We start from the raw sequence: 1062680 nt of genomic DNA, 5'->3' as shown, positions 1-1062680 counted from the left end.
CACTCTCAAACTTTCTATTTAACATAGTCTTGGAAGCTGCAGGCCGTAGAGCAAATGTGAATAGCAGCGGCATCATAATTACATTATACCGTCACATTGCACAATTTCACACTCTTTTTTGTCTTCAGATGACATTGATATAACATAGATAAACCGTAAAACTGTGGAAGAGGCCTTCAGAGAGAAGTGGCGAGGTTGGAGCTCGTCATCAACTTTGCCAAAACAAAGTTTATGGTAGCTGGCGGAGGACGCGAGAGTGTTAATGGTGGTCGTGCTGAGGTGGAGCTTTAATGAAGAAATCTTCGAAGTGGTAGAGGAATTCATATATCTTGGTGTCCTCGTGACATGTCGACGTGAGCTGCGAAGTCAAACAACGAGTAGCAGCTGCAAAAGGGTTTTCTTTAGACTACGTAGCCAACTGAAGTCCCGTAACTTGTAGGCTCGCACAAAACTGGCACTTTAACGTTTGGAATAAAAAAAGACTTCTTTAAAAAAAAAAATAACTAAGACAGATAATTGAGTTTGATAAATTTCCCATGGGAGGTAATTATGTTTAGCTTACTTGCAAAAAAATCTGCACCTTAGCGAGCAGCCTTCCGGCAGTTAACCGGAACACTCGCCATGACGCACGATAACGTGCGTGTAGGTGTGTTTTTGAGTTCTCCCTTCGTTTTGTTTATCAATTTCTCCTCTGTTTTCGCGACAAAATTTTTGGAGTAGACCTTACGTTTCAGGTTTGCCCAGAAATCCTCGATGGGACGCAACTTGGAGACGTTGGGTGGGTTCGCCAACTTGGGTACCACATCGATATTCAACCATTCCATCTTCTCCAACGATCGCTTCGAGTAATGGGCCGATGCCATATTCGACCAGAACATCGCGTCTTCGGCCTTATGGTATTTCTTGCTGAACGACGCAACTTCCGGCAGGCACTTCGTACTATAAATTTTCCCGGTGACGGCTAGTTCGGAGTGAAAGAAGAACGGCTTTGACATCCCCTTATCGCTGATTGTCAGCTACAGCAGCATCGTCTTGGGGAACTTGGTGTGTGAAATGAACTGCACTTTCCTTCGTGGGGAAGTAAAACACGAAGTGCCCTGTCAGTCGTTGCCATTCAGGGTGAGATAGGTCTTGTCGTCCTTTGGAGTTTCTTGTCGCTCAGGGTCGTCGCCGGTCTGGAGCCGGGCTTTCTTTAGATGCTCTGATTGTTGTCCAATAGTGCGTATAAGGTGTCCACGAACTACCGCACGATGTTCGTTTTCTATGCGACGGGGTACCGTTTTTTGAACGTGCATACTTTTGAACGGAGTAGCTTTATTGCTTCCGTCATCACGGTTAGAGTTCGACTGATAGAGCTGTCAAATTTGTTCTGCTTATTCATGGGTTACTATGACTGATGCTGCATGGGTAGTTTCGTCAGTGCGTGCAAAGATGACTAGAAAAAGATACTTGACTCCCAGTTTTTTGCATACATTTTGCCCACGACACTTTTACAACGGTTAGTGCTACCATCTGATGACTAAAATGCACATAAAACTAATTGTTAGCAAAATCGATTCATCGTGCATAATCCGCCAAAGGAAAATGAAAACTAGATGGCAGCACCGTATAAGGATATTGAAAATTAGATAGCCGCATCGTGCAAGGATTTTGAAAATTAGATGGCAGGACCAGACGAGGATATTGAAAGGAATTTGCGTCATCGTTCGCCATCTTGCCGTCATCATCAAATTACCAGTATATAAAAATAGGACGACTTTCGTTCACGCGCAGCGACAATCGTATCCGCTGCATACTGCAAGAGTCAGGTATCTTATTCTAGTCATCTTTGGTGAGGTAAACCCGTTACAAATCAACAATTTTTGTCCATTTTTTTAATGCAAACGTTATTATTGTTAAAATGTCTGCGTTTTTTATTTTTAACTAATGCATATTTTTACTGGACATTCTTTCGCTGAAATAATAATACGGTTACAAGAACTTTAAAGATTGCACGCTCGATCAACTGTGATGTACGGTTCACAATTACTAATTTTCATTTCTCAAGCCAGTTTATTTTCTAATTCAGTTCTGGGTCAGTCAACCAAAAGGTTTGATTACTCCTGGTTGAACCTTTGAGTGAAGTTTACATATTTGATTTAAAGCTATGAACACGACCACGAATTATTGTTGTTTGAAACGAGTGTCCAAAAAAAATTGAAAAAATAGGTATTTTGAGAGTCAAATGCCAGCGATGCCAATTAAAGTTCGTTGTTGGTAATTAGAAAGCGCTTATAAGATGAATCATGCAATTGAATTCATGTTTACGTGTCTTAAGCGGTTATATACCTTTTTAGTTTTCAAAAAACCGGAAAAAATTTCAAGCAATTTGTTCCTGAAGCAGGTGACCTTATTGATAAACACTATTATTTTATCATTGCATTGGAGCTTAAGCGTCAAATGACTTACCACTGTGCCACTGCGCCTCGTGATGTTAATACGAGTTACAATTACTTATTTCTTTATTGTCGATTCAATAGTAAGGCTATTACAGATTTTGTTTCCGTTTCATATCAATGTTGAAAATTCGAAGGGGAAGGAAAAATCAAACCGTTTTGTTAATATTATTTGTTTTTCGACTGCATATAAGCTTAATTTAATAACCAAAAGGTCTAGAGACTGGGTCATAACTTTGTAACAACGCCTCTAAATCTGCTGTTGTATGTATATAGTTTAAAAATTAAAAATTTATAATGAAGTTCTAGTAAACCAGAACCGTCCTGCACCCACGCAGAAAGCATGTTTCAGGAAATACTTCCTTCTTTCTACTCTTAAACTGAATGGTAAACGCGCTGTAGAAGGGAGCAGCAAATAGAACTCGCTGCGTGAAGGTAAGGCCTGTACATAGTTGCACATGGCACATGGGGGGAACTGGGGTATCATTATATAGTGTTTTAAATGTTTCGATTAATATTTATGGTTGGAATGGAGGCAATAAAAAGCTAGTCAAATAAAAGTTACATAAATATTAATAGCACTTTTAGGTGCGATCTTTCTGCCGATTCGTCGTTTCGTGCTTGGGATGTCTTTGAGTTTTCCTTTCGCTCGGATACTCGAACACGCATTGCTGTCAACTGATGGAGTGCAGTAAGCAGTGGGTTAATTTCGCCTGCGCTTAATAAAGATGTATTATTTATACGATTTCATTAATCGGCGATAAGATTAGGGAATTTTTTCTACCAGCCTTAACGACTGTAATTTTACGTGAAATTGACTGTGCTTATGCAGGCGGTGGTGGTGCAGCAACGTAGAGTGAGGCAAATTTTTACCATTTCATTTTTACGGTTGAGGATTGCTAAGTGAACTTTTGGAGGTTAAAACTTGTAAAACGATTCCATATAGGGTAGGGAACGGCTTAAGCAGTAGCGCCTATTTTAATCAGTCGAAGAAAACAGGCCTCAAACTCTTGCATTTTGATCAATATCGACAATTTCAATGATGGAAACGAAAACTTTGATTGTCTAGCTGTCTTACGGATATAAGAAATACCGTTAATCACAAAGAAATCTGTGAACAATTGCAATTGAAACAAATCGACCTATATTGCAGCCATTCAGGAGCCACTTCGGGTGCTGAAAAAAAAAAAACGCCTGCGAAACAGATGGAAACTGCTTAAAATAGGTTCGGGGTGATTGGAATAGTGTCCCTCGATTGGTAACTTTGATTGATGATTGCTAAAGTTTGCTAACTTAGTTTTACAATCTGGAAACAAGTTCTAACAGATAGCGAATTACTTTATTCCACGGGGTTAGTGCCAACTTTCGGGTGGAATAAAAAAACGATCTCGATCTACGATCTAAAGCCTTGCGTTGGTGTGCGTGAGACCATGCGCAATGTAAACATAAATAAGGCAATCCACGAGACAGTTGCGATCAGCTGATGTCAGTCTGTTTTCAACTTATGACAGCTTTACGTATGCGGATGCAACTCGGATCCAGAAGCGTGAAAAACAAATGTTATCCGATCGGTAGCTCTTGTATTGCGGATGCCAATCCTAAATACAACAATAACAAATCATTTTTGATATTATTGCCGACATTAAAAGATTTCTGTTTTGGTCGTGTTTTGGTTTTGCAGCTTGAAAAACAGCAACAATAACAAACGGCTCCGTATATTTTTCCACTACGTCGATGACAAAATTCGCCACCCGACTCCTGCTTGTTTTCGATGGCTTACTGCAAATTCTGATTAAAGCACTTTCGATCTCGGAATCGAAATCGGAATCCAAATCTAAATCCGATTCCAATAATTCCATAACAAATACCTTTGCTGCAGCAATTATTTCTCTCTGCGTTCGATGATTTTACTGCTTAGACGACAACACATTTTTCTTTTGTTTTCAGCATCACCCGCGTGTTCCGACCGTTTTGACAGATACGATGTAATAGTATTGGTGAACCCACTCGCCAAACTGACAAAAATCACAGTGCGAACCTGTCTGTTTTACAGGCGCTTCCAGGTCAAAACTGGGTCAATATCGAGCGAATAAAGAAGGGTTTTGACAGCAGTTAGTGCACTTTCAGGTCAAAACGAGGTGAGCTGGTGGAATAAAGAAATTCGCTAAGAGAAAACGATAGAGAACAGATTGATATATTACTGTTTGAGTTTCACCCAACACATTTCCAGTATTTCGTCTGAATACACAGGCGGTTCCTAAAGCTGCTTAAAATATGTTTCCTACCCTATATTGATTTAGTTGTAATTTTGCAGTTGTATGTTCATGATGATACCAAAATTAAGGCGAAATTTACAATTATTGTTGTGCGTTTAGACGTCAACCTCCCTACAGTTATAAAATCATAGAAAAAAACTAGTTTATTTCTTTTTATGTCCTGAGTAATGCAATTCCTTTATCGTGTCAGCTTTTTTTAGGAACTTCCATCTAATGGATACACTTTTACGCGGAGGAGTACATTTTCTCCGCTCTCATCAAGTCATCATAACTTTCTCTTCAGAAGGGTGCCGCACGATAAGGGCCTATTTTATTACGCTATTAAACCATCGACAGACAAAGCACCGCGCAAGGGTGGCAGCAGCAACCGTTTTGAAATGCCAAAGCCAAATGCCAGCACGGAATTGAATGGAAGTAGTTTTATTATTTTTCTGGTTCGCATGTCGTGATGTAAGAAAAAAAGAAAAAAAAATGGCGCCATTAGGAAGTTTCACGCTAACGTTACGAACGTCTAATACGATGAAGAAAATTGGAATGCCTTTTATGTAATACATACTATTTTTGAAAATTAAATTTATTCATTTGTATGGAATGTAAAACTAAAAGAGCTAAATGATCGAAATATTTCGCGATCGTTATGGAAATTCTGATTTGTTATATACCTCATAAATTCGACACAATCTTTATTACCCTACTGTTCCCCGAGCGTCAATAACGCGCAAAAATATCTGTGAACGGTGCCGTTATGATAATGGAGGTACTAAAACTAGTCAACAAAGGTTTTAGATATTCAAATCACTGTCAATTTTTTTTCGACCAAAAACTGAACAATCGTTTAATTTTCGATGGTCGGGTGGGTGGAAAGCTGTGGAATGGTTCAAGATTAGATTGAGCAGTTTCTCAGGTACCACTGTTGAAGAGTTTTCCTGCTAGCTGTGCCGTTGTTGGTGTTTAGATATGAACTTTCATATTGTTCGCAAACTAATAGTATAGTGTGATAAACAGTTCAAATTTGCTCTTTCCATTGCTTTTTGGTTCGAAAATATTTATGCCTTTTAAGAAATGAAAGGTTTAACAAATTAGAGATAAAAGAAATTTATTTGAGATTAGATATAATTCGGTTTGGCACCTTAAAGTATTAAAATCTGATTATCCGTAGTTGTAATCGTTTTTAACACAAAAAAAAAATGATTCGTTGTAATAATTCAGATGCTTTAAGGTTCTTTAGTAAAGTCTTTTTGTACTGACTATTTATTATTACTAATACACACACTAAACCACTAAACACTAAACCGGTGGAGATGATATACCTTTAAACTATGCGGTTCACTTTAGAATATTACCTACACACCAAAAATTCTCTTTATGGTTCAGCAAAGTACATTGCTGAAAGTGTATCAGCAAATCACTTGTTTACTGAATCACAGCATTTTTTTCAAAAGTTTACTGTAATTCAGTTCTACAGTTTACTGAATTTCGTTCAGTAATTTTATTTTTGCTGTAAACCAGTATTTCATTGATAAATTTACTGAAAACCAGTAATCGATTCAGTGATTCGCAAAAATACAGCAAATCTATTTGCTGAACAGACCACAGTAAATGAATGTTTGCTGGAATCCAGCGAAAGAATTGATATGTCAAAATATTTTACGTCAAGCTGACATTAGTAAAACGCGCCAAATCGCTGTGCAGCTGGTACGGGATCATCTCTAAGCTCCTGATAGCGGATATGGGACCATAGCTAAGTCACTGTTGGGCTAGATGAATCCAAAGGTTGAAATGATAATCATACATCTCTAGTTCAACAGTAATTTGGCTATGATCCGATGGGCGGATGGAAGCTGGTGCCTGAGGGAAACATGGTTCTCTTGAACTAACTGGTTAACCAGTAAATTGATTTATGCTTTGCTGAATGTACAGCAAATTGTCATAGCTGACAATCAGCAATTTGTATTTTGTTTTACTGAACATGCAGCAAACGATCTGTCATTTTTATGCAATTGAGCATTACTGAATAATCAGCAAATTTCATTTTGCTGAACAGTTTGCTGGAAACACAGCACACCAAAAATCAGCAAAATTTTGCTGCTTTCCAGCAATGAAAATTTGGTGTGTAGGCCAGAGCGTAAAGAATAACAAAAAAAAAACCAGAAATTCCTTGGCGATGAGTCGCTCGATCTATGTTTATGGGATAGCATGTGACGCAACATCTGAGGTGCATATTGGACCTAGAAAAAAAAAAAAAAGATCACTAACCGAGGTGGTAAAGCAAAGAAAAGACCTCATAATTGGTCCATTTGATACTGGCTCATGGTTTATGTGTCTCCTGTCTGTCGCAGTGTCTCCTTTTCATAGCTTGAGTCGACATAGAGCATATCAAGGCAACAATATTATTGTTAGACCGCGCCACTTTCCATATCGTCCTGGAATAGTTGTATCAATTGTGTTTTTCTTAACAAATTTAAGTGTATTTTTAGGTGATAATGTGGTTATCAAAAGCAAATATATTTTGTTAATTTTTTTAGATGTGATTGGTAGTACATACAGTTTAATGTTTCACATTAATTTTTCTATGCTATATTCGATCGTGAAATTTACTTGTATGTGTAGTTCTTAGTTGAGTTACACTAGGTAACAGAAATCAATCCTGTGGCTTCGTTAATGGGCTTGAATTAATTGTCTATTACTTCGTTCTCTGGCGGCACGTAAGCCCATATGCATGCTACCATGTCTGGGTTCTGAAAATTCCCGTCTGGTTCCTAGGAATTTAGGGCTGGCGTCAGAAGGCGGCACCAAGAGGTGACATTTCGTACACCGAAGATCAAAAGGGCAGAATGAGAAGTTCTTTGGGTGGCATTCTTAGGCATTAAGCTGTTTGATTTGTAAGCCTCCGTTACAGGTGTTTGTAGGAGATAAGTGTATCGAAAGTAATCGTTATAGACTGTTGGAACTAGCGTTGGCTAGAATCAAGACTGGTAGTTTTCTGATAAGTTAGACAAGTAATGCCATGCATGAATCATGTTTTTAGTTACTGGCAAATCCTTTGATTCTTGATGCGTCATTGAATTAGATAAAAAAAATTTTGCAACTAGATGATAAAAAATTTATAAATGCAAAATAAAAGGTCAATTTCTAGTAGTTTTTAAATGGGTAAATAAATTTACACATCATAATTTTGTGGAAATAGTCCATCAAATATGAACGAATAAAATAAAGCATTTTATATTTAGGTTATAAAGTGTTTTTGCAATGAAAATGAAAAGTAAAGTTATCAATGCTAAACATTTTAAAATATTCTCATTGTTTAGCTACTCTTCTTTTTTTTTTATAAAATCTTTATTTCTGGCCAAGGTTCATAAATATTTACAAATCATTCTTAACTCTACACCTACTTATTAACTTCGAGGAAAAATTTATAACTGGAAACTGAAATTTCATTCTTATCTGTATCAATGATGTATTGAACAAAAGTGGCTAGATTCTTCAGAATGTTAGATTTCTCGTCTCGATTGAATTTAATTAAATCAGGAGCAATCAAATTTTTAAAGGTCAAATAGCGAGCTTTTCGTGAATCAAATCTTCTCCTTAAATCCTCTATAAAAAAGTTCCATGTTTGGTTTACTGCGAAACATTTACAAAAAAAAATGTTCCAAATCTTCAAGAAAACCGCGAAGTTGACAATTTGGATCATCAACTATTCCATTCCTGAACAAATGAGCCTTGTTATTAATTTTTCTATTTACAAATAAATATAAAATTGATCTTTGATTTGAACTCAGTTTCTTCGATGATATATTCAACCAAATTTTACGCCAGTTTCTCTGCTCTTTCAATTCTACAGTAGGTTTTGGTAGGAATTGTAGTTTTTGGTCGTACCATTTATAGATTAATCCTGGTTGTGTCAATGTTTGTTTATAAGCTAATTCCATTAATAGAGGATAAATGTGAGAAAGTTTAACTGCTAATTTACCATTTGGAGGATTACAGATATTTGGCAAAATAAGCTCTTTAAACAAATCTGTCTGTAACGAATATTTTAAGCAATGCTTGATTAATAACTTTTCACATCGAATTTCAGGTGCGTTTAAACTCATGCCACCTAAACCTATACAAGACTTTATCTTGACTAAATAATTATTCGGCAATGCTATTATTGAGCTAGTATACCAAATTTTTAAGAGAGCAAATTGGTTAACAAAACTGATTTTCTGTTCAATATTTAATAATTTGAAGAGTGCGAAATCAAACACAAATTCAGGTTTCTTGTTATTTTTTACCAATTCGTTTTGAGTAAATTGTTAAAATTTTTGTCAAAATCTATACCTAGAATTCTGATATTTTCTTTCCTTTCAATGCCCTCTAATACTACTCCTAGTGATAAATACTCTGATTTATTCAAATTTAATTTTGATCCCGACACTTTTTCAAATTTTTTAAATGTTTCTATTATCTCGCCATATTTTCTAGCATTATCAATTATACATGTTATGTCATCGGCAAACACTGTCAATATTTCATTTTGACCGGTACATATTGATCCTAGTTTTTGTATAAAGAGTTCTAGCTGTAGCACAAATAAAATCATTGAGAGAGGATCTCCTTGTCTCACAGAACGAGATATTTTAATTTCGTCAGACAGATTACCATTGATTAATATTCTTGAATAACAATTTCCAGTTAGTGATTTATATAAGTTTATAAATCTAGGATTCAATCCCATCTTCAATATTATATCTTCTACGTATCTTGGTTCTACTCTGTCGAAGGCTTGAGCTAAATCGAAGGATATTACTGCAGCTGGTCTTTTTTTAAAATTGAATTGGTTATCTCATCTCTTATTGCACAGAGCCCTTCATGAATTGTTTTATTTTTGTTCGAGCACTTCTGATATTCTGTCATTAAAAAGGGCGTTACTTTTATCAGTCTATTTTTCATTATTTTCGTGAAACATTTATAATCAAAATTAAGAAGCGAAATTGGCCTTAAACCATCCAAGCTATCAACTGTAGTTTTCTTCTTGATTGGTACAATAATACCATCTGAAAACTTATTTGGAATGTTACAATTTATTGCATCGTTCAAAACAAAAGAAAATTCTGTTTTTATTATTGGCCAGGCTTTAACGCAAAAATCTCGTGTTAAACCATCTAATCCGGGGGATTTTTTTTAATTGACTTTGTTTTATAGCTATATTTATTTCTTCCTCTGTTATATCTTGCATTAACATTATATTTTCGGGTAATTGCATGTCAATTGTTTTTTGTGGAATAAAATCAGTATTTGGAAACAAATTTACAGTACTGGAATATAGCTTCTCGAAATGCTGGACTATTATATTGTCGCGTTCAACTGGATCTTCAATAATTCTTTCGCCTATTCTTATGTTATCCATAGCAGTATTTTTTCTTCTGGTGTTTGAGACTTGTAGTTGACATGTACTAATAGTTTCATTCTCATTACACAAAGGGTTTGGTCTGTAGTAAAAACTGGAAAATTCTCTCTGTTGTTTCAACATTTTTCCTTTGATTCCATTTATCTTAGTCAGAACATTGGGATTTGTCATATAATCATCGTATGCATTTCTTAAACTACTATATAAGAATTCTATGTTAAATCTAAAGGTGTCGTGTATCGTTTTAATCTTATACTTGAAAAATGAACCTATTTTCGGTTTAGCATAATCAACCCACCAATTTATCCATGAATTATAAGGTCTTTTTTGTCTAATCCAGTACTGCCACTTATAAGCAAAGTCATTCAAGTTCTCGTCTGTTAAAGCAATATTTTTCAAAGCCCATATTCCTTGACAATATTTTATTGGGGTTCTGGGCAAATTCAATCTTATGACATACACTTTATGATCAGAGACCGCAGCAACTTGAAAATGAGCCGCAGATATTTTATCTTTCAACTGCTTGTTTACATAGATTCTATCTATGCGCGAGAAAGAACGATTTCTAATGAAACTATATTCGTTTAAACCTGTATTTTTAACTAACCAAGTGTCCACTTACTGCAAAGAATCAATTAGTCTTTTCAGTGATGGGCTAAAATTACTCGTTCCAGAAGAATCCTCTGCACGTATAACAGAATTGAAGTCTCCACCAAAAATTACATATTCAGAAGCCGATCTCATGAAAAAGGGTAAACGATTGCTGAAAAATGCTTCTCGATCGGAATAATTAACAGTCCCGGAATGGGCGTATATGTTACACAAAGTCGCATGTCCCTCAAATCGTGTTGTCAAAATTCTACCGTCTAAACTTCGCTCAGTGTTAGAAATTTAAAAATGTCTTTTGTATTTGTATTTGTATTTGTATTTGTATTTGTATTTATTTATTCATATCATCTGACCTTTTTGGTCTTAATGAAGTGGGTTGGGTGGGGAAAAGCCCATTCGAGAAATTCCTTAAAAAAAGCTCAAATGCGCGTAAAAACCCCACCATCTTTTGATTGAACATTAACATTTTTGAAACTAAGTCTAACAACAAATAAATATACTATTGTAAAATATGACACATGAAATCACTTAACTAGCTAAGAAACAAATTTACCCTAAGGCTAACAAATTACAACATTCGCTTGAGTCTATTTTTAAAAGTAATACTAGAAACGTTGAAGTCAAATAAGTAAAATACATTGTTGAAGACGTCACATATCGCCCTGATGGGTTCATTTTGGCCATATTCTGTACGATGAAATGGGAGACGCAGAAAGTTTCGCAATCTTAGGTTTCGATAGGGAACATTCACGTTGATTTGAGCCAAAATGTTTGGAGCGTCAATTTCGCCACTTAGTAGTTTTCCCACGAATACAGCCCTGGACACGTCTCTTCTTTTTGCTAGTGTGTCAATGCCAAGTAGACGGCATCGGTTAGCATATGGTGGTAATTGGGCAGGATCACGCCATGGAAGTGATCTTAGAGCGTAACGCAGAAACCTGACCTGTACTGATTCAATCCGGTTGGCCCAGATGTCAGTGTAAGGGCTCCATATGATAGCAGATGTTTCCAAAACAGAGCGAACTAGTGAGACGTATAGCGATAGCAGACAAAACGGATCAGTAAACTCTTTGGCGATTCTCATCATGAAGCCGAGATTTCTGTTTGCTTGTGCAATGATATGAGAATAGTGGTGCTTGAAGGACAGCTGGGAGTCAAGCAGTACACCTAAATCTTTCATTACCGATACTCTCTCAAGGGTTTCTCCACATATACTATAGTTCCAAGGTAGTGGTTTAATTTTTCGTGTGAAAGAAATTACGGAGCATTTATAAACACTGATTGTCAGAAAATTACGGTTACACCAATCAACGAATGCATCAAGATATTTTTGCAATTTTTTTGCAGTCAGCTATAGATCGAATGATGCGAAACAGTTTTAGATCATCAGCATAAATTAATTTACAGCCATGTGGAATGACGTAACAAGCATCGTTGAAAAAAAGATTGAAAAGCAATGGTCCAAGGTTGCTCCCTTGAGGGACACCCGACAGGTTAACGAAGCTATCTGACTCGGTGTTGCCTAATTTAATGTACAGTGTGCGATCTACGAGGTACGATTTTAACCACTTAGTAAAATGGTGTGATGCACCAAGGCGTTCGATTTTAGCCAACAGAATGTTGTGATCAACACGGTCAAACGCTGCCTTTAGATCTGTATAGATGGTATCCTAGCTATGGCCGTCCAGCCTTCAAATGATCTTCCAAACAGTGGATGGCGTTTCCTTGGCTCGAGAAAAGTTTGGAAACAGGACTGGACAGCGTACGATACAAAATTACACCTTATTATGCAGCAGCAAAAACAAGCTGACAAAGCAAGAAAACGGAGGGCCAGAAGACGAAATCATTATAGGCGAAATAATTACAACAGAAACAACAACCCTAGGCATAACCATATCATTCACAACAACAACAACGATAATAACAACAACTCTGTCAATAACAATAGAAATAACTACAACAGAAATTACTACAATAATAATAACAATTCCAACAACAACCGCAACAATAAGGACTACTTCAACAATAACAACAACAATCAGAACCAGAATCGCAACCTCAACTTTAACAGAAATCTCGATAATAACCATCAAAGTACCAATCGAAACAACTACAACTTCAACACCAATAGTAACTGTAGATATACCAACCACGACCGCCACGTCAACAACAGTTTTTGGAATAATAACAATAGCCCCAACTATAACATGGCCAACAGGCAACAGAATAACGTCACCAACTCCTACAATAATCAACAACACACCAACTCTAATCGTTTCCATGCAAATCAACTGTTACCACCTGACAGAGTGCTTCTTGCAGCAGCGAAAGACCGATTCTCCAGACCTCAATCTAACTTCATTCCTACGATTCAATTTCAAAGAGGCGAAACTCTTAACCCATACCCGGCGAACGACGAGTTTCCACTTTCTCAACCCCAGATGATCAGCGATCCTGCACACCTTCCTACTTCACAATGCATTGCGTGCTCATCTAGGCACTCGTGTCTTCAACGCAATTGACTCACTCATCAGAGGACCGTTGCTGGTGATAATTTTGTTCAACCTAGAGATGTAGGAAACGACGCGACCTGCTCTGCTCTGGTAAACACTTCTGTTAATAATGACTCTCATTCTTTAGCTTCTACACTCGAACACCCCACCACTACCGAGATCTCTGTATATTGCCAAAATTTTAACCGCATGCGAGGCGCTCACAAAATTAACGAAATTCAAAAATATGTACTATCCTGTTCATTTTCTGTTATTTTAGCAACCGAAACCAGCTGGGATGAGGGTGTTCGCAGCGAAGAAGTCTTCGGTTGCCGATATAATGTCTATAGAAATGACCGTAACTATCAATTATCTGAAATGAAATCCGGTGGTGGTGTGTTGATTGCGGTGTCAGTAGACTTTAATTCAGCGCTTATCGACACCATTCAGTTTAAAGAGTTCGAACATGTTTGGGTGAAAGCAGAACTAGCAGGAGAGACACACGTATTTGTCTCTGTCTATTTCCCTCCAAATAATGCGCGGAATGAAATCTTTGAAAAGTTTCTTCATGTTGTTGAAAATATTGCATCTAAGCTGTTACCTGAAGTAAAACTCCACATATACGGTGATTTCAACCAACGCAACATTGATTTTATTTCGGACATCGATAACCATAGCATTTTACTTCCTATTATTGACGAAAATGAAACGCTGCAACTTCTTTTTGATAAAACCTCTAGTCTTGGTCTTAATCAAATAAATCATGTGAAAAATGGACAAAATTGTTATCTAGATCTGTTAATGTCCAACATTAGTGAAGACTTTTGTGTGACGAATTCATTACAACCATTATGGAAGAACGAAGTTTATCATACAGCAATAGAGTTTTCTTTATTTGTGCATGTGAATAAAAGACCTGACGAATATGAATTCGAAGATGTTTTTGACTTTCAGTCAGCAAACTATGATGAATTAAAGCAAAAACTAAATAGTATCAACTGGCAAGATGTATTGTTTGAAGACGGAAACGTCGATTCGGCTATAGAAAATTTTTATAACATATTATCTGATTTATTTATTAGCGAAATACCATTGAAAAGAATAAGACGTCATGGCAATTCCAAATACCCAGTCTGGTACAATAGACAAATTAAAAACTTAAAAAACAAAAAACAAAAAGCACATAAAAAAATACAAAACTCAAAAAAATCGTGATGCTTTAACAACTTATCTTAACATTTGCGGCGAATTAAACGATGCCATTAGTAACGCGTTTGAAGAGTTCACATTAAAGACTGAGCTTGAAATCAAATCCTGTCCAAAAAATTTTTTCAAATATGTTAAATCAAAGTTAAAATCGGAAAATTTTCCTTCAAAAATGCAACTGCATGACAAAGTTGAAGAGAACCCGGCATACATCTCTGATCTATTTGCTGATTTTTTTCAACAAAATTATACAACTTTCTCCGAATCTGATCGTGACTATACATTCTTCACCAACTTTCCTGAGTTTCCCAACTATTTCAATATTGAACATGTCAGCGCACGCGAAATTGAAGATACTTTAAAAGCTCTGGATGCGTCTAAAGGTCCGGGACCAGACGGAATTCCGCCAGCATTCATGAAACATTTAGCTAAAGAGCTAACTTCCCCACTGTTCTTGATTTTCAATATGTCGCTGGAATCCGGTTGCTTCCCGAAATTCTGGAAAAACTCATATCTAGTGCCTGTGTTCAAATCTGGTAAAAAAACCGACATTAGCAACTATCGAGGCATAGCCATTCTTTCCTGTATACCTAAGCTTTTTGAAGCAATAATAAACAAAAAGTTATTCCACCAAATAAAAAATAGAATTACCCCAACGCAACACGGTTTTTTCAAAGGGCGCTCAACAACAACTAACTTACTCGAGCTTATTAACTTCTCTTTGAACGCAATGGATAAAGGTAATTATGTTGAAACCTTATATACTGACTTCAGTAAAGCTTTCGATCGCATTGATATACCCCTGCTTCTCTTCAAGTTACGAAAAATTGGAATTCATCCACAATTACTCAAATGGATTGAATCGTATTTGACAGATCGTCAACAAACAGTCAAATTTAAAGGTAGAATATCGAAACCTATTCAGGTAACCTCAGGAGTTCCTCAAGGCTCTCACTTGGGCCCTCTACTATTTATATTATTTGTAAACGACATTTCCTTTATTCTAAAACATGTAAAAATTCTTATTTATGCCGACGATATTAAACTTTTCATTGAAATTAAAAACGCTGATGATGTAAATATTTTTCGTAACGAGATAAAATATTTTTACATTTGGTGTAAAAAAAGCCTTCTTCAGCTAAACGTTAAAAAATGTAGTTCGATGGCTTTTGGCAGAAAAAGAAACATGCCAAGCAATATGATTTCCTTAGGAGATCAAGTAGTAGAGAAAAGTGAACGAGTTAGGGACCTAGGAGTCATACTCGACTCAAAATTAACATTCACTGATCACTACAATACAATTATTAATAAGGCTAGTAACATGCTCAGTTTTATAAAACGTTTCTGCTATAATTTCCAAGATCCATACACAATAAAAACACTTTATAATTCCTATGTCAGGTCACTTTTAGAATACTGTAGCATTGTATGGTCTCCGTTTTCTGCAACACATGTAAACAGAATAGAATCAGTGCAAAAACAATTCCTGTTATATGCACTTCGTAATTTACGATGGACGTCATTTCCCCTACCATCATATGACGAACGCTGCAGACTTATTGACATCCAATCATTAAAAGCCCGTCGTGAATTCGCAATGATGTCATTTGTTAACGATATCGTATCTCAACGTGTCGATTCACCCGAAATATTATCAAAACTCAATCTTTATGTACCTTCTAGGAATTTACGAACTCGGACTTTGTTTTCTTTAAATCATCAACGAAACAATTATGCTAAATACGGGCCAATTAATCAAATGATGTTAGTGTATAACCAACACTGTGAAACAATTGACTTTTCTATGTCGAGAATTAAATTAAAACAATATTTCAACTCAACGCGCAATTTAAATCGATAGAAAACATTCATTGTAATAATCCGTCAAGTGAAGAAATTATTATTCAATTATGTATAAACTCTTTTTTTTGCTCCCACTAGTATAAATAGCATATAGCATGTAAGTTAGTTTTAAACATATGTAGTCTACTTTTGTTTGACGAAATAAAATAAATAAATAAATAAATATCCACTTGCATCCCGTTCTCTAAGTTTTTGATACAGTGCGACGTAAACTCCAGTAAGTTAGTCGTGGTCGATCTACCGGGGTAGAAGCCATTCACGGAATAAAACGTTGCCGACTAAAATCTCAAATAATTTTGATCCAGCGGATAGAGACGTTATTCCCCTGTAGTTCACCACATCGTGTTTGTTGCCTTTTTTGTAGACTGGAAACATAGCCGACTTTTTCCAGCAATTAGGAAATACCCCTTGTAAAAACGATTTATTAAAAATCATTCTTAACGGAACACTGAGCGCGATGGCACATCTTTCCAAAACAATGGCTGGAATACCGTCAGGCCCAGCTGAAGAAGAAGGTTTCAGTTTTTCTGTGGCTTTGAGAACATCTTCGTTAGTAAAACTTAAGTTACTCAGATTTACTACGTTATGAGGAACGTCGCGAAGGGCGCTCTGTTTTTGAGACGTATTTGCAGAAGTCGAACTAAATACGCTCGAGAAATGTTTCTTAAATAAAGAGCCAATACCGTCAAGTGATTTCGCACTGTCATTTCCAAGAAACATGCTGTTGGGGAGTCCACTTTCTTTCCGCTTACTGTTAACAAATGAACAAAAACGTTTTGGATTTCGTTTGAGTTGTGATTGGGTGCGTAACACGTGTTGAGAGTAAAGAAAACGGTTGTAAATTTTATACTGTTTGCTAGCAGTAGTGAAGGATAGCTTAGTCATAGCGTTTCGTCGTCTAACGTAGTTGCGAAGTGCAGCTGCTCTTTGTCGTCTTAACTCTCGAAGTCGTCGATTGGACCATACAGGTTTCGGCCGTGTGCGAAACAACGGAACAAAGTTGCTAAATTGCAGTTTCAGTGTGTGTGAGAATATTTCTACTACACTATCAATATCAGTTCCGCGACTCAGCAAATTTTCCCAATTAATTGCGAGTAGAGCCCTCTGGAGACCTTCGAAATCAGTTTTACTGAAGTTAAGTTGCGCAGTTTCAGACAATTCTTTAAAACGAACTAGCTGAGGGCAAGCCAATGATACAGACAGTGGTGGATGATGGGGGTCGATACCAACTAACGAATCGCATGCTTCGATGATGGTACAGTTTGGTGCGGATTCGTCATTGACGAATACGAGGTCAAGAGTCCGATTTCGACTGTTCTTCACTGTGCTTAATTGAGTCATGTTATGTAAAGACATTCCATCCAACAACGCAATACTTGAACTACTGAAACTCGAATCCGAAGGATCAGCAAAAACGCTACCAGAGCGGCTGGCTTTCCAAGCAAGGCCAGGCTGATTGTAATCCCCGAAAAGCAAGTGAGCAGTGTTCGATTGAAGAGAGTTCGTAATAGCAAGCACCGAGAGCTAACCGCAATTGCCGTTCCTCGTCGTCTTTCATCTATATTGAAAACCATGTTATATCCGTATAAATCAATTCTTTTGGATTCTACCTCTTGCATAAATACTACATCAATGTCTAACAATCTAACAAAAGTATTCAAAGCTTGTATTTTATTCGTTGTAGATATCCCATTTAGGTTGATAGTTGCTATTGTATATGTACGAAGATCGTTAACGTTGTCCATTGAAGAAGTCATTTTAAAAACTGATATTCGAAAAATATTACATTTCGATATCGTTCCCGTCCTGTTTTTCTTGGCGCAGTGTTTTCTCGGCGGGTGGAGCCATCTTCCTTACAACATCCAAGAGCGTCAAATTTTGTCCTTCCTCGTTTGATGTTTCAAGACTGTCTCGTCCACGTTTTTGTGCTACCATTACAGCTGCTGCTGAATCGCGATGAGTCTGGTTTAGCCGGTTCAGATTTATCGCACTCCTTCCTGAAATTACTGAGTTGGTGTACGTGTTGGGGAACAGCGACGAGGGGGTGGAGGTGTGGTGCTCGAATTTGTCTGGGAATATTCGTAAAATCGATGATGAAAGTGTTTTTTCTCGTATAACTACGGTCTGCCATTGCTTCCATTTTAATCGAGTGGCTGAACAGTTGCAATCACAAGTCTAGTGTGTAACAAAAGAAACTAAATCCTTTGTTAAGTAAAACAATATCGATGAGCTAATCTCCGAACGTCTGCTCGCGTTAAAGGTTCAAGAGAGACTGTGAAGATAAAGCAATTAAGAAAATGCAGGTTCAAAAAGAGGCTTAACGGGCAGAATGTTATATACGTTTGACTTAATTGTGTAACGTTTTGTATCAAATCATATCTATCCATATAAGTGAGGGACTATAGAGGTTTCATTCACCAGCACAAACGTCTTTACTTGTTCATGCGATGGAAATCGTGTTCCCAGAAATTTTACGTCCCTAGATAATTTTTCGGCGTTGCTGGGGTTGAGCATAAGTCGGTTGTGTTAGATTGGCGTAGATCACCATACCCCACAATTACCAGTGTGGTTGACGGACAAGTTACGATGCCAGAAATAAAGTTTTTACCTTACCTTACTTATGGATTTGCTGGTCCAGTATAAATTCTGCAAATCAAATGCTGTACACTAGCATATGTTTTAAAATATAAAAACATTCGTGTGAGACAGGCCAAATTACAGCTCCGAACCCCCCCCCCCCCCCCTTCCCTCTTCATACATTAGAAAAACAACAAAAACACAACACAAATGTGTTTTTGTTGTTTTTTTCAAATGTATGAACTCGAAGCTTTCGCTATTGGTGGTCACTTTCCGTAGGAGGCAAATAGTGGTTACTTTTATGACGTTCAAAAAAAAAAAAAAATATGAAAATTCATAAAAGTGTATTATTTTATACAAAATTTAATGAATTTTATTGCTACAGGCAGCTTTGCTTTTACATATCAGTACATTCAAATTTGTAGAAATTAAAAAGTAACAAATTCTAAGACACCTCTATTCGCACCAAACTGAGACATACGGTAAACACATACTTTTAGTTGTCGTGAAAATGATTGATTTTGTGTCAAATAATAATTATTAATAATTTGCGGGAAGCGTTACATTTCTCATTCCAATCAAACAAAATGGCGGCTGAAGCGCATAAAAAGTTCAAAAAGGTTTACGATAATGCTTTAAGTGAAACAGCGTAGCGTGGTTGATTTTGTCGCTTTAAAGACGATCATTTCGATGTTGATCACTGTCCGCAGGAAGGAAGGCCAACAACCTTCGTAGACGCTGGATTGGAGGATCGATGCGGATCCACATCAAACGTAGGAACTGCTTGCTTCGGTATAAGGAGTTATCCGTTGAGCTATTTCCGATGCTTTGGGAATTATTCTGAAAAAAGGTTCGTTATGATTTGAAGCCAAGAGACGTAGAGCGTCGTTTTTTCGCCGCGAAAGGTTTTTTACATCGTATCATGACGGATGATGCAAATTGGATTCATTACAGTAAGTCAAAGAAAAGAAAGTCATGGGGACTGCCCGGTCATACTCTTATGTTGTCTTACTTTACTTTACTTTTATGGCGACAGATCGTTGAAATCCTATGCCGAATCCAGATACGTCTCCACAAAACTCGATCTTGGACTGCTACTCTCCAGTCTCCCCTTACACCCGCTGCTCTGGCATCCTCGTCGACAGCACACATCCACCGCGTGCGCGGTCTGCCTCGAAGTTGTCGGCCTCTATCCGGTTCTCTGCTAAATATTATCTTTGCCGGTTGCTCATCCGCCATCCGTGCTACATGGCCAGCCCACTGTAACCTGCCGTGTTTCATCAGCTTGACAATATCAGCGTGTTTGTATACTTCGTACAGCTCGTGATTCATGCGCCTGCGCCACACCCCGTTCTCTAGTTTGCCTCCGAGTATTGATCGCAGGATTCTTCGCTCGAAGACCCCAAGCGCTCGTCGATCGGCCTCCTTCCACGTCCACGATTCATGTCCGTAGAGCGCCACCGGGAGGATCAGAATCCTATAGAGCGCAAATTTCGTACGGATCTGTAGGCTACGGGACCTAAGCTGGCTACGCAATCCGTAATAAGCCCTATTCGCCGCCGCAATCCGCCTCTTCACCTCGCGGCTCACCTCGTTGTCACATGTCACGAGAGTACCAAGATAAACAAATTCGTCGACCACTTCGAAAGTATCCCCATCCATCTCCACCAACACCCGTAGAACTACCACGATCTCTGCCAGCCAACATGTACTTCGTTTTGGCAGTGTTTATGGTGAGTCCAATTCCTCAACTGCTTTACGGTTAACACCAATTATATCAATGTTGTCCGCAAAGCCCAGAGGCATGTGAGACTTAGTGATAATGGTGCCGCTCCTCTGCACGCCTGCCCTTCGTATTGCACTTCCAAAGCTATGTTAAACAGCAAGTTCGAGAACCCGTCACCTTGCTTCAGACCATCTAACGTCACAAACGCGTCCGAAAATTCGCCCGCTGTCCTGACGCATGATGTGAAACCGTCGAGCGTCGCACGTATCAGTTTAATCAGTTTTGTTGGGAAACCATGTTCTAGCATTATTTGCCACAGCTCGTTGCGTTTCACTGTATCGTACGCCGCTCGAAAGTCTATAAACAGATGATGTGTCTACAGGTTGTGTTCTCGAAACTTGTCGAGGATCTGTCTCAAGGTGAACATCTGGTCCGTTGTAGATCGCCCCACTCGAAACCCGCATTGGTATTCTCCAACAAAGGCTTCCTGCAACGGCCTCAGTCGCTGGAACAGGATACGGGAGAGAATTTTGTAAGCAGAATTGAGAAGGGTCATGCCTCGATAATTACTACACTCGAGTCTATGACCCTTCTTGTAGATAGGACATATGAGTCCTTCCAACCAGTCCGTAGGTAGTTGTTCCTCAGACCATATCCTTAGGATAATCTGGTGAATTGCACTACACAGCCGCTCGCTTCCAACTTTGAAAAGTTCGGCCGGTAAGCCGTCCTTTCCAGCGGCTTTGTGATTCTCTAGCTCTTTGCAAGCATTCTCCACCTCGTCCAATGTTGGTGGGTCCACAGTTTGTCCGTCCTCCCCAATTTCTATCCTGCTTCCCTCGACGACTCTCCTCCCTTCCTCACCGTTCAACACCACTTCGAAATGTTGCTTCCAACGCCTGGCCACCTGCGATTTATCGGTAATCAGGTTTCTCTCCCTGTCATTGCACGTGGCAGGTACTGGCACGGTCCGGTTCCTGATTCCGTTAATCGTTCTATAGAAGCTCCTCGTGTCGTGCCTGGTGAAGCAATTCTCTGCCTTCGCGAGGACACGATCGTAATCCTCACGTTTCTTACGGCGATGAAGCCTCTTTCCGGCAGCTCTTGCCTCTCGGTATTTCTCCCGCATCTGACGCGTTACACGATTAGCTACTACTAACGTGTTGGCGTAGGCTCGATTCTTCTCCTCCGTCACCTCTAGGCACTCAGCATCGAACCACCTACTACGCGTGGTTCCCGTTGTCATGCCTATCACCTCTCGCGCTGTTTCGCTGACCGCATCATGGATGTGCTTCCACTGCTCGTTCAGGTCCATTCCAGCTGGTTCACCGATCCGTCTATCAACTTTCCGAGTATACTCTGCAACAACTCCTTCCGCTGATAACCTCTGGATGTCCAGATGTATCTTCCTTGCCGATCTCAATTTGAATACATTGGACAACCGGGCGCATATCTTGCCTACCACGAGATAGTGATCCGAGTCGATATTTGGCCCTCGGAAGGACCGCACATCTATGACATCTGAAAAGTGCCGGCCGTCGATCAGCATGTGGTCGATCTGGGAGCAGGCCTCTCCATTGGGGTGTCTCCAGGTGTGCTTTCGAACATTCAGACGTGCAAAATGGGTACTACAGATGGCCATTCCCCTGGCTGCTGCGGCGAAGTTCACTAATCTCAAGCCGTTGTCGTTGGTGGTAGAGTGAAAGCTTTCCCTACCAATAACGGGATGAAAGAGCTCCTCTCGTCTGACTTGTGCGTTTGTATCTCCGATGACGATCTTTATATCGTGCTGTGGGCACTCTCCATAAGTTTTCTCAAGGAGCTCATAGAACTCCTCCTTTACGTCATCGGTTTTATCGTTTGTCGGCTCGTACATGATGAGAAGGCTGTAATTGAAGAATCTGCCCTTGATTCTCAATTCGCATAGACGGTCATTAATAGGCCTCCACCTAATAACACGCTTCATTTGGTTTCCAAGTAGTACGAAACCGACGCCCCGTTCCGCTCTATCGCCGCCACTGTAGTAGATGTGATACTTGAAAGAAGTGCCCGCGGTCGGATGGACCGCCCGGAACTCACGTTCTCCGGTTTTAGGCCAACGCACCTCTTGTATGGCTGCTACCTCCACTTTTGCCTTCCGTAGCTCTCTGGCCAAGATGCCCGCGCGTGCCAGTTCGAGCAGGGTCCTAACATTCCAAGTACCAAGTTTCCAATCGTTGTCCCTTTTTCGTTTGCCTCATTCTCTGGATTCCCAAGTAACAATTTCTATGCTTCAAAGCCGTTAACATATTTTAAGAAAGTTTTGTTATAGTCATACCTAAGTCTATAAGTTTTTACGCAGCAACATATTGCCTTAAAATAAATCAAAATCAGAACGTCTTGGAAAGGCATTCAGATGCCTCCTAAGATTCATGTTTTTCTTCAATGCGTTATTCACTGTTTATAAATGGGGATATGAATGCACGATAAAACTAATACTTAGAACTACATTAAAACTTGTGTTAAAGGTTTCTCTTTGCCTTAAGATAGTATCGAGAGACTATCAAGTTTTTAAAGAGGACATGTAAAATCATCATTGAAACTGTTTGGTCCATTGTTAGTTTTCGTGAGGTCATTCATAAAATCGCAGATGGCTCCAATCATGGCCCATAAGTGGAAAAGAATAAAAAATAGTGGTAACTTCAAACGGAAAAATAGGAGAAATTATCTTAAAATTCTAAATTCTCCTCCTGTCAATTTTCAACAACGGCACGAAAACAATACAAGTGCGTTTGAAGATACTTTAGAACTGAGAGCGGTTTCGCAGTCTGGAAAATCAAACACCTATTATCAATCCTCTCAAGCTGTTAAGAGTTTTGGAGTATTTCCCGTTGCAGTTAGAACTCAACAGCCAGTCAGCATACCACAACCCCCTAAATCCGAAATATTTGAAAATGAAATGCTTTATACTGACTTGCAGAATTGGACTGTAACGTTCAATATACGACAGAATGCGCTAAAAGAATTGCTAAACATTTTTGATAAGCGGCTACCGGGTGTTTTTCCCAAGGATCCTCGAACTTTTCCCAAAAATAACCGTTTCGTTCAAATTCAGTCCATGGGAAATGGACAGTATTGGCACAATGGATTTCGAGAATGTTTGGAGCAAGCGTATCCATTGATTCAAAAATTGAACAAAATATCGATAAAGATAAATATTGATGGTCTTCCGGTATATAAAATCTCGAAGGATGAGTTTTGGCCGATACTCTTTAACATAGAACAAGCTCCCGAAATACAGCCAATGATCATTGGAATATATTCTGGAAAAAGCAAACCTTGTGATATTAATTCTTTTCTAACACCTTTTGTGGATGAAATGGAAATTGCTATTAGAAATGGAATTCAGATCAATGGAACTACATTTCGCGTTGAAATTAGGTGTTTTATTTGCGATTCACCCGCTAGAGCATTTATCAAAGGTTAAATTTGACTTTAGGACCAATCGTTATGATAAATACTTGATTATGTTTTGTCGTTCCTTTACAGGGGTTGCTAACTTCAATTCTCAGAATGGCTGCCAAAAATGCACTACCGTTGGTGAATATTCCTATCTTTCACACTGCAACTACTTTCCTCGAACATGCGGTCAAAAAAGAACCAATGTTGGGTTTCGTGACAAAAAATATGGATCTCACCATAAGCAAGACTCCCTTCTTCTTCGCCTTCCAATTGATACGATCAATGATTTTCCCATCGGTGATTCATTGCACTTAATTGATTTGGGTTTGATGAAAAAGTGCTTGTTAGGATGGCGTGATGGTAGTTTCGGTAATTATAGAACAAAATGGTGTGCTAGAGAAGTTACAGAAATATCTAAGCAGCTTTTACAAACCAGACTACCTGCAGAAATACATAGATCAATGCGAGGACTAGATTGTCTCTCACATTGGAAAGCTTTGGAGTTTAGAACATTTTTACATTACGTATCGATAGTGATTCTAAAGTCTTATTTACCGTCTGAAGTGTATGAGCACTTTTTGGCACTATTTGTTGCTGTTACTATTTGTTCTTCTAACAAACATGCTCATTTACTAGATTTAGCTGAAATGTTACTGATACATTATATAGAAAATTATGAAGATATTCATGGTAAGGATTTCATAACTAGCAATATTCACAACTTAAGTCATTTAATAGACGACGTGAAACGCTTCGGAGTTCTATCAAATTTCAATGCATATCCGTTCGAGAGCAAATTGTATCAAATAAAAAATTTGATTCGAACGGGTAACAACCCTTTAACTCAAGTAGCGAAACGAGCCGGTGAAATTGATTCATTTGTAAATCAAAAACTTCAAAAAGATAAAACTTCGAATCCTTATTTAAAGAAGCCAATTTTGGAAGATGAAAATACTACTGATAACATAAAATATGCTCACGTAGAATTAGGTGAATACTGTTTGAAAAACGAAGATGTCAATATGTGGTTTTTAACTAACAAAAACGAAATAGTTCAAACGAAGTATGCGTTCGAAAGCAATGGAATTATTCTGATTAATGGCAGCTCACTACAAGAGTTAAACATATTTTTTACAACACCTATAAGATCATCTTTTTTGAATATTTATGTTTCATCTCTCGAGAAGAATAGTGATAGTTTGTATAAAATAACTGATGTCAAGTGTAAAATGGTAGCTGTTCCAATCAATGGAAAAAGAGAAATAGTTATACCTTTGCTTCATACTTTATGATTTATTTTTAATAATTAAACTAAGAATCTCTTGACTTCAATTTAGTTTTATTTAACTGATGTTAACGTAACCTGAGTTTAGTTCCTATTAAAATCTCATTGCTATTCATATAAGGATTAAGTATTTAAGTAAATGGATCAGTGAGTATTAAAAAAAAAACAGAATAATACGATTCAAATTTGTTCGGTGATGGTATTTGTTACTTCAGAGGCTTTTCCTAAAATCTGACCTGGTTTCTTGTTTTTATAATGTAAATTTTTTGGCCGATTTCTGTGTTTGGAGGTAGCTTGTTTGGCTAAAACTCTTTGCTTGCTGTTTTTCATTATTCGTTTGAAGAACATGTCGCAGTTGATTTCCAAAAAATCTCTGTCTGCTAATACGATCAATTTGAGAAAAAGAGCACGAATTTTCTTGTAAAATTTTAACGCAATCTTATCATTATCCTCAAGCGAAGATCTGGCTAGATCGGAGTTATTCTTCTTTACTGGTTTCCTGGAACTTCCAGTCCAGGAACATAAAATCAAGAATTGGCGGGTGAAGAAGTAATCCACCAATTTATAGCAACAGTCTAACCCATTGCACTTTCCGCTCGTTCCACAAACGAAACTCATGCTGCGAATATACTTCTCCATGATGTTGTCGTCTTTGAGAGAATCCTCCAGCTTGTCCAAATCATCTAGCGAATTAACAGGATCGAATCCGTTTTCCATGTTAATTTGTATGTGTTCATCATGACGAAATTCTCTTTCATTGGATGCTTGCAAAAGATACTCCACCTGTGTAATCACTTTTGCCAATGATTGCATAATTCTATTTCGATTCCCAAGAAGTAAATTCTTATTAGCGATAACAGTTGCCATCAAATCGGTTGGTTCCATACGGCCAATAATATTACTAGGCTCGACGTAATCATATAAGATGTTGAGTCATTACTTTGGCTCTCTTTCGTCAATTGCATTTGCTCTTGGTTTGTATTAATAAACATCTAAAATTTTAAACAACGAAAACTGTTAGGTATGTATAATTTTTATAATTAATTCTACTAACCTCATGCTCAGTGTCCAGGTACACTTCTGGTTCAGAGGAGTTCACTGCTATCTGTTTGACACTTTGCTGTTCGGCGATGGCATTGAAATCCAGTTTATTAAAATATATGTTTTTATCCGCACGACGGCGTACCTTTTGCACTGGCAAACTCTCCGTTTCCATTTCAGTATCCGATTTTTCTTCCATCTTTTGCATTTCATTGCAGGCTTCGGCATGACTTGTAAATTCTCGCTTCTTAATGCAGTTGAATGTTTCCCACTTGTCGGTTGGTGCAGATTCCTCTTCCAGTGATAACTTTGCTACGAGATGTTTTTTCGGCCAGTATAGTATACCGTTTGCTTCCCAAAATTTGATTCGAACTGGGAACACTTACTGGGAACAACACTCAGGCAAGCCTCTCCAGCCCCGATGGTCTGCACAATCTTGTACGGCATCTAAAAATTATTTCAATAAAACATTCAAAACAACCAATAGATTAACACTTTTCACTAATCACCTTTAATTTTCTCACTTAGAAAGCACAATCAACACGTTAAGTTGCAGACGGAACACTTTTGTTTACGTTTGTGAAAGTAGCATCAGATAAAAAAGCTGTTGAGTGTATTTGATCTGGTGCCGTGCTGCCATAAAATTTATAAGTTTTTAGCAGAGACATATAGCGCAGATTAAGAGTAGTATTTCTGGTTTCAGTTTTGTTAAGGTATCGTGAAGGGAAAAGAATTCTAAAGAGGCCTTAATAAAACCAGTGCATAGCTTTTTGAGCTTAAAGAGTTTAGGCGAGACCTAAAGAACTTACCACAGCAGAATCCATTACTATCAGGAAATGTGTAAGTCGCCGAGTTGCTGCTCGGTACGCCATGATATATTCTAAAATCGAAATGTTACATAAAATTCACCTGATATTCAGAAATTCGTAATGTAAGAGGCGTAATGCTGATTGTGGTAGATGATATTCAAACTTAGTACTAATTTAAAAAATGCAATGACATATCGCTTGGTGCTTGGTCATTTTTCTTCAGAAAAATTTAAATGTAATTTCACATTGTTATCAAGGGGCTTGCTTTATTTAGTAGTTTTATATAATTCACCAAAAAATTATCTTGGCATGCCCATTTAAGCTCAATATTACCAAAAAAATGATATTTATTCATGGTAGTAAGAGAATATTGTATGTACATGAGTTGAACTTAAACGGTTTCATGATGGTTTTAAGTTGTTTCAAAGATTCAGTTGATATAATTTATATTTACATTTTTTGTTTTTGTGTTCGTCATTGTCTACAAACGCAGTTTTTTATAATCCCAAGCGATCCTTTGAATGACGTCTTAAGTTCGCTTTTATGTCATTTAAGTTCTCAATTAAGCTGTACAGACACTCTTAAAGCTGTGCTAAGAATTTCCGACTAAAACGTATACTCATATAAATGGTTTTAAAATATATGCTTAACACCCTCTTGTAGCGTGGGCCCTTGTAGCTGTAACAAATTTTTTTCATAGTTTTATCATAGCCATTTAGATTTATCTTGCTTAAAAGCAGATTTAAGAATACAGCCATTACAACGATGTCGAGGGTATAAAAAAACTTTTAATGTTACTTGGGTTGTTCGTAGTATGTTTATTTTCAGCATGCTGCCTTACTAGGGCTGCGATGCCTAGTCTCGCGGCGGGGCTGCCGTCTTGAGACTCTTATGTTGTCATTAGCACTTAAACGGGTAGTCCTATTTCACTCGTTATAGTCCCCAGATAGTGCGCCATCTTATTCTTACCTAAGACATCGACAAATGGCTTGATTCGTGGGTAGCCTCATGAGACGAACGTTTTGATAACCTGGTACACCCCATGGTTCATGTGTGTGCGCCAATCACGATTTTCCAGTTTGCCGCCAAGGATTGAAAGCAAGATTCTACGCTCAAAAACTCCTAGAGCTCAGCGATCAGTCTCTTTCAGTGTCCATCCTGCATGACCATAGAGGGCTACCAAGAGACCCTACCAGCCTGCGCGGCCTCGTCTGGCTACGCAATCCGTAGACGACCCTGTTTGCTGCCGCTATCCATCTCTTTATCCCACGGTTAACCTCATTGTAGCACGTCACCAATGTACCCAGGTAAACATATTCGTCGACTCAAATGATTACCCATCTATCACCACCGCAGCATCAAAATCCGTACTTCGTTGTGGCAGAGTTTATGACAAACCCTATTCTAGCAGTTTTCCTCTCTAGAGGTGCAAAGGTCCCTTCCACCGTTCTACGGTCAATATCCACGATGTCGATATCACCCGCAAATCCTAGGACCATATGGAACTCCGTAATGATGCTACCACCACAGACTAACAGACATAACACTTCGGACAAATTTGCCATAAAATCATCGTTCGGATGATTCCAGTACTTTACGTTAGTAACACTAGCACCATCTGCTGTCGTGTTCGCGCTGCGTCATGTATTTCGACATCAGCGCCAGTGTTAGTGCATGTGTCAAATGGGGAACCACAAAATATGTATGAGACTGCATGACAGCGCCCCAGACGGCGTTATCGCGTGATGACTAATATTCGATTGTAAATTTGAAATGATCGTTTTTTTGTGGCGATGGAGCGAGGTTCCAGTGTTACGTCTGTTAGTCTGTGCTACCACTTTTCTGCACGCCAGCTCCGTATATTATCTTCCAATGCGATGTTGAACAACATGTGGGAAGCCTTTTCCAGTTGTCAAAATTTCTATAAAGGTGTCGTACAAAAATTTCAGTCATTTCAGTCAAAGAAAGTATATAGAAGGATTTTGTTTTATTTTTATATAAATTTAAGTTTTTTAAAAAGTGTCACGAAATTTTTTGTGTCGTGAGTCACTGGAAGTTCACTATGGTGGGGGTTTCCAAAGTGTAAGCCTCCAGGGGCTTCGTACCACTCCAGGACATAATTTGAATAGTGGCACGAAGCCAGAGGATCGTAGGTCCCTCGTGTAGCTTTAACAGAGGAAGCAGATGCTTCTGTAGACACCTTGAGGTACACCCAAAAGTTCAAGTCTCAACCAACCAATGTGTCCTCTCCAAACGCACAATCCATGCTCTAACTTTGCACAAAAATGTGTTAAATGCATAACACAACAGATGTGCATTGAAAACATTGACAGAGTTCGAAATCAGAATATGTATCATTCACACCGTTTACTTTCGCGAGCCGGTGCGTATCATACGTTAGTGCATCCCTGATCACCGTCAGCAACTGAAACAGTTAATTGAGAGCCTTGTTGCAACAGGATTTACTGGTGCCAGTAACATGAAACAGAATGCATATGAATAAAACCAGAATCACAGTTAAATGAAGGATGTTTTGAACAAATCCAATGTCTTTTCATTTGTTATATTGATTCGATTATTGATATGTGGTTTCGCACCATCCAACTTTTGCGTGTAGATCTCCCCGTTTACAGTCTCGGTAGTCAGGAGCGGCCCACTCCGTTTGCCACATGAGCAGATCGCTTTCCAAATCAGGTAGGGTAATCGCTCCTATATTCATTTCAGTACCTACATTCATCTCATCACGCTTTTTTTAACCAATTTATCGTCAAATTTTACCATATTTTAAACGTAAAACTTTCAACCACTTGACAAAATCGAGAAGCAAATAAATTTACTTTTAAAAATTTGTAGAAATTTGACGGCAAATTGGACAAATGAGAGAAATAAGATGAATATAGGTGCAGCTAGCTGTTGAGATGAATAATGGAGCGATTACCCTATTTATTGGCAAACATTGAAATGTTCTGCTTCCCTACTTCCTCCGGAACATCAAACTTATGCTGAGCAGTGAAGAATAGCAGCCCCGGAAGCTGCCGGAAGTTCGCCTTGACGTAAGTCTTATCATTCATGATGAGAAAATGAGGCTTCGTCAGCATTTCCAGTATTTACAGTTTCCGAGTCCGTGACATCTGACCGTATTTTTGCTTCCGTTCGATGCTCAGAGTTTCGTAGTAACGTTAAATCACACGACTCACCGTTGACTGCACGATTCCAAGTTTTTTTCCGATGTCCCGATTGCGCAAAATCAATGCGCGATGGTAACGGTAACGGCATTTTATCTATTTTCGAAAAACTGACGACGATAAAAATACAGTGTAAACAATACACTCCAAACTTCTTCTACCTTATTTTTTAGACAAAATACCCAATGGGTAATTTTCTACAGCGTTTTTTTTTATTCTCGCTTATTTCCCGTCGGTCTGGTTCCGCCAGCGTTTTTCTCGTGATACAATTTGATGTGGAACACCTTTTAAATACTACAGTCCGGGCGGTGGCCTTTTTGTAGTTTGGGCATATGAAATGCTCAAACCAGTTCTAGGGCAATTTTCCATTAGATCACATTTTCAGCATGGTTCGATGGATGTCACGATAGTTACAGCTGCTCGCTCTCGCTTTAAAAAGTTCGACGGAGATGTCGTCGATGCCAGCTGTTTCTCGGTTCGTCAACTGCCCCCTTCACCTGTATTCTCAATATCCATCCTTCTCCGTTCGACGCATGTGTCTTTCTCGCTGTTCAACAGCTCACTAAAATGTTGTTTCAACGGCTACCTCTGGTTCATCGGTAATCAGGCTCTCCTACTATCGTTGCACATGACGAACGGCTGTAATTTAAGAATGTACCCTTAGTTCTCAACACGCATATACGGTTTCTGATTGGCCTCCATCTAATGACACGCTTCATCAGTTTTCCGATTAGTACGAATACGACTCCTCTTTCTGCTTTCACGCACTCTACTAGAGTAGATGTAGTACTTGAAAGAAATCCGCAACAGGATCTACTGCTCGGAATTTACGTTCTCTTATTATCAGCCTTTACACGTCCTGGATAGCTGCAACCTCCACATTCACCTTCCACCGCTCTCTGGCCAGGATACCTGCACGTACCGGTTCGAGTAGAGTCCTTACATTGTTTTTTTTGATCGCCTAGGCTCATGCCGATCATTCCGTTCTGTATTTTTATTATTTATATCCGGTATACTATGTAGCGGTATGCGGTATGCTATAGCTGGCGAGGCACCGCATTTCATGATTCAGCTGCTCGCTCGGGGATAGGGTGTTGTACACCGCCCTAAGATGGGGACACAGCCGCGTACGACTCCCCTTCCCAGTCAGCATTCGATCAATGTTTCCGCTAAGGTTACTCGTATCCCACTCGGCGTTGGAAAAGTTGGGAGAGGAGTTGCTAAATAGAGGTGGAATATTGTTCGATATTGGTGGATTTATTTGAATATTTATCTCTTCTCTATCACCTTGTTATCAACCCAGCTATACCGATGTAAGAACGACCAACACATTGGAAAATTTGACTCGAAGGAGATTCAACAAAGAGGTGCATCCAATGAAGTAACGAAAAACATCTAGCAATATTAAATTTTGTTTATACTTCGCGATGCATGTTTATTAGATTGTTTTGCATATGAAATATTAAATAATATAGAAAGAATGTTATTAAAAGCAGGCGCCATCCAAAAAAAAAAAATTCTTATATTAGCTCAAAGATTTCTGATTCCCGCTTCACTTATTCTTATTTATTTTCACTTAAAATTAACTTATTATTGGAAATATTATTTGAAATTCGAAGAGTGTAAGAGATACTCAAAGTTATAATAAGAATTTGACCCTCTCCCCGCAAAAGGGGGTGGATCCCGGAAAGACAAATTGTTATTGTATCTTTGAGTATTGATTACATAATTGATATTACATTAAATAGATTTCAAACAAGTTAATCTAACGTCGAGATAAACCGATTTTAGTATTGTAGGGAAATTTAAGCAAAATTGATCAGACACCTACCAATCGATTTTTTACTCAATACAAGACAGGTTTTATCTACCACTTTTAGATAGTAGCGCATTACCATTATATATACTGGATATTATTTCGCCTTGTGAGATATACTAAAATCATGCCAAAACCATTTTCGTAGAATCACCGTTTTGAGCTGTTTTTTTAGTATGGGTAAGGAAATGTTTATATGTGGACAAACTCTTAGATTTTTGATATTTGGCTTCAAAATAAAATGGCGTCGAAAATACATCGCCAATTTATATAAATAATATATAAATAATATATCGTTGGATTGGCGCTGGTGCCAGTAACGTGAAAACGCAACTGTTAGAGAATAGAAAAAAAATTAGTGCTGCTTTTTTACAAAATGGCGGCTGTGCAGCAATTCCCGTAAACCGTTTTTTTTAAAGTTCTTCCGCGGCGAGCAGTAGAAGTCGTGCCCAACTCCACCAATAATCAAAACAAAAATTTTTCCTTATCTACATAAGTATCGCTAGTGAAGTACACATGATTCTATTTTTAGAATTTTTCTCTGCAAAATGGCAACGGTTTTGGAAAAAAGTTGCTTTTCGACAAAAAAAAATCGACTTTAATTGTTTATAACTTCAGTTGTTGTTAATCAATCGCTGAAATCGTGTGTACTTCACTAGATAATGTAATGAAGAAGCTACAGTTCAAATTTCAAGTCAATCGGATGTGACCTTTTTCAGTTCTACTGCTCGCTGATTTTGAAAACATGGTTTTGAGAAAAAAACGTGTTGAAAGCTCCCAATAATGTTTTAACCTACAGTCAGCTATTCTTGTGCCGTATAGTTGTCCTTCCTGGGCTTTATCTTCCTCCTGTTCCTTTTTTTATCTGATCTAAGGCTGTGCCTACCCTCTTTCGCGGTATCAGACATGCGACGCTCAGTGACTTTGACGCGGTTGGCGTCCGAGCCCACGCAAAACTCAAACTTGTCACTCATATTTAAGTACTTTTGAGTATAACTCACAGTTAAAAAGTATACAACAGCTCAAACAAAGAACGTACACAACGAGGACGACTGATCGACTAAACAACGGGAAATTGTGAGTAAACACGTGCTATAGAGACGCTGTAACGGACGAAACTCGATCATAGGTAACTTTTAATAGTTTACAAAGCCTCGAAATTAAAAACAAAAACGAGCATCGCCAAAATAAACGAAAAATGTTATTATGGAGCATAAAAGTTGTTCGGTGAAAATTGATTTAAACGAATTTTGAGTACTTTGGCGATGTAGATTTTGATTCTAGGATAGTTTTAGCATGATTTAAGCCAATAAAAAAATGACAAGAAAAAAAATTTTTGGTGGATATTACGGAGGAATTTGTTTTTGCCAAGGCAAAAAAAATGTTGCACTGTGTCATAGTTCGTGAAATAATAAGCAATTTTTTTAATAAAAAAAAATCCTTTCTAATGGAATCAAAAAGTTACATCGATTTAAATCATAAATAGGTATTTTTTCGTTTCAAAAAAAAAAAAATGTAACAGTTCTCTGTGCTAGGATTTTCAATTCTTCGACTGTTAATAATTTACTTTCACAATTATAATCAGCGGCAAGGTTACCGCTTGTATTTCGCATATTTGGCAAATGACTCTTATAACGGGCAGCTCATTCAAGGGCCGATTAGACGAACGGTTCATGTCAGAATTCTTGCTCGACTCTTGATAGCTTTTGATGAGTTATCGCCACGGTAAACTCACGGTTCGTGACCATCTCCATGAGTACTGGGTAAACTGCGTTAAAATATTCGACTAGACCAAGGGCAGAAAAAACGCCTAATAAACGGTTTCATCTACGCACGTATACAAACTGCCAGTACGATGTGAACTGAATCTTAGTCCACTCATCAATTGATAGGAGAAATCAACTGAACAATCATAAAATGAAGTGCGCCATACTTCCAGCAGTTATGGTAATTGTATTTGCGAAAAAACGCGATAAACAGCAAGTCAAGAGCGTACGCGTACAAAACAGTCCAAGTGGTAAAATGGTTAACAGCTGTTCGCCTCGCCGGTAATGTCGCTGTGTTTGTACGACAATCGCTCTTGAATCGGTATTTCGGGCGAAACATTGATGGGTCACCAGGAGACGCGAGGGGGAAATGGAAAAATATCACCCGGAAAATTGATATCGAAGAGAGATTGAGAGGGCGTGTGCTACGTATACTTGCTGGGAATGGCTCCGCCTTCGGCCGCGAATCTATAATTATCGTGGCAGTCGACCGATACGCCGTGTTAGCCCTCTCAGAACTGGTGTTCGCTGCGGTGTATTGATGTTGAGTGAGAGATAGCGAAACATAATTCAGCTAGTTTCATTGCGTATTTTATTACAGCAGGTACCGATTTGATTCAAACTTCGAACACTTCAGTATAAAAATCACATTATTTTGGCTGGAGTAATCAGAAGTATGATTACTGTATAGATAACATTTCGTTCCTCGGAATGTCCTGTCCAGTGATGTATACCTTTTTACTGAAGAACCACTTTCAGGGAACCCGCAGGCGTTGAAAAAAGTGACAGTCAGTGTTGAAGAGTTTCGCCTATCTATTTCTTAGTGATTACATTGAAGTGTTCGGAATTTGAATCAAAGCCGAGTTCTGAATTCTCGTTAATGTCGTGAACAAAACATGTTTGAATCTATATAAATAGCATCTAATTGCAACAACTATAAAATAGCCAACATGTTAAACCTTTAGAATCGACGAGAAAAGTCATTTTAAGTTGATTCTTTAGTGCAAGAAATTACATGATAGCTTAAGCGTTTGAAATTTGATGCAGTACGGTATACCTATTTAAATCGTAAGTAAAGTTCGAAGTACCTTTGCTTATGTGATTAAAAATTTACAGTCATTTATTTCCTGTTTCTGTATATCTAGTAATCTTAGATTTCCAAATAGCATCTGAGCAGTCTTCCGGCTCTGAAAATACACATATTGGTATTTGACCATTAGGGCTGTTTTCCAGAAACCGGAGGGTAAGAAAAATCCATTCCATGGATTTGTAGACTGATTTAGCAAGAAAGTGTGAGTTTTTTTTTTCTAATTTTCGATTGAGTGTCAATGTACTTTGAGAATCATATATGAGTTTTGGGGCCCCTAACCATTACCAAAACGCGTCAACTAACGTGAGAGTTCGCATAGTAATTACTCGCCGGATTCGTCGCTTCTACGTTATGTTTACTAGAAACCTTATTTAAGTCTCTACAAAAAAGTTAGTGGCTAGGGACACCAAAACTCACAGGTTTGAGCTTTTCGAGTGCACCTGTGTTGACCAGTATAATAGAACAAACAAAAAATCCTCTAGTTTCTATTTCAATTTTGTAGGTTTCTTCAAAGAATAGTCGTTGATCGATTTGAGGCATAAAGAGAAAACGAGTCAAATAGTCTATTAGGTTTTCATTGTCTATTATGCACAAATTACGGTTGATGGCCCACAAAATTGAGTGAAGATCGCATACGAAATCAGGAGCTTTATTTGGAAGTTGTAATTTTCCCAAAAATATCAACCTATTATCACTGTAAATAAGATTTATTTGGATTTGTCTGATAACAATCACACCCACGGACTGAATGGGCCAATCATTGGCCGTCTTCCGTTCGCTACCTTATCCGCACTGTCTGTACGCGACTGACTAAAGGCAAAACACAAGACGCTTCTTGCCAACCAGTTTCTTGCCCTATTTGTTTCCTCGGCGGCAGCTCTCGTTCTCTTTTTGACTCACTCGTCGAGGGCAGTCAGCCGATTGAAGTAATCGCGAGTTCTTGACTGCACCATTTTTTTCCACCTACCAAAACGCCGTCTGCTTTTTCTCCCCGTGCTTGAGAAGGTGGAGAGGTGGTTCTGCTGAAACTTGGACCTGTTTGCTAGTGTTGACGTTGGCAGCAAAGAGCGCTTGGTTGGTTGATCGTAGAGCGCCAGAATGAGTCAACAACAGCGAGTCACTTCTAGATTTCTTTGTGTGCCTCTTTTCGCCCTTGCTTTGAAAGAGGGACGTGGAAGGAGAGGCAAGCGGCCAAAAAAGAGGCAGCGACTTCAGAGACCGATTGCGCCACTCCAGGCTTTTAGTTGATTGAAGTTATCGAGAGGGATAAGACGGTTTTTATGATAATTTTTTGAGCATCTCTTGGATGTTCAACGGTCGCATGGGTGTGTTCGTGTTGTTTATTAGTTGTGAAGCGTGATTGTTTGTTGGAGCTTTCGTGTAGTGCTCCGGAAGCTTTTGCCCGGGAGCTCATCTCGACGATAATCAGTATACCGATTGCTTGTCGATTATGATTGCGGATTGCTGATTAAACCCTCACTCAGACGGGTTGGTACAAAGTGGAAGTTGTATAAAAAAAAAACAAATCGAAGCTAGAAGAAGAAGTGATAACATCGTGTTTATTGATATATTTATCTGTTTAGCTTACAATGCTAATTATTATTATTGATGAGTAATAATCATAGAAAATTAGTAACTAATGATAAGAGTAACGATCGAGCGTGAATGAGTGCTGTTCTCCATCAATCATCAAGTCGTAGTTGTTGTAATCGGTGGTTGCAGCCATATTAACCTGCGTAACTATTCTTATTGATCTCAATCGTTCGATAGAGAGTGTTAAATGGTAAATTTCACGTATCTGAGCAAACGCTAGTAAAGGAGGAAACCGCTTCAAAACTATACACTCGACTCGTAGGGTTGTTGAATGCTGTGGAACGGTCAATAGTAACAACTCGGTGAGTCGCAATCAACATCGTTGAGGGAAACTGCGTAAATCCACCACCTTTGATCAAGGTAAGTTAATAGGTTTTAATGATTATGGTTATGTGGGGCTTTGGCAAACGGTAGTAGAAATCATTTGCAAAATAGGACTTGTTTTATCGGAAATAGGATAATTTACTCTAGCGAGTCTGAATATCGCCGCCTCTCGCAAAAGGGGTTTTAACGGGTGTAATTTAGGTGTAAGTGGCGATTAGTGGACACCTTCTCCAGGATAGTAGTGTTTCTTCATTGTGAAACATTGTTATGAAAGTTTACTTAGGTGTAAGTTATAATCTTCACAACGTTGCTGGGCGTATAGAGTAATTTATATTACATTTGCTACAGCTATAATTGTTTTTCTAAGAAATCAGCATTGTTATATTTTCGAAACGTTCTCAAAGTTTGTTTAAACAGAATTTTGTTTATAAGGTGTTAAAGTCATGTATTTGTTATATAAAATTACGTCAATCGCCAGGAGAAGCTACCCGGAATTTCAGTAGAATCGATTACGAATATCGAGAGATACTGAAATTATTAAAAGTATTAATTACGAAAAATTTAATATGAATATTTTTAATTTTGTATTTATAGAAATATTCTGTCGTTAATGTGCGGCTATTTGAGAAATGTATTAATTAAATTTGGATACTGTTTTTATTTATGGATGACAACTAAAACTTTATTTTTTTTTTTCCTACAGCTGTCAAAAAAGTGGAAGAACTTAAAGAAAAACTGATTTATTTCTCATGAAGATACATTCATTGTGAACTAACAAAAAATATTGAGCATTCGAGAAACGTCCGTTACCGGCCTTTCGACGAAATGTACGGTCTTTAAGTTAGCTTTTCGAATGCAACTTTTGATTCTACCGATCAACTGTTCACAATTCGTTGAAATTTTCGATTGGGCGACACTGAGGTGGATTCGTTTTTGGGGTACAAATGGAGTCGAGTAATTGTTCAGAAACGTTCTTGTTTTTTTTTACGTACTGTGATGATATTTGAATGGTGTTTTGAAAGAAATGGAATCATGATGTTGTTCATTCATTCGTTCTGGTATATATTTTGATTGATTGCCAAACCGATAGGCTTGAACCACGATTTGACAAAAAAAGGAAAAAGTCCCTTTTCTTTCCACTACCTTCCTAGCGGATTATAGTTGAGGTTTGCAGGAAACCATACACAATAGAAACCGGAAGATTGTCGCTTTCAAAATGGTTTACCGTGAACTTTTTGCTGAAATTGTTTTGCAGTTTATAGTGAACCGTACAATGCGCTTGCGGAATGCTCCTTGTTTGGACGCCATTTTGAAACGAACTGAGCATGCATAAACAAAACAAAAAATAAAGAGGATAAGATAGAGCTTTCATATACATATTCTCATTTCTCTCTGAGCGTGTTTGTTGTAGAGTGAAAGAGCTCCAAAAAAATTCCAGATTTTTCGCTGTCACCCGTTATTGTTCAAGGAATGATTTTCAGCTTTTGAATAATTACGATGACCTATTCACATATATACACATTTCACAGTGTATTGTGCGTGAAAAATCTTGGTGTATACTAAGATAGTGAGTTGACATTTGAGAACCATTACAGCAACATTATCACCAAGGCTTACCGACATTTTTTTGGTTTATAATCACGTGCAATCACCTCAATGATTACCAATCAATGGTTCACACTTCTTATCATAACTTTTAATCCACAAACTTAGTTGTTAACACATTTAGGAATTTGCAATTAATTTTATGCAACTCGGTCACTTTATTAACATGATGGAGTTTTTATGTGTATAACGTGTTAAAGTCAAATTATTTTTCATGAGCAGCTTTTTTAGCTAAATCATCTATCCGCCAATTAACGACGATTGGTGCTGCAAGCGTACCTAATTCTTCGGGGGGTTTTTGTGCTTTGCCCGACCGACTTTCAAACAGCTTCAAAAATAAAATTTTCAGGACTTGCTTGTGTACTCAAAACTAAAAATAAGAATATAAAAATAGATTTAAATATTGTTATAACTTAAAAATGTTGAAGAGCGGGGGCCTAGTGTGGTTGGTAACGTCTCCGCCAACCACGCTCGACGCCTGGGTTCGAATCCCACCGCCGACATAGGATTCGATGGTTGTGAGGTGGCGTGATCCACTCACAATCAACCCAACTGGTCTGGATTCGATCCTAGCCGACACCGGGAGATTTTCTGAGGCGAAAAATCTCTGGGATCACGCCTTCCATCGCATGAGGAAGTAAAGCCGTTGGCGCCGGTCCGTTAATCAACGGGTCGTGAGTTAGGGTCCTGGGTGTGGAGTCGCCTCCCTGGGCGTCGGTGATTGGCCACAACAGTGGTGGAACTAGACCGACGGAAAATAAGCGAGAATAAAAAAAAATGTTGAAAATATAATGAAAAATTTGCGTTTTGTAAATGGCGTCAAAGTGGAAGTCTTCAAAATGTCGAGTCAAAGGTTGTGCAACGTAGCTGGAGTTTACCTTGTCCTAGAGCAACGTAGGATTGATTTTTTGTTTTTGATGAGAGCATATTCCAGCATATGTAAGGGGTTTTAAAAAATCCATTTTTCAGAAAATTATGCAATTTTGGAAATATTTCTTGTATTATAAAAAAGGTAAAAATCGACCAACATAAACCCGATAAAACAAGTAAAAAACTAATGTTGCCATCAAAGAAATTAGCGTACCTGTTTTCAATATGTAACAATGCAGCTTCGAAAAAAGTTGACCTCAATATAAAAAAAAATGAGAGTAAGGCTGCGAACCGATTGTGAAAATGCTGCTTTGAGAAAACCACATTTAAAGTGGTACGAGAGCTCAGAATCTTGAACGTTTTCAATTCACCTTCTCTTCTAACGCTGGATTTATTGCCATGCTATCTTCAGAAGATAATTAGTATATAAGGGCCATCTACATACCACGTAGACTGCATGGGGGAGGGGGGGGGGCTTGAGAATCGATTATATTTAATAAATTTTTCCTCCATTCCAATAAAAGGGGCCATCCACATACCACGTGGACAGCTTTGGGGGGGGGGGGGGGGGTTAGCTAATGTCCACGGTCTATACAATTTTTTTAGAATTTATATGGACAGTTGTCCACGGAGGGGGAGGGGTTCAAAATTGTTAAAAATCTGTCCACGTGGTATGTGGATGGCCCCTTATGACTTATTTAAATCTAAAGTGTCGTAAGGGAACGTCCATACAATACGTTACGCTTCAAGAGAATCTGCAAAAGCGTTGCAGCCATGCGAAAAATTTTAAGGATTTTTATAAAACGAGATGGTGTCGAAAATAGATGTTTTTATTGCGTAATTGATGAATCATGTAATTAAAAATATTATTAAATTGAAAAAATTAAAAATATAAAATTCAATAAAAAGTCAAAAATCAAACTAAATACAAAAGATATGAAAAACAGGAAAAAAAAATAAAAAGAATCGTGAAATTGAAATAAATAAAACAAATTGTAAAAAATTCGAAAAAAATTGAAAAAAAAAGTTGACGTTTGGGGTTAAAAAACCAGTTGAACATACACTGTTCGTTGACTGCATTAACATGCAAAATACTACAAGATACTGCTGTTTTTTTTTGTAAGAAATGTGTTTTCAGACTTAAACTTAGTTAGTCAAAAAAAAATTCTTCTCTTTTATTTAAAAACAAAAAACATTCATGCAAAACGAACAAAAATTAAAAAAAATCTGATTCGATTATTATAAGACTCGATTATAAAAAAAACATTAGGAGATTGGATTCAATTAAAAATAATGACAAAAGTTGGAAAATATATATAATTAAGTCCGACCTGTATTACACTTTAGAGAAATGGTACACTCAGCAAAGTTGAAGATAATGTTGTCACAAAAAATATTCTGGAGGTAGTTTTTTACTAACTGCTCTTGTTTCAGATACAACTTCTCATTTTAGATAGTCCCTAAAATTCGATTTTTTTGAATATGTGAAAAAGTGTAGCATTTAGAAGGAAATCATGAAAACACAAATTAGGTAACTTCTACCCAGATAGAGTAATTGCCAAAAAATAAATATTTTTTTTTAATTGAATATCAAGAAATGAAGATACTGGAAGGGACAAACGTTCCAGTTAGTTTCGTTGAACGATTTTGATAATAATTCATCAACAAAAAATTTTTTTTTATATTTTGGGCAATGACTCGGTCTTTGTAGGAGCTATATTTTCTGTGTCTTCTATAAAGTTGTGTGTTTATATGATAAATAAATATATATGGAACATTGTTGCCCTCTAAATGCTACAGTTTTTGTGATATTTAAAAAAAATCTTATTCAAGTACTAGACCAATGTAAAACGTTATACCTTCAAAAAAAAAAACAATAGTTCAAAGAAAAGTATTCTAAGCAAAGTTTTTTTGTGACTACATTTTCTACAATTTTGCTAAACAAACCATTTTTCTAAAGTGCAAGACTGAAAAGTGAGATTTTGCAACATCACTGGCGGCGCAGTTTCGAACTTAAGGGATAATATCCACCAAAAATTTTTCTTGTCATTTATTTTATTGGCTTAAATCATGCTAAAACTATCTTGGAATTAAAATCTACATCGCCCAAGTACTGATCTAAACTCAAAATTCGTTTGAAGTAATTTTTACCGAACAACTTTTATGCTCCAAAATAACATTTTTGGTTTATTTTGGCGATGCTCGTTTTTTTTGTTAATTTCGAGGCGTTGTAAACTAGCAGAAGTTACCTATGTTCGATATCGTGTTTCAAATTTGAAGTATAGAGGTCGCTGCATCAAGTTTTGACCGTTATAGCGTCTCTACAACACGTGTTAAAAAAAAATCATGAAGAAAGCCGTGTTTTTTGAGAATTTGGTGGATATTACCCCATAAATTTATTCGACTTTATTTATTTATTTCGTCAATCATATATGTAGACTAGTTACATTAATTTCTAAACTATACACGAACATAAAACAAATTAATTTTGTGTCCTCAGCCTCAAGGACTTGAAATACTGTTTCAGTTTATACCGGGACATCGTAAAGTCAATGGCTTCGCAGTGTTGATTATAAGAATTCATCATACTATTTATAGGTCCATTTTTTGCGTATTCCGTACGATGATGGTTAAGAGCAAATAAACTACGGTGTCGAAGTTGTCGAATGGGTGCATAAAAGTTCAATTTAGAAAGTAGTACTGCTGAGTCAACGTTCTGCGAAACGATATCGTTTACAAATGAAGCCATCGCGTACTCTCGCCGTTCTTTCAATGTTTGAATGTCAATCAACATGCAGCGTGCTTCATATGACGGAAGACGATGTGCGGTCCAACCTAGCTCACGAAGAGCATATAGTAGAAATTGCTTTTGTACTGATTCTATTCTTTTTTCATGTACGCCAGGACGAGGAGACCACACAATGCTATAGTATTCCAGTATTGACCTCACATAGGCAATATACAAAGTTTTGATAGTGTACGGGTCTTGAAAATTATAACAGAAGCGTTTGATAAACCCTAACATGTTGTTTGCCTTGTGTATGATAGTGTTATAGTGGTCGATGAAATTAAGTTTAGAATCTAAGATTATTCCTAAATCCCTAACTTTATCACATTTCTTCACATTCTGATCCCCTAATGCAATTACAATTTTGGGCGTTGTTAATTTTCTGCTAAGGGATATTACATTGCATTTTTTTACATTTACTTCAAGTAGGCTTTTCTTACACCAGATGTAAAATGTGTGGATTTCATTCTGAAATACATTGATGTCTTCTTGATTTTTTATTTCCAAAAACAGCTTCATGTCGTCGGCATATATTAGAACTTTAACATTTTTGAGGATGAAGGAAATGTCGTTCACGTACAAAATAAAAAGAAGTGGTCCTAAGTGGGAGCCTTGGGGCACACCTGAAGTAACTTGAATGGGATTTGACTTTTTTCCATTAAATTTTATTATTTGTTGCCTGTTTGTTAAATATGATTCAAGCCACTTCAGAAGACCAGACTCAATTCCAATTTTTTGCAGTTTAAAAAGTAGCATTGGTATGTCAATACGATCAAATGCTTTGCTAAAGTCTGTATAGAGAGCTTCAACATGGTTCCCATTATCCATTGCATTCAATGAGAAATCTACGAATTCAAGTAAATTTGTGGATGTAGAGCGGCCTTTGAAGAAGCCGTGTTGTTTGTCAGTTATTCGATTTTTGACTTGAGCAAATATCTTTTCATTGACAATTGCCTCAAAGAGTTTAGGAATGCAAGAGATAATAGCGATTCCACGATAATTACGTATGTCAGATTTACGCCCAGATTTGAAAATAGGCACTAAAAATGAGCTTTTCCATATATTTGGGAAGACTCCAGTTTCCAACGACATATTGAACAGCCAGAACAAAGGAGATGCAAGTTCCTTCGAAAGATTTTCCATGAGTGCTGGAGGTATTCCGTCAGGTCCAGGTCCTTTGGAAGGGTCTAAATTTCTCAGACCCTGCAAAACATCCTGTAGTTGGTTGACACCAACGTTTCTTGGATATTCTGGATAAAATGCAAAATAATCGCGGTCGCGATTTTCTTCGGAAAATGTGGTATAGATTTCCTGGAAAAATTTTGCAAAGAGATTGCAATTTTTCTCCGAGTTATCACCAACATGTTCATCGAGTTGCATTATTGATGGAAAATTGTCTGATTTTAGTTTTGTTTTGACGTAATTGAAGAAGTTCTTTGGACAAGACTTAATTTCTAGTTCAGTTTTTGTATTGAATTCTTCAAATGCATCACTGATTGCAAAGTTCAGTTGATCACATATTTCCAAGTAAATTGCTAGATTTTCACTGCTATTGTGCTTTTTGAAAATTTTGTGAGCTTTTTGTTTGCGGTTTTTTAATTTTTTTTATTTGTTTGTTAAACCAGACTGGATGTTTAGTGTTAGCGTGGCGTCGTTTTTTCTTCAATGGAATCTCTTGAGAGATGATGTTGTACAGAATTTTGTTAAAGACGATAACAGATGATTCGACATTTCCTTCATCTCTAAAAATTTGTTGCCAATTGACACAGTTTAATTTGTTTTTAATATTTGCATAGTTCGCGAGTTTGAAATCAAGGACTTCCTCATACTCACAGTCGTTGGGTCTTCGATATTCATGTAAAAATAAAGAATATTCAATTGCTGTGTGAAACTTTTCGTTTTTCCACAGTGGGTTAAATGATTCAGTCACACAGAAATCTTCATGGATATTTGTTAAGAGTAGCGCCAAATAGCAATTTTCACGGTTTCTTACATGGTTAACCTGGTTCAAACCTACTTTAGCAATTTCGTCAAACATGAAGTGTAAAGTGATGTTATCTCCAACGACTGGGAGTAGGATGCTTTCGTTTTCAGGGTCCAAGATGAAGCCAGCGGTGTTTTGATTGAAGTCCCCATAGATGTGTACTTTCACTTCTGGACGTAGTTCAGAAATTTTTTTTTCTGCGCAATTAAAAAACTTTTCGTACGTAATTTTATTAGCGTTATGTGGAGGAAAGTACACAGAGGCGAATGCGTGTGTTTCACCTGCTATGTACGATTTTATCCAAATGTGCTCGAATTCTTTGAATTTAGGTGCAGCAACAGTTTCTGAATTAAAATTCACAGAGACCGCTATGAGGACTCCTCCGCCTGACTTCTTCTCGGATTCTTGAAGATTCCTGTCATTCCTGAATACATTAAACATATTTCCAAAAATCTCTTCACTTTTGACACTTTCATCCCAGTTTGTTTCAGTCGCCAATATGACTGAAAAGGATGAGCCTGAAAGATTGTTGTAAATTTGTTTCATTTTGGCTGGGCCTTTCGTGCGATTGAAATTTTGACAGTAAACCAAAATTTCAGTCGCATTTTGTGTGGTGATGAAATTTTTGGGGATATGGTGGTTGGCGATGTTTGAGGGTTGGTGAGTGTTACCTGTAAGTCTTCTTCTTTCTCATCGAAAGGGGTCGTTATTTCCGAAAACTCGGTTTGTAAAATTTGTCGGTGCTTTCCCTTAGTTGTTGTAGGCGGTGTGTTCGTTCACTGGATAACGATGTCCGATGAGACTGCAGGTCGTCAGAAAGCGTCATCGCGTGATATTCCCAGTTCTTCATGTACGTCCAGGAAAATTTCACGTAGCAGGTTTAAGTCAGTTGGTAGTCCTTCAGCTGCCAGCATCACCGATGCACTAATTTTGGTGATTCCTCGAATGCATACCGTTATTGGCTGATCATGCAGGAAAGCAAGGAAAGTTCGTACCGTATCCATAATTTTGTGATCACGCAGCCGTGCTTTCAGATAGCGTTTGTCACCAGCAGCGGATTGCTCCGTTAGTCTGTCGGTGGACGCATAGGATCTAGCAGCGGAGCAGTATTCTCCGGTTCTGACTTTGAAGTAGTGCTCCGTGTTGTACCTTTTTCAGATCGATACGGGTTGATAGTTTCTCCTTTCCTGAAGTTGATGAGTTTTGGAGCAGAAAGTGCAGCTATCGGATGGTCGGTTGATGAGGGTGGCCCGGCGAATTGAACTTTTGCTGTGGCTAGTAATTCTTTGTCTGATGCGTTGATGCGTTGATAGTTTTGCGTACCGCTGTGCTGATTGTTTTGTTTACTGGTATGAGTGATTTGTTGTTTTCTTTTTTTACGGTTTCTTTTAGCTTTTTCGGCAGCTTTTTCTTGTAGTCTTCGAGACCGTTGCTTGGCATCATAAGTGGACCAGTCCTGCTTCCATTGCCATTTGTTACCCAGAAATCTCCATCCTGGAGATGCATGGTCCACTTTCGGGTAGAAAGATTTTTCAGCTAGTTCTTCCTGAAGATTTTTTTGAGGTTTTGCACTGCATGTGTTGGTCACCTGAAGATTGGAGACAGTCCCTGAGACAAATTTCACCTCCTCGAGTATTTCAGTAAGTTTTGAGTCGTTATTTGTATGAGGTTTCAATGACTCATCCTCTGTGGTTGAACTAATAAAATTGCTTGTCAGGCTTGAGAGCCATTCGTCAAAATATTTATGTATTTTTTGTGGCATCGTTGAAAACGACTCGCTGATGCCGGTCAATGTCGTGTGCAATTTATTGTCACACGACTTTATGTGCTGCCCGACCGCACTGCACATGTTTTGATTGCTTTTGTTAATCGCTGACAAAGTTTCTTTGACATCATTAAGCAGGTGCTCAATACTGTCGAACAATTCTGACACTAAGCAGAATTTTTTCATATCCGCGGCAATGCGATGATTGGCGTCCGTCTGTCTGTTGTCCGTCTGTCTGTTGTCATGCTCTGATGCTTTGTGGCAACAAAACTAGTTTATGGAGAGTAAACAAAAAAAGTTCACGATTTCGCATTGTATTTATTGCAACTATAGTCTGAATTACGAGAAGTTCAGGGGGGGGGACCTACACTTTACTTACACCAGATACTAAAATTAAAAGTCCAAAAAAATTCGTACCTCCCTAGAATAGTCGAAATTACAATAAAACTGAAATGAAATATTACTTTATGTAAATTTTGACAACTGATAACGGGGCCACTTCAAGGTACTTGACCCCCGAACCTTGCGATTCTTAATCTGGCCCTGATTACAACCCTTGAAGAAGTAAATCATTTTTTTTAATTTTGCACCAATTCTTTTTAGTTACTACATGTCACAATTTAACATCCCTTCCTACTGCTTCCTTAACCTCATACAGTTGGCAAAAGCACTATACTTAAAGGGTTTATTCTCAGGCTCTTCCACACAAAACTTTCCTCCAAACTTAATAACCACTGGTCTAAAGCTTCGATAAGATCATTAAGGCTATTACAGTGATAACTCGCAGGAGGGTATGATAAGGTCGATAAGGAAGAAAGTAAAGGGTGCTTTTTTGCTATTTGGTTTTTTGTGTATCCAGATTTGACAGTTCACGCGGGAATTCTAACAGCTGTCAAAGTCTAATGTAATCAGTTTGGTTTGCCATTTCACCATGACTTACGCCTGAACAACGCTTACAAATAATCGAATTTTAATACCAAAATTCGTCCTCTGTGAAAAATGTTTTTCGCGCATTACGACCATTTTATGGTCGTCATAATCGACCTACTGAGCAAGCTATTCAAGCTATTGTGACGAGATATTAAACCAGTTTTACTCTGTTGGACATAAACCCACCAACACGTATACATATAGTGCGTACAGAAGAATATATTGCTGCCGTATCAGCCAGTATAGTGGAAGACCGTGAAATGTCAATTCGACGCCGTTCGCAGCAATTGGGCTTGTGTTATTCGACTACATGGAAGATTTTACGAAATGACCTTGGTGTAAAGCCTTACAAATTCAGCTTGTGCAAGAATTGAAGCCGAACGACTTGCCGCAGCGTCGAATTTTTGGTGAATAGGCCTTAGAACAACTTGCCGAAAATCCACTTTTTTACCGAAAAATTGTGTTCAGTGACGAAGCTCATTTCTGGTTAAATGGGTATGTTAATAAGCAAAATTACAACATTTGGATCGAAGAGCAACCAGAGGCAATACAAGAATCGCCAATGCACCCAGAAATATGCACGGTTTGGTGCGGTTTACACGCTGGAGGCATCATTGGTCCGTACTTCTTCAAAGATAATCAAAATCGCGACGTTACGGTCTGATTTTATTTAGCCGTAAATGGAAGAGCTGGGTCTTGTTGACATGTGGTTTCAGCAAGACGGAGTAACGTGCCACACATCGCGCGAATCAATGGACATATTGCGGAATGAGTTCAGTGAGCAATTCATCTCACGAAATGGACCGGTTTGTAATGTAGAGTTTTGTAATTTTTATGCGTTTTTTTTAAAGAAAAACCAAATTCTTGAAAAATCACCTTTTAGGTTACTAAGTCTGAAGGAGTAGACAAAAAACACTATTACACGGAGCAGATTACTTCTCAATAGGTAAACTTACTTCTCAAAAAAGGTTAAATGTGCGAACAGCAAAAACGTTCAAACAATGCCACAAAAAATCTAAAAAACTACTGGTCGCAGTGGGTCTACACAAAAAAAACTTCATATAATTCTGATTAGATTATGAGAGACTAAAATGTATTTTGAATCCAAGTTGCGGATTAAAATTTTGTTTTTTGAAACGGTTTAACGGCGTAGAAATTTAGTGCGTATTGCTATGTGGTTTCTGCGTGCACAGTGAGTTTTATAACTGGTTTGATTTCTAGGACAATCGCCAAAAGTTTTTCAGCAAAACAAATACAACCTAGAAAGCAATACTACGCAAGAGTTATCTAGGTTCTGTTTTTTCGAGTTTCGGTAGTTTTGGAATAGGTTAATTGTAATTCCCGAAACTGAGAAAATCAGATCAAATTAGATTCGCGCCATTTAAACGGAATCTTTTATGTTTACGTGTGTGATCAGCTGACTTTAAGATGCAATATTGTTCAAATCTGGAGTAATTTGTGATAAGGTCATTGTCTAAACGTAAACAAAACGAGTGAGAGTTATATCCTTTGTACTTCACAAGCACATATGAGCCGTTGAGAGCAAAAGTGGTACATGTGTCATTTTTACACTTTTTGAGTTTTTTGCATAAATTGATGCAGAACGCAATAATGTACTAGAATATCCAAGAAAAACCGAGATCTGATAACCAAAACCAAAGTTATAGCCAACACAATTTTTGGTAATTAACATAATCACCACTTCGTTGAGAGCAAAAGTGGTACATGTCCAGTCTGTGAATTATAGATGAATTGTAAGTCGAGGATCTTAGGATATAAAACAAACATATCTTCAGCAAAGTTGGTCAAGTGATTGAGTACTTTCAGATGAAGATCTGTCTGCTTTGGAATTTTCTCACTGCGTGGCGCTATTTTGTAACAGAAAGCATTTTACCTATTTCAGTATCAACTCGTATGCTGTTACCAAATACATATACACTAGCGCCACGAAGAGACAGGATTCCTTAACAAACAGATCATCATTCTATAGTATTCAATCACTAAGATAACTCTGCAGAAGACATGAATGTTCTATGTCCTAAGATTAGAGAGCTATAATGCATCACTGGACATGTACCACTATTGCTCTCAACGTTTCTGGTTGTCATTATTTTTCCCATAGAACAAAAGTGGTACATGTTTTTCCATTGAAGTTTGTGTAAGTTTCTCAACTAGAACTCGTTATGCTTTCATGTACCGTCTTTTGAAACCTTTCCAGCAATGATTTAGTGCAGTTATGTTGGGAAAAATTGTTGAAAATAATTTACTATTTGAGTGTTTTCGTTTATCGCGTCTCCTGAAAAATTCACTTAATGGCACATGTACCACTTTTGCTCTCAACGGCTCATATCATCTCTCATTCGTTTTGTTCACGTTCAGATATACGACTTCATCGAGGTACTCTAGAATTGTTGTGACTTTGCAAAGTACTCCAAAATTGTGGTTCCTTCAATGTTACCAGTTTATTTTCCTCGTATGATTACAAATGATCAATGCGAAATTTTGCTCAAATATAAAAAAACTATTTATAATACTCTTAAGTTGGACTACTATTTCATCAATTGCATTGAACTTGGACTACTATTGTTGGACTACTATTTCATCAATTGCATTGAATATTAAGAATGCATAATATGATTTATTAAGTTTGTTTAAATCCTTTAAAATATGTACGTGGGTGTCAATTACTTGTATGAGAAAAAAGTGATCAAAAATTTTCAAAATTTATTTTCAAGACTTTTTTTTCTGGTTAGGCTGATACAAATTTCGAATTAATTTTATGTCCAAGGTTATCAAACTTAGCAAAGGGGGTGGCAAAAAATGAATAACACCGAGACGAAAAAAAAAAAAATATCTTTGATAAAAGTTTGTGTGTCATGAACGTTTGTAACTTGCACTCAAATAAATGTTGAAAATTAACACTTTATTATTATAATTATCTATTTCGCTTGCCTTTTGACGACACTCTCTCTGACACTGAACTTGTTCATTGCTAAATTAAGCATTAATGCTGTCGGAAAACAAATAAAATGAATAAAACGGTATGAGCTTTTTTTTCTTCCCCTTCCAATATTCAAGATTTTTGAAGGGGGGGGGGGGGCATAAAATGAAAATAAAATTTGTAACGGCCTTATTGAAGTTGCAGTGGCCTTTCCAATTACCTGAACTAAACTATTTTTTCTGTAACAAAATTTTTTATAGAATGGTGCTTAATGAATGACAACAAAAATTAGTTTCTATATTTGCTTTTTCAACTCTTCTGTAAAAAAAAATTCATTTACCTTTTCAATAATTCAACATGCGTCCATATTTCCGTAGACAAATGTATTCAAATTTGAAGTGATTAATCATTCTATTGATTATATTGTTTTTCTCTAGTTATGTGTGTAGTTATTAGAGTAGGGCGTCGTTATATTGAAAACCTAAATTAATCCACCTAGCGGTCAGACCCAGCCTTTCTCATTCAAACTTATTATTTGTAAAAATAGATTTACATGAACGCTTCAATCCAATAAATGTGTATTCACTTTTTGGGTTGTAAAATAATGATGTTGTAATAGAAGCATAAAATATGAAATTTGACGTAATATAAATGCTCAAGAAATAGCGAAATAAAAGAAATGACTTTTAATTTCGAACAATACAATCACGAGCGATATCGGGAACATTCAAATGGTACGATACCACATTTAAATTATATTGTGGCCACATATATTGATGAAAGCAGGTATAGTTTTAAATAGCCTTTGAATTTCTTTTCTTTCCATAACTTTTGGACCACATATCAAATTGTTATGAAGTTTGTAAGTTTAAAAGATGACTCGTTCGTATGACACTAGTTATGTTCAAATAAGTCGTGTAATCTTTGAGATAATAGAATTTCGTTGTTTAATTAACAATTTAATACATAACGGTTGCTTAGTTCGATTATAATCAAATGAAATGGGAACGTATAGGGCAGCCAAACTTTGAAACCACGTGTTAAATCATAATTCATCAGTTAACCCTTAACTAGCCCGTTCATCTGATAATACTATTGATCAAATCGGTTGTGTACTTTCTGAGATAATGAAGTTTCGTGATTTTCACAATTCGGTACATTACAGACGAAGTTACAGTTCGATTACTAATTTAAAATTTAATAGGGTGTTATGAGTCAGCTAGACCTTTTGTTTGACACTAATTTCGTGAAAATCGGTTTAGCCATCTTTGAGAAAAGTGAGTGAGTTTATGTATTCTTCGGAATATGTTTTTTTTTCATAGCTAGATTTCACATTTTTAAACATAACAGGCAAAGTAATATTCCGATTGCAAAAAAATCAATAGGGTCTTGTGGGGTGACTAGACCATTCATATGACACTGATTTTGTGGAAATAGGTCCAGCCATCTCTGAGAAACATGAGTGAAATTAAACAGTATTCAGAAGACGTTACTTTTCATAACTTTTGAACCACATGTTCAATCTATATAAAATTCAAAAGTTAAGGGTTTTTCAGATACCCGTTCATTTGATACCAAATTTATTGAAATCGGTTGTGTGGTTTTTGAGATATTGATGGTTTTCGTGATTTTTACATTTTTAAACATAACCTGTAAAATAAAAATCCAGTTACAATGAAACTTCATAGGGTCTTATGGGGCAACTAGAACTTTCATTTGCATATAATTTCATTAAAATCGGTCCAGCCATCTCTGAGAAAAGTGAGAAAAAATAAAAATCTGCACATACACACACTCACACACACACTCACACATACACACACACATATACATACATACGTACAGAACTGAATCGAGTGATATATGCCATTCGGCCCTTTGGAGCACTTCCATATCTTCGGTTTTGCAAGTGATTGCTTTACCTTTCTAGGAGAAAGGCAAAAAGTTAAAATAGTATCAATTAGGAGTAAAATATTCGTGCTGAAGAAATAGCGAAATAAAATAAATGACTTTGAATTTAGTACACTTCAATCACGAGCAATACCGGGAACTTACGAATAGCACAATACCAAATTTAAATTTTGTTGAGGCCATATGTTTTGATCAAAGCAGTTACAGTTTTAAATAGTCTTTGAATTTCGGTTCTTTTCATAACTTTTAAACCACATATCAAATTGCTAATAGGGTGTTATGAGGCAGCTAGACCTTTCATTTGACACTAATTTCGTGGAAATCGGGTCAGCCATCTCTGAGAAAAGTGAGTGAGTTTAAGTAGTCTTCGGAATATGTTTCTTTTCAAAGCTGGATTTCACATTTTTAAACATAACAGGCAAAGTAATAGTCCGATTGCAAAAAAAAATCAATAGGGTCTTATGGGGTAATTAGTCCTTCCAAATGACACTAATTTTGTGATAATCGGTTCAGCCATCTCTGAGAAACATGAGTGAGATTAAACACTCTCCAGAACACGTTTCTTTGAATAACTTCTGAACCACACGTTCAATCTTCATGAAACTCAAAAGTTAAGGGTTTTTTGAGTAGCTCGTTCATTTAAAACCAATTATGTTGAAATCGGTTGAGTAGTTTCTGAGATAATGATGTTTTGTGATTTTCACATTTTTAAACATAACCTCTAAACTAAAAATCCGATTGCAATGAAATTCAATAGGGTTTTCTGGGGCAGCTAGACCTCTCATTTGCAATTAATTTCATGAAGATCGGTCCAGCCATCTCTGAGAAAATCGAGTGAGATTGGGAGAGCGTTACATACACACACATACACACACATACACACACACACATACACACACATACACACACATACACACACATACACACACATACACACACACATACACACACACACATACACACACACATACAGAAAATGCTAAGCTCGTCGAACTAAGTCGATTGATATACGAGATTCGACCCTTTGGAGCACTTTTATACCTTTGGTTTTTCCAGTGATTGCTATACCTTTCTAGGAGAAAGGCAAAAAGAAACTTGATAGCACAAAGCCAGAGCCATTTTTTTTAATTTTTTGTTCCAATTTGGATCCCAAACAATCCTAAATTTTTCGAGATTCGATGGACTTTTCATTTTGGAGAGCTCGAAATGGCCTAAGCCATACGTTTTAAAACTTCAAAAGGTAGGTTTTTGATGCTTAACAACTTTGTCGAAGACACTAAGAAGCTAACAAACAATTAGATCAGTTGAGGGAATTCGTTATTAATATTGTTTTTGACACATTTTGCATGTTGTAGGATAAGTACGAGGATACACCGTGCCCCAGTGCTAAGGCCAAAAAGACCTGATCAGGAACCGAACCCGACATCACAACCGTGTGTGTGAGAGCTAAACGACCGACATCGCTAACCACAGAACCACGGGGACTTTAGTGTGGTCCTACGATGTCTATAAAAAATGCTATAGCGTATATCGAACTAAATGCAGAAAATCATTAGCAAATTTGTTTGCTTAGTCCAGTTAAGGGAACATTCATAAATGACGTAGAATTCAAAAAACCCAAAAAAGCTTCGTCATTTATGAATTTTCCCTAAGTGTATAAACTCGATAGAGGCCATACACATTCCACGCGGATTGAAAACGTGACACTTGTTTCAGAACAACTTCATTTCAAGATGTGATATTATAACTCATTCAGAATCAATTTTGCAAAAGAAAATTACAAAACTGTATAAAAATACGTTATTTGTATCGAATTTTGATTTTTTTTAGTTATGCTCTTCTGATCGGGAAGCCATATGTCTATTGTTGCACGGTACAACTTGTACCTAAAAAGTCCTTTTTACATAGGTATCTGATATTTTTTCGCTAGATTGTGTAATTGCGCTCTTCAGATGGTTCAAAAGTTGGATGGTGCGAAAACAGTACAAAATTGTGCGTTTTTAGCGCAATTGTTGATGTAATTCGGAACCAGTACAATGATTGCGTGTTTGGTATAACGCAATTAATGCTCTAGCGTTTCTCCAATGTATTTGGCAGCTCCAAACTACTACACCTAAACAGTTTCAACTGGTATCAAGCAGCATTGCAAAGCGAGCGAGAAGCAAAACCATCCTCCTCCTTTCTGCTTGAGGACGAAAAATATGCTACGCTTTTCAAGTCTTTTGCACACACGCTTTCGAGATACTTTTTCTTCTTCATGCATTCCTCTGAATAGCAGCAAGCACGCACCGACAGTATGAGTGAGACTAACAACACTATGGTATCAAGTACGTACAGCACGGGTGTCTCGCTCATTTCGTGAAGCAACGAAATATCCCCTTGCGCGTCGCAATCCGAACCGAAAGAGAAGCGAAAGAGCAACCTGCAAATTGTATATGATGTGTCTAGTCTAGTCACTAATACACTCGACGTGAGAAATAAAGTGTCGGTATATGATACATATTCTGATTTCATTCTATGTCAATGTATTCGAAGTACAACTGTTGCGTTATGCGTTTCACACATTTATTGTGCGATTTCTGTGCAACATTTGTGCGAATCGGGAAGACACAATGATTGTACAAGGCTTCAACTTTTGCGTGCTCAAACCTGCGTCAAGAATCTTGTCGCATAGAGAACGCAAGCACACCCAAATGACATGTGTAATGCTTTCATTAAACATTAAGACAACCAGAATTGATTGCCCGAACCAATCAGCCTACACGCTAGAGTTCCACGCAGGTTAAAATTTCCATTCCGCCGTTGGTTAAATTTTGCACTCTTTGCACAGTAACGAGCTACCGCAGTTCCACTAATCGCCGAATCCACCGGTCACGGCATGCGTTACGAGCCCTCCGGCAAACGGACTGACTGACCACCCAATGTGATAAATCACCCACTTGGCTCGCGTTAAGTCGAAAACCTTGTCCCGTAGGCTTAGCTAAATTAGTTATTACTCGCTGACTGGCAACGGCCGGCACCGAGTCCCGGCCTTAGTTCGATATCTGTGGCTTCTCGCTTCTGAATACGTTGGTTGTGGTGGCAGCAGTCGAAAAAAAAATATTCATCGCGTGCCTTTGGAATTTGCCGGCCTTTTAGATTAAACGTTTGGTATAGGAAAGCGGTGGTATCTAGAAGGAATAGATGCGTCCTTTCTCAAAGATTTCAGGAAAAAAAAGACGAAACGTCGGCGGTCACTTTACTCGTTCGTTGATTCCGATGGATTTTCTCCAGATGTTTCTTTCTTGTTGATCCGGAGATGGCAGCTTCACGGCAATCAATAAAGATGCTTTGGTCCTCCCCGAAGGCAGGGTAGGTGGACAACCTTTTAGTTGTTTTACGAGTACCGTGTCGTCAGATCATAATCGTAAACGTGTGAGCGATCGTCTACTCCAGAACCAAGATCGAGACGGGGCCGAATCATGATGGACTGAAGTCGTAAATTTTTTGCATTCCACATCTCTCCGCATCGGTGACAGCATCGGTGCGTGTTGATGGTCTTCTTTGGTGATAGTCCATTAGTGGGTTACCTGGCTCGGGCACTACTATCCGTTGCTGGCTGGAGATGACCGTCATCGAACGGATTAAATTTTGATGACGAATAAATTGGTGATGGAGCTTCTCAGTGAATCTAGTTGATGGCGAGGATGCCCAAACCGGTTACTGCGCTGTGGTTGGTTGTAAATTTTTACGATGTTTACCTTTTTATCGTAAGTCTGTGAAACGTACTTGCATCACTGGACGGGTCCTATCTTGATTGGCATAAAACGGTTAAGATTACTTTCGGATGCGGTTGGAGCTATTTTCAGCTATTCGATGGCAAATAATATATTAGGTGAAATATCTCTGTCTGCTATTGTTTATCTGATTATTTTGGTGAATGTGGACTACTACCTGGCCGCAGTACGATTAATATGACAGTTCGTAAGTTATCCGAATAGCTTCATATATACCTTTAGATAATTAAAATAAGAGAAAAGCATTTAAAAACTAACCCAAAACCTTCTTTTCCGGATGTTCAAAGAGAACTCTTCCTAGCAGTTGTATATCGCTTAAGTCAAGTACCTACTTAGGGTTCAATTATGACTACTCCGTCCTTACTGACTACCGCTTTCTGTGAAAAAAATAAGGAAGAAAGGATAACACACGGTGCGCCACAATAACTTAAAATAAAAATAAAACAACGAAGCTCATTTTTTTGATTGTTGAGATTTTAAGTCCTGGAAACCAAACAACTCTGCAAACTGATTATGATTCAATAAAAGTTAATATTTTTACGATGATAGCTGTAAAGCCTTTGCCTTTCTACTTTTCTGTCTGACCTTTTTTTTCTAGCGAACGGTATGAATGAATGTCGCTCCAGGTGAAGAGGAGAGATTTACATTTACGAACAGTTGAGCGCTTGTCTCTTTTTCCCACTCGTTCGAGCCGCTGCTAATGCTTGTAACCGTCGTTATTGGTTTCCTTCTGTCTTCTGGTGGAGTCCGAAGCTGTGACTTTACCCAGCCCCTGGTCCGGTGACTAGCAGAGCACTCATGGCGGCAGTGATAGACGCAACCAACCAGTGTAATATTTTTATTGCCCCATACCTGCTTTCCAGTGATGATTTATGGGCTCACTGAGAATACTTTAGCCGAAGATTTATTGCATTCCGCCTACCTGTGAGTCGCGGTCAGAAAATGTCCGAATTAGGGCGGACATCATGACCGGCGAGAGACGGACATTCTCGCACTTACTAATAATTCTGGACCTAGCAATGTATTGTTGCAAGGCTATTTGTTTAGTCTGATTAAATGATATCTGGAAGACGAAGGCACTTTAGAGCTTCGTAAGCTGAATTTATTTTGATATTTACGACTTACCGTCGGCAAAGGTATATATATACAGCTATTTTTCTTCTGACTCGTTAGTTTGTGCGCTTACATATGTTTCGGATTCCTCCGTCAGTTGAAGCCAAATTAGCGATGATGAACTTGGATTTTGATTCAATAGAGAATTTGGTTGCTCTCTGTTGTTCATCGTATTCGTGAGTTGTTTAAAATTCATTCAAGAAAAACAGCCTCCCTGCGCTTTAACGCATTGATATATCAGATGTTATAAAAGAAAAACCTTTCCATTTACAAAAAATTTTTTAATCCAATAATACCTTATGTACAAACTAATTATAACGTGGTCCCCGTGGCTCTGTGGTTAGCGATGTCGGTCGGCTAGCTCACCCACACGGTTGTGATATCGGATTCGATTCCCGATCGAGTCAAGGAACTTTTCGAGCTGGAAATTTTCTCGACTCAGCACTGGGGCACGGTGTATCGTTGTACTTATCCTAGACATGCAAAATGTGCCAAAAACAATTTCGATAACGAATTCTCTCAACTATAATCTAGTTGATCGAGACCGCTATTAGCCCCAAGGCTAAGCGTGCGATATTGTATACAAACTAATTAGCTGATATTTTATTATAAAATACTCTACTCGCGAATAACTTAACATTTTCTTGCTTATTGAAGCATTAGCGCTTCACCGTGTCTTTTAATGGTCTATCTCGTGTTATATAATTTGTCTTCTGCGTTATTATTACTTAGTAGTAAAGGTTGTTGAGTTCACAAGGTTACCTGAGAGATCAGCAGCTCCTGGCAACTAAAATTACTCAGCGGCCAGCGGCAGCCGCAGCAGCCGTCATCGGTCAGGTAATCGTTCATTGCCGCGAACTAAGGCAATTTCCTTCGGAGTTTATGTACAATTAAGTAAGACATCAGCCGCAACCATCAAAAGGGTACAAATTCATTCAGTTGAACGTTAATTTGTCACCATAACTAGCGGTCCGAGTTTTATGGGGTCCAACGGGCCGCAGTTCAAAGTGTCGTCGTTTCAAAAGTATCACATTTCACCATTACTGTCGAGCGCCGCGGAGTGCCGAAACAAAGAGGAAGCCAGCAGAACGGGTTTAACGATGCGCTCTGGCTGGGCATTTATAATTTCAAGACATTTATAGGAGGATGTTAGGATGAGTGCTTCAAGGGGCTGTAAAGTGGTTGTGCTAGCGATCATGAAAATTTGTCCTTTTTAAGTAGGATTATGAGAAAAGAAATATTTACTTGCCGGTTGATGTCATGTAGTTACACATGTTCTTGAATGGTGCATGCAACAAGGCAAGGCAACATTTCGATTGCCAGCTGCAAGGTGGTCTGGGATACTTGTAAACTTTATTCACAAGCATCTGGTTGTTACTGTGTAAATAATATTTTTTTTTCACATATTATAATATTTTATTGTTTGGGTTTTAATATTTCAGTAATGTTTTCAAATTTCCTTGAAAAAATGTTCGCTTTTCTAGATGTGAAACCACTAAACTCGCGTTGCTAGCAAACTCGTCTCAGCACTAAAAAAAAATTGCATAAATTGTAGATCTTGCCATCCAACTATGTTTGTCTATGCTGAACCTAGCTTATTGCATTCATTACTCGTGTACGACCCGGCTGCGCTACTGATGTTGCGTCATTCTTAGCCACAGAATGCCAACAATTTGTTTTATGGTTCCAGCACACGGCATCACGGCATAAAGTGGGGTATTTCAATCCCTCCGTGGCTGCAATGTTCGACGATTCTTTGGTATTTAACGTAGTAATATGTGGTGATCCACGGTATAATTTTTCTTTCGTGTGTCTGAGGCGGAGTTGTCGAAAGAAAAAGTTTGCCCTCCCCTCTGCATTTAGCGTTGCAATGGAGTTCTGTAGACTGGTGAGTGTGGGCGATGATTGAAGTATTTTTCATAGATTCCTGGTAATGCATCCGCGAGTTAAACCAAACAAGTATACAATAGCGACGGTGATCTAACTAATGCTCGATATTACAAAGTGTGACACGTCTAAATCCCATAGGCTCAGTTTGCCTGTTGACGAGCTTCGTGTTAAATCTGGTCTGTAACAAACGCCATATCTTCGTGACCTAGAAAATTATTTCTCATGACTTTTGCTTGATGACTTGCTTGAAATACTGTCAATGGGGAAGTAACTATTTTTTCGGCTGGTGCAAGTAACTGTTGGTAACGGATCATATGTGTGGTAACTGACTGGTTTACCAGCCCTGTGGTGAAAAACAACCTAATGCAAGCGTTTCTGAAAATCTACTGTTGTATTTCATTTCGATGCAATATCCGTACGCTCGCACCTTACGCTTAACTCCACTCTTCAGGTTTTGTACAACATCTGGCTGCAGTCTTCTCTGTACAGAAACCCACTCTTTCTTCATGTCGCCCTTAGAGCTGACCTCCTTGAAATGCTACCTGTTTCAAAATAGCCCAGTTATTTTCGATAGGTCTTAGTTCCGGTGCGTTGGAAGGGGTACAAAAGTGACCCCATTGGCTTCGCACCACTCCAGGACATAGTTTAAATAGTGGCACAAAGCTAGATCTGGCCAGATCGTTTAACTTCTTCTGTTAATACTTCTTTAGGTAGATCTCCCCGTCCCGATAGTTACGAACTGTGCACTCGTTTTGCCACATGAGCAGATCGTATTCCAGATAAGGTATTGCAAACATTGAAAGTTTTTGATTCCTTTCTCCCTCCGGAACATCCAACTTGTGCTGGGCAGTAAAGAACAGTAGCTCCGGAAGCTGCCGGAAGTCCGCCTTGACGTAAGTCTCATCATCTATGATGCGACAATGAGGCTTCTTTAGCGTCTAGTACAGTTTCCGGGCCCGTGACATTCACACCACATTCAGCTGTTCGTCACGATTTGGAGCCTTCTACACTTTGTACGTATGCAGTACCCCCCCCCCTCCCCCCCCCAATGCTTGGTTGTCTAAACAAAAGACTTGGACAGATTCAATTTTGTGGCCACATCCCTGACCGAAGCATTTGGATTCCGCGTAGAAGCTTTCACAACGCGCTTGTGACCCTGATCGCTAAAAGAACATCCATTCTGACCGTATTTACCTCCCATTCGATGCTCAGAGTTTCGTAGTAACGCTTAATCACACGACTCACCGTTGACTGAACGGTTCCGAGTTGGTTTTCCGATGTTCCGATGAGAGCGTTGTTTTTCGGATGAGGATTTCTTTTTCAATTTTCAAAAAACTGACTGCGTTAGACAAACAGTGTAAACAATACACTCCAAATTACTTCTACCCAAATTTTCAGGACAAAATACTCGCACTCAACTCTGTTAAGTGAACCTTTATTTTGTGAAAAATGACCTTATACGATGCATGGAATGATCGAAAGAGCGGAGTGAGACCAACTAATGAACATAGTTTCTCATACAGTGACAAGTTATCTGGATTCCTCCACGGTAACGAACGACAAATACGACGGACGAAGCGTTTTTGGATACACTCAAAACGATTGGACCAAAATTCAAAATGTGGATCCAAAAAAAAAACACGCTTGTTTCAGACATTGGTCGCACCATAGAGCAGAAAAGAGTATGCCATGTACCTGGATCTTGAAACTCTTTTCCAATTTTTAGAATGAATCCTAACTGTCGATTGCCTTTATTAATCATTTCATAGTGTTGTCGAAACGTAAGCTGATCTTGAATGATTGAATGAACTGATTGAACTGACTGATCTTGAATGAACAACACCGAAGTCAATAACAACAGCATTACGTTGCAAGGGCTGATCATATATGCAGTAGTCATGCATCACTGTATGTTTTTTTTTGTCGAGAGAAACTGATGACTGTACATTTCGGAATGCCAATGTCCATATTGTTGCAACCACACCACTCTGCAAACAGGTAAGCAGTTGTTGTAGTCGCAGGCAGTGATTGCCCGATCAGAAAAGCATAACTGAAAAATTACAAAATGCTATCAATATGAGATACAAATAACAAATTTTGATACGATTCTGTGTTTTCCCACCTGCTTTTGATTACAAGTATGAAACTAAATAAGTTGTAATAACAAATCCTGATATGAAGTTGTTCTGAAACAAATCTAATAAATTTTTCGTCTCTATCAAAACTTGTTGTTTATAACAATGTTTGTTATTATACTGTTCTAGACACTATCTTATTTTGTTGGAAAGCTGATACGTTAGTCACAAAGTTTGATATGGGTTTGATATTATGGATATATATTATGGATATTTTTTGATATATTTTTTGTTATTTTAACACCTAACGGGATCAAATTCAAAACACAGCATGAAAGGTTTTTCGCATAACAAACTAACAGCTTGTGTTACATTTTTGTTTTGTCTTACTGATCGGGTGTCGTTGCGAATAATCATATAGATTGTCGAATCAACTGCATAGAATAATCTTGTTCCGGTCGGTAACAGTAGAGATAAGTCATTTACAAATAGGTTAAACAGCAGATGTCCAAAAACGCTGCCTTGTATGAACTATTCCGGAACTAAACAGATGTTGACGCTCCTAATTCCACTGCTATTCGCCTAACTTAACGAGTTTAGCTAGCAGAACTCCATGGTCGACACGGTCAAGCCTTTAGATCGGTATAAATGGCATCAACTTTGATCACGTTGATCCATTGTTCGCAGGCATAAGAAAGTGAATCCCAGCAAATTTGAAAAAAACCGATCTACCGGGAAAGAATCCATGTTGTGAGGTGGAAATTTATTTTTTTACGTGAAAGAAGGGACGTATGTACACAATAGCTTCCAATACTTTCGAGCAGGCACTCAAAAAAGTTATTCCACGATAGTTTTCCACGTTACTCTTATTTTTTTTTTAAAAACAGGGAACATGAAGAATGATTTCCAACTTCGAGGAAATTGCTGACATCGCATAGAGAGGTTAAAAAACGAAGTTCCATGGAACGGGGTGAAATTGATCAATTTTTATAAAAATTTCCAATTGACTAACTTCATGTATATTTTGCCCGAAATAGTATAATTTCAAAACAAGTACTGGTATGTGCTCCAGTAAACCTCTATGGCTATTGGTGAAGTTTCTATCGTCTAATTCATGAAATAAATTCGATAATGCTATAAGGTACTATGAGGTAAATTGGGGTGATATTGATCACCATTGAAATCCATACATTCTTTTAGCAATGTGCTTTTTTTCGCAATGCTAAAGATATATGATGATTTCTGGGCTGAAAAATATCTTTTTCAGCTAGTTTGGAAACGAAAATAACAATATTTCAGGTTAAAATTTGTTTATTTTGGTTCACGAGCCGCTTGTTGCTAAATTTGCTCTTATTTGATCGTCGTTAGACCGATTTCAATTCGGTTTGTTGCAAAAGCTCAAAAACTAGCTCTGAAATTAAAATTGTTGCGGTTTCCTGCGAATTCATCAGTATTTCTTTAATGGTATGGAATGCTCGTTGTTGAAAATTACATTTTTTGAGCTTTTATCAAACTTTACTCACTTCTCCAAATTTAACGTAATTAACCCTCAACTAAGATTACTTTCAGTAAATTCAATACCTTTTTTGTTATTTGGAAACTTGTTTGATCAAATTCGATTGAGTTTTGACTGAGTTAGAAGAATTTTTCGAAAATATGAAAAATTGCACCGGGCATGCAAGGGTTAACTTTGACAGATATGTGAATCATGCAAAAGTTGCGTTTAAGGACACGTTAACATTGCCTAGTGTTGTAGGAGCAATATCTTTTGACTAGTATTTTTTATCACGAATTTTCAGGTGATCAATTTCACCCCATTCCACGGTAATAGGAGATCTCAAAGACTCGCAACATTTTCTCAGCAAGACTGTTGGAATACTGTCCGGCCCAGAGCTGTACGATTGTTTCATTTTACAGATAGCCTTGGTAACTTCAGTTTCAGTGTTTGTGAATGTTGTAGCAATAACCACAAATCGCAATGCCTCAGCAATACTGCCAGAACTAGCACATTCTAGGTTAAAAACGCTCGAAAAATGATTGGCAAATAAATTGCATTTCCAGTTCAGCGTAGTCGCCTCCTCGCCAATCAAACACACACATGAAGGTAAACCATATTCTTTGCGTTTCTTGTTTACAAGCTTCCAAAAGTTTTTCGGCTTAAGACGCAAGCTGCGCTCTGTTTTCCTCACGTAATTTAGGTAGAGTGTTTTGTTGATGATTTTAGAATTCCGACTGGCTGTAGTAAAACCTATTCGGTTGTAGGTATTTCGTGTTTTCCGAGTAATCTTAGCGAAGATCGGGTAACCTGATCAGGAAACTTAGGTCTGATCAAAAGCGGGCGGCTGAATCATAAAGTGCTGTATCTCGCCACCCACACCTGAGATGGCAACCCCATCGGCAGGATGTCGGTATCGCATCCCTGGTAAGGTGGCGAGACGAACTTGGAAACGATTGGAAATTGGGTACTCGAAACGACTAATCTCTCAATGACCCGGCACGGGCTGGCTTGATTGCTCGAGAACTACAGCGGCAGGGAGTCGAAATCGTTGCGATTCAGGAGAATCGGTGACCAAATTTCGGAGAAAGGGAATTCTGTGCAGTAGACCCTGTTGCACGCATTTTTTCAAGTACCACATCTACTATAATGGCGGCAAAGCAGCGGAACGGGGCGTCGGTTTTATAGTGTTGGGAAATCAGAAAACAAGAGTCATCCGGCGGCTCGGAGATGACTGTGTATGCGTGTTGGGATTAAGGGCAAATTTCTCAACTATAGTCTCATCAGCACCTACGCACCGACAAACGACAAATCCGATGACATCAATGATGAGTTCTATAGAATACTGGAGCGAACTTATGACAAGTTCCCAAATTACGATGTAAAAGTCTTCATTGGAAATGCAAACGCGCAGGTTGGGAGGGAAAAAGTCCTTCGTCCAGCCATTGGAAGGCATAGCCTCCACTTGTCATGAAAACGGCCTGAGGCTGATAAACTTTGCCGCGGCCAGAGAAATGGTCATATGTACACACTTAGTTTCTTTTACCGAACTCAGCAATCTTTTTAACGAGTTCTCAACAGCTGAGCCATCAGCAATCTGTTCAGTAATTTATTTGCTTGACGAGTGTTCGGTAATTTTTCATTCTCGCTGAAACGTCAAACGTAGAAGATAGCTCAGTAAAAATTTACAAAGTGTTCATCAAAAATTGCTGCATGAGTCGGTATTTACAATGCTGACTATTCGTCACGAATTACCGAGCGTTATGTAAATTTACAAAGCTGACGATTCGAAAAATTTCCATATGCTGACTGAAATGATTTGCATTATCTCAATTGTAATAGATAGAATTTTGGGTGAAATCATTGTTGCGGATGTGCCATGATATGAAAAATTTAACAAAAATACATAAATACGTACATATTTGATAAATAACAACTTACTGAATAGATCGTGTACTTCCACGTCGTTTTTTTGTAGATTTGAAAGTACGGTATCCATTTTATTTTATTTTTTTTTTGAAAATCACACGCGAAACACTTTAAAAACTCAGCTTCGAAACTCTTTGAATATTTGCAAAATGGCGAACTTTTGTTTTTTTTCGTTTTGACAGATGCATAAAAATTGCCGAACAGTATAGTAACAAATATCAAGAGTTCAGTAAATCAATTGAAGAGTTTACAGCAACACCTAGGTAGGTGCTGACAGATCGTCAAATATTTACTGAGCTTCATGAAAGTGCAGAACATACTTTAGTTTACAGAAAAGGTCAGCAATGTTTTTTGCTGAGCTCGTCAAGTGCCTTTTGTATAACGGTAATCCGGTAAAAACTTTAACCGACATTAGTTATTTTTGGGGAAATTACAAAATGATCAGTATTTTTTCAAATTTACTGAACATGACCGTAATAAAAATTACTGAACAATTAAACCGAGAATAAGTGTGTAGCTCCTATTTTCCACGTTTGTATATTCGGAAACATACCTGGAGGCACCTTAATGTTGAAGCCTACTCTCAAATCGTTCACGTACTGATTGACGGTCGGCACTTTCCGGATGTTAATGGTGTTAGGTCTTTTCGGGAACCAAACATTGACTCTGACCATTATTTCGTTGTTTGAGAGGACGATGCGTTTTAACTTAAAAGGGATGAAAGCTAATGGTGTGGCAGCAGAATATTCCAGGGAGCTGGCTCAACGCATCACATAACAGCAGGAAGAACGAGTGAAACACATAAATGGATTGCGAGAGAGATGAAAGACAGCGTAATAGCTGGTTTGATTCTGAGTGCCAGAGAACGACGGACGAGAAGAACCGTGCCAGAGCCGCATGTTCACTGTGGCTACACATCAGAACAGAGAGAGATGTAGGGAGACAAGAGCAGCCGAAAATATAGAGTCCACCGTCGAAAGCGCGACCAAGAGGAGTAGGTGCTCGCCAACGCAGAGGGAAACTTTGCTAGAAACGACGAGCGTAGCTATTTCAGAAGAGTCAAGAGAGTAAGAAGCAGGAACTTTCCTGTGGGTAAATCGACGGTTGCAGCCAGGTTGTTAAACGGTGAAGTGCGAGAGGAGCAAAACAGGAACAGGATGAGGATTATTAGCGATGAACTAGCTGTGGAGTAGGGCGCCAATCATCGAATGGAAAAAAAGTGACCAGAAAATTTCAAAAAGAAACCCTATACAAAATGTTCATCTGCTCGAAATAACACCCTGTGCAAAATTTCAGCTCAATCGGACTCAAAATGGGGTGGCGCAAAGCGATTGAAGTTTGGCCTTCTTGAAAATCGAAAATCACCCAAGCGGGGGGTACGTGAAATTTTGGTTTTCGAAATTTTTTTTGATGTCAAATGACTTAAAGTTTCATGAAACGTCGAGAATTGGTGTCATCTGAAAAAAATTTTTTTTTGCAAAAATCTGCTCTCTGGGACTTAGTCGTTTTTTCAATTGTGGAAGGCGGAGTTCAAAATTTTTAGAATTTATCTTTTGAAATTGATCACTAGTCTCTTGAAACAGCTTGTATAATGATATACACTATAACTAGCATCGAATACATTATGTTTCATTAGGGTGGTTCATTTATTCGATATAGGATGGTTCATAATATTGTGTAAAAATGAGTATAAAATTAAAAAAATCACTTTTCACTGAATACCAATAGAAAAATTCCTAAAAATGTAATATTTGTTATATCATTGTCGTTAGGGTGGCAATGTTGAATTGGAAAAATTAGCAAGATATTACAAATCATATTTACAAAATGTATCAAAAAACTATTCTGTGCAAAAAAAAATTATCTCAACCAAAATTAAGATTGTGTCTCGCGGAGAATGTTGAATGCTTTCATGTCATTTGCAAAATCACACACGGGAGGTACATGGAATTCGAATATTTGAAAAATGTTTCTCATTCCAAGTGTCTTAAAAGTACATGGAACGGTGGAAACTGATGGAATATGTTTTATCTTATTTTGTTCGAAAAATCTACTCTCTGAGACACTTCTACTTGTTCTTTAGAATGTTGTACCAGACAAGGGATGAGCAATAGAATAAGTCGACAGCGGAATGTGATACGATATAGATTGTGGAACAGTATCACCGTCCCCCGTAGTTTAATTGGTCAAAACACCATGCCGGAGACAGGGAGATTGCGGGTTCAAGTCCCGTCGGGATGCGGTATATTTTTCCAAATCTGTATCATATTTCCAGTTCGTTTATTTTTCGTTCTTCCTCTACTCACATACTGTCTGCTTAATGAACTTGCGTGTTAACGGGAAAAAGCCGTTGTTAAAAATAGAAATACAGTTCGAAAAAATTGTACCAGACAATTTATTCGTTTTATTTACCACAATAATGTCCTTTGCCAACACTTGATTGAACACACAGTGCTCTGGCTTATATAATCGGACAAAAGACTACCGATGTTATTCAGTGATAATGAGAGTATAGGGATCTCAAACAGACACGCAACAGAATTGACTCGTTATTTCTGGGTTTGCGTCGTTTTGACAGTTCGACCATATATTTTCTGTCAAGTTTACATCATCAGAACGTGAACGTGCCCATTGGCTGAAACTTTGCATTAACGTTTTTATAGGCAGAAGATGCCATGTTGTGCTATTGGGTTAATATTTTGAAACACAACTCATTTTTGAAAAGCTATTTAAAATGCTATTTCGGATAGGTATTGATGATTGCAAATATTTTTAGAGCCAACACGGTTCGTTTGCGCGGTGTGACGTATTCGGCAAAGTTGTAGATAATAGTTTTGCTTTTCAAAAAAAAAAAATATACACTCTAAAAAGAAATTATTGTTTTTTTGAAAAAAAAAATTAAAGAAAGTTATAAGTTGATTATCCAAAACAGCCCATTTAAAAAAAACTGATTTTTGTATAGAAACTACGAAAGTTAACCTGAACAACGAAACCGGCCATGGAGAAATCAGAAAAAATAGCTATTTTTTTTTTAATTTAATTTTTTTTCACAGGGTACATTCATTTTTGGAAGAACAAAGTTATTATTTACAACTTTGCCAGATACACTATGCCAATCAAATAAACCGTTTTGACTGTAGAAATATTCTTAATTCCTCATAGGGTGCTCTATTGGAAATTAAAAATATGTCTACAGTCGAAACGGCATAGTGTCTTTGGCAAAGTTGTAAATAATATGTTGTCCTTCCAAAAAAAATTCTTAAAAAAAAATTGACAATTATTTCTTTCTTTCAAATTTTTTTTTCAAAAGATGATAACTTATTTTTCTTGATTTCCGAATGATCGGACTGGTTTCATTGTTTTGGTAATCTTTTGTTTGTGTTTTATTAAAAAAATCAAGTTTTTGAAAAATGAGCCCTTTTGAATAATTAATTTTTAATTTTTCTTAAATATAATAATCAAATAATTTTTCAAGTGTAATTTTTTTGGAAAGACAGAATTATTATCTACAACTTTGTCGAAGACGTCACATTAATCAAACGAACCGAAGTGCTGTTTTTTATTTTATACTCATTTTTCACAATATTATGAACCACCCTATGCCGAGTAAATGAACCACCCTAATGAAACATAATGTATTCGATGCTAGTTATAGTCTATATCATTCTACAAGCTATTTCGAGAGACTAGTGATCAATTTCAAAAGATAAATTCTAATCATTTTGTACTCCGCCTTTCACAATTGAAAAAACGACTAAGTCCCAGAGAGTTGATTTTTGATAAAAAAAATTTTTTCAGATGACACCAATTCTCGACGTTTCATGCATTTTTAAGTCATTTGGCATCAAAACAAATTTCGAAAACCAAAATTTCACGCATGAATCACGACTTGTACCAGGTATACAAACATGCTGATATAGTGAAGGTAATACGCCGTGGTAGGCTTTAGTAGGCTGGACATGTGGCCAGAATGCCTGACGAGAGAGCCGCCAAAGCTATACTCAGCAGAGAACCAGGAAGAGGCCATCGACTCTGTGGCAGGCCTCGCACTCGGTGGAAGAAGATGTACGATCTGCTGGCGTACGAGGTGACTGAAGAAACTAGACAATTAGCCGGTAAAGAGCTGGCTAGTTCGCACGGCACAATATTCATCGATTATCTCGAACATGATAAAACAATTACTGAACAATAATATTGTATATTTTTTTATTTATTGGATGTTGGAATAAAGGCAAAACGACCGTACTGAAAAAGGTACTTTTTCACCAAGACAACACACCTACATATTCTGTACGTGATACAGCGGATAAATTCAGGGAATTGCGTTACGAACTGACTCCCCATCCAGATTTTGCCTTGGTGATTGTTTTCTGTTTCTTTGGTTGAAAATGTGGCTCTCTGGCAAGTGATTGCGAGCAACTTTTTGAAGGGCTTGACGCGCATACCTACAAAACTGACATTGAAACAACGTGTCCTGCTAGACCCAAGTAACATTGAAAATGCTTCAAGGACTCAGACTTGTTTTGTTTTTGTTTTATGTTGACTTGCATCAAATAATCCGCAAATATTGTTTACAACCATCCTATGACAACCATAATTTTAGTAATTTTAGGGGGGGAGTCATATCGAACGTTACCTACCGTTACATAGGGGGTGGAGGGGGTCTGAAATCTAAAATTTTAGCGTTACGTTATTTGTGTACGACACCCTACTGACACTAACAGTCTCTCCCAAGCCGAGAATCGAACCCACGACGTTTTTTGGGGTTCACGAGGCATAATATTCAACTATCTTTAACGAGGTTAAAACAATCACCAAACTATGTTATTGTAATTTTTTTGATCGATTGAAATTAAGTGAAATTAAGACGAAACGGTCGCATATGGTGAACAAGAAAGTGATTTTGCACCAAGACAACACGGCTATTCATTCGCGATACACCGGCAAATTGAAGGAACTGGACTACGAACGGACTCCCCACCCCGATTTTCTCTGTTTCTTCTGTTAAAAACATGGCTCTCTGGCAAGCAATTCCACTTTTTTGACTTGATGCGCAGCACTACAAAACTGGTATTGAAGCAACGTGTGCTGCTAGAGTGTGTCTTAGCTATAACACAACTTTTGTTAAGTTTTGGTGATATTTTCTGTCGATATATTGGTCAGTAAAACCGCTAGAAATAATTCAAAAACTACTAAAATTACTGAAAGAAATATGCTGAATTGCATAATTATTTTTCATCCGTAAACATCTAATCTCATTGTGAAGGGAGGCTACCAAAAAACTACAACCAAAATAAAGTTATGTTTCACGACGTTTCCTGTGTCTGAAAAATTTCAAGTAGGTACTCCTGCGTATTCTGAAAATATACGAACCGTGTACTATGATCTCTTAGTCAGTAATAAAATATCCTATCCGTCAAAGCCCAGTTCTGTTTACCCATATTAGCTAGTGATTGTTATCCGATGGTCCGATCTGCAACGCTCTCTGAAAACATTGCATGCTTTGAGTCTACTTATGTCATTCGGTTGTTTATTGGGGTTGTGTCTCGCCAATTTCCTTTCTACACACCTACATTAGACCGTGTATGAATGCGATTATGAAGACAGGATACCAACCAAAAAGGTATGCAGTAAGAAAAAAAAAGCAGGAAACTTAAAAAATAGAATCGTAACACAGGTAGTCACTTCTAGTCAAGCGCATGCGTGTAGATCTGGAAAACTCCCTGCACAGATAAGATCAAGACATCGATATACAGGCTTTTAGCATTCCTTCCTCTTTGGTTTTCGATTTCTGTTGACGACGTCGCAACCAGTCTCTCCGAGTAGCTAAATGGAAGTTGTTTTTGCTGGCAATCGGATTATGAGGATTAATTTTCAACGCAACGAAGTGACGAAAGGAGGACGAATGGTGCAGCCTAAATATTATTAGCTTTCATCGGTAGATAATAATGAGCTACCGAGGAGCTGTCGAAGATCACTTTCGGATCGGTGAATGAGTCAACTCTCTCGCTCGGATGGTGCTGAAGCGTGTACAAACCGAAGCGGCTGCGCTGTCCAACAGGTAGTCGAAAGCAATCCATCAGTTTTAAACTGGAGTGACAGAGCCAAGATTGATGTTGCTTTTCCACTGCCATTTAGCGGAGGTAAAGTGGATCCGTTCCGACCTACCAGCTTATACGAGAGCTGTTTTTGTGCTGCATCTTACAGAAGCTTTTGCCGAGCAATATCCTTGTCGCTTGTTGATCGGATTTCCGCTATACAGAGTTGGCGGTTGGGAGGAGGAAAGTGAACACTAGCGGCATAATCACTGCTACCTCATTTAACGTTCGATGATTAATGTTTGTCGGTTTAGTTTGCTACTTTGAGTAATCATTTAGCTACAAATTTTACCTGCGGCATTCAATTAAGTTTTTGAAAGTAGCTAAATTTCTGTGCGTCCAACCCCTTTTGAGTTCAACCAGTTTGAAACGTGTTTTTCATAAAGGCGCTGTGCAACTTAGTAATTTAACTAAAGCTGTGCGAGAAGCTAGTAAAATGAAACAAATTATCGAATGTTCAGATCTTCTTTCATATATAATGGAGTTTGCCGATAGTAATTAATTGGTTATTATAAAATTCAGTCGTAAAAATACATATAAACATAAAGGCGAGACAGGGCGTGTAACTCAATTATGTTTTTGTGGTCCCAGCTGGCCCGCCTTGTAAACAAAATCCTCCATTGCAGTCTGCACCTTCATCGGCCGACTTTGAATAAGTTGCATCGCACTGTGAATGAAACATTAAAAAGTGCATTAATGAGCCGATCCACTTAAAATGCAATTATTTTTAATAACTGTTGCTAAAGGGTACATTCTTCTGCATTTTCTTTAATTCACCGACTGACGAAAAAAGAGCCAACGTCTGATTGCAGTTTGAACTGTAAGCCGCGATCGTTGCATTCTTTGTTTTGGCATCAGGTGTTAAACAATTTGCACATTTGTTGTTTTTCACTACTGTTGGGCAGCCAGCATCGGCAGTCTCTGGCATGGTGTTTCAACTTTATAGTCTACTGGTTTTCATGATAAACAAGTGAGTTGACTCAATTAGCTTTTTCGCAAGATTAATTTTTTTCAAAATCATGTTAGGAGTGAAAAATCGAGTTGGTATACTCTCCTTCAACAGGTAGCTAATATACTAACAATTGGTAAAAAAATCTTCATTCACTTTTAGTCAGTTCAACTTGAGTAATTTATTAGTAAGCATCCCAAAATTCCTGAAACAACATAAAATATCTTTTCACTACTCTCGTTTCAGGTAAACATTCCAACTGCGACCCCAGTGGCAACTGGCAGCCATATATAGAATCGTGAGTTGACTTTTCGTTCAGTACATTCATACAAATCACATCCAATGTTTCGAAGAAAACTTGTTTTTCCGTACAGCGGAAAAAAAAAACATCCATAATTTACTGACGACTGCCGTAATGATGCCTTGTTCGTGTTTCAGTGCAACAGTAGTTATTTTCTCAGATGGTACAAGCGATGCACTTTTAGATACATCTCGAGCTCTCACAATATTCGCTACTATAAAAACCAGTCAAGCGAAAGGTGAGATTATACTTTTGTGGGCTCTGGCAGTCGAAAAAATACGAACAAGCTACAAACCTGCCGCGACTTGTGATTTATACGCATGCAGTATAGGCACTGACGACTTAGGTTGTCTGTTTCGGGTTCAGCATGGCCCTCCGAGGCTGCTGCTGGCTGGGAACGAACGCTGAAACAAGATTCTCGTGTTGCACTTTTCGTTGACTCGAAACATGCCACCCGCCAAGTCCGCAAACCGGGCACTGCCTGAAGGCCTGCATTCCGAGTGAAAGCATCATGTAGTTTTACGCTTCATTACGGCCCTAAGTAATATTGGAAGCCAGAAACACCATGCATCATTGCGCATGGAGTGGAACAGAAAGGACCTGTCTAGCTGGCTACCCATTACGTAACGGATTCGGGATATCGTGCTGCGAAAGGACTGGAAGGTGTTCTCGGACTGCTGGCGCCGTGTCAGTGTGGCGCTGGATGAAGAATATTGTCACTAGGTAGAGTTGACCTGCCAGTTTCTGGCAAACTCGCTGCGGTTAAACGATTCAATCGTGACTTATATAATGTATTTTATATTTGTTTCTAAGCCGGGTTAACAGTAATTAATTCGCTAATAAGCGACACTAATTATCAAGTAGTAAATTAGCTATTTTGCTAATTTTAGAATCGGTTAGCAAAATTGTCAGCGATGCATGAATTTTGACCTCTAAAACGCTAATTACTAAATCGCTAAACTTGCAGAGGAACGGTTTTGTTCAATTAAGCATAGTTTACAGTTCCAAGCGAAGTTAAAAATTTGACAAGTGTAAAAGCGGAAATTTTCGCTTGGTAAATCTGTCGTGAAAACCCGTTTGTGGAACACGCAGGTAATTCACCAGCCTACAGTTTACAGTTTAAGTGAAGCAAAATTCACGTGTTTACACTCCGAGCGAAGTGAAAACTGGCTGCAACTGACAGAATATAAACGCACGCAAATTTTCGCTTGCTGCAGTTTTTTTCACTAGCGTTTGCATGCGTGAAAAAAGTAAACCCAAGTGAAAAAAATGAGATCCACAACCTTCGATTTCCTTGGATCGAATTTGTTTACAGTTCCAAGCGAAGTGAAATTTTTACCGGTTGCATTTTTCACGATCGTGGAAAAATGAACATTTTGTATGAGATTTTCACTTCGCTTGGATCTCTAAATAGGGCTTTACTGTGGAATTGTTTTGGTACTTGGCTAGACGAGCAAATAGGTCATTTTATATCGGAGAATTTCAATTACCGATTTTCAATTACCTTTTTACTTAATTTATACAGTATCTGGCAACACTGAATTAGTGAATTAGTAAAACACAATAACAGAAAAATAATTATTTCCGCGCCTCATTTGCTTGGTGGGAACACTGAAAACAAAAGCAGACAGTCGGAACATAATTTAATTTTCTCCATGGAAAAACGAAAACTATGTTGATGTAGCAAAAATTTAACAAACGTATGCAGAAATTCAGTTTAGTTTAGCGTTAAAGTTCGCAATAAAACACACGTTTTACGATTGTTATGAACGTTCTCGTGAAAGTTGTATTGTGCAAAGAGAGTCTGACGGGGGCATATAACTATTTCTCGCCGTGTGCTCATTAACTTCCTATCAGTAGGTACAGTAGGAATAATAAATTAACCGCCAAGAACAGCTACTAAATGATAATAAAACTTGCTCGTACTCTACCCAGAGTCAAACTGCTAACGAATAAAGAGCTATGATAATAGCTGAAGGCGAACACAAATCTAATCTAATTCGTTTATGATAAATGCTGGCGAAGATTTGCACGCTGCAACTTGCGGGAATAATGCTGGCGTGGCGGTCTATGCGAAAACAACGCCGTTAAATTGCACATGATTTATGAAACGTGCAGTCGACGTTCACAAACTGAGCCCGTGAATCTGCGAACTAAGTACTCATAAATATCCGAGCACTTTTCTCATAAATCACTACCATGAGCAATTAAGCTCATAAAATTTTCATAGATGTTGAGATAAACCGTCGCCCTTTACGGCTTGATTACCATCATCCATCGCCACAACAGGTTCCATCAAAACAGCATCTTCCTCTTTAACGGTTCGAATAATCCGTTACAGGTTGCATGACCAGTTTCCCCTCTGTACTCAATCCGAATGACAGATAAACCAACCGGCACCACAAAAAAAAAATCGTATGATTGATTTTTTCTCTCCATTCCTTTCATCATTGTGCGCTATATACCATCGAACCCCATTTAGACATCATTCTATATTTGCCCAAGGCCTGGTGACACTACCAAATATCATTCACTTCACCTTCGCACTAACCGCGGAAAACCGAGGCGAGTCCCTCGCGGATGATCATAATTATTCTTTTATAGTGAAATAAAATTTCACTTAAAACATTACACCTTCGGTTTCCTTTGAAGCCCGGTGCTGAGTTCGGTAGCTGCCTTTGGTTGACCGCTGGCTGTTTCATCCTGCCCATTTCGGGCTTTCTGCCCAAATTATTCAAACCGTACATTTATATTCACCGAACCCGCAGAACAAGCATCGCGCGTCCATTAGGGACCATCAGAACAGTGTCGGTCTGGGCTTTTAGCTGCCTTTATTTTTTTCTTGGTTCACCAAATAACTAAAGCGCATTCTGAATCAAAGACAAACAAATCCCGGGACGATATTGAAACTACGACGACGACGACGGCTACTCGTAGAATGTATGCAAATTTTATGCGACAGCAATTTGTTTTAATTGATCATTGATTGATTGAAAATTTCAATTAAGGCCACTACTGGTCGAGTATTTGCTGAAACTGTAACAAAATTTTACGTTGCATTATTGTATTATTATTTCAATATCACTCCAATGAAGTCATTAGAGCTCAGGAAGTGGTTTTGTTTGGTGAATATTTGGCATGTTTATAAACAGCTGATACCTGGTCTGTGTTGCTGCGCCTTTTGGTTTGCGACGACAACCGGGTATCTCTCGAATGTGGCATAATTTAAAACAAATATCAATTTTATCATGTTACATTGTGGTGCTGTATATATTTTGTTCAAATTCAGATTTCCTGAACCATGTTTTTAAAAATACATTAACAAATACGTTCGAGAAAATATCAATAGGCAAAAAACGTTAGAAACTTGGAGGAACGTTTTGATGTTCTACAGATTAATTTTCTTTTGGCTGCGACAAAATTCACCAACCTCAGGCCATTCTCATCACTGGTGTTCCCCAATAATTGAACGGAAAACTTTTCCTGTCCAACCTATGCGTTTGAGTCCCCGGTGAAGATCCTAATCTCATGTTTTGGGCAGTAAGTATGGAATTATTTTCTTTTTATGGCGACAGTTCGTTGGTATCCTATGCCGACTCCAAAATACGTCTCCACAAAACTCGGACTCGGGCTGCTCCTCTCCAGTATCCCCATGCACCCGCGCGTGCGTGGTCTGCCTCGAAGTCGTCGGCCTGTATCCAGTTCTCTGCTAAATATTACTTTGCCGGTTGCTCAACCGCCATTCGTGCTACGTGGTCAGCGTGGTCTTGTTCATCAGCTTGACAATATCAGCGTGTTTGTATACTTCGTACCAGCGCTGAGTATATTCACTGTTATGATATTCAAAAGCAGCGAACGTTGATATTCATGATACCAAACAATCAAAACTACCTCATTCTACAATTTATATTGTACCATGCGGTGGCCTTTGATGTTTATTCCACTGTTCTGTCATTGAATATGATAAACGAAATTCATGCATCGTCGCAATGAGCATTGGTTACTGAGTTGCATCAGAAAATAAATGACATACCCCATTTTCTAGATTGCCTCTGAGTATTGATCGCAGGATTCTACGCTTGGAGACCCCAAGCGCTCGTCGATCGGCCTCCTTCTACGTCCACGATTCATGTCCGTAGAGTGCCACCGGAAGGATCAGAGTCCTATAAAGCGCAAATATCGTACGAATCTGTAGGCTACGGCAAGGTTGCTGTATCTTGCATTGTTGCGTATAGTTCTCATGCCGATGTCGTTTTTGCGACGCGGTTCTGCAGTTGAAATTACTCTCAGCTGATATTATATACGACATTTGACAGCATTTTTTACGCGGATTTTCTAGTCATGTGGTATGCTTTCAATGCTTTTTTTTTATTCATTTTAGAATCATTTATTCAGACTGTCAGTTGTGTCTCCCAAATTCATCTACCAAATGCTCACTGATTTGACCTTCCGTTTCTATTTATTCATTGAATTTTACTTTGGTCTGCAGTTCAAAACAATACTGCTTTAACACGTCGACGCTAAATTGTTCAAAACTATTTTGCTCAGCCCACTGTTAGTTTATGCACGCTATAAGAAACGATAGAAGTAGCTCAATTCTCTATTGTTCAGTCACCCGAACACTGTAATTATAATCTCAATGCTTTCCGATCACACGCGAGAGCCGAAAGCCAATTTACATATCAGTTTATCCGAGATCGAAATCAAATGTGCAGATCATTACTGAATAAATCGTCAGCTTGACCAGTCGTGTTTTCGACACTGAAATTGCACAAATTTAATCATTTAAATACAGTCCGCTAAAGTAAGAAATTGAGTTAAATTCCTGACGAGAAAGTCCCAGAATTGAACACTGCTCTTTGAGTATTAGGAACGAAACGTAAAAACGAATTAAGATTAAATTTAGAGAGTATAAGAAATTAAAATTTTATTTCCTGCCAATCATAAATGCGTGACGGCGTTCGAAAATGTCTTATTCATTGAAATAGCACATTGTACTGGGAAAAACCTTGTGTTTTTGTTTTTCATCTAAAAAATATGTATTGGAAACTAAGTTAAGTTATAATTGTGGTAGGAGAACACCCTACAGGACGTTTACTCTATTTCAGTTGTTTTAGACCAAATCAACCAAAAAGTGGATCCCAGAGTCACTGGTACCAGAATCAATCAGTGATAGATGAAAAAGTTATGAAGTTCGACAGCCACACAAGCCCCTTGGTTTAAATCACGCAAGCCTTTAAAACTTAGGCCCACTCTAAACTCTGATTCCTTCCACCGCATTATTTTCTGTTTTTTTATGATTATGACCAGTTCCGCTCGCGGTGAACGTTCAACAAACTGCTCTCCGCGAACAGTTCATCGACTATTCCATTCCTGCCTAATCACTCCGATCAATACTGAGCGATGAACAAAAAGCAATACGGAATGGAAGACAGTACGACCGTTCGGTTCGTTCGGGAATGTATGCTATATGAGCACTATACGAACACGTTCGCAGGTGGTGAGCGCTTTTGAGTGTTATTGAATGAGTATCAGCAACCTTGGGCTACGGGACCTAAGCTGGTTACGCAAATGTATAATATAATAGCCCTATTCGCTGCCACAATTAGTCTCTTCACCACGCGGCTCACCTCGTTGTCACATGTCACGAGAGTACCAAGATAAACAAATTCGTCGACCATCTCCACCGCAGCACCAACACCCGCAGAACTCCCACGCTCTCTGCCAGCCACCATACTTTGTTCTGGCAGTGTTTATGGTGAGTCCAATTCTTGCAGCTTTCCTTTTGAGAGCCGTAAAGGCCTTCTCAACTGCTCTACGGTTAACAGCAATTATATCAATGTCGTCCACGAAGCCTAGAAACATGTGGGATTTCGTGATGATGGTGCAGCTCCTCTGCACACCTGCCCTTCGTATTGCACCTTCTAAAGCTATGTTGAACAGCAAGTTTTAGAGCTCTTTACCTCGCTTCAGACCATCTAACGTCACAAACGCGTCTGAAAACTCGCCCGCTGTCCTGACACATGAAGTGAAACTGTCAAGCGTCGCACGTAATAGTTAAACTTTTTTTGTTGGAAAACCATATTCAAGCATTATTTGCCACAGATCATTGCGTTTCACTGTATCGTACGCCGCCTTAAAGTCAATAAACAGATGACGTGTCTGCAAGTTGTGTTCTCGAAACTTGTCGAGGATTTGTCTCAAGGTAAACATCTGGTCCGTTGTAGATCGTCCCACTCAAAAAACCGCAGTGGTATTCCAACAAAGGCTTCCTGCAACGGCTTCAGTCGCTGGAACAAGATTCAGGAGAGAATTTTGTAAGCGGAATTGAGGAGGATACGCATCGACAATTCTACAATCGAGTCTATGTCCCTTCTCGTAGATAGGACATCTGAGTCCTTTCAACCAGTCCGTAGGTAGTTGTTCCTCAGATGATCTGGTGAATTGCACTACACAGCCGCTCGCTCCCGACTTTAAAAAGTTCGGCCGGTAAGCCGTCCTTCCCAGCAGCTTTGTGGTTCTTTACCCTGTTACTCCAACGTCCCCTCTACCTTTCTCGCCGTTCAACTCCTCTTCAAAATGTTGCTTCCAACGCCTGACCATCTGCGATTTATCGGTAATCAGGTTTCCCTCCCTGTCCCTACGCATGGCAGGTACTGGCTCGGTCCTGTTCCTGATTCCGTTAATCGTTCTATAGAAGCTTCTCGTGTTGTGCCTGGTGAAGCAACACTCCGCCTCCACGAGGACCCGATTGTAGTACTAACGTTTCTTACGGTCTGTTTTCAGCAACTCTTGCCTCCCGGTATTTCTCCCGCATCTGACGCGTTGCACGATTAGCTGCTGATAACGTGTTGGTGTAGGCTCGGTTCGCGTGGTTCCCGTTGTCATGCCTATCACTTTTCGCGCTGTTTCGCTGACCGCATCAAGGATGTGCTTCCATGGCTCGTTCAGGTCCACTCCAGCTGGTTCACCGAGCCGTCTATCAACTTTTCGACTATACTCTGCAGCAACTCCTTTCGCTGATAACCTCTGGATGTCTAGACGTACCCGTACTCGCCGATCTCGAATCTTGCCTACCACGAGATTTTTTTTTCTCTGTGTGGACTCATCACTGCGACCAGAGACATTTTCATCTATTGTGATATTGTCCAGTTGTTTTCTGTACTCCACACTTCATATTATTTGGCAGTATCATTATTAAAGTGAACGATACGCTTTTTTTAAAATTCATATCCGTGCTTGTGTGTGAGAGTTCACCCTTTCATTTCAAGCTTACTGCTCTACTATACCACCGAGCCTCTTTTTCTATCCTACCAATATCGCCAAATTACAATTCCCTGAACTGAGGCTACACCTAACGTTCCCCTCTGGCCAGGTTTTTTCTAAGAGGGACTTATTATGTCAAGAGGAAGGAGTCTTATCGAAACCTCGTTCCTCGTGCCAAAATCCACAATCATAAATATTTCTGAGATCAGTTTTATTATAAAAAGGACTTATTTTGTCAAGAGGAAGGAGTTTTATCGAACCTCGTTCCACCTACCAACACCGCGTCACAATCACAATTCCCTGAAGAAGCATTCAATGCTACACCTCTGGTCACGTTTATTATAAGTAGGACTTATATTTTTGTCAAGAGGAAGGAGTCTTATCGAAACCTCGTTCCTCCAGCCAATACCGCGTCATAATTACAATTCCGTGAAGAGAACTATTATACGTTACTCAGAACAGTTTTATTATAAAAGGAACTTTTTTGTTAGGATGAAAGTCAGTAAGGGTACTATAGAATTCAGCTTGAAGGAAGGGTATGTAGTTGAGAGCCTGAGAATGAACCCATGTTAAAGTCCTCTGACAACCAAATGGCCTGATTCTACTAAGATTCGAACCCACGACCACTCGCTTATCAAAGCGGACTCTGTAACCTTGCGGCTTCGAAGCTCTCCTACCACGAGATAGTGATCCAAGTCGATGTTTGGCCCTCGAAACATCTATGACGTCTGGAAAGTGCCGGCCGTCGATCAGAATGTGCTCGATCTAGGAGCAGCCCTCTCCATTGGGGTATCTCCAGGTGTGCTTCTGAATGTTCAGGCGTGCAAAATGGGTACTACAGACGGTCATTCCCCTGGCCGCGGCGAAGTTCACTAACCTCTAGCCGTTGTCGTTGGTGGTAGATTAAAGGCTTTCCCTACCAATAACGGGACGAAAGAACTCCTCTCGTCCGACTTGTGCGTTCGTATCTCCGATGACGAACTTTATATCGTGTTGTGGACACTCTCCATACGTTTTCTCAAGGAGCTCATAGAACTCCTCTTTCACGTTATCGGTTTTATCGTTTGTCAGCGCGTACACGTTGACGAGGCTGTAATTGAAGGATCTGCCCTTGATCCATTTGGCATAGCTCTCCAGTCACCTTAATGACGCCAACGCGAGGTAGTAAAACCATTACCATGGGAGTACAAGGTGTTCAATAAGTTCGAATACACTTTAAAAATGTGCTAAAAAAATTAAAACAAGAGATTTTCTTTTCTGAGGCAATGTTTATTGAGAACCACAAAGTCAAAGAGTTTCACAAAGAGTTTCTCATCAGAAAACAAGAACTCCTAACCTGCGTGCCGCGAAAGTATCATCTTGGTCCTGTCCAGCTTCTTTTCTGTTATAGCCTGCGTTACTCCGTGAATTTTGCATTTTTTGACGATTTGTTTCTGAGGTCCTTCTTCATGATGGTGTGGGCAGTCCCGATCGACACTCCCAGATCAGAAGCGCTCTTCCGGATCGAGCGATTCATTTTTCGACGAATCCACTCTCTTGCCACGCTAATGGCTGCTGGTGTCCTCGTTAAACGCGGCTGCCCGCATCTTGCACAGTCCTTGACCGAGCCCGTTTCCCGGTACCGACGGATGATGGCATAGCTAAAATTCCGCTTCACCCCAGGGAATTTCAACCGCCGGAGTACATCGCCGAGTCTCTCATTTTTCGCAAACAACTTCAATACGACATCGCGGTACTCCTTCATCGTGCGCGGTGAACAAACAAGAAATGACAGCAAACCGACATCATGCGCGTCGGTTAGTCTGTAATATGAAATTAACACTGACACCAATACTAATATACAGAGTGTACATGGTGCGCACTTACACAACGATGAAAAGTTGTATTCGAACTTATTGAACACCCTGTAAATGAGTAAACAAATTAATGTGAATTTACTATGTTGGTTTTGTTGCTACAACCCGTTAAAGGTATTTTAAATCTAACCTTCGGTGAAGCATATTAATTTCCAATGTGCTGTTGAAAAGATACTGTTTTTGAGTTTTCTTTTTTCTACCAAGGTCAATAATGTTTTTTGACAGGTTCACGACGACATTCATGGGAACGCAAGTGACTGGCAAGGTTACTTTCTGGTGATACCAGAGAACCATTTATCTGCCGACATTATATTGTTTCCTTAAGCTTGGATCAAAATGAATACACTAAATATCACGCTGCATAACAAATAATGTACATAACCTTTAATAAATTCTCTGGAATGTCGTGAGTAATTACAGTCGTCAACAATTAATTGTTTTGCACCAATCAGCGCAAAAAGTGTAGACTGACCTTTTTGGGTGTAAAAATAACCTACGTCATTTATGGATGTTTCCTTAATTAAAGTCATTTTCTTCTTGGTATGACGTAAGGCGTAACCTCAGAGCTTTTTTGCATCAGAAAGTCACTAGGAATCGAATCTAGACCAGTTGCTCTTTGCTCTTGATAATATTGCCTAAACTACAAACAAATATTTTATTGCTTATCTAAAAACAGTTTTAGCAATAAAATATTTTCCGTGATGTTAGGCTTCAATGAAAAACATACGTTAGTTAACCTGATCCGCACAGAACGGAAGGTCAACTTCAGGTATATGATCAAACAGAAAGTGCACACAAAGAGGACTGAAAAATCACGAATGAATTTTCTTTGCCCTCAGCAATTTATATTTGTCGTGTACATTTATGCCACTGCGATAGTGGTATAAAGTGGCATAATTTATTCGTTGTTTTGAATTGACGGTTATTTCAACAGTTTAACCTGTTTAATTCGAACTTTTACGTGCAATGCGAAAACGTTGTGCGAAAACAGCAAAGTTTCACATTTGTGCAATTTTTTATATTCGAAAATCTATAATGTGGCATAGTGGAAGTAAGTAAAAGTATCAACACAAGCTATCTGATGTCTCGTACATGTTGGTTTGGAACACGAACCACAATCAATGCTATTTAAAACCGGGTGTTCGAAACTGTTAATGATGCAATTACATATTGCGAAGGTCTTCCTCTCACGATTGTATCATGTGTTAGCGACAGTTATTTATAAAAATTAGTTTGAAACTTTATCGTTGTCATAAAGCAAATATGAAGTGTTTTTTTTTGTTTTTGTTTAAAGGAAGTGCTACTTCGTGTTGTAAGAAGATGTTGTATAGTTAAATTTTGTTTGGCAAATATCTAGATATTTTATAATTTTTTTTTTTTTGTTCACACAACATTTATTTGACACGGCAAAATACAAATTAATGTTTTACGGAGCCAATTAAGTCTAATGCCTTATGGTCTAAAATATCTTATAAGCTAAAGGCAATTTTTTTATGCTCGCTGCCGACTACGAGCTGAAATTTTATAATATTGAATCAATACCTTAGTCGACCATGAAATTTCCAAACAAGTTTCATCCTGTTATTTCATTATATCACATGTTTTATAGATCATCCGAGATCCAAACTCTGAAGGTATATCGGTTTTGGACTCATTGATGCTAGATGCATCCGATGGAATAAAAATAAGGAGGATGAGATTAGATGAACTTGGATAAGCTTCTGGAGCAACGGATAATGTGGTTGTACGAACGGATAATTTGGTTGTAGCATATTAATTTTGCGAACGATATTTCGATCTTAACTATTCACGGATTTCTGGTGTTTATATATCAGCTAAAAGAGTGTAATTTTCTGTACAAACGTGATTTTATATCATTGTCCTTCAATTTTTTAATGAAGAATAAAAATCGCATACATGACAGTTGGTACATGGGCGAACTGTTATTGCAGCGATTTCGAGCAGATTTCGAACTGTTTTAAATCGGAATTTTAAAACCGAAGGATAACGATAGAAAATTATTAAAAATCATGATTTTATGTGATAGAATATTTTTAAAAATCATGATTTTATTTGAATGTGTGAATGAACCGGTTCTTTGAAAAGAGCGAAAGAATGAACGGCTCACGAAAAAGAACCACGGTTTTTTGAGCGCACCAGAACTGATGGATTCGCGCGAACCCGAACCGAGAAAATACGAACTGTCAACGCTCGTGAATCATTGTGAACCATGAGCGGTTCATAAGAGTCTGTTCGGAACGGTGAGTGAGCGGTTCAGAGCCGCTTTTGCAAAAGAGCCGTTCCGCACACCCCTATGTGATGTCCTGCTTTTCGGCCCAAATAACACAGTTATACATTTTGCCAGAGCCAGTCGACATGTTGAGTAGGAGTGCGAATGAAATAGCTTGTCCCCGGGTCGTTTCACAACTCCTGATTTACTGGTCTTATTTCGAAAAATTCACACGAAAAAACAGGTCTTCTTCACACAGAGTTCTATTCCACAAAATCAATATGCGTCGAGGCGAAACTAATTTAGAACACTTTTATATTAAATTGAAATAAGTCTTAGAATGATCTTTCACATTATGTGGATGTAACCAATATCTTCTTTTCAATGGTAGTACAAAGGATTTAGCAAATAGCATATGCAATCTCTCTGGTGCAGCGATAGGGTAACGGGGGTATTTTGGCCCACATGCATATTTTGGCCCACCCGGTAACATTTTACGCATGTTATCTGATAAACTCAATTAATATTAGAAAATTATGCATGCAACATTGAATAACACACCTAAGAATTATACTACACTATAATTTTCGGCGAAAAACTGGCTCTAGGTAGTGTTATTTTGGAATTAGTTCATACATATTCGAAGTCATGGCTGAGTCAACCCAAAGACAAGATGAAGTGGTAATATACAAGTCAACGTCCGGAAGCTATTGCAACAAATATGTATGCTTTTGAAACAATTCGTTGTTGTAGTAACATCAATAAAATGTCATAGAAACAGTTTGTATGCTCTAACATGTTGGAAAAAGTTGAAAAAGTGGTTATACGCATGGCCGAAATATGTTTGCCTCTTTCTGCAGCGAACATATTTTGGCCATGCCAAGTTTTAACATCTCTTTGTTCACCGTTCGGCCGTTTCACGTGAACAAAGAAGCAGCTTGTGACAATTTACAAGTAATTACTTCTAATTTATCACATTTAACGATATGAAATTGGATGAGAATGTCTGTTAAACCGCTTTAAGCCAAATCATTTCATTTTAGATGCCTAAAATTTACAAAAATTCACAGCAGAAGGATGTTCTCCTCAAACCCACTATTTTTGCTCCAAAAATACCGATGATGATCTTAAATATAATTAGTCCGAACTATTTCCATATAGGTCTGTGGATATACAGGTGGGCCAAAGTAAAAATTTGGTGGACCAAAATATGTTTTTAGTACTTCGTAGAAATTTTGATATTTCTAGGATATTTTTCAATATATTGCATTGTTGAACGGTGTATATTAAAATAGACACTTAGCCTTTAACAATGGTATAATAGAGTAGGTATTTATGTTGAAAAATTGTGTTTGTTTTTAATGAACTGTGAACTGAACGAACACTTCCCAAAGCTGGCCAAAATACCCCCGTTACCCTACTATGTAAGTCGCAGTTTCTAAAGCACAGCAAAGCCTTGCTACTACATTCTAAATCGGAACTCGACATTCTGTTATACACCGACTTTGCATCCAACTGTTTGAGTGTACAGGACAATTGCGGGGCTAGCACTACGATCCTACTGACAGTGTCAGTCTGACACTAACAATCTCTTCTGAGCCGAGACTCGAACCTACGACAACTGGCTTGGTAGGCTAGCATCGTACCTCGAGACCATCTGGGACGGTTCGAGATCGCAGATTCAATAAGCATTCGAATCCTAATCACTTTTCGTGACGGACGGAATTTCAATATTGCTTTCATCCCCGTACCTTTCAGTAGTAAAAATTTGCAAATTTCCAGATCGATTATATTATTCGTACTCATACGTCAAAAGTGTAATATAAAACATCTTTCAAATGCTTGCGATAACCAGTATTGCTGGGAAACTTGAGAGAATTTAAAAGTAATAATATAGAATAAACACATAACCGCATTAAAAGAGTACACCTGTAGTGTTTTCGCTTGGCAGTTTTATACCAGTGTGTATGACAGATGTCAATTAAAGAAGCATAAATTCTATTTATTTTCCGTGTAAAATGCGTTCTTTCCTCCACAAGGGAGCTCTGCAAAATTCACTGAGCACTCAGCAGTTTTCAAATCACAGATGACCTTCCGTTCTGTGCTGATCCGTCTAGTTTTGTCGATAGTGGCAATAGGTGGGAGCGGGAGAGACAGTGGCATTAAGAAGGAGCGAGAGACAATTTGTTAATGTAGTTTCCACTCTGTATTAATTAACAAATGGGTAAATCAAAATGATTTATATTAACTAACTTTTTCATTAGACTTTTGATGTATTATTTCATTTTCTACTTATTTGTGGTTGAAAATTTTTTGAATATCGTAGTTCGGTGAAGTACTTTTAGTAGTTTGAAAGAATATGATATTTTATAACCCATTTTACCCAATGATTTGACTTATTTAAATTCGTTATATCCTTTGTCGAAATAAATTAATTTCAAACAGCATTCCTCGATACATTACAACTACCAAAATATGGATAAAAGATAAACCACAAACTGAAACTGAAAAATTTGCACTGCGACTAAGCTTACTTTTCATGAGTATCGTTTTACTAACATGGCAAAAGTAAATGGATGAATCAAACCACTCGCCCGTACTGTTCGTAAATCTTTCAATGCGAGTAGGAGAAAAATATGTTAATTTATTGTCCGAACAATAGTTCGCTATACTCGCGAGGTAATGGCAACCGCTGCCAGTGGGTTGAGTGAAGCTATAAATATCATATTTTAATAAAATGTTGTCTGCCTTACAAACAGTTTTGTATGCAGGCAGACAGAACTGATGGCAAACAGTAGCTACTTTGGATGGAATAAGAAAACAAGAAGGTTTCATCAATTGTAATCCAGTGCCAACTGCAAGAGTGGCCCGTCGACCGCTGAACACGGTCCAGACGTCGTGTATTTTATGCTGAATTTCTAATAGGCCTGTTGCTACCCATCATATTTTCCTCTGCTGTCGTTTCGAAAAAGTTGTCTAAACCGAATCATGCTACTTTTCGCGCTGCTGCAAGAAATCTACTTCGAGCGTAGTATTTATTCATATTTTTTAGCGGATTGAATTTTTTATTCATTGCATCGTGGCACGCATCCGAACAGTAGTCTCAAGGTCAGTTGGACACTTGACCTGAAGACATGCTCGGCCAAAATTTTTAATTGATTTAGAGCAGAACATTAATGGTGAGTTTGTTTTTGTTACAACTAAATTTTGGTTGTAAACAATTTTCTTATGCCCAAAGATGAAATACATTGGAAATTAGAAGTTTGCGTGTTTTGAAAATTAGGATTCTCTTTGGGTAATATATGGGAAAGACAAAAGAGAGACGCATCTGAAATCATGGATAAAGCTGACAAATCCCAAAAATTCTAGACGGCGCCGCAAAACACTTTCTCCCACATTCTCAGGCCCACATCCTACGCTTATCGGTCAATCTTCTGTACATACCAACACATGCTTCTTTCCTCCTACGTCTATGCTAGCAGCCGTAAAATTCATTCATTTTTACTAGCAACTATCTACTCGTCGTAACGTAAACCATGAGGAGAAAGGGAAAAAAGTTTAAGATTAAAATGATTTCAAAAGATTCGTTGCGTTCTTCCGTTAGCTCGGGCCTCATTGCCCGAACTCGTTCAAGAAAACAGATCCCCGTCGGTAAAACTTAAAAGAGCCGTCAAGTTTGGCTTCTCCTCCGGCGGCGCCCATTGCGGTGACATTTTTCACCACGAAAGAAAAAAAAACATTGGTTGGTTTGATCGTCACCGCAGCTATTAAAATGTTTTACGGTAATCGATTTAGGAGAGGAGAAAAGAAGGGTTTCCCTGTCTTTTTTATAAGTTCTATCCATAGATGGATTAGATGAGAGAATCGCGATACTTGAAAGTCGTATCTCTGTTGGCTTGTTAATTTCACAGTCTTGAAATACTACTGGCAACAGTTTTCCTCCGGATAAAGCTATCTTACATAATTATTTTATATTATTGATCAAACAATTGGATTCTGATCACCAAAAAATCGAAAGAAATTAATCTAAAGTTTCTTAGCTGGTTGTTGGCCATTGTGTTCAACCAATCAAGCTCCAGGAGACACTAAAGTTCGATTCGGTGTTTCTACTAATGGACCTCAGAGTCGTCATGCAGCTCGTCCGAGCTGCCATTGCGAGAAATATTTGTGCACATTTTTCAAATTTGTCGGCGTGTTTCTTCTGCCCGCGCTCTCTCGGTCTCAAAAAAAAAAAATCACCTCTATCCGTTGACTGAAAAACCGGATCTGAGCCGTTGATTTTCCCTGTGCCCTGTGCCTGACTCAGCGCAGCGCTAGGAGGGAGGAAAATGTAATCATGATGACGCAGTCCGCGAGACTGCAGCATCAGACCGCAGCAGACGCCACTGCCGCCATCCATTTGGGTGAGCGATGCCAGTTCGATGCTGTTTCCTTCTCGAGTCATTCTTTTGAGCGGAACTCTTTCTTCCTCTTCATCGGAAATTTACGACATGCTCCATGGCAGTATCGTGAATAATTTCTCAAAACGCCATCTTGCCGGCAGAGTCGTACATAAATTTTCATCTTTAAGTTAATTATTTTTATGCGCGGAACGCAGGAAAATTTCTGTCTGTGGGAACTTGGAAGTCGGAAACTGGAAAATGTCCGATGTTGTCTTGGTGGCGCTGGATGTAAGACATACAATGTAGTATTATGAACGTAGAAAGTCAGTTTGAAAGATCGAAGGAAGGAAGATAAGTTTTGTTTTGAGAAAAATTTACTTGACCTAAGCGTTTTTGACTAACCAAAATTTGTCAAGAAATCCTCTGACAATCCTTTGATGACGCAGACAATTTTTTAAATGCAGTAACACGCTGAGAAACAAAGATTAAATATAGTTAATTGTTAGCAACCTCAGCTCTTTTTAGTATCAGCGCCTTTCATTATTCTGCAATTCTAACTCATAACGCTCTGGCAATAGGAGTTTTTATTTGCTAATTACCTAGAGGAGTTTTAGAATTTTTTATAAATTTTAAACTTTTAATGCAAAAAAAAATTAAAAGTTAAAAATTTATAAAACTTCTCGTAGCTTCTTCGTATTTTTCTTAAAATTTAGCCCATATGTGAGAAAAAGAGTCTTCAAAGTTGATTATTTGAGCTATATCTTTAATGGGGCTTATACATATACGCTAAGATCCAAGTTTTTTTGTTTGAAAAAATACGCTTTTTTTAACGATATTTTATAGTTTCATTGAATTATTGCTTCAATAAAAATATGTTTTTACTTTAAGGCTTTGGCGTTTTTTACAATTTTGTTTGTACATGTTTGAATTCTCTCGAATACAAAAGTGGTAATTTTTCTGTTTCACGAACCTACACACTTAATTTATCTCGGCATGGCCAACGGCGCATGTTCGAACTCGGCGCAGTTCTCAACAAATGTCAGCAATATATTTCGACGAACATTCAGCAAATATATTGGTTTTCCGTAGACCAGCAAGCATTATGTTTGCCGAAGATCTTGAAAATTCTGCCGAAAACTCGTAGACGATTCGCTGAATTTATCAGCTGTTGATTCCTCGTCAACAAAGTTTAAGTATGTAGATCATATTTTCTGCTCCTTTTCACTTGTACGGTTTGCGGTAATTGATGAAACTTCTTTTAGAATTAGAAACTTTAGACGGCAAAAAGGTTGGCTCAGTTACGTATCACTATTTGTTAAGACAGAAAAGTTAGCAAAAGATCAAAAGCGTTTGCAGTGCTTTCAAGTATGATCAGTTTTTGAAAATTACTAATGTTACTAACTAGCTGCAGAATTCTATTTCACTTCTGTAGTGTGCAATACCGATACATATGGTTGTATGATTTTTCCTGTTTTAGCTATTCATTTTAATATAAATTTAACTAAATTTATGAATTTTTAAACTGTCTGCAAATGAATTTGGTGTTAACAGCTTTTAACCACACCATCGTAGATAATTTGATAGCTGAACTTAAACTAATGAGTTTCTTATATAACACAAACTATAAATTCACCTCGCATAATAAATATAACATTTTATTCATGTACTGCGAAATAGTTTCCTGCGCAACATAACATTTAAATACATTTAATGCCTGCGAACCTAGTTAAACTGTTTGAAAAGTTCCCGAAAGGTGCTAATACAAGTGTCAGAACAAATATTAATGAACAGTTTGTCCGATAGGAACATTCGGGCTAACGCGAAACGTTGTTCTTCATTATTCGTACTCTTCGGATTCTAAAAATTCGACCGGTCACTGTTTTCGGTTCGTTTTTTTTATTTTATACAATATAAAGATTTTTTTATTTTATTTTATTTATTTTATACAATATAAAGATTTGAAAAAAGAAAAAGTACACGGTTATTTAAATTTTTGCCTGCTCCCAAAGATTTACTTAGTATGTTACGGATTTCATATTCAGGACAGTTTTTGCTTTAACATCAAAAGATAACTAGAACCAATGAACCGTTCTCTATTATTCCGACAAAATGTTTTGACTACTATCCCTCGCCAAAAATATCCCTCAGTGTAGCAAGAGCACGAAGTGTTTCGTTTTAAATTATGTTTAAAAAATGCATACATTAATTACATTACTTTTGTTACTTTGATAAATTTTCTCTTTTTTGAGAGAGTCACTCTTGTGCGTTTGCTTTGAGTCTGGTGTTTGAAAAATGGAGATATTAAATCGAGGCTAAAGAAACTATAGTACATAAAAAGAAGCTGAGGAGGAAACTTACTAACACTTGCACGTCCCTCTCTGCTCACAGTCAGAAATGACTAGAACAAGGTTCCTGACTAAGTATCTAGTATCCAGCGGACACGATTGTCGCTGCGCGTGAGTGAAAGTCAAACTATCTTGTATACTGGTAATTTGATGATGACAGCAAGGTGGCGAAAGGTGAAGCAATTTTTTTTAATACCCTTGCATGGTCCTGCCTAGAGCTGCACCGAATAACAGGGCTGGGAAAATGGTATTTTTGAAAATTACCGAATATTCGGATTATCGAATGATGATTTAAACTAGACCTAATCTAGAGTAATCCACTTTAATTCATGAGTAATTTGGTTTTTAATTCTTCTCATTTAATCATCATGTTCGTGCGGCCGAATATTCGGCTGAACAGACATTCGGCCGTCAACGAAACATGATGATAAGATAAGAAAAATCAAAAACCACATTATTCTTGACCTAATGTGACTTACCCTAGACAAGCTGAAGTTAAAACCATTATTCTGTAAACTAAAAACTCGGTACTTTCCACAGAAAAACTTTTTCCGGCCCTATTATTCGGTGCAACGCTAGTCCTGCCATCTAATTTTCAATATCATTATACGGTGCTACTATCTAGTTTTCATTTTTGTTTGGCGGATTGTGCACGACAAATCTACTTTGCTAATAACCAGTTTTATGCGCATTTAAGTAATCAGATGGCAGCACTAACCGTTGTAAAGGTGTCGTAGGCAAAATGTATGAAAAAACTGGAAGTCAGGTATCTTGTTCCAGTCATCTTTGTCACAGTTGATGCCAAACAGTGACGTAGGTATTTGGGTTTCACATTGAGTTCGTTTAGTTGTTTACATTTGAAGCATTTACTAATAGTAGAAAAATACGCCTTCCTTTAATGCTCATTGTATTCAAAAACAAGTTTACGATTTGAATGCCCTTATTGTGCCAAACTTTGGATCGCTTTGATAATGCAGGGACAGCACCAGGCTTGTTATTCTCCTCAATGAAAAATTCCCCGCTCACTCCTTGTCCAGTGTCAAACTTCTTTCTTCATCTTTGTGTTGTATTCCTGCCGCTCGCAGAAAAATTAACACACTTGCTGCTCACACCACAGATAATTGACAAGAGTGGTAAATCACTCTAGTGAGAATACACAGAAGTACACCGCGGTGAGCTCTAAAGATAAATGCGTGATGGCTTGATTTATTTTGCATCTCCAGAGAGCCATCTATATGTCAAATGAAAGGGTTAACTTTGCTGCCCAAAGTGGCAGAGTTTCGTTTCTGTGCAGTTTGTTTACATTGAGTTGTGAGCCATGGCAGAGTTAAGAGCAGCTGTTATCGCTGAATATGTGAAAGGGTACAAACCCGGACACATATTCAAACACCTAAAACCGCTCAGAATCAACCGGAAATTCGTGTACCGGACAATAAATCGGTACCTAGAGACCAGAGGCACCGAGGACAAGGCACGATCTGGACGACCAAGGTCTGTGAGAACTCCAAGGCTGAAAAAGATTATACGAGACCGGATTCGCCGGAATCCCGCCCAATCTGCACGGAAGCTGGCCAGGAACCTTAAAATGAACCGAGAATCAATCCTCCTGCTTCTGCGCATGGATTTAAAACTTACACCGTACAAAAAACAGGTGGTTCATGGGGTTACTAAAGCTACAAAGGACAAGAGGTACCAACGGTCGCGGGAGTTGCTCGGTTGGCGCGCAGATGACGAGATTATTTTTTCGAACGAGAAGCTGTTTGTTTTGGAGCGAACAGTCAATCGCCAAAATGACCGAGTTTGGAGTGTGAGCCTCCAGCAAGCTCCTGCGGATAAGCTGAACGTTTCCCGGTTCCAAAATAAGACGTCAGTGATGGTTTGGGGAGCCATTTGCAAGAGAGGTAAATGGCCTCTTATTTATATCGATTAAGGAGTCAAAATCAACGCAGCGTACTACCTGGACACGGTTTTGAATAAAAATGTTCTGCCTCAAGCTGAACTATTGTTTAAAGACGATTACTACTGCTTCCAGCAAGATGGCGCCCCATCCCACACCGCAAAGGTTGCTCAGGCGTGGTGTGAGGAAAACTTGACCGATTTCATTTCGAAGAATGAATGTCCTCCGTCGTCTCCGGATCTGAATCCACTGGATTATTTCGTGTGGGAATACATGATGTCAAAGCTGAACGACTATAAAATAACAAATTTGGAGAGATTCAAGTGAGTTATCACGAAAATCTGGGACGAGATGCCGATGGAGCACGTGCGCGCCGCTTGCGACGACTTTCCGAAAAGTATCTTTATGAGTTACTGAATAAAGCTATGAAAGCCAGATTCAGATTTTCTTCTTATTCTTTGAAATATTGAGATTTTCCTGTGTGACTGGACTTTTTTGTCACCCTGTAGATACTTTAAAGACACATAATAAAAGCACTGCACTGTGAGCTCTGTTGTGTTTTTATTGTGCGTCATGTCCTTTCATGCGAGAAAGCTAGCACCATTTTATTATCTCTCTGGAGAAATATTCCAGATTCAACAGCGGAGTTTTTTGTGAGCTCCTCACAAGCTTTCACAAATGGTTTGAAAGGTATTTGTGTGCTAGAACTCAGAAGACTCGTTTAAATCATTCTGAATCGGATTCTACTGCTAATACACTTAGTGTACCACAAGGAAGTGTTTTGGGGCCCATTTTGTTTGTAATTCATGTTATTGATATAAATAGAGATTTTTGGTTTTGTGATATCAATTTATTTGCTGATGACGTTGTTGTGTTTATTGTGGCTAAGATTTCTAATGATGTTGTGGTACTTTTGAATCAAGATTTATGTCTTAAAGTAAATTAGTTAAAATTGAAACAGCTCAAGTTGAATACTAGGAAAACAAAGTACGTTTTGTTATCTGTCAACTTCAGACTAGACGTAAGTGTTGCAACTGATGGTGAGACGATTGATCGTGTAAATGAATATTTTGGCGTCATATTTACTCATTCAGCTGGGTGAAAGTGTCGCATTTTGTGTCAAACAATCGTCCTTTGCGAGCAGTGTTTTTTTTTCTCGTTACATCCAAAGAAAACCGCAGCTGAAGCGCATCAAGGGTGAACAAAAGTTTACCGAAATGTTGCTCTATTTGAAACAACGCACCGTTGTTGGTACCTTCGCTTCGAAAGCGAGAATTTCTCCATGATTGCTCAGTGTGCTTCGATATTAGGAGCAGGCTTTTGTATACTCCTCTTCGTTAAAATGTGTTAAAATAAACACAATGCAATAAAGAGCACTGTGATTCATGGTGCATAGCAAAAAAATAACTTACACATCTCCGATTGAGTGGGCACTGATTTCAGTAGTTCAGTTCTCGACGGAGTAAAAATTTTAAATCCAGTTGTGATTCCAAACGAATCCTTTATAGATTTAAATTGCTCTCGAGTGTTGTAGGATTTCCTTTGCATTGCCTAAATAATGCAGCTGACTTAGCTTGGCTACTAATAAACATTGATATTTTAGCTTATATCCTACTCGCGTTGACGGTGTTAAAAAAGATTTCAAAAAAGCGTAATTATCACGTGTAATTATCAAAATGTGCGTGATGATAAAAGCAAAAATACTTCCTTCTTCCTTTTTGACTGTAAAAACTTAACTAATATCGGCAACACCGTCAACGCGAATACTTAAAGACAGATTACGTTCCCTCATGATAAGCACAGAAGCTCGCAGAGTAGGAAATACCACTTCACTCTTGTGAGCAGAGCAAATCCACCCGATCGGTACAAATTGTTAATCAGATGTTACTCTGATCGGTTTTTCTACCTCCGTTTAGAAAAGGAGCATATATGGTAATCGCTCCATTATTCATCTCAACAGCTAGGTGCACCAACATTCATCTTATTTCTCTCATTTGTCCAATTTTCCGTCAAATTTCTACAAATTTTGAAAGTAAATCTATTTGCTTCTCGAATTTGTCAAGTGGTTGAAAGTTGTACGTTGAAAATATGGTAAAACTTGACGATAAATTGATCAAAAAGGCGTGATGAGATGAATATATGTACTGAGATGAATATAGGAGTGATTACCCTATATAATAGCAAACCTAGAATTAATGTTGCGAAACAGTACAGTAGAACATTTAAACATTTATTTGAAGCTGAGGGACGTTGAGCGCCGTTTTTTGCCTGTGAACAACTGCTCCAGCGACAAAAAAGAAGGGGTTTCTTCATCGCATCAGGATAGTAGACGAAAAATGGATTCATTACAGCAACCCAAGACAAGAAAGTTATGGGGATTGCCCGGTCATACTATTACGTCGCCGGCTTGGCCGAATATACACGCTACGAAGATTATGCTGTGTATGTTTATGGTGGTACCAGGTCGGTGTTATGTATTGTGAGCTGTTGAAACCAAATAAAATCATTACTAGGGAATGGTAAAGCAAAGCAAAGCCTTGGTGCTACATTCCGATTCGGAACTTGACCTTCTGTTTACTATACACAGACTTCGCAGCCAACCGTTAAGTGTACAGGACAATTGCGGGGCTAGCGCTACGATCCTACTGACACTAACGGTCTCTTCCGAGACAAGACTCGAACCTACGACGACTGGCTTGTTAGGCCAGCTCGTACCTCGAGACCAGCTGGGGAGGCATAGGGAATGTTATCGACTTCAATTAATGCGCCCAATCCACACTGCAGCACTGTGCAAAAAACGGTCACAACAGGAACAGAGGCACGAAACGGTGATGCTATTGCATGACAACGCTCGGCCTTATACTGACAAAATCGGTGAAACTTCCCCAGATATTGTACCGTAATATTTATCCCCGGTATATTGGGTGACTGTCCCAAACCTTTTTATTAAAATTTGGTTTGTTTAGCTTTCAAACTACCGAAATCGACTCACAGTCACCCTGCTGAAACGTTATCGGGACACTATGACGGTGGATCGCGCTATACAAACCAAACGAAAAGTGAACATTGGACCGGAAACTAAGAGCGAAGGTCATCAGGGCAGTCCGGAATAATCCTGGGGCCTCCCTCCGTGATTTCGCGAAAAAGTTCAATGCAGCCCATAGTACAGTTCGTCGAATCTGTATACGTCGTATCATGCCAGCAAACAACCCAAAAGGACGCTGAAACAGAACCTGGTTATACCGTGACAACGGGTAATTCCGCACAGCGCATTTTTCCGCACTTATCTCAAAAAACTGTTTTTCAACAGTAAATTTTACTAAAACATACTCAATTTCTGTACTATCATAGCAGGCTATGTTGTGTTTTAGTAAAATTTACTGTTGTAACGAAACGTTTCAAGCATTGATCTAGTATGCAGTGCATGCTGTGTACAAGACGTCAACGATGCGTCTATGTAAACATATTGGAGCAGAAAATTGTGAATCTTACAACACTGAATGAAGGCCAAGCTAGAAGAGTTAAGGTTTTAAAGAACAACTTGTAGAGTAGACTTCAATGTTTTATTTTGTTAGCAACAAAATCCAAGTTTATCACACATTTCAGAGAGAAAATTGCAGTTTAGTTCTCCAAAAGTAATTGATTTCACATTTGTTCCTTTCTAAATGCTTCTTATACTCTCCAAAAAGATATTTTCAAGACACTATTGAGTACGAAATTTTCAGGTTTTGAACGATACCAACAGAATTGAGCGAGCTATCATGCTTCTTGTGCTAGACCTCGTGAAAAGCATAGGAAAAAAAAGGAATAGGGGCATAATGAGCACCCTAACTTGATTGCTGGTTTAAGCATGGAAACGACAAAAATTTTAAGCTGTCTTCAGTGCAAAACTTGAATTAACTATCTATAATTAAAGGTACACTGTTCACAAATTGAAAAGTTTATCGTATAATGGTGAAAAACACAAATTAGATTCATGCATCAAAAACTAGCAATCAGTCGATGTGTGGGGCACAATGAGCACCCCACTGGGGCATAATGAGCACCCACGGGGTATAATGAGCGATCTTATAGAACATATCTTGAAACTGTGTAGAAGTACAACTAATGGGCCAACGTTTGTCGCGATACTTGGCGGCTTGTTTCGTTAATCGCCCGTCGCGCCTTATGGTGGCCAATTCTGCCTGCAGTCCAGTTTTTTCTGACCGATGCGGTCTCATTGTTTTTTTTAACATATATTTGCTCCATCACTGTAAACAAACACTGACTATGGACACAGACAAACTCACAAGTCTACTGAGATGAATTGCAGGTAAGTTTATGTGACAAGGTGTGCTTATTTCACCCCACCTAAAGGTGACCATTTCGCCCCTATCGAATTAGATTAAGTTAACATGAAATTTTAATACTAATTATAGCTCAAAATCAAAACTTCAATGATGGTGAAATTTGGGGTACGACCCATACGTCATATTGATGTGTCTACATACTTGATTGAGCCATTTAAACAAGCGTAGAAGCTTATTTTCTAGTGCGCAATAATAATAATTTTTACAACATCTGGGAACCAAGTTGATTTTTTCCATATATTTCCATATTTTAAACAGACAAATCACTTTTGTTCTACATAATGAGATACTGTAGTAACTACGGAAAAGTTCCACATACCATATTGTATTAAAAAATGCGTAGTTTCGCATAAAAGAGGGGTGCCCATTTCGACCCGTGTGCTCATTATGCCCCTAATCCCCCTACATAACCGAACACTGTAAAAAGTGAATTACTCAGCAGTAGTTAAATTTTGGCCATATGCGTAGAAGGATTTTTTTCATCAAATAGGGTCCTCTATCATCTCTTAGAGGATTTTAAGTGAGCTACCTAACACCCTGTATTCAGCAAGTTTTTCGAGCGAGGTTACTTGTATAGGGTGTTTCGGTCCAAAATTGGTCAACTTCAATCACCGTGTAATTTCTATCGTGTATCAAAAAACTTGAACACCCCTCATTTTAAAGATGTGTGTAGAAAGTATCATGCCTTATGATTGATTTATCAAAAAAAAACAATTTTTTTTCTATTTATTGTTGGATACATTGGACGTTAAAAAAGGTGAAACGGCGACATATGGCGAAGAACAATGGGTTTTTTCACCAAGACAACGTTTCTGCTCATTCTGCTCGCGATACAACGAATAAATTTTAGGCATTGTGACATGGTTCTCCACCCTCAATATTCGTCAAATTCAATCTCGAGCGCCTATTTCCTGGTTTTCTGGTTGAAAATGCGGCTCTATGTGATACATGTTTTGACTAGCGACTCCTACGCGAGGTTATACAAAACTGGTATCAAAATGTTAGAGGCATAATAGGTGCATTACTCTAAATGGAGACGGAAAATGGTTTTTTCAGCTCATGCTGTATTTGTTAGAATGAACTAATCAAGAGTTTTCTTGCTTTTGAAAACAGATTCTTTAAATGAAATTAAGCAGTATGCTGAGAAAACTTATGAGATAATCACTTTTTCAATTGAAATTGCAACCAATATGCGTATGGTACAGACTGATCTCTTAGGATACGAGTACCATCTGACAAAGTAACACATTGTTGCAATGTTCTCAAAATCAAGCAAACATGTTTATGAAAATGGTTTCATTTATCCAGTATCGTTTACCTACTCGTATTATGGTTATTATTATTTTGCCACCTTTTGATCCACTGCGTACGTTTCGAACGCCGTGTCCTTCGATGTACATACAAAACATACAATTTCCATTAAAATCAGTAATGTGATCAAGACTTAAATTATCATATAATATGCATTTTGTCGTTTCCCTCGTTTCTGTTCTTCCTTTCGCGTTTGCTAGTGTCATGTGCGACTTATTTTTCTTCCAATTCGCTCTCTCTCTCTGTCTTGGTAAGCTTCGGCAATTTATTTATTGTTTTACGTTCGCCAAGATCGATCATACGTGTTACAACAGTAGAGAGCACTCGCGATTCTCAATCATTTGGCGGTGCTTCCGGTGGCTAGCGAAGCCCCGGTAGTTCTTCTGATGGCTGTGCAGCGATGGTAAGATAAATGGCGAACCCAGGCAGATCACCGACAACATACGGTCAGTGGTGACTGATTATCCTAAGCAAAAGAGCTGAACCGACGGTTCCATCAGACGAAAAGTGTTTTCCGTACGCGTAAGCGCGTTCCGGCTGTAAAATAGCCTAGCGAAAGCTTCGGCAGAACCTTAAGTGCCTCATAATATACGGTTATGGTGGTCGTAAAAATGTCTCATTTGTGAGCGGCGGAAATTTGCATACCTGTTTCTCTGCTCCCTGCTTCGATCGCTGGTCGTGGTGTGTCTGAAAAGGCCGATCGTACTTTCTGCGACAAAATTTCAACTCCTCTCCTGCGGTGGGTCGAGCGGTGATGAAGAACCGCCGATTAAAGCCGAACGCCGCACGGGATGACTCGATCACGCGGTATACAGTGGGTTATTGGTCAGGTTGAATGGCTATAACAAATGGAGTGTTATTATTTTCCTTGAGGTTTCGGTCAAAACTTCGTCCGCCGTGCGTTGGTTGCTTTTGGTGGCGGACTGTGCAGCAAAGAAGCGCGATCTCCACTCCTGCTGCCCGTTGCTGCCGGGAAGCCGAAAACCGTGTAGCGGCAGGCGCTAAGACAAAGAAGGTGCGCCACAGAGGATTTTCAAGAATGGGGATGCTGAATGGGAATAAATGAAGCCACGATGCTGTCGTCACCGGGGTGATCGCGACTAGCAAGACTGTCACACTGACTGCCCGGGTCGGGCGGTACGACGGTAGAGTGTCAACGGATGGTTTCAGCTGATTTGGTTGATGTATGAGCTGTTGTTTGGATGTTTTCCGAAAGCCGACGTAATTAACGCGTTCTCCGCGCGGCTTGTGCCTTGTGCCTAGAGCGACGAAGCCATTCTTTTTCTGGTTAGAAAATATTCATCGGGTGTTGATTTTCGACACTAATTATGAAACTTTTTTGCGTTCTGCCTATCGGTAGCTATCGGCTTGGGAGATACGCTGGAGAAATAAATGGACCGTTTACAATTTTTAAACACTATTAACATAAACGGCTAGCGGGGGGCAATGCAATTGGCTGAGTTGACAGATTCTATGAGGATTTTATTATTAGATAGCTTTTACTGTGTGAGTTACAACATTAGTCTGTCCGGAATCAAACAAATCAGTTATATATCAGAATTGGTTTACGAAAAATGTTGAGATGTCAGAATAAATAATTCTCATTGTACTTCTTAGAAAATAATAACAAAAAATCCATACCAGTTTTTACAATTTGCCAACAAAGTCTGGACACACCATTGCATTGGTCAAACTGACGGGTTATTTTATCACAGGACCTTTGTATTTTTGCAGGATCTCGGCAATTCCCGTGTTACTTTTATATAGGACCTAAGTCCTCAGTAACTCTTTTTGTTTAATTTATTTTTTAATAATTGTATAGAAGCTAGGAAGCAGGCATGAAAACTTTTACAATGACGCCTCAGAACAGAGTAACAGAGGAGAGAATCACTCATTGTTACTTAGGGTCATTTGAAAAATTACGCTCTAAAGCTTGAAGTAGCTACCCGAGAGAGATTACAGCTTTTTAACCATTTCTGTGAATTTTGGTGCGTCAACGCGTCAACTTACGATAGAGTGTCGCATAGTAACTGCTCACTGGGTTCGTCGTTTCAACGTTTTGTTTACGAGAAAACTCATTTAAGTCCCTGAAAAAATGGTAGCTTGGCAGCAAAGTTCACAGGAATGACTTAAAACCTGTAATCTTTCGTTTTTTTTCAGTTTAAGCTTTAGGGCCATACCTGTGTTGACCAGTGTTACCCTCTTACCCATTTCTAATGTTTTATGCTGATTATTCGTGGCTAATCTTGGCTATGGATAAGTTATCGTTGTTTGGTAATAATATAACAATATCGTTAATATTGTTGTTAATATCATAATATCGTGGATAGACCACATTTTACTGAACAATATATGTATATTTTGAATCAAATTATATGACCCAGTTAGCGAATAGTTTGTTGATCTCCTTTTCCGGCCTCCATTCAATCTCAGTAAATCACCGTGCCACCATCGTTGATTGACCGCTTTCACTGCCGATTAGATTTTTCGTGCGGATACCGCAGTGGCAAATGGCGTAAGCCGACGGTAGTATATTAAAGGAACCTACCTATTCGGCAAAAGATCAAAGCCGCAAAAACTGCGGCTCACGCTCTCTCTGTCTCCCGAGAGCACACGGCGCTGTTGCCGAAAAGTAACGACCTGCGCGCCGTTCGATGATAATGGAGTCGTGCTAATGACGCTCGTAAAACTGTCGATTTACAGTAGCGATAAGGATTCAATTTAGGGGGAAAATTAAATTTGGAAACCTTTTTGAAGATGTCTTCCGAAAAGAAAATAACGTTTGAGCGGCCATTCTACGGTCGGAAAAGCTGATTCGCGGCCCCGTCGGTGAATACAGGGTCAGTGTGGTTCGAAGGCGGAACCAAAACAGTGGTAGGAATTCGGTCATAAAAAAGCAATTTCAACACACTCATTGTTTGTGTTTCTAATCAAACGGGGTGGGTGAAAATTTCTCCCAGTTCTTGTTTGTTCATTCGTTTGTCCATATATTAAATCGGTCCGACTGCGGTAAAGCAAACGGTGACTGGAACTAGAACGTTTTCTCTACTAGCTGCTGTAAAATCGTTATACGTAGTGCTCGGGAATAACAGATCTATAAAACTATTGTCTAAAAAGGCTGTAAAATTCGTTTACCACCAAAATAGACGAAGCTTTTGCTGGCTAGCCCAGCAGACCAATGCCAAGTTTCAAGATATCGGTGTATCAGATAAGGTAACTGTATTTATTCGGCTCGTAAAAATTAAGGAATTATCCCAAATCTGCGTTCGTGATGTGATATGTTAATTTGCACACGGGACCCGCGCAGTGCTAGATGACCAGTCATAGAGATAGAGTGAAGGGTACACTTTCGGTTGGCGAATAGAGCGGTGTTTTCCGCTGAACTTCGACTGTACTGACGCATAGAAAATCGTAAAAATGTATCAAATTTTCATAATTTTAATACTATCCATCATTTTGTTTTATAGCCGGTTTTATAGCCATTGCCCAAACGAGGGCTGCGTTTGAAAGATGGCGGTTGAAGTTGGGTTCAATGCATTAAAATAAATTCAATTTTCGTTATGAATTGAGTCTATGTCATTGCTGGTTTCACTAATGAATTCAATGAATTAGGTTTGTTTCTGACATATCAGAAGTGTTGCTTAATATTTGATTGTGATTTTTTCGTATGTAGGATAAATAGCTTCAACGTTGAACTGTTAAGTGCTGCAATGTTTTACTATTTTTCGCATTATTCATTGCTAATTTTTTTGGTTAATGACAGATTTTTTCTATCTCTTTTTTTGTCATAGAAATTAGAAGAATATTTATAATCTATATAAAACTATCAAAACCAGAAACCTGAAGCGGCAAATGTAAGTGAGGAAGGAAGACTCTAGGATAAACTTGGTAGATGTTGGAAGTCGACGAATGATTATATTACTTCTCCATTTCTCAAGCACTTAAACAGCTTGATTGATCGACTTATGCTTTTAAATTGTATATGTTCAGCTGAGTAATTACTATAACGGTTTGATTATTTTATGATTTACAATTTTGGGTTAAAACGAATCGATTCGTATACTATTTTCCAGGGGCTCGCGGACTATTTGCTCGGCGGAGCACTTTTTCAAGTCAAAATATGTGGCGGAGCACCTGCATGTTTCTTATTTTGTTCACAACATTTATTTGACGGCACAATATAAAAAAATGTTTTACGGAGCCAAATATATCTAATGCCTTGTGGTTTAAAATATTCTATAAGCTAAAGACAAATTTTTTATCCTCGTTGCCGACTACGAGCTAAAAATAAATCTAATACTAAAACTAACATGTTTTTTTTCATCAGAGATTCGTTTCGTTGTTGAATGGTCACCTTGATGCTCTTCAAATAGCTATAAACATGTAGCATGTATGGCAAGTATCGCTGAGCGATGATATCACGAACTGGGACATAGGGTTGTATTCCTCGGACCCTGAGGGTATCCAAAAGTAGAGATCTGGCGCCACGGAATTCAGCACACACCCAAACCACGTGTTCAATGTCATGATACCTCAATCTACAAACATAATGATTACTGTTCGCGAGCCCAACGCGCAGGAGATGTGCGTCTAACCCGTAGTGGTTGGACATAATCCGAGACATCACGCGAATGAAGTCTCGTCCTACATCCAACCCCCGAAACCAACGGACCTGCATTTTTCAATCAATGAGCAAATTGATGCAAAATGCAGATTGGTTATCAAATTTTGATAACTATGAATCAAGGTCCCGCTGTAACCTGTCAGCTCTAGCAAGAACCTCCTTGGGGCACTAACTAGGATACAAGTAACCTTAGTAAAGATCCGTTGTGACCATCGGTGGAAATTTTGGTCCTGTGATAGCTTTCCGTAATCGTTCGATGTCCCATATTGGGCGGCGTATAACTGCGTCTGATTCAAAGTGGACGGCTGAGCTTGGAATGCGGTGTCTCGTTAGTTATATCCAAGACGGTTGCCTTGTCGCGAACCCAGGCATCGCGGTCCTAGTGAAGCAGTATGTCGAAACTGTCCTGCTGTGAACTATTCAGAAATAAATACGACAAAAGGGATCGAAACTGGCGAAAAAAAGGGACAATGATTATAAACTAAGTACTTGAAACATCAAAACTCTACTCGAGCCAGTACGCGTGAGCATCGTAGCCAGTGAACTGTGAATAAAGTGCAGGTAAAAGTCGCGGTCATACAGGAAGTGCGGTCGCCCTGGGAGTCAAACCAGAAATCTAGCACGAATAGATAACTAGAAACGCACATAGCAACACTTTAATGGTAAAGCCTGCCTTAGACCGACCTAATTATGGTAGACGGGCGGCATTTCTCAAACGTCATCTATGTACTGTCCGTCCAAGTCCTAAACGATGAAAGGAACCTAATAACCGGTGAGACACTGGCTAGCGTTACAAAAAAGTGCGGTTGGTTTGTTAAAAACACCACGGAGCATTTGCAAATGCTTGTGGGAGTTATTTTTGTAACTGAGAGAGAGTGTATCTTCACACGCCGAGTATGGCAGCTTATTATATCTACGGATTCTGGAATCGAGTCCCGTCTGGATCAGGAACATTTTTTCTAAGTCTAAATAACAACTTCTTTTCTCATTCATTTTTTTCGCATCCTCGTGGAACTACTTACATTGCCCGCTTCAACAAACTTGAAATATAAGACAAGAATGAAATCAGTTCGTAAAGTATCTATCAAATGAGGAAGCTGTGCAGCCGTTAGGTTATAGAGTCCGCATTGGGAAGCGAATGTTTGTGGCTTCGAATCTTAGTAGTAATCAAGGTCATTCGCTGTCAAAGGGCTTAATCATTCTCTGGCTCCTCACTTACCACACCTTTGCAACGCTGTTGAATCCACAAAAGGCCGACTTCGAGCTACCACTTCGAATTTTCAAAAGCACAAGACTCGGTAACAGTTAATACGTCACCTATGAAAACGATATTTTATTTTGCTGCGGTGAAGCAAACATGAAATAGCGTTTTCACAGGAAACGCTTTGACTGTTTCCGAGTCTTGTGCTTTTGAAAATTCGAAGTGGTAGCTCAAAGTCGGCCATTTGTGGGTTCAACACCGTTTCACCTTAAACTTTGTAATACTGTGACTAGCTCTATCGACAAAAAAAGTCTGCCTTATAATAAAACTGGCCAGAAAAACACATAGTTGAAATTTCTCCAGGGAATCAAAACTGGCGATACTTGGCAGGAGGACCAAGGTATATACAGGCAGTTCAATAAGTTCGAATACAACTTGTCATCGTTGCTAGGGGTGCACCATGAGCATCCTGTTTATTAGTATTTGTGCTAGCTTTAGCCTTATATATAAGCTAACCGCCGCGCACGGTGTCGACTTGTTGTCATTTGTTGTTTGTTTACTGCGCACAATTATAGACCGTTCCGATAATTATAAATACACCTACGATCAACCAAAACAATATCGCACGCTTAGCCTTGGGGCTAATAGCGGTCTCGATCAACTAGATTAGTTGAGAGAATTCGTTATCGATATTGTTTTTGGCACATTTTGCATGTGTAGGATAAGTACAACGATACACCGTGCCCCAGTGCTGAGTCGAGAAAATTTCCAGCTCAAAAAGATCCTCGACTCGATCGGGAATCGAACCCGATATCACAACCGTGTGGGAGAGCTAGCCGACCGACATCGCTAACCACAGAACCACGGGGACCACACACGATCAACCGTCATTTCAAATAACGTGCAGTATTCTACCAAACGTTGGCTGCGTCCTGTTGTTTACATTCAGAAGAAACAGATGCTGTCATTTTTTCTAACATTTAGTGCCAAATTTTGAAAATGCGTGGCCTTTCTCCCGAGCAAACAAAGCGAATTGTGCACAAATGGGGCACCGTGAGTGGTCTTTCCATAAGAAAATTAGCCAGAGAAGAAGGTATAAGTGTCGGAGCAGTTCAAACCGCATTGCGGAAGTATTGTGAAGAGTGCACATTTACCGATGCCCCAAGACGTGCTAGAAAACCCGGGCCTATTGATCCCACAATGGACAAAAATAATAATGAATACTACAAGCGGCATCCTTCAGTATCAGTACGAGATGTGGCGAGAAAGCTTGGAACCTCGGCGAGTAACGTTATGCGTGCCAAGGGAAGAATGGGTCTGCAGACTCGTCGGAAGCAGAAGCAGCCAAAACGAAATCCAAAACAAGCTGAATCTGTGAAACCGAGAGCTCGGAAGCTTTATGACAAACTTACGACCAAAAAAATGGGGTGTGTTATCATGGATGACGAAACCTACATAAAACTGGACCATAAGACTCTGCCAGGACCGCAATTTTATACATCACCGAAGGGAAAAGATTTCCCTGAACCAGTGAAAGCCATTTACACCGAAAAATTCGGCAAGAAGGTAATGGTTTGGCAGGCCATTTGTGAATGTGGGAAAATATCTCGTCCATTCATTACGAATGACACAATGAATGGTAAAATTTACGTGAAAGAGTGTTTGCAGAAAAGGTTGTTACCCATGGTTAAGCAGCATAACAATCCTCCAATCTTTTGGCCCGGTGTTGCTTCCTGCCATTACTCTAAGGATGCACTAGGGTGGTATAAAACAAATAATGTCACATGTGTCCCATAGGAGATGAATCCTCCAAACTGCACTGAAATTCGCCTTATTGAAACTTTTTGGGCTTTGACCAAGGCAAAGCTGAGGAAATATGTCAAACCAGCGGACAATGTTGAAAAATTTAAAAAAGATTGGCTTAAAGTGGTAAAAATGGTCGGAGAACACACTGTGCAAAAGCTGTTGAGTAGTGTTAAAGAAAAGTTAGAGAACTCGCGTATCCTACGAAAAATAATCCCAACTTGAATTGAAACTGGAAAGAAAACACTTATTATCTATATTTCAGAATAAAATGACCCGAAAAATCCTGTATTTTTTGTTTTATTCAAGAAAGAAGATGTATTTATAATTTTCGGAACAGTCTATAAGGAGGACGTCATAGTAAAGTTGTTTGCGAGAGGTGAGCGACCCGGCGATATATTCCGGCAGTTGAAATCCTACGGAGTGAAGCGAAATTTCATCCATACCACCATCCGTCGGTATCGAGAGATGGGCTCGGCCAAGGACTATGCGAGATACGGGTGGCTGCGTTCGGTGAGGACGCCAGCTGTCATCGAGGTGTAGAAGGAGCGGGTTCGTCAAAAAATGAACCGCTTGCTTCGGGAGACCGCTCCTGACCTAGATGTGTCGATCGGGACTGCCCACACCATCATGATGTAGGACTTGGGATACGATTTGTATAAGAAACTCAGAGTTCATGTGGTAACAGAGGCTACAACGAAAAAGAGGCTGGACAGAGCCGAACTGATACATTTACGGTAAGCAGGTCAGAAGTTCTTGTTTTCTGATAAAAAACTATTTGTCTTGCAACAGCCGCACAATGTCCAAAATGATAGGCTGTGGGCAAAGACGTTGATTCGTTGGTTCCAAAGCGCCGTACCGGTGATGGTTTGGGAACCGTATCCAGGCGGGAGAATCTCTCACTGGTGTTCATCGACAAAAACGTGAAAATCAACGCCGCGTACTACAAGACCGAGGTTTTGAAAAGGTTGTGGTCTTAGCACTTCAAGACTACGGGAAAGATCATTCCCAAGTAACAATTTAAGTCGTATTGCATTCTTTTAGCGGTTTTCATGACCAATTTCACAAAACTGCTGTTAAAACTAGAAATACTATCAGAACCTTCTGATAACCGCTATAAGTTTGCTTTACAGCCAGGTGGCCCACCCTTGCCAAGCTTATTGAAGCAATTATAAGAATGGCAATAAAACTGCTTTAAAACCACATGGAAAGAGTACCGCATACTATAAGCAGCTGGCATTACCTCTTTAAGAGCGCAATAAGTTTGGTTGCATTATTGCGCTCTGCTACTTGCCACAATAAGTCCAAATCAACTTTTCATTACTTGACAGCAACCGTAATAAGTTGATTTGCTGTGCCGTTCCTGCACACACACCAGAACATCACGCCACTTTTTTTAATGAGGAAATCTCTCGTCGCGGGAGAAATGTTTCACCTGTGTTGGTTATCATCGTGCAATCAATTTTATTTGATGGTGATATTGTAGAAATATAAGGAATAAAAAGGGGTTTTTGGTAGGTTTTGTAGCTCTCAAGCATATGCGCATGAAATTTGTCGTGCATTTTGAGAACATAGGCGTTATCAAAATAGTACGGGCTTACAATAATGATCTCATTGTTAGCAAAAATGAATTGAATTGTTTTAGCTCAGTTTTTCAGAAAAAAATCTAGCCGTGTTCTTCAATACAGAGATAGATCAAAATCAACTTTGGATGTTCAATTTATTTGTTAGTCAGACGACGATTCGATTTTCGTTCCAAGATCATAAAAAGTTTCAAAAATATCAATATGGCGTGGCTGGTAATTAGTTGGTATCAATCGTAGCCGCAATAAGCCTAGTTCAATGATATATATGTTGTAAGGTGCGGCAAAGGTTGGATGCCTGTATTATTAGAGAAAAATATGGTAAATCCCTGGGGCCTAGACAACTTTATTTTTATGAAAAATCTGACATCACACCGACGATAATGAGGAATCAACGGGCTATGATATAAATAAAGAGGTGCACAAAAAATGCAACCATTCTGACAGAACATTCTAGTGTAGGGAACCAAACGCAATCGTGCCGTTATTAACAGCAGCAAAGTGCTGTCAAAAAGCACACAAGAGGTGGATTCATCAAGAAATCAACATCAATGAACTAATCGTTTTGTCAGGCTACGTATGCGGAATTTTGATATTTTCTTTTAAATCGTTTTCTGGACCCAACTGCTTGGTATTAATTTATGAATGAATTGCTGCCGCCAGCCTGCATCTCCCAACCTCAACCTCGTTCCTCCTCCGTTGGCATTCAACTTTCAGAAGAGACACTCAGAATGTGTCATAAAATATGGTATCAAACATCAAAAGTCCATTCATTCTGAGTCGCACTCTTATAAAGTTTTAGTTTATATATTTGTGTCTCAGTGTATTCCTAGTGGCTCCTACATAGTGGCATGGGCTGACAAGGTTCAATGTTCTATACAAACTGCTAGTAGGCTGCAATTTACTTAAAGCTCTTAACCTGTATTTGGTGAGTAGTGCAAAATTTCATCATGTTCTTTAAAAGTTTCACAGAAAGAATGGTTTTTGTTTCATGTATCGTTAAAGTACCAATAGATATACAAAATCGAAAGTTTTGCTAGTGAAAGATTCTTTTGTAGAATCTTACTCAAGAAGTTCCTCCTGATTCAGAAAATGTGTTGAGCACCGTTGACTTTATTTGTTTTGTTGTTTTTTCGTTTGCCTCATCTTCGGATACCATCCACCAATCCACCTTTGAACGAAACCGATCCGAAACGAAAACGGAGAAAAGGTAAAACCAATAAAATGAGAGAATAAAACCTAAAACAAATATATAATTATTCAAATGAGCTGTGTATTTAATATGACCATATACATTATAATAATGTTTGGTGTTAGAATTTTAATTTGTTGCAATTAATTATACTAATGGAGTGTGCAAGCTAGTAAGGGCGCAACAACAAAGGGTTGAGGTGCTTCTCGCGATGCCGACTGACGAAACGCGTCAGTGAAGATCAAAGAAATTGATCGGTTTTGCTTAGAGGCAGCCGATGACGATCCGACTGGCCGGGACCGTCGATGTGTCATCGGCCGTCGCCGTCAAAGTGATTGGGAAACGTGGTTCAATTCCGAATCCGATCCGATTTGCTTGCCTAAATTTAATTTTAATGTTATTTTCATATTGTTTCTTCTTGTTTATAGAGAAGTATAGCTGACCAATAATACAATCGTTTGTCGTGGAGTTTTGGTAGCGATTTTGGCAACGAGACTAATCAAATAATACAAGGTTTCAGGTTTTGCGCTATTCTAGTCACAAAGTTTCACATGGTGTTCAATAAGTTCGAATATACTTCAAAAATATCCTTGGGGGAATTCACCGTTTGATGCACCGTCCCACATAGGAGTATTTCAGTAAAAACCTGGCCAAAATACGCAAACAAAAATATCAGTGTACCTCGTGCTATTGATCCTTTTTGCATTCTCTGATACTTACTACGTTGTATGCTGGCTATCTTGAATTCATCTGAATTGTTTACAAACGGCTGTAGCTATAACAACCTTGGTGTTACTTAGAGTACATGAATAAGTCACAAATTGTTTTACGAAGAATAAAAACTTACATTGATGTTATTATAACTTTAAAGTGATTCTTGTATGTAAATTTAATATGGGCGGTGATAATGAAGGTATGTTAAGTAAATTTGTGCCGGTAATGTGTTGTATAGATTGAAAAAATTGCATCGAAACAAGGTTTGCCACATACGTGTTTTTCAGTCTCTCTTGCATTAAAAAATTTTCACAAAAAGGGATTTTTGTTTGGGTTCCCAGCAAGTCCCAGCAAAAATTCACCCACTATTGGAAAGGTTATGTGTTTCTGAATAAGTACCAGGAAGAAAATCTGCCCCATCCTCACCCATTCGTAATTGCAATCAATGTGAGGTTGAATCGTTCAAATTTGCTGATTTTTTTTTTATTGAGTGAGTGTATTTATCATGCCTTTGTTGTAAAAATTTGATTAGTTTTTTTTGTATATTATGTGATAACTTGCCGAGCTTTCTTCAGAAATAGCCTATTCGGGTTAATTACGTACTCTAACATTCGATTGATAAAAGGTTGCTGTTTCTGGAGGAAAAACTTGAAGAATCTCTAAAATATAACCACAAGAGATAAAAACAATGATCGCAGTGGTCCAAATCTTACAAAAAAATCCTCAAATGTCCTCCAAAAACACTCGATCTTCAAGATGTCAACTGAGTCGCTTCAAAAGTAGGTTGAAACAAAAATTGATATATTCGCAAAATGAAAAAAATTGTTGAGCCAAACCATAAAATTGTAAGGTTGGTCAGAAACTTAGCATTCATGTCGTCCAAGCAAAGCATTGATTTCAGTGATCGATTGCATTTTTTGGGAAAAACGCAAATGCTTAGAGAAAATGTACCACTGGATGAGTTGTATTACGCGGTTCCCAATGGGACTCAAAGATCTGCTGGGAGCACTGCGCTTTCCAACAATATTACGAGCTTATCAGACGATCCTTCCACAGCAAATGATTTAAAAGACGCTTTAAGAGCAGCTTAATCTATTACTGGCAAAAAAGTATACACCAGAACAAGCTCTTACTATATTTGTTGGAGCTTTCTTTTTTTTTAATTCCAGAGTAATAGCAGAGGAAAGTTCTTATATGCTTAAGTTCTTACTGCTAGGTGATCTAACTTGATGAAATTTTGTTAATAATACGTTTTTATGTCTAAATATATAGTTCAATAGACATAAGACCACTTTACGACGCATTTGCTATCTGAAAACTCATTAGAATAATTTTGGCCAGGTTTTTGTTCTACGTACTCCTATGTGCGTCCGTTGAAAGACGTAACGATCCTTCCTGTAAAATCCCCATTGACACCCTTTCCACAAAAGCCTTAATGGCGACTATAAGTAACCTTTTTGCGGCCTTGGAGCCAACCAGATGAGCTGTGGATCAGAGGAAGTGACCAAGATTCAATCAGAATCGATAAAAACGCAAATGTCGCAATTGTTAGCAAAACTCGTAATTGAAGAAAATAAATGACTTCGAATAGTCAAGCCTCGTTTGATCGAGTTTCCGGATATTCGTTTCCGATCTGTAGTAAAAATGGTTAACGGCAACCGTGGAGGAAATCTGTGAATTTTCAAAAATATCTGTAATCTGTGATCAAAGATTCTGGATTTGAAAAAGGTAACAAATCTGTGATTTTACATAAAAATATGAAAAATGACAGCTCTGCGTGTAAAATGTCCAGATATCACCAAATATGAATACTTTCAGAACCGGGATACGGATAATAATTATAAGACATAAACCAACTCAAAACGCTACTTTTAAATATAAGCTCATCAAGCTTTTCTAGAAACCGGAAGATGCCATTCCAGCTCCTAAAAAACCGCCTCAAATGGCCAGAATTTAGTCAATATGGAAATTTAAAAATCGAAATGAAGACGAAAATTGACCCAGACACTATTTTCAAATCCAAGATGGCGATAATTCTAAGCCAAAAAAAATTCAAATGAATTAATTAGTGCCACAAAATAAAATACGAAAATTTCTGGTATTTCTTTGAAATCGCATTTTCAACTACTTTAAGCAATAATATTCACATTTGTAAGTTTGCACAATTATTTCGGCCAAAACTTTATGTTTTCCCAGCTATCGTTGGGCCCGATTTGACATGGCACTCCATTCTGTTGCAGGACAACTCATTGATCTTTAGAGAAGCTAGCTTGCATCCGGGGAGGTACTTGGTCCTTCAAATTACCGATGCAACATGCCGGTTAGCGAGCAATCTTTGCACGGATCGATTGGATTATATTTGGTGTACTCTCAAAGTGCGTACTTCCACTTTCCAGCTCCCACTGTTCAGGAACATCTTGTAGAAACTTTCTGATGCGAAAATTTATAGCCAAACAGCGTCCTATGAGCTTGGCAATCTCCTTTGGCGTTTTCTGGGCGAGTGGTCAACTCTTAATCAATTCTTTGGTGTACGATATCGCAAATTTGCAACGAAACAATTTCGATGAAAGTAAAAGTAAACAAATACACTGTCAACAGGAATATGCCATTAGTTACACAAATTGACCCAACATTAGAGATAGCATTTTCGCATATTTTTTTCCTGTTGCCCAAGCAATATAGATATTTTTAGAACCGGGATTCTCAGATACCAGGACTAAACTCGAGATGACTTTTTGAAATCTTAAATGGCGCTTTATGGTATCTGGAAAATAGCCAAAACTGGTTAAATATCATCCAAAATGTCATTTTGAATTCAAGATGGACCACTGAGCAGTAAAATATAACAAATGATTTTAAATTTTGAATCCTTCTATCGCGAGCAAATCACAATTTGATACAGTTTTCAGCACTCACACGAATTTTTGTAACTGCAAAGTGATCTTCTTCATTTAATCTCCCAGTTAAGGAGTGCCATTTTTAGCAAGATTCGTTTGATTTTGACTTGAAAAATTTCATTTCGCGAGGTGTCATTCTGGACCTCATATAAGCTGCAGTGACACTAATCGATCAAACAGCAATATAAAGAGACTTCGACTTTTGGACTTTATTGAGCCTTGCAAGAGTAGTCGTATTTCTTGGAAAATAACGGAAACCAATGTCCATTTTTCGAGATATTATTCCAACGAATCATTTGTTGTTGATGTTCTCTTTCGACAGTTTTCAGGATGAACCAAACCCTTACATTCCGCGTCTCAAGACTCTGCTCCACGGCGCTACCCATAAAGCATCGGGCGGCACTGCGCTTCGGTCTGCAACTGCAAGACGGCAAGGAGGCTACATTTTTCATTCAACTCCAAACTGCACTCTCACCAATCACCCAGTCACCGCAGGCCCAACCGCGGCATAATGAACGTTCAGAATACAAAACAGATTCTTTCCATTAACTTCTTATCGTTTGAGAGGCGCCATAAGCGCGTCGTCTTGGTCGTCGCCGTCGCCATGTCCCTTTGTAAGGGAGAAAGAAAAAGGCGAATAAAAACGTGAAGGAATCTGTTTTTCGCCAGATCCGGAGCGATGCTGTACGCACCGAGATGCTGTACTTTTCTCCCAAGTCGGGAAACGTGATCTGGCTGGTTCAGGTTTAAGGGTCGAGTTAAACGACCTTTTCCACGATGTATAACTTCCGCTTGATCGAACCAAAAGCTGCTTTGAGGCATAAAACGAAAGGGCTTGAGAATTGGCACGAATAATAAATTACAATCCGTAAGACACATCCCGTATTAATACGGCATACCAAATTTAAACTACAACTACAAAATTTGAAGAAAAATCATTTTTTGGGTTATTAGTTTTACCTTATTTAATTCTAAATGCATTGCAACGATATTCAACAGAAACAGATGAGAAACAGACGGCACGTATCGTGGCCATCTCTTACGACCTATTGAAAACCACGGTGAGGTTTCTGCAGATGTAACAAGCATGCGCGAGACGTTGGCGTTGCGCAGCCGAGGGTGAATGGGAGCGCGCACCAGACCAATCAGATCGAGTGTTGATTTGGTTTCCTCTTCGTATTCTGCTTACTCGCGCACACTCTCAAACAAAGGCACACGTAGAGCGAGAAAGATAGCCTCACGGCTGGTGGGATGCGCGTAGACAGAGACCAACATCGTAACAAGACAGTGTCCGTCGTGCCTGGACTGACTCAGAGAAAAGGGAGGGGTCAAAAACAGCCGCTCTAGAATGGAAGGCGAATTAAAAAGAAGCGAAAGTGATACTAAAGTACAGATTATAAATTTAGCTGTCCGCTCAGATAAATTGTCTGGTCAATCGGTTTCTTTTTCGTGCTTTATGTTTTTTTATTCGGCATGTCAAATTGTATTGACAGATTGACAGTGAACTGACGTTATGCTATAAAAACGTTAATGTGTTTCAAGCCTCGTTTTCGAACTTTCAGTTTATGGTATTGGTGATTTGCGTAACGATGATTTTGTTTTTCGATAAAAAGATAAGATTGGACTGTATTTATTACATATATTTATTTAGTACGTGATGAAAATGGAAGTGGTCAATGACTTCATGATTTAGAGCGGGGGCCTAGTGTGGTTGGTAACGTCTCCGCCAACCACGCTCGACGCCTGGGTTCGAATCCCACCGCCGACATAGGTGTCGATGGTTGTGAGGTGGCGTGATCCACTCACAACCAACCCAACTGGTCTAGATTCAATCCTAGCCGACACCGGGAAATTTTCTGAGGCGAAAAATCTCTGGGATCACGCCTTCCATCGCATGAGGAAGTTAAGCCGTTGGCGCCGGTCCGTTAATAAACGGGTCGCGAGTTAGGGTCCTGGGTGTGGAGTCGTCTCCCTGGGCGTCGGTGATTGGCCACAACAGTGGCGGAACTAGACCGACGGAAAATAAGCGAGAATAAAAAAAAAAATGACTTCATCAAATGTTAAGAGGATATTTTATTCACTGACGGCATGCTTACAATCCCAACAACTATCCTGACTTTTGAGGGCGTTTTTTCAACTTGAAGTTGGGCAAAAATAATTCTTTACTGATTTTTTCAGTCTGAAGGCTTAATTTTAGGCTCATCAGATGTATTGTTTTAAACGGGATGGTACCGTTATCATGACCATTTTTAACTGTCCCGTTTTTTGGCTATTTTGAACTGTTTTTCGGGTACTCCTTGAAAAGGTTCGATGAACACAGAGTGCGCATTAGTTGCAAACTGTTGGGTTTGAATGTTTTGTTTTGTATGCACAGTATTTTTTTTTCTCCTCCCGTTTCGCTTGCAGCGAGTATATTTTTGTACAGTATATATTTTACTTTCTGACAGTGTCCGCGTCACTCGTTCTGCCACAGGTACAAGCTGCTTGCCAAACAATTTTTCGGAAAATGTAACCATATTTTTTGTCCTGAAATACTCTCTGGTATAATTTCTGGCCATTGCAGTGTAGTAAGCGAATCCTAGAAGTTGTTCCAAGTCTTCCACGACGTATGTTTCATCGTCATCGTACGGTGCATGAAAATTTTGTCAAAAAATCGCAATACAAATTTGGATCACTTTTTTCGCCGTCAAAATCTGCTTATCGTTGTGATTGGGGACGTTCTTGATTTTGTAGGACTTCAAAACGGAACGCTTCTTTGATTACTGATCGCATCCTGATGATATTCCTACTTCTAGAGCCACAGTTCGGATAGAGAGGTTAGGATTCCTCTCCAAAATCTTTTTCCCCTTTCTGTCCATAGAATTATCCGCACGACCAATATTTTTGTCACTTCTTAGTTTCCTTTCGACGCTCATAAGTACAGAAAACTTTTCCGACACATCGTGGACTATGGTTTTGGGCACATTAAGCCTTTTTGCGTGTTCACGTATCAAGAGGTGAGGAGTTTCGGAACGGCTGTACAAGATCTGCTCGCGCACATCTTTATCGTTCGTCGACATTTTGAGCACTGTTTAAGGAATGTCAAAACAAATCAAAGTTGGCGAAAGAATAGACCTTCAGGTATGTTTAAGTGGAGAGAGTCGCTCATAGCTCATAGCAAGAGTTACACTGAACTGAATGAAGGTGTTCGGATTAATGCTGATACGAACCCTTATTCAACTGGTAGAACTTCATTGGTTTGGAAATTTTTTTGTGGCTATGGGACAAACTAATACAAACTACACACTGTAGAAGATTGCAAAAAAACATATTTTCAAAAACCTATTGAAAGTATGCAAATTGCAACAAAAAGTAAAGACTATGTAGAACTGGAAACTGCTTGAAATGCGGGTACGCCTATACCTATACTATACAAAAATTTCCGTCTTTTTGAAAAATATCCTTTATTTCATTTTCTATTCCATACAGAATAGAACGTTTACGTAAAGCAGCACACTATTGCGGTATCATTTCTAGATGCCAAAAACAAACTTAAAAAGGCAAAACTATTGGAAATTCTCATTGGCGAATGTTCTGTGTTTGTTCGTTAGCTTCAGATGCTTCTAAAAAATACGTTAAAACTTCTGCAACCTGCCTAGTGTTCCTCAGGGAAGTGATTTAGGCCCTGTAGTTTTCATACCTCGACTATTGAGATCTTCTAGACTGTTGAACAATGTCTTAAATCTGAAGATCGTTTTCGATAGTAATTACTATTTCAGTAATTTAAAAATCGGAAAGCTTTTTTTTCATTGCTCTTGAAAAGTGAGCCCAAAACTATTTTCATCATTTGATAGAATTTAATGCAAATACATTTAAAAAATAGTATCAACATTCTGGGCCCGATATAAAGGTTGTAGATTTAAAATCAGTTTTTTTTGCAATATCCAGAAAACTAAACTTAAGAGCGAAAAACTGTACTCATTTCTGCAATCGTTGGACGAAAATATTATGTATTTAATAAGAAATGTGAGCCTAAAAATTGGAAATTTTTTGTTGGTTGTTCCACTGCTTATTGTGAGAAATATGTAAGAGCACCGTTTTATATAATTGAAAAAAAAAAATAGACAGCGTTTTCTACTCTCAAGTTTTGTTCGCTTTCCCGAACATATTTCTCCCGCGACTTAAAATTAATTTGAATTCAACCTTGCCCGTAACTTCGTGCTGAAGGATACTTCATCCAATTAACTGAAAAAGATGCAAAACGCCTCGGAGCGGTATTATCGTGAACTTATTAAAAGGGCACGTTTCGGTATGAACTGAGGCATGCACTCGTCTAGTGAAAGAGGAATAACGGACAGCATCAAAAGAATTTAAAAGTGGACGAACTGGACGAAACAAAATGGAGGTTCTGTTGGGGCTTAATAATCTAGTTTCTTGTATCTCATGGTTCATTATGATGCGGCCTTTATTTTTGGTGAAATGTACGGCGTACAACTTTCGAGCCCTTGGTTTTACCCTGGCAGCCTGTTAAGGAAATCTTTTCGGTTGCTTTTGTTTTTTAGGCTGATAATACACCAGGAGTGGAGCGATTACAAACTAGGAGTGACATAGCTGTATACCTTCAAATTTCGTCAATTAACAATCGATAGCTATATTGCAATATCGCTTCATTCAATACTGTATGTAAATAAAACGTCTGGCTTTGATGTTTGTCTGTTTTTTTGAAAGCCGAGTTTTTTACGATCAAAATACAGGAGTTAAAAGAACTCTAACCTCAAAATTGTATAGGAAAAGGCCACAATCCCGTTTCACCTTAAATATATCTGGCATAATGGCAACTTTGACTGAAGCTGAATTGAAGGAATCGAACACTATCAGAGCTGCTTTGACGTGCCTACCAACGCTTCGCGACGCTGTGCTTTGACTCTGACAGCTTTAAGCGTTTCGTTTGACAGGTCAATCCAAAAGCTTCGCCGCGAAAGCGTTACATGAGCGTATTAGTAGAAAACCACATCGACCTGATACCTTTTGGGTGTTACCGTTAAAAGGGTCAAGGGTTTACAGAAACTTTCTTTCTATCCTTTTTTATACTCCTTGTGAAATTTCACTTTAAGACGATTCTAATTTTCTGAACGGTTGAACATTGTATGTGTTGGTTTAACGTATTGATATGCATTTTCGTGTATGGATTTATGAATGGGATAAACAGACTCCAATTGTTTTTTTTCTGTCTTGTTTATGATTATTATTCTAGTTCCGTCATAATAGTAATATTTTCATTGTAGCTCCTGTGAAATCTATTTTCAATTTTGATTAATGTACAATCAATTTCAATCATTTCAAACCACTGGACGAAACGAAATCTTTATTTTTCTCGCTTCTTCTACATGATGTGATTGATAACATCATATTATTCTCAAGTAGTGATATACTTAGAATCAACCCAAAAAACTTTCATGTCTGTCAAAGTGCATCAAAGTTTAATTCTGTCGTTGTTTCGTTTGCCGAGCATAAGATGAACCATTAGTGCATTTCGTGTTTAACTGAGCTCTTCTTAAAATTTTTATTTCTGCCTTGCAGTGACTATTGCGGATTATTGGCTTCAATTACAACACAATAGTGTAGTATGTTTTCATACTTTGCACCTTAACCCACCGAAAATGTCAACGATTTATGCGGTGCCATTTATTATAACAACTTAAGTCTTTTCAAGTAGTGTTCGTCATTAAAATTAGTCATGTATACAAAATAGACTGTAATTTGACACCCCAAAAATTCTCTAGCATCGATCATTAGCTAAGCGCTAACAGGTTAGCCGAGAGTTCAACCAAAGAAAAAAAATCACAACACAACGTGTGGTTGCGTGCTATGTCGCACATACGTGACAACGATTGATTCTGTTTCGAGCGATTCCCTTCCCTCGTGAGTGAGAAGAAGTTGTCGCTTCGCCGTTCGTTCCTAAGGGGATAATTATCATATCGATAAATCTTGGCCGCGTGAAAAAAGGAAACGATTGTCCCTTGTTGCGCGACCCCCACCGGGCAAGAATGACAGCCGACACGTGTTTCACACCTTTCGCCTTCGGGAGGTGTTTGTATTCTTCGCGTGCTGTTTCATTGATGACAGGTTTGAAACTGCTCGGTAGTGAGGATGTGGGGTAGGAAGGGACAGTTGAGTTAGACGAAGATGTATTGGCGCTATATGATGGCTTTCCGATTGCCGGTATAGTGGGTGGCTAAGCGAGTTTTTTACGTTCTTCTGTCGTGGTATGTTTTATGGGATCATGGCACGATAAAGCGTGTGTTGATCGGAAGAAGTGAAAATCGCATCAAATTTATATTTTCGTAAATTAAACTGAGTTTCTTTTTCAAATATCACTTTTTCTATTACCCCCAGGCTTAGAGTAAGGATACAGCTTCATGTTTCAATGTTGAAACATGTATGTTTTGCACCTGTGACAGAAAATTACATAAAAATATTGTAAAAACTAGAAAAAATATGTTTGAAAAGAAATGAAAGGATACATTATGGAAATCAGTGGAGAAGACACATTTTTGTTTGTTTTTATTTCTCTGAACCACGAATCCGGAAAATTATTTATCTGTTTAGTTATTAATTTTCTCAAATTTGTGCACCCACAGCGAACAAAGAAATGGTAATTTTGGGAGTTCGCTTACAAAAATGCGTGACTAAAATTGTACAACATTCATTCAGAATCGCTGTTATATTGGGACATTTTCTAACGCCTGTGTGATACTTTTTTATTGGCTCATTTTAGTTTTCTAAGTGCCGAGCAGACTTTAGAACGAATCGGACCGAGTCGAAAATGGGCTTCAGATGACCTTCAGATTTTCGATTACCACGTAATAAGAAGGTTTACTGCTGCGAACAAAACTGACGAATAAGCAGTACTGGTCATAACAGTACCAATTAGGACTTCCTGTTGAGTCCGGTATAAAAAAATTGAAAGATTTCGTGGCTCAGTGGTTTGGTGTCCAGTAGCTTGTTACAGTAAAGAATTTCAGTTACATTTGAAAATATGTTCCTCTATCGACTGCCTCACTAGTAAGCTCCTGTGCGCGGTTCGTACCCATATATTTCCAGCGTTGACTTCCGCTCCCGGTTTCACACAGGTATTCCATCCGCAAAATTTCTCATAATGTACAGGAATTCTTACAGTATCAGCTGAAACGAAAAAAGAATGTAACAACAAAGCACTTAGTCGGTGGGTACCATCATTCGTGGAGAGTCACAGTCACGGAACGATGAACTTGTCGAGCCAATCCAATGAAGCCGGTTCACGCTAGAGTAAGCTATTTCCAGCTGCGCACTCTAGACATCATAATCATCATCACTCATGCTGATATGCTGGTTGGTTGTGACTTGTAAAGAAATATAATGAAGACTAAAGGAAAAAAAAACAACAACAACAACAGCAAAAACTGAAAACCATTTCACGTTTTACTGGCTTTGTCGACTAATTTTGCCCTCAAGCTGGGAAGATAAGAGCTCAATAACAACGGCGGCAGCGCGATCGCAGCGCACGGAACATTGCCGGGTATGTATTTTGTCTGTGGACACCCAGCGTGGGGCGAAACGCATCCGTCTGCAGACAATAACACATGTGTGTGCTACTGTAGTGTGATAACAGTGCGGCACGATCTGCGTGCTGGCGGAAAATGACTGATTGTAAATCGCGCCTAATACCCGATAGTACAATCGTATCGTAGTGTTTTTTGCCAGGGCAAACACATGCAACGATACTGATTCGATACTCGCGTGCTGTTAGTCTTTGAATCATTCTAAATGCTTCAGGTTTAGAGCCATGCGTTTTAAAACTTGATCAAGTTACATAAAAAACACAGCACGACAATTCTTTGATGTTTTGCAATTTTTATTTGACGAGGGAATCCCGGCGTTTCATTTTATTATGTTTTTTTTCTTCATCTATAATTTATTTGACACGGCACATATACAATTTAATGTTTAACGGCGCCAATTATATCTGGTAGCTTACTTTCTAAAGTATCTTAATAACTAAAAGCAAATTTTTTATCCTCGCTGCCGACTACGAGCTGAAACTAAATCTAACTTAAAGCTAGAATGTTTTGCATTAAAAGCACTGATTTGTTGTTCGATGGTTTTCCATTGCCATAGGTAAGCAGCATATTGAATATGTTCCGCTGCTGGGCCAAGATATTACGGACTGACATATTGGGTTGACTCCCTCGGGCCCTGAGAGTATCGTGCGGGTCTAGTTGCTGTTTCCGGATCCGGGGTCTTAACGTGTTCTTGTCGTTTGGTTGGATGTAGGCGGAAGGGAATAGGATTAAACTGGGGCGTGGATGGATATCAGGAAAACGTATATAAGGGACATGTAGGATAGGTCACGGCTCGCCAAGACATCTCGAACAGGAACAGCCGGCTGTCTACCCTCGGCCTGAAGGGAAACTATTAATTTAGACCTGGCGTCACGGTGTACAGGGCATGACCAAGCAACGATTTTATTATGTTGTAACTCAATCAGTGATTCATTTTGAAATATTGCGTTCGGCGGTTATCAGAGCAATGATTAAATTATGAGTAACGTTAAGTAAGAAGAAATATGTTGTTTTTTTCTTGAGCAAAATTACCGAGGTGAATAATCACAACAATGTTCGGCATCACTCATACCGTCAGTGGTTCATTAATTATTGTTCGACCCCTTTTGCTACTGTTAACGTAACTCATAATATTCCCATTTTCTTGTTTCAGTAATTCATCTTACTCCCCGAAGAAGTCGTTCCACATTCCATCCCGTGGGCCTGAGAATTTCTCGGCACGCGAGTCGGTAGATTCGACAACAGCGACAACTACTGCAGCACTACTTGCAGCGGCGGCGGTGGATCATGTTTCATTCGACTGCAGCGGCCGCGTATTCGGACATGACGGCAGCTGCGGTTGCGACTGGAAACTCAGGTTCCTACCATCAGACGGCGTCGGTAGCGGCAGCGGCCGCAGCAGCCGCAAATGCACCGGTGTATGTTCCTTCCAATCGAGCGCTTACCCACTCGCAGTATGGCCATGCGGCTAATTTCCCGGCGCAAAATGGCTGGCCGGCAGACAGTTTCGGTAAGTGTTCGTAAAAGTTAATTTGAGTTTCTACTCAACCCTCTGATGCCCAAGTTATTTTTCAGACAAACTTTGGTAAAATCACTATGGATCTTTATTAATATTTTCAAAGAATTTATTGAAGCTTTTTAGAGGTTTGACTGAAGCGTGTCTTAAAGCGGCACTGGGCACTATAGGGTTAAGATAGTGTGACCAGATGGTGGTTTCACCGTGGGACATCAATTGGAATAGAATAGTAATTTTTGAGGTTGTTTTGGATCAAAAATGATGTGAGATATACTTTGAAGTCACTTTTCACAGGGCTAGTAGCGAACTTGGAGCAAAATAATAGTGAACTTAGTGACTTTTTTCATTAAAATAGTGACCGAATAGAGACTAAATAGTGACCAAATAGTGACCAAAAATATACAAAAGAGGGTTTTGAAATTTATTGTTGAACCATAAATGAATTAAATTTTATCTGAAATTTATGTCTTTAGAACATAGGATGTGCAATGATTTGTTCTTATAGAAAATAACTGAAATCTGTATCATAATTTCACATTGAAATGGTTGTAATAACACCTTGTTCAATATATTCGAATACAAGTTTTCGAGTTAAAAGTGTTAATGAAAGTACGTGAACGAATGTATGCACTCTCGAATACGCATTGGTGTGTTGGTGGTCTGTCAGTTGTATTTAGTTCTTGATGTGCGATGTAACAAATCCGGAATGTCGTAGTAAAACGATTTTTGGTCAGTGACTGCCCTTGCACAATATTCAAACATCTCAAATCATGTGAAGCTAGGCAAGATTTCGTTTACCATCGAAAAATACAAGGAAACATTCTCTTTAGGGGATCGTTGAAAATTCTGTCGGCCACGATCTGCCAGGATGCCGCAAGTCGTAAAATTGTGACTGTTATGAAGAAGCGTGTCCGGCGAAATGATAACGTTCAGTTTGTAATTCCCACCCATCTGAGTATAACTATTGAATCGGTCCACAATATTTTGGCCAATTCTTTTAGAAAAAGAGGCTCTATAGAGTGAAAATGATACTTTCACAACTCGCTGTTCGCGAGTTCATTGTTTCTGATGAGAAACTATTTGGCCTGGAGTGTGACTGGTAACACAAAACAATCGAATGTGGGCAGCAGCAAGAGACAACATTTCAGAGTTCTAAAGAAGTGTTTCTAGATGGCAGAGTACAGCTTTAGTGATGGTCTCGGGAGCAATTTGCAAGCGAGTAAACTTCCTCTGATTTTCATTTACAAAGACGCCGAATTTAATGCTGTTTATTATAAAACGGTAGGTTTGGAAAAAAACGTTACCCCGTGTCTTTGAAAATTCTTCAGAGCTAATAACTATATGTTCTAGCAAGACGGTGCATCAGCGCATACTACGAACTTGACTCAAGGTTGGTATAGGGACAATTCGAGGGACTTTTTGAATAGAAATGAATTGCCGTTAAGTTCACCTGATCTCAACTCAATAAACTTTTTTTTTACAAAATCTCCAACTTGTAAAGCGGTTAAAGCGGTTATCCAGAAAATCTGGGAATCCGTGCCGCCTGACAGCTTCGAAAAGCGTTTGAAGTTGGTTTAGCTATCTAAGGGAGGGGTTTTTCAAAATATATTAAAAATAGCATTGTTCGTTCCGAAAATCTGCAAAAACAATACTAAGCCTGTTTGTCCCATCAATGATTATCCACGCATATTTAACCCACTTGACATTATCTAATCAAATTCGTCCCACTAAACACTCGTTTGTTTGATCTGGAGCATGGGACAAATATGCGTAGAACGGGTTATTATTATGGAATGTCGAAATGGTATCTGGTAAACACCGGTAGGTTCGGATGATTGAAAGCAAAATCCTACGAATTGAGACCTCAACACAACTATGCACAATATAAGCTCGAAATGTTTGAATCCACTTCAACCAGGAGGAACAGTTGATTTGAGACAAGCAAACCAAACTACAAACGTAATTTCACGCACAACACTGGTTTAAGACGCGAGTAGCTTGTAGAATAAACCTTTACATTCCATTGCACTGCCTGTGATCGCATAATTGTAACATTCGACATTTTATGGATTTCGTGCTTTTTATTGGGAAATGCTTAGAATAGTATGTACTTTTTACATCTGGAAAAATATGCTTATGTTTGTGTGAAAAAAGTCGTAAAAAATACCAAGTTGTTTATTTGTTTATTTGTTTATTTGTGTATAAAATTCATCTGACTGATAGTCTTAATGAACTAATATAAAACTAATATATGATGTTAAAAACTTATACGTGCTAGCTTCTTCTTCAGTTTAAACGAAGGTTCACCAAATTCAAAATATTCCTCCACTCGATTAAACATTCTAATGCATGAGGCAATGGGTTCATTGCGACCGAAGTTCGTGCGATGATAACGGTTTGTCAATAGTGATGCAGGTCGTAAGGCTCGATGTGGTGCACGGAAACTTAACAACGAAAGAAGTTTGGGAGAATATACTTCACCATTTAGCAGCTTTGCCACAAACAACACCTGTTGCATCTTGCGGCGACGTTCTAAAGTATCTAGGTTGAGCAAGCGGCAGCGGTCAGAGTACGGGGGCAGGTTGTCGGGTTGTCGCCAAGGCAGGTCCCGAAGAGCCATACGTATGAATCTTCGCTGCACGCGTTCTATACGTAGATTCCAATGGAGCTGGTGGGGCATCCAAACAAGGTTTGCGTTTTCGAGGACAGGACGGACAAGAGCACAATACAGAGATTTTAGGCAGTACGGGTCTTTAAAGTCGTGTCCGATTTTTGAAATGAGTCCTAGCTGACGGGTAGCTTTCGAAATAGCTATCGCGCGATGACGATCAAAAGTCAGTTTAGGATCGAGAGTCACGCCAAGATCCTTTACGTATTCAACTCTATTCAGTGTTTGACCATCTATTTGGTAGCTGAATAATATAGGCGATTTTATGCGATGAAAAGTCATTACTTCGCATTTAGCAATGCTGATTGTCAAACAGTTTAATTTACACCAATACGCGAACGAATTTAGCATATCCTGTAGACGTCGACAATCCTCGATGGAACGAATCGTCAAAAATATTTTAAGATCGTCAGCATAAAACAGCCTACAACCAACTCCAAGTGCAGCAGCAGCGTCATTGAAAAATAAAATAAACAACAGTGGTCCCAAATTGCTGCCTTGAGGTACACCCGATTTATTGACGAAAGGAGGCGATAATTGTGATCCCAGTTTAACTCGCATAACTCTATCGCACAAATATGAGCCTAGCCATTTTACGAACTGTCGCGAAGCACCCATTCGCAGGATTTTTTCCAACAGTATTCGATGATTAATACGGTCGAAGGCAGCTTTCAGATCCGTATATATCACGTCCACTTGTGCTTTACATTCAAGTTCATTAATACAACTAGAGGTGAAGTCTAGAAGATTCGTAGTCACCGAGCGGCCAGACATGAAACCATGCTGATCAGAGGAAATGTAGTGTCTAGTGCTACGTTGAATAGCTGCACTTACGACTAATTCAAAAAGTTTTGAGCCAGCAGATAAACTAGTAATGCCACGGTAATTTTTGACGTTGCTGTGATCACCACTTTTGAAAACTGGAAACATGATAGAATTTTTCCACACCTCCGGGAATTTTCCTGACGTGAAGGACTTGTTAAAGATGCAGCATAGTGGCTCAGCAAGCAAAACGGCACAACGGCAAAAAATGACAGCGGGAATCCCATCTGGTCCAGCGGAATAAGACGTTTTTAATTTTTTTGCTGCAGCAATTATCATTTCTGGAGTAATTTCGAAAACATCTAGATCAACACAGTTGGCCGGAACATTTTGAACAGCGTTCTCAGCGGTTTGTGCAGTGACAGGATCGGAAGCAAAGACCGACGAAAAGAACGTAGCAAACAACTTACAAGCATCCGATTCAGTTGAGGAGGTAGATTCATTGAAAAACACTTCCGACGGAATTGCAGAGCTTTTCCTTTTCGAGTTTACGAAGCTCCAGAACTTTTTTGGGTTTCTTCGCAAATTAGCCTGAACGCTCAGAACATACGATTTATACAAACTAGCATTTAGCCGTCGGTACTTTTCACTGGCACGTTTAAAGTGGTATTTTGTTTGAACAGTTCGCCATTTACGGTGTTTACGCTGATAAGTGTTTCGAAGTCGTTTCAAGTGCCGTAGCATGCTGGTGCCCCATGCAGGTGCGGAGGGGGGCTTCACAAAAGGTAATGTTTCGGTCAACCATGAGCGAATAGCATCGCAAAAGCGCAAAGTCATAATGTCAACCGATTCTGACTCAAACAAACTAGTCCAATCAATGCTCGAAAGATATGCGGAAAGGGCAACGAAATCGATCTTGCGGTAATTCAATTCCTGTCTTGACGGTGAGACATACACTGGAGTGGAAGCTGGACAGTTGGAAACAGGCAGCTTAATTACTAGAGGAGGATGATGCGAATCAGGTTGAATCAGCGGCATTTCACAACTATCAACCAAAACGTTACTACCACTAGTGCAGAAAACAAGATCCAACACTCTTCCAAGATAATTACGCTGCAAGTTAGCCTGATATAGGTCTAGAAAGTCCATCCCATCAATCAATGTTGCATTACTTGCAGAGAGCTGGGCAGGATTAGTATGCTGTATCACACCGTTGCATATGTCCCAGGCGATTCGAGGCTGGTTATAGTCGCCGCAAACAACTACCGTGCTATCAGGACAACTATCGTCACAAAATTCGCGAACAGAAGCAACATGTGCATCGATGACAGATGCATCGTTACTTTTGTCCGGTGGTATATATACGGCGCACAGTAATATTTTCTTAGAACGAATAGTCGCTCGAACGCATACCTGCTCTAAATGCCTTCCGTGTGCGGGTACAAAAAGAGTACATGGGAATTGTTTGTCCACAGCAATCAAAACACCTCCGAAAGAACGTTTCTCACTATTCATGGCGCTCCTGTCGCACCGAAAAACACTGTATGAGTTCCCAAAAAGCTGGAGCGAATGGATGCGGTCGTCTAAGCCGGTTTCGGTGAGAATGATGACATCGTACATGCTGTCTTCAGCGTGAAGAAAAAACTCGTCGATTTTCGTTCGCAGTCCCCGCACATTCTGATAGTTGATCCAGATGTTGCACGTATCATGGCGGCGATCAGAAATGCTAGAACTTGAAGGATGGTCAGGTACCGATAGTTCAGAAATTAAATCATACATGCCTGAAGCAGCAGGCTGGAAGCCCTCTTCCCGCACTCCGACCACAGGATCGGGACGATGACGATGTTGAAGATCTGCACAATGCGCGACTGTGGCGGGGGGGTCAGAGGCTTCCATAGTGCCTGTTAAAGGGTGTCCCGAGTCCAAAGCATCAGCAACAGGAACATTATTTGGCAGCCAGTCATCTTCGTCGAAAGTCTCGTAAACAGTAAATTTAAGTTGTCCTAGTCCGTTGTCGGTTGAATCATTCACATTAATTGCAGAGCAGGCGAGTTCCCAAACTAATTTTTTGGCAGGTCAACAAATTCTCTAAACAGCATACCAGTGGGCCATGAAGCAGGGTCCAGTGCAACATTTTTCAAATTTGGATCCAAGCCGATTTTGTATGACACATAAGAAAAGTTTGATGTATCAATTCCCTTACGCACAAGCCGAACGGCAGCAACAGGCTCAGTGGTATGCAAACAGCGCGAGACGATTTTTTGTATGTCACTGTCGGTAAGCTGTGGATTCAGTCCAGATAGGTACAGCCAAAAACGATTCTGTGCAGCAACAGGAACAATCGAAGATACCGATGAATCACTCAGATCAATGTTATTTTCACCACGATCGGCTTCGATTTGAATAGGCTCAGTACGACGACGTTTTGAATTTTTTATTGGCCATACAGGCGTAGTGGACAAAGTAGAAGGTGTACCAAGCAAGGGATTCTCATTTGTCGGTTTGTGAGGCAAATTATCAATTTTTTTGCTCAATTCACCAACGACATCGAAGAGCTTCTGAACCTGTGCTGGTAAGTCGGCGATAGACTGTGGCTGTGTGGATTCGTTTGGTGGTAAATCTGTCACATACTCGCGAACAGATCGACCGTTCAAAACTTCTCGGCAGGTTGGACAAATAAACATTATTTTGCCTTGCACGAAAAATTCTTTGCAAACGCGACTATTGATACCACAGCATTGTTGGTTGATATGGAAACATGTTTCACAAAAACCGCAACGGATGGGTTCCAAATCATTTATGACAAGTTTACACTCTCCGCACAGTTTCTTCTCCATTCTCTTATGGTTCAGCAAACGGTAGCAGTACTTGACGAATGTTGTTGTCGCAAAAAAACAACAATAGCAGCCGAAACAGAGATAAGATTTATCTGTTAGCGAGGATAAATTGGTGATTTTATGAAACTCCACGATATCCGACTTTTGAAATAGTTGCACTTCACTATGCACACGATATAAATGCGATATAAGCGATTATACTGAATAAAAAACACGTTATTTCAGCGACGGAAATTCGTTGTTGTTAACACAAACTTGTTTTGTCACATAGCGTAAATAACCGCATAATTGTCACACTACTTAACTTTTTCAACTTTTTTGTCGAAAAAGTTTCCATCCAAATCCACATCTGCATCCTTTGGAACTCGGAAGTTATTCTGGTCCGGTAACCAACCACCGGTGATCCGTTTCTGATGTTCAGCTCATGCTTGTTGAATACATGAAAAACTTCTTTTTCCATGTGATATATTCCAAAAGTAGCTTGAAAGTGACGGCATAAATGTATCATTGCAAAAATTTCAACCAATTTGACTTCAAAAGTAATATTCAATGTATACATAGTGTAAAGTAGTGCTTTCTTCATGATACTAAGTTTAGTTAAAGTGTCTATTTGCGAGAATATATTAGTAACAATGCATTTAAGGTCAAAATATAAAAGTGCGAATTGCTCGAACAACCAATTTTGCAAATGTTACAAATATGCGATTATGGGCAGTGCAGCTCTTAGACAATTCGTTCGTAACTATTCGGCACTGTTCACTTCGATGAGAAATTTGAAAACATTGCCTGGCATGAAACTTCTATGATAGAAAAGTTAACAAAGAAAAGTTAACAAAAAAGAATTGGCCTTACAAACGGAACTGTCCAAATATTCTGTAAATGAGAAGCAAGCTTTCTAAAGTATGTTGCAATACAACAATAGTTAATTTATACATTTAAAGCTAAAAAAGTGAGTTTAGTAACCATTTTGTCGTAAAATAGTGACTTTAGTGACTTTTCAGCGTAAATAGTGACTTTTTAGTGACTAGCCTCAAAATAGTGACAAGGTCACTAAAAAGTGACTCGCTACTAGCCCTGCTTTTCACGAACTTCTGGCGGTTTGTAACGCATTTTTTTCATGTGAATTTAAAAATTTTGTGGGTCATTGGAGTGAATTTCAAAATTTACGCGATTTTTTGTGTGTGTTAAGGAATTTACGCGTTCTTTCACGAGGATTTCCCAGAAAAGTTGTGTTTTTCGTTTCGTTTTGAATTGTTTTTCTTAGAGTTTAAGCTAAATTTTTCAAACTACAAGTCCAGAGTAGTCAATTTCTTCTGTTTTTCAAAAAAAAAAACAATTTCAATCCTCCAAAATTACACATAAAACTATTCATAAAAGTCATGTTTTCATTTACAATGTCTCTTGCAAAACGCAAAACAGGATTTAGACTGTTGAATGTATTTTATTAATATGTTTTTATGCACTGGAATTTTGAAAATAACTGTTTCAGTCGTTTTGATCTTTAAAGTGTTTTCGTTTTTTTTTTGCTTTGGAGCATTTTAAAATTTAATCGACTATTTTTGGTTTAATTGAAACTTTGCACACGTTTTTGACCTAGCAAACTAAGTATTTTCGCGGGTGGACAATTTTTTTTAAAATCTGAAAGTGCGTTGGCATGGGTTTTACTCAAATCAAAAACCTTTGGTTGTTTGGAAAAACTGTCTGAGAATGAATTGTAGGGAACTAAAAAAGCTTTACCAAAAATGTACATAGCGAATTTTTTTTTCTAAAACAAATTATAGATAAACTTCAAGATTTAATTTACAAAAATAAGAGTTATTTTCTTCTAACCCAACATTATGGAAACCTAAAGTTTAGGATGAAGAAATGAAGGGTCAATTTTTTATTGAATGGTAAGCTTGAAAAAATCTTCCAATTTCATCATTTTTCGAAGCTATAATTTAATTTTGAATTCTAATAATTAAAGAAAAAAATAGAGAGATATATCCAATCAAAAAGCTTTTAATGAATAATTTCCCAAATGCATCCGTTTTCCAGTTATTAAGTTTAGAAGGTTAGAATATTTTATTGAACTTATTATTAATACAAAATATATGTTAAATTTCCCTTGAAATTCCTTTCAAACTTAACATTATTTCAAAACTTTTTTACTCTTTAAATACTAATTTCAGTGAAATACTATATTCAAAAGATATTTAGTATATGAAAAACCTCAAATTATAACAACAACTTTTATTTCGGAAATCCTCCGCTAGTTGCGCACAAAATGTAAAATCTGACTTTAGTCTTCAGTTCAGTTCGGTTTTAGAGAAGTGGTGTCTTCAGCAAAGATGTAGATAATGTTGTTACAAAAACCTTCGCTAAAAAACTATTTTTCTAACTCTTCTCGTTTTGGAGATATAACGTTTTTTATTGGACTAGTCCCTAAAATTTGATCTCTTCAAATATCCAACAAACTGTAGTATTTAGAAGCCATCAATTCTCAGCATATATTTGTATATCATCCAAAAATACAACTTTAAAAAAGACACAAAAGAGATAGCTGCTACATAGATTAAGTTATTGCCAAAAAATATAAAAAAATATATTTTTTTGAATTGCATATCAGGCAATGAAGATACTGGAAGGGACAACCGTTTTAATCTATTTCGTAGAGTGATTATGATAGTATTTCATCCTATGCAGGTTTCGTCTACTAGTTTTTGCTTGAATATAATCTGGGGATGTCTTAAAAATGACATTTTTTTTTAATTTTTGGCAATAACTTAATCTATGTAGCAGCTGTCTTTTCTGCGTCTTTCACAAAGTTACGTGTTTCAAAGATGTGCAAATAAATGGTTTACATTCTTCCCTTCTAAATGCTACAGTTTTTAGATATTCAAAAAATCGAATTTCGAAGATTGGTTTCTCCAGCAAATTTTGTTGTGACAACATAATCTACAACTTTGCAGAAGACTCCATTTGTCTAAGGTGTACGACTGAAAATTTAGATTTTGCAGCGCCACTAGCGGCTGAGATATTAAGTAAACCTTGTTGGCATTCTTGGGGGTTTTTAATGTATTAACTATTTTCTGAACATAGCATGTCAATAAACCAGCATTTGGAGGGTAAATGAAAAAAGTTCACGATTTTGAGCTCTCTCGATCAGAAAGAAAAAACAAAAATGTAACAGAAGCTATTAGTTTGTTTTACGGGAAAAACCTTACAGGCTGTGTTTTCAATTTGATCCCGTTAGGTGTTAAAATAACAGAAATTATAACAGAAATGATTCTACTAGTATCAAACACATATCAAAATTTGTTACTAATGTATCAACTTTCTATCAAAATAAGATAGTACACTAAAGTCGCCCTTTACGCGGGGGATACGTGCCGCGTAAAAAACCCGCGTAAACTCCGGAATCCGCGTAAAAAAAACGCGTAACTTCCGGAATCCGCGTAAAAAAAACCATCGTTAATTTTGCATTCCGAGTGAAGGGAAACCGAAATCCGGGCAAAAAAAAATACCGCGTAAGTTCGGAATCCGCGTAAAAAAACCGCACAAATTCCGGAATCCGCGTAAAAAGCGGCGTAAATTCCGGAACTCGCGTAAAAAAAACGCGTAAAAAGCGACCTTAGTGTATATAGAATAATATAATAACAAACATTGTTAGAAACAACAGGTTTTGATAAAAAAGAAAAATTAGTTAGACTTGTTTCAGAACTACTTCATTTCAGGTTTGTTATTATAACACATTCAGATTCAATTTTGTTATCAAAATTATATAGAAATATACAAAATTGTATCAAAATATGTTATTTGTATCTCGCGTTGATAGAATTTTGTAATTTTTAGTTATGCTCTTCTGATCGGACTCGTACCACTGTGCATAAAAAAATCCACTTGCGTCAATTTTTTTACCGTTTTTTAATCCATGCATCTCTCGGTTTTGACAGATGTTTGTTTACATTTGACCTAAACATAATTTTCTAGTTATTTAGTCAAATATTCATGCGTAGAGACATGTTTTTTCGCTGTGGAAGTTTCCGGAATTTAGATGGGAAGTAAATCTTAACACAGGTCTGACGTTTGATTGTGCGTGACCTTTAGCATGAGGAGTCTCAACGAAACATTGCTGAGAAGTTTGGGGTAAGCCGTAGTGCGGTCCGCTCGGCAGCGTGGCAAATCGACCGGGAAGAGTATCGAAAAGTGAGATTTATGCAAGAACGGACAGATTAATCATTCGGGAAGTAACGACCTGAATCTTTTCAATCGCACTACTCGACGACGCTTCATGGAACGGGACCTTAAGAGCTACTCCGCCGACTTGTGATCAGCAAAGTAAAAAAACGACTTCAGTTTGCGAGGGACCATGTCAAAAAGCCGCTGGAGCTCTCGATCTGGAAGTGCGTTATTTGGTCGGACGAGTCCAAATTAGAGATGTTTAACAAGAAAAGGCGACTCTGATTGTGGTGAAAGAGTGACAATAATCTCTAGGGCCGGTATCTACAACCAACTATGAAGCACGGTGGTGGAAGCACCCTGTTGGCTTGACGGTGGTTATGACTGCAGATGATTTCATCGGCATTTTGTGTGGCAATCTGAAAAAATCCATGCTGGAATTAAGGCTGGAGGACAACTTCACCTTCCAGCAAGATAATGACCCGAAGCATACAGCAAGGAAATGGCAGAATTCTTCGAATCGGCCCGGATCAAACCTATGGTTTGCCCCTTTTCCGTGTTGGGTATTTCATCACTGCGACCAATTTTTTGATCTTTTGTGCCATGGTTTGCCCCTACTTGAATCCTATTGACAAATGGTGGTCAATTGTGCAAAACGCTACGTTGAAGAAGGTTCAGGACGAGCTGGATCCCCAACACCTCCGGAACCTCCTTCAGAGTATGCCAAAGTTGGTTAGTTGGTTATCGAGCCAAAATAGTTCATATTTACTATTGATTCTGTTTATTTATTATTTAAATAAACCATGAAGTGGAATTTGTATGTCACATCCAACTGAACGATTTAGTCAAATTTAGTGAAATGGACAATTTTCAAATGGCAAAATGGTCTACTAACTATTTACTTGTCTGTAGTATTATTTGAAGTTACGAAAAAAAACTTCTTATTAGGGTTAGGGACGGCTTAAGCAGTCGGGCCTATTTTAATCAGTCGAAGAAAACAGGCCTCAAACTCCTGAATTTTGTTCAATATCGACAATTCCAATGAAGGAATCGAAAACTTTGATTGTCTATCTGTCTTACGAATATAAGAAATACCTTTAAATACAAAGAAATCTGTGCACAAACAATAATCGAAACAAATCGACCTATATTGCAGCGATTCAGGAGCCACTTCGGGTGCTAAAAAAAACGCCTGCAAAACAGATGGAAACTGCTTAAAATAGTTTCGGGGTGATTGGAATAGTGTCCCTCGATTGGTAACTTTAGTTGATTATTGTTAAAGTTTGCTAACTTAGTTTCACAATCTGAAAACAAGTTCTGACAAAGAAAAAGATAGAGAACAGAGAACAGGCGTTGATATACGTTTGTTTGAATTTCACCCAACACGTTTCGAGTATTTCGTCTCAATGCACAGGCGGTTCATAAAGCTGCTTAGAATATGTTCCCCACCCTACTTCTTCTTTTGCACCCATAGGTGTAGGTAAAACCATAGGCATCTCAGAGGAATGCTCTGTTATATCATTTACAGAGTCAATAAGTCCGAATACAATTTTTCAATGTTGTGTAAGTGCGCACAATGTGCATTCTGTGTGTTGGTATTGGTGTCAGCACGGTGTCGGCTTGTTGTCATTTGTTGCTTGTTTACCACGATGAGGCGTCGCGACCCAGCAACATATGCCGGCGATTGAAATCCTACGGGATGAAGCGGAATTTCATCTCCAACACCATCCATCAGTACTGGGAGACGGGCTCGGTTAAGGACTGTGTGAGACCCTGGATGCCGTGGACACCAGCGAATGAACCGGTCGATCCGGAAGATCGCTGCTAACCGAGGTTCTGGAGAAGGTCCCGGCACTTTGGGACCTCTACAAGAAGGATCATTACATCTTTCAACAGGACGGCCCAATGGCGGTGGATAAAACCGTGGAGTCGGAATTTGATTTTCTCGATTAGACTTTGTGGCCTCCCAGCTTCCCGGACCTTGGTCTTCTGGCTATTTTGTTTGGGCATACATGCTGGCCAAACAGAGAGAACATAAAGTAGGCACCCCTAAAATTTGACTTGCATTTAATTCTTTGAGACATTTTCAAAATGTATTCGAACTCATCACCCTGTAAAATGTTTACACACATTCGTTATATATGTATAAAGAAGCTGTATGTGCGATGGATGCCACACTTTTCAACAATTGTTGAAAAAGACCAACGTGGCAAACTTCCGACGAAGATTTTTGCATCGAATACGCGCAACAGGAAGAAGTTTTTGCGGTGCGTCCTGACAATGGATGAAATTTGAATCCGGCACTGGACTCTTGAGCCCAATCGGCAATCGGTAGATCGGCTTTTGCTTAAAGAGAGTCGTTTGAAGTGCCAACAACACAACAATCAACCGGTGTTGAATTCAAAGTGTTTGTTTCGCAAGACATAATATAGATTGATTATCTTGAACATGGTAAAACACTCAATAAGCAGTATTATTGTACATTATTAAATCGACTGAAGGTTGAAATCAAGACGAGCAGCCACATTTGGCGAAAAAAAGTGCTCATTCACCAAGACAACGCTCCTACCCATTTTGCTCGCCAAATGAAGATTACGAAATGAGTTTGAAGTTGCAGGCTACAAAGTTGGTCAAATCTAATTCGCTTTACGGTTTAATAGCAGTCAACGACTATAATTTATCGTGTGATGAGGGTGTCGCTCAAGACCAAGAATTATTACAAAATTCTATCAACGCGAGATACAAATAACTTATTTTGATACAATTTTGTATTTTTCCATATAATTTTGATAACAAAATTTTATCCGAATGAGTTATAATAACAAAACGTGAAATGAAGTAGTTCTGAAAAAACTCTAACTAATTTTTCGTTTTTATCAAAACCTGTTGTTTCTAACAATGTATGTTATTATATTGTTCTATAAACTATCTTATTTTGTTAAAAAGCTGATACATCAGTAACAAATTTTGATATGTGTTTGATACTAGTAGAATCATTTATGTTATAATTTCTGTTATTTTAACACCTAACGGGATCAAATTGAAAACACAGCCTGTAAGGTTTTTCCCGTAACAAACTAACAGCTTCTGTTACATTTTTGTTTTTTCTTTCTAATCGGGTTTCGACGATGACCGTGAAAGACGTGAGCAAATTTTGCACACTCACATTGAAAATCCGACGTGGTCAGGTGCAAAAATTGCGAAGTGCCTCAAATTCCCCAAATCAACCGTAAACAGATTGCTGAAACGATTCAATGAAACTGTAATGTTGTAATGCTGATGACAGCAATCGCAGAAGTGGAACGATTGACAAGCAGCTACGATTGAAAGTTTGCAGAGCAGTTCGGATGAACTTTGGGATCACCCTGAGCGATTTGGTTAAGAAGCTCTCGGCACCGCACAGCACTGTTTGACGAATCTGTCGGCGTGAAGGCCTGCGGTCGTTACTATTTGAATTACTTAATTCATCACTCACAGAATTTGAATCCCGTGTGTGCTTTCCTCACATTGATTGTAGCTATGAACAACACCAGTTTATGGCCAGCTACGACATGGTAATATGAAAAAAAAAATAAATGGAAATAAAATCTCTGCTTATTGTCGGTTTATTTTCATACAATAGAATGTAGCAGGATTAGTTATCTGGAAATCAGTCCCAATATGCACGATAAAAACTGTATGTGTATTGCCTAAACATTTTTCCCTGTGGCAAAAAATTTCTAAATTCAAATGAAAATATACCGCGGCTACAAAATTTCAAACTTCTTAGTGTTTTCCTAACCCTTCATAAGGCCGTGGAAACTACGCAAGGAGTCGACTCGAACCTCAGCAAAACGTGTTCTTTACAGTAGAAAGAACAGTTCTTAGAACACACATGTACCCATGTACACATGTGGCACCAGCAAGAGGGCCTGTTTCGATAGGCTATGCGCGAGTGCCAATACGAACCCGTGGGGTGACGCCTACAGGATCGTAATGGCCAAGACCAAAGGTACGCTGGCGCCTGCAGAGCGATCACCAGCGATGCTGGAGCGAGTCATCGAGGGACTCTTTCCGCGCCACGAGCCAAGTTCTTGGCCTCCGGCGGTCGAGTCCCACGTCCGACGTTCCAGTATCTCAGACACAGACCAGGGATAATCGACCAACCTGCCGAGCATCCAATCCGTGGGCGACGACAGCCGTGTCTAGGTTCAGGAGGAGGCAAGGGTTACGAATGAGGAACTCACCGTGATCGCCAACTTTCTAAAGGTGAGCAAGGCACCGGGACCGGATGGTATCCCTAACCTGGTAATCAGGCTGGCGATAAAAACGGCCCCAGGGCTGTTTCGAGTAGTCATGCAGAGGTGCCTGGATGACTGTCTCTTTCCGGATAGGTGGAAGCGGCAGAGATTGGTCCTACTGCCGAAGGCTGGGAAACCACCAGGTGATCCATCGGCATATAGGCCTATCTGCCTGCTAGACACGGCGGGCAAGGTACTTGAGAGGATTATCCTCAACAGACTGGTGAGGTACACAGAGGGTGTAAACGGTCTGGCAAGCAACCAGTTCGGTTTCCGGAAGGGCAGGTCCACGCTGGATGCTATCGCCTCCGTCACCAAGACGGCGGAGATAGCACTCCAGCGCAAGAAGAGGGGAATACGCTTTTGCGCAATCGTCACGTTCGACGTGAAGAATGCGTTCAATAGCGCCAGTTGGGACTCCATAGCGCTCGCGCTCAGGAGCATCCATGTACCGGTGTCGCTGTACAAGATTCTGGAAAACTACTCCCAGAATCGAGTACTGATTTACAACACAGAGGAGGGTCAGAAGTGCGTTCCAATCACCGCAGGGGTTCCGCAAGGTTCCATCCTGGGTCCGGTGTTGTGGGACGTCATGTATGACGGGGTGTTGAAACTAAAGTTTACTGTAGGGGTTGTGATCGTCGGCTTTGCAGACGACATAACGCTAGAGGTTTACGGCGAGTCGATCGAAGAGGTCGAGTTGACGGCTGCGCACTGCATACGCAAGGTCGAGGATTGGATGCGCTCCAGGAAACTGGAGCTCGCGCACCATAAGACGGAGGTTACGGTTGTTAACAACCGTAAATCGGAGCAACAGGCGGTGGCCAGAGTCGGTGACTGCACCATCACCTCAAAGCGATCGTTGAAGCCCTTGGGGGTTATGGTCGACGACAAGCTCACGTTCGGGAGCCACGTCGACTATGCCTGTAAGAGGGCCTCATCGGCTATTGCAGCAGTATCTCGTATGATGTATAATAGCTCAGCGGTTTATGGCGGCAAGCGAAGACTTCTTGCCAGTGTGGTTTCGTCCATACTTAGGTATGGTGGGCCAGTGTGGTCCAGAGCGCTAGGTACTAACAGTTACCGTCGTAAACTGGAAAGTACCTACAGGCTCATGTGCCTGAGAGTTGCGAGTGCGTATCGTACGGTGTCATACGATGCAATCTGTGTCTTGTCCGGCATGATGCCTATCAGCATCGCCATCAAGGAGGACAGAGAGTGCTTTGACCAACGTGACACAAGGGGCATACGAGGTACCAGAAGGTCATTCTTGATGCTCCGCTGGCAGCGAGAATGTTCCAACTCCACAAAAGGCAGTTGGACGCACCGACTTATACCGGAGATATCCGGCTGGGTCGGGAGACAACATGGTGAAGTGAACTTCCACCTGACACAAATCCTGTTAAGCCATGGTTATTTGGCAATATCTGCACAGGTTCGGACACGCGGGGTCTCCCATGATGGCTGTGAGCGGGCCTGGCACTACTTCGGACAATATAGTCCGGAGGATGTGCGACAACCCGGACATCTGGAACGCGGTTTGTGCGGCCGCCTCTCAGATTGTCCTGGAGCTGCAACGGGTGTGGTGGGTCAACCACCAACACGCCAGTGGTAGCTAACTACCAGTCTCCAGGTAGTTAGCTAGGAGAATATAAGAGTAAAGAGGGTGCATCACGCACAAAAGCCACTTCCCGACGTAATACTTAACCGTCGTTCCGGGAAGACCAGGGCTGGAGACTGGAGGGGTTTAAGTGGGTCGGGACAGGGATCAGTAGGTGTCTGGGGGAGTGTAACCCTGAGTTCTCTTCTCAGGTGTCTGTTTGCAGATTTCCCCGCCACCTTTAAAAAAAACACATTGGTGGCAACATAGTTGTCCCTGCTTTTTAACCCCAAAAACGCCATTTTTTTGCCACTGCATTGTAAGATTTATTGTAATTATAGAAGTACGAACCAACATAGCAATTAAAAAATATCAGTAAGACTTTATTTTTTACATGGAATAGATCGAGGTAAGAAGTTATACAAGTGGTATCTTGAAGCCCTTTTAAGGAAGTAATTATATTTTTTTAGGTCCAATACACCATATACTTATACACTTGAGTAAGAATTAATAATTTAAAGTTCATGCGTAGCTCTTCAATGATTTTTTTTGAGTAAATATTCTTACCATTCGAACTTTCTGGGTATGAGTCTATTGTCATGTCATTCTTTCAACTTTAATTTGATATTATTGTTATTTTATCTTCGGTGGAGCATTTTTGAACTACCTTAAATGTGGCAAATTTATGTTTATTATTGGTTTATTATTTAACAAGAAGCTTAAACCCCCAATTGGGCCGAAGACCAAGAGATGGTGGTTAAAAATAAATTATAAAAAAATTAGTACTATTGACCTTTAGAACAAAGTTTGTGAATTTCATGGTTGAAATGACAATTTTTTTATTCTTGCTCAGCAAAAATATCAAATAGGTTGTTACCACAAATGTTCAAATAAATCTTTTTTCTTTCTACTTATATAAATACATACATAACTTGTTTCGGCTTCTAGTTGTAAAACGCAGGAATTTTGAACCTGGATACTAAACTAAAAGGTGATTCGAAAGTATGAAAAATTGATTCAAATGTAGATTGAACACTGGCTCAGTCACAAATTTTTATAAACCGCACAAACTGCAATCTCATTTTGCAAGTTATTTTTAGTTAACTCATGAAGTTTTCAAACCATTTGATTATATACTTCTTAACGTGTTGACTAAGTTATTCAAGCCATTTCTTATGCACGCATTTCGACTGAGCATGGGCTCATTTATCAGGATTTTGTAAAGCTCCCAATAATTTTAATGTATGTATGCAATTCCCGGTCAACTAAAATGTTTCAAGCTTTCCAGTAGCGAGAGAGCTCGCAAATATATGTATATCCTTAGGAGCAGCTTTAAGGTTCCCCTACTCTTGTACACATTGCTCAAATCCTCACAACATGCAAAGCACTTACCGTCTACTCCATTTTGTTCTGCTTCTTTTCTTGCACGTCGGACCGGCACCACTTTACGCGCGAATTCGCCTTACAAACGCGCCATCCAACACCAACAGGCACCACTCACACTCAGCTCCCACCGCAGTTCTACGCGCAGAACGTGATGATGGGCTCCTGGCGCGCCTACGATCCGACCGGATTCCAGCGGACGTCACCATATGGTAATTTGAAGAAGGTAATAACCGGCGAATAAATTAACTAAAGCATTTTCTCTCTCCCCTTCTTTTTTCGTAACTCCCAAATGCAACGGCGGTTCTAAATAATCCACCCGTGAATACACACCCTAAACACACTCTCTGCCTGCCGATTCGTTCGTTTGAAACTAAATGAAAATGTTGCACGCGCGTCCTTCGTCCAATTAAATTGCTCCAATAAATTCGATTAATTAATGGCCCAACTTCGGACTGTGGCGTGAAAATAAATTGATTCCGATTGCCGTGCGGAACCCTCCACCGCCGTATTTGTTGGATTTCTTGGATGTGGGTGGACGTACGGACGCTCACACACATCGACGATGACGCTACTCTACTCGTACAGATAGTGCAATGGAATTCCAGTTCGGCGAGGGACGGGAGTGTGTCAATTGTGGGGCCATCTCAACACCACTCTGGCGTCGCGACGGCACCGGTCACTATCTCTGCAATGCATGCGGGCTCTATCATAAGATGAACGGTATGAATCGTCCCTTGATAAAGCCAAGCAAGAGATTGGTGAGTGTGAGTATTCCAGTTTTGTAATAACATTCTTCCTCTCTCCCACTGTTTTCCTATGCTCAGCCAAGACACGAACCTTTCTTCATTTCTATCTCTTTCTCAATACATTGCAGTTCAACTGTACGACAAAAAACTGTTATAATTCAGTATGTTTTTTCTCTCTCTCTTTTCTTAATTTACACCCAATATAGACTGCCACTCGTCGGTTGGGACTTTGTTGCACGAACTGCGGAACACGTACTACGACGCTGTGGAGAAGGAACAACGATGGCGAACCGGTGTGCAACGCGTGTGGACTGTATTTCAAGCTGCACGGCGTAAACCGACCACTGGCGATGCGCAAGGATGGCATCCAAACGCGCAAACGGAAACCCAAGAAAAGCGGATCTGGTACGGGTGGAGCAACCGATGTGATGGCCCTCGTCGGGAAAAAGGAGGATATGGGTGATGGTCAGTTATCATTTATTTGAATCATTTCACTCGTTTTGTATCGTTGAAAAACGTACAACGTGCTAAGGAAAAATTGATGCTTCTGAAGACTTGTAACAAGCAGAAAATAACCTCTTAGACTGCCAGCGTGAGAACAATGGCTGTACGGCCAGGATCAATAATGGCCAGAGAAAAAAACGAAGATTTTGATGAAGAATAAATATCTGAGAAAATGCTTTTTAAAACTAACCTGTTTTAAAATAATTCTAATGAAAATGGCTTCGTCATGCAAATCTGAGAGTATAAATCTACGATTTTTTGAGCCGAATTACATGAAACTGACAAGAAAATTCAGCTCAGCGACATTTTCGCGTATTAGTAAAGCTGATTAATGCAGTTGAATAATTCAAAAAAGTTTGGTCACAACTGTCGAAAATGTTTAAATATAAGTCAATGCTAAGCGCTATAAATTCACAAATTTGAAGAGTGTTATTACCTTCTTTGACGATTTCCACTACAAAAATATTTCAAAGTACTAACTAATTCCGACCATATGCAATTTAATGGTTGGGATTTTCTGGGAAGCTTAACACTTACTGCCTTTTTTTTCAAAACTATATAATATTGAGTTGTTATGTTGAGTTTAGCCCACGCAGCATCTGTTTTTCAAGTGAGTTATGTAGTATATGTTGAAACGTATGGTATATTTTAAAAACAGGAGATGCACAACTAAATGTTAGCATCAGAAATCACGCTAAGCAGGTTCATAATCTCTAATCCGCTGAAATAATTCACTAATGCAAAATTTTCTTCCAATTCCAGCATCCCATCTGCACACAGATCGAAATGGAAATTCCAAACACCTTTCGGTGAGTCCCAAGACACCGAATCTGACGTCCCCACCGTTACGATCTCTACACATTTCGCCTCATCACCATCAATCGTATAACCTGTCCTCGTCGCTGGCGTCTTCTCATCACTCCTCGCCACTGGGCCTGGGAAGCAAATACGATCTCTCCTCGTTGTCCTGTGGATCTCTGGGTGGAGGAAATCTCAGCGGTTCGGTTTCCTCATCCCAGCAACAACAGCAGCAGCAGACGCACAATACATCCCCATTCTACTCGACACCCACATCGAATTCTGTTCATCATTCATCCGCCGCAAATAACTACATCCACAATACTGGTAGCAGTCTGGGAGCATCTCCATTCGGTCAAATAAAATCCGAATCCAATCCGCTAGCTGCTTCGACTCCAACTTCGGTCAGCTCCAACGGCTATGGGGATTACATGAACAACTGTCTGCAGAGCGGTTACTTTGGAGGAACTTTTGGTTCGTTGCATAGCCATCATAGCCCTCACTCGGCGGCTGTTAGCGGAGCAGTGAATGGAGCTCTAACCCACGGTCATCATCATCATCACCACCATCATCACAGCACGGCTGCCGATCTCGCTGGATATCATCATCAGCACAACGTTATACAAGCAGCCAAACTGATGGCCTCGTCCTAGGTGCCGGACGTTGTCGCATAGAGACGGTCACACACAGAAACAGATAAAGTGTACTTATCCTTTATTAGTTCCTCGCTTGGTAATGCTTGTTTTATCGTTACATAATGAACGTATACAATTTGACAGTGTAAGATTTGGGCACAGATAAAATTTATCTGTTTTAAATAACGATAAAATGTATAACGATATGTAGAAATTAACCCAGATGAAAAAGTTCACTAACAGCTGAATTTTCGCAATTCAACTGTTTTGTTATTGAAGTGAAGTGCATTTCAATTTCGTACTATTAGCGAATTAAGAAGCTTCTTATCACAGTATTTTTAAGTGTAGGCAAAGAAATCATCGTGTTGTAAATATTATCTGATTCTATGTAGCATTCGTCAAATTCCATTTACTAAATTAATAAGAGATAACTATTTATATTAAGCAATTGATACACGCTAGCCACTCAACTCGAGTTTCCAGGCAGTATAGCATATCCTATTTAATTTTATCTGCGAGCATTGATAGATGTTATATGCATTTAAGTTATATGCATTTAAGATACAGAATATTTTAATAGCGGAAATAAATTGAATTTCGGTACTATATGTGGTTCTTTCATTAAAAAGTGTTTTATGAATTCTAACGATTTCAAACTGTGTTTCTTTAAATGGTCAAGTAGTTGTCGCTGTTGAATACCTGAGTAGCACTCTAGTAGTCGCAGATTGTATCAGGGAGTTTTATATGCGATTATCTCTTTCATGATCGAATCTGCAGCTGGGCTATAGGCGACGACCTCAACTCACCAGTTTAGATTCAGTCAGGCTCCCTGGCTTAGAGTTGTCGATTGTTAATTCAGATCTTACATGCCGAGGGGAATTGGATTGTCCAATTTGGGAGGCAAGGGTAAGTTTTCAGGCGAATTAAAAAATCTGGTAAGAAACTACTTGTTAGAATTATTAGACATCATTTGAAACAAAGATTTTATAACTGTTCCCTGGATATCTCCTCCTATTTTTGTGCTATAAACTGTCAGTATCGTCTGCCATTTTTTTTCGCCAAATCGGATCCTCAGTAGTAGCTTTTGCCGTATCAAAAATCTTCTCTACTCCACTCGGTCCTGGGCTGCTCTCTGTTAATTCCCTAGGCGTCTCAACATTCCCACGATGGGCCTCTCTGTTGTTAGTGCCAGTGTCGTATGGCATCCTCGTGATATGTTCGATCCATTGCAGCTTCTAAACCTTTGTCAGGTGCATAATGGAAATCTCTCCACGTAGTGCCTGTAGCTCATGGTTCGTACACCCGTGGCACTCCTCGCTTTCGCTTTCGGTCAATAGAGTACAATTGAATGTTGCCCGCCACAAAGACAATCTGGTGAATTAATAGTTTTTTTTTTTTTTTTTTTTTTATGAAACCGATACTATTCTGGTGCTTATTCCGGGAGTCACTTCACGGTGAAATATATTTCACTCTCACGCTCACTTCACTCTTTTAGACCTATTCCCGATTCCACCTCAAGTGAGGTGACAAAAATCACCTCCGTGGAGTGAGATTGACAGTGAAGTGGAATTGAGAATAGGACAAGTGAAATGAGATTGTTTCCCAGCTCAAAAATCTCTAAGTCCCAGAAAGTCATTTTTTTCGTTTTTTTAGATAACAGCAGATCTTGACGTGTTCTGCATTTCTAAGACATTCGGCATCAAAAAAATGTTTTTTTTTCTGGTATCGGGAATTTCCTGAACTAGTTTGCATTTTTTTCATCGGGCAAAAAAATGAAAATTTTACCGCTTTACGGCACGGATCAAATTCTGATTCGTTTCGTTACTGAAGAATAAATCCAATATTTACCATTAGACCACAAATCAATCAACTTTAAGACTTATGGCATCTTCAGGGTGGCCACTCATTTTACATTTTCGAGTTCCCGCATTTTTCTCGACTTTTTCCCGCATGATTGCAAGAAATTCCCGATTGGCAAAAACCGTAACTAGGTTATGTTCTATCGACGGCTGAACGTCAATTTTTGAACCCTAAATTGCAGTGGCGTCGGGTCCACCTGTGCAACATGTGCACTGCACAGGTACCCTATTTCCTAATATTCGGGCATATGCAATTATCGAAATATGATAACCTATAAAAAAAGTAAGCGTACTAGCGAAACTCTTCAATTTAATGTGTCGTACACCTTGGTTTGAATTACTTCTTTCGTTTGAGGAAAGAGAACTTGAATTAAATTTGGTGCACATGTGACAAAATCAGCCACGCGACGCCTCTGCTAAATTGGAAGTAATAGCTCATATTACTTCTACCGAATTTGCTCGGGACATTCTACACAAACAGTTGATTAGTTACATGAAATACAACCTTTGCCTTCCTATGGTAGACAGGTTAAATACAATTTTTGCGATCTTCTCAAATTTGCAAATCTTCCATTGAGCACTCACCAGTCGTGTTAGCTATTTTGTGCATTCATTATGTTTGTCTATCTGTCTTCTTAAAATATGATATAAGCACCCTTTTTTTAACGCATAACAAAAAACAGCACTTTTCGTTCAAAAGTTTTTTTTCGTTGTTTTGTTAATTATTTTGGCTTTAAAAATATTTCAAGTATTTTTGTTTATCTGTGGCCAGATTCAGCAACCAACTGTTCAATGCAAAGGACGCTTTCATGGCTAGTGCTACGATCCTGCAGACAATAACAGTCTCTCTCGAGCCGAGACACGAACCTACGATGACTGACTAGTTAGGCCAGCATCGTATCCTAAGACCAGTTACGAAACGAAAAGCATGTAAAAAGTTGTATGCAGAAACAAAAAAAAATAAATAAAATGTTTTCTTGAAAAACCTCGAAAACGATTATGCTGTTTTCTAAGAGCATTTCTGATTGTATTTGCATCAAAAATAGTTTTTTTACAGTCAAATTGTGTAATTTACAGAAAAATACGAATTTAAAATATGCACAAAAGTTAGTTTTTCGAAAAATTTCAAAATAATGTTTGCTCTACTTTGTGGCAAGTTTCAAAAGTTTTCTCAATTAACTGCTCCGCATAGCAAGTTCGTTCCAAACCCAAATTTTCACCAGCATTGAGTTTCTTAGCGGAAATGTAGCTAGTTTCGCTAGAGTTCGCCAAATATCTCTTCTAAAAGACTAACTGAAATAAAAATCTATTCGAAAAACTGGAGAATCAGAACTGTGTGCCACTTGTTTTATCTTCAATTTGTTTATTCAAATAACTAGCAATGTTAGTAAGATTGTACAGTGTAACTTATTTTGCATTGCTCTTAGAAATTGGAACAATTTTTTTTGTACATATGAGATTTTATGATTGATTCTCTCAATAAAAACGTTTTCTCGACAAACTGGCAACTACCATTGACTCCGGACCGGTTTTCAACCCCGGTTTCAATTCGCTTTACCATCTTGAGAAGTCCCACAGAGTCCATTCAATTTTCTTTAGATAACACCAGATTTCGACGTTTTTTGCTATTCTAAGACATTTGATGTCAATATTTATTCCTTTTGAAAAGCAAGACTGATAAAAGTAGTCAGCTGGTCAGCGGGTCAAAAAAAGTTAATTTAGTGACTTTTTGGTTAAAAAATTGACTGCTGAAGAAAAATGTGACTTTTGAGGGACCAACTTGCAGTCCGGTACTTCAAACTTCTCCAATATTTGTAATTTCATCATACACAATACTTTGGAAAAATACCGATAAAATAAAAAAAATCCCGACTTTTTCCCGCATTTTTCCCGATGTAATTTGATTCCCGACTTTTTCCCGCATTTCCCGTTTTCCCGATTGAGTGGCCACCCTGCATCTTCGTGGAATCATTTCACCGTTCAAAATGGTCGTGAAATAATTTCACGCGAAACGTCGCTTTTTCCGTTCTCACTTCACTGATATGACACTCATAATAACCCAGATTCCACGGCAGATGTCACTTCGCGACGTTTTTCTCACTTACGTGAGTCCCGTAATAGGATTTTGTTCACTTCACTCTGATTTCACCGTGAAGTGACTCTCGTAATAAGCACCTCTGTTTACATTGTGAAATTAAACAAAAATTATCAAAACGTAGCTGATAAACTGATATCAGGCTCTCTTCCGATGTTCATTTTTGATGTTCTCACAACACTGTAACCATCTCAGCCGCAACTGCGCTGTCATGTCAGTCCGGTTTACAAAAAACAAATAGGGGAGAACTGTACAAGACGCACCAGTTGGGTAAGATGGCCCATGCTATTAATTCCCCACAGTACTTACACATGTGGTTTTTTATGACGAAATTCTTCGCTTTTCTCATAAAAACCCAGCTTCTCTACAGTTCTCATATAAAAAAGTGTGCTATAATGACTAAAATACTCAAGAAACTGTGCAATTGGCTGTGGCTCTGTCCAACATGTAATTATTCATGAATTTTATTTAAGCTTTTATGATTAACTGACTAGTAAATAATAAAAAAAACTATGGTACCCCTAACCTTTACACTTTTGGAGTTTATAATACTATGAGTATTTCAAACCAATTCACTAAGTTTCGTCAACTTTTACCTAAAAACAATCAAAATTAAAATTGGGGCAGAATGCACTATGAAGAGCTTGCAGGAGATTGCTTGACAACTTAGAGCATGTTCCATTATTTTTTATTTTACTTTCGAGACTTCAAGCGCTTCTCACTTCGCGTGCTGATTTCTGCTAGTGGCATATTAGCCTACTGCTTTGGAGCATACTGACCTTTGTTGTGGTGCGTTTTGGTCATGGGCTTGTTTGGCGGCAATGGTAATTTTTACCAAAAAAGTCATTGAAATCGAGTATTTTATAATAAACTTTGTCATAAACATACAATAAATAGATCCTACAATCATCCTACACGTTCAATGTCGCTTTGAAATCATTTGAAGCGCTGTAAATCGCGAAAATGCTTAACAGGTGCGTTTTGTACAATCCTCCCCTACATTGAAATCATTCCCGCAGTTCATGTTGTGTGAACACGCAGTTGTTCTATGTGTTTGTAAAGTCGGAAAAAACGGAAGTCGGAAGTTCGACTTCCGAACTCTAATTTAGTGCTGGTACCACAATACAATACTTTTACATCCCGGCTCATATCACAGCGACACCGAGGGGTGCGATATTGCACAAGCCTTCAAGGAGCAGTGCGGGGTGAATGTTGCCACCGTGGCAATTCGCCTAAGAGTCCAGCGGGAGCTCAACTGCCTTCTTTCCGACTGTCATCGGTTGATGGCAACATCTCCCTGACGATAGTCAAACTAAAGGTTGGCTGGTATGTTGTTTAGGCATACTCTAGTAGCCACACGTTTGCTTAAGGTGTTCTAAGATAGAGCACAAGTTCTGGACCTGTTAGTGGCCTGATAGGAGCCAGTTTTGCAGGCGTTATGGTGGTACAGGCCATAAAGCAAAAGACTGCGAGGAGCTTCCCAAGTGCTTGGTATGTACTGGATAATAGGACGCCAAACACGTCATGGAAAGCCTAGGTGCCTGCCTGCAAGCCGGCCACGAAACTACGGGCGTCGACGAGCAGGTTTCCGGTTCAGGAGACTTGACCGTGAAGCACCGAAAATGTTCCGAACTTTAAGAGTGTGTTTTATATGAGTTTATATGTTACCAATGAACTAGAACCAAGCACGAAGGACGCCATAAAACTAACTGTGTGATGATCAAACATCAACAACATCATTTAGTTCTAGCTTATGGATGAGTAATCCGTAAAGATGAAATAATGATCCGTACTGAATTGCAGTTGATCATGCGACGTAAATAAAAGCAGGATTATCGAGCATATGCTGCTGTAATCTCGCAGACTGACGTATGCGACAGCGAGTAAAATTTTCAGTACGAAGCTTTTTCCAAAAACGTTTGTATAATAAGTGTTAGGACGAATTTCAACAACCTGATCTGTACATAATATATTAATATATTCACAAAACATTGCCGAGCGTAAGATTTGTGGAAAAAGGTTTATTAACTATAGTTATGTTACCAACGTCATTTTGTTGTAGAAATAGCAATTTTCAAACAAGCGATTGACGTATATCCATCGTAGTATGCGACGAGTCGCACAGGATTTTTTTTCATAGTCAGTCAAATAGTCGCGATCTGAGAATACGTTTTCGGAAAAAGGTAAAAATAGCGCTTTAGTTGTCACGAGCATAGACTAAGCTTCGTGACCTTAGAGGCAGATAGTAGATAGTCAACTTCTTGCCGCGGTGGCTTTTCCGCCATAAGAGGCTGTTTTCCGGAACAATAGATTCAAATATGTGTTTCATTTGAACGGAACCCTTCTCGTGCAGGGAATGCAGAGGGGCCGTACCACCAAAAAAATAATTCCTGCTTTCAAAAACTTCTACATGCCAAATTTGGCTCCATTTGCTTGATTAATTCACGAGTCGTTGAACGTAATAAACGTATCGCATACATAGTTGTGTTGGATTTACGTCACGTAGAGTGGAAATGGTGGTTACGTCATTTCGTTTTCGTGAATTAATGACGCTCTCTTTTACACTTTTGATCAAATGTCAGTGCCTTTAGGTCCAATTTAGTGTGTTCTATCGTTTAAACGTAAAAAACACAAATCGGCCACATTGGCGCTTACGTCAGTCTGCGAGATTGTTATTAAAGATACCGATGCTGTTGAAACGTCATACCGTAGTCAAGGCTTAAATGTAAAATAGTCACGCCTTGTGAAGCAGCTCACGCCGGTATAGTTTAGCACTTTCTCCAATATTGTTGAATGTCTCACTCATCGAATGTAAAGGTGAATTTTGAAGACATTTAGTTCAAGCTAATGGATGGGGGAGGGAACCGGCTCGGGATCTCAAACGCCTGGCTTTGGCACTAGGGACGTTGCGATACCACCGATACTAATACAGAATCGAACCTTCTGCTTCCGATACTCGGATATTTGGTATCGTTGTTTTACCAGCGATACTTCATCAATATCGATACACACCTCTCAGTATCGAAAAGACTTAAAACAACCCTGTAAAGAAGAACGAACGAAGCAGAAAACTTGCTGTTTCCTGTGCCTTTTGATGCATCGTATGCATGCATGCCATCTCATCGGCAATGCCAATTTAACAGAAATTTCTATAGATTAACCTACGGGAACGATCCTTTTCTACGGTCATGCAGATCCGAAGGTGAAATCTACAGAGCCATGCAAGCGGTTTTTTTCGAAAACAGGATCAATTATTAAGGAAAAGCGTAATCGACTTTCGACTAAGTTTCTGCAGAAGCTGGTGTTTCTAGATTCAGTAAATTTATAGACCATTGTACGAACTGACAGGTGTCACGTATTCTGCTGTTAATGATGTTGCTTTTACGTGCGTTATGTCAGCGGTTCCGAGCTTTCTGTCAAACTTTCATTCATAGATTGAGTTCAGAAACGTCTCGTAAAGGGGTCTATATAAATAGTTTAATTGAATTAAACGTTTTATCTTGAGGAATCAATAATAAAAAAAAAGAATTATGACTTATATTTTGAATGAACTGGTATCACACAACGCTTCATTCAGGTATCGATACGTTAGCCTCGATACTATCGGAATATCAGTGCTTGCTTTCGATACAGGTATCGATTCTAAGCAGTGCTTTGTAAAGGATCGCAAGTTGACTGTTAAAACACGAATGTGATCGCTTTCCGCAGTCAACTAGTCTGCTCCGCATAGTACAGCGATCGCCCGGAGAAAGAGCAGTCGAAGTGGAATTGAACATTTTTTTTAGTTCCTAGGTGGCGGTCATACGCTATGGCAGCGCTCCTTTATTTCGTTCAATCTTTCATTATGTATACGTTCAAGGCACAAAGTGAAAAGGGCAGTTGGTACCATTTCTACAGCTTCGCTGAGTTGCGGGCCAGCGAAGACGGCACCGAAGGCGGGAAGTTAAGAGTGAAATAACTTTAGGTCGCTTGCGCGGCAATTAACACATGTGATTTGCTATTTCCTAATTGTATGCTTTGCATCTGAGGTGGATGGCCTTAAGAATTTTTTGTGACTCGACTGTGGTTGTAGCGTATCCTGCGCTGCGAAAGCGGCTCGCCCTACCGCAGTTTAATGTACAGGTATACTCAAGGCTGTACATTAACCCACGGTAATGCGAACCGCCTACGCAGCGCAGGCCGCGCCAGTATGTTTTTAGCCTCACAGTCTTTCGTGAAGGTGTAAAAGAAATCTTATTTTCTAATCAATATTTTGTACCTTTTCATGAAAAGTGGAAATAAAACTGCCCCGTGATTACTTTTGCTGAATTTGAGTAAAACATCTTAGTCTTGAGTCATTCGAGATCTGAACAATATTGCATTGTTTGAAATTTTTTATTGTTTTGATAACCAAATTTTAAAATCTATTTGATCGTTATATTTCGTACTCTCAGTAAGTGCCAAAAAAGCACTTTATACTAGTCGAATATTAAACATTTCGTATTCATTGACATGTTTTCCAAATCCGTTATCTAATTTTCTCAATCAACTAGAAAAAAAATTATGGAAATTTATTCATTTATAATTAATTAATGTATATATGTTGAGAAAGTCCAGTTTTATGCTCTAACCAGACATCATCCTGGTCTACGCCAGGATGTTGTCTTGGCTAGAGCATAGAACGTAAGAGGCTAGAGCTGGCCTATTGATACTTTCGTTGTTGTAAAGGCCTTGCATATATGATCAACACACGTTTTCTGAACACAAACATTTTACAACGATTGCTGACCTACAAAATACTTCTGGCACATTTCGCAACGTTAACGTTTTTCATCATCGAAAGGTGAAATTACATATGGCATAAAAATGACTCGCAGTAGGCCGCGGCTAGGTGCAAGGACAGGACTATCCTCCGCAATGAGAGCAGTCAAGGAGAACGTGATGTCAATCCGGAAAGCGTCTCTAAACATGTTATCAAAGCAACATCTAACATTTTTAGTTCAAAAAAGTTCCAAAACAATTCAAAATTGGCACCGATCAAAGTTACCCCAAATAAGGAAACAACGACGAAATTGTTGAAACAATGACAAATGTTTTAATGTTCAAGATTTTCGAAGGGCTTTAAAAACTAACTTCTCAAGTTCTAAGGATGCCAATACTGGTACTAAAAATATGAAAACTGTAATTTCAGTTGTAAAATGTATAAATACACAGGGATTTTTTTACGCGGTTGGTTGTACCGCGACGGGACGTGAAGATCGTTATTGGGGACTTGAATGCTAAGGTAGGACGGGAAGCAATGTACAGACCGGTAATCGGACCAGATAGCCTGCATGCTGTGTCTAATGATAACGGCCATCGGTGCGTAAACTTTGCGGCCTCCCGTGGTATGGTAGTCCGAAGTACCTTCTTCCCCCGCAAAGGTATCCACAAATCCACCTGGAGATCACCCGACCAACAGACAGAGAACCAAATCGACCACGTTTTAATCGACGGCAGGTTTTTCTCCGACATCATCAACGTTCGCACCTACCGCAGAGCGAATATAGATTCGGACAACTACCTAGTAGCTGTGTGCATGCGCTCAAAACTATCGACGGTGTATAACACCCGCCGAAGTCGAACGCCGCGACAAAATATTGAGCAACTGCGGGACGCCGAGGCTACACAGGAATACGCGCAGCAGCTGGAGGCAGTGCTACCTACGGAAGAGCAGCTTGGCGCAGCTACCCTTGAAAATGGCTGGAAAAGCATCCGATCCGCCATAGGTAACACTGCAGTAGCGCTACTAGGTACATGGGTCCCGATTCATAGAAATGACTGGTTTGACGGCGAATGCAAACGGTTAGTCGAGGAGAAGAATGCTGCACGGGCGAGAATGCTGCGACACCGTACGAGAGCGAACGTGGAACGATACCGACAGGTACGGAACAGCCAAAACTCAGTCCTCCGAAGGAAGAAGCGTCACCTCGAGGACCGAGACCGCGTAGCGATGGAAGAGCTGTACCAAGCTAACGACACTCGGAAGTTCTACGAGAAGCTGAACAGCTCCCGCAAAGGCTTTGTGCCGCAAGCCGATATGTGCAGGAGCTTAGACGGCAACCTCCTAACAGACGAGTGTGAGGTGATCGAAAGGTGGAGGCAGCACTTCGACGAGCATCTAAACGGCGATGCAGTAGAGCGCGAGGACGGTATGGCAATTGATCTTGGTGCACGAGCAGAAGACATCAGAATTCCAGCCCCCGATCTTCTGGAGGTGGAGGAGGAGATTGGTCGACTGAAAAACAATAAAGTGGACCAACTTCCCATCGAGCTATTGAAATACGGATCAGATATTCGCGGTTCGGCAGGTTATGCAGAAATGCCGCGAATATAACGTGCCCACACATCATTTGTTCATCGATTTTAAATCGGCGTACGACACAATCGATCGGGACAAGCTATGGCAAATTATGCACGACTACGGATTTCCGGACAAACTGACGTGGTTGGTCAAAGCGACGATGGATCGAGTGATGTGTGTAGTTCGAGTTTCGGGGGCACTCTCGAGCCCCTTCGAAACCCGAAGAGGTCTAAGGCAAGGTGATGGTCTCTCGTGCCTACTGTTTAACATTGCCCTGGAAGGTGTCATTAGAAGAGCGGGGATTAACACGAGTGGCACGATATTCCAAAAGTCGGTTCGACTGTTTGGTTTCGCCGACGATATCGACATTGTGGCTCGGACCTTTGTAAAGATGGCGGATACGTACATCGGACTAAAGGCTGAATCTAAACGGATTGGACTGGTCATCAATGCATCGAAGACGAAGTACATGAAAGGAAGGGGTTCACGAGAGGACAGTGCTAACCTCCCACCTCGAGTTCAAATTGGTGGTGATGAAATCGAGGTGGTTGATGAGTTCGTGTATCTGGGCTCACTGGTAACTGCCGACAACGATACCAGCAGAGAAATTCCACGGCGTATTATGGCAGGAAATCGTGCATACTTTGGTCTCCGGAGGACGCTCCGATCGAGTAGAATTCGTCACCGCACCAAGTTAACCATCTTCAAGACGCTGATCAGACCGGTAGTCCTCTACGGGCATAAGACATGGACTATGCTTGTGGAGGACCAACGCGCCCTTGCGGTCTTCGAGCGGAAGGTGTTGCGTACCATTTTCGGTGGACTGCAGATGGAAAACGGAGTGTGGAGAAGGCGAATGAACCACGAACTGCAGGAGCTGCTTGGGGAGCCATCTATCGTTCACACCGCTAAGATAGGCAGGTTGCGGTGGGCTGGGCATGTTGTAAGGATGTCAGACGACAGCCCGGTAAAGATGGTTCTTGAAACCAATCCGTCAGGGACGAGACGGAGCGGTGCACAGCGGGCAAGGTGGATCGATCAGGTGGAAGACGACCTGCGGACCCTACGCAGACTGCAGAGCTGGCGAACTGCAGCCATGGACCGAGTGGAATGGAGACGACTCTTACATACAGCAAAGGCCACACCACGGCTTGGGACTGTTTGGTAAGGTAATGGTTGTACCGCGTTGAAAAAATCCGCGTATAAAAAACCGCGTAATTTTAAAAAAATTGCTTAAAAAACTCTATTCAATAATAAAATCCGATTAAAAATAATGGCACGTAAGTAAATATAAACTTGAAAAATGATATAAAAATGGTAACGAAACACACAAAATAAGTGTTTAGTGCTTCTAAGATGAAAATTCATTGAAGAACATGACAATAACTTTTTTATAATAATTTTGCTACATGTTTTTTAAACGGAAGTAAATCGCAACGACCCTGACTCGTATCGTTGTAAAATCATTAATGTATTTTTGTTTCTTCTTCCCGAATCAACGGAAATTGCCTATTTTTTGATAATAACAGCAAATATATTAAAAATATGCATTATTTAGATTAATGAAACAGAATATCTTATTGTCATGAACCATACGATTGATTTGTACTTTTCTGGATTTACTTATACTAAACTTATTTCGCGTAAAAATAATCGTCACTGTGCTACAGCGATTTAGAACTTCTGAAGTGACCTAGTGTAGGTTGTAGGTCTTGTTGAGTATAACATTCGCTTATACTAGAAATTTTACAAACACCCTCAAAATCGGAAGTTAGGGTCAAAATACGGTTTTTTGAACCTCAGCGCATATAATATTTTTTAACTCAGTCATTTATCAACCGATTTTTAATATTTAAGCAGTTTTAGAAAGGAGATAAATAGAGCTTTTAAAATTTATACAGGTTTTTACTAATATCAATAAAACATGTTGAGTTATTTGAGTTTAAATATAGGTTTTTAGATTTTTTCACGCAGTTTTTCGACTTAATTTGAAATTTGCCGTTTTTTTAAGAAACATACCACAAATATACTAAAATTTTAAAAGTATATTCAATTCCGAATCAAATGAAAGTATATTGGTGAAAATCGGTTGATATTTGGCTAAGTTATATATATTTCTTTAGAAAACCAGTATTTTTGGCTTCTATCGCACAATTATTTCACGGAGCTACAAATGATAAAAAAATGCAAGAGCTTTTGATGTGACTTAGTGTGGGTTATATTAGATCAATGATCTAATTAATCAGCTAATATAGCTAATATAGCTAATATATATATATTACTTAGTATAAGTCGGGTCTTCTTCAATCAGTTATTAAAAACTATCTTTAGATTTAATCTTCTTAATTATCTCCGTACGTACTCGTTCACGGCTCAAATCAGAAAGCTCTAATATTCGGTCTTTTCATGCTATCATTTATCGAGAGCGAGAAGTCTCTCGCATCGATTGGTTTTAGTACAATTTGTTATTTTTACATGCTTAATTTAAATAACTAAACTACCAGTATATAACAGGTTATAGTTTAAGTCATGTGTTACTTGCGCGTTTACTTTAAGTTTTTCAAAAAACCCCAAAAATTATAAGTTAAGGTCAAAACCCTGCTTTTTACCTTAGCTTACATTTTTATGTTTAATTCGGTTATTTTCCAACCAATTTTTTATATTTTGGCTGTTTTGGATAGGTGAAAAATAGAAACTTTGAAAAATATAAATATGTTCAAAGAGTTTACCTATACGTGATGAATAGTTTTAAACTAAATAAGATGATTCAAAATTAATAAAATAAGATGATTTATAATTTTTTTCAAATTTTACCTATATGTGATAAATAGTATGTTACACTCAACAACACCTATAACCTACACTAAGTCACTTCAGAAGTTCTTGCATTTTTTTTTTTTCATTTGTAGCACAGTGTTATTCGTGTTATGTCAAAAAACTGCGTAAAAATAATCCGCGTTATTGTAAAAATCGCGTATGAAAAAACCACATAAAAAACCCGCGTAAAAAAAGACCCCAGCGTACTCACGAAAAAGTGAAAAAACTGATCAATGTTACCCCGATTTACGGTATATACCTACCTATTCGTGTTGTTGCGAGCACGAGTGGTTGATTTTTCTTTTAATGCTGTAAATCAATTTACTTTGCTTATTGAATTTTATAGATTCAACTGCACTAATGCAGTGCAGAGCATGCAACAAAACGAGACGATCAAAAGAATTGGAATTTTGTATTAAAACGTAATTGAATTTGGATACGACGGCCATGTAGTATGTACCACTTTCACTCTATGAAAATACAACGGATACAAACTTTACGAGCTTTTTATTTAAAATATATATATATATATATATATATATATATATATATATATATATATATATATATATATATATATATATATATATATATATATATATATATATATATATATATATATATATATATATATATATATATATATATATATATATATATATATATATATATATATATATATATATTTAAAATTTATTCCAACCACAAATCGTAATTTTGACAACAATGCGAATGTTAAGCATCATTTCGGAATTCACTCGCTACGCCTCAAACGTAAGAATGCTTCAGACTGATTGACTGTTTTTTCGGTCGATCATGAACATAAACGAAAAACGGAATGGTAATGTAGACAGAACATTGCACGAAGTTTCCCGAACGGCGTTGAATACCGAGGCCGTGCTCCTTTTGCGGAAACAACGCACGCAGCCGTGCCCAGACCGGGGCAGCGTTGAGTTGTCGTCGTGCTGCCGCAGTGCGAGAGAAAAACTATCGTTGCCGACGATACTTTGTGTTGGCCGGAGAGTGCACGGAAGGCACTCGGGTGGATGCGTGTATGTTGTAGTGACATAAATCGCGCGGAGTGAGCTGCGGTATGAAAAAAAGAGAAAGACGTTCGTTCACATACACACATCAACATTTCTCAGCCAGAGCGCAGCGCAGGCACGGTTCAAGCACGGCGCAGTGTGAATGCATGAAAAGTCCCGGACGAGCCCGGTCCCGGCCCGGTCCCGGTACGGAAGCAGTGGGAATAGCCCTTGAACCGTTCTTTGAAATTGAACATGCTGCAGATACAAGTTGAAAATGAGCGAAGGATCGCACAAAAAGGAAAGCATGTAACTGAACGAGAAAACGTTCGAGCGTCTTTTTAGAAAAGGATTTTTCAAAGCTCTGATCCTAAGTATCGATGTTTAATGGTATCGCAGCGTCCCTATTTGGCACTAAACGTTAAGCTGCTCCAACAGTGAACAGTAGTCAGTCTCAGATCAAAGGAGTTTGGCAGCAAAAGTAGCTTACGAAATTTTCCGTCTTTTCGCCAACGTCGTAATTTCAAGCAATTTACAACGAGCTTCATGAGGAGAATTGAGCCATCATAGGTTCCTGATAGCGTACCAAACAACAACGCAAAATCAGTGCTGATAAAAGTCATTTTCATTCTGTGCCGAACACGCATCAGTATAGGACAGGTTTGGTGATCGCTCCGATATAATATAAAACAAAAGACGCGCGAGCAAGTGTTGGCATTGTTTGCCAACGTCGAGTGGTCGTTGGTCGAGTGGAGGTTCAAGGTCGCCCGCCTTTGTGAAACTGTTTCGCATTGTGGCTGTTTGCTGGTGCGTAAGCCGATTTGGCTGCTAAGTGATTTGTGCTACAGCAGTGGACGAGAATCTCAACACAAAGGAGGAAAAAGAAGAAGCCAACAGTTGACAGCGAGTTGTGTCGCTGTGCTGAGTGATCACACACCCGGCTCGCTGCTGGTGGCTGTTTGGAGCTGCTGTATTGGTGCTGCTGGCTGTAACGGTTGCAGCTTCGACCGTTCGGACAACCAACCCTGCTGAAAGGAGAAGTAAAGAGGTACGTGTTCTGTCGGCGCTAGTGCGCTAGATTTAGCGCGATGGATGTAGATCCCTCGCCTCCCGTGCCACCATCCCCGAACCCCTCCGACCCTGTCCCTCCTGCCAACCCTTCCTCTGTTAACTCTCCAGTCCCCCCTCGCCCCAGGCTTTACCCGGACGGATCTCAGGGCAGCTTTACTGTTTTCTTTCGGCCAAAAGCAGGACTGAAATCGAAACCGTTAAACATCCTGCAAATTTCGAAAGACCTGACGGAGGGGTACAAGGCCGTGACCGAAATCTCCAAGATCAGACCCAACAAGCTCCGTGTCGTGGTCAGCGACCTGGAACAGGCCAACGCTATTGCTCGCTCCGAGCTTTTCACTCGCGAGTATCGCGTTTATATACCCGCACGAGACGTGGAGATCGACGATGTCATAACCGATTCGAGTCTGTCGGTCGAGTGTATCTTGACAAGCGGTTTTGGATGCTTCAAAAATGCTTTGTGTCACGACGTAAAAGTAAAGATCATAGATTGCAAGCAATTGCGGTCTGTGTCTCTTGTCAACGGCACAAAAGTGTACACTCCGTCAGACTCGTTTCGTGTTACGTTTGCCGGATCTGCTCTCCCTAGCCACGTCTCGATCGATCGGGTTCGTCTGCCTGTGCGATTGTATGTACCCCGTGTTATGAATTGCACCAATTGCAAGCAGCTAGGCCACACAGCCGCCTACTGCTGCAATAAGGTACGATGTAGCAAGTGTGGAGAAACTCATGCGGACGATTCTTGCAGTGTAAATGCTGAAAAATGTATTCACTGCGGGGAAAATCAGCATGAGCTCTCCACATGCCCGGTGTACATGCAGCGCAGAGATAAAATCAAGCGGTCACTTAAGGAGCGTTCAAAGCGATCTTACGCTGAGATGCTGAAGAAGACCGTGACCACTTCTACCATAACATCGAACCCCTTTGATCTGTTGTCCTCTGATGAAACCGATTCTGACGATTCACCAGCGGGAACTACTTATGCCAATCCTGGGGCGTCTAGAAAGAGGAAAAATATTTCCTCTCCTAAACTTCCCCGAAAAGGTCCTAAGATTTCCCAAAGTGAAATGAAAGTTACAAACAAACCAAACAGTGCTGCGGAAAAACCGAAGCAAACTCCTCCTGGGCTTGCAAATTTAAAGTCCCAGAAGGAGTTCCCAGCACTGCCAGGAACATCTAAAACCCCAGTTGTTCCTTTTGCACTCCCAGTTGATGAAACAAACTCTGGATAAGTGAAATTTTCTGACATTGTGGACTGGATTTTTGAAACTTTCAATGTACCCGATCCAATTAAAATTTTTCTTACAGCATTCCTCCCAACAGTTAGATCATTTTTGAAGCAGTTGACTGCCCAATGGCCCCTCCTTGCAGCGATTGTATCCTTCGATGCCTAATTCATCTGCGTATACGAAGGATTCTATCTCTGTCTTACAGTGGAATTGTAGAAGTATTTTACCAAAAATGGATTAATTTAAAGTTTTAATAAATAGAAATAAATGCGATGCGTTTTCCCTTTGTAAAACTTGGCTAACTTCAAATATTGATCTCAACTTCCATGATTTTAAAATTAGTCGCCTTGATCGAGACACCCCATATGGAGGAGTACTTCTAGGGATTAAAAAGTGCTATTCTTTCTATCGTATTAACCTCCCCTCGATTCCAGGCATCGAAGTTGTCGCATGTCAAATGACAATACAAGGTAAAGAGCTTTGTATTGCCTCAATATATATTCCTCCCAGAGCACAGGGGGCAACGGTTGCTCTTTGATTTAATAGAACTTCTTCCCTCGCCACGTTTGATTTTGGGAGACTTCAACTCTCATGGTGTGGCTTGGGGTTCCCCCTACAATGATAACCGCTCCTCTTTAATCTATAACCTTTGCGATGACTTCGACATGACTATTTTGAACAACGGTAAAATGACACGTATCCCGAAACCTCCAGCGCGCCCAAGCGCTTTGGATCTATCCTTATGTTCGACGTCGCTACGGTTGGATTGCACATGGAAGGTAATCCTCGATCCTCACGGTAGCGACCATCTGCCTATTCTTATTTCAATTACTATCGGTTCAACTCGCATGCGACCAATTGACATTCCGTATGACCTCACACGGAATGTCGATTGGAAGTTATACGAGGAAATGATTTCAAAAGCGGTCGAGTCGATTCAACATCACCCACCACTTGAAGAATACAACCTCCTCGCGGGCTTAATCCTCGACGCCACGTTGCAAGCCCAAACGAAGAAATATCCCGGCGTAACGATCAAAGAACGGCCTCCAACTCCGTGGTGGGACAAAGAGTGCTCCGATGTCTACACGCGAAGATCCGACGCGTTTTTGGCCTTCCAGAAGGAAGGTATACCCGACGACTATATACGGTATTCGGAGCTTAATACCAAGCTTAAAAGCCTGGCTAAAGCAAAGAAACGCGGATATTGGGGTCGGTTCGTGAACGAGACGTCGAGGGAGACATCGATGAGCACTCTTTGGAACACAGCCCGAAGAATGCGGAATCGCGTAACGGTCAACGAAAGCGAGGAGTCTTCAAGTCGGTGGATATTTGATTCTGCCAGGAAAGTATGTCCGGACTCTGTTCCTGCGCAAAACTTTGTTCGCGATACGTCTCCGGGTCACGACGCGATAGAATCACCTTTTACGATGGCAGAATTTTCAGTTGCCCTCCTGTCCTGTAACAATAACGCACCTGGGTTAGATAGCATCAAATTCAACTTGTTGAAGAATCTACCCGGCAATGCCAAGAGGCGCTTGTTGAACTTGTTCAATAAGTTCCTGGAGCAAAACATTGTACCGCAGGATTGGAGGCAAGTGAAGGTGATCGCCATCCAAAAACCAGGGAAACCAGCTTCTGATCACAACTCTTATAGGCCGATTGCAATGCTATCCTGTATCCGGAAATTGATGGAAAAAATGATACTCCGTCGTTTAGACCATTGGGTCGAATCAAATGGTCTACTATCAGATACTTAATTTGGCTTCCGCCGTGCCAAAGGGACGAATGATTGTCTTGCGTTGCTTTCAACAGATATTCAGCTGGCGTATGCTCGCAAAGAACAAATGGCGTCTGCGTTCTTGGATATTAAGGGGGCTTTTGATTCCGTTTCTGTTGACATTCGTCGGGTAAACTTCACCGACAAGGATTTTCTCCAATTTTGAACAATTTTTTGCAAAATTTGCTGTCCGAAAAGCACATGCATTTTACGCACGGCGATTTGGCAACTTTTCGCATTAGCTACATGGGTCTTCCCCAGGGCTCATGTTTAAGCCCCCTTCTTTACAACTTTTATGTAAATGACATCGACGAATGTCTGGCAAATTCATGCACGATAAGACAACTTGCAGACGACAGTGTAATCTCTGTTACAGGAGCCAAAGCTGCCGATTTGCAAGGACCATTGCAAGATACCTTGGACAATTTGTCTGCTTGGGCTTTACAGCTAGGTATCGAATTCTCTCCGGAGAAGACTGAGATAGTAGTTTTTTCTAGGAAACATGAACCTGCTCAGCTTCAAACACAATTAATGGGTAAAACGATTTCTCAGGTTTTGGTACACAAATATCTTGGTGTCTGGTTCGACTCTAAAGGCACCTGGGGTTGTCACGTTAGGTATCTGATGAAAAAATGTCAACAAAGAGTGAATTTTCTTCGTACAATAACCGGACAATGGTGGGGAGCCCACCCAGGAGACCTTATAAGGCTTTACCAAACAACGATATTGTCTGTCATTGAGTACGGGTGTTTCTGCTTCCGCTCCGCAGCAAACACACATTTGATCAAACTGGAGCGAATACAATATCGTTGTTTGCGTATCGCCTTGGGTTGCATGCAGTCGACCCATACGATGAGTTTGGAGGTCTTAGCTGGAGTACTACCATTGAAAAACCGCTTCTGGAGCCTGTCTTCTCGCATTCTTATCAAATGTGAGGTCTTGAACCGTCCTGTGATTGAAAATTTTGAAAGGTTAATCGAACTTAATTCTCAAACCCGTTTTATGACATTGTATTTCAATCACATGTCCCATAATATTAACCCTTCTTCGAATATTCCAAATCGTGTCGACTTATCAAATACTTCTGATTCTACTGTGTTTTTCGATACATCCATGATAGAAGAAACTCGTGGAATCCCCGATCATTTACGCGTGCAGCAGATCCCCAAAATTTTTTTCCAATAAATATCGAAACATCAACTGCGACAATATGTTCTACACTGACGGATCACTTCTTGATGGGTCCACTGGCTTCGGTATTTTCAATAACAATTTAACCGTCTCCCATAAGCTTGATAATCCTGCTTCTGTTTACGTCGCAGAATTGGCTGCAATTCAGTACACCCTAGGGATTATCGAAAAAATGCCCACGGACCATTATTTCATCTTTACGGACAGTCTCAGTTCCATTGAGGTTCTCCGATCGATGAAAGATGTTAAGCACTCTCCGTATTTCCTGGGGAAAATACGGGAACATCTGAGTGCTTTTTCCGAAAAATCGTATCAGATTACCTTAGCGTGGGTCCCTTCTCACTGCTCGATACCGGGCAATGAGAAAGCGGACTCTTTGGCTAAGGTGGGCGCAACAAACGGTGGAATTTATGAAAGACCAATTGCCTTTAATGAATTTTTCTCATTTGTACGTCAGAATACGATCATCAGTTGGCAAAATGCTTGGACCAGAGGGGAACTGGGAAGGTGGTTACATTCCATAATCCCCAAGGTGTCGATGAACCCGTGGTTCAAGGGGTTGGATGTAGGTCGGGATTTCATTTGCGTGATGTCCCGGCTTATGTCCAATCACTATAGATTTGACGCGCATCTCCGTCGTGTTGGGCTCGGGGAAAGTGGTATCTGTGCCTGTGGTGAAGGTTATCACGACATAGAGCACGTTGTTTGGTCATGCCCTGTACACCGTGACGCCAGGTCTAAATTGATAGCTTCCCTGCAGGCCGAAAGTAGGCAGCCGGCTGTTCCTGTTCGTGATGTCTTGGCGAGCCGTGACCTATACATGTCCCTTATATACGCTTCCCTGAAATCCATCCACGCCCCAGTTTAATCCTATTCCCTTCCGCCTACATCCAACCAAACGACAAGAACACGTTAAGACCCCGGATCCGGAAACAGCAACTAGACCCGCACGATACTCTCAGGTCCCGAGGGAGACAACCCAATACGCCAGTCCGTAATATCTTGGCCCAGCAGCGGAACATGTGCTTACCTATGGCAATGAAAACCATCATACAGTAAACCAGTGCTTTTAATGCAAAATATGATAGCCTTAAGTTACATTTAGTTTCAGCTCGTAGTCGGCAGCGAGGATAAAAAATTTGCTTTTAGTTATTAAGATACTTTAGAAAGTAAGCTACCAGATATAATTGGCGCCGTTAAACATTAAATTGTATTTGTGCCGTGTCAAATAAATTATAGATGAACAAAAAAAAAGTAATTTTCCCCAGCAAAATTCTTCGAAAATTACAGCCAATCATTTTCAATTTTCACTTCGAATGATCGCAGCACTCTTTCAGATACACTAGATTTTCGTCCTAGTAACGTGCTGTTATACTCAGATGAAATAGATCGCGCGCATCGTTCACGGTTACGGAATAAAATTTGACGACAAATCCAACCAAATGATCTTCACTTCAAAGCGAAAAAGAAAAACAAACAGTCCACTCAACCAAAATGAACCTCACCGAAACACTTTTTCACTGACACTGACCGATGCCTTGACAATCTTCGTTAACTGACAAACTGATTCTGTTGTCTTGCTTTCATCTCATGAAATATAATGAGGTGTTTTGACAGTTCACTTCCATGCAAAAAGCGGGAAGGGAGAACTCTGAAAGGATTGTAAAAAAATAACGTTTATGGATGCTTTTTTTCACTTTCAATCAAGAGTGTCAACAAATATCACGCAGGGTTGATATTAAAATATAGTAATCGATGGTATAACAGACCATAAAACAATTACAGGGAGTTCAAAAAATTCGATTACATTTTGAAAACAAAGCTTGATCCACAGACAAACAGACGTATCACTGGAACCTAGCTCCATCGCCACAAAAAAACGATCATTTCATATTTTAATCAAATAACAATCGCCACGCGATAACGCCGTCTGGGGCGCTGTCATGCAGTGTGCAAAATTTCCTCACGTCTTTCACGTTCCATCGTCGAAAACTTTTGATCCACTGATTCGAAATTGATTGAACTTTCCATACTATGTGAACAAACCTTCTTCATCACTGCGCTGTCATTAGTTTCTCGTAACCACCACTTTTGGCGCAAAAGTGAATAGTAAATATTAAGTGAATCGAACTTCATGTGTAAAAAATGAAAATACAAGATATTCTTTCCTGAATCCATTTTTATCAAAGCAGTGTTGATGATCGGGGGCCTAACGTGGTTGGTAACGTCTCCGCCAACCACGCTCGACGCCTGGGTTCGAATCCCACCGCCGACATAGGTGTCGATGGTTGTGGGGTGGTGTGATCCACTCACAACCAACCAAACTGGTCTAGATTCAATCCTAGCCGACACCGGGAGATTTTCTGAGGCGAAAAATCTCTGGGATCACACCTTCCATCGCATGAGGAAGTAAAGCCGTTGGCGCCGGTCCGTTAATAAACGGGTCGTTAGTTAGGGTCCTGGGTGGAGTTGCCTCCCCGGGCGTCGGTGATTGGCACAACAACAGTGGCGGAACTAGACCGACGGAAAATAAGCGAGAATAAAAAAAAAGCAGTGTTGATTGAGAACCTTCACGACATATAAGCTGGAGGCACACCCCCTTTGTGCTGCATGACGAACTTGAGACGTTTTTAAAAAATCCCGTAGGGGTTACGAAGTATCGGGGCTGCAATCTTCTCCACAACATTGGCCTTATAGTAAGCAACGTTGATTTTCACGTTTTTCTCGATAAACACCAGTGGGAAATTCCCACATCTGGATCAGGGATGCCAGGTCATTTTTCCAAATGTCTTCACGAACCAATAAGGATGCCTTCACGTGTCTTCCATCCCGAGATGGCTCGTTAGGACCGACCAAAGACTGAAAAAGTTATCGGCAATCGAATCAATCGAAAACTGTCGAGCAAAAAAAAACCCAAATTAATCCACCTAGCAGTGAGTCCCAACCTTTCTAATTCGAACTTATTATTTGTTAAAATATATTTACACGAACACTTCAATTTTTAGAAAAAAATACACCTTGAAAAGTTCGGCTGGATTTATTTTCCACTTCCAATAACGAATTTCTGGTAGCTAACAGCACACTTATACCGAATATTTGCCGGGGTGAACTCCATACTTCACTTTGAAACCCAATTTTGCAGCTTCCGGTTTCTAGAAAACTTCCTAAAATTGTCAAATACCATTCAATGAAGGTATATCCACTCTTTGAGTTCTGGAAGATTGATGTTATATATGAAGTAATACTTAAAGTTTGTTTGAGATTAATGTTGTGAAAATCGGCCCAACCATTCTGAAAAAACTAAGTGAGCTTGAGCAGTCTTTGAAATATGTTTCTCATCAAAAAGTGATTTCTTTCTTCTATACATAACGGACAAAGTTATAGTCCAGTTACAATAAAACTGAAAAGGGTCTTGTGGGGTAACTAGATCTACAATACGACGCTAATTTTGAAAAAATTGATTCAGCTAAGTCTAAGAAAATGAGTGAGTTTCAAAGCCTCCGGAACACGTTTCTTTTAAAAACTTTTGAACCACATGTTTAATCATTAGCTAAGGATTTTCAAGACAGCCCGTTCATTTGACACCAATTTTGTTTAAATTGGTTGTGTAGTTTCAGAGATTATGAGTTTCGTGATATTCACATTTTAAAAAACAGTGCCTAAACTAAAAATCCGATTACAATGAAATTCAATGGATGTTATAAGGCCACTAGACCTTCCGTTTGCAACTGATTTCGTGAAATTCGGTCTAACCATCGCTGAGAAGAGTGAGCGAGTTTAAGCAGGCTTTGGTATAAGCTTTGCTTCTATAACGTGATTTTACATTTTTATAAATAACGGACAAAGTTACCAACCGATTTCAATGAAATTCAATAGCAACCTATGGAACAACTAGACCTTTTGTCCGAGACTAATTTTGTGAAAATCCGTCCAGCCATCTCTGAGAAAAATGAGTGAGTTCAAACAGCCTCTGGAAAACATTTCTTTACAAAACTTTTGAACCATAGGTTTAATCATTACGAAATTTATAGGTTAAGGGTTTTGGAGACAGCCCTTTCATTTGACAGCAATTTTATTGAAATCGGTTCAGTGGTTTCTGAGACATTGATGTTTCATGATTTTCACATTTTGATACATAACCTTTAAACTAAACATCCGATTACAACGAAATTCAATAGTAACCTATGGGGCAACTAGACCTTTCATTTGCAATTAATTTCGTGAGAATCGGTCCAGCCATTTCGGAGAAAAGTGAGTGAGAAAAAAAAGTTGCACATACACACATACAGAAAATGCTCAGCTCGTCAAACTGAGTCGAGTGATATACGACATTCGGCCCTCCAGAGCACTTTCATACCTTTAGTTTTTGCAGTGATTGCTATACCTTTCTAGGAGAAAGGCAATAAGGTCACCACCTCTGCAAAATGCGGGTCATATCACATATTTTCTTGAGTCTTCACATATCTTTGAATGTCTTCCATTTGTCTTCACAAACGAAGATGCTGGCCAGCGTCGGCGCCGACTGCTGATTATTTTGGACATTGTGCGGATGATTCAAGACAAAGAATTTCTCATCAGAAAACAATAACTGACCTGACCTGCGTAATGCCTTGTTCAGACTACACCGCATATCACCTGATATCGCCGGATGATATCGGATATCACTTCGGGTGTTCACACTACAGTGGGATGCTATAGTTTGGCTATTGCTTTGAAAAGAGAAGAAAACAAAAATAGGTCAAAGCTAAAACAAGACGACAAGAGCAATACAATTATGATAGAGATGTCAGTTAGTTGGCTCGTACCAACGCGAACTCTCATATGCAATTGTCAAAATGTGCGGGATGACAAAAGCAAAAATATTTCCTTCCTACTATTTCGCATGCAACACGAATTGCGAAATTTGTAGGGTTGCGTCAAATGTCTTTTGGCCGTGTTTCCAACTGCTGCAAATCTGGTTTTAATTGGTTTTCAAACATGATATCTGCGATATCAGTAGCCGAGGTGATATCCGATGACAGCTCGATTGTATGGGATATAAGGTAATATAGATGGTGATATGGATGGATAGCACGAATCGCCTGATACCCGGTGATATGCGGTGTGGTGTGAACGGGGTATAACGCAAACAACTCTACGACGTCGCGGTACTCTATCGTCGTGCGCGATTACGATAAACAAATAACAAATGTCAGCAAGCCAACACTGAGCGTCAGTCTGTATATGAAGATAAAACTGACACCAATACCTATACACACAACACAACGATGAAGGGTTATAATCGAACTTTTTGATCACCCTGTAGACACTTTAAATAAAAATCCGAGCTCTTGGTTTGCTTTGTCAATTACCAACTATTGATGCTGTCGAAAGGATAGTCCAGAGTCGATATAAACGCTAAGATCTTTCAAGACTTTCTTAAGGCTCCAACGTATGACTAGCGATCGCGTAATTGAAGCGGTGCGCTCCGCATTTCAATTTATGATGAAACAAGATAGTTATGCACTTTTCAACATTAAGGGTCATTCGGTTGACATTACACCACATAGTAATTTGGGTCAGACGACACTGTAGAATTGGGCAATCAATCAAACTTGTTATTGCGATACACCTTTTAAGGTCATTAGCATACACGAGCTTACAACTTCCGGTGAATAGGTTCGTAGCATCGTTGAAGATTAAAATAAACAGGAATGGCCAAAGATTTCTGCCTTTTACAATTTTACAGATATACCGAAGTAGTGAGTAAATTCCTGGGACAGCCCTTAAATCGGTATAAATTATATTGACTTGGTTACTTCGGGATATTCAGTTACCATACAGAGATGTGAACTGTGTTCAAAAGTATCTAGCTAACGAGTAGCCAGCACAAAGGGACGTTATCCCTCGCTAGTTTTCAACTAACTGCTTTTTATCCTTTTTGAACCCGATTTTTTCCATACACAATGTAACTGAGCTTGCTGCGTTAAAAGGTTTAAAAGTTTCAAGAACGGGCTTTAATCTCCTGCATGCACCTTTTCTTTAAAACAAGGTGAATTCTATCTGGCCCAAGCGAGAATAAAGATTTCAGTCTGCGGATAGGTTTCAATAAGATGTCTTCGGAAATTTGGAAGGTGCCCAAATCGACCACAGCGAACGGCACGTTATTGAGCCATTGAGGATCAATTTCTGCATGGTTAGGAGGATGGGAGACGACAACATAATGCTCAACAAACAATTTGCATTTTCGGGATTAAAAGAAGTCAACGGATTCTCTTTAAGGAAGGAAGTTGAGCATTACCCCATATATACTTCAGTGGAGGCTTGAAAAGTGGGATGAATCTGTACAGAGCGGCTCGAACAATCGAATTAAACTGAAGTATTATAGCTTCATCAACATCGTAACAACCAGTAATCACTAAGTGTTGAATAATCAGTTTTCTTAAAAAGCATTACTGAGCTTGTATTAGAAAAAGGGAAAAATACTTGTGCGTTAATGAGAACATGTAGAAAGTAGAAAGAAAGAGCATGATAGAATGACTGATTCAGAGCTTCGGATTTTAGAATAAAGAACGAAATTAGTAAGGAGCTTTCTGTTGGTATATTCGCTTATTTCATACTTGGCCCTGAAGAATGTATAGTACGCTTAATTGAAATAAACGACTTCGACGATGATATATTTAATGTATACAATTAGTAGGTAAACTAAAATTGTCAAGTTTGGTGAGCAAATTCAAAGTGCTAAAAGTATGAGGTAATGTTGTAGCTGAAATGACTACTGCAGAATTCACGTACAATATGTACTACGATATTTGCAAACCCAACAATGTACTGCTTATGAATTGCGAAAAAGAAAATTCTTTTCTATCGTGAATTTGTTCATCCTACCTATCTATGTTTTCCAATATGAAATCTTTCAGTGCTTGCAGAATATCACAAATTCGTATGTGATTTACTCGAACGGTAGTCTGCTGCCAGTTCTAGGTGCGCATCTTGCTATCGGTTAACATTCGATAAATTCTCTATATATCAACTTCTATATAATTTGGTTGTAAAAAGTTCATCAACTTATAATGTTTCAATTATTTTCCTAATTTTGTTTGGATCGTCGGTCAAGTCTTCCTTACTGCCCACACAACCCAAACGTTGCCCAAGCTTAACAACTTGACCAGGCTGAAGGCTGAATCTATTGAAAAAAAAAAATGTGTTTAAATACTTTTTTATTGATATTGAATACTATACTTACTGAAAATCTCGGGGCGCTTCGAATATTAATACAACAGTGCTGCCCATTTTGAACTGTCCGAGAAGCTCTCCCTTCTCTAGGAAAGTATCGGATGGCAGGGACAGTTCGTCATACTCCGGACGATGGGTTCCCACTTCCAAACCGACCCATTTGTTGGTTTTCAGTTTCTCGTCCATGTAAATTTGCACGGAACCCACGTTGGTTGCACCTGAAAATTAATCAAATCCTGAGTTATTAACAGAACTATTGTAAATAAAACGTTATGTTACTAAAATTCGGAATTTTGATATTTCAAGTTTGATATATACCCCTCAACTCCTGTGTCTATGATTGTTCAATAATCAAGCTTACAATTTATGCTGTCTCGAAGATCCGCGTCAATGCTTATCATCATACCGTATACGCTACAGCAGGACATCGACGTAACAATTTATAAACAATTTTAATTCACTTGATAGACTACACGAAAGAGAGGTAATCGAATGATGTGGGAAAATCAGCTGTTGGCTAATGTCGAGTGATTATGGTCCACGCTAGATCCGGGAACAGTTGAGCGAATGTACACATAATGTTGTACTTACCGACAGCTGTGAAACTGAAAAATCCGTGCATCCATTTGCCGACGTAAAGAGCGCGTTCATTCAAACAGAACAAACCCGGCATCCATTTCGCAATTTTTGGACTAACGGAGAGCAGCTCACCCGAAAAGTGCCGCCTCAGTTCTGGTTTCCATACGGTGGGTGAGTGAAATCGGTGGTAATCGCCAGGCGCTAGGTAGATGATGCACTGATATAGTACATTGTCAGGGGATTTTTTCTTAAGCTTATCAGCGAAAGTAGGGCATTGCTCGTTACACCACGTAGGAGGTCCGAAAAATGCTTCCAAACTGTAGGAGATACCTTTGACCTGAAGAGTTGTTTGATATAGATTTGCATCTGATTTTGATGTTACAAAATACATACTTGCTCTATTTGACAGTTGGTTGCGGTTCCAAAGTGGAGCACTCGTCCATCACAAGGTGAGACAATGCAGCCTTCAGGGTCGATATATCGCACATCTTCTTTGAGCGAACGTGTAAAAAATTCCGCCAGACTGCGATAGTTTCTGCAAGGGGGATCATTGGAATTAGTATAACATCTAACTAACGGTTCAAGCTTAAGAAAAAAGCTGCAACATTTTTAAATGGCAAACTAAAGCGAGAAAAGGTTTTTTTACTCAATCACATAGATATTTCAGTGATTCCAATTTTGAATTTTGAAAACGGCTAAATGCACAATGTGTTTATATTGCGCGTTGACCAAAGAAGCTCAAGTGTGCTTTAAGCCTAGTTATAACTGAAACACCAACACCCGAATAGATAGTACACACATACAATAATTCATGTTGTTAGAAACTATTTGATTGCCTCGCTTAGCGTTGCTCGGAAGGTAGTGAAAAAATCACTTTACGTATGAGAGGAATGAAAAATGCACACGTGAAATTTGTATTCAATCAAACACCAGATTATAAAATCGATAATGTATCTACATTACCTCAATATTAACTGAAAACCAATTATTTTAACTTCATTTAGTTTAGAACTACTGTAACTTCTTACACGACCCATTAGTTATATAAACGGTAAATACAATTGCATAATTTTGAATAACCAATTATGGGATTCGGAAATAGATCATACAAAACATTTGAAAATTTTTAAAAATTACTCACTTCAAATCGGTTGTCGCTGCTTCTTCGATGTTAACACCAAATGCGGTCGAGTACAGTCCATAGACAAGCGGTCTAGCCGGCATTGGCACTCGACAGTCTGCTAGCCAGCCCCAGCACCGGCTCATCAGTCGTAAGGGAAGTGAGCAATACATATTCATCTGAATCAATGAATATAGTGAATTAAATCATATTACTAAGTACAACTGATAGGCCGAACTCACCTGCCATGGAGTGGCAGTACGCGGTAGGCCCTTACGATCAAGTTCACGATTGTGAAGGTGCCACTGTGCTGCTGCGACCATACAAATCCCCAGTGGGGTCCAGCGGAGAAAAACACCCCGCCATGTCAGCCATCCGCCGGCAGCTAGTAACCACCAATCCAAAACGGATAATATAGTCCAACCGGCTCCCGCTTTCCAACTCCATTTTTTCTTTATTCTAACAAATTTACCTTTTGATTGCTGATTCTGTTGATGATGTTGCTGTTGCTGCTGACCGGAATGCTGCTGATATGAGGATTGCTCGTGGTCTCTTTTACTACTGGATACCGAACGCCGCCCTACGGTCCATTTTGTGGACCATTTGTTGGGATTTGGTTTGAAATTAACTGCCCGTAGTAATCTGTGATAAGAGAGAGTAAAACAATTCCAAGCTGCGGTCAAACCATACATGATAACGATTAGCTAAAGCCGGCACATCACGCGACAGTACAGGTTCAGTAACCTTTTCCAAACGAAAGGAGTCATTCGATCACCGGGGAACCTTCTGTTGAATAGCATCGTACGACAGGCGGAGAACAACTGGCTCGTGGAAGATAAGCTGGACGTTTACTCTGAGCGGCCTATATCTACACATCTACGAATCATATCATCTAGCGGCACACCGGACTCGCGCGTGCATATTCTCATTGGCGATTCTCAATGAATACAACCTTGACAGTAAATTAATGTGATAGCTAGCGGCGTATAGGGCGTACATGTTGGACAACGGTATACACAGATGACAGAACTAACAAGAACTTGACAGACTTCGCTTCAAAACACATGTTTTTGCAGATTCTTACGGATGGGCAAAGTTAGTATCGTAGCAGCAAGATTAAAAAGTTGGACGAAATCAAAAAAAGGATAAGTAAACTTTTTGTAATCAGTGACAAAAAATAACTCAATTATATCATTTCCAAAGTTATATTTACGCGTGGATTAATGTTGCGTATTAAAGAGATGTGAAAGGATTTCTAATCATTGTAGAATTGAAATTTTAATTTGATGAGTGTAATGGATGCAATGTCAAACTTGAAATAAACTAGAGCAACGAAAATTGCACGAACTAGCTTTTATTTAGTAGCAAAGCGAGATTCGTGTTACTGTGAAGCATGCAAAATTGGAAAGCAACTTGTTTCTTCAAGAGTATACGTTAATTCGACAAAGAAAATTAACAAACGTTATTTTGTGTCCTGTACATGACTTTATTTTCCACTCGACACATACAATCGTCAAAGGTTGCAAAATCGGTGTTACTAATTTACCACAACGTTCTCATTTGGAACGGAACCAAAAAAAAAAAAACTTTTAAACAGTCATCACACGTTTCACACTAAATAAAGGTTTTTAAGAAAATTCATCCATCAAAATTTAATATGCTTGCAGCTGTACACGTTTTAAAGTTTAGCACTCTTCACAAAATTAGAGTTTTTTATCTTAGAAAGAAAGTCTGCATAAATTGACTGCTCGCTTTCAGCAATATCTTTTAATAGTGCAAATCTCTTTTTTTGCTTTAATAAGTAAACAAATATTTAAATCTGAACACTGGTAATTGTAATTTATCGATGTGTTGACACGTAATGACCACTTGTTAATTTTTGAACAACATTTGCATATTCAATTATTTAAAATTCATGCGTTTCACGTATGATTATCTTTTACTTACATCAAAATGTGATTATTTTACCAGTGGTAAATCGCTTTGAATATGTCTCACAAGTTTGTTTGTATGTGGCTTACGAGGACAGTTATTTGAATAATACACAGTTTCAGTATTAGGATAAAAACAAGAAAATTTATATCATTTAGAGTACCTTCATTGCTATTGTGTTACAGAGAAAGGAATGTGTGCTAAGATGTACGCGGCAACATCTCCACATCATCAAACGAACGGGGAGGTAATCAGAGCACGAATGTAGTGTGCTTTGATGATGCAGTTAACACTTAGAGACATGATAACACCAACATATAGATTGTATAACATCAGCACCAATATCGACTAGCGTTTCCAGCAAAATAGTTCAAATTCAAGACTACCAGACCGAAACTGTAAAATAGCTGTGAAATGTCTAGACGCAATCCTCAAGTACAATGAACTGACTATTGATAAATTTATGCTTGCATCACTAACATAGAATAACTTCAGTTTCAGATAACAAAGGAGCAAACAAAATGTAAACATTTTTCAAACTTACAATCTGTTCTTCGGCATAAAATACACAGCCATTTTAGGCAGGTTTTGTACACTAATGCGACTAATATATTTCACTCGCGACGATGCCTAACTCCAGATGCACTCGAAAGAACGTTTAGAAACTATCTAAAAGAAAAACTCTTCAGCATGCATTAATGAGGGAGCTAAAAACAAAATAGAAATTTGAATCATTTTTTATAGCTGTTCAGGTCAATGGTCCCCCGGTAACTACGTATGCAAAGTATAAGCTTACTGACGTCATTGTATTGAAATCGTTCAGCGTATTACGCAGATTGTGCTGACGTTAATGTATGCCACACTATTGAAGGAAAAGAGTTTTTAATGCCTGTGATGCTAATCAAATGTTCCCAAACAAACGTACCGAACACAAAGCAACATGCTTTGACGTTTGTTGAATTGTAGAGGAACTTCGGGAGGAAGGAGCGAAATGGCTGCGTGCTGATAACATAATGACAATCGATTCTAGCATAAATCAACGAAAGGATGTAAGTCGCAAATAAAAATGAGTTGAGATTTCACTAACTACACCGAAAAATAAAAATACACAAATGTACGTATTTTCGACGTGAATCAGACCTTCTGTCCAGGAAGCTACTTTGAGGTGAAAGTGATTTACCCAATTTTGAGTACCTGCAATTCAAATGCAATTCAAATGCAAAATTGGATACCTTGAATCATAAATATCAATCCACCTTTCCATGAGCGGTAATGGCGGACAGTGCACGCATCCCGTTTGGACGTTTTCTGTAGGTCAGGGAGTTTTCAATCGCAGTAACGGAGTAGAAAATATAACAACGTCGTAGCGTAGCATAGCAACTTCAACAAACAATGGGCGTTTTTGATTTAAATTTCATCGTGCGCATGCGCGGATCAAAATAAACAAAACTGTTTATTGATGTTGCTATGCTACGTGGTAAAAATTTTATGTTTTTCATTCCGTTACTGCGATTGAAAAATTACCCGACCTACAGAAAATGTCATAATGGGCTGCGTGCACTATCCGCTATTGCTGCTCGTGGAAAGCTGGATATCAAAAACTCCAATATTAAACTCCGTTTGATGCGTATTATTTACCTGAACCAGTGAAAACATTCAGGTTTACGTAAACTTACGTTGTTTGTACTTGTTTGCTTGGTAACATTTTCTTTGTATGTAGGAAGAAACTATCTAGTTTCAACGAGCATAATAACGGAAACTAAACGCGGATCATTAAGACAACTTGTGAAGGTGCGGATTATAATCAATGGCAATATTTTACTCAATGAGACCAGGTTTGGTTGCAAAAAGCAGATTTTCAAGGTTCGTGTGCAGATATTGCATAATTTAAAGACATTTTTAGTTTAGGAGTTTGTGCAGATTTTAGTTCGAAGCTTCTTCTCACACTTCTTTCTTCAAATTTATCTTTGCGAGCGCAATTTTTTCGAACTACTGGTAAATTTTTCTCAGATTTCAAGTATGTCTTTCCGGTTTGTTGAGAAGTTGCAGATATTTTTTAAAAACATATGGCATCTCTGATTATAATGTTGGATCAGTTTTTGTGTTCTTGCTATACCACGTTTTTCTGCTAAAATAAAACCCCAACAAACAATTTTGTTGGATAACGGCTTGTTAAACTATATTTCAGCCGAAATCTACTGAATAATAGCTTATTAAGCTGTAAATCAACGAAATTGCTTTTTGGTTCGAAAACACCAACAACGAATATAAACTATGTCTATTCATCTACTGGTAAAAAATAAATCAACAGGCCTTGTGGCCCAGCTGATTTTCTTAATCTAAGAGCTACGTGTTAATATTAATAAACGATTCTCCAAAATCTCGCGGCTGGCGTCAAAGTCGAAACGTTATGCGTAACGGTTAAAATGGGGTTATCGTGCCGAAGCTTTTGTAGTTTGTTCACGTGGTCTGATAAAGATATTTAGTTGCTCGAGAACCGCCTGATAATCTAGCCGTGAAGTCAACTCGTCCGAGACGAATATAGCTCTGATTACAACCCGACGAATTTGCAAGGTGTCTAAACCGATAAGGTGTCTAAACGATGTAACGTAGCATGGTAGTTGAAAGAGGTCAGTCCACGGCAATATTTGAAGAGCAAAGCGAACAAACCTTCGTTGCACTGACTCGATTCTGCTTTCTCCGTTTAGATAGTAGAGACTTCACACTAAGGCGCAAAGTTCTAAGCTAGATCGTACCAAAGCCCAATATAAAGACTTTAGACAAGACAATTTAGATGACGCTGGAGTATTTTGAATTACGCATCATGAATCTCAGGTTCCTGCTGGTCTTGTCGACGGTGGAACCCAGTTTGAATGCTACTTTAGAGTTGAGTAGTACTCCCAAGTTCTAAACACAGTTTGTGCGTCGTAGAGGTATATTTGATAGGTGGTAATCATAATCAAAAGTCGCCTTGTACTGGAAACAAGTACGACGATTTCCAGATTGAGGAAAAGACACCCGAGGTGATGGATTTGAAAAGAGTACTCATTTGAGCAGCTAGTCTACTGATGCAGTTTCTCAGGAAAACGGATGGTATAACGTCCGGTCCAGCGGGTATGGAAGACCTGTGCTTCGAGGTGGCTAATGAAACCGCGCTAACGCAAATAGAAAAGTTGGACAATGCACAACCGAGAAAAGGGCACGTGCGGTCACACAAGTGATTTATCTGTTGTTAACCTTTCGTTTGTAGACGTTTGAGAATTTCCGCGAAAATAGTTGGCAAATCTGTTCGACATAATTCACTGTGTTACCGTCTAATGACATGCATGATGGAAGGCCGCCGTCTTTCCGTTGTCCGTTGACATATTTCCAGAATGATTTGAGATTACGTTTGAGCCTGCACTCGACATTCCGAAGTAAGGCTCGAAAGTAGAAGCGGCTTACCTGTTTATAGCAAGTGTATTTATTTATTTGTTCTTCGTCTTCGAAAATTTAGTATAGACTGTTACTTGAAATAAATGCTTGAAATAAATTCTATTAAAGGCCCGAATACACACACGGCGTAATGACGCCTTCTCCATACAAATTAGAAGACGTAATCACGCTCTCCGTTGGGATTCCGTTTAACCAGAACCTTCTAGCTGTGCCTTCTAGTGAAGAAGGTAGTCGTTCGCCGCCTTCGGCTGCGTGCTTGACTGCCTCCCCTGTAGACGCATTGTGCCCTCACACGGTCTTGTGTCGCCTTCTGGCGGAGGCGCTGGCAACGCCGTGTTGTATCATTTTCCACCTGCTGGTAATTTTAGAAGTGTGTTGCTATTTATTTCTTCCAACAAACATAAACAAACATGAATTGGGTGGCATGACGACAAGGTTAGCACACGGCTAGGTTCGAGACGGCCTGATTGCGCCTTCCGTGTAAACAAATGGAAGGTGGTAGATGCTAGAAGGCACATTAGAAGGTTTCAAGAAGGTACTGACAATTTTCGTCAGGAAGGCGTTGTCACACCGTGTGTGTATTCGGGTCTAGTCTAGTCTACACTAACACAGCCAGTACTTGAAAGAATCCTGGAAAATGATATCCATTTAAAAAAAATGGTTTCCATACATTTTTCATGTCAACGGCCAGGCCTACTGTGTAGCGCAATATAATACAATATAATCTAAGATCGGGGACAATCCGTACCAACCGATCCGTATGTAAGAAGTATTATACCGAATTCGTTGGGAGTGATAAAGCTAAGAAAGTACACTCTTTTGTTGACCAATCTCCTGGGATGGAACATAGGTATTTCCTCCTTATGTTCGGGTTTCAAAACCAAGGATATAGCGCCTTTACTCGCTTCAACTGCTACGGTTGGAGCTTGAGTACTAACTCTAGTCCTATCATTTTTAGCTTATGGTTATAGCGCCATTACTCGCTCTCTGAAAGTTACGCGGAATAAAAATTTGTATTTGAAAAATGAAAAGCCTATTACGCGTTGAAACCCAATCTTTGTTTTAGTAAGTAAAGTATGATAACATCATGATTTGCCGTGGTGGGCAATGCGATCAAAAACTTGTTTTAGTCTCGTGCGTGGATTTATATTGCTGAACATATGTACAAAAAAAACGAATACTGAACTGACTTGTATTCTACTTGTCGAGTTTGCCTGATTTGTGGTACAGTGCCTCCACAATTATGGGTCAACTACAATTATGGGTCACATTTACGTAAATACGCATATTCTCAAAAAATTGAACAATTTTCATTGGCAATGGTAATTTTTAAAACTCACCTTACCTTATTTATACGGTTGAAATGATAGAATGTTGAAAATGTCACTAAAAACAATAATTCTTCTCGGTGCAATAAGTGGAGTGACCCATAATTGTAGTAATGTTACATTTTACAGTGCACAATTGTGGGTCAGTCCATATTTCCGCTATTTTTTTTTTTCGCATAATGATACATCACGACTTAATGAAATAATTTATTATCAAACTTTGACAACAATAGAATAATTTTTGTGATGGATTTGGATGATTTTATAGTTTGAATGATCTTGAATGCCAAAAGTGACCCATAATTGTGTCTTTTGCTATGCAAGTAATATTTTTCTCCTTAACCGATTTACACACATCAGTTGTAGTGAAACTAATTGTCGATCGAAAGAATACATCAGAACACAATTTTTCCTATAATTTTTCCGATTTTATATTCATTGAATATTCAGGTAACATGTTGACTGACCCATAATTGTAGAGGGACTGGTATTGCAGGAACAATGGTTTAACCCGTTATATTGGCATTATCCGAAAACAAATTTGAAAATATTCAACGAAAAAGTTGTGACGCAGGAAAAAATCGCATCCGTTCGCGTTCATGGTTTACTTCGATTCTCTCACACCGTGTGTGTATTCGGGTCTTAACAAAAACATCTCTACTAAAGGCCCGAATACACGGCGTGGCAACGCCTTCCCGACGAAAATTGTCGGTACCTTCTTAAAACCTTTTGATATGCCTCCAGCATCTGCCACCTTCCGCTCGTCTACACGAAAGGCGCAATCACGCCGTCTCAAACCCCGCCGTGTGCTGACCTTCTTGTCGTCATGCCACCCGATTCATGTTTGTTTATGTTTGTTGGAAAAAAAGCAACACACTTCTAGAATCACCAGCAGGAGGAAAATGATACAACACGGCGTTGCCAGCGCCTTCGTCAAAAGAAGGCGACAGAAGACTGTGTGGAAGGCACGATGCGTCTACACGGAAGGCAGTCAAGTACGCAGCCGAAGGCGGCGAACGACTACCTACTTCACTAGAAGGCACAGCTAGAAGGTTCTGGTTGAAAGGCGTCCCAACGAAAGGCGCGATTACGCCTTCTAATTTGTATGGAGAAGGCATCATTACGCCGTGTGTGTATTCGGGCCTTAATACAGAAATCGAAATAGTCGTAAACAGCGATAAAAGCACAGATGCATGCATTAAATGGATTATTAAAATATATATCCCATTTTCGTCACACACGACAGGAGTTTGTCGATGTCAACCTGCAGGGATGCACATTACAGAATGGATGAAATTACTCGGAAGATTTTAAGGTCGTCTGCGAAAAATAGCTTTCCTGATGACAAACGGTAAACGAGGTCATTTATAGAGGTGGACAATCCGCTCACGAACTGATCTAAAGTGCTGGTTCTTCAAAGTGAGTGAGTGATCTATCGCTCTTTTTTAAAGAGCGGTAACTCACCCCTTACTTCAAGCAAAAAGCTGAAGCTGATTTTGCGTATGATTGCTTTACACCCCAAGCGCAAAGCGGCGTGCGACACTGCAATAGAACTCCCAGAAAATAGCTGCCGCCGGCTGCCTGCTCTCCTATGCATAACCATCCACCAGCCGCGGGAATAAAAAATAAAATCTACTTGCCACAGTTCACACACAGCACACGGGCTGGCTAACGCCGGGACGCACCCGAAAAGTGGAACGAAAAGAGCGAAAAAACTGGTTCACTGATCTTTTGAATCTATGCAGACAATCCGCTCGCGAGCTGATCAGAAAATCAGTTCTTTAAAAGAGCTGAACAAAAAAGCCATCGAACGAACCAGTTCTTCTGAGAGCGAAAGATTTCGCTCTTCCAAAGAACTGAATCTTTTGATCAGCCTGCGAGCGGATTGCTAGATCAGTGAATCAGTTCTTTCGTTCTTTTCGTTCCACATCCATTCGTGTGCGTACTCGGCGTTAGCCAACCCGTGTACCTGTGTATGGACTGTTGCAAGTTGTTTTTTTGCATGCTCTTGCGGCTGGCTGGTGACTGAGTGATGAGAAATGCAGGTCATGCATATCAGGGCAGACGTTCGGTGGCAGCTTGTTTCTGGGAGTTCTATTGTAATTTCGCGCGCGACCTTGCGCTTGGGAAATCGGGTGTAAAGCTTTCACCTGGCTCTCGCTTGCGGTGTCTGATAATTAGCTGCACTGGTAAAAACCAAAAATTATGGAGGAACGAAAAGAGCGAGTGAGCTGTTGAAAAGAACTAGTTCATCTTAGTGAGCGGAACCGCTCTGATCCGCTCACTATAGTGAACCATTTTTCCCACCTCTAGTCGTTTATGTACAGGATAAAGATGAGAAGCCCGAGGATGCTCCCTTGGGGTACACCAGATGTGGCATCGAATGTTACAAGCACTTCATGATTTCATAACCGTAAAATCGAGCATCAAATCAAGTCCTGCCCTAAGAACTTCTTCAATTACGTAAAAACCAAGCTAAAAAGTGGCAACTTTCCATCACGAATGCATCTTGACAGGACAAACTAATAATGAAATATGTAGTCTTTTTGCCACTTTTTTCAAGAAATATACACCATATTTGAAGAAACAGATCGCGACCGCGAATATTTCTCGTATTTTCCTGAATTTTCGAATTCTTTATCTGTCAATCAAATATTCGAATTCGAAATTCAGAACGCACTTAAAAACTTAGACGCTACGAAAGGTCCTGGACCTGACAGAACAGCTCCAATTTTTCTCAAAAACTTGGCAGAAAAACTATCTACACCTTTACTACACCTCTTTAATATGTCTCTGAAGAATGGAATTTTTCCAGAACTCTGGAAAACCTCATATTTAGTGCCAATTTTCAAATCTGGCGCTAAATCTGACAATAGTAATTATCGTGGAATTGCCATTATTTCATGCATTCCAAAATTATTTGAATCAATAATTAATAAAAAAATCTTTTAGCAAGTAAAAAACCAAATCACAACTCAACAGCACGGCTATTATAAAGGCCGATCAACTACCACAAATCTTTTGGAATTCATAACTTTCACTTTAACTGTAATGGACAACGGCAACCACGTAGAAGCTCTTTATACGGACTTTATCAAGGCATTTGACAGAATCGACATACCTTAATTGCTCTTCAAGCTCGAAAAATACGGAATGGAAGCAAAATTCTTGGAATGGCTGCAGTCATACTTAACAAAGAGAACACAAATAGTCCGCTTTCAAAATTCCTTTTCAAACCCAATAAAAGTAACTTCCGGGGTTCCTCAAGGTTCTCACCTGGGCCCTCTTCTTTTTATATTATACGTGAATGACATTTCCTTTTCTCTTAAATCAATACGTGTGCTTGTATATGCTGACGACATGAAGCTCTTTATAGAAATAATCAATGCAGAAGACTTCGAAATATTCCAGAATGAAATGAATGTTTTCTATACTTGGTGCAACAAAATTCTTTTGAATTTCAACATAAAAAAATGTAATTCAATAGCCTTCAGCAGAAAAACAGTAACACCACCTACAAACATTTTCTTAGGAAACCAACCAGTAGAAAAATGCAAAATCGTAAGGGACCTAGGGACGTAATCTTAGACTCCGAACTTACATTCATAGAACCTTATAACACAATAATAAACAAAGCAAATAGTATGCTGGGCTTTATAAAACGCTCCGGCCACAATTTTCAAGACCCATATACAATCAAACTATTATATATTACATACGTCCGACCAATTCTGGAATACTGTAGCATTGTATGGAATCCCTATATTGTAACACATGAAGAACGCATTGAATCTGTCCAAAAACAATTTTTTTTGTACGCGCTTCGTAAGCTAAATTGGACAGCATTTCCCTTACCATCATATGAAGCACGCTGCATGCTTATAGACATACAAGGGGGCAGGGGGGGGGTGTTGCTTCCCCCTAAATGTTGACATTTGTGCAGAATTTTGTTTTCAATAACTCTAATAGCACAAAACGACATCTTTAGCCCATAGAAACATCTGTGTAAGGTATCAACCAGATAAAGAATAATTGATTGAAATGCTTACCCTATGTTGCGTGGGATTGCACAGGTTTTTCAGTTGATCCACCAAAGAAATTGCATCGGCAAAAGTACCGGGCAAATCCGCCTGCATCAACTAGCTTGGAGTATTGGAACCGAGCTGTGATAATTCCTTACCTTGATTCTCTTGTAATCTCACTGGAAACACGGTTCGATGAAGATAGTGCACCTGCCTACGTGTTGTCCTTGCTGCATCCCGCTAACGTAATACGCATGGCGTTGGAAAAGTTCACGCGCAAAACTGTAAATTTCGTAATTTTTTATGAAGTTGACAATTTTGTTGGAGAGGTGGAAGTTTTGTATTAACATTGCAGCAGTATGAGAGCAGATCGTAAGAACTTGGAAGAGTTGGATCTTATAGACTTGCTAGCTAAAGCCCGTTCTTTCTTCCCTATGACTGAGAAAGCAGTTGAAATTGTACTTGCTCTACCATGTAAAACATGCACGATTGAACGCTCGTTCAGCACATTACGTCGGGTGAAAACCTGGCTGAGGTCAACAATATTTGAACAGCGATTGAGTGCTCTTTGCTTGCTGAGTGTTCATCGGCAGATGGTCAACAACAATCGTGAAAAGACACATGAACTGCTTCCGGAACGTTTGACGTTTGATGCCCGAAGATTTTATTGAGAATCTTGACTGTGTCTTCAATCTTCACGTCCTTGGGAAGCTTTGACAGGATGTAGTTGAGATAGCGGATGTGCGAATGGGTGTCCAGCTTCCGGAGAAGTAAACGTATCTTCGCCGCATCATTCAGCTGCATGCATCGTTCTCGAAGAGGTCCTGGTAGCGGTTAAACAACAACGTCCGAACGTAACTCCGTTTTCTACGTCAAAGACAAACTCGTTGATGTTCCACTCTAATGTTAAGGACTTTTCACTGGTTGCCTTGATGTAACAATCACTAAAGACTAGTATTTATTTCTTGGTAAACGGCTGGGCAGTGCGTACCAGCAGTACACCCGTACTAGCTGGCATAAAATAGACCCCAGTGTGGTCCAAAGCATAATGCCCAGCAACTCCTATCCCTACCTCCACGTGGTACCGACTGGGATACGAGCAACCAAGGGAAGATCGATGAACCGGTGGGAGCTTGGTCGTATGCTGACAGGGAAGGGGGAGCTGCTTTCCTAGGAGGGCAGCTTGTCCGAGCGTCTGTACCCCATGTTAGGGGCGGCTCAAACAGCGTCTGATCCGGAGCGGACGGCTGAATTATGAAATGCGGCGTCTCGCCAGCTACACCCAAGACGGCAGCCCCGTCGCGAGACTAGGCATCCGAAGCCCTAGTAAGGCAGCATGCCGAAACATTAAAATACTACGAACAATCAAGAATTGAATACGGACCGGAACAATTGGCAACGACCTAGGTGACGAAATAAGGACGACGATTGGAAGCACGGTACATGGAACTGTAGATCGCTGAACGCCCCGGGTGGCGACCGGATTCTGCTGGATCAGCTAGAACCCGCTACTTCGACATCGTTGCGCTCCAGGAGCTTTGCCGGAAAGGAGAGAAGGTACGGAGGATTTGTGGCCGCAGGGCACAGTACTACCAGAGCGGCGGCACAACCAATGAGCTGGGTACCGGCTCTATAGTGCTGGGCAGGATGCAGAGTCGTGTGATCAAGTGGCAGGCGATCAGCGACAGGTTGTGTTTGTTGAGAATAAAAGGCCGGTTCTACAACTACACTATCCTCAATGTGCACTGCCCTCACGAAGGAAGACTCGATGTAGAGAAAGAAGAGTTCTACGCACAGCTGGAGAAACTCCACGATAGCTGCTCGCGTAGAGACATCAAGATCGTCATCGGGGACATGAACGCGCAGATCGGTAGGGAAGAAATGTACAAGCCGGTGATCGGCCAACATAGCCTGCACACCGTGACGAACGACAACGGCCAGAGATGCGTAAACTTCGCAGCTTCTCGAGGACTGGCAGTCCGAAGTACCTTCTTTCCCCGTAAGGACATCCACAAAACCACCTGGAGATCACCTGACCAACGTAGAGCAAATCAAATTGACCATGTTCTCATCGACGGCCGGTTCTTCTCTGACATTACAAACGTACGTACCTATCGCGGTGCGGACATTGGCTCGGACCACTACCTAGTTGCGGTATCATTGCGCTCAAAACTGTCGACCGTATACCACGCGCGACATCGCCGAACCCCGCGGCTTAACATTAAGCAGCTCCGGAACTCCCAGGCTGCGGAGGAATACGCGCAACAGCTTGAAGCTGTGCTACCCACAGCGGAGGGACTGGGCGCATTGCCTCTCGAAGACGGCTGGTGCAGCATTCGCACAGCTATCGTGGAGACCGCAACGGCGACACTAGGAGTGGAAGCACCGAGAGGCAGAAACGACTGGTATGACGGGGAGTGCGAGGCAGCGGTGAATGAGAAGAACCGGACCTGGGCGATATACCTGGGCAGGTCAACGAGAGAGAACAAGGCCAATTACAAACGGGCACGGAACAACATGACCACGATTCTCAGACGAAAGAAGCTCCAGCAAGAGGATCGTGAGCATGAGGAGCTGGAGCAGCTATACCGTGCCAGTGAAACGCGGAAATTCTACGAGAAGGTAAACCAGTCCCGCAGAGGCTATGTGCCGAAAGCCGACATGTGCAAAGACGCGGATGGGAACCTTCTCACGGATGCCAGCGAGGTGATCGACAGGTGGAAGGAGTACTTCGATGGACACCTGAATGGCGAAACAGCAAACAGAAGCGGAGCAGGAACTGACCTAGGAGCACCAGCAGTGGATGACCGAGTACCAGCTCCCGATATTCACGAAGTTCTTTGTGAGATCGGGAAGCTGAAAAACAATAAAGCCGCAGGCAAAGACAGACTGCCGAGCGAGCTCTTGAAACATGGAAGAGAGGCGCTGGCTAGAGCGCTGCACTGGGTCATTTCCAGGATTTGGGAGGAGGAAAAACTGCCAGACGAGTGGATGGAGGGAGTGATCTGTCCCATCTACAAGTAGGGCGACAAGCTGGAGTGCCGCAACTACCGCGGCATCTCGCTTATCAATGCCGCCTACAAAATACTCTCACAGATCCTGTTGCCTCGTCTATCACCTTTAACCAGGAGGTTCGTGGGCCAGTACCAAGCGGGCTTCATGGGAGCCCGTGCCACCACGGACCAGATCTTCTCAATCCGACAGATCTTACAGAAATGTCGCGAGTACAACGTGCCCACATCTCACATCTTCATTGACTTCACGGCGGCCTATGATACAGTCGATCGAGAACAGCTATGGCAGATCATGCACGACAACGGATTTCCGGATAAACTGACTCGATTGATCAGAGCTACCATGGCGCAAGTGATGTGCTACGTGCGTGTTTCGGGGATACTCTCGAGTCCCTTTGAATCGCGCAGAGGGTTGAGACAAGGTGATGGACTTTCCTGTTTGCTGTTTAACATCGCCCTTGAGGGTGTGATCCGGAGGGCGGCCATCGACACGAGGGGCACAATTTTCACAAGATCTGTTCAGCTTCTGGGCTCCGCGGATGACTTCGACATCATACCACGTAACTTTGCGACGGCGGAGGAAACTTACGCCCGACTGAAAGCCGAAGCTGGACGGATCGGATTGCGGATAATGCGTCGAAAACAAAATACATGCGAGCGAGAGGCTCCAAGGAGAACAACATCAGCCTCCCAACTCAAGTCTCTGTGGACGGTGATGAGCTTGAGGTGGTCAATGAGTTCGTGTATTTGGGGTCACTGGTGACCGCCGACAATAACACCAGCAAAGAGATCCAGAGACGCATCCAGGCAGAAAATCGTGCCTACTTTTCACTCCGGAAGACACTTCGATCGAATCGAGTGCGACGACGCACGAAGTTAACGCTGTACAAAAGCCTGATAAGACCGGTAGTCCTCTACGGGATCGAGACGAAAACGCTTCTCGCGGAGGACCCTAACGCTCTTGGAGTTTTTGAACGGAAGGTGCTACGGACTATCTACGGTGGAGTACAGACGGACGACGGAGAATGGCGACGGCGCATGAACCACGAACTGCACGCGCTGCTTGGAGAGAATCCCATTGCACACCTGGCGAAAGTTAATAGGTTGCGGTGGGCCGGTCATGTCGTAAGGATGCCGGACGGCAACCCTGTGAAATCACTTCTCTTCAGCAACCCTGCCGGCACCAGAAATAGAGGGGCGCAGCGTGCACGATGGCTCGACCAGATCGAAGGAGACTTGCGGGTGATGAGACGCCTGGGGAACTGGCGAAACACAGCCCAAAACCGAGCAACATGGCGACAAATTCTTGATACAGCACGAGCCACCACGGCTCTCGTCTGATTGGTAAGGTAAGGTAAGTAGTATTTATTTCTATTTTTCAAAACATACTAAAGTCGCTTTTTACGTGGGGGATACGTGCCGCTTGAAAAATGCGTAAATTCCGGAATCCGCATAAAAAAACGCATATTTCGAAATACGCGTAAAAAAACCGCGTAAATTCCGGAATCCACGTAGAAAAAAGCCGCGTAAAAAACCCGCGTAAAAACAACCGCGTTAAAAGCGACCTTAGTGTACCATATTTTTACTTCTAAAATTTTGAAGAGCTTGCCCCCTCCCCCCTATTTGAAATTTTGGCTACGCCCATGTATACAAGTACTTAAAGAACGCCGCGAACTTTCAATGCTTTATTTTATCAATGACATTATTTCTCAAAGCGTGCAATCTTCTAAATTATTATCGCAACTAAATTTTTATGCACCCAGTTGTCAATTAATAAATCGTAAAATATTTTCGGAAAACTCTCACAGAACTAACTATTAAAAAAAATAGCCCAATAAATCGCATGATGCGTCACTATAATCAGCACTGCGAAAATATCGACATCACTATGGGCAGAAATCAAATCAAAAAACGACTAACTACTGGAAATAATGTATAAAACATAAGAAAACATTGTATTATTATAACTGTAGTCTACATTTGCTTGACGAAAATAAATAAATAAATTTACTTGGACAATGGCTTTTCTCTCAGTAAGGTACGATCTCAGCCATTCAACTATCCAGCATGGGAAGCCCATTTGTAGCAGTTTTTCGATTTTTAGTGTGTGTGGAACCACACCGAAGGCCTTTGAAAAATCTACATAAATGGAATCTACTTGACGACGGGATTCCACAGCAGGGAACAATGTGTTGGTATAATCCATCAGATTGATCGTAGTTGAACGACGTGCTACAAAACCATGCGGGAACTCACTGTGTTGATCGATAGGTAGTGGTTCCGTAGAGGTAGAGTTCTGTATCTGGAGAACCTTCTCAAGGCTTTCTATTTGATTTAGGACGTCGGTCGTAGCGTAGTGTTCAGCCAGCGCAATCGCTGTTAGATGGCAATGGTCTTTTTCGGTACATGTCGATCAATGACGCAGTTCAGAATATGACAGAATGTTAAAGCGGCGTCATTCACGTCATTTGTGTTCAGGACCGTATTCCAGTCGAATTCGGACAACAATACGTTGTAAACGATGCATGTTTGCACCGTCGTAAAAACGATTTTGACATAAGAACAATACAAATTCTACTTACATGTGAAGTACAGTGAATAGGATTACACTGGTAAACACAGGTTTGGCCCTACAGCTCAAATTGAGAAAAAAGAAAGATAATAGCTATTTAACCATTCCTGTGGATTTTGGAACCGATAACTTTTTCAAAGACTTAAATAAGTTATTCCGTAAACATAACGTTGAGCCGACGAACCCGGCGAGCAATTAGCTTGTCACCAAGCAATACGACGCGCGCTGGTCAAAGTCAAGTTCTCAAAAAGAAAAATTAAAAGTTAGATGGGGGCTTCATCGACACGAAGCGGTTCACACCCTCAATCACCAAGTCGAATTAAACAAGCAAGCTGTAGACATAATGAAAAAGCTCCACCTGTATCAAAAGCTTCGCTAGTGATGGGGTGCACTGGAGCTTTCAGGTTTCAATATGCGAAAACTCTATCTCTCTTCGCTCAGGATAGCGGATTGTAATCGTCAGTTGGAGTTCGGACTCGATCGCGTAAATACATTAATCTTCGAATGTTAGTGCTTATGCGCCTCGGCCCAGCTAAATAGTCGCACGAACGTTCAATATTAAAACGGCCGTCGGTGCTGGTTATGCGAGACAGTCTAAATTTGAGCGGCCACTGGGAAGCATGTTCGTTCGTGTTTTGCGACAACAGTTCGAAATGTTATGCGAAGCGGCGTGATTAGTTTAAGTTGTTGATGCTAATTATCGTTTTCGGTGAAAGCTCAGTCGTCGCGAGGGAAAAGTGCGATTTATCTCCTTGAATGGCATATGTTATGTATTGTGGTTTATACGCAAGAAGTGTACAGTGAAGTGACTTATTAGTATCAAATTATATCACATGAGCGTTGCTGCGGGTAGCTTAGTATAGTGTATGTCAAGCTATAACATTGAGAACGCTGCATTTTAGAGGTTGATTGGTAAAAGAAGGTGCTTAGGTGAGTGTGCGGTTTGCTGGCAGCCAAATAAACTAAGCATTTTATCTCGTGTTATAATGTGTATCTTTTCACTGTCTAGCTTGCGAATCTTGAATGTAATAACAGGTTAAACGAGTTCCATATTTTTTCAAACGGCGTTGCCAGCGTGATGTGTTATACAGTAGAGTAATTTTTTATTGTCAAACGAATGTCATCTTCGACATACCTGTATGGCGAGACCGCGAGATTTCTCATGCGCTCTGTCGACGCTTCATTGCACTTCTAATTAACTTGAAAGATCATTTCTAATTTGTATTCAATACAAAACTGAAGGAGCTTCGAGACGAAACCACGTGCTATTGTTAGAAAAACAACAATTTAACCGGTCATTTCCTACTGCTAAAATATATCAATCCATTCATTGTCGAAGAGAAAAATCAACTAAGTTTTCGTTGCTAAATAGTCATCAGTAAGATATGTTGTAGCCTGCGAAACTGCTTAACTTTTCTCATAAATCTTTGAGTGAGTACATAATAGAAGATCATTTAGTTCTCTTCAACAAAATGAGCGCGCCGCTGCTCATCTCACTTACTAAATGATTAATCTTTTTGAGGCTGTTTTCTCGTTCTTGTCAGTCCGTGTTCTAGCTACTTCGTTGATACCTATTTCTGAAATAGAATCGAATCACCTAATTAGAACGTTTTGATAAGTTGTGTTAGGATTAACAAATATTTCTTGTTTTTTTTTGTTATCTTCTGATAAAGGGGTTTCTGACGATCTACATGTTAATTGCTAACTTTCCGCAACAGATGCAGATTACTCTCAAGTTCATTGTTTAGTGTTGTTCTAATGACACGTCTGCGAAAACCGCTAAAAGTATTTCGGCACAGCAGTATGAATCATTATAACAAATGTGAATTTTGAGAATATTGAAGACAGAGTAACCCAAATCAATGACTATTATGTAGCAAAACGGGATTAGAGCTCAATGCAGGTGACGTGGTAGCAGAGACATAAGGGCGGAAAAATGTTTAAGAGAGAGATTAGGGGAGAACAGCTTAAAAAAATCTAGTGTTTGTTTGCTATCTTTAGCGATACCGCTTACCGTGAAACGCGCGTGCTGTTTTAGTAGCCGTTGCGTAGTTCAACCAATGGTCAATTTGAGAACAACATTTAAATTGTTAATCACATGACATGAACAGTAGGGTGCCAATGGAAAATGACTTTTCGCATTTCGTTTAGCGGTAGGTATCAAATGTTTTGTCTTTTCGAAAGAAGTCCCCATTAAAATTCCAGCTCAATCGTAAAGCCTCCAGAACCAGGTATAGTCACCAAATTTTATTCCCACAGACAGACAGGCCTTCGAAGTAGGCTTCTGTTGCGTAGTCTGAAAAAGGATATTTTCTCGATATTTTTTCGACGGACCTTGTTTCCTGAGTGAAAAATATAGACGTCCGTATGGTAATGAAATAAGTAGGCGACAAAAAAAGAGTAGCGATAAAGTTCCCTTTCTTGGTAACTATAGGTGACAAAAACAAAGCCAAGAATCAAAAAGCTAGAGAATAACAAGGAGAAACATTGAAAAAAAAAAACCTCCCCTTTTTAGCTACGCCTCTGCAAGTAACGATGGAAATGAAATGGATATGTTTGAATCGTCGTTTTCTCTTAAAGTGTGCAACTTATGATTTGTACGCGTTACGACTAGAATTGAAACCTCTCAGTCCGTAATAATGATGCTGATTAAGCAGGTAGTGGTTCGGTGTGGTGAAAGGGACTACTTCAGCTGCGGTTAAGTCTAAGTGAGAGTAAGAGAATATACATTTTCATTTACTTTCTTTTTTGTCAAAAGTCACGATCATAAACCAGGCAGAGGCAGAGAGTACTGTGAAGAACGCCAGATATTCCATAGAATCCGTTAGCGAATAGAAACGAGTTGCATAACTCCCTAAAAAAACAATATCGCACGCTAGCCTGGGGGCTAATGCGGTCTCGATCAACTAGATTAGTTGAGAGAATTTGTATCGATATTGTTTTCGGCACATTTTGCATGTTGTAGGATAACTACAACGATACACCGTGTCCCAGTGCTGAGCCGAGAAAATTTCCAGCTCGAAAAGTTCCTTGACCTGATCGGGAATCGAACCCGATATCACAACCGTGTGGGAGAGCTAGCCGACCGACATCGCTAACCACAGAACCACGGGGACCATAGGGCATAACTCCCTAACTTAGTGGTTTTACCATCAATTCTTCACGTAATATTCATGGTAAAGAGCTTCGGTTTAGAGATTCTGCTTTGGTCCATTATTCAAGTTCATTCGTACGAGCAACTAAATAAACATACTTATTTACTTAAATGGCTGTATATCCTAAAACATGGCCTGCATAACATAACTCCATCAACTTGATTGGTCTATGGCTGCCCGCCTTCAATTCCGCAGGCACCCCGTACTTGCCAGGCCTTACCTGGTCTAAGCACCTTGCTCTTTGCGCTCCTCTTCGTCTCGTACTAACCGGATTCGAGGGGAAAACCAATTTTGCAGGGTAGTTGTCCGGCGTTCTCGCAAAGTGCCCTGCCAACGTACCCGTCCAGCTCTGGTCACTTTCTGGATGCTGGGTTCACCGTAGAGTTGCGCCGAAGATTGTTCCTCGTCAAGCGCCGAAGATTGGTCCTCGTCAAGCATTGTCCACGTCTCATGCTCGTAGAGAACAACCGGTCTAATAAGCGTTTTGTACAAGGTGCACTTTGCGCGGGGAATTAGACGTTTCGACCGTAAATCTTAGTGGAGCCCATAGTGAGCACGACTCCCGCTGATATTTCGTCTCCCAATCTCACGGCTGGTATAGTTTTCCTTAGTCACCATTGAGCCAAGGTACACGAGCTCACTGTCGATTATCACAACACTACCTAGGCGGACTCTGTTACGCCCAGCACCACCCGCTAGCATGTACTTCGTTTTATACCGTCTCAAATGTTCTACCGACAGTGTTCACGTCATCGGCTAAGCAGATTAATTGACCGGATTTAACGAAAATCGTGCCTCGCGTTTCTATTCCCGCTCATCTCACAACACCTTATAGTGCAATATTAAAAATCCTCACACAACACTGCACGTTCTCCATCGTGGTTTTTATCAATCTGGTAAGCTTCCCGAGATAGCCATCCTCGTCGAGTATTCTTTATAGCTCTTCACAATTGATCGTGTCATAAGCGGCTTTGATTTCGATCAAGAAATGATGCGTAGGAACTCTGTGTTCACGGCATTTTTGGAGGATCTGCCGCAGAGTAAAGATATGGTCCGTTGTTGACCGACCCTCCATGAAGCCGGCCTGGTAACTTCCCACAAATCTGTCGGTTAGTGGTGACAGTCGTTGGAAAATTATTTGGGGTATCACTTTGTAGGCGGCATTCCGGATAGTGACCGCTCGGTAGTTCTCACAATCTAGCTAGTTGCCCTTCATGTAGATGGGGCAAATAACCTTATCCTTCCACTCCTGCGGTAGGCATTCCGTTTCCCCAATATTGACAATCAGTCGATGCAGATAACTGACCAACTTGCCAGGGCATTGATTTCCAGCTGCCTTGTCGTTCTTAATTTTCGTGTTTCATGAGAGCGGTACAGAAATTGTAGTTCTTCGTATTTATCCTCCTCCTGGTGGCGCTTTTTTCCCTGGAAGACTTAGGTTTGCTGTCTCCGTCTCTGTTTGTATCAGCATTACTGTCCGCGCTGCGTTCTTTTTATCTAATATCTACCGATATTCCTCGTTTAACTATTCGTTATTTCAACTCGGTTCTTCGCGACCTAAAATGCTCTCCGCTACATTGCTGATGGCTGACTTGACAGTATTCCAGTAGACCTCTTCTTTCAGCTCGTTCTCTTCTGGTAGTGCAGATTCGAAGGAGAGAGCGTGTAGTTTTCGGCGACTTCGGATTGCTTCAGCCGCGCGAGATATACCTGGGCGGGCACAACAGATAGTTTTTGGCGTATCTTGACCATCACTAGATAGTGGCCCGAGTCGATGTTAGTGCCCCGACGTGTTTTGACGTCGATAATGTCTAAAGAGTGCCGACCATCTATCAAAACGTGGTCGATTTGAGTTTCTGTTTGGTTAGGTGATCTCCAGGTGTACCGATGTTGGAGGCTTTGCTGGAAAAAGGTGCTACGTATGGTCATGTTCTTCGAGGCGGCGAAGTCGATTAGTTTTAGGTCATTTTCATTCGTCAGCCGGTGTGCACTGAATTCCGGTGTCCGATTAACGGTCTAAATTCCTCCTTCTGACCGATCTGAGCGTTGGTTCCCCGATGACAATCTTGACAGCAGCGATCGTATTAACGTTTTAACTGCGCGTATAGAATTCGTCTTTATTGTAATTAGTACTTCCGAGGTGAGGACTGTGCACGTTTATAATGCTTATGTTAAAGAATCGGTCTTTGATTTTCGGAGGTTAACCGACTACCACCCGATTACCCGCTTCTGCATCTCACCCATTACTATAGAAGCTGTGCCCAGCTCATATGTGTCACCACAACTTTGGCAGAGGATGTGGCACGCACCAGCGTCCCTTTCCAGCATTCCTCCTGCAGCACTACGATGTTGAACTTGCGGTTTTTCAATTCTACGGAAAGTAAACGAGTATCTCTTAGGGAATTGAGAGATCGGCAGTTCCATGCAGTATCCAATCATTAGTCCGTTTTCGTCACCTGGGTCTTTGCCGATTGTTCTGGTTCGAATTTTCTGTTAGGGAACATTCATAAATGACGTAGCATTTGAGGGGGGAGGAGGGGGTTTGCAGTTTTGTGACGAAATGTGACGAGGGGGAGGGTAGGGGGTCAAGCCAAGCTACGTAGCAAATATGAAACTAAGTAAAAAAGTGTTTTTTTTAACTGTTCTACTGTTTTTCGTCTGTTTAGGGTGATTTTTATTATTTTCTCGTTTATTCTTGTTCATTCATGTGTTTTTGCTAATAAAAACAGGCAAAAATTATTATAAGAGGGAGGGGGTGGGGCGTTGCTTTAAAGCTACGTAATTATCTAGAGGGGGTCTTGACTTTGTGACAAAATGCTACGATGGGGGAGGGGGAAGTCAAAAAAACCTGAAAAAAGCTACGTCATTTATGGTTGATCCCTTATAGCGTTCGTTGCTTTTTGTATTTCGCGGTGCAGGCTTGCATGGCCCTCGACCAACCTTTCTCGCAGGAGGACACTTTCTCGCAGGAGGACTATTTTGAGTCCCGAACACAACCAGGATTTGGACATAACGCTTGTGGGTGCGTCACTTAGGGCGCTTGTGATATCCAGGAAACTTCCTTCCGAGGAAGGAAGCCCGCTTCCCCTGTCAACATGCGACCGGTAGTCCCAGCGGGGTTGGTTACCCTATCTTCTTACTAGTTACTCGCATCCCGGTCGGCACCAACGAGGAGGTAGGGGTTCGGCAGCTGGAAGACTAATGATTTGCACATGGGAATTATTTTGCTTTTTTAGTCAACTTAATAAACTAAAACATATTATAAATAAAGAACAACATCCATCCAAATCATTGTTCCGCTCGAAATAAACAATGAACATGACGGACTTTTACTCTTTGTGAAACAATTTATTTAGAATGTTATAACAGCTAAATCGTACATTTATTAGCATAGGTTTGCTTGTAACATCGTACAGCGCTTTTTTAAAATTCACGAAGAATACTTTTGTACCATTATCTTGTCCTTATTTTTACTTCGAAGGCGGAACTAATTGAATGTGGGTAAACATCGCTTAACCCTAAGTCATGCTAGGTTGTATCTTTTTTCTCTATGTCATGTACTTCACTGCATGGTAACTGAATGGAGACTGAAGAACGTAGTAACAAAGGTTGTTTGCTTCATGATTTGGACCGTCACTTTACAATCGAAAATCATACTGGTGTAAGCTATTAATAACATAAACGATTTTCTTGTTTTTTGTTCTTGTTACGCATATGAAAAATAAAATAAATACCATGCATTATGTACTTTTACTTAACATGCTCCACAAAAGTGAAGAGAGTTCATTAAAAGTTTTTGTCGTATGTTATTCCGGTTGAAACCACTTCATCACCGAAATCTTTTAATAATGCGCTACTAACAACAACGAGTGACATAACCTTCTAAAGAGAGATAACGTATCACAACGTAAATTTCAATTATTGTCGCTGTTATAAAATGCTAAAATATTACCAACGAAACAAACTACTGGAATTTGTACCTGATTCGCCAAATATCATTCACACACAATTAGCTGTATAATTGCTGTATGACATCCGTGGGGGCACTTATGATCAATCATTTGATTAGCTGCATTTCCGGACGTTCTGAATCGAAGTCATCGTAGTGTGAGAAGCGAAACAGCGTTCTTCTCTAATAGAGTATATGACGGTTTTACAGTGGGGGGAGAGTTCTTCATTTATTTAAGCAGGTGCTGCATCACTTACCTATTCTCGAAGTAGTTAGTGCCGCAAGCTAAGTGTGCCCCGTCGTGATGCTGGAGGTCACAAGTAGTTTCTTTTTTCTACGGTTTCGTAGCATTGAAGCTGCGGTTGTCAGTTTTCGTCATTGATCAACATGACTTGGTGGGAGATAACACAATTGTATACAAAGTAACAACCATTTATTACCCTCATTTTTGTAGTGCTGGTCTATCAGAATAAAATTTTGGAGTGAAGGAAATAGCGGATCGAAAATTGGTTCTTAATATATCTGATATTTGCTACATATCTTATGACCAGGGCCGGATTTACGATTGTGGGGGCCCGGGGCCCAGTTATAGCGGGGGCCCCGAAATAAAACAAAACCTTTTTTTTATCGTACGAGTTAAAAACATTTATTTGTTATTGAAAAGTTATCAAAAATTTGTTAAATTTTTTTCTTACGTGTTGTTTTGCAGAAAACTTATTAATTAAATAATCAACATTCAACTCCTTCAGTATACTCGTACTCGAAACTTAATAATGCTAAGACTGCCTTTCATTCTCCACAGTCGTACGCAACCTATTTTTAATTAGTTTCATCATCGATTTTTTTTTCTTGACACCTGAAAAAAAACCTAATTTAAAAAAATTGCGATCCACAGGCAGGCAAAAATTTGCACACAATTTGAGAAAGACTGCGCAAATATAAGACGACTCTGACAATAATCTACAGAAACTAGGAAAAAACTACACACATCTGCAAAGCGCATCTGGTGTTCCTGATTCGGACAAGTTAGCAAAAGCAATGCATTAAAAAAACTTGTGGGTTATTTTCTTTCTCTGCTTTATCTCCCATGCGCGCTGGTTCGATTCAAATGGTGTGTTAATGTGTGTCATTCCAAGAGAATCCAAGGCAGGGATGCCACATATACAGATTTTTCTGTATTTTACAGATTTTTGAACTAAAAAAGCAATACAGAATCTGTATTACAGAATTACAGAATATTGTCAAAAATACAGATTTTACAGAATCTTTTGCTATTCGAAATGAAATCAATTTTTTGGAAGGCTAAATTCAATTCAACGACTTTCAAACTTTTGTGAAAAAACCTGATGCTGTTTATGTTAGTATCGTTGCAGAAGAAGAGGGATGAGGCTAGGACGAAGGCGGAAAATAACGTTTCGAAATATTTGACGGGATTTCTATTTAAAATTTGTGAAACAAATTGCAAAGCTGTTCGATTTTATCGATTCTGTTGTAAAAACGGTAGCTTTATTCAATTCTAAACATTCGTGAAATTGGAAAATTTAAATGATTTGATTTCCAAAATTCGTAACAGTAACTGATCGACAAGACATGAATAACGAGTTTTACTCGCTAAGAACAAACTTTTTGACCGGAAGATTCGATGAAACAGATGACTTAACTTGGTCTGAGTAGTTGGACGCCACAATGCCAATGGTAAATTCATGTTTCCGTTACTGAGATCATTTGTGCGAATTTTTTCAATAATTCCACATTCTTCGGCTTTTGTAGAACGCATATTTTCAATAAATAATTGCAGCAAGTCTAAAGCCAGAAATCCCATGGCCCCTAAGCTTATGAGCTCAATTTTAAAAGCTTAAAGCTACGTTGCTAACCAAGCAGGAGATACTAAAATTAAATTAACAAAAACAAGCATGAACATCACGTAAAGATAAATAAGCAATATCGTGTTCAGTTACTACATTTGATTAACTCGCCTAATTATAAGTTTGGAACCAATAAAAAATTAGGACAAAGCAAAAAATGGTGATTTGTTTCAATATATTCTTTAAGGAAGAAGATTTTCATGCAACATTTTTAGTTTGCTGGATACAGATTTTTTATATAGATTTTTTAGCCCGTAAAACATATAATACAGACATTTTCGAGCAAAAATACAGAAATAAATGTGGCAACCCTGATCCAAGGTGAGCTCTTATGGATGTAGTTGTGATATTGGCGCTAGCGAAAAAATAACACTGAAAGAAAGTGTCAGATTGAAATGGTCTGATCAAATTTTCTTACTGTAAATCGAACTTTTGATTAAATCTCATTTTTTAAAGAGAAAAAATCTTTTTCTCAATTTGTGGCGGCCCCAAAAATGTGGGGGCCCGGGCCCCCTGGGCCCCCCCATAAATCCGGCTCTGCTTATGACGATCGTATATGATCATAGATCACTTTTGAAAATGTTAGTGATCACCAATTAAAGTTTTTTATCATGTTTCGTTCCTTTATATCGGTATCTGTAAACACGAGGGCAAGGAATCCCCAAACGATATAAAATTCAACAACCAAACAACGCTAAAACTGGTTTCGACGCAATTTCCCTGCATCATCCAAGGTAATCTACTCAACTTTACCGTTCAAGCATTATCGCGAATCACACACCGTAACAGCTTCAAATTGTTTTTTTTTTGTGTGCATATCGAAAAAGCAGTTTGCATTATTATTTACCGCACGGTTGGAGCCAAATATGGACTTCTAATGTTTCGGTGATTTTTTTAACAGTTCTGTTTTGTTTCTTTTTCTGATAGTGTAATGTTTTTGAAATAACGGTTTGTACTTCAATTTCATTAATTGCTGTTGTAAACTCGTAAGTATTAACTATTAGATTTTATTCCGCGAAAACAGAATAAAATTAACTACAGAGTATAACTTGTCATACTACGACGCACGTCGTGCATTTATAAACATAACAATGCATAATACCAGTGCGATGTTGTTTCATCCACAAGTCTCTATAAGGTGAGGAATGGATTGCGAAAGCTGTTCATCTTTATAGCTTACTTAGCATTTTAGATGTGACCTCTTCACTAATCGCCTGGACACCGATTACAAACGACATGAAATGAATGCAATTTCCGCATGGTTGTTCAGATGTTGCAATCATAATTGAAAGATTGCACGCAGCATTCTATTCCTGGACGTAAGAGTAAATTACTTTTGCAATGCTGAGTAACCCTTCACTCGCGATGCTGTGATTTAAGAGTACAATTATGTTATACCGCAACCAGCGCAAATACCTATACCCGAGAAACAAGTAGCAAATTAAATGTAAGAGCAAACTCTAATGTACATTAGGTGCATTACTCTTTAGTTTCGGTGTTGTTATGCTAATTATACTTTGATATTTACTTCAGTTTGCTTACATCTTTAATGACTATTTTCAATTCAAGGTATAATGTGTAATCTAACTAAATACAGGTAATCGATTAAGTTGTTGTAAGTTGAGAAATTTTCTGACATTGTTCAATATAGGTACAACATCGTTTCAAACATACTCTATTTTCCTGCGAAAAATAACCCTAAAGCCCATTACAATCGAGTCAACTTTGAATGAATGTATTAAAACTAACCAACTTTTGGTTACAAAATAATAATTGCAAAAAACCTCAACTAGCGAGCAGCACGAAAAAGCTGCGAATATGTAATAGAAAATATATTGATCAAAGCTAATCTCTAACGGGAAGCCAACATTGCTCAGGAATTTCGCACACTGTCTAGGAACCGGTTCCGAAACAGTTCACTGATTTGGTCAGGAGCAGTCTGCGCTGATCGTCAACAGCTACCAGGTGTGTTTTAATAACTTTCTTGTTGCAGATCCAGTACACTTTATTTGCATATCGCATTCTTGCCGGCCGGTTACCGAATGTCAACAGAGAAAAGAATAACACAATAAAGTTCAGTCTACAGCTGTATACGTTTGCTTTGAAAACATTAATACCTACTTAGAAGGGTACCAATTCCCATCAGTATGTTCTAGTAGATCATTGTTAAGACTATCCTGATTTTATAAGAATACTAGCTGAGTACTCGATCTTGCTCGAGATTCAATAATATAGCTCTCGTTGTTATGGTGGTTCAGAAGTTACTGAACGAACTCTATTGAATTTTGATGTTGAACTTTAATCCGGATTGTAGACAGAAATATCCATTGAACTCAAGAAATATTTATCTAAGGTAGTCTAGACTTGGCATTGCATTAGTAGTGGTAAATCAGTGAAGACTTAGCTTCTCAGATTGATATCACGTATATGAAATTTCGAAGAATTTCAATTTCGATAATAATCTTGGTCAATAAACTTTAACAATTACTAAAATATTTAATGTAGGTTATATACGAGCAGTCTCTTTGATGTTATTATTCCTGGAGAAAGCGAAAATATCAATTGTATACGCAATTTTGACTGAAAAGGTTTTCCGAATGCAACATGAAATTGATACGTTTCATACCACTATAACTACATTATTGAAACTTATATTGAAATTTTATTATAATAACTTTCACAATTAATTGTTCATTATGTACCGTTTTTAATTCTCCATTCAACTCTTCTAAATTGTGTAATTTTTTTTGCTTGAAAATCAACAATATTACGAAGCTCATTTAGCTCTTTAGTGGCTTGCCTCAATTTTGAATGGATATAGGGTAGGGGGAATAAAACTGCTGTCTAACACAGTGCCATTTTTGTTAATATCAATATTCTCTACACAGGTCGTTTCAGAAGTATGGGACATTGAAACTTGTAGTGTCGAAAGGTTTTCCATTTCCTTTCGAATTTCCATCAGTGCAGCTCGTTTCATTCTTTTGGATGGCTGAATTACAGTTGGCGTTCTAATACTGGGAACCGCTGGAACGAAATGAATTGTATTAAGCTCCGAATGTTTACCCACAATATTTATTTACCTGTCGGAAACAGTTTCGCTCGCCAGAATTTTTTCCGTAGTTATATGTATAAAGCAATCAGTACTGAAGTGTTGGGAACAAACATATAAATTTTTTGTTTCCATTTTTAAATCCTGCTGAAAAAATCGGAGCCATTTCTGCCGTAGTTTCGCATTCCTAGGAAACCTATGGAACGAAACTGGTTGCGGTTTATTTTCCAACCCCGACGACCGAGGGTTTCTGCACTTCGGAACAACACACTTCGTCATTTAATCTAAAATAATGCACTGCACAATTTCAAGGTTTCGAAAATTTTCTGTTATTTACCTTTATGCAGTTGATGTTTTGCACGCGAATGAAACTGCTTTTTGACAAATAAAACCGATAGGGTAACGAGGTTATTTTGGCCAGCTTAGGGAAGTGTTCCCACTGTTTATTAAAAAAAAAAACACAATTTTTCAACATAAATACCTACTCTATTATACCATTGTTGTAAGCTTAGTGTCTATTCTAATATACACCGTTCAACAATGCAATAAATTGAAAAATATCCTAGAAATATCAAAATTTCTACGAAGTACTAAAAATATATTTTGGTCCACCAAATTTTTACTTTGGCCCACCTTTATATCTACAGAAGTGTATGTGTTGGGGACAACTGGTCACCCTAACGAAGATTGCCACCAGGGCTCTCCGTTGGCAGCTACGTCTGTCAACCGGAAGACGTCACTGTGTGCTTGTGTCAGAGCAAGTCAGTAATGAGACACGTTTTAGTCTTTAGCAAATAAAGTTTTATTTTAATTTGTACCGTGGAAAAATTCAATTCAATTACTCGTAGATATCACCTCGTCACACGGATACAAAAGTGGCGACGATTCTCAGGAGTGATCTCGTTAAATTCGCGAGAATTTTATTTGTTTTCGCGTGATAAACGCGATCTGAAAAAAACATAACCACGCCGCCGCCCAAGAAAAGGCGAAAACGCTCGTACAGCACCATGACGGATCCAGTTTCACAGCCAGGAGTTCCACCGGGAATCAATCCACCCGGTCAGCACAATGGGCAGCAGCAGCCCCCGTTCGTACCACAGCAACAGCCCGGAATGCAGCAGCAGACCCAACAGCAACGAACGGATGCTATCATCATGCAAATTTTGCAGCAACTCCAACAACAACAGGCCGTCACCAATCAACTCCTTCAGCAGCAGCAACAGTCCGCACAGCAGCAACACGGGTTCATGCAGCAGCAGGGAACTCTGTTCCGCAATGCTTTATCGGCAATCCAGGTGACCGTACCTCCCAATCCGGAGGTGATTCTGGACTCGTTGGCCGGAAATATCCGGGAGTTTCAGTACGATCCAGAAAACCAAATTACTTTTGCTACATGGTATGCCAGATATGAGGATCTTTTTGCGAAAGACGCTGAGAGGATCGACGATGAAGCAAAAGTGCGATTACTTCTCAGACGGCTGGGGACAAACGAGCACTATAGGTACGTCAGTTACATTCTACCTAGGGCTCCAAAGGATTTCAGCTTCAGTGAGACGGTGTCGAAACTAAAGGGACTATTCGGCACGAAGGAATCCACCGTCAAGAAGCGTTATTGCACTCTCACCGTTACCAAGGCCTCGACGGAGGATTATGTCTCGTTTGGCTGTAGAGTGAATAAAATGTGCGTCGAGTTCGAGCTATCCAAGCTCACAGAAGAGCATTTTAAATGCTTAATGTTCGTCTGCGGCTTAAAGTCGGAGAACGATGGAGAGGTTCGTACCAGGCTGTTGACAAAAATCGAAGACAACAATGACGTCACCCTGGATGCACTGATGCAGGAATGCCAGCGGATGATTAATTTGAGAAGCGACACAGCGATGATTGAGGGTCCCGCCGGCCATGTTCAAGCCATCAAGGGGAATTTCCAGCATCGAAAGCAGTTTAGAAAGCGATCTAGAGAACGTTCGAAGGCGTCATCAAAGCAGGAAGAGGAGCGCAAGAAGCCATCATCGCCGTGCTGGAACTGTGGTGCGATGCACTTTTCGAACCACTGCAGTTTCAAAGGTCACAAGTGCGTTGACTGCAAGCAAGTTGGCCACAAGGAGGGCTACTGTGCCAGCGCAAAGCGACCTTCGGAGCCATCAAAACACCAGTCACGCCGATTCTCCACCAAAAGCGTAACAGCATCGGTTAGCAGCGTTGAGTGTAAGCGTCGTTATGTGTGGGTCAAAATCAATGGCACCCCCGTACGACTGCAGCTTGATACAGCGTCGGATATAACTATCGTGTCCGAGCAAGTGTGGAACCGTATCGGCCAACCAGCAGGTGTTCCAGCGACTCAGACCGCCAAGTCAGCATCGGGTGAGCAGTTGGATCTTGTGTGTGAATTTGTCAGCGACGTCGAAATCAATGGCACGACGCACAGCGGGCGAATTTTCGTGTCCAACCATCCTCTGAATCTCCTTGGCATCGATCTTATCGAGAAATTCCAGCTCTGGTCGTTACCGATGGACAATTTTTGCAACTTCGTCGGTGGTACCAGCATTAGTAAGGCTTATTTACAGAAGGCGCATCCGAAACTGTTCAGCGACACCTTGGGGCTTTGCTCCAGAACTAAAGTTCAACTTTCGCTGAAAGAGTCATGTAAGCCCGTTTTCCGTCCTAAGAGACCGGTTTCGTACGCTATGCTGCCGACAGTCGACAATGAACTCGACCGACTAGAGCGTCTGCAGATCATTTCACCAGTAGACTATTCCGAGTGGGCGGCTCCAATAGTGGTGGTGCGTAAGGCAAGTGGTAACGTTCGCATCTGTGGGGATTATTCGACCGGATTGAATGACCGGCTCCAGTCACACCAATATCCCCTTCCGCTACCGCAAGACATCATCGCTAAGCTTTCAAATTGCACTGTGTTTAGTCAGATTGACTTATCGGACGCTTTCCTTCAAATGGAAGTGGACGAAAACTGCCGGCATCTGCTCACCATTAACACCCATCGCGGCCTGTATCAGTACAACAGGTTGCCCCCCGGTGTCAAAGCTGCTCCGGGCGCATTCCAGCAGCTGATGGACACAATGCTGGCAGGTCTTCCGTGTACCGCAGGCTACCTGGACGACGTGGTTGTGGGTGGCAAGAATGCCGCCGAACATCAGCGCAACCTACATGCAGTGCTACAGCGGCTCGAGGAATTCGGATTCACAATCCGGCCGGAAAAATGTTCGTTCGGCCAACAGCAAATTCGATATCTGGGTCATCTCTTGGATCGTCATGGACTCAGACCAGATCCAGCCAAGATTCAGGTCATAAAGGATCTACCGCCGCCGAAAGACATCACAGGAGTACGCTCCTTCCTGGGAGCCATTAATTACTACGGGAAATATGTTCCCAACATGCAAGCTCTCAGGTTTCCGCTAGATGAGCTCCTGAAAAACACAACGGCGTTCGTATGGACGCATGAATGCCAGCAGGCGTTCAACAAATTCAAGGAAATTCTATCGTCGGAGCTTCTTCTAGCACACTATGATCCAACGCAAGAAATAATCGTTTCAGCGGACGCCTCCTCCATCGGTATTGGGGCAACAATCAGCCACAAGTATCCAGATGGCCACGTGAAAGTGATTCAGCATGCATCTCGAGCGCTTACACAGGTTGAACAGCGCTACTCACAAATCGACCGAGAAGGGTTAGCGATAATATATGCAGTAACGAAGTTTCACAAGTTTATCTTCGGAAGGCGGTTTCACCTTCAAACCGATCATCAGCCACTGCTGAGGATATTCGGGTCCAAAAAAGGGATTCCGGTCTACACAGCCAATCGACTCCAGCGGTGGGCACTATCGCTGCTCTCCTACGATTTCTCTATTGAGTATGTTCAGACCGACAAATTCGGTAACGCTGACATATTGTCCCGCCTCATCAACCAGCACACCAAGCCTGATGAAGACGTGATCATCGCATGTACCACTCTGGAGGAAGACTTGAGGTCAGTAGCCATCGATAGTAGTAATCAACTGCCTCTCAGTTTCAGCATGGTTGAGAAAGCGACGGCGTCCGACCCGTCTCTTCGGAAAGTTCACCGTTTCATCCGCGATGGCTGGCCCAAATCAAGGTCAGAAATTAAAGATCGAGAGTTGGCTCGGTACTACGATCGTCAAGAAGCTCTGTCAGTCGTTCAAGGCAGCATTATGTTCGGGGACAGACTGGTAATTCCGACTATGTTCCGAAGGCGGTGCCTCATTCAGCTCCATAAGGGCCACCCAGGCATACAACGGATGAAGGCGATCGCACGCAGCTTCGTGTATTGGCCGGGGCTGGACGACGAGATCGTTAGCTTCGTCAAGGGTTGTAGTCACTGTGCATCCGCAGCGCGGTCCCCACCAAAAGCGGAACCGGAGTCGTGGCATCCGACAACGGCTCCTTGGCAGCGGGTTCACGCCGATTACGCGGGCCCTCTGGATGGAGAATTCTTCTTACTTGTCATCGATGCGCACACCAAGTGGCCGGAGATATTTCCAACTAGCAAGACGACAACGAGCGCTACTATCCGGCTCATGCGCAAACTGTTCGCCAACAAGGGCATGCCAGAACTTCTCGTGACCGACAATGGTTCGCAGTTCAAGAGTGCTCAATTCGATGATTTCTGCTGCAAAAACGGCATTCGACACACAACAACGGCCCCATACCATCCACAGTCGAACGGTCAGGCAGAGAGATTCGTCGACACGTTCAAGCGGGCCGTGAAAAAAATTCAGGAGGGAGAAGGCTCGATCGACGAAGCATTGGACGTTTTCCTTCTTACCTACCGCACCACACCAAACCGAAACGTCCCTGGCGGTAAGTCACCGGCAGAAGCGATGTATAACAGGCCGCTGCGAACATCGCTAGACCTTCTTCGACCACCTTCAAACCTGGAACCATCCTCAAACCGTCAGCAGACGTCCAACACGCGGTCTTTCAGTCCGAAGGCTTGCGTGTACGCGAAAATATACGACAACAACAAATGGTCATGGTTCCCTGGGACCGTAGTAGAGCGAATCGGTTCGGTGATGTATAACATCTGGGTGGACAACCGGAGACTGATCAGATCTCACATTAACCAGCTCAGACAACGAGCCGAAACAGCTACAAAAGTGCAGAAACAAGGCATACCACTCAACATCTTGCTCGACGAATGGAACCTGCCCGTACCAGCATCTCAAGTTACGGAGCTTTCGGAAGCGGAAGAGCTTGAACCCTCAATGTCCACGCTAGTTGCTCCATCGCCTTCTACACCAACTATTAGACCTGCAACAGTAACATCCTCTTCGTCATCAGCGTCGACGGCATTCGAGTCTGCCGTTGAAAGTTCACCCACAGTTCAGCTACCTCGGCGATCTTCACGGACCAGAAGACTGCCGCAAAGGTTTCAGGCGTACCAAAGGTACTAGGAGGGAGATGTTGGGGACAACTGGTCACCCTAACGAAGATTGCCACCAGGGCTCTCCGTTGGCAGCTACGTCTGTCAACCGGAAGACGTCACTGTGTGCTTGTGTCAGAGCAAGTCAGTAATGAGACACGTTTTAGTCTTTAGCAAATAAAGTTTTATTTTAATTTGTACCGTGGAAAAATTCAATTCAATTACTCGTAGATATCACCTCGTCACACGGATACAAAAGTATGGAAATAGTTCGGGCTAATTATATTTAAGATCATCATTTCTAGAGCAAAAATAGTGGGTTTGAGGAGAACATCCTTTTGCTGTGAATTTTTGTAAATTTTAGGCATCTAAAAAAGAAATGATTTGGCTTATAGCGGTTTGACAGGCATTCTCATCCAATTTCATATCGTTAAATGTAATAAATTAAGAAGTAATTAGCTGTAAATTGTCACAAGCTGCTTCTTTGTTCACGTGCAACGGCCGAGCGGTAATCAAAGAGATGTCAAAACTTGGCATGGCCAAAATATGTTTGCTTCAGAAAGAGGCAAACATATTTCGGCCATGCGTTTAACCACTTTTTTAACTTTTTCCAACATATTAGAGTATACCAACTGTTTCTATGACATTTTATTGATGTTACTACAACAACGAATTGTTTCAAAAGCATATATATTTGTTTCAATAGCTTCCGGACGTTGACTTGTATATTACCACTGCCTCTTGACTTTGGGTTGACTCAGGCATGACCTTGAATATGGGTGAACTAATTCCAAAATAACACTACCTAGAGCCAATTTTTCGCCGAAAATTATAGTGTAGTATGATTCTTAGGTGTGTTATTCAATGTTGCATGCATAGTTTTCTAATATTCATTGAATTTAGCAGATAAAATGCGTAAAATGTTACCGGGTGGGCCAAAATATGCATGTGGGCCAAAATACCCCCGTTACCCTAGTACTAGCCGAAAATTTTTAATTTTGCTAAAACTTGAGCGATTCTCTATTAGCCAAGAATAGACACCGAAGCTAAGATGTCATATGTGTGAATGTGTTGGTTAATTTTACTGTATACATGAAATTCAATATGGCAGTCTAGGCTACCTTTGATAGACGTTTCTTGCATTGAACTAGTAGTTTGACAACCTTCATTATATGTCAAATCCATCCGCAATTACCGCTCGTGGAAAGCGGGGTACTGGGGTGCAGTCTGTGAAAACTGAAATGGGCATGAAACATTGGACGGAAAGTTTTCAAATGCTTATAGCTCTTATATAACTGCACATAGATTATAACATTCAATGTGCCATTAGATAGCTACAATGTACAGTATTTTTCTAATGCAATGATTTTTGAAACCATTTTCTTGCGAGTGAAAATTAAGGAAAAATCTCAAACACAATAATATTTGAATACATTTTGATGTAGGACTACCTCTTTGTTTTCTATACTGGGGTACATTCTCTAAAATTAAAATGATACCGGTCAAATATTGGTTAGATTTTGAACAGTTTAACTGTATCCCAGATGGTCTCGATGTACGATGCTGGCCTAACAAGCCAGTCGTCGTGGGTTGGAGTCTCTGCTCGGGAGCAACTGTTAGTGTCAGTAGGATCGTTGCGCTAGCCCCTCAGTTGTCCTGTACATTAAAAATTTAGGAAAATTTTCAAGGTCAAATTTCCATAAACACGTGTCACAGACGTCACGAGTAGACACATTCATTTACTGATATATCTATATCCTCTATATTAGTATCAAATAAAGTAGGAGGTTGTATCTAAGACACGAACGCATAACCGACGTAGAACTACGCACACTATCAACAAATGTATTGTTTAGCGTGTTTCACTAATGTGTCGCTGGAAACGCTGGGAGTCTACTGTATGAGAATAATACAACACTTTGCACGTTTTGTGCCGTGCTGGAGTACGAAATATGTGGCTGTGATAGGGAACCTTCACGTGGTTGTGTAAAATTCCATATCTGTCAACCTATTTCAACTAAGCAATTTCCCAAAATGTCACGATTGCATCAATCCCCGTACTTTTCACGTGCTACTGAAGTGCTATCGGCTTTAAATTCACACATAAAAAATACGACATCACTGACTGAACAGAATAAGAAAGCATTTATTTACGTGCTCGACACCTCTCGAAAAAATGAATAATCTCCTCTTACTTGTTTAGTTGCCTTGAGAAGGGCAGTCTGCTGTTCAAAATCGAATATGCTCATTGCAACTCAGTGACACCCGGGGCGAAAAATTTGGGTGTCACCGTTTTCTTCTTGGGTGTCACCCCCACCAGGTTGCTATAAAATCATTTTGTTATCAAAAATTGTGAGAGTTACCACGATTGATTAATCTCACGGATGTCATCTTTTTGTAGGTGACACTATGAAAATTTTCCTCATGGGTGTCACCCCCTCGAGGGCCCTGGTATCTGCTTTACGTCTGTTCTGATGTAGGTTTCGTTATCCATAACCACACACATCGGTTTTGTTAACCACTCTCGATACAGCTTCCTAGCGCGGGATTTGGCCACCGTGTTTTGTTGATCACGCCGGTTCGGTGCCTTCCGGACCTTAAATACACAAAGCTTAGCTCGTTTCATGGTTTGCTGAACGAAATAGGTAGAACACTTTTCCTCTAAAGGCGCGCCGCGAATCGAAAGGTTCGGATTATGCTTGCAATAATTCAACACCTTCCAGGTCTTCAGAGGGTCAGCTGTTTTCGATTTTCTTCCGTCTTCACGTTTTTGAGAATTTTTAAGAAGTGACTTTGAGCATATTAGGATGTAAATTGAAAGTCACGTTGTTTCGACTTGTGGAAAACTACAGAAAGCTTTTCAGTGTTTATTTTCCCCCAAGGAATACTTTATTCGCACTGCCAGTGATAATGCAAAGATGTGATCGGCATCGTATCAAACATTGAATTAAACAACAAATTGTCCTTCTCAGGGTGAAATAAAAACCTAATTGAAGAGTTAATATTTTCTCTTGAATCAATTTGAACTTTCAAGAAATAAGGAACAGAACGTACTGAATTATCTTTTCCTTCAGTCATGAGCACAAATCCGAAAAGCTTTCATTATCAGCATAAAAATTAATTTTTCGCATAATCAAATTCAAAAATTATTAAGTCCAAATCATGACAAGCAACTATATTATTGAGAATGGTCAATCCTTGTTGGAGCGCGAAATTTGACTGATCTGATTAGTCGTTATTATGAAACTACAGAATTCAGAAGTACAATTAACCGGGAAAAATATTTGAACGAACCGGGAAACAACCGGAAATTTAATTTCGGGCTTTGAGTAGCCACCCTGTGTCTGCCCGTAAGAGGGGGAATAAGGGATTCTGGCAATATACGCTGAAAATTACCACGCTGCTGCTGAGACATGTGACCAACCGGGTAAGTGATTTGTTTAAGCCGAAAGCAAGTTCGAAAAGCCAGCTTATACTGGTGCAATCCGCAAAATTTCATCTGCATAGCAATGTTACGCCTCGGTCCATGACAGCTTATCTTTAGTTTCTTAAGCGACCCACACTTCCAAGATTTTGCTCACTTGGACCAACCACCTAGTTGGTTGCGGTCTTCTACGTCTTGTACCGGCCAGATTCGAGACGAACATAATTTTTCCACTTTCTGGGTACAGGGCTCGCCGTGAGTTGCACCAGATCGGGGTTTATTATATGCAATTTTCACATACTCCGCCGAAGATGGTCCTTAGCACACGTCGCTCGAAAACGGTTAGTGCTTGCAAGTCCTCCTCGAGCATTGTCCATGTTTCGTGCCAGCAGAGGACTACCGGGCTTACAAGCGTCTTATACATGGTGCACTTGGTTAGGGGACGAAGATTACCAGACCTGAAGGTAGTTGTTGCCAGACGTTACCAATGATCCAAGGTGCACAAATTCGCAACCACCTCGAAATCATCTGCTTCGATTATTACGCTACTACAGAGAATTTTTATTTAATAAAACGTTATTTTTTTGTGGAGCAAGCAGTTTAAAACCGTTATGTGCTCGACAAAAAAGGATCTTTACGCGTCCAACGGAGTACCCGGGTACTCACAAATTAAAATTCTTATACCGTTTGCAGTTTTCGTCCCATTTTGATTGTTTTAGCACCTAAAGATTCAGAAACTCAATGAGAGTTAAGAGTTGGTGTACCTTATCGGAAAAAAATTTTTTTTTGATGATTTTTTTTGAGAAGACGAAACTTTTGAGCCGTATCGTTAAACGAAATTCGAAAAATTTCATTTTCATTGGCACCCTAATACACAGGTTACGGCTAGGTATTTGTATTCGAGCCTGACGAGAAAACCGCTATTGATTAGCGTAACTGTGTATCTTTTGGTTCAAGGAGTGAACGTAGTCATGAAGGTAGAAACTTAAATTAACTGAAAATATGATTGAACCCACGACTTCAAAACTGTGTACTTTCCACTTATTTTTTTTCAAATGTCTTGAGGGTGCGACCATGTGCGATCGAAAAACTAAGAACAGAAGAGAGTTTTTGAAAGTTGTACTCTGAAGCAACAAATGCATTGAAGGAATTCCAGCGTAATAAACCCAGCTTCGAGAGTCGCCGATCGATGTCAACCAACGATACTAAGAAAAATCTTCTCGCGAAGAAATACTGAGAGAATGGAGCGATTCAACCGTCAGCCCAAATTCTAAATTTTACGATAGGCTTTGTTTGATCAGTGTTTACCATCAGACCAGGTAGAGTGTGGAATGCCTAGTCCGAAGTCCGGTAAGACTACAATTTTAATAGTCTGATTTTATTTCGGACCGAACCGGAACAGAGTTGTCCGGGCCAGGTAACGGTCTGGGTTATGCAACCGAGATGTGGAAAAGTCCGGCCAAAATATATTGAACTGAACATGAACATGAATCACAAGATCATATTGCAGGAAGTTAGGATACTGGCTCACCAAAATATTGAATAATTTATCCTTTTTGGCATATTTGCTCGACCAAAAAATTGACTGATACCGTTAACATAAAAAAACTGGTGACTATTCAATAATAATAAGCATTATATTTCAGATTTTTCTTTTGGATTGTTTCACCTAGTATCAATCACATACATGAGAAAATTGCGTGGTGGGGCAATACAAACGCGTGGGGGGGGGGGGGCAAGCCCCCCCCTAGCCCTCCGGTACCTACGGACCTGGTCTAGAATCGTCTGATATTCTCCGTCGAATCAGTCGTTACATCGATTCTTCTCGGCTGCCTTTACAAAAGTCTTCTAGAGAGGTTTCGATGAGCTCTCCTCTATCCGACAACGCTGTCTTGAGGCTTTGCACGTAATCAGGGACGACTTAACGGTGTTTAAGTCGCTCCGTGGTGGGCGGTAGGCCTTTAGGAAGTGATCAGAATCGATGATTGCGCCATAATAGGTTCGGATGTCGATAATATCATTCCTTCCTTAGTACCTTCCGTCGATCAAAATTTTATCGGTTTGCGATTGTGTCTGTTGTGGTGATCTCCTGGTGTGCCGATATGAGAGGGTATGCTGGAGGTAGGTGCTTCGTATGACCATGTCCTTCAAGGCTGCGAAATCCATGAGTCCGTTTTCGTTCGTGAGTCGGTGTGTGCTGAACCTCCCAGTAACCAGTCCACCGGCCGACCTGAGCAATTGATCTCCGATAACATTTCTGAGGGTTGTAGACGTTAATAATGCTAACGTTGAAGAAACGGCTTCTTATCCCAACTTGCATATTCTGTTGTCGTTTGGCCACCACTCAAACACGCGCTTCTGCATTTTGCCCATCACAGTGAAAGCTATACCCAGTTCGTGTGTGTTGCAGGTCTGGTAGGTGGTTTAACGTATGTACCGATATTCTCCTGCCTGCCTCAACCCAGTGACAGCACTGTTTAGAGTCCCACACTGGAATTAGAACGTTGATCAGCCGCCCCTAACAAAGAGATCAGCGTTTGTTGAACAGACGCTCAGGTTGGCGAAACATTTCCTCTACCGCCGAAATATGGTAAAAGCACCAATCATCGCGTCGCACCGTGTCACTTAACTGTTGCCGGAATGACAATATTGTCCAGACTACGGCAACCAGCTGTATCTTATTGCTGCTAGTCTATTGTAATCGTATGACTTGTGGAGGCGTGAGATAGGAACTTGTGAGGACCGGAGCTAAGTTTGCCGCTGCTTCCAGGTTGTCTCCTCACCATTTGAAACCTAGCTTGATGTCTCGAGTAACCGTAGTAGTACCACAATATATCAATATACCACAATATATCTAACTAATGGTAGCAGTGGTCATAGGCTCCTACAAGGAAAAACCGTAGTAGAAAAAAATATATCTTTAGTAATAATTTGTATGCAAGTTACGACGTTTTTAACTTGCATTGAAATTAATGTTGTATATAACACTTTATTATTATTAATCTTTTGGCTTGCCTTTTAATGACACTCTCACTAGCGCTGGACTTGTTTGTTGCTACATCAAACATATACTTTGTCGAAAAACCAACAATATTAACTCATTTTCTGACTCTTCTATTTTTCAACATGTTTGAAGGAAAATAAAATTTGTAACGGCCTTGTTCCACGATGTAAAAGTAAACAAAAACAAATATCATTCTAATTGAAGTTTTCACTTCGAAACTATTTTTTAATATTATCAGCAGGCAACCAAACTAGGTCGAGTAGCATTTTTGTTGATGATTATACAATTTTGGTGCGGTCAAATACACGAATAAAATAAGTATATTCATAAACAGCTCATTACACTTACGTAGTGCACTTAATCAGCCCGCTTGTCTGCCTGCTCAACAATCCAGATTGAGCAGGTTTGCCAGTTCCGTTATCAGTATGGCGTAAAATAGAATTTACTACCTTCATTCTTCATCTACATAGTATTTCCTATTCATGCTTATAATCGCCATCATGTGGTGCGGAACATAGACAAATCATATTGCTTTTCGATTGCTTTCGTTTCGCAGATAACCTTATCGGCCAGCCAAGATGCGATTTGTCTAAGCTGTGATCATCGGCCTGCCATTCAAAGATCTAGTGTTTCTCTGATCGGTGCACTGTGGATTAATCATTTTCGGCATGGGGTTGGTAGATTCAGTTTAACAGATTCTAGGTCATGAGTAATTGTACTTTTTTTTTCAAGGAAATCGGTATATACTATCAATCCGGACAGCCCCAGTGTAAATGGAAATGCAGTTGAGGTCAAAAATGGCATCTTGTCAACGACGACGGGAGAGAATAATCCCAAACCGGAAGTGGGAAAATTTCGAACCGTTCTGCCACAAATTTTGGCTAGTACGGCCAAAAATTTCCTCTTGTTTGATTTGGGAATGGCGGTAGCGTTCCCTACTATTGTGATTCCTGCCCTACGTGGATTAAAGAACCGTGCCCCAGATGAATTCCTCTACTTCACACCAGCACAGGCGTCCTGGTTTGGTAAGTGTTTTTTGATGAACAAATGAAATATGCCTAATGATTCCGTTTTGCGCTGTTTTTAGGGAGCGTGGCTTATATTTGTCAACCGATTGGCAGTGTCCTTTCGGGAATTGTTTTGGAACCATTGGGACGCAAGAGGTCGATGATTTTGGTGAACATTCCTCACATTATTGGTTGGTTGATGTTACATTTTGCTGGGTCGCTGGAAGAAATGTATACCGCAGCTGTGCTGCTTGGTTTAGGTGTAGGATTTATGGAAGCTCCTATTGTTACCTATGTTGGTGAGATATGGTAAGTTAAAATATATTCTATGTGTATGACAATAAACACATCATTAATTCAACTCGTTGATTTTAATTTATCAACTCCATAACTTTGTTAATTAAAGGGTGGTAAATACGCCCAATTTACCCCAATAGATTTACTAACAATGGTTACAGTTCAATCTCCAGTTGCAGTTTGTGTGTAATCAGATCAAACTTGTGCGAATTGGAAGAACGCAACAGTAACTAAGGCTCGATCTTGTGCGTGTATTATTTTTTTAATGTGGTGAAAGATTCTTACATATAAAAATTAAAAATATTTTGTTTTTCTGTTACATGTTCTGATGCCGCCCGATTGGTTTTCTTTATCGTTCATCGTTCTTTATCATTTAGAAAGTAAAGTGGTAGACACGAGATCTAGTCGATTTGCGAAAGGCCAGGTAGATCTTTAGAACGATACTCGGTTTTCTGATATCAATCAGGTAAAGAGCACCCCAGAAAGTAATGAGACACTTCAAATTAATTCGATACAACATCGATACTGATTGGTTTGTTATATTGCGTATGACTTCATTGTGGAGTGTATCGAAAAGTAGTCGTCAACTTTTGAATTCTCATTGAAACGAAATTTTCAAAAGATATAAAACAGAACGTTTTTTTATATAGCTTAGTTATTTACATAATAGTTCATCGGGTGGATTAACTCTCTAATGTCCAGTGCCATCCTTAGACACGTTTCAGTTGAACCTCTAAAAAGCTTCAATAAATACTCAAAAAATGTTAATAAAGATTCATAGTGATTTTACCGAGATCTGTCCGAAAAATAACTTGGGCACTAGAACTCTCGAACTCTCGAACTTGGTTATGTCCCGGGATACTGTACCTACCTTTATTCTTGAATATGTTTTTCACATTCGCCCAGTAATATCCAACCGGCCGCAGTTGGAGTTTTTTTGATCGATGTTTTTTCAATGAACATGCCATTATTATCGGAAATACATTGCACAGTAGACTTGGCGTAATGAGCCGCTTAAAATCCGGGTAAATTAGAGGAAGAACGTTATGCTTTCTACACAGTAGAAGCAATCTCTTGTTCAAGCAGTTGTTCGAATAAATTTGAGAAATTATCCTCTGTTTTGTAAAGAAAGAAGAATTTAGCAAACCACGTTATACAAATGACTTCTGTTTTTCAGCCAACCATCGATACGCGGAATTCTTACATCCTGCGCTGGCGTAGCTGTGATGTTGGGTTTCTTCGTTGTATATTTGCTCGGAACGGTAACCACGTGGCGCATAACTGCTGCCATCTGTGTGTCAGTTCCACTGGCGACCATGATCGCTATTTGCTTCGTACCGGAAACCCCCATGTGGTTGCTGTCGAAGGATCGCAAGGAAGATGCTCGTAAGTCCCTGCAGTGGCTAAGAGGTTGGGTCTCACCGCAAGCTGTGGAGAAAGAATTTCAGGAAATGCAGCGATATAGCGCCAATGCGGCTAAATGTACATCGTGCCAAAAGACACAAGCTGTAGAGTGTGGTCACCCTCCGCCATCCGAATGGATGAAGCTGCAGGAACTGATGCGAAAACGTAATCTCAGGCCTTTTGTGCTGGTTATGCTGCTGTTCGCGTTTGGACAGCTGAGCGGATTGACGGGCATGCGGCCGTATTTGGTACAGATTTTTCAAGCATATGGAGTGCCATTAGATGCCAACTGGGCCACGGTGTCAATGGGTTTGCTAGGACTGTTGGCTAATATTGTCTGCATGATATTCATCAAATTTGTGGGTAAACGGAGATTGGCATTATTTTCAATGTCAGTAACGGCACTATCATGTTTATCGTTGGCGATTTATGCTTTCCATGTGTTCCCGGCCGGATGGACATCCTTCGATGTACATAAGGAAGTGAACACTGCCAATGGTTTAAATTATGTACCAATGCTACTGTTTTTCCTTTTGGGATTCGCTACCAGTGTTGGAGTTTTGCCTGTCCCTTGGATATTGCTGAGCGAGGTGTTTCCCTTCAAGTAATTATTAAATAATGAACATCTGTTGTAATACAAAAATTACCGATTGTCTTATTTCAGAAACCGGAGTCTAGCTTGCGGAATTACTGCAGCTCTCAACTACGTCATGACATTCGTAACGACTAAAACCTACTTCAATCTCGAAAGTGCATTCTCATTACCGGGTGTGATATTGTTTTACGGTATTTGTGGAAGCATTGGTGCTCTGTTTGTGTACTTTTTCTTGCCTGAAACAGAAAAAAGAACCTTGGAAGACATCGAAATATACTTTTCCGACAATAAAAGAAAATTGACGGATATTCACATTGAGCGGTTTAGTAACCAGCAGAAGACAGAAAAATCGTCTGCTTCTAGGCAGGGAATAGAAAATGCTGCTTTCAACGAAAGTGAAAAATAAAGACAGAATCTATTTACATACACTATTTTATTCAAAAATTTATAGTTCTAGTGGCCATATCGAATAAAAAGAAAACATACATCTCGGCATCGCTCATCCCATTCATTTCATCGAGCATTCAATCCGAAAACCTATTATCGGGTTTCTATCATTCACTGGGGGAAATATTTTGGGCTGCACAAATAAGGGTGTCGTGTATGTCTTTCGCGTAACCAATTTGAATTTTGACCACATCTAAGTACTGGCTGTATGAGAGCGCGTTTGTTTCGGCAGGATTTGGCTGAGTCGGTGCTACAGGTATGGGGAGATACTGCTGCGATGACGTTCCTTGCTGCATGCAAAGCTTGGCTGTTTTCTAAAACATAAATTTAACAATTAAAACAAACACTTTTACATAAAATTGAAATTGAGTTCATATTCGAGTTATTTACAGTGTCACAATAGCATAACATTATAAACGCTACATTTACTTACCAAATTTAGTTCAATTTGATCGCAAATGGAATAAAATTCTTCCAAGTGTTTATCAAACCTTGGCGTGTTGGTGCTTATATCACTACCCTTTCTAGAATGACAAAAAAAAAATAACCAAATGCACTTTAAAGCCCTAGTAATCTGATTGATATTCTTACGTTCCGGCATCGTTTAAATTGTTCTGCTGTAGCAGCTGTGCAGCTGTTTTGATCGTCGTCGATAAAGCATCCCGCAGCGGGACAACTAATCCTTTAACCTTGGAAATGTTGTCCACTTTTTCGGGTTGCTGAGCCTGCTGCTGCTGTTGCGCTTGTGATTGATGTTGTTGTTGCTGCTGCTGCTGTTGTTGAGCTACCTGCTGCTGTTGCTGCTGCATCTGTGGTGACTGCATCATTACGGATGAAACTGCGACTGGACCTGCGATACCAACAGCTCCACTGGGACCTCCCGGCACTACTCCCCCCTGTTGCATATGCATTCCCATAGAATTCATCATTTTTACTGTTTGGAGCAGAGCGGATAACTACCCTTGTGAAATAAATCTGTGAGACTGGCTAGGTACCAAAAACTGGTTCGCACGCAGCCAGGTACCAAAAACCGGTTCGCAGTAATACGAGGCAGAAATAAAACTGAAAGAACGCAAAACTACCGCAGCGACATCTGTTCAAGACTAGATAAACCACAACCGGTTCAGGTACAAAGAACCGTTTTAGTTACCAAGAACCGATTTTGGTACCAAAAGACGTATAAGTAATAAAATAACATCTTTCAAGAAGAGAATGAGTATTTTAACTACATTAAAACATTCCGAAAGTTTCGGTAGTTGAAAAACCAAGTTATTTAGTGGCGGATGAAAAACATGAAAAACACATAAACGACTAATTTGTTGCTTATATTTAACCGCATCACCTTGTAAATTCCCGATCCGGAATTAGTTAAGAATAGTTGTATGAAAAGTGAAAAATACCATTGATGACACTATGCGCAATACTTTCCATATGTCTTGCCCCATCATCATGTGAAATCTTATGTTTGGCCTTAGGTTCTGACTCGAGCTGTGGAACTTTTAAGTTGAACATATCTAACCGGTACACAGACTTGGCAGAGTTACTTAAAAAAAGTTGTATGAAAAATGAAAAATACCATTGATGGCACTATGCTCAATTCGTTTCATATGTCTTGCCCAATCATCATGTGAAATCTTAAGTTTGGCCTTAGGGTCTGACTCGAGTTGTGGAACTTTTAAGTTGAACATATCTACCCGGTACACAGACTTGATAGAGTTACTTGAAAAAAATTTGTATGAAAAGTGAAAAATACCATTGATGGCACTATGCTCAATTCGTTCCATATGTCTTGCTCCATCTTCATGTGAAATCTTAAGTTTGGCCTTAGGGTCTGACTCGATTTGTGGATCTTTTAAGTTGAACATATCTAACCGGCACACAGACTTGGCAGAGTTACTTAAAAAAAGTTGTATGAAAGATTTTAAGCAGATTTTTCCAGTTTTTCGAGCAGCTCCAGCCTTTTCACAAAAATATCTGGCATCTCTGCTTTGATTCATTTTGAATAGTTCTGCGCACACTTTTTCTCTTTAGCCTGCACGGTAAGGAAGGAGAACTCATTGGTAAGTACTTTTTCAACCTTTTCGCCAAAACGTGAGCCTACACATTTAATAGGAAAACTCGATTTACCCATTAACGGGTGTACCGATCAAACGTCAAAAACTGGGTACAATTTCATTCATTTTGAGAAATAAATTTTCTCAATAAAATGGGTGAGATTTTACCCATTATTATAAAAAAACCTGCATCCATGCAAAAACAGAAATTTTGTGATTGTTACTCAAAATAGTGAAAAAAAGAACTGAAAGTGAAATCAATTATTTTTAATAATTTGCAAATGTATAAAAATAACTCTTATTTACGAATACAGGAGTATTTTATCTGCTATCATCAATTGTCAGAATCGCGAATCACTGCAACAAAGATATTGCTGCCAGATAGTGGATTTTATATTATAGAATTTTATCCATTTCACATTTTTGAATTTACCCATTTTTTTGACAGCCGCATAGGACAGTAAAAAAAGGGCCATTAATTTGTTAGTTAGGTTTGTGAGCCTGCGGCCTAATATCACTGTGATAATGCAATTTTGGAACATTCTTATTCAATTGTATTACAATACACATGTTCTTTATTGTATTTGATTGCAATATCTCGAAATGTTCTGTTACGTTTAATCACAGATAACAGATCCAAGCTAGAACAAAAAACTCCAGAAATCGCGTGTAAAATTTCAAATTTTTACTCGTTTGGAATGCTAACGACATCTTTTACGACAACGACAACTTTAACCACAAATTACAACTGCTCAAAATTTCTACATTAAAAACGGCAACGCTTCTTATTGCAATAATAGACCAATTTACGAGACGTTTCTGAACTCAATTCATGAATGAAATTTTGACAGAAAGCACGGAACCGCTGACATAACGCACGTAAAAGCAACATCATCATCAGCAGGATCCGTGACACCTGTCGGCTCGTTAAATGGTCTATATCGATAAGAGCTTGAAAACTATCGATTTTATCGAATCATTGACCATTAATAGCGAAATTCTTTATTCCACCAGCTCACCTCGTTTTGACCTGGAAGCGCACTAACTGCTGTCAAAACTCTTCTTTATTCGCTCGATATTGACCCAGTTTTGACCTGTCATGCTGCCCGAAGCGCACTGTAAAATATGTCAGATTCAACCCACCACCGCACGTGCTAAGTTCGTAAACAATTATCTGGCATCTCTTTCTTACTTGCGTCTCAAATGGCGATGACGTTTCATTATTCCTCGGCAGTTTTGCCCGCACACAGTGGAATAAAGAAATTCGCTATAAGTGTTCTTAGCGCCACCATACTGCGTATTGCGACATGCTGAAAAGCCGTTGCGTCTTTTTACACATGAAGCAAAATTAGTTTGGATGTCTGTTATCTGTGCTTTAATGTTCGTTTGGCTCAGATTTTGTCAGTCCGTTTGACTCACAACATTCTCTCTGCCTTTTACTCCTTCTGAGTTTCGCTACTGCAAATCTAGCTTTCTTCGAGCGGTAATGGCGGATGGATTTGACATTTGATGTGGGTTGTCAAACTACTAGTTTATTGGATATTATCATTGGACTAAAACTAGTTGGAAGGATTATTATCAGGCATTAGACGCGCGTATGCTTTTGCGCATGGTTGTATGTGACTTTTTTGTGGCTCCATTTCCATTGCGAACCCACCGTGGCCTTGTTATTTTTTGGTCGTACAAAAATGGCGTCTTTTCATAGGCCTGATTATTATTTATTTTGTCAGATTTACAAAAAAATAACACAAACATCAAACTTTCATTTGGGTAACTTCTACTTTTTTCATCAATTTTTGGCTTGCACGAACAGGATAGATTTTATTCAGTGTCTGACGTCTTACTCAGAAGTAAGATATCGTAAATATGCTCAAATTAGGGAACCTCCACTTTCAACAAGAATGAGTTCTTACTTAGAATAGAGTAACAAAAAAATTAGCGTGGGCACTTTTGTGTATCGCTATCGATTCAAAATATCGAAATATCGGTTCAAAAGTATCGCTATTTTTAATGCCGGTACAATATCGCCCATTGCCAGCCATTGTTTAGCAGTAGTAAAGAATTTACTTAGTAATTTGGCTAAAAGATTATTTATTTAAAAGATGATACCGAGACAAAAAGCTTCAGATGTAAGTATTTATTAACAATAATAAATATTTACAATATTTTAATTTTTATTATTTTTATTTATAGTTCTGCAAAAGGTGTTTGAAAAGAAACAGGCCTAACCTGTTCATTGGTGAGGTTAAGGTAAGTTACATAAATATAAGTTTTTTTTTCTTATTTCAAATTAAAACAGGAACATTCGTATGCCCAACGTCGGGGTCCCCCGACGTTATCGATAGCGATTTTAGTCGATACTTCCCATCCATAGTAAGGACTGCTGATGTCATTGTCTAGAATTAATATGACCAGTCTCTTATATAGACCAAATAATTCTTTCTGAATTACATAGTCTATAATTCTGTCGACCGTGCTTGGAAAAGCAATCATATAACGATCAAACAGATCACCCGAAATTTTTATTTCAACATTCTCTTATATAGACCAAATAATTCTTTCTGAATTACTTGGTCTATAATTCTGTCGACCGTGCTTGGGAAAGCAATCATATAACGATCAAACAGATCAACAGAAATTTGCTTTTCAACATTGTCATATAGACCAAATAATTCTTTCTGAATTACTTGGTCTATAATTCTGTCGACCGTGCTTGGAAAAGCAATCATATAACGATCAAACAGATCATCCGAAATTTTCTTTTCAACATCTCTTATATAGACCAAATAATTCTTTCTGAATTACTTGGTCTATAATTCAGGCCCGTAGCTACCTTATGGGCTAGAGGGGGCTTAGCCCCCCCTCCCCCACGCGATTGCATTGCCTTTTGCGCAGTTTTCCTTTTTCGTATAAATGCAGCGAATTCATTAACTTTTCATACTTTTCAGATTAGCTGCTGTATATTTAAGCTAAATGTATTACTTTCAAATTACTTCCTTCATGGAAAAACAACAGAAAAATTTCTTTGCCCCACCACGCAAGACGGTAGGGATGGGAAAACTATCAGTAACTACTGATAGTTATCAGTAAGAAAAAATATCATTAACTATCAGTAAAGTTTTTCTCTCACTGATAAGGTCTTATTTTTTTTGTAGGAGAGGTACTCTACAGTCATATAATTTTCACATAGGCGCAACTAAAAAAAAATGTAGGGGTGCTGTTTTTCCTAACTTTTAATTGAAAAAAATCGATGAAATAACGATTGAAAAAAATATCGATAAACGCTCATGCTTTTTCATTAAATATTGTGTAACAAAGTACGACACAAATAAAACAAATACCTACAGTAAAATAGATCACTTCAATCTGGATTGAATCTCCGAACTAATGGATTGAAAAACTTAGCCACAGCGTCAACGCCAACCTCTTCCAGCAAAGCTGATTCAGTATTGAGTAGAGCCAGATATGAGAATCTATTCTGCGTGTTGACCTTACTAAGCCCCGTTTTTACTCGCCGTACTGAAGAGCTTCTCTCCACAGCTTGAGAAGAAGTATTAAATGGACCTATGAAGAATACAACCTTTCTGTGAAAAAATTTGGGGGTGGACTAGAAAATTTCTTGTGGGAGATGGGAGCGCTCTTTGCGGCATTCGAGAGCTCTTGTGTCCGAAAGCGAAATAAAACAGTTTTGGCGATTGACTAATTTTTATCAAAATGAACGATACAAATTGGATTGGATTTCTCCAATGTAAACTTGAGTCACCAAACATATGCAATACCGTCAACGGAAAACAATATCGAGCCAAGGATGTACACCTGAATGAAGCAACGCTAACAACAAACGTAGCGTTGATAATTTGCCTAAAACTTAAATGCAAATTACTGACATTTACTGATAAGCAATCAGTAACGAGTTAGAAATTACTGATAGTTATCAGTAAGAATTTTCAATGATAGTTCCCATCACTACACGACTGCATTTGGGAGCAACGAAAACTAACTGATTCATTAACATTAAAAATTAAACATATTCTTAACTTTTTCCGGTTTTAAATTTTCGTTTTTTATTCCGATGTAGCCGAACTTCCTGAGAGACGTAGCTCTACGCAGAAAATATATTTTAGCAATAAGATTACCACGCAGCGCTAGGGTACAAGAGACGTCTGTTTGTGGTTCTAACATTTGCTACTTTTCCAGTGGCGGGTAGATGTCGTTAGCTGTATTTTTATCTACGGTGGGTGAAATTGTGTGTTGGCAGACGGCTGAAGCGGTTTTTAGTTTTCTGAATCGGTTCTTAGCACCTAGAACGGTTCTTGGTACCTAGCTTAAAGGAAGCATACCCAACCCCATCACCATGTGCAATCTCGTCCTTAACGAGTGGGGATGAGTCGAGTTATGGAACTTTTCAGCTACATATATCTTACCGGTACACACACATTCGGCAGAGTTATTTAAAAAAAGTATGAAAAGTGGAAAATACCATTGACGACACTATGCTCAAATTGTTACATATACCCAACCCCATCACCATGTGCAATCTCGTCCTTAACGAGTGGGGATGAGTCGAGTTATGAAACTTTTCAGCTACATATATCTTACCGGTACACACACATTCGGCAGAGCTATTTAAAAAAAGTATATGAAAAGTGGAAAATACCATTGATGACACTATGTCCAAATTGTTACATATACCAAACCCCATCAAGGACGAGCAAGCGAGCGTGTTGTCGAGGTGCTCTTACGAAGTTGGAACACTCGGCTCCGGTGTTTGCCGAAGTTTGAAACATCTGGGCTGAAAATATAACACGGATACTGGCACCGGTGATTTGGCTATCGCACTGCGTTGATTCAACACTAACACTCGGTGGTAGTTGTAATACACGCCGTGTTGTGTTTTAATCCAAAAGCGCGGTGCGGTGTCTCAACCATGGCTACTCGAGACCAACTGTGGAGACTGTGAAGATTGATACCTAATTGGTGCAGACAGTGTTACATGACAAGTGCATTACGACTGGTGTATGATGACAAGTTTATTATGATTGGTGTATGATGACAAATTTATTACGGCTGGCGTATGATGACATATTTATGACGATAATGATTTTGTTATATTTGGCTGTTAGGCTCCATACCAGAGACTATAAGTCACCATCTTGGATTTTCAAAACTACGTTAGGGGCCGATTTCCGGAATTAGGACACCATTCCAGCTCCAGAAATACCCATATTGGATTATATTTGGCCAGTCTATATTCGAGTACACCTCAAATATAAATTATTTGTTAATAATATTTCTTTTTTATTTTTACTTTCTTTTCAGAATGGTTAAACACAAAAAGAATTGTTTATGTGAAACCCAAGTTCACATTTTAACAAATGCTTATTAACAAAAAATCGGAAGAAACTGGGTCGAAAAAACTTCTAGAGACGACCCAGAGATATACCGAATTTTAAAAATTAAACGCAGTGAAGCAAACCGATCAAAGGTTTATAATCTTTTGAAAAAATTGACAAAAGATGCTTCACTGATGAACCAATTCGAAGATATCAATAATATGACTTCGGAAAACAGTTCTAAATAGTGTAGCTCATCACAAAATGATGAAGTTCCAACTCCAAAGCTGAAAGCGAGTAATTTCGATCCTCCTTTCTTTCAGGAGAATGAACTCGTCAGTTACGAGAATCCAGAGCTGAAAGCGAGTGATTTAGACCCTCCTTTCTCTCAGGAGAATGAGCTCGAAAGACTCGTGTATGTCATTCCTGGGCTCAAAGCGAGTGACTTCGACGCTCCTTTCACTCAAGAAATGCCGCCTCAAAGCTCCTTAAAGATAAAAAGTAGGAATAATAGAAATTTGCCCTACATTCTCTCGAAGTTTCGTGATTCAAGTGAAAAGCGCATTTTAACGCGGAAACAGCTCTTTGAGGTTTCGAATACCGATACAAAGAAGTTAATCCGCTATCAAGAAGGATTCCAGGAGCGAAATTCACATAAATCTCTTGAAGAGCGTTTTGAATATATTACAACTCACGATTCGCTGCGTTATCCAAATCGTACGTGTAAAGTATACTTTGAACGAATTCGAGATTACGTTCCTAAGAAACAGACGAGCAGAACTATAAAAATATTTGCTTATTGCATATTTTAAACATGCAAAAGATTTATTTTTACAGCAACGTTCAATAAGGCGTCCAACGATGACATTGAGTTCATCGTTTTACACGATATGGATGAATTCGTTCATACGAATAGGATGGTATCGTACATCAGAGGTAAATAGCGAGTTATCGTTCAGGATTAATTGCTCAAAACGACACCTCGTTTATTTATTCAGGATCAAGTTTGCGATCTTATGAAAAACGCAGATGCAAACGTTGATATGAATCTAAGATACCGTGTGTCTGACGGTACTGCAAGGCAAATTGTCTCAGAGACTAGAAGATACAATTGTATGGCATGCTCTACAAGAGCTTTTCGTACAACCTAGTACCACAATTTTTATTTTGCAGTGTAAGCCGTTTAACATTGTGTTACTGCAAAAAGAGCAGTTGCGTCTAATTTTAGATGTAACTGCACGCGAAGGACCTCTAGATTTTCATTTAGATGCGACCGGTACGCGATGGCTTTCAGTAACTGGAGGCACTATTCAAATGTATAATGTGTGAAAACATTGCATACATTTTCAAAGACTAGCTGTTAACTATATTGTTCCAACGCTTCTTCATTATAACTATGTGCTGTGAATACTGCAGCTAGTGTGATACATGTACTCACAGAGAAAGATACTCTAATAGGCCAAATATTTCTATCTGAATTAACCAGGTCTATTATTTTGTCGACCGTGCTTGGTAAAGCAATCGTATAACGACCAAACATCAATCGAAATTTGCGTTTCAACATTCTCATATATAGGCCATATAATTATTTCTGAATTACTAGGTCTATAATTCTGTCGATCGTGCTTGGGAAAGCAATCATATAACGACCAAACAGATCAATCAAAATTTGCGTTGGTGATCCAAATCGTTGGTTTGTTTTATTTTTTTGGAACAAACTCGAATTCACTGCTGCACTGCTGGTGTACATTTTGTTTTATACCAGATCTAAATTGAAAAATTTTGAAACTGGTATACGTTTTGATCTATTTTTGTCACTTTTTGGAACAAAAAAAAATTTTTGCAACGATGGACCCTTTGTACGCTACAAATAGGTGGGTAAAATGTCATTTTTTAATTAATTACCTCATTTCAAGCTGTTTCCATAAATGCGTTTTGTGAGTGTTGGAGAAAAAGCAAAACAGATTTTTCATGTCAACTCACAATTTATTTTCGTGGCTTTTCGAAGAAGAAAATGAACGGCTTTGTCGTTCTTGGCATCAAGGAAACCGACCAGCGAAAGGGAGAGCTCTGGAAGACCGTGAAGGATCACGCCGAGGTTCAACTATTTGGATAACAACCAGCAACCATCAGGAAGCCAAATACGTTGGCTATTTGTTAATCACCTTAATCAGGGTGGCGACTCAATTTCCTAAAATAAATTCTCTGATTTTCCCTGATGATTTAAATTTTTTCCCTGACTGTTTCAATTTATTTTCAACTGATTCAAGTTACGACTATCATGGGTTTTTCCACCTAAATCTCATAAGTCAAAAATTCCCACCAGTAATTGAAACAGTTTAGCTTCGCATTTGCTAACTTGAATCTTGAACAAAAATATTATTTTGTTGAGAAACACGTCCAGTTTACATATGTGAAGAAGAAAAAAAAATACGTCCAGTTTGGTAAGATTGAAAATGAAAATTACACTGGTCGACAAAAGTGAAAAAAAGTTGTCCTTAAGTTCAAATAAGTACTCTAGAAATATTATAGCTTCTTAACCTGTTCATATTGGTGCTCCTGGTAAATGTAGAATTGCGTCAAAAGACCGCAGAGTAATTGTTCGTCGTGTTCGTCGTTTTTCCGTTTACTTACGGGAAAATTTTATTGAAGTCTCTGAAGACTTGAGGCATTTCCGAAACGTCTAGGGGCACTAAAATTCACAGAAATAGTGCTATCAATTAACTAATTTGAGACACACCTGCCTTGACAAGAAAATCAATCAGGTCTGGAATTCTGGTTGGATCAGTTAAATAATTGTTTTAAATTCTTGACTGTAAAAAGTAAAAATTAGAAATTAACAATTTCGCAATCAAACCTTTATGCTAAACACTGTCGAATGCTTTTTCTATGTATAGAAAAGCAGCTCCACTTGAATACCCTTCAGATTAATCTGCTCGTATCATCATAAAATGTTTGCTTGACAACTTTAAACCTCAGCTGGTTTCTTATCGGGCTTTAAAATTTGAGTATTTTTAGCCTTTTTTCAATTATTTGTTGAAATATTCATTTTGAAACAATTCCTGAGAATTTCTCAAGAACTTTATTTAAAATGTTAAAAATCCGATCGTGACGAGGTGCTTTTATACTTTTGAAAATTTTAATGATAGTTTTAATCTTATTTAAGTTAGTTTCAATTAATTCTGCTGGTGAAAACTCCGGGGTAGAAATTTGATAACATTAACTCACTACTACTACTCACTATATTTCGAGTTATGAACACACTCAAACTACTAAGTAAGTCTTTGAATTTTCTGTCAATTGGTTGCAAAGAAGTAATCACCATTTTTAATTACTGGAATATGACAATGGCGATAGTGAAGCTTGTTCAGGCGATGTTAGAAGGTGCGTTAATAGTTTGGGAGAAATTGCATGAAACTGAAGAAAAATATCTCGTATAACCACTGATTTTTATTAAAAAGCGTAGTAATCAGCGTAAAATTCGCGCAATACTTGATGACTTGTTAGTACCTATTTGGATACTTTTCAAAAAATTTCATCACTATTTCTTGACATCTTGGTCACTAAAGTTACTACAGTTGCATTGTCTTACCGTTGTGAGCCCTGTACAAGGTATCATCAGTGCTACAATGCTCTTATCCATTCCCGCGGGAATTTAACTAAGTTTTAATCTTCAATGGCAGCTTAAATAATATACTTGAAATTTTCAACGATGGAACTATTTAAAACGGTTGGAGAACAAATCGACCTTTAAACCTAGTTTATGCAAATTGTGCATGTTGCTGAGTATGAAGAGTTTGAAGGTCATTTATCTAGGAAAACCCCTGTCACTCCGCGGTGATAGGGTTAAATAAAGCCTTTGTTAAAATGGATGCGTTCTTCTAGAAAATTACTTTCCAGGAAAATTCTTCTACCTGGAACGAATTATTATTAAGTGTTGTTGTAGGGTTGCTGGTGACCGTCCACATCAAATGCATTGAAATAAATCCAATTCAGAACTAGCTCCGTAGAAAATCCCAAGCCTTCAAAATTTTCCATGAGGACTTTTTGAGCTCCCTGATATTCTCTGATTCTCCCGGTAGTCGCCACCCTGCATATAGATATACCAAATTTTAAAAATTAAACGCAGTAAAGCAAACCGAACAAAAATTGTAAAAAGATGCTTCACTGATGAACCAATTCGAAGATATCAATAATATGGCTTTGAAAAACAGTTCTAAATTGTGTAGCTCATCACAAAATGATGAAGGGAGTCACTTCACGGTGAAATCAGAGTGAAGTGAATACAGCCCTATTACGGGACTCACGAAAGTGGAACAAATGACGTTTCGCGTGGATTTTATTTCACGACCATTTTGAGCGGTGAAATGATTCCACGCAGATGGGGTAAGTCCAAAAAATTAAATAATTAGTGTTTATTTATACTGGATTTATTTTGCAGCAACAAGACGAATCAGAAGCAGAAAAATTTTCTTATTTCCTTCTTGGGAAAATATCGAGATCTTGCGAGAGGAGGTCGTTTAACTGGAACGAAAGAGTCATGTGCCGCTGTTGGGGAAAGAGCTCAAGTGGAGCTCAACAGTTTAGGCTCTCCAGTTAAATCAGTCGCCGCATGGCAGAAGGTAAATTCAAATAACCTTTGCTCCAGCATTTTTAATGGTCGACCGTCAATCCGGGCTGACCCAGCGGTGCAGCAGACGTCTACCGGGAAAAGTCTTTATTGCACGGATTTTATACGGATGTGGAGTTTTCAGTGGTCTGGTAGGCTTGACATCGGTAGCGAGGAAAAATAATATGTTTCTGTTGTACCAGCTACCCTTCTCTGGGTCCGAACGAGTAAAATAATATTCTGAGAATAGGGTACTTTTCGTAGTGCACCTGCCTGCTTTAGTTATGTTATCACTATCGGTTGGTCATAATCTCAAGATTCAAAATGCAATCCAGCTGCAATCGGCCATAGACCACTCTCAACTCTGATTAATCTCTATCCAACTTTGCGGGAATTAAATTCGACAAGGGGAGGGTTTCGGAAAAGGAAGCTTTTTCACTTGTGATTTGTTGTAAAACGCCAAACACAGAAATGCACCACGATTTGCACGGTTGCTGCCTCGTTTGTCAGACCAAATAATAGAGAAAAAACTGATTTTAAGGAGGGGTGTTCCACAAAAAACTCTATTTTGTCGTGTCCAACGTACAGATAGGGCATCGCAGTATTCAGCAATTGTTTTTCTTTCAAAATTTTCCACAACTTTGCTGAAGAAAGCAATCCGGTATATTGAAAATTAGAAAAAATATTTTTTTTATCTAACTGTTAGGTAGATTGATCGAAAAACCAAAAACGTCAAAAGTAAGGCCTTGTTCTGTGAAACAATTTCGCTGAAGACATTGAGTACATAAAATCAATTTTTCATAGTAAAATCTAGAACGATCACGATTTTTCGAATTTAGACCACTGTGCACTGTGGGATTTTCAAATAAATCTTTCCACCAATTGTAAATGTCTTAAAATATAATACTTGGAATGTGTAGAAACTATTTTGGAAGTTGTTTAATAAAATTTTCGCTGAAAAACGTGTTCTTTAGGTAGGTTTTGTAATGCTATGCATGCATTTATAATTTTAGTAGCTTTTTCTGGCTTGAAGTACAGTTGCCTTGCACCTAGGATGCATCTGAAAGTATTTTTAAGTACTCCTATCGACCTTTCCACCGTGAGTCTAGTTTTCGAGAGCAATTCGTTGAACCTGGTCTCCCGTTCCGACGTATTTGCCCCTGTTCGAAAAGGAGTAATCAAAAATGGTTTCAGAGGGTATCCAGCATCACTTGAAATTCGGAAATCAACATTAAATATTACAGACGGTGCTTCTCCTCCAACTGGTTAAACCCAGCCATCGAAATATAATACATTAAAGTCGCTTTTTACGCCGGGGATACGTGCCGCGTAAAAAAACCTCGTAAATTCCGGAATCCGTGTAAAAACACGCGTAAATTCCGGAATCCGCGTAAAAAAACCAGCGTTAATTCTGCTTTCCGAGTGAAGGGAAACCGAAATCCGCGCAAAAAAAAAATACCGCGTAAATTCCGAAATCCGCGTGAAAAAAATCGCGTAAATTCCGGAATCCGCATAAAAAAACGCATAAATTCCGGAATCCGCGTAAAAAAAAAACCAGTGTTAATTCTGCATTCCGAGTGAAGGGAAACCGAAATCCGCGTAAAAAAAACCGCGTAAATTCCGGAATCCGCGTAAAAAGCGACCTTAGTGTATCCGATTTCGAATGGTGAGTACATAACACAAGAACAAATTTGTATACACTAAAGTCGCTTTTTACGCGGGGGATACGTGCCGCGTAAAAAAAACCGCGTAAATTTCGGAATCCGCGTAAATTCCAGAATCCGCATAAAAAACGCGTAAATTCCGGAATCCGCGAAAAAAAAACAGCGTTAATTCTGCTTTCCGAGTGAAGGGAAACCGAAATCCGCGCAAAAAAAATATCGTGTAAATACCGGAATCCGCTTAAAAAAACGCGTAAATTCCGGAATCCGCGTAAAAAAAGCCGCGCAAAAAAACCCGCGTAAAAAGCGACCTTAGTGTATTGCAAACCTACTTGCACTTTGCGAAATAAGTGCGATACAAAACCATTTTTTCGCCTGTTGTAATTGAGCCATCTTGGCTGGTAACAAAATAAACACATTTTCAAAGTATGAAAAAGTATTGAAAAAATGAGTTTTACTATCCAATTTATTTCACAATTGTTAGAAAAATGAGTTTTCTACAATCATTGAGAATATATTATTTCCACTTTTTTACTACTAGGACTGCAACCAGATGAAGAAAACAAATCTTGCAATATACTTGTAAATTCCACAAATACTTTTGATTATGCTGCCGAAGTAAGTTATCGAAAGTGAAAGAGTATTTCAAGCTACCTCCACACGTTCTTTGGATCGGATGCTTTCTAGATGTGTCAATTGCTCAGGATCTCAAAATAGAAAACGAAGTGCCCTCTAATTGGAAAATTGGATATGCTTTGTGACATTCTTTTTTTTTTCCTCATCTATTCGTGACATTCTTGATCACTTCGAATAAATCGTTGTTTGGCTCAAGTAAGGCTTAATACGTTCATTCTTAGTTTTATTAATTCTTTCTGAATTTAAAAAAAGTAGGAGGGTGGTATTCAAGACACGACCGCATGACGTTGACTACCGTATTCTTAAAAAAAAAAATATTCCATTGAAGCAAATAGTAGAGGGAATTGCAACGCTTCTTTTACAAAACTTCTGTAACAAAATTTCGTGGCTCCAAAAGGTACCAGTTTCCGATTATTCTCGTCCAGAATTCCAGCCATTTTAGTATTTTGCAGTAGCCATTTATTACTAACAGCCACCAGCATAACGGGTGAAACCGGCACGAAATGACCGGTACTATTTTTTTAAGAATACGGTAGTCAACGTCATGCGGTCGTGTCTTGAATGCCACCCTCCTACTTTTTTTTCCGCTAGCAGCAGCATTTTGTAATAAAACAGAAAATTCAATTAGCCGCTTCTGTAACAAAATTTCGAGGCACCAAAAGGGGCCAGGTGCCGAATATATCCATGTTTTTGGTCAGTCCGTCCAGAATTCTTTCAAGATAGCGTCCGTATGTAGCCGGTACGGTTTAGTAATGAAACTGATGGGGTGAAATGTTCGAACGGTACGTTTTATACCAAGGCTTCGTCAGATAAATTAAAAGAGGGATGGGCTACATAAATTATGGAATGGAAGAGACAAATGTTTCTTGAAAGCTGCGCCGGCCGCTGTCATAATATTAACACCAACACAAACATGCATTTTTGCAAGGTTTTTTCCGCTAGCAGCATCATTTGGTAAAACAGAAAATTCAATTAGTCGCTTCTGTACCAAAATTTCGAGGCACCAAAAGGTGCCAGTTGCCGATTATAGTTTCCTGGTTAGTCCGTCCAGAATTCCAGCCATTTAAGTGTTTTGCAGTAGCCATTTACTACTAAAGCCACCAGCATTACGGGTGAAACCGGCACGAGATGACCGGTACTATATTGTATTTCCTCCTTTCAGCTGCTATCACCTAGCGTCCGCATGTCACTGGTGCGGTTTTGGAATCAGAATGATGGGGCGCCGGCCGCTGTCGTAAAATTAACACCAACAAAAAGATGCATATTTGCAAGGTTTTTTCCGCTAGCAGCAGCATTTTGTAATAAAACAGAAAATTCAATTAGCCGCTTCTGTAACAAAATTTCGAGGCACCAAAAGGGGCCAGGTGCCGAATATATCCATGTTTTTGGTCAGTCCGTCCAGAATTCTTTCAAGATAGCGTCCGTATGTAGCCGGTACGGTTTAGTAATGAAACTGATGGGGTGAAATGTTCGAACGGTACGTTTTATACCAAGGCTTCGTCAGATAAATTAAAAGAGGGATGGGCTACGCAAATTATGGAATGGAAGAGACAAATGTTTCTTGAAAGCTGCGCCGGCCGCTGTCATAATATTAACACCAACACAAACATGCATTTTTGCAAGGTTTTTTCCGCTAGCAGCATCATTTGGTAAAACAGAAAATTCAATTAGCCGCTTCTGTACCAAAATTTCGAGGCACCAAAAGGTGCCAGTTGCCGATTATAGTTTCCTGGTTAGTCCGTCCAGAATTCCAGCCATTTAAGTGTTTTGCAGTAGCCATTTACTACTAAAGCCACCAGCATTACGGGTGAAACCGGCACGAGATGACCGGTACTATTTTGTATTTCCTCCTTTCAGCTGCTATCACCTAGCGTCCGCATGTCACTGGTGCGGTTTTGGAATCAGAATGATGGGGCGCCGGCCGCTGTCTTAAAATTAACACCAACAAAAAGATGCATATTTGCAAGGTTTTTTCCGCTAGCAGCAGCATAAACATTGGAAACAGAAAGTGACAACAACAATAACAACAAAGTCAGATCGATTGTATCCGTTAGTGTCGACTGTGCTTGGGAAGAGAGGTAGTGATTGGCTGCGCGGTATGATTTAGACAATCGATATTAATTACCAATTTTTCAATAGTGTATCTCAAACAATAGTTTGTTTTTGTTACATAAATTTAACCGTAAAAGAATTTCTGATCGATTGATGCCAAAACCTCGAAAACCTGATTATAGATGACTGCAAAATAAGCGCTCAAAACCTGACCACTTTTCTCTGGTTTTCCCTGGTTGAATTACTAGATTTTTAAATTCAGGGGCCTAACTTCGATATAGACGTTAGTCAACGTCAAAAGCGTGCCGCATAGGTACAAACATGGCACTTGATACAAAAATAATGTAAATCGAAAAGGTTTATTTTATGCATATATAAAAATTTTGTAGTCGTAAAAAATAAAAAAATGTATCTATAAAAAACCAAAACTAAATAAATGAATATGGCTTGAAGAGAAACTGTTTTAACAATCAAATCTAGCAAGATCATTATCATTTCCAAAGCAAATCGCAAATATACGTTCAATCTTGAACGTTATTATTATAACTATACGTTCATTGATGCTCACTACATATCACTTGTTTGCTTGCTTCTTTCTGATCGCTATCATTGTAAGAAAGGTCAGAAATATTCATCACCGCTTCAAATTTGCTTGAACTCGATTATCAGCACGCTTAGGGCATCTACAGCGGTGGTCCAAATCGTTGTTTTGTTCTTTTTTTTGGAACAAACTCAAATCCATTGCTGCACCGGTGGTGTAAATTTTGTTTTATACCAGATATAAATTGAAAAAATTTGAAACTGGTATACGTTTTGATCTATTTTTGTCACTTTTTGGAACAAGAAATAGATCGTTCTAAAACCCTTTGTACGCTACCAATATGTCATATTTTAATTGAATACCTCTTTTCTAGCTATTTACATATAAGCATTTTGCCTGAGTTGGGGATAAATAAAACAAAGATTTTTCATGATTATTCACAATTCATTTTTGTGGTTTTTCTGAAGAAGAAATGAACATGTTTGTCGTTCTTGACTTCAAGGAAACTGACTATCAAAAGGGAGAATTCTGGAAGACCATAACCGTAGGTTCAACTACTTGGTTTGCAACCATCAGCCACCAGGAAGCCAAATATGTTGGCTATTCGTTAATCGCCCTAATTGTAGTGGGACTAGAGGAGGCCTCAAGAGGCAAGAAAAATGTTCTTCGAAGACACCGAACTGAAAACGTTCAAAATGCAGGAGTGGCATTGTGCAGCTCGAATCGAACGATTTTCGCTATTTTCGAGCACGTCACATACTGCCAGTTTTGCTCTTAGCTCGAAAGGAGCTGTCAATGTCATTTGTTATTCAACTCATCTAACCCGCAAAGTCGAAAAAAATACGGAAAACGAAACATAACGCCCACCAGCTATCATTTAGTTTTGTTCGAGTTACACGAAACTAAATGCGCAATGTCACCCCAGGCTTGTTCCAATATCCTCAACACCGAACCCAAGTTTAAAGAACTGCAAGATTCTGAAAGATTGATGACATGAAAACGGAAGATGAACATCTACGCGATCAAACATTTTTCGCTATCCTCCGAAGCCCTGTTTGTAGCAGAAATTTTCCGATCATACCAATCCATCCTGAAAAATGTCACTGACGCTCGGGTCAAATCGTCAAATTTATAAAGTCTTGTGGATTTAAAGTGTATTGCCAAAGTAATCGTTAAATGTGCGTGAAACTTATCGAAATTCCGTTTGTTAAATACACTAAGGTCGCTTTTTACGCGTTTTTTTACGCGGTTTTGTTTTACGCGGCTTTTTTCACGCGGATTCCGGAATTTACGCGTTTTTTTTTATGCGGATTCTGAAATTTACGCGGATTCCGGAGTTTACTCGTTTTTTTTTACGCGGCATGTATCCCCCGCGTAATAAGCGACTTTAGTGTATTAAATGCTTTTTATTATAACAAGTCTCATAAACTGATAGCATGAGGTATTTAATTGTTGACAGTGTGACAGATGTCAGCGGTTTGAAACAAGAAGATATACAACACCGGTGCGGAGAACGAAAAGTTGGTCTATATAAGCTGGTTCTATACAGATTTCGCTGGTGTAGATCTAGTATAAAGTTGTTTCAAAAATAGACCACCGCTGAAGATGCCCTTAGCATGGCATTCTGCAGTGCGCTAATAGAAGCTTGAGTTAAATTTACGTCAGGAATTCCAGGATGACCGGAGAGTTAACTGAGCATTCAAACGGTTTGTTTCTATAAGGAAAAAAAAATTAATATATTTATTTCAAATAAAATAGTGTTTTATACTTGTTTGGTGGAGCAGAAATCGATAAGGTGAAATGTATGTTGCATACACGAGAAGTTTTCGATGGTTCTATCTTGAGCCGGAGCCGTTGGATCCATTCCAAATAGCAAAATTTATCCTGTTTCTTCCGGAAGGTATGAAATGATACTCGAGGTCAATATTTCTGCTTGAAGTCGGGAACAGAACAAACTAATCGGCAACTTGGTATGGCAACATAGCTAGCATAACAAATTTCAGTATCCATCATGTCGGGGTAAACATTTTTATTTTCCATTTTTTTCAAGTTTCTGGTAAAATAAAAGAAATTTTTTCGACCTATAGTTACAATGTGATCATGGCTACAATATTCATGCATTTTGAGAGCACTACTCAAATTTTTGGGTATTACATTAAACGAATTGTAATCTCCTTTACGAAACTAATTCAAAGGAGGATGCACTCTTTCTTTTCTGTTTAGAGCTCAAAACAAGTAAAAAGTAGTGGAAAAGGTAAAAATAACGAACGAAAAATACTGACCTTACACTTTCTGTGTTCGTTCCACTCAATTTTCTCATCAAACCAAAAAAAAATGCGGCGCTTGAATCAGCGAAAAAATAGCACTATTTGTTTACCTACACTTCACACATACTCAAAACTTTTCTAGGTGGGAGCACCGTACCTTCGATGTTGCGAAGTAGATGTGAAACATGATGAGAAAGTGCGGAGGAACAAAACCTTTCATGAAAATAATGTATAGCCAAAGAGGTAAACGATGATAATTTGGCAAGAAAAACTATTAGTTTGTCATAACTACTCAAAAGTATTGATTTTAGCTTCAGATTAGTAGCAAAAGTATATGTAATGTGTCATTGCATTTTTGTTCAAACGGAACTTTTCCTCCGTAACTTTCAATACAATACATTGGTTAATAAGCAGTGTTGCATTTCACTTTCCGTATTCTCACCTTCGGTTTGGGGTTATTACGTTATTCACTTCACTGTCAATCTCACTCCACGCAGCTTATTTTTGTCACTTCACTTTTGGTGGAACCGGGAAAAGGTCTCGAAAAGTGAAGTGAGCGTGAGAGTGAAATAAATTCCACCGTGAAGTGACTCCCGTAATAAGCACCGAAGTTACAACTCCAGAGCTGAAAGCGAGTGATTTAGATCCTCCTTTATCTCAGGAGAATGAATTCGTCAGTTACGAGTTTCCAGAGCTGAAAGCGAGTGACTTTGACGCTCCTTTCTCTCAAAAAATGCCGCCTCAAACTTACTTAAAGATAAAAAGTGGGAATAATAGAAATTTGCGCTACGTTCTCTCGGAGTTTCACCATTCAGGTGAAAAGCGCATTTTAAAGCGGAAATAGCTCTTTGCGGTTTTGAATACCGATACAAAGAAGTTAATCCGCTATCAAGAAGGATGCCAGGAGCGAAATTTAGATAAATCTCTTGAAGTTCGTTTTAAGTATACTACTCATCACGATTTGCTGCGTTATCCAAATCGTGTGAAGTATTCTTTAAACGAATTCGAGATTACATTCCTAAGAAAAAGACAAGCAGAACTATAAAAATATTTGCTTATTGCATATTTGAAACATGCAAAAGATTTATTTTTACAGCAACATTCAATAAGGCGTCCAACAATGACATTGAGTTCATCGTTTTACACGATATGGATGAATTCGTTCATACGAATAAAATGGTATCGTACATGAGAGATAAAGAGCGAGTTATCGTTCAAGATAAATTGCTCAAAACGACACCTCGTTTATTTATTCGGGATCAAGTTTGCGATCTTATGAAAAACGCATACGCAAACGTTGATATGAATCTAAGATACCGTGTGTCTGACGGTACTGCAAGGCTCAGAGGCTAGAGGATACAATTGTATGGGATGCTCTACAAGAGCTTTTCGTACAACCTAGTACCACAATTTTTGGTTTGCAGTGTAAGCCATTTAACATTGTGTTATTGCAAAAAGTGCAGTTGCGTCTAATTTTAGATGTGACTGCACGCGAAAGTCCTCTAAATTTTCATTTAGATGCGACCGGTTCGCGATGGCTTTCAGTAACTGGAGGCACTATTCAAATGTATAATGTGTGAAAACATTGCATACATTTTCAAAGACTAGTTGTAAACTGTATCGTTCCTACTTTTCTTTATTATAACTATGTGCTGTGAATACTACAGTACTCACAGTACTCATGTACTTACAGAGAAAAAAAACTCCAATAGGCCAAATAATTTTATCTGAATTAACAGGTCTATTATTTTGTCGACCGTGCTTGGGAAAGCAATCATATAACGACCAAACAGATCAATCGAAATTTGCGTTTCAATATACCCTTGGGGCGTCGGGGATCCAAATCGTTGTTTTGTTCTATTTTTTGAAACAAACTCAAATTCACTGCTGCACCGCTGGTGTTAATTTTGTTCTATACCAGATCTAAATTGAAAAATTTTGAAACTGGTATACGATTCAATATCAACATTCGTTGTTTTGCTTTCGTCTCGATTAGACGCAAATTGTTTATCTCCGTTTGAGTTCGCAAAATAACAATACACGAGTTATCGTACGGGTGTTTTTTTGTCGATTAGTTCTTGTGTTGCGCGATAACAATAGCCTGTTGTATATCGGCAGAAACATCTGCACACTGGTAGGGGCAGGCTACCCCGCCAGTGATTCGATACGCAGCTGATATATCAGCAAGAATATTTCTCCCGCACCGCTGTTACCCCGCTAGCAGCACGGACCATCATACGATCGAGCGAGTGGAAGTCAACTACAAGTGGCATCTACAAGGTCGCGTGTAAGATACGGCCACTGTGTCACAACACGAAGCTGGATCGTCATTGTTTGTTCTGCGGAGACACTCGATTAATCCAACTATCAGCCGTGAGGTCGTGACTTAGACGTTCGGTGAAGTATTACATTTAGAATTTCTACTATAATTATCAATATTATTACTATGTTATAATATTATTATTAATATTATTATTGATATTATTATTATTGTTATTATTATTATTATTACTACAATTATTATTATTATTATTATTATTACTATTGTTATTAGTATTAGTATTACTGTCATTTTTTTTATTTGATCCATTGTAGATTGAAAAATTGTTTTTAAAATTTAATATCAACAACTTGAACCCCCCCCCATATTCGAATATTTATCGTTTGTGTGCGGTAGAGCGTAACGCTCCCGCAAAATGGACGACATGCAGGTGCAACTTTTCCTGGAGGTGGAAACAAACGGGGAAGAAATTGAAATTTCTCCCATCAGCTCACCCCTACCTTCCCCTGTGCCCTCCCCTTTGCCAAGTCCTGTACCAAGAGTACCGGAAGTACGGGTAAAAGCTTACCCAGATGCCGCTGGCGGTCCCTTCGTTGTTTTTTTTCGGCCCATAAAGAAGCCATTGAATATTATTCAAATTGGCAAAGACCTGGCAAAACATTTTTCGGCCGTAACCGAGATTACGAAGGTGAGGCCGAACAAACTGCGAGTTGTCGTGAGTAGCTTGAAGCAAGCAAACGAAATTGCTGGATACGAGCTCTTCACGAGAGAGTATCGTGTGTAAATCCCTGCCAAGGATGTAGAAATCGACGGTGTGGTTACCGAGGGGAATCTCACTGTCGATGACATTTTGCGTCATGGAGTTGGCTGTTTTAAAAACCCCTTGATGCAAGATGTAAAGATACTGGATTGCAAGCAATTGCATTCAGTATCCATCGAAGAAGGGAAGAAGAAATTCCTCCCTTCGGATTCCTTCCGAGTAACATTCGCCGGATCCGCGCTGCCGAACTACGTCCGCTTGGACAGGGTTCGTCTACCTGTACGCCTGTTCGTACCGCGGGTCATGCATTGCCAAAACTGTAAGCAGTTAGGTCACACAGCCACCTACTGCTGCAACAAGGCACGCTGTAGCAAGTGCGGAGGCAATCATGCTGAGAACGCTTGCAGTGGGGATACTGAAAAGTGTCTTTATTGCGAGGGAACTCGGCATGACCTTCCGGCATGTCCCGCGTACAAACAGCGCGAGGAAAAAATTAAGCGTTCCCTTAAGGAACGATCAAAACGCTCTTTTGCAGAAATGCTTAAGAGGGCTGAGCCACCCTTGACAGGAAACATCTTTTCCTTCTTGTCAACTGATGAGGGTACATCTGACGATCCCGTCGAAGGGTGTTCCTATGCCTTGCCAGAGGGATCTAGGAAGAGGAGAATGCTCAACTCTCCTAATCTTTCTTGCAAAGGTCGTAAGATAACCCCTAGCGGAATGACCAATAAGACAACACAAAAAGGAAGCGGTGAAGAAAAACCGAAGCAAGTACCCCCCGGTTTTTATTTCAAATCAAACCAGGAGTACCCACCGCTTCCTGGGGCACCAAAAACCCCTCGTGCACCCATTTCTCGATCAGAAGATAAAAAAGAAACAGGGTTCATAAAATTTCCTGATATTGTGGACTGGATATTTAAAACATTCAACATACCAGATCCCCTAAAAAATATTCTTCTTGCCCTTCTTCCTACAGTGAAAACCTTTTTGAAGCAACTAGCAGCAACTTAGCCCCTCATTTCAGCTATTATATCTTTCGATGACTAATACGGCGAAAGAGGTTAGGAATTTTTTCACTGTATTACAGTGGAATTGCAGAAGTATCATCCCCAAATTCGATTTATTTTCTCATTTGATGAATACATACAATTGTGACGCATTCGCGCTCTGTGAAACCTTTCTCAATTCGAACGATCAACTCAATTTCCACGATTTTAACATTATTCGTCGAGATCGAGACTCACACGGTGGAGGGGTACTTTTAGGGATCAAAAAGTGCTATTCTTTTTTCAGAATCGACCTCCCATCGCTCTCGAATATTGAAGTTGTTGCCATTCAAACGAATTTGAATGGAAAAGACCTTTGCCTTGTTTCGTTATATATTCCCCCATCCGCGCGGATTGAACAGAAGCAACTCCTTGATATAGCAGAATTGCTTCCCGCACCTTTTATGATTTTGGGAGATTTTAACTCTCACTGTTCGCTATGGGGGTCGCTGTACGACGACAACCGATCTTCTTTAATTTGTAACTTGATCGACGACTTCTATATGACACTTTTGAATACTGGAGAAGCGACACGTGTACCTGATCCTCCAGCACGTGAAAGCGTGCTTGACCTATCCCTCTGCTCGACATCACTAGCGTTAGATTGCCAGTGGAACGTAATCAACGATCCCCACGGTAGTGATCATCTTCCAATCGTTATATCAATTGCTAATGGTTCAACTCCCCCGAACCCAATCAATATTTCCTACGACCTTACACGTAATATTGATTGGAAGTGTTATGAGTCTATTATAGCGCAATCTATCGAGACTCACGAGGAACTTCCTCCGGAGGAAGAATACGCGTTCTTAGCTGGCTTGATAATCGACGCCGCGACTCAAGCTCAGACGAAACCGATACCCGGGGTAACGATTAGATAGCGCCTTCCCAACAAATGGTGGGACAAAGAGTGCTCTGAGCTGTACGCGCGAAGGTCCGCGGCGTATAAGAACTACCGGGAGTACGGCACTATCAACCTGCTTCGAAAGTACGAGGCACTGGGCAGGCAGATGAAAAGCTTAGTAAAGGCGAAAAAACGCGGGTACTGGCGGCGGTTCGTAAACGCGTTGTCGAGGGAAACAGCGATGAGCACTCTTTGGGATACCGCCAGGCGCATGCGGAACCGTGACGTTTCGAATGAGAGTGAGGAGTATTCAGATCGCTGAATACTCGATTTTGCCAAAAAGGTCTGTCCGGACTCTGTACCGGAACAGAAAACCTTTCGCGACGCGTTTATAGTAACTACGGAAGAGCCTCCATTTTCGATGTTGGAATTTTCAATGGCTCTCCTGTCGTGCAACAATAAGGCTCCAGGGTTAGATAGAATAAAATTCAACCTGTTGAAGAATCTACCCGACTCTGCAAAAAGACGCTTGTTGAATTTGTTCAACAAGTTTCTTGAGCTAAATATTGTTCCGCATGACTGGAGGGAGGTAAAAGTCATTGCTATTGGGAAACCCGGGAAACCTGCCTCTGATCACAATTCATATAGGCCGATTGCGATGCTCTCTTGCCTCCGGAAATTAATGGAGAAAATGATCCTCTTACGGTTAGACAAATGGGTCGAAACAAACGGCTTACTTTCAGATACTCAATTTGGCTTTCGCCGGGGCAAAGGGACGAACGATTGCCTAGCGTTGCTTTCTACTGAAATTCAAGTCGCATTTGCTCGGAAAGAGCAAATGGCTTCTGCGTTCTTGGATATTAAGGGGGCTTTTGACTCTGTCTCTGTAGAAGTTTTAAGCGCGAAACTTCATTCGCAGGGACTTTCACCAAAGTTGAATAACTTTTTGCTCAACTTGTTGTCAGAAAAGCATATGTATTTCTCACATGGCGATTCGACAACTTCCCGAATTAGTTACATGGGCCTTCCCCAGGGCTCATGTTTAAGTCCTCTCTTATATAATTTTTACGTCAATGACATCGATGAATGTCTTGCAAATTCATGCACGCTAAGGCAACTTGCAGACGATAGCGTTGTATCCATTACTGGTAGCGAGGCTAGCGATCTGCAAGGACCATTGCAAGATACCTTAGACAATTTGTCTGAATGGGCTCTTAAGCTGGGTATCGGTAATTCTCTCCGGAGAAAACTGAGTTGGTCCTTTTTTTCTAGGAAGCATAACCCAGCTCAGCTGCAGCTCGTACTAACGGGTAAAACGATCTCTCAGGTTTTAGTCGCTAAATATCTCGGGGTCTGGTTCGACTCTAAATGCACCTGGGCTTGTCATATTAGGTATCTGACACGAAAATGCCAACAGAGGATTAATTTTCTTCGTACGATTACCGGAACCTGGTGGGGAGCCCACCCAGGAGACCTTCTGAGGTTATACCAAACAGCAATACTGTCAGTTCTTGAGTACGGTACGGTTTTTTTCTAATAAGTTTAAACATGTTAGTTATGATAAAAGGTTTTACACTGACGGATCTTATCTAGATGAGTCCACTGGCTTCGGTGTTTTCCACGAAAATTTTACCGCCTCCTACAAACTCGATGCTCCTGCTTCCGTGTACGTCGCAGAACTTGCTGCTATTCAGTACTCTCTTGGAATCATCGAAATCCTACCCATAGACCACTACTTCATCTTCACAGATAGTCTCAGTGCCATTGAGGCTCTGCGATCGATGAAGCCTGTGAAGCACACCCCGTATTTCCTGGGGAAAATACGGCGGTTTTTAAGTGCTTTAACAGATAAAAATTACCGGGTTACCTTAGCGTGGGTCCCTTCTCATTGCTCGATTCCGGGTAATGAAAAGGCTGACTCTTTAGCTAAGGTGGGTGCTATTGATGGCGATATTTATGAAAGACCAATTGCTTATGATGAATTTTATAGCATTTTGCGTCAGAGAACAACACTCAACAGTTGGCAATCATCATGGAACTCAGATGAACTGGGACGGTGGCTACATTCCATTTTTCCTAAGGTATCGACGAAAGCATGGTTTAAGGGGTTGGATGTAGGTCGGGACTTCATTCGCGTGATGTCCAGACTTATGTCCAATCACTACACGTTAAACACGCATCTCTTTCGTATAGGACTTGTAGACAGTAATCACTGCGTTTGTGGCGATGGCTACCATGACATCGAGCATGTTGTTTGGTCGTGTGCCGAATTCTGTGATGTTAGGTCCGAGCTTATAGATTCCCTCCGGGCCCGAGGAAAACAACCGAACGTACACGTTAGAGACATTCTGGGAAGCGGTGATCTTCAGTACATGACACAACTGTACTGTTATTTGAAAAAGACTGACATTAAAATTTAATATTTTTTTGTCTATTTGTCAGAATACCCGTATACGACGCTGGAGACACGAACACGAAGAGCCTAAATCTATGTTTAAAAAACAAAAAAGAACACCAGTCGAAACACAAATAGATCGTATATCTTAATTAGTTTTAAGCAAGAATTGTATTTCCCTCCTCTCACCTTAAATCCCCATTAGCTCGTAGTCGGCCGCGAGAATAAATAAAAGGCCTCCCTCTTTTCCCTGCTAACGTAGAATTAATACGAATTGTACTTGGCTCAGTAAAACAGAAAATGTATCGTGCCGTGTCAAATAAACTAATTTTAAACCTGAAAAAACGATTCAATATATTTTTGTCAATTTTTGGAACAGGAAATAGATCGTTCTAAAACCTTTAGTACGCTACCAATAGGTGGGTAAAATATCATTTTTTAATCAATTACCTCATTTTAAGCTATTTCCATACAAGCGTTTTGTGAGTGTTGGAGAAAAAACAAAACAGATTTTTCATGTCAACTCACAATTTATTTTCGTGGCCTTTCGAAGAAGGAAATGAACAGCTTTGTCGTTCTTGGCATCAAGGAAACCGACCAGCGAAAGGGAGAACTCTGGAAGACCGTGAAGGATCACGCCCAGGTTCAATTATTTGGATAACAACCAGCAGCCACCAGGAAGCCAAATACGTTGGCTATTCTTTAATCACCTTAATCAGGGTGGCGACTCAATTCCCAAAAATAAATGCCCTGATTTTCCCTGATGTTTCAAATTTTTTCCCTAACTGTTTAAATTTGTTTTAAACTGGTTTAAGTTACGACTATCATGGGTTTTTCCACCTAAATCTCAAAAGTCAAAACTAAAAAGGATCAGACTTAAACTGCTTCCTGCTAAAATTCCCACCAGTAATTGAAACAGTTAAGCTTCGCATTTGCTAACTTTAATCTTGAACAAAAATATTATTTTGTTGAGAAACACGTCCAGTTTACATATGTGAAAAAGCAAAAAAACACGTCCAGTTTGGTAAGATAGAAAATGAAAATTACACTGGTCGACAAAAGTGAAAAAAAGTTGTCCTTAAGTTCAAATGAGTATCCTAGAAATATTATAGCTTCTTAACCTGTTCATATTGGTGCCCCTGGTAAATGCAGAAGTGCGTCAAAAGACCGCAGAGTAATCGTTCGTCGTGTTCGTCGTTTTTCCGTTTACTTACGGAAAAATTTTATGTAGGTATCTGAAGACTTGAGGCATTTCCGAAACGTCTAGGGGCACCAAAACTCACAGGAATAGTGTTATCAATTAACTATTTTGAGAGAGGTTTGTACAGCGGGGGCCTAGTGTGGTTGGTAACGTCTCCGCCAACCACGCTCGACGCCTGGGTTCGAATCCCACCGCCGACATAGGTGTCGATGGTTGTGAGGTGGCGTGATCCACTCACAACCAACCCAACTGGTCTAGATTCAATCCTAGCCGACAACGGGAGATTTTCTGAGGCGAAAAATCTCTGGGATCACGCCTTCCATCGCATGAGGAAGTAAAGCCGTTGGCGCCGGTCCGTTAATAAACGGTTCGTGAGTTAGGGTCCTGGGTGTGGAGTCGCCTCCCTGGGCGTCGGTGATTGGCCACAACAGTGGCGGAACTAGACCGACGGAAAATAAGCGAGAATAAAAAAAAAAAAACTATTTTGAGACACACCTGCTTTGACAAGAAAATCAATTAGGTCTGGAATTCTGGATGGATCAGTTAAATAATTGTTTTAAATTTATGACAGTAAAAAGTAGAAAATTAGAAATTAACAATTTCGCAAACAAATCTTTATGCTAAACACTGTCGTATAGAAGAGCAACTCCACTAGAATAAGCTTCAGATTTATTAGCTCGTATCATCATAAAATGATTGCTTCACAACTTTAAACCTCAGCTGGTTTCTTATCCGGCTTTAAAATTTGAGTATTTTTTAGCATTTTTTCAACAATTTGTTGAAATATTCATTTTGAAACAATTCTTGAGATATCTCAAGAACTTTATTCAAAATGTTTAAAATCCGATCGTGACGAGGTGCTTTTATACTTTTGAAAATTTGAATGAAAGATTTAATCTCATTTCAGTTAGTTTCAATTAACTCTGCTGGTAAAAATTCTGGGGTAGAAATTTGATAACATTAACTCACTACTACTACTCACTATATTTCGAGTTATGAACACACTCAAACTACTGAGCAAGTCTTTGAATTTTCTGTTAATTGGTTGCAAGGAAGTCATCACAATCACAATTTAATTACTGTAATATGACAATGGCGATAGTGAAGCTTGCTCAGGCGATATTAGAAGGTGCGTTAATAGTTTGGGAGCAATTGCAAGCAACTGAAGAAAAAAATCTCGTATAACCACTGGTTTTTATAAAAATAAGCGTAGTAATTAGCGTAAAATTCGCGCACTATTTGATGACTTGTTAGTACCTATTTGGATACTTTTCAAACAATTTCATCACTATTTTTTTACATTTGGTCGCTAAAGTTACTACAGTTGCATTGTCTAACCTTTATGAGCCCTGTACAAGGTATCACCAGTTCTTCAATGCTCTAATCCATTCCCGCGGGAATTGAACTAAATTTTAAACTTTAATTGCAGTTTAACAAATATACTTGAAATTTTGAACGATGGAACTATTCAAAACGGTTGGAGAACAAATCGACCTTTAATTAACAATAGAGTTTATGCAAATTGTGCGTGTTGCTGAGTAAGAAGAGTTTGAAGGTCATTTATCTAGGAAAACCCCTGTCACTCCGCGGTGATGGGGTTAAATAAAGCCTTTGTTAAAATGGTTTCGTTCTTCTAGAAAATTACTTTCCAGGAAAATTCTTCTACCTGGAACAAATTATTATTAAGAGTTGTTGTAGGGTTGCTGGTGACCGTCCACATCAAATGCATTGAAATAAATCCAATTCAGAACTAACTCCGTGTAAATCCCAAGCCTTCAAAATTTTCCCTGATGACTTTTTGAATTCCATGATTTTCCTGATCGAAAAATTAAATCCCCGTTTCTCCCGGTTTTTCCCGGTAGTCACCACCCTGTTAATTGTAGTGAGACTAGAGAAGGCCTCAAGAGGCCAGAAAAATGCTCCCCGAAGACATTGCAGGCTTGTTGCAATATCCTCAAAACCGAACCCAGGTTTAAAGAATTGCAAGATTCTGAAAGATCAATGACAAGAAAACGGAAGATGAATATCTACGTGATCAAATATTTTTCGCTTTTTTCGAATTTTCGAAAATTTCGAGAAAAGTCCTTACATAATTTATGAATGACGCCTTGTGGATATTAAGTCTTTTGGATATCGAGTGTCTTGCCGAAGTAATCGTTTAATGTGCGTAAAAATGGTCAAATTTCCATTTGTTGAATATTGAGTGCTTTTTATTATAACATGTCTCATGGGAAACTGATTCTATGGGATATTGAATTGTTGACAGAGCGACAGATTTCAGCGCACAGTGGGGCGACATAATACAAAGGCTGGCCAAGCAAAAAAGTGTCGATAAATGCGACAAAAACTTGGTATTTACATAATTTTGGGGCTCTGAACACGAATCTGGCATCCATTTTTAGTTTGGGACCGTCCATTAAGCATACCTATTCAACGTAAAAGAAGTAGATCGAGACTCAACCTGAAAAAAGTAACTCGTACACTCTCTTGACTGCAGAAATTGAACTAGCTAACGATTCAGTGTTTGAGAATATATATCAACGCTGAACATGATGAATGTTTTCGATACCGATAAAGATGCACACTTACAGTAAGAAAGCATATATGCAGCTAGTCCATTCTACAAGAGAGGCCTTCAAGAATAGTTTGCCCACCCCCAAGTTCACAATGAAAACTTGGTTCGGTTCATAAAGCTCATTTTGCAAAAAATATAATCACTTGATGATTCTCGCGATTTGAAGGCAAATCAAAAACATAATCGCTCCAACAACGGAGTGATTGAAGGATTTCACAGAATTATAAAAAAAGAAATCCAAAATTGCAAGTTCGTTGGTGATGTAGGAAGGATTCGAGTTGATGATTTCATCACTCATGTTCATAGGCCATATTATATTAAAATAGTCAATCACTACACCAATCAAATTTCATGTAATCGGAATGCCAAAACGAACCACAAATATGTTGAGTTAACTAATTTTAACAAAAGAAGGATTACTTTGACTGTAACATCAACTCCCAAAAAAGGAGAAACTGGTCAGGTTGCCAGAACACCTAGCAGCACTTCCAGCTTGGATTCAACAAAATCTAACTGGAAGATATCAGATTTACAGAAGGCGAAAGAAACCTTCAAAAAAGGAAGGAGTAAGCGAAAGCTACCCTTCTGTGATAAAACTTTTAAACCTTCCGATACTATGGAAAAGTATTGGCAGGAAAAAAATGCGAAATTTAACTCCAATCCCGGAGTAAAATTTCGCGATTTCAAAGTATTCAATCGGTTTATGGCAAACGGATTGATAAATGATTCGGAGTACTATATGGCTTTGCGCAGCGAAAATTGCGACAAAGTCAGCGTGGCTTTGATAAAACAACAGTCTCTAGAGTATAGTGATCTAAAGCTGTTATATATCAACAATGGCACAGGATGGCTTTCCAATTTGCTGCTTGATTTTACCGTAGCCATACTGATAAAAAATTCGAATACGGCAGTATATACTATTAGTTGCTCTTTATCTCCATGTTTATTTGGATTTGGAGAGTGACAATATTGCCAAAATTTTTTCGAAAATATCCAAGTTAGAATTGACTATATTGCCAATTCTACACAAATCCCATTTTACTGTGGCGATCGTAAATAAAAACACCATGGAGTTTATTTTTTTCGATTCACAGCATGATTCGAAAACGGATAAAATGTATATAGACTTTCTGGAAACAGCAAACACAGCATTTTTCAGAAGCCTAAAACCGGTTGAAATAAAATGTAATTTTCAACCAGACGATTTTAGCTGTGATGTTCATGTATTGAACAACATTGAGCGTTATCTCGCTGATGAACCTGTTCATGATTGTCGTTTCAACCCTCGGGTAACACGACAACATATGCTGGAACTCATTCTCATCAGTTCCGACAATGTGGATAACATGTGCGCAGGATGTGAAATCAATGAAAGTTCTGCATTCCGATAGTAGTCGGTCAATTCATGTCGAACACTGGGTACGCTGTGATTTTTGCAACAGGTGGTGGCATACCAAATATGCAAAAATAAATCATGAAGACATACGCAGCATTACCTTCAAATGTATAATGTGTGAAAACATTGCATACATTTTCAAAGACTATTTGTAACCTATTTTGTTCCAACTTTTCTTTATTATAACTAATAACAAATAATACTATCTGAATTACCAGGTCTATTATTTTGTCGACCGTGCTTGGGAAAGCAGTCGTATAACGACCAAACATCAATCGAAATTTGCGTTTCAACATTTTCTTATATAGGCCAAATAATTCTTTCTGAATTACTAAGGTCTATGATTCTGTCGACCGTGCTTGGAAAAGCAATCATATAACGACCAAACAGATCAATCGAAATTTGTGTTTCAATATACCCTTAGGGCATCTTCAGCGGTGATCCAAATCGTTGTTTTGTTTTATTTTATTGAAACAAACTCGAATTCACTGCTGCACTGCTGGTGTAAATTTTGTTTTACATATACCGTATCTAAATTGAAAAATTTTGAAACTGGTATACGTTTTGATCTATTTTTGTCACTTTTTGGAATAAGAAATCAGTGCCTTAGAATATCAATGTTTATTCATGAGTAGATGAATTGAATTAATCTCAGTGTCAGCACATTTATTCTCTGATGCAACTCAGTAACCTATGTTCATTGCGACGATGCATGTATATCGTTTCTCATATTCAATGACAGAACAGTGGAATGAATATCAAAGGCCTTGTAATGATATTCAAAAAAGCTTTGGTGATTATCAATTTAAGTAGTGCAAATCTGTTCAGATGCTGTACACTGCCCAGTACAGTATAAATGATCGAATCAGGTTAATTTTGATTTTCACTATTTTGATATGATTTTCATTTTTGACGATCAAAATATCAACACGAGTATTAAAGTTTTTTTTTCTTCATCTATAGTTTATTTGACACGGCACAAATACAATTCAATGTTTAACGGCGCCAATTATATCTGGTAGCTTACTTTCTAAAGTATCTTAATAACTAAAAGCAAATTTTTTTCCTCGCTGCCGACTACGAGCTGAAACTAAATCTAACTTAAAGCTAGAATATTTTGTATTAAAAGCACAGGTTTGCTGTTTGATGGTTTTCATTGCCATAGGTAAGCAGCATATTAAATTTGTTCCGCTGCTGGGCCAAGATATTACGGACTGGCATATTGGGTTGTTTCCATCGGGCCTTGAGAGTATCGTGCGGGTCTGATTGCTGTTTCGGATCCGGGGTCTTAACGTGTTCTTGTCGTTTGGTTGGATGTAGGCGGAAGGGGATAGGACTAAACTGGGGCGTGGATGGATTTCAGGAAAACGTATATAAGGGACATGTAGGATAGGTCACGGCTCGCCAAGACATCACGAACAGGAACAGCCGGCTGCCTACCTTCGGCCTGCAGGGAAGCTATTAATCTAGACCTGGCGTCACGGTGTACAGGGCATGACCAAACAACGTGCTCTATGTCATGATAACCTTCACCACAGGCACAGATACCACTCTCCCCGAGCCCAACACGACGGAGATGCGCGTCAAATCTATAGTGATTGGACATAAGCCGGGACATCACGCAAATGAAATCCCGACCTACATCCAACCCCTTGAACCACGGGTTCGTCGATACCTTGGGGATTATGGAATGTAACCACCTTCCCAGTTCCCCCTTGGTCCAAGAATTTTGCCAACTGATGATCGTATTCTGACGTACAAATGCGAAAAATACATTAAAGGCAATTGGTCTTTCATAAATATCACCGTTTGTTGCGCCCACCTTAGCCAAAGAGTCCGCTTTCTCATTACCCGGTATCGAGCAGTGAGAAGGGACCCACGCTAAGGTAATCTGAAACGATTTTTCGGATAAAGCACTCAGATGTTCCCGTATTTTCCCCAGGAAATACGGAGAGTGCTTAACATCTTTCATCGATCGGAGAGCCTCAATGGAGCTGAGACTGTCCGTAAAGATGAAATAATGGCCCGTGGGCATTTTTTCGATAATCCCTAGGGTGTACTGAATTGCAGCTAATTCTGCGACGTAAACAGAAGCAGGATTATCGAGCTTATGGGAGACGGTTAAATTGTTATTGAAGATACCGAAGCCAGTGGACCCATCAAGAAGTGATCCGTCAGTGTAGTACATATTGTCGCAGTTGATGTTTCGATATTTATTGGAAAAAAATTTAGGGATCTGCTGCACGCGTAAATGATCCGGGATTCCACGGGTTTCTTCTATCATGGATGTATCTAAAAACACAGTAGAATCAGAAGTATTTGATAAGTCGACACGATTTGGAATATTCGAAAAAGGGTTAATATTTTGGGACATGTGATTGAAATACAATGTCATAAAACGGGTTTGAGAATTAAGTTCGATTAACCTTTCAAAATTTTCAATCACGGGACGGTTCAAGACCTCACATTTGATTAGAATACGAGAAGACGGGTTTTCAGCGCGGTTTTTCAATGGTAGTACTCCAGCTAAGATCTCCAAACTCATCGTATGGGTCGATTGCATGCAACCCAAGGCGATACGCAAACAACGATATTGTATTCGCTCCAGTTTGATCAAATGTGTGTTTGCTGCGGAGCGGAAGCAGAAACACCCGTACTCAATAACAGACAGTATCGTTGTTTGGTAAAGCCTTATAAGGTCTCCTGGGTGAGCTCCCCACCATTGTCCGGTTATTGTACGAAGAAAATTCACTCTTTGTTGACATTTTTCCATCAGATACCTCACGTGACAACCCCAGGTGCCTTTAGAGTCGAACCAGACACCAAGATATTTGTGTACCAAAACCTGAGAAATCGTTTTACCCATTAATTGTGTTTGAAGCTGAGCAGGTTCATGGTTCCTAGTAAAAACTACTATCTCAGTCTTCTCCGGAGAGAACTCGATACCTAGCTGTAAAGCCCAAGCAGACAAATTGTCCAAGGTATCTTGCAATGGTCCTTGCAAATCGGCAGCTTTGGCTCCTGTAACGGAGATTACACTGTTGTCTGCAAGTTGTCTTATCGTGCATGAATTTGCCAGACATTCGTCGATGTCATTTACATAAAAGTTGTAAAGAAGGGGGCTTTGAATATGAGCCCTGGGGAAGACCCATGTAGCTAATGCGAAAAGTTGCCAAATCGCCGTGCGTAAAATGCATGTACTTTTCGGACAACAAATTGTGCGAAAAATTGTTCAAAATTGGAGAAAATCCTTGTCGGTGAAGTTTACCCGAAAGAATATCAATAGAAACGGAATCAAAAGCCCCCTTAATGTCCCTTAATGTTTGCGAGCATACGCCAGCTGAATATCTGTTGAAAGCAACGCAAGACAATCATTCGTTCCTTTGGCATGGCGGAAGCCAAATTGAGTATCTGATAGTAGACCATTTGATTCGACCCAATGGTCTAAACGACGGTGTATCATTTTTTCCATCAATTTCCGGATACAGGATAGCATTGCAATCGGCCTATAAGAGTTGTGATCAGAAGCTGGTTTCCCTGGCTTTTGGATGGCGATCACCTTCACTTGCCTCCAATCCTGCGGTACAATGTTTTGCTCCAGGAACTTATGAACAAGTTCAACAAGCGCCTCTTGGCATTGCCGGGTAGATTCTTCAACAAGTTGAATTTGATTCTATCTAACCCAGGCGCGTTATTGTTACAGGACAGGAGGGCAACTGAAAATTCTGCCATCGTAAAAGGTGATTCTATCGCGTCGTGGCCCGGAGACGCATCGCGAACAATGTTTTGCTCAGGAACAGAGTCCGGACATACTTTCCTGGCAAAATCAAATATCCACCGACTTGAAGACTCCTCGCTTTCGTTGACCGTTACGCGATTCCACATTCTTCGGGCTGTGTTCCAAAGTGTGCTCATCGATGTCCCCCTCGACGTCTCGTTCACGAACCGACGCCAATATCCGCGTTTCTTTGCTTTAGCCAAACTTTTAAGCTTGGTATCAAGCTCCGAATACCGTAAATAGTCGCCAGGTATACCTCCCTTCATGAAGGCAAAAAACGCGACGGATCTTTGCGTGTAGACATCGGAGCACTCTTGGTCCCACCACGGAGTGGGAGGCCGTTCTTTGATCGTTACGCCGGGATATTTCTTCGTTTGGGCTTGCAACGCGGCGTCGAGAATCAAGCCCGCGAGGAGGTTGTATTCTTCAAGTGGTGGATGATGTTGAATCGACTCGACCGCTTTTGAAATCATTTCCTCGTGTAACTTCCAATCGACATTCCGTGTGAGGTCATACGGAATGTCAATTGGTCGCATGCGAGTTGACCCGTTAGTAATTGAAATAAGAATAGGCAGATGGTCGCTACCGTGAGGATCGAGGATTACCTTCCATGTGCAATCCAACCGTAGCGACGTCGAACATAAGGATAGATCCAAAGCGCTTGGGCGCGCTGGAGGTTTCGGGATACGTGTCATTTCACCGTTGTTTAAAATAGTCATTTCGAAGTCATCGCAACGGTTATAGATTAAAGAGGAGCGGTTATCATTGTAGGGGGAACCCCAAGCCACACCATGAGAGTTGAAGAAGTTCTATTAAATCAAAGAGCAACCGTTGCCCAACCTGTGCTCTAGGAGGAATATATATTGAGGCAATACAAAGCTCTTTACCTTGTATTGTCATTTGACATGCGACAACTTCGATGCCTGGAATCGAGGGGAGGTTAATACGATAGAAAGAATAGCACTTTTTAATCCCTAAAAGTACTCCTCCATATGGGGTGTCTCGATCAAGGCGAATAATATTAAAATCATGGAAGTTGAGATCAATATTTGAAGTAAGCCAAGTTTCACAAAGGGAAAATGCATTGAATTTGTTTTTATTTATCAAAATTTAAACGAATCAATTTTTGGTAAAATACTTCTACAATTCCACTGTAAGACAGAGATAGAATCCTTCATATACGCAGTTGAATTAGGCATCGAAGGATACAATCGCTGCAAGGAGGGGCCATTGGGCAGTCAACTGCTTCAAAAATGATCTAACTGTTGGGAGGAATGCTGTAAAAAAATTTTCATTGGATCGGGTACATTGAAATTTTCAAAAATCCAGTCCACAATGTCAGAAAATTTCACTAATCCAGAGTTTGTTTCATCAACTGGATGTGCAAAAGGAACAACTGGGGTTTTAGATGTTCCTGGCAGTGCTGGGAACTCCTTCTGGGACTTTAAATTTGCAAGCCCAGGAGGAGTTTGCTTCGGTTTTTCCGCAGCACTGTTTGGTTTGTTCGTACTTTTCATTACACTTTGGGAAAACTTAGGACCTTTACGGGGAAGTTTAGGAGAAGAAACATTTTTCCTCTTCCTAGACTCCCCAGGATTGGCATAAGATATTCCCGCTGATGAATCGTCAGAATCGGTTTCATCAGAGGACAACAGATCAAAGGGGTTCGATGTTATGGTAGAAGTGGTCACGGTCTTCTTCAGTATCTCAGCATAAGAACGCTTTGAACGCTCCTTGAGTGACCGCTTGATTTTATCTCTGCGCTGCATGTACACCGGGCATGTGGAGAGCTCATGCTGGTTTTCCCCACAGTGAATACATTTTTCAGCATTAACACTGCAAGAATCTTCCGCATGAGTCTCCCCACACTTGCTACATCGTGCCTTATTGCAGCAGTAGGCGGCTGTGTGGCCTAACTGCTTGCAATTGGTGCAATTCATAACACGGGGTACATACAATCGCACAGGCAGACGAACCCGGTCGATCGAGACGTGGCTAGGGAGTGCAGATCCGGCAAACGTAACGCGAAACGAGTCTGACGGAGTGTAAACTTTTTTACCGCCGACGAGAGACATGGACCGCAATTGCTTACAATCCAAAATCTTCGCCTGTGTTTCAGTATTTTTGAAGCAACCGGTTGCGCTTTTTAGGATACACTCGACAGACAGACTCGAATCGGTTATGACACCGTCGATCTCCACGTCTCGTGCGGGTATGTAAACGTGATACTCGCGTGTGAAGAGCTCAGAGCAAGCGATAGCATTGGCCTGTGCCAGATCACTGACCACGACACGGAGCTTGTTAGGTCGGACCTTGGAAGTTTCGGTCACGGCCTTGTACCCCTTCGTCAGGTCTTTAGAAATTTGCAGTATGTTTAATCGCTTTGAATTCACTCCTGCCTTTGGACGAAAATTAACAGTATAGCTGCCCTGTTGAGATCCGTCCGGGTAAAGCCTGGGGCGAGGGGAGACTGGAGAATGAACAGGGGAGGGGGTAACAGAAGGGTCAGGGTCAGGGGGGTTCGGGGATGGTGGCACGGGAGGCGAGGGATCTATATCCATCGCGCTAAATGTAGCGCACTAGCGCACTAGCGCCGACAAAAACACGTACCTATTTACTTCTTCCTTCCAGCAGTGGTTGTCCGATCGTTCGAAGCTGCACCCAAAGCAGCCAGCAGCACCAGTACAGCAGCACCAATACAGCCACCAGCAGTGAGCCGGGTGTGAGATCACTCAGCACAGCGACACGACTCGACTGTCAACTGATGGCCTTGAACTCGGAAGATCTATTCACTGTGCACAGATCAAAACTGCAGCTGGTATTTTGCACCAATACAGCCAAAGTTGCGAGCCGGGTACAGAACGTAGCGACACAACTCACAATCTAGTTGAACTTTAGCGCGAATAATACACTCTTTTGTTTGGCTATTCGTACACACGGACCGGATTGTAATAGAACGACCACTTTGCACGTCCGTTTCTGTCAAGTGTTCGACGCGGAATGTAAGTATTAAAGTTTATCTTGTCGGTTTTCATCGGTTGTTTGGTACCACGAATATCAACGGTCGCATCGGTAGTATGATTATCAATATAAAGACGGCTGAAAATCGCTGCTTTTGCATATCATGACAGTGAATATTCTCAGCACTGCAAGAAATAGATCGTTTTAAAACCCTTTGTACGCTACCAATAGATGGGTAAAATGTCATTTTTTAATGAATTACCACATTTTAAACTATTTCCATATAAGCGTTTTGTGAGTGTTGGAGAAAAAACAAAACAGATTTTTCATGTCAACTCACAATTTATTTTCGTGGCCTTTCGAAGAAAGAAATGAACAGCTTTGTCGTTCTTGGCATCAAGGAAACCGACCAGCGAAAGGGAGAACTCTGGAAAACCGTGAAGGATCACGCCCAGGTTCAACTATTTGGATAACAACCAGCAGCCACCAGGAAGCCAAATACGTTGGCTATTCGTTAATCACCTGAATCAGGGTGGCGACTCAATTTGCAAAAATAAATTTCCTGATTTTCCCTGATGTTTCAGATTTTTTTTCCTGACTGTTTGAATTTATTTTAAACTGATTCAAGTTACGACTATCATAGGTTTTTCCACCTAAATCTCAAAAGTAAAAAATAAAAAGGATCAGACTTAAACTGCTTCCTGCTAAAATTCCCAACAGTAATTGAAACAGTTCAGCTTGGCATTTGCTCACTTGAATATTGAACAAAAATATTTTTTTGTTGAGAAACACGTTTAGTTTGGTATGATTGAAAAATTGAACAAAAGTGAAAAAAAGTTGTCCTTAAGTTCAAATAAGTACCCTAGAAATATTATAGCTTCTTAATCTGTTCATTTTGGTGCCCCTGGTAAATGCAGAAGTGCGTCAAAAGACCGCAGAGTAATTGTTCGCCGTGTTCGTCCTTTTTTTGTTTACTTACGGGAAAATTTTATTGAAGTCTCTGAAGACTTGAGGCATTTCCGAAACGTCTAGGGGCAGCAAAATTCACAGGAATAGTGTTATCAACTAACTATTTTGAGACACACCTGCTTTGACAAGAACATCAATCAGGTCTGGAATTCTGGTTGGTTCAGTTAAATAATTGTTTTAAATTCTTGACTGTAGAAAGTAGAAAATTAGAAATTAACAATTTCGCAATCAAACCTTTATGCTAAACACTGTCGAATGCTTTTACTATGTATAGAAAAGTAGCTCCACTTGAAGAACCTTCAGATTTATTAGCTCGTATCATCATAAAACGATTGCTTAACAACGTTAAACCTCAGCTGGTTCTTCTTTCTTATCCGGCTTTAAAATTTGAGTATTTTTAGCATTTTTTTAATAATTTGTTGAAATATTCATTTTGAAACAATTCCTGAGAATTTCTCAAGAACTTTATTTGAAATGTTAAAAATCCGATTGTGACGAGGTGCTTTTATACTTTTGAAAATTTTATTGATAGTTTTAATCTTATTTAAGTTAGTTTCAATTAATTCTGCTAGTAAAAACTCCGGGGTAGAAATTTGATAACATTAACTCACTACTACTACTCACTATATTTAGTTATGAACACACTCAAACTACTGAGCAAGTCTTTGAATTTTCTGTTAATTGGTTGTAAAGAGTTAATCACCATTTTTAATTACTGGAATATGACAATGGCGATAGTGAAGCTTGCTCTGGCGCTGTTGGAAGGTGCGTTAATAGTTTTGGAGAAATTGCAAGAAACTGAAGAAAAATATCTCGTATAACCACTGATTTTTATTAAAAAGCGTAGTAATTAACGTAAAATTCGCGCAATACTTGATGACTTGTTAGTACCTATTTGGATGCTTTTCAAAAAATTTCATCACTATTTCTTGACATCTTGGTCACTAAAGTTACTACAGTTGCATTGTCTAACCTTTGTGAGCCCTGTGAAAGGTATCATCAGTACTACAATGCTCTAATCCATTCCCGCGGAAATTCAACTAAATTTTAAACTTCAATTGCAGTTTAACAAATATACTTGAAATTTTCAACGATGTGTGATGGAACTATTTTAAACGGTTGGAGAACAAATCGACCTTCAAATTTCAATAGAGTTTATGCAAATTGTGCATGTTGCTGAGTAAGATGAGTTTGAAGGTCATTTATCTAGGAAAACCCCTGTCACTCCGCGGTGATGGGGTTAAATAAAGCCTTTGTTAAAATGGATGCGTTCTTCTAGAAAATTACTTTCCAGGAAAATTCTTCTACCTGGAACAAATTATTATTAAGTGTTATTGTAGGGTTGCTGGTGATAGTCCACATCAAATGCATTGATATAAATCCAATTCAGAACTAACTCCGTAGAAAATCCCAAGCCTTTGAAATTTTCCCTGAGGACTTTTTGAATTCCCTGATATTCTCTGATTCTCCCGGTTCTTCCCGGTAGTCGCCACCCTGCCTAGAAATATACCGAATTTTAAAAATTAAACGCAGTAAAGCAAACCGAACAAAAATTGTAAAAAGATGCTTCACTGATGAACCAATTCGAAGATATCAATAATATGGCTTCGAAAAAAAGTTCTAAATTGTGTAGCTCATCACAAAATGATGAAGTTACAATTCCAGAGCTGAAAGCGAGTGATTTAGATCCTCCTTTCTCTCAGGAGAATGAATTCGTCAGTTACGAGTTTCCAGAGCTGAAAGCGAGTGACTTTGACGCTCCTTTCACTCAAGAAAAGCCGCCTCATTGCTCCTTAAAGATAAAAAGTAGGAATAATAGAAATTTGCCCTACATTCTCTCGGAGTTTCACCATTCAGGTGAAAAGCGCATTTTAACGCGGAAATAGCTCTTTGCGGTTTTGAATACCGATACAAAGAAGTTAATCCGCTATCAAGAAGGATGCCAGGAGCGGAATTTACATAAATCTCTTGAAGAGCGTTTTAAGTATACTACACATCACGATTTGCTGCGTTATCCAAATCGTACGTATAAGGTATACTTTAAACGAATTCGAGATTACGTTCCTAAGAAAAAGACTAGCAGAACTATAAAAATATTTGTTTATTGCATGTTCGAAATATGCAAAAGATTTATTTTTACAGCAACGTTCAATAAGTCCAACGATGACATTGAGTTCGTCGTTTTACACGATATGGATGAATTCGTTCGTACATGAGAGGTAAGGAGCGAGTTATCCGTTCATGATAAATTGCTCAAAACGACATCTCTTTTATTTATTCAGGATCAAGTTTGCGAACTTATGAAAAACGCAGACGCAAACGTTGATATGAATCTAAGATACCGTGTGTCTGACGGTACTGCAAGGCAAATTGTGTCAGAGCCTAGAGGATAAAAATGTATGGGATGCTCTACGAAAGCTTTCTGTACAACCTAGTACCACAATTTTTAGTTTGCAGTGTAAGCCGATTAACATTGTGTTACTGCAAGAAGAGCAGTTGCGTCTAATTATAGATGTAACTGCACGCAAAGGTCCTCTAGATTTTCATTTAGATGCGACCGGTACGCGATGGCTTTCAGTAACTGGAGCCACTATTCAAATGTATAATGAGTGAAAACGTTGCATACATTTTCAAAGACTAGTTGTGAACTATATTGTTCCAACTTTTCTTCATTATAACTATGTGATGTGAATACTGCAGCTAGTGTGATGCATGTACTCACAGAGAAAAATACTCCAATAGGCCAAATAATTCTATCTGAATTACCAGGTCTATTATTTTGTCGACCGTGCTTGGGAAAGCAATCATATAACGACCAAACAGCTCAATCGAAATTTGCGTTTTAACATTCTCTTATTTAGGCCAATTTATTTATTTATTTATTTATTTATTAAATTAACGAGGTTTTAACCATGTTATAAGCCAATTATTCTTTCTGAATTACCAGGTCTATAATTCTGTCGACCGTGCTTGGGAAAACAATCATATAATAGCCAATCACAGGTCGAAATTTGCGTTTTGATAAGGCTTGACAATTTCGAATAAAACAACAGTTCGAGTAATAATATTATAATTTTCTGCATTTGGGAGCAACGAAAGCTGACATTTAACATTAACCATTTAATATTGGACATATTTTTCACTTTTTCCGGTTTTAAACTTTCACTTTTCATTCCTATATAGTCGAACTTCCTAAGAAACGTAGTTCTACGCAGTGCTTGAGAAGGGATCGAAATTTGATTGTGACTGCGATGAATGCACATGCTTTTTTCGTTTGAATTGAACGGCAGAAACGATCGGGCGAACGAAAAAAAGTTTTTCTCTTTCTCTCGTGTGACGATTTTTTTTCTAACGATAGCGACCGCAGTTTCGGAGAAGCCGATTTTAAAACTCTCTCGCTCGATCATTTACAATGTTGAACGGAGCAAACTAGGGTATGATCGGCAGCATGTGGCGTGTTTTATTTTCGTTTCTCTCGTTCTTGACTCGTTCTTGACTGGTTCTTGACTGGCTGTCTGAACGGTCAAAAAACGGTCGATGAATGCTTTTTCGCTGTATCGGATGGGATTGGGGCCAGCGTTGCCAAGTCATTTTTTTAAAAATCTGGAAGAGGCAAAAAAAATCTGGAAAATATCTGGCAGTCATTTCGTGGGGCGAAAGGTACATTTTTCGAATAAAAGTCTTGGGGTACGCAAAATTTGAGGGGACAAAATTGCAAAATTTCGCGCCAAATTTGAAGTGATGACCTTTTTGCGGAACAGAGAAAATAAAATCTGGATAAAATCTGGATCATCCATGAAAAATCTGGATGATTGGACGTCAAAGCTGTCTGCCTGGATACATGTTCAAAAATCTGAATAATCCAGATAAATCTGGATACCTGGCAACGCTGATTGGGGCACTGCTTACAGATGCACGTTATTTTTTGGTGGAGAAGTTTGTTGTTGTTGTTGTTGATGTTTAGCGATAATTGCTTGAGGACAAATGAGGTGGAGATATAGTTTGAATATTTCTTCATGCGAAATGCTGAAGTCCGTCGTAGTTATACGTCGCAAAGCGCCGACAGGCACAAGTAGTGTTTTTACTTCTGCCAACGCGGCTAGCATTATACCATATGTTGCGTTGCGCGCAGCTGTAATTTATATTTTTCCGAAGCTTATTCAGATTCTTGCTTCGCTTATATCATTGGTCCAACAGATAAGCCGATATATACTCTATTCTTTTTATATCCATCGTTATCAGTAGGCTAATTTTTCAGTCAATTTATTTTCTGATTCGTTATGCATAAATAGTGGAAAATTTCAATCCTTATGCCCTGACAAATCACGTTCTACAATTGAGTTGATAGTTTTGTGATGTATTGGTTGATAACCGTCTTACAAACTGTGTTTTTTTAGATGCAAAAAATTTAATAAGGGTAGATTGCAAATCAGCAGAAACATTAGAGGCCACCAAAATTGAATTGTTGAAACTAGCTCAATTTTAGTTGTGAGTTGTTAGTTGTTTCTTGTACCCAGGAGCGGATTAAGGCGACTTCAAAATTGATGTTTGATGCATGAAGAGGATTATCAAAAATGTATGGAGAACACTATTAATGTATAACGAAAAAGAATTTCCCGCATACAAATTGACTTGAAAAATTAGCCTCCTGGCTCCTGATAACTATCGAATTCAAAAGTATCTATCTGTTAGGCCGATGATATAAAGGTCGGATTCGATTATATAGAGACTCGATTATATATTGACTCGATTATATGTATATGATTCTATTATATATAATTTCAAACTCGATTATGCTAAGGCTGTGCGAGATTTCGAATGATTTCGTATAATTTCGCAAAACTCGAAATTTCCCGAAATTTCGCGAAATTTCGGTTTCGCGAAATTGCCGAAAAATTTCGTTGAATTTCGCTAAATTCCGCCTAAAATTTCGCGAAATTAAACTTCCAATTTCGACGATATCGAAATTCCGCGAAATTTCGGACCAAATTTCCGATGCACATTATTCCATTATTTTGGTTTGTGCTCATTGCGACTATAAATTAAATTGAATATATCTCAACAGATATCTGGTATACTAAGTCAGACATAGAAGAATAAACTCTCAGCCGGTAATTTTTGTTTTTAAAGACAAAACCGTAACATCATGCGGGAGGTATTTTTTATTCACGCAGAGCATAAAATTCATGTCATCACTGAAGTCATATTCGAGGACCACGAAAAATCACGTGGGGTGTGTGAGGGTTAACGAATTGACCACGTAGTCTTTTTTCTGACTTATAATTTTTTATCTAGTATACACTAACACAGCCAGTACTTGAAAGGATCCTGGAAAATGATATCCATCATTTAAAAAAATGATTCCCATACATTTTTCTTGTCAACGGCTAGGCCTACTGTGTAGCGCAATATAATACAATATTATCTAAGATCGGGGACAATCCGTACCAACCGATCCGTATGTAAGAAGTAATATACCTAATTCGTTGGGAGTGAAAAAGCTGAGAAAGTACACTCCTTTGTTGACCAATCTCCTGGGATGGAACATAGGTATTTCCTCCGTATGTTCGGGTTTCAAAACCAAGGATATAGCGCCTTTACTCGCTTCAAATGTTACGGTTGGAACTTGAGTACTAACTCTAGTCCTAGCATTTTTAGCTTATGGTTATAGCGCCATTACTCGCTCTCTGAAAGGAATATGGATTAGTAAAAAATAATTAAGGTAAAGTTGTTATCGAAAAAGGAAAAATAATGATTATTACTAACTCGTATTTTATTTCAGAAGCATCTCCAAAATCTAGTCTCCAAAAAAATTTAAAATGTAGATTGGAAATACAAAACCGATATCCTTCAACCACTCTAACGTTAAATTAGAAAAAAAAAGCCATTGTTAGCAAGATTAGACATTATTAGTCCGTGTTTTGGGTTCAGCCTGTGCTGCCGGTACCCGCATAACTGTCCCATACTGGTTCTGGTCACTTTTGAGTTATCATTGGGAATCGACTTAATTGTTATCGTATTTTCTGGAAAAAAATTAAAATTGATACTTTTGTATGGAAAAACATGGAAAAAATACCAAGTTGTTTTTGTCCCATATTGAAAGTACCCGCATTACAGTCCCACTGCATAGTGGTGCAAACTGCAAACATATAATTTTGCTTCAGATTAGTGTATTTCGGATTATTTTAGGCATATAGAAGTATATCTTTTAATTAATTGTACTAATGTTGTTTTTCTGTAGTACAATCTACGTTGCCAATGATACTGCCGGTTGCTGGTTGAATTTATATGTGATGGGACAAAATATGCGAGTACTTTTGAAATGTACCCGCATATTATGTCCCATTTTGTTTTTTTTTTTTCAAGTTTTATAACGTAAAACCAATTCCATCCATGGTTTTCTGTTCTCAACGATAAACTTGTGCTGCCATGAAACTGTTATGGTCATTGGTTCTGGATGTAATTGCTGGAAATCCGAAAATTGACGGATAATATTAAATCGCTGTTTTTTCAACATGTTGTTTTTCATTATGGGACAGTTATCCGGGTACCGGCAGTGTGGACGTTGTAATGATTTTCGTCAGTAATACATTCCAATTCGCATCATGCAGCCAGTTGTACTCTGAATTGTTAAAAAAAGCCTTCAACTGCTTACAGACTAGTATCTTTGCTTTTTCAATATGGCATGTTTAAAACGACCAATACCGAAATTCAACAGGTCCTACACTGTCAGAACCGTTTCTGTGACCACACCGTCGATCTTCACGACGCGAGCAGGGGCGTATACGCGATACTCTCGCGTGAAAAGCTCGCGTGAAAAGCTCGAAAAAACTCACACCAGAATAGAAGAGTTAATAAAAAAAAAGAAAAAAACAAAAAAAAAATAACTTAGCTGTTCCAAGCACCGAGGCAGACCGATGATTCTCCTTTACTTTCGGCCTCCCTAACCTCGTTGCAGCGAGTGTCCACCGGAGCTGGTCTTCTGTAATGCACAGCACTCCAATATAAAAACGATGCGTCAACTGCCAGCGATGAACAGCAACAAAAGACTTTGAGCACAGGTTGTTTGACTCCAGGGCAGCAACAACGGGATCAGTGAACCAATTCCTATAAGTAACTCCAGTTCGTATTCGTATGAGTAATTCCAGTTGCATAAATATTTGTATATTTTCACAAAACACAATCGAAACTCTGAAAATTGTGACACGAAAACTTTTCGCGTCCGTTCGCTTTCGTAGCTTACTGCGATCTTTTCTGACTTATAATTTTTTATTGCCACTAAGTCAAGACGAAGCTTTCGCATTTTTTAATTAATAAATTTATTTGACACGACTAATTAATAAGTGTAACGGAAAGTTTGAGAGTTGTCAGCAATTAACTGTAATCAAATTTTTGAAACATATTTCAAATTTATCCGAACGAAGAAATTTTTTTTGGTTTTAAACAGGCTTTGCCTTATATGGCATTTACTTCTTTAGAATAAAAGTTCTATTTTGCAATGCGTCGGGATTTATGTTATTTTTCCTGGAAGTATATTTCAATACTCAACGACCGGTAAAACAAATCAACGTTTTGGTCTTAAAAATAATATATAAGACCTGGATGTTCGTGAACTGAAGGAAGAAAAAAAGATGTTTATATTTTGTTCGACATTCAAAAACTTTGTAATTTATTAAAAAAAAAACTGAGTTACAAATCCGATATCTGAAAATCACTAAAAGTAAGGTTTCACTTATTATCAACTAAATATTTTTCTAGATGATTTCTAGATGAGTATACAATTTACCATAACTATAAGCGAAAAATTTATAGTAGATGATCAAACTACTTAAACAAATTTTATTTATTTTGATACTCAACAACAATTTGAAATTCATTTTGAATACACTCAACAGAAAAACATATTTTAAATTACTTTCAGGTAAGGAAATTATTATATTTGTTCAAGACAATGAAATATTATCAAAAATAAAACAACCATTATCAATTTGTTATTTTGGTTGTGAGAAAATGATATTACTGGAAATTCTATTTACAATTTGCGCAATAACTAATAATCAGTTTTCTTGAACCTTAATTTTTTTTATAAATTTTTCATACTTTATTGTACATATATTTGCAGAATAAGATCACAAAACAAAAGACCACGAAAGACCACGGGGGAGTAGGGGGGTATAAAAGGGATCAAAATATGACCACGTAGTTTAGGAATGGTCCCAAATGCATTTTATTATTTTTGGTCTCGCAGAAACTCACAGGGCATATTTTTTAGGACAAAATTATTTTCTACAACCTTACCAGTGACACTAGTTATGCCAGTCAAACAAACTGATTTAGCTGGAAAAATAATTTTAATCTCCAATTGGACACTCTGTGGGTAATTAAAATATTTTTATAATCGAAACAGTTGGTTTGATTGGCATAGTGCCTTTGGCAAAGTTGTAGATAATAATATTGTCCTTCCAAAAATAAACATGTTGTAAACATGTTCTTTTTTAAATATAACTTTTTTTTGACTCCTTCATCGCTTCGGTAATTTTTTTGTAATTTTTATACAAAAAAAAAAGATTTTTGAAAAATAAGCTTTAATTTTAATGTTTCTTTTACAATAAAACAAATGAATTTTTTAGAGTTTTTTTTTTATCGGAAAGATAAAATTACTGTCTTAAACTTTTCCATAGACGTCACACTGATCAAAAAACTTTTGGCTCTGAAAATATTTATAATCACAATAACCCTCCCAAAATAGCATTTTAAATAGCTTCTCAGCCTATAGAAACGTTTATGCAAAGTTTAGGCCAAATCTAAAATGACAAAAAATATTGAAACTGGGACATTTTTTGTGGAACTGCTCAGTTAAAAAGTAATTTTAAGTTATATTAAAGAATGTGCAAAAATATTGAAAACTTCAAAGTTCACAGAATAGTTAACTTAAATTTTGTTTTCCTCGAATTTAATAACACTGTTCGGCGAAAGCGACAAAAAAGTTGCCCTCCAAAGGTTTTACAGCCTTTTAACCATTCCTGTGAATTTTGCTGCTTTTAGAGAATGCAGAAATGCATCAGAAGGCCGCCGAGGAATTGCTTATCAAATTCGTCGCTTTTACGTTTGCATAGGGCCTATCTTTCATGTTTTCCAGTTCGAGCTCTAGGACAAAACTTGGATTTTGAATGATGAAAGTGCTATGAAAGAAGGATTACTATTTTAAACATAGTTGCATTAAAACCAAAAGAATCAGTTTAGAAGTTTATTAAATTATTATTTACAAAGACATTTCGAGTTTGACCTTTATATCATTTGTATCTATCGAGGTGCTATTACCTGCAATATAATCTGTATAAATGAATGCATCAAGATTTTAGTTTTTAACATTTTTGATTTTCTCGTCATTATCGGTTTATCGGTATCTGAATACCTACGTTACTCTTCGTACTTCGTTAGCGTACGCTCCAACGTTACAAATCATTGTAATGCTATGTTTGAGAAACATTTATTTTATTTTTCGAAATTTCGCGAAATTTAGCGAAATTTAGAGCCCAATTTCGTTTCGTCTCGAGAACTCGAAATCCACCTTGATTTCGTTTCGACTAATTTGGCGAAACCGAAATTAAGGGTTAATTTCGTTTCGTTTCGTTTCGACACCAGAAAAGCCAGTTTCGCACACCCTTAGATTATACTGCCGTTCCAAGCATAGTTGTCCCAGCGTGCATAAGAACGGCAGTATATATACACTCAGAAAAAATAACTATTAAGCTCCATAAGAACCCCTTATGATTTTGCTCCATAAGGATCCCTTATAAAAGTCATAAGTTTGTCTTATGTATTAGAGGGGAAATTTTACTCTCGAGCACTAACGATTTTTATAAGTCATACTTATAAAATTTATTGGTCGTATGTATGCATGTTATAAGAATCGACATATCAAAATCATAGCTTTTCAATGTGAATTTTATAATGATTACCATGAAATTTATCATACTTTGTTGTCATGTTTTGTTAGAAAAAAAAAACAACTTCTTCATTCTAGTTCTTTACTCGAAAATATATAATAACGAGTGCAAGTTAATGTATAAGATTACGTCAGATAACACTTTGAGGTTTCGCCATTCGGGAAACAAATTTGCCTTTGATTCTTCTTGCCGAATGTCGTCAGTGTTGTCCTCTTCAACTATCACAAGAATTATTAGTTGCTAGAATAAACATAGATGACATGATGTAATAGTAGGATTTGTAGAGAGGTACTTACAGTTTTTTGCTCCAATTTTCAACCCAGTTTCTGCATAATTATTTATCCACCGTAATGCTGGTCTGCCATTTTGCAGATTTTATAAGATATGCATATAGAATTTTCACAATGTTAACGTATATGAAAATCATAAGCTACGCGTATGGGATGCACATGACGTTTATATGAAAATCTTAAAATATACTTATGAAATTTATCAGCTTGATATGTAATGCATAAGTGTTTAATGAAATCAACATTATACATGTTCATAAGTTGTAACTTATGGAATTCTTAAGTGTTTTTCTCTCAGTGTAGTAGCAAATTTTTTTTTTTAAATTTCAAATGTGATCTAGAGCGAACATTTCGTAAGAGAACATCCAGAAAACACGTTACGCTTGATAAAAGGGAAAAAAATAAAAAATAATTAAAAATAATTAAAAATTTTGATTTTTTTTAAAGAATTTAAAAATTAAAAGAAATTGAAATACCTTAATAAAAATAATTTCAAAATAAAAAAAAAGAAATTAAAAAATTTTAGAAACAAACGAAAAATTGAAAATTTTCAAAAATTTGAGAAATTAAAAACAAACGAGTTGACAAATCAATATATACTGATCTAACTTTTTCTTTCCATTTGATAGCAATTACACCAGGATTAACTACAAAATATATGTATAATTTTTATAAGAACTGTGTTCGCTGACTTTTAGGGGGATGAGTCAAAAATAAAATTCTTCCTATTTATTCGAAAATAATAAAACATTCATGTAAAATGAATTAAATACATTTTTTCTCTGATTCGATTATATATAAAATTCGATTATATATAGTGGAAAAAAATCGGAGACTATATATAATCGAGTCCGGCCTGTACTTAGCGATGCGAAAATCTAAATTAGCTTCGGACAAAGTACACCACCGCACAGTGGGGAATCGCTGGCCATCGACCCAAAATTGAAAATGTGAATTTCATTTCAATTATATTTTTCCTATAGTTGTATACTAATGAAGTGACAGAATCCAAATTTTTAGAGCATTACGACCAAATTTGAATTTTCTATGATTTTTCAAAGTGTACTAAGTCAGCGTTTTTTAGCGTTTTTCTTGAAAAAAAATGCAATGTTGCGAAATTTGCTGGAGCCCCAAGAGTAACTTGAATCTTGATGACGTCCAAGTAAAAGTTGTCTATAAAATAGTGAAGAATAAATCCTCATCATTGGATAATGTATAATCCTCATCATTGGATAATGTAAATACGTATAAATTGACGGAATCAAAAAATTACGTATTTTTTGCATAAAACAGCGTTTAAAGTTTAGACGGCAGGGTTTGGCACTATTGGCACTAGTTTTAAAAGATAGCTTGTAAAAAATGCCTTAAAATGCATCTAGTCCGATCTTGCGCAGAGTTGCACAGAGTACCTTTCTTTCGAAGAGAAACAACGAGTGTTCGGCACATGTCGGATTTCAAAAATGTAAATTTGAATTGTACACTGCAAACCGTCTACATAATAACAAATGGCTCATATTAGTCTGATAATAACAACGTTTTCAAACAAGTTTCAGTATAATTAATCACACTATTTGCATATTCACAAGTTTAACTGATCTAAATTTCGATAATTAACGAAGTAGTCATTGTTTATGTTTTGAATCACCAGCACTGACTACCAAAATCATGTTTTAAGTTTATATCATACCAGTCACATGTAAAAACAATCGTGTAAACATAAACCATGACATAATACATCGCCTGCTAATTTCTACAGAGCAAATAGTGAATAATTATTTTGACGTTAAAAACTGCATTCCGAAAACCCTTCTTGAAGATATTAAAACTGTTTTGAAAATAAACACAAAAATGAAGATAAAGGTGAAAGTGAATGGAAAAAAATGCAAATGGAAAAAAATGCGAATGCGATAAAAAGAATCAATAGTAACTTTGAAAAAAAAAACAAGTCATAAGTGATTTTCAACACGAAGCATATTTTTCAATTTTTTTTCTTTTTCTTAATAACTGATTAATCACAATATTCATTGGTTTGTGCCAACGTCAGAACCCCGATAACACTCACGGAACGCGACGAGAGACAGGACACAACACTTATTGTTCTTACAAAACATAAAAAAGGAATTTAATTTACCTTTTTAGTCCAAACTTTTTTAGACTAAAAAGGTAAATTAAATTCCTTTTTTATGTTTTGTAAGAACAATAAGTGTTGTGTCCTGTCTCTCGTCGCGTTCCGGAACTGATTAATATTTTATGTTTTTTATGGCATATGAAAGTCTTTCAAGCATCATGAATTTTATTTTCCTAAAGATTAAAACCGACGTAAAATTTTCTTCATATAATATATATAAAAAACATGAAATTTTCCCTGGCGTCAAAAATACGCATTTTCATGCAAAAATAATATCAAATTCGGACATGGACTTTGATTTCCATGGATGCTTTGAGAGATGTATGAAGAATTGATCAAACAGCTTCAACACCTTACTTTTCCATATTTGCTAAACATTAACAACAACAACAACAAAACCAAGCGTCTCCAGCCACCAAAACGCTGTAACAGAATATACGCATCAGAAGCATACAGCGACTGCCGGTCAATAGTGATGGGAAACTTATCGATAATATTGGTAAATGCTGGTCATCGATATTATCGCTAATTTTTTGACGTTAACGATAATTATCGATATTATAAGGGTGAGCACAAGTCAGTGCGGCTGGTTACTGGAGGAGACCCAAAAGATTTAGCATTGTTGGGGGTGGTGTAGCGGTTCGCCCTGGGTGTCACTGAGTTTCTGAGAAATAAAGGTAACTGAAAATGTATTGATAGTTTTTAGTTTCCTAAGAACAGATGAATTCGACAACTTAGTACTGGAGAACTTTTAAAAAATATCCAAACTTTTTGCACTATCTCATAAAAAGCAATGATACGAAATTGTAATAAAATGCATTTTCTTTGGCTCGCCAACTCTTATAATGTCCATCATATGCATAGCGGCAGTCTATTGGTAAATCTCTGGTAATTGTTTAGTTTAACTTGGAACTGTTTAAGTTTAAAGTATCTGTTATCCAACAAACAATTTTTAGTTCCACTAAAAATCCAAATCAACGAAATTGTTGCGCCAAAAAAGGATCCTGATTTATACAAAGGGTAGACAAAATAATTGAGATAAATAGAAAAATGAATCAATTTTGATAACTGGTTTCATTTCACTGGAAAACAGTATTATATTAGTATTAGTACTTGGGAACTTGGTGTGACCAACCTACACCGAAAATGTTTCGGATTTCAAGAGTGTGTGTCAAAGTGTACATTTTTGCAACGCATAGAAAGTTTTAGGCAACTAAATTGTCTATCTAAAATACTTCATTCAAAAAAATCTGAGATCTCGGATATTTTCTAAAATCATTCTTTTGTTTTTAAAATTATATATTTTTAAGAGTAGGATCTTAAACTCATTTTATTATATTTTTGAAGGAAAGTTCAGATAATTTTTACTAAGATATATTGATTCATAAGAAAAAGGTTCAAATACAGTTAGGTTTTCTTACGCGGGGGATACATGCCTCGTGAAAAAACCATGTTAATTCAGAAATACGCTTGATAAACCGCTTTAATTCAAGAATTCGCGTAAAAACCACGTTAATTTGAAAATCTGCATAAATAACCTTTTAGAGAAAATCCGCGTGAAAATGATTTGATCTTTTTAAATGTTAATCCAGATAAATTGCTCTAAGACCTACACACCCACATTGTTCGATTGAATTCTGCTAGAGTGCTGCAAGCTCAAAGAAAATTAGTACCCAACAGGGAAAAAACCGCCAAAATCAACACCCATACTTAATAAATTCATACCTCGATGATTCCTTGGCGAATTTTCAATCTTTGGCTACCAATGAGCCCGGATTCGTTGTTTTGCTTTCGTCTTGATTAGACGCAAATTGTTTATCTCCGTTTGATTCGCAAAATAACAATACACGAGTTATCGTACGGGTGTTTTTTTTTGTCGATCAGTTCTTGTGCTGCGCGATAACAATAGCCTGCAGTTTATCGGCAGAAACATCTTCTGCACACTGGTAGGGGCAGGCTACCCCGCCAGTGATCTGATACGCAGCTGATATATCAGCAAGAATAATTCTCCCGCACCGCTGTTACCCCGCTAGCAGCACGGACCATCATACGATCGAGCGAGTGGAAGTCAACTACAAGTGGCATCTACAAGGTCGAGTGTAAGATACAGCCACTGTGTCACAACACGAAGCTGGATCGTCATTGTTTGTTCTGCGGAGACACTCGATTAATCTAACTATCAGCCGTGAGGTCGTGACTTAGACGTTCGGTGAAGTATTCACTTTAGAATTTTTATCATTATTATTTATATTATTATTATTATTGTTATTATTATAATTATTATAATTATTATTGTTATTATTATTATTATTGTAATAGCTATCATTATTATTATTAGTATTAGTATTACTGTCTTTTTTTTTATTTTAATCCATTGTAGTTTGAAAAATTGTTTTTAAAATTTAATATCAACTACTTGATCCCCCCACCCCCCCACATTCAAATATTTATCGTTTGTGTGCGGTAGAGCGTAACGCTCCCGCAAAATGGACGACATGCAGGTGCAACTATTCCTGGATGTGGAAACAAATGGGAAGAGATTGAGATCTCCCCCATCAATTCCCCTCTACCTTCCCCGCTACCTAGCTCCGTACCAAGGGTACCGGCAACACGGGTGGAAGCTTACCCAGATGCTTCGAAAGGTCCGTTCGTAGTTTACTTCAGGCCCATAAAGAAGCCTCTAAATATTATTCAAATCGGCAAGGACCTGGCAAAACAGTTTTCGGACGTAACTGGAATTACGAAGGTTAGACCGAACAAACTGCGAGTTGTCGTGAGTAGCTTAAAGCAAGCAAACGCAATTGCTAGCAACGAGCTCTTCACGAGAGAGTACCGCGTGTACATCCCTGCCAAGGACGTGGAGATCGACGGTGTGGTTACCGAGGAAGCCTCACGGTCGATGACATTTTGCGTCACGGGGTTGGCTGCTTCAAGAACCCCCTGATTCAAGATGTAAAGATACTGGATGTCAAGCAATTGCATTCAGTATCCATCGAAGAATGGAAGAAGAAATTCCTCCCTCCTGATTCCTTACGTGTAACATTCGCCGGATCCGCACTGCCGAACTACATCTCTTTGGACAGGGTTCGTCTGCCTGTACGCCTGTTCGTACCGCGGGTCATGCATTGCCAAAACTGCAAGCAGTTAGGTCATACAGCCACCTACTGCTGCAACAAGGCACGCTGCAGCAAGTGCGGAGGCAATCATACTGAGACCGCTTGCAGTGAGGATACTGAAAAGTATCTTTACTGCGAGGGAACTCGGCATGACCTTTCGGCGTGTCCCGCGTACAAACAGCGCGAGGAAAAAATTAAGCGTTCCCTTAAAGAACGATCAAAGCGCTCTTTTGCAGAAATGCTTAAGAGGGCTGAGCCACCCTCGACAGGAAACATCTTTTCCTTTTTGCCAACCGATGAGGGTACATCTGATGATCCCGTCGAAGGGTGATCTTATGCCTTGCCAGAGGGATCTAGGAAGAGGAGAATGCTCAACTCTCCTTATCTTTCTCGCAAAGGTCGTAAGATAACCCCTAGCGGTATGACCAATAAGACAACACAAAAAGGAAGCGGTAAAGAAAAACCGAAGCAAGTGCCCCCCGGTTTTAATTTCAAATCAAACCAGGAGTACCCACCGCTTCATGGGGCACCAAAAACCCCTCGTGCACCCATTTCTCGATCAGAAGACATAAAAGAAACAGGGTTCATAAAATTCTCTGATATTGTGGACTGGATATTTAAAGCATTCAACATACCAGATCCCCTACAAAATATTCATCTTGCCCTTCTCCCTACAGTGAAAACCTATTTGAAGCAACTCACAGCAACTTGGCCCCTCATTTCAGCTATCGTATCTTTCGATGACTAATACGTCGAAAGAGGTTAGAAATTTTGTCACTGTGTTACAGTGGAACTGCAGAATTCGATTTATTTTCACATTTGATAAACACATACAATTGTGATGCGTTCGCGCTCTGTGAAACTTTTCTCAATTCAAATGACCAACTTAATTTCCACGATTTCAACATCATTCGTCGAGATCGAGACTCACACGGTGGAGGGGTACTTTTAGGTATCAAAAAGTGCTATTCTTTTTTCAGAATCGACCTCCCCTCGATCTCGAATATTGAAGGTGTTGCCATTCAAACGAATATGAATGGAAAAGACATTTGCCTTGTTTCATTATATATCCCCCTCATCCGCGCGGATTGAACAGAAGCAACTCCTTGATATAGCAGAATTGCTTCCAGCACCTTTTTTGATTTTGGGAGATTTTAACTCTCACTGTTCGCTATGGGGGTCGCTGTACGACGACAACCGATCTTCTTTAATCTGTAACTTGATCGACGACTTCAATATGACACTTTTGAATACTGGGGAAGCGACACGTGTACCTAATCCTCCAGCACGTGAAAGCGTGCTTGACCTATCCCTTCTGCTCGACATCACTAGCGTTAGATTGCCAGTGGAAAGTAATCAACGATCCCCACGGTAGTGATCATCTTCCAATCGTTATATCAATTGCTAATGGTTCAACTCCCCCGAACCCAATCAATATTTCCTACGACCTTACACGTAATATTGATTGAAAGTGTTATGAGTCTATTATAGCGCAATCTATCGAGACTCACGAGGAACTTCCTCCGGAGGAAGAATACGCGTTCTTAGCTGGCTTGATAATCGACGCCGCGACTCAAGCTCAGACGAAACCGATACCCGGGGTAACGATTAGATAGCGCCCTCCCAACAAATGGTGGAACAAAGAGTGCTCTGAGCTGTACGCGCGAAGGTCCGCGGCGTATAAGGACTACCGGGAGTACGGCACTATCAGCCTGCTTCGAAAGTACGAGGCACTGGGCAGGCAGATGAAGAGCTTAGTAAAGGCGAAAAAACGCGGGTACTGGCGGCGGTTCGAAAACGCGTTGTCGAGGGAAACAGCGATGAGCACTCTTTGGGATACCGCCAGGCGCATGCGGAACCGTGACGTTTCGAATGAAAGTGAGGAGTATTCAGATCGCTGGATACTCGATTTTGCCAAAAAGGTCTGTCCGGACTCTGTACCGGAACAGAAAACCTTTCGCGACGCGTTATTAGTAACTACGGAAGAGCCTCCATTTTCGATGTTGGAATTTTCAATGGCTCTCCTGTCGTGCAACAATAAGGCTCCAGGGTTAGATAGAATAAAATTCAACCTGTTAAAGAATCTACCCGACTCTGCAAAAAGACGCTTGTTGAATTTGTTCAACAAGTTTCTTGAGCTAAATATTGTTCCGCATGACTGAAGGGAGGTAAAAGTCATTGCTATTGGGAAACCCGGAAAACCTGCCTCTGATCACAATTCATATAGGCCGATTGCGATGCTCTCTTGCTTCCGGAAATTAATGGAGAAAATGATCCTATTACGGTTAGACAAATGGGTCGAAACAAACGGGTTACTTCCGGGCAGAGCTGAATGCCACCACGGGTCGGTAATTGGCGATTACCGAAGGCCACGGAAGTGCTCACTGCTAGCAAGCAGTCCCGGACCATCAGCGGGAGCTAGCCTAGGTCGTGGCGAGATTCAGGCACTGGGCCGCTGAATTCTCGCAAAAGCCACACTGGCCGGAAGCAGCTCCGACGGAGCGAGTAGTGCCGCTCCCACCACCCAAATGCACTATACCGCCCATTGGGACTGATGCCAGTAATGTTCCCAATTGAGGCAACTGATCGCATCACTATAGGATAAGATTCGGATTTCGTTTTCGCACCATGATTTTGGGCTGGCACCTGCGCCGAGCTCCCTTAGTAATGTCGTGTGATAACGGCTTGAAACGGCGAGATTACAACCGGTGCAGGGGTCTCCGTCCCGTAAAACCTGGCAGGCCTTCCAGTACGTTCCGAGTCCATTGCCGGGTGGGAGCCCGGCAGGAGTAGGATCAGATGTCTTTTCCTGACTTGCGCCGGTCGGGGGTGTCATAGTTGCCCATAAGGCGCTATGGCAGCCGCCCCTAGCCATGGCCTCACTGCTCCGGCATAGACTACCTTGGGACCATTTAGGCGACTACTCCATTATGGATAAGGATAGCGGCTGGTAGGGGGACCCAATAAACAAAAATGTTGAACTCAAAAACAAAAGAGACGGGTGCGGAGGGGTTACCAAATCCCTTCGCACGAGGTGGCATCCAGCGGTCTCCGCGGAAGAAGGCGGAGACGGATGCGGCGAAGTCTGGAGGTGGAAAAACGGCGAATCCGTCGGTGTCCACACCAGACATCTCGGTAGACGGTCCCTTGCTAGTCAAGGCCGTCGAAAGGTGTATGGACACGCGGCCAAGAGTGGCGGCGCTGTCTGAACAACTCGATGCCATAATCGAGTTCTTGGCGAACAGGCGAAACATCGCTGGCGACCTGAAGCAGAGCCTCCTCCTGCTTCGGAGCACCATTGATGAAGCCAGAAAGGAGCACGAAGAACTCGTAGCTCGGGTGAAGGCGGCCGAGAAAGCGGCCAGGACCGGGAGGGCGACTGCATCTAAAGAGGTGCAGACAGACGCCCCCTCGTTCGCGTCGGTCTGCTCCACGGGGCAGGTCGCTAAGCGAACGAGGCAGTCCCCGGGGGAAACGGTCCCCGGGAACACCAAGAAACGATTGGTCGTGCTACTCCCACGGGAACACACGCCAACCGGTTCAAGGTCCACCGCGGAAAAGGCACAGGTGGAGGCTACGGGCAACCCTTGGACTACCGTAGAGGGTCGGAAGCGTCGGGAAGGTGCGACGCGACATGATGGCGGAGCGGCCAGAGGACCAAAAAAGGTCAAAAAGGCGCGGAGTAGGGGTGATGCCCTCATACTCAAGACGGATGGGTCGAAGTACTCAGAAGTCTTGAAGAAGATGAGGGGGGAAACCCAGCTCAAGGATCTGGGGGCGGATGTGCGGAGTATCCGCCGATCTCGTACTGGCGAGATGATACTTGAGCTCCGGAAGGACGCCAAGAACAAGGGGGCTACCTACAAAACGGTAGCTGAAAAGGTCCTAGGGAAGGAGGTGCAAGTGCAGGCACTCACCTCAGAAGTGACTCTCCAGCTTAAAAACCTGGACGAAATCACTGAGGGGTGCGATATTGCACAAGCCCTAAAAGCGAAGTGCGGGGTGGAGGTGGCTAAGGAGTCAATCCGCCTCCGCAAAGGTCCGGCGGGGACCCAGATAGCTACCTTCCGACTACCGTCGGCGGACGCTAACCTGGCCCTGAAAGAGGGCAAGTTGAAGGTCGGCCGGTCTGTATGTCCTCTGGGCATACTACAGCAACCAGACATTTGCTTCCGGTGCTTTGAGGGCGGACATAAGTCCTGGACCTGCAAGGGGCCCGATAGGAGCCAGGCGTGCAGGCGATGTGGAGGTGCAGGCCATAAAGCAAAGGATTGTGTGGAGTCTCCCAAGTGCATGGTATGTTCCGGGAAACGGGACGCCAAACACTTTATGGGAGGCCCCAGGTGCCCAGCCGGTAAGCCGGCTGCGAAACCACGGGCGTAAGGGTGACGCAACGGAACCTGAACCATTGCTTCGCGGCTCAGCAGCTGCTACACCAAGCAGCCACTGAGTCGTTGTCGGACATCGCCGTCATATCGGATCCCTACCGCATCCCTCCCGGAAACGGTAACTGGGTTGCGGATAAGTCCAGTTTGGCGGCCATATGTACGACGAGCAAGTTCCCGGTTCAGGAGGTTGTCTCAACCTCAGAAGAAGGGTACGTAGTTGCTAAGGTAAACGGAGTGTTCTACTGCAGTTGCTATGCTCCGCCACGTTGGTCTACCGAAAGGTTCACCCAGATGGTCGACCTCCTATCCATGGAGCTAACGGGCCTAACGCCGTTGGTGGTGGAGGGCGACTTCAACGCTTGGGCTGTTGAGTGGGGAAGTCGCTTCACGAACCAGAGGGGCCAGATCCTGTTGGGGGCTTTTGCAAAGCTCAACCTAGATCTGGCCAACGTTGGGAACAAAAGTACATTTAGCAGAAATGGTGCGGAGTCGATCATCGACGTGACGTTCTCCAGCCCAGGACTGATCAAGAACTGGAGGGTAGACGATGGCTACACTAATAGCGACCACCAGGCGGTCTGTTATAGTGTAGACAACAACGAGAGGCGGCAAGCGACGGGTAGAGCCAACACTCCGACCGTTCGCGGGTGGAAGACATCGCACTTTGATGCCGAGGTATTCGAAGAGGCAATGAGAAGGGAGCGCGAGGGGGGCAGTTGGCTCCGCCCGACTGCTGACCAACTAGTTGCTATGCTATCGCGGGCGTGCGACGCCACCATGCCTAGGACTCGCCAACCTAGGAATGGAAAGCCACCGGTTTACTGGTGGACGGACGCGATAGCCGACCTTCGCAGTGCGTGCCTCCGTGCAAGACGGAGGATGCAGCGTGCGCGAAACGAAGAAGAGAGGACAGAGCGCCGCGCAGCATTCAGTTCGGCAAGATCCATGCTAAAGAGTGCGATAAAGGCCAGCAAGAGGGCCTGCTTCGATAGGCTATGTGCGAGTGCCAATACAAATCCGTGGGGTGACGCCTACAAGATCGTAATGGCCAAGACTAAAGGCGCGCTGGCGCCTGCAGAGCGATCACCAGCGATGCTGGAGCGTATCATCGAGGGACTCTTTCCACGCCACGAGCCAAGTCCTTGGCCTCCGGCAGTCGAGTCTCACGTCCGACGTTCCAGTATCTCAGACATAGACCAGAGATGGTCGGCCAACCTGCCGAGCATCCAATCCGTGAGCGACGACACCCGTGTCGAGGCAGGGGAGGAGGCAAGGGTTACGAATGAGGAACTCATCGTGATCGCCAAATCCCTAAAGGTGAGCAAGGCACCGGGACCGGATGGTATCCCTAACCTGGCGATCAGGCTGGCGATAAAAACGGCCCCCGGGCTGTTCAGGGCAGTCATGCAGAGGTGCCTGGATGACTGTCTCTTTCCGGACAGGTGGAAGCGGCAGAGACTGGTCTTATTGCCGAAGGCTGGGAAACCGCCAGGGGACCCATCGGCATATAGGCCTATCTGCCTGCTGGACACCGCGGGCAAGGTGCTTGAGAGGATCATCCTCAACAGACTGGTGAGGTACACGGAGGGTGTACACGGTCTGGCAAGTAACCAGTTCGGCTTCCGGAAGGGCAGGTCCACGCTGAACGCAATGTCTTCGTGAAGAATGCGTTCAATAGTGCCAGTTGGGACTCCATAGCGCTCGCGCTCAGGAGCATCCATGTACCGGTGTCGCTGTACAAGATTCTGGAAAATTATTTCCAGAATCGAGTACTTGTTTACGACACGGAGGAGGGTCAGAAGTGCGTCCCAATTACCGCAGGAGTTCCGCAAGGTTCTATCCTGGGCCCGGTGTTGTGGAATGTCATGTATGACGGAGTGTTGAAACTCAAGTTCCCTGTAGGGGTTGTGATCGTCGGCTTTGCAGACGACATAACGCTGGAGGTTTACGGCGAGTCTATCGAGGAGGTCGAGTTGACGGCCGCGCACTGTATACGCAAGGTCGAGGACTGGATGCGCTCCAGGAAACTGGAGCTCGCGCATCATAAGACGGAGGTCACGGTTGTGAACAACCGTAAATCGGAGCAACAGGCGGTGGTCAGAGTCGGAGACTGCACCATCGCCTCGAAGCGATCCCTGAAGCTCTTGGGGGTCATGGTGGACGACAAGCTCACGTTTGGGAGTCACGTCGACTATGCCTGTAAGAGGGCCTCATCGGCTATTGCAGCACTATCTCGTATGATGTCCAATAGCTCAGCGGTTTATGGCAGCAAGCGAAGACTTCTTGCCAGCGTGGTTTCGTCCATAATTAGGTATGGTGGGCCAGTGTGGTCCAGAGCGCTAGGTACTAACAGTTACCGTGGTAAACTGGAAAGTACCTACAGGCTCATGTGCCTGAGAGTTGCGAGTGCGTATCGTACGGTGTCATACGATGCAATCTGTGTCTTGTCCGGCATGTTGCCTATCAGCATCGCCATCAAGGAGGACAGAGAGTGTTTCGACCAACGTGACACAAGGGGCATACGAGGTACCAGAAGGTCATTCTCGATGCTCCGCTGGCAGCGGGAATGGTCCAACTCCACAAAGGGCAGATGGACGCACCGACTCATACCGGAGATATCCGGCTGGGTCGGGAGACGACATGGTGAAGTGAACTTCTACCTGACACAAATCCTGTCAGGCCATGGTTGTTTCAGGCAATATCTGCACAGGTTCGGACACACGGTGTCCCCCATGTGTCCCGAGTGCGTGGAGGAGGAGGAGACTGCTGAGCATGTCTTCTTCGTATGCCCCCGTTTCGCAAGAGCGAGGAGCAACATGATGGCTGTGAGCGGGCCTGGCACTACTCCGGACAATCTAGTCCGGAGGATGTGCGACGACCCGGACATCTGGAACGCGGTCTGTGCGGCCGCCTCTCAGATTGTTCTGGAGCTGCAACGTGTGTGGCGGGTCAACCACCAACACGCCAGTGGTAGCTAATTACCAGTCTCCAGGTAGTTAGCTAGGAGGTTATAAGAGTAAAGAGGGTGCATCACGCACAAAAGCCACTCCCCGACGTAATACTTAACCGTCGTTCCGGGAAGACCAGAGCTGGAGACTGGAGGGGTTTTAGTGGGTCGGGGCAGGGATCAGTAGGTGTCTGGGCGAGTGTAACTACCCCAGCATCTCTCCCCTAGTCTCATCCCCACACCCTGAGTTCTCTTCTCAGGTGTCTGTTTGCAGATTTCCCCGCCACCTTAAAAAAAAAAAAACGGGTTACTTTCAGATACTCAATTTGGCTTTCGCCGGGGCAAAGGGACGAACGATTGCCTAGCGTTGCTTTCTACTGAAATTCAACTAGCCTTTGCTCGAAAAGAGCAAATGGCTTCTGCGTTCATGGATATTAAGGGGGCTTTTGACTCTGTCTCTGTAGAAGTTTTGAGCGCGAAACTACATTCGCAGGGACTTTCACCAAATTTGAATAACTTTTTGCTCAACTTGTTGTCAGAAAAGCAATGTATTTCTCACATGGCGATTCGACAACTTCCCGAATTAGTTACACGGGCCTCCCCCAGGGCTCATGTTTAAGTTCTCTCTTATATAATTTTTACGTCAATGACATCGATGAATGTCTTGCAAATTCATGCACGCTAAGGCAACTTGCAGACGATAGCGTTGTATCCATTACTGGTAGCGAGGCTAGCGATCTGCAAGGACCATTGCAAGATACCTTAGACAATTTGTCTGAATGGGCTCTTAAGCCGGGTATCGAATTCTCTCCGGAGAAAACTGAGCTGGTCGTTTTTTCTAGGAAGCATAACCCAGCTCAGCTGCAGCTCCTACTAACGGGTAAAACGATCTCTCAGGTTATAGTCGCTAAATATCTCGGGGTCTGGTTCGACTCTAAATGCACCTGGGCTTGTCATATTAGGTATCTGACACGAAAATGCCAACAGAGGATTAATTTTCTTCGTACGATTACCGGAACTTGGTGGGGTGCTCACCCAGGAGACCTTCTAAGGTTATACCAAACAACGATATTGTCAGTTCTTGAGTACGGCTGTTTCTGCTTTCGCTCCGCCGCGAACACGCACATTATAAAATTAGATAGAATACAATATCGTTGTTTGCGTATTGCCTTGGGTTGCATGCAGTCGACCCATACGATGAGTCTTGAAGTGCTAGCGGGTATTCTTCCGTTGAAACATCGTTTTTGGAATCTCTCTTACCGGTTACTAATTCGATGCACAGTCATGAACCCATTAGTAATTGAAAATTTCGAGAGGTTGGTCGACCTTCAATCTCAATCCAGATTTATGACTTTATATTTTGACTATATGGCTCAAGATATTAATCCTTCTTCATACGATTCCTCCAATGTCGCACTTTTAGATACTTCTAATAATGCTATATTCTTCGACACCACCATGAAACAAGACATTTCTGGTATCCCGGATCAATTGCGACCCCAAGAGATCCCTAAGATTTTTTCCAATAAGTTTAAACATGTTAGTTGTGATAAAAGGTTTCACACTGACGGATCTAATCTAGATGAGTCCACTGGCTTCGGTGTTTTCCACGAAAACTTTTCCGCCTCCTACAAACTCGATGCTCCTGCTTCCGTGTACGTCGCAGAACTTGCTGCTATTCAGTACACTCTCGGGATCATCGAAACCCTGCCCATAGACCACTACTTCATTATCACATACAGTCTCAGTGCCATTGAGGCTCTGCGATCGATGAAGACTGTGAAGCACACCCCGTATTTCCTGGGGAAAATACGGCGGTTTTTAAGTGCTTTAACAGTTAAAAATTACCGGGTTACCTTAGCGTGGGTCCCTTCTCATTGTTCCATTCCGGGCAATGGAAAGGCTGACGCTTTAGCTAAGGTGGGTGCTATTGATGGCGACATTTATGTAAGACCAATTGCTTATGATGAATTTTATAGTATTTTGCGTCAGAGAACACTTAACAGTTGGCAATCATCATGGAACTCAGATGAACTGGGACGGTGGCTATATTCCATTTTTCCTAAGGTATCGACAAAAGCATGGTTCAAGGGGTTGGATGTAGGTCGGGACTTCATTCGCGTGATGTCCAGACTTATGTCCAATCACTACACGTTAAACACGCATCTTTTTCGTATAGGGCTTGTAGACAGTTATCACTGCGTTTGTGGCGATGGCTACCATGACATCGAGCATGTTGTTTGGTCGTGTACCGGATACTGTGGTGTTAGGTCCGAGCTTATAGATTCCCTTCGGGCCCGAGGAAAACAACCGAACGTACCCGTTAGAGACATTCTGGGAAGCGGTGATCTCCAGTACATGACACAGCTATACGGGTTTATAAAAAATGCTGGCATTAAAATTTGATTTCTTTTATCTATTTGCTAGAATACAATTTCTGTCACAAACTGAAAGAGAATGATACACCCGGCTGGAGACACTAAAACGAAGATTCGGCATCTCTATGTTTACGCAGACACCTCAGACCAAAACTGCTCAAATAGAACATCACTGGTTAGCCACGTACAAATGAATACATTCTGTAATATAAAATAGTTAAAAACAAAATTGTAACACCCCTCCTCTCACCTTAAATCCCCACTAGCTCGTAGTCGGCCGCGAGAATAAAAAAAAGGCCTCCCTCTTTTCCCTGCTAACTTAGAATTAAAAAAAAAAACATGTACTTGGCTCAGTTAAACATAATTTGTATCGTGCCGTGTCAAATAAACTATTTTTAAACTAAAAAAAAAAAACCAATGAGCCCGAAATAAATTCTGATTTATTGACAACATATAAACCTAAGTGAAACAGAATATCATAAAAGGTTCTACGCGTTGCAAAAATGTACACTTTGGCACACACTCCGGAAATCCGAAACAGTTTCCAGTGACCCTTGGTCACGTCCAGTTCTCAAGTAACACTAGGAAACTAGGACAGTTTTCCAGTAAAATGAAACCTGTTTTGTCAGAATTGATTAATTTTTCGTGAAGTTTTGGCCATTTAAAAATTGACAGAATTTTGCCTGCTTCAATTATTTCCCTTATTATACAACCTTCAAAATGAACTTCGGCTTGAAAGTACTCCGTGGAAAGCACTCTCGGCGTAAAACCCGAAGACTTTCCAAAACAAACTGTTTAACTCGTCCGGTTGTTTGAATTTTCATTTGCAGTATCGTAAGATTTGTCATTCAAGGCCTTAACACAATGGATACGTTGCGGCTGCGTTTGCGGCAATTTGACAGTTAGCCCATACATTTACTGTCACATTGACGTCAACGCAACGCAATGTATCCATTCTGTTTGGGCCATCACTGTCTCTGTTTTTAACAATTTTATATAGCAAAATTGCATTTGTCGAATAACGTTTGCGGTAAAAAAAATGGACAAAAATTGCCGATTTTTCATGGGTTTACCTTCAATCGCACTGACGAAACTACTCATGCATCATCAATCATAGTAACCCGTGAGTTAGCAAAAAAAATTGACAGCTCAATCAGTCAAACTCTAACTGTGATGGCGAAAAAATGAAGCTACTCCGTTCAGAAGTGTGCGCGTTCAAAGAACGGTACCCCGCCGCGTCAAAAACGGACATCGTGAGGCACTTTGTGGACCCCGGGTATGTCGGTTTTGGCATCTACAACATCTTGACACTATTGGACAACGATCAGAGAAAGAAAGCCCGGTTCCGGACGGCCAACGACCCTGAGCGACAAGAAGCTTCCAAGGATGCTGAAGAGGAAGACCGAGGGAAAAGTGGCTAAAACGCTGCGTGCACTTGGCAGAGAGATTGGTGCGTGCTCTAAAACAGTGAAAAGGCATCTGGAGAACATGGTCATACATGCAGGAAGCGGCAGTTCCGTCCACTGGTATCTGAGCTGCAGGCAATGACGCAGCGACAGCGGTTGAAGATGGTCAAGTCGATTTTCCCGGCGAATCGCGACGCGGCAGTGGTATTGGACGACTAGACTTATCTCACTCTGGATGGCAACGACTAGCAGGGCTCTTCGTATTTTACCTCCCCCACGAAGGAAGTGAGCATCGAGGTAAGGTTTATTTCACAGACCAAGTTCCCCAAGAAGGTGCGGCTGTTGCTGTCAATCAGCGAGAAAGGGATGTCAAAATTGCTCTTCTTTCGCTCCGGGCTGGCCGTGAACGGGGAAATTTATAGTACGAACAGGGTTGCCACATTTAAATCTGTGTTTTCCCTTGAAAAAGACTGGACATCTTTATCTGGAACAAAAATATCTGTAAAAAAAATCTGTGTTGTTTAAACACAAAGAACTTTGTATTTTTTGAGTTTTTATGGTACATAAACGAAATTTTTAGCTTAAAACGTGTGAGGAGTTGAAAATATGTTCAATTTGCTCAATATTTAATGAAATAAAATTTGGATTGTTTTTAAAAATTAATGTCAATTTAGAAAAATCTGTAAATCTGTACTTTTCGACGAAAATCTGTATATACAGATTCTGTACCGTTACTTCGGCCAAAAATCTGTAAATTACATATTAATCTGTACATGTGGCATCCCAGAGTACGAAGTGCCTGGCAGAAGTTCCGTCGTTCATCAAGAAATACCATAAGCGCGAAGACACGGTGTTCTGGCCAGATTTGACGTCGGCCAACTATTCGAAGCAATCGTTGGAGAAGATGGAGCGGCTGAATATTGATGTGGTACCGAAGTCGGCGAATCCGCTCAATGTCCCCCAGCTGCTTCCCATCGAGAATTTCTGGGCGAATTTGAAGCGCAAGATCTATTCCAGCAATTTTGTCGCGAAAACGGAGGAGGAATTAAAAAAAACGAAGAAAGAGCTTAAAAACATGGCTACACGCATGTTTTCGTCCGCCATGGCGAATGTTCCGGTTAACTGTCGGAAGGCTGCACGCAAGGACGTAATATTTTTTTGTGAGGAAGCTAACATGACAACCTTCCATGAGAAATTTATCTAACTCAATTATCTGTCATATTTTTTTTTCATCGCCATCTGAAATAGTCTTTTTTTCATCATCTGAACAAATTTTTTCACCGCAAACGTTAGCTGTCAAATTATCGATACTTATCGATAATATCGATAAAAGTCACGGAACTATCGATTGTTATCGGTGTCCGTTTTGGGCGATATTTCCCATCACTACCGGTCAAATGATTTTTTTTTCCGGTCGTTCATTGCCACTAAAAATCAACGGATTTTGAACAAAAGGAAAATGCAAAAAAAATCGTCATAAAGTAGTGCGAACAGGATTGCGAAGATTCTACACTAGAGAGGAAAAGAGATTATCGTAATACCCGTTCGTTTTATTTTGCAATCGGGAAACGAAATTTAACGCGATAGCTCGGAGAGACGAACGGTGTACGAAGTCTCGCACAAAACGGATAAGATGAAATTGAATGACTGATATTTTTGTGTTCGGTAGAAAAAAGGATTGATCAGAGCACTGGTTCTACGTTAGAAAATGTATTCTAGCAATGAGGTGATCACGCGGCGCTAGTATACAAGTGACGTCTCTTTGTAGTTCTAGCATTTGCTACTTTTCCAGTGGCGGGTAGATGTCGCTAGCTGTATTTTATCTACGTTGGGTGGAATTGTGCGTTGGCATGACGGCCGAAGCGGTTTTCAGTTTCCTGAATCGGTTCTTGGTACCTAGCTTGATGGAAGCATCTGAGAGGTATTAACTTTTTGTTTACAAATCATTAAACGTCTCATGCATGGCTGCGTGCTGTCGATGTCAGTGTACCAAACACAAAGCTGATATATTTAAGGTACCATAATATACCAACCACAATAGACCAATTGGGTTGTTTAGCTATATCAGTTTTTTTTATGTCATCTGAATCATTTTCTAAGCGAAACGTGATTTTCAAAAATTTTCTATCGTTGTCATTCAATTTTTAAATCACGATTTAAAACTGCTCGCAATCTGCTCGAAATCGCCACAATGACAGTATGCCCATATATCAACTGTCATTGTAGCGATTTGTAGCGATTTTTGTTTTGACGTAGGACTACGTCTTTGTTTTCTATACAAGATTACATTTTGTGAAATTGAAAAAGAAACTGGCAAATGTTGCGTCAGAATTCAAACGATTATAGCAAGCGAACGACTTAATGCATCTTAGTCATTTATATGTTGGTGGATAGAAAAAATGTGTAACAATTGTTTGATATAATGTTTAACATTGTTGCTTCACTGCTTAATGGTGAAGTCAAGCTTTCCTATACATTTCCCTCGCTATTGGCTTGCTTTCCGAGCACGGATAACAATAATATGGACGGAATGAATTCCACTGCCTACATATTTTGACTCAACAAAGTGTTTTGGTTTGTTTGTATTTCTCTAAGCTGCGTGGCCACGCCCTTATGGCAAAGATCTACGTTGAACTCGATACAAAAGAATGCGTGCAAAAAATTCAGCTTCAGTCTAGTTTGTCACACAATAGCGAGTAGAGTATAGCTGTTAGAGGTACGCGACATTGAGAAACGAGAGCTGCATACGAGTCAACTTCCAGGCACTGCGGAACATGTTACCTTTATTTTGCATACGGCAGCAACAGTTACCATCGTAAGCTGCAGGATATTTTGCTGGCACAGCTACTGGAGGGCACAGCGGAGAGCAAATTTTATGCGCGGCCAACAAAAATTTTCAATGCTACCGGTGGTGCTGCGATCATCAGCGTTCTGTAGCACATAATTCGAGCTGAAGATTACGGAATCGGTTCTTTTTAGAACTATAGATGCTTGAAAATAAGAGTTATGAGAATTCTCGCAACTACTACTAGGGTAAAATTTTAATGTATTCATGCATCGTTAGTTTTACAATAACGACCATCAAATATAAACAGTAGTGTTGCCTATGAACAGTTTATCGCAGCATATAGTATATACATTTAGTCCTACATCACCATTTCATACAACCCCTAGGGCTATATACCTTGTGGTATTCCATTTGAAAATCGAAGGACAATGATATAAAATTTAAAAAAAAATCACGTTTTGTTCAGAAAATTATACTTATTGAGTAGCGAAACCCCTCTCCTTGGTTGAGGGGCTTGACGGTTTTGCAATTAGTAATATCTGGTTTAAATTCGCGAACTAACATAGTCTTTTCGTTTATGTATTATACAAGATATATCCAGTCTAATAAGGCCAGATGCTAGTTGCAAAACACCTCAAACGTTTTTTGAAAAGACTTTGATGGGCTTTTCGGTTGTAATCAAAATAAGGAAGCAATAAAACTTGACAATGACATACTGCATGACCATTGTAATATGATTTTAAATGTCTATAAGGCTCATTAGATTCTTTCATTGCAACGGCCGTAATACGAAGACGAAGTTGAATGTTAATGACAATGATTGGGTGAAATGTTTGAGTCATTTAACACTTTGATGAAAGGTCAGATTGATTGATATCGTCTTTTACGGATTAAGCAGTTTTAATTGACTATTGTGACAACTAAGACATGCTTTCTACTGAGGTGCCGAGAGGGCTCAGTAAAGGAATTTGGGATAGTAAACGAAACATTGCGTTACCAATTTTTTAAAGTCAACGCTCAACCAGTAGTTAGATAAATGCGCAGTAAGACTTATTTACATTAATTATCTTTGTTCAAATCAAATTATTAATCCAATTTTCTTTTTTTCAAATGCGAGAATTAGAACAAATGAAGAATCAAGCAATTACCCTGAGGAATACAATCAATCAAAGGGCAATAAAAAAATGATTACAGGTAACAAACATAAAACAGGGTAGGTAAAAGATTGAAACACAGCAGGTATATAAAAAAGCAAATAAGGTTATTATTGTTATTACTATTCATCAAACGTTTCATCTGACAAGAGTTTCAATGAATAAAAATATTTAAATATATGTGCGGTTGGGAGGGGCTGCCTTGGGAGACTCTGGACGCAGACCGGCATTCGTGACAAATATTACATAGCTAACATATATTACAAATGGACGAAATTTTTTAACATCAACCACAGATACATCTATTCTTATTTTTTCTTTTCATGCAACTTTCTGCAACTACTATCACTGTTCCCTTCGACTGTCTCCTATATTCAACCTAGTCTTACTATACGGCATTCCAACGCAGGATTTATTTGACCTCTCGGGTTACTTTGCTGCGATGCCAAATCTAAATATCTCCTCTGGTACAGCATGGAAAGTGTTTAAACACTGGAGACTTGGCCCTGCGGCCCCCTTTTGCACCCAAAAATGAAATGAAAATGAAACATGAAATCCGTGAGTAGCTAAACAACCCAATTACAATTTACGAGACGTTTCTGAATCTCTGAATCACTAGATCAACTACGAAAACAATGATGCATAAATTTCGGTTTTAAAAGAAAAATTTCAACGTAATTTTTGAAATAAATATTTTTGAAAGATAATTTATTTATGTTCTATTTTTTACTTTGGTATAATTCCAGTCTAATTTAGTTGTAATTGTGTTAACTTTTTTGGCTTTGGTGATTGAGGCGTTTTCACGAAAGCTCTCACCTTATCTAAAGCCTCCATACGAATATTTCCACCAACGTTGCTCAACCATAAATCTGGAATTAAAATACTGCATAGTTTATTTTTAATCAACAAGTAAATAAGAACTTTGACAAAAATATTTCCCTCCTTCTTTTTCTCATGCAAGAACCAAACAACTATCAGCACCTTTATAATCGCGAATTAGCGTTTAAAAGGGACATTTATTTTATATTTACATTTTAATCCCTATGTAGCCGGACGTCCTGAGAGACGTACGTCACATCAAAAAAATCCTCGTCAAAAAAGTTCGTCGTTTGTAGACAGTAGTTTAAGATAAAGAGATCACATAGTACTACTCGATTGAACCAAGGCATAATTCCTGTTCCCTATCATATTTTCGATTTTTTCCGCCGGTTAACAGATTATTTATTGTGTGCACAAAAAAAAAACAGATTATTTGGTTTTTTATTGTGCTAACGTCATTCCTTGATATTTTGTCCAACAACTCTTCTCAGTATCTCATTGCAGTTAGATAACAATTTTGATCCTTTGTTAGCCCGGCTCCTGTAATAGTTTAGTTGTTAGCATTTTTATATTAAATTTTAGACAGATGAATATTTTATCTTCCCTGAGTCAATATCAATACTGCTGACAACGAAAACATTTCTTTCCATTCCTTTTCCTCCTTCAAAACCCAGAAAAAAACAGCAGCGGATAAGTTTTAAGTAGACAGCTTTTTTGGTCTTCTTGGAGCATCGATTTCCTACGTGTTAGATTGCTCTCCGTATCAGATTCGTTATGTAGCCGCGTGTGGGTTGTACGAAAGTAGCAGAGAATGGGTTTATAAATTATTCACACAAATCTTAGCTCAGGGTAAGAATACAGCTGCTAGATATTTGGATAAAGAGGCATCAGATGGTTGCTCGTTGATTTTGAAAAAAAAAAAATCAAATCAAATGCTGCACAACGTATTCTACCGTTTTGGTATGAACAAAATAAAAACATTTTTTTCTTTTCGACTATATCTTTTTATGCGAGCAAGAACTGTATGTTCTTTCAGGGTAATTTTCCGTCAAAGCGGTTATATTTTTGATATACGTATAGCTATTTCGGGTAAATGTTGCGTAAAAAGAAATTGTCGGTTGGATATTAAGCGGAGTAAACGAGGGTAGTTGAATAAATAATCGTATAATTTGTAAGCCTCTTGTAATCATAATGGAGCCGTTCGTTAGAATTATACACGCAAAAGTTGGATGGTGCGAAACCAGTATATAATTGTGCGTTCTTAGCGCAATTGTTGATGTAATTCGGAACCAGTACAATGATTGCGTGTTGGGCATAACGCAATTAATGCTCTAGCGTTTCTTGAATGTATTTGGCAGCTCCAAACTACTACACCCAAACAGTTTCAACTGGTATCAAGCAGCGTTGCAAAGCGAGCGAGAAGCAAAACCTTTCTCCTCCTTTCTGCTTGAGGACGAGACATATGCTACGCTTTTCAAGTCTTTTGCACACACGCTTTCGAGATACGTTTTCTTCTTCATGCATTCCTCTGAATAGCAGCAAGAACGCACCGACAGTATGAGTGAGAGACTAAAAACACTGGTATCAAGTATGTACAGCACGGATGTCTCGCTCATTTCGTGAAGCAACGAGATATCGCCTTTCGCGTCGCATAGTCTTGTCGCACATACATGGAAATTCTACAAGCGAGAGGAAATTTCGCTCGTCGCTTGAGAAAAAAGCGCGTGCAGTCACTAATACACTCGACGTGAGAAATAAAGTGTCGGTGTATGATACATATTCTGATTTCATTTTATGTCAATGTATTCGCAGTACAACTGTTGCGTTATGCGTTTCACACATTTATTGTGCGATTTCTGTGCAACATTTGTGCGAATCGGGAAGACACAATGATTGTACAAGACTTCAACTTTTGCGTGTATGAATGTTGCATTACAGATAGGTTTGAAATTAGTTTATTTGACACGGCACGATCGTTTTCTGTTTTACTAAGCCAAGTACAACTCGTATTAATTCTACGTTAGCAGGGAAAAGAGGGAGGCCTTTTTTTATTCTCGCGGCCGACTACGAGCTAGTGGGGATTTAAGGTGAGAGGAGGGGAGATACAATTCTTGCTTAAAACTAATTAAGATATACGATCTATTTGTGTTTCGACTGGTGTTCTTTTTTGTTTTTTAAACATAGATTTAGGCTCTTCGTGTTCGTATCTCCAGCGTCGTATACGGGTATTCTGACAAATAGACAAAAGAATATTAAATTTTAATGTCAGCGTTTTTCAGAAAGCAGTATAGCTGTGTCATGTACTGGAGATCACCGCTTCCCAGAATGTCTCTAACGGGTACGTTCGGTTGTTTTCCTCGGGCCCGAAGGGAATCTATAAGCTCAGACCTAACACCACAGTATTCGGTACACGACCAAACAACATGCTCGATGTCATGGTAGTCATCGCCACAAACGCAGTGATTACTGTGTACAAGCCCTATACGAAAGAGATGCGTGTTTAACGTATAGTGATTGGACATAAGTGTGGACATCACGCGAATGAAGTCCCGACCTACATCCAACCCATGAACCATGCTTTCGTCGATACCTTAGGAAAAATGGAATGTAGCCACCGTCCCAGTTCATCTGAGTTCCATGATGATTGCCAACTGTTGAGTGTTCTCTGACGCAAAATGCAATAAAATTCATCATAAGCAATTGGTCTTTCATAAATATCGCCATCAATAGCACCCACCTTAGCTAAAGAGTCAGCCTTTTCATTACCCGGAATCGAGCAATGAGAAGGGACCCACGCTAAGGTAACCCGGTAATTTTTATCTGTTAAAGCACTTAAAAACCGCCGTATTTTCCCCAGGAAATACGGGCTGTGCTTCACAGGCTTCATCGATCGCAGAGCCTCAATGGCACTGAGACTATCTGTGAAGATGAAGTAGTGGTCTATGGGTAGGGTTTCGATGATTCCAAGAGAGTACTGAATAGCAGCAAGTTCTGCGACGTACACGGAAGCAGGAGCATCGAGTTTGTAGGAGGCGGTAAAATTTTCGTGGAAAACACCGAAGCCAGTGGACTCATCTAGATTAGATCCGTCAGTGTAAAACCTTTTATCATAACTAACATGTTTATACTTATTGGAAATTTTTTTAGGGATCTCTTGGGGTCGCAATTGATCCGGGATACCAGAAATGTCTTGTTTCATGGTGGTGTCGAAGAATATAGCATTATTAGAAGTATCTAAAAGTGCGACATTGGAGGAATCGTATGAAGAAGGATTAATATCTTTAGCCATATAGTCAAAATATAAAGTCATAAATCTGGATTGAGATTGAAGGTCGACCAACCTCTCGAAATTTTCAATTACTAATGGGTTCATGACTGTGAATTGAATTAGCAACCGGTAAGAGAGATTCCGAAAACGATGTTTCAACGGAAGAATACCCGCTAACACTTCAAGACTCATCGTATGGGTCGACTGCATGCAACCCAAGGCAAAACGCAAACAACGATATTGTATTCTATCTAATTTTATAATGTGCGTGTTCGCGGCGGAGCGAAAGCAGAAACAGCCGTACTCAAGAACTGACAATATCGTTGTTTGGTATAACCTTAGAAGGTCTCCTGGGTGAGCACCCCACCAAGTTCCGGTAATCGTACGAAGAAAATTAATCCTCTGTTGGCATTTTTGTGTCAGATACCTAATATGACAAGCCCAGGTGCATTTAGAGTCGAACCAGACCCCGAGATATTTAGCGACAAAACCTGAGAGATCGTTTTACCCGTTAGTAGGAGCTGCAGCTGAGCTGGGTTATGCTTCCTAGAAAAAACGACCAGCTCAGTTTTCTCCGGAGAGAATTCGATACCCGGCTTAAGAGCCCATTCAGACAAATTGTCTAAGGTATCTTGCAATGGTCCTTGCAGATCGCTAGCCTCGCTACCAGTAATGGATACAACGCTATCGTCTGCAAGTTGCCTTAGCGTGCATGAATTTGCAAGACATTCATCGATGTCATTGACGTAAAAATTATATAAGAGAGGACTTAAACATGAGCCCTGGGGAAGGCCCATGTAACTAATTCGGGAAGTTGTCGAATCGCCATGTGAGAAATACATATGCTTTTCTGACAACAAATTGAGCAAAAAGTTATTCAAATTTGGTGAAAGTCCCTGCGAATGGAGTTTCGCGCATAAAACTTCTACAGAGACAGAGTCAAAAGCCCCCTTAATATCCAAGAACGCAGAAGCCATTTGCTCTTTTCGAGCAAATGCGAGTTGAATTTCAGTAGAAAGCAACGCTAGGCAATCGTTCGTCCCTTTGCCTCGGCGAAAGCCAAATTGAGTATCTGAAAGTAAACCGTTTGTTTCGACCCATTTGTCTAACCGTAAGAGGATCATTTTCTCCATTAATTTCCGAAGGCAAGAGAGCATCGCAATCGGCCTATATGAATTGTGATCAGAGTCAGGTTTCCCGGGTTTCCGAATAGCAATGACTTTGACCTCCAGTCCAGTCAGGCGGAACAATATTTAGCTCAAGAAACTTGTTGAACAAATTCAAAAAGCGTCTTTTTGCAGAGTCGGGTAGATTCTTCAACAGGTTGAATTTTATTCTATCTAACCCTGGAGCCTTATTGTTGCACGACAGGAGAGCCATTGAAAATTCCAACATCGAAAATGGAGGCTCTTCCGTAGTTACTATAAGCGCGTCGCGAAAGGTTTTCTGTTCCGGTACAGAGTCCGGACAGACCTTTTTGGCAAAATGGAGTATCCAGCGATCTGAATACTCCTCACTTTCATTCGAAACGTCACGGTTCCGCATGCGCCTGGCGGTATCCCAAAGAGTGCTCATCGCTGTTTCCCTCGACAACGTGTTTAAAAACCGCCGCCAGTTCCCGCGTTTTTTCGCCTTTACTAAGCTCTTCATCTGCCTGCCCAGTGCCTCGTACTTTCGAAGTAGGTTGACAGTGCCGTACTCCCGGTAGCCCTTATACGCCGCGGACCTTCGCGCGTACAGCTCAGAGCACTCTTTGTCCCACCATTTGTTGGGAGGGCGCTGTCTAATCGTTACCCCGGGTATCGGTTTCGTCTGAGCTTGAGTCGCGGCGTCGATTATCAAGCCAGCTAAGAACGCGTATTCTTCCTCCGGAGGAAGTTCCTCGTGAGTCTCGATAGATTCCGCTATAATAGACTCATAACGCTTCCAATCAATATTACGTGTAAGGTCGTAGGAAATATTGATTGGGTTCGGGGGAGTTGAACCATTAGCAATTGATATAACGATTGGAAGATGATCACTACCGTGGGGATCGTTGATTACTTTCCACTGGCAATCTAACGCTAGTGATGTCGAGCAGAGGGATAGGTCAAGCACGCTTCCACGTGCTGGAGGATTAGGTACACGTGTCGCTTCCCCAGTATTCAAAAGTGTCATATTGAAGTCGTCGATCAAGTTACAAATTAAAGAAGATCGGTTGTCGTCGTACAGCGACCCCCATAGCGAACAGTGAGAGTTAAAATCTCCCAAAATCAAAAAAGGTGCGGGAAGCAATTCTGCTATATCAAGGAGTTGCTTCTGTTCAATCCGCGTGGATGGGGGAATATATAACGAAACAAGGCAAAGGTCTTTTCCATTCATATCGTTTGAATGGCAACAACTTCAATATTCGAGATCGAGGGGAGGTCGATTCTGAAAAAAGAATAGCACTTTTTAATCCCTAAAAGTACCCCTCCACCGTGTGAGTCTCGATCTCGACGAATTATGTTAAAATCGTGGAAATTAAGTTGGTCATTTGAATTGAGAAAAGTTTCACAGAGCGCCAACGCATCACAATTGTATGTGTTTATCAAATGTGAAAATAAATCAAATTTGGGGATGATACTTCTGCAGTTCCACTGTAACACAGTGACAAATTCCTAACCTCTTTCGACGTATTAGTCATCGAAAGATACGATAGCTGAAATGAGGGGCCAAGTTGCTGTGAGTTGCTTCAAAAAGGTTTTCACTGTAGGGAGAAGGGCAAGAAGAATGTTTTGAAGGGGATCTGGTATGTTGAATGTTTTAAATATCCAGTCCACAATATCAGAGAATTTTATGAACCCTGTTTCTTTTATGTCTTCTGATCGAGAAACGGGTGCACGAGGGGTTTTTGGTGCCCCAGGAAGCGGTGGGTACTCCTGGTTTGATTTGAAATTGAAACCGGGGGGTACTTGCTTCGGTTTTTTTTTCACCGCTTCCTTTTTGTGTTGTCTTATTGGTCATTCCGCTAGGGGTTATCTTACGACCTTTGCGAGAAAGATTAGGAGAGTTAAGCATTCTCCTCTTCCTAGATCCCTCTGGCAAGGCATAGGAACACCCTTCGACGGGATCGTCAGATGTACCCTCATCAGTTGGCAAGAAGGAAAAGATGTTTCCTGTCGAGGGTGGCTCAGCCCTCTTAAGCATTTCTGCAAAAGAGCGCTTTGATCGTTCCTTAAGGGAACGCTTAATTTTTTCCTCGCGCTGTTTGTACGCGGGACACGCCGAGAGGTCATGCCGAGTTCCCTCGCAATAAAGACACTTTTCAGTATCCCCACTGCAAGCGTTCTCAGCATGATTGCCTCCGCACTTGCTACAGCATGCCTTGTTGCAGCAGTAGGTGGCTGTGTGACCTAACTGCTTACAGTTTTGGCAATGCATGACCCCCGGTACGAACAGGCGTACAGGTAGACAAACCCTGTCCAAGCGGACGTAGTTCGGCAGCGCGGATCCGGCGAATGTTACTCGGAAGGAATCCGAAGGGAGGAATTTCTTCTTCCCTTCTTCGATGGATACTGAATGTAATTGCTTGCAATCCAGTATCTTTACACTTTGCATCAAGAGGTTTTTAAAACAGCCAACTCCATGACGCAAAATGTCATCGACAGTGAGATTCCCCTCGGTAACCACACCGTCGATTTCTACATCCTTGGCAGGGATGTACACGCGATACTCTCTCGTGAAGAGCTCGTAGCCAGCAATTTTGTTGCTTCAAGCTACTCACGACAACTCGCAGTTTGTTCGGCCTCACCTTCGTAATCTCGGTTACGGCCGAAAAATGTTTTGCCAGGTCTTTGCCAATTTGAATAATATTCAATGGCTTCTTTATGGGCCAGAAAAAAACAACGTAGGGACCGCCAGCGGCATCTGGGTAAGCTTTTACCCGTACTTTCGGTACTCTTGGTACAGGAATTGGCAAAGGGGAGGGCACAGGGGAAGGTAGGGGTGAGCTGATGGGAGAAATTTCAATTTCTTCCCCGTTTGTTTCCACATCCAGGAAAAGTTGCACCTGCATGTCGTCCATTTTGCGGGAGCGTTACGCTCTACCGCACACAAACGACAAATATTCGAATATGGGGGGGGGGGTTCAAGTAGTTGATATTCAATTTTAAAAACAATTTTTCAATCTACAATGGATCAAATAAAAAAAGACAGTAATACTAATACTAATAACAATAGTAATAATAATAATAATAATAATAATAATTGTAGTAATAATAATAATAATAACAATAATAATAATATCAATAATAATATTAATAAAAATATTATAACATAGTAATAATATTGATAATAATAGTAAAAATTCTAAAGGTAATACTTCACCGAACGTCTAAGTCACGACCTCACGGCTGATAGTTGGATTAATCGAGTGTCTCCACAGAACAAACAATGACGATCCAGCTTCGTGTTGTGACACAGTGGCCGTATCTTACACGCGACCTTGTAGATGCCACTTGTAGTTGACTTCCACTCGCTCGATCGTATGATGGTCCGTGCTGCTCGCGGGGTAACAGCGGTGCGGAGAATTATTCTTGCTGATATATCAGCTGCGTATCGAATCACTGGCGGGGCAGCCTGCCCCTACCAGTGTGCAGATGTTTCTGCCGATATACAACAGGCTATTGTTATCGCGCAACACAAGAACTAATCGACAAAAAAAACCCGTACGTTAACACGTGTATTGTTATTTTGCGAACTCAAACGGAGATAAACAATTTGCGTCTAATCGAGACGAAAGCAAAACAACGAATGGACTACAGATAGGTATGCAAGTTATTTTCAATCGGGATGTTCGATAGAGCTTTTTTTTATTATTCCCTTTTTCTTTTAGTGTCTGACAATTCTAATAATAAAGCGAATGTGTTTATTGTTTATAATTGACTGTAAACTCCAGTGTGATTAAAAGAACGTGTTTACAAGGGCAAGTAGCATTGCAGAAAAATGTATCCTTCATTCATTCATCATACATTACCACGTTTCTGTTGGTTCATATCGGACATGAAAAAAAAATCATTACAATTTATTTCGTAATGATCAGCTTTTTCGCAATTTCAGTTCGATGGCGTTGTGGTTTCTCTTGAATTGTACAGCGATCGACACATTAAAGATTTTTCGACAGTTTCGCATTAGTTACCGTAATCACACATGAAAATGATATATGAATACAAGTTTAATGCCGCTTTGAGTCTAGAACCGTATCCTTGCTTTCCACCAGTTGCTTGCTCGGAAAATTCTCGCCAACGTTTCTCACTCTCTCTCGTACGTTTCGTTTAGCTTCGGTCTCTGGGATGAATGTTTCTTCCGCTCTCGGTTTATCTCCTCGTGGACAAAAAAGCACGCGGGATTCACGATGAGCTACAAGAAATTCTATTTTAGTCGTTGCTTCGTGCAATTTAGATTTACTACGGTGAACTTTTCCTCCTGATTTCCTTTTTAGCATTAGTGTAATGTATGAAACCGGGGGGAATGCGCTAGCCTGAGCGGTATTTTTTGTTATAGTACGGTTGAACTTAGTGCTTGTTTTTACAGAAATACGCAAAATAAGTTAAATTGTTTTGGAAGTGATGAAGCGATGGATGAGATGGGATTTAGTTATTGCTTGTAACTTCATGGAAGTTCCGAAACCGAACAGGCGCATTCTGCATTCGACAGACTGCTAGGCATCAGGGCGAAGTAACAGTTTGCATACCAAACGCTGTTCTAGCTGTAAAAAGTTACGGCTTTCGTTCGAAGTGGATTTCCTCACCCAGCAGGATACGGCGTGATTTGGGAATAAAGATCCTGTTCTATCCGTTTGGTGAATAAATATTCTAAAACACGCTCAACATACGGCTCGACTGAAATGTAGCTTTCAAGAATAAATCCCCAGAATGCTGTCGCGGGATTTGCTAGTTTTGGGACACGTTGATTCCAAAATGATTGGTTTACCAAAAGTCCTCGTTTTTAATACACTTTTTGACCAAAAATATTGAAATGTCAACGAAATGATAGTATTAGAACTTGTTAGTTCGTAAAAAGGTAAAACCGTCATTTGTCTGTTAGTTTTGGGTGTCTATAAAGATAGCGAAGGTTTTGTACAATTATCATTCAAAATTAAAAAAACCATCATGACCTTACTGACTAGATGGTCAAATAATAAAAATAAATAAATGAATAAATGAATAAATAACACTAAAGTGAAATCGAAAAGTTTTGATTTCTGTTATGTAACTATGGCATTTTGAATCGAATTTCCATGTTTGCTTTTCTCGGAAACCACTGTTGTCATGGGAGACGGCTTATCCTTCTTTCTACTCAGCTTACACTCGCACGATATGGTTGGTTTCAAAATGAAAACAAAGATTTTTTACTGGCGCTTACATCCACATATTTCGTATAGAGAAATCAAGTTTTATGTCTGAAAATTACTTCTAAATTCTAATTTTTTTTAAAATGAATGTAAAATTGAAAAAGGGTAGAATTTTTTTATTCTCTTTTTTAAAATTGAAAACATAACTAAAATCCGACAGGTCTTACAAAAATTTCATTAGAAAGGTTTCATCGATTAGATTTTTTGTTGAGAACATCCTGAAATCTATGGGAAAACGTGTAAGTTACGAAATTCGCGTAAAAACCGCATAAATTTTGAAATTCACGTATGAAAATAACGAGAAAAATAACCTTTTGAACTGATTCGAAGGATTGAGTTGATTAGCAAATTTTGTAATGTTGTTGTATGAGGCTTTATTAGAAAGTGAAATTATTCACGCAAAAGTTTGAGCCTAAATCAAACAATGTGTCCTTTCGATTCACACATTTGCTGAAATTGTGTGAAAAGAATAACGCCTGATTTGTCTAACGGATATATTGAAATTGATCAAAATCAGAATATCTATAAAGGGTGTAGGGAACATATTTTAGGCTGCTCATGGAGCCGTCTGTGTAAAAAAAAAAACAAAGTAAAGCCTTAATACTACATTCCGATTCGGAACTTGACCTTCTGTTTATTTATACACAGACTTCGCATTCGACTGTTTAGAGTACAGGACAATTGCGAGGATAGCGCTACGATCCTACTGACACTAAGAGTCTCTCCCGAGTCGAGACTCGAACCTACGATGACTGGCTTGGTAGGTCAGAATCGTACCTCGAGACCATCTGGGAGCCGTCTGTGTATTGAACCGAAATACTCGAAATGTGTTAGCCGGAATAGCGCCTGAATGGCCGCAATTAGGGTTGATTTTTTTCGTTCAATGTTTATTCGAAGATTTTTTTGTGTTGAACGGTGTTTTATGTATTCCTAAGACAGCTAGTTAATAAGAGTTTTAGTTCTACACTCAACACAAACGGGGGAGATTTTGTTACTTCTGAGCAACATTTTATCATTTTCGTGTCTTATGACCTACTATTAAACACAAAAAGTAATAACCAATAAGTAACAAAATATATGACGGCTACACGCTTGTATGTGTTTCTGCAGGAGAACATACAACCAAGAACCGCAATGCATGTGTATCGAGGCTTCACTCGCTGCATTTGCATTGATGCAACGATTAGATTCTTTTCTGTCCCCTTCATTCACACATAATTAGAATCTCATCCGTCATCGTCAACGGCAGGACTATACCGTCCCGGACTACACTTTGCAACTGAAAAAAAAAACACTTTCCGAGCAGTTGCAATGGTGTGCGTAATACCAGAGGTTACTGCCACTTTGTTTTGTTTTGGTCATTATCGCCATTGTCTTTTTGTCGCGTTTGTGCTACTGTACGAAAAATTTGCCAATTCACTGAAAAATGACGGAATTTAATATTAATTTGCAAGAAATGAACGATGATGGTACGGTGTCGCATCAATAATAATAATCAAAGCAAACCGATTTTGACGCATATTTTTTTGATTTTTACACATACGTGTGATTTGGTTGGTGTCTTCAAAACCAGGCTTTGTTTCGCTCATCTTCATCTTGAAGAGAAAACAGTTTTCTTCCCTCTTAACAACTGTGAGCTTACATTCAATGTGCATCACACCATCTGCTGTAGAGAGAGCGCAGAGTAATAGTTTCTCTGACGAAAAAACGCTCCTAATTTCACAGAGCAAAAACCCGGTAAAACTCTTGTAAATTGCTCATCCGCGCATGCAAAAAAAGTGTAATAAATTGCTCGGCGATCAACTGAGCATTGCGTTATCGTTCTCATCGCTCTGGGGTGCGGCAAAAACAGTATAAAATCGAACTTTCTGCAGAATACGCACCCATGGTGAGTTGTGAATCTTCCTATAATATTAAATTCGAAAACGGTTAGGATGTGGCTTCAATATGAACCTAAATGTTTTGATATTTGGCCAACTTCTGTTCTAGTAAAGGAGAAGCTAACGAAAACTATTCCCTCTTTAATTGAGAGAGCAAACAACTGTTTACCCTTAACACGCAATGATTAAGAGTGAAAAGGAACTCTGCAACTGAAATACTCTACGCCTAAATGTTGATAATTACTCACTCTGTGTGAGAGGAAGTCTAGTTCTCCAAGGGGTTCGGCAGGTAGAGAAGGAAATTTGAGCAAAAATCAAGAGAACGAAAGAAGCCTGTTCAAAACTGCACTCTGTTTCTTTCGAGGACTGTCCAGGACAGAAAAAGGGTAGTGCGGGACTGGGAGGGAGAAACGAATACTACACTCAAAACAGAGAACACGCACATGCGTCGTTTTCTGATAGCGTGTAACTGCCTTCTTGCTGTAACGCATGCATGACTCAAACGAAGTTTTTAGTAACATCACCCGAAAAAAAAAATAAATTAAAAAAACCTTAAAAAATACCGTGTCTTTTATTGCGACCATGGAAAACACGGTATTTTTACTGTAAGCTTGTAAACGATTGTTGTCATTACCATGTTTTAACAACGTTTTTTGTTGTTGAATCTACCACCGACAACAATTTTACCATGAAAAACATTGTCAGAGACATACAAATGTATGGGAAAAATGCCTGAAAAAATGCTGTTAAGATACATAACGACCCCCTTTTTCATAGTAAAAATGGCAAAAACGATGTTTTTATTGTTCTGGACAATGATATTTAATGTAAAATTGATGTATCTACAATGAAAAACATAGTTAAATTATGGTATAGCTATGTACAATTACAGCAATTTTTAAGGTTTATTTAATGTTTTTTAATGTTATTTTTTTCGGGCAGGAATACTGAATGTGCAAGTTTTACAGACTAATTTTTCGAGTCTGTGTTTTTTCCAAATTTGCCGTGGTATAAAATTTTTTCCAGAGTTCGACCGTCATCCCCGTCGAAATTTCTTTGAACGTTCCATACCGTTGATGCCAGAATGATTATTTTTAACAACTTCTCCAGGTCAATGAAAATAAAACAAATTAAAATTGCAATATATTGGCGAATAATACTCAATTTTTATTTATTATTGTATGTTTAATAAAGCATACCTCTACTATCAAATTTTTTCTTCCAAAGTTTCTTGGTATTCAAATTTTTTCTTCCTAAGTTTCTTGGACTACAACCGAAAAAGTAAATAACTATTAATCAATGCATTTTTAATGTTATAACAGTGAAATACATTACTCGGTAATATCATGTACCTTGCATACTTTTGCATCATTATTTATGAACAATTATAGTAGCTAAATTATGACTCTCCAGCATCACTGCTTTACAGTGAAAAGTAACCTCGTTGTTTTTTCTACTTGACGATTGCGTTATCGGATTCAGCCAATCAGCAGCCGGTTCAAATTGGTTGAATGTAACGGTGACCAGCTGTCGCGTCTTGTTTTAGGACAAAGCTAAGACAAGACGCGACACCTGGCTTCTTATTTTTCTTTTCGTAACGGCCGTCATCCCCGTCGAAATTTTTTTGAACGTTTCATACCGTTGATGCCAGAATGATTATTTTTAACAACTTCTGCAGGTCAATGAAAATTATTCAATTAAATTATGACTCTCCAGCATCACTGCTTTACAGTGAAAAGTAACCTCGTTGTTTTTTCTACTTGACGATTGCGTTATCGGATTCAGCCAATCAGCAGCCGGTTCAAATTGGTTGAATGTAACGGTGACCAGCTGTCGCGTCTTGTTTTAGGACAAAGCTAAGACAAGACGCGACACCTGGCTTCTTATTTTTCTTTTCGTAACGGCCGTCATCCCCGTCGAAATTTTTTTGAACGTTTCATACCGTTGATGCCAGAATGATTATTTTTAACAACTTCTGCAGGTCAATGAAAATAAAACAAATTAAAATTGCAATATATAGGCGAATAATACTCAATTTTTATTTATTATTTTATGTTTAATAAAGCATACCTCTACTATCAAATTTTTTCTTCCAAAGTTTCTTGGTACCCGAATTTTTTCTTCCTAAGTTTCTTGGACTTCAACTGCAATGGTAGAAAACGATTAATTAATGCATTTTTAAAGTTATAACAGTGAAATACATTACTCGGTAATATCATGTACCTTGCATACTTTCGCATCATTATTTATGAACAATTATAATGGTGCTTATTACGGGTGTCACTTCACGGTAAAATCAGAGTGAAGTGAACAAAATCCTATTATGGGACTCACGTAAGTGAGAAAAACGTCGCGAAGTGACATCTGCCGTGGAATCTGGGTTATTGGTGCTTATTATGGGAGTCACTTCACGGTGAAATCAGAGTGAAGTGAATGGAGTCCTATTACGGGACTCACGTAAGTGAGGAAAATGTCGCAAGGTGACATCTGCCGTGAAATCTGGGTTATTATGAGTGTCATATGAGTGAAGTGGAAACGGAAAAGCGACGTGTCCTATTCTCAATTTCACTTCACTGTCAATCTCACTCCACGGAGGTGATTTTTGTCACCTCACTTGAGGTGGAATCGGGAATAGGTCTAAAAAAGTGAAGTGAGCGTGAGAGTGAAATATATTTCACCGTGAAGTGACTCCCGTTATAAGCACCAATAGCTAAATTATGACTCTCCAGCATCACTGCTTTACAGTGAAAAGTAACCTCGTTGTATTTTCTACGTGACGATTGCGTTATCAGATTCAGCCAATCAGTAGCCGGTTCAAATTGGTTGAATGTAACGGTGACCAGCTGTCGCGTCTTGTCTTAGGGACAAAGGGTAGTCCGGGTGTGGCTACACCGCAAAAACGAAAACAGCTTTAGATGGGCACGAACTTTGTATCTTCAAACAGGTCCAAATGAATTTCCATGAAGCGATGAGTGGTAGTCTCCGTGGTTCTGTGGTTAGCGATGTCGGTCGGCTAGCTCTCCCACACGGTTGTAATGTCGGGTTCGATCAGGTCGAGGATCTTTTCAAGCTGGAAATTTTCTCGACCCAGCACTGGGGCACGGTGTATCGTTGTACTTATCCTACAACATGCAAAATGTGCCAAAAACAATATCGATAACGAATTCTCTCAACCAATCTAGTTGATCGAGACCGCTATTAGCCCTCCAGGCTAGCGTTCGATATTGTTGTTGTGTTGAAGCGATGAGTGTGTGTAGCTAGCTTGCAAGAAGATGTGTGTGTAAATAGTTTGCAAGAAAGCAAATGTTTGTGTTTTTCTCTAACGCAGTTTACAGATCGTGATGTGATCTCAAGACACATTTGAAGTCTTTGAAGTCATCAACGTTTGCATATTATATGATGGGGAAAAATGCTGCTTGGCAGATCTTGTCATATTTTTCTCTACTCCGTATGCGTACAACGAACAAACTAATACACGCACACTGGATGAATTGTAGATAGAAGAAACCTAAGGGGAGACAACTGGGTATAGATTTGCATCCACTTTGGGAACCACTCACTGATTGGTTGAAATCAAAAACCCCGAGTGCGTTAAAATTTATCATCAGGCTTGCTGGCAGTGTTGCTGAACAACATGTTTTGTTGTTTTGATTTATATTTTTTATGATGTCACCTGTTATATTCTAAAATAATTTCAAGTGAACATTCAAAATAAAGTAAAGAGTGTACAAATACAAGTGTAGTAAGAGATCCGATCATCACTTATATCAATTACCAAAAGATTCAATAGTGCACAAGGAGTTATTACGGTTTTGCGTGAAGCATAAGAACAGCATACCGCTGCTCAATGTCGTGTGTAGTGTGAGCTTATTTCTACTTTAGAATCCGTTCTGGATTAAGTTTGAAACATACCTGTTGAAGCATATTGCTTGTGCGGAGAGTACAATGCAGTTGGGTCAATGAATGATTCATAATCATTGATGGATGACACTTTCGATTTTAAGTATATTAGAGATGCAGATTCTCCGGTAACCTTCAGACGGTAAAACTGTCGCCTGCAGCAGGAATTGTGCATGATGGTGATAAAAAGCATTAAAAACATTCAAGCATTTTCCGAGTGAATGGCATCACTTACGAAAAATACAACAGGGATCATCGAGGTGGATGAGGAAGAAGAGTAAAAAGCCAGATGTCGCCCCTTTGGAAGAAACTAGTAACATGTGCAATATATGCGTTACGCTAATTTGCACAATATTGATATCGTTTCGCATCACCCGACTTTTGCGTGTATTGTTCTGATATTCAAGCACATTGATAATCAGAATCTTCAATAGTGTGACAAGGTTAAAATCTATCAGGAGAAGAAGAAAAAGGTCATTAACCTGAATTAGTTCCCCTCTGATTGATGGGCTGATACCTATTTCCGTTCACTCGACGGAGTGCAAACTTCTTGATTGCCGGCTGCCGAGTGATATTTGACGTGGGAAAACTCTTGGAATAACAAGATTGGCACAGTACTTACCGAAGATTTTCAGGCAGGACAATATCAACCGATTATTACCAATTACATATAAGTTTATATTACCTGTTAAAGAATAATATCTCTTCGTACCTAATTGTGTAAGACGCAAATTTCAAAGGTTAAAGTAGGTACAGGAAATTGATAAAGTTCTAAAAAAGTTAGGAACCCGTTCTGGCGACTCTGAAGGTCAACCAGTCCACCTAACTTCCGCAGAAAAGGCAAACGTCATCTCGCTTCACGTCAAGACTGCTCGTCACTTGAATCAGAATATTTTCAGTTTGCTGGAAGCGACATCTAAAATTGCCACACTTCCAATCGATCAATAAGCAAAAAGTCACAAAGCACGAAGCTGATCATGTCAACTGAAGTGCCTGTAATATTAGGGCTCTCAGTTTCACAGCGCGTATCCTTTTGGCAAACGTATTCAACCGCTAACTGGAGCTTAGATATTTCCCTTTCGTTTGGAAATTGTCCAAAGAAGTCCCCGTTCTGACGTCGGGTAGGGTTTCTCTTCCTACCGACCAATCAGTCTGCATTCTTCAAGCACACTCTGCACTAAGCTCTTGAAGCATTTAGTAGACAATAACATCTTTGTAAAAGGGCAATTTGAACTCTGCCGTACACATCTGATATCCCGCTGCTGCCATGTTCATTCTACTGACGATTTTGACAGCGGACGGATCAGCGCAGGTGATAAAAAATCACCTTTAGAACGAGCGCACAATAGACGAAACCTTCCACTACTATATTGCACAATCCATCCGTGCAGAAGCAGAAGCGGTTAAGAGGACGAACTCAGCCGAGCAACGGATACCCTCGATTCTCTTATTGGCATTGTTACTTACTTTACTTGTACTTACAGACCGATTTTCGATCCAGTGGCAAATTACGAATACGTGGCGAATTATCGTTGACATCACACATCCAACGAGTGCGGGGTCTACCCCGAATGATGATAGTGTAACCTCTGTGCACACCAACTCTGCGTATAGCACCTACTTCAAACCATCTTAAGTCACGAAAGCATCCGATAACTCACCGGCTACCCTGACGCATGATGTGGAACCGTCAAAGTTGGCCCAAATCAGTTTAATAAGCTTTGTTGGATAACCATGTTCAAGCATAATCCACCATAACTCATTTATCTCAATTGAATCGTACACTGTCCTGAAGTTTATGAATGGGTGGTGGGTCTGCAAGTTGAATTCTCAAAATTTATCCAGGATTTGTCGAAAGGTAAACATTTGGTCCGTGGTGAAGTTTTCCCCTCAAAAACCACATTGGTATTCCCCAACAAAGGTTTTCTGCAAGGGTCCATACTTCCCTGCTGCCTTGCAATTCATCAGCTCTTTAACTACTTTTTTCATCTCATCCATAGATGGTGGATCCACAGCGTGTCCATCATTCTCAATATCCATCCTGCTCCATTCGACGCCTCTGTCTTCCTCGCACTTAAACATCATACAAACATGTTGTTTTCAACACCTGGCTGCCCCTGATTTATCGGTAACATAAGAACACAGGGGCTTCAAATGGTGAATTGACAACCTGGAAGGTGCGACCGACTTAGCTCCGGTCCTCACTAGTTTCTATCTCACGCCTCCACGAGTCGCAAGATCACAATATACTGCCAGCTGAAACATGGACACAGCTGGTTGGCGTAGCCTGGGCAATGTTGTCAATCAGGCCATAGCTTAGAGAGAAGGTGCGACGCGATCACTGGCGCGCTAACCATATTCCGGCGGTAGAGGAAATGCTTCGCCAACCTGAGCGTCTGTTCACCAAGATGGTGCGGCACAAAACAGCGTCTGTTCTCCATGTTAGGGGCGGCTGATCGACGTCCTGGTGTCAACGTGGGACTCTATACACTGCTGACACGATGGTCCTCCGGCTAGACAGGGGGTTGGTGCATACCTTACAAGCCAGTCGTAAATATCATCAGCACAGGAAGCAAACAATGTCGGACGGACTAACGGTTGGAAACTCGGACCATGGAACTGCAAGTCCCTTAATTTTTTGGGAAGTACCCCCATTCTTTCCGACTTATTGAGGGTTCGCAAGTTCGACATTGTAGCGCTGCGGGAGGTATGTTGGAAGGGAGTATCGGTACATAGTACAAAGATGGGTATACCATCTACCAGAGCTGCGGCAACACGCACGAGCTGGGCACAGTTTTTATTGGGATGGGTGAAATGCAGAAGTGCGTGATTGGGTGGTGGCCAATCGAGAACAGAATGTGCAAGTTGAGGATTAGAGGCCGCTGCCCAAAACATGACATCAAAATCGTTTTCGGAGATTTTAAAGCTCAGGTAGGCCAGGAGGAGGAATTAAGACCGGTTATTGAGAAGTTCAGCGCTTACCGGCTAAAGAACGAAAACGGCCTACGACTAATTGACTTCGCCGCCTCCAAGAACATGGCCAATCGTAGAACCTACTTCCAGCATGGCCTCCCATATCGGTACACCTGGAGATCACCACAACAGACCGAATCACAAACCGATCACGTTTTGATTGATGGAGGGCACTTCTCGGATATTATCGACGTCTGAACCTACCGTGGCGCAAACGTCGATTCTCACCACTATCTTCTGATGGTCGAAATGCGCCAAAGACTTTCGATTGTCAACAACATCCGCTAGCGTCAACCGCCACGGTATGACCTGGAACGACTCAAATTCCCCGAAGTCGTTACTGATTATGTGCAAAGCCTTGAGGCAGCACTGCCGGAATAGGGTGAACTCATCGAAGCCCCTCTAGAAGACTGCTGGAGTAATGTAAAAGCAGTCATTAACAGCGCAGCGGAAGGTACCATAGGGTTCGTCGAGAGGAATCGACGTAACGGCTGGTTCGACGAGGATTGTCAAAAGATTCTAGACGAGAAGAAAGCAGCGCGGGCATTGATGCTGCAGCAAGGGACCCGTCAAAACGTGATGCGATATAAATTGAAGCGAAGACAGCAGATCCATTTGTTCCGGGACAAAAAACACCGCCTGGAAGAGATGGAGTGTGAGGAAATGGAGCAGCTGTATCGTTCGCAGGAAACACGTAAATTCTACAAGAAACTGAACGCATCCCGCGCCGGCTTTGTGCCGCGAGCCAAAATGTGTCGGGATAAGGATGGAAGAATCTTGACGGATGAACGTGAGGTGATCGACAGGTGGAAGCAGCACTACAATGAACACCTGGATGGCGCAGAGGCAGAGGACCAAGATGGCATGAGTAACGACTTCGTCAGCACAGCGGATGAGGGAGACATTCCGACCCCTACGATAAGTGAAGTCAAGGATGCCATCAAGCAGCCCAAGAACAACAAATCAGCTGAAATAGATGGCATCGCAGCGTAGCTTATCAAGCTGGGATCGGATAGGTTGGCTGGTGACAAGTTGGAATGTGAGAACTATCGAGCAATCACGATTCTCAACGCAGCCTACAAAGTGCTCTCCCAGATCGTCTTTCGCCGTCTCTCGCCGCTAGCATGGAGGTTTGTTGGAAGTTATCAAGCCGGTTTTGTGGGTGGGCGATCAACAACGGACCAAATTTTCACGCTGCGGCAGATCCTTCAAAAGTGTTGCGAATATCGATTTTATTTCATCGATTTTAGAGGCCGCCTACGATACTATCGACCGGGTAGAGCTATGAAAAATCTTGGCCGAAAATGGGTTCCCTGCGAAACTAACAAGACTGATCAAGGCCACGATAGATGGTGTACAGTGCTGTGTGAAGATTTCGGGTGCGACAAGGCGACGGTCCTTCCTGCCTTCTGTTCAACATTGCGCTTGAAGGTGTGATGAAACGTGCGGTCCTAAACATGCGGGGCACGATTTTCAATAAATCCAGCCATCTGCTTGGCTGACGACGTGGAATTTGTCGGAAGGACGTTCCAGGCGGTTGCTGAACAGTATACCAAACTGAAACGTGAAGCAGAAAGGGTTGGATTGAAAGTGAATACGTCAAAGACTAAGTATCTGCTAGCAGGAGAAACCGAGCGCGATAGGGCTCGCATAGGCAGTAGCGTAATAATTGACGGAGACGAGTTCGAGGTGGTTGACGAATTTGTATACCTCGGATCTTTGGTAACGTCAGACAACAACTGCAGTAGAGAAATCCGCAGACGTATTGTAGCTGGAAGTCGTGCCTTCTATGGACTCCACAAGACGTTAAGGTCTGGTAAACTCTGCCCCCGTACCAAGTGCACCATGTACAAGACACTTGTAAGACCTAGTCCTCTACGGGCACGAGACATGGACAATGCTCGAGGAGGACTTGCAAGCTCTGGCCGTTTTCGAACGACGTGTGCTTAGGACTATCTTCGGCGGAGTATGTGAGGATGGCGTATAGAGGCGAAGGATGAACCACGAGCTGGCGCAACTCTACGGCGATCCCAGTAACCAGAAAATCGCGAAAGCTGGAAGGGTACAATGGGTGGGACATGTTGTAAGAATGCCGGACAACAATCCCGCAAAAATGGTCCGGCTGGTAGAAGACGTAGAGGTTCACAACGAGCTAAGTGGTTAGACCAAGTGGAGCAAGATCTTGGAAGTGTGGAACACTCAAGAAACTGGAGACAAACTGCTATGGACCGAGGACGTTGGCATAACATTGTGACGCAGGTGAGATCCTGAAGGGTGTTTCACCAGGAAAGTAAAGTAAGTAACTAAGTATAAGAACAAAGCTGCGTACGATACCTCTTCCCATACATACGATCAAAGTTTTCACCGGGGATTGGTTACTTGATCTCCGCTAAGGTAATTCGTATTGCGGTCGGTATTTTTTTCAAGTTTTATTATTTCTCGTAAAAAAAATCAATAAATAATAGCGCTGGTCAAAACAGGTTTGCCCCAGGACTCAATCTGGAAAAAATATAAATGATTATAGCTTTCTAATCATTCCTGTTTATTTTTGGTGGCCTTAGCCAGCTCGGAAGTGCGCTTAAAAGGCCGCAGAGTAATTTCTCGTCAGGTTTGACGCTTCTACGTTTGTTCACGGGAAAACTTAATTTATGTCTACGAAGACTGCAACCTTGCTAGAGGCATCAAAATTCCCAGGAATGGTTAAAAAGCTATAACCTTTATCTTTTCCCAGTTTGAGCCTTGGGGAAAAGCTCTTTTGGCTTTTGTCGACCAGTGTATTTTGAAAGGAGGACATATGTAATAGAATAATATCAATAACACTAAGAATGTCAGCTCATATATTTCACAGCTCAGGTTTGAAAAAACTTTGGGTATACCGTAAAGGAACCGTTTCTACGGTTAGAGACACGTATAATGATGTGCCGACGCAGAGGATTAGAAAAGCTTACCACTTTTGCTGGTCTCCTTTCCTCAAGGCAGGGTCGGTCACGTGCTAATATTGCTAGATACAGATAAAAACACATATTCCAAGAAATCCAGCGTTGATTTAAGGGAAGAGTAAGATAAGACATCAAAGATCGCTTGTTATTCGTACATAAGTATATTCACTGGAGAGATAAGGCTTTTGGAATTTATTTTCTTTTCTTTAAATATTTTAAAAGATGGAACTACACGGTAGAGCGAAGCTTGGCAAATATTACCAAACACGTTTTCTGCTTTATTTCCTGCTCTCCCGCATTCAGCATTATGCCATGACCGTCGGTGAGCATTCCGGGCGCTACAACCCACCGTGTGAGGGCAATCATCGTCCGTGGCACTCTGTTGCGTTTCAACCAGCCGAGCATCGGCTAACGACAAGGATATATCTGTTGCGTAGGTACTACCCATCCGTAATATAAACAGTTATCCCGAGACGCGTCTGCCGTGAGCAAATAGTCACATGGCACGGCAGGCACGCCAGAATGTGTTGTGAAGGCCCCGACCGTCCGCGTGGCTGGGAATTGATCTCCCATCCGCTCTCGGGTCCGTTTGCAGGATTCGTTGCGAGTCGGTTTCTATTACGAACCTTGCGAGGCGGTCAAGTACATACACTCGCAGCCTCTCATTTCTCGTACCCGGTTTTAGGCTCTCAGTTTTTTTCACGGTTCACCTGTAGAAGGCGATTGCAGGGTGAAAATTTTCGAACTGGAGAGAAAGTGAAAATTTTCCGTTTCAGTCGTTTGCTAGCCTTGGCGCGTTCGTCACGCAATTTTGGTCGTCCGGAAAATCACTGTGGTGTATTGTACTGATTGGTTTATCCATTTTTTGCTGGTTCTGGTGGTGTGCTTTCACAGCCTCCACCAGCGCTTTAGTTATGGCGAAGAGTGATGGGGTAAATCCCTCTTCGATCGCTTGAAAGGGTGCACGAGGAGAATATTTTCTAGTGTATGATGCTATAAATAGAGTCGGTTGGTGATACAAGGACGGATGGTGTGGAGAAGTGGTGATGCTGAAGGAAGGAAACAAACGGGACGAATGAAAAACACATTAGTGAACATTTGAGGAAAGGAAAAAGCTCCGGAAAGCAGAAGAAAATCCTTGCCACTGTGAAAAGCCATCCAGAAACGCCTAATTGAAACTTCGAAGCGCCACCCACAACCCATCTGACTGTCGTTTTTATCCTACGTACGGGGAATTAATGGATACTCGAATGGCGGAAAGAGCATTCACAGGAGCAATAACGAGTCACAAGTGTGCTAACTAAAACGCGGGTTTATTCGGTGAGAAATTATAGCCAGCTCAACTAGTGGGTGCTATGAGTTGTGTATTTTGTGCCTGCACTTGGTAAAAAACCACCTGTCGATTGCAATTAGAAGTGAACCCACAACCACCTCACGTTCACTTCTCTCCGGACATACACCTTTTTTAGCCAATTGGCTTTGAAAAACCACAGGAAAAACGTGAGTTGCCTTTGTTATTTTCCTTATTGCTAGGGAACGGTATTGTTCAATTCCATTCGCAAAATCTCTATTCCAAGGTAGACAATCGTTTTTCTCGGAAAAACAAACTTTTACTTACCGAGTTGAAAGCTCCTGGAAATCGGGCTGCTCCCTGGAGAGCACACCAAAACAGGCAGCATTTCGAAAGATATGAGAAGAAGTGAAGAATAATGGCAACTTGCCCTTGCTCAACCCAGCCCCGGGTTTGGGTGGACGAAGGGTGGAGGTAAAAATAGCTCCAACCTCCAGCATCGCGGGGATGCTGCGGCTCGATGTTTGTCAAAATCAATTTCCAAGAAACTCGTAGGGAAATTTCTTCACTCCAGATTAGCCTTTTGTCATCAGTCTGTGGAAGTGGTTGGCTGAAATTTTAGACATAATCGATACAGATTTGCTGTGCCGTTTGAAACACGAAAAATATCACTAATGTAATAGCTATGCTAGTTGTGCTGGGGAATAATTCTGGGTATATTTGTCGAATATTCCATATTATTGTGCATTTTCACACGAAATCTATAAATGAGTAAACATAAGTATTTTATGACCTTTCCATAGTTTGACCATTCTGATTCTAGGCTCAGTTTTGAAAACGGCGTCTAGGTTTGAGCAGGTAAAACTTTTGAAGAATGGTGTCTCAAAGCGTCGATCTCTACTAAAATGTTGTCTAGAAACAAGTTGTGAAAATAAATTTCTCGACTTGAAAAAAAAAATACAGCAAAATTCAGTTCTCTTTTTCAACAGTAAATGAATATTATAGGCTAAATTTGCAATAAAAGAAATTTTGGTTTATAATTTAGCCATATTAAATTGATTTCATTTAGAAATTTTTGAAACTTGTGGCAATATGGACCAAACATTATTTGTCAATATTTTGGAAGAACATTTTTTTTTGTAAATTTTAGTAATTATATATTTATTTTGCTTTATTACTCTATTTTGGAGTATAACTTCCTGAGGACATTTCTCAAGTTATCATAGATGTTTGAGCAATTTTGAGCATATTAGAGCAATTTTTTGTGCGCTTCTTCATGGCCCAATAAGCTAAACTTGAATTGTTATACACGATCATCCCGATATGATACTTTGCAACAAATGGCTCTGCTTACTGGAAAAATACTGAATTAATTTTCTTCATCTTGATTTTAAATGTTGGTTGTTAACGTGTCCTTGAACGATCATTTTTAATGCGTAATGATTTACTCTTTCTAATTAAAAATTATAACAGTTTTTAGTCCCCAAAGTTTCAATTTTTTTTTCAAGCTTGTATCGAAATTAAAAACATCAGTAGATTACGAAAATAAAATGAAATAGGGTAAAACTACCTCGGATGGACCACGTCATTTAGCGGAAACAAGTTCAGACCAACGCAGTTGAAGCGAGAGAAACCTTTGTAAATTCCGATTTATATCAAGAGAAAAAACAGTTTTTCGTCATGTTGGTACACTGATGGATCCATCCATGGCAGTTCTACCCTAAAATTGGTTTCGATATCAGGAAGTGCAACGCAGCATCTACTAAATCGAATGACTGTTTGTCTGAGAAGACTGTTTTGAAATGCTTGTTCTCTAATGAGACTGCAGTTAAAGCAACGAGCCATGAGAATATACCTAGAGCAAATTAACCTATAACCCTTTTGCTTTATTAATCTTCACTGGACCACCAGTCAGATTAGCTATTTTTTTCTTGACATAAATCGGAACTTATAAATGTTTGTGATGCAGATTGGTTGGGTAAGGGTAAGTTTTCGTATAAATAAGGTCCTTTTGGCGGGTGGTCCACTATGAGAAAATGATCCACTATAGATTAATTAACTCTACTCACTACAATTCCTTATTAATAAAAATTGGTTTGTCAGGTTAACTTGCTCTACGAAGGTTTCTCTTGACTAGCTCTGGTGTAGCTCAGAATGCAAAAATGCAGCTGCAGTGCCAAAATGTAGTTCAAGTGTAGCTATACCGCAAAAACGAATTTGGTATTGTTATGTATAGTAACCTCGAAAACCATTATTGTTATTATGGTTTTTACAAATGATTAGTACCCACTGAAAACTTGTTGGCGCTTCAATGATTGTCACTCTTCCTACACCAATTTTTTCTTCAATCCTAAGTTGAACGTTACTTTTTATTAGATTAATTTTTTTGCTTATAAACTTTTAGTTAATACAGATTCATAGGACTTAGAGTTTTCTCATCATCGTGATATTTTTTAATATTTTGTGATTATGGCTTTCTAAAAATGTTACTATTCTTTTACAACATTCGTTTTCGATCATATAAGTGAAACTTTGACCGCTTCGAGACTACATCCCGAGGTCCAATTGAGTTGAAATTTTGCAAGGGGACTCTTTCCGAGAAGGCGAAGCGTTTAATTCCTACTGATAAACAAAATTCGAAGGTCATTGGTCCCCGTGGCTCTGTGGTTAGCGATGTCGGTCGGCTAGCTCTCCCACACGGTTGTGATATCGGGTTCGATTCCCGATCGAGTCAAGGATCTTTTCGAGCTGGAAATTTTCTCGACTCAGCACTGGGGCACGGTGTATCCTACACATACAAAATGTGCCAAAAACAACAATATCGATAACGAATTCTCTCAATTAATCTAGTTGATCGAGACCGCTATCGAGATCGAGACCGCTATTAGCCCCAAGGCTAAGCGAGCGATATTGTTTTTTTATATTGTGGGACACTAATAAACAGTAATGCAAAACTCTAATAATTAAAGAAAATTAAAGCTCATTTATGCAATATGAGTATTTTCGGAATGATATCCGGCGGTATCATTTTAAAGTCCAAGCTCTGTCATTTTTGATTCCAGGTAAACAGCCTCAAATGGCCGAATACAACCCAATATAGATATTTTAGGAATCGAAATGAATACCAGAGGCCCGAAACCAACCTCAGATGCCATTTTAAATTCCAAGATGGCTAAATGAGCAGAAGATTATGAGAAATGTTCCTATTCTCTTTCTTTTATCTCGATCTAAAAGAAAACAAAGAGAACAAATGATTTTTTTTTAAATTTTAACCATGTAAAGTTGATGCCAATTAGAAACTTTCAAAACTTTTTGCAGTTTTTTGTATATTTTTGAAATAACTAGTTTTCTATGTAAATTGTGAATTAGCACATTCCTAAGTATAGTATCCCTGAGTATAGTTTTTTTGGAGATATTTCAAGAAAAAACATCATTCACTTCATTTTTGTAGTTTTGTATGTAAATACGCTTTTTACATGTTTTTTTGATGAAACAAAATTAGTGTAATTGTTGACTAAGTTCGAAACCAGTAGAACGAATGTGTTTGGGCATAAGACAACTGATGCTCTAGCATATTTTGAGTGTATTTGGCAGCTCTAATGTCCTACACTTATAACGTTTCAACCGGTATTGGTAATGTCATGATAATTTGTACTGGTATTGGTAATGATTTTCAGAAGGCTGCTATCGCTTAAGCAATGCAACCAGTAATAAATACTGATGATTTTGGTACTGATTAGATTAATAAAAATGTTACCTAATCGATTCACATTAATTAAACATTATCAACGATCAGAAAGGCGATGGGTTTGTTCAGAATATTCTGCAGCAATGGCTTTGGTTTTTTAATATGTATTCGGCTGCGTGTTACTGTCACCAGCGTCAAAAATTTCTGTAGCAACAAGGCTTACTGTTGGCTGTTTCGGTTGCTGACGGTTTTTAGCGATGCACGAGCCGTTGATACGCACAGCCCCGCGAAAGTTAACAGATTTTTTTTAGTTTTCTTTCGTTCGACCGAAACCGAAATCTATCGGGATATCACGATAATTGTGTACATGCTATATATTTCCATTTCTATCTATGTAAAAAACGAGTGACAACTAAATTTTTGATTTTTTTTGAGTTTTTTTAATGGACTACTAAAACTCTCAGAGAGCAGCAAGCGGTAGAGCTGCTCAGTGAAGGTGTTGTGAGTTGCGAGTTGGTTCTCCGACAGATTTCCAACCTTTGGGTACCAATATACTCGGAATGAATTCTAGTTTATTAGAAACATATAGGACCTAAAAGAAACACGATGTCAGGAATAGTTCTAAGCGTTGCAAGAATCCACATTTTGACACACACTACTAAAATCCGGATTATTCCCGGAGTCCATTGGTCCCGTAAAATTTCCTAATAACTTTTGGAAACTCGAATAGTTTGACAGTAAAATGAAACCGGTTTCATCAAAATTTATTTATTTTTCGTGTAGTTCCGGCTATTCAAAAATTGACAAAATTTTGCCTGTCTCAATCATTTTGTCTACCCCCTGTAGATGCTCATTTACTTTATCGGCTTAATGTATAGGATTGGTTCAGATCAAATAGGGTAGATGAGCCAGTAATAGTGGGTGTACTAGTGATAGTGGTATACAAGCATTTAGCGTTATTAAGGCTTTTCCGGAATAATTATATATTATCAGTTAATTTTTATTGATTCTGTGGAAATATGTTTACGTTTTGCTGAACTATATTGGTGTGAAATCTTCTCTAAACACTTTGTATTTATTAATTCATTCAAGAGTGAAAAAAACAGCAAGTTTCTTCGAAATTTGTAACGCAACAGTGAAATTTCCTAGCATGAAATATCAATGTAAACACGATTTCTGTGGCAACAGTCTTCGCAGAACTGTTCTTAAAAATTTTTCTTACCATAATCAATCGAAAAAATCACAAAAAATCCTCAAAATACTGAATAAATTGAAACTCCACTATAGGAACAATTTAAGTACCCCTGTTCTAGTAATAGTGGTAGTGCTCCAGCTAACATTTGAGGTTAGGTTTTAACTCAGCAGATATAAACAAACTGTGATGCGCGAACTACTTTTGTGAGTAAATTTGGCTCTGATTCACATTATACAGTCCAGTTACCGTTATTCTTACATTTTGATATTATAGGTAAGTTTCTATTTCACCTTATACCTTACGGGAAATCATTGCCTGGTTGCATGATTTGGAGCGCAAGAGATTTCCGGTTACTAAACAGACTCTTCTGTTCAAAGTAAAGCAATTTCTCGAAGCTTGCGGTAGGCCACACCCTTTCAAGAATCGCGTAGAAACTACACTCGGAAATTTTCCCCAATTCTGACAGCAGAAGAACGGCTTAATGAAATTCGGCGATTGGAGCAAGAGAAGGAAAAGCTTCTATGGAGAAGATCGAGCAAGCTTGACATAAGAAAGAAGATAAAGAGAAAGCTGAAGTGACAAAATCGAGAAAAGCAGCAGAGCGAGAGGAAATAAAGAAGCAGAAAGTGGAGTTACGCGGGCCGAAACGCAAGGAAATATAACAGAGAAAAGAGTTGAGAGGATGGCTGAAAGTTGATGAGATGCAGAAGGACAAACTTGAGCTTCTTCAAGCTTTAAAGCTTTCCAAGCGATAATGTGATACAGTACAGTGATTATTTACTGCTGATTCTCTCTGATTTGGACTATTTAAACAATTATTACATGACCTGTTTGCTTTTGTTTTATATTTTCATTATAACATTCGATTTTTTTGATTCATACAAGCGCTCATAAAGTGTTCCTTGATTTGAAGAACAAAATTGAGCAGACACAAAGATCAAAAGTAGAGTTGGGTAAAACTACCGAAAATGATCTTTCTAGCATTACGAAGCATCATCTGGAGCAAAAGTAGTTGTTTTCATCTCACAATTTTTAACCATTGAACTCAATACGAATAATTATTACAGTTTATGCTAGACGATTGCCCACGTTGGAGGAAGAGTTTTGGAATGCTACCTTAGAGCATAAAAACAACTATTATATATACTTGTTTTTAAAAAAACACTGGTGCTTAGACCGTCCATTACTGGACCATCTACACTATATTCAACATGTTCCTCATTTTTTTCACTGACATGACTTTCAATGAGAATTGACACGGGTGGCACTCAATATCATTTTGTGTGATATTTATTTTGTTGTTCCTGTGAAGTTTGGTGCCTCTAGTCAGTGTGAAGAAGCGTCAATTTACGTCAAAGTGGCCAAAGTAATGGCTAGCCCATTTCGTTGCTTCAACGTTATGTTTACGAGAAAACTAATTTCTGTTTCTGATAGATTTAGTGGCTAGGGGCACCAACATTCACAGGAATGGTAAAAAAGCTGTAATCTTCCATGAATTAATTACATTTTTTCATATTTTTCGTCCTATGACTTCCATTTTAGGTTGTAAAAGAGGCAATGTATGGACGAGGGAATTTTTTATAATTCTAAATAACAACCTCAGCCCGTGTGCATTTTTTTGCATCCTCGAAAAAATTACATACATTGCTTGCTTTACAATATTATCTTATATTTTTTCCTGTGTGAGCTTTAGAGCCACACCTGTGTTGATCAGTGTAACGAGTGTATCTTCATGAGAAATTAATCGGTTTTTACTTACAAACCTTACAAACATATACACTAGGGTGGGGAATCGTTAAATGGAAAAAACGAAATTTGATAGCAGAAAGCCAGAGCCAAGTTTTTTTTGTTCTATTTGGGGCCCCAAACAATCCTGAATTCATTGGAAGTCGATTAGTTGTGTCACCGCTTGGCGCATTGCATTTCAAATTCATATGGAGATTTGTATGGAAAACCAACTATTTTGCATTTTTCATTCTAAAGGGCTCTAAGTGGCTCAAATCATAGGTTTCATGACTTCATATGGTAGGTTTTTTGATGCCTAACAACTTGGCTGAAGACACTAAAGAGCTAGGGTGTGCCAAAAAAATACTAGAGCTGTTCAAAGTTGAGTATGTCGAAATTTATGTTGCAAATCATTTTTCTGCCAACACTGCCAGTGTACCGGCTTCAGTCGAATTTCCATCAGAAGTAACCTGTGAAACACGTTGTGGATTCTTTCTACGCCTAGAATATTGACCTGAATTTGTTTGTTTAATTCAGCTGAGTGCATAAACTCGTTACGACAGGTTATTACTGATGGAAATCCTACTGGCGCCGGTACATTGGTAATATTGGCAGAAAACAAGATTTTCTGCATTTAAATCGACATACTCAACTTTGAACAGCTATAGCTCTTCTTAGGCACATTCTAGCTCTTCAGTGTTCTCTGCATAGTTCTTAGGCATCTAAAATACTATACTTTAACATAATGTAGTGCATTATTAGAGCATTATTGAGCTCTCTAGAAAGGTAAATGCAAATAGTAGGTTTTCCCATATATAATATATTTTCATACAAATTTGAAATGCAATGCGCCAAGCGGAGTCAAAATCAATCGACTTCTGGTAAGTTTAGGGTTGTTTGGGACCCCAAAAGGAACCAAAAAAACTTGGTTCTGGAAAATCGATCATTTTTCCCCACCCTAATATACACTAAGGTCGCTTTTTACGCGGGTTTTTTTACGCGGCACGTATCCCCCGCGTAAAAAGCGACTTACGTCTACCAGAAATTTTTTTTTTCAAAATCTTAGTTGTCACCCGTTATCTTCATTGTACAACTGTTTCTTGGTGCATTTCACGCATTATCAGTGTGAAATCAGAGCGAATATTGTGCGAATCGAGAGGACACATTGGTTGATTAAAACTTGAACTTTTGTGTGCATAAATAAAACTATTACAATCACCGATGATTGATTTCAACTGTTGGCTATTGTAGGAAATTTTTTTCTGCTCTTTCAATGATCGAAAGGCTTCGTGGTTCTGTGGTTAGCGATGTCGGTCGGCTGGCTCTCCCACACGGTTGTGATATCGGGTTCGATTCCCGAACATGTCGAGGATCTTTTCGAGCTGGAAATTTTCTCGACTCAGCACTGGGGCACGGTGTATCGTTGTACTTATCCTACAACATGCAAAATGTGTCGGAAACAATATCGATAACAAATTCTCTCAACTAATCTAGTAGATTGAGACCGCATTAGACCCCAGGCTAGCGTGCGATATTGTTTTTGCCTTTCTCCTAGAAAGGTATAGCAATCACTGGAAAACCCAAAGGTATAAAAGTGGTCCCAATGGCCGAATGTCATATACCACTCGACCCCTTTCGACGAACTGAGCATTTTCTGTATGTATGTATGTATGTGTGTATGTGTATGTGTGTGTGTATGTATGTGCAACTTTTTTTTCTCACTCACTTTTCTCAGAGATGGCTGGACCGATTTTCATAAAATTAATTGCAAATGAAAGGTCTAGTTGCGCCATAGGTTGCTATTGAATTTCATTGTAATCGGGTTTTTAGTTTAGAGGTTATGTATCAAAATGTAAAAATCACGAAACATCAGTATCTCAGAAACCACACAACCGATTTTAATAAAATTGGTTTCAAATGATCGGGCTGTCTCCAGAACCCTTAACTTTTGAATTTCATAATGATTGAGCATATGGTTCAAAAGTTATGTAAAGAAAAGTTATCCTGAGGTTGTTTAAACTCACTCATTTCTCTCAGAGATGGCTGAACCAATTTTCACAAAATTAGTGTCAAATGGATGGTCTAGTTGCCCCATAGGTTGCTATTGAATTCCATTGCAATCGGATTGTAACTTTGTCCGTTGTTCATGAAAATGTGAAATCACATAATGAAAGTAAACATTTTGACTTCCTCCTAACGATCACTGGCTAATTAAAAGGTAGAAAAGTGATCCAAATAGCCATATGTCATATACTACTCGACTCAGTTAGACGAATCGAGCATTTTCTGCATATAAGCATGTATAGGTGTATATGTTTGTGTGTGGGTGTGTACGTGTGTATGTGCACCTTTTTTCGCACACACTATTCTCAGAGATGGTCTTGACCGAACAGATTTCAATGAAATTAATTGCAAATGAAAGGTCTAGTTGCCCTATAAGACCCTATTGAATTTTATTGTAATCTGATTTCTAGTTTAGAGGTTATGTATCAAAGTGTAAAAATCACGAAACATCAATATCTCAGAAACCACACATCTGATTTGATTAAAATTAGTTTCAAATGAACGGGCTACCTCAAAAACCCTCAACTTTTGAATTTTATGAAGATTGAACATGTAGTTCAGAAGTTATGGAAAGAAACGTGTTCTGGAGACTATTTAATCTCACTCATGTTTCTCAGAGATGGCTGGCCCGATTTTTATAAAATTAGTGTCATATGAAAGGCCTTGTTGCCCCATAAGACCCTAATGATTTTTTTTACAAACGGATTATTACTTTGCTTGTTATGTTTAAAAATGTGAAATCCAGCTATGAAAAGAAACATATTCCAAGACAACTTACTTGGACTCACTCATATTTCTCAGAGATGGTTGACCCGATTTCCACAGGATTAGTATCAAATAAAAGGTTTACCTACCTCATAACACCCTATTGAATTTTGCAGTAATCGGACTGTAACTTCGTCTGTAATGTATCGAAATGTGAAAATCACGAAACTTCATTATCTTAGAAACTACACAACCGATTTAAACAATATTGATATCAGATGAACGGGCTAGTTAAGGGTTAACTGATGAATTATGATTGAACAAGTGGTTTCAAAGTTTGGCTGCCCCATTTTCATTTGATTGTAATCATACTTAAGCAAGCGTTATGTTTTAATTTGTAAAACAACGAAAGTCTATTATCTCAAGTATTACACGACTTATTTGAACATAACTAGTGTCATACAAATGAGTCATCTCTCAAACTTACAACAATTTGATATGCTGTTTAAAAGTTTTAGAAAGAAAAGAAATTCAAAGACTATTCAACACTTTACCTGCTTCGATCAATATATATGGCCTCAACATGATTTAAATGTGGTATCGTACTATCTGAACGTTCCCAGCATCGCTCGTGATTAAATTGTTCGAAATTAAGAGTCATTGCTTTTGTTTCGCTATTTCTTAAGTACTTACATTACGTCAAATTTCATATTTTATACTTTAATTACAACATCAATATTTTAGAACCCAAAGAGTGGATAAACATTTATTGGATTTAAGCATTCATGTGAATCTATTTTTACAAATAATAAGTTTGAATGAGAAAGGCTGAGTCTGACCGCTAGGTGGATTAATTTAGGTTTTTTTAATGATCGAAAGACGACAGATTTCCACTGGCACAACACAATAGTTTTTTTTATGGCAAACGGTGTCAAATGCTGTCAAGTTTCATCCCACGAAACCCCGTTTCAAAATACACAACAAATCCAGAGTTATGAGTAGAAGTGCTTTTGCAACTGAAATCAACATTTCTCATTCAGACAAAAATAATTAAAACCTTGTAGAATGTGCCCAAAATTTGTGTATAATATACCCAAAAATGTTTATTGAGAAAGGAAAGTGTTCAGGTTTTCTCAAACATTAAAAAAGAAAATTTCAACGCTAATCATCAATCGATTTTTATCGAAACTATGAATTTTGAGTTCTGCCAGTGTTGCACAAAACCGACGATATACAGTCGGCCTATGCAAAAAATCCACTAACTCTTGGGTGCAAAATATAGTAAATAATTTGCTACGACAAAAAAGCTGTTTCTAGGCGATATTGGTAGGATGGAAAGAGGCTCGGTTTAGTAAAGCAGTAAACTTGAAACGGAAGGGTAAAACAAACATAAGCACGGATATAAATGACAAGCGTATCTCTCACTTCAATAGTTAAACTGCCAATAATATGAAGTGCGGAGTACAGAAAACACCTGGACAATATCACAATAGATCAAATGTCTCTGATAATATGAAGTGCGGAGTACAGAAAACACCTGGACAATATCACAATAGATCAAATGTCTCTGATCGCAGGGATGAGTTCACACAGGAAAAAAACGTTACATATCAATTGGGGTTTTCACAGAATGTTTAGAAAGAAAAACGAAATTCTTCGTGAAAAAACTCAAAAAATAAAAATAAAGTAGATTCGTAGAACTTGAATTGTAGAAATTAGGAGAACTCGAAAGTTCTATCTATCAGGATTCGGAGTATCACTCATTCAGTGGATGTCGGCTGAACTTTAGCCTAATAACGGGTAATACCTAAAAATTTGGAATTTTTTTGAGGCTTTCTTACTCCACAACAAACACGCTCCAGGAGAAATAAGAGTATGTATATGAAAGCTCTCTCTCTTCACTTTATGCCAGTATTTTTTTTGTTTTTTTTTTGCATGCACATAATGGCTGATCTCCCAGATGGTCTCGAGGTACGATGCTGGCCTAACAAGCCAGTCGTCGTAAGTTCGAGTCTCGTCTCGGGAGAGACTGTTAGTGTCAGTAGGCCTGGTGGTTTGGGTATCAATCAAATTATATACCAGAACGAATGTTTGAACAACATTATGGTTCCATTTCTTCCAAAACACCATACAGAATGAAAAGTATGTGTTTTGGCCAAAGAAAATACCATAACATCACAGTCCGTCAAAAAAATAGAAGGGTGATATGCAAGACACGACCGCATGACGTTGGACTACAATATTTTTATATTCCCTTGACGGAATTTTAGCTCCTGTTTTCTCTGCAATTTTATCTAACAGTGCATTTCTAAATGCTGAAATGTTAAAGCGTTATAAATAATACTGTATACTAAAACAATAGATCTTTTATTCTAGCGCTGTCACTTCAGAAAAACCGTAACTCTAGCTTAGCGTAAAACTTCATATTTTTAAGAAATTTCGTTCATTTCAATAACTTAAAAAAGCAAAAACTCAATCACAGGCTTTTCGCGTAGTTGTTATCAAGGTTTTGGCGAGTCACAGGAAAATATATATATAAAAAATATATATTACTTCTCTAATTATGATTTAGAGCGTTTCTAAATGTTTTATTATTTTTTACGATTTTGTTTGTTTTTTTCTATGTGTGCGCGAAACAAAAACAAAACCGCGCACCGAGAAACAAAAACGCTGTATGCTCATTGAGAATACTTTACCGATTACAGTCATACCTCGATATAAGGCAACCTCGATATAACGTAACTCGATATAACGTAACTTTTACTTCGATATAACGCAACTTTGAAAATGTATTGAAATTTAAAATAAATGACACAGCAACTGTTTTTGGGGTATAAATTGCTTCAAAAAATGTTTGTAGTAAGTTTAAAAATTATTGGAACTAATGGGAAAATTGTCCTAAATGGGCATAAGAATGGTTTAAAAATACTAATAGGTGATGGAAAATAGGTTTTCACGCATCCTTCAGTAACAATTCACAGTCTTGCATCAATTATAAAAAACAATTTTTTTTGCTTGTTGAAATTTTTTCTAAATGAGCATGAGAAAGGTTAAAATACTGATAGGTGATGGGAAATAGGTTTTCGCGCATCTTTGAATAACCACCAACAGTCTTGCATAAATTAAAAAAATTTTTTTTTTGCTTGTTGAAAATTATCCAAAATGGGCATAAGAATGGTTTAAAATTACTGATAGGTGATGTTAAATAGGTTTTCACGCATCTTTGAGTAACCTGTGTATCAATTGAAAAAAAATTTCTTTTTGCTTCTGAAAATATTTCTAAATAGGCATAAGAAAGGTTTAAAAATACTGATAGGTGATGTAAAATGGGTTTTCGCGCATATTTGAGTAACCATTAACATTCTTGCATAAATAAAAAATAAAAAAAATAATTCGACATAACGTAACTCGATATTAAGTAACGAAAATAAAAATAAAGTTGCCTTATATCAAGGTATGACTGTAATTAAGGACCTGTTTTGATCTAAATGAAATTTCTAGCAAATAAGTGTTGATCATTTATCGGCAGTAATTTTTTCTCGATGAATAAAGAATGGCAGAAGAAGTATGAATCGTTGCTGTAAAGTCGAATTTACAAGAGTGTTCGTTTCAGTATTTTTGATGAATTTTATTGAATAAACGAGAGAATACTGAATCTTCGATAAACACCCGCTATAGCTGCTCACACACGTGCTGTAGCTATCCACACATACGAATGAAATTTAATTCGATGGCATGCGCTTTTGTGAGCGAGCAATATTTGCCACCGCCCGCTTTCTGCTGCTCCAAAAAGAACAGTCCGCTTTGCCGGTCAACAAACAAATGAGAAATTTAAGTCGATGCCATGCGCTATTATAAGCGACCAAAATTTACCACCACCCGCTTTCTGTTTTATCGGTTTATCGGTTCATCCGTTAGGGTCGGCTGTGCTTGGGAAGAGAGGTAGTGATTGGTTGCTCGGTATGATTTAGACAATTGATGTTATTTACCAATTTTTCAATAGTGTATCTCAAACAATAGGTTATTTTTGTTGCATAAATTTAACCGTAAAATAATTTCTGATCGGTTAATGCCAAAACCTCGATATTCTGAAAACAAATGACAAATATATAAGCACTCAAATCCTGACCACTTTTTCCTGGTTTAATTACTAAATTTTCATATTCAGGCGCCTAACGTCGAAATAGACGTTAGTCCGACGTCAAAACACAAACGTTTTTGAACAACCACTCTACTTTATTTGTACTCTAAATACGCAACCCAATGAATCTACCCTAGTGACATCCAATCGAAGATCTCTTTGGGATTGTAAATGTCTTTGGTACAAAAACAACTGGAGATTAACAATTTGCGAACAGTTGATTGGTAGAATCAAGAGATGCATTCGAAAAGCGGACTTCAAGGCCGACTGGCGCTCTATTTCTTCGCGATCATTACCGACAGCTGAACTACGAGTACAAAAGACTTCGTCGACGGTGCTACTCGAACTACAGACGTCATATAGAAGGCAAACTGAGAGCAGATCCGAAGAAATTCTGGAACTTTGTCAACGAACAACGAAAGGAGTCAGGCTTACCATCCACGATGGAATTGGCTGGTGAGAAAGCAAGTAATGTTGCCGCTATTTGCCGAATGTTCGCTGTTAAATTTTCAAGCGTATTCAGTAACGAAACACCAACAGATGGTGAAATTTCTGATGCTGCTAATAACGTCCCTTTCCCTGGGCACTCCATGGCTTCGATCAACATCGACGATAATGCAATTCTTGCCGCTGCTAGAAAATTGAAACACACGTACTCTCCGGGCCCGGATGGAATCCCAGCTACACTGCTAAAAAAATGCATTGCTGGATTGCTCACACCGCTTACCCACTTATTTCGTTTGTCGCTGGCTACTGGTAGATTTCCTACAACCTGGAAACAGGCCTTCCTATTTCCGGTCCATAAAAAAGGCGATCGCTCGAAGATAGATAACTATCCGACGTTATCTACACGGACCTCTCGGCTGCCTTCGACAAAGTAAACCATCAAATCACCGTTGCCAAGCTTGATCGCTACGGGTTCAGCGGCAACTTGCTTGGCTGGTTAGAATCCTATTTGCTGGGACGAACTCTCAGAGTGAAAATCGGCGACGAAATTTCCGAACCATTTGTCGCTACTTCCGGAATTGCCCAAGGTAGTCATCTTGGCCCATTGGTGTTCCTGTTGTATTTTAATGATGTACATCACTTGTTAAAATGTCCTCGTCTTGCGTTCGCTGACGATTTGAAGCTGTTCAACGAAATCAAAAACGTGGAAGACGCTACTTATCTCCAACAACAACTCAACATATTTGCACGTTGGTGCAAGTTAAACTGCATGGTACTCAACCCTACAAAATGCTCAATAATAACGTTTACTAGAAAACACCGTCCGCTACACTTCGACTACAAGTTAGATGGGTCTTCAATACAGCGAGTCGATCACGTCAAGGATCTTGGAGTCTTCCTCGATACCAAACTGACATTTAAGCAACATATATCGTTTATTGTTGCTAAAGCCGCTAGACAACTGGGACTGATTTGCCGCATGACGCGGGATTTCAGAAACATACAATGTATAACAACACTCTATTGCTCGCTTGTTCGGTCCTCATTGGAGTTCTGCTCTACTGTCTGGATTCCTCACTACAATAATGCAATCCACCGCATTGAAAGCATCCAGCGCCGTTTCGTACGCTATGCTCTTAGAATGCTTCCCTGGCGGCAACCCATGCGTAACACCCGATACGAGGATCGCTGCCAGCTTCTCCAGCTCGATACTCTTCAGCTTCGCCGAGAAACAGCTCGCGCCATGGTAGTTTCAGATGTTTTGACTTCACGGATTGACTGCCCGACCATTCTTCGTCGATCAACCTAAACGCGCCATCCAGAACCCTGCGGAGGTCTTATGCGCTGCAACTGCCTTTTCGTCGTACCAACTACAGCGCAAACAGTGCCATCATTGGTATTCAACGAGCCTTCAACCGGGTGTCATCTGCTTTCGACTTTCACTTATCGCATCAAGTTCTACGTACAAAATTTATATCTCTGTTTCGTAATGTTTTATATATTAATAACCATTAGGACTAGTCTTAAATGTCTGTTGGTAGAGCTAATAAATAAATAAAAAAAAAAAAATAAAAGTACAACGCCCTTGTTCCGGCATCATCAGAAAACTTCGTCGGAAGGCCGGTAACGAACCTTTCTCAAAAGTTAACTATTTTTTGTTAGTTCATAATGAATATATCTTCATGAAAAATAAATCAGTTTTACCTTAAGTTCACCCAAAATCTTGGATATTGGAAGGGGAAGAAAAAAAGCTCAAACCGTTTTGTTCATTTTATTGGTTTTCCGACAGCAAAAATGCTTAATTTAGTACCAAACAAGTCCAGTGGCAACGAGAGTGTGGTTAATGGGTGAACGAAATAAATAATAATAATAATAATAATAAAGTGTTATTTTTCAACATTTATTTGAGTGCAAGTTACAAACGTCATAACTTGCACACAAACTTTGATCGAAGATTTTTATTTTTTTTTTATTTTTTGTTATTTATTTTTTGCCACCCTCTTTGCTAACTTTGATAACCTTGGACATTAAAGGAATTCGAAATTTGTATCAGCCTAAGTGGTTATTCAACAAATTTGTTTGCTGGATCAACCTATATTTTGGTAAAAAAAATTCCCAACATTAACTCAGAAGTAAATGGTACTCGATGTTCCCGCTTCTACTTTTTCCATTAATTCGGATTTACAGCTCTGATCAACAGTAAATATTACTACTGTCTTGATTTTTGAGATTAGCTTTAATGTACTTCTGGACGCTTAATTGTCTGATTGGGCGATAAATGTTTGGGCCATTTCATAAGGTTGCATATAAAATCAACTTATTTCAATGTACATATTTTTAAACATTGATTTCATGGAATTCATCAACTTCGTAGGGTAAAGTTATGGTTATTCGTATTTTTTTTTATAAAAATAAGTAACGGTGGCTGTTTGCAATAAAGTGATCTAGTTTATCGACAGATTATTAATGCGAGTATTAATATGGCTTCCAGCTGGATTCAAGTTACGTTACGATTCCCAGCATGCCAGAGACTGTTAAGGTGCCGCCACACGGACGCTAATTCCCTTAGTTTCTAACTCATAGTTGATTGTAAAAAGCATTTTTTCATCACTGAATAGTAGGCTATGAACTATTCGGGCATGACGGAGTAGTTCAGGGTCTCTATGTTATAGCTTTTGACAGTACAATCCCGCGTACTGATTAAAAATCGACAGGCTCGTAGCGTTAGCCCCGCAATTGTTCCTGTACACTAATTAATGGTTTCGAATTGCCGGTATTCTTTGTGATTAATAATACGGAAACAAAAATAATAGAAAAATGGAATTCGTATTGCATTTTTAATGTAATATTCATCTGCACCAACACGCGGAAGCTTATTGTCATATGCAGCATATTCCATACCAGCGATTGAATCTTCGTGTAAAACAGTTTTCGACCTTGTACTACAGCTGTTTGAAGGCTAGAAGCAAGCAAACCCTCATCCCGGCCGGTTCCGTACAGTGGTGACATTGCTAGCGATACATTGATTGTGTCCTTGACCGCACACACCAGTTAGGCACAAGCGCACAATCTCTGCCGCTGCCGCAGCTGAGTATGTGTTCTTGCTGTGTTCTTGAGTCTGCTGAATCCTGATTAGCTCTATTGTAACAGCTGTGTATAATGTTCATGTGATTTTTATTTATTCTGCTAGTTGAGTGACGAACGACGTGTTAAAGTTTAGAGTCATTTTGAAATAAATTATTCATCGCATTAGCGCATTGCATTAGAAAACGAAAGCCACTTAATTGGAGAGCGTGCAACAAGCAATTCTGTACTCAGCTTAGGATGACACTGCTCGCGCCATCTGTTATCTGATGGTATTATTATTACACTAAAATATTTGTGAGTGCATCGAGTAAAGTCTGTTTTCGTGTGTTGCCGATAAAGTGCGAATACGAATATTATTTCCACCGTTACCTGCAAAAAGCATTAAAAATAGATGTCATGAAATCATTTTGACAGCGATAGTAATTTAGCAATATGCGCTTGCTGTAATTTTTGCTGCAGTTTCTATTATCTGTAATCAGCCTATGTTCAAATAGCTCAGCTATGCTCAGCAATGTTCAAAAATGGTTATTTTACTCAGGTAGTATTGCGATCTCAATCGCCAATCAGAACAGGTACAGAAGAAGAAGCAGACGTCCAGGTGATATAATAATAGGCGTTCGTGGATAAAATACACAATTACAATAAACCAACCCTGAAGCTACGAGCGTTAACGTAGTCTGACGCTATTTTCCTGGTGAGCAATCAGCCATCAATAATGACAAAGTTCGCGAAATGAAGTAAATTTAGCACCGCGCAGCTAACCCAGTCAATTTTAATCGTCCGCCAGTCTGCAAGTGAAAGCAAATTAGATTGATTCAGCTGAAAATATATCGGAAATACATTCATCCGTCAACCACGATTTGAAACCAAAGCTAGCAATTGGAGAGAAGGGCCGCGTGTGTGCCCGGGCCAATTAAATTATCGTTTCTTCGACACAGAATCGGCCATTACCCCTTGCCGCTGGGTGGCACTGAAACCGGCGGAGAGACGCGTAGGATTGCACCGTAGACATGCTATTCATAAACTCGACACCACCTGTTGCTTAGATCCGCGGTCCGGGTCCGGGTACGGGTGCCGTGCTTCTTTTGTCTTTGTGGGTGTACATGGATGACAGATTGCGGCCGGGCTGAGATAGCCGTATTTGAGAATGATTAATGAATGTTAGAGCAGAATTTAATAACAGGAGACTTTAAGATTCGTGAGCTGACAAGAGAAACTGTAATGGAGGTACTTATGAAATTTGCTGCAGTATCTTTTGGGAAGTATTCTATTTGTGAACGTTTATCAGATCTTTTTGGGACACGTGAATGCTGTTGCCTAAGATTGCAGTTTATTACGAATCACTTTTACTTACTTACATTGCGTTTTAAAATAAACTATATAACTAACTAACTTTTGGGATACATTGGTGACTCTGCTTGAATTGTTGCAGATACTGCCTGAAGCAACAATGGTTCGACAGAATCTCTGGTAGATTAAAGCTAACTTCTCCATGAAACCTTTCGTCCCATCCGGATACCACCGCTATTAATCGGTGCGTATTTCTGCTCTTCGTGGAATATGTACCATTTCCGTTGACATTCAGTCATCGAGGATGAACGTATGTATTAGAGTGGGGCGTCGTTATATGAAAAAAAAATGGAACTTGAAAGCACAAAGCCAGAACCAAGTTTTTTGTTCTATTTTGGGCCCGAACCAATCCTAAGTTTTTTAGAGATCGTTCCATTTTGTCTCCGCTTGACGCGTTGCAATTCAAATTTGTACGAGAATTTGTGTAGGAAAACTTACTTTTTTGCATTTTCCATTCTAGAGAGCTCGAAAGGGCCTTAAGCAAACGTTTCATGACTAAATAAGCTAGGTTTTCTGACGCTTAATAACTTTGTCGAAGACACTGAATAGCTAGGATATCCCTAAAAATGCTACAGCTTTTCAAAGTTGAGTATGTCGACCTCAATGCTGAGAATCATTTTTTCTGCCAACACTACCAGTGTACCCGCGTCAGTTAGATTTCCATTAGAAACAACCTCTGCAAATGTTATAAATGTTGCCAAGTATTTTGACCTTTTTTTGTGTACTCAATCCAGCTGAGTGTATAAATTCCATACGACAGGTTACTTCTGATGGAAATTCTACTGACGCCGGTACGCTGGTAGTGTTGGCAGAATAAATGATTTTCTGCATTTAAATCGACATACTCAACTTTGAACAACTATAGCTTTTTTGGGGACATCCTAGCTCTTCAGCGACTCCAGCAAAGTTGTTGTAAAGGTGTTGCTGTAATGAACCTATTTTTAATCTCCCGTCACGATCCGATGAAGAAAACCTTTCCTTTTGTGCCGTTAGAGCAACTGTTCACAGGTGTTTAAAGACGCTCAAAGTCCCTTAGCTTCAAATCATAAAGGACCCAAGCAGGCTTGTTATTCTGCTCAATATGTGGAAAGATCAGAGTGAATATTCACCTCACACTTCTGCACCGTATTATTGCCGCGTGTAGCACGTTTTTGCACTATACTTTTGCTTCTGTATTGTGCCGTGATTCTGCTGCTCGCAGAAAAATAATACACTTGCTGCTTACACCACAGATGAGCGAAACAAAAGTGGTAAATCGTTGCAGTGAGAATACACAGAAGTTTCACACCAAAGAGATGCAAAACAAATAATGCAATCAACGTTCCTGCCTTGGAACACACGTGAAAAAATACTGTAGTGAGCTATGTTGTGTAGTTATTGAGCGTAATGTCCTCATACATACGATTCACTATTGCTTTGCCAACCAGTGTGAACGCACTTGTTTACGCAGTGAAAGATATCTTCTACACACTAGTGATTCTCCGAGGAGAAACGACAAGCCTAAGTCCAAGCTCCTTGTTTTAGAATCATTCCCAATGTAGGCATTCGCTTGAATATAGTTTAGCGGGTAGCTCCTTATACCGAAGCAAGCTGTACTTGCGTTTGGCATGGATCTGCAGTAAGTAAACCCTCCAATTCAGCGTTTTCGAAGGTTTTTGGCCTTTCTTCACGTGGGCAGTCGTCAACATCCATTATGTCGTCTTTGATGCGACGGAACCAATTACGGTACATTGTTTCACTTGGAGTTGCTTTTCCGTAAACTTTTTTCAACTCTCGGTGCGCTTCGGCCACCGGTTTACTTCGGATGAAATGAAACAAGTAACATTTCTCGCAAATGACAATTATTTGGCACAAAATCAAACATTTTCACACAACCAAAAGCATATACATAAAATTAAATCACTAACGTGTCAAAACAGATTGTTTACAAATGTCTCAGCTCGGTTCATCAAGTAAACAGCTCGGTTCATTAAGTATGTCAGAATTGACCAGCACTTGTTACTCTGTATGCCTGAAGGGCACTGGGTACTGAAATGCCACTGCGACATTCTTGCTGATTGTCTTTTGTGGCGGACCCCGATTGCTGTGCACAGGTTACGGATTGCTCGTACTCATTGGTGGAGTAGAACTGTTTTGTTGTGAACCTGTACCCCAATTAGGTACAACATAGTTGATGAAACTAATGACCTGCTTGGGATTGGAGCTCCATACTTGGTATGGAGTTAAAAGGTAACTTCCTAAGAAGTTGTACCTAGAGGAAGCAAGTGCTTCGCAAGAGCAAAGCAAATGCTCTGAGCTCTCTGGTTCAGATTTGCAGAATCGGCAGGTGTCGTTCAACACTACGCCGATTTTCTTTAAATGATGAAAAGCGGGACAGTGTCCGGTGAGGAGTCCCGTGATTATCCGTAGGTCACTACGATTTAGACTAAGTAGCTTTCTGGCGGTTCCAGGGTTCGGATAGATAAACTGTTTAGTTTGTCTACAGCCCTGTGCCTGCTTTCCTCTGGTTGTCGGTACTTCAACCGTGACGGCAACGACGTCGCGTTGGATAAATTCTGTAATAGGTAAAAATTTTAGTTCTCTATTTAGCAGAATTGCAGTCCTTGGTTTGGACTGCGTGTCACAGTAGATTAACCTACCGTTAGGAGCGTTAAGTCCGAGAACTTTGGATTCGTTGATCCACGGCTCCTGGATGAATGCAGCCGCTAGCTGCTCTTTGGCGAATCTCCTGCAAAGAACACCCGAGGCGCCTTTTGCGTGATGGAGATTCGCTTGCACGCAGCGGAAGCTGCTCACTTTGCAGTGAAGTTGCCGTCTTTGTCCGGATCGGAAGATGATCCTGGTATTGGCTGACGGTTGCCAACAGCGGTTTGGCTGGTTGATGGAAGTTGCTCTTCCTCACTGTTCGGCTTCGGTTGCAGCAGTCGATTGGCAACAGAAGGTCGTCGCGCACACTGTGGCAGTTTTTGACTCCGGGGGGTGCGACTGTTCGGTGGTTGATGCTTCACACTCTTGCGAGTCTTCGGCGGAACCGTCCGAGCAGCCACGGGGTTGCGTTGTTTGGGTGGTGACAGGGCACTCACGGGGGAGCATCCTGCGCGTACCTTCCCAACCGCAGGGTTGCGTTTGGGTGGTTGTGGGGCACTCCCGGAGGAGTTTCCCACGCGAACCTTCAGCCCATTCGCAGGATCGCTTTGCCTGGGTGGTGGCAGAGTACTCCCGGAGGAGTTACCCGCACGTACCTTTCCTGACGTTGCGACGGAGTCTTTCCTGCCTGTGACGTTCGGCCTTCCGCTTACCTTTCGGATGCGTGCTTTGCCGAAACCGTAGTGCAGTTCATTGTTTCTACTCTCAACGAGTTTGGCCGATTCTTCGTCAATATCCAGAACTAGTTCGACCAAGGTCTTTACCAATTTGCGGTTACAGACTTGCCACATTTTGGTGGAGAGATGGTCGTTCTGATTCTGGAGTGAACGAAGAATCTTCTCGTCCGGAGAGTTCGCACTGTCCGCGAAGTAACCGACATACCGTCTGGTTTTCGGCAGATCCTTCATGTGGTATACACGAAGTTGTGCTCCCTCCCATGGTACGAGAGAAGGTACCTCCCTTTCCAACCACTGCACTGTGTCGTTGTCGGCACAGGCAAGTTGCAGGAAGCCATTTTTTAGATGGCAATCGTTAAACTTGGGCTTGGTGGTTGGATTTTCCTGGTCCGCAATGTGATCGAGGATGGAGGTCCGGACAGCCTGAAGCTGGTCCGTTGTGAGTAGGGAGCTGGGGTGGGTAGCAGAAGTAACCGCGAGGCTAATAGCTCCCACCATGTCCCTATATGTGGCTTTCGAGAGCGGCTTCGAACCCGATGACCCCAAACCAGTGCCGTTCCGCAGTTTTTTAGGCTGAGGACACTTAGCACTGGTATTTGGGGACACCAAGTCGTCCGACCGCTGTCGCTTGACGGCGACTTGGTTCGACTGAGCAGGCTGCTCTGTTGGAAGGAGGGCCAGCTTCCTGGCTTCTTCGTACGAGAGACCGGAGCGGAGATTTTTGCTCAGTCGCCGCCTTTGCGCATTTGAAAGTCGCTTGACAAGGGGTGCCGATGATTAGGGTTTCCCTTCGTCATCGGGCCTTGTCTGTGGACCGGGAACTAAGTCCATTTGACTTTCGTCATTCCCTTGTGGAGAAAGTAGGATTAAGGATGAAGCAGAGGGTCCTCCGTCCAGCGATTCGCTGTCGAGGTTGAAATCATCCTCATGCTCCATCTCCTCCGTTCTGCCCGGTGCGTTTGTTTTTATTGGACTACGCTCCGATTAGTCCATGGGTTCCGGCAAAGAAAGGCTGCCGGTGGCCGAATTTTGTGAAGTTTTGTCGTTCATAAAATTCCCACGAGTCGCTGGGTAAAGAAGAGTCCGCTGCATCAGTGACCCGCGAGATGCAGTAAGGGCTAATTACTGTGAAGGGTGCCCTGGTACTCCACAGGCTCCGTTAGAGGCTGGGTATTTCTTAAACCCCCCCCCCCCACCACGTCATCAATCGGCACGGGTCACATAACACCTTAGCTTAGGGGTTTCAACCATTGGATTTTACGCAACAGCCATGGTTAAGAGCTGTTGCAACCATCCTCCTTTACAGGGGCTTTGGACCCTCTGTTACAGTTCCCAATAATTCAAGTCCATTCGTAAAGGCTAAACTGAACCAAGAGAACCGTAACAGGCGGAGTTAAAAAGCACTTACTGCTGGCGCCATCTCTTGACAAATAGCGAGAACGCACTTAAATTTTAAAAGTGAGTTAGGCAGATACAAATTTCGAATTCTTTTTATGTCCAAGGTTATCAAAGATATCAGAGGGGGTGGCAAAAAATAAATAACACCGAGACGAAAAAAAAAGAAATATCTTTGATCAAAGTTTGAATGCAAGTTATGACGTTTGTAACTTGCACTCAAATAAATGTTGAAAAATAACACTTTATTATTATTATTATTATTATTATTTATTTCGCTTGCCTTTCGACGATACTCTCGCTGTCACCTGACTTGTTTGTTGCTAAATTAAGCATTATGCTGTCGGAAAACCAATGAAATGAACAAAAAGGTTTGAGCCTTTTTTTTTCTTCCCCTTCCAATATTCAAGACTTTTGAAGGGGGGCTCCTCACCCGTGACATAAAATGGAAATAAAATTTGTAACGGCCTAAATAAGAGCAAAAAGTGTTATTATCTAGTCCCGTTCACGTGTTTCTCCAATTATTTTTCTAATGTGGTGCTTTACGTAAGCTCAACATAAACAATTACAAGTTAAATTATAGCTAATAAATGGCAAAAGCGTGGTTCTTATTGCACTTATTTTCGTACCGCACATTTTTCAAACTGCTTATTTCTGATGCGTATGCGAATTATTTATGTTAATTTAGTAAGGATAGTCGTGTCATTATCATCATGAAGATGCCACGTAGGTTGTTTTTTTAATGGATTATTCAAGATTCAATTATGCAATTATACTTTTGTACGCTGGAAGGGTATGGGGTTCTGCTCCGAGAGTGCTCCCGCCGAACACGTTTGAGGGAAGAGTTTCGGTATGATGAAATTACTTTTACGAACTGATTTTACATATTTTTTTGTATTGCGACTACATTTTATGTTTATTATTGATGACACGACTGCAATTATTGAGAGTCTAGGTTGAAACTCTCTCAGAATGTGAAAATGATCCATCTGACCACCTTCGAGATGTTTTTCATCGTTGAAGCCAAGGTCTGCCTCTTTCTTTACATAAAGATGTAGAAGCACTACTGCCACTACTGGTAGGGATACCATCCGTCCTGATTTAGCAGGACATATCCTGATTTTGAGATCCATTTGGCGCGTCCAGATTTATTTTTCATATTTTAGCATTTGTCCTGATTTTTCTGAATGAAGCCGGATATTCAAAAAGGAAGCAAACTGTTCAGTACTTTCATCTTGACTCCGGGAAGAAACGAACTTATTTCGAACGATTTTTTTCTTTGGTTGAATCTTAATGAGAAAAAAATTGTCTAGTCGTTGAAATCGTTAAACGTTTTTTGACAATTAAGCTTATTTCAAACAGTTTACTAGTTGCATTTTTTAAGGTGTCTACTAACGCCTAATAAATCAAAGTTGCAAAATTGAATCGTTCGAGAAATACGTTATGAGGCTTTTGGCGTATTTTGAAGTGCAATTCTCAAATTACGTGTTTTATTCATTGATACCTCAAAAAATAACAATAGCTTAGAACAAATATTTGCTGGGAAAAATTGTCCTGATTTTTAACTCCGACGAAATGGTAACCCTAACTACTGGTTTCACATGGTATAGTTTTCATAGCTGCCGCAGGTGCTGGTAACGGAAAGAGAAGCCACTGTTTGAACTTTATTAAGTTTTGCCTGAGCGGTCATTTCATTCACCTTTCCAATTATTGATAACTTATCAACGAATTACATCATTATTCATTTAGTCGCAATTAGAAGAGTTCCGTAGTTTCCTCATCCCAGTGTCACAGTTATTAAATTTGGTAACTATACCAGTTCAAAGCGCTGCGAGTGGTACGAACGCACCTAATTTTACGCTTTAGTGACAAAAGCAAACACTGAATAGCTTGAGATGATTTTTCCAATAACTGTTTATTTAAAAAATTACTTTTACAGAGTTGAACTTAATTTGCTAAATGATATATATTTTTTGTCAATGCGGAACTACTGTGAAGCTACAAGAAAATACTTGAAACTACTATAAATGCTTTGAGAGTTACGAATGGTCGATAGGAAACCAGTTCATTTGAGTTGAAAAGGCAATTTGTTATTGAATAACCGCATTCAAGCACTTCAACCATTATCATTCTTAAATTTAATTAAAAAGTTAGGAAGTGCTGACAAAGCGGAGACAAGTAATTATAAATTCAGGGTTGATGGCAACGACGCTGAAGAAGTAAACACAGCGAGCGGTTTGAATCGGTTTTCAGAGAAAGGGTATGAGTGACCTAAACGTATTCAGAATGTTCATTTTCGGTACTAACAAAATCGTAGCTCAAACTGATACTTTTCCAGTATATGTTTATTTGTATGTTTGTGATTAATAACTAGCGTGGTCGGAATTAACAACTTTTTGAAAAACCGGTATTTCGGTATTCATAAAAATAAAAACCGGTAAAACCGGTAAAAAACCGGTATTTTTTTCGGATTAATACAAACCAGGGGCGACTCGTGGACTTTGAACCTTCCTTTCCCACTACAAAATTCTTAAAATCATAGTTTGGGAAAGTAATGATGATTGTTCGCGAAAAAACGCAAGTCATTCTCTCTGTACTATTTAAAAATAAAACTGAAAAATAATTAAAGATATAGGGCGTCGAACGTCTCCGGTAGTGGTTTTCTTCGGCCGGTTTCCTGCCGCAGTCTTATGCAAAAACCTGCCGAAGTAAACCACTGCCGAAGACGTTACCTACTCAAATTTGGATTTGAAATTTATTTTTTGCTTAGCGTCTCAGGTTGCACTGACGTGTCGCTGCATAATCTTGTTTTTGCATTTATGATTACCTATGCTTTATTACGGTTCAGTTTTTTTTTGTAAGATTTGGACCTCTGCGACCATTGTTTTGATCTCTTGTGGTATATGTTCCACATACAACACTGGATAAATATAACAGTGTTTGAAAAACTACAATGAATGAATCTAGTGATATGATTACGAAGGACATAATTTCGAAACTGTTAACATAATAAAAAAATGCAGGTTTTTTTTTAAATTCTCTTTTACATCGCAAAACTTGATTTCAAATTAGTGAATAACTTTAAAATTTTAAGAGAAACAATATTTGAAAATGTTGAGAAGAGTATATGAATGTAGAATAAAAAAGAAATAAAAAAATGACGATCAGACCAGAATTTACTTTTTACGAATCCGACGGAATCGAAGGATGATACTTATTTATTCTGTTCGATGCTTTTTAAACAGTTCGTCTAAATTATTTATTATCATAATTATTTTATTAATTAATAAAAATAAATAAAATTAATAAAAATGTGGCATATGATGGCATATGAGCAAGTTTGTAACTGAAATAGAAATAAATATTTGAAATGAGAGGTTGGTCAAAAATATATAAAAATATAGAATATTATAGAAAAAGCAGAAATTTCAACACGAGCAAACCCGGGAACATTCAGCTAGTTACTAATAAAAGCCCGCTACGATATGGATGACGAAGCTTCAAAGAAACAGTAATTTTTAGGATGAAATATTGGCTGATTATTTCATCCTGTAAACACTTTGTATCAACAAAAAATAAATTCTTAATCCAAATTTATATTTATTTACTAGTTGGCCCGTAGTGGCTAGCCACTTTCAAATGCGTTTTGAACTATTAAAAGTTAGTATTTAATCTAAAATGAAAATTTTTTTTTGAAATATCTAGTTGAAGTTCAAGATGTAACTATGACACTATCGACAATTCGATGCAGATGGCCAGCGTTGGTTTAAAACTTTATTAATTATTTAAACTATGATAAAACCTTCGTTAGTAGATCGTGGATTGATTGCTTACTCGAAAACGAATCTGCATCTCGCTTCTTATACGGATCCACTGCACAGCTGTTTTCTCCAATATCTAAAGACTTTTCTCCATTATTTGATTATTTTCGAAAAATTGTTTTCTAACGATTTAATTTTTTTTAAATTTCATAACTTGATTAATAGTTCATTTTCTCAATTGTTTGATGTTACATATGCTATATTCAAACTAAACTTACAAAATAACTAAAAATGAATGTGATTAAAAAAAAAAACAATTTACAAAAACCATTGCTCATGAAAAAATACTGGATCGCTCAAAAAAATATTCACACATGCAAAAGATTGTCTCTGCAATTTGTTATTAACAATAGCAAAGCTTGGAATAACGAAGTACTGTCCTCTTTTAATCATTGATGGGTAGTTCAAATCCCTCTCTAATACTCCGATATAACTTCACACATGATAAATGACGCGCATGAAATATCTGCGTTTCATCACAGAAACCTTTTATAGTGTTGCGTAACAACATAACAATCCTCATCCCATCACCACCACCTTTGTCTACTTCTTTGTTTTCGTCTTCTTCTTCATAAGCAAACAAATATTATTTGATAAAAAATAACTTACTGTAGCGCATTTGCAGGATAGTAGATAAACCTATGTTTATTTTTAAAATTTTGAGACTTTTATGTCGATATATCAAAATATCTTAAATCAAATCTGTTGATCAGATTTTACATAATGTTCAAAAATAATAGCCAATAGCTTAACCCGATCCCGGCGCAGAGAAATCAGTTTTTACCTCAAAAAATGAACTTCAAACTCTTGTTTCTCATAAATTATAAACATAATTAACACAAACTGTATTGCAAATTAAAGATCAATCTGTACCTTACTGAATAATTTCATCGTGAAAATGTTCAAGTATAACTGTTGAACTTGAATCAAAGTTTGAATGTTACTTGTCGGAAATGGGTTTTTCTTATACTCTAAGTTTTTTTGAAACAGCTAAAATTTTCACGCATCAGTAAAATAATTATCCCTTTCTCCGTACATCTTGAACGTCGTAGTATACTTAAAGAATTAATTTGGGGTACAATGGGGTAGTATGTCTTGTGTAGGTTAAATGTCTTTTCTATTTTTAAAAATACCGAAAAAAATTATATTGCATTATCTTTGAGTACAACTTCTTGAGAACATTTTGTTAGAGCTTTGAGTAATAGGGAGAAAGTTGGATAGATTTCAAGTGCGGCTTGTCACGCGCCATAAGCTAAACTTGAAACTCGATATGATGTTTTGCAAAAAATGGCTTTGGCGAGTTACAGCCGGTTTTCTTCATTTTTTTTATAAATGTTCGTTATTAACGTCCTCGGTCGTAATTGATATTTTTTAAAAATAAACAACTTTTTGCTATCGAATAACTGTACTATTGAAAAATTACAATTTCAATGCATATAAAAATAGCTACACACTTTAAAAAACCAAACTGCTTATTTTCTCGAGCAAAAAGGTTTAAAATCCCCATTATTTTCTTGACTTTTTCATAGACTATCCTCAATGAACTACAACAGGTGCTGCCTTATTCCATCACTTGACAACCTAACTTTGATGGTAATGCCATGACATTACAGAACTTATTGGACATGTAACTATAAAGTAACGTTCATAATCAACTGACAGTGGTTTGGCTAACTTAAAATTTCATTTACATGCTTGATATCTTTGATACTATGTCTTTCTCACATCTTAAAACTGCCTTCCGCCCTTTATTACGTTTTTGGCGGTTCTTGCCGATGCACCTGCATCAGGACCTATAGCCATGTGCTAATTTAACACGTGTGCCGAATATTAGTTAATACGCAGTTAGCTTTGATTTCCTTACGACTGTCTTCATACCAGGCGAGAGGAGGTGAGTGGAGGACTAAAAGCAAAGGTAACTTGTAGTCAGAAAATGAGTGTTTGCGTTGCTACCCACAAAAAAATAACAAACTTTAGTGTACCTCAGCTTCAGAGTTTGCTTGGGAAAAAGGCAATTTGAGTAACTTTCGTTTGTCGTGCGCGTGACTGAAAGACAAGCAAACTATATATATTCCGATTATTTCTTTAGTTTTACTTTTAAATAGCACAAAATGAATAATGACTTGCGTTTTTTCGCTGACATGATTGTGATTACTGACTAGTTTGATTTTCATAATTTGTAGTTAAACTGGTAGGTTCAAAACCCACGAGTTGCCTCTGTGAATGAGTGTTTGAATGAGTGTGTGAAGAGATTAGCTGTTCTGCTTAAAAAATAAATGTTTTGCTTTATTGATATGAAGCTTTTGACATATTATCGATACACATAAACACATCATCTGAATCCATGCAGAACAAGCAAAAAGATAACAAAAATTGATAAATAGGTAAGGGTGAATCAATATTCAATGTTGCTTCCGTCTAAATGTATTTATTATATACATCGTCATGTGATTTTTAACGCCTACCTATGTAGGTTGCATTTATTAGCCCTACAATGATTTATGAATATTGTGCCAATTTTTTTTATTTAAAGAAAAATACCGAAAATACCGGTTTTTCGCTTCTCCAATACCGGTATTTCGGTATTGAAAAAATATCGGTTTTACCGATTTTTGTTTTACCGGTAAACCATTCTATTAATAACTAAAACTTACCAGAATTTGCTTATACTTATAATGTAGATTTAATAGAAAGAAACAATGTCGCTCTTCGCTGGCTTAATTAAACGAAACTTTTCAAACAACAGAACTTGTTTGTTGGCTCTCACTACTTGGGTTGTTTACGTTCTGAAAAGTTATACAGAGCAACAAGATTTGAGTTAAACCAAAGAAAAAAATTACAGGTCGTGGTTGCTCGACCCTTCCAGCAGTGTTCGTGTTTTTCTTTGCTATCATTCTCTGAGATTCAGTATCACTATAAAATTCACATCATAAAAAAATCGAAGGACGATGGGATGTTCGCGTTTAGGGGTAATAGGGGCACACTCGGCAGTCGTTTGTTCGGTATTTTTATTATTGTTTTATTTAATTATTTATTGTTTTTTTAAATTAAAGGCAAGGCATATTTTTTCGAATCAATACTTGAAAACTTCACGCACTTCAACATATGGATACAATTTTTCCACGCCGCATAATTAAAAGAAGAGAACACCAATCAATGATAAATACTTTTTATCCACGCTGGCTTTCATGCTCATTCGCCCCAACAGTAAAATGAATAATTTCCCTAATGGCGGCCACTGTCTCCCCCTTAACCCTACGTTGAGCGGCAGAAGGATCTTGGCAAATGGATGTTGTTTCTGAATTAGTAAATATTTATCGCTTCGAGCCCTAAATTTAAACGGGTATGACGTCAGACGCTGTAGGTATGTACGGTTCAGGCAATTCCTTCCTGCGAAAGAATGATTTTCCAATTGGTAATAGGTTGCAGACGCTTGACTAATTTCGTTTGGCATCGAATGTAAATTACTGGAGGAGTTTATAACGGGATGTCGTTTTTGTGAATTTAACCTAAACGTAACTTCCTAAATATATTTGTTTGGCACTGTGGTGAGGGGGAGATAAATGTTGAAAGAATCTGCACATTTTTTATTTACACCCTGATTTATTTATTGCCATTTCAACATTTTATATGCGTTTTTGGGAGCACCATTAGACATCTAAAATCAGTACCAGGAATTGTTAATCCGCTAACCAAAAGAAGTAAAACGAAATAATATACATCAAATGTGGATTAACGAATCTTTTTCTAATCGTTATCTGTAAACTTACTTTGTTAAAGAGCTTTTAAAGTTCATCTGCTGCAGTCCCTGTACAATTATGGGTCAGTCAACGTGTTGCCTGAATGTTCAAGAATGAATATAAAAACGGAAAAATATTCAACTACGAATGTTTTACTATCTATTTCTGTGTTTTGATGCATATTTTCGGTCGACAATTAGTTTCACTGCAGCTGATGTGTGTAAATCGGTTGAGAAGAAAAATACTTCTTACATAGCAAAAGACACAATTATGGATCAGTTTTGGCATTCAAGATCATTCAGTCTATAAAATCGTCAAAATCCATCACAAAAGTTATTTTATTTTTGTAATTGATAATAAGTTATTTTATTCAGTCGTGATGCTAATCGTGATGCAGTCGTCGTGATGCTAATCGTCGTGATGCAGTCGTGAACTAATAAAGTTAGCCATGCAGTGACCCACAATTGTGCACCGCAAAATGTAACATCACTACAATTATGGGTCACTTCGTTTAATGCAGAATCCTAACAGAATTATTGTTTTAGTGACATTTTCAACTTTTAATCAATTCAATCGTTCAAATAAGGTTAAGAGTGATCAATAAAAAATACCCAGAATTGTAGCTGACCCATGATTGTGGATGCACTGTACTAATCGTGTAGATAAATCAGGGTGTTCTATGGTACTGTCGTCTGTCTACAGTTCTTACATGCTGTTATATTTAAAAAATCATATTACCCAATAAGTTCGTATAAATGCTGAGACGGATTAGGGTGTTGGGGGCCCGGGGCAGATATTTTCGTGGGGCATTCTTTCTTTAAAACATTTAGAGGTAAGGTAATTGCAAATTGTGAAATTACTTCACGCTCTGCTGGAAAGGTAACGAGAAAAAGGTCTTCACTTTGTCTAACAGTTTGTTATGCTTTCGAGTGGTGGTTGCATGTCTGGCCTAGGACTAGAGGTTCCGGAGCATTTGCCCAAATCCAGGTTGTTTAAATGGGTTGAATTTTTCGAACAGCATCGGAATAAAGTTCTAACGATACAGTCGTATCGTGAGAACACGCCGTTATATACTACTATCAATGTAAAAACTGATTTGTAGTGTTGCATAAAATATTTGTTACCTTTTTGTTTCTCCTCAGTTTGCCACAGACTTTTCTTGCTGAAATTTTCAATGAAGTTTTATGGTTCGCCATGTTATAGTTCGCTTTTCAGGATATGATTTTCCCAAAACTCAAACTTTATGTAGTTGTTCAATTCAGTACTGCCAGATATTTCGTGGTTACCATAATTGCATTACATTAAGTAAAAAGTATGTAAAGCAGAGCGGTATTTGAATTTTAATTTTTAACAGGTTTGAAATCGTCGAGTTTCTCTCTGAGCTTAGAGTCTATCATATTATTTTTTGAAGTAGAATACTTCTCTCAGGAAGTTCGGCTACATAGGGATGTGAAATGAAAATCTAAAACCGAAAAAAGTGAAAAATATGTCCAATTTCAAATGCTAATAAATCAGTTAGTATTCGATGGATTTCCTTCGTTCTTGCAGCAATAGATTGGAAAATCTTCTAAGATTCTTCCCAAAATAAGATAATTGTAATTTTATTATTCACACTATTGTACTATTGAAAATAGTCAAGCCTTGTCAAAACGAAAAATTCGACCTCTGATTGGTCGTTATATGATTGCTTCCCAAGCACGGTCGACAGGATCATATACCTTGCAATTGAAAACATGCTATTTGGCCTATATAAGAGCCTGTTTCAGCCGGAGCCGCTCATAATAGTTCTAGACAGCGACAACAGCAGTCGTCCTTCCTTAGCAGCAGCATTAGCCCTGTGGTTGGTCACCACGTCTCAGGAGCAGCGCGGTTTTTCTCAACGTGTGTCGCCAGACTGCCATTATTCCCCCACTGTCGGGGCAACATGAAGATTGCCATCAGGAAATCCAATTTTGGAAATCATAATGCCTTTTTCAAGGCAAATAAATAAGTCATTGAAAGTTAATAATTTTTGTCAACGCAAGCAAGCATTCTGTGTTGCATCCTAGCAATTGAAATTTGTCGCACCCGTCGAATTTACTAATGTGAAATAGCTTCCACAGTGCATGTTGTCCGTGTATCTTAATTCCCCCAATGTTAGGGCAGCTCAAAGGTTGTTATTTGCAACCGATTTTGAACCGCAAAATGCTTTTTTCAAGGCAAATAAAATAATTGAAGGTTAATAATTTTCTGGCATCAACACAAGCAGACATTTAGTGCGGGATGCAATCAAATTCTGTTGTAGTTGTCTATTTTTTACTTTATTTAGTAAACCCCCCACTGTAGTGGCAGCGCAAAGGCTGCGATCAGCATAACCGACATTGAATAATAAACTGCCCTGTTAGAACGCATTCACAAAAGCAGTTAGTTCGACTATGCAGAGCTAATATGAAGTCGATTCAATCAATCAGCATAAACAGAATTTCGTCGTCTCCCAGCTGCCAAGTTGCAACATGATGCAACACGCAACAGCGAGCAAACGAAATCGTTTGATGTTACAAACCGCAATAAGATCCGGGTTAAAACCGTTGCGTGTGTGAGAGCACCATCGGTGTTTATTCGCTAGATACACTATCTACTGTCTACTGAACGCAATAATCTGCTTACATGCGACACGGGGACGGGAACATTTTCTTCAACGAAGCTGCGCAACACGACACAAAACATGTTATTTTGTTGCTTCAATGAGAGTGCTATCGGTTCGGCTCGACAGAATGTTCACAAGAAATCATTTTTATGCATCCGTGCTACAAAACTGAGGAAAAACTTTAGAAACTGAAAAAAGAGGTGGAGCTTGTCAAATGATCGCTCTGAGCCAGAATAAGTCAAACATATTTTTCAAGTTATATCATTCCACCACGTACGAAAAATAATTCATTCCTATTTTCATCCCTATATAAGAGCCTGTTTTAGTCGAAGCCGCTCATAATAGTTCTGAACAGCGACGACAGCAGTCCTCCCTTAGCAGCAGCGGGAGCGAGCAGTGGGTACCATCAATAGCGGATAGCGGCCACAACTGTGGCATGGCTACGGATAGCGTTGCAGTTGCTCAGCAGTTGGGCCAGCGTATAGCGGCCACAACTGTGGCATGGCTATGCATAGCGTAGCTGTTGCAGCGGGTATTTCAGCATCGATAGTAGCAGGGTCAGCTGATGCAATGACACTCCCTTCACTAAAATGCTGATTCAGTGTGGTAGCGGGAAGTATCAGCAGCAGGCTTGCATGAAGTGAATACATCAGCCAGCATCTTTCTCTAAGGCCTCTGCCATAGTAGACGCTTTAAGCGGCGCGAACCGATTCGCTCGGCCGTAGGTAAATGTGCAGCTCTACTGATGCCTGTACATTAACCTACAGCCGAGCGAATCGGTTCGCATCGCTTTTCGCGTCTATTATAGCAGAGGCCCAATGGGAAAGGTGTATCATTTTGTTCAGAAGAATATTATTGTCGGTATATTACAGAGATGCGATTGCGTGAATCCGATTTTGAATTGAACAATTGTTCTTTTGAGAACTAATAAAACACTTATTTGAAGAGTTAATAGCTAATAGCAGTAAAGTGACAGCCTCAGCGGTAGATGCAGATGCAGCCGGTACTTCCCTGAGGCCGATGTGGAAGTAAATGGGAGCAGCACGGCGAAACTGTTCGGGTAATGCTTAGACGCGCGTCATTTTTCGTTGTTGATATTCCCCACATGAAACGACGCGCTTTCGTATGATAGCGGTGGTATTAGTGGTAGATGCATTTGCCAACACTTCCTCCAGTAAAGCCGTGTCTAGTTTTCAATGTGAAAACACTTTTCTCATTGTGTTGACCGTGCGCCTTAGTCCTCACTATCAAGGTAACACAGAGATGTAAGTAAACACTACATCCTATGATAAATTGAACAATTGTCCTTATAAGGACAACAAATGAATTAATGAAGATTTAATTTTGAATTAGAATACTTCTCTCAGGAAGTTCGGCTACATAGGGATGTGAAATGAAAATCTAAAACTGAAAAAAGTGAGAAAAATTTCATATGCTAATAAATCGGTTAGTTTTCGATGGATTTCCTTCGTTTTTGCAGCAATCGATTAGAAAATCTTCTAAGATTCCTACCAAATGCATGAAATTGCATTTTTATCATTCGAACTATTGTACTATTGAAAACTCTTAAGCCTTGTCAAAACACAAAATTCGACCACTGATTGGTCGTTATACCGCGCTTTCCCAAGCACGGTCGGCAGAGTTATGGACCTAGTAAATTGGGAATGCATCATTTGGCCTATATAAGAGCTTCATCAGATAATAAACACACATTTCATCGGATATTAAATTGAACAACTGAAATTTGAAAAACACAAATGATTATTTGAAGAGTTAATATTTTCTCGTTTTGCGCTATAATCCAAAGTTAATTATCTTCATCTACATGCATACTCTGACTATTATTGCGTGTTTGCGTCGCTTAGTGTTTGGCTACGGTCATGCAGAACGCAAATAACGGCGCGATGCGATTCGGCAAGACGAAATCTGTTGAAATGTATAGCTCTACTTCGCCTTAAAAAGAGCTATACATTTCACCACGGTAAGGCGAATCGCATCGCGGCGGCATTCGCGTTCTGCATAACCGTAGCCTTTGTTCCGTTCCCGTTTAATGATGTCGCATTAAATGTGCATATTACAATTCGGCAGCACTTCAACTTCTCATTTGCACAAAATTTAAAAATATTCAATGAACTTCATTCAAAATATCAGACAAAAAGAAATTACAATACTGCCAATGAACGGTCAACGTTTATTTACTAGAAAAAATGACTGACACGCAAGCAGCCGGGTTATTTTTCTTGTAAAAGTATTCTACTTCAACCTTGCGGTCGTGGCTTTGCATACAACCTTCTTGTGATTTTTTTTGTTGAAAAACAGCGTTTTCCGGATTTTGAGATCGTTTTTATCTTTGACTATGAACAATGTTATTTCGCCAATAGTGCTCACTTTGCAATGTTCATAAGCGTTTGAGGGAACCAGGATGTCCGAATTCTAAACAAAATACGCCAATCTTGGATTGAAATCGGATTGAAGGTTGTTAATTTTTTTTCCATTTGTTTAAATAACTGAGAAGTTTGATAAATACAAGATCAAACGATTATAACAAACGGGTAACACAAATATATTTAAACTTTTGAAATAACAAAGCCTGTAATATTTTTCGATATGCCAGAATGAGAAAAAAATAAATATAGAATTATATCAAATTCTGTTATCATGTACTTGAATGTTCAAAAGTGTTTTTTTAAAGAATATTTATAACAAAATTTGTTATTCAGTTAACAAAATATTGTACGACTATATAATAACTAATTCTGATCTTTTTCTGCCAAAAATTTCTTTTAAACTTGCTATAATTTTAAATAATCAATTAGTAATTTTTATAGGAATTTTAATATATATACTATTAACGAGACCACTGCAGCGGGGGCCTAGTGTGGTTGGTAACGTCTCCGCCAACCACGCTCGACGCCTGGGTTCGAATCCCACCGCCGACATAGGTGTCGATGGTTGTGAGATGGCGTGATCCACTCACAACCAACCCAACTGGTCTAGATTCAATCCTAGCCGACACCGGGAGATTTTTTGAGGCAAAAAATCTCTGGGATCACGCCTTCCATCGCATGAGGAAGTAAAGCCGTTGGCGCCGGTCCGTTAATAAAAGGGTCGAGAGTTAGGGTCCTGGGTGTGGAGTCGCCTCCCTGGGCGTCGGTGATTGGCCACAACAGTGGCGGAACTAGACCGACGGAAAATAAGCGAGAATAAAAAAAAAATATTAACGAGACCAAGTTTAGAACACAAGTTGATAAAAAAAATTCGTAACAAAATATCAAGTTTTGTTATAATCCTGATATTTTTGACTGATCGAGTAACAACTTAGTCCAACTATGAAAAATTTTCCCATGAGCAATATCTATTCATCTGCGGACGTTAATGATATTGACCTGTGAACTTTAAAAACAACTTGTTTTCTTATATGTATGCTCAAAATATTTTGAAAATTTTTGTACGCAAAACTGAAATGTTATTAAACATGTTTGTGTACATTAGTGCAGGAGTAGTATTTTATACATTCAGATGCTTGGACAAAGGTTGTTTCATATGGTATTGGACCAATACTGACGTAAGACTGCGCAATATTATGCGTTCCATTCACAATCAGGTAATAATACTTTCTTTCTCAGTGCGTCTTGAACTGTCCTACAGATCAGACGTTTTTTCGGTTGCTTGTGGACTGGTCTTTGACTGCCTATAGCTTCAAAGTTTGTGTTTTGTCATTGTGTCTTTTAAAGACTACCTGAAAGTTATTTCCCATCAGTCTTTCTCAAGACTACCTACTTTCGAATTTAACATTTGTTTTAACTTTTTTCGTATCACCTGAAATGGCTGGACGGAAAAAGAAACCTCGCATCGCTGCGGGGAGGAAAAGAGAGGCATCTCTTTCTGACACTTCGAGTGTCTGTAGTGACAATCCTTTTGATATTTTGCCTGAGCAAGAAGCTGGTGAAATGGAAGTTATTAATATTGAAACTATACAAAATATAAAATCTTTAAAAAAGGAGAAAGTTCCACCTATTGTGGTAACTATTTCTTCTGAATTTAATATATTCAAAAAGGAACTTTCAACGTTTGTTTCTGACGTTAAAGTTACCTATCAGATTGGCCGTAGAGGTGAATGCCGCTTATTAGCCGACTCAGTAAAGGGTCGTGATCGTCTTGTTCAGTATTTAACTGACAAGATGTACAAATTTTTTACATACGACACCAAGAACGCCAAGCCGTTCAAGGTTGTCTTGAAAGGTCTCACCAACGATCAAACCGTTGATGAGATCAAACTTACTTTAACAGAATTACTTGGCATAGCCCCTACCCAAGTAATTCTAATGAAACAAAAATCACGAGGCGAAAACAGTCAGAGAACTGGAATTTCCCTTGTTAATTATTTAATTCATTTTAACCGCAATGAGGTTAACAACTTAAAATTTTTTGAAAAGGCACATGCTTTGTATAATGTGCGTGTAAAGTGGGAAATTTATAGGCAGTATGGCGGAGGTGAAAAGCATATCACCCAATGCCGTACTTGCCAACGTTATGGCCATGGTTCCAAATTCTGTAACATGGACCAAAAATGTCTTAATTGTGGAGACTCTTCTCACAAAAAGGACACATGTCCTGTGAAAGAGAGTAAAAATTTTCGCTGTGCGAATTGTAACGGCAACCATATGTCAAATTTTTATCAATGCCCAGTCCGTTTAGCAATTGTTAAGGCAAGGCAAGGTAAACAAAATTCAATTTCTCAATTTAAACCAACTTCAAAACAAAATTATCCAAGCGTACCAGTGACGCATAGTTTACCTACTCCTTTGCATACCCGTTTAACATATGCACAGGTTACAGGTAGTTCGAATATTCTACCGCCTAATGTTGGTAGTTCGAAAATGACCGCTAATATGGGTAAGCAAAACACGCTAGAAAATAATTGTACACCTATTACCCCAGCTAATATTGCTACCGAAAATATTTTTTCTAATGTCAACTGCCTGGGGCCTATTACGGCAGGTAAACTTTCTTTTTTGCAACAGGCAATGTTCGAAGCCATTCAAATAGGCACAAATTTTACTATTAAAATTGTTTCTAATTTAAAATTTAGCAATGATTTTTAATAAAACAAATAAAATATTAAATTGGAATGCTCGCTCATTGAAGGCCAATGAGAATGAGCTTTTTAATTTTTTAACAGTAAATAATGTGCATATTGCAATTATTACTGAAACATTTTTGAAACCTAACATAAAATTAAGATATGATCCCAATTACGTGGTTCATAGATATGATAGGATTCAGGGTTCCGGCGGTGGAGTTGCAATTGTTATTCATCACCGAATCAAACATCGTGCTCTTCCCCATCTTGAGACGAAAGTTATTGAAACTTTGGGAATTGAAGTTCAAACTGAACTTGGGATTTTATTCATTGCCGCAGCATATTTACCATTTCAATGCACACGTGAGCTCAAAAATTATTTTAAAGGTGATTTACAAAAACTCACCAGAAATCGTTCGAATTTTTTCATAATCGGCGATTTTAACGCTAAACATCGTTCATGGAATAATTCTCAAAGTAATTCCAATGGCAAAATTTTATACAATGATTGTTCTTCAGGATACTATTCTATTTTGTCTCCGAATAGTCCTACATGCTTTTCTTCTGTAAGAAACCCTTCAACAATTGATTTGGTGCTAACAGATCAAAGTCAGGTATGTAGTGATTTGATCACACATGCTGACTTTGATTCTGACCATCTTCCAATAACTTTTTCTTTATCACATGAATCAGTTTTAAACCCTATGAGCTCTGTTTTTAATTATAACAAAGCTAATTGGGAAAGATACAAAACTCATATTGAGAGAAATTTCAATAATGAGCTTGATTTGCAAAACGAAGTGAATATTGATTCCGCTTTGGAAGCATTAAAATGTGCAATTGTTGATGCCAGGAATTATTCTGTTCCAAAGGCTCAAGTGAAATTTGATTCACCAATAATTGACGAAAATCTTCAACTTCTAGTTCGTTTGAAAAATGTCCGCAGACGTCAATATCAACGTTCGCGTGACCCTGTTTTTAAAACTATTTATAAAGATTTACAGAAAGAGATTAAACATAGATTTACTCTTCTGAGAAATCAAAATTTTGAGACTAAAGTTGAAAAATTGAAACCATATTCAATCAAAACCTTTTTGGAAGCGGTCGAAGATTCTTAAGAAACCTTCAAAGCCTATTCCAGTTTTAAAAGATGGTGAACGTTTCCTTGTATCCAATGAACAAAAGGCTCAAAGACTTGCTCAGCAGTTTGAGAGTGTTCATAACTCAAATTTGAATTTTGTGAGTCCAATTGAAAATGAAGTCACACGTCAATTTGATTTAGTTTCTTCCCAGAATTTTTTACCTGCAGAAATAATTGAAACTAACTTGAATGAGATTAAATCAATTATTAAAAATTTCAAAAATATGAAAGCACCTGGTGACGATGGAATCTTTAATATACTAATCAAACATCTCCCTGAGAGCACAATGGAATTTTTAGTAAAAATTTTCAATTGCTGCTTCAAAATTGCATATTTTCCCAAATTATGGAAAAATGCAAAAATTACTCCAATTTTAAAACCGGATAAGAACCCAGCAGAAGTTTCAAGTTATCGACCAATCAGTTTGCTTTCTTCAATAAGTAAACTGTTTGAGAGAATTATTCTTAACAGAATGATGTCACACATCAACGAAAATTCAATTTTTGCAAATGAACAGTTTGGATTTCGCCATGGGCATTCCACAACTCATCAATTGCTCCGAGTTACTAATATGATACGAGCTAACAAATCTGAAGGTTATTCCACTGGAGCTGCTCTTTTAGACATAGAAAAAGCATTCGACAGTGTTTGGCATAAAGGTTTGATTGCGAAATTGCAAACTTTTAATTTTCCAATTTTCCTAATCAAAATTTTAAAAAATTATCTTACTGACCGAACTCTGCAGGTTGTCTATCAGAATTCCAAATCTGATAGATTTCCTGTCAGAGCAGGTGTACCTCAAGGTTCAGTCTTGGGTCCAGTCTTGTACAACATATTCACTTCAGATCTTCCTGATTTGCCTCCAGGATGCACAAAGTCATTGTTCTGCGATGACACAAGCATTTCCGTAAAAAGAAAAAGTCTTCGTGTCATATGCAGTCGATTGCAGAAAAGTTTAGATATTTTTTCTTCCTACTTGCAAAAGTGGAAAATCTCTCCCAATGCTTCTAAAACTCAAATGATAATTTTTCCGCATAAGCCTAGGGCTTCTTTCCTCAAGCCAAACAATAATCACGTTGTCAAGATGAATGGGGTTATTTTTAGTTGGTCTGACAAGGTTAAGTACTTGGGACTAATTTACGATAAAAAACTTATTTTCAAAGAGCACATTGAGAGTATACAAGCCAAGTGCATCAAATATACGAGATGTTTATATCCTCTCATTAACAGGAATTCTAAACTTTGTTTAAAGAACATACTTTTGATTTACATACAAATTTTTAGACCAGCAATGCTTTATGCTGTACCGATCTGGTCAAGTTGCTGTTCAACAAGGAAGAAAACGCTCCAAAGGATTCAGAATAAAATTCTGAAAAAGATTTTGAAGCGTCCTCCTTGGTTTGGTACACTCGAATTACATAGACTTACTGGTGTTGAACCATTAGAAGCTATGTCAAATAAAATTATTAACAATTTTCGACAAAAATCGTTGCAATCCTCAATTGCTACGATAAGCTCTCTTTATAGCCAATATGTTAGCAATTAAGTTAGTTGTAAGTTTACTTCCCCTTTTCTGACAAGTAGGTTTAAATCCCTACGAACGATAAGTCCTAATTGCGAAAGCAAACAAATCCTAATACTGAAAATTACAAATTTCTAACAGTGTTGAGAAGTCACCATTTGTGATTTGACACACAAACTCATTATTTACTAATATTTATCATAAATACTTAAGCTACTAACAAATCCCCCCCATTAAAAAAAATAATAATAGTAATACTTTCTTCAACGGTTCCACCACGAGATACGTTAGCTGTCCGATTTGGGAAAAATCAATTCATAATATGACATTGACATTCTTTTTGCTAGCAATTCGCTTGATTACATGGCTTGATACCTATACACGTGTAAGCCAGCACGTACCAAGTCCACTATCTGTTGTAATATCAGTCTTCCGCTACTCCACTCCCTTTCACGACTGAATTTCTTTTTGAGTTTGTTGAAATGAACAATGTACAAATACAGTTTTGTGTTGGATGAGCACTTATATAAAATGAACAACGTATTTACGGCACTTATAAAAATTGAGAAAAATTTTCACAGAACATTTTTTATGATTTAAAAAAAATTATTTGTTGTTTGAAATCGGTTTAAAAAAACGATTTGTTGATTGGGAAATCTAGAAACAAACACACATGAATATTTTTCTGTATGATTATATTCATGACAACATTCCCCCTTAGTTCACGGGGGTAGTATGGGTAGTAGAACCCACTCGCGAAATATCCCTGTGGATACTTTGCCACTGGGGATTATCGGACAAAACCAAAAATTTTTAACTTTTACTATGTTCGAAAAACAGAAATAAAAACAAAAAGTGATTTCAAAAAAATCGATCATCCCAGATATTTTTCTAAACAAGTTTGGTAGATAGACAATTTAGTTGCCTAAAATTCTTCTGAACTAATCAAAGTGGGTACTTTTATGGAAAAAAGGTGTTTTAGCAAGATTTTTTTTGTGATCGGTACGTACGTTAATGACAAGAGTAAGAGTAGAGTTTTCAACAGATGGTTTCAGGAACTTGTCTAAATTTAGGTTTAAAAATATGAAAAAAATAGAATTAGTGATAGGTGAAGTCTAACTGAAAAACTTATTTTGAAAAAAAAAAATAATTAAAATTAGATGACCAATATTTTTTCAAAATCACTTTTTGTTTTCAAAATCAATTTTTATAAATTAAAGTTCATACACTTTGCGGAAAGTTATCCTTTGACAACTGTTCTTTATCTCGTAAAGAAATAATGTCTTCCCGATCAGAACGACAAAACAAAAAAGTAGCAGAAGCTGTTAGTCTGTGATGAGAAAAACCTTTCAGGTTGTGTTTTTAATTGACTCCGTTAGGTGTTAAAATAACAGATATTACAACAAAAATAAAAAAAATTAATGTAAGAAACAATAGCTGTCGTTAGAGATGAAAATTTGGATAACAACCTTCTTAAGAATTTGATAAGACAATCCATTCAGACTCAGCTTTGTTATCAATAGCATATGCGAAAAAATAAAATCGTATCAAGATATGTTATTTGTATCTCCTGTTGGTAGAATTTTCTCATTTTTTATCTGTGCCCTTCTAATCGGGTACACACCTACAAATTGTTGTTGACTTCTGGGAGAGTGACGCCAGCCTTTCAGTCGAATTGATGCGAAATTCTTTTAACGCCTCTTTAAGAGAGGATCTCTTTCTCCCGTCTTTTATTTCACACATTCATCACACAGTGGTCCAGTGGTAAAAAATGGAACCTCATTCCATAGCGCCTTTCATTTGCATCCCAGCTTAATAGTGACTTTGGAACAATTGTTCGTATGAATGACCCTAGAATCTGAAATTGCCAAAAGTTATGAAAAGTTTACTGAATAAGATATAAAAGAAACTAGCTTTTTTGTTTTGAGAAATAGAGCAATAGTTTATTTGGCGAAGTTGTAAATACAAAATTTTGGTTAATAAACAAAATTTATATCTTCATTGTATACAAGTTTTAAAGTATATATCGTGAAAGTTATTTTTAGTTTTTTGTATTTCTTTACTATTTAGTTTTTTGTGCTTAACTTTTGTTAGTTGCATTTTACAAAAAAAAAAATGTTATTCGGTGGAATTATTGGAGCACAAAAAACATATATTTTTGCCAAAGATTACGCATCTCCAGGATTTTATTTTACAAAGTTACAGCACAGAAAAACAGACGTGCCACTCGATAATGATTTCATCGACAAGAAAAATAACGATTAATTTGAAATTTTGCTTAGTGGGCAATAATGCCGCTAGTGTCACTATAAGCAAGCATGCACATTCATTATCAAAGACAAAAACCATCAGTAATGCCGTTGGTGTTGATTTAAGCAAGTGTGCATACCCATTAGCAAAGACAAAAACCGTTTTACGAAAATGAGTTATTAGGCAATAAGCTCACATGGTGGCGCATGAGCGTAAGGAGCGAATAAGGACGAAGAATTTTCAGGATTTTTATTCGAAGAGGCACGCCTGTTTGTCTGTGGTTACAGCATGTTTTAGCTTATTTTGTCGATAATTTTAGGAACGTGTTGAGTAATATGGAGCAAGTCATTATGTCAATACTTTTTCTTGAAGTTTAGTGTGAGTACTACAAACTGTAGGTTTCTTTTGTCCCAATTCACCAATACTAAAAAATTGCGAGCATATGTTACAATAGGATTTCATATTTTAAAAATACTTTCTTTTTGTGTTAAGAGATAAAGAAATGGTTTATTTGGTGTTGTTTCAGAACATATAAAAACATGCAACTGAATAAACAAAATTGGACACAGAGGCACAGAGTATTTTATATGATAGTTATCGCTTTTGTTCATTACTTTTTACAAAAATAGGTTGTTTCAAAGAAGCATTGAGGCAAATAACATACCCGATTTTGTCGAGGACCAAACATCTCCAGAACTTTTCCTCATCAAGTTATAGCATATTTTAGCACAATGGTCCACACTGTGCATCGTGAGCTGAGGTTCCAGACTTTTTCCAGAGAAAACTCGGAGATCACACCTTTATATCAGTAGATTTGGCATCTCTGACCCCTGTAAATGAAGCAACGTTGCCACATCAGATATAGTAAAGAAAACAGTAAAGGCTCTACAAATGTTTGTACTTAAATGTATGCAGAGGCAGTCCACGCTGCCTTGCAAAGCGATGCTGATCAATCATTTCCCATCTCGTTGAAACTTTGCATAGTTGTTCCTTTTGACGAGGAAATAATTTTATGACGGATAACGATAATCAATATGTTGTTGGATAGATAAAATGTTGGACAATTTTGTAATACGCGTATTATCATTATTGATTTATTGCTATGTGGTAAAAATTGATAAAAAGTTTTAGGGACAAATTTACGCGAACAATGAACCAATCACATGCGAGCATTCCTAACACAGACGACGTGAATGGACACTAACCATTCCGTAATATTCTCTGAATCAAAATAAAAAAAAATTGACAGAGTTTCCCTGTCCCAGTAGGTCATGTTTGCTTCCATGAACTTAGATTAATTCGAAATCTCGAAGGTAAAAATTTTTCGAAAAGCTTAAAACAATCCTTTTCTTAATATACAAATTTATAGAAAAGAGAGAGAGCGAATGCACAAAATATGAAATATTTGAATAGGATATTTAAAAAAAAATATGAATACTATACAAAGTTAACTAAGCATTGATGCATCATGTCACTTGTGAAAACGCTATTTTATGTTTGCTGCGGTGAAGCAAACAAAAATTAGCGGTTTTCGACGAAGTCGGCCATTTGTGGATTCAACAGCATTTCACCGAACCGAATGAAAAACTGTTGAATTCAGAACGGAAAACCGTTGAAAATATACAGCGTGAAAAACGACTTTTGTGGGTAATCCGCGTTAAAACCCGCCTGAATTCCGAAATCCAAAAAATCGCGTAAATTCCGAAATTTCCGAAACGTAAAATTAGCTGCGTCATAGACCACGGAAAAAGCGACGTTAGTGTATTACAAAAATATGTTTTGCGCGATTTTCGATCGCAGTTAATTTTCACTTAAAGAAAAAGATTTGATACAAACAATGCGCAATTTTTCAAGTGTCTAGAAAGTTTTGAGATTAGAGAAATGAAAACTACTGACGAAATCATAAAATTTTATCAAGGAGATTTCGATGAATAGAGATAGATAAAGATTTATTAATGAATATCATGGAACGTGGGGGTAGTAGAGCTATAGGCTTATGCACAGTTGTACAAAAAAACATCTTGAAAACCATTCTTCATGGTTCTTCATATGTTCGAAGGTCAAACGATTTTGCGTATTTGTTATAAATCTGCTCAATCACGCACTTGATATTGAACTGCAATAAATGAATTCATTGCTCGTAATCAAAACCAAACAGCATGCTTAGCCCTACGAAAGAAAGTAAAATACCTAAATAATAACAATAAATTATTCTTCTATGTGAACAAATTTCAACACATCACTCATAGAACCGCCACCATCTCCCATTCCTTACTACCCAGTCGCAAAAAGTATGCTTCTTGCCATGACCGAATTAGTTACGGCAATGGAATTATTTTCCTTACTTCTAATTAAAAAGAGTTTAAAAAATGTGTAATGCTAATAGCATGATATGAATTCGAATCGTTTCGTGCATCTTATTGATGTCTGTGTTAGAGAAGAAACATATGGGTTTCAAACATCAAAGTTCCATTACCGTACAATGAAACGGTGGCAATAACTATTACATTATAGAATAGTTGTTCATTTTATTTTTTATTGGAATAATTATTGCAATCTGCTAAGCGTTGTTTTCGGTCTCATGGTCTCATTTTTTTGGCTTTTCTAAAATAATTAAAAACGAAGTAGGTGTCTACAATCATTGACTTCTTTAGATATTTGGCTAGGAATATATTCTAGTTTAAAAAGGTATCATTTTCTATATACAGGGTGTTAGGGAGCTGACTTAAAATCTTTTAAGGGGTGATAGAGGAAAAAAATCCTTCTACGCATACGGCCAAAAAAAACAAAAAGGCGTGAAACTTGCAACACTAAATTAATGCACAGCTTATTGCTTTAAAGTGAAATAGCAGCTAAACTATAAGAGTTAGATGTTTGGTGCCAGAAAACAACTTATAGAGTAGACTTCAATGTTCAATTTAGTTAACAACAAAACCCATCTTTATCATATATTTCAGAGAGAAAATTGCAGTTTAGTTCTCAAAAAACATTTAATTTCACATTTGTTTCTTTCTAGGTGCTTCTGATTCTCTCTAATTCGACATTTATTGATAATAAATGTCAATATTGATATTGATAACGAAATTTCTTCAGCATTTCAACGAAACCAACGTGTCTATCATACTTCTCGTGCTAGTTAAAGGCAAACATAACCTCGTTGAAGGTAAACATAACCGAAAACCGAAAAAAGTGAATAACTCTGCAGTAGTTAAATTTTGACCATATGCGTTGAAGGATTTTTTTTCATCAAATAGGGTCTTTTATCACCTCTTAAACGATTTTAAGTGAGCTCCCTAAAATCCTGTACTCTTTCATCGCATGCTCGAAGTATCAGCATCAAAACAAAACTCCCGATTGTTATGGATTCCACTGCCTATTTAACAAGATCAATCTAAAATTGCTCTTCATGCTGTGCACTCAATATCTTCTACTGATATGCTTTCATCTTCGTGAGATGTTTTGAATGTATACCCGTTCTTTCGTCATTTTAAAAATGACAAAAGCATAAAAGAACGAAATAAAACGAATGACTTCACTTGCGTAACCAATCAAAATAAATTAGAATTCATATTTTTTTTGCTCTCTTACACAAGTGAATGACAAAGAACAATCTTAGAGAATAACGTACTCTGGTGATAACAAGTAAACCTAAACTTGTTTATAATCAAATTGATAGTGGATAGATATTTACTGATTAATATTCTCCACAGTGATGAGCATGTCGTATCTTGAGAGTCCAGAAAACTAATGGAGCTCGTGGGTGTGCTGAGCTGCACCAGCTTTTTTGCTATTAAACACCCCGTATAATGTTTTCCAAATCGACAGATCATAGATGTATGTAGTTGACTATGTAAACATGTCCGTTGCTCGTAAAGTTTCCAAATTGACAAAGTTTAAGCGTGTATACTGCCGGTACCCAGTTAACTGTCCCATAATGATAAACAACATGTTGAGAAATCGGCGATTTAATATTATACGTGAATTTTCGGATTTCCAGCAATTACATCCAGAACCAATGACCATAACAGTTTCATGGCACCACAAGTTTATCGTTGAGAACAAAAAACCATGGATGGAATTGGTTTTACGTTATATAACTTGAAAAAAAAAAAAGACAAAATGGGGCAAAATATGCGGGTACATTTCAAAAGTACCCGCATATTTTGTCCCATCACATATAAATTCAACCAGCAACCGGCAGTATCATTGGCAACGTAGATTGTACTACAGAAAAACAACATTAGTCTAGTTAATTAGATGACATACTTCTATATGCTTAAAATAATCCGGTATACACTAATCTGCAGCAAAATTATATGTTTACATTTTGTACCACTATACAGTGGGACTGTAATGCGGGTACTTTCAATATGGGACAAAACCAACTTGGTATTTTTTCCATGTTTTTCCAAACAAAAGTATCAATTTTATTTTTTTTCCAAAAAATATGATAACAATTAAGTCGATTCCCGATGATAACTCAAAAGTGACCAAAATCAGTATGGGACAGTTATGCGGGTACCGGCAGTATACTGTACGCTCAATATTAGTGTTTTGAAGTTAAGACTACATTTTCTAATAATACACACATTAGCGATTGATTGGTTGTGAACTATTTTCTACATCGATACTGCCAAGCATATCGTTCTTGTGTTTGAGGAATTATTTGCGACATCCACAGTAGGGAACCGGAAATCGCTCAATCATCTCGCACGAGTCAATCTATCAAACCGAGCCACGTTCCATGCAGTGGTTTCCACCAAGTCACTCAAATTCCCGTCACGATCTCACTCGAAAACTTCAGTAAAGGTGATACGCTGTTTTACGTGAAGAAATTTGATTCCAACTCTACTAATGCGGTTTCGGGCCGGTAAAAAGACGAACTGGTTCGTGATTTTCCATCGAGGGAAGAAAATCTATTTAAAGGACCAGGATAAATGATTGATGGCAGACTTAAGCAGTCGCTACACCCGCTTGTGCCCTTCCTTAGCTCTAGGGAGTATTTCTCGCGGGGTCGTGCTTTACTTCAAATTGTTGTAATTATGGGAGCATCTGGCTGGAAATGAATTGGTGCTAAATTTCGCTGCATATAATTATGTGGAAGGAAGGAATAAACGCCTTCCTTGTAGCTGTGCGAAATTGGTTATTCAAAGAAATCTGTTTATTGAACATTACCTACGGAAAACTTTTTCCTTCACAGAGGTTTAAACTTTTATATAACTCTTAATTGGGGGGTTAAACTTTTATTTCGGCCATAAACTGTGTTACAGTTTTTGCTTAGTTATTGGAAAACTTGGAGTGTTTTTTTTTCGAATTTATAATGTGTCAATTCTCTTATTCAGTGAGTTGAATAATATGTATTTATTCCTGGTTTGGTCACCAGACTTGTACCTGGCATGTATTCAATAAAAATCAATTTCTACATTAGCCGAGCTTTTGCAGCCGTGTTGGTGGGCTTTTCTGGCGTAAAGTTTGGTAAACGATAAGTAATTTTGATTGTATCGTTCCCTCTTCAATGTGAATGAAAGGTTCTGTCATATTCATCGGATTGAAATTTTTTTAACAGTGGTTGACGGGTGGTAGTTGTGCTCGGCACGGATGCTGTTGCTGAATGCAGACGAAAAAGTAACAACGTTCGCTAAAATGAGAGAAGCGTGGCTTCTCCTGGGGGTAGAGAATTTGCGTATCGTGTAGTATTTTGGATAGCAAAAGTTGATATTTGTTGATTTTTCATTGAAATGTTAATTTCATGTCTTCAAAACATCCTCGAAGATAGATTGGAAAAAAAATCAACACGAATTTTCAAGCTCATTAATGTTGATCCTAAAACGTACCTGAAAAATGAAGGTGAGTGCAGAACGAAAATGAAAATACAGTTATATTATAGAGTGTAATTAAGAACAAACGTGGAGCTTAGTTCGAACACCGATTACACAGTAGATTAACATTCAAAGCAGTTACATTATTACTGGATTATTTACTTATTTCTAAAAGCAATTTAATTTTGAAGAAAGGGAATTTAAAATTATACAGAACATCGAAAAAACGTTGGTAAATGCAATCAAAGGAAAAACGGTGAACCGGTGGGAACTTGGTCGTATGCTGAAGGGAAGGGAGAGCTGTTCTTCTAGGAGGGCAGCTTACCTGAGCGTCTGATCTCCATGTTAGGGGCGTCTCAAACAGCGTCTGATCCGGAGCGGACGGCTAAATTACGAAATGCGGTGTCTTGCCAGCTACACCCAAGACGGTAGCCCTGTCGTAAGGCTAGACATCCGCAGCTCTAGTAAGGCAGCATGCCGGAAAATTTAAATACTACGAACAATCAAGAATTGAATACGAACCGGAACAATCGGCAACGACCTAGGCGACGAAATGAGGACGACGATTGGAAGTTTGGTACATGGAACTGTAGATCGCTGAACACTCCGAGTGGCGACCGGATTCTGTTAGATCCCCGCTAGAACCCCGCTAGAACTTCGACATCGTTGCGCTTCAGGAGCTTTGCCGTAAAAAAAGAAGATACGGAGGAGTTTTGCTGCAGGGCACAATACTAGCAGAGCGGTGGCACAACCAACGAGCTGACTACCGGCTTTATAGTGCAGAGTCGTGTGATCAAGTGACAGGCGATCAGCGACAGGTTGTGTTTATTGAGAATTAAAGGCCGTTTCTACAACTACAATCTCTTCAAGGTGCACTGCCCTCACGAAGGAAGACCCGATGGTGAGAAAGAAGCGTTTTACGCACAGCTGGAGAAACTCAAGCATCTGATCGGCCCGCAAAGCCTGCACACCGTGATGAGCGACAACGACCTGTAATGCGTCAACTTCGCTGCTTGCAGAGGACTTGTAGTCCGAAGTCCACAAAACAACCTGGAGATAGCTGACCAAACTACAGCAAATCAAATTCACCATGTTCTCATCGACGGCCGGTTATTCTCAGGCATTATAAACGTACGCACCAACCGCGGTGCGGATATTGGCTCGGACCACCACCTTGTTGCGGTATCTTTGCGCTCAAAACCGTCGACCGTTTACCAAGCGCGACATCGTCGAGCCTCACGGCTCAGCATCAAGCAGCTCCGGGACCCCCAGACTGCGGAGAAATACTTGTCTTTTTTTTTGGCGATAAGAGCCAACGTTCACGGTGATTAATCTAACCAAATGCGGAGAAATACGTGCGACAGCTCGAAACGGTACTACCCACGGCGGAGGGACTTGGCGCAACGCCTCTCGAGGACGGCTGGTGCAGCATTCGCACAGCTATCAAGGAGACCGCAACGGCGACACTAGCAGTGGAAACACCGAGTGGTTTTGACGGGGAGTACGAGGCAGCGATGAATGACAAGAAACGGACCTGAGTGATATACCTGGGCAGTTCAACGAGCGAGAACAAGGTCAATTACAAACGGGCACGGAACAAAATGACCAGCACCAGCAGCAGATGACCGAGTACCAGCCCCCAATGTTCATAAAGTTCTTTGTGAGATCGGGTAGTTGAAGAACAACAAAAAAACTGTGGCAAAGACGGACTGTCCAGTGAGCTCTTTAAACATGGGAGAAAGGAGCTGGCTAGAGCGCTGCAATAGGTCATTTCAAGGAATTGGGAGGAGGTAAAACTTCCAGACGAGTGGATGGAGGGAGTCATCTGCCCCATCTACAAGAAAAGCGACAAGCTTGAGTGACGTAACCACCGTGGTATCTTGCTTATTAATGCCGCCTACAAAATACTCTCACAGATCCCGTTCCGTCGTCTATATATCACCACTATTAACAAGGAGGTTCGTAAGTTAGTACCGAGCGGGCTTCATGGGATCCGACAGATTTTACACAAATGTTGCGAATGCAACGTGCCCACACATCATATCTTCATCGACTTCATGGCGGTCAATTATACAGTCGATCGAGAACAGCTATGGCAGATCATGGACGACAACGGATACCCGGATAAACTGACTCAACTGATCAAGGAGCAAGTGATGTGCTACGTGTGTGTTTCGGGGATACTCTCGTGCCACTTTAAATCGCGCAAGGGGTTAAAACAAGGTGATGGGCTTTCCTGATTACTATTAACCATCGCCTTTGAGGGTGTGATCCGAAGAGCAGGCATCGACACGAGGGGCACGATTTTCACAAGGTCTGTTCAGTTTTTGGGCTTCGTGGATGACTTTGCCATCATAACACGTAACTTTGCGACGGCGGAAGAAATTCTGAATTCTGAAAGCCGAAGCCAGACGAATCGGACTCTGAATAGATGCGTCGAAAATGAAATATATGCGAGCGACAGGCTCCAAGGAGAACAACATCAGCCTCCCTACTCAAGTCTCTGTAGACGGCGATGATCTTAAGGTGGTCGACAATAACATCAGCAAAGAGATCCAGAGAGGCATTCAGAAAGGAAATCGTGCCTACTTTTCACTTCGGAAGTCGAGTTCAGCGACGCACGAAGTTGACGCTATACAAAACCCTGATAAGACTGGTGGCTCTCTACGAAATCGAGGCAACAATGCTTCTCGCGGAGGACTTTAACGCTCTTGGGGTTTTCGAACGGAAGGTGCTGCGGACTATCTACGGTGGAATACAGACGGACGACGGAGAATGGTGAATTAACTGCACGCTCTGCTTGGTGAGAACCCCATCGCACACCTAGCGAAAGTCAATAGGTTACGGTGTTCCGGTCACGTCGTAAGGATGCCGGACGACAACCCCGTGAAATCACTTCTTTTCAGCAACCCTGCTGGCACCAGAAATAGAGGGGCGCAGCGTGCACGATGGCTCGACCAGATCGGAGGAGACTTGCGGGTGATTAGACCCCTGGGGAACTGGCGAAACACAGCATGAAACCGAGCAACATGGCTACATCTTGTTGATACTGCACGAGCCACCACGGGTCTCAACTGATCGGTAAGGTAAGATATCGAAAAACAAAATGTTGCTGGTATGTGTGTGTATGTTCGTATATGGGTGTATCTTGAAGAAGAATCGCGTGATGAGAATCCATCGAATTCGTAAGCTTTCACTTCAAAGGATTCTCAGAATCAGAAACGCCATGTTGATCAAATAAGTTTCGCATAGATTCTCTAAGGCTTCCCACATTGGAATCGTGGGCGTCCTAGATAAGGAATCCTCAAAATTGCTCAGCCTATGGGACTAGGATTCTAGAAAAAGAATCGTGTTATGAGTATTGTTCAGATACGAGACCTTTCATTTTAAAAGTTATGTGCCTCAGGGCATCATTTCGAATTCGAAAGTACCCATATTGAGTGTTATTCGGTTATATTAGATTGTTTTCCAGAAACCGGAGGTCGCCATTTTGATGTCTGGGGTCGTTTTCTGGTCCTCGGATTTAATCTCGATTCCAGAAATATCCATATTGGGTGGTATGCTATTTCAGGTGGTATGCTATTCATCATCAGTGCTTATGTGGATTTGGCAGTCGAAATGCGGACTAAATTCAATATTTATTTCTCAAATTCATTTATTTATTTATTATTATTAAATTGCTAGTAGAGTTTAACGGAAACTTATAATTCTTTTTTCTGATTTCAAATTCGTCAGTTTCGAAACATATGCCTGGAAAACCGGTTTTCTGGGAGAGAGAAAATTCATCTGGAGAACCACTGACTTGAAACTCACTTTTTAACATATCGATTGTAAAAACCGAATATGTTACAATATAGAGAGTTTGGAATTTGGAGACTTTGGAACGAGGTCAAACAAGTTCGGACCCCCTGCGTATGACTATGTTAAGTCGTTTTTTATGAATCTCAGTACTAGGTTTATTTTAGTGTGTATGTTCATTACATGGCGACCGAATACAAAATCCGTGACTGTGTAATATTCGCGAAGTTTACGAAGTAAAAGGCGAAAGAAATGTAAATCAAAGAATTATGTGCAAGAAGGCAAACAAAAGTTTTAATATAAACCATGAACTGAAACCGAACTGAAACTGTGGTTTATATTGCATTTCTATTTTTTTCTTTTGACTGAATATTCTGGTGCTGAAACCACCGAAATCGAATGAAAAATGCAGAAGTTACGAAAATTGTGGGTACCCGAGTATATTGTCGGGCACGTAAAGGGTAAACAAATAAAGTCCTCCCCATTCACCCACTTTTATTGCTATATAAAAACTGATGTTATCAGAAGTAGCCTTAGAATGAGTTCTAAAAATCAGTCACATCTACTAATTTTTATCACTATTGGTCGACGTGGACTATGAAATTTTATCTTATGGAGGCTAAAATGGTACCCGAGTATCCCGTCGAGCACACAACGGTTAAAGTGAAAGGTTTCGTATCTGAAAAAATACCATAACACGAATCATTATCATTTAAGAATCCTAGATTGGGTGTTCTTGACGATTCCTTTTCGAGGACGCCCACGAGTCCAATGTCTGGAATCCCAAGTAATCTATGAGAAAATTAGATACATTGCACACTTTTCAATATTTAAAATATAAGTCATAAGACAAAAATGTAATTACTTCATGAAGCAGAAACTCTTGATCTTTTGAACAACTTTGTTAAAAATCGCAACTTTCTTAACGGTGTGCTTATTGAGCTGAATTAGGCTCGAAAAACTCAAAACTACATGCAAACTACTAGCGCTGCGTTGTGGCTGAATTTCGAACTATACTCTCCCCAAATCACAAGCCCTTGACCTCCTGAGCTGCTTTGCTTAAGACCAAAACTCTCTAGGTTTCTGAAATCAAGAGATAATGTTACATACACTGGATTCTTTTTTACGCGATAAATGCGTCCGTGATGTGTGCATATGTGTGTATGTATGCCTGTGAGTATGTGTGTATGTGTGTTTTTGTGTGTATGCTGTTTCTGATATCACAAACCACGTGAAAAAAAATCGTTTAGTATAAAATCACGTTAAAACAAGTCACAAGTTTAAAATCACGTTAAAACAAGTCGATGATTGGACTCGGCGCGCCGCCGAGGAAATTTTTAGCGCGCCGTCGAGAAAATTTTTACCGCGCCGATAGTGATTGTGTAAGCTGGATTTTTTCCTGGTTATAAAAATACCGCAAATCACAGCCGATAAGGGAACATTTGTATAGGTATTAGGTAATGCGGAATTTGGAAATTCTCAATACCCCTTCACCCCTACGTAATGCAATTTTGCATGGTGGCCTTACGCAGTGTAATACTTCGATAAGTACCTTCCCTCCCCTGAGCGTGTATTTACGAATGTTCCCCAAGCGTAAATTATTTTAATTTGTGGAAATTTGATACAATATTTGACAATAAATATTCAGACTTCAGTCTTTTTTATCGAATAAAATCAAAAATATCAATGTCATTATCAATGATTTGCTTCGTCAGTTTGCTTCGAGAATATTGTTTCAGTTATCATAATAAGTTTATATGTTTATCTTTTTTTTAAATTTTTATGCAAACGTATGAGCAGTCTGAAAATGTTCAAAAAATTTATGAAAAATGACTAGTGGTTGCTCATTAATTATTTGGTAGTTTGCAGACTAGTTTTCTATAGAATATTAAGTTTTGTTGGAGATCAATATGCGGGAATTCACTAAAAATTTTGCGCAAATTAAATAGTTTTTTTTTATTCTCGCTTATTTTCCGTCGGTCTAGTTCCGCCACTGTTGTGGCCAATCACCGACGCCCAGGGAGGCGACTCCACACCCAGGACCCTAACTCACGACCCGTTTATTAACGGACCGGCGCCAACGGCTTTACTTCCTCATGCGATGGAAGGCGTGATCCCAGAGATTTTTCGCCTCAGAAAATCTCCCGGTGTCGGCTAGGATTGAATCTAGACCAGTTGGGTTGGTTGTGAGTGGATCACGCCACCTCACAACCATCGCCACCTATGTCGGCGGTGGGATTCGAACCCAGGCGTCGAGCGTGGTTGGCGGAGACGTTACCAACCACACTAGGCCCCCGCTCCGTAAAATTAAATAGTTGATCATATTGCGCTGAAATAGACATTTTTTGTAGATAGTTTTTTCGTTAACGTCGTTTATAAACTTTTGGCCAAAATTCACGATGAATTTAATACCAATCAAAATTATCAAGAAGAACATTTTCTAACACGACTATATTTTTTGCTGATTTCTCGTTAATTTTTTTTTCTCTGTGTAGATTCATCACTGCGACTAGAGACCTTTGATCTATTGTGACATTGCTCAGGTGTTTTCTGTACTCCGCTCTTCATATTATTGGCAGTATCACTATTGAAGTGAACGATACGCTTTTCATTGATATCCGTGCTTGTGTGTGAGAGTTTACCCTTTCGTTTCAAGCTTACTGCTCTACTATACCGAGCCTCTTACTATTCTACCAATATTGCCAAATTACAATTCCCTGGAATGAGACTACACCTAACGTTCCTCTCTAGCCAAGTTCATTCTAAGAGGGACTTATTATGTCCAGATGCAGGAGCCTTATCGAAACCTCGTTCCCCGTGCCAATATCGCCAATTACAATTCCCTGGAGGGGATTAATATTCCTGAGATCAGTTTTATTATAAGGAAGACTTATTTTGTCAAGAGGCGAAAAATCTCTGGGATCACGCCTTCCATCGCATGAGGAAGTAAAGCCGTTGGCGCCGGTCCGTTAATAAACGGGTCGTGAGTTAGGGTCCTGGGTGTGGAGTCGCCTCCCTGGGCGTCGGTGATTGGCCACAACAGTGGCGGAACTAGACCGACGGAAAATAAACGAGAATAAAAAAAAAAAAAAATCTCTGACGCATACATTTTTATTTATGAAATTCAAATCAAATCGAACATGAGAGTACAAAAGCACTCATTATGCGCAATATTTTATAAGTGGTAATTAGTGTCACGCCGATACACGCCACTGCCGCCGCCGATAAAAGCCAACGGCGTCACGCCGGCGCGACGATCGCCGCCGAGGTAAAAAGTTTTCTACGCCGCCGCCGCCGCCGATGATATGGTCGGCGCACAGGTCTAATGCTAATCCTTTCGGGGTGCTGCAATATTGGAACAGGGTGTTGCAATAATCGGTGGATTCCAAACTTATGGCGGTTAGTGTATTTTTTTTATACGGATATATATCAATTTATTTTATCAGGGACGTCAGTCATGTCAAATAGTCTGTCCGCGCTACTATCAATTGCTGAAATTAATAATTTGGTTCGCATGTTCAAAGTACTTCATTCCGCATACTTAATAGTTAAACACACTCCGGTTTGTGCTAAATGTATTCACAGTATTCAGTTTATTTCGCTAATATTATATGTTTTTTTGCCTCTCCGAGTCATACTCTTTCAGGTTCAGCTCGAAGAAAACTAAATAAATATACCTATTAGTGAATCTAGTTTTGCTGAAAAGGAATCTCCCACAATAAAAATTTCCATTCGTTAACCATCAGTTACATGAGTGTTTAAACAACATTACTTTAGAACATAGGTTTATTATACTTTAAGGATTAAGTTAACAAGTAACAGGTACAGGAATAAATTAAAAAGTAGAACACTTTGAGGAAAGAGATAACTAAACTGAAATCTATACTTCCTCAACCAGACTCACAGTCTCCTCAGTAACGCAAATCCGGCTTAATTTTAACCAAGCATTATATACTGTTGTTCTCGAATCAATGAGAAGGTTTTCCGTATGCGTTTCGAAAAGATTCTGTCCGTATCACAGAAATGATGCTTATCACGATTTTGTCACCGATTCAGAGAATTCTTACTCAGATTTCCCTGTGTGTTAGTTAGGGTTGCTTTTTAAAACGACTCCCCGAGAAACATTAACTCATTCGGTAAAAAAAAACACTTCGGGTATTCTCTAATGCTATGGAAATTGGGAACTTTTAAGAGATTGGTTTCATGAACAGTGTGCTACTCGAGATCATAAGTATTGTTGCTCAGAAAAATCTCCCCCTAAAGCAGTTTTATTTGTGGTTAATTGCAGTGCACACCACTGTGGCTATATGTTCATGTATCTTCTTACGACGGGTTGATGACAAGCTTTTTTTCTACCACCGACTGTTATATCGATTGCTTAACCAATCAACCAAGGAATAATTCAAGATATAGCATCGATCTATCATGAAAAATTATATACGGTAATTATGCCAACTTCAGAATCGCACTGAAAATATAATATCAAAAGATATGGTGTTTTGGCTTTTCCAGTCCTGCTAGGATCTTTTTACCTGCCAAAATTACAAAGTCTTGGAAGTTAATAAGGCTCTCCGGAATTCGGACCATTACCAGAGCTAAGAGAACCAAGAATTAGCCGCATATAATTATAATTTTCTGACAGTCAAATTGTCTACATTGTCAATGGATAATCAGAAAATTTTGTTGAAAATGTGGCTCACAATGAAGAGGATGATATATCAAATTGAAATGTAACATGCACATAAATCTGAAGCGAAAAGATCATCATAATTTGCTTTTTAAACGTAAATCCCTAGTTAATAACATTGATAATTCACGCAGTGCGAATTTGCGTTAATGGAAAATCAATATGCACATAATTTGTTACAATATAACGTTTGCAAACATTTATAAGATGGCACTAAAACTGTCTTCAAGCGTCAATAAAAAGCTTGTTGTTGCAACTTTAGAATTTCGGATTTTTTTTTCCTGGAAACCATTAGCAAACTAGCAATGTGTAGGCAAGCGTAAATGTATTTGGCGAATATTAACGTTACAGTCAATTCAAATTTTCCATCTCCGATTCGCAACAGTCACTGGATTTTTCTCCGTCGGTCGCGCAAATCCCTACTTGTCGAGAGCACCGACCGAGGTGGATCTACGGTCGGGTTTTGTTTGAACAGCCATCACAGTGAGAAAAACGCAGACAATCACATTAACAGGCGGTTCAGTGAACCATCAAATCCATCCCGGCTCGCTTCATTCTTATACATAAAAGAAACCAATCGCTCTATTTTCGGGTAATATATTTACATACTAATGTCCTCGACTGGTCCCAAACATATGCTGGAAGTATGTTAGCAGGAAAAGGGTCGTGTAGTATGTTTGCGTGTATATTGTACATGATTACGGGAATTACAGAATGTTTCATCGTGACAGGTACCAATGAGTGCTTTCTGAATGTTTATTTGTTAGATGTTTGTATTTTTCCGTGCAGGATATAGGTAGGCCTGCGATAGAAATAGCATACCTGTTGCGAAAGATGGATTTTATGTTCCTAGGATATCGGAATCTAACCAATCAAGCTAATACGACGAGTCCAGCTATTTAAATAGACCGATAGGCTTGGGCGACGTTCAACGAGCAGCAGCCGGCTTATAAGCATTTTCCGTACCAGGACCAGAACGTGCTTTGCATGATACTTGAATGATTGTGAAACCGTTGCGGGTGGTCCTATTGTTTCCATGTCATCCGAGTCATTTGCTGCGGTTCCTAACTAGAACAAACACTAGCAGCTGTCATTCTTCCTGCCAGTGAGTGTACCGCAGCGACTGAGAGCAATCGTTGATAGAAAACCAGAGCCCATCATCATGCAGTTGCGGTTAAGTCTTAGCGGACGTTTATAATTGCAAGGATGAATGGGGCATAATGTCTGCATTTCTAGGTACTCCGACTTGCTCTTTGTCGAGCGACTGTAGAATATTTGTGGAATAGTGGTAAAAAAGGTTGACGGTGGAATAGATCAGAGTGTGCAGTGTTATGTCATTGAAATTGGCCGGAATCATGAGTTGTATGTTAATTAAAAAATACGTTTGAATGCCCCCTGGTCAATCCAAGGATGTAATTAAAATAAAAACTAATAACATTATAATTAAAACATCAGCAAAACTAGAAATTTTACGATACGATACGACTGTAAATTTAAATCAAAATTTAAAACCGAATAGATTTTGCATGTATACCCGATTTCAAAGGGATATACCCAACCAGATAAACCACTCACGGAATAATTTTAGGACGCCCCCCAACAGAATAATCTCTAACTCAAAAGAGATAGTCAAATACCACCACTTTGTGACTATATCGTCTTTCACAAAACTTGACCAGCACGTAAAACTACTCTGGAAGGGATGGCTCAGTAGCACAGTGAACAGACAGAAGGAACAGGAGATCATCATGGTAGAGTGGATGCGGGTGCGTCAATCTGGCGGATATTGTCTTCTCGTCTCCAGTTTCCGGTTAGATGGCTTCGCTGTTGGGTTTGTCTCCCCAGATGTTTAATGGAAAATGGTATTATTTTATGCCGTACAGACGAGCACTCAGGCTCTTCCCGAGAACAAACCAACCTCGTTGAAGAGCTCTTGGTTATGTGATTTTATAGGTTGGTAGTATTATACCGTTACCCTTTGCACCTACTGTTGACATGTTGTTCACATTGTGCACTGATGGTATGATTTACGTCATATCAATTGACCGAGTTCAAATAAATCCGAGACACTGCAATGGAAATGTACTTTTACAATAAAACCACTGCTCGTTTGTCTTGTGCAGCGGTTTATGTTAAAGCATGAGTTTTATTAGCGATACGACCGCATTGTTTACTAACTTTGTATCACGCAAAATTTCATTTCACACACGTTTCAATACAGCTTTACATCAAAACTTGTGTGAAAGGTTTTACGCACTGGTTATCCAACGAATATATGAGCCGTTGAGAGCGAAAGCGGTACATGTGCCATTTTTAAACTTTTTGAGTTTTTCGCATAAATTGATGCAGAACGCAATAATGTACTAGAATATCTAAGAAAAACCAAGATCTGATATCCTAAACCAAAGCTATAGCCCACACATTTTTTGGTAATTAACACAATCACCATTTCGTTGAGAGCAAAACTGAAGGGACCCACGCTAAGTAATCTGAAACGATTTTTCGGATAAAGCACTCAGATGTTCCCGTATTTTCCCCAGGAAATACGGAGAGTGCTTAACATCTTTCATCGATCGGAGAGCCTCAATGGAACTGAGACTGTCCGTAAAAATGAAATAATGGTCCTTGGGAATTTTTTCGATAATCCCTAGGGTGTACTGAATTGCAGCTAATTCTGCGACGTAAACAGAAGCAGGATTATCGAGTTTATGGGAGACGGTTAAATTGTTATTGAAAATACCGAAGCCAGTGGACCCATCAAGAAGTGATCCGTCAGTGTAGTACATATTGTCGCAGTTGATGTTTCGATATTTATTGGAAAAAATTTTGGGGATCTGCTGCACGCGTAAATGATCCGGGATTCCACGAGTTTCTTCTATGATGGATGTATCGAAAAACACAGTAGAATCAGAAGTATTTGATAAGTCGACACGATTTGGAATATTCGAAGAAGGGTTAATATTTTGGGACATGTGATGGTTTGAGAATTAAGTTCGATTAACCTTTCAAAATTTTCAATCACGCGATGGTTCAAGACCTCACATTTGATATGAATACGAGAAGACAGGCTCCAGAAGCGGTTTTTCAATGGTAGTACTCCAGCTAAGACCTCCAAACTCATCGTATGGGTCGACTGCATGCAACCTAAGGCGATACGCAAACAACGATATTGTATTCGCTCCAGTTTGATCAGATGTGTGTTTGCTGCGGAGCGGAAGCAGAAACACCCGTATTCAATAACAGACAGTATCGTTGTTTGGTAAAGCCTCATAAGGTCTCCTGGATGGGCTCCCCACCATTGTCCGGTTATTGTACGAAGAAAATTCACTCTTTGTTGACATTTTTTCATCAGATACCTCACGTGACAACCCCAGGTGCCTTCAGAGTCGAACCAGATACCAAGATATTTGTGTACCAAAACCTGAGAAATCGTTTTACCCATTAATTGTGTTTGAAGCTGAGCAGGTTCATGCTTCCTAGAAAAAAGTACTATCTCAGTCTTCTCCGGAGAGAATTCGATACCTGGCTGTAAAGCCCAAGCAGACAAATTGTCCAAGGTATCTTGCAATGGTCCTTGCAAATCGGCTGCTTTGGCTCCTGTAACAGAGATTACACTGTCGTCTGCAAGTTGTCTTATCGTGCATGAATTTGCCAGACATTCGTCGATGTCATTTACATAAAAGTTGTAAAGAAGGGGGCTTAAACATGAGCCCTGGGGAAGACCCATGTAGCTAATGCGAAAAGTTGCCAAATCGCCGTGCGTAAAATGCATGTGCTTTTCGGACAACAAATTGTGCAAAAAATTGTTTAAAATTGGAGAAAATCCTTGTCGGTGAAGTTTACCCGAAAGAATGTCAATAGAAACGGAATCAAAAGCCCCCTTAATGTCCAAGAACGCAGACGCCATTGGTTCTTTGCGAGCATACGCCAGCTGAATATCTGCTGAAAGCAGCGCAAGACAATCATTCGTCCCTTTGGCACGGCGGAAGCCAAATTAAGTATCTGATAGTAGACCATTTGATTCGACCCAATGGTCTAAACGACGGAGTATCATTTTTTTCATCAATTTCCGGATACAGGATAGCATTGTAATCGGCCTATAAGAGTTGAGATCAGAAGCTGGTTTTCCCTGGTTTTTGGATGGCGATCACCTTCACTTGCCTCCAATCCTGCGGTACAATGTTTTGCTCCAGGAACTTATTGAACAAGTTCAACAAGCGCCTCTTGGAATTGCCGGGTAGAATCTTCAACAAGTTGAATTTGATTCTATCTAACCCAGGCGCGTTATTGTTACAGGACAGGAGGGCAACTGAAAATTCTGCCATCGTAAAAGGTGATTCTATCGCGTCGTGGCCCGGAGACGCATCGCGAACAATATTTTGCTCAGGAACAGAGTCCGGACATACTTTCCTGGCAAAATCAAATATCCACCTACTTGAAGACTCCTCGCTTTCGTTGACCGTTACGCGATTCCGCATTCTTCGGGCTGTGTTCCAAAGAGTGCTCATCGATGTCTCCCTCGACGTCTCGTTCACGAACCGACGCCAATATCAAGCTCCGAATACCGTAAATAGTCGCGATCTTTGCGTGTAGACATCGGAGCACTCTTGGTCCCACCACGGAGTGGGAGGCCGTTCTTTAATCGTTACGCCGGGATATTTCTTCGTTTGGGCTTGCAACGCGGCGTCGAGAATCAAGCCCGCGAGGAGGTTGTATTCTTCAAGTGGTGGATGATGTTGAATCGAATCGACCGCTTTTGAAATCATTTCCTCGTATAACTTCCAATTGACATTCCGTGTGAGGTCATACGGAATGTCAACTGGTCGCATGCGAGTTGACCCGTTATTAATTGAAATAAGAATAGGCAAATGGTCGCTACCGTGAGGATCGAGGATTACCTTCCATGTGCAATCCAACCGTAGCGACGTCGAACATAAGGATAGATCCAAAGCGCTTGGGCACGCTGGAGGTTTTGGGTTACGTGTCATTTTACCGTTGTTCAAAATAGTCATGTCGAAGTCATCCCAAAGGTTATAGATTAAAGAGGAGCGGTTATCATTGTAGGGGGAACCCCAAGCCACACCATGAGAGTTGAAGTCTCCCAAAATCAAACGTGGCGAGGGAAGAAGTTCTATTAAATCAAAGAGCAGCCGTTGCCCAACCTGTGCTCTGGGAGGAATCTATATTGAGGCAATACAAAGCTCATTACCTTATATTGTCATTTGACATGCGACAACTTCGATGCCTGGAATCGAGGGGAGGTTAATACGATAGAAAGAATAGCACTTTTTAATCCCTAGAAGTACTCCTACATATGGGGTGTCTCGATCAAGGCGAATAATATTAAAATTATGGAAGTTGAGATCAATATTTGAAGTAAGCCAAGTTTCACAAAGGGAAAATGCATCGCATTTGTTTTTATTTATCAAAACTTTAAACGAATCAATTTTTGGTAAAATACTTCTACAATTCCACTGTAAGACAGAGATAGAATCCTTCATATACGCAGTTGAATTAGGCATCGAAGGATACAATCGCTGCAAGGAGGGGCCATTGGGCAGTCAACTGCTTCAAAAATGATCTAACTGTTGGGAGGAATGCTGTAAGAAAAATTTTAATTGGATCGGGTACATTGAAAGTTTCAAAAATCCAGTCCACAATGTCAGAAAAATTCACTAATCCAGAGTTTGTTTCATAAACTGGGAGTGCAAAAGGAACAACTGGGGTTTTAGATGTTCCTGGCAGTGCTGGGAACTCCTTCTGGGACTTTAAATTTGCAAGCCCAGGAGGAGTTTGCTTCGGTTTTTCCGCAGCACTGTTTGGTTTGCTTGTAACTTTCATTTCACTTTGAGAAATCTTAGGACCTTTTCTGGGAAGTTTAGGAGAGGAAATATTTTTTCTCTTTCTAGACTCCCCAGGATTGGCGTAAGATGTTCCCGCTGGTGAATCGTCAGAATCGGTTTCATCAGAGGACAGCAGATCATAAGGGTTTGATGTAATGGGAGAAGTGGGAACGGTCTTCTTCAGCATCTCAGCGTAAGAACGCTTCGAACGCTCTTTGAGAGACCTCTTTATTTTATCCCTGCGCTGCATGTACACCGCACATGTCGAGAGCTCATGCTGGCTCTCCCCACAGTGAATGCATTTTTCAGCATTTTTACTGCAGGAATCATCCGCATGATTCTCCCCACACTTGCCACAACGTGCCTTATTGCAGCAGTAGGCGGCGGTGTGGCCTAACTGCTTACAATTCGGGCAGTTCATGACGCGAGGCACATATAATCGCACAGGGAGACGAACCCGGTGGATCGAGACGTGGCTTGGTAGCGCTGACCCGGCGAACGTAACTCGAAACGAGTCTGACGGAGTGTATACTGTTTTGCCACCGATGATCGATGCTGACCGCAATTGCTTGCAGTCGAGCACCTTTACATCGGGACAGGTTTTGTTCTTAAAGCACCCTTTGGCACTTTTCAGTATACACTCGACGGACAGACTCGAATCGGTTATGACACCGTCGATCTCCACGTCTCGTGCGGGTATGTAAACGCGATACTCGCGTGTGAAGAGCTCAGAGCAAGCTATATCGTTGGCCTCTTTCAGGTTACTGACCACGACACGGAGCTTGTTAGGCCGGACCTTGGAAATTTCGGTCACGCCCTTGTACTCCTTCGTCAGGTCTTTAGAAATCCGCAAGAGGTTCAACTGTTTCGATTTCGGTCCCGCCTTTGGCCGAAAATAAACAGTATAGCTGCCCTGGGCTCCGTCTGGGTAAAGCCTGGGGCGAGGGGGGACTGAAGAATGATCAGGGGAGGGGGTAACAGAAGGGTCAGGGTCAGAGGGGTTCGGGGATGGTGGCGCGGGAGGCGAGGGATCTACATCCATCCCGCTAAGTCTTCTCCCTTCCAGTAAGGTTGGTTGTCCGATCGTTCGAAGTTGCAGCCGTTACAGCCAGCAGCACCAATACAGCAGCACCAAACAGCCACCAGCAGCGAGCCAGGTGTGAGATCACTCCACACAGCGATACAACTCAACTGTCAACTGATGGCTTCTTCTTTTTCCTCTTTTGTGTCTCGTCCACTGCTGTAGCACAATTCAGCCGGCAGCCAAATCGGCTTACGCACCAGCTGGCAGTCACGATGCGAAACAGTTGCACAAAGGCGCGACCTTGAACCCGGATTTATTTCACTCGACCAGGCAAACAATGCCAACACTTGTTCGCACGTCTTTTGTTTTATATTCTATCGGAGCGATCACCAAACACGTCCGATACTGATGCGTGTTCGGCACAGAATGATTTTCGCGACTTTAACATCCAGTATGGTTGCACTTTTGACAAAGGTTGCGTTGTAGCCTAGAGACATTCGTTTACTTACTTTACTTTACTTTACTTTTAAGGCGACAGACCGATTATCGATCCAGTGCCGAATCCAGAATACGTCGCCATGTCCCTCGGTCTTGAGCTGCTATCCTCCAATCGCCCCTAACACCTATTTCGCGTGCATCCTCGTCGACAGCACACAACCAACGAGTGCGGGGTCTACCTTGAAGTCGTCGACCTCTATCGGGATTCCTGCTAAATATAGCATTCGCTTGACGCTCATCCGGCATTCTCGCTACATGCCCAGCCCACTGAAGCCTGCCATGTTTTATACGCTTGACTATATCCGCCGATTTGTATGCCTGGTACACTTCATGGTTCATGCGTCTGCGCCAAACACCATTTTCTAGTTTGCCGCCAAGGATTGAACGCAAAATCCTACGCTCAAAAACACCAAGAGCTCGCCGATCAGCCTCTTTCAGCGTCCATGATTCATGGCCGTAGCGAGCCACCGGAAGAATCAGTGTTTCATAGAGTGCAAGTTTAGTACGGATTTGCAGACTGCGGGACCTTAGCTGGTTACGTAATCCGTAAAAGGCCCTGTTTGCGGCTGCTATCCGCCTCTTTATCTCACGGCTAACCTCGTTGTCACATGTCACTAATGTTCCCAGGTAAATAAATTCGTCGACTACTTCAAATGTTTCCCCATCTAGCACCACCGCAGCACCAACCTCCGACGGACTACCACGCACTCTGCCAGCCACCATGTATTTCGTTTTGGCAGAGTTTATGACGAGCCCTAATCTCGCAGCTTCCCTCCTGAGAGGTCCGAATGCCTCTTCCACAGCTCTACGGTTGATACCAATGATGTCGATATCGTCCGCAAAACCGAGAAGCATGTGCGACTTCGTAATGATGGTGCCGCTTCTCTGCACACCAGCCCTCCGTATAGCACCTTCCAATGCGATGTTGAACAATAAGCTCGACAGCCCGTCACCCTGCTTCAAACAATTTAACGTCACGAACGAGTCCGATATCTCACCGGCTATCCTGACGCTTGATGTAGAACCTTCAAGGGTGGCACGTATCAGCCTAATCAGCTTTGTGAAACTGCCTTGCAGTTTCTCAGCTCTTTCACTGCTTTCTTCACCTCGTCCATGGATGGTGGATACACAGCTCGATCATCATTTTAAATAGTCATCCTGCTCCTTGCGACTCCACTGTTTCCCTCACCGTTCAACAGCACACTGAAGTGTTCCTTCCAACGCCTGGCCACCTCTGTTTTATCGGTTATCAGGTTTCCCTCCCTATCGTTACAGATGACAGGGGCTGACACGTTTCGATTCCTGATTCCGTTGACCTTCTTGTAGAAGCTCCTCGCATCGTGCCTGGAGAAGTAACCTTCCGCCTACGCAATGCTCAATGAATACGCTCCCAATGCTGTCGTTTCTCCCGGCGATGGAGTCTCTTTTCAGCGGCTCTTGCATCTCGATATCTACCCATGGTCTGACGAGTCACAGCCGTGGCCAACATGTGACCCCTGGCGCGGTTCTTCTCCTGCGTCACTCGCTGGCGCTCAGCGTCAAACCACTCATTGGGCGCAGCTGCCGCAGTTGTACCCAACACTTCTCGCGCTGTACTGCTGATCGAACTGTGGATGTGCCTCCACTGTTCATTCTGGTTCCCTTCAACTCTTTCCTCAATCCGTTCATCAACTTTCTGCGAGTACTCTGCAGCCACTCCTTCAGTTGATAGCCGCTGGATGTTCAACTGCATCCTCCTCGTTACCTTGGATTTTAGCATGTTGGATAGCCGGGCGCGGATTTTGGCTACTACGAAAAGTGATCCGAGTCACCGTTCGGTCCTCTGAACGATCTCACGTCTGTAACGTCTGGAAAGTGCCGTCCATCAATCAGAACGTGGTTAATTTGAGAGCAAAGCTCTCCATTCGGGTGCATCCAGGTGTGCTTACGTATGTTCCGGCGTGCAAAATAAGTGCTATCTGTAGCCATCCCCCTAGCTGCAGCGAAATGAACAAGCCTCAGGCCATTGTCGTTCGTAGTAGAGTGGAAGCTTTCCCTACCAGTTACGGGGCGGAAGAAGTCTTCCTGCCCGACCTGTGCATTTGCATCTCCGATGACAATCTTTATATCGTGTCCTGGGCACTCATTGTATGTCTTTTCCAGGAGCTCATAGAACCCCTCCTTTTTGTCATCGGGTTTCTCGTTGGTCGGTGCGTACACATTTATTAGGCTGTAGTTGAAGAATCCATCTAATGACACGCTTCATCTGTTTTCCAATTAGCACGAAACCGACTCCTCTTTCTGCTTCCACGCCGCCACTATAGTAGATGTGGTACTTAAATGAAGTGTCCGCAATGGGATCTACTGCTCGGAATTCGCGTTCTCCCGATTTCGGCCACCGCACCTCTTGGATAGCTGCAACCTCCACATTCACCTTCCGCAGCTCTCTAGCCAGGATACTTGCGCGTGCCGGTTCGAGTAGAGTCCTTACATTCCAAGTACCGAGTTTCCAATAATCGTTGTCCTTTTTCGTTCGCCTAGGTCCATGCCGATTATTCCGTTCCGTATTTACAGTCATGGAGAAAATAATAAATACACTTGCAGTGTTGGATAATTTTTCGTGTTTGCACACTAATTTTAATTGTTGTATGATGTTGTGTTACGTCACTATGATCCGCAGACACTCTTTTCAAAAGAGGCACGGAGAAATGACTGGAGAAATTTCCTTGTCGGTCATTCCGAAAAATTCTTGCGTGAGTTAGTGTTTTTAAAGTGGCGACAAAAATAAATACACTATTAAAATATATATACAAAACAATCCAAATGAGCTTTATTTCTTTACATATCATTACCAGAGTGACCTTTAACGTTACTAAACTCACTTTCAAAATGTGTGGCTTGTCCTTTGTTTTGTAAAGCCATATTCAATCTTCCGGGTATGTTTACCACCAGGTTTTCACGAGTAGAAGCTGAACTAGCATTTCACGCTGCTCTCCGACGTTCCATAAGTCTGTTTTATTCTTTGGATGATGCTTTGCAACCTAAACTTTCCCAATCTTCCATAGAATTTCTGAAGGATTTAAATCAAAAGGCTACGCTGGTCAAACTAATAATTTTATATTTTTGTTTAAAAAACATCTTCGTGTTTTCTATGATGTATGTTTAGGATCGTTACTCTCCAACGAAGAAACATGTTTTCTTTGGCATACGGAAGCATTGCGCTACGTAAAATATCTACACAGTCGTTAGTATGCATAGTCTATGTTATAAAATCAATGGGTTCCATACCAGCATCAGAAAACAGTATTACGCCGTTTTGTGGTCACTTCCAATTTTCACTACTTTCGTGGTTAATTGTGCGTTGAAGACAGTATTCACCGGTCTTCTCACCAGCTGCTGACCGTTTGAAACAAAAAGGTTAAATTTCGACTCATCCGACCAAAACACGATATGCCATTTAGTTGCACCCTAGTCTAAAAACTTTTTAGAAAATTCAGTACTTGCCAAAATGTGTCGCTTTTGAAGCAGAATAAAGTTTCCTGTGTACCTAGGTGGTCGATTTTGCTTACATATGCCGAAGAAAACATGCCACTTTGCTGGATCTTTATGCAGTATAACGATCCTAAGCATACAGTATTGAAAATACGCAGATAATTTTCAAACAAAAATATAAAAATATTAGTTTGACCAGCGCAGACTCCTAATTTAAATCCTTTAGAAATTCTATGGAAGATTGGGAAAGTCTAGGTTGCAAAGCATCATCCAAAGAAAAAACAGACTTATGGAACGTCGGACAGTCGCTAGTTCAGCTTCTACTCGTGAAAATCTAGGGGTAAACATTCCACGAAGATTGAATATGGCTTTACAAAACAAAAAACAGGCCACAAAATTTTGAAAGTGAGTTTTGTAACGTAAAAAATCACTTTGCTAACAATATGTAGAGAAATAAAGCTCATTTGGATTGTTTTGTATATATATTTCAATAGTGTATTTATTTTTGTCGCCACTTTAAAAACACTAACTCACGCAAAAAATTTTCGGAATCACCGACAAAGAAATTTCTCCAGTTATTTCTCCATTCTTCTTTCAAAAAGAGTGTCTGCAGATCCTAATGACGTAACATAACATCATACAACAATTAAAATCACTGCGCAAATACGAAAAATCATCCAACACTGCAAGTGTATTAATTTTTTTCTCCATGACTGTATATCTGGATTGTTCGTAGTATTTAATATTCAGTATGCTGCCTTACAGGGGTGCGATACCTAGTTTCGCGACGGGGCTGCCGTCTTTTATATAGCTGGCGAGACACCGCGTTTCATGATTCAGCCGCCCGCTCCGGATCAGACGCTGTTGTACGCCGCCCCTAATATGGGGAAACAGCCGCGTACGTTCCCTTTTCCCAGTCAGCATACGACCAAAGTTTCCACCGGGGTTGATTACCCGATCTCCGCTAAGGTTACTCGTATCCCGGTCGGCACCACGTGGAGGTTGGGATAGGAGTTGCTGGACAGAGGTGAATGACCACAATAGGATCTCAAGTGACACGTGTCCAACCATTCGCCAACCAGAACATAACCTATTCTCAATAATCAATAGACATTCGTTTACCAGGTCTAAAATCGAATAAAATACTACGAGATATACAGCCCTAGGGGTTGTAGGAAATGGTGACGTGGGACTAGACATTGTAAATTGAAAGAGTTTTAGTTACAAAGGTTACAGAGTCCGCCGACAGAATCAATGCGTTTGTTCAGTGATTCACGAATTTTCATTTTCACCCTTTTTTGAAAATCTTTTTATACAAATATAGGTGACAACACTCGAAAGTATTTTGTTTACACTTGGCGATATTGTGCTTGTAGTGTTTGTTTTGTTTAAACATCATTTATTTGACACGGCACAAGCGTATTGTTATTGTTAAATAAGCACCAAAAATTTCTACTATCCAGCTCCAGGTCGAAGTGTCCCTTGCTGTTCGAAGAAGTCGTCTCCATTCAATTTCGGTCCATGGCTGCAGCCCGCCAGCTATGTCGTCTGCGGAGGCCCCGCAGGTCGTCTTCTTCTTGATCGAGCCACCTTGCTCGCTGCGCGCCCCATCACCTCGTTCCAGTCGGGTTGTTATCAAGATCCATTTTCACCGGGTTGCCGTCCAACATCCTAACGACATGCCCAGCCCACCGGAGTCTCCCGATTCTTGCCGTTTGAACGATGAGTGGTTCTCCCTGCAGCTGATGCAACTCGTGGTTCATCCGCCTCCGTCATGATCCATCTTCCATCTGCACTCCACCACAAATGGTACGCAACACCTTCGGATCGAAACCCCCAAGGGCGCGTTGGTCCTTCACGAGCATGGTCCAGGTTCCGTGGCCGTAGAGGACTACTGGTCTGATCAGTGTTTTGTAGATGGTCAACTTCATGCGGCGGCGGATTTTATTCGAGCGGAGCGTCCTCCGGAGTCCAAAGTAGGCACAATTTCCTGCCATAAGGCGTCGACGAATTTCTCTGCTGGTGTCAATATCAGCAGTCACCAGTGAGCCCACGAACTCGTCTACCACCTCGATTTCATCACCGCTAATATGAACTCGAATCTCCCAGATGGTCTAGAGGTACGATGCTGGCCTAACAAGCCAGTCGTCGTAGGTTCGAGTCTCGGCTCGGGATATACTGTTGGTGTCAGTAGGATCGTAGCGCTAGCCCCGCAATTGTCCTGTACGCTAACAGCCGGCTGCGAAGTCTGTGTATGATAAACAGAAGGTCAAGTTCCGAATCGGAATGTAGCACCAAGGCTTTGCTTTTAATATAAACTCGAGGTGGGAGGTTTACACTGTCTTCTCTGGAACCTCTTCCTCTCATGTACTTGGTCTTCGATGCGTTTATGGCCAGTCCAATTTGTCCGGTTTCAGCCTTCAGTCTGTTGTACGTCTCTGTCATCTTCTCAAGGGTTCGTGCTAGATAACAATATCATCGCCGAAGCCAAAGATCTGAACAGACCTTCTTAAAATCGTGCCACTCGTGTCGGTACCAGTCCTACGTATCACACCTTCCAAAGTGATGTTGACAACCCTTGGACTACCGTAGAGGGTAGGAAGCGTCGGGAAGGTGCGACGCGACATGATGGCGGAGCGGCCAGAGGACCAAAAAAGGTCAAAAAGGCGCGGAGTAGGGGTGATGCCCTCATACTCAAGACGGATGGGTCGAAGTACTCAGAAGTCTTGAAGAAGATGAGGGGGGAAACCCAGCTCAAGGATCTGGGGGCGGATGTGCCGAGTATCCGCCGATCTCGCACTGGCGAGATGATACTTGAGCTCCGGAAGGACGCCAAGAACAAGGGGGCTACCTACAAAACGGTAGCTGAAAAGGTCCTAGGGAAGGAGGTGCAAGTGCGGGCACTCACCTCAGAAGTGACTCTCCAGCTTAAAAACCTGGACGAAATCACTGAGGGGTGCGACATTGCACAAGCCCTAAAAGCGAAGTGCGGGGTGGAGGTGGCTAAGGAGTCAATCCGCCTCCGCAAAGGTCCGGCGGGGACCCAGATAGCTACCTTCCGACTACCGTCGGCGGACGCTAACCTGGCCCTGAAAGAGGGCAAGTTGAAGGTCGGCTGGTCTGTATGTCCTCTGGGCATACTACAGCAACCAGACATTTGCTTCCGGTGCTTTGAGGGCGGGCATAAGTCCTGGACCTGCAAGGGGCCCGATAGGAGCCAGCTGTGCAGGCGATGTGGAGGTGCAGGCCATAAAGCAAAGGACTGTGTGGAGTCTCCCAAGTGCATGGTATGTTCCGGGAAACGGGACGCCAAACACTTTATGGGAGGCCCCAGGTGCCCAGCCGGTAAGCCGGCTGCGAAACCACGGGCGTAAGGGTGACGCAACTGAACCTGAACCATTGCTTCGCGGCTCAGCAGCTGATACACCAAGCAGCCACTGAGTCGTTGTCGGACATCGCCGTCATATCGGATCCCTACCGCATCCCTCCCGGAAACGGTAACTGGGTTGCGGATAAGTCCAGTTTGGCGGCCATATATACGACGAGCAAGTTCCCGGTTCAGGAGGTTGTCTCAACCTCTGAAGAAGGGTACGTAGTTGCTAAGGTAAACGGAGTGTTCTACTGCAGTTGCTATGCTCCGCCACGTTGGTCTACCGAAAGGTTCACCCAGATGGTCGACCTCCTATCCATGGAGCTAACGGGCCTAACGCCGTTGGTGGTGGCGGGCGACTTCAACGCTTGGGCTGTTGAGTGGGGAAGTCGCTTCACGAACCAGAGGGGCCAGATCCTGTTGGGGGCTATTGCAAAGCTCAACCTAGATCTGGCCAACGTTGGGAACAAAAGTACATTTAGCAGAAATGGTGCGGAGTCGATCATCGACGTGACGTTCTCCAGCCCAGGACTGATCAAGAACTGGAGGGTAGACGATGGCTACACTAGTAGCGACCACCAGGCGGTCTGTTATAGTGTAGACAACAACGAGAGGCGGCAAGCGACGGGTAGAGCCAACACTCCGACCGTTCGCGGGTGGAAGACATCGCACTTTGATGCCGAGGTATTCGAAGAGGCAATGAGAAGGGAGCGCGAGGGGGGCAGTTGGCTCCGCCCGACTGCTGACCAACTAGTTGCTATGCTATCGCGGGCGTGCGACGCCACCATGCCTAGGACTCGCCAACCTAGGAATGGAAAGCCACCGGTTTACTGGTGGACGGACGCGATAGCCGACCTTCGCAGTGCGTGCCTCCGTGCAAGACGGAGGATGCAGCGTGCGCGAAACGAAGAAGAGAGGACAGAGCGCCGCGCAGCATTCAGTTCGGCAAGATCGATGCTAAAGAGTGCGATAAAGGCCAGCAAGAGGGCCTGCTTCGATAGGCTATGTGCGAGTGCCAATACAAATCCGTGGGGTGACGCCTACAGGATCGTAATGGCCAAGACTAAAGGCACGCTGGCGCCTGCAGAGCGATCACCAGCGATGCTGGAGCGTATCATCGAGGGACTCTTTCCACGCCACGAGCCAAGTCCTTGGCCTCCGGCAGTCGAGTCTCACGTCCGACGTTCCAGTATCTCAGACATAGACCAGAGATGGTCGGCCAACCTGCCGAGCATCCAATCCGTGAGCGACGACAGCCGTGTCGAGGCAGGGGAGGAGGCAAGGGTTACGAATGAGGAACTCATCGTGATCGCCAAATCCCTAAAGGTGAGCAAGGAACCGGGACCGGATGGTATCCCTAACCTGGCGATCAGGCTGGCGATAAAAACGGCCCCCGGGCTGTTCAGGGCAGTCATGCAGAGGTGCCTGGATGACTGTCTCTTTCCGGACAGGTGGAAGCGGCAGAGACTGGTCTTATTGCCGAAGGCTGGGAAACCGCCAGGGGACCCATCGGCATATAGGCCTATCTGCCTGCTGGACACCGCGGGCAAGGTGCTTGAGAGGATCATCCTCAACAGACTGGTGAGGTACACGGAGGGTGTACACAGTCTGGCAAGTAACCAGTTCGGCTTCCGGAAGGGCAGGTCCACGCTGGACGCAATCTCTTCCGTCATCAAGACGGCGGAGGTAGCAATCCAGCGCAAGAGAAGGGGAATACGCTACTGCGCAATCGTCACGCTCGACGTGAAGAATGCGTTCAATAGTGCCAGTTGGGACTCCATAGCGCTCGCGCTCAGGAGCATCCATGTACCGGTGTCGCTGTACAAGATTCTGGAAAATTATTTCCAGAATCGAGTACTTGTTTACGACACGGAGGAGGGTCAGAAGAGCGTCCCAATTACCGCAGGAGTTCCGCAAGGTTCTATCCTGGGCCCGGTGTTGTGGAATGTCATGTATGACGGAGTGTTGAAACTCAAGTTTCCTGTAGGGGTTGTGATCGTCGGCTTTGCAGACGACATAACGCTGGAGGTTTACGGCGAGTCTATCGAGGAGGTCGAGTTGACGGCCGCGCACTGTATACGCAAGGTCGAGGACTGGATGCGCTACAGGAAACTGGAGCTCGCGCATCATAAGACGGAGGTCACGGTTGTGAACAACCGTAAATCGGAGCAACAGGCGGTGGTCAGAGTCGGAGACTGCACCATCACCTCGAAGCGATCCCTGAAGCTCTTGGGGGTTATGGTCGACGACAAGCTCACGTTCGGGAGTCACGTCGACTATGCCTGTAAGAGGGCCTCATCGGCTATTGCAGCACTATCTCGTATGATGTCCAATAGCTCAGCGGTTTATGGCAGCAAGCGAAGACTTCTTGCCAGCGTGGTTTCGTCCATACTTAGGTATGGTGGGCCAGTGTGGTCCAGAGCGCTAGGTACTAACAGTTACCGTGGTAAACTGGAAAGTACCTACAGGCTCATGTGCCTGAGAGTTGCGAGTGCGTATCGTACGGTGTTAACGATGCAATCTGTGTCTTGTCCGGCATGATGCCTATCAGCATCGCCATCAAGGAGGACAGAGAGTGTTTCGACCAACGTGACACAAGGGGCATACGAGGTACCAGAAGGTCATTCTCGATGCTCCGCTGGCAGCGGGAATGGTCCAACTCCACAAAGGGCAGATGGACGCACCGACTCATACCGGAGATATCCGGCTGGGTCGGGAGACGACATGGCGAAGTGAACTTCCACCTGACACAAATCCTGTCAGGCCATGGTTGTTTCAGGCAATATCTGCACAGGTTCGGACACGCGGTGTCCCCCATGTGTCCCGAGTGCGTGGAGGAGGAGGAGACTGCTGAGCATGTCTTCTTCGTATGCCCCCGTTTCGCAAGAGCGAGGAGCAACATGATGGCTGTGAGCGGGCCTGGCACTACTCCGGACAATCTAGTCCGGAGGATGTGCAACGACCCGGACATCTGGAACGCGGTCTGTGCGGCCGCCTCTCAGATTGTTCTGGAGCTGCAACGTGTGTGGCGGGTCAACCACCAACACGCCAGTGGTAGCTAATTACCAGTCTCCAGGTAGTTAGCTAGGAGGTTATAAGAGTAAAGAGGGTGCATCACGCACAAAAGCCACTCCCCGACGTAATACTTAACCGTCGTTCCGGGAAGACCAGGGCTGGAGACTGGAGGGGTTTTAGTGTGTCGGGACAGGGATCAGTAGGTGTCTGGGCGAGTGTAACTACCCCAGCATCTCTCCCCTAGTCTCATCCCCACACCCTGAGTTCTCTTCTCAGGTGTCTGTTTGCAGATTTCCCCGCCACCTTTAAAAAAAAAAAAAAAAAAAAGTGTTGTTGAATAGCAAGCACGATAATCCATCACCTTGCCGTAACCCTCTTCGAGATTCGAAGAGACTCGAGAGTGTTCCCGAAACTCGAACTACGCACATCATCCGATCCATCGTCGACTTGACCAACCGTGTCAGTTTATCCGGAAAACCGTAATCGTGCATAATCTGCCATAGCTGATCTCAAACGATTTTGTCGTATGCCGATTTAAAATCGATGATCAAATGATGTGTGGGCACGTTATACTCACGGCACTTCTGTAGGACCTGCCGTACCGCGAATATTTGGCCCATGGTGGTGCGGGCACCCATAAATCTCGCTTGGTATTGCCCCACGAATTCCCTCGCAAACGGTGATAGTCGACGGCACAGAATTTGAGAGAGTGCCTTGTAGGCGACGTTCAGCAACGTGATTGCACGATAGTTGCAGCAATCCAACTTGTCGCCTTTTTGTAAAGTGGGCACACTATACACTACATCCTCTCCTCCTCCAAAATCTTGGCAATAACCCAGTGTAGCGCCTTAGCTAGTGATTCACCACTGTGTTTTAACAGCTCACTGGGGAATTGGTCAGCTCCAGCGGCTTTATTGCTTTTCAGCCAGCCGATCTCCTCTTTACCTCCTGAAGGTCAGGGGCTGGAATTCAGTCGTCTTCTGCGCGTACACCGAGATCTACTACCACTCCGTCGTCGTCCTCTGCTACATCGCCATTAAGGTGCTCATCGTAGTATTGCTTCCACCTGTCACACTTGTTCGTGAGAAGGTTGCCGTCCAGGTCCCTGCACATGTCGGCTTGTGGCACATAGCCTTTGCGGGAACTGTTCAGCTTCTCGTAGAACGTTCGTGTGTCATTCGCATGGTACAGTTTCTCCACCGCCTCGCGATCTCGATCTTCCTCCTGGCGCTTCTTTTTACGTAAGACCGAGTTTTGCCTGTGCCATGCGCGTCGGTAGCGCTTCACGTTCGCCCTCGTTTGATGTTGCAGCTTTCTCGCTCGTGCTGCATTCTTCTCTTCCACTAACTGGTTGCACTCGTGAATGTCCCTCCAGCCATCTTCAAGAGTAGCAGCGCCAAGCTGCTCTTTCGTTGGTAATGCTGCTCCTGGCGTCCCGTAGTTGCCCGATGTTTGGTCGCGGTGGGCGACTTCGACGCGTGTTTCGCACCGTCGAAAGTTGGTGGTCGATTTGATTCTCCACTTGTAAGTCAGGTGATCTCCAAGTGGCTTTGTGGATGTCTTTGCGGGGGAAGAAGGTACTTCTGACTACTACTGTAGTCTGTAGTTGAAGAACCGGCCCTTAATTCTCAACTTAACCATCCTCGCGCAGATCGGCTGCCACCCGATCACGCGTTGGCGCGTCCTACTCAGCACTATAAAGCCCGTCCCAAGATCGTTGGCAGTGCCACAGCTCTGATAAAAGGTAGCCTCTCGATGTCCGCTTTTCCATACCTTCTGTTCCCACCAGCAAAGTTCCTGCAGTGCTACGATTTCGAAGTTGCGTGGATTGAGTTCATCATATATGATCCTGCGGCAGCCGTGAAAGCCTAACGATCTGCAGTTCCATGTACCGAGTTTCCAGTCCTAGCCCTTATTTCGTCGCCTAGGTCTGTGCCGATTGTTCCGATCCGTATTAACTTCTTCGATATTTGCAACGTTTGGTGTTTTGCGGGGCGGCTTGTTGGGCCTTCCCCAACCCCCTATCTTGTCAGAGGACCATCGTGTCAGCTCTGTTTAGAGTCCCACGCTGACACCAGGACGTTGATCAGCTGCTCCTAACAAGGAGATCAGATGCTGTTTTGAGCCGCGCCATCTAGGTGAACAGACGCTCAGGTTGGCAAAACATTTACTCTACCGCCGAGATATGGTTACCGCGCCAACGGTCGCGTTGCACCTTCTAACTTAGCTATTGTCGGATGACAACATTGCTCAGGCAACGCCAACCAGTTGTGTCCAGTTGTCAACTGGTAGTCTATTGTATCAGGTGTCTTGTGTGGATCGAAATCAATTGGTCACTTTTCTGATGTGGTACCGGTTGATTGTCCGATATAGCACTCAATATCTTAAAATATTTTGAAGAGCATATTTGGAATCTTTTCTGCAGACAATATGCTAAAACGTCGAAAAGAAAGTCTCCTTATCGGTGGTTTCAAAAACCACAAGGGTTGTATGCAAAACCACGACCGCAAGGTTGACGTAGAACTACATAAGATTTTAAGTTTAGTGAAGCGGGCAATGTATGTAGTTTCGCGGGAATGCGAAGATGAACGGGAATAGAAGGTGTGACTAGAATTAGAAAAAAATTTCCCTCGTCCCGTCTGGACTGACCGCTTTACTAAACTTAAAATGTAAGTCAATATGACAAAAAATGAAATTAGTTCGTAAAGTACATAAGACTGTTTGCAGCCCTATGGCATCCCGCCAATGTATGTGTAAACGAGATAGCATATCACCGCCACTTCTCATACACCTTTACCTGACAGCTGACAGCGGGCACAAATGAGATTGAGACCAGGACATGTGTTCATTATTGTTCACTGTTATTCGGTATAGGGATGTCAATAGCTCGGTTGTTTGTTGCATTACTTGTATTGAATATGTTTAAAATTCTGTGCAAAAGAGGAGTTAAAGTGCTACAGAATTTTAGTTTGCACATACATCAATGAACAGGAACGAAACAAATATTATGCAACGCAAACAAGTTTCAGCAGTCAAAGGGCCCGCAGATTAAAATAACATTTTACATTTAATTCCAGAGCGAAACGATAAAATATTAAATCTTCAATAATTTTTTTGTTGTCCTTAAAAGGACTGTTGCTGTTCAAATTCAAAGAAAGCCAGCCAAAACATTTGTGTGTTGTCAAAATACGGCAACTTTTCATTAGAAGAAGTGCCGGCTAATGTATCTACTACTGATGCTGCTCGCTACTGCACAAAGGCAGCTTTTACTAGAGAAAGTGCCGCTGCACCAGTTGGCCACAATATCGCAGCTGATACGCTGCCACAGCTGCTGCTGTTAAGAAAGGATTGTTGTAGTCGCTATTTACACTCAAATAGTACATTTCGAATTACTAGGTCTATAACTCTATCGTCCGTGCTTGGGAAAGCAATTATAATCGAAATTTGCGCTTCTACAAGGATTAACCATTTTTAATAATATAGTTGCTTGTCATATTGAGGCTTGACAATTTCTAAGGTTTGATTATGCGATAACTTTTTATGCAGATAATATAAGCTGTTCAGGTTATGTGCTTATTACTGAAGAAAAAGATAATTCAGTACGTTCTGAGACACAAATATGAAGTTAAATTTATAACTGTTCCAAATTTGAAGGTAAAGAAGAATTTAAGAGAAAATATCAACTCTTCAATTAGGTATTTATTTCATCCTGAAAAGGATAATTTTCTGTTTAGCTCAGTATTGGATAAGATGCCGATCACTTCTTTGCGTTATCACTGACAGTGCGAATGAGGTATTCCTTGTGATAGATAACTCATTGAAAAGCTGTTTTAACACTCAAAACTAGACGGCTCATGTATTTTGATCGCAAGCTTTCCAGAACGTTGGTGTGTTGTCAAAATGAGGCAACTTTTCATTGGATGTATTTACTAGTGCCCGCTATCGTACAAAGACAGCCGTTCTTTAAAGGAAGTGCCCCGCTGCATCAGCCGGCCCTGCTACCATCGATACTGAGACTCGCTGCAACTGCTGCGCTATCCGTTGCTATGCCACAGCTGTGGCCACTTTCCGCTAAGGAAGGACTGCTGTTGTCACTGTCTAGAACTAATATGAGCGGTTTTGGCTGAAACAGGCTCTAATATAGGCCAAATAGCACATTTCAAATTACTAGGGCTATAATTCTGTCTACCGTGCTTGGAAAGCTATCATATAACGACCAAGGCTGTTAATACGATAGATTATCGTCGAGAATCGTCATCGCCGACATCGATAACGGCTGATATCGTTATTGACGATGGCGATAGCGTCTTCAAACATTAACGTCATCGGCGATGATGATAGTCGCCAAACGTTATCAGCTCGCTAACGTCTTTTGTATGTTTTGTCTGCTGTGGTTGCAATTGGTTAAAAAAGTAGGCACGGGGTGAGGAAGCGTTTTTTTACTTCGAGGGGTGGAGACGAAGCATCACTAGGCAACAGAAAAAAACTTTTCCTCGTTTGTTTATGTTTCGTTTCTCATCATGATAGTGAAAGGCTCAGTTTCAATTGTTTCAAATTGTGAGGCACTTTTTGAAGCAATATGAATAGCAAGGTATGTGGGATTGTCAGATTTATGATTAAATTCCATCTGAATGATATATCTGATGATGCGAAAATTACTATGGCAGTGGTTGTTCATAAACAAACGTTATCGATTCGATACCGTCCAGTAGCTATCGTCCTTGGCAATGACGATAATGTCTTAAGACGTTAGCGTCATCGTCGATAACGATAACAGACGGTATCGTCATCGGCGTTTACGATAACTTATCGATTAACAACCTTGATAACAACATAACAGAGGTCGAATTTTGCGTTTCGACAAGGCTTGTCAATTTTCAATAGTACGAATACAATAACAATTTTCACCATTTGAGAGGCGAAAATTTGAGAGGAATATTAGAAAATTTTTGAATCTATCGCTGCAAGAACGAAGGAAAACCATCGAAAACGAACCGATTTATAAGCATTTTAAATTGGACATATTTTTCACTCTTTTTTGGTTTTATATTTTTATTTTACATCCCTATGTAGCCGAACTTCCTGAGAGACGTGGTGATACGTCAAAAAATGTTTTTTTCTTACATTCTAGATTACACTGGTCGACAAAATGGAAAAAAAGTGCATTCTAGAAGCTAAAACGGAGAAAAGTCAAAGATTATAGGTGCTCCTATTCATTACCAAAACACGTCAACTTACGTGAGAGTGGCGTATAGAAATTGCTCGTCGGATTTGCCGCTTTAACGTTTTTTTTTTACAAGAAAACTTATTTAACCCTCTAGTGCCCAAGTTAATTTTCTGACGTCCTTCGAAAAAATCACTATGAAATTTTATAAACATTTTTGAAGTATTGATTGAAACTTTTTAAAGGTTTAACTGAAGACCGTCTAAAGGCGGCACTGGGCACTAGAGGGTTAAGTCTCTGAAAAAAAAAAACGGTAATGGCTAGGGACACCAAAATTAACAGAAATGGTTGAATAGCTATATTCTTTCTTTTTTCTTGGGGGCCATCCACATACCACGTGGTCAGATTTTAAACGATTGTCAACCCCCCCCCCCCCCCCATGTGGACAACTGCTCATATAAATTCTAAGAAAATTTGTATGAACCGTGGACATTACACATACCCTCCCCCCAAAGCTGTACTCGTGGTATGTGGATGGCCCCTTGGTTTGAGCTCGAGGAACGCACCTGTGTTATTAATGTTTTGTATTCATTTAAAGATAAGTTTGGACATGATAAAAACAGTTCGATAGGAAATAAAACAAAATGGCGGACTTATCAACAATCTTGCACGATGGCCCATCGTTCAAAACTAAACGGCGTGCAGAATTTTGGCCATCGTTTTTATCTGTAACACACAATAAAATTATTTCGATATCTTCAAATAGTTTCGTGTTTAAATAATTTTTATGATGCATGTTATTTTGTGGAAAAAGCTCAATTATTTCTTTGGCATTCATACACACCGATCCAGTATGAGCCGCGTTGAGAAATTGTTAGTAAAGTCCGCCATTTTGTTTGAATTTTTATATTTTTTTCTGATATTAAAACACAAGTTTACATACATAAAATATTTCTCTGCATCATTTTTTCACCTTCAAAAAATAGCCACCTCCAACCAATGAGGAAACTTCTTTAACTGTTTGTCCATCTGCCGAATCATCTTTGAAATGACCACTCTGAAGCAGGTTCTCGTGGGGCACTATATGGCTACAAGCATGTTTCAAAAAACCTCAGCAATATGTGTAGGTATCAAAATTCATGCAATCACGTCAGGAATCGATTTAAGTCTATTTCGAATCCAACTGATGAGTTGTCCCCAAAATGGTCATACCGGAACCAATTCCCTATATGACCACCAAATTGAACTTTGAAACAATGACGGAATAATTTTTCCAACATTCTTCTTTAAAGTTAATTTACTATCATATTCATTGTAAGTATCAAATCAAAGTTTGTACAGACCCATTTACTGACCACACGAAATCAAAACACAGCTGTTTATGTTTTCTTCTATTTAGTGAAGATGAAATACGAACTGTCCATCATATGTCACGCAACAGTATGATTGATGTTTTTGTAATCTCGTTGGTCTAATAAGATGGAGGCTTATAACCAGTAAGCATGTTGATTATTATGTAAATCAAAAGGTTCATCAAAAGGTGCTGTTGCTTGTAAGAACATACCAGGAAACGAACTAAAAGTTTTTCATTTGTTTAATAATTAAAAAATATTCAAAAAATATTTTAAAAGGAAATGTTAACAAACAATACCACAATACTGAAGGGTAACACTGTAGCGCGAGCGCTTTTAAAAGTTACAATTGGACCGGGAGCCACCAAACACCTAGTTAAGTTAATTACTCGGTGTAATCACTCTCCACCGCTGTAATCGCGGTGAGTGGGGATTATTAATGTTTTTATTATTCTACAGCAACAGGTTTATGCTAGGTTGATTGCTGTTATTAGTGTAGAAAAGTGAGAAAGCACCAGCTAGCATATGATGCCGGATTTCGCAAACAGTTGAACTCTTCCTCTTTCGTTTCCTAAGTAGTCGAAGTGGAAGTATCATAGTCAGGCTATCATAGTCAAGTCTACCGTACAATATTGCATAATGTACCAAAAACGCCTTCAGGTGGTTAATACGGCACCATTTTCTTAAGAAGATGCGTGCTTCATTGTTGTCTAAAAATAACTTGAACGTTTCAGAATCAGAACGATCCAATAAATAAGCTAAACAAACGTTTCACTCACTTGTGATAGAAAAATTATCGATTAGGAATGCATCGAACCGAATAGAAGGTTAACTCAGCCGTACCTATATGTATATGATTCCAATGGATTATATTAAACTGACGGAAATGACCCATGCATAAATAAATTCATCGAACACAGCGCCCTCGTACTGTTCATTTCTTTGCTGTTGCTATTACGGAAATCATCGAGCATGGCCAATGAAGCAGCAAAACGATACCGGCAGAGCCAGTCCAGTACTCACCCCAATCGATACAGTTCACACTTTCCGCATGGGAACAATCAGCCGCCCTTCTCATTTAGTAGGCATTCATCCGTGTGGTTTCGAAAGTACCAATATACTCAACGCCGATGACGTTGCCTGATTCAGCTACATTCCACCCCCTCCAGTTGCGCTAGTCCTTCGTCCTTCCTACGTAACGAAAATTGAAAATCACCATATCGCGTTCGTATGATGGACATGCTTAGTTTCAAAGCCGTCAACTTATTGTTTACTCTGAGGCTTATTTCCAACAAGTAGAAATTAATAATAGAAAGGATCCCATTTAACTACGACAACAGTTCTGCAGATGATATCCCGGAATGTAGTGTTTAAATATTATCTTCACCCTGATTCAACATTTCCAAGCCTGGCGGAAGCATTGCACACGAATATATAATGCTAACCTAATAACGTTATGTTTACACATCCATTTTGGATTAGAGATTTCTACCATAATGCTACACTATGGGGTAATCGTATCTAAAATTCATTTGATCGTAGATAAAAGCCAATATGACTAGTAATTACATACAAATTTACCTATGTCAATAGCAATGCATGAATGTTGTTGTGATCTACCATCATCAGTCATGTTATAAAATAAAACCTGTGCGGCCTTTCCTCTACCAATCGAAGACCAGCTTACAGGCGACTTTTGCTTCAGGCAGGATCGTTACTTAGCATGATTTTATGGTATGACGTGATTATTTTTGCGCGGCTTCTCGATATAGCTTTATCATTTTATCATTTTTTGTGTGAACTCCTAAATAAATACGACACGCACGTCACGTATAAAAGCGTGTCGACTGTACCTTCCAGCTGCTTTCGAACAAATTGCTGCTTTAATATTCATTTCATATATGGAGAGTGCCTACGGACGCAAAAGGATGATCAATATTTTGATTCAATCCGAGCGCTTAAACCATTGTGAGGTTGTACACTTATGTTCAATCAAGGGTATTTCAGGTTCGACCAGATATGTTCGATTATTACAGGGACGGTCTCAAATTTGGGATACTTGGAACAAAATGCAAGCCAATCGAAAGATAATTTCAGGTCGTTGATGCCGGAGGCAGGATGATTATCCTGATTCACGAATCCTGTAACTCTTTCATGCCAAAAATATGCTCATAGACACTGTTTTTTTAGTAACAAAACAAAACTTTAATGTAAAACAATCTGAAAAAAAAATAGTTTTTCAATGTTCTTTAAAATAATGTTTTTTTTGTAAAGACAAAATAACTATCTACAACTTTGCAAAGACGTCACACCGGTCAAACAAACCGTTTTAGCTATCAATGTGTAATCATCAATATCTTCTGCTATGGTAAAAACAGGCAATGGTAACCAAAATGATAATGTTTACCGATTTAGGGGAATAGGGGCATAATGAGCACACAGGGCGAAACGAGCACCCCTCGTTTCTTCGAAACTACACATTATATAATACAATATGGTATGTGGAACACTTACGTAGTTACTACAGTATATCTTTTTGTAAAACATAAGTGATTAGTCTTTTTAATACATGGAAATATTTTAAAAAGTCGACTTGGTTACCGGATGTTGAAAAAAATATTATTATTGCGCACTACAAAATAAGCTTTTGCGGTCGTTTGAATGACTTTATCAAGTATGTAGGCATCAAGTTTTTAGTATGTCAAATTGGAATTTAATTGCAGCATGGGAGAGAGAAGTGGTAGATCATTTTGTGGTAGCCTAGTTTAGTTTTCAAATTGAAATATGGCTTTTTTTGTGTATATCCGGAAAATCTAGATCGCTGAACTATGGCTTGTTCGATTGCTACAGTCATGTTTTAAGAGCAAGGTTTAAACACAAATAGTTTAAAAAAGAAAAATTGCTTTGTTCACCATTATTGATTTTTGATTTCTTCCTTCCAAGGCTTTTGAGTACCCCTAGAGGTTGATCCTTGTCTTTTTACACTTAATAGTTGGTTGCGAAGTCAGTGTATAATTTTGGTCGATTTCAATGCTTAAATCATTTGAGTGAAAATTACGGTTTGCAGATTAAAATTGAGAAAAAAAAACTGCATTCTCTGTGGAAAATTATAAACCGTGAAAATCAACACGGTTTTCTGGTTATAGGTGATTCGGTAAACAAGATGCCTATGAGAATTAATAACGAAAATACTGTTGGAATGATCTCTTGTATTACCGCAATACATTGCTTTTATCGCGATTGGTGAAGTGTCTTTCTATCGAAGACAACCTTCCTTTAATACTGTTGGTTACCAAAAGTCTTCATCATTCTTGAAGAAACTGGAGACGCATGGTTATTTTTCAGGACATTAAACTGCTCATTCATGTATGCGGACTTCGTGTCAACTCCACCAGATGTTGACAGCACCCTCTTAGAATGAAACTTGGCGAGTGTGCAGGCCTTAGTAAACTGTGCAGGCCTAAGTAAACTAACAATTGAAAAGGTCTGAAGTTTTCAAACCTTTTCTTAAAACACCATATACCTACCTTTGAAATTACGAAAGTTAGTATCAGATATCATGCCATCCCTTTAAGGAAATCGTACAAGTGTTTCTCAATGAAAAAATTCAAATTGAGATTCTACACAAAAAATTAATTATTTTAAAAACAAAAAAATGATTTAACATAACGTTAATTTCAGATCACCTTAAACCTTTTTTTTAAATAGAAAATTTAGTTGTCTAAAATTCTTCCGAACAATTCAAAATGGGTACCATCAAGGAAAAAAGTTTTTCTTACAACTTACATATTTATACTGTCCATATGTATGCCATATTCTGCACTTAATACTTACTTCACTTTTACTTACTTTGTTGGCTAACGCACCGGTCTAGGGCCGAACGAATCAGAGATGTCCAGCTTCTCCTGTCTTGAGCAACCGTTCTCCAGTCTCCTCGTACACCAGCAGATCGTGCATCTTCTTCCACCGCGCACATCCACCGCGTGCGAGGCCTATCACGGAGTCGACGGCCTCTTCCTGGTTCTCTACTAATAATAGTTTTGGCGGCGTCAGGCATTCTGGCTACTTGTCCAGACCTCTGAAGCCTGCCCCGCTGTATTACCTTCACTATATCAGCATGTTTGTATACCTGGTACGAGCCGTGATTCATGCGTCTTCGCCACACTCCATCTTCCAGTTTGCCGCCAAGTATCGATCGTAGAACTTTACGCTCAAAAGCTCCGAGCACTCGTCAATCAGCTTCCTTTAGCGTCCATGCTTCATGTCCGTAAAAGGCCACCGAAAGTGTCAGAGCAAAATCATTTCAAACCGCCTGGAAATACGCAAAAATTTAATCGACCATTTTTGATTTGAATGAAACTTTGCACACGTATTTGGCCTAGCAAACGAGCATTTTTCACAGGTGGAGAGATTTTTTACACCCATGAGTTACATTGTAAAAGAGCGTATGCCTTTTGGCATAGGTTTTATTCGAAGCATTGTAGCTCAGAAACCGTTGGTTGTATAGAAAAACTGTCTGAGAATGAGTTGTAGGGAATTAAAAATGCACCATAAAAAAATATAGACTGTACAAAAAAAAATTTTTTTGTCCAAAAAAAAAACTAAAAATAAACATTAAATTTCAATTAAAAAAAAGGAGTTGAATTTCTTTTATTTTTTTTTTAAGAAACTTGACGTTAATACGCAACTTCTAAAAAACAGTCCAGGATGGAGAAATGGAAAATGTTTTTTTTATGGTAGATTTTTTTATGGTACATTTTTCAAAATATTTGTATTCTGATAATGCAAAGAGCCATTTTGAAACAAAAAGCTTTTGGAAGTAAACATTCTAAAGGCATTGGTTTTCGAGTTATTTCTAATTTAAGCTCGAAAAATTATAATTTTTTAGGAAAATACACGTTTTTCTTAATTTGTCCATGGTTCTCCAGCGAAAACCATACGTTCATTGGAATGCTTGATCAAAAATATACAATTTATTCTTTGACAACAAAACGATTGGGCGAACGGTTCTCAAGAAAAGAGTTAAATGTTCTAAGTGATATAAATATATATAAGAATCAAATATTTATTATCGAGTTTTATTATCTTATGAACATATTTTTTATGACATAGATACTGTACAGAACTAGTTTCACCTTATATTTTATATAAATCATAAGTAAATGATTCGTCATCTTTTGAAAACAGCTTTGTTTGTATCTTATTTTCTGAAATCGGAACAAAAGAGTAATATTTTTGTGTGGCAGCTTTTATTATAGATTTTTTGAAAATATTGCTCGATTCTGTTACTTCTTGTTCATGTTCTTCATATGATACCCAACTAAATGACATTTTTGATGATTTTTTATTACTTTTCTGATTAGACCAATCATACTATTTATTTGCGCTTGTAATGGGATGTTCATGTTCTTTAGCTAAACTTGCATTTCCTGCCATTCGTTTTAATATGCCACCAATTGCATCGCATGGGCCTTTAACATAAGAAGTCGCAAAAAAATGCCACTCTGCATCGACGTTATATTTTGTTTTGAACTTGCAAAGTTTTTTCTATTTTTATATTGTGAGGCAGCTCCATCAGACATTAATATCGCTTTTTTTCAACTCTATTGTTGTTTTCAAAAAACTCATTAATTTGGCAATGAACTTATATTCTTAAGCAATGAAGCTGATATTCTTAAGTGTTCCAGATTCTGAATAGTAAACAACGAAGGGATGAATGGTGGCTTGACTATCATTCCAATAACTACACGAATCACAAATTGATAAAGGCGTATTAAAATGAGCTTGACTGTTCAATATTTTTAATTTTGCAATAACGTTTTCGTTTCACAAAATGCAAACTGTTACTAACACATCTGGAGTAGTGCAATCGTATTTATATACGAAAACAGATAATATAGGTAACCCAGTAGTTATTGGTTGCGTTTTTTACAAACAGTTATTATTAGTAAACAAGTAGGTAGTGTTGCACGACAAACATATTTTTTCATAAAACATTTGGCAAGGGGGAACGTGTAGGTAGGCTAAGGTTTAGCGCTTGAGTTATTTATCCAATCGTTTTGTTGTCAAAGAATGAATTGTATATTTTTGATCAAGCATTCCAATGAACGTATGATTTTTGCTGGAGAACCATGGACAAATTAAGAAAAACGTGTATTTTCCGAAATATTAATAATTTTTCGAGCTTAAATTAGAAATAACTCGAAAACCGATGCCTTTAGAATGTTTACTACCAAGAGCTTTTTGATTCAAAATGACTCTCTACATCTTTTAAAATCATCAGAATACAAATATTTTGAAAAATGTTTGAATTAGAATTTTCATAAAAAAATTAATCTAACATAAAAAAAATATTTTTCATTTCTCCATCCTTTACTTCTTTAAAAGTTGCGTATTAACGTCAAGTTTCTTTAAAAAAAAACCTAAATTAATCCACCTAGCGGTCAGACTCTGCCTTTCTCATTCAAACTTATTATTTATAAAAATAGATTAACATGAATGCTTAATTCCAATAAAGGTATATTCACTCTTTGGGTTCTAAAATATTGATGTTTTAATTGAAGTATAAAATATGAAATTTGACGTAATGTTAGTGCTTAAGAAATAGCGAAATTGAAGAAATGACTCTCAATTTCGAACAATTTAATCACGAGCGATACCTGGAACGTTCAGATAGTACGATACCACATTTAAATTATGTTGAAGCCACATATATCGATCGAAGCAGGTATAGTTTTGAATAGTATTTGAATTTCTTTTCTTTCCAAAACTTTTGAACAGCATATCAAATTGTTATGAAGTTGTTATTTGTAAGTTGGAGAAATGACTCGTTTGTATGACACTAGTTATGTTCAAATAAGTCGTGCAATACTTGAGATAATAGACTTTCGTTTTTCTACAAATTAGAACATAACGGTTGCTTGAGTTTGATTACAATCAAATGAGAAGGTAACGTATAGGGCAGCCAAACTTTGAAACCACGTGTTCAATCATAATTCATCAGTTAACCCGTTCATCTGATATCAATATTGTTCAAATCGGTTGTGTAGTTTCTAAGATAACGAAGTTTCGTGATTTTCACATTTCGATACATTACAGACGAAGTCCGATCACAGCAAAATTCAATAGGGTGTGATGAGGCAGCTAGACCTTTCATTTGATACTAATTCTGTGGAAATCGGGTCAGCCATCTCTGAGGAAAGTGAGTGAGTCCAAGTAGTCTTCGAAATATGTTTCTTTTCATAGCTGGATTTCACATTTTTAAACATTACAGGCAAAGTAATAATCCGATTGCAAAATAAATCAATAGGGTTTTATGGGGCAACAAGACCTTCCATTTTACCATTGATTTTATGAAAATCGGTCCAGCCAGCCACAGGAGTGAGATTAAATAGTCTCCAGAACACGTTTCTTTCCATAACTTCTGAACCACATGTTCAATCTCCATAAAATGCAAAAGTTAAGGGTTGTTCAGGTAGCCCGTTCATTTGAAACTAGTTTTGTACAAATCGGTTGTATAGTTTCAGAGATATTGATGTTTCGTGATTTTTACATATTGATACATAACCTCTAAACTAGAAATAAGATTACAATAAAATTCAATAGGGTCTTATAGGGCAACTAGACCTTTCATTTGCAATTAATTTCATTGAAATCGGTTCAGCCATCTCTGAGAAAATCGAGTGAGATTGGGAGAGCGTTACACACACACACTTGCAGAAAATGCTCAGTTCGTCGAACTGAGTCGAGTGATTAACGACATTCGGTCCTTTTGAGCACTTTTATACCTTTAGTTTTTGCAGTGATTGCTATACCTTTCTAGAAGAAAGGCAAAAAGTGAAATGATAGAAATGACTTTTAATTTCAATTTCAATCCCGAGCAAGGCCGCAAACATTGAAATTGTACAATATCGAATTTAAATGATGTTGAGGCCACATATTTTGATCGTAGCTATAGTTTTGAACAGTCTGCGGGTTACGTTTCTTTATATTTATAACTTTCAGACCACATGTTTAAACTTTATGAAATTCATTGTTTAGGGGTTTTAAAACCCAGTAATTTGAATACAACTATGTTCATAGCTTCTGAGATATAAGAGCGTTTTTCACATTCTGACACAGCGCCAAAACCAAAAGTTTGATTACAATGAAATTCAATAGCAACCTTAGCGGCAAATAGACCCTTCATTTGACACCAAGATAGAAAGAATCGGTCAGACCATCTCTGAGAAAAGTGAGTGCGAAAAAAAGGTGCACATACACACGTACACACTCACACACAAACATATACACCTATACATGCATATATGCAGAAAATGCTCGATTCGTCGAACTGAGTCAAGTAGTATATGACATTCGGTCATTTGGATCACTTTTCTACCTTTTAAGTAAACAGTGATCGTTAGGAGAAAGTCAATATGTTTACTTTCATTAAATGATTTCACATTTTTATGAACAACGGACAAAGTTACAATCCGATTGCAATGAAATTCAATAGCAACCTATGGGGCAACTAGACCTTTCATTTGACACTAATTTTGTGAAAATCGGTTCAGCCATCTCTGAGAAAAATGAGTGAGTTTAAACAACCTCAGGATAACTTTTCTTTACATAACTTTTGAACCATAAGTTCAATCATAACGAAATTTAAAAGTTAAGGGTTTTGAAGACAGCCCAATCATTTGAAACTAGTTTTATTGAAATCGGTTGTGTGGTTTCTGATATATTGATGTTTCGCGATTTTCGAATTTTGATACACAACCTCTAAACTAAAAATCCGATTACAATGAATTTCAATAGCAACCTATGGCGCAACTAGACCTTTTATTTGCAATTAATTTTAAGAAAATCGGTCCAGCCATCTTTGAGAAAAGTGAGTGAGAAAAAAAAGTTGCACATACACACACACACACACATACACACATACACACATACATACAGAAAATGCTCAGTTCGTCGAAAGGGGTCGAGTGGTATATGACATTCGGCCATTGGGACCACTTTTATTCCTTCGGTTTTTCCAGTGATTGCTATACCTTTCTAGGAGAAAGGCAAAAATAATAAAAAATTCAACTCTTTTATTTTTAAATTGAAATTTAATGTTTATTTTAATTTTTTTTTGGTCAAAAAATTTTTTTTTGTGCAGTGTATATTTTTATATGGTGCATTTTTAATTCCCTACAACTCATTTTCAGACAGTTTTTCTATTCAACCAACGGTTTCTGGGCTACAATGCTTCGAATAAAACCTATGCCAAAAGGCATACGCCCTTTTAGAATGTAACTCATGGGTGTAAAAAATCTCTCCATCTGTGAAAAATGCTCAGTTTGCTAAGCCAAATACGTGTGCAAAGTTTCATTCAAATCAAAAATGGTCGATATTCGACCATAGGTCATTTGGCGCGATCTTGCTCATCAGCGTCATATACAAAGCTAGTTTTGTGCGAGTTTGCAAACTACGGGACCTTAGCTGGTTACGTAGTCCGTAGAAGGCCCTGTTCGCTGCTGCAACTCGTCGTTTCTCTTCACGGCTCATATCGTTGTCACATTTATTTTATTTGTTCGTAACACATCAACAGACACAATATGATCCTACTGATGAATTCTAAGTAATCTTAAAAAATTAATTTCAATGAAGCCACGTGAAAGGTTAAAATCGAACACCGAAGATAGCCTGTTAAAGATTCGTTGCGTTCGTTGTGGGTTGTTCCATGGCAATTGTCGAAGTGCGAATCGAATAAATCTTTTTTGAACTGCCTCAATTCCACCGTTGAGATAATGAGGGTTCCATACTTCCGAGCAGTATTCAAGAATTGAGCGAACAAGTGAGCAGTAGAGAGATTTCAGGTAGTATATGTCACTAAACGTTTTGGCGATTCTCATCATGAATCTCAAACAGCGAGAACCTTTGGCAACGATGTACGTTATGTGCTGTTTGAACGTCAATTGATTGTCGAGGTGTACACTGTACACCCAGATATTTTATACATGTAACTCTATTGATGGTGCTTCCTGCGAGATGGTAGTTGAAACGTAGCGGGTTCTTTTTTCGCGTAAACGCAATAATCGAACATTTATCAAGGTTCAGTGTCATTCGGTTGTTCTCGCACCACTTGGAAAAAGTTACTAATTGTCTTTCGAGGAAATAGCATCCTCAATAGTCTGGATTTCAAGACAACCGTGGGCCTTTAAGGGAAAAGTTTACGTCGTTGAAGTACAGTAAGAAAATCAAAGGTCCAAGATGGCTTCCTTGGGGTACTCCGGAAGTTGCAGAGAACTCCTTCGAAATAAAACCAGATATATTGACTGCTAACCGGCGAATTGCTAAGGTATGATTGAAACCAGGTGAGAACCTTAACTCCAGTCCCAGTCTATCTAACTTAGCTATAACGATGACATGATTGATTTTATCGAATGCGGTAGAGAGATCCGTATATATAGCATCGGTCTGATGTCCCATGGACATGGTGTCAGTTACATAAGTTGTGAAGGACAGAAGATTGTAGTAGTACTGCGTTTTGGCATGAATCCATGTTGGGTCTGATCAATGTACAACTTGCTGTGGGCGAAAATTGGTTCCAATACGATCAGTTAAAATAGTTTGGCCACATAAAGCCATAATACCACGATAGTTATCGACTTGTGTTTTGTCTCCTTTTTTGTATACCGGGAACATGTATGAGGTCTTCCAGAGTGAAAAAAATACACTGGTTGCGAGTGACAGGCGAAATAACAGACAGAGCGGTGTAACAATGGCATTGCAGCATTTTTTCAGGAATGTTGTCGGAATTCCATCTGGTCCTGGTGAGGTTGATGATTTCATCTTGTTGATGGACGATATTATTGTATCCTCGTCCACATTAAGAGAATTCAAGAGTTGGCTCAATAGGGGAACATTATTCGCCGCAAGCGATATATGTAAAAAAATCAAGGTTACGTTAAAAAAAAACTCTGCTGAATTTCTTGGTGAAGAGGCCACTTATTTCTTCCGTGCATGATGCCGTATTTTCTCCATCCCGTATCGTCGAAGATAACCTTGTTTCATTTCTCTGCTCTTTGACGTATTTCCAAAAGAATTTGGGATCACACATGTCACAAGCGTACCAAGATAAACGAAGGAAACTCGTCAACCACTTCAAATCGTTCTCCATCTATCACCACCTCATCACCAACACCACGGGAACTCAGACGCTCTCTGCCAGCTACCATGTTCTTCGTTTTGGCAGAGTTAATGACAAGCCCCAATCTCGCTGCTTCTCTCTTAAAAGGTACGAAGGTCTCCTCCACGGCCCTACGGTTGATACCGATGATATCGATGTCGTCCGCAAAACCAAGAAGCATGTGAGATTTCGTGATGATCGTACCGTTTCTTTCCACGTTTGCTCTTCGTACTGCACCTTCAAGGAAGATGTTGAATAGTAAGGTAGAGAGCGCATCCCTCTGCTTCAAACCATCCAAAGTTACGAACACGGCTTCGATCCCTCCAGCGTCATACGACTCAGCTTAATTAATTCCGTCGGGAAACCGTGCTCCAGCATAATCTACCACAGCTCGTTTATTTTTACTGAGTCGTATGGCGCCTTGAAATCCACAAACAGATGGTGCGTCTGCAGATTATGTTTTCGGAACTTATCGAGGATCTGTCGCAGGGTAAAGATTTGATCCGTCGAGGAACGCCCCTGTCGAAAACCAGCCTGGTATTCACCAACAAAGGATTCCATTAACGGTCTCAATCTGAATAACATTATACGCGAAAGCACTTTATATGTGGAGTTGAGCAACGTAATGCCTCGATAGTTGCAACCAGGGCTCTACATTTTCGAAACAAAACAATGAAACTGATATACTCGAGCTGTCATTTGGATTCGAACAGTTTCATTTTCCCTCGATTCCTTTCGGCTACTATCAACGAATCACTTCTTTCTCTCTTTCCCTCTTTCTTCTTGCGGATCATTTCAAATGAAACTAATTACTATTTCAATCGATGGAGAGAGTGACGAAGGAAGAGACTCTTTCCTTTCCTTCAGCGTCTCAATTGAAATTAGCACCACATCGCGTCGTTTGATGGTAGTTTTCTAATACCGCAGGCCGTAGTTAGAACGGCAATGGCATCCAATAAATACGTTACGCAAGTTCCGATCAATCCTCCCTTTTTCCTATATATATACTGTATGGAAGCCTTCTGTCTCCGTCAGCGCACATTGCCATTTTCAATTGAGATTCGTCATGTGAGAGTGATTTTTTTTCCTCTGTAGGGCCGAAACACAACTGCGTCCATTAGTAAGGACTATTGTTGTATGACCCATGTTTGATTTGGTATTAGTCGATTATCCTTTCACAACTAAGGTGTGATGGACACTGGTTGACATAATACCCGATCCCAGTTAGGGTCGACTCGTTTTATGAAGTCTAATACCTTACCAGGATCACAATACCAAATTTCATGGGGCTCTAGTAGCCCTTTTCCAAATATTGACATCCTTTGATTGAACAAGGCTCCACAGATGCAGAGTATATGTTCAGCAGTTTCGGTTTCAAATTGGCAAAAACGACATTCTGTAGATCGAGTTCTTCCAATTTTGTTTAGGTGATACCTACTCGGGCAGTGACCGGTCAACAGACCCGTTAGTACCCGAAGATCTTTTTTATTCAGATTTAGTAAGATCCGAGCTTTCACAGCACTCGGTGTGATAAATCTTCTAGCTTGTCTGGATGTATCCGTGGCGTTCCAGCTTGATTCTACCGTGGACATTTCCCAAGTTCTAAATTCAGTCTTCAGAGCGCATTCTGGGACTCCGCAGAATGGTTCCGGACCAATAAAATTTGATGCTGAGCCTTCTCTTGCTACGCTGTCGGCTTTTTCATTTCCTTCAATGCCGCAATGGCCAGGCACCCAGTAAAGAGTAACTTCGTTCCTACTGGCCAATTGTCTTGAAGAAAGAAGGCATTCCCACACTAGCCTCGATTTACATGTGAAAGCTTTAAGTGCATTTAAAGCTGCTTGGCTGTCAGAAAATATGCAGATTTTCGCAAATCTGTAATTTCGTTTTAAACAGATATCCACACATTCAATAATAGCATGAATTTCTGCTTGAAATACCGTTGGACTGTGGCCCATTGGTATAGCTCTACTGATTCCAGGGCCAAACACCCCGGCTCCAGTATTTTCACCCATTTTTGATCCATCGGTGTAAAACACAACAGAACCTGGACGCAGACTCGGCCCTCCTGACTCCCATTCATAGCGGCTTGATTTAACTACTTTGAAGGGGATGTCATAGTTTGTCTTCGTTGTCATCCAATCTTCTATTGTTTTAACATCAGAATTCAGTCTGAATTCCTTAAGGATTCGTAAGTGTCCCACAAGGTCACCATCTGAGATCTCATTATAACGTTTAAATGTCAGAGCAGTTTTTGCAGCCTGCTGCTTTACATATTTGTGCAAAGGTAGCATACAAAGGAGGGCTTCCAAAGCAACTGATGGTGTGCTTTTCATTGCCCCAGTTATTGATATACAGGCAAGCCTCTGCAGTTTACCAAGCTTCGCTTGAGCGGTTACCTCATTAATTTTAGGCCACCATATAAGTGAAGCGTATGTAACCTTCGGACGAACAATTGCCAAATAAATCCAATGGACTGTTTTTGGTCGTAGTCCCCATGTTTTTCCCACGGCTCTGCTACAAACCCAAAGGGCATTTGTACCCTTAGAGATAGTCTTGTCTAGATGAGAATTCCAATTCAGTTTTTTGTCTAAAGTTACACCGAGGTATTTAACTTCTTCTGCAAGCTGAATTTGAACACCATCTAGAATAGGCTGTTTTAAATTTAGCTTTTTTCTTTTGGTAAAAGGTACTATAACAGTTTTGGAGGGATTTACATTCAAACCCTCTTCTCTACACCATTTTAAAGTAGATTTGAGCGCAGTTTGTAGCCGATTAGAGATCGTGTCATCGAACCTCCCACGAACTATTATGGCTACATCGTCTGCGTATCCAATTACTTCATATCCTAGTTCTGTTAGCCTTTTAAGGAGTTCGTCTACAACTAAGGACCACAATAAGGGTGAAAGTACTCCTCCCTGGGGACATCCCTTATTAGATCTGATATTTAGCTGCGCACCTCCAAGATCAGCAGAAATTTCTCGATCTTTTAGCATCGCCATTGTCCATTCAATAATACAGTTATCCAGGCCCCTTGCTTCCATTGCGGACCACCTTGAGCTATAGGATGCATTATCGAATGCCCCCTCTATATCGAGAAAAGCAACCAGAGCTATTTCTTTGGCTTGAAAGGACTTCTCAATTTTGTTAACTAACGCTTGTAGCGCTGTTATTGTAGATTTACCTGATTGGTAAGCAAATTGGTTTTCGCTCAATGGAAACTTCACCAAGACTGTTGACTTGATAAAGTCGTCCAAAATTTTTTCCATTGTCTTTAATAGAACAGAGGAGAGACTGCTGGGCCTAAAGGCTTTGGGAGCCGTTTTGTCTCTTTTCCCCACTTTAGGAATAAAGACAACTCGAACCTTTCTCCAGGCTTTTGGTATGTAACTCATGGTAACACTGGCTCTTAAGAGTTCAGTTAACTGGGGAATAAGAGCTTCTTTTCCCTGTTGGAGTAGTGCTGGGAAGATTTCATCTTTTCCAGCAGATTTGTAAGGTTGAAAAGAACTCAATGCCCATACCCTACCAGGCGTGAAGATTTCACAGGCTTTAAGATAGACTTCAGTTGACCATAAAAGTCCTGCCTCTTCTAAGTCCTGTTCTTCACCGATATGGGTGTTGACCCTGGAAAATGAGTTCTCATCATTACTTCCAGAGTTTCAGCGGAATCAACTGTAAAGCTGCCGTCCTCTTTTCTTAGATTGCCAAGACCATTTGAATGATCTTTTGAAAGAATTTTGTGCAGCCTCGCAGCTGTTGGAGCGTCATTGATCTCTTCGCAGACCCGTCTCCAGTCCTGTCTTTTGGCACGCCTCAATTCTCTGTTGTATGCAGTCAGGGCTTTTTTGTAGTGATCCCAGTCTAAAGTGACTTTTGCTCGATTGAACAATTGTCTAGATTTTTTCCTCAATTCTGCTAGTTTCTCATTCCACCAAGGAACATCTCTGCTTGATGATCTATGTTGAACAGGACAACTAGCTTGATATGATGAAGTCATTTTATCAATGAATTCATCAGAGGCATTATCTAGTTGTGAACAAGTTTTTATTGGGGTATCTTCAATTGTATTGTGGTTCTTTAAATTGAATCGGTACAGATCCCAGTTTGTTTTTATTAAGTTTCTGTAGTTTTCAGTAGTTAATGGTTCGGTTTTATTATTAAACCTGATATGTTTGTGGTCCGACAGTGATTCTTCATCAGAAACGTGCCAGTTCACAATCTTTCTTGATAAAAGGTCACTGCAGATCGAGAGATCAAGAACCTCTTTCCGCTTAGAATTTATAAATGTGGGCGAATTTCCTCTTTTACATATGTCAATATTGTTGGACGAAATGTAGTTCAGCAGATTTTCGCCTCTTTTATTGATTTCTGAGCTACCCCACAGTGTGTGATGGGCATTTGCATCACACCCTATTATAAATTGGGCGTTTATTTTTTTACAGTAGTTTATAAATTTTTCAATCAGTGGAGGAGGAATGTCATCAGTGTCTCCAGGAAAATAAGCTGAAGCAATGCATACTTCTGTTTTTCCTCGGGTCGTTGGCACCTCCACCTTGATCGCAACTATGTCTTTACTTATGAACTCGGTAATTGGGACAAACTTAGTCTTTTTGTTTACTAGAGTTGCTGTTTAAGGTCTAGACTCGTTGCTATCGTACAGAAGATTGCAGTTAGGCAGAGAGCAACCCAGTACTCTCCCATTATTAACCCAGGGCTCCTGAATTAAACCCACATCAAGATTTTCTTTGGAAAATCTTCTGCTGAACACCGCTGAAGCACCCTTCGCATGGTGAAGATTTATCTGAATAAATTTAACAACATTCATTGTTTTTTTTTTATTATTATTATTATTTTCTTTTATTATAAATATATATATAGTTTAAACTCCCCTTCATGATGAAGCATGTTCATTCTGCTGAAGGCGGTCTTGAATAGACCGCTTTTGGTAGTTTACACTGGGTTTTTTGGTTTGTGGTCCTCTATCACCATGAGCAGCGGGTTGTCCTCGGCGTTTTGAACCGTTACTCCCCGCGACACTACCCTTTTCACAATAGGGCATCTGGTTCGACTTCTCTGGCCTGTTATTACCTTGGTTTCCAAGGCCACTAGTTCCGGGTAGTTGTAGATGGACTTCATTGGAATCCATTGCTGCATCTTCGAACACGTTTCTTTGATTGTCTTGAGCTGAAGAATTTGATTGAACGGGGCGTTTCTTTTTCATTTGAATCTGCCCATATCTGTAATTCAGAAGAATCATCAGCGGTAAGGACAAGTCCGACGTGATCGCCCTTCACATGACGGTTTAAAATTCTCCACGCATCAGTCGAGAGATTTTCGTTCTGACTCTCGATTAGAGACATAATCATCTGATTGCCATATTTGGCACTCCAAGGAAGAAAGGCGATCAGCACGTCAGCACGTGGGATTTTGTCCTCGTCCACTACTACTAAATCAGCTCCTTCCCAGAGTGTTAAAGTTGTTAGCTTTTCCTTAACCCAGATTGCTGTTTTTTTGTCTTGGCACGTGAGCACTAAATACCCTGGCTTAAACCGACAACAGATAAATTTGGGCTTGAATACTTCCCGTCTTTGTTGGACAACTTTCAACAAGAGGGCTTTTTGTACCACTTCAAGTTGATTAGTCGACATTTCAATTGCAGGGTAATTTTTGGGCAAAATACCTACCCTTACTCAATTGGCAATATCACTATACGTGGGTGCTGGAAAAGCTTCACGTTTTAGTCCCTGAGCCACATTCGAACGGTGAGGGCGCCCCGTGTTGTGAGATACACCAGCGGTTTGCTCAACACTTCGAATATTTGTTGCTATCGCGTTGTTTACAACATTCAAATTTACCTGTCGATGTGGGTAATCACACATCTTTTTTGAGACCGGCTTTTCTTCGCTGTTGTTGGAACGGTCGTGATCAGCATTCCTCTGCCTCTTTGGGGTACTGGCTTAAGGAAGTTTAGCCCGCTCCCGGGCCGCAGCGTAGTCCATTCCGCCATCCATTAGCTTTCTTAGCCGTCTGCGCGCCGAACCGCACAGCCCGTGACGAACCGGCTTAGCTAAGTCAACATCCATAGCTTCGACTGGTATTTCACTCTTATTTTGAATTGGATCTAGTTTTTCTTCTTTCACTACCACTGCGGGCGGCATCAGCGCTCTGATGGTAATGTTAACACCATCATCCTCCTCATCCGAATCAAACACTTGGTACACTTCTAGCGGATTTACCGACGGAGATGGTGAGCGCAACAACTCTAGCGAATCTCTTAGAAGCCCAGAGTGATAGTGATAATCTGTGAGAGTGATAGTGATAATCTGTGAGAGTGATAGTGATAATCTCCGCTTTCAATTGAGAAGCATTTGTATCAATTGAAGGCCCTTCAGTTGTCAGAATCACAGCAAGAGCTTTCGTCTGTGTGTCATGTGACTCACGAAGTGCTCGAAAATTATACAAAAGCTTTTTAATTAAAAGCGACGGGTCAAAGCGTCACTATAACCTGGTAATTGTCAATTGAAAATGACTTTGTCAGGCTCTGGTTGCAACGATCTAATTGATGACCCTGCTTATAGATCGGGCATATGAGGCCTTCCAACCAGTCGACTGCAGTCGTTCGGAATTTGCTCATCCAGCAAGATCCTGGTGGATCGCATAGTACAGCCGCTCGCTTCCCATTTTTACAGGTTCGGCCAAGATACCGTCCTTCCCAGTGGCCTTGCCGTTTTTCAGCTCGCTAATCATCTTTTTCATCTCCTCCTGTGTTGGTGGCTCCACAGCTTGTACGTCACTCATAATCGTAATCCTGTTCCTGCTCTGCTCATCCGGCGCCTCACCGTTCAATAGCGCCTGAAAATGCTCCTTCCACCTGGCTGCAACCGTCGCCGACCCTGATGATGGTGATCGGCGATAAAATCGATGATAAACATTCGATTATTTTCAGCGTGTGAGTTAACTTCGTCTCTCAGTCGGTTTTAACATTTATCGTACGATATGCCAGTCCGAGTGAACCAATTCGGAGATTCGCTGAGATAATTCATTCTCTCTCAGAGATGGAACTTCCAATAGCTCTACACCGATGATTCACTCTTCGCTGATAGAATCCAAGTGTCAAAACAAAAGAGAAAAATCGCGAGACGATAACTATCGGAGCAGAGAAGCGATTGCGATCGTTTGAACAATTATCCCCCTTTCTTTCTGAGTCGCAAGTGTTGACAGTAAAATAGGTTTTTCATCGTTTAACAAAATGTTGCTTGCTGTTGTCATTGTCAACTCAATGTTCCTTTGTTCGTCGGTTTTATTTGCATCGAAGGTTTGTTCGCTGATGTATGTTGGCCGATATCGAAGTTTTTTTGCCTTTCTCCTAGAAAGTTATAGCAATCACTTGCAAAACCGAAAGTATAAAAGTGCTTCGAAGGGCCGAATGGCATATATCACTCGACTCAGTTCGACGAGCTGAGCATTTTCTGTATGTATGTGTGTGTGTATATGTGTGTGTGTATGTGTGTGTATGTGCAGATTTTTATTCTCACTCACTTTTCTCAGAGATGGCTGGACCGAGTTTCATGAAATTGATTGCAAATGAAAGGTCTAGTTGCCCCATAAGACCCTATTAAATTTCATTGTGATCGGATTTTTAGTTTAGAGGTTATGTATCAAAATATAAAAATCATGAAACATGATTATCTCAAAAACTACACTACCGATTTGAACAAAATCGGTTTCAATTGAACAGGCTACCTAAAAAACCCTTAGCTTTTGAATTTTATGAAGATTGAACTTGTGGTTCAAAAGTTATGAAAAGAAACGTGTTTTGAAGACTGTTTAATCTCACTCATGTTTCTCAGAGATGGCTGGACCGATTCTCATAAAATTAGTGTCAAATGGAAGGTCTAGTTGCCCCATAAGACCCATAAGATGTTTAAAAATGTGAAATCCAGCTATGAAAAGTAAAATATTCACAAGGCTACTTAAACTCACACACTTTTCTCAAAGATGGCTGACCCGGTTTCCACAAAATTAGTGTAAAATTAAAAGACTAGCTGCCTCATAACACCCTATTGAATATTACTGTAATCGGACTGTAACTTCGTCTGTAATGTACTGAAATATGAAAATCACGAAACTTCATTATCTCAGAAAATACGCAACCGATTTGATTAGTATTATTATCAGATGAGCGGGCTAGTTAAGGGTTAACTGATGAATTATGATTGAACACGTGGTTTCAAATTTTGGCTGCCCTATACGTTCCCATTTCATTTGATTATAATCGAACTCAAGCAACCGTTATGTATTAAATTTATAAAACAACGAAAGTCTATTATCTCGAAGAATACATGACTTATTTGAACATAACTAGTGCCATACGAACGAGTCATCTTTCAAACTTACAAATAAAAAAACTTCATAACAATTTGATATGTGGCTCAAAAGCTATGGAAAGAGAAGAAATTCAAAGACTATTGAAAGCTATACCTGCTTTGATCGATATATGTGGCCTCAACATAATTTAAATGTGGTATCGTACTATTTGAACGTTCCAAATTCATTGATTCCTTGCGATGTGTTTAAAATTTGCAAATGCACAACGAATGCACAACAAATCGTTTAAAATGATTGGTTTTATCGAAATGACAACATCACCGACTTTTGGCTTCTGTACATCCCCTTGATTCTGAATATATTCATATTGGGTGGTATTAGTTCATTTTCAGCAGATTTTCTGGCATCAATCAAATACCGGAAATACCCATATTGGGAGAAATTTAGTTAGTTTGATTGTTTTCCAGAAACTAAAAGTTGTTGACTTTAAATTCAAAAGGGTGTCCAGGGTCAATGTTTGGTTTCCATGCATCATCTCGATTACGGAAATATCCATATTAAGTATTATTCGGTCATTTTAGACTGTTTCCTAGAAGTTGCCATTTAGCATTTCAAAATGGTGCCTGAGGTCAATTGTTAGCTCCTTGCATCATTATGGTTCCAGAGATACTCATATTGGATAGCATTTGTTTATTTTAGGCTGTTTTTCATAAACCGGTAGTCGCCATTTTGGATTTCAAAATGGTATATAAGATAATCTGGCCTCTATGCGTCATTCTGGTTGAAGAAACAACAATATTGGGTGTCATTCGATCATTTTTGGCTGTTTTCCAGAAACCAGAAGTTGCCATCCTACAATTCATAATGGTGTCTGAGGTAAATTTTTAGCTTCTTGCAACATTCTGGCTCCAGAGATACTCATATTGGGTGGTATTTGGTCACTTTGGGCTGTTTTTCAGAAACCGAAAGTCGTCATTTTGGACTTTAAAATTGCCTGTAAAATCAATTTCTGTCATCTGAGCGTAATCCTGGTTCCGGCAACATTCATATTGAATGGTATTTGGTCATTTCCGGCTGTTTGCCAGACACCGGAAGTAACCATCTTAAAATTCAAGCTTCTGTCCATCTTTCTTGTTTCCGGAGATACTCATATTTAAAGGGAATCGTCCATTTCAGGCTGTTTTCCAGAAACCGGAAGTTCCCATCTTACAATTCAAAATGTTGTCTGAAGTCGATTAGTGGCTCCAGTGCATCATTACGGTTCCGGAAATACCCATATTGGGTGGTATTTGGTCGTTTGTCGCTGTTTTTCCGAAACAGAAAGTCGCCATTTTGGATTTCATCATGGCATTTGAAGACAATTTCGATCGATTTTAGCTCCTGTGTATCATTCTAGATCCGGATATTATTATATTGGGTGGAAATCGGCCGTTTTGGCTGTTTTCCAGAAACCGGAAGTTGCCATCTTACAATCCAAAATGTTGCCTGAGGTCGATTATGGAACAAATTTGTTACCACTAAAAACACTCACCTGCCAAATATGGTTCCATTTAGTTGGTTAGCTCTCGAGATGTGCAGGAATTTGTGTATCATTTGTATGGAACCCCTCCCTTCCAGAACAGAACAGGACGGGTGTCAAACCATTATGGAAATATTTGTTTCTTCTAAAAACATTCTTAAGTTATGCACAAATTTATGTTTCATTTGTATGGGACCCCTTCCTTCCAGAAGAGGGAGGGGTCTCAAACTATCATAGGAACCTTTATCGGCACCAAAAACCCCTACATGCAAATTTTCACGTCGATCGGTTCGGTAGTTTTCGAGCCTATATGGATCACACAGACAGGCAGACCGGCTTGCTTTTTCATATGTATAGGTTACAACATCAATATTTTAGAACCTAAAGAGTGAATATACATTTATTGGATTGAAGCGTTAATGTAAATATTTTTTTTCAAACAAAAGTTTGAATGAGAAAGGCTGGGTCTGACCGCTAGGTGGATTAATTCAGGTTTTAAACAAGCAAAAACCTGCACACATTTTGAAAAAAAAATCCGCAAATATAAATAGATTCTAAAAAAGCTTTGCAAGCTATGCAAAAAGTAACAACAAATATTTGCCAAACAAAATCGGCCACGGACTCTGGAAATCTGCATTTCACAGTCAATTCTGTAAATCTGGTATCCCTGTTTTGTGCTGCCTTTTAGTTGGTCTAACGCTTGCAGATTTTTCCCTCTCTGAGTTTTTGGTTTGCGATACAATTTTACGATTATCGGGACACTCTCACTCACAAGGTGATTCAAACCAACGGCTCGATCGGATCGGGAGACGATAATGAATTACCGATCGAAACCGATGAGAGAATCGAGAAAGCGTATGAACAAGCGACGATTAAATAGCATACAGTTAACAGGCTATAAAGTTCACGGAGTATTCTTTCGGCAATTTATTCGTCACACAAGTTCTCTTCTCGAGAGACGATACAAAACATCGCGTATTATGCGTGATCAGAATCCAATAGGATTCTCTCGTGATAATTCTCTGATACGATTTCAACCATCCATGACCGTCGGTTTATCAGTAAGCAGGTTGCCGTCCTTGTCATTACACATGACCGGCACAGGGAACCTCCTGCTTCTGACTCTGTTGAAAGTTCTATAAAAGCTTCGCACGTCGTTTTAAGCATAGCTGTCCTCTGCGCTGGCGAGTACCTCGTACTCGCGCTTTTTCGCGTACTCGGTGGGTTTTATTCTCAGCAGCTCTTGCCAGTGAGCATGCGGCTCATGGCACGGTTCTCCTCATCTGTCGCTCTCTAGCCCTCGGCATCGAACCAGCCGTTAAGCTGTCTTCCACGCGTCGTACCTACCACCTCTCTCGCAGTGGTTTCGATGGCTCCGTGGATACTGCTCCACAGCCCATTGATGTCTTCCACTCCTTTCTCCTGCTGTTTTGTGATCCGTTGATCCAGCTCTCTGGCGTATTCTGCTACCACGCCATCAGTTTTCAACCGCTGAATGATGAAACGCGTCGTTCTCTCTATGCGAGATTCCAGCACGTTCGACAACCGTGCGTGGTTTGGTCCCCGAAAAGGCTTAACATCAGTAACATCCGAAAAGTGCCGACCGTCAATCATTACGTGATCGATCTGGGAGCAGGTTTCTCCATTTGGATGCCTCCAGGTGTGTTTCCGAATATTCAAACGTGAAAAATAGGAGCTACATATGGCCATTCCTCTGGCCGCAGCAAAGTTTATCAGCATCGGGCCGTTTTCATTGGTTGACGGAAGAATTCTTCTCTCCCAACCTGTGCGTTTGCGTCTCTGATGACGACTTTTACGTCGTGTTTTGGGCACTCGTCATAGATTCGTTCAAGCTTGTCGTAGAACTCATTTTGACTCATCGGATTTGTCGTTTGTTGGTGCGTAGGTATTGATTAAACTGTAGTTGAGAAATTTGCCCCGAATCCTCAACACGCATATACGGTCATCTACGGGCCTCCACCGGATGGCTCTTGTTTCTGATTTCCCTGCACTATAAATCCGACGCCCCGTTCCGCTGCTTTGCCGCCACTGTAGTAAATGTGATACTTGAAAGAAGTGTGTGCCGGAATCCCCTTTTTCCGGAATTTGGCCACCGAACCCCTCGGATCGCTGCGATTTCGACTCCCTGCCTCTGTAGTTCTCGAGCAAGCAAGCCAGCCCACACCGGTTCATTGAAAGATCGGACGTTTCAATTACCCAATTTCCAATCGTTTACCTTAACCTTTTTCCGTGCTCGTAGCCTAGGCCTTTGCTGATTGATCCGTTCCGTGTTTGTAATTTCGTTGTTCGTGGTTGAAGAAAGGTTTCGGTATTCTACCTTACCAGGGTCACAATATCTACATCTTGCTGATGGGGCTGCCATCTTAGGTTTAGCTGGCGGGATACAGCATTCCATAATTCAGCCGCCCGCTCCGGGTCAGACGCTGTTGTACGCCGCCCCCAATATGGAGACACAGCCGCGTACGACCCCCTCCTCATTCAGCATACGACCATAGTTTCCACCGGGGCAACACAAAATAATTGATTTTAGAGCTGTAACGCCTTCAGTAAAGTTGTTCCATTAATTTTTTTCCATGTTATAGAAGTTGGAATTCCACGATTTATCCACTCAACAGTGAGGAACGAATTTTACATTTCTTATTTTGGAACATAAACATCCACATCTCAATTCAAAAAATAATGATTTTGGGGTCGCGGTATCTTCAGTTAAGTTATTCTTTTATTTATTTTTCATTTTGTAGAAGTTAGAATTTTGTGATTAATCTACCTAAAAATGAGGATTGAGTTTTAAATTTCTCATTTTTGCACATTTCGTAAGAAACAACTTTGTCGTAGACACTATACTTGCATCTGCTAAATTAAATGAACTATTGTGGAGTTTTCTCTAGAATGCCCCTCAAATCATTTTTTTAATATAACTTTTCGTAGCGATTTTCTAAAATTTCTCAATGTTCTTCAATGTTGTTAAATATTTTGAAACACACAAGTTCGCCGAAGAAAGTTTATTTTTATTTCTTAAGTTAATTCAGTTATTAAAGATTTTTATTAAAATAATGCACTTATTTATTTACAAATATCTACACAGCAGACTGCGAGAGACAAATGCATATATCTGGATTAAATGATGTTTAACTTATACTTAAATACAGAAATAGTTAAGTCTGCAGATATTTTCAGATTTTTAAGATATCTGTTAGTAAATTTGTGCATTATTTAAAAAAAATCGTCAATAACCAATGGAATGTGAGAGATAAAAAGAAATTTCCCCAGAAAAAAATATTTGTTTTGTGATAGCAAACAACAATGTAGAATATTGAAAAATTGTGGAAAATCACTACTAAATGTTATAATGAAAAAAAAAAGATTTTTAGTAACAACCTGTAGAAAACTTCACAAAAGTTCATTCAAAAAGACAGATAGAAGTATGGTACTTTTGACAAAGTTTCTTATAAAATGTGCAACAGCTTTACTGAACAAAGGAATTTTTATAATAAAGCATGTTTTAACCACAGTATAGTCAGTAGAATGAACTGATTTCCAGTTGATTCTAACAAAAAACTATAGCGTCTTCTAGTCCCTTATTCTTTACTATGAAAACTATGAACAGTGCAATACTTTGTTCGAACCAATCTTAGAATTATCTTTCATTCTCTTTCCAGAACCACACCATTAACGGGAAACTGCGCTCCACTTGACGGGATGATCACTCGTTAGGGTGATCAACTAGCTGCTAACGTACTGGAACATATCAATTACTAGTCTTTAACCGCTCATAAATTAATCGAGGGGGCTGAAACAACTCCAAGAGGTAACGAACTAACAGACAAGCTTTTCTCGTAGCGAAGTGAACACAGATATAATATCAAACGACAATGCCAGTAGCAAAACGAAACACCTGAACAGAGACTTCCAGCGGCAATCGCCGAGTGGAAATGTTTTCAACACACGGAATCGGAGGCTGGAAAAAAATATGTCGAAGGCGTATTTCCTCCCATTCTTCATGTGTCACGCTACAGCTGTTCTCTGCATGAGCAACTGAGTCTAAGAATCGCACAATAATGGCATTGAACACATCTCCAGTAAAGAAGTGATAAACATACGAAGCTGGATGGGAAACGTAGTTATGGTATCCATGGGAACATCTGTGTTTGAATACTGGCGGTAGCTGCTAAACATACTTACCGAAGAAACCGTATTTTGATGAGTGCAAATATACCCGTACATATAGCAACTAGTTTAAGGTATTGAGACTAAATAGCTTTCAGATACGGTGTGAGTGCCATGGATATACTCAACGAGACAGACTTTTTACCCTGTGACGGGTGACAAAATGTGTATTGTAGTAATTTTAATCAAGTGAAAGAAAATAAATCAATTTTTAATTATACGGCCAAGCATTATGACTAGCTTGGTGAAGCGTGCCAAAGTGTAGTGAGCGTCAATTTGGAAAATTAATTAGTACAAAAGTGTTACCCGGCGGTGAAAGCTGTAAAAAGCTTTGGAGTGCCCGATTTTCAGGAGTGTTATTTCCTGAAATTCTACAAGCGCCAATAGAACATACCTGTAGGCAACTTGTGTGGCTGTCGGTATTTTTTAAATCTATCGATGCTCAGCCCAAAAATGCAGCGAGCAATTCGTGTCAACGAGCATCAGCTGCTCATGCTGTCGGACCGGGCGCAGTATGACCACTCGATGGTGAGTATCATGAATGTCGTAAATAACTCATTTTCATTACCATATGTTGATATCCCATTGGTGTAACTAGTGCAGACTTTGAATATATTAATTTAGTAGTACCTAGAGGAAGTGTTCTAGTGCTATGATAATAACTATTATATAAGTAATCTAACAGAAAAAATACGTTGGTAGTAGAATCCCCGGAGTAGGATTATCCTGGTAGTTTTCATATATGACTAACCGAACACGTGTTGAGTAGATACAAAAACGAGGGGGAAAGAGTTTTCCTTTTCAGATGTAGGATATTGTTTTGTGGAAGCGCTGTAAGTACACCTGTGCGGGATGGTTTGTCGAGTAATATTGCGATATATTTTCAACTCCTCTGAACAGCGTTTTTCTTTGAAGCATATATGAAGTGCTTTGGCGCTCCGCCATAGCGTTCGAATGTCCTGTTGCTGAAACTATCCGTTTTATTTAGATACTATTCACCGAAGGGGCACGCAAATGATGTGACCGTGGTGTGTGGTGGTGCCATTGCCCAATGGTGCCATCATGTGTAATTTATTCTAATGTTAAAAAAGGTTGGGATAGAAAACAGCCTTGTTATTCTACGTGCTCGAATTGTACATTCTATGTAGTTGTTGTGTACAGTGATAACATTACTGTTATTGAAAATTTCACACGGCGTGATGTAGTAATTTGAATCCAAAATCATCAGCAGCACTGTTGAATGTTTGTAGTAATCATATCCTCAGCAATAATATGTAGTAAAAAAATATCTTTTACCTGTAAATAGGAAAAAGGAAGTAGTAAAAAAGTGCATGGAAGAGCCTTGTACTGGCCTATCTTTTTTATTTGAATGCAGTTCGTTTTCATTTAAATACAGCTGCTCAATTAAAAACACCAGGCAATTTTTTTAACGGGAGCTTTGAGATTAGGAGCGCAGAAAAGAACAAATATACCTACAAATTTTAAACAGCTTCTTCCAATAGTTCGCGCAATTCGCTAATTGAAATGAACTAATTGTATATTAAACCTCCTCTCAATAGTTTATTTTGGCTTTTTCAAGTGACAGTAATTTGTATTTGCCACAGTTTATTTTGCGAGGCTATATACAAGTAGTCAGGTATTCCATGTCCAATATAATGACACAAACCTTTCTGTTGAAGGTAAATGCCTCAGATATCACTTAACAAACGAGCTCAGAACTTTACATAAAGGTTTAAAATAAGTTTCTTGAATCTTCCCAGCTGAGTAATACGATACTACGCTTGCAAACAAAACTTCATCCCCTTTAAAAAACTGGTAATATTCAAAAGCATCATGAAAGTTTGTGGGAAGTTGCTTGTTCCTCTTTATCTAACTCTAAAGTTCAAAACTCTTGAAATTGAAGTTGAGTTATAATTTCACCCGTACACTCAAGCAGCACGAAAACCATGCTTTGCTACTTAATGTTCAAAGTTAAGGCTAGCACTCGCATATAGGCAACCTGAAACTTGTCCTTGTGTCCCAGGGTCGTTTCTATAACGGCAAATAGTGAATAGGCTGTCCCAAAATTGCATGATGTCTGGAAACCTGGGGGCTCACCCTTAAAATGAAAGTTTAGGGTGTCAGAAAAAATCTTTATAAGGGCGAAAACTTTAGGAAATGATGTTTAAGGGGTGCACAAGCGGGATATTTGAAAAAAGTCAGGTTTTTGAACATGTTTTTTTTTAATAACAATCTAACACTTCAAATTTTAATAAATCGTTATGTCTTATTATTTCTAATGGATTCTTTAGGGTTCAAACTATAAGCCAGATTTTTGTTCAGAGCTGTTCAGGGTCCCAGCATGCATAATGTATTTTTAAATTATCGAAAAAGTTGATTTTTTAAAAAATTCCAGCATTCAATCGTTTGAAGTGGGTACCGTGCAGTGAGCCAGATAAAGTTCAATACCGTCAAAAGATGGGAAATTTAGTGGGGAATAACTTTGCCGAAGACACAATTTACTACTGATATATTTACTGCCGAACTTTATGAATAATTATTTAAAATATAGTATTCGACAACACATTACCCAAAATTGCTACGACCCACCACTAAACCGCACAAATGATTACGCCTATTCATAGCAAAGTACTTGTACACTTTTTACACACCGCATAGGGAACAATAGGTTGCAAGTCTGCTTTATTGCAATCGTTATTAAATTAACTCCTTGGTAGATACAATGAAACAATAGCAATATTTTTCGTACCACGATCCAGGGATCGTTGAACAAAGGCTTTTTACGTATGCGTGCTCTCATTACTCAGCTCTCTACAGAGAAATGAGAAAGTTTAGGAGGTAGTGAACAAATACACTCCGTCTCCGACAAATATTTCATTATCAGTTAATCTCTAGAAGTCACGGGAAATAGAACAATAACTTATTATGTCGCCGAAAACGAAGCTCAAATACGATCTGATGTCCGGCATAGCAAGAAAGAACCTGCCCAAAAATCATTTTCCGTCGCAGCTTGAGATCATCAGTAACTTCCGGTACCACCTGGAAAATTAGAAATCATCGAAGGGACAAAGTGTTCAGAATGTGTCTACCGAGGCAATGGCAATTTGGGATCGGGCTGGTTTCCCGCATCAGCTCAAGCGGAACGTTGTTAGACGAGTTACCAAGCTATAGCATCATGGCAAAGACTAAAGAAGGTCTATAAGAAGCGGGACTCAAGATCATTAGAAAGGTTGAAATCGAGTAAGATACAGATGAGTGAATTTTTCAACATCAGCGTAGAAAATATCGAAAGCGAATTACAACACGATGCGATCCGCGTGGAGTTCTGGAACTATCAGAAACATAATAAAATTCCGTGTGTGTTCCCGAAAGCCGTTCAAACAAATGTACCGGTTACCTGTGAACAGTGTCGTGAAAAGAAAACACGAAATATTGAGAACAAATCAACAAGCTCGAATATTACGTCCGAGAACTAGTCGTGGAAGATACAAGTCAGGTCCGACGAAGTAAAAGACTACAACCACTAACAAACGCTTTTATCGAAAATATTGACCGAAACCGAATCTCTAACCGTGGGGCTGTTGGGGTATTAGCAGCCACAGCTGTTGCCTTTGATATCAATCCACAAGAACTAAGTTTAAGCAAATCTACTCTTCACAGAAAACGCAAAGCAGTATGTTTGCCTGCACAGATTTATAATATTGATGTTTAATATGTCTATCCATTCTCCAGGCCCGCCAAGAGTTTGCTAAAGAAATTCAGGATAAGTTTCCAAAAGAGAAGTCTTTGGTCGTTCATTTTGATTCCAAGCAATTGTTGTTCAATCGCAAAAAAACTGAAAAGTTAGCTGGTGTCGTGACGTGTTTTGATTCTGTTGATCAAATCATCAGTTGCGAATTTATAGAACACGGTACAGGAAAAGTCGTAGCAGAACAAGTTTTTAAAAGCTTGAAACGCTGGAATCTCGATGAATTTATTTGCGCAGAGTGTTATGACACCATCCATGTGAATTCATGGCATAGCATAGCATAGCATAGCATATTTGATCGCCCGTGTGTTGCCCGCGATTGACCAGAATCAGCTGAAATTGCACAAAGAACCGTCAAAATGGTGCCTAGGAGTAGCAAGCCATTTTCAGTGTACAATTCCTGGTGATTTTTCTTTTCACTGGTCAATAACGTAGCTGGCCACGCCCAATGCAGATCAATAGAGGAAGGGATATCGGGAGTGTTAGTTTAATACTTGTTGCTACTAGAGACCGAGGAATCCTCTGCATCATCCACAAGTATCAAAGGAAGGTATTAGTGTTAGTGGAAAGGAATTGATCTGGATCCATCGAGGTTGATGGTGCGATCTTTTCTACACAAATTCGCGCCCGATATGGATATTTCTCGGTCTCTGCGCAACCGGCCATCAGAAGACGATATAAATAGAACCGCATCACGATCGCTGTATCGGCATATAGGAGAATCGAAATTCTAGGTATCACCGGCAACCAATCGTTAACAGTCTGTATCACACCAAACTTCGCGTTTCATCCCGTGAACTATTAAAATTTACCTCGAAACGAATGAATTTCGTAAAACGCACCGCACGCCGAACGCAAACTACTGGTACCAGCTCAAAGAACCGTTAGAGCGAGTAAAAAAAACCCACAAGGCACACCCGAGCATTATACGATGTAATGGTCATTGAACTCCGAAACCGCTGTATTAAGATAGTTACACTGAGCGCTGTCAAAATAAAGTGCGCGAAACTGAGCTGACCTCCCCGAAGCAAACAATAGCGTGCCCACTACACTCCGGAAACCCTTAGATAAACAAAACTCACCCGGGCCGATGATGCGTTTCACCGGGGCATAATGCACGACCGCTCCATTTTCTCCTACCGACGCATACGCGACACGACGTTTTGCACCAAAGACCTACTGAGTATAAAAACTGACAAAGTTCCATGCATTCATAGCCCAAAAATTAAAAAAAAAAAATGCAAATAAGCATATTAAACAAAACAGAGTTCCAAGTTTATTATTAAAATGCCAAAATAATTGCAATCAAAGTTCAGTTGTCGTGAACTATTTTCACGCCCAAAACGATTTCAACATAATTAAAAAAAGTTACTTATGTACATCAACATTTGTCCAAAAGCTAGGAAAATCATAAAACAAGAACATAGAACTGAATAAAATGTCACCGCCCTGCCAGGACCCACAATTGTAGACGATGCATCAATCGCATGCCGCATTGTCATGCTCGAATGATAAATTTTGAAACTATATTGTAAAACTGTCAATTTTGACCTGTGAGAGTGCATCGCACAATCTGGTTTGTAAATATAAAAAAAAACGCTACCCGCAACCGAAAAGCTACCACACTTTGTGCACCCAACAGATGACACATTTACACTTCTGTAAAAGTCCAAAACCCGCTAAAAACCACTACACACAGAGCCTATGCATTCTTAAAATATTTGATACAAAAACTTATACTCATCTGTTTTATTTTGGTTATGCCTATGCCAGCGAAACAAAAGCCGACAAGCACAGCGCAACACTACTCTCTTCGCTCTCTCTCCAGATATTATCGTTCTCTTCGCTCACACCGCCATGCATTCAATTTTCGCATGTTAATAACGAACCGCTAGTTAGCGCGACGCACAAAGTAGGCACTCACACTCACGCAACTTAGCTGGCCTTACAATTTTCAATTGATATTCGAGGAAAAATTATCACTTTCACGCAAGGAACACTGTGTTTTTCACAAAACCTTCACTTTTCTCACTTAGACAAAGCATCACAGATCACAACTTGACACTTTTTAACAAGCTTGGCCACTTAATTCACTTATAAATTAATTAATTAAACGGATAGCTTTCGGGGCACGTATTATTAGTTAGCCGTGATGCCAGCCTCCCTGTAATGACACCACCAATGTGAATTCAGGAGAAAAAAATGGTGCTGCGGTCATCCTAGAACGTCTACTTGGAAGAAAATTGCTGGATTTTCCGTGCAGGCACCACGTATATGAATTGATTCTTAAAACAGCCTACATGACATGTTTTGAACAACTGACAAGTTCTTCCGATGACGCTCTATTCAAATCATTCCGAAACGAATGGGATACAATAGATGAAAATGATTATGCTGGATTCCCTATTGGTACCTAATTATAATTTGAGGTTTCCTCAAGAAAATAAAATAACATGTTATATATTGTATTATCTTTAAAGGAACACTCGGACAAGAGGAAACCAAAAGTCTTGATTTTTGCAGGCAAATGATCTTGCAAAAATTCATACGCGAGGACTATAAAGCGATCCAGTGAAATTTCGGCGCCCTGGTGCCCTACACCACGCCAGGTGGATGGCTCGGGCGATATATGGTCTCAAAATATACCTTTTCCGGGATCAATTCGAGACAGATAATGTCCAGCTTCACAGATTTGTGCTGTTTGTTGTGAAAATTTACGTGAAAGGGTGGTATGAATGTCCAGTGGCAACAGATGCACCAGTGAACGACTTGAGGTTTATGCAGTCCTTGCAAAATTTTGAGGATAAGAGCTAAGCCAAAACACTTCCAGAAAGTTCGAGAAGCACCTTTGGTACTTAACAGAGCTCAATGTAAGTCTCTCTTTATTTAGTGATCGAGTAGATGAGGAATCAAAACGGAAGATGGTAGAAAATTTGAAAAAGCGGAGTAATGGAAGCTCTTTAACCAGAGTTAGAAAGTACTCGGCCAAAAAAGGTCTGGCCGATTATGTAACCGAAAGATCCATGATCTTTTTTCAAATTTTGGGGCTAGAGAGCGGTTTCTTGAATGAAGATCCTACCAGCTGGAACTCACGAACTGATTACATTGAAGCAAAGAGGAAATGTAGCTCTTTAACGGTGATAAACGATCCAGCGGAACGAACTCTCGGGACAGCAGGAGACTACAATGATTTTGGTCCAAAGTCCGACGAATTTTTTTTTGACTCGTATTATTGGCTATTATAAATAAACATTGTAAATATAGAAAAAAGTGAATATTTTTTCTTCGCTGTAAATCACGAATAACTTTGTTGGGGTTAAAGATAGCCATATTGTGTCTTCGGCAAAGTTATTCCCCACTAAATTTCCCATCTTTTGACGGTATTGAACTTTATATGGCTCAATGCACGGTACCCACTTCAAACGATTGAATGCTGGAATTTTTTAAAAAATCAACTTTTTCGATAATTTAAAAATACATTATGCATGCTGGGACCCTGAACAGCTCTGAACAAAAATCTGGCTTATAGTTTGAACCCTAAAGAATCCATTAGAAATAATAAGACATAACGATTTATTAAAATTTGAAGTGTTAGATTGTTATTAAAAAAAAACATGTTCAAAAACCTGACTTTTTTCAAATATCCCGCTTGTGCACCCCTTAAACATCATTTCCTAAAGTTTTCGCCCTTATAAAGATTTTTTCTGACACCCTAAACTTTCATTTTAAGGGTGAGCCCCCAGGTTTCCAGACATCATGCAATTTTGGAACAGCCTAATGGTGAATCTATTCATTGAAAAATTGCTTACCTGAGTAATTTGACTATTATTTCAAATTTTTAAATGAAAAGTGCAATCCAGATATTTGTTTACTTTTCCAAAGTAACTGCCAATGTTGCGGATTTAGAACATATTTCTGAAGCAGTTCAGAATTTCGTTATTAATTTTACTTCCACTTTACGTTTCTTCACCTGCATTTTCCATCCGCTTCACTTGAAAAAAATATTGTGAAGGAGCTGGTATAATTTTGCTATATCACAATGGAAATTAGTTTGGCAATGTAAATAAATTTGATGTTATTGTTTTTTTCTGTAAGTTCTCTTTAAGATTCACTTGCAGAAATAAGTCAGCACATACCCCGTACAATTCACTTCCCCTTAATTGGATTTGTGAGTTTGCGACTAAAAATTCTAATAAATTTAGCTTTAATGAACTAACTTCACAATTTGCGCTCAATTTTTTGTTTAAGCTAACCCCGGAAATTTTGTCTCGCCCATTTTTTTCTTAATTTAAATACACAAAGGTCGCTTTTTACGCGGGCTTTTTTAACGCGGTTTTTTTACGCGGGTTTTTTTACGCAGCTTTTTTACGCGGATTCCAGAGTTTACGCGTTTTTTTTACGCGGATTCCGGAATTTATGCGGTATTTTTTTTTACCCGGATTTCGGTTTTTCCTGCTTTCGGAATGCAAAATTAACGATGGTTTTTTTACGCGGATTCCGGAATTTACGCGGTTTTTTACGCGTTTTTTTACGCGGCACGTATCCCCCGCGTAAGAAGCGACTTTAGTGTAATTTTATTTTTGATTTAAATAATTTTAAAGTTGATTGATTCCTTGCGATTTGTTTATAGTCTGCAAATGCACGACGAATCGGCCATAAAAATGATTGGTTTTAACGGAATGACAATATCTTTTTGGCTTCTGTACATCACCTCAATTCTGGTAACTCCCATATTGGGTGGTATTCTGTCATTTTCAGCTATTTTTCTGGCATCTGAACATCAAACTGATTCCGGAAATACCCATATTGGGTGGTATTCAGTTATTTTTGCTGTTTTCCAGAAACCGGAAGTGATCATCTTCTAATTCAAAATGGTGTCTGAGGTCGATTTATGGCTGCAGTGCGTCATTGGGTGGTTCAAAATGGCATTTAGAAACGAGTTCTGGTCTCTGGGCGTTATTCTGGTTCCGGAAACACCCATATTGAGTGGTATTCGTTCATGTTCGGATGTTTTCCAGGAACCGGAAATTTTTGTCTTAAATTTAAAAATCGCGTCTTGAGTTGATTTTGGTTCCTATTTCAGTTCTAGTTCTTGAGCTTCATTTGTATCAGAGCCCTCTCTTCCAGAAGAGGGAGGGGTGTCGAATCACCATGAAACATTTTCTTGCTCCCAAAAACCTTAACACATCAAATTTGGTTCCATTTACTTGACTAATTCGCGAGGTGTGCGAAATTTGTGTTTCATTTGTATGGGACCCCTCCCTTCCAGAATAGGGTCTCAAACTATCTAAGTCACCTTTCCCGGCTCCTTAAACTCCTATATACAAAATTTCACACCGATCGGTTTAGTATCACTATAGACTGTTCCAAAAATTATAAATACATCTTCTTTCTTGAATAAAACAAAAAATACAGGCTTTTTCGGGTCATTTTATTCTGAAATATAGATAATAAGTGTTTTCTTTACAGTTTCAATTAAAGTTGGGATTATTTTTCGTAGGATACGCGAGTTCTCTTAATTTTCTCTTAACACTACTCATAAGCTTTTGCACAGTGTGTTCTCCGACCATTTTTACCACTTCAAGCCAATCTTTTTTAAATTTTTCAACATTGTCCGCTGGTTTGACATATTTCCTCAGCTTTGCCTTGGTCAAAGCCCAAAAAGTTTCAATAGGGCGAATTTCAGGGCAGTTTGGAGGATTCATCTCCTTTGGGACACATGTGATATTATTTGTTTTATACCACCCTAGTGCATTCTTAGAGTAATGGCAGGAAGCAAGATCGGGCCAAAAGATTGGAAGATTGTTATGCTGCTTAACCATGGGTAACAACCTTTTCTGCAAACACTCTTTCACGTAAATTTTACCATTCATTGTGTCATTCGTAATGAATGGACGAGATATTTTCCCACATTCACAAGTGGCCTACCAAACCATTACCTTCTTGCCGAATTTTTCGGTGTGAATGGCTTTCACTGGTCCAGGGACATCCTTTCCCTTCGGTGATGTATAAAATTGCGGTCCTGGCAGAGTCTTATAGTCCAGTTTCATGTAGGTTTCGTCATCCATGATAACACACCCCATTTTTTTGATCAGAAGTTTGTCATAAAGCTTCCAAACTCTCGGTTTCACAGATTCAGCTTGTTTTGGATTTCATTTTGGCTGTTTCTGCTTCCGACAGGTCTGCAGACCCATTCTTTCCTTGGCACGCATAACGTTACTCGCAGAGGTTCCAAGCTTTCTCGCCACATCTCGTACTGATACTGAAGGATGCCGCTTGTAGTATTCCTTAACCTTTTTGTCCATTGTGGGATCAACAGGCCCGGATTTTCTACCACGTCTTGGGGCATCAGTAAATGTGCACTCTTCACAATACTTCCGCAATGCGGTTTGAACTGCTCCGACACTTATACCTTCTTCTCTGGCTAATTTTCTTATAGAAAGACCACTCACCGTGCCCCATTTGTGCACAATTCGCTTTCTTTGCTCGGGAGAAAGGCCACGCATTTTCAAAATTTCGCACTAAATGTTAGAAAAAATGACAGCATCTGTTTCTATTGGATGTAAACAACAGGACGCAGCCAACGTTTGGTTGAATACTGCACGTTATTTGAAATGACGGTTGATCGTAAGTGTATTTATAATTATCGGAACGGTCTATAGTCCGATATCTCCCGTCAAGGTTAGCACAGCGGTGTTGATAAATCCCCAGTCCGTAACTCCGGTATCTGTCCCCCTAAAGTAGCCGATTTATCTTCTTCGACTCTCTAGATTCGCAGCAGCTCAGCAATAGACACTTCTTGATATCCGTACCTTCATAAAATTCGCCCTGTCCTGCTAACAATTTTTCGATGATTCCTATAATCCACTGATTCCCGTTCTTCCCATCGGTTACTAATACCAGGTCACCGACTTGAAGAGGTTTTGGATCGAACCACTTGTTGCGTTTGCTGATGGTGGGTAAGGGTAGGTATTCTTTAGACCCTCGCTACCATATATGATCTGCCAGATATTTCAACTTTTTATACAAATCCCGCAGAGATTTAGCAAACTCTACCTGCTTGTCGAGTGGAACGTGGGCGTGTTTTTTTTTTTTTTTGTAAGATTTGGACCACTGCGACCATTATTTTGATCTTTTGTGGTATACCTCTTCTTTAGTCTAGGTACTCGTGGCAGACATATCAGTATTGATGGAAGTGATCGTCGTTGCACTGAATTTCGTATGAAATGTATTACCTCATTAGGATTCGCAGACCAGACCTCAAAAGGCTCCAAAGTTCCTTTTCCAAAGGCTCTTATTCTGCGCTGTATTAGTGCACTGCAGTGGCAGAGCAAATGTTCTGCGGTTTCACATTCGAACCCGCAGAGACGACAAATTTCGTCATCTGACTGACCAATTTGTTTCAGGTGATGCTTACTTGGACAGTGTCCTGTAAACAGTCCGGTAATTGTCCTTAGTCCCTTTTTATTTAAACTAAGCAATTGCTGGCTTTTCTTGACGCTTGGTTTTATAAAGCGTTTAGACTGGCGTAGCCCTACTGAGCATATCCAGTTCTCTTGTATTGTCCTATGTTCCCAGGTTTTCAATTCTGCTTTCAAGGCGCTTGATGACACCCCACAGAACGGTTCTGAGCCAATCAAATCGGTACATGACCCCTGTCTAGCTAACGTATCGGCTTTTTCATTGCCTTCCACTCCGCAGTGACCAGGAACCCAGTATAACCATACTTGGTTCCTTTCTGCCAGTTGTTTCAGTGAAAGGATGCACTCCCATACTAGCTTAGAGGTACATGTGAAGGCTTTTAGTGCTGTAAGTGCTGCTTGGCTATCAGAAAAAAATGCATATGTTAGCATGCCTGTATTTCCTAGCCAAACAGACATGTGCACATTCATAAATTGCAAATATTTCGGCGTGGAACACTGTAGGCCAACGGCCCATTGGTATCGAGATACTTATCCCAGGACCATTTATACCTGCTCCGGTTGAATCATTCATTTTTGAGCCATCTGAGTAAAAGACGACAGAGCCTTGTCGGATATTCGGGCCACCCAAACTTCCCGTTCGGTGTCTATGATTTTGAAAGGTATTTCGAAGTTTGCTCTGTATTCATCCAACCTTCGATACCTGGTATATGTTTGCTCAGCTGAAAATGTTTGAGGATTGCCAGCTGGCCTGCCTGATCTCCATCAGGTACTTTTTTAAGGCGTGTTAGTCTCAATGCACTTTTTTCCGCCTCTAGTTGTACTACCTGGTGGAGTGGTAATAGATGCAGAATTGCATCTAAGGCTTTCGACGGAGCACTTTTCATTACTCCTGTAATTGCATTACAAATTAGCCTTTGCAACTTGCCAAGCTTGTTCTGCGTTGACCTTTCTTTTGTTTTAGGCCACCACACTAGCGAGGCATACGTTATTCTTGGTCTTATTATTGCCTGGTACAACCAATAGATCATACTTGGCCTTAGACCCCATGTTCTGCCAATAGCTTTGCTACATGCCCAGAGGGCACTCGTAGCTTTACCGATGACATATTCAATATGTGCATTCCAGCTGAGTTTCTGATCTAAAACGACTCCAAGATGTGGGCGTGTTAGACGTCTCCTCGTAGAAAATGATTGGAATTCATTGTTTCCGTATTTTCGGACTCTTCTGGCATGTAGGCTAAGGGACGCATGTTAATCATATTCTCCGCTGTACATGTAGTTGTTTGAAGGATTTAGGTGGTGAGTTTCTAGCCATCTCTGATAACGTTTAGCGCCTCCTCGACCGATCTCACCATCCACTCTCAGTTGCCGCCTATGTACGGCGCATCGGGTGGATTGAAGGTTCGTTGTGGGGCACACTTCGCACAGTCGTAATTTATCTGCTTCAGAATCTCCAGTATCTTCTTGCTGTGAAGTTCGTCGCGATATCTGAAAAGAATCTCTCTGGAATTTCTCGGTGCTACTATCGACATTTACCTCGATCGTCTCAAGGTACTCCTACTGCGCTGAACGGACGTAATTGAGGTGGGATTCATCGAACTGGTAGAGGTCACGACTCACGTGGACGATATTTCCCAACTTTGCACTTCATGCAACTACGAGCAACTAGGTGAATCTCAGCTCGCAAATTCGTTGAAACCAGTTTCACGATTGGCGTATTCAAGTTTTTCATGATAATGAAAATAACAATGACGTCGTTTTGGTCCGTGCTCCGTCAACTACTCCTTGGACCAACTTCACGTCGCGGTACAGAACGCAGGTTCGAGTTTCTTCTGACGTCTGTGCAGCCTGCAATGCCCTCGAGGGCCACTTGACCTCGGATTCGTAATAAAATCAAGGCCGGTGAACCAGGGACCGCTGCTTTTGAAAGGAGGATCTTGGGCCTATTTGGTCAGAGCATCCACAGCAATTTGGACAGAACTCACCGCTCGTTGACCGGTTTCGTCAGTTCCAATATTTCACTGATCTTGAATGCGACAAATTGGGAATTTAGAAGTTTTCTTGATCCGTGAGGGGTGCAAAACCCCCATGACGCAGCTCAAAACTATTTTGTTCATCGGTCACCGATTGCCAGTTAGGTATTCTTGCAGTTGTTCGTGATGCTCCGTTGAGAACAAAAACGTATCTTGACTAGGGCTCTAGACGATTTCTATTGAGAGTGCTAGTCGACTTCACTCGACAGAGATTGACTTTTTGAGTAGCTTCCTAATCCCCTAGAATTCGGCGAACCTCCGGGGAATTCGAAACCCACATGCGGATCTTAAACCCTGCCTTCGACTGGACGAGTGTGATTTCTTTGGCTTGGCGGATTGCTGCTCCTTCAGTGTCGATGCTATCCAAGTAGTCATCGACATAATGACGGTTGACGCTTTTGGTTATTCTGAGATATATTCCGCCACATTCTTGTTTTTCACGAATTGAGCCGAGCATGGAGAGCATGTTGACTCAAATATCGTCACGTCCATCACATAGACACTCGGAGGATCATCTTTTTTATCCGGAATATAAAATACTGTACTCGTTTGTCAGCGGCTGTTATTTCCATCAAGTGGTATATCTCGCGCATGTCGCCACCGAACGGTATCCTGAGTTCCCGAAACTAACTAGAATGGTCACCAACGGATCAAACATATCTGATCCCGGCAAGAGTTATGGATTAAAGGACACGCTATTCACGGTAGCGGCGGCATCCATTACCAACCGAACTTTGGTCCAGTTTGTGGAGATTTGAAACGACATTTAGCGGTAAATACCACACCTTACCTGGATCGGCTTCGTAGAGTTCTTTTGGTGTAGCCAGGTGTACGGTACCCTCTCTGTTGATATTCAATGATTTGGTGGCAAACCTTCTCGTACAGTGTAGGATTTTTTTCCAATTTACGTTCCAGTCCAGTCTGCACTTCACCGCCATTGGAAAGCTATCCGGGCAGATGAAATAGTCTGCTTCCCAGAGGAGGCCGGTTTCAAACCGGTCACCGATTCTCTCCGTCGTACTTTCCAGCAAGCTCACGGGTTCTTTCCGAGCATACTGCGTTTTCAGAAGATCGTGACTGACTTTGTCGTGACGATGTCGTGGAATCCTAGCAGTTGATTAGCAGGCGAGAATATCTTCTTCGGCCCGTAGACGGTTCATCCCAGGTTACAGCGGACCCCGCTATTGTATTACCAGGTTCGCCCAATTCGGCATACCAGGGTAGGTTACGGAGTAAGGCACTACTGGGATATTCTTGAAATGCGCATATTGATTGGAGATCTTTTCTGTATTCAATGAGTGCCGATCTCCCGATGCGTAAACGTAGTTCAGCACTTAGCAGCAATTTTTCTTTGCCAGTCATGCCTGATGTTTATACGTTAATCACTTCGGCAGATGCGTAAACGGAATTCAGCACTTAGTAGCAACTTTTCTTTGCCAGTCATGCCTGATATGTTAACGTCTGCTGTTCGCATGTGTGCTGCAATCACCATTTCCGCCGATTGAGTGAAGGATTAGTTTGTTCTCGTTGTTTCCTTGGTCGCTTAAGCAGCACCGCCTTCTTTTTATATCCGAGTTTACCTCTGCCATTGCCACATCCGAAATTGCTACGGTTGCTTGAGGTTTGTATTTTGGTTCCAATCTTACGTTTCCTTCGCACGCTTTATCTACGATCTGTGCAAAGAAGTCAGCGAATGTCTTCAACATCACCCCCTTGATGCTTTTATAGCGGACTCATTCACGTTTGCCGCTGGCTGGGAGTTTATCCATCAAATCTTGGATCTTTATTGGGTTGACCATGTGTTGCTGCCGTCACTGTCACCTTATTTAGAAATCTCGAGGTTTCAGACGAAAATCTATACGCTTCGTCGTCAACGGAATTACTCTCGGAATCTTCACCTCCGTCTTGCGCACCGATTCCACCAGCCCCGCTCCGAATTACAGATGCGACCTCCACTTCGGTTTTTGGTTCAGTTTCAGCGATTCAGTGGTTGGTGCCTTCGTGAAATTCTAAATGTAGACTAAATGCGGTAGATGCAAACCAAGCTCTTTGACATTTTACACCATTATTACTTGCGTTTCATACTCGTCCCGGATTAACTTCATTCGCCAGAGGTAATTGGCTGTGTTTACGAGACTCAGCATCCTTTCTTCTCGATCCAATTCCTGCTCATTTAATTCCTGTTTCTGCTGCATCTGCACGCAAAATTTGGCGTGTGCGTAATCAGATCATTTATGAGCGAAATTAGCGCATTCACTGATTAAATTTGGAACCAGTACAACGCATGTGCGTTGGGCATAACGCTTTTGATGCTATAGCATATTTTGAATGTATTACGCAGCTCCAAATCACTACACCAAAAAGCATCAACCGATGTTCAGGCTGGCATCGTTAAAACAGTGAAACTAGTAACCAATACTCATAAGTTAAGTACTGACAATGAATCAGGTCGTTTGAAAACATCATTCAATCATTATCAATAAACGAAAACATCAGATTTGAGAGCCTCGAAACTGATCGTTAGCCCGGAACCGATATTCTGATTTAAATCACTGTCAGTGTATTCCTTTTACAACTTTCGCGTTATGCGTTTCACGCATTCGTTGTGCGAAGTCAGAGCAAATTCTGTGCGAATCGAAGAACACATAGAATGATTAAATCCTGAACTTTTGCGTGTGGTTTTCCTGCAGCTGCAATTTGAACTGTATTTCATTTTCCTGTAGGATATTCTCCATCTCCAATTGCTCCATCCTCTTGTTATTTTCCTCTTCTATAGCCTATAGCCTTTCTTCCAGTGTAAGAACCGTTTATGACTTCCCCTTTTCGCTATCTGTTTTTTTCAATTTAAAAGAAGAATTATAAATTTTTTTGGCCGCTTCTTGGCCAGCGGTTTCCTTATACTCACGCATCGTTAGAGAAACAAGTTATCACACGAATCACATCCTACCATTTGCTCACTCTTCGTTGAGGTAGTTTCACAGGCCGCACAGAACGTAAGTGTAATGTTAAAATCCTCCTGATTGGAGTGATTTGAGGTTAGATCCGTCTGATTCGTTATTAGTTTGTTTCGGATTCAGAAAATATTTCTAAAGGAGTCGATTTTTATGCTCACCTCAAATTAGAATTAGTTCCTTATTTATAGTTTTAAATTTGTACATAGGGGGTGTAGATTTCAAATCTTTGGTTTTAGCATTACATAATTTTTGACGACGCCTAATTGGCATCTCCAATTAATGTTGTGTTCATACTTATATGTTGTTACACACTTGTATTCATTCAATTTAATTGAAGGGCTTGCATGAAACCTGGTGAATACTGGCTATAACTCATACGTTTGCAATTATTATTGTTTAGGTTTTTTCGATTCGCATTTTGCAGAAAATGATTTGCTTAGTTTATGTATATGTTCTGGATTACATAATTTTTGATCGGATAGCAGGTTTGTTGTAGCTACACTGACAAGAATGTGTTACCCCCAGTTTTTTTGCTAGTCTTAAAGTATTTCTAGCTGATTTTGATCTAACGCTGACAAGACACTATCGCTCAAATGTGCTTTGTTAAGTTATTCAAAAAAATTTTCATTTCAAAATATTACTCAGAAGATCTGGAAGATGTTATGAAAACTAAACGAAGTGGTCAAAATATTGGCCAATATAGATTTACTCACAATGTTTGGGCACACTGGAATTCAACGTTTTTTATTAACTGTTTTCAAAATGCGAAGACTTAATAAAGTGGTTGTGGGGTTAGCGTAATCTCTTCGCAACTCAACTAAGTGCAAGTCTCGGTTCGTAATTACGAAGTCAACAGGTCGTAAGCAAGTGGACTGAAAGCCCCTAGGGCATTGGTGTTTTATTAAACAGGGGTAAAAAAAGGTCGACAGAAAATAAGCGAGATTATAATAATTTAGGCTGGAAAGGTATATTGTGGCGATCATTTCAAATGCGAAGGATGAAGAGAAAAAAACAAAGGTAGTTTCAACAACTTTAAACTTGGATAGTGAATATTCTCGTCTCGTTTACACGAATATTTTTTGACATATTCAAGTTATTTAGGACTGTCAGCACTTTCGAATGTTTGGAAGATAGCAAAATATAATAACAACCCGAACAGAATCATTAAAATTAGATTGAAATTCAATTTACTAATGCAAATAACAGCCGAATTTAGACCTTCGTCAAAAACGCGGTTCGGTCCCAGGCACAATCCTTTTAGTATTGAGGCATAGATTCAGAAGTCACTACGGAAGCACGCATCCATAGATCACAAGATACCATTTTATCCTTAACTTTAATGAAAGGTGGTAATTAAAAGTTTTCTGAAAGAAGAAGTCGTACGAAATTAATGTCTTCGAACCGATAAATATATATCAACATGATTCAAATTGATGATAATTAATTAAGTTTTAGGTATAAAGAATAATTACTATTTATGTTGCTTGTGGTTAGATAGCGTATATATCTGTATTATTTTTCTCGATATTTCAGCACGGACATTTATATAAACGCACAGCAGACAATAACAAGTGGCAATTGCGATGGTTCGTTCTATACCAGGTAAGAGACGCGTACCAGCTACTGATTTACATTAACTGAGAACCGAGAGCATCTGCAATATATAATTAATTTTGCACTGATTATTCGGTGCTGCTTTCCATCGGAATAGTAATTTATTTTCAATTTTTTCTCTGCAGAATTTACTGTTCTACTACGAATCGGAGCAATCATGTCGGCCTTCCGGAATGATCTTCCTGGAGGGCTGCTATTGCGAACGGCTTGTTTCAGCCCCCTCGTTGACCGGTCCGCCCATTAGCAGTGGCAGCGGGCCGGGTACAAAGCCCCCTAAGGAGGAAAAACTTCAGGTAATTTGAGTCAGCTTTATGGCTGATGTCTTCCGCTTTGGAAATATTTAATTGAATATTGAACGTTTTGAATTAATTGTGGAACGAATAAAGTATAATTTTTTCTGTCAGCGCGGAGAGTTTGAGTAGTGTTAATAGCAATTTTATTCAGTAAGATGCTAATTTTTGAATAAAACATTTCCTGTTGATAGTAAGAAATAACATAGACGCAAAAAATGAATAGGTACAAACAGAAAAAAAAACAGAAAACAGAAAACAGAAGACAGAAAACAGAAAACAGAAAACAGAAAACAGAAAACAGAAAACAGAAAACAGAAAACAGAAAACAGAAAACAGAAAACAGAAAACAGAAAACAGAAAACAGAAAACAGAAAACAGAAAACAGAAAACAGAAAACAGAAAACAGAAAACAGAAAACAGAAAACAGAAAACAGAAAACAGAAAACAGAAAACAGAAAACAGAAAACAGAAAACAGAAAACAGAAAACAGAAAACAGAAAACAGAAAACAGAAAACAGAAAACAGAAAACAGAAAACAGAAAACAGAAAACAGAAAACAGAAAACAGAAAACAGAAAACAGAAAACAGAAAACAGAAAACAGAAAACAGAAAACAGAAAACAGAAAACAGAAAACAGAAAACAGAAAACAGAAAACAGAAAACAGACAACAGAAAACAGAAAACAGAAAACAGATAACAGAAAACAGAAAACAGGAAACAGAAAACAGAAAACAGAAAACAGAAAACAGAAAACAGAAAACAAAAAACAGAAAACAGAAAACAGAGAACAGAAAACAGAAAGCAGAAAATAGAAAACAAAAACAAAACAGAACGCAAAACAGGTTACAGGAAACCAAGCGAAACTTAACAAGAGCAAGATAGGGGTAGAGATTCGAAACCAAATCGGAATTATAGCAAGAAAATTATAACAGAACAAGAAGTAGTTTTTTTAGTTGCATTAATGTTATTGTTAATAAGCTTCACTTGTTGCATGTTTCAGCACTGCTTCACAATATGCTACCGGCGTGAAAACCAACGACAATACGAGCTTCGAGCTTTAAACGAGTCCGAGTGCTCGGCGTGGATCATCGCCATTAGAGAGGCAAGGTAATTGGCGTAATCCGCCAACTAATGGCGTCTCATTCAGATTACTCGCTTGTTCCTACTATCCTTCATTAGATCCTTTTTTACATATTTTCTTTACTTTAGATTATATATAGCAGAACAATCTGGTATATTCTATTATATTTAAATTCAACCAAAATCACTAAACTGTTTTCTCACTTCCTAATATAATGAAAGAATTCTACTCAACTGGGAAACGATTTTCCCTGCATGTTTTTCTATCTCCTGGCTTTTCCAGCTTCAACAAATTACTACTGCAAAAGGAAGAGTTGGAGCAGAAGCATGTTCATCTTCTGCAGGTTGTCGAGAGCGAGAAGACGGCTAAATGGCAGTACACTCAGCAGTGTGAAGAGCTTGCATCCGAAATACGTAAACTAAGAACTGAGGTGAGTGTACGTACGGGTTTGTTGCTCACTAGCACTGGACTATTGCCCTCGGGTGCCTTGAGTAAACGACGGGCGAAAGGATGCCAGCTGTAAACATGCACGCGTTGGCAAGGGGGCTAGAGGAAGGTTTGAAGTGAGTGAATCCGGATGCTCCAGTTGTGTCTAGAGCCGTAAAGCAAGTGCGAATCGCCCTTCAGCATAATTGTGCATAGGGAAAAGAGGAAGCCAATTATTGCGTTAGCGCTATTTCCTTTTGTTTGCATTCGCGCCTTGGTTACCGTTGAGTAGTTCCGTCATGCACTCAATGTTGATATTTTTTTTTTCTTAGAACAATCAGTGTTGAATGATTGTCCTATGAATACAAAAACAAATACCTGAAGTTATTTCCAACGTGATTTTTGTTATGGTTTCGTCAAACAATGTACAGAATGAAACAACATCGGTCAAAAGTATGTCTTTAAACATGTAGTACTGTTCAAAAGTATCAAACATTATTACATTACTATCAATTTGCTCGTTATAACCATTCTGCGTTTTTGCTTCCAGTTATGTCTGTTGCGAAAGGAAACTCGTTCGAGTTACTCGGCAACACCGGTGGGTAGAGGAAGTTTCAGCATGCCGGGAGACAGCATCGAAAATGATCAGTCATCACTCCCTGGCCTGTGCGCTTCGGTGCACGATTCCATCGAGCTTCGAAAAATTAAAAAGGTGCAAAGCTTTTTCCGGGGATGGTTGTGTCGTCGCCGGTGGAAACAAATTGTCGAAGAGTACATACGGTCGCCGCATGCCGAGAGTATGCGAAAGCGGAATCATCTGGTGTTCAGCATGGTCGAAGCGGAGGAGGAATACCTGGAGCAACTGGAGGTGAGATCCAATGTGTTCGGACATTAAACATACATTTTTTAGAATTCAATATCCAAACTGTGTTTTTTTTAAACAATATACTGAGTAAGCTACTGTTCTGCTTTTAGGTTCTTGTTGCATGCTTTCTGCGGCCATTTAAAATGGCAGCCAGCTCCAAACGGCCTCCGTGTTCGCACGAAGATGTCAATTCTATATTCCTTAACTCGGAAACGGTACTGTTCCTGCATCAGATCTTCCTCAAGGGGTTAACTTCACGACTAGAGTCTTGGCCGACGTTGGTACTTGGTAAGACAATTAACAGCTCGAAATTTTCACGGTGTCACTGCAATTCCCTTGTACTCTTTCTACCCGGACCGGCCAGTGTTCTTCATCTCATCGCATACATCGTCGTCAAATAAAATTAGCTTTAATTTCTACCTACATTTCTAGGTGATTTGTTTGACATGCTTCTGCCGATGTTGAGCATCTACCAGGAATACGTGCGCAATCATCACTACAGTCTGCAGGTGCTGACGGAGTGCAAGAGTAACTCGAACTTTGCAACGGTGCTTAAACGACTCGAATCGAAGCCTGCCTGCCAGGGTCGTAGTTTGGAAACTTTTCTCACATATCCGATGCACCAAATTCCACGGTACATCATAACGCTACATGAGCTGCTGGCTCACACTCCGCATGACCACGTGGAGCGCAAAAGTTTGCAAAATGCGCGCCAGCAGCTGGAGGACCTTTCGCGCCAAATGCACGACGAAGTATCGGAGACAGAAAATCTGCGGAAAAACCTAGCTGTAGAGCGCATGATCGTCGAGGGGTGCGACATTCTGCTCGATGTTAATCAAGTCTTCGTTAGACAGGGTGAGCTTTCGGTTTCAAGCGGTAAAGCGTTCGAATTGCTTTTCGGGCGAAATGTGTGCTTTGTAGCTAGTTAAACTTTGCCCTAAAACGTGTGCTTTTCTTTCGTCAACAGGCAGTCTCGTGCAAGTACCACCAGGAAGGGGAAAAATTCGCAGCCGGTTGGCTTCGTTCAAAAGTGAGCGGGATGCCGTGAGGCAATGTTTCTTATTTTCGAACCACATGATTATCGCCACAAGGTAGGAAGCTTTTTTAAATATTAAAAGATGAGACATAATTTATTCTATTGGGCAACATTGTTGAAATACTTATATTGTATAATAATTAATCTGAAAATTGATATTCATAACAACATAAATAAATTGCTGTGCAGTCGAAATTAAATCACGTATAATTTTCTCTGTTATCAGAACTTCTGGCGGCCGATTGCACCTGCTGCCGGACGTGGGTAAAATTCCGCTGGCGGATGCTACCCTCGTGGAAGACCCAAGCGAAGTGCAGCACGACGAGGAGGAGGCCTCGGTTTGTTCGGCATCGACTCGGGGCAGCACACTGAGTGTATCGGAGTCGGTAAATGCTGGCAATCGCGATTTTAAAATTATAGTGGAAACCAAGTCCGGCGCACGACACGGTATTCATCTAATTGCTCCGACAATTCAGGACAAGGAAGCGTGGATTAGCGATATCTCGCAGTGCCTGGATAACATTCATCTGCACTCGCTGCTATCACCGGGAATAGGTGGATCGTCAGGAGGTAATTGTTCCACCGGAATGTATGTTGTGTGTACGGCAAGTCATTTTATCTGTATGCTTTTTTCTCGGTGTTATGCCCGTCTTCTGTGCTTGTGGAAAAATCTTGAAGGATCCATTTTTGCAGGGCACCAAGCGCTACGTGCCGATCCGCGTCTTTTCAAAGACGACGTTGATATTCGCTTCTCGCGTACGCTCAATTCTTGTAAGTTGCCCCAAGTACGTTACGCGACACCGGAAAGGCTTTTGCAACGGTTGACGGATTTGAGATTCTTATCGATCGACTTCCTGAATACATTCTTGTTAACGTACCGTGTGTTTACTGATGGAGAAACAGTACTTAATGCTTTGAAACCGGTATTCTATGACCCCCCGGTTGAGCAATCTTGCGATTGTGATCATCAGACGGATTTCTTAGAGTTACCCTACCAGGATGGACGAGCGTCGCCACGGAGAACATCCGGTGCTAGCTCGGTTTCGGGTGAGTAGAATTTTGTTTGGTAATATTGTAAATTATAGAATGCTAATCAGTGAAACCTTCATTGATAATTCATTAATTATTAATTTCTTCGACAGTAGAAAAGCTCAAAAGAGCTTTGAATTAGTTAAATCAGATAAATATTGCTTCTAGTAGAGATAACACGGCAAATGCTGTGCCGTTTGAGAAGTTTTACTATCAAATTTTGACTTAAGAATGGTTTTTCAGTTGAGATATTATCTAACTTCCATCTGCTCAATTATATGTGCCCATGGCGAAATGTGCTGTCCTAGAGCTCAAACTGAAAATAAGAAAGGTTGTAGCTTTTTAACTGGTTTTTGTGAATTTTGGTGCCCCTTGTCGTCTGGGAAGTGGGTCAAGTCTTCAGAGACTTCAATTGAGGTGTTACGTAGGCATTCTGTAAAACTTGCAGGAACGGTTAAAAAGCTGTAATCTGTCGTTTTGATTTAGGTTGAGTCTTAGCTCAAAACCTGTGTTGACCGATGTAATCAATTTGCATTGTATGATGTTATAAATACAATCTACCGTGAAGAAACAAACTATACAAAAGTAAAAAGTGTAGTTATGGGTAGAAATTATACCTAATTTACCTTCAAGGCGACGGGTCATCAACGACCTACTACTAATCCAGAATACGTTTCCCAATCACCCGACTTTGGGCTAGTCTTCTCCAGTCGCCTTGACTCCCGCCGATCAAGCGTCCTCATTCACACTACACATCCAGTGGCCTACCACTGTAGCGTATTTTATCACCTTGATACTGTCAAGTTAGTTGGTATGCTTGGTACCAGAGCCAAAGTCATTTTCAATTGACAATTATCAGGTTATAGTGACGCTTTGACCCGTCGCTTTCAATTGAAAAGCTTTTGTATCATTTTCGAGCACTTCGTGAGACACATGACACACAGTCGAAAGCTCTTGCTGTGATTCTGACAACTGAAGGGCTTGGAATTGATACAAACGCTTTTAAATTGAAAGCGGAGATTATCACTATCACTCTCACATGACGAATCTCAATTGAAAATGGTAATGAGCGCTGACGGAGACAGAAGGCTTCCATAGGAAAGAGGAAGGAAATATTGATCGGAGCTTGCGTAACGTATTTATTAGATGCCATTGCCGTTCTAACTAAGGCCTGCGGTATTAGAAAACTACCATCAAACGACGCGATGCGGAGCTAATTTCAATTGAGACGCTGAAGGAAAGGAAAGAGTCTCTCCCTCTGTCACTCTCTCCGTCGATTGAAATAGTCATTAGTTCTATTTGAAATGATCCGAAATAATAAAGACGGATAATGAGAAAGAAGTGATTCGTTGATAGTAGTCGAAAAGAATCAAGGGAAAATGAAACTGTTCGAATCGAAATGACAGCGCGAGTATATCAGTTCCATTGTTTTGTTTCGAAAATGTAGAGCTCTGCTTGGTACACTTGGTGGTTCATTCACTGGTTTTCCGCCAAGTAATGAATGCAATCAACATTCTAGGCCGTAGAGTGCTGTCAATAGATTCAGCGTCTTTTAAAGCGCACAGGCATGCGTGCTCCGGGATCTATCCGGGAGCTATCCGTCTTGTTACTTCCCGGCTAACAGCGTTGTACCACAACAGATTAAAATAATGGTAGCAGTGGTTTAAAAAAGACTTCGTTGTCACAGGTCACGAGATGGTACACAAATTCGTCGATTATTTCGTGTATCAAAATCTCAGTACAAAGACTCGACAAACTCGCACAGTTTCTGCCAGGTAGTATGTACTCTATTTTGTTAGAGTTGATGATGGGCTCAATTATCGCAGCTTCCCTAAAGAGCATAACAGTAGATTTAAAAAATGAGCTCTTTCGGATGGTGATGAAAGAAATAAAAAAGATAATTGAGTTCGATAAGTTAGAAGGCATAGAAAGTGTATAAGCTTTATTACGAAAGTTCACATCAATGCACAGTGGGGAATCGCTGGCCATCGACCCAAAATTGAAAATGCGAATTTCACTTCAATTATATTTTTCCTATAGTTTTATACTATTGAAGTGTCAGAATCCAAATTTTTAGAGCATTACGACAAAATTTGAATTTTCTATGATTTTTCAAAGTGTACAGAGTCAGTGTTTTTTAGCGTTTTTCTTGGAAAAAATGCAATGTTGCGAAACTTGCTGGAGCCACAAGGGTAACTTGAATCTTGATGACGTCTAAGGAAAAGTTGTATATAAAATAGTGGAAAATGAATCCTCATGATTGGACAGTGTTAAATCTCATTGTAATACTCAAAAAAATTAGGCGGAATTAAAAAAATACGTATTTTTTGCATAAAACAGCGTTTAAAGTTTAGACGGCAGGGTTTGGCACTATTGGCACTGGTTTTGAAAGATTGCTTGAAAAAAATTCTTCTAAATGCATCTAGTCCGATCTTGCGCAGAGTTGCGCAGAGTACCCTTCTTTCGAAGAGAAGCAACGAGTGTACGGCACATATCGGACTTTCAAAATATAAATTCAAATTGTACACTGCAAACCGTCAACAGAATAACAAATGGCTCGTATTTGTTTGATAAAATCAACGTTTTCAATCATGTTTCAGTAAAATTAATCACACTATTTTCATATTTACAAGTTAAGCTCATCTATATTCCGATAATTAACGAAGTATCAAAACTTATCATCGTTTATGTTTTGGATCACCAGCACTGAGTACCAAAATCATGTTTTAAGTTTATATCATACCAGTCACATGTAAAAACAATTGTGTAAACACAAACCATGACATAATACATCGCCTGCTAATTTCTACAGAGCTAATAGTGAATTATTATTTTGACGTTAGAAACTGCCTTTTGAAAACCCTCCCTGAAGATATTAAAACTGTATTGAAAATGAACACAAAAAAAAGATGAAGGTAGAAGTGAATAGAAAGAAGAATGCGATAAATAGAAGCAATGTAGTATAGTCACTTTGAATAAAACAAGTCATAACAAAACACAAAGCATATTTTTTAATTGATATTTTTTTATTTTCTTCATAACTAATTAATATTTTATGTTTTTTTATGACATATGAAAGTCTTAAAAGCATCATGCATTTTATTTTCCAAAAGATTTGAACCGACGTAAAATTTTCCTCGTATAATATGTATAAAACACACGAAAATTTCCCTGGCGTCAAAAATATGCATTTTCATGCAAAAATATTATCAAATTCGGATTCAGCATCTCAAAATTACATAATTACATAAAAACCAAGTATTTTCCATGATTTTAAGATATTTTTTGCTTGGCCAGCATTTGTATGGAGTCGCCCCACTGTGCAATGGACAATATAATTCTAGTTCCCTAACAATGAAAAATATTGGGTTGGGGAAAACGAAATGTCGTATTTCGCAAATGTCGTATGTCGCAACTTCATTATTCCCCCTTTATAAAACCCCCCCTTCTTATTTGCAAAAAAACTCAGACAGCCAGTTTTCGTAAGCCTCTTTTGAGGTCAACTTAGTATCACCAAGAGCGTTTTGCATGGACCGGAAGAAATAGTAATCACTAGGTGCCAGGTCCGGACTATACGGTCGGTGAGATAGGACATCCCATCCGAGCTCCCGTAGCTCCTGGCGGGTCATCGGAGATGTGTAAGGCCGAGCGTTGCCCTGGTGGAAAACAACACCATTCCTTTTGACCAATGCTGGCCGCTTATGGTCAATCGCCTGCCTCAGACGGTCGAGCTGCTCACAATAGATAACCGAATTGTGGGTCTGGCCATAGTTGAGCAGCTCATAGTGGATGATTCCCTTCCAATCCCACCAAACACACAGCAAAACCTTCCTGGCCGTTAATCCGGGCTTGACGATGGTTTGGGCCGGTTCACCGCATTTCGACCACGATTTTTTTCGCTTGAGGTTGTCGACCGTGATACAGGTTCCATGTTTTTTGTGTCAACTCATGTGGCACCCAAACATCCAGCTTTTTTTTGAAATCCAATCTTCTGCAATCACTCTGCTGACCACAATGTACTGTTCCAAATACGCTATTGTTGACTCACCCTTTGCGAAGCAGTTCGTGGGGCACTACAGTCGGGATTCATGGGTGCCCGTGCGACCACGGAACAGATTAGGCAGGTTGTGCAGAAATTCCGCAAATGCAACGGGCTCAGAGACCAGCTATGACAAATTATACACGACTACGGATTCCCGGACAAACTAACGCGGTTGGTTAAAGCGACGATGGATCGAGTTGTAGCTGCTGACTCTCGAGCTCCTTCGAAACCCGAAGTGGTTTAAGGTAAGGTAATAGTCTCTTGTGCCTACTGTTTAACATTGCCCTGGAAGGTATCATTAGAAGAGCGGGGGTTAACACGAGTGGTACGATATTCCAAAAATCGGTTCAACTGTTTGGCTTCGCCGACGATATCGACATCGTAGCTCGGACCTTTGTGAATATGGCGGATACGTACATAGGACTGAAGGCCGAAGCCAAACAGATTGGAGTGGTCATCAATGCATCGAAGACGAAGTACATGAACGAAAGGGGTTCACGAGAACAGTGCTAGCCTCCCACCTCGAGTTCAACTTGGTGGTGATGAAATCGAGGTGGTCGACGAGTACCTAGGCTCACGGTAACTGCCGACAATGATACCAGCAGAAAAATTCATCGGCGCATTATGGCAGGAAATCGTGCATATTTTGGTCTCCGAAGGACGCTCCGATCGGGTAGAATATGTCGCTGCACCAAGTTAACCATCTACAGGACGCTGCTCAGACCGGTAGTCCTCTACGGGCTTGAGACATGGACTATGCTTGTGGAGGACCAACGCACCCTTGCGGTCTTCGAGTGGAAGGTGTGGCGTACCATTTTCGGCGGACTGCAGATGGACAACTGGACGTGGAGCAGGCGAATGTACCACGAACTGCAGGAGCTGCTTGGGGAGCCATCTAGCGTCCACACTGCTAAGATTAGCAGGTTGCGGTAGACTGGGCATGTCGTAAGGATGTCGGACGACGGCCCGGTAAAGATGTTTCATGAAACCAATCCGTTAGGGACGGTAAGGAGAGGTGCACAGCGAGCGACCTACGGACCCTGCACAGACTGCAGAGTTGGCGAACTGCAGCCGAGTGGAATGGAAACGACTCTCACGTACAGCAAAGGCCACAGCGCGGCTTGGGAATGTTTCGTAAGGTAAGGTGTAGTGCTAACTACAGACCACGTTTCTGCGTCACGACACATTTCTCCGACGACGTTTTCGATATTCAGGGTCGGAAATATCTCTACGTGTTGTGAATCTCGAACATTTACAGACCACGTGTTTTACTGTTTCTATACTCTGGACATGTAGGTGATGCTAGGTATCCGAAGCGATGCAGGTACTGCCTAAAACAACCGTGCCCTAAGAGAAACTGAGTGAGGTGGAAGTTTACTTCCTCGTACTTCCGGCTGAGCCACATTGACAGATCCGGTATCAGCCTGTGTGTTCATCTACTATTCGTCGATGAATGCCATATTTGTTGCCATTTGGCTAACGACTCCTCTCTTACAGTTTTTCAACTCCTCTGGTGGCTCTCCATCTATAGTATTGACTAGCTTCCATCAGAATGAAGCCTGGCTGGACCACCGTATTTTGTGCCGTCGACGCTTTCTCATACATCGGGCATTTAAAAACCTCCGTTACGTAATTGCTACCATCGTCCTCCTTTGCAAAGCATACAACTAGTTGGTTTGGCGCATATGACCCTCGTAACCACACCCCCTTCACAGCTTGGGCCTATCTGGGCCGTCGATGCTCCATGCCTGATGACCCCATACCGAAGCCCATACACATGAAGCTACTTTCTCTTTGTTTAGTTAAACAAGGCGTTACTCTCAAAGGTCCACTGTCCACCTAATTTTCAGTTTCCAATTCGTTTACCGCCTTCAGGGTTGAGGTCTTTACACTTGTTTCATCGCCCGCGACGACCTCCTTGAAAGCGGCACTTCTGACCGTCCGGTCGTTTTTCCGTACAGAGAGCGTTTCCCCTGTCTTGACCACATTTTCTCCTATCTCTTTAAATTCTGAGCCCAAGAAGAAGTGCTGCATACGAGACATTTTCACTGGCTTCTACAATTAATGCATCACCCTTGATGCTCTTCAAGCGAGACCTGGACTTTTCATTTTTCATTTCTTTTTCACTTTTTTTTCACTTTTCTTTTTATGTATAAAATTATTTTTTTTTTTCATAATGACTTTCTTCTTTTTTTTTTACTTGCTTCTCCCTTATCCGGTGTGTCACAATCTCTTTTTCCAACAGGAAATTTTTCATTTCTCGTCATTTTCATTCCTTCAACCAACATGACTGTTTTCTCTGCCAACTATTTTTCAGTATAGATCATTGCACAATAGTCCAGAAACCGAATTTAGGGGGAAATTTGGGTCTAGAGCTCTATAGCAACATTTTAGAGAAAATTTTTTTCTACAGAGTTGTTACATATGATAAAGCGCTCATTGAAAAATTATCAAAAATTAGGGTGACCAACATTTTCGATGCAATCAAGTATCTAACTTTTTTATCTTTGTAGATGGAAGAAGAATTTGTTCTACTGTTGTGGCGGAATATAGCGATCCCCCCAGACTCCCAGATCAGATCAAAAAAATTAGGGCGAATAGAGGTCAAACTTCTGTCTAGGATAGAAACAATTTATGAATTTTTGACATAATCGAACGCCCAGAAACAATAACAGTGATGCAGATTTCATTCTAGATCAGCAAATATGTTTGTCAGTTCATTGCAATACTGTTGAAATAATTTCTCATAATCCAAGCTTAAATACCACAATGGCTTCGTTTTAAAAAATCACAAAATCTAGAAAAGAACCTAATGATTGTAGATTATGAATTAGCATCGAGTATTTCCTACGAATTGCAGCAAAGTTCTACAAACTTGCTCTTAAGAAATTATAGATCGTAATTATACAGGAACGCGTTGAATGCTTTGTAACCGTTCAAAAGGTACTTGAATCATGCGTGTGATTATTTCAAGAAATCAATAAAAATCTTGATACAATCTGTGAGGATCAAATGCTAAAAGATCGCATTGAAATTCATATAACTGCTGTTGAAAGTTGTCAGTTTAATTCTATTCCAAATTTATGATTTGAAAATGAAGGTTTTTCGCAAGACTCAAGGATTTTGGCTTTCCAAAGTGTATTCGAAAACGTTACACTTTTTCAAGGCCTAGGCTGTATGGTAAAATCCAAAACAATTTCAGAACTTTATAAAACTTACTGCGACAACGAGAAGTGGGATAATATGGATACTCTGTTTGCACTGACTTTTAAATTAGAAAGCAATATTTATAATACACAAAAGCGTAGTGTATCAGGTGAGTAGAAAGCGGACTTAAATAAACATTCCGGTTTCCTCTGAAATATATTGAAAACTGTTAGTGAAGAGCTATTGAAAACAAAAGGTTCATTAATTTACACTAGTTAGAACGCACTACACAGAGTATGAAACACAGCACAGATGTCTTTTACTCTTAGTTTCTTTTGAGAAATAAATAGCGGTTGAAAAAAGTGAGAGCGAGAAAGGGAGATAGAAAAAAAAAGAAAGATAGAGAGAGAAATGATCCAAAATGTAAAATATCTTATGTTTATACATTCTGATTGAAATATTCTAACATTCAAGCAACTGATGAAACAACTCGCTCAGTATGATTTTTAAAGAGCTTTGGAGCTTCCATTTGCACTTGTATACACCAAAATCGTATAATGCGTTCTGTAAGAAAGGTGAGATTTTTTCTTGTTTTTCTTTGTTCGATTTTGATATACCACACAGATAAACAACTTATTTTCACCTACACACGTACATACACACATACACATATAAACAGGCAGTGTTCATTTAGTTGAACTGAGTCAATTGGTATACAATACTTGGCCCTCAACAGATTCATTTTGTGTTTAAAGTCAAATATCCTATGTAAAAAATACTCTTTGGTCAATATCTCGAAATCTAAGCCACTAATCAAAAATCCATTTGGTAGCATTCTAGGAGAGCACAGTAGCTTTCATTTGCATATAAAATCATCAAAATCGGATATTGCGTTCTATAAGAAAGGTGCGTTAGTATTTTGTGTCACATACATACAGACAGCACACATACACACACACATACACACACATACACACGAACAGACATTGCTCAGTTCATCGAGCTGAGTCGAATGGCATATACGGTTCGGCGCTCCGTGCCTTGGATCTATTTTGCGTTTTTCGATCGATTTTATAACCTTTGTTTAGTATAACAAAGGTAAAAAGCTGTCTTTGATTCTTATTTTGTTAAAATTGAATAGATATAAAAAGAGCAAGAGAGAGAGAGAGAGAGAGAGAGAAAGAGTAAGAGAGAAAGAGTGAGAAATTTCTTTCTGACTGAAAGTCTTCGAAAATATTTAAACAGTTCAAGTCAAAAATATTTTTTGTCCATTTTCTTGAATCTTCAGTAACTAATAGAAACTTAAGCCAGTAGGATATTAGGGGAGCTCAGCAGCTTTCATTTGCGCCTAAGAACATCAAAATCGGAATGGTACATACCATTCGGCCCTCCGGATCTTGGATCTATTTTGCGTTTTTCGACCGATTTTATAACCTTTGTTTAGTATAACAAAGGTAAAACATATTTTACGCTCTAACGTTTTTTTTCAAGTTTCATCTCAAAACTGACTTTGAACGGCTTTTAGAGCTTTTTAAGAGAAAGAATTTGCAATGCTGACATCGTAAATATCTCAATTTTACTCAAAGTTATTAATATTGTTCATCAAAAAATATGCGTTTTTCATTTGTAGGTCATTCTTTTTTGGGGTAAACATAAAAAATATCTCTTGGTCTCATTTTGAAGGGCATACTTGACTCTATAAATGGAGGAACTTTTAGAGATATGTTAGTTTTTGAATTTGAGTAAATTCAATTTAAAAACAAGCCGAAAATTTCAATAATTTTATACATTATGCATATAATAGCACCCAGATTTATTTTTTGGTATTTTTTCTTATAACTAGACGTAATTACCTTTAATTTGACTCAAAAAGATCGAAAATCGATCAACTGGTTCAAAAGTTATGAATTTTTTCAAAATTAAATACATCGAACACAGTCGTTTTTTATGGTCACCCTATTTCGAAGCTAGCTCCATAGACAGGGCATTCCTGAGGGCATTCTTCAGAATTCCTCATCAAGGATGCTTCACGATTTCTATGTGAGGAATCCTAGGGAATCCGACGGATTCTCATTACACAATTCTAATTCAGGAATCCTAGCCCTATAGACTGAGCATTCTCGAGGATTCTTTTTTCAGGATTCCTTATCTAGGACGCTTCACGATTCCAATGTGAGGAATCCTAGAGAATCCATGCGAATCTTATGTGTTCGTCCGGGCTCTCTTTTCACGTCTGAGCTCACTTTTCTGGCACTCGGTTTGTTTACTAGGTGTTAGAATTGTTTTCCATTCAGTGTTTAGTGATAGAAGTGAAAATAAATGATACGAGTACGAAAAGAATTGGGAAAACTCTCCGCCTCTGCGAATTCGTTACTGTAATCTTTTAGTTTATTCTTGGAAACGCAATTATTAACAAGACACTTCCACATTTTAATTCGAGCCGAACATTTTACTATGTAAACAAATCCGCGACAACTGTCAAATCTCTTTCTTCTTCTTTTTTGTGTCGTCATCGTGCAATGATCTATTCACGGCTCCTTCTCATCAAGCCTGCTGTTTTTGCTCTGCAGCATAGATACTAGCTTTGATAATTGTCACCATTCCCCTAATTTTGTAATAAACAATGTGCTTGTCCTTAATGAATTCGTATAGTTCGTCCGTATTTGAGGGTCTTGAAATTCAAAATGGCGTCTAATGTTGATTTCCGGTCCCCGGACATCAAAATCAAAAGCAAAGCCGTATGCTACATTCCGATTCGGTACCCAACCTTCTGTTCAATATACATAAACTTTGCAGCCAACTAATCAGTATACAGGACAATCCCGAGCATAGATTCGAACCTACGACGACTGGCTTGTTGAGCCGTGCCTTGAGGTCAGCTGAAAAGGCACAAACTGGTTGCGGAAATATTTATAATTGGTGCTATTTTCGAATGGTGCTATCGAATACTCTTCAGAGACGAAGAAAATAATATCAACAAGATTAACTGCGTTACGAAACATCACTTTTTAAATTGGATACTTGGTGCAGTTGCGCTGTGGGTAGCCAAAAAAATTAAGCAAAAAGGCGTAGAGATTATCGGCATGTTAGGTTCTTCTTTCTTCTACAAATATTTTAGTTTGATGCAAGACATCATGCATCAAAACATTTTCTGATATCAACAATATCCTGTACTTTTCCTCTCAGTCTGAAAAAATTAAAGTATGACTGCTTTCAGGTACTACTTCCTCAAGTTCGATTGTGCTGAAATTTTGTATGAGGATATTTCTCGAGAAGTCGGAACTTTGAGCTCTACTGCTAAACGATATTCGAAGGTTAATTTTTTTCATACAGCTCATTGGCACCCCAAAAAAAAAGTTGAATTTTCAATAAAAACTTATTATGACAAAATTAAAAGTTAAGAATTACCTTAGAATTGTGTGTCGGTGTTTGACATGTATATAAGGTAACATACTAAACAACGACTTTTAATTTTTTTTTGAAGATGTCTAATGGCATTTACAACAACCGATTTCAGCATTTCCTCTAAATCCTTATAAACTTTATCAAAGCCTTCGCATAGTAGAGTTCGATCTGTATTTCTAAAGGTAAAGTTACATTCAACGATGAACAAACATTAAACATTATCGAATCTTTTATCTTTTATCTATTATATCATTGTGATTTAGTGAAATTTTTGGCAAATTCGTGTGAATAAACTTTTTAGTCTAAACACCAACCGTTCTCAAGTTCTGAATTGAAAGAATTGAATATAGAGGTTTGACGAATGTCTACAAATTTAATATTCAATTATATTTGAAGATAAAACATAAAAAATATATTTAAAAAATTTGATTAGGCATAATTTAAAAAAAAAAACAGACTAGAACTATTCTACAACAAACATAAACACATGGAATCTGAAAATACCTATGAGTTGGTAACATAAACGAACGCTATGTTTACATAGTAAACGATAAAAAATGAAAAAAATACTAACACTATTTTCCTTTTCGGTTCAATATTTCAGGGTACTGCTCCGAAGGTGCCGATCGCGACCGCTCGATGAGTGGCGATTCCGCGGGTCTCCGTTTCCGCGGATCCCGCCGTGGCTATGCAAGCCATCAAAGTTCGGAGCAAGAAACTCTCTCCTGGATTCCGGAGCAGGTAGGACCAGTTATAATCCATGGAGCCGCACATCATCATGACAGCAAAGAGGAGAAGCAAAGCTCACCTGCCAAAGTCGACAACACCCACATGCAGAGTAAATCACAGCATCAAATCCATCCGCAACCTCAGGATGACTCGTACCTGTCGATACCGAAAGCAATGGCCGGATCTAGCAGCACTGATACGTTTACCGGTAATTAAATTCAATTGAAGTGAAAGCTTATGAGCCATCCTTGTTACGGGTTGGTTATTGTGTATTTACAGAAGCAGCAAAGAGTGGACCATCATCACCATCGAATCTAAGCAGTGTCACCCTTGTGGGATCTACCGGATCGGGCGGAGAGGATAAGTCCGAAGATCAGACTCCCACGGAAGGAACGTTCAAATATGGCAAAGTACCTACTTCACCATTGCCAGAACGTGTTAATCCCAAACAACGGAAAGAACCATTGACGCCAACAATTTGTACGACCGATACTTCTAATACGACGCAACAACAGCAGCACCAGCAGCTCCAACAACAGCAGCAGATTAAAATACCTCAATCCCCACCAACGGTAACTACTACGCCATGCCATAATCCGACCAGCAACAGCGTCCAACAACAACAACATCAGCAGCAGACTGGTAAAGAGCATGCAACGGTGTACCAAAATGGACACGAAAGTCCGAAAATAATAACTCAGTCTTATCTGAGCACTACAACCACGACAACGGTCACGATAACGACGACAGCAACCACTACTGCAACTGCCATCCAAAGCATCTCGCCGCCTCATCTTCTTCCGATGGACCGGAGACCAAGCGTTGGCCACACGATTGCGATTCCGCATGCAGCGCTCTGCCAGCATCGACACAGCTTGCAGCTGAACGGCGATGGCAGTTTCCTCGGCAAGGTATTTCCAACCCCCCCAAAACCTTAACCTCATACAGAGCACGTGCGATTTACCCTGCTTCTGTCAAACGCACTTGATGTTACCGCTAAGCCATAGGGATTATACGGCGTTGCTGTGTTCCTTGTGGGAAGTGAAATTTTCGATTTTAATTTCAACATTAATTCTGAATTTTAGAATAATTTAAAAACATTTAATGCCTCTGCTTTTGGGGACAAAATAGCTAGCGGGTCTGGGGAGTGCAACATTTTGTTTCTAAATAAGAGACCCCACTTCTGGAAGCGTCATTATAATAGTATCAACTGATGTCGACTGCTTGTACGGCACTGATAGCTTTACGCTTGGCCAGTATTACACGTTACTGCAAACGATATGTGCGCAATTAGTGATGTGTGGAGAGAGTAAACTAATTTGCATCACAACTTCAATGGAACAGTGTGAAAGTTGATGTAGAGGAATTTTGCATAATTTGCCTTCAAGGGTGGGTTTGAAACAAATCGAGTTATTAAAATGTTTAATACTAAACGATAGAAAAAGTTTATTGAAGCATTAAACAATTTATTTTTCCTTTTTTTATTATACCTACATATTGCTTGGCTCTCAGTATCGGGGCAAGAGTGCGGTGATGGAAAAACAATATGTATTGTATCATTTTGTTACTATTAATGAACTGAAGCGAGGATATAGTGACAATTTGATAAAGTCTTAGAATTATCCACGAGTTTTTGAAGACAACTTTAAAGGTTCATAACCAGCGGCATGTGGGATTAAATTCTGCGCTCTACTGAGCAATGAAATTGTGGTTTGCTTTAGGGTACAGACAAAGATAGATACATCATTGTCAACGACGGCAAAATGCCATAACATCCTACATAATTAGTCAAAAACATCTAAAATGAACAAAATTAAATTCAGAGCGTTGTCTCTCAGATGAAATGTTTATGTTGGCGAAAGGAGTGACTTTATGGAAACGGAAATATTCTGTTTTTTTTTCAACTTAACAAAACTAAAAATTTGCAAATCATTGAAGGATAAATCATTGAAAAAAACGGCGGGTGGTGTTCGAGACACAATCGCATGGTTGACGGAGAATTATAATGGTTGAGGAGTTGTCGGTTAGAAGGAGTGGCAAAATGGATATCTTCTCGACTCAGTAAAACGCGATTTTCAGAAACACAAGTTTGCAACCACTGGTTTTAAGTTTCATTAAGGAAGTTGCAACAAATGTTACAAGATAGGATAAATTAACCTATGGTGGACCCATTTACGTCATTAACCTATAGTGGACCACCAGTTAGATCAACTTAATTTCTTTTAAGGGACCATCCATTAATGATGTAACGCGTTACGGTGAGGGGGGGGGGGGGTGGTTTCGATTATTGTGAAATATGGGGGAGAGGGGGTTAGCTTGAGTGTGACATCACATTTTAAATAAAAAAAAATAAATAAAAAAGTCACATACCTAACCACAGAATTCAACTCAGAACTATTTATGATGTTTGCATCATTCATTCATAGTTTTACCACGTTCTGCGATCCGTTTTTTTGCTCAAGATGTGCTTAAGATAAAATAAATGACATTTTTTTCGTTAAAAAAGAATGATGTTCGTAAATTCTGTTTTACTGTGCATGTTCGTTTATGAATAACAGAAAAATTTTATTAATTTTCTAGTCTCTCTCAATCCCACAAAAACTGTGACAAAACGTAAACAAGAATGCTTGGCTATTGTCACATGTGGAGAAGATTTGGATTGCGAATTGATTGAAGAGGTGGAACTAAATATGGATGGTCTTTCTAAAATAAGCAATGATGCTGCAGTTACTGCCTCGGCTTTCTAAGTCGTTGATATGCGACTCCATCAACAGCATCCTTTGATTAAGGATTAAACGCCTTTTTCAGTTTTTCTCTCAGTAAAATTGTTCTTATTTCGAAAAAATGCATTTTTAACAAACTTCTCAATTTTCAATCAATTATTACCAAAGAAGGGGGGAGGGGGGTATAGAAACTTGACGTAATTGAGAGGGGGGGGGGCGGTCTAGGAAGTTGTGACAGTTTGTGACAAGGGGGAGGGGAGGAGTTATTTTTTCCATATTTTGCGTGACATCATTAATGGATGGTCCCTAACATAAAATAGAACTTATAAATGTTTACGATGCAAATTAGCTGGATAAGATGTTTCTTGATGAAAGCTTTCTAAAAATTCTTCGAGTTTTCGCATCAATTCAGTACCAGTTAATCTGGCGGAAGGTACCAGTTAATCTGGCGGCAATGCTGTCTACATAATTTTAACAAGTCTTCACAAACAATTTTTTGGTAGGGTAGAACTGCATTGAATGGACCACTTCCTTTCGTGGATCACTAGTCAGAACCTAATTTTATGAATGTAGAGTAAATTAGCCTATAGTGGACCTCTTTGCTTAATTAACCTAGAGTGGACCACTCGTCAGATTAACTCAATGTCTCCCAACAAAAATCGGAATTTTTCAATATTTGTGATGCAGATTGGTTGGTTAAAATGTTTCCCGAAGGAAGTTTTCTGCAAATCTTTCGTGTTTCAGCAAAAACTGAGTTAATCTGGCGGGTGGTCCACTATGAGAAAGGGGTCCTCTATAGGATAACTTACCCTATGTTAAGAGAAATCAAGGTAATAATGGTTAACTGTACTGCCTATTGAAGCATAGGGGCCCATATGGAAATTCCCACAATTGAGAAAATTGCAAATGAAGTTCCAACCTTGAATTGAAGGCAAGTAAATAGTTACTTAACTAAGAGTATGTTTTATTTATCTGTATGTTCATGAGGTGGAACATAATATATTTCCATGAATTCTAATAACCTTTGCATGAATTCCAGGCTTGAAAATAAACGATGGGACTCGTTTGCTTTTATTTTTTTTTTCTCTATGTACAAAGAATAAACGCATATCAGTCTCCACGCATTCTAAGACGGCCAAAGCATTTACTATCATTCCTTATTGAATCTGTCATGTGCAAAGTCTATTTCAGTCCATCATTTCAAGATCATTTAAATTGCAATATAGCGATTCGGTTTCAACGGATTGCAACATGAACCGGTGTATGTTTTTCACCAAAAAGCAATTAAAGCTGATAAACGGAAGTTCGTTCGACAAAGAGTCTACAATGAATTTTTTCTAGAGTCCACAAGGAATTGGGGCAGACCTTAAGGCCACAATCCTGAACACATGGATTCCACTCATCCCATATGCTAAGAAGGATTTCTGAAAGGCAATTAAAACAACTTTACTATAACTTTCACTTTTTTCGAAAACACATTAGTTTTAATAAGTTTTGATATCTTTAGCTCATTTTTAATTGTACCTTGCACACATGAGCTGTGTTTAAATTTATTTAAGTCAATGATGTTTTTATGTTAACACTTTTCTTTTAATTGATAACATATGTGAAATTTAAACACAATCGAATATATACTAAGGATGGGGCTCGCGTGCCTTTATTTTCAATATGGGACAGCCAAGGTTTGGTTTTTTTTTCAGTATTTTTCAAAACAAACTTTCGAATTTCATCAAGGCATACGAAAATATGAACAAAATTAGATACATTGACAGCATAAACTAAAATTTCCCAAAAAGTCATATAGGACTCTTATGCTTTTGTGGGTAATTTAGGTTAATAAAGCAACGGGGTCCACTGCACACTGGGCCAGAAATGGAATCTAGCGGAACGAAATTAATAGCGCTCTTAGGGTTTGACCAATCGGTTTCCGATCTTCTACAAAGTTTCTTGGTATAGTTAGGGCGTCATTTTGGATGTTTGAATTGGTTCGGAATTTAGCCGCAAAGGTGGCGTAGCGATGCCAACTTGATGCTCAGTTTAGTTCTCGATTTGACCGCAGAGATGGCGCTTCGACACCAACTTTTTATTCTTACACGCTAGAGCTTTGCAGTTTTCGACAAAGTTTTAGATTAGAAAATTTTATGTAACTTTGTAAAAGGAACAAAATTTCTGTCTCTTAAATTTTTTTGAAGATTTACGAGTTTTTGAAGAATTTGTTTGAGTTTCATGTTTCGCCTTTCTCCTAGAAAGGTATAGCAATCACTGGAAAAACCAAAGGTATAAAAGTGCTCCAAAGGGTCGAATCTCGTATATCAATCGACTAAGTTTGACGAGCTGAGCATTTTCTGTATGTGTGTGTGCGTATGTGTGTGTGTGTGTGTGTGTATGTGTGTGTGTGTGTGTGTGTGTGTGTGTGTGTGTGTGTGTGTGTGTGTGTGTGTGTGTGTAACGCTCTCCCAATCTCACTTGATTTTCTCAGAGATGGCTGGACCGATCTTCATGAAATTAATTGCAAATGAGAGGTCAAGTTGCTCCATAAGACCCTATTGAATTTCATTGCAATCGGATTTTTAGTTTAGAGGTTGTGTTTAAAAATGTGAAAATGACGAAACATCATTATCTCAGAAACTACTCAACCGATTTGAACAAAATTGGTTTTAAATGAACAAGCTACTTGAAAAACCCCTCAACTTTTGAGTTTCATGAAGATTGAACGTGTGGTTCAGAAGTTATTCAAAGAAACGTGTTCTGGAGAGTGTTTAATCTCACTCATGTTTCTCAGAGATGGCTGAACCGATTTCCACAAATTCAGTGTCATTTGAAAGGTCTAATTACCTCATAAGACCCTATTGATTTATTTTGCAATTGGACTATTACTTTGCCTGTTATGTTTAAAAATGTGAAATCCAGCTTGAAAAGAAACATATTCCGAAGACTACTTAAACTCACTCACTTTTCTCAGAGATGGTTGAACCGATTTCCTCGAAATTAGTGTCAAATGAAGGGTCTAGCTGCCTCATCACACCCTATTGAGTTTCAATGTAATCAGTCTGTTACTTTGTCTGTAATGTATCAAAATATGAAAATCACAAAACTTCATTATCTCAGAAAGTACACAACCGATTTGAACTATATTGGTATCAAATGAACGGGCTAGTTAAAGGTTAATTGGTGATTTCTATAGTGATTAAACACGTGGTTCAAAAATTGTGAAAAAAAACATGTTCCGGTGACTTTTCAAATTCACTCGTTTCCCCAAAAATGGCTGGACTAAATTCAACAATCTTAGTGACAAATGAAAAGTTTGGCTTTCCTATAGGTCCCCATTTTATTTGACTATAATCGTATTTTTATTCCAACCGTTATGTATTAAATTATAAAAATATATTATCTCAAAAATCACACGATTTATTTGAACATATATAGTGTCATTTGAACGGGTTGTCTCTCAAACTCACAAGTAAGAAATTCCATAGCAATTTGACATGTGGTTCAAAAGTTATGAAAAGAAACGAAATTCAAAGGCTATTTAAAACTTTAACTGCTCTGATCAAAACATATGGCCTCAACAAAATTTAAATTTGGTATTGTGCTATTCGTACGTTCCCGGTATTGCTCGTGATTGAAGTGTACGAAATGCAAAGTCATTTTTTTATTTCGCTATTTCTTCAGCACGAATATTTTACTCCTAATTAATATTTTTTTTTAACTTTTTGCCTCTCTCCGAAGATATGAAAGTGCTCCAAATGTGTGTGTGTGTGTGTATGTGTGTGTGTGTGTGTGCGTGCGTGTGTGTGTGGGTGTGTGTGTGTAGTTGTGTGTGTATGTGCAGATTTTTATTTTCACTCACTTTTTCCAGAGATGGCTGGACCGAATTTAATGAAATTATATGCAAATGAAAGTTCTAGTTGCCCCATAAGACCCTATTAAATTTCATTGTAACTGGATTTTTATTTTAGAGGTTATGTTTAAAAATGTAAAAGTCACGAAACATCAATATCTCAGAAACCACACAACCGATTTCAAAAAAATTGGTATCAAATGAACGGGCTATCTTAAAAACTCTTAACTTTTGAATTTTACCTATATAGATTGAATATGTGGTTCAATAGTTATGAAAAGAAATGTCTTCTGAAGACTGTTTAATTTCACTCATGTTTCTCAGAGATGGCAGGACCAAGCATGGAAATTTTCACTCACTAGCAATATTTCATGCAACTGTATTCTTTGATTCATCAGGTATCGTTCAATTGTTTCCACTCGCGTACAAGTTATCCATAGAAACGCTGCTGATTGTTTTTCGAAGAAGACTGAATGATTCAAACACGATAGTATTTATTGTATCCAAGTTCACTTGCATTCAACGGTATCGCGAGAATCTTTGAGATATTATCGCCAATGAAACAAAATTATGAATCCAAATGAACGCTAGATTGCGTTTAACTGTTTGCTTACCGGAGCAAATAGGTATCATCAATGCTAACGGAAATTGTAGTATGGTGCATTAGCATGTGATATTTGAAATCACTAAGAATCATCGCAGTATATCACGGTGAAAGCACGACGTGGAGTAACCGAATTACGCCTGCAAGCAACCAACATTTGAAAGATTCGCTGCGATCGCTCGAGTGCAATCGTATACGATTCTTTCGTGAAACACTCGCGTTATGTTGCTCGCTCCCCCTAAAGCAGGCAATACTGAAAAAAATCATCAAAGAAAGCTACCATATATTTCTTTGCTATAAGTTGTCTCTTGCATGCATGAGAATGTGTAACTTTCAATAGCGATGGTTTGCTGGGATTAAAAGCTTATGAATAGCAAGTTCAGAAATAATACCCGAATGATTGTTATGCGATACGATTTTTTCCATCCTTGGGCAGGACCAATTTCCACAAAATCCGTGTTATATTAAAGGTCTAGTTACCTCATAAGACCCTATTGATTTTTTGCAATCGGACTATTACTTTGCCTGTTATGTTTAGAAATGTGAAATCTAGCTATGAAAAGAAACATATTCCGAAGAATACATAAACTCACTCACTTTTCTCAGAGATGGCTGAACCGATTTTCACGAAATCAGTGTCAAATGAAAGGTCTAGCTGACTCATGGCACCCTATTGAATTTTACTGTAATCGAATTGTAACTTCGTCTGTAATGTACCGAATTGTGAAAATCACGAAACTTCATTATCTCAGAAAGTACAGAACCGATTTGATCAATAGTATTATCAGATGAACGGGCTAGTTAAGGGTTAACTGATGAATTATGATTGAGCACGTGGTTTCAAAGTTCGGCTGCCCTTTTCGTTCCCATTTCATTTGATTATAATCGAACTAAGCAACCGTTATGTATTAAATTGTTAATAAAACAACGAAATTCTATTATCTCAAAGATTACACGACTTATTTGAACATAAATAGTGTCATACGAACGAGTCATCTCTCAAGGTTACAAATAAACTTCATAACAATTTGATATAAGTTTGACTGAGAAAGGCTGGGTCTGACCGCTAGGTGGAATAATTTAGGTTTTTGTAATAGTTTTGTGATTCGAAACATTAAAATCACCATCTGCAATTGTTAGCCGAATGTATAATGTTATTAAAAATGTTAAAATAATATTTCTAGTTGTATATTTCTATGTTATACGCTAAAGTTTTGTAGCTTAGAACGGTCTTTGGGATAATAATAATTTATTCGAGCTCGCTCAAATACTTGACTAACTCGAATTAATTTCAAATATTTGAGATGTTTTTATTCAAATAAAATAAATATACTTTTGCGGATGTAATTAGAATAAGGATTTATTCATTTGAATAAATAACACTCAGCAAAGATTATGCTTCAACTGAGAAAAGTCAATTTCCAGTTGATGTTCAAAGTCTTTTACTTTGATGATTATAAATGAATAACTCGTAGATTTCTGAAACCTGAAGAGTTAGAAATTTTGTATATTCTGTAAAGTTTCATGAAATTTAGAGATCTACAACTTTGTCGAATACCGTAAAGCTTTAGCGTGTAAGGAAAAAGAGTTGGTTTCGCAACGCCACCTTTGCAGCTGAATTCCGAACCAATTCAAACATCCAAAATGACGCCCTAACTATACCAAGAAACTTTGTAAACGATCGGAAACCGATTGATCAAACCCAATCAATAATTTCGTTCCGCTAGATTCCATTTCTGGCCCAGTGTGCACTGGATATGATGTTTGCCGTTGTAAGTTTTCTGGAAATCTTTCAAATTTTCGCAATAATCGAGTTAATCTGACCGGTGGTCCACTAGACGACCTGGTCTATCCAAGGTAGTTTCACACTCTATTTTGTAAGGAGAAACAGTTTATCTAGCTAATCTGCATCAAAATCACGAGAAACATATGTAAATTCCTATTTATAACAAGAGAATAAATAGTTTTCTACAGTTTGGTCCATGATTGTTCTATCCAATGTTTCTCAATGGAAGCTTTTTTTAAAGCTCTTAAGTTTTCGCAAAAAATGAATGGATCACTTTTTCCAGTGGATCACCCTGACGAATAAACAGTTATTCTCTTAATAAAGGGTAAATTAACCTATAGTGGACTCCTTTCCTAAAGTAGACCACTCACCAGTTCAACTCAATTTCTTTCAACATAAATCGGAATTAAGGGTAGAACTACCTAGATTGGATCACGTCTTTTGGTGGACCATCGGTCAGATTGACACAATTTACGTAAAAACTCGATGGATTTCCAGAAATCTGCCATTGGGAAACATCTTATCAAGCTAATCTGCATCAAAATCCCAAACTTTTGTAAATTCCAATTTATATCAATAGAGTAAACAGTTTTTCGTAAGGTTGGTCCACTAAAGGAAATGGTCAATGCAATTAAGAAAATAAATAGTTTGTTGGTGGGATGATCCACTAAACGAAATGGTCCATCCTAAATAGTTCTATCCTATCTATAAATGTTTCTCGTGATGCTGATGAAGATTGGCTGGATGAGATGTGGCCTGACGGAAGCTTTCCGAAAATTGCCTCGAGTTTTTGCATAAATTGAGTTAACCCTCTAGTGCCCAGTACCGCCTTTAGACGGTCTTCAGTTGAACCTCTAAAAAACTTCAATCAATACTTGAAAAATGTTGATAAAGTTTTATAGTGATTTTTTTGAAGTCCGTCTGGAAATCAACTTGGGCACTAAAGGTTTAATCTGGCGAGTGGTCCATTATAGGAAAGGGGTCCACTATAGGTTAATATACCCTAATTGGAATTTATCAATGTTTCTCGTGGTTTTGATGCCGAACAGCTGGATAAGATTTTTCCCGGTGGAAGTTTTCTGGAAATTTATCGATCTACAAAGATAAGAAAGTTTCATTTCTGACTACCGCAATTTGTTATAGCATAAAAATGTTTCTTCAGAACAATTATTCGTTGCAATAATCGTCTTCTTTTACCTCTGACATTAGCCAGGCTCGCGTCTTTAAGGCACATTTTAATAGAATACTTCCCACCAAAGCGTTTTTTTCCTTAAACGCATTGTGACTTTTTTCAAGAAAAAAAAAAGAATTACCTACGTTGTGTGCGGAGATTTTGGAAATTACTTACAACACACTGGTCAACTGGTACTGGCACTGGTAGGTGCAGCCTAAAGTTCGTGTTGGAAAACAATGGAAGATTACAGCTATTCAACCGTTCCTGTGAATTTTGGTGTCCCAGCCATTTCGAAAACGCCTCAAAAGCTCCCACCCACTTCAACGTGAACGATGGCCGTGCGCCTCCTTCACTGTTGAACAGGTGGAGACGCTAGGTTAACCATTTCACAGCAAAGTTGCATCTAGAGCCTGATGGTCATATTCCAGCGAAAAACTTTCTTCTACAAAAGTGTGCATGACATGAAGTAGCGCACATTTTCCTGTAATCACAAATTAGGGTGACCTAAATTTTCGATGAAATCCAACATCTAACTTTTTTATCTTTGTAGGGGAACTGCTCCATTATCCATCTTATTAAGCCGATATTCACGAAAAATGCACGGATTAAATACCAAATTTTCACGAAATCATTGAACAAATAAACTAAATACGCTTGCGTGCTCTTATGGAATCGTTTAGCATTGTATATATAGTAAAATTAGCTATATTTATCCTGAAATTTGTAAAACAAACCATTTTTCCACAACGCTTCCATATCCATCTTAAAACTTGAATCACTGCTCAATTATTGATCTCACGACGCCCCCATATTAATCGCACTCTTATTCATGGATAAATCACATTATCATGAATGAACGTAGACGCAGCCCGTCGTAGTAAGTTACCTAGATATCCGCTGCAGTTGTTCACGTGCAAAATTGGTAACCTAGGTAACCACTACTGTGCTGTAGATTTATGTCAATTATGTCGGAATAATTCAACATTTTCAGTATGATTTTTTCGTATTACCAGAAACCGATTTGGCAACTTTTGATTTTCTTCAACGCAGTGACAACAGATGAAAATACATACAGTTGAAATTTAGGATTTGTAAGAATTCATTTCATACATTTCTGCTAATTCAAGCTTGTTTTTGGAAATTTGAGGTGATCATTTCAAAGTTTAAACTAGGTGTAGTGAGTGATTTTGTATAGTGATTGAAATTAAAAGTGCTCTGCTGGTGATGAAAACAACTTTAGTTGGCTGCTGAACGAGTCCCGTTGTAGCCGTATAGAACGATGCGCGGATTTTGTTTTCTGAGGCAGGTGACTGAATTAAATGAGTCTTCATGTGCAGATGCCCGACTATAATATCATATTTGATGCTTTTATGTGAGTTTTTGAGGATTATACTTTATGAGGAATCTAAAGTGAATTAAAAAGAATCCATCCCATGGATTAGCAGATTGGTTTAAGATAAAAATATGCCTTTTTTCCTGTCTTCAATTGGGTTTTCATGTTGTATGAGATGAATATATGGGCTGAAATGAATAATGGAGCAGTTCCCCTAGATAGACTTAAACGATTTTCTACAATGTTGTAGCCTCGTCATGTTTGCGCAACTTTGCAAAAAAAGGTGGTTTCTATCTTCCTGGATAACCGATTTAGTGTTTATTTTATTTAATCCCGAGAAATTGTTTATTGCAGAAAATGGGTTTATTGAAACAATCTACATATCTATTTAGCTGACAGAAGCAATACCTTATAGCTAATCCGACGTGAATTCATCCAAATATATCATTTTATCTAATCATGGAATTTGTGTCGTGTTCAGAACAAATTATGTATCATAATCGGAACAGCCATTTTATTTCAGATTCATTTGATTTCAAGCATTGTATTGGGTTGACATTTCAATTGTCTTAAAATATTCTTAACATTTCAAAACGGGCTCCCTCAAGGATAAAAAGTTTTTCTAACAAACACTTTCTCATGAATTATCCCTACGTAAAAATCCATCATCAAATCAAGCACAGGAAAAATGAAGTGGTGAAGTCTCAAAAGTAATATGTTCCGATTATGAATGTTCCGATCATAACACAAAACAGGCCTTCGCATTTCACTAATAATTTCACCTTTAAAACAAACATTCTGCACAAAAAGTGTTTTTACATAAAATTTCAATGTGCTTTTTATCGAAAAACATACACAGTACGAAAAAACGAAATTTACAACTAATAGAAATGAAAGCACATAACGGTTTCTAGCACATAAAGTGAAAAATATATAATATAATATTATTTCACACCGTTAATAATGCACAATACAGAATCGTTTTGAACCATGTAAATTTGTACGTTAAGTGATATAAACTTAAAGCTTTGAATATAAATATGCATGCAAATTAACAATATATTCAATTACATTACATGTGAATGCAATGTAATATTACATGGAATATTACATGGTTTCCAATGCTCCATTTATGTGCATTTAAAGAAATGTAAATTTTTTTTTACTGTGTACTGTAATCCACTGCTTGCAAATAAGACATGATAGCAATTGTATGGATCATGGATCATTTTTGTGAGGATAATTTTTTAAAACTTGTTTACTAAAAGTAATACTTAAACAATCTAAATGAAACTATCTGAACAAAATCAGAGGAAGTTGTTTGATGTTTTTGCTAAACGTTTGATATAAGTATTACTTTATTAGGGAACATACTTAAATGACGTAGCATTTTTTTCATGATTTTCACACCGCGTTCCCCACTGGTAGCATTTTATCACGAAATCTCAACCTCCCATGAAAAACAAAATGTAGGATTAAATGACATCCTTCTCCCTTCGTTCTAAGAAAAACGTACAAAATACAAGCTGTAACATTTATAAAAAAAATTAAATCAAATGTCAATTCAATCTATTTATCACTCTTACTCTTGTGACAGCATTAAATATGGTTTTGACTGCGCTCTCTATGATTGTCTTTTGCTTTGCAGTATTTGTCTCTTGGTACGAGGAAATAGTATTGTATACAACTCCATACGGTCCATGTCTGTAGAAAACTGTAGTGTTTCAATCAAAAGAAACTACTCACGAATTCGCAAAAAAAAAATAAATCGCTGCTGCACTTACCCACTTTGAAAACAAACGAGGATTTTGTAATTTTCACTACTAAAAGGCACGCGCTGAGTTAGTTTCCGCTGCAAAGCTTTAAGCAATGTTTTGGTGTATTTTTCGAGTACATTTTTTTCTGCAATAAAATTTATCTTTATAAAAAAATAAATGCTACGTCAATTTTAACCAAACCCTTTCTGCTCCCCCTCCCCCTCTATCACAGCTTGTCACAAAACGATCATACTCCCACTCCCCCATGAATGCTACGTCATTTAAGTATAATTCCTTCAACAGCGGAGAAATTTTGCATATAAAAATTGTTCCGATCATGGTACAAATTCGGACTGTTCGGATGATAGTACATTACCTTAGCTATTAAACCATTCCACAATGGTCCAGAAACCAAATTTAGGAGGAAATTTGGGTCTAGAGCTCTATAGCAACATTTAGAGAAAAACTTTCTTCTACAAAGTTGTTACATATGATGAAGCGCTTATTGAAAAATTATCAAAAATTAGGGTGACCAACATTTCCAATGCAAAAAAGTATCTAACTTTTTCATCTTCGTAGATAGAAGAAAAATTTGTTGTACAATAATATAGCTCCATTAATGTTAAGTAACTTTGTAAAAAAAAATTTTCTCTATCTTTGAAAACAACCGATTTATATTGAAAAAACACATTTTACTCTCTAACTTTTTTATTTCAAGTTTCATCTCAAAACTGCCTTTGAACGTTTTTTATAACTTTTTAGAGAAACAATTTGCAATGCTGACATCGTAAATATCTCAATTTTACTCAAAGTTATTAATATTGTTCATCAAAAAATATGCGTTTTTCATTTGTATGTCATTCTTTTTGGGGCAAACATGAAAAATATCTCTTGGTCTCATTTTAAAGTGCATACTTGACTCTATAAATGGAGGAATTTTTAAAAATATGTTTTTTTTTAAATTTGAGTAAATTCAATTTAAAAAAAGACAAAAACTTCAATATTTTAATCATTATGCATATAAAAACACCCAGATTTATTTTTTGGTACAGAAACAATGATTAATAAATAAAAACCAAATATACGGGTTTCAGAGAGTGGTAAACTCGATAACCGTTGTTTCGGTATCAACCGATTAAACAACCGTAGACGACCATTGTCAGCATCGCTCCATGGGATACACCATGCAAATCCATTTAGGTTTAAGTTTGATTGATGCAGGGTACGGCACAATCTCTCCAAAGTACTCTTTCATGGGTCAAACCCGGTTTTCCCTATACCTCCTGTTAGCATCGTAAATGCGTTTAGCAAATCCCGTCGCCACACTAAATCCAAATTTATCACCCCGAGTTTGATTTGTGATTTCATCATCTGTCTATGTTTGCTTCCCGCTGCGATCGGACGTAACAACTACTATGGCACGGCAAACTCGCAGGGTGGTGACCGACAGCAGCCCCCAATCAGCAGTCCACGCCTGACGGCACGAAAGTTCTCCGCCCCGAAAACGCCGGACCGGCAGCGGAAGAGCTTCTTCGGAACGCCACAACGCGAAAGAGACACATCGAGGTAGGTGGCATTGCTCGCTCCGTCAGGGTTAGGGACTCTCGCTTCCTAGCCGGTTTTGCATGCGTTTTGCACCTCTCGATTTGTTGCTTGAGTGCATGTTTAGCGTAGTTTTAGTAATAATCTTTAAATTCACTAAATTGGTTTCTTTGATGGTATGTACTTAAAATCTTTCAGGTTTAACATTACTTAACTACAGAACTTGACTTGTATATCATAAAGAATTTTGTTTTGAGCAATACTAGTATAACATTTGATTTATCGTTTTTTGACAAGGCTTATCCATTCCAATACAAGTACGCATACATCCGAAGAAACGGATGGAGATATTTAGTGAGTGCTTTGGGTCAGGGTCGAACCCGCCAACTGATTCAAACGGAAAATGCATTCTGCTGTCGATTGGGACAGCACTTCGGAATGCCGTTCTCCGAAACTTTGGATCCGTCGAGCTGTACGTCTTTGGCTTCAAGTTCTGGAAGGGTCATAAAATTATTGTTTTAACCAATAAATCAAACACATCGTCACAATCAGTTCTTTCTGGCTTGCTCTAAATGGGGTATGTATTCGTATTCTATGCCTAATGTCTGATGACATCGGCCGGTCTCTAGAGTTGTCATCGGTGGCTCGGGCAGTTTTGATACTGAATGATGATGGCAGTGCTAGTACGAGCAGTGATTTATGGATGCCATCCGTTTCCTTTTCGATTGTTGCCATTGATTTCCCCTGGCGGCAATGATACCAATTCTGCCATCGGTTGGAGATTTGTGGCAGTTAAGGAAATTTTCAATTATCCTTCGGACATCTATATCCTGGGCCTGAATTGTTGTAGTAACAATAGAATCAATTCAAACCAGATGGTGTACGCATTTTTGTCATTCGACTGATGTATCGTGGGTTCGTGTACTGATTGCATTTACATAACCTCGAACATGCTTAACATCGTTGTGTTATTTATTTAGGTGATTTTTCATTTCTCATTGTTGTGCTTCATTAGGTCGACAATCTCGATTTTGAGCAGATGAGGTTTATCTTGAATTTCTTTAAAAATGTTTTCAATATTTTCTACTAATGGAAAAAAAAAGTTACACTCTGACTGTGGAGACATCGTTTCCATAAAAAAATGAACGTTCATATTTATGCCACGAATATTCATTTTTTTTTCGCAACGCGAGTGAATTTCTGTTATTTCATCCCCCAACAGTTGATGTTGTGTATTCGAGGCATAATTTCGATTCAAAAAGAAAGCTAGGCCAGGTATCAGATGACGCAACGTTATATAAATAATAAAAAAATCTATTTTTTGTGACCATGAGCATACATGTTCGCCTGCGGTTGCTTCTCTGTTATTGACGGGTCAGCAGTATTTATACAGGGAACCTAAAGATGATGTTTGGGATTACCATCAATTCTCAATGTGCAAACACATGTAGCCTAATTGTTTCTTTAGACAGTACCAGCACCAGTCGCAGCCGAATGCAGACGAATGAAGGATTTTGTATAGGGACAGGTTGAAATGATACTCGCTTTGATGTTAGCCGGAAACACCTCTGCACTTCCACGTGAAATCACTGAACTGTTGGATAAAAGGGTTTGCAGCGTGGTTCGTTTGGGTAAACGCTGCACTGACCAAAAGGCCACTGAATCTCTTGTACCGTATCATGCCGACGATGGCAGCTTTGATTAAGCAAACAGGCGCATTCGTATATATTTTGTATGTCAACCAGTGTTAATAAAAATAATTTTCATTAGCGGAATTCTTCGAAAATCACAATCATTTTTCTTCAATTTTCACTACAAAAAAAAAAAAAAAACGCAGCACCCTTTCAGAAATACTCAATTTTAATTTCTGTACTGTGATGAAATATTTCACGCGCTTCGTTCGCGTTCATGCATTCAAAATTTACTGGAAATCCAACCAAAACATTTTCACCGTTCCTTTGGTGAAGCGAAAATAAAAATCAACCACATGGCTATTATAAGCGTAACACATCGCTGTCGCATGGACTCATAGAATCATGAGTTATGACTCATGATACCATGGGTTGGATTCTGAATATCATGAGCTACTCAGAGCGTTTTTATAAATACGACTCATGACTGCTAAAAATGTAACACATATCTGTCGAACTGCGCGCCGGTATATTCAGTTATTTGCAATTTTAGAATCCGTGATTAATACCGTAGGTGGACTAGCGTATTTCATCCCAAGTAACACACGTTGGTATAGAATAGTTGACGTTACCTATTCCATGACATCTCTATCACCAGAAAAGCGCAAAACATGAAGGCTAATAGAACAAGTACCGATAACTGCATGAAAGCGAGCCAACTTGATAGAATTAAGTGGCAAAATACATCTCGAGTACTAATACGGCAATGCGCAAATCTGTTGCTATGACAACTGTTAACCAGCGCATGCGAAAAAATGTGTTGTGTCTGCGCAGTGCAACTAGATCGACAAAAGCCTTTATCAGTGGCAGTTTTAATTGATTATAAATTGATGACAAAAAATAATATTCAACCTTTCAAAAAGAGTTGTTTCTTTGGCATGAATATTGAAATTGTTACACTGCAAGCGTTTTGTTTATCTTTTAATGGCGCGTTTTGACCCGCTTCAAATAAATATAGAAATCGTTCATATAGTTTAAATATTAATTTGATCAAGTATTTTTAAGTTGAGTGTTAAATGCTACGACTGTTGTACTAAGAAAAAGCATTTTACAGGTACGTAATGTTGTTATTAGATGGTGTAATGTCTTACGAGAAGACCAAGTGATAGTGATTGTTATTCTTGAACTCATGTTATTAAAAACATCTACAAAACCAGAAAAAATGAGCTTGTTCTTGAAATACGGTTGTATTACTGATGAAAAACAACCTCAAACACAATATAATAACACAAGTTTTTAATTTCGCTTGTAGTACACTTATATGACTACTTTCGTTGTTACTTATTTTCTAACATGTTTTGTGGGTTACTTGGGATGTGCAAAACAAGGTTTTCGCGAGTGAACGTGTTGATAAAACAGATGACGAGTGTCCGGTTGCATAAATTTACTCAACACAGTATTATCAAGTGCGGTTGAAACTGAACAACTGTGGCAGAGAACATACGATCGGAAAAAAAATCCGGTTGGAGATCGAAAAGGATACAAAAAAGTAAACAACTACTGATACCAGGTCTATAATATAATATGCTTATTGACGTTGTGCTCGTATACAAATAGCTAGCCGTAAAGTTTGTATTTTCCATCAAGCCCAGTTTAGAGTTCCTTCGCTTGAAATGTAAACTCGTTGTTGTTGTTGCTGCTAGAATTGATGGATAAGAAGCTGTGCGGCGAGTGTCATCTGCCTAATAATGATTTGAAACTAGTGCCCGCGGTTTCTGCGATGCCTTTCGCCACGATCGTGTCCACAAGGATTTGTTCGCACAAGGGAAGGCAATGTTTATTTGTCCCGCCTGTAAAAATAAATTAGGCGGTAGAAGAATCCTTGCCTATTTTGCCGAAAAACTAAATAATGTGCCGGCTGTGCCAAAGAATGTTGTTCAATTTGAACAGCTGTGTGATACTATTGGATCACTGAGTTATAAAGTGGATTGTTTGATGCTGTCGCAGAGCCGTAACGATCCCAGCCCTGCTGCTCCTGTGTGGCCGAAACTAGGAAATCAACGCCGGTGGAGTGGTAATGATGGTGCGGTACGTAATTCTGATAGCCGCGGCACTAACTCGATCGATTTAAATGATCTTTCGGTTGCATGAACTGTCCGTCGTTTTTGTATAAATCAATTGAAAATTATCCACGCATCAGTCCCAAAATGCAGATAATTGTAATTTGATTATTCGAACTATTATAGGTAGCGAACGGCTTCAGCAGTGGTTAAGATTGCTGCAGAAAACCTGCCGAAGCCTTTCGCTACCCTACTATTGAAAATTGTTATTGAAAAGTGTTAAAACTAAAAGAAATAAAACAAAGTTTATTAAAAAGTCTTAAAAAAGCAATCAGTTTACTAATAAAGGATGGTGCTAACTATGTAGCAGCGGGCAGCAGCGATAGCGAGTACCAGTAGCGGTAGTAGTAACAGCGTCAGCGGTAAGTGCAACGGTATTACCTCTTTTAGTAAAAAGCGGCTTTTGTGCGGTAGCGGCAATTCCTCCAGTGAAAAATTGCCGTATTTTGGCAACACACAGACGGGGGTGTTGGCAATCAAAATCTGTCTGCCGTCAAATTTATAGTCCGAAAACAGCTTTTAATGTCAGGAATAGCACAGAGATGGGATCAGCATCATATCCTAAATTGAATTAAAAAACTAATTGTCCTTTTAAGGATGAACTAAATAGTCAACTGAAGAGTTTTTTTTTAAAGAGGGGATTTGTTAGTAGCTTAAGTATTTATGATAAATATTAGTAAATAATGAGTTTGTGTGTCCAATCACAAATGGTGACTTCTCAACACTCTAAGAAATTTGTAATTTTAATTGTTAGGATTTGCTTGCTTTCGCAGTTAGGACTTATCATTCGTAGGGATTTAACCTACTTGTCAGAAAAGGGGAAGTAAACTTACAACTAACTTAATTGCTAACTTATTGGATATGAAGAGAGCTTATCGTAGCAATTGAGGATTGCAACGATTTTTGTCGAAAATTGTTAATAATTTTATTTGACATAGCTTCTAATGGTTCAACACCAGTAAGTGTATGTAATTCGAGTGTACCAAACCAAGGAGGACGCTTCAAAATCATTTTCAGAATTTTATTACGAATCCTTTGAGCGTTTTCTTCCTTGTTGAACAGCAATTTGACCAGATCGGTACAGCATAAAGCATTGCTGGTCTAAAAATTTGTTTGTAAAACAGAAGTTTGTTCTTTAAACAAAGTTTAGAATTCCTGTTAATGAGAGGATATAAACATCTCGTATATTTGATGCACTTGGCTTGTATACTCTCATAGTGCTCTTTGAAAATAATTTTTTTATCATAAATTAGTCTCAAATACTTAACCTTGTCGGACCAACTTAAAATAACCCCATTCATCTTGACAACGTGATTATTGTTTGGCTTGAGGAAAGAAGCCCTAGGCTTATGCGGAAAAATTATCATTTGAGTTTTAGAAGCATTGGGAGAGATTTTCCACTTTTGCAAGTAGGAAGAAAAAATATCTAAACTTTTCTGCAATCGACTGCATATGACACGAAGACTTTTTCCTTTTACGGAAATGCTTGTATCATCGCAGAACAATGACTTTGTGCATCCTGGAGGCAAATCAGGAAGATCTGAAGTGAATAAGTTGTACAGGACTGGACCCAAGACTGAACCTTGAGGTACACCTGCTCTGAGAGGAAATCTATCAGATTTTGAATTCTGATAGACAACCTGCAGAGTTCGATCAGTAAGATAATTTTTTAAAATTTTGATTAGGAAAATTGGAAAATTAAAAGTTTGCAATTTCGCAATCAAACCTTTATGCCAAACACTGTCGAATGCTTTTTCAATGTCTAAAAGAGCAGCTCCAGTGGAATAACCATCAGATTTGTTAGCTCGTATCATATTAGTAACTCTGAGCAATTGATGAGTTGTGGAATGCCCATGGCGAAATCCAAACTGTTCATTTGCAAAAATTGAATTTTCGTTGATGTGTGACATCATTCTGTTAAGAATAATTTTCTTAAACAGTTTACTTATTGAAGAAAGCAAACAGATTAGTCGATAACTTGAAACTTCAGCTGGGTTCTTATCCGGTTTTAAAATTGGAGTAATTTTCGCATTTTTCCATAATTTGGGAAAATATGCAATTTTGAAGCAGCAATTGAAAATTTTCACAAAAAATTCCATTGTGCTCTCAGGGAGATGTTTGATTAGTATATTAAAGATTCCATCGTCACCAGGTGCTTTCATATTTTTGAAATTTTTAATAATTGATTTAATCTCATTCAAGTTAGTTTCAATTATTTCTGCAGGTAAAAAATTCTGGGAAGAAATTAAATCAAATTGACGTGTGACTTCATTTTCAATTGGACTCACAAAATTCAAATTTGAGTTATGAACACTCTCAAACTGCTGAGCAAGTCTTTGAGCCTTTTGTTCATTGGATACAAGAAAACGTTCACCATCTTTTAAAACTGGAATAGGCTTTGAAGGTTACTTAAGAATCTTCGACAGCTTCCAAAATGGTTTTGAATATGGTTTCAATTTTTCAACCTTAGTCTCAAAATTTTGATTTCTCAGAAGAGTAAATCTATGTTTAATCTCTTTCTGTAAATCTTTATAAATAGTTTTAAAAACAGGGTCACGAGAACGTTGATATTGACGTCTGCGGACATTTTTCAAACGAATAAGAAATTGATGATTTTCGTCAATTATTGGTGAATCAAATTTCACTTGAGCCTTTGAAACAGAATAATTCCTGGCATCAACAATTGCACATTTTAATGCTTCCAAAGCGGAATCAATATTCACTTCGTTTGGCAAATCAAGCTCATTATTGTAATTTCTTTCAATATGAGTTTTGTATCTTTCCCAATTAGCCTTGTTATAATTAAAAACAGAGCTCATAGGGTTTAAAACTGATTCATGTGATAAAGAAAAAGTTATTGGAAGATGGTCAGAATCAAAGTCAGCATGTGTGATCAAATCACTACATACATGACTTTGATCTGTAAGCACCAAATCAATTGTTGAAGGGTTTCTTACAGAAGAAAAGCATGTAGGACTTTTGTTTTGAATTTTGTTTACCTTGCCTTGCCTTAACAATTGCTAAATGGGCTGGGCATTGATAAAAATTCGACATATGGTTGCCGTTACAATTCGCACAGCGGAAATTTTTACTCTCTTTCACAGGACATGTGTCCTTTTTGTGAGAAGAGTCTCCACAAATGAGGCATTTTTGGTCCATGTTACAAAACTTTGAACCATGGCCATAACGTTGGCAAACACGGCATTGGGTGATATGCTTTTCACCTCCGCCAAACTTTCGATATAATTCCCATTTTACACGCACGTTATGTAAAGCATGTGCTTTTTCAAAAAAATTTAAGTTATTAACCTCACTGCGGTTAAAATGAATTAAATAATTTACAAGTGAAATTCCAGTTCGCTGACTGTTTTCGCCTCGTGATTTTTGTTTCATCAGAATTACTTGGGTAGGGGCTATACCAAGTAATTCTGTCAAAGTAGTTTTGATCTCATCAACGGTTTGATCGTTGGTGAGACCTTTCAATACGACCTTGAACGGCCTGGCGCTCTTCGTATTATATGTAAAAAATTTATACATCTTTTCAGTTAAATACTGAATAAGACGATTCCAATCTTTCAATGTTTGGGCCAGTAAACGGCATTCGCCTCTTCGGCCAATTTGATAAGTAACTTTGAGGTCGGAGAGAAACGTAGAAAGTTCACTTTTAAAAATATTGAATTCAGAAGCAATAGTTACCACAATAGGTGGAACTTTCTCCTTTTTTACAGAAATTTCACTTTGAATAGTTTTACTTTCGAACATTTCAATTTCGCCGGCTTCTTGCTCAGGCAGAATATCATTTAAATTTTCACTGCATAAGCTAGTTTCAGAAAAAGATGCCTCTCTTTTCCTCCCAGTAGCGATGCGTGGTTTCTTTTTTCGTCCTGCCATTTCAGGTGATACGAAAAAAGTTCAAGAATAATATCAAATTGCAAGTATTGAGAAAGAAAGAAATAGGTAGTCTTGAGTAAGTTAACTTCCAGGTAATCTTTAAAAGACACACTGACAAAACACAAACTTTGAAGCTATAGGCAGTCAAAGACCAGTCCACAAGCAACCGAAAATACGTCTGATCTTTCGGGCAACTCAAGACTCACGTCAACTGAAGAGTTAAAATTTTGTCGTTCATACATTACACCTTATTCGAAATTTTGGTGCACTTTGACATAGACGATTGTAAATTCGATATGATCTTCATGTCTCAGCACGAGTTCGAAATTCAAATGTGCACCAAGAAACAAATAACTGAGTAACCAACTTTTTTATAAGTAGACCCTGTTGATGTTTTCCACAATAATGCGAAGGAGCCCAGTTTAGAGCAACCATCAACATCAAACATTAGTTCTACTATTCAGGATGTCCATGATGTTCAACATATTGCTTTCTGAGAGAATTTGAGGCGACATTTTGACGACAACTTATAAACATTTAAGCATCTGATAGGAACAGCTTTTACTACATTTACACAGTTTACCTAACTATAATCGATCCGCTGCATCACGCCACGCCATTCCGATGCGTCTTGAAACAATTACTTTTGGCTGATCGTGCTCGTGAGTAGGGGAGTGCACGCGAATAAGACCGTAAATAGGAGTGTATGTCCATGATTTCGGGAGCAAAGAAAACTCGCAAGCGTCAACACTCGGTGGTGTGAAATGAAGGAAGTGTGAAAGAACGAGAGACAGTTCGAATGGTGGAAGTTCTCCATTGTGTGTGTGTGATTTCGGTAGCGGTAAGAACAATACTTGGAGTATCGCATGCTTGTTTAGAGCGAGTTTAGCAACACTGGAGCATACACCCATAAACCATTTGTAGTTAAAAAAAAACTTCAAAACTTTTTTCCTTGTCAAAAGTTGTTTTCCTTGTTTTGTGTTGCAAAATAGATATTTTTTTTTGTGTATACTTTTATCGGTAAGATAAAACTGTTATCTGCAACTTTTCTGATGAAGTCACACCGATTAAACAAACCGTTCTGACTCTAAAAATATCCATAAATAAGGCCATAATAAGGCAACTCTAAAAATATCCATAAATAAAACCATAAATAAGGCAATCCATGGGTGACGTTTCACTGCTTGTACGTTTGTAATTGTTTTTTCAAGTTGCAAAACCAAAACACAACCAAACACAAAATCTTTTAATGCCGGAAAAAAAATCTAAAGTGATAATTTATTATTGGGTAAAGGATTGTCATTAACCATACTGGAGCAACCGATCGTGTGTTTTTCGTGCTTTTCGATCCGGGTTGTATCCAAGTTGCGACCGTTCAAACATACCTAAAGCTGTCAAACGTTAAAAAAAATTGGAATCAGCTGACCGCACTTGTCTCGTAGATTGCCTTAGCAACATCTATAAACTACGTAACGCCTAACGCAAAAACCCCAATTTTTGGACTCCCACCCTCCCATATGTAACGAAAAGTAACGCCAAAGCCTACCCCCATAAAAACTACGTAACGCTGTACTGCCGGTGTCCGCATAACGGTCCTATACTATTTTGGTCACTTTTGAGTTATCATCGGGAATCGACTTAATTGTTATCATATTTTCTGGAAAAAAATTAAAATTGATACTTTTGTATGGGAAAACATGGAAAAAATTCCAATTTGTTTTTGTCCCATATTAAAAGTACCCGCATTACAGTCCCACTGCATAGAGGTACAAACTGCAAACATATAATTTTGCTCCAGATTAGTGTATATCGGATAATTTTAGGCATATAGAAGTATATCATTTAATCAACTAGACTAATGTTTTTTTCAGTAGTACAATCTACGTTGCCAGTGATACTGCCGGTTGCTGGTTGAATTTGTATGTGGTGGGACAAAATTTGCGAGTGCTTTGGAAATGTACCCGCATATTTTGTCCCATTTTGTCTTTTTTTTAAGTTATATAACGTAAAACCAATTCCACCCATGGTTTTTTGTTCTAAACGATAAACTTGTGGTGCCATGAAACTGTTATGGTCATTGGTTCTGGATATAATTGGAAATCCGAAAATTCACGGATAATATTGAATCGCCGTTTTCTCAAGATGTTGTTTTTCATTATGGGACAGTTATCCGGGTACCGGCAGTGTGGAGCATATGCCAAATAAAAATGCTCATATTTGGAAAGTCTCCCCTTGGATTTTTTGTTATGTAACGCTCATCTTAACCTCCCCCCCTCCCCTATATAACAAATCGTAATGCCAAAGAATATATCCCCCTCCCCCCATAAGTATTACGTAATTTATGGATGCCGCCTTATACCACTTTTACAAAAAAAACTTTTTCACAAATTATTCGTGACCAAAAACAAAAAATAATATCAGCACAAAATGACATCTTCAGCCCATAAGAACATCTATGCAAAGTGCAAATGCAATGCTATGCAAATGACATTAAAAAAATAGATGATAAACATTTTGTGTTCTCTAATGTCATCGATAAAGATTTACAGTACTTTCTGCAGAAAAAATAGAATCCGTTAGGAAAAACGATCAAAAATGGTTGAAATGTTATTATAAATTGATTAGGGTATCGAACGTCTTTGGCGGTTTTTGCAAAATGCTGCTGCAGAAAAGCTGCCAAAGAAAACTTATTAATTTATGTTCTACTTTGTTTTGTCGTGCAAATCATAAATAATACTGACTCTCGAACTTGTTACTACAAACGCAAATCCTCAAACCCGTAACGGTTTGGCATCTAAGACCATGAACAAAACCTGATCTTTTACGATTTTCATCAATTGTTTTAAGTTGAAAAATTATAATTTCAATAATTCATAATCATGAATCAAATTCCAACTTATCAGAGTGATGAATCCAATTAAAAGTTTATGAACTTTCTCCTAAGCTTTATGAATTTTTATTGTAGTTTCATGAAATAAATTAATGGCTTCATAAACCAAAACACGAATTCAAATATAATGTCAAATTTCATTCGTGGAACGCTAGATCACATGAATTATATTTTCAGTTTCGGGATCGATAAGTCATGACATTAAGATTTAATGAGCCAAAGCGAAGTTTCATAAATTAAATGTACACCCAGTCCGCACAAATGACATGTTGGTGACCTTTAGGAGAAGATTCATGTTCGTATTAGGAATGCACTGATGTTTAAAATTTCAGTTTACAAAACAAAACTTAAAGTGATAAAGTTTTAGAAAATTTGGAACAATGAAAATCAAGTTTCACTGCGACTGACAGATGACTTGACTTCTTTTTTTACGAATTGTGAAAAAAGAAAGAGAGAAAAAACGTCTCATGTTAGTAAAATATTTTCTTCTTTTGGTAACATTCTTGCTGAATAGAACATGGTGTTATGGTTTGACCAAAAAGTAGGGGTTTGTTTATTATTAATTTATTATAATCTACATCAACAAACAACAAATGTCCCAATAATGGCTAATTATCTTAAACTAATTACAGTCACGATCGCTTCAATACAATACAATACAATACAAAATATTACAATAATAATTCTCTTAGTCGTCGTTAGTAGTAAAAAATATAGTAAAATCAAAAAAGGCCACTACTTTGTTGAAGGCTCGCTGTATACCGACTATAGCGCTGTTTTGTGCGTAGTTAGTGCGTTGAAAAAGTATCCTCAGCATAGCATTATTCTGCAGTGCCCTAGGTCGTACGTTCAAATTAATTTCCCTTAGAATAGCAGGGCAATCGATTTTTCCCTGCAACATATCGGCAGCAAACAAAGCCCTTGCGATGTTTCTTCGTGCGTGGAGAGTCTCCAAGTGAATCAGTCGGCATCGGCTCTCATAACCCGGTAAACGATAGTGGTTTTGTCAAGGTAGCCGACGCGAAGCAAAGCGTGAAAAGCGACGTTGAATCGATTCAATCCTTATTATACCGTTTTGGTAATATGGGTGCCAGACAACGGAACAGTATTCGAGAGTGGAACGGACGAGCGAACAATATAATGCCTTGAGACAATACACGCTCGTAAAGTCCTTTGCGATGCGGAAAATGAATCCCAAAGTTCTGGATGCCTTATCCACGATGTATGAGACATGCCGTTTAAACGATAGTTGGCTATCCAAGATAACGCCGAGATCTTTTACATGGTCGACACGTTGAATTTCGGTACCACAGAGCTTATAGTTGAAGATGACAGGATGGCGAATGCGAGTGAAGGAAATTACAGAACATTTCTCAGGTTTAACAAGCATACAGTTAAGGTTGCACCAATTTATGAAGGCGTCAAATTCACTTTGGAGGCAGATTGCATCCACCATGGAACGGATTTTCATGTAAATCGTCAGCGAAAGTTAAGCGAGGGCATTTAAGTACGTAGTTAACATCATTGAAGTACAACAAGAAGATTAACGGTCTCAGGTGTCTTCCTTGCGGGATACCGGATGAGGCCAAAAAAGCATTCGCCTGAAAATCATCAATTGTCACAATCAGTTTCCGACTTACAAGGTAGGAATGGAACCAATGTAATATACAGCCACTGTTGCCGAGTCTTTCGAGTTTGGCAATCGTAATAGCGTGATTAATTTTGTCAAACGCCGCGGACAAATCAGTATAAATGACGTCCGTTTGAGCGCGATCTGCCATGCTTTCCGCAACATACGATGTGAGACACAAGAGATTTGTAGTTGTTGATCTACCCGAGACGAAACCGTGTTGATCCTCGCTCAGGTATTGTTTGCAGTGCGACTGTCATAACAACAAGCTCAAACAATTTAGAAATGGCACATAATGACGATATTCCTCGGTAGTTGTTCACGTTCTTGCGCTCTCCTTTTTTGTGGACGGGAAACATGTATGCGATTTTCCATGCAGACGGAAATATTCCGCTTGACAGGGACAGGCCAAACACAAGCTGAAGAGGGGTTAGCAGACTCTCAATATACTTTTTTAAGAACGCAGACGGAGTTCCATCCGAACCCAATTTTGTCGATGATTTCAATATTGAGGCGGCTCGAGAGATCATTGCTTCATCAATGTTGAGTCTGCTAAAATTACTCCCACTACAATCGGAACGTTTTGAGCAGCCTGAGTTACTTGGTCAGCCGAGGTCACATCGTTGCCAAAAAGTCTGCGCGAATTTCTCAGCAAAGAGTTGGCAGACCTTCTCCGGCTCGGAGGCAACCTTGCCGTCGAAAGTCATCGTTGAAGGAAGACTCGATTCTCTTCGTTGAGCGTTAACGTGTCTCCAAAATGTTTTTGGTTTCGCCTTCAAACTGCGCTGGATGCTTTGCAGGAGTCGTCTAAAACAACTCTGACTGGTCCTCTTATACGCTGTGTTCAACTTTTTGTAGTGCACGCGGAACGGAAGCGTACCAAACCTGGAGTAAGTCCTGAGTGCAGCCTTTTTTTTGGTCTCAACATGCGAAGCTCGCGGGTCATCCAAGGCTTCTTATTAAATGAACGAACTATCTTGGGAACATGTCGGTCAATGGCGTGAATGATTATGTGCGATAACGTCAGTGCAGCGCTATTGGCATCACGGCCTTCAAGAACACCGACCCAGTCGATAGCGGCAAAAAATTCGGTAATGCTCCGGTGATCGGCTTTTCGGAAGTTGTAAGAGACAGGTGTGACGGTTTCCGTAAGGTTTACCGAAAAGTTCTTGAGGGCGAGAAATAATGGTGGGTGGGCACCACTTGCTTGATCAGAGGTGATGGAGCGAGTGAAACAACCGGGGCAACGTCCTGCGCGCTGACGAAACAGAGGTCCAGGCAGCAATTGTTCTCGTTAGTCACGTGGTTGATCTGTCGCCGCGTGGCAGAACTGTAGCAGTCGAGAAACCGTATAGCTCCAATGTGCAGAGTAGAGTGATCAGGGTCTGGAGGGTTGGAGGGTGATACTTCTACTTCGGAGGGTTGAAGACAAAGCATCACTATCAACAGCAAATAACTTGTTCGTGTTTGTTGATATATCATTACTAACAAGGCACATGAATAGGTACCGCGAATTAAGATGTTTAAGTTGAAAAAAATTAATAATTCAAATAAATGAATGTTTGTAGCAAGGTAGCATTGCGATATTTATAATTCAAATGCGTCCAAACGATATATTATGAGATGCGACAATGTTCATGCACTAATTGTTAGGGTTTGCAATCCCGGGAAATAGCTTTTCCCGGAATCTCGGGATTCTCGCGTTCCTTGAAAAATTCAACAAGATTTACTAAAGTTTCCCATGCAAAAGTTATTGAACTTTTTACTCTATTTACTCTATTTACTCTATCAACTATTATTTACTCTACTATTTACTCTATCAAAACATGAAACTGGCGAAACTGACGTTCTTCGCTTGTTAGTTTATCAATGAGCGAATACTCGAATTTTTGAATTTCTACAAATATTTTTTACCTGTAAATTGATAAAAAAAATTAAATCAATGTGACCTGAAATAAGTATTTTGTGAAACTAAAAGTCAGGGTAACTTGGGTCGTCATTGTGTTTTTAACGTTAAAGTTATCGTTGCAGTATAATTACGTAGGCATTCGAATGTTTCAAAACCGACTTGTTTTGAGTCGTTTTGAACTGATTATAATAATATATCATTTTCTTCTGGTTTGTCTCGGTCTTTCACAGAAAACCGGCAAATGGCAAAATAACGTTTCAGTTGCTCAATTTCAATTCTTGCACGGAATCCTACTCTCTAATTAACACCAATAACATCACGTAGGTTTGAACTATTGCTCTGTCAATGAAAGCTAGATTTGCTAATCAGTTCATTATTTTTAACTCGCATCGTGTAATGGCAAAGCAAATATATTTGATGAAAAATGATCTGAGAAGCTTTGCTACCTTTCAAGCAAACTTAGTTTTGAGCAAATATTTGTTATAGTGTGATAGTATAACATATAAGTATATTATCCCGAAAAATATTCTGCTCAAAAAGCCGTACCAAGAATAGCAAATATTTACCTCGTCTAACGCCTGGCCAACACTCAGTTTTCTCTTCAATAAACTGAAAGAATTGGTCTCTCTAGTTTCTAATGAAATGTATCAAGGGATGAAAATGGTTCTTAACACCCGTCGTACGAAAACTCCGAGTGCTCGCAGGTCCACCTCAAGTAGTGTCCACTTCTCGTGCCCTACCGCAATAATGAGAAGCAGGCAAGAGAGATCGTCACCTTGCCGGAGTCCTCTGCGGGATTCGAATGCACTTGATAATCCTTCCGAAATCCTCACAAAGCACGGGTTTGTTCATCCTTGATTAGTAGAGCATCAAATGCGTTATGAACAACACACATTCGTTGTACTGGTTCAGTAAACACGAAACGAAACAGTACAGAAAATGCTCTAGAAAGACGCAATATTGATGTGGTTACGCACAGTCCAACTTTTGCGTGTATGCCGAATCCAAAATACGTCTCCACAAAACTCGGTTGTGAGTTGCTCACCTCCAGTCTCCCCTTACACCTGCTGCTCTGGCATCCTCGTCGACAGCACACATCTAGCGTGTGCGAGGTCTGCCTCGAAGTCGTCGGCCTCTATCCGGTTCTCTACTAAATATTATCTTTGCCGGTCGCTCATCCGCCATCCGTGCTACGTGGCCAGTACACTGTAACCTGCCGTGTTTCATCAGCTTGACAATATCAGCGTGTTTGTATACTTCGTACAGCTCGTGATTCATGCACCTGCGCCACACTCCATTTTCTAATTTGCCTCCGAGTATCGATCGCAGGATTCTACGGTCGAAGACCCCAAGCGCTCGTCGTCCACGATTTATGTCCGTAGAGCGCCACCGGGAGGATCAGAGTCCTATAGAGCGCAAATTTCGTACGGATCTGTAGGCTACGGGACCTAAGCTGGTTACGCAATCCGTAATAAGCCCTATTTGCCGCCGCAATCCGTCTCTTCACCACGCGGTTCACCTCGTTGTCACATGTCACGAGAGTACCAAGATAAACAAATTCGTCCAAAAAAAGTATCTCCATCCATCTCCACCGAAGTACCAACACCCGCAGAACTACCACGATCTCTGCCAGACACCATGTACTTCGTTTTGGCAGAGTTAATAGTAAGTCCAATACTCGCAGCTTCCCTTTTTGATAGCCGTAAAGGCCTCCTCAACAGCTCTACGGTTAACACCAATTATATCAATGTCGTTCGCGAAGCCTAGAAGCATGTGAGACTTCGTGATGATGATGCCGCTCCTCTGCACACCTACCCTTCGTATTGCACCTTCCAAAGCTATGTCGAACACAAGTTCGCGAGCCCGTCACCTTGCTTCAGACCATCTAACGTCACAAACGCGTTCGAAATTTCGCCCGCTGTCCTGACGCATAACGGGAAACCGTCAAGCGTCGCAAGTAACAGTGCAATTAGTTTTGTTGGAAAACCATGTTCTAGCATTATTTGCCACAGCTCGTTGTGTTCCACTGTATCGTACGCCTCCTTAAAGTTAATATACAGATGATGTGTCTGCAAGTTTTGTTCTCGAAACTTGTCGAGGATCTGTCGCATGGTGAACATCTGGCCCGTTGTAGATCGCTTCTCTCGAAAACCGCATTGGTGTTTTTCAACAAACGCTTCCTGCAACGGACTCAGTCGCTGGAAGAATATGCGGGAACTAAAGTGAACTCTATTGGATAGTTATTGAGCGTATTGTCCTTTCGTGTGAGAAAGTTTACAACAGTTTACTATCTCTCTGGAGAAATATTTCTGATTCCACTTCGGTGTTTTTGTGAGCTCCTCAGATGCACATGATTCGCTGCTCTCTTCAAGCGAGTGAAAGCAGCTGTTTTCGCAGTAAAAGATAATCTCCTAGGGTAGGCATTCAGATTACTGATTATTACCTTCGTTTATTCGAAAAAAATGACATTGATCACTTTGAAGTAATCTCAAGTTAGTACGTGTTAGGAAGTTTGTTGAAAACACCTTGAAACAATTCTCTTGAGGTACCTCTCTATCAGTGTTCTGTAAGGCTATCACATTCGGTTGTCAGATTACCGATCAGATAATGTTGGTTTTCTTTAGAACGGTATACCAACATTTATGAAATATGAATGAAGGTTGAATTTTGTTTCAAAATGAGTCGGAAAACTCAGTCAGTATTGTATTCAGAAGCCCCAATATTGTCTTATTTTGTTACGAAACGGTAAGACCACATCAGCCAATTCATAGACTTGCTTATAATACTTAAGTACGATTGTGTCATAGAATTGTTAAAAACTGCCAAATATGGTTACAAATTATGAACAAGGACATAAGGACATGTATTATTGAAAGCCAGAGGGTACGTAACATTTAATGAGGCATTGTTCGCGTTCCAAACCGTCATCAGACACATCAGAAAATTTGTGTTGATTCCAATACTTTCGCTACACTATAATAATAGGGTAATCGCTCCATTATTCATCAGCCAGGTGCCCCTATATTTATCTTGAGGGCCATTCACATACCACGTGGACAGATTTTTAACGATTAAAGCCCCTTCTCTCTCCTCGTGGACAACTGCCCATATAAATTCTAAAAATTTTGTATGAACCGTGGACATTAGACACCCCCCCCCCCCAAGCTGTCCACGTGGTATGTGGATGGCCCCTTATTTCTCTCATTTGTCCAATTTACCGTCAAATTTCTGCAAATTTTTTGAAGTAAATCTGTTTGCTTCTCGATTTTGTCAATTGGTTAAAAGTTTTATGTTAAAAATGTGGTAAAATTTGACGATAAATCGATCAAAAATGCGTGATGAAATGAGTATAAGTACTGAGATGAATATAGGAGCGATTACCCTTTAACAAGTTCCATAGATGTGAAAAATTATCTCTATTTTCACTCAATGCTTTCGTTGGCGTTCGACGAACTTGATGGCCAGGTTAGAAAAACCTCAGTCCACGGTCCATACAATTTTGTTAGAACTTATATGGGCAGTTGTCCACGGAGGGGGAGTGGGGGGATCAAAATCGTTAAAAATCTGTCCACGTGGTATGTGGATGACCCCTAAGGAAGATAGAAAATTAAACTAACTGAAAATATGATTGTAGAAACTACGAAAAATATAGTTCAGCAAGTGTGACTCGAACCCACAACTTCTAATCTCCGGTCAGATGTGTTTCCGTTACACCACCGCAGAACGTTAAAGACGTAGTTCTAGAATCGAGTTTTGTATCGCTTATCCAATTCTCGCAATTCGTACATTTACTCGGTAGAGACTATTATTTATAGCTGGCTATTGTTTCAACACCCTCAGTTGGAACGACTTTTCAGTGTGAGAGATAGAAACGTGCCAGTGGGTTGCCATCTCTACCAGCAGCAACATCGACTTGCGTCACAAACTTTTTTACTTTGCTTTTTTCGACTCTAAGCAAAGTCCTGCTATTTTTAATTTTGACCGGAGATTGGAAGTTGTGGGTTCGAGTCCCACCTGCTGAACTATATTTTTCGTAGTTTCTACAATCATATTTTCAGTTAGTTTAATTTTCTATCTTCATTACTACATTTACTCCTTAAACTAAAATTATTATTATCAAAAACATATTAGATATTTTACAATAAGACAAACAAAATAAAAATGTAATAAAATGAAAAACTATTTGTTATTTTATTGTTGTAAGTGATATACTACTTTTTTGCTGGCATTCGATTACATTTTTTCTCTTTATCATTCCCGCTGTAACATACTATTCGCATGTACTGATTTACTTTAAATGTTTCGTATGGTCGTAATACTTCTCATTTTTTCATGTTTCTAACGATTTTAGACAAATCCGACATGAAAACCGTAATGTTACCATTGGGTCCAGCGTCTTGTTTATGTGGAAACGAATGTACGATATTGTTTCTGGTTGACGTCTTCTACCGTTCTATGTCCGCTATGCTTTCTGATTTTGCTGTTGCTTTTGTTTCGATGTCTGCCATGTCTAACTTGAATAAAACAATATTAGTCAATGCTGCTAAAATCGCTCGTCCTCGTCTTTCTCCTCCTGCCAAACACGGTTGCACAATTGTTGACATTGATACGCGCACACACACTCACATTCGACGACAAACAACCACTAGTTCGCGGCGATTTTCCGAAAGCGATGACGACATGACAACGTCGATCTTCACAACGCCCCGCGGTTCGGTGGGTGGCGTTTCGCTCAACACTCTCTCGTCTCGGGCCTCCATGCAGCATGACCACGTCCCGCACTGTTCCAGCAAGGTGGGAGTCGTAATCACTTCCTATCGTCAGTCACAACGCAGGTAATGTACTACTTTGATGCCTTCCGTGTTCCAGTTATCTATTTACTTCATCTTCAATCTTTCAATATTTTTTTGTTACGGAATTCAATTGTTCCTTCGAATCATCGTGAATCGCTTAAAGCGGTCATCCGCTGTGCCATGAATTTCTCGGGAGAACAGTTTTTCTTACATTTCGTTTCCGACCGTGCAACTGTTTGCAAAGCATTTCTGTTTTCTCTCTGATTTGTATTTTTTTTTCGTGGAAAGTTTTTCAAATTATTATTATTACTATGTTAAACGGCGTGTCGGGCTACGGTCTTCGCTTTTGATCAGTTCCGGTTCGTCGTTCTATTTTCCTTCTATCGCTGTCGTACCGGTGGTGCGCTTTGCTAGCGGAAATTGTTTTCGAACTTTTTGTTTGTGTCGCTTTCTTTCTCTCTTTCTCACTCTCCATCAATCTTTCTTCCTTGTACGTTGTTCTGTTTGTACTTGTTTTTATTCGGCATCCAAACTTGTGTTCGAACTGTTCTTGTTCGTTGCGATTCATTGCTCTTTGAACTTGTTTGTTTGGTATGGTTAATCGTGATTTGTTTCATCTATTTACAACTATTGAACATCTTTCACTTACTTCTAAGTGCTAACGACATCTTGAGCAGGGTAATGCGCCCCCTGCAAACAGTGGAAACGAACGACGTTGGAGATTGAATTGAGATGCTAGTGGTATGGTCAGAAAGTGGATCCAAATATAAAGCAACAGTTTTATCGTCGATTTAGCAAAAAATAATACTATTGGCTGTGGATGTATCAAAGCTCTGATGATAGAAGCTTCATGCTTGACTGCTCGCATTGAATGTGTCGTTCATTCCAGATCATTGACATATTTTCTGGATTCTTTAGCATCAGTTGTTGTCTTTGGTTGTATCATATTGATGATTTTGGATTAAAATCAGAGCATAAAGGTTTTACTTTGCTAGCTATAGCAGTCATAATATTTATAACTCTCTGACAATTAAATTAGTAAATTGCACACTGTGAATTATATTATTGCTTCAACTCCAAATTTTTTGTTGTTCAACAGAATAGTTTGTTAGATTATTTATTTATTGATTGACAAATATATTGCACAGGGTGTATTTATAATAAAATAATAAAAAAATATTATAGTTTGCAGTTTTTAAAAAAGCCTCTATCCATGGTTTATTCGAATAAACCGCAAACATCTTGAACAACCGAAAGTATGTGCCAAAAGGGTTGTCGTACCCGTAGTAGGTTCTGTGCTGGCGGACAGCCAATATGTCATGGTTTCGGAAATGTTAAGAAGAGATATTTATCGGCATTTGCTCAAGTAACGCAGCGCATCGAAAACAAAAAGAAGTTGTACTTTGTTACGTTTGGTTGACAGTGGCTCTGAACATACAAGTTGGTATCTATTAAAGTAAGAAGGAAGTTCCACTGTGGCCAGCAGAACCAACTTGTACAATGATTTAACATCGTTGAGCCTCAGTCTGTCGCTTCTAGATTTCGTGAGGACAAAGTAGTGAACAGTGCTCAGTGATCCAGTAAGGCAAAAAATGGAACTTAATTTCATAGCGCCGTTCACCGTCATCCTAGCCTAATAGTGTCTTCGGTACAATTGCTTGTATAAATGACCCGCATAATCGCAAATTAATAGAAATTATAAGTAAAAGTTTACTATACTAAAAATAAAAATAAACTTACTTATTTTCATTAAGAGATAGAGGAATAGTTCATTCAGAAAAGTTGTAGAAAATTCAAAAATATGTAACTTTGTTGAACACATGAAAATCCTATCTTCATTCGGTACAAGGTCATAAAGTATATTATATGAAGCTTACTTAAAATTTAGTTTTTGTACTTAACTTTTGTTGGTTGCATTTTACACGAAAAGATTGTTTGGAAGGATTGTTAGAGCACGCAAAATACACATTTTTGCCAGAGACTATACATCCCCAGAACATTTCCTTACAAAGTTATATCATATTTTAGTTATATCATCATCTTAGATAACTTCAAGAATGTATTGGTTTAAAAGGGGCATGCGGAATCATGATGTCAATACTTTTTTCTTGAAGTGAAGCTAAAATCTCATAAACTCTTGTAGGTTCCATTTGTCCCAATTCACCCATATTAAAGTACGGCGGCAAATGTTACAGCAGGTTTTCATATTTTGAAAATGCTAACTTTTTTTTGTGTTAAGAGGAAGAGGATTAGTTTATTTGGCAAAATCTTAGAACATGCAAAAATACGAAACTTTTTTGAACAAACAAAATTCCTATGTTCGTTGGGTACAGAATTACAGAGTATTTTCCATAAAGTTACTTGAAAGCTAGTTCTTTTGTACTTAACTTTTGTTGATTACATTTTACAAGAAAACATTGGTCCAAAGGAGCATTCAGGCATACAAAACACACGTTTTCGGTGAAGCCCACACATCTCCAAGACTTTTCCCGCCTGGAGTCGGTTTTTGACTGCTTTGCATCATCCCGAACATTTTAGGTTGTTGAGGTTGTCGAATATTGTTTACCTTTAGATACTTCTACATGCCAAATTTGGTCCATTTACTCGATTAGTTCTCCAAGTCTATATGGATCAGACAGACAGACAGAGCTGCATTTTTATATGTTTAGATTAGTGTCTAAATTTTTTGATGTAGAACTACGTCTCTAAAGAAGCTCCACTACAGGGCTAAGCCTTGTGGCTACACTCCGATACTGAACTTGACCTTCTGTTTATTGTGCATAGATTTCGCAGCCAACTGTTCGATGTATAGGACAATTGCGGAGCTATCTCCCCCGCTATGATCCTACTGATATACTAACAGTCTCTCCCGAGCCGAGACTCGAACCTACGGCGTCTGGCTTTTTGAGTTTCCAACATGTGTCCTGCGATTTTGCAGTAATTCATCGCAAAATTAGCTGCGCATCCGATCAAATGCAGCAAACTGTATTTTGATTATGAAAACTACTATTGTACTATTGGAAATTATTAAACCTTGTTAAAACGGCAGATTTCGACAAATCAGTTCTGAGGTGTTTTCCTTAGCACGGTCGACAGGATTTACTTTACTTTACTTTACTTTTATGGCGTCAGGTCGTTATCGAGCCACTGCCGAATCCAGAAAACGTCTCCACATCGATCTTGAAGAAGTCTTCTCCAATGGCCCCTAACACCCGCCGATCGGGTGTCCTCATCCACATCACACATACAACGAGTACGGTGTCTACCACGGAGCCACCGACCTCTGTCTGAGTCTCTGCTAAATAGTATCTTCGCTGGTCGCTCCTCTGATATACGTGCCTCGTGGTCAGCCCACTGTAGCCGTATTTTATCATCTTCATGATATTCGCATGAAGGTATGCTTGATACACCTCGTAATTCATGCGCCTGCACAACACTCCATTCATCAGTTTTCTGTCAAGTATTGAACGCAGAATCCTACGCTCGAAGACTCTAAGTGCTCGCCGGTCGGCATTCTTTATCTACCAACACTAATGACCGCAGAATACCAACGGGAGGATCAGTGTCTTACATTACCTTACCAAACAATCCCAAGCCGTGGTGTGGCCTTTGCTGTACGTAAGAGTCGTCTCCATTCCACTCGGTCCATGGCTCGCAATCTCTACAGTCTGCGTAGGATCCGTAGGTCGTCTTCCACCTGATCGATCGACCTTGCCCGCTGTGCACCTCTCCGTCTCGTCCCTGACGGATTGCTCTCAAGAACCATCTTTACTAGGCTGTCGTCCAACATGCCCAGCCCAGCGCAACCTGCCAATCGTAGCGGTGTGGACGATGGCTCCTCTAGCAGCTCCTGCAGTTCGTTGTTCATTCGCCTTCTCCACGTTCCGTTCTCCATCTGGAGTCCATCGTCGTTGGTCTTCCACAAGCATAGTCCATGTCTCATGCCCGTAGAGCAGCGGTTCTCAACCTTTTTTTATTCGCGTACCCTTTGGCGATATTTTTCATATCGATTGTACCCCCTGGCTTGGAATGTTTTCGCAGAGTGGGAGAGAGTAGTGATAGATCAAGTTGCGTTAGTCTTGTTTAGGTTTCAAATTAAACTATGGTTTCATTGATTGCTACAGTCATGTTTTAAGAGCAAGATTGAAAAACAAATGAAGTATTTGAGAGAAAAATAGCTTTGTCCGCCATTACTGATTTTTCTTTCGCGTACCCCCTGAAGGCTTTCGAGTACCCCTAGGGGTACGCGTACCCCAGGTTGAGAACCGCTGCCGTAGAGGACTATCGGTCTGATCAGCGTCTTGTAGATGGTTAACTTGGTGCGGCGACGAATTCTATTCGATCAGAGCGTCCTCCGTAGACCAAAGTATGCACGATTTCCTGCTATCATGTGCCGTTGAATTTCTCTGCTGGTATCCTTGTGAGCCCAGATGCACGAACTCATCGATCACCTCGATTTCATCACCATCTACTTAAACTCGAGGTGGGAGGTTAGTACTGTTTTCTCATGAACCTTTTCCTTTCATGTATTTTGCCTTCGATGCATTTATGACCAGTCCAATCTGTTGGGCTTCGGCCCAATGTACGTATCCGCCATCTTCACAAAGGTCTGCAGGCCACAATGTCGATATCGTCGGTGAAGCCAAACAGTTGAACCGACTTTCGGAATATCGTGCCACTTGTAGAAATCCCCGCTCTTCTAATGACACCTTTCAGGGCAAAGTTAAACAGTAGGCACGAAAGACCATCACCTTGCCTTAACGCTGTTCGGGTTTCGAAGTCGGCTCGAGAGTACTCCCGATACACGAGCTACACACATCACTCGATCTATCGTCGCTTTGACAAACTGCGTTAGTTTCTCCGGAAATCCGTAGTCGTGCATTATTTGCCATAGCTGGTCTCGATCGATTGTGTCGTATGCCGATTAAAAATCGATGAATAAGTGGTGTGTGGGAACGTTGTATTCGCGGCATGTCAGCATTACCTGCCGAACCTCTGATGTGATCCGTGGTGGCGCGGGCATCCATGTATCCCGCCTGAAATTGCTCCACGGACTGCTTCGCAAATGGTGATAGTCGAAAGCAGTGTATTTGGAAGAGTACCTCGTAGGCGGCGTTCAGCACTCCAGTTTGTCACCCTGTTTGTAGATGGGACACACAATACCTTCCATCTACACTCCGGTACTCGTTCTCCCTTCCAAATCTTGACAATGACCCAGTGCACGTCTCTAGCCAGTGATTCTCCACCCTATTTCAATAGTTCGCTGAGAAGTTGCTCACTCCAGCAGCTTTTTTGTTTTTCAGTCGGCCTATCTCCTCCCCCACCTCCAGGCAATCAGGGGCTGGTAATCTGTTGTCTTCTACTTGTGCACCAAGATCTGTTGCCATACCGTACTCGTGCTCTACTGCATCGCTGTGCAGATGCGCATCGAAGTGCTGCTTCCACCTTTCGATCACCTCACACTCGTCTGTAAGTAGATTGCCGTCCAAGCTTTGCACCTATCGTCTTGCAGCACGTAGCCTTTACGGGAGCTGTTCAGCTGCTTGTAGAACTTCCGGGTGTCGTTAGCTTGGTACAGCTCTTCCATCGCTATCTTGGTCCTCTTGCTGGCGCTTCTTCCTTCCGAGGACTGAGTTTTGGCTGTTCCGTGCCTGTCGGTATCGTTTCACGTTCGCTCTCGTACGGTGTTGCAGCGTTCTCGCTCGTGCTGCGTTCTTCTCCTCGACTAACCGTTTGCATTCACCGTCAAACCAGTCATTTTTATGATTCGGAGCCCTTGTACCTAGTAGCGCTACAGCAGTGCTACCTATGGCGGATCGGATGCTCCTTCAGCCATCTTCAAGAGTAGCTGCACCACGCTGCTCTTCCGTGGGTAACGTTGCCTCCAGCTGCTGCGCGTATTCCTGTGCAACTCCGGCGTCCCGCAGTTGCTTAATATTTGGTCGCGGCGTTCGACTTCGGCGAGTGTTATACACCGTCGATAGTTTTGAGTGCATGCACAGAGCTACTAGGCAGTGGTTCAAATCTATATTCGCACTGCGGTAATTACGAACGTTGATGATGTCGTTTAGAAGCTCTGTTCAGAATCCCACGCTGACACCAGGACGTTGATCAGCCGCTCCTAACATGGAGATTAGACGCTGTTTTGAGCCGCACCATGTTGGTGAACAGACGCTCGGGTTGGCGGAGCATTTCCTCAACCGCCGGAATATGGTTTACGCGCCAATGATCGCGTTGCACCTTCTCACTTAAGCAGGCATTAGGCGAAGAAAATATTTGCTAGTTTTGGTACGGATTTTATTTTGTGCAAATAAAATTGTACCAAAAATAGCAAATGTTTGCTTCGTCTAATACCTGCTTTAGCTATTGTCGGATGACACCATTACCCAGGCAACCCCAACCAGTTGTGTCCATGTTTAAAACGAGCAGTCTAGTGTAATCATATGACTCGTGGAGGTGTGAGATAGGAACTTGTGAGGGCCGGAGCTATGTTTGACGCTCCATCCAGGTTGTCAACGCAAAATTTGAGAGCCCAGAATCAGCGTCTAGTAGAGCGTAAAATTTCGTGTGGCCATGCATGCTGCGGGATCTCAGCTGGCTGAGTGATACGTAACAGATCTTGTTAGCGGTTGCTATCCGTCTCTTCAGGTTCAGGTTCGAGATCCCGTCACCCTGCTTCAGACCATCTAACGTCACGAACGGGTACGAAATAACGCCCGCTGTTACATGATAAAATCCGTCAGAAGTGGCACGAGTTTTCTCAATAAGTTTCGTTGGGAAACCGTGTTCAAGCATAATCTGCCATGATTCGTTGCGCTTAACTGAATCGTATGCCGCCTTGAAGCCTATAAACAGATGATGAGTCTGCACGTTTACTTGTCCAAACTTGTCAAGGTGAATGTTTGGTCTGTTGTTGATTGCCCTTCTCGGAAAAAGCACTGATACTCCCTGACAAAGGGTTCCTGCAACGGCCTCAGTCTATTAAACGGGATGCGGAAGAGAATCTTGTAAGCATAATTGTGGAGTGTTATGCCGCGATTATTAGTTGTTGGCTCAAACTTTCAAGATTAGCCGATGGATTGCACGCAAAAACTGCTCACTCCCGGCTTTGAAAAGTTCAACTGGGAGGCCGGCCTTTCTAGCTGCTTTGTGGTTTTCAACTTTCTGCAAGTTACCCTGACCACAGCTTACCCACCCTCCTCAATTTATCTTCTGTTTCTGTGAACGGCTCTATTATCTTTAACGTTCAGCAACACCTTGAAATATTGTTTCCATCGCCATCGGCCATCAGTGTCTTATCGGTAATCAGGTTCCCTTCCTTGTCGTTTCACATGGCAAGGATTGGCACCGTCCGGTTCCTGATTCCGATTACCAATTTATAGATGCTTTTCGTGCCGTGCATGAAGAAGCTGTTCGAGTGTACTCAGCAGTAACTCCGTCAGCTGACAATCTCTGGGTCTCCAACAGTATCCTCCTTGAAGCGCTCGTTATCTTTTATATGTTGGCCAGCTAGGTGCTAATCGTTCCTACTACGAGATGGTGGTCTGATTTGATGTTTGGGCATTGGAAGTACCGCACATGGATGACATCTGTGAAATACCGACCCTCAACTAGAGTATTATCGATCTGAGAGCAGGTTCGCCATTGGGGTGTTGCTATGTGTATCCGAATATGTTTTCGTGCAAAGTATGTGCTACAGATTTCCATCTCTCTGGCTGCGGCGAGGTTAACCAACCTCAGGCCATTCTCATTACTGGTAGCATGGAGGCTGTGTATACCAATAATGGGACGGAGAACTGCTCTCGTTCAACCTGTGCGTTTGCGTCCTCGATGACGATTTTTTTTTCTTCACACTTATTTTCCGTCGGTCTAGTTCCGCCACTGTTGTTGTGCCAATCACCGACGCCCGGGGAGGCGACTTCACCCAGGACCCTAATTCACGACCCGTTGATTAACAAACCGGCGCCAATGGCTTTACTTTCTCATGGGATGGAAGGCGTGATCCCAGAGAGTTTTCGCCTCAGAAAATATTCCGGTGTCGGCTAGGATTGAATCTAGACCAGTTGGGTTGGTTGTGAGTGGATCACGCCACCTCACAATAATCGACACCTATGTCGGCGTTGGGATTTGAACCCAGGCGTCGAGCATGGTTGGTGGAGACGTTACGAACCATGCTAGCTCTCCGCCCTAGTCCTCAATGACGATATTTATACCATGTTTTGGGTACTCTCCATATGTCTTATCAAGAAGCTCATATAACTCCTTTTTCACATCATCGAGTTTATCGTTTGTCGGTACGTATATATCGATCAGACTGTGATTGAAGAATTTGCCCTAGATTCTCAACACGCAATAACGGTGAACCCAATGAACCGGTTGATCTGTTTTCCTTGTATGATTAACCGATGCCTTTTCATTGTCCTTTTTCGTTCATCTGTGTCGGTGCCGATTGTTTCGATTCGTATTATTTTCTGGATTCTTCGTAGTAGGGTACTTTCAGCCGCGATGCCTGGTCTCGCGACGGGGCTGGCGTCTTAGGTGTAGCTGGCGAGACACAGCATTTCATGATTCAGCCGTCGGCTCCGGATCAGTCGCTGTTTGAGCTGCCCCTGACATGGGGAACAGACACTCAGACGAGCTGCTCTCCAAGAGTTCCCCCTTCCCTATCAGCATGAAGGGTGTTTCAGAATCGACCGTTTTCAGTGTATTAACCCATGCCCTCTTCATTTCTTCGATAATCTTCACTAGGGCGTTTTAGAAGGTGTCACTTCATAATGGCCCAGTGCTTCTCGATCGGGCGCAGTTCTGGAGTGTTTGGGAGATTCCACTTCTTCGGCACGAAATCGACTCCGTTCGCTTTGTTCCACTCTACCACCTCCTTGGAGTAGTGACAAGATGCAAAATTCGGCCAAAAGAGTGTCGGACTATCGTGAGCCTTGAGGAAAGGAAGGAGTCGCTTCTGGAGACACTGTTTCAGATACACTTGCCCATTCAGAGTGCTATCGGTGACGAAGGAAGTGCACGTATCAGAAACTTCTTTGTGAATTTCGAGACTTTCTGCATCCTGAGGTCCTCAGGAACATCAAACTTATCCTTGACCGTCACGTACAGATTTACAGGAATCTGCTTGAAGTCTGTTTTGGTATACATCTCATCATCCATCACGCAACAGTGTGGCTTGATCAACTTTTGTTCGTGCAGCCTCCGCGCACGACATTTCGCGGTCGTATTTTGCTTCTCGTTTCGGTTTGGGGACTTCTGGACCTTAAACGACGCACTCACGTGAAGCTTTCTCGTCCCATCTCGGACCGAGGCATTTGGTTTGCGTTTTAAGGCAGTGCATACGCGCTTTTATCGTTTTCGTTGAGTTGAGTACTTTTACGTCCGCTTCCGACCCACAGTGAGACATTCTTTGAAACGTTTTATTATACCGGACATTGTAAAAATCACGATTCCTAGCTTTTCCCGCTGTCGCGGTGCGACAGATGTTGATGTTCCTTTGAACTATTTTCGCGAACGCACTGCTCTTTCGACGCAATTTTGATGAAATTTAATGGAATCAACTTACAGCATGTAAACAATACACATCAAACTATTTGTACGCAAAATATCATTTAATTTTACCCAATTTATCAGAAGTTAGTGCAATATCAGTTTGTGTTGATTTAAGATGACACGCCATTTTCGACCAAGTTCCCACTAGTTCACTGATCTTCTCTTGGTTGCTCGTAACTTAGTAGGGTCAGGAACATCAGGAGAATAGGGCCATGCTTTAAAGTCCCTCTGACACCGAATGGTCTTGATTCTACTAAGATTCGAGCTCACGACCATTCGCTTGTCAAAGCAGACGCTGAACAGTGTTTTATTTTACCGTTTTCGTGCGATTAATTAAATAGCGTTTCAAATGTTCATTATAGCCATAGTGTATGTTCGAAGAAGTTTCTAGATATTCAAAAATACATCTTTAGATGTAGGAAGATGAGTGATCAATCCACCTAAAAGTGAGATAGAAAATTTACTTTTTTATCAGATTGAGATAGACGCATGGTGTCTTCGGCAAAATTTTAGGTAATCTCAAAACAATAAACTTCGCCGAAGACATCATGTTTCTATTTCTTATATATTACGAGAAACATAAAGTTTTCTATGAAGAGGTTCTGAAAATCACAATTTTCGTTAAAACTTTTATCTCAGATTTTTCCGAATTTCCAAAGTTATCAGTCATCCCAATGTGCATGTTTATGCTGAACATTGTTATTTTTTATCTCCTAAAATAAAAAAGTTATTTGACATATTTCGATATTTTTAGGGATACTTTCACCTCAACCATCTCAAAATTACGCAATTTTACGCACATTGCAGTTTCATACGACGAAATAACTATCTTCAGACTTTCAATTGAATGTACACATTTTGGTATGTAAGAGTATGTAAGCAGCCTTTTCGCATGTTTTTTAAAGCTATTTGGTGCCGATTTTTGTATACAAAAATTTAAAAATAAAACTGTTTTGAATTTCGTAGGTGGCCCTAAACGATCTTGAGCTAAACATGCATCACGGTGTCTCTGGTAGAAGAAAAAAATTATCCGAAAAAAATTAGTATCGCTATTATACTCATCATTCGAAAGCTCAAGGTGTCCCCTTTTATATGCTACTAAAATTGAAATGTTCTATGATAGAACTTCTATCGGCGGGTCCAGAACATTTTTTTTTCAGACATGGGAACTATGTATTTTTATCAAGGGTTTTAGGTCCTGGGGGCCCGATCAAATAGTGTTAAAACCTTCAAGTTTTGTTTCTTTCATATAATGAAACATTATTTGGCATAATCTTAGATTTTTTGAAAAGAGTAAAGTGGGGTAAAAAAGACTCGGAAATGTTGAGTCCAAAAACTACTGAAAAGACAAAAAAAGCTATAACTTTTTGTACTCTTAATCGATTTCTCTGAAAATTGATATGGTAATTCTATCCTATGAAAATATACAATGTCGGTTATTGAAAGTTGCTGTCGAGGTTACATAATTAGATATTTACATTTTTCTTCAAAAACGTAGTGTTTTTTGGAGTTTTTTTTTGTCCTCAGAATTAGGTCCTGCAATTAAACAATACATTTTATAAACCAACTCAAGAGTTTTTATTGGACGTATTCAGAAAGTGCACCGTGCTTTTCGACACGAGGGCCCCTCTGGTTCTAGACTAGACGTGAATACAGGTTGAAGACCTTTTTTGTTTTGCTCGTCACCCTCCAGCGAAGCGCTAAATCATTTCAACTAATTTTTTTTCGGGAAAAGAGGCCCCACGAAAATTTCTGTCCCGGGCCCCCAACACCTGAATCCTGCTCTGCATTTCACTCCACTAACTCCTTTCCCAAAAAACTTATATGTACGAATTATTTCATGGATGAACAAACCCTGGAAATTTATGCTCGATTGGGGGACATCGATACAAAACGTAGTTGCGCTCCTGACACAATGGGTTTAAATTATGATTTAAAACATGTATGAATAATGAAATTTTCTCGGTCGTTACTGAAACGGCGCAGTTTTTGATAACATCAAATGAAAGCTCTTGAGTTGCTCTATAAAACGTATAGTTCAGATATAGGGTCCAGTTTTGTTGACAAGCAAAAAAGAGCTGTAATAATCACCATTTTTTGAAGAAAAATGCAAATATTCTATACTGAAACCACGACAGCAACTCTTTACAACTGGCATTTTATATTTTTTTTATAGGATAGAATGTCGATTTTTGAAGAAATCAATCAAATCAATCATCAATCAAAATCAATGTAATCAAAGTCATAACATTTTATTTGTTTTCAGCTGATTTTCGACTCCAAATTTTCAAGGGCTTTTTTTACTCCACTTAACCCTTATCAAAAAATCTGATATTATGTAAAGCTTTGTTTTGTTATATAAATAAAAACAACCCTGAATATTTCAGTACGATCAGAGAACCCTGATAACTTTTTGTATTTCTGAAACATATTATTTCTTTCCATATCACTAGTTTTTTCAATTACAAATATATGTTCGAAAACAAATTGTACTATTCCCCCCGATTGAACATTTCAATTTTGGTAGGATATTAAAGGGGACAGCTCAAGCTTTCGAATGACGAGTATTAGAGCGATACTAATTTTTTTTGGATAAGTTTTTCAGCCAGAGACACCGTGGCATGCATGCTTTGATAAGGTTATAATAAATGGAGAAAATGTTATAAATAGATCAACTAAAAATTGAGTTTTTTCTTAATTCAGTTATATATTCAGTATTGTAAGCGTGGAAGCAAATAGAATCTTTTTTTTTCAAATTCAATTTATTCTTCTTCCCCGATTTCAAAAGGGGCGCGCAGAGATTTCGCATCTTCCGAAAAAGTTTCAAAGTCCGCTTTTGGCCACCCACGTGCTTCTGTGATAACAGGATCTGACGGAATGAGTAACCAATGTAGAAGATCCTCGTTAGCGCTTTTGCGGGATATCTTCCTAGTATGATATTCTCGATATCTGAAGATAAAAAAATATATACATAGAGAAATGGAAAATAAGTTGAAATATTCAACGCTTCCACTGTTTGTTTTTAGCCTCCTGAGCCTCTTTAGAAAAATGCCCTATGAGGACCAAAAAGTGCTTTATTACTGCCGAACCATGATTGATCTACAGAAATTACTGGTAACTCTCATCGAAGTACTTAGTGCTTGAATTATTGACAAAGGTTTACCTGTAGCTGTAGCTAATGATTCCGCCATGTTTCAATGCTTACAAATGTATCCGAGAATATTTCTTGGCTTCTGTTCAGCTAACGTTAACTGTAACCTATCAGTACAGAGAGCACGATTGAATATTTTTTGCTGTATGAAGCATGCAACAGACTAGTATTCTGCAATTACTATTTAGTTTGCGTAGATAATTTTAAAGACTACTGCGCTGAATATTTTTAAAACTACATACTACTATAAATCAATCGAAAAGGCTGCTTACATACTCTTACATACCAAAGTGTGTACATTTAATTGAAAGTCTGAAGATAGTTATTTCATCGTATGAAACTGCCACGTGCGGAAAATTGCGTAATTTTGAGATGGTTGAGATGAAAGTATCCCCAAAAATATCGAAATATGTCAAATAACTTTTTTATTTTAGGAGATAAAAAATAACAATGTTCAGCATAAACACGCACATTGGAATGACTGATAACTTTGTAGAATGTTTGAAAATTCTGAAAAATCTGAGAAAAAAGTTTCAACGAAAATTATGATTTTCAGGACCTCTTCATAGAAAACTTTATGTTGCTCGTAATATATAAGAAATAGAAACATGATGTCTTCGGCAAAGTTTATTGTTTTGAGATTACCTAAAATTTTGCCGAAGACACCATGCGTATATCTCAATGTGATAATAAATGAATTTTCTATCTCACTTTTAGGTGGATTGATCACTCATCTTCCTACATCTAAAGATGTATTTTTGAATATCTAGAAACTTCTTCGAACATACATTATGGCTATAATCAACATTTGAAACGCTATTTAATTAATCGCACGAAAACGGCAAAATAAAACACTGTGCGCTGTAGCCTCTGACTCTGATTCTGTATAGCTGCTAGCTTCCTTATTCACCACAATTACGGTTGATTCGACTTTACAGCAGCATCTCATCCGATACGAAACAAATTCTGTACCCCAGCCGCATAGATGAAATATGCAACACGCAACATCGTAAAAACCTGTTGCGAGAGCACACTGTATTTTCTTCTATCTGCTTCAATCCGATCAAGGATTGAGTTCTTTTGCTTGTGCTACAACACGATAAGTTCATTGATTGTACATTCAAATAACATACGGAATAAAATTTACTAGCGTCTTGCGAAACTGCACGCAAAAGTTCAAGCTTTAATCATCCAATGTGTCCTTTCAATTCGCACAGAATTTGCTCTGACTTCGCACAACCAATGCGTGATACGCATAACGCAAAAGTTGTACAAGGAATACATTGACAGAGATCAAAATCAGAATATGTATCATATACATAAAAATCGTAATGTCTCGGTAAACTTCGGCTTCGGGCGAACGATCAGTTTCGAGGCGCTCAAAAAACCGTTCTTTACTTTCGCGAGCCGGTGCGTATCAACGGCTCGTGCATCCCTAAAAATCGTCAGCAACCGAAACAGTCAATAGCGAGCCTTCTTGCCGCGGAAGTTATTGACGCTGGTGCCAGTAACGCAGAACCGAATGCATGTGAATGAAACCAGAGTCATGATTAAATGCTGGTTGCACTGTTTTAACGATGCCAACCTTCTGAACATCGGCTGATGCTTTATAAGTGTAGTGGTTTGGAGCTGCAGCTGCGTTGTACTGGTTCCAATTTTAATCAGTGAATGCGCTAATTTCGCTCATAAATGATCTGGTTACGCACACTCCAACTTTTGCGAGTGGGAACAAGGTGCATTCGGCAGAAGCAAATCATTTTACTAGCTATGTAAGAGTACTTTCGGCTCAAATATCATTTCACTAGTGGACGGTGTAACGGCCAGTAACATCTTAGCAGCAATTTCCGATCAACGTATCCATTTTTCGTTGAAACAACAAACTGTACTCCACAGGCCAACCAACAATGTATTCGATGCATTCTTTCAGGTGTATTGAAATTAGGCAATGGTTTATTGTCTCTTTCTTGTTACAGGATTGGCTGTTTTTTTCTGCATTTAAGAACGTTTGAAAGTGTCAAAAACTAAGTTTTTCTGAGAATCAAAAATTGTGTTATTTTTTTTTAAACACATTTTCTCTAGACAATGCAAATCTTTATGCATAAGAAATGATCGATGATATCGATATCAGATAGAAGTGTCGACCTAACAGTCTGAAGAGCGTTGCTGCCATTATAATAAAGCAATCAAAAATTCAATCAGATATCGCAAACTGAACTGTAGCATGAAGTTTCATTGGCAGTTTTCATAAATTTTGCAATGGCACGTTTAACCGATGCGAGGAATCAACAGTTTGGAAAAATATATATTTCCACACCTGTTATAGAGCATTCTGTTGTCTGGCTTGTTAGACCACCATCATACCCCGAGACAGGTCGGAAGACTAAATCCATCTAAAAAAAATAAATACCTCTGAAACTCCTCATAGCCATTATTTCGAAGAATTGTCAACATGAATTGTCATCTATTCAAGTAAATCTTTGAACTTTCTTTTCTCTAGCAGCTTTTTCCTGCGTAAAGGTGATACAAATTGACAAAATATTTCTAAGATAAACACACACCCTACTTGTGGTGAATGGCAATAGATGGTTGCATTTGACGCGAATTGGTGACATCTTCGTTGAACGACCCTAATCTAGGGGGGAAGCAACCGGGTCGATTCTAGTCAAGTGCTGATGATGTAACCTTTTCTTTTCTGCGCCCATCCGATTACGGTTCGTCTTGTTCGTCGCAGGATTTATTGCGGACGAAACGATGAGCATGAATTTCGCAACATAAATCTTCCCTCAACTGGTTGCGACCGAAGAGGGGAAATATGCACAATACCTATATATTGCTGGCGAAACGTAGTTTACTAACGTCTCTTCGGAGCAACAGAAGCTAGATATGGGAAATGGAGAGTATTTATTGGCTATATGTACAGCAATGCATGTGATGCATACACAAACAATAGGTACAGCTGAAGAGATTGATGAAGATTTAGAGCTGATGTATCTGCTAGGGTGATGTATGGACTTTTCTGTGGGTCCACCATCGAGATGTCAACCGCCGGTTAGCTGGATTCCTTCTTTCACTACTTTACTATCGGTCCGTTGAACCTTCACTTTATGGCGGCTAGATAAAGCGCAGAACGCATCTTCTCTATGAACTTAAATTTGGCCTCATGCATGGTGAACCTTGCGTTGAGCATGCTGTGAATCTTGACTTTCACTATTGATTTATAACGATTTTCTTTCAATCGGATGGAGATGATGGTGCTTTATAATGGGGGATTATTGGATTGCCGGGAATATATTTTATCATCGCATTTTGCAAAAGGATTGTTCCCTCCTTCAAACCACAATTCTAGTTTTTGTGCACAACGACGATTCCGATAAAACGTGACAATCAGTGAATAAAAGTCTAAATTGCATTAGCTTTGTATGTTGGTTCGTAATTCTATGTTTGGTAATGTTTGTCCGTAATAAATATACGTTCTAGTGCTATGATAAACTTACTCTTACGAAAATCATTCAAATTTTCATCGGGCAACCCACAGTCACTATTATCCAATCCAGAGCATGAGCAGTGAGTTCAATAATAGTTACAAAGCTGACATATCCATAACCATATAGGTGGATACTTGATATTCATGATTGCCTATCAACAGCATTCCAACTGGAGCTAACACCGGCTAAATAAATTTATTTTGTCTAACTAAGCCCTCCGGGGAGATAAAACTATACCCGGCCCAACCGTAGTAGGATGTATTGCGTGTTGCTGGAGTTAGTTGGTACGATTCATAAATTTTCCTGTCGTTAACAGTGTAGAGGCATAAACATTTCCTGTGAAACTCTCCTCCAGTCTTGCCTCTTGCCGCCCCGGTTTGCTTTCTACTAATCGGAATTGTGCCCCTAAATGGTGAACAGTACTCAGAGCCGGGGGATTTACCCCCGAGTTGTTTGAATGTGAAAATATGCTTTCAGTTTAAACAATCCTCATCAGTACTATAAACGGCCAAAGAACAGCAATGGCATTAAACAGAACAATTACTGGACCAACATATTTTAAGATTTAACAATAATTTTCACCGACCCTTCCTACACAGTCTCAGAAGAAAGATAGCGACAATAGACAGAAGAAACTCTTCACACATAGCTCCTGCCTTATATCCGGTTTTATCTTATTTCTGATGCTCACTGCTTGCCTGCCAGTGTGTGACCGTTTGTTTATAAGCAATAAATATAAACATAAGACCGAGGTGATGGCGTATTGTGATGCTGCACACCGGATGTTCCTACGCCATTGTTTAGTGGTCTGTATATTATTTCGTTGGGAGTTGCTGCCGCCGCTAGCATTATATTGCCAGGGTTGTCACGAGTACAGATTTAAGTGAACGGACAAAAGCGAAGTTCCATGTGAATTAATTTATACCCCGCAAAACTTTTTCCTTAATATAAAATAAACATTAGTTTGACTGCCTTTTACGCCACAATGCGTTATAAGTAAGTTAGGGGTTATAAGTAAGGGGTTCGGCATTGATAATAATCGCTGCATATTGTTATGAAGATATGCGGTTCTATAACCGGTTATGCTGCAATAATGCACAGTCGAATAACTTGGATAGCAATGAAACGACAATAGACTCACATAAATTACACGAATGTAGGGTCGTCGTTTCTACAATAATAAAAGTCGCATTTAAAATGGCTGTCTGGGAGATGTAAAGTTTGTTTATTTGTTTTATTTTGTTGTTAAAAAAGGTTGTTTGTTCTAACATCCGACAGAGTCCTATATTAATATCTATTTATAGCATGTTAACTGTGCACAATCCCATTAAAAATATGTGTGGAAGTACTGTAAAACTGAATAGTCCTCCAAATAATGTGCGGAGACATGCAAGCAGTTGCTGGCTCATCGTATTCGAAATTTAGTGTTTAGTAGAGATCGTTCATAGATGCGCAAAATGTTATTTTCGACAATAAAGTTTAAAAGACAGCTTTTTGGTAGTTCGGGTATTATAGTCGTGTAACGACGTCGCCTATTTTAGTTCCCTATGTACACTGACTACTGTGTTTGAACGTGAAGTCTAAAAATATGAGAGCGTCATAGATTTTATTACTTTATGATAAAGATTTTTACCAATTCAAGATTGACAGTAAACATTTCTCTGTCTCAAATCTGACATCACATTTAAACTTTGTTCACATATCGATGGTTGCCCGATCACTTAAAAATTTCAGGATTAAAACAAATCTTGATATTTTGATACGAACTTTTTGTATCAACTTGTGTTCTAAACTTGGTCTCGTTAATAGTTAAAATATTAAAATTCCTATCAAAATTACTTACTGATTATTACAAATTATAGCAATTTTTATAAGGTTTTAAACAGAAAAAGATCAGAATTAGTTAGAATGTACGGTTGTATAAAATGGTGACAAGGGACTAAACACTGTAATTAGGGGAGTTTTTGTTCCAAAATATACAGGGTCCGCAGACAGAATCAATGTATTTGCTCTCAGTGCGTCTTGAACTGTCCTACAGGTCAGACGTTTTTTCGGTTGCTTGTGGACTGGTCTTTGACTGCCTATAGCTTCAAAGTTTGTGTTTTGTCAGTGTGTCTTTTAAAGACTACCTGAAAGTTATTTCCCATCAGTCTTTCTCAAGACTACCTACTTTTGAATTTAACATTTGTTTTAACTTTTTTCGTATCACCTGAAATGGCTGGACGGAAAAAGAAACCTCGCATCGCTGCGGGGAGGAAAAGAGAGGCATCTCTTTCTGACACTTCGAGTGTCTGTAGTGACAATCCTTTTGATATTTTGCCTGAGCAAGAAGCTGGTGAAATGGAAGTTGTTAATAATGAAACTATACAAAATATAAAATCTTTAAAAAAGGAGAAAGTTCCACCTATTGTGGTAACTATTTCTTCTGAATTTAATATATTCAAAAAGGAACTTTCAACGTTTGTTTCTGACGTTAAAGTTACCTATCAAATTGGCCGTAGAGGTGAATGCCGCTTATTAGCCGACTCAGTAAAGGGTCGTGATCGTCTTGTCCAGTATTTAACTGACAAGATGTACAAATTTTTTACATATGACACCAAGAACGCCAAGCCGTTCAAGGTTGTCTTGAAAGGTCTCACCAACGATCAAACCGTTGATGAGATCAAACTTACTTTAACAGAATTACTTGGCATAGCCCCTACCCAAGTAATTCTAATGAAACAAAAATCACGAGGCGAAAACAGTCAGAGAACTGGAATTTCCCTTGTTAATTATTTAATTCATTTTAACCGTAATGAGGTTAACAACTTAAAATTTTTTGAAAAAGCACATGCTTTGTATAATGTGCGTGTAAAGTGGGAAATTTATAGGAAGTATGGCGGAGGTGAAAAGCATATCACCCAATGCCGTACTTGCCAACGTTATGGCCATGGTTCCAAATTCTGTAACATGGACCAAAAATGTCTTAATTGTGGAGACTCTTCTCACAAAAAGGACACATGTCCTGTGAAAGAGAGTAAAAATTTTCGCTGTGCGAATTGTAACGGCAACCATATGTCAAATTTTTATCAATGCCCAGTCCGGTTAGCAATTGTTAAGGCAAGGCAAGGTAAACAAAATTCAATTTCTCAATTAAAACCAACTTCAAAACAAAATTCTCCAAGCGTACCAGTGACGCATAGTTTACCTACTCCTTTGCATACCCGTTTAACTTATGCACAGGTTACAGGTAGTTCGAACATTATACCGCCTAGTGTTGGTAGTTCGAAAATGACCGTTAATATGGGTAAGCAAAACACGCTAGAAAATAATTGTACACCTATCACTCCAGCTAATATTGCTACCGAAAATATTTTTTCTAATGTCAACTGCCTGGGGCCTATTACGGCAGGTAAACTTTCTTTTTTGCAACAGGCAATTTTCGATCTTATGAACGCCATGTTGCAGGCAAAATCAATGTTTGAAGCCATTCAAATAGGCACAAATTTTACTATTAAAATTGTTTCTAATTTAAAATTTAGCAATGATTTTAAATAAAACAATTAAAATATTAAATTGGAATGCTCGCTCATTGAAGGCCAATGAGAATGAGCTTTTTAATTTTTTAACAGTAAATAATGTGCATATTGCAATTATTACTGAAACATTTTTGAAACCTAACATAAAATTAAAATATGATCCCAATTACGTGGTTCATAGATATGATAGGATTCAGGGTTCCGGCGGTGGAGTTGCAATTGTTATTCATCGCCGAATCAAACATCGTGCTCTTCCCCATCTTGAGACGAAAGTTATTGAAACTTTGGGAATTGAAGTTCAAACTGAACTTGGGATTTTATTTATTGCCGCAGCATATTTACCATTTCAATGCACACGCGAGCTCAAAAATTATTTTAAAGGTGATTTACAAAAACTCACCAGAAATCGTTCGAAATTTTTCATAATCGGCGATTTTAACGCTAAACATCGTTCATGGAATAATTCTCAAAGTAATTCCAATGGAAAAATTTTATTCAATGATTGTTCTTCAGGATACTATTCTATTTTGTCTCCGAATAGTCCTACATGCTTTTCTTCTGTAAGAAACCCTTCAACAATTGATTTGGTGCTAACAGATCAAAGTCATGTGTGTAGTGATTTGATCACACATGCTGACTTTGATTCTGACCATCTTCCAATAACTTTTTCTTTATCACATGAATCAGTTTTAAACCCTATGAGCTCTGTTTTTAATTATAACAAGGCTAATTGGGAAAGATACAAAACTCATATTGAGAGAAATTTCAATAATGAGCTTGATTTGCAAAACGAAGTGAATATTGATTCCGCTTTGGAAGCATTAAAATGTGCAATTGTTGATGCCAGGAATTATTCTGTTCCAAAGGCTCAAGTGAAATTTGATTCATCAATAATTGACGAAAATCTTCAACTTCTAATTCGTTTGAAAAATGTCCGCAGACGTCAATATCAACGTTCTCGTGACCCTGTTTTTAAAACTATTTATAAAGATTTACAGAAAGAGATTAAACATAGATTTACTCTCCTGAGAAATCAAAATTTTGAGACTAAAGTTGAAAAATTGAAACCATATTCAAAACCATTTTGGAAGCTGTCGAAGATTCTTAAGAAACCTTCAAAGCCTATTCCAGTTTTAAAAGATGGTGAACGTTTTCTTGTATCCAATGAACAAAAGGCTCAAAGACTTGCTCAGCAGTTTGAGAGTGTTCATAACTCAAATTTGAATTTTGTGAGTCCAATTGAAAATGAAGTCACACGTCAATTTGATTTAATTTCTTCCCAGAATTTTTTACCTGCAGAAATAATTGAAACTAACTTGAATGAGATTAAATCAATTATTAAAAATTTCAAAAATATGAAAGCACCTGGTGACGATGGAATCTTTAATATACTAATCAAACATCTCCCTGAGAGCACAATGGAATTTTTAGTGAAAATTTTCAATTGCTGCTTCAAAATTGCATATTTTCCCAAATTATGGAAAAATGCAAAAATTACTCCAATTTTAAAGCCGGATAAGAATTCAGCTGAAGTTTCAAGTTACCGACCAATCAGTTTGCTTTCTTCAATAAGTAAACTGTTTGAGAGAATTATTCTTAACAGAATGATGTCACACATCAACGAAAATTCAATTTTTGCAAATGAACAGTTTGGATTTCGCCATGGGCATTCCACTACTCATCAATTGCTCAGAGTTACTAATATGATACGAGCTAACAAATCTGAAGGTTATTCCACTGGAGCTGCTCTTTTAGACATAGAAAAAGCATTCGACAGTGTTTGGCATAAAGGTTTGATTGCGAAATTGCAAACTTTTAATTTTCCAATTTTCCTAATCAAAATTTTAAAAAATTATCTTACTGATCGAACTCTGCAGGTTGTCTATCAGAATTCAAAATCTGATAGATTTCCTGTCAGAGCAGGTGTACCTCAAGGTTCAGTCTTGGGGCCAGTCCTGTACAACATATTCACTTCAGATCTTCCTGATTTGCCTCCAGGATGCACAAAGTCATTGTTCTGCGATGACACAAGCATTTCCGTAAAAGGAAAAAGCCTTCGTGTCATATGCAGTCGATTGCAAAAAAGTTTAGATATTTTTTCTTCCTACTTGCAAAAGTGGAAAATCTCTCCCAACGCTTCTAAAACTCAAATGATAATTTTTCCGCATAAGCCTAGGGCGTCTTTCCTCAAGCCAAACAATAATCACGTTGTCAAGATGAATGGGGTTATTTTAAGTTGGTCCGACAAGGTTAAGTACTTGGGACTAATTTATGATAAAAAACTTATTTTCAAAGAGCACATTGAGAGTATACAAGCCAAGTGCATCAAATATACGAGATGTTTATATCCTCTCATTAACAGGAATTCTAAACTTTGTTTAAAGAACAAACTTTTGATTTACAAACAAATTTTTAGACCAGCAATGCTTTATGCTGTACCGATCTGGTCAAGTTGCTGTTCAACAAGGAAGAAAACGCTCCAAAGGATTCAGAATAAAATTCTGAAAATGATTTTGAAGCGTCCTCCTTGGTTTGGTACACTCGAATTACATAGACTTACTGGTGTTGAACCATTAGAAGCTATGTCAAATAAAATTATTAACAATTTTCGACAAAAATCGTTGCAATCCTCAATTGCTACGATAAGCTCTCTTTATAGCCAATAAGTTAGCAATTAAGTTAGTTGTAAGTTTATTTCCCCTTTTCTGACAAGTAGGTTTAAATCCCTACGAATGATAAGTCCTTATTGCGAAAGCAAACAAATCCTAACAATTAAAATTTCAAATTTCTAACAGTGTTGAGAAATCACCATTTGTGATTGGACACACATACTCATTATTTACTAATATTTATCATAAATACTTAAGCTACTAACAAATCCCCCCTTTTAAAAAAAAAAATGTATTTGCTCGGTGACTTACGTACTTTTATTTTCAGCCTTCCCTGGTAATCTATTTTTAGAAATATATTCAACAACACTCGAAAAAATATCGTTTTTATTTGGCGTTATTATACCTGTAGAATTTTTTGTGCAAACAACATGTATTTGACAAAGCACAAGCTTTTCGTTCTTCTTGAAGAAGCACCAAGAATTTCTCGTAATGCGTCAAAGTCAGAATTAACTCTACAACAATATCGCACGCTAGTCTGGGGGCTAATGCGGTCTCGATCAACTAGGTTAGTTGAGAGAATCCGTTATCGATATTTATTTCGGCATATTTTGCATGTTGTAGGATAAGTACAACGATACACCGTGCCCCAGTGCTGAGTCGAGAAAATTTTCAGCTCGATAAGATCCTCGACCTGATCGGGAATCGAACCCGATATCACAACCGTGTGGGAGAGCTAGCCGACCGACATCGCTAACCACAGAACCACGGGGACCATAGAATTAACTCTATATCCTATAAAAACCAAATTCAGCTTACGTTGTCATTTTTTTACGTTATCATAATGAATGATTTTGTCTTATTTGACTCTGATTAAATTAAATTTATAATATGGATCTTACTTTCAAAATATTATGGGAGCCCTTACGAAAGTTTATTAACTGGCAAGCATATAAAGATATGATAAACAAATTTATCAACAAGTTTCAGCAAAAAAATCGTAGCAATCAACAATTCCATTTTTGTTTTTTGCTTCACAATTTTTTTTCATTTGCCTACAATTACATTCGCTGTATTACGAAGACAGCTAATAAATTTTTTTCTTCACATAACATTTATTTGACACGGCACAAATACAATTTAATGTTTAACGGCGCCAATTATATCTGATGACTTAAAAACTAAAGCAAATTTTTTATCCTCGCTGCCGACTATGAGCTGAAATTAAGTCTAACTTAAAACTAGCATGGGATTTCCAATCAGTGTTTTGTTGTTCAATGGTCGTCTGATAATCGTCGAATGGCATGTATGGATTCGTTCTGCTGAGCCACGATGTCGTGAGTTGGGACAGAGGCTCGTAGTCCTTGGGTCCTGGTTCTGTTGTGCGGGGTCTGGTTGCTGGTTTTGTGCTTAAGGTTCAAACGTGTTCTTGTCGTTTTGTTGGGTGTAGACGGAGGGGAACGGGACTAGACTGGGGCGTGGATGGATTTCAGGAAAACGTATATAAGGGACATGTAGGATAGGTCACGGCTCGCCAAGACATCACGAACAGGAACAGCCGGCTGTCTACCCTCGGCCTGCAGGGAAGCTATTAATTTAGACCTGGCGTCACGGTGTACAGGGCATGACCAAACCACATGCTCTATGTCGTGATAACCTTCACCACAGGCACAGATACCACTTTCCCCGAGCCCAACACGACGGAGGAGCGCGTCAAATCTATAGTGATTGGACATAAGCCGGGACATCACGCAAATGAAATCCCGACCTACATCCAACCCCTTGAACCACGGGTTCGTCGATACTTTGGGGATTATGGAATGTAACCACCTTCCCAATTCCCCTCTGGTCCAAGCATTTTGCCAACTGATGATCGTATTCTGACGTACAAGTGCGAAAAATTCATTAAAGGCAATTGGTCTTTCATAAATATCACCGTTTGTTGCGCCCACCTTAGCCAAAGAGTCCGCTTTCTCATTACCCGGTATCGAGCAGTGAGAAGGGACCCACGCTAAGGTAATCTGAGTAGATTTTTCGGATAAAGCACTCAGATGTTCCCGTATTTTCCCCAGGAAATACGGAGAGTGCTTAACATCTTTCATCGATCGGAGAGCCTCAATGGAACTGAGACTGTCCGTAAAGATGAAATAATGGTCCGTGGGCATTTTTTCGATAATCCCTAGGGTGTACTGAATTGCAGCTAATTCTGCGACGTAAACAGAAGCAGGATTATCGAGCTTATGGGAGACGGTTAAATTGTTATTGAAGATACCGAAGCCAGTGGACCCATCAAGAAGTGATCCGTCAGTGTAGTACATATTGTCGCAGTTGATGTTTCGATATTTATTGGAAAAAATTTTAGGGATCTGCTGCACGCGTAAATGATCCGGGATTCCACGAGTTTCTTCTATCATGGATGTATCGAAAAACACAGTAGAATCAGAAGTATTTGATAAGTCGACACGATTTGGAATATTCGAAGAAGGGTTAATATTTTGGGACATGTGATTGAAATACAATGTCATAAAACGGGTTTGAGAATTAAGTTCGATTAACCTTTCAAAATTTTCAATCACGGGACGGTTCAAGACCTCACATTTGATTAGAATACGAGAAGACAGGCTCCAGAAGCGGTTTTTCAATGGTAGTACTCCAGCTAAAACCTCCAAACTCATCGTATGGGTCGACTGCATGCAACCTAAGGCGATACGCAAACAACGATATTGTATTCGCTCCAGTTTGATCAAATGTGTGTTTGCTGCGGAGCGGAAGCAGAAACACCCGTATTCAATAACAGACAATATCGTTGTTTGGTAAAGCCTTATAAGGTCTCCTGGATGGGCTCCCCACCATTGTCCGGTTATTGTACGAAGAAAATTCACTCTTTGTTGACATTTTTTCATCAGATACCTCACGTGACAACCCCAGGTGCCTTTAGAGTCGAACCAGACACCAAGATATTTGTGTACCAAAACCTGAGAAATCGTTTTACCCATTAATTGTGTTTGAAGCTGAGCAGGTTCATGCTTCCTAGAAAAAACTACTATCTCAGTCTTCTCCGGAGAGAATTCGATACCTAGCTGTAAAGCCCAAGCAGACAAATTGTCCAAGGTATCTTGCAATGGTCCTTGCAAATCGGCAGCTTTGGCTCCTGTAACAGAGATTACACTGTCGTCTGCAAGTTGTCTTATCGTGCATGAATTTGCCAGACATTCGTCGATGTCATTTACATAAAAGTTGTAAAGAAGGGGGCTTAAACATGAGCCCTGGGGAAGACCCATGTAGCTAATGCGAAAAGTTGCCAAATCGCCATGCGTAAAATGCATGTGCTTTTCGGACAACAAATTGTGCAAAAAATTGTTCAAAATTGGAGAAAATCCTTGTCGGTGAAGTTTACCCGAAAGAATGTCAATAGAAACGGAATCAAAAGCCCCCTTAATGTCCAAGAACGCAGACGCCATTTGTTCTTTACGAGCATACGCCAGCTGAATATCTGTTGAAAGCAACGCAAGACAATCATTCGTCCCTTTGGCACGGCGGAAGCCAAATTGAGTTTCTGATAGTAGACCATTTGATTCGACCCAGTGGTCTAAACGACGGAGTATCATTTTTTCCATCAATTTCCGGATACAGGATAGCATTGCAATCGGCCTATAAGAGTTGTGATTAGAAGCTGGTTTCCCTGATTTTTGGATGGCGATCACCTTCACTTGCCTCCAATCCTGCGGTACAATGTTTTGCTCCAGGAACTTATTGAACAAGTTCAACAAGCGCCTCTTGGCATTGCCGGGTAGATTCTTCAACAAGTTGAATTTGATTCTATCTAATCCAGGCGCGTTATTGTTACAGGACAGGAGGGCAACTGAAAATTCTGCCATCGTAAAAGGTGATTCTATCGCGTCGTGGCCCGGAGACGCATCGCGAACAATATTTTGCTCAGGAACAGAGTCCGGACATACTTTCCTGGCAAAATCAAATATCCACCTACTTGAAGACTCCTCGCTTTCGTTGACCGTTACGCGATTCCGCATTCTTCGGGCTGTGTTCCAAAGAGTGCTCATCGATGTCTCCCTCGACGTCTCGTTCACGAACCGACGCCAATATCCACGTTTCTTTGCTTTAGCCAAGCTTTTAAGCTTGGTATCAAGCTCCGAATACCGTAAATAGTCGCCAGGTATACCTCCCGTCTGGTAGGCCTTAAACGCGTCGGATCTTTGCGTGTAGACATCGGAGCACTCTTGGTCCCACCACGGAGTGGGAGGCCGTTCTTTGATCGTTACGCCGGGATATTTCTTCGTTTGGGCTTGCAACGCGGCGTCGAGAATCAAGCCCGCGAGGAGGTTGTATTCTTCAAGTGGTGAATGATGTTGAATCGACTCGACCGCTTTTGAAATCATTTCCTCGTATAACTTCCAATCGACATTTCGTGTGAGGTCATACGGAATGTCAATTGGTCGCATGCGAGTTGACCCGTTAGTAATTGAAATAAGAATAGGCAGATGGTCGCTACCGTGAGGATCGAGGATTACCTTCCATGTGCAATCCAACCGTAGCGACGTCGAACATAAGGATAGATCCAAAGCGCTTGGGCGCGCTGGAGGTTTCGGGATACGTGTCATTTCACCGTTGTTTAAAATAGTCATGTCGAAGTCATCGCAAAGGTTATAGATTAAAGAGGAGCGGTTATCATTGTATGGGGAACCCCAAGCCACGCCATGAGAGTTGAAGTCTCCCAAAATCTAACGTGGCGAGGGAAGAAGTTCTATTAAATCAAAGAGCAGCCGTTGCCCAACCTGTGCTCTGGGGGGAATATATATTGAGGCAATACAAAGCTCTTTACCTTGTATTGTCATTTGACATGCGACAACTTCGATGCCTGGAATCGAGGGGAGGTTAATACGATAGAAAGAATAGCACTTTTTAATCCCTAAAAGTACTCCTCCATATGGGGTGTCTCGATCAAGGCGAATAATATTAAAATCATGGAAGTTGAGATCAATATTTGAAGTAAGCCAAGTTTCACAAAGGGAAAATGCATCGCATTTGTTTTTATTTATCAAAACTTTAAACGAATCAATTTTTGGTAAAATACTTCTACAATTCCACTGTAAGACAGAGATAGAATCCTTCATATACGCAGTTGAATTAGGCATCGAAGGATACAATCGCTGCAAGGAGAGGCCATTGGGCAGTCAACTGCTTCAAAAATGATCTAACTGTTGGGAGGAATGCTGTAAGAAAAATTTTAATTGGATCGGGTACATTGAAAGTTTCAAAAATCCAGTCCACAATGTCAGAAAATTTCACTAATCCAGAGTTTGTTTCATCAACTGGGAGTGTAAAAGGAGCAACTGGGGTTTTAGATGTTCCTGGCAGTGCTGGGAACTCCTTCTGGGACTTTAAATTTGCCAGCCCAGGAGGAGTTTGCTTCGGTTTTTCCGCAGCACTGTTTGGTTTGTTTGTAACCTTCATTTCACTTTGAGAAATCTTAGGACCTTTTCTGGGAAGTTTAGGAGAGGAAACACTTTTCCTCTTTCTAGACTCCCCAGGATTGGCGTAAGATGCTCCCGCTGGTGAATCGTCAGAATCGGTTTCCTCAGAGGGCAACAGATCGAAGGGGTTCGAAGTAACGGGAGAAGTGGTAACGGTCTTCTTCAGCATGTCAGCGTAGGAACGCTTTGAACGCTCTTTGAGAGACCGTTTTATTTTATCCCTGCGCTGCATGTACACCGCACATGTCGAGAGCTCATGCAGACTTTCTCCGCAGTGAATACACTTTTCAGCGTTAACACTGCAAGAATCTTCCGCATGAGACTCCCCACACTTGCCACAACGTGCCTTATTGCAGCAGTAGGCGGCTGTATGGCCTAACTGCTTGCAATTCAGGCAGTTCATGACGCGGGGCACGTAGAGCCTCACAGGGAGACGAACCCGGTGGATCGAGACGTGGCTTGGTAGTGCAGACCCGGCGAACGTAACTCGAAACGAGTCTGACGGAGTGTATACTGTTTTGCCACCGATGATCGATGCTGACCGCAATTGCTTGCAGTCGAGCACCTTTACTTCGGGACACGTTTTGTTCTTAAAGCACCCTTTGGCACTTTGCAGTATACACTCGACGGACAGACTCGAATCGGTTATGACACCGTCGATCTCCACGTCTCGTGCGGGTATGTAAACGCGGTACTCGCGTGTGAAGAGCTCAGAGCAAGCTATATCGTTGGCCTCTTTCAGGTTACCGACCACGACACGGAGCTTGTTAGGCCAGACCTTGGAAATTTCGGTCACGCCCTTGTACTCCTTCGTCAGGTCTTTAGAAATCTGCAAGAGGTTCAACTTTTTCGATTTCGGTCCTGCCTTTGGCCGAAAATAAACAGTATAGCTGCCCTGGGCTCCGTCTGGGTAAAGCCTGGGGCGAGGGGGGACTGAAGAATGAACAGGGGAGGGGGTAACAGAAGGGTCAGGGTCAGAGGGGTTCGGGGATGGTGGCGCGGGAGGCGAGGGATCTACATCCATCGCGCTATGTTTAGCGCACTAGCGCTGACAAGAACACGTACCTTTTTATTTCTCCCTTCCAGTAAGGTTGGTTGTCCGATCGTTCGAAGTAGCAGCCGTTACAGCCAGCAGCACCAATACAGCAGCACCAAACAGCCACCAGCAGCGAGCCAGGTGTGAGATCACTCCACACAGCGATACGACTCGCTGACACTGATGGCTTCTTCTTTTTCCTCGTTTGTGTCTCGTCCACTGCTGTAGCACAATCCAGCCAGCAGCCAAATCGGCTTACGCACCAGCTGGCAGTCACGATGCGAAACAGTTGCACAAAGGAACGAACTTGAACCCGGATTTATTTCACTCGACCAGGCAAACAATGCCAACACTTGTTCACACGTCTTTTGTTTTATACTCTATCGGACCGATCACCAAACACGTCCAGTACTGATGCGAGTTCGGCACAGAATGACAGCTAATAAATGTTTATTAAGGAAATGTTTAAAATAATAAAATATCATATAACAATTTTGAAATGAAAGAAAGAATTCGGAATGAATCTTAGTAAATGGATCAAAAATTCACAAGCATTCACCGGCTCTTACTCTTCTATAAATCTGTATATTTGAGAATTCAATCTTTTGATACAATCTGGTCACGAATATTTAGTGAATATAGAATATAATACATAATAAAAATAACTTAAACCGTTACAAAAATGTACAATTCTTGTTGAGTAATTTGTGGTAATCATATTTATGAGATAAACTTCCAATCAGCAGCAGTATTGCAGTTTTTCTTCGATTGCACACGAATAGAAATGTTCGAACAGAGGTGTACCGCTGCAATACGAATAGTACCGCGCGCTGCAGTACGAAAAGAAGTGTACTGCGCAATCATAGACGACGGCTCTCTGGTATTGGTACTGTTGCTTATACCAGCATGTTTTCTTTAAAGACATCAGTTTTTATTACGTTCTGAACACAAGTTTAGGAATTATTCATTAATGGGGATTGTTTCAAACTTTTCGGAAAACTTTTACCTTCGATATTAGTCTAAGCTAATGGAAGCAAAAATAAATTGACCTAATGGGACGGGGAGACTCTGTAAATTTTTTTTTTCGATATTGATACATAGAATATTACCGGGAACGGTTGGTGTCCATTCACGTCGTCTGTGCTAGGAATGCTTGCATGTAATTGGTTCATTGTTCGCGTAAATTTGTCATTGAAACTTTTTATCAATTTCACCGCTTAGCAATGCAATTAGAGTGATAACTAGCATATTACAAAATTGTTCTACATTTTATGTATCCAACAACATATTGGTTATTATTATCCATCATGTGGTGATACTGTTATTAACGTTTGAAATCTGACGCAACATTTGCCAGTTTCATTTCCAGTTTCACAGAATGCATCTCAGTATAGTAAACAAAGACGTAGTCCCACGTCAAAAAAAAAAAAAAAAAAAACAGCCACCCATAACACGTTTTTACTCTTGGAATGCTATCAAATTTATCTCAGCAGATCGTACCCCGGTGTATTTCTGTGTATTCTCACTAGAGTAACTCACTAGAGTAGAGTAACCACTCTCGTTTCGCTCAGTTGTGATCTAAGCAGCAAGTGTATTGATTTTTCTGCGAGCGGTAGAAACACAGCAAAAAGCAGAGTAAAAAAGTTTGGTGCTAGAATGTGCTCCCCGCAGCGCTCATACTGGATAAGAAGGGAACGGTGAATACACTAGAGTCACTTATTACGCGGGGGATAGTGCCGCGTACAAGTAAACCGCGTAAATTCCGGAATCCGCGTGAAAAAACCTCGTAAATTTCGGAAACCGCGTAAATCCCAGAATCCGAGTAAAGAAGTTCAGGAATCCGCGTAAGAATGAAATACCGCGTAAATTCCGGAATCCGTGTAAAAGAACCGCGTAAATTCCGGAAACTGCGTAAAAATCGCCGCTTATAAAAAACCCGCGTAAAAAAACGCGTGGAAAACGACCTTAGTGTATTCACTCTGCTCTTTTTACATATTGAGGAGAATAACAGGCCTTCTCAGTGGTGACTTCCGAAAGCTTAAGTCGATTGACGATAGTGGATGTTGTTGGCAATCGACAGCCTTTGGTGCATTCTAACCATAGTGGTCGGAATCTATGTTGGCACCAATGGTGATCTCCAGGTATACCGATATAGAAGGCTCTACTGAAAGTACTACGCATGGCCATGTTCTTAGATGCACAGAGTCAATGAGTCGAAAGCCGTTTTTGTTTGAGCACCGGTGTGCCCTGAATTTTCTAATGAGGGGTCTGAATTTCTGCTCCTGGACAACGCGAGCGTTATATGCACGCTCCTGTCGCAAGTAAAAGGATTTTTGTGGTCATCGTTACTTCCTATATGAGGTGTACGCTAATGATACTGTTAATTCTGTCCGTTACAATGAAAGCTGTGCAGCTCGTGTTTTCCCACAGCTCTGGTAGACGGTGAAAAACATATCTGTACGTATATACTGGTACTCCTTTCCAGCATACCTCCTGCAGCGCTATACAATGTCAAGCTTGCGGGCCTGCTTGGCGGGTGGTTGGTAAGGCACCACAATATATCTAACTAATGTTAGCAGCGGTCATAAGCTCCTACAATGGAATAAGGCTTGCACAAACCCTTTTTTTATTCTCGCTTATTTTCCGTCGGTCTAGTTCCGCCACTGTTGTTATGCCAATCACCGAGGCCCGGGGAGGCGATTCCACCCAGGACCTTACTTACGACCCGTTGACTAACGGACCGGCGCCAACGGCTTTACTTCCTCATGCGATGGAAGGCGTGATCCCAGAGATGATTCGACTTAGAATATCTCCCGGTGTCGGCTAGGATTGAATCTAGACACGTACGGTCGGTTGTGAGTGGATCACGCCACCCCACAACCATCGACACCTATGTCGGCGTTGGGATTCGAACCCAGTCGTCGAGCGTGGCTCTTTCGTCTGGGTGTTTGCTGTATTCCGCATTTCTAATATTAGCAACGTCACTATTAAGAGAGAGTGACATGCTAATATATTATTACCTGTGCTTGTGTGTATGCAAATCAACTTTCCTGTTTTACGCTTACTGCTCGAGCATCGTTCATTCTACCAATATAATTATCGCTATTTAATTACCTGGGGAGGTTTCACAACGAGAAAGGATAATTAAACGATTGAATAGATCGAGTTTGACAGTGATGATTCTGCAATTTCACTGTAGTACAGTGATAATGATTTTAACATCGCTCGATTTATTATTCTTTGAAAAATCAGATAACTGAAAAAAGGCGTCGTTGTTGAATGTCTTTACTGTGGCGAGAAAAATGTTAAGACTCACTTCAAGACGATTCGAGATACTTAATGTTTCAATTATCCAGTCAGAGATACTAAATGTTTCGAAAATCTTCTAGAGAATTTCAGAAACAGTTTTGCAATTTTGAATTCTGAACGAGAGCTGGTTACAGGAGGCGTTTTCGGTTTATATAGGGTTGGTTAATCTCTCTCTTCTTCCGGTTGAATATAAGTTTCATGCTACCGTAATGGCTATTTAGAAATCAATACTTATCACTCGCACACATTTCGCGTCGACCAATACTCTGCTGAGTATTCAGAACGAGGTCCAACGTTTTGGTTCTCAGTGACATTTCTTGAAGATTCGTGCCGAAAATTGTATGATTACTTACTTACACCTACGTCGATTATCCGTCGCATAGGGCCGTACAAAAAAATCTCATCGTTAACAGCCTATCGGCTACTGGGCTTCGCTGCCACAAGACTGGGCCTGCCTCTTCTTCGAGTACTTCTTTGCAGATTTCGTTCGTACTTAGTCGCAGTGGATTGGATCACGAATCTCACCTGCAATTGCCCTTCGATGGCACTGGCGATAAAATTCTGCGTCAGAAATCTAATTCTCAGGCCGCTAAGCGCAGTGATGTTTCGCAGGCAACTATTAACTGTGCACTACGTTATACAGCCGTACAACCACACCGACTTAGCGTTTGAGTTGAAGATTCGAGTTTTTGTTCGTAGAGAAATTTTGACTTGACCGCCAGATGTTCCAGAGGCCCGCAAAGGTATCTCGATCCTTCCTGATCCGGGATTCTAGATCACTCTTAGTACCACCGTCCGGCGCTCTGAGTATCACGATATTGGAAGATCTCGTTGGGCGAGTAAGACAACATCGTTGGTCAGGCAAAGGTTGATGAGGTGCTACAGTGATCCGAATAGGGTCCAACAAGACATCGCTGGGCAGTACTTTACATAAGAATGCTTCGTATTGTGCTTCGATGAGATGAACTAGCTTCACTGGGACTCCTCTTCGCCTAAGTGCAGCTCAAATGTTTTTATAGTTGAGACGTTAAAACGCTTTCTCAAAATCAATCAAATTTCAGCAGAAGACAGTGCGGAAATTCATTGACTTGCTCCAGTATTATCTGTAGCGTTGTTATATTGTTATATTGCTGCTATATGGTCCACACATGATCGGAGTGGGATCTCTTTTCTTGAGGACCTTTACTAAAATATTCTGCATCCAGTCGGTCGGCTTAAAGATATCGCTGAAAAGCCGATGCAACATTTGTGCTGGGTCACATTTTACCATCTCAGATGGTATGCAGTCGATTCATAGCGCTTCGGATGATTTCATGCTTTTGATTGCTGCTTCGATTTCACCCAGCATGCCGCCTCCGAGTTGATGCGATTAATGTGACGGATTTTGTGTGCAGCGCGTTGCATGTTTTACTGGTCATCGCCATTCGGAAGAATTGGTTCGGAAGAAGTGTTCTAAATATCCGGCGCTTGAGCCGATCTCTTCGATCTGTCAATAGTAAACCTGCTCGGTTGGCTTTCTGGCATTGGTCCTGGCACCACTGAGGAAACGTGAAATATCGTACAACAAACGGATATTTACATTGTTGTTTCCTACCGCTACACACTTTTCCGAGAGTTCCAGCGCTCGTCGTGACAAATGCGTGTTAGATGGCGGTTTATTGTTCTTTCAGTGTTACCATAGCCCTCCATAAACAGCCTACCGTCTTCACTTATTTGTTCTAGACCGTGGTGCCTCATGACGCGCTCAAAATCCACATTTTCGGGGCCAAAATTTTCCCTAAAGTCCCTAGGTGGATTTTTGTGTCACATATTGGTAAAGCTTGATCCATTTGATATTTGTTCGCACAAATTGGCACATATCTTCGTCAAAAATCAACTAGAAAAAATCTGGAGATATCGTTTTGCAGCAAATCTATTGATCCCTAAAGGAAATACAGAAAAAAATATTCGTCTGAGTTTCGGATGAATTCACGCACTTTTCGTTTTATACCGCCCATTATATGTTGCACAATGGAACTGTCAATTCGATCCGCTATTTTCTCCACCACTATGTAAATCAGCTGGTTTATTCTATCGTTTTGCCACTTTTGATTTATCGCCAAATAATTTTCAATTGGACGAAAATCTGGGTAATCTGGTGGAATTTTTCGATGATATTAATTTCATTCACCTTGTACCAATCTATGGCTGCCCGGCTGTAGTGCCAAATCAAGGCCCAAAAACAAGGCCCTAAAGAAGGCCACGCTGAAGGTGGGTTGGTCGGTTTGCCCTCTGGGCACCTTCCAACAGCCCGACGTTTGCTACAGGTGCTTTGAGCGGGGGAATAAATCCTGGTCGTGCAAAGGACCCGATAGTTCCAATTTATGCCGCTGCTGCGGTGGCGCAGGCCATAAGACACGGGACTACGGCGCTTCTCACAAGTGTCCGGTTGCACGGCCGGCTACTAATCCGCAGGTTTGAGGGTGATACAATTAAACCTGAACCACTGCTATGCGTCGCAGCAGTTGCTACACCAAGCAGCTGCTGAGTCGTTGTCAGACGTGGCCATCTTCTCGGACTCCTACCGCATCCCAATCGGAAACGGTAACTGGGTATCGGACAAGTCTGGGAAGACGGCCATTTGCACGACAGGCAGGTCCCCGGTTCAGGAGATTGTGTCGTTCTCCAGAGAGGGGTACGTGATAGCCAAAGTAGATGGAGTATTCTACTGCAGTTGTGTTTCGTTGTGTATCGTCAACCAGTACGGACGTGTTTTAATTAGCTCTCGGCCACGCGCGAATTTAAATTTTTGTTTTTTGTTTACATTCTTTTTTCGCTTGTAGGTGCTTTTGTGCCAGTAAGTCAACTCAAGCTCCGCGCGAGTAAGTTTGTGCGTTATTTACACATTTTTTGTAAACATGACATCCTTAGTTAGTGGAAACTGTGTGGTGTGCGGTTTTGGGTCTTCGGACAACCGGAACTTATGGAAGTGTGAGAGGTGTTCCCTACGATTCCATGCCGCGTGCGCAGGTGTTCAACGAAACAAGGAAGACCAGATTAGGTCCTACATGATGCCAGCCTGCAATGATTGCCAGGAGCGAATCGCGATGGAATTAAATTTTCGTCACCTGGTACACCAGCAGGCTCTTCTTGCTGACTTAGTGAAAAAGCATAGCGACGCAATACACAAATCGACGTCGACATTGCAGAAAATTGGAATCGTTCAAGAGGCACTCGAACGACAAGAAACTCTATTCGATGAACTAAAACAGGTGCTTTCGTCTGTTAAAAAAGTGAACTCTCCTACAAAAGTAGTGAGACAAATCAATAACCACGTGACGACACTTTACGACGATGCTATAACTTCCGCTCAAGTTAACATGACTGAGTCGCTTGGGATACTTAGCAACTCGATTACAAATAAGCTGACCAGTCATATTGATGAAATAACTAATAAAGTCGACGAACAGCTTGAAGCTGTTAATGAAAATTTGATCGATGTGGCCACTTCTAAGACTCAATGTAGTGTTCCTGAAATCTTGGAAGAATTTCGAATAATTAGCAGCAGAATTTCTGAGTACACGCCAAGAATGATGCCCATCGAAAACAGCATTGGCTATCCAAGTGTGGCAGAGGAAATAACTATGGCCGGCCAGCCTTCAAATGATCTTCCAAACAGTGGATGGCGTTTCCTTGGCTCGAGAAAAGTTTGGAAACAGGACTGGACAGCGTACGATACAAAATTACACCGTATTATGCAGCAGCAAAAACAAGCTGACAAAGCAAGAAAACGGAGGGCCAGAAGACGAAATCATTATAGGCGAAATAATTACAACAGAAACAACAACCCTAGGCATAACCATATCATTCACAACAACAACAACGATAATAACAACAACTTTGTCAATAACAATAGAAATAACTACAACAGCAATTACTACAATAATAATAACAATTCCAACAACAACCGCAACAATAAGAACTACTTCAACAATAACAACAACAATCAGAACCAGAATCGCAACCTCAACTTTAACAGAAATCTCGATAATAACCATCAAAGTACCAATCGAAACAACTACAACTTCAACACCAATAGTAACCGTAGATATACCAACCACAACCGTCACGTCAACAACAGTTTTTGGAATAATAACAATAGCCCCAACTATAACATGGCCAACAGGCAACAGAATAACGTCACCAACTCCTACAATAATCAACAACACACCAAGTCTAATCGTTTCCATGCAAATCAACTGTTACCACCTGACAGAGTGCTTCTTGCAGCAGCGAAAGACCGGTTCTCCAGACCTCAATCTAACTTCATTCCTACGATTCAATTTCAAAGAGGCGAAACTCTCAACCCATACCCGGCGAACGACGAGTTTTCACTTTCTCAACCCCAGATGATCAGCGATCCTGCACACCTTCCTACTTCACAATGCATTGCGTGCTCATCTAGGCACTCGTGTCTTCAACGCAATTGACTCACTCATCAGAGGACCGTTGCTGGTGATAATTTTGTTCAATCTAGAGATGTAGGAAATGACGCGACCTGCTCTGCGCTGGTAAACACTTCTGTTAATAATGACTCTCATTTTTTAGCTTCTACACTCGAACACCCCACCACTACCGAGATCTCTGTATATTGCCAAAATTTTAACCGCATGCGAGGCGCTCACAAAATTAACGAAATTCAAAAAAATGTACTATCCAGTTCATTTTCTGTTATTTTAGCAACCGAAACCAGCTGGGATGAGGGTGTTCGCAGCGAGGAAGTCTTCGGTTGCCGATATAATGTCTATAGAAATGACCGTAACTATCAATTATCTGAAATGAAATCCGGTGGTGGTGTGTTGATTGCGGTGTCAGTAGACTTTAATTCAGCGCTTATCGACACCATTCAGTTTAAAGAGTTCGAACATGTTTGGGTGAAAGCAGAACTAGCAGGAGAGACACACGTATTTGTCTCTGTCTATTTCCCTCCAAATAATGCGCGGAATGAAATCTTTGGAAAGTTTCTTCATGTTGTTGAAAATATTGCATCTAAGCTGTTACCTGAAGTAAAACTCCACATATACGGTGATTTCAACCAACGCAACATTGATTTTATTCCGGACATCGATAACCATAGCATTTTACTTCCTATTATTGGCGAAAATGAAACGCTGCAACTTCTTTTTGATAAAACCTCTAGTCTTGGTCTTAATCAAATAAATCATGTGAAAAATGGACAAAATTGTTATCTAGATCTGTTAATGTCCAACATTAGTGAAGACTTTTGTGTGACGAATTCATTACAACCATTATGGAAGAACGAAGTTTATCATACAGCAATAGAGTTTTCTTTATTTGTGCATGTGAATAAAAGACCTGACGAATATGAATTCGAAGATGTTTTTGACTTTCAGTCAGCAAACTATGATGGATTAAAACATAAACTAAATAGTATCAACTGGCAAGATGTATTGTTTGAAGACGGAAACGTCGATTCGGCTATAGAAAATTTTTATAACATATTATCTGATTTATTTATTAGCGAAATACCATTGAAAAGAATAAGACGTCATGGCAATTCCAAATACCCAGTCTGATACAATAGACAAATTAAAAACTTAAAAAACAAAAAACAAAAAGCACATAAAAAATACAAAACTCATAAAAATCGTGATGCTTTAACAACTTATCTTAACATTTGCGGCGAATTAAACGATGCCATTAGTAACGCGTTTGAAGAGTTCACATTAAAGACTGAGCTTGAAATCAAATCTTCTCCAAAAATTTTTTTTAAATATGTTAAATCAAAGTTAAAATTTGAAAATTTTCCTTCAAAAATGCAACTGCATGACAAAGTTGAAGAGAACCCGGCATACATCTCTGATCTATTTGCTGATTTTTTTCAACAAAATTATACAACTTTCTCCGAATCTGATCGTGACTGTACATTCTTCACCAACTTTCCTGAGTTTCCCAACTATTTCAATATTGAACATGTCAGCGCACGCGAAATTGAAGATACTTTAAAAGCTCTTGATGCGTCTAAAGGTCCGGGACCAGACGGAATTCCGCCAGCATTCATGAAACATTTAGCTAAAGAGCTAACTTCCCCACTGTTCTTGATTTTCAATATGTCACTGGAATCCGGTTGCTTCCCGAAATTCTGGAAAAACTCATATCTAGTGCCTGTGTTCAAATCTGGTAAAAAAACCGACATTAGCAACTATCGAGGCATAGCCATTCTTTCCTGTATACCTAAGCTTTTTGAAGCAATAATAAACAAAAAGTTATTCCACCAATTAAAAAATCGAATTACCCCAACGCAACACGGTTTTTTCGAAGGGCGCTCTCGAGTTTATTAACTTCTCTTTGAACGCAATGGATAAAGGTAATTATGTTGAAACCTTATATACCGACTTCAGTAAAGCTTTCGATCGCATTGATATACCCCTGCTTCTCTTCAAGTTACGAAAAATTGGAATTCATCCACAATTACTCAAATGGGTTGAATCGTATTTGACAGATCGTCAACAAACAGTCAAATTTAAAGGTAGAATATCGAAACCTATTCAGGTAACCTCAGGAGTTCCTCAAGGCTCTCACTTGGGCCCTCTACTATTTAAATTATTTGTAAACGACATTTCCTTTATTCTAAAATATGTAAAAATTCTTAATTATGCCGACGATATTAAACTTTTCATTGAAATTAAAAACGCTGATGATGTAAATATTTTTCGTAACGAGATAAAATATTTTAACATTTGGTGTAAAAAAAGCCTTCTTCAGCTAAACGTTAAAAAATGTAGTTCGATGTCTTTTGGCAGAAAAAGAAACATGCCAAGCAATGTGATTTCCTTAGGAGATCAGGTAGTAGAGAAAAGTGAACGAGTTAGGGACCTACGAGTCATACTCGACTCAAAATTAACATTTACTGATCACTACAATACAATTATTAATAAGGCTAGTAACATGCTCAGTTTTATAAAACATTTCTGCTATAATTTCCAAGATCCATACACAATAAAAACACTTTATAATTCCTATGTCAGGTCACTTTTAGAATACTGTAGCATTGTATGGTCACCGTTTTCTGCAACACATGTAAACAGAATAGAATCAGTGCAAAAACAATTCCTGTTATATGCACTTCGTAATCTACGATGGACGTCATTTCCCCTACCATCATATGACGAACGCTGCAGACTTATTGACATCCAATCATTAAAAGCCCGTCGTGAATTCGCAATGATGTCATTTGTTAACGATATCGTATCTCAACGTGTCGATTCACCCGAAATATTATCAAAACTCAATCTTTATGTACCTTCTAGAAATTTACGAACTCGGACTTTGTTTTCTTCAAATCATCAACGAAACAATTATGCTGAATACGTCGAGAACTAAATTAAAACAATATTTCAACTCAACGCGCAATTTAAATCGATAGAAAACATTCATTGTAATAATCCGTCAAGTGAAGAAATTATTATTCAATTATGTATAAACTCTTTTTTTTGCTCCCACTAGTATAAATAGCATATAGCATGTAAGTTAGTTTTTAAACATATGTAGTCTACTTTTGTTTGACGAAATAAATAAATAAATAAGTTGCTATGCTCCGCCAAGTTGGTCTACCGAAACGTTCGCACAGATGGTCGATCAAGCAACCGTGGAACTGACGGGCCTATGGTCATTGGTGGTTGCGGGAGACTTCAACGCTTGGGCTGTCGAGTGGGGAAGTCACTGTACAAACTAGAGGTGCCAGATCTTGTTGGAAGCTTTGGCAAAGCTCAACTTAGACTTGGCTAACGTTGGCACGAAATGCACCTACAGCAGGAATGGTGCAGAATCGATTATCGATGTGACGTTCTGCAGCCCGGGACTGATCACGAACTGGAGGGTAGACGATAGCTACACGAATAGCGATCACCAATCGATCCGCTATGAAGTTGGCGTGCGGAAGCAAGCAGCGATTCCACCCATTCAGATCCGCTAAGGCAACGCTTAAGAGTGCAATCAGAGCTAGTAAACGAGCCTGTTTCGAACGACTATGCGCCAGTGCCAATTCGAACCCGTGAGGTGACGCCTACAGGATCGTTATGACCAAGACTGGAGGTGCGCTAGCCCCAGCTGAACAATCACCAGCGATGCTAGAAATGGCAGACGATGCGGTAAGGGTGACAGAAGATGAATTGATCGAGATCGCAAAATCCCTAGGGAAGGCACCGGGACCAGATGGAATCCCGAACTTGGCCATTAAAGAAGCCCCCGGGTTGTTCTAGGCGGTCATGCAGAAATGCCTTGACGACTGCTTTTTCCTGGACGTGTGGAAGCGCAAGAGGCTGGTGCTGTTGCCGAAGGTCGGGAAACCACCAGGTGACCCATCGGCATACAGACCAATCTGCCTGCTGGACATGGCGGGCAAGGTGCTTGAGAGGGGAATCCTCAAGAGACTGGTGAAAAATACTGAGGGTGAGAACGGTCTATCAAGCAACCAGTTCGGTTTTCGAAAAGGTAGGTCCACGGTGGATGAAATCCTCTCCGTCACTAGAACGGCTGAGGTTGCAATCCAACGTAAAAGGAGGGGCATTCGTTATTGCGCGATCATCACGCTCAACGTGAAGAACGCGTTTAACAGTGCCAGCTGGGACTCCATAGGCTTAGCGCTACAGAGCCTCAGAGTGCCGACGCCGTTGTACAAGATTCTGGGTAACGATTCGGCTATAGAAAATTTTTATAACATATTATCTGATTTATTTATTAGCGAAATACCATTGAAAAGAATAAGACGTCATGGCAATTCCAAATACCCAGTCTGATACAATAGACAAATTAAAAACTTAAAAAACAAAAAACAAAAAGCACATAAAAAATACAAAACTCATAAAAATCGTGATGCTTTAACAACTTATCTTAACATTTGCGGCGAATTAAACGATGCCATTAGTAACGCGTTTGAAGAGTTCACATTAAAGACTGAGCTTGAAATCAAATCTTCTCCAAAAATTTTTTTTAAATATGTTAAATCAAAGTTAAAATTTGAAAATTTTCCTTCAAAAATGCAACTGCATGACAAAGTTGAAGAGAACCCGGCATACATCTCTGATCTATTTGCTGATTTTTTTCAACAAAATTATACAACTTTCTCCGAATCTGATCGTGACTGTACATTCTTCACCAACTTTCCTGAGTTTCCCAACTATTTCAATATTGAACATGTCAGCGCACGCGAAATTGAAGATACTTTAAAAGCTCTTGATGCGTCTAAAGGTCCGGGACCAGACGGAATTCCGCCAGCATTCATGAAACATTTAGCTAAAGAGCTAACTTCCCCACTGTTCTTGATTTTCAATATGTCACTGGAATCCGGTTGCTTCCCGAAATTCTGGAAAAACTCATATCTAGTGCCTGTGTTCAAATCTGGTAAAAAAACCGACATTAGCAACTATCGAGGCATAGCCATTCTTTCCTGTATACCTAAGCTTTTTGAAGCAATAATAAACAAAAAGTTATTCCACCAATTAAAAAATCGAATTACCCCAACGCAACACGGTTTTTTCGAAGGGCGCTCTCGAGTTTATTAACTTCTCTTTGAACGCAATGGATAAAGGTAATTATGTTGAAACCTTATATACCGACTTCAGTAAAGCTTTCGATCGCATTGATATACCCCTGCTTCTCTTCAAGTTACGAAAAATTGGAATTCATCCACAATTACTCAAATGGGTTGAATCGTATTTGACAGATCGTCAACAAACAGTCAAATTTAAAGGTAGAATATCGAAACCTATTCAGGTAACCTCAGGAGTTCCTCAAGGCTCTCACTTGGGCCCTCTACTATTTAAATTATTTGTAAACGACATTTCCTTTATTCTAAAATATGTAAAAATTCTTAATTATGCCGACGATATTAAACTTTTCATTGAAATTAAAAACGCTGATGATGTAAATATTTTTCGTAACGAGATAAAATATTTTAACATTTGGTGTAAAAAAAGCCTTCTTCAGCTAAACGTTAAAAAATGTAGTTCGATGTCTTTTGGCAGAAAAAGAAACATGCCAAGCAATGTGATTTCCTTAGGAGATCAGGTAGTAGAGAAAAGTGAACGAGTTAGGGACCTACGAGTCATACTCGACTCAAAATTAACATTTACTGATCACTACAATACAATTATTAATAAGGCTAGTAACATGCTCAGTTTTATAAAACATTTCTGCTATAATTTCCAAGATCCATACACAATAAAAACACTTTATAATTCCTATGTCAGGTCACTTTTAGAATACTGTAGCATTGTATGGTCACCGTTTTCTGCAACACATGTAAACAGAATAGAATCAGTGCAAAAACAATTCCTGTTATATGCACTTCGTAATCTACGATGGACGTCATTTCCCCTACCATCATATGACGAACGCTGCAGACTTATTGACATCCAATCATTAAAAGCCCGTCGTGAATTCGCAATGATGTCATTTGTTAACGATATCGTATCTCAACGTGTCGATTCACCCGAAATATTATCAAAACTCAATCTTTATGTACCTTCTAGAAATTTACGAACTCGGACTTTGTTTTCTTCAAATCATCAACGAAACAATTATGCTGAATACGTCGAGAACTAAATTAAAACAATATTTCAACTCAACGCGCAATTTAAATCGATAGAAAACATTCATTGTAATAATCCGTCAAGTGAAGAAATTATTATTCAATTATGTATAAACTCTTTTTTTTGCTCCCACTAGTATAAATAGCATATAGCATGTAAGTTAGTTTTTAAACATATGTAGTCTACTTTTGTTTGACGAAATAAATAAATAAATAAGTTGCTATGCTCCGCCAAGTTGGTCTACCGAAACGTTCGCACAGATGGTCGATCAAGCAACCGTGGAACTGACGGGCCTATGGTCATTGGTGGTTGCGGGAGACTTCAACGCTTGGGCTGTCGAGTGGGGAAGTCACTGTACAAACTAGAGGTGCCAGATCTTGTTGGAAGCTTTGGCAAAGCTCAACTTAGACTTGGCTAACGTTGGCACGAAATGCACCTACAGCAGGAATGGTGCAGAATCGATTATCGATGTGACGTTCTGCAGCCCGGGACTGATCACGAACTGGAGGGTAGACGATAGCTACACGAATAGCGATCACCAATCGATCCGCTATGAAGTTGGCGTGCGGAAGCAAGCAGCGATTCCACCCATTCAGATCCGCTAAGGCAACGCTTAAGAGTGCAATCAGAGCTAGTAAACGAGCCTGTTTCGAACGACTATGCGCCAGTGCCAATTCGAACCCGTGAGGTGACGCCTACAGGATCGTTATGACCAAGACTGGAGGTGCGCTAGCCCCAGCTGAACAATCACCAGCGATGCTAGAAATGGCAGACGATGCGGTAAGGGTGACAGAAGATGAATTGATCGAGATCGCAAAATCCCTAGGGAAGGCACCGGGACCAGATGGAATCCCGAACTTGGCCATTAAAGAAGCCCCCGGGTTGTTCTAGGCGGTCATGCAGAAATGCCTTGACGACTGCTTTTTCCTGGACGTGTGGAAGCGCAAGAGGCTGGTGCTGTTGCCGAAGGTCGGGAAACCACCAGGTGACCCATCGGCATACAGACCAATCTGCCTGCTGGACATGGCGGGCAAGGTGCTTGAGAGGGGAATCCTCAAGAGACTGGTGAAAAATACTGAGGGTGAGAACGGTCTATCAAGCAACCAGTTCGGTTTTCGAAAAGGTAGGTCCACGGTGGATGAAATCCTCTCCGTCACTAGAACGGCTGAGGTTGCAATCCAACGTAAAAGGAGGGGCATTCGTTATTGCGCGATCATCACGCTCAACGTGAAGAACGCGTTTAACAGTGCCAGCTGGGACTCCATAGGCTTAGCGCTACAGAGCCTCAGAGTGCCGACGCCGTTGTACAAGATTCTGGGTAACTACTTTCAGAATCGAGTGCTAGTGTACAACACAAACGAGGGTCAGAAAGCGTCCCAGTTACCGCAGGTGTACCGCAAGGTTCCATCCTGGGTCCGGTACTGTGGAATGCCATGTAAGACGGCGTGTTAAAACTAACACTCCCTCCAGGGGTAGTGATTGTGGGCTTCGCCGACGATATAACTCTTGAGGTTTATGGCGAGTCAATTAGAGAGGTGGAGTTAAAGGCCGCGCTATCCATACGCGTAGTGGAAGACTGGATGCACTCCAGGAAACTGGAGCTAGCGCATCACAAGACTGAGGTTATTGTTGTAAATAACAGAAAGTCGGAGCAGGAGGCATCGATCAGTGCTGGTGCATGCACTGTCGCCTCAAAACGCTCCCTGAGGCTTCTGGGGGTTATTATCGACGACAAGCTCTCGTTCGGGAGCCACGTCGATTATACCTGCAAGAAAGCTTCCATGGCTGTGGCGGCGCTATCTCGCATGATGGCAAACAGCTCGGCGGTCCGTAGCAGCAGGCGCAAAGCCCTTGCTAGCGTGACCTCGTCCATACTCAGGTATGGAGGGCCAGTGTGGTCCAAGGTTTTGGGTAACTCGTGCCATCGTGGCAAACTCGAGAGTACGTACAGGCTAATGTGCCTAAGGGTCGCGTGCGCATACCGAACAGTATCGTACGAGGCGGTTTGCGTCTTGGCTGGCCTGATGCCCATCAGCATCATCGTCAAAGAGGATGTAGAATGCTTCGACCAACGCGACACGAGGGGTATACGCAACACCATATGGTCATTTTCAATGGCTAGGTGGCAGCGGGAGTGGTCCAACACTACGAAAGGTAGATGGACACACCGACTCATTCCAGAGTTAGCATGCTGGATTAATAGGCGCCATGAGGAAGTAACCTTCCATCTAACACAGATCCTGTCAGGCCATGTCTGCTTTAGGCAGTACCTGTAAAGGCTCGGGTACGCCGAGTCCCCTATGTGCCCCGCTATGGTGCAGAAGAAAACGCGGAGCTTGTGTTTTTCACATTTCCGCGTTTCGAGCGGATAAGGTACGAAATGCTGGCAATAAGTGGGACGGACACCACGCCAGAGAATAATGTGCGTAGGATGTGCGAGAATAGGGAAAACTGGGATGCAGTCATCATGGCCGCACCACAGATCGTTAGTATTTTGCAGGGCACCAGTCGACGTGCCCCAGTTAGTTAGCAATTACCTAACTGGCCTGAGTAGGCTGCTCTGCTACCCCTAGAGGTAAGTGCGAAAAAAGCACGACTGACCCTCTTCCTGAAGTAGTGCCTAACGGCGGTCCCGGGGAGACCAAGGGCTTTAGCTGTCCAGCTTAAGGTTGCTCAGCATGGGTAAAAGCAGGCCAGAACTCCACCGGACCGTCATTTGATTGGATGAACGGCAAACCCCGCTTCTGGAGGCACTGTTCCTTGTACACCTGGCCGGTGATGGAAACCTTTTTTTTTTTTTGCCACAGCTGCAAATCCCCTGCCACACCATCAGCCCTCAAGCGAACTCAGCAAACACGAATTTAAACCGCTGGGCAACATCACCCTTGCGCTTGGACATACAGAATTTTTAGCCTGGGAGCTGCGCAAAATCCATTTTCACATATGTCTCATCGAGTTGACAGTTCCACTAGTAGTACTGTACTGTACAGAAGATGATGGGCGGTATAAAACGGAAAGTGCGTGAATTCATCCGAAACTAAGACGAATATTTTTTTGTGTTTTTCCTTTAACCCTCTAGAGCCCGAATTAATTTCTAGACTGGCTTCGGTAAGATCACTATGAATCATTATAAACACTTTTCAAGTATTTGTTGAAGCTTTCTAGAGGTTCGACTGAAGCCCGCCAAATGGCGGCGTTGGGCACTAGAAGGTTTAAGGTCAATAAATTTGGTGCAAAATGATATCTCGAGATTTTTTTACGTGTTTCTTGACAAAGATATTTCCCATTTTGTGCGACCAAATATTGAATGGATCAAGCTCTATCTATTCAACCACGCTGTACAGCTGACTATGAAAACTCGCTCCTGCAAATCCGCAACATTGGTCCGCGCATAACACTGAACACTGGACTGGGATCGTAAGGTTACCGTACTCTGAATCTAGCTACAATTATTCGTTTGGTTGTCGGTTCCCGCCTTATAAGGGCCAAGTGGGCCTCCGGGCTCAACAGGAACCTAACAACCCGTTTTCGATTCACGTTTTTGCCAGAGTATAGCAGTTCCAGGATCTCTGAAACAGTTAGCCCCTCTAGCTAGTTAAACCAACTTGCCTTGTCTAACGAGGGTCAGTACATTCCATATATTAATCCGTTTTCGTGTTTTTGCTTGAGGTCGTTCCTCTCAGTGTTCTATCTCTTTCGGTTGCACGTTGTAAGATTGCCAATTTCAAAATTTAAATATTTTACTATTTTTTCAAATAGGAAAGGTAAAATTAATGAGGCGTGTTGGTATCTTATACTTTGATGGATTACTGGGATTTGAGAGTTGCGAATTCTCCATGTTATATAGATGCCACGTGAACTCACAAGAGAAAGGAATTTTTCGGTATTTGATAACGGATGAAACGTGACTTCATCTCTGAATTCCGTAATCCAATCGGCACTTGGCTGTGTAGACGATAAACCCACTTCGAAACGTGATAAAATGATATAGTTTGCTGGACAGGTCATGACGACTTTTGAAATGCAATGCGCCAAGCGGAGACAAAACCAATCGACTTCCGATAAATTTAGGATTGTTTGGGGCCCCAAATGGATCCAAAAAAAACTTGGTTCTGGCTTTGTGTTATCAAGTTTCATTTTTTCCATATAACGATTCCCCACCCTACTATTCATAGACTGTTTCGCAAAAGAAAAAACAATTGACTTTGATTAAGTACTGCAGAGTTGCTATTGCAAATAAAGAGATAGTCTCAAAATATCTCAAATATAATTTGCTTTTTCATTCACTTTATATTCCTGATCCGGCCTCGTGTGATTTTGACGTTGAACTAGAAAGTACGGATACATAGGGGTGTAAAATTAAAATTTAAATGCGGAAAATAGGAAATATATGTCCAAATTCATTTGCTTATATATCGGTTTGATTTGAATGAATTTACTTCGTTCTTTCAGGATTCGGTTGAAAAATCATCTACGACTTCGCTCAAATGCAGAGAATTATAATTCGATTATTCTAACTATTGTGATAGCGGGTACTAGCAGCGGTAGTGTTAGTGGTAGCAGCGTCAGCGGTAGGTAGGTGCAGCAGCACTACTTCCTATGGTAAAAAGCTGTCTTTGTGCGGTAGCGACAAAATCAGCGGTAGGTGCACTAGCCAGAACTCCCTCCAGTGATAAGCTCTGCCGTATTTTAGCAACGCACAAACGTTTTAGGGATGCTGGCAATCATAACATATTGGCCCTCAAATTTTCAACCTAAAAACAGTTTTCTCTGTGCCACTGTCGGGTGTTGCACAGAGATGCTATCAGCATCATATTCGCTATCAAATCAAACAACAATTTGTTTTTTTGAAGACGAATTAAATACTCATTGAAGAGTTAATATTTGCGCGTATGGGGTCGTTCAACACTTACGTAAGCAAATATGGGGGGGGGGGGGGCAATTGACTTACGCTATCTTACAAGAGAGGGAGGGGGGGGGGAATTGATTATCTTACGTACGGAAAACTGTGCTTGCTTCATAATGTTAAAACAAGAATAAAAATCTATATATGCTGGCAGTAACATCTTACAAGGGGGCAGGGTGGAGGGTTTTATCAAAAAATCTTATGATGTTTTACAATGGAGATACAGTGAAAAACTGCCGCTAAACATAAGCGAGGTGTTGTCAGTCAAAACTTGTCGGTCGTCAAATTTTCAGTTCGAAAACAACCTTTCACAATGTTAAAACTGTGCTTTAAAAAATGTTCAAGCCTTGTGAAAACGCAAATTTTGATTGATCTGATTGGTTGTTTAATACTCTCTTTCCTCAACACGGTCGACAGAATATCAATCCGAATTAACCGGAAATGCTTATATAGGTCACATTAGAGTCTGCTTCTGCTGTAGCCAATCAGTGCACTAGTGGATGGCCACTAGGACGGATCTAGCTAATGTCGTATTCATTTTTGCTCTGTAGTCAACATCTTGAATTTCAGAACGACCGCAAATTTGAATTTTTTCGTTGCCACCACAGAAAGGTTTTTTATTAGTGGTGGAAACAAGAGTTATTTTTTTAGTAATAAATAAAGAATAATTAGTGTTGGGTAAGATAGTTCTTCGTAATCATTCGAAGAATTCGCGACTAACGAACAGTAGCTCTACGTCAACCCTGCAGTTGGGGCTTTGCACACAACCCTGCGGTTTTTTCTGTTTTCAGTCTTTAGATGGATCACCGAATCCAAAAAGCGATTTCTAAGCCAAAGTAAAAACATACTACATAAATGATATAAAAAAGTTGAAAAATATCGCGAGTCGCTGTGAAAAATAAGGTTTTATTTCACAAAAAAGTCATTAGTTCAGAATTCCAAGATTGTTTAATCGAACTGTTAAAAATGACCAAAAGCTAAAATTATCGCAGCGCTGTCAGTCAGAACGTTACATGAGGGTTATCAAGCCATTCAAAGACTTAAAATAATAATGATACCTAATAATTGAAACCCTAAACTAAACTATTAACAAGCAATAACGTATTTGTAATTTATGTGTTTTTGTGTTATGCACGCAACGTTTATACAATGCAAGTCTGAGCCTTTTATCCCGCTGAGTGCGAGTATTAGCAAAAGTTCATTGCACTTCTTTGCAGAATGATCGGTTATCATTTATTTTCCATAATTTACAATGATTTCGTAAACTTGATTAAAATAACAACATAGTTTGATATAAAGGATATTTTAATTGCTTTGTAGTGATTTAACAGCGTCAGCTTTCGTAATTTAATTTTCGGAAACCACACGCAATTCACCTAAACGAAACCTATGGAGCCATTCTGATTAAAACCATATGCCAGCAGTGAAACTTTATCAGCGCCCGGTTTCACAACACAACAAAGCACTAGTTCCAAATGTCCAAAATTAAATGAAACCCTAGACTACGCATTGTAGTTCACCGATGGGTGGGAGTTTGGTTCATTGTTAACTGAACCGGAACAGCAAAGCGAATCGTGCTGTGGCGTCACTTCCTTCCGTATCGCATTCATTAAATTTATCTACATGCTGCGGGAGCTCACCACACGGAACAGTGACCAAAATTTGAATGACGTGGCTGGTCCACTTACCAAAAATCGAGGACAGCACACCCCATGGCTTTGAACGTAATTCCTCGCCACGTCCAAACAAGTGACATTCCTTTCGCTCCCCGCCGGAATATATTTTTGATATTGAATATGCCCCAAACAAACGATGTAGTGTACCTTCGTTTACCTGGTCATTGTGGCAGAACATACCTGACCAGCCCAGTAGAGGCATTATTTCAAATCATCCTCTATGCATGATACATCCCATAATACTGTCGGAAACATACATCACTAACCTGCAATACGTTTAGATGGATCGAGTGAGCTACAGTAATGTTGTGTCCCGTACTTTGGGCTAAAATATTGCTATTCAAAGGAATGAAATTTCAATATTTCAATATTTTCGAACATTCGCAATTGTATGAAACCTCCCTGCTGTTGCATCAAGCCGACAGTGACACGAAGTATTATCGCTCAAATGGTACGGAAACGAAAGAGCAAATGTTCCGATGGCGGATGAATAACGGAACCAGATTGCACTTGCTTATGCATTTCGATTAAAAATCTGTGACCAACCGTCAGCAAGCAGCACGTGAGCCTTGGCTGTCGTCGACGGGGAAATGACATTTTTTATTCAGTCGATTTCAATCGAAACGTTCGTTGAATGGAACCTTTGATGTTTAGAGAAAATTTCTAGCATTTGTTCCGGTAATTGGATAGAATTAATTGAAATCATTCGACATATTTTACGAAGTTTGCATTGATTAGTGGATATCGACTGTGCGGAAATGCTTGTGCATGCATGTGAGTTTTATTTGATGAGAATCAAATACCTCGGGAGATTCGACTCGTTCGTTGATGTGAACGCATGGCTTTTGGTATAACTTGCACTGCTGTGGGTTGAATCGATCGTCGTGCGTTCTCATGATCTGAATGGGATATGAATTTGATGCGTGGAAACAAATACTTATTATCTACTGAATTCTACAGTGAGAAGTAGCAAAGCGCTGCAGCTGTTTTGAATCTAACAGTCACAGTTAATTTTTAGGTATCATGAAAGTGTTCATCGGATGGTTTTATTGACAACATAAACGAAACTCAGCCTTTCTTCACTAGCACTCAATTCAGTCTCCAACAATGCAACCGTTTAGTGTTCCGGAAGCTGGCGTTTCCCGTTTATTTTTTTATGGTCTTTCTATCAACACTACATATATATATTTGGACTAACTCTACACTTGTTACTGGTTACAGAAGCAAACCTATGTGTTCATGCAGTATTTTTTCTCGTTCTTTTTTCTTCTTTTCTGCTTTCCTTCAAACGTGAATTGCTGTGGATGTTTACGTCTTCCTAAATTTGTGCATTGAATGAACGCCATGAAATGTCTCTGACAAATCGCCACCATCACCAAAAACGACATAACCATGATTGTGTAATGATGCCGAAATTTTGTACTCACGTATGCGTTAAATGTTCCTATTGAATACCTCTAAACGTGCGCAATCACCACTAAAAACCTCTTGTGTGCTTGTACAATACTGTCTCTCTATTCATTTTTCTCGTCATTGGACCACTAAAACGAAAAACCCGCTTTATCATCAACCGTTTTGCCATGTTTGAACATTTTCTTGTGTTCTTTTTTTGCACCCTGCCTCAATGTGTCGTGGAATGCGTGCGTGGAATAAACTGTGTGATCTGTCCTAACGGCGGAACGATGATGACATATGCGAAAAAAATAACACTAATCGGCTATGGAAATCAAAATCATGCTCTCGCGCCCAAATGAATGATTTATCACTCCATGTTTCCCTGCGGGTTGTTGCTAATCGTGTCCTATCATGTGACATATCCTCGTCCGAATGTACGAACCGTGATTAACAACTACGCCACTGACAATAACAATGCCAATTGTCCTTCTCTGCTATTCTCGATTGGCTCCACTATGTCCCATTTTGCACTTTTACTCTACTTCGGTGTCTCGCTTTCACACTTCACTCTTGCACTACTGAATTTTTTTTATTATTGTCGTCCTTTGGCCTGCTGTGAAAATCGTTCTGTGTCGGTACGTGTGAATGTGCTTGTATTTGTACGCTGCGATGGGCGTGATTGTCCTTCATGGGTTGTTCCCCTCGGGGGTGTTTTGTGTGTGTATGCGTGTGTGTGGGTACGCTTGAGAATGTACTTCCGAGCCCGCATGTGGCATTCTGATAAATTGAAATTTCACTACCCCGCCGATTCGATCCTGACCGAACAACTATCCTGAAAAATCACGTCCATCGATAACTCCAACTGTGTATGGTCACCGTTGTAATTAATACCGGATCGCTAACGCTCATGTAAACTTGATAACACGAAATGAATAAAAATTGGCGATAAAACTCGTACATTCGAATGGAATAAATTGCAATTTTGCGCCGTTCGGTAACCGCCTCCAACGTCATAAATAAATTTATCGTATGACGCTATCTTCGCAACATCCTGATGCGTTTGTGTTGTGCACCAAACGGTATCGACGACGCATCCGGTTCCTATTAATGTTACCGGCTGAACACGTCACGATTCCATCACTTTGCGTTTCATCCCCACGCCTTGGATGTAATAAAAAATTCTTATCGGCTCGAAATTTCCATCTATTCGCACCCGTACTCGATGCGCAATTTGGGAAAACCTACCCCCGTCATCATCATTTACTGCTGACAATTTCATGTTGTTTCCCGCACGATGGCATGCTGATTTCACGTGTAACATCGGGAAATGAAATCTGGCAACTTTTTTGCCTTGCTATGGGAAAAAAATAAACATAACAACACGAACATATGCGGGAATAACACTTCGATTTGCTTATTCAACGGTTGCAAAATTATTACCATGGAATGCATTGCGCTTTCCTTGCACCAACACAGCATGGGACCCGATCCATTGTGGTAAGTCTCTACTCTAACAGTTGGCGACGTTCGGTTGTCGATATTAGGAACATAGTGTGGTGGGATTGTGGGGGTTGGTGGTAGAACTGGGATCAAGCCTACGCGAACGTTGATGATGACGGCTTAGTTGCACTTGATTGAACCGCACGGCTGGTGGCGATTCATTTTGAGTTGTACTTTTTCCGAGCTTGATGCAGCCCTTTTTTCCATCGAACAAATGATTTGATGGCTGCTGATGGTTGGGTGAATTAACTGACTGATGCAAAACTAGTAATATTCGAGAAAAAGTCTATACGAAGAAGTTGTGAATCATCGCAAAGTAATCAAAAAACCGGGAACCTGTGCCGAATTCTTGCATGGATAAAAACCAATTTTCAGGACTTTTGTTCAATATGGTTTCTAAAATTTCTTCACTTCAAAATTTATATCAAATTTTCAAACAAAAAAAAATTTCTTCCTTGAATTATTCAAGATTCCGCATTAAATTGTTATACTAGAGGTCGTTTGTGACATAAGCGTTTTATAATCAAATGGGAGCTTATTGTTTTGTGTGGCCAATCACAAATGGTAACGTTTTAACACTGTTGGGCATGTGTAATAGGAATTGTTAAGATTTGTTTGCTTTCGCAAATAATGCTAATCGTATTTGAAAATCTAGTTAGGAAAAAGGAAACAATCATACGTATAACATGTTTTTGCTGGAATTCGTGTGGAATCTATAGTAAATTATAAAAAAAGGGATTTTTACCTGAAATGCCAGCACGCTTTGAACTGAATACAAGAGAATGTCAGGCCTTTCCTTTAAGGGGTTATATACCTTTTTGGTCGTGAAAAATGAGGGAAGTTTGAATTTGTTTTTAAGTGCATAGCACCATTTTCATTACATCAAACTGGTATTTTTCTGAAAGTACAGTTTATCAACAACAAAACAATACATTTGATTTTGAGATATACCAATTATTACTGGAGTAATGGCCATTTCCCCGAAACGCTATTTTTTTGCAGAGCCTTGCGGTGATCCTGATAGAGACTCAGCAAGTAAACCGAAATAAAAAAACTCATATTATTTCATTTGTTTAGAAGTGTGCCGTGTCCTTGAACGATCGCTTCTAGATTATTTTGTTTTCATTGCAAACGGGAACGTTTTTCCCAAAAAATACACGTTTTGAGCGCTAAAAATTGCATTTTAATTTTTTTTGCGCCAAATGTAACTGAATGTTTCAAAAAGCGATCGTTCAAGGACCGGCAAATTTCATAACGAAAATTAAAAAAAAAAAAAGATGAAGGAAATCGGTTTAGTAGCTTTCCCGCAATCAGGATCACGGCAAAGTCATTTTTCGGAAAACACTATTCCGAGATAATCGCGTGTAAAGTTTCAAGTTAGCTTATGCGGCCGCGGCGAGGCGCGCTGCAAATCGCTCTAATTTTCATCCTATTGCTCAGATCTTTATGAAAATTTGTGAAAATGTTCTCAAGATGTTGTGTTTGAAGATAATGCAATAAAAATTTTTTCGTTCTTTTGGAAACATAAAATGTATATAACCCCCTAAATGACAACGTCCAGACGACGTGGGTATTTAAAAGTTAGTGTGTCTGCTGGTGATATTTCAAAAAAATGATATTTCAAAATTGTGGTTCTAGAAAAATCATAAACACTGAAAAAAATAATTTTTTTTGTGCCAAATTTTTCAAACTGTCACAAAATCTTAAATATCTCGAAAATTACCTCTTTTGAAAATCTAATTTTTTACACATTGCAGATGACAATATTTAGGACTACTACAGATAGTTAACAAAAATTTGGTGATGGTAAAATGAGAAACAAAAAGTTATGAACGTTTGAGTATTTCGACATTTTCACTCTGAACTTTTTTTTGAGTGTTTTATTTTCTAGTTATACATAACAATGTAGAAAATTTTTCACTAAGAGCATGATATCAATCCAACGTGCTGTTTTTGTACCATAATCGAACTTTGTTATACTGGCCTTGATGAAATTGAATATGCGTAACTCAATGGCGAACCCTGTTATCAGAAGGTTGTAAGAAAAAGACGAACATACAAGGTAACCAATTTATACAGTACGTGTTTATATCAAGTAAATCTAAGTTTAGAGAACCGAAAGCTGAAAGATTGAGCAGAGACAGGTTTCGATATCAGTCTTGCATCTGAGACAGTCCACGCTACTTCGGAAATTAATGTTGATCGATTATTTCAGATATCGGTGGATTATTGTTCAGTTGTTCCTTTCTTATAAAAAAAAAAAAATTAAAAAAAGGTACTTCTCAAAATATTTAATATTTTGTGACAATTTGGAAAATATGGCACAGAGAAAAAAAATTTACAATGTTCATATTTTTTCTAGAACCGCAATTTTATTACCTACAACTTTGCTGGAGACACCATTTCAATCAAACAAGCCATTTTCCATTTTTATCTATCAGTTACCATTTTGAATAGGCCCTTTTGGAGCCGCAGTTGTGGGGCTACATGAAAAATTGATATCATAAAATGACTTTTTTATCAAAAAGTAACAACTGAGAGAAGTTTCAGCGAAATCGGAAATGACATGCAAAAAAAAAAAATTTTTTTACATATTTTCCATTGAATGCCCTATCAATTAAAAGTAACTTTATTCATCTAGATAGCGGGTTTATTGTTTAACTTTATATAAAAAGCTGTAGGCTTATTAGTAAAGATGATTAATTGAGTTTTACAAGCGGACGGTAGAATTACACATTCGTTGTGCGAAATTAAAGTAAAAATTGAGCGAAAATTCAAGTTTAGTGTAAACTTTAATTCCCAAAGCTTTCGTCTGAAAATGGGAAAGAGCACGATGATTGATTCGGCAATGAATAATAATTGTAAAACCACCACTCACTTTCCATACTAATCAGACGAAGGCCTGTGTGGATTTTGCTGTATTCAAGAGCCAACGCCAGTGAGTTCGATCCATGGCTGCTCATCGTCACTGCGTAGGCTGCGTAAGCTGTGAAGACTTGGTTAGTCCACCGTGCACGTTGCACGTCACGACACCGCTATTCGTTTTCCAGAACCATTCTAACTGATTCTTACGACATGCCCAGCTCACCGTAGCCTTCAAATTTCGGCCGTATAGACTATAGTGATGCAATGATCGGTTCATTCGTATTCTCCACCGTAAAACGTAGGCAACACCTTCCGCTCGAAAACCCCACGCTGGTCCTAAACAGCTGGGGAGTGCGCACCAGTAGTACACTCGTAGTAGTTGGCATAAAATAGACCCCAGTGTGGTCCAAAAGAGAATGCCCTGCAACTCCTATACCTACCTCCACGTGGTACCGACTGGGATAAGGGTAACCAATGGAAGATCGATGAACCGGTGGGAGCTTGGTCCTAGGAGGACAGCTTGTCTGAGCGTCTGTTCTCCTTGTTAGGGGCGGAATTATGAAATGCGGTATCTCGCCAGCTACACCCTAAACGACAGCCCCGTCGCTAGACTGGGCTTCCGCAGCCCTAGTAAGGCAGCATGACGAAAAATTTAAATACTACGAACAATCAAGAATTGAATACGGACCGGACTAATCGGCAACGACCTAGGCGAGAAAATAAGGACCACGGTTGGAAGCTCGGTACATGGCACTGTAGATCGCTTAACGCCCTGGGTGGCAAGAATCCCGTCACTTCGAAACCGTTGTGCTCCAGGAGCTTCGGCGGAAAGAAAAGAAGGAAGGAATGATTTGTGGCTGCAGGGTACATTACTACAAGAGCCGCGTGCCAATGAGCTGGGTACCGGCTTTATAGTGCTTGGCAGAATAAAGAGTCGTTTGATCAAGAGGCAGGCGCTCAGCGACAGATTGTGTTTGTTGAGAATGAAAGGCCGGTTTTACAACTACACTATCCTTAATGACACAGCCCTCACGAAGGAAGACCCGATGTTGGAATGAAGCGTTCTACGCACAGCAGGAGAAATTCTATGATGGCTGCTCGCGTAGAAACATCAAGATCGTCATGCGATGCGTCAACTTCGCAGCTTCCCCAGGACTGGTAGTGTGAAGTACCTTCATTCACCGAAAGCACATCCACAAAACCACCTGGAGATCACGTAACCAACGTACAACAAACCAAATTGATCATGTTCTCATCGTTGCCCGGTTCTTTTCAAACGTTAGCAACGTACGCACCAACCGCGGTGCGGATATTGGCTCGGACCACTACCTAGGTGCGGTATCTTTGCGCTCAAAACTGTCGACCGTTTACCACGTGCGACATCGTTGAACCCCGTGGCTCAACATCAAGCATCTCCGGGATCCCCAAATTGCGGAGAACTATGTGCAACAGCTCGAAGCGGTACTACCCACGGCGGAGGGGCTTGGCACTAAGGATGTGCGAAATTTCGCGAAATCTCGAGTTTCTCGAAATTTAACGAAATTTATCGAAATTTAGAACACATTTTTTAAACAAATTATATCAACTTATAGTTTCTCAACCAATTTTTCTGCTGTTATAAGGTCTTATTTAGGTTTCGAGTTTCTTCTTAGTATCAGACCAAAAAAAAAAAAACTTTCAAAAATCTAGGGTTTACTATATGTTTTCTCTTTTCCGGCATTTTCTTGAAAAATGTTCACTTAAGTAGACTCTAAACATCTCTAAACCTTCTTTTTAAATAAGAATCAACAAGAAAATTGACCTAAAATTCATAAATTTTAGTTATTTTATGTAGAATTTCGAGAAAATTATCGTTAAATTTCGGAAACCTCGAAATTTCGCACAGCCTTACTTGGCACATCGCCTCTCGAGGACGGAGACTGCAACGGCGACTCTAGGAGTGGAAGCACTGCGTGATAGGAACGGCTGGTATGACGAGGAGTGCGAGGCAGCGGTGAATGAGAAGAACCGAACCTGGGCAGATCAACGAGAGAGAACAAGGCCAATTATAAACGGGCATGGAACGACAAGACCCCGATCCCCAAACGAAAGTAACGCCAGCAAGAGGATCGTGAACATGAGAAGCTGGAGCAGCTGTGCCATGCCAGTGATACGCGGAAGTTCTATGGGAAGGTAAACCAGTCTCCCAGAGGCTATGTGCCGTAAGCCGACTTGTGCAACGACGCGGATGGGAACCTTCTAACGGATGCCATTGAGGTAGTCAACAGGTGGAAGGATTACTTCGATAGACTCCTGAATGCCAATACAGTAAACAGAAGTGGAGCAGGAACTGACCTAGGAGCACCAGCAGCAAATGAACGAGTACCAGCCCCCGAGTTCTTGGTGACATCAGGAAGCGGAAGAACAACAAAGCCCCATATCTTCATCGACTTCATGACGGCCTATGGTATAGTCGATCAAGAACAGCTATGACAGACCATGCACGACAACAAGGGTATGGACTTTCCTGTTCAACATCGCCCTTGTGAGTGTGATCCGAAGGGCAGACACCGACACAAGGGGCACGATTTTCACCAGTTTTGTAGAAGGCGATGAGCTTGAGGTGCTCGACGAGCTCGTGTATTTGGGGTCACTGATGCCCGCCGACAATAACAGTAGCAAAAAAATTCAGAGTCGCATCCAGGCTGGAATTCTCGCTACTTTTCACTTCGTAAGACACTTCGATCGAGTCGAGTGCGACGACGCACGAAGTTGACGCTGTACAAAACCCTGATAAGACCGGTTGCACTCTACTGTATCGAGATAACAACGCTTCTCGCGGAGGGCTCTAACGCTTTGGAGTTTTCGAGTGGAAGGTGCTGCGGACTATCTACGATGGAGTACAGACAAACGACGGGGAATGGCGACGGTGCATGAACCACGAGCTGCCCGCGCTACTTGAAAAGAACCCCATTGCACATCTGGCAAGAGTTAACAGATTGCGGGAGGCCGGTCACGTCGTAAGGATGCCGGACGACAACCCTGTGAAATCACTTTTCTTCAGTAACCCTGTCGGCACCAGAAATAGAGAGGTGCAGCGGGCACGATGGCTCGACCAGATTGGAGGAGACTGGCGGGTGATGAGACGCATGGGAAACTGGCGAAACACAGCCAAAAAACTGAGTAACATGACGACAACTTCTTGATACAGCACGAGCCACCTAAGGCAAGTAAGGTCCTCCACGAGCAAGGTCCATGTTTCATAACCGTAGAGGAATACCGGAATAATAAGTGTTTCGTAGATTGTCTGACTTTGTGGAGAGGTGAATAAATTTCGATCGAATACTTTTCTGCAGAATAAGTGTGTTTGCCGGCTGTAATGCGTCTTTTTATCTCTCTGCTAGTGTCGTTGTCGGCGATCGCTAGTGAGTCCAAATACAACAAATCTACTACCTCTATTTCGACACCGTCATTTTGAATCCGGGGTGAAAGGCTAACAAAGTCTACCCTCGAGCCTCTACTTTGCATGTAGTTTGTCTTCGACGTATTTATGACTGGTCCGACCCGATTGGCCTCTGCCTTAAATCTGTTGTACGTTTCCGTCAGCGTCCCGAAGTTGCGTACCATAATTCCAAGGAACTAGCCGGTCGTGTCTATTCCCGCTCTTTTTAAAAAACAATTTTCTTGACATTGTTGAACAGCAGACATGAAAACCCTTTACCCGCCGTAACCTTCTTCGAGATTCGAAAGGACTTGAGAGCGTCCACGGAACATACACTGTACACAACACTCTGTCCATCGTCGCTATACTCACGGCATCTCTGAAGTACTTGCTGCAGTGCAAAGATCTGGTCCGCGGGCCTCCATGAATCCTCACGATATTCACGATGCACGTTCTCCTAGTTTGATTACCGTTCCATCTCGTCTGCTGAACATTGCCGTTAAGATGGTCGTCGTAGTACAATTACCACTTTTGGATCACATCGCGCTCACTCGTCAGGAGATATCGGCTTGTGAGTCGTAGTCTCTGCGCGAGCCGTTCTCTTAGAGCATTCTTCTCCTATTCTAACTATTTGGATTCGCCGTCAAATCAGTTGTTTTCTCTATTCGCCGTGCTACGTGCTAAGAGAGCCTGCGTCTAGCTGCTCGCGTATCCCTGGACTTATCCCTGGAGTTGCGGTGTTCGACTTTGACGCGTGATATACACCGTCGAGAGTTTTGAGTGCATGCATACTAGATATTGGTCAGAACATATGTTCGCACTGCGGTATGTGCTAACGTTGGTAATTTCGAAAAAGAATCTCCCGTCGGTTAGAACGTGATCGATTTGGTTTTCTGTACGTTGGTCGTCTCTAGGTGGCTTTGTGGATATCTTGACGAGGGAAGAAGGTACTTTGAACTATCATATCACGTGAAGCTGTAAAGGTTACGCACCGTTGACTATTGTTGTTCGATACGGTGTGAAGGCTGTTTGGCCCAACCACCGCCATGTACATCGCCTCTCGTCCTACTTGAGCATTCATGTCGCCGAAAATTTTCATGGTTCTTCTAGAGCAGCCGACATACACTTCTTCCAGTTGCGCATAGAACGCTTCCTTCTCGTCTTTGGGTCTCGCCTTGTAAAGGCAATGCACAATGATGATACTGTAGTTAAGAAACGGCCTTCAATCCTCAGTTTACATATCCTGGCAACAATCGAATCATGCGTTGACGCATCCTACCAAGTATTACAAAACCGGTACTCAGCTCGTCGACAGCGCCACAGTTTTGGTAAAAAATAGCTTAACGTAGATGATTTTGGTGAACAGACGCTCGGATTGGCGAATCATTTCCTCTGTCGTCGAATCATTGTCTATGCGCCAATGATCGCGTCGCACCTTCTCACTTAGCTATTGTCGGATGATAACAATGGCCAGGCTACACCAACCAGTTATGTCTATTAGAGCGGCAATGACTTGTGCAAAAAATATGTGACCTTTGATTTTTGCTTAGGAGTAGGGCTCAAACGTTTTGTCATCTCAAAAAAAGCCTCCATGAAAAATTTCAGCTCAATCAACGGAAACCCCTACTCCCTACCCCAACAGAAATTCCGGCCCGTTATGCTCTCTGCGATTGAGCCTTTATTTTATTGATAATAAATAGAATAAAAAAACGGAAACGCGTGCCCTAAAGCGGCCAAAGTTCCACTTTTTGATCTATGAAAAAAAAAATGCACAGGTATTAGTTCATGATATCATCGAAATTGAAAAAAAATTTGATGCCAAATGTCTTAGAAATGCATGTAGTGTCGAGATCTGGGTGCTATCTAGAATTTTTTTTTCCGAAAAATGTCGACTTTCTGGGTCATGAGCTCGAATTTTAGTAGAATCAGACCGTTCGCTGTCAGTGGGATTTTTACGCATGGGTTTATTCTCATATTATTTGTCCTTTCTCTCACGCTAAAAAAGTCAAACAGTTTAATGAATAGCTCTCCAGGCAAATATATTGTTCGATACTTTGCAGGGCAATCAAACGAGGCACGATAAAGAAGAGAAATAAAGTATATAAAAAGAGGAGTGTAGAGGGAAAGGTAAAAGTAAAAAAATCCGTTACTGATTACGGTGACAAAAAGAGGGTACTTTTCCGTTATAGTTGTTAGAGATGCAGAGGTAAAATTGACCTCTAGCAACAACGGTTGTAACTAGAGATCCTCAGAGGGAGAGAGATAAGCGATGAAAAAAACCGCCGATTTGGCAACTAGGATTCACATGTCAGAGGTGCTAGATTTCTTCTCAAACGCATTATTGACTAACTTGTTTTTAGACTCGTATTTTCGGTGGTGACGATGGAAGTCCTGAGGAATAATAAAGTGCATCAGAAAAACCGGGAAGGTGTTAATTTATATGTTTATGTTTAATTTTATACACTTTCACCATAATTGATTATAATTTTGTGAACCACATACAAGGTTTGTGTAATTCCGGTTGAAAATCACTAAGATAATGCAATTATGAAGCATTCTTAATTCATTGTTTAGCAATAGAGCAAGAAAAACGTAAGAAAATAAACATGTACTTTATTGTAATACCTTTCTTGTTCGTTTTGCTCACAACATTTTCTCCGCATATCTCTCTCTCTCTGAGTATTGCTAGTTGTAACACTTCCTTCTTTCCTGTCATTTGAGGTAACACGAATTAATGTTAAAAAGTAAAATCAAATTTAAAATAGGAAATTTTGGAAAAGACTGATGTGGAAGCCTTACTAACCTTCAAGTAGTTTAAATCAGGCCTACTGTTGAAAATCACACTTTTAAGCTATAGGTTAGGTATAGAGGTGGACACAACTTACTTGGAAACTTCGCACCCTTCAAACGAAAACTTTTGTGTCTACATGTGTGATCATCTGACGTTTTAAAGCTGCAAATTTATGCACGAATGTTTCGAAAAAGTTAAAGCGTCTTTTTGCTCTGTGCGTACTTCACTGCTCTATGCATGATAATGGCAAAACATTCCAATTTGTGTTTGTGATAAGCTTTTCCTAAATTGAGAGTAATTTATTTACCTACAGAAAATTTGCTATGTGATCGACAAATGATAAACTGATAGTATTAATAATGTCAAATTACTCACGTCCTTGCTCTGGTATGCTAATATGGCCACGCTAGCTGCGGCGAGAGCCCGTTCGATATTGTTTCTCTCCAATCGCTGGTAGCTTATTCCAAAGCAGAAGCTTTTCATTTAAACTAACCACATATTTACATTTTGCGCTTGTTTGTGCACTTTATGTAAATCCACGGCACATACCCTTGCGCCACATCTTACGAAAGTGATAAAGTTGCTGCTGTTGTCAGGCGAGTAAAGCAACATCCACGGGAAGGATGCTTGCAACATTTTGCCATTTTGAACCACACGGCATTGTAGTTTCTTATCAAGTTCCGGAAGAGGGGCGTCTCATCAATGTTAATGCAAACTTGGTCAACCAGAGCAATTAAATACGAAATTTACTGATTCGGCAAATGTTTTCCTTGTACGCAAATTGCGGCAACACCGTCTGCCAGTTTTCCAGCCTTTGCTACGGCTTCGAACGGGGTTTATCCCAAGCGTCAGAACGGGGCGGCAGTATCGAAAATTTCCCTTGAAGCTTCAATTAAAATGCTGATGGCTGAGAAAATTTGCGACTTGTGTACACAGCAAGCAAATTGGCGGCAGAAAACTTTTCCTGACGCAGTATGAAATTTTCGCGAACATTTCCCCAACGCCGTCGTCGCTCTTATCGCCACCGGAGTAGTGCAGTAAAATCAAAGACAAATAATTATGACAAGTTGACGTGTTCGCCATGCCAGAGCGCAGGCAGCTTGCGGCCGCTGTAAGTTGCCGCGTTTGAAGTTTGCAAAATCCATTCGGAAATTTTTCGTCGAATAATGTACCCGGCTGCGAATAATTGCTCAGCCTGATGTAACTGGATTCAACGATGCTGGAGCATAATCCTAGCATGCATGGTTACTTTTGAATGAAAGTAAGATTTAGTTTTTACTATTCTGGTGTGCAAATGTAAGGCCAATTTATAACAAAAAAAAAAATGATGAAAAAATCTATTTACTGTACTGAAAAGTCTCGTAGTTTAGTTAAAACTCTCGAAGTAAACTAGATCGAAGTTCCATGTTTAAGCAATCGAAGAATGTGTCTTGGAATGAATGTGTATGGTTAAATCATAATTTTAAATGTTTATTGGCAAACATCACCATTTGAGCAGGACAGTTGTGCGTTGAATTAATACGAAAGTTTTTTTTTGAGTTAGGGCTCTCTTCTTACAATCACATGACTTAGTCAGAGCTACATTTGTGGCGACTTTGAGAATCGCTCTGGTGAGCGAGGTTGCAGTTAGTTAAGATGACTGTGATATGCGTCCCCTAGTATTCGTCTTTTAGTCGACTTATGTTAATTATAAAAGTTAATTTTTGACAAAAATACTAAATGATATTATCGCGCTTCCATCTCACTCATCTACCACCACACCAATAACATTAAACCACCTGGAAGGAGAAACCGTAGTGCACCAACATCAGTGATCATTTCACGGCACGTTTTTTTCCCAAACACCTTATCATCCAATTTCCAGTGAAAATGACACGGTTCCGGTAGATTTGTTGTCTCCACTATAAGTCTGTTGCATTAATATATTCTCTTGTTGCGTTTCGTCATGTTCGTGTTTCGATGACATAAATGGTTCAGGAGTAGCACCTCAACGGCAGCGGCGGCTTTCGCAATCGCTACCTCAGCTTCCAGTAACCCTAGGGACGAGCCCCCCGAAGTGGAAGCTAGGAATCGGAAAGAATCCGTTGTCAGTTCACCGGCTACAATGCGCGTTCTGAACGTACTGCGGCACTGGGTGTCCAAGCATTTTCAAGACTTCGAACAGGATGCAACTTTGCGCTCGCAGACGATAGCATTTCTGGACGATATCACATGTAGTCCGAACCTATTGCCAACCGAGCATAGAGCTGCATCCCAACTGTTACGACTGCTCTGCCGCGAGGACATCGATAGCGGGAAACAACAGCTGGATACGCTGCTTACACCACCACTAGTATGCGCGTTTTAGCGGAAGAAATCTTTTTCTGTTTTGTAATTCATATTATTTATAGGTACCGAGCAAAGAGAGTATTGAGACATTGTCAGCCCTGGAAATCGCGGAGCAGATGACATATCTGGATCATCAAATATTTCTGGCCATTCGGAGCGAGTGAGTATTTTGCGTTAACTTAGCTTTAAAATTGTTTTATACATGTTCGAGATACTTCAGTTTTGTTGACTTAATTTATTATATTCTATTTAGAAAGGCATTTTTGCCAAAATTTTTAATTTATCTTTAGCAACAAACGTTTTGATTCCGAGTGAAGGAAGAATTCATTTTTTTTCATTCTCAAAACTGGTTGCAAACGAACTGTTGCTAATTATTAATAATAGTCTTTGGGGAATATTGATATGAAAGTTTTCTTTTTTGACACCGTAAATTACGAGATTGCCGACACAAAATAAAATAATAAAATGGGATTTAATGACAAAATGAAATCATGAAATGGGATTTAATTATTCAATTTAATCGGTGTTCCTCAAGGTAGTTATCTTGGACCATTTTTTCCCTGTTGTTTATGAATGACGTGAATCAAATATTATTTTCCTAAATTATCACCACACAAAATTTTATTCTACACACAATCCGCGTGACAAAAATTTCACTTGTACTAATTTTGTTATCATTTCTGATAAATACTTTCGTAACAGAATTAAGCTCAGTGTCTTTTCACTCCCAATTGAGATGATGGAAGAATTGTTAAACATGAGCAATTTACGCTGAAACCAGGCCACTAGGTACACAAGGTCTTTCGAATTTGATATGAATGCACATATTAGCTAGGAATAGAGAAAAAATGATTATGCCATTTTTGTTTGATTGAATTTTTTGACTCCTCGGTTGCCAAGGGGTGAAATAGTTTCTAGAAAAGTGGAAAATTCAACAATTCTTGATGTTTTATTTGAGCTATATCTCGGAGATTCGTTATGGAACCTACTACAAGTAGCACTTTTCTGTAAAAAGGAATGATAGGGCTTTTATTTAGAGTAGTCAGAATTTTGGCCACCATCTTGAATTTGGCCGCCATCTCAGATTATATCAGAAAAATGCAATTTTAGCCGTGTTCGAAACTACCAATTTTCGATCTGAGACCAGCAATGGAAAGCTGAGAAAAAATGATATAAGATGCAAGTAAAAAATTAGGTGAGCATCACTGAACTTTCACGCAATCAACGTAGTAGTCAATGCACTGGATATTTTGACACCTCGTTCGAGAAATTGGTTCAATTGGTAGGTTAACACTGATGCTCACCTAATTTTTTTCGCATCTTTCCACTTTTCTAGAAATCATTTCACCCCTTGGTGACCGAGGGGTCAACCAATTCAATCAAACAAAAATGGCATAATCATTCTTTTTCTACCTTGTGCACCTAGTGGCCTGGTTACAGTGAGAATTGCTCATATATAACAAACGATTTGAAAACGAAAAAAGACTTCCTGAAAAATTCGCGGTTATTTTAAAAACACGAGAATTCCAAAACTCCAAAATTTGCGTAAAATAGTCGCGTAAAAAGCGAATTAAGTATGTTCGGGATACGTGGTTGCCGAAGCAAATAAAGCAATCACCAGCGATTTTGAAACGGATCATTGAGGGACTTTCTCCACGCTACCACCAGACAATGAGTGACAGCAGCCGCGCAGAGGTAGGGAAAGCAGTAGGAATTACGGATGATGAACTCATTGAGATTGCAAAGACCCTAAAGGCGAGCAAGGGACCGGGACCAGACGAAATCTCAAACTTGGCCATTAAAACGACCATGAAGGTAGCTCCTGGGCCCACGACCATGAAGGTAGCTCCTGGGCCATTCATGAGCATATGGACCAATCTGTCTGCTAGACACAGTGGGCAAGTTGCTTGAGAGGTTAATCCTCAACAGAGAGTGAGCCCGGTCTATGAAGCAACCACTTCGGTTTCCGTAAAGTTAGGGATACAGTGGATGCTGTTCACTCCGTCACCAAGACGGTGGAGGTTCCATCCCTGGTATTGTGGAATGCCATGTATGACGGACTGTTGAATCTAAAGCTTCCTTCAGGGACGCTGATTGTGGGCTTTACGGTCTACCTAACTCTAGAGGTCTGTGGTAAATCAATCAACGAGGTCGAGTTGAAGGCCGCGTCATCCATAACACGGTCTTCAAAGACCGCGTTATCTATACTCATGTAGCTCAGTCTATTAACTTGAGTGGTAAACCTCAAGGACATGTACAAAAACGGTCGCATTGTCGTTCGCCGAGGTTTGTTTTACAGAACGACCCAGTCAACCACAAATAGTATATCAGTGTATGAAAACTATCGCAAATGTAGCTCAACGAAGTCAAAATCGTATAACACGCTTTTTATCATGCGCAGAAATTCATCTTTGATTGTATATCATGATGAAGTCTTACCGATTTACGATTGTAAGCTTAGAGTTGTAAAACAGTGTGAAACAAATCACTTTCTATCGGATATTATCGTATATAAATACCCATATCAATGAATTGCATACCATTATTCCTCAGTACCTATATCGCCTCCAAAATAGTACGTATATGCTGTTTTCGTGCATCAATTGCGAGTTTGTATGATATATATGAGTGCGGATATTGGAATCAAAACATTATTATACGTATGAAAATGTTGACTGGGGAGGCAGTCCCCGAGAGACTAAGCTTCCGTGAGCATTAAAAGGAGGTTGATCGAGACAAGCCCACCGGCTGGTCCGGCAACAGAGAATGTTGGACTCACGAATGAAAAAACAGTTACACCACTCGTATGAAAAATGGACAACCCTGGTGGACAGAAAACGGCAGAAGTGGGAAACGCGTGAAAAACGCGAAAACCGCGAAAGGTGAGGAAGAGCAAGGATTACGCGCTCATATACTCAAAACTGACGGGTATAAGTACTCGAAGGTCTAGGAGGCCATGAGAGGCGACGCCCAGCTGAAGGATTTTGGTTAAGACGTTCAGACCATTCGTCGATATCGTACCGGCGAAATGATCCTAGAATTCCGCAGAGACGCCAAGTGGAAGAGAGCTACTTACAAAGAGGTGACTTTCCAGTTTTAAAATTCTTGAAGAAGTTACCGAAGGGTGCGACATTGCACAAGCCTTCGGAATGGAATGTGGAGTGGTGGTGGCCGTAGAGGCAATTCGGAAAGGGTCGTTCTAGGACTCAGGTTGCCACCGTAAAGCTTCCATCGACAGAAGAAAACAAAGCTCCGAAGAAAACTAAGCTGAAGGTCGGTTGGTTGCTATGACCGTTGGACATCCTCCAACAGCCTGATGTTTACTTTAGGTGCTTCGAGTGGAGAAATTAATGCTGGTTGTGTAAAGAACCCGACAGGTCCAGTTTATGTCGATGCTGCGGTGGACGGATCTTGTTGGAAGCTTTGGCGAAGCTCAACCTTCGCACTGTGTGCCTTCGTGTGCTGGAATCGGAGTGCCAGGAAGCATTAAAATCTGCTAACGTAACGCTTTAAAGCGTAACAATAGCCAGTAAACAAGAAGTCTGTTTCGATAGACTTTTTGACACAAACCTATGGGGTGACGTCTATAGGGCCCTTACGGCCAAGACCAGAGGCACGTCAGCCCCGGCAGAGCAATCACTAGCGATGTTGGAGTGGATCATTGAAGGACTTTTCCCACACAACTAGCAAAACCCCTGGTCTCCGACTGCTGAGCAACCATAAACAGCAAGTGACTGCAGTCGCGCAGAGGTCGAGGAGGTGACAAGAATAACGGACAGTGAACTCATTGAGATCTCAAACTCCCTGAACTTGAGCAAGGCACCGGAACCGGATGGAATCTTGAACTTGGGTTGTTCTGGGCGGTCATGTAGAAATGCTTAGACTGCCTCTTGGCGGATATGTGTAATAGACATAGCGGGCAAGGTGCTAGAGAGTGTAATTCTCAACAGACTTGTGAGATTCACCGAGAGTGTAACCAATGTAGTTTCCGTAAAGTTAGAGATACGTTAGATGCTATTCTCTCCATCACCAAGACGGCCGGGCTACCCTTCCACGGTAAAAGAAGGGGCATTCGCTATTGCGAAGTCGTCACGCTAGACGTTAAACGCGTTCGATAGAGCCAACTGCGACTCTATAGCCTACGTGCTTCGAAGTCTCAGAGTGCCCGTGCCACTGTACAAGATTCTGGAAAACTACTTTTAGAATCAAGTGCTGGTCTACAACACATGAGTGTCAAAAATGCATCCCAATTACCGTAGGGATGCCGCAAGGTTCCAAGGGTCCGGTACTGTGGAATACCATGTATGGCTTTACGGACGATAAAACTCTAGATCCATACGCGTAGTTTAGAAATGGATGCACTCCAGTAAACTGGAGTTAGCGCATCTCAAGACAGGGGTTATTGTAATGAACAACTGCAAATCGGAACAGAAGGCGGTGATTAGTGAGGGTGGATGCACTATCGCCTCAAAGCGATCCTTGAAACTCTTAGGGGTCGACGACAAGCACACTTTTGGGAGCAACATCGACTATGCTTGCAAGAAAGCTTCCACGACTAGAGCAGCATTATCGCGCATAATGTCGAATAGCCCAGCGGTATTTAACAACAGGCGAAAGCTGCTAGCTAGCGTGGCAACATACTCAGGTCCATACTCAGGTATGGCGGACCCGTGTGGTCGAAAGGGTTGGTTACTTCCAATTACCGCGGTAAACTGGAGAGCACCTACAGGCTCATGTATCTGAGGGTCGCATGCACGTATCGAACCGTGTCATACGAGGCAATGTGCGTCCTGGCTGGCATGATGCCCATCAGCATCATTGCCAAAGAGGATGTAGAGTGCTTCGACCAACGTGACACGAGAGGTATACGAACAACCAGAAGGTTAACTTCGATGGCCAGGTGGCAGTGGGAATGGTCTAATTTTACCAAATGTAGCTGGATGCACCGACTCGTCCATGGGGATGTTAACTTCCACCTGACACATATACTGTCAGGCCATGCCTACTGCACAAGTTTGCGGGCACGGAAGAAACCGCTAAGCATGTGTTGTTTGCTAGGTTTTGCACTGGTAAAGGGCGAAATGTTGGCGGTGACCGGGCCGGATTTTAGTTCGGAAAACATAGTGGGAAGGCTGTGTGAAGACGAGGGTACCTGGAAAGCAGTCATCACGGCTGCTTCCCAGATTGTTCTTACGCTGCAAGGCACCTAGCGACGGAACGGCCAGTAAAGGCGAAGTCAGTATATTAACAAAGGGGTGCACTTAGCAGACTCGCCCTTCTCCCTGAAGCAATGCCGTACGGCGGTGCCAGGGAGATTCGGGTTGGAGATGTAGGCGTAAAATTGAAACGTAGGAGTACTGCAAGGTTTCATCCTCGGCTCGGTGTAGCGGAGTAGCACATCGTAAGACGGAGTACACGGTTCTGAATACCCGAAAATCAGAGAAACAGGTGTGTACAGAGTCGGAGACTGCACCTGTACCTCAAAGCGCTCGAGCACGTGGGGTGCTCTATGTGTTTTGAAATCGCTGAGCATGTCTTCTTCGTATTTCCTCGTTTTGTGTGTGCGAGGATTCAGTGACATGATGAGTATTCCGGACCAGTGCTTTGTAAAGGATCGGAAGTTGACTGTTGAAACACGAATGCGATCGCTTTCCGCAGTCAACTTGTCTGCTCGGCATAGTACAGCGATCGCCCGGAGAAAGAGCAGTCAAAGTGGAATTGAACATTTTTTTAGTTCCTAGGTGGCGGTCATACGCTATGGCAGCGCTCGTTTATTTCGTTCAATCTTTCATTATGTATACGTTCAAGGCACAAAGTGAAAAGGGCACTTGGTACCATTTCTACAGCTTCGCTGAGTTGCGGGCCAGCGAAGACGGCACCGAAGGCGGGAAGTTAAGAATGAAATAACTTTAGGTCGCTTGCGCGGCAATTAACACATGTGATTTGCTATTTCCTAATTGTGTGCTTTGCATCTGAGGTGGATGGCCTTAAGAATTTTTTGTGACTCGACTGTGGTTGTAGCGTATCCTGCGCTGCGAAAGCGGCTCGCCCTACCGCAGTTTAATGTACAGGTATACTTAAGGCTGTACATTAACCCACGGTAAGGCGAACCGCCTACGCAGCGCAGGCCGCGCCAGTATGTTCTTAGCCTCACAGTCTTTCGCGAAGGTGTAAAAGAAATCATATTTTCTAATCAATATTTTGTACCGTAAAACGGGGTATCATTGATCAGCGGGGTAACATTGATCAGTTTTACCCTTCTCATGAATAGTTGAAATAAAACTGCCCCGTGATTACTTTTGCTAAATTTGAGTAAAACATCTTAGTCTTGTGTCAATCGAGATCTGAACAATATTGCATTGTTTGAAATTTTTTATTGTTTTGATAACCAAATTTTAAAATCTATTTGATCGTTATATTTCGTACTCTCAGTAAGTGCCAAACAAGCACTTTATACTAGTCGAATATTAAACATTTCGTATTCATTGACATGTTTTCCAAATCCGTTATCTAATTTTCTCAATCAACTAGAAAAAAAATTATGGAAATTTATTCATTTATAATTAATTAATGTATATATGTTGAGAAAGTCCAGTTTTATGCTCTAACCAGACATCATCCTGGTCTACGCCAGGATGTTGTCTTGGCTAGAGCATAGAACGTAAGAGGCTAGAGCTGGCCTGTTGATACTTTCGTTGTTGGAAAGGCCTTGCATATATGATCAACACACGTTTTCTGAACACAAACATTTTACAACGATTGCTGACTTACAAAATACTTCTGGCACATTTCGCAACGTTAACGTTTTTCATCATCGAAAGGTGAAATTACATATGGCATAAAAATGACTCGCAGTAGGCCGCGGCTAGGTGCAAGGACAGGACTATCCTCCGCAATGAGAGCAGTCAAGGAGAACGTGATGTCAATCCGGAAAGCGTCTCTAAACATGTTATCAAAGCAACATCTAACATTTTTAATTCAAAAAAGTTCCAAAACAATTCAAAATTGACACCGATCAAAGTTTCCCCAAATAAGGAAACAACGACGAAGAACAAATGATTTAATGTTCAAGATTTTCGAAGGGCTTTAAAAACTAACTTCTCAAGTTCTAAGGATGCCAATACTGGTACTTAAAATATGAAAACTGTAATTTCAATTGTAAAATGTATAAATACACAGGGATCTTTTTTTACGCGGTTGGTTGTACCGCGACGGGACGTGAAGATCGTTATTGGGGACTTGAATGCTAAGGTAGGACGGGAAGCAATGTACAGACCGGTAATCGGACCAGATGGCCTGCATGCCGTGTCTAATGATAACGGCCATCGGTGCGTAAACTTTGCGGCCTCCCGTGGTATGGTAGTCCGAAGTACCTTCTTCCCCCGCAAAGGTATCCACAAATCCACCTGGAGATCACCCGACCAACAGGCAGAGAACCAAATCGACCACGTTCTAATCGACGGCAGGTTTTTCTCCGACATCATCAACGTTCGCACCTACCGCAGTGCGAATATAGATTCGGACCACTACCTAGTAGCTGTGTGCATGCGCTCAAAACTATCGACGGTGTATAACACCCGCCGAAGTCGAACGCCGCGACTAAATATTGAGCAACTTCGGGACGCCGAGGCTGCACAGGAATACGCGCAGCAGCTGAAGGCAGTGCTCCCTTCGGAAGAGCAGCTTGGCGCAGCTACCCTTGAAGATGGCTGGAAAAGCATCCGATCCGCCATAGGTAACACTGCAGTAGCGCTACTAGGTACAAGGGCCCCGAATCATAGAAATGACTGGTTTGACGGCGAATGCAAACGGTTAGTCGAGGAGAAGAATGCGGCACGGGCGAGAACGCTGCAACACCGTACGAGAGCGAACGTGGAACGATACCGACAGGCACGGAACAGCCAAAACTCAGTCCTCCGAAGGAAGAAGCGCCAGCTCGAGGACCGAGATTGCGTAGCGATGGAAGAGCTGTACCAAGCTAACGACACTCGGAAGTTCTACGAGAAGCTGAACAGCTCCCGCAAAGGCTTTGTGCCGCAAGCCGATATGTGAAGGAGCTTAGACGGAAACCTCCTAACAGACGAGTGTGAGGTGGTCAAAAGGTGGAGGCAGCACTTCGACGAGCATCTAAACGGCGATGCAGTAGAGCGCGAGGACAGTATGGCAATTGATCTTGGTGCACGAGCAGAAGACATCAGAATTCCAGCCCCCGATCTTCTGGAGGTGGAGGAGGAGATTGGTCGACTGAAAAACAATAAAGTGGACCAACTTCCCAGCGAGCTATTGAAATACGGTGGAGAAACACTGGCTAGAGCCGTGCACTGGGTCATTGTCAAGGTTTGGGAAGAAGAACGAGTTCCGGAGGAGTGGATGGAGGGTATTGTGTGTCCCATCTACAAAAAGGGCGACAAACTGGAGTGCTGCAATTACCGGGCAATCACTCTGTTGAACGCCGCCTACAAGGTACTCTCCCAAATACTTTGCCGTCGACTATCACCATTTACGAAGCAGTTCGTGGGGCACTACCAGGCGGGATTTATGGGTGCCCGCGCCACCACGGATCAGATATTCGCGGTTCGGAAGGTTATGCAGAAATGCCGCGAATATAACGTGCCCACACATCATTTGTTCATCGATTTTAAATCTGCGTACGACACAATCGATCGGGACAAGCTATGGCAAATTATGCACGACTACGGATTTCCGGACAAACTGACGCGGTTGGTCAAAGCGACGATGGATCGAGTGATGTGTGTAGTTCGAGTTTCGGGGGCACTTTCGAGCCCCTTCGAAACCCGAAGAGGTCTAAGGCAAAGCGATGGTCTCTCGTGCCTACTGTTTAACATTGCCCTGGAAGGTGTCATTAGAAGAGCGGGGATTAACACGAGTGGCACGATATTCCAAAAGTCGGTTCAACTGTTTGGTTTCGCCGACGATATCGACATTGTGGCTCGGACCTTTGTGAAGATGGCGGATGTGGAGAAGGCGAATGAACCACGAACTGCAGGAGCTGCTTGGGGAGCCATCTATCGTTCACACCTCTAAGATAGGCAGGTTGCGGTGGGCTGGGCATGTTGTAAGGATGTCAGACGACAGCCCGGTAAAGATGGTTCTTGAAACCAATCCGTCAGGGACGAGACGGAGAGGTGCACAGCGGGCAAGGTGGATCGATCAGGTGGAAGACGACCTGCGGACCCTACGCAGACTGCTGAGCTGGCGAACTGCAGCCATGGACCGAGTGGAATGGAGACGACTTTTACGTACAGCAAAGGCCACACCACGGCTTGGGACTGTTTGGTAAGGTAATGGTTGTACCGCGTTGAAAAAATCCGCTTATAAAAAACCGTGTAATTTTAAAAAAAATTGCTTAAAAAACTCCATTCAATAATAAGACCCGATTAAAAATAATGGCACGTAAGTAAATATAAACTTGAAAAATGATATAAAAATGGTATTGGAACACACAAAATAAGTGTTTAGTGCTTCTAAAATGAAAATTCATTGAAGAACATGACAATAACTTTTTATAATAATTTTGCTACATGTTTAAGCTTTCGTTTCTTAAACGGAAGTAAATCGCAACGACCCTGACTCGTATCGTTGTAAAATCATTAATGTATTTTCAACGGAACCCCCTTTCTTGTTGAACGGAATCAACGGAAATTGCCTATTTTTTTGATAATAACAGCAAATATATTAAAAATATGCATTATTTAGATTAATGAAACAGAATATCTTATTGTCATGAACCATACGATTGATTTGTACTTTTCTGGTTTCACTTATACTAAACTTATTTCGCGTAAAAATAATCGTCACTGTGCTACAGCGATTTAGAACTTCTGAAGTGACCTAGTGTAGGTTGTAGGTCTTGTTGAGTATAACATTCGCTTATACTAGAAATTTTACAAACACCCTCAAAATCTGAAGTTAGGGTCAAAATACGTATTTTTGGACCTCAGCGCATATAATATTTTTTAACTCAGTCATTTATCAACCGATTTTTAATATTTAAGCAGTTTTAGAAAGGGGATAAAGAGAGCTTTTAAAATTTATACAGGTTGTTACTAATATCAATAAAACATGTTGAGTTATTTGAGTTTAAATATAGGTTTTTAGATTTTTTCACGCAGTTTTTCGACTTAATTTGAAATTTGCCGTTTTTTTAAGAAACATACCACAAATATACTAGAATTTTGAAAGTATATTCAATTCCGAATCAAATGAAAGTATTTTGGTGAAAATCGGTTGATATTTGGCTAAGTTATATATATATTTTTAGAAAACCAGTATTTTTGGCTTCTGTCGCACAATTATTCCACGGAGCTACAAATGATAAAAAATGCAAGAACTTTTGATGTGGCTTAGTGTGGGTTATATTAGATCAATGATCTAATTAATCAGCTAATATAGACTTTTACTTAGTATAAGTCGGGTCTTCTTCAATCAGTTATTAAAAACTATCTTTAGATTTAATCTTCTTAATTGTCTCCGTACGTACTCGTTCACGGCTCCAATCAGAAAGCTCTTATATTCGGTCTTTTCATGCTATCATTTATCGAGAGCGAGAAGTCTCTCGCATCGATTGGTTTTAGTACAATTTGTTATTTTTACATGCTTAATTTAAATAACTAAACTACCAGTATATAACAGGTTATAGTTCAAGTCATGTGTTACTTGCGCGTTTACTTTAAGTTTTTCAAAAAACCCCAAAAATTATAGGTTAAGGTCAAAACCCTGCTTTTTACCTTAGCTTACATTTTTATGTTTAATTCGGTTATTTTACAACCAATTTTTTATATTTTGGCTGTTTTGGATAGGCGAAAAATAGAAACTTTGAAAAATAGAAATATGTTTAATATAATATGTTTAATATGTTTGAATAGTTTTAAAATAAATAAGATGATTCATAATTAATAAAATGAGATGATTTATATTTTTTTTTCAAATTTTACCTATATGTGATAAATAGTATGTTACACTCAATAACACCTATAACCTACACTAGGTCACTTCAGAAGTTCTTGCATTTTTTTTTTAATTTGTAGCACAGTGTTATCCGCGTTATGTCAAAAAACCGAGTAAAAATAATCCGCGTTATTGTAAAAATCGCGTATAAAAAACCACATAAAAACCCGCGTAAAAAAAGACCCCAGCGTACTCACGAAAAAGTGAAAAACGGATCAATGTTACCCCGATTTACGGTATATACCTACCTATTTGTGTTGTTGCGAGCACGAGTGGTTGATTTTTCTTTAAATGCTGTAAATCAATTTACTTTGATTATTGAATTTTATAGACTCAACTGCACTAATGCAGTGCAGAGCATGCAACAAAACGAGACGATCAAAAGAATTGGAATTTTGTATTAAAACGTAATTGAATTTGGATACGACGGTCATGTAGTATGTACCACTTTCACTCTATGAAAAAACAACGGATACAAACGTTGCGAGCTTTTTATTTAAATATATATTTATATATATATATATATATATATATATATATATATATATATATATATATATATATATATATATATATATATATATATATATATATATATATATATATATATATATATATATATATATATATATATATATATATATATATATATATATATACATATATATTTAAAACTTATTACAACCACAAATCGTAATTTTGACAACAATGTTAAGCATCATTTCGGAATTCACTCGCTACGCCTCAAACGTAAGAATGCTTTAGACTGATTGACTGTTTTTTCGGTCGATCATGAACATAAACGAAAAACGGAATGGTAATGTAGACAGAACATTGTACGAAGTTTCCCGAACGGCCTTGAATACCGAGGCCGTGCTCCTTTTGCGGAAACAATGCACGCAGCCCATTGCATATTCGTGAATGTTGAAGACTGATTGACTGTTTTTTCGGTCGATCATGAACGCAAACGAAAAGTGATGTGTGAATGCTGGCAGACGATTTTATGACGGACATGAAAGACAAAGCGGTGGTCCTTTTGCGGAAGCAAACGTTGCCCGCAGCTCGTTCCACATTCGCTCTGCTCTCAACCGTTCTTTGAATTTGAACATGCTGCAGATACAAGTTGAAAATGAGCGAAGGATCGCACAAAAAGGAAAGCATGTAACTGAACGAGAAAACGTTCGAGCGTCTTTTTAGAAAGGGATTTTTCAAATCTCTGTTCCGGACAACTTAGTTCGGAAGATGTGAGTAGATCCAGACATATGGAGTTCGGTTCGTTTAGAGTCCTGGAGCTACAGCGTGTGTAGCGAATCAACCACCACCACGTCAGTGGTAGCTAACTGTCAGTATTCTGGTAGCTATAAAGTATAAGAGTAAAGAAAGTGCATGAAACACAAAAAGCCACTTCCCGATGAAAAACTTAACAGTTGTTCCAAGAAAGTAAGGGTTGGTGACTAAAAGGATTTTAGCGGGTTCGGTTAAATTCAATCACACTCCCTGAGCTCTGTTAGATGTCTGTTAGCAGTTTTCCCCGCAGTCTTGCAAAAAAACCCCGCGGCAACTTTTCCTCATTTGACGATTAACACGATTTGCTACCGCCAGCGTGTGAGCACGGACTGGTTGTTTTCGCGTCCGTCACCTCTTGACACTTCGCATCGAACCACGTGTTGCGTGTGCTTTATGTGGTCGTATCCAGCACCGCTCGCTGATTACAGACTGTGTCGTGGATGTGCTTTTACTATTTATTTAGGCATTCAACCGGTTCAATGCCCAACCGTATCCTACTCAAAGTGCTCGACTCACGAGGGCCAGCTGGGCGTGAATCGTTCGTACCACGAGATCACCACTGAGTCTACGTTTGGTTTCGAACGTTACCGGATGTCCTTTCGTGCGAAGTATGTGCTACAGATTGCCATATCTTTAGCTGCAGTGAATCTCACTAACTTCAGGCAATTTTTATTACTCCGGTTTTATGATGGCGATTTTGGTCACGAGTTCAATTGCCATCATTAAACCGAATTACCAATTGATCAAAACACCGCTAGATTTTTATTACTGTCATGGAGGCTGCGTCTACCAATAATAGGACAAAATAACCACTCTTATCTAACCTCTGCGTTTTCGTTCCCGTGATGATATTTAAATCATGTTTTGGGCACTTCGTATCGAGAAGCTCATAAATTGATTGATCATTATTTGTCGGTTCGTATAGATTGATCAGCCTGTATCTGTCCTTGTATCTCAACACGCATAAGCGGTCACTCATGGCCACGTAATGACATGCTTGATATATTTCCTTTGTTTGTATGTGATGGGTTCTACTGTCATTCGTGCTGCGCGGCCTCCTCGGGCAAATGTACGGGTTAACGAGGCTTTGTCTAATGAACGACAGTTCGATGCTCGAGCGGAACCGATAATCAAGGCGGACCAAGACTTCTGTTAACAACGACTACCCGGTTTTTCCCGTTTCCTGCTAGTTGCCTCACTATAGTGAAGGCCTATGTGTCTGGAAAAGCGAAATAAGTTGCGTTCTAAAGGATTTCTGTATAATATTAAGGATCGCTCTGGTCCGGTTAGGTCTCCTAGCTAGTGTCCTCGCTAATGTGGAGGTCTATGCACCTTGAAGAGAAATCAAAGAGTAATCACTTAGTAAAATAGGAAGGTTCGGCCTGTCCAATGAAACGACTAATTCGAGACTAACCATAAGCTTCGATATTATTCAATCAATTTTTCGTTATATACTAAATCTCCTACACCTACCTCAAAACGCTGACCCTACGTAATTACTATTTTGTTGCCGATCGTTGCCCTTGTGTGTGCATGACTACTCCACGCTACCTGCGGGAACATTCGATTGTAATTTGATCGTTTGTTTATTTACAGATTGAGTTTGTTGACGCTGCTTGCACGGTTTATGAATTTAATTTGATCACGGCGGTAACATCGCACTTTTTGAGTGGCTGCGACTTCCATCATTCACATTTCGATTCGTATTTTTTCTGGATTGTTTGTACTAGGGCCACAATACATAACCTAGCGACGGGGCCTCCCTCTTGGATATATTCGGCTAGGCACCACATTCTTCGGATCTGATGTTGTTATTTGCCTCTGATATGGGAAAACAGACGCATACGGAAACGCAGTTCAGTTAGCACATAGATCAGTTTACAGATCAACATATTATTATGCCTGGACGTTCGGTAACCACGACTTTATTGGGCTCAAGCATACCTGTACTATACAACTGGAATAGAAAACTTAGGGGTATTTGGTTCATATGGGTTCAAAGACCTGTTGTCCAACCAAATCTCGAGGGTAATTTGTTTATTGTTCATTGTTCATTGTTTATTATTTGAGTGGCTTACCGCAAGGAAGCCACTTGAGGCCATTACATTTCGTACTATGTTTATACATTCTGGGAATTTTCCATTCTTGATGAAGTGCGATGACCATCGTTTGCAGCAGTTGCAAGATATTTTCATCATCATTAGGCTTGAATTGATTTGAATGACTCAAGTGCTGTACTGGAAACAAAAAATAACAGGCTAGTCATCGATCCGGTGACATAGCATGGGCCAACTGTCAGTTGGGGTTTTTAACCAAAATAAGTAATGATTTGAACGATCCGTATTGTTTGGAAGCCTTATATTGCTCTACGGTGGAATTCATCTTAGACATTACTCGCTAATTTCTATCATTTGATCTGTAGCCTATGAAACGTTTAAAAATGATCTATCTGAATGAATCTAACAAAAACTTACCATGGTGTGGACCGAAAAATTTATGTGATCTATGCAAGCATATCAACCTTGACACGCTATCATGTCAACGGAAGTTTCAGGCAGGCGTCGCTAAGTTTCTGAAGAGTGTATAGTCTGTTGACTGTTCAAAACAGCTATCATTATTTGATATTCGCGTCTGAGTGGGTGCTCAATGGCTATATACTTGAAATCGGTTCCTTTACTTTTTATATTTGCGGAAATGCGCCAATCGTACAGCGAATGTACGGAAATATTAGTCTTTGAAAGCTTTCTAGAATTTATTCCATGTATTGAAAAACTACAAACAAAAAAGCGTTTTCATGCGAATATTGTCATCAAATGAAGCGTTAATGTGCCGTGATATGTGTTAAAATTTTGCTTTCAATATGATCTCATCGGTATACACATTGACATTCTCTTTGCACGTGTATCGAAAACATAGCGTGAATGAATATACAACACTGTTAACATTGTCGCTATCATTGAATGAGAGCGGCAAGAACAATGGCAAATTACGATTAAATAGCAGAAATCAAAAAGTCCAACTCATTTCTCACTGATATAAGGAAGACTAAAAAAATGCATGTGTTTCTGGGGTTTTAAAATTAATTCGAAACCGACCTTTTATCTTCAAATCAATAGTGTGTATAGTCGTAAGAAACAAATAGTAATAATAATAGGCAATTTTCGAAACAATATTAAATAAGATTGACTTTAGGTATGGAACAGTTTTTAATTTGAAATTGCACACCACTTTTGTGTGTCTTTTTAATATTGATATCATTTCCTACTAATCCCCTTGCAGAGAATTTCTCGGTCAGGCGTGGATGAAATCCGACAAAAAGTCGCGTGCGGAACATATTATTCTTATGACGAAACGGTTCAACGACGGTTCACGGTTGGTGTGTTCGGAAATAGTTTCGAGGTAAGTTTGTCTGGTTTTTTTCCTTCTTGTTATTTTTCTGGCCATCAGTATGGAGTAACAACTGAACAACTTTGTCCTCGCAGAAGCAACATGACAGCGCGGGTAGCTGCCATCGAGAAGTGGACGGCCGTTGCTGACATCTGCCGATGTTTGCATAACTTTAATGGAGTATTACAAATTTGTGCTGCCTTTACCAATGCGGCTGTGTACCGACTGAAGAAAACTTGGGACAAAGTACCTAGAACAGTAAGTAAAAACATTTGTTGTGATATTTTGTAAGCAACAGCACAGAATACTCTGGTTTGTGACGTCCGTTCACTCTTTAAAAATAGGTTTTCATTAGCAGCAGCTGGTATTCTTACGACAGAATCTATTTTGGTCACTACATTTTAGGAGCTGGATTGATGGAACTGAATTGAGATCAGGGTTGATGAAAATGTTGGCTCTTATATTCTTCGTAAAGAACTACTGTTCTTGTACTTCTTCCTACAATACAAGTTAGTTTGCTTCTCCTCACACAGTTATTCAAAGTAGCAAATTATTGCTGTAAATCGAACCGCCTTCCGTAATCCGAAACAGTAATTAATCACAGCAAAGCCTGCCCTTTTGACCATCCCAAAAATGTTTTCAAATAATAGTTGTTTCATGACCAGATGCTATTAGGCTTGCCGTTCCGGACTGGCTTTGCTTACTTTCCGGTGGTACCACGCAGAGAAGGGGTGAATACTCGGGTTTTATTGGAATGGTACACGTTGTGCCTGGCAGGGCAGCTCTGAACCGACCGAAAGCTGGAAACAAATGGCAAGAAGTTCAAAGTATGGCTAGAATGGAGTACTGCACTCACTGGAAGTCTACTTTTGTAGCCAACATGCAATATCCACTTGAAACAAGGAAATGGGGACAACGCGGAGACAAAAAATGATGAACTTGCACTTTCGGCCAGAGCACCATTTGTTCGGGCGGAACATGACAAACCGATATGCAGTGTTATTTCTTGTGTTGGGTAGGGGAAACTGTTGTTCCCGTAAACAGGTACCAAGTCTGGTGTAGGGTACCTGTAGAAAAGTTTAATATCAATGCCGTAGGTTGAGAAGTAAATGCCGTTAAACGTTCGGTTTAATATGCCAACATTAACTATAGCTCTCCTATTCCGAAGCAGAAAAACCGAAAGAAAATAAAGCGGCATATGGACTAGCGTACAGTAGAGCGCCAGAAAAAAGGACCTTTGGAGAAGGGCCAACAAACATTGCACAGTCTGCCTTTGTATACACATACCCAGCACAAGCAAGTAATGTCCATTGTTTTGCAGAACATCGCAGGGCTACCGCGCTTCGAGTCCTTTAAATACCCGTTGGCTGGTGTTTGGCATCGTCAATTTATTCGACCAAGTGCAAAAGTTGGCAAAGGTTATGGAATTGTTCGAACAGGGCAGTAAATTGAAATCGCAGTGAATTTTCCGCTTCACTGATTTTCAGAAGAGTTCTGAGGGTCAGCAGGACAGCCTTCTGTGCAAATATTGGAAAACTAGTGTAGTCACTATTAAAACGGTTTGCAATGGTTGAGGCAATTGTGCCGAATGTTTGACAAAATAGCTGAACAAGAAAAATTCATGTTGGATGGTATCCTTTACGGAAATGCACCTTTTAAAAGTAAATCGAAGCATGGCAGTTCTTCTGTCGTTCTAAATTGGATTAGGAAATTTCATGATTGAAGCACAACGTACGGTTGCGGCTTGGTACTTTCGACACTATGGACTCGCTCAAGTAACAATTTTGATGTAAGATTTTAAACGTCAATAAGGGATTATTATGACAATACCGAATATGTTGCTACATGACAGTTATTAAATTAAAAAAAAAAAAAAGACAAACACTAACGAATCAAATACAAATTTAATATCAATTTTAGCCAAAGAATTATAACGTTACACCAAAAGTCTTTTGAAAATTTTGTATCATCGCGCGTCACTAGTAACAGAAGGCCGCTGTGTTTCGATCTAATTCCCATGCTTTATTTAAATTCGGTTTTGGCATTTGTCGAGTAAAGGAAATCAGAGCGGAGTGCTTGTCAAGAGACTGCACTGAGTTTTGCGAGCTACTGTTTATAGCTTAGCTTTTTGATAGTTCCTGTGAATTTTGGGGGCCTCTAGCTGCCTCGGAAGTTGGTCGTTCTCCGTCTTAACAGGCCAATCAATTGCGCTTTCGTGAACTTAGACTAATTTGATGTCTCGGAGGTAAAGGTATTTAGAAAAGTTTGAAGCAGCTCTCATTCTTAAACAATTTGTTCACGTGCTGCTACTGATACCCACTACAGTTACTGGTACCTGCTGCTACTGTTATCCGCTACAGTTAACGCTCCTGGTACCCGAAGATAACAATTCTTCAGTTCTGTTTCTATTCTGTCCTCGAAAAACCAATTTATTGTTTAATTTAATATTGAATATGATGCTGTTCGCATCTCCCAGATAGTAGGAATGTTGTTCCTGTTTTCTGTTATTTGTTTACTATTTTCTGTATTCTGTTTTTTGTCTTCTGTTTTCTGTTTTCTGTTTAGAGTTTCGAGTTTCGAATTTCTGTTTTCTGTTCTCCGTTTACTGTTTTCTGTATCCTGTTTTCCTTTTTTCTGTTTTCTATTTTCTGTTTTCTGTTTTCTGATTTCTAATTTCGGATTTATGTTTTCTGTTTTCTGGTTTTCTGCTTTTTGTTTTCTGTTTTCTGTTTGTAATTTACTGTTTTCTGTATTCTGTTTTCTGTTTTCTGTTACCTGTTTCCTGTTTTCTGTTTTCTGTTTTCTGTTTTCTGATTTCTAATTTCGGATTTATGTTTTCTGTTTTCTGATTTTCTGCTTTTTGTTTTCTGTTTTCTGTTTGTAATTTACTGTTTTCTGTATTCTGTTTTCTGTTACCTGTTTCCTGTTTTCTGTTTTCTGTTTTATGTTTTCTGATTTTGGTTTCCTGTTTTCTGTTTTACGTTTTATGTTTTATGTTTTATTTTTTATGTTTTATGTTTCATGTTTCATGTTTCATGTTTCATGTTTTATGTTTTATGTTTCATGTTTCATGTTTCATGTTTCATGTTTTATGTTTTATGTTTTATGTTTCATGTTTTATGTTTCATGTTTTATGTTTCATGTTTTATGTTTTATGTTTTATGTTTTATGTTTTATGTTTTATGTTTTATGTTTTATGTTTTATGTTTTATGTTTTATGTTTTATGTTTTATGTTTTATGTTTTATGTTTTATGTTTTATGTTTTATGTTTTATGTTTTATGTTTTATGTTTTATGTTTTATGTTTTATGTTTTATGTTTTATGTTTTATGTTTTATGTTTTATGTTTTATGTTTTATGTTTTATGTTTTATGTTTTATGTTTTATGTTTTATGTTTTATGTTTTATGTTTTATGTTTTATGTTTTATGTTTTATGTTTTATGTTTTATGTTTTATGTTTTATGTTTTATGTTTTATGTTTTATGTTTTATGTTTTATGTTTTATGTTTTATGTTTTATGTTTTATGTTTTATGTTTTATGTTTTATGTTTTATGTTTTATGTTTTATGTTTTATGTTTTATGTTTTATGTTTTATGTTTTATGTTTTATGTTTTATGTTTTATGTTTTATGTTTTATGTTTTATGTTTTATGTTTTATGTTTTATGTTTTATGTTTTATGTTTTATGTTTTATGTTTTATGTTTTATGTTTTATGTTTTATGTTTTATGTTTTATGTTTTATGTTTTATGTTTTATGTTTTATGTTTTATGTTTTATGTTTTATGTTTTATGTTTTATGTTTTATGTTTTATGTTTTATGTTTTATGTTTTATGTTTTATGTTTTATGTTTTATGTTTTATGTTTTATGTTTTCATTTTTCTTTTTTCTGATTTTCTACTTTTTGTTTTCTGTTTTCTGTTTTCTAATTTATTTTTGTATTCTATTATCCTTTTCTGGTTTCCGCGTTTTCTTTATGATTTTTATTCTCGTTTTCTGTTTTTTTTTGTATTCTGTTTACTCTCTCCTGTTTTTCCTGATATCTGTTTTCTGTTTAATTATTTCTGTGTCTGATTTTTTTTATAATATTTTCTCTTTTCCTTTCTTAGTTTTTTGTTTTCTGTTTCCCTCATTCGGTTTTTTGTTTTCTGTTATGAGTCGGACTCGATTTTCCGGAGGCTCGATTTTCCGGAATTCGATTATCCGGGTTTTTAGACTCGATTAACCGGAATTCAATTTTTTTGGTGTTCGTTTTTAATTTTTATTAAGAAATTTTGCCTTCACCATCTCTTCTGGCATATTTTGTTACCATGTTTGGGACATGTTCGAATTAAGTGAAAGTAATCAATGTCCAACTTTTTTTGCTTCTCAAGATTTTACCACTTTCCGGCTCAGAAATAACTTCTGGTTACGCCACTGCATCATACAAGTGACATAAATAAAAGAAATATATGTTTTACGTTAGTTAAAATTTCAGTATTTTTTGTGTGATTCGATTATCCGGAAAACTTGATTATCCGGAATGAATTTTTTTTTTGATGTTCCGGATAATCAAGTCCGACCTGTATTCTGTTTTTGTGTTATCTGTTTTTTATTTTCTACATTCTTTTTTCTGACTTTGATATTTTGTTATCTATTTTCTGTTGTCTATTGCCTTCTATTTTGTGCTGTCTATTTTCTGTTTTTATTTTAGTTTGTCTGCCGTTTACTGTTAACTATTTCCTTTTTTATTTTTTTTGTTTTCACAATATTTAATTTAAGATTTCTGTTTTCTTTTTTAATAATTTTCAATTTGAGCTTTCTGTTCTCTTTTCCGTCTATTTTTTGTATGTTGTTTTTTGTTTCCTGTTTTTGAGTATTCTTTGTTCTGATTTCCATTGCTTAAATTTTTTTTTGTATCCTTATTTTTTTGTTTTTTTTTTCTATTTTTTAAATCCATTGTAATGTTATTGAGCTTAAGGCATTTTTGTATAGAACCATCTCTAGTAATAATAATGGTTTTATCAAAGTTTTATAGCGCTTAATACAGCCAAAACAGCGCTTTAAAACTTTGATAAAACCAGTTTTGTTACTTGGGATCCTTTACCTATGATTTGATTTGACGATTTGATTTTAATGCTTACATCTTTTATCTTTGAGGGATATATTGTATAATGGATTGAGCTTTGTTGGTTTATATAAACATGCTAATAGGTTAGATATTTGATATACAGTAACGGAGTATATAGAGAAGACGCCTAATGCGAGTTGATGAACCCCGACCAACATCAAGTCACTCTGATTGCCATGAATAATTGTGGATCACAGCACCGAGACCGTGCGTAAGAGTCACGGTGTGTGAATGTATAGTTAATGGATACGAAGGACACAATAAACATTGTGAGCCCCAAGTTATGAGAGAACTTTGAAAATAAAATGCTTTTACTTCTGTTTGCGTTGCTGCTGAGAGTGAGGTTAATGAAAATGAATATTTGCGAAGGATGTACGGGAGCCGTTGCATTTGCGCTCTACAGTTATGCCAAGCCCAAACAATTTGCCTTCACATGGCATAATGTTGTTAAGGCTTATTTGCTTGTTAATTCGCCGTCCGCGAAAAAGTTGAATCAGGGATGTTTGTTGGTGGCATTTTTATGGTTCGTTTGGGGAGAGTAAATTATGAATAATTCACGCATTAATTATGTGTTTTTAATGTTTTCCGAATGTTGCGACTAGCAGAAAAAAATGCGTTTAATTTATCTCGTTAAGCAAATCAGAAAATATTACCTAGTTTTGAATGATTGGAAGTAGAATATCCGTCCAAATCTGTTTTTGAATCACGTTAAAAAGTTTCAAAGCGCTTTTGCTTTGATAAAGTCCGCCAATATGAGCTCACTATCAATCACTAACCAGTTTTACCATTCCATTGCAGATCAAATCGACAATCACCAAACTGCAGGCTGTGGTGTGCTCGGATGGGCGTTTCCGGGTAATGCGAGAGGCCCTGCACCGCTGCGATCCACCCTGCATTCCGTACCTGGGCATGTATCTAACCGATCTTTCCTTCATAGAGGAAGGCACGCCGGACTTTACACCGGACCGGTTGCTGAATTTTTCCAAAATGCGCATGGTGAGTACCGAAAACTCATTGATTTATGAAGATAAATTCCAACCTCGATTTGTTACCCCAACGGACACAAACGGTACCATTTCGATTTTTCTCGCACTGGTGCGGAAATAGTACAAATAATTTCGAGCAGATCTGGTTCGAAATCAACTTGTGCAGAGGAATATCAATAAGATAGTTCAATAATTTAAATATCTTCAGGAGAAAATAAATAAAAATGCATTAATAATTGATTGTATCTGCTTAAAACATTGCAATTTAGTTATCAAGAATTGATAAAATGTTTCCTATATTGTTCACTAAATCACTTCGATTTTCGGACACTGCACTCTTTCCGGCCTTGATTCTATCGTATCATATTTTTTCTACCTGCTAATTTCAGATCGCGCACGTGATACGCGAAATTCGCCATTTCCAACAAACGCCGTACAAAATTGATCACATTGCGAAAGTTACATCCTACCTCCTGGACACATCGTTGCTGCTGGACGACGACGAGTTGTACCGAAAGTCGCTGCAAATTGAACCGCGAAGTTCGCGTCTGAGTGCACCCAACACCGCGAATGTTTAAACCGTGCAGAAACAAACAGTTGTAGAAAAAATAAATACCTAGAACAAAAGCGGAAGCGTGACTGCAGCGCATTCACTATTCGTATAATTCCATTCGTCAGTTCGTTTTGCTTAGAGAGCGATGCGCAAAAAAGTGAATTGCTAGTGTTTGTGATAAAGAGGATTTATTTTAAATGCATAACAAAATTACCATTCGTATACCGTTAGTCTGTCAGTCAATCATCGGACTAAAAGGAAACTCTCCAATTGTGTAAAGGTGAGTATTTTTTACCATTTTAACTAATTTAATTAACATTTAATATTATCTGCTTTGATTGAATGATTAAGACCACTTCGTGTCAATAGTTTGGCGTGTCGATCAAAGTTTAGGCTAATTTACGCCCGACATTTTGAAGTATAGGTCATGCATGATACATACATACTGAATGTTTGATCCGGCCGTAAGCGTAGATGTTTTCATATACAGCATTCCATCCAAGTCATCCTTCCGGAGCAGATCTATGGGAAGATGCGCTGTTCGGTGCAGGCGTGCTATAACAGATGGGCAATCATTTGCTCACTGTATCGTTCCCTCCATACCACGTGTCAGTGAGCATTCGAGCGTGCTTGAATAAGTTGATGTTGATGTTCCCGTGTAAATACTGCGCTTTCACGGTTTAGAACGTTTCGTAGAATGCTCTCTTGACCCAAACAATAGATCCGAATGGATCTACCCTCAAGGCTAGCAATAGTCAATGACGTGGAGAGTTCCCCAGTAGGAAAGCTCTACCGACGCACAGTGCTTCTTCTGTTTAGCCGCTACTGACGGAAGTATTGTCTTCGAACATGTACAATTTTTCCGGTTTCTATTTCATCCGCGTCCACTGTGCAGTGTTCAGTTAGTCGCGGTCACTCGGCTCAAACGGCCCAAGATTTATTTGATGAGCTGTTCACGGCGAATTGCTGATTAGAGCCACTTTGAAGAGGCAAATGGGCGGCTGTCCTATTTGATTAAATCAATCTTCAGTTCTGAACTACGCGAGTACGTGAATCTGTCCTAGCTAGCTAAATTGTGTTGTGGCCGGTGAAGCTTTGTGTTATGTGAGCGCAACTGAATTTGACATGCATATATCACGGTTGTCAGTTCGAGGGCGACTATTACTTCAGCTGTTACGATTTGCTGTACACCAAAGGATTTGTTCAGCAAGGCTCTATAGCAAATTCGCTCGTGAAGAAAATTAGCAGAATCATTTCAAATCGTCTGGAAATACGCGAAAATTTAATCGACCATTTTTGATTTGAATGAAACTTTGCACACGTATTTGGCTTAGCAAACTGAGCATTTTTCACAGGTGCAGAGATTTTTTACACCCATGAGTTACATTCTAAAAGGGCGTATGCCTTTTGGCATAGGTTTGATTCGAAGCATTGTAGCCCAGAAACAAAGGACAAATTAAGAAAAACGTGTATTTTCCCAAATAATTATAATTTTTCGAGCTTAAATTAGAAATAACTCGAAAACCAATGCGTTTAGAATGTTTACTACCAAGAGCTTTTTGATTCAAAATGACTCTCTGCATCTTTTAAAATCATCAGAATACAAATATTTTGAAAAATGTTTGAATTAGAATTTTTATAAAAAAATTAATCTACCATAAAAAAATTATTTTTCATTTCTCCATCCTGGACTTTTTTTTAAAAGTTGCGTATTAACGTCAAGTTTCTTTAAAAAAAAATAAGAAAAAAATTCAACTCATTTTTTTAAACTGGAATTTAATGTTTATTTTTAATTTTTTTTGGTCAAAAAAAATTTTTTTTGTACAGTGTATATTTTTTTATGGTGCATTTTTAATTCCCTTCAACTCATTCTCAGACAGTTTTTCTATAGAACCAACGGTTTCTGAGCTACAATGCTTCGAATAAAACCTATGCCAAAAGGCATACGCCCTTTTAGAATGTAACTCATGGGTGTAAAAAATCGCTTCATCTGTGGAAAATGCTCAGTTTGCTGAGCCAAATACGTGTGCAAAGTTTCATTCAAATCAAAAATGGTCGATATTCGACCATCGGTGATTTGGCGCGATCTTGCTCAAATTGGTTTTACCGTTCTTCCAGATTCCATGAGCCATTTTATACGTAAAGAAGCTGCTGAAACTGTTGAAGCAGTATCAACCATAACAATTATTGGATGTGGTGTTATTTTCCCTCTGTGTTGAATAATGCTGCCTTGTTTATACAATGAATTACGATAACTAGGAACATAGAACAAGTTATTTAATACAATACTCCATAGTTTAAACATTCCTGTGTCGGATTTTCGGTAGAGTTTGATGGGCGTTGTTGCCAAAATGTATATTTTAAACATTATAAAAGCATAGTCTTGGGGCTACATTCCGATTCGGAATTTGACCTTCTGTTTATTTATACTCAGACTTCGCAGTCGACTGTTTAGTGTACAGGACAGTTGCGGGGCTAGCGCTACGATCCTACTGACACTAACAGTTTCTCCCGAGCCGAGAGTCGAACCTACGACGAATGGCTTGTTAGGCCAGCATCGTACCTCGAGACCATCTGGGAGATCTATTTTAAACATTATAACAAGCTTAAAAATATATATGAATTGTTTCATTTTGGTATCTTGTGAACTTCACTTTTTTCAATCAAGAAAAAAGTTTCAAGTTTCAAATTAGGTTTTATAACATAAAAATGTTTTAATCGACATTTTATGCATTTCTATATCATATTTCTATATTATATATCATTTTCAGAGGCTATTTTACCGCACTCAACCCCAACGAAAAAAATTTTAATTTTGCAAATTTCCTACTTAGAATAGACAAACAAACGCTGGAAATTTCAGCAAAATCGGAGCACATCAACACAACATGCGGTTGCGCCTCTTGCGACCTAACTCTTAAGTTCTTTCCTATGACATTTTAGATATAAATTTTTGAGATTAATTTTCAAAAACAAGTAAAATATTTGGCTAGATATCAGTTTTATAAACTCTGTAAATTTTTATTATCTCCAGAAGGTTCATAATTCGGTATACACAGATTATATGATCATCCACTAGGCCAAGAGTTTGTTAAATAAGTATAAAACCCCGAATATGAAATAATATCTAGATACACTGTTTGTTTACTGCAGCGCTCCTAGTGGTCAGATGCGGAATGTTTGGCAGCAGTTTGTTTTGGAATATCTTTTGGTGCTGAGTCAACTCGCTCTGCGCTCTTTGTAGCCTCATTCCGTCAGGTAGTTATCGAGTTGTCACCAGGCTGTCGTTCGAGCTTACGATATGCCCAGCTCATTGCAGCCTCCTGACTTTCTCTCATTGGCTGATGCATGTCGTGATTTATTCTCCTTTGCCGCGACCCATCCATGGTACGCAACACCTTCCGTCCAAAAACCTCAAGGCTGCGTTGATTCCTCACGAGTATTGTCCGTAGTTTCGAGGCTGTAGAGGATTGCCGGTCTGATCGGTGTTTTGTAGACGGTCAACTTTATGCGGCGGTGAATTTCATTCCAGCAGAGCGTTCTCTGCTGGTGTTTTTGTCAGAAGTCATAAGTGAGCTTTCTAGGTTCATCAAACAGCTGAATAGGACACTGAAGCAGTATCTCGTGGTTAATAGACGTGGCTGGAAGTTGTATAATTAGGTTCTTACGAAGTACCGCGACGTTGTAGTAGAGTTATTTGCGAGAGATGAGCTACCCGGCGACATGTTCCGGTGGTTCAAATCCCACGGCATGAAGCGGAATTTCATCTATACCAGCATCCGTCGGTAGCGAGAGACGGGCTCGTCCAAGGACCGTTCTATTCTTCCAGATGGTGAGGGAGAGCTCGATCCGAAAAACCTAGATGTATCGATCAGGACTGCCAACACCATCATGACAAGGGACCTGGGATACGAACCGTACAAGAAACGCATGGTTCACGGGGTAACGGAGGCTACAACGAAGAACAGACAGAGCTGAGCCAAACTGATAATTTCGCTGTGCGCAGGTCAGGAGCTCGTGTTTTCTTATGAGAAACTTTTTGTCTTACAACAGCCACACTATCTCAAATGATCAGCTGTGGGCGCCAACGTAGGCCAGCATCCCCACGTCGCACATAAATATCCCGCGGTTCCAGAGCGCGCGTCGGTTATGGTTCGGGGGGCGTGGGAAGCTCCCACCGGTGTTTAGTGACTCGAAAAAAAGAGACATACAAAAATGGTCACCAAAAATTCAGTTTAAATCGAATACTTCTCAAATTTTCAGGGATTAAATAACTTTATATTAGCTATGTTTTGGCACAAATGTTGTTGTGTGTTATTTACGTTGTTGTATTTTATTCATTGAATTTTCTCCCCCTAACTGAACGCTTATGCATTTCTTCTAACACTGTTCATGAGATCTTGGGCGAGGTTTTGCCCATCTTCCTTACATAATTTCTCCTAGTTTTCTTCTAAGCTTCATCGGTTTTAAATGTTTCGCTCTCCTTCAGCTTCTTCTTCATTATCGCCCAAAACTTTTCGATCGGACGAAGTTCTGGTGAATTTGGCGGGTTCGCCTCCTTCGGGACCACATCAACGCCCTTCGCTTCGTACCAATCCATTAAAGGCTTGGCATAATGGCACGAAGTAAGATCCAACCACAACAGCGTGGGACCATGGTGAGAGCGGAGGAAGGGTAGCAAGCACTTCTACAAGTATTCCTCTCGATAAATCTGCCCGACCATGGTGCCGGTTGTAACGAACGGTTTACTGTACCGTCCACATTCGTAGATTACCTGGCACAACAGGTACTTTTTCGCGAATTTAGACGCGTTTCTCTTCGGGAACCTCCACGCGGGACGCACCGACAAAAAACTTGAGACCGCGGATTTGTTTGGTGTCCGCCTCGTCGTCCATGACGAGACATCCTAGCTTGACCAGCCACTCACGGTACAGCTGCCGCGCACGCCGTTTGGCCACCGTGTTTTGCTTGTCAGTCCGGTTTGGCGCCTTCCTGATCTTAAAAATACGTAGCCCAACCCGCTTCATTGTCTGTTGGATTCTTTTGACAAACGTCTCAAAATCGTCATATACTGAACAAAAGTGGGGAGGGGGAGGGGTAGTTATCTAAAATTTAGTTTTTGTGCTTAATTTTTGTTACTTTCGTTTTACAAGAAACGTTGTTCTAAGGATCCATTGGGGTACACGAAACACACGTTTTTATCCCAACACGTTGTTATAGAACAGTTAAGATAACTCCTTCAATACAACCTTCAGTTATAGATTTTAGTTGACATTACCTTTTCCATAACATCTCTATCACCAGAAAAGCGCGAATATTTAAGGCTATTATAACAAGTACTGGTGCTATATGAAGTATTATATAACTTCATGAAAGCGAGCCAACTTGTTAGACTGAAGCTGCAAAATACATCTCGAGTACCAATACGGTAAGAAAACGTTCAAAACAGGTTATTTTCAAGTTGTAATTGCTAACTAATCAACACATCGTTGACGCAAGCATAAAACTTCAAAATAAAAAGATTGCAGATCGGTGCTAATTCATATTAGGAACGATGAAAATAGTGATTATGGCGTCTCGAATAATCACCTAAAAATAAGAAATAAAATTAGATCAAGCTAGCACCGCAATACATATATACATTTATTTCATTGAGTCAATTTACCCCACTAACGCATGGGCTTGGTTCGTAAACAACTATCTGGCATCTCTTTTTTACATGCGTAGTAATTCGCAATGTCGTTTTTTTTTATCATGGGTAGATCTGCACTGACCCAGTGCAATAAAGAAATTCGCGCATTCGTTAGTCAGTATTCGCCATTACAAAGCGCATGCGCACTTGCGTTGCTGTGACAACATTTACCCAACGCATGCGTAAGTATATTGTGACGCGCAGTGCAACTAGATCGACAATTGTCTCGTCAGTGGCACCTTCAATTAATTATAAATTGATTTTAAAAAGCAATGTACATTCTTTCAAGATGGATTGTTTATGTAGCTTGAATATTCAAGCTGTTTTCGCATAGTTTCAACGTTATCTAGACTTAAAATATAACAAAGCTAGAAAACATTGTTAGATATACGGTAACATAAAATAAAATGATATTGGTTGCACTGCAAGCGTTTTGTTTATCTTTTCATGGCACATTTTGACCCACCTCGAATAATTTTACTGAAATCGTTCAAATTATTTTAATAACAATTTGATCAAGTAATTTAGCGTTGGCTGCTAAATACTAAGACCAACCATAAGGAAAGCACTTTGCAGGTACGTAGTATTGTTATTAGACGTGTAATATTGAACTGGTGCGGCTGCCCCGGCTGGGCATTTCATACACAGTTTTTCTGATAGTGTAAACATCTGGAAGACAACTTAAAAAAAATGCCATTCATGTAATAGTTAATGTTCGCTTAACCCTTGCTACTGAAAAACACCTCCAAAACCAGTAAAACCGAGCTTATTTTCGAAATGTGGTTGAACCACTGATGAAAAACAAGTTCTCGCAAATGATGTATTTTAAGTTGTTTTCTGTGTACTTTTGACGAGCAGCGGCAGTTTGTATTCAATAATATATATAAGGGTCATTCCATACGAAGTGTACATGCCACTTGGACACGACCATCACAGATTTTGTTCAAAGTTGGAAGAATTATTCATCTACTGTCTCTTTGGAAAAATCCCAATTTTGGTGTCGATTGGAATACCCCCCGCTCTCCAGGACCCCCCTCTTCGTTGCAATTTTTTGTCAAAAAACTCTTTTTTCTTATTTTTACAATTCATAGACGTAAGATATTCGAAAAATACCGATAGATGATTCTTGAAGAAAATAAACCAAGGAATCCAGAAAAAAAAAAGGTTTGACCGGAAGTGTTGCCAGATAAATTATTTCTGTATTTGAAAACTTAAATTACATTTTTCGGCAAATGCAGCTATTTTTATTTTAAATTTGATAATTTCATTGTGTTCCTTGGAAAATTTCACATAAGAAACAACTATCATCACGAGGTAATATAAGCCAAGCTCGAGATATTACATTTTTTCGAAAAAGTTGTAAATTTCGTAATTATTTTTTTTTTATAATTTATAGAAGTAAGACACCCGAAAAATAGTGATAGGTTAATTTTGAGGGAAATATACTAAGGAATCCAGAAAAAATATTGTTTTTGCCCGGAAGTGTTGCCAGATAGATTATTTTGGTATTTTAAAATTAAATTTGCATTTTTCGGCCAATGCAGCTAATTTTATTTTAAATTTGATGGTTTCATCGTGTTCCTCAGAAATTTTTACGTAAGAAGCACTTACCACTCCTTGGTTATATGAGCCAATCTTGAGATATGACATTTTTAAGAAAAATTAATTACGAAATTCAGAACTATTTTCGTAAAAATGCTATATCTCGAGATTGGCTCATATTACCACAGGGTGATAAGTGTTTCTTATGTAAAATTTTCCAAGAAATGCGATGGAACCATCAAATTTAGAATAAAATTAGCTGTATTCGCCGGAAAATGCAAATTTAGTTTTAAAATACAACAATAATCTATCTGGCAACACTTTCGGTCAAAAATAGTATTTTTACTGGATTTCTTGGATCATTTTCTTCAAAATTCAACTAGCACCATTTTCCGGGTGTCTAAAAAAATTAATTACGAAGTTTGCAGCTTTTTTCGTAAAAATGATATATCTCGAGTTGGCTCATATTACCTCGTGATGATAGTTGTTTCTTATGTGAAATTATCCAAGGAACACGATGAAATTATCAAATTTCAAATAAAAATGGCTGCATTTGCCGAAAAAGGTGAATTTAGTTTTCAAATACAAAAATAATTTATCTGGCAACACTTCCAGTCAAAACTTATATTTTTTCTGGATTCTTTGGTTTATTTTCTTCAAAAATCATCTATCTGTATTTTTCGGACATCTTACGTCTATGAATTGTAAGAAAAAGAAAAAAGAGATTTTTAACAAAAAATGCGTGACTTTGCAATAAACAGGGGGTCCCACAGACCGGGGGGTATTCCAATCGACACCAAATTTGGGATTTTTCCAAAATGACAGTAGATGAATAATTCTCCCAACTTTGAGCAAAATCTGTGAAGGTCGTGTTCAAGTTTGTGCTTTTTTGTGGTCACTTCGTATGGAATAACCCATAATACAATTATGCTATAAAAGAACATCTCGAGAATAAGAATATAACAACACATGTTTTCAATTGCGCTTATAGTACTCTTATATGACTACTGTCATTGTGTATTCTTTTCTAACATGTTTTGTGTGTTACTTGGGAAGACACATCTTCAGGACTTCTCCTTACAAAGTTTTACCATATTTTGGTAGCCTCCGCTTAGAAGGTTTATAAGATTGTTCGCGTATAATTAGTTCGTTTTAATTTTGTTTGTCTCAAATGAAAGGGAAGCATTTGTTTTCTATTGATGTTACCATCCCGACACCCATGCCACCCAGCGATTGGCCGGTTTACCGTACGAACGCAGGCGCCCACCCTTCAGGTTGGTGTATCCTGCCTCCAGGAGATGGGTGGACAACAGGTAAGCCAAGTAGCCCTACGCCGTTTAGAGTGCCGAGTGCCCTCGCTAGAAAGCATGTTTCCACTCCCCCGTAAACCCGGGTTCGGAAAGCCCGCAGCACTTAGTTAGGAATAATCATTGAACGCTCCTCGTAAGAACACGGCGCAAGTTCCGGACATTTACATTCATCAACAAGGGCGGCAAAGGCCGCAAATGGATGGAGTTCGGTGGTAGCGAAGGTGGTTTTCATCGATAGAAGACTAAAGGCGACAATTGGTATAAAACTGAACAACATAGGCCCCCCAAAAGTGAATATAGAACATAATAGATAATAATAAGGGAGGCAAGGAAAACTGTGAGAATAAGAGTTTGTAACTGCCTAATACGTTTTTACATCGGCAATTCAAGCGTTTCCCAGGTAACCCGCAAAAACGCAAGGATAAGCGTACCGACCCTGAGGCATTGTTCAAGAAGTCTCACCAACAGCAGTTGAGACTACCGGGAACTTACAGATGTTCCGGAGGAGGTAAGCAAGCTTTTCGAAATTTGCCAAAAGATACATGATATGGCCAGTGATCTGTCATTGTGGCAAACAGAGTGCGTCGTTTGTGATCACCGGGACTCTAAGTAGGGAAATCTACTTAATTTCTATAGAAGCTTCTGCTTCCTCTGTTGGGCCAACACGAGGCCCTACGATTTTCAACGGGGCCATTTTCTTACCCAAAGAAATGATCCCAATCATATCTGGGGAAGATATGAAGAAAAATGGATTTCTTTACAGAAGAAGCTGCAGCTAGATGTTATACAGGACCTAATAAGTGGAGTTCAACGTATGGTGCGATTGCTAAACCGCTTGCTATACTAGCGGACCGTGTAGAGCTATGGAAAATCACGGACAAACCTGCGAAACTAAGGCAAGTGAGGAAGGTCACGATGGATGGTGTACAGTGATATGTGAAAAATTAGAGTGCGTTGTCAAGCCCGTTTGCAACACGTAGGAATTTTGACAAGGCGACGGTCTTTCCTGCCTTTTATTCAACATTGCGCTCGAAGGTGTTATGAAATGTGCGGTCTTTAACATGCGGGCACGATCTTCAATAAATCCAACCAGTTCATCTACCTCCCTGACGACGTGGACGTGGACGTTGCTGAACAGTACACGAAGCAGTAACGTGAGACAGAATAGGTACGTTGAACCCCAAGTACCTTCTAGCAGGTGGAACTAAGCACAATAGAACTCGCTCGAGATGAGTTTGAGGAGGGTGACGAGTTTGTGTAGCATTGTTAATGTTGTATAACAAATACTGTAGCTGGAAGTCGTGCTTATTACGGACTCCACAAACCCGTAAGGTTTGGTAAACTTTGCCTCCGTACCAAGCGCGTCATGTCCAAAACGCTTGTAAGACTAGTAGTCCTCTACGGACACGAAACATGGCTAATGCTAGAGGAGGACTCGCAACCACTGCCAGTTTTCGAACTACATGTGCTTTGGACGGTCTTCAGCGGAGTATGTAAGGATGCCGTATGAAGGCAAATAATGAACTACGAGCTGGTGCAACTCTACGGTGAACCCGGTATCTAGAAAGTCACTAGAGCTGGAAAAGTACAATGGGCGGGACATGTTGCAAGAATGTAGGAAAACAATAATGTTCGTCTCGAATACGGCCAGAAGAAAACCATTGTCATAAAGATTACTACATTCTACGCCATTAGACCATTGTGTCTTGTATTTGGGCGATTTGAGACAGAATACATTTCGCTAGAAGTGTTAGTGTCCATTTCTCTAGAAGTATTAGTATAGGATTGTTTATATTCTACCAATATTGTTATGAATTTTACTCGTCATGTTGCATTGAAACAACCGTTTTGGAGCATTTCTACTCTTGTTTGAGGTCCGAATTTATTCGGCTGAAAAGTTTACAAGGTAACACAGTAAAAAATTTTTTTTCTTGCAAAATTCAATTTTATTATTCAACATAGTTGCCTTCGAAATAAAAATAAAATAGACCTCAGTTTCGGTAATCACTACATCATCGGTTTCAAATTTCTTGCTAGCGGGCATTCTCTTCAGGTCTGCGAACAAAAAATAGTCGCTGGGGGTCAAATCTGGAGAATAGGGTGGATACGGAAGCAATTCGAAGCCCAATTTATGCATTTTTGCCATCGTTTTCTTTGATTTGTGGTACGGTGCATTGTCTCGATGAAACAGTACTTTTTTCTTCGCCAAATGGGGCCATTTCTAAGCGATTTTAACCTTCAAACGCTCCAACAACGTTTTATAATAGTCGCTGTTGATCGTCTGTTCCTTTTGGAGATAGTCAATGAAAATTATTCCATGCGCATCCCAAAATAGAGACGTCATAACCTTGCCAGCCGACTGTTGTTTCTTTGCAGGTTTTAAATTCGGTTCGTCGCTTGCTCTCCATTCCACTGACTGTCGATTGGAGTCTGCCGTGTAGTGATGGATCCATGTTTCATCCATTGCCACATACCGATGCAAAAACTTAACTTTATTGCGGTTAAACAGCTGCAAACACTCCGAATCAACGACGCGTGTTTTTTTTTTTATTCGATTGTGAACTCGTGCGACACCCACTTTGCACACAGCTTTCGCATGCCCAAATATTTATACACGATATTTCCAACACGCTCTTTCGATTCAGAGTCTCAACTATTTTGTTTACGGTCATTTAAATTTATTTTGTGGATTTTATTTTATATTTTATAAAGTAACAGCCTCTTCTGGTCGTCCACTGAGCTTAACATCAACTGTGCTCACTCGACCAGTTCAGAATTGACGTAAGCAATATTTCACAGTTGCAATAGCTGGAGCAGAGTCCGAATAACGTTTGTCAAGCCAATCTTTGGTTTGCACTGTATTTTATTTCATCAAAAAGCAATGCTTTGACAATGCACGAAATTCTGATTTTTCCATTTTTTCACAATAACACAAGTTGCTTCTCTCTCACTGCTGTAGCTCACGAACCCATCACCGATTGCTGTCAAACTTTAACACGTATCCATTGAAAGATGGTGCTTCGTGACAGTTGATTTTTCCAAGAGGCACCATCTAGACGTCAACCTTATAAACTTTTCAGCCTAACAGTAGTTCGATAGTTCAATAGTTTTTATTTTTTCAAAAACTATAAAAACCCTGCTAAGGCTATTGAATGTGTTATCACCCATATCACAATGAGCTCATTAAATCTGACTTATGATAATTTGTAGGGATAAATGTGCTATTTTTTTAGGGCTACGTTTAACTAAAAGTTCTGTGAATTCATGCCATTCAAAATAAGACTATAATAATAACTAAATCAAGATAGTTATAAAGCTAGTTTGGTTATTCGAGTTTCGACGCAAAATGTAGCCAACTCTCATCAACTAAGAATCATTTGTTCCCGCAAAGACACTGCTATTGTGAGTAATACACACACATACGAAGCTAGTGGAAAAGTTTTAATTAAAATGACAACCCAATTCCAGTTGAAATTTAGCGAGTGCAATCGAAAAACTATCAGCCTAACCATTGCCGTCGCTCACGAGACGACGGTGGGTTGCTGTCTTGCTTCCGCACACCCGTTCGCTGCTATAGCCAGCAGGGGTGTGAAAGTGTGAGGATGTGAGTAATTATGTCTCACTTTGCGTTATGTAAAAACACTTACTCTAATGTTAGTATCTTGCGTGCTTGCAAATGTTTCGAATGTTTAACAACTAGATGGCATTTTACTACCGAAGTTAGCATCGTTTCGTGCGGAAACGGTTTCCACAGGGTGTGTGCTCCATTCTTGGGTCCAAATACAGCTCACATTTGATTTTCCTGGAAGCTTATTAACAAGTATACATTTTTTCAAACAGAATAGAGGCTATTTCAGTTGGAGTGAAAAAAATGGAGGAGTTACCCTAAATATATACCCACCAGTAGCAGACTACCATGGAGTGGGTAGTATTTACAGGACTTTGGGTGTGCGTCGGAAGTAATGCAGTTCTTTTCGAGATTATCACTTTGGGCGACATCCAACGTGAGCACTTACAAAAGCAGCTGGTTATCTCCCTGCTTCGCGCGGCTGTTGGTCGCACCAGAAGACTAACGAGCGGCGACACGGAACCAAATTGTAACATCATGCAGAGCGAAGGAATGTCCCACGGCTAAGGATCGGCAATCGCCCCGCGTACCGAGCCGAAGCGACATTGCCGAACGTGCGGTCCGCAGAATTAATGGATACTCATTGCGAGCATTAACTCGAACAGCGTGTGACTTTCCGCAATGCAATTGGAAACCCGAGTGAGAGGGGCTGGAAGAGTTGATATTACCTACACCGACCGTTGTAAAGTTCCGCAGGCTGCTGTTCGACATAATTTTAAGTTATTCTGCTGGCCATGGACAGCAGTTTGCTGTCTACGTGTTTCTTGCACTGTAGCGGTGTGCCAAATTGAGTTTTAAGCTCAGCGGCAGCTGTTGGAGGTGCTTTTGGCCGGGCATGTCTAGGTTCGCGGTGTGGACAATGGAAATGTTCAAACGGAAAAAGGATGCACCGTTACAGGAAGAAGTTTTTGTGTCGCAGATAGTTTTAATTGCAAAATAAAGCTCTCAACGTTTGGTGGTTTATTCTTGCTGTCTGGTAGCGAACTTCAATCTCAAACTACTTTGTCATTTACATTGGGATTTCGAAGGGTTTTAAGAAAGATTTATTGCTTTTAAATTACCTGAGTGAAATTATTCATTATAATAAGAACCATTATTTGGGAACTCTTTTAGAGTTAAAAACGTTCTGATTTCTTCCGTTTGTTGTTGAAATCTATTCGACAATTTATCACAGAAAAATGTAACAAATACATTTATTTAAAATAATTTTACCAGAAAGCATGTGGATTTGAGGGAACAATTTGATTGTCTTTATAGAGTTAGCTCACGCTAAAAACTATCCCCTCGCGGCGTTTTTTCCAAGTAATCCTTGGTCCAGAACTTTCACAATTATTACTTCACATCTTGAACTAATTGCCACAGGGACAATCTACCTTGTGGGATATCTCTGTATGATGGTTTATTGATTGTTTGAAAATAGAAAGTTCAGATTCAATTGAGTTATCAATCCAACAAGTCGATGAACAATAACGTAAAATCTTTCGACATGAATACGGCCGACGTAATACTGGAAGGCCGATGACATAGTGAACGCGAATATCGGCGCAAAGCGATTCACTCTGTCGTAGGTAAATATCCAATCGTAAGTAGAGCTGTAAATTCAAATACTAGCGAGGCAGAGCAAATCATTCCGCGCCGCTATTCGCGTCCACTATGTCATCAGACTACATACTAGTATTCTTTTCTTTTACGCAAGTAAAGTTTCATACATCCACAGGTGGCATAGTTACACAAGTGAAATATTGCTTTTGAAACGCAAACTAGAGAAGCGATTTTCCTTTGTAAAAATAGCTTCAATTCTTATCATCACAGCAACGACATGGCAAACAGTCGTCGAGCTTTGAAGCTACTATACAACTGAAGGTGCATCCCACACAGGATGTTTAAGGTTGAAGGGAGCAAAAATAATCTTTGTTTGTAGCTCCCGTGGCAGTTGTTGTTTCTACCCCACTGATCTCGTCACGATTTAGCTCCAAGCACAAAAACAAAACACCGATTAGACGGTTTCTATTCCACTAAAGTAGACCTTTAACATGCTGAAGTATAAATCATCCAAGCTGGCATCGGTCTTTTGGTGGCGATTTCGTCTGTCACACGTCTGTCTGTTTGTCTCGACTATCAAAATTCAACTTTCTTAGCAAAAAGTTGATTTTTTTCCGAAAACTATCAAAATCTGGTCCTGAAGGACCAGATAAAAACGCGTAAACTTCAATGAACTGTATGTGATCCCGATAAGAAAGAAAAAACAAAAATGTAACAGAAGTTGTTAGTTTGTTACGGGAAAAACCTTTCAGGCTGTGTTTTCAATTTGGTCCCGTTAGGTGTTAAAATAACAGAAATTATAACAGAAATGATTCTACTAGTATCAAACACATATCAAAATTGGTTACTAATATATCAGCTTTCTAACAAAATAAGATAGTATAAAGATCAATATAATAACAAACATTGTTAGAAATAACAGGTTTTGATAAAAACGAAAAATTAGTTAGACTTTTTTCAGAACTACTTCATTTTCCGTTTTGTTATTATAACTCATTCAGATTCAATTTCGTTATCAAAATTATATGGAAAAATACAAAATTGTATCCAAATATGTTATTTGTATCTCACGTTGATAGAATTTTGTAATTTTTTAGTTATGCTCTTCTGATCGGGATGGTATAGCATAGAATAAAAACACATCTCGCTTCTGTTATGGCTTAAGAATAACTAACATTATATCTTATCGCTACCGAATTTATCTGTGTTAGGGGAGTAGAAATTAGTTTTCTTTTCTCTTTCGTAGATTGCCAAAGTTGCCGAAGTTGCCAGGTGCAATGCTACACTCAATAAGTCTCTCTGGTTTTTTTTCTCGACTTTCTGATGGCATTCGAATCGTTTACTATTATACTTTATTTTTATTATTTTGAATATATGTTCATTCAATAGAAAGTGGAACGTATCGCGAGTCAAAATTTCCGTGCGGAAGGGAGCTCTTTATGTATTGATTGTTTCGCACTTCGATTCTTTTTTTTATGGCGACCGTGACCGGATACGATTCTTTACTCATTGATTAAGAAATTTAATACGCTTGATTGAAAAAATAAAAAAAAGTTTAAAAAACCGCTGCCAAAGAAATCCAATACCCTATCTACTTTTTTTTTTCTCGAATTAAACTCTGCTACTGAAACTCCGTCCCCCGTCTCTCTCAGATCTGGTGACACCAACGCAGTCAGTTTTGTAGTGCCGATCGAGTTCGGTTGCCTGTTCTAAGGGTAACAACGGCTTTAATCGAATGCTTCTGGTTACCGCCCGAGAATATGCGCCAGCAGCAGCTCCGCACAGTACATCGATACACAAAATGCCTGTAACGGCGCTGGTGATGCGATCCAGGACGAAATGCGCCATGTCCCGCTTTAATTCTAATGAGTGCCAGCGGCGTCATTCCAGTGGCATGATGGGCTTCCAGGCGCAATTTGCTACATTTGCGACTACTTTCCACCGTGTCGTTACCTTTTATGATTGATTACGTTGATGTCATTTTACTACTAATTTATACTTACACGTTTGCATTTATACTTACGACGAAAAAATTCGTTACTTACAACAGTCATCAATATTCATACAAAAATGTATAAATCTGAAAAAAAAATAATATCTTATAGTTTTGTATCGAGTTTTAATAGTTTTTAAATGACATCAATTTACCATAAGCACAATTCATTAAAACAAACCGAAATATATGTTTCCTTTTGCAAATTTAGTTTGAAATTTTTAATAACTATTGGAAACAAAAATAGTGTCCATAGAAAATATTCTCGTAAAGATTAAAGTTTTTGAGATACAATTTTTGAAGAATTTCACCTGCTGAAACAGATACACCATTTTGAAAAATGATACTCGAGTCAGAATGATTTAAATGTACGTGAAAAAGTCATCTGTCCTTTTGTAGAAAACGTATAGAAAGTTGCTTCAGAATAGAAAAAATAGTCATTTACCTGTTTCTCTTGGAATTATACCACAAAGAAGACTGAATCACACCGCTTGGTGGACCCATTCGGGCTTTTTTTTGTGAAATATTTGGGAACACTTAACACATCAGAAGAAATTAATATTGCAATCATCCTTTTTTTTATTTCATTTCGTTTGGAACCAACCTGCTGATTGATTGATTGCGAAGCGATTGTAATCTTGAAACATTTTCTCTCAATCCACCAACATTACCTGCTACTGACTCTATTGATATAGGACATCAAAGGACTTCCCGTTCCATCATGACACCCTTCCTCTGCCACGGTCTTTCGGATCAATTCGCTTTACTGCAACACTGTGTTGTGTTATGCTGTGCAATTATTGCAAAAGCTCATACCAGAGTGGAATGAAATGTTTTTCTTCAATTTTTGTGCCTTGATTTCTTATCCGAAAAAGGATACTTCCGCTCGTCTGTGAGTAGCGATAAGTGCTTCCGTTAATTAATCATTGCTTCGCAGGATGTGCCTAGCTGCCGATGAATGGAACTCGAATGCGTTGTCTGTGCATTGCAACGTTCGGAAAACTTTGGAAAGGCATGCATCCGAATCTGAGAATTAGGTCATGATGCTTCTGTTGCAGAAGATGGGAATGCTTCCGCCTGCTACTAAAAGATATAGGGACAATGAATTCAAAATAATGGTAAAGAAACATTCAAACTACAAGAACCTTGGAGCAAAATTGCATTGATAACTCTTTGTGCTATCTTGGTATCGGTGGACCGCACCTCATAATTTTTCGACATGTTTTAATGTTGCAAGTATTTGGAAAACAATTTTGTTATTCTAGTTTTTTTTTGACGCTAGTGAATAATACGTTAGCATTATTGTAATGCAATTATGTACAAAGTAGGTTACGGTATGTGAAACAGTCATGAAAATTGCCTCAATTACCGAGGGTCTTTTTAAAGAGATTTTGTAGAATAACGGGGGTATATTGGCCCTCCAAGGAATATTTTACGCATTTTTACTGATAAATTCAATTCAATCCAATCGCGAGTCTCGTTGAACCGCGACACCAAGTGTTGAATACTTACTTTACTTTACTTTTTGGCCATCGGACCGTTCACCAATCTAGGGTCGAACGAACTAAAGATGTCTAGCTTTTTCTGTTTTGGCCAGCTGTTCTTCAGTCTCCACGTACACCAGCAGATGGTGTATCTTCGTCCATCGCACACATCCATCGCGTGTGACGGGCACTTCCTGGTTATCAACTGAAGATAGTTTTGGCGGCTCTCTCGTCAGGCATTCTGGTTACATGATCAGCCCACTGAAGCCTGTCCCGCTATATTACCTTCACCATATCAGCATGTTTGTATACCTGGTACAACTTGTGATTCATGCGCCTGCACCCCACTTCATCTTCCAATTTACCGTCAAGTATCGACCGCAGAACTTTACGCTCAAAAACTCCGAGCACTCGTCGATCAGCTTCCTTCAGCGTCCATGCTTCATGTCTGTAAAGGGCCACCGGGAGTATCAGCGTCCTATACAGCGCTAGTTTTGTGCGGGTTTGCTAACTACGGGACCTTAGCTGGTTACGTAATCCGTAGAAGGCCCTGTTCGCAGCTGCAACTCGTCGTTTCACTTCACGGCTCATATCGTTGTCATATGTCACAAGCGTACCAAGAGAAACGAATTCGTCAACCACTTCAAATCGTTTCCCATATATCTCCACCTTAGCACCAACACCACGGGAACTCCTACGCTTTCTGCCAGCTACCATGTACTTAGTTTTGGCAGAGTTAATGACAAGTGCTAATCTCGCTGCTTTCCTCTTAAAAGGCACGAAGGCCTTCTCCACGGCTCTACGGTCGATGCCGATGATACCAATGTCGTCCGCAAAACTAAGGAGCATGTGAGATTCCGTGATGATCGTACCGTTTCTTTGCACGTTTGCTCTTCGTACTGCACCTTCAAAGGCGATGTTGAACAGTAAGTTAGAGAGCGCATCCCCCTGCTTCAGTCCAGTCCATTTACGAACGCGGCTGATGTCTCGCCAGTTATCCGCACGCATGATTTCGATACCTCCAGCGTCATACGAATCAGTCAATTAGTTTCGTCGGGAAACCACTTAATCCGCTTAAACTGCTAATGCAATAACAAATAAACGATTGTCGTTAATCAACATATTCGGATTTCATTCGAGCAACAATGGAAATCATTAGAAAAATATGTACATAAAAAGACATATATATGCAAACATACCTGCGGGTAGTACTGTTCGATTATACTGGTCAAAACAGGCGTGGCTCCGAAGCTCAAAATAAAAAAAAAGAAAGATTATAGGTTTTAAGCCATTCCTGAGAATTTTGGTGACCCTAGCCACCAACATTTTTTCAGAGACTTAATGAAGATGTTTCTCGTAAACGTAACGTGTTATTACACTGGTCCACAGAAGCGAACTAATTCTGCTCTTAATCTCGAAATAGTTTCCCAAGAAAGATTATAGATTTTCACCAACTTATCTAAAACCTGTGAATTTTGGCTCCCCTAGCCATAACCAAAACGCTCACCGAGCTCATCTCTTCAACGTTATGTTTACGATAAAACTCATTTAAGTGTCTGAAAAAATGTTGGTGGCTGGGGGCACCAAAATTCACAAGAATGGCTCAAAACATATAACACTGGTCAAATTAAACCACTGGGCTAAAAACCTCTAAAACAGGTGCACTCCAAAAGCTCAAACCGGGAAAAAAATGAAACATTATAGCTATTCAACCATATCGAAACCTAGCTTTACTACCATACCGAAGCCATTTCGAAAACGCGTCAAAAGCTCCCACCCACTCGAACGCGAACGATAAGAATAATAACCGTACGCATCCTCGCACTGTTAAATCGGTGGATCCGTAGGTTAACCAGTCGACCGTGTTTGGGAACAAGTTTATGAAGTTTATGAAGCATGGACTGTACAATTGCTTGTAATTAGAGTGATTCAAACTATCGATAAAATCCAGCATCTATCTTTTTATCTTCACAGATAGAGTTGAACGATATTCTACATTGTTGCATCCTTGTCAATTTTGCACATCTGTACAGAAGAAAGATTTTTTCTATCCTTCGAAATATCCGATGTAAAGCTATTTCCACTGTAAAAAATAAAATAACTGCGATCCTTAAGCTCAACCTGGAAAAAATGAAAGATTATAGCCATTCAAACAGTCCTCTGAATTTTGGTGCACCTATTTTGTAAACGCGTCAAAAGCTTGCACCTACTCCAACGAGAATGATAGCCGATAGCCTCCTTTTACTGTTGAATCGGTGGAGACGCTTGATTATTGTTACATCTGATTTACAGTTACTTTATAATTCATAAATCATAATAAGGTGACAATGAAACAATTTTTGCCGTTCTGAATTCTAAGTACAAAAAAGAAATTGTTTTATTTAAAAAGGAATAATCTTTTTCTTCAACACTGTTGAAAACATTCACGTCGAAGTAAAGTGATTTGCTGTTGAATTCGCACTACTTGCCCAACATTTCAAAGTGGGGAGAAAAGCTTTCGAAATATATAAGTGCAAAGAACGGTAAAATCAACAGCAAATCACTTCTTTTTTTTGTAGTTATTCTCATCTTTGTTGACATGCTTATGTTTAAGATACGGAATGTCAGTTATTTGGATATGATCAACTAATCATAATAAATTTAAAAGATCTTTTTTTTATATTAGATTAGCTGACTCGGCAAACTTCGTCCCGCCTATTTTTGTGTTTAATTTAATAATTTTCAACAATCCAAATTCATTGATTTCTTGCGATTTGTTTATATCGTTTGAAATTATTGTTTTTATCGGAATGACAACATCCTCGACTTTTGCCTTTAGTAAAGGGTAATTTTTAAATAATTCGGTTTTTCTTTCAAAAAAAAAGCATCAAAATTACAAAACTGTATGAAATCTTTATTTGAGCCGATAAATTGGTTTATGCCATTTACTTTTTAAAAATAATTTTATTCAAATGTTGGCCACGGCTACGTTTTAAATGGTCCATACGAAAAGTCCAATTTTGGGTCACTTTTTCGAGCATTTCGGCTGGTATCTCGCGAATAACGCGTGTAATGTTGTCTTCCAAGGCTGGAATTGTTGTTGGCTTATCCGCATAGACAAGAGACATAACGTAGCCATACAAAAAATAATCTAGCGGTGTTGAATCGCAGGCGGCCGGTTGACCGGTCCATTTCGTGAGATGAATTGCTCACCGAACTCATTCCGCAATATGTCCATTGATTCGCGCGATGTGTGGCACGTTGCTCCGTCTTGCTGAAACCACATGTCAACAAGACCCAGCTCTTCCATTTCCGGCAAAAAAATTAGAAATCATCGCGCAATAGCGAGCGCCATTGACCGTAACGTTGCGATTTTGATCATCTTTGAAGAAGTACGGACCAATGATGCCTCCAGCGTGTAAACCGCACCAAACCGTGCATCTTTCTGAGTGCATTGGCAATTCTTGTATTGCCTCTGGTTGCTCTTTGATCCAAATGCGGCAATTTTGCTTATTATCGATTCGATTATGACGACCATAAAATGGTCGTAATGCGCGAAAAACATTTTTCACAGAGTACGAATTTTGGTATTTAACTTCGATCATTTGTAAGCGTTGTTCAGGCGTAAGTCTGTTCATGGTGAAATGGAAAACCAAACTGAGTACATTAGACTTTGACAGCTGTCAGAATTCCCGCGTAAACTGTCGAATCTGAATACACGAAAAACCAAATAGCAAAAAAATCACCCTTTACATCACCTCTATTCCGGAAATACTCATATTGGGTGTTATTCAGTTATTTTCGTTGTTTTCCAGAAACTGAAAGTGGTCATCTCCGAATTCAAGATGGTGTCCAAGGTCAATGCTTGACTTCTATACATTATTTCGATTACGGAACTATTCATATGTAGTAGTATTTCGCTGTTTCCCAGAAGTTGCCATCTTACAATTCTGTCTGGTGTCTGAGGTCAATTTTTAGCTCCATGCATCATTCTGGTTAAAGAAACACTCATATTGAGTGTTATTTGGTCACTTTAGGTTATTTTTCAGACACCGGAAGTCACCATCCTGGATTTTAAAATGGCATTTGGAGACAATTTCTGGCCCCTGAGCGTCATTCTGGTTTAAGAAACACCCATAATAGGTGTTATTTAGTCATTTTCGGCTGTTTTCCTGAAACCGGAAGTCACCATCTTAGAATTCAAAATGGTGTCTGTGGTCGATTCTAGCTCCTGTTTATCATTCTGGAATCGAAGCATCTCATACTGGATGGAAATCGGCCATTTTTGGCTGTTTTTCAGAAAGCGGAAGTCGTCAACTTGGAATTCAAAATGGTATTTGGAGACAATTTCTGGCCTCTGAGCGTCATTCTGGTTAAAAAATCTACCATATTAGGTGGTATTTGGTCATTTTCGGCAGTTTTTCAGTCACCGGAAGTCGCTATTTTACAACTCAAAATGTTGTCGGAGGTCGATTTGTGGTTTTAGTGCATCATCATGATTTCGGAAATACCCATAATGGGGGGTATTTGGTCAAATCCCGCTGTTTTTCAGAAACCGGAAGTCGCCATCTTGGATTTTAAAATGATGTTTGGAGACATTTTCCGGATAAAAACCGGAAGTTTCCATCTTAAATTTAACAATGGCGTGTGGAGTCGAAATTTTTTCTTGCGCTTAAAAACCTCAACATATCAAATTTGGTTCCATTTGCTTGATTATTTCTCGAGATGTGCAGAAAATTGTGTGGAACCCCTCCTCTAAAATTAGGAGGGGTGTCGAACCATTATAGACATATTTGTTACCTCTAAAAACATCCACCTGCCAAATTTGGTTCCATTTGCTTGGTTAGTTTTCGAGATGTGCATGAGTTTGTGTTTCATTTGTATGGGACCCTCCGTTCCAGAAGAGGGAGGGGTGTCAAACCATTATGGATATGTGTTTCATTTGTATGGGACCCATCCCTTCCAGAAGAGGGAGGGGTCTCGAACTATCTTAGTCTCTTTTCTTGGCCCCTACAACCCCTAATACAAAATTTCACGCCGATCGGTTCAGTAGTTTGCAAGCCTATATGGATCAGACTGACAGACAGAGCTGCATTTTTATATGTTTAGATTTTTCAGTTTTCTTGTGTTTTTGGTTTTAATTTGAAAAGAAAAATCACAAGAAGGTTGTATGCAAAGCCACGACCGCAAGGTTGAAGTAGAATACTTTTACAAGAAAGATAACCTGGCTTTTTACGTGTCAGTCATTTTTTCTAGTAAATAAACGTTGACCGTTCATTGGCAGTATTGTAATTTCTTTTTGTCTGATATTTTGAATGAAGTTCATTGGATATTTTTAAATTTTGTGCAAATGAGAAGTTGAAGTGCTGCCGAATTGTAATATGCACATTTAACGACATCATTAAACGGGAACGGAACAAAGGCTACGGTTATGCAGAACGCGAATGCCGGCGCGATGCGATTCGCCTTACCGTGGTGAAATGTACAGCTCTTTTAAAGGCAAAGTAGAGCTATACATTTCAACAGATTTCGTCTTGCCGAATCGCATCGCGCCGTTATTTGCGTTCTGCATCACCGTAGCCAAACACTAAGCGACGCAGACACGTAATAATAGTCAGAGTATGCATGTAGATTAAGATAATTAACTTTGGATTAAAGCGCAAAACGAGAAAATATTAACCCTTCAAATAATCATTTGTGTTCTTTAAATTTCAGTTGTTCAATTTAATATCCGATGAAATGTTTGTTTATTATCTGATGAAGCTCTTATATAGGCCAAATGATGCATTCCCAATTTACTAGGTCCATAACTCTGCCGACCGTGCTTGGGAAAGCGCGGTATAACGACCAATCAGAGGTCGAATTTTGTGTTTTGAAAAGGCTTAAGAGTTTTCAATAGTACGATAGTTCGAATGATAAAATTGCAATTTCATGCATTTGGTAGGAATTTTAGAAGATTTTCTAATCGATTGCTGCAAAAACGAAGGAAATCCATCGAAAACTAACGGATTTATTAGCATTTGAAATTTTTCTCACTTTTTTCAGTTTTAGATTTTCATTTTACATCCCTATGTAGCCGAACTTCCTGAGAGAAGTATTCTAATTCAAAATTAAATCTTCATTTATTCATTTGTTGTCCTTATAAGGACAATTGTTCAATTTATCATAGGATGTAGTGTTTATCTTACATCTCTGTGTTACCTTGATAGTAAGGACTAAGGCGCACGGTCAACACAATGAGAAAGGTGTTTTCACATTGAAAACTAGACACGGCTTTACTCGAGGAAGTGTTGGCAAATGCATCTACCGCTAATACCACCGCTATCATACGAAAGCGCGTCGTTTCATGTGGGGAATATCCCATTTACCTTTACATCGGCCTCAGGGAAGTACCGGCTGCATCTGCATCTACCGCTGAGGCTGTCACTATACTGCTATTGGTACCAAAAGCTATTAACTCTTCAAATAAGTGTTTTATTTGTTCTCAAAAGAACAATTGTTCAATTCAAAATCGGATTTACGCAATCGCATCTCTGTAATATTACCGACAATAATATTCTTCTGAACAAACTGATACAACTGTCCCATTAGGCCTCTGCCATAATAGACGCGAACCGATTCGCTCAGCTGTAGGTTAATGTACAGCCATCAGTAGAGCTGTACATCAACCTACGGCCGAGCGAATCGGTTCGCGCCACTTTTCGCGTCTACTATGGCAGAGGCTTTAGAGAAAGTTGCTGGCTGATGTATTCACTTCATGCAAGCCTGCTGCTGATGCTTCCCGCTACCACACTGAAACAGTATTTTAGTGAAGGGAGTGTCGTTGCAACAGCTGACCTTGCTACTTTCGATGCTGATATACCCGCTGCAACAGCTACGCTATGCATAGCCATGCCACAGTTGTGGCCGCTATACGCTGGCCCGAATACTGAGCAACTGCAACGCTATCCGTAGCCATGCCACAGTTGTGGCCGCCATTGGTATCCGCTGTACCTGCATCTGCTGGCCCTGCTGCTATCGATGGTGAGATCCGCTGAAACTGCTACGCTTATTCACAGCCATGCCACAGTTGTGGCTGCTATCCGCTATCGATGGTACCTACTGCTCGCTCCCGCTGCTGCTAAGGGAGGACGACTTGTCGCTGTCTAGAACTATTATGAGCGGCTCCGGCTGAAACAGGCTCTTATATAGGGATGAAAATAGGAATGAATTATTTTTCGTAGGTGGTGGAATGACATAACTTGAGAAATATGTGTGACTTCATTCCGGCTCAGAGCGATCATTTGATAAGCTCTACCTCTTTTTTCAGTTTCTAAAGTTTTTCCTCAGTTTCGTAGCACGGATGCACAAAAATGATTTCTTGTCGAGCCGGACCGATAGCACTCTCATTGAAGCAACAAAATAACATGTTTTGTGTCGTGTTGCGCAGCTTCGTTGAAGAAAATGTTCCCGTCCCCGTGTCGCATGTAAGCAGATTATTGCGTTCAGTAGACAGTAGATAGTGTATCCAGCGAATAAACACCGATAGTGCTCTCACACACGTAACGGTTTTAACCCGTATCTTATTGCGGTTTGTAACATCAAGCGATTTCGTTTGCTCGCTGTTGCGTGTTGCATCATGTTGCAACTTGGCAGCTGGGAGACGACGAAATTCTGTTTATGCTGATTGATTGAATCGACTTCATATTAGCTCTGCATAGTCGAACTAACTGCTTTTGTGAATGCGTTCTAACAGGGCAGTTTATTATTCAATGTCGGTTATGCTGATCGCAGCGTTTGCGCTGCCCCTACAGTGGGGAGTTTACTAAATAAAGTAAAAATTAGACAACTACAACAGAATTTTATTGCATCCCGCACAGAATGTCTGCTTGTGTTGATGCCAGAAAATTATTAACCTTCAATTATTTTTTTATTTGCCTTCAAAAAAGCATTTTGCTGTTCAAAATCGGTCGCCAATTACAACCTTTGAGCTGCCCTAACATTGGGGGAATTAAGATACACGGACAACATGCACTGTGGAAGCTATTTCACATTCAGTAAATTAGACGGGTGCGACAAATTTAAATTGCTAGGATGCAACACAGAATATTTGCTTGCGTTGACAAAAATTATTAACTTTCAATGACTTGTTTATTTGCCTTCAAAAAGGCATTTCGATTTCCAAAATTGGATTTCCTGGTGGCAATCTTCATGCTGCCCCAACACGGGGGGAATAATGGCTGTCTGGCGACACACGCTGAGAAAACCCGCGCTGCTCCTGAGACGTGGTGACCAACCACAGGGCTAGTGCTGCTGCTAAGGAAGGACGACTGCTGTTGTCGCTGTCTAGAACTATTATGAGCGGCTCCGGCTGAAGCAGGCTCTTATATAGGCCAAATAGCATGTTTTCATTTGCAAGGTATATGATCCTGTCGACCGTGCTTGGGAAGCAAGCATATAACGACCAATCAGAGGTCGAATTTTTCGTTTTGACAAGGCTTGACTATTTTCAATAGTACAATAGTGTGAATAATAAAATTACAATTAGCCTTTTTTGGGAAGAATCTTAGAAGATTTTCCAATCTATTGCTGCAAGAACGAAGGAAATCCATCGAATACTAACCGATTTATTAGCATTTGAAATTGGACATATTTTTCACTTTTTTCGGTTTTAGATTTTCATTTCACATCCCTATGTAGCCGAACTTCCTGAGAGAAGTATTCTACTTCAAAAATAACAGGATAATCTTTGTAACTGTGTCGGTGCAATCGATTTCAGGGTCTGTGAAAGAGTCGTTTTATTGTTATTTTAATATCAAAAATTCAATAAAACTTACGCTCATATTGCTGATTTCTTGGTAAATGTGTTGCTCGCGTCGTTTGCCACCGTCACTATTTTTGTGTTGTATTATGTATTCGACGTTTTTCAATTTATATTGCAGCTGTAATTTAATTGCTTTCAATAGTGGTGCAAATACAATAGATATTTATTATAAAATGATGATGAGTTCCATTAAACAGTTTTCAACGTTAGATCACTTAATTGAAAAATGTTAATCACTGTGAAATCAACACAAAATCACTTCAATTTGCAGTGTGACGTGACGAATTGAGTCAAGTGCAAATACACTTAAAGTAATCGTGCCATGTATTTACAGTGTATTTGTTTTGTTTCACTTTTTTAAACTTACATAAAAGAGACTTATAAATCAAATTAAAACCTACAATTCAACTCAAGACGGTGTGAGGGTGTGTTTCGAACCTCGCGAGTGTACAACTTGCGAGTTTTGATAAAGGATATGCTCATTATGCGGTCTAAGATGTACTCGGCCCAAAAAAGCCCGAAACGAAGATTCTGAGACCTGGTATTCACGAAACGATAAACGATACAGCGGTGCGAGCACTCAGGAGACTGCAATGGTTTCGGTCGAAAGTCCAATGAAGAAAAGAAAAATGCATCATGAGCGGTTGCAAAAAACCGTAAAGAAAGAACAAATTCATTGAAAAAGACAATTATTGATTACCTAAATTCATAAATCATGATTCAATTATTTATTATTGGTTATTACAAATAAATTCTGTTAAAATTGAAACAATTGCATTTTTTCATGGCAGTAAATCACGAATAACTTTGTTTGAATAACTTTGGTAAGGTTGTGCTCCATCAAATTTTAACGGTATTGAACCTTATACGACTCAATGTATGATACCCACTTTCTACAAAGTTGCGCTAAATTGACGAGACTACAACAATGTAGAACATCGTTTAGCTCTATCTGCAAAGATAAAACAGTTAGATGCTGGATTTCATCGAATATTTGGGCCACCTTTATTTGTGATTACAGGACAATGTGCACTCTATCATAATGCACGATTTTGTAGAAGAAAGTTAGCTACATCATCACTATCGAGATCTAGATTCAAATTTTCTCATAGACTCGTTCTCAAGAATACTGTCGACTGGTTAACCTAGCGTCTCCATCAATTCGACAGTGAAAGAAGACGCATGGTTATCGTTTTAACCGTTCACGTTGGAGTGGGTGAGAGATTTTGAATGGTTAAATAGCTATAATACTTCATTTTTTTCCAGTTTGAGCTTTAGGATCGCACCTGTTTTGACCAGTGTAATCGAAAACAAATGGCGGATGGTTTGCAATGCGCTCAGCGTGACTGTCCCTCTCTGAATTTGAACCAGAAATAGGCAACCTGGGTTTTCGTTCTTGCGTTTCATCCCCGAAAACTCCAAAAATTTTTCATGAACGTCATGACTTTATCCATTTCATACTTTCCATGAATTCCTAGAGTATTTTATGCTTCGAAAACGAAAGCAAAGCCAATTAATGGATAATTTAATTAATTGATGGAAATCCGTATATCAATAGTGTAGCGTAAGCTCGGTATATTCCGTTGATTGCAGACTGATGACTAACGCTTCCACTCCGTAAATCAATATATGAAAAATTGCTGCAACATATTCTCGCCGTACTTCGATGTAGGGGGAGACAAATGTAACCTGTTTGTAATACTCGAGCTTTAAGAAGAAGTATTGCTATCATGCCTACACGTTCCCTTTTTTAGCATATACATTTTCAAAATTATCAAAAAAAGAAGCTAAAATATGCCTTAACTTTGTAAGGAAAAGTCCAGTAAATGTGTAGTTTTTACAAAAACGTGTGTTCTGTGTACGGTTTTTCAAAACATCGTTTTCTTGTAAAATTCAACTAACAATAATTATAATATTTCAAAATAAAATATTCTATGAGTCTGTACCCAATAAAGACAGGAATTTGATTTATTCAGCAAAGATACACACTTTTTATGAGTTCTATAACTATGCAGAAATACCCATTCCTCTGTTTCTTTAACCTTAAAGTGTTTTTTTAAATCTTTATCATAGAAAGCTTTCAATAACTCTTAACGCTTTGAGATTATGTGAATCTTTCATACAAGTAAGTGTTCTGTAAACACCATTAAGCTAGAATAAACACCAAGTAATTAGGTTTCAGTTTTTGCGCTCTTGGACTACAGTGCATCGGAACCGGATGGGTCTTGTTTCTTCTAGTTATTGCCTCTCTCAGAAACGTGATTAGGTTATGCATCGCAGAGCTCAAACCCACCTTCCTGTTTTTCTTCGACATCACACTGCGATGCGATAGTCTAACTTTACGAGCCAACGCACAAACCAAAATTCTAATTAACGAACCTGTCTGAGAACAAATGATGGGCGATTGATTCTCACACATTCGCTTCATATAGTAAGCCAGCACGTAGCCAAAGACGAGCAACGAGGAAGCAAGCCTGTGACGTGTTGAATAAGCACGATATTTAATTCAAATTTGCATTACTTCACTTTATTTTTTTAAAAATATTCAATTCATTATATTACGGACTTGGAGAACACTTCGCCTATTAATCAAGATAAAGGTGTTCAAAACTTGTTTAGAATTGAAAATGATATGATAACATCTGCTGCCACTACGTGTTGCACTATGTCACTGATAGCATCGATGCACCCTCTTACTTTTTACCCTAACCTCGATGTACTGTAACACATGTTCTTTGCATACAACGTCATCTCTTTTATCCTTGAAAAACTACCAGTTGAGAGCTTTGCAGAGCTATTTACTTTGTAGAAGTGATTACCTATTAGAGCTATTTATCCTACATTTTTTAATTTGGCATTTTCGCCTAGGAAATTGTGCTCCGGTTGACCTTACCAACCACTCTTACAAAATTCATAAATTACCGTGGTCGGGTATTCTTTCCATAGCTCACCACACCCCACTTTCATCGGGACTATCTAGTTTGTGCTAGATTGGTATCGACCATTTTATGCACGACCGTAAATTATGGCTGGGTTTCCTCTCTTTTTACGTGCGCATCAGGCTCATATCCTATCCACGAGCCGAAACAATACAGTTGCTTTCTTCGGGGGTATCCTTTTGCATAGCGCACACCATGCCAGTGCTAGACGCTCGGCGTGAACAGGTGGGGAGAGAAAAGAAATGTAATGCCAGAGCTTTCCAACTTTGGAACAGCTTTATTTATAGCGGTAACATTCTGGTTGGACGATCGTTTTCCACAAATTCACCAGGAATAATTTGCACAACACCGGAGAGTCTTTTTTTCTTACTCCGGTCGAAACGTAACGGTTGCTGTCCCGCAATCCACACAATGCAAAAGAAAACTGCATGGAATTCTATGAAGTTTGTTTAGGGTGGACGCACGAATTTTATAGAGCTAAAGTTGGTGGTGGTGTATTTTCTAAAATTGCGGTAATATCGCTGTGTTATGAAGCTTTTGCGATTTTTAGTTCCACCCTCGTCTAAATAGTGCATTCCTCACTAGACTGGAACAAAGAACGAAGAAAATGCTTTCGTTCGGTGGGACGATTCAGTTGAGTTTTTGCTGTGTTGCCTAACATTCAGGAAAAAAAGCTTTCAAACGGGCAAGTGAAAGTAATTCGAGTCTCGCACTGTGAGCTCCAACTGAATGTTTTTCTACGGGTTGGAAATCAAACGTGACAGATTAGGTCTCGGGTTTTGTTTCGCAGAAGCAGACCGAAAAGTTGGTTTATTCTAGCTGAAAGCCGCTTTGGTTAACATGACCGAGATCAGACCGTTGAACTTTTGACCCATAGCGTTAATAACACCGGAAGCATGGAATTGCTGTAAAGTAGTGAAAGAAGCTGCAAATGATTTTTCATGATTATGGTATTTTATAAAAAGTCAGCTTCAAATTTAGTATTTTCAATAGAAGCAGTTTTGAATCAGTAGGTACTTCAAAACATTATTTTTGTCATTTCGCTTGCTAAAAAATCATACAATTGTTTAATGATAAGAAAATTTCTGATTGATAAACTACTGTTTTGTTAGAAAATATAAATTATTATTGAAGTAGGCACTCAAAACCAGAAATGTCGTTTTCGTCTTTTTTAACTTACTCAATTAAGTCAAAACATTCGAAATTTTTTTCTGCAATGACATTTAAAATGAAATCGCTGCAATGTAATTCAGAGTTTAAGTTGTTACCTTAAAGCCTTTCAGGTCAAGGTCAGCACAAGAAATAATTCCAGACTGCAATGGGAAGCCAGATCCATTCGTAATTTTCTCTATTTCCATCGCACGCTAGCCGTTATCGGAACGGAAAGTTGAAATAAGTTAGTTTTCACCATAAACGAATCCCTGACAATATCCTCACGTTTTCACATCGAAATTGCCGCCAACAAAGCAACAATAGGCACAGATGGAAAAGTTCAAACAGATTCGCAATAAAACTTCATAAACTCGAGTGGGACATAAATTTCCCATCTTGAAACCGATTGTGAAGCTTGTTTCCATCCGTTTTCGTCCACTCTTGCCCTGTCGAGCTTGATAAAATTTTCGATCAATAGGGTGGTACCATTTCTTGGCGGAGACACCGCCCTAGCAGTCGATCTGTTTCGGGGACGGTTGGCTCGGAATGATTGGATTATTGTAGGCCGTTCAATCGGAACCAAGCACAAGATTGTACCGAACCGTTCACCTATACCCGAGGGATTTGGGTTCTTGCTCTTGCGGTTGCAATTGTTTGCTGTCGGGCAAAATCCATGCTGAACAGGTCGGATGTTGATGGAAGGGGGAATGAAAATTGAAGTTCGGATCCCGGAACACAAGACAAAAGCTCGAGGAAAATTGAAAGCCCATTTTAGTTTTCCTCTCCCATGCCCCGGCCGGTGTTTCCCACCGCAGTACGGAACCGGATTCTATGTGGCAGTAAAATATCATCTATTGGGTTAAGGATTATTTTGCGAGAAAATATTTAGACAGAGCGTCCATTCCATTCCGTTCCATTCCATTCCATTTCGTTCATCCGACAGTTCTACTGCGAAGCACATTTCGTGTATGTTCGTAGGTAAAATGTACTGTTACAACATGTCACCGGTTTGCTAATATGTTCGGAAACTAGAGCATGCTTAGAAGTTACAGACAGGAAGCGTTCTTTGATTGTTAGGTAACCAATTAATGGCATGTGAGAAGCAAACAATAAATGGGAAGGGTAGAGATGGAATCAAACTCCTAGAATCCACAGGGAAGTGCTTGTTTGGATACATAATTGAACGTCTTTTGCATAGGATGACGCAATGGATGATATTTAATCTTCTGTAAAATCGTAGTCTGGTCACGCTTATTGGAAATTTGATGAATTATGTGATGATTATTTTTCTCAAGAAATGTTTTAAGGTCTATTTCTGGTATCTTCTCAAAGCCTTTTGATTTTTTCGATTGAATGTCGCAGTCGCAGTCACTGAAAATCTGTTTGTTCTTCTGGTTTCTGGAAAACTAATTTTATTTTAAATATTTTCAGAGGTGTAGTCCGAATGACATGAATTACAGAGTCTGTAACTATTATATACTAGTCGAAGTTATTATATACTAGTCGGTTTTAAAATTGTTGTCAGCAAAGTTGTTCTAATAATTATTCTATTTAGGGAACTGCTCCATTATTCATCTCATTAAGCCGATATATACGAAGAATGCACGGATTAAACACCAAATTTTTACGAAATCATTGAACAAATGAACAAAATACGCTTAAGTGCTCTTATGGAATCGTTCAGCATTGTATATTTAGTAAACTTAGCTAGATTTATCCAGAATTTTGTAAAACAAACCATTTTTCACAACGCTTCTATATACGTCTCAAAACTTGAATCACTGCTCAACTATTCATCTCACGACGCCCCTATATTCATCACTCTGTTAATCATGAATGAATCACATTATCATAAATGAACGTACCGCAGCCCGTCGTAGTAGGTTACCTAGATATCCGCTGTAGTTGTTTACGTGCAAAATTGGTAACCTAGGTTACCACTGCAGTGCGCACGATTTAAGTCAATTATGTCAGAATAATTCAACATTTTCAGTATGATTTTTTCGTATTAACAGAAACTGATTTGGCAACTTTTGATTTTCTTCAACGCAGTGAAAACAGATGGAAATACATTCAGTTGAAATTTAGGAATTGCCAAAATTCATCTCATATATTTCTGCTCATTCAAGCTTGTTTTAGGGAATTTGAGGTGAACATTTCAAAGATTAAAGTATTCTTAGTGTAGTGAGTGATTTAGATTCGTGATTAAAATAAAAAGTGGTCCACTAGTGATAAAAGAAACTTTGGTTGGCTGCTGAACGAGTCCCGTTGTAGCCGTATAGAACGATGCGCGGATTTTGCTTTCTGAGGTAGGTGATTGAATTAAATGAGTTTTCGAGTGTAGATGCCCGACTATCATATCAAATTTAGAGCTTTTAAGTGAGTTTTTAAGGATTCTACTTTATGAGAAATCTAAAGTAAACTAAGAAGAATCCATTCCATGGATTAGCAGATTGGTTTAGTTAGAAAATATGTGTTTTTTCCTTTTTTCAATTGTGTTTTCATATTGTATGAGATGAATATATGGGCTGAGATGAATAATGGAGCAGTTCCTATTCTATATAATAATTTTCTAGATATTACGAATAACGAATCAAAGATGTCCAGCTACTTCTGTCCTGGGTAGCCGTTCTCTGGTCACCTCGCGCACCAGCAGATCGTGCATCTACTTCCAATGATCACATTCATCGAGGGCGAGGCCTGCTTTTACCCATGCTGAGCAACCTTAAGCTGGACAGCTAAAGCCCTTGGTCTCCCCGGGACCGCCGTTAGGCATTACTTCAGGGAGAAGTTTCAATTAATCGTTTCAATCCATCGTTCAAACGGTTAACATCGAGTGAAAATGACTGGTCGTGGTAAATGAGGAAAAGGACTCGGTAAAGGAGGCGCCAAGCGTCATCGCAAGGTTCTTCGTGATAACATCCAGGGAATTACCAAGCCTGCTATTCATCGTCTGACGCGTCGTGGAGGTGTCAAGCGTATCTCTGGTTTGATTTACGAGGAAACTGGAGGTGTGCTGAAAGTTTTCCTGACGTGATTCGTGATGCTGTTACCTATACTGAACACGCCAAGCGAAAGGCCGTCACCGCCATTGATGTCGTGTATGCTTCAAAACGTCAGGGACGTACTATATACGGTTCTGGAGGTTTAAAAAAAGTCGAGTGCGAGGCCTACCACGAAATCAACGCCTCTTGCTGGTTTTCTGCTGAAGATGGTTTCGACAGCTCTCTCGTCTCGTCAGACATTATGATTCCATGTCCAGCCCACTGAACCTTGCCACGTTGTATTACCTTCACTATATCAGTATTTTTGTATACCTGGTACAACTTGTGATTCATGCGCCTGGGTCACACTCCATCTTCCAATTTACCGCCAACTAAAAACTCCGAACACTCGTCGATCAGTTTTCTTCAGCGTCCATGCTTCATGTTCGTAAAAAAAACCGGGATGATCACCGTTCTATACAGCGCTAGCACCAACACCACCGGAACTCCCACGCTTTCTGCCAGCCACCTTGTACTTTGCTTTGGTAGAGTTAATGGTAAATCCCAACCTTGCCGCTTCCCTTTTAAAAGATCTCAAGGTCTCCACCATGACCGTTCGGCCGATACCGATGATATCAATGTCATCCGCAAAACCAAGGAGCTATGAGATTTCGTGATGATCGTACCGTTTCTTTGCACATTTTCTCTTCGTACTTCACCTTTGAGGGCGATGTTGAACAGTAAGTTTAAGAGCGTATCCCCCTGCTTCCATCTTTCATCTAACGTTACGAACGCGACTGAGGTCTCGCGAGCTCTCCACTCGCATGACTCTCCAGCGTCATACGACTCAGCTTAATTAAATTCGTTGAAAAGCCGTGTTCCAGTCTTCTCACTGAGTCGCATGCTGCCCTAAAACCTACAAGCAGATGGTGAGTTTGCAAGCTATGCTCCCGGAACTGATCAAAGATCTGTCGCAGGATGAAAATTTGATCTGTCGTGGATCGCCTCCTGTCGAAAACCAACCTGGTATTCACCGACGAAGGATTCCGTCAAAGGTCTCAATTTGAAGAACATGATACTAGAGAGCACCTTATTAGCGGAGTTGAGTAACGTAATACCCAGATGGTTATTGCAACCATCCAGTCGATGACCCTTCTTGTAGACTGAGCCTTTGAGGTCTTTCAACCAGTTGTTCTGCATTTGTTCATCCGCCCAGATGCTCAGTAAGATCTGGTGGATCTCATGGTACAGCTGTTCGTTTGCCATTTTTAGAAATTCGGCCGAGATACCATCCTTCTCAGCGTCATTTTTCAGCTAACTAATCACCTTTTCAACCTCCTCCTGTGTTTGTAGCTACACAGCTTGTTTGTCACACACACTCCTCATCCTGTTTTTGTTTCGCTCATCTTGCTCCGTTCAATAGCACTGAAAGTATTCTTTCCACCTGGCTGCAACCGTCGGTTAATCTGTAAGCAGGATGCTCTCCTTGTCATTACACATCACAGGCACAGGAAAATTCCAGCTGACTCTATTGACTGTTTTAAAGGAGCCCCGTACGTCTTTTTCAGCTCTGTTTCGACGCGTAGCCGCAGTGAGCATGCGACTCCTGGCACGAGTTTTGTCGTCTGCCACTCTATGGCAATCGGCATCAAACCAGTCGTTACGCTGTCTTCTACGCGACTGACCTAAGTAGGCAGTAGTACCTACTTTCTTTCTCGCAATTTTTCCAATGGCACCGTGAATACTGTGTTAATACTCCACAGCCCAATCAGGTTTTCCACTCGATCCTCTTGCTGTTCACCGATCCGTTGATCCAGCTATCTGGCGTATTCTTCTACCACGCCGTCAGCTTTTATCTGCTGTATGTTGAAACGCATCGTCCTCTTTGTGCCAGACAGCCGTACGCGGATCTTACAAACGACGAGATAATGGTTAGAGTCCCTGAAAAGAACTAACATAGGTAACATCCGAAAAGTGCCAACCGTCATTCAATACGCGATCGGTCGGTTTCTTCATTTGAATGCCTCTAGGTGTATTTCCAAATTTTCAAACGTGGAGAAATGGAGCTACATAATATGACCATTCCTCTGGCAAAGTTTATTAGCCTCAAAACGTTTTTATTGGTTGACGAGTGGAGGCTATGTTTGCATCTCAGATGAAGACTTTTACGTCGTGTTTTATTTACTCGATATAGATTCGTTACGCTTTTCATAGAACTCATCTTTGATGTCATCGGACTTATCGTTTGTCAGTGCGCAGGTGACTGTTGTTGAAGTAGCTGCGGACCTCCACCGGATAACTACTGTTTTCTAATATTCCACCGATTTCGACTCCCTGCCGCTGTAGTTCTCGAGCAGGCAAGCCAGCTCACATCGATCAGACGTCAAAAGTTCCTAGTTTCCAATCGTTTATCGTTTTCTGTTTCTAATTTCGTTGTTTGTGGTTAGGAAAGGTTTCAGTATGCTACGTTACCAGAATCACGATACCTATATCCTGCTGATGTGGTGCTATCTTAGGCTGGCGGGATACAGCATTTCATAATTCATCCGAGTGCTTAGGGTCAAACGCTGTCGTACGCCGCCCCCAAAATGGAGACACAAACACGTTGGACCCCGCTTCCCAGTTAGCATAGGATCAAAGTTTCCATTGGCAGTTGGTTTCCCGAATTTCGTTAAGGGGTGATATCTACCAAAAAAAAATTGTTTCGCCATTTTGTTATAATTGGCCTGAGGGACCATACTTAAATAACGTAGCATTCTTGGGGGGAGGGGGGATATCATCGTTTTTTGACGAGCTGTGACAAGGGTGGGGGAGGTGTTGGATTGAAATCGACGTAGCATTTATTTTGAAAGACCATTTTTTACAGAAAAAAAGGATACTAAAAATATTGGGTTGAGTCATAAGTAATTTCGGTTTTGAACAAAACATTCCAACACTTGTAATTTCAACCAATTGTCTTTACTCCAACCATCTCACCTGATTACCATTCGATAGTAGACACTTCAATTGTCTTTACCAAAATTACGAATAACTGAATTAATTCAGTAGTGATCATATAACAGTGGATGAAAGATGGAACAGAAAAGTGAGGAATGTCGGTCCATTCAATTGTTCTATTACTGGAAAGGGAAGAACGCAATACAGGCACATTAAAAATTGTGCGAATAGTACGGTGCAGACTGCTTAACAGAACGCCAATGCCAGAATTGATATGCAAAATTTCATTCTTGTAATTTTAATGTAAAAGATGCGCCACGTTCAGGAAGACCCTTCAGGTTGTAGCTGAGGATGACAAAATAAACGCAATAATCGAGCCAAACCGCCATTACACGACGCGAGAGATGGCAAAAGGTCATCGACAAAATAGGACAACACATAACTGAAAGAAATTATTTCCGTCAATAAAAATATTGCCTATGAATATCAAAGAAAAACCGAAATGACTTATGACTTAACCCAACACACTAAAACATTGCACAAAGTTTTGCAGCGATTAGTTTTAGTTTTAGTTTTTTTGCGAATTCCAGAACGTTTTCTGTGTTTTCTACAGACATAGATTACGTGAAGTTGTATAAACATATTTCCTTCTCGTACCAAAACACAAACCCTTCGAAGCAGAAGGCATTAATCCAGAGCGAAGTTGACATCATACGAAATGCTGTCACAAGTGTATGAGTGATAAATTAATTGAATTGTACATGGTAATTTTTTTCAAGTAATTTTTTGTATATATGTTACCACTTGTATTTTTGTACGTTTTTCTCAATGCCGGAGGGGGGGGGTAATCAAATACTACGTTTTTTTAGGGGAGGGGTTAAAGTTTTGTGACCAAATGCTACGAGAGGGGAGGGGGATTTGAAAATCATGAAAAAATTGCTATGTCATTTAAGTATGTTCCCTAAATCATGCTAAAACTATCCAAGAATCAAAATCTACATCGTCCAAGTACAGATCTAAACTCAAAGCTCGTTTAAATCAATTTTTATCGAACAACTTTTATACTCCAAAATCACATTTTTCGTTTAATTTGGCGATGCTCGTTTTTCTTTTTCTTTCGAGGCTTTGTAAACTTGCAGAAGTTACTTATGCTCGTTATCGTGTTTCAATTTTTAAGTATAGAGATCTCTGTATCAAGTTTCGACCGTTATGGCGTCTCTACAGAACGTGTTTACTCACAATTTCCCTTTGTTTAGTCGATCAGCCGTTCTCGTTGTGTAATTTTTTGTTTGAGTTTTTCTTTACTTTTTAACTGTGAGTTATATTCAAAAGTTCTCAAATATGAGTGACAAGTTTGAGTTTTGCATGGGATCAGGTGCCAACTGTGTTAAAGTCACTGAACATCGCATGTCTGATATCGCGAAAGAGGCTAGGCGCAGCCTCACATCAGATAACAAAAAGGAAAAAGAGGAAAATAAAACCTAGGAATGACAACTTTACGGCGCAGGGATAGCTGACTGAAGGAAAAAAATATCAGGGGTTTTATTACTGCAATTCTTAAGATTTATAGCATTTTGGAACTTTAAAGGCGTTTTTCTCAAAACCGTGTTTTCAAAATCGGTAAACAGTAGAACTGAAAAAGTTTATATCAGATTGATTTGAAATTTTAACTGTAACTTTTTTATTAGATTATCTAGTGAAGTGCACACGATTTTAGCGATTGATTAACAACAACTAAAGTTATAAACAATCAAAGTCGATTTTTTTGTCGAAACAGAACTTTTTTTTCAAACCGTTGCCGTTTTGCAAAGAAAAATTCTAAAAATATAATCATGTGTACTTCACTAGCGACACTTATGTAGATAATGAAAAATTTTTTGTTTTGGTTATAAAGTGGAGTTAGGCACGACTTCTACTGCTCGCCGCGGAACAACTTAAAAAAGCGGTTCACGGCAATCCCTGCACAGCCGCCATTTTGTAACAAAAATAGCAATAATTTTTTTTCTATTTTGCAAGAGTTGCTCAATCCAATGATATATTATTTATATACCTTACATCTCAAATGTCCTATGAAAAAAAAATCATGAAAAAAGCCATGTTTTTTTGAGCATTTGGTAGATATGACCCCTCAAGGTTATTCGTATCCCGGTCGGCAACTAGTGGAACTTGGGATCAAATTTGCGGTACGTAAATGAGTGATGGGGAACCTCATTCCAAATCTTGGCAACTCCCAGTGTAGTGCCTTAACCATTGCTTCGCCACCGTGTTTCAACAGCTCGCTGGGGAGTTGGTCAGTTCCAGCTGCATTGTTATTTTTTAGCCGGCTGGTCTCCTCCTTAACCTCCTGGAAGTCAGGGCCTTGAATTCTGTGATCATCTGAGCATACACCAAGGTCTCATTCGTCGTTGTCCTTTGCTACATCGCCGTTGAGGTGCTCGTTGTGGTACTGGTTCCACCGTTTATTCACCTTACATTTGTTAGTGGAAAGATTGCCGTCCAGGTCCCTGCACATGTCGGCTTGTGTTGCATACACGCGAAACGTACATTGCACAGTGGTCCAATAAGGCAAAAAATGGAACCTAATTCCATAGCGCCTTTCACCTTCATCCTAGGTTAAGAGTGTCTTCAGAACAATTGTTTGTATAAATGACCCGCTAAATTCCAAATTTTCAATAATTTAGAAAAGTTTACTAAACTAGAAATAAAAAAAATAGCATTTTTGTTTTGGGAGAGAGAGTAATGGTTTATTCAGGAAAGTTGTACAAGATTCAAAAATATGAAACTTGGTTGAACAAATGGTAAAATCAATACGAAGTTATAAAGTAAATATTTTAAAATTTACCTTGAATTTAGTTTTTTGTATTTAACTTTTGTTAGTTGCATTTAAGTGTTGTTCGGGCAAGTAGAATTATGATGTCAACACTTTTCCTTGAAGTTAAACTGAAGTCTTACAAACTCTAATTGGTTCCATTTGTTCCGATCCACCCAGATTAGAGTGCGGCGAGCCTATATTACAGTATGTTTTCATATAACAAGAATACTTACTTTTTTGGGTTGAGAGATAAAGGAATAGTTTATTTGGCAATGTTTTAGAACGTGCAAAAATATAAAACTTCTTTGAACAAACAAAATACCTATCTTCATTAAGTTCAGAGTTACAGAGTATTTTATTTAAAAGTTACTTGAAAGTTTGTTTTTAGTACTTAACTTTTGTTAGTTACATTTTACAAGGAAACGTTGTTCTAAAGAAGCATTTGAGCATACAAAACACACGTTTTCGTTGAAGAACACTCGTATCCAGGACTTTTCTTTAAAAAGTTATAGCATATTTTGACTTATTAACTTATACGTCTTGAAGTTATTGAAAAAATGAATTAAAATACTTTCTAAGGAAAAGTCTTGGAGATGCCTTCTTTTGTGGGCCTTAACAATTCCTCCGAACGATACTTTCGTGTTTAATGCTTAATACGAAAAGCTAAATTTAAGATAAGTATTATATAATATACTTTATAACGTTTTACCGAATTAATATAGAATTTTCATTTGTTTAACAAAGTTTCATATTTTTCAATCTTCCACACAGGGTGGAGAAATATACTGGTACGCTACAGTATTCACACGACAGTAGCAAGATTTTTGTAATTACCACTGTGGAATGAAACACTACGCGACAGTAGCCGCCACAAAAGTTTCATACGATCTGCTTTTATATCTTGCTTTTTGTCACGAATTCAATATGAACAAAAATTCTCTCGCTCACTTCTCTTTATATTGTTGTCATTATATTGACAATCTCTGGCTCGTGTGTTGTTGACTGTAGCATTTATTACGTATTGCATTTATTACGAATTGAAGTGGAATCAATTTACTTAGCATCGATTTTTATTTGGGTCCGAGAACGGTAATTGAATTTGCAAGATTCATGTTTTTATTGTCCTGCCATTGCTTAAATATACTAAATTTGGATGAGACTTGCGCTACAGCGAACTATTTTCGAATTAAAAAGTTTTGATGCTGGGGTTTAAATCTTCTGGTGGTGGTTTTCGGCAGTACATACATAGAAATTATTTATTTTCCATCTTATTATTGTACTAAACTGTCGCATGGTTGCTAATTATTATCATTCGCACTATGCGACAGTCGAGATATCGAAGCGGCCGGAGATCGGCACAAAAGAGAAACGTCAACCATCCGTGTTGGCTTCTAGTCACACGATTCTCTCAAATAGAGAAGCGTACAGTTGAACGCTGCTGTCGCAGTCTTCAAGAGAGGCAACAGTAATTTTCGATTCGGTGTCATGCAAAAATGTCAACTGTTCGACACACTGCTTCTACAACTTCTAGAATTGAATAAACTATTCCTCTATCTCTTAACACAAAAATGTCAGTTTTTTTTATTTTTAGTATAGTAAACTTTTCATAATTTTCGACAATTTGCAATTACGCCGGACATTCATACAACAATTGTTTCGAAAACATTGTTTAGCTAGGATGAAGGTGGAAGGCGCTATGGAATTGAGTTCCACTTTTTGACTTAGTGGACCACTGTGCATTGGTTGCATTGGAAATGCATGGTGGTTTTATTGAAATTATTATTAAAATTATTGAAACGGTCCATCCATATGTACTCATTAATACAACATCACAATCCACAGTTCTGCGGTAATTCCAATAAATGAATCAGAATCATCAGTATAAACTAGGGATGATCGAAAAGTGTTTAAGTCTGGAAGTAATGAATGTCGCAAACGTGCGTGAATGTCTGAGCAATGTTGATTGGAGTACCTATGAGGAATATGAAAAGCAGGTGGTAGTAATGGTTGATTTACTTCGATCAGTTGGTGTTTCGGTTGTCGGTTCTCGCGATATCGCGAAATTTAAAACTGGGTGAATTTCAACGCCTATATTTTGTTATTTCACCATGTGCGATATTCTTTCCGGTCATACTTCTGTGGTGATAAAACGTGCTAAGTGTAATCACAAATATCCTTCTGATTTAATTAAGCAAAGAAGCAAAGGCTTGGTACTACATTCCGATTCTGAACATGACCTTATGTTTACTATACACAGACTTCGCAGCCAACCGTTTAGTATACAGGACAATTGCGGGGCTAGCGCTACGATCCTACTGACACTAACAGTCTCTCCCGAGTAGGGTGGTCGATATTACCGACTTTTCGAAAAACCGGTATTTCGGTATTCATAAAAATAAAAACCGGTAAAACCGGTAAAAACCCGGTATTTTTATTTTTTTTCCAGATTAATACAAACCAGGGGTGACTCATGGCCTTTAAACCTACTTTTTCAACTACAAAATTCTTAAAATCATAGTTTCGGGAAGTAATGATTTCTGCCCCAGTCTTATACAAAAACCTACCGAAGTAAGCCACTGCCGAAGACGTTACCTACATAAATTTAAATTTGAAATTTATTTTTTGTTTAGCGTCTCAGGTTGCATCTATATATGGACGTGTCGCTGCATGATTATGTTTTTGCATTTATGAGTATCTATGCTTCATTACGATCCAGATTTGTTTTTGTAAGATTAAAACCTCTGCGACCATTGTTTTGATCTCTTGTGGTATACGATCCAGATACAACACTGGATAACAGTGTTTGAAAAACTCCAATGAATGAATCTAGTGAAATGATTACGAAGAACATAATTTCAAAACACATGTAATAACAAAAAACAAGAAATCACGATCAGACCTGACCTGGTAAATACTTCTTTATTCTGCTCGATGCTCTTTAAACAGTTCGTCCAAATTATTTATTATTATAATTATTTTATTAACTTTAGCTCCTGATGGAGAAACGAAAAATGTGGCATATGAACAAGTTTGTAACTGAAATATAAATAAATATTTGAAATGAGAGGTTGGTAAAAAATATATATAAAAATATAGAAAATGATAGAAAAAGCAGAAACTTTTACACGAGTAAGGCTGAGTACATTCAGCTAGATGCTAATAAAAGCCTGCTGCGATACGGGCGACGAAGCTTTGACCATGCTACAGCCTACAGCTATTCAAATTTCAATTTTTCAAGGAGCAGTAAATTTTAGGATGAAATTCTTCATTGGTTGATTATTTCATCCTGTGAACACTTTGTATCAACAAAAAATAAATTCCTGATCCAAATTTTATTTATTTATTTATATTTATTTATTATTTTTAAATAGCACAAAATGAATAATATTTTCGCTGACATGATTGTGATTACTGCCTCAAACTATGATTTTCGTAATTTGTTGTTAAACTAGTAGGTTTAAAACCCACGCGTTGCCTCTGTGAGTATGAATGTGTAAAGAGACTTAAACAATGAATGTGTTGCTTTATTGATATGAAGTTTTTTGACATATTATCGATACACACAAACACATCGTCTGAATCCGAGCAGATTGTTAGAAAATAACAAAAATTGATACATAGGTAAGGGTAAATTAATATTTAATGTTGCTTCTGTCTAAATGTATTTATTATACAGGATGTTAGGGAGCTCACATAAAATCCTTTAAGGGGCGATATTTGATGAGAAAAAAAATCCTTCTACGCATATGGTCAAAATTCAACTACTGCAGAGTTATTCACTATTTTCAGTTTTCGGTTATGTTTGCCTTTAACGAGCAGAAATTGTAAATTTTTGAGACACTATTGATTACGAAATTTTTCTCAGCTCTCTAAGAGCACCAACATAACTGAGCTAGCTATCATACTTCTTGTGACAGACCTCGTTGAAGGTGAACATAACCGAAAACTAGAAAAAGAGAATAACTCTTCAGTAGTTAAATTTTGACCATATGCGCAGAAGGATTTTTTTCATCAAATAGGGTCCTCAATCACCCCCTAAAGGATTTGATTGAAAGTGAGCTACCTTACACCCTGTATACATCATCATGTGATTTGTAACGCCTACCTAAGTGAGTAGCATTCATTAGCCTAACAATGATTTATGAATATTGTGACAAGTTTTTTTTTCAATTTAAAGAAAATACCGAAAATACCGGTTTTTTCGCCTCTCCAATACCGGTATTTCGGTAGTGAAAAAAATATCGGTTTTACCGGTTTTTGTTTTACCGGTAAACCACCTTACTCCCGAGTCAAGATTCGAACCTACGACGACTGGCTTGTTAGGCCAGCATCGTACCTCGAGACCAGCTGGGGAGGTTGATTTAATTACTGAAGACAAAAAGAGCTGCTCTAAAGCGTGTTGAAAGCTGCACAAAGGGAAGAATATCAGGTTTACTTGAACAAAATACAGCAGAATTTGAAAACTGACCCTTAAACTTTCTGGAATTCCGTCAAGGAGATATTTACGTCAAGGAAATATTAGGAAATCCGCTACAGATACTCAATTGTCGACAAGCCTTTTTGCTGAACATTTCACTAGTGTCTCTGCAGAGCAGCCCTCATGTGTCTGTATACCTTCTCTCGAAAATGGCTTGAAAATAATCCATGTATCTAAAATTGATGTCAAAAATGGAATCCACAAACTCGACACTACCTCGTCGTCTGGCCCAGAGACTCTCTCAAGCATTCAACGCGCCACTGGCTTCCGGACTGCTACCCTTTGATAGGAAAAGTCCAGTATGTGAAAGTCGCGGGACACGCTTGTGCCTCGTTCACTGTAAATTCCGGTGTACCTCAAGGAAGCCGCTTAGGACCGCTGTTATTCGTACTCGTGCTGATCAATCTTCCAGACGAATCACCTTATGGTATAACTGACTGATGCTGATGAAATGAAAATTTTCTTATCCATCAAAACAAATAGTGATTGTCTTAAATTACAACTGAACATGGAAAGTTTTGGACAATTCTGATCGGATAGTGGCCTAAACGTTAACGTTTGTTCAGTTATGACATTTTCTCGTAAAATATCCTTGCTCGAGGTCAATGGAAGTGATCTACCACGTAAAGAAAGTTCGCGATCTAGGCGTTCTATCTGAAGGATCACTTTCGATTACTAACCATATTAACAATGTAGTAACAGACAACTTAAGGGGCCCCTACGCTTGAAAGTAATTAATTTTCGTGATTATTTTTCAGATGTATAGAGTAAAATGAAGTGTTCGGGTATTTTGGCTATTGATTAAGGTATATTTGAAGATTTATGTTTCATATCGTGGATGCAAATATAGTGAATATTACGCTGTTGGCAACTAGAAACGTGGATGCTCTTTCTAAATCAGTACCTAACTGGTGGTATGATTTTTTCAGCATCTACTAAAGAGATTTGGCTGAAATTTTGTTCCAACATGTAAAAAAGGATTATCTGACTTGTAATATAGCCGTTTTAAAAATTTCTAAAACTGTCATAATGGCGGCCATTTTAGTAAATGAATAATTTTTTCTCATGAAAAATCACCAAAATCATTACACCAAATTACCTTCGGAGAGCCTTTCTTTTGACAAATATACATTATGAGAAAAACATTTTAGTTTAGTTTATTTATTTTGGGCAAAACAGGCTGTAGACCCGTACCCTGGTGTTATTTTTGGCTCACAAGAAATAACCTTTTTTCAATGTAAAAAAGTTTTTCGTAAGGACTTTTGTGCATATATCTGTACTCAGACTACTAACCACCAGAGATCATCAAAGGTTAGTAATTGTTTGAATGATTTTTTCAATATTTTTGAGTATTTTCAAAAACACGTACTGTGCGGGTAAAATGGACAGCCCATAGTGATGGTAGCAAAATTGTGCAAATTTCTATTTAAAACTATAGATGTTGTGTGATTGTATCGGAAAACGCAAAATTAAACCTGGACCGATAAACAGACGGCAGCGGCTAAGCGTGGAGAAAATTGAGAATAGCTTAGGGTGTCCATTTTATCACCACTTCCCCTAATGGTAACATTGTAACGTTACATTTCATTTCAAATTTATGACATGTGGTCGTCGTCAGATTAGTTTAGACAATCTCCGGCGCATGTAGTCATAACAAATATTCACGATAAGAACTGACAATGAATCAGATGAGCTACCGAAAGGGCAATCAAGTTTGCTATCATGACAATTATACTATTGGCTAGTTTATGCACGAGAAACTTCAAAAAAGTTCGAAGCCATCGTGACAATTGTATTGATTAGTTTACGTACGAGAAACTTAATAAAGTCTACGAAATACATTGTTAGTTGTTGTTGTTTATTAGCGATTTCCGAATTCTGAACTATTTTTATTCCTATTATCTGGGCTGAGGACAACAGTTCATAGTAAAACAAAACCGCAGAAGTAGATAACGACAAGGTGCTTCGATGGAGTTGACTCAGCGGAATGAAGATTTATTTCCCTGGTTCGTATTTCATCGACAACAGTCTGCTGGCAGCTAGCCTGCACCACAACTCGGCTTCGCTCGTACAGTTATAATTATTTTGTCCCCGAGGACACGGCGGATGCGACCAGAACGGCAGAGGAGAAGATTGATTACGATATTATCGCGCTAATCCTTCCATCTATAGCTATGGCAAACAAGCAACTGCATCAGTGGCGTGAGTGAATGAGGAGTTCAACTTAAGCGGTCATCCATTTCTTAGAGTAAAAGACTTTCTACGTCCCTGATTTAGTAAAAGCGAAGAGGTTGCTATAGAATGCAACAACAGTCTGTAATATCTTAGCATCACTGTTGAGTCATTGAGAAATAGTTTAGAGATAGGTAGAGATTTATACAAGGACAAGTTTGCCGATAACTAAATGCTCCTGCTTAGTCGTTGGGTTGCATTGGTTTGGTTGTAATAAATCCAGTTTACTCAGTCTGCGATTAATGGTTACTTGTAAAAGGTTTTGGTTTTTACTCGCGTCTCAAATTATTTCAACCATTTTTTCGAGGTAAATAAATGCGACTTGAATAGAGTCCATTATAATTGCACAAAAGCAATAATCAAAACTATATGCCATCGCTTTGATATATAATACAAATAAATGATACATTCCCTTTTCTCATTTGCAGGTACGTCTTCACATACGAAGTAAATGAAATAGGACAGTAGAGTAAGTACTCTATTACTGTATGAATTATTGCATTATGAATAAAGTATAGCATAAACAGTTACACAAATTCGAGGCTTAAGCTCGTAGCTCTAGTGCGTCGAGATCTAATTATAAGTTGATACTCAAAAGCCGCTTGTTTACAGACAACTGTTACTGTCTTGATCAAGTCGGAAAGATAAAAGAAATGTGAGTGCAAAATTTACTAAGGAGAACCGCAGAAAAATTGACGTGTTTGACATTCACTTTTGTCATAAAGTTCCTAAAACTTTAATATGATTATTAGCAGCAAGTTAGGATGCAGACATCCTTCTGATGCAACATTACCTGCACATAAATACTCGACACTTCTTCAACTTCTACCTTTCTACAGCAAAGCTAACACGGAAAGTAACACAATCTAATGACATCTGGCCTCCAGAAGTCATAACTCTAAATGTATACAAAAGAACACCTACTAGGAAGTCCTAAATTTTTTTTACTGGGTACGTGTTTGTAAGTTAGAACATAAAAAATCTGACTTAATACTTTGTGCATATTGCGCTGAGCTCGTTAAATCCGTTTCAACTCGTGCTAACCCCCAACACAGAACACACTAGTTCAAGCATTTTTGCTTGATGAAAAATATTTTGAATGTAAACAATGATTGAGCTAAAATTTGCGTTGGCTTAGTCATATTTTTGAAATAGTCTGTATGAGTATATATCAAAGCAATGGATCTTGGCTCTATGGGTAAAGAAGATATCTGTAGCTCTACTTCACATTATGATAACGTATGAAATAATGAAAACAGTGGAGTTCTTAACGAATGCACCCGATGACCTAGATACTGACTCACCAAAAACCGTGAACCATCGGTATTCTCTTCACACCCAAAACGCTGAAAAACGCCAAAAGATTTCCCTATCCTGATAGAACACGAAAGCAAGCTTAAATTTATCGCTAAAGTTTTCTTGGCAAAGCCCTTTCACCGGGACAATCCATTAAACATCATCTATTGTGCATCGTTCTGGTGGGGCTCCTGGAGCACTGTTTGTGAAAATTTCGCTCCTAATTTGTAGACGATGTTCTCGAGCGGTTTCCTTCCTGACGGAAAATTTGTGCACTATCTTGGACCGCATCCCTTCGGGCGCATCGATTCGGAATGCATTTCTCCATCAGCGTTAATTTGCGTTCGCAACCATCACCACCATCAAGCACTGCGGGAATCCATTCAAAAGCTTGTACTAGACAGTGAAATGCATTGGCCGATGGTCCTTGCGATGTTCCATTGCGTGATAAAAGAAAAGTTGATTGAATTTACCTCTTACCGCGCTGAAGCGATGTAACTGTTTGCTGACTTGAAAATTGAGCAACCGTGTCGATTTCCCGCCATGCGAACTTCCGAGTTTCCGAGGTGCTGGAGGTTATCACCGCGGGCGCAATGTGCAATCTGAAATTTAATGTGCTCCGGATGAACTTTACAATGGTATTTTCGTTACCCCGAGCGTTCGGTGTAAAAGGCAGAGCCGCACTCAAGATGTATATAGAAGATTGTATGAATATAAATTAGGCAATGACTTTTTCTTCCATTTGACTATTCAATAAAATTTGTAGTATTTTTCAAGGCAACTACGGTTTTAATTTTACTATCAGTCTTGGGCAGTTATATAAAGAATTATTTATTATTAATTTTATAAGTAATGTTGATTTGGAAATTACTTGTCTGCAATCTATTCGTGTGATCCGGAGAAATCTTTTTTTTTTATAGACAAATTCTAATGAAAAGTTTGCTTAAGTTATACATAATAGCCGTTCGCGAGAAAATGTATCATTCAATTGGCCTTAGTTTCAGACTAAGAAGAACTGATAGATACTTCGTTTCGTTGATTATAATCACGCAATCGATTTTTTGCGCTTCTTCACCTCCAAATTCTGTTTTGCTTTCTTGTTCGGTACAATCTTTGTCCTGAATCTTCTTTCTACTCGGGCCGAAAAGTATTTGACCTAGCAAACCTGTTACAAATTCTATTTTCATTTTAGGTAATGGTAAGAATTTAAAAGGAAAGAGGGAAAAATCAAACCGGTTTGTTAATATTATTGGTTTCAACTTAGCGACAATGAGTGTCGTCAAAAAGCAAGCCAAATGATGAAAAATAAAAATAATGTGTTATTTTTTAACATTATTTTGCATGCAAGTTACAAACATCATTGTAGTGTTTTCAGGTTTATTTTCGAACCTTTTGTCCATTCTAGAATCGAATCGAAAATCTCCCAGATGGTCTCGAGGTACGATGCTGGCCTAACAAGCCAGTCGTTGTAGGTTCGAGTCTCGTCTCGAGAGAGACTGTTAGTGTCAGTAGGATCATAGCGCTAGCCCCGCAATTGTCCTTTACACTAAATAGTCGGCTGCGAAGTCTGTGTATAAATAAACAGAAGGTCAAGTTCCGAATCGGAATGTAGCACAAGGTAAAAAAAAGAATCGAAATACCCGAAGGGTAATCTATCATGATCCGACCAGACTATTTTCAAGGTACATCGCTTTTCATGTCACATTTTCACCATTAATATAACATGTAATCATAAATAATATATATTTATCGGAAAAGTCTATCTGTCTAGTTTACAAAAATAACAATTTATAGCAAATCTGACGTAAATTCATTTAAATATATCGTTTTTCCTGACCATAGAATTTGTATCATGATCGGACCAGGGTAAATCATGATCGGACCAAAAAATGTATCATAATTGGACCAGTGTGCTTCTGAGACTTCAAGCGATATCGCTTCGCGTGCTGACTCTACCAGCACAATTTTGAGAAACGATGTATGACCAACTTGTAGTCCCCAAGTAGTACTACAAATTTCCGAATATTGCAATGCTCTAACTTTTATACCTGGAGTGCGATATTCAGCCAATGGTACTTGTTACGGGAATTATTTCACGGTGAAATATATATTACTCTCATGCTCACTTCATTTTTTGAGACCTATTTCCGATTCCATCTAAAGTGAAGTAAAAAAATTAACTCCGTAAAGTGAGATTGACAGTGCAGTGAAAATAAGAGTGTGACAAGTGAAATGAGTTTCCCAGCACAAAAATTTCTAAGTCCTAGAAAGTCAAGTTTTTTCAATATTTTTTTTTCTCGAGAAAACACCAGATCTCGGCGTTTTACGCAAGTCTAAGATTTTTGGTATCAACAAAAATTTCCATATTGATAATTGCATGAACTGTGCCTTGCGTCATCAGTTGAAAAAATGAGACTCAAAGCGACCAATTTGAGACACTACTTCCTTAAGTTCGATTGAGTTGAAATTTTGTATGAGGACATTTTTCGGAGAGACGAAACTTTTAAGCCTTATCGCTAAACGAAATTCGAAGATTACTTTTTTGCTTTACCTTTTCTTTGCCGCAGCTCAAAAGTAGTTAGTCTCGAATAGAGCCTTGTTACTGAAAAATAACTTTGATATACATATTATCATTGGATCACAAATCAATCAATTTTTAAACCTTTCTCACCTTCGTGAAATAATTTTACCGCTCAAAATAATCGTGGAAAAAATCCACGCAAAACGTCACATATAAATTTTCATATATTTTAATTTATCACTCTCTCGTAAACTGTTCGAAAATTCGCGGGAAAAAGTGCTTCCTAAATAAGGATGACACTGAGTTATATTTTCCCTATTTGAAGTATAGTGGGCTATTTATAGTGAAGTTTTAAATGGTTTTGCTTAAGTTTACGAATCTTATGTCGTTTTAGAGAGGTTTTATTCTATTAAAAATAAGCTTTATCATTTATATTCAGTTCCAATCAATTAAACGTGGAATCCTTCATTGGGTATATCAAGCATAAGCAAAGTGAAACGGTGATGTCTCAGAAGAAGGCTGGTCCGATCATGGTTCAAAGCTGGTCCGATCATGATACAAAACAGGCTTTCGCGTTTCACCAATAATTCAAACTTTAAAGCAAATATTTCATATAAAAAGTGTTCCTACATTTAATTTAAATGTTACAGATGCATATTACTGGAAAATATACTGCAATCTTCAAATTGGCAAAAAGGCAAATTGTGTTCGAAAATAGACCATTTTTTAAAACTTTTTTAATAATAGTAATACTTAAGTAATCTAAATGAAACCTTCTGAACATCATCAGAAGAAGTTTTTTGATGATGCGGCTACATATTTGATACAGTTTTTTATTCAATAGTTGAGAAATCTCGCATATAAAAAATGGTCCGATCATGGTACATTTTCTGACTGGTCCGATCATGATACAACACCCTAATACCAAAAATTTAAAATGATTATTTTCGCCGTCGCCCTATGTCTTACATATATTCAATTCCATTTTTGATGATATTTCTCTGATTTCAAATTCAAATGGTGAGTTGACAACCTGGAAAAGGCGTCAAACCTAGCTCCATTCTTCACAAGTTCCTACCTCACCCCTCCACGAGTCATACGATCACAATAGACTGTCAACTGGATCATGGACACAACTGGTTGGTTTATTCTTGACAATGTTGTCATCCAACAATAGCTAAGTGAGAAGGTGAGACGCGGGGAGATGCTTAACCAACCCGAGCGTTTGTTCAGCAAGATGGTGCGGCTCAAAACAGCATCTCCTCTCCATGTTAGGGGCGGCTGATCAACATCCTGGTACCAGCGTGGGACTCTAAACAGTTCTGTCACGATGGTCCTCCGGCGAGACTGGGGATGATGCAGGCCTTACAAACCAGCCGTAAAAAGAATCAGTACAGGAAGCAAGTAAATTTAATACGGACCGGAATAATCGGTATAAACCGGATCATGCAAGTCTCTCAATTTTTTGGGAAGTACCCGCATTTTTTCCGACTTATTGAGGGTTAACAAGTCCGATATTGTAGCGCTGCAGGAGATAGCTTTAAGCTTTCATTGTTATGGCCTAAAGCGAGTGATTGGGTGGGGCCAATCGACAACAGACCTCCACAGTCATCACTTAGTAAGTAACGATGACGATGAGGATGCATTTTACGCAAAATCATTATCGGGGATTTCAAAGCTCAGGTTGGTCAACATATGCCCTTTTTAATTTTGCTAGGTCAGGATAACGTACCACTATTGGAAGTGGTCGTCATGATATGACCAATAGCATTAGTCCAGTCTGGTATTACACTTCGCATGAAGCGGATAACCGTCCTGGGAGTTGTTCTCCAGATTTCAGAGGGTTCTAACAGCCCCCTATTGAAGAACTTATGTCTTTTATTAATATTTGCCGGACATCGGCATAACAGGTGCTCCGAGTCTTCTTTTTCCATGCCACATAAGCGACACGTATCATCTTGAAGTTTTTTCATGAGCTTCAAGTGATAACGGCTCGGACAATGCCCTGTTATTAGACCAGTATATGTGCTTAGATCTTTCATTGAAAGCTCCAGTATTTTGCGAGTCATAGGACCGTTCGGTGTTATAAACCTCGTTGACTGACTACCAATGGAAGTATTTGTCCAGTTGGACTCCACCTTCGAAATTTCCCATGCTTTCAGCTCCATTTAAGTGAAGAAGTGGATAAGCCACGGAAAGGTTCTGGTCCTATGAACTGATGAGACGATTCAAGTCTTGCAAGTTCATCGGCTTTTTCGTTCCCATCGATTTCACAGTAACCAGGAACCCAATGTAAATTTACTTGATTATTGCAACCCAGTGTTTGAAGTGATTGAAAACACTCCCAAACAAGTTTTGATGTGCATGTTGCAGATGTCAGATCATTTAAAGCTGCTTGACTGTCGGACACGATGCAAATGTTTGAGTGTCTGTATTTCCTGCGTAGCCATATAACAGAACATTCTAGTATAGCTTGGACTTCGGCTTGGAAAACGGTTGGACATCGACCCATCTAAATTGATAGATCTACTCCCTTATTGGCTTCTCCGCCTCAACAAACATGGCTATAAGTCGTACCTACTTCCAGCATAGCTTCCCATACTGGTATAACTGGAGATCGTGACAACAGACTGAGACACAAATCGATCACGTTTGACCACTATCTCCTGATGGTCAAAATGCACCAACGACTTTCGGTTGTCAAAAACATCCGCTCCCACGTCGCCTGCTGCGGTATTATCTGAAGCGACTTAAACTCCCCGAAGTCGCTACTGAGTACGCGCGAAGCCTTGAGGCAGCGTTGCCGGATGGAGGAGAGCGCACCGAAGCCTCGCTGGAGTACTGTGAAAGCAGCCATTAACAAAGCAGCGGAAGTGCTGCTTGATTCGACGAGAGGAATCGATGTAACGATTGGTTCGACGAGGAGTGTCGAACGATTCGTGACGAAAAGAATGCAGAGCGGGTATTGATGTTGCAGTAAAGGACCGTCATAACGTGAATCGATACAAACGGGAACGAAGACAGCAGACCCATCTTTGCCTGGACAAAAGGCGCCGCCTGGAAGAGCTGGAGTGTGAGGAAATGAAGCAGCTTTTGTAGATTCTACCAGAAACTGAACGTATCTCGCGCGGTTTCGTGCTACAATCTAAAATGTGTGTGAATAAGGATGGAGGAGTCTTGACGGATGAACGTGAGATGATCAATGAACTTGTGAACATGTGAATGGTGCGTAGGCACAATGAACATGTGAATGGTGCGTAGGCAGAGGATCAAGATGGCCGAAAGAACAACTTCGTAAGCACAGCGGATGAGGGAGGCATACCCTCTAGCTGCTAACAAGCAGCTCAAGAACAACAAATCAGCTGGTGGCATCGCAATGAAGCTAATCAAGCTGGGCCTGGATAGGTTGGCTTCCTGACTGCTTTAGCTGATTGTTAGGATCTGGGATACAGAACATCCAGAAGAAGGGAATAATATGCTCAATATACAAAGAAGGCGATAAGTTGGAATGTGAGAACAACCGAGCGATCACGATTCTCAACGCATCGTACAAAGTACTCTCTCAGATCATCTTTCGCCGTCTCTCACCGCTAGCACAAAGGCTTGTGGGACATTATCAAGCCGGTTTTGTGGATGGGCGATCGACAACGGATAAAATTTTGACACTACGGCAGATCCTCCAAATGTCTGGTGAATATCAAGTCCCCACGCACCACCTTTTCAGCGATTTTAAGGCCGCTTACGACACTATCAACCGTATAGACCTATGGGAAGTTATGGACGATGCATAGTGTACAGTGCTGTGTGAAGATTTTGGGTGAGGTATCAAGCTCGTTTTAAACACACAAGGGACTTCGACAAAGCGACGGTTTTTCTGTCTCCTGTTCAATATTGCGCTTAAAGGTGTTATAAAACGTGCGGCCTTTAACATGCGGGGCACGATCTTAAATGAATGCAGCCAGTTCACATGCTTCGCTGATGCCGTGGACCTTGTCGGAAGGATGTTCAAGGTGGTTGCTGAACAGTACACTAATCTGAAACGTGCAGCAGAAAAGGTTGGCTTTAAGGTAAATACGTCTAAAACCAAGTATCTGATATCACAATGAACCGAGCGCGATAGGGTTCGCATAGGCAGTAGCGTAGTGATCGACGGAAATAAGTTCGAGAAAGCTGATGAATTTGTTTACCTCGAATCATTGGTAACGTCAGACAACAACTGCAGCAGAGAAATCCGCAGACGTATTGTTGCTGCCATTCGTGCCTATTATGGACTAAACAAGGCGTTTAGGTCTGACAAACTCCGCCCGCATCAAGTGCACCATGTACAAGACGCTCAACAGACTGGTAGCTCTCTACGGGCGCGAGACATGGACAATTCTCGAGGAGAACTCACAAGCACAAGCAAGCGGTTTCCGAACGAGAATGTGAGGATGTCGTATGGAGGCGAAGAATGAACTACGATCTGGCGCAACTCTACGGCAGGCCAAGTATCCGGAGAGTCGCTAAATCTGGAAGTACGCTTGGCAACAATGCCGCAAAAATGGTGTTCCTCTCAAATCCGGCCGGTACAAGACGTAGAGGCGCGCAACGAGCTAGGTGGTTGGACTAAGTTGAGCAACCGTAGACATGCAAATATATGTATTTTTTCAGTTAGTCAAGCTGCACTAGAAGCACTAAAATCCGTTCCCTGTTCTTCGAAATTGGGTCGGTATTGCAGTCAATTGCTACAGCAGGTGACTAGAAATAGTGAAGTGAACTTATTCTGGGTACCTGGGCTTTGCGGCATTGAAAGGAACAAAAAAGCTGATCCTTTGGCGAGAAATTGGCAGTTATTCATAGTGCCAGAACCGTTTTGAGGAATCTCAGAATGTGTTCTCGAAATGGAACTTAAGAAATGGGAAACATCAATGATAGAAAACATTTGGAAAAACAACAAATCAGCTCGACAATCAGAATCAAAAAGATTTATAATACCCAAAAAATAGTAACCCAGCGATTGCTCAGTATCTCAAAAACCAAAGACTTATGTACCTCTAGTGGCCTTATAACGGGCCACTTCCTAAGTAAACATTACTTCAAACAGATAGGTAATTTCAAAATGATGATGCCTTTCGCTTTTGTTTCTTAGATAGAGGAACCTCGTAACATTTACTATGTGACTGTGAAGCACTCTTTCAAAAAAGGAAGCAATTCCCTGATAAATACTTCAATCATCAGATATTTGGATGACTTCTCCCATTAAGGCAGTGAACTTTATTCGTTCATTAATACCTTATAGGGAGGATGCCTATATTCAGCAAGTGGAAACTATTGAACCTCATTTTGGTACGACACCCTGGTGATACTTAATTTTACTTTGTTGGCTAACGGACCGTTCACCGGTCCAGGGCCGAACGAATTATAGATTTTTTTCCCTCTGTGTGGACTCATCACTGCGACCAGAGACATTTGATCTATTGTGATATTGCCCAGATGTTTTCTGTATTCCGCACTGCATATTATTGGCAGTATCACTATTGAAGTGAATAATACGCTTTTCATTTATATCCGTGCTTGTATGTGAGAATTTACCCATTTGTTTTCAAGCTTACTGCTCTACTATACCGAGCCTCTGTCTATCCTACCAATATCGCCAAGTTACAATTCCCTGAACTGAGGCTACACCTAACGTTCCTCTCTGGCCAGGTTAATTCTAAGAGGGACTTATTTTGTCAAGAGGAAGGAGTCTTATCGAAACCTCGTCCCTCCAACCAAGACCGCACCATAATTACAATTCACTGAAGAGAACTATTATACGTTACTCAAAACGGTTTTATCATAAGAGGGACTTTTTTGTTAGAATGAAAGTTAGCAGGGGTACTATAGAATTCAGCTTGATGAAAGGGTAAGTTGTGGAGAGCCTGAGAATAAACCCATGTTAAAGTCCTTTGACAACCAAATAGCCTGATTCTACTAAGATTCCAACCCATGACCACTCGCTTATCAAAGCGAACTCTGTTACCTTGCGGCTACGAAGCTACCTACGAATTAGAGATGTCCAGCTTCTTCTGTATTGGGCAACCGTGCTCCAGTCTCCTCGTACACCAGCAGATCGTGCATCTTCTTCCACCGCGTGCGAGTCCTACCACGGAATCAACGGCCTCTTCCTGGTTTTTTACTGAAAATATTTTTGGCGGCTTTCTCGTCAGGCATTCTGGTTACATGTCCAAACCACTGAAGCCTGCCCCGCTATATTACCTTCACTATATCAGCATGTTTGTATACCTGGTACAAACCGTGATTCATGCGTCTGCGCCACGCTCCATCTTCCACTTTACCGCAGAACTTAAAGCTCAAAAACTCCGAGCACTCGTCGATCAGCTTCCCTCAGCGTCCATGCTTCATGTCCGTAAAGGGCCATCGGGAGTATCAGCGTCCTATACAGCGCTAGATTTGTGCGAGTTTGCAAACTACGGGACCTTAGCTGGTTACGTAGTCCGTAGAAGGTGTAGCAATCATGCTGGTGAATTTAAGTTGCATAATTATTCTTCGTCAATTTTCGAATTTATAGCTGATCTACTATAAAGATCATGGATAGTTGGCTAACCAGGCGCAGTTACACCTTGCGTACGAATTAGTCGTTTGAACATTTGCTCTTCCTTTAGCCTCTCATTCGCGATGACGCAACCAAAATCTCAAGCACGAATCAGCGACTTACTTTGCTTGTTCTTCTTGGTAAAATCCCAGCCAGCGCAGGTTATTAAACTCGGGAAATGAAATGGTTAGATGCATGAATCTAATGGGAAAGGGAGATATAAAATCGGGTTTGAATTTGCCGTGGAAGTTCATTCCAAAATTTCCGGTTTCAAACCAAAATTCTCGTTTGATCTGAGGATCACACCAAGCTCACTTCGATCAGATCTATTTGAATAGTGACCGAAGGCAGAGTGCGTGATTTGTGTTTTGTTTCGCGATATTCGCAGGGTCAGCGCAGTTAGGAGAAGTTACGTGTGGAAGCTTTGCAAGCAAGTGTGGGGAATAGTGAAGCCGTTCGACGGCTTTTTATATCCAATTTAAAAGCGCCTGGCGAAGCTACATCACACCGCCTGCAAAGCCAATCCATCCTCATACCGCGCATTTCGGGCCTTCTTGTGCACTAAGGTGCGAACGAACCGCCACATTAAGCAGGCCGCTGATCGGATGGATCGGCCATTGCAGCTTTCGCCGTCGACTGCCGTACAACCAGGCGTTATCAGACCCAGCCGCTGATCGGACGGATCGGCACGTGCGGGGTTTTAGCAAATCATCGCCATTGCCGATACGACCACCAGCCGTACCTGGATGGTACGGTAAATGCCGAAGTTCCTGAGTTGAGCCAAAGTCGCCGTTAAGTACCAAGGAAAGGTTTGAGTGGTCACCGGACGTGTAAGTACGAATCATAAAAATCCCTGCGCAGGTTGATATAAACAAGTTTAGCCAAGATTCCCCCCTTTTAACTAGCTTCATGGCATAAGCAATAGTCTCCACCCACGCACACAATAGATAAGTAGGATAGTTTAGATGGCCAAAATTATTTAGATGAAAACAAATCATGCATGTATAATAAATGTTAAACTTATATAGTGCGTTTCCCTGTTTTGAGTAATGTTTAATGTGATTTAGGTTTCCTAAGGTAACTCACGTCTCGCGTTCGTTGTTAATGTTGTTATTTTGGTCTTGACCGTCCCCGCACTCTGTTTTCTATAAACTGGGCAACAATCTGATCGTTCAGAATTGATCCAGTGATGAGAATACACGAGTTCGGTGTTTTGAGATTGAGGAATATTTGTTACGAACTTCTGCGGTATTGAAACGCATGAGACTGAGTATCTTAGTGAAGTGCCTCTGCCTTTTCGTCTTCCCTCAGTTTATTACCCTGACCCGCCCTGAGGCGGAGTTTCTGGCCGGGCAAGCCAAGACAGGCAAGTGGTCCTCTTTGAGGTGGCGCTTCAGCCACTTGCTTGAAGATACGGGTAGCGGAACCGCAGATTTGGGAGTGTGGCATTTCAGGCCCGCTACAAAGGCCCTGTTTGCAGCTGCAACTCTTGAACGGGGAGAACGAACAAGCTGAGGAGCCACCAACATGAAAGAAGGTGAAAAAGGCGATTAGAGAGCTGAAAAACGGCAAGGCCGCTGGGAAGCACGGTATCCCGGCCGAGCTTCTAAAAGCGGATAGCGAACGGCTGTACTATGCGATTCACCAGATAATACTATGGATTTGGTCGGATGAACAAATGCCGACCGACTGGTTGGAAGACCTCATATGCCCTATTTATAAGAAGGGGCATCGATTGGATTGTTGCAACTACCGAAGCCTTACTTTGCTCAACTTCGCATATAGAGAGCTCTCCCGTATCTTGTCCTTCAGATTGAGACCGTTGACGGAATCCTTTGTTGGTGAATACCAAGCTGGTTTTCGACAGGGGCATTTCACGACGGATCAAATTTTCACCCTGTGACTGATCTTTGATTAATTCCGGGAGTACATTCTGCAGACTTACCATCTGTTTATAGATTTTAAGGTGGAATACGACTCAGTGACAAGAAATGAACTATGGCACATAGTACTAGAACACGGTTTCCCGACGAAACTAATTAAGTTGAGTCATATGACGCTGGAGGGATCGAAATCATGCGTAGCTGACGAGACATCAGCCGCGTTCGTAACGTTAGATGAACTAGAGCAGGGGGATGCGCTCTCTAATTTATTATTCAACATCGCCCTTGAAGGTGCAGTACGATGAGCAAACGTATAAAGAAACGATGCGATCATCACGAAATCTCACATGCTCCCTGGTTTTGCGGATGACATTGATATCATCGGTATCGACCGTAGGGTCGTGGAGGAGGCCTTCGTGCTTTGCAAGAGGGAAGCGACACCCTCATCATGCTTACATCAAATTGGGGCTCGCCAAAAAAAATCAAATCTCTGGTCGCAGTGGAAAATGTACCCCAAAGGAAAAAAAGTTGAGCAAGTTCTTGGAAAGGTATGACGCTCAAGAAACTTAAGACAAGCTGCCATGCACCAAGTGCTTTGGCGTAACAATGTGACGCAGGCGTTGAATTGATTTTATCGCCAGTGCTTCCGCGATAGCTTTATTCAGTATTGTTCCAATGACAGATGTTTGCCTGTTGCGATCGTTTGTCTTTCGGTGTACTTACCTTACCGAACATTCCCAAGCTGTGTTGTGGCCTTTGCTATACGTCATCTCCGCCTACTTGATCCAAAACTGCAGCTCGACAGCTCTATAGTCTGCGTGGGGACCGTAGAAGACTACCTACCACCTGATCTATTGACCTTGCCCGCTGTACACCTCTCCGACTGGTCCCTGACAGATTGTTTTCAAGAACAATTTTCACCGGCCTGACACACTGCAATTTGCCAATTTTTGTGGTGTGAACGATAGATCCTACTGGTTCATTCGCCTTCCCCACATTCCGTTCTCCATCTGTGGTTAACCAAAGATGGTACGTAACATTGTCGTAAGGTTGTCGTCCAAGCTCCTGCACATATCGGCTTGCGGCACGTAGCCAAGCGCGGACCAAGATTCTTACCCGTGCTACGTTCTTTTTCGACTAACTGTTTGTATTAGCCGTCAAACCAACCGTTTCTATGATTCGGAGACCCTGTACCTAGTAGCACTACAACAGTGCTACCTATGGCGGTTCGAATGCCCCTCCAGCCGTCGTTAAGAATGAACGCGCTCTTCTCTGTCTGCCGGTCGGGTATCTCCAGGTTGCGGACTGCTATCGTAGACCCGCTCCAGCGTCGCTAGGTCTCCCTTCTTGTGGGTAGTGCATGTTAACGATGCTGTACAGGAAGGCAACATAGAAGTGATACACGTATTCGAGTGCCCCTCGTTGTATTTTCTGTCACAGCATGACAAAAATTTGAGCATGTTTTGAAAGAAAGACGTGTTCATTGTTTTTTCAGAATAAATGAGTCAGTTTTCAGTTCCGCTTGTAAGAATATTGCAAGGACTAACTAACATCGAGATCAGGAGGAAGCTGTCACATCTGAATTTAAGCAGATTATTCGTCCACAGGACCATCAAGCTTTTCAAGGATACAGGCACAGTTGTTCTCAATAGAAACATGGTAAAAACGAAGTGTTCGGGCTCCAGTGGTCATCAAAGCAGTGAAGAAACGTTTCCGGCGAAATCCAGCCCGTTCGGCAAGGAAAATGGTCTGTAAAATGAACATGAGACATACTTCCATGCAAAATGTTATCAAAAAGGACCATGGATATTCAGTTTTTAAAAAGCAGAAAATTCACGGATTGACCCGTAAAAATATTGCTGATAGGGTTGCCAGATGTCGGTTGCTGATGAAGACGCACGCAGGTTACTACATGATTTTTCGGGCGAAAAGTTGTTTACTCTTTAGGCAACTTTGAACAACCAAAATGACCGTGTTCATGGAGCATGTCTTCGTGATATACCAGCCGATAAAAGAGCAGTCGACCGATATCAAAATGCGTCAACTATGATGGTTTGGGGTTTGGGGTATATCGACCAAACGGACAGGGGTGTGAAAATAAACAATGGTCTCATTAACTTTTACGTTATTGGTTACATGGTTTTTTCTGGGACGGCTTTTTGGGCCTTCCTCAGCCTCCTATTCACCGGACCATCATTCCGACTCTGTTTAGAGTCCCACGCTTACTCCAGGACGTTGATCCAGCCGCTCCTACGATGGAGAACCACCTCCAGAGACCATACGCTCCGGTTGGTGAAGCATGTTTTATGCGCCAATGATCACGTCGAATCTTCTCACTTAGCTATAGTTGAATGACAACATTGCCGCTTGTGCCAGTAACGTGGATTCGAATGCATATGAACAATGAGTCATCGTTGAATGTAAAATGTTTTGAACAAACCTAATGTATTTTTAATTGTTATTGATTCGATGATGTTTTCAAACGACCGGATTCATGGAAGTGAATCGATCAGTTAATATTTGCCTTAATCTAGTCAGTACCAAAATCATCCGTATTGATTGCTAGTTTCACTGCTTCAACGATAGTTTAGCCATCTTAAATACATTAGCAATACTAGTACAAATCATCATGGCGATACTGGCTCCGGGTAATACTTTATAAGTTTAACGATTTGGAGCCGTCTGACACATAAAAAATACCCTAGAGCACCAAATGCGGTATGAACAACACCCATTCGTTGTACTGGTTCTAAAGTTAATCAACAGTTGGGCTAACTTCGAACAATGCTGATGTCGTTTCGCATCATCCAAATTTAATTTTGCACTAGCTCTTCCAAGAGTATGTAACGCGGTCTTCTGGTGGCATCTGTTACCTACTTTACAACGCAAAGGCTTAATCAGTGGTGCATACTTTAATCAGCAAAGGAAAACGAGCTTCAAACTCCTGAATTTTGATCAATATCGAAAATTTTAATGACAAGATTGAAAACTCAGATTTACTAACTGTATTATGAATACATAAATTACCGTACAACATAGAAAAACCTTTGAGTAAACATCAAACGAAAAAAATATTCATAAATGCAGCCATTCAGGCGCTTTTTGAGTGTTGAAGGAAATCCCCAGTAAAAAAGATGAAAACTGCTTAAAACAGATTCGAAGTGATTGAAATAGTGTCCCTTGATTGCAAACTTCAATTGATTATACAGTGCAACAAAAATTTACATTTTCTTCTGCCTTGGCCCGGACTCATTTCTTCTAAGGGGCAACAATGGCGCCATTTTGAATTTTTGAGAAATCGAAAATTTTCAATGTTTTTTCAATGCCATTTTGTCTTTAAGTCATATTTCATAATTCAATGAGGATGTCCACATAATAGTATTTTCTTACCCAGTTTATAAAAAAAGATCTTAAATCAAATATAAACTAACCTCTAAATGGCAGTGGTGGGCACCGCTAACCGAAAATTTAGCGACGCTAATCGCTAAGTCGCTAACCGGAAAATTTAGCTCGATAATCGCTAAACGCTAAACGCTCAACCCACATTAGCGGAACTCTCGCTAATCGCTAATCGCTAACTTTTTAATATGTAAATAGTCATATCGCTATATTTATTGCTCGTGTTTTGTAAGATTTGGACCACTTTGATCTGTTTTGGTTAAACAAACGAAAACAATTACTTTTTAAAGCTATTCACAGTAAGAGGTTTACGAAACGGTATTCTTATTTGATTTTGTATAAACAAGAATAACAAAAGTTATTTAGCTTGCATTGGAAATAGATACTCTTAAAAAGAGTTTTCATAAAAATTCAATTATTATCTGAATGTGCTTGTTCTTCAAAATGCTCCTGTGGCTTGTACGAAAACTGAAACTCCATTCTAGGGCAAAAAACTGACAAAAGTAACTTTCGCAGTAAAGTATGTTCATCTTTCGATGCAATTTACGTACGCCATCAGCAATTCACAGTTTTTCAAAATATTTCTATTGTCGCTTCTCTACAAAATTTAGCGAATTAGCGATTAGCGTTTCGAAGGCCAAAATTTATGCGACGCTAACAGTTTCGCTAACCAGCTCAAAAATTAGCGAAATCGCTAAATCGCTAACTGAATTTTAGCGTCGCTAATTAGCGAATTAGCGGAATGGTGCCCACCACTGCTAAATGGTGAATCTACGAAAACACCTTTGGAATGTTTTTTTACAAAGCAAAATAATATCAAGTATTTAGAGCATTAATAGATCCGCTAATATTCAAATGTGGCAGTCAAATTATGTCTTCTATTAAGGAAAAATGTCTCAGAAATTGATTGGTAGGTATCCACGTAAAATGTCAGCAACATTTCAATTTTGCCCCAATTTCGCTACAACACTGAATACTCATCGCGACGTAAGATTAACAAAGATTAATGTCAAGGGTGTGAGCGATACCCATAATAACAATGATTTAAACTTGCGCTCGACTAAGGTAATTAACTTTAATTCAAGAATAATTTGGTTTTTTACTGTTTTCATTCAATCATCATGTATTGTTGAATATTTGGTTGTCTATCCGGGCTAATATTCGGCTGTGAATTTCAAATTTTGTCTATGGTTATTAATGTTACCCTCAAGTCGACTCAGTCGCACTGACACTGGCTGGAAAATTCTTTTTTCGTGTTTAGTAAAGTCCATTTCTACCAGTAACACTAGTTGTGATTTTGTGAATTTTCTCTTCAATTACACAACTTGATTACTGCTTCGTGATAGTTTTCTCAGTTCGCCCCTGCTCAAGCATTTCTACCCATCAAATCGAATGAGTCTACAACCGTGCAGAAAATTTACTTACGACTAGCGTCGTCTTCAGGTGTCTCTCCAATAAATTATTACTGCCACACAAATTCCCGGTCCTGCTCTATCGGTAACACCTGAAGAAAGTAAAGCACTTCCGTTTTAACTCGTCCTTTTCCTGCCGTGAACTAAAACCATTTGAGAAAGAATGGTACCAATTTTGGGCCCGTATGTTATTGTTGGCTTACAATTTGGCGGATAAAAGTTTCAAGCGTCGTTTCAGGCTCGCTTTAACGAAAGGTTCACACAAGAAACCGAATGACTATTCGAATAGCCCTTTGCCCTATTTGGTACGCCACACTCTGGCACGACACGACTGCAAAACCGAATTTATTTTCGGGCCTGCGTTGAATCACAATCAGTTGCGGACCGTCTATAGATGCGCTTTATGGTCGCCCGGTTGTGTTCCGCGCGGGTTTATATACATGTGCAGATGTGTATAGCAAGTAAAAGTAATTCAATCGAATGTATGACTAAATTGGGTCACACAATAGGATTTAGAAGTTATACTGGGTAGTGGAATCTAGGTAAAGCGATCATCTTCCAATACGACTGTTAAAGAAACTATTTTCATACTTCAATGTTGTCCACTTTTTATCGACTGTTAGTTTACTCAGAGAAGTTTCTTGCATTGCACAAAGCTGGTTTTGCATAATGTTGATTAGTATCTGTTTTGACAATTGATGCTCTAGCCGAAGAACCACTTCACAGAAAAATGGTCCTCTCTAGCCTTGATAAAGAATATATATTATTCGAAAAGTCGGTGTAAGAGAAAAATATCGTTTTCTTTTCACATTTTAAAGACTGCGAAACCGAAAGAAAATGTTGTCTTCAAACAAATAGTAAAATACATTTTGCATCACGAAGTTAATGGAATTCATCTTAATTCTAGTTTCAAAATGGTTGGAGTTGTCTTTAACACTTGACACTTCCCTTCACATAATCAAGTATAGCCTTTTGCTTTTTTCCAATTCTCCAGTTTTAGATTAGAAAAAATTCTAGCCCTATAATAAGAGTATTTATATATACACCATGAAGTGGAAATATATCAGCAACGCGCTCATCGAATGCTGCCAACAGCTGGGCTTAAATAGTCTTTCCGACAAGCTTGTGTCGCTTTTGAAAAAATAAAATTTGACAATTTCGTACGATTGAATTCCTATCAGCCTGTAGCAGTCCGGTCGAACTGTCGACAGAACGGTCTCGGCCAGCTGACCCCATCAAGTTGAAAGTGACTAAAACATTTAGAACCGAAGGCTGTAATGCTCGAGTTCGTATCTGATCCTGCCACAGCCAGATGTGCGTTTTTGTTATGCCCGGAAGGCTGTGTGGTTCGATCCCTTCCGGTCGAATTGTCATGAAAAAATAATTTGCTGCCAGCCATTTGAAGCTGATGTAAGAAACATAATCAAGTTTGTGTTTGTCAGGTCTCAACCTACTTGGGGGCAATGTTTTATCTTGCTGTATTTTCTGCAAAGATGCATTAGTAATAAGATGGTCAGATTTCAACGAGTTTCTAGTAAACACATAACACCAGTGTGATAACTTGAATGGCCGTCACTTCCGTTCGATAAGTTCCCTTGTTTTGCTCCTGTAGTCCAGAGTCATTCTCGCAATCTCGTTCGGTACAATATAGAACTAGTTTTTACATTTTCTTTATGTCAATCAAAACTCCACAGTCAGACAGGGGGAAATGCAGTGTGAGTAAGCACACAGTGAAAAAAATTACATTTGTTGCACATAAATGAAGCATTGGAAACCATGTAATATTCCGCGTGGCATTATATTCACATGCAATGTAAATGAATATATTGTTAATTTGCATGCATATTTATATTCAAAGCTTTATAGGTTTATATCACTTAACGTACAAATTTACATGGTTTCAAATGATACTGTATTGTGCATTATTAATAGTGTGAAATTATATATGTTTTGTACTTTATGTGCTAGAAACCGTGTCGTGCTTTCATTTGTATTAGTTGTAAATTTCATTTTTTGGTACTGTGCAGACGTGTTGTAACCAGAGCTGCGATTAATCCAAGCAACATGCTGACTATGCCGAGAGAAAAAATATCATCGCACTCGTTTCTTTCTCTCATAAATAGCCAGCAACCATCACAGTAAGCGTGGAGATCCGACAAGTGATTCAATATCTTGTCTCTTTTGTTGCCATTTTCGGGTTCTCATTGTCAATCGTCGTGAATATACAGAGTTCACTCGGAAATATCACTGCAATGCAAATCAAGGGGATTTTTGGAATATCAAAAATCGTTTCAGTAGCGTGATTATGTCAGTGCCAGCTTGAAGTTTGTTGCTATCAGAGTTTTTTTAATTTGATCTGCTTTGCGGTCCGTGACGATCCCAACTCAAGATATGGCCACCAATGAACTAGGTTTATAATTTCAAACCAGTGGTTATAGGTGTCGCTTGATGGGCTGGCACAACAACCCCGAGTATTCGGAACACAACCGGAACAGGTCCGCATTTTTACATTTTTCAATGAGAGGCATGGTAGGATTTTAAGCACTTCTAAGCACTGCTTTGATCATCGTTACCATGTTACTGAAACATATTCCGGCCATATATCCGAAACCAGTCGGTTAACTCCGGCCATCCTCTTCGTTAAAAGAAAATATGAATGAAAACTAGAAGAAAAGTAAAACCGTTCCGAACCGAAATTGAACAGTTCAAAGTTGAACCGTGCCAAAATTTAACAGGATCTGTATATAAATATACATACCCATACATATTTAAAAGTTTTCTGTTTTGCCACCCCCGATTCATTTTTTGCCGCGAACTAACACTGTCTTTAGTTTAACCTACAACAAGCACAATATTCAAGAATCAAATTGATAAACTCATGCTGTAAAAAAACAAATAAAAATGCAATATTATTTTTCAGACATGAGATCATTTGAAAAATATTAATAGAATTCTTTTTATTACAATTGGTGTTATGAAGAAGCATATTCTCTACTGAGAATAAAAATGAATAATCATACAGATTCAAAATGAACCAAACTAAAATACGCTCAGTTACAAAACGAAGTAATAGTTGTTTATTGACAATGCTTTTAGTCGGCGTGCAGCCAAACCGAACCAAGCGTCGAAAAACATTTACCGCCGCAATTGCTGTGTACAAGCTGTTACAGAGAATTTTTGTTATAATATCGTTATCAAATGCTCAAACGATTTCGTTACTTCATAATAGATGGATTATTACTTCTCATATCCACTGGGTGTCAATAACTCAATCTGAGAAAACGGCGCTTAGTTCGGTCTGATCGCACGCCGACCATATATTAATATCATACTTATCAATTGAAGAAAAATCATTGATTTTATGTTTGCTATCCTCATAACATCATGCTGTCAAAATGAACTTTATATTTCTGCTGGTTCAATCCCAGTACAGCCAAACCCGAATGATCGAGAAAGATAGCACGAAAAAAATGAGAGTGTGAGTTGACGATAAGAGAATCATTGTTATACCGCAAACTCTTTTGTAATGAACCATGCATCGTAGTTGGCTGATTCTGGTGTTGCATCATTTTGGCGTAATGTCAGTAGTATGATATTGACTTTCCGCAGCTCTGGTTGTAACTGTGTCAAATGCAGTCATGATCCGAGAATTGTGTTTTAAGTTTGTGAATACAACTGCTCCAATTATACGGATGACCTAATATGTAGTGCAGTTGTTCAGGATACATTTACTAAATATTCATTTAATCTGGTTGAGAGAAAATAATAGAAAGATTGTATGCAAAGCCACGACTGCAAGGTTGACGCAGAACTATATAAGTTTGTTTGTTACATTGATGGCATTGTTGCATTTGAGAGTGAACAACAACAATAAACTCTCCAACACTAATAAAACAGCTAATAATAACTAATAAATAGAAATCATGTGATGACACTGCAAAGATTCATAATGACATCTGGGGTCGATTTACGGTTGTTTTGGAATTCAAGTTGAAAATGCGGACTTCCGGTTCCTGGAAAATAGCCAAGATGGGCAAATACCAGCTGATATGAGTATTGTTGAAACCGGGATGATATTTATAACTGACCCCAGTTGTTATTTTGAATCTTTTCATGGTCATCACATTATTTCTAGAGAGTTATTTTATTAGTGTTGTATAAAACCTATTAACATTGAATAACATAGATTCGTAGTTTTAGCGCCTATCATAAAGAATTCTTGAATGCAACAATGCAAGTTTTGTAACGAATAGCTCTATGTAGTTCTGGTCTCTCGTACGAAGAAGCCAGGAAGCAGGCCCTCCTTCCGACAGAGCAGTTTGCTCAAACAAACCAAGTCGCCGTCAAGGGTCAGCGGTCGGACGACTTGGTGTCCCCAAACACCAGTACTAAGTGTCCACAGCATAAAAAACTGCGGAACGGCACTGGTTTGGGGTCATCGGGTCCGAAGCTGCTCCCGACAGCCACTTATAGGGACATGGCGGGAGCTATAAGCCTCGCGGTTACTTCTGCTACCCACCCCAGCTCCCTACTCACAACGGACCAGCTTCAGATTATCCGGACCTCCATCCTCGATCACATAGCTGACCAGGAAAATCCATGGGAGGGAGCACAGCTTCGTGTATACCACATGAAGGATCTGCCGAAGGCCAGACGCTATGTCGGTTACTTCGCGGACAGTGCGAACTCTCCGGACGAGAAGATCCTTCGTTCACTCCAGAATCAGAACGACCATCTCTCTACCAAAATGTGGCGAGTCTGTAACCGCAAATTGGTAAAGACATTGGTCGAGCTAGTTCTGGATATTGACGAAGAATCGGCCAAACTCATCGAAAATGGAAACCATGAACTGCACTACGGTTTCGGCAAAGCACGCATCCGAAAGGTGAGCGGAAGGCCGAACGTCACAGGCAGGAAAGACTCCGTCGCAATGTCAGGGAAGGTACGTGCGGGTAACTCCTCCGGGAGTACCCTGCCACCACCCAGGCAAAGCGATCCTGCGAATGGGCTGAAGGTTCGCGTGGGAAACTCCTTCGGGAGTGCCCCACCCTGCGGCTGGGATGGTACGCGCGGGATGCTCCCCCGAGAGTGCCCTGTCACCACCCAAACAATGCAACCCCGCGGCTGCTCGGACGGTTCCGCCGAAGACTCGCAAGAGTGTGAAGCATCAACCACCGAACAGTTGCACCCCCCGGAGTCAAAAACCGCCACAGCGTGCGCGACGACCTTCTGCAACCGAAGCCGAACAGTGAGGAAGAGCAACTTCCATCAACCAGCCAAACCGCTGTTGGGAGCCGTCTGCCAATACCCGGATCATCTTCCGATCCGGACAAAGACAGCAACACCACTGCAAAGTGAGCAGCCTTCGCTGCGTGCAAGCGAATCTCCATCACGCAAAAGGCGCCTCGGGCGTTCTTTGCAGGAGATTCGCCAAATAGCAGCTGGCGGCTGCATTCATCCAGGAGCCGTGGATCAACGAATCCAAAGTTCTCGGACTTAACGCTCCTAACGGTAGGTTAATCTACTGCGACACGCAGTCCAAACCAGGGACTGCAATTCTGCTAAATAGAGAACTAAAATTTTTACCTATAACAGAATTTATCCAACGCGATGTCGTTGCCGTCACGGTTGAAGTACCGACAACCTGGGGAAAGCAGGAGATGGTTGTCGCATCGGCCTACTTCCCGGGCGACCAAGGTGATATACCGCCACCCGAAGTTGCTGCGCTCGTGCGGTACTGCAAGGCCATCAACAAGCCGTTTCTGCTCGGCTGCGATGCCAACGCCCACCACACGATCTGGGGCAGCTCGGATATCAACACTAGGGGTGAGTACCTACTTGAATACCTTACTTCTAACGATGTCAATGTATGTAATGTAGGGAATAACCCCACCTTTATCAATGCTATCAGACAGGAGGTCCTTGATCTCACTCGTGTAGCGCCTCTATTTCTGAAAGGATTAAAAATTGGCTGTCTCCGATGAACCTAGTTTGTCGGACCACAGACACATAGTTTTTAATATAGAGGCTAACCCTCTGAAAAGAGAGCTGTACAAAAATCCTAAGATTACTGATTGGGAATCCTTAAAGGAACACCTGATCGATTCACGAACCTTCAGTTACAGCAACATTCGAAATTCAGTTGACCTGAATTCGGCAGCAAATGATCTACAAAACAGAATCATGGATGCTTCCAATGCAAACTGTCCACTAATACAGCGGTCAGTATGTCGTGACGTACCCTGGTGGAATGGTCAACTCAGTGACCTTCGTCGGTAAACTAGGCGGTTGTTCAACAGGGCAAAAGTCAGGCGGCTCCAAAAGGCGATGTCCAAAGACCATACTAACGGTTTAGGACAAGTAAGGAAAGAGGATAGGTGCCTCACTGTTACTACCAAGGAAACGTTGGAGGTTTTCATGAACACCCACTTTCCCGGATCGACAGAGACTGAAGAACAGAATAGCGGTTGGTCGCGGCGGGACAACTCGAGACATATGGCGACTCGGAAGTCCATCCTGCTGGCCCGTCGACTGTTCACGGAGGCTTCATTAGGTTGGGCTCTAAGCTCACTCGACCCTATGAAGTCTCCAGGTCCAGACGGCATGCTACCCATCTTTCTACAAAAATCGGCCGCAGCTATCATGTCCGAACTCATAAACCTCTTCAGAGCCAGCTTTATCCAGGGCCATATTCCGGCTAACTAGCTGAAGGTGAAGGTAGTGTTTATCCCCAAAGTTGGAAGAAAGGATAAAACCCTACCTAAGACTTTCAGACCCATAAGTCTGACTTCATCACTCCTAAAGTTGATTGAGAAAATAATTGATAAATATATCCGTGATGAGTTTCTTGAAGACTCCCCACTGAATAGGAACCAACGTGCCTATCAAAGCGGCAAGTCAACAGAAACTGCTTTTCACAGCTTAGTGACGTTGTTTGAAAAGTTCCTGAGTTATTAGGGGAACGGCGCTATGTGCCTTTCTTGATATTGAAGGGGCCTTCGATAACACGTCCTTTGCATCAATTGATACGGCTCTCTCTCATAAGGGAATCGACCACACTCAAGGAGCTGGATACACGCAATGATCTCTAGCAGAGTGATCACAGCAACCTTGGGAGATTCATCTGTAACAATATCAGTGATCAAGGGATGCCCGCAAGGAGGAGTCCTCTCGCCCTTGTTATGGTCACTAGTTGTCGACGCACTTCTCAATAAGCTTTCACAGCTTGGATACGAAGTCATTGGATACGCTAATGGCATCGTCCTCATCGTCAGAGGTAAAGATGACGCAACTCTGTCGAGCCGAATGCAAGCGGCTCTGGATGCCACCACGTTATGGTGTCTACAGGAGGGTCTAAACATAAACCCCTTAAAAACAGTCCTAACTCCATTCAGTAAACGAAGGAAGATTTCCATCACTCCTCCAACACTGAATGGAGTCAGACTGGGCTTCAGCAATGAAGTCAAATACCTCGAAATTATTGTAGATAAGAAACTGAACTGGTCTGCACAACTAGATCATGCCACTAAGAAAGCGACCACGGCGATCTGGGCCTGCAGAACCTGGGGACTGAAACCAGACTTGGCACTCTGGTCTTACAACCATTGCCCGACCAAGAATCACCTCTGCTGCCCTAGTGTGGTGGCCTAAGGTGAACGAAGTGACTGCGCAAGCCAAACTCAAAAAAGTTCAAAGACTTGCATGTCTTTCGGTTACCAGCGCTATGCGAACAACTCCAATTGCAACCATGGAAGCTATGCTTTGCCTACTACCTCTACATCTTCATGTGAAAAAGAAAGCAGAGCTTGGCGCTCTAAGGTTGCAAAGGAGGAAAACTATACTTGAAGGGGACCAAATCGGCCACCTTCGCATACTTAGGGAGTTCAAACTAAATCCGCTATTAACCACAGTCTCCGACTGGATGGACGTTAGGACCAACATGGATATTCCATATAGAGTGATTGAAACTAACCGCCCTATGTGGAACAATGGAGGGCCTAATCTTCCACCTGGCATCGTCAGTTTTTATACGGATGGCTCGAAAATGGAATCCCTAACGGGATCCGGTATATACGGACCCGGTATCAGGAAAAAAATTTCCCTGGGAAAATGGCCCACCGTTTTTCAAGCAGAGATATATGCCATATATATCTGCGTAAAAATATGTCTGAAACGGAACTACAGACATGCGAAAATCGGTATATTCTCGGACAGTCAAGCAGCACTACTAGCAATTAAGTCCGTCAAATGCGCTTCCAAACTTGTTTGGGAATGCATTGAAACTCTACGGGAACTTTCCCGACAGAATTCAGTTTTTCTGTTTTGGGTGCCCGGACACGGCAGAGTCGAGGGTAATGAACACGCTGACTACCTAGCAAGACAGGGATCAGCTCAGCGGTTTATTGGCCCCGAGCCGTTTCTGGGTACGTCCAATTCCGCTATCAAAAGCGAACAACTAACTTGGGAAAGAAATAGCGTCCCAATGGCATCAGGTACAGGGTTGTAGACGAGCTAAAAAGTTAATCTTTCTGAACCCCGGAACCGCCAGAAAGTTACTTAGTCTAAATCGTAATGAACTACGAATAATCACGGGACTCCTTACCGGACACTGTCTCGCTTTTTATCATTCAAAGAAAATCGGTGTAGTGTTGAACGACACCTGCCGATTCTGCAAATCTGAACCAGAGAGTTCAGAGCATTTGCTTTGCTCTTGCGGAGCTCTTGCTTCCTCTAGGTACAACTTCTTAGGAAGTTACCTTTTAACTTCATACCAAGTATGGAGCTCTAATCCCAAGCAGGTCATTAATTTCATCAACTAAGTTGTACCTAATTGGGGTACAGGTTTACAACAAAACAGTTCTACTCCATCAATGAGTACGAGCAATCCGTAACCTGTGCACAGCAATCGGGGCCAGCCACAAAAGACAATCAGTAAGACTGTCGCAGCGGCATTTTCAGTACACAGTGCCCTTCAGGCATACATTAATAAAAAAAAATGTAGTTCTGGTTGCATACGATGACTGCAGTGTTGACGGAAGCATGATCACTTTGACGTGATTCTTTGCAGCTGTTTCACAAACATCCAGATTCTTGCTATGGGACGAATGACCGTCAAGAATTAATGAAACTGGATACTCCGAAGTAGGTCGTGGATGATCCGGAAAATGTCCGAACCATTCGGAAAACAATTCAGTGGTCATGTAAACAGAAGCAGTACATGCGAACGTTGTACCATTAGGAGCACCAGTTTTCAATTGATCGGTCATTTTCTGGCGGGCAAAGATTATCCATTGGTGGTATGTATTGTCCAGATGCGGACATATACATTACCACTGTTGTTGTTTCACCCCTCTAGGCATTTGTTATGACGCGCACACGCTTTTGACCTCTCTTCGCAGTAGTTTTCATTGTAACATTGCACACTGGGCCAGAAATGGAATCTAGCGGAACGAAATTAATAGCGCTCTTAGGGTTTGACCAATCGGTTTCCGATCTTCTACAAAGTTTCTTGGTATCGTTAGGGCTTCATTTTGCATGTTTGAATTAGTTCGGAATTTAGCCGCAAAGGTGGCGTTGCGGTGCTAACTTCTTTTCCTTACGCGCTAGAGCTTTGCGGTACTCGACAAAGTTGTAGATCTCTAAATTCCATGAAACTTTACAGGATATACAAAATTTCTAACTCTTCAAGTTTCAGAGATCTACGAATTTTTATAAATTTTGTCTGAATTTCACGTTTTATTGTGATAATTTTATGAGTTCACTCTGTTTAATTTCTTACAAATTTTTTTCTCGATAGAAATTGAATAATTACGTCGTTTTTTTCCGAGTACAGAAGTTTTTGAAGTACTCAACTGAAAATATTACACAAAATTTGAAAAAATGCATAATTTTGTAAAGTAGATATCTCAGCGGGTACCGTGCTGGATCGAAACCCGTACAGTATCGAAATCCGTACAGCTTGATGTTTTTCTCCAGTTTTAAACATTATAAATATGAAAATTCATATGATAGTTGCATGTACATATTCGTTCAACTGTTGGCCTTCTGTTAAATTAAATTATGCGACAGTAGGTTATGAAATAAAAATATTAAAAATGAAAAATCAATCGTGTATCGGTTTCAGTTGTCATTTCGTTGTATCGTTAGAGAATTAACTAAGGAAACGTTCTTCAGATAGAAACGATTTTCAAGTGGGATATAAGTGTTTTTCTTTGTGAATTCTTTTTAAATTGATGGAAAAGGTAAGTCTATGTCATTTTCGAGCTGTATATTGTCTGGTAAATAGTGTAAATTGTATTTATTTAACAAAAACTGTGTCGTACGGATTTGGATTCTTGTTAATTGCTTGAATCGAAATCCGTACAGCGTGTGTATCATGCATATATTGTTGAGCTTTCTTCTTGTTTTCAGCATATAATGGAAGAAAAGACGTATAAATATACGGCAAAGAATTTCGAAGGAGCTGTGACTGAGGTGCGCAAGGGAAAGTCGTACCGGGAAGCTTCGACAGGTTCCGGCGTTCCGTTTACTACAATGAGGGCAACGAAACACTACGAAAATTGCACTATTTCAGCTGATATAAAAAATTAAAAAAAACCGTGTGAAACTTTAGGAACCAATTCATCCACAAAATATATCTATTCGTAAATTCAATGATAAATTATAAATAAAAGATGTTCATTTTGTGCTTCTATATCTATACGAATTTTGATTTAATGTTGTATGGACTTTGATCCAGTCTATATCGCGTGTGTGCGGATTTTGATTCAAAAGTGTACGAGTTTTGATTCAGACAAAAAACTGTGTACGGATTTCGATTCAAAACATGTTCTATTTAAACATGATTTTTTCGAGTTTCGGAGTGATTTTAATCATTTTAGTCGAAAATAGTGATAAAATATATGTAGACCTATAAGTAAACATGCCACTTTAAAGCAATATGTGATTTCTTGATTTTATATTGACCGTCGAAGATTATCATGTGCTTTAGTGTACGGATTTAGATCCAGCACGGTAGCAAGTATTAGCAAACCATGATTTTTTCTAAAAATTGTCCATCAGAAAATCTTCATTTTCTGAAATTTTGAAAGAAGTGTTTTTTTTGGTGTTTTTGTGATATTTCAGTTTGAATATAATCATAGGTTTCATGAAAAATACAATTTCTATGTATTTATTGCATGGAATACACAGTCCAGTACTTTGATACTTCATCCGACCTATGTGCAGTCTTCAGCAAAGTTTCTCAGTGTAATAAGAACTTCAAATTGACGCTCAGTTTAGTTCGCGATTTGGCCGCAGAGATGGCGCTTCGACAGGTTGTTTATAAGACACGACCGCAGAGGTAACGTAGAATTCGACAGCCTGTCTTATGTCAATGTATTTCTTGGAATAGGTTTGGGAATACACTAAATTGGGGTTTATTAATTTAAAAGTCTCATTGCTCCAGATGACGATTACCTCTGTAGCCGGCGCCGCGGTTTTACTTGCTGCCGTATCCAAAGCAACAATGAAATTGAATTGTTTTGAGGCTGTCTTTTGTATCAAGTTGCACTAAGATATCTTAATTTAGGCAGTGGCTACGACGAGGCTATAGACAAGGGCAAATAGTGCATTCCCCATCTGTGATATAACAGTTCAGTAGATAATTTTACAACTGATTGCTGCATAAAATCGTCAAAAATCTGTCCACGTGGTATGTGGATGGCCCCTTACACGCTAGAGCTCTGCAGTAGAGAAAAAGAACAATTTTAACTTTACTGCCGTGAGATGACAAAGTGACGTAAAGGCCATTTTTTCGAAAATGGGTTTTGCATGGTAATTTGTTCATTATTTGAAGACCTATGTTTTGGTATCTTCCTTTTTGTTGTTACTTGTTCGTACGTTGTAGAAAATAAAAAAAAAAACAAAGTGACGTAGGCACCCATTTCAATACAAAAGTGGTGAGAATTTCATTCGTTTTTGGGCCGTACTGAAAAACTGATCACTTGGATCTATGTCACAATGTCATATCACGGCAGTGTAGTCTTCACTTCAGAGCGTTCACGTTTTTCGCATACGTCGTTGCTATTGGATTTGGCTACGAAACAAACAAAGTAACATCTGATCCAATAGCAACGAATCTACTCTCAATAAGCCTAGCTTCACTAATGAAAACTCGACGCATACTTTAACCGAAAACGTATGCTGATTCAGAAAAATGCATATTCTTTAGTGATTTTAATGTTCCGAATCACAAAACTTTTTTTTTCCCTGTAGGGCCGAAACACAACTGCGTCCATTAGTAAGGACTATTGTTGTATGACCCATGTTTGATTTGGTATTAGTCGATTATCCTATCACAACTAGGGTGTGATGGACACTGGTTGACATAATACCCGATCCCAGTTAGGGTCGACTCGTTTTATGAAGTCTAATACCTTACCAGGATCACAATGCCAAATTTCATGGGGCTCTAGTAGCCCTTTTCCAAATATTGACATCCTTTGATTGAACAAGGCTCCACAGATGCAGAGTATATGTTCAGCAGTTTCAGTTTCGAGTTTTTCCAATTTTGTTTAGGTGATACCTACTCGGGCAGTGACCGGTCAACAGACCCGTTAGTACCCGAAGATCTTTTCTATTCAGATTTAGTAAGATCCGAGCTTTCATAGCACTCGGTATGATAAATCTTCTAGCTTGTCTGGATGTATCCGTGGCGTTCCAGCTTGATTCTACCGTGGACATTTCCCAAGTTCTACATTCAGCCCTCAGAGCGCATTCTGGGACTCCGCAGAATGGTTCCGGACCAATAAAATTTGATGCTGAGCCTTCTCTTGCTAGACTGTCGGCTTTCTCATTTCCTTCAATGCCGCAATGGCCAGTCACCCAGTAAAGAGTAACTTCGTTCCTACTGGCCAATTGTCTTAAAGAAAGAAGGCATTCCCACACTAGCCTCGATTTACATGTGAAAGCTTTAAGTGCATTTAAAGCTGCTTGGCTGTCAGAAAATATGCAGATTTTCGCAAATCTGTAATTTCTTTTTAAATAGATATCACCACATTCAAAAACAGCATGAATTTCTGCTTGAAATACCGTTGGACTGTGGCCCATTGGTATAGCTCTACTGATTCCAGGGCCAAACATCCCGGCTCCAGTATTTTCACCCATTTTTGATCCATCGGTGTAAAACACAACAGAACCTGGACGCAGACTAGGCCCTCCTGACTCCCATTCATAGCGGCTTGATTTAACTACTTTGAAGGGGATGTCATAGTTTGTCTTCGTTGTCATCCAATCTTCTATTGTTTAAACATCAGAATTCAGTCTGAATTCCTTAAGGATTCGTAAGTGTCCCACAAGGTCACCATCTGAGATCTCATTATAACGTTTAAATGTCAGAGCACTTTTTGCAGCCTGCTGCTTTACATATTTGTGCAAAGGTAGCATACAAAGGAGCAACTGATGGTGTGCTTTTCATTGCCCCAGTTATTGATATACAGGCAAGCTTCTGCAGTTTACCAAGCTTCGCTTGAGCGGTTACCTCATTAATTTTAGGCCACCATATAAGTGAAGCGTATGTAACCTTCGGACGAACAATTGCCGAATAAATCCAATGGACTGTTTTTGGTCGTAGTCCCCATGTTTTTCCCACGGCTCTGCTACAAACCCAAAGGGCATTTGTACCCTTAGAGATAGTCTTGTCTAGATGAGAATTCCAATTCAGTTTTTTGTCTAAAGTTACTCCGAGGTATTTAACTTCTTCTGCAAACTGAATGTGAACACCATCTAGAATAGGCTGTTTTAAATTTAGCTTTTTTCTTTTGGTAAAAGGTACTATAACAGTTTTGGAGGGATTAACATTCCAATCCTCTTCTCTACACCATTTTAAAGTAGATTTGAGCGCAGTTTGTAGCCGATTAGAGATCGTGTCATCGAACCTCCCACGAACTATTATGGCTGCATCGTCTGCGTATCCAATTACTTCATATCCTAGTTCTGTTAGCCTTTTAAGGAGTTCGTTTACAACTAAGGACCACAATAAGGGTGAAAGTACTCCTCCCTGGGGACATCCTTTATTAGATCTGATATTTAGCTGCGCACCTCCAAGATCAGCAGAAATTTCTCGATCTCTTAGCATCGCCATTGTTCATTCAATAATACAGTTATCCAGGCCCCTTGCTTCCATTGCGGACCGCATTGAGCTATAGGATGCATTATCGAATGCCCCCTCTTTATCGAGAAAAGCAACCAGAGCTATTTCTTTGGCTTGAAAGGACTTCTCAATTTTGTTAACTAACGCTTGTAGCGCTGTTATTGTAGATTTACCTGATTGGTAAGCAAATTCGTTTTCGCTCAATGGAAACTTCACCAAGACTGTTGACTTGATAAAGTCGTACAAAATTTTTCGAGTTCGGCAATGGATTCCCCATTTTCAAGGGCATCTAAGATTCTTAGCTTTTTTCCAATGCAATTGATATTCTTATTTTCGTTTTTTTTTTGAAGGATATATTTTCGGATGCCATGTTAAAGTAGATCTGTTAATAAGAAAAATATTTTTGGTTCTGATGTTATTATTGACGAATGTATAAAAATAAGTAAAATTATTTCACAGTACATTGGAGCAGCTTTTGAAAAATACCCATAAGTCTTGTCAATATACAGCCAGCTCTTTTTCCCGCGAAGGTTTCGTTCAAATTCGTATAGAACCGCATAAAAAAGTCTAAGTTGAGTTGAAAAAATAACGTACGTTGAGTTGAAAAAAATAACGTACAATAAGCGTACAATTTCAAAATACGAAAACATCAAGAGTCGCTTGTTACACTCTCTTACGGACCGTCGTCGAGTTCGGACGCGCGTGCTGCACTATAGTATATATATACATTTTTTTTTTACTACTTAACTTTTTTTTGTACCTCAACATTTTTTTTTTCATCCAACCGACGACGTGTGGAACGCGCGCAAGCATTCAAAAGTAGTTTATTTGTTTTTACTTGATACGGTCATTTGTTAACGTCGCGAGTGCAATGAAGTGCGGTATCGTAAACTGTGCGCAAGGTGACAATCGCTACCTCTGGCGTTGTCACGAAATCTGTAACCGAACATTTCATGCTGCGTGCATAGGTGCACAAAGAAATCACGAGGAAATCCTGCGGACTTTTATCCTGCCGCTATGTCAGGACTGCCAGGAAAAGTTCGTGACCGACCTAAATCTTAAGGCTCTGACATCTCATCTCAGAAACATCTCAGAAAATATCGGAAAGACGCTTGAAGTAAACCATAAGCTGCTTTCAAATTATAAAAATCTTAGCGCGACTCATGATAACTAGCTGGAGCATATTGAAAAAAGCCTGAATGAAATTAAACTTACCATCACCAACGCCGCGAGCAGCAACAAAGCCAGTGCCGCAGAAATAAAAAACAAAATGTCAACACTTCTTGATACACATTCGGACACCTCAGCAGCTGTTGAAGCGATGGCTAAGTCAGCAGCGACAGCAGCAGCAGCAGCAGCTACAAGCTCAACGACAGGGTCAATAAACAAACTACTCGCTACAATTGAAACCGGTTCAGCGCAGTCTAATGCTGATTCTGCTCTTCGTGAAATTCTCGACGAGGTAAAATTTGTCTCTGGAGCTATTACCAGTCTCCAAATTAATCAAACTAGCGCATCACAACAACACAAGTCACTGCATGAAGAATTAAATCAAATTTTGGCAGCTAACAATAAAGCTACGAAGCCCATAACGGACCATTCTTCGCCAGGATGGCGATTTTTGGGCAATAAATGGCGCTGGATGCCAGACTGGTCGGATTATGATGCTAGACAACGGACTCGTAGGCTCCAAGAAAAGGCTGCCGAAAAATCTAGACGAAACAGGAAACGCAGGAGGCGACAATATATTGAATCGAAAAACTTCAACAACAATCGAAACCATACCACCAACAGCAACAGTAACAAGACAACGAATAGTAACTATATCAACAACAACCACAAGTTCACACACACTTACCAAAACGACCAGATCCGTGTCAATGGATCGGATAAACAATTACTGGCAACCGCCAAAGTTAAATTTGCCAGACCACCATCAACTATTGACCACCCTATAGCAGGCCTCGCAGTTCCAAATTTCATCAACTTCCGGAAGGGTGAAACCATAAACCCTTACCGTTCAGACAACCAGAACCAACATAATATTGAATCGCCACCAAATGAGAACACTACTTCGAAAGCAACATTAGAATCGCACCCAACATCGTGGTCGCTCGATCCCATGCGGCCTCCTGTTGTCAACCTAACACAACAATCAGCTGTTGGAGACGGGCGTTTTCTGAAGGCGCGTTTACGAGATCCAAAAATTATGCACCTTGTACGTCTTTACCTTGCGTACATGCATGACAAAGACCCAACGGTTTGCTACGACGGTATGACGAAAACCAGCATACAAATTACTTTGGCATCAGAGGGACTACCAGTAGCTGCGGAGGAGCTCAGGAAATTTTTCTTCGAGGTACATGAAGAATTCGGCGTACCGAAACAAGCGGCTTCCGAAGACCTTAATTCTTATAGTAGACACTTGAACAACCAGAGGATTCAATCCCTGCAACGCGCAAGGGAAAGTGCCGACAAATTTTATAGACCGATTTTTCGGAAATAATGACTCCTTTCGATGAGAAAGAGAGTAATTCAAGACGTGGCTCTGAAGAGTTTGTAATTTATTGCCAGAATTTTAACAGAATGAGTAGTTAAAAAAAAATTGATATTCTTAGTAAAAAGATTAGTGGTTGTATGTATTCAATCATTATAGGAACGGAAACAAGTTGGTCTGAAAGTATAAAGAGTGAGGAGATTTTTGGAAACAGTTATCAAGTATTCAGAAGCGATCGTGATCTTTTGTTAACTGATAAAAAATCTGGTGGCGGTGTACTAGTAGCCGTCAAGACAAAGTTCGATGCAGAGTTGGTCCCAACGATGAAGTATAAAGAATTTGACGATGTTTGGGTCAAAACTGTATTAAACGGTCAATGCCACATTTTTGCATCAGTATACTTCCCTCCACAATTTGCAAAAAAACAATATTATGAATTATTTTAAGAAACCGCCAACTCAGTAATTTGTAACTCTGACCCGGAAATTAAAATTCATATATACGGCGATTTCAATCAAAAAGATGCAGACTTCATCAAGGACTGCGATAACGAATCACTGTTGCTTCCTATAGTAGGAGATAACGAGGCACTACAGCAAATTTTCGACACGACCAGTCAGTTAGGATTATATCAAGTAAACGCAATACGAAATGAACTGAACTGTTTTTTAGATCTCTTGTTCACAAACTGCACTGAAGATTTTAGCGTAGATAAAGCCGTTGATCCTCTATGGAAAAATGAGAAATTTCATACAGCCATTGAGTATTCATTTAACATAGATAGCACTAGATCACGTCCCAATGATAGTGAATTTGAGTATGTGTATGACTTTAAAAAAGCTAATATAACAGAAATCGACCGTAAACTCAGTGTAGTCGACTGGCAATCACTTTTGCGAGGCAAAGAGGATATTGAAAAAGCCGCGAATACGTTTCTCTCTCTATTATACGAAATTATAAATGATACAGTTCCTAGGACGAAAAAACGCACTAACTTTTGTTTCAAAGATCCCGTATGGTACACGCAACAGATCAAAAACTTGAAAAACAAAAAACAGAAAGCCCATAAAATGTACAAACACCATAAATGTGAGACCAATCTGGAACGATACAAGAACATATGCAGCGAACTAGATGCAGAAATCTCATTAGCTTATGAGAATTATAACTCTAGGGTAGAAAGTAATATCAAATCTGATCCAAAGCAGTTTTACCGTTTTGCAAAGGAAAAAATGAAAACTAATAATTTTCCATCACGCATGCATTTTGAAGGTAACGAAAGTACCGAGTCTCAGCTTATTTGCAACCAATTTGCGAAATTTTTCCAGACCGTTTATAAAAACCCTGATGAAAATAGAGATTTTAACTACTTCACGCATTTACCTGAATGTACCAATAGTGTATCAGTTCAAAATATAACTGTTCAAGAAATATTAACATCATTAGAATCCCTAGATGCAACTAAGGGTGCTGGGCCAGATGGAATTCCACCATCTATGCTTAAAACATTTGCTTCTTCTTTTGTAAAACCACTGTTTTGGCTTTTCAATCTTTCAATCAAAACAGGTGAATTTCCTTTCATGTGGAAAAAATCATTTCTCATCCCGATCTTCAAGTCAGGTAAACGCTCTGATATTAAAAATTATCGCGGCATAGCAATCATCTCTTGTATTCCGAAACTATTTAAATCAATCGTTAATAAACGAATTTTCGAACAGGTGAAAAATAGTATTACAATCAACCAACATGGTTTTTTCAAAGGAAGGTCCACAGCTACTAATCTATTAGAATTCGTTAATTTCACACTCGCTGCAATGGATAGAGGTAACTACGTTGAAACATTATATACCGATTATGGTAAAGCTTTCGATAGAGTCGATATAACATTACTGATTTTCAAACTAAAACGCATTGGACTAGATAACCAACTCGTGAAATGGATTGAATCTTATTTAACGAACAGAACACAATTTGTCCGTTTCAAAGGCCATCTCTCTGATCCAGTGAAGGTAACATCTGGAGTTCCGCAAGGATCACATTTAGGACCCTTACTATTCATTTTGTTCGTTAATGATGTAACCCTTTTACTTAACCAGATCAAAATTTTAATCTATGCCGACGATATGAAATTGTATATGGAGATTAAAAACCAGTCTGACCTCGAATTGTTTCAGTTGCAGATCAATACCTTCTATACTTGGTGTCTGAAAAGCTTACTTGATATAAATATTAAGAAATGTAATGTCATATCATATACAAGAAAACTTTCAATGCAAACTATGAACTATTACATAGGCCAACAACTTGTAGAGAGATGTACCAAAATGAGAGACTTAGGAGTGATCCTCGATTCGAAACTCACTTTCGTGAATCATTATAACACAATAATCAACAAAGCCAACAGTATGCTTGGTTTTATTAAACGTTTCAGTTATCATTTCAAGGACCCATACACAATAAAAACTCTTTTTGTGAGCTATGTTCGATCAATATTAGAGTACTGCAGTATAGTTTGGTCCCCATATCAAGAAGTTCATATCAATCGTATTGAATCAGTTCAAAAACAATTTCTGGTTTTTGCATTAAGAAAACTCAATTGGGCATCATATCCTCTCCCTTCTTACGAATCTCGCTGCATGCTTATTAATATCGAAACTCTGAAGAAACGACGAGAAACAACCATGATTACCTTTGTAAACGATATGATCTCACAACGTGTTAATTCACCAAATCTGCTGGAAACTCTTAACTTTTATGCTCCTTCTCGTCCTTTAAGAACACGTAATATTTTTACTAACAATAATTACCGGTCACTGTACGCCAAACATGGACCAATTAACAGCATCATGAACGCATATAACAAACACTGCGAGATTATAGACGTTACCATGTCCCGGAACGCATTAAAAAGCGCATTACGTGCTAGAACTCGATAGCTTAAGATTAACGTATACATTAGAATTGTAGTCTACATTGATTGACGAAATAAATTTAAATCACAAACTCAATTCCCAACCGATTTCTTCCATTTTTACAGCAATCGATTGGAAAATTATCTATGCATCCCCACAAACGCAGCAAGTTGTAATTTGATTATTGGAACTATTGTACTATTGAAAATTGTCAAGCCTTGTTGAAACGCAAATTTCGATTTCTGATTGCTTGCTGCTTAATACTTGCTTCCCCTAACACGGTCGACAAAATATAGCTAGATAACTGGGAATGCATTTTTTCTGTTATATTGTCAGTTGAATTCAATACTGGCGCAACTCAAAATTTTGCGGTTTTGAGTTTTTATTGGAAAATATGCCACATACTATAAAGTTTCTTCCCACAAAGGCCCGTTTCAAAATTCACGTAGAATGCAGAATTATAAGTGGACGTGCCTTTATGACACAAATCTAAAATTGTTCAAAAAAAACGAAAAAATGAGGTTAGGGGCCGTTAATTTTTTGATTACTTTGTATATCCCCTGTACCCTCCCCCCCCGTGGTCTTTTGGGCAACCTCTCCCCCCTTGCGACTTTACTCACGTGGTCTTTTCATTTGTCAAGTGCCAAAAATTCGCTAAATTTTTTTACAATTTTTTTATTATGAAATTTTCAGTACATTCTATATTTCTAAAATGCAAAAGCTTCATTCTTGACTTAGTGGCAACAATAAATTAAAAGTCAGGAAAAAAGACCACGTGGTCATTCCGTTAACCCTCCATCCCCGTGCGTGGTCTTTCGTGGTCTTTTGACGAACCCCCCATCCCCTCTTCATGACCACGTGGTTTAGGAACGGCCCCTTATAACTCGTATCGCTGGCTTATTATGTGCAAATAATAGACCCAAACAGGTTCAATAGAAATGGGCAGTCCTAAAGTTTAGTTTTCACGAAAATGAGAAAAGAAATTTTTGGCGCAAATTTTCAAACGCATTTTTTTCGAAACTATGAATTTTGAGTTGTGTCAGTATTGTATTCAACTGACGATATGTATAATTTATTCCAAGACTGTACTGGTAGCACACGGACGTTGGGTACTAATCGTACACGAGTAAAAATATTTTTTATTCATTCATGAATCTTGTTTTTCGACAGAGTCTTGTTTTTCGACAGAATCATGACCTATAAGAAATAATGATTTGAACTCAAAAGATCATGAGCTATGAAAGGCGTTTTCATGGATATGACTCATGGCTGGTACCAGCGTTACACAACGCTATCGCAAGGAATCATGGAATCATGAGTTACGTCTCATGAGATCATGATTGAACTCCAAATATCATGAGCTATGAAGAACGTTTTCATGAATATGACTCATAAATGCTAAACACGTAACACACAGCAGCCAAACCGTGCGTGCGCCTAAAATTCCGATGTATTTCGTAAGATACCAGAAACCGTGATGAATAACGCAGGAGGATTAGTGTGTTGTATGTGCTAAGAGCAAGCCCACCAGTGGCTGAATTGAAGTTTCTAAAGCTAGTTTGGCAACTCCCACCATATGATTGACGAAATAAATAAATAAAATAATGAGGGTTTCGAACCTAATTTGTCGGCCTCGGAAGACGAAACGCTTTGCCTTGGTTAAACACGTCGTAGAACGCAAGTATCGGCGTGAACCAGTCTAATTTAATGTCGATTGAGCTGGAATTTTACACAGGGTGTTTTTTTCGGGCGGGTAAACATTTATAGTTTTTTTATGAAATTCGAGATGACCATTTTGGTTGGCACTCTAATCTACACGAAGCATAAAGCTCAAGTCCTCACAAGATGGGTCAACCATGTCATTATTTCAATAAACCTGGAAGGTTTGAGCGAATTGCTCGGAAGTATTACCGACTATTGCTGCTGACCCTTTCGAAGGCATGTTAGACTCAGTTTCCCGTTGCGTTCGGTTGTTGAATAAAAACCATCGGAAATGGTCATCGGTATAGACCGGTGTTTCCGAAAAAAACCTAAATTAATCCACCTAGCGGTCAGACTCAGCCTTTCTCATTCAAACTTATTATTTGTAAAAATAGATTTACATGAATGCTTAAATCCAATAAAGGTGTATTCACTCTTTGGATTCTAAAATATTGATGTTGTAATTAAAACATAGAATATGAAATTCGACGTAATGTTAACTTGTATTGCTTTATTGAACACGTAACATAAGACATTAATCTTTTTCGTTACAAAGTATATAAATTACGAATGTATTAAGTGCGTCGACTTGTAGTAGTAGAAAAAATAGCAAAGCGAATGTTTAAAGAATAATCATATACATAATTAACACTTAAAGTATTCTAGACATCTTATCTTAAAAACTACCGTGCTGTCGGTTAAAGCGATGTGCCGAGGGAGTTCGTTCCAATACACAAGACCTCGCACGAAGAAGGATTTGCCGTATCGTGCATTGCGATATCTTGGTAAAATGAATTTTCTCACTCTTGTGTTCTGGAAAGGTACTGAATTGTTGTAAAGATATTCAGGCTTTTTCGTTCTAATGAAATTGTGGATTATCCTACATGCTCTAAATTTCGGAAAATTTGAAAAAGAACAACCTAAGGGGTTTTGTTGCAAATTAGTAACACTAGAATATCTGTTTAAGTCGTAAACAAAACGAACACATGAGTTCAACGCAACTCGTATTCTATCAAGCATGGCGGCAGAGGCAGAAGGTAGTAGAAAATCCATTTATACGAAATACGGATAAATCATCGCTTTGAAGAGCCGTAATTTAGTGTCACGATTAAAACAACGCGCCCAAGGGTATAAGTATCTTAGAGCACCGTAAATCTTACCACACTGATGCGAAAGGTGTTTTTCCCATGTAAAGCTCGACTCAATGGTTATCCCTAAACTAACAGCATGATCAACGAAGGAAATCGAATCATTACCTAGTACGATATTTGGTATGGGAATTGTGTTGCGCTGATTTGAGGATGTAATCAACAATGCATCAGTTTTGGAAGCATATAATTTCAATGAATTATTAACGGACCAAGCTTCAATGTTCTTAAGCTCTTTATTAAGCATATTTTCAATATGATGCAAGTTTAATCTAGCGCAATTGAAATAAAGTTGTACGTCATCTGCGAATAAATGAACAGTACAATATTTTAAAATCGAGGGTAAGTCGTTGATGTACAGCGAGAACAAGATTGGCCCAAGGACCGAACCCTGGGGTACTCCTGAAAGAATAGGAAGATAATCAGAGTAACAATTATTATAAAAAACAGTCTGTTGACGGTAACATAAATAAGAATTCACCAAAGCAATGGAATTATCGTTGAAGAAGAACTTAACTTTGAGCTTTTCACACAATTTAGCATGCGAAATTGTATCGAATGCTTTGGAAAAATCAAGTAAAATCATGACAACTGAATTACCTCCATCAATTTGAATTCCATTGTCATCAATAACCTTCAGCATAGCTGTTTTTGTACTGTAACCTGGTCGATAACCTGACTGAACATGGGATAGTAGCTTGTGCTCGTTTATATATTTGCAGATCTGTGTTTTCATAATCCTTTCAAAAGCCTTGGATAGCGCACACAAGATTGATATTGGTCGAAGATTATTCAAGGAGTTTGCATTAGATTTTTTCTTGATCGGGATAATTTTTGAGAATTTCCACCCATGCGGGTACATATTGAATTAAACAAGTGCATAATAGGCTGGATCAAAATAGGCAAAGCATGCTTAATGAATTTTATATAAATATTATCAATACCAATAGCATTGGATCGGATTTCATAAATGGCATTAACAATTTCGTACTCTTCAACTTCATGAAACGTGAAACTAATGTTTGAATCATCAGTAGCAGATGAACTTTGCATGTGAGTTGATTCGGAAAAGTTGGAGGAGAAAAACGTATTAATTTCGTTAGCAGACAAATTCAATGAACAATCGGAGTCTTTTTTACGTACTCCTAATCGTTTGATTTTATCCCAAAAGTCATTACTGGACAGATTCGAATGAAAAAAATTGTTGTAATAAACTTTTCTAGCTTTATCAACTATAGCAGTTACTCTGTTTCTTAATCGTTTGAATGAATTATGATCAGTATCAGTTTTTGTTTGTTTCCATTGCCGATGCATTAGATCTCGATCAATTATGGCACGTTGGATTGCGGGAGTAAACCAAGGGGTATATTTCCGCTTAGAACGTATGGTACGCAATGGAACACATGTTTCAAATAACTGATAAATGTGTTAATTAAAGAACTCGAGCAGTAGATCAGGGTCATCAATGGAAACAAAGTAATCCCAACGCATTGATTGGAATAGATTAATCACATAATGTGGGTCAATATTTTTATAATCTCTGAAAGTGTGCACGTTAGCAATACCGACGGTGTCGAAGTCGAAACTTGCAAAAATTAGGTCGTGATTAGATAGTCCAGGAACGCTGACTTGATTAAATCGAATGCTACGAAAGGGTTTGGAAGTTAAAATCAGGTCAAGTTGAGATGCACCGTTGTTATGGAAGAACGTTGGTTCGCATCCAAGACATGTCATATCAATGGAATTCAATGTTGTTTGGAAATCGTTCACTTTTTTCAATGACCCGTTGAGCATGTTGACGTTAAAGTCGCCCACTAATATAATGTTGTCATAACTGTCTCCAAGCAGACTTATTTTATCGTGAAGCAATTCATCGCAAAAAGACGAGGTGGATTATAGAAAGTACCAAGCAAAATTTTACAACCACGAACGTTCAATGCTGCAAAAATGAATTCGGTGTTTTCCGTACCAGAAACATTAGTTGACGTACCGTGCTGGATCGAAATCCGTACACCTAAGCACATGATAATCTTCGACGGTCAATATAAAATCAAGAAATCACATATTGCTTTAAACTGACATATTTACCTATAGGTCTACTTATATTTTATCACTATTTTCCAGCAAAATGATTGAAATCACTCTGAAACTTGAAAAAATCATGTTTAAATAGAACATGTTTTGAATCGAAATCCGTACACAGTTTTTTGTCTGAATCAAAACCCGTACACTTTTGAATCAAAATCCGCACACACGCGATATAGACTGGATCAAAGTTCATACAACAATAAATCAAACTCCGTATAGATGAAGAAGTACAAAAATGAACATCTTTTATTTATAATTTATCTTTAAATTACCGAATAAGTATATTTTGAGGATCAACTGGCTTCTAAAGTTTCACACGGTTTTCTAATTTTTGATATCAGCTGAAATAGTGCAATTTTCGTAGCGTTTCGTAGTAACCGGAACGCCGGAACCTCTCGAAGCTTCCCGGTACGACTTTCCCTTGCGCACCTCAGTCACAGCTCGTTTAAAATTGTTTGCCGTATATTTATACTTGTTTTCTTCCATTATATGCTGAAAACAAGAAGAAAGTTCAACAATATATGCATGATACACACGCTGTACGGATTTCGATTCAAGCAAATAAAAAGAATCAAAATCCGTACGGCAGAGTTTTTGTTGAATAAATACAACTTACACTATTTATTAGACAATATACAGCTCGAAAATGACAAAGACTTACCTTTTCTATCAATTTTAAAAAGATTCACAGAGTAAAACACTTATATCCCACTTGAAAATCGTTTTTATCTGAAGAACGTTTCCTTAGTAAATTCTCTAACAATACAACGAAATGACAACTGAAACCGATACACGATTGATTTTTTATTTTTAATATTTTTATTTCATGGCCTACTGGCGCATAGTTTAATTTATCAGAAGGCCAACAACTCAACGGATATGTACATGTAACTATCATATAAATTTTCACTTTTATAATGCTTAAAACTGAAGAAAAACATCAAGGTGTACGGATTTCGATACTGTACGGGTTTCGATCCAGCACGGTACTCACGAGGTCGAATCTGATGCTTTTTTTAACATACAATAGAATTCCTCCACCCAATCTACCTGCTCTGTCATGCCTTATCGTTCTATAGTTATCTATGGAAATCACACTATCATCGATTTTATCGTTTAACCATGTTTCTACAACGCATAGAACGTCAATATTTGATACATGAACAATTTGCTTTAACTCTTCAAACTTAGTCATCCTTCTTGCACATATACTCTGAATATTTATACAACCAACAGACAATTTAGATACACTGAGAGCGCTTTTTAACACAATTCCTGGTATACTCATATTCGTGGAGGTCCTGTGATAAACCGAATCACTCATCAACACCTCTACTCAACCGATCAGCAACAGCAATCCAAGAAAGATGTCTAAAATTACCTAACTTAAAACAACACATTAAAGTATCATTTGTGGCAATAAACATAATTCACAAACTAACAATGAACAATGACGCATATTTTTCCTAATAGAGCTGTTCCGAATCACATATACATCCATTGAGAAAAACTAGCAACCGTAGCAATGTATCAGCAACATCAAAGCATCCAGCAGATCAGCGGCATTAACTTTTAGGAGGGAATCAAGGATAGTAAATATGATAGGAATGGAGGGAGTAAACCATATTGAAAAGGAACAGGGTTAAGTTGAATTAACTGCATGCAGCAGATCGTTCTCATTTGAAATAGTCGAGTGTTTACAACTAAACGAGACAACGCAAACAATTCCATCTTTGGTATAAACGTTCTTCAATTTGCCATCCTTCTTCAATTTAAGAGCAGCTGAGAGCGTCCGGCTAGCTGTGGTCGTGAGGTTCTCATTAATGAATATCCTCCTATCTGATTTGAGTCCCAGATCTTTCGGTGTAAGTGAGCAACCACGTAGATAACGTGCGAGAAAGTCGAAAAAGAGCAAACTCGATCAGAATGGTACCTGAGAGTTTCGAGTTACTAGATTTGCCCTTCGAATTAGTCAGCCGCCGCAATAAGGCAATTGGGCGGTTCCGGGCAGTGTATCCAAGAGTCGAGCAGATTGTTGAGAAGGTATCATCCAAATTTTCACCAGCGACATAAGGTAGGCCATGCATGACTAGATCGTTTCGCTTGGCCATACGATCTTGTATTTCCTCTGTAGAACATAAAGCAGCGTTAATTTGTGCCACTTTATCATCAAGCAGTTTTAGTTTTCCCTTGTAGTGTTGATAAATTGTTACAATCTCCTTACGAATGTGTGCAAGCGTAGATTCGATAAACGAATTGATGTGTACAAGTGTAGATTCGATAAACGAATCGATCTGTTAATGTTAGTGCTTAAGAAATAGCGAAATACAAAAAATGACTCTTAATTTCGAACAATTTAATCACAAGGGATACCGGGAACGTTCAAATAGTACGATACCACATTTAAATCATGTTGAGGCCATATATATCAAAGCAGGTATACTGTTGAATAGTCTTTGAATTTTTTTTCTTTTCAAAACTTCTGAACAGCATATCAAATTTTTATGAAGTTTGTTATTTGTAAGTTTGATAGATGACTCGTTTGTATGACACTAGTTATGTTCAAATAAGTCGTGTAATACTTTAGATAATAGACTTTCGTTGTTTTAACAATTTATTAAATAACGGTTGCTTAAGTACGATTACAATCAAATGAAAAGGAAACGTATAGGGCAGCCAAACTTTGAAACCACGTGTTCAATCATAATTCATCAGTTAACCCTTAACTAGCCCGTTCATCTGATATCAATATTGTTCAAATCGGTTGTGTAGTTTTTTTAAGATAATGAAGTTTAGTGATTTTCACATTTCGATACATTACAAACGAAGTTACAGTCTGATTACAGCAAAATTCAATAGGGTGTTAGGAGGCAGCTAGACCTTTCATTTGATACTAATTCTGTGGAAATCGGGTCAACCATCTCTGAGAAAAGTGAGTGAGTCCAAGTAGTCTTCGGAATATGTTTCTTTTCATAGCTGGATTTCACATTTTTAAACATAACAGGCAAAGTAATAATCCGTTTGCAAAAAAAAATCAATAGGGTCTTATGGGGCAATAAGACCATCCATATGACACTAATTCTATGAAAATCGATCCAGCCATCTCAGAGAAACATGAGTGAGATTAAATAGTTTCCAGAATACGTTTCTTTCCATAACTTCTGAACCACATGTTCAATCTTCATAAAATTCAAAAGTCAAAGGTTTTTTAGGTAGCCCGTTCATTTGAAACCAATTTTGTTCAAATCGGTTGAGTAGTTTCTGAGATATTGATGTTTCGTGATTTTTACATTTTGATACATAACCTTTTAAATAGAAATCAGATTACAATAAAATTCAATTGAGTCTCATAGGGCAAGTAGACCTTTCATCTGCAATTAATTTCATTGAAATCGGTTCAGCCATCTCTGAGCAAATCTAGTGAGATTGGGAGAGCGTTACACACACACATACACACACACGTACAGAAAATGCTCAGCTCGTCGAACTGATCATTTTATACCTTTAGTTTTTGCAGTGATTGTTATACCTTTCTAGGAGAAAGGCAAAAAGTGAAATGATAGAAATGACTTTTAATTTCAACTTCAATCCCGAGCAAGGCCGCGAACATTGAGATAGTACAATATCAAACTTAAATGATGTTGAGGCCACATATTTTGATCGTAGCTACAGTTTTAAACAGTCGGCGGGTTACATTTCTTTCTATAACTTTCAAACCACGTGTTTAAACATTATGAAATTCATTGTTTAAGGGTTTAAAAGCCTATTAATTTGAATTAAACTATGTATGCTTCTGAGACACAAGAGCGATTTTCACATTCTGACGCAGCGCCAAAACTAAAAGTTTGATTACAATGAAATTCAATAGCAACCTAAGCGGGAAATAGGCCCATCATTTGACACCAAGATAGAAAGAATCAGTCAGACCATCTCTGAGCAAAGTGAGTGCCAAAATGCTCGACTCGTCGAACTGAGTCGAGAAGTATATGACATTCGGCCATTTGGATCACTTTTCTACCTTTTAATTAGCCAGTGATCTTTAGGAGAAAGTCAATATGTTTATTTTCATTATGTGATTTCACATTTTTATGAACAACGGACAAAGTTACTATCCGATTACAATGAAATTCAATAGCAACCTATGGGGCAGCTAGACCTTTTATTTGACACTAATTTTGTGAAAATCGGTTCAGCCATCTCTGAGAAAAATGAGTGAGTTTAAACAACCTCAGGATAACTTTTCTTTACATAACTTTTGAACCATATGTTCAATCATATCAATTCAAAAGTTAAGGGTTTTGGAGACAGCCCGATTATTTGAAACCAGCTTTATTGAAATCGGTTATGTAGTTTCTGAGATATTGATGTTTAGTGATTTTTACATTTTGATACATAATCTCTAAACTAAAAATCTGATTACAATGAAATTCAATAGCAACCTATGGCGCAACTAGACCTTTCGTTTGCAATTAATTTTATGAAAATCGGTCCAGCCAGAAAAGTGAGTGAATAAAAAGTTGCACATACACACACACACATACATACATACATACAGAAAATGCTCAGTTCGTCGAAAGGGGTCGAGTGGTATATGACATTAGGCCATTGGGACCACTTTTATACCTTTGGTTTTTCCAGTGATTGCTATACCTTTCTAGGAGAAAGGCAAAAACATTGTTGAAACACTGGATGGCAAACTTCCTTAGCATAGCGGTCAATATTTTACCGTTTTCCAGGCTGAGAGCCACCCCGATCTTTCTAAAAATCCTTTTCATACTCGCGTATAAAAAGATTTGTTTCGCGAAATCATTTTCTTCGTCACTAGAATCAACCATATACTCGAGAACAATTTTCGCGTTCTACATTTAAATTTTGTTTGGCTGCAAACTTTGCAAATATTAATAGCAAATTGTAGGAATCGAGACAGCACAAAGTAAAAAATACAATTAATGACAGTACGCCAATTTTGAGTATAATAGTTATTAAATAATTGATTATAATAGTATAATAGTATAATAGTATAATATAATTATAATAGTATAATATATTATAATAGTATAATTATAATAGTTATAATAGTATAATTAAACATACAAGAATAAAAAAACCATGCACGCACAAATGAAGAAACCTGCAACAGAATTGTGTTATCGATAATTTGGGAGAACGGAAACAAAGTTAAAACAGAGTTGCTTGAAATCAAGGGGATATTTTATGAAGCAGAAAGAACGCAGCTCATTCCGGAAACAATTGACGGACAGATAAATTGGTTATTACTAGATGCGCAGAATTTTTGGGAAATACGAGACACACAAACATTTTGCTAATGCTAGCTAGTGACGGTCTTTAGAAATTAGCAACTGCCGGCGTTAAAAAAAAATAGATGAATTGGTAATCCCCAATAGCAACGACCGGTGCGAACATCGGTTACTATCCAAAATAGCAACGGTCAGCGTAGTGATTCCACCGGTGCGCTTGCTCTAAAGAAGTTTTCGGGAGTAAAAGTGTTGATAAAACATATGACAAGTGTCCGGTCGGATAATTTTTCTCAACACCTTTCAAGTGCGGTCAAAACAACGGTGGTAGAATCTATACGAGCAGTAGGTCAGTCGTACGGCATATTAAACCTAGAGAACTTGCGATCGTGTAACTTTAAAATGCCAATGCTGAATCAAGTAACTAGCGAACTGAACTCCGTGAAAACCGGAGATGTAGTTGAACTGAGAGAAAACACCAAATCCAAAGTGTACCTCGGAGTAGAAAATTCATTCACGAATTTATTTACTGTTGAAGCGAATTTTAACTATTGAATAGTTATCGGGAGATGACTACCTCATCCAAAGACATAAATGACAACTTCGTTAAAGGATAATTCTGGAAGCAAAAGGTTGAAAAAAGATCAAACGAAATTTGCATTCCTTAGTTACATCTTCGCAGATTCGTTCGAAACAAATAACCCGTTGGGTTAAAGGCCAGCAAGCAACCCTTAACAAGATTCTACTTGAATTTTTCCAGTGTACCAGGAATTATTCAAGGAGAGATTGAAAACTCATTCCTGCTTTAGTATGTATATTCTGCAGTTGAAAAATTCCATTCAAACGAAGAAGTTTTGTATACCTATTTCAAGAAATATCTGTAATGGAGAAAAAACCTATGAAACTTTGTATGAAAGATAAGTTTGTGAATGTTTTTTTTATTTGGTAATTCAAGAGGAGATAATTTAGGTTTAAATATTATTTTGGGCTTCAATAGATCATTCGTTTCTAACCATCCTTGCACACATTTTCCTCTAGCGATTGAATAGATGGGTCCAACACGATTTTTATCTACGTTTATTCCAGAAATGAAACATAAATACTTAAAAAAAGTAGCAACAATTACAGCACCAAGAATGTATCGCTCCCAGGTTGGCGATTGTAGGTCAGCTTGAAATAGCATAGACATATTCACAAACAAATATAATTTCGGAGGGCTACATCTGAAGAGGCTATTGGTATTTTTATCAAACTGGATTGTATACCTATTTCTCATGATTGATATCTGATGATTCTAGAACAATCGTTCAAATACTGAGTGCTTGGTAACAAGAAAGTTGAACCAGGAGTTTTATTCATAGTCAAGAGAAAACATTTTTTGAGAGACAAAATTGTAGGGTAATTGTGAAAACAAAATTGTTATGGTGTAATTAGTAATAGAACATTATCTAGTTATTTATTTATTTATTTATTTATTTACTGTCTATTTTCATCTGACCATATTGGTCTCCATGAAAGTTAGTGGATGGGGAAAAGCCTTTTGAGGCCATCCTCATGGAGGCATAAAAACCCCATCATCTTTTGTTAAGAATACATTTACAATTTTAAACATTTACAATATTACGCATTTACAATTTGTCAATAATAAAACTACAAACATTACGAACTAACATTAAATTCAACAAAATACATTGGGTTGCCCCGAGTCAGCATATAAAACATTGGTCCCAATATTATTCTATATGGTCAATTAAAAAATATTAGACATAGTCACTTCTCGTAGGAATTTGTTCGACGGTTCACCGAATTCGAGGATCTCTTCAACTGAAGTGAATGCTCGAACTCACTGTCACTGCATGTGACAGGTTCATTGTAACCGAACATTGTGCGATGCACTCTGGGTTGTAGCAATCCAGCGGACCTTAGTGAGCGTTGCGGAGCGCGAAAATTCAGCAAAGATAGGGTTCTCGGTGAGTCAATTTCGCCATTCAATAACTTGGCCACAAATCCGGCTTGCTGGATTCTCCTGCATCGTTCAAGCGTGTCAAGGCCAATGAGGCGACTTCGCTCGGAATACGGTGGTAGGTTAGCGGGATCACGCCAGGGAAGATTTCTCAATGCTAAGCGGATAAATCTTTTTTGTACTCGTTAAATCCTCAGAGTCCAACTAAGCTGATAAGGAGACCAAATCAAACACGCATTTTCTAATATTGGTTTCACGAGTGAACAGTATAACGCCTACAAACAGTATGGATCATTAAAATCACGTCCTATTTTACCAATGAAGCCGAGTTGTCGAGTTGCCTTAGAAATTATAAATGAGCGGTTCAGATTAAAGTTGAGCTTGGCATCGAGCAAAACACCAAGGTCGTTTACTTGATCTACTCTTTCGATCACATGACCATCAATCTTATAGTCGAACAGGACAGGATTCGCAATACGATGGAATGTCATGATCTGACATTTCGCAATACTAACTATGAGCCAGTTTCTGCGGCACCAACTTATAAAAATATCCAACAGTCTTTGTAACTCACGACAATCATCAATGGTCCGCACAGCCAAATACAGCTTCAGATCATCACCATACGTCAGCTTACATCCAGCACTTAATAGCAATGTCACATCGTTAAAATAAAGTAAGAAAAGGAGCGGCCCCATATTACTACCTTGTGGTATTCCAGATGTATTGGAGAACGTGGAGGATAAACAGAAGCTCAACATCACGCGTAGTGTCCGACCACATAAGTAGGATCTTAGCCAACCAACAAATTGTTGCGACGCACCAAGTCTCAAAAGCTTTCGTAAAAGTATGCGGTGATCAATTCGGTCAAAAGCTGCCTTTAAATCAGTGTATATGACGTCAATCTGGGCCTTTTGCTCCATGTGCGATATGCAAGTCGTAGTGAAGTTCAAAAGATTTGTGGTAACAGAACGTCCCGGCATGAACCCGTGTTGGTCGCTAGAAATGTAGTTTTTCGTACAAGATAAGATTCTCGAGCTAACTACAATTTCAAACAATTTATTCATGTACTTCTCAAAAAATATATGATTTTTCATGATAATTAATTAACAGCCATGGTATTAATTAATAATTAATTACTAGCCATGGCCTAAACACTGAACCGTGCTGCACTGGTGCGGTTTTTGTATAGCAACACGATACGACGTGTCTAGCTACCACCACTCAGTGTTAGTGTTAGACTGACGGCACGAAGGGCGAAACTTGAAACACCGAAGCCAGTGTCAGTGTTATATGATCGCCACTGGTGCTTTAAGCTTCGGCAAACACCGGCTCCGGCGGATCTAGCTTCAGAAAACACTGGTATCACGTAAAGAATAATATCATCAATGTGAGTATATTTGGGAAAGTTTTCCTTCGCATTAGGTCTAGCAGAGCCATATGGCAGTGACCGAGGTGTTTCTACGAAGTTCAAACATTCGGCTATGGTGCTTTCACGAAAGTAAAGCCCTCGTTTCCGGTGTTTGCCGAAGCTTGAGGCACCAGTGCCGATCGTATAACACTGTCATTGGCTTCGGTGTTTCAAGTTTCGCCCTTCGTGCCGTCTGTCTCACACACTTGGTACACTGAGTGGCAATTGCTAAGCACGCCGTTTCGTGTTTTAAATATATCCCTCAGTGCAGAGCGTGTTTTGGACATGGTTGGATAATATTACAAGGTATGCAGCCCTGGGAATGTATAAAATGGTGACGTGTGACTAAACACTGTAATTACTGTAATTAAAACAATATCGCACGCTTAGCCTTGGGGCTAATAGCAGTCTCGATCAACTAGATTAGTTGAGAGAATTCGTTATCGATATTGTTTTTGGCACATTTTGTATGTGTAGGATAAGTACAACGATACACCGTGCTCCAGTGCTGAGTCGAGAAAATTCCAGTTCGAAACGATCCTCCACTCGATCGGGAATCGAACCCGATATCACAACCGTGTGGAAGAGCTAGCCGACCGACATCGCTAACCACAGAGCCACGGGGACCACAATTACTGTAATTACAGACACAATAAATTCGTTTGTTTAGTGATTTACGTATTGTAACTCTCAGCCTCTCTTCTTTTTTCCAGAAATATATTTTATTACACTCGAAAGAACTTCATTTACCCTTGGTGATGTTGTGACTGTAGTGTTTTTTTTTCAAACAACATTTAACAATTACAACGAAGCTAAAGTTTGAAAAGATTCATTTTTGTTTTTTTGCTTCACAAGTTAGTTTCATTTGCCAACGAAGACAGCTAATATAATTATTGTACTTTATTTATAAAGTTAAAAATAAATCAAATATCTAACAATGTTGAAATGGAAAAAAAAAAATCCGGATAGATTCTAGTAAATGGACAAAAAATTCACAAGCACTCGCCGGCTCTTACTCTTCTATAAATTAGTGTTTTCAATATTATGTCGGTCACGATTATTTAGTGAATATCGAAGATAAAAATAAATTAAAATAACTTAGGTATAACCGTTGCAAAAATGTTCGATTTCTTGTTGAGTAGGGTTTTTGATCCTGGTTCGAACCATGCCAAAATTGATCCTGGTTCGATCTATTACGAAAAATCCCGAATAATCATTTTAAATTCAGTTATTTTAGATAAGAACGATTGCATAACATGCTTTCGATATCTGTCTTAACATAGGATTTTTTTACATAATAAAAATTACAGCCCTAAGTTCAATTATTTATAATTAAAAAGCATTGAATTTGGCTTTGGTTGTTCATATACGACCTGGTTTGTCGTCATTATTATATGGTATCCAAACCAATTATATTCAAGCAAGAACAGTTTTGAAACATTTAGACATGAATATTATTCCATTCCTGTAACATTTTTTCAATTGAAAGGTTAGTTAAAATACATTTTAAACAAAAATATGACTGTATTTTTTTGATCCTGCTTCGAACTACCGACGATCGTGGTTCGAACTAGCAAGCTTCCTTATACCACCGCTAGAGTCGCTACGTATTTTTTATATTTCAATCAAAGCAGTCCAAATATTTAGGAACTTTTTGGTGAATTAGTATGCTATTAGGAGTTATCCATTTCCGTTCAGTATTTGTTTGAGTCATTGAAGGAATATTGCATATTTGGAGGAGTAAAAAAAAACTTTTGCCCGATTCAATCAGTAGTTCGAACCAGGATCATATAAATGGTTCAAACCACAATCAGCATGGTTCGAACCTGGATCATTATTTCTCTGTCATCAAATATCGAATAGTAAATCATTCAGGCATTGAAATACAGTTTTGAGTACTACAATATAATCGTCATAAGTGTGTTATCACATTAGAAATCAATTTTGATACATAACTGCCATCATTTATTAGAAACGCTGAGATCAACCCAAGTGTATCATGAAAAACACTGAAACTAGTTCGAACCAGGATCAAACACCCTAATTTATGATGAATGAATTTTGCAATGATAGACGACGAGAAACTAGCGGCGCTTTGCTCCGCATATACTCTGCGGTACTGTCGCTTTTACCAACATGTTTTCTTTCAAGACATCAGTTTCTAAAACACCCTAACAGCAGGTTTAGGAATTGTTCAAGAAAAAGGTTTGCTTCGAACTTTTCGAAAACCCTTTACCTTCGAGACATCAAATTAGTCTAGGTTCATGGAAGCAAACATAATTTGACCTATTGGGACGGGGAGACTCTATCAATTTTTTTTAGATTTTAATACAAAGAATATCACAGGGAATGGTTGGTGTCTATTCATGTCGTCTGTGCTAGGAATGCTCGCATGTGATTGGTTCATTGTTCGCGTAAATTTGTCCTTGACACTTTTTATCGATTTTTACCGCTATGAAATGAAAAAATAATGATCACTAGCGTATTACAAAAATGTTCTACATTTTATCTATCCAACAACATATTGGTTATTGTTATCCATCATGTGGTTATGCTGTTATTGTCGTTTGGAATCTGACGCAACATTTGCCAGTTTCATTTCCAATTTTACAGAATGCATCCCAGTAAAGAAAACAAAGACAAAGTCGAAATGATGTTGTGTTATCAGTGTAAAAAAAATTATTTCTTGTAGACACTGGATAAAAACTGATGTGAATTTAAATAATTCATCAGTTCCAAAATAGACGTTCTAGCTTTTGAAACTTTTATTTATATCTTATAAATTTCATTTATATATTAATTTCATAAATTGCCTTCCGTTCAATTAAGAGAGATAAGAGATGGTTCGCTTGCTACAGGAAACTTATATGATAATGCGGTATTTTTTCCGATATTTATGTACAAAATCGTACCACTAAAGATTCAAAACAAATTACCATGAATAATCAACAAATAAAAATCTTTTCCTTCCTGCAGTACACCTTTTTTTTTTAAACTAACCACCAGTGTGTGTCATGATTTATCCGCTGTTTATAAAAATATGATAGCTTCAATTACACTTCTATATTTCTACAAATGACACTCTCAGCTAACCCCCAGCATGCAATTACTCACTTTTTCGTGTCAGGAAATCATAAATTCCAATGCCGATTTGAACTCCAATCGATTATACTGTAAAATCACGAAAAAAATTCTGTTTTATCTGCCTCAGATTTGACGAACTGGCCGTTGCTATGGTTATAACAATACAATAGTGTTACAATACAAAGTGTTTAGACACATGCAGAATGGGTAACGAATGTCTTTTCGATAAGGTTGAGCTGTTTTGTACTAAACAAAAATACGCGAAAAAATTAAATAAACAACACTTCATGACCCATCAACCATGACTTCATGAGCTACATACCTGGTTTCATGAGCCAGAACAAGGTTTCATAAATCTAATACACAATTTTATGAGTCAAGAGCGAGATTTCATGACCCGTAAGTCATGATTTTATGAGTATAGCTCATGAACTCAGGAGTTAAATTCGTGGTTTCATGAACCGAAGCGAGGTTTTATGAATCGAAGGCACGAATTCATTCATTCATTCATGAGCCGAATGCTAGATTACATGATCCATAAATGTGTCTAGCTCCCGAATTCATGAGCTAAACTCATGGTTTCATGAGCCAGAACGAGGATTCATAAATCGAATGCACGATTTCATGAGACATGCGCTAGGTTTCATGACCCGTAAGTCATGATTTCATGATCATGATTTGATGACAAATGACTAGGGACAGTGGTAAATCGCGATTTCGCGGAAGCCGCGAATTCCGCGAAATTCAGCATGGGCCGCGAAATTTACAGAAACACGCGAAATGCCGCGAAAGTAATGAAAATTAGCAACGTTCTTTGCCAATCATCCAAAATTTCGATTCGAAACCTGCAAAATTCATGAAAACCAGCAACACGAACAAAGCTGAAGATTAATGGGCATCTCTATGGCAAAAAGAAGCCTTTCCCTACGTATCCAATAAACTGAATTTTGGCAATTTATAACCTGCATGATAGAATTTCAGAGTGTGTAGCCATAAAATCGAAGTTGCAAGCTGAACTAAGTACAAGCAAGTATTTTTTTTTTAAATACCCGACAGTGAGATTGGTATTATAACTTTAACAGGTATTCGGATCGCAGACATTTTCTTGGGCTATTACGGTTGGAAAATAAATATTTAGCGTTCCCGGGAAGTCGGTAGATCGCGAATATAATACGAGCCTGCCGACACCAAAATGAAGACAATTTAACATATACCTATAAACTGTTAAGCACAGTTAACAGTTCCAAGCGAAGTGAAAAATTTGAGAAGTGAAAAAGCGTAAATTTTCGCTTGCGAAATCTGTCGAGAAAACCCGTTTGTGGAACACGCAGGTATTTCACCAGCCTGCAGTTTACAGTTTAAGTGAAGCGAAATCCACGAGTTTACACTCCGAGCGAAACGAAAATTGGCTGCAACTGACAGAATATAAACGCACGCAAGTTTTCGCTTGCTGCTCCTTTTCTCACTACCGTTTGCATGCGTGAAAAAAGTAAACCCAAGTGAAAAAGATGAGATCCACAACCTTCGATTTCGCTGGCTCGTATTTGATTACAGTTCCAAGCGAAGTGAAATTTTTGCAGGTTGCATTTTTCACGAGCGTGAAAAAATGAACATTTTCTATGAGATTTTCACTTCGCTCGGAACTCTAAATAGGGCCTTAGTCTGTCATGCAAAGAAATTATAGATCGTACGGTTAAATGACAGTATATTAATTTAAACCAGCGAATTTTTTCTTGTTTTCGCCAAAAAAATCACTTTATTCAGTATTTTTTGGAGAAGAATGCCGCGAAATTACCGCGAATTTTGAATATTTTTCATTTTGCCACCCGCGGTTTTTCAATTTTTTTGCAGGGAATTACCACTGTCTCTACAAATGACTCATGGTGTCAGGAAAATGGTAACGCACATGGTGCGTTACGAAGAAATGGCTCATGATTCATAGCTCATGGTGTATATTCATACCATGAAAATACATCCGAATCATGAAATCATGAGTCGTTTTGCCCATTTCCGAAATTTTATTTCTACCCGTGTAGTGAAGAAAGAAATGCCGGGTTTCAATTTATGACTGGTCATGATACTTAAGCACCCGTCTATCTAGTGACTGTTATGGAGTACTTGGTGGTTGAATTGGTAGAATTACTGGAAATAGCAGGAAATTTTACTAGAGAAAACGATAGAATTAGTATCATGGGCAAATGGCAATCCCGGAATGACGATGAATTGAACGAACGGTGCTTTTACTGTTGTGAAATACAATTGCACTTCTTGGTACCCCAAAATTATGTTATTGAAGCAGGTAGTTGAGATTTTTCATCACTTGTAAACAGTGGTGGGCACCATTCCGCTAATTCGCTAATCGCTAATTAGCGACGCTAATATTCAGTTAGCGGTTTAGGGATTTCGCTAACTTTTGAGCTGGTTAGCGAAACTGTTAGCGTCGCTAAAATTTTGGCCTTCGAAACGCTAATCGCTAATTTGCTAAATTTCGGAGAGAAGCGACAAAAGAACTATTTAAACAAACTGTGAATTGCTGATGGCGTACGTAAATTGCTTCGAAAAATGAACATACTCCACTGCGAAAGTTACTTTTGGACCGTTTGTTTCATTCAAACAACGTTGACTTGTCTTAATTGTTTAGAGTAGGGAGCCTATACACCAAAGAGACGCAGAGATACTTACCGTTAAGGCAACTGTCAACATCAAAACGGATAAAGGCAATGCAAAATTATACAGCTCGCTTGTTTGGATGTTGACAGTTCCCTTAACGGTGAATGTCTTGTCATTTCTCTAATATACAGGTTCACTAGTTTAGAGTTCCTCTCTTTACGACACAAGTGCAAGTCAGTCCTTTTACCCTAGAATGGAGTTCCAGTTATCGTACAAGCCACAGGAGTATTTTGAAGAACAAGCTCAAGGTCTAGATTGGAATTTCGACATACCAAGAACTTTTGTAAATTGCAATGCGCTTGAAATTATGACAACTTTGGTTCTACTTTTTCGATTCAGATAATAATTAAATTTTAAGAAAACATTCCTGAAGGCATCTTTTTTAATGCAAGCTGATTAACTTTTTTTACTCCTTGTTTTTACAAAATCAAGTATGAACACCGTTTTGTGAACCTCCTATTGTAAATAGCTCTAAATAGTAATTGCTTTCGTTTGTTTTACCACAAAAGATCAAAGTGATCCAGATCTTACAAAACATGGGCAATAAGTATAGCAATATGACAATTTACATATTAATAGGTTAGCGATTAGCGATTAGCGAAAGTTCCGCTAATTTGGGTTTAGCGTTAAGCAATTATCGAGCTAAATTTTCCGGTTAGCGGCTTAGCGATTAGCGTCGCTGAATTTTCGGTTAGCGGTGCCCACCACTGCTTGTAACAAACATAAAACTACACGTTTCATAATTTGCAACGCACGAATAAATTCAGTATTGCTTCAAGAACGTGTTTGTGGCCCTGAAAAGGGCAGCAGATAGCAGAAATACAGCGTTCTCAGTCCCGCAAAAGCATTTACGCTATTGCGTCTTAAAAAAGGCCAGTTTGACATCACAGCAGAAGTTCGACCTTTATTTTCGATACGACAATGGAAACATTGTCTTCCTTCAAGCCGCGCAACACGATACAGGTTATATTGTTGCGTTTAGAAGGGCTCTATTGGTCCGGCTCGGCTGGATGCCTATTAGCAATCATTTTGCGTACGTTCGAAACTGGGGACAAATTGTGGAAGCTTGAAAAAAAGGCGGAGCCATTCAGAAAATATCTCTAAAATAGAATGAAATTATTTTTCAAATGATTTATTTTTCGTACATTAGTACATATTCCAATACACGAAATAAAATTTTACGCAGATAGGGAAATAAGAGAATATTAAACAATTGCGAGGTCTATTTTATTATGTCAGTGCGGATATCGTACGCGATATGAACACGGCTTATTTATGCGGCAATTGAATGAAATTTGCAATTGCAATAATCGGCCATTTTCAAGGCTACTCCCTGTATTTGAAAGAGTATAATGAATGTTTTGACGTGGGACTACATGTTTGTTTTCTGTGAAATTGGAAATGAAACTGGGAAATGTTCCATCAGATTTCAAACAATAATAACAGCATAACCACATGATGGATAACAGTAACCAACATGTTGTTGGATAGATAAAGTGTTGGACAATTTTGTCATACGCTAGTTATTCCTATAATTTCATTGGTCAGCGCTGAAAATTGATGAAAAGTTTCGCGGACAAATTAACGCGAACAATGAATTTATCACATGGGAACCTAGCTGAAAACAATTCTTTTTCTTGAATAATTTCTTGTCCTGCTGTAAGAGCGTAATTAAAACTGAGCTGATCACAATCAAATTGATCAACCCCAATCGAGTGTATTCCCAAACCTATTGAAAGAAAAACATACGTATTCTACGTTAACTCTGTAGTCGTGTCTTATAAACAACCACCTCATTTATATTTTAGTGTTTTTGGCCATTTTATTTTAGGCTTGGAATTTTTATTCCGTATATTATGTGTATTGTATCAAGCCATCGACCGTTTTGCATACAAATTTTTTTTTATCCATCGGTAGAGTTATATACCCATAATTGACTTCATTGAAGTTCAACATATGAGCCGTTGCGGAACAGAGTGGTTTATGTGCAGTAGCGTAGCTGGGGGGGGGTGCGGTTGGGGCGGTCCGCACCAGGCCCACCACTCAAAGGAGCCCTAAAATCTTGCAAATACCGAACCGGTTAACATGCCCATCTGAACTCAACCTCATGTATTTGTGCTCGCCACTCTTCCCTCGTGATCCACACGGACAGAGTAAACGTGATACCGATGTTCATTTTTAACATTATTTTTGATTCCACTGACGCCGAAGTTGAATGTTTTCCGATCGCAGGAAACATTCGATGCAACCTGTAAACACGTGATAAAGGAGAGATTTTTGCGATGCTGAAAACGCTGTCTGTGTTTGTTTAATTATTCATCTCATTAGGCCGATGTTCACGAAGAATGCTTGGAGTAAACACCAAATTTACACGAAATCGTTAAACAAATGAACAAAATATGATTACATGCTATCATAGAATTGCCCATTAATGGAAATTTGGTAAACTTAGTTGGTTTTATCCTGAATTTTGTAAAACAAACCATTTTTCACAACATTCCCATACTCATCTCACCTAAACCACTGCTTAATTATTCATCTCACGACGACCCCATATTCATCACACATATTGATAACTTTGTTAATGAACGTAGCCGCATACCGTCGTAGCAGGTTACCTAGGTATCCGCTGTAGTTGTTTACGCGCAAATTGGTAGTCTAGGTATCCACTGCAGTGCTGTCGATTTATGTCAATTATGTTGGAATTATTCAAATTTAAAGCTTGTTTTTGGAAATTTAAGATGAACATTTTGAAAATTAAAGTATTCTTAGTGTAGTGAGTGATTTTGTTTAGTGATTAATACAAAATGTAGTCCGCAAGTGATGAAAAAAATTTGGTTGGCTGCTGAATGAATACGTTGTAGCCGTATAGAGCAATGGGAAGATTTCGTTTTCTTGGTTAGATGATCGAAATAAATGAGTTTTTCAGTGTAGATGCCCGCCGTCTCCCAGATGGTCTCGAGGTACAATGCTGGCCTAACAAGCCAGTCGTCGTAGGTTCGAGTCTTGGCTCGGGAGAGATTGTTAGTGTCAGTAGGATCGTAGCGCTAGCCTCGCAATTGTCCTGTACACTAAACAGTCGGCTGCGAAGTCTGTGTATTAAAAACAGAAGGTCAAGTTCCGAATCGGAATGTAGCACCAAGGGTTTGCTTTGCTTTGCTTTGCCCGACTTTAATAACAAATTCAGAGATTTTAGGTTTGTTTTTGAGGATTCTACTTCATGAGATATCTTAAGTGAACTAATAAGAATCCTTTCCATGGATTAGTTAAATGGTTTAGTTAAAAAAATGCGTTTTTTCTAGTTTTCAATTGAGTTGTCGTTTTATAATTATGAGCTGAGATGAATAATGGAACAGTTCCCCTATCTGTGTTGCTAACATAAAACAGAGCGAGGGAAATAACCCGCGTTATCGCGTGACTATATAATTTCTGATTTTGCCAATTAAAAAGCACGGAAAGCGAGTATCTGAATTAACCTTATTTTCGATTTTGCGGAAAACGGAATAAATAAGTATAAAAAACTATTTTTTTTGTTTCTCTCTATTCCTTTCATGAAAGAAAATACTACCCAGCCATTTTCATTGGGGGCCCACATTTTTGTTACCGCACCAGGCCCACCAAACTATAACAACGCCACTGTTTATGTGCCATCGAGCAAAGTTTTCAGGAAAAGCAATTTTCGAATATATCTATGAATAAAATTAACAGTTTCTTTGCGAGATAAGTAATTTTATCTTACTAATGTACATAGACCACTCTATATATATTCACTGGAATCCTCGAGTCGTTTCGGAACAGAGTGGTCTATGTACACGAACCTGGTAGATGACAAATAAAAGGATGGTAACTCGTATAACGTGTCACATGTTATATGATATATATATAGCATGTCACATGTAAGATGTTACGTGTAACATTACATGTTACACAACATGTTACAAATTACATAATATTTAACATGTTATATTTTTCGTGTTACATGTACAAAACAAGTGACATGTTACTTATCACATGTATTATGCTACATGTTACGTGTAGTATTACTCTGATTTATGTACATAGACCACTCTGTTCCGAAACAAACTGGCCATTCTGTTTCGGACGAAATTTCAACACAGTATGGATCAATTTTAAAGTTCGATTTTTCGAAATGTTCCAAATTTCCCAACTTCAGCCTCTTGAGTAAATGCGGTTCCGCGGTTCCGCAACGGTTCATATAAAACGGGCATTCGGCCGTCGAGCATTGTGCCATGTATTAATATGGCATAGTCAGTGTAGTATTGCAGTATTGTTACTTTGTATTCCTCCACTGGCACCTTATTCAAGCTTCCGTGTTGTATAAAACCACTCTAAATCACAGTTGATAAACCGAGAAGGCACTCTCGCTCTCTGCTAGCAAATATGGCATTCTAACGAGGGTCAAAAAACCCAAAAAACATCAAAAATAATTAGCAGCAGGAGATTTAACGCCCGATCCAAATCCTTACTTTCTAAGTAAGCGGAATGTTTCACTGGAAAACTCAAGTAGCCGTTTCAAGCTTGTTTTAACATTCGCAAGAAAGAGGTAAGATAAACAAGTTAACATGCTCCCCTCATATATCAACCTGCGCCATTACCCACTCGTAAAACAAAATCCCTTTTCGCACGCTTGCACAGCGCCAAAACCAACCGACCGATGTTGCATCCTTCGTCGTCTCGTATTGCCGGTTATACCGAGTGGAAGTAAACGGGCCAGCTACGAACCTGTGATGTAATTTGAGTTTTTAGCGCAATGACATAACCTTGCTCGATGGGGCTCCGCGTATGTACGAGTGTGGCTTAACATTCCGTGATGGCCGGTTTTGATAGGTTGGCCACCGTTATAGTTTATTCAGAATGTCTGAAGATGCGATGTCATATTCGACTAACTGGTTCCCAACAATCGAATTATTTCGGCATCAAATGCTTAGACATCAAATAATAATTTTAATAAAATTTTCCATTCTGAAAGTAAGTTGAAAACTAAATTCCGGCCTTTCTACGCTGCGTTTCAACCATTCCAAATTCATCCATCGAGAGACCAGGCAGCGCTGTCGGGTTCCCAGTTCGGCAGTTACACGTCGCTAGCACTACAAGCCAACGGCTGAAGCTGTAATAAATAGTGCTACCAAATGAGCATAGCGACATAAAATGGCCCATAAAATGTACTCTTACATAAATAACCAGTAAAATATTTGTACCGAAATCATTGTTCAAGAATTAAACGTGTAGAACACGTTAAATTCAGATTAAATTTTTCCTCTTCATTTCCAGCAGCAATTTAAATATTTCGGTGCTCGGCGCCATCGCAACTGCAGATCTCGGGGCAAATCTTTATCCAGCACTCAAGTCGGATCGGCTGTCGGGCACGTTTTTCCAGGAGGATTCCGAATAGCTGCCCCCACTGCCATAGTTACTGCATATCCTCCAAAATAACCGTGAAGACCGTCTGCAAGCGACGACTTAGTTGGGTAGAATTTAGCACAGGAAAGGAAGGCATCACGTCCTTCCCAACCGAACTTTTCTCGAATGCTCGAATGTCTTGCATGCGGATAACGGCACTATTATTCTTGCGGGAGCGAGAAAGGACGCACGGCATAGCTTTGGGCGTTACTGCCGAACTAAATCCAGACGGCAGCGAAGTATTCCGTTTTCGTAGTCTGCACTTATAATTGTTACCGTTGCTTTGGCTCAAAGTAATTCGTGGTCGTAATTTTTGCAGGAGCTGTAGATTGGGCCGGATGGCGCTCTAAAACATGACATTTTCACAGGCTTCATCACGGCACAGTTTCGCTAAGCCGGAGGTGTAGCAGCGGACAGAGAGTGTCAACCGACCGTATCACCGGATCTGTGTAGAAATTTTCGTGTGAGGAAGCGAATTTACTTTGAACTGGGGTATCACTGGAGCGCGAGAAGAGTAATGAAGCAGTTAGATGTTATGTTTACTCTGAAGGGGATAAAATGAGGCAAAAAACATCATTCTTGCTTCTGCGTTACTTGTCTAGGTAACGAGGGCTTTTAGTGCATTTTAGTTGATTGAATATGCTTTTCGATTATGATGTTATTATCGAACAAGCTTCTGTATACAAATTAATTTGAAACTGATATTTCGTTTCAATAGTCCTCGTTCTGGTATCGGACTTTCGTACGAAAAGATTGTTTCGAACGGATTGGGAAATGCTACCCTCGTTAAAGAATGGCCATTCAAACGAAAACGGGAATGCAAATAGTCGATGACACATTCTACCGTGACGTTACAGCGTTTTGACTATTCTGTTGGCATCATTTTAATTCTAACTTGTATTTTTTCATGAAACCCTTTGATATTATTACAGATTCGGAAAGTAGACAAAATTTCCTATAAGAATGATGTATAAGATATTTGTTTAATTTGTTTATATTACCTTGGGGAGTGAAAATGTAGCGTGACGTTACAACGCCCGAGAAATTGAGGTGTCGGGACTTTTCTTACAAAAGTCAAAAACTCTGCTCTGTTTGGAATTTTATAACAATTTCTTCTTCCACGATTTGATAACAAATAATAATCGAACATTTTGCCATGTTTAGAGTGCCTATAACTGGTAACATCTATATTTGGTTGGCGTGCGACCAGACCGAACCAAGCGCCATTTTTTTGAAAATTGAGTTTTTAACACTAGTGGATGTTAAAACTGATAGTCTATCTTTTATGAAAAAAAAAAAAAAACGAAATCATTTGAACAGTTTATAATGGTATTATAACAAAATTTCTCTGTAGCAACTTGCAGGAAGCATACGGGATGGTTAAACTTTGATCGCCGACTACTCGAAATAATGTTTTTGGCACTTGGTTCGGTCTGGTCGCACGCCGACCATTTGAGAAGCTTTTACATTTCGTGACGTTACAACGCTCATTTTTCAGCAAGGGGTATTCTCACTCCGTTGTAACGTCACGAAAATATGAATCAGTCGATATCCATTATTTATCACATATTTCTTAGACATTTTCATAAGAAATAGTTCAATATCTGATTTTATGTATTTCTACTTCTACTTTATGCACTTGGTTCGTGGGGTTATCCATAAACTACGTAACACATTTACTTTGTCGTTTAATGTTGGGGAATGCAGAACCAAACTTAAACTTGGAGATTTTCAGTGAAGGAATGTAAGTTATGATCAAATCAATTCTTTTCATATGTGACATATGTATCATAAATATTATATGACATTATGTGTAAAACATATTAAATTTATTTTTATTGTAGTTTTTTTACAATGTCCGAGTACGTAAGCAATTTATTCAGCATTTATATTAAAAACAAGTTAACAAATGTGTCCTCAATTCCAATAAATACAGGAAACCTTTCAAAAATTATCATAATAACGCAAAAATGCCGCTCTTTAGCTTTCTTCGCTCCCGTAATATTTCCTTGATTTTTCAAAACTCACACTACTTATTCAAGAAAATTCGAGTGCATTTTTGCCGCTGAAGATTTTTTTAACTATACTTGCCCCAAAAATAAATAGCTGGCTTATTCCACGCTATGGTGTTGGTCGTTCAAAAATGTTCTTCTCATCGTTAAATGTGGTGATGTCACGTCCCGTAATTGCGATTACTATCACATTCGGAAGATTGGCTTGAGCGATGCGGACGAAATATTCATATCATTAATACGGTTACCTTGCGTCAACAGTTTTTCTCTTAGGGAACATTCGCATGTTACGTAACGCGGAAGTTGACAATTTTCAATCCCCCCTCACGCAATGCATTGTAATATAATATAATAGAATAATATTAGAATTTTCTAGAATGTAACGTTACTCATGGATGACCCACAGTTTAATAATTAAAAACATTAATCCACTTTACAAAATTTATTCACTGTTATATGACAGATGTAACGTTAACTAATTTAGACGCATCAAGTATATATTTAAACATAGACTAATATTTGTTTATTTGTTTAATATCACGTCATCTGACACATAGGTGGTCTTAATGATAAACTAAATCTAGGATGAACACGTAATAAAAATCACTTCTGGAGAATGTTTATGCTTGTCTACTACGGAGAAGTTGCTTGAACATATTTACCGACATGTTAAAGTCAAATGAGGCTGCAACGGTGTTGAAGCTTGCTGACATAAAGCGAATGGGATCATGTTGTCCATATGATGCATTACGCTGGGGCAGAGAAAGAAAATTTCTTCGTCTTAATGATCGTTCTGGAGCATATAAATCCAATCGCTCTAAAATTCTTGGGGCGTCAATCTCACCAGCAAGAATTTTGAATACGAAGGTAGCCTGTGCATCAAAACGTCTTTTATGCAGTGTTTCTATGCCTAAAAGTCGGCAACGATCAGAATACTTCGCTAGCTGCTGCGGATCTTGCCATGGCAGAGAACGTAGGGCGTAACGTACGAACTTCCGTTGCACGGCTTCAATTTTTGTTATCCAATTTGCGTTGAATGGACACCACACTACCGAATTCGTTTCAAGAACAGAACGGACCAGGGAGATGTACAGTGATCGAAGGCACAGTGGATCACGGAATTCCGATGCTATCTTAAAGATAAATCCAAGTTGTCGATTCGCCTTTGCAATAATCTCGTTGTAGTGCGCCCTGAATGATAGCGATGCGTCTAAAGTAACACCCAAGTCTCGAACCTGGTTAACTTTCGTTAATGTTTGGTCAAACATGGTGTAGCTGAACGTTATAGGATCATTTTTTCTATGGAAAGAGATTACGCAACATTTCTGGATACTGATTGTTAGCAGGTTGTTGGTACACCATTTATAAAAAATGTTGATAAGCCGCTGGAGTTCGTGACAGTCAGCGATACTTCGTATAATCCGCATTAATTTGACATCGTCCGCAAAAAACATTCGGCTCGGCTCTGGCAGTAATAAGGATGCGTCATTTATGAACAGTGCAAAGAGCAGTGGTCCTAAATTACTTCCCCGCGGAACGCCGGATAGATTCGAAAAGTGTGTAGAATGTTGTGATCCGATTTTAACGTACAGCGTTCGATTTACCAAATAGGACTTTAGCCATTGTACGAGAGCAGAAGCAACTCCTAATTTCTCCAACTTGGCGAGCAGGACACCATGGTCAACGCGATCGAACGCAGCTTTCAAATCTGTATAAACTACGTCGATTTGGGCACCTTTAGTCATGTTCTGTATGCATGTAGCAGTAAATTGTACGAGATTGGTAACTGTAGAACGTTTTGGATAGAAGCCGTGTTGGTCCATCGAGATGTAATGCTTGCAACTAGCAAAAAGTGCGTTGTAAATTATAATTTCAAATACTTTTGAACAAGCGCAAAGAGAAGTAATGCCTCTGTAATTCTGTAAATCGCGTTTGTCGCCTTTTTTGTGAACAGGGAACATAACCGACAATTTCCAACTGGTAGGAAAAGCACATCGCCGAAGCGACAAGTTAAATAGTAAATTAAGCGGGCGAAGAAAAACAGCTGTACATTTTTTTCAAAACGCAGGAAGGTATGCCATCAGGGCCAGGAGCGAAAGAGGACTTCATTTTTTCTATTGCAGCTTCTACTTCACGGTTGGTTATCAGGAATGGGCTAAAGTCAATTACGTCGCTAGGAACACAATCTAGAGCTGAGCTCATCTCTGCGGTTGTAGCAGTAGAGCTACGAAAAATATGCTGGAAGTGCTGGGCAAATAGTGCGCGCTTCTCTAGAGTCGTGTTGCTATGTCTATCACCCAAAAACATATTTTTTGGCAGGCCCACTTCCTTTCTCTTGCTGTTGACAAATGTCCAAAAAAGCCTAGGGTTCCGTCTTAGACAGCTCTGCATCCGAAGAGTATGTCGTTTGTACAGGTAGCGATTTAAAATTCGGTAGGAGTTGCTAGCGTGATTAAACGCTTGTTTCGTTAGAGGGTTACGCATTCTGCAATATCTGCGCAGAGCCAAAGATCGTTGTCGCTTAAGCTGCCGTAAACGAGAGTTTGACCACGGGGGTTTTGATGCCGGTCGGCGAGGGGGAACACAGTGAGCAAGTGCGTTTTTAATGGCATGGTTGAAAAAGTCGATTGCGTCGTCAAGAGGAGGGTCATTTTCTAAAAACTGCCAATCGATTTGCGAAACAACCGTGCTCAAAGTCTCGAAGTCGGCTCTGCGGAAATCTAAACTTGGTTCAGTTGGGTATTCCTCGAATTGAACTGGTACCGTTTGATGGATTGTTAAGTCCAATGCTGGATGATTTGAGTCGAGAGGTACCAACAGCTCATCTGCCTCAGAGAGTTCACATCGGGTTTCGTAGTTAGTCAGAACCAAATCGTGGAGACGCTCGTTGCTGTTCGTGACGTAGTTAAGTTGAGACAAATGGTGAAGGCTGAATCCATCAATATTATATAAGGGGAGAAAAAAAAATCGTGACGTTACAACGCAAACTAAACCCGGTTGTGACTCAAGTTGTATTCAACCTAGCTGCGATCTTTTAGTATCAAATTAAAGGTATTTTTGAGTATAAAGAGAAAACAAAATATTGCTTTGATTAAATGTAAGGAGTTTCCATAAAGTAAAAAATGAACTGTTTTCGTAACGTTACAACGCTAAATTACCCCTGTTTTCAAATTGGCCTAAGATCAACATATTTGAAATTTCACTTCAAAACCCTTTAGGCATCGAATAAAGCACTTATTTCACAGTCATATAACATAAAAAATGTATTATAAATACATACTCCTGATCATTTGTAACCATTTCAAAAATAAGTAACAAAAAACGCTTGTTTTTTGTTAATTTTACTTGAACTTTGCAATTAGTTTTCTACAGTTTCTTAAACACTATAAATTTGACATTAACGTTTTTGGAATGTTCAAACACTATAGAATCTAGGAAAAATATTTACATTGCTGAAATATGCATTTCAAAAATTGGTTTGTTGGTGTAGCTTCGCAGAGAATGTGTTCGATGCTTTCGTACAAATGCGATACGGCCATGAGCAACAATCATTTGATATAAAAATGTTGCATTTTTTCTAAAAAAGAAAATCTGAGTTTGGAATTGATTTCAAATAGTGCTATATTGTTATTTTTTTAAATTATTCAAAACGATGAGATTTATAGATATGACGTAGTACTACGTCTTCAAGAAAAGTCTTCTACAGGAAAAATGAATCGAAACTTGCAACGAAATTCATCCAATTTTAAATGCTTATAACTCAGTCACTTTTAACAGATTTCATACGTTTTTCTGGCCATTGATTGGAAAACTAGCAGCGTGCTCACTCGAGTGCGAAAAATTGTGATTTTAGCATGCTAACTACTTATTATTGAAAAATAACAAACCATATTGAACGTGGATTTCAATGAAGCAGAGCTAAGCAGAATGGACAAATATCAACAAATGTGTGTATTTCCGCAGTCTGTATGGTGTCTAGATCACGTGAATCATTCATAGACGCCATTCTGGAATAAAACATGGTAACTTTTGGTTGCTCAAATTTTGGGAAATCGGCTATGGTGAGGATAGATTTAAGATTCAATTGAGATTGATGGGCGTTACACGCTCACTAATACATACAAAAATACTCAGTTTGACATACTGAATCAAATAAGACGACAAAACCTCTCTCTAGCAACCAAGTTTTCATGACAAAATAAGTTATTCAATTTTCTATGAAGTGCTTTTTCGATGCAAAATTACGTTTTCGATTATTAAGATTTATAATTGTTTATAAGATCTAATAGCTGATGTTATTAAAAGGGCAGGAAACACCAACGGGTAAATAATTCAAGTGCATATTCCTGTCTCTACTTAATATCATATCCCGTTTTAGCATACTATCACAGACAAACGTTCACGTAAAAGTTATACTGATTGAAAATTTCGTGTAACTTTTCAAACAACACACTTTAACAACGCCGAAAAATACAGCAAGCTGCTTCCGTTGCGAAAATTATTAATGGAGAAATCGATTCACCGTTGCTCCTGTACCAGCTAGATTTCCGTGCTTCTCAACGTGCCTTACGATCTACATCATTTGGATCATCATGTTTGTGCATAGGTTGAATCAAACAAACATTTTGTAGGCTTGACCCTGATTCTTGTTATTAATTAAGACTATCAACGGAAAAATTGAAGTAAAATAAACAAATAAACAAACAAAAACAAGCTATAAATCACTTGTACACTAGCGCCGTCTGTTGAACGTAAAGTGTGTCCCACTAAGGTACATTGATGAACAGGTATTCTAGACTCGAAGTATTCACTCATACGGTTCACTCATACACTCTTAACTATGACGTGTTAGCTTTGACAGAGTGCGGCATATGCATAGCATTTCATGGCAACGGTTTCTTGGCTGCAAATACTACACGCCAGTGGCGTAGCTATGGTTTGATGGGCCTGGTGCGGTAACAAAAATGTGGGCCCCCAATGAAAATGATTTGGCAGTTTTTTATTTTATAAATGTAATTGAGACAGACAAAAAATAGGTTTTTCTACTTATTTATTTCGTTTTCCGCAAAATTGAAATAAGGGTAATTTAGATACCTACTTTTCGTGCTTTTTGATTGGCAAAATCAGAAATTACATATTCAAAATCAATGGAATCAGCAGTAGTGGGCATCATTCCGCTAATTCGCTAATCGCTAATTAGCGGCGCTAATATTCAGTTAGCGATTTAGCGTTTTCGCAAATTTTTGAGCTGATTAGCGAACAGTTAGGAGAGCAGCTGATTAGCGCAGCTTTGGCCTTCGAATCGCAAATCGCTAATTCATTAATTTTGTAGAGAAGCGACAAAAAAAACTATTTTCAAGAACTGTGAGTCGCTGATGGCGTACATAAATTGCTTTAAATGATGAACATACCTTACTGCAAAAGTTACTTTTGGAACAAATGTTTCATACGAACAAATTCAATTGTGTCAATTGTCTACACACTTAAAATTTATTGCCGGGTCTCGGTAATTGAAAAATTAATGACAGCTGTCGTAGTTTTTCGTAAATCTCGGCTCAACCTAACTAAAATTCCGGCACAAAATATCCGTAATCTCGGTAGTGATAGCGTGGTATTATTTTGTGCCGAAATTTCAGTTAGGTTTAGCCGAGATTTACGAAAATCTACGACAGCTGTCATTAATTTTTCAACCGAGCATTCAGTGGTTCCGTTCTTGGCAAAAATTACCGAGACCCGGTGATATATTTTAAGTGTGTAGAATTCCTTTCTTTACGACACAAGTGCAAGCCAGTTTTTTACTCTAAATTTGGGTTCGAATTATCGTATAAACTACAGGAGCATTCTCGAGAACAAGCTCAAGGTGATCTAGATTGAATTTTTGGAATGCCAAAAAATTGCCATGCGCAACTTCGGTTCTCCTTTTTCAATCAGATAATATTTGAGATTTTAAAAACTTTTGTATTACATACAAGCAAAATCACTTTTGTTGCTCTTCATATTCACAAAATTCTCAAGTATGACTGTTTCATGAATTTTGGACCTCTTATTGTAAATAACACTCAAAAGTAATTATTTTCGTTTGTTTTGATGAGCATAAACATAACCATATGATAATCTATGTATTAGCGAAAGTTCCGCCAGTATGGATTTAGCGTTTAGCGTTTAGTGATTATCGAACCAAATTTTCCAGTTAGCGAATTAGCGATTAACGTCGCTAAATTTTCAGTTAGCGGTGCCCACCACTGGGAATCAATGATTTCAAGTTCGATTGGATAAAATGGCAAGGTTTGTTAATCTCAAGTTACTCATCGTTGACCTCAAATAGTTCTTGATCAATTTTAGAGAAACTTCTTTCGCAAGCTGCAATACTAATTCCCATCGTTAAAAAAAACTGAGAGCGATTCCTATGTTTGGTACTCAACACTGCAAAATTAACGCATGGACTCCCGTCAATGCTTACAATTGCTTTGCAGACTTCTGTTGGCGCTTGTGACAGTTGAGCGGGCAATGCCAAATTAACTAGGCGGACTCCAGTCATCGCCAATTATAACTATGCGGACTCCCGTCAACGCTCACAGTTATGGGGACTTCTGTTGACCCTCATTTTTTCTACGGAGTCCCGTCAACGCCACAAAATTCAATGTTTACATCTTTTGGTTTTAGTCAAATAGATAAATTACCGGATACTGCATTGTCTTATTAATACTTTCCTCTTCTTTTCTTCTAATGAGAAAAAAGAGGTAGCCATTTGCAAAGGATCGCAACGCTTATAAAAAGCAAAAAACTGTTTTCCAAAAATTAGCAGATAATTCATGATACATCGTTTAAAGTTATTCCAAACTATAAATCAATTTCGTGGCTATTACCAGGCTCACGCGAAATTGCTCAGATATTAAGAAGTCAACCTGAAAGGATCGCCAAATGTTTAGTTCCGCCGAAGGCCTCCAACTGTATATCCACGCTGCTATTCACGTTGTGAATGCGTCCACACAGTCCTGGGTCAAAGCTCGAAGAAGACAGAATCAGACCGAGCATGAAGTCTGATGTGCGCTTGTGTGCGTGTCATGTATACCAGGGTTGTGCTACTAGGTTATGGATAGGTACGTCTCACATCTCAGACCGATCAGGGGTGTACTGCATACAGACACACATAACAGATAATTTTTAATTTTCCTCTAAAAGTATCCAATAGGGTAGTTTGAGGTAATTTGGACCCCTGGGGTGAAATGGACAGGTGCATTATCTTGGAAAGTATTACATTTTTGGATTCCATGTACTATTTCATCCTTTCCTTGAACTACTAAACCCTAACTAATATAAAAATTTCATGGTTTGCTGTGACAGGTGCACCGCAGTGCCAACGGAAATAAAGGAAACATCAAAAGTTGATTTTGCTGTAAGTTTTACGCTTGTGTATTTAAGGTTTTTTGAGAACTTCTTCGATGTTTTCAGTCTAATGAGCTTTGCAGCTGTGTTTGTCTAGTAAAAGAGTAAATTTTAATGAAAGATTGCGATAAGTTTGATCGAAAATAGTGGAAGGAATTGAGTTTTTAGAAGGGCGTCATATTTGGGGTAAAATGGACAGTTTTTTTGGGGAGATATGGTCAGGCGAGTTTGAAGTAAATTCTTTTGTCGGACTGATGTAGCGGGCATATAAAAACGAACGGATAGACGGCGGTGTACAAACAATGAACTGTAAAAAGTGTTGCAGGCAATCTGGGATGATTTATCTGTACAAAAAGTGTTTTCAATGCCCCGCAGAGTGGCGGGTTTCTGAACAAAAGTTGGGAAAACCTAATTTTTTTCTAAAATGCTTGAAAATGACGTATAATGCCAATTTTTGGGTGCTGAACTCATTTCTGATGTCCGAAAATGTTGTTCCCCGAAATGCCAAACCTTTCTTATTATCAGATTTATTTTTTTGTTCAGATCATGTTCAACATTGGTATACTTGTTCTTTATTGAAAAACTTTGTACCTGTATTTTTTTTTGTTTGGTCCTTAGTGTGATCCATTTTGAATTAAAGTTGCCAAAAATCGGCAATCATTTTTAAAAAAATTGTAACTTTTGAGCCGTTTGACTGATTAAAAGATTTAATGGAAAATTTAAGGAATTTGATAGGCCTTTCAAGGAAAAATAAGAAATCGTACGTCGACGTACATTCGTTCTATATTTTCCCGTTTCGCGAATTTGGGATTAACGGATTTGGAACGACGATATGCAAACCGGGACCTAAAAATTCGAAAAATACGGTTAATTTCATATAGGCTTTTGATTATCCGATCATTCCGAACTGTTTCACGAGACTGTACGGTACACAAGAGTTCTGAAAAATAAAATAAATTTACCCTCAACACGAAACTCGTTGATACAAAATCAGATCAAAATTGAGGGAATTAGGTAATCGAAGTTAAGCTCAGAATTGTGATTTTCGAACATAAAAATCATTGAAATTCCCTGACACAGAAACATTCAAAGTGCTGCCAAAAATTGGTATATCATCCGATTCTCATGAAACTTACATCACACATACACTGACACACACATACACACACATAGACAGACACACACAATCACACAATCACACACACATACACACGCACACAGTCACACACACTCACGCGCACACACGCACACACGCACACAAACACACACACGCACTGGCGAGATGATATTGAGCTCCGGAAGGACGCCAAGAACAAGGGGGCTACCTACAAAACGGTAGCTGAAAAGGTCCTAGGGGAAGAGGTGCAAGTGCGGGCACTCACCTCAGAAGTGACTCTCCAGCTTAAAAACCTGGACGAAATCACTGAGGGGTGCGACATTGCACAAGCCCTAAAAGCGAAGTGCGGGGTGGAGGTGGCTAAGGAGTCAATCCGCCTCCGCAAAGGTCCAGCGGGGACCCAGATTGCTACCTTCCGACTACCGTCGGCGGACGCTAACCTGGCCCTCAAAGAGGGCAAGTTGAAGGTCGGCTGGTCTGTATGTCCTCTGGGCATACAGCAACCAGGCATTTGCTTCCGGTGCTTCGAGGGCGGACATAAGTCCTGGACTTGCAAGGGGCCCGATAGGAGCCAGCTGTGCAGGCGTTGTGGAGGTGCAGGCCATAAAGCAAAGGACTGTGGGGAGTCTCCCAAGTGCATGGTATGTTCCGGGAAACGGGACGCCAAACACTTTATGGGAGGCCCCAGGTGCCCAGCCGGTAAGCCGGCTTCGAAACCACGGGCGTAAGGGTGACTCAACTGAACCTGAACCATTGCTTCGCGGCTCAGCAGCTGCTACACCAAGCAGCCACTGAGTCGTTGTCGGACATCGCCATCATATCGGATCCCCACCGCATCCCTCCCGGAAACGGTAACTGGGTTGCGGATAAGTCCAGTTTGGCGGCCATATGTACGACGAGCAAGTTCCCGGTTCAGGAAGTTGTCTCAACCTCAGAAGAAGGGTACGTAGTTGCTAAGGTGAACGGAGTGTTCTACTGCAGTTGCTATGCTCCACCACGTTGGTCTACCGAAAGGTTCACCCAGATGGCCGACATCCTATCCATGAAGCTAACGGGCCTAACGCCGTTGGTGGTGGCGGGCGACTTCAACGCTTGGGCTGTTGAGTGGGGAAGTCGCTTCACGAACCAGAGGGGCCTGATCCTGTTGGGGGCTTTGGCAAAGCTCAACCTAGATCTGGCCAACGTTGGGAACAAAAGTACATTTAGCAGAAATGGTGCGGAGTCTATCATCGACGTGACGTTCTCCAGCCCAGGACTGATCAAGAACTGGAGGGTAGACGATGGCTACACTAATAGCGACCACCAGGCGGTCTGTTATAGTGTAGACAACAACGAGAGGCGGCAAGCGACGGGTAGAGCCAACACTCCGACCGTTCGCGGGTGGAAGACTTCGCACTTTGATGCCGAGGTATTCGAAGAGGCAATGAGAAGGGAGCGCGAAGGGGGCAGTTGGCTCCGCCCGACTGCTGACCAGCTAGTTGCTATGCTATCGCGAGCGTGCGACGCCACCATGCCTAGGACTCGCCAACCTAGGAATGGAAAGCCACCGGTTTACTGGTGGACGGACGCGATAGCCGACCTTCGCAGTGCATGCCTCCGTGCGAGACGGAGGATGCAGCGTGCCCCAAACGAAGAAGAGAGGACAGAGCGCCGCGCAGCATTCGGTTGGGCAAGATCGATGCTAAAGAGTGTGATAAAGGCCAGCAAGAGGGCCTGCTTCGATAGGCTATGTGCGAGTGCCAATACAAATCCGTGGGGTGACGCCTACAGGATCGTAATGGCCAAGACTAAAGGCGCGCTGGCGCCTGCAGAGCGATCACCAGCGATGCTGGAGCGTCACGCTCGACGTGAAGAATGCGTTCAATAGTGCCAGTTGGGACTCCATAGCGCTCGCGCTCAGGAGCATCCATGTACCGGTGTCGCTGTACAAGATTCTGGAAAATTATTTCCAGAATCGAGTACTTGTTTACGACACGGAGGAGGGTCAGAAGTGCGTCCCAATTACCGCAGGAGTTCCGCAAGGTTCTATCCTGGACCCGGTGTTGTGGAATGTCATGTATGACGGAGTGTTGAAACTCAAGTTCCGTGTAGGGGTTGTGATCGTCGGCTTTGCAGACGACATAACGCTGGAGGTTTACGGCGAGTCTATCGAGGAGGTCGAGTTGACGGCCGCGCACTGTATACGCAAGGTCGAGGACTGGATGCGCTCCAGGAAACTGGAGCTCGCGCATCATAAGACGGAGGTCACGGTTGTGAACAACCGTAAATCGGAGCAACAGGCGGTGGTCAAAGTCGGAGACTGCACCATCACCTCGAAGCGATCCCTGAAGCTCTTGGGGGTTATGGTGGACGACAAGCTCACGTTCGGGAGTCACGTCGACTATGCCTGTAAGAGGGCCTCATCGGCTATTGCAGCACTATCTCGTATGATGTCCAATAGCTCAGCGGTTTATGGCAGCAAGCGAAGACTTCTTGCCAGCGTGGTTTCGTCCATACTTAGGTATGGTGGGACAGTGTGGTCCAGAGCGCCAGGTACTAACAGTTACCGTGGTAAACTGGAAAGTACCTACAGGCTCATGTGCCTGAGAGTTGCGAGTGCGTATCGTACGGTGTCATACGATGCAATCTGTGTCTTGTCTGGCATGATGCCTATCAGCATCGCCATCAAGGAGGACAGAGAGTGTTTCCACCAACGTGACACAAGGGGCATACGAGGTACCAGAAGGTCATTCTCGATGCTCCACTGGCAGCGGGAATGGTCCAACTCCACAAAGGGCAGATGGACGCACCGACTCATACCGGAGATGGTGAAGTGAACTTCCACCTGACACAAATCCTGTCAGGCCATGGTTGTTTCAGGCAATATCTGCACAGGTTCGGACACGCGGTGTCCCCCATGTGTCCCGAGTGCGTGGAGGAGGAGGAGACTGCGGAGCATATCTTTTTCGTATGCCCCCGTTTCGTAAGAGCAAGGAGCAACATGATGGCTGTGAGCGGGCCTGGCACTACTCCGGACAATCTAGTTCGGAGGATGTGCGACGACCAGAACATCTGGAACGCGGTCTGTGCGGCCGCCTCTCAGATTGTCCTGGAGCTGCAACGTGTGTGGCGGGTCAACCACCAACACGCCAGTGGTAGCTAATTACCAGTCTCCAGGTAGTTAGCTAGGAGGTTATAAGAGTTAAGAGGGTGCATCACGCACAAAAGCCACTCCCCGACGTAATACTTAACCGTCGTTCCGGGAAGACCAGGGCTGGAGACTGGAGGGGTTTTAGTGGGTCGGGACAGGGATCAGTAGGTGCCTGGGTGAGTGTAACTACCCCAGCATCTCTCCCCTAGTCTCATCCCCACACCCTGAGTTCTCTTCTCAGGTGTCTGTTTGCAGATTTCCCCGCCACCTTTAAAAAAAAAAAACACACACACACACTCTCTCTCTCTCTCTCTCACACACACACACACACACACACACACGCACGCACACACATGCACACACACACAAACGCGCGTGTGCGACATACGATCGCATACTCAGTTTCTATTATGAATAATTGGAGAAGGGGAATTTTTTGGCCTACTGTGGAACCACTGTGCAATGCCTAAGAATTGCAATTATCATTCCGTATGCCTGATACCACCTTCTACTGTGTATTAAGCATCTATTGATACTATAAAACTTACATTTTTTACCCTGTCCACATCACCCCAAACACTGTCCATATTACCCCAATAGCTGTCCATTTTCAGCCCAAACGATTTTTTTATGTCCGTAATTCATAATTTTTAGTTCCGCTATTTTTTTTTTTTTTTTTGACCTCAATATCAAGGTTTTTTCGTGCAGAAACATAGAAAACAGATCAATATTACTATATTACATTACGTTTATGGGATAGAAAAAACAGGTTACGAAATAACAGAAGTTTTCCTCAGGGGGTCCAAATTACCCCAAACTACCCTACTGGTGTACTCTATTAGTGGGTCCTCATTTCTATTTCTATTGACAATGTCAATTACTACGACCGTATTTTCAGTGTTTTTTTCTTTAACGGCAGAAGCGCTTTTCTTTAATTCTTTTGTTTCTCTATTAATAAAATAAGAATCGATGCGATTGTGCATATTTTCTACGGATGTCATAGAAACGTTACAAAGCTGGTTAGGCTGATCAGACGTACCGTTTTGACGTGGGACTACGTCTTTGTTTACAATACTGAGATGCATTCTGTAAAACTGGCAAATGTTGCGTCAGATTTCAAACGTTAATAACAGTATAACCACACGATGGATAAAAATAACCAATATGTTGTTGGATAGACAAAATGTAGAACAATTTTCTAATATGCTAGTTATCACTCTAATTTCATTGCTAAGCGGTAGAATTGATAAAAAGTTTTGATGACAAATTTACGCGAACAATGAACCAATTACAAGCAAGCATTCCTAGCACAGACGACGCGAATGGACACCAACTGTTCCCTGTGATATTCTTTGTATCAATATCGAAAAAAAATTGACAGAGTCTCCCCGTCCCAATAGGTCAATTTATTTTTGCTTCCATGAGCTTAAGACTAATATGATGTCTCGAAGGTAAAAGTTTTCCGAAAAGTTTGAAATAATCCCCATTAATGAACAATTCCTAAACCTGTTGTCAGAACGTACTAAAAACTGATGTATCGAAATAAAACATGCTGGTATAAGCAACAGTACCAGTGGAGCAGAGAGCCATCGTGTATGATTGCAGCGGTACTCTTCTATTCGTACATTTCAGCGGTACACATCCATTCGTACTGCAGCGCGCGGTACTATTGGTATTGCAGTGGTACATTTCTGTTCGTACATTTCTATTCGTGTGCAATCGAGTAAAAACTGCAATGCTGCTGCTGATTATCTCATAAATATGATTACCATCAATTACTCAACAAGAATTGTACATTTTTGCAACGGTTATAGGTTATATTTATTATATATTATATACGATATTTACTAAACAATCGTAACCGGTTAGTATCGAAAGATTGAATTCCCAAATATACAAATTAATAGAAGAGTAAGAGCCGGTGAATGCTTTTGAATTTTTGGTCCATTTAGCTAGATTCATTCCGAATTCTTTCTTACATTTTAAAATTGTTAGATGATATTTTATTATTTTAAACTTTTCCATAATAAACGTTTATTAGCTGTCATAATAAACGTTTAATACAGCGAATGTAATTGTAGGCAAATGAAAAAAATTGTCAGGTAAAAAATTAAAAAGGGATTGTTGATTGCTACGATTTTTTTGCTGAAACTTGTGGATAATTTTGTTTAACATATCTTCTTATGTTTGCCAATTAATGAACTTTCGTAAGGGCTCCCATATTATTTTGAAAGTAAGATCCATATAATAAAATTGATTTAATCAGAGTTAAATAAGACAAAATTATTCATTATGATAACGTAAAAAAATGATAACGTATACATTATTGGATTTGATTTTATAGGATATAGATTTAATTCTGACTTTGACGCATTACGAGAAATTCTTGGTGCTTCTTCAACAAGAACGATAAGCTTGTGCTTTGTCAAATACATGTTGTTTGCACAAAAAATTCTACAGGTGTAGTATCGCTAAATATAAACGATATTTATTTGAGTTTTGTTGAATATATTAATAAAAATAGATTTCCAGGGAAGGCTGAAAATAAAAGTACGTGGGTCACCGAGCAAACACATTGATTCTGTCTGCGGACTCTGTATATTTTGGAACAAAAACCCCTAATTACTGTGTTTGGTCCCACGTCACCATTTCAAACAACCCTAGGGCTGTATACCTTGTAGTATTTTTACCCGTCCTGTTTTTTTTATCGTTTTTTAGATATGCCTTTGAATATTTTCAAAATTAAGCTTCGCAATATAATTTGTTGAATTATAAATTAAGGTTATAGGCTGCCAAGAATGTGTCAATATTACTAAGAAAATTTTGTGCCTTCCATACAGTACCGCGCCACTGGAAAGGACATTCCCAATCGCGAACAGTGTGTGGCCTGCAAAATCATAAATTTCAGAATTACGCAGGTTTATTGAAGTAATGATTAATTGTTTGTATGCTTCAACAAATGAACTGTTTTAAATAATAATCTTCCAACAATATTATGTTCCGTTTTTGGACCAATTTTTCCCGTTTTTCCTTTGATGAAATCTGGTCAGCATAAAGCTGGTAAAATTAGAAAACTACCAGTTAGAAATTTAGGAAATAAGAAATTTAACTACGCATAGGTATTGTTATAAAAGTGCGATTGCTTACCTAGAGTCCAGTTTCCTACTTAAATCGATGGGGTTCGTAGTGGCAAGACTACAGCTATACAAATTAACATACAATTTACAAATTTGATTTAACAAATTCTTTAAAAAAAAAATTACCACCGCACCCACCTCTCCACGACTTTGGATGAAACGTTAAATTGCATCCTATCGCTGGCGCTTCGTGACGGCAGAATATTGGCTTCCATTATAAACGGAACAGCAACTACGAAACGCTTCGCCGTTTTCTTAGGCTTTTGATTCTCAGCGAAATCCTTAAAATCTGTTACTGAAAAATTTTAAAACAGCAAAATTCTTACCTAAACTTATTTTCTTAGTTGAAACAAAACACTGGTTGTTTCTGACAAAATGGCAACTTTGTGAACCTTGCACACTATCGATTTTTTCCCGAGTTTCGCAATAATTTTGGAATAGATCAATCACTTTTTATTTACCGTTTCTCTAAAAAAGATTTCCTCACTAAATCTGAAAATAGCTTTTGCGAATTATATAATTAAATGCAATCGTTCAGATAGTATTCCACCAGAAAGTAAAACAATCTAAACTATTTCTTATAAACACGTGCTTTGCTTGCTCCTGTACTCGAAGATTTATCAGAATATTTTAACACTTGATAAGAAATTTCGCGTTGTTGGGTTAAAAGAGATTTTGAAGGCTGTTTGCACCAGCGTGAACTCTCATATGTACTTGTCAAAATGTGCGTGATAACAAAGGCCTTCCTTCCTTCTTTTTCACATGCAAAAACCAAATGTGAATTGTGTGTGTACTGTGCGTGTTAGAGTAGGCAAGCTTCGAAATGTCGTAAATGTCTCATCGTTCCACTCAGTGTTCGATACTACGACGCTGCTGAGAGAATAAAGGAAAGATATATTTTCGCTTTTGTCATCACGAACGTGTTGATAATCTATATGGGAATTAACATATTTGTCTGGTACGCAATCAGAAATCTGACACTCACATTTTTACAATTTACTTTGTGTTTCGCGTAAATGCGAAAAGGCTTCGAAGTCTCTTTTAGTCATGAGTTGCCAGAACTACACTATTTCATATTTGACTGACAGGTATATGGAGATTTGTAGCAGAAAACACAGTTTAATAGAATTCATAAAACAACATTTATTTATATAAACATTTTAACGTTTCATGCCTGAATTCAGATATCTTTTGGAAACTAATAATGTTTCCGTAGGGAACTGTAAATTGGAAGGTACTAAAGAATACAACAATCGCCAGGTTTGAGAGTCATTTCTCTGTTAATCACAAAAAAAAAATCAAACCAAAATTTTGGATAGCCACCACCAATGGCGTAAGGCTCGTTAGCTCCCTAGATAACTGGTCGACCATCTGCTGAACCTTTTGATAGACCAACGCACAGTGGGGAATCGCTGGCCATCAGCCAAAACAATTTTTTTACTTCAGCTGTTTCATAATATTTTTCCTTTTTACCTTTGTTATACTGAACAAAGGTTATAAAATCGGTCGAAAAACGCAAAATAGATCCAAGGTCCGGGGGCCGAACCGTATATACCATTCGACTCAGCTCGACGAACTGAGCAATGTCTGTTCGTGTGTATGTGTGTGTGTATGTGTGCGTGTATGTATGTTGTCTGTATGTATGTGCCGCAAAATACTAACGCACCTTTCTTACAGAACGGAATATCCGATTTTGATGATTTTATACGCAAACGAAAGCTACTGTGCTCCCCCAGAATGCTACCGAGTGGATTTCTGATTAAGGGCATAGATTTTAAGATATTGATCAAAGAGTATTTTTGCCTTTCTCCTAGAAAGGTATAGCAATCACTTGCAAAACCGAAAGTATAAAAGTGCTCCAAAGGGCCGAATGGCATATATTACTCGACTCAGCTCGACGAGCTGAGCATTTTCTGTATGTGTGTGTATGTGTGTGTGTGTGTGTGTGTGTGTGTGTGTATGTGTGTATGTGCAGATTTTTATTCTCACTCACTTTTATCAGAGATGGCTGGACCGATTTTCATGAAATTGATTGAAAATAAAAGGTCTCGTTGTCCCATAAGACCCTATTAAATTTCATTGTAATCGGATTTTTAGTTTAGAGGTTATGTATCAAAATGTAAACATCATGAAACATCGTTATCTCAAAAACTACACAACCGATTTGAACAAAATTGGTTTCAAATGAACGGGCTACCTAAAATACTCTTAACTCTTGAATTTAATAAAGATTGAACTTGTGGTTCAAAAGTTATGATAAGAAACGTGTTTTGAAGACTACTTTTTCTCACTCATGTTTCTCAGAGATGGCTGAACCGAATTTCATAGAATCAGTGTCAAATGAAAGGTCTAGTTGTCCCAGAGGACCCTATTGGTTTGTTTCGCAATCAGACTATTACTTTGCCTGTTATGTTTAAAAATGTGAAATACAGCTATGAAAAGAAACATATTCAGAAGACTACTTGGACCACTCACTTTTCTCAGAGATGGCTGACCCGATTTTCATAGAATTAGTGTCAACTAAAAAGTCTAGCTGCCTCGTAACACCCTATTGAATTTTACTGTAATCGGATTGTAACTTCGTTTGTAAAGTACCAAGATGTGAAAATCACGAAACTTCTTTATCTCTGAAACTACACAACCGATTTGATCAATACTATTATCTGATGAGCGGGCTAGTTAAGGGTTAACTGATGAATTATGATTGAACACGTGGTTTCAAAGTTTGGCTGCCCTATACGTTCCCATTTCATTTGATTATAATTGAACTTAAGCAATCGTTATGTTTTAGTTTGTAAAACAACGAAAGTCTATTATCTCAAGTATTACACGACTTATTTGAACATAACTAGTGTCATACAAACGAGTCATCTCTCAAACTTACAAATAACAAACTTCATAACAATTTGATATGTGGCTCAAAAGATATGGTAAGAAAAGAAATTCGAAGGCTATTCAAAACTATACCTGCTTTGATTGATAAATGTGGTCTCCACATAATTTAAATGTGATTTTGTACTATTTAAACGTTCCAAATTCATTGATTCCTTGCGATGTGTTTAAAGTCTGCAAATGCACGACGAATTGGCCATAGGATATGATCAAAGTCAAAAGACAAATCGTTTGAAATGATTGGTTTTATCGAAATGACAACATACTCGACTTTTGGCTCCTGTACATCGCCCTAATTCTGAATATATTCATATTGGGTGATATTCGGTCATTTTCAGTAAATTTTTTGGCATCAATCTGACACCGGAGCATTTTAGTTATTTTGGTTGTTTTCCAGAAACTAACAGTGGTCGTCTTTAAATTCAAAATGGTGTCCAGGGTCAATATTTGGTTTCTATGCATCATCTCGATTACGGAAATATCCATATTGAGTATTATTCGGTCATTTTCGACTGTTTCCTAAAAGTTGCCATAACTAGTGATATGCGGATGTGCCCAGATGCCATTTTGAATTTCAAGATGGCGACTTCCGGTTTCTAGAAAGCAACTTAAGATGGTCGAATACCCTCTAATATGTGTATTTCCATAATCGAGATGGTGTCCAGAGACTGGATAACGACCCCAGACACCATTTTTGATTCCAAAAGGCGACTTCCGGTTTCTGGAAAATAACAAAATGTGATCAAATACTCGATAATATGAGTATTTTCAGAATCGGAATGATGCTCTGAGACAATTAAATGACCCCAGACGCCATTTTGGATCCCAAGATGTCAACTTCCGGTTTCTAGGAAACAACCCAGAATAGTCGTATGTGTATATCTTAAAATCAAATTACGCCCTGAGACCGGAAATCGACTTCAGACGCCATTTTCAAATTCTAGTTGGTGACTTCTGGTTCGTCTGGTGTCGTATTCAGGTCTCTTGGCATCATACTCATATACGATGGTATTTGGTCCATTTTGAATGTTTTCCAGAAACCGGAAGTCACCATCTTGACTTTGAAAATCGCGTTGGGAGTTTATTTCTGGTGTCTGCGCATCATCCCGATCCCTAAAATACTCATATTGGTATTCGGCCATTTTAGGTTGTGTTCCGGAAACCGGAAGTCACCATTTTGGAAATCAAGATGGCGTCTTGGATCGTTTTCAGGTTTCGATTCCGAAATAACTCATAGGGGGTGGTATTTGGTCAATTTTTACTGTTCACCGTAAACCGGAAGTCACCATCTCTAATTAAAAAAAAAAAAACATCTGAAGTTGATTTTTGATCTCAGAGCATCAATTCGATTCCTAAAATACCAGTATTGGGTGGTATTCAACCATTTTTGGTTGTTTTTCGGAAACCGGAAGTCGCTTTTTGGAATTTAATATGACATTTTAATTTGTTTCTATGGCCTCGAGAAGCCCCAGTGGAATCTCTTCTGGAAGGTCCATTTTTGGGATATGTCATCAAAACACCCAAACATATCCCCAGAAAACCGAATTTCCGGGAGTAAGAAAATTATTTCGGGGCACCGCTCTAGCGCAGCTAAAAAAATCAGTGCAAAACCAGCGAAAAACAATTAACTTTTTGAAGCATAGTGTAATAAACACACTGTTCATACAGTGCGAACTTTCGCCCCGTAAACTGCGTACTTTTGCCCCGCATGCTGGGTAAAAGTTCGCAACTGAGTATTATTTCTGAAAAGTGAAATTCTCACGCTACAAACAAAATTCGAAACTCTGGTTATACATTTTGAAGGCGAAAGGTTCATGCACGGCTTGGACACAAACCCGAATTTTATGATAATTGTTTGCAATAGTTCTGTTGTAAAAACAATTAAGTGCGTACTTTTGCCCCTCACTACTCTACCCTTCGTTTGAAGTTGAAACAACCTTCTGAACAGGAAATCTGCTCGTCGCCCATACGGCCGCTATACTGAACTTATCCGCGACCCAGTTACCGTTACCGGGACCGGCGTAAGTCAAGAAAGGGAATCTGGTCCTAAGACCAATTCACACATCTGATCCTTCTCCTGCTTGATTTTTACTAGACAATGGACGTGGAACGTATTGGAGGCCTGTCAGATTCTACGGGACGAAGACCCCCTGCACTTAGTTGTTATCTCGCTGTTTCAAGCCGTTGTCACACGAATCGTGGTACGAAAATAAAATCTGACTCGAATCACAAAAAGTTGCGACCAGTTGCGGTAATTGGGAACTTATTGACATCCATAAATTACGTAACGCAAAAGACTCAATTTTTTACCCACACTCCCCCAAATGTAACGCCAACGCCCCCCCCCATAAAAATTACGCAACGCTGTAGAAGGATTTACTTGATAAAAATGCTCTTTTTGAAGAGTCTCTCCAGAGATTTTTTGTTACGTAACGCTGAACTCACCTTCCCCCTCCCCTTCCCTGTGTAACAAATCGTAACGCTCAAGGATACTCCCCCTCCTCTTATTAGTGTTACGTAATTTATGGATTCCGCCTTAGTACTTTTAGATGGTGAGAGCGGTACTACTCGAGATGCTCTTGGGTGCTTGCGTCCGACCTCCGACCCTCACCACCCCAAGGTGATCTCCTGCTACTGGTCCGGGACTGTCTGGTACTGTCAGTGGTCACGTACATATTGCATGACCTCGACATTCGCTACGCGCTGACCCGTGGTGGCATTTAGCTTTGCCGGTAAATTTGTATGTAGGATTTTTTTGTGAACTGCAAATCACATGTAATGTGTTATAATAATTTATATACCTTGAAGATTAGAAATATCTTGGATCAAAATTGTGCCGAAAGAAAGGCGTCCTGATTTCTAACTTCGACCAGATGGTATCCCTACCCTTTCCTTACATAGTTTACTTTATCATCTGGAAAGCATAGAGTGTGACTGTTTAGAGAAGATTTGTTTATAACATATTACAATAGATGGATACCGACAGTATAACAGTAACAAAGAGCGCAGATGGGTTAGAGTAATTTATCGACGACTTGTAAGTCTTATTTTTCTCTAAACGTACGTCGAGGTTTGTTGCATTCTCTGGTAGTGGTGTTGTGTACAGGTGCAAGGTGACCAAGAGGTTTGAAGAAAAATTTTGAACTTGATTTACTTGTGTTTAACAGGTGACTGATGTTTTGGGAGTGCGTCAGGAATCAGTGATTAGTATTGTAGTAAAGTAATAAAATTATTGCGAGGGCATTCTCAGGAGAAGTCGTTCACATAATATCGCGGCGTTTAACAAAAAGATACTCATGCACGAGTTTGCTCTACGCAGGGTTCTATTAACATGAGTTGTTTTCACCTGAAAAGACTTAGTGTGGTTTGTGAGAGTTTAGAATATGGGTTTTGCTGCTAACTGGAATCTTAAGCTTCAATATTTCGATTTATTTAGCTTTTGAGCAGATGTTCTATGTATCATATTCTAATATGACTAGTTAGAAATTTCGTCAGAAAATTAAAGACTTTATTTTGGTTAATATGTATATCGGCATGTCCTTGATTTTGAAGGCTTTGGTTGCATGGAACTTTGCAAATTTTCATTTAATAGGCAATCATTACGTCGACAAGTAAGAGAAAATCGACGTGAATTATCTCTGCGCGTCTACGTCGGCAGGACAGAATAGAGCAGTTCTGAATGTCTTCGCGAAAGGAGAATACCTCTGACTACCATACCACGGGAGGCTGCAATGTTTACACATCGTTGGCCGTTATCAGATGGAACAATGGTTTCCAAAACTTTCACTAAAACATGTACAAACATGCTAACAAATGACTGGTATATATTAAGTTAATTCAGTAATTTTTGTCAATCAAAACAAGAGAAAAGCCGGGGGCCTAGTGTGGTTGGTAACGTCTCCGCCAACCACCCTCGACGCCAGGGTTCGAATCCAACCGCCGACATAGGTGTCGATGGTTGTGAGGTGGCGTGATCCACTCACAACCAACCCAACTGGTCTAGATTCAATCCTAGCCGACACCGGGAGATTTTCTGAGGCGAAAAATCTCTGAGATCACGCCTTCCATCGCATGAGGAAGTAAAGCCGTTGACGCCGGTCCGTTAATAAACGGGTCGTGAGTTAGGGTCCTGGGTGTGGAGTCGCCTCCCTGGGCGTCGGTGATTGGCCACAACAGTGGCGGAACTAGACCGACGGAAAACAAGCAAGAAAAAAAAACAAGAGAAAAGCATGATTGTATGTTAACACAATCGATGCAGCATAAATGAGACTGATTTGTTATTCAAGTTGCAAACCTAATCAAAAGTTGCGGAAATTTCGCACGATATTGCTGAGGATTCGCACCATCCCACTTTTGCGTGTAGTTTGTTTTATATATGGTTTTGCGTTTTTTTTCTATTTAGTTCTAGATTTCAGACACAACCATTTACAATAGATGAATGTGATATGAAGGACTTCTCCTATGTTCTAGTGACAAAATAAAACACTTCGTTTATATCGTTCGTACACGGTAACAACTGATCGGTGCCGTTCCGTTTGAGTTCGTAACACCAACATTCGCTTATGCAGTGTAAATAGCTTACACAGGTATTTGCAGTCGTGGAAGCGTCACAATGTTGTTCACTGGAGTAAACTTTGTATGATTTGTGCATTATCCAAACGCAGATGAGTCTTTTATTGCATCATCGGTGCTGGCTGCATAATTTTACATACAAGCAGAAACTAACCTGCAAAGTCCCGGATGGTGACCGGATGATCAGACTTTCCCGGAACTGGTGCGATAGAAAAGAATAGTTGTACACAAGGCCAGACACGTAGCCAGAATTCCAAGCCAGGGGCCGCTAAGCTTCCGCCTCGGGCTTCCATTGTATTGAACTGCATCCCCAAACAGAGGGGGGATGGGGATTACTGGCAACGTCCTTGCAGCGGGCTATTCGGCAGGAAAATATATGCAAATACCGATAGCCTTCCACATCGTGTGCGCTGACGTTACGAGAGATGCAAATTCTGTTAAGTTCAGGCTTTTTTTTTTGCTGCATATTTCTCTCGGCTTGTGTGTTTGTAAAATACAACCGGCAAAAGGAGGGCAGACTGCATCAAACGTTCCGGTTTGGAATGTTTACTCTTTGGTAGAGCTTTTTCTTGTACACTTTGTGTGCTGCTTTATATGACGAGCGATGCACGGAGGACATGCCGTTTCCATGATATATAGATTCTCTATGTTAGACTAGTGGGTGACAGAAATAAGCTTGAAATCTTGTTATTTAGTATACTGATGGGTTGAACAATTTTCAAAAACACGTCTTAAGCTATATTATGAGTATTTGATACAATTCTGGTGTCTTTCAAATGCAAATAAAAATTGGTTTATTTTGAATAGGCTGGCAGCAATTTTCGGCAGCAACACCGTAATGCCTCTGCAATTATCGCTGAAACCGTCCACTGATGACTCGGGCACCAAGCAGTCAAACGGGTTTAAAAAAGTTGTTTTTTGAGCAATTCATGATGTTTTTATTGATTTATTTCTCTTGAATTTGTCATTAAACCCTCTACTAGCAGTATGTTGTTTTAAAAGGAATGGTAGAGCTTACATTTGAAGTAGAAAAAAAATTGGCCGCCATACTGGATATTATCGAAAAACGTGTTTTGAGCAAGTTCGCAACCAGCGATTTTCGATAAGACACCATTATTGGAAAGCTGTGGAAATTGCTTCAAGATACTTTTATAAAATTGGGCAGGTAACGAGTTTACCTTACCATTCGAATCACTTCGAGAAAAATAATTCTGATTTGATCTTCTCCAGTTACGATTAAACACATTATTACCCCAGGTTAATTGAAATGGATCAAAAAATTACTGAAAACCAATGCAGGAGCTGCTGTTTAGTCAACAACCCGTCGTGAACAGCCAATGGGGACCCACCATCGTCTTCTATTTTCTGCTGGCAGAGATAAGGAGGATTGCAACAATAAACGCGGGCCCACTTTATCTGCTTGTTTTGTTTTCCTTTTTGTCCTAGCAAGAATGCGAAAGTCCGGTGAAAGTACTCTGCCACCCTAAAAGCTAGTATCTGCCGGGTAACTAAAGCAACCTGAAGAGTAGTTAATCACCTGTGGATGGTAATCAGTTACTAATTTTGTTTTAATATTTTCTTCTGTCAATGATTCCTTGTTCTGTTTTAGTGACGATATAGCCATGTGATCATAACCTTTTGTATCGGCATTGTTTCCAACATACAATGATGTTAGTATATGTCGTGTTTTAATTTTTGTTGTCAGATTGTCCTATGTCAGAAGGGTTTTATCAACCATACATGTTGGCAATAATTTTTAAAATGAATAATTAACTCATAGCTGTTGAATCTATATAACAGTAATTGTGGTGTAAAAATATAAGTTAGCCCTGAGGTCTGTGTATAATAAACAGAAGGTCAAGTTCCGGTAGCGATATGTGGCATATAGGTTTTACTCGTGCTTTACTTGTCAGCGCACAAAAGGACGCTCGAAGTAAGATTTTTCATCTAGCAACTTACGATTAAGATCCCACGGGGTTCATCAGCTCTTGTTCACCCGTAATAAAGCTGCTAGCAATTGCTGAATACACGGTTGAGGACTATACTGGGGCCTATTTTTCATCAGTAGGTACGCTAGATACTGATAATATGCCATATGGAATAAAATATGCAGTTACTTTTTTACGATGATGTTTCAATATTTGACATGACACAATATGTTATGGTACTTAACAAGGGCTTAATTATTTGCACACCTGAGGCAAGCACATTTTTATTATTCACATCATATCATTAAATCCGGACAGCCGACTATTTTATGAAAGGATTTCAAGTACGTAGGTACATCATATAATTATAGTTGTCTGCTACCTCAGGCGAGTTTTACTTGCTTGTCACTTGATTCATTTTCTTCGCGAATCACAAAAAACTGGAGGTTTCGACATCGTTTCACAGAGATCTATTCTGTAATGTCTGCAGGATAATTCTATTCATCGATTTGAATGCGATTACTTTAGTAAACAGACTCAAAAAGTGGCCACTCCCACACCCAGGCAATACCATATCATAATTGCATAAAAGGACTATAACCATTTCCGTTTTTTTTCATTTTAGATTCTAATTATTGCACCGTTGGTCGAGAAATTTGGAGCACTTAGTGTGCCCGAGCGAAAAAAGGGGTAATTTATTTGAAATAGCACAATGTAGCTTGCAAATGAAATGTGAAATTCTCCTCCGCAAAAAGCTTCGCTGCGTACGGGGCAGCAAGACTAAGTGTGTATATATAGAGAGGTAATCTACCGCAACACAGCCAACTTCTTAGAGCTTGGGGTTGGCACGGCAACTGGAGGAAATCGAATCAATTTTACCTGGAGGGAGGGTGGAGACATGGGAACGGTAAATGATGAGGGCATACTGCGGAATTAATTACGCCGCTGGACTGGTGGCTAATGAATTCGGGTTGCCTAAAGAAGCATGGTCACGTACCGTACCTATATGATAGTCGACATTGTGCGCGCCAATGAGGGGTGAACGCCTTTGGGAGATTTCACGAAATTAACAGAAGGCAGAGGGGTAAAGAAATATGAGCGCCGGTAAAGAATGCTATTCGGAACTACTTTTTTTGTAGGATTTTAACTCTCTCGGACCTTTCGACTGAGCATTCAGAAGGACGGGGGGGATGAAAGGAAAATTGCGTTCGCACTGCCTAGAAATGGTTGGAATTTGTTGGCCGAACGATGAGAAAATAACTAAAGAGTTATATTGCTCATTAGAGATCTCATTGTTTCCCACGAAACTGATAAAAAACAATGGGATGAATTATTATGTCGAGAAACTTTATGTAGAAGGGCGCTGAAGTGGCTGCAGAGCGAATTTTGTTGTATATGTGATTGCGATTTGCTTGCTAATAGGTTAATGACAGAACCATTTCGGTCTATGATTACTTTATTTAACGTTAAGCCTAATAAATCTCTTGACTTTTTAGCGGTTATGCCAAATGAGCCATTGTTCATCTTTTGACACTACCCACAAAACAAACCATATGTCATCGAACGGAAAAAGTGATTTGAACGGATAGCACAGTATCCAGGGAATCTATTGGGCGGCATAGCACTTCCTAAAGAAACATTTTCAAGCAGGTTCCAACGACCTTAGCAGCGTGAGGTCAAGTTTTGTCATGCTGTAGAATCACTCTTTCTTGACTCTATCTGTAGTATAGCAGTTTTCAATCAGCTTTATCGCGTTGAATCGCTACCGTTTCGCAGTATTGATTTTTCATCTGAAACCGGATGTACAGCTCATAATAAAACATATTGATCTCTACACTTACCACTCTCATTTTTTTCGTGGATTGCTGGAATGAATCCACTTCTGATATTCATTCAATATTATATGTGACAACTCTTGGCTTTAATTACTACTAGACATCATCGTGGCCTTGATTCGACAACACTGACTAGTGTGACACAACAATGTCACCTTTTACCACCTCAAAACTTTTCAATTGAAGTAGTTATGATTTTTTTGCTACTCCCCAAAAATTTGCTAATTTCAATAAAATGAGTTATTCTTGAAATGATTTCCGCTCTCAAAGCGTGGAACTTTTGAGGTGGAATTGAATTCCCACCCACGCTATTTTACAACTTCAAATAAATGATTGGTGTTAGCACAAGAGTAAAATCCGGCAAGTTTGTTAATTTTCTGGTCGCTTATGCTTATATTCATTTTCATAAGACGTGTAATGATTCTCGTTTTCTTGTTATTGCTGGTAACCAGGGCCGGATTTAGGGTTGTGGGGGGCACTTATCAGTTGTTAAAATCTAGTAAAGGAATATTTGATACAAAAATATGAGTTGAAGGAAGGTTACAAAAGAATTGTGTCAAGTAGTTCTATCGAAATTTCAGTTATTTCTAGGTGAAACGATCTTGAAGCCACAAATGGCCTTAGAGCCATTACTTCGAGTTTTAAAAAAAAAACAAAGCTTAGATATAGTTAACGCGTTCCCTCTGAAGCGTTATTAAGTATTGCTGAATCTTTTGCCTTTGAAAATTCGAAGTGGTGGCTCGAAATCAGCTATTTGTGGCTTCAATACGGTTTTACCTTAGAGGAGATTTTTATTTTTTCTGTATTTAGTCATGAGTCATGAGAAGTGAACTTTTATGGGGGCTGTGAAGTGTGGAGGCCTTGGCTGTAATTTGTAACAGCTTAGTTTCGGACCTAACATGCTTGGCTTCCTCTCCTGGCATCATCAAATGTAAGAAAGTCTCAGTTGGCTGCTTTACCGCTTGTCTTTGGTGCTACCGTTACAATATACTAGTTGGCGGTCTTTTCACGTGACGAAAATATAATGTACCTTCGCGCCAGAGATGTTAGTTTTCAGCAGCTAACATATGCGTACAGTGATATGTTTGGCTTAAATTGGGAAAAATAGGGGTCGAAACGCTTGCGAATTCTCTTTGAAGTTGAATAAAAGCAACATGCACTGAAAAATGCTTATGTTTTTTAAGATATTCAAAAAATCTGTAGATTACCGTAGATATTTAGAAAAGTTCGTCGATTTTATCTACAGATCCGTGTATCCGTAGAAGTGAAACAAATCTATAGAGGTAGGTACAACGTTTGTCTGTATACCTTCAAACAATGTGCAGCGCAGTCCGTCCTCTTTTTCGAATTACCTCATTCTATCATCTACGCCGCGCTGCCCGCAATGCTTCATCCCTTTTTTGCTTTTTGCTCACACACATTTCCTCTTCTACTCGTCAAACGCCTTGGAAAACTAGAATTTCTCTCACACAGAGTGAGCAACTAACCACATTTAGTAGTTAAGTATTTTAGTCGCAGAGTTCATTTCCACTTCAAATCATCGCATGCGAGGCGGAAACAATTGTTTCCTCTATCAGTTTCAGAGGGAGATGTTTTCGTTAGTTTCTCCGTTACTAAAAGATAAGTTGGCCAAAGAACAAAACATTCACATTGAAGCCACATCCTGATCGATTTTGAATTTGATATTATAGGAAGATTCAAAACTCACCATGGGTGCGTATTCTGCAGAATGTTAGATTTTATACTTTATCTTGCGTTACGATTACGCAATTCTCAGTTGTTTGCCGAGCAATTTATCTCACTGAGCTTCTGCTCCGTCAAATTTAGTGCGCTTATTTGCAAGTTAAACTATTACTCAGCGCTATCTCTACAGCAGATGGTGTGAAGCGCATTGAATGAAAGCTCATAGTTGTTAAGAGAGGTGAAAATTGTTTTTTCTTCAAGATCAAGATGAGCAAAATGAAACCTGTGTAGCATTAGTCCTTTTCGTATGTTTTTACCTAATCACACGGGGTTTTCATCATACAGATGGCATCATCGTCGCATCTTTATTCTGTACAAACGAATTTACATGTTTTTTTTTTTGTTAGAAAAATAGCATAACGTTGTTCAACGGTGTGAACTTTTGTGATAATAATCTACTATACAAAAATGGAATTCCGTAACGCTTGATCTTAATAATGTTACTGCCTCCGTCGCAGTGGAGTACAGTCACCACCATCATTTTAAATCGTGCAAATCAAAAAAATAATCGATGACATGTAGGTTTTTTTTACATGAAAATGTTTGTTAACGTTCAGGAAAGACATTTGTGGAACAATCAAAAGTATCTGATTGCTAAAACTTGAGATTTTATTCACAAAACCTGAATTAATCCACCTAGTGGTGCAGAAACCTTTGTTATACTAACTATTACTTTATACATATTAGGCCAGTCAATTACAAATCGTATACCAACGTAAGTCCAATTTCAATAATGAATGAAATAAATTTAAAAGACAGTTTTCAGAGAGTTAACCAAAGACGATCATTGAATTAAAGCTTGACGTGGTTTTCGCAAATAATATGAATGTTACAACTGGAGTACATGAGTCTTATTTTTCGATTACTGGCTAGACTTTCGATCACTGGCTATAAGCAATAATTTTTTTTTTTTGAAATAATCGAACGTGGGGAGTAATAGAAAACATCTGATTTCACACTAGAACAGCAAATATGTATGTTAGTTTAATGCGGTTTTACTTATTCGCTCTATTTTCAGAAATCGTAGGACCTAGATTTAAGAATCAGCATCAAGTTTTTTTTAGAAATGGAAGCAAACTTCAACAAACCTGCTCTCGAAATATAGTTCAGAATTATACAGGAAAAAATTTAGCTATTGATGAAAGTTGTCAATTTATTTCTATCTCAAATGCATTATCTGGAAATGAAAGTTCTCCACAATCTTTGAGAATTTTGGATTTTCAGAGTGTAGGCGAGAACATTATTCTTTTCGAAAGCCTAGGCTGTATGAAAAAATCCGAAATAAAGACTTTTTGAATCTTGCTGCGATAACGAGAAGTGGAAAACCATGGATACTCTGTTTGCACCTAGTCTTAAATTAGAAAGCAATATTTATATCTTACATTGGCATATTGTATCATTCATAGAGATAAGTGACCTTTCAACTGCGCACACTAGTAAACGTGTATAGCCATGTAGAGTTGCTTCAACACTTTTTTCTTATTTTGCCAATCACGTTCACCAGCTACTTTAGATTCCGGGTCACAAATTTAAAACATAAAAAAAGTGTTCAACTGAAAATTTTCCAGCTGTTAAAAACGTAGCATTGCAAACAAAACAGTGATTTATTTGTGTTTTTCTCAACGGGTGGCACTAACACATACGTACGTAAATAGGTCTATACATCTTTGGCAAAGCTTTTCAAAATATCTGCATCGTTAATTGTTTTACATTTGCACACTGTGGGATCAGATTTTACTACAATGCTTGGCTCCCGAATGCTGAAAATTTTTCTCACTCTTCGCAAATCTAGGTTCAACGTACAATTTAGTATATATTTTATAAGAAGTGAGGACGGAAGCTTTGGAAGCGAGAAAAGGAGCTAAGTAGGCATTGCAGTTCCTTCTAAAATCTGGTTCAAATTTTCAAGAAAAAGCTAAAGGGTAATTTATTTACACAAGTTAAAACGCACTACGAAGAGTGTAAAGATTATGAAAAGTTGTCGATGATTGTTGATTTCCTTTGAGAAATAAATACAATACCGTGCTGGATCGAAATCCGTACACCTAAGGACATGATAATCTTCGACGGTCAATATAAAATCAAGAAATCACATATTGCTTTAAACATGTTTAGTTATAGATCTACTTATATTTTATCACTATTTTCCAGCAAAATGATTAAAATCACTCCGAAACTCGAAAAAATCATGTTTACATAGAACATGTTTTGGATCGAAATCCGTACACAGTTTTTTTTCTGAATCAAAACCCGTACACTTTTGAATCGAAATCCGCACACACGCGATATAGACTGGATCAGAGTCCATACAACAATAAATCAAACTCCGTATAGATGAAGAAGTACAAAAATGAACATCTTTTATTTATAATTTATCTTTCAATTACCGAATAAGTATATTTTGTGGATCAACTGGCTCCAAAAGTTTCACACGGTTTTCTAATTTTTGATATCAGCTGAAATAGTGCAATTTTCGTAGCGTTTCGTAGTAGCCGGAACGCCGGAACCTCTCGAAGCTTCCCGGTACGACTTTCCCTTGCGCACCTCAGTCACAGCTCGTTTAAAATTGTTTGCCGTATATTTATACTTGTTTTCTTCCATTACATGCTGAAAACAAGAAGAAAGTTCAACAATATATGCATGATACACACGCTGTACGGATTTCGATTCAAGCAAATAACGAGAATCAAAATCCGTACGGCACAGTTTTTGTTGAATAAATTTAACTTACACTATTTATTAGACAATATACAGCTCGGAAATGACAAAGACTTACCTTTTCCATCAATTTTAAAAAGTTTCACAGAGTAAAACACTTATATCCCACTTGAAAATCGTTTTTATCTGAAGAACGTTTCCTTAGTAAATTCTCTAACGATACAACGAAATGACAACTGAAACCGATACACGATTGATTTTTCATTTTTAATATTTTTATTTCATGGCCTACCGGCGCATAGTTTAACTTAACAGAAGGTCAACAACTCAACGGATATGTACATGTAACTATCATATGAATTTTCACTTTTATAATGCTTAAAACTGAAGAAAAACATCAAGGTGTACGGATTTCGATACTGTACGGGTTTCGATCCAGCACGGTACGAAAAAACTGTGGAAGTGTAATGACTAGTTGTGAGTCACCCCCATTTGGGGACAATTTGTTTCTGCGGTTTAGCAACACTGCAATTTATAACCTTTGTTCTTTTTGTGCTCATTCTCGATTATACTAAAGCAGAGTTAACACGCTAATAAAACGTTTATCTTTTGTTTCCTTGAAAGTACCGCGTTATTCATTTATTCCCGAGTTTTTCCCTCTCTTATCCGAGTTTTCCCACGGACTGTGTTGCTGTACCACTCATCAGGATATTTGGCACAGTATCGGAAGGAAGGGAAATCGGTTTGTCGGAAATTCCGAAGACACGTGCGTTAGTGATACAAAAGTTGTAAGATGGCGGATAGCGTGAAGGTAACCTTCGCAAAATTAAATGGCACGAATTACGGCTCATGGAAATATCGCATGAAAATGTTTCTTGAGCGTGAGGACATTTTTGATGTGATTGAGAAGGTCAAACCAGAAGAGGTTGACCCGAGTTTCGAACAGGGGAAGAAAAATGACCGCAAGGCTCGTGCGACTGTCTCGTTATTCGTGGAAGACAGCCAGTTGCGTTTCGTCAAAAAGGCCGCAACTGCGCGGGAGATGTGGGAAAACCTCCAAACCTACCACGAAAAAGCGACAATCGGAAATCAAGTGATGCTTCTCCAACAATTGTGTGGGTTGAAGCTTGGTGAAGGTGGTGACGTTGAAGAATATATTGATCAGATCGAAAATCTTTATGAACGACTCGATAATGCCGGAATCGAGCTGGGAGAGCTTCTACGGATTATTATGATGCTGCGTAGTTTGCCCCCTTCATATAATAGTTTTGTGACGTCATTAGAAAATCGACCGCAAACTGATTTGACAATAGATTTTGTGGTAGGAAGATTGCGTGACGAGTATTAAAAGCGAAACCATCAAGACGGTGGCAGAGTGGAAAAGGCCCTGAGAACAGAAGTTACACCGAGAGTTGAAAAGAGGTGCTTCTTCTGTCATCAGGTGGGCCACTTTAGGAAGAATTGCCGCAAATTTCTGTCCGCAAAGAACAGCAAAGCAGAACAACCGAAAAAGGTCGTTTGGGAGCAGCAAGCGAAGCAAGCTGTGGTGAAACAAGCAGGGCAGCAAGCAAAAGCAAAAGAAGGTGTTGTTTGTGGTGCGGTATGCTTTGTTGCTGGGGAAGTGATTCCTGAAGTATGGACAATCGACAGTGGTTTTACATGCCACATGACAAATGATAGAAGTTTCTTCACGAACTTCAAAAGCGACGTAGTGGTAGATGTCACACTAGCTGACGGTTTTGTAACAAAATCTACTGGTTGCGGAAGTGGAATTGTTTTTGGAGTAAACGGAAACGGGCAGCGTATTGCAATAACGCTAGAGTACGTTTTGTATGTACCTGCCTTAGAAGGTGGACTGATTTCTGTTCGAAAAATGGCGATTAAGGGTTTCGATGTCGTTTTCAAATCTAACGTGTGCCATATCACTTCCGTGAATGGTGACGTCGTGGCAGTTGGTGAAACATATGGTAACCAGTATAAACTTAAAACGACAGAACATTGTATGACGGTGACGGGAAATCACAGTGAACAGTGTCAGCACACCAGGCACCGACGGCTTGGCCACCGGAGCATGGATATCATGAGTGTTATCCAGGGCAAAGATCTTGTTAGCGGTATTGAGATAAAAGATTGCGGGGAGCAAATAGTGTGCGAGTGATGTCTGAAAGGAAAGTTTAGTAGAAAACCTTTTCCGCAAGTAGCTGAGCGCAAATCCAAACAACCCCTTGATATTATCCACACGGATCTTTGTGGACCTATGGAAAATCCAACACCTAGTGGGAATAAGTATTTCATGACTATGATAGACGACTATAGTCGGTTTTGTGTGGTCTACTTGTTGCAGGTGAAAAGTGAGGCAGCAGATAAAATAAAGGAGTACGTTCGTTGAGTCGAAACAGCGTTTGGTAGAAAACCTAAAATTGTGCGATCTGACGGCGGTGGTGAGTATATTGGCCATGAACTTCAAGCGTTCTATAAAGCTGAAGGTATTGAGGCGCAATTTACAACTCCGTACACGCCTCAGTCGAATGGCATTGCAGAGCGCAAGAACAGAACGCTTCAGGAGATGGCGAACTGTATGCTGCTGGACGCAAATTTGCCAAAATGCTTTTGGGGAGAAGCAGTGTTGACAGCCACTTTTGTACAAAACCGGCTACCCTCGAGAGTTGTTGATCAAACGCCATTTGAACTATGAACTGGTGTTAAACCGGACCTTTCCAGGCTGCGGTTTTTTTGGGTGTGCTGCCTATGTGCATATTCCAGATGCGAAGCGTAAGAAATTTGATCCCAAAGCCAAGAAGTTGATTTTTCTGGGATATTCTAGCTGTCACAAGGGCTATCGTTTTTTAGACAAAGATACGGACGGCATCATCATAAGCCGTGATGCGCGATTCATTGAGTTGAGTAATGGATCTGAACTGCAGGAGAATCAGAAAACGTCTAAGGAGACTGAGTGTGACGCAGAAAGTGAAGTGATAGAAATAATGAATAAGGGCGACAATTCGGCAGAAGAGCCGGATGAAAGTGATGCAGTTTCTTTGTACGAAGATGCGGATGAAAGCGATTTTTTAGGTTTTGAAGAGCCTTTAGGAAGAAGTTAGCGAAATACGCGAAATGTACTACCGAGAAGATTTGACGATTATATCATCGGGCAGGTTACTCATGGCGAAGAACCAAGTGATTATTAAGAAGCGATGGCTTTAGCTGAGTGGAAGAAAGCAATGTGTGAAGAAATCGATGCTCATAAAGTGAATCAAACATGGCACTTAGTTGAACCGCCAATCGGGAAGAAGATTATAGGCTCGAAGTGGGTGTTTAAATTGAAAAAAGATTAAGCTGGTAGGGTGGTTAAACACAAAGCGCGTATAGTAGCTCAGGGTTACACCCATACGTTTGGTGTGGATTACTCCGAAGTTTTTGCACCGGTAACTCGCCAGACTTCACTGCGGGTAATGTTGGCCGTTGCTGGCAAGAAAAAGTTGGTGCTGAAGCAGTACGACGTAAAAACGGCGTATTTAAACGGTACTATCGACGAGGAACTGTACATGCGGCAGCCACCAGGCTTCGAAGTACCTGGCAAAGAGAAGATGGTGTGTAAGTTGCAGAAAGGCATTTACGGGTTGAAACAGTCGGCGCGGTGTTGGAATAAGGCCCTACACGCAGTGCTTCTCGAGCAAGGCTTTAAACAAAGCAACACAGATCCATGTGTTTACGTTCGTAAGGGCGAACGTCCCACTGTTTACCTACTTGTGTATGTGGACGATCTTCTGCTAGGATTTTCGGAGGAGCAAGAGTTGGATATTGTTTTTAAACGCTTGCGTGAGCGATTTGATATCATATCGCTTGGTTTGGTGCGGCATTTTTTGGGCCATGATATTCAAAAGGAAGATGGCTATTATACGCTACGTCTAACTGCTTATACCTGCTTATAACTGCTTAGGAAGTTTGGAATGGAGAACGCACATCCTGTGAGAACTCCGATGGATTCTGGTTACACATCGGTGAATAATAACAGGCAACCATTCGAAGATAAAACTTTATACCGTAGTTTAGTTGGAGCGCTTCTATATATAGCGGTGAATGCTAGAGCGGATCTGTCAACTAGCGTTGGGCTACTTGGTAGAAAGATGCAGGAGCCGAATAAGAGCGATTGGATGGCAGCGAAACGAGTTTTGCAGTATATAAACGCAACTAAAGAGTATAAACTGAAGTTCTGTCCAGGCGACGGTTGGGAACTAGTGAGCTATTCTGACTCAGATTATTATTATTATTATTATAGAATTTTGACACTTCTCAGCAGATTTGCTGGAAAATTTCACCTACCCCGGGCTATCTGTTATGCCAAAGGGGTTAGGCTCTGTGGATCTCATTAACCAGTTAACTTACATCCTAACGTCGTTTGCTTCGATGGATCAGTTATGATGATTCAGAAACCTTCGAACTGTGTTGCAGGTCCCAAGAATCACCGCTTTTTGGATGTTGGGTAGTTCTCTTCGCAGTTCCAACTCATCAAGAGAGCGCAGTAGAGTACAGGGAACTATTCCAGTGGCGGAGATAATAACTGGAACTATACGCACTTCCTCAAGTTGCCACATCTGCTTCAACTCCTCAGCCAAATCGTGGTACTTCGTTATCTTGGTTGAGAACGTCGACTGAAGATTACGATCTAACGGCACAGCGATATCAATGATGGTTACCCGTTTCATTCTTTTGTCGTAGACCACAATATCAGGGTGATTGGCACGTATGAGGACATCCGTTATGATCTCGCGATCCCAGTACAGTTTGATGCAGCTATTTTCCAAAACCGGGTCTGGCAGATATTTGTAGCAGGGCACATACTGGTTCACCAGATCGTGCTTCAGTGCAAGTTGTTGGTGCACAATCTTGGCAACCGCATTATACCGACCGAGATAGGCTATCTCAGCTAACGCTTGACAGCCTGCGACGACGTGCTCGATCGACTCTCCTACTAAATTGCACTTACGACAGCGGTCTTCTATGTTTTCGTGCAATATATACCTGCGGTAGTTCTTCGTCGCAACGACCCGGTCCTGGATGGCCACCATGAAACTTTCTGTTTTCGAAAAGAGCTCACCTCGCACCAGCCACGTATTTGATGCCACTTTATCAATATGCGTTTGCTCTAACTGATGGGGGTGCGTCCCATGCAATTCCTTCTGCTTCCACGATGCGACCTTCTCTTCTACAGTTTTCAGGTCGCAGTTCAGCTGATATTCCTCCTGCGCCAGACGCAGGGCGCTGAATCCATGATCTGCTCGACAAACAGTGCGATAAATATCATGACGGTTCTGGCTCTCTCTGAAATATTGTCGCAACTGCTGGATCTGGGAAACGCATAGCGCTTGGATATCGGTGACACCAATTCCGCCTTCAATACGTGGCAAGGTGACTCTTTCGGTTGCTGATTTTGGGTGGTGCGAACGGTACTTGGTGAGCAACACTCGTAACGCTCGTTCTATCGCCTCCAAATCCGTTTTGGTCCACTTGACCACCCCGAAGCTGTATGTCAACAAGGGCACGGCAAACGTATTTATCGCCTTTATCTTGTTGCCGGCGGAGAGGAGCGAATTCAATATACTGTTGACACGATGCAAGAACCTACCCTGCAGCTCTTTCTTGATCACCGTGTGGTGAATACCTTTCAGTTGCAGGAATCCAAGGTACTTGTACGATTCACCTTCAACCATACATCGTGTCTCCTCTCTCTTGTTGATGCGGAAACTGTCGGCGTCCACCACTTTACCTCGATGGAGGTTGACTAGTCGACATTTATCGATACCAAACTCCATACAAATATCGTTGCTGAACGTCGATACCAGCTGCAGTAGAAGTTGCAGTTTCTCTTTGGTTTCCGCAAACAGCTTCAGATCGTCCATGTAGAAAGTGTGGGCTACTGTTGTACTCGTTGTCCCACTTCTCAATTGATTGCCATAGCTGCATCGGTTGAGTGCTCTGCTAAGGGGGTTCATTGCAAGGCAAAACCAAAGCGGACTAAAGGTATCGCCTTGGAAAATCCCCCTTCTTATGCTGATAGTTCTGGACCGCAACACCGTTGCCCCGTCGGTAATGTGGAGCGACGTATTCCACCGCCCCATTGCGTGCTGCATCAACCTGATGACGCCATCGTCTATTTTATACAACTCAAGTACCTTGATGAGGTACGGATGGGGTACCGAGTCGTATGCCTTCTTATAGTCGATGTACGCCATGCCAAGGTTTCTCTGTTGCCGGCTTGCCTGACCAACAATAACTGCATCAATGATGACTTGGTCTTTGCAGCCTTGCGTGTTTTTCCGGCAGCCTTTCTGTTCTTCGGTCATCACCTGGTTGGCGTCGCAATGATCCTGTATTTTTCTAGTAATTACCGACGAGAGCACTTTGTACAAGCTTGACAAACAGGTTATTGGCCCGTACTTGGCTGGGTCAGCTGTATTACGGTCCTTGGGTAGAAGATAAGTTACCCCTTTAGTGATGAATTCAGGGAGCTCTTGGGGATCTCTCAGCTCCCTGTTGAAACAATCCGCTATGCGCCCATGGACTGTGGAGAACTTTTTATACCTGAAATTGTGCACAAAATCAGGTCCTGGTGCTGCCCAGTTCCTGGTATACCGTGTAGCCTCACGAATATCCTGGGCGAAAACTGCTACAGCGGGCATGCATTCAATTCCACCACTGTACTCCTCTTCTTCTTTACTATTATTATTATTATTATTATTATTATTATTATTATTATTATTATTATTATTATTATATTGTTATTATTATTATTATTATTATTATTATTATTATTATTATTATTATTTTTATTATTATTATTATTATTATTATTATTATTATTATTGTTATTATTATTATTATTATTATTATCCGAATTTCGCACTTCTCAGCATATTGCTGGAACATTTCACCTACCCCGGGCTATCTTGAATGCCAAAGGGGTTAGGCTCGGTGGATTCGTCAAGTTTGATCCTAATCCTAATACCGTCTGCTTTAGTTGGATGTGTTGTGGTGGTTCAGAAACCTTCGTACCGTGTTGCAGGTCCCAAGAACCACTGCTTTCTGTATGCTGTGTAGTTCATTTCTCAGCTCCAACTCTTCCAGGGAATTTATAAGGGCATAGGGAACCAGTCCAGTAGCAGAGATTACTACCGGGACTATACGTACACCCTCAAGGTGCCACATCTGCCTCAACTCCTCAGCCAAATCGTGGTATTTCGTAATCTTGGTCGAGAATGTTGATTGGACATTACGATCTAACGGTACAGCGATGTCGATGATGGTTACCCGCTTCATCCTTTTGTCGTAGACCACAATGTCGGGACGGTTGGCACGTATCAGGACGTCCGTAGTGATCTCGCGATCCCAGTACAATTTTACGCAGCTATTCTCCAGAACCGGACTCGGCAGGTACTTGTAGTGGGGCACATACTGGTTCACCAAATTGTGCTTCAGTGCAAGTTGTTGGTGCACAATTTTGGCGACCGCATTATGTCGACCGAGATAGGCTGCCTCTGCTAACGCCTGACAACCTGCGACGACATGTTCGATCGTTTCCCCTACCGCATTGCACTTTCTGCATCGATCTTCCACCTCTTCGTGCAATATGTACCTACGGTAGTTCTTCGTCGCAATGACCCGGTCCTGGATGGCTATCATAAAACCTTCTGTCTCCATAAAGAGATCACCTCGCACCAGCCACGCATTTGATGCCACCTTATCAATATGTGTTTGAGCTAACTGATGGGGGTGCGTCCCATGCAGCTCTTTCAGCTTCCACGCTGCGATCTTCTCGTCCGTAGTTTTTACATCGCAGTTCAGCTGGTAGTCCTCTTGCGCCAGATGCAGGGCGCTGAACCCGTGGTCTGCTCCACAAACAGTGCGGTAGATTTCGTGACGATTCTGGCTTTCTACGAAGTACCTCCACAACTGCTGTATGTGAAAAGCGCAGAGCGCTTGTATATCGGTGACACCCCTTCCTCCTTCAATACGTGGCAAGGTAACTCTTTCGGTTGCTGATTTTGGGTGGTGCATACGGAATTTGGTGAGCGACACTCGCAACGCGCGTTCTATCGCCTTCAAATCCGTTTTGGTCCATTTGACCACCCCGAAGCTATATGTCAACAATGGCACGGCAAACGTGTTGATTGCTTTCGTTTTGTTGCCGGCTGAGAGGAAGGACTTCAAAATACGGCTGACACGATACAAGAACTTTTCCTGCAGCTCTTTCTTGATCGCGGTGTGGTGAATACCTTTCAGTTGCAGGAAACCCAAGTATTTGTACGATTCACCTTCAGCCATACTTCGAATTTCATCTCGTTCGTTGATGCGGAAACTGTCGGCGTCCACTAATTTGCCTCGATGAAGGTTGACAAGTCGGCATTTGTCGACACCAAACTCCATCCGGATATCGTTACTGAACGTTGTCACCACCTGTAACAGATGACGCAGCTTCTCCTTTGATTCCGCAAACAACTTCAAATCATCCATGTAGAAGGTGTGGGTTACTTTTGTACTTATAGTCCCACTTTTCAATTGATAGCCATAGCTGCATCGGTTGAGTGCTCTGCTAAGGGGGTTCATCGCGAGGCAAAACCATAGCGGACTGAAGGTGTCGCCTTGGAAAATCCCCCTCCTTATGCTGAGAGTTCTAGACCGTAACACTGTTGCTCCGTCGGTAACGTGGAGAGACGTGCTCCACATTCCCATTGCGTGCTGCATAAACCTGATGACACCATCGTCTATTTTATACAACTTCAGTACCCTTATGAGGTACGAGTGAGGTACCGAGTCGTATGCCTTCTTATAGTTCTTATTATTATTATTATTATTATTATTATTATTATTATTATTTTTTTTTTTTTTTCTTCACATAACATTTATTTGACACGGCACAAATACAATTTAATGTTTAACGGCGCCAATTATATCTGATGACTTAAAAACTAAAGCAAATTTTTTATCCTCGCTGCCGACTACGAGCTGAAATTAAGTCTAACTTAAAACTAGCATGGGATTTCCAATCAGTGTTTTGTTGTTCAATGGTCGTCTGATAATCGTCGAATGGCATGTATGGATTCGTTCTGCTGAGCCACGATGTCGTGAGTTGGGACAGAGGCTCGTAGTCCTTGGGTCCTGGTTCTGTTGTGCGGGGTCTGGTTGCTGGTTTTGTGCTTAAGGTTCAAACGTGTTCTTGTCGTTTTGTTGGGTGTAGACGGAGGGGAACGGGACTAGACTGGGGCGTGGATGGATTTCAGGAAAACGTATATAAGGGACATGTAGGATAGGTCACGGCTCGCCAAGACATCACGAACAGGAACAGCCGGCTGCCTACCCTCGGCCTGCAGGGAAGCTATTAATTTAGACCTGGCGTCACGGTGTACAGGGCATGACCAAACCACATGCTCTATGTCGTGATAACCTTCACCACAGGCACAGATACCACTTTCCCCGAGCCCAACACGACGGAGGAGCGCGTCAAATCTATAGTGATTGGACATAAGCCGGGACATCACGCAAATGAAATCCCGACCTACATCCAACCCCTTGAACCACGGGTTCGTCGATACTTTGGGGATTATGGAATGTAACCACCTTCCCAATTCCCCTCTGGTCCAAGCATTTTGCCAACTGATGATCGTATTCTGACGTACAAGTGCGAAAAATTCATTAAAGGCAATTGGTCTTTCATAAATATCACCGTTTGTTGCGCCCACCTTAGCCAAAGAGTCCGCTTTCTCATTACCCGGTATCGAGCAGTGAGAAGGGACCCACGCTAAGGTAATCTGAGTATATTTTTCGGATAAAGCACTCAGATGTTCCCGTATTTTCCCCAGGAAATACGGAGAGTGCTTAACATCTTTCATCGATCGGAGAGCCTCAATGGAACTGAGACTGTCCGTAAAGATGAAATAATGGTCCGTGGGCATTTTTTCGATAATCCCTAGGGTGTACTGAATTGCAGCTAATTCTGCGACGTAAACAGAAGCAGGATTATCGAGCTTATGGGAGACGGTTAAATTGTTATTGAAGATACCGAAGCCAGTGGACCCATCAAGAAGTGATCCGTCAGTGTAGTACATATTGTCGCAGTTGATGTTTCGATATTTATTGGAAAAAATTTTAGGGATCTGCTGCACGCGTAAATGATCCGGGATTCCACGAGTTTCTTCTATCATGGATGTATCGAAAAACACAGTAGAATCAGAAGTATTTGATAAGTCGACACGATTTGGAATATTCGAAGAAGGGTTAATATTTTGGGACATGTGATTGAAATACAATGTCATAAAACGGGTTTGAGAATTAAGTTCGATTAACCTTTCAAAATTTTCAATCACGGGACGGTTCAAGACCTCACATTTGATTAGAATACGAGAAGACAGGCTCCAGAAGCGGTTTTTCAATGGTAGTACTCCAGCTAAAACCTCCAAACTCATCGTATGGGTCGACTGCATGCAACCTAAGGCGATACGCAAACAACGATATTGTATTCGCTCCAGTTTGATCAAATGTGTGTTTGCTGCGGAGCGGAAGCAGAAACACCCGTATTCAATAACAGACAATATCGTTGTTTGGTAAAGCCTTATAAGGTCTCCTGGATGGGCTCCCCACCATTGTCCGGTTATTGTACGAAGAAAATTCACTCTTTGTTGACATTTTTTCATCAGATACCTCACGTGACAACCCCAGGTGCCTTTAGAGTCGAACCAGACACCAAGATATTTGTGTACCAAAACCTGAGAAATCGTTTTACCCATTAATTGTGTTTGAAGCTGAGCAGGTTCATGCTTCCTAGAAAAAACTACTATCTCAGTCTTCTCCGGAGAGAATTCGATACCTAGCTGTAAAGCCCAAGCAGACAAATTGTCCAAGGTATCTTGCAATGGTCCTTGCAAATCGGCAGCTTTGGCTCCTGTAACAGAGATTACACTGTCGTCTGCAAGTTGTCTTATCGTGCATGAATCTGCCAGACATTCGTCGATGTCATTTACATAAAAGTTGTAAAGAAGGGGGCTTAAACATGAGCCCTGGGGAAGACCCATGTAGCTAATGCGAAAAGTTGCCAAATCGCCATGCGTAAAATGCATGTGCTTTTCGGACAACAAATTGTGCAAAAAATTGTTCAAAATTGGAGAAAATCCTTGTCGGTGAAGTTTACCCGAAAGAATGTCAATAGAAACGGAATCAAAAGCCCCCTTAATGTCCAAGAACGCAGACGCCATTTGTTCTTTACGAGCATACGCCAGCTGAATATCTGTTGAAAGCAACGCAAGACAATCATTCGTCCCTTTGGCACGGCGGAAGCCAAATTGAGTTTCTGATAGTAGACCATTTGATTCGACCCAGTGGTCTAAACGACGGAGTATCATTTTTTCCATCAATTTCCGGATACAGGATAGCATTGCAATCGGCCTATAAGAGTTGTGATTAGAAGCTGGTTTCCCTGGTTTTTGGATGGCGATCACCTTCACTTGCCTCCAATCCTGCGGTACAATGTTTTGCTCCAGGAACTTATTGAACAAGTTCAACAAGCGCCTCTTGGCATTGCCGGGTAGATTCTTCAACAAGTTGAATTTGATTCTATCTAATCCAGGCGCGTTATTGTTACAGGACAGGAGGGCAACTGAAAGTTCTGCCATCGTAAAAGGTGATTCTATCGCGTCGTGGCCCGGAGACGCATCGCGAACAATATTTTGCTCAGGAACAGAGTCCGGACATACTTTCCTGGCAAAATCAAATATCCACCTACTTGAAGACTCCTCGCTTTCGTTGACCGTTACGCGATTCCGCATTCTTCGGGCTGTGTTCCAAAGAGTGCTCATCGATGTCTCCCTCGACGTCTCGTTCACGAACCGACGCCAATATCCACGTTTCTTTGCTTTAGCCAAGCTTTTAAGCTTGGTATCAAGCTCCGAATACCGTAAATAGTCGCCAGGTATACCTCCCATCTGGTAGGCCTTAAACGCGTCGGATCTTTGCGTGTAGACATCGGAGCACTCTTGGTCCCACCACGGAGTGGGAGGCCGTTCTTTGATCGTTACGCCGGGATATTTCTTCGTTTGGGCTTGCAACGCGGCGTCGAGAATCAAGCCCGCGAGGAGGTTGTATTCTTCAAGTGGTGAATGATGTTGAATCGACTCGACCGCTTTTGAAATCATTTCCTCGTATAACTTCCAATCGACATTTCGTGTGAGGTCATACGGAATGTCAATTGGTCGCATGCGAGTTGACCCGTTAGTAATTGAAATAAGAATAGGCAGATGGTCGCTACCGTGAGGATCGAGGATTACCTTCCATGTGCAATCCAACCGTAGCGACGTCGAACATAAGGATAGATCCAAAGCGCTTGGGCGCGCTGGAGGTTTCGGGATACGTGTCATTTCACCGTTGTTTAAAATAGTCATGTCGAAGTCATCGCAAAGGTTATAGATTAAAGAGGAGCGGTTATCATTGTATGGGGAACCCCAAGCCACGCCATGAGAGTTGAAGTCTCCCAAAATCAAACGTGGCGAGGGAAGAAGTTCTATTAAATCAAAGAGCAGCCGTTGCCCAACCTGTGCTCTGGGGGGAATATATATTGAGGCAATACAAAGCTCTTTACCTTGTATTGTCATTTGACATGCGACAACTTCGATGCCTGGAATCGAGGGGAGGTTAATACGATAGAAAGAATAGCACTTTTTAATCCCTAAAAGTACTCCTCCATATGGGGTGTCTCGATCAAGGCGAATAATATTAAAATCATGGAAGTTGAGATCAATATTTGAAGTAAGCCAAGTTTCACAAAGGGAAAATGCATCGCATTTGTTTTTATTTATCAAAACTTTAAACGAATCAATTTTTGGTAAAATACTTCTACAATTCCACTGTAAGACAGAGATAGAATCCTTCATATACGCAGTTGAATTAGGCATCGAAGGATACAATCGCTGCAAGGAGAGGCCATTGGGCAGTCAACTGCTTCAAAAATGATCTAACTGTTGGGAGGAATGCTGTAAGAAAAATTTTAATTGGATCGGGTACATTGAAAGTTTCAAAAATCCAGTCCACAATGTCAGAAAATTTCACTAATCCAGAGTTTGTTTCATCAACTGGGAGTGTAAAAGGAGCAACTGGGGTTTTAGATGTTCCTGGCAGTGCTGGGAACTCCTTCTGGGACTTTAAATTTGCCAGCCCAGGAGGAGTTTGCTTCGGTTTTTCCGCAGCACTGTTTGGTTTGTTTGTAACCTTCATTTCACTTTGAGAAATCTTAGGACCTTTTCTGGGAAGTTTAGGAGAGGAAACACTTTTCCTCTTTCTAGACTCCCCAGGATTGGCGTAAGATGCTCCCGCTGGTGAATCGTCAGAATCGGTTTCCTCAGAGGGCAACAGATCGAAGGGGTTCGAAGTAACGGGAGAAGTGGTAACGGTCTTCTTCAGCATGTCAGCGTAGGAACGCTTTGAACGCTCTTTGAGAGACCGTTTTATTTTATCCCTGCGCTGCATGTACACCGGGCATGTCGAGAGCTCATGCAGATTTTCTCCGCAGTGAATACACTTTTCAGCGTTAACACTGCAAGAATCTTCCGCATGAGACTCCCCACACTTGCCACAACGTGCCTTATTGCAGCAGTAGGCGGCTGTATGGCCTAACTGCTTGCAATTCAGGCAGTTCATGACGCGGGGCACGTAGAGCCTCACAGGGAGACGAACCCGGTGGATCGAGACGTGGCTTGGTAGTGCAGACCCGGCGAACGTAACTCGAAACGAGTCTGACGGAGTGTATACTGTTTTGCCACCGATGATCGATGCTGACCGCAATTGCTTGCAGTCGAGCACCTTTACTTCGGGACACGTTTTGTTCTTAAAGCACCCTTTGGCACTTTGCAGTATACACTCGACGGACAGACTCGAATCGGTTATGACACCGTCGATCTCCACGTCTCGTGCGGGTATGTAGACGCGATACTCGCGTGTGAAGAGCTCAGAGCAAGCTATATCGTTGGCCTCTTTCAGGTTACCGACCACGACACGGAGCTTGTTAGGCCGGACCTTGGAAATTTCGGTCACGCCCTTGTACTCCTTCGTCAGGTCTTTAGAAATCTGCAAGAGGTTCAACTTTTTCGATTTCGGTCCTGCCTTTGGCCGAAAATAAACAGTATAGCTGCCCTGGGCTCCGTCTGGGTAAAGCCTGGGGCGAGGGGGGACTGAAGAATGAACAGGGGAGGGGGTAACAGAAGGGTCAGGGTCAGAGGGGTTCGGGGATGGTGGCGCGGGAGGCGAGGGATCTACATCCATCGCGCTATGTTTAGCGCACTAGCGCTGACAAGAACACGTACCTTTTTATTTCTCCCTTCCAGTAAGGTTGGTTGTCCGATCGTTCGAAGTAGCAGCCGTTACAGCCAGCAGCACCAATACAGCAGCACCAAACAGCCACCAGCAGCGAGCCAGGTGTGAGATCACTCCACACAGCGATACGACTCGCTGACACTGATGGCTTCTTCTTTTTCCTCGTTTGTGTCTCGTCCACTGCTGTAGCACAATCCAGCCAGCAGCCAAATCGGCTTACGCACCAGCTGGCAGTCACGATGCGAAACAGTTGCACAAAGGAACGACCTTGAACCCGGATTTATTTCACTCGACCAGGCAAACAATGCCAACACTTGTTCACACGTCTTTTGTTTTATACTCTATCGGACCGATCACCAAACACGTCCAGTACTGATGCGTGTTCGGCACAGAATGTATTATTATTATTATTATTATTATTATTATTATTATTATTATTATTATTATTATTATTATTATTATTATTATTATTATTATTATTATTATTATTATTATTATTATTATTATTATTATTATTATTATTATTATTATTATTATTATTATTATAACTATTATTATAATTATTATTATTATTATTATTATTATTATTACTATTATTATAATTATTATTATTATTATTATTATTATTATTATTATTATTATTATTATTATTATTATTATTATTATTATTATTATTATTATTATTATTATTATTATTATTATTATTATTATTATTATTATTATTATTGTTATTTATTTCCATCTGACCCGCAGTGGTCTTAATGAAATGTTGATACACCAACAATAACAAGCAAAGAACAAAGAGCGACATTAACAAAAAGATTTCCAGCAATACAAGCTATCTAACAAGCACATGAAACATTTTTAAACTATCTTATGCACTTCATGAGTCGTCTTAACCTATTCTTGAAAACGTCTATGGTTACATTAAAGTCAAAATAGTCAAAAAATCTATTGAATACGTCACACATCGCCCTTATAGGTTCGTTCTGGCCGTAGTTAGTACGTTGGTAGTCAAGTCTAGAAAGTTCCATGATCTCAGGCTTCTCGTAGGCACATAGATGTTGAGTTGAGAGAGAATGGCCGGGGCATCAATTTGTCCAGCGAAAACTTTCCCCACAAAAACAGCTCTCGATATTTTTCTCCTTTTTGCTAAAGTGTCCATATCCAGTAAACGGCAGCGATCAATGTATGGAGGGAGCTCACTCGGGTTACTCCATGGTAGTGTACGTAGTGCATAACGGATGAACCGGCTTTGCACAGACTTAATTCTGTTCTTCCAAATCTCCGCATTGGGGCACCAAACAACAGCAGATGTTTCAAGCACCGACCGCACCAGGGAAAAATATAATGAACGCAGGCAATATGGGTCTGAAAATTCTTTGGCGATTCGAATTATAAACCCTAGGTTCCTATTTGCTTGTGCAATTATGCTCGTGTAGTGATCTCTAAAGGACATTTGATAATCTAAGAGCACACCAAGATCCTTAACTACAGTGACTCTTTCAAGCGGCTGACCAGAGATTGTGTAACTCCACAGGATTGGTTTTTTTCTACGGGTGAATGAAATCGCAGAGCATTTGGAAATACTAACTGTCAGGCAATTGCGTATGCACCAGTTATAGAAAGCATCAATATACTGCTGTAGTTCCTCACAGTCAGCTGTAGATCTGACGACGAGGAAAATCTTCAAATCATCGGCGTAAATTAATTTACATCCTGGCGGAATGACAAAACAAACATCGTTGAAAAACAAGGAAAATAGCAGCGGTCCAAGGTTGCTTCCTTGAGGCACGCCCGACAAATTCACAAAACTACATGACTCGCTGTTTCCTAGTTTCACAGACAGAGTACGACCAACTAAGTAAGATTGAAGCCAGCCGACCAGATTCGATGTTGCACCCAGCCGCTCAACTTTCGCCAACAAGATGTTGTGATCCACGCGATCAAATGCTGCTTTGAGATCCGTGTAAATAGAGTCTACTTGAGCACCATCTTCCAAGTGTTTGATACAATGAGAACAGAACTGTAGCAGATTCGTTGTTGTAGATCTTCCAGGAAAGAAACCATGTCTACCGAGATGTACGCTTTGCTTTCGCGAAGCAGGACGCCCCCTACCAATACTTCAAAAAGTTTGGACCCAGCGCATAATGAAGTAATCCCGCGATAGTTAGCTGTATTCTGTTAATCCCCTTTTTTAAAAACTGGGAACTGGGATCTCAGGCTTCTCGTAGGCACATAGATGTTGAGTTGAGAGAGAATGGCCGGGGCATCAATTTGTCCAGCGAAAACTTTCCCCACAAAAACAGCTCTCGATATTTTTCTCCTTTTTGCTAAAGTGTCCATATCCAGTAAACGGCAGCGATCAATGTATGGAGGGAGCTCACTCGGGTTACTCCATGGTAGTGTACGTAGTGCATAACGGATGAACCGGCTTTGCACAGACTTAATTCTGTTCTTCCAAATCTCCGCATTGGGGCACCAAACAACAGCAGATGTTTCAAGCACCGACCGCACCAGGGAAAAATATAATGAACGCAGGCAATATGGGTCTGAAAATTCTTTGGCGATTCGAATTATAAACCCTAGGTTCCTATTTGCTTGTGCAATTATGCTCGTGTAGTGATCTCTAAAGGACATTTGATAATCTAAGAGCACACCAAGATCCTTAACTACAGTGACTCTTTCAAGCGGCTGACCAGAGATTGTGTAACTCCACAGGATTGGTTTTTTTCTACGGGTGAATGAAATCGCAGAGCATTTGGAAATACTAACTGTCAGGCAATTGCGTATGCACCAGTTATAGAAAGCATCAATATACTGCTGTAGTTCCTCACAGTCAGCTGTAGATCTGACGACGAGGAAAATTTTGGACCCAGCGCATAATGAAGTAATCCCGCGATAGTTAGCTGTATTCTGTTAATCCCCTTTTTTAAAAACTGGGAACATTGTTGATTTTTTCCAGCGCTCTGGAAACACTCCTTGAGCCAGCGACTGGTTAAATATTAATTTTAATGGAGCACAAAGAGCAGTAGCACACTTTTTAAATACACTGGCAGGAATTCCGTCTGGACCAGGTATCATAGACGGCTTTAATTTCTTTATTGCAAGCATGATATCATCGTCGATGAATCGAACATTGTCTAGATTCATTACATTGTTTGGAACGTTTTGAAGAGCATTTTCTACCTGTACAGCGCTAGCAGGGGATGCGTTGAATGCACTAGAGAAGTGCTTGGCAAATAAGTTGCAGATGCCATCGCGAGTGTTTGCAACTTCTCCTTCCAAAAACATTTGCGAAGGGAGTCCGCTTTCCTTCCGTTTGTCATTTACAAAAGCCCAGAAACCTTTGGGGTTTCTTCTGAGGTTGGACTGTACACGTAGGATGTGCTTTGAATAAAGGATACGCTTATATGCTCTGTAGTTATTACTGGCCTGGGTGAAGTCTCGCTTTGTCAAGGGATTCCGTTGATGTGTGTATCTGCGAAGTGCTTTTGCTCTCAAACGTTTTAGTTTTTTCGACCGCTGATTTGACCAGGGTGGTTTCGGTCTGGGACGAGGAGCTGGAACGTGAAGACTGAACAACTGAAGTAAAATAGTTGAGAGTCTTTCTACAGCAAGATTAACATCCGTAGCATGATTTAGTGCCGTTTCCCAGTTGATTGCTTGTAACGAATCCATTAGTGCAATAAAATCGGGCGTATCATCAAAATCAACTGGTTGCGGAAATGCTTGAGTGACCAATTGAGGGGGGTGATGCGAATCCATTTCTAGTAGAGGCTCATAGGCTTCAACGACAGTGCAATCCGGTGCCGATTCCTCATTGACGAATAAGAGATCAAACGTTCGATTCCTATCGTTAGTGACAGTGCACATCTGTAACATATTCAGCAGCGACATACCGTCCAGAAGAGCAGAAGCAGTTCCAGTAAACGTAGACTCGGAAATGTTTGGAATAGCATAGCCCGAGCTTGTACGTGTCCAGGTAATACCAGGCTGATTGTAGTCTCCAAAGAGCAAATGAGTTGCATGCGGCTGGAGCGAGCACGAAATTTCAAGTGCGGAGTCTATATGTTTTTGCACGGTAAAAGTGTCATCTGAGTAATCGGGAGGAAGATATATGACGCCAATGCAAATGCTGCTGCCCCGACAATCAATATTTACCCAAAGCTGTTCAAGTTCGTCATGAGTTATTATGCAGGCGATTTGCGTACTAGAAGATCAACATCTGGATACGTGTTTTTCCATGGTCAAGGACCAGTATGTTGGGCCAGCAAAGCCCAGGACAGCGTGGCGTTGTCGACGCTCGAAGCAGAGTACAATGCTTTGACTTTGACATGCCAGGAAGCGGTTTGGCTGAGAAAACTGTTGGGCGATTTAGGTGAACCGCAAATTGATGCTACGAGGATCTACGAAGACAACCAGGGATGTTTGAGTTTCGCTAAAGCCGAGCGAGCTAGTGGAAGAGTGAAACATATAGACACAAGAGCCATTTCATACGTGAGCTGTGTGAGCGGAGTGTAGTGGAGCTTAAATACTGTTCATCGAGTGAAATGATAGCAGATGGCCTAACGAAGCCATTGGGACCGTCTCTATTGAGGAAGTTTGTGGAAAAAGTTGGCATTTTGAAACAGTAGTCATTCAGGAGGAGTGTGGAAGTGTAATGACTAGTTGTGAATCACCCCCATTTGGGGACAATTTGTTTCTGCGGTTTAGCAACACTGCAGTTTATAACCTTTGTTCTTTTTGTGCTCATTCTCGATTATACTAAAGCAGAGTTAACAAGCTAATAAAACGTTTATCTTTTGTTTTCTTGAAAGTAACGCGTTATTTATTTATTCCCGAGTTTTTCCCTCTCTCATCCGAGTTTTCCCACGGACTGTGTTGCTGTGCCACTCATCAAAAACGAGGGATAGAGAAGAAAAAAGAGCAGTGAGAAAGAAAAATTATCCAGAAAGTAAAATATCCCATGTCTATGTTGACGGATCTAGGCAACCATCGCCTTGATGGAGTGCAACATCATAACGCTCTTAGCAATTGGTTGTTATGTAGTTTGTATAGCAACCAAATAAAAAATAAAAATTTTCTCATTACTAGTTCAACCTCAAGCAAGAGTAGACGTCTTTTCTTTTTGTTCCCGAAGATTCCCTGCCTAACTGTAGCAGGTTGTGGAGCCCAGCCGGAAGCTCCTGATCGAAAATTGAAGCGTGAAGAGTTTGCTGTTTATTTTTTTCTTGAAGAGATGGAGTGGTCAAAGATCGTCAAGCTGAGTAATTTGAACTACCAATCTTGGTCGTTCTCTGTGAAGGCGTTGCTGCGGCGGGAGCAGCTCTGGACCTACGTAGAACCAGGAACTCCTCCGGACCCATTAACGACCGCATGGAAAGAGGGCGACGAAAAAACGTTGGTCACGATCCAATTGATGTTGGATGAGAGCCAACACGCACTGATTCGTGACAAGACGACGGCGAAGGATACGTGGAAGGCGCTGAAGGACCACCACGAAAAGACCACGGTGACGCTTCTCTGGCAGATCACGAATCAGAACTTTAAGGTAGGTGATAACATGGAGACCTACTTGTCGGAAATCGAGAAAATGTATGTCCGTCTCGAAAATTCCGGTTTCGAAATGAAGGAGTGCCTGAAGGTGGCGCTGATTCTGCGAGGACTTCCGGAGTCGTTCAATCCGCTAACGACGGCTTTGGAAGCGCGGAACGAGGACGAGCTCACTCTGGCCCTGTTGAAAGTGAAACTGATGGACGAAGCGGAAAAGCTCCGGAAAGGTTCCGCTTTTGACGAGCAAGCGTTGCGCATGGGTGGAACACGTGCGTCGCAAAAAGGTGCAGAGTGCTACCACTGCGGCAAACTGGGACATCGTATGCGGAATTGCAAGGCGTTCCTGGCTGAAAACAGTGCTAAAAACGATAAGAAGAAGGAAAAGGCCAAGGCTAAAACAGTGCGCGAAAACGGCTCAAAGTCGTTCACGTTTATGGTACGGTCCGGTCAGCGTAAGGACGATGGTGCGTGGGTGATCGATTCGGGTGCCACGTCACATTTGGCAAGAAACCGCAGTTTCTTTGTGCGTATCGATGAGAGTGTTCGTCCGGAAATTTCGACTGCTGATGGTAAAATGCTGCAAACAGCAGGCGTCGGAGACTGTAAAATCAACTGCGTAAATGGACGTAACGAAAAATTGTCGATAACGTTGACCGGTGTGATTTTTGTCCCAGGATTAGAAGGAAATTTGATTTCCGTGCCGAAACTCGCTGAAAAGGGTGTCCGGGTGGAGTTCAATGCAAATCAGTGTAGGTTGGTTCACGGCGGGTCGGTAGTTGAGACGGCAGATCGCATGGCTGGCTCATATCGACTAAACGTGGCAGAAAAGATGCTGATGGTTAATGGCAAGCAGCATAATTCTGACTGCCTGCACACGTGGCATCGACGATTGGGGCACCGAGATCCGGATGTAATTGGCGAAGTAGAGCGACTCGGATTGGCCTCTGGGATGAAAATCAAAAGTTGCGGAATTCGGCAGACTTGCGAGTGCTGCGTTGAAGGGAAGATGGCACGGCCACCGTTTCCCAAAGCAGTAGAGAAGAAAACGGAAGCAGTTTTGGATATCGTGCACAGTGATGTTGCTGGTCCTATGACAACATCGCCAGGCGGGTGCCGGTATTACATGACAATGATTGACGACCATAGCCGCTACACGGTCGTTTATTTCTTAAAGCAGAAATCCGAGGTAGCTGACAAGATTCGTGAGTATGTGAGGTTCACTGAGACTCAGTTCGGTCGAAAACCAAAAGTCATCCGTTCAGACCGAGGTGGCGAGTACACCAGCAACGTTCTGCGAAAATTCTACATCAATGAGGGAATTAAGGCCGAATTTACCGCTGGGTACGCACCTCAGGAAAATGGCGTAGCTGAAAGAAGGAACAGGACCTTGGATGAGATGGGACTGTGCATGCTGTTGGACGCTGGCTTACCTCGACGTTTCTGGGCGGAAGCCGTAAACACCGCAACGTATATACAGAACCGATTGCCGTCATCAGCGATTGGTTCGACGCCGTACGAGATTTGGTTCGGCCAGAAACCAGATTTACAACACTTGAAGATCTTCGGTTGTGATGCATACGTTTGGGTTCCACCGCAGAAGAGACAGAAATTTGAAGGCAAGTCCACAAAGATGATGATATATTTCAGACATGGGATATTTTACTTTTTGGATAATTCATCTGTCTCTTCCTGCTCTCTCTTCTTCTCTATCCCTCTATGTCTTTTTTTTTCGTATCACTATTTATTTCTCAAAAGAAAACAACAATCTTCGACAACTTTGCATATTTTTTACACTCTTCGTAGTGCGTCTTTATTGGTATAAAAAGATTACCCTTTAGCTTTTTCTTAAAAATTTGAATTAGATTTTGGAGGAAACCGCAATGCTCACTTAGCTCCTCTTCTACCTTGCGAAGCTTCCGTCCTCACTTTCTTTAAAATATATATATATTAAATTGTACGTTGAACCCAGATTTAAGAATAAGAATCTTCTACAGCTACAGCCAAACATTGTAGCAAAATCTTATCTCACAGTGTTCAAATAAAACACAATTAGTGATGCAGATATTTTGAAAAGCTTTACCAAAAATGTACAGACCTATTTACGTACGAATATGTTAGTGCCACCCGTTTGCAATGTTACATTTTGAACAGATGGAAAACTTCTTAGTTGAACGCTTATTCTAAGTTTTAAATTCAGTTCTAAATATACTTTCTACTCGTGACCAGGAATCTACAGTTGATGGTGAACGTAATTGGCAAAATAAGGAAAAAGTTTTGAGAAATTGTGAACATCGAGATGCGATGATTTACAGTTTGGATGAAACTGAAGCAACTTGACATGGCTATACACGTTTACTAGTGTGCGCAGGTGAAAAGTTACTTACCTCTATGATATGATACACTATTCTCATGTACAATATATAAATATTGCTTTCTAATTTAAGACTAAGTGCAAACAGAGTATCCATGTTATTCCACTTCCCGTTATCGCAGCAAGATTTAAAAAGTCCTTATTTCGGATTTTTTCATACAGCCTAGGCCTTCGAAAAGAATAATGTTTTCGCCTACACTCTGAAAATCTAAAATTCTCAAAGATGGTGGAGAACCTTCATTTTTAGATAATGCATTTGAGATAGGATTGAATTGACAACTTTCATGAGTAGTTTTTTTTTCTGTATAATTCTGAACTATAATTATTCGAGAACAGGTTTTTAGAAATTTGCTTCAATTCGTAAAAAATATAAGATGCTGATTCATAAATCTAGGTCCTGCAATTTCTAAAAATAAAGCGAAAGTAATATTCAAACCTTGTTTATGGGGGTTTGAAAAAAAAAAAACTGCATTAAACTAACATACATATTTGCTGTTCTAGTATGAAATCAGTATCATTGTTATCTATTACTGTTTCCTCACGTTCGATTATTTCAAGAAAAAATTTGAGTTGCTTATAGCTAGCAATTAAAAATTGGTTTGTGATCGAAAAACTAACACTCATATACTGCAGTGGCAACATCCATAATATTTGCGAAACCCACGTCAATCTTCAATTCAATGATCGTGTTTGGTTCACTCTCTGAAAACTATCCTTAGAATTCTTTTCATTCTTTATTGAAATTGGTTTACTGTTCTAATAAGTATAAAGTAATGGGTAGTTAGTATAACAAAGGTTTCTGCACCACTAGGTGGATTAATTCAGGTTTTTTTTTTCAATAAAATGTTCGTTGTTCTTTCAACATCTAAAATTTTTTTTGCAGAATAATCCATGTCTCGAGCATAAACATTTTACATTTCAGATGTTTCCGTAGGGTTGTGAATAGTTACATATTACGGCATTAGATTAGGAGGCAGCTTAAGCATTAAGAATCTTTTATTTTCTTATTTTCTACGAAGTTTTGTGGATTAAAAAATGGCGACTTCCGGTTTCAGGAAAATAACCTAAAGTGATATTTGGCCAACAATTTCAATACTTCCGAAATTGGAACTCCATACGTCATTTTATACCGATGACACGCTTTTTTTTCCATTAAAATGTTTGTTAACGTACAGAAAAGACATTTGAAGCAAAATAGTCACTAAATTTGAGATATTATTCACAAAACTACGCAAAACATGCAAATGTATGACCTCTAAAGTGATATTTGGTTAACAATTTCAATACTTTCGAAAGTGGAACTCCATACGTCATTTTAAAATCTAAAATGGTGACTTTCAGTTTCTGTAAATCAGCCCAAAATCACAACCCAATATGGATATTTCCGTTCTGTGCATTCTCAGAATATTGAAGTACTTAAAGTGATGATGGAAGTATAAGATGTGAAGTATATTTTTGAAGTGAGTTGAGCCAATGCAGCAATGAAATATAAAAAAAATCTATCTTTGAAACCTTTGATCCCGAGCATCGCCGGAAACGTTCAACTAGTTTGTATTAATGTACAAGTTACAGTGATTGGTCGTGGCAAAAGAGACAAAGTTTCATTCCCGGTAGGTTAAATTAAGGGGTAATATCCACCAAATGCTCAAAAAACAAGGCTTTTTTCATGTTTTTTAAAGGACATTTGAGATGTAAGGTATATAAATAATATATCGTTGGATTAAGCAACCCTTGGAGAATAGAAAAAGAAATTTATTGCTGCTTTTTTCACAAAATGGCAGCTTTGCAGCGATTGCCGTGAACCGCTTTTTTGAAAGCTCTTTCGCGGCGAGCAGTAGAAGTCGTGCCCAACTCCACTCATAACCAAAACAAATTTTTTCTTATCTATATAAGTATGGCTAGTGAAGTACACATGATATTATTTTTAGTATTTTTCTACTCGAAATAGCAACGGTTGAAAAAAAACATTCTTTTTCGACAAAAAAATCGTTTTTAATGGTTTATAACTTTTGTTGTTGTTAAACAATCCCTAAAATCGTGTGTACTTCACTAGATAATCTAATGAAGAAGCTACAGTTAAAATTTCAAGTCAATCAGATGTAAACTTTTTCAGTTCTACTGCTCGCCGATTTTGAAAACATGGTTTTGAGAAAAACGCGTTTTAAGTTTAAAAATGCTATAAAGCTTAAAAATCGCAATAATAAAGCCCCTTATAACTTTTTTACCTTCAGTCAGCTATCCCTGCGCCGTGAAGTTGTCCTTCCCGGGCTTTATTTTCCTCTTCTTCCTTTTTGTTATATGATGTAAGGCTGCGCCTACCCTTATTCGCGATCAGTGCTGATAAAAGTCATTTTCCCCAGCCAAATTCTTCGAAAATTACAGCCAATCATTTTCAGTTTTCACTTCCAATGATCGCAGCAGATACACTAGATTTTCGTCCTAGTAACGTGCTGTTATGCTCAGATGAAATAGATCGCGCGCATCGTTCACGGTTACGGAATAAAATTTGACGACAAATCCAACCAAATGGTCTTCACTTCAAAGCGAAAAAGAAAAAAAAACAGTCCACTCAACCAAAATAAACCTCACCGAAACACTTTTTTACTGACACTGACCGATGCCTTGACAATCTTCGTTAACTGATAAACTGATTTGATTGTCTTGCTTTCATCGCATGAAATATAATGAGATGTTTTGACAGTTCACTTCCATACAAAAAGCGGGAAGGGAGAACTCTGAAAGGATTGTAAAAAAATAACGTTTATGGATGTTTTTTTTCACTTCACTCAAGAGTGTTAACAAATAACAACCCTGAATCGCGATATCAGACATGCGATGCTTAGCGACTTTGTCGCGGTGACGTCCGACCCCACGCAAAAATCAAACTTGTCACTCATTTTTAAGTGCTTTTGAACATAACTCACAGTTTGAAAGTATAAAAACCTAAACTAATCCACCTAGCGGTCAGACCGAGCCTTTCTCATTCAAACTTTTATTTGTAAAAATAGATTTACATTAACGCTTCAACCCAATAAATGTATATTACCTCTTTAGGTTATAAAATTTTGATGTTGTAATCTATACATATAAAAATGCAAGCCGGTATGTCTGTCTGATCCATATAGGTTCGAAAACTGCCGAACCGATCGACATTGTATGTAGGGGTTTTTGGTGCCGATAAATGTTCCATCATAAATTTCTGCACAACTTAAGAACTAACCGAGTAAATGGAACAAAATTTAGCATGTGAATGTTTTTAGAGGAAACAAATATGTGCATAATGGTTCGACACCCCTCTCTCTTCTAGAAAGGAGGGGTTCCATACGAATGATACACGAATTTCTGCACATCTCGAGAGCTAACCAACTAAATGGAACCATATTTGGCAGGCAAATGTTTTTAGTGGTAACAAATTTATTCCATAATCGACCTCAGGCAACATTTTGGATTGTAAGATGGAACTTCCGGTTTCTGGAAAACAGCCTGAAATGGACGATTCCCATCAAATATGAGTATCTACGGAACCAGAAAGATGGACAGAAGCTAAAAATTGATCACAGACACTATCTTGAATTTTGAGATGGTTACTTCCGGTGTCTGGCAAACAGCCGGAAATGACCAAACACCATTCAATATGAATGTTTTCGGAACCAGGATTACGCTCAGATGACAGAAATTGATTTCGAAGGCAATTCAAAAGTCCAAAATGACGACTTTGGGTTTCTGAAAAACAGCCCAAAGTGACCAAAGAAGCTGCAAGAAGCTAAAAATTGACCTCAGACACTATTTTGAATTGTAGGATGGTAACTTCTGGTTTCTGGAAAACAGCCAAAAATGGCCGATTCCCGTCTAACATGAGTATCTCCGGATCTAGAATGATACACAGCAGCTGAAATCGACCACAGACCCCATTTTGGATTCTAGGTTGGCGACTTCCGGTTCCTGGGAAACAACCGAAAATGATCGAGTAACACCCAATATGGGTGTTTCTTCAACCAGAATGGCGCATAGATGCCAGAAATTATCTTAAATACCATTTTGAAATCCAAAATGTCGACTACCGGTTTGTGAAAAACAGCCTAAAATAAACAAATGCTATCCAATATAAGTATCTCTGGAACCAGAATGATGCCAGGAGCTAACAATTGACGTCAGGCACCATTTAAAATTGCTGAATGGCAACTTCTAGGAAACAGTCGAAAATGACCGAATAATACTCAATATGGATATTTCAGTAATCGAGATGATGCATAGAAACCAAACATTGACCTTAGACACCCTTTTGAATTTAAAGACAACCACTTTTAGATTTTGTTAACCTGTGTTGTTCATCAGTTAACCCTCAGCTAGTCCGCTCATCTGATAATAATATTGATCAAATCAGTTGTGTAGTTTCTGAGATAATGAAGTTTGGTGATTTTCACATTTCGGTACATTACAAACGAAGTTACAGTCCGATTACAGTGAAATTCAATAGGATGTTATGAGGCAGCTAGACTTTTTATTTGACACTAATTTTGTGGAAATCGGTCCAGCCATCTCTGAGAAACATGAGTGAGATTAAACAGTCTTCAGAACACATTTCTTTTCATAACTTTTGAACCCCAAGTTCAATCTTTATAAAATTCAAAAGTTAAGGGTGTTTCGGGAAGCCCGTTCATTTGTAACCAATTCTGTTCAAATCGGTTGTGTTGTTTCGTGAGGTAATGATGTTTTATGATTTTCACATTTTGATACATAACCTCTAAACATTTAATAGGGTCTTTTGGGACAACAAGACCTTTCATTTGCAATTAATTTCATGAAAATCTGTCCAGCCATCTCTGAGAAAAGTGAGTGAAAAAAAAAATCTGCACATACACACACACACATACATACAGAAAATGCTCAGCTCGTCGAGCTGAGTCGAGTGATATATGCCATTCGGCCCTTTGGAGCAATTTTATACTTTCGGTTTTGCAAGTGATTGCTATACCTTTCTAGAAGAAAGGCAAAAAACTCAAACAAAGAACGTACACAACGAGAACGGCTGATCGACTAAACAAAGGGAAATTATGGGTAAACACATGCTGTAGAGACGCTGTAACGGTCGAAAAAATGATGCAGCGACCTCTAAACCTCAAATTTGATCGATATCGATCATTGGCACCTTCTTCTAATTTACAAAGCCACAAAGTTAAAAAAAAAACGAGCATCGCTAAAACAAACGAAAAATGTTATTTTGGAGCATAAAAGTTGTTCGTTGAAAATTGATTTAAACTAATTCTGAGCTTAGATCAGTACTTGAGCGATGTAGATTTTGTTTCTAAGATAGTTTTAGCATGATTGAGGCCAATAAAAAAAAATGACAAGGAAAAATTTTATTTTGGTGGATATAACCCCTTAAGCGTTGCTGCGTAATGGAAAATATGTGTGTTGGTGTTGGAGTATCAGGCGGCTGTAATGGAATACCTTGGTGCAGAAATGTTGAAATAAGCAAAGAACAGGGCTAAAAATAATAACACAGGAATCATGCCGCGTCATCTGCAGTTGACAATCCGCAATGACGAGGAACTGAAAAAATTTTGATGCGGCGTCACTATTGACCATATTCCATGAACAAGTTATTCTGCTTCTGAAGAAAACGAAAAAGAAAGAATAATCCGATGATTTCTCAGCTTTGTAAAAAGTAAAACCAACCGTCTTTTTGAGGACGACCATATTGAGGCAATGAAAATGAGTTTTTGCCTTTAACTAAGACTTGAAATTTGATATAACATTTTCATCCAGCAAAATTCAATTCCACAATGCTGTTTGCACGATGATTTGTTTTGACGGTAAAATGGTACTCTACCTAAAACTGTGTTTCAGCAAACTTCAATATCATTTTTGCACGACAATGCTTCTTTCCAAAATTAATAATCATTAGAACAGAGAGTTGAAAGAGTTTTATCATTGAAACTTATCGTATTGTTATGTCGTATCATATTTTAAAACCACAACAGTTTTCTTGATTGATATGATATCTTTACTACAGTTGTAGGTAGTAACTTCGTCCATAAAACAAAAAAAAAAAAATAGGAGAAGACATAAAAATTCTTTATCCCAAAAAACTCGCGTTTCCCAATCTGGATCAAGAGAGGACTGAATTATTATTGTTTACAACTTTGCCGAAAATGTCACATCAAATAAAAAACCTAAATTAATCCACCTAGTGGTCAGACTCAGCCTTTCTCATTCATACTTATTATTTGTAAAAATAAATTAACATGAATGCTTAAATCCATTAAAGGTATATTCACTCTTTGGGTTCTAAAATATTGATATTGTAATAGAAGTATAAAATATGAAATTCGACGTAATGTTAGTGCTTAAGAAATAGCGAAATAAGAGAAATGACTCTTAATTTCGAACAATTTAATCACGAGCGATACCAGGAACGTTCAAATAGTACGATACCACATTTTACTAGCCCGTTCATCTGATATCAATATTGTTCAAAACGGTTGTGTAGTTTCTAAGATAATGAAGTTTCGCGATTTTCACATTTCGATACATTACAGACAAAGTTACAGTCCGATTACAGCAAAATTCAATAGGGTGTTATGAGGCAGCTAGAACTTTCATTTGACACTAATTTTGTGGAAATCGGTTCAACCATCTCAGAGAAAAGCGAGTGAGTTTATGTAGTCTTCGGAATATGTTTCTTTTCATAGCTGGATTTCACATTTTAAACATAACAGGCAAAGTAATAATCCGGTTGCAAAAAAAATCATAGGGTCTTGTGGGGCGGCGTCAAGACCTTCCATATGACACTGATTTTATGAAAATCAGTCCAGCCATCTCTGAGAAATATTAGTGAGATTAAATATTCTCTAGAACACGTTTCTTTCCATAACTTTTGAACCACAAGTTGAATCTTCATAAAATTCGCAAGTTAAGGGTTTTTTAGGTAGCCCGTTCATTTGAAATTAGTTTTGTTCAAATCGGTTGTGTAGTTTCTGAGATATTGATGTTTCATGATTTTTACATTTTGATACATGACCTCTAAACTAGAAATTCGATTACAATAAAATTCAATAGGGTCTTATGGGGCAACTAGACCTTTCATTTGCAATTAATTTTATTGAAATAGGTTCAGCCATCTCTGAGAAAATCGAGTGAGATTGGAAGAGCGTTACACACACACATACAGAAAATGCTCAGCTCGTCGAACTGAGTCGAGTTATATACGACATTCGGCCCTTTTAAGCACTTTTATACCTTTAGTTTTTGCAGTGATTGCTATACCTTTCTAGGAGAAAGGCAAAAATAAATAACTTTTAATATCGAACAATTTCATCACGAGCGATACCGGGAACGTTCAAATAGCACGATACCACATTGAAATTATTTTGAGCTCATATATATCGATCAAAGCAGGTATGGTTTTAAATAATCTTTGAATTTCTTTTCGTTTCATTACTTTTGAACCACATATCAAGTTGTTATGAAGTTAGTTATTTGTAAGTTTAAGAGATAACTCGTTCGTATGACGCTTGTGATGTTAAATAAGTCGTGTAATCTCTGAGATAAAAGGCTTTAGTTGTTATTACAGTTTAATACATAACGGTTGCTGAAGTTCGATAATAATCGAATGAAATGGGAACGTATAGAGCAGCCGAATTAGGAAACCACTTGTTCAGTCATAATTCATCAGTTAACCCTTAACTAGCCCGTTCATCTGATATCAATACTGTTCAAATCGGTTGTGTAGTTTCTGAGATAATGATGTTTCGTGATTTTCACATTTCGATACATTACAGACGAAGTTATAGTTCGATTACAGTTAAATTCAATAAGGTGTTATGAGGCTAGACCTTTCATTTGACACTAATTTTATGAAAATCGGTTCAGCCATCATTGCGAAAAGGGAATGAGTTTAAGTAGTCTTGTGAAATTTTACTTTTCATAGCTGGATTTAACATTTTTAAACATAACAGGCGAAGTAAAAGTCCGATTGCAAAAAAAAAATCAATAGGGTCTTATGAGGAAACTAGACCTTCAATTTGACACCGATTTTATGAAAATCGGTCCAGCCATCTCTGAGAAACATGAGTGAGATTAAACAGTCTCCAGAACACGTTTCTTTCCATAACTTCTGAACCACAAGTTCAATCTTCATAAAATATAAAGTTAAGGGTTTTTTAGGAAGTCCGTTCATTTGAAATCAATTTTGTTAGAATCGGTTGCGTAGTTTCCAAGATATGGTTGTTTCATGATTTTTACATTTTAATACATAACCTCTAAACTAGAAATCCGATTACAATAAAATTCAATAGGGTCTTGTGGGGCAAATATACCTTTCATTTGCAATTAGTTTCATTGAAAGCGGTCCAGCCATCTCTGAGAAAATCGAGTGAGATTGGGAGAGCGTTACACACACACACACACATACACACACACATACAGAAAAAGCTCAGCTCGTCGAACTGAGTCGATTGATATACGAGATTCGACCCTCTGGAGCACTTTTATACCTTTGGTTTTTGCAGTGATTGCTATACCTTCCTAGGAGAAAGGCAAAAATATTTGTGATTATTAATGTAACTAATAACATAACTCTCTGAAAATAATGTTCCTGGAAAATAACCAATGCTGGTAAAATACCAGCTCAAACAAGTATCGGAACCAGAATGATATTATTAGGCCGTGAATCGACCCCGGATACCATTTTAAATTTTGTCAGGGCAACCACATCAATTCCGGGATTTACACTAATGAATGGTGTTGGATAAAAGTTATTAACATGGCGAGGGGCCTAGCGTGGTTGGTAACATCTACACCAACCACGCTGGTGGCCTGGGTTCGAATCCCAACGCCGACCAATCTTGTTTGGATTTATTCCTAGACGACACCGGGAGATCTTGTGTGATTACGCCTTCCATCGCATGAGGAAGTAAAGCCGTTGGCGCCCATCATTCGATAATAAAATGATTTGATTTGAAAGTCAACACGAAAATTCCGCCGCTGCCATTGCCGCTAGCCGCTGCTGTTTAATTATGAATGAACGAGAGAATGTTAACTCTTCAAATTTATTATTTAGTTTGTAATTGAAAGGTTTGAGCAGAATCAGGCTCTTATATAGTCAAAATAGTGCCTTTCCGGTTTACTAGGTTTATAATTCTGTCGACCGTGCTAGACTAAGCAAGCATCAAGCGACCAACCACGTCAATGATCACGTTTTTTTTTAACCTGCCTCTTCACTTCGTAAATGTAACAAACTGTACGGATTGACCCTGTTTCTGTCAGCACTCTGAAGCATTTTCAATCGAAAATCATCAGGCGATAGTGACGCTGTTTTCTTTGACATTTATTTTCCATTGTAAATTATTTGATTCTTTGTCGTGTTCTTCAAGAGTATTCGAGCCATTTTCTTGTGACATAAAAGGTGCTCGTTAAGGGCATTTTCAGCGGTGGTCTATTTTCGAAACAACTTTATACTAGATTTACACCAGCGAAACCTGAATAGAACCAGCTTATATAAAACAACTTTTCGTTCTCCGCACCGGTGTTGTATATCTTGTTGTTTTAAATCGCTGACATCTGTCACACTGTCAATAATGCAATACTCCATGCTTTCAGGTAAAGAGAATTGTTATAATAAAAAGCACTCAATATTTAACAAACGGAAATTCGATAATTTTTACGCACATTATAGACCGTTCCGATAATCATAAATACACTTACGATCAACCATCATTTCAAATAACGTGCAGTATTCAACCAAACGTTGGCTGCGTCCTGTTGTATAAATCCAACAGAATCAGATGCTGTCATTTTTTCTAACATTTAGTGCGAAATTTTGAAAATGCGTGGCCTTTCTCCCGAGCAAAGAAACCGAATTGTGCACAAATGGGGCACCGTGAGTGGTCTTTCTATAAGCAAATTAGCCAGAGAAGAAGGTATAAGTGTCGGAGCAGTTCAAACCGAATTGCGGAAGTATTGTGAAGAGTGCACATTTACTGATGCCCCAAGACGTGGTAGAAAACCCGGGCCTGTTGATCCCACAATGGACAAAAAGGTTAAGGAGTACTACAAGCGGCATCCTTCAGTATCAGTACGAGATGTGGCGAGAAAGCTTGGAACCTCGGCGAGTAACGTTATGCGTGCCAAGGGAAGAATGGGTCTGCAGACCCGTCGGAAGCAGAAGCAGCCAAAACGAAATCCAAAACAAGCTGAATCTGTGAGACCGAGAGCTCGGAAGCTTTATGACAAACTTCTGGCCAAAAAAATGAGGTGTGTTATCATGGATGACGAAACCTACATAAAACTGGACTATAAGACTCTGCCAGGCCCGCAATTTTATACATCACCGAAGGGAAAGGATGTCCCTGGACCAGTGAAAGCCATTTACACCGAAAAATTCGGCAAGAAGGTAATGGTTTGGCAGGCCATTTGTGAATGTGGGAAAATATCTCGTCCATTCATTACGAATGACACAATGAATGGTAAAATTTACGTGAAAGAGTGTTTGCAGAAAAGGTTGTTACCCATGGTTAAGCAGCATAACAATCCTCCAATCTTTTGGCCCGATCTTGCTTCCTGCCATTACTCTAAATATGCACTAGGGTGGTATAAAACAAATAATGTCACATGTGCCCTGAAATTCGCCCTATTGAAACTTTTTGGGCTTTGACCAAGGCAAAGCTGAGGAAATATGTCAAACTAGCGGACAATGTTAAAAATTTTAAAAAAGATTGGCTTAAAGTGGTAAAAATGGTCGGAGAACACACTGTGCAAAAGCTTATGAGTAGTGTTAAGAGAAAAGTTAGAGAATTCGCGTATCCTACGAAAATATTCCCAACTTGAATTGAAACTGGAAAGAGAACACTTATTATCTATATTTCAGAATAGAATGACCCGAAAAATCCTGTATTTTTCGTTTTATTCAAGAAAGAAGATGTATTTATAATTTTCGGAACAGTCTATAAACGATTACTTCGGCAAGACATTTTATATCCACAAGACTTCATGGATTAGACGGTTTGACTCGAGCTTCAGTGATATTTCTTAGGATGGAGTGGTATGATCGAAAAAATGCTGCTACAAGTAGGGCTTCAGAGGATAGCGAAAAATATTTGATCGCGTAGATGTTCATCTTCCGTTTTCGTCTCATCAATCTTTCAAAATCTTGCAGTTCTTCAAACTTGGGTTGGGTTTTGCGGATATTGGGTTGCATTACGCAGCTCGATTCGAACGAGTTTCGCTATTTTCGAGTCGGTCACATACTGCCAGTTATGCTTCAAGCTTAAAAGGAGATGTAATTGTCATTTGTCCTGCGGCTCATCCAACCCGCAAAGTCGAAAAAATACGAAAAACGAAACATAAGCGATCATTTAGTTTTGTTCGAGTTGCTTGAAACGAAATGCGCAATGTCACCCCAGCATATTGAAAGTTTTTAGTTCAGTGTCTTCGAGGAACATTTTTCTGGCCGCTTAAGGTTTCCTCTAGTCCCACTACAATCAAGGCGATTAACAAATAGCCAACATATTTGTCATCTTGGTGGCTGATGGTTGCAAACCAAGTAGTTGAACCTACGGTTATAGTCTTTCAGAACTCCTCCTTTTGCTGGTCGGGTCCCTTGAAGCCAAAAACGACAAACCTGTTCATATTCTTTCTTAAGAAAAGCCACAAAAATCTTTGTTTTTTTTATTCCCCAACACTCGCAAAACGCTTATATGGAAATAGCTAAAAGTGAGGTATTCAAATAAAATATGACATTTTACCCACCTATTTATTGGCAGCCTCCAAAGGGTTTTAGAACGATCTATTTCTTGTTCCAAAAAGTGACAAAAATAGACCAAAACGTATACCAGTTTCAATTTTTTCCAATTCAGATCTGGTATAAAACAAAATTTACACCACCGGTGCAGCAGAGAATTTTAGTTTGTTCCAAAAAAATAGAACAAAACAACGATTTGGACCACCGCTGAAGATGCCCTAATGACACAAATGATTTTCAATGGAATGCGAACATTGATACGTTGCGGCTGCGTTTGTCGCAATTCGACAGTTAGCCTATAAATTTTCTATCAAATTAACGTCAACGCAACGCAAATGTGTCTATTGTGCTTAAGCCTTCACAATCACTTCAAATTGAAAATGGATATGAAGGTAAGTAATTCCATAAAGATGTCATAATTTTATTATTTGTTTGACGTTAGGTGTTTCTCGCTTGAAAATGCGTTGCGGCACTAACTTTGAAACGTCATATCTTTTGAAAAAAAAAATAACACCAATTCGAAACTTTCAGAAAGGTCTCGAAATTATGTCGGCCTTTTTCCAGATTTTTCAGTACCCCAGAACATAATTTTTCAACACGGTGACGGTGAGAACTGTCTTCACTGTAATGCGACAGTTGAATCGCTGGAGCATAAATTCAGTGGCTGCGCTCGTGTGGCACACGCATGGGCGTGGGTGCAACAACAGATATCCTCTATACTTGGTGGGTCTTTCATTCGACGATCTAATGAGCCTAATAGAACGTAGACAGATATTAAAACTCTTCATATTATACATCACCACCGTAATGCGGTTAACGGCAGAATGTTGTTGGCGAGCTTGAGTTTTACATAAGATGTGCTTCTGTATAATATGTAAATATTTTTTTTTTAAACAATAAACAAAACTTTTTACAAAAAAAAAAGAAACTATTGTAGAATAAAATTTCATCAAAAAAAAAAAATATTATCATTATCTGCAACATCCTCTACCCTGCTGTGCTGTCTAAACTCCCCTGCTGTCAAAATTTCATCAAATTCGATGCAATATTTCTAAAGACATGCCTATTTCAAGAAAAATTGACCTAAATTTCAAATGACAATAACGACTTGAACATTTACTCCAATTCAGTAAAACATGGAATCAACTTTTCTAGTGAAACGCTTGAAGTTTATGATATTTAATTTTTGGTTTTTAATGTTAATTTTCAGTTAGCTGTTTAGATATTTCGCTAACTTTTGAACTATTTTGCGAACTGTTAGCGTCACTAAAGTTTTGGCCTACGAAACGCTAATCGCTAATCCGCAAAAAAACTATTTACAAAAAACTGTGAGTTGCATACATAAATTCCGAATGACGAACATGCTTCACTTTGAATGTTACTTAGAGAAAGTGTATTCAATTCAAACAACGTTAATTTGTCTTAACTGTCTAGAGTTCCTCTTTTTTAAAGACAAGTGCAAGTCTGTCTTATTATCCTGAGTAGGGTACGAGTTATCGTTCAAGATTATTTTTTTGACACGCAAAAAAATCTGTAAGCAGCACTGCAAATTTTACTTCGGCTCTACTTCATGATAAAAAAATTGTTAAAAGTATGTTTTTTACATACAAACAAAATCAATTTTGTTGTTTATTATTTTTACAAAACCCTCAAGTATAAACATCGGTTTGTTAATGTTGAAATAATTTGTTGAAGTAGTAGGGTACCAATGAATGGAATGGGTAGAATTTAACCCTCGAATTTTGTTAAGCAGAAGAGTCAAAAACTTTCATCGTCTCGATAAGCTTTCATTTCAGCTCATTTGGAATTTGAGAAGTCGTACTTCAAAGCGATAAATGTACCGAAGAAACAGGACATGTTGTTGTTCATTGAATATTCGTAATCAATGTTTTTCTTCATTGGTCAAAAATAAATTTCTACCGCTTTGAGGCACGACTTCTATAAGATCAAGTGAGCAGAAACTTTGCATGAGGACTTCTTCCAAGAAGACAAAACTTTTAAGTTACTTTACGAACTAATTTCATATTTGTCATATGACTTACATTTTAAGCTTAGTAAAGCGGGCAATGTATGTAGTTTTTCGAGATTGCGAAAATGAACGGGAATAGAAGGTGTGACCTTTAGGCTTGGAATTTTTTTACCTCGTCCAGACGGGACTCAAACCCGCAATCTCCATTGTCTCCGGCAAGGTGTTTTGGCCAATTAAACTACTGGGAAAGGTATAACTCATTCTAAGCCAAAGTCGAGTGTGTTCCCGTATCCCAGCACGCCACGATGAACTGCACACAGTGCCCTGTGGGAGTTTATTTTTGTAACTGAGAGAGTGGGTTTTTCACGCACACTGTGTATAACGACTTATTATATCTACAGCGATGCAAGCGATGAGACACTTCAGTCGGTTGCCAAACCCCAAATGCGTATCATGGAAGAGCTCCGTATATTTACTTCACGAACTAATTTCATTTTTGTCACATGACTTACATTTTAAGTTTAGTGAAACGAGCAATGTATGTAGTTTTTCGAGAATGCGAAAATGAACTACATACACGCCAAAGTTCAAGTTTACATCATCTGATGTGTCCTCTCAAAACACACATTAATTGCTCTGGTTTTTACACAACAAACGTGTCAAAAGGATAACACAACAGTTGCGCAATGAATACATTGACAGAGATTGAAGTCAGAATATGTATCATACACACAAAATCGTGGTGTTTCGGTAGACTTTGGTTTTGGGCAAACGATCAGTTTTGGGGCGCTCAAAAAACCGCTGGTTACTTTCGTGAGTTGGTGCGTATGAAAGGCTCGTGCATCCCTAGTCACCGTCAGCAACCGAAACAGCCAACAGCGAGCCTCGTTGAAACAGAATTTACTGACGCTGGTGCCAGTAACGTGGAACCGATGCATATGAATAAAACCAGAATCGTCGTTAAATGCAAAATGTTTGAAACAAATACAATGTCTTTTTAAATGTTATTGTTTCGATGATGGTTTTGAATGACCGGATTCATGATAGTGAATCGATCAATTCATATATGCGTTAACCTAGTCAGCACCAAAATCATCAGTATTGATAACTGCTTGCACTGCTTTAACGATAGCAGCATTCTGGAAAATATTACCAATACCAGTACGAATCATCATGGCAATACTAACACCGGTTAATACTTCAAAAGTGTTTTGATTTTGAGCCGTCCAATACATTTAACATTCGCTAGAGCAATGCGTTATGAGCAACACACTGTCGTTGTACTGGTTCCGAAACAGTGCAGAAATTGCTCTGAAAAGACGCAATATTGATGTGGTTACGCACAGTCCAACTTTTGCGTGTACATTGCCCGCTCTACTAAACTTAAAACTTTGAGGCCTTTCGATAAACGGAGTTCGAAAAGTCGATTTGCATTAGCACCCTAGTAAATATCACTCAAATGCAATTATTTTTTTATGAGTAATAATTACAACCACATGACAATCAATGTAATAATAAGTTAGCGACTAGCGAAAGTTTCACTAATATGAGTTTAGCGTTTATTGTTTAGTGATTAAAGAGCTAAACTCTCCAATTAGCGAATTAGCGATTGGCGTCGCTAAATTTTCTGTTAGAGGTGTCCACCACTGGGTATCTGTCTAGTGGTATCTAATATCTAATATTATTCAAAACGATAAATGAATTGTCGAAAGCTTACCGTAGACCACAGCACTTAGTGAATTATTTCGTGTTTTCTCCTACGACTAGGACTTCGTATCAGGCCCGGATTCAAGGGGGGGGGGGACAGAGAGGGCAAAGGGGGCAAATGCCCCGGGCCTCCAGACTCAGGGTGCTTCCCTAGTCCTGGGGCAGATGTGAAGACAGAGTGAAGACCTTTTTTTGCTCGTCACCTTCCAAAGTCATTTCACAGTTTGAAATTTTCTTACCTCTGAATGTTTTAAGAAAAGAGGGCATCTAAATCCGGCCCTGCTTCGTATTCAATCGTAAATATAAAGAATAAGGGAAAAGCCAGTACCATAATGCTATTGACTGTAACCGGATTCCTAAGCCAAGATTCGAACATGCCGGCTTATTAGAAAGGTCTCGTTGCCCTAGGTGATCTGAGAGATACCATAGGTTAAACCAAGTATAAATATAATATAATGTTTACTGGGTTTACTGTGACAAAAACGTCATCCTAAATTTGGTCGGTGCAATATCTTTTATTACCGTCCGGTATGAATCGTCTTGACAGAGTGGCTTTCTACTTCCGAAAGTGGCAATGGCCAGAATTATCCCAATCTGACATAATCTTTACAATCCACTTGAAATTCCTGCAACTGCATAAAATCAGAAGTTAAAAGTAAATTAAAGAATGCCCATAAACTGCCAGTTAAATGCGCTCATAAACGGGCCGTTTCTCGGAGCAGTTGGTTCGTTCAAGAGGGTGCTTACCGTAGGTGGCTCTTTCGAAGGCTTTCGGGATGGTGTTTACTTCTGGCCGTGTACGTCACGACCGTTGTAGGTACTTTTTGGTTCGAAAACTCAGTGGCTTGTGATGAAATTCCATTAATTCTCACATTTGTGCCCGGTCGGAAGGCTCCCTCGCAAGCACACGCTAGTAAACCCAGCCGGCAGCAACAACGACAACTGCATCAACAACAGTACAGCAGCAGCCAAGTGACAACGTGAGTGTGTGTATAACGCACAACAGCAGAATCAACGAGGCTGCTCAGTAGTCATCAGCATAAACATGAGTCGATATGGCCCATTAGGCACCATTTCGCTTTTCACTCTACTCTGCATATTCTATGCGTTCCGTCCCGCATAGGCCATCGCCAAAGTCAGCACAGCGGCGACGGGCGGTACGGCTTGTTCCACACTTTCCAGCACGATTTACGCACTCTGTCCTTCCTTCGCTCACGTTTCCTGCACTGCGATTACTAGCTGATGCTGCTGCTGACGTTGGTAAGGACTATTGAATGACCAACCGTTGTTGCTTCTGATGAAAATTGCATTCCGCAGAGAACATGCAAGAAGGCCAATGTTTTGAGCTGTGTTTACTTTTCTGTTTACTGAATATTTTATAATATATTTGGCCTAAAGCAGAAACAAAAACATGGAACATTAAATGAAATGGAAACTCGCATTAATTTATTAAACTGGCAACACCCGTGCTGTAGTTAAAAATGGTAAATATAATGCTGATATGTTATTGTAAGGAATTATGCAAGGCAAACATATTTCTAAACATTGACGTAACCAAGGTGGGAAACGTTTGGATTTCACGTTGTCTGTTCGATAAATTTGTACAGTTAGCTGAGCCGTACTATTCGTGTAAGTGAAAATTGATTAAGACAACGGAATTAAAATCAATCGGTTTTCACTGTAAACAGTCAACTTGACGGTTGAGGCTAACATTTAGGCAATTGAGAAAAACGTTGAAGAATTGTTGTGTTCAACTTCAAATTGAACCTATTCGATTGTATTACATTGTGAAATTTGAGAGAAATTTTGTCATATTTAGGACACATTTGCTGTTCAGGCTTTAAACCTAAATTCTATCTTCGCACAAAGTTGTTGTGATTCCGCACAATCCAGCTTATGTGAGTATAAACAATCTCCCACGAACCTGGGTTCGAATATACGACTATTGCCTTGTTAGACCAACATCGTACCTCAATCATACAAATAATAAATCGTGATTGTACCATTTCTGAACATCGAGCTCTCATGATCACTTACCTACTGAAATATTGCCACAATCCTTTTCCGAAACTTGTTAAATATGCATTGCTCAGCAGTATTTGCTCGTCAATGAGGTGCAATATCAATACCGGCAATCACTGCAGACTGGCTGCTCTGGATATGGTTTGCACAAAGTTATTTTATTGTGAGAAGAGTCAGTATCCTAACGCATCGTCAATTGAATTTTACGACATTGTGCACAGCTTCTACCCGGAAAGCGGTCGAACATACACCGAACAGAGCGGGAACACTCCCTCTTTAAGGAAACAAGTTCAACTTGCCGTTTGCTGCGCACAGATTCCTTGCAGATCGCAGATGCAGCATTTCATTATACAAAGTTCATGAGCCAGCACCGGAAATGGAGTGTAAGAAATTGCATCTAATGGCACTCGAAACGCTCCGAGCTCTGCTCAGTCCCAGAAGGAAGCTGGCCTCGTTGCTGCCAATCGTACCGCCCGAGCATAGCCGGAATCTGCTGTTTATTATTTTCTCCGGTCGTAATAAACATTATTAACACATCGCTGCGCATATCCCAAGCATCTAGCTGTTATCGGATGTTTATCTCCTAAGTCACTTCTGGAGCAGAAGAAGCATGCTTTCAATCTAAGTGCAAATCAGTGTAGGTCACCGGTTGCGAACATCTCGAACGGGGTAAGTTAGTACTCGGTTGTGTGCTAGATTTTAGTACAAAAATTTCCATAACAACTGAATTCAATACGTAGTTTTGTATGAAAGTCACAATTTATTAAAGCAAAGGAAATGGTTACTACTCCTCACAGCACAGGCAGTTTCCGACCATAAAAGCATGTTGTTTTAGCTAATGAATTGCTTAATTCATAAGTAAAATAACGTAATTTACAAAAAAAAACTTCTTAGCGATTTATTTTAATTTTTGATTTCAAACTTTTGCGATGAGAGGCGACTTTGTGAAATTTTACAAAGTTCAAATCGTTTTTACATCCATCTTGACGCGAAGCATCTTGGCGATCGGGTTTGCTCTAGGTAGCTGCCTTCACGCGTGGTTTGTTTCGATGACAGCATGCCACAGTAGCTAACGTTCTGACGAGCAGTCGTTTACTAGATGCTTTCGTGGTGAAACCAATGCTCATTATGCAGAAATAAATTACAACGAGAATCTATAGCGCTTCTTTCTAACTTACCAAGAGTTGGTTTCGTACTTTAATAAAACTACAACGATATCGGTGACTACTGCTAACAATGGACTGTTGTGGCTTCATTAAGTGAAATATCAGTTATGTCTAGCAAACCAAATTTTAGAAAAAAAGTGTTATTCTTCATGGGTACTTAAAATCATTGCACGCACTTGCTAGCCTTTGACAAAAATCAGCACCTACAGCCAAAGTTTTCAGCACCATAAATTATTTCTCTTACTCAGCTATGCATAGAAGTATGTTGTTTAACATCATAAAATAATCCGCAATCCTGCTGGCATCTCGAAAGTACACGTTTGCCAGTGCAAGTGGTAACTATCAGAGAAGCAGCACCTTTTTACCAGCAGCTTGCGGCGATCCTCCTGGATGCCCCCAGTAAATATGCTAAATTTTGACTTCACTTTTACTACCATTATGATGGTCACCGGCTAGCAAAAGTCATTTTCCGGTATGATAGCAGCAGGCAAGGAAAGTTTTCATTATTTTACCTGTAACAAATTAGGGGTCGCCGACGTTGGGTATTCGAGGTAGTTTATGAATGTTTGAGCATGTGTAGCAACTTTTGCTTGTGCGAGTTGCTCACTGGCAAAAATGGCTACTAATATTTCAAGCTCAAAACCACCTTGTAATCATCGGGAAGGCTGTTTGTTTTTATGTAATTGTATTACCAGCACTGAGCCATGCTCACTATATTTTCCCGATACCAAGATAAACAACTGTTTACCAGTTTGTGTGGTCTTTTCCGCCGGCAAATTCCAGCGCGGGCAGATGGATGAAAAGTTTGGGAACAATTTACTCATTGCATAACAATTTAGTAACTGAGTAGGAGAATTGAAACCAGCACCTTGTTGTAGTTATGTTTGAGTAGCACAACCGAATAAGCAGAAATTATTTACTGTTACCTTTATGTGGAATGAGCGACCACTGCAAAATACATCATAGCTTGAGCGCTTGTTTTTAGTACTCCTCCAATTTGCAAATAATGATAAACATGGTTGCATTTGTTTCTAGAGGAGAGTATTCAAGGCTTCGAGTTTTTTTTTTCTGTATGGGCTCATCACTGCGATCAGAGATTAGATCTATTGTGATGTTGCCCAGGTGTCTTCTGTACTCCGTACTTCATATTGTTGGCAGTATCACTTTTGAAGTAAGTGATACGCTTTATCATTTATATCCGTGCTTGTGGGTAAGTTTTTACCTTTTCTTTTTTAAGCTTACTGCTCTACTATACCGAGCCTCTGTCCATCCTAACAATATCGCCTAATTACAATTTCTTGGAGAGAACTTTCATACGTTACTCACACCAGTTTATCATGATGGACTTATTTTTGTTAGGAGGAGAGGTACTGTAGAATTCAGATTGAAGGAAGGGTACGTGGTGGGGAGCCTGAGAATAAACTCATTCTAAAGTCCTTCGATAACCAAATGGCCTGATTCTACTACGATTCGAACCCACGACCACCCGCTTACTGGACTCTGTAACCTTGCGGCTACGGAGCTCTCCTCAAGGCTTCGAGTTGCAGAAATGTACTATGAATCTGCCAGATTGCAGACTGATGAATATCACTTCGACTAGTATTGCTTGAGGAACAATATTTGGGAGTAAAAATTGAATCAATCCAGGCGGAAGTAGGCCTAATAGCCTCATCCATCCTCATTCTATTTTTTTTTTGTTTTTTTTTTTACTCAGCATTATCGGATAACAGAGTCTACATGAAAGAAACTCAAAATATACTGAAAACAGCTACTCCACTCGACTGCCGCTGTTTCCAGGGTAAAGCGTACAAGTGCATGATACTATGCTCTCAAGCAAAACGGCTCATGGAACTCATTAAATATTTTTATTATAAAACCTAGGTTCTTGTTTGCTTTGGAAATGATACTGGTGTAGTGTTCGTGGTATGTGAATTCGGTATCCATTAGAACACCAAGATCTTTTACAACCATTACTCGTTTATTATCCGGTCCGTTCTTTCGGCTGAAACTGATTACGGAGCACTTGGCAACACTGATACTGTGACGGTTACAAACACTCCATACGTAGAATATGTCAATAAGTTTGTGTAATTCAATACAGTCAGTAACTGAGCGAACTACAAAATAAATTTTGAGGTCATCAGCATGACGATTCTACATTCTGAAGGAAGGCATCGTTGTACTACAGCGAGAATAGCAAAAGTCCAGTTCAAAAATCAAATTAAAATTAAATTAAAGCATCTTATAAAATAAGTTTGAAATACAAAACCTAGAGGGAACCTTTTTTGTTCTAATAAATCGAGATAGAGAGATAAGCACATACCATTATAGAGATAAGCTATTTCGCTCTTTTGTGCTTTACTAAGAAATTCTTAATATTAAACGCTCTCTTGGCTTTTGACAACCGTACGATAATGTTGTGTTCCTTTCAGTCTGTTCGAAACCGCCAATACGTTTCCCGTGGCCACCGATAGTTCGTTCGTGTGTGCAGTTATCGATGACTTTTAACATCGCTTTTGACCTAGAACTACGTTTTTCTTTAGCCTACCATATAGGGATGTAATTAAGAAAACTATTAACGAAAAGGGGACGAAATATGTCCCTTTTTAAATGCTTATAAATCGGTTTGTTTTCAACCGAATTCCTTCATTTTTGCAGCAATTGTTTGGAAAATTATACACCCATTCACCCAAATGTAGAAAATTGTTGATTGATTATGCAAACTATTGTACTATTGATAATTGTCAAGCCTTGTTTAAACGAAAATTACGTCCTCTAATTGGTCGTTATATGATTGCTTCCCAAGCACGGTCGACAGAATCATATACCTTGCAATTGAAAACATGCTATTTGGCCTAAAAAGAGCCTGTTTCAGCCGAAGCCGCTCATAATAGTTCTGGACAGCGACAAGTTGTCAACAGCAGTCGTCCTTCCTTAGCAGCAGCACTAGCCCTGTGGTTGGTCACCACGTCTCAGGAGCAGCACGGTTCTTCTCAGCGTGTGTCGCCAGACTGCCATTATTCCCCCGTGTTAGGGTAGCATGAAGATCGTCATCACCAAATCCAATTTTGAACAGCAAAATGCCTTTTTTTCAAGGCAAACAAGTCATTGAAAGTTAATAATTTTTGACAACGTAAGCAAGCATTCTGTTCGGATTCTAGCAGTTACATCTGTCGCGGCCGTCTAATTCACAGAAGGTGAAATAGCTTCCACAGTGCATGTTGTCCGTGTATATTAACTCCCCCACTGTTGGGGCAGCACAAAGGTTGCGATCAACATAACCGATTTTGAATAACAAACTGCCCTGTTAGGACGCATTCACAAAGGCAGTTAATTCGAATATGCAGAGTTAATATGAAGTCGATTCAATCAATCAGCATGAACAGAATTTCGTCGTCTCCCAGCTGCCAAGTTGCAACATGATGCAACACGCAACAGCGAGCAAACGAAATCGCTTGATGTTATAAACCGCAATAAGATACGGGTTAAAACCGTTGCGTGTGTGAGAGCACCATCGGTGTTTATTCGCTGAAAACAAATATCGAATGCGAATTGTGGAATAATTCATCTAAAGAATATTAGAGAATTAGACAACTGAACAGAAAGGCGTGGCCTATTACGTAGCACCCTTCGGCTATAAACGAGTGTTTCTGGGAAAACTAGCTACATTCATTAGTCGGAAGGTGAACTGGATGGACCGTCCTGACACTGTTGACAGCAGTAGCAGCAGATATCGGCACTCAGCAGTTGCAGTAACAGACCATAGCAGCGGGTCGCGCCTGTGGCGACCTTCAAATTAAGCACTTGCCCTGTGGTTGGTCACCATATCTCAGGAGCAGCGCGGTTCTTATCGCTTCTCAACGTGTGCCGTCAGACTGTTGTTGCCATCAGCAAATCCAATTTTGAGCAGAAAAATGCTTTTCTCAAGGCAAATAAACAAATATTTGAAGGTTAATAATTTTTGGAAAATTAAAGCGAGCAATCTGTTCTGGATAGTAGCAATTCTGTAAATTAAATCTGTAGCAGCCGTCTAATTTACCGAATGTGAAACAGCTTTTACAGCTCATGTTTTCAGTGTCTTTATTACCCCACTGTTGAGGCAGCACAAAGCAAGCATTAGTAGACTTTGACTCAATAATGAAACACCTACAACAATGCGTTTGTTAATAGTGTGCGTAGTTCTAAGTCAGTTATGCGGTCGTGTCTTGGATACAACCTCCTACTTTTGTTTTTTTTTTTTCTTGAACATAGAACAAATGGCACTTTTTTCAGCGTTTAGGAAATATTTTCTGGTGAAGCATCAGGTTAACAATTATTTACAATGGTTTTGAAAGAGCAGACACACAATGCTGCAGTATGATTGATGGTATTCCATCCAATCAGGGGTTCATTCGTTTGCAGGAACGAACTTCAGAGTGTTTCGTACATCATGAATTGAAATACTACCGGTAGCGAATGAACGCTTAACACACTGCACACTGGGAAAAAATGAACCCAAGTTCCTACTAATTAGATGCCGCTGGGCTGGCAACCTGAAATATAGGATTTCTTATGTAAAATTGGTCAATAAGTCGATTGGTGATCTTTTCATTCTGTGCAGAGCACGGGATAGAGTCTATATTAAAAAGAAGTAAAAATAGGGTGGAAAGGGGCAAAACAGACCAATTCCCGTGCTCTGCCCAAAATGAAACCATCACCAATCGATTTGTTGAACAGTTTTACATAATAAATGTTATATTTCAGGTTGTTAGCCCAGCGGCGATTACATAGTGAAAATGTGGGTTTCGGTTTTTTCACTAAATAATTGCCGCTTGAATGGTAACCTGCAATTTAGCATTTCTTATGTCAAATGTCAAATGGGTTACGTATACATCTTGTTTCACGTTGGTTGAAGCACTCTACTTCCTCTCTGACAATAATGACGATAGGCATCATTCCTGTCAGGATGCATATTGCCTCGTATGACACAGTTCGGTACGCGCACTTTCTGGCACATGAGCCTATAGGTACTTTCTAAGTTACCGCAGTAACTGGAAGCTTTCAACCACACTGACTCGCCATATCTGTGTGTGGACGTTGCCAGGTCAACAAAAAGCTTACGCTTGCTGTCATTCACCGTCGAGCTATTTGAGTTATTCAGCCAAACTGTACCCAGGATTGAACCTTGAGGTATGCCAGAGATGATTGGGACGCATTCTTGACCCGCAAGTGTGTTGTAAATCAAGGGATTTGGCAATCATGCAGAGGTGCTTGAATGACTGTCTCTTCCCGAAGAGGTGGGAGCGGCGTAGGCTGGTCCTATTGCCGAAGGTTACGTTATTCCATTTTTCTCAAGTCCGAATTTCCCTGGTGACACCGTTAGGCATTGCTTCAGGGAGAAGGGCGAGTGTGCTCTCAATGCACCCCTTGTGATTATATTGACTTTGCTGCTTACGTGAAGGCATGGTTATCCTTCACTGGCATTTCGATGGCTGTCCCGTCGGTTGCCAGTAGTCTCAACCGTGAGAGTTGGTGAGACTCCCTGAACAATGCCTCAGGGTCGGCACGCTTATCCTTATTTTCGCGGGTCAACTGGGAAACGCTTTGCCGATGTAAAGACGGATTTGGCAAATAACAAATTTCTATACTCACAATCCTTGCCCCCCACTTCCTTATAATCTATCTAACCTTTTCTTCTCTCTTTCGGGGCCCCTTTTGTTTCTCTTCTTTCTCCACCTTTTGCCACCAATCCGCAACCGTCTGACGTGATTCTCACCACCTTTCCCGCCAACAATCGCGACAATTCCGCGACCTTTGCCGCCCTCGCTGGTGAACAATGAAGCGTTGAACTTGCGGTGTGGTTGAATTTGACCCAATCCTGGACGATGAGCTTCCGGACGATTTTTCCTAAAACCTGGTACTGCGAGTTTACAAATTCAAACTTCGGGGTTCTGGGGAAGTGAAAATAAGTATTCCATCAGCTTCCTGGTGAGGGCACCCTTCGGCTAAACGGCGTAGGGCGGCTTGGCTTATCTGTTGTCCACAAATTTCATTCTTTCACTACTATTAACTACGCTTTCAATTTGTTACCTATTTTCACGGTCTACTTCGATCTATCGATTTTTAAGAGTGATCAAGATTTGATTCTCGCTCAGATCAACAGGTTACTGCCCTGCCCATAATTCAAAAATTGGCTAATATTCCATAGACATCAAATCGAGAAAAACATTCCGCGTCGAACACTCGACAGAAACGGACGTGCAAGTGGTCGTTCTATTACAATCCGGTCCGTGTGTACGAATAGCCAAACAAAAGAGTGTATTATTCGCGCTAAAGGCCAACTAGATTGTGAGTTGTGTCGCTACGTTCTGTACCCGGCTCGCAACTTTGGCTGTATTGGTGCAAAATACCAGCTGCAGTTTTGATCTGTGCACAGTGAATAGATCTTTCGAGTTCAAGGCCATCAGTTGACAGTCGAGTCATGTCGCTGTGCTGAGTGAACTCACACCCGGCTCACTGCTGGTGGCTGTATTGGTGCTGCTGTGCTGGTGCTGCTGGCTGCTTTGGGTGCAGCTTCGAACAATCGGACAACCACTGCTGGAAGGAAGAAGTAAAGAGGTACGTGTTCTTGTCGGCGCTAGTGCGCTAGTGCGCTAGATTTAGCGCGATGGATATGGATCCCTCGCCTCCCGTGCCACCATCCCCGAACCCCCCTGACCCTTCTGTTACCCCCTCCCCTGTTCATTCTCCAGTCCCCCCTCGGCCCAGGCTTTACCCGGACGGATCTCAACAGGGCAGCTGTTTATTTTCGTCCAAAGGCAGGAGTGAATTTAAAGCGATTAAACATACTGCAAATTTCTAAAGACCTGACGAAGGGGTACAAGGCCGTGATCGAAATTTCCAAGGTACGACCTAACAAGCTCCGTGTCGTGGTTAGTGATCTGGCACAGGCCAATGCTATCGCTTGCTCTGAGCTCTTCACACGCGAGTATCGCGTGTGCATACCCGCACGAGACGTGGAGATCGACGGTGTCATAACCGATTCGAGTCTGTCCGTCGAGTGTATTTTGCAAAGTGCTAAAAGGTGCTTCAAGAATAGCACATGTCCCGATGTGAAGGTGCTTGACTGCAAGCAATTGCGGTCTGTATCTCTCGTCGGCGGCACAAAAGTGTACACTCCGTCAGACTCGAGTTTCGCGTTACGTTTGTCGGATCTGCACTCCCTAGCCACGTCTCGATCGACCGGGATCGTCTGCCTGTGCGATTGTATGTACCCCGTGTTATGAACTGCACCAATTGCAAGCAGTTAGGCCGCCTAGTTAGCCGCCTACTGCTGCAATAAGGCACGATGTAGCAAGTGTGGGGAGACTCATGCGGAAGATTCTTGCAGTGTTATTGCTGAAAAATGTATTCACTGTGGGGAAAACCAGCATGAGCTCTCCACATGCCCGGTGTACATGCAGCGCAGAGATAAAATCGAGCGGTCACTTAAGGAGCGTTCAAAGCGTTCTAACGCTGAGATGCTGAAGAAGACCGTGACCACTTCTACCATAACATCGAACCCCTTTGATCTGTTGTCCTCTGATGAAACCGATTCTGACGATTCACCAGCGGGAACATCTTATGCCAATCCTGGGGAGTCTAGGAAGAGGAAAAATGTTTCTTCTCCCAAACATCCCCGTAAATGTCCTAAGATTTCCCAAAGTGTAATGAAAAGTACGATCAAACCAAACAGTGCTGCGGAAAAACCGAAGCAAACTCCTCCTGGGCTTGCAAATTTAAAGTCCCAGAAGGAGTTCCCAGCACTGCCAGGAACATCTAAAACCCCAGTTGTTCCTTTTGCACATCCAGTTGATGAAACAAACTCTGGATTAGTGAAATTTTCTGACATTGTGGACTGGATTTTTGAAAATTTCAATGTACCCGATCCAATTAAAATTTTTCTTACAGCATTTCTCCCAACAGTTAGATCATTTTTGAAGCAGTTGACTGCCCAATGGCCCCTCCTTGCAGCGATTGTATCCTTCGATGCCTAATTCAACTGCGTATATGAAGGATTCTATCTCTGTCTTACAGTGGAATTGTAGAAGTATTTTACCAAAAATTGATTCGTTTAAAGTTTTGATTAATAAAAACAAATGCGATGCATTTTCCCTTTGTGAAACATGGCTTACTTCAAATATTGATTTCAACTTCCATGATTTTAATATTATTCGCCTTGATCGAGACACCCCATATGGAGGAGTACTTTTAGGGATTAAAAAGTGCTATTCTTTCTATCGTATTAACCTCCCCTCGATTCCAGGCATCGAAGTTGTCGCATGTCAAATGACAATACAAGGTAAAGAGCTTTGTATTGCCTCAATATATATTCCTCCCAGAGCATAGGTTGGGCAACGGCTGCTCTTTGATTGAATAGAACTTCTTCCCTCGCCACGTTTGATTTTGGGAGACTTCAACTCTCATGGCGTGGCTTGGGGTTCCCCATACAATGATAACCGCTCCTCTTTAATCTATAACCTTTGCGATGACTTCGACATGACTATTTTAAACAATGGTGAAATGCAGGGCCGGATTTAGGCGCTGGGGGGCCCGGGGCAAATTTGTTTGTGAGGCCCTGTTTTCTTAAAACATTTAGAGGTAACGTTCTGAAAGTTGACGAGCAACAAAAAAAAAGGTCGCCCCAGGTCTAGGGGGGGGCCCTTGAACCGGGAGGCCCGGGGCATTTGCCCCCTTTTCTTCCCCCTCATATCCGGGCCTGGTGAAATTACACGTATCCCGAAACCTCCAGCGCGCCCAAGCGCTTTGGTATATCCTTATGTTCGATCAATTATCAGTCGTAAGTTGTTGAATCTCTTATGTTCGACGTCGCTACGGTTGGATTGCACATGGAAGGTAATCCTCGATCCTCCCGGTAGCGACCATTTGCCTATTCTTATTTCAATTACTAACGGGTCAACTCGCATGCGACCAATTGACATTCCGTGTGACCTCACACGGAATGTCGATTGGAAGTTATACGAGGAAATGATTTCAAAAGCGATCGAGTCGATTCAACATCATCCACCACTTGAAGAATACAACCTCCTCGCGGGCTTGATTCTCGACGCCGCGTTGCAAGCCCAAACGAAGAAATATCCCGGCGTAACGATCAAAGAACGGCCTCTCACTCCGTGGTGGGACCAAGAGTGCTCCGATGTCTACACGCAAAGATCCGACGCGTTTTTGGCCTTCCAGAAGAAAGGTATACCTGACAAATATTTATGGTATTCGGAGCTTGATACCAAGCTTATAAGTTTGGCTAAAGCAAAGAAACGCGGATATTTTCGGCTCGTGAACGAGACGTCGAGGGAGACATCGATGAGCACTCTTTGGAACACAGCCCGAAGAATGCGGAATCGCGTAACGGTCAACGAAAGCGAGGAGTCTTCAAGTCGGTGGATATTTGATTTTGCCAGGAAAGTATGTCCGGACTCTGTTCCTGAGCAAAACATTGTTCGCGATGCGTCTCCGGGCCACGACGCGATAGAATCACCTTTTACGATGGCAGAATTTTTAGTTGCCCTCCTGTCCTGTAACAATAACGCGCCTGGGTTAGATAGAATCAAATTCAACTTGTTGAAGAATCTACCCGGCAATGCCAAGAGGCGCTTGTTGAACCTGTTCAATAAATTTCCTGGAGCAAAACATTGTACCGCAGGATTGAAGGCAAATAAAGGGGGTCGCCATCCAAAAACCAGGGAAACCAGTTTCTGATCACAACTCTTATAGGCCGATTGCAATGCTATCCTGTATCCGGAAATTGATGGAAAAAATGATACTCCGTCGTTTAGACCATTGGGTCGAATCAAATGGTCTACTATCAGATACTCAATTTGGCTTCCGCCGTGCCAAATGGACGAATGATTGTCTTGCGTTGCTTTCAACAGATATTCAGCTGGCGTATGCTCGCAAAGAACAAATGGCGTCTGCGTTCTTGGACATTAAGGGGGCTTTTGATTCCGTTTCTATTGACATTCTTTCGGGTAAACTTCACCGACAAGGATTTTCTCCAATTTTGAACAATTTTTTGCACAATTTGTTGTCCGAAAAGCACATGCATTTTACGCATGGCGATTTGGCAACTTTTCGCATTAGCTACATGGCTCTTCCCCAGGGCTCATGTTTAAGCCCCCTTCTTTACAATTTTTATGTAAATGACATCGACGAATGTCTGGCAAATTCATGCACGATAAGACAACTTGCAGACGACAGTGTAATCTCTGTTACAGGGGCCAAAGCTGCCGATTTGCAAGGACCATTGCAAGATACCTTGGACAATTTGTCTGCTTGGGCTTTACAGCTAGGTATCGAATTCTCTCCGGAGAAGACTGAGATAGTAGTTTTTTCTAGGAAGCATGAACCTGCTCAGCTTCAAACACAATTAATTGGTAAAACGATTTCTCAGGTTTTGGTACACAAATATCTTGGTATTTGGTTCGACTCTAATGGCACCTGGGGTTGTCACGTGAGGTATCTGATGAAAAAATATCAACAAAGAGTGAATTTTCTTCGTACAATAACCGGACAATGGTGGGGAGCCCACCCAGGAGACCTTATAAGGCTTTACCAAACAACGATACTGTCTGTTATTGAGTACGGGTGTTTCTGCTTCCGCTCCGCAGCAAACACACATTTGATCAAACTGGAGCGAATACAATATCGTTGTTTGCGTATCGCCTTGGGTTGCATGCAATCGACCCATACGATGAGTTTGGAGGTCTTAGCTGGAGTACTACCATTGAAAACCCGCTTTTGGAGCCTGTCTTCTCGTATTCTTATCAAATGTGAGGTTTTGAACCGTCCTGTGATTGAAAATTTTGAAAGGTTAATCGAACTTAATTCTCAAACCCGTTTTATGACATTGTATTTCAATCACATGTCCCAAAATATTAACCTTTCTTCGAATATTCCAAATCGTGCAACTTATCAAATACTTCTGATTCTACTGTGTTTTTCGATACATCCATGATAGAAGAAACTCGTGGAATCCCGGATCATTTACGCGTGCAGCAGATCCCCAAATTTTTTTCCAATAAATATCGAAATATCAACTGCGACAATATGTTCTTCACTGACGGATCACTTCTTGATGAGTCCACTGGCTTCGGTATCTTCAATAACAATTTAACCGTCTCCCATAAGCTCGATAATCCTGCTTCTGTTTACGTCGCAGAATTAGCTGCAATTCAGTACACCCTAGGGATTATCGAAAAAATGCCCACGGACCATTATTTCATCTTTACGGACAGTCTCAGTTCCATTGAGGCTCTCCGATCGATGAAAGATGTTAAGCACTCTCCGTATTTCCTGGGGAAAATACGGGAACATCTGAGTGCTTTATCCGAAAAATCTACTCAGATTACCTTAGCGTGGGTCCCTTCTCACTGCTCGATACCGGGTAATGAGAAAGCGGACTCTTTGGCTAAGGTGGGCGCAACAAACGGTGAAATTTATGAAAGACCAATTGCTTTTAATGAGTTTTTCGCACTTGTACGTGAGAATACGATCATCAGTTGGCAAAATTCTTGGACTAGATGGGAACTGGGAAGGTGGTTACATTCCATTATCCCCAAGGTATTGACGAGCCCGTGGTTCAAGGGGTTGGATGTAGGTTGAGATTTCATTTGCGTGATGTCGCGGCTTATGTCCAATCACTATAGATTTGATACGCATCTCCGTCGTATTGGGCTCGGGGAAAGTGGTATCTGTGCCTGTGGTGAAGGTTATCACGACATAGAGCACGTTGTTTGGTCATGCCCTGTACACCGTGACGCCAGGTCTAAATTAATAACTTCCCTCCGGGCCGAGGGTAGAGGACCAGCTGTTTCTGTTCGTGATGTCTTGGCGAGTCGTGACCTACCCTACATGTCCCTTGTATACATTTTCCTTAAATCCATCCACGCCCTAGTCTAGTCCCATTCCTTTCCATCCACATTCAACAAAACGGCAAGAACACGTCATAGACCTCGTTTTTGGAATCATCAACTGAACCCCACACGAATCCGCCAGGACCTGAGAACCCGAACCCGTCGGGAGGATAACATCAACATACACAAACACTCCCTAGTTATTTAAGACTAACAAAGTTAAAACAAGAAACATTTACGCGAACAATCTCATAAACCTTTTAAGCGGAGGTTACGCAGGCTTACAAAACATAGGTGACTCCGCGTGCCCAAACTTGTGCAGGTACTGCCTACAGTAGTTATGGCCTGACAGTATTTCTATCAGGTGGAAGTTAACTTCCCCATGGCGCCTCTCGATCCATCCGGCCTTCACCGGGATGAGTCGATGCATCCATCTACCTTTGGTAGAACTGAACCATTCTTGCTGCCACCTGGCCATAGAAGTTGTGGTTTCGTGTCTCGTTGGCCGAAGCACTCTACATCCTCTTTGACAATGATGCTGATAGGCATCATGCCAGCCAGAACGCATATTGCCTCGTATGACACGGTTCGATACGCGCATGCGACCCTCAGGCACATGAGCCTGTAGGTGCTTTCCAGTTTACCGCGATAAGTGAAGGTACCCAACCCTTTCGACCACACCTGAGTATGAACATTTCCACGCTAGCTAGCAATTTTCGCCTGCTGCTAAATACCACCGAGCTATTCGACATTATGCGCGATAATACCGCTATAGTCGTGGAAGCTATCTTGCAGGCATAATCGACGTGGCTCTTAAACGTTCCGATTTGCGGTTGTTCACCACGATGACCTCTGTCTTGTGATGCGCTAACTCCAGTTTCCTGGAGTGAATCCAATCCTAAACTACGCATTCATGATCGAAGCAGTGCTTAGAACCGTGCCATTTCAATAATTATTCGAGTACCTAGCTATCATCAAGTGTCTAGATCGTCATAGGCCACACACTGACCTGTCCCGGTTAAACTCCGGACACTCCCAGATTATTGAACCAACACCCATCAAGCGACACCTTTAACGCCTATGAATCCAAAAGGTAGTGAATTGGTGGCATTATCTAGTGCCTAAGTTGCATAAGTTACTTGAAAAGTGGAATTAATTCATGAAATAAAGTTCGTTTTCGGCAACACAGAAATTCAGGTGTGTAGCCAAGAGTGAACGAGGTCTGGATTCCGAATCAATTAAAAATGTTTGAGAACATCCTGGAATTCAGAAAAATAAAACAAAGAAAACTATTTTAAATTTGGTTCAAATCAATGAAGTTATTAAAACAAGAACAAAAGGCTAAAACGAAAATGATAAAATTCAGCGGAATTGTTGAAAAACGCTTCTAACTGATAGAATAAGGAAGAGCAAGAAAGTAATTTCAAATTTAACTAAAAGTAATGTCATAGATGGATCAGACTAATAACAAAACTGGAAGTGTCTCAAAGAGTTAGAACCCTAACAACTTAATAGTACCTCTGTCAACAAGAATACAAAGATTATATCTTATTTTCTTCGAAATTTTTGAAAGGTTTTCAACATATCTGAAAAACATTTTCAAAAACAAAAAAAGACCACAAAAAATGATTCAGAAATTTATCATCAGCTCGATTCCGAAAATTTCCACATTGCTTGGTATTCGGCCTTTTAGGTTGTTTATGCAAAACAGAAGTCGCTATCTTGGAATTCAAATTGACGTCAGGGATCGTCAATCGGTCTTTGGACGTCATCCCGGTTCCGAAAATACCTATATTATGTGGTATTTGATCTCGTTTTATTTAATTGTTTTCACCAGAAGCCCCAGTGGAATTTGTCCCGGAAGGCACTTAAATCTGTCCCGGGCATATCACTAAAACACCCAAAACCATAGCAATGGCCTGTGAAAGAAATATTAAAAAAAGTGAACCAATTATTGTAAGATTCTTTCTAAATACGCATAAAATTCCTCAGTTTTGGAACATCTCCCCGGAAAACCGAATTCCCGGGAGAGGAGAATTCCTTCGGGACATCGCTAACGCTCATTTGAAAGTAGATCATTTACGTAATCTTTTGGCATTAAAACTATCGAAATCGGATGAAAATGGCAAAAGATGCAATAATTTTAATTTTGTGAGTACCCTGGTACCCCGTCGAGCACTAATGGGTAAAGTGTAAGATTTTGTATCCGAAGAATTATCATAACACGATACTCATTCAAGAATCCTAGTCGCATAGACAGGGCATTCCTGAGGATTCTTTTTTCAGGAATCCTTTCCACGGACGCCCACGATTCCAATGTGAGGAATCCTAGGGAATCTATGTGAATCGTATGTGTTCGTCTGGTTGATGTCCCGGGTAGAATTAATTCATATTCATCCGGTCGAACACATACAATTCGCAAAGATTCCCTAGGACTTCTCACATCGGAATCCTAGTCTCATAGACAGGGAATACCTGAGGATTGCTTTATACGCACGCTAACGATTCCAATGCGAGGAATCCTAGGGAATCTATGCAAATCGTATGTGTTCGTCCGGGAGGCAGTTAGCTACCACGTGCGTGTTGGTGGTTGACACGATACACGCGTTGCAGCTCCAGGATAATCTGAAAGGCGGCTGATGCAACCGCGCTCGAGAAGTCCGGGTCGTCGCACACCCTCCGGACTAAATTTCCAATGTATCCATGGCCTGGCAGGATCTGTGTCAGGCTAAATTTTACTTCTCCATAGTGTCTTCCGACCCAACCGGGCACTTCTGGAACAAGTCGGTGCGTTCATCTACCCTTCGTGGGATAGGACCATTTCCGTTACCACCGGGACATCGATAGTACCTACCGTGTATGCCCCTTCTGTCACGTTGATCGAAGCATTCTCTGTCCTCCTTAATGGCGATGCTGATAGACATCATGCCGAACAATACACAGATTGCATCCTATGACAATGTACGATACGCACTCGCAACCCTCAGGCATATAAGCTTGTAGGTAATTTCCAGGCAGACAGGCAAAAAGCTCTCTCTTACCATTGAGCTATTGGACATGAGATATGGCTACCATAGCCGACGAAGTCTTCTCACAAGCAAAGTAGACGTGGCTCCTAAACGTGAAGTTATCGTCGACCAAAAAGCTTCGAAGATCCCTTAGAGGTAATGGTGCAGTCTCCGACTCTGACTACCGCTTGCTGCTTCCATTTACGATTATTTACAATCGTGACTTTCAACTTACGGTGCGCTAGCTCTAGTTTTCTGGATCGCATTCAGTTTTCGACCTTGCCTATATAATACGCAACCGTCAACTGTAGCAATCATGTTGTTGACTTTTGAATTGTGTTATTATTCTTCGTAGATTTTCGAATTTACAGCTTATCTACTATAAGGATCATGAATATTTGGCTATCCAGGCGCAGTTACACCTTGCGTACGAGTTAGCCGTTTGAAAATTTGCTCTTTCTTTAGCCTCTCATTCGCGGTGACACTAACCAAAATCTCAGGCATAAATCAGCGACTTACTTACAGGTCATTAAACTCCGGAAAATGAAGTTGTTAGATGCATGAACCTAATAGAAAAGGGAGATGTAAACTCGGGTTTGAGAACTCGGAATGAGAAGCACGAGGTCGGTGTTTTGAGGTTTTAGGATTGTTTTCACGAAAATCTGCGGTATAATTCACTTGAGGAATACAACATCGTTCGAGACGGAGTATATTAGTTTAGTACATCAGCCTTTTCAATTCTCCCAGTTTATTCTTCTGACCCGCCCTGAGGTGGAGTTTCTGGCAGGGCAAGCCAAGAGAGGCAAATGGTCCTGTTCGAGATGGCGCTTAAGCAACTTGCTTGAAGATACGGGGAACGGAACCGCAGATTTGGAAGTGTGGCATTTCAGGCCCGCTATACAACTCGTCCTCTTCAATTGACTCGCCGCAGACCTCTAGCATTATATCGTCTGCGAAGCCGACGATCACAACTCCTACAGGGAACTCAAGTTTCAACACACATGACATTCCCCAACACCGGCCCAGGATAGAAACTTGCGATACTCCTTCGGTGATTGGAACGCACTTCTTACTTTCTTCTATGTTGTAAACTAGTACTCGATTCGCCCCTCCTCTTACACTGGAGTGCTACATCGACCATATTAGTGACGGAGAGAATTTTATCCAGTGTGGACCTACCTTTCCGGAAGCCGAACGAGTTACTTGCCAGACCGTTTACTCCCTCCATGTACTTCACCAGTCTGTTGAGAATAATCTTCTCAAGCACCCTGCCCGCGATATCCAGCAGATCGATAGGCCTATATGCCGATGGGTCCTTTGGCGGTTTCTCAGCCTTGGGCAACTTCTGCATGACTGCTCGAAACAACCCAGCTGCCGTTTTTTGGCCGTCTTGATAGCCAGATGCGGGGTTCAATCCTGACCCACTGCCTTGTTCACCTGTAGGAAGTTGACGATCACGATGAGTTCCTCATTCGTAACCCTTACCTTTCCCTCAATCTCGACACGGTTGTCGTCGCTCACGGATTGGATGTTCGGCAGTTTGGCCGACCATCCTTGGTTTGTGTATGAGATACTGGAACGATACTGGAACGATACTGGATTGATACTGGAACGCCGGGGGCCAAAGCTGGGCTCGTGGCGTGGAAAGAGTCCCGCGATTCTACGCTCCAGTATCGCTGGTGATCGCTCTACGGTTCTCCATTCTACTCGCACCCTGTTCCTCCTGGTACCGCCGTTAGGCATTGCTTCAGGGAGAAGGTCGAATGTGCTTTTAATGCACCCCACGACAATTCGATAATATATTGACTTTGCTGCTTAGAGAAGGTAAGGTCAGCCTTCACTGGCATTTAGATGGTTGTCCCGTCGATTGATGCCTTGCAGCTAAAGAACAATCTGGGAAGCAGCCGTGCTGACTGCTCTGCAGGTACCCTCGTCTTCGCACATCTTTCCTACTATGTTTACCGGAGTAGTATCCGGCCCACTTACTGCCAACATTTCGCTCCTCACCTGTACAAAACGTGGACAAGCAAATATCACGTGCTCAGCGGTTTCTTCCGCCTCCGCACATTGTGGGTACATCGTTTATTCTGCGTGCCCAAACTTGTGCAGGTACTGTTCAAAGCAGCCATTGCCCGACAGTATCTGTGTCAGGTGGAAGTTAACTTCCCCATGGCGCCTCTCGATCCATCCGGCTATCTCCGGGATGAGTCGGTGTGTCCATCTACCTTTGGCAGAATTGGACCTTTCCCGCTGTCACCTGGTCATCGAAGTTGATTTTCTGCCGGTTCGTATACATCTCGTCCTCGTCCTCGTCCTCGTCCTCTTCGACGATGATGCTGATAGGCATCATGCCAGCCAGGACGCATATTGCCTTGTTTGATACCGCTCGATACGTGCATGCGACCCTCAGACGTATGAGCCTGTAGGTGCTATCCAGTTTACCGCGGTAACTGGAAGTACCCAACGCTTTCTACCACACGGATCCGCCATATCTGCATATGGACGTTGCCACGCCAGCTAGCGCCTGCTGCTAAATACCGCCGAGGCATTCGACATCATGCGCGATAATGCCGCTATAGTCGTGGAAGCTTTCTTGCAGGCGTAGTCGATGTGGCTTCCCATTATCCCCAAGAGCTTTGACTGGACCCTATTCACTCCTGGAAAGAAGCTACAAATACTTTAAACAAAGTGTATGAAAAAATATATACGCCGTTCTCTTGAGTTTGAAGAATTTCTCTACCTATGAAAAATCCTCAGTTTATTGAACCTAATGCATGTGCAAAGTTATTTATTTCAATATTTCAAAATGCAGTTATTTATTTCAATATGAGAAATCCGAAATTGAAAACGTGGACCTAAATTCAAAATTATGGGTTATGTTCTCAAATTATATACTCAAAAATAAGCCAAAAAGGGTGATAAAAAGCGGAAATTGAATATCGTAAGCCAGGTGTCAAGTTCTAACGTTATGTGTTGTGTTTACTGTGTCGTTATACAAATATTAAAAACGGGAAACTAAACTGTTTGCATTGCAAATGCAAACGGGGCCATTTTCAAACATGAGTCGGATTACTCCCTCCCTATGCTTAATTTCTAAATCGTTAAATATTTCAAACGTTGCCTCAACCACCGGAAAGTTTGCTTAGCAGCCATTCAGCAGCCAGTCGCTTTTATCTCTTAGTTTGTATCTACATAACGACTAATGATTGTCATAATCGTAAAAACTGAGCTAGAGGAAATCAACAACAAAACAAAGTCCTGACTGTGCGGACGTCGAGCGGATCTCCGCGATGGCCCAGTCAGATATGACAAGATGGTTACTGTAAAGATAATACAGTTCCTGGCTTTGATGGCCGAAGTTAGCGGAGAACTTGTGGCTTTGAATGTGGTCGAATGGCACAATCGTTTTCCCGGTAATGTTAGAAGAAAAGTGATAACCGACGGAATCCCTTTCGCCTCATTGCATTAGCGGCAGCTTATGTCGGTTGGTAACGGAAGCCGAAGTAAATACCGATGATTTGCTTACGCAGGAGGTTCAAAAACTTCGAATATACTGATTACAAACGATGGAAAGTTTTGATCTCGGTTTCCAAATGCGAACAGGATTCGACTTTTGTGGGAATCGCAACAAAATATTGCTAAATGTATACAGAATTATTGTAGCAATCGACAAGAATTTTCTTTCGAAACTATTTCCGGAGCTGTATTTTTTTCAGTTTGAAGCTATAGTTACTGTGTTGAAAAATGCAAGTAAAAGTTGCACGGTAAACCTAAAGCGCAACATTGTCATTATTTTTTTTTATTTGCTAGTGGTGTACCGGTAGCAAATTAAAAACAAAACCGGCTAGAACATTTCCATTATTGTGCGTGATGTTATTTGGAACAATCCTCGGTGAAATGCTAGCAATTTCACATTGAAGCCGGTGTTATATATTACCTATATTAAAGCCGCAAAATTGTTTATGATGAATTTCACGGATTTTATTTTATACACAGTGTCATTTAATTGTTAATTACGCAACAATTTATATAATTTGCGAGCTGTTGTCAATGAAAATTATTGCTGGAAAAGCAGAATAATTAAGCACGCAGCGAAACTGGGATGTAATTAAAACCACAAATTTGCTGCGAAATGCATGTTATGTCTCAATAAAGTTTTAATGATAAATCGTTAATAGTTTATGGATTTCCACGGCCAAGGATTTCCAAGGTGTATTCGTGTACAAACATTTAACATCAAATTAAACATTTTCATTAGAAGAGGCCACTCAATGCCCCTTTCCTGCTAATGATAATATTAATAAGCTCACCTCGGCTGCAGCGGTTATTCTCCTAACTGATTGGCGTTCTTCTAAATTGCTTTGAAATGGCGATCTCCCTTCAAAAGCCACACCCGACAGCTTTATTTAAAGTGGAAACGTTCAACAAGATTAATTATACCACCATCAACGGCAACTATCACTTAAGAATGCCGAGTCTCGAGAAAATTTACAACTGAACTCCGACCTCCCCAATCTAGTGCCGCTCAAAGTTGTTCGTATATTTATCGAGCTAAATCGTTTCTTTGGTGCGTTCTTGTCGGTTGGCTCAAGCCGAGTGGAGGAAAATCAAAAGTTTTACCCCAAATCCCAGTGAGTTGTCTCGCTTCCAGCGAAAGGTTACAGCTAGTAAGTTGAAAGAAAAAATGCAATTAAGTTTCACTTTTCGCTCGATTCGAATAAGTGTTTTCATTTTACGCACTTTAGCATGATTATAAAAAGTTGGTCTTTATCTCTACACTTTGTTATATTTTGGATGAATGTAAGGAGGAATGAATTAATTGGTTCGGTGAAAATTTTCGTACACACTTTAAACTGGATCTCAAGCTCGGCTAAAAATTCCGAGTTCACTCGGCAACTTAGCATTCAACCGATATTTCAGCAAAAAATGTAGATCATTTTACCGAGACTTCACCAAACAAATTAAGCTTGACGAATTTCGTCGGTATTTTTGCCAAATTTATCGTTAAACATTGTTGATGCCGAAATCAGCAAAAACATTACTATGGTATCTCGCAGTAAATTTTGCTCGTTGCCGAGTTTCGGTGAAGCAGCTATCATTTTCATAAACGAGTTGTCCACCATTTTTCGTTGTTCAAATTTGTGCAAACGTGTTACGGGTGGGCAAACAGGAAGCAGATGAATTCTTTACTGAAATTTGTGCTAACTACACTGCCTATAATCGCATACCAGTCCCATATGGATTTTCATCGTTTTTGAGTTAAATATCAGATTCCATCTATTTCTTGCTCTACTATTGATTGAGAAAACAAAAAAGTATGTTTTATTTGAAAGTGTCAGAAAAAAATGTGCGATCAAATTGTCCCATCTTAAAAATAATCACATATCAGTCCCACCAAATGTTTTCCTGAGTACCGATGGCCATATTTTCTCTTAAGTTTATATAACAAGCATTTGGTTCTGTTTAAAATCTTTTTACTGTTAGAAAATCATAAAATAAATAAAAATTGCAAGGTTGTTTCAAATAAATTCCACACAAAGGCTAATTTTAGGTAGACACTGAAACTGCAGCTTTTTATGAAAGTTCGTTGCCGAAACGATATTGGTTTTGTCAATCAGAGGGATAATAACCTTGAGCAATGCTGCTTTCTGTAAGGGGCTAATTTCCTGTGGATGGTTTGCTCACTTCAAATGATCATTCAAGTTGAAATTGTCAGAACTCAGACGAAATCGTTTATAGTTGCTTAGCTAAGAACAGCTTGTATCTTTTTCAATCGCCGTCGTCTTACGTCAAGTCACTGTTGTAATGAAATTGGAAACCCTTTCTCAATACCACTTTTCCAATATGCTAAATGCAAGGGCTAATGCGGAACAATTTTATCCAGCACGTATTGCGAAACACTGAAAACGTGAAAAAGGAAATTATTCAGTAGCATATCCAAGACTTCAACCTTATATTTTGCAGTTTCAACGACGACCTTAAAGTCAGGGTAAGTAATGGGTAGACGTGTCCGCTATTCTCCATCCAGCATATTTAAAAGCTGTCAGCGACCATAAATGTCTTCCCATATTCAAAATACTTGAGAAAAGTATGACTACTCTTACACCGAGCGGTTGAAAGTGAGACTTGTATGCGATTATTCTGCTACTCGATGGGCTGAATAATCGCATATCAGTCTCTTCCTTATTTTTCATTGCACTTTTCACGGAAAAGTCAATTCTTTTATGAAGAAGCTATGGTTAAGGTCTATTTCATTACATTATGTAGAAAAAATAAGAATAACCCACCCCAAACAGGTGAAATACCCAAAACAATAAAAATATCTTCAAGCGCTGTTTTCTCAACTCGATGATTTTACAGATAGGACTAATATGCGATTATAGGCAGTGCAGGTGTATACAAGCCGGAAGCAAAATAAACTGCAGTATAAGTGGCAGGAACCCGGAAAAGCGTCGTTATAAATCGTTTAAATAAAAAAAAATTCACTAATATTACTGCTTCCTCACCAAGCTTATAACTATTTTTTTAAAAGAAAACTTCTGAACTATCAGCGAAATTATTCTTTGCGATTTGATTCCGCTGAAAACTCGGCGCTTTACTGTGCCGGAATATTCAGCTTATAATTATCACCGAAAGGTCGTTAGACTAAAATTTTTTAAGTGTGTGATTATTTAACAATATCAAATTAATAGAACTATTATTCTTGTTATATGATCAATGTGTTCGTCGCATGCTTATGAAAAAGACTGCATATCCATGAGAGCAAATTTTCAACTGATTCAGCTGTCATTGCATTGCACAGCTCTCCCTGCTCCCCGTATATTCGGTACATAACCCGACAGTAACTGATGACAGCACATACATGCAATGCCAAACAGGCTGTTATTATTCATCTCCTTATGTCTGTTGGTTCTTTCAAGCTGTCGCAAATGTCAGCCTATAATCTTCTACATTCTTTAGCACGAATCTGAGTGGGATGTCAGGTGATTATGATTCACGACAGTAAGGCCGATGAAAGAATGAAAGAAAGATGGTGCGAAGCACGTTTTTTCTTACGTGGGTAATAATATCAACAATGGAAACACATATGAAACGGTTTGCTTTGTATTCAATATGCCACCGGCCTATGAAAAAGGAGAAACGAAAAAGTGCGAGTCGATGACAGCCGTAGCCGATCAGCAGGCTGTCAACAGCGCAAGCCAAGCCAACAGGACATTCCCAAAATGAGCAAACTAGGCTGTCATGTCCGAACGAACAAAATACATGCGCAAGAATGAGCTGTCGTGTGCAACACAAGACAGTTTCGTTGCCTTGTGTAAGCTGTAGCTGTTTGTGAGCTCTAATGAATAACTTATTCATGAGGTTGTTAGAGTGAAACGGGAGAAAAGTCGTCAGTATTGTGTCGCTCTTTAGTCATTTCCCTAAGCTTCCTTTCCCAAGGTTATCGTCACATGTATATGCATTGTCCATGGTTTGTCCATGGTTTTGAAATTGATTAGCTTCAACAGATTTAATACTTCCTAAATTTTCACATCACACTTAATAAAGTAAATACTAAATTTTAATTTGTGGTAATTTGTTACTTGAAGAGACCGTTACGGAGAAGTATAAAAATAACCAATAATGAAGAAAACAGCTTCGATAAAACATATATATGAAGCAAATTCCTTTTCAGGCGTCGGTGATTGGCCACAACAGTGGCGGAACTAGACCGACGGAAAATAAGCGAGAATAAAAAAAAAAATCCTTTTCAGCTTCATTGGCAGCTTTCAGCTCAAGTTCGGATGTTAAAGCCTAGAAGCTTTGTTCAAACAATCAAAATTTACTGCTATTCTACTACTCGATCGAAAAATAATGAAAATTGAAAATTACTGCTAATGTTATTTAGTTAAAAATTCGTTTAAATGTGCGGACGGCGAAAGATGTTATTTGTATAGTGTGAAGAGCCATGCAAAATCATTAACATTTTTGAGTAAGTACTTAAGCTGTAACTTACTGATGAAGCAAATCATTGAATAGATAACTTGCAAAGCTTCATTCTGTGCCGAACACGCATCAGTACTGGACGTGTTTGGTGATCGGTCCGATAGAGTATAAAACAAAAGACGTGTGAACAAGTGTTGGCATTGTTTGCCTGGTCGAGTGAAATAAATCCGGGTTCAAGGTCGTTCCTTTGTGCAACTGTTTCGCATCGTGACTGCCAGCTGGTGCGTAAGCCGATTTGGCTGCTGGCTGGATTGTGCTACAGCAGTGGACGAGACACAAACGAGGAAAAAGAAGAAGCCATCAGTGTCAGCGAGTCGTATCGCTGTGTGGAGTGATCTCACACCTGGCTCGCTGCTGGTGGCTGTTTGGTGCTGCTGTATTGGTGCTGCTGGCTGTAACGGCTGCTACTTCGAACGATCGGACAACCAACCTTACTGGAAGGGAGAAATAAAAAGGTACGTGTTCTTGTCAGCGCTAGTGCGCTAAACATAGCGCGATGGATGTAGATCCCTCGCCTCCCGCGCCACCATCCCCGAACCCCTCTGACCCTGACCCTTCTGTTACCCCCTCCCCTGTTCATTCTTCAGTCCCCCCTCGCCCCAGGCTTTACCCAGACGGAGCCCAGGGCAGCTATACTGTTTATTTTCGGCCAAAGGCAGGACCGAAATCGAAAAAGTTGAACCTCTTGCAGATTTCTAAAGACCTGACGAAGGAGTACAAGGGCGTGACCGAAATTTCCAAGGTCCGGCCTAACAAGCTCCGTGTCGTGGTCGGTAACCTGAAAGAGGCCAACGATATAGCTTGCTCTGAGCTCTTCACACGCGAGTATCGCGTTTACATACCCGCACGAGACGTGGAGATCGACGGTGTCATAACCGATTCGAGTCTGTCCGTCGAGTGTATACTGCAAAGTGCCAAAGGGTGCTTTAAGAACAAAACGTGTCCCGAAGTAAAGGTGCTCGACTGCAAGCAATTGCGGTCAGCATCGATCATCGGTGGCAAAACAGTATACACTCCGTCAGACTCGTTTCGAGTTACGTTCGCCGGGTCTGCACTACCAAGCCACGTCTCGATCCACCGGGTTCGTCTCCCTGTGAGGCTCTACGTGCCCCGCGTCATGAACTGCCTGAATTGCAAGCAGTTAGGCCATACAGCCGCCTACTGCTGCAATAAGGCACGTTGTGGCAAGTGTGGGGAGTCTCATGCGGAAGATTCTTGCAGTGTTAACGCTGAAAAGTGTATTCACTGCGGAGAAAATCTGCATGAGCTCTCGACATGCCCGGTGTACATGCAGCGCAGGGATAAAATAAAACGGTCTCTCAAAGAGCGTTCAAAGCGTTCCTACGCTGACATGCTGAAGAAGACCGTTACCACTTCTCCCGTTACTTCGAACCCCTTCGATCTGTTGCCCTCTGAGGAAACCGATTCTGACGATTCACCAGCGGGAGCATCTTACGCCAATCCTGGGGAGTCTAGAAAGAGGAAAAGTGTTTCCTCTCCTAAACTTCCCAGAAAAGGTCCTAAGATTTCTCAAAGTGAAATGAAGGTTACAAACAAACCAAACAGTGCTGCGGAAAAACCGAAGCAAACTCCTCCTGGGCTGGCAAATTTAAAGTCCCAGAAGGAGTTCCCAGCACTGCCAGGAACATCTAAAACCCCAGTTGCTCCTTTTACACTCCCAGTTGATGAAACAAACTCTGGATTAGTGAAATTTTCTGACATTGTGGACTGGATTTTTGAAACTTTCAATGTACCCGATCCAATTAAAATTTTTCTTACAGCATTCCTCCCAACAGTTAGATCATTTTTGAAGCAGTTGACTGCCCAATGGCCTCTCCTTGCAGCGATTGTATCCTTCGATGCCTAATTCAACTGCGTATATGAAGGATTCTATCTCTGTCTTACAGTGGAATTGTAGAAGTATTTTACCAAAAATTGATTCGTTTAAAGTTTTGATAAATAAAAACAAATGCGATGCATTTTCCCTTTGTGAAACTTGGCTTACTTCAAATATTGATCTCAACTTCCATGATTTTAATATTATTCGCCTTGATCGAGACACCCCATATGGAGGAGTACTTTTAGGGATTAAAAAGTGCTATTCTTTCTATCGTATTAACCTCCCCTCGATTCCAGGCATCGAAGTTGTCGCATGTCAAATGACAATACAAGGTAAAGAGCTTTGTATTGCCTCAATATATATTCCCCCCAGAGCACAGGTTGGGCAACGGCTGCTCTTTGATTTAATAGAACTTCTTCCCTCGCCACGTTTGATTTTGGGAGACTTCAACTCTCATGGCGTGGCTTGGGGTTCCCCATACAATGATAACCGCTCCTCTTTAATCTATAACCTTTGCGATGACTTCGACATGACTATTTTAAACAACGGTGAAATGACACGTATCCCGAAACCTCCAGCGCGCCCAAGCGCTTTGGATCTATCCTTATGTTCGACGTCGCTACGGTTGGATTGCACATGGAAGGTAATCCTCGATCCTCACGGTAGCGACCATCTGCCTATTCTTATTTCAATTACTAACGGGTCAACTCGCATGCGACCAATTGACATTCCGTATGACCTCACACGAAATGTCGATTGGAAGTTATACGAGGAAATGATTTCAAAAGCGGTCGAGTCGATTCAACATCATTCACCACTTGAAGAATACAACCTCCTCGCGGGCTTGATTCTCGACGCCGCGTTGCAAGCCCAAACGAAGAAATATCCCGGCGTAACGATCAAAGAACGGCCTCCCACTCCGTGGTGGGACCAAGAGTGCTCCGATGTCTACACGCAAAGATCCGACGCGTTTAAGGCCTACCAGACGGGAGGTATACCTGGCGACTATTTACGGTATTCGGAGCTTGATACCAAGCTTAAAAGCTTGGCTAAAGCAAAGAAACGTGGATATTGGCGTCGGTTCGTGAACGAGACGTCGAGGGAGACATCGATGAGCACTCTTTGGAACACAGCCCGAAGAATGCGGAATCGCGTAACGGTCAACGAAAGCGAGGAGTCTTCAAGTAGGTGGATATTTGATTTTGCCAGGAAAGTATGTCCGGACTCTGTTCCTGAGCAAAATATTGTTCGCGATGCGTCTCCGGGCCACGACGCGATAGAATCACCTTTTACGATGGCAGAACTTTCAGTTGCCCTCCTGTCCTGTAACAATAACGCGCCTGGATTAGATAGAATCAAATTCAACTTGTTGAAGAATCTACCCGGCAATGCCAAGAGGCGCTTGTTGAACTTGTTCAATAAGTTCCTGGAGCAAAACATTGTACCGCAGGATTGGAGGCAAGTGAAGGTGATCGCCATCCAAAAACCAGGGAAACCAGCTTCTAATCACAACTCTTATAGGCCGATTGCAATGCTATCCTGTATCCGGAAATTGATGGAAAAAATGATACTCCGTCGTTTAGACCATTGGGTCGAATCAAATGGTCTACTATCAGAAACTCAATTTGGCTTCCGCCGTGCCAAAGGGACGAATGATTGTCTTGCGTTGCTTTCAACAGATATTCAGCTGGCGTATGCTCGTAAAGAACAAATGGCGTCTGCGTTCTTGGACATTAAGGGGGCTTTTGATTCCGTTTCTATTGACATTCTTTCGGGTAAACTTCACCGACAAGGATTTTCTCCAATTTTGAACAATTTTTTGCACAATTTGTTGTCCGAAAAGCACATGCATTTTACGCATGGCGATTTGGCAACTTTTCGCATTAGCTACATGGGTCTTCCCCAGGGCTCATGTTTAAGCCCCCTTCTTTACAACTTTTATGTAAATGACATCGACGAATGTCTGGCAAATTCATGCACGATAAGACAACTTGCAGACGACAGTGTAATCTCTGTTACAGGAGCCAAAGCTGCCGATTTGCAAGGACCATTGCAAGATACCTTGGACAATTTGTCTGCTTGGGCTTTACAGCTAGGTATCGAATTCTCTCCGGAGAAGACTGAGATAGTAGTTTTTTCTAGGAAGCATGAACCTGCTCAGCTTCAAACACAATTAATGGGTAAAACGATTTCTCAGGTTTTGGTACACAAATATCTTGGTGTCTGGTTCGACTCTAAAGGCACCTGGGGTTGTCACGTGAGGTATCTGATGAAAAAATGTCAACAAAGAGTGAATTTTCTTCGTACAATAACCGGACAATGGTGGGGAGCCCATCCAGGAGACCTTATAAGGCTTTACCAAACAACGATATTGTCTGTTATTGAATACGGGTGTTTCTGCTTCCGCTCCGCAGCAAACACACATTTGATCAAACTGGAGCGAATACAATATCGTTGTTTGCGTATCGCCTTAGGTTGCATGCAGTCGACCCATACGATGAGTTTGGAGGTTTTAGCTGGAGTACTACCATTGAAAAACCGCTTCTGGAGCCTGTCTTCTCGTATTCTAATCAAATGTGAGGTCTTGAACCGTCCCGTGATTGAAAATTTTGAAAGGTTAATCGAACTTAATTCTCAAACCCGTTTTATGACATTGTATTTCAATCACATGTCCCAAAATATTAACCCTTCTTCGAATATTCCAAATCGTGTCGACTTATCAAATACTTCTGATTCTACTGTGTTTTTCGATACATCCATGATAGAAGAAACTCGTGGAATCCCGGATCATTTACGCGTGCAGCAGATCCCTAAAATTTTTTCCAATAAATATCGAAACATCAACTGCGACAATATGTACTACACTGACGGATCACTTCTTGATGGGTCCACTGGCTTCGGTATCTTCAATAACAATTTAACCGTCTCCCATAAGCTCGATAATCCTGCTTCTGTTTACGTCGCAGAATTAGCTGCAATTCAGTACACCCTAGGGATTATCGAAAAAATGCCCACGGACCATTATTTCATCTTTACGGACAGTCTCAGTTCCATTGAGGCTCTCCGATCGATGAAAGATGTTAAGCACTCTCCGTATTTCCTGGGGAAAATACGGGAACATCTGAGTGCTTTATCCGAAAAATCTACTCAGATTACCTTAGCGTGGGTCCCTTCTCACTGCTCGATACCGGGTAATGAGAAAGCGGACTCTTTGGCTAAGGTGGGCGCAACAAACGGTGATATTTATGAAAGACCAATTGCCTTTAATGAATTTTTCGCACTTGTACGTCAGAATACGATCATCAGTTGGCAAAATGCTTGGACCAGAGGGGAATTGGGAAGGTGGTTACATTCCATAATCCCCAAAGTATCGACGAACCCGTGGTTCAAGGGGTTGGATGTAGGTCGGGATTTCATTTGCGTGATGTCCCGGCTTATGTCCAATCACTATAGATTTGACGCGCTCCTCCGTCGTGTTGGGCTCGGGGAAAGTGGTATCTGTGCCTGTGGTGAAGGTTATCACGACATAGAGCATGTGGTTTGGTCATGCCCTGTACACCGTGACGCCAGGTCTAAATTAATAGCTTCCCTGCAGGCCGAGGGTAGACAGCCGGCTGTTCCTGTTCGTGATGTCTTGGCGAGCCGTGACCTATCCTACATGTCCCTTATATACGTTTTTCTGAAATCCATCCACGCCCCAGTCTAGTCCCGTTCCCCTCCGTCTACACCCAACAAAACGACAAGAACACGTTTGAACCTTAAGCACAAAACCAGCAACCAGACCCCGCACAACAGAACCAGGACCCAAGGACTACGAGCCTCTGTCCCAACTCACGACATCGTGGCTCAGCAGAACGAATCCATACATGCCATTCGACGATTATCAGACGACCATTGAACAACAAAACACTGATTGGAAATCCCATGCTAGTTTTAAGTTAGACTTAGTTTCAGCTCGTAGTCGGCAGCGAGGATAAAAAATTTGCTTTAGTTTTTAAGTCATCAGATATAATTGGCGCCGTTAAACATTAAATTGTATTTGTGCCGTGTCAAATAAATGTTATGTGAAGAAAAAAAAAAAAAAAATAACTTGCAAAGCTTACGCCAAACGGACACTATTTCTAGTAGAATATTTATAAGAAGTTCGAAGAAGTTGTAGTTCGTAGGAACTCTTTTTCTATTGAATAACCATGCGACTCCATTGAAATAATTTCCTAAATACGCTGAACTCCCATATATTCAAGCATACGCAATCAGTTTATTTTAAGACGAGCAATTGTAGCTCAAATAGCAATCTAGTTTTTACTAAAATTTTTATCAGCTTTCTCTACTCTTTTTTTATAAAATGAAATTAAAATAGTAGGAGGGTGGTATCCAAGACACGACCGCATAGTTGACGTAGGACTACAGTAATTTTATAATTTTATTTTGAAGCTATGTTTGATTTGAGCTCGTTTTACTTTTGTAGTTTGCTTGATTCATTTTAAATAATTTAAGCTCAACATCTTCCAAAAGGAAGGTATTTTGGTTCGGGTGGTAATATCAAGTATCTAGGTCGTCAGCCCAAATTCATCATGCGACACCTCAGAAGACTTGGAATTAAACCTAGTTCATTGGTGGCCATTTCTACTGTTAAGGTCGTCTTTGACCATTTGAAAAGTCAAAAAAATCATGAAAAAAGAACCGTTCATTATTGGCATGGTTCGATTTTGGCAACATAAAAAATTCTGGCGTGTTGCCAAAATCGAACAGGGTCTGTATTTTAATTATTTCTTTGAAGCACTCTATCTTAGAAGAAAAAGTATTCTCTTTAACATTCACAATGGTCCAGAAACCAAATTTAGGAAGAAATTTGGGTCTAGAGCTCTATAGCAGTGTTTTAGAGGAAAACTTTTTTTTACAAAGTTGCTTCAAATTATTGGAGCTATAAAATTGTAGAACAAGGTTTACTATCTACAAAAATAAAAAAGTTAGATACTTGATTTCCCCCTAAATTTGGTTTCTGGGACATTGATGAATACCAACCTTCTATGTATAAAATATTTAATTGAGTACGATTTAGTAGATATTAAACTTCCTTCTATATCTATTTGTCTTGTTGAAGTTGGCCCACTCACCGATCACAAAGCGGCAAAGATGTCACATAATTTTTTTTTCCTGCAGTTACAAGCTCGTGGAAAAAATATCGATAACGAATTACAGTTTTAGTAGAAAATGTATATTCACAGAAAATTTGAAATTGACATAGAATTTTATGAACATGTTAACATTCAATTCAAGTCAATTTAAACAGTTTATCAGTACACAGAATCAATCAGAAAAAATTTGATCAGTTTCAAGATACCAAAGAACAACGAAGACACCATATTTGAAAGTTATATGTCTGTTATCTTCGAAAATAAACTGGGCTAGAGTGATGCATTAGCCTCAGCAATTAATGTTTGCATAGCGTTGTTCAATTACAGGTAAGGTTATGGAAAGTAATATTTTCTTGCAAATACTAATTCAAAAAAATTTTCAATTGAAAAAAATAGATACTAATGTCGGAACTCTAATATCAATATGAATTTGGGTTTCTTCTATACCGCCACCGCGGGATGCAACTAGTATTGTCATATTGGACTAAATTCATTAAGCTAGTAAAATATAATCATCAGTACAGCTCATTTAAGTACCTATTCAAAGATCTGTACGGAGCATTTTGGTTTTTCATTGTCTTTTTAAATAATCTATATTCAGTTATTTAAATAAATCTGAAAAAAGCAGAGTGTAGAGTTCAAAAATAAACAACACATTTTATTGTCCCCGGCGGCGCGTATTTTGCGGCACCCGAAAAATTATATTTAATTCTGATATTCTCTGCTATACGAAACAAGAAGAAGTAGAGGACAATTCAAATGGCAATTCGATTGTGTTCCACGCCCCTCTGTGCGTCAACAGCGGCAATGTAGTTTTCACTTGGCTTGACTGCACAAAAATGAATATCGATTTTTCCTGCACTGATAGACGACGAGTAACCAACGCTCTGTTCATACATTGCTCGGTGCAGTACTGTTGCCTATGCCATCATATTCTCTTCAAGACATTTTATTAACATTAACATATTTATTAACAGCAGAACGTAATACTGTCTTATAGTGGAGGTGGTTACGAACTTTCCGAAAAAGCTTCACCTTCAAGACATCAAAATAGTCTAGGCTCACGGAAGCTAACATTAGTTGACCTATTGGGACGGGGAGATTCTGTCAATTTTTTTTTGCCACTGCTATACAGGATATCACAGCAGGCAGTTGGTGTCTATTCATGAAGTCTGTGCCAGGCGTGCTCGCATTTGATTGGTACATTGTTCGTGAAAATTCGACCTTGAAACTTTTATTCAATTTTCACTGTTTAACAATGAAGTGATAATGAAAATTTAAGAATCACAAAATTGTCCATCATTTTATCAATCCAACGACATGTTGATTATTGTGATCCATTATGTGGTTACATCAGTATAACCTTTTGAAATCTTTCATTCTGACGTTACATCTTGGTATTAGTTTTCGCGGAATGTACCTCCATATAGTGCGGTTAGACGTAGTCCTACGTCAAAAAATCAGATTTTTAAAAAGTAGATTTCACGTGTCCGAGGAAATGAATCGACCATCTCCGATTTTATCCAAAATTTGAGAGTCGATGTATTTTGTATTTGCATTTATCTCGAGACACTACGTTTCTCCATTTTTTCTCGAACCCGAATCACTCTGGGACTGCCGTTAGACATTGCTTCAGGGAGAAGGGCGAGTGTACTTAGTGCACCCCCTTATTTTTAACAACTTGACTGACTTCGTAACGGCAGAGTTAGTCTTCACTGGCATTTCGATGTTCCATCGATTGGTGCCTCGCAACGTGAAAACAATCTGGGAAGCAATGGTGACTGCTCTCCAGGTGCTCTCATCGTCCCACATCCTTCGAGATATGTTTTCCGGAGTAGTTTCCGACCTGCTCACTGTTACCATTACGTTCCTTACCTGTGCGAAACGAGGACATACGAAAAGCACATGCTCAACGGTTTACTTCGCGTCCGCAGACTGTATTTGTGCCAGGTGGAGGTTAGCTCCTATCTCAGGCTATCTCCGGGATGAGTCGGTGCGACCATCTACTTTTGGTAGAATTGGACCTTTCCCGCTGCCACCTGGCAACCGAAGTTGACCTTCTGGTGGTCCGTATACTTCTCGTGTCACGTTGGTCGAAGCACTCTACATCCTCTTTAACGATAATGCGGATAGACATCATGCCAGCTAGGACGCATATTGCCTCGTATGACACGGTTCGGTACGCGCACGCGACCTTCAGGCACATGAGCCTGTAGGTGCTTCCCAGTTTTCCGTGGTTACTGTAAGTACTCAACGCTTTCGACCACACGGGTCCGCCATTCCTAAGTATGGACGTTGCCACACTAACAAGCAGCTTCCGCCTGCTGCTGAAAACCACGAGTGGCTGGGGTATTCCCGATCAGAAGAGCATAACTAAAAAATTACAAAATTCTATCAACGGGAGATACAAATAACATATTTTGATACGATTTTGTATTTTCCCATTTGCTTTTGATAACAGAATTGAATCTGAATGAGATATAATAACAAATCCTGAAATGAAGTTGTTCTGAAACAAGTCTAACAATTTTTTCGTCTCTACCAAAAGCTGTTGATTCTAACAATGGCTGTTATTGTACTATTCTAAATGCTATCTTATTTTGTTAGAAAGCTGATCCTTTCGTACCAAAGTTTGATATGGATTTGATACTAGTAGAATCATTTTTGTTATAATTTCTGTTATTTTAACACCTAACGGGATCATATTGAAACATAACCTGAAAGTTCAGTAAAGCGGGCTGTTTCGACAGGAACCGGATTTCGGACTCGTGAACTGAATGTGACACTTATTTTCACTTGTTAAAAAACGACAGTTTATTATTAGCGACAAATTGCTTAAAGCGACTATAAGTTTATTTGTTCTGTATCGGTGGAGAATTATTTGCGATCTGCGCGCACTGTTGGTTGTGAGATAACTGGCTTATTCTAATCAAATCTGATTATTTTATCGCGTCGGGTGGACGATACATAACTGATAACCGGAGAGTGAGATCTGATCGGACGCTGCTAATGGGAGCGTGAGTGTATGGACCAAACTTATCGTTAGGGTATCATGCTATATTGTGTCCAAACACGGGCAATATATGCAGTTTGCGAGGATGCGAAAATGAACGGGAATAGAAGGTGTGACTTTTAGGCTCAGAAAATTTTTTCCCTCGTCCAGACGGGGCCGTTGGCGTGCTGAGATATGGGAACACAATAGTAGAGGGTGATTCGACTTTGGTTTAGAACTAGTTATACCTCTCCCAGTAGTTTAGTTGGCCAAAACACCTTGCCGGAGACAACGGAGATTGCGGGTTCGTGTCCCGTCTGGACGAGGGAAAATTTTTTCTAAGCCTAAAAGTCACACCTTCTATTCCCGTTCATTTTCGCATCCTCGCAAACTGCATACATTGCCCGCTTTACTAAACTTAAAATGTAAGTCCTATGACAAAAATGAATTTAGTTCGTAAACAACTTGAAAGGTTTTTCTCATAACAAAGTAACAGCTTCTGTTACATTTTTGATATTTTAACGAAACCAAGTTTAGAACACAAGCTGATACAAAAAGTTCGTTACAAAATATCAAGATTTGTTACAATCATGATATCTTTGACTGATCGAGTTGGCCTTACTCGTTGCTTGTCGCCTCGTATCCACGCTATAGTTGACCGACTAGTGGTCGCTATTAGTATTGCCTCCAGTTCATGATCAGTCTCGGGCTACCGAACGTCACGTCGATGATCGATTCCGCACGATTTCTGCTGTAGGTACTTTTAACACCAACATTGGTCAGATCTAAGTTGAGTTTCACGAATGCTTCCAACAAGATTTGGTTCCTTTGATTCGTAGAGCGACTTCGCCACTTAAAAGCCCAAGCTTTGAAGTTACCCGCCACCACCATTGGCTTTAGACTCGTTAGTTCCATAGTTACACAATCGACCATCTGATTGAACCTCTTTGTAGACCAACGCAGCGGAACAGAGCAAATGAAGTAGAATACTGCGTCCACCTTGGCAACCACGTAGCCCTCATTAGAGGACGACACGATCTCCTGAACCGGAAACCACCTGTCGTCCATATGGTCGCCATCCCTGGCTGCTTGGTATAGTTGTTGCTGTACCACGTAACAGTGGTCCAGGTTTAATTGCGTCATCTTCATGTCTGCGTTGTAGTTGCCAGCTTGCTAGCCGGGCATTTGAGGCTGCTTTGCGTCCCGCTTACCGGTGCATCCTGAACATTCAGAAGGCGTCTGGCGCTTTATGGCCTGCACCACCGCAGCGTCGACATAAACTAGACCTTTCGGCCCTTTACATGACTAGGACATAATGTGTCCCCTCTCTAAGCAAACCTTAAGCAAACATCAGGCAGCTGGAGAATGCCCAACGGGAATAGCGACCGACCGACCTTCAGCTTGGTTTTTTTCAAGTCTTTGCTTCTTCGGAGTTCTAGGACCGAACTTCCTCACCAGAATCTTTTATCTATGTGTCTCCTCTCATGACCCTCCTCCAAGTACTTAGACCCGTCAGTTTTTAAGTACGAGTATGTCACCCTTTCTTTACAATACCTTTCGAGGTTTCTCTGGGCGATGTTCGTATTTTTCACGCGTTTTCCGCTTCTGCCTTCTTTTTTCCACCATGGTAGTCCATTTTTCGTTACCCATGGTGTCTTTGTTGGACTTTTCATTCGTGAGCCCAACATTCTCTGTTGACGGACCAGCCGTTGGGCTTGTCTCGATCAACCTCCTTTTAATGCTCACGGAGGCCTGCTCTCCCGGAGACTCCTCATTCGCTTCGCCGCTGGTTCTGTAGAACAGACCTCGGCGAACAATAATTTGACGTGCTTTGAGACACGGTCGCATTTTCGTGCTTAGAAGTGCTTTGGAACTTTTTGAGTGCTTTCTCAAACGCTTCCGTGCGCTTCATGAGCGCGGCGTAGTCGACTCTCGCGCTGTTGATGCAGATGCGTAGCAAAAGAAGACTCTGTTTCAAGTGCTCCGAGCTATTGCTACGGCAATACGCAAACTCGATTATGGCATCGAGTTGTGCCGACAATGCCGCCACTTTTGGTAGCGTTTCCATTTCAGCCTGGACTGCCGCTACCAGCAAGTCACCGGAACCGCGTTCGCTGTCAGGGGTAGCTTAGGACGTACCTGCCTTACCACTAACTTCGACCGTGTCCGTCGGCCTCGGTGGGAAGCACTGAGTCCCCCTTGTGCCTTTTGGCGTTGCCGCCTTTCTGGCGCCCTCAGCCGCATCAGTTGGTCCCAGTGAGGACCGTTGGGTGCCACCTCTAGCGAATGGATTTGGTGATCCATCCGCTTCCGCATTCACACGCACGTACTTATCCATATTTTGTTTGTAAGAGTCCCCCTTCCAGCCACTATCCTCGTTCATATGGAGTAGTCGCCTCTTTGGTCCCACGGTGGGTATGCCGAAGCAGTAAGGTTATGGCTAGAATGGACGCGCATAGCGCCTTATGGGTAACTATGTCGCCACCAACCGGCGTAAGTCAGGAAACGGAATCTGGTCCTTAGACCAATTCCATCTGATCCTTACCTTACCAGACAGCTCCAGGCCGAAGTGTCCTTTGTTGTTCGAAGAAGTAGTCTCCATTCCATTCGGTCCATGGCTGCAGCTCGTCAGCCATGTCGTCTGCGGAGGCCCCGCAGGTCGTCTTCAACTTGATCGAGCCATCTTGCTCGCTGCGCGCCCCTTCGCACAGTGGGGCGACTCCATACAAAGGCTGGCCAAGCAAAAAATGTGTCGATAAATGTGACAAAAACTTGGTATTTACATAATTTTGGGGCGCTGAACACGAATTTGGCATCAATTTTTCGTTTGGGGCCGTCCATAAAGCATGAAATCCAATTTTTAATATTTTTTGGGCACTTTTGTCCTTTTTTATAGAATTATATAATCTTTGACCACAAGTAGTGCCACCGGGCATCCTCACCATTGAAAAAATACGTAATTTATGGACGACCCCTCGAACTTAACAAATTGCTTGCTTGCGTGCAGAATGCTTGCTTGCGTGCCTAAATATGAATATTTTTTTTAATAAACTAAAACAACATAGGTATACAAACTAATTACAAATTGAAAAAATCATCATCAGCAGCATCATCTTCCGCTGTGATCGCTTAAATCTCGTGTTGATTTGTTTCCAGAAAATCTGAAGTTCATTATACTTATCAGCAGGAAAAATGTCTTTCGCTGCAATTTTCATTTTTTCTAGTAATTTTCGATGTTTCATTGTTTTATATATATGTTATCTTCCTAATCCGGTTTCTATGATTGAAAGAGGACATCCATTAATGGGGTACCATGTTTATGATTAAAATTAATCCTGGATGAAATTTCAACCTCAAAAAAAAAATGAAAAAAACTGCTATCGCTTTTTTCACTAAAGAGACAATTTGCGCAGTTTTGCGCAGAAGCGGACAGTATGCATTTGAAAGCTTACGTTTTTACCTAAATTTTGAATGTAGTCACAACCGTGGCAAACTGCGGCAACTAAACTTTTAAGTTACTTTTCTACAAATAATCACGTCTTTTTTAATTTTTTCTAGTGTCAGGCCTATGATGACCAAATTCATCAAGATCTAATGAAAAGGGTTTGTTTTGCCTAATATTTACAACAACTTTTTCTTTGATGTCAAAAAAATCCAAGCTATCATTTAAGCTACAGAGCGTTTCAAAGTAATGTACTTTTTTTCAAAAAAATGACAAAAAACGTCAGTTCGCCAAGCTTTGAAAAGTCTAAATATTATGAAACAGCTAACGAAAAAAAATTTTTTTGGCTGATGGCCAGCGATTCCCCACTGTGCACAGGCGCAACCCGCTGCTGTGGTCTGTTACTGCTGAGTGCCGATATCTGCTGTTACTGCTGTCAACGTTGTGAGCGGTCCATCCAGTTCACCTTACGACTAATGAATGTAGCTAGTTTTCCCAGAAACACTCTTTTATAGCCGAAGGGTGCTACGTAATAGGCCACGCCTTTCAGTTCAGGTTAACCTTTTTCTTATGTTCTTCAGACGAATTATTCCACAATTCGCATTTGATTTTTGTATCCAGCGAATAAACACCGATGGTGCTCTCACACACGCAACGGTTTTAACCCGTAACTTATTGCGGTTTGTAACATCAAGCGATTTCGTTTGCTCGCTGTTGCGTGTTGCATCATGTTGCAACTTGGCAACTGGGAGACGACGAAATTCTGTTACTGCTGATTGATTGAATCGACTTCATATTAGCTCTGCATAGTCGAACTAACTGCTTTTGTGAATGCGGTCTAACAGGACAGTTTGTTATTCAAAGTTGGTTATGCTGATCGCAGGCAAGTTCAACCCTCAGCAGTTCATAAAAAAGCTATAGCTTGTAGAAATTCAGTATTTATAACCGATTATTGGCGGACCAATCGGCAACGTAGCACTTCACGGCAATGCTTAATATGTCCGGACATGTTAGTAATATTGTCCGGATCTGTTGCGTCGCGTTTGCTGCAGCCATTGGGTCACTACTAATAGCTGTGAAAGAGGTGGTAGCGTGTGTGTATGATGCTTGTTTGCAGTGTGTGCAGAAAATATCTCTTGACCAGTGATGGAAACGAAACGAGTATGATGCAATCGTCGTTTATTCATCACATCAGCTCTGAGAAGCGATTCGCTCGTTGCGTTTGTCTCTCCATAGGCCGGTAGTTATAGGAAGAAAGGATAGCAAACGGGAGAATATCATGTCCTCTTAGCGGCAGCAGAGGTGGGGTGCGGTGAGAGGGAAAGTGTGGAGGAAGGGACTACTTCGGCAGCGGTTGAGTTTAAGCGAGAGTAGGAGAGTATACACAGCATACATTTCTTTCTTTTTCTGACAAAAAAAAATCATATTCATGCGTTAAATCAATAAGAATATAACAAGATCTGATCGCACTGTGTAACAGAGACGAATAACTTCATATACCGAGTTGTGCACATTGAGAACCACGTGTTGTGGTGTACACTAATGAATAGAAATATATCGTGAAGAGGAAAGCAATGAGAGTGCACCAGCACCGATACTTTGTTTTTCGCATATTGACGACGATGTCAACGCATCTTAGGCTTGCTTTACATGTATTCAAAATCGCTAGAGGTGATTTTTTTCCATCGCTGCTCGTGACATCAGAAAATGGTAATCCAAAATGATGGTTAATATCAAAGCGTTTTGAGCGTTTTCGATCATAACTGAAGAAGTTAATAACTTTTTCTGTCACTTGCCAGCACCTTCACAGCGATAACAACTTTGATAAAACAAGCGTATAATTGAGTTCTTGCTTTGGTATTAAAATGTTCCTTTTCCAAAAAAATTGAGCTGAAAATGCATACAACATAGGGTAATCGCTCCTATATTCATCTCATTACGCCTATTTGATCAATTTGTCGTCAAATTTTACCATATTTTCAACGTAAAACTTTTACCCACTTGACAGAATGAGAAGCAAATAGATTTACTTCCAAAATTGTAGAAATTTTACGGTAAATTGGACAAATGAGAGAAATAAGATGAATAAAGATGCACCTAGCTGTTGAGATGAATAATATAGCGGTTACCGTAGTATGACAGCAAGAAATTTTTTTGTACACCTTAATCAACTCCCTTTAACACTATCAAATAATAATAAACGTTTTTGTATCTTAATTGCTGGCCGCTTACCATGAGAACAATAAATAATGGCAGGACTTATGTATAGTTCAAAATCATATTACAAAAAAATCATCATCATGCTGCATTTGCATTAGTTACGAACTTGTTGAATAAACACGTATCTTGCCATAGACATGCCTCTCTGTACAAGAAATAGTTCCATGCAAAATGACGCAATGTACACTCGTACACTCCGATGAAGACTGTATCTGCCTCCGTTACGATTGTACTGACTTTTCCCTTCGCTTTCGTTCTCTTTGCAGATGAAACCAATTAAAAGTTCCTCGTCGCATCGCAGAGCCGACCACTGAGCTTTGGCGCAAAAGTGTAACTTTTGATAGATTCTTGATAGCTGAAGCAGACAGTTGCCGTCGCCGCCACCACCGCCAAAGGTGCACCAGTGGCGCAACGTTTTCCACCTGCATGCGCATCGTCATCGTCATCGTCATCGTGTTCTCTCCAGTGTTCAATACCACCGAGGAGAAAAACCTTTTCCGGTACCTTCACGATACAGAGGAGGAAAAAGTGCAATCTGCAACTTTTGAAACTGCGATCTACAACACTTCGCTGCGCTATCCGAAGCTGTAAACGATATGCAGTTTCGACCGGAAACGCTTCTCATCGTAACAGTGCGGCCATAAATCAATGCAATCAAAGTTCACTCGTCCGGTACCGATGATGATTAGAACTGGCGATGGTGCCGGAGATAATTACCGGTGCAAAGTTCAATTAGTACTAGTAATGCGGTGTACGTGTGAATACGGAAGTTTTATCCGCATACCGGATGCCCCTCTTTTGTTCCCAGCAAGCCTCACGTGCAGCTCCGAAGGACACTGTCGTGGCGTTCGCTGGAAAGGAGCAACATTTTGCAATCATATGTGAGTATGCACAAATATTGATTGGTATGGCAAATGCACGGGAGGATGATTGACAAGTGATTGAATCAGTGTATGAGAATGTAACTAGCACTTACTAGGTACATCAGTTTTTGAGATTTTTGGATGTCTGTTCTGTTTATTGACGATTATTCAAATACATTTCTTCTAGAACATTTTGTTCAACTCTAAAATTAATCTCTCGAGGAGTAATGCTGAAGTGAAAATAACGTGGACGAAGTACACAAGCAGTTGATTTGTACAAAACAAAAATCTGATCGGTAGGAGCTTGACCAGTAACTAATTGTGTTTAAATTGCAAACAAATAGCGTTAATTTATACTTCAATTCACAACTTTTTAAAACTTACTATCTTTAGCTGCAAATACCGCCATTTGTATTAAACTGCTCTTTTACAATCCTAGTTAGTAAGTAACTACTTCTAGAGAACATAATTCAATCCTAGTGTAGCCCAGAGTGGTAATAAAAAGTTAGTGAGTGAAGATTAACGAGGCATAAATGATTGATGTTAGCGGCAAGCGACCGAAAAAGGAAAAATACCCAAATCAGTCTTGCCCAGAGCCGCAAAAACTTTGCGCTCTTTCCTTCAACTTCTCTTCTCGTTCCGTTTCTATGTATTTAATAATCTTAGTTTTTAATGGAATCGGCACTGGGATCGTCCACTTAATCAACATAAAGTTTTTATTGCATTTTGTTCACAGTAACTCCATTCATTTTCGACTTACGCATTGCAACACTGTAAAATATACTAACCGATAGTAGTTATCATTCGAAATATTTCCCGATGCCCACACTTTAACTATCACCGAAACTATAAATGGTACTTATTTACTCACTAGCTCTCTGCGGATATGATAAATTTACAACGCCACCCTCATGCGGATACTGAGAAAAAACGGCACACACAAAAAAAGAAACGACGGCAGCTTCAAATTAATTCCATTTGACACCGGAAGCCACTAATCGGATTATGTCGCCAAGCTGCCCGAAATATGGCAAGTTATAGGGACATGGCGGAGGCTTCAAATATCATATTCACTTTCGCTGGCCATTTTTTCCGCTATCTGCTGTTTGCCAATCATCGCAGCTTGGGTTGGCGAATAGGCTCTTAGTAACTTGCTATAACGTTGGCAGATTTAGTGAACCATGTTATGACGAAATAAGTAGAAATTTGCTACTCGTTTGCCTATGTCAATTCAATCCAATTTGGATGAGCTATTTGTTTTTCATTTCTATGCATAAGACCAAAAATGATTGGTCATTTACTATTGTCTTGATGTGTAGCGAATAATGAAATTATTATTAGAGTAAACTAGTTTAAATGCAAAATGTTTGTATAACGAAATGGAAAATATGTTAAATTTTCGACTTTTGCTGCACAATTTGCTAAATCATACTTACCGCCAAACGGCAGCCACGTGGCTTTTGATGTGTACCTTTGTGCAGTGCCATCTAACTTTCACAGCGGGTGGCAGTGAAATCGCCGCAGCACTCTATGTGCAGAAGAAAATGTTCTTCTGCTGATGCTGGTGGTCCGCGTCGTGTTCGACAAACCCTGCTCTGGTGATAAGAGCAGAGCTGTTGGCAAATTTACATTTAAATTTGATTTTCTTCTTGCTTGTTTAATTTTTCTAAAAGCGATTTTCTGCGTTTCCGTGGGTCTCGCCCGCTTTCGACGCGACGCATTAAAGCCGCATGCTGTTATGGGGTCAAGGAGCTGAGCTGACTGACTGCAGATAGAGTGTAAAGTTCGTCGTTTTTCGACCAAACCAGTATTTGAACCCACGAGTGGTGTTTTGACAGCGGAAAAAGTGGTTTGCTATTGAGGCAATCTCTTATCTCTTTGTATATTTTCTTCGGCATAAGTGATGATATTTATTTCTTTGATCCGTCCCACTAAGCATTCACCAGAAAATATTCTGTGGCAACATCATTAAAGCATCCAATTAGTCCCTCGGAAAGCATGCTATTCGATAGCAAACGAGTATTCAGTTAGTGGGAAAAGCGCTATATTGTTGCATTTCCATTTATCCGATTACTTACTTGAGTTATACGCAAACGACTTACTTTAGCGGATTATGTGCTGCCGGGAAGCGCTTCAACAAAATACCACAATCTAATTTAATTATGAAACGATGTAAATATATCCTTTGTTTATGTGTACAGTGAATTTAATATTCGTTTCGAACACATTTTTCTTTATAGTAGATTTATAATGTTGGCGAATTGGCTAAATGTAATTTAACGATGTAGAGAAAGTCAAAGTGATCTACGAATTTGATTGAAGTAATGTATGAAGAATTTTTTGTCATTTAGGGTAATAAGTTAAGGATGAAGAGGTTTCGATTATTATACGTTACATTGTTGCGTATTATTACGCCCGTTACTGTGTATAATTTCGTGACTCAGAATATCTTGTTGGACATGTTCTGTGACAACTGAAATAAATTTGCCCAACTCAAGTTGGGAGCTTACGTTGTATGCTACTGGAAAGGGACCCCCCGTACGCGGCTGTATCCCTATGTTAGAGGCGGCGGACAACAGCGTCTGATCCGGAGCGGTGCCTCGCCAGCTATATCTGAAACGGCAGCCGCGTCACAAGACTAGGTATTGCAGCCATAGTAAGTTAGCATACCGAACACACTACGGACAATTCAGATAATAATATGGAATGAAATAAGCGGAAAGACCGAATCGATTGAAAAGGACAACGATAATTGGAAACTCGGTACTTGGAATGTAAGGACTCTACTCAAACCGGCACGCGCAAGTATCCTGGCTAGAGTGCTGCGGAAGGTAAATGCAGAGGTCGCAGCTATCCAGAAGGTGCGGTGGTCGAAATCGGGAGAACTTGAATGCTTAGTAGTAGATTTTATTGTGGATAATTCATGTTAATACCACACTTACTACGGTGGTGGCGTGAAAGCAGGAAGAGGATTCGGCTCCGTGCTAATTGGGAAACAGATGAAGCGTGTAAGATGGAGGCTGATCAGTGACCATACATGCGTAATGAGAATGAACGGCAAATTAAAGAGGAGCTCTATGATCTCTTCGAAAAGACATACAGTGAGTGCCCAGGACACAGCATCAAGAACGTCGTCGGAGATTTTTATTTGAGGTAGAGGGAAAATTGGCCGATAAACACCTAAGAGACCACCTTCAGGTAGTGTTGGGTTTGACCCACTAAAAACCCTCTAGTCACCAACCGATAATACTTCCTTGGACGGTATTGCTTCAGGGAGCGACTTTCATGCTCTGTGGAATGGCTCTATCAAGTTTCCTAGCTAATTAGCTAATTAACCTGAAGACTGGCAATTAGCTAACACTGACGTGTCGGTAATCGACCTGTCGCCTGCCTTGTAACTCTAGGACTATTGGAGAGGCGGCAGCACAAACCGCCCTCCAGATGTTCGTGTCTTCACACATCCTCTTAACTAGGTTGTCCGGAGTAGTATCTGGCTCGCTCACTACCATCATGTTGCTCCGCGTACGCGGCAAACGAGGACATACGAAGAAGACATGCTCAGCAGTCTCTTTCGCATCCACGCATTCGGGGCTCATGAGGGCCCGGATTAAGTCGGTGCGTCCTTCTACCTTTCGTGGAATTGGCCCATTCCTGCTACCATCTGAACATTGATAATGATCTTCTGGTACCTCGTATGTCCCTTGTGTCACGTTGGTCGAAACAATCTACGTCCTCCCTAATGGATATACTGATAGGCATCATGCCGGACAGGACGCAGATTGCGTCGTATGACACTGTACGAAACGTAGTCGCAACCATCAGGCACATGAGCCCCCATACATAAGTAAGGACCAAACCACGGTGGCAAGAAGTTTACGCTTGCTGCCACTCACCGCTGAGATATTCGACATCATTTAAGATAGTGCTGCAATAGCCGTTGAACCCCTTTTGCAAACATAGCTGACGTGACTCTTAAATGTAGTCTTCAAGCTTGTCGTCAACCATAACCCCCAAGTACTTCAAGCATTGCTTTGAGGTAATGGTGCCGTCTCCAACTCTGACCACCGCCTGTTGCTCTGATATGCGGTTATTCACAACCGTGACCCCCGTTTTATGCTGCGCTAGCTCCAGTATCATGGAGTGCATCCAGTCTTCGACCTTGTGTATACAGTGCGCGGCCGTCAACTCGACCTCCTCGATCGACTCGCCGTAGATCTCTAGCATTATGTCGTCTGCAAAGCCGACTATCGAAACTACAGGGAACATGAGTTTCAACACGCCGTCACACATGACATTCGACAACACCGGACCCAGGATGGAACCTTGCGGAACTCCTGTGGCAATTGGGACGCACTTCTGACCCTCCAACGTGTTGTTAACAAATACTCGTAGTCATCCCTCCTGGGGTTCCTCAAGGTTCTCACCTGGGCCCTTCTTTTTATATTATACGTGAATGACATTTCCTTTCTTCTTAAATCAATACATGTGCTTGTATATGCTGACGACATGAAGCTCTTTAAAGAAATAATCAATACAGAAGACTTCGAAATATTCCAGAATGAAATTAATGTATTCTACACTTGGTGCAACAAAAGTCTATTGCAACTCAACATTAAAAAATGTCATTCAATAGCCTTCAGCAGAAAAACAGTAACACCGTCAACAGACATTTTCTTAGGAAATCAACCAGTATAAAAATGTAAAATCGTAAGGGACCTAGGCGTAGTCCTAGACTCCAAACTTACATTTATAGAACATTATAACACAATAATCAACAAAGCAAATAGTATGCTAGGCTTTATAAAACGCTTCGGCTATAATTTTCAAGACCCATTTCAAACTATTATATATTACATACGTCCGACCACACTCTCTTCTTATTGCCCCTTCGAATACCTCGGCATCGAATTGCGATGTCTTCCAGCCGTTGGCTCTATCCATCACTTGCCACCTCGCGTTGTTTTCTACACTATAGCAAACCGACTGGTGTTCGCTATTGGTGTAGCCATCGTCCAGTTCGTGATCAGTCCTGGGCTGGAGAACGTCACATCGATGATCGATCTCGCGCCATTTCATAGGTACATACTATATGTACATTTAATCCCAACATTATCCAGATCTAAGTTAAGCTTTTCCAAAGCCTCCAACAGGATCTGACTCCTCTGGTTGGTGCAGCGACTTCCACACTCAACAGCCCAAGCGTTGAAGTCACCAGCCACCACCAACGGCGTTAGGCCCGTTAGATCCATGGTCGACCTTCCTGGTGAACCTTTCGGTAGACCAACGTGGCGGAGCATAGCAACTGCAGTAGAACACTCCGTTCACCTTGGTAACCGCATACCTTTCGTAGGACGTTGAAACAACCTCCTGAACCGGCAACCTGCTCGTCGTCCATACGGCCGCCATACTGGACCTATCCGAAACCCAGTTACCGTTTCCGGGAGAGATGCGGTAGGGGTCCGATGCGGTGGCTTTGTCCGACAGCGACTCATGGATTGCTTGGTGTAGCAGGAGTTGTTGAGGAGTTATGCAACATCGCATCTCTCGGGGATTTCATCAAGGTTTTTAAGCTGGAAAGCCACTCCCGACGTGAGTGCCCGAACTTGCACCTCTTTGCCAAGCACCTGCTCGGCTACCGCCTTGTAGAAAGCGCCCTTGTTCTTCGCATCCTTCTGGAGCTCATCGAAATCGATGGATGATCCACACATGCGCCCCTAAATGCTTGAACTGGGTTTCGCTCCTTATTTTCTTCAAGACTTCACAGTACTTAGACCCGCCAGTCTTGAGTATGCAGCCGTCCTCCTCGCCTTTTTGACATTTGGCGGACGTTTTGTAGCCACTTAGTCCTGGCGCTTTTTACCCTCCTTGCGCTCTTTTCGTACTACGATAAACCATTAGTTTCCCGCAGTAGCCGCTCCGGTCGATGTTCCGGCTTTGAGTTTGTTGGTGTGCTTGCTCGTGAGGCTAGATCCACCAACCGCTTCTTCACGTTATCGGAGCCTTTCCCCCCGGAACTGCCTCGTTCGCTTACCAACCTGCCCCGTAGAGCAGATTGCGGCGAATTAGGGTATGAGGGCATCGGTCTGCACCTGCTTAGATTCAGTTGCCCTCCTAGTCCTCATCCCTTTTTCGGAGGCTTCAACCCGAGCTACAAGTTCGGCGTACTTTTTTTGAGCTTTGTCGATGGTAGCTCAAAGCAAGAGAAGGCCCTACTTCAGATCCCTGTACATATTGCTCCTATTCGCCACAACCAAGCTATTCGGCTATTCGGCTTATCAAGCTAATCGGAAAGCGCTGCCACCCTAGGCCCCTTGTTCCTACTTTTTTCGATGGCCTTGACTAGCCAGGGACCATCGACCGTTATATCCGGTGTGGAAACTGTCGTGTTAGCCTTTCACTACAAAGTTTTGCTGCATACGTCTCCGCCTTTTGCTGCGAAGACCGCTGGATGCCTCCTCGCGCGAAGGGATTTGGTAGTCCCTCCACACCCGTCACTTGTTTCTTGTTTAAACTCATTTTTTGTTAATCGGGTCCCCTTTCCAGCTGCTATCCTTTTTCATAATGAAGTAGACGTTTGCATGGTCCCATGGTGATCTATGCCGAAGCAGTGAGGTCATGGCTAGGGTAGGCCGCCCATAGCGCCTTATGAGCAACTATTTCGCCCACGACCGGCAAAAGTCAGGAAAGGGAATCTGGTCCTAAGACCAATTCCCACCATCTGATCCTTCTCCTGCCTGATTCCCACCAGGCAGTGGACGCGGAACGTACGGGAAGGCCTGCTAGTTTTTACGGGACGGAGACCCCTGCACCGGTTGTTATCTTGCCGTTTCACCCGTTGACACCTAACTTTACTATGAACGCTCGGCACAGGTGCCAGCCCGGAATCATGGTACGAAAACGAAATCCAACTCGAATCATAAAAAGTTGCGGCCAGTTGGGAGCTTATTGGAATCGGCCCCAATGGGCGGGTTAGTGCATTTTGGATGGTGTGAGCGGCACTACTCGTTCCGTCGAAGATGCTTCCGGATACTTGTGGCTTTTGTGAGTAGGCTACTGCACAGTGTTCGACCCTCACAATCCCTAAGCGATCTTTCGCTGCTGATGCTGGTCTGTCGGGTACTGTCAGTGGTTACGCGCTGACACGTGGTGGCATACAGCTCTGTTTGGCAGCCAGAGGCATGGCTATCTGTGTAGAGGCTGTGTGCTACCAGGACTTATTTCAGATAAATCCTGTACGCGCATTCGGCGCGGAATTAATTTTTATACACAAGATTAGAGCGGATGAACTAACATTTATTTTCGTACAACACTACCTCAATATACCCTACAGGTAACCCAGAGTGAGAGGCTTTCTCCACTCTCTGTTTACCTTACTAAGCTCTTAACCTAATCTAGTACTGCATGTACGATAGAAGACACGCGTGAGTTTTGTCGCCGTGCGATTTCTGTTTTTTTTTACAACACAAGCTGTTCATTATATTTGAGTTTACGTGACTGAGGCGCAGCAGAAGGCTGCGCGAAGTTCTTTGCCAACTATTGCATATTTAGTTGATACATGGTATGTTGACAGAGCCGTTCGCGGTCCTCCGTCATGGAAACCAAATGTTTCGCCTGACTAAGCCCCAGCGGAAGGCTGTGCCCTTCTGGGAACAAAAATATACTTTTATTACGAGACTCGTGACGGAACATTGGGTAACGCAGCGCCGGGTGTGACGTCACATCTGTAGCAGTAATTTTGCTCGCAGGAACATTCGAAAGCAAATGGGGTAGCCTGCTCTCAGATCGACAATGTTCTTATCATTGGTAGCCACTTTTCAGACGTCACGGACCAAACGTTGACTCGGATCACTATCTCGAGGTATGCTAGATCTGCGCCAGGTTGTCCAACGTAATAAAATCGAGGACAACGAGAAAGATACGAAAGCGTCGCCTGAAAGCGACAGATGAGAAGAACCGTACCAGAGGTCACATGTTGGCTTCGGATGTGATACTGTGGGCGGTGGGAGATATCGAGCAGCTAGAGCAGCTGAAAGAGACCCCATCGCCGGAAGAAACGTCAGTATTGGGGGCGTGTTCCAAATTGGTATTTGCCAACAAAGGTCTCCTGTGGCCTCAGTCCGTGGAACAGGATGTGGGATAGGAATTTGTATATGGTAATAACTAAGAATTATGTCTCGAGAATTACTACAGTCGAAGCGGAGTTTGGCAGCTTTATCACTGGTTTTTTCGTTTCGTCCATGAATTGTGTATTTATAGTTTGTGGACATGTCTTTTTGATGGTTATCATGATATTGTACAACTTTGCTGTAGACAATGTAGACACCATGTTATTCTAACAAACCGTTTTTACAATTTATATTCTATTGGCATTTTAACCAACGCGGTCGACGAGAAGTACCGTGGAGTGGCGAAAATTTTTTTCATTTAAGTCGGGATTCAATTATGCACGCCGAACCAATTTTCTATCTGACAATGAAGTAAATGAGCAATGTTTAAATTTGAGTGAGAGATTGAAAAGAAGCAAGATAAATAAAACTGCAGTTACATTTTTTTAATTATATTTTATAGATTGTTTGTATCGATGCGCTGCAAATTACTTTATCGAAGCTCTGCAAAAAAATGTACCATATTCAAATTAAGCTTGAAAATACAACTGTTAATCTTGTAAGAACGAATGTTTATCTTCAACGAGCGCCGCCCAACATAGCTACGGGTGCATAAACTCCTCTGCGATGATCTTTGACGTAAATTTAATTGTTCGTTCTTTTCGTTCTATAATTTACTGTCGAAAAAACTTGCAACTTCTGCAGAGCGAGTTTCTAATTAGAAAAGTTCGTTTCCGTTTCTCCAGGAGGAAAAGTGGCTTTAAAACATCTGGTGTTAAGTAACCACCGACAGAGCTACTTGTGTGCGGCAATACTGCTACATTCTTTGCCGGAGCAAGTTTTAATGGTGTGAAAGTTGTTATTAAATTTTTTGGGTCATACGCTAGTGCTTGCCTTAAATACCTTAAAAATAATTCATCAGAATGTGAGTATTGAATGTTCAAAATAACAGCGAATCTTGAACAGTTACTTACACATCACATTTATAATTAGAAAAAGATGAACTATTTAGTCTCTAAATTCTGTAACAACATTTTTTACTCTGGTTGAGTTGTTTACAACGATGTCCAGTTGAGTGTGTCCAACGATGGCTCAAATGCAACATAATATGCACGTACTTAGTTACCATTATCGTAATTTTATTATCAACCGATCCCATCGATTGTAACCGTTCAGGTTCGAGTGCAACGGTAACAACCTTGTAACACAGATAGTAGCAACTCAATTTGGCCTGTTCGAACAAACTCAATGACTTGGAACACCGAAATTCGAACGTGCTCCATCCATTGCCTAAACCCTGCCGAAATTATATGCGGTCCGTGATCTGTTCGCAGTCGTGGCGACGCAATGGCTCCGCGAACGTGCCAGGAATGTTATGTCGCAAAAGTGATTCTACCATCCAACACACAGCGTTTTCGCAGGGAGTTGCTGCTGCTGTTGATGTTTGCTTACTTAGCCGCTAAACTGGTGCACCAGAAATCAAGCCAAAGTTTTCCTAGCGAGTAAAAGTTCAGCAAAATCTTTGTGTATTGTGTACTTACCTGTACCGCGATTAAATCTCGTCTTGTTGATCCGGACTGCGCCATCATCGTTGACTTTGCCATGCCATGCCATTCTGTTAGCTTCGGGTAGCATCCAAGCGTTTTCTCTCTTCGATTTAAATTAGCCAATTAATTAGAGTCTTTCGATAGAAACCAGCACTGCTTGTAGTATAACTATAGTTGTTTGTATTTACGACGTCTTTTCCGTTTAATTGAAACCGTAAACCTTGATACATCCGACTTTGGTTGTAATTTTCCGAGAAGTCGATTTCAGAATTAACGAAGCGAAGTGTTCATTTACATTGCAGACTGTACTCCAAGGCTTATCCCTTGCAAGTTTACTTTTCTAATCGTTTCTTGCACCTTGCTGAGAACGAGTTTAGTCGTCACCCACGTTCGGTTGTATATCCCGATATGTATTTCTAGGAGGCAAGCTTTCGTTTTGCAATTAATATGAGCTTTTCTTGAAAAAAAAAAAACAATTTTGTTAAAATTAATCGAACCTCCGCGATGTTTCTCCAAGTAGGGAATATTTTTTTGACGTAGGACTACGTCTAACCGTAGTATATCGAGATAACTAAAACCAAGGTGTAACGTTGGAATGAAATATTTCAAACGATGATACTGATCTAACCACATGATGGATCACAATAATCAATATGTCGTTGGATTGATAAAATGATGGACAATTTTGTGATTCCTCAGTTATCATTATCATTTCATTGCTAAACAGTGGAAATTTCATAAAGTTTCAAGGTCGAATTTTCACGAACAATGTACCAATTACATGCGAGCACGCCTGGCACAGACTTCATGAGTAGACACCAACTGCCTGTTGTAATATCCTGTATAGCAGTGGCAAAAAAATGACAAAATCTCCCCGTCCCAATAGGTCAACTAATGTTCGCTTCCATGAGCTTAGACTGATTTGATGTCTTGAAGGTGAAGCTTTTTCGGAAAGTTCGTAATTACCTTCACTATCAAACAGTTTTACGTTCTGCTGTCAGAATGTCATTAAAACTGATGTCTTGAAGGAAAACATGCTGACACAGGCAACAGTACTGCAGCGAGAAATGTATGAATAGAGCGCTGGTCACTCGTATTCTATCAGTGCAGTAGAACTCGATATTTATTTGTGTGTAGTCAAGCCAAGTGAAGACTACATTGCCGCTGTAGACGCACAGTGAGGCGTGTTGGGTGGATGCGTAGGTATCGTTTTGCGAACTGGAACACAATCGAATTGCCGTTTGATTTGTTTGTTTGAATTGTCGTTTTGTTACGTATAGTAGCAAATATCAGAATTCAATATCATTCGGGTGCCGCAAAATACACTGCGCTACCGGGGACAACCTAATCCTGTACGTGTCGGTAGAGGCAGGTAGCAGGGTATATAAATTAGATTCATTGTACAGATAAAATGCGTTGTTTATTCTTGAACTCTACACTGTGTTTTTTTCATGTCCATTTCAAATTTTCTGTACATTTTTGTTTAAAAACTTTAATTCTTTATCGTTATTTTTTCCATGAACTTGTAACTGCAGGAAAATTTTATTATGTGACATCTTTGCCGCTTGGTGATCGGAGAGTGAGCCATCGTTCACAAGACAAATAAACATTGTTTAATTCCTACTAAATCGTACTCAGTTTAGGTCTGTATCGAAGCTTGCCTTTTCGCGTATTGAAGAAAATTGACTGTATTAGAATGAATGAGACTCATCAAGGTTAAAGAGAATATTTTTTCTTAAACAGAGTGCTGCAAATAAATAATGAAAATACAGACCCAATTCAATTTTGCCAATTACGACACGGCAGAATTTTCCTGTTGCCAAGATTGAACCATGCCAAAAATAAACTCTCTCTTTTCATGACTTTTTTTCATAGATATTTCCACCAATGCACTAGTTTTAGTTCCCAGTCGTTTGAGGTGTCACTTTATGAATTGTGGCTGACGACCTAGATACTTGATATTACTACCCGCGTAATTAGAGGCTAAGTACTGCTTAGATCATGATCATTATAATACCGGCACATGCTCCGGTCATATACCAGGAGCCGTTTTACCGATTCCGGTCATCCGCTTCGGCAACATAAAGAACCAAAATACCCTTCTTTTGGAGGATGTTGAGCTTAAATTGGTTGAAACAATCAAGAAAACTGAGAAATGTGATTAGACATAATCGCTCGTTTTTGGCACATGTGTGAAATATAAAACTATTCTAGTCCTACGTCAACTATGCGGTTATGTCTTGGATACCACCCTCCTGCTATTTAAATTCAACTCAATTCATACGTATTCATAGATATTTGGTAATGTAAGGCTGTTTTACAGAAAAAAAAAGTCGCCATTTCGGATTTCAAAATGCCAACTGGAGTTTATACAAAACGAATGACAAGTTTTAGTTCGAATCCCTGCCGCTAGTGTCGATGCAAAATCTAAAATTTCAGTATTACACTTTAAAAAATGGTGTTCTCAGCAAAGTTGTAGATAATGTTGTCACAAAAAACTTTGCTTAAGACACTTTCCTTCTAACTTCACACTAGTACTTAAATTAGTTTTTGTTCAGCATATATTTGTATATCATCGGAACACACAACTTTGTAGAAGATGCAGGAGATAGCTTCAACATAGGACGAGTTATTGCCAAAAAAATTCAAATAATGTTTTCGAAGTGCATATTTACCAATCAAGATACTGGAAGCGACAAACGTTTCAGTCAGTTTCGAAAAATATATCATGATAATGATTCATACCATGCAGGTTTCGTCTCATTTTTGCTTATTTGTGATCTGGGGATGTACAAAAAAAATATTTTTTTTACATACTTTGGCAATAACTCGGCCTTTGCAAAAGCTATTAAGTGTCTTCTACAAAGTTATGTGTTTCGATGATATACAATTATATGCTGAGTATTGTTGCCTTCTAAATACTACATTTTTTTCAGATATTTAATAAAAAACTTGCTTTTAAGCGGAAAAATGTTACCGCTTTCAATTGTCTGTTAACGGACGTGCAAACCTTCGCAGAGGTTCCGCAAAGAGGACAACGCAGTCTTCGGGGGATTGATGGAGCTAAGCCCAACGGATGGCTCGTCAACTGGGCCAACTCGGCTCACGAAAGAGAAGGGTGAAGCTACAGGTAACGGTTCATGAGCTACCGTAGTGAACAAAAAGCGACAAAAAATACAAGCATGAAAAACATCCCAATGAGCCGCGTTAGGGCGAGGCGAAGAGTAGGGGCAACGCGTTCATTCTCAAGACTGATGGGTCTAATTACACTGAAGACTTGAAGGCCATGAGAGGCGAAGCCCAGCTCAAAGACCTTGGCGCGAATGTTTGGACCATCCGTTGGTCTCGTACCGGTGAGATAATTCAGGAGCTCCACAAAGAGAAGGGGTTCACTCTATAAAAGTGTGCTAGTTCGGGCGCTCACCCAGGGGGTGACTCTCCAGTTTGAGGACCCGGATGAGATTACCGAAGAGTGCTACATTGCACAAGCCTTCGACAAGTAGTGTGGAGTGGTGGTTACCATCAAGGCCATCCGTCTCCATAAGAACTTATCAGAAACTAAAGAACTTAAAGCTTCCACTAGACGAGGGTAACAAAGCTGTGAAGATGACCAGACTAAAGGTCGGCTGGTCGGTATGCCCCCTGAGTATCTTCAAGCAGCCTGATATCAGCTTCAGGTGCATTGAGGGCGGGTATATATCCTTGTAGTGCAGAGGGCCTGCCGGTCTTAGCGAGAGGTTGCAAGGAGCCTCCCAAGTGTTCCGGCAAAAGGAAAGATAAACACACCACGGCGGACACTGAGTACCCGGCAAGCAAGCCGGTAACTGTACCTCAGGCGTGAGGGTGATTCAGTTAAACCTGAACCACTGCTATGCGACACAGCAGCTCCTTTGCCAAGGAGTATGTGAATCGCAGTCTATCATTGCCACTATTTCGGACCCGACTCGCACCCCATTTGGAAACGGTAACTGGGTATCGGACAACATTGGTAAGGCAGTCGTATAGACACAAACTGTGAGTGACGGCAGTCGTGCAGATGTTTATGAAGCGGTAAGGGTTACGAATGAGAAAGTTTTTGACATCGCAAACTCGTAGAATGTGAGCAAGGCACCGGGACCAGACAGAATCCTGAACGAGGTCATTAAAACGGCATCAAGGAAGCCCGCGGGTTGTTCAGAGTGGTCATGCAGATATTCTTAGATGGTTGCCTCTTCCCGGATAAGTCACGATCGACGTGAAAAACGCGCCAAATAGTGCCTGGTGGAACTGTGCATATCTGCGGAATCTTAGCGTGCCGGTGTCGCTGTATAAGATCCTGGAAAACTACTTTCAGAAACGTATACTCGTTTACAACATGGACGTCAGAAATGCGTTCCAGTCACCGCTGGAGAACCGCAAGGTTCTATCTTGGGCCCGGTGCTCTGGAGTGCTATGTATGATGGTGTGTTAAAAAAAAGCTCCCTCTCGAAGTGGTAATTGTTGGCTTTGCGGACGACATAACTCTATAAGTCTCTGGCGTGGCAATGAAAGAGGTCGAGTTGAAAGCTGTACTTTCAATTACAATCGTAGAAAACTGGTTGCGCTCCATGAAGCTGCAGCTAGCGTACCACCAAACGGTGGTCATTGTGGTAAACAACCGCCAATCCGAATAGGAGCGAAAATTATTGATGGTGGATGCACTATAGCCTCAAAACGAAGCTACGTTGATTACGCCTGCAAGAGGGCTTTAATGACCACCGTGGCATTATAACGAATAATGAATAATAGCATACTCAGGTATGGAGTTTAGTAGCCCCCGTGGTTCTGTGGTCAGCGGTGTCAGTCGGCTAGTTCCCCCACACGTTTGTGAAACTGGGTTCGATTCCCGATCAGGTCGAGGATGTTTTCGAGCTGGAAGTTTTCTCAATTCAGCACTGGGGCACGGTCTATCGTTGTACTTATCTTATAAAATGCAAAATGTGCCGAAAACAATATCAATAACGAAATCTCTTAACTAATTTAGTTGATCGAGACCGCATCAGCCCCCAGGCTAGTGTGCAATATTGTTTTTAGGTATGGAGCATTAGTTTGGTCTAGGCGTCAGGTACTACCTGCTACAGAGGTAAACTGGAAAGCATCTAAAGGCTCATGTGCCTGAGAGTTGCGAGCGCGTATCATACGGTGTTATACGAAGCAGTATGTATCTCTCCCAGCTGGTCTTAAGGTACGATACTGGCCCAACAAGCCAGTCAGCGTATGTTCGATTCCTTGCCCTGAAAAGACTGTTAGTGTCAGTAGAATCGTAGCGCTAGCCCCGCAGTTGTCCTGTACACTCAACAGTCGGCTACGAAGTCTGTGTATAATAAACAAAAGGTCGAGTTCCAATGCGGAATGTAGCACCAAGGCTTTACTTTATTTATGTGTCTTGGCTAGCATGGTGCCTATAAGCATCAACGGCAAAGAAGACGCAAAATGCTTCGATAGACGTGACATGAGGGGTATACAGAACACCGAACGATCATCCACGATGGTAAGATAGCAGAGAAATTGATCCAACTTTACCAAGGGTAAATGGATGCATAGACTCATACCATCAGTAGCCGGTTGGGTCGCGTGTCGGCTTGGAGAAGTCAACTTCTATTTGACAGAGACTCTGCCTGTCCATCCTGGCCTGGCCTGAAGCAACCAGGCAGTATCTGTATAGGTTTTTATAGGCCATGCAGACTCGCCGTGGTGCCCTGAGTGCCTGAATGCGGAATAATTCGCAGAGTACGTGTGCTCTATATGCCCTCGTTTCGCGCAAGTTAGAAGTGATATGATGGCAGTGTGCGGACCGGACACCACCCCGTGAAAATTGGTTGATAGACTGTGGGTGGTCGAGGCCATCTGGAGAGCGCTCAGCGCGACTGCTTCCCACATTGTCCAAGCACTACAAGGCCCTAATCGACGGGGGGTTTTAGTCAAACTCAACTCCACTCCATGAGTTGGTGTCTTATCGGGTGTCTGATACCAGATTTCCCTCCGCTTCGAAATAAAACAACTTCAACATTGGATCTTTATGTTTATGGTACTGGTTGGGTCCGTGAAGAGACCGCGCTGTCGTCCGGCATCCTAGGCTCCCGACCTACATTAGATGCACAATGGAAATCTCTTCATACGTCTACGCAACTCTCTGTTGTCAGTTTTTACCTTCGCTAATCATCTTTCAAAGACGGCCAGTGCGCGTATGCACTCCATGAGCAGCAGGTTTAGAGATAATAGAGTCCACTACTGGTCTTTTTCGGGTTTTGTACATCATCAAGCTTGAATGCGTCGTTCAATCTTTTTACTGGTTTGTTTCGAGACTCTTCCTTTAATATTGGTACCGTAAACTGGGGTGACTTCCATCACTTTTTTAAATCTATATTTAATATTTTCAGACTGTATTGAAAACAATACTGTTTTATATTTAAAAAAAATTACACCAATTATTATTCCGGGGTGACTTTGATCACTTCATTATTTTTAAGAATTTGGAGTAAAATTGCCATAGAGATTTTTGGGACTTAGCATTGCCTTTGAGGAAAAACTTGCAAAAATAATAATGAAAATCATTGTTACAATATTTGTTTATCTTGAGAACAAATCGGGGAACAATCTATTAAATCTGCTTGAACCGATTGTTTGTATGCAACTAAAACCGCCAAAAATACACTTTATTTTCGATTAATATTCTAGCATGAAAAACACTCTCCAAATAGAAGAAAAAGCATGAATAGTAGCAATATAGACATATATCAACACAATTAGTGGAGATTATGACAAATGCCCAATTTCTAAAAAGAGGTAGGGTGATCCGTCACCCTAGTTCCCGGTACTTGATTTTCAACGCATGGATTTGTTGTCCAACTATCCTAACCTTCATTTATAGTCACCCTTCTCGTCGTAAAGTTTCATGAGTCGGGGTAGTGTGTGGAGCCTGCAAGTTAACTGACCTTTGTTGCCGTATTCCACTTGATCAAGACACCTCGCTTACTGTGCGCCTCGTTGACTCGTTTCAGTCGAATCGTTATCAAGGACCATATTCACATTTTGGTCGTCCGACATCCTTCAGACATGTCCAGCCCACCGTTGCCTTCCGATTTTCGCCGTTTGAACGATGAAAGTTCGTTCCAGCAGCTGATGCAACGCGTTGTTCATCCGCTTCCTCCACGAGCATGTTAAAATTTCGTAGTCGTGGACGGATTACCGACTGGTCTGATCAGTGCTTTTTAGAGGCGCATCTTCGTGCGGTGCCGAATTGGTGTAGTTGTCAGTAGTCCCCGGTGATCCCAGGTACAAAAGCTCCCCTTCGATTCCATCATCGTTAATCTAAGTTTGTTGGGAGAGGCCTGCTGTAGAGCCTGCTTGATACTGGCCAACGAATCTTTTCGCTAAAGGCGATAGATGACGAAGCAAAATTTAAAGAAGAACTTTGCAGGTGGCGTTGACTAATGTAATACCACGATAGTTGCTGCAGAATTTCATCCATCCATTTCTGCGGTAGTCCTACTTCTCAACAAATCCTGGAAACTACGCAAATACCTTTGCTAGTGCCTCTATACCACGTTTATAGAGTTTACCGGGTTGTCCTCTCTCGCGGCTCCATTGTTTTGAGGTTACCCTATTTCCCGTTTGAATGCCGGGAACTGGGACAATGCTACCATTTATAGGCACTCCTAGCTCAACTTCTCTGCCACCTCCTTCCGTTGCTCCGCTATTGAGGTGCTCTACGAAGAAGCGCTTCCATTGATTGCTGCAGTTCTTCACGATCTCTGTCGTCCTGCTGGCGCATCTTTCTCCTCAGGAGAGTGGTTAACTAATTTAGAGCTTCGGTATCTAGCCACGTTCTCTCTTGTAACGATAGTTTTCCCAAGCTTCATCACTGCTCTCTATGGCTTGCTGGCATTTCCCGTCAAATCAATCCTTTTGTCAGGTCAAGGTAACGTGCCATGATTGTGGTCGAAGGACCATGCCCATCCATAGACGAAAGACGGAGCACTTTTTTTATATGGACCCGCGTATATGTGGATGGAGTTTCCGGAGGTTCAGATAAGAGTTTTTCAGTCTGGAGAAAAGATTTCGTGTAGAGTAGCCTGAGAATGAATCCATGCCTTATTGAGTCCTTCGATATCGAAAGGCCCGATTCTACTAAGATTTGAGCCAATGCACATCCGCTTGTCAAAGCGGACTCTGTAACCGTGCGGCAACGAAGCTCCTCCTCGAGGCACTTACTTCCTCCGTAGAATTTAGAGCCTCGTCAAGCCCACGCCTTTGCGTCATATCTCTTGTAGCGTCACGATGCCGAATTTGCGTGGTTCTAGCTGCACACTGCTTCCACTTACCAAATTTAGCAACCTATAGTTCTAGGTACGAGTTTCCATTTGTGGTACGTTTCCTAGGTTTATGCCGAATGTTCCGAGTTAAATGTTCTTGATCGTAGTGTAAACGTTTAAGTAGGTTGTTTTCCTAGGCGTAATGAGGTTGCTATCTTGGCAATAGCATTCAAGAATAACCCGTTTCTTGATTCAGCCGCTCTGGATCAGAAGCCGTTAAGCCTGTATCAGACTAACCGTTGCAGCGGTCAACCGCTACCGTTCCGTTCTTTTTCGACCAATCAGAACACAGCGGTCGACCGTCGCTTGTTGTTGTTGCAAAAAATAGAATCTTTTCTATTTTTGCCGCCGACTGTTCCCAACGGTTGCCGGCTGCTGTCATTGACATGGCGAAGGCAAACGAATCTCTTCACACCTACACAAGATCACATATAGAGACTTGACAAATGAAAATGTGTGCTCCTCTTTTTGGCACACACGACAGTCAGTCAAAACATTGATAGCACCGGCAACGCTGGTTGGCGATGTCAATTTTCGACCAACGCACACTGGCAAAAATGAATCCAAATTCCCACTAATTAAATGCCGCTGGGCTGGATACCTTAAATATAGCATTTCTAATGTAAAATTGGTCAACAAATTGATTGGCGATGGTTTCATTTTGGACAGGGCTTTGCCTGGCGAAACCCTTACAGGGCGGCCAAGTATCTCTACGGACTTTCGGATCTCCGCAAGAACACAAAAAAGAGAAAACAAACAAAATAAAAACTTACCGCGATTTATTCATATTTTCCCTCTTCGCTGTTGATGGTGGTGGTGGTTGCCGATGGTGGTCGTCGCACGGCCGGTGAGGTGTCCAACAACTCCGGCTGCGGATTCCGCTGCAATGACGGTCTTCGGCGGGAGGGTGTCGTCTGCTCCGTGTTAGTTAGACGGGGGTAGCCAATCACTCTGCTAACTCTATCCAACGAACAAACACAAACAATAGCACTCAATCCACGGGCCAACGAGACAACCTTCGTTGGACTTTCAAACAACACAAAGCGGCACAACATTTGCTTTTCGCGAGACAATATATAAAAAACAATATCGCACGCTTAGCCTTGGGGCTAATAGCGGTCTCGATCAACTAGATTATAGTTGAGAGAACTCGTTATCGATATTGTTTTTGGCACATTTTGCATGTGTAGGATAAGTACAACGATACACCGTGCCCCAGTGCTGAGTCGAGAAAATTTCCAGCTCGAAAAGTTTTTTGACTCGACCGGGAATCGAACCCGATATCACAACCGTGTGGGAGAGCTAGCCGACCGACATCGCTAACCACAGAGCCACGGGGACCACGAATTTTTTCGCGAGACAAGAACTGTAAAAAATGAACAGTAAAAAAACCGCGCACAGAAACGTAAACAGAATGACGTGTGTCTCGCCATTAACGAGGCTAAACTCCTTCTTCCGCGATGACTGCCGACCACAACAAATCCGCCAGCCGAATTCAGCACCACTTTTTTGCAGCTATAGGAAAATACCGGCCTATCTAACCCTTACAATTTACAATTTAAAACGTGACATAAAAATTATCGAACCTAATATCGTTCACAAACGAAAAAACGCAAGTGGTGAGAATTGTCATGTTGGGTACACGCTCTTGCTGGAGTGTCCAAATGAAGATAATTTTTACTCATACACTCTCTCGCATCAGTACCCAAAATTAGGTAAATTTCCCACTCGATACTGAAATTGCAACCGCGCAATACATAAATATGAAATTCCGTGACACAGTTGATCTTATTGATTTTGTTCTCTCCGTTATTTGGGTGCATTCGATTATTGAATGGCTAAGTACCATCTAAGTTGGATATTTTCGTAGCCAGAAAGTTGCTCTACACCAAAAATCGACTGAAGACATCATCTCGAAATTTAAGATGGTCACTTCCAGTTTTTGTAAAACAGCCTAAAAGTGACCAAATTTCATTCAATATTAATATTCCTGAAATCGAAATGATTCTCGGAAGCCAATAGTGTTTCATAATTTTCACATATGGATATACAGGGTATTCAATAAGTTCGAACACACTTTAAAAATGTGTCAAAAAATGTAAATGCAAGATATTCTTTCCTGAGTCAATTTTTATTGAGCCAATACTTTTTAGGAACCGAAGTTTTAGTCAAATAAATATCATACTTGATGCAATCGACTGAGAAAATCTTATTCGGGAGTGTTTTTTGGCCTCGCAGTCTTTTAAACAATTAAACGACCTAGTATTATACTATCATCCGACGTTTCGGTGTTTATTACACCTTCTTCGGGGAATTCTGAGTTGAGAGATTAGAAACATTGTGAAGCAACATTAAAATTACAAAACATATATAAAATGACAACACTTTTACAGGAAACAAAAATCGCTTTCGTTAAACAAGCTTCATCTCACACACAAGCGTCACAAGCATATCATGTCTTACTTTCTAATTATTTGGTGTCAAACTATAACTATAATGGTTGGGTAAATTTAAGAAATATGAAATAAAACAAAAACCTTACAATTTAGCTAGCAAACATATATCTTTTGTAATTTTAATGTTTCTTCACACTGTTTCTCGTCTCTCAACTCAGAGTTCCCCGGAGAAGGTGTAATAAACACCGAATCGTCGAATGATAGTATAATACTAAGTCGTTTAATTCTTTAAAAGACTGCGAGGCCCAAAAACACCCTCGAATCGAATGAATATCGTATACGTTTCTGACAGCAATGGTTATGGCCTCATTACAATAACATTTACCACTTTTTTCTAACTAATATTTTTCTATTCTTTTCAGGTGAACAAGAGCTACTTTCAAAACTTACTATTCGTAAGTACTAGAAACTATTATTAAAGTGTATGGATTTACCAGAATCATTAAGCAACACCGTCTTACTACATATACTAAACATACAAAACCGCGACAGTTAACGCAACAGTCCGCAATCAAACCAATCAGTCTAAATTGTTATTTAAATTGTTATCAGTATCATAATCTCCTACTATGCCTTTCATCGTTCAACAGTAGAATTTTATTCCCACTTACGGGAAACTAGAACGGATACTTTGGCGAACGTAATGAAGAACATGTTATCGTCCTCTTGTGAAATATAAATAATTATAATTACGGCGTTTCATGCTGGTCATAAAACGATAAATATTTTCATGAGCTGTTTGTAGTGAATAAAACAATTATATTTTACCTCAAGTAACACAAACCATAACATAAATACAAATGACTACCGGTGGCAAACTGAATTGTCGTTAGCAACCCCTTGTAACTGGAATAGATAAGTGCCGGAGATATCTGTTGAAACGATTTGCTATTGTAGGTGGGAAACATTGAATCCAATTATGAATGTTTGACATCTGCAATGCTTGAATTCGTAAACAAAAAAGAAGAAAAGATTCCAATATCCTTAATCAACAAAGCTAATCTCTACATATCTCCAAATGACTAAACCCATGAGAAAACATAACCAAAGCGAAACACAATGTTAACCTATTGCATAGTAATTGACCTCAGATGGCCAAAGAGAACGACAGGTGTAATTGAACAATTACGAAACAAAATGTAACACGAGATAAATTTCGATTGAAAGTACATTACTCAACTTCAAACCTTCTTATGATAGCCGATAGCAGGCTTTAGGCAGTAGTTAAATCTCTTTCCCTTTTTACGTCCAATAATTCCACAGTTTGTAGATGAGTAGAAAAATAACTAAGTAAAATATGTTGATAAGTCAAACACGACTTTTTCTTGAACGTTGGAAGCAAATTTGTCTAAGAAAATTGATAAGTGGTAATGGAAGAAAAATGTTCGATCAATTGTAAGTATCGTTCGAAAATGCAGGTTGAAGGAAATGAAATGAAGATACCAATTGTGATGTTCAACTCTATGAATTATGTTTCCACCGCAGGAAAGTAGCGATATCAGATATATCAATTCAAAAATGAATATATGACCGAATCCGTTGGACTGATTCAAAACAATCCTAAACTACGAGGGTCCCTTTTACCTGTTAACTAACTGTTAAAGTGTTAAACCAAGTAAAAAAAAAGATGAATTGTGGTATAGGCACAATGTGCAAAGCAAACATATTTTTATGACAAGATGACAAGTTTACTAACATGTGACAAAAATGCAACCTCTAACCCCATTTTTCTAATCCTTATTGAATAAGCAGAAAAGGAGTGCAGACAACAATTAAATCAAAATGTTGTGACTATTTGATTGTAGCAAGGTTTTACAGCAGCCAAAATAAACACGCTCTTTGCTTGGAACACTTCAAATACAATCAACTTTACACAGAAGAATCAAGTTTAACAAGTACTCGTTTTACCTTTTTCGAAAGTTTAGATACGGAAACTCAAAGCACTAGCTCGCAGTTTTGCTCAAAGTCCATAGATTAGCTCCGATGGATACAGCCAAAGATACTCCAGAATAAGAGTCAAACTCAACTTGTTAAATCACTACACTCATAACGTGCTGCAAATAAAAGAAAATCTTTTCTAATTAATGCAAAAAATGTGTCTCTTTGTTTCCGATTGTTATTTTCTGAATTCCTTTTGTTCTGTTCAAGTTCGCTTTTTTTCTCGATTACTGACGTCGAATAAACTTAAAACAGGCATATTATTAAAATCACCGGTAAGTATTGATTCAGTTTTATGCCAATAATATTTATTTATTCAACAAACAATCTAATCAAATCAATTTCACGATGCTGAAGAAGCATCTGCTGAATTGCTCAATTTGTATACATTAGCTGTAGTTTGAGCTCTACAGTATGACGATATCATAACTCATCATAATCTAAACATATAAAAATGCAGCTCTGTCTGTCTGTCTGTCTGTCTGATTCATATAGGCTTGGAAACTACCGAACCGATCGGCGTGAAATTTTGTATATAGGGATTTTAGGGGCCGGGAAAGGTGACTAAGATAGTTCGAGACCCCTCCCCCTTCTGCAAGGGAGGGGTCCCATACAAATGAAACACAAATTTCTGCACATCTCGAAAACTAACCAAGCAAATGGAACCAAATTTGGCAAGTGGATGTTTTTAGGAGTAACAAATATGTCCATGTTAATTCGACACCCTTCCCTCTTCTGGATGGGAGGGGTCCCATACAAATGAAACACAAATTTCTGCACATCTCGAGAACTAACCAAGTAAATGGAACCAAATTTGGCATGTGGATGTTTTTAGGAGTTAAAAATATGTCCATGTTGGTTCGACACCCTTCCCTCTTCTGGAAGGGAGGGGTCCCATACAAATGAAACACCAACTTCTGCACATCTCGAAAACTAACCAAGCAAATTGAACCAAATTTGGCAGGTGATTGTTTTTAGGGGCAACAAATATAATGGTTTGACACCCCTCTCTCTTCTATAAGGGAGGGGTCCCATACAAATGAAACTCAAATTACGCACAGCTCGAGAACCAATCAAGCAAATATAACCAAATTTAGCAGGTGAATGTTATTAGGTGTAACAAACATGTCCATAATGTTTCGACACCCTTCCTTCTTCTGGCATGTCTCCAAATACCATTTCGACATCCACAAGATGGTGACTTCCCGTTTCTGAAAAATAGTGGCAAATGACCTCAGACAAAATTTCGAATTGTAAGATGGCGACTTCCGGTGTCTGGAAAACAGCCGAAAATGACCAAATAACACCCAATATGAGTGTTTCTTCAACCAGATTGACGCTCAGAGGCCAAACATTGTCTCCTAATGCCAATGTGAAATCCAAGATGACGACTTCCGGTTTCTGAAAATCAGCGGCAAATGACCAAATACCACCCAATATGGGTATTTCTGGGATTGTTATGGTACACTGAAGCCACATATCGACCTCAAACAACAATTTGAATTGTAAGATGGCGACTTCCGGTGTCTGGAAAACAGTCGAAAATGACCAAATACCACCCAATATAAATGTTTCTTCAACTAGATTGACGCTCAGAGGCCAAAAATTGTCTCCTAATGCCATTCTGAAATCCAAGATGGCGACTTCTGGTTTCTGAAAAACAGCGGCGAATGACCAAATACCACCCAATATGGGTATTTCCGGGATTGTTATGATGCACTGAAGCCACAAATCGACCTCAGACAACATTTCGAATTGTAAGATGGTAACTTCCGGTGTCTGGAAAACAGCCGAAAATGATCAAATACCACTCAATATGAGCGTTTCTTTAATCAGATTGACGCACGGAGGCCAGAAATTGTTCCCAAATGCCATTTTGGAATCCAAGATGGCAACTTCCGGTTTCCGAAAAACAGCGGCAAATGACCAAATACCACCTAATATGGGTATTTCCGGAACTGTTATGACGCACTGAAGCCACAAATCGACCTATCCAGCGTTACGTAACTTTAGGGGGGGGGGAGTCATATATAACGTTACTTATCGTTACATAGGTTTTTAGCGTTACGTAATTTGTGTTCGACGCACTGAAGCCAAAAAACGACCTCAGACAATATTTTGAATTGTAAGATGGCGACTTCCGGTGTCTGAAAAGCAGCCTAAACTGATCAAATACCACTCAATATGAGCGTTTCATTAACCAGATTGACGCACGGAGGGCCGAAATTGTTTTGAAATCCAAGATGGCGACTTTCGGTGTCCGTAAAACAGCCTAAAGTGACCAAATACCAGTATCTCTGGAACGAGAATTAAGCTGAAAATTGACCTCAGACACCATTATGAATTGTAAGATGGCAACTTCAGGTTTCTAGAAAACAACCAAAAATGGCCGATTTCCATACAAAATGAGTATTTTCGGAACCAGAATGATACACAGGAGCTAGAATCGATCATACCAACCATTTTGAATTCGAAGATGGTGACATCCGGTTTCTGGAAAACAGCCGAAAATGACCAAATAACACAAACCAGAATGACGCTCAGGGGCCAGAAGTTGTCTCCAAATGCCATTTTTAAATCCAAGACGCCGACTTACGGTTCCGAATCACCGGATCCAGAATGATGCAAGGAGCAATAAATTGATCTTAGACAACAGTTTCAATTGAAAAATGGCAACTTCTGGAAAACATCCGCAAATAACCGAATACTACTACATATGGATAAGTCCGTAATCGAAATGATGTAAAGAAGCCAAGCATTGACCCTGGACACCATTTTGAATCAGAAGATAACCACTTTCAGTTTCTGGAAAACAACGAAAATACAACAGAGGATGTTGCCATTCCGATAAAACCAATTATTTTTAAACGATATAATCCAATCGCAAGGTATCAATAAATTTGAAAGGTTTAAAATTATTAAATTAAACACTAAAATAGGCGGGACGAAGTTTGCCGGGTCAGCTAGTTGCATCATAAAATATTCGGATAACTAGACGAGGAATGTAGTGTCGGTATTGTATGAATAATATTCGAGCAGGATTAGATCTGGAGGCATGATATTTTTTTGTTTCACCCGGACACTCCAATCCAACATTTTTCATAGTTGCATAATCGACTCGAATGAAAGTTAACAAAATAATTGAAAAATAATGGATAATTTCTAAAACAGGATGAAATAGGGTATATGATCAATTTGCAGTTTTCGTTTTATTAGTTTCTCATACTTTCTTACTCTCAATCTTATACGAAAAGTTGAGCAGTACTTTTAAAACCTAATTGTAAAATTTTATCCACAAGTTCCGTTCTCGTCATCTAATTTGCGCTTTCGTCAATGCTTGATTTTCTTCGTCAGTAGGAGAAACTATACTCCTTTAATCTACTCTCATTGCTATGAATTGAAACCTACTCCATTACATTACCATTCAAAGTTCCAGTTCATTATTCTCCAAAGCAAATTAATAATAGTGTTGTCATTCCTGTAGGTGTGTAAGATGCGTGTCTGTATACATGATTATCGGGGGTTTGATACCTGTTGTCTTTCGGAATGTCCACAAAAAAGGAAAACGGAAGGACGTACACAACTACCGAGAAATAAAGTCATTATGTACTGCAATATCCAAATGTTTTCGACTTGTGACCATGACTCCGTTTCTGTCTCACTGCAAACAATGCTTACCGACAGCCTTCGTGCAAAGAAAAGCAAACTCTGCAATAGTGTGGCTGAAGGATTGGTAGATACAACCTCCATGCTACCAGTAATGAAAATGGCATGAGGTTGATGAGCTTCGCTGCAGCAAGTCGTATCAAAAATAGTTTCTACACATTCCAAGTATTATGTTTCCAGATATTAACTATTGATGAAAAGATTTATTTGGAGAACAGCTGCCCAAGACACAGTAAAGTAAGATAAGTGAATTGTGTATGTAAATAGAACTCCTCAATTCTGCTTAAAAGATTCTCTCCCAAATTCTGTTTCATAGACTGCTGCAGAAAGCTTTCGTTAGAGAGTACTTGTGCAGCTTTCGGGAAAGGCGATCTACAACGGACCAAATGTTCACCTTGAGCCATATCCTTGAGAAGTTCAGAGATGTAAACTTACAGGACCTTCATCTGTTTATAGACTTCAAGGCGGCATATGACTCAGTTAAGCGCAACGAGGTATGCCAGATTATGCTTGAACACGGTTCCCCAACAAAACTGTGTAAGCTGTTTTATGCCACCCATGATGGTTTTTCATCATGCATCAAGATAGCGGGCGTACCCATTGGACAGTCTGAAGCAAGGTAACGGGCTGACGTGCAAAGAAGCGGTACTATTATCTCTAAGTCTCATATGTTCTGTGGCTTCGCGGATGATATTGACATCTTCGGTATTAACTGTAGAGCAGTAGAAGAGGCATTCGTACCTTTCAAGAGGCACGAATTGGACTTATCATCAACGCTACTAAAACAACGTACATGGTGGTTGGTGGAGAACGTGAAAGAACGTCAAGTCTTGGAAGTGAAATTGTGATTGATGGTATCTATGAAATAGTTGACGAATTCGTAATCTCATGACGTGTGATAACGATGTTAGTCGCGAAGGGAAGAGATGGACAGCAACTGAAAATAGGACTCTTTACAGTTTACGTAGCCAGCTGATATCCCTAATCATGCATGTTCACACGATTTTAAGCAATACAGGTCGCTGACTATCCCGTTGGTACTCTACGGCCATAAGTGTTGGTCGCCGATCGGCGAGTACAAGGAGTCTTCGAATATAGGACCCCGCGTTCAAAACTTAGCGGAAAACTGGAGGATGGAGTATGTAGCGAGTACATGTACATAGAATTAACAATAATTATTGTTTGTAAATATTAGTTACTAAATATTTGCATGCTTCAAATAAAGTTTCATTTTAAATATTTAAAAACGGTTTTTCAAATAAAACGTTTGATTCAATCACCGCAAGCAAGGCCACAGTCAGAATAGTAATTGGCATAATATTTGAAAAATGAGATCCCCGGTGCTCAAGTGCGCTGATTGCCTTTCTCCACCGATGCTGCTGATGCGACGGGATGATTGACCCAGCCGAGAAAGTCAGCAGTGGGAGAGAGAATCTTTTCCTCTCTATCCTTTGGGCTGGGACAGTTGGGATAGATGATAACTGATCGCGGGAAGAAGATGATCTTCGCCTAATTTTGACCTTCGTGCTTTCAGCGCGATTAGATATTCGCGAAGCAGGTTCCGGTAACGAAGTTACCAAAGGACGGTTTATCTGAGGACTCTTAGGCTCCTATACTTCACTTTAGTCTGGCTAGTGGAGGAGGTAGGAGTTACTTTTAATTAGTTCCGCGTGTACGAGGAAAAAGTGTAAGGTGATAACCGCATGTGAATCTCGAACAATATCACTAAATTTACTTTCCCTAGATAGATAAGCTGTTCCCATTCAGCTAGGGTAGCTAGTGCGTGCGATAGTTTTTCACCTGTGCGATTTAGAGGTAAGCCACAAATTCTCACCGGAAAAGAAGCGGTCGCTTCACAGTGCCACGTGTGGCCTATTCTTTATTTGAAAGGTTTGCCGAGACCGCACCAGTATCTACCAGTTCGGAATAGCAACCACTATAGGGCTAATCGAGCCCGAGTGCAGCACGGCATCCAACGCCAACAGCAGGCGCGCGCAGCGCGTTAGAAGCAGCATCGGGAGAGAAAGAGAAAGGGATTAACTGATCCACCAGCAGCAGCAGTGCAGAGCCGATAAGCAACGTGGGGGACCCCATGTCGGCCCTAGGACAAAATTGACCAACGAAGCGGAAGGTAAAACCCACCGAGTGTGGTAGGCAGCACTGAGTGAGTACGTACCTATAGATAGTCCATGCGCATGTGACCGAAGGTGAGGGCCGCGACCCTAGAGAATTGATCGATAGATTCGGATCGGAAATGAAAGAAGTTTAGAACGCACAGTAGGAAGAGAAGTTAGAAGTTTAAATGGGAAAGGAAAGGGAAAGATAGACTAGGCCTAGCGAAGAGAAAGATGAAGTCGAATATTTGAAGCTAAGATTGAAAAGTTATAAATAAACCCCATGTCACTTGTACCACCGCACTTGTGACTCATTGGTAATATTGTGCGCTATTTCCCTTAGTGTCTGGGGAGAGGTGTTCATGCGGTCCGCGTGACGTTATCCTGTAGTTTATTTTTGTGTAGTTTTTGTACTGGGGAGGCTGACCCTGAAATCAGCCACGATCTCTCCCTATTCTTACCGGTGGGCAGACGGGTTAAAGTATAGGGCCTAGCCCGTGATGATAACAACTCTCCCGGTTTGTCTAGCGAGTATTTTAACCGTTGCTTGAGGGCACGGGGTTTAATGTGTGCGCAAGGTCATCTGACGTGGTTTTTCTGACGGAGTACCGCGATAGGTGTTAGAGTCGGCCAACTGTTTCCCCCTCCCTAGTATAGGGATAAAAAGGAACCCTCCCCTAAGGGTCTCACGCTGGGCAATCATCGTGGTGGGTGGTCTCTCTTAGGAGAGTGGCGCTTAAGCCACCCACTTAGCATCGGGGTGCAGAAAGGCGGGCCAGTTACAAGTATGGGGTAGGCGCATGAACCCTGAGCTGTACTAGTCATAGTGTTCAGCAGAGAGCCCCCGCAGTGAGGTCGGCGACTTCGTGATAGACTCGTTGGATTTGTGGTGTGGGAGGAGACGCCTGACCATCGGGTGTCAGTGGCGATTGGAGAAATCTAACACAAGATCGACTGACATGGAGGCGTATAGGATTCGACTGTGGGCCGTTGATGACCCTCTGCCATGAAAGTAAAGTAAGTAAAATTTGAGTGAGTGGTTTATGACAAAACTGGAAGATCGAAGAAAGAGAACATTACGAATCAGACAAAATATCAAAACTGTTATTGCTTGGGCGGTTATTGTATTAGTGAGGATTACCCTACACACTAATGTAATAACTAACTGCAGAAAGCAGCCAGCTACTCTTTTGGTTTCTTTATTTACCCGGCAGACCCTTGCTTACAAGGCGGCAAAGTACCACTATCGAATTTTCAGATTTCCGCTAGAGTTCACAAAACCAAACAAACGAAATAAATAAACAAATACTTATCCGTTTATTTTTCCTCTTGTGGTCGGTAGTACGGGTACGGGACTGCTACCAGGCTGATCCTGCAGTAGAGTCCGGTGCAATAAACCTCGGCGGGGCGTTGTTTTCACTGCTCCTTTTCGATTAGCCGGGGTAGCAAGCACTGCTTACCAATCCACAGTGGGGTATCACTGGCCATCGACCCAAAATTGAAAATGCGAATTGCATTTTAATTATATTTTTCTTATAGTTATATACTATTGAAGTGTCAGAATCCAAATTTTTAGTGCCTTACAACAAAATTTGAATTTCCTATGATTTTTCAAAGTGTGCCAGCGTTTTTAAGTGTTTTTCTTAAAAAAATGCAATGTTGCGAAATTTTGTGGAGCCTCGAGGGTAACTTGAAACTTAATGACGTTTAAGGAAAAGTTGTCTGTAATATAGTGGAGAATAAATCTCCATCATTGGAAAATGTATAATCTTTCATCGTGCTTGCATGGGCAAGTATATTAATAATAAGAGTATATCTCTGTGTGACGATTTTTCCTGCAATCAGGTTGGGACACGCTGCAGTCTTTAAAACCAATCCGGCTCCGCCCCATGCTATATGGTACAGACTACTGGTAGAACTTCGCTCGATTCAGATATATTCCATGGCACGCCCTAAGTACCTCCGACCGAACGCGTGACACCTATCAGGATATACTACCAGAATGTTAGAGGTCCACGAACAAAAATCGACGACTTTTTTATTGCAGTTTCTGACAGCGAGTACGACGTCATCATTCTGACGGAGACCTGGTTGAAAGACGATATCAATTCTATGCAGCTGTTCAACCAGAGCTACTGTGTATATAGGAAGGATCGCATTCCCGAAGTGACAGGTAGAACGCGTGGAGGAGGCGTTCTCATCGCTGTTAAGCACTCACTTAATTCCACTCTCTGCACGGTTCGTATCGACGACAGCCTAGAGCATCTTTGGGTTAAGGTTGACTGCATTGAACGAGTGGTTTGCTTAGACGTGGTTTACGTTCCCGCTGACTTATCAAGAAACCACTTCGTCATAAAGAGACTCAACAGTTCGATTCCTTCCGTGGCTGAATATTTAAATGTGTGCGACACTCACACTCGGTGACTTCGATCTTTCGAATTTATGCTGGCTGGCCGCTACTGGTGGGAACGCCCAAATTGTGCCCAGCGAATCAGCCTCCGTTAGTAACATTTTTATGGATAATATGTCGCTGATCCTATGTAACAACTCAACTTAAGGAACAATAATCTGAACCGAGTACTCGGCCAAATATTTGTGGATGAAGAGGCTGTACCGATGTGTCACCTTTCAGATCCTCCTGAAGCGCTTATTCCCGTTGACGTTTTGCATCCTCCAATCCTGACAAACCTGCATTGTACGGCCCCCATACGCTTCAGTGAACCCCCTGACGATCAACTCCTTGATTTCGCCCGCATCAACTTTGAAGGCCTTAGAGAAGCTCTTTTGTCTGTCGGTTGGTCACCAGTTTACCATGCTTCCGACGTGAACGAGGCGGTTCAATTCTTTAACGCAACGCTCACGCAGCTTTTTCCAAGATTCGTACCAGTTCGTCGCCCAAGAGTGTCACCTCCGTGGACCAATAGACGTCTTCGTTATTTGAAACAACAACGCTCTATAACTTTGAGGATCTACTCAAAGTACCGAAATCCCGCCTCCAAACAGAGATTCATTGAAGCGAGCACCAAATATAAATTTTACAACAGAGCTCTCTACGGACGGTACGTAAGGCGTCGTACACAAATTACGTAACGCATTAAGGGGAGGAGGGGGTTGAGACTGCGTTACGTTACGTTACGTTAGCGTTACGTAATTTTATGGGAGAGAGTCATATCGAACGTTACCTATCGTTACATAGGGCGGGGAGGAGTTCTGAAATCCAGATTTTTGGCGTTACGTAATTTGTGTTCGACGCCTTATGCGAATGCAAAAAAAAGTTAAAAACTCAGCCAAAACGGTTTTGGGCTTTCGTTAATGAAAAGCGGAAGGAACATGGTCTGCCTTCAAGCATGTTTTTGGGCTGCGAAACCGCGAGCTCCACTCAAGCAAAAAGTAATCTGTTTGCGAAACGTTTTGCTAGCATATTTGACAATGCAGTATGCAGCAATCAACAAATTGAGAGCGTGCTTGCCAATGTCCCTACTGATATGGTGTCAATGTGATTTTGATAACACAGATATCCTAGCAATTGTTAATAAATTGAAGTCCTCGAAAACGCCTGGACCGGATGGAGTTCCTTCGACAGTTTGATCAAATGCGCCGTTGAACTGTGTGCGCCATTGAAAGCCATATTTAACCTATCCTTATCACAAGCACTTTTTCCAGAATGTTGGGAGAAGTCGATTATGTTTCCAGTTCTAAATAAAGGTAATAAAAGCGACGTATCTAACTATCGTGGCGTTACCTCACTATATGCTGGTTCAAAGCTGTTCGAGATACTTATGAACGCAGAACTCTTCCGGGCAGCAGAGTCATATATTTCGCATGAGCAACATGGATTCTTTCCTGACAGATCCATTGTAATTAATCTAACTCAATTCACATCACTGTGCCTCACCTCCATGCCACAAGGGTATCAAATTGATACAGTTTATACCAACATGAAAGCGGCCTTTGACAGACAGAACCACCGTATCCTGCTTGCTAAGTTCGACCGGCTTGGTGTGTCCTCGAACGTTGTCCACTGGTACGAATCGTATTTAAGTAATCGCCGACTATCTGTCAAACTGGGTTCCGTGGAGTCAGGAGAATTCGTTAACCGATCAGGTGTTCCACAAGACAGCAACTTGGGGCCACTACTATTCACCATTTTTTTCAACGACATCTGTTTAGCACTGCCAAAAGAATGTAAATTACTATATGCCGATGATTTAAAAATGTATTACCTAATCAAAACTCCTGCCGACTGTGAACTTCTGCAAAGTGTAATTAACAGATTTTACGACTGATGATGGTTATCAGTGTATCGAAATGTTCATTGATTACTTTCGCGAGAAAAAAACAACCTTTTCAGTGGAATGATGCAGAGTTGAACTTCCGGGAACACTAAAGTCATACTTTAGACTTTGCTTAGAGTCGGAAAAAGAAAAGTAAAAATGTTTGTGACGCAAGTCGATGTTGCTGCTGGTAGAGATGGCAACTTACTGGCACGTTTCTATCTCTCACACTGAGAAGTCATTCCAACTTCCACTGAGGGTGTTGAAACAATAGCCAGCTATAAATAATAGTCTCTACTGAGTAAATGTACGAAGTGCGAGAATTGGATAAGCGATACAAAACTCGATTCTAGAACTACGTCTTTAACGTTCTGCGGTGGTGTAACGGGAACACATCTGACCGGAGATTGGAAGTTGTGGGTTCGAGTCCCACCTGCTGAACTATATTTTTCGTAGTTTCTACAATCATATTTTCAGTTAGTTTAATTTTCTATCTTCATTACTACATTAACTCCTTAAATTAAAATTAAAAATAGCATGACTTTGCTTAGAGTCGGAAAAAGAAAAGTAAAAATGTTTGTGACGCAAGTCGATGTTGCTGCTGGTAGAGATGGCAACTTACTGGCACGTTTCTATCTCTCACACTGAGAAGTCATTCCAACTTCCACTGAGGGTGTTGAAACAATAGCCAGCTATAAATAATAGTCTCTACTGAGTAAATGTACGAAGTGCGAGAATTGGATAAGCGATACAAAACTCGATTCTAGAACTACGTCTTTAACGTTCTGCGGTGGTGTAACGGGAACACATCTGACCGGAGATTGGAAGTTGTGGGTTCGAGTCCCACCTGCTGAACTATATTTTTCGTAGTTTCTACAATCATATTTTCAGTTAGTTTTATTTTCTATCTTCATTACTACATTTACTCCTTAAATTAAAATTAAAAATAGCATGACTTTGCTTAGAGTCGGAAAAAGAAAAGTAAAAATGTTTGTGACGCAAGTCGATGTTGCTGCTGGTAGAGATGGCAACTTACTGGCACGTTTCTATCTCTCACACTGAGAAGTTATTCCGACTTCCACTGAGGGTGTTGAAACAATAGCCAGCTATAAATAATAGTCTCTACTGAGTAAATGTACGAAGTGCGAGAATTGGATAAGCGATACAAAACTCGATTCTAGAACTACGTCTTTAACGTTCTGCGGTGGTGTAACGGGAACACATCTGACCGGAGATTGGAAGTTGTGGGTTCGAGTCCCACCTGCTGAACTATATTTTTCGTAGTTTCTACAATCATATTTTCAGTTAGTTTAATTTTCTATCTTCATTACTACATTAACTCCTTAAATTAAAATTAAAAATAGCATGACTTTGCTTAGAGTCGGAAAAAGAAAAGTAAAAATGTTTGTGACGCAAGTCGATGTTGCTGCTGGTAGAGATGGCAACTTACTGGCACGTTTCTATCTCTCACACTGAGAAGTCATTCCAACTTCCACTGAGGGTGTTGAAACAATAGCCAGCTATAAATAATAGTCTCTACTGAGTAAATGTACGAAGTGCGAGAATTGGATAAGCGATACAAAACTCGATTCTAGAACTACGTCTTTAACGTTCTGCGGTGGTGTAACGGGAACACATCTGACCGGAGATTGGAAGTTGTGGGTTCGAGTCCCACCTGCTGAACTATATTTTTCGTAGTTTCTACAATCATATTTTCAGTTAGTTTAATTTTCTATCTTCATTACTACATTTACTCCTTAAATTAAAATTAAAAATAGCATGACTTTGCTTAGAGTCGGAAAAAGAAAAGTAAAAATGTTTGTGACGCAAGTCGATGTTGCTGCTGGTAGAGATGGCAACTTACTGGCACGTTTCTATCTCTCACACTGAGAAGTCATTCCAACTTCCACTGAGGGTGTTGAAACAATAGCCAGCTATAAATAATAGTCTCTACTGAGTAAATGTACGAAGTGCGAGAATTGGATAAGCGATACAAAACTCGATTCTAGAACTACGTCTTTAACGTTCTGCGGTGGTGTAACGGGAACACATCTGACCGGAGATTGGAAGTTGTGGGTTCGAGTCCCACCTGCTGAACTATATTTTTCGTAGTTTCTACAATCATATTTTCAGTTAGTTTAATTTTCTATCTTCATTACTACATTTACTCCTTAAATTAAAATTAAAAATAGCATGACTTTGCTTAGAGTCGGAAAAAGAAAAGTAAAAATGTTTGTGACGCAAGTCGATGTTGCTGCTGGTAGAGATGGCAATTTACTGGCACGTTTCTATCTCTCACACTGAGAAGTCATTCCAACTTCCACTGAGGGTGTTGAAACAATAGCCAGCTATAAATAATAGTCTCTACTGAGTAAATGTACGAAGTGCGAGAATTGGATAAGCGATACAAAACTCGATTCTAGAACTACGTCTTTAACGTTCTGCGGTGGTGTAACGGGAACACATCTGACCGGAGATTGGAAGTTGTGGGTTCGAGTCCCACCTGCTGAACTATATTTTTCGTAGTTTCTACAATCATATTTTCAGTTAGTTTAATTTTCTATCTTCATTACTACATTTACTCCTTAAATTAAAATTAAAAATAGCATGACTTTGCTTAGAGTCGGAAAAAGAAAAGTAAAAATGTTTGTGACGCAAGTCGATGTTGCTGCTGGTAGAGATGGCAATTTACTGGCACGTTTCTATCTCTCACACTGAGAAGTCATTCCAACTTCCACTGAGGGTGTTGAAACAATAGCCAGCTATAAATAATAGTCTCTACTGAGTAAATGTACGAAGTGCGAGAATTGGATAAGCGATACAAAACTCGATTCTAGAACTACGTCTTTAACGTTCTGCGGTGGTGTAACGGGAACACATCTGACCGGAGATTGGAAGTTGTGGGTTCGAGTCCCACCTGCTGAACTATATTTTTCGTAGTTTCTACAATCATATTTTCAGTTAGTTTAATTTTCTATCTTCATTACTACATTTACTCCTTAAATTAAAACTAAAGTCATATAATCAACAAATCTAGGCGGAATCTTGGGTTCATTCTTCGAATGACAACCGAATTTCGTGATCCTTACTGCCTGTGCTCCATGTACTATAGCCTAGTGCGGTCTGTTCTGGAAACGGCTGCCGTCGTGTGGAGCCTTTTTCACAGTATCTGGATAATATTCGCTCTAAGACTACTTCCTTGGAGAAATCCAGATGCGCTACCTCCGTATGAAGCCCGGTGCAGACTTTTAGGAATGGACACTCTCGAAAAAGCGGTTTTCGTCGGAAAGACCCTGTTAGGAGAGATTAACGCGCCCTGGATTCACAATAAAATGGATGTGAAATGTCACGTCCACTGCGTCAACGAAGCTTTTTGAGGCTCCAACAACATAGGACGGACTACTCACAAAACGAGCCTATTCGAACTATGTACGTTCTATTCAACAGATATTATTATTTGTTCGACTTTCCTTTTCCTCTTTTGTTGTTCGTGTTCTTGTTACAAACTTTTATTGCCAAAAACAATTCTAGTCATTGGTTTTTAAGTGTTCATTCACACGGTGACAAAAAAGTCCGGTCACACTTTTTGGGGTCGCCTGTAGCCTACACGTTGCATCTCTCTGGTGCCATCTATATGTCAAATGAAAGGGTTAACTTTGCTGCCCAAAGTGGCAGAGTTTCTTTTCTGTGCAGTTTGTTCACATTGAGTTGTGTGCCATGGCAGAGTTAAGAGCAGCTGTTATCGCTGAATATGTGAAAGGGTACAAACCCGGACACATATTCAAACACCTAAAACCGCTCGGAATCAACCGGAAATCTGTGTACCGGACCATAAATCGGTACCTAGAGACCGGAGGCACCGCACGGTGCTCCCACAGACCGTTATTACAAAAAAAAAATGCACCAAAGAATCTGAGTACGCCATTCGATTCGTTATGACGTCCAGAATCAAAATTTCCAGAGTCAAAATTTCAAAATCATCGTACGGTACATTTTTGAGTAATGCCCTTTTGAAGGTCGTAAAGTACAAAAAAGTGATATTAACACGACGAATTACTCAATGTAAAGCACGTTTTTCAGCCATAATTTCATGAAACAACTTCCAAAATAGTTTCTACACATTACAAGTATTATATTTCAAGACATTTACAATTGGCGGAAAGATTTATTTGAAAATCCCACAGTGCACAGTGGTCTAAATTCGGAAAATCGTGATCGTTCTAGATTTGACTATGAAAAATTGATTTTATGTACTCAATGTCTTCAGAAAAATTGTTTAATAAAACAAGGCCTTACTTTTGGCGTTTATGGTTTTTCGATCAATCCACCTAACAGTTAGATAAAATAAAAATATTTTTTTAATTTTCAATATACCGGATTGCTTCCTTCAGCAAAGTTGTGGAAAATTTCAAAATAAAAACAATTGCCGAATACTGCGATGTCCTATCTGTACGTTGAACACGACAAAATAGAGTTTTTTGTGGAACACCCCTCCTTAAAATCAGTTTTTTGTCTATAATTTGGTCTGTAGTGGTCAAAACAATGCAAAATGTTCTAAGAATTTATGCATTCAACTAAGTTTCCCTCAAGACTTTGTAAAATTTATTGTTTTGACAGTCACAGAAAAAATTATAGAGAAAAAACTGATTTTAAGGAAGGGTGTTCCACAAAAAACTCTATTTTGTGGTGTTAAACGGACAGATGGGACATCGCAGTATTCAGCAATTGTTTTTCTTTAAAAAATTTCCACAACTTTGCTGAAGGAAGCAATCCGGTATATTGAAAATTAGAAAAAGTATTTTTTTTATCTAACTGTTAGGTGGATTGATCGAAAAACCAAAAACACCAAAAGTAAGGCCTTGTTCCATGAAACAATTTTGCTGAAGACATTGAGTACATAAAATCAATTTTTCATAGTCAAATATAGAACGATCACGATTTTTCGAATTGAGACCACTGTGCACTGTGGGATTTTCAAATAAATCTTTCCGCCAATTGTAAATGTCTTGAAATATAATACTTGAAGTGTGTAGAAACTATTTTGGAAGTTGTTTCATAAAATTATGGCTGAAAACGTGCTTTACATTGAGTAATTCGTCGTTTTAATATCACTTTTTTGTACTTTACGACCTTCAAAAGGGCATTACTCAAAAATGTACCGTACGATGATTTTGAAATTTTGACCAGAGATTCTGGACGTCATAACGAATCGAATGGCGTACTCAGATTCTTTGGTGCATTTTTTTTTAAATAACGGTCTGTGGGAGCACCGTGACCGAGGACAAGGCACGATCTGGACGACCAAGGTCTGTGAGAACTCCAAGGCTGAAAAAAATTATACGAGACCAGATTCGCCGGAATCCCGCCCAATCTGCACGGAAGCTGGCCAGGAACCTTAAAATGAACCGAGAATTAATCCGCCTGCTTCTGCGCAAGGATTTAAAACTTACACCGTACAAAAAACAGGTAGTTCATGGTGTTACGAAAGCTACAAAGGACAAGAGGTACCAACGGTCGCGGGAGTTGCTCGGTTGGCGCGCAGATGACGAGATTATTTTTTCGGACGAGAAGCTGTTCGTTTTGGAGCAAACAGTCAATCGCCAAAATGATCGAGTTTGGAGTGTGAGCCTCCAGCAAGCTCTTGCAGACAAGCTGAACGTTCCCCGATTCCAAAATAAGACGTCAGTGATGGTTTGGGGAGCCATTTGCAAGAGAGGTAAACTGCCTCTTATTTTTATCGATAAAGGGGTCAAAATCAACGCAGCGTACTACCTGGACACAGTTTTGAATAAAAATGTTCTGCCTCCAGCTGAACTATTGTTTGAAGACGATTGCTGCTGCTTCCAGCAAGATGGCGCCTCATCCCACACCGCAAAGGTTGTTCAGGCGTGGTGTGAGGAAAACTTGACCGATTTCATTTCGAAGAATGAATGGCCTCCGTCGTCTCCGGATCTGAATCCACTGGATTATTCCGTGTGGGGATACATGATGTTGAAGCTGAACGACTATAAAATAACAAATTTGGAGCAATTCAAGCGAGTTTTCACGAAAATCTGGGACGAGATGCCGATCAAGCACGTGCGCGCCGCTTGCGACGACTTTCCGAGACGTCCGAAGCTGGTTCGATTGGAGAAAGGTGGTGTAATTCCGAAATATCATCTGTGAAGTATCTTTATGAGTTACTGAATAAAGCTATGAAAGCCAGATTCAGATTTTCTTTTTATTCTTCGAAATATTGAGATTTTCCTGTGTGACCGGACTTTTTTGTCACCCTGTAGACTGTTTGTCCGATGAATGTTAACAAAATAAATAATAATAATAATAATAATAATAATAATAATTTCATTGTAATACTCAAAAAAGTAGACGGAATCAGAAAATTACGTATTTTTGCATTAAACAGCATTTAAAGTTTAGACAGCAGGGTTTGGCACTAGTTTCAAAAGATAGCTTGGAAAAAATGCCTTCAAATGCATCTAGTACGATCCTGCGCAGAGTACTCTTCTTTTGAAGAGAAACAACGAGTGTTCGGCACATATCGGATTTTAGAAATGTAAATTTGATTTGACTGCATACCGGCAACAAATGGTAAGTTGACAGCCTGGAAGGAGCGTCAAACATAGCTTCAGCCCTCACAAGTTCCTATCTCACACCTCCGCGAGTCATATGATAACACTAGACTGCCGGTTGGAACATGGATACAACTGGTTGGTGTTGCCTGGGCAATGTTGTCATCCGACACTAGCTAAGTGAGAAGGTGCGACGCGATCATTGGCGCGTAAACCATATTCCGGCGGTAGAGGAAATACTTCGCCAACCTGAGCGTCTGTTCACCAAGATGGTGCGGCTCAAAACAGCGTCTGATCTCCATGTTAGGAGCGGCTGATCAACGTCCTGGTGGCAGCGTGGGACTCTAAACAGAGCTGACACGATGGTCCCCCGGCGAGACAGGGGGTTGTGGAATGCCCAACAAGCCGCCCCGGAAAACAACATGTTACAAACAACGTAAGAGATAATACGGATCGGAACAATCGGCATAGACCTAGGCAACGAAATAAGGACTACGATTGGAAACTTGGGACATGAAACTGCAAATCGCTCTGCTTTCCAGGATGCGACAGGATAATCTATGACGAGCTACATCCACGCAACTTCGAAGTCGTAGCGCTGCAGGAACTTTGTTGGACAGGACAGAAGGTATGGAGAAGCGGGCACCGGGCGGCTTCTTTCTACCAGAGCTGTGGTACAACCAGCGAGCTGGGAACCGGCTTCATAGTACTGGGTAAGATGCGCCAACGCGTGATGGGGTGGCAGCCGATCAACGCAAGGATGGGCAATTTGAGGATAAAGGGCCGGTTCTTCAATTACAGCATCATCAACGTGCACTGCCCACATGAAGGAAGACCCGACGACGAGAAGGAAGCGTTCTACGCGCAGCTGGAGCAGGTCTGAGATAGCTGCCCGCGACGGGACGTGAAAATCGTTATTGGGGACATGAATGCTAAGGTAGGCCGGGAGGCAATGTACAGACCGGTAATCGGACCAGATAGCCTGCATGCCGTGTCTAATGATAACGGCCATCGTTGCGTAAACTTTGTGGCCTCCCGTGGTATGGTAGTCCGAAGTACCTTCTTCCCCCGCAAAGATATCCACAAATCCACCTGGAGATCACCCGACCGACAGACAGAGAACCAAATCGACCACGTTCTAATCGACGGAAGGTTTTTCTCCGACATCATCAACGTTCGCACTTACCGCACTGCCGGTAACCGCAAGTCAGTCCCATCTGTAAAAATGTTAAAACGAGAAAACAGCTTCGAAAGATATTTCATTCACGCTCAGTTATCACTTATTTAAGATAAATTATTCTGACAATATTCATGCTAAAATATAGTTTACATACTAGCCTGCACTAATCACGTTGTAAAAACCATTGATATAATTGATTTCATGATAAAAACCTTGAGTGTGACTGATTTGCCGTTACATTCTACACCGAAGAGAAAAGTAACCGCAAGTCAGTCACATTGCCATGTTGAAACTATAGTGCGTGTTGACGTGTTGTTATTCGTTGCCGTGGAAAACTGTCAATCCTTCGCTGTTAGGAAGTCCATGAAAACCTTTTAAGAAATGTCGACGTTGGAAAATCTCATGATGTACGGAACCGATGAAAGCTTATCCGGTGAGGACTCGGATAAAGAAACTGAAGCCGGGACTGCAGTTGGTTAATCCGACAACAAATGTCAAGATGATCCAAATCCATTTGAGGTTCGAGCATCACCTTTGGAGATTTCTTGGAACGATTCCCTGGATTCTGATGGAAGTTTTTTCGATACTCAAGATTTTGCAGATAGATCTACGAAGAAGCGAACCAAGAAAAAAAATTGACTTGAATTCGTATTAGCAGAAAATTGCTCCACATAAATTCATCACCAATTTCAACTAAAAAATAATCCGAATAATTGATAATTATTACTAGATAACTTATTTTCATCTAAACGGTCGTATCGAACTCTTTTTTACACCCCATTCATTTTACTGTTGTATTATGCATGTTTTTTTTTGTAAATCGGGACTGACTTTCGGTTATTTTTCTTCTGGGACTGACTTGCGGTTACTTTGCCTAATGTGACAATTCGACTTGGTATTGATTTCCACTTTTGTTGAACAATCCACTATTTTTTATCGGTACATCTGAAAATATACTCAAAGCTAGGCCAAAATACGATGCTAACTCAAAATTGACAAAATTACAGATGGGACTGACTTGCGGTTACCGGCAGCGCAGTGCGAATATAGATTCGGACCACTACCTAGTAGCTGTGTGCATGCGCTCAAAACTATCGACGGTGTATAACACCCGCCGAAGTCGAACGCCGCGACCAAATATTGAGCAACTGCGGGACGCCGAGGCTGCACAGGAATACGCGCAGCAGCTGGAGGCAGTGCTACCCACGGAAGAGCAGCTTGGCGCAGCTACCCTTGAAGATGGCTGGAGGAGCATCCGGTTCGCCATAGGTAGCACTGCTGTAGCGCTACTAGGTACAAGGGCCCCGAATCATAGAAATGACTGGTTTGACGGCGAATGCAAACGGTTAGTCGAGGAGACGAATGCAGCACGGGCGAGAATGCTGCAACACCGCACGAGAGCGAACGTGGAACGATACCGACAGGCACGGAACAGCCAAAACTCAGTCCTCCGAAGGAAGAAGCGCCAGCAAGAGGACCGAGATCGCGTAGCGATGGAAGAGCTGTACCAAGCTAACGACACTCGGAAGTTCTACGAGAAGCTGAACAGCTCCCGTAAAGGCTTCGTGCCGCAAGCCGATATGTGCAGGAGCTTGGACGGCAACCTCCTTACTGACGAGTGTGAGGTGATCGAAAGGTGGAGGCAGCACTTCGACGAGCATCTAAACGGCGATGCAGTAGAGCGCGAGGACGTTCAGTTGCCATAATCTTGGTGCACGAGCAGAAGACATCAGAATTCCAGCCCCCGATCTTCTGGAGGTGGAGGATGAGATTGGTCGGCTGAAAAACAACAAAGCTGCTGGAGTGGACCAACTTCCCAGCGAGCTATTGAAATACGGTGGAGAAACACTGGCTAGAGCCGTGCACTGGGTCATTGTCAAGGTTTGGGAGGAAGAACGAGTACCGGAGGAGTGGATGGAGGGTATTGTGTGTCCCATCTACAAAAAGGGCGATAAACTGGAGTGCTGCAATTACCGGGCAATCACTCTGTTGAACGCCGCCTACAAGGTACTCTCCCAAATACTTTGCCGTCGACTATCGCCAGCAGTTCGTGGGTCACTACCAGACGGGATTTATGGGTGCCCGCGCCACCACGGATCAGATATTCGCGGTTCGGCAGGTTATGCAGAAATGCCGCGAATATAACGTGCCCACACATCATTTGTTCATCGATTTCAAATCGGCGTACGACACCGTCGATCGGGACAAGCTATGGCAAATTATGCACGACTACGGTTTTCCGGACAAACTGACGCGGTTGGTCAAAGCGACGATGGATCGAGTGATGTGTGTAGTTCGTGTTTCGGGGGCACTCTCGAGCCCCTTCGAAACCCGAACAGGGTGATGGTCTCTCGTGCCTACTGTTTAACATTGCCCTGGAAGGTGTCATTAGAAGAGCGGGGATTAACACGAGTGGCACGATTTTCCAAAAGTCGGTTCGTTTGGTTTCGCCGACGATATTGACATTGTGGCTCGGACCTTTGTGAAGAGGGCGGATACGTACGTCGGACTAAAGGCTGAAGCCAAACGGATTGGACTGGTCATCAATGCATCGAAGACGAAGTACATGAAAGGAAGGGGTTCACGTGAAGACAGTAACAGTATCAGTAACCTCCCACCTCGAGTTCAAATTGGTGGTGATGAAATCGAGGTGGTCGATGAGTTCGTGTACCTGGGCTCACTGGTAACTGCCGACAACGATACCAGCAGAGAAATTCAACGGCGCATTATGGCAGGAAATCGTGCTTTGGTCTCCGGAGGACGCTTCGATCGAGTAGAATTCGCCGCCGCACCAAGTTAACCATCTACAAGACGCTGATCAGACCGGTAGTCCTCTACGGGCATGAGACATGGACTATGCTTGTGGAGGACCAACGCGCCCTTGCGGTGTTCGAGCGGAAGGTACTGCGTACCATTTTCGGTGGACTGCAGATGGAAAACGGAGTGTGGAGAAGGCGACCCAAGTAACACACAAAACATGATAGAAAATAAGTAACAACAAAAGTAGTCATATAAGTGTACTACAAGCGCAATCGAAAACTTGTGTTATTATATTGTGTTTGAAGTTGTTTTTCATCAGTAATACAACCACATTTCGAAAATAAGTTCGTTTTTTCTGGTTTTGGAGATGTTTTTAATAACATGAGTTCAAGAATGACAATCACTATCACTTGGTCTTTTCGTAAGACATTACACCATCTAATAACAACACTACGTACCTGTAAAATGCTTTTCCTTAGTAGAATAGTACTTAATCGTAGCATTCACCACCCAATTTAAAATTACTTGATCAAATTATTATTTAAATTATACGAACGATTTCTATATTTATTCGAATCGGGTCAAAACGCGCCATCAAAAGATAAACAAAACGCTTGCAGTGTAACCAATATCACTTCAGATTTTTGTTATTGTATATCTAACAACGTTTTCTAGTTTTGTTAGATTTTATATCCAGATAACGTTGAAACTAGTTGCACTGCGCAGACACAACACATTTGCACATGCGCTGGTTGACAGTTGTCATAGCAACAGATTTGCGCATTGCCGTATTAGTACTCGAGATGTATTTTGCCACTCAATTATATCAAGTTGGCTTGCTTTCATGCAGTTATCGGTACTTGTTCTACTAGCCTTCATGTTTTGCGCTTTTCTGGTATTATTGATGGCATGGAATAGGTAACGTCAACTATTCTATACCAACGTGTGTTACTTGGGGAATGAACCACGAACTGCAGGAGCTGCTTGGGGAGCCATCTATCGTCCACACCGCTAAGATAGGCAGGCTGCGGTGGACTGGGCATGTTGTAAGGATGTCAGACGACAGCCCGGTAAAGGTGGTTCTTGAAACCAATCCGTCAGGGACGAGACGGAGAGGTGCACAGCGGGCAAGGTGGATCGATCAGGTGGAAGACGACCTGCGGACCCTACGCAGACTGCTGAGCTGGCGAACTGCAGCCATGGACCGAGTGGAATGGAGACGACTCTTACGTACAGCAAAGGCCACACCACGGCTTGGGACTGTTTGGTACGGTAAGGTAAGCATACCGTCAACAGAATAACTGGCTTGTATTTGTCTGATAATAACAACGTTTCCAAACATGTTTCAATATGATTGTGTGATTAATAAAAAATAAAAAATAAAAATAAAAAATATGAAAATTAACACAAGTTCAATTCATCAATATTCCGATATTCAACGCAGTAGCAAAAACTAATCATTGTTTATGTTTTGGATCACCAGCACTGAGTACCAAAATCATGTTTCAACTTTGTATTATACCAGTCACAAGTGAAAACAATCGTGTAAACACAAAACATGACATAATAAATCGCCTACTTATTTCTACAGTGCACCTAGTGAATTATTATTTTGACGTTAGAAAGTGCATTTTGAAAAAACATTCCTGAAGATATTAAAACTGTATTAAGATGAACACAAAAATAAAGATGAAGGTGGAAGTGAATATAAAGAAGAATGCGACAAGAAGAAGCAATGTAATATAGTCACTTTGAAGAAAAAAAAAACAAGTCATAAGTGATTTTCAACACGAAGCATTTTTCTCTATTGATGTTTTTTTATTTTCTCAATAACTGAATAAAATTTTTATGTTTTTTTTTATGGCATATGAAAGTCTTTAAAGTATCATGCATTTTATTTTCCGAAAAATTGAAACCGTCTTAAAATTTTCCTCACAAACTATATACAAAAAACTCAAATTCGAACTCAGCGTCCCAAAATTGTATAAAAACCATGTATTTTCCATGATTTGAAGCCATTTTTTGCTTGGACAGCATTTGTATGGAGTCGCCCCACTGTGCAATCGGGTGAGCAACACACGATGGCAGTACACGATCCACGGGCCAACGGGACAACCTTCGTTGGGTTTACACGACACATAGTGGAACAACCTTCGTTTGTTGCGAGACAGAAACGTGAACGAGGCCAAAACTAAAAATCACGTGCTGGCTGCCTCCGCTACCGACCAGAACAAATCCGCCGAGATCTAATTCAGCAACACTTTTTCACTGCTAGTGGTAAATCCCGGCCTATCTATCCCTAAGGGAATCTTCAGCGGTGGTCTATTTTTGAAACAACTTTATACTAGATTTAGGGCATCTTCAGCGGTGGTCCAAATTGTTGTTTTGTTCTATTTTTTTGGAACAAACTCAAATTCACTGCTGCTGTGGTGTAAATTTTGTTTTATACCAGATTTGAATTTATAAAAATTTGAAACTGGTATACGTTTTGGTCTATTTTTGTCACTTTTTGAAACAAGAAAAAGATTGTTCTAAAACCCTTTGTACGCTACCAATAGGTGGGTAAAATGTCATATTTTAATTAAATACCTTATTTTTAGCTATTTCCATATAAGCATTTTGCGAGTATTGGGGAATAAACAAAACAAAGATTTTTTATGACAATTCACAATTCATTTCTGTGGCTTTTCTGAAGAAGAAAATGAACAGGTTTGTCGTTTTTGGCTTCAAGGAAACCGACCAGCAAAAGGGAAAACTCTGGAAGACCATAACCGTCGCCTTAATTATATTGGGACTAGAGGAGAACTTAAGAGGCCAGGAAAATGTTCCTAGAAGACACTGAACTGAAAACGTTCAAAATGCAGGCTTGTTTCAATATCTTCAAAACCGAACCCAAATTTAAAGAACTGCAAGATTCTGAAAGATTGATGAGACGAAAATGGAAGATGAACATCTACGCGATCAAATATTTTTCGCTATCCTTCGAAGCCCTACTTGTAGCAGAAATGTCACTGAAGCTCGGGTCAAGTCGTCGAATCCATAAAGTCTTGTGGATATAAAGTGTCTTGCCAAAGTAATCGTTTAATGTGCGTAAAAATTATCGAATTTCCGTTCGTTAAATATTGAGTGCTTTTTATTATAACAAGTCTCATAAACTGATATCATGGGGTATTGAATTGTGGACAGTGTGACAGAAGTCAGCGGTTTTAAACAACAAGATTTACAACACCGGTGCGGAGAACGAAAAGTTGATCATGAAAAGTTGGTCTATATTAACTGATTCTATTCAGGTTTCGCTGGTGTAAATCTAGTATAAAGTTGTTTTAAAAATAGACCACCGCTGAAGATGCCCTTACACCAGCGAAACCTGAATAGAATCAGTTAATATAGACCAACTTTTCATGAAATGTGCACAGCTTGCAATTGATGTTGAAAACCATTACTCGAGAACTGTAATCCGTTTAAAATGATGTCAACAACAACGTTTTAGATGTTTAAATGTTCGCACAGAACCAACTTCAAATTTTCGATTTTGTTTATTTTGATTAGTAAGAAATTTATCATGAATTTTGACGATAAGTGTGATGTCGATGCTAATAATTTTGTTTCTCCTTCCAGTAAAAATTTAAAATATTGTATCATATAATCCAAAACAATGTAACTCGCACTCATCAACTATGATTCAGAATAATTCTCGAGAAAAAAAATCCAGCATGCAATCATTATCGACCCGCTCGTTGGCCAAATCGTTGGCAGCGACGCGGCGGCCCTAGCGCACGGGTCTGGTAACGATAATTTCCTAAAATTTCACTCAACCTTATAAAAGAGAATAAAAACTTTCCGCAAACTGCTAATCATTCCAATTGAGTTGTGTAAAAGAATCGATAAAATGTCTCGCTACACACAAAGGTTTAATTAATACAGCACGCGGCTAAATTATGAGCTCTATTACTAACGCTGGTAGAATCTGTAATTAACACACAAAATCAATTCACTAATTGCAATGCCTGTTGGTATCAACTTCGCGTCACTGGTGGAATAGAGTCAGTGTTCGTGCGTACCTAATTTTCCCATTTGTAATAAGAATAGAGATTGTCCCTCCAAGCAAGTTCTTCGTTGAGTTTTTCTAGTAAAATTTTTGAACGTTTTCCTTATTAAATCATTTCAGAGCAAAATCACTTTTGGGATTCAATTTAAATAACACGTTGGCTAGGAAATCTCTATTAACATCGAAATTCGTCACCATAACGAAAACCCCTCGAAAACAATATCTGACGTTGATTCCCGCTTCTGATCCTGTGCAGACGGCCGAAAACGGATTTCGGCAGGTCCACTGGGATGAATGCGGGGGTAGCGAGAAAACAGCAACATAACCGAAACACGAAATGAAAATATAAATAAACGCTCATTAATATTGCCGATAATAATAATTTTTCCTTCGATATCATAATTATTTAATTCCGTGTTTTCCTGGCTACGGTCATTTGCGAAAATGAAGATCGACTGCGTATGAAAATGGGAACCGGTGGCGTGCGTGTGCCTAGCCACAAGTAGGTGGCATAAATAATTACGTGTTTTAATGAAGTGAGATGTTTGGTTAATCAATATTCGACTCCTGTTAATATGCATTAGGGAAATAACAATCACAGCTCGCAGCGCGATGCGACGCTGCTTTAAGAACGAAATGTGGCGGGAGCTGGAATTCGTTGTGGAACATTTGGATTACTAATACTGCGTGTCAATTTGTGTATATCAATTTTCTCTGGTAGTATTGTGAATATAAATAAAAAATGATTTCAACATCAACATGAATAAAGATGAACAGACCAGCAAACATGCCGAAACATTCAATTACTTAACGCACAAGTGATTTCTAAGCTTCGCAAAAAATTTCATCAATCAGTAATGTTTTTTCATCTCTTAAATTCTCAGAGAAATAGCGATTGCACGATTAATTTGAGAATCTCTTGAAAGTTAAGCAAGGCAAGCAAATAGTTGAGGCAGCAACGCTATCGTTTTATTTTATTTTTTTCTTCCGTAGCATTAGCTAGCCACTGCAAACAAGAAAAGGGAAGGAAGAGGAAAAAACTGCTAAGGCGAGCAAGTTTCCAACATCTTCGTCTCTTTATTTTCCATTGCAAGTGTCCGCGAGCCTTTGCTTGCTACTATCTCGAATGCCATTTCCCGGAAAAGGAAAATGCAATAAAGAAATTGGTTAGCTTGTTACTGATTCTCAGATGTTCCCGTTGGGTCCTTCGCCGGTTGTGCTGGGTACTCACCATTGTAAGCAACTATCGACAACGCATCTGGCCAGGGCAAGATAGGATTTGAAATGCTACACCAGTAGCAGTGCTTCCGGAAGCATAGGACAGAGCTTAACAAAAAATAGAAAATTGAATCTCGGCGAGAAGCGCGTGGCAAGTTATTCGTCATAGAAAAGGGATACTTTCAGTAATGAATGTTGAAGGACTTGATTAAGGCTGCTTCGCAGTTTGCCCACAAATTTCTGGTATCAGCATGATTAATTCGTTGCAACGAGCGCGGAGTATTTGATGGTGCATTTTTCTTATCTGGAAACATACAATATATCTTTTACAACTTACCTACTGAATCATGCTTTTGAATTTTATAGAAGTGTCATCTTACCGTGAATTAAAACTCAATGAACTTTTGTAAAATGTCGTTTATTAACTATAACTTACATTCACAGTGTATTGCTGATACAAGTCGTGAGCTTTTATGGGACCGAATATTGATGTCACTTTCTGGAGTGAATTCAGTGCAACCTTTTTATCATCTAATTGTACATTTACAACAAAAACCAACAGGTTCATTCGACCTATGCGTTTGATAATTTCGTCCCCCAATTGAGGTTTGTCTGGCTGGCCTTTGCACAAAGCTTGAATCAACGTTTCCTGTTTTGCTGCGTACTGTATATTCGAAGTATTTAAAAATGTTATCCTATTTACAATAACAAATGTATTGTACTGTTTATTCGTTCAGTTTATCGTCATGAAATATTTGTAAAATATTATGTTTTTGAGCATACCCTTTTTATCCGCAGATTTACACTGATTCAGAGCAGTTTCGAACACTACAATCAATTTTTGTTGTTGCCAACAGTAAAAGTAGGTTAAAATATCTTTAATGTAAGAATAACTATCATCTTTGATTTCACTAATTCACAGAAATAGATTGAAGTTTCACAAATTCTACTTCAAAATTCACAATAACATAGGAACAATTGACTTGAAGAACAATCTCGTGAGCGCAAGTTTATATCCAAGCATACATTTTTTACTCAAAAGTGACCAGCAGGCACTTCCGGGCGGTTATGCAGAAGTGCCTGGATGAGTGTCTCTTTCCGCAAAGTGCCAGAGATTGGCGACAGAGATTTGTTTTATTACCGAGGGTGAAAAATTGCCCTAGAACCCATCGCATATATACCTATCTATTTTCTAGAAACAGCGGGTAAAGACATCATCCGCGTGAAACATTCGGCAACCAGATGGAAGCATTGTGTCGATTTCGTGGATAAAAAGTACAAACAGCAATGGTCCAAGATTTCTTCCTTGGGGCACTCCAGAAGGATTGGAAAATGTCTAAAATTGGGCAGAACTGATTTTAACCTATAGCTATATCGGATAGATAGGATCTAAAACCGGGAGACACACCGATTTTCTCCAATCTTGCTAAGAGAATACCGCGTCAACTTGGGCACTAGTATCCATGGTATTGAAGCACGTGGAAAGGAATTGAACAAGGTTATAGAGACAGACCGCTTCGGAAAGATTCCATGTTAATCAGTGTGAATGTAGTGCTGGCTGCTGGCAAAAAGAGCATCGTTTATAATAATCTCGAACACCTTTCAGCTAGCACTAAGCGAAGTGATGCCGCGATAGTTTCCGATGTCAGAATTGTCGCATTTCTTATGAACAGAAAACATGACGGAACATTTCCAACAAGAGGGAAATTTACGTTGTACTAAAGAAGCATCGAAAAGAACTGTCAATGGATAGATGGAAGAGCATGATTACATTTTTAAGTCCACAGGCAGAAATTACATCTGGACCAACCGAACAGCAAGATTTCAGTTTGTCGATGGCCGCTTTAACTTGGTTGATTGAGAATCCAAAGATATTTAACTCGACTGCATCCCTCGGAGTACCTACGAGTGCTTTTGTTTTTTTGCGAGTGAGATGCCACTAAGTTGTTGAAAGCAGCTTCAAAGTGTTCCACAAAGAGGTCACATCTACCTTGCATCGTTTCACTAGCCGTGTCATTTAAATACATCTCAACTAATATTCCGCATTCTTTCTTTTTAGAGTTAACCGCTTTGGATTCCTATGAAGGCAATTCTAAGTACGAATCACATAACGCTTATAAAGAAAACGGTTATAAACCCGTTAACGGTTACTCGCAAAACTATATACGCGCTTCAAAATGAGACAACGGGAGCGACGGTAATTTCGTAGAGTATGGGATCTTTTTCGTTCGAAACTTCGTAAGCGGCGGTTTGACGACGGCGGCTTTGGGACAGGTCGGCGAGAAGGAACATAGCTAATAATCGCCTGGTTTACTTTTCCATTCAAAAAGCTGACCTCATGGTCCACAGACAGCTATCTCAAGGGATCGCCGATCAATACCAAGAATTGTTTCGCTCAGAGTTGCGACGTCAGCGCGGTGAAAATCCAAGCTTTGCAAGTCAACGATGTCTCAAAATACTTGATATACTTGGGCTGGTTGTAGTCCCCAAAAAGAATCACGTTATCAGGGACATCCAAGTTAGATATTATCGCACCTACCGATTCGATGTGATTGTTAATTTCCGCAACATTTGCTCTTCGATCCGGCGGCAAATAAATCACTCCGATGCTAATGGTCACTGTTGAAATCTTAAGCCTAATCCGTAACTGTTCAAGCGTGTGGTGGAAGGTCGCTGCAAACCCAAGACGCATGAGGGGTGATAAAACTTTTGGTACTATAGTACTTGCCAGGAGCGGTTACTAAGAGTGCTCTGTCCCCAGAACTAGACTCAGGGCCGGGACGACTTTGAATGCAGGAATAAGCTGTTACGATGTGACAGGAATTGGCAATGTGCACAGCTGAGCTAGGAGGATCCAGGGCTTACAAAATGCTTAGTGACGTGCGTGACGTGGTTTCCAAAAAAATTAGGTTTATCTGCTATCGTAGGCGCCAACTTTGGGGGACGAGGCACTTTTTGCGCCCCCCCTCCACAATATTTTTTCCAAAGGGCAACGTATCATTTTGCCTCCTCAAAAAAATTTGAGAGTTGGCGTCTCTTTTTTGTTTTCCTGATAGTTTTATTTGTAATTTTGCAACTCCACAACCCTCACGGCATTTTGCAAAATTTTGCTCAGTGATAGTTACTATCAAAACTGCCTTTCCAATCACTTAACGACAAGATGTAACGCACGCAAAAATTTTAAGCAGTATATTTCTAGAATCAGATAAATCAGATTTTTTCGAAACTTGACGACAGTTCGCTTTCCATCGGCAAGTGTGGCGTGTTTTATCTCGTTTTTGCGGAGATTCGTGAAACATTCTCGACTCGCAACGATATCCACGCCTTGATCGTCGTTCCGCTTGGCCAAAAATGCGAAAGAAAGCGAACTGGAATTTAGCTCTTTCTTACCTTACCTTACCAATCAGACGAGAGCCGTGGTGGCTCGTGGTGTATCAAGAAATTGTCGCCATGTTGCTCGGTTTTGGGCTGTGTTTAGCCGGCCTGGTGCCGGTAGGGTTGCTAAAGAAAAGTGATTTCACAGGGTTGTCGTCCGGTATCCTTACGACGTGACCGGCCCACCTCTTTGATGGCGAACAGAGTAGTTCGTGTTATTTTGTGGTGATATTTAATCGTTATTTTACGTGTGAAATAGTGAAGTGATTCACGGTAGATATATTCTAACGTGTTTCGGTAGTGAATCTACACGAGGCTAAGTACAAGAACAGTTGCTTAAGCAGCTTGTTCGCATTAAAGTTTGTTTAAATAAAATCCCCCCAGCGCATTAGCTGCGGTGGTGATCATTTTTTTTTTTTGCCTATCTCTTGTTTCCCTGCATGTCTGTTGGTATAGCGTCCCGTGTTAACGTGTGTTGTGTGCGATGATTTGTTCTGGCTGTGGAACGGCAATTGTCCTATCGGATTTGCCGTTGAAATGTGTGGGCTTCAACTGTGCACGTTTGTTTCACTACAAGTGCACTGGACTCACCAAGGCAACGGCAAAGATTATAACAGATAACGATAATCTTTGCTTCAAGTGTGATGAATGTTTATCAAACCAGTGTTGTGGTGGGCAGCATTTGGTTTCGGACGTCAAGCGTATCGAAGAAGAGATGAAGAAATTATCTTCTCTCACTGATTCGGTCATTGCAATGCGAGACCAAATATCGGCCCAGATAAACAACGCGTTGAGTGCCGGTGTTGAACAGTTGAGATTAAATGTTAATGAGTCTCTTGAAAAATTATTTTGTGAGCAATTTGAAAAATTGAATAACTCAGTTTTGGAATTAAATACGCGTCAGAATATAGCTGCGATGAAAGATGCTCGCGCGCGGAATGGGCCGGTTCCTTCTGAATCGGACCAAATCGGCAAAAAGCGCAAAATTGAATATGATAACAACGATCAAAATGATGTCTTTGATGACGACGCAACATTTGCGGAAGTCATTAAAAGACACAGTAAAAGTAAAAAAACGAGTACAAGTCAAATGATTAGTAATAGTAATAATAATAATGGTTTTAAACCGGCCAAACCTAAGACTCGTCCGGTTATTGTGATTAAACCTAAAGAGTCCAAACAAGCTTGCGAGGAAACTCGGAAGTTTTTGAAAACTAACTTAGATCCAAAAACACACAAAGTTAGTAATTTTAGGAACGGTAAAGATGGTTCCATTATTGTTGAATGCGCTATTGGCGAAAATGTTGAAAATGTGAAAAATGGCATTGAAAATAATCTGGGTGAAAATTACAGCGCTGTTGTACCCACATCGGTGCCAAGATTGAAAATAGTGGGCATGAGCGAGAATCTTTCTCCTGATGTTTTCATTGACTATTTAAAGAGTCAAAATGAAGGCATCACAATAAATAATATAAAAGTAGTAAATACCTTTGAAAATCCACGCTTCACTTATAACAAGTATAGCGCGGTAATAGAAGTTGATTTAGAAGCGTATAATAGCTTATTAGCTGCTAAGCAAGTAAATGTAGAGTTTGATCGATGCTTAGTACTTCCCGCGATAAACGTGTTGAGATGCTTCAAATGTGGAGAATTTGGACACAAGAGCATGGATTGCAAAAATTGTGATACATGCTCTAGGTGTAGCCAAAAGCACAAGACATCTGAGTGCACGTCTACTGTATTGAAATGCGTTAATTGTTTAAAAATGAATAGAGAGCGTAAAATGAACTTGGACGTCAACCATGCCGCATTCAGTTCAGAGTGCGTGATTTATAAAAGACTTTTTGATCAAAAGAAAAGCAGCTTGCGTTTCAATAAATAGCAAACAAGTTCCAAGAAGAGTGTGAATCACATTGATTTTCTGTATTTTAATATTGCAGGGTTGACAACAAACTACGTTGCATTACGTCAGGTTGTTGAAGATAAACGTCCACTTTTAGTGTTCTTATCAGAGACACATATTGTCGATATTGAAGCATTTGATCAATATAGTATTCCGGGATATAACGTTGCTGCTTGTTTATCACACTCTAGACAAACTGGCGGTGTTGCTATTTATGTCAGAGAATCGGTTCAGTTCGAGCTTTGCCGAAACGAAGCTAAGGATGGTAACTGGTTCTTGGGCATTACAGTAATTCGTGGCATGAAGTTGGGTAATTTTGGTGTTTTATATCATTCTCCTAATACCAGTGACCAGCGTTTCCTTGAAATATTGGAAAACTGGCTTGAGGAATTTCTTGATTTTAGTAAATTGAACATATTGGCTGGTGATTTCAATATTAACTGGCGAGATGATGCAAATTCGAATCATTTGAAGCGCTTAGTTGAATCTTTCAATTTAAAACAAAGTGTTGACGAATATACGCGCATTTCTCAGCGAAGTAGAACTTTGATTGATCATGTTTATTCCAATTTTGATTCTATTCGTTCAGTTACGAATTCCGATATGAAAATAACCGATCATGAGACATTGATGATTAATGTATTAGATATAATGAATGATTATAATGATTTAATAAAATTGAAATGCTGGAGAAAATATTCGAAACAGGCTGTTTCGAATCTTGTTGAAAGAAGCTTGGATTTTCCAATCGCGGGCCGTAATTTAGATGATTCGGCAGCTGTTCTTACAAACATCTTGAAAACGTGTACGAATCAATTAGTTGAACACAAATTAGTTTCTCTGAAAAACTCGAACAGCTGGTACAATTTTGATCTTTTGCGCCTTAAACGCAAGAGGGATAAATTGTACAAAAAGTTTTGTAGGTCTAACAGGCAGAATCATTGGAAGGAGTACACGATCGCGCGTAATAAGTATTCACAAACGTTAAAAAAGACGCGTTGTGAATATATACAGAGGAAGATTATTCAGCATCAATACAACAGCAAAGAGTTATGGAAAATTTTGAAATCTTTATTAAAACCTAGTAATAATAAACCGCGGTCCATAACTTTTGATGGCACATTAGAACAAACAGAACAAGTAATTGCTAGTAAGTTCAATGATTATTTCATCAATAGTGTTTCATTGATCAATCAATCAATTGAACTGGTCGATGAACCGGATGAAATAAAACAGCCGACTAACGTTAATAGTAGATTTGATGGTTTTCACCCAATCACAATGGATGACCTTAAAAATATTTGTTTTTCATTAGGTAGAACGGCTGGAGTAGACAATGTAAATGCTAGGGTCATTCAAGATTGCTTCAATGTTATTGGTCACACTCTGCTGAACCTTATTAATGAATCATTGCTAACTGGGTACGTGCCTAAAGTGTGGAAAGAATCGTTGGTTGTTCCGATTCAAAAGGTTGCTGGAACGATTAAAGCCGAAGAGTTTCGTCCCATCAACATGTTACACACGTTAGAAAAGATATTAGAACTTGTTGTTAAAGGTCAGCTGTTAGAATATTTAAATAGTAACTCGTTATTAATTCCGGAACAATCTGGCTACCGGGAAGGCCATTCGTGTGAAACCGCGTTGAACTTAGTACTAGCAAAATGGAAAGACAACTTAGAGAATAGAGACACAATATTTGCTGTTTTTTTGGATCTAAAACGCGCTTTTGAGACAATTTCTAGGCCCTTATTGTTGAACACAATCAAGCGCTTTGGAATTTCGAGTACTGCATTCAGATGGTTTGAGAGCTATTTGTCTGACAGAACTCAACGGACTGTTTTTAATGATTCGGTATCTAGTCCCGTGGAGAATGATCTTGGAGTTCCACAGGGAAGTGTATTAGGGCCCCTTTTGTTCATTATGTATATAAATGACATGCGACGAGTTTTACGTTTTTGTGATATCAATCTTTTTGCCGACGACACCGTATTATTCATTGCAGCTAAGAATGTAGAAGAAGCCGTTTCACACTTGAACGAAGATTTACGTTCTCTAAACAGATGGTTGAAGTATAAGCAATTGAAATTAAATATAGATAAAACTAAATATATGATTTTCTCGCGCACCGTTGTAAATGACGATGTCTCTGTTTTGATTGATGATGAGGCAATTGGTCGCGTTCGGGAGATTAAATATCTTGGCGTGATTATTGATGACAACCTAAAGTTCAACGCTCACATTGACAATGTCATCAAGAAAATTGCCAAAAAGTATGGAATTCTATGCCGTTTGAAAAACGAATTAACGATTAGTAGTAAAATACAGCTATACAAGTCAATCATCTCTCCACATTTGGATTTTTGCCCTACCTTTTTGTTTTTGGCCAATAACACACAATTGTTGAGGTTACAGCGTTTGCAGAATAGAATAATGCGTTTGATTTTAAATTGTGATAGATTTACTTCCTCTACCTTTATGTTGGACGCTTTGCAATGGTTATCCGTGAAGCAACGAATTGTTTATTTGTCTATGGTGTTCATTTTCAAAATAATTAATGGTTTGCTACCTCAATATTTGTGTGATCGAATTGAAAGAGGAAGAGATTTTCATAGATATAACACTAGAAACGCGGATGAACTAAGAACACCTTTCTTTCTAACAAGAGCTTCACAAAATTCATTGTTTTATAAAGGTATAATTTTTTTCAATTCGATGCCAAGACATGTTAAACGTGCACCAACGCTTGCGGAGTTCAAGAGACAATGTATTTCACACGTGAAAGTTTCTGTTGTACAGAACGAAAATTGAAACTTTTATAAAATGACGAGAGTTTATCTGACGAAGTTTAAATAACGGATTTATTTTGGATGAACTATTTATTTTTGGAACCTATCTATTTATTTATTGTTCTATTGAAGAATGTAACTGACGAAGTTTTTACGAACGGATCTGATTGTGTTGTAAAATTTTATTCATATTTTATATTAGATCTTTTTTAATATGTAATGTAATAACAAAAACTACTGTGTTCGTCACGGTGGTGATGATGGATTTTTTCCTTTATGTTGTTGTAGCTTTAAAAAAAAATAGAAAGTGACTACATAAGTTTGAGCCTCGCGCGCGGAATTCAGATATAAATGGATTCTTTAACAATGCTTAGAGAAAAATCATGAAGTAGTTGTGGTTAGTCTGGCTGAAGGCCATGAAAACCCTGTGCTAGTTTTGTGTAGCTCTATAGCTCTTCACATTCTTACCGATGTGAATCAAGTAATCAGTTTTTGAAGAAATTTATATCTGGAGGTAAAATCAGTTCGTTTTTTTTTTTTTTTTGTATAACTGATTTAAATGTGACTACATTAATTATCTATAGATAAATCGTCCAGCTCAAACCTTTGTAGGGGTATGTGGCGGGACCATCATCATCATCATCACCGCAACCTATTGACTTTCGCCAGGTGTGCAATAGGATTCTCTCCAATCAGCGCGTGCAGTTCGTGGCTCATGCGCCATCGCCATTCTCCGTCGTCCGCTGTACTCCACCGTAGATAGTCTGCAGCACCGTCCGTTCGAAAACTCCAAGAGCGTTAAGGTCCTCTGCGAGAAGCGTTGTTGTCTCGATCCCGTAGAGGACTACCGATCTTATCAGGGTTTTGTACAGCGTCAACTTCGTACGTCGTCGCACTCGATCCGATCGAAGTGTCTTCCGAAGTGAAAAGTAGGCACGATTTCTTGCCTGGATGCGTCTCTGGATCTCTTTGCTGGTGTCATTGTCAGCGGTCACCAGTGACCCCAAATACACGAACTCATCGACCACCTCAAGCTCTTCACCGTCTACAGAGACTTGAGTTGGGAGGCTGATGTTGTTCTCCTTGGAGCCTCTCGCTCGCATATATTTTGTTTTCGACGTATTTATCCGCAGTGCGATCCGTCCAGCTTCGGCTGTCAGTCGGGCGTAAGTTTCCTCCGCCGTCGCAAAGTTACCTGATATGATGTCGAAGTCATCCGCGAAGCCCAGAAGCTGAACAGACCTTGTGAAAATTGTGCCCTTCGTGTCGATGCCCGCCCTCCGGATCACACTCTCAAGGGCGATGTTAAACAGCAAACAGGAAAGTCCAACACCTTGTCTCAAACCTCTGCGCGATTCAAAGGGACTCGAGAGTATCCCCGAAACACGCACGTAGCACATCACTTGCGTCATGGTGGCTTTGATCAATCGAGTCAGTTTATCCGGAAATCCGTTGTCGTGCATGATCTGCCATGGCTGTTCTCGATCGACTGTATCATAGGCCGCCGGTAAGTCAATGAAGATGTGATGTGTGGGCACGTTGTACTCGCGACATTTCTGTAGGATCGTTCGGATTGAGAAGATCTGGTCCGTGGTGGCACGGGCTCCCATGAAACCCGCTTGGTACTGACCCACGAACCTCCCGGTTGAAGGTGATAGACGACGGAACAGGATCTGTGAGAGTATTTTGTAGGCGGCATTGATAAGCGAGATACCGCGGTAGTTGCCGCACTCCAGCTCGTCGCCCTTCTCGTAGATGGGACAGACGACTCCCTCCATCCAATCGTCTGGCAGTTTTTCCTCCTCCCAAATCCTGGAAATGACCCAGTGCAGCGTTCTAGCCAGCGCCTCTCTCCCAAGTTTCAAGAGCTCGCTCGGTAGTCCGTCTTTGCCTGCGGCTTTATTGTTTTTCAGCTTCCCGATCTCACAGAGAACTTCATGAATATCGGGGGCTGGTACTCGGTCATCCGCTGCTGGTGCTCCTAACCAGGTTAGGTCAGTTCCTGCTCCGCTTCTGTTTACTGTTTTGCCATTCAGGTGTTCATCGAAGTACTCCTTCCATCTGTCGACCACTTCGCTGGCTTCCGTGAGAAGGTTCCCATCCGCATCGTTGCACATGTCGGCTTGCGGCACATAGCCTCTGCGGGACTGGTTTACCTTCTCATAGAATTTTCGCGTTTCCAAGTTCAAGGTCAGGCCCTCATCCGAACGGGTTTCAAGTACCACCGTGCCAAGGTATCAAATGAGCTTGGAAGACCCCTAAGGATCATCGCGACCAAAGATTTTCTTCAGCTCTTGTCCGGAATTCGCGAGGCTGATGAACAATTCCTCCCAGGCTTGTAAACGGTCACCATTTTCATTTGATCTCGCTTCCTTAGCGTGCGTCACAGTCGGCTTTCGCTCGTAAATGTAAAACAACCAAACCTTCGCCGCTCAGCTCACAGAAAGAAAAGGATAGTCAAACGACACTCGCGTATCAAAGAGAAGCACACTGTCAATCGTTTAGCGATGTTATTTTGGCATTTTTCTGTCTACTTCGTTCATTTATGTTGAGAAATATTATTACAAGATCAATGATATAAATAATTTCCAGAATACACGCACTCAACGTGCGTAATTCTCATTTCTAGAAAAAATGTCAAAATACGTTTGAGGAAAATAACGTCGTGATGGCGAAACTCATTTGACATGTTTGTTTAAGAATGTATTCAGACAGCGAGCCTTGGTAGCGTCAGAGGAAGAAGAAGACGATTATCGCAGTGAAAAGTGGTTCTACCGTGACCATTTCGAAGCCTGATTCCTCCATGGCAAAAACGTGCTCCACCATGTTCTCTCCTTCCGAGTATTGTTTGTTGCATATTCGCTTCAATAACGAAACCTTTGACGTGAGGCACACCTTTTGATGATGGTCTTGGAGTGCCTTCCAGCCTTCTTTCACGGTCGTTGACGGACGAATCAGCGCAGCGACGAGACTTGCAATTATAACTCAATTCACTATATTTTATATAGAATAACCTATACTGGGGGACGGGACACGAGGCATATGGACGCTATGCATATGGATGTTATGCATAGTATGCTACGCATACAGACGCGAAGCATAATGAATGTGAGGCAAAATGGATACGAGGCATACTGCCAAAAGGCATAACGGACGCGAGGCCGAATGGACACAAGGCCAAATGGACACAAGGCCGAATGGACACAAGGCCGAATGGACGCAAGGCCGAATGGACGCGAGGCCGAATGGACGCGAGGCTAAATGCGATGTTGTACGATCGCATGAGATCCAATTATGTAGTTCAGGTGTTAATATATTCATAAAGAGTTTAAGTTGAGTATAACACTTTTCTTGAAATCATGCGGCGGAGACGCATAAGCGAGAGCAAGGAAACGAGGCGGCACTAAGCCGCCGTGGTTTCCGCAGTCCGAACTGGCCGCCAACCCGCCGTCGGAAGCGGCGGCCTCTCGCACCCAAACGACTGATCTACTGGTTTGCTAGGTCTACTCAAAGAGAGTTTCCTTCCCTTAATTAAGTCCGAACGAACGGTAGCGAGTAAGGACAGCATCCGCTCGAACAGCGAGTCGGCCGAAAGCCGCGAGTGTATTGCTTTTCAAATGACACTTTGAAGCGAAATACATGTTTTTGAAAGAGGGCTGTGATGATGATGACGATAAAAACATATTCTACATCACTTACCCTTGGCCTTGTGTCCTTTCGGCCTCGCGTCCATTCGGCCTCGCGTCCATTCGGCTTCGTGTCCATTCGGCTTCGTGTCCATTCGGCCTCGCGTCCATTCGGCCTCGCGTCCATATGCCTCGTGTCCGTATGCTTAACGGGGTGTCATCACCTATACTGTATTTGGTTTGGATTGGATTTTAGGCTAGATCCAGAATGAGTTTGAATTTGGATTTACTATGGATTGAATTTAGATTCGATTTGAATTAGATTTGGATTGTATTTTGATTGAATTCAGATTGCATGTGGTTCGGATTTAGTTAGGATTTGGATTCGATCTAGATTGAATTAGGTCTAATCCAGATTGGGGTCAAGTTTGCTGTTACAAATATCCCCTTGTCGATCCCTGTTGTTGAATAAAGTTTTCATTGGTATATTTTTACATGTAAAAAACCCGAATTAATCCACCTAGCGGTGAGACCCAGGCTTTCTCATTCGAACTTATTATTTGTTAAAATTAATTTACAGCAACACTTGAAAAATAAACCTTGATAATTTCTGCTGGATTTATTATTCATTCTAAACAACAAATTTTTGGTAGCCAGCAGCGCAACTATACCGAACATTTAAAATATAAAAATTCACACATATGATCATACATTAACACATATACATGCAAATAATATTCAATTCTTTCAAAAATATGATGCGATTTTGTTTTTGATTGTGGTATCATCGATTTGTACTCATATACTGCCTATAAATTTTTAGATTGTTTATGTCAACTTTAGTCAGTGAATTTCAAATAATGTATAATTAAATGTTGTTCCTTATACATTCCGGACTGGTGGAAACCAGTCTAAAAGGAACAAACATTACCTAATGTAAGTTTTTCAGTACCCGGGATGATGCTCAGAGGCCAGGAAACTACTCTATACTTCAGATTTCCTTTCCTATTGCAGCTACCTTTCCATTGCAACTTATTTCGTGAAAATCGGTCCATCCATCTCTGAGAAAAGTGGGTGAGTTCAAGCAATCTTAGAAACATGTTTCTATTGATATGATTTCACAATATTATACATAACGGACAAAGTTAAAGTCCAATAACAATAAAACTCAATAGGGTTTTATGGGGCAACAAGACCATTCATATGACACTAATTTTGTGAAAATCGGTTCAGCCATCTCTGAGAAAAGTGAGCGAGTTTAAACAGTCTTTGAAACACGTTTCCTTGTATAACTTTTGAACAACATGTCCAATCATTATAAAACTATTTTGCAAATGAATCAAAAACAAGCCCGTTCTTTTGATACCAATTTTGTTCAAATCGGTTGAGTAGTTTCTGAGATAATGAAGTTTTGTGATTTTCACATTTTGATACATAACCTCTAAACTAAAAATCCGATAAGAATAAAATTTAATAGAGTCTTATGGGTTAACTAGACCTTTCATTTGCAATTAGTTTGATGAAAATAGGTCCAGCCATCTCTGAGAAAATCTGGTGAGATTGGGAGACCGTTAAATACACACACACAGACACACACACAGACACACACACAGACACACACACAGACACACACACACAGACACACACACAGACACACACACACAGACACAAACACACAGACACACACACACACACAGACACACACACAGACACACACACAGACACACACACACAGACACACACAGACACTCACACATACACATACACACATACACACACTTACACACACATACACACATTTACACACACACATACACACACATACACACACACAAATACACACATACATACACGCACACATACACACATACACACATACACACACAAATACACACACACATACACACACACATACAGAAAATGCTCAGCTCGTCGAACTAAGTCGATTGATATACGCGAGTCGACCCTTTGGAGCACTTTTATACCTTTTTCAGTGATTGCCATACCTTTCTAGGAGAAAGGCAAAACATTTACTTACTTCTGAAAACAGTGTTTGACTCTGGGTAAGCCAATATATACCAACCAAAAATTTCAATACACAAGCAAATATAAAAAAAAGTTTCATATAATAAAGACAAGGTTTAATTCACATTAAAATAGGTTTGATTCAGGCGGTAGGCTAGAGCTAATGGGGCGTTATAGGCAAGTAAATGTTGCAAAATACAACTTTCACCAACTTGTCAGTCAATACGAGTCGGTATTAATTTGAGCCAATAATTACTGGATCACACTCAGATTTGCTGTATACAGGTTATATTACTCCGGTTTAAAAGCGAAAAAGTTATCCTAGAGCTCAAACTGGAATAAAAACGGGAGATTTTTTTTTCCCGGCGACTAACCCAGCAAGCCTTTTGACTTGTTGCCGAGGCGGTTAGGTGCACCCAAATTCACTGGAAAGCTGGGGTCTTCAATTATTCCCAGTTTAAGCTCTAGGGCAAAACCTATGTTGATCACTGTTATTTGCAGATGTTATGTAACCCTCAAAAACTACATGATGGCTAGCAAAAGGTAAATGTTGATAGGGCCACTTAACTTACTGACACTTGTGCGCGTGCGGTTAGTTAAGTTATTTCGAAGCACTTTTTGTTCAGTAAGCTGTGTTGTGTGTTACTGGACAGAAGAACTAGATTCTAATGTACCATGTAGATTGCAACCCCACAGGTGCATGCATTTTGTTTTTGTCTCGAGAAACTGTATTAGCTAGTCTGCATATATTAATATAAATATTTCATGACGATCCAACTGTCGGTATTTAACGGTTGCAGAAACAATTATTAAATTGAAATTTGAATCAAAGCTGTAGTTAGAATTATACAAAAGCAGCATGAGTGGAGTTCGGTTGAGGCAGAATATATTAATAGTAAGATTTCATGAAATCACCCACATTGTATACTTGGTTACTTCATGTAGCGGAAAAGTATTTTTTACTCACCGTTACGGCTTCAATCTACTGCCCACTTCTGGCTCACTTAAACCATAGACTCTGTTCATATTTTCAATATTTATTCTAAGGTCGAAACAAGCGCGTCGACGATTACCTATTTATAATGGATAATCTTCTATTGGTTCTAAATGACGTTCATTGGCTATAATCATCCTAACCTACTAAGGTAAAATGCGTTCAAGATTTTCACCGTATATTGTGGAAAAAAGGCTGGGTGCTGTACCAACAACAGCTCCAATCACATTTCAGAACTCTTTCTAATGGCACGCCTATCGATACAGCACCCACCTCTAACTCCACTTTTTTAAGCTTATTAAAATCCACCATTCGTTCCATTGATATCACGCTAGTCTCGCTTATTATCGTATGCGAATGAAAATACTTTCATCCTTTGGTTTTTGTTATTCCGTATCATAAACTAATATGTTACACGGAGGAAGCTTATTCCCGATACGGTGTTGAAGTCTTTTTTTTCCTATGGTCATTGTATAAAACTTTAACCTCGGCTCGGAAACCTCCTCGTAGTCGTACAAAAGAACCGAACTATTATGGAGCACCGGTGGCGAAAATTTGAACCGAAAAACGCAAAAGCACTCGCGGCACACTATCGGCGACGGTTTACGCCATAAATCACCTGAAAACACCGTACAAACCAACCGGTTTTAATACCAAACAAAACCACAACGATGTTAATGATAATATCAAATTTTTACCGCCCCGGGCTGCACCAAAGCCTAAACTAAAACTATGTTTATTTATTGAAATGCTATTAGCGCTGCTATTCCCGTGCTGCATTGCGGCTGGCTGTTCACCGTTTATGACATGGACGACCACACTGGCGGAGTCTGCAATGGAAAACGGAAAGATAAAAAGAGAGAGATAGAGTTAGTCCCCTTCGTGTTGGTGGTTGTGATTATGGAACAGGGGTCTCATCACAATTGTTAAAACCTTTGAAGAGCACGAGGTGATTTTCGTTTTGTAATTCAATACTCGAAATCAACATACGTATGTGAAACAGATGAAATGCTGTTAGTTGCTAAGCCAATCAATGCACATGTGACAGAAATCGATAAAATTATTTATATTGATTTACGTTGATTATGGATTGATTTGGTCTAATAATGCCGAAATTTAAATGTACAAAATTCTAAAGTGTGATAATTGTATATTCATTCGAATCGTGCAGTAGCATTTCGTTAAACTCGTCAAATATAATCGTTGATACTTGCCAAAACTGTTTTTTCCATAAACATTTTCAGGTAACTGATAACTAAATGTCTAGGTTTAGTACAACAAATGCAGTGGAATTTGCCCTGAGGATATTCCTATAAGACCCGTGAAATCGAGCAGATAAAGTCACCTCGCGGTTTCCTCGACTTCGGCAACCATGTTTGGAATCGCGTACCGTCTTTGCTAGCCTTTAGAGAGTTGGCAAATCGCGAAGAGCTCCTCATTCGTAACCCTTACCTCCTTCCCGACCTCTGATCGCCATCACTCACGTTTCGGATGCTCGGAAGGTTGGTATACCATCTTTGGTTTGGTTCCGAGATTGTGGAACGTTGGACGTGAGGTGACCGCTGGAGGCCAAGGAATTGGATCGTTGAGTGGGAAAAGGCCCAATATGATCTGCTCTAGCATTGCTGGTTCTGCAGTCGCAATCACACCCTTGGTCTTGAACTTTAGGGGCATCTCACGGGGTCGTGTTGACAATATCACATAATCTATCGAAACCAGTAGGTTAACTAGATTTTATTACGTTCTTAAGTGCCGATCTTGCTGACTTGAATACCGCACGGTACTCTACCCTCTATTCCTTAGTTCTCACTGGTCGCTTCAATTTTTTTCGAATGCACGCGCTGCAAAGGTTTGCCTTCGAGTCGGTTGACCAGTAAATCAGCAGTCTTCCATTTCTAAGCTGGTGATTTTTAAGCATTACATTACTAGGCGGTAAATTGAAAGATGGAGTGTGACGCAGACGCGTGATTCATGCGAGTTGTACCAGGTATACAAGCATGCTGATATAATGAAGGTAATACAGCGGTACAGGCTTCAGTGGGCTGGACATGTGACCAGTATGCCAGACGAGAGAGCCGCCAAAACCATATTCAGCTGAGAACCAGGAAGAGGCCATCGACTGAAGATAAAGATGCACGATCTGCTGGTGTACGAGGTGACTGGAGAACGACTGTCCAAGGCAGAAAAAGTTGAACATCTCTAAATCGTTCGGCCTTAGACCGGTAAACGGTCCGTCGGCCCACAAAGCAAGTAAGTAAGTAAGCATTGAAGTCACCTGCTATCACAAACAGCGTTAGACCGGTTAGCTCTACTTTGTCGACCATCCGTGTGATCCAACGTGGTGAAACATAGTAGCTGCAGTAGTACATTCCGTCCACTTAGGAAACAGCAGCCCAGAAGATGCCCAAAACATAATAAGGCGACCAGTTGGAATGTGAAAATTTCTGGGAAATCACGATTTCTAACGCAGTTTAAAAAATGCTCTCCTAGATCTTCTTTCGTTGTCTCTTGCCGCCATCAAGAAGATTTAAGGAAAATTATTAAGTCAGTTTTGCGGGTTGGCGATTGATTGGTGGTAGATCTTCGAAAAGTGTCGCGAATAACGAATCCTCAAACACTTCGGTAATCGATTTCAAGGCCACTCACGATACTAGCGACAGTACACCAAGTTGAAGCGTGAAGCAGAACAGGTTGAAATGAAGGTTAATAGCAGTTTCTAATTAGTACCCCATCAGAACATCAATAAAGGAGCAACGGCGGAAAGGAATTAACTTTGGAGTGCCTCCAAACGATAACTGTGTCCCAGTTTATGGTATCCTGGAGATCCAACGGGAAATTGGGCCATTAAAAAGCAATCAAGCCGTAGGTAAGCACAGACTACCGGCAGAGCTCTATAAACACGGCAGGGGGGCACTAGCAATGGCACTCCACTGTGTATTTCTCGAGATTTGAGAAGCAGAGACACTACCGGATAAATGGATGAAAGGAGTTGTAAAATTGTCATCGGCCACAAAGCAGTAGCTACTATGGCAAAACGTTGATCAACAACGCCAACAAAGACCTCTCCAAAAATCTGCTCCGTCGCCTTTCCAGTACCAATCGAGATTCACACAAGCATGTGCTACTACGGAACAAACCTTCACTCTTCGATAGATCCTTAAGAAATGCCGGGAGTACAAACCGCAACCGGAGAGTGAGGCAGGTTTTAGACACCCTTGGAGTGATTCCTATTGTGCACCTGACGAAGGTCGGGAGACTTCGATGGGCCGGACATGTCCCGAGGATGCCGGATGACAGAGCGGCACCAGAAACAGAGGTTGTTTGACCAGGTTGAAGCGGATCTACGAATATTGCGACGCCAATGAAATTGGCGAATGGTAGCCAAGGACCGAGGAGAGCGAAGGAAAATTTTTGATACGGCACGAGCCTTCACGGCTCTAGGTTTCTGAAGTGAGTATGAAGGTGATGGTGAATATGTCGTAGACCATAACCTGTAATAAGTGCACCATGTAGGACCGGTAGTCATCTACGAGCACGAGGCATGGCAAGGCTTGAGAAGGACTTGCGAGATCTGGCTGTTTTCGAACAACGTTGGGACCATCTTTGACAGGGTGTGTAAGGATTGCGTATGAAACTAAACACGAGCTGGTGCAATTCTACGGCGTATCTAGTATCCAGATAGTCGCTGAAGCTGAAAGAGTACAATGAGCGGGATATGTTACGAGAATACCAGACAACGATTCTACAAAAATGGTGTACACCGCGAATCCGGCCGGTACAAGATGTAGAGGCGTGTAACAAGATAAGTGATCGGACTATGTGGAGTAAGATCTTGAAAGTGTATGGTGCTCATAAAACTGGAGACAAGCTCTAGTTGCCATGAACCTAGTGCGTTGGCAAAAAATTTAGACGCAGGAGATGAGGGATATTTCAGCAGGAAAGTAAGCAAGTGTGATTGTAACGTCCGACTGCTTAGTTTATGGCGTGTACCGCCTGCATATGAGGTTCCTATCAAGCCCCTTATAATTCAGGTACCTATCTATGTTCTCACTCGAAGTTCTGGAAACTTCATCGGCTGATGGATTCTTAGCGGGCTATCAACCATCCCACGGTGTGAGCGCTCGAACTTGCACGCTGTCATCCAAGGTCTTCTGCTTCAACGTCAGGTAAGCTAAGCACATCCTGTTGCCTCGGACTTCGAGAATTTCCTTCGACTTTTCGGTCTAAAGTATAACGATAAGGGCTTATTATCTTCATCATTTTTCCAGTGACCGAGAACCACGGGTTTTCAGAGTTCTTGTATTTTTGGTTTCCTTGTTGCTCTTTGCAGGACCTGCTCAGAGTGCTTCTTTCGTGGTCCCGAAAGCCACCTCTACCTCCGTTACAACCCCTCGTTCATTTGACCGAGCCCAATTGGTGCAGTCATTCACAGAGGATGTTCATCTGGACGGAATTCCTTGACAGTCATAAACGTTCGTTCGACTGACCCTCTCTTGGCAGTTGAGGCTCGTGCCAAAAGCTACGCGGTGGCCCGAAGCATGCTTCAGAGGTGTTGCTGTAACTTCACGTAAATTCGATTATGGTATCGAGCAACTATAACAGCGCAACCATTCACGGTAACGTAACCCACTGTCTTTCGACCTTTAACAGCGAAGATCCAGCCATCGCAATGTTTGGCGTATCTCTGGTAAACATACTATCTTTACTTCCTACGCTAACTACTTTCACTGCATCTCTTCGAATGCCGCCTTATTTCCAAGCCCTCTGTGCCTCCAGACCGGTGTAAGTCAGAAAAGGGCATTCAACACTTAGTTACCGTAATAGTCAGCTCCAGATTGAAGTGTACTTTGCTGATCGAGGAAGACATTTCCATTCAACTCGGTCCATGGCTACAGCTAACCAGCCATGTCGTCAGATCGTCTTCCACTTGATCGAACCATTTTGCTCGCTGCGCGCCTCGTCACCTCGTGTCAGACGGCTCGTGTTCTAAAATCATTTCCACTGGTTCATCCACCCCCAATATGATCCATCTTCCATCTACTTTCCACCGCAGATGATACGCAGCACCTAACGTTCGAAGACCCCAAGCGCGCGTAGGGCCTTCACGAGCATGGTTCAAGTTAAGTGTCCGTAGGGGACTACCGATCTGATTTTATTCGAGTGATGCGTCTTCTGGAGTCCAAAGTAGACACGATTTTCTACAATGTTAGCCCAAGTACACGAACTCGTCTAACATCTCGATTTCATCACCGCTAACTTCAATTCGTGGTGGGAGGTTGACTCTGATTTCTCTGGAATCTTTTTCTTTTCAAGGAGACGGCATCGATCTCTGTAGGGTGGCAAGTTCGTCGTTTTAAGAATCGCGACTGTATAGATTCAATTCTTGTGGTCCAAAAGTTTATGTAGGGGCTCCAAATGAACGAAGCGGTTTCCAATACTGAGCGAACAAGAGCGTAGAACAGTGGTCGCAGGCAGTAGGGATCACGGAAACTTTTGGCAGCTCTGGTAATGAATCCTAGGTTTCTGTTCGCTGCAGCAATAATATTCGAGTAATAATCTCTAAACGAAAGCTGTGAGTCCAATAAAATTCCAAGGTCCCGTACAACCTCATCTCTGACAACCGGGCACCCGTTAATTTTGTAAGCCCACTCAGGGGCAGATTTCTTTCTTGTGAAGGATACGACACAGCAATTCTGTACGCTGATGACTAATTAATTCCACATGCACCATTTCTCGAACATTTTGAACAGTCGCTGTAGTTCAATGCAATCTTCTACTGATTTGACGATGATGAAGATTTTAAGATCATCAGCATACGCTTGTTTACAGCCAGGAGGTAGATATAGGCAGACATCGTTGATAAAAATCGAGTACAATAAAGGCCCAAAATTGCTTCGTTGAGGCACTCTGGAGCTGCTTGTGAAGCTGTAAGAGAAAGTCAATCCAAGATCCCAGGCATTAAACGATGTGAGGAGAGGCATCTAAACGCTCAATTTTAGTTAGCAAAAATTGATGGTCAACACGATCGCAGACATCCTTAAGATCTGTGTGAATTGTATCAATTTGATTTCCGTCCTCCAGTGCCTTGATGCATTGTGATGAGAATTCAGCGAGGGTAGTTTCAATTGATCGTTCCTTGTTGAGTAGGTTATGGTCAGTTTAATCCACCCGGCTTCAGCGCTCAGTCTGATGTACGTCTCCTTTCAAGGATTCGAGCTACGATATCATCGGAAAATCGAAGAGCTGAACAGACCTCCTGAATATCAGGTCAATTGTGTCGATACCCGCCCATTGTATCATCTTCCAAAGCCATTTTGAGAAGCAATCACGATAGTCCAACTTTTTTCTACTTGCTGTAGTCCTTTTCACGAGATTTTACGATCATAATCCAATTTCACGATCATAATCCAATTTAAAATTGATAAACAGATGGTGTATGGGGACGCATTCACGGTGTTTCTGCAGGACCTGCCTTACCGCGAATATTTGGCCTGTAATGGCGTGGCCAACCATGAATCCCACCTGGTATTACCCCACGAACTTTCTCGCGAACGGGGATAGTCGATGAAACAGAACTTGAGAGTGTATCTTGTAGGCGGCGTTCAGCAGCCTGATTGCACAATAGTGGCAACAATTCAGTTTGTCGCTGATTTGTAGATGGGGCGCACGGTATCCTTCATCCATGGGAAAGTTCACAAAACGTTGTCCGGTATCCGGTTGTTCGGCCTGATCACCTGTACATTGCCCTTCGTCCGCCCTGAACATTCATATCACCGATGATGATCTTAACGTCCCGTTACGGACATCTATCATACATCTGTTCCAGTTGCATATAGAACGCTTCTTCCTCGTTGTCGGATCTTCCTTCATGTGGGTAGCACGTGGTTGATGCTGTAGTTAAATACTACAAGGTATACAGCACTAGGTGTCGTATGAAATGGTGACGTAGGACTAAATGTATATATTATACGCTGCAATAAACTGTTCATAGGCAACACTACCGTTTGTATTTGATGGTCGTTATTGTAAAACTAACGATGCATGAATACATGAAAATTTTACACCAGTAGTAGTTGCGAAAATTCTCATAACTCTTCAGCATCACTCTTCAGCTCGAAAATTGTGCTACAGAACGCTGATGATCGCACCACCGGTAGCATTGAATATTTTGCTTGGTCGCGCATAACATAATTTGCTCTCCGCTGTGCCTTCCAGTAGCTGTGCCAGCTAAATATCCTGCAGCGTACGATGGTAACTGCTGCTGCCGTATGCAAAATAAAGGTAACATGTTCCGCAGTGCCTGGAAGTTGACTCGTATGCAGCTCTCGTTTCTCAATGTCGCGTAGCTCTAACAGCTATACTCCACTCGTCATTGTGTGACAAACTAGACTGAAGCTGAATTTCCTACAGGCAGTCTTTTGTATTAAGTTCAGCGTAGATTTTTGCCATGATGGCGGGGCCACGCAGTTTCGAGAAAGACGAACAGAACAAAACATTTTGTTGAGTCAAAATATTTAGGCAGTGGAATTTATTCCGTCTATGATATTGTTATCCGTGCTCGGGAAGCAAGCCAATAGCGAGGTAAATATATGGGAAAGCTTTACCTTGAGACTTTTCACCTTTTTCACCACTAAGCAGTAAAGCAACAATTTTAAAAATTATATCAAACAATTGTTACACATTTTATCTATCCACCGACATATAAATGACTTATATGCATTAAGTCGTTCGCTTGCTATAATCGTTTGAAATCTGACGCGAAATTTGCAGTTTCATTTTCAATTTCACAAAATGTAATCTAGTATAGAAAACAGAGACGTAGTCCTACGTCAAAAACCAGATTGAGTTCATCATATAAATCGTGAACGCGTGTTTTTGAGTTCTTACTTCGTTTTATTCCTCAATCCTTCTCAGTTTTCGCGACAAAACTGTTGAAGTAGATCTTACGCTTCAGGTTTGTCAAGAAATCCTCGCAAATTCCGGCAAGCACTTCTTACTATAAATTTTCCCGTAACAGCCAGTTCGGAGCGAAATGAGAGTGGCTTTGACATCCCCTTCTTGCTGATTGTCAGCTACAGTAGCACCTTTTTGTAGAACTTGGTGTGTGAAATGAACCTCACCTCGGTGCTCACTTTCTTCATGGGGGAAGTAAAATACGAAAGGCCCTGCCAGTTGTTGCCAGCCAGGGTGAGACAGGACTCATCGTCCATCACCACCGCTACAACGTGATTTGCCGGGAAAATCGACTTGACCATCTTATGCAGGCGCTGCCGCTGCATCATTGCCTGTACCTCCGAGACCAGTGGACAGGACTGTCGCTTCCTGACATCTATGTCCAAGTTCGCCAGGTACTTTTTCACTATTTGGCTGGTTGCGCCGGCCTCCAAGCCAAGCGCATGCAATGATGTAGCCACTTTTCACTCGGTCTTCCTCTTTAGCATCATTTAGAGCTTCTTGGGGCTAAGGGTCGTCGTCCGTCCGGAACCGGGTTTTTTTTCGATGCTCTGATTGTTGTCAAAAAGTGCTAAGAAGTTGTAGATGCCGGAACAGGCATATCCGGTGTCCACGCTCACACTTCAGAACGGTATAGCTTCACTGTTTTCGCCATCACGATTAGAGTTCAACTGATCGAGCTGTCAATTTTTTTCTGCTGACTCATGGATGCTGACAAGGATTGATGCTGCATGCGTAGTTTCGTCAGTGCGTGTGAAGATGAACACATGAAAAAACGGCAATTTTCGTCCATTTGTTTACCGCAAACCTTACTCCTGCCTGATCCTCACCAGGTAATGAGCTCAGAACATACTGAAAGGCCTGTCGTTATCACATGAATTCAATCACATGAATCCGGTAGACTTATACTGGGTTCCTGGTCACTGTGGAATAGATGGGAACGAAAGAGCCGATGAACTGGCAAGACTTGGATCGTCTCATCAGTTCATAGGACCAGAACCCTTCTGTGGTCTATCCGCTTGTTTCCTTAGAATGGAACTAAAAGCATGGGAAATTCTGAAAGTGGAATCCAACTGGACAAACACCTTCATCGGTAGGCAGTCGAAACGTTTCATCACTCCGAACGTTTCTATGACTCGTGAAATACTGGATCTTTCAAATAAAGATCTGAGCACGTATACTGGTTTAATAACAAGGCATTGTCCGAGCCGTTATCATTTGAAGGTTATGAAAAAACTTCAAGATGATACATGTCGAGTATGTGGCATGGAAAAAGAAGACTCGGAACACCTGTTATGCTGACGTCCGGCAATTTTTATCAAAAGATATAAGTACTTCGAGAGAGGTCTTCTGGAACCCTCTGAAATCTGGAGAACAAATCCCAGCACGGTTGTGCGCTTCATACGAAGTATAATACCGGACTGGACTATTGCTATTGGCCAGACTATAACGACCACTTCCAATAGTGATACGTTATCCTGACTAAGCAAAATTAAAAAGGGGGAATATGTCACAAAATATCAAAAATTTGGTCGCAGTGACGAAAATACCCAACACGAAAAAAAAATCACATGAATTTATTAATGGAAGTGCCAGCCCGAAATCTATAATTGAAACGTTACTAGCATCAGTTTGGGTGATGGGAGTGACATAACTCACTCCGTCAGAGTTGCTTCCGAGGAGTGTGGCTTTTGCGCGAAAACGACGGCTCAGTGTCCGAGTCTCCCCACGATCCGAGTTAGTTTCCACTGATGGTCCGGGATTGTTTGTATTCACTAGTCTACCGTCTTCGATTATCAGGCTCAACTGACTAAATTCACAACTCTATTGAAACGTAATTGTTATTAAAATCTGCATGAGCTGCATAATATTTCCGTACATAACCTGATCAAATTGGTTAACTTGCGGGTAATAATTTTTATTTGTTGACTGGATCGTGTTTGGAATTCCAGGAAACCAAGTTTTTAAAATAGCGTTTAAAATATCGTTTCACAAAACATAAATCTCAAAGGCATGAAAGATCAATCGAATACAATACCTTTTCGAATACAATGCTCCGTTAGCAAAAGTAACCACCGAGCTCATAGAAGGGGGGAGGGGTCATTAATCCAAAATTAAGTGGACTTCTAGCGCCAACAACTACAATGTTTCTCTCGATCTGCCGCAAATTGTGTACAAGCAATTCAATATCGAAACAAATTTTATAGAATACCCGCACGGGAATACTTCATTTATTCCGTCTGCCTTTGTTGGGCCACACGTGGGCTCGCAGCACACACACACACACACACACACACACATACACACTAGCAAGCACTGTTAGAGGCGACCCTCGCTGGTGAATCACGCAACAAACAGATGCCGAACGTAAGCTTTTTGATGTTTGTACACCAAATTAGCGTTTGTGCGCTATGCGGGGCCCTTGCATGGTTTCGGTTTGGCAAAATATTATTAGTAAATAGGTATAATTTTCCAGATGGAACACCCGAGGACGGTTGGCAGATCGAAAAAGCGCTCTAGCTGCAGTACAATGGTAGGTGAATTATAAATTCTATCGGCCTCCGGCAGCAGCTGGTACCCGTTTTGGCTTTAACTTCGGTCGGCGTCGTTGGTCAATTTAGCTTGCCACAGCATACAATCCGCTGCTGGTGATCGAAAGTGCGGTCTGGGGCAAATTGTTTAGAAACGAATGGTTTTCTGAACGCTCAATTCGACAGAACGATGCACAGATAAGTGAGTCCCGGAAACCTGAAATGCGTGGGCCCATCACACAGGCAATGGCGGCGCGGTATGGTTCTGCCAGAGAGCTTTCGCTGAATAATGTATATCGAAATGACTTTTAATTGCCCGCGCATTGTTATGGGAAACGAGAAAAAACGGCTGTTTCATCAGCAGAAACTATCCATTTAGATTGCGAATATAAATGATAAGGGGAATGCGGGGCTGTTAGTAATTATTTTACCCATTTAGACTGCGAGGAAGATTTAGTCTAATGATAGACAGTCATATTCGTGTTGAGGTCACGCGTACCATTAAGCGGTGATATCGGCTGGAATTTTGATCATCAAATAGCAAATTGATGTGAAAACAATTGGATGCGCATTTTCAGGATATACGCTAGAGCGCATTTATTTGAAACGAAGAATATGTACGTTCCGAAAGGGTCGCATTCGTTTCTGGATGCAATTTTTTTTTTTAAATAGCTCGAACTTAAATCTTTGGTTCAAAATCGTTTAAAATCTGTCCACGTGGTATGTGGATGGCCCCTTACTTATTTCAAATAATGAAATATATATATCTCAAAGTCTGGTGAATGAATTTTCATTGCATTAGCCTCAAGGTTAAAAATCATACTGTGACATCCAAATTAGAAAGTTAATATATTCAAGATGCATGGGTAAAAAACACACATTTGGTTGAACCGCAAGCTTTAGCAACTTTGCATGTTCCCCCAGAGCAGCGTTGCCAACCCTCCAGTTTTTCCTGGATATCTCCAGTTTTTTTTTGAAGATCGCCAGCGAAACAGCTGAAGGTTGAATATTTCCGGTTTTTTTGAAAATTGTTCCAGTTCCTCTGTTTGAAATGCTGCTACAGCCGGCATTTTCTAAACGCGTTTTATCTCAGAAAGGAATTGATTTCAACTAAATGACATCATAATACCAGCGATTAGTAATCACCAGCTCGGACTGTACTTGCCTGCTTCGAATTCCATTAATTCCATTCGAAACTCTAACTTTGGTTTCTGCTGATAGCATGATATTTATCGGGGAGAAAGGTCACCACAAAACCAACTCGATGGCAGACACAATAATCACCGTCCGTTTGGCATCGCCGTGACTTATTGCACCAATTATCAGCCAATAAACCAGCCATTTGCGACGGCCACTTTTGTCCTCGGTCAGCAACGGAATGAATACGATTCGATGGACGGTGGCTTCGGTCAGGTGGTGCCTTCAACATTCGGGGATCGACCTAAGTCAAGCGACTGACTCGACTACCGGCAAGAAAGGAAGTCTTATCGAAACCGAAAGCCGGCAGAATGCAGCTACTTATTACTACAGGAAACATACTTGCCCTTTTCGTGACAGGGCGCTATTAGCGAGTTGGTCACTGCCCCAGAGAAAAAGTTTATCATTCAACTTCAGCGAAAGATGTCGGTGGTATTTCTAGAATGTTATATCAGAGGATATTTCTAATGGAAATCTGACTGATTACTTCAACTTAGAATAGTTTTAATACCTTCAGGAACTCCTTAGCACCTTAGAGTCTTCAGCAAAGTTGATAGGTATAAAAACCTACATTTCGACGTCATGAAGTATATGGTTTAAACTCCGCTCTATAGAAAAGATAATCAAAAAGATTTCATAAAAGTTTGATATGCAATGCGCCGAGTGGAGGCACGAGCAATCAACTTTGAAGCTCCAAATGGAACCAAAAAATCATCGTCATGTTTCCAATTTTCATATTCGATTGACCACTCTTTTCCATATACTCCGCTCCTGGAGCGGTGCGAAGGTGGTACACAAATTATGTTTACTGTGATTAGTTTCCTGTGAATGAAATTATAATTGAATCAGGTGGGATGGTAAAGACTTAATTGTAATGGTGGTACTTTATCAACAGATATGAAAATCAAGTCAAAGTCAAAAATAGTCATGGAATCACAGTCTTCATTCAGTAAGCCAGTATCCAGTCAGTAAGTAACCAAATAGGACACTTAATCAGCCGTTTGGTGGCCAAAATACGTGTTCGGAAGTTGTGCAACGAGGTTCTGACGAAAGTACGAAAGATGCATTCTCAAGGCCGACGAAACGTACGTGAAGATGTTTTATGGGCAGCTTCTCGGACAAAAGCTCTATAAATCCAGCGATCTAGGTTCGAATTCGTTTATAGCAAGAATGTTCATGATATCCCACCAAATAGTCCCAAACTGTGATGAAGTGATGAGTCCCTTGCTATACGTCAGGGTCGTCTTAATCTACTTGGCCCATACTGCAGTTAGTCAGTTCTACAGTCTACGTTGGGGTCGCAGGTCATATTCTTGATCGATCTGGCGTCCAACATCGTTACGATATGCTCCCCAAGAAACTTCTCCAATTCGTGGCTCGCTCGCATTCTCCGTTTCGTTGTTCAGCTGGGTTAGGCAATTCTACTTGATTGAAGCGTTCTTCAGAATCCAAAATATTCACAATTTCCTCTCATAATGCGTCGATTAATTTTTCTGCTGGTATCGTTTTCGACGCTTATTTGTGAGCCCAGAACTCGTCGACCACATTAAATTCATTACCACCAAGCTGAACTCCAGGTGGAAGGTTTGTTATCTTCTTTTTTTATAATTTTCGGGGCATTTATGACCAGTTAAATTTGTTTGACTCCAGTCTCCAGTCCGACGTATGCCACCATGTTTATAAAGATTCGAGCCAAAAAATTGAACAGATTTTCAAAAAATCGCGCCCCTCGTGTCAAGTGGCAAAGTGTTCGGGATAGTACCTTGTGGGCGGCATTGTCTTCATGATACATTTCACAAACTTTTACGGTACTCTCTCTCACTGGGAAGTTGATCCATTTGAGCAGGTGTGATGTTTTCCATCCGTTCAATCTTCTTTTTTATCTCCAGGAGAACAGGGACTGCCATCCTGACGTCTTCTGTCCAGGCACCAGGATCAATTATCGCATCGTCTTGGCTATGTGTTGTATCACCGTTTAGATGCTTTTTCAACCTTTCGAATAGGCTCGCACTCGTCCGTTTTCGTAACGGGTGAGTCATGCTGATAACACTGCTCATTGTTTACATCGTAGCTAATCTCGATTTCTTGAAACTTGTGGAATAAATTCATTGTTTTGTTATTCCGGGAACAACTAGTATCGCCGATCCGTTTTGTGCTAAATTTTAAATTTCGCGACTGTTTGAATTTTTATTGTTTTTGTTAACCATCAAAGGGCTGTAACGGCTGTAACTCTCCACGCCGATTTTTTCAGCTGAAGTGACATCTATCGATAAATATTGAAAACCTACACTGCTCGAAATTGAATCGTGCGAGCTTTTGTTCCGACTTTAATACCGTTTGTACCGCTAGAAGTCTACACTTAGGCGCACGATGGCGAAGCAATGCAAAAATGCTAATTAACTATCACTGATATGTTATCTGCCGCGGCTACTGTGCAGGTTTTTTTCACTCACTCACGCGTCACCAGTAGCTAGTCCTCGATGGCTCACAATCGATTACCGTAGGAATGTAAAGCGCCCACGTGTTTTAGTAGCAAATGCGCTTCTAGCGTGTCCCGTGAGTTGCAAAAATCCGCTTGATAACGTTATGTCTGTACTTGTTTGCAAAAACAGACGAAAAATTCTCGCTTTATCTCTCACAGATTCGTCCGGACGTTACTGTCGATGCTGCTTATGAGATGGCGAAAGTCTACCTTAATATTGAAAAAAAAAATCCGACAGTGGTCAAGCTTGTACCAAAAGGTAGAGCCATCGAATCACTTTCCTGCGTACTATTTAAAAATGGATTGGACACATCACTCAAGCAGAATCCCTAAACAAGAAGGAACTTCTGTTTTGTGAATTCGAAAATTTCACCTCACAACATCGACCGACGCACTTGTGGCCCCTTTACCACTCTATCAGGCTTCTTCAACTCCAATCACACCCATTATGGACTGCTGAATTGTTCCCCCTCAAGTAGGTACATCGAATGCCGACCAAGAAGTTGGATGCTTCTTCCTCCACATTGGGATGCATGCCTGTAAGCCTTATGGAAGCCCCCAATCCTCTCGTCACAGTCGCATCACCCCGTTCCAGTGTGCGAGTTAGGAGAGAGGGTCTTTCAACTCATCTCCGCAGGCAGGTATGCATGCCATTTGAACATTTCATCTCCGGTAACATCTATCGATTCCAGCAGTGCACCGCCAGCGAAACCCCTCTCACCGCCAAATTGCCGTACCACAGAATTCTACGCCGCAGCAGCATGCTCTTCCGGCAATCCTTCCAACTCGAGGTCTGGTAAGAAACAGAATCTAACAGTGTACAGTGTGATGCTCACTAGCTGCGATTATGACGTGCTCGTTTTTACAGACACTTAGCTGCGAGAAAGCATCGATAATAACGCAATAACTTCGGATTACACATTGTTTCGCTGTGATCGTAGCTCATTAACCAGTTAGAAAGAGGACGGTGGAGGATGGGAAAAATCATCTTCGTTATAAGCTGATCTCTCTGATGGATTGTTCACGTCTTGATCAGGTCGCGGTTTGCCTAAAGTCGGTACACTCTTCATAATCGCCATTTACATTGCTTCAAAAATGCTTTTTGATATGTATTTGACTCATGCTCATCAGCCACGAATCTTTTAAGCCGCACTTTCGTAACCGATATTGTATTGACGTTGGGTGACTTCAATCTTCCTAATTTGAAGTGGCTATTGGACGACGAGTTGAAGGGCTACATTCCCTCAAATACCTCTTCCAATCACGAGAAGTTTCTTCTTGACACGATGTTTACGTGTAGTTTCCATCAAGTCAATTGTTTCGCTAGCATCAATGGAAATCTTCTAGATCTCGCATTCACAAATTCACCAGATCACCTGGACCTAATTGAACCTCCCAAACCACTGTCACGGCTTGATCGGCGCCCTGCACACGCCATTTGTATTACTCTTTGATGTTTGGAATTGACATCTGCAGTTAAAAACTAAACTAACTCCAGCACCAGGAGCCTGGCATAGAAGTTTGGCATGTCGCTGAGCACAGCGGTCAGAATCTTGGAGACGCAGGCCGTGAAATGTCACAAGCATCCGACTAAAGTACACGGAGCAGCTGCAGGAAATCTAGAAAAAGGGCTGACAGACGTACCCAATAAGTAAAGAGAAAAATCTCCGAAAAGTGACCAACCAAGTCGTATTGGGCCAAACTGTTCCAGTTAGTGTACCAAAACGGTTGGAAAGCCACACGAACAGTTCTGGAAGTCTTGAGGAAGTTTGAATATGAAGCATTCGGATCTGCGAGATCAGCGCTTAATAGTGTGATAAAAGCGGTCAAGAGAGTCTGTTTCGATAGGTTATGTATGATTGCCAATACAAACCCGTGGAGTGACGCCTACAAGATCGTAATAGCTTAGACAACAGGCATGTTGCCGCCATCGGAGCGATTACCAACGATGCTGGATCTTATCATCGAGGTACTCTTTCCACGCCTCGAGCCAAGTCCTTGACCTTCGGCGGTCGAGTCTCCGATGCTACAGTATCTCGGACACTGATCTGACATAATAAACCAGCCTGCCGGAAATCCAATTTATGTCCGAGGTTTCAGAGAAAGCAAGGGTTACGAATAAGAAACTCATCGTAATCTCCAACGGGTGAGCAAGGCACCGGATCAGGATGGAAACCTAACCATCAAGACGGCCGTAAAAGTGCCCCCCGGGCTGTTCCAGGCAGTCGCTTTAAAGCCTCTTCCCGTTGAGGTTAAAACGACTTAAACTAGTCCTATTGCCGATTGGCTTGAAAAACCGCAAGGGTTCCCGAAGTTGCATCCTGGGCCAGGTTTTATTTCTGGTAGAAGGAAAATTTATTGGAAAACCTCTCAAAATACTCCCCAGAACGACCGCTAGGTATTACTTCAGGGAGCAGCTTTTGTGCTCTGTGCAACATGCTGATTCTATCTAGTCTCTTAGCTAATTAACAAACTAACTTGGCGACTGTCAGTTAGCTCACACAGGCGTCTCGGTGGCCAACCTGCCGCCTGCTTTGCAACTCTAGGACTATTTGAGAGGCGGATGCACAAACCGCCCTCCACATGTTCGGGACTTCACACATCCTTCGAACTAGGTTATCCGAAGTAGTATCTGGCCTGCTCACTACCGAGCACGGGTAAAATCTTCTGGTACCTACTATACCTCTTGTGTCAAAGCATTCTACGTCCTCCCTAATGGCTATGCTGATAGACATCATGCCAAACAGGACGCAGATTGCGTCGTATGACACTGCACGAAACGCACTCGCAACTCTCCAGCACATAAGCCTGTAGGTACTTTTCAGTTTACCACGATAGCTGTTAAAACCTAATGCTTTGGACCACACTTGGCCCGCATACCTAAGTATGGACGAAACCACGCTGGTAAGAAGTTTACCCTTGCTGCTATACACAGCTGAGCTATTCGACATCATTAGAGATAGTGCTGCAATAGCCGTTGAAGCCCTCTTGCAGTAATAGTTGGCGTGAGACTTAAATGTGAGCTTTTCGTCAACCATAGCCCCCAAGTGCTTCTAATATCGCTTTGAAGTAATGGTGCAGTCTCCGACTCTGACCACTGCCTGTTGATATGATTTGTGGTTATTCTCAACCGTGATCTCCGTCTTATGGTGTGCTAACTCCAGTTTCCAGGAGTGCATCCCGTCTCCGACCTTGCGTATACAGTGAGCGGCCGTTAACTCGACCTCCTCGATCGACTCGCCATTGACCTCTAGCGGTATGTCGTCTGCAAAGCCGACTTTCAACACCCCGTCATACATGACATTCCACAACACCGTGCCCAGAATAGAACCCTGCGGAACTCCTGCAGTAATTGGGACGCACTTCTGATCCTCCTCCGTGTTGTACTGGATTCTGGAAGTAATTTTCCAGAATCTTGTACAGCGATACCGGTACGTGGATGCTCCTGAGATCAAGCGCTATTGAGTCCCAACTGGTGCCTTTGAACGCATTCTTCATGTCAAACGCGACAATTGTGCAATAGTATATGCAACAGAAAGGGCATGTGCTATAGCGCCAGTTGCGACTCCATAGCGCTTGTGCTCAGGAGCATCCATGTGCTGATGTCGCTGTACAAGATTCTGGAGAATAACTTCCAGAATGGAAAGAAGATAGCTGGAGTAAAACAAAAAATTCATATCCTAATAAAATTCTTAAGAAATTTTAAAACAATTTATTGGAATTTTCGAATGGAAAATTAAAAAAATGTTTTTACGGCAAATATACGCCAAATTTAGAGTAAATGAATTGATCAACAACAGTTTGTTTTCAAAATTTGGAAACAATACTTTTCAACCAACCAGTAACAAAAAAGCAACGTTTCTATATCTTAAGCCAAAAGAAGCCCAGTAGCCTTGGAAGTGTATTTGTTAGTATCACGTTTATAATGGACACGGACGATAAGCCGCAAGCATAAATCACTTTAAAAAATAATTTTAGGTTGGTTTTGATAGGGTGGCAGACAATAAATATGAACTTATTCTATTTTACTGCTCGCATGTCGTACAACGGAAGCGCTCATAGTGTTGTGCGACTTGAAAAAATAGTAACAAACTAACTGCAGCAGAATCATAACTCAACCCTGAATCGCCTCGGAAATAATTCCTGTTTATCAACTTCTCTGTCCCTTTCGTTGTCAGCTGGTACAACTTCCTATCACCACAACTGGTAACAGCGGCCCGGCGAAACCTAAATCGGAAAATAAATATCAAACCCGGCTCGACCAAAGCAGCATGTGTCAAAACGATCTCCGCTGGAGGGAAAAACTAATTTTCTGCACCTTGGGACCGGCGGCTAAACGATAAGAGCTATCGTTTCCGTAGCGATGACTTTTCCTACGTTGTTGCCGGTCAGTTTTGCTACCACTACTGGAACACGGTCAGTCAGTCAGTCAGCGTATCCTTTCGTTTTTTTTCGTAGACGCCAAACCGAATTCGAGATGGTGACTTGCTGATTTGTCGCTCTCGTCGTTGTCCAGCGTTGTTGGTACACGTAACGGGTTTCCCATGACAAGCGTAGGAAATGTCTTTCACTTTCCATCGAAGGTGATATCCAATTATTGCATTTGTTTGTATGTACGCTTTTCTCTGCTTATCTCTGAATGGTAAAAATGAAATTGAATTCCTTTCAGCATGAAATGTAATGAAGTGGGCTGAAGTTTGTCTAGTTTCTAGCAGAAGAAATAAATGAGAAATTGATTTGATTTAGGAATGGTCGCCACGGTAATTATTACGTAACATCTATTATCGCGTGACTCAAAATGAGAGTAGGTCATCAACGAACTAAATAAAACAGTATTATGAATTGATTTTAATACGCGTTTTTAATGGATGCATTCACTTCCACCAGAAAAATCATTTTTGAGCTAATTCCTTTACGGTATCACCCTGATGCCATCAATGATTAAATACAGCGGAAAATTTATGACGTTCCATTGAGGTGGCGTGAAAAAATAGTAATTATAACTTTTTTTTAGCATATGTACTCTGGAGATGTTCGTTTGCAGTGATGGAATATTTCAATACAACTGCGCAGTTACGAGCGCTTCAATGGTAAGTCTCCAGAGAACCGAAACTACACTGACGGTGAAAGAGCAGAAACCGACATTGGCTTTATGGTACAGAGAAAGCAAAAAAGTAAAGTCATTCGTTGGAAGTCGGTAAGCAACTGTATCTGCCTGTTGAGAATCAGGTTAAGTTCATCTTGACCCGTACATATGTACCAACGAACGACAAAAAGTATATTTTAAAAATATAGCCACATTTATGGATTCTACATAAAGAAAGCACCGTTCAGCACGGTACTAGTATCTGATTCACTTAATATTAATTACATTAGTTTACTTTTGCGGCGACAAACCGGTTATCGATACAGTGCCAAATCCAGAATGCGTCGCCGTGTCATTTGGTATTGTGCTGCTATCCTCCATTCGCCTCCAACACCGGCATCCAATACGGGATCCTTGTCGACAGCACACATCCAACGGGGTCTTCCCAAAGTCGATGGTTTCTATCGGGATTTTCGCCGAATATAGTATTTGCTGGTTGTTCCTCCGGCATTCTAGTTACGTACCTAGCCCACTGAAGCTGTCCGTGTTTCATGTGCTTGACTATATCTGCCGATTTGTAAGCCTGGTTCATGCATGTGCGCCAAACACCACTATCCAGTAGATTGCCAAGGTTTGAAGGCACGATTCTACGCTTCAAAACACCAAGAGCTCGCTGATCGGCCTTCTTCAGAATCCAGACTTCCTGGCTATAGAGGTCAGTCAGGAGAAGCAGTATTCTATAAAGTGCTAGTTTTGTACGGGTTCGCAGGCTGCGAAACCTGGTTACGCAATTCGTAAAAGGCCCTGTTTGCGATCGCTATCTGCCGCTCTATCTCACGGCCAATCGGACGTCACCAATGTACACAAGTAAATGATTTCATCGACTACTTTAAATGATTCACAATCTATAACCACCGCAGTAATAACATCCGGGGACGAATTTCCACTTCCCCTATCGGTTACCATACACTTTGTTTTGGCAGAGTTTAAGTCACAAAAAACTAGGTCTTACTATACTATGCGAAGACCACACGAAAGTTCTGAACAAAAAATACACGAAGAAGCTGAACAGTTCCCGACAAGGTTATGTGCCACAAGCCGACATGTGAGGGACTTGAACGGCAACCTTTTCACGAACAAGTGTTTTTTTTAAAGGTGGAGGGGAAATCTGCAAACAGACTCCTGAGAATAGAACTCAGGGTGTGGGGATGAGACTTGGGGAGGAATGCTGGGGTAGTTACACTCCCCCAGGCACCTACTGAATCCTGTCCCGACCCACTAAAACCCCTCCAGTCTCCAGCCCTGGTCTACCCGGAACGACGGTTAAGTATCACGTCGGGGAGTGGCTTTTGTGCGTGATGCACCCTCTTTACTTTTATAACCTCCTAGCTAACTACCTGGAGACTGGTAATTAGCTACCACTGGCGTGTTGGTGGTTGACCCGCCACACACGTTGCAGCTCCAGGACAATCTGAGAGGCGGCCGCACAGACCGCGTTCCAGATGTCCGGGTCGTCGCACATCCTCCGGACTAAATTGTCCGAAGTAGTGCCAGGCCCGCTCAAGGCCATCATGTCGCTCCTCGCTCTTACGAAACGGGGGCATACGAAGAAGACATGCTCAGCAGTCTCCTCATCATCCACGCACACGGGACACATGGGGGACCCCGCGTGTCCGAACCTGTGCAGACATTGCCTGAAACAACCATGGCCTGACAGGATTTGTATCAGATGGAAGTTCACTTCACCATGTCGTCTCCCGACCCAGGTGGATATCTCCGGTATGAGTCGGTGCGTCCATCTGCCCTTTGTGGAGTTGGATCATTCCAGCTACCAGCGAAGCATCGAGAATGACCTTCTGGTACCTCGTATGCCCCTTGTGTCACGTTGGTCGAAACACTCTCTGTCCTCCTTGATGGCGATGCTGATAGGCATCATGCCGGACAAGACACAGATTACATCGTATGACACCGTACAATACGCATTCGCAACTTTCAGGCACATGTGCCTGTAGGTACTTTCCAGTTTACCACGGTAACTGTTAGTACCTAGCGCTCTGGACCACACTGGCCCACCATACCTAAGTATGGACGGAACCACGCTGGCAAGAAGTCTTCGCTTGCTGTCATAAACCGCTGAGCTATTGGACATCATACGAGATAGCGCTGCAATAGCCGATGAGGCCCTCTTACAGGCATAGTTGACGTGACTCCCCAACGTGAGCTTGTCGTCCACCATAACCCCCAAGAGCTTCAGGGATCGCTTCGAGGTGATGGTGCAGTCTCCGACTCTGACCACCGCCTGTTGCTCCAATTTACGGTTGTTCACAACCGTGACCTCCGTCTTATGATGCGCGGCCGTCAACTCGACCTCCTCGATAGACTCGCCGTAAACCTCCAGCGTTATGTCGTCTGCAAAGCCGACGATCACAACCCCTACAGGAAACTTGAGTTTCAACACTCCGTCATACATGACATTCGACAACACCGGACACAGGATAGAACCTTGCGGAACTCCTGCGGTAATTGGTACGCACTTCTGACCCTCCTCCGTGTCGTGAACTAGTACTCGATTCTGGAAATAATTTTCCAGAATCTTGTACAGCGAGTCCCAACTGGCACTATTGAACGCATTCCTCACATCGAGCGTAGCGATTGCGCAGTCGCGTATTACCCTTCTCTTGCGCTGGATTGCTACCTCTGCCGTCTTGATGACGGAAGAGATTGCATCCAGCGTGGACCTGCCCTTCCGGAAGCCAAACTGGTTACTTGCCAGACCGTTTACACCCTCCGTGTACCTCACCAGTCTGTTGAGGATGATCCTCTCAAGCACCTTGCCCGCAGTGTCCAGCAGGCAGATAGGCCTATATGCCGATGGGTCCCCTGGCGGTTTCCCAGCCTTCGGCAATAAGATCAGTCTCTGCCGCTTCCACCTGTCCGGAAAGAGACAGTCATCCAGGCACCTCTGCATGAATGCTCTGAACAGCCCGGGGGCCGTTTTTATGGCCAGCCTGATCGCCAGGTTAGGGATACCATCCGGTCCCGGTGCCTTTCCCACCTTTCGGGGTATGGCGATCACGATGAGTTCCTCATTCGTAACCCTTGCCTACTCCCCTGCCTCGACACGGCTGTCATCGCTCACGGATTGCATGCTCGGCAGGTTGGCCGACCATCCCTGGTCTATGTCTGAGATACTGGAACGTCGGACGTGAGACTCGTCCGCCGGAGGCCAAGGACTTGGCTCGTGGCGCGGAAAGAGTCCCTCGATTATACGCTCCAGCATCACGATCATGTAGGCGTCACCCCACGGCACTCGCACATAGCCTATCGTAGCAGGCCCTCTTGCTGGCCTTTATCGCACTCTTTAGCATCGGTCTTGCCGAACTGAATGCTGCGCAGCGCTCTGTTCTCTCATCTTCGTTTCGCACACACCGCATCCTCCGTCTTGCACGAAGGCACGAACAAGTGTCAGATGATTGAAAGGTGGAAGCAGTACTGCGACGGACACCTTAACGGTGATGTAGTAGAGGACGACGGCGAAATGGTAGTAGATCACGGTGTACGCGCAGATACCTAACCTCCAGGAGGTTGAAGAGGAGATCGACCGGCTGAAAAACAACAAAGCAGCTGGAGAAGACCAACACCCCAGCGAGCCGTTGAAACACGGTGGTGAATAACTGGCTAAGGCGCTACACTGGGTTATTGCTAAGATTTGGGAGGAGGAGGTAGTACCGTAGAATGGATGGAGGGTACAGTGTGCCCCAAATACAAAAGAGTGACAAGTTGTGTTGTTGCAACTACCGTGCAATCACGCTGCTGAAAGCCACCTACAAAGTATTCTCTCAAATTCTGTGGCTTCGACTATCACCGTTTGTGAGGGAGTTTGTGGGGCAATACCAAGAGGGATTTATGAGTTCTCGCGCCACCACGGAATATTCGCGGTACGGCAGGTCCTACAGAAATACCGTGAATACAATGTGCTCACACATCATTTGTTTATCGATTTTAAATCGGCGTACGACACAATCAATCGAGATCAGATATGGCAGATTATGCACGCCTACATTTTTCCGGATTAACTGACATGGTTGGTCAAGTCGACGATGGATCGTGTGATGTGCGTAGTTCGAGTTTCGGGGACACTCTCGACTCCCTTCGAATCTCGTAGAGGGCTACGGCAAGGTGATGTATTATCGTGCTTGCTATTCAACATCGTTCTGGAAGGTTTGATACTACTGGTATCGATACGAGTTGCATGACATTTAGGAAGTCTGTTCAGCTTTTTGGTTTTACCGATGACATTTTCATTGTAGCACGAACCCTTGAGAAGATGACGAAGACGTACATCAGACTAAAGACTGAAGCCTGACGAAATGGATAAACGCATCGAAGACTATGTACATGATAGGAAGAGGATCCAGAGAAAACAGTATCTACCTCCAACCACTAATGCATATTAGCGGTCTTGAAATCGAGGTGGTAGAGGAGTTCATGTGTCTGGGCTCACTGGTGACTACTGACAACGACACCAGCAGAGAAATTCGTCGACATAATAAAATACGGTCTCTTACCTGCCTTGCGAGAGTAAGTATCGCAGCACTAGTAGCGTAGCACAAAAGGTGTCCCACATCAAACCCGAATAACGGGAAAACGCTGTAAAAAATACCTATTGGGTATTTTATCTTGAAAATTTGGGAAGAAGTAGTTTGGAATGTCCATCTTCTTCGTTCGAGTTGCGGCTCGGGAAAGACTGTTAGTGTCAGTAGGATCGTAGTCGCAATTGTCCTGTACTCTAATAGTTGGCTGAGAAGTCTGTGTGTAACAAACGGAAGGTCGAGTTCCGAATCGGAATGTAGCACCAAGGCTTTGCCTTTTTCAGTTTGTAATGTATTTTGAGCGTTGTTTTTATTTAAAAGTTAGAAAACAAAATGCCGTAACTCGAAAAGCAACATCGCGAAATGATTTTGCGCAAGCACCTGAAAAATCGTCAACGTTCTCATCGGGACATCGGAAAACAACTCGAAATTGTGCAGTCAACTTATTTTATGAGTAGTGTGATTAAACGTTACTAAGAAACTCTGAGTATCACATGCGTGTCCCGTCACCTCGTTTCAGTCTGCTCGTTATCAAGAATCATCTTCACCGGGTTGTCGTCCGATATCCTTGCGACATGCCTAATCCTCCGTAGTCTCTCGAATTTCGCCGTTTGAACGATGAGTGGTTCTCCCAGCAGCTCTTAGTTGGTACGCTACAACTTCTATTTAAAATCTCCAAAGGCGCATTGGTCCTCCACGTGTAAGACCCAGGTTTCGTGGCCGTAGAGATCTACCGGCCTGATCAGTGTGTTGTAGATGGACAACCTCGTGAGGCGGCGAATTTTGTTCGAGCGGAGCGTCCTCCGGAGTTTAAAGTAGGCACGATTTCCTGCCATAATGCCTTAGTGCTGCATTCATCCGCTCCGGGTCACACGCTGTTGTACGCCGCCCCTAACATGGAGACACAGCCACGTACGACATCCCTTCCCAATCAAAACACGACCAAAGTTTTCACCGGAGGTTGCTTACCAGATTTTCTCTAAGGTTACTCGTATCTAGTGGACGTTGGGATAGAAGTTCCTGAACAGAAGTATATGACCACTATAGGGTATCAAGTGACACAGTGTATTTGTCATAATGAATAAATCTTAGATTACTATACAGAAAACATACCATGAACAGATAGGGTATCGAACGTCTTCGTCAGTGGTTTTCTTCGGCCCCCTTTTGCATAAGATTGCTGCAGAAAAACTGCCGAAGAAAACCACTGACGAAGACGTTCGACACCCTATTTAAAAACATTCACACTGTCCTCAAACGATTGAAATTGGTTTGACGCTTCCCCAATTTCGAACACATTTCTGTTATGTATTCTAACTACATTTTCGAGGGTAGGTCTCACTAATGAGCAATACAGCGCACTTATACATTGCGGGTCTTTGAAATCACGAGCATATAAATTGAAGAGTAATGGAGGTTGTAGTCCAGCTTCGGGTCTAGTAGAACGCCGAGATCTGTCACACCATCAATTCCACGGAGCGTCACATTCGTCGTGTACAGTTGATTTCGTAGAGCGAGGGAACGTTATCACCGCACACTTTATAGCATTAATAATAAGTTTATTCCAATGGCACCAGTCAGCGATAGTATTAGGCAAAGTTTGTAGATTGTGGCAATCCTCGATCGAGTAAACTACAACATACAATTCAAAATCATCTACATAAAGGAGCTTGCATATAACTCCCAACAGAGCTACTTCATCGTTGAAGAATAACGTAAACAAACGTGGGCCCAGATTGCTTCATTGTGGTACCCCGTAAGTGCTGATGAACGCTGAAAAGATACACGAGCTAAGTCGCACCCCAGAGATTTTTCCAGTCAAGTGCAAGTTTAATAATGTTATTAGCTGCTCAGAAGTTCCGAGTCGTGAGAGCTTTCATAGCAGATCTCATCGAAAACTGCTTTCAGATCAGTGTATACTACGTCCACTTGTGCTTTCTCCTCTAGTGCGTGGATCAGGGCTGAAGAAAATCATTTTTACCAACCGGATTCTTTGAAAATTACAGCCAATCTTTTTCAAGTTCCACTCCCAATGAACGCAGCGCCCTTTCAAACATACTATTGCTGATTGCATCTGAAACGCGGATTACAGATAACTTGCAAGCAAAATGCAGACAATGTGCACGTCAGATTGATCGTATACCAGTCAATCAGAGCGAACGCGACAGAATGCCTCCGGTAATCGTATCTACACAGTCTATCACGTTCACTCTCGTATGTTGGTATACGATAAATCTGACGTACAAGTTGTCTGCATTTTGCTTGCAAGTTGTCTGTAATTCGCGTTTCAGTGGAAGTTTGCAATATAATTTCATCTTTGAAACAAGCAGTAATACTCCGATGAAAAACTTCACGCACATTAATTTCTTTCGTGACAGCATTTTTCTTATCTATTACTAATGTTACTGTACGGTACACAAACCGAGATTACAACATTACAGTTCACAAAATGAAACTCAGAATAATAAATTTTCAGAAGATTCGAAACAGTGAATATCAAACGATCTCGCCGTCACTGCGCCTGATGGATGACTTGGCTTTCATTTTGAATGAATATTGCATGGAAGCGAAATATTTCTTTGTGATGGTAAAAAAAGCACTGACGTTGAGGCATGTACTAGTAAAATCTGAGAGGTGAGTACTTACCGAACGCCAAGAATTGAATATTAACAACCTTTGATTTTGTTTATGCTGGAATTGCACCGATAACGAAAAAAAATTATGTGATCAAAATTTGAGTTACGATGCGTTTTGGCATTTCCTTATGAATTTCAAATTTTTCAAGTCTACAGTCTCATAGCTCATGGATGCCAATATGATACTATACACTGTGCAAGACACAAAGTGGAAAGTTTTTACGATCAGATCAGATTCTAATTGCAAACAAATTTCATAAAATCCGTTGCGACACGGTTGATTGGCTGGAGATTCTTTACTGTTCATTTCCTCCAGGGCAAAGTTTATTTTCCATTACAAATGCACTCGCATCAGACTTTTTCCCTGCTCAGGTCAGCACAGAACGAAGGGGTGGTGAAAATTTCATTTGCAAATTTATAGACAAACTTTCCGCAGTTGTTTGCTTAAAACTTCTGTAAACAAGGTAGGTTCCTGAAGTAAGAATGTAGAATTCAAGATCGGGCGGATTTTATTCGCACAGCGTTTCTGCAGTTATCTCACCAGCTCTTTATTTTATTTCTTGCGTTTTTTTTTTTTTTTTTTTAATAAGGGGGGATTTGTTAGTAGCTTAAGTATTTATGATAAATATTAGTGAATAATGAGTATGTGTGTCCAATCACAAATGGTGATTTCTCAACACTGTTAGAAATTTGAAATTTTAATTGTTAGGATTTGTTTGCTTTCGCAATAAGGACTTATCATTCGTAGGGATTTAAACCTACTTGTCAGAAAAGGGGAAGTAAACTTACAACTAACTTAATTGCTAACTTATTGGCTATAAAGAGAGCTTATCGTAGCAATTGAGGATTGCAACGATTTTTGTCGAAAATTGTTAATAATTTTATTTGACATAGCTTCTAATGGTTCAACACCAGTAAGTCTATGTAATTCGAGTGTACCAAACCAAGGAGGACGCTTCAAAATCATTTTCAGAATTTTATTCTGAATCCTTTGGAGCGTTTTCTTCCTTGTTGAACAGCAACTTGACCAGATCGGTACAGCATAAAGCATTGCTGGTCTAAAAATTTGTTTGTAAATCAAAAGTTTGTTCTTTAAACAAAGTTTAGAATTCCTGTTAATGAGAGGATATAAACATCTCGTATATTTGATGCACTTGGCTTGTATACTCTCAATGTGCTCTTTGAAAATAAGTTTTTTATCATAAATTAGTCCCAAGTACTTAACCTTGTCGGACCATCTTAAAATAACCCCATTCATCTTGACAACGTGATTATTGTTTGGCTTGAGGAAAGACGCCCTAGGCTTATGCGGAAAAATTATCATTTGAGTTTTAGAAGCATTGGGAGAGATTTTCCACTTTTGCAAGTAGGAAGAAAAAATATCTAAACTTTTCTGCAATCGACTGCATATGACACGAAGGCTTTTTCCTTTTACGGAAATGCTTGTGTCATCGCAGAACAATGACTTTGTGCATCCTGGAGGCAAATCAGGAAGATCTGAAGTGAATATGTTGTACAGGACTGGCCCCAAGACTGAACCTTGAGGTACACCTGCTCTGACAGGAAATCTATCAGATTTTGAATTCTGATAGACAACCTGCAGAGTTCGATCAGTAAGATAATTTTTTAAAATTTTGATAAGGAAAATCGGAAAATTAAAAGTTTGCAATTTCGCAATCAAACCTTTATGCCAAACACTGTCGAATGCTTTTTCTATGTCTAAAAGAGCAGCTCCAGTGGAATAACCTTCAGATTTGTTAGCTCGTATCATATTAGTAACTCTGAGCAATTGATGAGTAGTGGAATGCCCATGGCGAAATCCAAACTGTTCATTTGCAAAAATTGAATTTTCGTTGATGTGTGACATCATTCTGTTAAGAATAATTCTCTCAAACAGTTTACTTATTGAAGAAAGCAAACTGATTGGTCGGTAACTTGAAACTTCAGCTGGATTCTTATCCGGCTTTAAAATTGGAGTAATTTTTGCATTTTTCCATAATTTGGGAAAATATGCAATTTTGAAGCAGCAATTGAAAATTTTCACTAAAAATTCCATTGTGCTCTCAGGGAGATGTTTGATTAGTATATTAAAGATTCCATCGTCACCAGGTGCTTTCATATTTTTGAAATTTTTAATAATTGATTTAATCTCATTCAAGTTAGTTTCAATTATTTCTGCAGGTAAAAAATTCTGGGAAGAAATTAAATCAAATTGACGTGTGACTTCATTTTCAATTGGACTCACAAAATTCAAATTTGAGTTATGAACACTCTCAAACTGCTGAGCAAGTCTTTGAGCCTTTTGTTCATTGGATACAAGAAAACGTTCACCATCTTTTAAAACTGGAATAGGCTTTGAAGGTTTCTTAAGAATCTTCGACAGCTTCCAAAATGGTTTTGAATATGGTTTCAATTTTTCAACTTTAGTCTCAAAATTTTGATTTCTCAGGAGAGTAAATCTATGTTTAATCTCTTTCTGTAAATCTTTATAAATAGTTTTAAAAACAGGGTCACGAGAACGTTGATATTGACGTCTGCGGACATTTTTCAAACGAATTAGAAGTTGAAGATTTTCGTCAATTATTGATGAATCAAATTTCACTTGAGCCTTTGGAACAGAATAATTCCTGGCATCAACAATTGCACATTTTAATGCTTCCAAAGCGGAATCAATATTCACTTCGTTTTGCAAATCAAGCTCATTATTGAAATTTCTCTCAATATGAGTTTTGTATCTTTCCCAATTAGCCTTGTTATAATTAAAAACAGAGCTCATAGGGTTTAAAACTGATTCATGTGATAAAGAAAAAGTTATTGGAAGATGGTCAGAATCAAAGTCAGCATGTGTGATCAAATCACTACACACATGACTTTGATCTGTTAGCACCAAATCAATTGTTGAAGGGTTTCTTACAGAAGAAAAGCATGTAGGACTATTCGGAGACAAAATAGAATAGTATCCTGAAGAACAATCATTGAATAAAATTTTTCCATTGGAATTACTTTGAGAATTATTCCATGAACGATGTTTAGCGTTAAAATCGCCGATTATGAAAAATTTCGAACGATTTCTGGTGAGTTTTTGTAAATCACCTTTAAAATAATTTTTGAGCTCGCGTGTGCATTGAAATGGTAAATATGCTGCGGCAATAAATAAAATCCCAAGTTCAGTTTGAACTTCAATTCCCAAAGTTTCAATAACTTTCGTCTCAAGATGGGGAAGAGCACGATGTTTGATTCGGCGATGAATAACAATTGCAACTCCACCGCCGGAACCCTGAATCCTATCATATCTATGAACCACGTAATTGGGATCATATTTTAATTTTATGTTAGGTTTCAAAAATGTTTCAGTAATAATTGCAATATGCACATTATTTACTGTTAAAAAATTAAAAAGCTCATTCTCATTGGCCTTCAATGAGCGAGCATTCCAATTTAATATTTTAATTGTTTTATTTAAAATCATTGCTAAATTTCAAATTAGAAACAATTTTAATAGTAAAATTTGTGCCTATTTTAAGTAATTCTGTTAAAGTAAGTTTGATCTCATCAACGGTTTGATCGTTGGTGAGACCTTTCAAGACAACCTTGAACGGCTTGGCGTTCTTGGTGTCATATGTAAAAAATTTGTACATCTTGACAGTTAAATACTGGACAAGACGATCACGACCCTTTACTGAGTCGGCTAATAAGCGGCATTCACCTCTACGGCCAATTTGATAGGTAACTTTAACGTCAGAAACAAACGTTGAAAGTTCCTTTTTGAATATATTAAATTCAGAAGAAATAGTTACCACAATAGGTGGAACTTTCTCCTTCTTTAAAGATTTTATATTTTGTATAGTTTCATTATTAACAACTTCCATTTCACCAGCTTCTTGCTCAGGCAAAATATCAAAAGGATTGTCACTACAGACACTCGAAGTGTCAGAAAGAGATGCCTCTCTTTTCCTCCCCGCAGCGATGCGAGGTTTCTTTTTCCGTCCAGCCATTTCAGGTGATACGAAAAAAGTTAAAACAAATGTTAAATTCAAAAGTAGGTAGTCTTGAGAAAGACTGATGGGAAATAACTTTCAGGTAGTCTTTAAAAGACACACTGACAAAACACAAACTTTGAAGCTATAGGCAGTCAAAGACCAGTCCACAAGCAACCGAAAAAACGTCTGACCTGTAGGACAGTTCAAGACGCACTGATTTATTTCTTGCGTTGTTTTCTCTTTCAGGCAGCTGACAATGGTAGACATCATGCTGCTGCCTTAGCGGGTGAAATAGTTTTCAACCAAGTTTCCGAAGCTCTCCAACTTTGTCATATCTTCGCCTACTAATTTTGTTGCGTAGTTTTCTATTATGTTGTTTTCCTGGAGCGGTGCATCTGCTGGATGAAGAGTTCTGCCGCAAGCCGAGGATGGAATCTCCAAGGTTTAACTGTTATGTGTTTTTTTAGTAATAATAAATTTTGTTCAATATCAACATCATGTGGAACAATTGCTTCGCTCTCGCCGGTCAAAATTATTTCGAGTGTATAAACAACATCAAAATAGGAAATAATGCATTAATACAAAAACCTTTCAAGCAAAACGATTCAAACCATCTTCCATAAAAAAAATGTACCACACACAAATAGGGATGACTTACTTTTTGCCATAGCAGCTAGCTGTGTAAATGCTCGAGTCGATTACTTGCGTTGCGACACATTTGCAATTCAAAATAAGAAGAAAAAAGTATTTCTGCTGAGCGTTAAAAACGGTAAACTATGTGCAACCAGAGAAGTCATTTGGGTTCATCCGCCAATTTCCAGCGCTAGAATTTTTTAAGATAAAAATTTGGTACGATACAGAAAAAACAAGGCGCAGCTATATTTCGCCCTCACCAGGTCCCGCGTACGGGGTGATATTTATGAGGCGGTAAACGAGCTTTTTAGGAAAGTGCTTTCGTAATATAAACAGTAGAAACACATGGCGATAGAGGGGGTAGAATGGTGCTGATTAATGTAGAAATCGCTTTAATTTTCTCGTTGGTTCGTTGTCACGAATACGAATTGTTGATGTGCGATATTTTCTTTTCTAGGGAGGAAGAGAGGAGGTGCGCGTTTGATGACTGTTCTATTCCAGAATAATTATCAGTTCCATTAGTCGGGAAGCACAACTGCTTTAGCGAATTGGATTGCTTATATTTTTGTTCGCGTCCTTCCACGGTACGTTCAACGGATGGATTCTCTCAGGATAAGCGATAGACAAAATCAAATTACTTGAGGTGATCTTCCCACAGTACATGATTTTTCTTCTCTATTTATATATTTGTTTATTTATTTATTAATTTAAATTTCATCTGACATCGTGGTCTTAATGAATGGTTTTAAAACTAGTCTAAAGTTAAAAATACAGTTCGCAAGCGTTGTCTAAAACTGACACAAGATACATTAAAGTCGAAAACGTGATAGCCTTCTTGAAAACGTCTCCGTATTGTGTTGACTGGATCGTTATCACCGAATACGGTGTTCCTTGGTTCTGGCAAAATAAGTTGCCGTGGACGCAGTACACGTGCGGGAGCATAAATTCTCATGCGCTCCAGCAAGCAGGCACTATCGACTTCTCCGCGCAGTATTTTAGCGCCAAACACAGCTTGGTCTATTGAACAAAGTATCGTGGAATGTGATGAAACGTCATAACATTCTTTCATAATATGACAAGAACCTAGTATTCATTTGCAGTCTATTAATTGCATTTACAACATTCGTAATTCGAATAGCTAACGCTAGCCACTAAAGTGATTACTGCGTGATAAATTAGGTGCTGTTTTTCATGGTTTATTGCCTTATATATTATCAGCAGCGCATTTTGTTTTTCTTACTTTAGGACAATTGTTTTTTCGCTCGCTTACACGATAACGAGTGAGAACGATAAAATAAAATGCCTTTTTTTTAAATACTAGCAGCTTTGCGAAAGAAAACATAATTCACGATACTTTAGTTGAATGGAAGCAACGGCCGGAGCGCAGTAATGTACACATCAAGCAAACGTTACAATAAATTATCGTCTTTGATGAAATAAATTTTCACCTGGCTCAAGCTACTAAATCAGAACTTTAAGCTTTGACACAAATTAATTAAACTTCTCTCCATTTAAAACACCCGCAATATATAACGAAAGTATGTAACGACTTATTTCAGCATACAAATATTTTATTTCAAAGGCTTGGCAGCGGGTAATTACTGACCTGCTTCATGCAATACATAATTATTCGACTACTTATACTGCATGCTCCGTCGTAACTGGTTCCGCAACAAGGTCAACCAAGTTGAAACTTGATGCTTCCGCCTTCTTCAGTGCGTTGTTTGATCGGACTACCCATTGAACCCAATTACTAGCGCTAGCTTTAATTAAACAGTCTCTCACTCTAGGCGCATTTTGAACCGCGTTTTTAAACTGCTATTTCCATTTCGCAAATTTCCATAAAGTATTAAAAAGTCTGCCGACCGTGCCACGGATACCGGCAGCGCAAACTCCTCCCAAGTCTGCCCGTTTCCCAAGACTAATTTTCAAATGCTCCCTTGATCAGCACTTTCGGCGGAACTTTCAGTGAATAATTATCACAAGTTTTCCGCGTTGCAGTTTCTAAGTAACGGACGGCGGTGGCCCGTTTGCCCGTTTCGCCTTCCGCAAAATAATTCCACAACCGAAATGAAAACGACCTTCTTTGCGCCATAATCCTTCCAATCCTCTGACACGCTCGTCATCGGTCGTCTTGGGGCTTGGCCGAACGAACAAGGAGCCAGTCAGGCTACACTGCCACGGTCGTCACAGCTGAACGAAACGTATGAATTTTAAATGATTTTGTGCATGAAAGCAGCAGTCGCGTTACCTCGTGACGAGTGAAATCGTACTCTTCCAGGTTTCTGTGAAAATATTGAATTTGCTGCCGTTTTGTGGTCCTGCGGTGCGACAAAAAAGGCCAAATTTAATTCGTTTGCGTTTCTAATTGATCGTATAAATATCAAATTTAAGTGATGTAGTAAAATTGTAACGGAATGAGTTTGAACAACAGGGGAATTGACTCCATTAGTGGTTAAATTGCCAAAATGTATGTTTAGGACATCAGGATGTTACATTAGAAAAGAAGTTTGATTTTTTTTTTCAACACAATAGTATGAAAATATTTCGGATGTCAGTTATCGATATTATTATATTTATTTCACCGGTAAAATCGGTAAGAACAAAACACAAGCAAAGGTGGCATAAAAAGTTGTTGACGTGTTTACTTTATCATCTTATTCGCGGAAGCAAGAGTTGAAATGTAAAGATCATTGGTCAAAACGAGCAAGATATTTTTATTCATTACAATTTAGCGTCATTGAATATTATTCAAAGATCTAGGTCTAAATTGAATGGATTATATTAATATGAGCTTAAATTACTCCTTTAAAGTGCACAAACCTACTACCTTCTTAGATTTGGCTCAAGTTTTTGGGAGTTGTTCACATAAGCTAACTATGAAAAAAACATTATTTTGTGGCCGATTTAGCCACTCCTCGTTCCGTGGGAACTTTCCCTCTTTTTGATAAAAGTTCATTTTTCGTCGAAAATCTTTCTATTAATTGTAGCTTCCTAATTAGGAAGTGCTTACAATGTGTAATTTTTAACTTCGAAAAAATGCTGTCCTATAGCTCAAAATAGCAGCCCCAGAAAAATTCTAGCTTTTCAACCATTCCTGTGAATTTTGGTGCTCCTTGCCATTACCAAAACGCGTCAACTTACGCGAGAGTTTGCATAGTAATTTCTCGCCAGGGTCGGCGCTTCAACGTGATGTTTACGAGAAAACTCATTTAAGTCTCTAAAAAATTGTTAGTGGCTGGGAGCACCAAAATTCACAGGAATGGCTAAAAACCCATATTTTTTTATTTTTTTCTGGTTTGAGCTTTAGGACCACACCTGTGTTGACCAGTGTAATCTTTCATGAGTACGAAGAAAAAACTTCACGATGTTTGAGTTGCAACTCAAAAATTATTGATAATGAAAAATGCTTTTAAAGATATCCAAAGAACTGGCAACACTTTTGGTTGGAATTTATTACTTACTTTACTCACTTTTTACGGCGACAGACCGATTATCGATCTAATGCCGAATCCAGAATACGTTGCCATGTCACTCGGTCTTCGGCTGCTATCCTCCAATCTCCCTATTTCGCGGGCATTCTCGTCGACAGCACACATCCTACGAGTGCGGGGCCTACCTCGAAGTCGACGGCCTCTATCGGGATTTCTGCTAAATATAGTCTTCGCTGGTCTTCCCCTAGGAATTCTAGCTATATGTCCATCCCACTGCATCCTGCCGTGTTTTATTCGCTTAACTATATCCGCCGTTTTGTACACCTGGTACATTTCATGGTTAATGCGTCTGCATCAAACACCATTTTCTAGTTTGCCGCCAAGGATTGAACGCAAAATCAAAAACACCAACAGCTCGCCGATCGGCCTCTTTCAACGTCCATGCTTCATGGCCGTAGAAGGCCACGGAAAGAATCAGTGTTTTGTAGAGTGCAAGTTTATTACAGGTTTACAATCTACGGGACCTCAGGTTACGCAATCCGTAGAAGGCCCTGTTTGCAGCTGCTATCCGCCTTTTTATCTCACGGCTAACCTCGTTGTCACATGTCACTAATGTACCAGGTAAATAATTCGTCGACTACTTCAAAAGTTTCCCTATCTAACAATACTTCAGCACTATCATCGTTATGATAGATTTAATGATGAGCCCTATTCTCGCAGGATTCCCCCTGAGAAGTCCGAAAGCCTCTTCCAATGCTTTACAGTTGATACCAATGATTTCGATATCGTCCGCAAAACCTAGAAGTATGTGAGACTTCGTAATGATGGTGCCGCTTCTTTGCACGCGCGCCGGCCCTCCGTATAGCACCCACCAATGCGATGTTGAACAATAAGTTTGACAGCCCGTCTCCCTGCTTCAAACCATCTAACGTCACGAAGGAGTCCGATATCTCTCCGGCTATCCTGACGCATGATGTAGAGCCTTGAAGGGTGGCACGTATCAGCCTATATAGTTTTGCTCGGAAATCATGTTCGAGCATAATTTGCCATAACTCATTTCTCTTTACTGTATCGTACACTGCCATGAAGTCTACGAACAGATGGTGAGTCTGCAAGATGAATTCTCGAAATTTATCGAAGTTCTGTCGCAGGGTTGGTCCGCAGTGGAGTGTCTCCTTCGAAAACCACATAGGTAAACGCCAACAAAGATCTCCGACAAAGGCCTCAGTGTATGAAACAGAATACGGGAGAGAATTTTGTAAACAGTGTTGAGAAGGGTTATGCCGCTAAAATTACTACAGTCCAGGCGGTGGCCTTTCCTGTAGATCAGACATATAAGACCCTCCAACCAGTCCAAGGGCAATTCTTCATCGGATCACTCTCAGCATGATCCGGTGTAACGCACTATACAGCTGTTCGCTCCTGACTTTTTAAAAGTTCGGCTGTAATGCCGTCCTCACCAGCTGCCTTGCAGTTTTTCAGTTCTTTCACTGCTTTCTTAACCTCGTCCATGGATGGTGGGTCCACAGCTTTGCCATCATCCTCAATCACCATTTTGCTCCTTTCGACTACACTGTTTTCTTCACCATTCAACAGCACACTAAAGTGTTCCTTCCAATGGAGTCTTTTTTTCAGAAGCTCTAGCATTCCGGTATCTTCCTACGCTCTGATGAGTCACAGCCGTGGCTAACATGTGAACTCTGGCGCGGTTCTTTTCATCCGTCGCTCGCTGGCACTCAGCGTCAAACCACTCATTGGACGGGGCTGTCGCAGCTGTACCCAACACGACTCCCGCTGTGTTGCTGATTGTACTGTGGATATGCCTCCACTGTTCTAGACTAGATCCTCGATCCGCTCATCAATCTTCTGCAGGTACTCTGTAGCCACTTCTCCAGTTGATGACCGCTGGATGTTCACCTGTATCCTACTTGTCGTTCTGAATTTCAACTATCGGACGGACTATTGGCCTATCGGACGCCAATGTTGGATACCACGAGATAATGATCCGAGTCAACGTTTGGTTTTCTGAACGACTCTTCTGTAACGTCTGAAAAGCGCCGACCATCCAACAAAACATGGTCGATCTGAGAGCAGGCCTCTCCATTTGGGTGCCTCCAGGTGTGCTTACGTATATTCTGGCGTGTAAAATGAGTGCTACAGATAGCCGTACCTCTGGCTGCAGCGAAATTGACAAGCCTTAGGCCGTTGTCGTTCGTAGTAGAGTGGAGGCTTTTTCTATCAATCACGGGGCGGAAGATGTTCATCTACCCGATCTGCGCATTTGCATCTCCCATGACGATCTTGATGTCGTGTCCTGGACACATTATACGGCATTTCCAGGAGCTCATAGAACTCCTCCTTCTTTTCATCGGGTTTATCGTAGGTCGGTGCGTGCACATTTATCAGGCTGTATGTGAAAAATTTCCCCTAATTCTCAACACGCATATTGTCACTGATCTGCCTCCATCTAATGTCTCGCTTTATCTGTTTCCCTATTAGCACAAAACCGCCGTCTCTGCAGTAGATGTGGTACTTTAAATGATATAAAATACGGAACAGAACAATCGGCTTAGCCCTGGGTCAAAATTTATATACTTCCTGAATTCCGTGGCTTCAAACTGCTAATATGCAGTTTGAAGCCACGGAAATAAAAATACAAATTATAAGTAAATCAGCGAACATTTATCTTTATTTTTTAATAATGCTGCAACTCGAGTTTTGTTCATAATACCTCTGGGTGACATGACAAATTTTCTCAAAATCAAAATGGAATTGTCCAATTCGAAATCAAAAAGTATTCATTTACCTCAAAACGCAATTTTATTTTTAAAATGCAAAACTTGCATAACAGGTAACACATCCAGTCGAATTTGATATTTCTTCTAGATTTTTTGACTAATTTCCTTCAAAGAGCATCCTCCAGAATGTCCATTGATCTAAAATATTCGGATATATAATAAAACTTGAAAAGAAGATAGAGGAATTTGACTTTATTTCCCGAAAACGCTGTAACTCACGTCTAACTTATAATATCCCAGAATGATAAGTGATTTTCATGTAGAATTTTCTCAAAAACGCGATGAAATTGTTGAATTTGAAATCAATTATACTCATTTGCCGAAAAAATTAATTTTAGTTTCCAAATGTAAAAATAACATATTTGGCAACATTGTCGCTCAAATTTGATATATAATTTTTGTATATCTTGATTAATTTTCTTCAAAAATATTGTATCAGTTCGAAGGGTTTTGACGAAAAACGACACTTCTGTCAAAAAATAGAAAGGTCCGACGAAGCGAGGAGAGGTCCAATCGGTACCAAAATTGGATTTTTTTTATAGAGACAAATCGCGCCAAATGGCCGATGGTCGAATATCGACCATTTTTGATTTGAATGAAACTTTGCACACGTATTTGGCTTAGCAAACTGAGTATTTTCCACGGATGGAGAGATTTTCTACACCCATGAGTTATATTCTGAAAGGGCGTATGTCTTTTGGCATAGGTCTTTTTCGAAGCATTGTAGTCCAGAAACCGTTGGTTGTATAGAAAAACTGTCTGAAAATGAGTTGTAGGGAATTGAAAATGCACCATAAAAAAATTATAGACTGAACAAAAAAATTTTTTTTTGACCAAAAAAAATTAAAAATAAACATTAAATTTCAATTTTAAAAAAAGTGTTAAAATTTTTTTTATTTTTTTTTTTTTCAACAAACTTGACGTTAAAACACAACTTTCAAAAAAAGTCCAGGAAGGAGAAATGAAAAATATTTTCTTTATGGTAGATTAATTTTTTTATAAAAATTCTAATTCATACATTTAAAAAAAAAATATTTTGATGATTTTAAAAGATGCAGAGAGTCATTTTAAATTAAAAATCTCTCAATATTTAACATTCCAAAGGCATCGGTTTTCGAGTTATTTTGAATTCAAGCTCGAAAAATTTTTAAAATTTAGGAAAATACAGGTTTTCCTAATTTGTCCGTGGTTCTCCAGCTAAAACCATACGTTCATTGGAATGCTTGATCAAAAATATACAATTCATTCTTCGACAACAAAACGATTGGATAAAAAACTCAGGCGCTGTACCTTAGCATACCTACACGTTCCCCTTTGCCGAATGTTTTATAAAAAAATATGTTTGTCGTGCAACACTATACGCCCTTTAAGAATGTAAAATACGCTACCAATATCCTATAATATCTGTTTTCGTATATAAATACGATTGCACTTCTTTAGAAGTGTTAGTAACAGTTTGCATTTTGTGAAAATGAATAAAGTGAAAATGGAATACACCAAACCCAAGTGCTGTAAACCCTTTCCTGATCATCGGTGCTCATCAATCTTACGTAAGTTAAAGGAAAAAGTTATTGCAAAATTAAAAATATTGAACTTTCAAGCTCATTTTAATACGTCTTTATCGATTTGTGATTCGTGTAGATCATATTGTATCGAAGTGAAAGATGAATTTGATCTCGAAGAGCATCCACACAATTCATTCATGGAACCATCAACATCAGGATGTGGAAGAAACATTCTACCGACGGAGTTGCAACCATCTGCATCTGTATACGAATTGGCAGAGATACCATCAATCGTATCATTATATACCTACTCAAAAAAAAAAATCAAAAAGAATACTCCAGAACAGAGAAAGTTGAATTATTCAAGAAAGGCCTAGCTGGAATCAACGTTTCACCGATATCACTGGCAAAGCTCGATCAGGAAAAATATCCTAAAAAAAGTATCTGAACATTACAAAACATTTCCGATATTGATGCTGAAGATGACCTGGATTTATTGAAACGTAAAGCGAGAGACTTCGACGAGATGATTTAGCAGTTTAAAGAAAAATTTACTGCGCCCGAATGCTCGAGAATGACAAAGTAAGAACACTTTCGGTTCTACCGAAAACTTGGAACCAACAAACGGTAACAGAAAAGTTTGAAACAACGAAGTTCATTTTGAAACAGGCCCGGCGCATATCAGAGATTAGTGGAATATTGGCTATTCCTGACGTGAGGCTTGGACATGGATTGCCCCTGGAAGTAAAAAACAAGGTAGTGCAGTTTTACGACGGTGACCAGGTCAGTAGAGCCATGCTAGGGCAAAGGGACTACGTTTCAGTGAGAAAAACTGGTAAGCGACAGCATGTGCAAAAGCGACTCTCAATGAATTCAATTCGTGAGGCTTACGTTTATTTCAAAGATATCAGCAAAACTGATGTTTAGTTGACTTCTTTTAGAGCTTTGAAACTTAAGCATTGTAAATTACTTGGAGGCTCAGGACCTCATAATACTTGTGTTTGTACTGATCACGAGAATATTGAATTGATGATACACAGTCTAAAGAAATATTCATTCCAAAATGATTCTAAATTTTACTTTGAACAACTATTATGTAGCTCAACTACACGATCCAAATATTGATATCTGTTGATAACCCACGATCACATAAAAACTCAACAGTCGACTTACATGAGAGAAGCAAAAAATAAAAATGTGTGATTTCTCAGCGCTCTTTTCTTGAGAACCGTTCGCCCAATTGTCTTGTTATCAAAGAATAAATTGTATATTTTTGATCAAGCATTCCAATGAACGTATGGTTTTTGCTGGAGAACCACGGACAAATTAAGAAAAACGTGTATTTTTCTAAATTTTAATAATTTTTCGAGCTTAAATTAGAAAAAATTCGAAAACCAATGCCTTTAGAATGTTAACTACCGAGAGCTTTTAGATTCAAAATGACTCTCTGCATCTTTTAAAATCGGAATATAGATATTTTGAAAAATGTCATAAAGAATGAAAGATATTTTGAAAAATGTCATAAAAATGTCATAGAGAAATTAATCTACCATAAAAAAAATATTTTTCATTTCTCCTTCCTGGACTTTTTTTTAAAGGTGCGTTTTAACGTCAAGTTTATTAAAAAAAATTAAAAAAAATTCAACTCTATATTTTTTTCAAATTGAAATTTAATGTTTATTTTTATTTTTTTTGGTCAGAATTTTTTTTGTACAGGGTATAAATTTTTTATGATGCATTTTTAGTTTCATACAACTCATTTTCATAGAGTTTTTCTATACAACCAACGGTTTCTGGATTACAATGCTTCGAATAAAACCTTTGCCAAAAGACATACGCCCTTTAAGAATGTAACTCATGGGTGTAAAAAATCTCTCCATCTGTGGAAAACACTCAGTTTGCTAAGCCAAATACGTGTGCAAAGTTTCATTCAACTCAAAAATGGGCGATTAAATTTTCGCGTACATTGCTTTTCTTCATTGGTCTAAAAAGTTCAATTTCAACCGTTATGAGTAGGGACAGTGGTAAATCGCGATTTCGCGGAAGCCGCGAATTCCGCGCAATCCAGCATCAGCCGCGAAATTATCAAAAATCCGCGAAATGCCACGAAAAGCAACAACACGAACAAATCTAAAGATCAATGGGCACCTCGATGGCAACGGGAGGCCTTTTCCTACGCAAACAATAAAATGGAATAGCACTACTGCTCTCTCACAACGAGATTTTGTCAGTCTGCGCTGAATTGTTTTCGGACGGTTCAGTTACTAGATCTTTTTTGAGCAAAGATTTTGGCGATTGGGGACCTGCATGATATAATTTTCGAGTGCGCAAAATCGAAGTTGCAGGATATACCTACTTAGTTCAAGTAGCAAGTTTTTTTGCATTTTAATAATTTTGGTAAGTATTCCAAACGAGGACGGTTTTTTTAAACTTTTCCGGCTGGCAAATAAATATTTATTCGATATTCGATATTCGATTCCTGGAAACTCGGTAGATGCAGAATGCAGCGTGAGTCAGAATAACTGGAATAATACGTGCCTGCCGACAGCAAAATATGATTGAAGACAATTTTACACAGTAGTCCGTACTGCAAAAAAATCGTGAATCGTACAGTTAAATTACCATATATAAATTTAATAAAACAGTTTTTTTTTATTGTTTTTACCAAAAAAATGTACTTTAATTGGCGTTTTCTAAAGAACGAGTTTGCCGCGAAATTACCGCGAATTTTGAATATTTATTATTTTGCCACCCGCGAATTTTCAACTTTTTTGCCGCGAATTACCACTGTCTCTAGTTATGAGGCACGATTTCTCAAAGACCAATTGAACAGAAACTTTGAATGACTTTTTCAAGAAGACGAAACTTTTACGCCTCATCGCTAAACGGAATTCGAAAAGTCAATTTCCATGAGCTGCGTTGTAAGTAGCACCATAATATAATTATTTTCGTTTTATAAGCAATAAATATAACCATTTGACAATCTTAATAATAATAAGTAAGCGATTAGCGAAAGTTCCGCTAATATTAGCTAATATGAGCGTTTAGCGATTATCGAACTAAATTTCCCAGTTAGCGAATTGGCGATTAGCGTCGCTAAATTTACAGTTAGCGGTGCCAACCACTGCCAATTAGTGTCTGGGTTACTCAACTTGGATTTGGACAGCATAATGAAAATTCACTTAACATCATAACGAAATTCAGAAAGAAAGGAATATTAGAGATATGATACGATTCTTTAATCAATATCCTACTAACAAAGAGTCAAGAATTGCACATTCAACATTTAATCGCTTTGGTTGTGGTCACTCGCAGTCACGAAGCGTGGTAATCGCAGGGATTAGAATGACATATTATCAGATTAGCCACCCAATCAATTGCAAAGGACATGCAGTGCATTGAAATGTAATGCCGGGAATAAAACGGACTGCGCATTTAGTAATGGAAACACATGTTTAATGAGTGAATATCGTGATCATACTTTACGCTGTAGAATGATATCTTTCGCCTTTCTCATCCCCTCCACAACCATCTACAATCCACTCCTGCGAAAAAGCCGTGGCGAGCTCAAACAGCGAAAGACAGCAGCTAGGTGCACATCCAACTCATTTTACCGCAACCATTACAACTTGTTGGCTAAGCGTGCCGAATGCATCCAGAAGTACGAATGCAACTGTTCGCAAGTAGAGCGATTTCACGTGGAAAACGTTGAAACGAAACGAGGAAGGAAATGATATTCCCCTCTGGTGAAAACTCCATCAGCACGGCAAACAATAGGTTGCTCGTACCTAGGCACTGGGTTTGAAGAATCGGAAACCGGAAAACTTGGCTACAGGATGTTCCCATTGTGTATATGCGTCGTGTTTCTCGAAGGCACAGACACCCAGATCCAGACACGAGATCGAACCAGAAAATTAGTTTGAAATTTCGGCCAGCGGATTGTGGTTGTGGATTATGCAGTGGGTAAGAAATGTGTAAAGTTAATTAGCAAGTTTTATTATGCACATTCTGAGGGAAGAGAGAAAAGAGCAATACTGCAAATTTGGTTCTATATTGGCAGCGGTACGATGAAGTTGGCCGGTAGAAAACCTGAATTGATGGAAAAACTTTTCCTTGTTTAACATGAAGATTATCGATTGCGTGATGAATTCGAGCGCCGGTATCGATTATTGAATAGCTGCATGTTTAGCATAGTAAACAAACTTATTTAATCTAATGGTGATGGAATAACTTACAGTTCCATCTAATGCATGTAAACTGCTGTGAACGCTCAGCTTATGAGTATGACATGACCTCGACATTTATTCAAGAGACATCCGCCGAAAAGAAAGCATTTCCACACGTAGGAGAATGACGCAAAGGAAACCTCCAACGGATCACTCGCAGCATTCTTACATGATTTGTTAGTAGTACTCAAAACATAAACTCACATTCGTATGCATGCTCAATCGGGGCTGCCGGGAGCTGGCAGTTTTCGTTATAAATCATCCCGCGCGCTGTCCCACACTGCCACCAACTCATCCGTTCAATTTTTCCGTTCGCTGTAAAGCTCCATTTGCTTGGTCGGTGTACCCGAAACATTGTGAGGATTTGTTTTATTTCATCCATATTTCATGAGCAGAGTAAACAAAGGCTCAACACTATATGTGTACGAATAACGTCAACGAGTTTCTGGCAGTGCGATTCAGCGCAAATTGAATTTCAATAGATCACTTCCATTGGGTTCGGTTGCCTCTGAGTTGATGTTTCTTGTTTTAACATTTCAATCGAAATACAAGAAACAAAACATCAATCAGCAGAATAGTACATTTGTTTTTTTTTTTTTCAACAGTTACTTTTCTTTAAGACGTGGTCTGATGAGAGATTGTTCCCAGTATGCCTACACAAAAGATAATAATAAAATGCAAACGAATTCTTCAGTTTTTTTAATGCATTTCAATTACTTACCTTCTCATCAAATGAATTCGTTGAATGTCGCGACTTAACATTAATCCCTTGCCGATGCGCCACTTGCCCCGAGAAAGCGTTAGTTCGTAGACAATAATGCAGAGAAATTGATGCAGAATTCCAACAACAGCGCCACGTTACATTCCCGGAATGCACGGGATATGGGGATTTCAGCTACTTACGACTCATTCGCACAACTATTTCTCCACCTACCGTATACACACGAACGTGTACGAGCGGGAAGACGAGAACGTGCCCGGCAGACACTCGCATAAGAGGAACTTCAGTAGTGTAAGCGAGCACAAATCGTAATGCAAAGTAAATGAATTTATTTCTGGTGTTCTTAACCTCGTCTTCCGTTGGCGTATTTGCATAAGTACTGTAGGTGCAATACATTGTAGGATGAAATTTTTTAATCCGTTGATCTCTTGGGGCACACACATACACTCTAGGTAGAGTTTAAAGTTGGTTACAACAATGAGAAATAATGATTAATTAAAACAATTAGTTGAAGCGTTTTGCCTCTGCAGTGAGATGAGTTTTTAGTTTTTTTGTTCACAAAATAATAACCATCCAAATGTTTATCAATTATGTATGAGTGTTATTGTTTAACAAAATTATTTTTGAAACATTTTATTTGTTAAATTTTCAACGCCGACATTTGCAATTTGCAATTGATTAATTGGTAAATAGCAAATAGTGTCTTCTCCCTACCCAACACAATCGACATATATGAAAGCAAGTTTGCGACTGCTATAAGCGTTTCTACTAAAGTATTACAATGTAAAACTAAATTAATGCACAAAAATTTCTGTATTGAGGCTTAAAAAGTGATATCGAAAAATTTTCCTTAGTGTAACAAATTTGTTACTCATAAATGTAATCTACTTGTATTTTAATGTAGAATATAAATATAAAAAATAGATATAAATTTAGTAGCTGCATTGCCAACTGTGTCGATTACTATGCCTACATATTGTCGTAAACTGTTATTTAGCCACATGAATTGAAACATTCTTAGCTGTCAACCAACAAAATATATCAGGAACATAACATATCTTGATATTGTGATTCGAACTACAAAATATTTATGCATTGTGGGAAAAGCCTGTTTAGGCATAAAAATATATTCTGATGCTAACTAAATGCTAGCCTAGCTGAAAATAATTTTTAATAACATGATTTAAGAAAAACTGTAATAATATTGTAGCAGATTTGTAACAAAATTTGTCAGAATCATTCTGCATAATTTTGATCTTTTTTTGCCGAAAACCTAACAAAACTTGCTATAATTAGTTCAATCAGTGAATGAATTTGATAGGATTTTTGATATTCACAAGACCAAGTTCAAAACACAATTTGAAACAAGAACAGTTCGTAACAAAATATCGAGATATGTAATAATCCTGATATGTTTGGATGATCGAGGACAGATGTTTTGGTTGCCTTGCCGCTTGTTCTCGGTGCCATATCAACGGTACGTTTGTCGATAGGTGCACAGTTGGCGATAGAATGATGCACTTTCACGCTCAAAGTTCGTTTTTATACCGACAAGTAGTGTGCAGCACAAGCCGTCCCCTTTTTCAAATTCTCTCTTTCGACCACTTATGCGGTATCGTCTAGGTTGTGGTGTTAGTCCTCTCCATAGGTTTTTAATAGGTAGCAGTTTTGTTCATCATCACATCTCTATTCCGTTCAACCGAGCCTGTTAGTTACATTGTCAGTAACTGTAGCCGCCGATCTAGTCAGAGAGAGATACAGGGAGGCAGAGCTGCCGAAAATAGAAACCAGTCATCGGAACAAGCGCGAGTACCAGGAGTAGGTGCTCACCAGCGCAGAGGACAGCTATGCTAGAACAGTCAACAGAGTCGGAAGCAGGAATTTCCCTGGGCCGGTCGTGTGTAATGAAAAAGACAGCAACCTGTTTACTGATAAACCGACGGTTGCAGTCAGGTGGAAGGAGCATTTTCAGGCGGTATTGAACGGTGAGGAGCCGGATGGGCAGAGTAGAAACAGGATGACGATTATGAGTGACGGATAAGCTGTGGAGCCACCAATACAGGAGGAGGTGAAAAAGGCGATTAAAGAGCTGAAAAACGGCAAGGCCGTTGGGAAAGACAGTATCCCGGGTGAACTTCTATAAACTGGAAGCGCGCGGCTGTACTATGCGATCCTCCAGATAATACTAAAGATCTGGACGGATAAACAAATGCTGCACGACTGGTTGGAAGGCCTCATATGCCTATATATCTAAAAGAAGGGTCATCGATTGAATTGTTGCAACTATCGAGGCATTACGTTGCTCAACTTGGCAAATAAAGTGCTCTCCCGTATCCCGTTCTTCAGATTGAGACCGTTAACGGAATCCTTTGTTGGCAAATACCAGACTGGCTTTCGACAGGGCCGTTCCACGACGGATCAAATTTTCACCTTGCGACAGATCTTCGATAAGTTCCGGGAGTGTAACTTGCAGACACACCATCTGTTTGTGGATTTTAGGGTGGCGTACGATTCAGAGAAAAGAAACGAGCTGTGGCAGATAATGCTGGAACACGGTTTCCCAACGAAACTAATTAGGCTGATTCGTATGACGCTGGAGGGATCGAAATCATGCATGCGGATAGCTGGCGAGATATCAGCCGCGTTCGTAATGTTAGATTGACTGAAGCAGAGGGATGCGCCCTCCAACTTACTGTTCAACATCGCCTTTGAAGGTGCAGTAAGAAGAGCAAGCGTGCAAAGAAACGGTACGATCATCAAGAAGTCTCACATTCTCTTTGGCTTTGCGGACGACATTGATATCATCGGTATCGACCGTAGGGCCGTGAAGGAAGCCTTCGTGCCCTTCAAAATGGAAGCAACGAGATAGGGCTTGTCTTCAACTCTGCCAAAACAAAGTACATGGTAGCTGTCAGAGAGCGTGGAAGTTAACGTGGTGTTGGTGCTGAGGTGTAGAGAAATGGGGAACCATTTGAAGTGGTTGATGATTTCGTTTATCTTGGTACGCTTGTGACATGTGACAAAAAGATGAGCCGTAAAGTGAAACGACGAGTTACAGCTGCAAACAGGGCCTTCTACGGATTACTCCAAGTAACAATCGAAATGCTTCCAAGGCTTAAGACTGTTTTGTTTTCGTTTTATGTTAACTTACATTAAAGTCTTTCATTATAATCTGGTTTTATTTGATAGCCACAAAATATGATCCGCAAGTATTCTTTACAGCCATCCTATGCCAACCGTCATATGCATTAAGTTGTATGATAGTCCCTCTGATCGCCAAATAAAACTAAAAACCTGTAGACTTTTATGGTGGCTGAAAAAAAAAACCAAATGAAAACCATGATAGGCGTGTTGGGTTTAATATACGCTATGTTCTGATCAAATTAGGAGAATCTGTTATGATGAGGGATTTTGGGAGCGTTCGAGGGTTTTCCGAAAACAACATGCCGCCTTAAATGAAAAAAAAATCATTATGAAATTCAGTCCCGAATCAGCATTTTATTCTACAACATCACCGATACCACAGAGTAGTTTTGAAATTTGAATGATGGATAAAGTCATACAATTAATATAAAATGACAAATCATGGCATTTATTCAATTATCGCCTTAGTTGAGAGGAATTAAATTTTGATTAAATAGTCATTTTCTACAGAATTACAGCGGCGAGCGGTAATTACGGTAAAATTTGTGGCCGGTTCAACCATAAATATTTCACGGCATGTGTTTTCACATGCACGAAAACGATTCAAATGATTATTGTCATTTCAATATAGTAAGAAAACTAACACATTTCTGTTTTTCACGACACTGTCCGGATATAATGTTGTCATTGAGGAATGAAACCAAGATAAACTTTATTACTTCACGCTTAATATGGAGAATATATCTCAGTTAAAATTTAGTGGCCATTCTATGGCGAGCAAATCGGCCTGTTAAAAACATCAGGTCCTATGATGGAGCGCATATGAAGTTTTGATGACTGCAATAAACCTGGGCCAACTAGCCATGACACATGTATAAAGCTGTTGTTAATAGGTTGTTATAGTCGCGTGGTCGGCATTGAAGGTTTTATGTTTTGGTTCTATTTAGCACTAAAAAACTTAGATATAACCTATTTTGTTACTTGGGACGTAACCAGCTAAGGTCCCTTAGTTTGCAAACTCGCACAAAACTAGCACTGCATAGGACGCTGATACTCCCGGTGGCCCTTTACGGATATGAAGCATGGGCGCTGAAGAATACTGATTGGCGATTGCTCGGAGTTTTTGAGCGTAAATTTCTTCGATCGATACTCGGCGGTAAATTGGCGCAGACGCATGAAGCACGAATTGTACCAGGTATACAAACATGCTGATATAGTGAAAGTAATACAGCGGGGCAGGCTTCAGAGGGCTGGACATGTAGTCAGAATGCCTGACGAGAGATCCGTCAAAACTATCTTCAGTAGAGAACCAGGAAAGTCTTTTTCCTTCCGTCGACTCCGTGGTGCGCGGTGGAAGAAGATGCACGATCTCCTGGTGGACGGCTGCCCAGGACAGAAGAAGCTGGACATCTCTGATTCGTTCGGCCCAAGACCAGTGAACGGTCCGTTAGTCAACAAAGTAAAGTGAGTAAGAGCCTGCTTCTGCTCAAATCAATTAGTTTACTGATGGATGGTCACGGTCCTAACCAAGCGGCAGCAGTAGCATCGAATAGCAGCAACGGCAGCGGTGACTGTAGCCAAGGTACCGGCGAGAAAGGAGAGAGGGGGTCTTGTAAAAAGCCACCTTTGTGTGGTAGCGGCAGCATCGGCCGTAGCTGGGTCAGAATTCATGAAACGGATTACTAACATTCGCAATGTCTAATTTTTCACGCGGGAAATTGATTTTCCAATTTATACTGTATTTGAGTAAGTTTTCAAGTTGTTATTATCATTTGAAATTTAGGTCAAAATTGTTTTTAAACAGACATAGCTTTAAAAATATTGCATCGAATTTGATGAAATTTTCACAGCAGATGAAGTTAGTTAAGTTGTAGTTTACGAAAATATTTTTTTTGAAGAATTTTTTTTTCAATAATAACTATTTAAAACAATATGTTGGAAAAAAGATATGGGCTTTCAAAGTTGGTGCCGCAGCGCATTTTCAAGCGAGAAGCGAGTAAGCAGTACTACTGTTGACAATCCCAGTTTCAGTTATATGCAAAAATTCTGTAAGGTTTGTAAAATTCGTTTGATAGAAATGATTTTTAGTCGCAAAATAATCAAAATATGCTTAATCTGTTACCAAACTTAATGATGAAGACAGTATACTTTATGCACCTAACAACTCACAAGCCTACCTACACATTTTACTAAAAAAATAATGCAAAATTTAGCTAGGGGATAACCGTACAGAACGCATCAGCGGGGTAAGATCGCCCGTGCTATTATTTTTAGTCATTATAGTCCAATTTTTGGTATGAAAACTGAAGAAAACTGGGTTAAGGAGCATTTCTTGCTTGAAAATGCGTTGCGGCACCAACTTTGAAGGCCCATATCTTTTGATGAAAAAATAACACAACCGCGAAATTTTCAGGGAAGTTTCAAAGTTTCGTCAAAACTACTTGTGATTCTTTTCAGATTTTTCAGTGCCCCAGAACATAGATTTTCAATATATTGTTTTAAACAGTTACTACTGAAAAACTATTTTTTTCTTCAAACTACAAACTTACAACTTAGGATGCATCTGCTGTGAAAATTTCATCAAATTCGATGCAATATTTTAAAAACTATGTCTGTTTAAAAACAATTCTGACCTAAATTTCAAATGACAATAACAACTTTAAAACTTACCCAAATTCAATAATAATAATAAACTTCCCATTTCACGAATTCTGACCCAGCTATATTGGCCGGAAACGGAAACATTAGCAGTAAAAATCTTCAACCATCAAACATTCGGTGTAAGCACAGTTTTACACTGTGTGATCATAAAAATGCTCCATTCCCATTGTCGGGGAAAGTATGGAGATGTGGTGAGCATTAAATCCGATAAAAAAAATTCAACAACAAGTTGTCTTTTTGGGGACAAATTATATACTTACAATCTTAAGAGTCAACATTTTCTCTTTCATTCATTACACTTCATTCAGAATGTCAAAGCACGTCGACAAAGACGGTTCTAAATTCGACCTCATTTTCTCATCTCTATGTCTCCATGACGATCTGAATTTTCTTTTCATTCAGCAATATGCAACACCTAACAGCAGTGTAATGAAGTGGTTCGTAATTAAATGCAGCATCTTTTGTTATCTGCTCTTATGTGACACTAAAAGGCATATTCCAGTCTTAAAAATTTTTCAAGCTTTTACTATGCAAATACCATACTATTTACCCGTTATGTACTCGGCTATTTTAACACACGTTAGTACTCGGCAGGGTACCTGGGTACCCACAAAAAAGGAAATGGTTTTTACTTCTTCAATTCTTGACCGATTTTCGATCTTGACCTGTCAAAAGATTGGAAAATTTGTCTATTATTATTATACGGGACCTAAAGGGCCTTTGTTCTCCATATCCATCCTACTGTATTCGTCAGATAGGAAAGGGACGACAAGTGGATGCAGTTTATACTGATCTTAAGGCGGCATTTGACAAGGTGGACCATTCTCTATTGCTAGCTAAACTGAGCAAAATCGGATGCTCTTCTGACTTCGTTGAATGGCTCCGGTCGTATCTATGTGAGAGAAAGTTGGCTGTAAAAATAGATGGATCGTCTTCACGCTGGTTCACTAATAGTTCGGGTGTGCCCCAAGGTAGTAGCTTGGGTTCTCTTCTGTTTACGCTATTCATAAAAGACGCAATTGCATACCTTGGAGATGGTTGTTGCCTTGTTTATGCCGACGATTTGAAGCTGTACATCACTGTCGACAGCATTGAAGATTGCCACAGGTTTCAAGCTTTGCTCGATAAATTTTCAAAATGGTGCACAGCCAACGGGATGAAAATTAGTATATCCAAGTGTTGTGTTATTAGTTTTCATCGCAAGAAAAATTTTGTGTCATTCCATTACTACATTAACGGAAAATGGTTGAACAGGATGCAAAAAGTTCGGAACCTTGACGTTACTTTAAACACTGACCTTACATTTAAGAATCACAATGAGGACATCATCGACAAAGCCCATCGTCTACTTGGCTTCGTAAGTGAAGTTTCTAAGGACTTTAGTTTAGCCTCGTGCGGCCTATACTAGAAACTGCTTCGATAATTTGGGACCCTTACCACAATTCTCCCGATGCTCGGATTGAATCTGTTCAAAAAAGGCTCATAGGATTTGCCCAACGCAATCTACCATGGAACGATCCGCAAAACCTGCCACTATACGAGAACCGTTGCAGGCAGATTGGCTTAGAAACATTGCAGCAAAAAAAAAACGTGCTTAGGCATTAGGCAGGTGCCAAACGTAAACGATTTGAAATCTGTTATTCCGATTCAATATAATTTGTGAAGTGTATTTGTTTTGCAAATAAAAAGGGTATCCATTTTGAGAACTACCTCAACATAATGCTGTTTGTCACATTACTTGCATTATTGCCTTTGTGAATGATCACCAAAAATAAGTTCGAAGCCAACTTCTCACTCCAAAATATAATAAAATAACTCTCTAGAAATTGTGTGGTGGCGCTGTAAAGATTTAAAATTTCATCTGGGGACGATTTCCGGCCCTTGAATATTATTGCGGTTTGGAAATATTTATGGTATATGACCATTTCTGACAGTTCCACAGAAACTGGAAGTTGCCACCTTGGGTTTAAAGAATGGGACCGATTTCTGGACTCTGAATATCATTTTGATTTTGGAAATAACCATCCTGCTAGGTATTTAGTCATTTTTGGCTGTATTCCAGCAACCGGAAGTCATAATCTTGAAATTCAAAATGAGGTTTGAATTTGATTTACGGTCTCTTAGCATCATCTCGATTCTGGAATAATAATTATGGGCTGATTTCCAGCAACCAGAAGGTACCACTTCGGATATCAAAATGGCATTTGGTGTCGATTTTTGGCTTCCGTGTAGCATATTGATTACGGAAATACCCATATTGGGTATTCAACCCCTCATCCTTACAACACCTCTGAGATACAGAAAGGTCGTCGGATAGTAACGTCGCAAAAATACATCTTAGACTCAAAAACATCTGCATATAAGTTTGCACGGTTATCGGGTTCATGTTCATGAATCACAAATTCACCTCCCCTTGCCTACACATGCGCTAACGCAAAACTAATATTTTAGGATTACTACCCGTACTCGAAAACCCTTATGTAAAAATTTTCACGATAAACGGTTCAGTAGTTTTTGAGTCTATAGGGAACGGACAGACAGACAGACATTCGCATTTATAGATATAGATTTTACTAATTTGTCTCACCGGAACATGCTCCCGAAGATCCTGATTCACAGAAACCAGATGTACCTGTATGTCGGTCCCGGATTTTAAAAGTAGATAGATTTTCAAATGTTTTGACAGGCCAAGAACTAAAATTAATCAAGAAATGAAAAAGCAAAAAGCATTTCATTTTGTGGGTACGCAGGTACCCTGCCGAGTACTTATCGAGTAAAAAAATTCGAAGCCTTCTCCCTTCAACCCCCCCTGCTGGTATAAACAGTCTGATGATGGAAAATGGTTTATTTCCACTAGTTAGAAGCATTCCATAAGTTTCAGCTGGCTTAGTTGAGGTTATTCATGTTTTTTAAAGCAATAAAGTCTGAAATGGTGTTCGGGTATCCTTTCGGGTACATCACGGTTAAATGATCAAGCTTGTTGAAACACAGATTTCGATTGCTTCGTTTGGTCGTTTAATGCTCGCTTTCCCTAACACGGTCGTCGAAATATTATACCTAGTTAACCGGAAATGTACTCTTTAGACTATATCTAGAGAAACATTTCAAAAGGTCCTATCTGCTTTGATCGATTTTTTGAACGATCACTTTCATTCAATCACTTATTTAGCACTAATTGAACGCCTTTTATGACAAGTTATTTGCACAAGTTAAGAGCGGAGGGATCACTTTAGCTCTCTGAACAAAAATCACACTTGGGAGAGTGACAAAAGCTGCACCATTTCTAAAATGAAAAGACGCTCCGGAAAAACGAAGAAAGCATATAGGACCTTTTGAAATGTTTATCTAGATATAAGAGCCTGCTTCTGCTCAAACTAGTTATTTTACTAGTGGATAGTCCTAATCAAATAGCAGCGGGTAGCAGCAGTATCGGCAGCCGCATCGGATATTAGTAGAGGTATATCCGGTCAGTGTTTCAAGAGGTTGATTTACTGCCAGCAGCAAAAAGAGCTGCAGAAGGCGGCGAATATCTCACTGCGTTTGATAGCGGACGGACCAGCAGAATAAACAACACCTGTTATAGCGCGAGATTTTGAATCTTTTACTGTGTGAAAAGCACCGTCGATATTTTTATTCGAATTAGTATACAAAAGTTTCCAACATATGGGTACTGCAGTAATTGCGAATTTACGATCAAATACGGGAGGCTTTTTACAGCTGAGAAATGTCAGCATCATAGTAAAAATCACAGCACCCGTGATTGATTCGCTGAAACTTTATGAAACGAATAACAAACAAACTGTCACAAAATTGGCACGTATTTTTCGCTCAAAACTAACACATTTTAAAACCTAAAACAGGGTGTCTTCGACAAAGTTGCAGATAATAATTTTGTCCTTCCAAAAAGAAATACTTTACTTTACTTTTACATCGACAGACCGATTACCGATCCAATGCCGAATCCAGAATACGTCGCCATGTCACTCGGTCTTGGGCTGCCATCCTCCAATCTCCCCTAACACCTTTTTCACGGGCATCCTCGCCGACAGCAAACATCCAACGAGTGCGAGGCCTACCTCGAAGTCGCCGACCTCTATCGGAATTTCTGCTAAATATAGTCTTCGCTGGTCGTTCTTCCGGCATTCTAGCTACATCCCTAGCCCACTACAACCTGTCGTGTTTTATCCGCTTAACTAAATCCGCCGATTTGTACACCTGGTACACTTCATGGTTCATGCGTCTGCGCCAACCACCATTTTCTACTTTGCCGCCAAGAATCGAACGCAAAACCCTACGCTCAAAAACACCAATAGCTCGCTGACCGGCCTCTCTCAACGTCCATGCTTCCTGGCCGTAGAGTGGCACGGGAAGAATTAGTGTTTTGTAGAGTGCAAATTTAGTACGGGTTTGCAGACTACGGGACCTCAGCTGGTTACGCAACACTAGAAGGCCCTGTTTGCAGCTGCTATCCACCTTTTTATCTCACGACTAACCTCGTTGTCTCATGTCCTGAAAAACCTTTTCTACAGCTCTACGGTTGATACCAATGATGTCGATATCGTCCGCAAAACCTAGAAGCATGTGAGACTCCGTAATGATGGTGCCGCTTCTTTGCACGCCGGCCCTCCGTATAGCACCCACCAATGCGATGTTGAACAATAATAGTTTGTTGAACATTGTTGAACAATAATAGTTGAACAATAATAGTTTGACAGCCCGTTTCCCTGCTTCAAACCATCTAACGTCACGAAGGAGTCCAAAATCTCACCGGCTATCCTGACGCATGATGTAGAGCCTTCAAGGGTGGCACGTATCAGCCTAATTAGTTTTGTTGGGAAACCATATTCGACCAGAATTCGCCATAACTCATTTCTCTTCACTGTAGTCAATGAACAGATGGTGCTTCTGCAGGTTCAATTCTTGAAATTCATCTAGGATCTGACGCAGGGTAAACATTTGGTCTGTAGTGGAGCGTCCCCTCGAAAACCACATTGGTAATCGCCAACAATAGTCTCCGACAACGGCCTCAGTCTATGAAACAGAATACGGGAGAAAATTTTGTGAACGGTGTTGAGAAGGGTTATGTCCCGATAATTACTACAGTCCAGGCGGTAGCCTTTTCTGTAGATCAGACTATCAGACATATAAGACTCTCCAACCGGTCCAAGGGCAATTCTTCATCGGACCACACTGTCAGCATGATCCGGTGTAAAGCACGATACAGCTGTTCGCTCCCGACTTTCAAAAGTTCGACTGGAATGCCGTTCTTACCAGCTGCCTTGCAGTTCCTCAGCTCTTTCACTGCTTTCTTAGCCTCGTCCATAGATCCACAGCTTTGCCATCATCCTCAATCACCTTCCTGCTCCTTTCGACTACGCTATTTTCTTCACCATTCAACAGCACACTAAAGTTTTCCTTTCAACGCCTGGCCACTTCCGTTCTATCGGTAATCAGGTTCCCCTCCTTATAGTTGTACATGACAGGGGCTAACACGTTCCGGTTCCTGATTCCATTTACCTTCTTGTAGAAGCTTCTCGCATCGGGCCTAGAGAAGCAACCGCTCCCAATGCTGTCGTTTCTTCCGGCGATGGAGTCTTTTTTTGGCAGCTCTAGCTTCCCGGTATCTTTCTGCGCTTTGAGGAGTCACAGCCGTGACTAACTATGAACTTTGGCGCGGTTTTTTTCATCCGTCGCTCGCTGGCACTCAGCGTCAAACCACTCATTGGACGTGGCTGTCGTAGATGTACCCAACACTTCTCCCGCTGTGGTGCTGATTGCACTGTGGATATGCTTCCACTGTTCATTCAGGCTACCTCTAACTTGATTCTAGATCCGCTTATCAATCTTCCACAAGTACACTGTAGCCACTTCTCCAGTTGATGGCCGCTTGATGTTCAATTGTATCCTCCTCATCTTTCTGGACGTTAACACATTGGACAACCGAGCGCGAATCTTGGATACCACGAGATAATGATCCGAGTCAACGTTTGGTCCTCTAAACGACCTCACGTCTGTAACGTCTGAAAAGTGTCGACCATCTATCAGAACATGGTCGATCTGGGAGCAGGCCTCTCCCCCAACTGTCTCCAGGTGTGCTTACGTATACTCCGACGTGCAAAATAAGTGCCCGGAATTCGCGTTCTCCCGATCTCGGCCACCTGTATGGCAGCAACCTAGACATTCACCTTTTGCAGCTCTCTAGCCGTATACCTGTACGTGCCGGTTCGAGTGAGTCCTTACATTCTAAGTACCGAGTTTCCAATAATCGTTGTCCTTTTTTCGTACGCCTAGGTCCATGCTGATCATTCCGTTCCGTATTTATATCTGGATTGTTTGTAGTATTTTACCTTCGGTATGCTGCCTTACTAGGGCTGCGATACCTAGTTTCGCGACGGGGCTGCCGTCTTAGATATAGCTGGTGAGGCACCGCGTTTCGTAATTCAGCCGTCCGCTCCGGGTCAGACACTGTTGTACGCCGCCCCTAACATGGGGATACAGCCGCGTACGATCCCTCTTCCCAGTCAGCATACGACCATTGTTTCCACCGGGGGTTGGTTACCCGATCTCCGCCAAGGTTGCTCGTATCCCGGTCGGCACCTCATGAAGGTTGGGATAGAAGTTGCTGGACAGAGGTGAATGACCACAATGACCACAATGGGGTCTCATGTAACACGTGCTCAGTCGTTTACCAACCAAAAAAAAGTACACAGTTGAAAAATGATACCTTGAAAATATATTTTGTTTATTTTTTTGAAAAAAAATTCGTTTTTTTATTTTTTATTCGCCCAAGTTCAATTAACTCCGGAGTGGTTACGATGAGGGCGCAACTGGCAAAAAATAAACATTGGGGAATATCGGTTGGAAAATTTGCAAGTACATTTTCAAATCATAATTCCAAAGGAAGTGACTAACATTAACATCAATACCAAAAATAGACGTAAAATAAACCTGTCTTATAGTTTTCTAACAATAAAACATAAAATTTGTTCATTCATGGCTAAAATCTGCACTTTTCTTCTATCCCTTTTCAAATGAGCTTTAAAGCGCTCTGACAACGAGATTCGCCCACCTCTAATTCGCCTTAAAGCATTCTGACAACGAGATACCCCCTTTTTTTCGGCTTTGTTTTTTTTTCTTCAGTTGCGCCCCTTTTAATGCGCCTTTATTTTGAAAACAATGTTGATCCGCCCGTTACTGTCGCATGTTTACGAAATATTTCGCAAATGAGCCCGTTGTTTCAAAACAATGTAAAGGGCCTAGCTCCAAAGTATCTTTTGTTCTGGGTAAATTGTGTTGTCGCCCTTCACTAAAAACTTGATTTGAATAATTTTATCTATTTATACAATAGATAGGATTCTTGCCATGAATTTTGTAAGTGTTTTCGAAACCAATGGTGTAATAAAACGATTCGTTTACACTCTGTTAGTGGCACCCTAATCGCGAATCACTCCGGAACTATAAGCCAATCGAGCTTAAAATCAGATTCATGCAAAGTGAGTTTTTTGAGATATTTATTTTATTATTATATAGGGTAAGGAACGGTGTAAGCAGTGGCGCCTATTTTAATCAGTCGAAGAAAACAGTCCTTAAACTCCTGAATTTTGATCAATATCGACAATTTCAATGATGGAAACGAAAACTTTGCTTGTCAATCTGTCTTACGAATATAATAAATACCGTTAATCACAAAGAAATCTTTGAACAACCATTCGAAACAAATCGACCTAATTTTACACTACACTTTCATTTCACAAAACTTTTAAATTCTATCACTTATTCACTTTTCACTTATCACTTGCAAATACTGATCTATACTGACGAGATAATGGTTTCTTTTGAAGTCACAGCACTCTTCCCAAGTGTTCCAGTGGAAGAAGCTATAAATCTTTTGGAAGATTGGCTTCTCTCTCAACGATGTGATAATCTTTGGAAAACTGAAGTACGCAGTTATTTGAAGTTAACTCGACTTCGCATGGAAAATAATTGTTTTTCATTTCGTGGGAAATTCTTTTAACAAACAAAAGGAGCACCGATGGGGAATCCTCCTTCACCTTTCCTTTGTGAACTTTTTATGGCACATTTGAAAAATATACTAAAAGAAAAAGACTTCTTACCAGATCGTTGGTGGAGGTACGTGGATGATATTTTTTGTATATGAAAACAGGGTGACTTAGAAAGTTTTTTGGAAATTTTGAAAGGTATTCATCAAAACATCCGGTTCACTTTGGAAATTGAATATTGAAATGGATGTAGTTGTTGTTAAAAACTCCAACCACTTTGAACTCGAAATCTTTAGGAAGGCCACACATACAAAACGGGTAATACCTAGCACTTCGAACCATTCCTTCCAGCATAAAACGGCTGCTTTTTACCATATGATCCAGCGGATGGAATCTTTACCTCTCAGTAATGAAGGAAAGAGAAATGAATGGAACATATTTTTGAAATTGGTGAGCAGAATGGATATAATAGAAGAGCCATCCAAGCAATTTTTGATAAGAAGAAACGAACCCAATACAGGAAATCTTACACAACACTCACACCGCTAACAGAAGATCGGAAGAGGGTAGTTGTTGAATATGATGTTAATTTTACTCATCAACTTCGTAAAAAATTTAGGAAATTTGGGATGGATATTAGCTACAGTAGTAGAAATAAACAACTTATAACAAGATTGGGTTCTACTAAAGACACCATTGACAAATTACATAGGGCAGGTGTTTATAAAGTTGCATGCCTACATTGTGATGAGGTTATTTCAGCAGTTCGCGTAAGAATTATTGAAATCGACCTATATTGCAGCCATTCAAAAGCCTCTTCGGGTACTAACAAAACCCAAAAACGTTATTCAATGATTTACATATTGTATATTATATACATTAGGATATATTTAAATTTAAATCAGAATATCTATGTATGTCCAAAAGAGCTTTACGAAAACGAAGACGCATAATCGACGGCAAGAAACCGAGGCGGTAAAAAACCTTCATGTTTTCTGCAGTCCGAGCCGCCGCCAACCCGTCATCGGAAGCGGCGGCCTCCTGCACACAAACGACTGATCTACTGGTTTGCTAGGTTTACTCAAACATAGTTTCTTTCCCTTAGTTAAGTCCGAACGAGCAGTGGCGATTAAGGACCGCATTCGCACGAACAGTGAGTCGGCGTAATACATGAAGCAAAAAAAAGGCTTGTCAGGGCAAATATTATATGTAGCCTCCGCTGATGATGAGGATGATATCGTATGTCGTTTCAAATCCTGCTGCATTATTTCTTCCAGATATTAGTTTGACTTTTATACTAGAATAGACTTTTCAGCCATACAAATAATAAAAAGCATTCAAAACAAATAAATTAAGTTGCCCATTCTACAGTCTTCGGTTTATGAAAGCACTCATTGAGAACTAAAAAGCGAAAGTAATAACCTTATATTTGACACAATCCAAATGAATGAATATGCGCCTCGTATCATAAAACATAAATAACCAGCAAGATAATCTATCCAATAAACCCTTTTCTTCCAGGTATCGTAAAATCGCAATTATTTTGTAAACCCTTACGGTGTGATCCCACGTGAAACAGATTGTGGTACAGCTAGTTTCCCTTGCTAGCACCCGTATTTCCACAAAGTTTCACCCTGCATGACTTACCGGAACTGCTGGGCGAGCACGTATAGTTGCCCGAATCCGACGGCATCGCACGTGCAATGACCAATTTACTCGTCTTGGTTTGCCGCTCGGTAAGCACGCTGATTCCGCCCCGCTGCGAGTAATTAACCACGCGTCCACCTTTGTACCAGTAGATGAACGAAGGTGGCGCCGGCGACTGCAGTGCGACGCACGTCAGGTTGATGTCGCTTCCACTCTTGATAAAGAGTTCCGAGTTACCGAGAATTTTCGCCCGGGACACTGGAAGAAGAAGAAGCAAAGAGAGAAAGAGAGAGAGAGATAGAGAATATGGTTTTAGCCGGGGAAGGCGTAGTGAGCCGAAATGAAGCTACGCTTGTAGCGTATTGAACAATGGTGATCCTAATCAGGTTGTATACTGCATATTCGTTTTTTGTTTATCCGTAAAAAGGTGTGAAAAGTAAAAAGGTGACACTTTATGAATGGTTTAGTTACTCTGTTTGCTGCTACGGTGAAGCTAATATAGTATGTTTAGGCATTGTATGATTATAAAATTCAATCAAGCTCCTGTTGAGAAACACGGATCAGTTAGAGAAAGCAGAATCGATTTTCGGAACTGTATTGAACATACATTTTAGAAAAAAATCTACTCATTTCAATAATCTAACACGTATCGTTGCTCCGATTTCCCCGCAGACCCGAAAAGCTCAAAAATAGCTCCGACCCACAATCACAACACAGCCGACCAAGGATGGAACTTTTCAACCAATAAACGTGCAAAACTTTTTGCTGCTGAGAGCATTCGGTTCAATTCCCTTTCTCCCCAAGATGGACCCTCGGGATGATGAAGATGACCATCGACATGCATTTTCAAGTACTTCAGCACTGCCCTGGTTGGCTGGTAGTGAGTGAAAATATCGGCATCTAGAACGGTCCACCGTCGTCACAAATGCAAACATATTTGCAGGGATACGGGGGCGAATTTCCCACCACGCCAAATCGTGTTCTGCTTTCAGATCAATTCGAAACTTTGTCGGACTTTATTTATTCGACTGTGGGTTGGTCTGTTGGAGTGCATGCAGCAAGGCGTGTACAAAAACAGAACAAACCAAGACAAACATCATGTCATAACGTGTTTCTCATTACCAAATAGCCACAGTGCTTTCCATACGGTTGCATACCGAATGTAAGTTGGTCTTCCGAGCTTACAAGAAGAAGGTTAAAATGCTCATTATCCCAATCGTAGTACAGTGAATAGTTATTTATCGGCAACGACTGTGATGGGAACAAAAAAAAAACCGAGAGCACCTGAAAATGTTTTGTTTTATAGTTGTCTGTTGAGGTTGTAAAAAGTCAGGCTACAATCCAAACCATCACGACATGTGTTATGTCAAACGACTAGTACCATAGAATGTGTTAGAAAAAACGTCGAATGAAATAAAGTTAGGGAGGAACAAGATTCAATAATTTTGAGCCGTCTCAAAAAATATTGACTAGATTTGCTTCGAACTTCATGTTTTTTGTTTATTAAACAACTGTAGAAATTAAATGAGTTCCCTGAAACAAAATACCTTTTTAGCAAGAAGCCGCTGAAAATATGAAACAGTTTAAGAATTATATAAATCCACATAAACCAGATAACCCTATATAGATCAAGTTCAAGCAAATCAACATTGAGTGATTAAATGGCGTCATGCAATTGTGAACTAACGAAGGAAGTGTCCCCGTTTCTGTTGAATTTAAACCCGCAGTTTCCACTGCGCGTCAATAAGACTTTTCGCTTCTCGATAGATTTGAAATATGTTTACAGTAAACTGAAAGAATTGCTGACATTCACAGAAACGCCAATTACTTTCAATCATTTTGGTTTTTACAGCAACCGTTTTACATTTCTCTGAAAAAGGGGAAAAAATCAACTCCACGCGATTGAATCTAAACTGGAATACTCGCATTGTATCACACTTAAAGCAGTCTTGTCGGACTTCTTGTCGCAACAAGTGAAATGAGTTTCCCATTACGTACTCCTGCGGAAAAGTGTGCTCGTGTGCAACAGAGAAAAGCTGCAAAAGGCAGCTGTAAACAAACTTTGCCATTTGAAAGGATTCATTTGCACTTGGCAACAAAAAACAACCATCATCAAGCCATCGTCCGTACCATTTCAGCACCGCAACGCTCTGTCTCAGTCTTCGACTCCACATGCTTCCTCCTTCCAGCGCTTTGGAGCAATGGTTGAACAGGCTATAATTGGAGAGTGGGACAGAATATTGAAGAACCGGAATCCTGTTCGTGTCACGGAGCAACTTCGTCCTATCGTACTGGATGGCGGTCCGCTTAATATTCCAAGCTCACATCGTTTTCATTTTCACGTTCGCGCTGTTTCGGATGGTTCCCAACTTCTGAATCAAAGCAGAAACTCGCTCAGGACTTGATAGCGGTAAAAATGGTCATAAACAAAGGATTGAACAACTAATCACATTTTCTCGAATGATTTTTCGATGAGCTTTCGGTCGGGTCTGTGTTTGAAGCTCATATCGGCGGCTGAGGGGAGGAAAAAATTAATCAAAGCCGGAAAGGTTTCCAACTTCTGTATCAGCGCAGAAATTCGTTCAGAGTGCAATGGCAAAAATGGTCATAAACAAAAGGATTGAACAGAACTAATCTCGAACGATTTTTCGACGAGATTTCGGTCGGGAATGCTTATACGACTGATATTGGGTGAAGATTAGAAAAATGTAATCAAAAGTGGCTTTTGATGCGGCCAAACCAATCAAATTGGCTTCTGGGAAATTCTTCGAGATGGTTTTCTCATGCTTCTTTAAAATTGTTGTGGTAAAAAGTTAAATAGTTTCAACCCATTGCAGTATGGCGTTATAACTTTATGCTGTCCAAATTATCGTGTTCGGATCCAGACAGCTCAAAATACTATTATTTTGGAATTACCGTCCAGTATTCAAGCAACTTCGGTATTTGCGATGTGCTTTCATTTATTCATTTTGTCAACCGCGATACAGACACAGATTTTTCTCAGAATAGATGTTCTCAACTAAAAAAAAGATTCTTCAAGATATAGATTGAGCAAAGTTCCAATTTTTTATTTTTGTTAAATACCCGCTGTGATTGTGTAGGTATTGAATTTAAAGTTGTTTGTTCACAATGTCGCACAAGAAACAAAACAAAAACTCATTCCGAGCCCAACCATTTTCAGCAACGGACGTGCGATTGATCGACTCCGATACTGTATGTTTACATCGTTTAATCCGTTTCTAAGGTCGACGCGCTTCGTGATAAAACAATAGGGTCATCATGCCCCGGAGGGCGTTTATACATGCTAACCTTACGTGTGGTGAGCAGGGTTGATATTTGTTGACACTCTTGAGTGAAAGTGAAAAAAAGCATCCATGAACGTTATTTTTTTACAATCCTTTCAGAGTTCTCCCTTCCCGCTTTTTGCATGGAAGTGAACTGTCAAAACACCTCATTATATTTCATGCGATGAAAGCAAGACAACAAAATCAGTTTATCAGTTAACGAAGATTGTCAAGGCATCGGTCAGTGTTAGTGAAAAAGTGTTTCGGTGAGGTTTATTTTGGTTGAGTAGACTGTTTGTTTTTCTTTTTCGCTTTGAAGTGAAGATCATTTGGTTGGATTTGTCGTCAAATTTTATTCCGTAACCATGAACGATGCGCGTGATCTATTTCATCTGAGTCAATTTGGCGTTTTACCCAGTGCGTACCCCTCCGCACCGTTGGTGTGCTGTTCGCTGTCTTCGGTGTCGATGCGTGGATTGAACCAGCTGTACAGATAAGTTTCGTAGTTTTCAGGTAGTTTATTTTATGAGCTACCTTGGCATTTTGTTAGAAGCTCACGCGCTCATTTGTGTAAGCATCATGACATAGGCGATGGACTCTTCCTCTGATGAATTTTCGAAGAAAGTACTGAAAAACAAAAAACCGGCCTTGCAGCAGAGCACAGGGGTCAAGCAAACCGGGCCCCGTGTTGTATTTTTCCGGCCCAACTCAAAACCTTTGAATATCATGCAGATTCTCAAGGATCTGGTAAAGCAGTATAAAGCTGTAACTGAGATCTTTGAAGTTCGCCTAAACAAATTGTGGGTGAAAGTGTCTGATCTCGAACAAGCAAACACGATTGTTTGCAGTGAGCTTTTTACGCGGGAGTATCGCGTATAAATCTCTGCTTGCATAGTGGAGATCGACAGTGTCGTCACTGAGGCGGGTTTGACTATTGAGGACTTGTTGAGTGTTGGGATTGATCGCTTTAAGAACCCCAGCATTCAGCCTGTAAAGGTACTTGAATGCAAGATTGTGTTGCATGTCACTCGATGAGGGGAACAAAAAGGGGATAGCTCCAAACGGCCGAAACATAATCGGCCGAATTTCAAACGGTCGAATTATATCAATACTAACGAAAGGCCGAAATTTCAATCGGCCGAATTACGAATGGCCGAATTTTATTTTTATATGACAATTTTTTTATTACAGCTATTTTATTTTGCACACTTTTCAAACTACATCATATAATCGATTTAAAAAAAATGAAAATTCGCCGTGAATGTGTAAAATAAATAGTTTTTTCGTTGAACATCCTGAATGCAAACCACATCAATGCGGCTCAGCCGCATAATCGAGGGCAAGGAACCAAGGCGGCCCTAAACCGCCGCGGTGTCCGATGGCCGAGCCGGCCGCCGACCCGCTGTCGGAAGCGGCGGCCTCTCGCATTCAAACAACTGATCTGTTGGATTGCCCGGATTACTGAAGCATTGGGGCTATCCCCTAGTTTACGTCCGAACGAGCGGTAGCGATAATCATCGCCTTTGCAACGAAAGATTTGAACTGAGCTAATACTACTGTAACGTTACTACTCTACCATATTAATAAAAAAGAATCAGTGAAGACATATTTTTCTGTTTTACTTTTATGGCATAAAGTAAGTGTATCACTTTCACGGTGACACCCTGTACATTTCGGTGTCGTCTGTGCTGGGAAAGAAAGGTAGCGATTATTTGTTTAGTTTGATTTATATTGAGACTGGGAGTTTCGGCTGATGTTTGGCTGTATTTTTTTCAGTTCTGATTAGTCAAAATATGCATACAACAAGGCTCTACATTTCTCAATAGTACAAGAGATAGTGTGATATAATCATAACTCCCCGCATTTTGGTGGATACATAGATAATTTTTTGTACCCTTATGTTGCAGCAGCACTTATTTCTACTTTAAAAAATTTAATCTATTTTTTATAAATTTTAAACTAGTAGAATTGATATTATCATACTTTAAAAAATAACCATTTTAAATTTAGAATTCCTCAGCAATTGATTTGAATCAATGCTCTTGGTGAATGTCACCCTAAGTGTAACAGTTTTCGAGAAATTTTGATAAATCCTGCCATATTTATTCGTCCTTTTTACATATTCTTGTAACTCTGAAAGTTACAAAAAAAAAAGAACTTAACATTCAAGTTTATCTTTATGATTTTACCGTGCTTTTCAGAGTTGAAAGTTTAATAAAAACAACGCATAAACCGATAAAACACCATGCAACTTACCAAATAGATCGAATTACGGACCTTCGTTAGTGCAAAAATTTTCAAAATAAAATAGTTGGTTTTAAGAAGAGCTTCAGGATGAAACCCAACAACCTAAAACAACCTAAAAATAAATTTTTCTTGATCATATTTTTTCTTCGACACATGTTTACGTTGTAATCATTGGCTTTCTAGTCAGATATCTTATGGGTAAATTGATCCACTGCCATCATAAAATTATTCATGAAAAAATGTTAGTACTTATGTATCGTAAGAAGCTCCCTAAAATGAGCTACAGATCAAATCGGGCCAGAATCGGTTTGATGCTTGAGTAACCCGTAAGTAAAACAGAAAGAAGTAAAACCGATTATTATAAACTAGCAATATTTTGTGAGAATCCTACATTTCTCAGTTCACAAAAATTGATGGGTTTGATACCTATGAAGAAGTATAACCATTAGAACAGAAAAATGAAAAACAGTGTTATTTGTTAGAAATCAGAACACCGGAACAGCCTCGACAAAGCCTCAAGATGGCCGAAGGCCACGAATGTGTTGTATTATATGAGGTGATATCTTTGTTTTTTTTTTTATTATTGCAATATGGTTTTTATAAATACCAAAGGTTTACTAACAAATACTAACAATTCAAAAACTAACAGCAAACATTATAAACATTAGTAGCGCTCTTGCTTTGCGCTTAATTAAAGCGCAATAGTGTCCAAAAAATTTTTGTCGCTCATTTTATGTGCGTTTCTGCATTTTAAATGCAGCTTCGCGTCAAGACTCTTAGATGAACTTGGTACATCCCCCTGGAGTATCCGCATAATTTTTCCCTCAGTAGCCTTTTGTTCAATCCGTAGCTCCTCAAAAATTCGGGTTAACGAGAGGTGTTGTACGCCCACTATGGTGGTCAACCGGTTATGCCACGCTTCCAGGGAGTTGGTTGTCCGTGGCAGTTTTTCTATCACCGGCTTGAAGTTCGACCATAGTGCCATATTGTCATTCCGTCCATTCACATAAGTTGCCGAGTAATATTCAAGAAATTCTTGTATCTCTCTTGGCATATCCTGCGCAACTCGGTCAAAAGCATCGGGAATCCGGTCGGCCGGCAGAAACGATAGTGCCTAGAATGTTAGATATAAGTTAAAGAAAACTAACTCGATGATAAATACAGTTCAAACTTGCAGACATTTTATCGACATGAAAATGTCGGAGTTGGTGGAGTGTAATTGTTTCAGACCTCTTAGATTAAGTTGTTTAATCTAATTTTGAGTAGAGTGAAAGTAGCACAAAAATCTAAATTATTCCACCTAGCGGTCAGACCCAGCCTTTCTCATTCAATTTGTTATTTGTAAAAATAGATTTACATGAACGCTTCAATCCAATAAATGTATATTCACTCTTTAGGTTCTAAAATATTGATGTTGTAATCTTTACATATGAAAATGCAGTCAAGTCTGTCTGTCTGTCTGATCCATATAGGCCCGAAAACTACCGAACCGATCGACGTGAAAATTTGTATGTAGGGGTTTTTATGATAGTTTAAGACCCTCCCTCTTCTGGAAGGGAGGAGTCTCATACAAATGAAACATAAATTTCTGCACAACTCAAGAACAAACCAAGCAAATGAAACCGAATTTGACATGTGGATGTTTTAGGGGGTAACTAAAATGTCCATAATAGTAAGATGAAACACAAATTTGTGCACATCTCGAGAACTAATCAACCAAATGGAACAAAATTTGGCAGGTAAATGTTTTTAGTGGTAACAAATATGTACATAATGGTTTGACACCCGAATCCCTCTTCTATAAGGGAGGGGTCCCATAAAAATGAAACACAAATTTCGCACAGTTCAAGAACCAATCAAGAAAATACAACCAAATTTGGTATGTGAATGTTTTTAGAGGTGACAAATTTGTCTATAATGGTTCGACGCCACTCCCTCTTCTGAAAGTACATGTTTCTTCACAAATTTCTGTACATCTCGCGAACCAATCAACTAAATGGAACCATATTGGCAGGTGAATGTTTTTAGTGGTAACAAATATGTTCCATAATCGACCTCAGACAACATTTTGAATTGTAAGATGACAACTTCCGGTTTCTGGAAAACAGCCTGAAATTGACGATTCCCATTAAATATGAGTATTTCTGGAACCAGAGAGATGCACAGAAGCTAAAATTGATCACAGACACAGTCTTGAATTTCAAGATGGTGACTTCCGGTGTCTGGCAAACAGCCTGAAATGACCAAATATCATTCAATATTAATGTTTTCGGAACCAGAATTACGCCCAGATGACAGAAATTGATTTCACAGGCAATTTTAAAGTCCAAAATGACGACTTTCGGCTTCTGAAAAACAGTCCAAAGTGACCAAATATCACCCAATATGAGTTTTTCTTTAACCAGTATCCTGAATACCATTTTGAAATACAAGATGGCGACTACCGGGTTGTGAAAAACAGCCTAAATTTCTATCCAATATGAGTATCTCTGGAACCAGAATGATGCAAGGAGCTAACAATTGTCCTCAGGTACCATTTTAAATTGCTAAATGGCAACTTCTAGGCAACGGTGGGAAATGACCGAATAAAACTCAATATGGATATTTCCGTAAACGTGATGATGCATAGAAACCAAACATTGACCCTGGACACCATTTTGAATTTAAAGACGACCACTTTAATTTTTGGAAAACAACCTAAATAACTAAATGCCTCCCAATATGGGTATTTCCGGTGTCAGATTGATGCCAAAAAATCTGCTGAAAATGACCGAATACCACTCAATATAAATATATTTAGAGTTAAAGCGATGTACACAAGCCAACAGTCGAGGATGTTGTCATTTCGATTAAAACGAATCATTTCAAACGAGTTGTTATTTGACTTTGATCATATCCTATGGTCGATTGGTTAAGCATTTGCAGACTTTAAACACATCGCAAGGAATCAATGAATTTGAAACGTTCAAATAGTACGATACCACACTTAAATTATGTTAAGGCCACATATATCGATCAAAGCAGGTATAGTTTTAAATAGTCTTTGAATTTCTTTTCTTTCCATAACTTTTGAGCCACATATCAAATTGTTATGAAGTTTGTTATTTGTGAGTTTGAGAGATGACTCGTTCGTATGACACTAGTAATGTTCGAATAAGTCATGTACTCTTTGAGATAATAGACTTTCGTTGTATTGTTAACAATTTAATATATAACAATTGCTTAAATTCGATTATAATCAAATGAAATGGGAACGTATAGGGCAGCCAAACTTTTAAACCACGTGTTCAATCATAATTCATCAGTTAACCCTTAACTAGCCCGCTCATCTGATATCAATATTGATCAAATCGGTTGTGTAGTTTCTGAGATAATGATGATTCGTGATTTTCACAAGTCGGTACATTACAGATGAAGTTGCAGTTCGATTACAGTAAAATTCAATAGGGTCTTCTGAGGCAGCTAGACCATTCATTTGACACTAATTTTGCGGAAATCGGGTTAGCCATCTCTGAGAAAAGTAAGTGAGTCCAAGTAGTCATCGGAATATGTTCCTTTGCATAGCTGGATTTCACATTTTTAAACATGACAGGCAAACTAATAGTCCGATTGCAAAACTTGTCAATAGGGTCTTATGGGGCAACTAGACCTTCCATTTGACACTGATTTTATGAAAATCGATTCAGCCATCTCTGAGAAACATGAGTGAGATTAAACAGTCTTCAGAACACGTTTCTTTTCATAACTTTTGAACAACATGTTTAATCTGTATAAAATTCAAAACTTAAGGGTTTTCCAGGTAGCCCGTTCTTTTGAGACCAATGTTGTTAAAATCGGTTGTGTAGTTTTCGAGATAATGATGTTTTATGATTTTTACTATTTGATACATAACCTTGAAACTAAAAATCCGATTACAATGAAATTGAATAGGGTTTTATGGGACAACAAGACCTTTCATTTGCAATTAATTTCATGAAAATCGGTCCAGCCATCTCTGAGAAAAGTGAGTGAGAATAAAAATCTGCACATACACACACACACACACACATACACACACATACATACAGAAAATGCTCAGCTCGTCGAGCTGAGTCGAGTGATATATGCCATTCGGCCCTTTGGAGCACTTTTATATTTTCGGTTTTGCAAGTGATTGCTATACCTTTCTAGGAGAAAGGCAAAAACATTCCGTTTCAGGGAAAACATCCTTTACCACGTTTACTATAGCTTTCTCGAAGTCCGAAAGCACATACTTCAGTGCTAGACATTTGTCGGACTCTTGACATATGTCTAGTAACGCTTTGAAGGCAGTAGTATATATCTCTCGCAGTTTGCTACTAAGTAGCAAAAACACAAGAGACACTACAGCCTCGCATCCTTTGGAGAAAACATGCATATAAGACATGAATAAATAAATAAATAAATATGTGAATAAAAAAATGAATAAAAAAATATGAATTAATCGATAATATTGAATAAATAAATTAGATAATGCATATGTTTATATCAAGGGGATGGCAGCCCTATCTAAACTCTACACGTTTGACAGTAGCCAACATATCGGGGCTTTATTTAAAAATAAATCCCCGAGGCAGGCGCCCAGTGAAACTTCCATATACTTTTCACTTTAGTCGGGAAGACTCTTCACTCAATCAACATAGAAAGAGATAGCATTTTGCCATTCCTCTGGTTTATATACACAAATATCGATTTTTCTTGGATCGAGTATTGTGTTGCATTATTTCATATCGAGAGGCGCTGCGGTGATAAAAAATATTGCGCTGAAATTTAGTGTCTGGATTGAAACCAACATGACACTACGAAACAATAGAAAAATAATGAAGCATTCGTTCGATGCATCAATGTTGATATAATACATTTTGCTGATAATTAAATTTTTTGAAAGCAAAATAAGTGCTATGTTTTGTTAGTAATCTGATACATGAAAATGAGTGATATAAATATATAAGTGATAATTGAATTATTCAAAGGTGAAATAAGTGATATTTGCTAAGTGTAATGTATGATAAAATGAATGATGAAGAGCATAAGTCTGTGTATTAGCCAAGTGAACCTAAGCAGGCATTAGACGAAGCAAATATTTGCTATTTTTGGTACGAACTTTATTTGCACAAAATAAAAACCGTACTAAAAATAGCAAATATTTGCTTCGTCTAATGCCTGCTTAACCATATGACTCGTGAAGGTGTGAGGTAGGATCTTGTGAGGGCCGAAGCTATGTTTGACGCTCCTTCCAGGTTGTCAACTCAACATTTGATAGCGTTGAAAAAAAAGTGTTGAAAATAGTTTTGTCCGCTTGCTTGTATGAAAATGTTCCATAGTATAATGACTTATATACGAAGCTTGCTTCTTTTACACGCAAAAGTTCAAACCTTACCCGATCAAACGATTATAACAAACGGCAACCACAAATATATCTGAACTTGATAGTAAAACAAAGCCTGTAATTTTCTTGATATGCCAGTATGATAAAAAGTACAAAATTATATCTGATTCAGTTATCATACACTTGAATGTTGAAAAGAGTGTTTCTTAAAAGCATATTTATAACAAAATTTGTTATTCAATTAACAAAATATCGTATATTCTAACAAATTCTGATCTTTTTCTGCCAAAAACCTTACAAAACTTGCTATAATTTGCAATAATCAGTAAGGAATTCTGATATTTTAACTATTAACGAGACCAAGTTCAGAACCCAAGTTGATACAAAAAGTTCGTAACAAAATGTCAAGATTTGTTACAATCCTGATATCTTTGACTGATCGGGTAACCAACTAGTGTGTTCTCGCAAAACGAAAACGCACACTAATTGCTCTGCCTTCACACAAAAATGTATGAAATTCAAAACGCAACAGTTGTACAATGAATACATTGACAGCGATCGAGATCAGTATATGTATCATACACACAAAAATCATGATATTTCGTTACGTTTCGGTTCGGTCGATCAGTTTTGGGGTGCTCAAAAAAACCGTGGGTTATTTTTTATGCTGGTTCATATGAAGTCAAAACAGCCATTAGCAATGTTTTTTACACCAGAGTTAACTGCTGCCAGTAACGAAGAACCGTATGGATAAAACCAGAGTCATAGTGAAATGCAAAGTTTATTAAACAAATCTAATGTCTTTTTAATTGTTACTAATTCAACGATGTTCTTAAATGACCGCATCATGAAACTGCATCGATTAGTTAATATTTTCGTTCATTTAGTCAGTACCCAACTTAACAGTATTAACTGCTGGCTGCACTGCTTGAGCGCTACCAGCCTGTGTATGTTACACTCAAATTTGTTGTGTTAGAAACTCCATAAAACTATGCCTATAGCGGTAGTAATCAATGTACTACAGGATTTCAGGAGGACAAAAAGCATCACTCTTCCGTTTTTTAATTTGTTTATAGAAAGTAGACACTTCAAAAAATATCACTTCGTAAAATTTAGTAGAAAAATTTTCCTTGGTGTATTTGCTGCTCGCTCGAATAACTTTCGCACTGGGGAGGGGCATGGACATGCGAAATAATGTGTTTTATACAAGGGATGCTACGGATATCCGCATCCGCATCCGCAAATGCATTCGCATCTACATCTGCATACTTAATCACATACCCGCATCCGCATCAGCAGATGTCTAAAATATTACATTCGTAATATCCATAGTTGAAATTTCAAATATAATATCAAATAAATTCTCATTGCAAATGCTAGAGTCAGAAAGAGATGCTTCTCTTTTCCTTCTCGTAGAAATGAGTGGTTTCTATTTCCACCCTGTCACTTTTTTGAATATTCAAAAAAATGCATTTAGAGAGCAACAATACTCAGCACATATTTGTATATTAGTGAAACACATCACATTGTGGAAGACACAAAAATAGTTTCTACACTGACTGAGTTATTACCAAAAAATGAGCTCAGAATCAAACTCACGATTTTGTTTACTCTCCAAATGCTAGTTTTTTGACACACTATTATTAGAAGTAATTAAGTATATAAACGCCTCAATTAATGACAACAAGTTTTATTTCGCAACTGCGCCGCTAGCAAAATCTAATTTTTGAATTATGCACATCAGAGAAATATTATCTATCATAAACAACTTTGCGGGAGATGCTTTTATTCTAACTCTTCTTGTTTTGCAGATATAAGGTTTTATCACAGACAAACAGACGTGCTTTGTCTGTGGTTTGATATTAGATCCAAAGAGCTTTTTAAAAATCGAAACATGTGAGCATTTAAATGACAACAATGCCCAACATATATTTGTTTATCATTTTAAATCACAACTTTGCAGAAGACACAAAAATGATCTACATTCTACACAGGCCAAGTACACGAAGGACTTTCTTACGTGGGTTGCTCTTCTCCATAACTCGAAATGGCACAAGACATCAACCTCATTTCACTCACGTCTTCCGTTTGAGGTCATAAGTAATAAAATATTCGTTTTCAGAATAATTTACAATTTGTGGTGTAAAAACTGAAGATTTAAAATATTGCATTTTGGCCTTAAACGGAATTGGCCATTATATTTTGGCCTTGATGGCTAATTCATCATAATCAAAAGAGATTAAAACATTTTAAAATTGTATTTTTCCTTATATTTTGAACCCAAAAAAAATTTTATATCAAATTTTTAAAGCATACCCCGCTTAAAAAAGACGTTAGTGTAATTGCTAAAAAAATATAAAAAATAAAATAAGTATAAAAAATATATCTTTTTGAAATGCATATCAGGCAATGAGATACTGGAAGATACAACGTTCAAATTAATTTCGTAGAGTGATTCTGCTAATAACTCATCCTATGCAAAATTCGTCTACCGGTTTTTGCTTAATTGTGATCTGGTGATGCACAAAAAATGATGTTGTTTGCATTTTTTGACAATAACTCGGTTAGTGTAGAAGATATTTTTTTGTGTCTTCTACAAAGTTATGTGTTACGTTGATATAAAAATACTAATACTATTAAACTGCTGCAGTTTTTAGACATTCAAAATTATTTTAAGAATTAGTGTAATATGAAACGGTATATCTCGAAAACAAAAGAAGCCAGAAGATACGTGTCTTTAGCAAAGTTTTCAATGAAATTATTATCTACAACTTTCCTGAAGACAACTTTTCTCTAAAGCGCAAGATTGGAAAGCTTTTTCGCTGCACCACTAACGGCAGAGTTCCGTTCTTAAATTTCACGAATTGTTAACATAAAAATCACGGAAAAATCACTAATTACAGAGACAGTTGAGAAACACGCTGCAGTCTTCCGGGCTGTGCTGCCAGTTCTTTTTTTTATTGAATGTCACTGTATCAAAAACAGTGAAATATAGTTAAAATACTTGTTTGTTGGTAAAAGTGTGGCTCTGGTTTTAGGATTTTTCGCAGTTTTCGTTAAGTTCATAAACAATTTTGCAAGAACTTGGTCATCACAGTAAAATATTATCTTTAACTCCGTATCGAGGTGAAAGTTTATACAGCGCAATGAGTCGCGGGTGCTAAAATTCTGCTGCAGAAGTTCCTACAATAAATTTATAGATAATATCTAATCTCGACAACAAGTTATCAAGTTCTTCGGTCATGTCTAAATAATCCTGTTAGAAGTATTACATTGGAGCACAAATCGAAATTCCATCACGGAGGGGATATACAAACCCAGCCAAATGACCAGTGATTCGCTTACCGCTATTAAATTTAACTCGCACAGCAATTGTCCAATACCGACAGCGCTTCCAATGGCTTACGTAAATCTCTGTCGCACGGAAGCCATCGAAAATCCCATTGAAAATCACATGCATCGAGTGAGCTCTCTTTGTCCGAACGCAGTAATTTTTCCTCGAGAGCTCAGAGTTCACCCACAACAAGAAACGATTCGTTACCGTCATGGCTTCAGGAGTCGGAATATTTCTGTCCAGCTGACACATTTTGTGTTACCCTTCCAGCAGGACAAATCACACAGCAGTTGTAAGCGAAAAATTCAAAAAAAAAAGGATACCACCCTCAATCTCTTCCACTGTAATGTCCTTTCCTCGGGCCGTAGACGACATTTTCTGTGTCATCATATTTGCTATCCCCGTTCACTTTGGTCGTTTCAAATGTGGGGCTAGGTAGGAATATCCATTTATCAACGGCCGCTGTACCGGAGGGGCAAGGATTGGGAACTAATTGCATGCTATCCTACTGAATCCGTCAACAGCCAGCTTTGGGACATGTTATGAGTTATGTGTAATTATTCGAAACGTTGGAACGAGTTGTTTTCGTCTGGCGATGGTGAAGCTCATAAATCCGGTTAACAAAGGAATCGGTCGGATTTATGTCTCGTTTGTAAAAAAAGGGATTCTCACCCGAATCGAACGGCGGTCAGTCCTTTCGGTGGAATATTTTGATGAAGCCAGGTTAAAGGCTGAATATTGGTGGATTCCCGGAATTACTTTTAAAAGAGGATGTTTATACGGGATTTTTGAGCATTAAAACTTACCCTACATGCTCATAATGATTTGCGCAGTATTTCAGTAATGAGTTCTGTTGAGAGGAATTCTGATATCATGAACGGTTAATGAGTGTTTGTCATGGGTTCAGTAATACCTCTTACCCACGGAAATTATTCAATAATCTCTTAGGTGATTCCAGTTTCAATTGAAGCAACGAATAACGAAGAGATAACAGATTATTCTAATCATTTTCAATAAACTATTGACACATATTTTAGCAGAAATACAAATAGTTTTTTGTTTGTTTCAAAAACCGTTAGCAATAACTATTGGTGCAAATCATTGCTACATTTTCATTCATTATATTTCACATCTTGCAACGTTTGCAACGAACTTGCAACATGGTCACAATCAAGCAAAGTGTCGAGATTAGGTAGCTTTTGCCGAGTGACAAACATACGACACTGAACATGGCAAACCACCGAAGCACACTTTATTGAACATTTTCAAGTGAGTGCTTGAGATCACACGTTTTGAACATCAAATTAATGTTTGTTGGTCAGTACGTTTCCATTGGATAGGTTCATGTTTTTTTGTTTGTCAGAGAGATATAAATGCCACCAACGACAATGTAGGGATGAAAAATCCACCGCAGGCGCTCTCTGCAGTCGCTTGAATCACTCCAGTTTATTGCGTTCTATGTAATAAACCAATATTCGAAATCGATTCGGTTCATTGACTAACACTTGGGTTAACGTGAGGTTGACAAAGTTTATCATTCGTTTTTGCGCTGGTGATTGCACTCACCGACGAACCGAGCATGACAAACAGACAGTTGTTGGGATGGTAAAGCTAGTATGTATGTGTGTTGCTGCGGTGTAGAATACAATATATTGAGCGGCTCAGCAAAAAGTGACTCGAGCAAAAGCTTTCATTTAAAACCTTTTTTTCATAAACCACACGGACTATTAAAATTTTCAATTTATCATAAGTGAAATGATTAAATTTTTAAGTGCGCACAGTTGAATTTATCTTCACCCCTTGTAACTGTGGTTTCCTGCGATGGGTGCAAATAACGGCAAATATTTGAACCGGCAAATGAATTGTTTTACTATAACTAGTTGACGAGCTGTAATCGAACGTACATACACTCTCACTGTTTGACTATTGGAAATGAATTGATTTCTGAACTGTTTACGGAAGAATGTTTAGTACTCTTAATCAATCGACATTGATTACAGATTGAATATTGTCTGTTTAATTTAATTTCACTGCATAGATGTTAAAGCTACTTAAAGCCGTCTTTATCATACAAATTATGTTAGATTTAAAAATCGGAAACAAAATGAAACTAATACGTTGGAGAGTAATTACCAATCAAAAATAAATTCATTTTGATCAATCGTAGTAATTGAGAACACCCGTGCCCTATATTCGCTCGTGGCTGGACACACCGGTGGACATCATCAATGCAGGCTAGTCTCTGATGTCGAATGTGAACTGTAAAATATACTATGAACCAACGGCAATCACTGTCAGGATGGTGACTAGTAGGTAACCGATAAATCAAATTTACACAGGTTAGAGGATCAAAGGATCGAACATGGGAGCATATATGGTAAAGAAATTAGTTGAATATTGTGGAATGTGCCATGTGCTATATTGCCACGTCCCCAGTATTACGCCAGTAATGAAAGGTTATCGAATTAAATTCGTGATGAAAAGTGTTTGCCAAGTGCTGATGCTACGCTGCTTGCTATTCAGGCTAGTTTGCCTATAGTTTGCTGGTCTGCATACTAATGGCGAGTTTTTTATGAACAACTGCACTTAAAACCAAAATTCTGTTGTACGTGCAATGATGTAATGATTTCGCTTCTTAGCTGTTAGTCATAATGGTCGATATATTGAAAAGCAGAAAAAGCCATGTTTAAAAGAACATGGCAGAGATCAAATAAACAAACGCTGCTTAAAAACTATTCTATCCCAAAGTGCAACATTATTACCCCTTAATAGTGAATTTCGGGACAAGATAATTATTGTATGTCTTACTATTGATACAGGGTGTTAAGGAGCTCACTTAAAATCCTTCAAGAGGTGATAAAGAACCCTATTTGATGTAAAAAATCCATCTAAGCATATGACTAAAATTTAACTACTGTAGACTACACAGGTCTATAAGAGTTATCAGCATCAGCTGACTCTTCTGTGTGTGATGAGACGTTCCTTTCAGTCTATAAATAACGCTTTCACAGCAGTGTGTGTAGTTAGGGATGAGTAATAGAATAAGTCGGCAGTGGAATGTGACACAATATAGATTGTGGAACAGTACCACCGTCCCCCGTAGTTTAATTGGTCAAAACACCATGCCGGTGACAGGGAGATCGCGGGTTCAAGTTCCGTCGGAATGAGGTATATTTTTCCAAATCTGTATCATATTTCCAGTTCGCATATTTTTCGCTTTCCCTACTTCACATACTGTTTGCTTAATGAACTGTACTGCAGAGTTATTCACTTTTTTCAGTTTTCGGTTATGTTTGCCTTTAACGAGCTCTGAAGAATGATAGCTGGTTCAATTCTGTTGATTTTTTTTAAGCAGAGAAAATTTCGTAATCTAAAGTGTTTTAAAGTGGGGGGGGGGGGGGTTAAGTCTGCGTTACTTATTGTAACATAGGGGAGAGGGGGGGGGGGTAGTTGAGACCGATACGTAACTGTGATGTTTGCTCAAAATTGCAAATTTGGAGGGGTGTGCAGGTTGTCCAGCGTTAAGTAATTTCAGGGGAGGAGTCATATCGAACGTTACTTATCGTTACATTGTAGGGGGAGGGGGTTTGAAATCTAGGTTTTTAGCGTTACGTAATTTGTGTACGACGTCTAAGCTGCGTCTTTATTTAGTATACTAAGATTGATCATGTCTTAAAATAAATTAAATTAAATTATAAAATTATTGAGGAATGAAAAAATATCAATTTTGAGCGACAGTGTTGCCAGATATATTGTTTTTGAATTTGGAGAACTAAATTGCATTTTTCGGCAAACGAGATATTTTTATCTCAAATTAAACAATTCCATCGTGTTTCTGAGAAAATTTTGAATAGAAAACACATCACTACGAGATATTATAAGCAAAACTCGAGTTATAGCAGTTTTTTTATGATTCTGCTAATATCTCTGATACTAGTTTGATAATGGACATTGTGAATAATGCAATTTTAAGAAAATTATTCAAGAAATCTAAAAATAAAAACAATTTTGACCGGCAGTGCCAGATATGTTATTTTCACGGTTGTAAAATTAATTTTTATTTTTCGGCCTGTAAGAATATTTTGATTTCCAATTCGACAATTTCATCGTGTTTCTGAGAAAATTTTCCCCAAAAAACACATTACGTATACGTATTACAAGAAAATCTGGAGTTATAGCATTGTTAAGAAACTTTTAAATTTTTGATTTAAATTCTTATTTTTTTAAGTTCACATAAAAACAATTTGCAATCAAAATATACTTTTTGCAGAAAAATGCCATTTAATTTTTCAACTGTAAAAATAACATATCTGGCAACACTGCCGGTCAAAATTGATATATTTTTAATTTCTCGAATAGTAAGAACATCTTTTCCTGCATGCACTCGGAACTGTCACAGTTTTCATGTGAAATTTAAAAAAAAGAATTCAAATCGAAAATTTGAAAGTTTCTTTAGAATTCTGTAACTCGAGTTTTTCTGATAATGCCTCTACGTTCTAAGTGTTTTTAAAGTAAAATTTTCTTAGCAACACAATGCAATTTTTCAATTTGCGTTCAAAATATACTTATTAACCGAAAAATGCAATTTAATTTCACAACTGTAAAAAGAACATATTTGGCAACACTGCCAGTCATAATTATTTTTTATTTCTTGAATAATTTTTGATTTTTTGGCGAACTTTTTTCAAAAAAAGGGTGGGTCTCACGGGGCGAGGGGTGGACCGAACGGCACCAAAATTGGGATTTTTACATAATGACCTTAAATCAACCATTCCACAAAGTTTGAGCCAAATCTGAGATGTTCGCACACCTGAGATGGAATCCCGATTAGGAAAGCATAATTAATACTACAAGGTATAAAGCCCTAGGGGTAGTATGAAATGATGACGTAGGACTAAATATATATCGTCAGTTGAATTCAATACTGGCACAACTCAAAATTTTGCAGTTTTGAGTTATTGATGGCAAACGATGCCAAATACTATAAAGTTTCATCTCACAAAGACCCGTTTAAAAATTCACAATATTTCTAGAAATATAAGTAGATGTGCCTTTATTGCACAAAGCTAAAATATCCCTATAAAGACGAAAAATGAGGTTCCAACTCTTATCACTTGCTTATTACATGCACATGACAGACTCGAACAAGTTCAAGTAAAATAGGAAATCTTAAAATTGGAATTTTTCACGAAAATGAAAAAAGAAATTTTCGGCGCAAATTTTCAAACGCGTTTTACTCGAAACTATAAATTTTGAGTTGTGCCAGTATTGAATTCAACTTACGATATTATATGCTGCACTAAACTGTGCATAGGCAACACTACCGTTTATTTTTGATGGTCGTTATTGTAAAACTAACGATGCATGAATACATGAAAATTTTACATTAGTAGTAGTTGCGAAAATTCTCATAACTCTTATCTTCAAGCATCTATATAACCGACTTCATAATATTCAGTTAGAAATTCGTGCTACAGAACGCTGATAATCGCACCATGAATATTTTGCTTGACCGCGCATAATAAAGTTTGCTCTCCGCTGTGCCCTCCAGTAGCTGTGCCAGCTAAATATTCTGTAGCGTACGATGGTAACTGTTGCTGCCGTATGAAAAATAGGGTAAATCATGTATTTTGGACAGGCTAAGGAGTCATTCAGATGAAATTGTAAATATCTCTATCAAATAAACATAAAAATGGTATCTGAAAGCATGCAAACAATACCACAACCCTAGTAACAAAATTGGTTTTATCAAAGGTTTATAGCGCTTAATACAGCCAAAACAGCGCTATAAAACTTTGATAAAACGAATTTTGTTACTTGGGAAGTATCATTAATCAAATAAGCATGACACCCCACAATATTATCAGGAGATGTTTCTTATAGCGCATAATTTCCGAAAGGTATTTTAAATATATTTTGGACAGGCAAAATATATTGTGGACACCTGAGATATTCTTGCATATATTTTGGAAATCTGATATTTTTTCTATATTTCAAAGAATTTATTGAAATGTTTCTTACCCTTGAAAATAGTGGACAAGATTTGAATCATACAAGTCCAATACCAACCACAATCGCCTCCTCAAATGTAATCTACCGCGCCAAGTGCATCCTCATATATATAAACTCTGTAAATGTCGTTTGGATTATTTTTATTTACCAAACGCTTTTTTTGTATAGGCTGACCACCAGTTGATGTTGTGTCTACGTAGTACCTATTGAACGATTCATTTCCAATTTAAAAAACATCCAGCGACGTATTTAGGGGAGTGATATAAGGGTTCAAAACACTCACAGAGCCTCAAAATCTGAGTAGTTTATCTTTGCGTAATCCTTTTTGAGATTATATAACTTCAAGGTAACTTCAATCTGATAAAGACGGTAAACAATGAGCTGTCCAAATGAACAAATCGCTTGCCTGGCAATATGAAATTTGCCGCTCTTTTTTGTTTGTTTCACAGATCAAAATGATGTCCAAAATATATTTCTTCTCATTTTTTGAATACATTTTGGACAGTACAAATTTAGAAGTTTTGAATGATTTTCTGAGAGTAGTAAGTAAACAAAAATGTGTGTTAACCTAATAGAAGTACGGTAAGTCAACTAGTTTGACGGTGTTTCTGTTTTATTCAGATTTATAGCTTCTTGAAGTACAGTCGGTTTTCCTCTGTTCCTCTTGATTTTGACTGAAAAATGGAAGTCTTGAGTCAACAAATTTTAAATTATGATTTTTTTCTGTAATTTTGAAACATTTTGTCTAGATTACCATACAGTCTAAAGAACGACAGTTCAGATATTGGTTTAGAATACTGGTATGGGGATTATATGCTTTAATTACGCAATAAAAGCTGATAATATACCCAGCCTGTCTAAAATGTATGCGTGTCCAAAATATTTTATCTACCCTAAAGGTATAACATGTTCCGCAGTGCCTGGAAGTTGACTCGTATGCAACTCTCGTTTCTCAATGTCGCGTACCTTTAACAGCTGCACTGCACTCGCTATTGTGTAACAAACTAAACTGAAGCTGAATTTTCTACACGCAGTCTTTTGTATCGAGTTCAGAGTAGATTTTTGCAATCAGGGCGTGGCTACGTAGCTTGGAGAAAGAGAAACAAACCAAAACACTTTCGATACTACTGAGTGATTTTCGTAAGCATCAAAAGAAAGTTTTTGCTTTCCCGATGCGAATACACTCTGGTTCTTAGATTAACTAATTTTCGTTTCTTATATTTGACTGATAACGGTGTTCGAGTGGGCACAAACATACAATTAAACCGGAAAATCACTCAATTTAGCAGTGTAAATTCTTGGAATGAGGGTTATATCTTGTTGTGATAAACTATTCACAGACAACACTACCGTTTATCTTTGGTGCGCCCTGCTCGTTATTGTAGAAATGATTATTGAGAAATAGATGAACATTTCACACTAGTAGTAGCTGTGAAAATTTTCATCACTTTTATTTTCAAGTACTTATAGTTCTTAAAAGAACCGATTCCATAATCTTCAGCTCGAAATGTGTGCTACAGAATGCTGATGATCGCACCACCACCGGTAGCATTGAATATTCGTTGGCCGCGCATAGAATTTGCTCTCCGCTGTTCTCCTGAAAATATCAGGCAGTGTACGATGGTGCCTGTTGCTGCCGTATGCAAAATAAAACCGAGCCGATTCCAAAATAATCACGTGTGCAGAACAACAACAGAACGAACAGAACGCTGATGATCGCACCAACGGTTGCTTTGAATATTTTTCTTGGCCGCTCATAATAAAATTTGCTCTCCGCTGTGCCATCCAGTAGCTGTGCTAGCGAAATATCCTTCAGCGAACGATAGTAACTGTTGCTGCCGTATGCAAAATTAAGGTAACATGCTCCGCAGTGCCTGGAAGTTGACTCGTATGCAGCTCTCGTTTCTCAATGTCGCGTACTGCACTCGCTATTGTGTAACAAACTAAACTGAAGCTGAATTTTCTACACGCAGTCTTTTGTATCGAGTTCAGAGAAAATTTTGCCATTAGGGCGTGGCCACGCAGCTTAGACAAAGATAAACAAACCAAAACACTTTGTTGAGTCAAAATATGTAGGCAATCGAATTTATTTCGTCCATGTTATTGTTATCTGTGCTCGGGAAGCAAGCCAATAACGAGAGAAATGTATGGGAAAGCTTGACCTTGGAGCTTTTCACCTTTTTCCACCATTAAGCAGTGAAGCAACAATGTTGAACATTATATCAAAAAATTGTTGCACATTTTATCTATCCACCGACACATAAATGACTAAGATGCATTAAGTCGTTCGCTTGCTATAATCTTTTGAAATCTGACGCAACATTTGCCAGTTTCATTTTCAATTTCACAAAGTGTAATCAAGTATAGAAAACAAAGACGTAGTCCTACGTCAAATAAATACAAAATTCTATCAACGCGAGATACAAATAACATATTTTGATACAATTTAGTGTTTCCCTATCTGAATTTTATAACAAAGTTGAATAAATGGTTGGCAAATGGCTGGACACGTGTAACTTGAGACCTTCATGTGGCTATTCACCTCTGTCCAGCAACTCCTATCCCAACCTCCACGTGGTGCCGAACGGGATACGGGTAACCAACCCCCGGTGAAAACTACGGTCGAACGCTGACCGGGAAGGGGGTCGTACGCGGCTGTATCCCCATATTGGGGGCGTCGTACTACAGCGTCTGACCCGAAGCGGGCGGCCGAATAATGGAATGCTGTATCCCGCCAGCTACATCTAAGATGGCAGCCCCATCAGCAAGATGTAGGTATCGCGACTCTGGTAAGGTAGCATACCGAAACCTTTCTTCAACAACGAACAACGAAATTAAAAAAAAAAAAAACGGAACGGATCAATCGGCAAAGACCTAGGCTACGAACACGGAGAAGATTAAGGTAGACGATTGGACATTGGGTACTTGGAACGTCCGATTTCTAAATGATCCGCCGCGGGTTGGCTTGCTTGCTCGAGAACTACAGCGGCAGGGAGTCGAAATCGCAGCGATTCAGGAGGTTCGGTGGGCAAATTCCGGAGAAAGGGAATTTCGTGCAGTAGACCCTATGGCACGCATTTCTTTCAAATACCACATCTACTACAGTGACGGCAGAGTAGCGGAACGGGGTGTCGGTTTCGTAGTGCTGGGAAATCAGAAAACAAGAGTCATCCGGTGGAGGCCCGTAGATGACCGTATAGGCGTGTTGAGGATTGAGAGCAAATTCTTCAACTACAGTTTAATCAACACCTATGCAACGAAAAACGACAAATCAGATGAAGTCAAAGATGAGTTCTATGACAAGCTTGAGCGAATCTATTACGAGTGCCCAAAAAACGACGTAAAAGTCGTCATCGGAGACGCAGAACAGGTTGGGAGGGAGGAATTCTTCCGTCCGGTCATTGGAAGGCATAGCCTCCACTCGTCAACCAATGAAAACGGGCTAAGGCTGCCAAACTTTGCCGCGGCTAGAGGAATGGCAATATGTAGCTTCTATTTTTCATTGAATTATGAATTATGAATGAATATTCGGAAACACACCTGGAGGCTTCCGAATGGTGAAGCCTGCTCTCAGATCGATCACGTACTGATTGACGGTCGGCACTTTTCGGATGTAACTAATGTTAGGTCTTTTCGGGGACCAAACATTGACTCTGACCATTATCTCGTCGTTTGTAAGATCCGTCGCCATCGAAACGACTGCGAGAGAGGTGGTAGGTACGACGCGTGGAAGACGGCTGGTGGAATCGCTATTATCTCTTGCATTCCTAAACTTTTTGAGGCAATTGTCAATGAAAAGATATTTGTTCAAGTCGAAAATCGAATAACTGACAAACAACACGGCTTCTTCAAGGCCGCTCTACATCCACAAATTTACTTGAATTCGTAGATTACTTGTCGAATGCAATGGATAATGGGAACCATGTTGAAGCTCTCTATACAGACTTTAGCAAAGCATTTGATCGTATTGACCTACCAATGCTACTTTTTAAACTGCAAAAAATTGAAATTGAGTCTGGTCTCCTGAAGTGGCTTGAATTATATTTAACAAACAGGCAACAAATAATAAAATTTAATGGAAAAAAGTCAAATCCCATTCAAGTTACTTCAGGTGTTCCCCAAAGCTCCCACTTAGGACCACTTCTTTTTATTTTGTACGTAAACGACATTTCCTTCATCCTCAAAAATATTAAAGTTCTAATATATGCCAACGACATGAAGCTGTTTTTTGGAAATAAAAAATTAAGAAGACATCAATGTATTTCAGAATGAAATCCACACATTTTACATCTGGTGTAAGAAAAGCCTACTTACAGTAAATGTAAAAAAATGCAATGTAATATCCTTTAGCAGAAAATTAACAACGCCCAAAATTGTAGTTGCATTAGGGGATCAGAATGTGAAGAGATGTGATAAAGTTAGGGATTTAGGAATAATCTTAGATTCCAAACTTAATTTCATCGACCACTATAACACTATCATACACAAGGCAAACAACATGTTAGGGTTTATTAAACGCTTCTGCTAAAATTTTCAAGACTCGTACATTATCAAAACTTTGTATATTGCCTATGTGAGGTCAATACTGGAATACTGTAGCATTGTGTGGTCTCCTCGTCCTGGCGTACATGAAGAAAGAATAGCAATTTCTACTATATGCTCTTCGTAAGCTAGGTTGGACCACACATCGTCTTCCGTCATATGAAGCACGCTGCATGTTGATTGACATTCAAAAATTAAAAGAACGGCGAGAGTACGCGATGGCTTCATTTGTAAACGATATCGTTTCGCAGAACGTTGACTCAGCAGTACTACTTTCTAAATTGAACTTTTATGCACTTCGACACCGTAGTTTATTTGCTCTTAGCCATCATCGTACGGAATACCAAAAAAAAATGGACCAATAAATAGTATGATGAATTCTTATAATCAACACTGCGAAGCCATTGACTCTACGATGTCCCGATATAAACTGAAACAGTATTTCAAGTCCTTGAGGCTGAGGACACAAAATTAATTTGTTTTATGTTCGTGTTTAGAAATTAATGTAACCAGTCTACATATATGATTGACGAAGTAAATGAATAAATAGATGGGTGTGCCAGAGAGCGACAGATGAGAAGAACCGTGCCAGGGGCCGCATGCTCACTGCAGCTACGCGTCAGAACAGAGAGAGGTACAGGGGACAAGAGCTGCCGAAATAGAACCCACCGTCGGAAGAAGCGCGAGTACGAAGAGCAGGTGCTCACCAGCGCAGAGTACGGTTGCAGCCCGGTGGAAGGAGCATTTTCAGGCGCTATTTAACGGTGAGGAGCCGGATGAGCAGAGCAGGAACAGGATGACGATTATGAGTGACGAACAAGCTGTGGAGCCACCAACACAGGAGGAGCTGAAAAATGGCAAGGCCGCTGGGAAGGACGGTATTCCGGACGAACTTCTAAAAGCGGGACGCGAGCGGCTGAACTATGCGATCCACCAGATAGTACTGAGGATCTGGGCTGATGAACGAGTGCCGAACGACTGGTTGGAAGGCCTCATATGCCCTATCTATAAGATGGGCCATCGATTGGACTGTGGAGACATAACGTTGCTCAGCTCCGCATATAAAGTTCTCTCCCGTATCCTGTTCTTTAGATTGAGACCGTTAACGCAATCCTTTGTTGGCGAATACCAGGCTGGTTTTCGACAGGGGCGTTCCACGACGGATCAAATCTTCACCCTGCGACAGATCCTCGATAAGTTCCGGGAGTACAACTTACCGACTCACCATCTGTTTGTGGACTTCAGGGCGGCATACGACTCAATAAAAAAAAACGAGCTGTGGCAGATCATGCTGGAACACGGTTTCCCTAGGAAACTAATTAAGCTGAGTCGTATGACGCTGGAGGGATCAAAATCGTGCGTGCGGATAGCAGGCGAGACATTAGCCGCGTTCGTAACGTTGGATGACTGAAGCAGGGGGATGCGCTCTCCAACTTACTGTTCAACATCGCTCTTGGGGGTGCAGTACGAAGAGCAAACGTGGAAAGAAACGGTACGATTATCACGAAATCTCACATACTTCTTGGCTTTGCGGACGACATCGATATCATCGGTATCAACCGTCAGGCCGTGGGGGAGGCCTTCTTACCTTTTCAAAGGGAAGCAGCGAGATTGGGACTTGTCATTAACTCTGCCAAAACGAAGTACATGGTAGCTGGCAGAGAGCGTGGGAGTCCCCGTGGTGTTGGTGCTGAGGTGGCGATAGATGGGGAACGATCTGAAGTGGTTGACGAATTCGTTTATCTTGGCACGCTTGTGACTTGTGACAACGATATGAGCCGTGAAGTGGAACGACGAATTGCAGCTGCGAACAGGGCTTCCTACGGACTGCGTAACCAGCTAAGGTCCCGTAGTTTGCAAACTCGCACAAAACTAGCGCTGTATAGGACGCTGATTCTCCCGGTGGCCCTCTACGGACATGAAACATGAACGCTGAAGGAAGCTGATCGACGAGTTTTTGGAGTTTTTGAGCGTAAAGTTCTGCGATCGATACTTGGCGGTAAACTGGAGAGTGGCGCAGACGATGGAATTACGAGTTGTACCGGGTATACAAACTTGCTGTTATAGTGAAGGTAACACAGCGGGGCAGGCTTCAGTGGGCTGGACATTGATAACCAGGAAGGGGCCGTCGACTCCGTGGTAGGCCTGCCACGCGGTAGATGTGCGCGGTGGAAGAAGATGCACAATCTGCAGGTGTACGAGGAGACTAAAGAACGGCTGCCCAAGACAGAAGAAACTAGACATCCCCAATTCGTTCGGCTCTAGACCGGTTAGCGGCCCGTTAGCCAGCAAAGTAAAATGAAAAGTAAGTAAGTAATTCAACCAGGGAAAACCAGGGAAAAATGGTCAGGTGTGACGCAACACCCCGTGAAAACTACCCAATGTCTCGTCACGTTGGCATCAGAATTCAGGCTTGAACCACAGTTTGCTGCCGAAGTCACTCAATACCATAGATAAAAACAGTTTGAACGTAAATCAAAACATCTTTAACATGAACTAGAGTACTAACTTGCCGAAGAGTTTACTTAACACAGGAAACATCGTGAAACAACATAGCATTCTAGAGTATCCTTATTGTCAACCGTTGGCCGAACAGAACAATATCATGGCATTTCTATCATGAATCAAACCGAACAAAACAAATCATCCTTATTATGATTCGTTTGAAACAATAACCAAGCGTCCTAGTTATGAGCCGTCGAACGACCGGTGCATTACGAAATGTAAATATCCTAACGATCATGCCACACCATGTATACCTTTTTAATTTAACTAACAAACAAAACAGAAGCCGTAGGCAAAACGTCACTCACGGTTGCGCGCGGTTCTGAGTAAATACGCGCTCTCGCACGCGCCCTAATGTTTTCAGCAAATAGTCGAATGTATGTACTTAAAATAAGCTCGAAATAGGGACAGGTCAAGAAATACTATAAGCCTAAATAAGATAGCAGGGCCGGCGGTTGATGTGGGTAGTATAGGGAGTAGTACCCACTCGGAACATATCCCTATGGGTACTTACCCACACGGAATTTTCAAACAAAACCAAAAAAATAATAATTTCCGTGTTCGAAATAAAAAATTGTTGCGCACATGTGCGAACGACCGCTTTTTAATGAATATCGTTGAGCGAGAGTTTATAACTATAGATTTAATGCATTTTCAAGCTGTTTGCTATTAAACAAAATTTCGATTTCGAAAACTTCAAGATCTACTCTGCCGTTCTACGCATATTTGTCCCATGTTCCAAATCATGCAAACGAGAAAAACGATGTTAAAGTTTTACAATGCTTTTACGCATTGTGCCAATGTGACAAATGCAGTTATGGGTTTTTAAGCAGTTTTACCTAGCAATAGACTGTTTTCAATGTTTTGCGGTTCAACACACTTTTCCATAAATATACCCACTGGGACAATTATGCCGAGAAATTTGCCTTCCAATAGGTTATTTCTACGCATATCAGTCCCACCACGGCTGTTTATTTTTCACGAAAATGATCACGCTAATCGTGTTATTAAGAAAGCAGGTGATGATAGTCGAGATGGAAGTTTAGTTAATTAAATAAGTATCAGATGACTTACCATTACAAAGAAGAATTGTTTTTTCAGATTGCCCATATTTGAACATTTTTAGGCTTTCACCATTTTGGCCAACCACAAAAGACAGGTCTTATAACTTTCAGTTAGTATATTTCTCATGAGTTTCTTCTTATGCTCGAAAAGGAAAGGCATTCAGATTACAAACCAGCTAACAAGGTTTAGGTATTCCGAATAAAAAACCGCATTTCATTAATCAAGCAAAGTGATTTTCGGTACCGAATTTCTGACACCCGTAATGTAGCCAAACGTTGTAAGGAGAAGTTTTTATTGCTCTGTAGCACTTCTCAAGTGTTCAATATGGGAATTAGTGATTAGTGGGATTGATTAGAATAGAAAAAATCTAGTGGGACAAATAAGTGTAGAAAATCATCGATGGGACAAACAGACTTGGTATGGTTTTTCAAGACTTCCGGAACAAACAATGTTATTTTTGAGAGTTTTTCAAAAATATGCATGTAAATAGACTCATTGGTGATAAAAAACGAAAATCGACCAAAAGTAACATGGGACAACTATGCGTAGAACGGCAGTACTCTTGTGCATTTTTTTCATTGGTCAAAAAAGTGACCAAAAGTGACTTTCACTACTGTAAGTGAAGCTTTACCAGAAGTCCGCTAAAGTTTAAATTTTAGATGGAGACTTTTCTCGAGGAGACATAATTGTTGAGCCTAGAATTTGCATTGAAAATGCACAAAAATTGTCTATTATTCATGGGTTTGCCTTTACACGCACTAACGAAACAACCCATGCAGCATCAATCATAGTAACCCATGAGTCAGCAGAAAAAATAAACTCGAACTCTAACCGTGATGGCAAAAACAGGGAAACTACTTCATTTAGAAGTGTGCGCGTTCAAAGAACGGTGCCCCGCCGCGTCGAAACGAGTATCGTGCATCTTTTTTGTGGACGCCAAATACACCCATTCCGGCATCTATAATATCTTGGCACTACTGGACAAAAAATTAAAGCATCGAAAAAAACCTGGTTCCAAACGGCCAATGACTCTGAGCTATAAGAAGCTTTAAAGGATGCTGAAGAGAAAAACCGAGGGAAAAGTGTCTACATCGCTGCGTACGCTTGGTCGGGAGGTTGGTGCCACCGGCCAAACTGTGAAAATTACCTGGCGAACATGGATGGTAACGACTGGCAGGGAACTTCGTATTTTACTTCCTCCACGAAGGAAGTGAGCTCCGAGAGGAAAGTTATTTGACACACCAAGTTCCCTAAGAAGGTGCTGCTGTAGCTGACAATCAGCGAGTAGGGGATGCCAAAGCCGCTGTTATTTCGCTCCGGACTGGCCGTGAACGCGGAAATTTTAGGTAAGAAGTGCCTGCCGAAAGTCGCGTCGTTCTTCAAGCAATACCATAAGGGCGAAAACTCGGTGTACTGGCTGGATCTACTGTTGGCCCACTACTCGAAGCAATTGTTGGAGGCGAAGCAGCGTCCCCTAGCTGACCTAATCGAGAGTTCCTGGGCAGAACTGAAGCGTAAGATCTACTCCAATAATTTTGACGCGAAAATTGATAACAAAAACGAAGAAATAACTAAAAAACATGCCTACACGCATGTTTTCATCAGCCATGGTGATTGTTCCGGTTAACTGCTGGAAGACCATTTATGAACCTTTTCTATTACGTGAAAATAGTGTAATGCCGGCCCTGTAAGATAGCTGAATAAACGGTAGTCTGAGAGTCTCTCGCTCTGAGTTACCCGTAGGTTCATATTTAAGCCAAACTGTAACTCAATAAAGATAATCACTTCCATCATTACTTCCCTTCCAAGGAGGTGATTACAAGTGCGCGTACAGGACTTCGTATGTTTTATTCTTAAGTAATCACAAGTCCTGGTAGAGAATGCCTCTACACAGGTTTTGAGCGCTTATATTTCAGTCATTTATAAACAGGTAATCGAGGTTCTGGCATCAATCGATCAGAAATTCTTTTACGGTTAAATTTATGTAACAAAAACAACCTATTGTTTGAGATACACTATTGAAAAATTAGTAAATAACATCGATTGTCCAAATCATACCGAACAGCCAATCACTCTCTTCCCAAGCACAGCCGACACTAACGGGTACAATTGCTCTGACTTTGTTGTTTTTGTTGTCACTTTCTGTTTCCGATGCTTTTTTATTTCCCTTGCCATTCTCTTCTCTTCTTAACTCCTCCCTCTTTCCAACTAACTGACGACACCTTGATATAAAAGGTGCATTCGAACATTTCACCCCATCATTTTTATTATAAAACCGTACCAGTGACGTACGGACGCTAGGTTCTAGCCGTTGAAAGAAGTAAGGCAAAATAGTACCGGTCATCTCGTGCCGATTTCACCCGTAATGGTGGCGCCTGTTAGTAATAGGGTAGATCTGCTTAATATAGACCACTTCCTTTAGTGGACCACCTAAACTTCTTACACTAAATGACACATTATAAATATACTTATTTTGATTTGTGCTTTGACAACTTCAATAATGTTCTTCATTAGAAATGTTGCAACAGACGTTTACTATAATATTCTTCATTAAAGCTGCAAAAATGTCTTTTAATAACAGCTACCTAGTTTGCCATGGATTGTTAACGTTTCCATAGGAAAGGGCTTTACCAAAAACTGTACTGGCATCACACTTTCCGAGCGAAACTAATCCAATTTTCGATGAACGGGTAGGATAATAGTGTCTTTAAAAGATAAGCAATAAATTTTACAAGAAAAACACTTAAAATATTGGAAAAAGTAGTGGCCCAAATAAGGGTGGAAATAATATTGTTTTTCTTATTCCGCCATGCTTCATTTCGAACAAGAGCTATCATCGAAATAACGTCGCGAATCATAGTTACCATAGTAACCATAAATTTGTTATGATCGTGTTATTGTACAAAATTGCTGCTAAAAGGCGAAAATCGCCGGAAATTGGTAAAAAATATACTGAAGCAGCTGTTACTGAGTGTCTTCAAGCAATAAAAAGTGGTGGTGTTTCGACTAGAGAAGCTTACAGGCGCTCCAATTTTCCACGATCCACCATAATGTTCCGTGCAAGCAGCAACTGGTCAGGAAAACCACGAAGAGGTAAACCAACTGCATTGACTGTCGCGGAATTAGGATTCAATTGTTGGCTGGATAACTCGGATATCACGTAAAGGATTCCCTATTACGAAAAAACGGCTGCAGTGTACAGTTGCAAGATTCATTTCGGAAAACCCTCATCATTCGGACTGCAAGATGAAAGCCGGTATGTTGATACAATAGTAAACTTTTATGTTATTCAATGCTATTGCAATATTGTCTGTGTTAGATTATAAATGGTACTGTGGATTCATGAACCGCCATCCAGAACTCTCAGTGTATAAGCCAGAGTTAGTTTCACCAGCGGCAGCTACAGTTGAAGAGATACATTATTTAGACCTGGCCCACATTAGGAAATTGTTGTGGTCCAAAAAAGGAAACGGTGGCCCATTAAAGGAAACTTAAGCGATGATTTATTTCTTTTATTATAAGAATATAGAGGTATTATCTGCTTGATTTTAATGCATAAAAGTTGATAAACATGTTACTTCATGTTTATACATAATGAAATACTTGATTCAGTTTAGATATTTACACTTTTTCTTGCCAAATTTGTAGCTACGCTACAAAGTGGTCCATTGAAGGCAGTTATACCCTACATGGCTACTGCGAAAGTATTAAATTGGCTGGAAATCTGGCCTTAATATCGTTCTGGTTTTAAATAACGAATAGCTTCGTATTTGCTGTTTACTAAGAAAGGATGAATCTACCAAATTCGCTAATTCAAATGTTTGTCTTATCATTACAAGCTACGAACAAATGCTTTTCTAATTCGAATATCTGCGCAGTGGAGATGCCAATATAAAAAAGGTTTCATTCATATATTTTATTTATATTAATTATTGTTCAAAGTGCTCTAATGTCTCAGCAAATAAAAATGCACTGTTAGATAAAAAATATAGAAAAATACCGTAGTCCTACGTCATGCGGTTGGGTCTCTGATACCACCCTCCTACTTTTTTCAGCTTAGCTCAAACTTTTATCAGTTCCTTTTAAGCTTGGTCTTAGCAGTTTTTCTATGTCTTTGCTTCGAACGACATTTTTTTTCGTCAATTTATTTCACTATCACTATCTGCACACACTCATATGACTCTAATTTTAGGTAAATTGGGGAAAGTTAAATGATATTTTGCGTACAAATAGTTTGATGTGTGTTGTTTACATGCTGTCAGTTGATTTCATCAGGTGCGCAAAAGTTTTCAAAACATCGTCGAAAGAGCAGTGCGTTCGCGACAAAGTTTCGCACGAGTATTTTGAAAACATCTGTCGCACCGTTATCAGGAAAAAGCTAGGATTCGCGAATTCCATGATGTGCGGTATGAAAGACGTTTCAAAAAACGTCTGACTGTGGATCGGAAGCCCACATCCGGGCGGAAAAGCACTCAAATCAACGAAAACTATCACATGCGCGTGGTTACTGCCTTCGAACGCAAACCAAAAGCTTCGGTCCGGGATGTGGCGAAAAAGTTGTAAGTGAGTGCGTCTTTCGTGCAGAGAACCCAAAACACGAGCCCGACCACATTCATTTAAGGTCCAGAAGTGTCCAAACCGGGATGAGAAGCAAAATACGACCGCGAAAAGTCGTGCGCGGTAGCTGTTTGATCAAAAATTGTGTGACGTATATCAAGGCAGACTTCAAGCAAATTCCTAGAAACCTGTACGTGACGGCCAAGGATAAGTTTGATATTCCCGAGGATATCAGGATGCAGAAAGTCTCGAAACTCGCCAAGAAGTTTCTGATTTGGCAAGCTATTTGCACGTGCGAAAAGCGGAACACTCTGTTCGTCACCGATAGCACTATAATTAGACAAGTGTATCTGAAAGAGAAGCGGCTTCTTCCTTTCCTCAAGACTCATGATGGTCAGACGCTCTGCTGACCGGATTTGGCATCCTGCCACTATTTCAAGGAAGTGGTAGAGTGGTACAAGACAAACGGAGTCGATTTTGTGCCGTAGAGCTGAACCCTCCAAACACTTGGAACTGCGCCCGATTGAGAAGTTCTTAGCCATTATGAAGACACCTTCTGAAACGACCTAAAGTTATGAAGAATGTCCAAGAAATGAAGATCGCATGGGTTAATATACTAAGAACGGTCGATTTTGAAGTCGTGCAGAATCTTATAAACGAATGATGTCAGGAGTATATCCGGCCTCTAGTTGCAACAAGTATCGAAATAACTTTCCTTTCCTTCCTTCCTTTGATCTAAGTTCTGGACCGGCAGGCGTCGGTACTGATCAGCATGCCTGCGTTTTTTTGTCTAAATCATGGTTTAAGTCAAATGACTTGGCTAACAATCTAAATGTGTACCAAAACGAATGTTTGGAGATAATTTTGATTCCATTTCTTGTAGAACGATAATATAACTAGAAATATAGTTGAACAGTTCCTGAATTCTTGAGAAATTTACAAATATACACATATGAGTGAATTAGTTGTAAACTAGCCAAGAGGCTTTAAATTATTCGATAACTTTTTTAACACGAGGATCTTTTCTGATGAAACCGCGTTGTTAATTGTGGTTTTCTGCTGAAATGGTTGCAGGTACCATTCATTCGCCGTTTTTCCCGTACACTCGATTGCAATAATATTACCTGCAGACTAATAACAGACAATGTGTCCATTTTTATGGTAATGAGTATTTCCAACCCAAAACCATTCGGAAAGCCACTACAATTACGACATTGCTGAGGCTGTTAGAGTGGTTCACGTAAATATTTGCGAAATAAGCCAGCTCCTCGTTCAATTTTTTAACCGCAACGCACCTAATTAAAATAAATGTTGCTGCAACACTCATCGGAACACACACAAAAAAAAAAACCAATTTACCTGACCCCTTTGAAAGTGTTCATTTTCTCACCAATTGGCAAACTCTGCAACGACTGATTAACCTGATTTTTTGTTGCTGCCAGCCCTTGCCACCACAAAATCACTCGGTGATTCATCATTGTACACACAATGGCAGTAAATTCCCCAGTTCCAAGCATCAGGGACTGACATCGATGCAAAAACACCCATTTACCGTAAGGTGTACCGCAATTACGGACATGCAAGGTATTGTTGTGTGATGATATTTTTTCAACAACACTGCCATTACAGTGCGCAAATTATATGGAACCAATATGACGTTCTGTAAACGCCAGGTCCCGATCCTGGTGGCTGGGTAAAAAGCGGCGGGGAGGGATCGTTCGCGATGGCAGCGAAAGGTGATGACCTCTACTCCATTTGTCCAGTTTGTTTCGACGCGTGCTTAACCTCTGTCATGCACGTAATTCTGAGTGATGTTCGTGAGGTTAGCAATAAGCAATTCCTGTTTGCACTCTACTGATTTAATTTCGGGCTGCCAAACAGGGACTTGTGTCTCCAGGTGTTACGACGAGATGTGAGACAACCGGTGTTTTGTTTGGTGGTGTACAATTGCCTTCGGGTGAATTAGGGTTGAAAATTACTGTTCCATGCTTGAAACAAGCTCTGCCGAATCGGAAGCTAAAATGTCTGTTTTTAAGCAAGCGGATGGCGGCTGGTAAAGTTTTGCTAGTTGTGTAATGTGCATAACACTTTGATGGAGTGGTAATCATATAGTATTTACATGGATGTTCTCTTTTAATTTTTTCGGTAGGTATTGTATTTGCTACCGTACTTATACGGTAAACATAAGTGTAAGTTTTCTAAGTTACAATGCAATGTTTGAATTATAGTATATGACGTTTGTTGATAAACGCCGAGACACTGTTATAAGATTCCTTACATCACCTGGGCATTCGACGAAAATCGTTTGTCACGAAAGCGTCTGCGAAAATCCATCATGCCATCATGCCTAGCAGAGATACCTTTTAGTGTGAACTACCTAGAAACTGGCCGCCCTGAAGTTGAATAATTTATAATACATACTTGTTTTGCCAGCGCAGTGTGACAGATTCAATGGCAGCTCAGCACAGCATAGACGGTAGGCCTCCAGCAGCCAGTGCACAGCTTTTCGTGCACCATTGGCTGGCATCGATAAACAGATTGCCTTCACTGTTTTCTGCAGTTGTTTTTTAATGACGCCGCAGTAATAAGCCAATGTTAATTGAGATTCCAGCCCGTGGTTATTGAAACTCCATCGACGTTTTCGTCTTGTGTCTGGTGTTGCTGTACCGGATCTCGGGAGGAACACCCGGCAGCCTGAATATTAATGGCTAAACTGCAATGAGCTGGACAAAAGCTCCCTGAAGCCAAAACAAGACTTTTGCGGATGGGTAAACCTTAAGCTTGACCGTCCGAAGGCGACCGGTACGAAGAATGTCTTGTTGCCTAGAGCATCCATGTGTTGAGTTATTATTTATAGCACAACTTTTGCATGATGTATTACTTTCACGAATCATTCAACGGTTGGGGAGTGAGTCGCACACTAACCGCACTGTTTGCGGTGGTACAAAACACACCGTACGAGGAATGTTTCCTGGTTATCCCGAAAGCGGCTGCCCACTTGACAAAGTTCGTAGCGTCGTGTGTCGTGCCGTAGAGAGCAGAGTTTTCTAACTTTTAGCACGATATTTCACCGAACATTGGAACAAATGATCACACTTGCCACGTTGTTCTGACGATTCATGCCAGCTTATATGCAGCACACAGATTAATATATGAACTAGATATGTGGCAATAAGTTATGTTTTTGTCGAGAGCAAGTTTTTACCCGAAATAAAGTTCATTAGCACTTTTTGCGTTTCATCTGGTACACCCCCGAGGGAACGAGAGCATAGATCGTGTGACCGACGATGAACTTCTGTCTTCGAAGTGATTTAGGATTTGTGCTGTGCTGTCAGGTTTGTCAAAGTTTATTTATGACCCATAGAACTTTCTATTTTCTGCGAGGATGGCATTTCTAATAAGTGACGCATGAACCATTCCAGACTGGTGGGCATTTAATGGGAAGAAAACGCAGCACATGGGGTGGCCACTGAACCGTTCCGGGGCTGGTCGGATGGAATCGTTGAATTATAGATATGTTTGTGTGAGTGTTGGAGTTCAGCGCTTGAACGGGAATCTGTTCGAAAAGTCTTGATCCAGAAGTCTCTTTAATAATGAATAAGCGTCGGCAACTTAAACGGACAGTCTTTGACGATAGTTACTCAACTACAAATTGGTTTAACCACACCGATGGTCAAAAGTAACCAAAGTGTGGCAATAATATTCACAGTTCACACGTACGTATAAAATCGTTGATTAATTTATTTATAAAAATCCAAACTTGTTAATTCCTCGCTCTACGAAAATAATAACGAAACGTACTATGTACATCAACATGCAAAATATATAACTAGCATTAAGCGCCTCCCTTACATATAAGATTATGGAGACGCATGGTGGTCTGTCGACAAATTTTACTATAGTATGGAATTCTACTACAACTAAGGTTCGTTACTTGTGTTGATTTGTAATGCTACTGTGTTAGTTCCATTCTAAAATAATTCCAACAACTTCAAAGAACATTTAAGAAAAATCCTGTTCGATTTATTCTGTAAACACTCTACGCATCATCTTTTGAACCGAAAATCAATGTGGCGGTTGACGTGAAGAGAGAACATTGTGGGTCACTGCGCATTCATCCTGTGATTCCATTCATCCCTTCAAAAAATTTTCGTCTTGCTTTAGGAAAAGTCTTTCCTCCTTACTACCACTTGACGGATTTCGAACAACAATATCATGAACGATAGTTGAAATTCAAAAATATTTTTAAATAGTTTTAATCTATTCTGTGACAAGTTTTTCCTAAATGATATGAGTTTCGCATGGTTAAAATTTAAAGAAAAAATATTTTCACAAATTAAGTTTAAATTTTTTCAGTAATTAGTTTGTATTTTATAAATTTTCCGAGTCGAAAAATCAACTTTCTACATTTCGTCTACAGGCAACTTGTTAGTAGAGATCAGAACTTTTGAGATACAATTTTGGAAATATTTTGCATATACATACACGACGTTTAGGTAAATAAGCTTTGACTTATGAACCCCCTGGCGATAACACAAACAAAGTTTCATCAGAATTAAATTGGTCTCTTTTAGATTTCAGCATTTTATGGATGATTCCGCTAGAAATTGATGTATAGTAGGCTGCCCCAAAAAAAATCGATGTTGGAAAAGTCAAGGTACTCAGCCGTAAATTGAAAGATAATGTTATTTATAGCATTTTTGTAGAACATTTCGACTTTCTAAAAAATTGTTTTCATGTTACCCAAACGTGATTTATGAAAAAATTACTTTTTCAAGCTACAAAACCACTCGTTTGCACTTTTTTCAAATCTGTTCGATTCCTCAATTTTTCCATATAATTTTTAATTTTTGTGGGGTTGTTTTTGAATATTTTGGATGGTTTAGTTTAGCATCGCATTCAATTATTTGACTCACAGAGTCCATGGAACATCACAAAAAAGTTTTTTTTTTTATAATTTTTAAGATAACTCCCTTCGAAATACATATAAACTTTTTTTTCATCAAGAACTGAAATTTCTACTGCAAAGCGGGATTCAAGACGAAAATTTAAATGAAAAAAGATCCTTGACATCTTATCGGGGGGGCTGACATTTTGGCGTTTTTACATGTGATGGAAACTAATGCTCAATATTTCCATTCCACAGTGTTTTTTTTCGTCGTTTTTGTGCGATTAATGGAATAGTGATTCAAATGTTGATTATAGCCATAAGGTATGTTCGGAGAAGTTTCAGGGTATTCAAAATGTTTGTTCAAAATGTTTCAGGGTATTCAAAAAATATTGTTTTTGTGTATACGTCATTCTACGTCGTTTGTGTGCTGTGCGTTTATGTCGATATTTAGCAGTTTATTTAGGGTATCGAACGTCTTCGTCAGTGGTTTTCTTCGGCCCCCTTTTGCATAAGATTGCTGCAGAAAAACTGCCGAAGAAAACCACTGACGAAGACGTTCGATACCCTAACTTGTTATTTCAATTAAAGCGTGTCAATCAGTCGCGTAGTAGTACCTCCTTACAATAAGCACATGAGTGGTTTTGAGAGATTTTTACGAACGTTAACGGCTAAGATACATCTATACACCCATATTGTTTATTCTTCGCGCCAACGAAAGACGAGAAGTGGAAGCAACAATGGATAACAACAAAATATGCGGTGAATGCAAATTGGACTTCCACGATTTGGAACATTTTATCATATTCGTCCTCAGTGCTGTGGTTTCAATCAACGCTCGTGTAAAGATATCTTCACGCAGGGCAAAGCATTATTTATTTGTCCGGACTGCCGAGTTGAACTGAACGGTAGAAGTATCCGTTCGTACATTGCTGATATACGCAAAAATTGTTCTCCGCCGCCTTCCGACACCGATACCCCGACGAAGCAAGTGCATCAGCTTTCAGGTTTGGTTGAGGCTTTAAATAAAAAAGTAAATGATTTTGTGTGCAAAACCGATTGTTCAACTGTTGGAGGTAAACCGTAAATTATTCAGTGGCCCAAAGTAGGAGCTAAACGCCGTCGTAAGGAGCCTGAGCAGATATTATTACCTACCAGTGATCGTGGCACGAAATCAATCGACATCAGTGATCTCTCGGTCTCGTTCATCGCTGCAGCTGCACCGCCGCCAAAGTTCTGGCTTTAATTATCCGGCTTTCAACCAATGATTACAAATGATGACGTGAATAAAATTATCGGAAGATGTTTGGATTTGACCGACCCAGTGGATATCATTCGTCTTGTTCCAAAGGGAATGGATGTTTCAAACATGACATTGGTTTCCTTTAAAATTGGCCTGGATCCAGCTTTAAAGGACAAATCTTTAGATGCCGCTACTTGGCCGATTGGAATTAGATTCAGAGAATTCATCGACCAGTCAAAAAACTCTACCCAGTAATCTGCAGCTCCAACGTATCCTGCACGACTGCACAGAATGCCGACAATTTTGCCTTTCTGCGATGTTATACGGATGGTGGGAACTTCCAGGTTCCCGCCAAAGGCGAGTATCTTAATTTAACAAACAACGACCCAACACTAAATTGTTGCACGTTGCAGCGTACTTCTCCCGACGACAACGATGCCATTTGGATTTTCGCTTAATTACCGTAGGATTAATTTTACTGCTTTACTTGCGTACCTGTCAACGGTGAATTGGGATCTGCTTTTTGCTTCTAGTGACGTTGATGATATGGCTGATAAGTTTAGTGACGAAATATGCTAGTGGCTGCTGACAAATGTACCAACCAAACGTGCTGCAGCTTCGCCTGCGTGGAGTACACCGGGATTACGTAAACTAAAACGTGAGCGTAACGCATGTCAACGTAGATTGCGGCGCCATCGAACACTCGAACACAAGTATAATTTTCAGGTAGCCAGTAACGCTTACCGTCGAGTTAACTCTGCACTCTAAAAGTCGTACGTCCTGAGAATTCAATCGAGTCTTCGGCGCAATCCCAAAGGTTTTTGGAACTTCGTAAATTCCAAACGGAATACTTCTTCGATCCCATCCAGTGTTTTTCTCGACGAAGAAACCGCCTCGACTGCTGCAACCACATGTAACCTTTTTGCTAGACATTTTGCTTCGGTCTTCAACTCAGGTTGTACATCTCAGCAGGAGGCCGAGTACGCTGCCTCTGACGTCCCAGCTGATTTGGTCGATTTACGATCTTTCGTCATTACAAACGAAGTGGTAGTTGAAGCAGCGAAGAAATTGAAGTGCTGCTATTCACCTGGTCCAGATGGAGTTCCAGCTGTGGTTTTGACCCGTTGTATAGCTGCATTAGTAGATCCACTGTGCTGTATTTTCAACCGTTCGTTCAATGAAGGAAAGTTTCCACTTTTGTGGAAGCAGTCCTACAAGTTTCCTGTATACAAAAATGGCGATCGTAGAAACGTGTCAAACTACCGTGAAATAACAAGTCTCTCTGCTGCATCAAAACTTTTCGAGATTATTGTGTGCGGCGTACTGTTAGAGCGAACTAAAAATTACATCTCTTTTCATCAGCATGGTTTTATGCCCGGCCAATCGGTGGCTAGTAATTTACTGCAATTCACTTCCACCTGTATTGCGACCATGGAAATGAAGGCTCAGATGGATGTGATATATACCGACTTGAAAGCCGCTTTGGACAAGATTGACCATCGAATATTGCTCTGTAAACTCTCTCGACTCGGTGCCTCAAGTAAACTAGTTTCGTGGTTTGAATCGGACCTTTCGGATAGAGCACTGCGAGTTAAAATTGATTCCTGCACTTCGGAACCTTTCACTAATGCGTCATCGGAACTTCCTTCGTATCCTGACCGATGTCTACTCCTGGGTTTAGATACGCTGCAACGACGACGATCAATTCAGCAAGCGATTCTTATTGGAAAGCTTCTCCACGGAGAAATCGACTCACCTTGGCTGCTTTCGCTGCTTGATTTGCGAGCACCGCAGAGAACGTTACGCAACGATTCGTTACTTGTGCCTAGATTTCATCGAACATCTTATAGCTATAATGAACCAATCGCCGCGTGCATTCGTGCCTTCTCATTAGTTGAGGACTAATATTTATTTAACGAGTCTATCCATCGATTCAAAAATAGGCTAATTAGTTCGACTTTGCTGTAATTTAGTTAAGGCTTTCAATTCATTAAGACTTAGCGTCAGATGAATTTAATAACAAATAAACAAATAAACAAAAATGCATCTTTTAATGTAGAAAGATGGGTGATCAATTCACCAATGAGTGAGATAAAAAATTTACTTTTCAATCAGAGTAAGATAGACGCAAGGTGTCTTCGACAAAATTTTAAGTTATCTTAAAACAAGAAACTTTACCAAAGACATCATGTTTCTATCTCTTACATATTACGAGCAACATTAAGTTTTCTATTAAGGGGCACTAAAAATTAAAATTTTCGTTCTACCTTTTTTGCAGATTTTTCCGAATTTTCAAACCTTCTGCTAAGTAATCAGCCATCCAGAAATACATTTGTTTTGTAAACATTGTTATTTTTTATCTCCCAAAATAAAACAGTTATTTAACATAATTGTTAAAATGCATAGTTTTCCATCACATAAAAAAACGCCAATATCTCAGCCCCCCGATAAGATATCAAGGATCTTTTTTCATGTAAATTTTTGTCAAAAATCCCGCTTTGCAATAACACAAATAGAAAAATTTTTTAATTTCAGTTCTTGATTAAAAAATTTTTCTATTTGTGTTTTGAAGGGTGTTATCTAAAAATTATAGGAAGAATTAATTTTTCTCTTACGTTTAGTGTGCTCTGGGAGTCAAATAACTGAGTGCAATGCTGAACTGAACCATGCAAAATATTCAAAAACAACCCCATAAAATTAAAAAAAATTATTGAAAAATTTAAGAATCGAACAGAATTGAAGAAAGTGCAAAAGAGTGGGTTTGTACCTTAAAAAAGTCATTTTTTCATAAATAACGTTTGGGCAACCTGAAAACAATTTTTTTAGAAAGCCGAAATGTTCTACAAAAATAGTATAAATAACATTATCTTTCAATTAAGGGCTGAGCACCTTGACTTTTTCAACATCGATTTTTTTTTTGGTGTCCCAATGTATAGTCATCTTCTGGCCCTGTCAACCGAAAAACAAGCTGTGCTTTAGACGAATCCAGTGAAAACGACGACTGGCCTTACAGGTCAGTATTGTAACTCGGGACCAAGTGGAAGGCCATTCGTGTTGGCCAGTAATGATGATTTGTGTCCATGCTCATGCTATCGTGCACACTGAAGAGTTAAAATGTGACGCATTCAAGGCGCGAAAGGTGAAATCTTTTCGACAGCACCATACCGTCAAACTGTGTATGACCGATGGTATATTGCAGCTTTGTACACACATTTTTTTGCATTTTGTGTTATTGTACTGCCCCGTACGGTTGTGCACAGCCTCCGTATCAAATTTCGTTTACCATTCGGTGTATTGAAGAACAAATTTGAAGTTTTGGAATTTTACATAATGCTAAGCCTGAACAATTATATCTATCGACAAATCCCAAACAAAATATTTTGTGCTTGTGACAGCCACATTGCTCTTTACGATACGACAAAATATGTATCTTCGTTACACTCGCGGATTTGAGCTTGTGAACACTTCGTCCTGCAGCGTAAACCTTGTCAGTATGTGTGCTCCTTCTATCTGTTAATTATCGAGTGAAATCTCTGCTGGCAAAAGGTCCCGCCTCTCGTTATTACTATGCATAATTCTTCTTTAGAAAACCGTCACCGGCAGATTACGACAAATATCAAATGTATAAGCACAGAATTTCAATTCTTTGAACTTCAGCCAGCTGCTACGCGAAAAGAATGATTAACTAGTTTAACTAAACTTAGCTACGCTACCACGACCTCACTCTATTTAGTAATTAATGAAACAACTGTTTGGTCACATGTTATAAGAAAACTCAAATAAAAAACAACACCTGTTATTTATTGATTCTGGCCATATCTCGAATAAATATGTACCAAGAAGACCCTCCACCTCATAACGACAAAATGTGACAGCATATAAGAGTCTTGTTTCATCAATAACTTTTTGACACGATTCCTCAATTATGTCTAACATCACGTACTAGAAACGATTATGTCGTGCGAAAACCCTTACATAACAAATATATCATACCGCAATGGCAAAGATTTTGTCCCATCGGTTTGTGTTGGACGTACGATGATTTTGGTGCAATCTCTAGTTAGTATCGCTGGCCAATAACCTTTTTCATTTCAATTAATTCAATAATCCAACGACTCGACTGCTGGTTGCCGTAAACTGCGCAAGTACTCCATCGAAATACAAGAAATTTATTTTGATGGGCTATGAAAAAGATGTATAGAGAAAAAATTACAAATTCGAAATCTGCAATTACGGAAGGAAAAAAGAATTTCATTTGTAAACTGATCATAAATGAAGAAAATTACAAGATGTAGTCTTTGGAGGAGAATACAAATAAATTTGACCTTTTTTGTAAGTTATGTTTTCATGACGACATGATTCAGTTTGTGCAATGCAATTTCAGGCATATATACTCAAAAAACGATCGTCTTTGATAGGGGTAAGCGGGGTAAGACCGCCCCCTTAAGCAATTCTGTGCATAGAAAAAAAAGTTGCGGCTGCAATTTCATTTTTTCTTCGCTAAGAGGTTCTTCTATTCAATACCCGCATTTAAAAAATAAGAACTGAAATATTTTTGTTTATTTTCCAGATTTTTTTTAAATTTTTCAAATTCCTTGAAAATGTGCAGATCTTTTTCATGCGGGGTAAGCCCGCCCACCAGCTGGGTAAGATCGCCCACCATTTTTTGAGGATAAACAATATTTTTAGGGCCGAAACGGTTGAATTTATCGGTATAGTGTCTCTGACAAAGTTGTAGATGGTACTTTTTTTTCTTTTTAAATAAAATATACACTGTGAAAAATCTGAAAAAAAAATTTTTTCTAAGTTTTAACTTATTTTGTTTTTTGATTATTCAAGTTCAAATCAATGTTTAGGTAACTTTTTTGGTTTTCAAAATAAATAGATTTTTCAGAATTGGGGTTTTTCAAGATATTGAATTCATAATATACCTATCTTTAAGCTAAAAATTGAAACTCATTAAACCTGTCTGTATGATTCTTTTGAAGAATTATTATGTATAGAAAAATACTAATAATAATAATTTCTTTCAATTATATTTTCAATTTTTTATGCTCTTTTTTTTGAAGAACAAAATTACCAACGACTCTATACACCAAACAAACCGTCCAAAAAAAATTTCTTCACAAAATTTGAGCTATTAATATTTCTATAACTCCATGATCCAACAACCATCAAATTTTAGCTTACCTTTTATAGATTTTACGGGCAAAAACATGTTTTTTTAAATAAATTTGAAAAAAAAAATAAAATATATATATATATATATATATATATATATATATATATATATATATATATATATATATATATATATATATATATATATATATATATTAATTCTATTTTTATATCTTTTCTTTAAATTTTTTTAGAGTGTGTACTTATTTCGGAAGTAAAAAACTACTATTTTAAATTCTGCCGGAGACGTCATACCAATCAAACAAACCGTCCTGGCTCTAAAATAATTTTGGTTCATTAACACCATTTTCAAACAGGTTTACTTTTTTCAAAAATAAGTCTTGTTAAAATATATTACTAGAAAAGCTTCAACCAAATCGAAAATGGTCGATCAACATCGATGTCTTATGTGGCTTGAAGTTGCTTTACCGATCCTGTAAATATTCCCTTTGTAGTGTCGAGGCATTTGGGTCTTGAAGTAAAACAACAAGCAGTTGTATACGTGGCGGTTTTACCCCCTGTATAGTGAGGACTTTATCCCCAGTGGAACATTTTCATATTTGACCGAAAAAGTAGTCAAAATTACAAGATTACTCACGGCCTTCAATATTTTCGAAAGAAGATAGATTCAGGCAAGCGATTAAACGTATTTTCACGAACAAAACAATTGATTTTTAGAGTGAAAAACCTCAAGTCCCGTTGCCGCAAAACAATAGCGCATTGACTGATTGCCAGCTGAAAGGTTGTTTTTATTTATTTCTGCGACCGTTCGCGCACCAGCAAAACAGAAAAACGTGCAAAATGATATGTAATTATACTGTAATAGACACGCTAAAGAAATTTTTCAATTATTTTATAACTTGGTAGTAAAACTACGGTGGGCGGTCTTACCCCGCAGGGCGGTCTTACCCTGTTTACCCCTACTTTGTTTATTTACGGACAAAATCGACAAGTTAACAATTGCAAATAAAATCGGCAAATGTTCACTTAGATTAACATGTTGGAAAACAATAATCAATATGTCGTTGGATAGAATAAATGTTGCACAGTTTTGTAACATGCTAGTTATCTTTATTATTCCATCGCTCGGCTGCGAAAATTGTTGAAAAGTTTCAGTGCCAAATTGAAAAAATTAACCAGCTACGTGCGGGCATGCCGATCACAGACGACGTGAGTACAAACTATCCATTAATCACTATAAAAAAAATGAGAGAGTTTAATCGTCTCAACAGATCAATTTACGTTTGCCCCTTGAGCCTATATTAATTTGGTGTCTCCATGCAAAATTTTTACTCAAACTGATTTTAGGAATATGTGGCTGAAAGCGATCAAAGTTTTAATTTTTTTATCGATGAAAAAATGCTACCACCTGTTAATTTCTGAAATTTTTTCAGCATACATTTGTTTTATTATTATTATTATTTATTGCAAAGTATACTTGTAGAGTAAGGCATTCTCCTTCTTTAATTCTACAATTGGATTGAATGTAACCACATATAAAATATTAATTAATTATTTTGACCAATTGTCGATATCAAATCACAGAATCACAATTTTCCGCATTGAGGTGGACGCATAGCCAATTTTCAATCGATTGCCGTAAGAATGAAGAAAATCCGTTTGAAACAGCCTGAGTTTGAAGCATTTGAAAGTGGACAACTCACGCTTTCCATGTTTTCCGTTTTTCAATATATACGCCGATAGACGTAGTTCTACGTCAAAAGTTTGAATATAGACAATTTAATAAACTGATTTATACCTATACATTACTTTTATCAATAAAAAAGCGAAACTTCGACCGCTTTGAGGCACGTGTTTCCAAAATCAGATTGAGCTAAAATTCTACGTTGATGCTTTTTCAATAAAACAAAACTTTTGAGCACTAAACTGCCGCGCATAGCAAGTCAGTCCCATTTGCATTTTCAGTACAATTGAGTTACTACGCGTAAATGGTAGCTAACAATGCATAGTTTCGTAACAATTGATGAGCTCAACAACTTTGTTCTGAAAAACTGCTGGAAAACATCCAAACATATTGTCCCATCTCGTATGAAGCAATGTTATAAAATCATATAAAAACGCGTTTTTCTCGGCTTGCTGAAAATGCAGGTGGGACTGACATGCTATGCGCGGCAGTATATACTTGTAAGCAGTGTTGTTAGTCTCGCTTGTGAACAGCATGCAACACCTCATGTGAGCTTTTCGCTGCTGCCGCTATTGCACACTGAGAAAATCTCCATTCAAGCTATTGCTTGTACTTTTTCGTTTTCTTTCTTGCACACACTATGCACACACCTCCTTACTACTCTCTTCGTGTGTACCTACTCCCTACCTACTCGCGAGAACGACCAGCCGAAAGCAATTGTTTCAAGAAAATGCTTTGCGATGGTTGCAGAGGGACAAAAAATAATAGGGTTTCGGACTACTTCGGCAGCGGTTTGTTTCGGCTGGTTTTGCATAAGACTGTTGTAAAAGTCTTACCAGAGCAGTCCAATACCCTATGCGTGCCAGTATGCGACACTTTGCTCCATTGTCGGCTGTTGGTGCATTGAGCAAAACCGGGTAGAAGAAAGCACTTTCGTTACAGCACATTTTTTAAGCATACCTCCTAGTCAAGCAATTTCAGTCGAGTACTCCTACTCGCTAGAAGGAACTCGCGTTCTTTTTTACAGTCGCTGAGTAGCAATACGAAATAGGTTTTGCATGTCGATGCGTGCTTGCTGCCACTCAGGGGAATGCATGAAGAATGAAGTGTATCTCGAAAGCGTGTGTGCAAAAGCCTTGAGAAGCGAAGCATATGTCTCGTTTTCAAGCAGAAAGAGGGAGAAAGGTTTTGCTTCTCGCTCGCTTTGCAACGCCGCTTGTAAGTGAAATTCGAAGGTCAAATTTTTCTCATAAAAGTCATTGCCACCCTAATGTACAGGGTGGCAACATAGAAGTGATACACGTATTTAAGTGCCCCTCGTTGTATTTTCTGCCACAGCATGACAAACTTCCGATAATGTTTAAAGAGTGACGTGTTTACTGTTTATTCGGAATAAACACAGTCAGTTTTTACTTCCGCTCTGAAGAAAATTGCAATGGATTCACATAGGGAACACATAAGGGTTTTCCATCTGCAAGGAATGGCTAACATCGAGATCAGAAGGAAGCTGTCAAATCTAAATTTAAGCAGATTTTTCGTCTACTGGATCATCAAGCGTTTCAAGTATACAGGCACAGTTGTTCCCAAGAATAAACCTGGTAAAAACGGAGTGTTCGGACTCCACCGGTTATCAAACTAGTGAAGGAACGTTTCGGGCGAAAGCCACCCCATTCGGCAACAAAAATGGTGCGTGAAATGAACATGAGCCACACTTTCATGCAAAATGTTATCAAAAGAGGCCTCGTATATTCAGCTTATAAGAAGCAGAGAATTGACAGATTAATTCGTAAATATAATGACGACAGGGTTGCTAGATTTCGATTACTGCTGAAGACGCAGGACGAAAAGCTGTTTACTTGGGAGGCTACTTTGAACAAGCATAGGGTAAACAGGTATAATACGCCCCCCCTAAGGAACATCGTCAATTTTGTAGCTATTTTTATCACAAACAACAAATTTTTCATGCAGTTGGATACACTATTTAGTTGGTAATGCACTGCTATTATTTTGTTTCGTAATTACTGTTACACAAAAACCCCATAATTTCATTGAAAAATTTGACTGAATTGCAAGCTTTCCAATCTACCGGGGCAAAACGCCTCAGATGCAGTATAATATGCCCCATGCAGTAGCTTCATATGCCAGCTCAGCATGCGAAGTGAAACAGCGCTTGAAGTCTCAGAAGCAAACGCTAAAGCAATGAACAATTCAGCCCGGCTAGCGGTGGGGCATATTTCCCGGAGCTGTAATGTAGCAGAAAGCATTGAATACTTAAGCAAACTATACAATTTTTATCGTTTCTTCACTAGATACAGCTGCTTAGAGGTTCACTTGAGATATGTAAGTACATAAACCAGGTAATAAACTTTATACATTAGTGGAAAAACGTTACGGAAACGCTGCAAGAAATTAGATCTGAAGCAGCTCAAATGAAAATTGATTTTTGTTAATTTTTTGCTGCTAGTGACAATTATCAAACTTGCACAGAAGGTTGGTCCTATGACCCAATACGGATTCCCAATAGTCTCATGTCTTATTTTTTGTGTGTTTCCGAATAAATGGACTGGGGCGTTATGCCCCGGGGGGGCGTTTTATACATATTTACCCTAATGACCGTGTTTATGTAGCATGCCCAAGTAACAATTTAAGTCGTATTGCATTCTTCCAGCGGTTTTCATGACAAATTTCGCAAAACTGCTGTTAAAACTAGAAATACTATCAGAACCTTCTGATAACCGCTATAAGTTTGCTTTACAGCCAAGTGGCCCACCCTTGCCAAGCTTATTGAAGCAATTATAAGAATGGCAATAAAACTGCTTCAAAACCACATGGAAAGAGTACCGCATACTATAAGCAGCTGTAATTACCTCTTTAAGAGCGCAATAAGTTTGGTTGCATTATTGCGCTCTGCTACTTGCCACAATAAGTCCAAATCAACTTTTCATTGCTTGACAGCAACCGTAATAAGTTGATTTGTTGTGCCGTTTCTGCACACACACCAGAACATCACGCCACTTTTTTTAATAAGGAAATCTCTCGTCGGGGGAGAAATGATTCACCTGTGTAGGTTATCATCGTGCAATCAATTTTATTTGATGGTGATATTGTAGAAAGATAAGGAATAAAGAAGGGTTTTTGGTAGGTTTTGTAGCTCTCAAGCATATGCGCATGAAATTTTGTCGTGCATTTTGAGAACATAGGCGCTCAAAATTTATGCGCCATCAAAATAGTAAGGGGTTACAAAAATGATCTCATTGTTAGCAAAAATAAATTGGATTGTTTCAGCTCAGTTTTTCAGAAAAAAAATCTAGCCGTGTTCTTCAATACAGAGATAGATCAAAATCAACTTTGGATATTCAATTTATTTGTTAGTCAGACGATGTTTTCGTTCCAAGATCAAAAAAAGTTTCAAAAATATCAATATGGCGTGGTAGGTAATTAGTTGGTATCAATCGTAGCCGCAATAAAGTTCAATGATATATATGTTGTAAGGTGCGGCAAAGGTTGGATGCCTATATTATTAGAGAAAAATCTGGTAAATCCCTGGGGCCTAGACAACTTTATTTTTATGAAAAATCTGACATCACACCGATAATAATGAGGAATCAACGAGCTTTGATATAAATAGAGAGGTGCACGAAAAATTCAACGATACATACTTAGTTTAATTGAATATTGAATATATTTCGAAATATATCAATAGTGTCTTGCCCCTACCTTATTATTAAGGACGCATAATTTAACGACATAGGAAATTATTTTCAACCAAAACAAGACAAACTGGCGATAAAATTAAAAAAAAAAAACTGCCGAAAAGTACTAAGTTTGCCGTGTTACTTAATTAGATTTTTGGAGTTCTACGTCATCAATGTTCACAAATGCGCTGCAAGATGCTCTAAAGCATTTTACACACATCTTACGCAGACTGCGACAGAATTCTGCATCACACTAAACCAACTAAGCCGCTTTTGTCTCACCTGTATGTATATCATTACCTGCATTTATTTGTTTACAAGTTTGACAGGTTAAAACTGGATTTGAATGACCGCAATAAAACTGGTTTCTATGTTATATGACAGCAAGCTGGAGTGGTTTTATGGGGCAATAGATAGTAATAATAAAACCAATAATAAAGCAAAATCGCATTGGCTCTTGCCGGTTTTATTGTATGTTTTATTAGAGTTTTATTGACAGCTATTAGGGTTCATTTTTGGCAACGGGTTTAACCGCCATAAAACCGTTGGTAATATTCATTGCTGTGATAAAACCGTTAGAAAACCAAGTAGCTATAGAATTGTTACTTGGGTGTCTTCGTGATATACCAGCCGATAAAAGAGCAATCAAGCGATATCAAAATGCGTCAGCTGTGACGGTTTGAATAGGTATATCGACCGGGACGTGAAAATAAACAAGGAGTAGTACTTGCAACACGTTATCAAAGGCCATTTACATCCTATCGCTAAAATGCTTCTAGGGAAAGACAGCTTCAACAGCATTCAGCACCAGCATTGATCGTTCATAAATGGTGTAAGCAGAATTTGCCTTGTTTAATCAGTTCATCTGGATGGCCTACATCGTCACCGGATTTGAACCCGCTAGACTTCAGTATCTGGAGATATATGCTAGGAAAATCGGACGACATTAGGCATTTGAGTTTGGAACATTCAAAAAAGTTTGAAGAAGATTTAAGACGAAATGCCGAACGAAGTTGTGCGTGCGGCTTGCAATGACTTCGAAAAACGTCTACGGGCCATTATCAAATATAAAGGTGAAAGATTTGAACCCAACTAAGTACATTGTAAGTTTAAAACTTATAGATGTTATTGAAATCGATTCCGAAGAGAAATGACAACCGGTTTGAGTTTTATGATATGAATAAAGTGTTTCACGTTGCCACCCTGTACATGACGTGCACAACATGAAAAGAGTTTTTTTTTCCAAGAGATACAAATTAATAGAACAGTGCTTGCTTGAAAGCGGCGGGAAATGTTTGTTATAATTTGCGCATTTATAAAGATTTATTAGGAATTCCTTTTTCACATTTCAAGATTATTAGGTGATTTTTGTTTTTAGCTTGAGAATATTTGTATGTTAGCTGTATTTGTAATTGTAATTAACGAACCGGCGTCAACGGCTCTACTTTCTCATGCGATGGAAGACGTGATCCCAGAGATATCTCGCCTCAGAAAATCTCCCGGTGTCGGTTAGGATTGAATCTAGACCAGAGAGGTTGGTGTGTGACACCTATGTCGGCGGTGGGATTCGAACCCAGGCATCTAGTGTGGTTGGCGGAGACGTTACCAACCACGCTAGGCCCCCGCATGAGCTTTAAGGGTCTACCAAAAAAAAAATTTTTAGTATATCCGGATATCCGACTATTCGATTATCCGTATCCGGATTTTCGGACATTCGAATAGTATTCGTTTACATATCCGTGATCCGAGCTTTGGATAACCGGATCACGAATATATCCGGTTAAAAGTCCCAGCACTACTGATTATTACAAATTATAGCAAGTTTTGTTAGGTTTTTGGCAGAAAAAGCTCATAATTAGTTAGAATGTACAATATTGAATAACAAATTTTGTTATAAATATGCTCTAAAAAAACACACTTTTGAACGTTCAAGTGTATGGTAACAGAATTTGATGTAATTCTGTTCTTTTTATCGTTCTGGAATAGCAAGAATATTACAGGCTTTGTTATTTCTATCAAGTTCAGAAGTATTTGTGTTACACGTTTGTTATAACCGATTGATTGGGTACGTGAAACCCATCGGTAAATTAAGCACGGGCAAAGTGAAGTGGTGAAGTCTCAGAAGTAAGCTGTTCCGTTTATGTATAAAATAAAATACACCATCAAAACTGTTAATGTCAGTTGGTTTGTGTTACTATCTTGCACTTCTGGGTCAAATTCTAAAATCATCGTTGGACTAATTTTTGAGTTACGCCCTTTTAAAGTTTTAGGGAGGATTTCTCATACAAATGTACTTAAACAACCCTTCGAAAACGAACATAAATCATAGTAAGTATTGTTTAGCAGACAACATGTGCCTCTTTGACAACTTTTCTGGGAGATTTGAGCTGTATTAGAACCATTGGGAACATTTCCGAATCAAAAAACCTTGGGTAAAATGGCTATTTGTCAATTTAAGCCAAAAAAAACATCATTTGAACCTCAGTTCACACTGGTATTCGAAAACTAGACCTATGGAAACTTTATATCTTAATGGCTTAGTACGAACATGTTTCAATTATAAAATATATACCTTAAAAACTGTTCACGTTAGATGGTTTTTCGAAGATTTATCATAAGAATAATTATTCCTCATATACTACGTCTATGTCTATGTGTACCGGGATATCTTTGGCATAGTTATAAACTATGTTTAGCCTAAATCGTCTTAGATAAATAACCTCTTTTGTAATTGATGCCTGCGAGCTAAAATTGTGATTTGCAGGATTTTGAGGTATGAAGGGTTTTTATCGCTCCCAAGTTATCGTGAAACAGGGTGCATTTATGCTTAGTTGAATTAATGATTGGCACAATTCCTTTTTTTTTAGTTTTGGTGGTAAATGATGCCTCAAAGACCCGTTTCTAAAATTTGCAAAAAATCAGGAGTTATAAGTTGGTTGCCTCAAACCTCGAATATCATAGAAAAGATTAAAAAAATGAGGTTTCAACTTCAAATTGCTCATATTATGTACATAATAGACCTAAAAGGTACAATTGAGTTCTAGTTATTACATATACACTTCAATGTTGAAAAGATTTGTGTGTTACTTTATTGTAAGTGCTCCATTCATCTTGTCTAGTAGCTAAACAAAAATAAAAAAAGTGTTTACACAACATGTTTTTCATTCGATTCTGCTCCTGTTTTTAAAACGAAGTTCGTGCATTGTTCAAATTAACATTGATTTTGCCCAAATATATCCACGAATATGCATAACAAATAATATTGATAGATTTACCACAGACGAACAGATGTACCTCTTTGAAAAAAAAACCCTAAAAATCCTCGTCCTGGAATGGAATGGATTGGATATTTTGAAACTTCGTTCGGAAAATTCGTTCAATTGGTAGGTTAACACTGATGCTCGCCTAGTTTTTTTCTTGTATCTTATAGCATTTTTTCTCAGCTTTCCAATGCTGTTCTCAGATCGAAAATAGGTAGTTGCGAACATGGTCAAAATTACAGTTTTCTAATATAATCCAAGATGGCGGCCAAATTCAAGATGGCGGCTAAAATTCTGATTACTCCAAATGAAAGCCCTATCATTCCTCTTTACAGAAAAGTGCTACTTGTGGTAGGTTCCATAACGAATCTCAGAGATATCGCTCAAACAAAACATCAAGAATTGTAAAATTTTCCACTTCTCTAGAAACTATTTCACCCCTTGGTGACCGAGGGGTCAACAAATTCAATCAAACAAAAATGGCATAATCATTTTTTCTCTATTCCTAACTAATATATGCATTTATATAAAATTCGAAAGACCTTGTGCACCTAGTGGCCTGGTTTCAGCGAGAATTACTCAGGTGTCAAATAAGGTTTTTGGTAAGGCCCCGGTTAAAATGGCAATTTTTGCATTTTACCCGGAGTTATTTAATCCGAACAATTTTCTGATGGTCCTAATACAGCTCAAATCTTCCACAAAGGCCGTCAATGGGCATATGTTGCCTGCGAAACAATACCTACTATGATTTATGTTCGTTTTGGAAGGGTTGTTTGAGTATATTTGTATGAGAAATCCTCCCTAAAACTTTAAAAGGGCGTAACTCAAAAATTAGTCCAACGATGATTTTCAAATTTGATTCAAAGGTGCAGAGCAGTAATACAAACCAACTGACATAAACAGTTTTAATGGCGTATTTTATTTTATGATAACGGTATTTGGAACACCGTGATACAAAACAAGCATTCGCCTTTCAACAATAATTCCAATTTCAAAGCAAATATTTTGCACAAAAATTTCTACCAAAATCAAAATTTCGATTAGAAGCTTTTTACGGAAAAATATACGGCAATGAAACATTCTAAGAAGCATATTTTTGCTGATAGTTTGATATATTTTTATTTTATATAGTGGAAAAATTTCGCATATAAAACTTGTTCCGATCATGGTACATTACATTCAGTAAGAGAACCAATGGTATTTATACTTTAAATTTCGATTTGCAATAAGGCTCGCAGCAGCTGGAGATAGTAAATGCTTTCTTCATTAGGCGAAAAAGTTTTACTTTGATTGCTTTGAGGCACGTGTTCTAGAAGTCCGATTAAGATGAAATTTTGCATGGGTTCTTTTTCGATGAGACGAAACCTTTCAGTCCTTCTTCTGAGAGAAATTCGAACGTCAAATTTTTCTCATACATTCCATTGGTTCCAAGCTGAAAAATTTCCAGGTCACAGAAAGTCGGATTTTTTGAAAAAAATTTATCTAACACCAGATCTCGACGTTTCATGCAATTCTAAGGCATTTGGTATAAAAAAATTGTGCATTATTTTCATCGATCAAAAAATTGAAACTTTGACCGCTTTGAGTCACGTGTTTCCAAAGTCCAATTGAGCTGAAATTTTATTAAGAGGCTTTTTTCGAGAAGACGAAACTTTTGAGCACTATTTCTAAGTAGCTGGTTGAACATGTCGTTAAATAAATCTCATATTATTTATTCAGCTTGATTGGAAATGAAACAATATATTTATTTCTGACAAATAGCTCATATCGATTTTACGCAACAAGCAATAACTAATAATTATTGAGTAGTTTCAGCGTGTTAGCTACAATCATATTTTTAAATTTATCAAATCACCCCATCAGTCCACTGATATATGCGATTCTCATTTGTGCAAAGCTTGTTCTCAAATGTTTGTTTCGACATCGGATTTCAACTTCTTGGAACTGACCGTCTCTATTTCACGCATCATTTGAAAGCTGCACAAAAAAGCGTAATCAACAGCAACATATTACGTGTTCATTTAACCACAAAAAGCAGCTTCAATCTTAATTCTGCTTCGGCAAATCCTCACAAGACTATGCCCTAGATTGCGATTATCCACGTCTTGCGTCCAATACACTACAACTCCACACGACTGTATAAGTAGTGCAGCATACGGTACGGTGAAAGAAATCCGACTCAACTGGAGCTTGAAAAAAAAAACGAAAACAAAAAAATACTATCGATTGTATCACAATGGAATGTTGGCAATTTTCTTCGGGAAGGAATTCTACAGTTCTGCTTTGCAGCGTCTGAATACGCAACTTCTCCATAAAGCAAAAAAACTGACAATTCACCTCTAGTTGTTCATGTTCCGCGAAAGGAGGAAACGGAGATTGTCATCATTACGATATATGAAAACAGAAATCGCTAGTGCAATTGTGCGGTAATTGTTAAATTATGGTGCCGTATTGAATTGTCTGCTGTATTTCGAAATTGCTTTTCAAAAATCCACCCCCGGTTGAGTTTTTCCATTTTATAGCACAGGTTTAACATAGCATGAAATATGACAAGTGCTTGCTGAAGTTGAACCATACTGAGCCTAAGAAATTGGAAAAAAACATCAAGATTACAGTATCGCAGTGATTTCCCTCTAACTTCTGTGCGTCGTCCGAAAATGCTTTGTTAAAGCTGTACAATTAAATTAGACCAAAGCTGGGCTTACGGAAAGGAAATTTATATCCTATCCTTAGACTTTTGATAGCAGTGGTAGAATGGATAAGGGTAAAATGGAAATACGTTGACACCTGCTGCAAATCGCCATTTTCAGTTGTCCGTAAATCGTGGAAACGTTACCTAAACATAGTTTCTGTGATTCGGGTTGGGAACAAACATGTGACCAATCGTCCTGTGGGACATTGTGTAGTAGAAATCGTATATTAGTGATAATGTGACGCGAATACACATTCGGTAAATCAGAAACGCTTGAAGTGGGGCATTCCGATGAAGGTCCACTCTGGGGTGTTACTGCCGGGCGATGTCAATGGTGATCATTTCCACTGATGTAAATCCTTGATGTGGCATCGAGATAGTATCGAACGACGCATTAGAGCAAATCTAACCGGTCTGGGATTGCTTTCTCATTTATTCACGAACCTCTGCCGTTTGTGACCGGGGCGTGATGTGAGCGTGTAGCACGTTCCACTTCTGGATAGATGTCATAGGTTTCAGTGTATTTTTTGTTTGTGTCTCAGTTCATGCACACCTATTTAAAGCCGACTTTAAAGCGCTGCGATTTTGTTCTTCAAGAAAACGCAGGTATTTAATGTATTTTGTTGAGCGTAATTCGATGTCATGCTACTAGATGTTTAAAGAATAAATCACCTCATTAGTTAAGCATAAACATACCGTACATAATAATAGACACGAACACGAGTTCAACTAATTCACTATGAATGCCGGGTGTGCAGGTGATAGTCCGCTTTGTTTACGTCACTTTTCAACTCCACACTTTCTGGCACTGATACGTGATGAGGTAATCTCGGTCGACGTTAATGAAGCTACTCCTGACTGGGAATCAGCCGTGCAAGACAACACATCGTATGCCGCACTTTCGATTTGACTCGGGTATACTTTCTTCGCCTTTTTCCGCACATAAAATGTAATTACGGGTCCTGGCATGGTTTCGCCGCTCGCCACTCGCCTGTCGACTTTTCGTTTATTGTTGCTATCGTGGAATTTTCCTTCGTTATTATTTTGACACGAATCAAATGTATTACACCCACTATATTCCGAGTAACTCCAAGCGTTTCAACTCAGCACTTGTTGTGCAAGGGATGTGGAAGTTTCGTGTGAGGAAAGGTGCACCGTTTTCCGATCCATTTAACGGAAATGGCAGTTGATGGGTGATTGGCGAACTTTTCCGATTTTGATCCTCACTTCCAGTGCCGGTCATCCATCGCAAGAACGTGATTTCTCCTTGGAACGACGTACATTTGCGCAATTTGCTTCCCCTGAGGGTGCGGCGAGGCTCGTCAGGCTGACTTACCTACAAGGAACTGGCGCGGCGTCCGGTTCCGAGACAAACGGCACAAGCGGGTGGGACACACGATTGTTTCAGCACGCATCCCTTACGATTTCCAGCACGTAGCCGTCATAAATATCAACTTGCAATGTAACTAATCCTGCTACTTAGGAAGCCATTACCCAACTCGGAGATGTCCCTAGAAATGGCTATGGCAGTATAAGCCCGTTGGAGTCTTTCCTGTTTGGCTCGGACGGAGCTCGACTGCGGCCTCTAAATGTGGCATAAACTGTCATGAAAAAAGTTTCCGTTCAATAAATATCTTGAGCATGGCTATGGCTCGACGAACCGACGCTGGAAGTGTCCAGGAAGTGCAAGTAATGTGTACGGCAAAGTTGTTCTTTAATAAGTTTTTTGATATATGTAACTACGCTTGGCTTTAACCAAGCAAACCCGTTTGGATACTCGTTCCCACTTTAGAGTTTACCTGTCGGGTAGGCTTCATACTCGGCATTAAAAATTAAGAAAAAATAAAACAATGAGGTACATATTCTCTTTGATATAACACCAAAAAAAATACAGCAGGATAAAACATTTTACACAACTTAAATGACTGATGGTGTTTTAAACTGCTTGTTAAACTACCAGAAAAAAGCAACATTCTCGGTTTGGAAAAATGATGTGCTCTACACAACAGTTGTTAACCACAATTTTTTTTTCTTCCGCGTAAAACAAGGTAGTATTATCATGCGATGATATTACCATGTTTTTCCAAATTTCACATTCCACTGAACAGACAATGTGTGAGCCCAATGGAAAATAACTTCTTTTTTTCTGCTTCTTTCCTACTTCGTTAATCTCCCACTGTTTCACCGAAATTATGCCCTAATAAATAGGGTCATAAACTTCCCAAACAAACACTTATTACTCACTCGAATGGGGCTAAAGTTTTAAATCGATTTGAAAACGAACGATAATTGCAGCGTGGGTAGAATAGAAGCTAATGAATTTCTTTACAAAGTATAATTTGGTTTTTGTTTTTTCTCAGGGTCCCTTTTTTAAACTACACAATTTGTTTTAGTCCAATGAAAGTTGAAAAAGAGATGAGGGAGGTATATTTTTCAACCTTTTGTAACAATTACACTTTATGGACGTAGGACTTCGTGTTACTTTAATAGATGCCATACGCATCGAAAATGTATCTTAGCATAAAAATTTAAGTTCCATTTCAACCTCATCTGGTTCCAAACTGCAAAATCGAATTAGAGAGTATGTAAGCCTTCTTCTCTTTTATTATAGCAATAAAGGAAACCGTTTTAGCATATTTTTGAAATTTTGCATGAGAAATATTTGAGGAATCGTCACCATAAGACAGGTAACAAACTATTCCATCGTTAAAGCCACGCTTTGTTTATCTTAACCTTGTCTACCAGGCTGTGTTATTTTTCTGGCACTGGTGATGTTACACTACATCCACTTTCAACGCTAATATCTCGGCTGCTTAAAGGCGGAACAGTACATCTTCAACCGATTTTACTCAAAACAGCCATTGCAGGTCATTTTTTATAAACATCCTAATTTCGAGGTTCGAAAAATATACTTCCAGAGGAAAAAATATACTTAGCTGCCTTTCAAAATTGCTCGAAAAAATTGTTTACGATGCTGCGTATCGTTCTATTTATCAAATCATATCTGAACATCAACATGGTTTCGTGAGAAAGCGATCTACAGTCACGAATTTGACGGTATTTATTGACGCGCTTATAAACGGTATTGAAGAACGTCGACAAGTTGTGGATTTCAGTAAAGCATTCGATAAGGTACCACATGCGCTAGTAGTAGATAAGATGGGGTGTATGGGATTTCCTAACTGGGTGAAAAAGTGGATACTGTCCTACTTAACCGATCGCTCAGCCTACGTCCCAATCAGTAGTACAAAGTCTTCCAGCTTCAAACATCCTTTAGGTGTACCTCAAGGCAGCCATTCGGGACCTTTAATTTTTATTTTATTCGTAAATGACCTGTGTATCCGTCTACGTTCCTCAACTTTTACGCTGGAGCACATTGGACGGTATGCAAGTTGATGCCGCTAAATGCTGCACCATTACTTTTAGCCGACTACGCAATCCTTTGCATTTTGACTATACAATAGGTCACAATAGTCTTCCCCGAGTGAATGAAATAAAAGATCTGGGTGTCATCATTGATTCTTAGGTCAGATTCAACGGGCATATCTCCATGATTACTGCCTAAGCGTCCACCACCTTAGGTTTCTTGAAAAGAAATACCAGTGCATTTCACGATATCTTCGCGCTCAAATCAGTACACTGCGCTCTAGTACGTAGCATTTTGGAATACGCTGTTGTTGTATGGGCCCCATACCACGCTGCGCAGGTAAACAGAATCAAAGCTATACAGGAGAACTTTATAAAATACGCTTTACGTGTCCTGCCCTGAAATGACACTATCACCTGCCGGCATACGGGGAACGATGTCAACTTATTAGCCTGGAGTCATTGACAGTAAGAAGAAAACTATTTCAACGGCTTTTTGTATTTGGTTTACTCAACGGGGAAATCGACTGCTGCGCTCTGTTAAGTTCTATAAGTATAACCGTTCCTCGAAGGCAACTACGAAAATACACGCTGCTGTGGCAACAAACCCATCGCACCAACTACGCTTATAACGCACCATGGAATATGTGCAGTCGAGTTTTCAACGAAGTTTGTCACGTCTTTGATTTTAACATAAGTAAAAGTACTTACAGACGAAAAACACCTAGACTAAGAAAATATCTGTACAACTTTAAGTTGAAGATTGACCAATAAAAGCCTTGGGTGCTACATTCCGATTTGGAACTCGACCTTCTGTTTATTTTAAACAGACTTCGCAGCCAACTGTTAAGTGTACAGGACAATTGCGGGGCTAGCGCTACGATCCTACTGACACAAACAGTCTCTCCCGAGCCGAGACTCGAACCTACGACAACTGGCTTATTAGGCCAGCATCGTACCTCGAGACCAGCTGGGAGGGTTGACCAATAAATTAAATTAAATGTTACAGACAGAACAATGTGATTTTGGGATGACAAAATTTATTCTATTGGAAAATATCAAAACTCAAAATTCGTCCGATCAGAGCTGAAAAAATGGCCAAATACCGTCCAATATGGCTATTTGAGGATGATGCTCAGAAATCGAAAAACGATACCAAACATCATTTTAAAATCCACGTCCGGTTTCAGTGATACAGCCAAAAAAGATCACATACCACTCAATTTTGGTATTTCCGGAACCTTGATACTGCCCATGAACCAAAAATCGACCCCAGATGCCATTTTGAAATTACAACAACAATATCGCATGCTTGCCTGGAGGGCTAATAGCGGTCTCGATTAACTAGATTAGTTGAGAGAATTCGTTGTCGATATTGTTTTTGGCACATTTTGCACGTTGTAGGATAAGTACAACGATACACCGTGCCCCTGTGCTGAGTCGAGAAAATTTCCAGCTCGAAAAGATACCCGACCTGATCGGGAATCGAACCCGACATCACAACCGTGTGGGAGAGCTAGCCGACCGACATCACTAACCACAGAACCACGGAGGCCACATTTTGAAATTAAAGATGGCTAAATTAGCCGTAGATTGAAAAGAATAAGTCTAAATTTTTTAACGTCCAATCCCTAGCAACTATCAACTACCTTGGATAGACCCCCAAGCAGCAAAAATTGTTTCGATTATGAACTTTGTGCATCACAGCAACAAATTCTTATACGAAATGAAGTTGCAGTTACATCTCAGTTTCTTATACAATGACAAAAAAAGCGCAGGAGGTGGAGCCAATCGCAACATTTTCGTTGTTTCAACACAAGTTTCAAGAACGAAACCGCAATGTGTATGAACTAATGCATGGAATTTAATAACAACATGGTAAATGCTGCATGGTAAAATTTCAGCTACGAAGATGCATCGTAACAGCAACTAGGGCGCAATAGAAACTTTATGGCGTTGTGGTAAGATTGTAAAACGGCAAATGGTCAGAATGGAAAGAGATTGTCTGTATAGCGATTTATCTTTGATTATTTCTAGAAATTTGAGGATTCAACTCCAGTTATCAATTTCTATTCACTTTTCTCGTTTGTACTATTTACGTCATTTGCTGTAGAAACACTTGCAAGTTCATGGCTCAGTTTTAAATATTGCTTCCCTTATCATGCTAATGGTCATTACCAGTTTTAATTTTGCTTTTTCAATTCATCAGTACCTCAGCGTGATAATGAAATTCAAAGCAATTCATCACATTTCGTTTTAGAGACCCACACTTTTTGGACGACTTCTAGTCCAAGTACCCAAAAGTTACAGCGCAGTAAATAACCTCATCTCAAAAACAAATATAAGGCGAACGATCGAGCAAAAGTTGCTGTTACATGGCTTCAAAACATGACAGCAACTTTTAGAAGTATTTTTGTGTGTTTGTTTGTTGTATCTCGCAAGCATCACGTTGGCAACCTATATGCTCCACCCACTAGATCTATTCAGTGAAGGTTAGGTTTTCAAATGCCGTTTACACGTTTCAACAACAAATCTAACCTCGCGAATTACGTTGTTGGTGTGAAGATTTTTGAAGCAGCGATGCAACTTTAGTTGTTGCTTGTTTCTTTAAAATTTCATCGTAGTAACAAAAAATGTTTCTTAAAACCTCGGAATTTCATTAGTGCAACATATGATCACAATTTATTTTTTTATTATGTTTCAATTATTGCTTGGGCCACTTCCTATAGTAGACCACCCTTACGAAAAACAGTTTATTCTCTTGATATAGATATTTAAAACTACCTAGGATGTACTTCGTCGTTTAACAGACCATTAGCATGAGCATGAGCATGAGCATGATTGACCGCCTGCGGTTGCTACTCCGTTATTGCCAGATCAGCTGTAATTACACAGAGAACCAACAGATGATGCTTGGGACCAACATGCATCCTCAATGTGTAAAAACTGGTGACCTTAATCTTTATATTAGGCAATACCAGCGCCGGCTGCATCCGAATGCAGGTCAAAAAAGGAATTTGTATACGAAAATGTTGACGTGATACTCGCTTATTGGAAGCCGAGAACACCACTTGGCACTTCCACGAGAAATCACTAGGATGTTGGAGAAAGGGCAAGGTACACATCAGGGTTCGTTTTGGTAAACGATGCGCTGGTTTCGAGTGTCGGGTTCTTGAGAACAAGTATCACGCGAACAGGTTCATTATATCCGCCACGATATTCATAATGCGATTCGAACTTATTCAGTTTAACAATGTAACACCGCAACAATAAATCGTACGCAAGGATACTGGACCTTTGATCGAATTGGGACAACTTCAAAAGATATGATATCTCCTCGCAAGGTGATCCTCTTTACACCGGAATCAATTGCGCGATGTTGATCTATCTGTAGATAATTCGACCTCATGAAGGCATCGACGCAGAGTCTCTAGGGGTTCGGTCAACCGGACGTTTTCTCTGCGCGCTTATCACGAAAACTAACCATGAGTATATTTCTTGCCAAACGTCGCGATCCTCTGCGTACGACGCACACGATGTAGCCTATGTTACTCGTAGCATTCAGCTATTTGTCAATCCCGAGTACTTTCGAAGAAACAAACGCACGTCGGCCGACGCGATTCTTTGGAAGGTATACGCGTTTTCGTTAATCGCGATATTTATCGACCGGACGAAATCTTCGGTTCAACAATCACAGTGAGGCATGAACAAGTATCTGGGTATACCCCCGAAATCATTATATTCCGAAAACGTTCATCAGTAAATACAACTCAATTAATCTATTCCACCATAAATTCTAATAAACAACACTGATTGCTATACCTTTCTAGGTGAAAGGCAAAACTATATAAGTGTACAACATAATAAAGTTACTTCGTTATTTCATATCGATTGTGTCCAAACGTCATGGTAACATTTTTCTAATAAGAATGCAGTATAAGTTTAGCGAATATGTGTTGCTTGGGAGAAATAAATATGAATGGGCAAACGGCATACGAACCGTACATATGAACCGGTTCAATAAAAGAAACGCAAGCGAGTAAACGGCTCACGTAAACAAACAGTTCTTGCTGCAAACCAAAATTTAACGCAACTGAAACCGAAGTCTATCGAAACATCACGATCAGGCGACTTCACTAGCAAATCATTGTTCGTAGTTATGGATAACCGGTTCAGAGCCATCCCCAGGGACATTTACTTGGCACAACAATAACTGACCCAAGATTTCATCACCAATATTCAAAAACTGTTTAAATCTCAAAAGCCAGAAAAATCATAAAATATACCAACTATTTACTGCGATTGAAAGTATCGAACATTTTGTGTAATGGTGCATACGAACATTAGCGTGTTTATAAGTCTCACCACAGGCAACGACATCACTCATACAACCAGGGACAATGAGCATCATTGCCACGGGAAAAAACAGTAATTAAAAGAGAATATTTCCATAGGAACAAAATTTCACTACCCATCAACTAAATATGGAGAACTTATCTGATTTGAATGTAGGAATTTTTGTATATATTACACACGGTAGATAGTCATCTCGAGAAATTTCCGGAAAACTTTCATCGGAAAACATTTTATCTAACTGATCTGCATTAAAATCACGAGAAACATTGATTGCAATTTATATCTTATAGCTTTTCATGAGAGTGGTCCACTGAAGAAAATGGCCTACTCGAGGAAATTCTACCCTTAATTGAAAGATTAGCAGGATAAGATGTTTCTCGATGGACGTTTGCTGGAAATAGGAAAGAACCGTACAAGACGCACCAGTTGGGTAAGATGGCCCATGCTATTAATTCCCCAAAATACTTGCACATGTGGCTTTTTATGACGAGGTGTCTGTCATTCATACCAATTTGATTTGAACCCTGATTTAGTTCTGTAATGTTTTCATTGTTGTGCGATTCAGACTTTGCACGCAATTCAATATTTTTGCCTTCAACAGGTAAGTAGGTGTCTGTCTGTCTGTCTGTCTGTCTGTCTGTCTGTCTGTCTGTCTGTCTGTCTGTCTGTCTGTCTGTCTGTCTGTCTGTCTGTCTGTCTGTCTGTCTGTCTGTCTGTCTGTCTGTCTGTCTGTCTGTCTGTCTGTCTGTCTGTCTGTCTGTCTGTCTGTCTGTCTGTCTGTCTGTCTGTCTGTCTGTCTGTCTGTCTGTCTGTCTGTCTGTCTGTCTGTCTGTCTGTCTGTCTGTCTGTCTGTCTGTCTGTCTGTCTGTCTGTCTGTCTGTCTGTCTGTCTGTCTGTCTGTCTGTCTGTCTGTCTGTCTGTCTGTCTGTCTGTCTGTCTGTCTGTCTGTCTGTCTGTCTGTCTGTCTGTCTGTCTGTCTGTCTGTCTGTCTGTCTGTCTGTCTGTCTGTCTGTCTGTCTGTCTGTCTGTCTGTCTGTCTGTCTGTCTGTCTGTCTGTCTGTCTGTCTGTCTGTCTGTCTGTCTGTCTGTCTGTCTGTCTGTCTGTCTGTCTGTCTGTCTGTCTGTCTGTCTGGTAGGGTGTTTCCGGTATCAGATTGATGATCATAGGCCAGAAAAAAGTCTAAATGGACGACTTCCTGATTCAGGAAATCTGTTGAAAATTTCGGAATGCCATCCAATATGTGTATTTCAACAATTTGGAATGTTTAAAATTTTGAAAAAAAGAAAAAAACCTAAATTAATCCACCTAGCGGTCAGACCCAGCCTTTCTCATTCAATCTTATTATTTGTGAAAATAGATTTACATGAACGCTTCGATCCAATAAATGTATATTCACTCTTCAGGTTCTAAAACATTGATGTTGTAATCTATACATAAAAAAATGCAGTCCGGTCTGTCTTTCTGATCCATATAGGCTCAAAAACTACCGAACCGATCGACGTGAAAATTTATATGTAGGGGTTTTTAATGCCGATAAAGGTTCCTATTATAGTTTGAGACCCCTCCCACTCCTGGCAGGGAGGGGTCCCATACAAATGAAACATGAATTTCAGCACAACTCAAGAACAAACCAAGCAAAAGAAACCGAATTTGGCATGTGGATGTTTTGAGGGGTAACAAATATGTCCATAATAGTTGGACGCCCCTCCTTTTTCTGGAAGTGGAAATGAAACACAAATTTCTGCACATCTCGAGAGCTAACCAACTAAATGGAACCATATTTGGTAGGTGAATGTTTTTAGTGGTAATAAATTTGTTCCATAATCGACCTCAGGCAACATTTTGGATTGTAAGATGGCGACTTCCGGTTTTAGGGAAACAGCCAAAAATGGCCTATTTCCACCCAATATAATAATATCCAGATCTAAAATGATACACAGGAGCTAAAATCGTTCGAAATTGTCTTCAAATGCCATCATGAAATTCGAAATGGAGTCAAAATCATGAAATCCAAACTTCCGGTTTCTTAAAAACAGCGGCAAACGACCAAATACCACGTAATATGGGTATTTCCGGAACCGTAATGATGCACTGGAGCCCCAAATCGACTTCAGATAACATTTTGAATTGTAAGATGGTAACTTGCGGTTTCTGGAAAACGGCCTGAAATGGACGATTCCCATTGAAGATGGACAGAAGCTAAAAATTGATCACAGACACATTCTTGAATTTTAAGATGGTGACTTCCGGTGACTGGCAAACAGCCGGAAATGACCAAATACCATTCAATATGAATGTTTTCGGAACCAGAATTACGCCCAGATGACAGAAATTGATTTCACAGGCAATTGTAAAGTCCAAAATGACAACTTTCGGTTTCTGAGAAACAGCCCAAAGTGACCAAATACCACCCAATATGAGTATCTCTGGAGCCAGAATGATGCAAGAAGCTGAAAATTGACCTCAGACACCATTATGAATTGCAGGATGGCAACTTCTGGTTTCTGTAAAACAGCCAAAAATGGCCGATTTCCGTCTAACATGAGTATCTCCCTCCGGATCTAGAATGATACACAGCAGCTGAAATCGACCACAGACCCCATTTTTGATTCTAGGTTGGCGACTTCAGGTTTCTGGGAAACAGCCGAAAATAATTGAATAACACCCAATATGGGTGTTTCTTCAACCCGAATGACGCTCAGAGGCCAGAAATTATCTTAAATACCATTTTGAAATCCAAGATGGCGACTACCGGTTTGTGAAAAACAGCCTAAAATAAACAAATACTATCCAATATGAGTATCTCTGGAACCAGAATGATGCAAGGAGCTAACAATTGACCTCAGGCGCCATTTTAAATTGCTAAACTGCAACTTCTAGGAAACAGTTGAAAATAACCGAATAATACTCAATATGGATATTTACGTAATCGAGATGATGCATAGAAACCAAACATTGACCCTGGACACCATTTTGTACTTACAGACGACCATACAACACTGATAGAACGGACACGTAAACGGGACCTGACAACAACACTTATTGCTCTTACTACTAGTGTAAAGACGAACACTTTTAGTTTCTGGAAAACAACCAAAATAACTAAATACCTCCCAAAATGGGTATTTCCGGTGTTAGATTGATGCCAGAAAATCTGCAGAAAATGACCGAATACCACCCAATATGAATATATTCAGAATTAAAACGATGTACAGAAGCCAAAAGTCGAGGATGTTGTCATTTCGATAAAACCAATCATTTTAAACGATTTGTTATTTGTCTTTGATCATATCCTATGGCCGATTCGTCGTGCATTTGCAGATTTGAAACACGCAAAGAATCAATGAATTTGGAACATTTAAATTATGTTGAGGCCTCTATATCGATCAAAGCTGGTGTAGTTTCAAATAGTCTTTGAATTTCTTTTCTTTCCATAACTTTTGAGCCACATAACAAATTGTTATGAAGTTTGTTGCTAGTGAGTTTGAGAGATGACTCGTTCGTATGACACTAGTTATGTTCAAATAAGTCATGTAATCTTTGAGATAATAGACTTTCGTTGTTTTATAAATAATTTAATACATAACGGTTGCTTAACTTCGATTATAATCAAATGAAATAGGAACGTACAGGGCAGCCAAAATTTTTTGAAACCACGTGTTCAATCATAATTCATCAGTTAACCCTTAACTAGCCCGCTCAACTGATAATAATATTGATCAAATCGGTTGTATAGTTTCAGAGATAATAAAGTTTCGTGATTTTCACATTTCGGTACATCACAGACGAAATTACAGTCCGATTACAGTAAAATTCAATAGGGTGTTATGAGGCAGCTATAGACTTATCATTCGACACTAATTTGGTGGAAATCGGGTCAGCCATCTCTGAGAAAAGTGAGTGAGTCCAAGTAGTCTTCGGAATATGTTCCTTTTCATAGCTGGATTTCACATTTTCAAACATAACAGGCAAAGTAATGATCTGATTGCAAAACAAATCAATAGGGTCTTATGGGGCAACTAGACCTTCCATTTGACACTGATTTTATGAAAATCGGTCCAGCCATCTCTGAGAAACATGGGTGAGATGAAACAGTCCTAAAAACACGTTTCTTTTCATAACTTTTAAACCACATGTCCAATCTTTATAAAATTCAAAAGTTAAGGGTTTTTCAGGTTTCATTGGAAACCAATTTTGTTCAAATCGATTATGTGGTTTTAGAGATAATGATGTTTCATGATTTTTATATTCTGATACATAGCCTCTAAACTAGAAAATCAGATGACAATAAAATTTAATAGGGTCTTATGGGACAACAAGACCTTCCATTTGCAATTAATTTCATGAAAATCGGTCCAGCAATCTGAGTGAGAATAAAAATCTGCACATACACACACACACACACACACACACACACACACACACACACACACACACACACATTCGGCCCTTTGGAGCACTTTTATATCTTCGGTTTTGCAAGTGATTGCTATACCTTTCTAGGAGAAAGGCAAAAATGGGCGGGACGAAGTTTGCCTGGTCAGCTAATTGTAAAGTACAAATAGTTGATGAGTAATAAAAATATGAAGGTAATTTTTTGAGGTCAAAACCAACTGCAGTCATGAACCGAGTGGAGTGAATACGACTCTTACGTACAGGAAAGGCCACTGCACGGCTTGTTTATATTGGGTAAGGTAAGGTAAGGCACAGAAATACAGACGTGCCTGTTCGAAGCAAAATTCTGAAAGTCTTCGTCCTTGTTCGAAACGTTACACTTTTGCGCCACCATATGAGCTTACTACCTACTAACTAATTCATCGGTTTTTATTTTTGCTTATAGCAACACCAGCGGCGTGACTAACGGTTCTTGTCTTCGCTGAGGAGTGTGCACGTTTGCTAATAGCGTCATTACTGCCGGTCACATTCAATCATATAAAAATAGAGTTCTTTCTGTTTCTCTGATATAAAAGTTTGTATGTAGAGGTTTTTGAGGCCAGGGCAGATGATTAGAATAGTTCGAGACCCCACCCTTTTCCTGAAGGAAGGGCTATCATACAAATGAAACACAAATTTTTGCACACCTCGAGAATGGACCAAGCATAAGTTACCACATTTGGCATGTTGAGGTTTTTTGAGCAAAAATATTTTCATGGTGATTCGATACCTATTCGGGCTCTTGATGAGGGGAAGGGGGTGGCTCCCATACAAATAAAACACATACTAAAACCAATTTTTTCCGAAGCCAAAAATTGCCGAATACAACTCAATATCGGTAGTTCCGAAATCAGAATAATGCCTAGAGGCCTGAAGCCGACTGCACATGTCATTCTTAAATTCAAGATGGCGATTTCCGGTTTCCGAAATACAGCCCAATTTGATTTAATATAACTCAATATGGGTATTTCCAGAACTGAAGCATGTAATTGAACTCAGACTCTTTGGTCTGGTGAACAGCAGACTTTCGATTTCTGGATAACAATTGAAAATGATTTTGTATTTACATAACCGGGATGATGCACAAAGGCCAAAATTCAACAACAACTTTATGAAAATATGCATTAAACTTTTGTTTTAAAGCACAGAAGAATATGTGCTTATCAATTCAATGTAGTATATATTCTATCTCTTCTACCATGCACAACTCCTATCAGCAAGAAGAATCGTTCGCCGTATGAAATCGTTTTTTTCCTTCTCTATACACAATGGTACGAACAAGAAAGGATATTGTCATCTGCCAATTTTATTACAATCAATGTGCCCTTACGCTACCTTCGTTAATCCGCAAACAAATTCGAGTAGTATAAATATTTTGTGACGTTATTCGACTTTGATACTTTTTCTTAGTTTACACAATGGTACGAACAAGAAAGGATATTGTCATCTGCCAATTTTATTACAATCAATGTGCCCTTACGCTACCTTCGTTAATCCGCAAACAAATTCGAGTAGTATAAATATTTTGTGACGTTATTCGACTTTGATACTTTTTCTTAGTTTTCACTTTTTAGTTTACAAGGTTGTTTTCAAAATGTCACGGATCGAGTTGGAAACTGAAAGGAAAGTTTAGCACATCTGTTGCACCAGGAAAGAGGGTGACATTCAACCGAATCTACTCAGAAACACTGCCGGACCTTAGTTTCACACTAAAATGGTTGCAGGGAGTGGACCAAAAGCAGAGGCGGGAGTTGCGATGGAAAAATTTGGTCAAAGGGTGCTGGCTTGGCAAGTCATTTGTACATGTGTTTTACGATCTTCTGTTTTCTTTACAAAAGAAACAATAAATTCTCAAATTTATTTGAACGATTGTCCAAAGAGGAGATTACCTTCACAGTATAGAAAGCATAACGCATTGGGATGTTTGTGAAAAGATCTAAATGCAAATGGCTGACAATTTGCATTCTAACTACAGGCGAGGAAATTATTATAGACAAAAAAAACTTAGTGTAGTCAAGTATTAAATAGTCGCTAGTTAAAGAATAGAGCTAACTTCGTAAGAAAACCTTGACGGAATTCTTACCCCAAAACTGTCGTTTAGTAGTTGCCGCACGTCATTTAATTCAAAATTTCACCCCTACTCGCATAAATCCCGGTATCGTGATTTCATATCCGTCATATTCTCGAAAAAGTGAACCCTATTGGAATGTTGTACCAGCTCTGTGATTATTACGTTTGCAGAGAAGATTTATATGGAAGGTTTTTCGAGACCTGCCTTGATGGTGTAAAAACTTTCGTATCCAGACCACTGTCGTTAATAAAATCGCTGCAAGATACATCAGGCATCGTTTGTGGGAAAGCAGTTGAATAATGAGGCAGATTCTCCAAAACTCCTGTCGCTGTTGAATGTCTTATATTATTACGAACAAATCATTTCCATCGCTCGGATTTTAGCCACAATGAATCCGTTGCCTCAGCGTATCGTATATTCAATCGGGTTGAGAGATAATTTGAGTTTGGTTAATCTTCGTGTAAATTTGAACAGAAGTTAGCACAGATAAATGATGATAAATAACCACATACATTTGCTCATTAATACTTTTACTCAGATGAACATTGACGTGTTCTTCTAGTACATCCAGTGCAAACTATAATGTGCAAACTAAAATGAGGAGAACAGGTTTCAAATACTAACAGTTTTCATACAACTCTCCGAAACAATAATCAACAACAACAACAACAGTAACAATGAAAGTTTTGTCGGATAATTAAAATTTAAAAAACCGGACGGATAGCTTACGCGTAGTGCTTGGCTAGCGAATACGGTCAGGAGACAGGAATTATAATTTTAACAATAAATTCATTCCAGTTAGAGTATTCGATCAGAATAGTATAGTCATTGATTTTTAATAACTTTGTTTAAAACGGGCCGAACATAATTTATATATAAATCTTCTATTTAAAATTCAATATACCACTATTACACGCAACATCATCAATCATCGCCATAATTTCCACTACTGACTCGATAATTTCAACCGAAACAACGATGGACGGAGACACTAGCATGAGACAATAACTTACACATTCATGTTCTAGCTGACTTAGAATAGTGGAAAATGACCGCTAATTACAGCGACTGATGATAAAGGCGGACGTGTGAAATGACGGCTCGTAATAAAGCAGTAGATTCGAAAAACAAACGCCTAAATTCGACAGTTCCCATTAAAAATAGTTGATGATTATATGCTAGTGCGGTAGCAGCTCTTAACGGCAATGCATTAATTATTGCACCAAACTTCATGGATTGTCACGATTTTCCGATCCGAATAACTCAAACTAATGAATTAATCATATTCGTTGTCGGTACCCACAAAAAAATCGATATTCACTGCTGCACAAATATGTACCAATTATATCATGACTTGTAATGACATCACGCATGCGGTGGTTTCAGTAATCTATCGCTTTTACTCCAACAAAATAATCAAAAGCAGAACCAATTTTCCATTGAATAAATTAGGTGACTACTAATATTGAGTGCCATTTCATGTAAAATGATGCAATAATCGATTAATCGTTTTTGTAACAGAAAACATTTTCCACGCTTCTATTTAATTACATTTATATCATGAGGTACATTTGAAGTTTTCTGCCGTTTGGATATAAATCGATTGGGCTACGTTTATCGAATCACTAAATGGTGTTATCATAAAGTCCACACTTATAACGGTCGAATTTCACGACCGATACGAGTGTTATTATTTCTGGTTTAATTTCAACTCAACACCGCAAAGTCAACCTTGAGCTTTAAGTTTACCACCTCTATAAATCCACTAAACAAATTAATCATTTCATCAGAAAAAAAAAAAACACTAAACTTGATGCATCACGTCCACTTACCCACGACGTTCAGCCGGAAGGCTTGTGAAATCTTCGGTTCGGTTGACACTTGACACTCGTACGTGCCGGAATCTCGGGGTTGTGGCGAGGTAATCCTCAACGTCCACTCGTCACTGCCCTCGGTGTGCAGCGATTGGAAGCGCTGGTCGTTGGTGTAGGTGAGTATTCCTACGGTCAGAATGTGCAAGTCACGCTTTCGGATCCAGGAAACCTGTGAATTGGATATAAATGTTGAACGAAAAAAAACGGGCCGTTGAAAGAAAGACGTGGCTATTAGTCGTCAAGTGGGTATTTACCGCACGGTCACCAAGGTTCCGCACCCGGCAGTGCAACAGGGCCGATTGACCCACGGTGGCGGTTACATCCCGCTTTGTGCTATTGTCGAAGTAAGGCTGAGCGTACGGCTGCTCCCAGTACGATTGCATCTCACCGCCGATCAGGTTTGCCACTGGAAAATGAATATAAAGCAGAAAAGTACAACTCCTGTGAGTCTTATTGTCGGAAGCGGTTGTCACGAGTGAAATTAAACTGTCACTGACAGGTGTGTGGAATTCGTTTATTGGTAAGCTAAAACTGAGAGGGTCACGTCTTGAATAGTGGATGAGCAAGATTCGTGCAAGTTCGCACGCTGACCCGAAACGACCGTCTTCGATTTGGTTGAAAATTCAATAATCTGACCTCCACAGAATACGGTTGCTGAGAGGGTATAATCCAGAACACTGTCAAAAAACTAATCATCCGGTACGAAATGCAGCTTCATATTCTGGGATTTCGATTATTTGTACATCATGAGCACATAAAACTGGAGCAATCTTTCGTGTTGGTTTGGCGGTTTGTATGTGAATTATATTTGAATGTTATTAGTTTTCAGTTTTGAAAACATGATATAAAATATACAGTGAGTCTGGATTCTTGATTTCTATTTCGTTTCAGATATAATAGCCTCAAAAGAGTATAACACTTGCATGATGGACTCAATTTCCAATAACTTCCTCCAATCCAATTTTATTATGGCATACTCATTCCACGTGTACAGATTTTCGAAGATTTTGTATGGACCGTGGACATTTCACAATCCCAAAGGTTCATGTCGAATGTGGATGAACCCTTACATCATTTACTGCAAAGTTCGCCCTCATCAAAATAGAGTTGTACTCCCTTAAAGTAAAATCGAGTTAAACTACGATGTTGGTTAGATTCAAATCTTTCATATAATATTATTGAATCACATAATAGTGGTGCCATTCCGCGTCTCTGGACAGCTCAATTTTAATTCTATTTTAATAGCTAACGTGGAGACACCACTACACACCTGGGACAAAAGAACAATCGAAACAATGAACTGAACAGAGCGAACGGTCTCTGAAGAAAATAAACAGTCCCTTCCGCTGCGAAGCTTATAGCTTTGGTTTTCTGGGATGCGCGTGGGATAATTGTAATTGGTTGTCTTCAATAAGAAAAACAATCTTGTGCCTTTGAAATTTTGCGAATAAGAACTATTGAGTCATCAAAAAAAAAAACAGTGGAATTGTCTCAGGACCAGGGCCGATATTCTTCAACACTTTTGCATAAGAGTGAAAAATTACAGCCACTAGAGCCACAAATCGACTTTAAACAACATTTTGAATTGTAAGATGGCAACTTCCGGTTTCTGGAAAACAGCCTGAAATTGACGATTCCCATTAAATATGAGTATCTCCGGAACCAGAAAGATGCACAGAAGCTAAAAATTGATCACAGACACAATCTTGAATTTTAAGATGGTGACTTCCGGTGACTGGCAAACAGCCAGAAATGACCAAATACCATTCAATATGAATGTTTTCGGAACCAGAATTACGCCCAGATGACAGAAATTGATTTCACAGGCAATTGTAAAGTCCAAAATGACAACTTTCGGTTTCTGAAAAACAGCCCAAAGTGACCAAATACCACCCAACATGAGTATCTCCGGAGCCAGAATGTTGCAAGAAGCTAAAAATTGACCTCAGACACCATTATGAATTGTAGGATTGCAACTTCTGGTTTCTGGAAAACAGCCAAAAATGGCCGATTTCCGTCTAACATGAGTATCTTCGATATACAGTAGCTGAAATTGACCCCATTTTGGATTCTAGGTTGGCGACTTCCGGTTCCTGGGAAACAGCCGAAAATGATCGAGTAATACCCAATATGGATGTTTCTTCAACCAGAATGACGCTCAGAGGCCAGAAATTATTACCATTTTGAAATCCAAGATGGCGACTTCCGGTTTGTGAACAACTGCCTTAAATAACCAAATATCAGCTAATCCGAGTATCTCTGGAACTAGAATGATGCAATGAGCTAACAATTGACCTCAGGCACCATTTTGAATTGCTAAATGGCAACTTCTAGGAAACAGTCGGAAATGACCGAATAATACTCAATATGGATATTTCCGTAATCGAGATGATGCATAGAAACCAAACATTGACCCTGGACACCATTTTGAATTTAAAGACGACCACTTTTAGTTTCTGGAAAACAACCAAAATAACTAAATACCTTCCAATATTGGTATTTCCGGTGTCAGATTGATGCCGGAAAATCTGCTGAAAATGACCGAACACCACCCAATATGAATATATTCAGAATTAAGGTGATATAGAGAAGTCAAAAGTAGTCCTGTGCGCCGCCACGCCGCGCCGCCGCCGCCGATGATTTTGAGTCGGCGTGCCGCCGAGAAAATTTATATCGCGCCGATAGTCATTTTATTGCTGGTTGTTGAATTATTTGTCTACTTGATTCTTAACCATTCTTATTTCTTTTTTTTGACATCATATCAACCCGGATGAACCTTTATATATATTTTCGTTCATTTATGTTGAAATAAAAAACCGAACATGAGAGTGTACACATTATAAGCAAAATTTTAGGCGCGCCGATCGCCGCCGAGGTAAAATTTTAATGGTCGGCGCACAGGTCTAGCCAAAAGTCGAGGATTTTGTCATTTCGATTAAAAACCAACCATTTCAAACGATTTGTTATTTGACTTAGATCACATCCTATGACCGATTCATCGTGCATTTGCAGACTTCAAACACAACGCAAGGAATCAATGAATTTGGAACGTTCAAATAGTACGACACCACATTCAAATTATGTTGAGGCCACATATAACGATCAAAGCAGGTATAGTTTCAAATAGTCTTTGAATTTCTTTTCTTTCCATAACTTTTGAGCCACATATCAAATTGTTATGAAGTTTGTTGCTAGTGAGTTTGAGAGATGACTCGTTCGTATGACACTAGTTATGTTCAAATAAGTCATGTAATCTTTGAGATAATAGACTTTCGTTGTTTTATTAACAATTTGATACAAAACGGTTGCTTAAGTTCGATTACAATCAAATGAAATGGGAACGTATAGGGCACCCAAACTTTGAAACCACGTGCTCAATTATAATTCATCAGTTAACCCTTAACTAGCCCGCTCATCTGATAATGATATTGATCAAATCGGTTGTGTAGTTTCTGAGATAAGGAAGTATCGTGATTTTCACATTTCGGTACATTACAGAAGAAGTTACAGTTGTGTTATGAGGCAGCTAGACCTCTCATTTCACACTAATTTTGTGGAAATCGGTTCAGTCATCTCTGAGAAAAGTGAGTGAGTTCAAGTAGTCTTCGGAATATGTTCCTTTTCATAGCTGGATTTCACATTTTTAAACATAACAGGCAAAGTAAAATAGTCCGATTGCTAAACAAATAAATAGGGTCTTATGGGGCAACTAGAACTTTCATTTGACCTTGATTTTATGAAAATAGGTCCAGCCATCTCTGAGAAACATGAGTGATATTAACCTTCATTGAACCCTTGTGGGGAAAACCACACAAATGAATTTTGTTTTGATTTTTTTCGGAAACTTATCGATCGATTTTGATGAAATTTCTTGACAATTCCTAAACCATCAATCTTACACAAAATACATTTTCTCCAAGGGAAAAATATTTTTGGTTGATGAGATATTTAAAAACTTACGTTGTTTACCCTGGTGTGTGGTTTTCCACACATACAACATTCAAATTTGTTTTGGACAAAAAACAACTTAATTTTGCCCCAAACATATTTTTTCCATTGAGTGCTTTCATACCTGAAGCTATGGGTACCAATTAATCCTGTTTCAAAAATCGAATAAGGTGTGGATGTGTGCGTAAGTATGTGTATGTGTGTTTATTTTCATTCTACGACCATCATATCTCGATTTTCTCAGCAACGGCTGAACCGATTCGATTGTTCTTAGTCGCGTTTGAAAGAGCTAAAAGTCTAGTTAGTTGATGGAAAATATCGTTTTGATCCGAAGGTTCATTCAAAAGTGACGTAACAAAAGGTGATCAATTTACATGGGAACTGATAAACTAATTGATTTTTTTCATCGGTTTGACTGATTTTAGAAATGTATAAAGGTGCATTCTTGTTATTCGCATCAAAATCAAATCAATCAAAAGGCTACGTGGGACATGTGTAAAAGTATGTGTTTATTTGTTTCATCCCAGTGTGAGAATTTTCACACATATGGGTTACGAATACGCTAATGCTAAAAGTACCTATTTAGTGTTTGCACAGCCTGGTTGAGCAGTGTTCAACATTTACACAGTTTTATGTCTACTGCAAGACAAGTACACTCGCACTTTCAGTTATATTGAAATAAATTTAGAATGGATCTCCCGAGATGTTCTAACAAGCCAGTCGTCGTGGGTTCGAATCTCGGCTCAGGAGAAACTGTTAGTGTTAGTAGGAGCGTAGCGCTAACCCTGCAATTGTTCTTTACACTAAACATTTAACTGCGAAGTCAGTGCATAATGAACGAATCGGAATGTAGCACCAAGGCTTTGCTTACTTTGCTTAGCATAGATTTCAGAATATTCTTACGAACATTTGCTTTATTTGGTCAAACCGATGTTAGGATTTTTTTATGTTCAATTGCTATCATAGCATGTTTAATTGATCTCATATCATGTAAACACGTTTTGTTTTGTAACTTTTGCATGAACCATCGGATCAAACAAATGTCCGATGATGACCTAATGGCCTTCAAGCCCTTCCAATTGCAACCAAGGAAATCAAATCAATACATCCATTGCTGAGATAATCCAAATGTATTTTTCAAGATTGTTTTTGTACACTACGCATAATATCATTCAATTGGTTACCTCCAAACTACTGCAATGTACTAGGCGTTTCCACAATTTTTGTTTTGTTTTTTTTTTCAACGCACCTTTGGAAATTATCATTTAATTTTAAAAATATTTTTGAATATAAATCTACCCTCCAAATCCTAACAAACGCATCTAGCACCAAAAGGACTCAAATCAGTCAAACCGCTGAAAGAAAAAATCGGTTAGTTTAGCAGTTCCTATATAAGCTGACTACATTTCGTTACGTCATTTCTGAATGAACTTTCGGATCAAAACGATATTTTTCGTCAAATAACTAGACTTTTAGCTCTTTCAAACGCGACTAAGAACAATCGAATCGGTTCAGCCGTTGCAGAGAAAATCGAGATATGATGGTCGAAAAAATTAAAATATTCACACATACTCATACCTTCGCACACATACATACCTCATTCGATTTTCGAAACAGAATATTTGGTACCTTTACCTTCAGGTATGTATGCACTCAATGAAAAAAATAAGTTTGGGGCAAAATTAAGTTGTTTCTTGTCCAAAACAAATTCAAATGTTGTATGTGTGGAAAACCACACACCAGGGTAAACAACGTAAGTTTTTTTAGGATGCAATGAAGGTTAAATAGTTTTCAGAACACGTTTCTTTTCATAACTTTTTAACCACAGGTTCAATCTTTATAAAATTCAAAAGTTAAAGGTTTTTCTGGTAGCCCGTTCATTTGAAACCAATTTTGTTCAAATCAATTGTGTGGTTTTAGAGATACTGATATTTCATGATTTTTACTTTTTGATACTTAACCTCTAAACTAAAATTCCGATTACAATAAAATTGAATAGTGAAAGACAACAAGACCTTTCATTTGCAATTAATTTCATGAAAATCGGTCCAGTCTCTCTAAGAAAAATGAGGGAGTAAAAAAATCTGCACATACACACACACACACACACACACACACACACACACACACACACACACACACACACACACACACACACAAACACACACGCACACACATACAGAAAATGCTCAGCTCTTCGAGCTGAGTGGAGTGATATATGCCATTCAGCCCTTTGAGCACTTTTATACCTTTAGTTTTTGCAAGTGATTGCTATACCTTTCTAGGAGAAATGCAAAACATGTTTGCCTGCAAAATCTACAAAAGGTAAGATAAAATTTGATGGTTGTTGGATTATGGAGTAATAGAAATATTACTAGCTCAAATTTTGCATGATTCACATACCTGTCAAAGTTAACCTTTGCATGCCCGGTGCAATTTTTCATATCATTCCGAGTTGTGCTCTCGTCGTGTTCGGTCGCAATTTCATTTCGATCTCGATAGTGCCGACCAGTTAATCGCCTTCAAGGTCACCGTGCATTGTATTGCGTGTGCACTGCTGCTCGTTGCCGTCGTCTATTGAAGACAAAGGAACGCATCATCGCCTATTGGTACCGTACGCCACAGACTGTACGTTGTGTCGCTACTGCGAGAGATCCAGTACCCGGCGCACTGCTGTTTGGCTGTACTGGTGCTGCTGTGTGGCTGGAGCGGCTGCAGCTTTTGCTAGCGGACTCTTGTGTGAAGGACTGGAGATTGGCATCGCCCGTGCGCTGATTGCGGTGGAGAGCGGCTGCAGAAGATAAGTAGTTTTTTTTTCTTGGTTTTTTTTTCTACAATATTATTTGTTGATTGGCATTTTGCGTGTGTGGCTTACGCGTCCAACATGGACGACGAACGCGGGGATGAAAACCCGCTCGTTCTACCGCCTAGCCCTCCCGGATACAAAGTTCCAAGGGTTAAGAATGGAACCCCGCAGGAAGCTACCCATCGGCTTAAGCAGTATCCGGAGGGCAAAGCTGGTATTGGGGCTGTATTTTTCCGGCCGAAAGTGAAAGCATTAAACACAATGCAAATATGTAAAGATCTGGCACGGTTCACAGCCGTGACTGAAATTACCAAAGTGCGCCCGAATAAGCTGCGTGTTTTGGTGTCCGACCTCAAGCAAGCAAACGAGATTGCTGCTTGTGAGCTCTTCACGCGGGAGTACCACGTGTACATTCCAGCTCGCGTAGTTGAGATTGACGGTGTGGTCAGCGAATCGAGTCTGACTGTCGAGGACCTGTTGAAGGCTGGAAAAGGCCTTTTCAAGGATTCTAGCCTTGAACCTGCCAAGATACTTGAATGTAAGCAATTACAATCAGTAGCGCTCGACAAGGGTGTAAAAACCTACACCCCTTCAGACTCTTTTCGCGTGACTTTCGCCGGGTCTGCTCTGCCGAACTATGTGCTCGTGGACAAGGTGCGTCTGCCCGTGCGCTTGTTTGTACCGCGGGTAATGAATTGCCTCAAGTGCAAGCAGTTGGGCCATACGGCCTCCCACTGTGGCAATAAAGCACGTTGTGGCAAGTGCGGAGAGCAACATGTGGATGACGCCTGTAATAAGGGTGCTGAAAAGTGCCTTTATTGTGGGCAGACTCCGCATGAGCTGTCTGCATGTCCCGCGCACAAACAGCGCCAAAACAAGATCAAGCGGTCTCTGAAAGAGCGCTCTAAGCGCACTTTCGCAGAAATGCTCAAAGAGGCCGCTGCCACCAAACTGGTTTCCCCGAATCTCTTCGAGGTCTTGCCATCCGATGAGTCTGATTCTGACGATTCAGTTGGGGAATCTTCTTTTGTTGAACCCGGGAATTCTAGGAAGAGGAAAAACCTTTCTTCTCCTAGGCTTCCTAGAAAAGGACAGAGAAGGTCTCCATCTGAAGTGACTGATACTAAGAAACAAAAAAGTGCTGTAGAAAATCCGAAGCAAACTCCTCCGGGATTGGCAAAACTGAATTCAAGTAAGGAGTTTCCGGCACTTCCAGGGACATCAAAAAACCCAACTGTTCCTTCTTTTTCGTCCAAGATTCAGCCAGAATCTGGACTGCTGGAGTTTTCAGATATTGTGGACTGGATTTTTGAAAATTTCAACATAACTGATCCTCTTAAAAGTCTTCTGCTGGCATCTCTACCAACAGTTAAAACGTTTTTGAAGCAGTTGACTGCTAAATGGCCCCTCCTTGCAGCGATCGTATCCTTCGATGGCTAATTCATCGGCAGAGATGAAGGATTCTATCTCTATTTTACAGTGGAATTGTAGAAGTATCATCCCCAAAATTGATTCATTTAATGTTTTGATTAATAAGCATTAATGCGATGGATTTTCCCTCTATGAAACGTGGCTCATTTCAAATGTAGATCTCAACTTCCATGATTTTAGCATAATTCGCCGTGACCGAGACACCCCTTACGGAGGAGTACTTCTAGGGATTCAAAAGTGCTATTCTTTCTATCGTATTAACCTTCCCTCGGTCCCAGGCGTCGAAGCTGTCGCATGTCAAATGACAATACAAAGTAAAGAGCTTTGTATTGCCTCAATATATATTCCTCCCAGAGCACAGGTTGGGCAACGGCTGCTCTTTGATTTAATAGAACTTCTTCCCTCGCCACGTTTGATTTTGGGAGATTTTAACTCTCACGGCGTGGATTGGGGTTCCCCTTCTAATGATAACCGTTCCTCTTTGATCTATAACCTCTGCGACGACTTCGACATGACAATATTAAACAACGGGGTTATGACACGCGTTCCGAAACCTCCAGCGCGTCCCAGTGCTTTAGATTTATCTTTATGTTCAACATCGCTACGGTTGGATTGCATATGGAAGGTAGTCCTTGATCCCCACGGTAGCGATCATTTGCCTATTCAAATTTCAATTGATAATGGTTCAACTCGCACGCGATCAGTTGATATTCCGTATGACCTCACACGGAATATCGATTGGAAATTATACGAGTAAATGATATCAGAAGCTGTCGAGTCGATTCAACATCACCCACCACTTGAAGAATACAACCTCCTCGCGGGCTTAATCCTCGACGCGGCGTTGCAAACCCAAACGAAGAAATATCCCGGCGTGACGATCAAAGAACGGCCTCCCACTCCGTGGTGGGACAAAGAGTGCTCCGATGTCTACACGGAAAAATCCGACGCGTTTAAGGCCTTCTTTTGGGTGAAAGGTCAACCCGACGACTTTAAGCGGTATTTGGAGCTTGAGACCAAGTTTAAAAGCTTGGTCCGAGCAAAGAAACGTGGATACTGGCGCCGGTTCGTGAACGAAACGGCGAGGGAGACATCGATGAGCACTCTTTGGAACACAGCCCGAAGAATGCGAAATCGTATAACGGTCAACGAAAGCGAGGAGTCATCAAGTCGGTGGAGATTTGATTTTGCCAGAAAAGTATGTCCGGACTCTGTTCCTGCGCAAAACTTCGTTCGCGATACGTCTCCGGGCCACGATGCGATAGAATCACCTTTTACGATGGCAGAACTTTCAGTTGCCCTCCTGTCCTGTAACAATAACGCGCCTGGGTTAGATAGAATCAAATTCAACTTGTTGAAGAATCTACCCGGCAATGCCAAGAGGCGCTTGTTGAACTTGTTCAATAAGTTCCTGGAGCAAAACATTGTACCGCAGGATTGGAGGCAAGTGAAGGTGATCGCCATCCAAAAACCAGGGAAACCAGCTTCTGATCACAACTCTTATAGGCCTATTGCAATGCTATCCTGTATCCGGAAATTGATGGAGAAAATGATACTCCGTCGTTTAGACCACTGGGTCGAATCAAACGGTCTACTATCAGATACTCAATTTGGCTTCCGCCGTGCCAAAGGAACGAATGACTGTCTTGCGTTGCTTTCTACAGATATTCAGCTAGCCTATGCTCGCAAAGAACAAATGGCATCTGTGTTCTTGGACATTAAGGGGGCTTTTGATTCCGTTTCTATTGACATTCTTTCGGGCAAACTTCACCGACAAGGATTTTCACCAATTTTGAACAATTTTTTGCATAATTTGTTGTCCGAAAAGCATATGCATTTTACGCATGGCGATTTGGCAACTTTTCGTATTAGCTACATGGGTCTTCCCCAGGGCTCATGCTTAAGCCCCCTTCTTTACAATTTTTATGTGGATCACATTGACGCATGTCTGGCAAATTTATGCACGATAAGACAACTTGCAGACGACAGCGTGGTCTCTGTTACAGGAGCCAAAGCTGCCGATTTGCAAGGACCATTGCAAGATACCTTGGACAATTTGTCTGCTTGGGCTTTACAGCTAGGTATCGAATTCTCTCCGGAGAAGACTGAGACAGTAGTTTTTTCTAGGAAGCGTGAGCCTGCTCAGCTCCACTTACAGTTAATGGGTGAAACGATTTCTCAGGTTTTGGTATCTAAATATCTTGGTGTCTGGTTCGATTCGAAAGGCACCTGGGGATGTCACGTTCGGTATTTGATGAAAAAATGTCAACAAAGAGTGAATTTTCTCTGGACAATTACTGGATCATGGTGGGGCGCCCACCCAGGAGACCTCATAAGGCTTTACCAAACAACGATATTGTCGGTGCTTGAGTACGGGTGTTTCTGCTTCCGCTCCGCTGCAAACACCCATTTAATCAAGCTGGAACGATTGCAGTATCGTTGTTTGCGTATTGCCTTAGGTTGCATGCATTCGACCCATACGATGAGTTTGGAAGTTTTGGCGGGCGATCTCCCATTAAAAGACCGCTTTTGGGATCTGACTACTCGTATTCTCATCAAATGTGAGGTTTTGAACCCCTTGGTAATTGAAAATTTCGATAGGCTAGTAGAACTTAATTCTCAATCCCGTTTCATGACTGTGTATTTCAATCACATGTCTCAAAGTATAAATCCTTCCTCATACACCTCCAATCGTGTCAACTTATTAGATACTTCTGTTTATACTGTGTTTTTCGATACATCCATGATGGAAGAAACTCGTGGAACCCCGGATCATTTACGCGTGCAGCAGATCCCTAAAATATTTTATAACAAATATAAAAACATCAACTGCGACAATGCGTTTTATACTGATGGGTCACTTCTCAACGGGTCCACTGGCTTCGGTATCTTCAACAATAATTTTACCGCCTCCTACAAACTCGATAATCCTGCTTCTGTTTACGTCGCAGAATTGGCTGCAATTCAGTATACCTTAGGGATTATTGAAACAATGCCCACGGACCATTACTTCATCTTTACGGACAGTCTCAGTTCTATTGAGGCTCTCCGATCGATGAAGGATGCAAGGCACTCTCCGTATTTCCTGGGGAAAACACGGGAACATCTGAGTGCTTTATCCGAAAAATCTTCTCAGATTACCTTAGTGTGGGTCCATTCTCATTGTTCCATTCCGGGCAATGAGAAAGCGGACACTTTGGCTAAGGTGGGCGCAACAAACGGTGATATTTATAACAGACCAATTGCCTACAATGAATTTTTAAAATTTTCACGTCAGAGTACACTTGTCAACTGGCAGGCCTCGTGGGATAAGGGAGAACTGGGGAGGTGGCTACACAGCATCATCCCCAAGGTTTCCACCAAACCTTGGTTTCTGGGGTTGGATGTAGGACGAGATTTCATTCGCATGATGTCTCGGATTATGTCCAACCACTACGGGCTAGATGCACATCTCTTGCGTATTGGGCTGGCGAGCAGTTATCATTGCGTTTGTGGATTGGGGTATCAAGACATTGAACACGTGGTTTGGGTGTGTGCTGAATTCTGCGGCGCCAGATCTCTACTTTTGGATACCCTCAGGGCCCGAGGAATACAGCCCTATGTGCCAGTTCGTGATTTTCTCGCTCAGCGAAACTTGCCATACATGCTACATGTTTATAGCTACTTGAAGAGCATCAAGGTGCCAATTTAACAGCGAAACAAAGAAAAAACATGTTAGTTTTAGTATTAGATATAGTTTCAGCTCGTAGTCGGCAGCGAGGGTAAAGAATTTGCCTTTATTTTATAAGATATTTTAGACCATAAGGCATTAGATTTAATTGGCTCCGTAAAACATTAATTTGTATTGTGCCGTGTCAAATAAATGTTGTGTGAACAAAAAAAAAAAAATTCATATTTTCGAAAAATTCTTCTAACTCAGTCAAAGGTCAGTCAAATTTGATCAAACTAGTTTACAAGTAATAAAAAAAGTATTGAATTTAATAAAAGTAATCTTAGTTAAGGGTTAATTACGATCAATTTGGAGAAGTGAGTAAAGTTTTATAAAAGAGCATATTTAGCAACAAACAGCTCGTGAACCAAAATGAACAAATTTTAACCTGAAATATCGTTATTTTCGTTTCCAAACAAGCTGTAAATGATATTTTCCAATACAGAAATCATCATTTATCTTGAACATGTCGAAAAAAGCACATTGCCAAAAGAATGAATGGATTTCAATGGTGATCAATTCCACCCCAATTTACCTCATAGTACCTTATAGAATTAACGAATTTATTTCATAAAGTAGACGATGGAAATTTCACCAATAGCCATAGAGGTTCACTGGAGCACATACCAGTACTTGTTTTAAAATTATACTATTTCGGGAAAAAAGTACATGAAGCTAGTTAATTGAAAATTGTTATAAAAATTGATCAATTCCATCCCGTTCCATGGTACATTATAAAACGGATATCTTGAAAATCCTCAATTCTAAAAAATCTATTTTTTTTTTTTGAATGTCATAGAAAGTTACCTAAACATTGATTTGAGCTTGGATAATCAAAAAATAAAAAAAGTTAAAATTTAGAAAAAAAAATTGTTCAGATTTTTCACAGTGTATATTTTTTCAAAAGAAAAAAATACCATCTACAACTTTTTCAAAGACACTATTTCGATAAAATCAACCGTTTTGGCTCTAAAAATATTTGTTATCCTCAAAAAATTGTGGGCGATCTTACCCCGCTGATGGGCGGGCTTCCCCCGCATGAAAAAGATATGCACATTTTCAATGAATTTTTAAAACTGAAAAAAAACTGGAAAATAAACAAAAATATTTCAGTTTTTATTTTTTAAATGCGGGTAATGAATAGGAGAATCTCTCAGCGAAGCAAAAATGAAATTGCACCCGAGCCTTTTTTCTATAAACAGAATTGCTTAAGGGGGCGGTCTTACCCCGCTTACCCCGGAATCTTTTTTTCATTGTCAAATGTCTTAAAAATGCATAAAACTTCGAGATTCAGTGTTATCTCGAAAAAAAATATTTTGACCGAAAATCGACTTTCTAGAACTGTGCAATCGACTTTCTGTGCAACCGAAGTCTTAATATGCAATATTTTAGAACTGACTCACAACTCGTTCCAAACCAGATGAAAATTATTTTAATGTTCATCATGTATCTCAAACTTGATTTTTATTAGGCTGTTTTATATTAATTTTTATTAGGGTGGTTCCAATCACAATGAAATTTTAATTTGAAGTGGTTTTGTTGGAAAAATGCTGATATTTATTTACCTATTTGACACGCATTTGACAACTAGTTTCCGGAAGGGTGGTGAAAACTATCAAAACCATGAACTTTTATGATATTTAAAGGAAAAGAGAAACATAACCTTTGTACAAAACTCTTTGTAATTTCCATAGGTAAATATAGAAAGGAGGCAAATATAAAAAGCAGGAGAAATATCTCCGATGGATTCGGGGTGTTACCAAAACGCGCTAACACAAACATCTATATAAAACAGCTTTTTCTTTTTTCTACATTCGCTATTTCTAAGACATCCTCTAAATAACGTCGAATTGACACACGAAGTTCATTTTTTGTTTCCTTTACGTTCTCAATGTAGGGGTAAGCGAGGCAAGACCGCCCCCTTAAGAAATTCGGTTTATAGAAAAAAAAAGTTTGGGCTGCTTTTTAATTTTTTCTTTGCTAAGAGGCTCTTCTATTCCATGCCCGCATTTAAAAAATAAGAACTGAAATATTTTTGTTTATTTTCTAGCTTTATTTTCAATTTTTAAAATGCATTTAAAATTTACAGATCTTTTTTATGCGGGGTAAGCCCGTCCACCAGCGGGGTAAAATCGCCCACCATCTGTTGAGGATAACAAATATTTTTAGGGCCAAAACGGTTGATTTTATCGGTAAAGTGTCTATGGCAAAGTTGTGGATGGTGTATTTTTCTCTAATAAAAATATATACACTGTAAAAAATCTAAGAAAAAACATTTTTTTTTTGTTTTAACTCTTTCCATTTTTTAATTATCCAAGTTCAAATCAATGTTTAGGTAACTTTTTGCGGTTTTCTGAATAAATCGATTTTTCAGAATTGGGGATTTTCAAGATATTCCATCTATAATAAGCCAAAAACAAATACTCATTAAACCTGTCTGTATGTTTTTTCGAAGACCTATTATAAATTAAGTAATAATAATAATTATTATTATTTTTTATTTATTTTTTTAAGAACGAAATTACTATCTGAGACTTTACCAACGACTAAGTACTAATCGAACAAACCGGCCAAAAAAATTTTCTTTACAAAATTTGAGCTAAAAAAATTTTAATACTCCATGCTCCAACAACCTTGTTTCCCGATTGGTAAAACCAAATTCGTAGTTGGAGTCAGTAACAATGTTTTGTTTATAAGAACAAATTGCACCTGATCGTGAGCAGCAACAAGAGCTTATGAACAAGTCCACGCTACGTCGCAAATCGATTCTGATCGACCATTTCCGATTTCGCAGAAATTTTGCACAATTGTTTCCAGATGATAAAGAGGTCATTCTTTACTATCGGTTTTTATGTAGACTCACGACTGCTGTTTCAGTAGGGCCTATCCAAAAATGTGACTGATTAATGAAATATTTTGTATCAGAAAAACGACTTGTTTGATTGAAATGGTGTCTTCATCAAAGTTGCAGGTAATAAAATTGCAATTCTAAAACAAATATATACACTGTAAAAATTTTTTTTTGCTTTGCCAAATTTTCACAAAATCTAAAACAACGCAAAAAGTACCTCTTTTAAAACTCCAATTTTTTTTACAAATTGAAGACGACAATATTTTTTACTATCTGTCAAAATTTGGTGATGGCTAAATGAAAAACAAAAAAGTTATGGACGTTTGAATATTTTGTCATTTTCACTCAAATTTTTTTTTGGGTGTTTTTCCTGTTATTGTTATAAATTATCGCTAAGAGCATGATACGAATCCAGTGCGCTGTTTTTGTGGTAAAATTAACTATTTAATCTATTATACCAGCCATGCTATCATACCTTACCTGTATTATTAGCCAAATAGCTGCTATAACTACACGCAAAAGTTTAACTTATTATTCGAGCTAAATTTTTATTTTCAACATCGACTTTTACCCGTTAACATTCAAGATCATTAAGCAGACAATGTTTGCAGTAGGGAAAGCGAAAAATAAGCGAACTGGAAATATGATACAGATTTGGAAAAATATACCGCATCCTGACGGGACTTAAACCCGCAATCTCCCGAAAAGGTACTTCTCAAGATATTTTAGATTTTGTGACAATTTGGGATGTTTGGCCCTGAAAAAAAATATTTTTACAGTTTTTTTTTTAAATCGCAATTATATTATCTACAACTTTGCTGAAGACACCATTTCAATCAAACAAGTCGTTTTTCTGATACAAAATATTTTTTTCATCAGTCACATTTTTGGATAGGTCCTTCTAAAACAGCAGTTGTTAGTCTACATGAAGAACTGATAGTGTAGAATGACCTCTTTCTCAACTGGGAACAACTGTGCAAAATTTCAGCGAAATCGGAAAGGACATCCTAAAAAAATATTTATTTTTATTAATTTTCCATGGAATGCCTCTCTTATTAGATGTTGCTGAGCAAAATTTAAATGTCCCCAGCGAGTTGCTGATGCTGATTGTTAGAAGAGAAAAGAGGAGCTAAGTCCAACATTCACTTTCAAGCCGAATTAATTCCAAGAGACTTGACAGCGATCACATTCGAGGCACCAACGACCCACGGCAAAATTGAAATTTGTATCGCGTCAGCATACTTTCCAGGTGACGTGGGAGAAGTTCCTCCACCAGAGGTCGCTAGATTGGTTTCTTACTGTAAGGAACAAAACAAGGCTTTTATAATTGGATGTGATGCAAACGCCCATCACACGATTTGGGCCTGCACAGACATCAACAACAGAGGTGAGTACCTTTTAGACTTTATATCATCACAAGGGATAGATATATGTAATAAGGGGGATAAACCACATTTTGTAAATGAATTAAGACAAGAAGTTCTTGACCTTACACTATGTAGTCCGGTGATATCCGGCAGAATAAAAAATTGGCACGTATCAGATGAAGAATCTTTATCTGACCACAAGCAAATCTTATTTGATTATGAAGCAAATCAAGAACGCACTGAGTTCATAAGGGACCCCAAACAAACTGGGAGCTTTATAATTCAAAGCTAATGGTAGCTTTGAACAGCTTCGAAGGATGTTCCAAATCATACAGAGATTTGGAAGAAAATTCCAAATATCTCTCAAATTTGATCCAACAGTCTTACCTTGATTGCTGCCCTGCAAAGATACGCTCTACAAATAGAGAAGTACCTTGGTGGAATCAATCTCTACAAAAACTTCGGGAAAAAACTCGGAAACTCTTCAACCGGGCAAAACGAACCCAACAGTGGGACGAATACAAGCAAACCCTCACCGCCTATAATAAAGAAAGAAGAAGATCAAAAAGGATTCACTGGAGGCATACATGTGAAAACATTGAAAATACTCCAACAGCCGCCAGGCTGCAAAAAATCCTTGCGAAAGATCACTCAAATGACTTGGGTACTCTAAGAAAAGAAGATGGTTCTTGTACTAGCTCTGCTAGAGAAATATTAGAGTTAATGATGAAAACACACTTTCCTGGGTCGATTATTAACTCAAGTGAAGATCAAAGTACATCTGTATCAAGTACTGGAAATCTTATAACCAGGACAGAAATTCACGAAACAGTGAATACGATGACTGGGCTAGAAAGAACTAGGGATGATGCATTTACTTTGGCCAACCAAATTTTTACCGATAGTAGAGTTGAATGGGCAATAGACTCCTTTGAACCCTTCAAGTCACCTGGTAGGGACGGAATCTATCCGGTACTACTACAGAAGGGTAAAACAGTTCTGATGCCCATTCTAACACAACTCTTTCAATCCAGCTTAATTCTAGGCTATATTCCGGGAGCGTGGCGACAAGTACGGGTATATTATATTTTTATCCCTAAGGCCAACAAAAGGAACAAATCTCTGCCAAAATCCTTTAGGTCAATTAGCTTATCGTCAGTCGTTCTCAAAACAATGGAAAAAATAATCGGTGAGCACATCAAATCATCATATCATTCTAAAACTCCTCTTAGTAAATATCAATTTGCTTACCAGGAGGGGAAATCGTCGGTAACTGCACTCCATACTATAGTTACAAAACTAGAAAAATCTTTTGCTGCAGAAGAAATGTCCCTTGCGGCGTTCCTTGATATTGAAGGGGCATTTGATAACTCGTCTCATGACTCAATGAATGCTGCAATGAACCCTTCTGCTTGTTCCCTTAGAATGGAACTAAAAGCATGGGAAACTCTGAAAGTGGAATCCAACTGGACAAACACCTTCATCGGTAGGCAGCCGAAACGTTTCATCACTCCGAACGTTTCTATGACTCGTAAAATACTGGATCTTTCAAAAAAAGATCTAAGCACGTATACTGGTTTAATAACAAGGCATAGTCCGAGCCGTTATCATTTGAAGGTTATGAAAAAACTTCAAGATGATACATGTCGAGTATGTGGCATGGAAAAAGAAGACTAGGAACATCTGTTATGCCGATGTCCGGCAATTTTTATCGAAAGATATAAGTTCTTCGAGAGAGGTCTTCTGGAACCCTCTGAAATCTGGAGAACAAATCCCAGTACGGTTGTGCGCTTCATACGAAGCATAATACCGGACTGGACTTATGCTATTGGCCAGATTATAACGACCCCTTCCAATAGTGATACGTTATCCTGACTAAACAAAATTAAAAAGGAGGAATATGTCACAAAATATCAAAAAATTGGTCGCAGTGACGAAAATACCCAACACGGAAAAAAAAGAATTTTTACTTAGGAGAACCGCAGAAACCTCTGCGTATTTTTAAAAATATCACGTGAAAATGTTTACTAACTTATTCATTAGGAATACATTTTACCAGCTAATTCATTGAAAAAAAAAAACCAGTTTAAGACTATACAAATCGTGATTATGGGTAAAAAATCATTCATAGTCAGACTATCTTTTGCAAAGAAACGCTCACTTGTTTCACAAATCAACTTATCCTCCAATATAATTCAGATTCGGACATCTCGCTGTTACAACAATATACACATCTGGCACACCGTCTGTCTGTCTAGAGTAAACCTGCCGTGGAAGATGATCGAGTCTCACGAGAGCAATAATCATAAAACCTGATGGCATCCGGCCACCAGAAGTTATTTATCAAAATGCATAAAAAAGAACACCTGTTGCAAACATTTATGGTAACGCTCATAGCGCTTTAAGAAGTTTCATAGTCAAGAGAACTGAAACGCTTCCTTAATATTTCCTCGAGCACCTCACTTGATACAATTGGCAAACGCATAGATAATGTGTGATGAACGATAGTAATAATACGAGAAGAAATCATGAATCTGAAATAACAATTTCCACCAATCTATCTTACTGAGCTCGATGAATCTTTCACATATTGAAGCGCCCAACAACCCGTAGTAACTTTTCCCAGAAAACTGCTAAGCTTTAGTTATTGTGATTGAGAAAAAACACTTGAAATGTAAACTTTATTGCGTATATTTATTGTAGACGTTAACAAGTAAACAAAAAGATGAGAATCAATGTTGTTCCAACTTCGAAATGACACATAGTCAATCGAATGAATGTCGCTGTTATCGCTATTCATTGCACAGTAGCATTCCCACACAGAAAATAAAAATCGTATGAAGCAACAGCTAAAATGTTACCGTCCACAAACAGAAATAACAATCACCGTAGTATATCTTTGTGGCCAAAACCAAATTGGACAAATAACGCCAGGGCAAAATGAGCAGCCAGTAGCTTACGCCCAAATAGTCTAGACAGCGGGATACACGTGCTGTTTCCTCTTACAACCGCTCCATCACACTTCAGGCTCAGTGAATTGCATTTATCTGGAAAAATATCAAGCGGTTTTTCGAATTCCAAAATTACTTCAATAATTTATCTGTTGCACCACGGTTGCATTCCTCTGTTCATTTTGCTCTTAACCCGTAAAACCCATTGAGTATGGACCATCATCGAACACTGAAATTATATTTATTTTTCATTTGTGTATGCTTCAAATACTATTGAAATCACAATGAATAATTGACCAATGGATTCTGAGATATTCCATTCCTCCGAAACTTTCCTCTGAAGTTCAACAATGGAATCCACAAATTTATATAACAATGTCATTGCCAATCTCGCAAAGAATTTTGACAAAAATTCATGTGTGGCGTTGCACTTATACGAACATTACCCAATTCTACGAATTCAAGTAACCCAAACCTTTTCGACCTCATATCGATTTAATATTTTAGAGTACTCTTTTAGTCTCTTTCTCCTGCTATGCTAGAGGTGAAAATATTCTCGAGCATCAATCATTCTCCACTGACCACATAATAAGAAAAAAAAACAGCAAAAAATCGTCCGTCCGTTATTGTATTGCGGTTTTCTTTTTCTGTGGGTGTTCATTTTTCCTTCGTTTTCTATGAGTGAATATTTTGGCTGGATGCCAATTGACGCTCGAAGCGGCTCACCTAGCAACTCATCATTTACAATCAGCTCCGTAGTGATTGCTTCCGTCGATCGCAAGCTGACGAGCGAATTTTTCCATCTCAAGTGAGGTCCCATGTGTTGCACCTCGCTCGTATCCGTACCCCCGTGCCAATACCCACACAGGATAAAGAGTAATACGTAAAAGATAATCGATCAGGCAGCCAGCCTTCTCGAAATGAGTGGTTGTTTTCAAAATACCCCATTAGCGGTCGTACTCCGTGGGTGGGCGTTTGTCAGTAAAAGCTATCGTCTTAGTTGTAAGGCTGGTGCGTCATAGGCAAAATTATGTTTGGGGTATCAAAAGACTACCGAGAATTAGACAAGCAATATGACCTTCCAGCGGTACGGTAGAATTATCTTTGAAGATTCAGCCCGGTAACGTTGTGTCTTCGGGTTTCCTTAGCCGGCACTGGGTATTGATTTCCTAGAGTGAAACAAAACACTTCAAAGTGCCAGGTAACGGTTAAATGGAAACAAGAGACCAGTGGCTGGATACCATTGTTGCCTTAAGTGGAAACGCTGTCTGTGGAATCATTAAATTATTGCCGCTATTGACGTGGAAAAGGTACTCCAAAGAACAATTGAGATGATGAGATTCCCGGTTTTTCATCAATTTGAAACTAATTGTTAATAAATTGTTTATTGCTGTCTGTGCCCTTTTTATCCAGTATATATGTGCTCATCGTTTCCTTCCACACCTTTTCGTAATATTTACTGTCGGAAATTGTAGACAACGACAAATATTTCCCCCGGAGAGACGCGCAAATTGGGCCCTTCGACGGTCGACCTACTTTGGTAAGTTTATAATGGCACGATAACAGGTCGTTATAAAGTAATGGCCCAATTTATTGATCCCGACGTCGCTTTCCGAATATTGCAAAAACATAAGCGGCCGCTTGCGAGGGGACCACATCAGTTCGATATATTTTCATTTCGCTTAGCTCGAGTGCGGTTAGTACAAGTTTTATGGCGCTTCAAGCAAATTTATTACCTACTGTTAGCTGTTTTCAACTGCTTTTCATAATGGTAAAAAAGCGTTTGAAATGGTCATTGATTGTTGTGTATAATGAGCTGCTGCAGCTTTTCCTGTTGGTATTCTTAACCATTTGGAAAAATAAGTATAAGAATGATTATTGACTAATATTGTAATTGAGCGTCTCCAGTCATTTGGAGTAAAAATTTTAATATTTTTTCTACTTTTGTTAATAATATTATTCTTTCTTCGAAATTGTTCATGAGGTTCATCGAACCACATGACTGCAAAAGTACTCTGTCAATTTTACATGACAGCAATTCTCAAAAATAAATGAATAAAACAAGCATTAGAAAGATTTCTTATAATCTTAAACAGAGGGTAGTTTTTTACTACCATTATTTTCAAGTTGGCAGCCCTGGTGTGTGTAGGCGTCCAAACGTCAACTGTCAAAGTCAAAATTGTTCATTATACTATACCATTTCATTACGGAATGGCTTACAAACGAACAGCGATTCCATATCGTAGCAATTTATAATCAAAATTCGTGCTCTGTGTAAAATGTGTTTCACTTGTAACGGCCATTTTATGGTCGTCATAATCGACCTAGTAATCCGTGGCTTTTTATTGCTCAAATTGGAAGAGCCGAGCTTGGTTGACATGTGGTTTCCATAGGACACTGCCATGAACCACACAGCAAGCGGAACAATGGACATTTGAAAAAAGAATTTATTGAGCAATTCATCTCTGGATTTGGCCCTGTAAGTTGGCCACTGGAATCGTATGAGTTGACGTTACTGGACTATTTTAAAATCGATGTGGACAAATATAACACTATTACGGCCTTAGAAGACAACACAATACGTATTATTGATGTGACTCAGGCTGAAATGTTGGAAAAAGTGGGTCAAAATTGCACAATCCATGAGCAGAGTTTTATATTCAAATAAACGAATCAGATTCGCGCGTTGGTAAATTTATCTAGACGTTTATTTATTACAAATATGAACAACAGCGGTCCTATGTGGCTTACTTGTGGTACTCCAGAATTCCCAGGGAACGGGGCAGATACGTGATACGGTGAACATGGTAGCTTGTGTACCACTAGTGTCTAATTCAAAAAGCTTTTTTTTGTGTGAAAGAAAGTGCTATAGGTGATCTAGTGCTAGTGATCCGACGGCCAAATTGGATATCTTAACGGATAAGTAGAAGTGTCTTTGCATGCTTTTGATTTATTCTGTTTTTTATTGATTTAATTTGTGCCAGCGCCGACCACCGCGTCTATATCACATAGACGCTACGGCTGCTGATTGAAATTTCATTGTTGTTTTTTTCATTGTTCGCTGCCTATAGCCTCTGCCGTTGCTGCTGGACGATACCAGCGTATTAGTCTGCAGCGGCGTCTGCTTGTTTGTATCGGGATAATGGATTGTGCGAAATGTGGCAATACCATTCGCATTAGCGATGATCCTGTTATTTGCGTTGGTAAATGCAAGTCTCAATTCCATAGAGTTTGCACACCACTGACAAAAATAGCAGCGAAAGTCGTAAATGATAATGATAATATTGTGTTTAAATGTGTATCATGTCTATCAGCCCAAGATGACGGCGGAAACATTGATGCTTTGAGTGATGAGCTGACCAAGATTATGGGTGTATTGTCATCTATGTCTCAGTCGCTTACCGATAACCAAAGCAAAATTGAATCAAAGATAAACACGGCAATTTCAAGTGGTATCGAGATGATTTTGAAATCGGTCAGTGACTCTCTGCGTGAGAGTATGGTATGCATTGAAACCAGTGTTGCCAGTAAGCTGAATGATTTCAAAAAATATCTTGAAATTAAAGATCGGGAAAATAATGCAGCCTCAATGAACAGAAAGAGAGCACGTAATGAGAGAACGGTTCACTCTGAATCGGACTCAAATCCCAGTAAGAAAATGTTTTTAGCACGCGATGAACTGATTGTGGACGATTCGAGACGCGATGACGAGGTTTTTTGTTGCAATAAACAAACCTACGCGAACGTTTTAGCGGGGTCAACTGGGGCCGTTTTTAAAAAAATTCAAAGAAAAGAGAACCGTAAGGCTCGGCCGGTCATTGTGATCAAACCAGTCGAGTCTTCCCAATCTAGTGAAAACACTAGATTATTTTTGAAAGAAAAATTGGATCCAAAAATACACAAAATTAGTAATTTTAGGAACGGAAAGAATGGCTCGATTATTGCTGAGTGTGCAACAGGGGATAATGTTGAGGTTGTGAAAAAAGATATAGAGAGCAATCTAGGTGAAAAGTATAGTGCTGTTATTCCCACAATTCCGAAACCAAAGTTGAAAATTGTGGGAATGAGTGATCGGTATTCCTCTGAAGACTTCATTGACCTGTTGAAAAGTCAAAATGACATCAACGTCAATGAAGTAAAAGTTATTGCGGAGTACGAAAATACTCGCTTCAAATATAATAAATATAATGTAATTGTTGAAGTTGACAAGGATACTTATAACGCCTTGATGAGTGCTGGAAAAGTATGCATTGGGTGGGATAAGTGTCCTGTACAAGAGGCCATTAATGTTTTGCGTTGTTTTAAATGTGGAGAATTTGGCCATAAAAGCACGGAGTGTGTTAATCCTGAAACATGTTCCAAATGTAGCGGGCAACACAAGACATCTGATTGCTCTTCAACTGAATTTAACTGCGTGAATTGTTTAAAGTCAAATAAAGAATTGAAAATGAATTTGGACGTTAAACATCCAGCTTCTAGTTCACAGTGTCCGGTTTATCGGAGACTGTTCGAAAAAATAAAAAGCAACATGTTTTTTAGTAAATAGCAGCTAAAAGAATTGCAATGTGAAAGGAAGTTAGAAATATTATATCTGAATATTGCTGGTTTATCTACAAATTATGTTGCTTTGCGGCATCTTGTGGAAACAAAACGTCCAATGTTAGTATTTATAACCGAAACTCATATAGTAGATGCTGATGCATTTGATCAGTATAGTTTTCCGGGATACAAAGTTGCTTTTTGCCTTTCGCATTCCAGACATACTGGAGGGGTTGCTATTTACGCCAAGGAATCAGTAACATTCAACATTCTATCAAACGAATCTGTTGAAAACAATTGGTTCCTTGGAATTTCAGTTGAAGGAGGCATGACGATTGGAAACTTCGGACTTTTATATCACTCCCCTAGTTCAAGTAACCAGCGTTTTTTAGAAATATTAGATAACTGGTGGGATAACTTCGTGGATTTAAACAAATTAAATGTCATTGCTGGTGATTTCAATATTGATTGGTTAAATGATCCAAATTCGAATCAATTGAAGCAGTTAGCTAACTTTTACAATTTAACACAAACGGCTTCAGAATTTACGAGAATTTCCAGACATTCGCGTACATTAATTGATCACGTGTTTGCCAATTTTGACAACGTTCATTCTGTTACAGAGGCCGATTGTAAAATTTCAGACCATGAGACATTTTGTATTTTGATAAAAAATGATCGAAACCGTGATGAAAAGGTAAAAATTAAGTGCTGGAATAGATATTCAAAGCAGGCATTGTCTCAGTTTGTTTTGAGAAGCTTGGATTTTCTCCCAATAACTGGTAATTTGAATAATAAAGCAGCTGCTCTCACCAATACGCTGAAAGAGTGTACCAGTAGTCTAGTTTTTGAAAAATACATTGAATCGGATAAATCGAACAGCTGGTACTCTTTGGATCTTTTACGTTTAAAACGTACAAGAGATAAAACGTACAAACAATTTTGCCGAAGTAACGATAACAATGATTGGAATAGGTACACTGTCGCGCGTAATTTATATTCACGCGCCTTGAAAAAGGCCCGTTGTGAATATATACAGAGGAAGATCGATCAACATCAAAATAACAGCAAAGAGTTATGGAAAATATTAAAAACATTAATGAAAAATAAAGATCGTTTTCCGCAATCCATAACATTTGACGGTTTGAGAGAACAATCAGCGCGAGTAATAGCAGAGAAATTCAACAATTATTTCGTTGATAGTGTTCAATCGATCAATCAAAGCATTGATTTGGTCAATGAACCGGACGAGATAATACAGCCGATCAATAATAACTGTAGCTTTGATGGTTTTCATCCTATTACTTTTGCAGAGTTGAAAGATATTTGTTTTTCTTTGGAAAGATCGGCTGGTATCGACAATGTCAACGCAAAAGTAATACAATATTGCTTTTATGTTATTGGACACGACCTGCTGGACCTTGTTCATGAATCATTACAAACGGGGCAATCTCTTGTGGTTCCTATCCCCAAGATTACTGGGACGAATAAAGCCGAAGAGTTCCGTCCCATTAACATGTTGCACACATTAGAGAAAATATTAGAACTTGTTGTAAAAGGCCAGCTGATGAATTATTTATATGGTAATAACTTGCTAATCCCAGAGCAATCAGGTTATCGAGAGGGTCACTCTTGTGAGTCTGCTTTGAATCTGGTGTTAGCAAAATGGAAAGAAAAAATCGAGGCTAAAGAAACTATTTTTGCGGTGTTTTTGGATCTAAAACGCGCTTTTGAAACAATTTCTAGGTCCTTATTGTTACAAACATTGGAGCGCTTTGGTATCGTAGGGACAGCATACAAATGGTTTGAAAGCTATTTGTGTGCTAGAACTCAGAAGACTCGTTTTAACGATTTTGATTCAGATTCCATTGCTAATACACTTGGTGTACCGCAAGGAAGTGTTCTAGGGCCCATTTTATTCATTATTTACATTAATGACATGAAGCGAGTTTTACGGTTCTGTGATATTAATTTATTCGCTGATGACACTGTTCTGTTCATTGCAGCGAAGCATCCGCTTGATGTTGTAGCACTTCTAAACCAAGATTTACATTATCTAGCGAATTGGTTAAAATTTAAGCAAATAAAGTTAAACATTAGTAAGACAAAGTACTTGATAATTTCTTCAGCCAACTCCAGACTAGACGTAAATATTGAAATTGATGGTGAGACGATTGATCGCGTAAATGAAATAAAGTATCTTGGAGTAATTATTGATGACAGATTAACTTTTAAGTCTCACATTGATAATGTCATCGAAAAAATGGCCAGAAAATACGGTGTCTTGTGCCGGTTAAAGGATGAATTGACTATTAGAAGTAAAATTCAGTTGTACAAGTCAATTATTTCACCACATATAGATTTCTGCTCATCCATTTTATTCCTGGCAAACAATACGCAAATATTGAGATTGCAACGTTTACAAAATAGAATTATGCGATTAATATTAAAATGTAATAGATACACTTCCTCGAGTTTTATGCTGGACGCATTGCGATGGCTTTCTGTGAAGCAAAGAGTATATTTTTTGACAATGGTGTTTCTATATAAAATTTTTAATAATATGTTGCCTCGATATTTGTGTGACCGGATTGATAGAGGAAGAGATTTGCACAGGTACAACACTAGAAACGCGGAAGATGCCAGAACACCAAATTTTCTTTTTGGAAGATCACAGAACTCTCTGTTGTACAAAGGAATAAACTTTTTCAATTCGATGCCCAGGCAAGTAAAACGTGCAGCAACAATGGTAGAGTTTAAACGGCTTTGTATTTCACACATAAAGTCTGTTTTGTAGACAGCATAGATTTTTTGTAAATTTATAAAGAATATTGTAAAATTGAATTTTTTTTTTTAATTTATTTGGTACATTAAGTTATTATGTTCATTGATGATGATGGATTTTTCGTTTGAATATAGTTATATAATATTAAATAGTAGAGTAAAAAAAAGAGTCGGCTACACATGTTTGAGTCACGCGCGCGGATTCTGACATAGACAATCTTGATATGAGTACATCAGGTTTAAACCCCTGAAATGGAAACAAAAAGCATATCGGGTTGACAAATTGCTTTTTGGCTTGTAATATTTTCTAAATTATTTTACTTTCTTTTTAACAATTCATCTGTTTTCACAATTTAAAATAGGGTTTGGAGCGAAAACTGAAAAGGCTTGAGTTTGCCTGTGGTCTGTAGAGCTCGTTATCGAGAACTATAGTATCATTGGATCTCTCTCGTAGTTCTAGATCGTTATCTAGAACCAATTCTGATTAGTGCACGCTCTTAAACATTAGGTTCAATTCCTAATCAAGTCCAGATAATTTTCGGGTTGGAAACGTTCTGGATGAGCCTTGGATTGAAAATCCGTCAAATTTTTTTTTTTTTTTAATTTTTGGTATTCATTTGAAGGGTTACTATGTCTGAAATTAATAACCAGTCCGTTATTTGTTTGCCAACTGGTTACATTGCATGTTTTTAAAAATATCTCATATAGATAAATCGTCCAGCTCAAACCGATGTAGGGGTATGAGGTGGGACCATCATCATCATCTTAGAAAAATATCACTTGATTTTCACAAACCGAATTTTCTGTTACAGGTAATTTTGGAGCGAACCATCTTTTCCAAAACTTTATTCAATCACGTTAAATGCCTCACTTACATCAGTATTAACACAGTCAACCTGAATTGCTTTATCAATTACCGACTCTCTATTAAACACACGTAGTAATCATTTGGACCAACACATTTAATTATAGATTCTAAGCAATCGCAAACAGGGTGATACCAATTAACACTAGAGGTAGGTGAAATATGGACGCCGCACGAATCGAATGGAATGATCCAGTGGCTGTGGATAATTCAACAAGAAGCGCTTCTTTATTTTTAGCCACTGTGTGTTCTGTACTGGTAATGCGATTATGGACAGTAATTAAGGCACCAACAGCAGATTTTCTTTTCTTATTAGAGATGTTTTTGCGGTAACGATAAACGTTAATGAAGGAAAAGTGATCCATTAGAGTCGAGTTCGAGTAAGTTTCAGTGAAAGTGTTAACGTTTGTTTATGCCTTGTAGACTATTTTTTGGCGTCCACCTTCATTTATGATGTTAATATTTCTTGTAAATTTTTTTACTTTTGGGAAAACTATAGTAATCCATGTACTATACAGAGCTGACTCAGGTCAAAATAATTATTGTTTACAACTTTAAACGAATGTTGTTCTAATTCGGATGGCTAATTATTAGTATGTACTGACAAGCGGTGGAATGATGTTGTCAGCAGGTGTGGGCTAATTAGGTCGTATGAACAGGAACGCTTGCTCTATTCATCCCGTGCAAATTTGATGAGAGAAGCACAGTAAACAGTCTTTTATTCATACAGTCTGTTATTTGTTCATCCTACTCAAAAAAGAATCGACAAAGGCTCACTCACAAATTTCCTAAAATTGATTCTCTTTCGCCAGCTCGAGGACTGCATCATATTTCGTTTATATTGTGAATCAATTTTCACTTTGAGTAAGACAAACGTTATATGATTTAGATCGGCATTTTCACGAATCAACTAGACAACATCTATTCTGTAACAGGAATCTTAAGACTTGGATTCTGGTAAACATATGATGAAATTTCATCCACAGTGGCTTGTGGCGAGGACCTAGAATGAAACAGCCAAAAATACGTTCAAGAGACGATAGGTATAATCGGAATAAATATATCTAGTTATATGGTTATAAAAAGATATTTACCGTATGTTTTTTGTATTGTAATTGAAACTTAATGTAACGATGACCGTGTATTTTATGAAAATGCTAGATTAAGCCACATTATTGAGAATCGGGCAAATGCTGAAAAGGAGCCATTCCTGATTTGCAAATGATTCTATATCGACTATTTTGATTAAAAAAAATTGCGTACGTAGCAAACTAAAGGAAAGTTTCCTAAACGAAGCATTTTAACTGTAGTTGTATAGAAAAACTTCCTAGGAACGGGTGGTGGGAAATAAAGATTTAAAAAAATATACAAGTCATCTTTAAGTTAGAATATGAACATAACGATACTTTTTGAATTATTCATCCATTTTATTTTCTGCGCTACAATCGTCATAATAATTGCAAGAGAATCACGATTAACTTCCGAAAAAAACTATATCTATTAAAAAATATTTCCAAAAATAATATTGAAATATCTCGATATGGAATGCATTTAGAACATTAGTCATCCAAAGTTTATGATTAGAAGTTACTATCAAAATCATATCACATTGTTAGAATACCATGAAAAGTGAAAATTCAAAATACAGTCAATTATAGGTCAGTCAACGTATTGTCTGAATGTTCCAAAATGGATATAAAATCAGAAAAATTATCAACTACGAATGTTTTACTATCTATCTCTGTGTTCTGATGTGTACTTTCGATCAACAATCAGTTTCACTGCAGTTTATGCGTGTAATTCGGTTGGGAAGAAAAATATCACTTTAATAGCAAAAGACACAATTATGAGTCATTATGAGTCACAAAGCCAAAGCTATCAAATCATTTAGTCTATAAAATCGTCAAAATACATAACTCAAGTTATTTTATTGTTGTAAATGCTTGATAACAAGTTATTTTATTCAGTCTTGATGCATTATCATGTATAAGTAATAAAAATTGCCAAAATATGGACTGAACCACAATTGTGCACTGCAAAATGTAACATTACTACAATTATGGGTCACTTCACTTATTGCACCGAGCAGAATTATAGTTTTTAATGAAATTTTCAACTTTAAATCATTTTAATCGTATAAATGAGGTTAGCAGTGAGTTACAAAAAATACCACTGCTACTAAAAATTATTTTGTTTCGTGGGAATAGACGTATTTGCGTAAAAGTGACCCATAATTGTAGCTAACCCATAATTGTGGAGGCACTGTTAATTTTCCAACTTAGCTTAAAAAAAATAATGACTGGCATTATCAATTCTCTACAACCCGACCTTAACAAGTTTTTCTTTACAACTAAAGATTTCTACTTCTACTTCAAATATAGTGTAGGCTACCCAAGTAACAAAATATGTTATATCTAAGTTTTTTAGTGCTAGATAAAACCAAAACATAAAACCTTCAATGCCGACCACGCGGCCATAACAATCTGTTAACAACAGCTATATACATGTGTCATGGCTAGTTGGCCCAGGTTTATTGCAGTCATCAAAACTTCATATGCGCTTCATGATAGGACCAGATGTTTTTAACAGACCGATTTGCTTGCCATAGAAAAGCTTTGCAATTTTAACTGAGATATATTCTCCAAATTAAATGTGAAGTAATAAATTTTATCTTGGTTTCATTTCTCAATGACAACATTATATTCCAACAGTGTCGTGTTAGTTTTCTTTTTATAATGATTGATTGTTATTGTCTTTAAATCGAATGCGTGCATGTAAAAACACATGCCCTGGAATATTAATGGTGAAACCGGCCACGAATTCTATTGAAAACGACTATTTTATCAGAATTTAATTCCTCTGAACTATGGTGATGATTAAACAAATGCCATCATTTGTCATATTTTGTTGAATGTATGACTTTATCTATCAATCAAAACTACTCTGCGGTATCGGTGATGTTGTAAAATAAAATGCTGATTTGAGAATGCCTTTCATAATTGAGCCTCTAAAATGCTTCCACCAATACTTAAAAAAGTGGAAGAGGTTGATTATAAGAAACGACCGCAAGGTTAACGTAGAATTGCGATAGCCTGTCTTATGTCAATAATTTTTTGCAATAGCTTTGGAAATACACTCGATTAGGGTCAATCATTTTAATGGTGTGAAGCGATATATTTTTCCGTATATGTTTCTTATATTATTTTTGCTTCAATGGAATGGAATGGGATAACTGGAAAAATAGGTGTGACTAAATTATTTCCAGTTATGCCCTTCTACAACGTTCGAAAAAAAATACATCTCATTCATTCTGGCTCAGAGCGATCATTTGATAAGCTCCACCTTTACTTTTAGTTTTAAAGTTTTTCCTCAGTTTCGTAGCACGTATGTACAAAAATGATTTCTTGTGGACATTCTGTCGAGCCGGACCGATAGCATTCTCATGAAGGCAACAAAACAACATGTATTGTGTCGTGTTGCGCAGCTTGGAAGGAAAAAATATTTCCTTCCCCGTTCCCCGCATGGAAGCAGATTGTTGCGTGTTTGATACTGCCGACGGTAGATATTAGTATGAAGGTGGAAATTCTGCTGTGATGTCAAGCAATAACCGTCTTCTTCAAGACGTTACATCCTTGTTAATGAAGTGTTATGAATTTTATAAAACGGACTCAGCACCGTGTGCAGAACTTGCTGAATGTTTCTGCTTGGAATCGGATTTGTTCCACATATACCGTTAGTGATGCAAAGTATCAATGAATCGTAATATACATCACACTGCTGCGCAATTGCAGCAGCATCAAACTGCAATCAAAGTTGCAGTTTGGTAATAACCATTCATTATGCTCTTTCAAAGACATTTAGTAGCCTTGAAAAAGGCTGGTTGCTGCAGTTGCAAATTTCATTCAAATATCGCATAAATGCTTCATGGTCCAGATAGCGCGTGATATCCGCTCTTACATAGATTTTTCGCACGTTGTGGAATGGGATAACTGAAAAAATTATTTCCAGTTATACCATTCTACAACGTTCGGAAAAAAGAGGATGGGCTACGCTGCTCACAGTTTGTCGGTATATAAGCGAAATTTGAGCGTGAAAGCGCATTATTTTATCGTCAACTGTGTACCTGCCAACAAATGTATCATCATGGAGATGGCACCAGAGGCAAGCGACAAAGGAGCCAGGAAATTTGTCACAACAGGTCAAACCTACTATGGTCAAACCTCGTTGTAAGGAGAAACATTTTCGGTTGCTTCATGTTTGGCGGATTACAACAAACGTTCTACTATTACCTACACTTGCCACAAAGTTCAGACCGCCGTACGTTTGCTGCTCCAAGGAAATTGTTACATTCCTCTTGTCAACCTATTGTTGCCTAATAAAGGCAACAATATAACATGTATCGTGTGTTGCACGGCTTGAAGGAAGAAGATGTTACCGTTCTCGTGTCGGATATAAGGGTCGCAATTATGCTGTGATGTCAAGCAATAACCGTCATCTTCAAGACGTTGCATCTTTGTTAATGAAGTGTTATGAATTTTATAAAACGGATTCAGCTCCGTGAGCAGAAATTGCTGAACTTTTCTGTTTGAAATCGGATTTGTTTCGCATATACCGCTAGTGATGCACAGTATCAATCGTAATATACATCACGCATCAAACTGTAATCAAAGTTGCAGTTCAGTAATAACCATTCATTATGCTCTTCCAAATATATTTAGTAGCCTTGAAAAAGGCTGGTTGCTGCAGTTGCAAATTTCATTCAATTATCGCATAAATGCTTCATGGTCCAGATAGCGCGCGATATCCGCTCTGACATAGATTTTTTGCACGTTGTGGAATGGGATAACTGGAAAATAGGTGTGATACTGCCGACGGTAGACATGAGAATGAAGGTGGAAATTCTACTGTGATGTCGAACTATAACCGTTTTGTTTTAAGACGCAATAGCGTAAGTGTTGCATTTCTGCTATCTGCTGCCATCCAGCACTAAAACAAGTATATATTACAACCGGCCATCAACACATTCTTGAGGCAATGTTGAATTTTTCTTGTCTTGCGAATGCTGAAATTTGCGGTTTTCCGTCTGTTACACATGATGAAAAATCTTAACTACTTCAATCACATGATTGTGGAGCACCAACAGGTGCTATTATATTTGACAACAGTAACAAACTGTCAAGTTTGTTCGGGTCTCCTACGAAAGGCAGAAAATCAAAAGGCAGAATCACGAAAGGCAGAATCACGAAAAGCAGAATTACGAAAGGCAGAATATTTCATAAGGCGGAATAACGAATGGCAGAATTACAAAAAGCACGAAAGGCAGAATCAAAAAATGGTCTATTTTCTTTTTAACAACACACACTCGCGGCCTTTGGCCGACTCTATTGTCCAAGTGTATGCTGTCCTTATTCGCTACCGCTCGTTCGGACTTAACTAAGGGAAAGAAAACCTGTTTGAATAATCCTAGCATACCAGTAGATCCGTTGTTTGTATGCGAGAGGCCGCCGCTTCCGACGGCGGGTCGGCTGCCGGCTCGGACCGCGGAAACCACGGCGGCTTTGTGCCGCCTCGGTTCCTTGCCCTCGATAATGCGTCTTCGCCGCATCAATTGTTTTATGTTAATTATAATCAACAAGCCGTTGAGACTAGTGTAAGTTATACCTAACATTGAAAAATTACTCTCCGCGATGCCGTGAGAGTCTATAGGACCTGAGCCAAACCAGTTTGCGCGTTACGGATCTAATAATCAGGCTTGATTTGCACCTCTCATCAAAACTGGTCATTGCTTGTGACCAGTTATTATGTCTGGTTACCAAATGATATTAAATAATAAAGGTAGAGTAGCAGCTTTGATACGGTGACCAGGATTCGCACCAATTTGTCATCACGCACTTGTCTATCGTGAGTCAGGTTACCAGTGATTCTGCCTTTCGTGCCCTTCGAAATTCTGCCTTTTGAAATATTCTAACTTGTGTGTACGGTCATAGAGTTCTGCCTTTCATGATTCTGCCTTTCGTGCTTCTGCCTTTCGTGATTCTGCCTTCTGTGGCGAACCCGTTTGTTCAATTATCATCATTTCGGATAACCATTCGCCGATGATTCTAGCTCTCCCGTTTTCTTCAGTAGAGTTGCCTGCCATTTCCAATAATTCTGCAGCTACTGAAAACTCCATAACAGCCGCCAGATAGTTAGGTGCTTAAGTATCAACGCGCCCAGCGCGATCAGCCAGAAATTGAAACCCGGCTTTTCTTTCTTCTTTTTTTTTCAAAGGGGGGGATTTGTTAGTAGCTTAAGTATTTATGATAAATATTAGTAAGTAATGAGTATGTGTGTCCAATCACAAATGGTGACTTCTCATCACTGTTAGAAATTTGTAATTTTAATTGTTAGGATTTGTTTGCTTTCGCAATTAGGACTTATCATTCGTAGGGATTTAAACCTACTTGTCAGAAAAGGGGAAGTAAACTTACAACTAACTTAATTGCTAACTTATTGGCTATAAAGAGAGCTTATCGTAGCAATTGAGGATTGCAACGATTTTTGTCGAAAATTGTTAATAATTTTATTTGACATAGCTTCTAATGGTTCAACACCAGTAAGTCTATGTAATTCCAGTGTACCAAACCAAGGAGGACGCTTCAAAATCATTTTCAGAATTTTATTCTGAATCCTTTGGAGCGTTTTCTTCCTTGTTGAACAGCAACTTGACCAGATCGGTACAGCATAAAGCATTGCTGGTCTAAAAATTTGTTTGTAAATCAAAAGTTTGTTCTTTAAACAAAGTTTAGAATTCCTGTTAATGAGAGGATATAAACATCTCGTATATTTGATGCACTTGGCTTGTATACTCTCAATGTGCTCTTTGAAAATAAGTTTTTTATCATAAAATAGTCCCAAGAACTTAACCTTGTCGGACCAACTTAAAATAACCCTATTCATCTTGACAACGTGATTATTGTTTGGCTTGAGGAAAGAAGCCCTTGGCTTTAGGGAAAAATTATGAGTTTTAGAAGCATTGGGAGAGATTTTCCACTTTTGCAAGTAGGAAGAAAAAATATCTAAACTTTTCTGCAATCGACTGCATATGACACGAAGACTTTTTCCTTTTACGGAAATGCTTGTGTCATCGCAGAACAATGACTTTGTGCATCCTGGAGGCAAATCAGGAAGATCTGAAGTGAATATGTTGTACAAGACTGGACCCAAGACTGAACCTTGAGGTACACCTGCTCTGACAGGAAATCTATCAGATTTTGAATTCTGATAGACAACCTGCAGAGTTCGATCAGTAAGATAATTTTTCAAAATTTTGATTAGGAAAATTGGAGAATTAAAAGTTTGCAATTTCGCAATCAAACCTTTATGCCAAACACTGTCGAATGCTTTTTCAATGTCTAAAAGAGCAGCTCCAGTGGAATAACCATCAGATTTGTTAGCTCGTATCATATTAGTATTTCTGAGCAATTGATGAGTTGCCCATGGCGAAATCCAAACTGTTCATTTGCAAAAATTGAATTTTCGTTGATGTGTGACATCATTCTGTAAGGAATAATTCTCTCAAACAGTTTACTTATTGAAGAAAGCAAACTGATTGGTCGATAACTTGAAACTTCAGCTGGGTTCTTATCCGGTTTTAAAATTGGAGTAATTTTTGCATTTTTCCATAATTTGAGAAAATATGCAATTTTGAAGCAGCAATTGAAAATTTTCACTAAAAATTCCATTGTGCTCTCAGGGAGATGTTTGATTAGTATATTAAAGATTCCATCGTCACCAGGTGCTTTCGTATTTTTGAAATTTTTAATAATTGATTTTATCTCATTCAAGTTAGTTTCAATTATTGCTGCAGGTAAAAAATTCTGGGAAGAAATTAAATCGAATTGACGTGTGACTTCATTTTCAATTGGACTCACAAAATTCAAATTTGAGTTATGAACACTCTCAAACTGCTGAGCAAGTCTTTAAGCCTTTTGTTCATTGGATACAAGAAAACGTTCACCATCTTTTAAAACTGGAATAGGCTTTGAAGGTTTCTTAAGAATCTTCGACAGCTTCCAAAAAGGTTTTGAATATGGTTTCAGTTTTTCAACTTTAGTCTCAAAATTTTGATTTCTCAGAAGAGTAAATCTATGTTTAATCTCTTTCTGTAAATCTTTATAAATAGTTTTAAAAACGGGGTCACGAGAACGTTGATATTGGCGTCTGCGGACATTTTTCAAACGAATTAGAAGTTAAAGATTTTCGTCAATTATTGATGAATCAAATTTCACTTGAGCCTTTGGAATAGAATAAATCCTGGCATCAAAATTGCACATTTTAATGCTTCCAAAGCGGAATCAATATTCACTTCGTTTTGCAAATCAAGCTCATTATTGAAATTTCTCTCAATATGAATTTTTTGTATCTTTCCCAATTAGCCTTGTTATAATTAAAAACAGAGCAGATTCATGTGTTAAAGTAAAAAATATTGGAAGATGTTCAAAATCAAAGTCAGCATGTGTGATCAAATCACTACATGCATGACTTTGATCTGTTAGCACCAAATCAATTGTTGAAGGGTTTCTTACAGAAGAAAAGCATGTAGGACTATTCGGAGACAAAATAGAATAGTATCCTGAAGAACAGTCATTGCATAAAATTTCACCATTGGAATTACTTTGAGAATTATTCCATGAACGATGTTTAGCGTTTAAATCGTCGATTATAAAAAATTTCGGACGATTTCTGGTGAGTTTTTGTAAATCACCTTTAAAATAATTTTTGTGCTCGCGTGTGCATTGAAATGGTAAATATGCTGCGGCAATAAATAAAATCCCAAGTTCAGTTTGAACTTCAATTCCCAAAGTTTCAATAACTTTCATCTCAAGATGGGGAAGAGCACGATGTTTGATTCGGCGTTGAATAACAATTGCAACTCCACCGCCAGAACCCTGAATCCTATCATATCTATGAACCACGTAATTGGGATCATATTTTAATTTTATGTTAGGTTTCAAAAATGTTTCAGTAATAATTGCAATATGCACATTATTTACTGTTAAAAAATTAAAAAGCTCATTCTCATTGGCCTTCAACGAGCGAGCATTCCAATTCAATATTTTAATTGTTTTATTTAAAATCATTGCTGAATTTTAAATTAGAAACAATTTTAATAGTAAAATTTGTGCCTATTTGAATGGCTTCAAACATTGATTTTGCCTGCAACATGGCGTTCATAAGATCGAACATTGCCTGTTGCAAAAAAGAAAGTTTACCTGCCGTAATAGGCCTCAGGCAGTTGACATTAGAAAATATATTTTCGGCAGCAATATTAGCTGGAGTAATATGTGTAAATTATTTTCTAGCGTGTTTTGCTTACCCATATTAACGGTCATTTTCGAACTACCAACACTAGGCGGTATAATGTTCGATCTACCTGTAACCTGTGCATAAGTTTAACGGGTATGCAAAGGAGTAGGTAAACTATGCGTCACTGGTACGCTTGAAGAATTTTGTTTTGAAGTTGGTTTTAATTGAGAAAATGCATTTTTTTACCTTGCCTTGCCTTAACAATTGCTAAACGGACTGGGCATTGATAAAAATTAGACATATGGTTGCCGTTACAATTCGCACAGCGAAATTTTTTACTCTCTTTCACAGGACATGTGTCCTTTTTGTGGCATATATCAAGATGGCTTGACAAAGTAATATCTATTAATTCTTTTATCACCAATATTTAGTGGTTAATTTGTGAGTTCGAAATCTAATTTGTGGTAATTTGTGGTTAAGTGGTTTCCGAGAAATTTTCAAAAAACTGAGTCAAGCCATCTTGACACATGATTTTTCTTTAAATGAATCGGACAACGATGATATATACATCAATCGAAAGCTTTTAATTTGTGGTTCACGAAAATGTAATTTTTAACGTCATAATCACTAGTGTTTGTACAGAAATTTGTGTTTTATTGTTCACGTAGCTCTACGTTTTGTTTATTTGTTGATGACGCTGCTGTCCGCTAGTGGCGTTGGCTGTTTGCGATGTTTGTCACTGCTATACTGAGCGTGCGTTTGGGGAATATGCTAAATATCGTGATTCTTAGTAACTCAGCCAACACACTTGCATTACAGGTAGCTTAACAGGCGCAGAATGGATATGTGTAAATTTGTTGTCAAAAAGGATACCGGTAACGAAAATGTACTTTCGAAGGAAAGCAATCCGAATTCGACGGATTATTTTTCAGAACCAGTAGGAATGGCAAATAATAATTATCACTTTTTCATCACCTAGATTCGGAGAAATGTTTCAGAAATATTCAAACAAATGTCGAGATCCAACTTAATGTTGCTCTTCTGTTATTTTTTCATGCATATGTGCTAACTTATGAGCAAAGTAATAAAGTAGATTTCTGCTGTCCGCGTGTCTGTCAAGCTGCTAGTGGCACCATCGCACAGAGGAGTACCTAGAACAAAAATCTGGCCAAAATAAGAAAAAAAATTTATGTCGCTTTTTGGTGCCGCTATATTTTTTTCTGCAGCTTAAATAAATGCTTCACAATATACCATCACTCGATCAACGTTAAACGGTATTATCATATGCTGGGAGAGCTGTAAACGTTGACAAATTTACAAGCATTTTTGGGAATCGAACCAAGTTGTGCCAGGCGTCAAAAAAATGACAATTGATCAATATTATGCACCAAATGAATTCTTTATGTTCAATGCTAATAAACCGGTTGAAAAAAATTCCGATATTAAAAATTATAGCTACTCTTAAGAAGTTTTCGAAATTAGTGATTTTTACGTATTTTCGAGCGTTTTCAATATTGAAAGAGTTATCAAATCTCGCGGAATCCGATCATATAATCATCGGGGGAATGGAAGTTCACATCCTCGCAAATATCTCATCCGGTTACGTCCGTATTGACATTTGCGACCCGTTTGAAAAATGTTGTTCATGGCATATTTTGACGAATACCTGCCTCATGCTTAAAACAGAGTTTCAGTTCAACAAAGATTAAACGAAAATAGTTAAATGAATGAACTTCAACTAATTTAAGTTAACTTAAAATTAACTTGATGCACAGAATTAATAATCCAGGTAAATAACACTCCGTCCAAAAGCCTTTTTCCAACCTACGTAGGTTCCACGAGGCATTATATAATCTGTGAGCAACAAATTGAAAATTCAAAATGAAGATATTTTGCTACATCATTTTTCTTGCAAATTCTTCGATTTGTTTCGATGCCCGTTTTGCGAACACAAATTATACAAGCGTATTTCTTCATTTGTTCAATAACATTAATGAAGCCACATAGGCTATGTAAATGTAAACATCAAGTTATGTGCGTGATTATTAGAGTTACTCTTTGATACAATACTCGAACCAGCCACTTTCACTTCACACTCAAATATTTTCCAACATATTACTAAACAGTAGCGAAAATAATTTTGGCCAGGTTTCCACTCAAGTTACTTCTCTGTGCGCTTGAAAAATAATCCGTCGAATTTGGATTGCTTTCCTTTGAAAGTACATTTTCGTTACCGGTATCCTTTTTGTCAACAAATTTACACATATCCATTCTGCGCCTGTTGGGCTACCTGTAGTAGAGCAAGTGTGTTGGCTGAGTTCCCCGAATCTCGATCAGTGCTGATAAAAGTCATTTTCCCCAGCAAAATTTTTCGAAAATTACAGCCAATCATTTTCAATTTTCACTTCCAATGATAGCAGCACTCTTTCAGACACACTAGATTTTCGTCCTAGTAACGGGCTGTTATACTCAGATGAAATAGATCGCGCGCATCGTTCACGGTTACGGAATAAAATTTGACGACAAATCCAACCAAATGATCTTCACTTCAAAGCGAAAAAAAAAGCCTAACAGTCCACTCAACCAAAATGAACCTCACCGAAACACTTTTTCACTGACACTGACCGATGCCTTGACAATCTTCGTTAACTGATAAACTGATTTTGTTGTCTTGCTTCCAGCGCATGAAATAAAATGAGGTGTTTTGACAGTTCACTTCCATGCAAAAAGCGGGAAGGGAGAACTCTGAAAGTATTGTAAAAAAATAACGTTTATGAATGCTTTTTTTTACTTTCACTCAAGAGTGTCAACAAATATCAACCCTGAATTCACGATATTTAGCATATTCCCCAAACGCACGCTCAGTATAGCAATGACAAACACCGCAAACAGCCAACGCCATTAGCGGCCAGCAGCGTCATCAACAAATAAACAAAACGTAGAACTACGTGAACAATAAAACACAAATTTCTGTACAAACACTAATAATTATGACTTTAAAATTAACATTTTCGTGAACCACAAATTAAGAGCTTTCGATTGATTTATATATCATCGTTGTCCGATTCGTTTAAAGAAAAATCATGTTTCAAGATGGCTTGACTCAGTTTTTTGAAAATTTCTCGGAAACCACTCAACCACAAATTACCACAAATTGGATTTCGAACTCACAAATTAACCACTAAATATTGGTGATTAAAGAATAAAAAAAAATTACGTTGTCAAGCCATCTTGATATATGCCTTTTTGTGAGAAGATTCTCCACAATTAAGACATTTTTGGTCCATGTTACAAAATTTGGAACCATGACCATAACGTTGGCAAGTACGGCTTTGGGTGATATGCCTTTCACCTCCGCCATACTTTCTATAAATTTCCCACTTTACACGCACATTATACAAAGCATGTGCTTTTTCAAAAAATTTTAAGTTGTTAACCTCATTGCGGTTAAAATGAATTAAATAATTAACAAGGGAAATTCCAGTTCTCTGACTGTTTTCGCCTCGTGATTTTTGTTTCATTAGAATTACCGTAAACTGGGGTGACTTTGATCACTTTTTTGAGTGTATCTCAAATATTTTCAGAATATACTGGAAACAATATTATTCGATATTTTTGAAATAAGTACTAGCATGCATTGAAAAAGATTCAGTCACTACTTCAAAAGTTTAGCAACAATTTTGCTGTTTTTAAATATGCAATTTTAAATAGCAATTTGGGGGTCATTCACATTCTACGTGAACAGTTTATAGTGGCAAATGTACAAGATTCATACAAAATTTTTAGAATATATATGAATTGTTATCCACTGAGAGAGAAGGTGGTCTAAAATCATCAAAAACTAGTCCACGAGGAATATGACTTATGAAATTGGCCAAATTTGCATGCTACTTCACGTTTTAGGTTTTTGTTAAGAAGAAATATGTAATACGCTGTAGAGAATATTGGGACTCAACATTGCCTTTGAGGAAAAACTTGCAAAAATAACAATCAAATGTATTGTTATAATATTTGTTCATCTTAAGAACTAAACTGGGAACAAAATAAAAAAAGTACAAGAGTACAAAATAAAAAAAGGATTGTCACTACAGACACTCGAAGTGTCAGAAAGAGATGCCTCTCTTTTCCTCCCCGCAGCGATGCGAGGTTTCTTTTTCCGTCCAGCCATTTCAGGTGATACGAAAAAAGTTAAAACAAATGTTAAATTCATAAGTAGGTAGTCTTGAGAAAGACTGATGGGAAATAACTTTCAGGTAGTCTTTAAAAGACACACTGACAAAACACAAACTTTGAAGCTATAGGCAGTCAAAGACCAGTCCACAAGCAACCGAAAAAACGTCTGATCTGTAGGACAGTTCAAGACGCACTGATTTTCTTTCTTCTTCACGATCAGCAACCAACGTCCGTGTGGTATCGGCACAATCATAGAATGAATAATACATAAAACACAAAGCGCGCATTCTTAGTCAACTTGGTATATTCTGTCGACCTTGTTAGGGAAAAAAGCATTGTGCGAACAATCAGAGGTCGACATTTGCGTATTGACAAGGCTTGACAATTTTCAATAGTACAATCGTTCGAACAATCATATTACAACTTTCTACATTAGGACGGATGCTTGGTTGATTTTCCAATCGATTACTGCAAAAATGACGGAAATCGGTTGGAAAGTGACTGAGCTTAAAACGTTTGAAAATGGACAATTTTTGTGACGCTCTCGATGTTTTTGGTTTTTGAAATTGGATCCCTGTAATAAAATTGGTCCCCTGTACATGTTGCCGTAAGACATAATTATACGTCAAAAATGGTAATAAAAACTCATAGTGATTTTTTCGAAGTCCGTCTGAAAATTAACTTGGGCACTAGTGGGTTAAGATCTTTCTGGTTGTAAACGCTAGAATCTTTAGAAGTTCGAAAGATTCGAATCCCTATTTCGCGTTCTGGTTGGGAAACTTCAATGATGCCTAAAAAGCAGATTGTTTCATGTAAAAATGGTGCGAAACTGGCGAAAATTAAAAAAAAAAGAAAAAAAAAAAACAATCAAAGAAAGAGAAGGAGAAAAAGATACAGAAAAAAAAGAGAGAAGAAGAAAAAGTTAAAGAAGAAGAGAAACGGAGATAGATAAAAGAAAGATGAAAGATAGATAAAAGAGAGACGAAAGAAAAGAATAGAGGAAAGAGAGAACTAAAGAGCGAGAGAAAAGAAGATAGAGACAGTTAAAGAGAAGAGAGAAACAGAGAAAGAAAAGAGAGAAATAGAGAAAGAGAAGAGAGAAACAGAGAACGAGAGACAGAGAAGAGTGAAGAGTTAAGGGTAAAGAATGAAGAGAGAAGAGAGAAGAGAGAAGAGAGAAGAGAGAAGAGAGAAGAGAGAAGAGAGAAGAGAGAAGAGAGAAGAAAATAAGAAGAAATATTCTTCTCTTCTCTGTGTCGAATAACATCATTCTGGATACAGTTTACATTAGAAACTCAACCATTGCACACTGGGCCAGGAATGGAATCTAGCGGAACGAAATTATTAGCGCTTTCAGGGTTTGACCAATCGGTTCCCGATCTTCTACAAAGTTTTTTGGTATAGTTGGGGCTTCATTTTGAATGTTTGAATTAGTTCGGTGGCGTTGCGATGCCAACTTCTTACCCTTACAAGCAAAAGCTTTGCGGTTTTCGACTAAGTTGTAGATCTCAAAATTTTATGAAACTCTTCAGAATATACAAAATTTCTAACTTTTCAAGCTTCAGAGATCTACGAGTTTTTATAGAATTTGTCTGAATTTCACGTTTTATTGTGATAATTTCATGAGTTCACTCGAATAATTTTCTCACAATTTTTTTCTCAATAGAAATTGAATAATTACGTCGTTTTCTTTCAAGTACAGAAGTTTTTGAAGTATTTAAGTGAAAATATTACACAAAATTTGAAAAAATACATAATTTGGCGAGTTATATAACTCATAGGTTAGCAAGTATTAGCAAACCATGATTTTTTTCTAAAAATTGTCCATCAAAAAATCTTATTTTTTTGAAATTTTGAAAGTTGTTTTTTGTGTGTTTTTGTGATATTTCAGTTTGAATGAACTTCAACTTGACGATCAGTTTAGTTCGCGATTTGGCCGCAGAGATGGCGCTTGTATTCCAACTTTTTATTCCTACACGTTAGAGCTCTGCAGTTTTCGATATAGATTTAGATCAGAAAATTTTATGTAACTTCGTAGAAAAACCGGATTTTGTTTGAGTTTCACGTTTTTGCAATAGTTTCGTGATTCGAAAAATTAAAACCACCAAACAATATGCAATTTTCTGAATCAGCATACTTCGGATCGTTTTCGGTTTGAGTATGCGTCGAGGTTTCGTTAGTAAGGCTAGGTTTATTGGGAGTAGATCCGTTGCTATTGGATTAAATGTTATCTTGTTTGTTTCGTAGTCAAATCCAATAGCAACGACATGTGTGAAAATCGTTCTGAAGTGAAGACTACAGTTAAAATTGTTCTTTTTCTCTACGTACCTACCGTAAACGATCCGTAGTGTGCTGATTCAGGAAATTGCATGTTCTTTGGTGATTTTAAAATTTCGAATTACAAAACTATTACAAAAAAAAGTGAAACTTAAGTTTAACAAATTCTTAAAAAACTAGTAAATTTCCAATTAAGAGACAGAAATTTTGTTTCTTCTACGAAGTTACATAAAATTTTCTGATCTAAAACTTTGTCGAAAACTGCAGAGCTCTAGCGTGTAAGAATAAAAAGTTGGTATCGAAGCACCATCTCTGCGACCAAATCGCGAACTAAACTGATCGTCAAGTTGAAGTTCTTATTACACTGAGAAACTTTGCTAAAGACTGCAAATAGGTTGTATAGAGTATCAGAGCACTGGACCGTGTATTCCATGCAATAAATACACAGCAATTGTATTTTTACATGGAACCATTGGATATATTTAAACTGAAATATCACAAAAACACAAAAAACACATCTTTCAAAATTTCAGAAAATAAAGATTTTTTGATGGACAATTTTTAGAAAAAATCATGGTTTGCTAATACTTGCTACCCGCTGAAATATCTACTTCACAAAATTATGTATTTTTTTTCAAATGTTGTGTAATATTTTCACTTAAGTAGTTCAAAAACTTCTGTACTCGGAAAAAAACGACGTAATTATTCAATTTCTATCGGGAAAAAAAATTGTAAGGAATTAATTCGAGTGAACTCATAAAATTATCACAATAAAATGTGAAATTCAGACAAATTCTATAAAAACTCATAGATCTCTTAAACTTAAAGAGTTAGAAATTTTGTATATTCTGTAAAGTTTCATAAAATTTTGAGATCCACAACTTTGTCGAAAACCGCAAAGCTCTTGCTTGTAAGGGTAAGAAGTTGGCATCGCAACGCCACCTCCGCGGCTAAATGTTCAAACCCTGAGAGCGCTATTAATTTCGTTTCGATAGATTCCATCCCTGGCCCAGTGTGCATTGCACAGAGTTTTTTTTGCCGTTTTCCCCGAGACCTTTTCAAATATTTATAGTAGTACCGTAAAAGCGTCTAACTTGGATAACTTAATTATATGACTCTTCAACGAATTTTTTCGGGTTTTGCAGTTTTAAAACAAGTACTAGATATACTAGAATCGATGTACAACATCAAAATCCGTTAGTATTGTAACAATTATGCTATTGATTTTTGTTCTGTAACAAGTGATGCTTGCGGGTAACTTTGAAAATACTAAAACATTAAAAGAAAATGTATGACAGTTTTCAATTTTAAACCTTTTAGAATTTATTGAGCTAAAATCCATCCAAGCCACTTGAAAAAATTTTGGATTATTTTTGGTCCCTCTTTGGACCAAAAATGGATTTTTGTCCATGCAATTCATTTCAAGCCTAGTTTATTATCAGACCCCTTTCTTTCTTAATAGCTTACGTTTTTCGTCGATTAATTCTAGGGGGTCTATCCATGTTTATCGTTGGTGAGGGTTTTTTCGTGATTTTTTCGGGTTTTATTTGATTGTCTATGTGGCAACCTATATGATATTATTGGATATCACTTAAAAAACTGCACTCCATCAAGGGAACTGACCAGTAAAAGGGAGAATTTTGGAAGGCTGTGAAGGATCACGCCCAGGTTCAACTATTTAGTTTTCAACCATCAGCCTCCAGGTAGTCAAATACGTTGGCTATCTAGCATTCGTTAACCACCTCATTTAAAGTTAGACTACCAAAAACGATCAGTCTCAAGAGGCCAGAAAAATGTTCCCCGAAAACACTGGAAACGTTCGAAATACAGGCTTGTTACAATATCCTCAAAAACAAGCCCAAGTTTAAAGAACTGCAATATTCTAAGAAATTGATGAAACGAAAACGGAAAACGAATATGTCAGCGATCAATTATTTTTCGCTATCCTTCGAAGCCCTTCTCGCAGCAGTAATTTGTCGATCATACCAATGCTTTCTGAAAAATGTCACTGACGTTTGGCTTAAACCATCAAATCCATAAAGTCTTGTGATTATGAAGTGTCTTGCCAAAGTAAACGTTTAATATGCGTGAAAATTATCGAATTTCCGTTTGTTGAATATTGAATGCTTTATATTATAACAAGTCTAATGGGAAACTGATAGCGATTTAAAACAACAAGATATGCAACACCAGTGCGGAGAACGCAAAGTTGGTCTAAATTAGCTGGTTCTATTTAGATTTCGCTGGTGTAAATCTAGTACATAGTTGTTCCAAAAATAGACCACCGCTGAAAATGCCCTAATAATAGTCTAAACCATTCTGTTCGCGACACGTTGCTGCTCAACACAATTACGATTATTGTTGTTTTCATTTCTTAAATTTTATGTATTCATAGCATAGTATACATAGCAAAACTGTGCCTATTTTGGAAACTAATACATATAAATGTGTTGCTGCAAAAACATCTCCTCATAACTTTCTTTAAAAAAAACGCCTCGCATTTTTTTTGAATTACCCCCAAAACTGCAAATCGAATGCAAAGCCATCACAAAGTCAATTTCCCAACATCGGAATGAATATGAAATCAGCTCCAATCAACTGGAGTCAGCTGGATGAAATCAAATATTCATATCACAAGGAAATAGGAGGCTTTGGTCTATCGTGATTCTGTCGGCTTGTGCATTCCAGCCACCACTGACTGGCCTGGTGGGTCGCAAGTCGCTCCGGCAAACCGCCACGGCGGCAGGACCCAAGTCAAGCTTCAAGTGCTTCAAATATATCAGAGCAATTTGAAATTTAGCGTAACAATAATCCCACGGACGTGACGAGAAACCAAAATGACCCGGAACTGAAGCAGCGAACTAAACCGACGTTCGATTTCTAATGTTCCTATTCCCACGGCACCCGTGGTTTCTGCCGGTAACTGTATTGAGAGTAGGTATAGATCGTCTATCGCTCTAGACAAGCTAATGGAACTAATGGAATCCGTACACCTGCACTTGTTTTCCTAGTAACGATTGCAGACCGTTGGGAAATTCGTGTATTGTTGCGTGGCTAGCGATAAGCGAAAGCATCCCCTGAAGACGCTCGGAAATGTATTGATTATACATTGTGGTGCGATAACACTCCTGTTCGCCGGTAATCATGTAAGGTTATTCATACAAACATTTGTACTTTTGTTGTCTTCGACTTATTTGCCAATGTAACATTTGTAATTACTTGAACTGTGCGTTTCTTTTGATAAATTATAATCTGTTATCTGATACCTTCCACATATATATTTTAAGTACTGTTTTAGAGCAGTGGTTTCCAGTTTAACCTTTTTACGACCAAGCCAACTCATCTCAACTCATCCACTTTACTGTACTTAAAAAGGATCCTAAAATCAGGAACGTCAACATTGATGAACGTATTTGCCACCAGGGCCACCGTGAAATAACAGTCTTGGTAGGGAGATTGATTCGATGTGTTGGCAAATTTATGGTTCCCAGCTGTAGACTGCATATCGCATCGGTGGCACCACTTCAACCCGCTTCACCGCATATATGTGCAGAACTGTAACGACTGTGGCCTTGGCCCAAACCGGAAAGAATGAGTGGCAATCGGGGACGGGCGGTCCGCCAAGAAACGACAATTCAATTTAGTGAATTACGAGTTATTATCGCCGCGATTGATGAACCGTGTGATTGGGAAAGCAAGAACGTTTGCAAGCAGACAAGCTCAGCACCATTCGTTATCACTCACTGGGGCTCGAAATCTGATAATGCGCGCGCGAGAGACATGTGCTACTGGAGACTGCTGCCGTTGCACTTTATCCAGTTAGTGTGCTTCCGGATGTAATTTCCGATTTACGCCGAAGGCGATTTATGTGTTATTTGCTGGATGCAGCAGTTTACTAAACGTGGCGGAGTGCTTCTGAGCGAAGCTACCACCTAGCCTTGGTGTGGCAGTATTAGCAGCACAAATAAAAGTCGACTGATTTCCACGAACGTGTTGATGCTGTTAATGCGTGTTAGCGAGGGTTTGGAAAATGGTTGAACAAATCTTGGAAAGGAAGAAATACTACGAATCCCGTGAAATCGAATTATTTCGTGCAATGTACATGTTGAGATTTTGAGGGACTCCATAGTCATTTTGCGCATGAAGAAATTAATTCGGAATCATGTCTGGTAAGTAACATTCAACATTCCGCTTTGTTTCTGTTAGCAAACAATACCTTCAAACTCTTTATACTCATCAAATACATGGACAATTGGTACAAACTGTTTGCATACTAAAGCTCGATCTGTTTTTAATCATTTAATGTAACAAAGTATAATTTTTAAACTGTTTCTTAAGTTTAGAAGTCTGACTGTGTCACACGGTGGCATACGGGGAATATATCAGGCTTTTGAATGTGATTTATTCTAAGAAATACGCAGATGAGTAAGTCGAAAATAGATACAGTCAATTCAGACGAATTTGGTATCCAGCAGAAGGTTTTACTATCTTTTAGCTTTGTTCTAGATTTCATCTAAATTCCCAATTATTCTAAACTATTTTAATGATGATACGATGAAAGTCAAATATTTAGTTCAACATATTGCTCAGCCGTTTACTTTTGATTTTTGTTACGAATTATGTTGGAAGTGATGTATTTTTTGTGATTGATAATTTGAACTACACAGTAAAAAAATTACATTTCTTTAAATGCACATAAACGGAGCATTGGAAACCATGTAATTTTCCGTGTGGCATTATATTCACATGCAATGTAAATGAATATATTGTTAATTTGCATGCACATTTATATTCAAAGCTTTAAGTTTACATCACTTAAAGTACAAATTTACATGGTTTGAAACGATTCTGTGACGATGTGAAATAATACATGTTTTTCACTTTATGTGCTAGAAACCGCTATGTGCTTTTATTTGTATTTGTTGTAAATTTCATTATTGGTACTGTGTAGGATGATGTCGGCTTCAAGTTTTGACTCGCGAAAATTCACACAGCCTACGCAAATTGGAATTGTTTAGTTCAGTACTTTACCAGCTGTTTTACATAAATGAACATATGAACAGACAACGCATACTGCATCCGGATAGAATTTGCGGTTAGCTGCTAAGTTGTTCTAAACGCAATATCAACCGCAGTCATTTATCATGGTTTTTGTGGTTAACGTTACGAAAAAAAAGCAGAGGTTGAACATAACCGTAAAAACTGTGAAAGCACTTCGCAGGCTGTTCAGGCCAGCCTCGCGATAAACCACCAAAGATAACAACAATACCAGAAACAAAAAAAAAATTGAAAAAGTAAAGGACGTGAACCATCAAAGTGGTTGCTGTATAACGCATACAGAAAAAAAAACTTTCAATACGAAACAGCGTTGTTGAGATGTTTGATTTAAACTCTTCAGCAAAAGCTTGATTCGCAGTAGCACAGTCGAATTTTTCATCGTTTGATAACCTTGGACAAAGCTTGGTTCCCTCCCTCTACAATCGAGACAAAAAAAATATGAAAAATATAAACTAAACGTGAAAGACTATCTCCGAAGGAAGCGAAGATAGTTTGATTCACTGGTAAGCTCAAAGCCAGAGCCGGGCAAAGTCGTTTTCAATTGACAATTATCAGGTCATAGTGACGCTTTGACCCATCGCTTTTAATTAAAAAGCTTTTGTAATATTTTCGAGCACTTCGTGAGTCACATTACAACCAGTCGAAAGCTATCGCTTTGATTTTGACAAAAAATTGATACAAATGCTTTTCAATTGAATGTGAAGAATATCACCTTCATTCTTACATGACGATTCTCAATTGAAAATGACAATGAGCGCTAACGGAGACAGGAGGCTTCCATACAGTACTTCACGCATATATAGGAAAGAGGGAGGAAATATTTATCGGAACGTGACGTATTTATTGGATGCCGTTGCCGTTCTAACTACGGCTTGCGGTATTAGAAAACTATCATCAAACGACGCGATGCGGTGCTGATTTCACCAATTGAAATAGTCATCAGTTTCATTTTAAATGATCCGATAAACAGCAGACGGGAAAGAGAGAAAGAAGTGATTCGATGACAGTAGCCGAAAGGAATCAAGTGAAAATGAAACTGTTCGAATCGAAACGACAGCGCGAGCTATTAAGTTTCATTTTTTTGTTTCGAAAATGTAGAGCCCTGCTCATAGCATCAGTTTTCTGAAACGCGCGTGGAATAGTTGTCATTGATTGTCTTTAAAAAAGGAAAAGAGGTAGTGGCGAACATTATTATACTGATTGTGCTGAAACTGGCAGTAAAAATAACCGTATTTGAAGACAAACCTTTTTTTTCTTCTATTTCCAGACCCCTCACCGCGATCAAAGACATTAGAACTATTTTATATCACCCAGATGTTATCGGTACTCCACAATTCATATTTTTGGCAGCTTCACTATTGAGGAAAAATGACATGCTTATCATTTCCGTTCTTATGAACAAGTGTATACCTCTCCATTTCAAGCTTTAGAAAGTTTTCTATACCGAACCTCTTTCTCAACAAACGTTGACCAATTGTATTGTAATGGGAAGGAGTCTTATAGACATCCCTTCATCAAAATTTGTCGAAAAGGACTATGATGCTTTAGGTCAATTTTATAATAAGGTGTTACCTTTCGTAACATTCAGTTGGTGAGATTGTTTATAAGCTTTATAAAAAATCCCCGTAGAGTGATAACTTCAATGGAAAAATAGAATACAACCATATAAACTTAATTGGCTCCGTAAAACATTAATTTGTATTGTGCCGTGTCAAATAAATGTTGTTCGAACAAAAAAAAAATACAACCATATAAAATATGAGCAACCACGTGGCCAACTTCGAATTTTCAAAGACACAAGACTCGGAAACATTCAAAGGGTGTTACGGTCAACAATTGATCAACTTCAATTTGCCGTATTATTTGTTTAGCTCTCGCTGAGTATTTACAAAGTTTTGACAGGATGGCTCTTCGCGAAATTAATGATGTTGACGATCTTGCTAACTTGTTTAGTGAAATTATATGCCCGTGGTTAAGGCAAAACTTAGCATTTGACAAAATTTAATTATAAACGAGCATGCGCAGATTTTCGTCGAATAAACGCCAGATTGTACAAAAGTTACGTAATGCGAGTACAAACAAACCTCCGCCGAAACCCTGAACAGTTTTGGAATTTTGTAAATTCGAAGTGAAAATGCTCATTTATTCCTTCTAATGTTTATCTCGATGGTACTGAAGCAGCATGATCCCCGGACTCGTGCGAGTTATTCGCTAGATTTTTCGCTTCTGTTTTCGCTGATACCACTGCTTCCGAGCTGGATGCTGAGATTGCTTCTGCGGATGCACCGCTTGATCTAGTTGATCTGAGCAATTTTGCAGTTTTGAAATAACTGCCGATATGATAGTGGCTGCAGTGAAACGACTTGAATCTTCTTTTTCTGTTGGGCCGGATAGAATCCCCGCAGTTGTTTTCACCCGCTGTGCAACCGTTTCAGCTGAACCTTTATGTCACATATTCAATCGATCATTCGAACAAAGAAGATTTCCAGAGATTTGGAAGCAGTCTTACATGTTTCCTTTGTTTAAAAGTGGATATCGGCGAAACATAAGTAATTATCGGGGCATAACTAATATTTCTAAATTATTTGAAATTGTAAACTCGAGAATCCTCTCTTGTACGAAAAACTACAATTCTAGCGATCAACACGGATTTATGCCTGGACGTTCTGTTACCACAAATCTCTTGGACTTTACATCGACCTGTATATCGCATATGGAGCAGAAGGAATAGGTTGACGTAATCTATACGGATTTGAAAGCAGTTCTCGATCGAATCGATCATCGAATACTTTCTTGACTTGGTGCATCGCGACAGTTTACTGCCTGGTTACGATCCTACTTATGTAATCGTACAGTACGTGTAAAGCTCAGTTCCTGTTTATCCGCTACTTTTTTTAACTTTTCTGAAGTACCACAAGGCAGCAATATGGGGCCGCTGCTTTTTCTGCTTAATTTTAACGATGTAATATTATTATTAGGAGCTGGATATAAGCTGGTGGTTGCCGATAAACTAAAACTGTATTTGGTTGTGCGGTCTATAGATGATTGTCGTGACTTACAGAGACAGCTGGATATTTTTATAAGTTGGTGTCGTAGAAACTATATTCGTGGGGGTTACCCTACACACTGATATCACCAACTGCAGAAGGCAGTTGGCTACTTTTCGGGTTGCTTGATTTTGCCCGGCAGACCCTCTTTTACAGAGCGGCGTGTACCTCTATCGGATTTCGGACTTTCACTAGAACACAAAAGGAAACCAAAATAAATAAACAAAATAAAAACTTATCGCTTTTTATTCCTAATTTCCTCTTGCTGTCGGTGGTGGGGGTGCTGCGGGGACGTTGCTTCTCGTTGTCGGGATGGCCGTTCCCAACAGCTCCTGCTGCAACGAACTCCGGCGGGGTAGTGTTCTCCTGCTCCTTGTTATTTAGCCGGGGGTAGCCAATCACACTGCTAACCCTATCCGGCGAGAGAACATAAACAGCAGCACTCAACTCACGGGCCAACGGAACAACCTTCGTTGGTCTCATCGAAGCGGAACAAACTTCGCTCCTACGGGACACAAACTGAAAAAATCAAACAGTTAAAACGCGCACTTTTAAAACGAAAACAAACGACGCGTGTCACTCGTACCGTGATCGAGGCTAGACTGATCATCCCGCGATGGCTGCCGACCACAATAAACCCGCCGAGACTGGATTCAGCACCACTTTTTCGCAGCTAGAGGAAAATACCGGCCTATCTATCCCTAACAATTATTCCACAAACATGACATAAAAATTATCGAACCTATCTAACGCGACAATATCGTTCACAAATGGAAAAACGAACGAATTTAAACGAAAATAAACAAATTTATGTGAACGATATTCAGCACAAGTGGTGACAGTTGTCATGTTGGGTACACGCTGCTGCGGGGGTGTTCAAGTGAGGGTAATTTTTACTCATACACTCTCTCGCGGTAATACCCAAAATTAGGTAAATTTCCACTCGATGCTGAAATTGCAACCGCGCAGGTTACAACTAGCTCATAGTAAAAACAGCAAAATGCCAAATCATGACGTCCCACCGCTCTGCGAAGCCTATTTTGTTCGATTATAAGATCGATGGTCATATACTCAATAGAGTCGATCATGTAAATGACCTCGGTGTCTTGCTCGATGCCAAGTTAAATTTAAACCTGAACCGCTCATCTATAATTTCTAAGGCTACTCGACGCAACGGTCACTTCGATCTGCTGGATTGCTTCAACCCAGATTACATCGCACTTTGTTCGGATATAATGTACCAGTCACTGCATGTGTTCGAGCTTTCGCTTCAGTAGAGGAGTTATTTGAGTTCGGCGAACCGTCACACATATTCCTTCAGAAAGTGTCTTTGTCGAACATTTTATAACTAACCATATTGCCTAATAATAGGATGGATGTTTCATGTAATGACTAAGTTGAATTTAATGTATTGCTTGTTGAATTTGAAATTAAGTTTATAATGTTTGTATTTTTTTTAATGACTTCAATGTAAAATTTTGATGCCTACTTTTAACGAAAGATGATGGGGTTTTTATGCCTCCATGAATACGGCCTCAAACTGGCTTTTCCCTATCCTCTAACTTTCATGGAGACCAATAAGGTTAGATGGAAATAGATTAAATAAATAAAATAATATAAATTAAAATAAAATATAAAAAACACCCCTCCTTTCAAAGATCTGTGTGTATTGGGGTGTCCCAAAATTAATCGATGTTGCAAAAGTCAAGGTGCTCAGCCCTAAATTATATTATGTATAGGATTTCTGTGGAACATTTTGACTTTCTTAAAAATTGTTTTCAGGTTACCAAACGTGATTTATAAAAAATGACTTTTTGAAGCTACAAAACCACTTTTTTGCTTTTTTGCAATTCTGTTCGATTCTTACATTCTTCCATACATATTTTTAATTTTTGTAGGGTAAATTTTGAATATTTTACATGGTTTTGTTCAGCATCGCATTCAGTTATTTGACTCACAGAGACCATTAAACATCGCAGAAAAGTGATGTTTTCCTATAATTTTTCAGATAAAACCTTTTAAAACACATACAAAAAAAAATCAGTCAGAAACTGAAATTTTCACAGGGAAGCGGGATTCATGACGAAAATTTACATAAAAAGACCCTTGGAGCTGACATATCGCCATTTTTATATACGATAAAAAACTAACTTGTAATATTATTGAATGTGGCCAAATCAATCGTCACCAACGTAATAAAAGTGTTTGGAGAACGCCTACGACTATCAGAAAGACCGGATCGGGGGGTAAATCGAAATTTGAAGACCGCCAAAAAGACAAAAAGATAGCCCAGCAGCTTAAAGCGAAATTCCAACCTTCCGTCCGAGATGTTGCAAGCAAGTTGGGAGTGTCATTTACAACTGTGAATCGAGCTAAACGCCGGACTGTCGACTCACTAAAACTCCAATACTCTAAAACTCCAAATCGTGACGATAAGCAAAACAAGTCGTCCTTACACAATCGCGAACGCTGTATCTGAAAATGCTGACGAAGTTTGATTTCTTGGTACAGGATGATGAAATTTACGTCAAAGCAGACTTTGTACAGTCACCTGGACAGGGATATTATACAGCAATTGGAAGAGGAAAGGTGGCAGAGTTTTTCAAACACATTAAGCCGTCGACGTTTGCAAAAAAAATCTCGTGTGGCAGGCTATCTGTTCGTGTGGTTTGAAGAGCAACCTTTTCATCGCGAAAGGTTCTGTCAACCAGGAAATGTATGTGCAGGTGTGCCCAAAAAATACGTCTGTTGCCTTTCCTCAAAAAACACCAGTTGTTTCGTTCTGTTTTGGCCGGATTTGGCATCTTGCGATTACGGAAAAAAGATATGGTTTGCTGCCAGCAACCTTCAGGTAGTGCCATAGGATGCCAAACACGCCAGAGCTTCGCCCTTTAGAAAAATACTGGGTTATCGTTAAGCGGAACCTCAATAAGACATGGAAGACAGTTGTCAACGAGATGCAATTCAAGGCTAACTGGCGTTCTGGGTGAACAAAGTGACCAAGAAAGTTATACAAATGGGAGGAGCCAGGAGAAAAATCCGGCAATTTGCATTCGCTAAAGCCCGGGCAGGGGAGCATAATAAAATCATAAGTAAAAATTTTTCGTTATTGATTACACAGTGCAACAAAAATATACTTTTTATTCTGCCTTGTTTTCTATATATACACATATATATATATATATATATATATATATATATATATATATATATATATATATATATATATATATATATATATATATATATATATATATATATATATATATATATATATATATATATATATATATATATATATATATATATTTTTTTTTTTTTTTTTGTGTATTTTGATTCAAAACCTATTTTCCTGAGATTGACCATATTTCAACTCAAAGGGCAACAATGGCGCCATTCTGAATTATTGAAAAATCGGAAGTTTTCAATGTTTTTTCGACACAATTTTGTTTTGAAGTCAATAGCAAAATTCTAAGAGTTTGTCCACACATAAGCATCTTCTTACCCATCTTGAAAAAAACAGATCTTAAATCGGACAAAAACTGAGCTCAAAACGGTGATTCTACAATCAGACACCTACCAATCGATTACTGAGACATTTCTTCTCAATATAAGACATAATTTAACTACCACTCTTACATATTATCGCATTACCATGAATGCTCAGACATACTCGATATTATTTAGCATTGTGAAATATACCGTTTTGATTCAATCTTCGAACACTTCAGAAACAAAATCACATTATTATAGCTAAAGTAATCAAAAGTATGATTGCTATATGGGTCGTTCCATACTAAGTGACCACGAAAAGCACAAACTTGGAAACGACCATCACAGATTTTGCTCAAAGTTGGGAGAACTATTCATCTACTGTCACTTTGGAAAAATCCCAAATGTGGTGTCGATTGGAATACTCCCCGCTCTGTGGGACCCCTCTGTTTATTGCAAAGTCACGCATTTTTTGTTCAAAATATCTTTTTTCTTTTTCTTACAATTCATAGACGTAAGATGTCCGAAAAACACTGAATCCAGAAAAAATATAAGTTTTGACCGGAAGTGTTGCCAGATAAATTATTTTTGTATTTGAAAACAAAATTTACATTTTTCGGCAAACGCAGCTAATTTTATTTTAAATTTGATGGTTTCATCGTATCTCGAGATATAGCATTTTTCTGAAAATAGTTCTGAATTTCGTAATTAATTTTTCGTAGAAATGTTATATCTCAAGATTGGCTCATACTTAATTTTAAAATACAAAAATATTCTATCTGGCAACACTTTCGGGCACATACAATATTTTTTCTGGATTTCTTGGTTTATTTTCTTCAAAATTCACCTATCACTATTTTTCAGGTGTCCTACTTCTGTAAATTATAAAATAAAATAATTACGAAGTTTACTTTTTTCGTAAAAATGTTATATCTCGTGATTGGCTCATATTACCTCGGGATAATAGTTGTGTCTTATGTGAAATTTTTCATGGAACACGATGAAATTATCAAATTTAAAATCAAATTGGCTGCATTTGCCGAAAAATGTAAATTTAGTTTTCAAATACAAAAATAATTTATCTGGCAACACTTCCGGTCAAAACTTATATTTATTCTGGATTCCTTGGTAAATTTTCTTAAAAAATCATCTATCAGTATTTTTCGAACATCTTACGTCTATGAATTGTAAGAAAAAGAAAAAAGAGATATTGAACAAAAAATGCGTGACTTTGCAATAAACAGGGGGGTCCCACAGAGCGGGGGGTATTCCAATCGATACCAAAATTGGGATTTTTTCAAAGAGACAGTAGATGAATAATTTTCCAACTTTGAGCAAAATCTGTGATGGTCCTGTCCAAGTGACATGTACACTTCGTATGGAATGACCCATATACCATTTCGTTCCTTGGAATGTCATTTACCCCGTGATGTATAGCTATTTACCGTAGGACCACTTCCAGGGAACCAGCAGGCGTTGAACAAAGTGACAGTCAGTGTAGAGACCCAATCGAATCGGTCATATTCGTGATTTTTAATGCAAATTATTGGTTTGTTACGGAAATATCAAGGTTTGTTATTCATATAGTTTTGGAGGAACAACATTCTGGTATTATTTTTTGATATTCTATCACCTATGTAAACCATATTAAGATCAAAATGAGTTGCATTTCCACTATCTGGTTGTAGTATTATAATGATTTTTTCTCCTGCTCGGGAGAGAAAGCTTGAGACAAAATTTTTCCTTTATTCTGTATGAAATGAATGCAAAGAAACATGACTTGATTTTTTAATAAAAGATGACCGATTTACACAAGCAACTGCTAAAACACAAACCAGACAGCTTCAGTTCAGTGGGTGACTATGTACAGGAAGCAGAGACACCTAACCGAGTAGATAGAGAGAAGAAAACGATCAAAGTTTGAAAGCTCAATGACTCGATGACCGATTTACTTTAAGTATATTCGTTCGATCAGCAAGAAGCTTATATAGTTTAACCGATAAAGTGAAAAAGAGAAAAACATCTCACCGATAACGTGTAAGGTTAGATGCTAAGTTGAGTTTCACCTTCTTTTCGCCAGGATCCGCCAAGGTGAACGGCAGAAAATCACAGTACAGCCGACAGCCGTAATCGTGAGGAACAGCCTTCAGCCCAACAGAGGATTGGAACGTAATCTTTTCTTGAAAACTAGAGCACAGAGGCCTTAGAACCATTACTCTGACGCTCAATAAGCAGCTGGTGAAGCGTGTTGAGCGAGAGCAGTTTTCCTGACCCTTCACCTGCTGGTTAGTTAGAAATACTAAAATTAGAGACTCAGAAATACTGACACACACCTACACATATTTGGATAAATTCAGGGTTACTAAACGTCTGGATTATAACCATTTCTTAGTTCACACTCGTCACCTTCCTGATTGACTAAGCAAACCACCCGAGAGCTGATATTGAGGGAACGAACCTGACGTATGAGATCGGGTCTGAAGAAAGTCATAAATATCCGCCCCAATCAGTCTCCAGAGGAACGTCCAAGAACCGGGGGCTTATGAAGAGTGTTCAAGAAGTCCGAATACAACTTTTTATCGTTGTGTACGTGGGCACCATGTCCGTTTTATGTATTGGTATTGATGTCAGTTTTAATCTCATAGATAGACTAACCGACGCGCACGGCGTCGACTTGTTGTCATTTGTTGTTCTTTTACCGCGTACGATTAACCCTCTAGTGCCCAAGGCCGCCATTTGGCGGGCTTCAGTCGAAGTTCCGAAAAGCTTCAATAAATACTTAAAAAGTGTTTATAATGTTTTATAATGATTTTATCGAAGTCCGTTTAGAAATTAATTTGGGCACTAGAGGGTTAAGGAGTACCGCGACGTCATAGTAAAGTTATTCGTTAGAGGTGAGCGACCCGGCGACATATCCCGGCGGTTGAAGTAAGACGAGGTAAATCGGAATTTCATCTATACCACCTCTACCACCGTCGGTACCAGAAGACGCGTTCGGCCAAGAACCGTGCGAGATCTGGGCGGCCACATTTAGCGAGGATGCCAGCTGCCATCAAGGTGGTGAGAGAGTGGGTTCGCCGAAAAATGAACCGGTTGATCCGGAAGACCGCTACTTTTCGCACACTCTTATGGCGAAGGATCTAGGAAATAAGCCGTACAAGTAATTTAAGGTTCACGGCGTAACGGAGGCTACACCAAAGTCAAAAGTTTGTGTTTTTTGATGAGAAACTCTTTGTCTTGCAACAGCCGCGCAATGTTAAAAAATGAGCGACTGCGGGCTCCGTCGTTGGCCTCTAAAACCTGATAGAAGGAGCTAACTTAGTTTTAGTAACATAAATATAAAATATTGTTTAATGTATGATAAATACCGCACACACTTTACATAACACTGATTAATCACCCAATTAATCTGCAAGCACTGTACACGTTACATACGTTCCACTCAACACAACACAACGAGTACTAAAAAGATGCAGGTTTTTTTTACTGGCCTTCCGCTGGTTTTTCCTGACACATATAATATCAAATATAGTTCGACTTTCGAAGCATACGGTTGTTCTTTTTTCGGAGACAAATTACTTAGCCTTTGTTGGATGTGCTGCTGATCTACTGGCGCATTTGGGACCCTGCATGGGACACGGACAACGCTTACTCCAAGCGTACATGGTCCTTCGAACCGGATTTTTATCCGAGCTTCAACGTTCAAGGAACAACTTTTTGCCAGCGCATTCTGATTATATGGAACCAGCAGCAAGAGGAAAGTATCGCTCCGAGATTTAAGCCTCTTAAACGTGAACTTTACGCAGTGTTGACTGTTTTTGCATTCTAGAGGTACTGACGGACGGGAAATCTATTGAAGGCATAGACTTTGAGAATGATATGGCATGCTTCGAACGTGATTATTTTATGCTCAAAGGATATTTTAGTTCTGTCGTTGCAAAAATCGCGAGAGGACTCACCTCTGATCAGCTATCACAGCGGTTAACTAGAACATTTAAACTTCCGGATATCCAGCTCCCCGAATTCAGCGGAAATATTGTTAAATGGTTTTCATTCTACGATACCTTTAACTCACTTGTGAACATCAATCAAGATCTTTCCGATGTGCAGAAATTTTTTTATCTTAAATCAACATTGCGAGGCGAAGCATTACAGTTGATCGATAAAATCCCAGTGACAGAGGATAATTACTCAGTTGCTTTAAAATTAATAACAGATCGTTACCAGAATACTAACATTCTTACTCGAAATCATATAGAAGCTTTGTTCAAAATAGAAAGAGTTAAGAAGGAATGTCCTAAAGCACTAACTAATCTAATTGGCGAGTTCGAACATAACTTGGGTATTTCGGAAAAGCTCGGAGAAGAGGTCAACGGATGGAGTTCACTGCTAGTGTATATGGTAACATCTCGGCTGGATCAGTCAACGCTTCGAGAGTGGCAGAGGGCTGCCGAAAAGGGTAGAATGCCTACCTACAATGAACTGATCAAGTTTATTCGTGAATATGTGACTGAACTTGAAACACTCTACTCGGAGAGATGTATCTACTCTCCATCCGGGAGCAAAGTATTTCTACAGCAATCTACTCCTGCCACAGCATGTAATCTCAAGGATATGTGCCCTGTTTGTAAAAAGGGACATCGTCTCTACTATTGCGATCAGTTTAAGCATCTATCTCTGCCTCGTCGAACTTCGATAGTGGAGGAATCAGGTTTGTGCGCTAACTGCCTATGCGGAAGGCATGACTCAGCTAGTTGCAAGTATGGTGTATGTCGTGATTGCGGAGCCAAGCATCATACTCTGCTTCACGACAGTAAATTTTATTCTTCACCGTCAATGCATCGTTTAAGCTTTTCCTCACAAGAACCAGCTGCTTCAAACGTCGTCATGCAACCTAAAACACACTCGGTGACGTCTTGATTCGAGCAATCTGTCCCAAGTCAAGTATTTCTTGCTACTGCTATTGTAAAGGTGTTGGGACCTAGAGGAAATTCCGAACCTTATGACAGAAAGATTTCGTCGGCTTATCAATGCTCGTAAGATGGCTAACATAGAAATCGCTGGTATTGGAGGTGACGTTGCCACAGTTGCAAGTCACTCTTCGGTTGCAACCGTAGCCTCCCGTTTTAATAACTTTCGTGTGCCGCTAGATTTTGTCATCATGGAAAAGGTAACCAACGATTTACCAACATGGAGTGTTAATACCCGAGACTGGAACGTACCGGAGAACGTAAACCTCGCTGACCCATCGTTCGCTTCGAAAGGTCCTATCGACATTGTTATTGGAGCTCAGGTATTTTTCGAACTTATCCGCAGAGGTCATCAGAAAATCGGAAAGGACAACTTCTACAAAATAGGTGTTTGGTTGGTTGGTATCTGGCTTACAATACAACGATACTACAGAACAAACTCAGTTACATTGTCATCTGGCAACTTATCGGGAATTGGAAAAACGTGTCAGAAAGTTTTGGGAATTGGAGAACTGTCAGGTTAACTCAACTTGGTCCCTGGAGGAGAAGGAATGTGAAAACAGTTTCACAGCCACCACTGGCCGGGATTCGACTGGGCACTACGTTGTTTCGCTACCCAAAAAACAAGAGCTTATTGGTCAACTCGGAAATTCTCTGTCAATTGCCACTCGTCGGTTTTACTGCCTAGAGCGACGGTTAGAACGTGATCCACAACTTCGTCGCCAATATTCTGACTTCATGTCTGAATATATTCGTCTTGGACATATGAAATTGATTGATCCAGCGATTAACTCTTCAAACCATAACTACTATTTGCCGCATCATGCTGATTTCAAACCGGACAGCACTACCACTAAGCTTCGTGTGGTTTTCGACGGTTCATGTAAAACCACTTCTGGTTATAGCCTAAACGATTTGCTCCTGAAAGGTCCAACAGTGCAAGATGAAATGATTGTTACAATACTTCGCTTTCGTTCTAAGGCGGTTGCCGTAACTGCTGACATCACGAAAATGTATCGTCAGATTTGGGTAGCTGAAAGTGATCAATCATTGCAAAGAATTCTGTGGAGAAGTTCACCGTCGGAGCCGCTTTATACGTACGAACTTACAACTGTGACGTATGGTACAACAACTGCACCCTATTTAGCAACTCGCTGTTTACAACAACTAGCAGATGATGAAGCTAAAAATTTTCCAGCTGCTGTACAAGTTGTGAAAAAGGGATTTTACGTCGACGACCTTATGATTGGATTCGATTCTCTAGAAGGAGCTTCTCTCGCAGTGGTTGAAACATAGAAAATGCTAGCGTCCGCAGGATTTTCCCTTCGCAAATGGTCATCGAACTGTCCGCAGATTCTTAAACATTTTCCTACAGATCATGTAGAACAATCTTCCGTATTAGAGCTTGATAAATCCGCTCCGATCAAAACTCTTGGCCTCTTATGGAAACCAAAAAACGACATCCTCCTTTTCAAGATTCCTGAATGGTGCGTGCAATCAAAACCGACAAAGCGAAGCATACTATCTCAGGCTTGCAGCTTGTTTGATCCTTTAGGATTAGTCGGTCCAGCAATAATTCTAGCTAAAATATTCATTCAAACTCTCTGGGAACGAAATTTAGGATGGGATGAACCATTATCTCAAGAATTGTGTAAAAAATGGGCTCAAATTGCTGGACAACTACCACTGCTCAAGGACCTCAAAATTCCACGTTTCGTATTGTGCGACAAAGTGCTCTCAATTCAAATGCATGGCTTTGCTGACGCGTCCCAGTATGCATATGGGGCATGTATTTACTTCCGTTCCGTTTGCGAGTCTGGTGCAGTGGTTTCTCGCTTGATGGTTGCTAAGTCGCAAGTCTCTCCATTGGAAAAACGAAGGCCAACACTAGCAAGACTCGAGCTGTGCGCAGCCAAACTCTTGGCAAATCTGCAGAAATGGGTTTCTGATTGTACAGCAATGTGGTCAGATTCAACGATTACGCTTCATTGGATTCCGGGTCAGCCTTCAACTTGGGCGGTATTTGTGGCGAACCGTGTTGCAGAAATTCAGGATTTGACAAAATCTGCCACTTGGCTCCACGTCTCAACAGCAGACAATCCAGCAGATCATAATTCGCGCGGACTAACTCCATCGTCTATAATTGGCAACGAACTTTGGTGGCACGGTCCACGCTGGCTTTCGGATCCCTGTAATGAGTGGCCAAAAACATCGACGTTGTGGAAGAATAACAGTCCATCAGATTTGGATCTCGAAAAACGGAGATCAACCGTTTTTTCTGCGATATGCACTACTCCTGGCGATACATGGATTCGACAGTATCTTCAAAATTATAACTCGTTACACAGTGCTCTACGAGTTCTCGCTCACTGTATGCGATTTGTTACAAACTGTAAACGTCGCAAGATCGACAGAATCACAGGATTTCTTTCTCCATCTGAAATATGCGTCGTTGAAGTTATGTTAATTCGACAGATACAGAAAACCGATTTTCGTGAAGATTATACAAGGCTTCAATCTCAGATATCCATTAGCAAAAACTCTTCATTACGCTATTTCAAGCCGATAATGTTGGAAAATGAACAGCTTATAAGAATTGGCGGTCGATTGAAAAACGCGCCGATACCGTTTGGACGCAAACACCCAATTATTTTACCGAAAAATCATCCATACACGGATCTCATGTTTCTCGATAAACACGAAGAAACGCTTCACACTGGATCTACTAACCTTCTCGCTGCTATTCACCGCCGGTACTGGCCGGTTGACGGACGCAACAAAGCTCGCTCCGTAATCCACAAATGTCACACCTGTTTCCGAAATAAACCAACGTTTGCGCAACAGGTAATGGCTGATTTACCGGCAGTTCGAGTAACGCCTTCTCGCCCATTCACAAAAACTGGAGTAGACTTTCTTGGACCTGTCTACATTAAGCCTCCTCGAAAACAAGACGCTATTAAAGCGTACATCTGTGTATTCGTCTGTATGGTAACGAAAGCAGCTCACTTAGAATTAGTGCTCAATCTTACCACCGAAGCACTCCTTGCTGCACTTCGTCGATTCTGTGCTCGTCGTGGTTATCCATTGAACATTTATTGCGACAACGCGACTAACTTCGTAGGCGCAAATAGAAAGCTACAAGAACTGCGAAAACTATTCCATTCACAACAACATAAACTGCAAGTGGCAGGTGAATCCACTCGTTTTGGAATAATATTTCATTTCATTCCCCCACGTTCACCCTCATTTGGTGGATTATGGGAAGCTTGCGTAAAATCAACAAAAAATATACTAAACCGTGTAACCATGGATGTGCTTCTTTCTCAAGAAGAAATGACTACTACGGTGGCTCAAATCGAAGCGTGTTTAAATTCACGACCACTCACACCTTTATCCAACGACCCTGATGACTTAGAAGCCCTCACTCACTCCAAACCGCCTGTCTCGCTGGCAACAAATGCAACGGGTGCTGCAATCTTTTTGGTCCCGTTGGTATATGGAATACTTACCTACTCTACAAAGGATTCAACGGTGGCCTGGCGAACATCCGAACCTTTCCGTCGGAGATATGGTGCTAGTACATGAGGACAACTTACCGCCTACGAAATGGCCTATTGCACGTGTCGTTAAGACGATTGCTGGTGAAGATAAGTGTGTGAGGGTTTCAGATGTTCTATTTGGGGACAACAAAATCTATCGCCGTACGATTCGCAATATGTGCCCACCTCCACAAGACGATCCTAGAGACGCCACAGATACTATGGACCCCGCTTCAACACCGTAACAGCCGAAAACCTACTGAGTGCATAGGACTCGGATGTTCTTTTGCTTGCATTGCAGTTAAACCACTTTTCAAATATCTGCCGCTTCACGAGCGATCGGGATTGACATACGAGAAATAAAAAATCTCTTAGAGTTGCAGGAAGTTGCAGCTAATTTTTATATATTTTGTAGAGGACACTTCAAGCAAACTTTTGATGTATGTTTTAGAGAGGAACTCTGTGGAACTTTTTTTAAAACGCTAACGAAAGTTTGAGTTCGCATTTTTTAAGGATTAATACCTTCACCAACTCAACATACCGATTAATCATACAAGCAATCAAAACCAAGTCTCTCTATCAATGAAATATATTGCACTAATCTTGATGGTTATTTTCCATTTTGTTGTATTGGAATACACGAAGTAATTAAGTTTTACCAACCTTTAGAAAACGCGCGACAATTTAGCACGAAATGTGAAACTAATGATTGTTCTGGACGCTGACGCTTGCTATGCTTGTATTATTATTTGTGATGCTTCCCAAAGCTTACCAATACTTGTTCACAACCCAGGAGATATCTGTGAACACTTCTGAATACTTGGTGCATCCAAATAAAAAAGAAAGAAACCCGACTTTTGTCTATGGCTCAACGCACTGTGCGCCGTCGCGTCTATGATGGTTTGAGAGCCGGAAGCTCCCACAAGTGTTCATTGAGAAAAAACGTGAAAATCAACGCCGCGCACTATAATAGTGAGGATCTGGCCCCGGCACTTTGAGACCTCTACGAGAAGGATTATTACGTCCTTCAACAGGACGATGGTCCGACCCATACGGCAAATATCGTCCAAGCATGGTGTCAGGAGGATTCGGATATATTTTTGGTAAGATTTTCTGGCCTCCCAGCTCCCAGGACTTTTTTTAATATGCCTGAAGAGCACTGGTACTAATAGAGCTACTGCGACCATCTTGTTGATTATCTTTTGTGGCTGGTTTCGATTGCTGTACACAGATTACGAAGTACCCGTACCTATTGATGGAGCAGGGTTGGTTGTTAGTAATGCTGTGCTCCAATTTGTTATCACATAGTCAAAGAGACAAACGACCTTTTTCGGATTGGAATTCCATACCTGATATGGAATGGTTAGAAAGGAGTAATACCTAGCGAAAGCAAGGGTTTCACACTGACAAAGCAGGTGACGTTTCAACTGCAAGATTGCAGAAGCGGCAGTTATCGTATGAGACAATACCGATGTTCTTTAGGTAGTAAAAAGCAGGGCAGTGTCCAATAATAACTCCCACGTAGAGATGTAGTTCACCACGCTTTAGACCGAGAAGCCTCTTAGTTATAGGGTTTGAAGAAAAAAACTGTTAAGCTGATCTGCAGTCCTATGTGCCATTCCATCGGGTAGCTATTTCTAGCGTTTCCCATGCATCAAGTTCGCGCTTGACGGCAGATCTGGAGGTACCCGTAAATGGCTCAGGGCAAATGAATTGCTGTGCTAATCCTTGTCTTGCGAGGTAGTCAGCATTTTCATTGCCCTCGATACCACAGTGTCCAGGTACCCAGTACAATTGAACTTGGTTCCGTCGGGATAACTCTCGTAGTGCTGCGCTGCACTCCCAAACTAATTTGGACGCACATTTCGAGGACCTAAGTGCCAATAGTGCAGCTTGGCTGTCCGGGAAGGTGACGATTTTTGCATGGTTGTAGTTACGTTTAAGATATATCTTGGTGTACAAAGAAACAGAAGGTCAAGTTCCGAATCGGAATGTAGCACCAAGGCTTTGTTTTTTAAGTAGTCATTGGCCGTGCAATGATTGTTCAGGACCAGAGAGCCAGTTGTGGTTTCAACTCCCAATATATACAATATCGCACGCTAGCCTGGGGGGCTCATGCGGTCTTGATCAACTAAATTAGTTGAGAGAATTCGTTATCGTTATCATTTTTGAGTCGAGAAAATATTCAGCTCGAAAAGATCCTCAACCTTGTCGGGAATCGAACCCGATATCACAACCGTGTGGGAGAGCTAGCCGACCGACGTCGCTAACCACAGAACCGCGGGGACCACAGCTTTCAATTCCCAGGTTTTGCCAAAAAGTGTGCGGCAAGCCCAAATTGCCGCAGTAGTTTTTATGACTGCGTTCGCGTAGTCAATTTGAGCCGTTCAATACGGCTTACAATCCAGAATTATACCCAGGTTAACAACTTCTTTACGGAAGGTCAGCAAGCACCCATTCAGTGAAGGTAGAGACAGAGTGTTTTTTCTCCGTTTGGTGGAGGTAACAATAACTGTTTTAGCGGGATTTATCTGCAGCCCCTCTTGAGTGATCAACTCAAGGTAATGTCTAGTTCCGTCTGAAGGCGGTTCGACATTGTTGTGTCACATTTTAAGCGAATTATGAGAACTAAATCGTCAGCAGAGCCAACACTCTCATAGCCAAGCTGGGTTAGCTTGCCTAATAGTGCATCAACCACCAACGACCAAAGCAGGGGGGAGAGGACTGTCTCCCTTGTGGACAGCCTATTGTCGCAGAGACGGTGATTGAAGCATCTCCCAATGTAGTTGTGATTCCTTTGCTCGAGAGCAGATTATGATTTCAGCTTATAGTAGTGTTATCAACTCTCCTCTTCAGGAGAGCTGTATTGATCGAAGCATTGGATGTATTGTCTTAAGCGCCTTCAATATCATGAAAAGCGCATAGCGCCGTCTCTTGATACTCAGCGACTTTTCGATAAGAGTCGCTATTCTATGGGACCTTAATACCCTGGACTTTTATATATAGTCTCATATGCTGAGCACTAAGGACCAATTTAAGAAGCTTATTTCAAAGATCTGGGACGAGTTGCCGATTGAACAGGTGCGTGCCGCGTGCGATTCTTTTAAGAAAGGTCTCAGGTTTGTCATACAGCACAAAGGGAGGAGGGTGCTCCCAGCTTATGTGTCGTAAAGGTTCTCAATAAACATTGCCTCAATAAAAACTGACTTAGAAAAGAATATCTAGTATTTTCATTTTAAACACATTTGAGAGTGTATTCGAACTTATTAAACACCCTTAAGTAGTGAACCCTTTTGGTCTACCGGCAACAGAGGATTAATATTTTGTTCAGAGGAAGAATTCTTTTCGGAATCTCGTTTCTCCTGCCAATATCGCGTTACAATAACAACTTTCTGAAGAGAACAACTGAAAAATATGTTTTTAAGGGTTTTGTATACATCCCTAGTAACACTTGCAACATCTTTTACGAAAAAAATGAAAGGAAAAAGTCATAAATAAGTCATAACTCAGTTACAGGGAAAACACTAGGATTTAATCGGAATGATGTTTTAAATCGGAACGATAAGTTGAAGCTTTAAATACATTACGAATTGCTGTTAAAACTGATTTATAACATGTTTTTTTTTTTAAGAATGTAAGAGAAACATTAGTGGTGAATATGTGTTTGACAGCAAAACGTATGGAGACAAAATCGAAAAATGGCCGCAAAAGTTGTAGTTCAGTTTTAAATCTGTTGTAAATGTGATTTGATGGTGTGGACTATTTCTTCTTCATCAAATACAGTGCAGATCGAAAATACTGCTATAATATTCAAAATTATTACAAAATATTTAAACACCCAGAAAATGTAAACAACAAAATCCTTCGATCTTATCTGACATGATTTGTTTCATTTGTTTTGCTCAAAGATCTTCGGTTTTATTTTTATTATTATTTTGATTATCGTTAATAACCTCAGATCAACGTTTGAAAATTTCTGTTTTACTTAAATTTCAAAATATATTACTCAATGTTTGGAGAATGTTTATGTTATTTTCTCTACTAAAATAATCATGATGGTGACGGCGATTTTTTAATCGATTGTAGTAGCTTTATGTAGCCTTGGTTTCACGATTCCATCTCTCCTCAATTTACTCCTCGTTTTGTTCGCTTAAAGAGTAAGAAAGTTTAAATAAATAGTACACAGTTCCTGACTTCTCAGTTCACCTTTTACTTGTATGGTTCAATGTACATTTTTTTCAATTATTTTGCGATATTTTTTTCGAAATAAACTTCATAGATAGTGGTAATCTAAGGGACAAAATCTTTGGGCAATTGGTGTACCCTTTCAGCGAATGCTAATAATCCACATGGCTGCCTCGTTAGCGCAAACAGAGTGCTAAAATAATATTCAACACCATTTTTTTGTGCTAAAGGCACGTTTCATAATATAATCTTATCGAAAATATATACCTAGGGCTCATTCCTCTGGAGTTCATCTGTTACTTTTTTTGAATTTTTCAACAAATATGATATTGATTACTATCATATTGTGGTATTTGCGAAGCGCGTAAATTTTAACGAAGTACAAGGCAAATATTCACGGCAAATCTCAAATCGCGCGTAGATTTATTGTATTTAATTACTATAACAACACCCTATTCTATCAATGAATTGTCTTGATAATTTCTCAAATGAAGAGCCATGATTATTCTCGTGGGTCATCTGTTTTGTTTGTATTAGAAACAATCACCAGCGAGTGAAATTTCAACTCATTTGTGCAATTTATTTATGACCGATTAATAACAGGCCACCATTTTTTGGCACTGTTAATGTAAGTGTGGTGGTTATAGTCGTTATAAAGTTGTTTTATATAAGTCGTGTGAACAAATTATTAAAAGTTGAAGAAATGTGTAATATTGGCTCCGTCCCTTGCGCTTTTTGTGTTGTTGAGTTGTTAACAAGTTGTATATCAGTTCATACGTTATTGTAGCAGTGACGAGATGTGTTATATATCAATTCCCTAAAGTTATTAAAGACTAACCGTGTTACTTGGGATACTCATTCAATTGCAGCCTTCCACAGCAGACAGACCATCAAAGGATGACACGTCTGAACATGTCCAGTCATGGTACTGATTTTAATCCGGATTTGGTGCATTCGCTTTTATCCGTCTGGCTAGGAAGTAATTAGTAGTGCATGTGCAGAAAGTGTGTGTGTGTAATATGTGTTGTTTGCTTGCTTGCAGTGTGTGTGAACAAATAACAAGAGAACTTCAATCATCCCTTGTTATCGGCAAATGTTAATCCACAATGACGATAAATCCAACCTGCCGGTATCACTATTGTAAAATACCAATAGCGCTTTGAGACACTCCTACATTTTATAATCGAAGAAGTTGAAATTTTTTTCTACCACTCGCCAAACCATCGTGGATAGTAAAAAAACGGCGACTGTGGTACTATATCATGCGGTCATATATTGGACACCACTCTTCTACCATTTCATGGATGGTTACATGATTTGAGCAAGCAATAGTAGACCTGGAATTGCATTTGTTTCTACATCAGTTATGTAGTTTTTTATCAAATTTAATGCTTTTTAACTTTAAAGAATTCTGCAAAATATTTTTTTATAAGGTACCATTTTTTGTGCCTAAAATTAAAAAACAAAATATTAAAAAGTTTTGTACTGTGTCAAATATATTTTGTGAAATTAAAACAAGTTTTGAAACATTCAACCAAAGCCTACCAGAATTCCAAAAAAGAAATGCTGCGTAAACATGCATTGGAAATTGAAAATGTGTGCTTAAGCGTGTACATGCAGACTTAATTGACAATATGCGTGCCAATGTACAGACTCTGGTACTTATTATTAAGTATGATTAAAGCTCAAGAAATTTGGAATCTAGTTTCTACAAAATGCACCCAAGAATGGCTATGAAAAACAAGCCCTATTTCATAAAACGGATTACATTTTTCTTAGTTAAACAACTAAATGCTAATGTACATATAATTAAACACTTATCTGACCGAAAGATTAAGTGCTAAAAATTTGACGAAGTCCAAATCCCTGAAATCTATCAACATCATGCAAATAGGCTCGTTGTGACTTTCTTCTTGTTGATAAACGGCTATACCCCACCGTGTGACCATCTACGTACATTCCATGCTGATGGGCTCCCAAGTCTACAATGCCCCAACACGACATTGTCATTCCTACTAATCCCAGGACGTAGCTCTTCCATGAGAAGGAACATCCTGCCGCTGTAGATTGTTTAAAATTCAAGGCAGTCTCAGACAGCTCGCGTGCCAAAGTTTACGATCCGTTTCGTTGGAAAAGCCAACCCGTTTCCGCATCATGTATGAGCTCTCGGTTGAAAGCGAACAGAAGGCATCATGTTCATGTTGCGTCGACCCCAGCATCCGTTGCCGTCACCAGTGTAAGGGAAACGATGACATACACGTTTCTTTGATCTCATGCAGCTCAAGATGATTTAACGTTATGCCGTGACCGTAATTCTTCATTAATTTAATAGAGTCATACAGCTACACCGCAACATAGCGGCCATCGCCACCCATCTTGCGCAATTTTCCTTCATCCGGCAGAGTGCAGCTGGCGGCATGTCGTGAAAATGATGACGCTGGGTAGCATTAAGGCATTTTCGTCGAACGAGTTACACACTGACTGCGCCATGTTCGGGCATTACTCCGACAGCCGAGCCTCACTAGAAGGCGGGTTATGTGAGGGTAATGAAATTTTCGCTTATTGTGCCTCCTGAGTGAGAAGAACTCCTAAAAAAATGTCGCTCCTCGTTTTAATAAACCCTGCTGGCACGCTTCTGACGTCCGCTGCAGCGGGAACCTCACCCTGACATATTCATTGCTTTTGTCCCTCCCCGAGGGTCAGGAGAAAGATTTACCGCACTTTACTGCTGCTGTAAACGGTTTTGGCAGCTTCACAATTGAGTGCGGCAGTTTTGTGCGTGTCTGAGAGATGGGTAAGGTAAACCTGTTCACCAAGAAGTAAAAAAAAGTGGCTGAAAGGTTTTCCTATTCTAATTTTTGTTCAGGTTATTTATACATGAGCGAAAAAATGTAGAGGCTCGTACATTTTTTACATCGTTGTATAATATACAGCACGAGTACAGGTTCCGTATTTGCCGCATTACACAAACACAATTGAATTGTTGATGTTATAGTGGAATGGTGTGTTGTCCCATCGGTTTGCTTTTTCTAGCACTTGACGACAAATTCGGAGGTACCCAGATATGGATTAGGTCTAATAAATTGCAGTGCTGATCGTTGTCTCGCGAGGTACCTAGTCCATGTTTTCATTGTGCTCGATACCATAGTGTTCAAGTACCCCCAGTACAATTGAACTTGGTTCTGCCGGGATAACGCTGCGCTGCACTCCCAAACTAATTTGGACGCACATTTTACGGATTTAGGTGCCAACAGTGCAGTTTGGCTGTTCGAGAAAATGCTAATTTTCGCATGCCTGAAGTTACTAGTGCTGGGACCTTTAACCGGATATACTCGTGATCCGGTTATCCGAAGCTCGGATCACGGATGGGTAAACGAATACTATACGGATACTCGGATATCCGGATACAGATCATCGAATAGTCAGATATTCGGGTATCCGGATATTTATTATCAGGATATCCATAATTTTTTTCTGTCTTTTGAAACCCCGTCAAATAAAACGTAACACGAAAAATGACATTTTTTCACAATCCCCCATCCCCTCGTAAGTAATTGTTTACATAATTCTCTTTAAACTATGTTCGATTACAAAATCCGGATATCCGACGGATTTTGGATATTTGTCGGATATCCGATGCCGGATATCCGGATATTTTAATCCGGAAGTCCCAGCACTACTAGTTACGTCTTAGGCATATCTTGGTGCAGACGAGATACCCTTTGGAATAGCTTCCTTAACACCGTGTTGACTATATTATTGAGTCATCTGTATAAAAGCATCGATCAGGTTCGCAGCTTTACAGAGAAAACAGCCTCCAACCAGAGCCCAACCACCAATTTGTAGTTACCCTACTACGCCCACAGGACCTCATGTTTCTATATAAAACTTGTTTGAACTCAGCCCCATAGCACATCTGTTCAACCGAAGAACCAAAAACGAGACAAAATCTCCTTATTTTGAGTATCGACATCTAGCGGTGGAGAGCATGCATTTTACACTCGAAATTTCAATACGCTTATATTCCATTCATTCAACAAAAGGACTGTATGAGCAATCGCCGCTTTTTCATCGAGAGAATCCTTTGTTCTCCCCGGTACTGGTATAGCGAGGGTGCCTTTTCATGATAAACGTACAGTACCACCCGCATACGTGCAACGGTTTTTATGTAGATATATTTTTAATGAATTTCATTGTTGCCCAAGTTTAAAACAGAATAACTTGACTAAGAACAATCAATTTTTACATTGTACCTAATGAAGTAAGCGGTGCTTGTACGGCGCGTCTGATATGCATTTCTAGCAATGTTAGGTAAAAAAAACGGTACGAGAAATAAATATTGTCGTTGATCGAGAAATTCGGTTTCCAAGTCCAACGAAAATATTCAACTAACAGCTTAGAATAGTTTTAGCAGTCGTGAGGTGTACGATCAAAGAAAATTTGTTAGACAATGTTTGAATGGTTGAAAGATTTTTAGTTTAATTTGTTTCATTGACGTTGATTGTGAACTGTTACTGAATTTCCACTTTAAAGATCTCTTGAATGCGATCCTGTCTTAACTTGATTTTGATAGATTCAGCTATTCAAGATCACCTTTTTGCCTGGTCATTAATGCAAAAAAAAATAGTTTTTTGGTACATGTTCAAACTATTGGAGCGAACTGTTCGAACGATGCACTGTAAAATCAATGTAGGATGGAACAGCAAAAAATGAATGCGAAAGCTCTGGCACCGAATTGCTGCAAAGTTTTGTTCGAAGTTGTATATCTGTTTTGTGCCCATAGCCTAGAGTAATTACTTTGGCGGTTGGAGTTGGATACCTTGATTAGAGATGAAGTAGGGAATAGGCAATAAGAAAGTGGGAATGCCGACATGAATAAAGACAGTAGCTTGGAACAAATTTCAAGTATTTAACTGACCAACCAAGCGTTAGCGAGGCGGTGTAGAAGAGAGTCTCAGCGTTGCTGCCTCTATTGACCCGGTAGTTACAGGTGCCTTACCATCTATAACCAAGACGGCTTAAAAAAAACAGCACTCTAAACGAACGGAAAATCCAGGGAATGATGCGAGTCGGAACAATTGGCAAAGATCTGGGTGAATGAAAATTGCCACTAGGAATGTTAAAAATCTGCTCGAACCGGCACGCGCGGACGTCGTGGTCAGGAAGGAGCTGCGGGAGAAATATTTGAATGTAGCCGCTATAGAAAAGTGCGTTGACAAAAAACCGGAAAAGGTGATTTCCGGGCGGTTGATCAGACTACAAGCACTTCTTTTAAGTACCAAATCTACTACAGCGGCGGTGACAGAACGGAATGGAATGTCGGTTTAGTGCTTTGGGAACCCAATACATGGAAGCGGAATAATGATCGTCTATGCGTATTGACGATCAAGGGCAGATTCTTCAAACACAGCCTTGTCAACCTGTACCCACCGTCAAACGATAAAATCGATGACATAAGAGAACGATGACATCTACGAGCTCGTTGATAAACGTATGGAGAGTGCCCACAACACGAAATAAAAATCCTCATCGGAGATATGAACGTAAAAACCGAACGGGAGAAACTCTTTCACCCCGCTGTTGGTAGAAAAAGACTTCACTCCACCACCGACAAACGACAATGGCTTGAGTCGAATAAACTTCACCGCGGCCAAAGGAATGCTCATTTTACACGTCTGAACATTCGGGAGACACCCCAATGGAGAGCCTGCTTCCAGATCGAACACATGCGGGTCGATGACTCGCACTTTTCAAACATCGTTGATGTGCGTTTTTTTCAGGGACCAACATTTATCTAAGTACAGGTTACAAACGTAACTTGCATTTTTTTCTCTGTGTGGACTCATCACTGCGACCAGAGACATATTGATCTATTGTGATATTGCCCAGGTGTTTTCTGTACTTCGCACTTCATATTATTGGCAGTATCACTATTGAAGTGAATGATACGCTTGTTTTTTCCGTGCTTGTGTGTAAGAGTTTACCCTTTCATTTCAAGCTTACTGCTCTACTATACCGAGCCTCTTTTCTATCCTACCAATATCGCCAAATTACAATTCCCTGAACTGAGGCTACACCTAACGTTCCTCTGAGGCCAGGTTTATTCTAAGAGGGACTTATTATGTCAAGATGAAGGAGTCTTATTGAAACCTCGTTCCTCGTGCCAATATCGCCAATTACAATACCCTGTAGCGAGTAAATATTTCTGAAATCAGTTATAATAAGAAGGACTTATTTTGTCAAGAGGAAGGAGTCTTATCGAACCTCGTTCCTCCTACCAACACCGCATCACAATCACAATTACCTGAAGAGAACTATTATACGTTACTCAGAACAGTTTTATCATAAGAGGGACTTTTTTGTTAGGATGAAAGTCAGCAAGGGTACTATAGAATTCAGCTTGAAGGAAGGGTATGTAGTGGAGAGCCTGAGAATGAACCCATGTTAAAGTCCTTTGACAACCAAATGGCCTACTAAGATTCGAACCCACGACCACTCGCTTATCAAAGCGGACTCTGTATCCTTGCGGCTACAAAGCTCTCCTTCGTAACTTACATACAAACTTTTATAAAAGATTGTTTTTTTTTCTTCTCGGTGTTATTATTTTTTCCGATCCGTGACTCAAAGCGGTCGAAATTGCAACTTTTCGACTGATGAAATTAATCACAGGTAGTAGTTTAGAAATTGTAAATATCGAATTTTTTTTTGATGCCAAATGTCTTAGGAATGCAGAACACGTCGAGGTCTGGAAAAGGGAAATTTTGGAAAAATTCGACTTTTTAGGGAAATTTTGACCTAAGAAACGTTCTCCTTTCTCTTGTCCCATACTCAATTTCACTTAACTGTCAATCTCACTTCACGGAGCTAATTATTATCACCTCACTTTAGGTGGAATCGGGAATAGACCTCCAAAAGTGAAGTGAGTGTGAGAGTGTAATATATTTCAATGTGAAGTGAATAATAACCAATGAGTAACGTTTAACATAACCCCTTCTCCAGATATTCCTTTTTGTCGTCTTCAATACGCTGACTCAATATTTTAAACAACTTCAGACAGGCTATTTTACATTTCTTTATATTCAGAATATATATCAATCGCATAACCAGTTCTTTTGCAATCTTAATGCAAGTCATTGATGATTGGATAGTGAGATCAAATGAAACAAAAACAAAACAAAATAGCTCTTTTCTCTGCATAATAGAACTGTCTGAACTCGCTGATCAACAGAGGATTGCTGTCCTACCAAAAATGAAAATATTGCTCCACTTGAAAGGGGAAATTAACTGCTCTTGAAATTAAAGCTGCATCATGACTCAGAAACACTATAAAAAGCTAAAAAAACACTAAAAACTTCCCAGAATATATTCCCCGGAATAACATGTCGTCTCAACAAGGTAAACGCTGAAAAACATAAAATGAATATATCAGCTCGGCATAAACTTGTTTTGCTTAGCCAGTAAATTCTGTACCAATTTCCTGCACTACGATAAGAAAAAAAAAAACACTTCTAACATGCTGCTGTGAGTAAGTTTCACCTGTTCCGAAACACTTAAACGGATGTTCCCCAATAAGGCACCGCCACCCTAGAGAGGTTGTAAGTCTATTAATTTGTTTTACGACTTGCTTTAATATGGTTTATTTTCAATTAAGATGCCAAACTTTTCGTCTTGGCTTCCACCTACTCACTTGCCTTTTTTTTTCGTTCCTTCCCGTCTGCACTGCCGGCAGCCATAACAACAGAGGTGACAGATTGTATAAGACCATTTACTGAGAAAATTAGAACTTAAGCACAAACACTTCTTGCTGTTGAAAAACCTCATTAATTTTGCACTAAACATGTTTAAGAATCAACTTGGCTTTAAGTTAACTTTAAATCGCAAGCTGCAAGCTTGGGCATTGATTTTGTCGAGTGATTTAGTTCTGGGGATTCTCTAGCGAAAGAATAATTGGCTTTGTCATTCATTACTATCAGCTTACTAGAGTTCTGTCTCGTCGCTTTCCTATTTTTTTCATTTTGACAGCAAAAAATAACAACGAAACACGGTATGAGCTTCCCCATGGTGAATAATTCGATCGTAAGTTGTTTATGAAAAATCTCTTGCAACTTCTGCGAACCTATGAAAAGCTATTTTTCTCGGAAAAAGGGATGACGAGGCGACTTTAAGCAAGTTATTGAGCAGAGACCAGGTGAAAGCTTGGTCCGGTGCCCCCTTCCTTTGCGGCATAAAGAATTCTCTCATCGATAAAGTTTTCAGAAGGGAGAGTTTGCCGAAGTGAGGGCAATGGGTTTTACGGTTGACCTCAAATTGACCCTGGTGTGAAAAGCGGAAACGTACATTCTATAAACCGATGCGGAAGCTTCCGTGGCGTGTTTGAGGTTACAATCACATCCAACTTGGAAGAGATTTTTTTATCGTTCATCAGATATAAATTAGAGCAATTGGATCGTCATTGCATCTATCTATGCTGACATAATCATTGCCTAAAATATCAATACCTTCATCAAAACTTATTGTTGAGTCAGAAGAGGTTCCAAATTTAAACCGAAATAGTATGAACGACATGAACCGTTTATTGGTCTCACTTATATAAACATCTCTCAGGTGACACATATAATCATTTACCATTCCTCAAATCGCGTGTAAAAGTCACGAGACTACCGATTTTCATTGTTCACAAGAGAGGCGACATGTGTTGAAGCAGTTTGTGTGTATGTGTGCGTACATGCGTTTACTGGTACGTACAGGTGGAATTAGCATGAACTTGGTTGTTTTCCTCGACAACTACTTCTAGGTTAATGGGGAACATGGAAAATACATCACCTTTTCTTTCGCCATCCATTCCTGGTTCCGCTTGTACCGTGTTTATAAACAACATTGAGCGACACATGGTCCGTAGGGCTGCCGTGACCCCTGCCAAACCTACGAAAAGACGAATGTGCTGACGATATTTCTTCATTTGTTTCGTTGCCGGCAGAAAAAATGATAAACGACTAAGACGAAAACCATTTGGACGCAGTCGGTGGGGTATTATTTTGTCGAGATTGAGCTTTTTACGGCTTTGGCGGCTTTCAATGTCTATTTTTGGGTAGACCCGCCGTAACGTGACCGCCCGGTCTGCACAGCAGTTAGTCACAATTTCCCGAAAGAATTCCAATTACGCTTATGAACGTGACGGATGGCTATTTGGAGCTATTCAGCCTTAGTGTGGGATGCGCGAAACCGCTTAGCATATTAGGGATCCTCAATAGGGGAGAAAAAGGGGCAAAATCCCGTTGCGTGAGCTTGTAAAAATTGCTTGCATGCTATTCTAGCCGACCGAAAGCGCATGTCATGAGATTTGTTTTAGAACTTTTTGCATCCACAGCGTTTTTAAGTGAAGAAGAATTATATAATAACAAGAAGTTTGGGATTTTTCTGTGTCGATTACTCTCATGACTGTCATGTGCGATATTAAAAACAGCTCGTAAGGCGTATTCATAGCTATCTGTGTAAGGCGAAACAGCGATTTTTTGTAATAGAATCAGCAAATGAAAATAGGTCTTTATTTTATTATTTGTGTTCACACAACATTTAATCGGCAATTCTCGGTTTCTAAGTGTTATATCGGTTCACGAAACATTCATATTGCAGGTAATTAAATATTTTCTTCAGCTTCTTACAGCTTTCATTTAATAGAGACATTGGACACCGTTTTTCACTTTCTGGGCATAATGCTTAGTACATTAACACTTCGTTACAACCGAAGATTCCCAAGTAAGAATTACTGACGTGTTGTTATGGTTTGTGTGAAACAGCACAGTATAATCCTCCTTTGCTGTTGCTGTCAAACACTAAAAAGTACAACTTGCGGCCCAATAAAGTTGCGAGAACCTGATACAGACTGTAGAAGGCCATAATAAGGCTACCTGAACTAAATGTTGCTCTAGAACAGGTGTTGCAAGCTGCTCAGAGAATATGCAATTACTTTAAACTGGGGTTTTTATAGAGTAATTTTATAGTGATTTACAGAAGACTCAGATGGTGTTCTATAGCTTTAAAAGAAATTTTTATAAATTGATCACGAAAACTGCTAAAAGTGTGCAATTAAACATAATCTGTTTTTGGTAGAATAGCTTCAAGTAAAGCGATGATAGATTTTATGGACTAAACTGTTAGAGTTCTTTCCTATACTAGGGGTACAATTCTGCTGACATAGTAAAGCGAACCAGAACGGATTGGACCGGAAACGATAATGACGGATGAGCTGCCTGTTCATACATATTTGTATGAAAGATGGCGCACCTGATACCATAAACATTTATACTCTGCAATGCTTTTTTCTTACCGTAAAAACCTTCTAGGTTCTTCTGGTAAACTCCTCAATGTTTGGAGAGATTATGACATGTTTAAAATGCATTTTTTTCTTGATTTGACATCCTATTTCACACATGTGAAACAATATTAATACAATAAATGAGTTCCATTACACTAATACTACATTAAATGAACAACTTGAAGCTTTTTATACCTTTACGTGAATATATATCAGGTAGTCTATTACAAGCCACCGGAATAATCACTTCAATCCGAAAAGCCTAAGTCCCCAAACGGTCTACCTCAGTCCACTCGGTTCGGTGTTGCCCGTTTGTTACATTCTGTAGACAAGATTGGGCCTCGATTAGTAAGCCGGTTGAGTTTCGCGGTTTAACGTTCTGATTTTTACGGTAGTGAGCGACCGTGAAGGTGGTACGGAGAAATATCGGAGTGGGTAGAAAGAGCCACCTGATAGAGTTGAAGGCAACGTGTCAGGATTTCCTCTGGACGTGATTACCCGTGTTTCCACGTGCTTGCGATAGTCCGGAGGAGCTAAAGTTCGGTAGACTACGAAGTCCATGTGGTGTGTACATGGCAGTGGATTGAGGGCCGAACAATAGCCCGTGAGAAGAATACGTTGTCCTGTGAAAAGATAGTTAGCAGACTTCACTGCGTGCGTGCTCAAGAACGTTCTATCGGCTCGCGGAAGTTTTCATGTTATGAGTGAAACTGAATCTGATAGGGAAATATTCGAAGATTCGGTTAGTCTCCGTAGTTAAACTGGAACTAACCTCCCTCCTTTTATTACGGACAGAAAGCATAAGAAGAAGAAGTTCGCTATGGCTGAAGAACTGAAAGCACAAATCGAAGCGTTAAAACAGGAGCTAAACGAACTGCGGCGTCTATCGGTAGCGGGCAGGCGTAGTGAGGAATCCGCCGAAAGAGTGCCTGACTTTAGAGAAATTAGGGAATACGTGACTGCGTTTGACCCTAAAGTACCCTAGTGTCCGAACGCGGAAGCTTGGGTAAAAAGTATTGATGAGATTGGAACGTTGTATGGGTGGTCTAGTGCGTTACGCTTGCACTGCGCCCGGTTGAGTCTAAGTAGTTGTGCTAAAATGTGGTTTGAGGGATGTCAGACCACAATTAAAGCCTGGGCGGAGTTCAAGGCGGAAATAGTTGAAGGTTTTCCGTCTGCCAAAAATCCAATCTACTATCATAAATTGCTCTCGGCACGAAAGTGGAAGGCCGGAGAAACGGTACGTCTACGAGATGCTCGCACTGAGACGAAAAGGTGGTTTTACGGAAGAGACTATCGTCACGTACGTAACCAGTGGTTTGTGGTTGTATACGAAACGCTCCGGTATGACTATCGGAAAAGTGTCCACAGTACACGAGCTGTTGGAAGAATTACGTTGGATTGACAGTGTGGACGCTGTGGCCGGTACCAGTAAAACTACCCATTTAGGTGCACGTAATAACCCTGGAGCTGGGGCCAGTAGTAGTTGTGAGGGCCGCAAAAAGACAGAATCAGTCGGTGACTCGTGCTTTCACTGTCATGAAGCTGGACATATTGCCCGAAACTGTCCTGAAGTTAAATGCCATCTGTGTAAAAAAGATGGACATATGAAGAGAGATTGTAAGAGTGCCGGAGCGAAAAAGGAGTATCGTGAGCAGAATCCCAAAATGATGCGAGTGGTGGACCAAAAGAGTGTTTTATAAAAAAATGTTGACGTGGCTGGACTTACTTTGAAAGCTCTGGTGGATACCGAAGGCCGAGTGTCAACTATTCAGGAGAAGTTTGACAAGAGGATCGGCGAACTGAAGCCCAGCCACAAAGTGCTTCGTGGTTTTGGGAAGAAGGAAGTTACGGTAACTTCCAAAGTGAATGCACAGTTGCAGGTCGACGGAATTGTGCTACCAGTAGAGCTCCAAGTACCACATGGGTTCAGGACACGGCGATCATCCTAGTTGAAGATGTTATTGACCAAGATCGGTTGATCTTGGTCAATAACATCTCGGAGCGAGAGTCCGAGTCAGAGCGGTCCGAATCTCATGACCACGAAGGAGAGGGGAGAGTGGCTCAAATGTATACGTTCGAGGTAAAATCGGAGACAGCGATCGATCAGCAGTCGTTGAATAGTGATGGGGGTCACTAATACAACGAGCAATTGGTTCGGATGGTAGAGCAATACAGAGGTTGCTTTGCAATAAATATGAAAGAGGGATGCGCTAAATCGGTGGTGATGAAAGTAAATCTCACAGACGAAGATCCAGTATACATAAAACCTCGAAAGTTGGAATATTCTCGGGAAACTGTGCTTGGTGAAATTGTTAGTGAACTGTTAGATGCTGGAATTATAGCCGAGACGAAATCTTCGTACAACAGCCAGGTAGTGCTAGTACCGAAGAAAAATAATTAGTTCAGAATGGCCGTTGACTATCGATTTTTGAATGCGAAGACTATAAAGGACAAATACCCAATACTCGTCATCGAATCGTGCCTACCAAAGCTGGCTGGGGCACAGTTATTCATAACAATAGATTTGTACTGTGGGTATTACCAGATTCCGTTGGATTCAGAGAGCCAGAGTTTCACTGCTTTCTCGACCACGGATGGACACTACCGGTTTTTGAGGATGCCTTTTGGTTTAGCAAACGGTTGTGCTGTTTCCCAACGAGCCATGAACAAAATAGTGGAAGTGATGAAAAAGAAGAAAATTGTAGTGATTGCCTGCATCGATGATCTGACCCTGCCGGGTCAGGACGCAGAAGAGTTGCTGTAGAAGTTTGAGGAGCTGATAGTGGTCCTGCGGGACGAAGGGTTTACAATAAACATGCGGAAGAGCCATTTTTTTAAGAAATCTGTGTGTTTCCTGGGGTTCGAAGTAATTTCTGAAGAAATACGTCCGGGTGACCCCAACCTCATTCGGTGCAACAATCCCTGGGGTTATCTGGATATTTTCGACGGTTTGTGCAGGGATACAGCATAATCGCGGAGCCGATGTTTCGTCTACTGAAAAAAAATGCGGAGTTTGTATGGCAAGATGAACAAGAAGAAGCATTCCGGAAAATTAAAAGGTTGTTAGTGGAGCGACCTTTGCTAGTGTTCTACGAGTCCAAGGCAGACATTGAGCTACATACAGATGCGTCTAGTGTTGGTCTGGCAGAATTACTTCTGCAGAAATGCGAAGATGTGTGGAAGCCTGTCGGCTACCTTAGTCGCAATACGCAATATTCTATTTCGGTGGCCTTACAGCAAATGTTATTTAAACGGAACGAGATTATTATTATTATTTATATAATCCGAACAATTTCTGGCATGATTACTTACATTTAACCACATATATTAGATTAATAACACAGCAATACTGTCACCTAGGCATTACTATACGGTGGAACCTTTTCCAAAGGTTACATTCTCCAACACTTTTTGAGCTACCTCCCTTACCTTTTGCGTCCCTGCGTAGATCAAGGATTATTTCGCCAGTACGAGATCGACGAACCATCCGAACATCTTCGCTCAGTTCCTTCAGCTGGGTGAGACTAATTTTTTCAGTATTGCCTTGTTCACGAAAGAATCGTAAACATGAGTGCATCCTTAGAGTAATGGTAGGAAGCAAAATCGGGCCAAAAGATTGGAGGATTGTTATGCTGCTTAACGATGGATAACAACCTTTTCTGCAAACACTCTTTCACGTAAATTCTACCATTCATTGTGTCATTCGTAATGAATGGACGAGATATTTTCCCACATTCACAAATGGCCTGCCAAACCATTACCTTCTTGCCGAATTTTTCGGTGTAAATGGCTTTCACTGGTCCAGGGACATCCTTTTCCTTCGGTGATGTATAAAATTGCGGTCCTGGCAGAGTCTCATAGTCCAGTTTTATGTAGGTTTCGTCATCCATGATAACACACCCCATTTTTTTGGTCAGAAGTTTGTCATAAAGCTTCCGAGCTCTCGGTTTCACGGATTTAGCTTGTTTTGGATTTCGTTTTGGCTGCTTCTGCTTCCGACGGGTCTGCAGACCCATTCTTCCCTTGGCACGCATAACGTTACTCGCCGAGGTTCCAAGCTTCTCGCCACATCTCGTACTGATACTGAAGGATGCCGCTTGTAGTATTCCTTAACCTTTTTGTCCATTGTGGGATCAACAGGCCCGGGTGCACTCTTCACAATACTTCCGCAATGCGGTTTGAACTGCTCCGACACTTATACCTTCTTCTCTGGCTAATTTTCTTATAGAAAGACCACTCACGGTGCCCCAATTGTGCACAATTCGCTTTCTTTGCTCGGGAGAAAGGCCACGCATTTTCAAAATTTCGCACTAAATGTTAGAAAAAATGACAGCATCTGTTTCTTCTGGATGTAAACAACAGGACGCAGCCAACGTTTGGTTGAATACTGCACGTTATTTGAAATGACGGTTGATCGTAGGTGTATTTATAATTATCGGAACGGTCTATAGTGAGTTGTTCCATAACGAATTTCAGAAATATAGCTCAAATAGAACATCAAGAATTTCTAAAATTTCAGCTTTTTTAGTAACAATTTCACCCCTTGGTGACCGAGCGGATCAAACAAAAATGGCATTATCAGTTTTTCTCTATTTCTAACAACTATGTGCATTTATATCAAATTCGAAAGCCCTTGTACACCTACTGGCCTGGATTCAGCGAGAATTGTTCAACTCCAGTTTATCCTTTGTACGTATACTAGTTTAATATGCATACAGAGTAGAGAAATAACTCTTCCCCGCCGAGCCCATATAGTTGGCAGGCCCAAGATAACTAAAACGAAACCTTTTCTCTCTCCCTTCGAATGCCAAAAACATTGTTTCACAACGCTAGTGTGCGCCAAAGACATTCGGTTGCCAAGAACATTCGCTACCGTCGCCCGCCACAGTATAATTTGGAGTGACTAAACTCCTCAAAGTCAACACTGATTACGTGTAAAGCATTGAAGCAGCGTTGCTTGTTGATGAAGAGTTCATCTAGAGGAGTAATGTAAAAGCAGCCAGTGACCTCACTGCGCTGTTAATTAGGGTACCGTGGGGTTTGTCGAAAGGAATCTACGTAACGGCTGGTTCGACGAAAAGTGTCAGACGATTCTAGACGAGAAGAATGCAGCGCGGACGTTGGTGCTGTAGCAATGAACTCGGTTAAACGTGATGTGATATAATCGTTAAACGTGATGCGATAATATCGTTCTTAGGAAACACGTAAACTCTACAATAAACTGAACGCATCCCGCGCAGGCTTTGTGCTGCGAGCCGAAATGTGTCGGGATAAGGATGGAGGAATTTTGACCGATGAACTTGAGGGGATCGACAGGTTGAAGCAGCATTAAAACGAGCATCTGTATGGCGCAGCGATAGAGGAACAAGACGGCTGAAGGAATGTTTCCATCAGCACAACGAATGAAGGAGACAAGAAGGATCATTCGCTTTTGCGCTAGACGTGAGGAACGCGTTCAACAGGGTTAGTTTTGAAAATTACTTTCAGAATCGAGTGGGTCCCAATCACCGCTGGGGTATCGCCATCGTGGGTCTTATGGAATGTCATGTATGGTGGTGTGTTGGAAATAATGTGCTATCTGGCTTCAATAGTTTACTTACTTACATAAATTGCCGTACGTTTGCGGACATGGCATGCAGAAAGTAATTTCGCCAATTTACTCGGTTCATGGCAATCTGCCTCCAATTTTGAGGGCATCCGGTGCACTGCTGGGGACGACGGCTTAGCGTCCTGCTTACCGGTGCATACCAAGCACTTGGGTGCCGCGGATTCCCGCGCTTTAAGGCCTGCACCACCGCAGCGTTGACATAATCTGGACCTGTCGGTCCTCACTCGAAGCACCTGAACATCGGACTGTTGGAGGATGCTCAGC

The 1062680-nt window shown here is 39.7% G+C and overlaps 7 protein-coding genes, 3 long non-coding RNA genes and 2 pseudogenes across 24 annotated transcripts; 7 read left to right on the top strand and 5 right to left on the bottom strand.

Annotated features, from left to right (window-relative positions):
• Window positions 1–25335: 25335 nt before the first annotated feature.
• LOC129732263 (uncharacterized) lies at window positions 25336–27400 on the bottom strand. The gene is made up of 3 exons (XR_008729216.1): window positions 26853–27400; window positions 26357–26790; window positions 25336–26294 (listed from the first exon to the last, which is right to left on the bottom strand). It is a non-coding gene; the product is annotated as an uncharacterized LOC129732263 (long non-coding RNA).
• Window positions 27401–36265: 8865 nt separating this feature from the next.
• Window positions 36266–141047, top strand: LOC129731731 (GATA-binding factor A). 3 transcript variants are annotated; one of them, XM_055691959.1, is made up of 6 exons: window positions 36266–36962; window positions 119730–120086; window positions 137891–137995; window positions 138372–138544; window positions 138739–138997; window positions 139799–141047. In XM_055691959.1, exons 2-6 carry the CDS (start codon window positions 119864–119866, stop codon window positions 140485–140487), a joined length of 1449 nt encoding a protein of 482 aa, XP_055547934.1. In that variant the 5' UTR covers window positions 36266–36962; window positions 119730–119863; the 3' UTR covers window positions 140488–141047. The 3 variants fall into 3 exon arrangements, with proteins under 3 accessions (XP_055547934.1, XP_055547933.1, XP_055547935.1); XM_055691958.1 differs by having other exon boundaries at window positions 138372–138550; XM_055691960.1 differs by lacking the exon at window positions 138372–138544 and having other exon boundaries at window positions 137891–138009.
• A 25368-nt stretch (window positions 141048–166415) lies between these two features.
• Window positions 166416–171522, bottom strand: LOC129731728 (phosphatidylserine decarboxylase proenzyme, mitochondrial). 5 transcript variants are annotated; one of them, XM_055691955.1, is made up of 8 exons: window positions 169490–169589; window positions 169245–169414; window positions 169015–169157; window positions 168794–168951; window positions 168046–168187; window positions 167665–167989; window positions 167084–167291; window positions 166416–167023 (listed from the first exon to the last, which is right to left on the bottom strand). In XM_055691955.1, exons 1-8 carry the CDS (start codon window positions 169570–169572, stop codon window positions 166906–166908), a joined length of 1347 nt encoding a protein of 448 aa, XP_055547930.1. In that variant the 5' UTR covers window positions 169573–169589; the 3' UTR covers window positions 166416–166905. The 5 variants fall into 5 exon arrangements, with proteins under 5 accessions (XP_055547930.1, XP_055547929.1, XP_055547927.1 ...); XM_055691954.1 differs by lacking the exon at window positions 169490–169589 and adding an exon at window positions 171249–171522 and having other exon boundaries at window positions 169015–169414; XM_055691952.1 differs by having other exon boundaries at window positions 169015–169414; window positions 169517–169664.
• LOC129731729 (uncharacterized) lies at window positions 169593–171300 on the top strand. Its single transcript, XR_008729071.1, has 3 exons — window positions 169593–169867; window positions 170890–171139; window positions 171200–171300. It is a non-coding gene; the product is annotated as an uncharacterized LOC129731729 (long non-coding RNA).
• A 14026-nt stretch (window positions 171523–185548) lies between the features above and the next one.
• On the top strand, window positions 185549–212712 carry LOC129728095 (facilitated trehalose transporter Tret1-like). 2 transcript variants are annotated; one of them, XM_055686485.1, is made up of 6 exons: window positions 185549–186005; window positions 209473–209589; window positions 209649–209941; window positions 210004–210232; window positions 211398–212228; window positions 212289–212712. In XM_055686485.1, exons 2-6 carry the CDS (start codon window positions 209585–209587, stop codon window positions 212623–212625), a joined length of 1695 nt encoding a protein of 564 aa, XP_055542460.1. In that variant the 5' UTR covers window positions 185549–186005; window positions 209473–209584; the 3' UTR covers window positions 212626–212712. The 2 variants fall into 2 exon arrangements, with proteins under 2 accessions (XP_055542460.1, XP_055542461.1); XM_055686486.1 differs by lacking the exon at window positions 185549–186005 and adding an exon at window positions 194756–194778.
• On the bottom strand, window positions 195535–197469 carry LOC129728098 (uncharacterized). The gene is made up of 3 exons (XR_008728624.1): window positions 197431–197469; window positions 197125–197377; window positions 195535–197068 (listed from the first exon to the last, which is right to left on the bottom strand). It is a non-coding gene; the product is annotated as an uncharacterized LOC129728098 (long non-coding RNA).
• Window positions 197752–202519, top strand: LOC129728946 (uncharacterized protein K02A2.6-like). Its single transcript, XM_055687422.1, has one exon. The coding sequence runs from the start codon at window positions 198101–198103 to the stop codon at window positions 202517–202519; it is 4419 nt and encodes a 1472-aa protein (XP_055543397.1). The 5' UTR covers window positions 197752–198100.
• LOC129728096 (mediator of RNA polymerase II transcription subunit 29) lies at window positions 212634–213663 on the bottom strand. The gene is made up of 3 exons (XM_055686487.1): window positions 213258–213663; window positions 213100–213190; window positions 212634–212980 (listed from the first exon to the last, which is right to left on the bottom strand). The coding sequence occupies exons 1-3, from the start codon at window positions 213593–213595 to the stop codon at window positions 212774–212776; spliced, it is 636 nt and encodes a 211-aa protein (XP_055542462.1). The 5' UTR covers window positions 213596–213663; the 3' UTR covers window positions 212634–212773.
• A 91822-nt stretch (window positions 213664–305485) lies between these two features.
• LOC129733224 (ras-specific guanine nucleotide-releasing factor 2-like) lies at window positions 305486–808003 on the top strand. Of its 8 annotated transcripts, none has more exons than XM_055694893.1 (25): window positions 305486–306042; window positions 412047–413082; window positions 430246–430314; window positions 430452–430619; window positions 431620–431726; window positions 431983–432130; window positions 432677–432994; window positions 433102–433279; window positions 433418–433846; window positions 433959–434082; window positions 434254–434597; window positions 434706–435074; window positions 446255–446587; window positions 446659–447290; window positions 461033–461163; window positions 479860–480045; window positions 532204–532224; window positions 543282–543636; window positions 543695–543792; window positions 559167–559286; window positions 559370–559532; window positions 565183–565380; window positions 565760–566203; window positions 784872–785486; window positions 806272–808003. In XM_055694893.1, the coding sequence occupies exons 2-23, from the start codon at window positions 412993–412995 to the stop codon at window positions 565946–565948; spliced, it is 4770 nt and encodes a 1589-aa protein (XP_055550868.1). In that variant the 5' UTR covers window positions 305486–306042; window positions 412047–412992; the 3' UTR covers window positions 565949–566203; window positions 784872–785486; window positions 806272–808003. The 8 variants fall into 8 exon arrangements, with proteins under 8 accessions (XP_055550868.1, XP_055550870.1, XP_055550871.1 ...); XM_055694895.1 differs by having other exon boundaries at window positions 305486–306222; window positions 433424–433846; XM_055694896.1 differs by having other exon boundaries at window positions 305486–306222; window positions 434721–435074.
• LOC129728945 (histone H4-like) lies at window positions 598830–599257 on the top strand (annotated as a pseudogene).
• LOC129728944 (uncharacterized) lies at window positions 658511–659295 on the top strand (annotated as a pseudogene).
• Window positions 712220–713716, bottom strand: LOC129728943 (uncharacterized). Its single transcript, XM_055687420.1, has one exon. It carries the CDS (start codon window positions 713714–713716, stop codon window positions 712220–712222), a length of 1497 nt encoding a protein of 498 aa, XP_055543395.1.
• Window positions 808004–1062680: the final 254677 nt, after the last annotated feature.

This window comes from Wyeomyia smithii, chromosome 3 (assembly GCF_029784165.1).
Source record: "Wyeomyia smithii strain HCP4-BCI-WySm-NY-G18 chromosome 3, ASM2978416v1, whole genome shotgun sequence".
In the NCBI taxonomy this organism is placed as follows: Eukaryota; Metazoa; Arthropoda; class Insecta; order Diptera; family Culicidae; genus Wyeomyia; species Wyeomyia smithii.
Note: the sequence above shows the minus strand (reverse complement) of the source record. Positions and strands in the feature narration are given on the sequence as shown.

Bases quoted from the DNA above. Each gene is read 5' to 3' on its own strand.
- LOC129731731 (XM_055691958.1), top strand. From the start codon at position 119,864: ATGTTTCATTCGACTGCAGCGGCCGCGTATTCGGACATGACGGCAGCT. The intron at 120,087-137,890 runs GTAAGTGTTCGT...CAACACCAACAG, and splicing joins CTGGCCGGCAGACAGTTTCG to GCACCACTCACACTCAGCTC. The intron at 138,998-139,798 runs GTCAGTTATCAT...TTCCAATTCCAG, and splicing joins AAAGGAGGATATGGGTGATG to CATCCCATCTGCACACAGAT.
- LOC129731728 (XM_055691951.1), bottom strand. From the start codon at position 169,572: ATGCTATTCAACAGAAGGTTCCCCGGTGATCGAATGACTCCTTTCGTT. The intron at 167,990-168,045 runs GTATGTATTTTG...ACAACTCTTCAG, and splicing joins CCAACTGTCAAATAGAGCAA to GTCAAAGGTATCTCCTACAG. The intron at 167,292-167,664 runs GTAAGTACAACA...ATTAATTTTCAG, and splicing joins TTTCAGTTTCACAGCTGTCG to GTGCAACCAACGTGGGTTCC.
- LOC129728946 (XM_055687422.1), top strand. From the start codon at position 198,101: ATGACGGATCCAGTTTCACAGCCAGGAGTTCCACCGGGAATCAATCCA.
- LOC129728095 (XM_055686485.1), top strand. The intron at 209,942-210,003 runs GTAAGTGTTTTT...CGCTGTTTTTAG, and splicing joins AGCACAGGCGTCCTGGTTTG to GGAGCGTGGCTTATATTTGT. The intron at 212,229-212,288 runs GTAATTATTAAA...GTCTTATTTCAG, and splicing joins AGCGAGGTGTTTCCCTTCAA to AAACCGGAGTCTAGCTTGCG.
- LOC129728096 (XM_055686487.1), bottom strand. From the start codon at position 213,595: ATGATGAATTCTATGGGAATGCATATGCAACAGGGGGGAGTAGTGCCG. The intron at 213,191-213,257 runs GTAAGAATATCA...TTGTCATTCTAG, and splicing joins AATTTAAACGATGCCGGAAC to AAAGGGTAGTGATATAAGCA. The intron at 212,981-213,099 runs GTAAGTAAATGT...TTTATGTTTTAG, and splicing joins ATCAAATTGAACTAAATTTG to AAAACAGCCAAGCTTTGCAT.
- LOC129733224 (XM_055694893.1), top strand. From the start codon at position 412,993: ATGCTCAGCCCAAAAATGCAGCGAGCAATTCGTGTCAACGAGCATCAG. The intron at 433,847-433,958 runs GTGAGCTTTCGG...TTTCGTCAACAG, and splicing joins TCAAGTCTTCGTTAGACAGG to GCAGTCTCGTGCAAGTACCA. The intron at 559,533-565,182 runs GTAAGTAAAAAC...ATTCCATTGCAG, and splicing joins GGGACAAAGTACCTAGAACA to ATCAAATCGACAATCACCAA.
- LOC129728943 (XM_055687420.1), bottom strand. From the start codon at position 713,716: ATGGATGATTTGAAGTTGTTTGCGGAATCAAAGGAGAAGCTGCGTCAT.